This window comes from Zophobas morio, unplaced genomic scaffold (assembly GCF_036711695.1).
Source record: "Zophobas morio isolate AGI-343-1 ecotype UQ-CSIRO unplaced genomic scaffold, CSIRO_AGI_Zmor_V1 ptg000108l, whole genome shotgun sequence".
Classification (NCBI taxonomy): domain Eukaryota; kingdom Metazoa; phylum Arthropoda; class Insecta; order Coleoptera; family Tenebrionidae; genus Zophobas; species Zophobas morio.
In genome coordinates this window covers 184,035-1,337,467 of record NW_026972213.1, presented here as the reverse complement: position 1 = coordinate 1,337,467, position 1,153,433 = coordinate 184,035, and the positions used below count along the sequence as shown (strand labels likewise).

The window sequence follows — 1,153,433 nt, the reverse complement described above, 5'->3', positions numbered from 1 at the left end:
TAAATAATTCATATTTTGTACAATAGGGAAGGCGAATTTTGGTTTAAATACAACACGGAGACTATAATTTATAGGACATAAAACATTTTCGACAAATTTATAAAAGTTTGAAGATTTTCGTAGATTCTAAGGCAAACTGTGAAACTTGTTTTACAATATTTATTGTTTACAATAACCCATATATCCATCATGAAAAATAGAAATATATAATTAGATTAATTAAGGAAATAAAGGGTCATATAACATTGTAAGCTCCAAAAAAAGATTTACTGAACAAAAATTTGAGATGACGTCATTATGCTTTTGGAAGGGACGAACTGACGAATTTTTATTCTAAAGTTTTTCACCCACATTTTACTTAGGGCTGAACGTTCAGAAGAACTAGTCCAGTCCAACAAACCATAACCTGCTTTCCTAATTTCCGATCGGGAAATAAAAAGCTGTTGAGAAATATATTGAAAATTTGTTTCAAGACAGTCATACCTTGTTCCAAAAAGTAATTAATTCAGTTACTGTAACTAAAAAAATTATCTTGAATTGAAATTAGTTTAAAGCTTAGCTCACAGAAATCGACCCCTGAAAGCTACCAGACAAACAATAATTAGAAAATTAACGGTTTTATCAGCGCTTATACAAATTAGCGTCTTGGTTTTCCATCGTCTTTTTAATTTCGCACAAAGTCTTTGTCAGAAGCAGACAAAGCGTGAAAATATTATAATTAGACTGGTTTTGCTGAAAAAATGACTGGCGTTTTTTGCTTTTTTTATGACTATTAAATATTGCATTTTGTTTTATGTGGGTGGTAAGGAAAAAATAAGGTTCCACGCGATATTGTTAAACCGGTGGTTTTCTCTGCATCGATTGAAGGACGAAAATAAAAAGTGAAAGACCTGATCAAAATTAAATTACGAGTCAAAAATTATTTTAATCTTGTAATAAAATAGTAAAAATTGAATACAATAACACTGGCAGCAATAATAAAATAAATAAGGGTGAAACAAATAGCTACGCACTAATAAGGTTTGATACCATAATGATGATTTTAATTAATGTAAAATTAAAATTGTATGGAAACGATAATCCCCAAAACGTTTATTACTCAAACATGTTTTCCTGATTTTATTCAATAATCAAGTTGATTGTTCCATAAAATGTTAGATTTTATTACAATGGGTACAAATAAGTGCTGAAGTGCAGTTTTTACAATTTATGATACTAAAATAAAATAAACAAAATCTAAATATTACAAACTGTTTTACTAAGACGTGTGTATTTCTGGATTTATGGAGCTACTGTTTTCAGCTTAATTCATGTGGCAGCAGTTGTATGCTTGATAATCACTTATTTAAAATGTTTGCCTCAAGCCTTGAGGATATTGAGACTAAAATTGTATAACACTATGACGTAGACATGTTCCTTTTTCTAAATTATAAGCTTTAGTAAACTGTTTTATTATTAATGCTTGTGTACGCATAACGACGAAAATTACATTTTTGATGTGATACTTTGCCATTTTTGCTTAATGTTTAGATTATAAACAATGTATCAGTTTACCTTCATGAAGAAAATGACAAAACAGTTGATTATAATCGGTGAATTGGTTTCTGTTTTTAAAACCAATAATTCTGTGGTGAATGGTCTGAACACGGTGACCTGGATATTTCAATGTGGCAAAATTTCTCCTTAACCTAATAAATCTATCTCGGCAAATTTGACCGGTGTTAATCAGGATAATAATCTTATTTAATCAATTGCTTTTGAGGAAATAATACATAAAAATTTGATTCAAAGTAGGATAGGAGTGAGCATGATACTTGTTTGGTTAAGAAAATACTTGCTGATTTAAACATACAAGAATAAAAACTAAACCCTATAAGATTAGGTAAGTGCGATAGAACTAAGCAGTTTCTTTCTCGACAAATTAAGGTACATTTGTCTTCTAAACAGGATGTTCTTACTGTCATAAGTGAATTTAAGAAATTAAAGGAATGCCCCAACTATGCATTGTTATCTGTTTCTTTTGATAGAACTGTATGTCAAACTGCACTTTACAAATCTGTTAAACGTGACCTTGATGCATTCAAAACAATGAGGCTAACTTAAGGATTAAATATCATAACGGTGTTCCTATAACAGTGTCGAAAAATTAAACTTGTCCAACACTATATCGTCATCATTATCAATATATTATCAAAATGTTAGAGGTCTGAATTCTAAAATTGATCAGTTTTATTGTAATGTTTGCAGTTTCGACTTTGACGTTATTGTAATGAGTGACTCCTGGCTTAATGATTCTGCATTTAATAATGAACTGTTGGCTAATTTTACATTTTCCGTTATGATCGTAAGTTTCTTCGTGTCAGTAGGTCTAGAGGTGGAGGAGTCTTGGCTGCATTTAATGAGAAATACAAGATTTGTTGTTTGGGTACTTCGGTACTTGATAATATTGTGCCTCTTGTTGATATTTTGTTATGCAAATGTTTTATTGATCCTTTAAACTTGATGTTTGGTGTGCTTTATGTTCCCCCGGATATTTCTCTCGATGATTTGGACACATTTACCTCTGCCCTTGAACAATTTCTCCTGAATCAACACTTTATTATAATTGGTGACTTTAATGTTCCTGATATTTCGAATACTAGGACTGCATTAATTAGTAAAGCAAGTTGTATACAACATTTTATATACCTTATGTTCTTAACTCTACCCAATACAACCATACACAAACTTATCACAATAACTTATTGGACTTGGTTCTGTCTACCACACACTTTGACGTTTCTGTTCCACATTCTAGTTTTTCATTTGTTGCTGAGGATATATATCATCCAGTTCTGAATGTCAATGTAAATATTTGTACCGAATTTCACTGTTTTCTTTCAAATAACCAGAAAAGTTATAACTTCAGGAAGGCTGACTTTGTATTAATATATAACACTTTTTGTAATACTGACTAGCTCATTTTATAAACGTTGATGATGCTATGGAATCCTTCAGTGCATTATTATATGATGATTTTGTTCCTGAAACATCTAAATCAAAATCTAGGTATCCAGTATGGTTTTCACCTGAAATTAAATCTTCCCTAAAAATGAAAGACTACTATAGGAAAAAGTGGCTGAAGACCAAGAATTATAAATTTTATAATGAATTTAGTCGTCTACGTAGCTTGAATAAGACTCTGATTTCTGATTCCTGTAGGTCTTACATAGTCAACATGGAAAGTAAAATTAAATCTAATCCTGCTGAGATATGGAAATTCTTAAACAGCAGACCAGGACATTCAAGAATTCCAAATACATGATGAGAAATTCGAGTACTCGGAGCCTTCTCCATCGTCAACGCTTTTGCTGACTATTTTTCAAGTTCGTTCTCATTAAATGATTCGGTTATAATAACTGATTCTGTAAATTCTACTGTTTCCTTTGGTTTTCTTCTAATCTGTGAAGATGATCTTAAGGTACGTGTCCACTTGCGAGAAATCGCCTCAAAATCAGCCCTGGAGAGCTCCGAGTCGAATCGAGTAAAGACGAAACACTGATCGGCTGATCTCGCCGCGAGCGATATTCTCCCCAGTGGACAAGCCAAACTGCGTTTACTTGCGAGAGATACTCTCAGTGCGAAGAAGTTTCGAATTGGGGAAGTATTCCCCGAGAGTAAGCAGTTCATCATAAATTATTTCTCGAGTAAAGCCGACTTATTTTACACGTTTATGGTCGTGAAAAGGACTACGCAATTCGGCCAAATCTGATCGTTTACCTGACTTCAATACAGCGTTTTGAGATAGGTAACACATTTTAATGAAATTATTAAATACTAAAAAAAATGTAAAATGAAAATAAATGACTAAATTATGTTCATTTATCGTAAATCTGAAGCAAGTAATGTGAAAAGTAGAGTAGGTTAACTTTTTAATTTATAATTAAACATCATAGTTTGTATAAGTGATTCTGATTATACTTCATTATTATTATTTTTTTGTTGTAATGCGAGATTAAACTATGCAGAACGAAGTAAATTTATTTTTTATTATTCTAATAACGTTTTTAAATGAATTTTTAATCATAAATTACATATTAGGTATGTGGTCACCTACATTTAAAATTTCAAATTTGGCGCTACAACTAGATGGCAGCAGTGAGGAGGAAGCAGCACGGGACGGGAGGGCATCAAAAACAGAATAATAAAACCGTTCGTTCGAAGATTAAAAATTAGTTTTTACTAAAAAAAAACCGACTACAATTTCAGAAGTGGGATGAACGACCTTAACATCGGAATGACCAATGTCCGATTTGTGTTTGTGAAGTGCTGATTCATGGAATGGTTACACGGATAAATGGTAGAAGAGTCAAGCACGTGGGAAATGTGAGGTTATGTCAACTCATCACGTTTTTCATAAAAGGAGAAGATGGCAAGAACCCTCCAAGAAGTGGAGTTGTGTGACGACGCTATTAAGAATGGTCCTTATGCATCGGTACGTACGCTATACGGCCTTGCCTTTGACGACGGTAGTCGGTTGAACAGAAAGAAGCTGTGTCAATGGACTGGTTTCCCTTTTGAGATCGCATCAGATGACTTCAATGAGAAAGTGGATGAGGTAGTGCAGAATTTTACGATCGCAGAACTTTGTGGAGTCGGCCTTCTACTGGGGTTGAATTGTGCAGGTACTCACCAAGAAGTGGCCGAGAGAATTTGTTCAGTGTTGACTGATTTTGATCAGTTTACACAAGAAAGAGTTGTTCCAGAACAAGAGAGTGAAGACGAGGACGACGAAGATGATCCGGTAGACAGTGATGATGGTTGAGCAGGCGCGGCAGCAGTCCCTACGTTCACCATGTCTTTCAGAGACATCGAAGATTCCGTACGCACTTTTAGTGGTGATGACAATTATGCAATCGAGACTTGGGTCGCAGACTTTGAAGACATCGCTAAACTTATGAAGTGGTCGGAACTGCAACGACTAGTTTTTGCAAAGAAATCATTAACTGGGCTTGCTAAGTTATTTATCCAAAGTCAGAGGAATTTGGGTACATGGAAGGACTTGAAACGCAGGTTATTGAGTGAATTTTCCAAGAAGGTGAGCACTGCTGAACTGCATCGCATGCTGAATAATAGAAAAATGAAAAAAGAAGAATCTCTCCAGGAATACTTGTTGAAGATGCGTGAACTCGCTTCAAAGGGTCAAATTGAAGAGGAGTCAGTAATCGAATATGTCATTCAAGGTGTCAACGATGATCCTGAACACAAATTTTTGTTGTATGAAGCTAAAATTTATGTCGACTTAAAGAAAAAAATTGAAGTTTATGAGAAGATTAGAAAGACCCGTACACCTTCGACTCAATCTGTTGGTCAACGTTTCCGAAAGCATAACGAAAACAAAGGAACTTATTCTCCGGGGTCTGTAGGAGCGAAGGGCAGTAGTAAAACCCCTCCAAATCAGAACATAATTAGAAGATGCTATAATTGTAATGGTGTGGGCCATTTCGCCTCAAATTGTCCAATTCCGGTGAGGGAAAAGGGTTCCTGTTACAATTGCGGTTCAAAGGAACATCAGAAGAGGAATTGTCCAGGGAAGAAAAAGGAAGACAACACCACCAATGTGATATCAACCGAGACACAAGATCCCTATATGGTAAACGTTAAGATTAATGGTAAAGATGATTGTCAAACCGAATGTAGCTATAATTTGAATTCATTAATCGATACAGGTAGCCCAATTTCAGTTGTAAAAGTTCGGTATGTCACCGAAAATAATTTCAATGAAGGTCTAAATCCAAATTTAAATTCCGTGGCTGTGAATGGATCGAAGCTTGATATTTTGGGTATTTTTAACACGGAAGTATTTGTTAATGAAACTGTTTTACCCATAAAATTCTATGTAGTTCCTAATAGCACCATGTCCTTTAACGCTATATTAGGTAGAGATTTTCTCAATACCAAGGGTTTCACGTTTACGTTGGGAGATCATTTAAAAATTATTTCAAACGAATTTGAGAAAGTAAATAACTTTGACGAAATTTTACATGTCGATTTTAAGGTAGGTGAAGAAATAAAAAGTAACAAAGAAGTACAGATCAATCCTTGTTTAGATTATGATAAAAAAGTGGAAGTTTTGGAAGTGTATGATAATTTTTATTTATGTAATGACTCGCCAAAGATTGATTGTAATTACGAAATGAACATTTGTGTTAAGAATGATCAACCAATCTCTTTTAGACCACGGCGTTTATCCTTTTCTGAAAAAGAAAAATTACAAAACATGTTAGATGATCTATTAGAACGAGGCATTATTAGACCTAGTAGCTCTGATTACTGTAGTCCAATTGTGCTGGTAAGAAAAAAGACAGGTGATTTAAGGCTTTGCGTTGATTATCGCGAATTAAACAAAATTACTATTAAAGACAACTTTCCTACTCCTTTGATAGAAGACAATCTGGATCGACTTCGAAACAAAAGATATTTTACGACCCTTGATCTTAAGGATGGTTTCCATCATGTTCGTGTAGCAGAATCGTCGATTAAATTTACTAGTTTTATCACACCTTTAGGGCAATTTGAATATCTTAGAATGCCTTTTGGGTTAACTAATGCCCCAAGAGTTTTTAACAGATTTATTAATTTAGTTTTCAATAAATTAATTCGAGCAAACAAAATTATTTTGTACTTAGACGACATTCCAATAGCGACCAACAGTTACGAAGAACATTTAGATATTTTGAAAGAAGTATTTGGTGCAGCCTGCCAACACAATTTGCTTTTTCGAATTGATAAATGTGCTTTTCTTATGTTTGAAATTTCTTATTTAGGATATCTAGTAAACAATGATGGCATCAGACCTGATCCGAAAAATGTTGAAGCAATTTTGCAGTATCCAATTCCTACAAATGATAAGGAAGTTCATAGGTTTGTTGGTATTGCTAGTTATTTTCGAAAATTTATAAATGGGTTTTCCGTCCTTACAAAACCTTTATATGACTTGTTAAAAAAGAATGTTGAGTTTCGGTTTGGTGAAAAAGAACTTGAATCATTTGAACAAGTAAAAAATCAATTAGCTTCTTATCCTCTTTTAGCTGTGTATGATCCGCATACCCAAACAGAGTTGCACTGCGATGCATGCACATCTGGGTTTGGAGCTATTTTACTTCAAAAACAGTCGTCGGGAAAGTTTCATCCTGTTTTTTATTTTAGTCGTAGGACGACCGAAACCGAATCTAAATATCACAGCTTTGAATTGGAATGTTTAGCCGCTATTTATGCTATTAAACGATTTCATATATATCTCTTCGGTATACATTTTACGATTGTCACAGACTGTGATAGTTTTAGGCTTACTCTGAATAAAAAAGATATTAATGTTCGAATTTCTAGGTGGGCACTATTCTTACAAAATTATGACTACGAATTGCAACATCGTCCAGGAACACGGATGATCCATGTTGATGCTTTAAGTCGAGCCAACAATATTTTAGTACTAGAGGAAAATACACTGGAACAAAATTTAGCTATTTCTCAAAATTTAGATTCGAGTATTCAAAAGGTTAAGTCTGAACTCGAAATCCGCGAAAGTACAAAATTTGAACTTAGGAATGGACTAGTGTATAGAAAGAGCAAAGGAAAACTTTTATTTTACGTTCGTTCGTTGATGGAAAGTCAGATCTTAACTATGTGTCATGATAATTTCGGTCACGTTGGCGTGGACAAAACTATGGAGTATCTAAAACGCAGCTATTGGTTTCCTAGTATTAAAGAAAAAGTGAAGAATCATGTTCGAAATTGTTTGAAATGTATCACCTTTTCACCAATTGGTGGCGCTGTGCCGAGTGAGTTACACAATATCCCTAAGGGAAATAAACCCTTTGTCACCATACATATTGACCATTATGGTCCATTAGAAAAAACTTCGACAGGTAAAGGATATATTTTTGAGATCATTGATTGTTTCACTAAATTTGTAAAACTGTATGCAGTCAAGAGCACCAAAACTTGTGAAGTAATAAATCAGTTAGAAAATTATTTTAGGCACTATAGTGTACCATTACGTATTGTATCCGATCGGGGATCCTGTTTTACCTCTAATGAGTTCGAAAAGTTTGTTCAAGAACATATGATTCAGCATATTAAAGTCGCGACGGCGTCACCAAAATCAAACGGTCAGATCGAAAGAATCAATCGAGACTTAACACCAATGTTGTCAAAATTGGCTATTTTAACAAACAAGTGGGAGAAAGCTTTGGGAACAGTTGAATTTGCTATTAACAATTCGTTTTGTAGATCCACTGGTAATTCTCCATCCGTTTTATTGTTCGGTATTAGTCAAAACGATCCTAGCGATCCTTTAAGAAATTTATTGGGCGCTGAAGCTGACAAAGAAGATGACTTAGCCGAGGTTCGAGAAAAGGCTCAGTCTCAGAATGAAAAGTTACAAGCATACAATAAGCGCATGTATGACCAAAAACACAGACCTCCTAAACCGTACAATGTCGGTGATTATGTGATGATAAAAAACATAGATGTTACACCAGGTATTAATAAAAAACTTTTACCTAGGTATCGTGGTCCCTACGAAATCAAGAAGTCCTTAGGCAATGATCGTTATTGGATTACAGACGTTGAAGGTTTCCAAGTAACGCAAATCCCATTTGAGGGAGTATGTTGTCCTGAGAATATGAAGCTTTGGCTTCAATAAGTTACAAAGAGATTAGTTTCATTTGTTCATTATTTCATAATGTTGTGTTTCTTAGTTTTGTTTCCACCTCGTTCTAGTTTTGACGCTAACATGTTCGTCTTTTAAGCCGTCTTTTAAGCGATTGGGTTTTCTAATTCATCTCTAATACCGTTATGATTTTTTTTTGTGTCCTAATTACTTATGTGATTTATGTACTTTAGATACTTATGTGCGTCTTATCATTATGTTATTTAGGCGTTATATTATGTATTGGATTTATGTGACTTATGTTTTTAACATTTTATGTTTCACTAACTTATGATGTTTGTGTGACTGAAGTTTACGCACCTTATGTTTTATGTCACTTATTATGTTATGTACCTTATGTTTTACTTTGTGTAACTTATGATGTTTGTGTGACTGAAGTTTACGCACCTTATGTTTTACTTTGTGTATATGATCGGGACGATCATAATGTCAGGATTGGCCGAATTGTGGTCACCTACATTTAAAATTTCAAATTTGGCGCTACAACTAGATGGCAGCAGTGAGGAGGAAGCAGCACGGGACGGAAGGGCATCAAAAACAGAATAATAAAACCGTTCGTTCGAAGATTAAAAATTAGTTTTTACTAAAAAAAAACCGACTACAGGTACTACAAATGTATTGTTGGCATGCGTATTCAAAAATTAATGTTTATATTTATTTTCAGTGTTTATCCACAAGTGCTTTTATAAATTGATACCTGCCTCACCTGAAAGTATAATTATTAGGGACACTACAATATTGCATGTAATTGTCCTTTGATGAATCATAACCTCCCGGGATGATAATCTTCAGGTGCCGGTCATATTAAGCGCTCTTACCAACCTAACCCGGGAAACAATTTACCTACACCCTTTTTGCTTTTTCACATTTCAGTTGAATTTCTTGAAAGAGGATTAACAAAAGGCTTATAAAATCATAAATTATTTGTGGGTGGAGTACAAATCGCTCGTTTCTTTCGCTAGTGTAGCCGAGCAGTGGACAGGGTAGCAATTTTGCTAGAACTTGGGCTCTAGTTGAAAACCAAAGCTGTGCCTCTCTGGAGGAACTTTCACAATACGAACACGTTTCGAATTCCTACAGTGCTGTCCGCGAGTGGTGAGCTTTGCCATGGCCAAATTTGGATGGTCAAAAGACCAAACTGCAGAACTAATTGCACGATATGGAAAAAAAGGACTACAGAAATCGCGTAGCATACACTAAAATTATTTTCAACTATACAGAGTGTTCTGTTTTTGAGGCGTAATATGCAACGTACTTTTTTAAATAAAATGCCTAATTCTAATTTTCTAAAAAATTTTTGTAATGAAGCGGTTCACAAAAAAATCGCAATCGTATTAATTTTAAGATCTGTGTTATAATATTTTATGGGGAGGTAAACAAAAGTACGTGGTTTGCTGTGGTATCAATTAAATTAAATTGTAATATGCCGAGTGTTTATAAAAAAAAACTAAAATATTACAATTTTCAAACATCGTTATTTCCGTCAGCCGATTCTCTACTTTTACGCTTTCTCGACCTTTCATGACCCCTAGAGTACGAAGAAATGTCTCCAGTTTCCGTCTGTCTGCCTGTCCGTCTGTCTGCAGTCCCGATTTTTATTAAACAGATAATCTAGAAAAGTACTTGGCCGATTCCAGATTTTTGGAAAAAAATATATAAAACAACATTTCACAATTTAATTTTGATTCTTACAGCTGTTTTAAAGTTATGATAAGCATAATAAATTTTTAATCAAAGTATATTTGCTTATCCCCTCCAAAAAATTGGTAACGTCAGTACAAAATTTTGCCGAATAAATTCCACCCGAAATGTGCAAAATATATATGATCAACCTAATACTTGTAATTTATTTTTGTGTTCATATTTTTTAGATTTGCTTATACAGGGTGATTAAAAAAAAATGAATGCGTGAATTTATTTTACTGAATAACACAAGAATTGCAAAACTGAATCCTTTGAAATCTTCCAGACGTTTTAAGGTTGTTGTAAGCGTGGTAGATTAGAAAATGTTAGATATATTTCATTGTTCTTTCGGTGTGAGGGAAGTTCTGTCGAAACAACTTTCGACCAATTTTTTACATTTTTAAGAGATATGTGGAAAGAAGATTTTACATAATATTAAATAAGAGTAATAATGGCAATGCTGATTTAATCAAAATCAACTCTACATTAAAATTATATGACATTATAATAGAGGGTGGGATCATATGAATGTGACAACCTGTGACACAGAAAAGAAGGGTCCAAAAATCCCAAAATGTGCGTGACATAACTTATGGAGAACACCTTATTTTGTTCAATGATTTACATAATACTTTTACATATGTACCTGATACAAAAAAATCGTAATGTTACTATTACTCTTTCATGAATAGAAATAGCATCGTGCATTTGCGTATTTCTTAGCACAATTTTAGGTCCACATAATAATTTATGTCCTCTTACTACCTGTTTTCACAGCTGCAATATTTTACCGCATTTCTTGAAAAATAAATTAACAAAAGGCTCGTAAAATCATAAATTCATTGTCGGTTCGAGTAAAGAGGGTTCATTTTCCTCGCAAGTACAACTGTGTAGTGGACAGGGTTTTGAGAGCTTTGTCTGATCGACATCTATCGGCGAGCAAAATTTGCCAAAATATCCTCTCAAATCGACAAGCCTTTGAAAGTAACTCTCGCGAATTCTCGCCAAGTCACTCTCTAGTGGACACGTACCTTTACCTCTGTAATGGCACGTTTCTCGTATAAGTTTACTTCAGGTGATGACTTAATACTTTCGTTCCTTATACGTGATTGCAGGTTAGTCTTTGCTAAACCGCTGCCTATTTTATTTAATCTTGCTATAAAAACTTATACTTTCCGAGTCTCTGCAAAGGTGTACGTATTTCTCCTGTCTTCAGAAATGGTGATAAGTCATGCATTAGAAGTCAAAGACCAGTATGTATTTTGCCTAATTTTGCTAAAGATTGCGAAAAGGTTCATTACCGAATGATTTACAATTAAGTAAAGAGTTACATTTCATCTTACCAACCTCTCTGGACGATTCACTGATATTAGTCTTGCAACCAGTGCACAATATCTTATGTACTTCGCTTATGTTCGCTCTATTTTGGAGTACTGTACGTTAGTATAGGATCCGTATTATAATATACATATTTCCGCATTAGAAAATATCCAAAGAAGATTTTGTAAGTACGTATACTTTAGGAAACATGGGATATATCCAGTCCGTAATTACCCACAGAAACTACTGCTAGCTGAATTCGATTTAATACCCCTTGTAGATCGACGGAAGTACTTCTCTTTAACCTTTTTATATAAATTATTACATGGCATTATTCAGGACAGTAACCTTCTTTCTCAGATTAACTTTTGTGTACCTATACTTAATAATCGTCAACCACTTGTATTTTCTAATCAGGTATCACGTACCAATCAACACTTGCATTCCCCTATACTAAATATGACTAGGTTGTATAATGTTAATGCTGCGCACTTAGATGTATTTGTTGAAAACTTTCGTTTTTTTTTGTTGTACGTCTAAAAATCTATGTTACAATTATACACCACAATTAGCATGAACGTCTACTTACTAATAACTTGTATGTTTTTTTTGTGTATTGTGAAATTATTCAAATGTTATTATGTACTATTTTGCCCTATATGAGCTTGCTCGTTGGGCTGTAATAAATTATTATTATTATTATTATTATTAATATCTAGCCGAGGAAGTTGATAACCGAAGCTGAATAATTTTGGTTTGAACACCGATTTTTTGGCTTTAATTGAGTCTTATTTAAGTAACAGAGTTATATGTATTAGTATTGTAAGCCTTGAAGGCTCTGGATGTTTATATTGGGTGCGGTCGGCTACTTTGCTTTTCCAATCTTCGATACCCATTTCCCGTAGATCCCTTTCCACGTCTTCCAGCCATCTCAGTTTTGGTCGTCCTCTCTTTTCCTTCCCACCTTGTAGGCGATTCCAGACTTTCCCAATAATTCTATCCTCAGATGCTCTTCCTATATGATTCTTTGTGCTCTAATTATCTTGGTAATTTTCGGCTCTCAATATACTACTTCCACTTCCTTATTTGTTCTTCTTCTCCATTGTTCTTGTGCCTTGATACCTTCATATATCTTCCTTAGTATTTTTCGTTCTAAAATCTCTAATATCTGTTCCCATTCTTTTGCTAGAGTCCAAGTTTCGCAGGTATATAGTACTGTAGATCTTGTCATCGTTTTGTATAGTTGTTTCGTCGCCTGTCGTGTTACATTTTTGCTTCTAAGGAACTTGTTTGGTCTTCCTAAGTTTATACTGCCTTTAATAAAGCGTTCTCTTCTTTCATTTCGTTCTTATTGTTTCTACTGCTAAGTATTTAAACTTTTTTCCTTCTTCAAACTCGTATGTAGTTCCATCTTCCGTGGTTATCATCAATGCTTTTTGTCTTCTCTTCGTTTATCGTTAGTCCCATCCGTTTCGCTTCTCTGATAAAGTTAACTGTCATTTTCTTTAATTCGCTTACTTTTCTCGTTACGAACGTTAAGTTATCTGCAAATGCTAGATTCTGGTGTCTTTTATCATGCCTGATCTATGGCTTCCGCTTCTTCCAGTGCCAGATTGAAAAGGTGGTTAATATGGGGTCTTCTTGTCGTAAACCGGTGGTTACTTGGAATAGCTGGGATAGTATTACTTCTTACACGGTTTCTTATGTTTACTATCGTCATTCCAGTAAGTCTAATCATCTTATTTGGTATTTCTAGCTCTTGTATGGCTGTCAGTAATTCTTTTCTACTGATTGTGTCATAGGGTTTCTTAAAGTCTATAAACAACAGGTACAGGTTAATCCCTTGTTCGTAATGCACTGCTTGGAGTTCTTTTAGTATGAAAATTTGATCTATGGTTGACCTGTTCTTTCTAAATCCCGCCTGGTATTTTCCTACAGCTCCTTTCATGTGTTATTTGAGTCTTCTGTTTATGTATGTAGCTAGTATCTTGTAGGTTACGTCTAGTGGCTCTGTTCCGCAGTAATTTTCGCATTTTGTGTTGTCACCTTTCTTTAATATCGGGCGCAGTACCGCTTCTTCTCATTGTTCTGGTATTTTTTCGCTTTTCCAACATTCTACTATCAGTAGATGTATTTCTTGTACTAATTCTTCTCCTCCATACTTCAGCATCTCGGGTCTTATTCCATTGCTGCCTGGAGTTTTGTTGTTCTTCATCTGCTTTAGTATTTCTCGGATTTCTTGTACGTCTGACTCGCTTATTTCGTTCTGATCTTCTCGCCTATCGTTACTGAATTTGCTTGTGTCTTTATCTGTGTTCCGTTCGTTCAATAGTTCTTCGAAGTATTCTGCCGATCGTTTTACACTTGCTTGCTCGTCTCCTATTATATAAATTCCTTTCTTTATTTTTGCAATAGACTAGTTTTGGTTGGTAATCTTTCATCTCTCGTTTGACATCTTGGTAAAAATTTCTTGTTTCTTTCTTACAAAAGTTTTCTTTAATATGTCGTATCTGTGCTTCCATGTTCGTGCGTTTTTTGTTTCTGCATATTTTATTGTAATTTCTTCTTTCTTGTTGCTACTGCTTTTGATGTTCTTCTTTTCTTGTTCTCATGTACGTCTCTCTTGCTTTTCTTCCAGTTTCTAATGCTGTTCTACATTCGTCATCAAACCATTAGGCTTTGTTCGTGTGGCTTGTCTTGAATCCTATTACATTTTTTGTGGTAATCAAGATATTGTTTTGTAGCATTTCCCATTTTTCTTCTAGGGAATCTGTCTTTCTGTTTTTCTTTATGATGTCTGTCAGTTTTTGTTAGTACTGTTGTTGTGCACACTCTTCTTGGAATTTTCTTAAATCTATGTCTCGTTGTCCCCTGTCAATTTTTTCCTTTTCTGGTATTTCTTCTTCAATATGTGCTATTACTCAAATGTGGTCTGTACTTGATTCAGCCCCTATATAGCTTCTTATGTTGGTGACTAGTTGTGCCTTTTTTTTGTCTATTAATACACGATCTATTTGGTTGATCGTCTTGCCATCTGAAGATATCCACGTGCCTTTATGTATTTCTTTGCGTGCAAAAATTGTGTATGCTGTTTCCCTGTGCGAATTCTATTGGCTTTTCTCCATTTTCGTTTGTTTTTTCATGTTTACCTTCTTTCCCGATTATATGTCGATATCTCTGTTCTTTACCTATTTTGGCGTTCGCGTCTCCTATAACAATTTTGATGTCATATTGTGATATTTTCTGGTATTCTTTCTCTAATTCTTCATTGTTCTCTGTTTTTGTTTCTAGGTCTTTTTCTTCCGTCGGTGCGTTAATATTTAACAAGCTGATTTTTTTATACCTACTTCGCAGTCTCAGGTAGCACAATTTTTCGGAGATTAATTTGAACGTGACTACTGCTTCTTTTAGGGTCTTTCTTACGAGGAATCCTATTCCTAGCATTCTGTTCTAGTTCCCACTATTGAAGAATATGTAATTCCTTATTTCTGTTATGCTGTTATCTTTTTGTTTAGTCTCTTGTATCGCTGCTATAGCTATGTCTTGGAGCGTTCCTTGGACATTCTATGATGCAATCTTAAGTTCTTGGTTTTTCTTTCATTTATTTCTTAATTCGTTTTCCGTATGCTTTGCGTGAGTCGTCATTCATTTCTGGTGTTTATTTGTTACTTTATGGGCTAATTATTTTTAGAGTTCTCTTTAGGTCGGGTAGGTTTCTTCACAGGTTCGTCGAGATTTTAGACTTTAGTCTCCCTTCCCATCGCTTTTTCTCCGGCCGCCATCACCCTTATCTTCTTTTGTATCTCACTTTCTCTCTTTGTATAATCGTCATCTATGAATATCTCTGCATCTTTCAGTTTGCTTTTTTGCTTCATAATGGTTCGTTTCCTAACCCAGCTTTCAACTTTAGCTACTATTATGTTACTTTTCTCGTTAACTACTCTAGCCGCTTGCATCTTTCCTTGGACTCATATCTTTTCTTTTGTAAGTTGTTTTACATGTTGCTCTGTTGATGTTTCTTTACCTTGTATATTCCCATCTTTAATTACAATGTTGTTCATTCTTTCGATTTTTTCTGCCTTCTCTACGTATTTTTCTACTCTCCGCAATCTTTCTTTCAGTTCTTGTTATTATTATTACTAAAATCATCGCTATTACTTTAAATGATAAATCACTGCAAATAAGTCATTTTAAAATCATTGTGCACCTGACAACATTGCTGTCTCCCTGTTTCCTTCTTTTAGGTTCGTTCGCCTAATGTTGGTTTCACTCGCTTTGCAAGTAAATATTTTCAGATTTTTATTCTCTTTTAGAACTAATAACACAATATTAATAATGTTCTCCTACTGAAACAAGAAAAAAAATATACTTAAAATAACTTTAATAACAACAATCGAATCGCGATAGGCGGAATATTGTTAATAAGATCCTACATCAGAGCAATTTCTTAAACGTTGGTTTTATTATAAGAGCAATAAAAACTGCACTTTCACGAGAATTCCATCTGGGAACAACAACATATATTTGCTCTACAAGTACAGGACAGTCAGTTTTCTTGTTTAAAAGATGAACTAAAAATGTTATAGCCATAACTTACGTATTCAGCGTTCACAAAGTGCAGTAAAGTCTGATCGTAGCCTCTACAAGAATACTGATTATGTCTACTAGAAACGACAGGAATTTTACAACAGAACAGATTCATTATATTAAATATGATTATTATTAAATTATTGAATAACCGAAACCAAATTGACGCACACGTGACGTCTCGAAGAAAGGATACGCAACGTCTGAATTTGAATAAAGTTTTCAAAATATTTATTTAATATTTTTTCTAGATATAACCAATTTTTTGGAGGAAATGAACACATTATAAAATTGTGTTTTGTAATTATTAAAACAGTGTTAGTTAGCGTCTTGTCAAAAATTTAAATAGGTTCAGTTTACTGAACAATGAAGAAAATTAATAGCACTGTTACACAATAAACCCCTACGGAGCCCCGGTACGACACCTATGGGATTTCTAATATATGCGGCGATGAAGGGTGACTCATCATCGATGACGGCGGTGGAGGAGCGTTCGCATAGACAAGCCTGGAGCGGGTTGCCGAAAGTGTCGAATGCGGAGTCCAGAAAAACCTCGAAGCGGCGTTCGCGAACCATCCAGAGGAATGTATGTCTCAGTCAACAAGTGGAGTCGAGTAATGACGGAAGTTGAGTCTAGTCAAATCCATTCCAGTCGGTATTATTGTAAACATAATAAGAATAAGTTAGTCGTGTAGTTTTGTATTACTGCGAAATAAATTGTTGAGTTTTACCCACGCCGAGGAGCTAAACGAGCACTTTGTTTGATAAAGTAGAATCCCATAATTAAAATGTAAACTAAATCCATCTACTTGATGAAAGTGCTGTACAAAGAAGCACGTACGTGTTATTCCTAATAAAATATGTTAAATTCTACTATTTTGTATTATCATTTATTACTTTGGAGTAATAAGTAACTGCTTCTTGTACTCACAATTAGTTAAAAACAAAAAAGAAAAATTGAGTACAAGATCAACTTTCAAGAAACGCCAGAAAACTGTTATTATCGCGGAAAATATTAGAGAACGTGCACTTCACTGTAGTTATATTAAATTTAGGAAACTCCAGGTAACACCGCGAGGGGTATTTACATTGTAGAATTGTTTAGTCTTCCGAGTACGCTATTTTTAACTAATTATATTAAAATAAAGCAACTTATCGATTTCCTCTTAACTTGAAAGTTTAGGTTTGCCTCTCTCCTTATATAGCAGAAGCTTGGTTTCATCGAGGTGGAAATAACAAACTGCAATATGGGTCGTCTATCAGGATTTTGGTCAGTTTTGTGACTTATTCACTGTACGTGGAGCTTAAACCGTAACGCCTAAATATTTATTAAAGTGCTTTGATATGGAGCTGAAATATGTGAAGGTTTATCACGACTTCGACAGCAGGATGTGTTCATTTTAATATGAACGTAGACAAGAAAAATACGCTCAACAGCTAGTGGGAAGCTAAATAATAAATTAAGAGTGGGAGTCAAGAAAACACCATGCCATCTTTTTACCTTTTTTTCTGCCTTAATTTATTAAAGAAAATATTACTCGTTGACGATATTTATGTGTTTTCTAACCGCAGGCTATAATTTAAACGTGTCGTTCTGCGAAATTTGCTCTGAAAGACTTATTTTGTGCAGATCTTATGGAATAAGCTTCGAAGCCGCTACTTAGAATCTTTTTTAATAACGTACAGAACAGTATCGTCTAATTTCGTTTTCCAAATGTTTTTATACGATAATATAAAATTCTTAATTACACTTTACTGGGGAGACGGTTTAAGGAAAATCATTAATAAAATAGCAAATATGTAACAAAACAAAATCTAAGAAAAATAATGCATAGTATAAATAACTGTAGTTTTGTTAAAGGAAATTTAAATTTGTATAGAAACCAATTATTTATTTAACCGATATATCTTTCTACTTTTATCTTGCAAAGTATATAAAAAACAGATTTGAAGTTGTTTTGATTCTAGAGGAAACTTAATCCATCAACTCTATCGGTTTTCATAACTTCAGGAACAAAACGTACAGTGACCTAAAAAATGTATTTCTAGAAAATTACCCAAATCTAATATGATTTTGCGAGTTGACAAATCCGTTTATCGAGTGATTGATAACGACTGGAAAATGAAAAAAAAATCATTAAGAACCTTCTAAATTTAATAATGAAAAATCCTCAATTTTCTCGATACTCGTCAGGTAATCCATCGTCGTTTCCAGGAATGCATCCCAGAAACTTCGTTGTAATTTGCTACCTACAATAATTTGATATGAAATAGGTACTTAATTAATCCTGTCAAGAAGTTAAAGTTAATAATATAGGGAAGGCAATATTGATGTTTAAATTACACAAAAACATCCACCGATAAATCACCCACCAAAGGAAGCTATCAATCAAAACCTTCATGTCGGATCAAGAGCCAAGAGGCATGAAATCTCAATTTTTTAGCACAAATACTGAAACATATTCAAGTTTAACCTTACAAACACGCCGAGATCTTTCTATGGCCTTTCGACAATCATTCGAAAATAGACTGGAGTTTTGAAAACAGGTCGATAAGAACACGTGGAATTAAATAAAATTAACTGCATGTCGAACTGGCGCGGTTGTGAGGCTTTAAGAGATATTTTTCGGAGCTTCACTTACTTTAAAATATTCATGAAAGGCAATTTCTTGCCCATATACCAATGGGAATTTAACCGAACATTTCTAAACATGAATCATTCAGACTTTACAAAAAGCTGCGACGTTGATTCAAGAAAGTATATCTCGACTTAACTTCGACCAGATTTTGCGGGGTGTTATAAACCATCAAAAACATCTTTATTGATTTTTCGCGCTAAGATTTTAAAGGTAGATACTCGTAAATAACGATATCATGTTTGTTATTCAAAACATTTTCCATTAAACAGAAAAACGTTAAACAGGATTTAAAAAAAACTACGTAGTACACGTAAGTAGAACAGTTTTTTCTAGAATAGTTGTTAACATACAAAGTGTAATCAGAAAGTTCAATTCTATAAATGGTGAAGATAATCTTTAATCGAATCTCTAATCTTTAATCTCATCTTACCGTGAATGTCTCGTTTTCCGCTTATCGTCTTTTACCTTGATGTTGTTCAGCGTGAATCCCGCTTTATTAAGTTTTCCAAGCATATTATAAAAAAGGCTCTAATTGAAGCACATCTCTGATAATCACAACTCGATCCACACAGCAAATGTTAATAAGTTTCATTTAATCTTGAACAAGGCTTATTGGTGCGTTTCCCACAATAACAATCAGGAGCCCAATAACAATCCGTCGGTTTAGAATTCTCTTGTCAATTTAGAATTACCAAACAGTAATTAACAGTATCCCATAACGGACATTCGGTAATTCTTGTCCTCTCGTAATATGCAAAATTTAAATTATAAACGATAACTTCTGTCGATATCAGTCAATATGTAGATTAGCCTTATGCAACCACACGCTCTTTGATTACATGCAGCATAACCTATACAAGTTTTTCTTTTTATGCAGATACGACAACGTTCATTAAAACGGCTCAGAATTACCTCGAACTCTTACGTTTTCTCTGTACAGCTATTAATAGTCAATTTGATTAAAGTTCTTTCTAAATTAGGTTTGTTAAATCGTTGTCTCTTTCACCCTTATTTCTTGTTGATGAAAGACTCAATGGGGCCATGAAACGTCGAGAAAACACGAAAGTAGAAATTCGTCCTAGGAAACAGAGTATTAGTAAGTCATCAAGTTCTATTTTATCGTTTTAATTTTTAATAAAATATCGATCGAGGCCAATTAAGGTTGACCTTTGAGTTTTGAACACCGAGGTGATTAATGAAATGAACAATTTGACCGAAATGTTTTTCTATACTGGGGTTTTTTATTCAGTCCTACGCACGTTTTTAAAAAAGTAATCCGAAAATACAAACAGGCATGATAAAAATATAAACGAGATAATATGTTATTTATTAACGTTCAACAGGAGTTGATTATTATTCGTAACAAAAAGGTCCATTGATAAAGTCACAAGCCTTACTGTAAAATCTTCGAAATGTAAATCACAAAGATGAAGAAATGAAATATGTTTTTTTTCACAGGCGCTCCTTGTGGCTTTCATAGTTTGTGCACTATAGAAAATTGATCTACAGATGTAAGATACGCAGCATATTTTATCTCATATTGGAAGGACAAATGCTTCAAAAGTTTGTGAAGTGTGGTAATTGGTAACTGGTATGGTTGGTGAGTATTCTTCACCTGTTATAAATGTCATAACCTAACTTTCTTAAGCTGTTTGTATGTGTTTCTTTTCGGTTTTCCTATCATTGTTGTTCTATTGAGCTTTTAAAAGGTCTTTTTCAATCTGCAGTTTAATACATGCTATTTTTAGATTGTAGTCGCACAGAATTTATTATTTTAAAAATTGTCCAAAGAACTTATCCTTTACCACTTTGTCTGAAGTGGAATTAATTTTATCTATAAGTTCATGATTACGCATAGAAACTTGATACAAATGGAACCATAAAATAATTCCATTAGTTTATACTGGAAATGCTTATTGACTAAATGCATACAAGATGTTTCATCTCATTTTAGCTTCCACAAAACATAGGTGACCAAAAATCGGCCACCAGGGGAACGTAAGTATTCACTTTCCTATGAAAAGTCGCTGTGGTGACGACTTCGGTACTATTATTGAGCTGAATATTGCAAGCTGGCGAGTCCAATTAAATGATACACCACTGCTAATTGATATCGCTTTTACCTGAGAGTGGATTGTGTATACTATTAACTCTGTCAGGGTGTGTACTTTCATAAACGCCTTGAGTTTAATTGGAAAGGTTATATTACTAATTCCAAATATCAACTTGTTGGCAATTACCTCCAAAGCCGAGTTCATGGTTACGTTTATGCACCAACTACAAACTAACGTAAATGTAAAAATTGCTCTCCGAAAATAAAATCAACTTTAATTTTTCCCCAAAAAGACAGTCAAATAAACTTGTACTTGTTGGATTTGGAAAATAATACTCCTATTTTCTTTTTATCAAATTATCTGAATTACATGCAGTTCCCGTGACCACAAGACGAAGGTTGCGTAGCTGCCTCTTGGGTTTCTTCGGATTGTGAGCAAGCTGAAAGATATGCAGTTTTCCTTCTAAAATATATTAGTTCATTTAAAAGTTTCTGAACATTTATAAATTGAGGCCCGGCGTCTCGAACATTTTAAAAGAGGAATAATATTTTGGTACAATTTCTTGAGGAATTTGTGGGTTCATTTTATTATGAATTCAAATGACGACTGCGACAGTGTGAATTTCACATTGAAGTGATTTTTTTCATGATTATAGTGTCTTTTAATTTTTAAAGCCGGTGATAGGGATTTACACATAAAAAACTGTGCGTTTTAATAATTCTATAAATTATTTGATAATTTAATTCCAGTTTCTTTTATTGTGCAGAACAAAATAATTACGCAATTATAATAAAAGAATCACTGTTGACACAGGATGTACAAATTAGCTCAAAAAGGAGACTTATAATTACAGAATTAACTTTAATTTAAAAAAGTGGAATATTTCAAGGTGGTCGGTTTTTTATTTGTCGTACAGTACATAAAGAAACGTATATTTTCATCTAAAATATATTATCTGAAGAGAAATTCCTTAAAAGTACTTTGTGTAAATATTTTTAAAACAAATAAAATATAATTATCCTGGCGCCTTTATCGATTTTCTACAAACATTAAAATAATTATAGAAATGAATAACATTAATAATAATAATATTTATTTATGCCCAACAGTGTTTACAGCACCAATTACGACACTGCGGTAACAACCATTTGCAGTAAATTACACAACGTGGACAATCACCAGGTTCCAAACCGTGCACTTTGTCAACATGGTATGGATCTAGCCCTGTTCTTTTAATGTAGGATGCACAACAAGCTGTGAAACTCCAACTTCTGCTTTCTGTCCTATCACGGCCACGATCGTGAGTTTGAGGTCGAAGGTACCATGATCTCGGAGATGCTGTACCACTGATGCAAATGTTCGCGCACACCAATTACCATATCGACACACTGTGCATTGGAAAACTGCACTATAAACCGATTTCGCCGACCGCTCGATGATGACTGGCCGTTTTCGTGTTTTTCACGTTGCGATTAAAAAGGTGCCTGATAAAGTCACTTTTTGGTTCTTAATCCGAGTCGCTCTGTTCCGGCGGCGCGTATAACAATTTATATTTAATTTCAAATATTTTTTCTAGGCACTGCTACCACTTGCGAACGTGAATTTTACACAGTGACATAATCGTATTGTGAGTTTGTTGGTATTCGATGCAGAATAATAAAAATTCCCTGAACTCTTTTCGTTAGGTTATGTTTTATTAAATTAAAGGTTAAAAAATATGCCAGAAATATAAACACTGTTGCCGATACTTTCAGTTTCAGTAGCAAGGACCAAGTTAACGGTATCCATTTCTTAGAAAGCATAAAACTTTACGCTATTTAAAACAGTTATTCGGCTTTTTGTAAGTGTTTATTTCATATGTAAGGAAGAAACACTAAAATTTCACTTAAACATTGTTTTTATATGAACGGGGGTTCTACATACGACTATTGTCGTATGCCACATTTAGCATCTCATCTTTAATTCTCAATCATCAGATCGTTCTGCTCACCCACTCTTCTTAGAAATGGAAATTTCGACCTTTATGAACAGCCTATTTCCATATCTTCCAACTTCTTTTTTCACTTTTCTAAGATTACTAAAAGGGCTGGTAAAAGACAACAACCTTACTTTAGTGCTTTGATGGGTTTGGCTCTTCTGAAACATTTTTCCGGCCTTAAATTGAATGATTTATCTATATAGTTATTACTAATGCTTACGTAAGTGATCTTTCTTTGCTTTTACTAAGTACTTCCAAACGCTTATTGATACGAACGTTACTATAGGCCTTCTCCAGATCCATGAAGAGTTACAAAAAAAAAAAATGAAAATACTTAAAAGCTGGTGCAAAGTAACAACGTGGATGCTCTAATTACAATTATACCTACTTATTTTGTTGTACGTCAGGTAGTTTTTCACCTACTACCTTGGTAAATTTTGAACTAAAGATGCGTAAAAATATCATCTTCCGACAAGCTACAATTCACTCCATTTCCATTATTTCGCTATGAAAATTTGTATCATCACCATCATTTTCAAATTTAGATTCTCAATCAGATTCACCTAGCGAAATAATGGAAGGAGGTATAGATTCGTACAAAAGATTTCCCATATTTTTTTCTCAATCTGCCAAAATAAGATTTTCACAATGTTTACAAAAATTTTGCCACATGCTTGGAGTACACTTAGTAGGCGCCTCAAGCCACAAATTTCCCACCCTATTTTGTAATGAAGGTTGAGATGTTATATGCTCGTTGTAATAGTTCTTACAAAATCCCCACGCCATTTCAATTGGATTATATTGACAATGGTATGGAGGTAATGTAAGAACTTCATGGCCACTTCAGGGTTTAATTAAATGCCACAACTGTTTCTTCAAAAATTTTTTGTCAAATTCAACACTATGTCTAAACTGAACTGAATGATACGGTGCATTGTCTAAAACCACTACATATTTTTGGTTCAACTTTGCCAAAGCATGAATGAGCTGATTAACCACCCGATTTTGAAAAATTGTCCCGTCCATCGTTTTATGATAGTCTCTATCGTTATTTTTTGAATTTAAAAAATTGTTATAACAACCCACATGGAGAATAATAAACCTTGATCCTTCACTTTTAATTTTGGTAAGATTGCTTTTTAGATCAGTATCGTGCACCCAGCGACGAATGGACGAACCATTTTGATAGATCCATGTTTCATCCAAATACACGAAAGTCAAATTTTCACAAGAATTTAGAAGGTGTAAATATGTTCTCAAAAAAGTAATTTTGGCCGCAACGACATGTTTTTATTCACATAGAATTTTGCGACCATTTATTTCCCAGTGTTTATAACCCATTGACTTAAGAATTTTGTATAATGCGGTACGCCCCCCTTTAAATTCCAACTGTTCCCTAGAATATGCCAAAAGAGTATCTACAGTGAAATATTCGTTTTTTATCATTAAGTTACCAAATTTGTTGTTGCAGGTCTTTCAGAAACATATAATTGGTAAATAAATCCGTTGGTTTTCGCTTGCCAGATAGTGATGTTTTTAAATTTTGGTCCCCTGTTGATAAAATTTTCGTCACAGTTGATGTTCCCACCTATGAGAAAAATAATTAAAAAATATTTTACAGCGTATTTTTACATTACAGAAAATATATTCGAGACCCTCACAGTTACTTCTTCGAAAGAAAGATCGGGCCTGTCTTTTCGAAACCGCAAAAAAAAATTTTTATTGCAATTTTTTGTTGCAGTAAAACTATTTTAGGCATTTTCTTTTTAAATAATGTCCCAATGATCTGTTATTCTGTCACAATGACAAATTATCTTTGCTAACAAAATTAAAACATTTGTTTGCTTGATTAAAAAATTGTGTCTAATAATAACACAGGCCTGCGAAATATAACTTTTAATTTCCCTTTTAAATAATATTGTTTCTTTTTAGGTATTTATGTATGCCGAATTAAAATATAACTCTAGTTTTTTTGTAGCACATCGAGATTTATTTTTATGTAGGCCTAAATATTCATAGTTTTTCAAACAATTTTTATGAAAAAATAAAATATAAAGAATATAAAATTGAATGTTTATTTATTAAATGAACTAAATTAGTTATAAACAAGACTTAAAAAAACAAATAAATCAAGAAGCTTCTTTTTTTCTTTCTTCAAAGCTCTGATTTAAGCGTTTTCTCTTGTATTCAGGATAGGATATGTTGTTGCTGTTACATTTTTCGCATGATATCATTTTATATTTGAACAGCAAAAGTAACAATCGTCTGTATGATTTTGTGGCTCCATCCAAATCATTGGTGTCAGCAAACTTATCTGAAGAATTAACCCATTTCCGAGAAGACATTAGTAATTTTTGTTTAAATTCAGGGTAGTAGGCGCATAGTCGACACAAATAACTCTTACTAAGTTGAACACGAAATGAAATATCAACACCATTATCCATACATATTACTACAAAATCTACAAGTTAATTTTTATAGTACTAAGAACAAAACTGAAAAAAATATTTTTTGCAGAAACTGTACGTGATAGAAATTTTTGCATTTTTTTTTTATACATGAGTATCTAAGACCTACCGAAATTACTACTTGATTTTGTTGGGGGAAAACCATCGCAGGCCTGTGTAATTATTCTGATCTAATGAATGAAGTAGAAAAGTGGCAATCCAGCTCAAAGCAAATGTCAATCAGACTACTGACAGACAAAAAACTAAATCATCGAATCAGTTTATCCAACTTAAAGAAAAAATATCAAAGCCTACTTTACTATATAAAGATCATGAATGGATAATAAGTATCTACTACAAAAACAAACAATCCTGATAACCCAAAGTTAGTATACATCCAACCAGATCAATTGAGGGACAAACAGTTAAGTTTAAATTTAGGTGTCTTGCGAATGTCTTCCGCAAAAGAATGTTTGTGACGCGTGTTCTCGGAGATTACATTCAACCTATACAATCTCACAGGATTGATAAAATATATCAAATTTTGAATTCTGCACGCAAAAAATCCAGCAATTATCGCCCTCAGTAATGAAATGAGCACGCCACATAACAGCATTTTTGTACCGAATAAACTGTAAAAGTTTCCCGAAAAACCTGTACTAATAATGTATGCCTCACAGACAAGTGAAATAGGTTTAGTGTGCTATCCGTGTCGGTTGGGTTGATTGCACAGCTATAAGAATGTTAGATTTGGCAGCGATAATGTGACACGTAATAATGTAAATTAAACTACGATATTTTATCTAATTAAATCGTGGTAGAAAATGTGTAGGATTACATTATAGCAAATGCTAGGTACATCTCGTTATCGTACAGTTGCATATCGGAAAGACAGCAAGTTTGAAATACGTAATAAAATATCTCAAATCTGGGGATGACAGAAATGCAAGGTTTGTAACCACAAAGTAGATACCAGCATCGTTGTAACACAAGCATAACTGACGATATTGTATGGACATACAGTGCAATTCACGTAACTGTGACAGCGTATCATACAAAGCGGTTGTCAGAACCACTAAATGTAATAAAAACAACATGTAAATGTAAAATAGATATTTTCCCGGAAACTGTTCAACGTGTACTATAATTAATGTACAAGTTTCATTGTAACGTACGTAATAATGAATTTTGTTATATATAACTAAGTAATGATCTTTTCCATAGTGCGATAAAGAACTACAACTAAAATTCAGTGCGTCACAATTAAAAGATCAATCACACAGGATTGATTAGGTTGCTCTATAAGAAGCAATTTATAACGAAAACAAACCGTCCTAAATTGAAGCTATTCTCACAAAAACCAAAGTGATTACATCCTCGCTATTTCCCTGTTATACCTACAATCTCAAAGCTTCAATTATAAAACGACAGTAGGGTTAACACTTCGCACAAGTCCTCCTACAACTCATGCTGTTTTTATTCAATATTTTAAGCCCCAGTTTGTACAGTTCGCATTAATTTCATCAGTAAATGAGAGTTCCATGCTTATTTGACTTGGTTTTAATGTGATTAGTTACGCAATGTCCACATACTTTTATAAATATTTTATTTGTACCTCCATATAACCTACAGCACGATCTAAATATACAGAAATTAAAATTTTGTGTATCTTTGGACTCAGGTTTTTATTATGAATGTTTGAATATGGAAAAATAGGATAAGTTGGGATACTCAACCTCTAACGTAAAGTAAACACAGATTTTCAAAATAAAACAAGACAAATTAACTGTAGAATAATCTGTGACCATTTATATTCCATTTATGAGTTACGAATTATGTAAAACAACTAATTTTTTGTCGTTTTTCCCTAATAGAAGAGCAAGTAAGTAGAAAGTCAGTTATGGCTTTAGATTTAAATGAACTTTAAAAATATATCTTGCACTATTTTCTCTTCAAAATCGTTACTTTAATCTTTTAAACATAAAAGAGACTTCGTAATTAATTATGTGCTACTTAATTTTTAATTCCTATTGGTAACTTACCCAGCATTTTGCTGTTAGTTGTCTTGTTAGTCATTTTGAAAACATCCTGATTTTAATACAACGCGGATTTAATTATTTTGTTTTCTATTTGAACTGTGTTTGTTGATATTTACTGTGAACATTAAGATGGGAAAAATATTCTGTCTATAGATACACGGAAAATCGACCCAAGAAGCTATTTTTTCAAGAAAATGAAATTACCGAATTCTTTGTCACAATCATTCCCGACAAAAAGATTTTTGAAATGTTAATAAGTTAACTATTTTGAAAAAATTCTGTCTTAGAACTTAATTGCACACCAAAAATCTAGCTCCAAGTTAAGTGTTTTACAAAAATGAAAATTCTGATCACATTTCAGTATACAGAACTCATTTATTTATGTTAAATCTTCTTCATTGTACTTACATTAATATAAATAAACTTGAAATTGGCCTCTAAGAACACTTTCTTACCTTCAACGTGATGCCACACGCGCCAAACAGCGTGGTAATCGTTCAATTTGTTTGTACGACTTTGTCTGGAGATATTGATTTTTCTCCTAATCAATCGCAAACTGGATCACTTTGAAGAAATAAACCCTAATTTTCGATTCTATTTAATAAACCAGTTTGATGTTACCTGTCTTAATAAACAAATCATTTAAAACTTGGATTTGCTTTTCCTTACTGGTCAGAGATAAGAACATCTTTTTAAAACACCTTTAAAGCTGTTTCAATGAATAGAATCAATACAACTGAATTTTTGATCTAATTAGAAACACCATTTTAGATTGTATGTGTATAAGGTAGACCGTAACTTTTCTCTGCAGGTAAATGTCAAATTTGTAAAAAAAAACATGTCCAAATTGTGGCCTTGTAATTAGTATGGCGCTTTAATCTGGTTCGTGGAACACAAGTGTGATACTGTTTATGATATTTATAACAACGAAAATTCTTACAAAATTGATAGAGCAAAACAACACATCAATCTTTGAATATTTAAGTCTGTAAATTAGAAAAAGTTGATTTAAGGACAGACCGAATTTTCCTCGTCCCTGAAGTACAGTCAAACAAATCCAGCTTGTTTGGAAATGTATTAAAGTTGATTTTGCGAAATTTTATTTTTTTTGTGGTATCCCCTATAAGCTAATAATTATAAACATAATACCAGTCACAATGTCAAAAAAAAAAAACCGTGGTCTATTAGAAGATTAAACCGGTGAGTTTCGCATTGTTAGCGCAATCTATAACCATAGTTCTATTCGAACGTGCTGTGTCTTTCTCTTATATTAATATAAAAAGTTGTTGTACAATTTAAATGTTTTTGCGAAAATTTGGAGAAACAATTTTGAGGTGATATTTATTATTAAACTGTTGATGCGGACTGTTAAACAAATTTTGGTCAGCTTATTATCCTCTAAACAAAATTCCTAAACTGCATCTCAAATTTTTGACAACAATCGGTTTAGTAGTTTCGGGGATATCCCGACAGACTGACACGGGAGACCTATTTTTCACAGGGATGATGAGACGTTCGAAAAAAACATGAAAGTAGCACAGCTAAGACACTAAAAGACAAAGATAGTAATTGAAAATGGTTATTTTAACTTTTAGCCGACAAGACGTATCTACTAGCCAAGGAGAATATTAACTTCAAACTAAACGCCCAATTATACTGTACCATTCCTCCTTTAATTTTGCATTTTTGCTTCTGCTCTCTTATCGTAACTGCTTCACCATGTGCATCTAAAAACACTTTTTAGATTTGTTTTTCACTAATTTACTAGGCAGGGGTATACTGGAATCACTACACCGACATGGTTCGCATTTTCTTTATACATAACGGGTGAGCAAAAAGTTTTCAGATTAAAGTTAGCCATGGAAATATTTGTCATGTCTTTGATTAAACTGTAAAAATCATGTATAACCAATATCATATATAGCATAATCATTCAAAAAAGGTTATATTTTGTGTTTTTATTGTTGGTAGTACTTCGACAGTTTTTAGTCGTAATGGGGGTCTCCTTCGCAGTATTTTTATTTTGCATAGAACCGTCTCCTTTGTATCGGGCATCAACATTCTCTGTTATCAAACCATCTTTCTGATATGTTCAACCCTGAATCCAATGCTACGTCTTAGAAAGGTTTTGGACAAAATCAATTGTGCAAACGTCTTCTCATCTGAACATTTCTCTATCTAACTAGGTAGTACTGCACTGGTACTGCCGTCATCATCGTCGCAGTTGTTCGCGTTCCTCGCTCTCGAGTGAACTTGACCATGCAGCCACGGAACAAAGCTCCAGTCGATGCCGTCGAGGAGCGCAATCGCCTGATTCGACTCCGGTATCCCAGTATGCCGAGGTCAACACTCCTCGGGAGAAGTGTTTCACCGGCATTATCACTATCAGTACCCGAGCAATTACCTGAGGAATTACTCATGGTTTTGGGCCAGGATTCCACCACTCCTTCACAATGCTAGATCACTATACCGCCACTACTGGAAAATCAATGATCTCATTTTTTGCAGACAGTCTGGCCCCTGAGATGAAAGCAGGGCTGTTAACTAAGTTTCAGCTCCCGCAAAGGTCTGGATTAAAAGTCCCCCAGTTAAACCCTCCGTTCAATGTCAAGAAGGATTCCCACTTTATAGCAGCAAAAAGCCAGCTGCTAGTAACTCTAGCGCCAAAACAACTTTATTTATCCCATTGTCGGAGTCAGCCAAGTTAATTGCCGATGCAGCTCATGCAAACTCCCAATTTCGCCGATACTATCTTATTCCCTTTTTAGGTAAAGAGGCGTACTTTGTTTAGTACATCTTGATGATTTCCTTATTCTTGGAAACTCTGAGCAGCACTGTAGGAAAAATGTCAAATTAACTGTCTCCTTTCTAGAAAACTTGGATTTTCTTGTCAATTATGAAAAAAGTTGCTTACAACAAAAACAAACATGTAAATTTTTAAGTTATGTATTTGACAGTGTAAACATGCAGATTACATTGCCAGATGAAAAACGTAATCGAACATTCAGCTTAATCTCCTTTTTCTTAATACAGAAAAAATATAAAATCCGACAATTTGCAAGGTTTATAGGCACCTGTCATTTTTGCGCACCAAATTTTTCGTTGGAAAACCCTTAGCAGCCACTTGAGGGTTTTTCCTTTTCTTGTCTGGTACCGTGTGCGATGTTGAACCAAGCCAAGATTTTTGACGACGCCATCTTGAAGGCGGCACGGCTTCTCGTTTGACTTTTGAGGCTCTCGAATTTGAGGACGGCCTGGAACATTTTCGCCGGTTCGCCAGAAATCATTTACCGCTAATCGGAACATCACCATCTCTGGAAACGCCCAAGGTCAGATTTTTCCAATCTTTGAATTTGCGCCCTACACGTCAAATATAGTTTCATCGCCCTTCAGGCACTATTCTAAAGAAGTATTCTTAGTTTTAATTAATTCGTTGTAAACCAAGCTTACGTAAGCGTGGCCTTTAATTGTGTCGAAATAAGTAGTGTGAATGATTTAATCTCATTTTTTTTCTCCAATTTGATAAATCGGTTGTCCCTTACTTATGTATTTTTTTTTTCAATAGTTTGACACTAAATTGGTAGTTGCTAGTTTCATAGAACATTTTATTTACTAACTACCTGGCGCCCACTAATCAGTCTCCCCCTTACATCCTTTCAATAAACTCGACTGCAAAGAGGTTAAATTTCGAGAGAACCTGCGACCCGCCGCCGAAACAACTTAGTGCCGTACGCAGTGGCCGATTTTCTAAAGTGGAAACGGTGCAATACATACAAACTTTTCAGTTACGCAACAATATTTCTTTAAACGTCTACCTAGTTAGATAAAGAAATGTTCAGATGAGAAGGCGTTTGCACAGTTAAGCAGATCAAACGGTTTTATGATGTTCGACCTCAATTGTATTAGTCTTCTCATCTGAACATTCGGTCCCACCCACCCTAACCTGCAAGAACAGTCCTTCTAAATATTGTTGCACGCTCACTTTAAACTTAATGAAGTGCAGCGCCAGCTAGAGTCTAAAATAAGAGGCGAGATCACGGTTATTCATAGGACACGATCGGTTTAAAAATTTGTGCGGGGAAGTAGTACCGGTGTAGTACTACCTAGTTAGATAAAAAAATGTTCAGATGAGAAGACTAGCACAATTAAGGTCGAACATCATAAACGTAGGACACCAAATGGAATTATCGTGTGGAACATACTGGGCAATACTGCCAAAAAATTTAACACTCCTTCCTTAACGGGTACCGTGTGTGTAAGAATTATTTGAAGCCGATTTTCCAGCTAGGGTTGACTATTGTCAGTGGTTTTTGGACACATTTCATGACCGACACATATTTACGTTGAGACTCCCCGCACAACTAATTATTCAATAAGGGCTTATATTCGTTGAAGGTATCATGACAATAATAATCGTGTAGTTAAATGACTTATTCAATGTAATCCTCTTTACGGTAACCTAACTGCTGCTAAATATCAACAAGAAATTTTGGCAAATTTTATGCCACAACTTCGAGATGATGAAATTAAAGTAGGTTATTTTTAATAAGACAGGGCTAGAGCGCATTCAACTAAAATCACCATAGTAAAGTTATGTAAATTTTTTGACAACTGGATCATTAATGGAAATAAAGAGAAAAACTGGCCCTTGGGATCTTCTGATCTTACGCCTGCAGAATTTTTTAGTTCTATTTAAAGAACACTATTTATGTGCAATTTACTGTAAATTAATTTTAATTATTTAATAATATAATTAATGCTAATGTAAAGTCCCTTTAAAAACTTCTCGTCATTTTTGCTTTTAAATTTGTAATCTTTTGATATTTGTCGGCGTGGTTTAATTACCGACATGCTAATTCCTTTCCACGGATGACTCCATTATAAATTATGATGCTCGCTCGATATAAATTCCAATTCGAAATTACGTAGCAACGAAATTTTGTTGGAAAAGAATTTCTCTCTTTGTAGGGGCTGATGGAGTATTTAACCGACAATCAGTTTATTGATTAACTTACAGATAATTAGGTTCCAGACTAAATTTATGATTCAATATTTATTTGGCATCGGTGCAAACGAGGGTTTGTTTGAATTAACATAAGAAAATACCCCATTTGTACCGAAAAAACAAATTTATGGCTGAAATGGAAGTGCTGCAATCAACATTGTAGTTTCCGCGTATACGAAGCATTTTTGTATATTTAAGGGTCGTTAAACCTACATTTTATTAGAAAATTGCAAGAACCAATAACCAGAATATTGTCACTTGTTTTATTTAAGAAACCCCAATTCCTTGAGGCAACAATTTCAATCCTTCTCTATGAAAATGAACCGCATGTTTATTACATTACGATGAACCACTTTGTTATATATTGTAATGTACAAGTATAAAAATTCAAAGTACTTATTTCTATTATTTTTCTGCTATATGATTACAAAAGCATCCCCTGTCTTGCAAAATGTCTTTAATTTTCCATAATTGTCCTCACACAAGCTCGGTTCTCATCGTCTGGTTAAACCGTTGCTGTGACTCTTTGGTCCGTTATCACAACATCACGCGGGCTAAATGAGGGCGATTAAGCCTCTTAGTCTGAAAATAAACGTATTCTCCTACAAGCAAAATAATACGCGCTCACATAAAAGGGGTGTCTTTCATAGGAGCAACATTTGCGGGAAAGATTTAAAATTAACGGTGAAAAAAAATCATAAAATCATTTGCGGCTTCGAGCATTCTTCGGATGGGAAATAAAACGTTTTTTATTGCATCTGAAGCATATGGTTGAATACTTTCGTTCCCATTTTTAAGCCTACTTTATTTCGTTTCTACTGTCGGGATAAAAGAGGATATTATCGAACAAAGGAGAACGTTGACCGTGGGCCATGAATTACATTATTGAAAATAAAATAATGTTTGATGTCCTATAAAACAGACCGTAGTGTTTGCTTTAAGGACGGTCATAATTTTTGAGTGCAATTTTTGCACAAGGTGTCGGAGTAGTCTGTGCGTTGGTGTAAATGGCTTACTGTATTGCGTCAAACCTGTCGAAAGATAATTATTGAAGCGCTGAACTGTGTCACGAACTTTACTGTGTACTTAATTAATAAACCAATTTAATACATGTTATACAATACGGAACAAATTAACTGAAGCCTCTTTGATTTCTATGCAAGACTGCTGAAATGTCGATATCATAAAGGGGATATTAAAGGGAACGTGGAAGGTCGATTTTTCTAAATATATTTCTAGTTCGAAGTTACTTCCCTACAATGAGAAAACTGTGAGCATTTTTTTAAGTTTAAAAATATTTATTGCTGATTTATGCTTGAAGTATGTTTATTTTGGAATATCTTCATCTCAGTTTAATTTTAAAGGATTTCAAAAATAATTTGCATATTCCTCTGTTTTGAAAAGAGTAAACTTAGTGAACGCGGTTAATGTAAAAGTATAAAAAAATTGAAAATATCATCAGCAGTGAATTTTTTCATACTAATAACATATGTGCAAATTTTAAAAAAGTCGATTTTCAAAATAAAAACGATAATTGACTGTTCCAACATTTTTGGCGTACCTGTCGTGTAAACACTGGGAACCTTCTGTGTTTTTGTGGAAACCAAATACGCCCAAAGCAAAATACTTTCCAATATTAGTACATCTAAAAAAAAAATTACACTGTAACCCACAGTGCTACCTTCATAAAAACGTGTTTATACTTAAAGTAAATTAAAATTCTACTTAAGGACGCAGGTCTTTTCCGGAATATTAAATGAAATCTTAAGTTATTGACAAATCTTCTACTTAGCACGATACGCTGTTAAATTTAATTTCCGACAAAGGGCTTCAATTGAATTAACATTCGAAATGTCTGTCTGTGAGCGGCTAACACGTAACAATATGACACGATCGTGCAAATAAATAATGAATTCACTTATAAAATAGAAATTTACAGTTGTAAACAATGCGATTGACCGTACTTTCGGCCTCTTCATTTTTTTTCCAGAGCGTAAGCTAAGGAACAACTGTAAAAAAGTTCATCCGGCGAATGACGACTTACATGTTTTCTTCACGTTTCATGACTCTTAGAGTATTAAAAAATATGTCTTCCGTTTCCGTTTGTCCGTCTGTCTGTCGTCTGTGTCAATTTTTATTATACAGATAATCTCCGAAACTACCAGACCGATTGTCAAATTTTAAGTGTATGTAGGAATGTGGCTTAGATAAAACCAATAATTTGATGGCGTCAACAATTTACTTGGTAAATACCTTTGAAATTCTATAAAATAACGATCTCCTGCACTTTCGATATATAAATAAATGCGCCTTCAGTTTTTACCTTGAGCAATCAGATTTTTCCAAAAAAAATACAGGACAAAATATGTAAGAGCAAGCCAAACGTAGAGGTTAAATAGGGTCTATATATTTTTTGTTTTATGGGGTTATCATCAAGTTTACGTCAGGGGCAAGGAAAGTTCTGTCCAAATAACCTTACACTATTTTTTTCATGAATGAAACTTGTAACAATCGGTCTTTACAGATTTACTTTTAAATAATTTTAAATTGTTTGACGGTAATCTGATAATAATAATTAAAATGAGATTCAATTAAACTCAAAACTCTGATATTTCATCAACTTCTGCTTTAAATGCTGATTAATTCATTTCATTCATTATTACCTAATTAGTGCTTTAGGCATAGAAAACATTATGCACGGGTGTGTGTGGAGCATAAGAATTATTAAATTTTCGAATTATTTAAACGTAACAGGGGTTTATTTATGCAGAATATTAATACAAAACTATGTGAAAGCGGAGGTAAAATTAATTTAACGAATTTAAAACACAATCCTTCGAATAATATTTGATAAATTTAATATTCGATACTGTTGATTTCTTTGTGATTATTATACTTACTTACTAAAATGTCTATTTTAATTGGTTTGCTAAACTATGTCATCAAAGGACGCTATTGCGTTCGAAAGATTTTAAATTTTCTTTTGAAAATATGCTTGACTGCTCAGCTGTATTATTTGCAATTTTTTAATTACCATATTTTTATTAGAAACGTTATCTCCGAAATTGCACCGATTGTTGCCAAATTTCGTATGTATACTAGAAATATAGATGGTTAGCGCTAAACAAAATTTGGTCAATCATCCCCACCAACAATTTAATGACGTCATTTCAACGAACTTTATTGTAAATGATTTATTTATTATACAATATACTCCTATACGTGTAGTCTACGAATCCGCTTTCAGCATTTTTCGCTATTTTGCAATGATTTTACGTTTAAATCTGACACCTAATATGTAGAGAGCGGAAAATATGCAGCAAAATTTTGAGAAATATGATCATATGATATGCACCAAATTTATACAAATATGCAGTAACTTTCTTAATATATGCAGAGATATGCAGTTGCATATGCTCCAAAAATTAAAAAAAAAGCTTAATAAGCGAACTAAATTTATTTATAAAATACAAAAACACGTTTCCCAAGCTTATGTTTTATTACAAAAAACACATAAATCACATTGCATGGTGTTTAATTACATCTCACTAACACATAAATCACGTTTTTAAAGATAAAATTCTTGTACTAAAAAATAAATATAAACAGAACAAATTAAAAAATAGTAGTAATTCACAATTTAATTACTATTTTTTATTCTGTTGGGCAAAATATATTATTATTATTATTAGTTTGGTACCAATTTATTTTTAAATATTTTTCGAAATATTGTAACAAAAAGTTTTTCTGGTGATTCTAAAGTACCTATATAAATTTGTAAAATAGAAAAACTACGTACTACGTCCACAGATGTAAAAATACTTACCGATTTAGGGCAGGCGCGACAAAACACAGTTCGTTCTTGAAGAATAAGTTCAGGAAAAGGTTTAATCCATAAATTAATTTGAGTTATCTTCGACATATTGGTACACCTGTATCCCTTTAAATGCTTTCAATACAAACTCACGATGAAATATAATAGTATAACGTCCCTTCGACCACCAATACACTTAACTAACGAACAAAAATATTGGGAATGAACGGTATTTCCAAAAGTAATTAGGGCGCGAATTTACCTGGAAGGATAGCTTAACACCCAGTGGTGTCTCCAAACTACCATAAAACCCAAACCTTTCATAGTTATTTGAAGCTGAGGACAATATTTGCAATATGATTAATAAAATTTCGTTTTTCTAGATAAATGCCGATAGAATGACAATATTTTTTTTTTCAAATTAACACAAAAATTGATAAAAATGCAAAATATGCACCCGTTCCGTGAAATATGCAGCAGAAGGCAAATATATGCAAATATGCAATTTTTTTATAGCTGTATTCATTTTTAATTAGCATGATTCGTTCACATATTAAATATCAAGACTTATATGCAAAAAATAACGGATATGCAAATTTCATAAAATCCGCTCTCTACTAATATGTATTAACTTTTTGAGATTGAGGATAAATTCTGCAAAAATTACTTAAAATCAGTACAAAATATTACATATAAGTACATATTAATCTTCGCTTTAAACAAAATATCTTTTCAAATGTATTTTGAACAACTAAGTATAATAAAATGCAGCGGGCGGATATAGGCGTGAATTTTTCATGTAATCCCAGGTTCAGTTTTGAGCATGTTTGATATTTTAAATGCCTTTTCATCTACAAGTGGCCCTTGGCAGGTTTATCGCGTGTACCAGCTACATTTTAATTATTGATGGAGCACTCATGATTTATTTTGCAAATCAAATTTTTTGGGGTTAAAACGCGAACAGCAGTTCCTCTGTTCCTAAACGGAATAAACTAGATTGCGGCTTTCCTAAAATTATAGTTTCATGGTTTATTTATTCAAATCGTAAACATGCTTATTAAAACTATTGTCGATTTTAAGAACGGTATAGTGATGGCATTAATTTACTTTGAATTTTTATTGCGAACGACTAAATTTTAAATTATCGTACTACTGCAGTTATTTATTACCAAAGGACATTTTTTAACTACTCTTTCACTACTAGTTCAAGCCAAAATATTTTTTGTCTTGATCACCCTTAAAAGTTAAAATTTCAATTTTGTGGTTTAACAATAAGCTGTTTAATTTTTAAACTAACAAGAACCAAACAAAGGCTGCTTTGAATAAAGCTGTCGACTAAATTGAGGATGATATAAATAGTTCTTCTCTAACAAGTGATGAATGTAATATGTACATCTAATGACAATACAATTTTTAAGTTGTTAATCTGGATTCATCTTATTCTTACTTTTATGTAAAAGCTGCTACTACAAGATAAAACGAAGTACATCATATGTGAGCGCAATGACATTATTTATAAGCTCCTGAGACCAGCACCTACATTCTCACTCGCTTATAACACAACTTTTATCTCACTTACAAGATAAAAAAGTTTTCGATAACTTTACATGGTTTCTATAAATGATTATAAAGTCAAAGTAGGTCATAGAAACGTGCCGCCTCTCACTTTATATGCACTTTACAAAATGCCCAAGGACTCACGACAAATACCACACGCATCTGTATAACTGGTTGCCTAAATGCTGCATATCTTATTAAAAAATAAAACTAATTCATTACAATAAAAAGAAACTGTAACGGAACTTAGTTTTGATTAAAAAAGAAGAGTGGACTGATTAGAAAAAGGTTGACAGATAGAAAATAGTATCTGAATGTTTAATTTTGTTGATGTTTTTGTACATTTAAATAAATGAATCATATTATAAAACTAATTTATTGTGGTTGAAGATAACAGTAAATGTTGAAAATGTGCACAATTTTGTTTAGGGCATATGTTCACTCTTTTTTTAATTTGAAAAATGTTTTGCAACATTCTTTCATCAATACTTTGGACCTATTGCACAATTTCATGTTGCAACAGGAACTCCTGACTGCTGAGATGTTTACGGATTCTAAAGTCGTCTCAAATTAACAACAACTTTCTCAGAAGATACTGAAGGTCTTCTAGGAGATTTCGCTTTGTTGGCACTGGCTGTTCGAACAAATCTGTAGATTACATCTCTAATGCGTGAGCCTATAACGATGTTTCCTGAATTATCAAATCATGGTATTTGCCCAAAATATTCTTGGTTGCAAGCGGTTACTCGTCGTTTACGAATGTCCCATTGCGATAATAAGACTTACAATGAAAGTGTCTCGTTCAACAAAATAAACCATTTTTACGGTCTTCGCTTCCTAGCACAAAAATAGAATTTTCATATGTAAGCACCAAGAGTTTTGAAAATGACTCTTTTCTTGTTTTGAGGTTGGATCAACGAAAATTATTGTAATTCACACTTCAAAATCGTTAAAACAATACGATGACTTTAATGACAGATTACAAATGACATTAATGACAAGTGAGAACAGTCATAATGAGACATTATCTCAGCAAAGCGGGATTTTTGAAATCCATGGCCAACTATGTTCTTAGAATTATTTACAGAAACCCTATACAGTGTTACTCAAAAGGGAATGCTGTCGTTCATAAATTTTAAATGATGTGACTCAAAATATATGTTTTGGAAACATAAACTATACCTAGAACTTTAGATTTTTACTTAAACAAATCTTTTGTGCAACGTAGGAAGCGTGTAAAATAATATGCTTTAATTGAAAAAATTCTAGTAAACCGGTCATTTTACCCAATTTACTTGAAACCCTTTTTGTTGTTGTCAAAAAAAGTCGAGTTCAACCAATTTGTAAATAATTTCTTTACATGAAAATATTGTATTTTACTTGTAGTTCTGCTTGTGTTTGTCCGTCCATTTAAAAAATTTCAGAGGCACTCTTTATTTATATGTAAGTTGTCATCAACACAAACGCCCTCAAGTTGGTGCTGGACGTGCAGTAAAATCTACAGCAGACTATATTTTATTTATGTTGGTGGAACGAAATGTACAACAAACAACAATTCCATGATCTACTTGGAAAAAGTTCATTCGGTTGTTTAGTTTCTCTATGATACGATGATTTAGAACTAGACTTTATAAACAAAAATGCCTACGACTAGATTTTTGCGTCTTTAAAGCGCAATTTAAAATAGTTTGGTGCAGTTCTATTCTTTGTGTACCAAGTTTATCAAAGTCGCCATTTTTACTTAAAAAATATGCATTGGACCATTTGGTATATAATTTAGCGATCGATGAGCAAATGGTATAATATATATTTTGAAAAATTTTCAGTGAAATGTTTATCAACGGTAAGGTTGCAAGATTTGGTTTGGAGTTTTTGGGCTTTTTACACTTCTCGTTCATTTATGAAAATTGGATTGCCAATAAAGACGCAACTCCATGACAGGGCGCAACTAGATTTACTGCCTTGAAGATTCCTTTTTGTGGTGATAATTACAAAAATTGGCATATTTGCGATCCTTGCGTGATTTAGAAGATTACAGAAAATTCAATTGGGAATGTATGTGCCTTTTCAACTCGTGATTCTGTTAACCCGACAAACTGTGAACTAATAAAGGTTTTGTGTCCACTGTGAAATACTTCATATGTACCTTAAAGTCTTTTGAAACAAATCTTACTATTTGTTTGTAAAATAAAGTGGTAGTCGTTTATTTCATTCAACATTGAATTTTTTATAGTTATAGATTTTTAACCCCCGATTCAAAAAGAGGGGTCTATAACTTTGACCCCTTTGGTTTCTGTCTCTATCTGTCTGCGACACTATAACTCCCAAACGAATTTCAATGCGTTTTTTTTTTTGTTTGAAAGTTGGTTCCATGGGATGGTTCTTACCCATATTTGGTCATAATCACGTTAGCTATTTTTCAGTTTGAAGCCTGTGACACCGTAGCTCCTAAACGGATGAACTGATTTCAATACGGTTTTTCGTTGTTTGAAAGCTGGTTCGATTGGGAATCACTTCAGTTATTTCAAAATTATCAGATCATAACTCATAATCATAACCAGAGTTAGGCACAGCCGAAGTCATAGGCAATCAACCAGACAAATAGTAAAAACACAGTCTGTTAAACTAAATATTCAATGCAAATAAAAAAAATGTGCTGCAACACTGACGTCACATATGCGTCATATTTACAATACATATATTAAATGAAGTTTTCGCATTCAAGCTAATAGCAATGGCTTTTACAGAATTTTAATATTTTTGTCTGCTCTCAAAACATAAGGCCACCGAGCTTTATCTGGGAGACTCGGTATAAACAAATTTTACACCATTCTCAAACTATCGTTTAGTTTTGAACGGCTTTTGCCATCAGTGAAAGAAAGATGAAAAGATTTCAATGTTTACAGTTCTAGAGACAGCAATAATCATCTTTGTGACAGTACTCAATCTGAACAGTTACAATTAACCTATTGACCCTTGGCATTTGACATTCGTATGTGACAACAATGTAACTATGGATTTTGAATTGTAAACGTGAACTTTTATTAGTAATTTATTTTATTAACTATCTTGTCAATCTTCTGACGTATCAAATCATGTTGAGGTTAGCGTTCTTAATGGTATATTAAAGAACGAGTTTCATAAGGCAAATATTGAGGCACGAATCCAAGTTTATAGAACGAGCGGCGAAGCCGCGAGTTATATAAAGGATAAGTGCCTCAATGGCCTTATGAACGAGTTATTTTACTTCCCGAGCGTAAGCAAAGGAAGTATTGTAATCGAGTCCGTCGGCCGACTCTCTACTTTTACGTTTTCTCTATCTTTCATGACCCCTAGAAGACGAAGAAATGGGTCTCCCATTTCCGTCTGTCTGTCCGTCTGTCCCTCTGTCCGTCCGTCTGTCCGTCCGTCTGTCCGTCTGTCCGTCTGTTGTCCCGGATTTTTATTAGACAGATAATCTCCGAAAGTACTCGACCGATTGTTGTGAAATTTTGTACTTATATTAAGAATATCATCTAGATGGTAAAACGCTAACCAAAATTTGTCTAATCATCCCCACCACTAATGCGATGACGTCACTTCAAAATTGTACATAGTAAATGGGTTTTCAATTGTATAAAATAACATAGTCCTGCACATGTAGTTTACAACTCTGAATCGACTTTTCACCCGAAACGTCCAGATTTTTGGAAAAAAAATCAAAATTATAAAACAACATTTTGAAATTTAATTTTTAATCTGCTAACCCGAATACTTTGAAATGTTGGAGATGTTTTGAGGCTATAAAGGGCATCATAAATCTTTAGTCAAAAAATATTTGCTTATCCCCTCCAAAAACTTGATGACGTCAGCTCAAAAGTTTGTGGAATAAATCATATCTAAAATGTACAAAATATGATGAGTCTGTACTTGTGATCTATCACTCCATTCATATTTTTTGGATTTGCATATACAGGGTGACTCAAAAAAAATAATGAATGCGTAAATATATTTTATTGATTTAATCAGGAACTACAAAACCGAATGCTCTGAAATCTTGCAGATGTTTTAAGGTCATAAAGAGCATAATAAATGTTTAGTCAAAATATATTTGCTTATCCCCTCCAAAAACTTGATGACGTCAGCTCGAAAGTTTGCCGAATAAATCATATCTAAAATGTACAAAATATGATGAGCCTGTACTTGTCATTTATCACTCCATTCATATTTTTTGGATTTGCATATACAGAGTGACTCAAAAAAATTAATGAATGCGTAAATATATTTTATTGATTTAATCAGGAACTACAAAACGGAATGCTCTGACATCTTGCACATGTTTTAAGGTTATAAAGAGCATAATAAATGTTTAGTCAAAATATATTTGCTTATCCCCTCCAAAAACTTGATGACGTCAGCTCGAAAATTTGCCGAATAAATCATATCTAAAATGTACAAAATATGATCAGTCTGTACTTGTGATCTATCACTCCATTCATATTTTTTGGATTTGCATATACAGGGTGATTCAAGAAAATAAATGAAAGCGTAAATTTATTTTACTGATTTACTCAGGAACTACAAAACCGAATGCTTCGAAATCTTGAAGATATTTTAAAATTATCTTAAGCATGGTAAATTTTTGATCAAAACGTATTTGGTCGTCCCCCCTAAAAAATTTATGACGTCACCACAAAATTTTGCTGAATAAATCCTATCTAAAATGTACAAAATATGGTGAGTCTCTTCTTGTGATTTATCATTCCATTCAAATTTTTTCGATTTGATTATACAGGGTGACTCAAACAAATTAATGAATGCGTAAATATATTTTATTGATTTAATCAGGAACTACAAAACGGAATGCTCTGACATCTTGCACATGTTTTAAAGTTATAAAGAGCATAATAAATGTTTAGTCAAAATATATTTGCTTATCCCCTCCAAAAACTTGATGACGTCAGCTCGAAAATTTGCCGAATAAATCCTATCTAAAATGTACAAAATATGGTGAGTCTCTTGTTGTGATTTATCATTCCATTCAAATTTTTTCGATTTGCATATACAGGGTGACTCAAAAAAATTAATGAATGCGTAAATTTATTTTATTGATTTAATCAGGAACTACAAAACCGAATGCTTTGAAATCTTGCAGATGTTTTAAGGTTATAAAGAGCATAATAAATTTTTAGTCAAAATATATTTGGTTATCTTCTACAAAAAACTGATGACGTCAGCTCAAAAGTTTGCCGAATAAATCGTATCTAAAATGTGCAAAATATGATGAGTCTGTACTTGTGATTTATCATTCCATTCATATTTTTGGATTTGCATATGCAGGGTGACTCAAAAAAATTAATGAAGGCGTGAATTTATTTTATCGATTTAATCGGGAATTACAAAACCGAATGCTTTGAAATCTTGGGAATATTTTAAAGTTATTATAAGCATGGTAAACTTTTGTTCAAAATGTATTTGTTCATCCCTCCTAAAAAAATTGATGACGTCACCCTTAAATTTTGCTGAATAAATCCTATCTAAAATGCAAAAAATATGATGAGTTTGTATTTGTGATTTATCATTCCATTCATATTTTTTAGATTTTCTTAAGAGGTGGTTTAAAAAAATTAATGAAGTCAATTTATTTTATTGATTAAATTAAAGGCAACACTTATTATTAGTATTACACCCCAACCAACCCAATTTGGTAGACACAAAATTTGTTAAAGGAAAAACTCTGTTGAAACATAAGGGTAGCACGCTTATTTACATCGACTTTAACATTACAGACCTGCATTTGTTTTATGCGCTCACTTGGTTCCGCGAATGTGAAATAGACATGTTTATAATCAACCAATTGTGAATTTCACCGTCAAGAATTAAAATAAAACCCAATGTTTTATATAATAAGCGGAAATCGAAGCAATAAAACCGATGGTCGTTTTGTTTACAGTTTCTCTGTTTGACTCTCACGTATGCTGTTACGCCTGTCATCTTAAATTAAGAATGTTTATACATACACGATTTTCAGTTGCCTCTGATACGTATACGTGAGTAAATTGTTTCGTTATTGTATTGATTATTACAAATCAATATTCAAAACGACCCAATTCATTTTCCCGAAAATTTGAGAATATAATAATTTTATTCTTAGTATTACACTACATCTATCCCAACTGATATACGTGTCCATGCAAAAATGTTGATGACGTCATCGCAATTTTTTTTTAAATTCCCACTACAAAAATGTAATGAGAAAAAAAACACAATAGGCATGCAGTCGTCAAGTTTCCGACAGCGAGGGAAGTACTGTCTAAACTCTTTAGACCAATTTTTTTAGACTGGTTATTGATTGTAGTTCCTTTCCTTTTATGTAGAGGATGAGATCGTCAGCAAAGAGGCCGCCTTTTACAGGGTGATTTACATCTTTGAGAATATCATTGATTGCTATGAGAAAGAGCGTCACACTAAGGACGGAGCCCTGAGGGATGCCGTTTTGTAATTTCTTTTTTCTCGATAACGTGTTATTTATCCTTACTGAAAAAGTATGGTCGTATAAGAAGTTAAAAACAAAAAAGCAAATGTTTCCTGTGAGTTCCCATCGAAGAAGTTGGTCTAAGATTTTATGCCGCCAAGTCATATCATAGGCTTTTTCAATGTCAAAAAAAACAGCCAGAACTTTGTGTCGATTAGCGAAAGCTTCGCGAATTTCAGATTCGAGATTAATAATGTTGTCGGCTGTGGAACGAAACTTTCTAAAGCCACTTTGATGGATGTTTCAAAGATGTTTCTTTTCTAGATACCATACAAGTCTCCGGTTTATCATTTTCTCCATGAGTTTACACATTGTGCAAGTAAGAGAAATGGGCCGGTATGAGTTAACATCGAATTTAGGTTTGTTGGGTTTTAAGACTGGGATAACTTTTCCGGTGCAAGGGAGATTTTGGAGAAAGATGAAAGGTATGTTATCTGGACCTGCAGCAGAATTGGGACAAGCTTGAAGTGCATTCTCTAGTTCTTCCAGGGAAAAAATATTGTTGAGTTGGTGGACTGAATCGATTTGGGGGCGCGCAAAATACGATTCCACTTGGTTTTTGTGGGATAAAAAGGCAGTTTGCATTGCTTGAGGCCGTCTCGAATTTTTGTGCAAGAACATTTGCTATGCCTTGATTGTCATCAATAACAGAACCGTGAGAAATTATTTGCGCAGGACCCGGTTGATAAGTACTACCCTTAATACCTTTAATTCTGTCCCACATTACCTTGGTAGGAGTATTGCTATGAAGTGTGGAAACAAAGCTCATCCAGGAGTTTTGTTTGGCTCTTTTGATGATAAGACGTGTTGGTGCACGGAGTTTTTTGAATTCGCTAAAATAGTCTTGTGATTTTGTAGGTTTCCAGACATTGAAGGCTCTTTTGCTTTTTCTCAATGCCTCTGCACATTCTGCGTTCCACCAAGGGACAGTTTTTCTTGGTATTAATTTGGTCTTTCCAAGATGTTTATGAGCGGCACTGACTATAAGGTGATTGAGTTGAGATAAAACACTCTCTGGACTCGTGTTAGTATTTAGCGACCCTAGATTTTGATCAATTTCAGCTTGATATTCATTCCAATTAGCTCTCAGGAGATTCCATCTAGGCTTAAACTGACCAACTGCAATATACGGATTAGAAGGTTGTGAGAGTAGGTCCAGTTTAATTGGCAAGTGATCAGTTCCATATAGATATGAGTAGCGGCTACAACTAAATATATGAGCTAAAGAGGGGTCACAAAATGCTAGATCTAAGGCCGACGTAGTGCCTGTAGCTATGTTGATTCTAGTGGCCTGCCCAGTATTTAAAAGGACCATGTTGGTGGAGCCAAGAAAGTCCTCAACTATTGTGCCTTTTGGAGATGTTGTGATAGAACTCCAGAGAATGTTATGTGCATTGAAGTCTCTTACAATGATGCACGAGTGGGGTAGTTGCTGATAAATATTTTCTAGTTCCTCGAGAGAAAATGTCGTTGAAGGTGACAAGTAAATGTTACATATTGAGAATTACTGCTTGAGTGTCACTTCAATTGCAATCGCCTCAAGACGAGTTTGTAGTGGAATTTGCATTGCCTAATAGGAAGAATAAAGTATAAAACCCGTTTAAATTCCATTGTAATATGAATGGGCTGTGAGAAACTTAAAATGTCTGGGATGAGTCAGTTGCTTCGCCGTCATCATCTGAGGGATTAACTAGAGGGTTTAATTTCTTCCGAATCTTAGTGAAACGGGTTTTCATCGTACGATTTGTTAAATGTGGATATTGTTGGTAAAGCATATTTATTAGTTTTGCTATGTCTTGAGTGAATTCTTTAGCTACTGCTATTGGGTCTGAGGAGCCGGTTACATTTTCCAAAAAGATTTGAAGTTGATCAAAGGATAAAACGAATTGGTCTGGATTCTCTTGCATAATTTTGAAACCAAGTTGACGATGTTCACCTGTTTTACTCAAATTTCCATTATCTGAAGTTAGACTATCAGAAGATAAACTTTTCTTGATTTTTTTGGACTGTTGAGCTGGCCTTGTGGGTTTTAAAAATTCTGGAGCAGTATTTAATTGGGAGGCATTGAGACCTTGGAAAGGTGGACTAGAAGTATCTTCCACTGGCGACCAAGATAAAGAGTCAGCTGGGCGTTTGTTAGGAGGCTGAGGTACAGTGTTAACTACATCACTAGTGTCCATAATCCTTTGGAAGCCAGAGGTAGCAGGCGTAAGGGTATTTAATGCTGACAGGGAATCCTTTGCTAGACTAGGAGGGTTGAGCGGACTTTCGACAGAGCCTGCGTTACTTGACATCTGCCCTTCTTGCGAATTTTCTGGGACAACCGAGGTAGCTGTTTCTTGGGGCATGTTATTAGGATATGTGGTAGCTATGTGCCCAGCAATTTTACAGGAAAAGCAGACCAGTTCGTCATACGATGTGAATATTCGGTAAGTCGTCTCATCGAAGTTAATGAGTATGGATGATGAAAGATCTACTGTATCGTTCGTACTGACATAAACATGTCTTCTGAAGCTTAAAATGTGAGCAAACTGTTCGCCCGGGATGCCTGCCCTTAAGAAGGCCATACGAGACATGAATTTAAAACCCAGCCGTTCCACAGAGTTTTCCAAAAGTTGATGGGGTATGGAGGGGCAGACATTAACCATATATATATATTCATAGAATATTTAAGGTTTGGTCGTTGATTTTAATATTTGAATGATTGGCGACAAGATCATCAACAATGTTTGTGCTCGAAAATTAGATCCATATACGATTGTTGGACATACGGGAGGCAAAAAGAATAGTTTTGGGATCAACGATGTTGGCCAGAGCAGTAAAATAATCATCCAGTTTAGTTTCTCCTATAGCGTTAATAATTATGGCCTGTTCTTTACTTGGAAATGTGTTTTGAACAATAGGTGAACGTGGGGGCCTTCCCCTGTACTCAGGAGATGCCATATTAGGAAAAATAAAGAGAAATGTGTACTATCCGATGTAGTTAGTTCTGAGATATCTCACTATGATTGAGGACGGCCTGCTTGTATGGCAAGCCCCAACTGATATCGCCAGTGCCGGAGATAAACTTTCGCTGTATAGCAAAATCTTGCGATAGAAGAACGAAGGATTTATGTGTTTGTAGTTATACGTTATTAGTACAGAAGGATTCAGGAATTTCTTACGGGTGAGCACCCGCTTCTCCCGTTTGATAAGGTACGATTGCCTCGAACTTTTCTATGATTGAATTTGATGTTTTGAATTGCCAGTTTAGGGGACACTGCGAACAATACAACCAGACACTGTCACACCACTTTTCAAACTCTAAGTGACTTTGAATAGAAGAAAAAAAAACATGTCTTCTAGCATTAGTCACATAAAGACAAAAGTGCATCCTATAGATTTAATGTCAATCCGGGAGATTATCTATAAAATGATTGTTTCTAAAGAATACATTACTATTAAGTTGCTGCACGATCGAATAATGGAAGAGATTCTCAATTTTACGTTGGTCCTAGACCGATAACCAACTGGATAAGGAAAAGTGGTTTAAAATTTAACAAAAATAGCAACAGATTATTTTTGATGGAACAGCCTTCAGTTAAATTAAAAACAACATTTTTTACGTGAGTACCACCAACACTTTGGAAATAATTTATATGAACCTCATTTTCTTAATGAAACGTGGGTATTTAATAAGGGTAGCATATGGAAAAAGACATGGCAAGACGATTCAGTAAACACTGTTATTGCAAAAACTGGAGAAGGGTGCAGACCCATGGTTCACGCTGGAAATGAAAACGATTTTATTGAAAGAGCCTCTTTAATTTTTAAAGTTAATAGCCAATCTCGAGATTATCAAGATAACATGAACCAGGAAAATTTCGAAAAATGTTTCAAACAGTTGATACCAAGTTTGCGGGAACCTTCTCTTATTGTGATAAAGCAAGTAGACTTGGTCAATTTAGTCTTTATAGGTATACATATATTATAATAAAACTTTACTTTATTTGTAGGAAGAAATTCCTCGAAAAAGTTGGACAAACACAAAAATGATAGCATATTTATCCACCCAACGCTATGAAAGACCAAATCTTGGGAATATTGGCTAACAAAGACCCCCAAAAAAGGTTATTATTTAGATTTATACGCCCAACATCATGAGGATTGGATATTGAGGTTGCCACCTAACCACTATCATTTCAACGCTATTGAAATTGCATGGTCGGAAGTTAAAAGAAATTATGATAAGATCATTCCAAGAACCTTCCCCTAATGATGTTTGTGCAATTTGGCAAAATGTGATTGATCAAGTTCCGTCTGTGCATTGGAACAATTACTTTAAACATACCGATAAAATAAAAAATTGTGCTTAGGAAAATAAAAATTTTTTAGATATTTCAGAACAGAATTAAATTGTTTTTAATGTTAATAATTCGGATGATAGTAACAGTGGAAGTGAAGATGATAACAGTAGCCTTGAGGATTTAGATGTCGATAAGTGATAACTTGAAACTTTTTCTTATTAAAGCTTCCGTTTCTTCGTTTTTTAATGAAGTTTAATGAATTAAGTAATTACATAAATGGTCCAGTTTATAAAAAAGAAAATTTAAAATTTACCATTTTTTTAGTTGATGAGTTTAACATAATAGCAGAATATAATAGTTTTTGATGGTGTACTGTATTCATTCAAGTTGTATGAAATACAACAATTCGAAACAACTTAAAAATTCAATATATAAAAAATTTCTCTTATTGACTTTCCTTTTTTAGGACCTGTTCCTTTTAATAATTGCGAATTTAAAGTTTAGATTTATCCATATCAACATATTCGTAACATAGAAATGGAGAGCGGATTTGATGAAATTTGCATATCCGTTATTTTTTACATACAAGTCTTGATATTTAATATGTGAACGAATCATGCTAATTAAAAACGAATACAGCTATAAAAAAATTGCATATTTGCATATATTTGCCTTCTGCTGCATATTTCACGTAACGGGTGCATATTTTGCATTTTTATCGATTTTTGTGCTAATTTAAAAAAAAAAGATTGTCATTCAGTTGGCATTTATCTAGAAAGACGAAATTGTATTAATCATATTGCAAATATTGTCCTGATCTTCAAATAACTAGTAAAGGTTTGGGTTTTATGGTAGTTTGGAGAATCCATTGGGTGTTAAGCCATTCTTCCAGGTAAATTTGGGCCCTAATTACTTTGGGAAATACCGTTCATTCCCAATATTTTTGTACGTTACTTAAGTGTATTAATGGTATGTGTTATGGTGGTTGAAGGGACGTTACCCTATTATTTTTCATCGTGAGTTTGCATTGAAAGCATTTAAAGCGATACATGTGTGTTAATATGTCGAAGATAATTCAAATTTATTTATGGATTAAACCTTTTCCTGAACTTAATCTTCAAGAAGGAAGTGTTTTGTCGCGTCTGCTCTAAACCGGTAAGGATTTTTATATCTGTGGACGTAGTACACAGTTTTTCTATACCGAATATACTTTAGAATCATCGGAAAACTTTTGGTTAGAATATTTCGAAAAATATTTAAAAATAAATTGTTACCAAAATAGTAATTAAATAGTCAATTACTACTAATTTTGTAATTTGTAAATAAATTTAGTTCGGTTATTACGCTTTTTTTAGTTTTTGGAGCATATGCAGCTGCATATCTCTGCATATTTTAAGAAAGTTACTGCATATTTGCATAAATTTGGTGCATATCATATGATCATATTTCCCAAAATTTTGCTGCATATTTTCCGCTCTCTACACATAAGTAATCACCTACAAAATGTTACTAAAAAGTCACATTCTAAATGTTTTTGACTAGGGGTATTTCCACGACTATAGCTACGCCGACAATCTGTTTTAAGATTGCATAAGGGATAAAATAAGAATTTTGGCGAATCATTGTAGCACTAACACCAATGATAAAATGAAAGGTCGACTTAAATATGTGATTTAGTCTCATTTAATATCCTTGTTACAAAAATTAAAAATTCTGCGGCCTTTATTTAGATTAATTTTATTAAAAAATAAGTACGAGTACTGTGTTCACAATAATATAATTAAATTAGCTAGTATTTCTGTCATCTTCAATCGCTTTTACAAAAAAGTCAACAACTTTTGTATCCGTGTACAAGCTATAATGAACGGTGAGCTGCTGTTGTGGCTCAACTAACAATGAGAAATAATAGTTGGACGGAAAATTAATTGGTTTTCGTTGAGAGGCTGCAGTAACTAAAAGGCGCCAGCGATGTTAGTTACACCACCGAGCATGGTTTGAATATTTATAAAGCATTTTCCAAGAGGCACGTAAAGCAAGTAAGTCAAGTCTCCGAGCTTGAAGGCTAAGGGTCATGTAATAACCTTATGACATGTTCGAGCATTTCTGGTCGCTATTCCGGAATTTATATTGCATATTCAAAAATATAATACACATTTTTCGTCACAGGGAAATTTTCGTTTCCTAATGAAAATTCCGAAACACGCATGATAATTGAGGTTTTATTGCGGAGCGCATCGTTTTTGTTGCTTATTCTTGTATGCGACGTTTCGCCTCGGATGTTTGCGTTGGAACCGGATGATCAATATTAAAGTGGTGGCAGCGTATAATTTTCGGCGTGTGAAAACGCTTTATTCGTAAAATTCTACACGAGATGAATAAGTTTAACATTATATCCTTAAGCTCAATTTGCATAATTCGTCGCAGAAACACACGACAAACAAAATGAAATGTATGCAAAGTCTCCGTGATATAATTATTTCGGTGAATAAATGGTCACTTTCTAGACAGCGGAGATGGACTCTAATTTATATGCAAATGGCGTATAAATTAACCTTCATGGAATTTACATTTAACATCTGATGCAATGGCGCACATTCGTTATCGTTAGCCGATTTTTGGATCTGATATTCCTGGAATAATACCAATTAGGACAATCAAAACTGCCCTCCGGTCGCTGCAATAAAATCAACATTACCTCTGCTTAGTCTGCAAGCGGCGTCGCTTTATCTATCACCATAAGCCCTGGAAAGCATTTTTGGGCGTTCTTGTACTGCCAAATTAATAACAATAAATGTATCTTCCGTTCCTGAAGTTTACGGCAGCTCACCGTCTACTCCCACTATTTACTGCACTAACTTAGATATATTTTAATGCGATGTCAAAGTTCAGAAGGAATTGTTTATCATCTGAAAGCCAGCAACATTTGCAACGCTGTCTAAAAAGCTAGGTCGAAATTTCGTTACGAGTCAGATGTAATTGCCAAAGTTTTCAAAGGCTATTACCACGCTCGTTACGGCGTCGATTTTGAAGTGCGTCATAACAGTTTTGATCGTATCGTCAACGTTTGTAGTTGAGGTGCAATTGTTATTAACTCAATTTATACGATTAGAAATTATTATTCAGTCTTCTGTGTTTCAGAAGAACTCGAACGAAATTGTATCGCAACTTGAAATTATTATAATTGCTGCAGGTTTCTCTAGTTAGAATGAACGGTAACAAACGGTGGAATGGAAAACGGTAGAGGCAAACTATGTTAATGGTGCTGCGAGGTGTAATAAATCTGAACAAAATAGTTTCTCTAAATCACATTTATTTCAGTAATAATTCTTAAAATTTGTAACCAATTTGGGTTAAGAACTTAACTCTGGAAAAGATGAAGTAAATCGAACAAAATTGATAAGCTGCTGTAGATCTACATTTACGAGAGTTAATGTCGAACTTCTTTGCAACTAATTTTGAACCAGATTGATTTCAAATTTTCGTTCAATTTTTTCAATTTTATAGCACTGCAAAAAATATGGATATGTTATTGCAAATAATAATAATCAAGGTTTATGGGTTCCGTTGTAGAGTTTTCAAAATTACGTAAGATGCAGGGAGAAATCTACTGTCTTCGTCGATTTTCACATGAATTACTTCATTGCGTTTTATATTTTTATATAAATACTAGCTGACCCCGTGAACTTCGTTTCACCTACAATTCAATTTTGAATCTGCAAAATCGAATGCTTTGAAATCTTGCAGATGTTTATATATATATAAAATTGATGAATCAAGAATTGCAAAACTGAATTTTGAAATATTGCAGACGTTTTGAAGTTACAGTTTGACATGGTCTATCTAGAATGTGGAAAATATCATCAGTATATTTTCGTAATTTATCATTGCATTCATATTTTTTAGATTTGCTTTTACAGTGACTCAAAAAAATATATGGATCAGTCAATTTATTTTAATGAATAACTCAAGAGTTGCAAAAATGAATACTTTGAGATCTTGCAGACGTTTTAAAGTTATTGTAAGCATGGTAAGTTGCTAAGAATATTTATTTATTCCCCCCAAAAAATTGATGGAATGGCTCACTCGATTTTCGAAGATAATTTTGGGAATACAATACAGTTATTTTTAGTATTACACTGTACCAATCCAAGGTGGTATACGTGTTGATAGCAAATGTTGATTAGGTAATCACAAAATTGTGTGAAGAAAAGACTCAACTCGAAAATGCTGAATATGTTTCATTATACTTTTGGTGCGAAGGAAGTTCTGTCGAAACAACGTTCGATCAATTTTTTGACAATGGTTGATATAAATAAAACTCAGTAGATGCTCATACTCGAAATACGAAGTTTCTACTCGAATATCAAATCAAAATAATTGTAGTTGTTCTAGATGATACTAATACTTCAGTAAGTAACAGTTGATGCTCAAGCAGCATCTCGATACAACAAAAAAGGACAACAGTTACAGTGTTCAACATTCAAGGCAAAAATCGAGTCACCAAAATATAAGTTAGTATGGGGTAGACACCTTGAGATGGGAATCTCTGTGGCCAGTGTTAGAAAAAACGCACTGCACAATTTATGCATACATAAAAGTTAATTACTTGAAAAGTTTTCGATATTCCCGCTCCTAATGTGTTTTTCAAACTGAATGCACCTTTTGACGACGTTCCACGTTCATGAAAGTCACCATGTTTAGTTAAAATTCACTCTTACAACGATCCTACTGGTTTTCTAAGCTGCTTTACAGACAGCTTAGTTATTTGCCACGCCGATGCTCATTTCTAGATTAAATGCTCACAAAACGCGTAGATGTTCAGTTTGTGTCCGGGGAGATACAATGTTTCCAAATAGGTACTCAGTACATAGAGTAGATGCTCAGGTATATAAGAGTAATAATGAAGTAGTACTTCGAATATGAGTATCTACTCAGTTTTATTCATTCCACCCAATGTCTCGCTTCATTGTTTGATTATGTTGATTATGAGTACAACGCTGATCAACTTCCATATCCGAATCATCCATAAAATAAATCATTGCGGTTTGCAACTGAGGTTCGTCGCACATTTGATTGACTTCGTGGACCTATGTGAGGTTGTCGTCTTCTCGGAATTTTAATTAACTTCATAAAGCGACACAGAATTATTTTCAGTCAATCAAATCTGTAAATTTTGTCTTGAGAATTTTAAAATATTGAAAACTTCAAATTAAATCCTCGAATAACGGTAAAGTTTGAGGTTTTGTCGAAACCAACAAAGTTAATATAGGTAAATAGAATGGCAGATCAAAATGAATAAGAAACTTTCGCAATGTGTAATTAAATTCACTTTAACCAAGACTTTTCTTAAAATAAACGACGTTTTTTTTTACGAAAAAACAAAGAACGATTTGAAATGCAATATACTTTTCACAATCGCACGGAAGAATTAGTTTTGTATGACACGTCAGTTAGACGACAGGTCCGTCAGAAACGCCAACTATTGAAATTAATTCGAAGTGGCGATTCCCATACAAAATTTTTAGAATTTTTGTATTTTTTAACTGTTCTTGTAAGTTATCCTTATTTTTTTTATTTATAAACCATTTCCGTATTATAAAAATTTTTCAAATCGGTCAAGCCGTTTTTGAGTCTTAGCGAGACTAACAGGAACAGCAATTGATTTTTATTTTATAGACGATTAAAAAATGGGGGTTGGTGGTAGAAAGGTGAAAATTTAGGGTTATGTGTATTTCTTGATGCCAAATCTTAAAAAAATAAAAATAACAAATTTTGTCCAAAAAATAGACAAAAATTTTTTAGGGTGGGCCACCCTTATCACTTAGGGGTTTAAAAAATAGTTTACAACCTATTGTCAGACTTATCGAATATATGTACATAAAAAATTTCATACAAATGGGTCAACCCATTTCGGAAAAGCTCGGTTACAAACACTGTGACGCGAGAATTTTATACATAATGCATTATTATTTTAGAACAAATTTCATTACCATAAAAAGGGTTATACTGACTCGACCTTAAAAGATAGACATATGCTGTCGCGGACTTTTCTTTAGAACTTTTAGAGGGGAACAATTTCGTCACACATGATTTTAACGTAACTTTAACCGTTTAAGCAGCGTAAGCAACGGAAGCTGTCAAAGGAGGAATAATTTTCCCGTTTTTCCGAATTTTTCATTGCTACTTCGCTCCTAATGATCGTAGCGTGATGTTATATAGCCTATATGTAGATATGATACATGGACTATCCAACACAAAAAGATTTTTTGAATTTGAACGAGTAGTTTCTGAGATTAGCGTGTTCAAATAAACAAAAGCTTCAGCTTTATTATATAAGTATAGATAATATGTACATATTTTAATAATAATAATAATAATAATAATAAATGTTTATTATCCAACAGACCGTTGCCCATTTACAGGATAATATGTACCTGACTGAATATAATTCTGAATATAAATATTATTTGACATTACAGTCGTAGTTACAGATACTTTGACATACAAATGAATACACGATAATACATAAATTACCTAAATAAAAGAAAAAGAAATCTAAAGAAAAAGAATAATTCAAGAGCATAATTCACTATTGGAAATTAGCCATCGATTTTAAACAAATGATACTTCTGATGCATCTTTGGCTATCGTAGAATATATCGCAGCTTCTCCTGTATTTGTTGAAGGTCGAACACATCATATATGTATATAGGTGATTTCATCAATAATTTTGTCCTGGCTCTAGGCAAATAGAACGTATCTGTACTTCTGAGCTGAAGTTGTGGCACGCGGAATTTTATAATTTCCAATATTTCTGGTGAATGGATATAACCATTGACGACCTTATATAGGAATGATACAGCAAGGATATTTCTTCTTATCTCTAGAGCTGGAATACTGAATCTTTCAAGTAGCCGGTTCTCTGGAAATTCACGTGGAGGGTATATATTGTCGCTTTTATATGCTAGATACTTCAGGAGCCGTCTCTGTATCTTCTCCAAGGACATCTTGTGGCATTGATCTATAGGTGACCATACAGTGGAGCAATAATCGAGTAGAGATCTTGCGTAGCAAAAATACAATTTCTTAACGCATTCAGTATTAAACGATTTTGAATTGCGTATAATAAATCCCGTAATTTTGGACGTCTTACCTGCAATGTATTTGTAGTGTTCAACAAACTGTAATTTTACATAAAAAATTACACCTAGGTCTTTAATAACGACATCTCTCTTAATGCTTACATTGCTTAAAGAATAATTGTTGACCAGAGGATACTTTTTATTAGAATATGCTATATACCTACATTTATCAAGCGATAGTGATAGTCTGTTATTCTCAGACCATAGCACAAATTTGGATACGTCGTTCTGTAATGAGTGACGGTCATCCTGATCCTTTACCTCTCTAAATATTTTGACGTCATCAGCATAAAGCAAAATTTTGTTGCTAACAGTATCCGGCAGGTCGTTCATAAAAAGAAGAAATAAAAGTGGGCCAAGGTTAGAACCTTGAGGCACGCCGGAACGAACTGGATATGAGAAAGAATTGAAACCTTCATATGAAACGTACTGTGTCCGTCCAAGGAGATAACTCTCAAGTAATTTGACTAAGTTACTGTCAAACCCAAATATCTGCAATTTATACAATAAAATGTAATGATCAATTCTGTCAAACGCCCGACGAAAATCAAAATATATGACATCTAATTGACCACCTTTATCTAATACACTGAGAGCATATTGAGTAAACTGAACTAGATTGGTAAGGGTAGACCGCCCTTTCACAAAGCCATGTTGACTAAGTGAAATTTTTGGCAGGACTTGGTAGTATATTTTTCTGTATATAACCATCTCAAAAATCTTGGAAAAATTGCACAGAATGGAAATAGGTCTATAGTTAGACACATCAGAAATATCGCCGTTCTTGTGTACAGGGCAAATGCGCGCTTTTTTCCAAGTACATGGAAATTGTCCAGTCTGAATGCATAAATTAAACAAACGGGTAAGTGGTGTTGCAAAGAGGACTGCACAGTCCTTTACTAGAAACGCCGGGATACCGTCGACTCCGGCTGTAAATTTACTTTTTAACTTCTTACAAGCGGCAACAACATCATCATTTGTTATAAGGGTACCGCGTCAATTCGTCGTGCACAATTCGTCGCGCGACAATTGATCGCAAACAACTGATCGCAGCGTCAACTGGTCGCAGCGACAACTGGTCGCAACGACAACTGGTCGCAGTCACAATTGATCGCAACACAATTCGTCGCAAGTACAACTGGTCGCATGCGACAATTGATCGCAGGCGAAAAATGATAGCGTTTATAGAGAAATAAGTAATTGTTATGAATGAGGAAAATAAAATAATGTGCTATATTCTCAAAAATTTCATTATTTCTAAAAAAAGTGTCAAAATAAATACATACGAGTTCCATAAAAACAGTAACTATTAGGCTCAGTTCCGACTAAACCAAAGTGCAAAAAAGTGAAAATATTGTAAAATATTTTTTTTAATGCTGACACATCTCGTCAGTATGCTACTGTAATGTTCATTTGGATTATTCGTCTTATTGATTAGACGCTCAAGTAAGTGATTCAAGCTTTTCTTCTCACAAATTTAAAGTTTGTCAATTAAACGAGTGAAAAAAATAGCTTTCAAAACGTGTTAGACGTCATTTTTCTTTAATAAAAAATGGTTTTAAAATTATTACAATTGTCAAATTAAAAAGTTATAGATAAATCGTGAAAAAACCCTCGTTACAGTTTTAAGTGAAAAAGTATTATTTTCATTACGTTCGATAGTTTAAAAAATTAAATATATATATTTTTTAATAAATTTGGTGCAAAGAAATTTGAATTTATATATTAACAATTAATCTTGGAGTTTATTGCATTCTTTGCAGACAATTTTTTGCTCACTACAAATTAGTTCTGGATTATCTTTAATCCATGATAAAACCAAAGATGTTTTTTCATTCAAAACTTTTTTGAACGCTCACACTGTTAATACGGCACTTGTAGATACCAAAGAATGAATAATTTATCTCGTTCCCTTTGCTAAGTACCTACACACCAATCTCCACTTTTACGTCATTTCTGTAAACAAGATCGTAAAAAGATTAGTTTTGACCATGGAGCAAAGGAATATGCTCTTACTGGAGGAAGTGCCAGACTTAAAATGATGGTTTCGAGCCAAACCGGTAAAGTGTCAGTACAGTACCCCTCACTATCCAGATTAGACTGCCGATGACAGTGACGTACAGTTTTTTTTTTTTTGAAGCGGCTCATGGAATAAAATTTGTTGAATAAAACAACGCACATAACAGATTTATATTCTCTATTAATTAATATTATTTAAAATATTTAAATCAATCAATACATCACGAGTAACAAGTAATACAAACAGTGAATACCGTTAAAAAGTAGAAACAACCAGGATGACGACGCCACTGAGTAGTGGTTATTCGTAATGGCGTGACTAATTTTTAGCTTGGGAAGTTTGAAAAGTTTATTGAAGGGCATTTCACTCGGAAGGCCGACTATTCATACTCACAATTATTTGCCTAATCTGCCGGATGTAGGTGGGCTTCTCCAGCCCATGTTGTAAATTTTTGTAGGATGCAAAGTGCGGAGAAGAATAAAAACAGGTAGCAGCCCGTAGTAGGGTCATTCATGGAAAACTGCGAACCAATTATTTTTTCCATTTTTTTAAATCTGAGATCTGTTTTACACGTCACCGAAATATCTATCGTAAAAGGAATTTTTAGAAATAATTTTCTCGTCATTAATCGGTTGCAAAAGATCAAGAGGCACTCGAAACAAGCCCTGACAAACTTATAAGCGGCGCCAGCGGAGATCTCCAACTGGCTGCGGTACCACCATGGACACTTACGTAACCTCCTTTTCCAGAATTGTCAAAATGACATTGCCAAACTCAAAGCAATCATGAATTAAGCATTTCATTTTAAATTCAGTTAGTATCAAGTGGTACATGGTATTCGTATTTTGGGTTGCGTAAAAATAATTTTCAGAAATAATTTTCTCGTGACTAACCCTGTATATGTATTTTTTTACAGCCACATATGGTACAACTGAATTTTTCTTCAGTACAATACTAGTCACATAATAATAATTAAAAAATAAGTTTTTAGTTGCATAAGTACCTACATTTCTTAGATTTCCCGGTAACACAAAATTATTCTTGACGCTCTAATAAAAGTTTTTGCAATATATATTTACAATACACGTAAACCTTTCTCAAACCCTGTAAAAGATCCGTTGCAATTTACAAGGGATTAAAATAAGTATTATATCCGTCCAGTGGAATTTACATTCGCTGCATATGGATACTCTAGATGTACTATTAGTTCATAAATTTTATTGTTTGGTGATATGTATAAAGACAAGAATAGACAATAGAGGCAATTCTATATCAAAATGTGTTAAAATTTAAAGGTTGTTAAAAATATGATTTTTTAAATAATTGTAGTCTAGTTAAGAACAATAAACACTTGTTTTTATGTTGAGTACTTATTATAATGAAGCTAGTTCCTATAATATAATAGGTAAAATAAGCAACGAGATAAATAGAAACAATCTCTTAAAAAAAATAACCAAAATGACAATTTATTAATAAAAAATCTTATGTAACGAGGTTTACGCTCGTATTTTTTAATTTTTAAAGTGCAACTACAAACTTCGTCACTTATCTATATTCAAATTGTTTTTAATTCGATATTTACACCTTACCTGATTGCTAAATTTATTGCAACTTAAAATTCAGAATACAAAATATTTAGTTTTAATAAAAGAAAATACTTCCCGATGAATTTTACCTTGCGATCAATTGACGCTGCGATAAATTTACGTACGATCTATTGTCGCTGCGATCAATTTACGTGCGACCAATTGTCGCTGCGATCAATTGTCACCGCGATCAATTGTCGCGTGCGACCAATTGTGCTGCGACGAGTTGCTTGCGATCAATTGTCGCGCGATCAATTGTTTGCGACCAGTTGTCGTAGAATCGTTATAAGTGGCAGACTTACATTCAAAGATTGTATGTTGATCGGACTGGATGCACAAAAGGAATTATCAGAATCGGTGAATACTGTCACGTCCTGTGACCATTAGGGGTGTTTTATAAAAACATTTGTCTCCTTATTCTATGATTTATTACCTACTAACTACAAAACTAAGTATATGGAGTTGGTACTTACTTAATCATTACGGTTGTCGTTGGCAGTCTTGAAGGGACCCACACTGTCACAGTCTCTAACTCTAACTGTCACTCACTGTCCTCGATTTGCCACTCTCCAAGTTCCTTCTGCTGGCCCAAGCATTTCGCAGTTTCTTTGCGAAATGCTTGGCATCAGCCAAACTTACTTTTTGAGGGCAAATCGGTTTCGTAACTTGTTGCTAACTGTGACATTTGCCCGCCCTTCAAGATTGTCGTCCCGACAATAATTTCCTAAAACTAGGCTACCCTAACATCTTACAATTCTACCCTAATTCCGTTCTTCTTTCCACTGTAGGGATGCCACTTAGTTTCTGCAAGTCGCTCTGACTCACATCGCTTCCTTTCCACTATCACTAGTTTCGACCAGTCGGGATTCGTTCGGATCATCTGCCAGTCCAAGTTGTTTCCCTGTTTTTTCAGCTCAGTTCAGGAATTTCGTCTGCTACGCACTCCCACTTCGATTCCTTCTCAAAGTCTGGACCAATGGATAGAGTGGCGACCATAGGATATCATATGGAAGGATCTTTACGTCTTGGAAAAAAGGAATGATTTTTCAACAAGAAAGGAATTGCTTATAGGATCGGATTCTTCTTGGTTTGTTGTCAAATATGGGTCGCTCATCTCACATGTGGGCTCATTGACGTTATTTCTCTACTTGTCTGCCGAGTCCATTGTCATTGTTGGTCCTTTGACATACTTGTGGAAAATGCTGTCGGCGTACATCGTCTCTTCCTCTCCTTGAAAGGGGTGATGTTCAAATTTTTCCAAACTCTAGCGTGACTGCGTGACCCTACTCCTCCCTGTGGCCTACCACTAGGACAGTTCGATGTTTTCAGGACGTTGACGTTTGACTCTTGTTGTGGCACCCCATGCGATATAAAAGAAAATTGTGTTAATTCGTTACAATAAAAATGTACCTATATCTACTTAAAATCTACATCTACTGGATCTTTAATTTTGATCCCCATTTCATTACCAACTTACATTAACTTAATTACTACACACATGGTGGTAATATGTGTACGATGAGGTGTCTGGCGAACACCTCAAGCCTGGTATCCGGTAACGACCGTGACCTGGTTACCCTGACCTACATCGTACTCTTATTACTTATACGCGGATCTTGCAACGCTGCATTTTATTGTTGTAAAGTTTGTTTGCCTTTTACGACTATGTTTTCCTTATCTCCCCCCTTGACAAAATTTGGTTATCCCCCTTACCTTATAAATTTTTTTTTTAATTAGATTCCCTTTCTTCTTCTGACGATCGGATTGGCTGGATGATTATACTCGTACTTTGGCCTCGTGCCAAAGCTAGGAACGCCTCTTCTCCCAACTCTAGACGCCCTTCTGACAAACTTACTTGTCGTCCTCTTGTCTGCAAGGGTACACTGGTTTCATTTCCACTCTCAACTTTTCTAGGGTTGTCCCTATTTCTTCCAGTCCCTCGCTTGCGGCTAAACAAAAATTTACACATTTTAAACCCTATGTATCCTATGAATACAAGTATGGCAATACACATGATCGTCAGAACTACTTGATGATCCAAATGGTCCTTCTCGCCCCACGCATGCGCTCCTGGAGCAGCAGCGTATACCATTCCTATTGGGTTTCTTCTAAATAGGACGTATCCCAACCCTACCGACAGTATGAGGTTCCAGATAAGCATCATGGAATCCCCATGTACTGTGTAGGTATTCGTCCAGTCGTGATCCTCCTGATGCACTTTTATCCTTCTGTATACATCCGCCAATTTCTCGATCGGTGAGGTTAAATTTACGTGTGGTATTGTCAGTGTCCAGTTCTCGTTGAGACAAGTTTTCAGGGAGTCAAAGTGTAGCGGCACTGTTTTTTCAAAATCGTTAATTACCATGGCCCCTACTGTCGACCACGGTGCCGGTAAAATATGCGTTATGGTTATTTCCTTCTCGTCTTCTTTGCATGAAAATCTTCTGCCAATGATTACTTCATCATGCAGCATGAGTTGGCAGTGGCAAGGTAGTACGATTTTCTTAGCACCTGGTTCTGCATCCTCTTGTTTCACAATCGGTCTTAGTTGGTTATTGCACTTGATGCAGGATTCATTTCTCGCGTGGGTGATTACATATGTCTCTTCCTCAACTTCGGTTATGGTCATTGCAGTGGAGTCATAGCACGTCATTGGGCAGTGCCTGCTCAGCTCTAATGATGATCCTCCTGCAACCAGCTTATTGACACATGTTGGACCATGTAATGAATCTGCCGAAAATCGAGGCAACAAACACAATTTGTTTTCGAAAGGTTTGCAGTGGTGAAGACTGACTCCGGATATCGCCCTCACCTGTCTGCTCACTCCTTCTGACACGGCAACGTACACACTCTCGTGCTGAGTTTTGCATGTTTGATTGTGCCACTTGAAAGGGACCGCAATTAATTCAAATAAAGACCATGAAAATCCTTTAGTTCTTACAGGTATGCGGATGTGAACTGTTATCGTCATTTCAGTTAACATACAGTCACAAATTGGCAATGTGTACAAGACTTCCGCATCCCCAACAGAAATGGCCAGTTCCTGCCGGTGATTAGCGATATTGTCCTGTAACACGATTAGATCCGCTCTCAGTACCGATGGTGGGAGTATTATCTGCGGAATAAGATGTTGTTTACACGCAGTCGCCACCTCGTTCTGCTCCATGATCCTGATGGTATTAATAATTTTTTTCAAATTCAAATAATTATTATAAATGGCTGTCAAAGCTAATCTCTCCTCCCCTCGCACTTGATTTTCGAGTTTCACCATTAAATCTGATGCCACCTTTTCTGCTAAATGCATCCTTCGTTCGATCTGACGGAACGTGTTCGCTGTGTCGTTTTGATATTTCCTAAATGCCTTAGATTCTTGACCGATACTTTTCAGAGATTCGGTAAGCCCCAGTTGTAGCTGATTAACCTGTTCGGCCAACTGCTGCTCATTTGCTGCCAGCTTTTTAAATTTATGCTGTGTTGCAAAACCACAGCACCACTCAAATGAACTCGCAATGAAATCCAGAGCTCTTTTTCTTCTTACACCTCGCTCTCTTCCTATCTCTCCCTCTATTAGTTGCCTCAACATAGAACGTTCCCCCTCATAAAGATTTGAAAGCCTCTCTATTTCTTTGACTAACTCACAATTTAAAGATTTGCCGTTCTCACCACAATCCATCAAGCTAGTACTGCTGTGTCCGGCGTTGTCTCCCGTCTCCCACTTGGTCGTATATATCAAGGGTATACTGGCTTCGTATGTAATGGTATTGGGCAGTTTTCGCCAGTAAACGCCCGTATTTATTTCTACCGCTTGTCCAAGGTATAAGATTCCCATGTAGTATATTACTAACATCCTAAAATTAAAATCATATTAATTTTTAATTTACACCAATTAAATAGTTAACAAAACTTATTACTATATTATTATGTAACTAACGATTAATCTGAATTAATTTTCAAAATGCAAACTGAAGGACTCATCCGACATTTTCGGATCCCACTCCTGCTGTAGCACCAGAAGCTAGAAAAAATAGGACTTAACGTCCTCGTTCAGTCCCTGCTTCCTGTTTTTGAATTTTGCCCTTACTCCCCTTTTAGACTCACCACTGCCGAATTCCGCCAAAAAATCGTTGGTGAGCGCTCTCCATGTCTTCTCTGCATTAGACTGCATTGTTGTGTATTGGCGAAACCACGCCAATGCCGCTTTTTCCAAAAAAATTGGCAAATATGAAATTTTTAGCGCGTCATCCCATGAGTTAGTTAAAGCTACTCTCTCGTAGGTGTCGATAAAGCTGTTTGGATCTGACGTAGCTGGATTGAAGAGAGGCGGGGCTAAAAATTTTGGTAAGGCTGGAATTTTAGCTTTTTCCAAAGCTTCCCGAAGAGTTACGTTTGACATCCTGTCTTCTCCAGTCTCTTTGTCGCTTTCTTCTTTGTCCTCCTCGCTCTCCGCCCTACTTTCTTCCTTGTCCCTTTTGCTCTCTGCACCACTTCCTTCCTTGTCTTCTTCTTCCTTCGTAGTTTGCTCGTCTTTTTTCGGTTTTTCAGATCGCTTTCTCGTGTCCAAAATTTCTGATATTTCTTGTAATGTCGAATCTGATACAGGCTTTGGGTTAACTATATTTACTTGCACCGGGTTTTCGTCAACTGTCTCAAATGCTTCCGTGCTTCGGCACTTAGGAACAAAATTCCGGTACTGCGCTTCTTCTACCTTACGCCTTTGACTACGTGTCTTTAACGATGGTTTCGTTCCCGACATTCAAAAAAAATTTTTCTTTCATTTATGTGCCTTTGCCCTAAATTATCCACTGTGCTGCAAGTTCTGACTCAGCATATTACACCATTACCTACTTTATAGCTGTAATGTAACTCCAACACACCCGTCAGCAAAATTCATTACTCTACTTGTCCAACTAATCTATTAATAATATCTTTCAATTTAAATTAAGATAAATATGGTGATTTATCCTTCGAAATCTCACCATGGCGCCTCCACCATATATGTCACGTCCTGTGACCATTAGGGGTGTTTTATAAAAACATTTGTCTCCTTATTCTATGATTTATTACCTACTAACTACAAAACTAAGTATATGGAGTTGGTACTTACTTAATCATTACGGTTGTCGTTGGCAGTCTTGAAGGGACCCACACTGTCACAGTCTCTAACTCTAACTGTCACTCACTGTCCTCGATTTGCCACTCTCCAAGTTCCTTCTGCTGGCCCAAGCATTTCGCAGTTTCTTTGCGAAATACTTGGCATCAGCCAAACTTACTTTTTGAGGGCAAATCGGTTTCGTAACTTGTTGCTAACTGTGACAATACACTAGCAAAGAAGGAAGCAAAAGCATTATGGACTGCAGTAGGTGTACAATGGCTGGATTCATTGTAATTTACTACCCCAGGTATCCTAGACTTACCACGTTGTAGATTGACAAAGGCCCAGAATTTGGCAGGATCATCATGAATTTGATTTTGAATCATGTGTATATATACTTTGTGCGATGCTGAAATCAATTTTTTTGTCTCTGATCTAAGAGTCTGAAATTCAACATAAAGCGCTCTTTGAGGACTTTTCCTGTAACGTTTATAAGCCTTTGCTTTGGCTTTAAGCATTTTTATGATATCTAATGAAAACCACGGAGGATACCGCTTTGAGAATTTACGAGGTCCTAAAGGAATGTGAAGGCAAAAGATTTCCTTCAGATAATAATAAAATTTGTCGCACATTACATTAACATCATACGTATCAGGAAGAACATTCCAATCAAATTCACATAGATGTTGGTATAAGTTGATATAATTTCCTTTTCTATAATTGAATTGCCATTCAGACTGGTTGGATTTAAAATTTTTAAAACGTATGTGTTTTATAGCGAAGTGAAAGTTCAAAGGTGGATGGTAAGGATCAACACGCACCATAGGCAAAGGATCTTCATAAACATTACATTCAATATTACTAAATATTAAATCCAAGAGACGACCATCTTGATTTGTGATGCAGTTGTACTGAGTCAGGTTAGCAAAAGAAGAGAAATTTTGCAGCGAGCTTGACTTACGATCAGTACCATTAACAGAGAAATATGTCGAGTTGAAATCACCTATAATTACACATTCCTTGTTATCGAGGAGACAATTTAACGTACATAGAAATTCAATGAATTTCTCATATGTGTCACAATTTACAGAGGGGGGGATATAAATTGTTAAAATGACAATAATCTTATTTGGTCCCAGTTTCACTTTCACTGCTAAAAGATCAATGCTGTAATCATACTGCTGTGGAATGGAAACAACAGTGGAAGACAAAGTACTTTTAGTAGCAATTAAAACACCTCCACCCCTTGATAAACCACATTCTTTAAAAGAACGATCTCTCCTAAAAACACTATACCCGGATCCAAAGAGTTCATCACTTTTAACATCAGAGGAAAGTCCTGTCTCGGTGAGACATACAATATCGAACTCACAGTCGCATACATTACCAAAAAAATATTAATTTTAGTGTTAAGCCCTCGGACGTTCTGATAATATAAATTAAAATTGGAAGCCGTAGAAATTGATACATGTTGACAATTCACTTGATAACAGCTTTGATCATAAGCAGCAGATTCACGGTCAGAAGAGAAGGAAGACACATTACTGGTTGACTTAAAGAAACAGTTATGAACAGAAAAAGCACTGAAAGTATAATGCGTTAATACTACCTCTAAACTTTTCAAGAGCTAAAGAATAAGAATAATATTTTATAGAAGATTCTCCACCAAGTTTTAACATTCTCGTCTACTCCTTCTAGGTGGTGCATTTTATTTGAAACACAGTGTATGTAATGTAATGATTATTAAAATAAGTTACTTGTGAACTCTATTAGTTGACTGATAATATGGTTTTCTTCAAAAACTTCCTCCTAAAATCACTGATTCATTATGTCTGCGTATATAATGTACAAATATTCCTGCTACTAAGAAGCAACAATTTGAGGAAATTTTTACAACTAAAGCTGAGCAGTAAAAAATAGTGCTATTGTGAACAATAAAACAAACAAAATAATCGAGTCTCTGTTTCAAAATTGTCACTAAAGATGTTTTACGATCATGCATTTAAATTACTGTTTGTCAGGCTTGTATTATTCCTCCTTACTGAAAAATTTTATTTTTGTGTTTATTCCGAACATATAAAACATAATTCTGTAGTGAAAACTTCCTAAATTATACTACTGATTCATCATATTTTAGAACATTTAGTGCAATTTCAAATTAACACAGAAGACAGTTACTTACATTAAATATAGTCTGACGTAAAACTTTTATGTGTGCAAAGTATTTCAAAGCAGAATATCATTTTATATTTCGGTGCATCTCTTTCGTGCCTTCCGTGCCCTCATTCCAGGAAACGTAGTTGCTTTTAAAATTCCAGACATTTTTAGTGCATCTTCTAGACATGCGGCATTGCAACAAATAATTACCTGAGTTTTCTTCACACATTTTGTATTATTTTTTATTATATATATTATATAATATTACTTGAAAATTTATAATATATCTTTTACATTATGATGTTTACAGATCTAAATATGATATAAAAATAGGGATTAATATCGTTAGTAAAATTTGTGTTATCTTTGGTAGAGATGTTGAGAGCGCAGTTTGGAAAATTAAATGAAACATGTTAAATAATTCCATCTGAATGGTACTTGTGCTTCTAATCTGTAGATGTATTTATAAAATAACTACCACAAATTGTAAAAATTCCATGATTTAAAAAGGTTTTTTTAATTTTTAATTTTTTTTATAGTTATTTAAATTGAAGCAAGAATATTGGGCCAAATATCATGATTTGATCATTCAAAAAACATCACACTAAAGATGTAATCAACAGATTTGTTCCAACTGGCAGTACAGACAAAGAGAAATCTCCTGGAAAACATTCAGTGTCTGAGGAAGTTGTTGATGATTTGAGAGGACTTGATCAGAACCCGGAAACCTCTGTGACAAGATTTCCTTAGCATTCAGGAGTGCCTGTTGCAACATGAAATTGAGTAGGTGCAAAGTATTGACGCAAAGATGTTACAGAACATTTTTGAAATTAGATATGGAGCATTTACGCAACCGGTTATACAGATGTGGGTATTTAGTAAAGTCCATATAAAGTGAGTGGCGGCACGTTTCCATGACCTACTTCGACCCTGTAATCATTTATAGAAATCCTGTACAATACGTTGAATGTCTTTTGATTACAAAATTAATGTCAACTGGAATAAAACATGACGGCAGTTACAGATATCTGAAACTTCTGAAGGAAGTCAAGTCAGATGTCGAAATATAAATGGATCATGTACAGTAGTGCCAATTTCGCTAAATTATTTCTTAAATTAAATTTTAGTTTAAAGATGACCATCTTTATAAATTAAATGTTCATTTTAAATTAAATGAAAATCGCTATATACCTCTACATGAATTTGCATTGTTTCATTTTTTACGTTAAATTATAAACGTAAATGAACTAATACAACCCAGCATTACATCGACACACAATTACACATATACAAGGTAGATATGTAGACACATCGTTTTAAAACGGAAAAAGTTAACAACCTATTTAACCAATCAGACTCACGACAAATATTATTTGCTTAACCGAGTTGAGCATGTAAGTTGTTAAAGTAGAAGTCCAGAGTGTAAAGCTGTGCTACTACGGTATGGTCGTTATTAAGCGTCTTATTTATTTTTCGTATCAGCTTTATTGGAATAGCAACCCGAATAATGTTATTTACTTTGGGCTTTTTAATTCAGTAAAAATATTCCCTACCTTGGAAGTGAAAATAACTTTCAGTTTCAACCTCTTTTGTGTGAATAGTGAACTTTCACAAGGGAGTGGTTACATTTACAACACGTGCGAAAGTGGTACAATGAAAATATTTGCTAATCTTGAAAACACTGTTTGCAGTTGTATTATCCACTTCGTAAACGGATCTCGACAGGAACGTCGCTTAGAAAGTGTATATAGTGCGTTCTTTAAATTTCTAAGTTACGTAGGCTGATACTTAACAATGTACAACATTTAAACAGGATTCGTAATTTTTTGTAAAAATATTACGTTGTAGGTTTAGTTAGCACTAATATTGTAAAAGTTTCTGTTAGGGCGTCAACGTCCAGAATAATTTTAATTGTAACTTTTTTTTTCCTTTTTTCTATTCTTTTTCATTTGGTGAATACCCACATTTTGTACGAGAACCATAACAGATCCAGATTTGCTAAAATGAAGAAGAAATGATTAACGGAAATATATATATTATATAAAAATTTGCAAAATGGGCTGGGAATGATTAACAGAAGTTCCGCTGTGTCCTGGATGTAGTATGCATACAACACATGTCACGTTAAATGCAGAATGATGAGAACAGTAATATAATCTTGCCTAAAAGAGTGACCTTATTGAAAAATGGTGTTATCAACTTATCAACGACATGATTTTTTTATTTCAAACCCTACCTAGATTAGAAATTTAAAGAAGCGCATATAGAAACATTATAAAATTTAATTTTCATACGCTTCTTACTGGGTGAGTATGATGAAAAATAATAAAATGTTTTTTGTGCGCTGTCTGTTTTCGACGAGTGTAAAAGTCTTTGCAAATACTACCGTTCGAATCCTATTTTATTCACTGTTTGACGCCATGCCGTGAAATAATAATGTGTAAATAATAAAATAAAATCCATGCGGGAGTCTTTTCAAAGATGCGTTTTTATAAAATAAGTGGACTTTACACGCAAAGGAGGATTATGTTTATTAAATGGTTATCAGGAAATTCTAATTTACGTCCTTCAGGAGACGCTTTTTTTTTCTAATTCGTGTTCATAACCGAGCTACTTAACGTACTACTACTTTATTATTATTATTATTATTAAAATGAAGCGCTCGGGCAGAGACCGAAGTCTGTTATGCCCGCGCAAGACGACAATTGATGCAATCACAAATTATTTTAAATATAATAAATTATGGATATAACTACAACTATCTACGGTTTCGAAAGGTGTCGTAGTTGACCTTAAATCTAGGAACGGAAGCACTTTCAACAACTTCAGGGGGTAATGCATTCCATTCGGTGAATACCCTGTTAGTGACGAACGTCTGACGAATGGAAGTCCGAAAATTGTCCTTCTCCAATTTGAACCGGTGACCTCTGGTTCGTCCATCAATGTTGACAGGAAAAAGATGTCTGATAGGTGAACTAATATTTGTAAAAGCCTGAAATGTTGTCAACATGTCACCTCTTACACGCCTGTCGGCTAACGATGGCAATTTCATAAGATTAAGTCTGTCAGGGTAAGAGGGGCGCACTTGTCCGTACGGTATTCTTGTGGCACGACGCTGTACAGATTCTAGTAAATTGATATCACGTTGTAATGTTGGAACCCAAACGCAGTTGGCATATTCTAATATCGGTCTAACATAAGTTTTATACAGTTTAGTTACAGTATTTACATCAGCTTTAGCAAATGTCTTTCCGAGAAGATATAGTATCTTGTTGGCTTTTTTCACGACTTTTGTGATATGTTCAGACCATGTCAAAGTAGACGTTACGATAACACCCATATCCGACAAAGAAACACACTTGGTAAGCTCGGTGCCGTTGATATAATAAGTTTGCTTTGGATTGTCGCTGCCTAAATAAAGGATATTACATTTGTCCGCATTAATTGGAAGTAACCATTTTAGTGACCAGTTATAAATAGTTGCTATATCCTTCGTTAAGACTTCATAATTGGAACAAATATTGTAGATTTTCAAATCGTCAGCATACATTGCCCAAGGAGAAATTAAGCAGTCTTTTATGTCGGATACATACGCTAAAAACAACAAGGGTCCTAATACAGAGCCCTGTGGTACACCGCTCAGAACTGGAAAAGGAGAACTAAACATATCACCAACCTTAACCTTAAATATTCGGTCAGAAAGAAAAGATTCAATCCACCTGAGAAGACTATCTTGGATTCCATAATGTCGTAATTTCAAAAGGAGTCGGCGTTTCGGCACACGATCGAAAGCCTTCGAAAAATCAAAATACGCGATATCTACTGAGCCACCAGAATCGAGTTCTCTAGTCCAGTTGTCTAAACAACAGAGCAAATTGGTCGCTATGGACTTTCCAGGTGTGAAACCATGTTGCTCACGAGGTATAACCTGGTGTGCTGTTAAAAACGCCACCAACTGATCGTAGATGATACATTCCATTAGTTTCACTACTACTGAAGTTAAACTTATAGGCCTATAGTTCGCCGCATTAAACTTGTCCCCTTTTTTGAACACAGGTGTGATGGTGGCAGTTTTCCAATCGTTTGGCAATCGTCCTGACCGAAATGATTGCTTCATCAACATGCAAAGCGGGCGAGCAAGGGAACTGCCACACTCTTTTAAAATTTTTGCACTAATACCATCAGGACCAGGAGATTTGGTAGTATCTAATTTGTGCAATTTATCTTTTATTAAATCGTAGGAGAAGCATATACCACTAAGACAATCGAAGTTATGAGTAGTCAACAAATTCGGTATATCCGCGTCTGGTTCAATTGTGAACGACTGAGCAAAAGTTTCAGCAAAAATGTTGGCTGTAACGCAATCGTCCTCTATAATGTGCCCGGTTGCATCTTTCACCTGCGGCTTTCTGACAGGCCCTGATAATTTATTGCGAATGTAGCTGTAGAACTTTTTGGGATTTTTCTGATCGGCAATACTTTTTTCATATTTATGTTTTACATCTTTGATGATTGACGAAACGCGGTTAGAAAACGCACGATGAACCTTATAATCATCTTCCTTGCCTGTTCGTTTAAAGGTTCGCCAAAGTGAACGTTTCTTTTTTATTAATTTTAATATTTTGTTGTCAATCCATGGTTTAGAAGAAGATGCTTTGTAAGTGATGGTGTAAGAATACTTATCGGTTGCTAGTTTTAAATGATTTTTAAAACTTTCCCAATTTGTATCAACCGATGGATGGTTTAAAAGGGTTGCCCAGTCTACAGTAGACAAATATTCATCAGCTTTTTTAAAGTCAACAATCCGCTTTTGTAAGGTAACAGTTTTAGATCTCGCTACAAAACAAAGTTGGAGATCTAGCTTTAAAGTTACATGATCAGATTTGCGGAATGGGTTTAAATAATTCAAATTTGCTAGTGAAGTATCATCAGACGTTAAAATCAGATCTAATGTAGACGGTCTTTGGTTCAGCCTATAACGGGTGGGTTCATTAACAAGTTGGTTCAAGTTGCTACTTAACTGGTGTAATTAATATTTTTAAAATTGGTTGTTATTATTTACAAATAAAATAAATGTAAACAAATGAAATTAAACTATAAAACGCAACTAAATATGAAATGTACTACTATTATTGATAATAACATTGGATGTATCTTAGGTGCTTAGTTTAATGCCAGGTAAGATGATTGTCACAATATTTTGCTGAACATTACTTTCACCGCTAACCGTTTTACTGCCACGTGATTCACCTAATTGCACCTGCAAAACTCTGGAGCATCTGGGTCCAAACATATGGGGTGCTACTTTGGGCAATTATATTACATCATATCAGATATTGTAAATAATTATTATAATTTATTACTGTGAAAATTTAAACTTCAAATGTTACAGTCTGCCATTTTTCGTACCAAGTACGACAAAATTCCCCATAATTTTAACTATGCGTCCTAAGGAGTGAAATTCTGATAATGTAAGCGTTTCACTTGTCTTCTCTGATGGACACGTAACACTTTTGTTCCTAGCATTATCTTCGCAGTTGCAGTTGATGAACTTTTTATTTACAATAAATTGTATTATCTGTTTTTGTTTTAATGTTTCATATGATTTCGATTTGATTTTGTGATTTTTCCGGTATTAAGCTACTTAAAGCTTGTTCTGTTCCACCAGACACGTTTTCTGATAAAACAGTATCGTTCGAGTTCATCCTGAAAAATTTTAATTTGCAAACGGAATCAACGCAATCTTTTTTAAAGCAAATTTTTGGATTTTTGCGGCTGTTATGACATTCATTAGTTCATTATATACTAAATATGTTAATAGCTACTGAAAGAGCAATAAAAAACACGATCACAGACATGGATTTTTGAAAATCTATCTTTCATAGAATTTTCGACGTGCTAGATTACGGTCAATTTCAAGTGTGAGTTGAAAACAACAAATTTCCAAAAATGCATGGCTATTTTTGATCCTGTTTTTGTTCTTCTTTTGGTGACTGCTAACATTTCAAAATAAGTAGAATGGTGGATAGTCAGTAGGAACTATTTAGTTCTAGAATTAACGTTTACATAGAGCATAAGTGTTATGGTTGTTCATTAATGTTAATTCCCATATGTGTTTGTATTTTCCATTCCACTGAATTCTCAGTGATATCTTAATAATAATTATACCTGATAGAATTTCGTTCCACTGTTCCACTACTCTCTTAAGTTATTTGCACGGAATTAAGTGGAGACTTTCGTGGATTGGGTACTAGTTATTTTGAAATTCCGTTCTTTTTTTACTTCTCCAACGTAAGCGAAGGAAGTATATTGTATTAAGGTCCATCGGACGAATGACTATTTTCATGTTTTCTCGACGTTTCAAGCAGGTCTCCAGTTTGTCTGTCTTTGTCGCCTGACTGTGTCGATTTTTATTAATAAAATAATCTTCGAAATTATTGGAACAATTGTTGTCAAATTCTATATGCTCGTTAGAAATACCGTGTAGATAGTAAAACATTTACCAACATTTCTCATCCCCACCAACACTTTGAGGACATAAATCAAAATTGTGCATAATGACTGTTATTGAAATTTAGAAAATAATAGACACCTGTACTTACGAATTATCAATCCCCCTTGAATTTTTCCCCACATTGAACTGAATAATAACTTTTTTACTTCGCGAGCGTAAGCAAAGAAGGTATTGTAATCGAGTCCGTCGGCCGACTCCCCACTTTTACATTTTCTCGGCCTTTCATGACCCCTAGAGGACGAAGCAATAGGTCTCTCATCACCATCTGTCTGTCCGTCTGTCTGTCTGTCTGTCCGTCTGTCTGCCGTCCCGGATTTTTATTAAACAGTCTAGTCGTTCTCACCAATAATGTGATGACGTCACTTCAAAAGTGTACATAGTAAATGGGTTCTAAATTGTATAAAATAACATAGTCCTACACATGTAGTTTATGACTCTGAATTGAATTTTTAACCGAAACGTTCAAATTTTTGTAAAAAAATCAAAATTATGAAACTAAATTTTGCAATCTAATTTGGAATCTGCAAAACTGAATGCTTTGAAATCTTGCAGATGGTTTACAGTTATCATAAGCATGGTAAATTTTTTATCAAAATGTATTTGCTCATCCTCCCTAAACAATTGATAACGCCACCCCAAAATTTTGCTGAAAACATGCTTCTTAAATGTGTAAAGAATGATGAGTCTATACTTGTGATTTATCACTGCATTAATATTTTTTAGATTTGCTTATACGGGGTGTCTGAAAAAAATTAATAACTTTGTCAATTAATTTTATTGATTAAATCAAGAATTGCAGAACTAAATACTTTGAAATCTTGCAGACGTTTTAAAGTCATTGTAAACATAGTAAATTTTTAATCAAGATAAATATGTTTATTTCCCCCAAAAAATTGATGACGTTATATGATGAGTTTTTACTTGTGATTCATCATAGCATTCATATTTTTTTTATCAAATTAAGAACGAGCCACCCGATTTTCCCGAAAATGTGAAAATACAAACATCTTTACCTAATAAGAATTATAATAAGGATATTCAAAATATTTTGTCGATTGTAGCTTACTAGTTAATTGTTTTCATCCTCTGTTTGGAGGGGATGAACTTATTCAAATCAAATTAATTTCTAGGTGACATTCTTCCGATGTATAAACATAAACACTTTCAAGTTGTTTTTCTTATCGAGGATAACCTAAGGACTTACAGTAATGAAGTCCACTGGGCAATTTGGTACTTTCAAATTTTCTCTATATTTCATAAGGCCGTAGCTAAGGGGACGCTAGGGGATGCTCCCCTAGATCTAGACAAGTTTTAATTAACCAAATGTCAATTACAGCATCCAAAAACCAAATAAAATCTAGTGTTTTATTCAATAAACGGAAGTCAGAGCTATAATAAGTCTGGACCGTCGACATTGTAATCCGGTTATTGCAATCTCTTTTTTTTAAAGATACGATTCTGATTAATTATTAGCCGTAATCCAGCAACAATTCTCGTCTGTCTCAAAATGCATCCTAACAAGGCATACAATAGTCAATCTATTAATTATTATTAACTAAGAACACCAACGTCCTGGAGCCAATCTGAGCTAATTTGTACCAAACTCAAACTAAATAATTAGGCACATTGTTCGCTTGGGATGTGTTATAATCTTTAGCAGCGTGTAAGTTATTTAACAAATCTAATTTTTTTATAATAATTTATAATAACGTATATTTATAAGTTAAAATAAAGATATGTGTGTAGTGTTAAATTAAACGTAAAGAAGAATTCTATGCGCACGTTTCAAGTACGTTTTTTCATAACAAAATTTTGTGATGACCTCATCATACGTATACTAGTTTTAACAGATGGAATATAATATTAATAGTAACAGTATTGTATTAAAAATTGCTCTTTTTTTTGAGTCATCCTGTGCAATTAAGTTAGCGAAGAAAATATGCATGCAATACTAAACCACAGTATAGACTCATAATATTTTGCACTGTTTCGTTAGAATTTATTAAGCAAAATTTTGAGGTAACGTCATCAAATGGTTGATGGGGATGATCACACAAATTTTTGACGATATTCCTAAAATACACATAAAATTTAACAGCAATCGGTTCAGTAGTTTCAGATATTATTTGTCTAATAAAAATCGACACAGATACACAGACAGATAAAGAAACAAAAGATAGATAGACGGAAACGAAAGACCTATTTTTCATACTCTGGAACGATCAGGAAACGTTATGTAGTGCAGATTACATATATATGGACTGGACTTTCCAGTTCTATACAAATTTTTTTTATTTTTTTTTTAAATTCATGCCTGTAGAATGGTAACTGCGTTCAGTTAATGTTTTTTTTACTGTCAAATAAAACGTTAGCAACATATGTCGGACTATTACAACTTCTTCAAGAAAAGTTGAAAGAATTTCAATTAACTTTCCACCCGAGTAATTGTCATTGATTTCGAAGTTGCAATTCATACTGCAGTCAACACTATATGGCCCAGTACCTACTAATGTTATAGACTGCAGGTTTGTCAGTCATGGTATAGAAGAATTCAAAATTTGTCACTTTTAAATCAACAAAATCTTTATGAAAGATGTGAGAGCTTGGCAAGATTATATTGAGGAAAAATTAACAATATATCGATAGGACAAATAAGTAGAATTGAATTTGTTAAATCTGTAACTTATAATATATTCCAAAATCTGTAAAAAATAAAAAAATAAATACGTTTGACTCATTACCTAAGTAATTACTTATTTAATGCTACCCTAACTGTTTATGGCTAATCTTACCCGAACCAAAGTTGGCGAAATTCGAAATGCTTGGCTCGAACCCCATCGTGTTGGCGCAATTCGCTAGCTCCGAAACTTCAATCGTCAGCATAACAACGGCTAGAAATACTTCTAATCGCTCTTAACTTCTATAATAAATCCATTATATCAGATGCACAACACATTATTACATGTTTTATACAAAATCAGTTAATTTTCACTATGTTTTAAAAAGCAATAAAATCGATTTATATCGTTTTTAATAACTGAGATTCACCGAATTTATAGAACTTGATTGAAATTTCACATTGTAGGATATGAATCACGTCCACTATGTTCCATTATTACATTCAATCAGCTCTCACAAAAACCTGATCGACAGCATGAAATCGAACAAAATAATTTAATAATAAGCTAAATTAATCGACAAATTAGTTTGTTCTTACTGGGTTATACAGTTAGGAGAACGGCACATGGTCGACGATACAATCACGTATTCAATCCAAACCAAAATGTGTTCGGCTACAACAATCCACTAATTAAATTCGCGCACATTTCGATAATCGCAGCGGTCGCCAAACGCCGATTTTATTGTTTACATTTCTTTTTGCCGCGATGCGACTCTAAATAAAAGCTGAATTCACATTAAAACCAATAAAAAACCGAGTGCAAAATGGATAACACATTTTACAGGAAAAAGTGTGGTATTTATGAACGCGACGCCGCAATAGTGGTCGAGGTGGAATATTTAAAAGTGAATAATACATCTGGCTTTATAACTTTTATTTGAAAGCGACTGACTATTCCCGCGATAAATTCTATTCTTCGCCGAGCTTCCATCATGAATCAATGCCTCCAGCGACCCAACAGCTTGATTAAATTTTCTGTTATTCTTTATCTAGCTACACATATGCCGCACAAATAGCAATATTTAATTAAAAAAGATACGTTTCCTACTAGCAAAGCAGTTCGAATTGTGTCCACTAAATTCCAATTTAACAAAAACCCGTTGACGTATCCTGATACACTGGGGCTCGATACCAAGCGAATGCAATTTTGCAAAAAGAAAAACGACGCGTCAGCAAAAAATACTGTTTGCGAAGTGTGTAATGTGTTGGTGTACTTGAAGTGGAACAATTTATGGTCCACCTGACAAAAAAATCAAATTAAATTTATTTTGTCGTGTGGGTCGCCAACCACTGAAAAACGCAGTGGATCTGAATTATGAACGTAGGGGTAGTAGACTAGGGGTGTGGCACAGTATACAAATTAACATAACTGTACAGTTGGTTACTCTGTGGATAAAAACCATACTGAAGATGAGCCTTTGAAGAGTAACTCATACCCTTTATCACCCCCGTAACACCGAAAATTTAGTCCCTGCTGACGCATTTTAACAGTTAGTTACGTTGTCACTTTATCTGTCTCCATAAGGACACATATCAGTTTGGATTTATACTACAGTCTAGTACTAATAATAGCACCCAAATTTTCGAGAAAATGAGGTAAAACATTATTAACGTTTTTGGGTCACCCTGTATAAGAAATTGTCAAAAATATGAAAGCACTAATAATAATAAAACACAAATATAGACGCATATTTTTTACACATGATTTAATTAGTACAAATTTGAGATGATATCACCAAAATTTTGAGTGGAATAAACACAGCCATGTTTTTTTTAAATTCAAATAGCATTTATTATGTAAAGTTTTGAGGTGACGTCATTAAATTGTAGATCGAGATGATAAGACAAATTTGGTTAGCGTTTTACCATCTGCACGATATTTCTAAAACACATATAAAACAATCCATGCAGTAGGCACAAACGACAGACAAACGGAAACGGGAGGTCTATTTTTTACACTGAGGACCATAAAACCATACAAAATTTGATTGTTTTACCATCAGATTTAAGATAATAAGATTGTGGTTGCCACGTTTGATTGATGGAATATAGGTAGTGTTTTTAATTTTTGGTGGTTTATTTAAGGGATTGTTTTGTTGTTGCACTGCTGCGCTAGCAAAAGCCGTAACAAAAAAAACAACCGTGTTGTTGCTTCGTCATCATACCACAAACGGAGGTATCATGGAATAAGGAATGTTCATTTTATAAAGCGGACACTGAAAAATTGCTACTAATTCGAGTACTTTGGGCTGATTTAATTTTTTTTGTTATAAAAATGTTTAAAAATGTTAAATGAAATAATTATTCCTATTCTCTAATCAATTATATTCAGAAATTATAAAATTTTCTAACTATTGCGCGAATACCGCGAATCACTGTTTGCACAGGTTTGTTTGTGATTTTCTTCATAGCAGGAGGCCACATTTTTTTAAATTCTCCAACTCATGATGTTGTTCGGCCATCTTTTCTTCACACTGATTTCATATTTGCTCATTATCGCTCAAGTGGACGAAGCTCAGGACAGTTGGGTGGTTTATCTTCCTTTTTTAAAAACTGTACATTATTGGCATTAAGAAGCTCCTGAGTGGCACCAGCGTAGTGAACCGAAGCCAAATCTGGCCAAAACAATGGAGGGTTATGATGTTTGCAATAAACAGACGATAATCGCGTTTTTATACATTCTTTCCTGTAATCATCGCCCCGAATTGTTCCAATCGTAAAAAAAAACTAAAACTTTTTAGCACACAAGAACAAATCGGTTGCCACACTAAGACTTTTTTCCCAAACTTTTCAATTTTTTTTGTTTTCATGTCATCGAGGACATCTTCCCCTACGACTGCATTATAAAACTGGGAGCCGGGTAGTGTATTGCAGTCCATTTTAACCTTCGTTTCGTTGTCCATCAAAACACAACGATTTTTGTTCCTGACCAAAATTGTTTATAACTTCCTGCTTTTTTTTTTGAAACTTTGTGCACTGCTTTTCGCTTCTTTTTGGGATTTTTTGCTTTAATACGTTCTAATGTTATTCCGAGTCTTTATATTTTGTACAGTACCTACGGTAACACCTTGCTTCTTCGGTATTTCCCGCACAGACATACATTTCGTTAATTTTAGCAGTTTAATGATGTTTTCCTCAATATTTTCGTTAAGCGGGCCTTTTCTCGGTCTGGATTTGAGCAAATCTTCTAAAGTATTAAACTCCCCAAACTTTTTGATTATTTGGAACACTGCTGATTTTGAACATTTAGTTATTTTAGGCAGTCCCCCCAACGGAAATTTTTCGTAGCATCACTTTTGCAAAGATAATTTTCTTGCCCCAATGGCGATTCGCTTCATTTTAAAAAGAAATAACGTTATTTTGAAAACAAAAATGGCATTTAATAGATACAACTTAAAGCTTTCATATATAAAAACTGGAATAATTTAGATTAAAAATTAGAAAAGTGGCGTTACTTTAAAGGTGTCCGTTTAATAAAATGAACACTCCTTAATCTTTTTATGTCGAACAAAGGACTTCAATACGCCCTAAATAATTTACCGTGACTGAAATCGATATCGTAAACTAATGACATACATCAAATTATTGAAAACGTGAAATAAAGAGATAAAGTGATATTTAAATGCGAAGCTATTAATATCCATTGTGCACCATATCAAACAAATTTATAACAAGCATCAAGTGACACGTAAACTGATCGTCTAAAATACAAAGAAAATAACAGAAAAATATTCACGTGGATATTTAGCATTGTTGTTACAACATACCACTTAAATGTTACAAGGTCCTTTCTATAAAGAACCAAATAATTTCAACATATTGTTACGATGATTGGTGGTTTCAATCGGCATGGGTAAAACTCAACAATTCATTTCTAATAACTCAAATTTATACGACTAAGTACACAGGGATTATATACAAAATAATTCCGGCGTAATTTGACTGGATTCTTTCAACTTCACAGGACTCGACTTGCTGACTAATAATCGTTCCCGAAGGTGGCCTCTATTTAAATTCATACTTCTAGACGTTTCGAGATCATAGCTGTACATACTAGAACCCATAGGCGGCGCATGGGTTTCTTTCGTAACAATATAATGCTACCATCCTTTTACTATTTTTCAAATTATAGCAAAATTCCAGGAAATGATTCTAAAGTAAGCGAAAACATTGGAAATTCGCCAAATCATCGTACTATTATAAGGTATGTTTTATTTAGTAGAATGTTAATGGCCAAACATCATTTTCCTCTCCACAAAAGAAGCGAGAAAAGAAAAATTCCCCGAATTCTTTAGATGCTGGCCAACTTCAGTGTATTAGGGATATAATTTACAATTTTTATGTGACTGAAAAGAGAAGGCCGTCCTTAAAAAGTACGTATTTAAACTTCACGTCTATAGTTACGGATATCGATGACAAATATGTTAAATATTAGTTCGTTCATGTTAGTTTATGAAGTTCGAAAGAATTGAATAGGATCAAATTTCATTAATTAAAATATATCCCTAACTTTTGACGTGCAGTTTATAATTCAGTTATTACGTATATGGATTTCTTGTTGATTAATAATTCTTCATCTTCATAGGTATTCTGGCAAAAATTAAACAGTCAGAAGTTAATTTTGAGGCCTCTACAAGCACGTTATGGAGGGTTATGAAAAACATGGGATTTCGATGGAAAAAAACATCAGATAATCGTAAGGCACTAGTCGAATCATATGATATATATAAGATTAAAACGAATCGAATTTGTTCGAAAAATAACCCAGTATAGACAAGAAGGACGAACTATTGTATATGAAGACGAAACGTATATACATAGTAGTCGCACCCAATCTAAAGACTGGGTTGATGACAAAAATTTGTCGTTGAAAAAACCAATTTCTAAAGGGCAAAGACTCATTATAGTTCACGCAGGCTATGAATCAGGATTTATTGAAAATGGACTACTTATATTTAAATCAGGTAAAAGATAATCCTTTGCAAATATCACATATCTATTGCATTTAAATTTTAGGGTCTAAATCAGGAGACTACCATAACGATATGAATTCTGCAAATTTTGAGAAGTGGATTCGAAATCAGCTGCTTCCAAACCTCCCACCACGTTCGGTGCTTGTATTAGACAACGCGTCATATCACAATGTCCGTGATACAAAGGATCCAACCTCTGCCTCCCGGAAAGCAGACATGGTCGCATTTTTAAGACAAAATAAAATACCACACAACCCTCAAGAGACAAAACCTGAATTATACAATTTAGTGAAATTGTATAAAACCAAGAGCCCCGATTATCGTTTTGATAAACAACTAAAAGAGCACGGACATGACATTTTAAGGTTGCCCCCCTACAGTCCGGAATTCAATCCTATTGAAAATATTTGGGGTGTTGTAAAAAACTGGGTGGCAACAAACAACACCACATTTAAACTAAATGATGTGGAACGGCTGGCTCGAAAAAAATTCGCTGAATTATCCCCAGAAATATGGAGGAAAACCTGTGAAAAAGTACTGAAAATCGAAACAGACTTCATTCAAAAACAGCACGTTTTTGATGCTGCGCTCGAAAGTTTATCATTTACGGTCAACACGGGTTCTTCAGACGAAGATTGCGACAGCAGTGATGATGACAGTAGTATGAGCGATGTAGACGTGCTTGAGGATGATTTAGACATTTTTGGAATGTAACAAATAAAAAATTTGTATATATATATTTGTATATAGATAATTAAAATTGTCATTAGAAAATTCTTTTTTTTTATTATTTGGCTGTTGCATAAAACAGTTGCTTTACTTAGTTGATGTGACATAAATAAACGTCGATGTAAATGACAAAATTGAATAAAAAAGATTTAATTTGACGTACTATCACGGCCAAAGAAATGGAAACACCTAAATTGCTCATGTCATCGATTTTTATTTAATTTTTCTATTGTGCAATTTCTCTATTATGTTGGCATTAAAAGATCAGAAAATCAGAAGCGTTCATTCTAAAGCAGACAGAAAATAAATTTAACAAATTAAATTCTATTTACTTTTACAGAAACTATAAATACTGGAAAATACCTAGTCGAACAATGAACGAAATGACGAACACCATTAATAAATTTAATATTTTGTTGCTGCTCCATTTTTCCTTATTGCAGCATGTAATCTTCTATTCTTAGACAAGACCGTGGTCCTTACACAGTTCTCATCAACATCGTACCAAGCTTGTACTATTAATTTCCATAATTAATTTTTTTTCGTAGGTCTAATACGTCATAATAATTTTTCGACCGTATTATGTTGGTTTCATTTTTTTTAATTATTATTATTATTGCTAATAAGTTGGTTTAATTTTAGAAATACAGCTGCATTTGTTTTTGTTCATTTTCACGAACTGACACTGGTAGTAAAATTTTTTGGGAAAAAATTGTTACGCCTATGATTTTATAACATCGGAAAGACATTTTCACAAAATAAATTTGTGTTTCCATTTTTTTGGCTGTGATAGTACCACATAACATTGCCCCCAGATTCAATATCCAAAAGATACGCCACTGTCTATAGTATCATCTATTCCCGCCAACTTTCACGCGCAGATCTCTGACTCCGCCCATGTACCTTTTAGAGAAAAGCACTCTATCATCTTTTGTTGTTCAGGTGATGTCTTGTTGTGCCTAAGTTAAAATTCATTTGTATACACTTTAATTATACGACAGTACGACAGACATTTTAAGTAAAATTTATTTAATGAATCTGAAATGATAAATTTTTGTGTAGGAAAAACTACATTAATTCCCCCTGCTTAGAAGTTTAAAAGAAATACTGTCAGGCGATTCCTAAGTCAATAAATACATTCACTCTCATTGTGTATTCTTAATTAAATAGTCATATATTCTTTCATTATGTCATAAGTCATAAGTATTGCTACGAAAGAAACCCATTCTAGTATGTGCGGCGATGATTACTCATTGTCGGTGACGGCGGCCGGAGAAAAGCCTGGAAGCGGAAGTCGCGATGGCCAATCCATAAAGACCTCGACTGCGGAATTTTTAGAAGGGAAGTATGGCTTTAAGTAGAGGCCACCTTCGGGAACGCTTTATTATTCAGCCGGTTCAGTCCACGAGAGTACAGTCAAGTTGCGCCGGAATTATTTTGTACATAATCGCTGTGTAATCAGTCGTGTAAACTTGACTTATTGAGAAATAAATTGTTGAGTTTAACCCACGCCGATTTTAATCACCCGTTCAACGTAACAGTATGCTGGAACTAGTGCTCGTCTCTAGCTAAAATTGCCTAAAACTCTTGTACCTCTAGTATCTTATGCAAACTTTGATAGTCCAACTTATTTTTTGGAACAACTTGTACAAGATGTGGTAAATGACATCTATATTTTTGGAAAAAAAATCAAAATTGTGTAACAACATTTTGCAATTTAATTTTGAATCTGCAATTCCGTATACTTTGAAATCTTGCACACGTTTTAAGGTTACCATAAGCATAGTATATTTTTAATCAAAATATATTTGTTTATCCCTCCAAAAAATTGCTGACGTCATCTCAAAATTTTGGTAAATAAATCCTATCTAAAATGTAGAAAATTGATGAGTCTATATTTATGATTTATCCGTACAATCATATATTATTTTAACATTTGTTTATACAGGGTGATTGAAAAAAATAATGAATAAGTCAACTTATTTTATTCATTAAATCAGCAACTGCAAACCGGGTGCTTTGATATCTTGCAGATGTTTTAAAATTAATGTAAGTACGGTGAATTTTTAGTCAAAATATATTTGTTTAGACCCCACAAAAATTGATAATGTCGTTTTAAAATTTTGCCCAATAAATCCCATCTAAAATGTGCAAAATATGATGAGTCTATTCTTGTGATTTATCATTGCTTTCATATTTTTTAGAATTGTTTATACAGGGCGTCTTAAAGAAAATTATTAGACGACTCACTCTATTTTCCCAAAAATTTGGAAATACAATGCTGTTATTATTATTCTTGCACTGCACCTATCCAAATTGACATATGTCTCCTTGCAAAAGTGTTGCCTACGTGTATGTACAATTTACATTTATTTAATATTCATATATATCAACACTTCAATTTCACATAAAATTTAAATTATATATTACATATTAATTATATTCGTCTTAGTTTAGAAGATTAATTTATTTGTTAAAAATCGAATATCTTAGTCCTTTTAATTTAAATATTGTTACCTTAAAACGTCGTCTCTGCTATAAAAGCGAGGGAAGATACACTTGCCCGTGCTCACTTCCGGGAGAGCCGGTAGGTGGATCCGAGGTTTTAATTCAGAATGAAAGGCTAATTATTTTGGCGAGCTGTATAATAATTAAAATATTTAGGGCTTTTAGTACAAAAAAAAAATATTATCTAGGTTAGTAAAAGGTAACAAAACTACAACTAATGTCAGTAACGAATTACCATAACAAATGAACTGACGAACTACTACGCAACAACGGTCTACTAGCTAGTTACAGGAAATGCTGACTATTTCACAAATAAAAAAAATTGGGCGCCATCAAATTTATGCGGGTACGTGAAAATTTGAAAAAACGTTGAAAAGCATGTAAAGAGTGAAAGAGAGAGACGCAGAAAAAAACGGTTGGGTCTGGCGACAAACGATAAGAAAATTTCCGATCGCGATAAGGCGTGTTCTTTTACTCGTAGCTCAAAAAAACAGGAGTCTTCCCACAGGACGACGGCGACGCGCTGACCAAGTCCTGCCGCGGCCTGGATCCCCCGATGTTCAACTCACCAGGTCCGCGTCTTCGACGTCGCGATCATCCAAAAACTCCGGGTCTCCTAGCTGGCGCTACGCCCAGCAAATTTCCCTCGTTTCGCTGCCCTCTACGTCGCCTCTGTACGGCTCCGAAACTTCGCCCCTGGCGTGGACCCTACAGGTGGAGCAATAAGCCTACATGCGGCAAAAGGCACGAAATTTACCTTATACAAGGGATACGCCTCACTATCAATCTATGGAACTGAGTACTCTCAAAAAAGAAAGGAAACCATCAGGTCAAACCTCGCCAAACTCAAATCACCTCTTCTCGGCACCAACTCTCACTCTTCTCTCACTTTGCACCCCCACCTCTCGCTTGGCCGTCTCCGTCCCCGCCAGTACTACTTCGTAGAGGCAAAAAAAACTCAAAATTTGGCGGAGCTGCCGGCGACAATCCGCAATAAAAAAAAGAGGTCGAGATCGGTGACAGGCGTTCGCTACGACCGATTAAAACCATCGAGCGAGACTTCGTCTAAGCCCCTTTCACCCTCGACTCCAAAAAAAAATCGTAACAATATCTTAATTTAATTGTCCCAATCTATTCTACGATTTTTATATTTATCTTATGACGGCTGCAACTTTTGTTAATTTTGCTCTGTTTGAAATTTTTCCAAATTTAGAAATTGTGTCTACTGTTAATTTGCTCATTTAATTTAATTAATTAAAGTTAAGCTGATTTAATTTGACCTATCCTAACGTAATATAGTAATAAAAAAAGGAACACACTAAAAGAGTGTGACAGACTTTCAGTAACTTAAATCGGCGTAACACGGCTAAGATAAGTTACTTGGCGCTCAAATCCTCACCCTGCTTACCAACAACTATCTGAGCTGCCAGTGTAACAATATATTTGATTATAATTTTGAAATATAGTGTTAGACTATGTCCATTTTTTTATATGGTTAATCGGAAATCCCCAATTTTCCGTCTTCAGCGTGTTGAGACACCCTGTATATTATGTGAGTAAAAAATGAGACGTAAACGATTAAATCATTCATTCTGTAAAGCTATTAAATGTGACACAACACTGAAAGTTGTACAAAAAGGCGAAATGTACCGGTAGAATAGTCGAACAAGATAACCACCTAGTTATAGAAACCCGTCAATAAATTGTCAAAAAATTTTGTCCTTATTTTGGGTAAACTATGAAGCAAAAATTGCAAAAATATTTAAATTGTTATATGAGTGACTTTCCGGTTAAAAATATAGGTTGTATCCAGCTTTGCACAATATTATTATCGTTTTACTAAATGAACCATGTTTTCCACACTATTTACAAAAAAATGACGGTTTGTATTGCTTAATAATCAGTAACTATATTGCAGAAATACTTCATATTCTGCATTTTACTAGATACAAACGTCAGTTGCAATACTTTCGATATATCCACTTTTAAAAAGCTCAGATTGTTTTGAAAACTTTTATCCAACTTTGGAAACAGAATCGATTCAGTTACCACACAGCTAAAATTTTTTGAGAAGCCAGTGTTGTGCAAAGTCCCGAACGTACAGAAACAAGTTTCTAACGATTTATGGTGTCGCAAATAACTTAATCCGCAAATGCAATTTTACTCTTGCACTTTTCTAGTGCGACAAAATTGAGGAAGTTGGCAAGTTGGCTGGAAGGTGTTAGTTAGAAAGAGAGAAGTTTGCTTTGGCAATGGTAAGGCAAACTCCCAACTTGCATTTCCATTAGGACGGAGGTGCGAAAAGCAGAGATGCATATGCTCGGTGAGAGGATATATTAATTTAACTCGCATGAAATATCACCAAGTTCACTGTGATAACTGATGTGATCAAATTGTAAAAACTAGTCATTTGTTATTGCTGTGTCCCTTTCATTTTAAATGTTAAAAAATAAAAACTATTATTTATTTTGACGGACACAGCACATCATGTTCTCAATAGCAAAAAGATTCATTTTTAAAACCTCGATGGGTTTTTCCAAACATGTATGTAGAATATTTTTAGACTCAACGTACCTACCTCCAAGTGGACCAGAACAAAGAAAATATTATATTGGCGGTCAAAACGGAAATTTTAGAATAAAAAATTCACTATTGCTTATTTACTTTCAAATTCATTAGGGTCACAATTCTTTATCACCCTTTAAGAGGTGGAATAGCCAGCTAGGGATATGTTACTGCTGTTTTCAACACTCTTGACGTCATAGCTCAAAAGTGGATGATTCCAAGAACGGGACAAGAACCTTAAGCCGCCACCAATAAACGTTTGGGGCCTTACATTTTCAGAATCTTTATTATTAACAGACCTATTGCTATAAAATTCAGTATCACCTTCTTCTTAGCATTTGAAGCTTTTCATCACGCATCTTTCAAATTCAGTATCTTAATTATTTGTGGAAATTTCGGAACGCGGTTTTCACCACTGGTTTCAGTTTACAAAACTCTATAAGTTATCTGGAAAATGTTTTAGTTTCAGCTTCTTCGACACAATTTTTCTCGTCAACGATTTAATTTCACCTTCTTACCTATCACGATCAAGGTTTCAAAATTGTCAATATATATATATTTTTTAATTTATGAAGTTAATTGAAAAGATTTAAAATTGTGTTGAATGTATTTCATTATTTTGTGGTGTAGATAATGTATTATGTGCGATGCGATAAGTAATTAGTCTGGTTGAGAATAAAATATCGTAGTAGGTAGAACATCGTTACACGTACATGTACGTGTGTACATGTCCTTCATCAAGCAAATGAGCTATGTTTTAAGCTTAGATGTGTTATGTTATTTATGTGATGAAGTTTAAATAATTATGCCTCATCCATTCAAATATTTGCGGCCCTCACAAAGAATGGATCATTTCAAGGACTACCGAATCAGACTAACCCCGCTGGTACGTGTTAGGATATTAAATTGGTTTTCTTTCAACAAGTAAAATATCAAGTGGAACTCGAATTTTTCAGTGGCGTGGAAAACGACAGGTTGGTTTAGCTCATCTATGACTGCTAATTAAATGAACCTAAAAAATTCCAGTGAGTTTTCTCATTTATAAGGAATTAAATTCAGTATTACTAAGGCGTCTTAGTATCAAAATCTACACAGTCATATTTCAATCTGTATTCCTGGACATGTACTGACTCAGAAATTTAACTATAGTATACTTATAAAGTGAAGAAAACTTTAATTTCACATACTTGACCTCTATTTACTCTTAATAATTAAAAACAATAGTCTGCAGCAAAGTCACGTGTGTTGTAAATATTACTGCCAAAATTTCTGCATTAAAATATTTTCCTATAGGAATGCGTAAAATGAAATATCACTCTTATCTCTTTAAGAGTGAAATTAAAAATGGAAAAGTTGAAAATCACATCCAACATTTGAGGAAATAACCCTACGTAACGCCAGTGAATGAAATGACACTGATGGGAACTGGGATTTCGTTATGTGAATTGGGATATTACAACCCGTATTGGTAAGAATAATGTAATTCAGAAACTCCCAAATCCTGTTCCTAAAATCAGTTCAATTTTTCTGAGTAAATATTAGCAATGAGTTTGTATTTATTTCTTTATTAATGTAAATAATATTATAGTTCACTAAAATACAATTAAAAATTAGTTATTATTAACATCTAGAGTTACGTTGAGAATAATTTGTCTTGTGCCACGTGAGTGTTGATATATTTTAAGCAATATTAGCTTGCTTGCTTAATCACTTAAATTTTAATCGGCGCGTTTCTTATTCATGTTTACGATGTCGCTGAATTTAGCTTTATATTGGGATTCGTATTTATCTGACTTAAATTAAGGTCAAATAGATAGTGAGCGATTCACATTTTCAATGACTACTCAGGTTTTTGGAAAAAAATTAAAATCGTATAACATTTTGCAATTTAATGTCACCTAATCAAGAAAACCGAGAGGGCTTAGTTTCATCTTAAACTTAAATTTTAACACAAATGCTACCGCTGATGCTTGTAATCTCAATGTGCCAACAGTCAAATTGTTCTGAAGTATAAACATAAACAGTCTAAAAGTAACCCTAATATGGAACCTAATATACCGAGTGTTCAGATATAGCACTTCAAAATTTAATTTTCCTTTAGATATTTGACTATATTTTAATTCACTACTTAGTGTTGGGTACATGAAATCAATCGGACTTTCATTAATGTAGCGTTTGTCCCCACAACACCGAAAATACACAAACTATTTACCGACACGTTTCGCCATAAAAAGGTCTACTTTTAAACATTATTATTAGAGAACGGATTTCTAGGTTTAATGCTTTTTGTGGCAAATGTAAGCACTTCAAAACTTTTTTATATCTGTAACTATGATACAATTTGGAGTCATTTGACACATTTTTTTTATGCTTATTTGCTTATAAATCCGCTCTCTAATTATTATCATAAGAGACCGAATTTAAACAGCGTCTGTTATTCATTACCAATAAAATGATTAGATAACTACAATAATTTCCTTATCTTTGGTTTTTTAATTGTTTCTATTTCAACATCGATAATTAGAAGTAATAATTGCTAAGATGCAGCCCTCTGAATTTTTGTTAAATTATAAATCTTTCCAGATTCATAATTTTTGATCCAGTGGTGCTGCTAACCAAGTTCCAAGTCAGTAATATAAATGTCTGGAGTAGAATGGATCTTATTGTCTGATTTATGAAAGTAATGACTTTTTTTAATGCAATTTTATATCAGACATAAAAATACCTCAATTTTAGATTTCACAATTTCAATAAATATGCAATTTCTAAAAAGTGGGAACATGCATTTTATATGGAAAAAAGCATAGGTACGCAAGACCAAAGTGCGTAAATCCAAAAAAATCCAAACCATGATGCAATAATAAAATACTAACCCTGAGACTCCTCGAAAAAAATGTCATTTTGACGTCGACTACTTCGACTGTTTCACCTAGAATCTTTATTTTTGACTATTTAAAATTCGAATTTTATCGAAAGTTTTGTGATATAATAACCTATTGTAAAATGTTTGCTAGTCTAAAATGCTATAACCCTTTTTGTTGGCCACCGCTACGTTTGTATAATAGTTTTGAGATATTTTGGACAGATTAATTAATAGGAAACACCTATCGATATTAAATGATTTAAATATTTTTGCAAAGCTGCTAGTTAATTATATAACTGAGAAATAGGAGAGTACAAATTAGAAAATCTTTTTTTCACGACGCTGTACATACAAATATTGACGATTTAGAATTAACTTTTGTTTGTTTTTGAAAATTTTTAATGTTATGGCCACCATGATAAAAGGCCATTTGAAAACTGTACGGATTTCTCGTGAAACACATGTTTTGCGATAATTAAGGCGTTGTAGAAGAAAAGTGAAAGATTTAAGTTGATTAGTACAAAAATGTACTATTTTAGACATGGTTTAAGTTTCTTATTGCCGAAATAAGTCTACACATATTAAGAAAACAAGGCAAAATGTAGCCCCGCTCACCCGCCCTATCTCTATTGTGATGATTTTTTTCTGTTTGTCGTGAGCCAAGTGGGCGGAGATTAACTGCAAAATCCTTATTTCTGGACGAGAAATTAAGAATCTGGTTTGAGTATCGTGTTGCTCAAGGAATACTACATAAGTACGTATATTAACAAAGATTAGACTCCATCCATACCCGCCCCGATCTCAGCTCTCAATTGTGATGAATTTTTCATTCGTTGTCACATCGAGGAGCGGAGCTTAATTGCAAGAGCTATATTTGTCTACAAGAATTTACCACTATAAATATGTTTCAAGGTCTGTGTTCTGAAAAGACGACTACGTATATTAAAAAAAAAAGGCAAAATATAAGACCCGCCCACCCGTCCTTTTGATCGTCGAGAGCCAAAGGAGTGGAATTTAATTGCAAAATCCTTATTACTTATCTGCAAGAAATTACCACATGAAAGACATGTTTTTGAGTATCGTGTTATTCGAAGAATACTATGTACCTATATTAAGAAAAAATTAAAACCAAAGATTAAGTCCCACATATGCCTGCCTTGATTTAAATAGTGATGAACCTTTCATTCGTTGGCAGACTCAGGGACGGAGCCTAATTGCAAAATCCATGTTTCTTTACAAAAATTTACCATTTTAAACGCGCTTTAAGTTTCTAAGAATAAAAAATCATCACAATTGAGAGAGGGTGGGTGGGCGGGGTTTATATTTTGCCTTGTTTTCTTAATATACGTAGTATTCTTTGAAAACACGATACTCAAAAACATGTTTTTAATTTCTTGTAAAGAAATAAGAATTTTGTAGTTAAGCTTGGTTAGTTAAGCTTGGTTCACGGCGAACAAAAAAAAATCATCACAATTGAGATAAGGTGGGTGGGCGGGCTTACATTTTGCCTTTATCTCTTAATATGTGTAGACTTTTTTTCACAACATGAAACTTAAAACTTGTTTAAAATAGAAAATTTATATGAGGAAATATCGATTTTGCAATTAGGCTCCGCCCCATAATTGCAAAATCCTTAATAATAATAATAATAAACCTTTATTGCCCAGCAGGTTAAAACCAACTTAGAGGACAACATATGGAATACAATAAACACACTAACACACACAAACAATATATGCATATATATAATATATGCATACAAATATAGTCGATAAACGTAAGCTTTGAATCAAAATGCACTCCAAGATCTTTCATTGTGTTAACTGGAACTAGTCGTTGATCATTTATGTAGTAGGGGAAAGACATTGGAGTAAGTTGACGAGAAAAATTAAGAAAATGACATTTATCGATGTTCAGTTTCATACGATTGGAGAACGACCATTGTGCAATTATATTTAAATTATCCTGCAGAAATCTTATATCAGCACCGGAGGAAATAGAAGCAAATATTTTTAGATCATCAGTGTATGCAAGTGTGCGGCACTTACGTAACTCCAAGAGGTCGTTAATGAATAGGACAAAAAACAAAGGTCCAAAGTTGGATCCTTGCGGAACACGTGATGTTGAAATTTTGGAATTTCCTTGCAAAAATTTTAACCATGTTTTAAGTTTCTTGTTGTGAAAAGATGACTATGTATATTAAGAAAAAAAAAAAGGCAAAATATAAGCCCCGCCCACCCGCCCTATCTCAATTCCGATGATTTTTTTATTCCTAGTAAGTCGAGGGGCGGAGTTTAATTGTAAAATCCTTATTCTTCTACGAAAAATTACTATGTGAAATATGTTCTTAAGTAATCGTATTATACAAATAAAACTAAATGTATTAATTAAAAAAGAAAACCAACGGAGAAACCCCACCGTCTCGATTTCAGTGGTGATGAATTTTTCATTCGTTGTCAGACCGGAGGCGGAGCGTAATCGGAAAATTGATATTTCATCATACAAATTTGCCATTTTAAACTTATTTTAAGTTTCTTGTTGTTAAAGGGTGTCTATACATATTAAGAAAAACAGGCAAAATGTAAGTCTCGCCCACCCGCCCTATCTCAATTGTGATGATTTTTTCCTTCCAATTGGAAGCACTGCAAACTATCGCAATTTCATTGGTTGAAAACCAACGTCAACGGCAACGTAATGGCGAAACTTAAAAGTTGGTCATATCGTACGTCACACCAACAGATGATGTAAACGACGCACACGTTCGCTGCGTATTTATCTTTCAACGGCAACTTCAACGGCGAACAGTAACGTCAACGATACGTTTATAAATCGACCTTTACCTTCAAGTACACAAGCTGTTTCGTTTGAAAGTTACACACGTAGCTGATTTCTTTAAACGGAACATCCTATATGTTTTTAAAAAATTATAGTTTTTAGTTTGCAAGTTGTTAGTTTTCCCATAATATTTAAAATGCACATACCTGTATTACAATATCTAAAAACTTAATAATCGTTAAATATGTTTCTTTTGACACCCAGTTTATCGAGCTTTATTAAATAAAACAGTATTTATGGAATTATGATTAAGACAAGCACCAACAGACCTGACATCAGAGTAAATCTGACTTAGAGACAAATTTGATAGCATGATAGCATTAGAAAAGATAAAATATAATAAAACATTTTTTTGTTATCTGTAATTTTTGTAATTCTTTTAATTTGTCAAAAAGTTGCCTTTATAAATCCGTTTAAATCCTGTGAGATTTTTTCAATGTACATAATACATACATATATGAATTAATAATTAGTACAGTTAAATGCAACATATTAAAATAACTCCACTACTGCTGACCAACTTGAGTTTATTAAAAAAAAATAACAGACAAGTATAAAAACACGGTACGTAGGGAAACGAAATAACGATACGGTTGTCTAGCCTGCCTCTATTTGTGGTGTTTGATTTGGTCCCAAAACCGTACCATTGGACGTATAGACATCCTCCCTCCGTTCTTTGTCCAAGCTCCTGGGTAATAGACGATAAATGCTTAATCTTCCTCCATCAGTTCGTTGGGACACCTGTGTGTTATGGCGGTTGACGTGAAGGCGTTTACTTCACCATAAGTTGGCGAAATAGAGAATAATGTGAAACTGAATTTGTTATGATCGAAGAAAATTGCATACAAACACATGTGTACAGATAAAATAAACTCCACTTTCAGATCGTATTCATTTTTAACATTTTAAAAATAATCTTTCTTTAACGACATGTGGTAAAAGTGATTTTTCACTATCGGTACAGGAAAAACTGCATCTAAGCACCCAATACATGTCACTAAAACCAATCTTTTAATGTCGACTACTAAAAAAGCTACACCATGATAACAACATTTTCCCGCGCCGAACACGAGAATCGTGAGCTTCTTCGTCAAACTGACACATTCCGTAGTCGAGACGAGTAAATCAAACGATGCATAGTTTTGCACCAGCACGCACATTATAAAGTCAACAGCTTTCTGTTTACTTCATAAAAAAGTGAAAACACATTTGCTTTGATACGGAAACAAACACGAATGATGAATGGAAGCATTTTTTCCAGAAAAATAAATAATTAAATAACTTGCTTGTAGTTAAATCCAATAATATCTTGGACCCAAGTCTTCGGTCTTTTTAAGCAAACGCCTGCCAGGGCGGGCGCTGGCACGATTAAAGTAAATGAAGCGGGAGAGGACGATATCGAGGATAATTCGTGGAAATTTTAATCATTTCGTCGAGAAAAGTCTTCAGCATGTATCTAAGTGTGTATCTGTTGGAAAGTAAGGCTGATGTATGGCGGCCATTTCCCTTGATTAAGTAAAGCTGCGACCGGACAGAAAAAGCCGGGACAAAGATGCAAAGTGGTTTAGGGGATCCGCCGTCCGGGTCACCCTAATGGGATTATGTCCTTGCTAGTTGACTCGATCTACGCCGTATAAACTTATAAATTTTAGTGAGGAGCTTTGTATACACATCCTTTCTGGATCCTGCGAACATAACCGCGACACAATCAGATCTTAAATATTTAAATCGTCAACGATTTTCCGCCTCTGCTGGAAGAATGTTGGTTTTGTTGACATTATGATGTTGCCACTGGAATTTGAAATGATTCTGTTAGATAACATTGGTAGACAACAATTATGCACGAATGTTTTACACAAGAGTCATGGTAGTGATTGTGACAAAAACATTTTCTACAATCATTACCTAATCCTTATTTACTGAAAACTCACAAACAGGATAAGAAAATACTTATTGTTTAGAGAGTATCTCGAATTTTTGTTTTTTGGGCTTCATTATTAATTGAATTACCAATGCTTTCTAGAAGAAGAAAATTCCGGAATTGTTATTATTCAAGTAAAAAGTAAAGTATGTTGTTCAGTCGTTTCAGTAGCAACCAATTATTTGATTGAAAAAAACAATTAAAACTAAAACTTCGTCTGTGAAACAATATACAGGGTTTCTATAAACGATTACAGAGTTGAAACAGGTCATGAAAACGAAAACGTGCCGCCTATCACTTTATATGAACTTTACAAAATGGCCAAAAACTCACGACAAATACCACACGCATCTGTATAACTGGTTGCCTAAATGCTTCATATCTAATTTACAGTACATATTTTTCCCAAGATTTATTACCGGTCTAATCGTTCTTATTAAGTCAGTCGATTGTCATATTTTGTAAAATTCAAATTTCAAGTTTTAATCATTAGATGATGACAAATTTATTGGACTAGTTTTGCAATAATCAGTATCAGCAATATTATTTTAACAGTTCAACTTCCTGCTAGGAAAATGTACGAGTTATAAAACTAAAAATTAAAAATATCTCAGACCATCAGTTCGCGAAAACAAAGGTAAGCATATTTGAGAATAATTGCTAACAGATTTAATCATTTAATGTTTCCTGAAATAATTATGAATTCTCGAGAACACTTTATCTTGGTAAAGTGTATGACGACCTGGTAAACATCTCCTTTATCTTTCACGTCTCCAACTAACACGCGACTCAGCTCTTTTCTCCCGTACCCCCTTGAGATGTTAAAGTCACAGCAACCTCGAAAAATGAACTTAAATAAAGAACTTGGTTATTGGTGATATTCGATATTCTCTTTGCTGGAGACCTTAGATATCTTGATTCCATTGCTGTCGAAGCACCTTTCCAAATATGTAATTACGTTGGCGTACCTGCTAATATCGATATCTTTATTCTTAGCTAGAGCTATTTTTAGCATATAACAATATGTTCAGAGTGACGGTGGTTTATGAACGTTTGATTTTAATAAGAAATAGATATACAAAACCCGTTTTGTGGTTACTCAGTCACTGCTGTGGTGTATTTAATCAGTTTAAATTTTCTTACATTAGTTACAGTTACATAAATACTTCAACGATTTCATTAGGAGTTCAACTGCTAATGCTGATATTTTAGGCAATTAGTTAACCTACACCGGAGGTGTAAACGTTACAGAATTTTTTTCTGATTTTATAGAAATGAAGACTATCTTAATTTCTTTTTTATAACACAGTCTTACATGTTACAAAGAAAAATTATATCTTAGATATCTGTCAATAATTATTCTTAAATATTTTATATGATTTGTTTCGCGTATCTCATAAAACGTACTGTCATCAATTTTGATTTCTATTTCGTGAAAATTATCTACGAATGTTTTTACCTACTCCCGGGGATTCTAATTGTAACAAATGGCCGTGTCGCCAGCAAACTAATTATTTCTCCCGATGTATTATGACGGAAAACATTATTTTTGTAAAAAAGAGATAAGGTCAGACTTAGAGTCGTCCCATGCGGAACTTCAAATTATATTGTTCTAATCAAGTAATTTTTTAAAACTACATACTTCGGTCTTTCCTATCAATAACTTTCAATTAATTTATACGCATTTCCCTTAAATTCTAGATTTTCTAAACACTTCAATAATTTTGGATGCCATGCGGTATCAAAGGCTTTGGCCAAATCCGTGAAAACGCATAAAGAAGGTTTAGATTTGTCTAACGAATTGAATATATATTGTGTAAGTTTAAGCATACCGTGATCCGTTGTTATTTTTGTTCTAAATCCAAACTGCTATTTGATATTATTTCATAATTGCTAATAAATTTATCCATTCTAATTTGAATCATTTTGCTGTTATTTTTACAAATATGGCCTGAAGCGGTCCGATAATTACTTATTCCTGTCTTTTTCTTAATTGGGTTATAAATATTATACGTGTTTAAAGGCAGTGAGCCAATTGCTGATCGTTGTAGTTTTTTTTAGAAAGTAATTTAGAAGTTCTACTTCTACTTTAGTTCTGTCTATTCCAGATGATTCATCGTTTCTAAGGCTATCAATAGTTCAGATAATTTGGCCAGGTCCTGTTGGTGCAATATGTAAATAATTACTCGAAAAGTAAACGGAACTGCTAGTCATAAATTCATAAATTTAAAACTTTATATAGACATAAGTCGAAAATGTTTTATATATTTAGCAAAATAAGACGTATTGTTCGTCGTAAAAAGGCTTTAAAAATCGTATTTTGAAATTTGAGGGGAATTTAGAAATGATTCCTCGATTTTCACTCAGAAATCGCTGAACAACTCAAATTGAATTATTTTATCAAGTGCAATAACTAATAACTATTGTACCATAAATTAAACGGAATAAACGCACAAAGTAATCCATTTATTGGCGCTAGGTACAGCACATGAATCCCTCCACGAAACTCCTGGTCGTAGTGCGGCAATCCCATCTCCGACTACACCCAGGCTGTATCAAAAAGCCCGAGATGAAGCCCTTCGAGCAGCTCGTCCATCGGCAGCATAGTGATACGTCCTGGGGGCCCGTCAAATTAGGGATTTACTGGGGCTGCTCCATTCAGTAATCACTGAACAACTCAAATTGGATTACATTATCCAGTGTGATGATTAATGTAGGATAATTTAAACACTATAAATGCACAGATTGCACAAAATATTTTAGCTTTATGCTTGTGGACTCGGTCCTGCATGTAAAATACCTGTTGCATAGGCCGCACCCCTCGAATCCTAGAAAGTATTAATTAACTGAGCTAGCATATTGTTGTACTTTTGCGCATTCAATTCAGATTCTATAAAAAAGGTCCAATGACTTGATGTCCTAGAAGCAGGCCATTGATTTCGATGGTCAAGGACCACGTGAGGGTTCATTACAGAAATGTTCTGTAATGAATAAATTCGATGGTTCTGACGATTATAACCTCCCATAAGACCAAATGAACATACGGTAGTGAAACAAATGTTCCTTAAAAAGTCTCCACAACCCCAGCTTTTCTCACGCGTATCTTCGCAAAACTCCATACGTGAGAAGTAGTCCTCAGGCTTTATCTTTTGGGCACGATGCTTTTTAAAACTCTTGTATCCCATCTGTTTGAGATCACTAGCAACCGTGCCTACTTGATAGTATTTAATTTTTGTCATTATTGAAAATAAATGTAACTTTGTTTTGTGAAATATTGGTTTTATTTTTATTGTTGTTAACACAATAAAAAGCGCAAGGATGACACGCAAAATCGTGAAGCGTTCCACATTTTTTTGCTAACGCTGTCTGGACCCCCATTCTACAACGAGACTTACTTCTGCTGGAATCTGTACAACGAAGAGCAACAAGAGTCCCGTTTGGTAGAACACGTCCTCAATATTCCGAACGGCTGTCACTTATGAATTTGACCAGTTTGACTCAAAGGCGCCTGAGAGGCGACTTAATTGTCACCTTCCAGGCGTTGACGAATCAGCTGTCTCCAATTCGTCACCTATTCACTCTAAATACCGACCAAAGAACCCGAGGGCACCGTTTTAAATTGCTTCGAGAGGTTTTTAGAACTACAATCCGACAGTTCTTTATCTCCAACAGAGTCTTTCATCACTGGGCAGTCCTTCCGTCATTAGTTTTAAAATTAGATATGATACTCTAGATGTCGCTAGTACTTAGATGTGTATTTAACCTGTATGTAACCTGTATTTATCACTCTGAACTGCGCGGGCATAACAGGCTTCGGCCTCTGCCCGATCGATTTGTATAATATTAATAATAATAATAATAATAAAACAAATAAAACAAAAATACGAACATTTCTGAATCAGAAAACACATTGGTAATAGAGAAAAATATTTTAAAATGTTCATGTTGAGAGTCAATATTCTACATTTCTCTCTCAAAAATTTCTTGTAACGAACATGTTTCCAGATGACAGAAATTCTATTCTTGCTTAACGGATGTAAATTCAATAAATTCCAATCTTTACTGACTCAAAAAAAAAAGTACGAAATTTGCCCAAAAATGCCAAAAAGCCTTTGACCGTATAAATTGATATACTAGGAATCATGAAGCAATGCGTACACGTCACGGACTCTATATGACGTCATGCGTCTACCACGTTTATCCTACATGATTTTTACATAACTTTCACCGTTTAAGCAGCGTAAGCAACAGAGGCTGTCAAAGAAGGAATAATTTTCCCGCTTTTCCGATATTTTTCATTGCTGCTCCGCTCCTATTGATCATAGCGTGATGCTATATAGCCTATAGCCCTCCTCGATAAATGGACTATCCAACACAAAAACATTTTTTGAATTCGAACCAGTAGTTTCTGAGATTAGCGCGTTCAACCAAACAAAATATTTAGCTTTATAATATAGGTATAGGAGTATAGATATAGATATCAACTCTACTGCTGATTCCGTTGCAATATTGGCACATATTGCGCATCGGCGATTTCAGCCCTACATTTGTCCTACATATTGGTAATTTAAATGTATATTAATGTCTCGTCTCAAGCCTTGGCACAACAAAATTAATTTTCTGTAGAATGTCAGAACTGGAGATTTTACCATGTATAAGTTTATAAATAAAAGAGACGCTGTGCACTAGTCTTCTAAATTTTAAAGAGTCTATATTGAACTTATATAGCAAATCCCTTTATATCACACCTTGTGGAGGATATATTCTTTTATCTTTAAAATATAAATATTTCAAAAAACGCGTGTGTACGTTTTCCAAAGCTTTACTTTGTTGCATATCATAGGGAAACCAAACTTCAGAACAATATTCCAATTTACATCTCACCAGGCCAAATAAAAAAATATAAAGTTTTAAGTGCATCAATATTATCAAATTCTCTGGTATTATGCCTAATAAATACCAACAATTTATTCGACATTGTTATCACATACTTGATATGTTCATTAAATGACATCTAGGTATCAACAATTATTCCCAAATCAGCAATTGCGGAGACTCTCATAATATCACTACTAAGAAGGGTATAATCAAAATTGATTTTATTAATGTTACGGGTGTAAAACATCACCTTACATTTATTGCTATTAATATCCAACTAATTTAATTTATAGTAAACATCAAAAATTGTAAAAACCTTGCGATAAATTTTGTTGTTTGTTTCGTTTCATGCAGACTCGACCGATATCGGGTTTCGCTTCGGGTCGTACCGCCCTCAACCCTCGAGGGGCAATCTGGCCACTCGAGACATATGTGCCTTTAGTTCGTAGGAATAACTTGTAAAGAACACTTGTTTTGTTACTGTCTTAATATATACGCTAATTTAAGTCCACTGCGTATTTCTTTACTGCGAACTCATACCGACGGATAGTAACAAACAAAAAATGGTCCTTCGAGCCGGATCGCGACGACGTGTGTAGTGAATTACTGGTGCCGAGCTTACGACGCGACGACGCCCAGGAAATACGACGGATCGAGCCCTCGGTGGTGACGACATCCTCATTTTGAACTCCACACGGACATCGGCGCTATCCTCATCTACGCGTCAGACCAGGACGCCAAAACAGGGAACAACTGGTGCCGAGCTTACGACGCCACGACGCCCAGGAAGTTCAACGGATCGAGCCCTCTGCGGTGACGACATCCTCTTCAGCAGTTTACACGGACATCGACGTCCACCCCATCCACTCGTCCAACCAGGACGCGGCAGCAAAAGAAGTACTGGTGCCGAGCATTCAACGCCACGACGCCCAGAACGCCCGACGGATCGAGCCCCCCGTGGTGACGACATCCCTGCGGAAGCTGCACATAATCACTGAAACCACCCTTGTCCACGCGACAAACCACAGGACGCCACAACAAAGGACAGGTCGGTGGTCATTATTCTTCCTGTCTTCACACTTTTTCATTTGTCTCCTTTGACGTACTCACCTCTTCCAAAATGACGGAAGCCAGTTTAAAAACAAAAAAAAGACAAATACGTACGACTACCACGAATTTTGATAAATTTTTGAATACGATCAAATCTGCCGATCAAGTTAGGGTATTGTGTTTACGTTATGACAATTTTAAACCGCTATTAAAACAGTTTATTGAAGCACAAGATCAACTTGAATTATTAACAATTGAAAATGATGCCGATCCCGCCGAGCCAGACGAAAACGAGCGATTTGAATATGAAAACCGTTACTACGAATTATGTTCAAAGGCGGAAGAATTAATCGATAAGTTTACAATTAAGCCATCTAGTAGTTCTACCGATATTAAATTGCCCACTATCGAGTTACCTCATTTTGACGGGGAATATACAAGTTGGACGGCCTTTTACGATAGTTTCCGTACCCTTATTCATGAAAACACCAACTTAGAAAAAATACAAAAATTGCATTATTTGCGTTCCTGCCTTGGGGACGAACCAAAACGAATTATTGATAATCTATCTATATCCGCTCAAAGTTATGACACTGCTTGGCGATTACTCAAAGAGCGTTATCATAGTAAGCGCTTAATTGTTCACAATCACATCCACGGCCTTTTTAATTTAACACAAGTTAACAAATCTCCAAATTCATTGCGGACGCTTTTAGATCAGTTAAATGCAAATTTAGAGTCGCTAAAAGCTCAAAATTTAGATGTAACTAATTGGGATCCAGTTCTTATTTATTTGGTGTCCACAAAATTTGACTTTGTGACAAAACGGGAATGGGAATCAAAATTAAAAAACAATGAACTGCCAACGCTGAAGGAAATGACGACCTTCATATCACAGCGTTGCCAAACACTTGAATCAATGGAATTTTGCAACTCTTTCGAAGTAAATTCGGAAAACCCGCGGTACAACTTCACAAAATCTAAGTTTCCCGAAGTTAAACGTAAATTAACGATATGTCCAAAGTGTAAACAATCATCCCATTGTTTCGTACAACAATGTACGGCTTTTTTACAACTTAGCATCCAAGACCGCATTAACGAAGTAAAAAGGCTAAAACTTTGCTTAAATTGTTTACGCGAGGGCCACGACGCTAGATCATGTACCTCCCGGTATTGTAGAACGTGTAATGGCAGGCACCACACATTACTACACTTACAAAAAAGGGAACCGCAAAGTGTAAATAACCATAGCTGTTCGACTGAATTTAAGTCACTCACGTTGCTTTCCACAGCCGTAATTAAAATTAGGGACGGTAATGGCCAGCTTCACAAAGTTAGAGCGCTTTTGGACATCGGTAGTGATAGTAATTTTATCACCGATAAATTATGCCGACTGTTAAAACTAAATTTAAATAAATGTCAGGTGTCTATTGCTGGTATAGGGCAAACTAGTACTACTCTCACTCGGGCTGCAAAGGTCTTTATTAAATCAATTTGTGACAATTATTCAAACCCAATCAGCTGTTTGGTACTGCCAGAAATCACCAATAATTTACCAGTCGAAACATTTGACCCTACACCATTGCGAATACCGGATAATTTAACTTTGGCGGATCCTGAATTTTATATATCGGGCGAAATAGACCTTTTAATCGGAGCCGGACTATTTTACGACATTTTGAGAGAAGGGCGTATAAAATTACAAAACAACATTACTTATGTACAGAACAGCTGCTTTGGGTGGCTAGTGGGCGGCCCATATACAAATGTGGGTCTGCAGTGTCAAGGGCCAAGAGAAAATTCCTGCCTCTTAAGCACCAACAGTCTGGAGCACCAGATGTCAAAATTCTGGGAATTGGAGGGCATGGATAATAACGTAAATTTCACCACTGACGACGAAGCCTGCGAAATTTCATTCGTCACTACAACTAAAAGGGACCCAGATGGTCGGTTTTTAGTAGCGCTTCCCGTTAAAACAAGACCTCTGGATATTGGCCAATCAAAAAGAACCGCAATAAACCAATTTAAAAGCCTTGAAGGTAAATTCGGACGAAACCACGGTTTAAGGGACGAGTATAACAAATTTCTAGGGGAATATCTTGCGTTAAATCACATGGAAAGGGTTACAGTTCCGGACGATCCTTCCATTCAGTGTGTTTACTTACCCCACCATCCCGTTATTAAAGAAACGAGTCTTACCACCAAAACTCGAGTTGTTTTTAATGCTAGTTCCCGGACAAGTAATGGGCAGAGCTTAAACGACAACTTAATGACAGGGCCTAATTTGCAAGCAGATTTGTTCTCGATTATAGTTAGATGTCGCTTACACAAATACGTACTATCAGCTGATCTTTCAAAAATGTTTAGACAAATATGGGTACGACCTGAAGATCGGGATTTACTTCGTATCGCGTATAGATTTGATCAGACGGAACCGATACAAGTATTTCGACTAAAAACGGTAACATATGGTTTAAATTGCAATGCGTTGTTTGCGAGAATTGGCATACGAGGCAAGTGCGGACTACCCACAAGCTGCAAAAACGATTTTGAATTCGTTCTACATGGATGATTTGTTAGTCGGGGTGGATAACGTAGACGAAGGTATCAAGTTACGTGACGACCTAAACAATATTTTAAAGGGCGGAGGTTTTGAACTTTACAAGTGGGCCTCGAATGAAACTAAGCTTTTACCAAACCAGGATAGTGAAAATAATACCGCAGTTGTTAGATTGGACAGTAATTTTGAAACCAAAGCACTAGGTCTAACTTGGAATTGTCAAAGGGACTTATTCAAATACCAATTGGCCGCGATTAAACTGCCTAAGGTGGCCACGAAACGCAACGTTTTATCAATTATTGCTAAAATTTTTGACCCTTTAGGCCTCTTAAGCCCAATGTTAATAGTAGCAAAGATCTTATTACAAAAATTGTGGCAACTTAAATTAAACTGGGATGAACCGATACCATCTGAATTAAGCGAAACCTTTCACCATTTTTGCGCAAATTTACACCGAATCGACGAATTTGTAATTCCGCGATGTATTAATTACTTTTCTCCGCAAATTCTAGAGTTACATGGATTTTGTGACACTAGTAAAGAAGCTTATGGGGCCGCGATTTATGTAGTTGCCGTTGGTGAAAACAAGCAACGACAAATAAATTTACTTTGTTCAAAATCTCGTGTTGCTCCACTTAAACCAACAACAATTCCGCGACTGGAACTATGCGCGGCGGTTCTTCTCGCAAAACTTACAGTGAAGATTATTAACACGTTGGATATATGCGTTGGGAAGATTTATTTGTGGTCAGACTCTATGATAACCCTATCTTGGATAGCAGCTGAGCCAAAAAGATGGGAGCCCTTTGTCGCACACCGGGTGGCGGCAATTCAGGAAATGACAAAAAGGGAACAATGGCACTATGTAAATAGTCAACAAAATCCTGCAGATATAATTACAAGGGGTATGTGTCCTAGTGACCGGGAAAAATTTATTATATGGTTTCATGGTCCAGCTTTTCTATTAAAAGATTCGTCACATTGGCCTAAGCCTCCTAGTCATGTAACAGAACTTCCGCCGGAAAGACGCAATGTAACACTAGTGTCTCAAACACAACCAGATTTAAACGTTTTCCATCGAGTTAGCACTTACAAAAAATTAAAACGAGTATTAGCTTACTGTTATCGATTTATACACAATTGCACTCATAAAACAGATAAATTAACGGGTGAATTAAAGCTAAATGAACTTCAAACTGCCGAAAAATATATCATTAAGTTTATACAGAAGCAAGAATTCGGTCAAGAAATTAGTGACCTCAAAAACAAACACGTATTAAGCAAACGCAGCAAATTAACCCCGCTTAATGTCTTTTTAGACGAAAATGAGATCCTTAGAGTGGGAGGTCGCCTAAGAAACGCGAACTTAGACTTTAAGGCCAAACATCAAGTGGTACTACCAAAAAGCCACATAATTACAAAGTTAATAATACGCGACACACATGGGGACACTCTCCATGGTGGACCTCAGGCAACGTTGGCGGCGGTGAGGCAGTTGTTTTGGCCACTTTCTGGCAGAAGTATTGTAAGAAAAATAATCCATAATTGCATCAGGTGTCAAAGAGTAAAACCTATTAGCTATGAACAATTAATGGGTAATTTGCCAGCCGACAGAGTATCTCCTGCTAGGCCGTTTCAAAACTGCGGCATCGATTATTGTGGGCCAATATTAATTAAAGAAAGTCCGGGGCGAGGTAAACGAAACTTTAAAGCCTATATCGCCGTATTCGTCTGTCTGGCTACAAAAGCGGTACATTTAGAACTCGTACGCGACTATTCCGCTCAATGTTTTTTAAATGCGTTAAAACGTATGATGGCACGACGCGGTAAAGTTGCACATATGTATTCAGACAATGGTTCTAACTTCGTCGGCGGATATCGGGAGCTCCAAGACCTCAAAAGGTTACTTGAATCAACAGTTTTTCAAAAACGAGTCGTTAGCAACTTGGCCGACGAAGGGGTTACGTGGAAGTTTATTCCACCAAATTCTCCATACGTTGGAGGAATATGGGAAGCGGCGGTCAAGTCATTTAAATACCACTTTAAACGGGTAGCGGGCACCACAGTTCTTACTGTGGAAGAGATGAGTACCTTACTAACCCTTATCGAAGCTATTCTTAATTCACGCCCCCTTGTTCCCATGAGTAATGACCCCGACGACCTGGACCCTCTGACGTCGGGACACTTTCTAATCGGCACATCCTTGACGGCACCACCGGAACCAAGCCTTCTACATCTGCCGGAAAATCGCCTCTCTCGATGGCAAAGGGTTGAACAACTTCGCCAACTCTTCTGGGAAAGGTGGACGAGAGAATATCTAACAAGTCTCCAAACGCGGACTAAGTGGCGTCGCGAAAATCCGATCCCTCTTCAGGTAGGAGCAATGGTTGTCCTTAAGAACGAAAATATCGCACCGCTACAATGGAAATTGGGTCGTATTGTGGAATTGCATCCAGGAAGTGACAACATTGTGCGGGTTGTGACTGTCAAAACAGGCACCGGAGTGACAAAACGCGCCGTCAATCGTCTGTGTGTGTTACCCATGGAAGACAGTGCGGTGACCGTGTAAGATTAATCGTAGCCATGTAGACCCTTTGTTTTTTTGTTTTTAGACGTGTACGGCCGGGCGGGAGGATGTTTCGTTTCATGCAGACTCGACCGATATCGGGTTTCGCTTCGGGTCGTACCGCCCTCAACCCTCGAGGGGCAATCTGGCCACTCGAGACATATGTGCCTTTAGTTCGTAGGAATAACTTGTAAAGAACACTTGTTTTGTTACTGTCTTAATATATACGCTAATTTAAGTCCACTGCGTATTTCTTTACTGCGAACTCATACCGACGGATAGTAACAAACATTGTTCGCTACCAATTATCGTAGATCCACAAATGTAGACCTATAGTATATTGCACATTTTAGATTGAATTTATTCAACAAAATTTTGAGATACCTCATCAAGCTTTTGGGAGTAATAAAAAAATAATTTTGGATGAAGCCTTTACTAGACTACGACATTCTTAAATCGTTTATAAGATTTCAGAGCACTCAGTTTTGCATATTGTAAGTTTAATCTTAAAATATTGTTATACAATTTTGATTTTATTTTTCGAAAATCGAAATGTCTGCGTTACAGAATGGAGGCGAATTCATAAACCACAAATATAGGATTGTCCAAAATTTTGAATTGACGTCATCAAATTGTTAGCGGGGATGATTAGACAAATTTTGGTTAGCCTTTTGGCATTTACACGATATTCCTAAAGTACTTATAAAGTTGGACAACAGTCAGCCTAGCAGTTTCAAAGATTATTATCTGTCTAATAAATATCGACTCACACGATAGTAGAAGTTCTACGAATGGACCCTAGCCTAGGTCACTACTTCCTTGGCTTGCAGTCGAGAAGTAAAATAGACAGCAAAAATGGAAGGTATACAGTTCGTATGTCTTCCATTTGTATTGTTTTAGTTCTTGTAGAAAACCAGCTATAAGGTCATCAACCCTAATATTGTGTCGGTTTTTGCGCTCCTTATCGTTTTTGATTAATTTCGCACACTCACCAAGGTACGAGAAGTCCAATTTCTCGCACGCGTGCTTTTTACTTTCCGTTGCCGTAGTAACCTTAAAAAAACAAGCGTGCATGCGGTAAGGTTTCCCAAAATAAACAGTTGTGTAATAGCTAGTTATTAGTCCCTCTGTCCTAAAATGTAAGTGTCCGATTTCTATATTTTGCAATAGAAATCGGACACTTTATTTTTAAAGACGAAGAGGTTTTGTTTACCACGTATTTGGTGTACGTCAAATAACACATTTTAATATGAAAAAAATTGAAAGGTGTTTGTTTTGGTAACAACAATTCTTTTTTGTTTCTAAACGAATTTAAAGAGCCTGTTTAAAACACCGGTGTAGAGATAATATGCCCTGGAAATAAAGCCAGTTGCCCTAATTCAAAGAAAGAAGGCTAATTTAACAGAAGAAGCTGGTCGGGCATCTACTGTAGTTTCGTCTTGAAGTATGTGGAAACAGAAAGATTAAGTGCGGAGCCATGAAAACTGTCGAATTTGGCATGCTGGACGATTCTCAAACGTCTCTTTTTGTGAATGTTGTTTTACATGATTGAGAACAACGGAATAAATACGTAAAATCTGAGAAAATGTATTTTATTAACATGATAGATGAGGACAAACTGAAAATAAAATCCAAAATTTTAACTAATTGTTTTGATTAATTGCAAGGAAAGTTCAATATTATGTCAAAACTTATTATAAGATATTATATTCGTTGTAATAATATTAATTTTTCATTAAAGAATACATTTACTTATTTTAAGACAAAATTTATTTCCAAATCGTAAACTTAATTTGGGACAGAAGGAGTTTATATTGAGTTAATCTCGTCACGAAATCTGACAGGGCACGGAACAAAAATAACACTTACCTAGGCGGATAATTGAAATCTCTCTGTATTACAAGAAGAGCTAATGATGGTCCCATGTTCCTTCCATGCACAGCACCTCATCATCCATTTAAACAAGATATATTATACCTAGTCCTTGGCTGCGTCCTCCAAGGGATAACCAAAATACAATTTACAATTTATGAATGTTTGGTGCAATTGCGCGCCGCGGTTTTGGCTTTATGTGGTAATCAACCTCATACGTGGGTAATATAATGTAAATGTTAATGCCCAATTAGCGACTTTTAAGTCCCTCACAAATAATGCGTGGATTCTTCTAACAAATTAGGTAGTGGAAATACGACCTTGTTTTTTAATGAGTCCTGCATATATTTATATTTTAGCAAGAGCTAAAATATGCAAATATTACGTATTGTGTATTGAGAACCATAAACACAACAAAAATATTACTTTGAATTTTCACACAAAATTACTGAAATGAGTTTTGTCACACTGAAAACGTCGCATGCTTAGAACCAATTTGCAGATTTAGTATTAGTGTACCAAACATAAATATCATATTTTGTCTATTTATTCCTGACAACCAAAACTTCAAAACACTACTAGTGAAAATATATTTCTTGTCGAAGTATTTGTTTGTTATGCGCAATAATTCCTTTTTCATTATTTTGAACAAATTGTTGTTTGATGAACTACCCATCGATCCATTGTTTTTCGATCGTCGGTGCCACCTGCGGGGAACATCCAATACATTATTCGAACGTAGTTGGATTCGGACATTAAATTTGTACAAAATTGGCATTGTTTTACGGTTATGTGACACGAGTGTGAGGATTTAATTATTTTCAGTGCTTTCATTGATTTGCTTTGGCAGAGTGTTCCGGTAAACTACGAAAACAAATTGGGATAAAAACGATGTTTCGCTACAATCATTATATTAAAAACAGCGACTAGACTACGAGTTCAAGAGGTATTAAAAAATTCATCAGGTGATTATTGAAATTTATTCCGGGGCACGTTTCTAATAGCTAGAAAATATACCGTCAACACAATTTTATCAAGCAGGATTTAACAGGTTTGTAGAGCGAAATTCCACTAAACCAGTTTTTGCACGAGAATAGTCCAATTTGGATATTCAATCTCAATTCAGTACTGCCCGAAAATAGATCTGATTCATGATTTAGCAATCAAGTGGAAGTCTCACGGTTCATTAAAGATGCAGTGGCAGTTGGGGTAAGATGTAACCGCACAGGCCACAAATTTCGTTGAAAGTCAAAGATGTACTGAATGGTCTGCAATCGTTAAATGGTGTCTGGGGAAACCACCAATAAGCAGGTGCTTTGAAGTGTGTGAAGGATGTTGAATGTAGCAAAAGAGCACACAAGGACCGCAAGCCACACATTATGGTTACTGCAACTGACACAAAGGTTCACCTGAAATTAAAAAAAAAAGTAAAGTGGTATTTTGGTATTGATGTTTTTTATATTATGTTGTCTTTTAAAGTTTATTCACCTAAAATATCTCCAAATTTATAAAATCGTGTCTTTAATAAAACCTCAAGCATAGTTTATGATCTAAGAAATAACATTGTCAAAATTTTTGGAAGAAAGCTTCTATTAATTTCAAAGCTAATTAAATACATTTTAAGAATTTCTGACTTAAAGCAGAAGAAATTACCTACATAAAACATATTTCACTGAATCTCAAAAATATTTATCCCGGAAATAGCTCTTGGAAACTAATTATTTGGAAACGGTTATAAAACCGATAGCCCTTAATTATTAACTTCTAAATTGCGCATTTGTTCTGAAATTATATTGTAGTTAAAACCTTTACAAAATACAAAATACATGTTTCTAAATCAACTTACTCCACATATTTCGATCTTGAAATTTTCAAAATCCGTTTTAACCGTAAAGTCATAATTTTAACTCGGAATGGCATGCTCGTCAATTATTTCACTCTGCTCCTATAAATCTTTGTCTGAAGGTTTTTGTAAAGAAATGGGTTTTTAAGTGCACCTGATATTTTAGTACTTTAATGAAGGGTTATTCTTCTGGTTGAAAAAGAATAATTAGATATAACTATTGCCTTATGAATATCTAATTTTTACTAGTTTTACTCTATAATACCTTCAAAGCGTCTCATTTAATTCCAAATATCCACTTATTACTAACCGTAAGCAAAAAGGAACTATACTAATAGAGTCCATCGGGCGACTTGCCAGCTTCATGTTTTCTCGACGTTTCATGATACCTAGATTAAGACGAAAAAAAATATCTCTCGTTTTGGTCTGTTCGTCTGTCCGTCTATCCGTGTCGATTTTTATTAGACAGATAATTTCCGAAATTAGTGGACCAATTGTTATCAAATTTTGTATGTACAGGGTGAGTCAGCTAAAAAGTGACACCTCGAATAATTTTCATACTTATTAGCCAAAACTAATGTTAAATTTTGCATACGTAAATTCATTGCTTTAGAAGAAGCTGCCAAAAAAGTATATTGCAAAAATACCACTTACATTTTTTTATTTTTCAGATTTTACAGTGTATTTTTAATAACAAATGTAAAAAATTATAGAATATTTAGTAGCTTCATTATATAATATTCGTAAATTATTGCAATTTTTATGGTAAAATGTTGGATTGGATTGTTCAAAAAAACATAATAAATTATATAATTTCATGAGTCTCAAAGATACAGTGCACAAAATGCTTTAAGAAAATATTATTTTACAGGGGTAAATAAAACGTATCAAAAGTAGTAAATATTGAACTTTAGAGAGTATTTTTTTCTCAATTTATTTATAGTAAAATAAAAATTCCGATAAATGTTTGCAACATTTTTTTTTATTTGGCTTTTTATCAATTACTGTCATGTGAATGAAGTGATGCATTCATAGAACTCATTCGCCTTTATTTATAATTTATTTATTACTAAGTTCCATTAAGATAAGTTCATAAATAAAAAAGTAATTCGCGGTGTCCCCTTTTAACTAACTCACACTGTATATTAAGAATATCATGTGCATGGTAAAACGCTAACCAAAATTTGGCTAATCAAATCAAATATTATACAACAATATACTCTTATACTTGTGGTTTTTTCGCTGAACGGTCAAATTACTAAAAAAAAATAAGAGTTTACCACTAACATACGTTGTAAACGTTCGTGGTCTTGGCAGTTTCTTCTTTTTTTCTGACCAATATTATTTCTGTTGATCACAAATTTTTTAAGAGGAACGAATCACCCCATTGTCTGGAAAATGTGATAATACATACGTCCTTATTTGATAATAACAATATTCAAAACATTTTGTTCCATTGTGGTTTAATTAATAAACCGCAATGAATTTTTTCGTGACATTCTTCCGATGTATAAACATAAACACTTCAAGTTATTGCTGAGGTATTTTCATATTTTAACCAAATGTGAATTACAGCATCGAAAATGAATATAAAACGCAATGTTTTATTTATTGAGCGAAAGTCGCATTGTGCTTCGGTTATCGTAATTTGTAGAATTAGTTTAGTTTTTCTGTTTCACTCATACGTGTATAGTCTCTACAAATGTTATGTCTGTTGGTCCTAAATTACGAGTACTTTTAAATGCTCACATTCTCGGTAGTACTTCTTCATTTGTTATATGAGCTACTCATGGAATTTTCAACATTCTTCCATATAACCAGGGGTCGAAACCTTCTAGTTTCTGTCAGCGCAACATTCAGACTCCACCTTTCAGTTCCGTATAATAATAAGAATCATATTATGTAAGGTTTTAAGAATATGGCCAACGCAAGCAAACATTTTCTTCACATCAATAAAATTTTGATCTTCAGTCTCTGTTCGTGTCTTAATTTCTATAGTAGGGTCTAGCTTATTCTTTATTTAATGCCAGGTACTTGAATTTTGTGAGATTTCTAACAGTCCATCATAGGCAAATTTAGATTTTTGGATAAGATGTTTCATTACTTTTGTTTTTCTTATGTAGATTTTTATACGTATGGTTACAAAATTTCAATGTTTAATCATTGCATCGTCCACATTGCGGCTATTTGTTAGGTATATATTTTTCTCATTAAGTAATAACCATTCAGAATAGTTAAAATGTGCGTTCCGACTGATCATGGGATAAGGGGGGGGAGGAATAGAATGCACTCTTGACTAGTTTCTGCATGTTTACAATAACGCGAGTATTTCTGTGATGAACTCCAATTTTATCAAGGCATTGTAAGAGTATATTCTGCTTTACTGCCAAAGACCCTTTCAAAATTTATGAAGCAGATGCATAAATCCTTTCGTCGATCTGTGCATTTTTGTGTTAATGCTTGTAAAGAGAACAGGGCTTCTCTGAAGCGCATTCCTCTTTAAATCCGAACCATTCAGGTCTCGTATGAGTCTGCTCCTCACATTTACGGCGAATTTTATTTTAAATAATTCTTAAAAGAATTTTCATGGCATATATTAATTTATTTAAATTAAAAGACGAGTTGCAGACCTTACATGTGACATTTTGAGGAGTGGCAAAAATATTGGACTGAACCAAACTTTTCATACCGGGACCAGATTATAACTACAGATAACTAATTTCATCGATAAAGGCATTATCTCCAGCTGGTTCAGACGTTTTACAGGGCTTTGTTTAATGTTTGGTATCCAAAGTCCTGGATTTAGCCCAAGTCAAACTTTTTATCTTTATATCTTATGCACATTGTGCGAGACAAAAAAATCACCAAATTTTGAGTCGTTCGTAGAGTCTTATGTCAAATTTTAAAATTTGTCATTTGTTCCAGTCGAAAATGAAGCGATTTAACGACCAAGCAAACGGAATAATTTCAAATGTGTTAGACTATCTTGATAGAAACCAAGATGTTTTGGAATTTCAGAAAAAAGGAAGACAGAACTGGTCACAGAAATGTTAAAAATTTCGGAAAAATTTATCTACCGGCTATAAAGAAGTCGAGGTTTAAGTGGCAAGAATGAGTCACATAAAGAAAAAAGTTAATCTTCTAGATATAATGTCAATCCGGGAGACTATCTATAAAAAGGTTGTTTCTAAAGAATACATTACTATCAAGTTGCTGCACGACCGAGTAATGGCAGAGATTCCCGATTTTAACGTTGGTCCTAGATCGTTAACCAACTGGATAAGGAAAGTTGGTTCCAAATTAAGAAAAATATTATCTGTTCACGATCTTTATATAATAGGGTTGGCCATGAAAATCTAGTGAGTTTGTTGGTATTCGATGTAGAAGAATAATAATTCCCTGAATTTGTTTCGTTAGGTTATGTTTTATTAAATTAAAGGTTAAAAAATATGCCAGAAATATAAACATTCTTGTCGATACTTTCAGTTTTCAGTAACAATGACCAAGTTAACGGAACCATTTCTTAGAAAGTATAAAACTTTACGCTATTTAAAACAGTTATTCGGCTTTTTGTAAGTGATTATTTCATATGTAAGGAACAAATACTAAAATTTCACTTAAACATTGTTTTTAAATGAATGGGGGTTCTGCATACGACTATTGTCGCATGCCACATTTAGCATCTCATCTTTAATTCTCAATCATCAGTTTATTCTGCTCGCCCACTCTTCTGAGAAATGGAAATTTCGACCTTTGTGAACAGCCTATTTCCATATCTTCCAACTTCTTTTTTCACTTTTCTAAGATTACTAAAAGGGTTGGTAAAAGACAATAACCTAGCTCTAGTGCTTTGATGGGTTTAGCTCTTCTGAAACATTTTTCCGGCCTTAAATTGAATGATTTATCTATATAGATATTACTAATGCTTACGTAAGTGCTCTTTATTTGCTTTTACTAAGTACTTCCAAACGCTTATTAATAAGAACGTTACTATACGCCTTCTCCAGGTCCATGAAGAGTTACAAAAAAAAATTAAAATGCTTAAAATTTGGTGCAAAGTAACAACATTTTGTAAGTAAGTTGGTGGTACTGACAGATTGTCAAATTCAATTTGAAATTTGACGTTTGATTTCAAAATGACGCTTTGCTATAATTATATCTGACACTTTAGAATTTTAAATTAAACAGTGTACAGTGATGCGCAAGAATTACCAACTGATTTAAAAAATCCGTGACCTACTAGATGTCAAACAGTAATGAAATCTCTCTATTATTTTTAAACTGCTCTATCGCTTATTAAACTTCACCTTTCGGTAGTGTAATATGTAGCCGAGTTTTTTCTTTCGACGTTGAACATTTTTTCGTTATTCCATTCTTATATTCAGACTTTCCTTTCTGTACTAATTATATATTTATCATTTTCTCGTCTTAGTCGGTCTTGACTTCTTATTGTTTGCTCATTGTTTTTGGATTTTTGTGTAGGCCGAAGTGATCGTGTTGCTAGTTTAATCGTTGTAATTGCTCGAATTTTTCTCTCCTGTGTGCTGTCTGTTGACTGATTGAAATTCGATTCTCTACATAGAAAAAATTGTGAAATATAAATTGTGACTACTAGATAAAAGAGACGACTATAATGGCGTTTTGGTAATACTACATAACGGGTGTTCTGTTAAAAAAAATCATCAAATTGGAATTGCTTTTTTGATAGAAAGAAGCGTAATGAAAAACGCATGTGTTTTATTAATCCACACTGTTGTGTATAATTGATATTTCCGTCTTGTCAGCTATCATTGATTAAATTATTTAATTAATTTATACGTTTTTGTTTTTATGTGTTTATCGTGTTTGTAAATACTTTTTAACAAATTTTTCCTGAATTCTAAATTTTCTTTTTTAGTTTAAAATACATATTACGAATTGAGAATAGTTAATATTATAAAATGTTTGATATGCCGATCCTGGAATAATTACATTGTTTTTTTTAATCTTCAGTACGTAAAATCTGATTTTCACGCCTCTAGAATGAACCAATTTCCTTGACCAGGCTAGCTGCCAACATAAATAATTTTATCCTCGTCAACACAGTTGGCTCCATAATTATTTGTCATTTAGCGTCAAACAAGCATAACTACGTCTAGTTGCAACGAATTTCAGGCTTCTTGGTATTCATTATTTTAAATCTGCGATTTTTATGATCAAACATAAAGTAAAGGGAGAAATCGTTATTGCAAGCAGTTCCAATTGCAGTTTCAGAATTTATTACCAAATAAATCTAGAAACGAGTTAAGACAAATTGTTACTTATACATATCACAATTATTAGAAAAACGCCAGCCTTCTATATCATGATTGATTCACTCGTTGCAAAAGAAACAAGAGCAATATTCATACTGAAAGTTACAATGAAGCAAATTAAAAATAAATCGATTGGATATACTGCAAAAATCGACATCTTTCAGTGGCCAAGAAACAAAAATATTTGTCAGGAAAACTCCAGGAGACATGTTCAATGAGTAATAACTAGAGCGCGGCGGAAAATATATCTACGCTGTGCTTGACATCTGACAGCGTAGCTTCGGCTGCTTTCAACCAGGTTTCAGTGTACTGTTTTTTTTTTACACAGTTGATTTGTTGTGATAACCACATTCGATTATTCGTAATTATTATTTTTGTAAATTTAAATAGGGCCAATGGATTGTTGCAGTAATCTTTCTGTATGGCTGGCCGACCACTTCAATATTGATTTGTATCAAGCCGGTATACTGTACCTGGACGACTTTGCAAGGAATATTTTAGGCGGCGCTCTGCTAATGACAGGTAAATCGTGATAACCTGAATCTGATGTGCGAGTATGAGCCTTTTTGAACGAACGTTTCAACTGGTATTAATAACTGAAATAACTGGTCCTGAACTGTTGAACTCAGGCATGGGATCATTGATAATGTACAAGGTAACGAAAACATCTTACATAACGAATACATCTAGCAAGCACAAGAAAAAACAACCAACAGCGAACATTTACTGTTTGTAAAGACGAAAAAAAGTTACTTTAATCTACCTACGTACGTCTTGAATTTTCGACAAAAAAAAAGTTAAATAATGAAGTGCTGTAAAAACGCGCTTAAAAAAGTTAGCAGTAATACAACTGATGCGATGTAATACCGCCTAAAATAATTGCTCTTTTAAATGTACACGTCCAGGATAAATTTTTAAAAACATGATGTATCTAAATCTACAGATCTTGCAGAAAGCTACGTTGAAGATTACTTATAAAATCAAAAACATATTATTAATAAATTTTATTAAGGTCTTTATTCACTCACTCGTAATATTGTGTCATATCTTTCGATGCAATATTTTAAAGTTTTCACGGGGTAAGAATACGGAATCTACGATTTACTACAAAGAAGCGTTAAGATTATTCCATTTTACTGAGAGTACAAACCACAAAATTTCTCGCTTCATAACGTACGAGCAGTCCATTTTAAGAAAGTAATACTTTGCATTTCCTAAAACACTATAAAATCGAGGATAATCTCTTCGCTATTTAGATAGATCTAAAACTGGCGCAAAGAAGCTTCCACCCCTCTCTCAGCTAGATCGCTTGCTATAGAAAAGTTACGACTCTTTGAGCAACATTTTCCAACGCATTGTTAAGTCAGTCGACTCATATATTTTCTACTCACAACATTGCACACACACCAAAGAATCAAACTCAGATAAATACACATGCTATAACGAAAACTTTTTATGAGGATAAATCCCAGGCTCCTTTCTGATTGTACAGGAAACGGTTGGCAATTTAAATATTTAAGAGTTATGTAGCCACCAAAGTGCGTAAACAGCAAACATATACATAAAACTCAATAGTATAATTTGAAGAGAGTACTTAATTAAAATTAATGTAACAAATTCTAAATATATTTTTTATTGAACGCATCTTTTGCAACAGTGGATTATAATAAAATTGGTAGCAGGTTATGGAATTTACAATTTTTAAATGTAGGAGACACTTTAACCAAATTTCATTTAACATTTCGCACTGTGAGAGCAATACTCACGCAACTCAAAACCAGCGTGTTTTGAGTAATGATGATTTAAAATTCCCAAGCTTTTATATATTATTTGTATCTTAAATACCAAAGGCTTCGAAATACATTATAGTCGTATTGTCAATCTATTATTAATCGTGTTTTTATTCCTTTAGAGTAGACCCCTCTACTCGTTATAGAAAACAAGAAATTTTGACTTACGTGACTATTGCACTGCTACTCCATATCAAATATTTTAGCTTGCGTGTTAATAAATTTAAGACTAGAGCAAACTAGCAACACATTATAATGAAAAAAATATAACAAAACACAAATCGATCACAGTATTAATTCATTCAACATCTACACTGACCGGCAAAAAAAACTGGCCACCCTGAAAAATTTCGCAAAACCACTTTAAAACTTAATTTAACTAGTGATCGTTATTTTATTAAAGAATCATTCACTATTGACACATGATGTACAAATTAGGACAAAAAAGAAGACAATTAAACGCAGAATTAAATTTAATTTAACAAAATAACAGAAACAGACCAAGTACTACCATATTTTCTTAAAAAAAAAAACAATAAAGGAGGCTGTTGTTGTAAATAGTGTTTTTCATCATTTGATTATAAGTTTGGCAATTAATAAACGTTTTCACGCGAAAATAATTCCGTTAACTCTTACGTCTTTCAAACTGTCGCTCTGTTTCTGTTATTTTGTTAAATTTAATTTAATTCTGCGTTTAATTGGCTTCTTTTTTTTGCTAATTTATACCTTATATGTCAATATGAATGGTTCTTTAATAATACAACGATCACTAGTTAAATTAATAATTTTTAAAGCTTCGTTTTGCGAAATTTTTCAGGGTGGCCGGTTTTTTTTGCCGGTCAGTATACTATGGCAAACTTGTTATAAAATGTGTTATAATTTTATTTAATTCGTTTTTTTATACATAACTGATTCAGTCCATCGTATTTTTTACGTATTGCTAAAGGACCTTCAAAAATATTGTTTAATCATTTTTATTTAAGTGTGATGCCGCCGTTGTCGTGATGTTCGGGAATTGATTGACTATTATTTCCTGATATACTTTCTTTCTATACGAAGTTACAAAATTCCATCGGAATTTTTGACAAATTTTAAATTTTTTATTTCGCTCTAATTAACTTTCCTACTTTTCCTGTTCAAAGAAAAATTGATTTCCATGTTTTCGGTCAATTCTTAACTATATCAGAAGACATTGTGCATTTGTTGTGTTCAATTGTACCTAAATTAGTAGGAGTATCAGAATATCAACATCGACTGAAATCTCATAGCTTCATAGCTTACGTGCATTTCACTTAGTTTTGAGATACGGCAGTCTTGCATTAAGTGCACACGTAATGTTCGGAAATGCAATACAAACATTTTGATGAATTTGAGCATTACGCAACTATTAAAAACCGTTTATACTTTTATATACTAAAACTACATTAACTTTTTTATGCATTAATGATAAATTTAAGAATTCGGCAAATTTTGACTTACGTGAGTATTGCTCTCACAGTGCGATTTAATAAAGATACATTACATACAAATACATAACATGCTAAATTTGTTCCATGTATTGTCGCACACAAAAGTGAGAGGTATTCGGCTTCTCCGCCTCCTCGCTGAGGGTTTACATAATCCCATATAACTTTGGTAAAATAAAGGACGAAAATTTCCTGCTTTGAAAATTTTGAATCCAAAACGAGAACTTTTTTAGATCATGTTTTAAACCTTACACTAGAGTGATTTTCTTTAACAAAAATGAACTAATTTATTGCGGGTTGATTTTAGATAGAAAGTAGTATTTTTTGTATTAACCTACTAGATTAACTTATTTATTAGTGACTAGATCAACCTGATCCAGTGAGTAATCGAAAAAACTAACGAATATTGACAATTCGAAAATGACGCAAGACGACATCTAGGGACAAAATGTATAAAAATTAACAACGTTTGAGTCCGTTCAAATGATTGTTTTTATTCTATATTTTTCATTGACTTCATATTAAGAATTTATTACATTATTTTGTATTAAATTTGGGCACATTGTATACTGTAACATTTCACCTAGCTACACCGGAAATCACAAAAGAATTGGTCCAAGTTTACTTCAACAAAACTTTCCTCGTCCTTGAAATACGGTCCAACAAATGTCGTTTCTTTGAAAAATTATACAAAATGTTTGCTTTCTGATAACCTTCATTCGGTAAAAAAAACAGTGGGGTAAATGTATCCTGCGTATCATATACATGATTAACTTCGATTGTTTATGTTTATACATCTAAGAAATGTCGCGTAGAAGTTTGTTTAATTTGAATGAGTTGTCCCCTCAAAACACAAGACTAACATGATTATTATTAGTCTTATCTGATCATAATTAAATAAAGACGTGAGTATTCTCACATTTTCTAGGAAATGAGGTTCTTAATTTGATCAATAAAAAATTGGCCGAACGCTATAAGTATAATCCGAAAAATCCAGCCCTTTAAAAAAATTGTAAAATATAATGCAGAATATATTTAAAGCACGTAGTTAACGGGATAAAATGTCCTTCAGCACGTACTAGGTAATAGCAATAGCAATCTGAAGCTCAAGTGTTTATTTATGTTTATATGTACATTGAATATCATGTAGAAATTATTTTATTTGAATCAGTTTGTCTTTTCAAAGCAACGGACTAAAATTATTAATTAAACCACAATCGAACAAAATGTTGTGAATATTATAATCCTTATTTTATCATTATTATACCGGGTGTCTGGAAAATGGCATGTTACTCTCCGCTAGGCTGTTAACAATCAACTGTTGCGTCTGGGAAAAATAGTAAAAACATCCCTTCTCACATTTTGGGGCAGTGTCTTATTTTCGAAAAAATTTAAAGGAATCTGGTATTTTGTTGCTGGATGAACCTGAAAAAATCTTTTGAGCTTTGAGTGTTTTATTTTTTACGAATTTGAAAAAAAATTGAGTGCCGCAGTGTTCGAGTACCCATGGTGTATTATTTTGGGAGCCCCCGAAGATTTCTTTCGTAAATTGTTTAAAAGAACTTTGGGGACTTTTGTGTTCTATTTTTGGAAAATTCTGAGCTGACCTGTTTTTGAGTCAATTTTGGGACCCCGTTTTTTTTTTGAAAAATTTAAAACAATATTGAGGTTCTAGGTATTTCTGTTTGGAAAGAATTTAAAAGTGCTTTGGAGCCTGTAGTGCATTAGTTTTATCTTAGCAAGTACTAGCTCAGATAAAACTGATTTTGGCAAATGACATACCCTCTAAGAAAAGAGAGGCCAGGGGTTGGGGTTAGTACTTGTTACCGTAAGACTGATTTTGATAAATGACATATTCTTAAAACAAATAAAGGGTGTGCGGGTGGCGCTAGTATTCGCTAAAATAAGACTCATTGTTTCAAATGATATACCTGCCAAGAAAATAGAGGTCGGGTGGGCGGAGCTATTACTTGGTAAGATAAGACTGATTTTGGCAAATGACATATCGTTTAAGAAAATAAATGCCGGGTGGGTGGGGCTAAAGGTTGCTGAGATAGAACTGAACAATATTGAGAGTAGTCACTGGAATGATAAAGAGGTGGGTGGGCGGAGCTACTGTTTGTTCATAAAACTAGAAAAAATCTAAATCTAGCTTATTTTTATAAAAAATTTGAAAATATTACGAGCATACTTATATGCACAAGGTAGGCATTTTAAACATCTTCTCTGGTGTTTAGTTGGCTACGCTTTAATGGATTTTTCTTTTAGTAGTTTTGTTTTTGTTTACAATTTATAAATGTCTTATTAAATTTTTTGGTTTATTTATTAATAAAAAATAATAGCTTATTTTATTAATAATAATGCACAACGATTAATGACAACTGGTTGTTGCGGTTATTGTCCTAAAAAAAATGAAAGGTGGATTTTAATCACCATCGTTACTAAGAAATCAGAAAATACGCCGGAGGTATTCACGCATCAGGTGTGTGCAGTGTTGCCAATTCTACTTTTAAAAAATTACGTTTTTTCCGTAATCTACAACAAAAAAAAATTTTTTTAATTCTTTTGAAATTCCTGAAACTCCCATACATAACGTACTGAAGAGTTAATCCGTGATTTTCCAGACACCCGGTATAAAAAATAGGGTGACTCGTTCTAAATTTGCCTAATAAAAAAATTGTGATGACGTCATCAACATGGATAATACTAGTCACAGCACAAAAGAAAAGTAGTCATAGGGTATTACCAATGCAAGGAAAAAAGTAAACGGCCAAGTTCGGCATCGAAGCCACAACCCTAGGTCGCTGCTCTCCCCGATAGAGCCACGGAGACGTATATCTCGTGTTGGGAATATAACGTTATTATAACTTGCGTATATTTTTTCAAAAATTTGAACGTTTAGCGAAAAAACTGAAAGCGCATTCGTAGACTACAACTATAGGAGTATATTTTTGTCTAACATTCAAATCATTTTAAAATACAATTCATTGAAATGACGTTATCAAGTTGTTGGGGAGGTAGATTAGCCAAATTTTGGTTATCACTTAGCCCTCTACATGATATTTCTAATAAACATACCAAATTTGACAACAATCGGTCCACCAGTGTCGGAGATTATGTTTAGAGACACCAGACAGACAGACAGACGGAAACGGGAGACTCCTTTTTTCGTACTGTAGGGGTCATCAAGTTTATTTAAACACCAGTTTCCACGCCTTGAACTGCCGTACAACATCAAATTTTTTCAAATAATTGCAAAATTTGATATTGCAATTATATTTTTTATGATAATCCCTATAAATTAAAACAAAGATATGTCCTTTTTCCATTACAAAATTTCGTGATGACGTCACCAATTTTGGGAGGAGGTATACATTTTGATTAACGATTTACCACCCTTACCATAACCTTAAAACGTTTGTAAAATTTCGAACCATTGGTTTTACAGTTCCAAAGTTAAATTATAAAATGCTGTTATACAATTTTGAATTTTTTTCCAAAAATCGGGATATCTATCATAATAAACCAAGATAGAATCATAAACCACAAGTGTAGGAGTATGTTATTTTATAAAATTTAAATAACATTTTTATTATGCACAATCTTGCAGCGACGTCATTACGTTGCCGGTGTGGATGATTAGACAAATTTTGGTTTGCACTCTACCATGTACATGAGACTCCTACTTAAAATATATATAAAATTTGGCAACACTAGGTCCAATAGTTTCAGAAACTGCATTTAATAAAAATCAATACTGATGACAGAAAGACGGAAACGGGAAACCTATTTTTTCGTACTCTAGGGGTGACGTCGAAAAATATGAAACACTGGTTTTTACTTTGTAGAGGTTACCGTGAAACAAAAGTCACAAATCAAATTTTATAATTTCTCAAAGAAGCGGGATTTGTTGAACTGCACTTCACGGGGGAGGAAAGTTCCGTTGAAATAACTTTCACAATTTTTTACTTCCCGAGTGTAAGCTCGGAAAATAGTGCATAGATTCCCTCCGGCGAACGAATAATTTCATATTTTCTCGAAGTTTCATGGTCCCTAGAATATAAAAAAGAGAGAGCGTTTCCATCTGTCTGTCGTTTGTGTAAATATTTATTAGAGAGACAATCGCCGAAACTACTAGACCAATTGTTGTCAAATTCTATATGTATTTTAGGAGTATTGTGAAGATGGTAAAACGCAAACGAAAATTTGTCTTTTCATCACCACCAACAATTTGATGACGTAGCCCCAAAATACTTTTTAGTACTGCTCATTGAAGTTTTATAAAATAAAACACTCATATTATATTTGTGCGTTATGAATCTACCTTGATTTTTTTTTATTATTACTTTAGTTTTTTATTGTTTAACCCGTTTTGTTCTTTAGACACATAATACAAAGCTCCATAACCACAGCGGTAGTCTAGCAGTAGTGCGCCCGCTTCGCAGATCAGAGGTCCGCGGATCAATGTCGGGGGTCATAGATTTTTTGATTGACCAAATCAAGGGAATACAATTCTGTCATTACACAGCACCTATTCAAATTGGCATATTTGTCTTTATTTAACAAGAAACATACGCATAGTATGCTTCTTTAACTTTACTTTAACAGTACACACGTATCTTCAATATAAGTTATAACTTATAGGAATTATCATAAAAAATTAAATTCGCAGAATTATTTTGAATTTTTCGAAAAACCTGGATATGTTGTACTACACTTCAGGTCGAGGGAAGTTCTATCGGAATAAACTTAGACAAATTTTTGTATGATTCTGTTTTATTCTGATGCCAGTATGTGTAATCTTACAGTTTACAGTGTGCCCGAAGTTACTGCGAAATAATGTTAGAGATGCGGAAAATACCTAATGTGTAACAAATTATTATTAATATGAAGCCAATGAGGAATGTTTAATATTCAGTCAGTTTATTCGATTTCTCACTGAATCAGATGGATATGTTAATAAAAGAATACCACTTGCTATCTAAAATCTACCCGTAATAAAATAATTTATTTTTGTTAAAAAAAATCACTAGTGTATGGATTAAGTATTATCTCATATAGATCTCGCTTCGAATTCAAAACTTTCTGTATTCAAACCAGAAAACTGTTGTAAGTGTTTAGAGGATTATGGAAATCCGTAGAGAGGAGGCGGAGAAGCTTAATTCTCCTACTTACACTTTTAGACACAAACAAAATAAGCCTACTCTTATATGTCCATATGTACAAATATAATAATTAAATATTCAGGCATCTAAAACTTCTAATTAATAAAGATTGAGGGAGATAGCGCTAATACTTTCATGACGAGCGTAGCAGATAAGAGTAGTGCTCGACGAAGGAGTTGATTCAGACTAATGCACTTTTATTCAAATACACCACCGCTAAGTTAGTACTAAGTACTAAAATAAACCGTTGCAAACATAGCTTCCGAATATCTAATGGCTGTTATTCTGGCGAGCGATTATTCCATTTAAATTATTGACTATATTATTGCAAATCGCACAGTCATTGTATTTATAGTTAGTGGAAATCAAATATTTAGATCTAGTGATTAAAGCAAGTATATTCAACACAACCCTTTATAGTTTACATTCTACTGGAACAAAATATTGACCAGCGTTACAGCACGATTACGATTAATAATTTTGATAAAACGCATTTGCTTCGAGACAATTAATGATAGGACAACAGAAGAAAAAACAAAATAAAATCGAAGCGAATATCGAGCTAGGAAAGGGGTGAAAAGAATAATTTGTTTTGGAAAGAAAAATGAAGAAGGGAACAAAATCAATTATTGTCAGAACAGTATCAGAGTTTGCTATAAATCTGTTAGAGTATCTCTTATTAATCGAGTGGTGTATTTCAATCGGAATGTGTGAGGGTTCCCTAGCGGGTATCAGAAATTAATGTGCGGCAATAGTTCGGTCCAATGTAATACCCACAGAAATTCGAAAACAAGAATGGCTTCACCGATATCGACAACCTCAAGCGACCAAGAAACATTACCACATAAAGCAGGCCGGAGGAACCGTCTTGGAGTTCATTACTTTGGTGAAAAATAGGTAAAAGTTATTGTTGTTACCTAATCCTTTAATTACAGTACTTTATTCTCTGAAGTTGCTGTCTAATCCTTGGACGGAGCTGGGTTCTCTATTTTTAGCTAACAATGCATTATTACTGAATATGTTCAAGAGAATTTGAGACTAGCTCATTAAGTGAGCTTAAAGAATAATTACTTGTTTGAGTTAAAGGGAACAACAAAATTAACAGGTACGTGTAGTCTTACCTGCAGTAAATTAAGTTGCTACACGTTAAAAATGAGTAAACAGGTTGGGAAATATATTACTTGAAAAATAAATAAATAACCGAGTTGATTTAAACTTCCTACGCTTGTCAGGCACACAAAACAAGACATGATATACTTTATCAGATATATGTCTATGGTGTAAACAACTGTACCCATTAAAAAAAATTCTTAAAAGTCACAGTACTACAGCACATTTTTTGATAAATATAGTTAACAATTTCTGATATGACTGTGATTATATTAACAGTTAAATAGACAAAATTTGGGACAATAAATCTAATTATTTAAACACAAGATATGGAACGAATTATTATCATATTCTCGGCAGTGCACTACTCGTATTACGATCAAATGTTATCCTTCTCGATATTCGGGATATAACTCACAGGAATAATTTTGATCAAATCGAATTACACTGGAATATAAATCACACGTCAATTGCATTTCCAGTTTTGTCGAGTCAGCAATATTTTAGTAGGTACAATCTAAACTTGCATTTTAACTCGCTGTAAGTAAAGCTTGTTATATTTCAATGGAAAGAATGCCTTTATATAATTTTTAGCTGCACTTATTTTAGTCACACTAGTTATTATTCAGTGCCTTTTGGTATAAAACTGGCAGTGAAATGTGCTTTTAAGTATTATTAATAAATTAATAATATATTTTTATCATTTTATTTATATTATATAATGCAGGCAGATAAAAAGTCTTGCGTCAGTTTGCTTTGCTGTGTGTCTGGTTTAGTGGATATTTTACTTTACCTGCACAAAGTGTTTACTCTGCTGCAACTAAAATAATTAATCAACGACATAATGGTACTTTATGCCACTTTTCAGATAATTAATTTGTTGGCAGGTCGGAGACTTTAACTAAAAGCACTCCGAAGTTTTACGGCGAGTTGTCTTGAAGATGTCTTTGAAATAGTGCACGACCTAAAACTTTCATGTCATAGTACTCTGCACCGTTAAAATTATTACAGTCTGCATCGTATTTGATCATAGTAAGTGTTTTACAGCTACTTACAGTTCAACTTCTAGCGTAAAATTTAAATGAAGTATGAAATCTAATTTTATATTCTCCAGTTTCCGTTCGTCTGTCTGTTGTTTGTCTTTTTGTTGTGAACGATGTTCTTAAACAGCTAAACATAAGCAATTATTGTGTCGATAATAAAAAATTAACCAGAATTTAGGTGTATATCTTTAAAGAATTAGTGACGTTGCTTGAAAACATTAAGAATTAATACTTATGTAACGTAATTTACTTGAGGTTTAAGAATTTATTCATCTTTCTAATTTTACATTTTTTTTCAAGTTTACAGAACGACGGTTTCTGTAAGTAATATTGGGATAAGAAATTTCAGAATATTGACTACAATTTGTTTATTCACTCTCGCTAAAATAATTACAGCGTTACAGCGTTATCTCAAAAAATAAATCAGGTCTCTACTTTTCGACTTTTCATGACCCCTTGAGTACGAAGAAATAAGTCTTCCGTTTCCGTCTGTCTGTCCGTCTGCCTGTCCGTCTATTTGTCCGTCTGTCTGTCTCTCTGTCTGCCGTCTCGGCAGTAAATTAATGACTTTGCCGCGTATAAGTGTTTAATTTATATAAATTGACAACGCAGAGTTAAAACTCCATCCGTGCGTCCCTGGGTCGACGCACTCTTTTTTATATTTTAATGATTTAATCAGGAACTACAAAATCGAATTCTTTGAAATCTTGTAGATGTTTTAAATTTATCATAAGCATGCTAAATTTTTGATCAAAATGTATTTGTTCATCCCCCCCCCAAAAAAAATTGATGATGTCACCTCAAAATTTTGCTGAATAAATCCTATCTTAAATATGCTGATACTTGTGATTTATCAATGTATTAATATTTTTTAGTTTTGATTAAACAGGTGGGTCAAAAAAATTAATGAATGAGTCAATTTATTTTATTGTTTAAATCAGGAACGGCTTTAGTATTACACTGCACCAATCCAAGTTGATATACGTGTCCTTATTTTTTCTTGTACTGGCAATACGCTGTGACTACTTTTCTTTTGTGATGTGAGTAGTATTATCCATGTTGATGACGTCGTCACAATTTTTATATTGGTCGAATTAAAAACGAGTTACTCCATTTTCTCGAAAATGTGAAGTATAATGATAAAATAAGAATTATAATATTCAGAACATTTTGTTCGATTGTGGTTTAATTAATAATTTTAGTCCTGTATTTTAAGAAGACAAACTCATTCAAATCAAACTAATTTCTACGTGACATTATTTCGATGTATAAACATAACTAAACACTTGAGCGTCAAATTGCTATTACCTAGAGTTGAAGGACAAGGGTTGTTAGTGATGGATTATTTTAAGTTCAACATGGTGAGTCATCAGAATCTAACAACGGATTGTCAGTCAGCAGCGTAACATGCATACTACCAGAAGGGAATGGTTTTTAAAAAAAATTTTAATCGCAATAAATAACAGGCGGAAACAAACTTAAGTGAACTGGTCAACACGCTAACATGAATGCGAATGAATCTATTAGGCACTAATCTAAACAGGCACAGGTATCCATCGCAGGTAGAAAAGTTCACTATGAAAGAGAAAGAATGACGCACGCCTCTGAGGGTGCGCCCATTAAAAAATGCTGGATATGTTTCATTGTACTTCAGGAGCAAGGGAAGTTCTGTCGAAACAATTTTCGACCGCTTTTTTTCAGTGTTGTATTTTTGTTTTCTAGAACTCCTTACATAAAAGTCTCGAAAAATAGCTATTGAACAAGCGGGTCCAATAAAAGGAGCGAGTTCAGCAACGCCGAATTATATACCAGGTGCAGCAATTAACTTTTTAATCAAGGAACAGAATCAAAATTATGAAACCAAATGTGAAAATCGCTTCCAGTAGCAATATCACTAAAAATTGTTAGTTACCACCATTTTATTTCTAAAAATAAATGTCGCTTTTATTTCCCCTTGCTTTTACTACAATGTGAAGATATAGGTTCCCCAGTTCTAATTCGGTTTTATGATCTGCAAAAGTTAACTTCCTTAAATAAATCCTAAATAAGGATTAAATAAGGATTTAACCATTATACTGTACACTGGTAACGGCATGGTTAAATCCTTAGTTATGACTGTCTCATCACCCGCATCGGCAGTAGTAATCTGTTGTTCAGGAAGTTAACTTTTACACAATGGGGTACTATCATAAAACCGAATTAGAACTGGGGAAACAATAAAATCATACGCATACAGTTTTGTAAATACTTAATATTGAAATTTTGAAGTACCGTCTTCTACATGAGTATAATAATTATAAGATTTTATTTAATGCTAATTAGTTTAAACATTTTTTAGTATTATGTTTATGTACAAAAAACAAATATTTACCTAAAGTCATAAGCTCATAAGTGAGAACTTGTAATTTTTCAAAGTGCTTTTTGGTAGACTTTAGCCGTTTAAGTATAGGCTTCAACTTTTATGATTCCGGGAGATGTGGCAACTAACAATAATTTTGTATGATTATATTATCAACAGCCAAAAACCCAGAATTCTGTATGTTGTTATTATTATTGTTATTATTATTTTACATCTTCTTACAGACTATTGTCCAATTTTGAAAACGACATTAGGGGCAATTCTGAATCAAAGTTGTTAAATTTAAAGGGTGTTAAATTGCAAATCTCCATAGTAACGAGTTAAATTCGTAAATCTGATTGGCTGTTTATTTTTTAACAACCTTTAAATTTTAACAGGTTTGATTCAGAATTGGGCCTATCATGTGATGAAAAAACAAGCTTATAAAGGAAATTCGTAAATTTAAATATTTTGAAGTTCCATTTTTTTTAAATCACTTATTATGTAGAAAAATTTGTCAATTTCTTTTGACACTGTATTATTGTTGGAGCACATCATCATATTTTGTTACTACAATCCAGCAGATTTAGAAGGGATTCTTGCGAAGGTAGGCCAGTGCCCAAGCCTTTGAAAATGGTAAAAAGTGAAAAAAAATTAGAACAGGATGATACCCATTGGAAAAGGAAGACAATATTAAAATATTATTAAAAGGAAAAATAATTTACGAGCGATCCGAGATCGGAAGTGGAAAGGGGTGAGCTTTTAAGGGTAGAAAACGGTTTATCACGATTTCCGGCAAAACTACAAGTCCTATCGAAAAAAGTTATGGCAAAGTTGTGGATAACAAAAGGATGTACAACCTTTTTATTTACACTATTTTACATAACCTCAAAATTTATGCGAAAAATGCAAAGAACCGAGTTTTTGGTTGTTTATTTTACCTCCCACAAAAAAAATCACGAAATTTGGTGGTTTTTTTATTCAAAATATTTATTTTTTTCCCTTATTTTGATTTAATATCTAATAATTCTCAGGTCAAAATATCTGCTTTTTAAAAAAATCGGTGTGCTTTTTGTTCCTTGAAATCTCTACTTTCTGAAGGTGCAAAAAAATATATATATTATAATATGCAAAAAAACGAAAAAAATCGTATTCGAATTTTTTTTTATCATCATTAAAATTTTGAGCCATTTATTAATCTGTACTTGTATTATAAAGCTGAAGAGTTTGTTTAGTTGAACGCGCTAATCTCAGAAACTACTGGTTTGAATTCAAAAAAAATTGTTTGTCTTCGATAGTCCATTTATCGAGGAAGGCTGTAAGCTATATAACATCACGCTACGATCAATAGGAGCGGAGCAGTAATGAAAAATATCGAAAAAACCGGAAAATTATCCCTCCTTTGACAGCTTCCGTTGCTAACGCTGTTTAAACGGTTAAAGTTACGTCAAAAAATAATGTGTGATGGAATTGTTTCCCTCTAAAAGTTCTATAAAAAGTATAACCTTTTTTATGGTAATGAAATTTGTTCTATAGTAATCTAATATAAAATTCTCGTGCCACAGTGTTTGTAAACAAACTCCTCCGAAACGGCTTGACCGATTTTTATGAAATTTTTTGTGTATATTAGGTAGGTCTGAGAATAGCTCGTAAATTATTTTTTGGACAAAATTTTGTATTTTAATTTTTTAAGATTTGGCATTAAAAAATACATGTAACCCTAAATTTTCACCCTTCTACCACCAACCCCCATTTTTTAATAACGATATGAGTATCTTTACTTTCATCCACAGATGCGCAATAGGGTTGCAAGATGGCTATTGAATATAATCATTGCTGTACGATAAATTTTTATATATAATTTATAATTTAATTTAATTATATTTATATGTTTTTATTTAAATTTAATTTTTTATTTAACTACTAAAATATTAACTAGAAATACCAAAACAACGTTTGCCGGGTCGGCTAGTTGTTATTAAAAATATATCTGTTTATTCCCCCCAAAAATTGATGACGACATCTCAAAATTTTCCCGAATAAATTTTACCTAAAATGTGCAATATGATGAGTTTTTACTTTTGATTTATCACTGCATTCATATATTTTACATTTGTTTATGCAGGTGGCTCAAAAAAATAATTAATGTGTCAATTTATTTTATTGTTAAATCAAGAATGGCTCGCCCCATTTTCCCAGAAAATTTTGGGAATATAATACTGTTATTTTTAGAATTACACTGTTCCAATCCAAGTTAATATCGTGTCCTGGCAAAAATGATGACGTCGTCACAAAATTGTGTAAAATAAAAACTCATTCGAAACATACGCGTATCACGTTTCTTTGTAATTACTTCATATGCACATAATCATATCTTTATTTCAACTTATATGGGTTTTCATAAAAAATAAAATTCGCAATATCAAATTTTATAGTTTTTCGAAAATTCTGGATCTGTTTAATTGTACAACTTTCGACCAATTTTTGTTCTGTGTATTTGGCGTCTCCGAATTAGTTAACAAAACGGGTAATTTTTTAAAGATAGATTATTTTAAAACCTTTTGTCGGTGCACCGCATGATCCACAAAGTTTTTATCTAGGGTAGGCTGTGGTCAGTGAACGTTGAGCAGGATAAATAGAGAAAGCTAATGCCTGTTGGGAAGATAGGATAAGCTTACGTGTATTGATCACAGCCTACCCTAAATAAAAACTTTCGCTTCAGTCAACATGTTTCCACTGAGTTCTTATTTTGTATTTAGTTTTAAAATAGTTCAGTTATTTACATTTTTTATTAGTATTACGTATGTACGATTATTATCTATGTTACGCTGAAATATTTCTCAAATCATTACATATTTTACGAATACACTGTATAAACTGTGAGAATTTTTTTGCATCTTTTCTTCATCCAAATTTTAATTAATGTCCAACTATATCAAACAAATCGGGTTCATCCGTATCTGCTTAACACCTAAGGTAATAATTAGAATACACATTTGTCAAAGAATTACGCGTAATTAATTTATCACAAAATATACTTAACTGTCCTCACATCTTTTCAAATAGCTTGCGCAGTTGCCCCAAGGTCCTTTATAAAAGCAGACGACTATCATCGCGTATACTCTTTTCATGCTTAACCCAGTTTTAATACCAGGAAGAAAAATAAAAGAGCTCAAAACAGGAAAATACGCAGTTAAATTCCTTTAGGGATTATCTTAATTTTCGACCAAGGTCTGTTTGCCAATGTAATGTTTATTGGGGTTAGGGCGCATATTAAATTCCCTATGGTTGCAGCAGATGTCTTTTGTTTTATTCGCATTCTGTTCGCATAGCATCTAGGAACATTGAAGTAAAATGAAATAAACTGGCCGCAAATCTTCTCAGTCTGAACGAACATTACGTCGATTCTTGGATGGTTATTAAAAGGACTCACAGATTTACGGCGGGATAACTTAAAAGTAAATGGGATCCCTTACGTTATATGATTAACTCGACCCCTTTTTATGAATTGTAGAGTGTCGAAGATATTTCTGCCGTTAATCAAATTACACCCCTCTGTTAATGATGCTTTCCGGTTACAAAAAGCGCGTGTGTTACTTTATACATTTCTTTTGTAAGTTCTTTGAGTTTTTTTTCTAGGGCAAACCATTCTTCTCATTTAAAGGAACGAGCATTCTATATTATCGTTATAAGAGCCGAATACTATACGTGCTTGCTCAAATATTTTCATATTAGACAAAAGAACAAAGTCTTATTAAACGTTCGGATGTCCTGCTGTTCGCAATTATTGAGTTTAGCAGCAGCAGGCAGCGGAAGTATCCATTGCCACCCAATTAACAGAAATCCCTCATTAGTGCTCAGAACAGCAATTATGCAATCCGATGAATTCATTTGCACTCGTTTCTGATAATGCGTCATTTGTTCCATAAATGTTTGTTTAATATTTAGCCAGCGATTAGTCCGTATAATTGAGACTACAGTCACGTTTGTTTAAAATGTCTCAAAATTTAATCAGTACAAGAATTAATGAAAAGGGGTATTTTAAAGTGTAATTATTGTAATGTTTTGTGCTAAATGGTAAAGTCACTTACGTTGAATTGGGACATCGTAACATCACCGAAAACTCGGCCATTTATGTCGTAATGTGTTGAAGTCCCCTTTTTTGCATTCTCAGATCAATTCGGGTGCTTTTGCTATTGCCTATTGATCGCCAGGTTATTGGAAAGGCGCCTCAATTTGAATAGAAATTACACTCCTTATATAACTTTTATCGTCATTTTTTACAAATTCTATTTAAACTTTGAGTGGAGGATGTTTAGGAGTGGATTCGCAGAAGTTCGACATGCACATTTTGCTTTTTTTACAGTTGTTTGAATATGAATTTGATGTAGGATTACCTTGGTACTGTTTATATACTGCGATCCTTGAGGAACACTATTATTCTAGATGAATAAAATTGCACCATGATATGTTAAGCTTAATCTTGCTCGACTAATTTCAAGTTTAAAAAAATGAACAAGTATGTTAACTACGCTTAAACCTTCACACTCCAGGGTACGACTTTCTGCTAGTTTTGTAATCGAGTTTTTGCTTCGACGGTTTAGAAAATTGTCTAATTAGAATATATTTGTCGAAACACATGGATAATTGTCTCCCATTAGAACAAACTGTGTAATTTCATAGTCATCAAACTTAAGCAAAAATTTAGGCTCATTTTCCAACAAACATAAACTTTTAAAAAACAATAACTCTCTATCAGTAAGACACAATCCAATATTTTTCCTGTTTTGTTTTTGTCAATTCTCCTGGACTAATTTGCGTGATCTTTTCAAGTTAATCTGTGCAAATTAACCAGTTCTGTTTAGTCACAAAATTTTTGATGTTCAAAATTTTGAAAACCACAAATTTTAATCCATTACTTATTGTAAAGGACAAAAACCAACCATTCGAAATGGATAGAGAACTCCAACATGTAGAATATATGACCGCTCTGGGTTAATGACATTCTGCAAGAATCACACGAGGTTGCAACACTACACAGAAACAACTACCAAACACATAACACGAAAATTCACAAAATCTTAATCAATGCCGAAATATTTAGTAGGAATGGAGCTTGTAGTGTCCCGGTTCAAGTTAAATTTAGCGCCAGAAAGAGTACCTAACATTTTTTTGTAGTAGGAAGATTTGCCTTTTTTCTTGAGGAGTGGTGGGGAGTTTTCGCGCCCACTGTAGATTCAGGTTCATTAAATCGGTGGTGGTGTGTGGATGCAAGTCCACAGTGTTGATTGAGATTTGTACGTTTCATTTATTTGTAAAATTTAACCGAAAGGCAAACTGGCAGTAGATTAAAGGGACACCATGTTTACCCCCATGTGTAAGTAAAGTTGAACATGATTTTTAATTGATAATTAGTCGATCTCACGTATTACGACGGCGGGGAGACGCGACATTCAGAACTTCGACAATTTGCGTCATTTATTGTTTAGACTAGCGTTAACTGGGCAGCTGCTGGATTTCCCGGAACGCGTTCACACTTGTTAAAAGCGTTAACTGGGCAGCTGCTGGATTTCCCAGAACGCGTTCACACTTGTTAAAAGCGTTTAATTTCACGAGTCTCTAGAAATTTTAAATTTTACTTTCTTGTTTGACAACAATAAAAAAAAAACATCAATATTATACCAGAAATGTTTGGATGCAATATTTTATAATATTCTAAATTGTGAAATGTCTCAGGGGGGGGGGTTCTTCTTAAATTATTATTTAAATTAAACAAATTCCCATTTGGAATTCTAACATAGTAATGGGCACTACTCAAGATTTAAATTTTAAAGATGAGTCGCTTTGGAAATAATCACCGAAATAGATGTCATCGTGGATTCGAAAAGGCAAAGGGGATTTTATGCTGATTTTGTGTTATGTTTTATATTTTCTATGACTCCAATTTTGAAACATTTATTCTCGGACGCACCTCTCAAAGCGACGTACGCAACAAATGATATTTTGAGTTTTTGACCATATTTAACATGTGTTTTAAGTATTTATGTGATGTGGAATTCGATTCACGATGTACTCTTGTTTCATTAATTTTGCATTATTGAATTTGGTTTGCCGAGTTCGGCCCAAGTCTAGATTGACAAATTTTTCCATTTTTAAAATGATTGTTTATTCGCATGCCGGATTCCATCAACGCGAGATATGCGGAGGGTGTCTTGCTAGTAAAGTAAACTTTACTGGAGGTAGCCAGTGTCTTGTCACTCGGTGGATAGAGTATAGTTGCGGAATAATACTTCATGCAGCTACCTCAGACGCTAGCGGAGGAGATAGCGGGTGTTTGTGAGGGCACCGCGGCTTGGTTGTACGTAGCTGTGGTTGGTGCAAAGAAAGAGTTCAACGACAGTTAAATCGCTTTTTTGTCGACCATCAAAATAAAAAAAAAAAATGCCGATAATGATTTGGGCATTGCATTCCATTTCCCTTAGATAAGAAATTGTAAACTAGAGCATTGTCTACATTGAAGAACAATCTGTGTTTATGTAGCTGGAAAATACAACACTTTAAAATAAAGAAAGAACTTAATAAAATTATTCCCTACTTTGCATCATAACACATTCCGCTATTTCAAAACACAACGCAGGATCTCATCTTTTTCACGTTCATAGTTCATGGCCACTTCTCAAATTTTCGCGGGATTTTCAAATTTTGTTCACATGTCAATTTTTGACGGAATGTTTGGGTTATTACAAGCTTTTCATTTTCGATAAGGAATTATCTTTAAATTATGTCATGAGCAAATTTTAAGTGTTATTTGGAATTCAAGAAGCCGACTAATCTGTTCATATATTCTGTTATTAATTATTTATCATTTGTCAACTTTTGACTGGTTATTATTGGTCTGTATCAAAAAAAATATCGTTCCATTACACTGGCTTCTAATTAGTCTTTAAAAAAATGCAATATCCATGAAGGAAAGTTGCTTAAAAGAGAAAAATTAAAATAAGTGGCAACTGTCTTTCAAATTTCCGTTTTGATGTAAAGCCATCAAAAAGTGTAAGAATTGTTACCAGTCACCGTGTTGCAAAGTAATTAAGAACCAATTTAAGCGGACAAACAGATACTTGTTTATGTATGATTGTGTGTGAAAAACAAATATGTGACATAGAAGAGCCTGAAATAAATTTTCTCTTTTCAAGCATAATCTAATAGTTAGGACTCATTTAACTAATGACCAATTTCATGTTTTTACGAAGTTTCATAGCTTCTAGACAATGAAAAAGTGTATCTCCCACTTTAGGCTGTTTGCCGTTTGTTGCGGTTATTGTTACACATATCATTTCCGAAACAACATGATTATATGTTGTGCAATTTCAGATGTAGATGTTTTAAAAATCTGTCTGATCTATCCCATCAAAAATATAAATCATCTCAAAAATTTTGTTAAGTAAACCTTTCTGTTTTATTTGTGATTTAATGTTGTATGTACAGGGTGACTGCGAAATATATGCAATAATTTTAACCACGGCATCCCCTACTCTAGTAGTTTCGAAATATAGAAAAAACAAATTAAAAATCGAATGGGGCAAAATCTCCCTGAACCACTCTCGATACGAAGTCACTGATTCACCTTGTAAACAGTAGGAGGAAAAACGTTCGAAGAAAAGCGATGTAAACAGTTTCAGATTCAGTTAAAAATAAAACCGACTTTTGCAGGTTATCATTCGTTCATTCATGCATTCATTCATCGTTAAAGGTTACTGGGAAAGATTATTTGTTGTAGGAAAAAATGGTCCGATTTTTGGTAATGCTTCATGATGACCGACTTTTTATTTTGATGGATGTTTGATCCCTGACACAACGATTCCACATTGCTTATTAGAACAAAATAAGAGTAACTTAGAATGCTACTACGTTTTTATAAGAAGTTTTCATCGGACCAAATGTGAGTGTTGTGGCTGTAGAAAACAGCATTGCGAGTGAATCCTGCTTCATCCGTAAACAGAATGCACTGTAAAAAGTTAGGGCCCTCACGACACTGCGGCAACAACCATTTGCAGTAAATTACACAACGTGCGGGCTCGAAACCTTGCACTTTTTGAACATGGTATGAATGTGGCCTTGTTCTTTTAATGTACGATGCACTACAAACTGGGAAACTCCAACGTCAGCTGCAAGTTGGCGAGTGATGATGTGGGGCCTTCTTCGACGCGTTCTAAAATTTGTTCTTCAGCGTGCAGTATTCTTTCGGTCCTACCATGGCCATGATCTTGAAGATGCTGTACTACTGACGCTCAGAATTGGTAAACACACCAAGCGTTAGTTCATGACTGCCCGTATCCCTTTTTTGCACCTTATGGGTGTTGGGTGCACCTTTTTTGTGGTTCTTAAGCCTCGTCGCTCTGTACCATTCATTGTAGTAATTGTGTAGGTCACGAAACACTACCTGCAATTATTATAACAATTTAACTTTAATTTCAAATATTTTTTTCCAGACATTACTGCCACTTAGGAACGTAACATTTACACAAAACCATAATCTTATTGTAAGCTATTCCTCATTTTTTTTTTTGCACATATTTCGCAATCACCCCGTATATAGTATATTTTTGTGAAATGTTTATGCAGGTTAATTAAAACAAATGTGAATGAAACAATTTACTTTACTGCATAATTAAAAACGTTTTACTTAAATTGCCTGAAATTCTGGATGCGCATTGCTGTTGTTTTAAATACAAGATTGTAAGAATCAATATTGATTCAATTACCCCACTTTAAAGTCTACAACATCTTCCAAAACTATTATTAAAAATCTCTTGAAACCAAAAAAAATAAAACTTAAAATGTTATCATTTCTCTAAGAAACTGGACTTGTTTATTGGATTGCGCTTTAGGGGTGAGGTAAGTTCTCTTTAAATAAGTTGAGAATTTTTTTTACGCGTTTAAAAATATTCAACAGAAGCAACTTAATACAGAAAATGTATTATAAAATTGATCATGTGAATTAACGTCAGTTTCGAACAAAGTGCAAAATAAACTTTAAAGAGCGATTAAAAAAATACAGCTATAGATAACAGGAAGTTAAAAGGATATATTAGTTCAATTCACAACATTCGAACAGCCCCAGATATATTCCCTGGGAAAAAGGTGAGATCATCCGAGGAGTTAACGTAAACATTTATAAAAGAACGCTGTAACGAGAAACACCCACAGTTACTCGTTTTCTGAAGGAAAAGAAAAACTTGAGGTTTTAGAGGTAACACTTAATACTCGTAATATAATCAATTTTTGAAAATTACTTATTTTAATGTGATTATAAAGCTATCAATAAACCCAGACAATATTTTTGGACTAGAATCTGTTTAACTGATGCAAGGTCGATATAAAATCTTGTTAAACAAACTACGTTTTTTTTTTTGGAAATGTGTATAGTAGTGTGCTTTTAAAGAAAATAATGGAGAACTGTAGGAAATTACGGCGAAAATCGCTACGTAAGATCTCATTTCGTATAAGATAGTTATATGCTTGGAGACGATAATAGGGTACGTACAGCTTTTTAAAACGATCTAATAATAATGAAAAAGATTTTGATAAAAATGAAAAATCGCCGGGTATTTCTCCCATAACTATTTATGCAAAGTATTATCTGCGTTGGAGTCCATTGTATAAATGTGATACACTTTTGAAATTTTATCGTTTCTCAATAATAGAAAATCCCTTTATCAGGCCCTGCTCTGAATTTATGCACACTTAATAATATTTAATCGAACTATTGGATTTCGAAGGAAGAAGAAACTGTTCACGTCTGACCTATCTCGTGCCGGTGGCACTGCCTATAATAACGTTTTATTATATCCCTTGCAGCTGGGAAGTGCTACGAATATCAAACATACGTTTTTATTCTCGAATTCAAGTCAATATTTGGCCGGTCGCGGTCCACTGCTGTCCAATAAACTATATCGTGCCTATATACCGACCACTCGAAATTAAGATCTCCGTTCGGAAGGACTCTCCCAAAACCAGATTACAAAAGCCGACTCCTTTTACAAATATTTACCCGATATCGAGTGTTGATTTAGGGGTTTTTAGGGGAGGGCGCCACTTTGATTATTTTTTTCTTGGTCCAGTTGAGCGCTAAAGAGGAGCTTGATACGTCAAGAGGTAGGAAATTCTTTTATTTGCGTCTGCTGATAAAAGATTGATTTTCAAAGATTTCAAGCGTGGCGTAGTTTTCTTTGTTTTACGGTAACCCAGATTGGGTAAGGGAATAAATTTGATTATTAGACGTATTCCGATACACATTCACGGTATATTCGCTCTCGAAACTGCCAAAGCTTTAACACTATTCTCGGTTTTCAAGACGTTGACATTTTCCAGAGCACATCCGAATCGACTGCACGTCTACACTTCAATTTACGGGGAAGAAAAATGTGCACCTTATTCGGAGTGCTGCAGTGAGAGCATACTAACAAACTTTAATTACAAAAATAACTTCTTTATTCAATCAGATGCTACCGTCGAGAACGCTTCTGTCTGAGAATCACAACTTACAATTTAAAATTCCGGCTGTGTTAAGAAGCCAACTCTTAGTGGCATTAGGTGTAAATAATCTCTATGCAGTTGCAACTCTAAGCTATAAAATGTTCGCGATTGCAGTTCCCTTAAGTTTTAATAAAGATACTTTTTTTACTTCTTTCTAGTGTGCTATCCCGTGTTTTAAACACAGTCTACCATCAATATACCCCGGTCGTAAATATTTTTCGTTCACTTAATTGTCCGAGGAACATTTTTAGCTCTACTCCATATTTACATAATAATAATAATAGCATCCCAACTGCGAGCACGTAAACGACCTACCACAGCAGGTCATCAATAAACAAAATAAAAAGTAGAACAAGGCTTGAGCCTTCAGTCACAAATGATTATATTATAGAATACAAAGTTTATTCTTCTAGGTAAATACGACTTACCCGCTGCTCGCTGAGCTCGTCGTGCCCTAAAACCGTGCGTGCGACAAAATGCTTCTTATAAAACTCGTATCATAACATAGTATTATTAATTTTTGTTTATAATTATAAAGGATGCGTTTGTTTCATTGCATTACAAGCGTGAAAAAAAGTGTCCTAGCGTTTCATTTTTTCACGCATTTGAATGAAAAAATGTGTTGTAGCGTGTCATTTTTTAATGGAAGACATTTAAAGGCAAAATATAGAAGCCTGTCGTTGCTATAACACACATTTTTTAATTTAATTGAATTTATTAATAAACGGGTAAACCCTTTTACAAAATAGTACATGTCAATAGTCAATATACTAACACAGTGGCAAAACTTAAAAACATTTCAACAAGGATACCTAACACCAATTTCGAAAACAAACAAAAGTAAATTAATTATCACTTAACTATACCTGAATATGAACAATACTTATTTAAATGATGATTATAATTAAATAAAGAAACAATAAATTATAATTAAATAAAATAACACAAAATAAAGAAATATAGATTGAGTTTGAATCTGTACTTATTGTTATCAAATAAATTTAGATTGTAAATGTCGACAAGAAAGTTTGATAAATCCATCATACGTAAAGTAGGATGATTCTCAGAGAAAAGGGTCGAAGAAATTGAAATTCTAATTCTGCAGGGTAGATCTTAGTATTCTTAGTTAGGTTGGTATTGTACGTTGGTACTGTTGACAGTTGGTTGGGGGATTAATAAAGAGAGGAGCATGGCGAAAGACGCCGTAACGGATATTAATTAATACCTGGTCCCCTGCAAAGCCAACCACCACATGGTGTCAGGTGTCGAAAGATACAGTAAAAAGTGTTAAAGATACACAGTAAACTTGTACCGACGTGTTTTTCAGTAAAACATCGCTGAGACATCGTTAAATAACGAGGTAAACACAATGGCGACCGTTGAAGAACTAGAAAAACAAGTGGCTCAGTTACAGCAAGCTCGACAAAGATTAGAGAGTAGGCCTCAACACAGTAACGCCGAAAATGCAACTAATAATAGCACCATCATTAACACAGTGCCTACACCAGATAGATTTTCGTTCAGCAAAGATGATTGGAAAACTTGGATAACGCATTTCGAACGGTACAGACAAGCCACAAAGATAAATACGGCAAGTGAAAGCTCACAAATAAATTCGCTTTTGTTACATAGGGGCGCGAAAGTAACTAAATTTTTAGAAAGCCATCAGTGCACCGAAACAGATTTCTCGACATACAGAGAACTAAAAGAGTTCTTCGACAAAAAGTTTACAGGAACAACCAATGTAAATATATGCACGTGCAAAATTCAATATGCGTAAACAAAAGGAGGGCGAAACTGCACAAGAGTACATAAATGCGTTAATAAGTTTAGCAAAATCATGCAATTTTCATACATTAGAAAATGAACTGATAAGAGATCGTCTTGCCGTGGGCATACACGATGGAAAACTTTCCAAAGCATTACAGATGGATAGCCAGTTAACATTAGATTCAGTAGTTAATAAAATTACTCAAGCAGAACGTATTAAAGACGAGAATAAAGAACTAAGACAGCAAAGTTGTCAAATTGATAGTGTGACCAAAAACAGGAAACCGTTTAATAAAACTTACAAGGAAAAAGGAACTAAAAGCTACACATTCCGAGAGGAAAAAAGAGGAAAGTTTCAAAGAAAACGTGAGACATGCATACGATGTGGGACAAAACCCACACATAGAAAAGAAAATTGCCCTGCACAAAATGCAAAATGTCGGAATTGCAACTTGCTGGGACACTTTGCACAACAATGTCGAACAAAGAAAGTACATGAAGTCACTCAAAAAGAAACAAACACCGACACAGAAACAGACGAATAAACCTACAGTTTTGATCAAATAATAATTAATGTCAATGGCATAACACATGAGGGCTCGTGGAATATTAAATTAAAGGTTAACAATACCACATTGAAATTTAAAATCGACACAGGCGCAGACGAAACAATTATCACGCAAAAAGACTTTGAGGAAAAGCTACAACATATAGTAGAAATACGAAAAACTAATGCTATTTTAATGGGACCAGGGAACAATAAAAATCTGGAAGTATTAGGAAAAATCAAATTACCTATAAAGTGGAACAATAAGAGCGAAATTATTAAGTGCTTTGTGGTAAACACGCAAGAAAACCTCTTAGGTAGTCCAGCATTAGAGAAGTTAGAAATAGTGGAGTGGAACAAGAAAACACTAAAGATAAGAAAAGGTATACAAAGTGTGGAAAATAAAGACAAGTTTAAGGAAGAAATTATAAGAAAATTTCCAAATTTATTTTCTGGTTTGGGAAACCTCAAGAATTATGAATACAAAATAGAATTGAAGGAGGGAGCAGAACCGTATGCAATAGGCATACCAAGAAGAATTCCGCTTCCACTTATGAAAGATGCTCAAAGGGAAATAAACAAGATGGTAAACGACAACGTGATAGAAAAAGTAGAAGGACCTACAGACTGGTGCGCCCCAATGGTCATAGCACATAAGAAAAATGGTAAAGTTAGAATTTGTGCAGATCTAACAGAATTAAACCGACATGTAAAACGTGAAAAATTCCAATTACCGTCGGTGGAAGAAACTCTCGCAAAATTGCAAGATGCCAAGATATTCAGTAAATTAGACTTTTCAAGCGGCTTTTGGCAAATGAGCCTGGATACAGAAACAAGAAAGTACACAAGGTTTATTACACCATTTGGAAGATACGTCTACAGGCGCATTCCATTTGGGATTACATCTGCTCCAGAAGTATTCCAAAAAGTGCTGTATAACATTATAACTGAAGTAAACTCTGATCAAGTACAAGTACACATGGACGACATTTTAGTTACAGGTCGCACAATGAGCGAACATGACAAAAATCTGCACAAAGTGTTGAAATTATTAGAAGAAAAAGTTCTAACGTTAAATAAAGAAAAGTGTAAACTTCGCAATTTTGAAACCACATATTTGGGATTTGTAATAGATGGTGATGAAATAAAACCGGATACCCAGAGGGTAGAAGCAATAACAAGCTGCCCAACCCCGAGAAACCAAACAGAAGTCCGACAGTTTTTGGGGTTAACAAATCAACTTTTTAAGTTTATCGAGAACGTCGCAGATAAAACCAGGTTGCTGCGCGAATTGTTAAGAAAGGATCGACAATTCACTTGGACCTCAAAACATTAAAGAGAATTTGAGAACATAAAGAGTGAAATTGCGTCACCACGTGTATTAGAAAAATTTGACGTAACAAGAAAATCACGTCTATCGGCGGACTCATCATTATATGGAATTGGTGCAATATTAAGAGAACGATACGTGGAAACCAGTTTACTTTTGTTCAAAAACGTTAAGTCCTGCAGAAAAAGGATATGCACAAATTGAAAAAGAAGCGTTAGCGATCACGTGGGCTTGTGAAAGACTGGAACAATATTTACTCGGCAGCAAATTTGAAATTTTAACGGATCACAAACCATTCACTGTGATATTAAAAACAAAGGAAATAAACAAACTAACCAACCGTTTACAACGATTCCGCATGAGAATGTTAAAATTTGAGTATGACACTACGTCCCAGGTAAACAATTTTATGTGCCAGACGCCTTATCTAGAGCTCCAATCACGAAAGGCAACGACGATACAGATGTTATCAACAGGGACATCACCGATGTATACATTAATGCAATAACTAAAGAAGTCAATGCGAAACTGCATTCTGAAGATGAAATAATAATGCAACAAAAGAAGGATCCCACAATCCAAAAAGTCGTACACTATATCCAGACATCCTGGCCACCAAAACACGAATTACTTGCAGAGGAAACAACGTACTGGAAATATAAAGACGACATCAAAGTAAGCAATTCTATACTCTGCTACAAAGACCGCGTTGTCATTCCTAAATCCTTGAGACGCTGGTGTTTGCAAGTCGTGCATGAAGGCCACTTTGGGATTCAAAGATGTCTAGCAAAAGCTAAAGAAAACATCTGGTGGCCTGGAATAACAAGACAGCTTAAAGACAGAGTAGAACAATGTGAAATATGTATAAAACATAAACACCCGAGTGTAGAACCAATGATATCTAGCGAGGTACCGACAAGACCTTGGGAAGTTGTTGGTGCAGACCTTGCATACTACGAAAACAAAAACTACTTAGCAATTCAAGACTACTACACGAAGTACCCAGAAATAAAAAAGATGAAGAGAATTACTAGCAAAAACGTCATTGAGGCATTTAAAGAAATTTTTGCAAGACATGGTATACCCGACAAAGTTAGAAGCGATAATGGAAGACAATTCGACTGTTTAGAATTTCATAATTTTGCAAACCAATATGGATTCAAATGGATAAGTAGCAGTCCAGAATATCAACAATCTAATGGACAAGCAGAAAGTGCAGTGAAGTTGGTAAAAAAAAATCTCAAAAAGAATGAAGACCCATATTTGGCTATTTTATCATACAGAAACACATCACTAAAGTGTGGAATGTCACCGGCTCAGCTACTATTTGGTAGATCACTAAGAGAAAGAGTACCGATATTGTCAAATAAATTGCAGCCAATACTACCAAACCACCAAAAAGTGAGAAAAAGACTATTGGAAGAACAACAGAATCAAAAGAAGTATTATGATCGACGTCACCGAACACGATACAACTCTGAATTGAAATCAGGTTGCAAAGTATGGATCATAAACTCCAGAAAAGAAGGAATTGTGAAAAAGAAAAGAGATGAACCACGATCATACGAAGTAGAAACAAACGAGGGAGTCATTCGAAGAAATAGAGTACACTTGCAACCAATGAATATAGGAAACGAAATAGAAGTTAACAACCCAGAAGAAAACCGCATCCCAAGAGAGAAGTCAACGAAGAAAGAAAGTACCTACGGGGCTTCAGGAAATGTGCGCCGCAGTGAACGAATGAAGACTGCCCCAAAAAGATTTAATGACTTTATTCGTTAATGTTTGTATTCTTATTTTTGTCAGTATTTAGTTTTTATGTAACCTCATTCATGTTCATTTGTTAAGTTTATTTTATTTGTATTTCTTAAGAAATGGAGATGTAGGGTAGATCTTAGTTAGGTTGGTATTGTACGTTGGTACTGTTGACAGTTGGTTGGGGGATTAATAAAAAGACGAGCATGGCGAAAGACGCCGTAACGGATATTAATTAATACCTGGTCCCCTGCAAAGCCAACCATCACAAATTCTATTCTTTGGGTATACTAAAAATGTCACTTTTAATTGGAATGATGAATTATCAATATCACCATTCACAACACCATGAAGGAAACAAATGTCTGAAAATTTACGATAACATTGCAGAGATTGCATATTAACTTGATTTTTTATCCAGGTATAACCTTCTCTAATATGAGGACCGTTGAGTTTGAATTCAAGCAATCTTACAAATTTTTTCTGCACAGTTTCCAATAGAATAACTAGATAAAGAAGAAAACAGAAATTTAAGAGTTCCAACAGAAAAACTTTGACAGTGTCTCCAGTTTAGACCTAACATGCTGTTAGCTTTATTACATATGCGGTTATAATGGCTTTTAAAAGTCTGTTTTGAATCGAAGATAACACCTAAATCCTTGATTTCACTAACAGGAACCAACACAGACTTTCCCAGATGATAACTAAAGTTAACTTTCGATGAGATATTAAGAAAAGAAATAACATAGCATTTATCAATATTTAAAGGTAATAGATTATCCAGTCAAATAAAATATTCAGAGCATATTGCAACACCAACGCATCAATTAAGGAACAATTTTAAACAATCTCAAGTCATCGGCAAATAACAAAGATTCTGAGAAACGGAAACGAGAAATTAAATCGTTAATAAATAATTAAACAAAATAGGTCCACAATGCGACCCTTGAGGGACACCAGATGATACAGAACAAGGAGACGATAAATAAGAATTGCTTCTTATTTGTTGCGATCTGTCAACTAAGAACGAAACCAACCAATTAATTGTGTCAGGAGCAAATCCCATCTTATTTAATTTATATATTAAGATTCTATGATTGACTTTATTAAATGCCTTTGAAAAATTTGTATATACTGCTGACTTCTGCACAATTCGATTAAATCTTTATTAGATCATTGAGGGTATGACGAACAATTATGGTTAACAGTTTTTTTTGGGAATGAATTCATCCATTCCTATAGAGGAAATTATAAAATGTTGAAACCTTTTCATTCAAAGCAAGATCAGAGAATGCAATATCCCAATCAATCGACGCAAGATAATTATTCAAGATATAATAATTACCATTATGAAGATCAAATACTTGACCCTCTGATTTAACAGTTTCTAATATAGGAAAACAAGTAACGAACTAAGAATATGGAATGTGATGAAAACTCTCGCCAAAAATCTGATCAACGGCAGTTGTAACTTGCACATTAAATATATTAGTAAAAACAAGTTCTAGAAAAACGTTTCTGTTGTTAGGAATTTTAGATTTAAGAAAGAGTGATAAGTATCATTAATAATTTGATACTGATCATGAGGGTAACTCATTGATACGAATTATACCTTGTATTCATTCGATTTGTATTAGTTTTCTCGGTGTTTTGTGGTAATTTGTGTGCTCGCACAATGGAATCGGGCAGCGACGAAGATTTCTCCTGCACCCCTGAAGAAATTGTCAAGACGTCAAGTGCGGCTAGATTTAATATCTGTGTTCCAAAATAAGGAGTTTTTGAACTAGGTGATTCTTTAGTTTTGTTACGAACATGAAAAAAATTTTTTATCCAACACCTGAGTAAAGTGACTTTTTCCACTCGGCGGATTTGCGCACCCACCTTCGGCTCGTGCGACAAATTTTCCTTCTGGTGAAAAAAGAACACTTTGCTCACCAGTTGCATAAATAACTATTAAGTAATGTGGAAGACATTCCTCTAAATCGAAAATCTAGGAAAACATGTTATAATAAATATAAATAATAATATTTTTCAAAAGAGTAACTATTTAGTCAATAAAATAGCTAGTTAATAGAGTAATAGAATGCACCGGCATAGTTAGTTTTAATTTCTAAATATGTAGTTTCAGTCCAAATATGTATAATCTAAATTATATGTGTTGTAAGAACTTATATAAATAAAATATTAATGTGCAAAAATAGTATATTGTTTTATTAGGATTAAAAGTGGTGTTTTTTTGGCGAGTAAAATTTTGAATTTGCGAGGCGTAGTGTAGCGGAGTCAAAAAACCCACTTTTAATCCGAATCAAACATGCAATTTTTTTCTCCAGACATTAATATAATAAAAAAATAGGACATAATTAAATTAAAAAAAAATTGTAATGAAAATGAAATCAGTAATCTGGTATTTTTTACGTTGTCATTGATTTTGAAAAAGTATCAAAAATTGATTCACTTTTCGCCAATAGTGATTGTTGAAGAAGATTTACCTCCAGATGTGGCCGAAAAGGCACAAATAGAATAATTTTGATTTGGACACCTAGAATAATTTTGGTTGGGAATATAGGAAACTGTTCTGGACGAGAGGGGTTTGATGGAAGGGGCAAAAAGTGGAATCAGTGAAACACAAGGAAGATGTGGTGCGAAAAATTTTTTGGCGAGTACGAGTGGTGATTCCCCAAAAACCACCGAAGAGGAATGAAGTAGATATAACCAAAGACGTAACTGACAAAGAAATAGTATCATCATTGACAAACATTGTTGACGCTGGTGGGGATAATAGTGACGGCAAATCATTAATCCAATTTTCTGAAAATTGTTCTAATTTTACATTTAATATCAATTTTAAAATTTAGAAATCATATAATGTGTTTAATTTATTAATAAAATTATAAAAGATTAAAGATAACATTATTAATAATTTCAAAATTGACGAAAAAGTATAGTTTGAGACTAATTATTATTTTTGTTTTTAATCCTAACATTTAACAGACTTTTATATACATCACAGGATTAAAAGTGAATGTTGCCTTAGTAACACAAGTTTCTTTTCCTAATTACAAAACCGTCTACTTTTAGTGATGAAATTGTTATTAAGTGTCATGTTTTAAGACGGTTGGAAAAAAAGTAACTTTTCTTACGCATTTTGCATATTTTAGCAATTTTTTGCATATAATTCCAAATTTCTCTGCATATATATGCGCATATTTACATGTTTTTGTCTGCATATAATTCCGAGCTTAATATATAACGTGTGTTCCCATTTCACAGTTAGTTAAGTAAGGAAACCCACTGATGCACGATCATTTCTTTAATAAATAAGCATTAAGTTTAAATTAACCAACGACTAATTCGCACACATAAAAATGGAAAAAACAATTAATTCAATTTAGCAGATAAATATAGCTTGTCTCCGGTTTTTATTACAAACTGTTGTGAGTAAAAAAAGCACACAACCTAATTGTTCGGCTTACATTTTATTATATATTCCAGAGTTTAAATACGCCTACTTCCCAATCGAATTAAAAATCTGTAAACATTTGTTGCTTAAAAAATCGCAAATGAGGTATTTTATTCTTTGTAAATGTCTCTGCTTGGCAGTTTAGCTTTCTTTGCACCCTCGAAATAGTCGATGGATTGTAACTTCATTCATTACTTTTTAGATTCTCCCAATTTATGGTAAAATAGATTTGTTATTCATAATATTAATTAGTTAAATGAATAAAATGTCATGTGTAAAACACGTCATGCCTCGTGACTTGAACGAAATAATTCATTCTTTCATGTTTGCCTTTTTACATATATCAACGTTCCCTTTGTATTATGAAATATATACCTACTATTTCTTTTGTTTCAAACATATAATGTGAGTTTATTTTTGTTCGTTATCAGATTTATTGTTTCACACTTTGAATGTTGGAAATAATGATAATTCCTTTTGAGCAGACGGTTTCAACGTTACATTACACTAGTGACATAGAGGTTGTAATTATTGAAATATTTCTTACTGCATGAAATTATGACACAAATAAAACTGTTAACTATTAAAGACGTTTATATTTTTTCTTTGTAGTCAATTTTGTAATGAAGATTATTTTCTTGTACACTGAAAACATCTAATGTCCTATCTTGGCGATATAATCCTTGTTGTTTTTTGGCTTGTAAAGTGTTGGTTTTACCACTTCTAGTTAAACGTTAAGCCAAGCTCATCTACATATATGAGATTATTGTTGAAATTAGTGTTATCGCAAATAAATTTTGCCTTTATCTTGCTAATCGCCTGAAAGGACATCAATGACTTTGCTTCTACGAATTTAAACACTTCGATTACGTAAAATATTACGTTATAATATTTGGTTAGATATGTTTGCATACTTAGATTTCTTGATGATTAAAAAGTTTAATTTAATTTATATCAAAATTTGTTATTGATTATTATTATTAAAATGTCATGACTAAAATTTTCTCAGACTTGACTAATTCTATTGACAACTCGGACAGTAATTGTTGTTCATGCTGTATTTTCCTAGTGCTTTTTTTCAAATTCTGCTGTTAATAGCGAAAGAGTTGGGAAATTACAGTCCACTAGCAGCAACAAAATTTAATAAGCCTTTTGCCTGAACTTTAGTTTCTATAGTAATAGCTGTTCGTAGCTTTGCAACATTCAACTTGGTTAGAATCGACGGGATTTAATTCCGTCCGTGTTTCTCTGTACTGGTAAAAAGTGAAGACATAAATTAGTTACATCGAGAAGGATAGTAGGTAACATTTCCGTTCCACAAAATCGAACGAGCACAGTAAAAGCTGCAAGTTTAGAAGAGCGGCGTCTGCTAATACCACGGGCACATCTACTCAAACGTGTCTGCTAATTAAATAGATTCCTTTGTGACTTGTTCCCGAAAATGACTCTACATTTAGCCAGCTGTTAATTAATTAATAATAAATTTAAAACTATCACTTTGGAATATCTCCCAGTGAGGTGTTTAACGGATGTTTTACTTCACACCTTTTCTCGCATTTCCGGGTCGCTCTGGTGAATGTTAACCCAACACCGACGAAGAAAAATTGCAACATTACCGTCCTAGAAAAAACGGAAAACCGATTTTCGCGTATACGCTTATCTTTTTTCCCTTTTTTATTTTAACTACGTACACATTTTTTATTGAAAAACTTGCTGTTTCTGCTTTCGCCGTAATTCCTAGCATTTAGCCAATTTAACTTTGTCTTGACTTACGAATATATTGCATCTGCAGAACTAGCAACTGTGCATTTAACGAACCTAACCGCAGACTAAATCCTCATTATGCAGGAGGTTCGCTGCTTGGTTTTATTAAGATCGACATTATTTTGTGATACATTCATGTTTGTGCATTGTTTGCAGAAATTGTTTCTCTCTTATCGCACAACCTCGTTTTCTGATCTTGCGATTGTTGTAAACCTGAATTTATATCTTACGTTAATTAGTTAATTTGTGCTTACTGTGGAAGTGATTGTACGATTACGGTTAATCCAGGAAATTCTTGCTAGTTAATTTATTAATTGTGTAAAAAGTAGGCTAAATACCTAGATACACAAACACAAAAATTTTGTGTGCAGCAGTGAGATATGAAATTAAATAATAATTGTTTTACAAAAACGATGTTAAGCGTCAGAGCTAGCTACTTATGAAATAATGGTAATACTAATAAAATAGTTATCTATATATTAAGTTGTGAAATGAGAAATATTTTCGCATCAGACGCGACGTCGTGTGTGAAAAGCAAAATTTCGCAACGAACTAGCTGTACTAACCATTAGTAAGCGTCACCTTTAACAAATATGTCTTCCTACTGTACAATTATTATTGTAGAATTGATAGTATTATCCATTACATTACACTATTGAGCCTGTCGCAGAAAAGGCGATGTCTACAGACGAAGACAGATGAACAGACAGACAGACAGACGGAAACGGAAGACCACTTTTTTCGTACTCCAAGGGTCATGCAACGTCGAGGAGACATGAAACTGGCAAGTGGCGCGACGGACTCGATTACTATTGCATTGTAACTTGAATAACCTTACTTTTTAATGTCATTAGCTTCTATGTGACCAAATTTTAAATGTCGTGTTTACACAATAAAATCTGAACTTTAAATTATTATCAGTAGTCAAAGAATTATTTTCAGTTCTATTAAACGCACTTACACTAATGTTAAGTTTTATAAATAGATAAAAAATTACTTTCTTCGTATGCTCAAATATTGTGTCATAGTGTTAGTTCATTTTATTTATTGCTGGGTCATTATAAACTATTTTTCTTTTATGTTATATTTATTTAAGAAACTGCAATTGGCGTTTCAGGACGGTAATAATTTTTCGTAATGTCGCATCCCAATGCAATTTTAGTGAATGTTAAACTGCTTGCGTCAAAAATAAAAAAACTAGCGATAAACTTAGTTCCATTTAAAAAAAACTTGGCGTCGTCACATCATCATGGCATTAGTTACACGCTGAACAGAAGGTTCTAGATTTTATTTTAGTTTATAATCGGAAACTTTATTACTCTGTACATGCATAAATAGAACAACTGCTCTCGTTTAAGTGTAATTTTCTCTCTATTCATTGCATTTACCGTCAGTGTCTCTATGTTGACCATTAAATTTGAGTACCACACGAGCAGATTAATTTTGCTCTCTTCACGTTTGAATTACATTTTGCACTTTATACGTGTATTATTAGAACACGTGTAATTCGTGCAAAGTGTGACACGGAGATTTCCAGCTTATTAAACTCGAGTTAGCGAGACATGTTTGACCAAAGTTAAATTTAACTGAAGGATTAAGTTTAATTTTTTAGTATAAATTGATTTAATAACTATTCCAGATGACGAAATAAGTTTTTAGTTTAAATAAGTGTATTCAATACGCAGGTACAATGTGACACTAGTGACAGCAGAAAAAAGAGAGAATAGTTCTTTTTGAGATAATAATTAATATTTTATTTCTATCATTTCTTACAACACTTATAAGTAACTTAGATAATACATATTTGGACTTAAACTACACATTTACAAATTAAAACTAACTATTCCTGTGTATTCTAATACTCTATTAACTAGCTATTTTATTGACTAACTAGTTAATACGCCTAACTGCGGGTCCCCATAAATGAAGTCTTGGAAAAACCTGTCCATATTACTAGAAAAGGTCTACTAACATTGTATTAAAATTAATATTTTCCCCAACTACCACGAAGATGCAGCAACACATTTAAAATATTTTTTTAAAGAAAAAATTAAAGAAAAATATGCAATAAATGCAAAAAATAGTTAAATATGCAGAATATGCAAAAACATACATTTGGTTATACATATACCCCTGAAATTGCTTACTCAAACTATTTTTGTTTTTAGGGTAAGATGAACAAAAAAATAAAGGATTAGAATCTGGAAGTTCGATCATTTGCATTGCAATGGTTAGTGTAAGTTTGGTATTCGTGCCCGGGGTGGGATTTTGTTTTTATCGATACGATACGAAGCGATATCGAAGCGATAAATGACAAGGACGAAAATATAAATTTCAGATGCAAAAGAAAAAGACAACCACATTTTATCGGTACCGATATTTTATCGTTATAGAAACAAAATCCCACTCCCAGTCATTAGTTTTAGTCTTGAACTTGAATTAGGAGAAGTAAAATTTGTCAAAAATTTATTAGGTTAGCAGCAAGTCAAAATTACTAGTATACAGTTACCAAAACTACATATATAAATGAGTTCCTATGTAGAAAATAAAAACATATATACTAACTAGGGCAAATGACTTAATATAAAATTAACATTCGTTATATACACAAAATGTGACGCATTCACGAAAACAGTCCTACACAGCGCAAATTTTCCTTTTTTTTTGCTAGTCATTATGGGGAATGACAAACACATTTTCTGGTGTGTTCTATCCAACAGAATGACACATCGCGTTTTTAATTAGTTCAGACTGCTTCAGGAACAAAATCACATACACTTCAACACAAATTTTTCTACGAATTTCCAACCCAACGCCGTCTGCACTTGAACTCTCGGTTTTCGGAAAGAAAAGCGAACTTTCGTTTGCATTCATGAAAACATCCGCTGGTGACGCACGGAATACAACGTTAAGATAATTTCGAAAACTTCATTTGTCGTTTTATTGAAACTGACAGTATTTCTTTTGCTCTAGTTTTTCCTTGCAATGGAAACTGGACTTTTAAATCCAGAAACCCAAGTTGTCTTAAAATGAAGAACAATAATAATATTATAATTTAAAATAAATATATATTTTACCTTACATAAAATTTAAAAATTAAAAAAGGAACGGAATTAACAATTCCAAAAAATTCGGTGTTTCAAGCAAGTGGGTAAACCACTTTTCCTTTCACCCCGGATATATTGATTTGATTTTTGTAGGACTTTTGATTTAATATACAGGTGCGCATTTTAGCCGGATAAATTAGGTTTGTTATCGAATCTTGGCTCAAACCTGACTTTCCAGACGTTGTATAATATTGCGAAAAATACACTACACAGTGTGCCGATTGTGTCGGTAGAGCACCCAGTGACTCTTGTGTTTACCTCAAAAATAATGATTTGTCTTTGTTTGTGATAACCGCTACCAACTATTCTGCTGGTGTTTCGAAAGCCCTTATTTTAAACAGTGCCCTGCGTCCTTATCTTGCACTTTATTCTTCATCCCTTTGATGATTACGTATTATGTTCCTGGTTTAACTCTAATTTTGACTATAATCAGAATGTTAATTCTCTCATGGACTGTTCCCCACAGATGTGTCTAGGCATCAACGGTTAATTATTATTTAAATATTATGTTGATTGTCACGTACCTTAACAACGCTTGCACATCTTTTTTTCGTCACAAAAATATTTTCTTCAAATTTTCTCGATGCCTTCAAATGATAATAATTATAGTGCAATATATTTATTATATTTATTTTATTGTAATTAAATTTGCCAGCATATCAAACAGGTGCGTTTTATATAGATCTTTTTCATACAACATCGTTAACGTTTACATCGTTTCCCAGTGAACTTTGAAACGATGATGTTGAACAAACTTCGTCGAACTACTAACCAGTTAGTGCTTAATAAACAGAAATAAGATTTTCTTTTTTTACAATAGTTATTTATACTTACTTAGAAGTCATAAGATATGCGATGGCACAAAATTTGATGCAATTTACGAGTAACTTAAGATTTAAGAACTTATTCATCGTGAAAATCACATTAATATGTAAATAATGTGACATAAAGAAAATATTTATCACCACTCAAATTAAAACAAAGTTGGTAGATATTTTAATCCGGATGTCCTATAGTGTTAGGCGGATTAATAATTTCACATTCTTTGTATTTATTTTACTTAAATTTTTCGCAAATCTCGGTCTGACAACACAAGAATATATTCTGCTAAGGCACTTTTAAAACGTTGGCAGGTAAACAGAAAATTCACCCTCAAGTTGAAAATTATTTGCAAAATATATACGCGAGACGCTTTAATCACACCTATAATTCATTCAGACGGCTAAATTAAACCACAGGAACGCAAACAAGGTCCAGTAAAAAATAACGACACCACTTACCTCATAATAATTAAGCCGAACAAAAGAAAGAAAAACTTAAAAGAGCTGTAGAGATTTTTCCTTTTTGGTTCCTCGAGACTTATTCAAACCGGAAAATGCAGAAGCTTTTCAAGTCGTGACTGGAGGAGGGATCGATTTCTCTTTTTTGTCTGTGAATAGGATTGGATTATATTTCTGTGAAATTCTGGATAGAACCTACACGACAGTACAGACCAAAAATTACGTCGATGTTTATGGATGACAAACTATGCGTAAATACCAATGTACAAATGGTTAACAAGTGCAAAAAGACTATAAATGTAACGCATATGTTGCTGAATTTCAATCGTTTCAGTTTGTTTTTCGACGAATATGTTGCCTATAAATAATAATATATTTTATTTAATTATAATTTTATAAAAAAAATGCTTATTATAACAACCTGTTTTAATATTAGAAGTTTTAGATGATAGCTGGGTTATAATTTTTTAGTTTTTAATGAAGGTTTTTGCTAAAATCGTACAAATAATACAACAAATACGTAACGATTTTCCCCACATGCATTTTCTTGTTTTGAAATGAAATGTCAAGCTGCATTTCAAACATGTGTAATTTTCTTATTTCTCTCTTTTTACACATCGTTCCAGCACTCATACAACAACCTTTCCGACTCGACTGTTCGTCTTACGATATTGTTAACTGATTCAGAAAATTACCTAAAAAGTGACTTTCTTGTTTTACATTTTTACTTCAGATTCTAAACGTTGAAACAGAGCGAGCAACTTTTGTTGACCAGAGAACAAGAAAGAAATATACATTGAAGAAGTTATACCATCGTTTCCTTTATCGTTTATAATGTTAAAAAAAAATGAGTAAGAGAAGAAACATCGATCGTTAGAGGTTCGCATTAGAGATGTAATCAACAGATTTGTTCGAACTGGCAGTGTCAACAAAGGCAAATCTCGTGGAAGACCTTCAATATATGAGGAAAATCAGAATCCGCAAACATCTTTGACGAAAGGATTACAGAACATTTTTGAAATTAAAAAGATGGTCAACATGTGCCTTGAACAAAATGGTGAACATTTTTAACATTTACTATTCTTTTTATTGTAATGCATTAGTTTTATTTTTTTAAGATTTGAAGCATTTAGGTAACTATTTATACAGATGCGTGTGGTATTTGGGCATTTAGTAAGGTCCAAAACTGAGAGGCGGCACGTGTTTATGACCTACTGCGACCCTATAATCATTTATAAAAAACCTGTGGTAGTGCATAAGCAACTCTGTTCTGATATGTGGGCGTTAAAAGCAAGATTTACATACACAGTTGCATGAATAAGTGCTTTAATTCTAAATGAAATGCAAAACAAAGTACAAACCACGCAAATAAGATAAAAATAATCAAATTCATGTAGTCCGTGATTTTGATTAATTAAAACACACGAAATTAATTTAGTTCTCTTGATAGACATGTTAATTTATTTTTTCAGTGCATAAACATTTTAAACTAAGGCAATGCAAATTCAAAAGATAGAGATTCGTGTTTTGACAATAAGAAATTTACAAAAAGGATCTAGATCAAAATGTGGTGAGGAACCTTTTAACTTATTTTTCACACTTATTAATGCGTTTTAGTAAGTAATGGAATTAAGTATTATATTTAAAACATATGTTGTTTAATTCATGAATGCTAATGGGTGTGTATTTTGAATATATAACTTGGAAATCATCTGCTGACGTATTGTGAAGCGCACACAATTTTGTATTTGTTTTGTTGTTTTAGACTGAAAGTTTGCTTGTTGAAAATGAATTTAACAGAAATTTACGTACTTATAACAAAGATATAAAGTGGGACGACAAATGCACATAATTTATAATAATTATACCTAGCCCTCATGTAACCAATAGAACATGTTAAATAAATATGGTTAAAAATCAAATTCTACTACCTACTACTTTTATTTCTAGAATATAATTACGCATTTGAAGCAACAGGTAAATAGTGGCCTAAGTAAGTGTTATCATGTGATTTATATTGTTACAGTTTCATGGTTACAGTGAAGTTGATTTAATAAATATCGTAACTTACGATTTTCACGATCCATTCTAAGGGAAAATCGGAGAAAATTCTATATGCACACTATATGCATCCTCAAAATAGCGCGAATGAGAAAAATAAAACAGCAATTGTGCCGTGCCGATCAAAAATTGGAGAGATAAAGATGCAGGAAGCAGCAAACTTGTTTTAGGTTTAAAGCCATAGAGTGGAAAATTTGGATCATTATGGCGTAGGAGCACTTCCAGATTACGGGGCAAATATGAGAGACAGCAGATATCCATCTTACAGCGAGGTAAAATATCTTATTGTAATTTTCATAAAGCAGGTTCATATCACTGATAATAAAACGCTAACAATTTGATGACGCCACCTTCAAATTTTGCGTGGTGAAGGTTATTTAAATTTTATAAAATAACATATTCCTGTACTTGTAGTTTATGAATCCGTCTTGATTTTTACTCTAAGCTCGTATAGCTGAGTTGGTTATAGCACATGTTACGACTGCGATTCCGTCGTTTCGTTTCTTACACTGGATTTGTTTAATGGTAGTTTAGGAGCGACGGAAGTTCTGTCTAATAAGACCAGTTTTTACTGAGTAATGATTATTTGGTCATAGATTAATGTAGATGCGACATAGAGGCTGATTTTGCAGAACCACCCTTATTGACACTGGAGTCCTCAACCGCCAAAGGCAAGCGCCAAATTTAAATAATCGATGCCAATAAAAACCTTGTTTCACTATAATATTGTAATTCGTGTAACCTGAATGAAAGTGAAGGAAACACCAAGCAGCTTGTAATATTCTGATAAATCTAGTGTCAATTTGTCGAAAATAAAACGCGTCGTTAAAAATATTATGACATTTCTTCTAATAACTTTTATTCCTAGTTCGAAACAAACACTGCTACCAACACAAATTGGGAAGTCATAGTTTTACTAATATTTTCAGTCGTATTAATTTCACTCTTTTTCTTGCTCATCCATAATTCTATTTTTGACTTATTTCATTGCGTAAGAATATCAGTTATATCACGTATTCAATTCTTCATTTGCAGATATACAAACCTAAAAACCGATGGACAGACGCATGAAAAAAGAGCAGAAGGTACCTTATAAATACAGTAAATTTGGATGGGTTATGATATGACAACACGAGATCCGTTGAACCTAAAGTTCAGTCTGCCATGAAGAAAAAATATGGTGGAGTCATGATATGGTCCGTGGATCAAAACGGTAAAAGAGATACTTGAGGACTGAAATTTGCTTTATTAGAAGAAATTAAGAAAAATCTGTAACTGGAGTTACGGCTTCTAGTTAAAATATTCGTGTTGATGAGGATATTATCGAAGTTTTAACTCTTTTCTTGTTGTATTATAGAACATGTAGAATGTCGAGTTCGAGCTCGAATTCGGTGTCGGTGTCGAGGTCGGTGTCCAGGTTACCCAAACCGGTCTGAACATCGCCGGTAACGCCGCGCTATAGAAAGAGACAGAGAAACAAACTATCAAACAATACGTACATGAAATGCCTCATTGAGTGGTGCTGAATCCATCTCTTAGGACCCCCAGGATGCTCTATGAGAACACAACCTGAACTCACTGCCAGAATTCAAACAATATGTGGACCACAACGACCTTCAGGATGCCGAAGTGATGCACAGATAATTCTCGGAACTCTGTCTGAATGCAGAAGTTGCTTGACGAATTATTCTTGCATCCAGGTGTATTGCGGTGAGGCAATTAGTGTGCGTACGCGTTGACGGGCAGCGTCTCTTGTTCGCAGCGGTAGTTAACTATCGAATCGAGCGAGGTTGCCGAGTGGAGTGAGAGCGCGAGAGTAGCGCGGGCGTGATCGAACTATTTAATAAAATGTGTTCGTTTGACTGGTCCAACGACTAAATTAGGTACAACAATTGATAACATTTTCACAAGCTTTATTACTCATTCAAAAACTGCTATTTTTATCACTCATTTTAGTCACCATAGGCCACTAATAACTGTATTAATTGATAGGGATGAAGATACCGAAGGCGATAAAGCTATGATTGAACAGTTATTTTGTATTTAAATCGAAGAAGTTATAAATACTGCTCTAGCATTTATAAATATTTACTTGTCACTTTAGTTGGTGAATTACACATTGTACATTATTTTTTTTTATACAATATTATTATAATAATTAATTATGATATTTCTAGAAGATAAATAAATAAATAGAAAATAAATATTAGAAAACAACTAGGTCAAATAACACAGTACCTTAGAGGAGTTAAAACACCACACATCATGACATGTATGCATTCGATACTGACCAACAATAATTTTCATCAAACTGATTACGATGAGTACAACACAACACTATCCGAAATTAAAGATACACTATTACAAAAGCTTTCCTTATATAGCAAAAGACTTAAAAGATACAAACAATCACATCTCAGAAAAATTCATAACACTAAATTTTTAAACAACGAAAAACTATTCTATCAGCATTTAACTAATTCAAGCAAAACTCAATTATCCGGTGAACTATTACCAAGTTCACAAGATGTAACAACATTTTGGTCAAAACTTTGGTCTCAAGAATTTGAATTTAACCAATCTGCCAAATGGATTCCTCATATATATAATAAACTATCCACAGTTACACCAATGAATGATCATCAGATAACACTTGCCGAATTAATAAATACCATCAATAAGACACACAACTGGAAATCACCAGGACCAGACAAAATCCATAATTTTTGGATAAAAAAAATAAATTGTGTACATATTCATTTACTACATCACTTAAATCAGTTCCTTCTTCCATCCTCCTTTCCAACATTCTTATGTCATGGTGTAACATACTTAAAACCTAAAGATAACGACACAAAAAATCCATCAAAATACAGACCTATCACATGTTTACCGACAACCTATAAAATATTAACCTCATGCATTACACAAAAAATCTATCAACACTGTTTTAACTCTAACATCATTAATGAAGAACAGAAAGGATTTATTAAAGGATCCTTTGGTTGCAAAGAGCAATTAATCATAGATTCCATCATCTGTGAACAAGCTAGAAAAGAAAACCGAAACATATACAGGCTGACTGCGAAATAAGTGCAAATATTTTAACCACGGCATCCCCCACCCTAGTAGAGTCGAAATATAGAAAAAACAAATTAAAAATCGAATGGGGCAAAACCCCCATGAACCACCCTCGATTCGAAGGCACTGAGCCACCTTGTAAACAGAGTTGGAAAAACGTTCGAATAAAAATAATAGTTTAAAAAACTAAAAAAAACACGCTTTTATTGCTAATCGAACTAAAAACTAGAAAATAATTTTTAATGACAGAGTTTAATATTACAGTAGTAGAAGATCAAACAATCAATCATAATAAATCACCTCAAATTAAAATTATAATAAAATTTAAGTTATTAACAGAATAATTCAATTCAGAGTAAAAAGCGTGGGGTGCTTGATATTTTAAATATTACAATCATTCTATTGGCAACTATCTATGAGAGGATAGTTATGAACCGCAGTAAAATGCACCCCACGCTTTTTACTCTGAATTGAATTATTCTGTTAATAACTTAAATTTTATTATAATTTTAATTTGAGGTGATTTATTATGATTGATTGTTTGATCTTCTACTACTGTAATATTAAACTCTGTCATTAAAAATTATTTTCTAGTTTTTAGTTCGATTAGCAATAAAAGCGTGTTTTTTTAGTTTTTTAAACTATTATTTATTTTTAATTTTTTAGTCTGCGACAAATTCATAAATTGGGGAATTAATTACTTATTTAGATTTTTCTAGAAAGAACCACTCAGTGGTCTCCGTATGATCGATCAACGGGAATTAGTTCGAAATCAATCGCCCTCACGGACCAACGGGACACAATTCATCATTGTGGTTAGTTTTACCCCCCAAATAGTTAATTTTCCTCCATGTTTGTATTTCTGAATCAAAATTTGTTATCTTTATTTAAGTTGGTGAGAATTCATGATTAGATATGTTTTAATTATAATTAATTCCTTCTTTACCGACTGTAAAACCAAAGCTATGCAGAAATTGTCCTTGAAACAGAAATAATCGGTATAGATCGGTATAATCGACACGGAGAGAGATAACCGTGGTATATACTGACACAATTAAGATGCGATCAGCCATTTTTGCACACGTTTAGTTAATTAAAAGTCCGTTCTTGTTTTTTTCATTTAATATCCGTTATTTGTATTTTAATCAAGACTATAATTATTACAACGAAGAGTAAACCAGATACAACAGGCATGCGCAGATCGCGCGCTAGCTTTATCTCTTTTACTCCACTACACAGGATCCATAAAAGAATTTATAAATCCTGGCGGTCCTAATAAGGATAATGGGAAACTGTTATCAAATTATTGCATTGTCATCGATCCTTGAGACGTGTGCAAAGTTTCAAGATGATCAGACTTTTAGAAACCGATGAAAATTAAGCTCAAAGATTCCGTTACATACATACATAGATACATACAACCCAAGCTAATAAAAGCGTGATAAAAACGACCTAAACACTTTCAGTTTCAATTAAAAGTAAAACCGACTTTTTGCTGCTTATCATTCGTTCATTCATTTATTCATTCATCGTTGAAGGTCAGTGCGAAAATTTTTTGGTAATGCTTCATGATGATCAACTTTTGATTCTGACGGATGTTTGGTCCTTGCCACAACGATTTTGCATTATTTATTGGAACAAAAATAAGAGCAACTTAAAATGTTACTACCTTTTTATAAGAAATGTTGAAAATGTTGTCCTTGACTAGCCATACAGGCGTCAGAGCGTCGCAAGATGTTTGTTGATAGGTAAAAAAAGACCGGAGTAGCGGCTGCCACTTTCACTTGTTGTTGATGCTCTTCGATAATTTCTGGACACTGTTGATTTTCACAAACTAACTGTTTCATCCAACCGATACACATTTATCGAAAACCGTCTCTTGCAATCGTACTTGTTGACGAGCATGTGGAGTTTGATCGGACAAAAAGTGAGTTACACAACGTGGACAATCAGCGGGCTCCAAACCCTGTACTTTGTCAACATGGTATGGTTGTGGCCGTATTCTTTTAATGTAGGATGCACTACAAACTGTGAAAATCAAACTTCTTCTTTCTGTCCTATCACGGCCACGATCGTGAGTTTGAGGTTGAAGGTACCATGATCTCGAAGATGCTGTACCACTGATGCACCAATTACCATATCGACACAATCTGCATGGGAAAACTCCACCATAAACCGATTTCACCGACCGCTCGACGCTAACTGGCCCTTTTCGTGTTTTTCACGTTGCGATTAAAAAAGTGCCTGATAAAGTCACTTTTTTGGTTCTTAATCCGACTCACTCTGTTCCATTCATTGTAGTAATTATGTAGGTCACAAAACAGTCCAGCGGCGCGTACAACAATTTACATTTAATTTCAAATAATTTTTTCTAGACACTGCTACTACTTAGGACCGTGAATTTTACCCAGTGACATAATCATATTGTGAGCTATTCCCCATTTTTTTTTTGCATGTATTTCGCAATCACCTTGTATACTGCTTTTATTGATTATAAGAAAGCTTACGATTCTGTCCCTCATTCCTGGCTATGCAAAATTCTGGAATTATACAAAATTGATACTAAAATCTGCACTTTTCTCAAATGTTCCATGGAATTTTGGAAGACCACCCTCCAAATAACCTTAAATGAACAAACAATTCAGTCAGATCCAATAATGATCCGAAGAGGAATTTTTCAAGGCGATTCTCTTAGTCCGTTATGGTTCTGCTTAGCAATAAATCCCCTCTCCCATATCCTGAACAGCTGCAATTATGGGTTCAATATAAGAATTAACAAACAAAGAGAAAACAGAATAAGTCACTTGCTGTATATGGATGACATAAAAATATATGCAAGTACACAAAATCAGTTAACAAACCTATTAAATCTGACTGAACAATTTTTCGGTGATATTGGTATGTCTTTTGGTATTGAGAAATGTAAGACCCAAGCAATCAAAAAAGGCGTCCAACGCCAAGTACCACATATAACCCAGAATAACGAAATAATCGAAGCCCAAGAACGAAACGATACATACAAATATCTGGGTTTCTGCCAATCCTCCCACATCAATCATACCAAAACGAAAACACAGTTGAAAGATCAATACCTAGCGAGATTAAAATTAATACTGAAGACACAGTTAAATGGAAACAATTTAATGAAAGCAGTAAATACATTCTGCGTTCCACTGCTAACATATTCTTTTGGAGTCATTAAATGGTCTAAAACTGATCTTGAAAATTTAAACATCGCAACAAGGAAAATCTTCACACAGTATAGAAGGCATCATCCAAAATCGTCGATTGAAAGATTCTCATTACCAAGACAGAATGGAGGAAGGGGTTTCCAGAACCTAGAAAACTTATGTCAGAGACAAATCTCAGATTTGAAGAAGTATTTCTTGAAACGAGGGGAAAGAAATGAAATGTTTCGCACCATCACAAGAGCAGATTTGAACCACACACCCTTAAATCTGTCGAACACCGAAGAAATCCACATCCCCCACACAATAGATAAAATAATAAGTGGGATAAAACAAAAACAACTTCATGGAAAATTCTACAAAGACTTAGAAGAAACTCATGTCAATAAGAAGATGTCATTGATTTGGTTAAAAAAATCAGGTTTGTATGCCGAACCAGAAGGATTTGTGTTTGCTATTCAAGACCAAGTAATCAATACCAAGAATTACAAAAAGTACATCATCAAAGATCCGAACATAAGAAACGACTGCTGTCGCCTCTGCAAAGCAAAACCTGAAACGACAAACTGACTACAAAGCTAGACACGACAACGTCGCCAAAATCATCCACAAAGAATTAGCAACACTTATGAACTTAATCGAAGATACGACACCGTATTACACTTACATTCCATCTCCGTTCCTTGAAAATAACAAATACAAATTATACTGGGATCGCACAATACTTACAGACTTAAACATTACAGCTAACAGACCAGACATCATACTTATCAAAAAACACACAAACGAAGCCATTCTCATTGACATTGCTGTTCCTAACACAAACAACATTATGCAAACATACCACACCAAGATTTCAAAATATCTACAATTATTATCGATAGAAATGAAATCCATGTTGAATCATAAAAAAATTTCAATTCTACCCCTAGTTATCTCTAATGTAGGTGTAGTTCCAAATAGCTTAGTTGAGAATTTAAAATCTTTGCATTTGAAGGATCAATAATTATCAAAATTCAAAAAGCTGTTTTGTTAGGAACATGTCATATTGTTCGTAAGTTTCTTGAACAGTCTGATCATGTCAGTCAGATTAGATTAGCACCAGTAGGTCAGAGTAGTGCAGGTCACTTTCCAAGTGATGCGCGGATAAATGGTCAGATGTTATGCTAGACTTTTGGGGATGGGGTGAGATTAGAGAATAATAGCAGACTAATTTGTATGCTGTAATTCTAGAATCTCGAAAGTTGTTCTGTTAATCTAATCAATGCATATCATTACTTGGTCTTAGTACCCGTAATGATAGAAGTCTTGCCTGAATGCCGGTCATTTCCGGGTCAGTGGTGGGTCTTAAATAAAAAAAGTATATTTTATAATAAACAATTGACAATACATCGATACTGACTTTAATTAACTTTATCATCATCATTAATCATCATTTTGTAAATAATACAAAAAAAAAAAAAAATAAGAGGAAATTAATAACTTCGCCGCGTATACGTATTTAATTTATATAAATCAACAACGCAGAGTTAAAACTCCAACCCTGCGTCCCTGGGTCGACGCACTTTTTTTTTCAACTTTTTAGTAATATGTATATATTTTTAGTGGATCAGTAGGACTACCATATTTAGGATTTCTTCCTGCTTTGTCTACATTTATCTAACTAAAAACTAAATTATTCAGAGTAGGTGTCTCTACTTCATCCAATTTCTTCTACTTGAAATGATATGTTGTTAACCCCAAAAAAGGAAGGTAACAGCTTAGTGTAGCCAATTAACTTAACTTAAGCCAGGAACGACGACAGCTTCGTTGCACCGCACAGACAAAGACTCAACGTTAATACCCTGTAATTGTGGCTTCCTTCGCTGTGTACAAACGACACGCACGATTAGATCGTTGCCTGACTAGGGCTAAATAAGATGTGTAATGCTAATGAGCTAATGACACTAATGATCCAGGATTCATTGTGGTATCCAGTGTGTTATTGTAAGTTAAAACAACGGTGACCTTCTGAAGTCAACTTAGGTTCTGAAACTGTTTATATCAGCAGACGATATCGAATAAATTTTACAGATATGAATTAAGAGTTGTTTTGTTTTTTCAGTCAACCCCTGGAACTTTTCTTTCTACACAGAATGACACCGGCAAACACTGGAGTCGATCAAAACCCTGTTGAGAATGATCAACGGATTCTTTCTTTCCTTTTGGGGCATCATGTGTTATTGGAAACCCAATTTTTGATTGTTTTGTTATCTTCTAAAGTTAAGTACGAATTACTAAGAAATGAAGTTTTGCGAGAATCAATATAACATTTTTTAAGGAACTAATATTATATTATTAATTGTTATTTTTTGTAGCGTGCTAACGTTTGTTCAACTTTTCTATAATTCTTTCTATTTATTTATTCGAATTGATTTTTGACATGTTTTGAACACTTAGACAAGTATCCTAAGTGACTCTTCGCCAAAAAACATCCGAAATCGAGCTAGTTTTGAATAGTGATATTTGTTCTTGTCACTACTTGTCATTTCAAACTGGTATCAGGAATCGCTCAAAAAAATGCATTGCACTCCACGTGAAGTGAAAAGGGCGGCATAAAGATTAGCTGAAAGTAGGTAGGTAAAGCAAACGATTCTAGGTGGAGAGGTGACGGTAAAATCCTTATGCTTATTTCTCATAAACTGTGATTTTCAGAAAAGGTAGTATACAGGGTGATTCAGCTTAAATGACCCACTTACCCCTGTCTTATAGGCAACCCAACATAATTTGTCCGCTTATTTCTTGATTTCAAAAAGTCGTGAATCGAAGTTTGCTTTTCTTTTTTGAAACGTTAGAGTCACTGCCACACACAAACAAAATTATTTTAAATCAACGGTTATTATTTTCCAATAAAATGCCAGATGTTCTGAAGAACATTCTCTTTGCTCACAAGCTTCAATTCTGTTCATAAAAAAACGTCTCACACGGTCTAACATATCAGGACCAATGGACTGGCGTATTTGTTCAGTTCGTTTTAAAACTCGATCATATTTTCAAACGGCGTTGCCGATACTCTTTCTTTTACGTATCCCGATAAAAATGGTCCAGTTTGTAAACTTCTACGATTACTTGCAGCCCAATTTGCTGTCAAACACCTTTCAATTCGTTTAAAAATTTTGTGAGTATGATGTCTTCGTTCTGATGTTTCTGGCTGTACATATAAATTTACCGGTAATCTGGCATTTTTACGAGACACTCCTTAGGTGAATATCGTTTCTGAAACTTGAAAATCATACTGACAGTGACACAGGAGTGCATACGTAGATTTAAGATATTATTGAAATTAAATTTTGAATCAAGAAGACGGATAATGTTATCTTGAGTTTCCTATATGAAAGAGGCAAATGGGTCATTTAAGTTGAATCAGCCTGTATGTTGTGACAATACACAAGCACTAGGGTCCCCTACGGACATCTTAATGAGATGGCTCGGAGGGGCATTTTTGGGGGCCAATTACTTAGCTTATGACATGGAAGGATCTAATTAGCACCAAATTTTAGAGCTTATAAAGTAGTATATGAATATATAGGGTTGCCTAAGAAATTGTAGTTGTTTACGTATCCGTTTCGTATCTTAGGTAACCCTGTGTATTCACATACTGCTCCACGAGTTCTACAATTTGGTACCAATTAGATGCTTTCATGTCATGAGTTAAATCTACAGTAGTAGAAAAAGCATAATATGTAAGACGTTTATAACCTTCTCTAAAAACTCATGATTAAATAAACTCGTATCTAAAGAGGCGTTTATCGAACTTGTTACATAACATACTATTAAAAATTGTGATAAATATGTGAGCGTTTCATTGGAATAAAGACGACCCAGTCTTTTAATTGTAGTCACTATTTTTAGAAAGAGTTATTTTCGTCTATAGAATAATGTTCAATATGCAATATTTTCATGTTGCTTAACAAAATTTGCCAGTATGTTTTAATTAGTAATCAGTAATCAAAGCACGTAATATATTCCATTACCTGTTGAATGGGGTATTCGAATTATGGACAAAAAACTTGTCAGCGTTTGGATATATCCGCACTGTTATGTTATATTGTTATTTATTACACATGTTCTAACACTGGTTTTCGTTAAAATTTTCCCTCGAACAATAATTTACATATTTAACTAAATTTAATTTAATAATAATATTCATTCTCTTCTCTTCTGAGCCGCGGAAGGCATAAAGACTCTGTTGTTTTACTTAAATTTTAAATATTTATTTTTGTTGAAGTAAAATAGCAACAACAGCTAAAAATATTGGAGCAATACAAAGAAAAAGTGGCGAATTGCAATTGAAATCAAAACGGAACTCGTAATTCATACAGAAATTTTATTTCTCGTACTTCATTTACAGAGGAATGTAATTTTCGTTAAGTGATTAAACCAACAAACAAAGTTATCGATATATGTACGAGTATATACGGTATTTCTTTAAAAAGTTAGTAATGTGTTACACTTAAAAAACAGAACAGCTGTATGATTATAAATACTTTTAGACTACAAAGAACTGTACAAATTTAGTTTTTAACTTTTTTTCTTTCTCTAATAATTAATGAAATATTGAGAACCCCACGCTTTGTGACTCACCCTGTGTATAAATGAAAAACAATTTGAACCCCTCTGTCCCACTAACACAGTTTTGTCAGTCCAACTGATATGTTCAGTTTCATTTAACATTCAATTACATTTCGTTTATAGTGTTCCAGATCCCGTTTCCTATTTTTCAAGGCGACTTCTGTTAGTTAAAGTCGCGATTTTGCTAGCATGTAGTTTTTACAGTTAACGATTGACATAAAAAGCGTAGAACTGAAAAACAAATAAAGGAAACAATTTTTCTTGAATTGTTTAAGATACTTAAGTTGTTTTGAACCGAATTTGATATGTTTTGCTAATGATAATTTTAATAAATAATATGGCTCGTATTCTAAACCCATTCTAAATTTCACAAATAACCTGAACAGAACATTTTTGTGGTAAGAATAATGGATGATAGATTAACGGCCGACGATGACTTTTATGTCAATTACAGTCATATTACTGTAGAACTAAGAAAAATAAGAGCAGTTCAAGTTTCTTTGACGCATTTATGAAATCATTCATAATTTAAGTTTTCCTAACGTGTCAAGTTTAACAACTTGATTATTAAAAAACGTCTATATTTTTAGCATAAGATGTTTCTGGTTCTACGGGTATATGTACGAGGTTTACGTTAGTGGAATATATCGAGTAGTCCTGTAGGAAAAATAATTTGACATAGAATAGAATCGACAAACTAAATGATAAAACTGTCACCACTGCTTTAAATAAGTCCCCAAACTTGAATGAAATAAATAAAATTAACAAAAACTGATACACTTTCTAGGATTTGTTTCGTTTAAAAGTTCTTCAGTCTTCTCACATACAGGTTAAATTTGCTTAATTATAGTTTAAAAAAATTGGTCTAAAGAGTTTAGACAGTACTTCCCAGTACAATGATTAAAAATCTGTTCATATTTTACACATTTGCCGAAGAATTTATTCGGCAAAATTTTGAGATAGCGTAATCAATTTTTTGGGGTTGATAAATAGATACATTTTCATTAAAAAGTTACCATGCTTACAATAACTTCAAAACGTCAAGATTTCAAAGTATTCAGTTTTGCAATTCTTGATTGAATCAATAAAATAAGTTGATTCAGTCATTAATTTTTTTCACACACCCCGTATAAGCAAATCTAAAAAATATTTATGCAGTGATAAATCACAATTATAGATACATCATACTTTGCGCAATGCACAGTTAAGATAGCATTTTTTCGGAAAAATTTTGGGGTGGCGTAATGAATTTTTTAGGGAGAGGGGTGAGCAAATATATTTTGATCAAAAATTTACCATGCCTATGATAACTTTAAAGCATCTCCAAGATTTCAAAGCATTCGGTTTTGCAGTTACTGATTAAATAAATAAAATATATTCACGCATTCATTAACTTTTTTGAGTCACCCTGTATACGCAAATCCAGAAAATATGAATGGGATGATAAATTACAAGTACAGACTCATCATATTTTCTACATTTTAGATAGGATTTATTCGGCAAACTTTTCAGGTGACGTTATCAATTTTTTGGACGGGACAAGTAAATACATTTTGAATAAAAACTTATCATACTTATCATAGCTGTAAACAATCTGCAAGATTTCAAAGCATTCGGTTCTGCAGTTTCTGATTTAATAAATAAAATAAATTGATTCAATCATTAATTTTTTTGAATCTCGCTATAAACAAATTTAAACAAGATAATAATCTGAATACCGTAAGCAGTAAGCACTGTTAATTCCAATAAGAATAGTCTCATACAAAATTAATTAATTTATTTTTAACAAACTAAAATTCGTTGATAAATGGGTAGAAGAATGTGATATGATACCGAAAACGAAACATAACTGCAGCAGATAACCAACGGGAAAAATATCCTCTCAGCAACATGCGTAGTGCTTGAAGTGTTTATATTTTTATACATCGGAAGAATGTCACGTAAAAATTTCTTTGATTTGATATTTTATTATTATCAAGAAGTGCATTGATTTACATTTTCGAGAAAATGGGATGATTCGTTCTTAATAGAGAGCGGAAAATATGCAGCAAAATTTTGGGAAATATGATCATATGATATGCACCAAATTTATGCAAATATGCAGTAACTTTCTTAATATATGAAGAGATATGCAGTTGCATATACTCCAAAAATTAAAAAAAAGCTCAATAAGCGAACTAAATTTATTTACAAATCACAAAAACAGGTTTCCCGAGCTTACGTTTTATTACAAATAATACATCAATCACATTGCAAAGAGTTTAATTACATCGCACTAACACATAAATCACACTTTTACTAAAAATAAATACAAACAGAACAAATTAAAACATACTGTAATCGACTGTTTAATTACTATTTTGGTAACAATTTGTTTTTAAATATTTTTCGAAATATTCTAACAAAAAGTTTTTCCTGTGATTCTATAGTATGTATTTGTAAACAGAAAAACTGCGTACTACGTCCACAGATGTAAAAATACTTACCGCTCCAGAAAAATGAAAAATAATGGGATAACGTCTCCGATCACCACAAAACATACCATTAATACACCGAAAGAACGAACAAAAATATTGGGAATGAACTCCAAAAGTAATTAGGGCGCGAATTTACCTGGAAGGATGGCTTAACACCCAGTCGTTTCTTCAAACTACCATAAAATCCAAACCTTTCCTAGTTATTTGAACCTCAGGACAATATTTGCAATATGATTCATGAAATTTCGTTTTTCTAGATAAATGTCGATAGAATGACAGTCATTTTTTTTTTCAAAATTGCACAAAAATTGATAAAAATGCAAAATATGCACCCGTTACGTGAAATATGCAGCAGAAGGCAAATATATGCAAATATGCAATTTTTTTATAGATGTATTCATTTTTAATTAGCATGATTCGTTCACATATTAAATATCAAGACTTATATGCAAAAAATAACGGATATGCAAATTTCATAAAATCCGCTCTCTAGTTCTTAACAAAACAACCCTCACTAGATTAGAGAAGGTCACTTTCAGACAATTTATGCTACAAATGTTTGTGTGGGATACTCGGAAACAGCATTATTGGTCCTTACTTTTTTCGGGAAAATTTAAATGGAAATTTATATCTAAATTTTCTTCGTTACACGTTACCAATACTCCTCGAAAACATTAATTTCAATAATTTGGAAAATATGTCAAAATTTATGTTTCCACCGGGAAGGCAGGCGCCCCTTCCCATTTTCTGGGAGATGTTCGATTATTCCTTATCCCCCCCAAGCTGTAATATGACACCCCTAGATAGATTTCCTTTTGTGAGGAACATGTGGTGAAAGAAATGGTCTACAATATTCCAATAATTGTGTCGACCATTTAGAAGACACAATTACTATTTACAATTATTGGATTGACACATGTGAGAGAAAGATTGGTCAACACTTCTAAAATTTATTGCATTAGTAAAAATTAAAACGTGTTTTTATCTTTCAACCTAAAGTTTTTGTCAAAACTTTTGACAAGTGTTAAGGTTACTATGTTTAATGCTACAATTGTAATCACAATATCCAAGATAGGGGTGAAAATGTATTTATCTTGGGTGTTGCGTTTCAAATTTATTCAGGCTCTTTATTACTCATGGACTATCTGTATATCTGCAAAATTTGACAACAATCAGTCGAATATTTTCGGAGATTATGCATCTAATAAAATTTCGACAGACGGCAGACTGATCGACGGAAACGGGAGACCTATTTCTTCGTACTCATGAGGCTCTTGAAGCGTCGAGAAAACGTAAACGTAGAGAGTCGCTTACACTCTGCAAGCAAAAAACTAAAAAACACGCTTTTATTTTTTGTTAATTAAACAAGCCCACTTTTACATTTATAATATTATTGCATTACATTACATAATTACATACTACGAATGATATTAATTATTTTAAGTTGATGTTTGCATTCTCAAAACACGTGCGATACTGTTTCAAATGTGGAGCTCCAGTATCTACCTTCCGACTCCATCATCAGATCAGCTCGATGGTACCAAATTATTGTATTGTCATCCAAATTACACACCTTGGCAAAGTTTCAAATCGATACGATTCATCATGAGAAGTAGATTAAAATCGAGTTCCTAGATTAGTTTGTTTGTTACAAGTGAAGCTGATATAAGCGTGATAAAAAAAAAAACAGAGTGAATGTTATTTACATATACTCGTATTTACGGAATACGCGGAAGTGCGGTTAAAGAATGAATAATTTCTGCTCTGGTTTATCCAGCTTTAATTGAAAGCATTTGCTGTTAGGGGGTGTGTGAAACGTCATACCTGAATATAGAAAAATAAAGATAATAAAGAATAATAAAGGACGCACCAAGTTACAACTACTTTCGCTGTTTTCTATGCAATTACAGCCGATTTCGAAAATAATAATTTTCAGCTAGTACATACTGTTCTATTGCTTTAAAGTGATAGTTTTATCTAGCTTTTAAATTAACATAAAATCGTTGTGTCTTCACACACATTGATAATACGGCAAAAAAGCCTACAAAAACTAACAAACTAATGTTGCAAGAAAAAAGAATAAACTTCTCCCATCCCTCATCAAATGAGACTATCAAACACATCTACATACGCATTTGCATGATGTGAGTGAATCAGTATTCGCAACCTTCAGGCAACAGACAGAGATTTAAATCATACCTAGATTGTTTGCGACATTTGCGGGTGCTTTACATCCCAGAGCCGCAGTTTCACCACTTACTGCTTAATATAAGGGCCTTAGCTAACTTAAATCGTAGAATAGCTTACAACTTTGCAAAGTTTTTTGTAACTTGCGACAATGCTAAAAGTAAATTTGGACTGTTTTTGCGAAAGTTGATATATGACGTGCTTTAATTAAGTATGACCTCAACGCGACAAAATGGGCTGGCTTTTTTTGCAGATCGTCTTCGCTTCAACTGCCACCAAAACATATTAATCTGAGTTTTCATCTCGCTTATATTAAAACATAAAACGACGAGAAGGAGAACCAGATTTAATCGCTTTTTATATTTTCTCCACTTTTATGAAACATAGTTATGTGTGTAATCCTCATTTGCGTATTCATTTTCAAATGAGTTTAAAACTTCAAATAAAAGTTCTAGCTCCGAAGTTATTACTACGTTACAGTGTGTGCAAAGTCCTTTTACACGTGCACGTGCATATATATATGAACATTTCCGATTTATTAAAGCAGAAATATCTTTTTATTTCCGAAATGTAGGCTGGGTTCAGTGAAAAAATCTACAGAAAATATATACTTTAATGATCATTACACATTTAGTGATGCTTATAGCAGTGGCGGCTCGTGACCTTTTGGAATGGGGAGACACAATTTGGTTGATGAGTTAAATATCAAGATATAAAACAGGCTGTTATTACCAGTTACTAGATCAAATTGTGTAACGAAAATAAGTACAAAAATACATTCAAGAAAAGTAAAAAAGTACTAGTCCACATACTTGTTATGTCAATTAAAATAGTTATGAAAGTATGAAAGTCTCTCGTTTTGTCATGAACACTTTTTTTATTATTAACAAATCGGGGGCCGAATTTGTTCAAAGGTTATTTTTAAAATTTCTCTCATACCTGTTACGTGGTATTTACAGTGTACGAGGATTTGATCATACATTGTTGTTAAATTTTGTTTTGTGTTTCTTTGAACGCAAAAAATTATTAGTTCAATGAAGTTTATGTTCAGTTTAGTCAAGACTAACATTGATAGTTATTGTTATTATTTGATAAGTTAAACTCCCTTGTATCATGAAGTAATTCGGAACAACTTCTCACATTGTGTAGTCAAACTAACAAGACAAATAGATTATTTAAATCGCCTATTAATCACATCAACGGATTGTTGAATAAAATTTAAGCACATTGTGATCTACATGCGCATTCATTTCGTTCGACTGTGAATTGTGTTAGAACTTAGAATAACACAAAGTTTAAACAGAGCAAGGGCATCCATAAGAGAAGAAAATCTAAAAAAATGGTTTGAAGTTATTTAAACATAAATTCCCCCACCCCAAAGTACAATCAAGCAAATCCAGTTGTTTAGAAAAAGCAATAATTCCAATTGGAGTATATGAAAAAAAATGTTCCAATATTATTTAGATAGAACTTCCCTTACCCCTGAAGTACTATCGCATAAATGCAGCTTCTTCGTAAAGTTACAAAATTTAATTTTGCAAATTTAATTTATTTTATAATAACCCCTATAAGTTTAAATAAAGATATGTGGACTGTGAAAGAACAAGTAAACAGGCATGCTAGACGTATACTTCAAATGAGTTTTTCATAACAAAGTTTTGTTATACCGTAATCAACAATTTATCAAGAACACGTAAATCAATTTGAATTCAGTATTGTAAATTTTGGAGATGACATCATATTTTTGTAGGGATGATAACGCAAATTTTGGTTAACCTTTTACTATATATACAATATTCCTAATATACATCATACATCTAAAATTTGACAAATATCCATAGTTTCAGAGATTATATGCCTGTCTAATAAAAATCGACACAGATGTCAGATGATACACGAAAACGAGTTACAACGTTTTTCATACAGTCGCTCGATGTACCCTATTAACTTACGCTCAAGAAATAAAAACACCTTTCGCTAATTAATGCAGATTCTCACGTCTTCCGAAGTTCCATACCATCCATTCTTTATGTGTCAAATATATTTCTATGTATTAAAATACCTACAAAACCCTAAAAAAGCAAAAAAAAACGGTAGTGTAAACACTTTGACGAGTCAGAAATTAAGGCAAAAAGACGAAACTAAAAACGATGCTGGCAGAACTACCCACCCGTCAGACAAAAAACCCATTAAGCCACCATAAGCAAAAGTTAACGTAATAAAATATGGCTCGACTCAGACCTTTGCTTTAACATTACGTTATTATTCGGAGCACTTGTTTCCAATTACGAGCTTCCTCAATTGCAGCAAAATTATTATGTTACGTTTCGAAAATGGTGTTCACATAATCGATGGATATAAATGAGTGACCTGCTACACTTTTGTTGTCATTTTGAAAAAAAAAATGTATCTAACATCTATAAAATAGATATTTATTTTGTTATGAGTTTAACTCCAAATGAAATGCAGTATTTTATTTTCAAACGATTAATATTTTTTTGAAACGATTATCTTCTGTCTCCTTGTTTCATTAAAAAAATGGCTACTGTGCTTGACAACTACGATGATTTTCAAATGAACGTATTCTATTTATATTCCGGCGGAGGACAAGTATTTTATTTATAGTCCGGTGAAGTAGAAGTGGTATTTAGATGCTGCTCAAACTACTTAAACTCCGGTAACAACGTCCTATAACTCGCAATTATATAATATATAACGTTTGAAAATAAAATGTGATTACTGATTATATTAGTTTAACGTATTTACGTAAATAGATTAGCCGGTCAATTAAAAAGTTTTAGAATTTTTTTTTTATTTATATTCCCTGGAATACATATGTCCCCTAAATATACGATTTTTCATAGTTGGTATATATTAGATTTGTACTTTGAGTTTTACGCTTCTAAACAGATGATTTTCCACTCATTATATTTTAAGGACGTCAAGCAGATAATGTTATTTTCGCTTGTGAAGCGCACAAAGACGTTTTTGAATTGTTTACTCCCTAGCATATGAAACAACTTTCCACATTCTTGGTTACAAGTTGTAAAGACTGGTAAACACTTTAAAGCTCATCAAAGTAAATAACAAAAGCAATTTATAGTCTCTTTTAAAATTAATAAATACAGGATTTATTTCGGTTTACCAGGGTCTACATGTGTGAGAAGCCTGATAGCAAATAGTGAAGTAATTTTATACCTTTTTCATCCTAATAGAATATATCTCCATTTTACAATGATTATTACTTGAATCTCTCTTGCAGCATGATATATTTTTTTGAGCTGTTTCGTTGGCTTTCCTGGTCTTGAACCAAACGTGGTAATATTTTTGTCGCAATATCTTCTGTTTTAAAAAACTTACGAAATGATAATTTGGATAAATTGGTCGACTACGATCTTGACGACAAACTAAATGTAACAGGGAACCATCAAGCACTGATGTAAATAATAATGGAACCAGACAAGTATCACAGTGAAATGTTTCATTATTTTTTTTTTTTAGAATGCACCCTGCATTAAAAGCAGCATAAACCTACAAGAAGTCAGAAGATCAAAAATTCTTAAAGTAATTTCGTAATATATTTCTGCAGTTAAATGATCGTGAAAGAAATACCTCGCAGGAATTGTATATCAGGTGCCATCAACAACACAGCACAACATGCTCTAGTCGTTAATCTTTTTCTTGTACCGATGTTCTTTATGTAGTCTCCTTCAAAATGTTCATCATAACATACAGCACATTTTTCTTGTAATTTCAAGATGACTAGTCACAACATATACGGTCGCAGTACGTCATGCAAACGTGCCGCCTCTCAGATTTGAACTGTACTAAATGCCATATGGATGTATAACTGGTTGCCTAAATGCATCATACTTTAAAAAAAAAAAAACTAATCCATTACAATAAAGAGAAACAAATTTATTGCGGTTAAACATCATAGTGAATGTTGAAAATGTCAAGCTACATGCTGACTATCTTTTTAATTTCAAAAACGTTTTGTAACATCCTTTCGTCAATGTTTTGGACGCATTGCTCAATTTCATAATGCAACATGAACCTCTGTTTGCGGATTCTGCTCAAATCATCTCAAATCATCAACAAGTTCCCAGATACTGAAGGTCTTCCACGAGATTTCTCTTTGTTGACACTGCCGGTTCAAACAAATCTGTTGATTATATTTCTAATGTGCGCATCTAATTATTAAATCACGGTATTTGACCAGATATTCTTGCTTACAAGCGGTTACAGAATATCCACTCTTCGTTTACGAAGTCCTATTGCGATAACAAGATATAACAATGAAAATGTTGTGATAACGCAAACGTCCCGCCTTAAAAAAACGTGACAAAAAATTGAGAGCCCGCGAAAAATTTAAAAAAACAAAATTTGGCCTTGGCTGTGATCGTCTAACAAAATGGAAGCCTACGTTGTGTTTTTGAAAAAAAGCGGGATGCGTTCAGATGCAAATCGTGGACCCCAAGGTTGGAAAAGTACCGCTAAATGAAACACAAAATTTATGGTGGGCAGAAAATTATTTATTCCTCCATTCACAAAAAAAAGAAGAAAAAAAAAGTGCGAGGGTGACTCGTGACTTGCCCTCAGGCTGCCTAGAGGGGGCCGAATCGCAATCGCTGTTCAGCTCAAAAAAAAACTTTGATGACTGGGATGAAATCAAATTAAACGTTCTGAATCAATGCAAATATTTTAATAGCACACATTTAATAAAAACAAATAAAAATCTTAATTTAAGTAACTGGATGCAATTACACAAGTTATTACAGACTTGTGGCGGCAAATTTAAAATTATGCCTATCAACAAGAGCATAACAAACATACTCCTAGGGGCGTTGTAGCGCTAACGGAATTTGGGGATCGTGGCTGTTCTCCCCCACGACGGTGATTCTATCTATCGGAAGCACTACCGCTCAGTACCCCTCTATCTAACGAAGAGACGTACCTTGCTACCAAGGCCGTTACGGTCGCAAAGTTGTGGTTGGAAGTCACGCCTATAAAAAATCTGAAAGCGTCACGTCATCCAGACCGTTCCGGTTCTATACAAAGTCTGCTTCTGGAGCTCGACTAGGAACCGCGCACTCCGCTTCTGCCACGTTTTCTGTGTCATTTAACCTCAATTCTATTTTAAATATTCAATTTCTATGACTCTAATATTAACGACAACTGAACAAGTGTTAAAGTTTCGAAAGAGCAATAAATTCGCCATACAATCTGGTGAAATTTTAAACAACAAATAATTCTTATGTGAGATTAAAATTGGACATCAGATAATTTATATTACGATATCAACAAAATATTTCCATAAAAAAACTAGCGAAGCGTTATGAAAACAAAAGATATGGTGTGAAATAAACTTGTGCAAATAAAAATATTAAGTGAAGTTAAAACTCTAGAACATGGAAATTTACCTTGAATTAAAATTATACAACAATGGAAATTACTGAGGTTAAAATGGTGAGATAGAGAAAGATTGTATGAGGTAAAAAATTGCAAAGCTAACAAAATTACATGAGATTAATATTTGCCACACTTTATCAACGATTCAAACAAAGAATTTATAATATGTTAAATTATGTCTTCATTGATTGGTTATATACAACAATTAGCTTTGAGAGTTTAATTATATCGTGAACCGCTTACTCCAAACAAAACACATGATAAATAAACACAAAATTATCCAGTCAGTATTACGAGGAATAAGCGTCTCGGTGATGTAATTTTTAACGTTGCGACGAAATGCCTCGGTTATGTAATCAATCTTTCACGCGGCGATGCAATGATGATAACGATGATAATAACGATAATAACTCTGCCTACAGGAAAAAATTATTTTAACCCTTTAACTGCCGTTAATGAAGTATTAGCAATCTTGTGTGAAGAATTAAGAAGTGTTATAATGTAACACTTACGTATACCTATGCATGCAGAAACTTTATACATAATTAGACAAACAAAATCAAACGAGTCTTGACTCAGTGAATTTCATGAAATCTCCTAGTAGATGGCTGCCTAAGCAAATCTAATGTCTGTTAAAATGTGTTAGCACCAGTTAACGATTAAAATCCTAACATGAACTGTGAATTGACAAACAATTAATCAAATTTACATGAGTTGGCGTCGGTCGAAAAATCGCATTTTACCGATCAAAACTGTGGGCAAAATTGTGAGGTAACCGTTGCGGGTAATTGTCATTAAACAAAGGCGTCCCCATTTTATTAACTACCAAACCAACTAAACTAATCAAGCTACCTTACCATGTGGTTACACTCACACAAAACACCCAGACTGACGTTTTCACCTTCCTCTAACAAGCTGCCATCTTGTCCCCTACCAACCCTCTAACTAACAAGCAGAACTACCAACTAACAGAAAAAGAACTAAACGTGAACAAGGCCTATGTTTAACGATTTTTTTCTCAAATTCAAATTATTCAAATGTGATTTCGCGCCGCTGTTAATTAATTTTAGCGCCAAAATTTGATTCAGATTCGGTCATCACAATGTCTTGTTCAACAGAATAAACCATTTTCACAGTCTTCGCTTCCTAGCACAAAAATAAAATTTTCGTACGCAACCACCAAGAGTCTTGAAAACTACCATTTTGTTGTTTTGAGCTTGGATCAACGAGAATTATTGTCATTCGCACTTGAAAAACGTTAAAACAATAAAAACGACAACTTTAAGTGACAGGTTACAAACGAGATTAATGACAAGGGAGGACTGTCATAATAAGGCATAATTTCAGCGAAGCGGGATTTTTGAAATCAATGGCCAACTACGCCCTTAGAATCATTTATAAAGGCACTATACATATATAATTAAAAAAATTTAAGAAAAAAATAGCTTTTTAGGGAATCCTTTTCATTTGAGAAATTGTTTTGATAACAATACTTAGTTTATTACATCATAACATAACATGTCAAACATAATATGTACATTTTCATGTACATTAGTCAAAATAAGACGAATTAAGGAACCTCAGTAAACTTCTATTCACTGGGAATTTCGAAAACAATCTCAGACGTCGTTCCGCATATCAACAATACTCTTCCATTTTTTTTTTCTTTAACAAATTGAAAATTCAACCGAATTTGATGATAAACTGACGAAAACTCGCCGTTTCAACGTAAAACGTAAATCTCAGTTAAAAAATTGTGCAATAGATGGTGTTAGCTAAGCACCGAATTTGTAAGTTAGTAGAATCAGTTAACGGCCCAAATTGGGACGGCAGCATGGAGCGCAGCGGAAGCAGATCTTAGTAGGCCATGACCGGAGTAGTCCGGCAATTTTATGGTTTCTGGCCGTTAGTGACACATTGAAAAGCAGTGATACGGGTCAAAGACACAAAATAGCTATTTATATTGCAAGTTGCAAAATAAACGCTTTTTTCTCTCTAGACGTGAAGTTTCTCACACTCGCTACGTCGAGAACATGTGGTGTGCGAAAAAAGCGGAATTTTGCAACGTGTCATATACAAGACTTTTTGTAATTGTGCAAAAAAACGTCGTAAAATAATAACAATTGTTTTTAATTTTGTTGGAGCGAATAAATTTCAATTAAAAGTCAGATGGCTGAAAAAATTTTCTTGGTTACCTGGTAATAAATAACAACAAAGATAGTGCGTTTCAGTTTTCAAAGTTTTTGGTTATTTCACTGTGTTTAACAAACAAAATCACTCATTTAAATGAAAGCGACATTCTACTTAAAATTGAGTCATACTTAAGACCCCAAAAATTCCGACTCTTTTTATTTTTACTGTAAATAAAATTTTCCTAAAAATTATAAATATTGATTAATTTTCGATTCTCACACGAGTTGAATAAAGTCTATCTTAGGAGTAATTCTAAAATAATGCTTATTTTAGCATTCAAAATGATCACAATATGCAGGCTGTCTCTTTATTTGATACAACCTCTGTAAATTTTTGATTCTTAAAGATAAACCTGTAGTTTTTTGAGCAAATTTGTATCACTCTAAAAGATCTACGTGTAGGCAACCTCACATTTTTATTATCACTTCCGGTAAAACCGAAAACGACGTCAACTTTATTTTTTCACTAGGTAAATTTTTTCATAAATGGAAGGTTTGATTTTTTCTTAAACATCAAAAGAAACCAATATTCTAAAATGACTACATATAAAGTTATTCAATAAAGTAGACGAAAAATTAATATTTATTGATGGTAATGTAGTAGTTTGAAAAATTGACGCTCATGTCATTTATTCAGGTAAGTGATCTTTTAAAATAATACAAATTTGCTCAAAGAACTATATGTTTATCTTTAAAAATAAAAAAATTACAGGGGTTGCATCAAATAAAGAAACACGTGATACATCTATATTGATTCAAAATTGGAAAAAATATTTTGTGTAGGTTTGATGATTACACAGCAACCCCTTAGCATACTGGAATCGAATATTTTGAGGACAAACAACGAGACGAAAACATGGAGTTTTCAGTTTAATTTGACAAACAAATTATTTATTCAATACAAGATGTCAGTTTTGACGCATTTAATTAAAATAATATTTTTTCCCTTATAGGTATAGTAACAAAAGCGCACAAAAAAAGGAATAAAAGTCAAATCCACTGGTGCAACTGTTAATACCCGTAACTCTAAATTTTAGAGGTCTAAATGAGAATTACGGAGGCAATAAATTTTGTGTAGATTTATGCAATCTTTTTTGAGGTTGCAATATTCTGCTGCACAAATAAACAACCCGTTATTTAAAAAGTTTAAAAGAGAAGTACAACCGGCGTGGAATCTGGCTAGTGTTTACACCTCAAACTAAATAAATGTCCATGATTCTTCATGAGTGAAGTCACAGATACTAAAGACCGATAGATTACAAATTTTGTGACTGGCTACCGAGGCGTAAACTCAGCAGGGATGTGTTATACACTTGCAGTTAGAGAATTAGAGAAAAGAAAACAAATATTTAACCATTGTCAGAGTTATTAATTTTTGAGACTAATGTGGTGTTCTGAAGTTAGGTAATTTAAACATATCTTTTAATAATTGTGTCATCTCTTTTGATTTAAGAAAGCAAACTTTATCTTAAATACCTAATGCATTGTGCGTTAAATCCCTCAAAATATTACTTGTAACAAATTCTGGAAGTTCTATCTAGGCACATTTAACAAAGATCCCAGTTTTTAAATAATCTTATTTCAGGTTTTTTCTGTAGCATTTCTTGAAAGTACTTTATATTCAAACTAAAGGACGCAATTCTCATCGTTAAATAATATATTTAGTCCAGTTATAAGAATACATTACCCGTAATTCTTTGCTCCTGAGGAAGAACCGTCTAACACTCCAAAGCCTACGTGTTGTTTTAAATATTCATCAACCCCCATCTGCCAGCGAAAATACACGTGGTAACGTCGCCCCCGAATTTGTCTGTTAATGAGCAATTTAATCTCGTACTTATAGCACCGTTTCTTGACAGGCGAGACAGCAACTTCCTTGTATTGGTGAGCTTGTATTAAATTTAAAAAACTTTTTCTATAATTATAATTCGACAGAACTTTATGTTTATTCCCTAACGTGAACATGTTTCCTCGACGCCTCATAGCTACTAGCATAGAAAAAAATTAGGTCTCTAATGTCTACAGTCTGTTGAAAATAATTCCTGAAATTACTGGAATTATCTATTTCGATAATTCACTGTGGATTCTTGACAAAGCTGTTGCTGAAACAGTGAAAACATAGCTTAATCTCGATTGGTGGTTGTAACTGGCTATTTAATGTCAAATCGGCAGCAAAAATGAGAAAAATAGAACGCTGCTAAGGTTTGTTTAAAGAAAAACATATCTTATAAGATAATATCAAAGCAATTCTTTGAATTGACAGTACATATATTCATTAACAATATGTCAAGCTACCAGTCAGTAGTTTTCGATCCTCTGCTATCTCATTATAAGGTGCGAGCTTAAAATGATCCGATTTGTTTTGTTATAATTATAAAATCTTCCAACATTTTCAATTTACTGCAACGTTTTATTCTCCAAGAGGGCACAGTTTTTTCATATTTATATACGAATCTACCTTGCCGCTATATCAAGTTTCATGCTGCAGTAAACCGTCAAGTTCCACTTTCGTCCAAAGTTAAAAAGTGGAGTGGTCATCTCTTGGATAAAAATTTCGCGTTGTTGACATGTAGGGCTCGAAATTTAAAATTCAAATTGAATACCATCACATCTCGATGAATCTGCGTCTGTTTGTGTTCGGGTGGCATATTTCCCGTTGTGACACTTCAATAGGCACAGCGGGAAAAATTCTACTTCGCCTCCATGCAGGTGAATGTAGGTGCGAATTAGTTTTCCGCTGTTATTGGGGATTTCCCCGAATAAAACGGTTATCAACGCTGAAGGCAATCTTCTTTATAGTCTACCCTGTGCTGGTGCAGCAGCCAACGTAGATTTATGATCAGTCACAGAGCTTTGTTCGTTTACCGGGCCGTTTTCGTTCTAAAACGTCCAAAAACTTCAATAGACGTGTCTTAATCTCCGGTCGAGTACTTGGGGTATTTATCTAACTTACATAGTATACAAAGTATTTAAGTAAGAGTTTCACTGATTGTTTAAGGTTCTTATAAAATAAATTTGGAGAGATAAATGATAATAATCAGATGTGTGATGTATGCAAATTCTCTTATAAATTTCTCATTTCGCTATAGTTGTTCATAGTTAGACATTTAATGCAAACTAAAATGGTAAAAGAAATACAGTATTACCGCCTCAAAAATTCATTTAGTGTTTTTTTAATAAAATGTATTATAAAAATATTACATTTGAGGTGAACATAGCTTTTAGTGTTGTGTTCAAGAACGAAGAGAAAAATTATTGCAACAATTGAGTCGCACATGCTGATGAACAGTCAGCATGAGCTTATTCCATTCAAATGTCCCTTCAATATATCAAATTTACTACTTCCCAACGATAACGCAATAAAATCTAATTGGAAATCCAACACTGGTCCTTAAAACATCCCATTTGTGTAATCCAACATCCAAATTCAAACGGATTTTTTTTAAGTTATGTGCTATATGGGTAGGTTCAATAAAATATATGGTGTTTCAAACAAAATTAAAACTCATCTCAAACGAATATAATGCAAGAAATTACTCATGTACTGTGTTATCTAGAGCTAGTTCTAGGGACCAAAAAGTTTTGCTGCTCAAGAGTGGATGAGCAATAAATCTTATTATTATTGGTGATTTGTACCACAAATTTGTTGATAAGCATTATGCGTTTTGTATTTAAGGACATTATTAATTCAAAACGTATTGAGCAATCATGTGTGATCGAAGCCTCTCTCTCTGCGTAATTGCCATTTAATAGGAAGGAAACAAATTTCAGAAATAATCGCTAGATTGATTCAATATTACGAATATGGATTTGATCTATCGGAAACCAGATTATTGCACCAAGTCCGAGTATTGATCGTACTAACGAATAAAATAGAGTAAAAAGTGTTCGCATTTGAAAGTCTTGACAGTTTCGGAACCCGGACGCCCGATGTCCTTTATTTAAGATACCATTAATGTATCGTACTAATTAACAAAATAGAGTTTGTAGTCAAACAGTATTCCAAGATCTTTGGATTATGTTCTCTTGTCACCTCGAATAAGTGACAATCAAGCATTTGTCATTACTTAAAAGTATTTAAGTATTATTTGAATACTACTTCATAACATTTGCTATGCTTTGTCGTAAAATTTCACAATCGCTGTTAGTCAATTTTTAGAAATAATTTGATGTCATCGGTGAAAAGAAATTTTTCACATGATAAAGCATTTGCTATATCATTGATAAATAATAACAAGTACAGCAACGGCCCTAAATTTGACATTTGACTTGACATATTGCTCACGGTTGAAAAGGTAGGAATGAAATAGTTGTATAAGAGCATATGAGAAATCATTTGGTCAAAGGGTTTCTCGAAGTCCAGATAAATGACGTTAACGTATCTTCGATCATCTATCGCCACGGAAATATGTGGCGTAAAAAGGGCTACATTTGGGGCTGTAGAGTGGTTTTACATAAACCCATGTTGGTAGTGTGATAAAATATTTTTCATAAAGCCAAATTTGTATTTATATATAACTGACTCGAAGACTTTACCGAAATTACACAAGAGAGATATAGGTCGATAGTTAGTAATGTCAGTTATATCGCCTTTTTTTAAACACTGGACAAATTATTGCTTTTTTTCAGATATACAGAAAACGGAGCATTTCAGAATTAAACTGAATATTCAATAGCAAAGTTTGACAAAAAAAAACTCCAAGCACAATCCCTTAAGAGAAAACTTGAAATTTTTACATATTTTCAAAGCAAGGAATACGTCATTTTGAGACATATATATAATGTTTACGGCGACTGACAGGTTAATATTGACATCCGTTGAAGTTGAGAGATCTTATATATCATTAAAATATTTAGCGAAGCCTTCAACAAAAGAATCTAGTAGATATATTGAGTTCCACGTCATTATATATATTTCATTAAACCAGGAATTCTTAAGTGATCTTTTTAGCTGTTAATAAACGTTCACTTTTTTCAGTACTTATAGTAGACTTTCGATGTGCAACATGTAATTTTTATACGCAGCACTCATTAAATTTTTAAGAGGAGCGATCTATAACTTTTACTTCCCGAACGTAAGCAAAGGAAGTATTGTTATCGAGTCCGTCAACCGACTCTCTAATTTTTTTCGACCTTACAGTACGAAGAAATAGATCTCCCATTTCCGTCTGTCTGTCTGTCCGTCTGTGCGTCTCTCCGTCTGTCGGTCTGTTCGTCTGTCTGCCGTCACGGATTTTTATTAGTCAGATAATCTCCGAAACTACTGGGCCGATTGTTGTCAAATTTTGTATTTATATTAGGAATATCACCAAAATTTGTATAATAATTCCAACCAATAATGACGTCACTTCAAAATTGTACATAGTAAATGGGTTTTAAATTTTATAAAATAACATAGTCCTATAGATGTAGTTTATGACTCCGAATTGAGTTTTTACCCGAAATGTACATATTTTTTCGAAAAAAAATCAAAATTATGAAACAACATTTTGCAATTTAATTTTAAATCTGCAAAACCGAATGCTTTTAAATCTTGGAGTTTACAGTTATAATAAGCATTATACATTTTTAATCAAAATATATTTACTTAACCCCTCCAAAAAATTGATGACGTCGGCTCAAAAGTTTGCCGAATAAATCCTATCTAAAATGTACAAAATTCAGGAACTGCAAAACCAAATTCTTTGAAATCTTGAAGATGGTTTAAAGATGTCATGTAGATTCTAAACCTTAACCAAAATGTCTCTAATTATCCCCACCAACAAAGTGATGACATCCCCTCAAAATTTTCTCCAATAAATAAAACCTGAATTGCATAAAATATTATATTCCCACACTACCCACACTTGTGTGAATCCCCATGGTTTTGTGTTTTATTATTATTATTGTTATTGTTTAAACATCGTTCATACCATAAATATAATTAATACGTGGCTCCACAAGCGTGCCGGTGGCTTAGTGTAAGTCCCGGTTACGGATCCCGGCAGTTCCAACTTTTTTTGCCCGTTAAATCAAGAACAGCACTTCCAATTTTTTGTTGGTCAAATTAAGAACGAATCGATTAAGAATACGCACATTTTTATATAATAATGATAAAATAAGAATTACAATATTTAGAACATTTTTTCGATTGAGATTAATAATTTTAGTCCCGTGTTTCGAGAGGACAAACTCATTCAAATCAAATTACTCTCTACGTGACATTCTTTCGATGTATAACCATAAATAAACACTTCAGCGTTAGATTGCTATTACCAAGTGTTGAAGGACAAAGGTTGTTAGCGATGAATTGTTTTGAGTTCAAAATGGCACGCCTCTGAGGGTGCGCCCATTCGAAAATGCTGGATATGTTTCATTGTACTTCAGGAGCTTATAATAATAGTAATCTATTCCACATTGTTGGAATCTTTAGTGAGCTAAGGATTTGTCTTGTATACATTTTTTTATTTCGGAGTCAAACCATTTACAAGCACCAAGTGTACAGCGGTATTTGACAACAACAGTATCAAGTTTCCTATTTAAGGTCTCATAAAACTGGCAGCAAGCAATGTTGATATCGTTTTCTCGACCCAGAAAATACAAATCTACTGTAGATAGTAAACTATACATTGATCAGCTTTCTTAAAACTGAATGATGTTATTTGAGTGTTTTCAAATTTTTTTAATAGAATTAGTCCAATAAAGTAAATTCTACACTAACTTCAGGATGTTGGCGATCTTCTTTGACTAATGTATCTTTAGCTGTCGTAATACTACAATTGAAGTTGGCAAGGATCAAGTCCAGTATTCACCCAAACTATTATTTATGTTATTTTATTGTGAAGTGTTATAGAACTCCGTGAATTTTGAAAATTTGGATTTTTTTTCGTTTTAGATTAGATGCAAGTTAATAAAAGTATCAAAAAGCAAATCTAAATCTTCAAAAATAATTGAAGGAGGAATATATAATACAAATAATACTAATTTAATGTTAAATAGGTAATTTTAACTCCAATACGTAGTGTCTACGGGATGGAATGGAATCGATGAGAGGTGATAGATCCATTTGAATAGAGTTAAGTTGATTGTTGACTGCAAGAAGTGCGCCACCACCTTTAGATACTCCATTAGCTTCCAAATTACGACCTTTGCGATGTCCTATAAAGTACTGAGGAAATAATCCGCTGTAAGACATACCAGCTGTTGCCCAGGTTTCGGTAACTGCTACGAAGTCATATTGAGTTCAATACACAGAATTACAGTGTAAACCTGTCTTAGTTTGGTGTTTCATATAAACATTGCACGGAGTTAATGCAATTGGGTGAATGATTTAGTTTAAAGATATAACTAATTTTTGGATTATATATTTAATTTTTGGGTGTTTTTCACCCTTGCTTATTCTATTCATTAATTGCTTTTTTACGTATTTAAAATACTCGATTTGTTTGGGTATTCAATCATAACTTATATGTAGAAACATTTTTGTAATTATCATTCCGGTTTAATTTTTTATATTTTTAATAACTTCAGCAACATCGGTTTCGCTCCTAAGAGTTGCTTTTATGAGTCTCAAGCGAGTGTTGGGCTGATTGTAACGGCCTATTCTTTGAACTTTGATTTCATTATATTAAATTGACGGGTGGAGTGCGCTTAGTATATTATTTGTCTCTGCATTGTCATTTTCAGTTTTTTGTTCTGAGGATCTATTTTTTGCTTCAGCTACACCAAAAATAACTACATAACTTGTTCTTTTTTTGCCTTTCAGTAACTTTCTGAACCGAATCTGCAAACTGAGTTAATAAATGAGATTGTTGCTATTGAGAAATTGAAAATTTTAATTCAGTAATTTGGGCTTCAAAATGTTTCTCTTTCGTTAAACTATTATATTACTGTTCCCTTCAACCTGGCAAATGCTTTCTCTACACAAATGTACATTGTTTATATATTGCGTTCCTTTCTGTTTCCTAAAGGTGTAGTTTTTGTCTTCCATTAATTGGTTTACATCATCTTTAATCTTTCTATTCTCGTCTTTTAAACATGCTCTAAAGCTTTGTTTCGTTATCTTCAAATTTCTCTGTCTTGATTTCTATTTCTCGTAGTTTGGCTATTGGTGTTGTTGATGTTTCCTGTTCCTCTGCTTGTTTAGTTTTCTCCTTTGTGAGTGATTGTGGAAATTATTCTAACTTTTCATAATAAATTCTGTGCATTAATATTGTTACGAAGTGACACATGATGCCGCGGTACGACGCCTATGGGTTTTCTAGTATGTACGACGCGGTGACTCATCATCGGTGACGACGACTCTCGAATAAAGAAAAGCCTGGAAGCGGTCCGCCGGAAGTCGCGGGGAGTTTCGATGGTGGACTCCAGAACAACCTCGAAAGCGGGTGTTTAAGTCCCAAGGACCTCTGTCGGGAGCAGGCTAGTTTAGTCTAATCCATTCGTTCAATTAATGGACTCAGTCAAGTTGAGGTGGAAGTATTCGCTATTATATTTTCGTCCTTGTTAATTCTTAATTTCCGTGATGGTGAGGTTAATCTTGTTTTTGTATTTTTTATAATGTTAGAGAAGTTTTTGATTCCTTCATACAAGTCTCTGAGTCAATTTCAAAAATTTCTCTCAGTTTAGGTATATTTTTCGCCATTTTACATCTCGACCGTAAGCTAAGGAAGTACTGTAATCTCTCTGGCGTCTGTCCGGACCTTTATTTAAGAAATCATCTCTGAAACTAGAAAATCTTCAATATATATTAGGGATATCATGTTCACATATATGGTAAAAGGCTAACCAAAATTTTGTCTGATTATCCCCACCTACAACGTGATGCCACCCCCGATCATAATAGATCGACATAAACACTCGAAGTTAAGCATCATTATGGTACAATTTTTCAGTAGGTTATCTGGTTTAAACATATTTTACATCCGCAGTTGTGCGGAAGTTCTGTCGACATAAACAGTTCGACCAATTTTTACTTCCCAAGGTTAGTTAAGGAAGAAAAAATGAGTTTCCCCTTTCCGTCTGTCTGCCTGTCTACGCGTCTATCTGTCTGTCTATCTCTCTGTGTGTCCGCCGGCCGTAATGATCTTTGTTAGGCAGATAATCTCCGAATTACTGGACCGATCGTTGTCAATTTTTATAGTATTTATTTATATGTTTGTAAAACGCTAATCAAACTTTGTCTAATTATTTCCACCAATAATTTGATGACGTAATGCTTTCAAATCTTGCAGACCTTGAAGTTATTGTAATCATGGTAAATTTTTAATCAAAATGTATCTCTTTATCCTCCTCCTCAAAAAAAAATTGATGGCGTCGTCTCAAAATCTTGGCGAGTCAATTCTATATCAAATATGGAAAAAGATTCAATAACGACTCACTCGCTCATTGAGGATGTTAATTTATCAGTCATGTCCTCGGTGTCCATTACACTATCTTTTATACACTTCTTAATTTAATGTTTACTTTTAATTGTTTTCTTATAAATTTTCCTAGTTGTCATTTTTAGTATTCACTGATCATTGATCATTGGGTTAAGCTCCTTTTGTGACGTTCTAATTTTTCTCTTCTCTCTTATACTCACTTTATAGTTCCTTCTCAAGGTTTCCATTTTCATTCCCTTCTGTGCCCATTTTCTTTCCATTATCGTCATCAATTCTCTCACAACCCTGTCCTCTTTCCCTTCCACCTTCTTAATTGCTGCGGAACTGTCCATTTTCGGGCTTAATGCTGTGTTAATCGTACCTTCCTGATTTTGTTATGATGGTATTCGCTTTGATTTTATGTATATAACACTGAGTGTTCCATTATTTGGAAATTTAAGTCACCATTATTATTAAACAAACTATAAGCTTGCAGGTTTTTTAAATCTTACGGACCAGCCTGTCGGGTACCATCCAATACTCAACTTTAGTAAATTATAACAAACTACAGAAACGTATCTATGAGACTTCAGAAACTAAAATCTCTACTTTAAATGTTCCTTGACTTAGGAACTTATCGTCATAAAAACTACAATTAACACAAAACGATATTTTATACATCTTAAATTGTAATTTGTGCCCGATATATAAACATTCACTTAAAAATATATAAAAGAAATATTTAACTAGTATAAAAACGGTAGTTGCGCCCTGAAGTAACTCCTTAAACTTGCATTTTGATATCATTTTTCAACATCTGCATAAGATTACGATAGCTCAACTCTACCACTTTTGCTCGAGAGCTTTCATTACTTGGAAAGAAGACCGGAAGTCACTTTTTCAGCGATCAATGCCTCTATATTCTCTGGAAACGTCGAACCTTTTAACATCACTATTTATAAATCGAACGAAACAGTTCGAAAGGTCCTTTGCTTTAGTTCGAACATGTCGCTAAAGTTTATAAAATAAGTTATAAACGAGTCGTTTTAAAAATGAAAAACTTAAGTGTGTACAAAGTAACTCCCTATAATGAAAGCTTCTAGGAAGCCCACTCCCTTATAAAGAATAGAGAAAGTTCGGAGTTCGGAGGCAAATTGCGGTTTAGATAGTTAGGTGGGGTTAGTCGAAAGTATAGATTAAATTTGCAGTCTCGAAGCGCCAAGTTTGTGCATAAAATGCTAAATCTGAAATTTGAATATTATAAAACAGGGAATTGGAAAACCTGCAGTGGGGTGTTGACACGTTGAATGTTTAACAACGCTAGAAAGCCGAACCTGAAAGTTTAAACAGACAATTTAAAATATACTATTTACTATTTCGGTATTATGTACGAAATTGGATTCAGTAATCGAAAAGCTGAAACCCTGCAAGTTTGGAAGATGCTTACTTATAATATTTTTTTGGAACACTTTAGTGCTGATTTTGTTATGTATTAACTAAACAAGGGTTCTCTATATCAGTATAAAAAGAAAAACGTGGTAGGATAGTAAGAAAAATGCTCTTTGTTTTAAATCTTAACTGCATCTACCGACAGTCCTTCAGTTTAGCTATAGCTGCCTCATTAATCATTTTACTTTCTGCATACAGAGTGTTTCACCTAAGACAGCTCCTCCCCTTTTCTAACTTTTTTATTTATAAAGATAAACTGCTGAACTTCGGAAAGCTCGTACATTATTTAAAAAACAATATTACACTATCGATCGGATTCTTTACGTGAGCAAAATCAGTGAGTTGTACTGTTTAGACTTAGTTTTGTTTGCATCGTTTCAGAGAAGCTCCATGTGTCCAGCACATGGTTGGCAATTAAGTCAGTAAAAAATTTGTTTTATTAATGTCTTCTAAACGTAATGCAAAAATTAAGGATTTTACAGAATATACATCTATACAATATCAAATTATCCGATTGAACAAGAATAAAATGCATTTTTATTTTTACTATTTAAGTTAATCAGTCTCGTTTGATAATAGGTTTAGAAATCATACAAATTTAACGTATTTTATTCCTTTGAATTTTAAAAATATTTCATCATCTATCATTTTAAAAAATATGACTCTGAAACCATTTCATTGTAATAATTTCCCATTATAAAGTTGTCTGCGTGTACAACGTATAAAATAGAAAATTACGTGAAATGTAAACTTGTTAAATGTCTGTCAGCAAATGCAGCAGCACGTAGCTAAATGCCAATTACCTCAATAAATACTGCAGTTTAATTTCTGTACGTTTTTAGTTGTACGAGCCTGCAAACGATGCGTAATATACCCAATTCGGATTTGGGAATTGAACTGATACGGCATAAAGCTTTGTGTTCAAACAGGGAGGGCAGCAGCAGCGTTTGAAACGATCCAGTGCATTCCACCTGAATAGTTTATGACGCTGCAGAGTGTTTTACAAAAGAAAAAATCTCCAGGGACTGGAAGTCAATAGAAGATGAACCGCACTCGACTCGAGACTTCCGCACAGAGACCCAAAACATTAAAAAAGCATAATGCGTCATTACGAATAAATTAGACGAAACGAGTTTTTTCTCCTTGAATTTTTCTATTGAACTCGGCTTCAGATTCAGGCGTCGAACTCCAAACATTGCCCATTGAAAATGATTTTGATTGAGAGAAGAGGAAATGGAATAAAGATTGGCACAAATTCGACGTAACATAAAGAAGAGGAAAGGAAGAAAAACGATTTCGTGAATGAAAAGATAATCAGTTTAACGGTGGACAACATTGACGGCTCATTATTAACTAAGATTTGTTTAATGCAGCGATATTTTTATTTTGCTAATCTGGAAATTGGAGAATAAAAATAACTGGGAGTGTTCTAAAACCAAAAGTACACGATTTCAAAACACTAAAGTTTTAGCTATGCAATAGGTATTACCAAAGCTAACAAAGCCGTTGTATTCGAGTCCGCAAATTTGTGGCCGGAGTTATATATCGGCTAATTCGCGTTGCATACTGCTCTAGAATCTGATCATATAAGTTATTGCAATTATTTGTTAAGTACAGTTTAGGAGCACAAATGTTTTGCGGTTCGTTGAATAACTTGGATCAATGAAAATTTATAACATAATAATCCCTGATACATTCTGTGACATAATGTAAATTCACGTACACACACCTATATAATTAAATAATTAAATATTTATATGGAAGAGCAAGTACGTAAAGTAATTGAAACATGTTGAAACCTACGCCATCTTTAACTGTTACAAGTTTAATTAACTTAATTAAATAATCGTCAAAATTAATTACCCTCGAAGTAGACAAAATAATTTTTAGTGAACATATGATAACCTCGTCAGTTATTAATTTTGTAATTTATAATAAGATCATTTTCATTAATATTAATTTTCAATTTTTCTCGTCGTTTCAGAGCTTGTCTCCGTCTGTTTGTCTGTCTGTCTGAGTGTCTGTCTGTTTGTCCATTTTCTATTATTGCAGGTTGTCAAGTAGATAGTCAACTGCTAAGGAAACTTTTCCCTACCAAATATTCTGTGACTTAAGTGCAAACAACTTTACGTCTTAATCGCACAAGTTATCTTGAAAAATAAAATTTTTTGCTCTCCAGAAATTTGGTTATGTCACCTCAAAAAATTATGAACGAATGTTTACAAAAAATTACTATTATAGTACACAACGAGATAATATCAAATTTATAAAAAATCCAGCATTTCTGCAGAAATGTAATGTAAGATCTATATCTATAGGTACCAATCAAATCAGTCAAAAATTCTTATCTAGGAAAACATCAACTGGTTCTCGGAGAGACTCCTGGCGAAGGTGTGATAATTAAACAATGACTTTTAATCATTATGGCTTCATTTAAACATTTTGCTAAATTGCGTGTAGTCACAATGATAAAAATTGCTGGAAATTTTCGTCTGAAGAAGTTACACACAATGAGTTTTGATAACATAGATGACATAGGCAGATGGAATCAGTTTTTTGGGAATGTTGAAAAAATGTACTGCTTTACTTTCAAAGAGTCTTCAACAAGAAATATTGTTTATTGGGTACTAACTGACACTGAAGGTTGATATCCCCGCCATCAGAAGTGCACCAAAAAAGATTCTTCATCAGCAGTTTTAAGGCAATTTACAGAAGACGCCTTAAGAACAGCCGTGGAAATTGCTAGAGGGGAAAATTTTGTGAGAGTTCTGCAACAAAAACAAATTAAAATTTCCGCTTTCGTATCCGTATCCAGGTTAAAGAAATTAACTCTATCAGAAATTCAAATTGTACAATCACAAGTCTGGTAAAAGTTAAGTTAAAAACTTGTTGTAAAGTTTGATTTTTGTGTTCTTATTTGCCAAGTGTAAGTTAAGGAAATGTTGTAATCGATTCCAGCGGGCGACTGGATACTTTTATATTTTTTCGATAAATCATAATCCCTAGAGTACGAAAAAATGTGTATTCTGTTCCCGTCTGTAGGCCTGCCTGTCTGTCTGACTGTCTGTCTGTTCGCTACGCGTGGCGATTTTTGTTACGCATATAATCTTCGAAATTACTGGACCCATTGTTGCCAAATTTTCTGTGTCATGGTACAAGAAGACATGGTATGCTACTCCGGTGGATGAATTTTCGTCTGCTTTACGCACCAGCCCCGTGACGTCACATTGCCTTGAAAACCGTGCTTGGAACACTCTTCTGACAACGTCGAAAGCTGTCAAGTGTCAATTTATCTGTGATATGTGAGGTTGAGATTCGGTTCAGTTTTTAATAATGGGTTAACTAATTTTTGAATGTGCTAAGTTGAAAACAATTACTAATAAGATGTGTCCAAAATTTGACAACGTTCGTTGATAATACGAACATGTAACAAGCCAGAATTTAAAGTTGGCGATCATGACAGCCACATGACGTCACACGAAATACGCAATATCATACCATGTCTTCTTGTACCATGATATGTGTGTTATGAATACCATGTAGATGATAAAACGCTAACCAAACCTTGTCTGGACTTTGAAAACCATTGAAACCAATTATGCAACAGAATCCAGACCAATTCGTTTTATCCTACGATCAACTTTAAATCTTTTTGGAAAATGTAACCGGCTCCTCAGAGCCAATAGCAGTTGCTAAAGAATTCACTCAAGACATAGCAAAGCTAATAGATGTGCTTTACCAACTTTATTCACATCTAACAAATCGCACGATGAAAAACCGATTTTGCTAAAATTTGGAAGAAATTAAACCCCGTAGTTAATCCCTCCGATGATGACGGTGAAGCAACTGACTCATCCCAAATATTTTAAGTTATTCATAGCCAATTCAAACTACAATGGAATTTAAACGGGTTTTATACCCGCCTTCCTCAATTGCAAGTTTTAATGTCTGAATGTCGTCCTTCTATCATGTGCTTGCAGGAAACTAATTTCAAAAACAACCACTACTACTGCCATAAAGAACATACTTGTTTCTATAAAAACAGATTGCTGAGTTCTATAGCTAGTGGTGGAGTGGCTATATACGTAGACTCTTCCTATCAGGCAATGTAAATTCCGCTACAAACTCGTCTTAAAACGATTTCGATTGAAGTGACACTCAAGCAGTCATTCTCAATATGTAGAAAATATTTATCAGCAACTACCCCACCCGTGCATCATTGTAGGAGACTTCAATGCTCATAACATTCTCTGGGGTTCTATCACAACATCCCCAAAAGGCACAATAGTTGAGAACTTTCTTGGTTCCACCAAAATGGTCCTTCTAAATACTGGCCATGCCACCAGAATCAACATAGCTGCAGGCACTACATCAGCCTTAGATATAGCATTTTGTGACCCCTCTTTAGCTCATATATTCAATTGGGGCCCCTACTTATATCTATCTGGAAGTGATCACTTGCCAATTAAACTGGACCTTCTCTCACAACCTTCTACAACTGCAGCTGGTCAATTTAAGCGTAGGTGGAATCTCCTGAGGGCTAATTGAAATGATTATCAAGCTGAAATCAATCAAAAGCTAGGTTCATTAAATACTAACACGAGTCCAGAGAGTGTTTTATCTCAACTTAATCACCTTATAGTCAGTGCCGCTCATAAACACATTGGAAAGACCAAATTAATACCAAAAAAACTGTCCCTTCATGGAACGCATAATGTGTAGAGGCATTACGAAAAAGCAAAAGAGCCTTCAATGTCTGGAAACGTAAAAAATCACAAGACTTTTATCGAATTCAAAAATCTTCTTGTCATCAAAAGAGCCAAACAAAACTCCTAGAAGAGCTTTGTTTCCACACTTCACAGCAATACCCCTACCAAGGTAGTATGGGACAATCAAGGCATAGCAAATCTGCTTGTACAAAAGTTAGAAACGGCCTCAAGCAATGCAAATTGCACCCTCGCCTTTTTATCCCACAAAAACCAAATGGAATCGTCTTTTGCGTCCCCCCAAATCCACTTAATGCACCCATCCAACAATATTTTTTCCCTGGAAGAACTAGAGAATGCATTTCAAGCTTGTCCGAACTCTGTTGCAGGTTTAGACGACATACCTTTCATCTTTCTCCAAAATCTCCCTTGAAACGGAAAAGTTATCCTCCTTATTAATCTTTGCAACGATATCTGAACTGGCCACTCCTTTCCTGAGGTCTGTTCGGAAGCTATCATCATCCCAGTCTTAAAACCCAACAAACCTAAATTCGATGTTAATTCACACCGGCCCATTTTCGGACTTGCACAATGTGTACACTCATGGAAAAAATGTAAAACCGGAGACTTGTATGGTATCTAGAAAAGGAACATCTTTTAAACATCCATCAAAGCGGCTTTAGAAAGTTTCGTTCCACAGCAGACAACATTATTAATCTCGAATTTGAAATTCGCGAAGCTTTTGCTAATCGACACAAAGTTCGGGCTGTTTTTTTTTGACATTGAAAAAGCCTATGATATCACTTGATGGCATAAAATCTTAGACCAACTGCTTCGATGGGAACTCACAGGCAACATTTACTTTTTTGTTTTTAACTTCCTACACAAGCGTATTTACTCAGTAAGGGTAAATAACACGTTATCGAAAAAAAAAATAATTACGAAACTGCATCCCGCAGGGTTCTGTCTCTTTCTCATAGCAATCAATGATATTCTCAAGGATGTAAACCATCCTGTAAAAGGCGGCCACTTTACTGACGATCTGATCCTGTACATAAAAGGAAAGGAACACGAATTAATAATCAGTCTGCTCCAAAGAGCCATACATACTGTCCAGACGTGGTCCGAAAATAGCGGAGTTCGGTTCCCAACCGAAAAAATGAAATGGATCTGTTTCCCGCAGAAAACTGGGCAATCACCTCCACCCTTCCAACTTCATGGAATCAATCATGAGTATATTTCCCAGGCTAAGTTCTTAGGAGTGATTTTTAACCAGCATGACTACCTGTCTAAAAGTTTTAGACCTTCTGAAAGTTCTTTCTCATCCTATCTGGGGAGCCGATACCCAAATCCTCATTCGTATCTACAGAACATTACTACGACCCAAATTGATTATGGAGCAGTGGCCTACTCAGCATACCGTCCCAGGCTCCTTATACCTCGCGTCACCCTTCAGAATTCTGCATTACGAATAGCCCTTGGGCCCTTTGGCACAAGCCCAGTTATCAGCCTCTATAGCATAGCAAAGGAACCGCCTCTGCTTTTCCGTTTTAAAAACCTCCAGTTATCCTTCGCAGCTAATACCTCTAGAAATCCCAGAAATGTCCTCCAGCATGTATTTAACGCAAGCATGATAAATTGTTAATCAAAATATATATGTTTTTCACCCCCCCCCCTCCAAAAAAATTAATGGCATCAACTCAAAATTTTGCAGAATAAATCCCATCGGAAAGATACAAAGATGATGAATCTATACTTCCATCATTTATCAGTCAATTTATCTTATTGATTAAATCAGGAATTGCAAAACCGAATGTTTTTCCCCATAAAAAATTGATGACATCATCTCCAAATTTGACCGAGTAAATCTTATCGACATGTGCAAATTATTATCAGTCTATACTTGTGACTTACCATTACCATTGCCTTCACATTTTTAAAATTGCATATAACAGGCGACTCAAAAAATAACGAATGTGTCAATTTCAATAATTTTTCGGAACAACTGTCTTTTTTAAGAATGCGAAACCTTGTCGGGAGTCCCAGCTGTCTTTTTTAAAAATGTAAAACCTTCTCAGGGGCGCCAAATCTCTTTTTAAGAATGTGAAACCTTCTCGGGGGTCCCAACCGTGTTTTTTAAAAATGTAAAACCTTCTCGGGGGTTCCAAATGTATTTGTTCAAGAATGTGAAACCTTCTCGGGGGTCCCAATTGTCTTTTTAAAAATGTAAAACCTTCTCGGGGGTTCCAACTGCCATTTTTAAAAATGATAAATCTTCTCGGGGCTCCCAACTGTCTTTCTTTTAAGAAGGTGAAGCTTTTTTTTCTATTACACTGTTACTAATACCTTCTATATTGTCTTTACACCATGGAGGTTATTACGAAAAAGCAAAATTTCGCAAAATCACATTTTCTAATTTTTCAGAGAAGCAGTATTTGTTGGACCGTACTTCAGAAACGAGGGAATTTCTGTCAAAATAACTTTCGACCAATTTTTAAATAACAATTCGATAATAGTCGACTGTGATACTGAAATAACTAATAACGCATTTACGAGACTCACACCCATTACTTAAACAAATATACCCAACAGTATGAAATAAAATGTTTTACGACTTTACAAGTGGATGACATTTTTGACCAAATCAAGACTTGTTTGTATCAAATATAGGCCTATAAGAATTTTCATTCCTTCTTTTCTCCAAAATATGAAAAAAATTCTTAATATTTCACTGTACATAAAAAATCTAACAGTCACTACTTTTATAGTCTAGAAAGTTTGTAGTGCATGGTATACTATCTTCAGTTAACTCACAGCAAATATTGTAATGGTCAACTAAAGCTGACATAATCGAGAACTATTATTAGTGATTATTATCTGTCTGAAAACTGGAAAAATAATTTTTCGACCATATCTATTCAGTCGTCCAGTCATTATCTATCACGTTCACGTTACCAGACAAAGTTGGAACAAAGGAGAAGTTAGGGGCTGTTTTTCAGTAGCTGCAATTCCCGGGAACACAGACATGTTTCGGATTTTATGCGGATGTTTGAAATATTCATTTTTGAGTAAATTGAACCCAATTATCTGACTCATCGAGCTGAATCTATTCGAGGGTGTTCGAGTTACGGAAGCACAATAGTATCCTGATTCTGCTTTCATATGAATGCTTATTATATTTTGTACAGGCCAAAGTAAATTGAGTAAAATAAAATTAATTTTATTGTGAAATTTTTACGTAAATTTTTAAAGCTCAGACCATTAGGAAAATCACTGTTCGGTTCGCAGCGAGTAACGTGATTTGATTTTTAATTGACATATAAATGTCTATTTCAATATTAAATTTGCCATTTACATTTACCAAAAGCTTAACTCGCCGGACTAAGCTCATCTTGTCTGTACAACTAAATTTAAAGCGTTGCCATGACGAAAGCGTTGAGGAATCAACTACTAGAAATTAATCTCCTAGGTGCTGCTCTTATTTCGTGTTTTCGGTGGCGGATTTCAAAAACAATCCCCAAAAGAGTTATCAATGTAAAATTAAAAATGTCGATGCGACAGAGTTTTTTTAAACAAGCGGTTTGCACACAAGCAGTAGGTACAAAGCTGCGAGACAGTAGTACCTATTCATATTCATAAATTCACTAAAGAATTTAATAAGTAGCAAAGTTAAAACCACACTTCGGTAATAGAGAAATCAAGAGCTTCATGATGCAGAATAATCCAGATCGTCGGAAAGATCTCTGGTAAGTAATACTAAAGCTGATTCGGGGCACCTTTGCATAAAATCGATATACCTGCATGTTGCACTGTGAATACGATTATTGTTTGTCGTTTGTGGGTTAAGCAGTTATCATAAACGGATTAACAGAACCGTTGCCACAAATAATAGAGGTAGTAAAACGGTTATTAAAAATGTACACAAATTCTTAAAATAAAAATAAAAGGGTTAATCGTCTCACTTCATAGCTGGAAACTTACCAGACGAACGTTGCCTTTAAAACAGCGGGTGTGCAATAAAGTATTTTCGAAACAAGCGGCGAAAATTAAATTGTTTACGACTTTTTTAGTGTAGAAAGAGTCACGTCAAAAACTGATGGTTATTGTTATTGAAAATGATGTTTATCAACAAAACTATGTTAGGTTAGAAAACGTTTTCTCATTTTGGTGTAAATCTGCGTAACGCAGATTATTGATATAAAATTAATAAATAATTACAATGTTATTAGGTACATCCACAAATTAGCTGCTCTCATCAGCATAAGCGACACTATCTTTGAGCCTTTGAAAAACTTGTATTTTGTGTTCAAAGTTACTTTTGAAATAGAAAAATTAATGTGCTGCATAAACTTTAAAATATGTGGTCACAAGAAGAAGTCGCAAGAAATGATGATCTAGGCGGCCAGTTTAGTGTATTGCGATTATTATTTTCATATAATTTAGCCAAAAAATCTATGAGCAGTAGCACCATCCTGCTGAAAATAACCATAAACTAACTTATCATCATCCAGTTGACTTAAAAAAGGGGTCAAAAACCTAAAAACTTCACTTACCCTATTGTTAAAATACTAAGAACCCCTCTACTATAAAAAGAAACGGATCAATAATTCTGCGTTGGCTAACTGGACCCCAAACGCCACTAAGATCATCATTGAAAAATATTTTCGAGATGGTCATCAGGATCTATAGCATTTAGAAACCGTCGAAATTATTAAACTCTTCGAGGAAAATCAATTGCACGTAATTCATATACGATGCGAAGAGAAATGAAAATCTTTTCTTAGAATCGTATTAGAGTTCTGGATTTCGCTTCTTTAGACAGTCGCTTCCAGGTTTTTCAAACGTTTAAAGTTTGTCGAAACTCCGTATACTCCCCGTCAAAGTCAGGGAATGCTTCTCGAAACTCTTCCATACACAATTCAGTTGGATATTGTCAAGTTACATCTACTTTTATACCGTTTCAATAGTACATTACCGTGAATACTACATGTTGTTCAGAAAAACTCGTTCGTGGTAAAAATGTCGTAAATAGCAAAACTCACACGCTAGTGAAAGGAACTAATTTTTGTCACGCAAACAAATCAAAAGAGGAGACAACAATAAGCCACGAAAAATTTATACGTAAGTCTAGGAATGCTTGCAAGTCAAATGTTAATTAAGTCTTTAAGATAGGAGTGATGAAATCATCTATGTTCCAAAGTGTATTTGGTTACCTACTACCTTTAGTCTCCTTGTTATAAATAAACAGTAAATAATTCCAAAGCCCCTTTATTAAAAAAAAACTAAACAAGAAGAAATTGTAGTTACAATTTGATCTAACGAACACGTAATTTTAAAAATGTTCTTTTTCACGTGCAATTGTCTTACAGAACCCTTTATATACTTATTACTGCTAACAAGAAATAATTCAAATTTTGCTGCAAAATAAAAACAAAATGGTCGAAGGATATTTCGGCAGAACTTCCCTTGGCCCCGAAGTGCAGTGCTATAAATAAATATTTTTCTAATTATTATAAGATTTAATTTTGCGAAATTATTTTTATGAACTACATATAATCCGACAAATCCTGCTTCTTTAAAAAAATATAAAATTGGATTTTGCGATTTTCGTTCTTATGATAACCTCTACAATGTAAAAAATAACACCTGCGGTGTACGGACGAAATATGTATAATAAAGCAAACAATGAACCGGAAAAAATGGCCTGTCAGCACTAACAATAAGCTTAAGCTCAAATGTTTATTTAATTTAAAAAAAGTTACTTTAATTAATCCACAATCTAAAAAAATGTTTTGAATATTATTATTTTTATTTTATCATTATTAAATAAAGACGGACGTATTCCCACATTTTCGAGAAGATTAAGTGACTCCTTAATTTGATCAATAAAAATGTGTGATGACGTGATCAACATAGATCACACTGTACAAAATATACCCTAATATTAGTTTTTTTAACAATTTATTATCATATATTTTTTAAATTTTGTTGAAATTTTTGCATCACGTATTTTAAAAAATCAATATTTCAGTTATTCATGGAAATTTTGGAACGTGGTTCTCACCACTGTTTTCAACTTTAGAAATCGTACCCGGTCTATTGTTGACTATATTTATTGAGAATGAGATATAGTAAAAATAAAAGTTAACAACTTCTACGAGACAAGCTTTTTTTTAACTGTGTATCGTTTCTAACAAAAACAGTCGACGATGTATCTTGTACGATTTCTGTAGTTTTGTAAACTGAAAATAGTGTTGAAAACTGTGTTCTGAAGCTTCCTTTAAAAAATAATTGGGATATTGATTTTTAAAAATACGTTACGCAAAAATTTCACTAAAATTAAACGAAAAGTACGATCACAAATTGTTTTTAACAAAATTGCCCTTCCATTATATAAAGAAAGTTATGAACAACATATACTTAAAATTTCAAAACCATAAGTCTCTTAATAACAGAGATATTACATCTTGTAAATAGACCTTAAATTCCACTCAGACTGGCCTTAAGTGAGTTTTTGTATTACAAATTTTTTTATGACGTTATCATAATTTTTGCAGTACTGTACTCCCAAATTTTCGGGAAAATGGAGTGAACTGATTTAATCAATAAAATACATTGACTGATGAATTAATTTTTTTTGATTAATTTTGAGATGACGATATTGATTTTTCGGAGGGGATAAACAAATATATTTTGATTAAAAATTTATTATGCTTATCATGGGTTTAAAATATTTGGAAGATTTCAAAGCTTTCGGTTTTACAGATTCAAAATTAAACTCCAAAAATCTGGGCCTTTTGGATTAAAACTCAACACGGGGTCATAAACTACATGTGTAGGAATATGTTATTTTATACAATTTGAAACCCATTTACTATGTACAATTTTGAAGCGACGTCATCACATTATTGGTGGAGATGATTAGACAAATTTTGCTCAGTATTTTACCATCTACATAATATTCCTAGTATTAATACAAAATTTGACAACAATCGGTCAAGTATTTTTGGAGAATATCTGTCTAATAAAAATTGGGACAGCAGACAGACGGACAGATGGACAGACGGACGGACAAACGGACAGACGGACAGACGGCAGACGGAAACAGGAGACCTATTTCTTCGTACTTTAGGGGTCATAAATGGTCGAGAAAACGTAAAAGTAGAGAATCGGCCTTGGACTCGATTACAATACTTCCTTGGCTTACGCTCGGGAAGTAAAAATATGGACTGTAAGCGATCTCGTATTGCTACCTGGCTAGCTCTCTTAGCTGCTTCTTAAATCTCCTTGTACTGCATCGATTTCTTCGTTTTCATCTGTAGAACGTTTTATTTGTAATTAGCAACAAACTGACAGTTTCTATAAATTTATTCGCATCTACACCGATGGTGTTCATTTTGTTTCTAAAAATTAATAATAATTAAGCGTTTTTGTTGGATTTTACAGTGTTTACAGGGTTTCTATAAATGGTTATAGGGTCGCAGTAGGTCATGCAAACGTGCCGCCTCTCAAATTTGAATTGTACAAAATTCCCAAGGATCCAGGACAAAGAGCACACAGATCTGTATAACTGGTTGCCTAAACGGTACATATCTTTTTAAAAAATAAAACCAATTCATTATAATAAAAAGAAACTAATTTATTGCGGTTAAACATCACAGTAAATGTTGAAAATATTCACTAACTTTTTCAAGGCACATGTTCGCTCTTTTTTTAATTTCAAAAATGTTCTAGAATCCTTTTGTCATTGTTCAATTTCACGTTGCAACAGGAATGTTTGCGGCCTCTGCTCAGATCGTCTCAAATCATCAACAACTTCCTCAGATACTGAAGGTCTTCCACGAGATTTCTCTTTGTTGACGCTGCCAGTTCGAACAAATCTCTTGATTACATCTCTAATGTGAGCCTCTAATGATGTTTCTTGAATTATTAAATCAGCGTATTTGGCCCGACATTCCTGCTTACTAACGGTTACAAATAACAATGAAAATGTTTTTTACAACAGGATAAACCATTTTCAGTCTTCGCTTCCTGGCACAGAAACAACCACCAAGAGTTTTGAAGACGACATTTTCGTTGTTTTGAGCTTGGATCAACAAGAAATCACACTTGAAAAACGTTAAAATAATAAAAGCAATTTAAAGTTGTTAAAAACAACTTTAAATGACAAGTTACAAATAAAATTAGAATAATTTATAAAACTCCTGTATAAAAAATAATGTATGATATTCATGTTAAAAGTGATTTTATTACTTCCCGAGCGTAAGTAAAGGAAGTATTGTAATCGAGTCCGTCGGCCGACTCTCTACTTTTATGTTTTCTCGATCTTTCATGACCCCTAGAAGACGAAGAAATAGGTCTCCCATTTCCGTCTGTCTGTCCGTCTGTCCGTCCGTCTGTCCGTCCGTCTGTCCGTCCGTCTGTCCGTCCGTCTGTCCGTCTGTCCGTCTGTTGTCCCGGATTTTATTAGACAGATATTCTCCGAAAGTACTTGACCGATTGTTGTGAAATTTTGTACTTATATTAAGAATATCATGTAGATGGTAAAACGCTAACCAAAATTTGTCTAATCATCCCCACCACTAATGCGATGACGTCACTTCAAAATTGTACATAGTAAATGGGTTTTCAATTGTATAAAATAACATAGTCCTACACATGTAGTTTACAACTCTGAATCGACTTTTCACCCGAAACGTCCAGATTTTTGGAAAAAAAATCAAAATTATAAAACAACATTTTGAAATTTAATTTTTAATCTGCTAACCAGAATGCTTTGAAACGTTGCAGATGTTTTAAGGCTATAAAGAGCATCATAAATCTTTAGTAAAAAAATATTTGCTTATCCCCTCCAAAAACTTGATGACGTCAGCTCAAAAGTTTGTGGAATAAATCATATCTAAAGTGTACAAAATATGATTAGTCTGTACTTGTGATCTATCACTCCATTCATATTTTTTGGATTTGCATATACAGGGTGACTCAAAAAAATTAATGAATGCGTAAATATATTTTATTGATTTAATCAGGAACTACAAAACCGAATGCTCTGAAATCTTGCAGATGTTTTAAGGTCATAAAGAGCATAATAAATGTTTAGTCAAAATATATTTGCTTATCCCCTCCAAAAACTTGATGACGTCAGCTCAAAAGTTTGTGGAATAAATCATATCTAAAATGTACAAAATATGATGAGTCTGTACTTGTGATTTATCATTCCATTCATATTTTTGGATTTGCATATGCAGGGTGACTCAAAAAAATTAATGACAGCGTGAATTTATTTTATCGATTTAATCAGGAATTACAAAACCAATGCTTTGAAATCTTGGGAATATTTTAAAGTTATTATAAGCATGGTAAACTTTTGTTCAAAATGTATTTGTTCATCCCTCCTAAAAAAATTGATGACGTCACCCTTAAATTTTGCTGAATAAATCCTATCTAAAATGCAAAAAATATGATGAGTTTGTACTTGTGATTTATCATTCCATTCATATTTTTTAGATTTTCTTAAGAGGTGGTTCAAAAAAATTAATGAAGTCAATTTATTTTATTGATTAAATTAAAGGCAACACTTATTATTAGTATTACACCCCAATCAACCCAATTTGGTAGACACAAAATTTGTTAAAGGAAAAACTCGGTTGAAACATAAGGGTAGCACGCTTATTTACATCGACTTTAACATTACAGACCTGCATTTGTTTTATGCGCTCACTTGGTTCCGCGAATGTGAAATAGACATGTTTATAATCAACCAATTGTGAATTTCACCGTCAAGAATTAAAATAAAACCCAATGTTTTATATAATAAGCGGAAGTCGAAGCAATAAAACCGATGGTCGTTTTGTTTACAGTTTCTCTGTTTGACTCTCACGTATGCTGTTACGCCTGTCATCTTAAATTAAGAATGTTTATACATACACGATTTTCAGTTGCCTCTGATACGTAGGTATACGTGAGTAAATTGTTTCGTTATTTTATTGATTATTACAAATCAATATTCAAAACGACCCAATTCATTTTCCCGAAAATTTGAGAATATAATAATTTTATTCTTAGTATTACACTACATCTATCCCAACTGATATACGTGTCCTTGCAAAAATGTTGATGACGTCATCACATTTTTTTTTAAATTCCCACTACAAAAATGTAATGAGAAAAAAAAACACAATAGGCATGCAGTCGTCAAGTTTCCGACAGCGAGGGAAGTACTGTCTAAACTCTTTAGACCAATTTTTCTTCCTTTGTTCCCCAAACTCCTAAACTCGCAGAATAAAATCTCACTTTTAACACTTATATCATAAATAAACTACTACAAGTTCAAATTTAGCAGATGAGATTTGTTTAACTCCATTTGGTCATTCATTAAATGATTCAAATTATTATACCTTTTAATTTCCAATCATTCTAGAAAATTCACTTTTAAACCATTATTTTCTACCTGTAAAAGTTTGAGTAAAGTTGAGAGTCGTTGAAGTTAATGGTTTTTTCGATAAAATAATTAGGGTATGTAGAATTTGTTTCATTATTAGAGTAAGATGTTTTATGTTCTTTTCCACTTCTAACAAAGTTAAGATGGAGTGAGCAACAAGTATAACTGCTTAGGATAATTGTCGCTACATTAAACAAAAAATAAGCTAACAAACAACCCTGATTAACAAATATTTTAGTTTATTACTGCCACCAAAAAATAAAATCAACTCTACATTTCAAGAAGATGCTCTTTTGATTAAAATCATTTTCCCTAGATATGTATTTTTTAAAAACATTACCACTTAAACCTATCCGATAACTATATATTTGCTCTACTGTTGCCTGTATTTATGTCTAAAAACCCTCTTCCCTCAGAAAAACATACTGCCGTGCTAAACAAAAACAACGTAACTGCAATTTTGGGCGATTTTGAGTTTGTGGTATTTTTAAATTAAACAAGTTTCAAGGATTGTCCAGGTATATAATTATTAAATTCTAAGCTATTTTTTATTTAATAATTGCATAATTAGTAATTCAACGAGGTAACCCAATTTTCAAACGCCATTATCTCGAAAACGGCGCGAATGCAGATACGTTGTTTTGGTTTAGCACGGCAGCATACCTTAACTCGAAAGTGTGGGGCGGCACAATGAGAAAACACCATAATTTGTCCACCTGGTTACAAATTACCTGCCGTACGACTCCATTCGTTTCGTAACCAAAATCAATGGCATGATATTCCTACAATTTGCACTTAAAAATAAACGGCTAATAGGCGCTACAATAAAAATCGAGTTTACGAGCAATGTTTGTACAAGTTTTTAGTTTCCTGCTGCGACTCATTTCTCTGACCCCGTGTCCTGTAAATTAGCCTACAATTCGTATGCCTGCTGTGTAGCCCCTGGCGGTCAGTAGGGCACCAAGTGAAGCATTCGGAAGCAATAAATAACGTCGGAGCATTAAAGTTTCAAATCTCTTATTTTGGTGTATAAGACATTAAATTGTGGAAAGTTTGGGTTGTGTAGATTACCGTTAAATACCCGGCTGTCCGGTCAACCGCCAGTTCTCCCAGCACGGAACGGATGCATTTCCCATTTCCGGTGCGCAGGGATTTATGTGGCGTCATTTATTCCGTGCTGATCCTATATACCGGATCATAACTGGCCGATCTAATACCTACTTTCGGAATAATGGCAGGTATTACGGCACGTCTCTTTTCAGCTCCATAATTAATTAGTAGGCCTTTGATAAATGGAGGCTGTTGAAGTTTCACTTAAAATCCGGCTCGAAGGAGCAACTAACCAGCAGTTTTTATAAGGTCTGATGCAACAAAAAATTTCCAACAAATAAACACGTCGAACGACGCACGATTGTCTTTATCTCGGTTGTGGTAATGAGAAAAGGGGTCAAAATTGCTGAGCTTGAATTAGGAGCACGAAAGCGATCAAAAACGTTTTTATGTTGTGAGACCTTTCCCTTGGACCGGCGTAAAAGAAGGTCAGTGTTTCATTTAAATCGACTTTCTTAGATTAGTAGGGGTCTGCCTCAGTAAACAATTCTGTAATTGTAAATAAACTGTTTTGTTGTAAATTTTTCTTTTCTGCAGCTTAACAAAAATCGCTCAATAGTATCGTTACGTTTTGTCTTCCATATTCTTAATTTATGTTTGAACGTGCTAACTCTTGAAGTATAGGTTCAGATACATTATGTTGAGGAGGCCCCTATCTGATAAAACGCCAACTTTTCACGACTTCCAGCAATGAAATGCAGACAAACGTTAATTTCTTAACGATCGAGGGAATGTTCCAGAGATAGAGGGACTATGCTGTATTTTTACTTCCCGAGCGTAAGCTATTGTAATCGAATCCATCGGGTCACTGGCTGCTTTCAAATTTTCGCGATGGGTCATGACCCCTAGAGTACGAAACAATGGGTCTCCCGTTTCCGTCTGTCTGTCTGTCAGTCTGTCCGCCGTGTGTGTGGATTTTGTTAGAGAGATAATCTCCGAAACTACCAGACCGATTGTTGTCAAATTTCATATACGTATTACGAATATCATGTAGATGGTAAAACGCTAACCGAACTTTGTGTAACCATCCTCACCAACAACGGGATGACGTCAGCTTAAGTACCATAGTCCTACACGTATAGTTTATCAATCCGTGTTGAATTTTTACCAGAAACGTGCAGATTTTTTGAAAAAAATCAAAATTATATAATATAATATTTTGAAATTTTATTTTGATTCTGCAAAACCGAATGTTTTGAAATCTTGTAAATGTTTTAAAGTAATTGTAAGCATGGTCAATTTTTAATCAAAATAGATTTTGCTATTCCCTCCAAAAACGTCAAACACCGGCAAAAAAATACTGGCCATCCTGCAAAACCAATCTTTAAAAATTATTAATTTAACTAGTGACCGTTATTTTATTAAAGAACCATTCACTTGTGACATAATATACATAAAATTAGCAAAAAAAAAGAAGACAAATAAACGCGAAATTAAATTTAATTTAACAAAATAACAGAAACAGAGCGACAATTTGAGAGACGTCTGTAAGAGTTAACGACATTGTTTTCGCGTGAAAACGTTTATTAACTGCCAAATTTATAATCAAATAATGGAAAACACTGTTTACAACAACATCCTCCTTTATTATTTTAATTAAGAAAATATCGTACTTGGTCTGTTTCTGTTATTTTGTTAAATTAAATTTAATTCTGCGTTTATTTGTCTTCTCTTTTTTTGCTAATTTGTACATCATGTGTGAATAGTAAAGGGTTCTTTAATAAAATGACGATCACTACTTAAATTGATATTTTTTAAAATTTGGTTTTGCGAAATTTTTCAGGGTGACCGGTTTTTTTGCATCATCAGGATGGCGTTGTTGTCTGACAGAAGAAAACGTAGCGAAAAGGGCTTGTGATTTATTAATGCATACTATTGTACTGTTACAGTTTTGTACATATACTAGACACAAACATTTAGTGCGTTTATGACTTTGACGTTTAAAGTACTTTACAGCCGACCCGTCATAAAATTGCAAAGGTCCAGTTGTGGTTAAGTGCGAAACACAATACCGCCCTGTGCTTTTATCAGAAAAGGTCGTTTCAAGTAGGTATCAGTAAGCGGATTTAAGACATCCGGGTGTGACGGCCTACTGAATTATAATGGGAGTTAAAATGGTGTGAAGCCATAAACGCATAAATGTTTGCGTCTAGCATAACTGACATTCGACAGAGTAGTTGGAAACCGTTTTTTGATACGAAAAACTACCATCACTCTGGATATACGTCATAATATTTACAAAAATCAAGCGTAAGTTTGATAATTTTTTCAACTGAACAACCAATATCTCGAACTATCCCTTAGTGGGTGAAAAAGGAACGTTAGAAAGGCAAATTTGGAAACCTTTTGCTGTGATTGGGGTCGATAAATCGTTTATGTCTTAGTGAATGTCTTTATTTTATAAAACTGTAGTTGAATGCATGGTCCAAGTACGTCATACAATTTTTCACCTAGTTTCCTAGCGCAAAGTCGTCGTCGTATTGTTACAAATCGATCTGTGCTTCCACACGATAAAGCAAATGTTGATCCTGTCAGGAATAAGAATTTTGTATTTAAAGTGATGAAACAGAATTTTTTAGGTGCAAACTAATTCTGAGTGGGAACCGACTGTCCTCAATTATATACTTGAATGGTAGGTCAAAAGGTTGAAACTAGTACAATGTGTATAAAATCGTTTTTATAATTGGTCGAAATTTTGGATTTGGGATTCATAATATGTTATCTTCATAAATTTTATGATTTGTCACTGTTTTATTGGACATATATCATAATTTATTTTCATTATTTCAAAATGTATGTTCCTACGTTTATATTGATGTACACATTCATCTTTTTGATGCATTAAAACATAAAAAAGCCAAAGGATTTACATAAAATTTCACTAAAAATGTAGGAGCCTTTTTTAATTTTCCGTAAGTTCATAAATTAACACTTTGAGCATCCTTTGTAAATAGTCATAAAGGTGAAACTATTGTTAAAATTAAGTTCAAAGCATTTGTTTTAATATACATTAGTTTAATAATTTTAATCCCCAAGCGTAATATAATGAAGCATTGTAATCGAGTTCATCGGCCGACTCGCTATTTCAAATTTTCTCGACGTGTCATGACCTCTAGAGTGTGAAAAATTAGGGACCCCGTTCCCGCCTGTCCGTCCGTCCGTCCAACGTCTGTGTCGATTTATGTTAGACAAATAATCTCCGAAACTAAGTAACAGACCGAATGCTGAAAAATTTTATAAGTGTATGAATATAATTTGGAAGGTAAAATGCTAACCAAAATTTGTCTAATCATTCTCACCAACAATATGTCCCTGCAAAATTGTACATACTAAATGGGTTTTAAATTATATAAAATAATATAATTCTACACCTGTTGTTTGCGAATCCGTGTTGATTTTTCACCCGAGACATCCAGATTTTTGGAAAAAATAAAAATTGTAGAAGAAAATTGTGTAACTTAATCTTGAATCTGCAAAACTGAATACTTTCCAATCTTGAAGACGTTTCAAGGTTTACGATTATCGTGAGCATGGTAAATTTTTAATCAAAATATATTTGTTTATACCATCCAAAAAATTTACATCATTTCAAAATTTTACCGAATAAATTCTATCTAAAATGTGCAAAATATGATGAGTCTATACTTATGATTTATTATTGCATTAATATTTTTTAGAATTGCTTATTCAGGTGACTCAAAAAATTAATGATGACACATTTTTTAATAGGGAAATTATAGATGATAGATATGTGGTTTACAGAAAGGATAGGTCCTTTTTAGAGACGAATAAAGAACGTGGTGGTGGTGTAGTGATAGCTGTTATAAAGACTATTCCTTCTACTTTACTGCAAATTGATACCCTTCAAAGAGAAGAAGTTTGGATACTAATCTCGTTTAATGGCATTCAAATTGTAATTGGAACTGTGTATTGTCCTCCTAATTCACCCTTAGCTGTGTATTCTGACCATATATCTTTGGTTGATTCTTTAATTGCTGATTATCCTGAAACTACAGTATCTATTGTTGGTGATTACAATTTGCCTGGATTGAGCTGGAAACGTGATACTAATTGTAATTATTTAATACCTGTTAACGTTGTTTCAATGATTGAAGAATTAATTTGTGACAATTTCGCTGTGAGTGGTCTTTTTCAATACAACTTTATATTGAATGGAAATTATGTAATTTTGGATTTAAGCTTTAGTAATACTACACTTATCATTGAAGAATGTTTATCCTTATTACCGAAAGATATAAATCATCCTGCCTTTATTATTAAAATTAGTGGCATATTCTTACCTTTACTAGATTGTACTATATACACATCTTATTTGGATTTTAAGAAAGCCTCATTTGATGTAATTAATACCTACCTGGAGCAAATTGATTGGTTTACCATGGAAAATTTTTCTCATCTTGATGATTGTATGTATTATTTTTATTCTCACATAAATTCTCTTATAACTCGTTTTGTTCCTATTGTTGTTAAAAAAACTCAGAACAACTTTCCTTATTGGGTTGATAACCATACAAGATCTCTTATTGTGAAAAAAAAAGAAGCTCATAGGAATTTTAAGGTAACTGGATTATATTCAGATTATGTAAAGTTTTGTGATCTTAGACGTACATGTAAGTTGGCGATGAACTTGTGTAGAAAAAATCATATTCGAATTGTTGAGCAGAATATTATTGTTAATAGTAATGGTTTTTGGTCATTTGTCACGAAATCAAAATCTAATACAGTGGGGTTCCCCTGTTCTATGTTCTTAGGTGATATCATAGCTGATTTTTCTAAATCCATTGCAGATTTGTTTGCTACTTATTTTCAAACTGTATATACGGTATCTGATACTGATGTTAATATGAGTTCATCAAATTGGAAAGACAATCTTGTTGATATTAATTCATTTGAAATATCCACCGACCTTGTTTTGTCTAAATTAATTTCCTTAGATTCTTCTGTTAAAATAGGTCCAGATGGTATTCCATCACTATTTTTAAAACAATGTGCTCACAATTTATGTTTTCCCCTACAAATTTTATATAAAAAATCTTTACAATTATCCAAAGTTCCTACACTATGGAAAATTTCTTATGTTACACCTATTTATAACAAAGGTCATCGTAGTGATATTTCAAACTATAGACCTATTAGTATTGGTTCACCTATAGCCAAAATATTTGATTCAATTACATGTGGCATTTTGTCTTTCCATGTAAAAAATATCATCCTAGATGAACAGCATGGTTTCTTTAAAGGGCGTTCGACAACTTCTAATTTAATGATATTTACTAATTATATAGTTAATAATATGGAAAATGGTTAAAATACTGATTGTATTTACACTGATTTGGCAAAAGCTTTTGATAGGGTGAATATTCGTATTCTACTATTAAAATTGGCTAAGATTGGAATTGGTAATCCTTTACTATCATGGATAGATTCATATCTAAGTAATCGAAGGCGATTTGTAATTATAAATGGGTTTAAATCAAAATGTATAATTCGATCTTCTGGTGTTCCGCAAGGTTCCCATTTAGGGCCCTTGCTTTTCTCTCTATTTATAAATGATATCAAAGATGTTATAAAATCTAGTCAGTTTTTACTATTTGTAGATGATTTAAAAATCTTTAAAAAAATTACTTGCCCCTCTGATTGTCATATGATACAATCTGATTTGAACTTTTTAGAATTTTGGTGTAAGAAAAATGGACTAGAATTTAACATACCTAAGTGTAAGGTTTTAAGATTTAGTCGCAAATTATGTTCTGAACATTATAATTATACATTGTCTTCTATTGTTCTTGAAAATGTGACCAGTTTTTGTGATTTAGGAATTACTATTGATAGTAAACTCTCTTTTACTTTTCACATAAATAATATTGTTTCTAAAGCAAATAAAATGTTAGGATTAGTAAAAAGAACCTGTAGTGAGTTCTCAAATCTTAGATCTTTTATTGTTTTGTTTTCATCTTTTGTAAGGTCGATCCTCGAGTACGGTGTTACTATATGGTCTCCTTATTATTATAAGATACACAGTCAAAGAATTGAAAAAATTTAAAAAAAAATTCGTCAAATTTCTGTGCTATAAGTTCAATATATTTTTCAATAACTATAATTATACTATGATAATAAGTTATTTTGGGCTTACGCTACTTTCTAAGAGAAGAATAATGTTTGATATGTGTTTTGTTTATAAAGTATTGTCTGGTATTGTTACTTGTTCAAATATTTTAATTTTATTTATGATACATGTTCTATCTCGTCAAGTAAGAAATTCTCACTTACTTTCAATTCCATATCATCGTAGTTTGTACGCGTTTCAATCGCCTGTTAGTCGTCTTGCTAGACTGACACTTATCTATAATGAAATTGAGTTTGTGGGAATTTCTTACACCAGGTTTAAATCATCGATCCACAGGAAGATTTTAATTTAGTGTAACTTTTGTATGTTTTTATTATTGTAATTGGTTTTTTTTTTGACCGTTAATAAACATCATCAGCATCAATTAATTTTATTATATATGATCAGTAAAGATAAGCGTTGTAGATTTAAGAACTGTGCGGACCAGTACACATGAACAGGGGCGTACGGTACCGATCAATTAGTTGGTCGACTGCATTGAGTTGTTATCGATTATTTTCAGGTGCAATAAGCCCCTATACATTGGGGTCTAGTAGCCGTTGCACATCTCGAAAGTCTCGAGCAACCACTTGTCGTGTATGTAGACGTACGACCTTGAACGGTGTTAGCACCCAGTTGTTCACGGCTGTGAATTAAACAAACAACGTTGCCATTACAGTTACACATTTCGAAAGGGGCGAAACAAGTAAAACAACTCAGTGCTCGCTTGGATGTTAGAATCATTTATGGAAACCCTGTATTATTTTAATCACATATAAAAAACTATATATATATAATAAAAATTGCATGCGGGACTTCCTTAATAAAATGTGAAAACGTCATCAAATTGTTGGTGGAGATGAACAAATAAATTCTGATTACGGTTTCATCATTTTTACGACATTCTTATAGTACACTTAAGGTGTCCAAATAGACGACAATCAGAATTTAACAGAAACAGATAGTGAACATTGTAGTATTCTATAAATTGTAAAAAGTGTCGGAAACATGAACTTAATCATTTGTCAAAATAATGGAAACTAAATTAAATGAAAAAAACATTGCATATTATGTGGTATGAACAGATTTTTTGCCATTTGAATTTAGAGGTTATTTTATTTCATTAGTTATTTTAATCCATTTAAAGCACAATCAATGGCTATCGCTTTGTCCATACAAAACATTTTTCGAAATTATTATTTTGTAAATAATTTTGTTATAAATCTAATCAAATATTTCATGCATCATCTGTTTAAAAAAAAACATTACTCACTCGTAGAACTCACAGCATCGTGATATGAAAATTTTACGTATAATAGGGACACATAGTTAATTGACTGCAGTCGGAAATCGAAGTTTGTGTTGTGAACGCTTCGATTAACTGCAGGCCATTATCGTACAGATTTTTGCCTTTAGTTAGCGAATTGTTTAAACTACGATGAGTTTCGTTCGTTACGTGCACAGATTGGTGATCAGCCGAATGGAACCTTGTAGTAGTTGTTAAGATAAATAATAAGAGTTTAATAACCAATTACAAGCTAATAACAGCGTAACTGTTCGCTTGAACATACCAATTGATCACTTGGTTTCACAACTTTAAATATTAAATGTAAAGTGTAACACGCAAATGCATGTTCTAAAAACTGCAAAGTGGTAGAATTATGCATAGCTAAAAATAGAGCGTATGACATATGAATTATGTCCGCCCATTTTATATTATACTGACTTGCATTTTATTGTTGGGCTGGCTCTTTTCCAACCAACAATACATCTAATTTGAAATATAAGAAAAATGTAATCTGAATATCCATTTTGTCCAACTACCATGTTTATTAGATTTTTATTTGAACTACGAATTGATACATTTTGTCGACATGGAAATATCTGATAATCAAATACTGGCATCGTCCAAGTTAGGATGGACAGTCGGACAGAATATAAGACATAACGGAACGGTGAAATGCAGAAGAGTTGCTTGACCAATTTTTCAATAAAGTTACCGAACAAATTGTTAAAAACTTGACAATTCTTTTACTCCAGTGCTGTGATTGGTGCTCTAATAAATGTTAAAAAAAATATTAACGAACAATAAATAAATAATAATAATAGTAGGTCATCTCATTTGAGTGCTTTAATTTCTTATAAGTAATAAAATTGCCAAAAACCTAGTTAGATAATTCCTAAACTTGCTCACTTAACAATAAATATGTTATTCATTTGAGGATTATTGTCTCTGGTTATTTATATGCGACAGAACTTTCGTTTAGTACAGTAAATATATCGCACGAAATATTTCATTCAAAAGCTTTTCTTTAAAACAAATAGCCGGATTCAACACATACCTCAAACTGCACAATAATGATGGTGAGCAATACTCCGTTTAATTTACGCTCGGAAATTAATACAAACATTTTCCTTTTAAATTATCTATATTTTCGGATTTATTCTTCGATAACATCCCCAACCGTGATAAATAATGCAAGACTCTTAATGGCCCGAAATGTTTAAAAATTGCCTGAACAAAATTGTGTGATAAAACTCAGAAATAATTAAGCACAAATAAGTTATTCCGTTTACAGAAAAGCATTTTTGATGCCTTGCTACGTCAGCGTCTATTTAATTAAACATCTCCAGATAATAATTCAACAATTAATTTAAAACAAATTCTAAAAAGCATCCCTGAATCGCTTTAACGGAACATTCAGATAACATCTCAAAGAAAATAATTTACAAGTGGAAGCAGAAAAATGTACATAATTAGCTCGTCTCTCTGGCAAGAAAAATACCGTCAATTTGTGAGGAATGAAAAATTAGCCTGTGCTCAATTTTCAGGCTAAATTTTCACCAGTGAACGGGAATATTTTATCGACGATCAATGAGAAGTAGCTTAAACTTTTTCTTTTGTTCTTATTATAAATCTCGCTATTTTTTAATTTACTGACACGAAAGTGTAGGTAATGAAATTTCAGCAGGTCTCTTATTATTGGATGAGTTGTGATTGGTTTGTCAATGTCGGGTTAACGTTCGATGTGCCAGGAAGTAAGAATAATTGGTAATAATAATTAATGGGTAAAACGAGGACGACCGTCAAAGCAAGAATAATCGAATTTCATTGTAACTGCGCAAATTTAAGTAAATGAAGTGGTTCGTTATCAAAAGAAGAGGTATTGAAGCAGAAGCTCACGCTGATCGCTTTCATAAAACAATAAACATGAAGACACACAAATTTACGTTTACGCGTTTTATTGCAAGCAACTGAATTTTCTCAAATTTAATTACAACCCTATCTGGGGCGTAATAGTGGCATACATGCCTGTATCACGCATTAATTAATTATATAAATTGAACAACCACAAGCTATGCTAGTTCAGCTATTTCTCTTGCACATTTCTCATTTTGTGACGACAGCTACTGAAATTTCCCGTGTCTGTTAAATGGAATTTGCACCTTCAATATCATAACAAATTGCTTAATAAAAATATGGTTTACATAGTACTGTAAACGAGAAAAAAGTTAAAAATTATGTCAACAAGTCGAATCGTAAATCCCACGAGATTCGGAAATGAGTGTCATAAAAACAAACCTGTTTGTTAGCTAGAAAACATTGTTCAGTTAAATGGAAAATTCGGATACGCAATTTCAGCAAGATTCCTCCAACTTCAAAGAACCACTTTCAGTTTACTCTAATCACATATTCGCTGCACATACTTAACATTTATATAAAGGTACTTACATTTATAACCATATATATTTTTACTAAAATTAATTTAAACATCAAAGAGTTTATTAATAACGTAGCAAAATCAAGTTGTGACATGTTTCTTGTATTAATGAATAAAGCTGTATTTAAACATTTGTATACCCGACTTAGTTGAATAAGATTTCATTTTGAATTCGTTGTATGAACAGAAATAAATTATTTAAACAACTGCTCATTTAAGGCAAGGTAAGTGTATAACAAACAAGAGTCTACAGTGCTTGTTCATAATTAGCGTTTAAGTGTTCTGAATAATTTCCTGACAATTTTAATTAGTGATCAACGCAGCAATTTTACTTAATAATTTAAAAGTAACATAATCACTAGCGTTTATGTTCCAAGTATTTGAGTTCTAACATTTACACGTCACTTATCTTGATGTTGAACAAGTAGTAAAATGGAAGTGATAGTATTAATTGAGCTGAACATCCTAAAACACTAATATTGTAGTATAATTAAATTAGTTCGACGAAATTACAGGAGTGCCTCTATATTCCCAAACGGTTTAAAGTTCGTCGATAACATACCAGACCCACTAGTACTGTCCAGACGATGACGCACACAACAGGTACTGTGATCACTATGCTGGAGAGACAGTAGCTCCAGGGGTCACACCAGCGAGAAGTTACGGAAAAATAGTATTTACTCTGTTTAGCTAAATCACCTCAAAAAAGCCACTCCCGGAAATATTCGCCAAGTCAGATGACCCAGCGGTAAATGCAAGGGATAAGTAGATGCAAACTAGAGAAGGTATGAGCAAACGGTGCCACTGTGGATTGCTGATTAAATATAATTGTACAAACGTCTTCTCATCTGAACATTTCTTTATTTAACTAGGTAGTACTGCACAGGTACTACTTACACGCACAAATTATTAAACTGATCATGTCCTCTGAATAACCGCGATCTCGCCTCCTATTTTAGACTCTAGTTGGCGCTGCGCTTCATTGTTGCATTTGTGCGCTTCCACGTACCACGTTCCAGGTTGCAGACACCTTTCAGGTACTGTTAATTATTCCTTTCGGGGTTCTAATACCTTTTCCTTAGCACAATAGGAAAAGAAAAAGCCGCAAACGCTCACATTCGGCATGCTCGCGAGACGCTGTTACAACGCGTAAAGGCGACCGAACTTGACCAGCATGCCGAGGTCAACACCCCTCAGGGAAGTGTTTCGCCGGCATTATGACTATTAGTACCCACCCGAGGAATGCCAGATCACGATACCGCCACAACTAGAAAACCGATGGTCTCATTTTTTCCAGCACGGTCTGGCCCCGGAGGTGAAAACAGAGCTGTTAACTAAGTTTCAGTTCCAGATAACGTCTGGATTAAAAATATCCCACTTAAACCCTGAGGTTGGGGCCATTGCCCCTCCCTCCAATGTCAAGAAGGATTCCCACTTTATAGTAGCACAAAGCCAGCTGCTGGTAAGTCTAGGGCTACATGCACAAAGATTCACCAGAATTTTTGAGAGCCCTTTGTCATCTGACGCCAAAACAGCTCTATTTACACCATTGTCGGAGTCAGCCAACCTAATTTCCGATACAGTTTATGCAAATTCCTTCACCAACACTATCTTTTTCCCTTTTTATCTAAGCAGGTAAAATAACTTGTTTCATAGGTATCTCCCTAGGAATATTTATTTGGCAGTAACTTGAGTGAAATTATTCAACAAGCCAAAGCAATCAAAAAAGTGGGAAAGGAGCTAAAAGCGGGTCCATCTTACCTTGCTAGATCTCCTGTAGGACAAAGAAAAAGGAGGGGCGGCCACCTGGACGCCGGTGCTAGGCCCTCAACGTCAAGGGACCGAAAAGCCCTGTCTCGCAACACGAGGAGGAGCGGCACATTCCTCTCACACGAGGCTTTATCGCCGTTAGAGGTAGGTAGTCAGGCTATTGCAGGAAGACTAAGTAGGCTAGAATAATAAAATAGGTAGCATAAAACACCTTCATTTAGATAGGTTAGCTCGGCAGACTTGGCAATGGTTTGAGACCTGTGAGCTGTGGATTTACGCTGCATACGTTCCAAAGATAACTACTTAGCAGATTATACATCTCGGTCTGTGTCAAAAGAAACCTAAGGGAAACTATCTGAAAAGGCGCCTCGATCCAGAACAGTGACATTTGGTAATCCTGAGATAGACCTATTTGCATCCTACCTAAACCATAAATGCACGACATATGTATCCTGGTCTCTACACACCAGCTTGCTCGCGGTAGACGCATTTATGCTATTATGGAGCCAGTTCTTTGTCTATGCGTTTCCACCTTTTTCGCTTATATGGAGAATGTTATCTGGTTAGTTCCGGAATGGCCTAGTCAACCGTGGTACCCAAATAATTGTAACGGCCGATTTCAAGATAGCGTTAAAGATTCAGTGTACCGCCAAATTGAGAAGTGTTCAGTTTTGTTTTGGTTGTTGTTTATTTATTTTTTTTTTTCGGGGAAATGATTTTGTTTTTGAAGTGGGCTGAACGTCAAAAATACTCTTGGTAGCTTTAAATTGTGCTTTTGCTGGAATTTGTGATTGTTCGTACGTTTTTTTGGAACGAGAGTCTTATATCTGTTAATTTGTGTGCGTATTTAAAGTGCGAAAAATAAAAGGCCAACGATGTTAACACTAGCGAAGGTATTTATTAACTGACTTAGATATGTACAATATGTGAAAACTAACTTAGTAAAAAAAGGTCTCGACATCTGGACGTCGATTTGCCGTGAAACGCCGACAAAGACAAAAGGGTCCAGACTTTCAACCACACAAGTGTCGCACCGGTACTGGGCCAGAGCGTATCTAATTCTGACATATTGCAACACTCCCACTCGCTCTGGTCAGATGAACTAAATAAACAAACACAAGAAAAATTAGAACACACAAATAAAATAATACTTAAGAGAATAAGTCTTAAACTGAATGTAAATTCAACAATTTTAAATTATTGGCAAATTTATCACGGCTTAGCGGTTTCGTGAACATATCCGCCAGTTGTTCCGTTGTCCCAACGTGGTTGATATCAATCTCTCCCCGTTGATAGGCGTCACGTGTGTAGTGGAACTTGACGTCGATGTGTTTGGTGCGTCGATGGTGAACAGGGTTTCGCACCAAATGTTCAGCGGTTTGCTTTAAGTGTAGAGTTTTTGTCCCACGATCGCGCACTATTTGCATACCTAAATAACAGTTTGCCACATCACTGGTTACTTCGAATTTCCGTTTTAGTTTGTTTATGAAACTGTTGACACGTTCTACGGAACTACCGATTACCAGACCATCATCCACGTACAGCGCGAAATAAAGTTCGTTATTGTCAGACGCGTACACACACCGGTCAAACCGAGTAGGGTTCATGCCAAATTCCTTTAGCACTCCGTCCATTTTCTCATGAAACACTAACGGTGCCTGTTTCAGTCCGTATAAACTTTTGTTTAGTTTACACACACGACCACTACCGTCGTCAAAACCGTCCGGTTGCACCATATATATTTCCTCTTTTAGTTCACTATAAAGGAAAGCAGTTTTTACGTCAATCTGAAAGAGTTCATAATCTTTGGCCGTCGCGATGGCCAACAATACACGCACTGATTCGAACCGTGCAACGGGTGAAAACGTTTCCGCGTAGTCGATGCCCGCTTTTTGCGAACATCCCTTAATGACCAACCGTGCCTTGTATTTATTGATGCTGTCGTCCGGGTTGGTTTTAATCTTGAATATCCATTTATTTTGGATTGGTCGTCTGTTCGCTGGAAGCTCCACCAATTCCCAAACTTCATTTTTGGCTAAAGACTCCAATTCATCAGCCATTGCAAGCTCCCACTGTTTCGAATCATTCGTGGCTAACGCTTCTGCGAGAGTTTCAGGTGTTTTAGTCACTATTTTCTCACCTTCAGTCAGGAGGGCTGCAAATTGAACTTCGGTCATTTCATCTTTTTCTTCCATCCTTTTCTCCGTCTTAGATCGGGTGTTGTTTACGATGGAGTTTTCATCTGAAGGTACCACGCGTTTCGAGTACGCCGCTCGTGTTGGTGTTGATTGTTCTTCATTTGTAGCGATTTCAGGTAACAATTGAAGCGGTCTTTTTGGTGGTAATTCGACAATTTTTACGTCACGACTCTTAATAATTACTTTTGTACCTGGCCGCCAAAGTCGATATGCGTGTTGCTCAAATTCATATCCAACTAAGATGAGCCGTTCGCTCTTCTTTTCAAATTTGCTCCGTTTCGACTCGTCAATTAATGCATATGCAGTACTACCAATTTTACGTAAATGACTCAAATCAGGCTTTCGACCGGTCCAGAGTTCGTAGGGGGTTTTCCCTTCGAGACGGGCACGTGGTATTCTATTTCTAATGTGAGCCCCGTTTCTAATCATTTCCGCCCATAGTCCTTGGGGCAGGTTTCCGCTTGCAAGTTGACACCGCACCATTTCATTTAATGTCCTGTTAGATCGTTCGGCCCGCCCATTCTGTTGTGGACAGTACGGTGTGGTCAGTTCTTGTTTAATAAATTTCTTGGTTAACACCGCCTTCATTTCACTGCCCAAAAATTCACTCCCATTGTCCGATCGCACGCGTTTTATTTTGTGTCCATTCGCTTCTGCATCAGCTATTACACTAATCATCGCGTCGACGACGTCGGACTTTGTTTTCATTGGAACTGCGATGATCGTACCACTGCAATCATCTGTAAATACAGCTGCGAACCGCGAACCACCTAACGATTCATTCAATGGTCCGATCGTGTCAAAATGCATTAGATCTCCTGGCCGTTCAGCCCGCGAATTTGAGGACGGGAAAGGTTGTCGCACGTGCTTGCCGTATACACAGTCTTCACAAAATGTGTCCTCATTGTCCGCACTATCTTTCGAGTCCACAACTTTCATGCCAGTTATCGCGTCACTTTTGGCCATTTCGCGAACCACTTTAAATGCAACATGTCCAAGCCGTTCATGCCACACTCGAACGTTTTGAGCACTTGCACTTGCGATAATAGCCTCTGCCGTTGCCCGCGCGCGAATATTCATTTCGAATAAACCGTTTTTAGCCAATTGTCCGGTGGCTACCACTTTGCCACGACTAAACAATTGTAACGTGTGTTTGCTGAATAATGCGTTAACACCACGATTACTAGCTGCACTTATTGAGAATAGATTTTTCCCAATTTCAGGCACGTACCACACTTCACTCATGCCTTGCTCCAGTGCTTGTCCATTAACGTATGAAGTAATCATTACATCTCCTTCACCTTCCGCGTAAATAGTTTCATTGTTGCCCACTGTGATCGGTTTTCTCTCACTTGCACTAAACTCCCTATAATTTGTAATAATGTCGCGCCGAAAAGTCATGTGTTTACTCGCACCAGAATCCGCGACCCATAATTCGCCCGCGTAACCGACAGCCATCGTTTCGGCTGTGTACATCATCGCTCTCGATGCGCCGCTGTTTGATGCTGCATTCGCTTGGCCATTGTTTTGGTTTTGAGTGTTTTGGGGTTTGTAGCAGTCGATCTTTCTATGTCCCGTTTTAGCGCAATTATAACACTTCCCAATAAATCGCTGTTTTGTAAATTGCTGTCGCTGCTGATTTTGATAACGACCACCTCTATTTCTTTGATGATGTTGGCGTTGTCCCCGATTGCCGTTGCTTGTGTAAAGGGCTGAGTTGTCTTCTTCGTCGTTTTTAATCTCGGCCATTCCATTTCTCATTGTTTCCAGCTTTAATAACCGAGGAAGAAGGTTGACCATGGTTTGCTCTTTTTCTGGAAGCATATCAAAAGCCGCTGCTATATGCTGATACTGTTGTGGTAATGTGTACAGTACTTTGGTAATTATTTGTTCATCGGTGGGTTTCTGATTCAGATCTTCCAGCTGTCTCACCAGCTCTTCGATAGCAACAACATGTTCAGTAATTGTTGCGCCTGGTCGCATTTGATAATTATAAAATTTTTGGTGTAAAATATGAATCGACGTCTTGTTCTTTTGTTCATAAATAGTCACCAGTCGCGTCCACATTTCAGCTGCAGTCTTCATATTCATTATATGACGCACAACATTCGTCTCTAGAGCGCACGATAACGCAAATTGAGCTTTCTCGTCTTTTCTGTCCCATTCTTCTTGTTCCTTGGACGTACCTCCCGAATCAGGGCGAGCTTTCATACCTTCGACAACATCTAACAATTCGTGATACCGCAGATAGGCGCGCATTTGAAACTTCCATACTGCAAAATCGTTGCCGTTAAACTTAGCTATCGCGAACTTATCCATTTTCGATGTGTCTGCTACTATTGGCCGCGAAACCGAACTTGAACACTGATCAACTACAAATCACAACTTCGAATAGGAACTAATCGCTGATATTCCACTAATTGCACTTTTTCAAAATACTAACTGCACAATACTCGATACGTAATCTGGGCCCATAACCTGTTAATTTGTGTGCGTATTTAAAGTGCGAAAAATAAAAGGCCAACGATGTTAACACTAGCGAAGGTATTTATTAACTGACTTAGATATGTACAATATGTGAAAACTAACTTAGTAAAAAAAGGTCTCGACATCTGGACGTCGATTTGCCGTGAAACGCCGACAAAGACAAAAGGGTCCAGACTTTCAACCACACAAGTGTCGCACCGGTACTGGGCCAGAGCGTATCTAATTCTGATATATTGCAACAATATCCAGTACCCGCAAGTCGACGTGGTCGGATTAATTTACCGGAGAACTGTGGTGCAGACTTGGAGAGCACCACCGACGAGCTCGGATTTGTAATGGCTTCAGCCGCTTCAACTCAAACTAAGCCGCTCACCATCTTCAGGTAACGTTTCCATAAAAGAGTCTCTTCGGTTTGATCACCTCCGCAATAGAGACGAATCTCACGCTTATTGGATTTTTAGGCTTTTGGTTTTCATCCAGGAATACTTTCCTTTCCTGAGATTTGCCATTTAGTACGGTCATCCAGGAAGCCAGGATACTGAAGGAATTACATCGGTCCTTGATTAATCTTGAAGCACCTTGGGCACCCCCGTAGCACCGTGATTTCAATTTTGGTTATTCTCATCTCTTCCCGGAGGAGAAGAGTTGTGCATTGATAGCAGATAAGTCTACGAATAAGAACATCAGGGCTTCGTACTCTTTTCCTTCTCCTTCCTTCCTCGTATCAAGCGAATTTGGAAGCGACGTATCGTTCGGTTAGCGTAACAACTAATTTAATACCAAAAAGAGAAGGACATAATTTTATTTTAGACCCATCTGTTTCTTTTTTATGTTTTAAAAGTACTTAGTTCCTATAGTTTTATAATTAGTTGTACTAGGATTTTCCGACTGTTACCTCGTCAGCGCCATACAATTAGGGTATCGTTGTATTCATCGGTAATCGATTCGTGAACAGCTGTTAACGTCGATTAGCGGTACGGTCTGGTTGTGTTTTGCGTTGGGCGTTCGAGTTAGCCGCAGTAGTTAGCTGCAGTACCAATTGATTAAAATTGGGATTTTTATTTATTTTTTTATAATTGTTTTGTGTTATTTAATTGTTTCCTAAACAGAATAAATTATTTTTGGCTTTTGTTACCAACTTGTGCCTTTTGTGTTGAGGTACTGGTAAGACAGTTTATTACGATCACAGCTTTCGGATTTCAGCTGCATAGGAGTTGAGGGGATAAAATTCGTGCTGCCCATAATATAAGAAAAAAAAAAAAAATACAAGAACTTGACGAACCTGCTCCCACCACTTGAGCTACTCGAGCAGGCCTCAACTTTACGTAAGGGAATTTTGGGTGTTACATAATGTTGCTTTGTTAATTTTATACATTTGGGACCGCGTATTGGTCTCCTTTCTTCTACTTTCAGTCTAGTTCACCCACTGGCAGATTCCCTTACGTTTACTAGGTTTTACCAGCGACCTATGATTTCTGACACAACTTTTGCAGCCTCCATTCTGCAGTAAAGTCGGCGTCATTTCAATCTGTCCACTTGATAAAAAGTAAGATTGGTTACCCTGTTCTGCTTGGATTTTTGTTCGATACGGTTGGCAGCGACGGGGTTTGACGTTTTTAGACAAGCGCAGAAGGAAAAATTGTTGAAAGAGTAATTACTCTTAATAACTGTGTTGTCCCGTCAAATGAAGATGGCAGATGGCAATAGTCAAATGCCACCAGGAATTGCTTATTCTTTTCACCCTGTACCTTTCACGACCCATTTTATTCATTAGTGCTCAAGAAGTCAAATTAGAACGGTTTTACACCATCATCGATCCCGTTAAACCGACCTCCAGTTTAAAGAGGATGTTAGTAGGCATATATATGAACTGAACAAAAAAACGGGTACTTCACATCAGAAGATCTATTTGAGCACGCAAAAAATGAACTAGAGTACACTGCATGTTTGAGAACCCTGAACAGAATCATAAAATCTATGGGGTATAAGTACAAAAAAGTTGACAATAGGAACATTTTAGTGGAGGGACCAACCTTGGAAACTGTAAAACTTAAATTTTTGCGAAGATATTTACAGTTACCTCAAGAAGATGTAACATTTATTTATTTGGATGGGACTTGGATTTACCAGAGAGGTCCTCGTGTGAAAAAATGGGTGTTTGAGGGCAATCGAAGAGGTATGCCTAACAAAATTATTGCGAGTGAGGGAAAGCGTTTCACACTTCCTCATGCTGGCGATAGATCTAGTTTTTTGTAAGGTTGTGAGCTGTTTTTGGACAGTAATCTTGACACTAGAGATTACCACAAAACAATGAATGGGGAGTTGTTCAACCAGTGGACTGAGAAACAATTAATTCCATCTGTAAAGTTATTAATTACACAGCAAAGTGGTGGTACTACTAGATAACGCACCATACCACTCAGTTTTTGCTGAACGCCCCCCCAGTCTTTCATGGACAAAATCAAAATTACAATTTTAGTTTCAGTACAACAAAATTTTTGTGGGAGGTAATACAACCAATAAGGCCTTCAACAAAAAAAATTGAAATTGACGAATTACTGTCCAAAAACGGCATAGAAGTTCTCTCTTCCTCCTTACCACTGCAATTATAATCCAATCGATATGGTTTGGGGTTCTGTAAGCCATATTACAATAAGCACATATTAAAACAATCTTCTAAAAAATCAGTTGCAAAGCTCTGGCATGAAGCGTTAACAACATACACGCCCGAAATGTGGGAGAAAAGTGTTCGACACTGTGAAACACTAATTAAGGATGACTGGAAAAGACTGATAGGAACAAAATCCTGACCGGTGCGGTGCGGTCGTGTGGTAGTGCTGTCTGTGATTTAGTAATTTTCACAAAGATATTATTAACAATTTAATTTTATTTGGAGCCAGTGTGGGGTGTAGTGGTGTGGACCATCGGGAGAGCGTTGTGATATCGGGGGTGACCCCTGTTTGGGGTGGTATATGGTTCATTTTTGGATTTCTGGTGATTCCGAGTGAGACGTTATCTTATCAGCTTTTCTTTTTGTCTAATAGTTCTTATTACTGTGCGCTCGCGACCTTGCCCTATCGAGGGGACAGCGTGAGCGCAGTGCTGTTAACTTGGTGCGGTGTTCATTAATAATACTCTAAAAGACGAAACTCTCATTTTTTTTTTTTTTTTTTTAATAAGTATGGCTCTTAAATGTGCAAAATGTAATCGGACAGTCAATACACGTACTGAGAACCATGTTACTTGTCATAGGGACTGTAAGGGTAGTTTTCATTTAGTATGTGCTGGTATCTCTGAAGAGACTTACGACGGCTTAGTTGAGTCGGGAAATGTTGAATCATGGACGTGTACAGCATGTTCTTCAAAATTTTTGGAGGCTAAAGCAGCTGTTAATAAAAACCCCTCTGTTTCTTCGCTGAATACCTATATTTCGACTGATCAGTTAAAAAATATGATGAATAATATAGTAAAGGAACATGTAGATAACATTTCGCAGCTATTTATCGAGCATATTGGTGCTTTAACTCTTAGAGTTACTGAACTTGAGACAAAAATTAGCGATTTAACCAGTGAAAACATTATTCTTAAGTCAGAATTTGAGAAACTTAATTTAACGTTGAAGAGCGGTAAAAATTCTGATATACAAATATCTAAGGGGGTAAATAAGGATGAATTAAATGCCAAATTATCGTATGCCGAGTCCTTGGTAAAAAAGTCTCAGAAAACTGTAATTGTGCAGCCTAAAGATAAAACTCAGTCGGTTTCAAAGACTAAATCAGATGTATTAAACGCGATAGATCCTCTTAATTCTTCTTTAGATATTATTGGCAGAGTAAAACCACTCAAGGATGGGGGACTGCTGCTTGGGTGTGAAAATACTAAATCTTTCAAACAAATTGCTAAAGGTAAGTTTGCTGATGACTATGAAATTCGTGAAGTTAAAAGTATAAGACCAACAATTAGAATAACTGGTTTTTCAGATGATATTGATGAGGAGAACTTCTTGTTATACCTTAAAAAACAAAATGAGTCTATTTTTGATGTTAATTCGAGTGTTAATTTGTTAAAACTGAGCTGTACAAAAAGAAATAATACTGTATATCAAGCCTTAATTGAAGTCGATTTGTACACATATAAAAGAGCATTGGGCGTGGGTCACTGTCTTATTGGTCTCGATGGTTGTTCCATCTATGATGCTGTCGAAGTAACTAGGTGTTACAATTGCAACAACTACGGTCATGCATCGAAAAATTGTAAAAATAAAACTAGCTGCCCAAAATGTGCCGGAGAGCATAAACTTGTTGATTGTCGGTCTGATAGTTTTAAATGTTGTAACTGCTCCAAATATTTAGAAAGTTTAGCGACAGATGAATTTGAAGTTTCTGATGTTACGTATGATCATGCGGCTTGGGACTATAAACAATGCACGTTATTTAGAAAAACCATGGATAAAATCAAGTGCGACATTTTCGGCTCCGCCATATAGCAATCATTGGAGGATCCCACTTTATTAGGTACCGTTTCAACTAATAATAATTCTACTGCTTCAATCACTTTACTATCTTCGTTATCAATCTATTACCAAAATGCCCGAGGTATAAACTCAAAACTAGTCGAACTTTTCAATTCTTTACTAACTTGTAATTTTGAGCTCATAATTCTCACTGAAACGTGGCTTACTGATTCTGTGGCTAAATCAGAATTTTGTCCTGACAATTTTGAGATATACAGATCTGATCGTAAATTTAATAAAACTACTCTTACCAGAGGTGGTGGGGTTTTGATAGCAATGCGCAAATCTTTCTCTGTTTTGCAGATTGATCTGTCCCCGCATGGTTTTGATGAGTTGCATTTAATTGACATTGTGGGGGTAAAACTTACATATAGATATGTCTCTTTCTACATTTTGGTAATTTATGTTCCGCCCAAGTCATCTGTTGATGATTATATCTCATTATTTAATTTGCTCGGTAATCTTGCTGATTTATGGAATGATCGTGTGGTTATCATAGGTGACTTTAACATTGCTGAATATCATATTGGTTTAGAGAACAATATTGTTGGTAATAACAAGTTGTCTGCCCTAAGCACTTTTTTAAATCTTAATAACTATTGTCAGTTTAATACTATTATGAACACTAATGGCAGACTTTTAGATTTGATTCTTTCTAACTATGAGTGCTCTGTTAATGGTTGTCATGATTATCTTTTGCCAGAAGACAGTCATCATCCTTCTCTGGTAATTACCATAGATACTCATCAAGGAAAAAGTAAGATTTTAGGTAATTCTGAAATATTAGTTAAACGGTGGAACTTTCGGAAAGCTGATTATCCCAACCTTTATCACCATCTTGGGCAAATTAATTGGTCGTTTTTAAATGGAGTTAATGATCCGAATACTGCATGTACTTTATTCTACAATAAACTTATTAACATCCTTGATATTTATGTGCCCAAGACTCGTAACATTCGTCATAGCCCCTTCCCGCCTTGGTTCACATTTGACATTATTAATAAAATCAAATTTAAATGGAAACTTTGGTCTAGGTATAAACGAAGTAAAAGTTTAGAGGATCTTTTGAATTTCAAATCTGTACGTTCCGAAATAAAACGTGATGTCAAAATTGCCTATCGTGATTACATCTGCGATTTGGAAAATAACATAAAAGCCAATCCTAATAAATTCTGGACACATATAAGCAGACTTAAAAAACAAGGGGGTATACCGTCCCAAATGAGTTATAATAACAAGGTACTCTAATCCTGCAGATATAGTAAATGCATTTGCAACCCATTTTAGTTCAGGTTACACTGACTGTAAAGCCACAAATTTGAATGAATTCGTATGTGAGTCTTACAATGATCTTATACAATTCAACACGATAAGTGAAGCAGATGTGTTTAAAGCGCTAAAAAAAATTAAGTGTAACTTAACGAGTGGTCACGATAATATTCCGGCTTTTTTATTATCTGATTGTGCTTCGGTGCTTTCTCATCCCTTATCAGTCATCTTTAATTTAATAATAAATTCTGCCATCTTTCCCGATATCTGGAAACATTCTATTATTTCTCCAATTTTTAAGAAAGGGAGTAGAAATACAATTGAGAATTACAGGCCCATTTCGCTAATTTGTAACTTTGCCAAAGTTTTTGAATTTGTTTTACATAAATTTTTGTTATTTAATGATCGTAGTAAAATATCTGATTGTCAACATGGATTTGTAAGTAACCATTCCACCATATCTAACCTCTGTGTATTCACACAGTTTGTTTCAGAAAGCTTTGATGCTATGCTTCAGGTTGACGTGGCCTATACTGATTTTTCCAAGGCCTTCGACAAACTTAATCATGATATTTTGCTGGTTAAATTAAGTAATTTTGGGTTTTCTGCTTCATTACTTTCATTGTTTAAATCGTATTTATCCAATAGGACTCAGTGCGTTAAATATAATGGTCATGTGTCAGATAGTATTTCTGTCTTGTCTGGAGTGCCTCAGGGTTCGGTTCTTGGACCTCTTTTGTTCGTGATTTACATAAATGACATCGCAAAGAGTATTAGTTCAAACATTCTTATGTACGCGGATGATTTAAAAATTTTTAGAACTGTTTCGAGTATTAATGACTGCCGGATGTTACAAGATGATCTGCAGAAATTTCTATGTTGGAGCAATTGTAACTTTCTCCCGGTAAATTTTGACAAATGCTTTATTATGTCATTTACTAACAAAAATATCCAAACCTTGTATCCCTATGATCTCAATAACACCATTTTGACTAGAGTTGATTCTTTCTGTGATTTGGGAGTCACTTTTGATTCCAAACTCTCTTTTGTAAATCACATAAATAATATATGTGCCAATGCTCTCAAATTACTCGGTTTTATACTAAGATGTGGCAGTAGTTTTAGTGACTTTGATTGTTTGAAAATTTTATATTTTGCTTATGTGCGATCCAAGCTTGAATATGCAAGTGTTGTTTGGTCTCCATTTTCTCGGATTCATATAGACACATTGGAGAAGATTCAACGACGTTTTTTGAAGTACTTAGCTTTTAGGGCGGATGGTGTTTATCCACCAAGGGGTTCGTCCCATATTACTCTTTTAAATAAATTTGGGTTTAGAGATTTACATTGCAGACGGACTATTGCATCGTTGAATTTTTTAAAAAAGTTGGTTCATTTTCATATTGATTGTCCGGATCTTTTGAGTCGATTATATTTGCTTGTCCCCAGATTGTCATCTCGTTCTCATGATTGCTTCTATTTGCCTACTCCTCGCTTAAACGTTGTAAAACACTCACCTATATACGAGATGTGTACTTTATACAATTCGGAACAGAATGCATTTGATATATTTAAATAGATAGGTTTTTTTCTTTGTATATGTAGCTACATTCAGTCTGTTTAACTTTGCCTTCGTGGGTTCAGCTGTTGGTCATATATTTTGCTAAGGTGGTCAGTAATTGGGCTATTGCCTGTTGACCATCACTGACATAATAATAATAATAATAATAATAAAATGTGTGGAAGACACAGATTCTGATGATGAATCAATTGGAAGTTTTACATCAGAAGTTGCAGGTGATATGTGTAAAAAATGATAGCTGATATGATTGTAGTGAAAGTGAAAGTTTGAATGGTTATAGTGCAAATAAGAAATTATGATATGCGACATTGTGCAAATAAGTGATAAGGATGATGTAGAACTGAATGAAAGACAGAATGATGTGGGAATTATCACAGTTGAAATAGTTGAATAACCATATCTGCCTAACTAAAAGCATGCTACTATTTTTGATACATCTAACTGTTGTAATCTTCCTCTTTCTTCCCATTTAAACGTTGGTCTTATCTAGGAAACATTGTTACTAGTAGACTTTAGAAATATGTATACATGCATATTTTTTTGTTGAATCTGTTTAAGTCAATTTAGTTTGTATAACTTTTTTTTTTGTTCCAAATACATAATACCCCTATTTAACTTAAAACAAATTTGAAAAATTTACATATAGATATCAGTTCAATTTCTAGAATAGAATAAAAAAAATCAATCCCAGCTTGTGACAGCAGGCTACATTTTGTATTTTAACATTAGTTTGGCAAAAGAAGAATCCACTAAGAGGGTAAGTATTTCAGTATCCACGATTAACTACCATGATGGTGTTTTGTTTTCTCAGCAAAAATAACCTAAAAGAAGCTGAGAAGTGCACACATGAAGATTTCATTTTCATTCATCATTCTAACAGACTTCAACACTTGAACCACAGTCTGATAGTCGCGTACCGCTATGCCACTTTTAAATTTTCAATAAGATGGTCGAAAACAAATATTTTTTCCAAAAATTTTACCAAATTTACATTGGGGACTGGACTAAATAGAAATGGCCCGGGCTGTACTTTATCACATTTTCTGAACTAACAATAAATTTGACGATAACTAATAACGAGATAAACAAATACATACTCATATGAACATAAAAAAATATAACCTCTTGCAACTCTTATACACTTCATTTATCCAGTTTGTGATCTTGTCATAACTAGATGATGATATACATATATCTTGGAATGTTTGTTTACTCAGTTCATATATATATTCTTGTCATAATTGGATGACGATGACTACAACATAAGGGGGGGCTAAAATACGACTAATTTTCCTTTATTAAATTAGTAAAAACTATTTTTTAATAACTCAGTCATTAATTTTTTGAGACACCCTGTACAAGCAAATGTGAAACATATTAATTATATATTGAAAATAAATCACAAGTATAGACTCATCAGATTTTGCACATTTAAGACAGATTCGGTAATATTTTGAGGTGACGTCATCAATCCGGACAGACGGACAGACAGACAGACAGACGGAAACGGGAGACCTAGTTTTTCGTACTCTCGGGGTCATGAAAGATCGAGAAAACGTAAAAGTGGAGAGTCGGCGACGGACTCGATTACAATACTTCCTTCGCTCACACTCGGGAAGTAAAAATACGGGCTGATTAATAAACCACAAGTACAGAAGCATGCAGTTTTGAGATGACATCATCAATTGATTGGTTGGGATATGTGTTCTCGAAATTTGTTTAAATTCTTTTGAAAATAAATTTTATCTCTGATTAAGAACAATTGTAACTATGATAATAACAATCGTTACTATGGAGTTAATCAGAGATTAAATTTGATTTGCGTTTATGCAACCGGCCCAAAAAGTTGCAAACAGCTTTTAATGCAGAAATAAAATTACTTTTTCCATATGAATTCACGGTTAATGTTAGTGGTTCTTATATTCACACCCTTAACGTAATAGGAATTTGTGGTGTGCCGTATTCAATTAATTGCGGATGTGGTGGCTATTTCTGTGTCTATTACATCCACATTACGATAAAATTTTACCAGATTGTACGACAAATCGACAGCAGTTTCACAATAACTCTTTTTATCTGGTTTAACTTTAGCTGGTAGAATAATATATGTTTGAGCATGAGCTAGTATTTGTGTTTACGCCTGGTATTTACCACTCTTTTGTTTTCTTTTGCGAAGCTGCCAGTTGCTCAAAAAATAATTACAATAATTACAATACGGTACAAATACACAACCATATATACACAGTTCAAGATGCGCGTGGTTCAAATAAAGCGGGTTACTTTGAATTAATGGGTTTTTTAAAAATTTCAAAATTTCATTTTTACGTTCAAATTCGTTGACATTTAAAAGAATTTGACAACGTCTTAACCTCACTCAAATTTTCCCCTAAAGGCCGTAAAAACTCCTTACACCCAGCGATTTTCCAAATTTTACAGTAGGGAGTGGACAGATACAAATGGCGTGAACTTTACACCTTTTCATAAACATTAAATACTCTAATTAGTTTTTTCTGTATAAGCGTATACATATTTTTCAGTTACGCAACAATATTTCTTTAAACGTATGCCTAGTTGAATAAGAAATGTTCATAAGAGAAGACGTTTGTACAATTAAACAACTCAAACGTTTTTATGATGTTCGACCTTAATTGTACTAGTCTTCTCATCTGAACATTCTGTCCCACCCACCCTAGCGTGCAAGAACAGCCCTTCCAAATATTGTTGCACAGCGCCAACTAGAGTCTAAAATAGGAGGCGAGATTGCGGTTATTCAGAGAACGTTATCAGTTTAAAAATGTATGAGTGGAAGTTGTACGGGTGCAGTAGTACCTAGTTAGATAAAGAAATGTTCAGATGAGATGACTAGTACTATAATTAAGGTCGAGCATCATAAAATCGTTTGTCCTGTTTAATTATTCTATTCTTTCTACTATTTACAAATCGGAATTATTGCACCACCGAAACAACTAAATTATACTACAAACCGTTGAAGGCTTTAACAAGAGCTTAGAGTGGTCCTACACACCATTACTTTCTTGAAAATTTAAGATATTTTGTTCTTAACAATTTTCATTTTTTCCTGAGTCTTACTATTGTTGTCGAAAGTTTAATTTCTGTAATTGTCCAAGAGTTTATTTACAAATACGAGTGGTTGTCGTATCTGTCAAGACAATCTGACGATTACAAAAACTATTGTCTTTTCTTCCATATTCGGGTGGTCAGACCGATCAAAATGGACATTATTTTCTTTAGATACCACGGTAATTAAAACAATGCATAATTTCATTTCCATGGCGTCATTTCAGGTACACTTTCTTTAAAATTCTCCAAAGATTCCGGTCTGGTTCTTATTTTTTTTCGTCAGATAACCGAGAAAAGCATGTATTTAAAAAAAAAGTTAACGGTGGTTAAACTATTTTCAGTTAAATCCATCCTTGTTGTATTATTTCCTTTAGATATCAATAATCGAGTCCTGCTTAAGGATCCCATTTCACGTAAAATATCTCAATTTCTTTTTATAATGAAAATTGAAAATATATTATCCCGGCGCCTCCACCATTTTATACAAGAAAAATAATTAAGTAAAATCTGGAAATTTCTCTAAGGGATTACGACCCCGTTTTTATGCAAAAAATTGACATTGTCCTGGTTTTGTTATTTTCTTTAGATAACAAGCTGGGTAGAGAGGTAAAATAATCCATAATTTCTTCTTTAGGGTTTTTGTGTTGAGTTGAGAGCACTGGACTTTTTTAAGCCACCACTGACATACTATTACGACTAAAAATCCAGAAACACACAAACACCTAGAGGCAAGCAAGAACCAGGCCTACGAACCACCATATAACGATCAGCCGAGAAGCCATCACGTCTATCGAGGTCCCCCAACAAGTGTATTATTTCATTAGTGAGGTATGAGACTCGATGGATCAAATTTTTGTCGCAAATAGTGTGCACTTATTAACTAAATTAAACTAGTTAATTAAATCAGCTACTTCCTGGACAAGAACCTATCCGGACGCTGAACTGCAACTGCCATCATTGGCGTTACCTCTTTCCTAGGCAAAACCTCTGTTTTATACAACTAAAGAATTGCTTACTAACTTAAAAGGCTAGACAACATGATCTCCTTTGGTTTCATTAAAGCAGCAAACTAAGCCAGGAATATTGTAGGGTACAACATCATTACAGAAAAATCTTAACTTATATCATTATATCAATGTCGAGGAAACTTTATGTAAGAACAGAGATTTATTAATGCAATTTATTTTGGAAGCTTCAGATAATTTTGTATCTCTGTATATCAAACTAAAATATTTTAGTACGTTTATGGAAAAGATGAGGATATATTTTCCAATGCATTATCATTATTTAAAATATCAACATTGCAATCAGCAAATGCATGTGACAGAATATGTTTCTTACATCTATTAGAAGTTTTATTCACCATAGTTCAAGCATTATATTCGAATCCAATAAAATATCAACTAGTTCTTTTCCTGAAACGTTGGATCTATTAAGATATTTCCATGGCAGCTAGATGTATATTTGACACTTCGTTTTGATAAAAATTGTGTGATTTTTGGTAATACCAACCAATCTTTTGTTAGGATCATATCGCTTGGAAATTTAGGAACAAATTTTATGTTTTTGCTTCTTTTTTTAGCAACGATATCATAGGCTCTCGTGTCTGTTCATACTTTTATCACCGTTGTTGTCTTTCTTGTTTTTCAATGTGGTTTCGATGTTTCTTTATCGTGCTCGTCAAATGCTTTTGATTTATTTTTCTGAACACGTTACACGCTAGAAACACAACTAAACTGAGTAAAAATGTTTGCAACGTTTACATAATTTCAGGTTCGGGGTTGCGCAACTTATCGAACTAACTTTTTCCTAGTTGTAGGAAGTTCATCATCTTGTCCAATGCGGCCAGGATTGCTTAAACTTGTCGGTCTCTGAGGTCCCGTTTACGATAAATTATTTTGTTGAATAGCGTAGTGGTACCCATATTTAGGTTTGAATATTTAGACTTTTAAACGTTTCCAGGTGTATACGAAATTTTCAGTGGAAAAGGTGAAGGAAAAGTATAGTGATAGTTTAGACATTTACGCGCAATAACAAACTATGTAGTTCATTTCAGAGACTAAGGTTTAGAAGATGGAAACTTGCAACATATCACTGATATCCGGGAGGTAGGTGTCATATTTGACAATATATTATCTTTCTTGTAGGTTTGATGGTCAGAACATGTAGGTACTTGAGACTTTATATATTGCACTTATATGTTCCGAATTAGACTACTGTTCCCTGATATCTCTATTATACATATCAAAAACTAGATCTTGAGACTGTTAAACGAAAATTAGCGAAACTAAATATTTATTTAACCTTAGCACCGGTAGCTTCCTATCTAAAGAATTAGATTATAAAGATCTCTTAAACTCGTGTTCACTATACACATTAGAATTTCGATATAAAACATTTTCAACCGGAATTCAATAATGTTTAAACAAAAATAACAACTGTGAATAAAAAAAAAACGTTTATGAAAATATGTTTCTATAAAGTCTCCGTTTCAGAACATAAATGATCGGCTACTGGTCAAAGGATTAGTGATACATTGCGATTAATCTACAGACTTTTCTCATAGTATTTCCACTCCAAAATACCGTCCTTCTTGCTGAAGAGTCTGCAATTTATTTTTTCCACGAGTTTTCGTTTCTTTTCTTTTTACACCACTTCATTTATTTTGTTTCACAGCTGCTGAATTGCCATATTGTATTATAATATCTATTTCACATTGTTTTTCAATTACAGCTCTGAACTTTATTCTTTACTGTGTTTATTACAGAGACAAAAAGTTTCTTTATTTTCATTTTTACCTGAAGAATTATGCCTCACTGTCACAGTTCTCACTTGTCACTAATGGCATTTGTAACCTGTCATTTAAAGTCGTCGTTTTTATTGTTTTAACGTTTTTCAAGTGTGAATTACAGTAATTCTCGTTAATCGAAGCTCAAAACAACAAAACAGTGGTTTTCAAAACTCCTGGTGGTTGCGTACGAAAATTTTGATGTGGTACTAGGAACCGAACACCGTGAAAATGGTTTATTCTGTTGAACAAGACATTTTCATTGTTATGTCTTGTGAACGCAATGCGACTTCGTAAACAAAAAGTGTTTCTATTCTGTAACCGCTTGTAAGTAAGAATATCTGGCCAAATACCAGGATTTAATAATTCAAGAAACATTGTTAAAGGCTCACATTAAAGATGTAATCAACAGATTTGTTCGAACTGGCAGTGTCAAGAAAGAGACATCTCGGGGAAGACGTTTAGTACCTGAGAAATTGTTAATGATTTGAAACAACTTGAGCAGAATCCGCAAACACCTTTGACAAAATTTCCGCTGCAGTCAGGAGTCTGTTGCAACATGAAATGGGCCTTGAACATAATGGTGAACATTTTCGACATTTACTGTGATGTTTGACAGCAATAAATTTGTTTCTTTTTATTGTAATGAATTTGTTTTATTTTTTAAAAAGATATGAAGCATGTAGGCAACCAATTATACAGATGCATCTGATCTTTGCGATGCGTCCTTGGGCATTTAGTACGGTTCAGATCCAAGAGGCGGCACGTTTACATGACCTACTGCGACCCATAATCATTTATAGAAACCCTGTATTACATTTTACAGTGTTAAAATTCCTACCCGTTCAATTGGCTTGATTAGTCAACATGATGTAAATACGTGTTATTATTATGAAAGTAGAAATTTCCTTCCTGCCATCTCTAGTCCCCAAAAAATGTTGTCTTGCATCTGAAAATTTCTGTTACAATTTTTTAATTAAAGTAACTTTTTTTTTTAAATTACAACACCTTCTGTATTCATGTAATGTGATCGTATCCACAAAGATAATAATTGCAGATCAAACAAAGATGAATTTTTAATAAACTTTCTCTCATTTATGTTACTGACAATGTACAGAATACCAGAATGTTTTCACTAGGTAGAAATGTTTGTGTAAACAGTAACTACAAAAGTTAATAACAGAACAACGCTTAGTTTAATTAATATTTACCATTTAGCTTTTATTATAACAAACCTCTAACGATATGCCGTAAAGAGTAAGTCACAATACATTTGCTTTTAACCCTTGTCGTTCAACAAATGAACGCGTTAAAACCACGGAAACCCTTAATTTATTCAAAAAGGGTTCAACCTATCCGTTCGGCTTTCCGAAAAGGATTGAAAGCACTCAACGATATGTAGTTTAGAGACCAAATTACTACAGTTTGCTAGTTTTTATAAGTAGGTCGCAATTTAAAGATATTAAAGGTGGCAGTTTGAAGTCAGTGCATAAAACAGACAAGTTCATCGCATCCAAAAGATAAAATTTTATTGCCAACTGAGAAAAGTAATATAAAAGGGTCCTTTCGCGTAATTAGAGGAAAGCAATTGAGAGTTGTCCGATTGTCTTTCCCTTGCCGAAACTTTTCTCTTTGCAGAGATAAAAGAGACAAAACAGTTTCGAAACATAATAACCCTTTAAAAAGTTGCCAGTGATTCCCCAGTCACGTGCTCGGGACAACGGGATTCTTAACAAGAACACGTAGTTGCACAATTGCAGGAATCCACCTCATTAGCACCTGCAATCTGAACCTCAGCTCGGCAAATTGTGCTCAACTCTATAATTATGAGATATTTCTAGCTCGCTGATGATCCGCACACCGTGTGAAATCATTTTTTATTTGAAACGAGACACGTCTCTTTCATATTTTTCTAAATTAAATGCTGCAGAAGTCGATGAAGGTTTAGTAAAAAGGCAAGGTATTAGTGCGTAAAGAAATGCTGGATTATGTCTTGAGATCTTCTTCTGAATTTCACGCATTCAACCGACTTGCGGTAATACCGAGATTAACAGTAAACTTTTGTTCAAGTTTTATATAGGGTTTCTTTTGCCAGTTTCCTTTCCAACAAACGTCAGCATTTGAGGAGTTTTATTTAAATTCAGTACACTTTCGGGTTTGAAACGAGCACAAATCACAACAACAAAAGCGAATTTGGTAACTTATTATTACCTAACAATTGAACACTGCGTACACGCTGGATAAAGTAGTGATAACTAATAAGTGAACCACAATTGATTTTAAGACAATTTTAGTGGCATGTGTAATATTTGTACCCATTGGTTTGCAACCAAATATTTGTTGATTTTGGTGAATAAGTTTTAAAAGCATTTTTGGTACATATTTGTTTTTACTATAAATTTAATGTAGACCCCATACTCTAGACGGACAGACAGGCAATCAAACAAAACCAGCAACAACTTGTCTTGATAGGAGTTACTAAATCTATTTATTACTTTGTTCATCAAACAATATTGCAGGAGTTCCTTTTGAATATTTTTCACTTCGCAAGCTATGGCTAATTATATAATAGGTCCGTTCTGATAGTGTCCTTGTTGCGCTGATGGTCTAAACTCTAATTAAACAGTAGGTAAACATAAATTAATGTAAGTTTTCTATCTCGGGTTGTTTGTTGTTGGAAATTTATTAGTATGTAATTATTCCATATTCTTAATGTTAGACACCAAATAATTGATTAGTTATTTAGCGTTCTCGTAACACACTCAAAATATTGTTAGATTAATCTTACTTTAATTGTGCAGCATAACGCTTAAGCTTATTCTGCAATTTAATAATCCAGCTTTATTAATTTTAATTATACGTCAGTTTAGTTACAGCAGTAGAAAGTACAACGGGTGCTCTGTGCATTTATTTTGTGTACTGTCGCCCATGAAATATTTCAAACTTCAATCGGTACATCTGTGGGCATGCAATTATCATGCTCCTAAAAGTTAGGCAACCAACATTACACTGCCGCCGGATTGGACAGTCACTTCGGGATGAACGAGGATACCCGAAGAACAAGAAACACGGGAAAAATAAACCGACGCTCGCTCTCTTCCATTCGTGCGGTCTACGTAAGCGGTTGTGTCCCGAGTCGCGTCCAACTTGTTATTGTTAGTTTTTAAGTTGTTATGTTGATACAAATAAATTCTATTCAATTACGACCGTATTTCTATACACGTACAGCGAACATCAACAATTGGTGACCCTCGACAGTAGAATACAAGTGTAAATAGCGCGTCGCGTTTCGTCGTAAGTACCACGTGTATCTACCAACCCAAGAATTTTTTACTTCCGGTGACAACATGTCTGAACTCGAGCTCCAGCAACTAAGGAGGGAACTTGACGAAACGAAGGCGGCTTTAGAAGAGTCAAAAAATCAACACCACGAGGTCGACTCTGTGAAATCGACCACGATGAAGGTACCACCGTTCTGGCAGAAGACTCCTTCATTGTGGTTCTCACAGATTGAAGCGCAGATCTATACTTACGGGGTAAAGTCGGACATATCAAAATATTACATGGTTGTCAGCGCCTTGGACGGGACCATACTACACACCGTTTCCGACATCCTAGCCAACCCTCCCGCGGATCACAAATATGAAACGATTAAAAACAAGATAATCGCAGAATTCACAGATTCGCAGGAGCGACAAATTAAAAAGCTGATCAACGAGCTAGAGCTTGGCGACAAAAAGCCATCCCAACTTCTCAGGGAAATGAAGACTTTGGCAGCACGGCAAATTATGGACGACGTGCTGAAAACATTATGGCTGCAAAGACTCCCGCCATACGTGCAATTGGTATTATCAGCAAGCGACGGGGTACCGTTAGATAAGATGGCGGACATCGCGGACAAACTACAAGAAGTCCACGTGAGTAACGCCATGACAACGAGTTCGAACATCGCCGCCATTACCACAAAGACGCATTCGCGAACGCAAGACAACGACGACACCCACAGCTCAATAGCAGAATTAAAAACCCAGATCGCAGCGCTCACAGCGGCCATGGAAAAAATGTCCACCGACAGAGGGCGCCGTTTCCAAAGGCAACAATATCGCCCCCGGTCACGAAGCAACTCTCGGAACCGTCTTCAGAACCCCAACTGGTGCTACTACCATAACAATTTTGGTAACAGAGCAAGGAAATGCCGAGCCCCTTGCGATTTCCAACCGGCGGGAAACTTGAACCGCCGTCGACACTTGAGGCAGTGCACGACGGTACTACCACGCCACAACAACGCCTTTTCATCACAGATCCGAAAAGCAGCATTCGGTATCTAATCGACACTGGAGCGGAAATATCCGTTCTGCCAAAAGCATTCGCAGGTAAGCACCAGAATTTGCGCCCAACTGAAACATTGCTTTTCGCAGCAAACAACACCCAGATCCAAACCTTTGGCGAAAAACTCATGCTGCTAGATCTTCACCTGAGGCGACCATACAAATGGGTATTTGTAATCGCCGACGTCGCAAAACCCATCATCGGCGCGGATTTTCTAAAGTACCACCATCTCTTGCCCGACCTACGTAACCGACGACTGATAGACGCGACGACGCGCCTGTCAACTCCGGGACGCCTGTTGCACTGTGACCTACCCCACATCTCGATGATAGCGAAGACAACGCCATACCATGAGCTGTTATCTCGGTACCCAGAAATTATGCAAGCCCCACCACCGGAAACCGCACACCAAGGCAACGTCTACCATCATATATTCACAGAGGGTCCTCCGATCGCAGAGCCCCCACGAAGACTCGCCCCAGATAAGCTCAAGGCAGCAAAGCTCGAATTTCAATACATGATGGAGCAAGGTTGGTGTCGCCCCTCAAAAAGTCCTTGGGCCAGCCCGTTACATCTAGTGAAGAAGAAGCAACCGGGAGAGTGGCGTCCATGCGGCGACTACCGACGCCTCAACGGTGTAACAACGCCAGACAAATACCCAATTCCCCACCTGCAGGACTTTTCTTACAGACTCGAAGGGAAACAGGTTTTCGCGACGATAGATTTGGTCCGCGCGTATCACCAAATCCCGGTCGCGGAAGAAGACGTCCCAAAAACGGCGGTATGCACACCTTTCGGACTGTTTGAATTCACTGTAATGACCTTTGGACTACGTAATGCCGCACAAACCTTTCAGAGGCACTTAAATTCAGTGATAGGTGATCTAGACTTTTGTTTTTCATACATCGATGACATTTTAGTTTTCTCCCGCGATGAAAGTGAACACCGCCAACATTTAGAAACACTTTTTGAGAGACTCAGAAACTTTAATTTCCGTGTGAATCCTGCAAAGTGCGTGTTCGGGGCACCCAAGGTAGAGTACCTAGGCCACATCATTTCCGCCGAAGGAGTCCAGCCGCTTCAACATAAGGTCGACGCTATAGTAAATTTCCCAAAACCCGTCACAGTGAAAGATCTAAGATGCTTTTTGGGAATGATTATTTTTACAGGCGATTCGTCAAAAATGCCGCCGAGTTACAATCACCGCTACACCAGTATCTGCGCAATTCACGCAAAAATGACAGAACACCCATCGTTTGGTCCCCGGAAGCGGAAACCGCATTTCAAAGATCGAAAGAGGAACTCGCAAATGCCGCATTATTAGCTCACCCATCGGGAAACGGACCATTACGGCTCACCACAGATGCATCAGATACGGCTATAGGAGGGGTCCTAGAGCAGCAAACTGGAGGAGCTTGGAGACCGCTTGGTTTTTTTTCGAAAAAACTCAGCCCGACGCAGCAAAACTACAGCACATATGACCGGGAGCTGCTAGCGATTTATGAAGCAATTAAATTCTTCCGGCATATGCTCGAAGCTCAAGAATTCGTGATAAGGACGGACCACAAGCCGCTGATATACGCATTCAGACAAAGGGCCAACAAAGCTTCTCCGAGGCAACTGAGGCAGCTTGACTTCATCGGTCAGTTCTCTACAAATTTGGTTCACGTAGCAGGTGACGACAACACCGTGGCAGATACCCTGTCGCGCATCAACGAAATTGCCACACCAACCGTGATAGAACCTGACGAGCTGGCCAACGAACAGGAGAACGACGCTGAGCTGCAAGCACTCCTTAATTCGAAAACTACCGCACTGAAGTTGAAAAAACTTACCCCTACCGGCACAGACACTGCAATTTGGTGTGACGTTTCCACTAACAACATCCGCCCGTACGTACCACCGCGATTCCATAGGGAAATCTTTAACAGGTACCATGAATACGCACACCCAAGCGGAAGAGCCACGTACAAACTAGTACGAAGTAGATTTGTCTGGCCAGGCATGGAGCGCAGTATCAAAGAATGGGCCCGCACCTGCGTGCCATGCCAAAAATCGAAGGTAAGCAGACACACGAAGGCACCTTTCAATTTTTTTGACCCGACAGAGCAGCGTTTCGAGCACGTCCACGTGGATATCGTGGGTCCACTTCCACCCTGCCAAGGCTTCCGCTACTGCTTGACGATGTCAGATCGCTTCACACGATGGCCCGAAGTAGCAGCCATGGCAGACATATCCGCAGACACGGTCGTGAAAACGTTTTACGCAGCCTGGATCGCCCGTTTCAGATGCCCCCGCCGTATAACGACTGATCAAGGAAGGCAGTTCGAAGCAACCCTCACGGCAGCCCTGACCAACCTACTTGGCATCAAGCGGTGCAGGACAACTGCGTACAGGCCGCAAAGCAACGGCTTCATTGAACGGTGGCATCGAACCATCAAGGCCGCCATTAAATGCCATGAGGAAGACAATTGGTACGACTTGTTGCCAACTGTCCTTTTGGGACTCCGCACGGCAGTAAAGGAGGACCTACAATGTTCACCGGCCCAGCTGACGTATGGTACCCAGCTTCGCATAACCGGTGAATTCTTTTTCACAGGCGACGATGTGTCTGCCGACCCTGCAAGTTTCGTCAACAGGCTGCAGACACACATGCGACAGCTTCGACCGACACCAACAAGCCATCATGACAGCCGACGTACCTTCGTCCACCCCGAATTGTCAACGTGTAGCCATGTATTTCTACGCGACGATGCTGTAAAACGACCACTGCAGCAACCATACAGCGGCCCACATCAAGTTCTAGAACGCAATAGTAAAACATTTAAAATTGTTGTGAATGCCAAACCCGTCACCGTCAACATAGACCGACTGAAACCAGCCTTTTTGCCGCAGGAAACGGAGCGGAATAGTCCAACAATCGCCGTGAAAACATCTCAAAAAACCAGCAGTCGAGGTCGGAGGTTAGAGCAACCTGTCAGATTTCGTGACTATACGAGATAGTCACTAGGAGGGGAGTATTGTGGGCATGCAATTATCATGCTCCTAAAAGTTAGGCAACCAACATTACACTGCCGCCGGATTGGACAGTCACTTCGGGATGAACGAGGATACCCGAAGAACAAGAAACACGGGAAAAATAAACCGACGCTCGCTCTCTTCCATTCGTGCGGTCTACGTAAGCGGTTGTGTCCCGAGTCGCGTCCAACTTGTTATTGTTAGTTTTTAAGTTGTTATGTTGATACAAATAAATTCTATTCAATTACGACCGTATTTCTATACACGTACAGCGAACATCAACACATCTTTTCAAAACCTTTAAATATAGATCTTGAATAATAAGAGTAAGCAAAATAATACATACGTTTTTTGTATTCTTTGAACTCTACAAACAAATATCAAAGAGGTTTAAGTGTATAAACAGTCGTTTTACTTTGACCGGCTAAAAAAGAGCACAAAAACATAAAATGCTTGATAAATAAGCAACCAATAATTCAGCTGGAATTATAGCTTTACTATCTGTCACACGGAAGAGAAAAATTCTTTTTAAAAGTGCAGTAACAGATTTTTCAAAACAAAACTGGTGTACGATCTTTCTTAATCACCTTATATAATCTGCATATATGTACTATAGTGTAGTAGTAAGTTAGACAGAAACGAGTCAGATGGAATGATGCTCAAAAAGCGCGTTTAGATTTTACAGTCCTTGTTGAATAGCGTATTTAAAATAAGAAAATCGAAAAGTATACAAAAAGTCTATTGGAGCTAGGGTAAAACCAAACAATGTTCAAGTTGTTCATAAATTTAATTAGTTGAAAATATCAGTAAACATCTCTACCCTATCTGCTCCAACAAACTAATATTTCCAAAAGTACCTGAAGGGCTGCTGTAAAAATGGTCATCCACAAAATGTGCTTGTCTCATGACTGCTCTCAATTCCACCTGATTTTCCACAAAGCCCACATTTCTCGTTCCATTTATCAAAACTCGACATTTTGGAGCACAGCAACCTTGATATTTTCACAGAAATATGTCTTGATATAAATAATTGTAGTTTTTTATAATTTCAATAAGAAAAATGACTCGTACTACATAATTAAACAGGTCAAACGATTTTATGATGTTTGACCTTAATTGTGCTAGACTTGTCATCTGAACATTTCTTTATTTAATTATGTAGTACTGGACTTTACCACTTATAAATTTTGAACTGTTCATGTCCTCTGAATATCAGCGATCTCGTCTCCTATGTTTGACTCTAGTTGGCGCTGCGCTTCATTAAGGCTGGCGTCTGGTTCGGTTTAGCCCTATACTAAATACATTGAAAACATCGTCGCGGTTTCCGGAGTTGTATTTTAAAAATATGAGATATATCGCTTTAAAAAAATTATATTTCGAATTAACAAACTTCAGTCCAGGGGACCTCCATATTTATATTCATATCTAGTATGCAGTTTTTACAAAAAAAATTATAAATTTGAACAACTTTTACATCACATTTTAACCGGCACATTGATGCATTTTTTGACGAAGTGCTGAAGTTTCTTGCATTCTGAGATAGGAGGTCCCCTGGGGAAAAGTGTCAGCTTTCTTTTGATACCATTTATAATATTAAAAAATCCACGACTGAGGTAAATAACTCGCGAAAAGTCAAAATCTATTGAAACGAGAAATCGGCATTAAACGAGCTGTGATGCGGTAGCAGAATGCAGGTTTACTTAGATTCTGACTTGGTTGGAGATTTCAGTATTTTAAAAATGCAATTCCGGAAACTACGACGATGTTTTCAATGTATTTAGTATTGGGCGAAACCGAACCAGACGCCACCCTTAAGTTTAAAGTGAGCCTGCAACAATATTTGGAAGGGCTGTTCTTGCACGTTAGGGTGGTTGGGACCGAATGTTCAAATTAGAAGACTAGCACAATTAAGGTCGAACCTCATTAAAACGTTTGAACGGTTTAATTGTGTAAACGTCTTCTCATCTGAAGATTTCTTAATCTAACTAGGTAGACGTTCAAAGAAATATTGTTGCATAACTGAAAAGTGTGTATGTATATACATATACAGGGTGATCCACGAATAGTCTCCGTTTTGAAAATTGTGTTTATGCAACCCAAAATACCTTTTCACACATTACTTCGCCAATTATTCATTTGAATAATTTTTTATTGTCAGAGTTATCCAATTTTGAGAAACGTCATATTGATTAGTGAAGTTTCAAATAATTACAGTGATTTAAAATGTTTACAAAGGCCGAGAAAACCGACATGATGCAGAGCCGGATACCCCAACAGAAGGGCTCCAAGTAAAAAAGTGTTTCGTCGATTAGAAGCAAGATTATGAGAAAGTTGGCCGCCTATTAAAAAACCGTGAGCTCGAATTGCTACTAAACCCGAAAACGAAGTAGAAGTCATAAGAGCAGTAACAGAAAATCCACATGCAAATCAACGGACAATTGCAAGAAATGTGGGAATTAGTCAAAGTTCGGTATCGAAGATTTTGTGTGGCAATAAATTCCACCCATATCACATTACATTAGTGTAAGAATTAAAAGAGACTGATTACCCTAAAAGACTTTAGTTGTGTGCCTTTTTTCGTGAACGTCTACGTTACACTACAAATTTCAAACAAATTTACTGAACACAATTGGCTATGACATAAACTTTTTGCAAGGGTAAATAGATGAATTTTAATTAGTGATTTAAAGGTGCTTACGGTAATATTAATGTGTGTGCAGAACAATCACTTTTGTGTTTCAAAGTTAAATTGTAAATTTCTTGAAAAATCTACATGCGAAGGGAGTCCATTAATAATCACTGATACGGAAACATATGTACTGATTTCCATAAAAATCCCAACACCTCGAAGGAGTTGAGCCATTTTGTTCATATCATCGGATCCGGTATGGGGACAGTCATGGAAGAATGATAAAAATTTCAACAAAAACCATTAACCTTATCTTACCCTTTTTACCTTTTGAAAACAACGTTTCGTGTAGCAGAATTTTGTTTTGCTAGTAGATTTGCGTTCGTTGTGTAGAAAATTTTTAAGTTGTGAGCCGGTTCATTTTCATCAACTGAGTGAGTTGGGAAAAGGCCGCATTGTCGGTATGAGAGAAGCAGGTTTTTTAACACGGCCAATTGCAGACCATTTCGCCCGTAAGAAGTGCATGAGCAAATTCGTGGATCTGGTCGTTCTCAAAGATCGTCAGCACGCGAAGATCGTCATCTACGAATTGCTGCCCTGCGAGACAGACGTTCTACCACTCGTGCAATTGCAACTGATTGGATAGGTTCAAGAGCTACCTAACTGACCGTGAAATTGTCTACAAAAATGGAGGTTAACGCGGCGTCGTAGATATGTTCCTAAGGCTGCCCGCAGGGATCCGTTCTGGGTCGCACACTCTGGAACATAGTCTTGGACTCACTGCTGCACCAAGAGCTCCCTCTGGGTGTAGACATGATTGCCTATGCTGAGTAATAACTCGAGACAAGAAGTTCGCAAAAACTCCAGGAAATGGCTAACCTTGTGGTCTCCTGGGCCGAGGAAAACAAATTGGAAATATCCCAAAAGAAAACCAAAATTATGGTTAATAAATTCCCAGACCGGAAACAGCACCGGGACATACGTGTCCAGGTTGAAGGCAAAGTCATCCAACGTGTCTAGGAATTCAAGTATCTTGGAATTACCTTGGACCAGAGATAAAATTTTACCACCCACATTAACGAAGCCTGCCTAAATGCCAAAAAGTTGATACTGTGTCTGAAACAGAAGATCCGCAACAAGTGGGACCTCCCGATCTCGAAATCAATACTCGCCATCTATAAGAGAGCCATTGTACCCATAATGGGTTATGGGTCTGAAATCTGGGCTCACAGACTAGAGGTAACCAGAATCAAAAGAAAGGTGAAAAGCATAGGAGGACTGGCGGCCAAACTCATAGCAGACTGTGGGGTGGTTGCTAACCTCCCTAGAGATACATAGGCGCAACTGTAGGAAAATCTTAAGAAAACATGAAACCGCTCCCTTCATTAATCTGACTATACATAAGAGGGACTTTGACAGCAGAGCCCACATCAACGAGTATCTAAACCTTCTGACGTTAGATTACTCGCAGGCGAGATGGGAAGCCACACCGATAGACAGAACCATTTATTCCTTCATCCCACTGGTCCCGGAGACTCCCAGACTAGGCTTCACTTTCCGAGGATCTCAAGTACTCACGGGCCATGGTGCCTTTGGATGCCACTTATACAGGATAGGAAAATCGGAAGATGGAATCTGTGAAGGGTGCCAAGAGTTTGACAACCCAGAGCACAGAATCCTTCGGTGCCCAAACTTCCTAGCGGAAAGAACTGCCCTAAGCCGTCTCATCGACCCCATCAATCTGAAGCAAGTCCCCAGTCTACCGCGAGAGGCCTACGAAGCCTTTGCCAGAAGCACCCCTACCCCGTGAAGAATCCACACGAAGCTTAACTCATCTGCTGCCCCAATCCCAGGTGATACTTGTAAAACTGAAAAGTTAGTGAATACCGCCCGAATAGTCGTTCCTGTGACAAGTGCACCATAAACTTCATCCGATGTAACGCGTGGTAAAACTTATAACTCTTACTGCAAAATTGCAACTCGCGAACACTGTCGACTAATGAGTGCCTATACTTGAATACTTACGCAAGGTACTAAATAAATGTGCCTCACGTGGGCACCAAAATTTGAAAATTTGATTGGATGGGTGCGTTGGAGCATAGGATCTCCATGTCATCAGTTTATCGCCTAATGAGGTAGTATGGGTTGCGTTCATATCGACCATTTCTTTGCCAACTATTGATACCAAGAGATCGTGTTCGTAGGTTGCAATGGTGCAACGAGCGAGGAAATTGAGACCACGAATGGAATCGGGTAGTGTTCGCAGACGAATCCCGGTTTTGTCTTTGGGCTCAAGATGGACATAGAAGGGTGAGGCGATTACGTGGAGAACGCCGAAATTTGAATTTCGCTGTTGAACGCCATACAGCTCTCACATAAGGCGTGATGGTTTGGGGGGCAATAATCCAAGGTGCCAGTCCCCCTCTATAGTTTTCATTTAGGGAAATTGGAATGCAAGAGGATACATCGATACAGTACTGGAGCCGATTGTAGTTTCTTACCTCAGAGGATTAGATCGACCCCTATTTCAGCAAGATAATGCACGCCCACATACGGCAAGAGTCACAACGAAGTACCTTCAACAACATAATGTTAAAGTTCTCCCCTGGCCTACTCGTTCACCAGATTTGTCACCAATCCAACATGTGTGGGATATCATGGGCACACGTCTAAGTCACTTGCAGCATCCCCTGAATAATTCAAATGACCTTCGAATGCGGATTCAGGAAGCTTGGGACGAGATCCCACAGGACACCGTAAAGCATCTTCTTTCAAGCATGCTTTGCCGAGTACATGAGTGCATTAAAAATCACGGCGGACCCACACATCATTGAATACATTTTTTATTTCGCAAGTTTTAGGCCTGTTATTTTAATCATTTATTTGGTTCGATTTAGTGCATATTTGGTGAAATTTTCAGTTTTATCAGTCAACGAATTCAAGGTGTTCGGATTTTTCTGGAAATCAGTACATTACCCTACATATTTTAAATACAATAAACTTAAGATGATTTTAAAATGACATCATCAAATCTTTGGTGAAAATTATACTATCAATTTGGGTTGAAGTTTTACCATCTACGCGAGTTTCTAAAATATTTCAACATTTCATCACACGGCATGTAGTCTAGTCTAATCTATTATCAGTCCCATAAAATCGCAACCAGATGCCAAACAACAGACAGACAGAAATGGAAGATCTACATTTTTATAGTCTAGGAGTTATGAAAATTACAATAATTTCCTAGCTTATGTTCAAGAAGTAAAAAGCAATCCAACAACAAATTTGCCGAAAAGACGAAAGCTGTTTTTAATTGCTTTTAGTATACCGGGACATATGTTCAGTTTTAAAAAACACCCAGCAATGCACTGGAAGTGTACAACCAATGCTAGGCCAACCTACTTGATTTAGAAAAAAATAACAATACATAATGTCAGTTTGTCTGAATTATGGTTGCAATAGTATATTACATAACGAGGCTTGAACTATAAGTCAAGGCTGTAGGAAACTTTCTACCGAACCACGTATACTTACTATTATTCTCAATCATTTGAACTGCAGTCGCAATAATGTGATCACAAAAATCCCAGCGCCGTTTACATTATCATCGACGTTGTTCGCGGTAAAAGAGATGATGATTATAAGCAATTTGCAGTATATTAACTGAAATATAATTATAAAGAACTACATGACAAAGAATTATTCATTTGGTTTAATAAAAAAAAAATCAGTTCATTTCATTTCTTCTCTTTTTTGTGATATTCTGATATTCTCACGATCACAGCTTTTTCATGATCCTTTTTAGTTTCACTAGATCACTACTTAATGTGGACTGCGTTTTGTTTGGGCCACTCTATAGCACTGTCCAACGCCTTTATAGTGGTACTATGAGCTATTTTGATATCCAATTCTTCTTTTTCTTCATCTCCACTGCAATCTGATTCTTCTTCTGAGTCTGTCTCCTATTTGAATTCTACTCAGCCTATAACTGATTACACAATGAAAAGCAAGAATGTAATCGCATACATAATATGTAATTTTGTGGTACGTGTGTTGTAAATTACGGTTTTAACAAAAATCTTCTAGTAATGACATTGTGCCCCTTATGACACTGTCAATATTATCAATTTATTTTGTATTTTCCATTTTCCATCTTTGTTGCAAAAAGTAAAGGGGCATATTATTATCTAGATCATCATCTGTATTGCCGAACTCCTCAATATAAGCTATACTTATAGAATATATAATATAAATGAAAACGTTATTGTCAGTACAGGCTGACCAAAGTCCATAACATTAATATCGAGGAACACCGCAGAAGAACAACTGGTAATTACAATAGTTTACAACCCCTTGCACAACGATTCCACGTGTCGCATTGGCCAATTTTCAGAACTCTTCCGGAACAGTTGTTATACCCCAAGTACGTCTATCGTGCCCAAGCTTTGCGTCCTGATGATTAATTATCGAAGCAGAATTGCATTTTACACTTATTAGTTTTTGAGTCAAGTAGATCAAAATACCGACTCTCCGCGAAATGTTTTCGCAACTAACTAGGCAGATGCTAATTTTCTTCAATTTTTGCGGGGTGTTTTGCCATATTTTCTAGAAGAGGTGCTTCTAGGCCATCGTCGTAGTATGGGGTTTTTACAATCTCAGCCGTATGGTACATCGATTTTTAGATGTAAATTATCCACGTTGTTGGATTATAACCTCAGGCCTGGTCTGTTCTATCGTCCAACTTAATTTCCTTGGAATTTTACATATGGGACCACATAAAAGAAGGTCTTTTGCCGATTCGAACCAGTACAAGATCTACGCATAAGTAGTCGTCATTGCAAGGATTTCACGTAAAAGTGTCCTTTGCTGTTCCTAAATGTCAACTATTTTTATTATCTTATATCAGCATTTTTTTAAAACCTTTTCCTTGTTATTGGGTTTGCAAGAACATGCTCCTGATGATTTCGGTATGTGACGTGGTGGTCCTCTATAACCTCTTATAGATCACAGATAGATTCAAGCAAGAAAAGAAACAATGCTTACTAATAGAAATGTGATTTTGTACACATCTTACGTGTACGCCAAATTCAAAGTAAGGACAGTGTCTCAAACAAATTATTGCGGCTTAACCGTACAGGTTAGGATAACAGATTATTAAGGTTTTTGAATCAGAATGTTGTAAATTACCACTCCTTAAATTTTGGCGGAAAGTATTCCATTCCTGTCGAGAGAACTATAATTTAGCGAGAGCCGCAGCCACCGGGTCTCCTTACATTTATAATCGCTGATTTCCATCTACCATTAATTACACATACGTAACATTGTAGGGTCAAAAGTGACATTCACTTCCATCTTTTGGGTGAAAAGTAACAGATACCTAAGTGACATATATTACGTTCCATCCTTGAGATCGAAGTGAAGTATGTAATAGCCACGGTTGTATAATGATAGGTTTGTACACTAATGGCTTGGGATGGCGACGCTTCTTTTCGATCCCTATATCCATGGAAAGGACACATACAGCTAGCGCCTCTACCTTGTCGAGCGGAAATCGTTCTAGTTATTTTGGGGATTTTCGTTTACATTGCTTTATGAACAATACAAAATTTGTAAATGACATTTGATCGGAGTCGATAAGTACGATTTCTTTTATTAATTACATCGGTTATAGACAGATGCCTATAGAGTTCAGTGTCCCTAAAACGTCAAAAACCAGGCGACGCGATCGGCAATTGGCGTCGCTGACCAGGGATATGCAAATGTATGCTAGTGTATCAACCTATCTATTCTACAACCGTGGTAATAGCTCACTTCCAAACTTTTAAAAAGTTTGAAAGTTTGACATTATTGGCCAACTGTGAATAAAATATTTTATAAAATATATATACCTTGAGTATCAACACCACTAGAGAAATATACAAACGATAATTTAACTGAATAAAATAAATTAGTTTAGGCTATGCAACAGAAAAGCCATTAACTTAGTTCTAACTAACTACTTTGGGAATTCTTGTTCTACAAAATCAAGTGCCTGTGTATTTTGGTTGCATATAATGATGTGTGTTTTTAAAACATATAAATATACCATGATATTTTTTAAGACTAATAATAATCTCTATATTTGCTTTAGCGAAATGTAAGAAAAAGTACGTTGAAACTTCAAACTTTTACCTCTCAGGCTCTAGTTTCCACTATAGTTCACAAGTTTTCCTACCCTTTGTGTTTTGCTGGTCGCTTGGAAATTTACTAATAAATAATATAATGGCATTACAAAACAAACTATTATGAAATTGTATGTAGGTAGTACATGTTTAGACCGCCGTAATAATAACAAAAACGTGAAGAAAATTCCCCTGCTCTCTGCATAAATCAGATCTGAAACATGCCGTGCAACATACTGTTGTATTTATGGTCTAATGGTCGACTCTTATTAATTCTTCATTTCGTAAAAATACGCACCGAAATGCACGTGCTGGTTGTATTTCTGAACCCAGAAGTTTATTAAAAATAACTTAACAGCCTTAGTATTCTGTACTATCTTACGTCTCTCAAGAACGTCACTTCAGTGCTGACCTGAACGTTTTTATTAATTTTCTATGGAGATGTCATTTGTTCATAGCAAACATATTACACCTGTTAGATGAAAAATTAACATTCATCAGCTAAACTGACACATTGTAACATTACTTTATATTCTAATAAACAAAACATAACTTTTACTTGCCATTTCTCGGGTTTTGTTAAACATGGGCACTGTAAATTGAAGCCACAATTAAGTTAGAGATGGAATTCACTGGACTGAAACGAAATGGCATATCTCCGCATGTGTATTTAAATAAAATACATTTTGACGTTTCTTTCGTACATGGAAAGCAAAATATTTTCATTACTCCAGTGCATTATTAAAATTGGCATGTGCTTCATAATTTGCCTTTTTATTGAAAAATATTGTCTCATTTCATCTCAGTTAAAGAATGCTTGACGTTTTGAATAACCTTGGGGTTGTTGAGTTCGTGCACCCCCTGATATTGGTCCACCGAGTGGAAATACGGAATATAAATTAAGTATCTCCACTGCCTCATCCCTTCTATTGTGTAGCGAAATTGCACATCTACCTTTTTAAAAAAATTCCCTTTCACATTCAAGTTTCTAATCCCGTAATCTTCCGAGATTCTTGTATGAGAGCCTGATCCGATTAATGCTCATACGGTTTGTGCGTCGGAATACCATTCCAAAGAATAATCGTTCGCATATTAACGTTGATCCAAGAAGGTTTAGAAGTCCGTCCTTTGTGGTCTTCGCTGCGGACTTGACTTCCGCGCTTTATAACCAACCATAAACGATAAAATATTTTAATATGCATAAATTCGCAACAGTAGACATGCTTAGCGTTTAATGTGTTGACTGTGGATAGTCCCGTGGGCGAAATTAAATTGTATTTAACCGAATCGCAGTGGACAAAGGTTCAGCAATGTGGAATGTGCGGATTTACAGTGCAAGGGCCCCGCAATAAACCCACAGGTTTGTGGTTTCCTAAATTGCCTGTAAATTATAATTAATGAATGTTCAGTCTATTAGTCTTAACAGCCTATGGCAACATTTGTCGAAGCGCTTCTTCCTATAAGGCTTAGTCATCGACAGAACGCCCCCGCGTCGCTTTTCGCTTTCAAATTTAACCGACACCGGTTTCATAAACATTACAAAATGATTTTCGTGAAGGGCAATATGTTGGAGATTGAAAACTGTGCCACTTTTATCATGACACTGAAATATAACTTGACTGGGTTGTTCGTTATAATGTAAGCCCTAAACCTGCAAAAATTATTTCGTGTCTCTATTAGAATTACCGAACAGATACATGATTACAAGCCTGTGATCACCGCGTGAACAACAAATTATTGTTCCTATTGGCTAGAAAACACGTGTCTTGAAACCGGTTAACAAGACACCCTAAAATTGCAACTCCAGCTCTTGTCGTATGTTATGAGTCATTCTTGTTGTAGATTTGGTGTTAACCATTTTTCAAGACTAATATTCTGTATTATATTAAGAATACGACACGTGATTTTCTTTGATTTTACTAGTGTAAATTGAGCATAATTTAATAAAGCTTCAGCATAGGCTATTTATACAGCTTTCACATGGTCTCAAATAACTCATTGTCAGCTATTTGAAAATACAGAAAATTGAAATTTGGAATGATTGTTTGATATGAAAGACTATAATATGGTTATATCCGAGAGGTAAACCGCAGAGGAAATCAATTCTACATGCAAGAGGAAATCAAAGGAAATCACAGGAAATCAAAAAGGGAATCAGAGGAAATCAAAGGAAATCACAGGAAATCAAAGGAAATCACAGGAAATGAAAGGAAATCAAAATGAAATCAAGAGGAAATCAACGAGAAATCAATGAAAAATTAACGAGAAATCAACAAGAAAACAAAGAAAATCCATAATCATCATAGCAAATCCAGTTAAACTAGATATTTTCTAGAACTAATAAATGTAACATGTATGACATTAGTCATAGCATTCATCATAAGAAAGAAAATATCAATTTAATCTTAAAAGTGGAGATTAAATAACTTTTTAAGGGCATAATGATAGAAAATTCCAGTATACTATCATTAACTGACAGCATGATATTTCAGCTTGACAAATGTTAAAGTTGTAGTTAATGAAGTGCGGTTCCGATGAGAAACGATACATTATATTGCTTTATACCTACAAACCAAATTTATAATTTCACCCCAAATTAGTTTTTAAAAATTGAGTTTGTGATATGAGGTACCAAATTCATTAAGTTCAGGTCGTGCAAAAATCTTACTGATGATATGTTCTTGCCTTGGAACTTTAGCTCTCAAACTTGTGAGAGTATGTTTAGAAGCCTTGGATCAATGACCTCAACTTTTAGCACAATTGTTAATTTTAGTATAAGAGATATGTTGCATCGAAGTGACAGACTGCAAACTATAAACAACATTAAAAACGATTTGGATAAAAAATTCGTTTTTCCTAGAGAAATCAGGAAAAAAAGTTCAATCATGAAGAGAGATTTTGTGAAAAATGATGACTTAGGAAACATTTCAAATACAGATATACAAAGCACCGTAGAATAAGCTTTACGGGATTGTCTGCGTGACACTAAAGATTTAGGAATGAAAGTGATAGATTTCAACTATGTATTTTTGCCTCCGTGTAAAGACAATGAATGCAATGACGAAGTTGAAGATGGAATGTTTAGTGAAGAACAGTGCGATCACATTGAAAATTACAACAATTCTCAAATAGCCACGAAACGTAACTGATTTCAAAGTTTGGAAAACGTTCCTGTTGACCAAGATGAAGATTTATTGAATGATCTTTGCACAATTTCGTACGAATCTAAGAAATTTGACAGAGACATACACCTTAGAAGTTTTAATAGTGACGATATTTTTGTTGAGAAAGATGATCTAGTCAGAATACGCTTAGATAATACAACAAAAGTTATAAAAAAGTCTTCACTTTGCTGGCTGTTAGACAATGAAAAGGATTGCGTCAGTGTGGATCGTCTCAAAAGATTTATTCAAAATAAGAAATGTAATAGTAGTAGAGTTAACTCAGAAACAGATACCTGCCTTCAACATAAAGATGCATCTCAAATTCAAAAACCAGTCCAAATTGGAGAACAAAAAAGACGCTATAATATATCAAGTGACTCATATGATTAAGACAACCCAAGTAGTATCGAATATGATGACAGCACGGACACCGAAAGTTTGAATTCTTCCAATTATTCTGTTGATTTGAATCCTCGTTTGAATCTCAAGACTGAAAATAGTAAGACTGATCGTTCTAAACCAGACTTAAATATAGACGATTATATTATAGTACAATTAACAACTCAAAAACAAAACAAAAAATGTTACATTGGTAAAGTGTTATCACTTAACCCTATTTTTTGTGATTTTTTGAAAATGAATCCAAAAATTCCGGATGCTTTTATGTTTCCGGACATTAAAGATCAGGGGGAGATCCAAGAAAATGAATATATAATGAAACTACCTCCACCTCAGGTACTCAGAAGAGGCAGTTAAGTTTTTGAAAAAAAAAATATTGAAAAAATATTTGATTTAATGCTAGTTTTTTTCTAAGTGATGTGATTAAAATTTGTGATAATGTAACCTCAACCTGGGTCGAGATTTGTACAAGTATATTTCGTAGAGAATACTATAGTAAGAAACTGTGCAAAATTCTAGGTGCCCATGAACACTTTTAAAGGGGAAAATTACCTCTGAAAATTTATCAAGTGGGGTTATCCACTCCTTTATTGTGCAAAAAAAAATTCTTACGTGTTAAATTTTGCATTTCAAAAGTTTTTTTCTAATATGCTTCATTTGAAAGTTGTGAACAAAAAATTAAAAGTGTTATCATCTGTATTTATGGGTATTGGGTAGCTAGAATTTAGCACAGTTTTTTCTTCAACATCATCTACAATATATACACAAATCTCGACCCAGGTTATGGGGTAAGTATTTTTTAAGAAGTTGTTTTATTTTGTAATATTTTGTAATGATCCAACAGAAATGCTTTACTTTTATGTTTAGAGTTACCGTTTTTTTAACATTTAATAAAATAAATGAAACTACTTGTTTTTTGTGTTTATGCTACCATAATAAATGAATAAACCCAAATTTAAGAAGTAATGACTTCAGTTATTATTATAAGTTTGATTTAGTAGGTCAAACTTTAACATGATCTTGTATACACAACACAGAAATGAACCTAATAGAATGATTTTGGACTATTTGGTATTCATTAATTACCTCTGTGAACACATGAGCCAGTCGTTAAGGCCTTATGAATCACTGATAAGTAAAAACTGCTGACGTAACTAAAAATATCCTTGGCCTTATATACTTTTAATTTCGTAAAGTAAAAGCAAAATTTCATAATATAATTTATTAAAAAATTAATAATAATATATAATACATATAATTTATTACATCTTTGAGTGATTTAAACGAACTAATTTGTACACACCAGACATTTTTAATTTCAAAATTAAAATAGACCATAAGGTTTTCTGACTGAATGTGCAAAAATTCTAGAATATTGCATATGTCCACTTTTAGAACAAACATTTGACCCAAGAAAGTGTAAAATTTGAACATATATACTATCCTCAAACATATTTGGCGTTTATGACTTCACACCAATTTGACTCCCATTATAATTCAATAGGCCGGATGTCTTAAACCCGCTCACCGATACCTACCTGAAAAGACCTTTTCTGGTAAAAGCACAGGGCAGGACTGAGTTTTGCATTTACCGACAACTGCGCCTTTCGAGTTTTTTATTTTAAGTAAAAACAAAGTAACTTTGTACTCAATCATTTTTTATTACAGCACAACTATTTACTTATTAACTACTACTGCTTATTTATTGATCGAAATAGTCACTGTCATCATCACTCGACTCTTCTAAATTAATAATTAACGGTGTTATCAACCGTGCCCTGTACTGGTCTTCTTCTTTTGTGGAATGTCGTACACAATTGGCCCACATTTCGGCAGTTATTTTGGAAGCTTCTTCCCTAATTATGTCAATTGTTGCACTACTAAATTTTGGTGCCGTATTATTCCTTCTTATATTATTTTTCATTTGCGACCAGATTAGTTCGATGGGGTTAAATATACAATGGTACGGCGGAAGTTTAATCACCCTAAATCCACGATCTCGCGCCATAGCATCTATTTTATATTGTTTCTCAAATTTTCGAGTGTGTAACACTTCTAATAATTGTGTCTTTGTGTAATTTTCTTCAAAGTATAAATCATGTTCTGTAAGGAAATTTTGAAATTTGAAAATTTTAACAAACAAAATTACTCTGAGTCCGGTCCTTCGCGTCTCGACCGTCCCTGGCACGTCGAAAAGGTCTTTTCAGGTAGGTATCGGTGAGCGGATTTAAGACATCCGGTTGTGACGGCCTATTGAATTATAATGGGAGTCAAATTGGTGTGAAGTCATAAACGCCAAATATGTTTGAGGATAGTATACTTACTCTATTGACTTAGACATCTAAAACCTCGATTTAAGAGTAGCGTTCTTTTTGTAAGTAAAATCAGATTTTTTTTCTTAAACATTTCAGTTTGTTGCTTAGCAGAACAATACATTTTATTTATTTATTTTTTTCGTCTAAAGGGAAAACACTTCAGCTTACCTAATCACCGTACGTTAGTAAACACTTGGTAAAAAATGTTTAAATTCAACATCATTATCGGCAAAACAAAAAAGTCAAGTTAAAAAAAAGTTAACAATCGCCCTGTAGTACATTATGTAAACAAATTTTGAGGAAATCAAAAGGAAATCATAGGAAATCAAGAGGAAATCACAGGAAATCAAAGGAAATCACAGGAAATCAAAGGAAACCACAGGAAATCAAGGGAAATCAGAGGAAATCAGAGGAAATCAAAGGAAATCAAAAGAAATCGGGGGAAATCAACAGGAAATCATTGTCAAAAGGTAATCAATTGTACACTTGGTGGTCGGCGGTTTACCCCTCGGTGATATCCTTTGCATTATGTCTTTGCTATTTTTTCTGTAAATGAATTAAACTAAGTAGTATACTTCTTAACCGTTGCAAATTACTAATAATATAATGTCTTTCTGATATGTGCTCCGATTAGAAAATGATTTACAATACTTTCAAAATGAAAAACAAAGAGTGCATTGTCAACTTCCCTGTATTTTTTACAAAGTCGGCTGGCAAATTTAGACCAAATTAGTATATAATTTTAACATGTATTTTTCACATTACCAAAAGTTGATTTCGTATTAACGGTCCTGATCTTCCCAGATATGTTTTGCTGAATGTATGAAATACATGTATTTAGCTTGAAATTTATCGGACTGGAAAATTTTCTTAGTGTCTTTTCGCTTTTCTTCTATTTTTCTGACATTCTTAAACCATAGAAAAAGTAAAATCTTTTTTACGATCGTTGAACAAAAGGTTTTGGCAGTCTAAATAAAATTCCGCTCCAATGAAACAACACTAAACTTGGAAAAAAAATTAAAAAATAAAATCATGTTAATTCAAGCGTTTATTAACCCAAGGGGTAAAACACTATTAAAATTATGTATATGATAATCAGAACATTTTCTGTAACCGTAAATAGGTGTGCTAAGAGTTAATAATTTTCATTGGCAATTATATTATTTGAATTATTTAGACTCATGGGTACAAGCTTGATGACATTCAATGTATAGATGTAAAGATGATAAGTGACAACCTGAGTGGCAGTGTTAATGACAATAGCAGTCATAATAATCCCCTAACAAATTCAGTGACCGTAAAGTTAGCGATCCTGAAATAGAGCTTCATAACATTGCTTACAACAAATTAATTTACAAACTCTACCCCGTTGATCGTTTCATGTAAAAAAATGAGCTGCTTGTTTTGTTTATTATTTATTAAACCAAGGTTTCAAATATTTCGAACAGCAAACATTGCAAATATTTATGCAATAAACATTCCACTCTTCCAATAATTTTTGTGATTGCGTGCAAAAAAATTTAACTCACGCTCCATTCGTCAGTGAAGAGCAACTAAATATTGACACCGAGAATGTACAATCATGTTAAATGCCGTTAGCTTAAAAAATGCATGTACGGATGAAATGGGATTTGTGCCGTTGCAAACCAAACTTTATTGCGCTATAATCCTGTTATGTCGTTACAGCACTTCAAAAAGCTTTCTCTAATGACTCTGATTTGTAACGTTTTGAACCGTTTCGATTGACCGTTAAATGGACTTGTTGGGAATAATTTATACGTGCCTACCCTGACCCTGAACACCATAAAAATATGTTCCACTGATCCGCGAAGAAATCACGTGAAACTGTAATAGGGAGTTTGCAACATGTGTGTTATAAAGATATTAATAATAATAATAACAATAATAATGGTAGTAATACCCTGCTAACACGAAATACATTTAAAAAAAAACAACATTACTTAATACAATTTTGTTGACTCTGAAAAACTAACGTTCTATTGGAGATAAGTAAATAAATTTTAATTATTGTCCTATAATCTGTAAAACAATAATAACAATCTTTGTCATGGGAATATAAAAAAATCGTTCCCTGTATTCTAAGATAAACTGTAAAATTTGCTTGTACATATACTCAAAATATAATTCATTGTTAAACCACAAATAAAGGAGCAGATCATACAATAAAAGCAAGCTTTACTTAACAAACATTTCAGATGTGATTAAATTTTTAGAGGGGATAAAAATGCGAATTCTGATTCGTGACTACTATATTTGCGATAATTAAAGCGCATCCTCAATTTCGTACACTTTTAATTTTTATACGAGCACAATATTCTGGACATAAAATAGGACGAACTTATGTACTTAATATAATGTTGAAATGGAGTCATCAAATTTTTAATGAGAAGGATAGTACAAATTATTATGGTCCGCATAGATACGGAATATTAAATATATATATAAAGCAGATAACCAACTGTTTAAATTCGACTTTTTATGTTTATACATAGAAAGAATTCGACTATTAAGCACGTATGTGGTTGACCAGAGTTAACGGCAGCAGATAAAAAGTATGCATTTGGGTAAAAATAAAATGAAATTTGATGGATGATTAGTCCTCTCCTCAAAATATAGGACACCGCTTTACAACCATGCTGATTATGAATCTGTGATTAATTTTTGCTCTTTGCTCCGTCTGTATAGAGAACCAACGGATCAGGAATGCTCTTTAGTTGGTCAGCAAATCTGGTTAAAGGAGTGGTGAAATGCGTGGAAAGTAGGGGTGGTACAGAATAATTCATTTCTTCTATTTATAGCAGGGAGAGTCTGCGGTAATCTGGCGGGCATCGGGAAGGCTTTTGCTTAAATATTAACTGGGAGCGACGGGTGAAAAAGACATGAACTGGGTGGTTGACATGTGCAGCGATTCGTAGGCTGTATTATAGAAAAAGAAGATTTCTTCGAAAAGAGAGTAAAGGTTCTGCGATCATGGTATACAGATTTTGCGCAGGCGTTGTGCGGAAAGCTCCAATTGCTATCTGCTGGGTGGCATTATGAATGGAATTAAGCAGTAGTAGGACGTGCGTTTTAGCGGAGGCATAAGCAATCGAGCCATAATCAAGTTTGGACCGGATTAGACTTCGATAAACACGTAAAAACATATCAGTCTCTGCTGCCCATTGGTGACTGGCTAATGTTTTTAGAAGGCCTAAGCCTTTGTGGCAGGCTTTAATGAGTTCTCGGATGTGGGCCTGCCAAGTGAGTTTCTGGTCGAAAAGGAGGCCTAGATACTTAAGCTTAAGTACGAGAGATTTGACGGGGAGGTTAATGCCATTTACAGTATCATTAATTACTAGATTCAGTAGGGTGGTGCTCAGCACAGATTCTTGAGGCGTGCCTATATCAAAGGGGCTTATGGTTGATAGTAAGCCATTCACAGCAACCCTAAATGTTCCGTTGCTTAGAAAATTTCGAATGAACTGGAAGATTTTGCCTTTTTCGGATCAAAAAAGATAGCAAATACTTGTTACCCATCCACAAAAGCATTACGGATTTCAGTTCCCAAGGTTAAGATGTTATCAACGGTGGACCGGTAGAATCGAAAACCGCTTTGGATGGGATGCAGAACATTGCAGGCTTCCAGGAACCAAACCGAGCATTTATTTAATTTTTTTTCTAGTAGCTTATATATGGTGCAAGTGCGAGATATTGGCCTGTATGACGAGGGGTCAAATTTCGGATTATTTGGCTTCGTAATTGGAATTACGTAAGCAGTAGACTAAGTGGCAGAGAAGGAACCACTCTGAAAGAGATCATTATATGTTTGGAGGAGGTATGTTTTGCCTTGAGGAGGAAGCCGTTGTAGCAGGATGAAAGGGACTTCATCAGGACCAGGAGCAGAATGTTTGCAGTTATCTAGAGCGTACGTTAGTTCTTCCATTGTGATAGGCAAATTCAATGGGCCGGTATCAACTCGAGGAACGTCGGTAAATGCTTCTTCACGAGATTTTTTATGTACAAAGAATTCAGGACTGTAGTTGCAAAAGTTGAAAGTTATCAGCCAATGTCTCAGCAATGGCGCTATCTTCAGTCTGTAGTGTCACTCGTGATAGAGGAGACTTATTTAATTATTTTTTTTAATTTAATTATTTTAATATTTAGAGTTAATATCGACGAGTTAATGAGGCCACTGTTTTATTCTACGATAAACTTAATGCGGCCTTCGACTTGTATATACCTAAAACAAAACAGTACCGAAAATCATCCCATCCACCGTGGTTTACTCCCGTTATCATAGCTAAACTTCAACTGAAATGGCGTCTATTAAGTAAATTTAGATCAAATAACTGTCTTGCAACATACAATGAATTTAAAAACATTAGATCTGAAATTAAGCCTGATTTAAAAGTAGCCTATGATAACTATTTGCGTGATTTGGAATTGAACATTAAATCTAATCCTAAGAAATTCTGGGAATTTACGAACAGCTTAAAAAAAGGTAATGGAATTCCTTCTAGTATGACCTATTGTGACAATCTCCTAACTAGTCCTCCATTTATTGTAAATGCGTTTGCTGAATTTTTTAGTCGGAATTTTGATGACTCGAAGGTCAATAATATTAACCGATTAGTTACTGACTTGCCTCCCACGACAATCCATTTGCCTCATATTTCTGAAGCTGAGGTTTTAAACGCTCCAAAAAAAATAAAGACGAATTGGTGTTCTGGTCAAGACAATATACCTGCATTTTTGGTATCTGATTGTGCGTCAACTTTAGCTTACCCATTATTGTTATTATTCAATCTAATCCTGAAAACCTGTATATTTTCTGAAATTTGGAAATTATCCATCATAACTCCTATTTTTAAGAAAGGTAAAAGACGTGTGATAGAGAACTACCGTCCTATCTCGCTGATCTGTAACTTTGCTAAGGTTTTTGAACTTGTTTTGCATAGATTTCTTCTTTTTAATATTCGTAATAAGATCTCCGAATCTCAGCATGGTTTCGTGTATGGCCGTTCTACTACTTCCAACTTATGTACCTACTTTTACTCAGTTTGTGTCTGACTCTTTTGATAAGAGACTACAAGTAGACGTTGAATACATGGACTTCTCAAAAGCTTTCGATAAGTTAAATCATAAAATTCTATTAATTAAGTTGAACAATATTGGATTCTCTGTCGCTCTCCTGGAACTAATCAAGTCTTATCTAGCTAACAGGCTTCAGATTGTAAAATATTTAGGACATGTGTCCAAGACGTCTGTTGTTTCTAGTGGCGTACCACAAGGCTCAGTCTTAGGTCCTCTCTTCTTCATGATATATATTAATGACTTAGTCCAAGCTATTCACTCTAATATTCATTTGTATGCAGACGATTCCTGATTAATTAAATTTTATCAAAAAATATGTCAAGATATACACTGATAGCATTCCGACATAAATTATGTACTGGTGAATTCCTTAATACATTGGATTTAGGCGCTGCTACACAAAATGTAGATGAATAACGCGAAAATAAACGTGGCACATGAAAGTTAATATTAGCAAGAAGCTGGGCACAATCTACATAGTTATGAATTAATTTCCACATAAATCTAGAGTTTAAAATATTTCTTCTTTCAATTAGAGACCTAAAAATTATGTTGATCTAGTAACAGCTGATAATCAATATTTCTAGAAGGATATACTCCATCACGTTTGAAAGAAAGAAATTTGAAAAATCGTCTCTAAATACGTTCTATCTGTAATTGACGGTTTGTATAATGTGGTTGCCAAACAATACAAGCATATTCCACTTTACTAACAATAAACGCAAAATACAAGAATTTTAATAACAATGGATTTTTGAAATGTGCCGAAGCACGCATAATAAAACCTAACATTTTACACAAGTTTGATGTTAAAGTATCAATATGTTGTCAAGAAGTAAGATTTGCATCAAATATCACACCTAGATCTTTTATGTTGTCAACAAGTTAGTGTCAAAGCATTACCATTTACAGTGTAAGCAGATGCAATATACCTCATTTTACAAGTAAATCTAACATAACATTTATTCCAATTGATCTTTAAACTATTGAGTGAACAATACATAGTTATCTTATTTAAGTTTTGCTTCAATTTTACTACATCTTCAAAATCCTTGATGGTGGAAAAAATTTTCAGATCATCAACAAAATCAAGAACATTGCAAGTAAAAGAAGAAACCAGATCATCAATAAACAACACAAATAACAGGGGGGCCAGGTTTGACCCTTGTGGGATCCCGGATGTTGACATGTATTCACTTGATTTAACGCCATTGTAAAAGACATAGTTAATCCTGTTAGAAAGATATGATTTCATAAGCCTCACAAGAGAAGGAACAAGACCGAAAGCACAAAGTGTGTTTAACAATAAATTGTGGTCCACCGTGTCAAAGGCAGTGCTGAAATCAGTGTAAATAACATCTGTTTGTCCTGTTGATTAGTTGAAATATAACGAAGAGTACCATTAAAAATGCAAGTATAAATGATATAATGCTCAAATAATATTGCGAAGTTTGAAAGAATGGCAATCGGTCGATAGTTTTCTAATTGCGTCTTATCATCTTTCTTATAAACAGGAGTTATTCGAACTCTCTTCCATAAACTAGGAAATCTGGACGATGAAGTGGCTAAGTTAATAATATACAAGAGTGGTCTTGCGAGTGCAAATCTTACATCGCCTACAATGAAGCTCGGTATTTGATCATCTCCAGAAGTGTGTTTAGCAGGAAAACCATGTATTTAAGCAATTCATCTTCCGTAACTCACTGTAGCTGAACACAAGGACGATTTAACGGAATATATTTTACGCTAACATCTATTTTAGGAAGATATATATATATATAGAAGCAGAAGCATTAACAATATCTTGAGGAGAATCATAGGATTTAATACCATCAAACATCTTTCCAGATATCCTTGTAGTACCTTTTTTCATATGCATATAGTTGAATATTTCAGTGGGATCAGATATTATGGACTCTTCAACCTTTTTCATGTAGGAATTATATGCCACTGATATTTGAGATTTACACATCCTTCGCAATCGCCTAAACTCATTACGCATTGAGTCATTACCATTTGCTAGCCATTTGCTTCTATATTTATTGTTTAAGTTTTAAATTGTAAATAATTTCGGGTGTAAACGACGGAGGAAACGAATATTACGTTGTTTGTAATACGGAACTGAAGCTTTAAATATTTCATAAAGATGAAAATAAAACATCTCCAACGCAGGATCAACATTATTAAATTGTTGCAGAAAAGACCAATCTTTACGCAGATGACCCCCATAAAGAATATTAAAGTTAGCTTTCCAAAAATTGAAACGGTTATTATATTTATGTGACTGGAAAAGGATTAGATTTTTCATAAGTTTCTAAATCAAAATTGATTGATAGAGCAGGGTGGTAAGCATCTTCCTTGAGAAATGGATATTCAGCATGATCAACAACAAGGTTCAGTTTCAGATTACAAAATAATAGATCAAGCATGTTTCCATAAGCATTTAAGGTATTATTAAACTGTGTTCCTTGAAGTGAATTTAAAAAATTTTGGAGAAATTGAAGTCCCCAACCAAACTATTTGTTAACTATTGAAGAAGGGAGCTCAAAAGTATATATTGAAGGGTTCACAAAAAGCAGTCGTCGAAAGCTTTCAACATGACTATAGGCCACATCTGCGGTTCCTGCTCTCAAAACACTGATTGGTGAACCCATGATATAATTTTTTGATTTAGAGTTCTATGAAATGATGGGGAATGAAACTACAAACATTAGAGATCAAGATACGTTTTGCAGGGGTGATTAATTTACATAGGGTGAATTCTGTGTCTTGTATTCTTATAGTTTTGATGGAAGAAACTAGAAAGTCAACAAGATTTTGAGATGTTAAGTAGATGCAGATTCTATTGTTCGAAATTCTGGATGCTGACAGTATGTTCTTCGGTCCTATTATAGAGCCGATTGCGACTACGTAATCAGTAAGCCGAAAATCATTTTGCAAATTTATGATGATTGGGTTTCCGCTGCGTAGATATAATTTTGTGTAGACTTCATAGTATGGCGTAGCTACAAAATCGATTACTGTAAAATTTTCCACAAGCTTTGACTTATTATAAAAGAGTAAACTCCTAATCAAAATTTATCTGTTTATCTCTTCCAGAAACTTGCTGACTTCATCTTAAAATTTTGGAAAATAAATCTGCTAAATAGCATCTTCTATACATGTTTTTTTTTCTCATTCGCTACGATTCTTTATTTTTTTTTATACAGGATGGCTAAAAAATTAATGAATCAGTTTGAGCACTGAACTTGTTTAATCGGCTATGGAGGAGCAGAACCTACAACACAACCATAATTTTCGTTCTTTCTACCTGAAAACGAAAACAGCAGCTCTTGAAACAAGTACCATTTTTAATAATAAAAATCAACTGTAAAACAACTGAGACTGATGTCAACTTTTATTTTTAAATTTTAACATCCACTTAGAGGAGGTCTTGGAGAATCCGGACCTCTATACACTATTGTTAAATTTTAAACCGAACTTTTACTTTAAATAAGAAGTAAGACAAATAGATTAACAAGAAAACTCCAACTTAACTCAATGTGCTATTATTCCTTCAGCACCCTAGAGAATATCAACACCCTGACGACGAATTTCAACAGTTACGCTGTAGTAGTTGGAAAATAGGATTTACCATTAGAAAATTATACCTACTTTAGGTTTGAAATCGTTAGAAATTACGACAGCAAAATTTAATTTTGTATGTATTTGGCCTTCACCATTCTCTAAAAGCCTTTTTAACTAAATTAACAGCATTTGCTCTAAAATTTCACGATGTGTATTCGCTACGGAAATGACATACTTTAAAAACACCCCTGACGGAGAAAAATCGCTTTAACCTTGGAAAGTGATCCCTAGCTCTGCAAAAATGGTGGTAGAAAGCAAACTGGAACGGAATACCTTGTTTATATAGTGTTAGTAAATATGCATAATAACGAAACATAAGTGCATAAGTGTGATATGCATGCATGTTTCCAATTATTACATAAATCGTATAATTATTGTTATAGCTACAACGTAATATTTATCATTCGGAAAGGTTTCAGGTGCACTAATAAAGAGACAAAGTGTGCGTATTATATTTCAGAAACCAATATAATCGACGAGTAAATGACATCTGACAAGGAGTCTCCCCTTGCTCAGTAGATTTTGTATGAAGTGCGTGATTCGACTAGCGATTCCAACTCGTTTACACCCACAAAAGGAATAAAATATAGTTTTGAGGGTGTTTGGCGAGGGAGTGTGCTATATATGGATTTGATGAAAAAGCCGCGCTGTGACTTGACTCAAAATTACGTCCTATTATTAGGTTAAACTTCATGACCTTGTCGGATATGAGCCGGAACCGTTCCTATTCAAATCAAAGGAACACTGTTGTACAACTACTGTTGCAATCACCTTCGTCGTACTGAAAACTAAACTAGAAGAACACGAGCATATTCACGCAAAAGTTCGGCGGATCTTAGTGAGAAAATATGGCTGGCAAATTCTGGAACAACTCTCACGCATTTGATTCAAAATATACTGGGATAATTTAATCAAGAATTAGTAGATGAACATATTTTGTTGAGAGGTGAAGCACGGAGAACATACTTATATCGATTTTACAGAAAGCTGCGTAGCTTTATTTACAAGTTTAACATAAGAGGTTATAGATTTTGTTATGTGCTAATTTACTTGGGCTTATTTTAGAACAGCTTCTCATTAACTTAAGCTACTTGTTACTTGCCATGGAAATCGTGCTCATGTTACTTTTAGAAGATAAGAAATTTCCTGTCAGAAAGTTTGAGAAATCAATAATAAACCTTTTTGTGAATTATATAATTTTGCTAAAATTTTTTCCATAACCTTTGTGTAACGAAGAAAAGGTGTGCTGCAAGAATGTTCTGAAATTAAACAAAGTAAAAGGAACTATAGATATAGAAAAGTTTCAAACATTGGGGAATATATGTAGAAAAAATCGAAATTTAAAATACCGTTGAAGCAAATTCTACAAAGGAACAGAACATAAAAGGAGGAGATTTCAGTTTGTCTTAACTAATGAAGGTACAGTGATGAAATTGCATATTTTTATAAAGTCTTCTACTGCGGGAATGTACGAATAATTCTTGAAATATTTAATAATATGTGCACCATACATTATTAAACACTTCTTTCCTGATGGTTACCTCTCTCTAAAATAAAAGAGAACGTTAGAAAGTAAGGTCTATTTATATTATACAGGTATTATCCATAATGAGATTGTTTTGGTGCACACGTCGCTTTGAGAGGAATGTCCAAAAATGATGTTCAACATTCGTAGAACACATAGTAAACGATACAACAAAATAACTATAAAACAGCCCCTCCCGCTTGGATGAACCTTTGAGAATTAAAATTCTTGTTTGAAATAGTCTTAATTGAAGATTTCTTGACTGTATATAAGGCAGACTCTATGGACTTTTTTTAGATGAAGAATGCAATAAAAACTGTATTGTTATTATCATCAGGAACCCTGCTATTGTGCCATCCAACCCCTTATAATCACGCCATAAAAAAATTAGATTTTACTAACATTACATCTACGCATCAAATTTATTAAGTTCACCACATCAAAACCCAGTTCCTCTTATAAGTTTCCATCAAACTTCATAACAATACACAAAGGATTTCATTACATCTTGCTACAAGTTGTCGCTACATTATAGGTAGAGGCACAATGCACTTGAGCTTACTGGTCCGGTGTATTCACTGATAAGACCGCAATGAGGTCAAAATCCAGTAGGGTCCAGGGATTGTAATTAGGATGTGATAGTCGTTTGCTAACTCCAACACGTACTTAAACTTATCTCAATTGTTTTAAGATTTTTTCCTGTTATTTATATAAGATCATTTCACTCCAGTGATTACATTGTTATTCCGTGTTATGTATACGAATAGATGCCTCATGTACACAACTGTAGCTTCATTGATTAGCAGAAGCCGATTCGATCACTATGTAATCAAATAAAGCTAACTAATAATGATAGGGTTACAATACTGCATCAGTAGTGAAGGGTAAATGTCGTGAAGATAGTTAATGCCGAATAATCTAATATTCCAGTTATCCAATTATAAAATATAATCTTTATTGTAATCTGAAGATTATATACGACAATTCGAAACGAACGATTGTATATTTTACAATGCGTTAGTACTAGAAATAACATAGATGTGTTACTTTCAGACATTAGTTGCTGCTTAAAAATATTCTTTCTCTTTATTTATTCCACATTTTTTTTCTATTGCTATAGTTATGTAAACTGTGTAACTATGTATGCAGGTCCGGTGATTAAAGAATCCATTAAATTGTCTTGTCGTCTGTTCCATTTATAACTATGAAATCTCTATATAGAAAAACTAGCAGTTACCCGCAGCTCCGCTTGCGTGGATTTCGCAATTAGGACATATTATTTTTCATCCCCTGATTTATTTTTTGATTTCAATTTTATTACTTTTTAAGTTTGTGCAGTCTTCATTAATAACAATATATAAAAGTGTTTATCATCGGGCTGACTGATCCATCAACGTACCTACTGGAGCTTGAAACACGAAATTTGGACAGAAAGTTCCTTCGTAATGTAAACAACCATTACCCCTAGGTGGGTGAAATAAGGACTGAAAGTTTGGAGTTAACAGTTCCGTGAATTTTTAAATACGAGGGGCAACGCTATTTTATAACATAGGAGTATAATACAGTGCGTGGCCATATGGATTTCCATGTTAAATTTTATACCCCATGTTAACTTATGTTTGAGTAAAGATTCAGAGCTGAAATTTTTATTGGATGTAATTTGGGTTATCTTTTGTCGATTTTATTAAAAGTCATGTTTTAAATTAAAGGATATTTCTTTGAAAAAGTTAAAATATTTGGATATTTTTGTCGCTAATGGCTGTAGGCAGCCATGTAAAAACAAACGTTTACCTGACCTATCTAACTTGGTTGTAAATTTGATATTATTCTGTATTTAATAAACTTTCGTTGTGCCTATAAAAGTATGTCATAGCTAATCTCTCTGAGATAGTCTCTGTTTTGTATGACTTCTTCACGTCTTACAGGCTGAGGTAAACCATAGTACTCTAAACATTGTCTTCCTAAAGACAGCACCGTGGATGGAAATCAGACACTTGTTGTACACTTCATTTATAATCTGAACACTCTCTTGACACTCTGACTGAACTTGACAAACCCAAAGCTTTGCATGATGAGTGGTATATGGAATAAACGACACTATCAATAGTTTTTAAATCCGGGAATTATGTTAGCCCTCTCATTGCATGAAGAAGAGGATCAAGGTAGAAACATTCCGCGTTATGAGGGTGAACGGTGTACACTGTACCCAAAGCTTGATCTCTTTTGACTCCGGGCCCACCATCAACATTGTTTTCACATTTTCATCTCTCAGATTTGGTACTTTTCCATAGTATGAAGGTACTTCAACATAAAGAAGGATTTTTGCAGAATTATCCGTTTTGCAAAGCTCAAAAAATGATGGAGGAGTAGTTTTCTGTGAATTATTTAACTTTTCAGTTACATTATTAAAGTCGTTAGGATTAAAATAGACAGCAGGCCATTTTCCAAGTGCATGCGAGATGAAAAACCGCTGGAAATTGTTCATGTATAGGAAAGGCCAGGTTTCTCCAGTTGCTAATATATCGACCACTTTCATATAATTTGACTTCATCATTGTCATTTTCAAGACCAAATAATCCTGGTTGGATCCTTTATTACCATATTTGCATATATATTTATAAGATTTTACAGAATTACAATACTCTATGTTGATGTGAGCAGCAAAAGTTCAAGACGAAAGTGGATTGTACGATACCACCCATCTGTTATCTAGGGTTACACCATGGAATTCAACCGTGAATCCACCATCCGCGGGACCTCTTCGCCGGTATTGAGGGTAGCTGTCATCCCTGTTTGGGTTTCTTTCAGGAGAATTCAAGGACATTTTTTGCTACAGCTGCCTCCTTTCATACACGGGAACACAAAATTAGAATACTTGGGGAGAAATACTCTGACAATTCGTGACATAAAACCGACCGCAGACCGCGTTCGCGTCGCAGTCACTTACCCGGTGACGTCGCGCCCTCCCTATTTCCATACAACTTCTTAAATTTCGAAGGCTATCGACTGATTTTTCCAATAATCCTACTACGTCTAATATGCGAAAAAGATATTTAACTACTTATTTTAAACTTTGATTTTTAACCACGTTTGGATTAATATTTAACTTCTCCTGTTTCTCACATTTCCACCCAAATTATATTCCGTTGGGGATGAATATCAAAAAAAATTTAAAATCAGTCAAGACAATTTTACATGATTACCAAATTTCAAGTAACAAATGTGTTGGAGGGTATTAATACAACATTTCAAGTAAAAATCGCCAAACAAATATTTTTTCTCATATAAACTTTGTTACCTCATTTGATCTTCTTAGGGGTAGAATCTCAAAAACAGCTGAAATACGCGTTGCATTATTTGTGTTGAAGAGCATTAAGATCAAGTTCCACGCAAAAATTTACAACAGAAATATTTTTCCCATACACAATTAGTTACCACTCTTCACCTCTTTAGGGGTTGAATCTTGGAAAATGCTGAAATACGTGTTTTATTATATGCGTTGAAGAGCATTAATACCAAGTTCCACGTGAAAATGTACAACAGAAGTAGTTTTCCCGTACAAACTTAGCCACCACTTTTTACCCCCTTAGGGGTTGAATTTCGGAAAATGGTGAAATACGTGTTTAGTTATTTGTGTTGAAAAGCATTCATACCAAGTTTCACGTAAATATTAACAACAGAAGTGGTTAGAAAATAGTCTTCCTGTACAAACTTTTCCACCCCTTCCCACCCTTTTAGGGGTGGAATTTCCCAAGTTCCTTCCTTAGTGGATGTTCACATCACAAAAGGAAACTACTGTCCAAATTTCATGTTTCTAGCTTCAGTAGTTTAGGCTCTGCGTTGATGAATCAGTCAGTCAGGACAAACAATTTTATATGTATAGATATGAAGTGTCTGTGTACATAGAGATAAAGTGGGCACTGCACTTGATAAGTTTCATTTTTATGTTCAGAAATATTAGCGTCTCGGGACGTAGACAGCATAAACAAAATAAATTTTCCATTAGTCGTTGTCATAGCGGTCACGATTTAGTCTTAAAGCAACAATCTAACAAGGAACGACTTGGACTTAATTTGTTTTCTTTTTTCTAACAGGCCGAACTTATCGGAAAATCTATTTTTATCGTAAAACTCGGCACGTTCCAGATGTGGAAGGGAAACTGGGTCTTCTGGGGATTCTCCTTATTTTAACGGCATGATCCGATGGAATAAATTTTTAACTCGTGTCGAGACTGACGCCGTTGTTAATGTTTCTATTAAGCATGTGATTGTCTTTAAAAATGGCACCCTGCGTAGAAAGAAACGATGTTCTCGGTTTGTTCTGACCCGACCCAAACTTGATCAAATCCCTTTCCGCATTGTGTCCCCAACGAAACACTTCCGGTTTCCGGTTACATGCGCTGTCACATGCTGTTGCCGAATTTATTAAAATGTCGAGTGAGCGAGGATTTTTTTCTCATATTGCATTGTTTTCTTTAAGTTTGACGTAATTTGTAATGTGAGATGTAAAAATATTCTTTTAATATTTGTACTTATACCAGTCAAAATAAATGGGTCAATGCAGATTACCATTTTGCAAGACTTGAGGAAATAACTAAAATTAGTTGTTAACTTTTTTTCTCTGATCATTTAACATCTTCTATTCCACTACTGATAAAAATATGATACGAAAGGTGTACTAAACAAGTGAAACAACTTGTGTAATAATAAAACAGGCTTGCACGTAGCTTATTGCAAAAACAGATCGGTTGACTAGTTCATCATCTTAAATTGACATTTTACATAATTAATCACAGTCTCCTGAGGTGTTTAAGTTTGATCGTAGAGCGATAAGTTAATAGGGATTGATGGAAGAATTATGTAACGATTGTGTGCAATATTAAACCGGAGAGATAGCGGATAAGGCGACGGTGCTCAAAAAGGTAATTTGATTCTTAACGAGTTGTTTGTAATTAAGTTGCGTTTGTGTGCTTTTAATGGAGGTCCATGTTGGATTTCAGGAACGAACGGAAATTTACGAACGGCTTCGTGAACTAGGTGAACAATAATCTTATGTAAAGTAGTTCGGAGGGAAAGCTCGGGAACAAAACGCTTTACAAGGTGAAATGCTAATATGTCATTCTTTAGCCAAGATTAATATCTGACAATGTCGTTAATCTGTTGTCTGAAACTCGTTAATCTTCGCGATAAGAAACAAAGTCATTAAATTCTCTATCGTGGATCGGCTTGCAGTGGAATAGCCGAAGTTTTAACCAGAAAAGTTTACTCTCTTCATGTTGCGCTTGCTTCTTTTTTAATGTATAGGCTAAATAAAAAGACGTTCTAACAACAATTTCTACGACTTCGCATTCACATAACTTTCCGCCAATTAGCATTTTTTTCCGATAAAACGACGTCCCTTCGGATTTATGCTCGATAAGCAAGTCGATCCAGTCAGCTGTACGGAAAAACCATATTTACTTTTATAACTATTCTCCTGTTCATGTCGTAAACTCGGTACACTTACCTGTTTATAATCCATAAAATCTCAAGAATTTTGTATTGCAAAGGGTGCAAAGATGCTATAAACCACATATGCCAAACGACTAATAATTCATAAATGTCCATTTTTTGCGTCAGCTTTGTTTTATGCCTGCGTGACTGGTGGAGCGATGTGAGGGTAAATGGCGCTCAAATTTAAAAGGGGCATTATCAACAGCTTACAAACTATTTATGGTTTAAACTGAAAAAGTATCGTTTTTTCACGTATTCTAAACAAAAATCCAAGCAAAATTTTTTTTTAAATTACGCTTACTTTTGTTTGTACTTAATTAATGTAGCACGTTCTCAATCGCGACGAAAATAAGAATATTACTAGTGCAGCATTAATTAATCATACGTTTTTCTGACGTGGAATAAAGTGTTCATAGTAAGGAACTGAATGTTAATTAGTAGCATGTGACAACATTTTTATTATAGTCGTTTCCTTCATTGACAACGAGACTAATCTGTTTGCATTATTGATCACTTTGTATTAACGTTATCCCGATCGTAAATAACAGTGTGACGATTTAGTAGCGGAAGCTCATTATTTCGTTAAACCTGTTCATTTTAGTTTCAAACTTACCATGGTTTAAATTATTAATAGTGATCAATATTATTTTAGATTATTCAGTTATTTTTTAATTTTCTAGAATGGATTGGTGAAACTATGGAAGATACGAAAAGCGAGGGGACATCATCTGAGTTTCAAAAAAATTGGTCTAAAGAGTTTAGACAGTACTTTCCTCGCTGTGGGAAACCTGACGACTGCATGCCTATTATGTTTTTTTCACATTACATTTTTGGGGCATTTTGAAATAAATTAAACTAATTTTTTCAATTTTGTCATTATTTGGCATTGACTTCTTTGTCATTTTTTTTCTGGGATTGCTATGATTGCGCATTAAAAAAAAATTAAATTGCAGGAAGTCGTCTCTTGGGTGTATATATGTTGCCTATGCAAAAATTATCAGGTGTGAACAGATAAAGTGAACAGATAAAATGAACACCCAGTATAGTACTTGTAATTTAAGACAAATAACCATAACACTAATATATTAGTGTAGACGTGACGGTGAAACACAAACTAAACTAAACTAAACCATGGTTTCTACGAATTGCAATAACCGGATGTCAATGCGACGGTCCAGACTTTCTTTTTGCTCTGACTTCCATTCATTGAATAAAACACTACATTTTGTTTGGTTTTTTGTATGCTGTAATTCACATTTGGTTAATTATAACTTGTCTATATCTAGGGGAGCATCTCCTAGCCTCCCCTAGCTACGGCCTTATGAAATATCTTGAAACGAGTACTAAATTGAACAATGGACTCCATTACTGTAGGTCCTTAGACTATCCTCGATAGGAAAAACAACTTGAAACGGTTTATGTTTATACATCGGAAGAATGTCACGTAGAAATTAGTTTGATCTGAATACGTTAGACTCCTCAAAGCAGAGAAACAAAACAATTAACTAATAAGCTACAATCGACAAAATGTTCTGAATATCATTATTATAATTCTTGTTAAATAAAGACGTTTGTATTTTCACATTTTCGAGAAAATGGGATGACTCGTTCTTAATTTGATCAATAAAAAATATGAATGCTATGATGAATCACAAGTAAAAACTCATATTTTGCACATTTTGGGCAGAATTTATTCCGCAAAATTTTGAGATAACGTCAGTTTTTTGGGGGAAACAAAGAGATTTATTTGGATTAACAGTTTACCATGACTTTAAAACGTCTGCAAGATTTCAAAGTATTCAGTTTTGCAATTCTTGATTTAATCAATAAAATTAATTGACTCAGTCATTAATTTTTTTCAGAGACCCTGTATAAGGAAATCTAAAAAATATTAATGCAGTGATAAATCACAAGTACAGATTCATAATTCTTTACACATTTTTTCAGTAAAATTTTGGGGTAACGTCATCAATTTTTTAGGGGGGATGAGCAAATACATTTTGATCAAAAATTTACCATGCTTATGATAACTTTAAAACATCTCCAACATTTCAAAGCATTTGGTTATGTAGTTTCCGATTTAATCAATAAAATACATTAACGCATTCATTTTTTTTTTGAGTCACCCTCTATGTGCAAATCCAAAAAATATGAATGGAAAGATAAATCACAAGTACAGACTCATCATATATTGTACATTTTAGATATGATTTATTCGGCAAACTTTTGAACTGACGTCATCAATTTTTTGGAGGGGACAAGTAAATATATTGTGATTAAAATGTTATCATGCTTATCATAACTGTAAACCATTTGCAAAATTTCAAAACATTCAGTTTTGTAGATTCCAAATTAAATGTCAAAATGTTGTTTCCTAATTTTGATTTTTTTTTTTTCAAAAATCTGGATGTTTCGGGTAAAATCTCAATTCGGAGTCATAACTCTCATTATCATTACATTACACACATTAGTGGTGGGGATGATTAGACAAATTTTGGTTAGCGTTTTACCATATATTTATTATACTTATATTTATTTGTAACGGAATCTCCAATTTACATTATGAATTATTAAACTAAATTAACTAAATAATACATATTCTAACAGAGTCTTCCCTAATAAGTAAATACAAAAACAAAAAATATTCATGGCTTGGCAGTTACTAATATGAATACAATAAATAAGGAACTAAAATCTACTGTTATAAAATAACAAAATTTTTAATTTAAATTTGGACAAAGAAGAATCAAATATCGATATGTTGCTGTTGTTCAAATAATCATTTGCAGCTAGCATCATTCTATGTAAAGGATGATTACGACCTATATTCGACGTAGATGGTGCTACCCTAAAAATATCTTTACTTCGAGTTGTGCGGCTGTTGACGGCAGGGTACAAGAAGGAGAGTCTTGATAGCAGCGATGGATTGTCAATACGACCATTTAATATCCCGTGCAGAACACAAGCATCCGTTATATATCTTCGAATATATAGGGGTTGTATGGTAAAATGATGTTGAATCCGATTGTAGTCGCCTTTAATATATTTGAAGCCTACTTTAAATTCGAGAACTCTCAAAAATTTTTTCTGAGCATTTTCTAGCAACTCCCGATCAACATTATATAAAGGTGACCAAACAGGTGAACAATAATCTAAGTGTGTCCGAACTAAAGAGCAATATCAACTTTTAAGGACCAAAGGTGAAAGTTCATGACAATTTCGTCAAATAAACCCCCACATGTTCAAAGCTTTTTGGGATATATAGGAATAATGACTTTTAAAGGAAAGTGATGACTCGAAAATTACTCCTAAATCCTTAATCTGAGTCACACGTTTAATACAATGTTTATTCAGTTGGTATTTAAAACTGATGTTAGATTTTATGTTAAAAGTTGACATAATATAACACTTATCTAAATTTAAGGGGAGTAAGTTGTTATTTTGCCCAAATGATTTTTGTGGCCATTGCCAATGTTATACGAGTATATTCGTCGAAACCCTTAAACTTAATTTCACAAGTATTTCAAATATTATTTCTGGGACTGTAACATACATATTTTTCCTACAAATTCGAAATTTAAATGGCTGGATCTATACTTTTCTCATAAAATTAAATTTGTTAATGAGGTCAAAATATGATTACTCACACATACCTCAGCTACTGTAAATGTCAAGTTATGACTTACTTCAGGAAATTAACTGCATTTCATTATAATTAAGTATATTGCATGTAACGTCTGAAAAGATCTAATTGTAAAAGACTTTGACGTCACTTGGAATCCCAGTTCTACGTAGCAAATCCATAATATTATTATACATATTATATGCTTATACTTTCTTTGATTTTAAAATAAGAAAATCTATGGATTTACGTAAGACAGATATGGGAACCCAGAAATGCGGCGATACCACGAAAACCCGTCTACGATGTACACGTAGTAAATCTGGAGGAATTGGGAGAAATTTTCATAAGTATACCTAGTATCTGTTTAGTCAGAAATCAATTACATTCTTATTATAACTTGATTCAGTATCCAAAATTCTAAATTTAATTAATAAAATAATTTTGTAAAATATGAAAATAAAAAGAAAATTATGGAAATTTTATTTATATTGGTTTTTGATGATATATGTGCTCCTGAGTTTTCCCGAATTTTTGGTGGTTTGCTACGCTGATAATTGCTGAATTTTGGACAGTGCATCTGAGTAATGGCGATCCATGTGCTGTGTGAGTTTCTTCCACTTTTGATAGAGTGGCATTGTAGCATTTTAGTATTAATTAACTAAATTGAGTTCACCTTTTTACTGTATCTTTTTCGACTATTTCTCGAATAACGTTATCAAGCCTCTGTTAATTGAAATAATTTGGTCTATACTGCAATCTTTGTTTCTCCTGTGTTAACACTACCGTAGTCCAAGTGTGTTTGTCTCACTCTGTTAGTCACCACGACGGACTCCGTTGGTGCGAGAAGAATTGTGTCCCCGTTCTTGTTTATTTTTCAATATGACCAACTTTTGTTTACATTGTGAGGGTGCAATAACACCAACAACACCCTCCACGAAATGTAATAGCCCATGTAAAAAATAGTGCCACTTAAAATGCTTGAAATTAGGAGATTCTGATATGGCCAATATAATAAATGAAAAGTCTCATTGGGTGTGCTCGAAATGTGTTACAGCTTCTACTTCGAGTAGTGCACCTATTACTGCTGAAAAGTTGGAGGAAATTATTAGATCACAATTGATGACTATTAAGCTTGAGACTAAACAAACCATTGAAGATAATTTTAAAATAATTAAGGGTAGATTATCTGCAGTTGAAGAAAATGTACGCTTGATTCAAGACGAATGGACAGAATTTAAATAATCTAACGTAAAAATGGATAATCCTTTGGACTTCAATACTGTTGTATCAGAAATTGAAGAGCGTAAGTCGCGTAAGTAAGTTTTGCTGTTCAATATAAGTGAATCTATTTCATCGAATTCAGAAGAAAAGTTTCAGGATGATCTTTTGCAAGTAAATTCTATTCTTGCGCCTTTAGGTTCTTTTCCGCAGCCTAAGAAAATCATTCGTGTTGGTATGCCTAAGCCTAGTGTAGTTCGCCCTTTAAAGATCGTCTATGAAAATGACGATATAGCTAAAGATGTCCTACGATCAAATAAGAATAATAATAATCGTAATCACCATTTCCGACCTGATTTGACAAAATTACAGCGAGATTATAATAATTCAATACGGAAAGAATTTAAGGATAAGGTTGCTCAAGGGAATACTAACGTTATGTTGAGATATAAAAACAATATGCCATATATTGTGGAAAAAAAATATTTCTCGGGGTACTCATCCAAAAAAGTAATTAGTTTTTGTTACCAAAACGCTGGTGGCATAAGGTCTAAATTAAAGGATTTCGCAATTAAGGTTAGCTCTTGTGTTTATGACATTATTATTATTTCTGAAACTTGGCTTAGTGATAACATTACCAGTTCTGAAATAAATTTAAACAACTATAATATATTTAGGGATAGAAATGTTAATACTAGTAATAAAATACGTGGAGGTGGAATACTGATAGCTGTAAAAAAGGAATTCGAATCTGCGGTAATTCTTCTTGGAAACTTTATCGAAAGTATTTACATCCATGTAAAATATCATGATTTAAACTTAATTGTCGGTGGAGTATATATCCCTCCTGCAAGTTATTTTACTTCTTATGTTAACTTCTGTCAAGACATAGAATCAATTTTTATTGCTGGTGACTTTAACTTACCACATATTGATTGGAATGATGATGGTGAATGTGGTCTCAACAATTCTCTTGAATATGATTTAATTAGTTCTACATGTGCTCTAATGAATTTGACGCAAATTAATAAAATTCCTAATATGAAAAATGTATTCCTAGATCTATTTTCAAACGTTGATAATCTTGATGTCTGCTCTGCATTAGATCCCATATTTCCTAGTAGTTGTCATCATTCTCCTTATTCTTGGTCTCTTTCCTGTTTATCTGCACCTTCTTTGAAATCTGATTTTCGTATTTTTGATTTTATTAATGGTAACTATGAACGTTTAAACCATTTTTACTCATCTGTTTGCTGGGAATCGTGTTTGGTGGGTCAAAATCTTGACGAAAAAGTTGCTATCTTTTATGAGATTTTATTTTATGGCATAGTGAAATTTATTCCCTATAAAGTGATCAATCGTAAAACTAGTAAATACCCTTATTGGTTTAATAAAGAACTTAAAGAATTATGTCGGTTGAAAACCACTGCTCATTGCACGTTTAAAAACACCGGCAAACTTGATGACTACCTTTATTTTAAAACTTTGAGAGATCGGTGTAATGAACTAATTGAGAAGGTATATGCCGAATACATCTCAAACGTCAATCGTAGTATGGTGAGCAATCCAAAATTGTTATGGAAATTTATTAATAATAAAAAACATGGAGAATCTAACATCCCCAACGAAATGAATTTTGGACATCAATGTGTTAAAGGTGGGGAAGAGATAGCCAATGCTTTTGCTCAATATTTTGCATCTGTTTACGTAAAAGATGATTCCAATAAATTTGTTTGTGATTTCAAATCCAGTTACGATGTAAATGATATGGGTCTAAAGATTTGTTTGTCTGATATTTTCGATGAAATTTCTAAATTGAAATCTTCGTGCAGTCCAGGTCCTGACGGTATACCAAGTATCCTTATAAAAAACTGTAAGTTTGCTCTTTGTTCACCACTGCTTTTGTTGTTTGAAACCCCTTTGAGGGATGGTATTTTCCCTAAAATGTGGAAGAACAGCTTCATTATGCCCATTTTTAAATCTGGCAAACGTAATATATGTAGTTGAACATTACAGAGGTGTATGTTGTCAATCAGCAATTCCAAAGTTACTTGATTCCATTGTAACTAGGCAACTTCAATGGGCTTCGTCTTCAGTTATCTCATCTAAACAACACGGTTTCGTCTCTAACAGGTCCACATTGTCGAATCTCCTTGAATATCGATCATTTCTAAACGAAGCATTGGTTAATCATTTGCAAGTCGATTCAGTGTATACCGATTTCGCAAAAGCGTTCGACCGCGTTAATCATAAACTATTACTTTTAAAGCTGGATAAACTTGGTTTCAAAGATAACACTATCAAGTGGTTAGCATCTTTTCTGTCAGGCAGGTGCCAGCAAGTTCGCATTGATAACTTTATTTCATCGTCTTTCTCTGTTCCATCTGGTGTTCCGCAAGGTACTCATTGCGGACCCGTTCTATTTCTGTTATTCATAAATGATTTAACGCAGTGTTTACGATATTCAAATTATTTGTTGTACGCGGACGATCTAAAGATCTTTAAAGTCATTCGAGATACACAAGATTTAGAACAAGTACAATTAGATCTTGACATGCTTTTTGAGTGGTGCAGTAACAACTTACTCCCCTTAAATTTAGATAAGTGTTATATTATGTCAACTACAATTGGATTCAACATCATTTTAATATACAACCCCTATATATTCGAAGATATATAACGGATTCTTGTGTTCTGCACGGGATATTAAATGGTCGTATTGACAATCCATCGCTGCTATCAAGACTCTCCTTCTTGTACCCTGCCGTCAACAGCCGCACAACTCGAAGTGAAGATATTTTTAGGGTAGCACCATCTACGTCGAATATAGGTCATAATCATCCTTTACATAGAATGATGCTAGCTACAAATGATTATTCGAACAACAGCAACATATCGAAATTTGATTCTCCTTTGTCCAAATTTATATTCAAAATTTTGTTATTTTATAACAGTAGATTTTACTTCCTGATTTATTGTATTCATATTAGTAACCGCCAAGCCATGAATATTTTTTGTTTTTAATTTACTTATTAGGGAACTCTCTGTTAGAATATGTATTATTTAGATAATTTAGTTTAATAATTCATAATGTAAATTGGAGATTCCGTTACAAATAAATAAATAAATAAATAAATAAATAAATAAATACATTTACAGATAGGCCCCAGAAATAAATGCATTTCTGGCAAAGATTGTTCCATCATTGTAAAACGTGCTTGTTTTCTGCATGTAGAAAACAAGCACGTCTGTTGCACACGGTGAACCAAAGTTTGTCAATCTTACAAACACTGTTTTTGCAAACACAAATTTAAACGGTTTTTAACTATCGAACTTCAAAAGTGGATTATTTAGTTAAAGAAATGTGCAAGTAATAGAAAAAAAAATGGCACGCATATTTTAATGTTGTTAATATTAGGTAGTAAAAATTTATATTGGAATCTATAAAATTGTAGAACAAAAAGCTCACTTTAGACACAATGTGAATATTCGATGAATCATATAAAATATGTATATATCTAAGTTTTTGTCATAAACTCCCTACCACATCGTTGTTACTTTGCTGCTACTGCAAACTGTTACAATTTGAAAAAAACAATAAAAGCAGGAACTTATTTCGTCTGCTGCAGCAAGTCAACAAATACTGTAGATTTATCGCCAACTCCCGGTTAGGTGATTTGATTTTTCTTTACACTACCATATACTTATTTTTCCGTTTTTTAACGGAAAACCACATCAAAGACATTTCAGTGCCAGTAGAATAATTACACTTGCGATTCTTTCATGCAGTTGATACTTCATTCCCAAGAGTCCACTTTTGAAATCCTGTGAAGTTTACATTATTTGGTGGTTTTGTTATTGACCGAAGCAGTAAAAAAGATATAAAACTCACAACAGTGGCATCTTGTAAAGGCTATTTTTGTATTTGCTGGTATTTGACGTCTACCCTTGTCACGTGACAATTTGTGTCTCCCTCAGTCTGCTGTTCGTCGACAATCAAAAAAATAATTACCTGAGACAACAATGAGCGACCAGTTTCTAAATTGTTGTGTGGGAATATACGCGTCTGGACAGTTTTAAGCTTATTTATTTGAGAATTTATAAAGGAAAACAAATTCGGTTTAAGTGAAATATTGCAGCATTACAGATCATTTCGTTATTATTACTTTTACTGCCTGCGTCTTTGGTTAATGTTAATGGTTTACATCACTGTTTTATTGACATTAATCACAACAAATTTTATTCGAATAGGAAGTAAAAAGCAGCTCATAAAATGAATAAGACAAAAAGTCGTAAACTCCTGTGATGTTGCTGCAGGGGACGACGTTAATATTGAACGCGTAGAAAGGCATCTCTTAAATAGATCAGGCTTTATGCAAGAGCTTTCTTGAGGCGATACGAATTCTTTAATATTTTCGCTCCATTAATTATTACTTTTTTTTATAAAAGGTATCCCAAGAAACACAAAAAAATCTTTAAAGTTATTTACACAGAAGTTCCTTCGACTTTGTATTGCTTTTGTTATTTTTTCAGGACATAAATGGCTAGCAGCTTTAAAAATGCCATTTAAGAATTTGTATCTGATTCGTAAGATAAGGTTTATTCTGTAACTTTCTGAAACGATGTGACTGACTTCTGGGTGAGAATTCATGTGATGTGTACAATGTAACACTAAATATACTTTCAGAAAAATTAAAAGGGTCGTTCCTGATAAGTGATAATTATCGATAAATTAAATCATTTCAATACATAGAAGCAGGGCATTTGTCAAAAAATTTATTTAACAGATAACGTATGTGACAACAGTTTTGAGAAAACGTTTAAATTAATAAAGACGCATTAACTTAATTGTATTTAAATTTAAATACTACGCAAAATTGCCTTCATAGGTCTTAACAACCTTTGGATGGCGTCAATGTCAATTTCTCTATTTTTCTGGTAGATTCTTCTTCTTAATTGTTCTTCTGAATTGGCTTCCCAACCATTGGTGTAAACTTTTCTACCCAATATTACAAAATTGGGCGATTGGTCGTATATTATTTCTTTCTAACAAATCCTGGCATAATGGCAGCTTTCTAAATATTATATGGTCGTTATAAAGATGTTCCCTTATAAAATCTTGTAATTTTGGTAGGCATCGTTGTGTATACATGTCTACATTGACCGCTTTACCTCCAACACGGCCAGAGAATAGTGCTGAAACGCCGGCCGTACGTATAGCACACCGAACCAAAATTTTATGTTCGAATTTTGTCTTCGACTTAACCTTGCATTAATTGGAGTTTCTTCTATATGTAACTATCGTTTGTATAAAAATCAGTCGTTACGTTTCATCTCTGAATTGGCAAACGTAAAATATTTTTCATTGTCCAGCACAACCACACGATTTTTTAGAAAATTATGAATTCCCAATGCTCGGCAAGATATGGGAATTATTTCTAACTACGATACTCTATATTTCGGACATATTTAGCGCTTTTGCGGTATTTTAAGTTGTTTGTGCATATTTCTTTAGAAATTGTCCATGGAAAACTCTAAATAAAAGACCCAATTTTCTTGTTAATGTTCCAATCTTGTCTTTAGCATTTGTAGACTTCTTTCATTGAAAATTCGTGGCCGGATACGTTTTGGCAAATTAATACAAGGTATTCCTCCCTCGCCTTTAATTGTTCTGTATATAGTCGCCCGTGAAATATTTTTGGTCCTAAATATACTTACAATTCCACTTTTAGGTACTTGGCCTGATATACAGGGTTGCTAAAAAGTGTAGAAGCAGTTGAATATTGCAAGAACGGTTTATCAGAATTCATTGAAATTTGGTACACAAGTAAAAGTATTTGAACTGTATCCATTGAAATGTTATTCAAAGTTCCATTGACATTTGTTCAGAAGATACAAGGCCAACTTGATAGAAAAATTAAATAAAAGTTAATAATAATGATAAAAATAACACATTTAACAGAAATAAAACAAAGAAAAATATTTTTCTAGATTCTATAATTTTAATTTTTTTTTCCCTTTTATTGCAAATAAAGAAAGACGTGTGTTACATCTCTGAATACAGAAAAAAATGTTGTTTTAAAAAATATTCCTCGTGCTGTTTAAAAAAATGTTGATGGAAATTGGAATAATATTTCAGAAGATAGAATTCAAATACTTTTACTTGTGTACCAATTTTCAATAAGTTGTGATCAACCGTTCTCGCGAGATTCAACTATTTCCATACTTCCCTCGCTATACTATAAAACACATCCCGCATTTTCGAAAATTTATAAAACTGGTTTTTTAGGTTTTTTTTGATAACCCCTATAAGTGAAATAAACATATGTAAGTATATAATGTTAAAGTAAAAATAAAGAAGCGTGCTGTGCGTATGTTTCAAATGAGTTTTTACTTTACAAGATTTTGTGATGACGTCATCAATATTTTTAACGTATAACAACTTGGACTGGTGCAGTGTAATAATAACAGTATTGTATTCTCAAATTTTCGGGAAAATGGAGTAAGCCGTTCTTGACTTGATTAATGGAATAAACGGATTTAAAAAAATCGAGAAAACGTAAAAGTAGAGTCGGCGGACCGACTCGATTACAATAAAAAACTAGATAATATATTTGTAATTTTTCTTAAAACTTTTGTTACATACGTTATTTACTCATAGGCTCCATTTGACAAATGCATAATTTTGTGTTTTCTCGACTTCTGATAACCCCAAGAGTATGAAAAATTAGGTATTCCGTTTCCGTTTGTCTATGCTCTGTCGTCTGATTATTATTCTGGAATGTTATACACATTTGGGAATATCGTGTAGACGGTAAAACGCTACCCATAACTTGTTTGATCATCCCCACAAACAAATTTAATGACATCAGTTCAAAATTTTGCAAAGTGATTCTTAAATGTTATAAAATAATGCTTCGGAAGTTGTGGTTTACAAATTTGCCAGTTGCAAATATCTTAGACGTCTAAATTCGTCTAAAATAAAACATGTCTAACATTTTATGATTTGCTTAGAAGCTATAAAATCGACTGCTTCGAAATCTCGCAAACTTTTTACGGTTATCGTAAGAATGGTAAATCACTAAGCAAAATATTTTTGTTGACCTTCTTCAAAAACTTGATTACCTCATCTCAAGTTTTAACAAATCTTATCCAAAATGTGTAAAACATTGAAGAAGATAAAATAATCAGGTGTATTAATGCATTGTTTTTTAAAACTGTTTACATGTATAGGGTAACTCAAAAAAAAATTAATGAATGAAGAAATTTATTGTAAAATTTTCATGAGAATAAAATTTTTGTATTAAAAAAGCCTAAAACATTTTTAAACAGTTTTTTAATATAGATTTCGACTTGCTGATTTCAAGAATACAGGGTTTTTATGATCCCAGCTCAAGACTTCAGAAAATTCAGATTAAAATGTAATTTTTAAAAAATCGAAAAATCATATTTCTGTAGGCCGTTCTGCAAATTGCTTGCTTATATCAGACTATAGGAAAAAGTTAAACTTAGCGCCACCTACCCACTCGTTCTTTCTTATTTTTTGTTCTGAAATAAGAAGTAAATTTTATGGCAAATAATACAAAAAAAAGAAGAAGAACATATAATTTACCCCGCCTTATTAAGGGTAATCTCTGGAATGAAGAGGGTGTTGCTTGCTTGTAAAAGACTTTTTTTTACTTTTTTTTACATCCTGTTTTGTTAGTTTCCACTCTCGGTCTACAGAAAAATATATAATTAAAATTACAACTGGATAGGCCATGTAGGGTCTAGTTACCTTATTAATTAGCTAAAAAAAACCTTACTGGTCTTACATTATACCTACTCAAATTGATAAATATTTATTCCTACCAAAATATTGACTACGGCATCACAAAAATTTATCAAAACAAAATCATATAAAACGCACGGAAAATAGTTCAACAATCCACATTATTTGGGTCTGAGCTTATAGCAGTTAGTTTCAAAAAATAATATCCGAAGAATCAAGTATTTTAAGATCTTCACACTGTGTTCGGTACTTCAGGTGTTTAATTTTAAATGAACTTTTTGCAGTAATATGAAAGGAACCCTTGTGTTTTATTTTTGCAAGAATTTGAAAATCTATGGAACCTTCGTTGTTTTATTTTTTAAATAATTTCAAATTAAGTGACCTCGATTTTGGAAAGAATTTCAGTGAGTCTCTTAGTCTATTTTTGTCTTAACTTATAGGTGTCCTAACAAAAATTAAAAGTCGCAGAATCAAATTGTATAATTCATGCAGAGTGTTACAAAACTAATACAGAAAAAATACACAGTCAAACAGACTGTCTGCACTTTAGTTGAAAATTGTTCCATTTTTAAGATACAAAAATTTTTAAGGAAACATTTTGTATGTGTTCACAAAATCATCAACAAATAAAATAATGTTGAACATATAACTATTGTTTTCATAGTAATAATTTTATTAATTAATTACAGATCTCTTCCGACGAGATTATACCTCAAGACTTTTCAAAAAAGATAGAGATTATAATTTAGTAAGAGGTTCAAGGGGTAGTGATGTTTTGTTTGCCGTGAAAAATTCTTACATTTGTGTAGAAATTAATTTATCTTCAATTACTTCTGCTGTGTCTACAGTGTCCAGGAAACATATCCTTGTATTTATCGTCTACTTATATTACGCCTTGCATTTCATTCGATGAGTTTGAACTCTTTTTAGATCTTCTTATTAATGTTGAGGGAATTTATTTCAACCAATTAATCATTATTGGTGACTTTAATGTTCCTTCCTTTGTGTTAAACACTAATGACAGATTCTCAGTACTATTAAATAACTTTGCTAGTCTTCTTAATTTATTCCAATATAATACTATACGTAATATCTTAAATCGAAGTCTGGATCTAATTTTTTCCAATTTATCTCCTGTTGTCGACAAGTCAATCAATCCTTTAATTAAAGAAGATGATTACCATCCTGCGTTGGAAATTCAATGTGAGCATCAAGTTAAATCTATTAGTAATTTTCAAATGAATTCAAATTCAAAACAGTGTAATCTTAGAAAAGCTAACTTCACTGATTGTATAACTCAGTTCTAACTACTGACTGGTCAAATCTTCAAAGCATCAAAAATATTAGCGATGCATGTTCAGTATTTTATGACTTATTGTATAAGTCTTTTGACTCCTTCGTTCCTATCTTTAAATTTAATAATACTAGAAATCGCAGGTTTCCACCTTGGTTTACCCAGGATATCATTAATTGTATTGATCAGAAAAACTACTACCATAAAAAGTACAATCGCAATAAATCTCAATATTATCTTGATAAATTTAAATATTTCAGGTCTCTATGCAAAGTTCTAACAATCACAACTTACAAAAACTATATGCCTAATATTCAAAATGAAATCTCTTCTGATCCGAAGAAATTTTGGTCGTACATTCATAATAAGAAAGGGAGTTCGAGAATTCCAGGTCTTATGTTTTATCAAAACTCTGAATTATTCAACCCAGTTGACATCGTCAACGACTTTGGCACATTTTTCGACAGCGTTTTTACTGTCTCTAATCCAAATTTAAATTTTAGTTTCACTGGTCCTGATTTACCTAGTCTAACTGTTGCAATCCCACAAATTTCAGAAGATGAAATTCTTCAGGTATTAAAAACGTTCAATTCATTCAATTCTGGTGTTGATAATGTACCTACCTTTTTAGTAAAAGATTGTGCATACATCTTAGTTAAACCGCTTTATTATATTTCCAATTTAATGTTAACTTCATTAATGTTCCCAGATATATGGAAAAAGGCTTCTGTTACGCCAATTTTTAAAAAAGGTGATCCGACGCGCGTAGAGAATTACAGACCCATATATATACCTTGCAATTTTGCGAAAGCTTTTGAGTCCATATTATACAAAAGAATATATTCCAATATAAAAAGCTTTATATCACCTTTTCAGCACGGCTTTATTGAGAAAAGATCTACTGTTACTAATCTAGCTACCTTCAGTCAATTTGTTTCTGAGGCAATCGATCATAAACACCAAGTAGATGTTATCTACACTGTTTTTGTGCAAGGCATTTGATCAGAGAGATCACTACATCTTACTAAATAAACCCCGGTGTTTTGGTTTTACTAAACCCTTACTAAGGCTTATGAAATCTTACCTTCAGGGCAGAGAATTATCTGTTGAACATCGCAATTTCGTCTCGAATTCTTTTTGACCTGGTTCTGGTGTACCGCAAGGTTCCAACTTAGGACCATTATTGTTTACAATTTTTATCAATGACGTGGTTGATGTAATACTTAGCTGCAAGCTACTCTTCGCTGATGACCTGAAACTTTTTCTTGAAATAAAATCACTAAGAGACTGAACTCTTAAAATAACCGGTTATATTTAAATAAAGCAAAATGTTTTATTGTTTCATATTCTAAGAAAGAACACATTCTTAATTTCAATTATTGTATTGAAGGTGGATTTTTAAGTCGTCTGGAAATCTTCAAAGATCTGGGTGTCACTTTCGATCGAAATTTTCTGTTTACCAACCATAATTCTGAATGTATTTCCCAAGCTTATAAAATGTACGGGTTTATGTTTTAAATTGCCGTGAATTCTCTAATGTACAAGCTTTACTCACTTTGTTTAACTCTTTAGTTAGATTTCGTCTAGAATACTGTGCGTTGATCTGACATCCTATATATGCTATACACATTCAACAATTGGAAAAGGTACAGAGAAAATTTTTGAAACTTGTTTCCTACTTGATAGATGGTACCTATCTACCACAAGGTTGTGATCATCGAACATTATTACGTAGATTTAATTTCTGTTCACTAAGCACCAAACGTACAATTATCATCATTAAGTTCTTGTATAACTTACTTAATTATAATAGCGAATGTGCATATCTGGTAGGCAAAATATATTTTTTATTACCTAGACATTTAGTTACATTCTAATCTCCTTTTTGTAGTTCTAATGCTTTAAAGAGATCACCAATATTACTTATATGTAACTATTTCAATACCATTGGTGAATACTGTGATATTTATTTTGATTCTTTTAATCACATACGTAGCATCTTAATTAATCATTTAGATAATTTAGGTTAGGAATTATATTTCTTGAATTTAGGTTTATTTTGTATTGTTGTTTTTATAATTTATTTCTGTAATTGGGTGATTTACCCGTTGAAATAAATAAATAAATTTAATATTTATTATTAAGTACACTAAAAATAAAAAAACATGCATCTAGACATGCACAGACTCTTCTGATAATATTTCCTTGGATGTTTGCTAGCACTGTAGGTGTTTCATCTGCAAGATTCTAAGATAAATTAATTTATTTTTTCAAAATTAATTAACATTTAAAGTAGAAACAAAAATGAGAAATTTTGTTCAAAGTTGTTGTTGATATTGACGCATTCTGTCTTGCACTATATTCTTTCTGCAGTAATTTTGGAAAACTCTATTTAAATATATTTAGACCAATTTTACAGATGACATTGTCATTTTACAGGAAAGACTGAATGATACATAGTAGTTAATGCTGATAATAATCAGAGAATCATAAATAATACACAATAGATAATCTAGGTCCTAACCACCACAACTAGAAAACTGATAATGTCGATTTTAAACAAAAACACCCTCCTAGGTAAATACTAATAGTAGCAATATCCAATAGACAGTAACTAAATTTAACGATTAGTTTATTGTAGATGTAATGGTTACAATGGTTTAATATTAAATAAAACAATATATCACTCTAACATTTGATGCAATTCAGTACAATTATATAGTGAAAAAAGCAAATAGTTCTGAATCCCTACACCAATTAAACCAACACCTGATTTTATCGTACAAACATTTAAATGCATGTGCAGAATATTGCTTGTTTATAAACGCCCAATTTACTGTTCGATTTATTCGTGAAGCATAACATGGAAATCCATTATAAAATGGAATGGATAACCCGATAAAATCGGATCAGAATGATAGGTTTGCTTGAGTTGGCTGGATATCATTGCATCGTTTACCAGTAAGTTCTGATGCAGCTATCTCGAATGCAATTGATTGAATTCGTTCCGATGCGAAGGCGGTCAACTCTCCCTAATATATCATCCCCTTTATGTTGCAGCACACGTTGAAAAAGGTAGATAGAGATGTAGAGTTTGCGGAATAACCTTTAGAGATACCTTACGTCTTTATCAGTTTATAGAAAACAAAATCGGATAAGAAACAATAAAATCGACGATTTATTCCACAAGCAGGATTCTGCAGTAAACATGCAGATAGCTATCAAACAAACCAATATCACAAAACAGACAGAGAATTTGTTAAAATTGAAGTTGCGAGCTTTAATAACTAAACCGTAAACGTCGAGCGTTCATTATTTCGACTACATTTTTCCTGATAGGTTGTTGTTAGTGAGGAGCTTCAGAACCCTTGAGAGAAACGTGATTGGTGATTATACTTTCAAATTTTAATCTGTTACTGCTCAGAAACACGTAGCTAAACCCCTACAGAAAATTTCGAAGGCCGTCCCTAAATAAAGAATTATCCAGACCGCTAAATTAAATTCTGCGAGGTTAGTTAGTGGGCTTGTCATCCCTCCACGTCGAACGTGCTAAAAATCAAGAAGTGACTGTCCATCCCCCTGAGGGTAAATAAAACTTATGAATAATAAGAGGATTAATTATTTTAAGTGGATTTGGATAAAATGCGTGAGTGCACTCTATCATAAAACACGGGGAAGTGGACTTAAATGGAACCACACCAGTTGTGCCGAAACTTTATGCGACGATAGTGCCATTAATGCAGTGTTTAGCATATCCATACCTATACGGAAACTATATCCTTCTATTTAATGACACGAATACGCCAAGGCTATAACTGGATTATTAACGTGATTTGAGTAACAATACCAATTTTATGGCATTTATCATTAATGGATATATATTTATTACACTTTTTCATACTCACATTACACTTTTTGGGTAGGTAAGTGTTATGTTGATAACATAAAATGCTCGTTTTCGGGGATTGCATCCGATAGGCGAATTGGCCATTTAAACTCGGATCCGTGCCCTAACTCAAAATGGCAACAAAGATATAACCTTTAAATCAAGAATTCAAATACATCTGAACACTTACAAGGTGTCAGTTTCGATAAATCAGAATTAATCCATTTAGACTTCATAGTGAATCAAATTTCCCATTACAAACATACATAAAAACACATACGAAATATTGTTGATACACAAAAATAAAATTTCCTCTTCGTATTCACGATGACATTTACTTCACTGATAATTTCCAAAGCAAAGCAATGTTTATTAAATCGTAAATACTGCCAATTACAATTTTAAAATTACGAATGAGAATCTATTAAATTTAAATAATGTTTAATTTATGAAAACCATCCATCTCCTTAAACATATCTCAGTTTAAAATCTTATAAAATATTCTATACCTCACTTGCATAAAATTGTTAATTTCTTCGTTACTACTCAACAAAATAAAATGTATAATTTCGAGAAATCGCGTAAAGTCAAACAACAATTCTTGTTCCTTTAAGATTCCGAACGGATCTTAAAAAAACCACGGCCAGATGGTCGACAACACCAGTCTAGATGACGTAATAGCTGGAATTTCCGAGCGTTGCGTTGCGCAGCGTTGCGTCGCGTCGTAATACGCAACATGGACGCATTATAAATTAAAATCATCCTAAACTTTACTTACAGTTGCGGGTTGGGGGTAACGATGGTGTTCCTTTTAATTTACAGCAGATTGGCCCTTTGGTTAAAGAAGAAAGCAAATCTGCATAACAAAACTGTCATTCTTTCTGGCGCTAAATTTAAATTGTACTGGGACACTGCAGTAGAAAACATTCCAAGCATAAATAGACAATAAAGTTCTGGTAAACATTGTCGAGTAAACTTCTTGTCAAAAAAAAAATTAGCACACAATTTATAATTATCTTTGCGCCATTGCGCTAGAAAGCACACGTCCCTTATTTATTACTACATAAGCTTCAGGAAACTGGATGTGCACAGCGACAGCGGGCCTCTCTTCGAAATTTATACGTGCTTCATTGTGTGGATCTTGACAGAGTCGTGTCGTCGTTAGCTTCTGCATCTCGAATCTATCGTCAATATACTGTCACCACCAAAGTTATTAATAGTCGTGCGAGCTTTATGTTTCATGTCGTACAACAAGTTTAGCATTTGGAATACGAATAATTATTACTAGATTAATCGACTGGTTAAGTGCTCAATATTAGCTTTGTACATATTACCTTTAAACGGCTTCCTCAGGAAAATATTTTTATTGGCGTTATCAGTAAGAGATGTTTTAGCTAAAACATCTATCTATCTTTTTATTTATTAAGATAAACTGTTGAAACTTTGGATACCTACATCTAGAAATACTGGATAAAAGATGTTACAGTGTTATTACATAGATACCGAAGAATACTAAAAAATTACAAACCGTTTTTGTAATTCAATATTTGGTCTAATTTGTAATTGTGTTATCTAGTTTAATCTAAAATTACAAAAGTTGTTGTGTGAAGGCTCTGACATTCTTACAAAACATTTAAAAAAGATGTACTTAATCACCCTTAGAAACTGTATGCTGTAGGAAGTTAGATTTTTTTTATAAACCTCATTTTGATTCTTACAATTACAAATTTCAATGTTCTTTCTACTGTTTAGTATTTACAAGATGATTATTTAATTATATTATTAATTGTAAACGCACACATTGACAACAATTTTTTTTGTAGACACCAAATACTTTATATTAATTAATAAAGATGTTCTAAATCTCAACAGTTTATATTTTTTATGAATAAAAAATTTGGTCGAAAAAAATAAGAATACATGCAATATTAGAAAATTCTTTGGGTTAAACTACTATTTGTTGCCAATGGAATTCCACGGTGACCGTAAACATAACAATAAATTTTCCCCTGTCGAAGAAAGCGTCATAGAGTGAACTTCTTTTATTTACTTCACAAATTAATGAATGAGTCAATTTATTTTATTAACTGAATCAGAAACGGCTCATTCCATGGTAATGCCGTTATCACAAAATTCTGTAAAGGAAAAACTCATTTGAAACATACACTTAGCACGCTTCTGTTTTAACATTGGAGATATTACTTTATTCTAAGTTATAAAATAATTTTAGAAATCTCATCGTGACGTACGATGACGTCACTGTCAGGTGAACTACTTGAGCAAAATTCGCGTTGTGTTCAGTTTTGATTTCTTTCTGGTGGCAGCAACATCGGAGCTTCGTTTTAGCTTAAAAGTAGCACATGTCCGCAAAATTCTAATTTATTGTTAATAATTATTAGTAAACATGTTTTACATGTGAACACGAAAGAAAGCGGATGGTTTTCCAAAAATGTCCGAAGACGGAGTAAGCGCGATTTGAGTTTTAGTTTATCTGGGTCCGTAATTAGTGTATTAGACAAATATAAAAATAATATAAATTGTCATGACATAATAAACAATATTTAAAAATAGTTATCATTATTTATACCATTGAAATACATGATAAGCATCAATACGTCATAATTAAACCGAAAACCATGAAGTTATTGAAAACAATTCATTGTGTTTAAATATTGTTAAATTAACCCCGAAAATGGGCAATTCCCCGGCCAAAATTTGAAAAATAATTTTTGCAGTCGCATCGTGACGTACGATGACGTCACTGTCACGTGAGCTATCTGAGCAAAGGTCAAGTTTTTCGGTCTTTTGTGTTCAGTTTTCATTTCGATCTGATAGCGACAACATCGGCGTGTCGTTTTGGCGTAAAATTAACGCGTTTTCGCGAATTTTTTTATTTATTGTTAATAAATATTACCGAAAATCTTTTACGTTAGTGCTTTAACACGATGGAAGTTGGAAATTTTTCCAAAATTGCGCTAAAACTGAGTATGTACGAATTGTGTTATAATTTATCGAGGTCCATGATTCGTATATTCGATAAATATAAAAAAAATATAAATTATCATGACAGTAAACAATATTTCAACATAATTAATATTATTTATTAAACATTATTAATATAACTTCGAAAATGTCCAAGTTTTAGGCCAAAATATGAAAAATAATTTTTGCAATCTTATCGTGACAAACGATGCCGTCACTGTCACGTGAGCTACCTGAGCCAAGGTCGCGTTTTTTGCTCCTTTGAGTTCAGTTTTGACTTCTGTCTGGTGGCAGCAACAACGGAGCATTTGGAAGTCCGTTTTGGCTTAAAAGTAGTACGTGCTCACGAATTTCCAATTTGCTGTTAATAAATACTAGTGAAAATGTTTTGCGTTACTGCTGTGAATATGACGGAAACTCGATATTTTTCCAAAAAATCCCGAAAACGGAGTAAGTACGAGTTGAGATTTAATTTATCGGAGCCCGTGATTCGTATATTCGACAAATATAAAAAAATTATGAATTATCAAGAAACAGTAAGCAATATTTAAACATAATTAACATCATTTATTACATATTGTTAAATTAACTCCGAAAATATGCGATTTCCCTTCTAAAATACCAAAAATAATTCTTGCAATCTCATCGTGACGTACGATGACGTCATTGTCACGTAAACTACTTAAACAAAGATCGCGTTTGTCGGTCCTTTGTGTTCAGTTTTCATTTCGATCTGATGGCGACAGCTTCGACGATTGGCGTAAAAGTAACGCGTTTTCGCGAATCTCTAATTTATTGCTAATAAATATGTATTACTGAAAATATTTTCCGTTAATGATGGGTACACGAAGGATATTTTTCCAAAAATGCCGGATTTTTCTTTGAATACTTCATTCATAATTCATAAAATACCGTGTCCATCGATTTTAAAGTACGATTTCGAAATTTATAAAGTGTGGCATCCAACATCAATAAAGTACGGCAACCATTATTTTTAAAGTACAGCGTTGGAATTTATAAGGTATGGCGTTCATAATTTACAAAATGAGGTGTACTTTACCCATGCTAGCAAACCCTAATCCTCTCTTTTCATGGCAAGACGCGCTCCAGACCTTCTCGTATTGTTTGGTTCTTTCCGGGCAATAGCAACGAGCGAGCGCAGTCATCGTTCTTTGGCGGCAAACGTGGAACAGTGTGTATCTTGTAACTTTTGTAATTGTAGCATATTGTACTGTATTGTATTGTATGTGTTTGTTACTAACTTAACTTCGCAACGGGTCTTGCTAATTTAGCTCCAGTGGTGTAAATGTTTTGTGGATTTTCATGGTGTACTTGCTTGCGTATTAATTTTGCAACAGTGCATCCTTTGGTTCCGAGTCTGAATTCTCCATGTCGTCAGTCGCTCTTGACCTGAAAGGGTTCTGTTGGCCCTTAGACGCTGGGTCGCATCATTCTATGAAGATGAGGTCAGTCGACCTTGGATTTATGGGGCTGCCTTCTTCCCTTGAACTTGGGAATACTGCGATCCTATACTTTTCGTCCGAATTCCATCGGTGTGCTTGCTTCCGTATTCATTTTGCAACATGTAGGTATCTCTTTTCTTAAAGTGGGTACCAGCTTTTAATGCTAAAGGTGGTGAATGTGCTTAGGTACCAACTATGCAATTGTATTGTATCTGTATCTGTAGTATTTCTGCATCTGTATAGTAGCTGTATTGTATTGGTATTGTATTTTATTGTACCGTATAACCGTTCTATCCCTCATTAACAAATCGTAGCCATCTCCTTTCCTGGCAAGACCTGCTCCAGGCCTTCCCGTAGTTCTTGCTGAGCATCAATGATCCAGGTCAAAAAATTCAAATATTTAGAGCCAGCAAAGTTGCACAAAATTCGTGAAATTCGCTCGTTGGTGGCCAACGTGGAGCAAGAGGGACTTTTGTAACTGAAGCATTTATATTGTTTAAGTAAGTACGATAAGTATAAATATGTCACAATTAAACCAACAACCGTTTTCTTACAAACATGAAGTTATTAAAAACAATTCAGTTTGTTTAAACATTGTTAAATTAATTGATCACTTCGTAATTTTAGTCCGCAATATAAAATTTTATTCTTCTTAAATATTTTTCGTCTCTAGTTTGTAAAAACTCATGTTTGTTAATTTTAAGGAGTCTCTATATGTTGATGTATGATCAGGCACCAAATAAATCCGCTTTTTCACATCAGTAAGATTGACATAGATGAATATACAACATCATGAATACAAGATATAACAAAATAGAAAACAAAAAGTCACTATTGACGTCGAACGCAAACGAAATTACCCATAATTTCACAGTAATGATCAAATTTGGATCCTCGATACTTATTAGTCCGACATTTTTTTTAGTTTGCTAGAAAGTCGGCCGTATGCGAATTATTGATTTATAGGTTACTTTATTTAACTATATTTCTTCGGCAAAATTTTGAGCTGACGTCATCAATTTTCTGGAGGGGATAACCAAATATATTTTGATTAACAATTTAAGATTTCAAAGCATTCGATTTTGCAGATTCAAAATTAAATTGCAAAATGTTGTGACACTAACTAGTTCATAATGTTAGCCTGACGATTCCTCGAGGAATTTTTGTCCAAAATCTCATGACACCCAAAGTTAATAAGTTAAGTTAAAGTTAAAAATGGGTTTCATATCAAATGCTCTATTAATTTTTGAGCCTAGCAGTAAAAATCGTGGCTACCGCGATGATATGATCTCCAAAAGTTACGGCAGGTTGTTAACAAATAATGTGTAATTACATAAAAGTTCTTGAAAACAATGATTTGATTACTCAGCGTCAATTGGAAGTAAGGATTCGAGAGCTGATCATTAATCTTAATGAAGCGACACATCAAGTGACAACAGAGCTGAGTTCGAGTTTGGCATTATAAATGAATCCGTTCTTATAATAATACAAGGTGGTTCAAAATCATTTTCATCTAGTGTAAAACGTTTCCTGGCCAGGTAGAGGTTTTAGCGCAAATTATCAACAAATATTATTATTTATTATCAATGAGGTACGGTCCTGACTACGATAAGCAGAACACGCTCCGAAATCCAAACTCGAAAATCGAGAGATATCGAGCGTCAAAAGCGAAAGAGAAGTAGTAGAAAACAAAGAAGTGAAGTGGAATAAGAGTAAGAAGCAACAAGAAGTGTAAGGACAGCAATTATTTGGGAAAGTGTGGAATCAAAAGAACCTAACCTCCGAAGAGATAGTCTGGGTGATAGTTCTTATCGCGGTGCAAAGTAAACAACACAGGAATATACTAGATACACAGGAAGCAAGAAAGTCGGCCAGGGAATGCTAAACGGGAATCCTGAACCGGAAAAAGGACACAAACTAGCAATAGAAGAACAAGACAACCAGAAACGAAAAATAGAAACCTCCTTTTCACCATCACCGGAAGGTCAAAGAGTACAGAGGAAGCAGAAGAGGGTACAAGCAGGAGACATGGACGAAGTAAAGAATATGTTCAAAACGTTAATGGAAGAAGTAACAACACTAAGAGAAGAAAACCAAAGACTGACCGAAAGATTAGGAAGAGTGGAGCAAGACTTAGAAAAACTGGAAAAATCAGAAAGGAGAAACAACATCGTAATCAAAGGAGGGAAACTACAAGGAAGCGAAATAACAGCAGAGGTTGAAGAACTCCTAAAAAATAAGGTAGGAATCTAAACTAAGATACAAGACGCAAGATTAGTCAGCGAAAAATACGACATAGTAGTAGCAAAGATAGAGAACTGGGACACAAAAAGAGCAATCATGAAACAGAACAACAAATTAAAAGGATCAAAAACGTTTATTGAAGACGATTACACCAAACAAGAGAGCGAGATACAGAAGAAAATAAGAGGAATAGCAGCAGCAGAAAAAGGGAAAGGAGTCGAGGCAAAAGTAGGGTACAAAAAGATGATATGGGCAGGAGAAGTCTGGCATTGGGACACTAAATTAGACAAATTAGTGAAAGCACCGTCGCACCCCAAAGAAAATCCAAAAAACTAACAGAGGAAGAAATCACACACCGGAAAACAATGACGACGTATGCAAAGCTCATGGATGACCCGATAGAAATTACGAAGAGAAAGAAAAACCCGAAAATTAGAATAGGAACATGGAATGTTCGAGGAACATATAGCGAAGGAAAACTCAAACAAATAGTTCAAGAATTACAAAGGTATACTATATAAATAGATGTAGCAGCTATACAAGAGACGAAGCAAAAAGACAAATTCATCACTGAAATAGATAACTACATATTATTTAATAGCGGAATTGACAACAGAGAACTAGGAACAGGATTCATGGTGAAGAAGAGCCTGAAAGGAGCAGTAATTACCTTCAAACCAATCTCAGAAAGAATAAGCTATATAAGATTGAGAAGTAAGTACAGGAAAATAAGCCTAGTGAATATACATGCACCGATTGAAGAGAAAGATCTAGAAGTAAAACAGAATATTACGAAGAACTAGAAAGAGAATATGTGAAAATACCAAAGCATGACATTAAAATGGTTATAGGAGACGCCAACGCAATGATAGGTAAAGAGAATTGCTACAGGCCAACAATCGGGAAAGAAAGCAAACACCAAAAAACGAATCAAAATGGAGAAAAACTGATAGAGTTTGCAGAAGAAAATAAAATGGTAGTCAAAAGCACCTTCTTTGCGCAGAAAGAGATCTACAAAGGCACATGGATGTCGCCTGACGGAAAAACGGTCAACCAAACAGACCACATACTGGTAGAAAGGAGAGATGCCCAACTAATAACCAGATTAAGAAGCTACAGGGGAGCAGAAGCGAATTCAGACCACTTTCTAGTAAGATCAGACCTCAAACAAGAAATACCGAAGAAAAAAGAAGGAAAGAAGACACAACGCGATATAAATGTAAACAAACATAAGAAAGCTGAAGTACAACAGGAATACGAACAAAAGATGAATGAGAGAATAAGATCAACAGAGTAAAACATACCTATAGAAGAGAGGTGGGAAGAACTCCAAGAGAACATATGGAAGACCTTGGAAGAAGTACTAGGGTTCGTCAAAAAAGACAACAAAAATAGAAACGAATGGTTTGACGAGGAATGTAGAAAAGCAATAGAAGCGGGGAGGTCAGCCAGACAGAAATATCTAAAATCAAAAAATGAGAAGAGCCAAATAGATTACCAAGAAAAAAGGAAAGAGTACAAGAAGATATGCAGAAATAAGAAACGAGCAAAGATGGAAGAACAAATATGACAAATAGAAGAAAACTTCAACAAGAATGAAATAAGGATCTTTTACCAGGACGTGAAAAAAGAGAAAAGAGGCTATCAACCACGAGTAATATATTGTAAAGACAAGGATGGCAACCTGATAGGAGACGAACAAGCAAGAATAAAACGATGGGCAGAATATTTTGAAGAGCTGCCAAACGAACAGGATACACAGCAAGATACGAACGAAAGAGTGAACGACTCGGTTGACCCAGATGAAACAATAGAAATTGACGAAGGAGAGATCAGAGAAACACTAAGGTAGATGAAAACTACAAAAGTCCTGGTAGAAACGGAATAGAGGGCGAGATGCTAAAGTACGGAGGAGAAGCAGTAGCATCAGAGATACGTCGACTAGTGCTAGAATGTTGGAAGGAAGGAAAAATGCCAGAACAATGGGGTGAAGCAGTACTTTGCCCGATAATTAAAAAAGGAGATATTACGAAATGAGAAAATTATCGCGGAATAGCGCTGCTAGACGTAACGTATAAGGTAATGGCCACTTGCATCAACCGAAGCAGCATATGGAAAAAATAGTACAAGAATATCAAGCAGGGTTTAGGAAAAATAGATCTACTGTAGACCAGATATTTATATTGAAGCAACTACAAGAAGTACATTACGAACAGGGAATCAACTTATATCTGCTGTTCATAGACTTTAAAAAAGCCTATGACACGGTTAACAGGAAAGAACTGCTAGAAGCCATGCAAGAAGTCCCAAGAAAACTAATAAAACTGACAAAGATGACCCTGCAGAGCACCAGAAACAGAGTCAGGATAAATGGTCTGTTGTCAGAACCATTCCAAGTAAGAACAGGAATCCGGCAAGGAGATCCAATATCAACTACCCTGTTCAATCTAGTACTCGAAGCAATAATAAGGAGAAGTGGCATCCACAGAACGAGCACGATATACGAAAAAATACACCAAAATATAGCCTTTGTAGATGACGTGACATGTATAACGAGAACAGAAGCAGAAATGAAGAAAATGACAAAAAATCTAATCAGAGAAGCGAAACGAATGGTTTTAGCGATCAATCAAGAGAAAACGAAGTTTACGAAGATGGAAACAAAACAAACCCCAGCAAAACCACTGAAAGTAACTAACTACAGAAGAAGGAACAACATACGAATTCGAAGAAGTAAATAGGTTCAAATATCTAGGAGTAGTAATTACAAACAAAAACGAAATGAACGAAGAGATAGAAGAACGGATCGCGAAAGCAAACAAGAGTGTAGGAAGATTAAACAGATTTCTGAGGAGTAAGAATGTAACACGACGAAGAAAGAAACAAGTATATAAGACAATAGTAAGACCTACAGTCCTGTACGCTAGTGAAACATGGACGATAACGAACGAAAAGGAACAGAAGTTGGAAGTATGGGAACGCAAGATACTACGAAAGATATATGGAGGTATAAAAGAACTAGACCAATGGAGAAGAAGAACAAACCGAGAGATCGAGGAAATATACGGAGAACCAACAATCACGAAGATAATCAGAGCACAGAGACTAAGATGGCTAGGCCACGTCGAAAGAGCACTAGAGGAAAGGACAATTGGGAAAGTATTAGACCGCCTAAAAAGAGGAAAGAAAAAGAGAGGAAGGCCAAAACTGAAGTGGATAGAGGATGTTCGAAAAGATCTTCAAAACTTAGGCATTGAAGATTGGAGATCCAAAGCAGCCGACAGGAACAAATGGAAAATTATTGTTAAAAAAGCCCAGGGCCTTTAAGGCCTGCAGAGCTGAATTGTATAGTGTGTATTTATTATCAATAACAGTCAAAGGACTACGGTCAATTGCAAACTACAGATTCACTCACCCCCATGTGACGCTCTAGTACAGGTCCGGCCCCGCGATAATTCGGCCCCAATCACGAATATGAAAACAGACAGACCAGACTTATCTGTCGCTAATGATTAAGAATGGGGTTACTCACCCATCATCCATCCGCTAGCCCAACCCTTGTCGATCAGCGGTTCCAACTCACGGCGTCGTCTTCGGCCCGCATTCTCCTGGTGACGTTGTCGAGTTGTCTGAAATCTAGCTGTACAGTTTGGGATCCACTGCCCGCCCACAGACTCCTCAGAAGGAGCGCTGTCACGGCGAAAGTGGAGAGGACCCATCCACGTCCATACCTCACTGTATTTCCTCCAGAAACCGGGTTAATCTCCCAACTTAACCAGTAAACATATTCTCTGTTGCATTCGCTTGCCACCACCTGAGTACGCGCTCAGTTCCCAGGTACGTACCATGGTATCCGTCGGAGATTTTATGCATCAACACTGCTCTCATGGCCAGGTTCACCCTAACCTGCCACCGTCTCTTATCAACACCTTAACACCAAACTCTTTGCTCTTATCACTCAACCCGAGTCCGGCGCTGTCAGACCATCACAGCATAGCTGGGCCTTCACGCTCACTGCTACTTTACACTGACTCTGCCTGACTCTGACTAACTACCCTCAAAATACACCTTCGGCATCTTAAGTGAGGGTTAATAATTTAAACTGATTGGTTTTGTCGCCTTTAAGACCTACACTAAAAATTCCACTTATTTTCAATATTTATTTAAATCATCCAAACTAATAATCAAATGATATGTATATCATACAAGATGTTCGGTACGGGCCTGATTCAGACCAGCCGGGCAAGCCCGGTCCTGTCCTGGGGTAAGCACCCCACCACACCACCCACCGGACGGATGGCGCTTTCTCCCGAATTCATTCGACAACAACATTCAAGAACGACAAGAACCACCGAACGCGAAGGCGGTACGGGCGCGATGCCCTCTAATACATACAACTTGTGATATATATAAATATATAATGTAATATAAGTGTTTAAACAATCGAGTATTATTACGGTCCTTCGAAGAACGGCACGACGCCACATTTTGGTCCGTTAGAGCCGGATATTCAGCGAACACGAGTGCACGCGACGTCACCACGTGGTCCATCTATAACAACGCCAAGCAGTAAGTCCCAATTTCCTTTCTTTTCGTTTATCCAGCAACGTTGATTTGTGTCAAGTTTGTCTGGAGCCAGCACGTGGAGTGATTTATCTACAACTCCTAATAAGTTTAATATTTCATTTATTATATTATTTAACTATATCACAATGGCTGAGTTAGCAAGTTTAAGACAAAAACGGGGCACTGTTAAATCCAAAATTACAAGGATCGAGTCCTTTGCTAAAGCATTTAAACCAACTGATAATGTGTATCAGCTGGAAGCTAGGTTGCAAACTTTGGAAAACGCAATGAAAGAATTTGAAGAATATCAAGATCAAATTGAAGTATTGGATGAGAACGATAACGATCGAGAAACAGTTGAAATACAATATTATAACGCTTTAGCCGATATTAAGGCTAATCTCAGTAAACATAAACTTTCTCTTAAAGTAAACACTTCCAAGCCTTCAACTTCTGAAGCAAATGATGGTGGTACTCAATCCGATTCGATGGTAAAACTTCCATCATTGAATTTACCAATATTTTCTGGGTCTTATTCACAATGGATATCATTTCAAGATACATTTGAGTCCTTGATACATACTAATAACAACTTGAATGAGTGTCAGAAATTTCACTACTTGAAATCATCACTAAAGGGCGAGGCGCTGGCCACGATCGAGGCATTAACTATTTCGGCCGAAAATTATAAATCTGCGTACGATCTGTTGAAAAGACGGTACAATAATGCCAGGCTAATTGCTCAAGAGCACGTTTTAAATATTTTAAACACACCTACTGTCACTAAAACTAATTCATTTGCTCTGCGTAAATTAGTAATAGATGTTAGTAGTAATATAGAAGCCCTTAGAGTTCAAAAATTAAACGTTGATGCATGGGATGGGTTAATTGTGCCATTCATTGGTGAAAAATTGGATTACACCACTAAAAGGGAATGGCAGGCCACACTTACCTCCGAATTACCTACATTAAAGGAACTAATAACTTTCTTAGAAAAACGGTGTGAATTTTTAGAATCCTTTCAGTATATAAATAATAAGTCTCACAATGATGTCAGTACTCATAAATTTCAGCAGTCGAATAAACATGTAAATAATAATAACTCAAATAAATACCGACCTATCATTCAAACGGTCACGAATAAAGCAGTTCATTGTTATTATTGTAACGCCGATTCTCATCTCATTTATAAGTGCCCGGAGTTTAATAATTTGCCGATAAATCTGAAAATTCAACACGTAAATAAAGGCCACTTGTGTGCAAATTGTTTGCGGCCAAATCATATTGCCGTAAAGTGTATTTCTAAAAGTAGGTGCAAAGAATGCCGCATGAAACATCATTCGTTAATACACGATAGCAGACAATCCAATAATAATTCGGCATTGTCTTTATCAAATCGTACCAACGTAACGGCACTGTTGATTACAGCGCTTGTAAATATAGCAGACGCAAAGGGTACGTACCATGAGTGTCGGGTAATGTTAGATTGTGGTTCGCAAAGCAATCTAATAACGCATGAGTTATGTCAAAAATTAGGAAGCAAATTGAAAAAAATCAGTTATCCAATCACAGGGGTAGGGGAAATACAAACTACTGTGAAAAACGCAACGAATGTTTCAATACATTCTCGTTGTAATCCGTTCTCGTTAAACTTAGATTGTCTAGTACTATCAAAAATTACTGGTCCCTATCCAAGTGAGTCGTATTCGATCTCCGATTTAAATATCCCATCTAATTTGAGCTTAGCTGATCCAAATTTTAATAAATCAACCAATATTGATTTGCTCATTGGAGCCGAACATTTTTGGCAAATAATAGGCAACGAAGAGATTGATATTTTTAATAAACAAGTTCATTTGCGGGAAACGGCTTTCGGTTGGGTCGTTGCAGGTAAAATTGCGAACACCTGCACTCAAGGTTTTGTGGGTTGTACTAGAAAGTTTGGAAAAGATGAGGCTTTAAATCAACAATTGACAAAATTTTGGGAAATGGAGGAGCAGGTAACGAACACCAGTACTATGTCAGTTGAGGAATTAGCATGTGAAAGGCATTTCTACAAAACGGTTAGAAGAGACCCTTCCGGTCGCTTTGTTGTCAGATTACCATTTAAAACAGATGTTTCTCATTTAGGTCGTTCTGACCACATTGCTCTAAAACAGTTCCATTCATTAGAAAACCGGTTGAATAACAAACCTCAACTAAAGAGTGATTATATTAAGTTCATGCAAGAATATACTGATTTAGGCCATATGCAATTAATCACAAACTCGTCTGATGTTAATGTCAATAAACAATATTCATATTATTTACCCCATCATGCTGTCGTAAAGGAATCAAGCTCAACCACGAGGGTGCGAGTAGTTTTTAACGCTAGTAGCAAAACGAGTACTGGTATTAGCTTAAATAACATTCTTATGGTGGGACCAACTGTCCAACAAAGTTTATTTTCAATTATTACTCGATTTCGCACACATCAATTTGCCTTTACTTGTGACATTGTTAAAATGTATCGACAAAAAATGTGGTCGTATAAACTTGAATGGGACGATCCATTACCTGAAGATCTATATACACAATGGCCCGAATTTTCAAAGCAATTACATCTATTAAATTCGTTAACCATTCCTAGAAAGGCTGTAAAATATCATTTGAAAGGAGTTGTAGGTAACGCACTACTTTCATACGAGGAGCTTTTGACGGTTTTGACACAAATTGAGGCTTGCGTCAATTCCAGACCTTTGACACCGCTATCCCATGACCCTGTTGACATTAGTTCCCTTACTCCCGATCATTTCCTTATTGGGGACACATTAGCAACAACTGCAGAACCCGACCTAACCACGACAAAGGAAAATCGATTATCAAGATGGCAGCGTGTACAACAAATCACCCAGAACTTCTGGAAACGCTGGAGTAAGGAATTCCTGAATACTCTTCAGCAAAGATCGAAGTGGAGGGAGCGGTGCACAAATCAGGCTAAACCAGGCCTACCGGTCCTACTCAAGGAGGAAAACCTACACCCATTGTGTTGGAAAATGGGAGTCATCAAGGAGGTCTACCCAGGGAAGGATGGTACCGTGCGTACGGTAATTGTGAAAACCAACAGCGGTGAGGTTTCCAGGGCTGTCAACCGCATTTGCCCGTTCCCACCAGAGGAAGAAGACGTTGAATCACACGGTGATTCAAGGGGGGCTGGATGTTCGGTACGGGCCTGATTCAGACCAGCCGGGCAAGCCCGGTCCTGTCCTGGGGTAAGCACCCCACCACACCACCCACCGGACGGATGGCGCTTTCTCCCGAATTCATTCGACAACAACATTCAAGAACGACAAGAACCACCGAACGCGAAGGCGGTACGGGCGCGATGCCCTCTAATACATACAACTTGTGATATATATAAATATATAATGTAATATAAGTGTTTAAACAATCGAGTATTATTACGGTCCTTCGAAGAACGGCACGACGCCACACAAGAAAACACTTTCATTATTGAAGCTTATTTACAAAGTGGACGCTTAATAAATGGCACAGTTACGACTTAAATTTCCCAACAAAATTATTGAAGATGCTGCCAAATTATAGACAGATTTCGGACAACGGGAAAAGTATTAAAAGGAAAGTCGACTGGAAGGCCACAGACAAATGAAAATGTCACGGAAAAAACGGAGAAAGTGCAGACGCTTGTTGAAGAAAATCCGCATTCATCATTAGTATTCATTACGTCGTCTATCAGCTCAAACTGACGTGTCTTTCAGTATAGTTAAAAGGATGCTGAAAAAGCATTTGCACATGCATCAATATAAAACCACCCTGATGCAAGAAATCCTACCACCTGTCGGATGAAATATTGCAACCTCTTTCAGGAGAATTTAAAGAAGGAGGACGTTGAATTACCGAACATGGAGTGTTGTCAATGTACACAATTTCATGGAGGTTCCTTTACATCCCCTGGAAGTTGGAATATTTAGCCGTACCACGTGGAAGAATAATTGGGCCAATATTTTTTCAGAATACCATTAATGCACAACGTTACAGCCAACAACTGTTGGAGCCATTTTTAGAAGAAGTGCATCCAGATGAATTTGAAGGTACTTGGCCAGTCAGGTCCCTAGATCTTACTCCACTGAACTTCTCAATTTGTAGATTCGTCAAAGATCAGGTCTACAAAGAACAAATTAATAATCTAGAAGAATTAATAAACCGAATTACCTTATTATGCGATGAAATAAGACTAGACACATTACAGCACATTTATATTTAACAACATGAAATGTCGTGTCGTTGTAACGAAGCGAATTTTTGCGGGCCGGAAATCGTAAGTTTTATTATTTAGCCGTGTGGCAGAGAATAAACCCGATTTGTTGTGTAAAATCATTTCTTGCCGTTTTATTTTATTCTCGTGTATTCGTGGGCGCTCACCACCTGATATCCGTGTCTTTGGCTTTAAAGCAACCCCGGCGCTCCCTTCCCCGGAGAGGGAGTTGGCGCCCGAGCGACCGCCGCTCCTGACCCAAGGCGCCACCCCAGGTGGCGTGAAAGTCGCCGCATAAGCTTAGGTCGGCCAGACGTGTTTATTTATCTCAGCGACACTAGTTGGGTTCAAAACACTTAACCATCCTCCATATTCTCCAGACCTAGCTTCCTCGGATTATTATCTGTTTCCTCAATTAAAAAAAAACTTGAAAGGCCATACGTTTTCTTCAAACAACGAGGTAATAGAGGCTGTGGAGACTTGGTTTGAAGAGTAGGAAGAATCATTTTTTTTAAGAAGGTTCGAACAGTTGCAGGATCGTTGTAACAGGTGTATAGCTTTGAAAGAGGACTACGTTGAATAAAAAAATATTTTGATTTTTAAATTGTTTTTTTTCTACGGTAGGCTAAGAACTAATATTGTATCAATTATTGTCTATTCACACACTTATTCTATTACTTACTCATTCTTTATTTACTACTCGAAAAACAACCTATTTGATTTTCCTAAAATTCGTAGTACAAAATAATGTCATATTAGTGTTTACATAAGTTAAAAGAAATGAATTTTCATTGATTAATACACTCTAACTTCAATACACATTTGATTGTGGTTCAAAGGTGGAGGAAATTCTGTATGAAATAATTCTAAACCAGTTTCTAAGTTAATAATGAAATAAATTTTGAGCCTAAAACCATTTTGTTTCTGTATTCACTATTTCATTTTGTAGATGAAAAAAGTTGATACTGACTTGAAAGATGTAATACTTAGAGAATGTAAAAAGATTCCACTTTGGCCTTTACGATATTTGAAAACGATCGGAAACGATGTTTTATGGACGCGAGTTGTAGACGTCCTTACAACTATCTGCTGAATTACGGTAGTAACTGATCTGAATAGCGCAAGTAACTGTCGCGCAAACTTCCAGAAAGAATTTATATTAGCATAGTACAATATTCGCAGCCGGCCCAACTTGTCGGAATCTGTACACGTGTTACCGTCACCACGCCGCGTCATTTAAAATTCTAATGCTACAAAAATAGCAATCCCTGACAATATTCAAGTTTACCGCATGTTTCAAATCGCTACGGAAAGCACGGCGAATAAGTGTTAGGAAGACATTTTTATCGAACTGCACCAAATGGTCCATGACAATATTAAAAAATTTCGAAATTTCTGACCCACTTTCCCTCACACGATTCGTTTCGTATAAAATACCGAACGAGACCGGAAATTGTTCGTATCCGGACCATAACATCCAATATTTGTGTTATGTCTTATATGTTGGGGAAAATGTCAGGACAGCGGTAAAGCGATGGAATTTTGGAGAATTTAACTTCCCAAACCTAAGACAAATCTTTTTTAGTGGTAAAGCTCTTGTGAAAAAACGACATGTTTGTTATTGACAAGATGTCACTTAAGATTCCATCATAAAAAAATTATTACGGTTAAGAGTAATGCGTAGTTTTGGTATCCAACAAGGATATTGTAAGTATACGTTTTATATCAAACGTTCTTTATCTTTAGTATACAGTATGTACTAAGTAGATGAAAATTTAGTAGTTTGGTTTTACTGTTATTAATTTACTCTAAAAAATGTGTTTAAAAAAACTGATACAATTTTAAACAACTTGTTATTAATAATATCTCAACCTCGCAAAGGACGGAACAAATTAATAACAGTAAATAATTTTGCTCTTTGTATCCGGCTTTAACAGTTTCAGGTCTCGTTACCTGTGTAATACGTTGAGTATTAAAGTTATAACAAAAATAATATTCAGCTCACTTCCATGCAATCACTTCAGTGGTTTGGATACGTTCTGTAATATCCTATTCTGATATTCTAAATTCTGTTTTGCAAGTTGAGTATTTTCCTACCTGTTGATTTTGCAGAGTTTATATTATTCAAATTTTAATAATAAAAGTTATGATATGACCAGAGTAAATGGACTCATTTGGGAGACGTCTGCATTTAGAACAATGAAATGAATTTTTTTTCACTCTTGTTTCCGTCCCTATTCCTTATATCAGTACCAGTTTTCGTGTTTTAAATCTAAAATAAAATTTACACAGAATTACACACTACAATAACTGTTTTGGCAAAAAAAACGGATGTTCTCAGAACTCCACGGCCAAAGTGAAAACTTCTAAGTATCGTAATCAATTCGAAATAATATACGTAATATGAAAATATATGTTATATGAATAATATAAATATTATTAAACAGGTAAGACGTTTTTATGTTGTTCGACCTTGATTGTGCTAGTCTTCTCATCTGAACATTTCTTTATCTAACTAGGTAGTACTGCATCGGTACTACTTCCACGCACAAATTTTTAAACTGATCACGTCCTCTGGATAACCACGATCTCATCTACTATTTCTTACTCTAGTTGGGGTTGCGCTTCATTAAGTTTAAGGTGAGCGTGCAATAATATTTGGAAGGGCTGTTCTTGCACGTCAGGGTGGGTGGATCTGAACATACGATAACGTTCAACTCACTTTAAAGTACGGTTTATTGAGTTGACGTAACCAAATTGTTCGTGGAGATGATTAGCCAAATACATTATATTTCTAACATACATACAAAATTTGAGAACAATCGGTCCAGCAGTTTCGGAGATGACGTGTGTAATAAAAATGGATACAGACAGACAGACAGCCAGACAGACGGAAACGGAAGACTACTTTTTTCGTACTGTAGGGGCATGAAACGTCGAGAAAACATAAAAGTGGCAATTCGTCCGATGGACTTGATTACCACACGTCCTTAGCTTACGCTCGGGAAGTAAAAATTAGTACGAACATTTCTCATTCAAGTGTATATCACTAAACTGCCGAATACCGAAAATGCAATAATAAATTACAACACGTTAATTGTTTGCAGACCAATTTAATCTAGTTTTCATGAATAACCTTGCTCATAATTTAACCAAGTTAAATAAGAATTCGCTGATCCTTTAAGAAAAAGTATGAGCTCTAGATAAACATAATTTAAATTAAGATTAAATCTGTAGGCGTAGGATTTTTTACATTAAAGAAGTAGTGTATCTAAAATGGACCAGCCATTTAATTGTTTAAACTTTATACTTGTTGTTTTCTCGATTAACGCGTAAATGGCAAGTTTGATTTCAGTCTGCAATACATTTGTGTATGACAGAGACAAGTGTTAATACTTAAAAACTCCCGATACAAAAATAACCCTTAAAAAGTCTGAAAGTGGTTAAGACTTAAGATTGTTAAAAACAAACTTTCTAGAACAACTACCTGCTTTTTCACATTAGTTTCCAATGTTTCTCAATGAATTTAACAAAACAAGTACGTGACAATACAACACCATAAAACAGACCCGTAATAAACTTGTACTCCGTGTCAGTTTTTTATTCATTCAGTCGTTTTTGAATTAACCTCGTCGAGTGATTAATTGTTCTGGACAAAACCTTATCCACATGTAAATTTTGCTTACCTATACAATAAAAAAGACATTCTGATGATAAATTAACTAAAGTGTCATATTTAAATTACAACACAAATATTGACTCAAATAAACAAGACTCAATCTAAAATTACTGCCCGTTAAACCAAACTCATTACGAACTTCTGCAACCCTAAGAGCAATGTAAATTTAGAACATTTTGACGGATGCATGTACCATTTTATTGGTGCTGAAACTTGGGACTTTAGAATCAAACTCACTGCAACGAATTGATTCAAAGCCATTGAAAAGAGAATATACACAGCTCTCTAAACCTGACTGTATCAAACCTCGTTACCTTACTTTAATGCGGTCGTCGAGTGTAATTATTGCCCCAATAAACACAGATGAATAGGTAAATTAATGCTGACATGTACTAAATTAATGAATTGTTTTGTTTGGCAAATGGAATTGATCATAATCTATGCATAAAGTCCCGTAAATTCTCTTTTATATATAGTGTTTACGAAACGATGAAGCAATTTTTCACCGAAAGACAGCAAAGAAGACTCTTAAATTAGTGATTTATTATGTCTGCAACATTTTCTTCTGTTATATTTTTTAATTGTGACTTTTTTTAATTAATATGAATTCTTTTTTGGACTCTGTGAAATCTGAAACGATTTTTACTACTTTTCAGATTTAGTAGTAGTTGCCAATTCACAAATAAAGCGCAATTATCCTCTTTGCTGCGCCAACTGCCAACAACTGTATAAATGTCACAACCTGCGACATGCAATTACAGCAGAATTGGCAAAGATCATCCAGCAGCTGTCATGTTATTTGAGTAAATTGAAATTATGACACGGCTAATTGTCGTAACGTTTATCTATTAATTAAAACCTCCATCTTCATCATACATTTTAGATAACTCCATTGTTTGCTCTCGGTATTTACAAATCACGCTTTGGGCCATAATATAATCTTGCTAACTTTATTCCGAGAGATTTTTAATAGGAACGGGACTGTTTATGAGGTTTTCAACGTTTACCGCCAAATTAGTTTTTGAAAATTCATATACCTGAAAAGTTTTCTCTACATTCTTTTAATATGTATTACCCGTGAAGCTCAAAGTAAACTAATTTAATTGCAAAGTTCTACAAAAAAATTGCTTTTATACAAAGTAAAAAGCGTAAGTAGGATCAGCTTTCATACATTCGTGATAAAAAACAAGCGCATCTCTACTTGAATAAATACTTCACCGTGATGTGCTGATGTTTCAGTTTCACGTTTTTATAGTCAAATGAAAGGTCATGCCCATCTCAGGTATACAAATTGTCGTAAGTAGAATGTTTATGTATGAGCGGTGCATTGGAGAATTTTATTTGAAACCGAAGTAATGAACACTAGAGTTTGCGTCACTAAAGTTTTAATTTACTTGTCTAGGGGAACCACAGAAAGTAGTATTTATTTAGTAGTGCAAAGTTTAAAATCCAGAAACAAATACAAGTACATATATCAATGCACATATTGTGACCGTATTATGAGAATAATTATACTGTTAGACCCTAAAAAATTCACAATTTTGCTTTTCAAGCACAAGCTAAGGAAGTAGGATCGTAGTATGGTCCATCCGGAGACTAGCTACTTTCATGTTTTCTCGACGTTTCGGGACCCATAGAGCATGAAAAAATAGGTGTACCATTTCTATGTGGTCTACCGTTTGTCTGTCACCTGTCCGTCGTCTGTCCGTCGCCTATCCGTTGTCTATCCGTAGTCTGTATCTTTGGTGTTTGTTATCTGTGTCGATCGTTATTAGATAGATAACCTTCAAAATTACTGGATCGATTGTTGACACAAAAAAGTAGAAATTTTTTCACATTCCATGGCCAGCTATTAAAGAAAATATTTTTACAGACAAAGTATAGGTCACCTGAGTAGCTACATGAATTCTCAAAATATGAAAAGTACCGAAAATCCACTTACCACAACTTCATGACGACGAAATGGAAGTAGGTAATTTTCACCAAGAGGGGATTACAACGCCTTCAAAAAATGTTATTTAACAAATCTCACATGAAGCATTCGCATACCATGCTCCTTTACTTGTAGTTTAATAATCCAGCCCAATTTTTATTTTAACGTGTAGGGGTTATCATAAAAAAATTCTTCATTAACATAACATTGTATTGCAGAGTTTTGCTCCCCAGTAATGTATATTTTGTTGTACATTACTGAGCATGTAAGGCGGTGATAGGGCACTCTCAGCAGATTGGCATTTCGGGTGTTTTTGTTGTGAAAGACATCATTTTTCTTAAACTGGCCTGGGTGAGTATGCACATACTTAATGTTATGGAGTACATACGTAACAGAGACGGTATTTGCTCCTTTTTAAAGTAATACTTGCAACTTTCTCTTTGTCTAAGATTGTTCATGATTCTAATAGCTTTTTTGCAGAATGAAGACCCGTTTCATAGCTTCAGTATTTGCTCCCCATAATAATATACCATATGTGGCTATTGCATGGAAATTGGCGTAGTATACTATTTTGACCGCTTGGTGAGTTGATATTGTCTTTATTCTTCGTATGCTATATAAAGTTGTTGCGAGTTTGTTTGCCATTTCACTTATATGTGTATTCCATCTCAAACTGTCTTGGATTTGTAGTCCCAGAAATTTGATGGATGAGTTGGATGTAGTGGTTGAAAAAGTAAGACTTTGTGTTTTGTCTTCGTTTAACTTCAGCCTATTGTTATTGAACCAATTTCTGCTTCTTTTATGACAATGTTTTTCTTTGATAGTCTTTTTCTTCTCTCGCTGCTTTAATAATGAATGAGGTATCGTCTGCGTGGGGACATGCTGAGTTACAGTTTACGTTTTTTAATAAATCGTTTACATATTTTTTTAAAATTTTAATAACAGGGTTGGCCCAACCACAGACCCCTGCGGTACACCACACGTAACAGGAACCTTTTGAGAACTTTTATCTCCCCATCGTGCTATTTGTTGACGTCCTTGGAGGTATGATTCTAAGAGTCGTAGAGCATTTCCTCTCACTCCGTACCAGTGTAATTTCTGTAGAAGTATACTATGCGGTACTGCATCAAATGCCTTGCTCAAATCACACGATACTAGTTCCACCGTTTCTTTGTTATCTAAGGCTGATATTACTGCGTTCATTATATTTAGTACTGCAGTACTTGTGGACCGTTCCTTCCTGTATCCATTTTGTTCATCACAGAAGATAGCATTTTTTTCGAAATATTTCATTAGTCTTTTGTTGATAGCTACTTCAAATACTTCAGACATAGTGGGAAGAATAGATTGGTAGGTAACTATCGTAAGACCTGTTATCGTTGTTCTTTTGCAGTCTTTAGTTCATTAATAAAGTACCCTTCAACAAACACTGATTAATAAGGATAGTTAACGGTGGAACTATCTCGTTTACTATGAGGCAACATGTAGCATGCGGCATTGACGCATGCTACACACAATCTTTCCATAGAAGGAAGACACAGCGACATTAATTGAAATTTTGTGCCACATTGTCGCACGCCTACAACAAGCAACACTAGGCAACAAGTATCAAGCAACATGTCGTTCAGTGTTGCCTCAGTGGAATTCCGACTTTACAAATCACACACAAATTAAAATATAATTAAAAATAAACTAAAACCTCTATTGAATTTCACTATACAGGAAGTCTTCTACACTATATGGTACGATGGTCAAAGTACCCTTCAGCAAAATACTGATTAATAAGCATAGTTAATGGTGGAACTATCTCGTTCACTACCGTTTTTATTAGATATGTCGAAACATCATAGATGTCTCTTGTAGTTTTTGACTTTAATGACATGATGATTTTCGTTATTTCTTCTTCACTTACCGGATTCAGAAACATGGAATGAGTAGTATTAACTTTTTGTTTTCTAAGTAAATCTAGGGGATGTTGCTCCATTTTTTTCAGGTATGTATTAAAACCTTCGGCATTTAAGTTTGAGCGTTCTTTGGTTGCCGCTTTGCTATCACCGTTGATGATTTCCCATATTTTTCTTGTTTTATTTGATGCACTAGAAACATATTTTCTTCTCTGATCTTTTCTTGAATTTTTTTTTAAATAAATTTGTTTGTAGCAGTTGTAGGCTTTCCAGTATTCCTTACCTCTTTTAGAAGTAACGATTGCATGTAGTGCTTTCAGGATTTTTTTCATATCCATTAATTCTTGCGAATGCCAACATTTATTAAATTTGTTACTTTGTGATTTAATAGTTTTATCCTTTTCAGGGAAACATATATCAAATAGCGACATCCATAGAGAGTCAAATGCTACGTATGCCTCAGGAGCATGTTTTTGACATAAGAGATGACTCCAATCTACTCAAACAGATAGGACTTGAAACGGTAAATATTCTCTTTTCGTATATTCCTAACATTTATTCTTTGTTTCTTACTTTTAGGTTCTTGAATGCTATTCTCAACTACCATAAGTTGTTGCTGGTGATCCGATATGAACCAATTCAAGGTTGTATAGGTGTAGTATTTATTCTCTTTACCAAATATATTGTCGTTACAAGTTGCTGTTGTTTTTGTAACTCTAGAAGGTTCGCTGAATTGGGGTTGCAGTCCAAATTTTTCTAGTAATTCTGCAAGAGCTCATTTTTCGGAACTGTCCTTTAAAAAATCGACATTAAAATCCCCCGCTATATAGACATTGCCATATGAATATAATTCATTAATTATGTCTAAAGCATCGTTTAGTGCCTCTAGAAAAACATTTAAGTTTCCAGATGGTGATCTGTAGGCGGCTAATATTACAGATTTATTAGAATCTATTCTGATGGTCGTTAGTTCCGCGTTTTTTCTTCAGATATTTTTGTTACTTGTGTGATTTCAGTTGCTCTTAAACTGTCCTTTATTAAAATTAGCACACCACCATGAATGTAACGACTTCTACAAAAGTGGCGACTGACTTTATACCCAGAGAACTTTAGGGCTGTCATTTTGTGGGTACTAAACCAATGTTCAGTAACAATGGCTATGTCAATATTGTGTTGCATCATTTCATAGTTCAATAAAAACTGTTTTTTGTTGAAGGAATTGAATATTAATATTTCGTTTACCTTTATTTTTAAATGTTTAATTTTCTACAGTGCTTCGATTGTTTTGAAATATAATTTACACCAGCGATTCTCAACATTAGAAGGGGGGCACGAGCAAATAAGAAAATATATTTTTTAGAAAAAATAAAGTATAATTAAAAAAATAATAAATATATTACTACAAAAAATTAAATATATTGTTAAAAAAGTAAATAAAATTCATTCTGAATAATTAAATAAAAATGCAGCAATAGTGATGATCATTAGTGACTCCCTTGAGCCTGTTTAGCCGCACAAAGCTTTTCGAAACGCGGTTTAATTTGAGAAATTGACACTCCAAGTTCTTTCTCTACATTCAACCAAGATCTATATTTTGTCTTCAATGCAGCCATCGTAGAAAATCCGGTTTCACAAAGGTACGATGTTGAAAATGGTAATAGTATACGTAGCGCTCTTGTTTTCAGCGCAGAGAACTCATTATCCAAGCTTGCCCAAAATTCAAAGAGTGGTTTGTTACTAAATTGTCTTTTGATTTCGCCGCTTGCCGGGAAGCCTATGAACATTTCTTCTACAGCAGTTGAAAGGCCGTCAGGAGTGTTTTGAAATGGATCCCCAACCCACTCGCAACCTGCTAGCAAATTCTCATCAGCAAAAAAATACTTTGTAAAATTCTTTGCCAGCATGGCTAGATGATTTTCAATGGTTACAAAAACAACTTTCATATGAGTTGTTTTTTGCTTTACATTTCTGTTCCACAATTCCAATTTTCTACAGAAAGCAGTAACTTTATCACTAGTATCCAACATATGTGTGTTTGCTCTTTGGAGTTGAAGATTCAAAATATTTAATTTCTCGAAAATATCGACCAAGTAGCTCAATTTTATAACAAATTAATAATCTCGACACTTCTCGACTTCCAGTCTGTGTTCCTCTACTAAATCAATGGCGATTTCCTCTCTTAACTCATAAACACGTTGCGAAAATCTTCCACGTGACAACAATCTTGTCCCGCAATAAAAAAATAACGATGAATGTACTGCACCCATGTCTTTGTAAAGTTCAGAAAATAATCTGATTTTTAAGAATCTCATTTTTATATAATTTACTGCTGTCAGAACCGTAGTTACTACAATATTCAAACCAGGACTCATTTCCTTGGAAGCCAAAGCTTCTCTATGGATCATGCAATGCGTCCAAACCCACTGTGGATATTTTTGTTTCACAAGTGTTTGCATAGGTACTTTGGAATTTTCCAGACATTGCACGAGCACCATCGGTGCATATTCCGACGCAATTTTTCCATTCTATGTTTCCTTCGTTTAGAAAATCATTTAAAGTAGCAAATAATGTAAGTGCTGTTGCTTTGAGTTCTGTTGGTTTGCAGAAAAGCAGTTCTTCTACTGCTGAGCGCCAGCACAAAATCGAACATAGGCAATTAAATGAGCATCTTTAATGCTATCTGTTGCCTAATCAAGCTGAATTGAAAATAATTTATCATGGAATTTCTCAAAAAGCAGATGCTGTACATCGTTAGCTATATCACCAATTCGATGTCATTTGATAAAGGTACAAACTTTAATTGTTTGGTAAAATTATCTCCAAACATAGTTTCTACAATTTCAATTGCAGCTGGTAGAATAAGTTCTTCGCCAATGGTATCCGGCTTTTTACATATCGCTATATGAAACTTTGTACGATCCAAGTAAAGCTTTTTCATTTACAAAGATTTTTTTTTTTTGCTTTTCAAATGATTTCAATTTTAATTCGAAAATTTGTCGAGGTTTAATAACAAATTCACTATGAAGCGTTTCCAAATGGCGTTTAAGTTTATTAGGTTTCATGCTTTCTGCTCCCAAAATTTTTGAGCAAATTTTTGAGGGGGGGGGGCGCGATAAAAACTGTTATTGGTAAATGGGTCGTGAAGACTAAAAGGTTGAGAATCGCTCAGTTGTATTGTCAATTATCAAGAATACCTGAATACAGTATTGTTGGATCAAGAATTCTCAGGCTACCGGCAATTGGCCAGTTTCAGTAAAACGCAGCAACTTTACTAGTCAAATTTGCATATGCGTTAAATTGTCTGAATAAAATTTCATAGTATCAACAATTTATTTTTTCTTCAAACGTCAAAAAAACATGACTTTATGTACCTCAACAAATGAACTTAAAGTATGACATTTCAGCCGCTCCTCACCACCGACAGATAAAAATTTTTGCTGCCGCTACAGGCGGCAGCAAAAGTAAAACCATAGCAACAGCATACAAATCATTCCAAAGCACACTGAAAAACCATAGTAACAGTTAACTTAATTCATTCGTTTTAAAGAATTGATATGTAATTCCATTTTTTTAAATTACTTCTCTAATTGAATTGCAGACGTTTGAAGAAAAAATAGCATGTTTTATTCGGAGAAAAATGACTTTTCGTGGCTCATCTGTAATTGCCGGCCTCGCGCGCTCGGCCGTCAAACCTACAGATTCGCCACGAAAAGTCTCATTTTAGCTCCTAATAAAACAATATACTATTAGTATGCGAAAAGTATCTAAATACATGTATCAAAACATTGCACAGCAACATTTGGTAACAGTTTAGAAACTGAGAGAATGTAAAAGTGTTTTTTCACTAAACGTGCTGATGCTTGTAAATTTACGTGCTTTATGAGTATATAACCATTGTTGTGGTTAATGTTGGATTCCTTATAATAATCAGCAAGACAGAAGCATATAAACACTTGCTGAATCGAAATCTATTGACTGCAATATGACGAAAGATGCAATTATGTGAAAAATTACTTCTTAAAAATTTTCACAGACGAAGTCAAATTACTGAAAACAAAAACACGTTTTGTTTCTTTGGAAAGTGAAGTTGTTTTATTTAGAGAAAAATTGTGTACACAACTTTAGTTCAGAAAACAACATTTTCTCTTGATAATCAAGGGTGTTTTCAGTTTTTAAGGGATATACGTATAATAAACGACGTATATAAAAACTTTTCCATTTACAAATAACTTGTTCTTAAGTTTTAAAGAGCTAATAATGAGGTATTACAAAATCAAAAAAATCACACTTCAGGCTATGCTGCAAACTATAAGATTTCCAGACTGCTTTCATAAGCTAATGAGGAACATAGGTAACAACAAAACCTTTCCTACAAAAAATCTTAGTCTTGATAAAAAATGTATATTGTTACGATGATCGATGGGTAAAACTCAACAATTTATTTCTTTGTAACTCGAATTTAGACGACTAATTACACAGCGATTGTGTACAACATAATTCCGGCGAACTTGACTCGCTTTTCAACATTTACTGGACTCGACTCGTTAGCTGAATAATACTCCTCGTTCTCGAAAGCGGCTTCTATTTAAACCCATAATCTCCTTCTAGAAGTTCCGTCATCAAGGTCTTTCTGGAATACCCATCGCGATTTCCGCTTCCAAGCTTTTCTTTAGCGAACGCCGCCCGGCCAACGTCACCGACGATGAGTCACCCATTATCGCCGCACATACTAGAAAACACATAGGCGTCGTACCGGGGCGGCGTTAGGGTTTATTTCGTAACAATATTTTAAAAACATGGAAGTCTGAAATTAAGAAGGTTTGATTCACACAAACAAATCTATAAAATGAATATACGAATAGCGGTAGACACACATACATTTTTAGGATCAACGTAGGTACTGTCCTTACTAGTTGTCACTGTTTCTTAAACACGTCAATCAAAATTTCACAAATGAAATATTAAAAAAAAACATCAACATATTAATTCAAAGAAATCTAATAAACAAATTGAACAATTAAATAAATTTAACTAGCGTAAGTACTGTTCAAAATGCCTTCCTTCCTGTCCAACACCCATTTCGATGCGATTTAAGCAAGACAACCTGACGCGGGCAAGTATTTCTGAAGTTATTGCAACACATGCATTTCTAATTCTGGTTTTTAAATCTTCACAATTACGAATAGGACTTTGGTAAACTTGTTCTTTGACAACCCCCTTTACAATCTAAAAGTGTTAAGTCGGGACTACGAGGGGGGCATGCCTTCGCACTGCCTCTGCCAATCCACTTATTTGCAAACGTCTCAAACATTTTCTAATAACTCCGAAAAATTATTTTCCAAAAATTGTCGATACCTGTGTCCTGTTAAGTTGGCTTTGAAGAAGTATGGGCCAATTACGTAATCTGCAGTATACCAGCCCACATATTTATGGAATAAACATTATGAAAATGAGCTGGTCTAATCCAGTCTGGGTTATTTTGGGAGTAATAGTGACAGTTATGGCAATTAACAACCCCATTATTGCCAAATCTTGCTTCATTGATGAACAAAACTTCGAATAAAAACTTGTTGTCCAAGTTGCATCGAATTGCAAAATTGTATTCTTCTGGAAAAGTCTTCTTCTTTTAGATCTTGTACTAATGTCACATGGTAAGGGTGGAACTTATTCCCTCTCAAAATTTTTGAAACGGAAAATTGAGATATTCCTACTTGTCGTGCTATAAATTTTTGACTCACATGCGGGTCATTGTCTACGGCTTCAATTACAAGAATTTTGTCTTAACATTTTTTCTAAACATCTAAAGATTTGGTCGGATGAATGTCGCCAATCTTCTTTCGTAGTACTGCTGCAGGGGCATTTTTTCCGCATTCTCCAAAAATCAAGATCGTATCAACTTTTTCACCGTTGGTGTATTTAACCCTGTGGTGACCGAATTTAAATAAAATTTTCGCGCTGAATTTAATTAACAGCGGCGCGAAATCACATTTGATAATTTGAATTTGAAAGAAAAAAAAAATCATCAAAAAAATCGTTAAACATAGGTAACCAGGTGCACGGTAACGCTTGTTGGATAGTTGGACAGTTAGCAGCGCTAGGGGATTTTAGTTAGAGGGTTGGTTGTTAAACAGAGGACAGCATACCGAAGCGTCAGTCTGGATGTGTTTTGGGCAGCATACCTAAGCATCAGTCTGGATGTGTTTTTGTGAATGGAAAAACGTGGCAAGAGCTAGTTTAAATTAGTTGGTTTGGTAGTTAATAAAAGGGAGGAGGCCTTTGTTTAACGACAATCAATCGTAACCGACGGCGCCCAGTTTTCCCAATCCGCGCGGGATTTTAATCGGAAAAAGTGCGGACTTTCGTTCAACGCGAACCACGTGGCGTCATTTTTTTTTTATTGTTGTAAATTCACAGTTCGGGCTAGAAGTTAATCGTCAGCTAGTGCTAACACAATTTAACAGTCAGGATTATTTAAATAAACCACTTACTAGGAGATTTCATGAAATTCATTTAGTCAGGATAATAATTCTTTGTTTAACAAATTATAAATAAGTTTCTGGATGCATATGTGTAAGTGTAATATTATAACACTTCTTAATTCTTCACACAAGATTGCTAATAGTCATTTGCGGCAATTAAATTGACAAAATTCATACCACGAACTGACGAGGGGTTAAAATAATTTCTTCACATAGACGGTTATCGTCGTTATTATCACCGTTATCACGATTACATCACCGAGGCATGCCGTCACAATCCTAAAGATTGATTACTTCATCGAGGCATGTCTTCGCAACGATATAGATTGACTTCATCACCGGGGCATGCCCTCACAACGCTACAGATTGATTACTTCATCGAAGCATGTCCTCGCAACGCTAGAGATTGATAACATCAACGAGGCATGTCCTCGCAACGCTAGAGATTAATAACACCATCGAGGTGTTTCCTTGCAACGATAAAAATGTCAAATCACTTCGATTACGACATAATTTACCATAATGTAAACAGTTTATTTGAATCGTTGATAAAGTGTGGCAAAAATAAATCTCATGTAAATTTTGTTAATTTTACAAATTTTCACCTCATACAATATTTCTCAATCTCACAGTGTTAACCTCAGTAAATTTTCTTTGTTGTATAATTTTAATTGAACGTAAATTTCCATGATCTGCAGTTTTAAAATCACATAATGATTTTATTTGCACAAGTTTATTTCACACCAGATCTTTTGTTTTTATAAATCTTTGCTAAGTTTTGTTTTGTAAATATTTTGTTGATGAATTATTTGTTGTTTAAAATTTCACAAAATTGTATGACGAATTTAAATATTGTTTACTGCTCTTTCAAACTTTAACACTCGTTCAGTTGTTGTTAATTTCAGAGTCATAAGAAATTGAACATTTAAAATGGAATTGAGATTAAATAACACAGAAAACGTGGCAGAAACGAAGTGCGGTTCCTAGTCGAGCTGACGAAATTTATCGCGTCACCTGCACAAAAGGTACCGGTTTGGCTAGATTCAGGGGCGGTCACCGATGTTGTAACGCTCTCGGCTTTTGTCCTTTGCCGAGATCCAACTGCGCGTCTGCGATCATAACGGCCTAGTTTTGGACGGCATGTTCGTCATGGAGATGTGTGATATGCTGTGTGGGTAGGCTTTGCGATAGATAGAATCACCGTCGAGGGGGGAGAACAGCCCCGACCGGTAGCCCCAAACTCCGCTTATGCTAGAACGCGCTAGCTAAACAATTTTGTGTATCATTTCTTGCGCTCTCGATTCGCACGCAGTGTATGCTCACTTGTATGAAAGAACGTCTTCCCGCCATTTAAAAAAAAAAAAACACAACGGAGGTTCCCATTTGCTCTCAGCTAAGGCCAAAATTTGAATTTTAAATTTTTCGCTGGCCTTTCAAACTTTTTCAAGGTCAATTTAAGGCGGGAAGTTTGGGTTATCACAACCCTCATTTTATCATGAAAACTAAACACTTATCGGAGCTCAAAACTGACAAATAAAATTGCGAAAGTCAAAATTAACTACTAGGTAACTATGTTTGTACATTTTAGAAAAATAAAATGTAAAAAGAGTTACATATGAGATATGTATTTTGTGTTGAATTGAAATTTGGTCAGGGTCCCGTTATTATAATACTCACCCTGTACATACAAAATTTGACAACAATCGGTCCAGCAGTTTCGGAGATTACATATCTAATAAAAATGGATACCGATAGACAGACAGACAGATAGACGGAAACGGGAGGCTACTTTTTTTGTACTGTCGGAGTCATGAAATTTCTAGAAAACATAAGTGACCATTCGTCCGATGGACTCGATTGCAATACTTAAAGTTAAAATATAAGTTTGTGAGTAGCACAAAATAAATAATTTAAGCAGACTAATCGTTTCTTGTACCTGTGCCTGGTAGCTGGGTTACATACTGAGTTTCAAGAAGCTCTCTTACATTCCTAGACCAGTTTATAGTCATATTAATGAAAATTAGCTAAAATATTAAAGATAAGAAAGTTTGAAGCTTAGCACGTTCGTATCACGAGATTTAATTAATTTTAAGAAAGTGACTGAAAAACAAAGTTTTTATGCTTTTCCGGCTTCAGGGATGATGTTTGTAATTACTTCCGCCACAGTTGCACCACCCACAACTCTTCGTAAATGAGACGCACGGTTATAAGGATTTAATTTAATTTCGTTCTTGTTTATATTCAAATGCGCTTACTCACGGACTGACACTGCTTATTTATCCATTTGTTCTTAACGAATTGCTGTAATTACCTCTACAAAAGTTTAGAATAATAACGCCGGAGTAGCGAAACTACCTGCTAACACAGCAATATCTTCAGCCACAAAATCATTAAGAAGCTATTTATAGAACTCAAATTCACAATTAAATCTGATCTTGAGAATCCGGTTACATGATCTATTAATCGCATGATTAAGTTAACAACGCTTTTATGAACCATCTCTAAGTGCTTTGAAATATCGTTTTTGAGGTGCGGCTTAATACTGCAGAATTGTCGTACGTGTGCTGTAGGCCGTGAAGAATTTAACATTCTGTTATACGCTGCTAAGTTTCTATTGCTGGCATAACCGCCAAGTTCAAAGGGAAAACATGAAAACAAAGAGCTTGGTTAAAATGAAATATCTTGTTCTGTAAATATTAGGATTAACCGCGATTCTTCCGCAGCTGCTAGTGCAAATCTTGTTTTATCATATCGTTTGATGGTATAAAGCCGGCTCTGTTTTGCCTTAGCATGCTCTTTGTTGCTGTTGACCACAAAAGCTCATTCAGTTTACCCATAATGAATTGCAGGTGATTGAAAGATTAATTTGAGTCAGACAAATTTTCTAGTTTATTTTAGGTAAATGTCACGAAACGTTAGCACTCAACACACAATAAAAAAAAATACGTAAAAATATGACACAATATTTCTTATTTGATTACCAGGGGTGAAAAATGTTCGCTGCTATCTCGTAAAAAATTGGAGCAGTCAAAAAGGGTGCGTTCATTTCTTTATTAATTGCCCAAACATTCTGGAATGGAATATTAATTGCGAGTTAAACTAGCACAACATTTTATCTAGTTGGTCTTAATTAAAGGAAATTTCGTTTTGGTAGGCCCTCCCACCTTACTTTTCTTCACATTTATTTGGGTTTCTTATCTTGCGCCAGGAAATGACTTCTCGTTTGTATAGAAATCTTTACAAACCTGGTAAAAGGATTCTGAAAATCAATTAACTGAAGAGTGGCTGTTATATTGTGTTGGATTTGTTTTCGATATATTTGTGAAAGGCAAATCATGTTGCCTGTTAACGTGGTTGTTTTGGCTGTTAAAATTCGACACAGAATAAAATGCACTAAGACGATGCAATAAGTGCGCTACTTGTCGCAACTTAAACAGATCTAACGAATGATTCTTGTTGTTGGCAATTGGCCATACACTAAACAGACGTTATTAGTCTCAGGGAAGACAAATTTGTGTGACGTAATAAACACAAACGGATAAAGCAGAACAAGCTGTATTATTTTTGCATACGACGTTTGCAGACGGGATTATGTCTGAATTATGATTCACTGAAACAAAAGTAATATGGAATATTTTTGTTTTAAAAACTCCTGGTTTCAGTTTCCTTTCAGTGTACAAATTACATTTGCACAAGGATTACAACGTCAATGCTCGGAACGACTTAAAAATACTTCCGTTTTAATATTTTTTCTTTTGCTGTTCATTGTATTCATTCAGTAAGCAGTTTGGAATATATAATTCGTCGAAACAAATTTTATATTTGCCGTGTTCATCTTTCCTAAGTGTGAATAAATTTTGAGAAATTAAACAAACCCAGATATCAACTATGTTAAAGAAAATAATGAACATCAAGCAATCTATATTGTTCTTGTTTAAATAAAATTTGTTACATAAAACGTAAATATATCGGAAGCTTAACATCCATCAGTAGATTTATCACACGGTTAATAACAAATAAAGGTGAATTAGTAGTTGAAACTAGCTTAAGGTAAATAATGTCTAGTTCCAAGAGTAATTCACAATAATCCATAATTTAATGTTAAGTGTAAGCACACAGTTAAAATCCAAAGCTTCACAGTACACAATACCTGAGATAACTCTCGATATTTATTGTGGTAACCCAAACTTCCCGCCTTTAAACTAACCCTGAAAAAGTTTGAAAAGCCTGCGAAAAATTCAAAAATTCAAAGTTTGGCCTTGGCTGTGATCGTCTAACAAAATGGAAACCTAGGTTGGGTGTTTTTTTTTTTTAATGGCGGGAAGACGTTCTTTCATACAAGTGAGCATATGCTGCGTGTGAGTCGAGAGCGCAAGAAATAATAGACAGACATATACACATATGAAAAACGAACAAACGCAAAATCCTATACATCTGTTTGGAATCGATGCAAATATTTGACTATCACAAATGTAATAAAACAAAGCAAAATATGAATTAGCGTAATTGGATGCAAATACACAAGTTATTACGGGCGTGTGGCGTCAAATTTAAAGTTACGGCAGTTAACAGAACAAAAGTACCCCTGGGGCGTTCTAGCACAAGCGGAGTTTGGGGCTACCGATCGGGGTTGTTCTCCCCCCTCGACAGTGATTCTATCTATCGCAACCCTACCCACACAGCACATCTCCATGACGAACATGCCGTCCGAAACTAGGCCATTACGATCGCAGATCCGCAGTTAGCTCTCGCCTAAGGACAGAAGTCGAGAGCACTACAATATCGCAACCGCCCCTGAATCTATCCAGATCTGTACCCTTTGTGCAGGCGACGCGATAAGATTTCGCCAGCTCGACTAGGAGCCGCTCTTCGCTTCTGCCACGTTTTCTGTGTTATTTAACCTCAATTCCATTTTAAATGTTCAATTCTTTATAACTCTGACATTAATAACAACTGAACAAGTGTCAAAATTTCAAAGGGCAATAAACAACATTTAAATTCGCCATACGATCTTGTGAAATTTTAAACAACAAATAATTCTTATGTGGGATAAAAATTGGACATCAAATAATTTATACGATGGACACATTCATTAACAAAATATTTACAAACAAAACGTAGCAAAGATCTATGAAAAACAAAAGACTGGGTTTGAACTGGTGCCAATAGAAATATTATGTGAGGTTAAAACTGTAGAGCATGAAATTTACGTTCAATTAAAATTATACAACAAAGAAAATTACTGAGGTTAAAACTGTGAGATAGGGAAATATTGTATGAGGGGAAAATTTGCGAAGTTAACAAAATTTACATGAGATTAATATTCGCCACACTTTATCAACGATTTAGACAAAGAGTTTACGTTATGTCAAATTATGTCATAATATAAGTGATTGGTTACTTAAAAATAATTTAGTTTGAGAGTTTAGCATACCGCAAACTAGTTACCCCAACAAAACACATAATAAACAGACACAAAAATATCCAATCATCGTTGCGAGGAAAAAGCGTCTCGGTGATGTAATTTTTTTTATCGTTGCGAGGGAATACCTCGATGGTGTTATTAATCCCTAGCGTTGCGAGGACATGCCTAGATGAAGTAATCAATCTGTAGCATTGTGAGGGCATGCCTCGATGAAGTAATCAATCTGTAGCGTTGCGAGTACAAGTCTCGATGATGTAATCAATCTTTAGCGTTGCGAGGACAAGCCTCGATGATCATGATAACGATGATAAACGCCTAAGGGAAGAAATTATTTTAACCATCCGCCAGTTCGCAGTATTAGCAATCTTGTGTGAAGAATTATGAAGTGTTATAATGTAACACTTACGCATATGCATACAGAAACGAATTCGTAGTTTGTTATACAAAGAATTATTATCCAGACTAAATGAATTTCATGAAATCTTCTAGCAAGTGGTTTATTTAAATAATCCTGATTGTTAAATTGTGTTAACACTAGCTGACGATTAAGAAAAACTAACTTGATTGGTGCATTTACAGACAATAAACAAATTTACAGCACGTGTTCCGCGTTGAACGAAAGTCTGGAATTTTTTTTTTATAAAAAGGCCGCAAGACTTAGCCGCGCGGTTTGGGGAAAACTGTGTCGTTATAGAAGTTACGATTGATTGTCGTTAAACAAAGGCTTCCTCCCTTTTATTAACTACCAAACCAACTAATTTAAACTAGCTCTTACCACGTGTTTACATTTACAAAAACTGACCCTCCGCCATGCCGCCCTCTGTCTAACAACCAACCCTCTAACTAAAATCCCCTAGCGCTACTAATTATCCAACTATCCAGCAAGCGTTACCGTGCACCTGGTTGACTATGTTTAACGATTTCTTTCTCTTTCAAATTCAAATTATTCAAATGTGATTTCGCGCCACTGTTAATAAAATTCGGTCACAACAACCCTTAAAAGAAAAATATTTTATGACAACAGACGATGGCTTAAAGCTGAGTACGACCGCATCAGTCCATATAACCCCAGTACTTTCAAAACTTCCAAAAATATGAGACGAAACAATTACAAATCAGTATAGATACATAATGCAATAAAAATGAGAAAGCATGGAAAATAATTGGCAAAAATAAAAAGGATCAGAGACAAATAGAACTTAATATTGATGATAATAATCACAGTTGTGCAAGTGTATTGGATAAATAAAGGGTGTTTCAAAATAATTTTCATCTAGTTAGCTTTGAAATCGCTTCAACTCCTATCTTTCCCTTGATGAAAATCTGCATCTATAGGCGACTAGATGAAAATCATTTTGAAACACGTTGTACTTCGATATCGTTGCAAAACAATATAATACATCCGAACAACTTCTCCAGATTCTTTTGGAACGACTAGATCCAAAAAACCTAATTTCTCCTTTTTTTTTAAACCAGTTACAGAATGCGAACTCTATAACACAATATATGAATTGAAAAATAATATTTCAGTGCTTTTAAAACACTGTGCTATACAATTAACAACTATAATAAATAACTCATTTAAATCTGGTAAATTTCCAAGCTTGCTGAAAATTTCTAAAATGTTCCGTCTTTACAAAAAAATTATCCAACAATAATGTCTAGTTATTATAGGCCGACATCAAATTTAAGCTGTTTTTCCAAAATCATTGAAAAAACTATTGCAAAAAGATTAAGAACTTTTCTACATAAATTCAGGCTTAGCCATTCAAATCAACATGGATCCACTAAGGGAAGGTCGACGTCAACTGCGATCATATTGACAAAGATAAAAGCTGCATTGGAATTTTCAATGATTTGAGTAGTGCATTCGATCTAGTCAACATCACATATTATTAGATAAATTATGCCACAATGGAATCAGGAGAATAGCATGAAACTGATTTAAAAGTTATCTTGAAAACAGAAGCCACTATGTTGAGACAAATGCTATTAAATCCAGTCTATTACAGTTGCAAATAGAAGTACCGCAAGGGTCAGTACTAGGGCCCTTATTGTATTTAACTTATACGTCTGATTTTCCTGATAACAATTCTGTAATGTTCGTAGATGATAGACCGGTAATTGTGGCCACGAATAAAATGATTAATATCTCTGAAGTGACAGATAGTTTTGAAGACATCTTGAAGTAATTTGGTGTCATGTGCAGAAGAATTAACGTTAGTCAGGGCCTCATGAGCGTTGGGAATAATTGTTATTAAAAATTAAATTTAGAGAAACTTTCACTGATTAGTGATTATAATGGATAACGCTTCATACTAAAACGGTGTTGCTGAAAAAAAACCGTGTACAACCTGCCGAAAATTTGATATTCAGCAATGGCTAGTTAAAAGCAGTGTAAGACATGCACTGTCAAAAAAAATCCTAAGGAATATATATATTGTTGATCGATGGCTGCAAAAAGTGACATGATGTATTGCGCCTTCCCCCTTACCACTGCCAGTTTAACGCTATTGAATTAAGTTAGGCTAATGCTAAAATTTACTCTTACTACAATAAACATATACACTGACCGGCAAAAAAAACCGGCCACCCTGAAATATTTCGCAAAACCACTTCAAAAATTATTAACTAGTTGTCGTTATTTTATTAAAGAATCATTCACTATTGATACATGATGTACAAATTAGCAAAAAAAGAAGACAAATAAACGCAGAATTAAATTTAATTTAACAAAATAGCAGAAACAGGGCAAGTACGATATTTTGTTAATTAAAACAATAAAGGAGGCTGTTGTTGTAAACAGTGTTTTTCATCATTTGATTATAAGTTTGGCAGTTAATAAACGTTTTCGCCCGAAAATAATGCTGTTAACTCTTACAGACGTCTCTCAGATTGTCGCTCTGTTTCTGTTATTTTGTTAAATTAAATTTAATTCTGCATTTATTTGTCTTCTTTTTTTTGCTAATTTATACATCACGTGTCAGTAGTGAATGATTCTTTAATAAAATAACGATCACTAGTTAAATTAAGAGGAGTAATTTTTAAAGTTTCGTTTTGCGGCCAGTGTAGGTGAAGAAAGTTATGATGATGAAATATTACATATGTGGAAGCATTCTTTAAATAAGTGTGATGCAAATATATTGAAAAAATGTAAAAAAGTTATTAATGAATGGAGTGGACGAGAAATGTTATTGGAGGGGACAGTACCAGAAATTATAACAGAAGTTGGTAATGATTCTGAAAGTGACACAAGTGGGGACGAATTACAATAAATACATTTATTTTCAGAGATGCAAATAAGTAAAATCTTTCAGCTAGTTCTAGCCATCGTTAATGTGGTTTTTACTTTAAGGTAACTTTATCTTGGTGTTTAAAATATAATTTGTTTTTACGATAAATTCATTTGCGTCACTTATCGCCTGACCTCTTTAAATACCTTCGATGCCTTATGTGACAAATCTGTAACCATGTTTTCTTACTGAAAAATAAAGTCCATACACAAAATTAGTACTCAAATTTTTGTGTTTATTGAACAATGCATTTTTTTTTATTTGGCTCTATGAAAATTCCTTGTATGTACTTCAGATCAAACCTAGGTACATGATCCTGTTAATTAACCCATTATTTTATAAGAAAAGAAACAAAAATATCTCAGAATTGCAATGATTCTGGACACCCTCATTCTTATAAACTTTTCAGATCAGCTCAGTATCCGATTAGAAATTAAATAGGTATTAATTCAGCTTTCTGTTTTCTGGTTATTCTAGTTAGATATCATTGATGAAAATTCAGACCTCCCTTTATTAGTTACCAGCTACGCGCTGTTTGCCAATTTGCGGTTTTCATCTTGTGCTCTTTCGTTATATTCTGTTCTTCCAAACCAAATACCCAAGCTGTTTATTCCTTTTTAATTTAATTCAACTGCGCAACCGCAACTTCATCTCACCGTACCGCTTTCCAGTTAGCACTGTTGTAACACTTCTTTTGCAAGCCATCTAGAGTGTTTTTATCAAGAATGTTACAAATTGCTTAAAAAAGTTTAGGCTTACATCACAGACTAATAGACGGTGACAAAAATTGCGATGATATAAGAAATCTCAAAATTCTATATTTTTACTCTCATAATAAATAACTTCATTTTGAAACTGAAGCTTTTTTTTTTATCTACTATAACTAAAACTATAAATGAGTGCTAATACACGATTACCTAGTGTTCATCAAAGCAACAGACCAGGCCTAGCCACACGTGACAGGTGAGAGTAAAATTCAGTAGCATTTTGCCACTTCTCTGCTTTTTAAAATATTTTAACACATTGTCACGTAAAAAATATCCACCGAAAAATAAACGTTTTATTAAATCACTGTTCCGGCAGGTTATGTGAAACCGGAGAAGCCTTTGTGTGGTTATTTGTGAATCATATTCAGCCACATTTGAATCAATAACTCTGTCTGCTTTCTTGTTCATTTTGTGAAAGTAAACGAGCCACTGTATTTGATTTGTTTAACAAAGGGCAATACTTTTACGTTTATGGCATTTCAACACGACACTCTTATCTTTTCGTCAATTATTACTTGCGGTTTGAACGTTTCAAATAACAGACTTTAGCAATGCATACACCACAATTACCAATTCATAATCATTCTAATTTATACCTTGAAATGATAGAGCAATCGCATGCTACAATGTAATAGGACTCAACAAAAGAAATCAGCACAAATACCTGTATATTTATATGCACTTCATTCCAATAGACGAGTTGTAACGTGAAATCAAATCAAATTGAGGTATTTCTGTTTAACTATTTATTTAGACCTAATTAAATAGGGAGCTTTCGGAGTCCAAATGAGTTTTGTCTTGGGAAATGTAAATTCCTAACCAAACTTCGCTTTAATTAGGCAACAAAGCGCAATAAATTTGGCCCTTTTACCAGTTACTTTCACGCCAAGTTCTCTACCTCTGTGTAACGTAGAAGTTGCTATACTTGAGATTAACTCTCAATGTGATTTATTTGTTGTGGATAATAAATTTTGATGATGGCTCATTGTCTCATTGTTCGTGAGCAAGTTATGAAAGCAGCTCCGGTTTCGTCTCGTTTATCATCTAAATCTAATTTTTTAATTTGTACAAAGTGCCTTCTAAGTGGTACAGTGTAATACTGTAAAAGATGATAATCTACGTACAGTTTACTATTATCAGCCAAGAATTTTATGTTATAAATATACACAGTTAAAATCAAACTATCGAAATTTATACAGTTGTCCCACATGCATTTGTATATGTATCTTATTGTATAGCTACCACATTTGAATTTCAGGTGAGAAAATGACGCAGTGTTTTTAATATTAAGAAATTATATTATTTGCAAGTCGCAATAAATAAATGTACCAAAAAGTTTATTTTGTTAATGTCTCTTGGCTTTTCACTTATATAAAGTATAGTCAGTAAAACTCCATTTAGAGTTCTTGAAATAAAGAAAACTTGTAAGTGGCTTAACTTAAAAATTTAATTAAACTACGAATTGTTTTACTAGAGCTACTAAAGATAAAAGTCCTCATTAGAGCAAAGTGTTTTCTGTTTTACTGGCTAAGAATTATAGGTCTACATCAGTCGCGTTTAAGAAAGATAATATATTTAAAATTAAAATTAAACTTTAGCAATAAACATGAGCATTTCTTTTAAGCCAAATGTAAGTATATTTCTTGTCAAGGATTCACTTTTCATTCGTAACTCGTAGAAGTACAAGAAATTACACTTCATTATTATTTCAAGAGAACTTGAGGACAGTTTTCTATTCTCATGTTGGTAAATAGTTTCAGCATCGCTCAAGGGATTTAACGTGCTACATTTTTATACATTTTTTAAAGTACAGAACTCTAACATAAAAAGTGAATTGATAAACGATGCAACAGGTGTACAGTTTCAAATAATGAATGGAATTATATATATATATATATTGAAAATATCTGTTTAAATTAAATATTTATTCGTATTCCTGTATTTAGCGCTGACCTGAATATGTATCCTCTATGTGATATAAAAATGCTAAATGTATCTGTCGCTTATAATATCTTCTTGCAACAAAGTCAGATACTTTTTTCTGTCTCTGTGTCAGATTCATACGTGACGTCTCAAACCCTCGTTTTACAGATAGAATAATGTAGGAAGATAAACTTGGTCTTTCTGTTTCTCGCATTATAAATTTAAATATAAACACGGACTGGCTTTTTTACTTGTTACCATTACTAATACCATCACTAACCCAAATTTTTCTTTACCCATAAATACAACAAATGGCGCACGCTGGAGTATTTTTCACAAATATGTGCCACTAATATTTTGTAATTTCATGTAGGTGTATAAACACAGTGCGTTTTATTGTTGGAGAAATAATCCTTAATAGCGTGTTTTCAGTAAATACAACTTCAAAACAGAAAGGTCTTAAACACACGGATTTATTATCTCTGTATGTGATAAACTAAGTAAATACCAAATAGTTTTATAGTCTTGCATTCTGCCATTAATTATGATTTTTTTTGTATAGTTTGTCTTCACACACACGAAAGGGCGAACTAAAGCTATTAATCGTTGTTTTCTCGCGCATCAGCTTGATTTTTTACGATACTTGGTTCAACTTCGATAATTTGTAAAAGACAAAGTGTTTATCTGGTGCTTTGGTGCTGTCTGTTGTCGAAATGGCTGAAGGCAAACTTTACGATTCGTCCCGTGAAAAATGGAAATGCGAAAAATATTTGTCTAAATTACGGGACGAAATATTTTATTGGTCGTTTTTGTCCCGTGGAGGTTACTAATTTGTGTAATGATATTTTAGCCGGCTTTTATAGAGATTGTCCAGAGTTGTGGCAAGATAGTGTGAGGGTGTAAAACCGGTATAATACGTGTGAGAAATAATGTTTTGTAGCTTGTTTAAATTATTGCACCTCCTGACAGACATTTTCTCTCTAGTTATTACTAGACCCTATGTTAATGCGTTTCGCTGACCACAATGCTCATACATTTTTCACTTTCAATATAATTGCGCGGTTAGCAATAATTTTTGTTCGCTACATGTAATTTAAACAATAGGCAGTTCGCGGTGGAGTGATTTGTATGCTGAGCCACGTCTACAGTATCTGTAATTTGCATAAAACCGCCAAAATAAGTTACGTTCTAGGTGAACATTTGTAATGACGACCTAAATTTATCGCACACATTTGAGTTAAATAATTTGCGTAAACTGTTAAATTCTTACATTGCATTTCTTGCGATTGCGATTAAATTTTTAACACGGCGTTAAAGTACCATGTGAGCGAGTCTACACCAATCAGAAGTCGCTAAACGCCTGGCTAGATGATGCATGATTAGCTTACCCTGTGTTAAATATTGTATAAACTGGCCCCTAATATCTTAAAAATACAGCCTTTGGCTGCTATTGCTTACCATTTCATTTTATAGATTCTAAAGTCTTGATTACTAGATAATTAAACATAATTCTTATTTATTTTTTTATTTTTTATTTATTTTTTTATTTTTTATTTTTTTTTTCAACAGACCGATGGTCCACAAAGGATTAAACAACACTTTACAGTTAACATATGTTCAGATACATATAATTACAAACTAATAATAACAATAATACACAAGGTGCGTACAGTTGATACCTATATATTACACAGGGACATTATTAATTAATCTTTTACAGTTCTTACGGAACATTTTAAAGTTACCTCTAAATATATCAATAAGGCCCGATAATTCATTACACTTTCTACAGATGTTAAATATTGGGGAATAAAAATGATAATTTGTACGGGAATGCGGAATTGAAAATACTAAAGAATGACGACTGTTCAACCGAGGTACAATGAAATTCAAATATGATAGTAAATGACTGCAATTTATCATGTGATGGATTAACTTAAACATAAAAATATTGCAAGAAAATTTTCTTCTGTCCTCTAATGATTCCATACTGAAACGGTTGTATAAGACCCTTCTATCAAAATGTTTCGGAGGATAGGCTCCACTTTCTACAAAATACAAGTACTTGCAGTATTTAATTTGGATACGCTCAAGAGACTGTACATGGACAAAATAAAATGGTGACCATACCACACTGGCATATTCAAGTCTACACCTTACCAATACATAGTACAACGATAAGAAGCAGTTGACATCTTTAAAATCAGATACATTTCACTTTATAAAACCCGAAGTTTTTATAGCTTGAGTGCAGATATGATTAATATGTGGAACAAACGATAAAGTGTGGTCTATCATAACACCAAGATCTTTAATTTCAGAAACTCTAACAAGTGGCTTATCATTTACAACATAATTGTACTTTAGAATATTATGTGTTTTTCGAGATAAACTTATCACTTTACATTTAGAGTCATTTACAATTAATTTATTTTCTATACAACACCTATAGAATCTATTGACATCACTTTGCAGAGTTCTACAATCCTCTAGTGATATTATAGGTTTAACAATCTTGTCATCATCAGCATATGCATAAATTTGACAGTGAAATAAATTAAGAGTTCTATTTAGAAAAGCTAGGAATAAAATAGGACCCAAGTTAGATCCTTGAGTGACACCGCTGGGAGTTAAGAACTTATACGAACAGCAACTAGCATATTCCACATATTGAGATCTATTAAATAAAATGGATTGAAATAAATTAATTAGTTCATTACACAAACCAAACTGAGACAATCTGTGCAAAAGACTTTTATGATCAACTATGTCAAAAGCTTTAGAAAGGTCTGTGTATACTACGTCTACTTGATGGAAGCTATCAAATTCATTAAGTACATATTGTGTAAATTCAAAAAGATTCGTTACAGTAGATTTTTTTCGCACAAAACCATGTTGATTTTCATTGATAGAAGGCTCAATATGATTATACAAATGCTCTGCTAAGATAGATTCAAAAATTTTTCCGAAGTTTGACAAGATCGCTATCGGCCTATAATTCGTAACATCATCTCTAACACCACTCTTAAATACAGGAATTACTTTCGCAGTTTTCCAGACATCCGGAAAGACTGCAGTACTTAATATTAAATTAAAGATATAACAAAGAGGATGACTTAAAACCTGAATGCAATCTTTGACGAGAAATGATGGTACTTCATCAGGACCAGCTGTGCATTTATTTTTTAATTTTTTCACATTCTTTACGATATTTTCAGGAGTCAGATGAAATTTATGAAGAATATTTACATTATCACAACTGGGTGTAACACAACATTTACAACCTAATCTGTATTTCATCTCCATTTTATCACCAACACTATCACAGATCGTTGTAGTATTAGAGTGGCCATTCTCAAAAACACTACTGAAGTAGGATGCAAAAGCCTCAACTATGTCTTGAGCCGTGTTCAGTTCAGATTCTTTGTACTTCATATTGCCTGGAATCCTGGAACTATTTTTTTTCATATCTATGAAAGACTAAAGTTTGGATGGATCAGCTCGCAAGTTATCCTCAGCAGATTTGATAAATTTTTTGTACTCGCTCCGAATTTCATATTTAATTTGCTTTCGTAACTGGCGGATTTGGTCAAGATATATATCCAGTTTATACCTTTCGTACTTTCTCCATAAAGCAGACTTGTGTTTAATCATTGAGATCAACTCTTTGGTGTACCAGACTGGATATCTAGATCCCCTTATAAGCGTTTTTGGAACACAGCAATCAAAAATTTGATATAAAATGTTATAAAATAACTGACATGCTTGATTAACCGATCCAGAGACAAACACCGGCGTCCAATCAGTACAGAGTAAAGAATCATATAAGTGAACAAAATTTGCCTTACGAAAATTATATTTAAAACTTGCACATTTTGGACTGAATTTTCGGACACTAATATCAGGAGTTTTCTCAATATTTACGATCAACGACGGATGGTGGTTATCTTCCTTAACTAATGGGCTGTCACAGCTGCTAATTTGACAAGAGATATCACTAGACGATAAAACTAAGTCTAAGAGACGATTATTTCAATTAAGAATCTTATTACGTTGAGTAAGATTGTTGAAACTTATGAAGTCATATAAAGGCAAAGACGAACCGGACATGTTATCATTATGTATAAACTGCTCTACATACTGTGGCATGTTAAAATCACCAATAATAATGACATTTTTATCTAATGTACACTGACTCTCTATATACCCAAATAACTCGTGGTAAATGTCAACATTTGCAGCAGGTGTTATATATACTGCAATAATGTATAACGTAAATGACGCTGTCATAACTTTTACACCAAGAAGGTCAACATTTAATACTGGCGATAAGAGCTGCATATTTCTAGATTGATATTCACTTTTAACGGCTATAATTATATCACGACCTCTGCCAGTACTATTTACTCGATAGATTTGATAGTTAGAATTGAAGTATTCACTAGAGGCAACATCTTCTTTCAGCCATGTTTCCGTCAACACAATCACATCAAAGTCACATGAGCACATATTCAGGTAAAATTCAGTAACTTTAGTGTTTAATCCTCTGACATTTTGGTAATTAATCAGGCAAAAATCATTATGGGTTACAGTTTGTTGGAATTCAATTAGTTTTTTCTTACAGTGATGTTATCTTTATTTTGAACAACTATTTTAGGAATACCATGAAGATATGCAAGCTTAAGATTACTTTCACCATTTTCTTTACGTTGTCGTAATTCCTTTCTAACTAAATAACAAACATTACGTTGATACGGCGTCAAATCTCGGTTCAAATAATGTCCATCGGTTTGTTTATATTTTTTTAACACCTCCAGTGCTTGGCTTTGCGTGGCAAGTGTAATTTTTAATCGACGAGACTTATTTACAACAAATTTTCCTAATCTGTAGCAGGACATTATTTCATACGTTACATCACCTTGGATATTATGGGTCAGAATTTCTTTACATCGTGTTAGATCATCATCTCTGCGTAGAATAGATGTTTCCTTATCAGATTCTGGGATGTTAAGAATCAGGTTGTTTGAACGTCGTTGCCGATCTTCAAGTTCATTGATTAAATCCAATTGCGATAAATCGGTTTTAACTTGCCCGGGGTCATTGTTATTAGTGTTTTTTAACTCATTCATGTCGGCTTTGAGAGTGTCAATTTCTCCTTTTAGGTGAGCGATGATCGATAATATGTCGCATTTATCACAAAAAAAAAATATTTTTCTGTTCTTACTCTGTAGACATCCCTTTTCAGCCTTCGATATACCGGCACAGTTAATGTGGATCGGAAGATGACACATATCACAAATGATTTTATCATTATCTGGGCACTCATTTGCACATTTACTACATTTAGTATTAGCAGACATTGTTAACGACAATGTAAATTAATATTAATTGAGATAATTCTTATTCCAATTAATTACTGTAATAGTAACAGTCATGGGTTGATTTGTAGAGTACTCTAGTTTAAAGTAAATTTTTCATAAAGTAGATATAAGATGTAATAATTCACTTCTAACGAGGACATCGTTCCAGAGTCACTGACTGAACTATAGATTTGTTTTTACACTTATATGTCATCGTCGGTCAAATAAAGTTGGTTTAAATATGGTGTTTCCTTCGTACGAATGGTGAAAAAAAAAGAACTTGGAGGAAAATAAATTTTAAAGGCGCATTGTATTTAAAAGGTAAGAAGGTTTTTCAACTGTGAAAAAGTACGAGAATCAGCAGGAAATGCAGATGAAACAAAAACAAACTGATATACTTGCACAAAGTATAAAAAGAAAAAGTTATTCTATCCTTTCAGACAATGATAATTTAATAAAAAATCTAGAACACGTTTAAAGCGTCGGTAATATAATTCGATCACAAGTTTTCAGCAGCTACAATGTACTAAATGCACTAAAATTCAATGATGAAAACACAACAAATGTCAAGAAGTCGCAAAACACATGGATGAGAAATTATGCACATTATGCTACTTAATAAATTTTTTTGTGACACGTTGGTTACAACTAGGCAAATAACACCGGTAATTTTTCGTCCTCGAGGAAATAAATCGTGTTCATATGAAATAAGAACAAAAGGGCAATCGCCAAAAATAGGATGCACAGGTGGACGACGACTTGACCTTAATTAGACGTAGATGTAGAAATAAAAAGTCAACAAACAGTAGCTGAAACGGCTTCAGTTTTAGCAGACAATGATTTTAGAAATCATATCCTTAAACTTCAAACATGGCTATATCTGAAAAAAATAAGTAAAAAGGACACGAGAAAATTTCAAAAAATTTCATAACATTTAGCCAAGGATCCCAAAAAAGACTTCACTCATCTGTTTTTTACTATATACGGTGATTTCAAAATACGTGCAATAAAAAAATGGGGAATAGCTCACAATAACATTATTGCACTGAGTAAAGTTCAAGTTCCTAAGTGGTAGCAATAATGTCTAGAAAAAAATATTTAAAATTAAATATAAATTGTTATACACGGCAGTGGTAGTATTTCTTGACCTATTTCTTTCAATGAATGAATGGCACACAACGACTCGGATTAAAAACCAAAAAAGTCACTGATAAGAAACGTGCTAAAACACGAAAAGGGCTTGCATCCAGCAATCGGTCAACTTGGTTTATGGTGAATTTTTCCAATTCAGTGTGTGTCGACACGGTAATGCTTTATGGTGTGTCTGATGGAAACGCCAGGTTGGCCTGCGAATTGTGATCGAGTGCTTTCCAAATAATATAATAATAAATAATAATAATAATAAAGGTCTTTATTAAAAAAAAGAGATAGAGGGAAAAACTAAAATAAAATATTATTATTATTCTACTTAACCCGCGAAACAAAAAAAAAACATTTAAATTGAGAATAGCAAACAAAACAAAACAAAAAAAAAAAGAAAAACGATATTCAGTAAGTGATATTTTATCCCACAAGTAAATTTCTTTTCATTTCTTTGCGAAAACTTAGTAAACTTAATTTAGAACTAAACACGTCACAAGATTTCGTATATTAAGAAAAAATGGACAAAATATAAGCCCCGCCCACCCGCCCTTCCTCAATTGTGATGAATGTTTAATTCATCATGAGCTGAAGGGCGAAGTTTAGTTTACAACATCCTCATTTTTCTACAAGAAATTGCCATATGAATTATGTTCTTAAAAGGATAGAATTTTTTAAAGAAATATTGATGTAAAAACATATTTCATATGATAATTTCTTGTAGAGAAATGAGGATTTTGCAATTAAGCTCCGCCCTTCGGTCTGGTTAGGAATGAAAAATTCGTCACAATTAAGATCGGGCGGGTGGGTTGGGGCTTAATTTGTTTTTCCTTTTTTTAATATATAGAGTTTTCTTTCAACTACCGAATAGTTAAACATGTTGTCAGTTTCTTGTTGGGGAAAGAAGATTTCGTATATTAAGAAAAAATGGACAAAATATAAGCCCCGCCCACCCACCCCTTTCTCAATTGTGGTGATGTTTAATTCATCATGAGTTGAATGGCGAAGTTTAGTCTGCAACATCCTCATTTCTCTACAAGAAATTGCCATATGAAATATGTTTTTAAAAGAGTAGAATTTTTTAGAGAAATATTGCTGTAAAAACATATTTCATATGATAATTTTTTGTAGAGAAATGAGGATTTTGCAATTAAACTCCACCCTTCGGTCTGATTAGAAATGAGAAACTCATCACAAATGAGATCGGGGCGGGTGGGTGGGGCTTAATTTTCTTTCAACAATCGGATAGTTAAACATGTTGTCAGTTTCTTGCAAAAAGAAGATTTCATATATGTATTAAGAAAAAATAGACAAAATATAATTTAACGCAGTTGTACGACATCGACCTTTGAGCGATATTCCGTGTGCGTGAACATTTGCATCAGTGGTACAGCATCTTCGAGACCATGGTATGTCCAACTCACGAGCGTTGCTGCTTATCGCTGGCGAATGGCCACTTTAATGTTTTCTCGACGTTTCACGCCCTTCATAGTATGTATGAAAAACAGGTCTCGCGTTTCTGTCTGTCTGTCCGTGGTGTTTAGATTTTTATCAGACAGAGAATCTCCTAGTCTGGTGGACCGACTGCTGTCAAATCTTAAAAATAAAATTTTATAATTTTTCGAAAATATACATATATTATGAGCACTACAGGCCTTGAAGGCCCTAAGGGTTTTTGACGATGGCTCTCCATTGGGTGCGGTCGGCTGCTTTGCTTTTCCAATCTTCGATACCCATTTCCCATAGATCCCTTTTCACGTCTTCCAGCTATCTAAATTTTGCTCGTCCTTTCTTTTTCTTCCCACCTTGTAGACGGTTTATGTATTTATTTATTTATTTTATTTATTTACAGTGCCCAACGGGCTTAAGGCCCAATAACAGGACAAAGTAATCATACATACATAAAAATACAATATTACGAAACAAAAATAAACTAATTATAACATGTGCAGATAGGTCACTTACGGATGTTCAGGTCGAAATTGGTTTTTTATATCATTTGAGCTTGAATTAAAAATGTCGATATTATCTTGGATACTGGTGTAGCTGGTGAGCATGAAGATGAGAGATGAATCGGACATAATGTTGGTCCTAGAAGTCTTGATGTAGAAAGTATCGTTACTTCTAGTGTCGCGTACAGGAATCCTGAAATCTAACTGATGTAGTATACAAACACATTCATGTCGCCCGTGTATGAGATTAAAAAGAAATAGGATGGAGTGTTCAATTCTTCTTGTAACTACAGAATTCAAACTAAATTTTCTCAGTAGCAATTCTTGCGGATTGCCTTGTGGGGGGTAAACCCCTTCCGATAAATACGAAGCTGTTTTAAGAAACCTGCGCTGGACCCTCTTTAATTCTGATATGTAAATGTTATACAAAGGTGACAACACCAGCGGTGCATACTCAAGATGTGATCTGACATATGCAGTATACAATAATTTCAAAGTGTCAACATCATTAAAAAGGCGACCATTTCGTAGTATCAACCCTAAAGATTTAAAAGCAGAGTTAGAACAATCGAATCGATATGATATTTAAAACTGAGTTTTGTATCATAGATAACTCCAAGATCACGCATAACATTGGGTCTCGCAAGCTGAATGCCGTTAATTTCATAAACATAAGTGAACGGCGTTAGTTTATGTGTGAATAACATTACTAGATATTTTGCTGTATTTAAAATAAAATAGTTTTTAGGCACCATTGGTATATTTTATTTAAGTTTTGCTGTAGACGTTCACAGTCATCAGATAATTTTATAACAGAATATAGTTTTTGATCATCAGCAAACATTAGGGAGGGTACATCAATAACATCTACTATGTCATTGATGAAGAAAGTGAAAAACAATGGCCCAAGAACTGAGCCTTGGGGTACGCCACTGACTTGTTTAAATGCTTTCGATTTAAATCCTTTTACATTGACATAGAGTAACCTGTCATTTAAGTATGATTCCACTAATTTTATCAGACCATTCGAAAAACCAAAATTGTTATTTAATTTCCACAGTAAAAGACGATGACTGATCTTGTCGAACGCTTTAGAAAAGTCTGTGTAAATGACGTCGACTTGTTGTTGGTTATCTAATGCCTCGGATATAAACTGTGTCAAAATTATGAGATTCGTTTCAGTTGAACGTTTTTTTACAAATACATGTTGGGTTGACGATAGAACAGTAGCGACATTATCGTAAATATTTGCATATAAAAGAAATTCAAAAATTTTGGAGAAGTTATTAATTATAGCGATCGGTCTATAGTTCTCTAAATCTGATTTATCACCATTTTTTAACATTGGACATATACGTGAGAGTTTCCATTTTTGAGGAAATGTACATGTTTTTGAAATTAGATTAAATAAGATTGTTAATGGAATTACAAATATGTGCGCACAGTCCCTTATGGTAAAGGCGGGTATTAAGTCAGGCCCAGACGTTGTAGCAGCTTTTAATTTTTTGATCGCAGACAGTACTTGTTTCTCTGTTACCATACTGATGTGCATTAGGTTTGCATGGTAGTTAGAAGGCTGTGGATTAGCGTTTACTGGCGTTCAGGTGAAGGATTTAGAGAAATAGTGCGCAAAATTATCCACTATCAGCTGAGGATCATGAACAGTATCACTCTCATATGTGATTGTAGATGGAATTGTATCTGCATTATTTTTTAATTTTATAAAGGACCAGAAATGTTTTGGATCACTTTTGATATTATGGTTTATATTTTTTATGTAATCAGAGAAAGCTGCCTTAATATCAGATTTTAATTTTGCCCGAAGGGATTTAAATAAACCGAAGTCCTCTAGCGTACTAGACTTTTTGTAGCGTTTCCATGCGGAGGTCTTTTGTTTTAACATATGGATTATTTGGCCATTAAACCACCGAGGATAAATGCGCGTGTTTGGTTTCCTTTTTTTCGGAACACATTTTTCAAAAATCTCATACTCCTATAACATATCATAGAATTTACTTACATCTGAGAAATGGTTAAGGGATGACCAGTTTGTTTCATACAATAGCGAATATAACAGGGCGAAATTACTTTTTTTAAAATTGAATTCATTCACATTTCCGGAGGTTATGTTTTTATGGCAGTAACTAGGAAATTTAAAATCAACATCCAAAGCTGGATGGTGCTTGTCCTCTGGAACTAAAGATTCACCTGCTCTAGAGACAGTGCACTGGCTGTGGTTAGTGACTAGAACAAGATCTAGTAGTCTATTATTATTAGTGTTCTTGATATTATTACACTGTTTCATGTCAAAAAAGTTCATTAGGTGGTTTAGACTAGAAAGATAGTTAGAATTAGAGCGACTAGATATGGATTGGACAAATTCGGGGACGTTAAAGTCACCAAGAAAGAGTAACTCAGATCCGAAAAGACATTCTAAGGGTAGTAGATAGTCGACGAACACATCATAAGCTGTGCTATCACAGGAGGGAGGGATATATATATAAGCAGTACAAATAACGTGCGAGAATGGGAACCAAGCTTTACTAACAAAAAATCTATTAGGGGTGATATATTTATACTGTTATCACAGCGATCAAATTTTATCAGCTCAGCATTTAGTCGCTGGTCAATAGCTAGTAATACACCTCCACCTCTTTTCAGACCCGTAGTGTCATTATTTCGGTATATCCAGAAGATGTATTTGTTAAGGTCAAAAAATTCCGCATCGTTTATGCTGCTGTTAAGCCAGGTTTCCGTTAAACCAATAATATCGTAGTGTATAAGACCTGAGCATGTAGAATAGAATTCTATTATTTTAGTGCATAACCCTCTCGTGTTTTGATAGTAGCAAAATATTTGCAACGATTTCTGTGTGGAAATATTGTTTAACACTTTACCGACAGTTCTATCCTCAGATGCTCTTCCTATATGACCCAACCAACTGATTCTCTACGCTCTAATTATCTTGGTGATTTTCGTTTCTCCATATATTTCGTCTACTTCCTTATTTGTTCTTATTCTCCATTCTTCTTGTTCCCTGAGACCTCCATATATCGTCCGTAGTATTTTTCGTTCCCAAATCTCTAATCTCTGTTCCCATTCTTGTTAGAGTCCAAGTGTCGCAGGCATATAGTACCGTAGGTCTTATCACCGTTTTGTATAGTTGTTTCTTCGTCTGTCGTGTTACATTTTTGCTTCTAAGGAACTTGTTTAGTCTTCTTAAGTTTATGCTGCCTTTAATAATGCGTTCTTCTATATCTTCTTTCATTTCATTCTTATTGGTGATTACTACTCCTTAGTATTTAAATTATTTTACTTCTTCAAACTCGTATGTAGTTCCATCTTACGCGGTTATCTTCAATGTTTTTTGTGAGTCTTTTTTGTTTGTCATTTTCATTAGTTTTGTCTTCTCTTCGTTTATCGTTAGTCCCATCCGTTTTGTTTCTCTGATAAGGTTAACTGTCATTTTCTTTAATTCGCTTACTGTTCTCGTTATGAACGTTAAGCTACAAATTCTAGATTCTGTTGTCTTTTATCATATATAGTGCCTGATCAATGGATTCCGCTTCTTCTAATTATTACTTCCAGTGCTCGATTGAAAAGAGTGGTTGACATTGGGTCTCCTTGTCGTAAACCGATGATTACTTGGAATGCCTGGGATAGTATTCCATTACTTCTTACACGGTTTCTTGTGTTTTCTATCGTCATTCCAGTAAGTCTGATCATCTTATTTGATATTTCTAGATCTTGCATGGCTGTCAGTAATTCTTTTCTATTGAGAGTGTCATAGGATTTCTTGAAGTCTATAAACAGTAGGTACAGGTTAATCCCATGTTCGTAATGCACTGTTTGGAATTCTTTTAGTATCAAAATTTTATCTATGGTTAACCTGCTCTTTCTAATTCCGGCCTGGTATTCTCCTACGGCTCCTTCCATGTGCTGTTTGAGCCTTCTGTTTATGCATTAACTGGTATCTTGTAAGTTACGTCTAGCAGTGCTATTCCGTGGTAGTTTTCGCATTTTGTGTTGTCACGTTTGTTTAATATCGGGCACAGACCGCTTCTTCCCATTGTTCGGGTATTTTTTCGCTTTTCCAGCATTCTACTCTCAATCGATGTATTTCTTGTACTAATTCTTCTCCTCCATACTTCAACATCTCGGGTCTTATTCCATTGCTGCCTGGAGTTTTGTTGTTCTCTGCTTTAGTATTTCTCGGATTTCTTGTACGTCTGGCTCGCTTATTTCGTTCTGATATTCTCTCCTATCAGTACTGACTTCAGTTATATATTGGTCTGTGTTCTGTTCGTTTAATAGTTCTTCGAAGTATTCTGCCCATCGTTTTACACTTGGTTGCTCGTCTCCTATTAAACTCCCTTCTTTATCTTTGCAATAGATTACTTTTGGTTGGTAACCTTTCTTCTCTCGTTTGACATCTTGGTAAAAATTCCTTATTTCTTTCTTACACAAGTTTTTTTCAATCTGTCGTATCTGTGTTTCCATGTTCTCACGTTCTTTATTTCTGCATTTTTTCTTGTAAATTTTTAACACGGCGTTAAAGTACCATGTGAGCGACTCTCAGAAGTCGCTAAACGCCTGGCTAGATGATGCATGATTAACTTACCCTGTGTTAAATATTGTATAAACTGGCCCCTAATATCTTAAAAATACAGCCTTTGGCTGCTATTGCTTGCCATTTCGTTTTGTAGATTCTAAAGTCTTGATTACTAGATAATTAAACATAATTCTTATTCCAATTAATTACTGTAATAGTAACAGTGATGAGTTGATTTGTGGAGTACTCTAGTTTAAAGTAATTTTTTCATAAAGTAGATATATAAGATGTAATAATTCACCTCTAACGGGGACATCGTTCCAGCGTCTTTGACTGAACTATAGATTTGTTTTTACACTTATTTGTTATCGTCTGTCAAATAAAGTTGGTTTAAATATGGTGTTTCCTTCGTACGAATGGTGAAAAAAAAGAACTTGCAGGAAAATAAATTTTAAAGGTGCATTGTATTTAAAAGGTAAGAAGGTTTTTCAACTGTGAAAAAGTACGAGAATCAGCAGGAAATGTAGATGAAACAAAAACAAACTGATCTACTTGCACAAAGTATAAAACGAGAAAGTTGTTATATCGTTTCAGACATTGATAATTTAATAAAAAATCTAAAACACATTTAAAGCGTCGATAAAATAATTCGATCACATGTTTTCAGCAGCTAAAATGTATCTCGTATTTGTCTCATTCTTATTACAAGATATAACTATGTACTAAAATTCTTTGATGAAAACACAACAAATGTCAAGAAGTCGCAAAACGCATGGATGAGAAGTTTTTTACATTATGCTAATAAATTTTATGAGATGATGGTTACACCTAGGCAAATAACAGCGGTAATTTTTCGTCCTCAACGAAATAAATCGTGCTCATTGTCGTATGAAATAAGAACAAAAGGGCAATTGCCTAAAATAGGATGCACAGATGTTCGAAGACTTGACCTTAATTAGACGTAGATGTATAACTAATAATAAGTCAACAAACAGTAGCCGAAACGGCTACAGTTTTGGCAGGCAATGATTTTGGAAATCATATCCATAAACTTCAAACCTGGTTGTATGTGAAAAAAATAACTAAAAAAAACACGAGCAAATTTTAGAAAATCTCGTAACAATTAGCAGAGGATCCCGAAAAAGACATACCTTCACTCAGCAATGTCTAGAAAAAATTAATTGAAACTAAATATAAATTGTTATACACGCCGTTGCTTATATTTCTTGACCTACTTCTTTCAATGAATGGCGCAGGATTAAAAACCAAAAAAGTGACTAATAAGAAACGTGCTAAAACACGAAAAGGGCTTGCATCGAATGATCGGTCAACTTGGTTTATGGTGAATTTTTCCAATTCAGAGTGTGTCGACATGGTAATGCTTTATGGTGTGTCTGATGGAAACGCCAGGTTGGCCCGCGAATTGTGGATCGAGTGTTTCCAAATAATATAATAATAAATAATAATAATAAAGGTCTTTATTAAAAAAAAAGAGATACACAGAAAAAAATAAAATAAAATATTTGGGCAAAGTCTAGCATAAGCTATTCTACTTAACCCGCAAAACAAAGAAACACATTTAAATTGAGAATGACAAACAAAACAAAACAAAAAAAAGAAAAAAAAACGTTCTTATTGGTGATTGCTACTCCTAAGTATTTAAACTTTTTTACTTCTTCAAACTCGTTCGTCCGCGGCTATCTTCAATGTTTTTTGTGAATCTTCTTTGTTCGTTCTTTTCATTAGTTTTGTCTTCTTTTCGTTTATCGTTAGTCCCATCCGTTTTGCTTCTCTGATAAGGTTAACTGTCATTTTATTTATTTCTTTCAATACAGTGTCCAACGGACAAGGTTATAATACATAAATTAAATTAAAATACAATACATATTACAAAACAATAATTGACCAATAGAACAAAACAGAAATTGACTAATTATAACATATGCAGGTCACTTAGGGATGTTGAGGCCGAAATAATCTTTTTATACCTTTAGATGTACAATTAAAAATGTCGACATTATCCTGGATACTGGTGTAGTTGATAAGCATGAAATTGAGAGGTGAACTGGACATAATATTGGTCCTAGAAGTCTTCATGTAAAAAGTATCGTTGCTTCTGGTGTCGCGTACAGGAATCTTGAAATCCAACTGATGTAGGATATATATGCATTCTTGTCGCCCGTGTATGAAATTAAAGAAAAATACGATTGAGTGTTCAACTCTTCTAGTAACTAGAGAATTTAACCTAAATTTGCTCAGTAGCAATTCTTGCGGATAGCCTTGTGGGGGGTAAGCTCCTTCAGATAAAAATGAGGCCGTCTTAAGAAACCTGCACTGGACCCTCTCTAATTCTGATACATAAATGTTATACAATGGTGACCACACCAGAGATGCATATTCGAGATGTGATCTGACATATGCAGTATACTATAATTTTAAAGTGTTGACATCATTAAAAAGGCGTCCATTTCGTACTATGCCCTAGAGATTTAAAAGCAGAGCTAACAACTGAATCTATATAATATTTAAAACTAAGTTTTGAATCGTAGATAACTCCAAGATAGTTTTTTAGGCACCATTGATATATTTTATTTAAGTTCTGCTGTAGTTGTTCACAGTCATGACATGATTTTATTACGGAGTATAATTTTTGATCATCAGCAAACATTAGGGAAGGTACATCAATAACCTTTACTATATCATTGATGAAGACGTTGAAAAACAAAGGCCCAAGAACAAAGCCTTGGGGTACGTCGCTAACTTGTTTAAATAGTTTCTATTTAAATCCTTTGATATTGACATACAGTAACCTGTCGTTTAAGTATGATTCCACTAATTTTATAAGACCATTCGAAAAACAAAAATTGTTATTTAATTTCCAAAGTAAGAGACAATGACTGATCTTGTCAAACGCTTTAGAAAAGTCTGTGTAAATAACGTCGACTTGTTGTTGGCTATCTAAGGCCTCGGATATAAATTGTGTTAAATTTATGCGATTCGTTTCAGTGGCACGTCTTTTTACAAATCCATGGTGAGTTGGCGATATAACAGTAGCGACATTATCGTAAATATTTGCGTATAAAAAATGTGCAAAGATTTTAGAGAAGTTGTTAATAATAGTAATCGGTCTATAGTTCTCTATATCAAATTTATTACCTTTTTTGAAAACTGGACGTATACGTGAGAGTTTCCATTTTTGAGGAAATGTAGATGTTTTTAAAATGAGATTAAATAAGATAGTTAAGGGGGTTACGAATATGTCAGCACAATCTCTAATGATAAAGGCGGGTATTAAGTCAGGGCCAGAGGTTGTAGCACCTTTTAACTTTTTGATGCCAGACAGTACTTGTTTCCCGGTTACCATACTGATGTCGATTACGTTTGTATGGTAGTTAGAAGACTGTGGATTGACATTTCCTTGTTAAGGTCGAAAAATTCCGCATTATTTATGCTGCTATTAAGCCAGGTTTCCGTTAGACCAATGACATCGTAGTGTACAAGACCTGATCAAGTAGAATAGAATTCTGTTACTTTAATGCATAACCCTCTAGTATTTTGATAGTAGCATAATATTTGCGACGATCTCTGTGTGGAACTGTTATTAGAATACAGGGTTAGTCACGAGAAAATTATTTCTGAAAATTATTTTTACGCAACCCAAAATACTAATACCCCGTACCACTTGATATTATCTGAATTTAAAATGAAATGCTTAATCCATGATTGCTTTGACTTTGGCAGTGTACGTTTGATGTTAGTTAATTTTTAACATTTTTCCTCATCGTTTACTCCGCTCCGCAACCCCATTGGATCGACGTACCTCTCTCAATCTACGCTCTTCTGAAGCCGTAAGTGCTCTAGCAATGTTTTTCCCCGCTAATGGACATGTGTTAGTTCGCCATCTCTGCGTCAACTAGAGCATCTTCGAAGTACCAATCTGTAGCCTCTCGGCCTCTTCGAGCATTCATTTACAAAAACGCCGTAGCATCGCTCCAATATGCCAACATTTTCAACAGTTGTTGCAGTAGTTAAATTATTTAATTACTCTTGCAAGTTTACGTTGTATCCTTTGAATAAAATATCGTAAAAGTAATTTTTAGAAATAATTCTCTCAAAACTAATCCGTATCATTGCAAAATATCAAGAGGTACTCGAAGCAAGCCCTAACAAATTTATTAGCGGCGCCAGCGTAGTCTATCTCAGAGTGGCTACGGTACGACCATGGACACTCGCGTAACCTCCTTTCCGGAATTGTCAAAGTGACACTGCCAAAAGTGCCAAAGTCAAAGCAATCATGGATTAAGCATTTCATTTTAAATTCAGTTAGTATGAAGTGGTACACGGTATTAGTATTTTGGGTTGCGTATAAATAATTTTCAGAAATAAGTTTCTCGTGACTAATCCTGTATAATGTACATTTGGATTTTGATGCCTCACCATTATGGTAAATATCATGGAGAGTAGTGTTATTACGAGAAGTGGAAAAACGAGTGGAATTGTTAACCAAAGAATTAGGCTCAACGGAATTATCTATAAAAAATGAGAATTGTTTATCGAGGATAAATCTTTTATCACATGACAAATAGCTGACCTGCTAGGTGGATAATTCTTGGGAGTGAAGGAACGTCGTACGTTCATATTTAAATTAGCAGAGGAATTATCCGTGTTATAAATGATGTGATAAACTATGTTTTTTATTATATTTCTTTTAGCAGCTTGGTTAAATATGACAGCATTAGTTTTAAAATGATTGTATAAAACTCATTGGGATCCAAGTACGAATTTCTTTCAAGATTTATATTTTGTGTAGCTATATTACGTAAATTGCAATTTAATTCTTAGGCCCGACTTGTTCCCATCAGAACGACCATTAAAATACGGACATCCTACAATAACTGTTTTATTTTTTTAAAACTTATTGCGAAATGTTTTATGCAGGGTGTCCACATCAGGTACTTTGTCATTTTTTACTTCGAGATTGCCACCAAATATAATTACGTAGTCATCATTGCTAAGATCAGAAGTTTCATTATTAACTACTGATAATAAATCAGATTCATTAGGTGGAAGGTAATCATTCATTAAGTCAACACAATTTCGTCCTTTTTCGTCAGCTAATAAAATAATTTTGCGTTTTTTGTTAATTGTCGCGACTGTGATGTTTTTGATTTTCTAGATGATGGTGGTTTGTTGGATTCGATAATATTCGATTCATGAGTAGATTGGAGATTTGGTAGCATACGCAATATAGGTTCAAATGATTCACGGCAGAAATCCTGCAAAGTTGGTTTCAGAGAGTCAACTTGTTTTTTGATATTATTATTTAATCATGTTATGAAAATTCTGACGCCTTTTGGTACTTTTCCTCAACCTGAAAAAATCATTAGGCTTGGTACATACAAACAGGGTGTCAATCGACCTCTAAAAATTATTTATCAGTCTGAAGCTATAGTTAAAGATATTTTGAAGACCAATAAGTTAAATGTAAATCGAGATCATCATTTTTTCCCGGATTTAACGAAAACACAGCGTGAACATAACAAACGTATACGAAACGAATTTAAGGAACGTGTTTATAATGGTGAAGAAAATTTGACTCTAAAATACAATAATAATTTAGCGTGTATAATAAAACAAAATGTTAGGCGTTTATCAAAAAAGTAATAACCTTTTATTATCAAAATGCGGGTGGGTTTCGAACTAGGATTAATGATTTTGCTTTGAAGGTTAACGCTTGTGTCTATGATGTTATTATCATTACTGAGACTTGGTTGTGTGATAAAATTTCAAATGAGGAATTATTGTTGATCAATTATAATATTTATCGTTGTGATCGGAATGTGAATACTAGTATGAAAAGTCGTGGTGGTGGAGTGCTGATCGCTGTACACAAATCATTTAATTCATCATGTATTTTTAAAGGTTCTACTGTTGAGAGTGTATATGTAAAGTTAAATATTAGTAACAATACCAATTTCATAGTTGGAGGAGTTTATATTCCACCTGCGTCAGAAATTGATGTTTACAGCAGTCACTGTGTTGATTTAGAATCACTTTTCGGACAGTTTTCTGATTGTCAGTGTGTTATTGCTGGCGATTTCAATCTTCCTCGACTTAATTGGCATAACCCTAATTTGAATGCCGGTCTCTGTGGTATATCTCGTGAATATTTCGAAATAATTAATGCAACTTATTCCTTTTTGAATTTGAGTCAAGTAAATCATATTTCAAATAATAGAAATATTTTTTTTGGATCTTGTATTTTCAAACATTGATGATTTGCATGTTGATATTGCAGAAGATCCTATTTTCCAGGAAAATGTTCATCATATTCCATATTCCTGGTCTCTTGATTACTCGTGTCATACTAAAAGTATTACGTCAGAAACTATAGTCTATGATTTTCCAAATGGTAATTATCAATTGTTAAATGACTTTTATGCGTCTATTAATTGGGAATATCTTTTTAATAACATCAGTGTAGATGATAAAGTCTCGATTTTTTATAACGTTATTTTTATGGGCATTGATTTGTATATTCCGAAAAAACGTATTCAGAATAATAGATCATCGTTTCCTAAATGGTTCAATGGAGAATTGAAAAGTCTATGTCGTAAAAAGAAAGAAGCTCATTTAGCTTACAAACAATCGGGTAGGTTTGAGGATTACCAGTATTTCAAAACTTTACGTAGTCACTGCAAAGAACTTAATCAACGTCTTTATAATTCCTACCTTCAGAATGTTACTAATAGTATAATAAATTGTCCGAAGTACTTTTGGAAATTTGTCAGGGATAGAAAACAAAATAACGGCATTCCATATGAAATGGAATTTCAAGAGAAACGTGCAACAGGTGGACAGGAAATTTCAAATTTATTTTCTAAATTTTTCTCATCCGTTTATGTCAGTGACAACAATTGCGTTTTTAATCATAAGCCTAGTAATGATTCCGAAGTGTATGATTCTGGTTTGGAGGTAACATTATCACAGATATTTGAGAAAATATGTCGCCTTAATTCTTCTTGTTATACCGGTCCTGACGGGATTCCGAGTTTTTTCTTAAGAAACTGTGTTTTTACCATCTCGTTGCCTATCTTCCTTTTATTTAAAGCATCTTTGTCTGAGTGTCAGTTTCCAAAGTTCTGGAAAAGCAGCTACGTTACCCCCATATTTAAATCCGGTGATCGCAATAAAATCGATAATTATAGAGGGGTATGTAATCAGTCAGTAATTCCGAAAATTTTTGATCTTATTGTGTCTGAACAACTTCAGTGGATGACTTCTTCTATTATTTCTTCCAAACAGCACGGCTTTTTCAAAAACAGATCCACTTTAACTAATTTGTTAGAGTATTATAGTTATCTTAATGATGCTTTCGCTAATAAGGTACAAGTAGATTCAATATACGCAGATTTTTCTAAAGCGTTTGATAAAGTAAACCATAAATTGCTTATATACAAGTTGAAAAATCTCGGTTTTTGCAATAGAACTTTGGACTGGTTATCGTCGTATCTTTCTGACAGGTCTCAGCAAGTTCGTATTGGTAATTATTGTTCCTCTTCTTATTCCGTTTTGTCAGGTGTGCCGCAAGGTTCTCACTGTGGGCCCATTTTGTTCTTATTATTTATAAACGATTTATCATCTCGTTTTAGATACTCCAATTTCTTATTTTATGCTGATGACCTAAAGCTCTTTAAAACAATTCAGTCTTTTAACGATGCATTGGATTTACAACTCGATCTTGACACCTTACATGATTGGACAGACAATAACCTACTATCTCTAAATGTAAATAAGTGTTACGTAATATCTTTTTATAACATTAATGTAATCACAGATTTTGATTATAAACTTGGTGATTCTTTTATTTCCCGTGTATATGAGGTTAAGGATTTGGGTGTTCTTTTTGATTGTAGGCTTACATTCAAAAACCATTATAATTTTATTTTCAATAAAGCAATTCGCATGTTGGGTTTTGTTTGGAGACACTGTCAAAATTTATCTATCACGGCTCTTAGGACATTGTATTTTTCTCTTGTTCGTTCACATCTTGATTACTGCTCACCAGTATGGTCTCCTTTTTATAAAAATGATTCTGAATTTTTAGAAAGGGTTCAGAAAAAATTTTTACGTTTGATGGAATTTAAATTAGGCTATACTCATCAAAAAGGTGCATATTCTTGGATTATGAATAATTTGAATTTTATTTTCTTGGATAATCAACACAAATTATCGGATCTTTGTTTTCTACATGGACTTATCAATGGTTATATGGAAAATGCTTACCTACTAGGAAAGCTGTCTTTTTTCATACCTCCACCGGGGAGCAGAATAACACGCAGTATATCAATCTTTAGGCTTCCAATATCGACAACTAATAGATCTAAAAATCATCCGATTACGAGAATGATGGCCACTGCTAACAATTTAGGAGCAAACTCATTGTTTTTGTTATTTGATACTAAGCGCGTCAAGTTTAGATCTTGCGTTAGGGATTTATTAAATTAATAGTTTATTTATAGATATATATTTTTAGTTATTGGGTCATTTTATATTTATTTATTTATTTATATTTTTGTATTATTATTATATGGAATTATAGGTTTGTATATTTTGTAAAAATGGGGTGTCCCGTCAATAAAGTATTATAAAGTATTATTATTATTATTATAATGATGTTATCAATTCTTTACGTAAGTCATCAAATAAATCTACCTAGATATTGCTCCATATTCTCTACCATGTGTTGTACAGATTTTTTATGGGATTTTTTGAGGTTTTCTAAAGCAGTTTGTAAAGAATCAATCTGATTGCGAAGTAAAGTGATCAAAGAATCATCAGGCTCAGGGAGAGATGGGCGTATGTGAGTAGATCCTACTGCTGAAGTTATTTGATTTTTTTCGCAGCGAGGGCAACCGTTAACCGTTGTACTATCATTAGAAACTGTAGAGTAGTTTTTATATATTCTGAGACAGCTAGGATGAAATGAGCTTTTACATTTAGAACATGTTACGTGGTCAATTACTGACATTTACACTTTTGGCAAGTACTCATGTTGAAAATAAAAATTTAAAACAACGATATGGATGTATAACAAGGGTCATTAAAAAAATCAGTTGAATTTTAATTGAGAATGAGTGCTAGAATTACACTTGTAACCTTTATGACTATAAAATTCACTGGTTTTTTGCTACCTCGACAATTTTATCAGTGTTTGTAAAAAGATATCTAAACAAAGTATGGAAAACAAGACGCAAAACGTATCGATCGCATCGAATTTCGATATAAGAAAGAATAAAAACTTAATATTTGTCTTAAAAAAGTAGTAATGCAAGGGAAAAAAATATTATCAAAAACCAAGAATATGACTTCACTTACTGTAAAATAATTAATAATAATTAATTGTTTGAAATACCACAGAAAATCACATAAAACTCAGAACACCTATCTACACAGCTCACACACACGTTTCAAGTTAATTTTCTTTCATTCGCTTTCTGTTCTCGTTACGAACGTTAAGTCATCTATAAATGCTAGATTCTGGTGTCTTTTATCATATATGGTGCCTGATCTATGGATTCCGCTTCTTCTAATTATTACTTCCAGTGCTAGATTGAAAAGAGTGGTTAACATGGGGTCTCCTTGTCGTAAACCGATGGTTACTTGGAATGGCTGGGATAGTATTCCATTACTCATTATACGGTTTCTTGTGTTTTCTATCGTCATTCCAGTAAGTCTGATCATCTTATTTGGTATTTCTAGCTCTTGCATGGTTGTCAGTAATTCTTTTCTATTTATTGTGTCATAGGCTTTCTTGAAGTCTATAAACAGTAGGTACAGGTTAATCCCTCGTTCGAAATACACCGCTTGGAGTTCTTTTAGCATGAAAATCCTCCTGGTATTCTCCTACGGCTCCTTCCATGTGCTGTTTGAGCCTTCTGTTTATGGATGTAGCTAGTATCTTGTAAGTTACGTATAGTAGCACTATTCTGCGGTAGTTTTCGCATTCTTTCTTTAATATCGAGCACAGTACCGGTTCTTCCCATTGTGCGAGTATTTTTTCGCTTTTTCAACATTCTACTATCAGTCGATGTATTTCTTGTGCTAATTCTTCTCCTCCATACTTCAACATCTCGGGTCTTATTCCATTGCTGCCTGGAGTTTTGTTGTTCTTCATTTGCTTTAGTATTTCTCGGATTTCATATACGTCTGGCTCTCTTATTAGGTTCTGATCTTCTCGCCTATCGTTACTGAATTCACTTATGTCTTGTTCTGTGTTCTGTTCGTTTAATAGTTCTTCGAAGTATTCTCCCCATCGTTTTACACTTGCTTGCTCGTCTCCTATTAAATTCTATTCTTTATCTTTGCAATAGATTACTTTTAGTTCGTAACTTTTCTTTTTTGACATCTTGGTAAAAATTCCTTATTTCTTTCTTACAGAAGTTTTCTTCAATCTGTCGTATCTGTGCTTCCATGTTCTCACGTTTTTTGTTTCTGCATATTTTCTTGTAATTTCTTCTTTCTTGTTGCTACTGCTTTTGTTGCTTCTTTTCTTGTCCTCATGTACGTTTCTCTTGCTTTTCTTCCAGTTTCTAATGCTGTTCTACATTCGTCATCAAACCATTCGGCTTTGTTCGTGTGGGTTGTCTTGAATCCAATACGTCTTTTGTTGTAGCCCATATATTGTTTAGTAGCATTTCCCATTTTTCTTCCAGCGTGTCTGTCTTTCTGTTTTTCAATATGCTGTCTGTCAGTTTTTGTTCGTACTATTGTTGTATGCCCTATTCGAATTTTCTTAAACCTATGTCTCGTTGTGTCCTGTCAATTTTTTTCCTTTTTTGGTATTTCTTCTTCAATATGTGCTATCGTATTACCAAAGTGTGGTCTGTGTGGTTATGTTGGTGACTAGTTGTGCATTTTTTTTGTCTATTAATACATGATCTATATAGTTGATCTTCTTGTCGTCTGGTGATATCCAAGTGCCTCTATGTATTTCTTTGCGTGCAAAAACTGTGCTTTTTACTATCATACTGTTTTCCTGTGCGAATTCTATTAGCTTTTCTCCATTTTCGTTTGTTTCTTCACGTTTGCTTTCTTTCCCAATTATATGTCGATATCTCTGTTCATTACCTATTTTGGTGTTCGCGTCTCCTATAACAATTTTGATGTCATATTTTGGTATTTTCTGGTATTCTTTCTCTAATTCTTCATAGTACTCTGTTTTTGTTTCTGATTGGTTTGAACGTGACTACTGCTCCTTTTAGGTTTCTCCTTACAAGGAATCCTGTTCCTAGCATTCTGTTCTCGTTCCCACTATTGAAGAATATGTAATTCCTATTTCTGTTATGCTGTTACCTTTTTGTTTAGTCTCTTGTATCGCTGCTATAGTTATGTCATATATTTGTAGTTCTAATGTAAGCTATCGGAGTGCTCCTTCTTGGAACGTTCCTTGGACATTCCATGATCAATTTTAAGTTTTTGGTTTTTCTTTTTTTTATACCTTAATTCGATTTACGTATACTTTGCGTGAGTCGTCATCCTTTTCTGGTGTTTATTTGTTACTTTATCAGCTATTCGTTTTTTGAGTTCTCTTTAGGTCGGAGAGGTTTCTTTACAAATTCGTCTTGATCTTCGTTCCATTGCCACACTTCTCCTGCGCGTATCAGCTTTTTGTATCCGACTTTAGTCTCCCTCCTCTTCCTTTTTTCTCCGGCCCCTATCGCCCTTATCTTCTTTTGTATCTCGTTTTCTCTCTTCGTATAATCGTCATCTATAAATATCTCTGTTCCTTTTAGTTTACTTTTTTGCTTCATAATGGTTCGTTTCCTATCCTAGCTTTCTACTTTATCTACTATTACGTTATTTTTCTCGTTAACTCCTCTAGCCGTATCTTTACCTGGACTCCTATCTTTTCTTTTATAAGTTGCTCTACAGATTACTCTGTTGATGTTTCGTTTCCTTGTATTTTCCCACCTTTAATTACATTGTTGTTCTTTCTTTCGATTTTTTCTACCTTCTCTACCTATTTTTCTACTCTCCTCAATCTTTCTTTCAGTTCTTGATTTTCTTTGGTTAATGTTTGTATCTCCTGCTAATATGTTTTTTGATTTTCTTTTATTTCCGCTATGTGTACCACTGTCTTTTCGAACATCTTCTATATTTCATGCATTTCGTCAGCTATTTGTAGTCTCTTGGGGTCTGTGTGTATCTTTATACCTTGTGGTGACGATGACGGTGAGAGTAAAGGTTCTCTTTTCCACTTTAGTAACTCTTGCACTTTTAAATTTGCTTTGGTATCTTCTAAGTGATTTTTTGGCATTCCTTGCCGACTCTTGTATTGCCATTACAGACATCTTTTATTTACTTGCCCAGCGATAAGAGCTTCAGCTAGACTATCTCTTCGGAGATTAGGTTCTTTTAATTGGATCTTCTCGCTTCTACCTGTTGTTCTCACAGTATGTCTGCCAATTCCTTCCCTTCAGTGTAATATTTCACTATAACCGCTCGATATCTCCCGAATTTTGAGTTAGACTTCGGAGCATTTTGTTCACTGTCTTTTTAATTTAAAAAATGTTCTGTAACATCCTTTCATCAATGCCTTGGACCCATTGTTCAATTTCATGTTGCACAGGAACTCTTGACTGCTGAGACAATATTGTCAAAAATTTTCTGGATTCTGCTCGAGTCGTCTCAAACTCAAATCGTCAACAACTTTCTCAGATGCTGAAAATTTTCCAAGAGATTTCCCTTTGTTGACGCTGCCAGTTCGAACTAATCTGTTGATTGCATGTCTAATGTGAGACTCTAATGATGTGTCTTGAATTTGATTTGCAAATCGGGGTATTTGGCCAGATATTCTTGCTTACAAGGGGTTACAGGATACACACACTCTTCGTTTACGAATATCCCATTGCGATAATAAAGACATAACAATGATTATAATTGTTCAGCAAGATAAACTATTTTCACGACCTTCGCTTCCTAGCAAAAAAACAAAATTTTCTTACGCAAGCACTACGCATTTTGAAAACGTCTGCTTTGAGCTTGGATCAACGAAAATTACTGTAATCCATACTTGAAAAATCGTTAGAACAATAAAAGCTATGACTTTAAATGACAGGTTAGAAATGACAATAATGACAAGTGAGAACTGTCATAATGAGGCATAATTTCAGCGAAGCGGAATTTTTGAAATGCGCCCTGAGAATCATTTATAAAAACCGTGTATAATATTGGTATTGTTACACTTTCTGAATGTTGAGTTGTTGTATTTCAAATCGATCTTCTCTGGTGTACGAAGGACATAATTTTTAACTATTTAGACCTAAACTGTTAGCTGATCCTGTGTCGATCATTAGTTTCACCGAGAAAGCATGAATTTTATAATTCTTTCAGTTACAAGTTAGCTTAAACTCAAGAAGTAAAAGTCTGTAAAAAGGAGTAAATATGGGTGCCCCATTCGGAATAAAGTAGAGAAATTATATTTTTTTTATTTTATTCCATTCCCATAAAACGTAAATTGTGAAATTTTAGAAATCATATCCGACGAAGTTCAGAAGTTACTGAAATGAAAAAGAAATGCTCGCAGTATATCGTAGTCATTTTTTTTCTCACGTCCGACATTGAATCGTCAAAAACAACACAATTTTAGAGTTTAATGTTTTTGATTTACTTATAAAATAATTGCATATACATGCCCAAATTAAATTGGTAAATATCTGCATAAACTTCATAATACCTTGATACCATAAATATTTTCATAAATATTTTGCTATATTGTATAAAACAAATTAAAATTAGTAGTGCTGAAAACCGTAACAAAAATTATTCAATTTGTTACAATTTATTATTGGAATGATCACTATCTGCACATGCCGAATAGCGATAACGGCATAACTATATAAAATTTTAATTGATATTCAGTGGGTGACGTATGTACCAACAAATTTATCAAAAAATTATCATTTCGCTGAATGTGATTTCCGAACTTTTGTTGACTTGAATACGGCTGACTACGGCTTTCGTTAACTTTTTCGCTCTCCAACTTTCCTAATTAAAATGGTCTTTTTTTATTGCCATCCCTTGGACTTATGGAAAAGCCATTCATTATTTCCATCAACTTAATTGCTTTATTTTATACCGACACGTTTTACCAACTCGTTGAAATCCAGAAGAGTACAGCTGTCTGCTTAATTCGTTTAAAATGAACAATGTCATTCTTCACTGAAAGATAGACTAACTAAAAAAAAACAACAAAGTACCGTTCGGAGATTTGAGCCTGCAAAAAGTTTACGGAATTGTATCTTTCAGACTAAGCGATTTCGTGCTTTGAACGTTCGACGAGATTGCTGTTATACGTGGCGGTTCCTCAACAACTACTTTCGAAACGATAAAAAAAATGTGCGTAAGTGAAGATACTAATAACGTCACGATTACACGTTGCCGCACTTACAATAACCGAGTATCTAAAAACTTGACGACTTTTTTGTTCGCGTTATTCCTGTTTATTGCGAATATTATGTTGGGAAAACTCGTAACTGTTTCGTGTAGCATTCAACATAGGATTATGTGTATATCAAAAAAAGTTCTATTTGAGTGAGTGTCTTTGCGCTACAGAATAAAAATCTAATACAAGTTCTACTGCTATGAAATTTTAACGTGTTAAATTGTTACGTGAAACAGTATTAAAAATCTTTTTGTTTGTAAATATTACGAAAAAGGGTAGTATGAAGTATTTTTTTTTTTTTTTTTTCACGTAGTCTTTAAGCTTTTTGATGCACATTTACAAAATCTGCACGTAAACAGTAGGTATCGTTAAAGAACATTAAAACTCTTATAGCGTCTTATAAATTTCTATCTTTGTCACGGAATGTCTTTCATAAATAATGTTTGTGTGGCATTTCTAAGTTTATGTATTCAATAACATGAGAATCATTTTCGCTGTATTCACTGTAAAACAACGAAAATTTAAATACCGTATACCCAGGTTATGCACATGACTGGGATATAATTTATTCGCTTGTTTCGTTTTTATGAGGGTTTTTAACCATTCCATCTCTGAAATCTCGTGAGAACTCTGGTTACTCGTACGGTGAATATGCTAATCATAGCATCACTCTCTCAAAAAAGAGGCGAATGATTGGAGAGGCGTCAGCTTTTAGTATTCCTTACACTAATAAAAGAAAAAAATAGATGAGAATCACCATTGCCAGTAATAAAACGGATGCAATAATAAAACAAACTTTTCGTTCCTTCAAACTAGAAATGGTCTAAAATATCTCTACATATTTACTTAGGACCGATTCCTAGCGTGTTGGTTAAAGATTTAAAATTTGATCTCTGCATACAGAAAGGACCGAAAGCTGATCTTCATAACAAATGGATTATTTATAGCCAAATCTCCTTAGAGCATTTCAATTACTATTATGAAAAGGAGATGAGGGATATTTACAAAGAAGACGATATTTGTTGCAGTTGTAACTTACTTCCTTGTTGTGTTAATATATGCTTCCTATTGTTGATCCTCAATGTTATTAATCATTAATATTAGAAATGAATTAATTTTGGAATTAACTAACGATAAGTTCAGCTTGTAATTCAGCAATGATGATTTAGAAATTTTTTTTTCACATGTTGCTCATGTGTGTGTTTTTTCTAGATAATTACTAACAAAGTTGGATTTAGACTTTACATTTTAACTATAAATAAAATTAAAATAATTGTAAAATTGAAAAAGATTGGCTTTTTTTAATTTTAAAGGAGAAACTGAATTTCGGCTAGAATATTTATAATAAGGTATATACATATTTACTTAGATTAAGATTAAAGTGTAATGAACATAACACCGAATTACAAATAAGTAACGTATTTTTCATGAGACACATCGTCCGACCTGACCTGCTTTGGCTCGCCCTGAAGTAACTTCAACACTCACTAATAAAATAACACGGAACCACGAAAATAATTTCATTTATTCACAACGAAACGTGTAAATCTGAGTTATAGTTCTGTTTGTCACAGACACTGTAACGAGTTTGTTCCAACGGATTAGTGAAACTTTTGCTCCACGAGCTATAACTGAGGGAAGTATTGTAAATATCTTGATGAATACCGGTGTTTGTTTGATCTGTGATTATCATTTTAAGTATCTATTATTTACCGACACCGATAATCTTCAGATTTACCGAACAGAATATTTTGGAATTTTATAATTTATTCCAGCTTGGTTTCAAAGCGTACCAAGCCGATTACCACTCTACATGAAAACTACGTTATAATTCACAATTACTTTAGCTCTACCGATAGCAAACGTTAATGAGTTCAGTAACAATAAAACTCGTTTATGAAAATTTCAATACACGCTTTATGTAAATAGTGTTTAATTATATTATTGTTAAAAAAAACGACGAAATTTTGGACAGTTGACGTGATCGGTCGCGAGAAATATGAAAACTAAAGTAAAACTGCTAAAGAAAGCAGCACATTCTTACATAAAATGTCTTGCTTATGGATTCTGTACACTGTCTATTCAAAAAGGAATTTACACTAGATACTCTTTCAAATTCTAGTGAAAATTGTAAACAGCAACCAAATTTTTCCGCTTATTCATGCAATTGAATTCATTACAGGATTTTAAAATTTTGTTAAGCAAATTTCACTACGAATCCAAAATCCAGATTCATGTATAGCAAAAACAAAAAACCCACTGAAGAAGTGCCTTCGGATGCACCTCAAACAGAAAACCCAGCCAATGTGGTGTCGCAACCTCCTAAGAGGAAGCGAATCTGCGGGATTGAGGTAAAAAGGCGGAGGAAGGCTCGTTTACAAGCGGAGGCGGCGAATGCCGACCCGCCGAAACCGGGCCCATCCTCCTCCGGGATAAACCCCAAGGGCAAAGGAGAGGCTACGATACCCAACCCTAAACAACCAGGGGGGAAAAGATCTCAGAGTCAAAGAAGAGAGTGCGGTCTTCAACCTCCACACCTTCGGTAGCTGAAAAGCAAAAGAGGATGAGGAGGCAGGAGAATACCTCTAGAGAACATAGCTACAGGGAGGTGGCTGCAAGGCCTGATGGGAGCACTGGACAGAGAACTTGGCATCGGGAAGACAAGCAGCCACTTTCAGGGGCATCAAGTACATAGGGGAAATCCTAAGCATAACCTGTGAAAACGAGGTGTCTCTGGGATGGCTACAACAAACAGTGTGCTCTCTAACACCCTTATGGGAAGGTGCACAACTTAACGTGGTCCCCTTGGCTGAGCTACCAAGGCTGCTGAGGACGACCCTGTGGAGACCGGGACAACCGGTGGATGCAGAGGTCCTGCTTCGCCGCCTGGAGAGCCAGAATCAATGGGCCCACGTTAAAAAATGGCTTCTTTTTCATCACGAGGCCAAATCCGAGGCTGCCTATCCAGGAAACCTCTTTGTGTTTGGTCTTGGGATGGATGAAGCCAAAATAATCAGAGAGAGAAAGGGCAAGATCAACTATATGCTGTCCTCTTTCAGCCTGAAACTTAAGAAGAACGAGGCGTCGACTCAGGAAGAGCAGACCCCTATGGAAGAGGTAGAAACCCCAGGGGATGAAGCCTCTACCAGTGGGGGCGGGCCCACCTGAGACATATGCCTCGCACCTCCTAAGGTAGGTATGGGATTTTGGTTGCAAAGATGGCGCTGCAGCAGATAAATTTCATTCAGATTAACCTGCAGCTTGTCGCATGGCGACGACTGTTTTGTGTCGTCGCTTAGACAAGATGCAGAACACTATAGCAATAATCCAAGAACCATGGATAGTAAAATCCAGGATCGCAGGGTTGAGCAATTTAAATGGCACTGTTGTTTCAGGTACCACAATAGAATCTCCAAGGACATGTATCTACATTCCCGGGAATATTAAAGCCGTCCTCCCACCTCAGGTCAGCTCCAGGGATGTGACTGCGGTAAATGTTAAGTGTAACATAGGAAGAGGCGTAGAGCAACTGGTAATAGCATCCGTGTACTTACCACAGGGAGCTCATTAACCATGTCCAACATGGGAAATGGCAAACTTGGTGAACCACTGTGACACCGGAAATATAAACCTCATCATCGGTACGGATGCAAATGCCCACTGTCTGCTGTGGAGGAGCAAAGACACTAATGATAGAGGAAGAACACTAGCTGAATCTCTTTTATCAACAAATCTAGAGATTCTCAACCGAGGCTGCGAACCAACTTTCGTAATATCGCGTAGTCAGTCAGTAATAGATATTACACTGGCTACATAGGATATCTCACAATATATAATGGAATGGCACGTCTCTAAAGAGGCGTCAGTGTCAGACCATAGATGGATTATGTATACATTAAAATGTATAAACATGGAGACAAAGACGTACAGCAACCCTAGGCTGACCAACTGAGCTTTCTACAACGAAGAACTCGACGACAAACTGGGGACCTCCGGACAGTCTATACCAACAGAATATAAATCGACAGAAGACATAGAAAAAAACCTTGACCATTATCAACGACTCTCTAATGTCAGCGTATGAGAAAATTTGCCCCCTAGAGAAGGAAGGTCTGGGCAAAGGTATACCATGGTGGAACCGAAGGCTCAGCCTAGTTCAATCAGGGCTAAGAAAACTTTTCAATAGAGCAAGAAACACTAAGAAAACTGATGGCTGGGAAGCATATAAAGAGCACCGGAAAGAGTTTAAGAAAGAATTAAGAAAGAGGAAACGGGAAACGTGGAGATCCTTCTGCAGCGACATAACGTCGACTGCTTCGGCCGCAAGGCTGTAGAGAGTTCTCTGGAAGGACCACACACATCAACTAGGTTTCTTAAAGAAAGAAGATGGCACCTTTACAACCACCTTAGAAGAGTCCGCAGAACTTTTGCTGCAGACCATGTTTCCAGGCAGCACACGAACTATCTTTTATTCCAAAAGGGATGTAGCCGGTACTCAACCTTCCCCGAAGGATTGGACACTAGCGGCAAAGGTAGTCACGGAGGCAAGACTGGAGTGGGCGGGGGACAGCTTTTCTCCATATAAATCTCCGGGAGTTGATGGTATTTATCCCGCCCTCCTGCAGCGGGAAATGAGCAGACTATGTCCTATTTTGTGGCCAATGCTTCGGGCGTGTCTGGCTTTCAGCTACATACCGAATGTATAGCGAAAAGTAAAGGTTATCTTTATAACTAAGCCAGGACGACAAGATTACACCTTGGCTAAATCCTACAGACCAATTAACTTAACATCATTCTTGCTGAAAACGCTAGAAAGACTAAGCGAAAAAAAGATTCGGGAGACTGCTTTGAGCAAGCAACCTCTACATCCTAACCAACAAGGCTACATTCAAGGAAGATCCACAGATACGCCCCTACACACAGTTGTAAACCGTATAGAGTGGGCGATGGAGAACAAACTCTTCACCTTAGGAATGTTCTTGGATATTGAAGGAGCATTTGATAAAACGACCTTCAAAAGCATAGGACTAGCCCAACAAGAGCACGACCTGAAACCCACCCTAAGTAGGTGGGTGGCCAGTATACTGAGGAATAGGGAAGTACTGATTAGTGTAGGTGGCACTGAGATCGAGGCTGTTGTAGACAGGGGATGTCCTCAGCGAGGAGTTCTCTCTCCTGTACTGTAGGATACTGTCGTTGACAGCCTGATACGACGCCTCAATGATCTTGGCTACCACACAATTGGATACGCAGATGATCTAGTCATTTTGCTAACAGGAAAAAACGCAGATACTTTATGTGAAATAATACAAGCTGCAGTAAAAATAGTCGAGGAATGGTGCAGCAGGCATACCCTCTCCGTTAATGGAGAGAACACGAAATTAATCCTGTTCACTAGGAAAAGGAAAATTGGCACACCACAGATGCCAAAAATATTTAACACAACGCTTCAACTTTCGGACGAAGTCAAATACCTAGGAGTTGTATTGGACTGGCGACTGAATCGGAAGAAGCATGTAGATGATAAAGTGGAAAAAGCACGCTCGGCTCTTTGCCAATGTCGTAGGGTGGTGGGAAAGTCTTGGCGTTTAAACCACAAGATCGCCCTCTGGATCTACACGGCAATAGTCAGACGATGGTGTGCTATGGAGCTTTAGTTTAGTGGCCCAGAGCCAGACAAAAAACAACAATCCTGCAACTTGAACACGTTCAGTGTTACAGGAGCAATGACAACCACTCCCACAGCGGCTCTGGAGACACTTCTTTGTTTAGCACCTCTTAACCTTTACATAGAGGAAGCGGCAATGACGATGTCTCTAAGACTTCATTCTCTGGGAGTATGGAACAAGCAAGGCCGCATAAAATACCTTCGTTAAGAATGGGTTGTGACCGAATGGGCACAAAATCAATATATGAAAAGACATAGAATATCAATGAATGATAATTCAGAAGGAAGAGACGACATCGATATCTATGTCGATGGTGCCAAAACAGATAGTGGTTCAGGAACCGGCATCTACTCCGAACAACTGAACGCACAAATTAGTGTACCTCTCGGCACCCACATGTCTGTCTTACAAACAGAACTGATGGGAATAATGCTGGGAGCTAGAATCGTTGCTGAACGTGAAATCGGCAACAAATCAATACGCATACTCACTGACAGCAAGTCTGCACTACTAGCCCTAGACAGCGGCATGGTTCGATCCGGGCTGGTTTGCGAGTGCAGACAAACGCTAAGGTATGTAACGCAGAGGAATAGTGTAGAAATTTGTTGGATCAAAGGACACAGTCGTAACGAAGGAAACGAGAGGGCAGATGAGATGGCGAAGGGAGCCGCGCGCATGCCCTTGCGGGGACCCGAACCGGCAATCACGCCGTAGGTCGCCCTCTAGACCCCATGAGCAAATATGGACGACGTTGAGCAGCTGTCGGCAAAGTATAGCTTGTATGGCGACACCAGACCGTAAGTTGACGAAATTTTATCTCTCACTTTCAAGGGACAAATTGAGTAACCTGCTAGGATTCCTTACGGGACATTACCAGTTTAACAAAGATCTAGCCTAGTATGGCAAAAATCAGGGAGTTCCCACCCTCTGCATTACTCTAGTACATTCAAGCAGTTGGGTGGCTGGACGAGTAGAGGAGTGGCAAAAACATCCTGATATGGACTTGGGGAAGGTACTTAAGCCTCGCCAAAGTACCGGCTGGCTGCGGTCAACCCCCATAAATTAAGAATCCAGAATCCAGAAGACCAGTAAAGTAGGCCATAGTAAAATTTATATGACATCAAAGAAACCTGCAACGTAAAGGTGATATTTTTATCCTAATGCTTGTAGTTATGAATTTGACATCATAGTCCTATCGGAGACGTGGTTAAAGGAAGTTTCGTCATATGAATATTTTGATTCCTCTTTTAATATACATCAAATCAACAGTACTGGAGGAGGACGTGATATTTTGATAGCATTGAAATCCCACCTTAACGGTAATGGCGTGTTACTTAAGTCTTTTATTTCTAATTCTGATATTCTAAGCATTGGAATTGTTATTGGGTCTGTTATACTAAATATTGTTGCCCTGTATGTAACACCGACGCATCCGTCAGTGATCTGCTTTCAAGACGGTAGTTAAAAGTGATATAAGAAACTATCGCTCTATAGCAATTCTTTAAAATTTTGGCAACATTTTTTAATCCATTTTAGCCAGTGAACTTTATTCTCCGTATTTACATCAAGATTAGCATGGTTTCATGCGTAGCAAATCTATACTTATATAATAAAGCTGAAGCTGTTGTTTATTTGAACACGCTAATCTCAGAAACTACTGGTTCAAATTCAAAAAATCTTTTTGTGTTGGATAGTCCATGTATCATATCTATATATAGGCTATATAAAATCACGCTACGATCATTAGGAGCCAAGTAGCAATGAAAAATTCGGAAAAACGGGAAAATTATTCCTCCTTTGACAGCTTCCGTTGCTTACGCTGCTTAAACGGTTAAAGTTACGTAAAAATCATGTATGACGAAATTGTTCCCCTCTAAAAGTTCTAAAGAAAAGTCCGCGACAGCATATGTCTATCTTTTAAGATCGAGTCAGTATAACCTTTTTTATGGTAATGAAATTTGTTCTAAAATAATAATGCATTATGTTATATGTATAAAATTCTCGCGTCACAATGTTTGTAACCGAACTTCTCCGAAATGGGTAAACCGATTTGTATGAAATTTTTTGTGTCTATTCGGTAGGTCTGACAATAGGTTGTAAACTATTTTTTAAACCCCTAAGTGATAAGGGTGGCCCACCCTAAAAAAATTTTTCTATTTTTTTGACAATTTTTTTTATTTTTATTTTTTTAAGATTTGGCATCAAAAAATACACATAACCCTAAATTTTCACCTTTCTACCACCAACCCCCATTTATTAATCATCTATAAAATAAAAATCAATTGCTGTTCCTATTAGTCTCGCTAAGACTCAAAAGCGGCTTGACCGATTTGAAACATTTTTTATATTGCGAGGATGCTTTATAAATAAAAAAAATAAGGATAACTTAAAAGAACAGTAAAAAATTAAAAAATTCTAAAAATTTTGTATGGGAATCGGCACTTCGAATTACTTTCAATAGTTGGCGTCTCTGACGGACCTGTCGTCTAACTGACGTGTCATACAAAACTAATTCTTCCGTGCGATTGTGAAAAGTATATTGCATTTGAAATCGTTCTTTGTTTTTTCGTAAAAAAAAAAACGTCGTTTATTTTAAGACAAGTCTTGGTTAAAGTGAATTTAATTACACATTGCGAAAGTTTCTTATTCATTTTGATCTGCCATTCTATTTACCTATATTCACTTTGTTGGTTTTGACAAAACCTCAAACTTTACCGTTATTCGAGGATTTAATTTGAAGTTTTCAATATTTTAAAATTCTCAAGACAAAATTTACAGATTTGATTGACTGTGAAAATAATTCTGTGTCGTTTTATGAAGTTCATTAAAATGCCGAGAAGACGACAACCTCACATAGGTCCACGAATCAAATGTGCGACGAACTACCTCAGGTGCAAACCGCATTGATTTATTTTATGGGTCATTCGGATATGGAAGTTGATCAGCGTTGTGCTCATAATCAACATAATCAAACATTGAAGCGAGACATTGAATGGTATGAATAAAACTGAGTAGATACTCATATTCGAAGTACGAAGTACCTACTTCATTATTACTCTTATATACCTGAGCATCTACTCTATCTACTGAGTACCTACTGGGAAACATTGTATCTCCCCGGACACAAACTGAACATCTACGCGTTTTGTGAGCATTTAATCTAGAAATAAGCATCGGCGTGGTAAATAACTGAGCTGTCTGTAAAGTAGCTTAGAAAACCAGTAGGATCGTTGTAAGAGTGAATTTTAACTAAACATGGTGACTTTCATGAATGTGGAACGTCGTCAAAAGGTGCATTCAGTTTGAAAAACACATTAGGAGCAGGAATATCGAAAACTTTTCATGTAATTAACTTTTATTTATTCATAAATTGTGCAGTGCGTTTTTTCTAACACTGGCCATAGAGATTCCCATCTCAAGGTGTCTACCCCATACTAACTTATATTTTGGTGACTCGATTTTTGCCTTGATGGTTGAACACTGTCACTGTTGTCCTTTTTTGTTATATCGAGATGTTACTTGAGCATCAACTGTTACTTACTGAAGTATTAGTATCATCTAGAAAAACTAGAAATATTTTGATTTGATATTCGAGTAGATACTTCGTATTTCGAGTATGAGCATCTACTGAGTTTTATTTATATCAACCATTGTCAAAAAATTGATCGAACGTTGTTTCGACAGAACTTCCTTCGCACCAAAAGTATAATGAAACATATTCAGCATATTCGAGTTGAGTCTTTTCTTCACACAATTTTGTGATGACCTAATCAACATTTACTATCAACACGTACATATACCACCTTGGATTGGTGCAGTGTAATACTAAAAATAACTGTATTGTATTCCCAAAATTATCTGCGAAAATCGAGTGAGCCATTCCATCAATTTTTTGGGGGGAATAAATAAATATTCTTAACAATTTACCATGCTTACAATAACTTCAAAACGTCTGCAAGATCTCAAAGTATTCATTTTTGCAACTCTTGAGTTATTCACTAAAATAAATTGACTGATCCATATATTTTTTTGAGTCACTGTAAAAGCAAATTTAAAAAATATGAATGCAGCGATAAATTACGAAAATATACTGATGATATTTTCCACATTTTAGATAGGATTTATTCGGCAAAATCTTGAGATGACGTCTTCAAGTTTTTGGGCTTGATAAACAGATATATTTTGATTGAAAACCTACCATGTCAAACAGTAACTTCAAAACGTCTGCAATATTTCAAAATTCAGTTTTGCAATTCTTGATTCAATCAATAAAATAAATTGACTCAGTGATTAATTTTTTTGAGTCACCCCCTATAAGCAAAACTAAAAAATATGAATGGAATGATAAATCACAAGTATAGTCTCATCCTATTTTGGACATTTTAGATAGGATTCATTTGGCAAAATTTTGGGCTGACGTCGTCAATTTTTTGGAGGGGATAAGTAAATATATTTTGAATAAAAATTTATTATGCTTATCATATATTTAAAACATCTGCAAGATTTCAAAGCATTCGATTTTGCAGATTCAAAATTAAATTGTAGGTGAAACGGAGTTCACGGGGTCAGCTAGTCTATTATAACATAACAAAATCTATGTCAATTTGTACAAGTTACTTTTAATGAATTTGTCGATCTAAATCAAGTCGACATAATTTACACAGATTTGGCTAAATGCTTTGATGTTATCAACATAATATTCTTTTGTGCAAACCGCGTGCATATTAAGTTTGTCATAGTCTAGTTGAAATGTTTCACTCTATGTTATGTAGCAGGTGTCAATATGTCGAGTATCAGGTTTGTAACGTACTTTACTCCAAATGGTGTGGCAATTTTGTTGTATAGGTTTTTAATGATGTGTTGGGTCTCTTTCATTGCAATGATTTTTTGGCTATGCTGATGATATAAAAATTGCCGCTCGCATTACATCAAGTTATGATTGTATTAAATTGCAAAACGCCATTAACAAGTTTTACAAATGGTGTCAAGTAAATAAGGTGAAAATTCATGAAAATAAATGCACTTAACAAAGAAATCACAGAATATTCTGCTTGAATAATATAAATAGTAATCTCATGTCCAGAGTGATTCAAATCAGAAATTTAGGTGTCGTCATAGTTGAATCCTTGTCACTTATCCCACATGTGGAATTTATACGTTTTCAGGCTATAAAGATGTTGGGCTATGTTAAATTCAATACTACCAGCTTCAAAAACCGTTATTGCATATGTAATGCAATCTGTTGTGCCCCACTGGCAAAACAAGTTTTGTGGGAATAAATCAAGCTTTTTTACAAACTTATGACTACACTTTTTTAACGTCAGGTCAGGTCATAAAAAAATTTTATTTGGACATTTGAAAAAAAAATCTACGTGATTTATTGATTTTTTTTAAAGCTGCATCAAATGTAATAAATAAAATACCATAAAGCAGGTTGAACACAAACACCAGTTACTGCCGTTATTCCAGTGTAAATATTTATTTTTCGTGTTGTGTATATCGTTTGCACATTGTTGAAAACGCTTCAGGATTTTATTATGTATATTATGTGATATGCATTTGTGAGCTAATTCCCTTTAGTATTCAAAATATTAGTTCTAAAATTTTTTGTTAAATAATCGTACGCCAACATGTGGACGTATTTTCACTTTTTTACTGCCCGCCTGGCCGCTCACATAAACCACCAACCACTCTGCCAGTTGTCCCTGTACGGATAATACCAATATTCGTCTGAGACATTCGTATTTCTTAGAAAAATAATTTTTAGATAACCGCACGCGTGCGATAATATGTTCAAATCGGACACAGATCCATGAATACAAAAGAATAAAAAAAACGTGCTATTTATTATTGTTATATATATACATTGATAATACAACTCTTACAGTGAAACAAATTAATGTCATCAGATTCAGTTGATAATTGTGGGGTCGTTGACGACGAACTAATGTAGGAAGGGTTTTTATTGCACCATTTTGCATATCGTTCAAACGTCAGCTGATATTTTTCGCGTGATTTCTAGAGAGCGGATTTCTGTCGGGCTAGACAAGGCCAAACTCGGTACGGCTCGTACGGGATGGGAATTCATTGCAGTTACCGGCTGCACTTCGTTTATTTGAGATTAGAATAACGCTGCTTCGTTGCACTCTGCTGTTAATTCCAGTTCTCATTTAGTTAGCCGTTTGATTAATAAATCGTTAATTGTATTTATGGAATCAAGTGACAATTGAATTCAGTGATTACCTATCACCCGCTACTGAGTCCCGGCGATGCAGCGCGTCCCCACTAAAATCGTGACGTAGCCCGACAGAAATCCGCTGTCTAGTGATTTCTGAGGAACAAGCCCAGAAATAACATCCAAAGCAACTAAAGGCAGATCTTCTGAAGCACTCATTCTGATGATTTAGTAACAAAATTTTCAAAACCAAAATTTGTTTACTGTTTACACTGTTGCTAAGTACGTTGCCATCATTTTAAACAATGAGATGCAGCTGCTTCTTTGAATTAATATTCACAACATTTTGATCGAGAGTTGTTAGTCCATGATTGAAAGCAGCAAAAATGGTTTATTTATAAAAAATTCAACAGTTGTACATAAAATTTTGTACACAATTCGTGGGATACACAACTATCGCACTTACATGGTTACGCAAAACTCGGGCTGACGCCCTCGTTTGCGCAATTTCCATGTGCGTGCGATAATAATGTATGTATCCCACTTATTGCGTAAATAACTATTATAATCTTTAAAATTGTTGGTTTGGTAAAAACGTATTAATTTTCACTAATAAGGTAAATGGCCTGAGCAATAATAATAATTAATGTGTAATGAGTTTATTTTATTAATTATAAAATAATTTGTTCTACAGGTGCAGTAAAAAGAGTTCTTTGAATAATTTTGTGTTCTTACTATCGTGCCATCGAATTAATGATTCTACAAGAATCACATATTTACTTGCAATCATAAACTGACCGAAGCGAACTCAGGATCCAAGCTATGTTAGTGCTTAAAATAGTCTCCATCGCTGCCGGTGAAGGAAAGGAAAAAGTCCATAGTTGCTCTCCACGTGTTGTATAACCAAGGAAGATGAAAAGTTACATTTGCGTGAATATAAATTTGTCGGAAACCGAGAACATAACGTTCGTCGCCTGAAACGCCTACCCTCAGGAATTAAAATCGTGACAAAGTTGACAGCTGGGAAAATCGTAACAAGATTATCGACATTCAAGTCGGACAAGCAAATACAAATGCGGATGTCAAGTAGTCTAGTTTCACGAGAAAACAGAAGTAAGTTTTTTGTTTAATATAGTTGCACACTAAATATGACCACTAAAATTAAACGCCCTGAAATAGACATTCCTACCCGTAAGTTAGATAATAATAATCGATTAAATATAAAAATCGTCTCATTCGTTGTTGATGCATATTTGGTACTCTTTTAGCAATGGTTTTAATTAACGAAAATTATTTTATCTGTAATTTTTTAACAAATTAAAGTCATTTGAAAATTCACCTAAATTTTGTTACAACTGATTGTTGGTTTGCACACTACACAGCCAAAATTTAAACCAAATTTAAATGTTTGTAATCACGAATCATCTATAAACGTTAAGCGTTTACGGCATAAGACACAAATGATATGTTTTATTTATACCAAGTGGTGAGTAAAAGACGTGTAGAGAAAACGAATGCAGACAGAGGTAATTACGTTACAAGTAGAATAAAATCATATTACCACACGAGTGTGAACTGTAACTACATATAATGTGCCTGCATTGCGTTTTACAAACATGATCTTTACACTACCACCGTGTGATCAGAAATGACTGTGTTGGTAGTACTTTTTAAATAAAATGGGAACTTTTCTGCGTTTATGTTGCTATAACGGAAGTAACTATGTGACCAAATATATCAATCGTGACATGCTAGTTATAAATTTCAACTAAAAATCCAGATTTGCCAACAAACTCAGTCATTTCTGATCACGGGAGTATAGTACCTAATCAACTTTCAAGATTAAAAGCAGGTGTAGAAGGGTGACTTGCTCGGGCTTTCAGGAAAAATATAATTGATAATTTATAATGCTTTTTTCACTGATTATTTTTTAATAATAGGTTTCGTATATTTGCAATTTTAATATAACGCAACATTTTATAGCATAGAAGATATAAAGCGTGTTATCAATCAAAATATGATCAGTTACTATCTACAGTTGGCCCTTTCCTTTCACACTTTTAAAATTCATAACCGTACTGGATCTTAAAGACGAATTGTTTATGTATTATTTAGTACGGCAATATTTTCTAGTTGCTTTCGTTTTGACTCGCAAACGTGTCGTAAAAGCAGGTGCGAAAAAAAACAAAACTATTATTGCCAGGAAGCGGAAATTGTCTTGTTATTTTTCCATTCAATATATTCCTTTAAGTAGCAAAGTTACGTAAGTCTGTGTTGTCGCAAAAGTTTTATAGAGTGAACGCTGAAATATCGAGGTGACATAATTTCAACTTTCAGAGATGTCTTTCGTGAGTGAATTTACGTTAGTTCCAAATGTGGAAACCTAACATGAAAATGTCGCATACGTATTAAGAACTTCTGTATACAACTTGTTTATAATTAACAGAGTAAATATCTGAAATGCAAATATATTTTGATTAGCTACCCACGTTTCTCTAGATTACCATAAGAGAACGTTTATGTGGACTTTGGTAATTTGTGTGACATTAAGTCACTAATTGCTGGATTCAACGATAGCTCAAAAACGCTTCATAAAATTGTAGTCAAGGAGGGAAGAGATAAATCACAAAAAATAAAGAAAATCAAAAGAGGACAAAAAATCGATAGTAATGGAAGTAATTTTTGAAAATTAGTTACTCCCATAAACAACGTTCTAAAAAAGTAAGATGATTTACCTACGTTTAACAGAACTGTTATAAATGTATTCTAAATGCTGAGAATTTGAAGGCCGTTTAAAAGACACTAGAGTAGACAAATTATTTGTAGAATTCACACGTTATGGTGGAATCGGGTAACTCATTTTTCCCGCGAGTAAATTGAATCACAGACATACAGGCAGTACAGTAAAAAATATCACTGTCCTGGGAATAAACTAAGATCCGGATGAAAGTATGTAACAACTTCCTGCCCGCTCACACAAACTTTTCGTAGGAAACGTAAAAATGTTGGAATGGGAAAGTAGACATAAAGAACTTGAAATGTCTCGCGCTAAAAAAGGTTAAAAATTTACTGTTAAACAGCACTTCTACGTTAGAACTATTATGCTTTACTACAAAGCTAGTAAGAGATACGAATTTTAAATAAAATGTTGCCTCCCGTCAAGCACTCAATTATTTGAAAAAATATAAAACGTGTTCAAATTTAATCCAGAAATGCATCACTTTTAAGTAAAACAGAAACCTTATCTGAATTCACCCACATGCTTTTTATGTATTTTTCGTGCTACTAACTGGTTATAAAAGTGGTCTTTACACTCTAAGCAACAAGCAGTGGTTATTAATGATAGTGAAATTTAATAAAGTTACTTTCAAACCAAATAAAAATGATAATAGAGTTTTCATAGTTTATAATATTTTTGCTTAAATTGTACATGAGTGTATAGTTAGCAAATAATTCACTTTTTAGAATTACGTGCTCATTTACTTCGTTTGGCACTAAATTGAATTCTTCTCTCCTACGTGATACAGTATTTGACTGCGGTTATTTGCACCGACACGGCCAACAAAGTGTTCCTATTTGAGAAAAAGCAGACGCTTGTTAAATTAATTTTGATGCAGAATTAGTGTCATTAAGATAACATAAAATGTCTAGATTAACATTTTGCCGAAATTTATCACACATTATTTTGTTTCCTACGTCTGATTTATTATAAGCGGACTCCACCACATACGCTTTTGCTACCGTAGTGGATTTCCTCCCGTGTCTTTTTAATGCCGAAGTATCCGCTCCGGAATTGACGAGCAAAGTGGCGGATGTGCGCCTGTAGCAGTGTCCAGTGTAGAAATGTGGTTCCGGAAAATTTAAAAAATCCATATCTTTGCCAATGTGTGTTTTCGAGCTGTGTTTAATAATTATTAGAGTGTAAACTAGGGAAATATTATGACAGAGTAGTAAGTGTTTATTTTTACCCTGCGGGCTTAAAAGATTCTTGATTTACAACACTACATTTTTTTTCCTAATTAACAAAAACCAAATAAATACATTTTGTAAACCAAATAACTCATTTTGTTTTCTTTATCCCCTCCCTCCTTGCCCCAGCCTTACTCTTGTCCTCTCCACTTCTTTCATCTCTTCCACCCCTCTTCCGTCTTCATTCAATATCTCTGTAACACTCTCCTCTTTCTCTTTGCTTTCCTCACAGTCATGCAGCGTGTGCTCTATCGTCGTCTCTCGCCCTTCTCCACAAATCCTACACATTCTTTCACCTTCGCTTACCCAAAACTTATTATTTCTTTCTTCATTTCCACACCTAAATCTCGCAATTATTTTTTTTCTTTCGCGCTTTCTCTGTCTAGGTACTCTGGTATTGTTTCTGTTATTATCTTTCTATAGTCTGCATTGTACCTAGATTTACTTACACTCGCTCTTCTCTCTTGTTTATCTATGTGTCTGTCACGCATACAGAACTCTTCACTCATGCCCACCCCCATTTCTCTCTTTCTCTCTATTTCCATCCATGCGTATCCCAGTCTTTCATAATATCCTTGTCTACCCTTGTGATGTTCTTTCCCTGCTTCCTTTTTTTTCCTTCCAGCATTCATACAATATCCTACGTTCCTCTCTTTCTTTCAAGCTTGCATCATACTTTACAGCTCTTTTGCCAGTGTATACTCTTAATTTCTCTCATTCATATTCTTCTCTTACTATATAGCCTGGCGTCTCTTTCCGTAGCTCTAACATCCACCTCAAATATTTTTCTTGTACTGCTTCCACCTCTGCATATTCCTTCCATCCCCATATCTCCACTCCGTACATTAATACACTCCTAGCTAAACTATCAAACATTTTCATCCTTCTTCTTACGTCATGTCCAAATATTTTCTCACCTATACTCCACACCATTCCCATTATCTGCATTGCTTTGATCCTTCTTTCTCTTATGTGTGCTTTTACCGTGTTAGTTGTTGTAAACTTAAATCCTAAATATTTAAACTCCTTTATTGTGTCTATGATTCGATCTACCCAAAGCCACACTTTTTCCTCCCCTTTTCTTCGTTTTTTTCTTTAAACACCATCATTTTTGTTTTTTCTACATTTACCTCCAGTTTCTTTCTTTTAAAATATCTTTGCAGTTTTTTTTCATCTCATTCATTCCACATTCATCCTTCGCCAATATTACCAAATGATCTGCAAATGCCAAACACCATTCCTTTTCTCTCTCCACCACAATTCCTCCCGCTTGTACTCCTCTAAACATTTCCTCGATATCGCTTATATAACAAGCAAACAGACTGGGACTTAATCGGCATCCCTGTCTCAATCCTTTCGTCGTCCAAAACATTTCACTTTCTATTCCTCCCACTCTCAGACTATTCACTGTCTCTCTATAATTCTCTCTTGCTGCTTCAATTAATTTTCACTCAGTCCTCTTCTCTCCATGCATTCCCACAAACACTCTCTGTCCACCGTATCAAACGCGACTCTTAGTGCATATACCCGACCTCCTTCCTTTAGCAACTCTTTCTATTAGATGATGCAGGATATATACATTGTCCATAGCCCCTCTACCTCTTCTAAATCCTGCTTAACTTTCCGGTAATACACTCTTTACGTTCATCTCTGTCACCAACCTTTCATTTAACACCATTGCGTACAGTTTATATGCCGTATTTAGGAGAGTTATTCCCCGATAATTCTCTACTTTTTCTTTATTACCCTTTTTATAAATTGGGCATATTTGCCCTACTATTGAGGACCCGGGTGGGTTAGTTAGCATTATGCTTGCCCGCTACACCTTGGGTCGTGGGTTCGATTCCCGCCCTGGCTCTGGGTGTCGTGAATGTCCCGTTCCCCTGTAATTGGGCCTCCGTGCCTGTTGGGGGACGTAATTAAAATAAAATACTCTCCATTCCCTGGGAAAATTTTTACCCGTCCACACATCATTCATTAACTCGCTCAATTTTTCAATCCTCCCATCCGTCCCAAATATCCACACTTCGTTTACCAACCCATCCCTCCCCGGTGCTTTTCCTTCCTACTTGTTTTCCTACTTCCTCTACTCGAATCTCAGCCTCCCTTTCTCTACCACCAATCCCGGTTTTACTATCTTGCACTACAATTCTCTCTTCCTTTCCATTCAACAGTTCCATAAAATGTTTCTTCCCCTGTATTATAGGTATGTCTTCACTAATGGTGATTTTGTTCTTCCGTTCTTTATTTATATACTGCCATGCCTCTTGCTCAGTTCTTATGGCTTTAATTTTTTTCTTCTTCTTCTTGCTGTATCTCCTCTTTCTTTTCTTTGCATCGTTTTCTATAATTATTTTTTGCTTGCCAGTACTCTTCTTTTAACTATACCTTTCCACTTTTCCACCTTTGTAAACATTTCCTTTCTTCTGTTTTTAAATCTCTGCATCTGCTATCCCACCATCTGTTTCTCTTTTCTAAATTTCTCGTTACAATTTCTTTTCTTATGGCTGCTTTTTCAATTTCTCTTTTTAATTCTCCCATTTTCTTTTCAGTTTCTTTTTCTTTAAATTCCACTTCCAACATTTTTTTTTTATAATGCTCAATTCCTTTTTCATTGCATACCCATATCTTCTTCTCTTTTCCTACTTCATTTACTTAAGCATCCGCTCCCTCTACTTATGCCCCTCACTTTTACTTCTAGTGGCATGTGATCGGAGTCCACTCTTTCTCCTATCTTGAATGTTTCTACCTCTTCTTCTGCTAATCCGTTTACTATTACGTAGTCTATTACCGATTCCCCGGTTTTACCTATCCAGGTAGATTCCCCGCCTCGTCCCCTTCCTTCAGCCCATTCAAGACTTCCCAGACAGAATCCATGTCTAACTCCATATTTACTCATATATGGAAAATTAGGTCTCATGTTTCCGTCTGTCTCGTCTATTGACCATTTTATTAGACACATAAGTAAACAACTATTGTACTGATTTTTGTGAAATTTTAAATTTATCATAATTGTGGTTTAACAATTTTAGCAATTTAGCAAAGTACGGGTTAAAACTTGTTGAAGCAACTTTATCTTAGAATCTAGAGAATGAACGTTTTTGAAAATTTGGAAAGATACTAAGAATAATTAAGTTGTTACAGAACAATGATTTAAACTATACTAATTCATCTCCTGTAGATAGTTAATAACGTCATAGTATACTGGTATTTATCAAATGTATATATGTTTGTTAAAAACATATATTCTAGTCGTAACGTTGTATGCACTTCTGTAAAAAAAAAATATTGCTTAGAAATGTTAACAGAGGATGGCTCATCAGTGAACGAATTATTTATTTCTATAGGTGAAATCAAAAACGTGTTATTCAAGGCACTGTAATGTGAGCAAATCTAATCACCTTCTTCTTTGTGAAGATAATTATCATCCTACTCTTGTAGTTGTAAATTTATGTAAGCGAAAGGGTACTTTCCCTGTGTCTAATTTGCGTGATTATAATTTCAGGAAAGCTGATTTTGGAGCTCTATATAGTGAATTATCTAGTGTAGACTGGTCTTATTTATACGATTTTTATGATGTAAATAGTTCTGCTGCTCTATAACATTTGAAAACTAGTGTTTTTGTTTCTAATACAACATATATCCTTACTCATGCCAGTTACTTGATTTATAAATTTTTATTCAAATTGTTTTCTCGTAAATCCAAAACTGAACTTTTTTGAAAGACTTGTGAAAGCTGTTTGGCCAATACCAAGCTTTTTAAAGAAACCAGTTAATTTATTTAATAGAACAACAAAATATGTAGGCCTTATATGGTTCAAAACTATTGATACAAAATTTGAACGGTTGATTTGAGTGACCACATGTAATTTTCTTTAAGTTTATACATTTTTTACCACAGCACAGTCATAAAATACAAACAGTGTATTTCATTCCTAGGTGCTTTTTCTATTAACAAGAGCAAGAGACAGCTTTGCATACGTTACATACTTACCGTTACTGTTAACACTAACGTAGTTAACAGGAAAGCGCATCTTACTCAGCATTTATTGATAGAACCCAAATTCACACAAGATTGTTTTATTTACTTACCTCAAATAATCTACTAGTTAAGCAGGTACCAAAAATTATTTTTTAAATACAGGTATGTATCTAATTAACGACATATTTCTAAAACATAAGAGCACTAAAGAGCACATCTCATTTGCCGTTTACTAAACAGCAGAAGACACAGAACTTTCTTTTATTTACACAACTCGAATATGCCCTCAATCAACAGGTAAGTGGGAGAATTCGGAAACAAATGCTTACATAACCTAAAATACAAAAAAATATTTATTTTTGCAAAAACATTTTCTCAAGTTGAGCCATTTCCTCTTCGTTCGCTATTTTCTTCTCCATTTCAAGTTCAGCATCACGCATTTCTTTTTGCTTTTCTGCTTGTTCTCTACGAGAACCTTCTCTTCCAGCAAAAAATTTTTGTTTAGATGCTCCATAAAATATTCCGACAATCAGAAAGGTCCACCTGCAGAATTTTATCAAGGGAGAAACTCGTAAAGGCGGTTTTTCCATAATAAACAGAAGTACTTCGGAGACAATGAAACCTTGCTGTTCAACTGGGGGCAAATGTCTGAATGTCTGAATCATAAACCTTAATTGTTGATGTTTTGACAGAATGTCAGGGGATTGACAAATTGGATAAAGTGCCAACTTTCCTGTAGATAGCGCCATATCGTGTCTACGTTTTTACGTCACAATTTTTAGCTGTATTTAATTCTTGCTTATATGTTCAGAGGATGTGTGGTATAATTAAAAGTTTTGAGTGTTAAATCAGTTTAAATTTCGGACAAATATAAAAATTAATTCACAGTCAGTTTCACATTTTGTTTCTGGTTTGTACCCAGGTGGTCACATACGAGACGCTAAATTAGAGTATTTATTATGGATTAAATTTGCGTATTGTTGTCTCGCTCTCTTGACATATCATTTTCAACGCTTCAAGGTTGTATTACTGGTTGCCTATCTATTAATAACTTTAATTGATTTGTCTTATGAACAGAAAATTCCACCCACTTTCTTATTATAGATAACAAAGCGTACACCGATATCTTGAATTGCACTCAGCAGTGCACTTAAACTGAGACTTCAAATCCGTCAACCTGTGTAGAGGAGCGGCAACATCAACAAACCCGTCGACAAACTTTCTGTAGTAAGTACCTATATGCATAACCCCAAGAAACTCCAGACTTCGCGCTTATCTCTTGGTCTTGGCCAATCGCAAAACGCACTGTTCTTTGTTCCCGTAGTCTTAATCCCATTTTCTGAAACAGTATTCCCAAGAAATTCTACTTCTTTTTGGAAGAGGAGGCATTTTTCGGATTCAAGTTCGCCTCTTAAAGGTCTTCCCCGTTACCATGATATCGTCTAAATAAACCAAACATGTTTTTCATGTACGCCTTCGTAATATCGTCTCCATTAGCCTCTCAAAACTAGCCGGAGCATATTACACACTCCAAAAGGTATTACCTACGGTGAATTGATGCAACCCTTCCCCAGCAAAAAAATCGGTCCTTATCTTCTGGATAAGGATATATATATATATACATAAATGTATAAGTTTTTATTCTTGTAGTTTTTGTAAAAGAGTTTATCTTTATTTTAATAAAAAGTCAGTCGACTCTAGAATGTATTTCAATACACACGTATAACATGGCGCTGCGACGATAATTTTGAATGCATAAAGTGATTTTGTTAAGAAAAAACGGCATCAAATTTCACAATGAGTGAAATGCGAGGAATATCGCCACTTGAGATGTCGGGAAATTTGGCTGAAAACTGGAAATTTTGGGTGCAGAAATTTCAAAATTACCTTGTGGCCTCTGAAACAAATAAGAAGTCGGAAGAGTTACAGTGTGCACAGTTACTTCATTACATAGGAGATGAAGGTTTGAGAATTTTTAATACATTTGAGATTGAAGCGGATAAGAAAGGGAAAATCGGAAATTTAATCGAGAAGTTTACGGAATATTTTACGCCGAAAACGAATTTGGTGTACCAAAGGCACAAATTTTTGACTAGAAAACAGACACAAGGTGAAACGACTCAGTATTACGTAACAGAATTGAAGAATTTGGCAAAAAATTGCAAATGGGGAGAGATAGAGAATGATCTCATTTGTAATGTCTTAATTTGTGGATTGATTTCTGAGAAATTGAGAGAAAGGCTCCTTGAAGATTCCGAAATGAAATTGGATAAAGCGATAAGGGTGTGCTTATCAGTGGAAGAGTCACAAAAACAAAATCAAGAAATCAGCGAAAAAGGTGAGATAGGGATAGTGCGAGCGAGACAGAAGTGCAGTGGTAAAGAAAGTGGGGCTGGTGGTTATAGTGATGGCAAGTCAAGAGCAGGTGAGAAGAGGTGGAAAACGAAAAAGGGCAGCAACAACAGCAAAACTACGATGTGTCAAAGATGCGGCTACAATCATGAAAAAAAACGATGTCCAGCGTATACAAAACAATGTAGTGAGTGTGGTGCTTATGGTCATTTTAAAAAAATGTGTTTCAAGAGAAGCGTATATGCGGTGGAAAATGAGATAAAAGAAGTGTTCGTAGGTTTAATAGGTAAAAAACAAAAAAAGAATAGTTGTAGAGAATGGAGTATTGTAACGAGAGTCGAGAGAAAAAAAGAAATTAAAATTAAGCTAGACACGGGAGCAATGGTTAATGTCATTAGTCAAAGTACATTAAAAAGTTTAGGGTTTGATTTAGAAAAAATGGAGAACATTAATTTAATTATAACTAATTTTACCCACAGAAGAGTTCCTGTGTTAGGAAAATGTAAGCTATGTTGTACTTTCCAAGAAAATGATTATGTCTTAGAATTTTGTGTAGTAAGAGATGAATGTCCTACTATATTAGGTCTTAATTCGTGCATACAACTGAATTTAATTAAACGGGTTGATAATATTAGCTGTAATAGAATAGTAGAAAGTTATAACGATGTTTTTAAAGGCATAGGTTGTCTGAGGGATCCCTATACAATTAAATTGAAAAGTAGCATTAGTCCAGTAGTTCATGTGCCAAGGAAAGTACCTTTTGCTCTTGTTAATAAGTTCAAAGCATGCTTAGAAAAAATGGATAAAGAGGGCATAATTTCTAAAGAAGATTATCCAACAGAATGGGTTAATCCAATAGTGCTTGTACATAAGCCAGACAGAACTTTGAGAATATGCTTAGATACAAGAAATTTAAATCAAAATATTTGTCGAGAACATTATCAGTTACCCACTTTTGAGGAACTAACTAGTAAACTAGCAGGTGCAAAAGTATTTTCGACTTTAGATGCTATGTCAGGGTTTTGGCAAATACCACTTGATAAAGAAAGTTCGGATCTATGCACTTTTTCCACACCGTTTGGACGGTATAAATTTTTACGTCTACCATTTGGTCTTACTTGTGCTCCAGAAGTATTTCATAAAAAATTTAGGGAAATTTTTGAGATTCCAGGAGTAGAAATTTATATCGATGATATATTAATTTATGCACATAATCAGACAGAACATGACAGAATATTGAAACAAGTTTTAGACATTGCTAGAAAAAATAACATAAAATTTAATTTGAATAAGTGTAAATTTTCATGTTCAGAAGTTGTTTATATGGGTCATAAGATATGTGGCGAAGGTTTCTATCCAGATGATTCAAAAATTAAGGCTATCAGCGAAATGCCGGTTCCACAAAATAAAAAAGACTTACAGAGATATTTAGGGTTTGTCACAAATGTCGGGAAATTTATAAAAAACTTATCGAAGATTACAGCTCCGTTAAGGCAGTTATTAAAAAAGGAAATAGAAGCACAAATTTGTATTTTACGAAAGGGATTAAACGCTACTGATTTAAAAATTTATGAAATAAAAAAAATGATGGCCCACGATCCAGAAATGAAGTTATTGTTTTATTATGTACGAAATGGGTGGCCTTCCTTGTTTAAAAAAGTTAATCCTTTAGTAAGGCAATATTATCCTTATAAATGTGACAATACAGAGGCTGAGGGACTGTTGTACAAAAATTCAAAATTAATTGTTCCTACTAGGTTGCGAGACGAGATTTTGGGAAGAATTCATTATGGACATTTGGGTATCAGTAAATGTAAAAACAGAGCTCGAGAATGTTTTTTTTTTGGCCTAATATGCAGTACGAATTAGAAAATTTAATAAAAAACTGTAAAATTTGTCAACAATTTGGAAAAAATAAATACAAAGAGCCCATGTTACCCCATAAAATTCCGAATCGGCCGTGGGAAAAGGTGGCATGTGATCTATTTTATTTTGAAACTGACGTTTATTTATTAGTGGTGGATTATTTTTCAAAATACATTGAAATAGCGAAATTGATCGATTCCCAGTCATCAGAACAAATAATTATTGAATTAAAAAAAATATTTTCGCGACATGGGGTTCCTAAAGTCGTCATAACTGATAATGGACCTCAGTTTAGTAGTATAATATTCAAGAAATTCTCAAATGCGTGGGAGTTCCAACATATTACTTCAAGTCCTCGTTGGTCTCAATCTAATGGGTTAGTAGAAAGAAATGTACAGACTGAAAAAAATGTTAATTAAGGCTAAAAGTGACAACAAAGATTTTTATCTAACATTGTTAATGTATAGAAATACACCTCTTGATAATAAAATTAAATCTCCAGCTCAATTGCTAATGTCAAGAAGACTTAAAGATATTTTGCCTGTTCATGATTCGTTATTAAAACCTGTAAAAAACAATTATACACAAATTAGAAGAAATCTTTGTTTAAGACAGAATAAACAAAAATATTATTATGATAGGAATGTAAGAAGTAGAAGTACTAATTTTAAACGAAACCAACATGTATTGGTAAAAAATAGATTAAGTGAGAAAAAATGGAATAAAGGTGTTATAGCGAGTAAATCCACATGTAGGCCAAGGTCATATAATATTAAATTTGATGATGGAAATATGTTAACTAGAAATACAAAATTTATTAAATTAAGTAATGTAGAGGATCCTCAGAATTCTGAAAATGTAACAGATAATCAGGCATCTTGTAGTAATGATTTAGACAGTTCTGTGATAGATGTAAGCCAGGATTCAGAGGAAGAAGAAAATGTTGCAGAAGATGAAAAGTTTGTAGTACCAGAGCAAACATCAAGCGGAAGGGTAATAAAGCAGCCCAATCGTTTAACATATGGTAGATTTAAATAACAAAATAGTAGTACTATAGTTTAGAGAAAATTGTTTAAGTTAAAAGGGGAGATGTCATAAATGTATAAGTTTTTATTCTTGTAGTTTTTGTAAAAGAGTATATCTTTATTTTAATAAAAAGTCAGTCGACTCTAGAATGTATTTCAATACACACGTATAACAGATACCACTTGCCAATAGCCGCTTTTGGGGTCCAACGTGGAAAACCAGACGGATCTTAATAATGTCGTGAGCGTGTCATCAATTCATGGAAGAGGATAACTGTCCTCGGTTACATCCTTTAGTTTCCTGTAGTCTACGTAGAATCACTACTGGCAAAGACCATGGACTATTTTCATATAAGGTTTCTGTCGCCGCCTCTATTGAAAAGTTGGTGATGCGTTGGAGTATACAAGACGTACCAGTCTCTTGACATCTGCTTCAAATTTTTGTAGAGATTCCCCAACTTTCTGTGCTCTTGTTTCTACCTAGGCTGGAAAAACTTGTTTCAGATATTCATCCCCAAATCGAAGTTCGATAGCAGCAATTAGGGCACCGTATGTGCTTCTGTCTTCTTCGGACAGAGTTTGGAGATTCTCCAGCTCTGCACCTTGCAAAGCTATTACCAAGGCCGCCGGTTTTTGCTTTTCTTCCTAGAGATTTTCCGTCGGTGCTACTTGAACTGCTTCTTGTTTCATGACCAAGGCGCCTGACCATCATAGGTGGGTGGTTGAATTGTTCTGGGGGTCGACACCACATTAAATGAATCAGATGTTGCTGCATTTTTTATTACTTTTTCAAATTTCTTCATTTTACTCTCCATAGCTTTCATTCGATCTTCCATGTTGTTTTTTAATTTCTGTGGTTTTACTTATTAACATGTACACCAATCTGTGCCACAGCCTACTAGATATCGTGTCAACCAAACTCCTTCCAGTGTTGATCTTGTCATTTCTTCCGATGATAACTCCCTCACTCACATGGAATACGCTAGTCCAATTGGTATTTTAGATCATATAACGCTGAAAGGTTAACCTGCAAATTTGCTTTATTCATTATAAGAGGACTGTCTCAATTAAGAGGGCTAGTAATTATAAAGCTATAGGTCAGGATCTAGCCAAAACAGATTGGCAGCTCGTATTACCTAACAATTCGCTTTCCGAAAACTGGAATATCTTCAAAAATATTTTGTATGATACCACTGAACGTAATACCGTAATGATTACTGTTAAAAAATTTCCCAGGATACCTTGGATTAGTGGTAGAATTTTACAATTAGTTAGAAAAAAAAGTACCCTAATACGGAAGTTCAAAAAGTCATCAAGTTCCTTCATTGAGCGATTGGGGCAGTCCAGCACATCTCGAACACATCGATTTCTCGGAAAAAGTGATCTACAAGACGTTAATAAAGTTCAAAGTGACGCCATTAGTTTTGAGGAAATATGAAGAAATTCTCAGTAAACCAATCAGTTTGCTAGTAAAGCAGTCATTCCTTTCAGAATTTTTGCTACTGGTTTGGCGTACGGCCATCGTTCGACCCATTTTCAAGAATGGGGACAAATTTTACACTTCAATTGTTGTCAAAGTTATGGAGTCAGGAATTTACGATCAAATGATTACATTTCTATTAGATAATTGTTTAATCCCATCGGAGTAATATGGATTTCTGCCAGGGAAATCTATACAGACAAATCTTCTCTGCTGCTTGTCTGAGTGAACGAAAGAACTGGATGTGGGAAACACAACTGATGTTTTATATCTTGACTTCTCTAAGGCGTTTGACAAAGTTCCGCGATATCGTTTGCTGCTAAAACTAAGACACCTCGGCATAAGTGGTCATCTGTTAACATGGATTGAGGGATTTCTTATAAAGCGCACATTTCGACTTAAAGTGGGAACATCTCCGAGTGCAGGCTGTATTAAGTGGAGTTTCGCAGGGTTCAATTTTAGGACTTCTGCTCTTCTTGGATTATGCCGCTAATTTAAAAAGTAAAGTCGCCGTTTGCAATGTATGCGGACGACATAAAGTTGTATAACATAATTAATAATAGTATGATTCTCAAGGAAGATCTTGGTGACATATTGAAATGGTCCCGGGACTGGTTTGCTTCCTCTTAACAAGGACAAATGTAACGCTCTTTATCTCGGTACTAAAAACCCTAAGACCGCCTATTATTGGGTAAATTGGATGGTTTCAGAGATCCTGGTCGTGTGAAGTGGTGAAGATCTTTTGAACAATTCTGGGGTAGAATTGTGGGAGTGAATAAAAAGCCAATAAAGCTTAATACTAATTTTATTCAAAACAACCTAACTTATTTATACAAATCTAACTATTTACAGCGTATGAGTGGTTCTAAACTAAAGGTAATGAGAGGTATGAAATTGTATTGCGACCCAGTTTCTTATATGTTCTTTTGTTTCATTACCGCTGCCTTCTTAACGCTGACGATGGTGCTTGTGCGGTGGTCAGCGTTTCGTAGTTCTGGTGCTTGCAATTCCATGTTTCAGCGTTCTACATTCCTGTCGTTGATCCTGACCTCCTTATCGGTGACGTAAAGAGGAAATTTAAATTTTAGAAATTATTGTTTAAATTTTAAGATTTAAACTTGTTGGGTATCTCGAAATGGACAGGGGCGATAGGGTTTGTAGAAGGGTTGCACTGGGAACGCAATGGTATGGATTGGTAATATATTAGGGTACTCTTGGCGGGTAAATGGGTCTCATCTCGTGGTTGTGTCCGTTGCTTTCTTCGATGATGAAGAACCATGATCGTTGTTAGGACGTTGCTGCTGATGATCTTGTTGAATCTTACAGTGAGCAGAGTTATCTTTGGCCACGTTGTTTCTTGAAGTTCGGACTGTCTTTCTTCTTCTTCCTTTTCTAATTCTTTTTGTGTTCAGCCTGGACCATGGCTTCTTTTATTGATTTTAACTGTTGAAGGATTTTTGGTGGAGCCAAATTTGCCACCACCGGCCGTGTGGTTGGTCTGGGTATAACTGGAACTGATGCCATTTTTCGAAGTGTCGGTGGATTTTGTTTTGGTCAATTTTTGCAGCTTGCCGATTTTCTTTTCTTGTCATCATGCTTTTAACCGTTATGCGTTTGTTGTTTCTTTTTTCTTCTTTTATTATGGTACCGGACAAGATCCATCCAAATTCTGTATTTTGATCCAAAACCATCATTTGTTTTTTGGATACCGTTGAGTATTATGTTGCGGTATTCAGCCGCCCCCAGCAATACATCAATTGGGCCTTTATCTTGGAAGACTGGATCCGCGATGATATGATTCTGCTACACCTGAAGATCTGTTTCGATGTCTTCTTCTGGTAGAAATTCTGTAATTTTTGGTAGTACCAGTAGGTCTGTTGTGAGTGTGAAATCACTCGAAAATCGTGGAGCGCACTCGACTCTAATTTTGGAGTTTGATTTGTTCGGTATTTCACCTCCAAGTCCAGTTATATCGGCTTGAATGTGTTCTCTGAGTAGTGACAAGAGCGTTGCAGCCTTTTCTGTTATGAGCTATGCCTGTGATCCCGGGTCAATAAGGGCTCGTAGGTATTCATAGGCTCCATTTGCTGTTCGTACTCTTATTAGCGCTGTGGCCAGAAGTACCTGTTTGTTTTCAATGCCTACATGGCTTTGAATGTTCTTCGTTGAGTTCTCTCCAGAGTTTGGAGTTTGTTTGTTTGTTTGTTGAGTTGAATGTTTTTTACTGGTTGACCTTTGGGTTGCTTCTTCGGTTGTTGTGTAATAAGGTATGGTGTCTATTTCTGCATTTATGGCATGATGCTGTGCTGAAGCATTGTTTGCCTGCATCGTGGCTTAGGCAGTTTGTACACAGCTATTCCTTGTTTATGAATCTCCATCTGTCTTCTGGCGATTCGGCTTGGAAGTCAGGACATTCGTAAATTGAATGAGAATCTTGGCAATCTCTACATGATTTTAAGTTGGAAATGGATTCCACCTTGTTAAACTCGGCATCTTCTTTCTTGTTTGCCGTAATTATCTCGAGAGATAGAAATCTTGTCTGCAGGAACTCCATCATCTTCTTGAATTCTTGCCTATCGTGTGGGTTGGTCAATGACTGTTCATACGGCCTACTTGTTTCTGTGTCCCATTTTTGAGAAACTATTTTGGTGAGTATTGGTCCCCACGTGTTGGTCTGAATGTCTAAATTGTTTAATGCTTCTTGACATTCTTTTGTCGTGTCATGTAGTTTTTTCAGCGTTTTTGCTGATTCTTCCTGTATTCTTGGCTGATCCAAAATTTTGTCTACTAACTTACTTACGGTAAGCCTTATATTGCTGAATCTTTTTGCCAACAGCTCCCATGCAGTTTCGTAATTATTTTCCGTTATCTGAAGATGTTGGATGACTCTGCTGGGCTCATCTCTGATGTACGTCTTCAGATACTGCATCTTTTCAATGTTGGAGAGCGATGTATTTTTGTGAATGACTTTGCTGAATAGCTCGTGAAATGTGGGTCAATCTTCATAATTCCCGCTAAACGTTGGAAGCTTAATTTGGGGTAATTGGATGTTTGGTTTCTCCTGTTGATGTAGTAGCCCTAGTTTGTAAACTTGGAAGGTGGCACCGGGTAAAAAGGAATAGACACCACCGAACCGCAGTCTCACGGTCCGAACATTGTAGACTTGAAAATGGTGCCTATGTTAAGGAAGGTGCCACTGGACTGTAGTCTCACAGCCCTAGTTTTTAGACTTGGAAGATGGCACCTGGTTCAGTAATGGCTCGAAGGACCATGAACAATTCTGGGGTAAAATTGTGGGAGTGACTAAAAAGCCAATAAAGCTTAATACTAATTTAATTCAAAACAACCTAACTTATTTATACAAATCTAACTATTTACAGCGTATGAGTGGTTCTAAACTAAAGGTAATGAGCGATATGAAATTGTATTGCGACCCAGTTTCTTGTATGTTCTTTTGTTTCATTACCGCTGCCTTCTTAACGCTGACGATGGTGCTCTTGCGGTGGTCAGCGTTTCGTAGTTCTGGTGCTTGCAATTCCATGTTTCAGCTTTCTACATTCCCATCGTTGATCCTGACCTCCTTATTCGTGACATAAAGAGGAAATTTAAATTTTAGAAATTATTGTTTAAATTTAGGATTTAAACATCTTTAAAAAAGATAACACGATGTTATTCCTTCTCAGTAAAAGCTTTTCTAAGGATACACCTGTGCTGTATTGTATAAAAGGTTCGTGAGACCCATATGGGCGCCTGTTTTGCAGAACAACTTCTACTATACCATTTTCTATCCCATTTCTTAATCTCTTCTGTATTTCATTTGCCAAGTCCTTTCCTGAGATTCTTGATAGTGTTAATTCCCCATAACCGTTGCAAATTTTTGAGGGCATCTTCTATATTACGATTATTCCCAACTTTTCATCTTGTGTTTTTTTGGAGTTTTAACTCCTTTCGTTTAGTATTATAGAACACGTATATACCGACGTGCGCCGGAATAGGATTGTCGAGTTCGAGCTCGAACTCGGTGTCGGTGTCGGTGCCAAGGTCTGAACTGAGTCTGAACATCGGCATGGAACGCCGCAAAGAGAAAAATAAACTATCAAACAATATGTACATAAGAACGCCTCGGAAAGTGGTGCTGATTCCGTCTCTTAGGACAGGATGCCCTAAGAGGACACAACCTACACCCACTGCCTGAATGCAAAGAGTATCTAGACCACAACGATCCTCAACATGCAGAAGTGATGTACAGATAACTGTCGGAACTCTGTCTGAGTCCAGAAGTTGCTTGATGAATTATTCTTGCACCCAGGTGTCTTGCGGTGAGGCGATTAGTGTGCGTACGCTTTGACGGGCAACGCCTTCTGTTCGCAGCGGTAGTAACTATCGACTCGAGCGAGGTTTGGGGAGTGGAGTGGTAGCGCGAGAGAGGCATGGGCGTGATCGAACTATTTAATAAAATATGTTCATTCGACTGTTCCAACGACTAAATTAGGTACAACAATTGATGCCGTTTTCACACGCATTATTACTCATTTAAGAACTGATATTTATATCACTCGTTTTAGCCACCAAAATTTAATTATTAAATGATAGGGATAAAGGACCCGAAGGCGATAACGCTATGAATGAACAGTAATTTGTACTTTAAATCGAATAAGTTATAAATACTACTCTAGCATTTGTAGTTATTTACTTGTTACTTTAGTTGATAAATTACACATTGTGCTTTAATTTTTTTGATACAATCAATATTATTATAATTAATTAACATATTTCTATATAATAAACAAATAAAAAAAGTATATTTTATAATAAACAACAATTGACAATACATAGATATTTATTTTAATTAACCCAATCATCATCATTAATCATCATTTTGTCAAAAAATTGAAATACAACATATTTTTGATTTTTATTAATTTTTAAGAAAAAAATTAAAGACTTCGCCGCGTATACGTGCTTAATTTATATAAATTGACAGCTCAGAGTTAAATCTTCAACTGTGCGTCCCTGGGTCGACGCACTCTTTTTTTTTTTATTCTCAACGCTTCGTCCATTACGTCAGTTAGTTCTTTTATCCCCGCTTCTCCTCTAAACTTATAATCATTTCTGGAGTTATATTGCCTCTTCCTGTTTCTTTTTTCGTTGATTTCTTGCATCATATCCACTTCATTGTTTGTATGTTGCTTTTCTCCCGTTCTGTTCTGGCGGTAGTTCATTAAATTTTCTCTCCATCGCTTATTTTTTTTACTGATTACATCTTTGTCTTTTATATATCTGTAACCTGCTATCTATATACTTCTTTTTGCTTGATTGTTTTAGTGTCCCCTAAAACATTTTTTGGTTTTCTGTCATTTCTAGTTGAAGTTTGATATTGAAGATGAAAATCCCACAATAGTATGGTATAGCATATGATTCGTTATCATACTTTAGTTTTTAAAGTAAGGGTGTATGAAATATATAGTTCGTTACATTTTTCGGTTAGCTAAAAAACGGTTTGTGTATATAATTTACATGAAGTTTTGAAAATGCCCCAACTTTAGTATCTACGCGATGCAGCATTAATAAATCGTTAAATTCATGGTTCGTGAACAATAAATACACCCTCTGATGTATGTAGTATTGGTTGTGCTCAGGAACCTAAGCAAGCGTTGTGTAAACAACTTTTAGGAACTCTAATTAATTTTTTGTTATTCAATTTCCTCCTAATTGATTTTTCATAGATAATATGAACATGCAAACGCAAGTGAATTTAGCTTAAACGTCCGTTCTCGCAGGGAATTTATACCTGTGATAATTAAAATTCTTTTGTAGATGTAATTAATCGTTGATGCTAAAAGACACCCACAGGCATTTAAAATCGTCTCCGCATTGCGTATTTATTTTAAAGTGAGTGCAGTTTCGAACACCACAGCCTATATATTTTTTTCAGTCGATGCGGAAAACGAATTGTGTCCCGGTTTCAGCTATGTATCACTTTGGGGCGGATTAGTATTAGTGGACCGAATCTGTCGATTGGGAAGCTAACAAAAAATTTAAATAGTGGCTTGAACACGGGAAGTGTCTTTATCTCAACTTTTATTTTCAGAATTAATTAGTTGAAATGAAATTTGCATTAATGAATTTCGCTGACTAATTTGCTGGGAAATGCTTTCTGCGAATCTCTGTAAAATTTCCTAGTTTGTAATCAAATTTTTGTTTGAAAACACGCCATTCTTTGTTTAATCACATGGGGCCTAATCATATTAAAGATTCTTTAGGCCTCTAGATTTTTATTTACATTTTGAAGGATTTTGTGTAAAAACAGTGGTATTTAACAATAATATTTCAGTTACCATGGAATAATAACAAAAGTTTTTTAACCACTGAGACCACTTAGGGTGTGTAACTGGGTAGGGCAATTACTACCTATGTTATTGCAATAATAATCTCTGTTGCTCTATTCGTAAGTAGAAACTGGCCGGTTTAGGTTATCGTTATAAAAAATAATTATGAAACATCGTCTGAACTTGTTTCACAACACTAAGTAATAACTTCTGAAGTTGTTTAATCCCCCCACAGCTAGAATAACAAGACCCTCATAGTTTCTGCGTGCGTGCCATCACAGGCTACAATTGTTTCAAACTGTCAGGTTGTCTGCAAGTAGCCACTTTAACAAATAACTTTTGAAATGCCGTTTCTGCTTGAAGTTCCATTCTACTAGGAGGGTCCCTTCAGAACACAACACTTTTTTAAGGAAAAACAAATATTTCAAAGATTTAAAAAAATAACATTTTTAACGTTTTACTCTGTTTTTAAGGTACCTCTTTTAAAAAGTCCAAATTTTAAAGATTCTGCCCTGTTTTTAAGAAATATAAACTTCGATTTCGGCTAAAAAATTTACCTTCGGAAAAATAGCTAAAGTTTAAGGATTATGCCTTGTTTTAAGGTAGTTTTTTAAAGTTAAAATTTACCTTTAAAACAGCGTTCAATGATTAACTATTTTGTTAAACAAAAAACTAATATGGTGATACAGGATGTCAGACCACTATTTGGCAACAACAGATATAATATGGCCATATGACAGTGTCCCGAGATGAAAAATAACATACAAGAATGGTTTAAAAATGGGAGAATCTGATTTGTCCGAGAAGAAATACAAACTTCATTTACTTCAGCAAGACAGTATTAAGATATTATATAACAAGAGACTAGATTTGGAACTCAAAAAATATGAAATATCAGAAAACATCGAAATTGAGTATGACAACATCACACGAGCCATAGACTCGGCTGCTGCACAGGCACTAGGGTTACTCATAGGAGAAAAAGAAAACCTTAGTATAGATGGAACTGTACATTACACTTTCAAGCATTTTTGCAGAAAACAAACCTGAGAGGGGCCTGTAGTTATGTACATTTGATGACTTACCCGATTTCGTTAAAACAGACTTGGCAACATCTGGCGTATTAAGTTTTACTAGTTTTAGTATTACCTTAACAAACAAGGACGACCTGGAAGCGATCTGTCTATAGGTGAGACTTTGTCATCTGCAACACTAACCAAAGGATCAAACCAAGGATAGAATATTGTTAGTCACAATAGTGTCCGATGCTTCTGGATTTTCTGGAACATTTAGTAAAATAATATTAGCGGCTCGTAAAGAGCGTTCCACCGATTCCTGTATTATTGTTTGCCTAGCGAATGGCGAAATGGACAAGTTGTTAACAACATACTCCAGTTTACAAAAATGCTCATCTACTGAGGTTTAGACATAGGCAATAAGTTCTTTAATTTCGTTAAATCCGAAGAGTGTGACACTGCATTAATTGAAACAATTTTGAGATAATCAGATGGAATGGTTCGAACCATAGATAATGGGAAACAGGCAAAATGTAGGAAGAGTTTACAACTGATACATTTAATTAATTCTGTATTCTTGAATACCCTGAAGCCCGCAATTCAACACTGGTTTTACCTTTATTTAAAAAAGAAGATCCTGACTTAGTAGAAAGCTACAGACCTATTAGCTTATTATTATCGAGCATAGGGAAAATATTTGAAATTATTGTAAATGATAAGATATTACGTTACTTCGAAAAACATAACCTGATTAATCTACAGCAGCATGGTTTTAGGAAAAATGTAGGTGTGGACACAGCCCTAAGTAAATTTATTCACACCATTCACTCGTCTATGGATAACAAAATGGTTACCCTAGGTCTATTCATTGACTACTCAAAGGCATCTGACACTATATCGCACCAAATTTTACTCCAGAAATTGAAAACGCTCGTTTTCCATGGCGTGGCCCTTCAATGATTTGCCTCTTACCTTTCTAATCGTACACACAAGGTATTATATGATAATTCATCTGTATCTGACTCAAGAACGGTCAATATTGGTGTCCCGCAAGGGTCAATTTTGGGACCGACTTTTTTTATTTTATTCACGAATGATCTGGCACGATATATAGAAACAGGCTGTAAAACACTGAAGGTGTACTATGCAGATGATGCTAACTACGGGTCGGATTTCGTCACAGTTATTAGTACGCTTCAAACTTTATACGAAAGAGTCCTTTTCTGGTCGGTAAAAAATAATCTAATTGTAAACAAAGATAAAACTGCATATGTTTCGTTTGATAAGAGTGGCCATAGTAAAATATTGGTCGATAATGCACTCAAATCTATTGATCACAATCTTAAAGCACAAGCCTCTACAAAAATGCTTGGTGTTTACATTAATTACAAACTTTCCTGGGCACCTCATATTGATATCATCTGTGGAAAGCTTTCTCATGTTTGCTATAAAAAAAAAGTAGAGAATTATCGGGGAATAAATCTCCTAAATACGGCATATAAACTGTACGCAATGGTGTTAAATGAAAGGTTGGTGACAGAAATGAACGAAAAGAGTATATTATCGGAAAGTCAAGCGGGATTTAGAAAAGGTAGAGGGGCTATGGACAATGTATATATCCTGCATCATCTAATAGAAAAAGAGTTGCTAAAGGAAGGAGGTCGGGTATATGCACTGTTTGTAGACCTAAGAGCCGCGTTTGATACGGTGGACAGAGAGTGTTTGTGGGAATGCATGGAGAGAAGAGGACTGAGTGAAAAGTTAATTGCAGTAGCGATAGAAATCTATAGAGAGACAGTAACTAGTGTGAGAGTGGGAGGAATAGAAAGTGAAATGTTTTGGACGACAAAAGGATTGAGACAGGGATACCCATTAAGTCCCAGTCTGTTTGCTTGTTACATAAGCGATATCGAGGAAATGTTTAGAGGAATACAAGAGGGAGGAATTGTGGTGGGGAGAGAAAAGGTATGGTGTTTGGCATTTGCAGATGATTTGGTAATATTGGCGAAGGGTAAATGTAGAATGAATGAGATGAAAAAAAATCTGCAAAGATACTTTAAAAGAAAGAAACTGGAGGTAAATGTAGAAAAAACAAAAATGATGGTGTTTAGAAAAAAAGAAGAAGAAGGGAGGAAAAAGTGTGGCATTGGGAAAATCAAATCAGAGAAACAGTAAAGGAGTTTAAATAGTTAGGATTTAAGTTTACAACAACTAACACGGTAAAAGCACATATAAGAAAAAGAAGGGTCAAAGCAATGCAGATAATGGGAATGGTGTGGAGTATAGGTGAGAGAATATTTGGACATGACGTAAGAAGAAGCATGAAAATGTTTGATAGTTTAGTTACGAGTGTATTAATGTATGGAGTGGAGATATGGGGATAGAAGGAATATGCAGAGATGGAAGCAGTACAAGAAAAATATTTCAGGTGGATGTTAGAGCTACGGAAAGAGAGGCCAGGCTATATAGTAAGAAAAAAATATAAACGAGAGAAATTAAAAGTATACACTGGGAATAGAGCTGTAAAGTATGATGAAAGGTTGAAAGAAAGAGAGGAATGCAGGATATTGTATGAATGCTGGAAGGAAAAAAAAGGAAGCAGGGAAAGAACATCACAAGGGTAGACAAGGATATTATGAAAGACTGGAATACGCATGGATGGAAATAGATACAAAGTATAAGAGAAGAGTTGCGAATTCGTGACACAGACATAGATAAACAAGAGAGAAGAGCAAGTGTAAGTAAATCTAGGTACAATGCAGACTATAGAGAGGTAATAACAGAAACAATACCAAAGTACGTTGACAGAGAAAGCGAGAAAGAAAAAAAATAATTGCGAGATTTAGGTGTGGAAATGAAAAAAGAAACAATAAGTTTTGGGTAAGCGAAGGTGAAAGAAAGTGTAGGATGTATGGAGAAGGGCGAGAGACGATAGAGCACATGCTGCATGACTGTGAGGAGAGCAAAAAAGAGAGGAGAGTGTGACAGAGATATTGAATGAAGACGGAAGAGGGGTGCAATGGATGAAAGAAGTGAAGAGGACAAGAGTAAGGTTGGGGCAAGGGTGGATAGGATAAAGGAAAAAAAAATGAGTTATTTGGTTTATAAAATATTTTGATTGGTTTTTGTTAATTATGAAAAAATTGTAGTGTTGTAAATCAAGAATCTTTTAAGCCCGTAGGGTAAAAATAAACACTTACTATAAGAGAAATGTAAAGCAATTACTCTTTGAAAAAAACTGCTGTTTATCTAACAACTTTTTGTAATGTGTGTAACTAACTATACGTAAAACGTCCCTTTTTTGTTATTCTGTACTGTATTGTCTTGACGCATATTAACATATACAACTGTTGTATATGATTTTATTAAACATATTATTAATTGGCTGTGCCCATAAATGAAGTATTGGAAAAACCCTTCCTCATTACTAGAAAAGGTCGGTACTTATTTACCTGCACACTGCCAATAATCCTGTATTAAAATTGTACAAAAAATGCAGCAAAAATTTTAACATATGCATAAAAATGCACTTAACATTAAAATATGCAATAAATGCAAAAAAACAGTTAAATATGCGCATTTTGCATATTATCCGAGCCTTGCAAATTATATTGATCGGCCCATATAACTTAATACATGTTTTGCTCCTTTATATACATTTTGCAAAAATTGTGCCGAAATGTCAACTTTAACTATCAGAAATTGAAAAAGTATTTCCTGTCGTGTCTTAAATTTTTTAGTGGCAGAGCTTCTCGTGATTGTATGGAAAAGCGATGTTTCTTGTCTGCGTCACTAAATTTTTTTTACGAAATTATAATTCAGATCTCCCACATAAATATGGTATTTGTTGAAAACTCCTGTGTGGTACAATACAACTAAAATAATATTTTTTTTTCTGATGGAGACATAAAAGTCAAAAATGATTTTGGATTTTTTGAAAAAAAAAAAGATTCAAATTCTATCTAAACTGATGAACACATATCGGTTTTACCTATAATATACCTCCCAAACTTTACCGGTCGCTGAGTAGCTAATGAGAATGACTAACGAACTCATCCAGACATAAATTTGAAAGCTCATGACTAGTTAATTCCCATGTTAAAGTTCCATTCGACAGAGAGCACAACATTATGTATCAAGTGTCTGCAAACCGATTTGAAAGCGATTAAAACATAAATGTGATTTGAGCTATTGCAATATTCTGATAGAAGCTTTTGAATTATTATGGTATTACCCAATTATTTCGTATTTACCTAAAAACAAATTATATTTATATAAATTACAATTATTACAATCTTGCATACAAAATGTAATACGTCCATGCGGCTTTCGCCAAAAGTTTTAGCAAAGAATGGGACACCTTTGAACATAATGTAGATTTTTTTTGTTTCTCTCAATTCAGCTCCTCCGGTTTGTAGTCTTCAATTCCAGATGACAGCTATTTAAAAAATCCTGTCACTACTATAACTTGAAATGGCATCTGATGAACTAAGTTAAACATAAAACAAAATGTGATTTTTTAAAAACAGTTAACAAATGTAGAGCTATTAGAATATATTACATCATTAATAAATAAAATAAACAGTAAGGGTCCGGGTCCAAAGTTCACTCCTTGTGCAACTCCACTACGAATATTAAATGATAACGACCTGGAACCACCATGTTCGACATACTGCTTCCTACCAAAAACGATCTAATAGTAACACTACAAGACCATTATTAATTCCTCCATAATAGTATACTTTAATTATCAAACTAAATTCCCATGCCGATGGATAAACTCAATGAAACGGTGCCAACATAAAAGAACGAAATTAAATAAATGTGATTTTTTTTCATAATTTTTTTTGTAGGGCATAACCTAAGAATAAACTATAAAGTGCGAAAGTTAAACCCCTTTGGATTTATTTTTCGTTCTTAACTTAATAGATAATTATTTTTTAAGAACGTATGCATCCGCGAAGAAGTGTTTCTAAACTAAGTTCTCTATTTGAAAACTTACCTATAGGATAAAACATTGATTACTTTAGTCTTTTAATGTGAGTTAGAAATTGTTCGATGTCGTCTCCGTTGTAGGCTCTCGAAAGTGCTCTTGAAGTTCTACGTTTCAGAGGACAGACAATTACCAATTAAAGCAGTTCCTTTAAGAGACCGGAAAAATCTGCTTACTTACATTAGAAGCCCATTTTCTTTTGATGAAGATCGTCAGAACGCACTTAATGCCTCAAAGTCAAGCCATTCGAAACTCCAATGTTTACGTTTCGACGCAAGTCATTGTTCGCTCTCGAAATGTTTTTGATTAATTGTAATTACTGCATCGTTATAGCCTGAAAGAAAGTGTAATAGTAGTCGTTAAAAAGAAAAAATTATATTCGAAAAGATAAAAATAATTTCGAGGCTTTTAAGAGCTGAGAGCTCCGATTCGCTTCTGCTCCTTTCATTAATTAGAATATTTCCATGGGAGAAGTATCTGCCAAAAACATTTTAAATTTATTTTATCTCCGCATAAAAACTCGGCTAACTTTTTCTCTCTTTTTAAGCTACGATTTGAACGAGGGTGTCAACAGATATTTTTAATTTTTAGGCTGAAATGAACCAGCTGCATTAAAGATTTACATTCTTAGCATGAAACTCCAGACACGTTAAAGCTCATTTGCACTCTATAATTCATTCGAAACATGAAATCCAGAGATTTATACAAAATACCGTTTTAATTAAAATGCGTCTAAATCCTATTTCGCGGTACACATTCCATTACACAAACTCCATGTAATTTGATTCTCTTTGGTTTCGTTAAATTAAGTGACGGGCTAAGTAAATATGTCAATTTTATTTGATATTCTTTATAGTGCCAATAAAATATGTCTGGCTAACAAGGGTGCTTCAATCGTCCTTATGAAAAATGCTTCATTATAGGAGCGATGTTAGACTGTGAAGCTCCACCATGGTTATAAAAGAAATGAAGTACATTCTCGATGCGGTTAACCGATATCTGGGTGGTCCTCAATTAAACCGTGCTCCGCGATTCTCCCTGGGGTTGTTGTAAATCATTGCAGCAGAGGGCAACGGTATCGTGTTGCGGCTATGTTAACACTGTTATAGTCGATATGAATTTGTGGCCACTGCTATTCTTATCTTCTTATATATTATGTACAACATAATGTATATTATAAAAGCTACAATACTTAAAAAGTTTAAAATTATCATCGACTGAATTTTTTCTCAAAAAAAAAATATTTTTTATGTAGTCGGCATAGGATTCAAATTCAATAATTTTCATGAGTTTGGTTTTATTGATAAATGCAATGATACTTTATACATTAAAATAACAAAACCAAGAAATCCAAATATTGATTGAGCATTATTCTATTTAACTTCCTCTTATAATTTTTACATTTTCGTACCAAAATTAGTATTTGTTCTACCTACAGAGTTTCTTGCCAAAGATACAAACACAACTGAGAGGTGTTCGTACTGACACAGGACACAAATTTTAATTTAAAGTAAAATGTGCACGAACTGATCAAAATGAGCAACTTGTGTTGACACATTGCAAAAAAATACCTATTTTCAACAATTCGGTTTAAAATTAAACTTGAAACAAATTGGAGTAAAAGAGTTACCTCTGACATCACATGAAATGAAATACTCCTGTCAGATTTTGAATAAAGTGGTGAGGTGAATTCACGGATATAAAGGGCAAAACAACCATGAAAGTAGAGCGGAAATCAACAAAAGCAGTTCGAAGAAACTTAAATTGAATTTCTAGATGCGGCAGGTATGCATATTTCTAAAATATTGATGCGGATATCTTCCAATAAAACACATAAGTACAAAAATTTAAAGGAGATACACCAAATATACAATTCCATCTGCTGCCATATTGGAAAAAATGAAGAAAACAAACTCGTATGCTACCTTTAGGGACACATTAAACCTTCAAAGTTTCCCTCACTAACAAAATCATTGAAAAATATACACAAAAATCTATCTTGGTACGACTTCAACGTTGATTAAAAACTTGTTTCCAATAATTTAATATTAAAACAATTAAAAATCTACTTCGCCTTGAATCCGTTATTCGCTGCAATTTTATTAAACGACGTCTCTATGGCAATAGTGTGTGGATCGATTCTTACATGACCTATTTAATTTCGTTTGTACACAACATTTCGCTCACTACGCGAGCCCCGTTTTCTAATCATATAAAGAAACTTAATGCTGAGTCTTTTGTAATCACCTTAAACGTACCATGTGATCGAAAAAATAGGTCTAGTATGCCATGAAATTTATTTTTAAAATATGATGTTCGTAACGCGTTCCTTGTTTAAAATTTGACAGTCTCGGTCAAATAACTGTCAAATAAACTGCCAAATAGCTGCGACGCCAACACGGTCATTTTAAAAATTAAATTCATGATCCATTAGAGAACTTTTTAATGAATCCTGAAACTAGAGTGCCTGCACAGAATATGTCGTTTTTAACACCTTAAGTACCGCCGTCAAGTTTATTGCACATAGTGGTTTTGACTCACAGACCGCATCCAGTTTACTGGACGCAAATTTATATTTAATTCTGAAGGAACGGTTATTTGTACAGTCTGGGGGATTGTTCCATGATTTTCTACCGGTTCAAAAGTATAATTCAAGCTTTGCAGATTTCTGTAAGAAAATATGTATTTTGCATAGATGGCGATTAAGATGCTTCCCATACCTATTTGTATATGGCCAGATTTCTAGAGAAAACGATAAAATGAGATAAAATGACATCTGTGCAGCATGGTGTGCCTTTACTTTCGGATATACTCGTAAATAATCACATAAGTGACTGAAAATCTTCGAAATTTATCAAAAAACCCACGTCAACTTAACTGGACGTCCACTAAATTGGACAGTGCCCAAAACTCAAATTCCTCGCTTCCTTGCTTCCTTGCTTCCTTTCTTCCTTGCTAACTTACTTACTTACATTTACAAAAATATTAGGTCTGCATTGGTAAATAACAAAATTATGATAATTCCGGACGAGTTTATTAATAAATATGCATTACCAAGCAATGAGGTTAACATTAAATACAATGAGGACTTGTTCAAGAAAATTTCAAATTAAAATTAGCACCAAAATTAAGTAGTAATTTTAGTGAATCATTTTAACAAAATAAAGTTTCTTTGGCATGTAATTTAATAAATTTTAGATAGCACTTATTCAGCTACGACCCACTCCATCAATATACACGTCAGTGTATATTGATGGAGTTGGTGACACATGGCCAGTCCATTCTGCAATTTTTCATTGTTAAAAATGTTCCTTTTGACGTTTAAAATAGTACACTAACTAGCGCCACTTAACGGTCATTGCTGTAAAGATTCCATGCGTTTGACGTATATTTGACAGTGTAGAAGGTTAAGGTTAAGTGGGTGGCGTGATTTATTTTCTGTTTGCATTTAATAAGGACTCGGAATTTGGTGGACGAGTTAAACTTTTTACAAAGTACAAGGGTAACAGAGTTTGTAGAGAAACTTAATTTTTATGTGATTCTGTTAGCAGAACAATAAGGGGGAAGTAAAACGGTATTTTAATTGACATAAATAAATGGGGAACTGCAAAAAATGAAAAGGTTATCGAGGTTTTAAGTAAATCGAAAAATCCACAAAGTCACCTAAAAGAAGAGAAGGACATTCGATGTTAAAAATTATCAGGGAAATTACGATTTGAGCTATTAAAAATCATGCCACACCATTGAAACGCACATTTGATGTAGTTCAAAAACTTGCAGGTCCATCCTAAAATCATTGATACCTCCTCACAACAAAAATACACAACCACAGAGGTTTTACAGAACAACAAAAGCTCCAGGAAGATTAAAACAACCAATAAGGCCCGCACTAAATGCTTCAGACCTCAATTTTCTAGCATTTCACATTTTCCAGAAATGAATTCATCTTTAATGCTATAGAAAATGTTATTATGTTATAATATAATTATAACCTCTGTTACTTACATAATACTTAAACAATTCTGCCAAAAATAGTTACATTTATTATTTTATGGAAATACTTAATCTTCTAGTGTAACGGAAAATCTCGTTTTCTGGCATCTTTTAATTTAAATATTGTGCATCTTTCTCAATTTTCTCAAGCTGGTATAAATTCTGAATTTTTGGACTTTTTTTCCAAATCGTTGAGTTTAGCCAAACAACCAAAATATTTTATCTTGGATCTTCCTAATTGCTGTTTCAGAAATTAACACTCATACTACGATGGAGTTGGCCATGATTCAGCACAATTTTGGGATGACGTCATCATTTTTTTAGGGGGGAATGAGCAAATACATTTAAGCCCCACCCACCCGCCCTATCTCAATTATGATGATTTTTTTTACTCGTCGTAAGCCAAGGGGGCGGAGGTTAATTGCAAAATCCTTATTTTTCTACGAGAAATTACCATGTGAATCATGGTCGTAATTAATAGTGTTGTTCAAAGAAAACTATGTATATTAAGAGAAAAACAAAGCCAAAGATTTAGTTCCACCCATACCTGCCCCGATTTCAATTCTCAATGAATTTTTTATTCATTGTCAGATCGAGGGGTGCGGCTTAATTCCAAAATGCATATTCACCTACAAAAATTGACTATTTTAAACATGTTTTAAGTGTCTAAGAATAAACAATCACCACAGCTGAGATGGGGTAGGTGGGCGGGGTCTATATTTTGCCATTTTCTTCTTACTATAGATAGCATTCCTTGAAAAACACGATGTTCAAAAACATGTTTTTAATTTCTTGTAAAGAAGTAAGTATTTTGCAGTTAAGCTCCGCCCCCTTGGTTCACGGCAAATAAAAAAAAATCATCACAATTGAGATGTTGCCTTTTTGTTTTAATATATCTAAACTTCTTTTCACAAGATTAAACTTAAAATATGTTTAAAATGGAAAATTTGTATAAGGAAATATCGATTATGCAATTAGGCTCCGCTCCATAATTGCGAAATCCATATTACCTTGCAAAAATGTGCCATTTTAACCAAGTTTTAAGTTTCTTGTTGTAAAAAGATGGGTATGTATATTAAGAAACAAACGGCAAAATGTAAGCCCCTCCCACCCGCCCTATCTCAATTCTGATGATTTTTTTATTCGTCGTAAACCGAGGGGCGGAGCTTACCTGCAAAATCCTTATTTCTTTGCGAGAAATTAAAGACATGCGCGAGGTCTAGAAGTGGCTTTACAACCGTGGTTAATATACTTTTTTTTTCACTAGTAGACAATAAATTGAAAACTAAACGTTCAATTTTTTGTCGCAAAATGATTTTGTTTTGATTTTAATCAAACTTAACCTAAATCTTCAACGCAAAGAAAACTGTTCACACTTGTCGCTGAATCATTATATCTTCCACCGAGTACCAACTACCATGCGTATACTCAAGTAATGTTAGTAGCACTCGTTTATTCATTTTTAAAGAAATAATCACATCAAGTATTTCGTACATAACCTCAAATTTTTTTTGGAACCTTGGTCGCAAAAGTTGAACTTTGCTACCTCTAAATAAGTCGACATTTGCATGATTTATGGCTACTAGTGAAAAAACAAGATTATGATTCTAAAATAAAAATATTATTCGATTATATTTAACCACAGTACAGGTAAAAGACCATAATTTGCTGGATGTATCAATTATTTGGTGTTACGAACAGGGGAACAGGCTACCGTCTACACAATATTTTAACAATATGCTTAAAAACTAATTCTTCTTATAAAAAATAAATAAACAATAACATAAATAGCTTCACAGTGTTGCACTCTTGAATCTGCAAAAATAAAAGTTCAAGCTCTAATACAAACTCATGAAAAAGTTAAAATACATAACTCGTGCGTTTAACGTGAAGCAAAGTATAGCAACGAATATAAGGAAAATACGAGCAAACCACTCTGGTATATAAATGTTTGTATTCTTTTTTATTCTATCCGTAACCCACGAAATTCGAAACAAACACTACCGGAATTTGGAGCGGAAAAAGTTTTACCGCATTGAAAAAAAAAAGCTAAAATAGTGCAACATGCAAAACAAGCTCAACAGACAAAAAGCATCAAACTTAATTAAAGTGATCCGATATAGAAATACACATTGTATAAAAGGATATAAAAACATTATAAAAATATGGTGAATGGAATAAGTGTACGTGAATATCGAATAATTTACAGAAACTAAACTTTTCTGTAACGAACGTCACTTTAGCTCCGGTTTATATAAAAACAACTCTGATTTCAAAAAAAAACTTTTCTTTGATTCATTGCAAGTTCTCGAAGAATCTTTTCTTACACCTGTTTGGAAAACAAGTTAATGAAGTTCTGTTAATAATAGCATGTACGTGTCAAGTAGATACCTATAGATCGACAGAGTTATTTGATTTTTTCATATTACATATTTATTTTGAAAATGTAGAAAACTCAGAAAATTTTCCTTAACGGTTTTTTTTTCGTGAGAAAACGACTGTTGTATTTTTTGAACAATAAAAATTTAAACCTAAGATAATCACATTTATATGAGTTATACTGAAATCTAAAGTTGAATATCAAGTTACCAATTCAACAAGTGGTAGATCCTTAGTAATAAAATTATCTTTCGCCACAAATAAATCGTCAAAAAATATTTCTATCACTAAAAAATAAACTTTGCCACCTACAGAATTTAAATCCAAACATGTGGGATCGAAAGATTAGACCCCATTGTGTGCAAATCCCATATAAATCGGGTAATAAATAAAGAAGCCAGGAGAGTCAAACCTGATCCATTGAAGAGCAACGTTTTGCGTCATCGACAATCTTGCACAAACATGTAGGTGGCACAGAGTGAAAGTTTTATGTGACGGAACTCATTATTTTTAAACTTTGGTAACATCATCTGACACGAATAAATTCGATTAAATGCTAGGTGGTAAAAGTGCGTGCGAACTAAAAACTACACAGCAGACAAGATAGATTATGACGTTTTTATGTATCTGTGCCTATCTGGACTAAGCATTTTATTTTTGTGATTTTGTATTTACAAAATCCAGAAAACACGCAAGATGAGTACAAAGTAGCTCTGGAAGCGAATATTCTCTTAATATAACAAGTATGTTATTAGTTAGTAACTTTGTCTATCCTCTAATTTATAATAATAATAATCAATTATTTGTTTTTGTACAATTTGATTCGTTCAGCTATGTAGCCCAGCACTAAAGGCAGAGAGTTAAGTGGTACTTCGTAAACTCTATTACCGAACTTCTAGGACTTTGGAAAGCGTGTTTGTGTATGTGTACGGAGTTACGATGTTGCGTCGTGACTTACGACACTGCAACCTTACGAAAGACAGGTCTTGACGATAGAGGATCTCGTCTGAAGCGAAATTGTTAGTTATTATGATTAAATCGCATTGAATCAACAGAAGTTAATTTACTATTACTCAGTAGGTAAGCAATTTGTTGATTCAAATATCTAATATTACGTCAAAACATACCTCCCAGTTGGACGCGTTAGCACAGCGCCCTACATGACAGTAATACGAGAAAATTTGCACGTTTCTGAAATAATTAAGCAAACTAGGGCAGAATAAAACCCTCTACAACAGAAAATATCTACATTCCATTGGACAGCTTCGTCGTTACTAAAATTAACAATTGTTTCTAACGTTAAATTGCATGTATGTAAATGATATTGGTTGCGTGATTTTACACAAGTAAATTGTGTGAATTTTGTGGATTTCCTTTCTTTAAGGTAACATTTGGCTCAACTTTTCAAACGGGAGGAAACTGACTTATAATAAAGATTTTAGAAGTGCACCCACAGATGATTTAAAACGCATAGTTGCGTGAGTTTGATGCGTTAACCTTGATGCTTATTTTAACTACTTATAATTCCCTTATTGGCTAAAAGTACCCCACTATTACGTAAAATCCCAAAACATTTTTGTTTACTTTAATTGTGTTATTTTTTTAGATACATTCGAAAGCCGGATCCGACTAACACATAAAAATATTTATACTAACTCCACTCCAGAACAACCTCGAAAGCGACGTTCGCTACGGCTGTTTTAATAGGCACCACTCTCAGGAGCAGAAAGTCTAGTCAAATCCACAGTCGATTAATGAGTACAAATTAATTGTAAAAGTCAACGTTGCAGTCACGCATTTAAAAGCCATTGAGAAAAAAATTCTGATTACAATGGACCAAAATTCTGCTAATAATAAATAAAAACCAATATTACCTTTCCACTTTTTGCAGTATTTCGTCGTCGCTTTGAAATTCTTCATACCATATTTTCCTCAGTCTACATATCTCTCTTCATCATTTGTTGGGTTGTTATTTGATCGTCCCTTCTTTCTAAATGTTCCAACCATCTTATTCTTGCTCTTTGACTTCCTGTGTAATTTTGTCCCGCGAACAGCATCGCGAGTTCTTTTCTTTGATTTTTATTCCTCTGTCTCACTTTTGTATAGAACTGTTAGCTTAATGACTAATGCTACCATTTTCCTATTTCCATTTAGCAGTCTTAAAATTATTTCCTTATATTATTTTCCATTTTGGCTACTCTTCCAAATTTAGTATTTTTCTTTTCTATTACTAGCTCTGTTCTGTATAAAAAAGCAGCCCAAGATCTAGACGGGTAGTGTCCTGGGTCGTAGTACCGATTAAAACAGTCACCAAACAGATTAGTTATAGTTAAGCAAACGTCTGGAACGGATTTTTGCCGACAATTCAGCGAGAAAGTGACGTTCAAGGTAGGAAATGGAAGACCTAAGATACTTTACAGTCGGGAAAACAAGGCCCTCCAAGATCCTCTAAATCTCCGTAAGGCCCACTCCAACCTCTCAGGTCCTGCAAAGTCGAAAAAAAACGTGCGAGTCGAGAGTCAGCTGGTGTTTAACCCGTCTGGAAGCGCGCAACCAGCAGATCGGCGCCACCTTCACGGGACTCTCCAGGACAATCTTCTCCCAGCACGATCGACAGATAAATCCCTGATTTAGTCATACATTTTTTTAACAACGCAAAAGTTTTTCATTTAGATCTTGGTTTGTTTTCGTCACCAAGACCGCATCGTCAGCTTACGCGAGCAACTGTTATAAATACTAAAGTTCTTAGCGTTCCCTTCCTGCTCAATTTACTTTTATTGAATTATGATCCAATCCGACACTAAATTTAACAGGATGGTCGACAGTTGATCTGCTTGCTTAACACCGACCTACATGCTAAAGCAGTCTGATACTCTGCCGTAGGCCTTATTTACTTTGATTTTAGTATTAATGATGGCCATTTTGACTAATATTATCAGTTTTTTGGCAGTTCCAGGTTCGTCAGTGCCATATACAACTTTGACCCACTTGGTGTGTCATAATTGTACCACATTTTCTGTATCAGTTACAATATATAAATTTGTAAAAATACCATGTTTGAGTCAGTGAGTGACGTGTCGTTTTTCTCTCTTAATTTTGTGGCGATTTAGCCGTGTTTTGGGTGTTTTCCAGATCTGCAACTATAACCAATATTGTCTGGTAGTAAATTTAGCTGCCCGTTTCTTTTCGATAAAGTACCTATCAAAATCGTTGTATTTGTTAGTCATAACAGATCCTGTAGTATGAAAATTGTATCCCTATTTTCATCCTTACCTGATTTTGACACTAATTAACTTGTTTACTGAAAGGAGAATAATGCCTGCAGTCTGCATAATATGCAGTTCGGCAGTGACACCTACAACACCATCTGTCAAATGTATAAAGCGTAAAAAATATGCCCATTATTATAAAGTGCTTACGTTTAAATGAGGCTGATGCACCCTTAAACCCTGAACGGTCATGTCAGAGTTGCTCTTCCTCTCATGCCATAGCTTCGAATTTATTTTGTTTCTCTGATATCGAACAACTGATGGAACGACAATTTAATATATTAAAAACCGAATTAAAACAAGAATTTTCACAAATTATTAACGAGAAATTTAAACTTATAATAATAATAATAAAAGGCTTTATTGTTCTACAAAAGGGACAATGTGAGAACAAAAGGTTCGACTACAGCTCAACGCTGAGTATAAAAAAAAAATGAGACGAGAAATAAAACACTTTAAAATTTGATTGTATCAATGTTGAAATTATTGCTTAAGATTTGTTTATTTCTTTTGTTTTTAAGATTAAAATTAGAGTACCCACATGATAACTCAGGGCACTTATTGAAAACGTAACTCGCCAAGTAAGAAAATGAAATTTTAAACATTGACATTTTATGCAAAGGTACATCAAGTTGCGCGTCGACAAATCGTAATTTTCTGGAATGAACTTGACTTGTTTTCAATATTTTATCGTAAAGATAAACCGGTGCATGTTCCTTTAAGACACTGTTGAGGAAACAACTGTAATGAATACAACGTTGTTCGTTCATTTTAAGTAAACCAAAAGATCTCAAATATGGAGTAATATGATCGAACATTTTAATAAATCTAATGCAATTGTTTTGAATTTTCTAAAGCTTTGCTTTGTCATTTATAGTAAGGCAAGGACCATATAACTGATCGCAATAATTGAGGCGTGATAAAATCAACGAATTTATAAGCAAAAGTTTAGTTTTTCCATTTAAATTTAACTTACTGAAGAAAGAAGAAGTTGATCAAATCAGTAAAAATTTTCTTTTATTTAATGTTTCCGAATCAAAGGCATTGAATCGAAGATAAAGTTAAAGATGATTTAAATCAAGTTATGTCGATTCTTAATTCCATTGCATCTTTTCCTCAACCGAAAAAGATATTTCACCTTGCTGCATAAAAACCTATCTTTACAGGTCCTTTGAAAATTGTTAATGAGTCTGGAGAAGAAGCTAAAAGGGTTTTAATATCCAATAAGAGCAACACTAACAAACAATTACACTTTCGTCCTGATTTAAGCATACTACAAAGAAATTCGAATGCTGTCATCCTGAAGGAGTTTAAGGATAGAAAATCGCGAAGTGAAAATGATATCTCCGTGTCATTTGATCCAAATTACTTATAAGTTTAATATTAATTCACAACGACCAAAAAACGTTTAAATTTTTATTATCAAAACGCGGACAGGATTAGGATTAAGCTTAAAAAAATTTCAGCAAATGTTAATTAATCGGTATATGACGTTATTATTATAAGTGAAACATGGTTATGTGGTGATATATCTAATGAAGAGTTACAGCTGGGTAATTATATAGTTTTTCGTTCTGATCGAAATATTAATTCTAGTGAGAAGCTTCTTGGAGGTGTAGTATTAATTGCAATTAATCAATTAATAAAAATTTTAAATCTGCCAGAGTTTATCATAGCGAAAATGTAGAAAGTGTTTTTGTAAAGATAAATTTCAATAATTATAATCTAATTGTTGGTGGAGTCTAATATTCCTCCATCATCAGATATTACTACCTATCAAAATCATTGCTCTCATTTAGAAAAGATTTTTCAGTTGTTTCCTGATTTTGATTATTTAATTGGTGGAGATTTCAATCTTCCACATTTATCTTGATAACAAGGTAAAATTCGTATCAATGAGTTTTTCCCATGATCAGTATCAAATTATTAATTACTCTTTTTACTTCCCGAGCGTAAGCAAAGGAAGTATTGTAATCGGGTCGTCGGCCGACTCTCTACTTTTGCATTTTCTCAACTTATCATGACCCCTAGAGGACGAAGAAATAGGTCTCCCGTTTTCGTCTGTCTGTCCGTCTCTCCGTCTCTCCGTCTGTCTGTGTGTCCATCTGTCTGTCTGTCCGTCTGTCTGTCCATCTGTCTGTCCGTCTGTCTGCCGTCCCGGATTTTTATTAGACAGATAATCTCTGAAAGTATTGGGCCGATTGTTGTTAAATTTTGTATTTATATTAAATTAAATATATCATGTAGATGGTAAAACGCTAACCAAAATTTGTCTAATCATGTCCATACTAATGTGATGACGTCACTTCAAAATTGTACATAGTAAATGGGTTTTAAATTGTATCAAATAACAAAATCTTACACATGTAGTTTATGACTCCGAATTGAGATTTTACCCGAAACGTCCAGATTTAAAAAAAAAAATCAAAATTGGCAAACAACCTTTTGACATTTAATTTGGAATTTGTAGATGGTTTAAAATTATAATAAGCATGATAAGTTTTTATTCAAAATATATTTACTTGTCCCCTCCAAAAAATTGATAACGTCACCTCATAAGTTTGCCGAATAAATCCTATCTAAAATGTAGAAAATATGATGAGTCTGTACTTGTAATTTGTAATTCCATTCATATTTTTTGGATTTGCATATACAGGGTGACTCAAAAAAATTGATGAATGCATGAATATATTTTATTTATTTAATCAGGAACTACAAAACCGAATGTTTTGAAATCTTGGAGATGTTTTACAGTTATGATAGGCATGGTAAATTTTTAGTTAAAATATATTTCCTGATCCCCCCTTAAAAATTGATGACGTCACCCCAAAATTTTGCTGAATAAATCCCAGATGAGAACTATAGGGGGAATCATCCACCCCAACGAACCTGAATTCTTGCACAACGTGCTGAATTTTAGCCGCCTTATAACCGTCGCATTGTCATGCCGCAGAAACACTTCTCTTTCTTATTAAATACCTTACGCAAATTTTTGAGAGTGATGGCATAGTTGTCTACTTTTATTGTTGTGCCTTTAGGTATTGTTACGATATACGGGTGATTAAAATTCGGCGTAGCTAAAACTCAACAATTTATTTCTTAATAACTCGACTAACTATTACGTACAAAATAACTTTGCTCACTCGACTTCGTGACTGAATTAATCATTCCCGAAGGTGGCCTATATTTAAATCCATATTTCGGCGATCGAGCTCTTTCTTGAATTAGGTATTCGCGACTTCCGCTTCCAGGCTTTTCGAGCTCCGCTTCGGGACTTTTTCTAAGCCCGTCGCGACATTCGCTTGCATCCGCACGGCTGGTGAGTCATACTACATACGAGAAGAAACCCGTATATGCTAGAAGACCCATAGGCGTCGTACCGGGGCGGCGTGTGGGTTTATTTCGTAACAGTATGTACTCAATGAGAAGCATGCCTCTAATTTTTCAATTTTCCGGCAGATAATTCCGTCCGTGCCTTTTTTGGGGATGGAGATCTTTTGTGAACCCATTGCTTTCATTCAGATTTTGTTTTAGGGTCCCAGTGGTGCACCCAATTCTCGTTATCGGTCACAATTTGACACAATAAGTCGCAGTTCTCTTCAAATGTTTCCGAATGATTTCGTGAAATTTCCATTCTGCGCAGTTTATGTACGGATATCAGCAATTGTGGAATCCATCGTGCAGAGACTTTACTCATGTTCAAATTTTCATGCAATATGGTTATTACACTAGCTAGATTTGTATATTCCTAATGTCCTGCTAATTGTGTAAACCTTAAGACACCGATCCTCGAGAACCATAGCTTCGACTTTTTGAGTCATTTCTGCATCTGTTGCTGTTTTTGGTCTTCCATTTCTGGGATCGTTTTCGATGGATTCACGTCTCTACCGAAATTGTTTAGACTAAAATTTTCTTAGGTAATAAGACGGTGAATCATTTTCATAAACTGCCACTATCTTCTCACGAATTGTCTTTGGCTGCTGGCCTTCTTTTGTAAGAAACTTTATAACGCTGCGATCCTTTGATTATAAGTTGCTCATTTTTCTTTGTGTAACAATTTATAATACCGAAACGAATAATCCAAATTAACTCAAATTTTCGGGGCAGGGTTAGAATAAATGGCACTACTTGACTTATTAACGACAATGGTGTCAATGGTTTTTTTCATAGCTAGGTAGGTAATATTTCTAGGTTGCCCTCGTATATTTAATTTGCAAGTTACAACTACCGTTGATCAGATTTTTGGCGACAGTTTTCATCACATTCCATATTCATGGTTCGTTACTTGTTTTCCTATATCAGAAACTGTTAAATCAGAGTGTCAAGTATTTGATTTTCATGATGGTAATTAATTATTACATGTATGTTGAATAATTTATCTTGCGTCGATTGATTGATATATTGCGTTCCTGTTAACCATAATTGTTCGTCATACCCTCAATGGTTTAATAAAGAATTAATGGAATTGTGTAAAAAGAAAAAAGTGTATCATTGTTGTTTTAAAAAGTCCGGTAATTTTAAGGACTCCCTATATTTTAGCTATTTAAGATCTCAGTGCAAAGATGTTAGTAATATACTTTATATTTCTTATATTAATAATGTTAATAATAGTTTATCAGATAATCCGAAATATTTCTAGAAATACATAAATGATAAAAGAAAAGTCGGTGAGATTCCGAGTAAAATGACTTTTAAACAAGATATTATTATTATTATTATTATTATTAATATTATTAGAGTAAGTTGGTCAACAGGCACTAGTCCCAATTACAGACCAACAGATACATACAGAAGGTATAGATGTATAAAAACTACTGTCAAATTCATCACGCAGCTATAAATTACTGCCTGACCCAGAAAGGTTAAATTATGACAATAGGACAATTAGACCGTTGGAAGAAACGCCAGAAAAAGTAGTTATCAGTGTATCACATGAAAAATCGAAAGTATTTTGATGTTGATTGTACAGGGTACACATTTCAAATATTGGAGAGTGCTTTTCAATGTCAATACGAGGAGTTGGTAAGTAAAATGAGTAATGGTACCGGGACAAAGGTCTCGGAACAGAAAATGACAATTTACTAAGGAGATGAGGACAATCAATTTGAAAGTGTATTAGTTTATGGAGAAAATTCAAAGAAGCCCTAATGCGTCTTGTCTGTAAGTCGTCAAAACCAAAACGTGCCAACAGTGTGGAATAGGAAGAGCCCCTTGCGGGATACACGCCATCAATTTTAAAAACCAAGAATTTCAGGAATCGCCGCTGAATCTTTTCCAAAGAGTTAATATGTATTTGAGAGAACGGAGCCCAAACCACGCTCGCATACTCAAGCACGGAGCGCACATAACAAAAATATAGAATGCGCAAGCAAGTAACATCATGGAAGCTACCGCCACATCTCAAAATAAAACCGAGAGATTTATATGCACGTGCACAAATGTTGTTAATATGATTAACAAAGGTTAATCTTGAATCAAAGCTGACTCCCAAGTCCAGGAATGAATTAACCCTGGATAAAATAGTGTCATCAATGGTATAGCTGTACAGTATTTCTAAATTCTTATTGGTAAATGACATTACAAAACATTTCCTTAAATTCACAGAAAGTAAATTAGTATTACTCCACTTACAAAAACGGTCCAGATCATTCTGTAACAAACGACAGTCATCCAAAGAAGAAATCCTTCTGAAAATTTTTAAGTCATCTGCTTATATAAGTGTGCTAGAATTAATTTTTTTCACAATGTCGTTGATATAAATAGTGAAAAAGAGAGATTCAAGAACTGTACCTTGCGGTACACCCGATGGAACTAAAATCTTATTAGAAACATGACCATAATATTTAACACATTGGGATCGATTAAATAGATAAGACGATATTAAAGACAACAAGGAATCGGAGAAGCCTAAATTACGCAATTTAGCAAGTAAGATGTGGTGGTTTAGTTTGTCGAATGCTTTAGTAAAGTCGGTATATACCGCATCAACCTGAAACTTGGCATCAAAGCTGAGTAAATGAACATAAGTTCGAAGTAGTAGATCGACCACTGATAAAACCATGCTGGGAATCAGTAATACTACTGCTAACATTAAATAATAAAAATTTATGTAATACCATCTCAAAGATCTTACTGAAATTACATATTAAAGATATTGGTCTATAATTAACCACATCATTTCTAGCGCCGCTCTTGAAAACAGGTGTTATAGTAGATAATTTCCAGATGTCAGGGAAAGTTTTTGTTTTTAAAATTAGATTAAATATTATGGTCAAAGGATAACACAAAACTGAAGCACAGGCTGATAACAAGAACGCAGGAATCCCATCATGACCAGCAGTAAGATTGGATTTCAACTTCTTTAGAGCACCTAGCACTTCAGACTCAGATATATTTGACAGGCTAATAGACACATTAGGTGTAGTATCAAAATAATCATCAATGTTCGTGACAGCACAATCACTGCAATTGTTGGTAAAATACGCACTAAACGCATTGACAATCTGTTCTGGACTATTAAGCAATTCACCTGAATAAGTCATTTGCGCAGGGATACCAGTACACTTCCTCAAACTGTTAACATATGCCCAACATTTTTTTGGATCGGATTTAATATTAGATTCCATATCAAGCAAATAGTGGCGCTGTGCCCGCTTAATGTCACATTTTAATTCAGATCGTAGTCTTCTGGAGTCATTGATCATCTCAGAGGTATTAATGTAATTAGAGGACCTTAATTTTCGAAGTAGGCGCCATTTACACTTAAGTTTGCAAATAATAGAAGGTGTAAACCATGGGGGAAAAACAGACTTACAGACGAGACGCGTTTTAGGAACGTACAAGTCAAAACCAAGCTTCAACTGACTATACAAAATCGTACAAGCCAGATTAACATCTGTAATATCAAGAATACATGACCAATCAATACGAGATATATAACTGTATAAGCCAGGATAATCAGCCCTCCTAAAATTACAAAGTTTATCTTCCGAACTGTTCCTATTGATCACTTTTGGTTGAGATTCCCGAGAAACCACAGTGATGAGAAGAGATGGATGGTGAATGTCCTCATCCAGTAAGATATCTATCGATCTCAGGACAGAGCAGTGACGATTGGAGATAACCAGATCTAGGAAACGATCATTAGCATTTCCCACATTGTTAAACTGTTGACAGTCACAGAAATCAAGGAAGTTGAAAAGGTAAGATAATTTTCTGCTACTTAGAGAAGAAGATGACAAGGTAGGTTGGTAATTTGAAATATTAAAATCACCGATGATAATAACCTGTTGATTATATAAGTTGGTAAAATTACCTAGTAAATTAAATAGCAATTCATATTCATCAACAGTTGCAATAGGTTGAATATAAACAACAAATATATAAATAGTGAAATGGCCTAATGAACATTTAGCACAGACTACATTTGTACACTGTAACGAATCAAATCCTCTACATGACAAATCAATTTTAAAAACAGTGAATCGATGCTGCGCGGCTAGTAATACCCCTCCCCCTTTACTAACATTCATTTTATGAAAATCACGATCTGATCTGACAATATGGAAATTCTGGGGACAGAATTCAGAATCCGTAACTGAACTATTAATCCATGTTTCTGACAGACATATAAAATCGTAATTACAACAGAGAATAGAATTATGAAGATCGAATAACTTTGAGTTGATTCCACGAGTATTTTGATAATAGACAGAAATTTGAGATTTATTAAAAGACTGAGATAGAGTGAAGGCAGAATGATCCGAGACAGAACTAGAATCGATGGACAAAACTTTTAACTGCTATATAGAGATACCAAAAACGTCGCATTTGAGTTTATTGATCATCAGTTGATATGCCTGACAATTTTGACGTTCCCAGAAGATATTGCTCAAGACGGTCCTGAAATCTGTAAATTATTTGCCAGTTTCTTTTCGTCAGTTTTTGTGGATGATGACAATAACCCTCTTTTTATGACAGTGTTACGAAATAAGCCCATACGCCGCCCCGGTACGACGCCTATGCGTCTTCTAGCATCTACGCGTTGCTTCTCGTATGTAGTCTGACTCATCGGCCACGCGAATGCAAGCGGAAGTCGCGACGAGCCGAGATGAAGTCTCGACTGCGGCGTCCAGAAAACTCCGATGCGGCGTTCTGGATCCATCGAGAGGCACGCGGGGATTTAAATAGAGGCCACCGTCGGGAACCAGGCATTCATAATTCAGACAAGAGTGGAGTGCATGTAAGTTGTAATCGCAGTTAACTGTGTAAATACCAGGTAAAGAAATAAATTGTTGAGTTTTTACCTACGCCCGATTAATTATTTGCCAAACATCATTTCAAACAAACGACATGGATTTATTAAAAGCAGATCTACTTTAACGAATTTACTAGAATATTCCTGCTATCTTAACGGAGCCTTTGCTCAAAAATTACAAGTAGACGCGGTATATACGGACTTTGCAACGGCATTTGACAAAGTGAATCATAGGATCTTAATATATAAATTAAATAACATGGGATTTGGTCCTGGCACAATTAATTGGTTGGTTTCATTTTAGTTGGCAGATTACAACAAGTAAGAATTGGTTCTTACTTATCGTCTCCTTATTCTGTATCATCTGGTGTCACTTTTCAGAATCTTTGTCATGTGCTGATGACTTGAAATTGTTTAAAATTGAAACAAATGCAAACAGTGGCATTTTGATTGACGGTTGACATTAGATAATTAGATAATAAATAATATATCACACGCATGTATATTAAGTAGCATTATAACGCGTGCCGGGTTGTTAATCGGCATGTATTATTAACTGCTTTAGCAATACATAACTCGACGTGTACGTAGTTATATCTATGCACATCTATACATTCACACGCTTAACCATGGCGGTGTTCAATTATTTAAAATTAATAACACGAAGAATAGCAACCAGTGTTTATATCAAAACGTGCATCTGCGTTCAGCAGCACAATGCCTCACTTACTTGCTTTCCTTCCGCCATGATCGTTAATTGAATTTAGCCCACTCATCTCTGCGGTTTGCCTTGTTTGCGATCGTTGACATATTTTGCATTCCTCTTGCTTAAAATTTGTAAAGAATATTTGTTTTTATTTACATTTTTGCAATAACTTTCAGTTTTCAATTTTGTTAGAAATTATAATTTTATTTACAATGAATGACCGACCTGGTAAGATTTTCACTTTTGTTAAGAAAGGCAAACTGCATTGTATATTTACAGAATTTAACGAAAACTACTTAAAAAATTGTTAGATTTCCTTTATCAGTAGTTTTTACTTCCCGAGCGTAAACTAAGGAAATATTGTGATGGGACTCATAGGTCAAATGGCTACTTTTATGTTTTCTCGACGTTTCATAACCCCTAAAGTATTAAAAAAATTGGTCTTCTGTTTCGGTCTGTCTTTCTGTCTATCTGCCTGCTGTCTTCTATCGCCTGTTGTATTTTCTGAATAAACGCCACTTCAGACACGACTAGATTTATTTAATTGTACTTCAGGGGCAAAGGAAGTTTTGTATCTAATAACATAAGACCATTTTTTAGTACAACTTGTATAAATAATTCTAACAAAACAAATATGGAGACATTATTAAACTACAAATATCTGTATAATACAGCATGTCATGCTATACATATTACACTGTGAAGAAAACTTTACTCCTATTTTATTTTTTCAACGAGTAAGAATAAAAAGTAATTTTTTCTACACAACGTCATAAATCATGTCAAAGTGGACAAAAACAACATAATAAAGTCCTATACACGACCTTACGCAATACTTGACATGAATAATGGAAATCGCCTGGAGGACTTCAAATTCTTCAAACAAAATTCAAACTGCCCTGTCGCCAAAACTTGATATAAATAATGCTTCTAAACGCAACTTCCATTTCAATGTTTTAATTTAAATTGAAATATAGTGGCCTAATTTAAATTTATTAATTTATTATTATTATTCATTCCAGTGTTTGGCTGGAAATAAAAATCTAAAAACAATACCATGTCTCATTCTTAAAAATGTCAGTCTTTAATTTATTTTTTTTACAAATACTTCTGTTATGGACTACATTAATAACAGATCATATTTTGACTTTTTTCGCAATTTCTCATTCAAACTTCTACTAAGACATAATAAAATATATTCCATTTTTAGTAATTAAAAGTGCAGTCGTACAAAAAACAGCGAATCGCCGCTTAATTTTAAAACTTTGTAATCTCAGGTTTTTATTCTGGTTCATTTTCATAGCATCAGTAAAAAAATTGATATCATAAATCATTAGTTTAATAACTGCATAATTTAATGTTAATTCATTTTTAATTTCGATTATCAAATTAAAGGCAATCTGTTCGCATTTTATTAGCTAATAAATAGTCGACGGAGATCTCCTTGAGTCACGACTTTCAGGTCATTTAATTCCAATAAACAGTACGACTTACATATTTCACCCTACTCTTGTTTCAGTCCCTGGAAAGTTACTTCCCTCTGGAGAAAAACTGTCGTAATAAATAAAGCTTAAAAAATTGACGCTAACCAGAAATTATACAAACGACAATAAATTTCGAACCTCATCAACATGTTGTCCACTTGTCAGAGTCGATGTCGAATCCTATCCATTATTCACTAGGGATGAACATGTCGACTGCCAGACACGTTTTCATCTAACCCTATTTGACGCATCTGATACGTATTCCTTTGTCGAAAGGTCGCAAGAATAATGATCTCTGGTGTTCTGTCTCCTTTCTAATATTGCATCGGATGATGTATTACTTTTTATATATTTCCGAAAAACCGTGCGAAGAATTTACAATTAAAAGGAAAATATTTAATTACTTTAACTAACCGCCATTTATCTTGGGATAAAGCGTCGCAGAACGACATTTTGTATGCCGGTTGTATTATGCCGTTTCGTTTAAAACACTACTGTCTCTATTGTTCTCCTTTTTACTTGTTAAGTGAAAGACAAAAGAATCTGGGATATCACGAGAGAAAAAGGCACCGCTGCTAAAGTAACCGGCATTCAATTACCCGCTGCGTCATGAAACAGACTATCAAATGATTCGTAAAAATATTTTGGTAGTTTAAACTCATAGCTTTTACAAAAAGCTCTAAAAAGATCGTTATTTGAAAGTATTTAGGAAATCTACACCTAAAGGAAACTGTAATTGTATTAGAGAAGAGTAAAATCTACAATGACTGCAGATTCGAACTTAATATCGGCATTTGTAATTAATCAGAGATTGTGCTGTCTTCAGCAAACTCTCTGTCTTATTCAATATAATTTTATCCACTGCTGTTGGAACCTATAGACGTATTTCTATTAGCAAAGCTCGGAATTATATGCAGAAAAAACATGTAAATATGCGCATATATGCAGATAAATTTGGCATTATATGCAAAAAATTGCTAAAATATGCAAGAAAAATTACTTTTTCATATACATTAATAAGTATTTAGTTTCTATCATTTCTTACAACACTTATAACTTAGATGATACATGTTTGGACTTAAACTACACATTTACAAATTAAAGCTAACTATGTCGGTGTATTCTATTATTCTATTAACTAGCTATTTTATTGACTAACTAGTTACTCTCTTGAAAAATATTATTATTTACATTTATTATAATATGTTTTTCTAGATTTTCCATTTTAAACCCGCCACCACCGGTCGATCAACAGCTAGGCGTCCCACCTGAGTATACCCTCAGTGCCCAGGTACATACCATGGTATCTGCCAGAAGCTCTCATGGCCAAGTTCACCCTAACCTGCCACCTTAACACCCAACTCTTTTGCTCTTATCACTCAACCCGAGTCCGGCCCTGTCAAACCATCACAACACAGCTGGGCCTTCACGTCCACGGGCTACTTTTCACTCACTCTGACGGACTCTGACTAACTGCCCTCAAAATGTACCCTTGGCATCTGAGATATGTCTTAAGACCTACACTAAAAATTCAGCTTACACATAATTAATTAATATGAATCAAATTTATCAATCAACAATGTCGTCCTTAAGCGCACAAACGTATCTACACACATATTTTCACGTAAATCATTACTGTGTCGAGATCCATATATATAACTACACTATACGAGTGACAGTTGAAGTCGCAAACTGCAGCGTTAAATATTATTTGCCTTCACACTCGTACACTCATGCCTTTAACAGAATTACTAAAACTCCAATCCATAACCTCTTAAAAGCAATCCATCTTAGCACTCACATACATCATGACAATTCCAGCGAAGAAATTGCGTAAATTTTGTAAATATTTGTCAAATAATATTTCAGGACCGACACCAGAAAATGAATTACCACGCCAAAACGTACGGAAATAATTCGCATCTGCGTTGCTCATTTGACATTCGACAAAGTTGGCGCGTTATCAGAAGCCACCCTAACGCGTAATTTTTTCTGAATTATTGTTGTTCACAGTAAGTGAGGCTTAGGCTTAAACTAAAAAGAATTCCTTTTGTTCCTCCACCTTGTTCCACTTCCACATTATTTACGAGCCTATAAAATTGTCCCTGCTTGGTCTTGTTAAAAATTTAGATGGAATTTGTACGAGCCATTTACTTCGTTCATTTGCTGACGTTCTTTATTTATTTATAACCAAAAATCTAAGCTTATAAGAGCCTAGGGAGAAAAAATACGCCGCATTATCTCGGCTGACAATAAGAGTTTGTTCCAATTTTTGGTTAATTGAAACGCTTTGTAAAAGGAAAAGGATCTTGTCGACCTACCTGAATAAATAATCAACAGCGAAGCAAAGAACCCCCGCTGTTTTATTTTCACTAAATTATTTAAGTCAGGTTTTTAGAGTGTTCAATCTTTCAGTATAGTACGTTATAAATTAATTGTCGCTCTTTGACCTTTTCAGATAATAATTTAACTTAGAACCGTATATCTGTATATCTTTTATGTATACTGTAAGTGTAAAGTACAAAACGGTAATAGTTATTTAGCCTATTAGTGAGTTATAAAAGCATTATTACAGCACTACGAATGTGAAAATTGGATATGACGAGAACTTTAGACATTAGTGCATGTGGTGCACTACTTCATTGGAAAATGAAAAAGATTTGAGAAATCCGATATCTATCACGTGTAAGGACTTCTGGAAGAGTTTGTTAATGCATTAATGTTTAATCTTATTTAATTTATGACATTTTATAGCGACTTAATGAGTAAGAAATGATTGATTTGTTTCTCCTGTCATTAACTGTGTGAACTGCATTACTTTGAAAGAGAGTTGTTCAATAAGCTCTTCTTCCAAAAGACGTATTTGCACTTCCAGTAATTGATTGTATGTCGCTTTTGTTATGCAAAGTATATGCACTTCCAGCATTAATCCGACCGCGTTTACTCAGTCTACTTGTGCTCAAATTGACGTTAGTTTAGGTCAAACCGATGTTGTGCCCCGAATACGTTAGAGTTTCTAGAGAAATACATACCCCGGCTCTTTTTTCAAGTAGGTGTGATTTTACATTGATCATATGTTTGTTATATGTTATATTTCTGCTTCCAAAATAGACATTTATCGGTGCAATTAGTTTTACATCACCATTCATCTTGTACTAAGATTAAATGATTTTCTAAATAGTTTTAAATTTTTTCGAGAAATCCTTTATCCTTCTCTGTTATAATTTGTATGCAGATTTAAAATTCCTGTATGGGCAAGATTACCACAAATTTTGTTAATATGGATATTGAAGCAGTCTAGAAAATAAGTTTAAAAAATAGTTCTAATAGAAAAAATTGGTCTAAAGTTATAAATACAGCTTCCCTCAATAGTGAGTTACAAAACTTCAATTTCTAAAATAAATTATTATAAAAGTCATAAAATTAAATTTTTCTATGGGATGACTTAGTTTTGTAAAATTTTTCTTCAACAATTTTAATTTTTTTTTTCAAAAATCTAAATGTCACAGCTGAAAAATAAAGACAGATTAAAGGTTTACTTTGCTAGTTCTGAACTAGCTGAATAATAATCCTTCCCGAAGATGGCCTCTATTTACAGCCTTACTTCCCTTCTAGAAATTCCGCAGTCGAGGTCTTTCTGGATTGCTTGTTGCTACTTCCGCTTCCAGGCTTTTCTTTAGCGAACGCCACCCGGCCGCCGTCACCGACGATGAGTTACATGCTAGAAAGCCCTCGAGGAAACCCATAGGCGGCGTATGGGTTTATTTCGTAACAATATTTTTCGATTTTTTGAACAATAGTAAGCTTGTATGTTAATCTGATTTTTTTATCAATTTCTTTATTAAAAATGTTTGCAGTCATATTTTCTTCATCGACCTTTGTATATGCATCCTGTGGTTACTGACAAATCAACCAATAATAAATAAAGTTTTATATCCTAAAAATATTTAAATATTAAAAATGTTGTTTTAAATTTTTCGAGATTTTAAACTATATAATATGGAAAAATATACGATGAGATTTTAATGTAGTTCGTTTATTTTTCCATATTATATAGTTTAAAATCTTTTCACGGAAAATTTGTACGGCACGTTCAACAAAACTTGTTTGTTGCACGACTGAGCGTAATATTTAAACCATTTACTCGCTGCCGGAGCGTGAAGTGGATCATTAAAGTACTTTAACTCCGTAATTTACGTGTTCTTGGTTATGTGGTAATGATTTTATTATTACTACTTGATATCGGTTCCTAAAAAATGCGAAATTTTACTCGACAGCTGTTGACTGATTACATTTTGATTTACCTACACAAATTATAGACACTCTAGCTGTGATGTAAAAAAAATTATTATTGGCAACTGGAAGAAACAAGGTCTTTTTATACCAGTTATGTGAAAATATACCTCTGGAAGTTAAAAGACGCACGATATTTATTCAATATTATTTCAATTAGAAATGTTTTAATCATCTTTTATTTCAAATAATGGGTTCTGATACACGATAATACCAAAATGAAATTTTAATTAAACTGAAAATTTTAAAAAGGTAGATTACTTAATCTAGATAAATCCAAAATTTATTATTTAAAATTATAAAAAATATAAATTACGATATACTTATATATGATTTATAAAGCTTCAAACTTTGAGGCATGTATCCATATAAGTTTCCTTTAGTAAGAAGCAATCACTCGCTGTAACTGCAATTTTTCTTCGTTTAAGGAAAAGTGCACTGTAGCGTCAGCTACATACTAATCTAACGTTTCTTTATAATTTCTTCTAAAGTCGTGTTAAGTGCTTGCTTTATTGTGCATTGGGGGTTTCACCGCGTGACTTACATAAAAATTACTTATTACATTGAAATATTAAAATGAATTTATTCTGAGACTGACAACCGTTATAACTATTATAGCATTCAAAATGAGGTAAGAGGTAAATAAGTAGTATAGATTCATTATTATTACTTTAAATAAAGATCATTCGCTGAATAAAATTTCAGCCAGTTACGATAATGCAAGAAATATAATGCTAAATTGTTACAGACAATAATGTATGTAGGCTGTAATATATAACAAAGCTAACAATGGCTACACTAACATAAATATTTCTCAAGTTTATTTCGACAGAACTACTCTAACGCCTGAAGTACAAGTCCAACAAATTTATTTTCTTTGAAAAATTATAAAATTAGATTTGGGATGTTTGTTTTGTGATACTGATAACCTGTTTAAAGTAAAAACCAACGGTATAAATAACTAGATAACCAACGGGAAAAAATAACCTCTCTCAATAATCACACACAGTGAACTTCAAGCGTTTATGTTTACACATCCGAAGAATGTCACGTAGAAATTTGTTTGATTTGAATGAATTTGCCGCCTCAAAAGAGAAATTAAAATTATTAATTAAGCCACATTATTAATATAATTCTTATTTTATCATTATCAAATAAATACGTGAATATCCCACATTTTAGGATAATGGAGTGACTCATTCTTAATTTGAACAATAAAAAGTTAGAGTGATTATTTGTAGGGGAACGCGGGGTGGGTTGTAAAACGGGGCAAATTGCAACTTTCCATTTTTTGCGGGAAGTTTTAAATTTACAGCGCCCTTTCATCCCTCGTTGATGACGCTTTTAGTCAAGGTTAGCCTGCCGTATGCATCCACTGAATTTGCTGCGAGAAATTGAAGAATTTTTCAACAACGTGGTTTTCAACCGTGTAAGTAAATTTTGCACACTCCTGGTTCTTTTCAAGTTTCTGCAAACGTATTAATTTCCCAAACATGTCTAGTTGTCGGTCTAATAACCATGATGTTGGCCGATATGTGCGATGTATTATTTCTTCATGATTGCATGCATTGTTATTGAAGTATGGAAAAATCGTGTAAAGTACACGCCGTGGCGTGTTGTAACAAATCTTGCGGGGTGAATTGTAACATGTTACAACTCACCCCAGCGTTCATAAAATAACAGTCTAACTTATCTAAATGTGTGTTCCTTTGTTTTTTATAGAATGAGAAATTACAAAAGGAAGACAGATAGAGGTAAAACTCCCCCAGAAGACCTAGATATAGCAATAAACATAGTAGTGAAAAATAATGAGACGGTCAGATCAGTTGCTAAATCTCTAAACACCTATTTGTCATGTTACTCTCCATCGATACGTTAAAAAAACTCGAGTCGCTTAACCATCAGTAGAAGATCGCAAAATGCAATTTAGGAGTTACCCATTTTTAACGAGGAGCAATCCCAAAAACTTGTAGAATATCTGAAATGTGCGTCCAGAATTTATTTTGGCCTGACAGTAAAAAATGTTCGGAAGTTGACTTTTGATTTTGCTGTTAAATACAATATAAGTTCCAAATTATATTACTGATATACATTTTACGATTTTATGGAACACTTTGTAGCACACGTTCATCCCTCAGAAGATCATCCTGTGCTACTATTATTAGATAATCATCAGTCGCATCTCAGAATGTCTATGGTTCATTTAAAAAGTACACTTCCGCGTCTAAAGATGCCTGGCTAAGAAATAACCCCGGAAAGTCAACGACTATTTACCAGTGGCGGCCCGTTACCTTTTGAAATGGGGGGGACACAATTGGATTGATGAGTTAAATGTGAAGATATAAAACAGGTTGTTAGTACCAATTAATAGACTAAATTGTGTGACGGAAATAAATACAACGGCAATTAAAAGTTCATTTTGAACAGTTTTAGGTGTTCCTTTAAAAACTGTGGCTTCTTTCAAATGATTTGATAAAGCAGAGTCCAATTCAGCCGTAAAATCAATCAGACCTCGAAATATACCTGGATTTTGTGATTCTCTACTTTCGTCATATCCACGTAAAGCAAGTTCAAACAGTCTACAAAATTTTATGCATATTATCAATCTGCCTAATATATAGCGATTTTTGTTGATCCTTGCGTTATGGGCCCGAATATTATTAATATAGGCGGTGTGTAGTTGTTTCCGAATGTCTGTATTAGCGAGAAGATTATCCAAGAATATTTATCATACGTGTTCGCGCAGAATGAAAATTAAAACTCCCGATGGTAACTCAATTCTCCCGAGGACGGTCGGAACGGGACCACAGTCCAGTTGTATCAGGCGCATATCAGGCGGCTACGACGTGTGGTTTCCATGGCAACGGTGTAAACAAAACATCTAAATCAGCCATGATTGGCTCTCTGTGCCCGGCTTTCATCAGCAATAACATATCATATATCCAAGACACACACATCTTCAGATGTAAGTGGATGTAAGTTTTGATACTTTTTATACAAGTGGAGCGAGATAAAAAATTAGTTTTGATAATTATCACACAAATTTTTTAAATATTGAAAATTATTATTTTACCATGTCCAGTGTGTTTGTAGACGTTGGAATTTTGTAGGGACACGTGCCCTTGTGTCCCCCCCCCGCCGCCACCAGCTGCCCCTGCTATTTACGACATTCCGTCGGTGATCAAAGGGGCACTACCACTGGCAGCTACTCCGACAAACATAAAGGATTTCAATTGTCTGAAATTGAACCTTACAACCGAAGTATATTCACCACTGCAGATTTCTTACTTGCTACTGTTACAGGTCAACCACTACATTGTGAATAATCTACTATAGATATAGCAGCTATTCAACCAAAAATCTACAAGAATAACATCAAACATATCGATCAACCATCCACATCGTCTGATACAGCGCAAGAATTTTTACCACACATTGTAAAACATCTTCCCAAAACTGCTGAAAGAAAAGTGTCGACAAAGGGACGATAGAAACAAAAAAGTGCGATTTTGACTCATACCCCAGAAAAAACCGGGTTAGAAGAACCAAAAAAAATCGAAGAAAGGAAAGACACCTTTTAAAAAACAGTAGACAAAGTAAAAATAAGGGTTTTACAGGAAGATTCGGATTCTGATGAAGAATATTTTTGTTTAGTCTGCACAGAGCCTTTTACAAAAAGCAAATCAGGAGAACAGTGGATAAAATGCAGTTCTTGTAAGATGTAGTCACATGAAGGCTGGACTGAAGGAACCGTGCCTTACATAATGTCATATCATAACTGTGACTCCGATTATGGTCAAATAGAAATGTTTCCTTATGAAATATATTTCAGTAGATTAATTTTTGTTGTTTTTGTTACGATTGTAATATAACGTAACGCGTCTTTATTTTTTTAATAAATAACTTTTTTCAATAGTTGTAATTTTTAGGCATATTTCGCAAATAATGTTTGGTGGCCTGTGCTCATTGGAGATCAAAATCGTTTGGAGTCAGTACAACAAAGAATGACTCGTCTTCCCTATGGTAATGACTCTTTCCGACCATCTTATTCTGAGCGTCTTATTATAATGTCGCTACCCACATTGAAGGACAGAAGAATTCGAGGGGATGTAATTTTCATCTTCAAATCGTTGAGACTCGAGGATCCATTGATGCAGGATTTACTTACCTTATGCCCATATTCCAGAACTAGAGGTCATTGCTTCAAACTGAAAAAAGAGAATTTTCGTACAACTGTAAGACAGCATTTCGTAACAAACAGAGTGTTTGACACTTGGAACAAGTTGCCGGAGGAAGTCGTCCAGAGTCCTAATGTTAATGTTTTTAAATCCAGATTTGACAGTTTGTAGATTGTTCACATATTGTTATAATTGTACAGTTCCGTGGGCATAACAGGGCTTGCCCTCTGCCCTTTATCTTTTATTATTAATAATAATAATAATAATATTACAACTTACCCCACTAAGTGTTCCTTCTCATCCCGCACATGAGGTGAATTATTGTAATACACAACATGGCTTATTAAAAGTGTTAATAACGAATTTTCTTTCAAATATTTTCCATTTATTGACCATTCATGCAAAAGAGCAACCCTTGGGGAAATATTTTCCATAGGTGCTCATTTTATTACACGTCAATTAGTTAGGATACTGCCGTGACCAAATCTGAATTAAAATTTCGCGCTGAAAAAAATTAACAGCGGCGCGAAATCGCATTTGAATAATTTAAATTTGAAAAAAAATTCAATCAAGAAAATCGTTCAACATAGGCAACCATGTACACGTTTAGTTCTTTTCTGGTAGTTGGTAGCTCCTTGGGATTTTTTTGGTAGTATCTAGTTAGAGGGTTGGTAGTAAGAGTTTTGGTAGCGAGATGTGCTAGGTTGCTAGAGGGTCGTGACACGTCACTTTTGGTGTGTTTGTTGTGAGTAAAACCACGCGGTGAGTTTAGCTAGGTTAAGTTTAGTTTTTGGTAGTTAATAAACAAGGGAGAGCCTTATTTAACGAAAATTAATCGCAACGACGACGACGACACAGTTTCCCCAACACGCGCAGCTAATTCTTGCGGTTTTCGAAGCGGAAATGTGCAAATTTTCGACCGACGCTGACAGGTTCTGTAAATTTGTTTTATTGTTTGTAAATTTACAGTTCATGTTGGGATTTTAATCGTTAACTAAGTCTAACACAATTTAACGGTACCGAGATTATTTAGATACACTTAATAGGAGATTTCATGAAATTCACTTAGTCAGGACTCATCCTTTGTTTACCAAATTATGAATAAGGTTTCTGGATGCTTATACTCAAGTGTTACATTATAACACTCCTTAACTCCTCACACAAGATTGCTGATAGTTAAACCAATCTACTGTTGCCCCACTCTGGGAAAAGACCGTGAAAGTACGGTAGAATTCATAATATCGTGCACTGAGGTACGGGGGAATTAAAAAACTTTCCCCTTAGACAATTATCATCATTATCATCATCACATCACCGAGACATTTTTCTCGCAATGTTGAAAATTATATCACCGAGACGCACGAACATTCCTCACAACGCTGGATACATTTTGTGTTGTTTATTTATCATGTGTTTTGTTTGGGATAAGCTGGAGATAGTTCACGATATAAACACTCAAAGCTAACGGTTTTAAGTAACCTGTCACTTGGATCAAGGCATCAATTAACATAATGTAAATTCTCTGTTTGAATCGTTGATAAAGTGTGGTATAATTTAACATCATGAAAACGCTGTTTGAATCATTCATAAAGTGGGACATAATTTAACTTCAGGTAAATTCTTTGTTTAAATCGTTGATAAAGTATGGCATAATTTAACATCAGGTAAATTCTTTATTCTGGCGACGGCCATCTTGAAAGAGTATTTTCGAACCGAGCGCATGTTTGAATTATCTCGTTGAACAAATTAACAACATTGTGGGTCATGGGGACGTGCATTGCATTCCTTTGATTTAGACCATTATTTGCACAGCGCCACAGGATTGATCACATTTCTGGGAAACATATGTATTTTTGACGCATTTTTTTTTTAATGACGCACTCGTCCGACGCCATTTTGAACCCCCTGCCTGCTAGGTTCCTTATGTTTGGGGAATGTAAAACGATGGCCACAATGCAGATGAATAACTTCAATTTTAAAAAATAATGAATAACTCAAATGGACATAAAATATTAACCTCATGTGATTTTGTTAGCTTTGCAATTTTGTCACCTCATACAATTTTTTTCTATCTCACAATTTTAACTTCAGTAATTTTCTTTGCTGCATAATTTAAATTGAACGTAAGTTTTCATGCTCTGCAGTTCTTAATCTCACGAAACTTTTTATCTACATCCAGTTTTACTTCACACCAAATTGTTTTTTGTGTTTATAAATCTTTGCTAATTTTTTTATCATGTAAATATCTTGTTGATTAATGCTTCCATCATATAGATTGTCTGATGTCCGATCTTAATCTCAGATAAGAATTCTTTGCTTTTTAGAAATTTAACGAGAGTGTATGGCGAATTCAAATGTTGTTTATTGGTCTTTTTGAAACTTTAACACTCGTTCGGTTGTCGTTTAATATTAAAGCCATTGAAAGTGAACATTTTAAATGGAATTGAGATAATAACACAATAATACGTGGCGGAAGCGGAGTGCGCCGTTCCTTGTCCTTGTTCCTGCATAAAAAACGGAAATTTAGTATATAAGTCAGGACAGTGGTCGGGATGACGTGACGCTATCAGTTTATCTATCTATAGCCGTGACTTCCAACCTTCGTTAGATAGAGGGGTGCTGGGCGGTAGTGCTTGCTGATAGAATAGAATCACTGTCGCGGGGGGGAGAACAGCCACGACCAGGAGCCCCAAACTCCACTCGTACTAAAACGTCCCCTATGGATAATTTTTACTATGCTCTAGAATGAAATTGGCATAGTTCGATCGCCACATTCTTATAGCGCTGTGATGCCCCTGTAGCTGCATACAGCTTGTATTAAAATTTTGTTCTTTTGTTGACTGCCATAATTTTAAATTTGCCCCCACACGTCTGTAATAATTTGTGTATTTGCATCCAGTTACTTTACTTCAGAGTTTTCTTTATTGTTATAAAATTTGTGAAATTCAAATATTTGCATTGATTCAGAACGTTTAATTTGATTTCATTCAAAGTTAGGCAAGTTTTTTTTTGTAACTGAGCATTAAGAAGTGTCTTCAACCGACACAACTTGGTCGCAGCTTTTTTTTCTTTTTTTTGTCAGTGGATGAATAAACATTTTGTATCCTCCATATATTTTGTGTTTTATTTAGCGGTACTTTTCCAACCTTAGGCTCCACCATTTGCATCTGAACGCATCCCGCCATTTTTCAAAAATGCAATGTAAGGTTCCGTTTGCTTAGAAGATCACAGTCAAGGCCAAATTTTTGAATTTTTCGCGGGCTTTCAATTTTTAAGGCGGGATGCTTGGGTTATCACAACACAATTTTTTAAACTTTTTTGTTACAAAATGCTAATGTTACTGATGCAATATAATGAGCGGACATCATCAGATTGTTGGAGGGGATGATTAGCCAAATTTTGGTTAGTTTTGTTAGAGTAATGTATTTGAAACTGTCTACCTAAAGACTTGTTGTCGATTGGGATGAGTTTCATTCAAGGCTACTACTTCAGTATTGCTTCTCGCCATGGCCTACCATCATTAAGATTTCTATTTTAGGGTTTTACTGAAATAATTTTAAATCTGGATGTAGAAGTTTGCTTTTCAGTACACACTGACAAATCGATGACATATTTTCAAAACTAACTACAATTTTCTATTTTAGAATTTATTCGTAATAAATAAATTAATATATTAAATATTTGCCGTTTTAGTTAAAAAAGTGTATGTATGTTTTACAGTTCTGAATTCAGAAAAAAAAATCTTCTATTCAAAAATTGACGATTTGACTACTGGTACTATTTAAAAAAAATCAAATGAGTCTTGCATATTGGAAACAAATGAACTTTAAACTTAAAAAAAAAATACAGAAAATAGACCTTAAGTATGTTCAAATACAGCCCAAATTTGAGGAAGATCCAATTAACCGTTCCCGAGGCATTCAACTGCTTCCATACTTTTTAGCAATCCTGTATTATTACCAATAAATTATACGCTTTTGATGTAGATTATAGTACGAAAACAAAAGTATTTTAAGTTGGCTATTGTGAAACTACAGTGCTTTGTCAAAAAAGAACTTTTGGTGATGCTATGAGTGACAATCAATAAGCTGACTATAGACACTCTACAATTCACTACCTCTAGCTTTAATGAATTCACTCATTTCTACGCCTATGTTCTATAAGCTTTTTTCTGTTTCGCTATAGTATATAGTAACTTGATTGTGTATATCTTTCGGCCGATACCTAAGAAAGCACTGTAATCATTTTACCCAATGTCAATTTCACCTTTTCTTATAGGATTACAACTACTTACAAGTTTCTCCTTTCCATATTTCTATGTAACTGGCTGGCTGTGTGTTTCTATATTTTTTTGCCTATATGTTAATCTTTTTATTTCTCTGTGCAGCTATTTATTGGTGATTTTACTTGAGAGGCAATCTCTAAAACTACTAAATCGATTACTTTTACAATATAGCAATTATTTTACAACATATGAAGTTGCTGAAAGATTCCCACTGGCTTTCATGATTTAGCTGCACACGTTGCAATACTACCATATTCTATCAAATGGCTGAATGATTTGCAACTGCTTTCTAGATCAGTTCGTATGAGGATAAAAATAGTTTGTAAAAGTTAATAGCAGTGTTGCAAATTTTCCAGTTAATAATTTGTCATAAAACAAAATCACTTTGTGTAAAATAACAATCATATTCTTCACGTTTTAGGTGAAAGCAGTAAGCAAGCGTTTAGGAATGATTCTCCCCAGACACAAAAATTTGTAACAACAATCTTCTGCAAATTACTCAAATATCAGTAACACAAGTCAGTGAAATTTTTGGTAGCGGGTAGAAAGGGTTTGGCAGTAATTTCAGCATTAAGTGAACCGTTAAAACAACATAAGACTGCGATGAAAACGTTAGGAAAGCCGACACCTGTAATAATCAGCGGGGAATTAAATTCCCCCATCTATCTCAAGCATGAAATTCGTGATAGTCTAAGAAGTCATGCAACATAATGCATTACTTCCTTCGAAATAATTAACATCCTTATTCACTTAACCTTCAGATAACGTAGTCTATTTCGGTGCATTTTTATTCGTTGTAGGAAAAAAATTCCACGTCAGGGGAACCAGGACATGTTTTATCGACTCGAAAAACGTGCGAATTTCCATTCGTTACGTAACCTTGCCCTCGTATCGAACATTTGTCTCCGAGACTGGATGTTAGAGTCTTAAAACTTTGATCTCTCGCCAACAGAAACCCCATGAAATATTTTGTATAACAAATAAGATTATACGAGGATTCAAGTTAAGAAGATGAACGCTGTAAATCGTGCAACATTGTGGGGAGCGGTGAACCGCATTTACATTAAACCAAAAGTAATCCACCTTGCGCATTCTTACTTCAACCATTAAGCGATTTCGGTTTCCTTTTGCCAACATTCATTAGCGAATAAGCGCCATGTATCATTCTGTGTTTACTCGCGCTCGCTATATGTGGAGCAAAGAAAATGAAAAAGAAAAATCCAAATCCGAACGTTTGTTCAACGCAAATGTAATCCGGCTATCGGAACTCGAAACCGTCGACTATAAATCATATCTGGTCTAGTCGACTATATTTGAATCAAAGAACTTTTAAAAAAATAGATTACGCGATTTTCGACTCCGACTATTCTGATACGGGGGATCGATGGCAATCGGACAAAGGCGCATTATATCAAAGCCCATTAACGCGAAACAATGGGGAGTAGAGGAAGTCTTGGTTTCATGACCGATCGTAAAGCTATATCTTTGGCTTAATGAACATAGTACAAGCGGATTTTAGCTTTAAGGGCTGTTGTACGATAGATCTCGTGCGAAAGTAAATAGACATCCAGATTGCAAATTAAAGCTGTTTACGTATTCTTATTGTTGACACCAACGTTCCGATCTCAGAATAAATTTCGAAATATTTTTAGGAAAACTTACAAATATAAAAATACTCTTAATTTTTCAATACTTATTGATTCATATTTTCATAGAATATGTGATATCCATATCCAATTTGTTAATATATAAAAGAAAATGAAATAAAGTAGCTATAACACAGACACTTATAGGCAAGTCAGACACTTATATACACGTTAGGCCAAAATATAATTACAGTAACACGTTGTCTATTATTAGATTATTGTGGAAATTTTTTTATACGTGACAGTTAAATTATTATCAATAGGGATTTACTAAAATTTTATTTTAAGAAAATATGTGTAGCAACAAAGTAATATTATTTTACAGTACAACACTGTTATGTAGATATTACCTACCTAAGAGCAGTTTCTCTCTGGCTTTCAATAAATTCAACCACCTCAAGTGACACCTTCTGTAGAGAAGTGCACTCATAAAAATATGGATATCTGTTCTACTCGCATAAAATTATGGCAAATTGCCTATATAATTTTATTGCTGTCATCTCATAAAAGGTTTGACACATTTTTCATTTCATAAAATATGCGCGCGAATATCCAATCTGTAGGAATTACCTTCTTGAAATAGACAAATAACTTTAATCCTAGAATAAATTGTAGAATGGATGGCGAGGGCGCATATCTGGTAAAAATTTTCGGTGCTTTATAATGTATAAAAAAGATGAGTGTGCGTAGGATTTAAAGGGTAAAGAATTATTATAAAGTAAACTTGTAAGATCCTGTCTATCTACTCGTCTATAAAAATCCAATTATGAGAAAATAAACACACGCAATTACGCCAATAAAACATTTAACGTTCACGATGAAACGCTACCTGGTTGCTATATCAACATGGAGAACCACTGCAAAATGTAGATTATTTTAAGAGTTTATTGTGGAATAAACAAGAGGTAGATAAAATAAAATACGATGCTGGTTTGAAAACAATCTTTGCTTACACCTTTTAATAAAAGCACTGAAATCTAAATAAGCAGCGGTTGGCGCAGAATATTCATCCAATTACACCAAACTAAGGTGGAGAATTGTGCTGTAAATAGCACCGGGAAACACTGTTGCGTGTCTTTTTCAATTACGGAAGTGTCGAAATATCTAATAGCTCGATTTTCTTCACTTGGGTGTGGAGGAAGTAATGTTGTTTAGTATACAGAGCTTAATTATAGCCAAACGAAATGACCACGATTTAAATGGATTCCTTTAATAACAAAAGTCTTACTGATAATGTGATCCTCCCATCATAAGTTATCCTGCCGAAAATGCTATCTCGGAGATTAACGCGAATTTCTAAAACAGTATAAATCACATTTCCACTTCATAAAAAATGCAAAACTTTAATTATGTTCTACAATAAAATAATAGTAGATTGTTTAATAGGTGGTAGTTTTCCAGTTAGTGTAAAAGGTTTAATTAACGAACGACGCGAGTTAATTAGTTTTTACACCAGTATGAAAAACACACTTTTCTTATACGTTGAACATGCTATTTTTTGTGTACTCAGATTTTAAAAGTTTAAAACAGAATTTCAGAAATAATCTTTGATTTATGATATTCATGGGTGCACAATTACCATAACAAATACCTTTTTATAACACCCAAGTAAACACGCTAAAAAATGTTTGACGAAGCTGCAGAGGCAATTGCGAATTAATACCTGTGAAATCGAAGCACAAATTTAATATGAAAAGTACAAAAAATTCAAATGATGCAGATGAGACAGTGATACTTGTTGGTTGCTAACTGGAAAAGTGTTGCTAAGGAGAAAATTGAAACTTTTCTATTATTTCACATAAAACAAGGATGCACTTTTCTATTGAGTATACGAAAAATGAATGTGTTTTCAAGCGCAAGCGTTGAATTTATTTACCAAAGAGTAGAGGTAAATAAAAGCGCAGTTTGCCGGAGGGAAGTATTCCAATTATTTTCAAGGAAGAGCACTTCATTGAAAACACACTTTGCGATAATTAATTAAGATAATAATAATAGTTAAAAAAAATTTATAAGACAACAGTGATGAAAATACAAACAATTTATTTCTCAGTAATACAAAACTACACGACTAACTATACAGACATTATCTACAGAATAATTCCGACTCAATTGGAATGAATTTAACTACCTTTAATAAATTCTCTCATTTACTGGACTCCCTGACTGCCCCCAACGGTGGTCTCTATTTTTCAATTTAAACTCATTCGTTCCTTTCTGGATGGTTCGCCGGCATCGCTTCGAGCTGCTTCTAGAGTCCTCCGCCAAAACTTCCGCAGAACCGCGTCTAGGCGTTTTTTTATGCGAGCGTCGCCCGGCTGCCGCCACCAACGATGAGTTGCCCATGATCACCGTACGTACTAGAAAGCTCTCGTGAAAACCCATAGGCGTCGTACCCGGGCGGCATATGGGTTTATTTCGTAACAATACTTATCAAAACAAAATATTTTTATAAAGATGCTTTTTTAAAGTAACAACTAATGTGAATCTAGACATTAAATAAGCGGGAGACGAAAGAAGAAATTGAAAATCAATCTCATAACAAAAACAGCAAAATAAAAATGGTTGACTAATATTAGTAATATTACTGAATATTGAAGAAGATAACAATATTAATACTACTGAAACTATAATGAAACAGTAGCCCTATGTTGGACCCATAACACGAAGTAAAATAATAATTACATATAACAAAGAGGTGGTAGAAATGAATTGAAAATATCTGGCCGAACTATACCTGTTAGGTCATTTGTCGACTAACACACGAAGGACAGTTTTAGCAGTTATAGATTTTTCCCAAGGGACATGCTTGCTTATAAAAATGGACGCTATTCCAGGAGTTGAATCGTAGATTTCACCGAAATACAGTGACGAACCGGAACCACAACAACGAAAGCAGAATCAATCATATCGTGCGTGATGTGCGGTTTTGTTTTATAAGAAATGAAAGGTGTTCATATTGCATACCGAAATCCTAAAATTCGTGAAAACTGTAAATTTTCAATAATGCTGCAACTTTCATCGCAACTTTTAGTATATTGACGAAGAAAATGTGTTTATAATTTTCAAAATGTTTATATATTCATATGCAGCAGTTGGTTTTGTTTTTTTTAGAGAAAAAAGGCTATTTTTCTACCAGTAATAAGCAACTAAGAACCGCATGTCTGCAATGATACTAAATATCGAAAGATAAAGAAAATAAATATCAGGAAGTAATACATGTAGCAAAAACTAATGAATCGATTCCAATTCATTTTTTTTTTTTTGAAACTGGTTTAATGAGGATGATTCCTAGCTGTGATGATCATCACTGCGGACATTTTAAGATCGTCAGTTCTTAATACATTTGGTGTAGGAATCAACTGTTAGCGATAGCGCAGCACATCGAATCTTAACCAACTACAGAATTTTTAACCCTTCTTTGTTTTCTGTCCGGGGTTTTTAAGTATTAGTAATTGTTTTTTTTATGATAAAAAAAATACTGAAGGGACACACACAGGAAGAGCCATTAGAGATTATCCGCGTTCGTAGGGTACTACATGCGTACTAAAAGTAATTAAGATTATGGTTAAAAAAACACACATTTTCATAATCTCTTTGCAGAAAGGAAAAATCACACCAAGTGACCACGATATAGTTTTCGAAAATTTCTTTTCAAGACCATTGTCGAAAAGTATACTTTGTAAATAGTCCGAGTTATTTTTTCAGTGCGTTTCCATTATTGTATTACTTATTTAAATGGTGCTAGCTATTTGCTAATTTTTACCAGTATGAAAAAAGGGGGACGGTGGTGATCTATCGAGCAGTAAATACGTGTCTCGAACTAAATCGTGAATTTCACAGTTGTTATATAGAAATAAATCACCATTTCTAGTGATATAGAAAGCAGAAGGTGCAAATCAGCAGCACCATTTAAGATACTTGGTGAGAATACAAGTAGTTCTCTATTTCGAAAAATTTTATTCCTACTTTCGTACATCGTTTTTCGATAACGCTAACAGTTAACAGACCATACAAAAAACTTGCCTAACCAGTGCGCTATGGGCCTGGTACGCGACAACACATTAAACAACGAATCCGTTCAGCAAGAATTATAACTCGCCGATATACGCCAATGTACACAAACCCAATCATCAAGATTCCCAAAACGAGATCCAGCAATTGTCATTGATACCATGGAAGAATTACGACTAGCTGACTATGTAATTAGCATAGGAAGCATAACAGGACCCCGAAATATTCTTTCAGCATCCAAAATTTCCGACAATCGAGTAGGGAAACGCGGGGCAAATAGGTCATAGCGGGCAAAGTGAACAGTTGCTTAATTAAAGATATCTTCTTGAAAAATAGTATATTATTAGCCAAGGTTGCAGAGCCAAGCATTCTAGACCGAGCGCAAATTAGAACCCGAGACGCGCAGCGTCGAGGGCTCTGAAGTGCGAGGTCTAGAAGTGCCTTTGCAACCGTGGTTAATATACTATTTTTTTCACTAGTAGAAACCATAAGACAATAAACTGAAGAAATAAACGTTCAATTTTTTGAGGCAACATGATTTTGTTTTGATTTCTAATCAAACTTAATCTAAATCTTCAACACAAAGAAAACCGTATATACTTGTGGCTGAGTTAATCATTTTATCTTCTACCGTCTACCAACTACCATGCGTATACTCAAGTAATGTTTGTAGCACACATTTGCTCATTTTTTAAGAAATAATCACATCAAACATTGCGTACATAACCTCAACTTTTCTTTTTGAACCGGTGGTCGCAAAAGTTGAATTTGCTACCTCTAAATGAGTCGACATTTGCATGCTTGATGGCTGCTAGTGAAAAAAATATTTTTTTTCACTAGCAGCCATGACGCATGCATAAATTCTCTACATCATGACCAATTACCTTAAAAAAAGTTTCCATCTATTTCAAAAATACCCTGTATTGTAAAATTTAACTATATACGTTTATGTTTCAAGAAATATAAGCTGAAATATCTTTGAAGTACATTTGGGGGCAAACTGGACCATCGTATTATGGGGCAAACTGAACCAGGTAAAACTGCGGTACTGACGGGAAGTCCTTATACAAAGGAACTTCAAGAAAATAGGACTATCCTAAAAGAAAAACCAAAATTCCTAAGAAAAGACTGAGATTTACCAAAAATAATTCGAAAAATAGGGAAGACGATGCTGCATGCATTTATTGTAGTTCCCTGTTTAGCGACTCTAAGGCTAAAGAAAATTAGGTCCAGTGCACAAAATGTATAAAATCGAGCTCATGAAGATTGCTCAGGGTTTAACAAAAAAAATTAAAAATTTTATTTGTGATATTTATGCCTAAAAGCCTATCAGTTGTTTATATTTTTTGTTTGTATTTTATAAAAGATATGTTATTTTATTTGTGATATTTGTGCCTAAAAGCCTATCAATTTTTTATATTTTTTGTTTGTATTTTATAGAAGATATGTTATTGAGTTTTTATGGAATTTTGAAATAAAGTGTTTTATATTTTTTGATAAAATTTATTATATGTTGTCCTTATTTTTATGATTTTCTATTAATATGTCCACTTTACCCAATCAGGCGGACCACTTTATTCACCCTATAGGGGTAAAGTGGACCAAATGCATGGTTGCAATAAATTGTAAATAAGTAAGAAAATATTTAACAATTGACGTTTTTAGTTCTTTATAGTTATAGCCGAATGTTTGATGAATCAGCACAAAGCCTAAATCATTGATATAATGCATATAAAAGTTTATTTGCCCATTTTTACATATCTATGTTCACTTTACCCCGCCTTCCCCTATGTTTCTATTTAGCAACCACACAACTTGTAGAAGACCTAGCAAACAACTATCGGGCCGGGAAATTATAATTACAGAAAAAGTAACAAAGTTGCGTAAACTAATATCACCAGCCAAAAGAATAATAATATCAAACTTCTGTAGCTCCATCCCTCATTATGTTTTGGAAAACGCGCTTAAGCAAATAGGTCTCAAATTACTCTCACCCTTAACTACATTTAAGCAAGTATTTACGGTGAAGAATACAGTGACATCGAGAGTTTTCGAAGACAAGTCTTTGTGGACCCGCAACCAGACAAAAACAACAGAATTCAAAGAAGCCTAGTAATATCTCACGAAGAAACGACGTACCGAATCTTCCTTACTTATGACAAAATGATTTGTTTTCTCTATAAAACAAAAACAGGACACATCGCAGCAAAATGCCCCAACATACTAGACAACAACATTGTTCAGGAGCACGATACTGGAATCATCGCCATTAACGAAGCACTACAGTCAACCCTAAATTATCCATCAACACCTGATGCTATAACAGCACCCAAAATAGGAGAAAGTAATACCACAACAAACACAACCAAAAGAAAAGCTGTAACCGACAGTACAACATTCAAGGACCTAGTCCTTCCACCCCCATTTCCCAAAACACCAGTAAAGTCAAAATCTGCAAAAAGAGCAAGAAAATTGCACTCCTCAGAAAACCTAACACTACCTAAAACTTCCTCTAATGAGTCCTTACCGTCGATAGCTTATACCCTCAAATAGAAAATACCATATTCGAAAACCAGGACGCCTATCCCCTCAATTCTGACACCTTTATTAACTTTACAGAAAGTACTTATGGAAACAGTAACCCAGCAACAAAACTCCTTTGTTACACAAATAATATGCAAGGAGTAATTGACATGATATATGTTATATAGGGAATTTAGTTTAGAATTGTTAATTAGGTTTTCTTAGGTTGGTAGATAAGTAAGGTTAAGTCGCAGAGTAACGTTCTAAAAAGCAATTGTAAAAATGGCGTCGAATATAGTTGAGTTTAGTTAAATTGCATTTCTACATTCTTGACAAAACCCTTTCCCATTTGAGGCCACGACATCACAAATTGGCGACGAGGATACCAAGGAATCGAGATGGGTCCCAAAGCAGATCCAGCGAGTGGCGGCAGCGGCGGCACCACAAAAGTAACAGTTATTAATACCGGAAATTTGTCGCATGTAAAACAATTTAATCTGGGAGACGATTGGGAGATTTTTTCTGAGCGACTGGAGCAGTCATTGGTAGCAAATATGGTAGAAGAGGAAAGGAAAGTAGCTATTTTATTAACGTCCATTGGAGAGGAAGTCTACAAGATTTTGAGAGATGTTTGTGATCCAGTAAAGCCGAAGGAGAAGTCGTTTGCTGAATTACTTCAGTTGTTGGATGCCCAGTTTAAGGCAAAGGTGTCAGTTTATCGTAAGCGGATAGTATTTGATTTGTTGAGGCAGACAAACGAAACTATTGCGGAATGGTTTGTGAAGGTTAAAAACGCCGCAGCAGCATGCTCCTTTGGTAGAAATCTGGATGACCGGGTCAAGGACAAGTTTGTAGTTGGGTTGAAGCCAGGGTTGATCTTAGATAGACTGTGCGAAGAGTCTCTCGACAAGAGCTTACAGGATCTTTACGAACTGGCAGTAACAAAAGAAGCGGCTCTACGGCAAACACGACACGAAGTCGGAATACATCGAGTGGTGAAGTTTCAGGAGAAGAAAGAGGGAAAAGCACGGCCTGAAGGAGAGAAGCGCTGTTATCACTGTAATAAGGGTAACCATAATTTTAAAAATTGTAAGTTCAAATCTTAGGTATGCGCTAAATGTAAAACAAGAGGGCACATTGCGGCGGCTTGTAAAAGCAAGATTCTTAGAAATCATTGTGTTAGTCAGAGTGTTGAAGAGATAGTTAATGATGAAAGTTCCAATTCTGAAATTTTTCAAATAACTGAGGTATATTCAAATAACTATATAGAGCCATATTATGTATATGCCAAAATTAATAATTGTGCTGTAAAATTTGAAGTAGATACAGGGGCAGCACTATCGTGTATTCCACTCAATATTTATGAACATAATTTTTCAAAAGTAAAATTACAGGCAACTAGAGTTAAACTGAGGACATATAATGGGCAAATTATTTATCCTGTAGGAGAAATTGTTGTCAAAATTAAATATAAGCAGGTAGAAGTAGAAGGCACGCTAATTGTAGTTAGAGAAGGATGTAGAACTTTAATGGGGCGAGATTTGTTAACTAAATTTAACATAGGTATTCAAACTATAAGGAATGATGTTAACACGCTTAGTATGGCAAGCAATCCTCAAATTTTGACTCCACTGCTTAATGAATTTAAGCAACTTTTTACTGATGAGTTAGGGTGCTATAACGAGGAAAAAATCAGGCTTGAAATGATCGAAAATGCGACTCCAATTTTTCATAAACCAAGGCCAGAACCACTTGCGTTCAAGGGTAAAATACAAAAAGAGCTGAATAGGTTAGAGCGGTTAGGTGTAATTGAAAAAGTACCAACAGCTAAATGGGGAACTCCATTAGTTCCTGTAATGAAACCAAATGGGACAGATATCAGACTTTGTGCTAATTATAAAATCACTATTAATAAATATTTAAAAGATGTGCATCACCCTTTACCTCGTATAGATGAAATATTTGCAGCCTTACAAGGTGGTGACAAGTTTACTAAGTTAGATTTTTTAAATGCTTACAATCAATTAGAGGTGGATGATGAAACTAGTGAGTTATTAGCTTGGAGTACTAGTCAGGGAATTTACAAAGTCAAACGTTTACCTTATGGAACCAAACCCGCTTGTTCTTTATTTCAATTAGTAGTTGAGAAAGTGTTGCTAGGGGCGCCAGGGGTAGTCAATTTTCTTGATGATATTCTGGTCACAGGTAAAAACGACCAAGAACATTTAAACAACTTGCGAGAAATTCTAGTTCGTTTACAAAAGGCAGGATTTCGTTTAAACATGAAAAAGTGTGAATTTTTTAAGAATAGTATTCATTATTTAGGACACATTATTACAAATAAAGGCTTACAAAAAGATCGTTCTAAGGTTAAAGCTATTTTAGAAGCACCAATACCACGAAATGTAACTGAGGTTAGAGCTTTCACAGGAATGGTTAATTATTATTCAAAGTTTATATCAAATTTGCAGAGCAAAATGAAACCTCTGTATAGTTTACTGGAACAGGGTAGTGTTTTTAAGTGGACAAAAGCATGTCAGCAAGCTTTTGATGTAGTAAAACAAGAAATTAGCTCTGAATTAGTTTTAGTACATTATGATATAAATAAACCTCTAAGATTAGTGTGTGATGCCAGTCAATATGGTATAGGAGCCGTCCTAAATCACGTAGATTCAGGCGGGACAGAAAGACCCATTAGTTTTATTTCACGGGTGTTAACAAAATCTGAAAAAAATTATTCAATGATTCATAAAGAAGCGTTAAGTATTTATTGGGCAGTACAAAAGTTTTATCAATTCTTAGCCGGTAGAAAATTTGAAATTATGTCAGATCACAGACCCCTTCAAGCTTTGTTTGGTGAAACACGGAGTCTACCACAAATGGCAGCTGGAAGGTTACAACGATGGTCTTTATTTTTGTCTAATTTTGACTACACTTTCAAAGTTATTAAAGGGTCAGAGAATGTTAAAGCAGATGCCTTGTCCAGACTCCCGCTACCATTTGAGGAAGGTGGTGAAGAAGAAATCTATGATTATTTACATTTTGTTGAAAATTGTGTGCCAATAGATGTTAATATAATAAGATCTGAAACAAGAAAAGATCCTATCTTCAGCAAAATATATAATAGTCTTAGATACGGTTTTCCTGAAAAACCAGATAACGAGATACTAAAACCATTTTTTGTCAGAAAAAATGAATTATATATTGATAATGGTATAATAATGTGGGGTTACAGAGTGGTAATTCCAACAAAACTGAGACAGCAACTATTGAAGGAATTGCATAACACGCATGACGGGATGGTTAAGATGAAAGCAAATGCAAGGTCTTATTTTTGGTGGCCTTCCTTAGATAATGAAATTGAAGATTATGTCAGACGTTGTAATATTTGTATGTCAGAAAGACCAGAACCATTAAAAAGTAAAGCAGCGAGTTGGCAAGACGCAAAACATTTGTATGAGAGAGTTCATGCTGATTTTTTAGGACCGATCAGGGGGAAAATGATTCTCATAATCATTGATAGTTTCTCTAAATGGCCAGAAGCCTTTGTAATGAACAGTACAAATGCAATTCATACTGTTGAAAAATTTCGAGAAGTTTGCTCGCGTTTTGGGTTACCAAAATTAATCGTAACAGATAACGGTACTCAATTTATTTCAGAACAATTTTCACAATTTTGTTTTTATAATGGTATCAAACATATGACCTCTCCTCCGTATCATCCTCAATCAAATGGGTTTGCAGAAAATAGTGTAAAAACGTTAAAATCGTCAATAATAAAAATGTTCAAAGCGGAAAGCAAGGCAGTACCAATGGAAACTCTTATAAATAGATTTCTGTGTCATTATCGTAATTCTATACATCAAACAACGGGATATAGACCCTCCGAATTAGTTTTTAAAAACAAAATAAGAACTCGTTTAGATTTATTAACAGATAATAATAAAGGTGTTAAGGCAACTAGAGGTAGTCGGAGCGTGAGAGTAGTGGAATTTGATGAGGGAGAATTAGTATATTGTAGGGATTATAGGATGCCTAATAAGAAGAGTTGGGTATTGTGTAAAATCGATGAAAGGTTAGGTGACAATGTTTATATGTGTAGGTTATTAAATGAAAATGTTGTGTGGAAGAGGCACCTAGATCAAATTGTAAAGGCGCTTCCTCCAAATGATGGGAGTGTTGTTAACAGTGAAGAGAGGCGAGATACTGTTAACCAAACTCATCAATCTGATCATCAAAACGCAGAGACACAAGAAGCTATTGTACCTTTAACTCCTAGTGTTAGGTTAGACCAAGAAAACTTCAATGAACCTCGTAAGGAAGTAGTAGAAAATGATGGAGGTGAACCTGTAATAATTAATACTAGACCAAAGCGTCAGTTTAAACCACCGCAGCGCTTAAACTTGTGAGAGGGAGGTATTGTTATATAGGGAATTTAGTTTAGAATTGTTAATTAGGTTTTCTTAGGTTGGTAGATAAGTAAGGTTAAGTCGCAGAGTAACGTTCTAAAAAGCAATTGTAAAAATGGCGTCGAATATAGTTGAGTTTAGTTAAATTGCATTTCTACATTCTAAACAAAACCCTTTCCCATTTGAGGCCACGACATCACAATATACCAACTATATCCCAAAATAGACAGTCAGTCACTCAAAAATCGTTTCACTCGCCTACGGAAAAAGCTACACTCTTACCTCACAAAAACTTGCACAGACCCAACTGACATATCATCAAGTGAAGAAACTGACCTAAATGATGGTACATATTAATCCGAAGCCTTCACACTAATCCAATGGAATTACTCCGGATTTTACCCGCAACTAAACCGTCTAAAAGAGCTTATCTCTGAATACGAACCTCCATGCATCCCAATAGAAGAAACCAATTTAAAAGATATTCAAACCCCGACTATAACCAATTATAAATGCTACAACAAGAACCGCAACAACGAAAACGAGGCAATGGGGGACTATCAATCTATATAAAGAATTCACATTACTCTGAACAAATCACACTACACAAGTCTAGAATCAATTGCAGTTACGATATGGGAACCTACACCTTCGACCGTCTGTAACATCCATCTCCCAGCCTCATATCAAGTCGACAAAAACTCTTTCCCCAATCTTCTACACCAATTGCCAAAGCCACATATACTGGTCGGTGATTTTAACGCACACAACCCCATGTGTGGCTCAGATCACACAAACGCTAAAGGTGCAATCATAGAAGACATCTTATCCACTGAATACGTCGTACTACTGAATACCGACGCTCCAATACAGTTTAACCTTCAATACGGTAGTTTACGTACAATCGACCTCAGCCTCTCAAGAGCGCGCAGTGCAATTTCCTACACCTGAGAACCATTTGATGATATGTACACCAGTAATCACTACCCTCTTAAAATTCAGTCCACATCTATATTAAATACCCCGCTTACAACATACAAACACTGGAATCTGATAAGTAAAGCTCTATATTGTGCAAATGTCATGGAGCAACCTGATTGTATAATCCAATCTAAAATCTATAAACATAATCCCATACCATAGTGAAACAATGAATGCGCTAAAGGCGTACAGAATAGTAAGAAAACAAACAAATACAAAAAACATCGAACTTAAGAAAATCCGCAAAAATTCAAACAAGCACGAACCCAAGCACGATATACCATCAAAACAAATAAGCAGAAATCTTGGGAAGAATACGTTTCCACTCTTTCAATACAAACTCCTTTCTCCCAGGTTTGGAATGAGATTCATAAGATCCAAAGTAAACAAAAGTATCACCGAATAACTGCATTAAAACAACCAAAACAAAAGCTTGTAACCGATGAGGTGCAAGCAGCACTGCTAATTGTCGAATCTCAGCTGCAAGTCCATATAATATTCTGTCCAAATTTCTTAAACATTTTTCGACAAAAGCTCAGGAGACTCTGCTCATAATATTCAATCATCTATGGCAACAACATAAGTCCCAGACATCTAGCACAGAGCTATCACCGTATCTCTCTAACATGTACGCTCTGTCAACTTTTAGAGAACCTAATTAATAATAAGCGACTGTTATGGTATCTAGCAGATAAATCCTACATACACAAGGCCCACAATGGTTTCAGATCTAATAGATCAACTCATGACTAGTACTACATACAGAAGTCTGTGAAACTTTCGCCAACCATCAACATTTAATAACGATTTTCATCGATCAGGAAAAGGCCTTCGATACAGTCTGGAGTTATCGCATTCTCAAACAACTCTCTGAATGGAATATTGGTGGAAATATGCAAAACTTTCTTCACAACTTTTTGCAACATAGGACATTCCAAGTTAAAGTTCATAATACATGCTCCAGACCACTTCCACAAATAAACGGAATCCCACAAGGATCTATCGTCAGTTCTACACTGTACCTGGTGGCAATCAATAATTTACCAAAAATCTTTTCGAAACCACTCATGACCTCTTTGTATGCCGGTAATGTAGTTATTTTCTATAAAGGCTCTCATCTCGAATCCACCAGGAACCTGGACTACAACAACCGGCTACAGATGTTCTTCATTAAAATCAGCTCTAATGCACTTCACTACCAAACAAACAGATCATCTTCTTGAACCAATACATCTCTGAATAAAAATACCTAGGTATAGTTTTTGATGCAAAATTATCCTGCACATACATTCCTGAAACGCGGACTGCCTCAGACGTCTAAATTTGCTTAAAACCCTAGCCCACACTAGATGGGGGGGCCGATGAACAAATTCTCATCAGAACATACCGAAGCCTAATCTGTTCAAAACTTGACTATGGTTCTCCAGCGTACGGTTCAGCATCACAAACACTACTACGCAAATTAGACACAATACAAAATACAGCCTTAAGATTTGCCCTTGGAGCCTTCAGGACAGGTTTTCATCGTGAAGCTCATGAATTACCACTACATCTCCGACGTGATCGAATACTTATCTCGCACAAAACCAAAGTCATAGCAATACAAACCCACCCACTCCATGACTCAATAATAAATACCTACTCCCTACTTAGCAACAGAAACAGTAGTCCCACGCAGACTTATTAGAATCGGCCAGACAGCTATCACGCACAGTTATCTCTTAGAGTGAAGCAATTCCCTCACTTGTCCAACATGTTACTGTCCACCATTTTTTAAAACAATGTCCGAAATATCAGAATTCTCGAGCACAACGCATGATGGCAAACTGAAGAAACACTACAAGCCCTTTTAAACAACGATCCTACACCTGTATTGGATTTTCTACAACATAGTCAACTTTTTTCCCTTATTTAGTTATAAATAGCTAATAACCTAGATGTTGAAACCCTGTTAAAGTAAATAAAAAAAAATTAGGTGAGGTTACTTTTTTGTTTTTATTTTTTTATAATAAGTATGTGCATAGTGGAGATAGTTGTAAAAATAGCTGGTGCTATGTCTAAACTATTTAGAGCTATTATTTTACATATCGGGGGACTAGCGTTAACTTGCCGCCCCTTACGAAGAGCGGTTTTTATGTCAATATTTAAATGGTGCCAGCTTTTTAAGTGATGGTGTTATCTGAAGTTAAGTTTTGAGTAGAATTCATTAACTTGCTGACCTGACCCGACCTGACCTAACCAGACTCGTCTAATTTACAATTTTTCAAATGTTAAGCATAACCAAAACTTTTCGAATTAAAACTTGAGTTACGAAGTGCAATGTTAATCTTACCATATTTGCAATTTTTCAAGATTTAACCATTACGTTTTATATACGAGTATAAAAAAAATACATGTACGTCACAATTACCAATTGCGGGCTTCATATTTAATATACCAATAAAATTTATAGCTAAGTGGAGCTTATGGATTTTCGTTTGGATTGTATTAATGACTAAGAATAAAAAAAAACACTCGTGACCAGGTAAAGTTTACAGGATGCTGTATTTGTTCGTTGAGACTATATATTGGTAAAAAAATCTACTTCTAACAGTCTTTACTAATATAGTAGAAGCAAATTTAGTAGTTATTAAGTTATTATTCCGTTTTATACCTTACAAATTCCTTTAAAAGCAGAAAAAAGAGAAAAACAACAGCAGTTTAGAGGGTACGGAATTCCCTTCCCACAAGACGCATATTCGTAATACCGAAGGTCCACAGATTCCGGTTTAAACTCATCTAAGGTAAATAAACGCACCCGGCAATAAGAATCAGACGCCTCCGCAAATAGTGCAAACGTCTTAACTTATTAGTATTAAATATGCAATTTGGCTTCACAAAAAATTGGAAAAACAATCAAATTTAGACACTCGAATAAGATGAACAAGCTAGTGAGTAAATACATTTCGTCTATACTCTTTCCTTACAATACTGAATTTCATAATCACCTAATTGATTCCTTTTGAGCAACAAATAAATTCTGTTATTGACAAAGTGAATTTAAGTAATAACTTATCTAATCTAAATAGACAGCGTCTAACAAACAATCGCGAGGTTAGTGACTAGACTACTGGTATTAACAATCAAATAGGTCTTAATTTAAAGAAATCCTTGCGTGTGTTGTACAAGCATCAGCGATCATATATAATATAATAATAAAAATAAGAACAAGTGATTCTTGTCTAAATGTTGTTATCCACAACCTTAACTCCTTCAAATTGTTGACAGGTATGCGGTGAACAGTGTCGTTTAAATTGGGCCACAAAAAAGTCTGCAAGGATAAGATTATGAGATCTCGGATGCCAGATATTCTCTGTATTTCGACTAATCATCTGGTTGTCAGAAAAATTCCCGCAAGATTGCTTACCTTAGCCGAATGCGCTGTCTTGTTCATATTTCATTGTTGTGAAGTTGTAGTATAAAATCGTCAAATGTGTCCAAAAATCACTGACAATAGTGAACCGTAGCTGAAAAATCAGCTTCATGTAATTCTTGCACTCGAAAGGAAACAGTGCTAAATCTTTTCGCAATATTGGTCGTCAAGTTCCATAAGATAATCCTCTTTGTTGTGCTAAATGTTGTATGGATGTTGTAGGTATCTGATCCACTATCTGTCATTTCCAATATTTTCTGGAGTTCTCTTGTTTCTCCACCTGCCATTTCCCCCCTTTTTTTGTAAAAATGAAATTTCTCTGAACTTTGTCAGACATTGTTGTAATTAGTCGACGATGTTGGGAAATTCTTCCCGGAGTTCATCCCAAGTACTTCCACACATCGTTTACCTTGTGTCCATTTCGAAAATATGACTCAGTAATAAACGCAATGTTTGTGTGTGTGAAAACGCAAATACGCATATAAAATTGTGAAAAAGTATTGTCAATGAAAAGATTATTTTTCCAGGAAGCAACAACAAGTAAGAAAATAAAAAAAGTAAGATTGGAAGGAACGTATCTTGTGATATTTGTTAAAACCACAGCGACATTGTTTTAAATTGTTAATATTGTTTACTCTTCTCTTAAATCATTAAATTTTAAATCTGAAAGCTACAGCTACTAAAACTGCGTACAATACGTCAAACACCTCCAATATTCCAAAGGAAATTAATCCATGTTTCTTTTTCCAAAAAGTTATATCTACCTGATTTTCTTCAGTTTTGAAAACTTACTGATGCCAGAGTCTCTTTTTAACATTATTGCAGCTTTCAGGAAAGATTGGATGATTTTCTCCCTTTCAACTTGTCAAATAAGTATGCAAGAAAGCCATTTACACATTACTGTCTTTACCTTCATCGTATCGCATCAGTTCTAAAAGGTTTTATATAAATTTTCAATTATTCAAATTTGGACGTAGCCCATTTAAGGCGCTGCGCCTCTTACAACTTTAATTACGTCAAAAACACTTTCTTTTTCACTTTGATTATTTACTTATCTTCACATATTTTTTAGAAAACAAACAACAGCGGCAAAGGGAAAATTTCAAGAACCGTTTGTGTTGCTTTCATGCTTTGGTCGATCGGGTTGCAGCCTCGAGTTTCCGACATCAAACTCAAAAGCGGATTTTCTGCAAACTACAACAGAGATTTAATGAAATTTGAATAAACTCTGTTCTAAATACGAGCATACCTGAGACTCGGTTTACAGAAGCTCTTAATCACGCCACGTGATCAAATTCAACCAATCAGATACTCAAATGCAGGTTAATCAATTAATCATACATTAAATAATTAATTCGCGTACAATAAGCGGCTCTGTTTGTTTTCATAACATTTTTTTCATTCCCGTAAAAATTTTAAAACAATTTACTTAAAATGTTTAAAATAAATTGTTCATTCTAGTACCTACAAAGTGGTTAAGTTACTTAAATAATATTGAACAAATTTATGAACATTTTTAAATCTTCCAGATTTTTATCCATAAATGTATATACTTCTTTGTTTTGTTGGTTAATTCTAAATTTCAGGCGTCTACCTTTCACAATAACTGTGATAATAAAATGCAATAAGTAAACTAGACACCTGGTATATTTATTAGAAAAAGTAATTATAAAGGGACAGTTCCAGTTTTAAAAATATGCAAGTTAGCTTAAAGTAGCAAATTAAATAATAAATACAGCATATCTCGATGTACATAATGTTATTAATTTATTAGATCCAATCCTCCTCCTAATCAAGCGAAAACATTATTTTCCATTTTTGTTAGAATATTACATTTATAATCCTTATTTCTAGTACTAATACACTCATATTGTGGTGGTTTAATTATTATTATAGATCCTGGGGTAGTGGAGAGTAAAACGGAGTTCATCCATATTGGACACACTATTGTTAACTGTAAACGTTTCTTCCCTTTCTAGAAATATTTTTCGTTTTTACATAAAAATCGAGCCATTATAGAAACATTCTGATATTGTTTTATTCGAATATTCTACACGTATTACAATTACGTTAATGCTAATAAATTTTATCTCTAGGCTTTCAACAAATCAACATCATCCACATGAATTCACATCACATAAAATACTGTTTTTGTTGTACTAACTTGAAAACACAGGAACTGAATTTAAACAAACAGGTATATTTTTACAGGTGCTAAAGCGTTGTTTTAATTATTAATTTAGCGGCGAGATTTATAATTTGGTTCCCAGATATTTAGGGTCAATAGACTTTTATTTGAAAATTGTTTCAAATGATATAATAAACAAAATTCTTGACACTGCAGGTAAATTTAAACGAAATGAATAAAGCGAACACAAATTATATTTTCGTATGATTTGCAGTTTTTGTAAGAAATGATTTTGGCCTCACTTAACCTTGATTAATTTAACGCGGTGGAAACAATAAATGGATTAATTTAAGCAGAACAGGAAGAGGAAAACAAGAAAACTTTATTTCGAACGATTCGTGTTAGAAAGGCTTAGGAATGAACGTAGGCTAAGTGCCCCGACTACTTGAGTAATTGTAACAGTCCCAAAGTTTGGTCGATAACCAAACTAGGGGAAGTTCCACTTTGCTATTTTCACCGTCAAAACATTGTTATTGTCGTTGTGTAACACATACTCCTCTGTAAACATACTATGAACGCTGTAATCAAAAATATGTGGTATAATTTGAAATCAAATACTTCAGGCGAATCCACGAAGCGCTTATTCATCAAACGAAACTCTCGAAAGTGCATCCATATCGCAAAGAGCTAGGTTTCTTATCATATAAGTATTCTAAAGTTCAAATAACCAAAATTAGCTAATTTATATTGTGACGCGTGTATTCATGTACTATACGAATAAATGCCAATTAACAGTACGTCTTAAGTAATTATATTTCATTTATGTGATTGTCTAATCGCTTAGTTAAAAACTAAAAATGTAGCAAGTACCATGTAAATAACAATGCTCTAAAAACTAAATTTGATTTTTGTATATGAGACTACAGAACATTTGTCTTCATTAAGTGATAACGATAACTAATTTTGTTGATTTGCCAAAACCGGTCAAGTACAAGTACTAACTCCGCTCAGCCCCCCCTCTATTTTCTTAGGGAGATCTCATTGGCCAAAATCAGTATTATCCTAGCAGGTAATAACCCCGCCCACCCACCCTCTCTTTTCTTAGAGGGTATGTCATTTGCCAAAATCAGTCTTATCCTAGCTAGTAGCTGCTAAGATAAAACTGATTTTAGCAAATAAAATACCCTCTAAGAAAATAAAAGGCGGGTGGGCTGGGCTAGTACTTGCTAAGATAAGACTGATATTGGCGAAAGACATATCCTTTAAGAAAATAAAAGGCGGGTGGTCGGGACTATTTGAAATAGGTTAGAACAATAATGACATTGCAAAAATTTTGTGTCAAAATAGTGATAAAACTGACAAATATTTAACAGATTTAGCAAATTGACAAGTAAGAGACAGGTACACTTTACATTGCACAAAAACTCCATTCCCGTTTTTTCTGGTACCAGCTGTACTTGCTAAGATCAAACTGATTTTGGAAATGGACATTCCCTCTAAGAAAATACAGGGAGGGTGGGCAGGGCTAGTACTTGCTAAGGTAAGACTAATTTTAGCAAAGGACATATCTTCCAAGAAAATAGAGGGTGGGTGGGCGGGGCTAGTACTTGCTAAGATAAGACTGGTTTTGACCAATGAAATACCCTCTAAGAAAATTGAGGGCGCGTAGACGGGGCTAGTGCCTGTTAAGATAAGACTGACTTTAGCAAATGATACCTATATTCTTAGAGGGTATATCATTCGCCAAAATTAGCCTTATCTTAGCTGGTACTAACCCTGCCCACCCACCATTTCTTTTCTTAGGAGGTATCTCATTTGCCAAAATCGGTCTTATTTTAGTAAGTACTAATTCCGCCCACCCGTCCTCTATTTTCGTAGAGAGGTTTCATTAGCCAAAATCAGTATTATCCTAGCAGGTACTCAACACAACATTGATGTTATATTTCAATTTCATGAAATTTTTAATAGCATTAATTTCCAAAAATATGCTAGAACATCTACAAACAAGAAAAGAGATAACAGCGGTCCAGGATTAGACCTCTGTGGCGCTCCAGAAGTAGGTGTAAAAGCTTTTAGAAATTTTTTTTGATATCTAACTACTTACTTGTTCACGATTAATAAGATAGGAATGAAGCAATCAACATATAGAGTCAAAAAACAAATCTTCCAAGTTTGTCTAGTAACACAAAGTAATTCATTTCATTAAAAGCCTTACAAAAATCAGTGTAAATGGTATCTGCTTGACCTCCACTGTCGATTGAGTCAGAAATATAATGCGATAATAAAACTAAATTAGTTATATAAAGGTGAAGTCGGGCTCTTATTCAGTCAAGAAGTCACGAAGTTTGGGGATGGGGCCGGTTTGCGGCCATAAGCCCCTCCAGGAAACAGGGAGAGCCCTCATCTTAAATCATAGGCCCGAAAAGACGAAATCCTGCTACTCAACCCCCCCGGCTCCCAGGCCCCGGGTCCTGCACAACCGGGCCCTTCTACTCAGGAGGACGAGCCCGCCGACTTCCCATGTCCTCATTGTGATAGGACGTTCACAACCGCTACGAGTACAGGGGTATACATGCGCGCGCGTCACCTCGAAGAGGCTAATGCCGCCATCCGCCTTGAACGGGATAAGCCCCACTGGTCAGAGGAAGAAACGTGCATGATGGATAAGCTTGATGCTAACGCAATCATGCGCGGGGAGATCGGTTTATGAACCAGTATCTGGTTCCGCGGATGCTGAGGCGGTCTCTGCATTCAGTCAAAGGTACGAGACAATTTGCTGAATACCGTAACTTACCTCCAGCTGTGAATGCTGCGGCAGAAGTGGTTAGAGTGGACCTCGCGCCTGATGATGACGCCGAGGCGAATGTCCCTGCTCCCGACCATCTGGGGGACATGCGGACTGCTGTCTCTAACTGGATCGAAGAGTTGGATTGGCAGCGTTTGGGATATGAGGGAGCTCGCCTGGCAGCTATTGCTAAAGGGGTGTTGAACGGGAAAAGCGCTGCGGAGTCAGTACTGGCCTGGCTTCGTGACATCCTACCCGTTCCAAACAGGCAGAGATCTAATCGTTGGGAAAGCGGCCATAACGCGAGTGGACAGAGTGCGAGTAAGAGGGTGTTGAGAAGGAGAGAGTACACTGAAGTCTAGGAGTTGTATCCCCGGGACCAGAAAGCGTGCGCGGCTCGTATTTTTGACTGCTTTAGTAGAAACATGAAGGGAATCCTTACTTTCTGGGCTTTTGGACGAACATCTTCGTAGGGGAGTCTATGAGTTACCGGAGCGAAGGGCCAAGGTCAAGGTGGGTAATGCGCCTGGTTCTGATGGCCTCACCGTTGCCCAATGGAATTCCGTCCCTGTTGAGGTGGCGGCTCTCTTATTCAACATCTTCCTATTGGCTCATGGATCTCACTCGATCAAGGACGGCATTTCCACAAGGTTCTCGCATCCAGGATGCAAGGCATTCCAAACTTACTCACAGAGTTTCAGAGGGCCTTCATGCAGAGCGTGGATGGTACAACAGACAATCTGTTTGTGTTGGATACTGTGCATATGGCCTCAGTTGACGCGTCGAAAGCATTCAACACTGTCTCGCACCTTGCCATAATAGCCGCCTGCGAGCGAGCTGGATTCGGGGAGTACGTCCAGTCTTTATATGTAAATGTCTCAACGGTCCTGGAGACTAGGGACGTGATGGAGTGCCGGTGACCGTTTGTCGGGGAATGATGCCATCTCCATTGCTCTTCAACCTGGTCCTGATCCAGGTTCTGAGGAATATCTCTCCCGACGTTGATTTTCGGGTGGGTGATGCAACCGTGCATGTCCTTGCGTTTGCGGATGATGTCCTCGTCTCCTCCACGATATTTGGCCTCCAGGGCAATCTGCAAGTGCTGGACGCTGAGCTCCATCGAGCTGGTCTCTTGCTTCACCCGGACAAATTCTGTGCTGTTTCTCTTCTGAGGTCCCGAGCCTCAGAATTTCTCGTGCTCCCCTCAAACCTCAACAGTGCATGCATTTGGTTAGGACGTTTAGGACGTACCTCTTGCCCAAGTATTCCCATGCTTGGACAGGTGCTGCGCTTAAGGCGTTAAGACCTGAGTCAGATCCCCCAACTTAGCTATAAATATTGGAAAAAATTAAATACGTGATCTGACTTTTGACTATGAGTATTGAATATTTAGATGTATTGCTTTAGGTTACAGAATTCTACATAGATCGAACGAATGTGGCGTAGAAATTAATTTGATTTGGATGAATTTGTATTCTCAAAACAGAGGATTAAAAGTATTAAGTAAACCTCAATCAGGCAAAATGTTCAGAATTATATAATTCTTATTTTATCATTATTATATAAAGACGTGGTTATTCTCACATTTTCGAGAAAATGGAGTGACTCGTTCTTTATTTGACCAATACAAAATTTGTTATGACGTCATAAACACAGATAATACACAATGCGAGAAAGAAAGAAAAAAAAGGAAAAAAACGAAAAGTCAAGTTTGGAATCGAACGGTTGAGCCCGGTCCGTATTCTTTAGTCTTAACCACTAGAGCACGGGATGCCTTACACTAATGGTAAACTACTATTATACCGTGCTTTATGTCTTTGCAAAAATTTGGACGGTTAGAAAAAAACTCAAAACAGATTTGTACACTACACTTATTGGAGTATTGCGACGAAATTCCGGTTGGGACGGTCCAGAATCTCGCCGATAACGTATAGGGTGGCGGGATACTTGGGTGCCAAGCTTTGGGTCAGAAACACGTCTGGCCGACCAGGCTTATGCGGCGACCTTCACGCCGCCGGGGTGGCGCCTTCGGTCAGGAGCAGCGGTCGCTCGGCGCGCCAGCTCCCTCTCGGGCGGAGGGAGCGCCGGGGTACTCTAAAGCCGAAGACACGGAATTCAGGTGGTGAGCCTCGCGAAAACACGAGAATAAAGAAAATAAAACGGCAAGGATATTTTACAATAAATAGGGTTTATTCCCTGCCACAGTTACACGGTCTAAAATAATAATCTTACGGCTAAGTCTTAATTAACTACAACAAGTTTAAACAAACAAAAAGAATTAAATGCCCGGCACGGTCGTTCCTCCTGGGCGGCGACTTCCCTCAGGACGGGCTCCTCCTGGTTCTGGGTGGGGATGTTAAGCAAAATTTTGGTTAGCATTTAAACATCTACGTGATATTTCTAATATACATACCTACAAAATTTGAGAACAATCAGTCCAGCAGTTTCGGAGGTTACGTATCTAATAAAAATAGATACACACACCAGGCAGACAGACAGACAAACGGAAACGGGAGACTACTTTTTTCGTACTGCAAGGGTCATGAAACGTCGAGAAAATATAATAGTGGCCATTGGTCCTATGGACTCGATTATTATACTTCCTTAGCTTACGCTTGGGAAATAAAAATATTATCATTATTGAGAAAATCTAAAAAACTTAATATTTGTACGAACGCATAAAGATTATACCTACCGTATTTAAAAAGCGCCAAGATTAATTGCAAAGGCAATTTTGCAAATAACCAAAAGTTCCCAAACGAACCCTAAACTTTCAAAGATTTTTAAACGACTTCCATTGTCAGATAATACAACTGTTTAAAAGCTAAAGCTTCACTAATTTCATGTTTGATATTTAACTGTACGTCCTATTTTATTACGCTGTACGACACTTTTAATGGCCGTGTAATGTTAATATTATTGGTTTTCTAATAAAAATTGAAAATATCTATTCAAAATAAGTCTCAAGTCTGTTGGTATTTTTTTAATGAAAATGTTTGAAGGTTCGTGTCTTGCATTTCAACTTTTTAGTCTCATTTTCAAAGTACTATAATTCGGAAACTTGTACCAGAAGCAGCTTTTTTTGCGCAAGCAAACCTTACTTCTTTCTAAACAACTATTTTCCATTTTCTTCTGTCATTGGTTGCTCTGTTTCTCTACATTACGGTTTCTCAGATATTCCACTTCTCGTTTCTACCTAAATCTTAGAGTTCCTCTTCCTCTATTATATTCCATCCGTCTCCATATTTGTCTAAGCTCTAATGACCTCGAATTACCAACTCTTGGTATATCCATGCTTTCGAGTAAATAAGTATTTCTTTATGAATTTTCAATTATCATTATTCTCTTGTTCTATTTTCTCGTTAATGCCCTAAAAATTTTCTTTTCTTTGTCCTACATATTCTCTTCTAACTATATATTTAGTTGCTATCTACTTTACTTAGTGGTTCTTACCTCTTAGATGTTCCACAGTACTTTTTCGGAATTATTTTCTCACTTCTTTAATATCAAGAACCAACTTTTTAATCTTTGGCAATAATTCCGCCATTTTCCTTTTTATTTAACTTGGTACTGGAAAATTTCCTAACTTAGTTCCTATCTCTAGTATTTTATCTGTGATAAATAATAAACAATGCAATTAATATATTGATCAATAAGTAAAAATAGTGCGTTCTTAACTCAAATCTATGTTATAATACGAGTGTTAACGATAGGGTACGCAATTTAATTGTGTCTTTGATTAAATAAAATTGTCTTAAATATATTAAATTTAATACTTAACCGAAACCGTACATAAATTTAAAATGCCATAGAAAAATGAAAATACAGTTTCCTCTTCTTATCGACATCATCTCCGCAAATTTCATTCTTTCTTTATATCCGTAAATCTTATTTATGGAGGATTAAATTGTAAAAGAAAGTAAAATCTCGATTTCAAAGTTTTGCACCCATTCTAAATTAAATATGGAAAGTTTACTGAACGAACACGTTCGCAGAAATTTCTCTCCTTCTAAGCCATCATGTTCTTTTCACAAATTCTAACTTTCCTCATCTTGCTTGAACGCGTAACGTTTTAAATCACCGGTCATTTGTTGCTTTGTCATTAATCACAAATAAACCAGCAACATTTTTCATTACTCTCTACCCGGCGCCTCCACCATTTTGTTTCATGGCCAAGAAGAAGCGCGAGTAAGTGAAGCGTAAAGCTTCCTCGGCTGTTATCGAAAAATCGAGATGGAAAAATAACATTCTGATATTAAGGTTCCGTTTGCTCGGTCACCTGGATTCGAACAATGGATGCAGTATTGAGGCGATTCTTCGCGAACATGACTAGAAATATTAATAGAACCATCACGGAGTCCACACGTAAACGTCATTGTGATTTATTGCATAAACACACGTGTGAGTAGATATATTAAGCGTCTACTGTTCCTTCGTGCTATGTATATTTATTAGACAAAAAGAAAAGCAAAACTTCATCCTTTATCGGACTCTCGATGTGAGTAAAAATGTGTGGGTATATTTTATATGATATTTTCACTGTGTAAATATTTCATATGAACAGTTATTTACAAAAACATAATATTTGTTTAAATTTTCAATAAGTTTAAATATTTAAACTGTTTAATTAAATTAGAGGGTCACAAAAATGTCTGCAAATAGACAGAGAAAAATGTTTGAAGAGTTTGTTACCTTAGTAACCTGGACATTTTAGAATAATGCATTTTGCAAGCCGAGCTGCTTCGTACGAGGCTTGTCAGATTCATAAATTTATAAAACGTCGTTTTCGCACAGAGTAAATAAGGTTATATACAAAAAAGTGAATTCGTTAATATATTTTTTGCACAAATTAAAAATGTATACACCTCATTTGAATTTTACATTATATACATCAACAAAATATATCTACATAAATAATGAAGGTTTGTTACATTTGCAACACAATTTTCACGTTATGATTGTTTAATATTATGTCCTACGTAATTCTTTCACAACTGTAGATTCGTAGAAAAATACAAATACTGCTACATTTTTATTTGAATAAAAATTGTGTTCCTGTTGAAACAAAAATTATTTAATTTTCAAAATATATAAAAATAAAATTAATAGTTAGCTATTTATACATATACAGACAGTGTTGATACAGTTCCACACAAAATTCATAATTCCCTTAATTAACCTTTTCTTGAAAAATCTTCGGACGAGTCGATTTTATTTGCTAAAATAACACTTTTTCACATCAAAATATATTTTTTGTTACCAACCACTTTCGCACAGTGAAGTGGATTTTATTTTTAAACAGAACCCCAACTTTTTCTTTCGGATTCTGTTAGATCTCGAGATTATTAATTTAGTTTTCGTCATAATTATTTCACATTTTCTATTCAACAGCTTTATGACACATTTACTTTGAACATTTTGCGAACATTTAATTAATCATTTTTTGTTTTGTTTATTTCCTACCCAGGTACAATAATGTTTATATTTTTTATTTTTTCAGTTGAATATTTTTTGCTTCCTTTTTCTACTCTACATTTATTGCCCATATTTCTTGCTTTTATCTTTAAATATCGTCACTCTTTCATTAATACCTTTTGAAATCCTATATCCTTTTGTAAAAATTTCGTTCACTAAGTTCAGTTTCCGGATTTTTCTTTAAACTTATCTATTCTGTTTTCTGTTCATGTCAGTTTGTTGCTCTATTCATTTTCACTGCTATTCACCTCGAGGTAATCTACATTATTTTTTGTCATGGTTCCAATTCTGCTACCTTCCCATGTGTTGTTTCGTTTGCAGTTAAGTAGTTTCATATTTTACCCATCCAAAAAACTCTCCTTATTTCTAAACTTAAATCTACACCTGATTTAAACGGAATCTTCACCTCGTCTGACAGAACTCCAGCGCAAATTGCTCTCTACAGAAACGCTAAAGCTGAACTCAATACTCGACTCGCCAGTGAAGAACACAACTTGATAATAATCAAACGTAAAAATGGATTTCCCACTATTATATCTGCTACCTCTTTAAACTAACCTTGCCCAATAGTACTTCTGATAAACTCTATATTTATTACCAAAATACTCATGGGCTACGTAGTGAAGCTCATACCTTTTATGTTAAAGCATGCGAACTTTTCTATAATATTATTGGCGTTACTAAATCGTGGTTAAATGGATCGATCAAAAATCATGAACTTTTTTTCTGAATACAGTGTCCTACGTTGTGACAGAAAATGTAACTTGTAACTTGACTAATAAAACTGATGGTGGTGGAGTCATTGTCCCTCTTTTTAATAAAACAATCTTTGAGGTTCTAGCCATGAAGGAAGTAGCTGACTTGGTACCAAAAATTAATTTAGTTTTCTGTAAATGTTCTCTGAATAAGTTCGTATTTTTTCTCATTGTTGTCTATGTACCGCCTGATATATACAATACACTGATGATTATGAAGCATTTCTTGAAGCCTAATTAGCAAACCGTTTTTATTGATTGGTGATTTCAATATTCTCACTTATAAAAAAAATTCGTATATCCCAAACTTCGAATACTACAGGATCTCTCAAATTCGCTTGACGTTGTCCAGCACAACAATATTCTTAATAACGATGCAATACCGCTTGACTTAATTTTTTCCCATCTAAATCGTCAATTGTTGTCGACCATGCTAAATATTCATGTGAGAAGATTTTTATCATCCAGCTTTGTCAGTTTCTATTGATTTGGAAGATTCTATACATTTATACCATTTCCACCAGTAAATAGTGATCGTTTTAACTTTCACAAAGCTAATTTTAATAAACTGTCAACCGACGTCAACGCGTGGTGTAAATTTGATTTATTGTTTGCAAATTCACAGTTCATCTTAGGATTTTAATCGTTAACTGGTCCTAACACAATTCAAGAGTCATGAGTTTGTTCAGATAAAGCACTTGCTAGGAGATTTCATGAAATCCACTTAGTCAAGACTCATCCTTTGTTTATCAAGTTATAAATAAGGTTTCTGGATGCTTATACTTAAGTGTTACATTATAACACTTCTTAATTCCTCACACAAGATTGCTAACAGTTCATTTACGGCAGTTAAATCAACCTGACGTTATCCCACTCTGGAAAAAAGACCGTGGAAAGTACGGTAGAATTCATAATATTGTGGACTGAGGGACGGAGGCATTAAATTTCCCTTAAGCAGTGATCACCATCATTACATTATCGAGACATATTTCTCGCCACGTGGGAAACTACATATATCACCGAGAAGATTTTCTCGCGACGAGGGCTGCAATTTGAGTTTCTTTTTTTTTTACGTGTTTGTTTGGGATAAGCTGAGGACAGTGCATGATATAAGCTCTCAAAGCTAATTGTTTTAAGTCACTTGGATCAAGGCATAAATTCACTTCATGTAAATTCTTTGTTTGAATCGCTGATAAAGTGTGGTATCATCTAACATCATGTAAATTCTTTGTTTGAATCGTTAAAAAAGTGTGGCAAAGATTTCATGTAATTTTGTTATTTTTGCAATTTTTCATCTCATGTAATTTTCTCCATCTCTCAATTTTAGCCTCAGTAATTTTCTTTGCTGTATAATTTAAATTGAACGTAAATTTTCATGCTCTTCAGTTCCTAACCTCACGTAAATTTTTTGTCTACAGAAGTTTTACTTCATACCAGATCTTTTTTGTTTTTATAAATCTTTGCTCATTATTTCTACCACGTAAATATTTTGTTGACTAATGCTTCCGTCATATAAATTGTCTGATGTCCAATCTTACTCTCAGAAATAGGACATTTAAAAGGGAATTGAGGTAAATAACACAGAAACATGTGGCAGAAGCGAAGGGTGCGCTTCCTAGTCGAGCTGGCACCATCTGCAGAAAAGACGCAGTCCTTGAATAGAAGTCAGGAAAGCGGTCGGGATGACGCAACGCTCGTGGCGTGTCCCAATAGTCGGAATTTCCAACCACGAGTTTGCGACCGTAACGGCGCGGCACGTTTTTTCGTGATAGAAGGGTGTTGAGCGGCATGTGCTTGCCGATAGAATAGAATAGAATCACCGTCGTGATGGGAGAACAGCCACAACCAGGAGCCCCAAACTTCGCTCGTGTTACAACTTCCCCTATGAGTAATTTTGCTGTGGGCTAAAATGAAATTGATATAGTTCGATCGCCACACTCTTATGGGGCTCTGGTACCGCTGTCGTTGTGCGCCCCGCTGCATAGAGTTTTTTTTATTATAATTGTATTCTCTTGTTAACTGCTATAATTTTAAATTTGCCACCACACACCGGTAATAACTTGTGTATTTGCATCCAGATACTTTAATTCAGATTTTTCTTTGTTTTATTAAATTTGTGACATTCAAATATTTGCATAAACTTAATCTGATTTCATTCAAATAAACGTTTCTAAACGTTTTGTGTCCTCCATATATTTTGTGTTTTACTTAGCGGTACTTCTCCAACCTTGAGGCCACCACTTGCATCTGAGCGCATTTCGCCACAAAAGAAAAACAAACACCATGTAGGGTTCCATTTTGTTAGACGATCACAGCCAAGGCCAGATTTTTGAATTTTTGAAATTTTCGCCGGCTTTTCAAATCTTTTTCACATGTCAATTTAAGGCAGGATGTTTGGGTTATCACAATATTTCGTTTAGAATTCACGTTATATGCCCTGAGACAAATATCAGCTATGACGCATTACTCCAAGAACATCATTTTAAAACCTTGCTTGAGACACGCAAATATTTAAATGCTCGGTTAATAGTTAAACTAATTCGAAATGAAATTGACTCGAACGTTAACATTTATGTTCCCCGCATATCCTCCAGGCATTCGGCAACGTTTTATTTACCAACACCCAAAACTAACTTATTCTGGAAGGCGCCAATTACTAATATCTGTCAGTATGCCAACAAATTCTATAATGATATATTTCTTGGATCTAGTTAATCTTGGTCAATGAAATATTGATAGGTAGTTGTTTTGTCTTTTTATGGACCACTTAGTTTGTTTGTTAAAACTTTCTTGAAAAATTATCACATTATTGTTTTATTTAGTATACTGTTTTATCATATTATTTTTATTATTATTTCTTAATTCTTCTGTTGTTATTCTTAATTTAATGTGTCCTCTAAATGAAAATTCTGTTGGGCAATAAAGATATTATCGAGGGGTAAACCACAGAGGAAATCAAAAAGGGAATCAGAAGAAATCAAAGGAAATCACGGGAAATCACAGGAAATCACAGGAAATCACAGAAAATCAAAGGAAATCAAAGGAAATCAAAACCAAATCAAGAGGAAATCAACGAGAAATCAAAAGGAAATCAATGAGAAATTAACGAGAAATCAACAAGAAAGCAAAGGAAATCCAAAATCATCATAGCAAATCCAGTTAAACTAGATAAGTATTTTCTAGAACTAATAATCGTAACATGTACGACATAAGTCATAGCATTCATCATAAGAAAGAAAATATCAATTTAATCTTAAAAGTGGAGATTAAATAATCTTTTAAGATCATAATGATAGAAAATTCCAGTATAATATCATTAACTGACAGAATGATATTTCAGATTGACAAATATTAAAGTTGTATGTAGTTAATGAAGTGCAGTTCCGATGAGAAATGATACATTATATTGCTTTATACCTACAAACCAAATTTACAATTTCACCCCAAATTAGTTTTTAAAAATTGAGTTTGTGATATGAGGTACCAAATTCATTAAGTTCAGGTCGTGCAAAAATCTTACTAATGATATGTTCTTGCCCTGGAAGTTTAACTCTCAAACTTGTTAGAGTATGTTTAGAAGCCTTAGATCAATGACCTCAACTTTTAGCACAATTGTTAATTTTAGTATAAGAAATATGTTGCATCGAAGTGACAGACTGCAAACTATAAACAACATTAAAAACGATTTGGATAAAAAAATTCGTTTTTCCTAGAGAAATCAGGAAAAAAAGTTCAATCATGAAGAGAGATTTTGTGAAAAATGATGACTTAGGAAACATTTCAGATAAAGATATACAAAGCACCGTAGAATCAGCTTTACGGGATTGTCTGCGTGACACTGAAGATTTAGGAATGAAAGTGATAGATTTGAACTATGTATTTTTGCCTCCGTGTAAAGACAATGAATGCAATGACGAAGTTGAAGATGAAATGTTTAATGAAGAACAGTGCGATCACATTGAAAATTACAACAATTCTCAAATAGCCATGAAACGTAACTGATTTCAAAGTTTGGAAAACGATCCAGTTGACCAAGATGAAGATTTACTGAATGATCTTTGCACAATTTCGTACGAATCTAAGAAATTTGACAGAGACATACACCTTAGAAGTTTCGATAGTGACGATAATTTTGTTGAGAAAGGTGACATAGTCAGAATACGCTTAGATAATACAAAAGTTATAAAAAAGTCTTCACTTTGCTGGCTGTTAGACAATGAAAAGGATCGCGTCAGTGTGGATCGTCTCAAAAGATTTATTCAAAATAAGAAATGTAATAGTAGTAGAGTTAACTCAGAAACAGATACCTGTCTTCAACATAAAGATGCATCTCAGATTCAAAAACCAGTCCAAATTGGAAAACAAAAAAGACGCTATAATATATCAAGTGACTCATCTGAGTTAGACAACCCAAGTAGTATCGAATATGATGACAGCACGGACACCGAAAGTTTGAATTCTTCCAATTATTCTGATGATTTGAATCCTCGTTTGAACCTCAAGGCTGAAAATAGTAAGACTGATCGTTCTAAACCAGACTTAAATATAGACGATTATATTATAGTACAATTAACAACTCAAAAACAAAACAAAAAATGTTACATTGGTAAAGTGTTATCACTTAACCCTATTTTTTGTGATTTTTTGAAAAGGAATCCAAAAATTCCGGATGCTTTTATGTTTCCGGACTTTAAAGATTAGGGGGAGATCCAAGAAAATGAATATATAATGAAACTACCTCCACCTCAGGTACTCAGAAGAGGCAGTAATGTTTTTGAAAAAAAATTATTGAAAAAATATTTGATTTAATTCTAGTTTTTTTAAGTGATGTGATTAAAATTTGTGATCATGTAACCTCAACCTGGGTCGAGATTTGTACAAGTATATATCATAGAGAATACTAAAGTAGGAAACTATACAAAATTCTAGGTGCCCATGAACACTTTTAAAGGGGAAAATTACCTCTGAAAATTTATCAAGTAGGGTTATCCACTCCTTTATTGTGCAAAAAAAAAATTCTTAAATTTTGCATTTCAAAAGTTTTTTTCTAATATGCTTTATTTGAAAGTTGTGAACAAAAAATTAAAAGTGTTATCATCTGTATTTATGGGTAGCTAGAATTTAGTACAGTTTTTGACTTCAACATCATCTACAATATATACACAAATCTCGATCCAGGTTATGGGGTAAGTATTTTTTAAGAAGTTGTTTTATTTTGTGATATTTTGTTATGATTCAACAGAAATGCTTTACTTTTATGTTTCGAGTTACCATTTTTTTAACATTTAATAAAATAAATGAAACTACTTGTTTTTTCTGTTTACGCTACCATAATAATGAATAAACCCAATTTTTAAAAAGTAATGGCTTAAGTTATTATTATAAGTTTGATTTAGTAGGTCAAACTTTAACATGATCTTGTATGCACAACACAGAGATGAACTTAATAGAATGATTTTGGACTATTTGGTATTCATTAATTACCTCTGTGAACGTATGAACCAGTCGTTGTTGCCTTATGAGTCACTGATAAGTAAAAACTGCTGACGTAACTAAAAATATCCTTGGCCTTATGTGCTAGCAAAATTTCATAATATAATTTATTAAAAAATTAATAACAATATATAATATAATTTATTAAATCTTTGAGTGATTTAAACGAACTAATTTGTACACACCAGACATTTTTAATTTCAAAATTAAAATAGACCATAAGGTTTTCTGACTGAATGTGCAAAAAATCTAGAATATTGCATATGTCCACTTTTGGAACAAACATTTGACCCAAGAAAGTGTAAAATTCGAACGTATACTTACTCTATTGAGTTAGACATCTAAAACCTCGTTTTCAGAGTAGCGTTTTTTTTTTGTAACTAAAATCAGATTTTTTTTTCTTAAACATTTCAGTTTGTTGCTTAGCAGCACAATACATTTTATTTATTTATTTTTTTTGTCTAAAGGGAAAGCACTTCAGCTTACTTAGTCACCGTACGTTAGTAAACACTTGGTAAAAAAAGGTTTAAATTCAACATCATTATCGGCAAAACAAAAAAGTCAAGTTAAAAAAAAGTTAACAATCGTCCTGTAGTACATTATGTAAACAAATTTTGAGGAAATCAAAAGGAAATCATAGGAAATCAAGAGGAAATCACAGAAAATCATAGAAAATCAAGAGGAAATCACAGGAAATCAAAGGAAATCACAGGAAATCAAAGGAAATCAAAGAAAATCAGAGGAAGTCAAAGGAAATAAGAGGAAATCAAAAGAAATCGGGGAAATCAACAGGAAATCATTGTCAAAAGGAAATCAGTTGTATACTTGATGGTCGGCGGTTTACCCCTCGGATATTATTATTAAAGAAAATATATATTTCGTTCGTTAGTTTTTAATAAAATGATGTTTCCTACTTTGTTGTTTTTATGTATTTTGATATTCATTCATATTCTATACTCCTCTATCCTATTCTGCTATGAAGTATGTCTTAAATAAAAGGTGATCGTCTTTAAAGTCTTTTATTTTCCATTCCATCCATTGTTCCAAGCTTTCAATCCTTCATTCCGTGACTACAAACTGTGAAATGTCTCTTTTTTATCTGCAGTCAGTTTCATTCTACTAAATTTGCATTGTCCTACTACTTAGCAAAGTTCAACTTTTGCGACCAAGATTCAAAAAGAAGAATGAGGTTATGTACGAAATACTTGATGTGATTATTTCTTAAAAAATGAATAAATGTGTGCTACTAACATTACTTAAGTATACGCGTGGTAGTTTATAGACAGTAGAAGATAAAATGATTAATTCAGCGACAAGTGTAAACGGCTTTCTTTATGTTGAAGATTTAGATTAAGTTTGATTAGAAATCAAAACCGATCATGTTGCGTGAAAAAATTGAACGTTTATTTTTTCAATATATTATCTCATGATTTCTACTAGTGAAAAAAATAATATATTAACCACGGTTGTAAAGCCACTTCTAGACCTCACGCTTTAGAGCCCTCGACGCTGCGCGCCTCGGGTTCTAATTTGCGCTCGGTCTATAATGCTTGGCTAATAATATATTATTATTTACCTGTCACGCTAACACAAAAACTAGGTTTAAAGCTCTCCAGCAAGTTCAAATGATCAAGAAAAAATAAAATTCTATTTATCGTTTAATCGCTCTATGTACCCAATCTTAGCGTAGCATAACAAGTATGACAACAACATTGGTCATTCTGTATATCTCCATCCGAGCTTGAAACTAATAATGTGACAAAATTTCGTAGTGCACTTCTCAACAAATTGGCCATTAATACTGATCAGATAGAGCAAGCACCGGAAATGCATTGGAACCCACATCAGTGCAAGTCGCGAACTTCGAAAGGGCAAACACAGATTCAATTAATAATTCAAACTGAAATTGGATTTAAATTACTGACACGATGTTAACAAGTGCACATGCATTGCAATCAAAAGATGTTATGCCGTTTATACATTGTTATTGAGTTAGCATCATTTGATTACCACAACACTATTTGAATGATAACGTACAGTATGTCCCACCGTTTTTTTATGTGTATATATAAAGTAGCTTTCAATGATTTTTCTTTAATTAAATTAACTTCGCTTAAAGGAGGTGTATCTACTAAGTGTTGAAGTTATATATAACTTATTACCACTTACAGATTTTCATCTCACAAAAAAAAATAAATAAATAATAATAAAAATATATAAACTTTTTTTTTCAAATATATTCTTGAAATGTCACAAGATTCTCAGTTTCACATTAGATTCGTTAGAAACTCGGCTCAAGAGAACTTCTAGTTACAAGATAAAAAGAAAACACTGTTTACAACAACGTTAATTGTCATTTCAAACTAACTTCCTAGTTTACATGTTTTCGTGCTGTTGAAATTTACCGACCCGTAGTATCGAACCACCTACGCGTAGCCGCATACTGTTGAATTTGGAACAAAGAACATCGAGAAATTGAACTTCAGCATTGATTACATGAAAACAACTTCTAATAAAACATAAGTTGCACATAAGGTACACCTGTTCTAAAACATGAAGAGTTAATATCTTACAACCTGTATTATTAGGACGTGTTCGTGTTTCTGGAACAAAAGCCATCCTAAGGCTTATGTTGCACGAGCAAGTAATATGAAAGTCTAACAGAAAATAATATCCTGCGCAAGTGTGCAAATATTTTTAACACGTTTAAACCAACACATTGCTTGTTGTAACGTGCGCAGCATTAAGACTACTGATGTTCCATTTTTCTTAATCATTAATAAAAACGTGATTAACCAAGCAAAAAGTTTACATTGTTTCAGACGATATTCATTTGAAGTTACGTTGTAGTTTTTTTTGCTTGTAATTTCAAACTCAAAAGAGTTTCGTGTAGCTCAAAGTGCTTTTACTAGCTTTCTTAAACTAATAAAAATGCTGTAGGAAAGTTAAAGTGGTAAATTTATTGATGAAATAGGATCTTGTTTAAAAAAATTGCTGAAAATTATCCACCAGCGCAATCTATAAAAGCAGATTTAAATTCCAGAATCGTTGATCTACTAAACAAACGCAAATAACGATAACAGTAACGGCCTGTTATAGTAACACTAACAATTTAAATTTTAGTTTCTATACATTTCTTTCGTAAATTTATAGTTTTAATGGATTAAACATGAAGTTAAGAATTATCTCACCTGTATCGTGCTAGATTAGTGTTAGGAATCGTTATTTATATCTAAAGTGTCGTGTTTATGTAGTCTATGGTCAGCGGTTCCGGCTTTAAATGTGAATAAAAACTTAGTTGTAGGCCATTAATTTAGAATAGAATTAAATTAGACTGAATTCGGTTGTGCAAGACTTATCCGTGGAACTTTTAGTAGCTTACAATGATTGAGTGGAACACATTTTAAATAAAATCACGCTATGAATGAAGGGCATTTACCTAGTGACTAAATGCATTATTATGCTTATAATTTTGCCTTTGGTAACAAGTAATTTGTATACTCACTTATTTATGACATTTATTTGAAATTAATGATTTACGTGCAATGCCGGTATAAGTATTATTTTATTAACAATAAAATAAAGTACGAACACTTATGTACGAACACGTTTCCCTAGTTAGACAAAACAAACAGGTATTTAACATTACAACATGGTATTATTTTCCTGATTTAAAAACGCATTTTCCTTTAATATTCGGCAGAAATAAGAATAAGATGTTTTATGACCTCTAGAATATAATAAGATAGGTCTCTCGTTTCCGCCTGTCTGTCTGCCGTATGGCGTTCGATTTATATAAAGCGGATAATCTCTGAAACTACCAGACCGATTTTTAGCAAATTGTGTAGGTGTATTAGGAATATCGTGCAGATGATAAAGGCTAACCAAGACTTGTCTGATCATCCCCACAATGATATGGCGTCATCTCCAACTTTTACAATAGTAAATGTTATTTAAATTTTATAAAATAACATATTTTATTTCCCCTTGTATATTATGAATACGTGTTGAGGTTTTACCCTAAACATCGAGTTTTTGGAAAAAAATCAAAACTGCATAATATTTTACAATTTAATTTTGAAATTGCAAAATCGAATGCTCTGAAATTTTACAAACGTTTTAAAGTTATCGGAAGGATTGTAAATCGTTAATAAAGAGTTATCCGCTTATGACCCTCTTAAAAGTTATTGACGTCAGCTTATAATTTTGCCGAATAAATGTTGTTTATATTTTATAAAATAACATTCTCCTCCACCTGCAGAATATGAATTCGTGTTGAGTTTTCACCCCAAGCATCCAGCGTTTTTGAAAAAACTTAAAATCGTGCAGCAACTTTTTACAATTTAACTTTGAAATTGCAATACCGAATACTCTGAAATCTTGGAAACGTTTTAAGGTTATCATAAGTATAGTAAATTCTTAATCAAAATTTATTTTATTACATTTCCCTTAAAAATCGATGACGTCATTTTACAATTTTGCCACCTAAATGTCATTTAGACCCGGTTTATAGAAAGCGAAATTAAAGTTAATTCACGATTAATTTTAACTGAGGTCCGTTGCTAGGCAACGTGTATGTTTTAACCAATCACGGACTAATATTTCACATTTTAATCCTCTGTTGAATTAATTGACGATTAAATATGTAATTCGCTTTTCTATAAACAGGCCTTTTAAGTTTATAAAATAACAAACAATCTATCAACATTGTTTTAAATCCAACATGATCAACGAAGACCAAAAAGGATGTATTAAAAAACCATTTGGTTGGAAAGGACAAATAAAATCATAGATTCCATTGTTTGTAAATAAACCAAGACAGAAAACAGAAACTCATATACTGCTTTTATTGATTTCAAGATAGCTTATGATTCAGTCTTGCATTCCTAGCTATACAAAATCTTGGAATTATATAAAGTTGATTCTAAAATATGTACTCTTCTCAAATGTTCAATGAAACTTTGGATAACCACCCTTCAAATAATCTTAAATGATCAAACAATTCAATCAGATCCAATAATAATCAAAAAAGGAATCTTTCAAGCCGATTCCCTCAATCGGCTATGGTTCTATTTAACAATAAATCCTCTTTCCGACATCTTGAATTGCGGCAATTATGGTTTCAGTATAAGAATTAACACCAAAACAGAAAGTAGGTTAAGTCAATTGCTATATATGAATGATATAAAAATGTATGCAACAGAACAGTGTTCCAGTAATACTGAGATGAGCCTTGGTGTTGATAAATGTTGGGCTCAAGCAGTCAGAAAAGGAAATAATCCAAGCCCAAGAATGAAATGATGCATACAACTATCTTGGATTTCATCAGTCCTCCCATATTGGTCATACCAAAACTAAAAAGAAGCTCAAAAAATAATATCTGGCAAGATTAAATTTATTTTTGAAGACACAGTTAAAGAGAAATAATTCAATGAAAGGAATAAATACATTCTCTGTTCCACTGCTAACATATCCTTTGGAATAATTAAATCGTAAAAACCCGATTTGCAAAATTTAAACATCTTATCTTTTCACTACCAAGATAAAACGGAGGAAGGGGCGTAGTTGACCATGGATGTCAGAAATCCCTCTTCGCAAAAATGATGCTTCATTATGACAGTCCTCACGTCATTAATGTCATTGTAACCCGTCATTTAAAATCGTCGTTTTTATTGTTTTAACGTTTTTCAAGTGTGAATTACAGTAATTGTCGTTAATCCAGGCTCAAAACGACAAAGCAGTCTAGGAAGCGAAGATTGTGAAAATGATTTATTCTGTGAAATAAGGCACTTTCATTGTTATGCCTTGTTATCGCAATGGGACTTCGTAAACGAAGAGTCATGTATTCTGTAACGGCTTGTAAACAAGAATATCTGGTCAAATACCGTGATTTAATAATTCAAGAAACATCGTTAGAGGCTCGCATCAGTGATGTAATCAACAGATTTTTTCGAATTGGCAGTGTCAACAAAGGGAAATCTCGTGGAAGACTTTCAGTTCCTGAGAAAGTTGTTGATGATTTGAGACGACTTGAGCAGAATCCGCATACATCTTTGACAAAATTTCCTCAGCAGTCTTTTATAACATGAAATTGAACAATGGACAGTGACGAAAGGATTACAGAACATTTTTGAAATTAATTTCGGAGGCTTCCACGGTCGGAGGCAATATCTGAAGCCTCCGAAATTATTTCCGAAACTTCTACGGGGAAGATATCTCCAATCAACCTCTTCTTTTCTCCAAATTTCGCAAGAAAATGGCAAAACTCCTACCTTCACTCACCTTTCTTTCTCGCTGTCGTGACCACAATATAATCTCCAAATTTCTAAAACTCAAAAACCAGTTCTCCACTTTCTCATTAAGAAAAATTCTGACCAAAGCCGGCATGTCCTTTCTAAGCGAACGCATCCGTGTCACTAGACGGCATCTTGAGCCCGTGTCCAGAGACCTCCTAAAACTTCATTTAGAACTTTCCAATTCTTTATGCCCCATCCACTGGTTTCTTTTTGATTAAATCACCCACATCCAATCCCAAAAAAATCTAGACCGAAAGAAACAAGTCCATGTCCGAAAATTTCAATCCCTTGTTCCAAAATAAAAAAATCTTCCTACTAGAAGAGATTCGCCTCTGGTATACTTGACATACTGAGTTCCCGTGCCCTTTAGCCTTATTCCTAATTTCTCAACCCTGCTCATGAAGATGCCACTTACAAAAGTGTGCGAAACGTTGATTACAAAAACTCACTTGACACGATCCTAACCTGGAAAACGATAATATATTTTTGAAATTAAAAAGAGAGTTAACATATGCCTTGAACAAAATGGTGAACATTTTCAACATTTACTGTGATGTTTAACAGCAATGCATTATTTTTTTTATTGTAATGAATTAGTTTCATTTTTTGAAAAGATATGAAGCATTGAGGGAACAAGTTATACAGATGCGTGTGGTATTTGTCGTGCGTCCTTGGACATTTAGTAAAGTCCAAAATTGAGAGGCGGCACGTGTTCATGACCTACTTCGACCCTATAATAATGATTAAAGGGTCGAAGTAGATCTGTAAATGTATAGAAACCCTGTATTTTCTGAGACGCGTGGAAAGAAACGAACTATTTCTCAGCATAATAAGGATAGATTTGAACCACACTTTCTTAAATCTGTCTAGTGCTGAAGAAATCCCCACATCCCACAAACTAGACAATATAATAAGTGGGCTGAAACAAAAACCAACACAGCTGAGGGCACAGTAACGAATGTAAGTTCAAAACAAATCGTCGTGTCATATTGGATCCAGAAAATGACAAACATTACGACTATAATATTAAGAATAAGCAGTTAGACTACTTCAAAATTTAGTCTATATAAAAACAAAATACACACTGAAGGATTTACAAATAAAGTCTTAAAAACATGAGAATTATTCTTATCAACAACAGAACTTCCATCATTGTTAAAAAAAAGGTAGTTCACTCAACATCTTCGGTAATGTGTAATTCACTTTGGCTGCTTGTCAGAGAAATAACAACTACAGGATTTCTATAAATGATTATAAGGTCGCAGTGGGTCATGTAAACGTGCCGCCTCTCAGATTTAAGTGTACGGAGGTCCGTACTAAGTGCCCAAGAACTGGTTGCGAACTGGTTGCCTAAACGCTTCATATGTTTTTAAAAAATAAAATTAATTCATTACGATAAAAAGAAACAAATTTATTGCGGTTAAACATCACAGTCAATGTTAAAAAAGTTCGTCGTTCTGTTCAAGGCAATCATCAACAATTTCCTAAGATGAAGTCTTCCACGAAATTTCTCTTTGTTGATACTGCCAGTTCGAACAAATCTGTTGATTGCATCTCTAATGTGGGCCTTTAATGATGTTTCATAAATTATTAAATCACGGTATTTGACCAGATATTCTTGCTTACAATCGGTTACAGAATACAGCCACTCTTCGTTTACGAAATCCCATTGCGATAACACGATATAACGATGAAAGTGTTTTGTTCAACAGAATACATCATTTTCACAGTCTTCGCTTCCCAGCACAAAAACAAAATTTTCGTACGCAACCACCAAGAGTTCTGAAAACGACTGTTTCGTTGTTTTGAGCTTGGATCAACGAGAATTACTGTAATTCTCACTTGAAAAACATTAAAACAATAAAAACGACGACTTTAAATGACAGGTTACAAATGACATTAGACATTAATGTGACAAGTGAGAACTGTCATAATGATGCATAATCACGCGCATAATTTCAGCGAAGCGGGATTTTTGAAATCCATGGCCAACTACGCCCTTAGAATCATTTATAAAAGCCCTGTATTACCAATTACGTTAAAGTAACAATAAAAGAAAATCTATTTCCAAAAAGAAAATTGAGAAGAGTGAAAAACTGATCAATTGCTGCCGCTATTGCGATCGTACAAGAAATACGGGAAGTTTATGACAGTAAATCAAAATGCTTCCAAGCTACGATTTAAGAAAATATTTACAGCAGTTTAGCTATAAATTTTAAAGCCTAGTAAACTTAATAATTGTGACTTGGTCGTTTTCAAAAGTGCAGAAAAATATTCACTAAGCAGAATGATTTTTCACGTGAGATTAATTTCATCAGATATTTTTTGCACGTATAAGCATTTATGTGAAGGAATTAAATTACCTTATTTTGTCAGCAATTTTATAAGTACCCATAACGATAGAAGTCAATAATAGGTCTAAAGAAATAATAACTGTTGTAGTGGAATCATATTTCATACTTGCTTGAAATATCCAACCGTTATTATATCGTCTTTCTCAAAAAACATACCAAGGAGACAATTTCATCCAATATAATACTTTAAATGTTGACGAACCTGTAAAATTGAATCCTTTAAATGGCTTTACGTCGCGCTAAAAAATATAAAAGTCGTGTTTTTCTTTTCGCTTCTATATTCGCACAAATACATTATACATTTCATTCTGAAGTAAATACAATCTATAGTTCAGTTGATACACCTCTCCATCCCAGCAACAATGACGCAGAATTATTATTCAAAAATACCCCAAATTTGACTACTAATGCCTAACCGACATATTATAGCCATTTGCTTCTAAGCAAATACCACTCCACGTAAAACCCATTTAAATGCATCGATGGCGTTCCTGGAATTTTAATAAGTTCCCCGTTCAATCATCGGCGGTTGCAAATTTGGCGTTTCATTTGCTTTCTGTATGTGTACAATGTAATTTATGTAACGCCATTGTTTGGGAACGACGTTGTGTAAAACTCACTGCGATCGGTTTATAAATCAAAAAGTCATATTCGCGCTTAATAAATATGGAAACCATCTTTGGCTTATTGTGTAGCTAATTCAAATTGAGTGAGCGATTGTCACGATAATGGCACGTGTATGGGGAGCTGTCTGGATAAATGAAAATTAATAGGAATGTTCCTAGCAGCCAAACACACCGCCACGAAAATTACTGCTAGGCAATACAGCAACCTGCACATTTTTATGACGACACGCGTTTATTTCAGGTACCTACGTGTGACGTGTCATAAAGATTATTCTGGGCCATAAAACGAATGGGCTACTATAACCAGGAAATGTGTGACATGTTAACTAGCGTTTCCTTTGTCTTGGGCTTGTGAAGGTAATAATTGATACACTTTTCAACAAAAGATACAGACATCTTTGTCCCAGAATTTACAATTAGAACTATTTCACGTAGTTTTCAATAATTTCAGCCTTAATTTATAATGATTTTATGACTGGGTGGACTTGAGAATTTTTAAATATACCTAACCAATGATTGCATACATTTTGAAAACTGTTAATCAAAAAACCTTAGTGTCGATATCGTTTTTCTGATCTTTTTAATAACGAATTTGTAAAAATATATAGAGTATTGAACTAAAAAATTCAATTATACCGTATTATTTTCAAACGAAACCCCTGTATATTCAAAAATGATTCGGAGAGACTTCTTTCTTTAATAAATAACTGCAATAAATAAACTTTCTTAAGGGAAACCCTTTCTTTAGCGAACGCCGTCCGGCCGCCGTCACCGACAATGAGCCACCCGTACATACTAGAAAGCCCTCGAGAAAACTCATAGGCGTCGTACCGGGGCGGTGTATAGGTTTATTTCGTAATAGGATTCAACAAATGAATTAAATTTACCAAAAGTAATCTTATGCATTTTTCAAAATTTATGTCCATATCATTACAAAGAAATTTGTAAAATATTTCCCAAATCGCTTTGTAATAACACGCATTCATTTAAAATCTTAATCACATTGTATACCGTCAAAAAAATTAAGGTTGAATAATATCAAAAATAAAAGTAGACTATAGTCCGAAGCCTTTGAAACACCAGAGGTACCATGACAGGATCAGAATGAGAATTGCCTATTTTGACGAACTGTTTCGTACTCTTTAATTTGATCATCAACATACCTCTGTAGTTGCTTCTGTCAAATGCTTTAGAAAAATCCTCATAGATAGAATCTACCTGAAATCTATTTTCCAAAGCATTTTTAATTAAATCTCAAGTTAACAATAATTTGGTAGACCGTTCTTGACAGAATCCACGTAGCCGATTATGAATCATTCGTTTATACGAAATCTTTAATTTTTGAGAAGTAAATTTGTCTAAAAGTTTGGAACAACTTACAGAACCCCCTATAGTTTACAATAATGTTACGTTGAACGGGTATTTAAAATCGGCGTGCATTAAACTCAACAATTTATTTCTCAATAACTCAAATTTACACGACTGATTGCACAGCGATTATCTACAAAATAATTCCGGCGCAATTTGACTGGACTCTGTCTTCGCTCAACTCGATTCGTCAGTCAGAATTCAGTTTTTAACATCTTGAAGGCAAACCCATTTCACCTATGCCATTTTAGCAGCAAAATGAAGATTATTTGGGCGAACGGATCTTGGTGTCATACAGATCTTCATATAACAGTCAAGGTTCTAATTAACACTAATTAGATTATGTAGAAATTTTGAACGTAACAGTTTGGACACTTATTATAGAATATCTATTTATTTATTTTATTTTTTATGACATAGTGTGAATTTTGTGTTGTTGCATTTACTAACTATGACTGCTAATTTAAAAAGATTAATAGATTGATCAAAGCTGCTTATGATGTGCATAATGTGTTGCTTACACGAAAGTATTCAGGAGTGAACAGATGAAAAAATCACCCTGTATATATGTGGTTTATATATTTCCTAGTTCCTAGATGTGTTTGAATAACAGTTCGGATAAGTTTCACCATTTAATTTTGATATAAAATAAACTCGGATAAAATATGTTGCTTCAGTTGGCATAGAACGGGTTTATCTTTATCAGTGCACCGTCTATTTAAAATCAACTAAAATTATCAAATTAATATGTTTTAGCATATGCTGCACACACGTTAGTTTCCTAGAAACATGATCCTCTCCGGTATCGCTTCTAAAGTAATTAACCACGACACGTGAATAGCACACACTAGGGATTTATAGGAGCTTGGAAATTAATAAAATACTGTCTATGAATTTCATTTACTATGTTTATGCCATAGCAAGACATTGTTACACTTCTTCAAAAATCATGCAACTAATCATTTGAACTTATATTGCATTCCTACTTTTCTACTGTAATTCTTTATACTTTTATTCTCAAAATAAATTCTGCCATACTTTCTCCCTCCAGAACTACTTGTGATAATAGTAGTAGTCAAACTGTAGCGGCATGTACTCTTAAATATCACAAATTTTATAAAAAATTAACTTGTTTATTTCCGTTGTTGACTGTAAGTGCTCTGATTATGTCATATCTAAAACTGAAAAACTGTCAAGCAAAAAAATTGACACAAAAGTCTACGTAATACTGACAAAAATTGTACTATCTGAGTAATAATAATAAGAAAATAAAGTTTAATACTAATTTATTCAATTAAAAACTACAAAACCACAGGAAAAACTCCAAAAGTAAATATTTCATTTATATCGGAGAATTTAAGCGATTGGTATTCGTAATTGGATGATTGCATGATGTCCCCACGGGAGTTGTCGCTGCGTCGGTGCTGAATCCCGGGACGTTAGCCTTGTTGTCGTCAATGTTAATACAGTGTGATAAATAAGTGTTGGCTAATCTGCCGCTTATCTCGGTAATATTTATACTATTAACTTATTAAAACAAAAGAAACTATAATTATTGTTTAAAGTTTTCAAAGTTTGAAGACGGGAAATTCAAAAAGTCCATAGAGAGTACTTGCAACAGACCTCAACATTAAACTCTAAACTAAACTACAATCTGGCAGCAGATACGAATAATGTCAACTCAGCATATGTTGAGGGATTTCATAAATTATTATTCATGCAACCAAGTTGTTTCACCTCTTTCAGACTGTATAAATGTCTCATTTGTTGTTGCTAAGTGTTTAATGAGTTGTATAAACTTCAACACATAAAACTGAATTATCAATTGTATTCATCCAAAGTTCAAAACAATATATTCACTTAAAATGGAAGTATTCAAGTTGACAATAAATCGTTTTTTCGCTAGCAACCATGAGGCATGCAATTGTCAACTTATTTCGAGGTAGTGAAATTCAACTTTGCTGCCAAGAAAATGGAGTGGGTCATCCTTGACGCTTGATTTCATCAATGAAATAACGATACAATTTAATAAAAGCATTTATAAGTAGCTACTCATAATTTAAGACAAATAGCGATAACGCTTGTCGAGATTGTACACATGAGAGTGAAACACAGAAATTAAGCTAGACGACATTTTCTACGAATGTCTACGTAGGAATTGAACTTTGATTTTTTGTGGGCTTTGTGGTCAACCATTTTTATAAAGATCAGTAAGTAGATCCGGCTCTCGAACAGAGAAAAAGAAGTCCAAAAGTACGAAAATTCTTGAAGAATTCCCACTTTTCTGTAATGTTCGATTAACATTTCTCAGGTAGAACATCACGGAAGTTCACGCCACGATTTTAATTTAATTTAACAGCATTTTGAACGCATAGTATTATTAATTATGATTCACCCACGCACCAGCTGGGTACACTTTACCACTTTAAACATCCGCGTTTAATTCAATTGTTTTCAAAGTTATATAAATACTTAATAAATTGTATCAGAAACTCTAACAAAAGTTCTTATTCATTTTAAATTTGTTTTATTGTTTTAATATCAATTATTTGTTTCACCGCACTGCAGTACTACAACATCAAATGAAGAGATAAAAGCATTTTTAAGAGAGAAAATAATTGAATTTACATTTTTAAATCTCTAGAAAATTTCTCACTTTAACAAAATTGTAAAAGTTGGTGAATTTTTAATAATTGAATTTTTAATTTCATTATTTATTGCGAACACAAAGTTGTTCGATTATTATTATTAAAGCTTTGCGATCAAGCCGCACTTTTACGAAAATGTTGGTCACATTTCGGTCAATAACGTTGTTTTGTATTAAATTTAAGAACATTATTTGTTAGATGGGTATAAAATCACAGGACTTTTCAACTTTTTCTGTCTGCCGGTATCGCTGACAACTGCACAAATAAACTGAAACATCTTCAAACATAACACCAAATACACCGTATTGAGTGGACCTCTCAAAAGCCGCAAATAAAAGTTAGGGATTTACTTGACATCAAGAGGAAGATAAAAACTACCAAGTATGTTTATTTGTAGTGAAGGCTTTGTTACAATAAATGTTTTTCTTTTTGTACAAACAATATTAGTGAAACACTGAAAATCAACAATCACATTCATACTAGTTAAAACAACATAGAAATATTCATGCGTGTATAATCAAAATTGCGGTTAATAACAACATTTAGAACATGTGAAAAATCTTCTATTTCAACAAAAGACGAAAGGTACTTAATCCTACGTTTGAAGTAGTTACGTTTAATTATGTTGATCTCTGTTCATACAAAACGTTTGGCAACAAACTTAGTTTACTATTTATTTGTCTTACTAATCCTTACTTCGTAATTAGGATCATATTAATTAATAGGAGGAAGTTTGTAACTAGGATAATTTTGGGAAAACAATATTTAATCTTCAAACAAAGAAACAGTAATTTTGCAGAAGTTAGTGTGTACGATGCCACCGATTTCTAAAGTTCCGGAATTTATTAACTGAAGTTTTGTCAAATGTCGTTAATGTGGATTAAGAATGGAATTAAGAAACTAAAAAAGAGCATAAAATACAGTTAGTATTCTGAGAGTGTTGTAATACTATCAACAAGTTTTCGGGGTAGAGTGTGTCATAAAAATGTTTATCTATCTTTGGTGATCTTAATGTTCATGAAGTTACTGTTTATTCTGATCTATTAACAAAACTAGCAAGGTGTATACATTTACTATGTAGGGCATAAAATAAGTATAAAAGATTACGGCGGAATGAAAAGAAATAAAATTTGAATTGAGTGGCTCGCGCTTCGGTTAGCTAGCTTCTGATGCAGCCAAAAGTCTCGAATTTGGACAGCTGATTTAGCAGTGTTTATGTACATATGAAAAATTCAATATAACACAAAACTTCCATTTTAGCACAAAAAAAACGGAAATTATAATCGGACAAATATTACTAGATGTACGACCGAAATTACCTTACAGTTCAATTAGACAATGTACAAAGTCTCCCTTGTAACTCCCATTTGCATAAAAGACAAACAAAATATATTAATCCTGCGTTCGAGGGATTTAAGTTTAATTCTGTTGGTCTCCATTCATATAAGACGTTCTGCGGGAAACTTAGTTTACTACCATATTTATTTGTCTAACAAATGCTTCCTTCGTAATTGCGATGGTATTAATTAATAGAACGAAGTTCGTAACAAGGATAATTCTGAGAAAATAATATATAATTTTAGGAAAAAAAAACAGTAGTTTTAAAGCAGTTAGTGTAAGGTTTTTTCGATTTCTAAAGTTTTGGAATTTATTCACTGAAATTTTTTCCAAAGTATTTTTCCCCGTTTATATAAATGATACTCCCGTTTCTTATCCACCTTACTCTCCCATATTTATCAGCTGAAAATGAGCACAATTTACTTTGTTTTAGGTACGAATAAGAAGACTTCCTGACTGACCCGAAAGGACTTATATATGAGTTCCTGCCACTGTAACAAGAACACAACTGCTCAAGAGCTCCATAACCCTCCAGAAATTCGAAGAACTACCTTTCGTTCAATCAATCGCTCTTCTTTCGATATGGCCTCTACTTTTCGGACTTCAATACAAAAACACAAACTCAACGGGTAACTTGCAAATACAAGCACTTTACTCCTCCATTACAACTTAAAATATATAACTCTAATAGCGGTGGTTTCGATGGAGTATCATCAAAACGTTTCATTATACATATATTTATTACGGCAATAATAATCCGAGTACATACCCCTTACAGTGGAACTTTCCTATTGGATCTCTTCGCCAACGTCAAAAGAGTATCTGTCTGGTGAATCAATGAGGAGTGACACGTTTTATTTGCGAAGAGGAAGAGAATCTTTTTGCGAAGGAAGAACCGTAGCAATTTTGTGGTGGAGAGTACGGTTGTTGAGTCCCGTAGCATAGTGAGAGGAGATTTGTGGTAGAGTGGTACCGACACAGAGAGAACGAATCATCTACCGTCGCCGCCACCACACCCGTGAGTGACTGCGAGCCGTCCCTTCTCGCCCCTAGAGGACTCTGCTGAGCTGTCGACAACGAGACGCGAATTTTCCGCTCTTGCTGCCGTTATTTTTATAAAATTATAAGACGTTTTTATGCCATCTTATCTTTTAATAGTACAGGATATTGATAATTTGAATAGTGGCGCGTGCCAACATCGTAATTTTCCTTGTCGATTTTTTTTTATTTATCTTAGTAATATCTTTATTGTTATTGGTTTTCTTGTGAAATCGTTCTCCACCCTAATTACTGATCGTAACGGGGTAATCTTAAACGGAAGGTAAGCTACGTGGCGTCCGGCAAAAAAACATCAAAACATTCCACTTAACCGAACCACGACTCGCCCCGACACAGTAGCTGCCGTACGCTGGTAACCAACAACCATAGGTAAAGGTTAAAGTGTCTTGCGGAAGTTTCATCATAGTCGAAAGAGTGCTAAATGACACTGGAGCTTTCTTGACGTTTCCACGTACCAGATTCAGTACGAAGCTAGTCCGTGAGGACCGCACAATGCGGTGCATTACGCTCCTGTGTTCAATGGATACAATGCTGCCTTCGAAATTTAGTAAGCTTAACGTCTGTGACTTGCCGAGACAGGTGGCTTAGGTGACCGATTATATAAAGTTTCGTTCCCAGTTCGAACCTATACTCCAATCTCTCCCTAGGGGGTCAACTGTCCTCTCGCCTTTCTCACGGATAAGGCTAACTCACAACCTCTAGAGCCTAGCGCCCATCCAGTTCCAAGTACCAGACTAACGAACACGTTGTGGGCCCGGGACCAGTCGTGGAGACTCGAGCCGCTTCACACCTGCCCCAGGCCCGGTCAAGAGACTCTCCATAGGCCCTTGATTACTAAGGGGGACTGACGGTGAGGTCAGCCTACCGTGTTCCGCACGGCGCCTCGGTGACACTCCATTGCGGGTCCGGATGCGAACATCCCCCCGCCCACGCATACCACTGGTTTCCTCAGCTCCTTAGACGCCCTAGGGCCTGAGACCAGCCGGGACCGATTCGGCGGAAGTACCCGGTCCCACGTTTTCAGCTCGGTTATGCGAGACTGAAGGCTATGGTGGGCCTCCGCCAGAGCTCCCACCAGTAAAAACAGCCTATACCTCGAGAAGATGTGACGAAATTTCGGTGACGGTCCCAAATCTCGCCGATAACGAGTGGGGGTGGCGTGCCTCGGTGCCAAGCCTTGGGCTGACTAGTGTCGCTGAAATAAAAACACGTCTGGCCGACTTAGGCTTATGCGGACACCTTCACGCCACTGGAGGTGGGGCCTTCGCTCAAAAGCGGCGATCGCTTGGGATCCCTCTTCGAGGAGGGACCACCGGGATGGCTCTCAAGCCGGAGACACGGATCTCCAGGTGGTGAGCGCCAGCGAAAACATGAAAATAAAATAAAACGGACAGGAATATATTACAATAAATAGGATTTATTTCCTACAGCTAAACGCAACTAATTAATTACAAAACAAATTAAATAAACAAAACGAATACAACGTTCGGCACGGTCGTTCCCTCCTGGACGGCGACTTCCTTGAAGACGGATTCCTCCTGGACCTGGAGGTGGCCACCCTGAAACGGGAAATCGCGGGAGCGGAACGCGGTCAAGGAACACGATGCGTGCTCGACGGTTTCGACTTTTACGGCTAACGAGAAAAAACGGTGACGGAGGTACGGTTTTCGCTCGGGACCGGCGATTCAAAACCGGTAGACAGACAGGCAAAATCCCAAACGGTACTTACGGTGGTTGGTGGTTTCACAGGGTTTTGCACTCTCAACAAAAACCAGGCCCGGATTTGACCCCATGGAAAGCTATGTCTTCTATTCTTTGAAAACGGCCTACCGGATTGAAATTATATGGGAAATTCAAGGTTCAAAAGAAACTTAACAACCTTTTTGGTTATACTTATGCAACAAAAAAATAACGCTTTCAGGGTGGACAATTTGTGTTACCACAGCTCAACAACTGCTAACGACAAAGTTAGAGACAAAACTAAAACAATTCGCCGGCAAACATTAACCGTAACACTGACACCAGTGTTCTGACAGGTTTAGAGTGTTTTCTGCTCGGCTGCGCACAATTTGAAAGCGAACATTATATGACAGGAAATATAGCTTTTCTTAGGATAGTGTTTACGATTATCATTCTACATCCCTTATTTCTATGGCGACGAAACATCATTTTATTATTCTTTTTATATTCTTAACTACTAACTAAACGCAGTATCTACACCTACAATTCTTTATGGAGTTATTTTATTCATACAAATATCAGTGTTTAGCACTTGGTGGGAAAACTATAATATTATGTGTGTTGACGTAGTAGTAAGTTATTTACGATATTTGAAGCTAAATATGTAAAATATATACATTTATCATACTCTTAATTAAACTCAGTACTATTGTGTTCATAAGGTTGATCTTATTATTATTAACCACCTAAAGAGATAACGCAACGATTAGAATACGTCTATTTTTTAATTACAAATGCAAATTTTCAGTTTGTTGAATACAGCTGTTGAACAAATCAAAGTGATTCGGCCCTAAATTATAACTGCGACACATGATACCAACAGGCAAAAACATATGCATTTTCGTTCTTAAAATTTCGAGATAGAACATTTTCAATTTCTGCTACCATGTCAATTTCCTAAAAAGGTAATTCAGTCAACCTTACCGCAGACCAGATGAAAAGAAAACACGGCTTTTTTCGAGCTCTGAATTCAAAAAATAAACAAACTTTCGACATGAGGAATACCTTTATTAGAATAAAAACCAAATGTTCTAATGTGTAAATTCTGAATTTTGAAAAAGTGTATTTTGTAACTAAGGAACTACATAACGCAACCATAGTTTAGCCTCATCACGCCAATGAGAAATATAATCAGAGAAACGTCTTGCTGTGCTTAAAATATTTTGCTGTTGCGGATGACAGATCCTAACTATCTGAGAGCGGACGAAGGCATTAAAACATAATGTTCTGTAAACAAGTATTTTTGGTCGAAAATGATTCTTCAGATTTTGTTAAAAGGTCGTGGGGCAGCGAAACACAATAAACCGTATAGACACTATATTAACATAAAAAAAAACTAAGTACATAGGAAGTTAACTTGTACACGCTGTGCGACGACAGAAGCCTTCTCATTTCGTCACGGACTATACTAGACGAAGTGACAGCCAGTGCTGCCTCTTGACATAACGGTGCACACACACTGAAAAGTTCCGCCAAAGGTTCGACTGACTGCAATGACCCCATCACTGGCACTGTGCCGTGCATTTCCAACACTTCCCCTCGAGTCAAGGCTCAGTGAAAATTCGTACATAACTACTTCTTCAAACAAAACAATACATATGCAGTCCTTACCTAACCGGTAACTGCTTCCTGCGGCTCTCCCCTTGTCGCCGCTCTTATTATTCTGCGCCTACCATCACCCCTAACCTGGTGAACGAAGGGAGTTCCTTCTTCACCTTCGCTTTCATTGCTGTCTGGCGCAACTGTAATTCCTCTATGTTAGGGACTCCCCGCTAGGCTACAGTTATAAGACGTTAGACAGGGATTATATGAAAGATATACATTTTTTAATTAACAAATGAATTAGTGGTGTTCATGGGATCACTTACTAGTACACTATTGTTATAAACCATCAGTTTAGACATAAGATTTTCTTTTTAAGATCTTAACATAGTGCCAAAAGGAATTCGGATCTGAGAGAATGTTGTTTTCAGTGTCTTGTAGTATGCAAATGATGTAAGAAAATTTGACATCGTGCCTTCAGACTTTTAAATTGATTTTAAAATTCAGAATCTTTGTTGCACATTAGGTAATAAAGATTCAACTGCATTTTTGATGTATGTTGACACGTGTTTTTAGGGATCAAAATTTTAAATCAGTATTTTATTATACATACTTATTTATTTATACAGAGCGTTATTGAAATGTACGTATAACAAAATTGACAGTTATTCGCGAAGTCTAAGAAGTCGGAAAAACTTATTTTGTGTTATCAAAATTATAAGGGGAAAATTAACTCTTATCCAACCTTTTTAGACGCTACTGAAGGATAAATAGGTAAAATTAATTTATTTTAGTAAATCCTATCAACTGTAACAATAAAACTTTTGTCAAGACTAAATTTTGCTATAGAAACGAAATATTATCTTTTTATCAGAGGAGCACAACGAATTTGGATATAAATTTTAATGATTTTTATCTCTAAAAGGAGAACACTTTTACCTGAACTTTTTTTTTACTTTTAGCACTCATACTTCGAGACCAATTGCCGATTTTATTTTGTACGTACCTTTCAATAATACGCTGTATATATAAAACAAAGTCGTGTTAGTTACACCGGTTATAACTCACGAACGGCCGGACCAATTTTTTTTATTTTTGTGTTTTTGGATTTGTCTTCGTCGGGAATAGGATAATAAGTATTAAAACGTTTGGGGTCGGTTGCATAATCGCAAATCAAATTTAATCTTTGATTAACTCCATAGTTATTATCATAGTTACAATTGTTCTTAATCAGAGATTAAATTTGATTTGCGTTTATGCAACCGGCCCTTGGAGAATTAAGAAAAAAATTAAATATTTAAACAAATTGATGACGTTTGGTTTGTTAAGTTATAACTAGACAGCGGATTTCTGTCGGGCTACGTCACGATTATAGGTGGGGATGCGCTGGATCGCCGGGACTCAGTGGCGGGTGGTAGATGATCACTGAATTTAATCGTCACTTATTCCAGAAATACAATTAACGATTTATTAATCGAACGGCTAAGTAAATAAGAACGGGAATTAACAGCAGAGTGCAACGAAGCAACGTTGCACTCTAATCTCAAATAAACGAACTGCAATGAATTCCCATCCGGTACGAGCCGTACCGAGTTTACCCTTGCCTAGCCCGACAGAAATCCGCTCTCTAGTTATAACAGTTGGCATGCTGCCCGCAAAGACAATTCAGATTATGACATTTGTGATTGTGTGTGTCGCATAATAATAGAAGCAAAGTCAGCAATATCCGCCACAGTGTTCTTTACAATACTGCGAGCGAGAAGATCGAGTTTTTCACAATGAAGCTTTAATGCAATTAGACTGCGGAATATTGCGAACCGTGTTAGTATGGCCCGACTTCGTGCTTCACAAAAACAAGAACACAGAGAGCCGTACTTGAAACGCCTCGGTTGGAAAGGAGAAACCGTCGAACAGAACACAGTGATCAACAACGTCGAGCGTAAAAGGAAATGCTTTCAAGTGTTAATTTGCTGGCACCGTTTCGTTCGAATTGAAAAAGAAGAAGAAGAAAAAGAAGAAGAAGAAGAAGAAGAAGGAAGAGGTTGTGTGTGTGTCCGTTACGGTGCATTTAAGTTCGCTGGAGAAACGCCTGGATTGTGCTGTCTCAGTGGAACACAGCAATCAACAACGTCGAGCCGTAAAAAGAAATGAATGCTTCAAGGGTTAATTTGCTCGCACTCTTTCGCTCGAATTGAAGAAGAAGAAGAAGAAGAAGAAGAAGAAGAAGAAGACAAAGAAGAAGAAGAGAAGAAGAAGAAGAAGAAGAAGAAGAAGAAGAAGATGAAGAAGAAGAAGAAGTAGAAGGTTGTGTGTGTCCATTGGGGTGCATTTAAGTTCGCTGAAGAAACGCCTTGATTGTGCTATCGCGGTGGAAAGGTTAAAATTCCATTGTTGCCTCCACACCTGAGTCGTTGCACTCATTGCTTCATAGCGAAACTCAAGAATCACGACATTTTCTTTCGAACGCTCAAAGGTGATACAACGTACCATATGTTTCCAAATAACTTCATTTGGAGCAAATATTATCGAAGAACGCGGATTCAATCCGACATTTAAGGTAATGTTTGTTAATAAGAGAATAATCTTCATTTTTGGTGATCATATATCAGATCATCAATGACCACTTCGGTTTCGACTTTACAAATCCAAGGACAAATTCTCCATAGAATTGGATCATTGTAACCGGTTGAAGACTCAGAGCATAAATTCTTACAAATTTACTTCATGGGCAATATGTAGGACGAACTTGATCGGCGTCAAACGCAATGAAAAAAGAAATTATTCAAGATTTGCTGCAAATACTTCATGAACGTCATGCATTGATTCGGTTGTTCAAAACTGCGTTGGATCGTATGCTAAGTGATGAGAGCAGATAAACGACCCGCTGTAAACACGAACGACAATTCAACGCTCCTACAGTAGATGAAGTAGTAATTATTGTTCTAAGGTGGTACGAAGTTCACCGAGTCAGTTTTTTATAAACATTTGTCTTTCTTAAATTATAAGTTTTAAAATTAGTATTATGTAAATGCTTACAGAGGCATAATTTGAGACGATCTGTTTAAAATTCTATACTCAAATGATACAACAAACTAACAATAAGACAAAATGTTAAACAGTTTTGAACCATGACGTGATTGACGTGAGATATGTATACAAAGTGGGCTTTTATAAGTTCTACGTGGTCGTGTTTTTACATTTATAATTTTCAACATTAACAAAATGAAATAATAATAATACCAGTACTGCAAAAGACACTTTCGAGTTAGTTTTATTAATTCCCCTTAAAAAACGTTATAAAATCCTTCTGCTATATTATTGTTGCCATATATTTAATTCAATATTCTCTTATTACTGTTGTGTAACATCTCAGTTAATAATAAAAAAGTACAGACTGTAGTAATAAGCAAATATTTTAAATTTAAAGAAGAATGACATGACACCTAGGAAAGAGAAAAAATATAATTAATATTTTATAAAAAAAAAAAACAAGAAGTTTTGTTAGAAGTTATGTACGATAAATCAAACAAGATTTGGTTTTAAACTGGAATATGTAATCTCGAATCAGTAGTGGGTTCACTGGTTATATGTGTAGATACAAGTCCTAGCCGGAGATGACATGTTTAGCGTCAGCCACATTGATCTGGAATGAAGTGTACGTTATCGATGCACATCTCCTGTCAGTTCCTATTGTGTTTACTACAAAAGAAATAAATGTTCTTACTACCACTATTCTGTAATATTAATGTTGAAATTTTAAAAGCACACTATTTGTGAGAACAAAACCAACACCCCATATTATTCGAGATTCTCCTTCCCCTGCAATCAACTTTTTACACATGTCTGACACAGTCATTGGCAGTAAATTAACAAGTTCATGGCCGTCTATATGGTTTAGTAGAAAGACCTTGTTTGTGGCGAAGAAGCTGTTTGATATTCCGTCCACACCGAGAGCTAACAGTGCGACCAGACCCAACTCTAATTGCTGGCCGCCCTGATACTAAAGTGCTATCTCATGGTCTGCATACGAAAATATTTAATTGAAGACCGGAATTAGGTGTTTTTCAACAAAACCAAACTTATTTAGCCAACCACTTCTCTTTGATTTCGCTTCCGACAAAACGCGTTAAAAATTAAAACGGTGTGATAGAAGCTTTTTTACTTTTGTGTTGTTCTTCTCTTCGCACCCTCGATAAAACCTGCATACGTGAAATGATATTCGGCTACTAACGTTAGTTTTCACAAGAGAGAATGAAAAACAGCGATGGGGCATTCTTTGCTACGCTAGAGATAAAGCGTAAGGAAATGATGCAATTTTTATGCAAGTTTATGCGAAGCTTTTCGGTCTAGAAACTCTTGGCATTTCAAGCCTTATAAAAGAACAAGATTTTTGCTAATTTTCTCGTGACAAAATATGTATCGATTTAACAGCTAGATTTGGCTTGTTCATCAATCACGATATTCATCATAAGACATTTATTTGTGGAATCAAATGGATGTGTACAATGAAAATAATTTTTCGTATTTTCCTAAAGTTAATCTTTTACGCAAAATCACATATATGTGTACCTATACCTATTTACTTCTTGTGCTATGTACCTACATAGTTAAATATATACAACGTCATGAATAACCCAATTCTTAGTGTCACATTAGCCGTCGCATTTTCAAGAAATAGAAAAATGTGTGTGTTTTCCAAAAATCGAAAAACATATAATTTAAAAACGTTTAAGTTCCGTATAAGCTGATACTTATATGTATATGCATGCACGGAAGACATAATTATCTCACATGCAGATTAAATTATTATCTAGGAGTAAAGCTTACATTGTTTCCAATTAACGATATCACTTTTTGCCATCATTACACGAGAAGTATAGATACCCCTAAAATCAATATCAGTGATAAATGATGCTGTTAACAAGGTCACGGCATGCAGAGATGACAAGCGACAGACAACTAATTACTACGTTTACTAGAACTGTATCGGTAAAGGAGTTTAACGTGTACACACTGATAGTGATTCTAAGATAAAGTACACATCACCATTAACTGCAATGAGGATGTTACCATTTACGAAGTGGTAAATATTCAAAACAGAGTATTACTCTTACTAGAAGTCAACTTCGGCAATTTGTTCGACAGGTTTGTTAATAGCATACACATTCTATTTGAAACTAATTTAAACATAGATCATACTAAATCAGCTTTATCGATGTGTGTAAAGAAGCAGCAAACTGAATAAAGTAACCACTGAATTAATTAAAGTTTAAAATTAAGAAGTGTTGTATACTTTTTAAGTGATTACTAGCGGGTTAAGCCAAATTTCTTCTTACAGCGAACGATCTGCATACTACGCAGAACCGAATTCTACAATGGAATAAACTGTAGACGTATAACCATTACGTTTTAACTAGGATTTTAAATTCTTATATTCTTGTCAGAGTTGAAATCATTTACGTAACTATTTTATATATCTGCAGGTGTCCCAACGGTCTGGTGTGAGTGTAGTGGATTACGCACTTTTTATGGTGAAAATTAAAAAAAAAAAAACAAAAATCCAACTGAAATATCAACATCAGACAGTGGCACATACCCTCAACTCCAATTTTTTAAGACAGCCCAATTTCAGTAATTGTCGAATTAATAAAGTAACCATTAATTTTATTGATTCTAAAAAATAAGTATTTTTGCAATAAATGGCTTTTTTTCAGTGTCGTAGGAAAAATAGTAGTATCGTAGGAAAAATGATGTACAAAACTCGCTAAAAAGTATCTGTCATTTGCTCGAGAGATTTTCGTAATCGGCTGCCGCCTCGTGCGTCAAAATTACCACTCGCACGATGTCACTCACTTTCCATGCTCGTTATGTAATATACCTACTACATTCATCCAGGCATTTGTAATGTACATAATACTCGTACATACCCTCTAAAGTAACCATATCATTCGCCTGTTCGTATTCTTTATATCTTTACCCTTTGTGTCGACATTTAATACAAGGACATTTCAGATTCCCAAGAAATTATTAAAACTTTTGCTATGCTCTTTCTTTTCAATCAATGCACAAGACATATCTAAATATGAAAGTTTCAAGGCGTTATCTAAGCTTAAATCCAGCTTAACAACTCATTTTTGACCTTATCTCTAATATGTACGGCAGTTGTGAAAATGACATTATAATTATTCGTGATTTTAACACTCCCTCACTTACCCTTAACCCATCCAAAATAAAAGTTTTAACCATTGATACTTTTAGCAATTTCCTCAACCTGGATCAATACAATAATTGTCCAAACACTTATGTTATATTCTTGACTTTGTATACTTGAACATTAAATGCTCTGTAGACAAATCACAGTCTAGCATGGTTAATGAAGATAATAATTAAACAGGTGAAACAATTTTATGATGTTCGACCTTAATTGTACTAGTCTTCTCATGTGAACATTTCTTTATCTAACTAGGTAGAACTTCCACGCACAAATTTTTAAACTGATCACGTTCTCTGCATTACCGCGATCTCGGTTCCTATTTTAGACTCCAGTTGGTGCTGCGCTTCATTAAGTTTAAAATGAGCGTGATATTTCGAAGGGCGTTAGAGTGGGTGAGACCGAATCTTCAGATGAGAAGACAAGCAGAATTAAGGTTGAACATCTGAAAATCTTTTGACTCGTTTAATTGTACAAACGTCTTCTCATCTGAACATTTCTTTATCTAAATAGGTTGACGTTTAAAGAAATATTGTTACGCAACTGAAAAGTATGTATGTATATACATATACGCGTATACAGCAAAAAACTAATAAGATTTATATAAATGTTACTACCAACATCATAAGGTAGTAGTATTTCCTTGAGGGTTGTTGGCCTCGGCATGCTGTTCTAACGCCTTTACGGTCTGTAGGTCCAGAGTCTCGCGACCGTGACGAATGTGAACGTTTGTGGCGTTTTCCTTTTCCCATTGTGCTAAGGAAAAGGTCTTAGAATCCTAAAAGGAAATAATTAACAATACCTGAAAAGTGTCGGCCAGCTGGAACGTGGTACGTGGAAGCGCACAAATGCAATAATGAAGCACAGCGCCAACTAGAGTTTAAAATAGGAGGCGAGATAGCAGTAATTCAGAGGACGTGATCAGTTTAAAAATGTATGCGTGGAAGTAGTACCGGTGTACTACTACCTAGTTAGAGAAATAAATGTTCAGATGAGAAGACTAGTAAAATTCAGGTCGTTTGACGAGTTTAATTATACAATAGGAACATCAGAGATCAGTAGAGTTAACCTTAAGTGGATTCGTCAAACAACTTCCGCACTTAGACAGAGTTAAGAGAGTTATCTGTGCATCACTTCTGCATCTTGAGGGTCGTTGTGGTCTAGATACTCTTTGAATTTTGGCAGTGGGTGTAGGTTAAGTTCTCTTAGAGCATCCTGGGGGTCCTAAGAGACGGAATCAGCACCACTCTCTGAAGCGTTTCATGTACATATTGTTTGATAGTTTATATATATCTCTCTTTCTATAGCGCCGCGTTACATGCCGATGTTCAGACTCAGTTCACACCGGTTTCGGTGACCTCGACACCGACACCGACACCGACACAGACATCCTTTTCCGGCGCGCGACGTATACGTGTTCTATAATAAGAAAAGAAAGGAGTTAAAACTCCAATAAAACTCTAATAAAACTCCAATAAATAACCATCATTTATGCTATGCGGGAAACCTAAAAATTATATTTTACAATTAACAATATAGATGACTACAAATACTACAGCATTCTATTGGCATAGTTAAACAGTGGACTTTAGAGAATTAGTATCAAAGACTAATCGTAATAAATGTCGAATATTCCGAATTATGATTACAAAATTGGTGATGTTCTATTACCAAGATCTGACACTTTTAGGGATCTGGAGGTGGTCTTTAATGACAAACTTACATTTGTCCAGCAAATAGAGTGTAGTCTACTCTGCTGACAAAACCCTTGGCTTTACTTTGCGTAACAGCAAACTTTTCAATATTCGGAACACTTATACAGGGTCATTATAAAATATTGTAGTCGAAGAAGGCCATGATTTTGGTGACATTTTGTGCCGCCTTTTTCAGTTTTGTGGAAAGGATTACACTAATATTGGAATTTTTATTTTTAGCGCCACATTAGTTGACATTAGCGGCTGCACTGTTTCAACGCTTCATCAAATTCTGTCAGATGTCAATAATTTTTTCGTTTGTACTGGTACGTTTTCCCTCACTTTGTGCGTTAATTGACTTGTCTTGTTTTCATTTTTGCTGTCTTCCCCTTTGTTAGAACTTTAATAAGTGTCTCAAAAAACTGTTTTTATCAAAACTACAGATCATTGTGGAATAATCTCAGGTAATGAACAGAGAGGAATAACTATGGTCAGTGTTACAAATTATTTTTTTAGTCCTTTGGCGCAATCATCATGCCTATTACCGTAATGGGGTGTTAAATGAGGATGGGGATGGAGTGTACTCTGTGGAGGCGTCTAAAAACGAGTATCTAGTGAAATGTTCTGTTGTCATTGATGAAGAATCTTTGAAGACGCTATATGGCGAATTATAGCCAGATTTAACGACACTGGTAGCATTTCTAAGTGAAAACCGACGGGGAGACCTCAAGTTAGTGAAGACGTTGTTGAAGATTTAAGGATGAGAATGGAACAAAGTCCGAATAAAGCTTTGTCAAAAATCTTTACTGTCCGGAGTACCATACAGCCCATGTCAGAAAATCGTAAAAGAGAAGTTACATATGCATCCATACAAGATTTTGTTGGTTCAGGAGCTGCAACCAGCTGATTTTCCTTGCCGCGTTGGGTAGTGTAGTTGGTTTCAAGCTGATATGGACGATAACCGGATTCTCGATTTGTCGTTCTTTTCTGATGAAGCCTGGTTTCATCTGTTAGGCTATTATGTCAACTGACAGAACTTCAGAATTTGGTGTATAGAAAATACTCACGCTTTTGAAGAAACACCATCACACGCAATGAAGGTTGGTGTGTGGTTAGCAGACGACGATTCATAGGCCTGATACTTTTTCAAGTAAATGAATGTGATCAATAAACAAAATTAGATGTAGAAAGTGTATGTAGGTACTGCAATAAAGTTTTTTATTTTCAGTAACTTTCATTTTTCTTTCGGTGTTAGTTGCATTCTCTTAATTTAAAACTTACTTCAACTTACTGTTTAGTAATAATTGTAATTTTACTATTAGGAAAGTTAAAAATCTTTATTAAACATTCTGTTGTTTCAAGAGATCTCATAATCAGCTACAGAACTCTTAACACTATGCTCCTGAAATTTTATTGGTTTTTTCATCTTTTTTCTTATAGAAATTTTGAAAAATCTTGATATTAGGATGGCCATGTGGGCGCGTTTTGGGTAGAACCTCTTTGACATTCCTGTTATGCAGATCTGGCATGTTTCAGATATCTAGAAACTGCAAAGCTGAAGGTAATGTTTGGACATAGCAATTTTCACCTATTGTAGGGATGAAGATCAAGGATTTCAGTTGTGTTTTTTCAAGAGAAAAGCACCGGTCACAAACCATGTCTGCACCAATATTTTGACGATTCCTTACAATTTACAAACAGAACTTTCGCGGGATCACAACTTTGGCAAAATTATTTACTGCAAAAACTCATTAGGTACTGTGGTGAGATAACAAATTATTCTTCAAAAAATGAAGAAAAACAAAATTATCAAAGTCCCCTCTTTTACGGAGAACCAGAAAAAAATCGAATATTGTAACGTTATAGTGATTAGACCTGTGATCATCATTTGTCGCAAATAAAATAAAATAAAATAAAATTTCACTTACCCTACGTTGTGTCTTATTAATTATTAATTGCACTGATGTTTAAGTTTTTTTTTCGTTTCACAAAATTTACCACTAAATTTCCAGATTTGTTTTATAAAGTAGTGTCATAACGCATGGGAGAACATGTTTTAAAGACAACGCAGAATTATATTCAGTTTACAAATTTATTAATAAAATCACAGAAATCAACATATTTCCAGTCACAGTTCGGAAATTAAAGATAATAGAATAACAGAGGCAATACATTAATATTGTACCCCTAATTATGATTTGGTCAACAAAGAGAGGTCATTTGTGTTACTAAAAGAATTTTTCTTCAACAATTTTCAGAGAGTGAGTGTTTGAATATTTTTAAACAAAGTATTACTAATTATTATTATTTACTATTTACGAGTTTCTTCATCTAGTTAAGAGTTTTTTTTTTATTCTTATAATTCCTTTAAGTTAATTGTCTTATTTATTTGTTTTTTTTTCTTTTTTTTTTCAAGTAGATGAACGGTAAGAAAACAAATTTTCAGCCCTAACAACAGGTACATTTAGTCCACTCCGATCCAAAAGAAATGCAGACGACCAACAAAATAAAAAATTTCTCTAATTTCATCAAATCGTGACGCTGCCACAAGTACTACGCCCTATCACCCGAAGCTACGCTGTCGACAATATTTCGCTTTCGCTTAGCGCTTATGAAAGGGTTAATTCATGCCACAAGTTTAGTTTCGCCCTAGCAACGCGAGCAAAATCGAGTATTAGTTACGCTGAGCAAAAGTTACGTTTACGCAATGCCTTACGCTCACATGCTATCTCGCCAGGTGATGATTAAAAAAAAACATTTCTCGGAACGAGGCGTACCAAAAGAACCGGCGATTTATGTGGACGCGCCTCGGCGAATTGCGATGGGGTTGGAACAACGGCACCATCGACGAATTGGCCAGTTTATTAACGAATGACTCGCTTACATAAAAAAAATGATGTTTTGAGCGGGAAACGGGGCTTCTATAGTTATAGGACGTTTCTAGCGCTCGGTTGATTTTTTGAGAAACAACTTCCTTTTTTTGTTTCTGTTGACTTTTTGAGAAACAACTTCCTTTTTTTTGTTTCTGTTTTTGTGTGTGTGTGTGTGTGTGTGTGTGTGTTTTGTTTTGTGTATCCCGCGGTGGCAAACGAGCTCGCAATTTCAGGCATTCAACAATTAGCAAAGACGGTCCACGTTAAAAAAAAACAGTCAACATTAATTTACGCAATGCAGCAGTACGCATATGAAATTTACTCATTATGCGTCCAAATTTTTGGAAGTAATTAAATTAGTTCCCCCTTTTTTTTATATTCTATTTGTGGTGAACCCCCTTTTTTCCTACCAATTCTTAACGGCTCATTTTAGATTTTTCGTTCATGTTATAAAACCTCAGCAAGTAATTTAACCACCAAATAAAGTTCAAATAAATTTTCTTTATGTTCCAAAATTTTGAAAGTGAACAACAAAAGAAATAACGCCCCTAAATTTGGATAATGGCAATTCTTTTCCACTCAAGGTTTAATTCAACAAAACATTTTATCAACATAATTTGTGACCTACTGGAGTAAGTTGATTTTTGGCTTTAAAAAAAAATGACTAAACACTTCTAAGTGTTCCGGATTGACAATGTTTGAGTTACCTGTGAATACTGTGGTACTCAGGGACGGATGGGCCGGTCGGGAATTCGGGAAAAATCCCGAAGGGCCGATCGAATTGGGCAAGTCTGGGCCGGTCAAATTGGTTAAATCCAAATTAACCGATTTGAAACACGCCTGCGAATAAGGAAATCGGAATGACTTATTTCTTGGAAATGAGTTGGTACAGGCACAGTAATATATCTTCGACAGCGGTCAGCTCTTTTAAAATCGCATAAATTGCTCAAACCCTAACACGTGTTAAACACACCACCAACACTCCCCAGATCTCTGCTTCCCTTGTTTCTTCAGCAGTGTTCCATTCAAAATAGAGCTGACTACATTGCAATAATTACCACTGACAAATTATTTTATTTTAAAGTGATCGCAGTATTCGTAGTTTACTAGTTCAGATCAAAAACATACTTTACTTCAGTTTAAATAATAATTTACGTGTCGATTTGATATTAGTGACTATAGTGATTAATCAATTTAGGTAAATCCTTTCTCTAGTTTATTTTTCCGCCTATTTAGTATTTTTATTTATAAATAATATAGGTACAGTCCGCTCAAAAGTGCTTATACAAACTTTGATCTTCAACTGCAAAATACGGGTAAATCACAAGTGGACTGACTAAAATAGACCTAATTATAGTTCAATGGATAAAGGCAGCAACAAAACCAAAGCAAGGGGCGGCGCTGGAAAAGAAAGAGAGAGAAAAAAGTGAAGACTGATGGAAGAAGCAAAAACTTGTAGGACGTTAACAAGCATGCTCCTAAAAACACCAGCTTCTGAAAATGAAAAATACAATTTTCCTTCGACCTCTAAGATCTGCGATAATACAACCGCAGAACATCAAGAAGCTAATGAGACAGAACATGCCAAAATTATCAATTATATTCCTAGTGAATTGCGTTGTGAAAAAGATGAAAATGTGGCGGCAAAAGAGAACACTCCAACTGAGAATTATTCGGATGATTACGACTTTTTTAAAAGACCGGACGTTATGGAACTGAATATGTTTTTTAATCATCATCCTGTCATCCCAAAAAATCAAATAGGATTGCCTTTTAAAGTTGATAAGGCTTTTAAACGCGAAAATGGAACTAATAGAGTATGGTTGACCTACAGTTTCTCGAAAAAAGCTTTATTTTGTTTAGTTTGTTTAGCTTTCGAAAGCAAAGAAACAAATAGCTTTAACTTTAACTGCGGCATGGTGGATTGGAAACATGTTTACCAGCGAATTGAAGAACACGAACGAACTATTCTACACGGGAAAAATTGTGATGCATATTTTATGCACCTGAAGTATAAAACTATAGACAAGTTATTATACAGTCAATATCTCCACAAGCGCAGTCAGGAAGTGATCAACAATCGACAAATATTAAGTACTATTATCAACATCATTAAATTTATAGGCAAGACAGGCCTTTCTTACAGAGGAAATTCAAATGAGGCCGCATATTCATTAGAAAATGAAAATATTGACCATGGAAATTTTCTTGAAATAGTTTTATTAATATCCAAATATGACATAATTTTGAAAAAACATCTGGATGTAATCATCAAAGACAGCAAAAGAGCTCATGAAAAAGGTAACACCCGAAGAACTGGAAATTTTTTAACATTCCTATCAAAGACTACAATAAATTCAATAATCTCTATTATAACTAAAATTATGAAAAAGAAAATGTCAGTGAAGATTTTAGAAGCCGAAATGTTTTCTGTTGAAATAGATTCTACGCAAGATATTTCCACAGAGGAGCAATGCTCGGTTGTTGTAACGTAAGATAGTGAAATTTTTATATATGTAGCATTAAACATTAACATTTTTGTATTTTTGCCAGATACGTTTACATGGGAAATATTATCGAACGATTATTTTCACTAATTCGATGTACCGATACAACTGGAAAAGGTTTTGAGGCTCTTGTCTTAAATGTATTGGAAAGTAATGGCTTAAATCCTCAAAACTGTATTGCAAATTCGACAGACGGCGCGGCAAATATGCAGGGTGAATATAATGGTTTTTCTGCAAATATGCAAAACCTCAATTCAGACCATGTGCACATTTGGTGTTACAGTCACATTCTAAATCTAGTCCTGTGTGATATATTGAATGCAAATTTAAAAGCTGCTTCACTTTTTTCTTTATTAAACTCGATATCTTCTTTCTTTAAAGAATCTTATCAACGTATGAACATTTGGGAGTCTAATAATTCTACTGATTCAAAACAAGAAAGATTCAAAGTATTGGTGCAACCCGTTGGTGGGCTAAGGAACTGGCGCTTAAGAAAATATTTGGAGATTTTAATAAACCGGAAAACAGTTTATATGTTGTTGTTATTGATACTTTGGAAAAAATTGCAAAACATGATAAAATTAATCCTGACACCAGGGTTACAGTTAAAAATCATAAGGATAATTTATTGAAATACGAAAATATAATCACTGCGCAAATATTTTTAAAGATTTTTAGTATAACTGGTCCTCTGTCAAGATATCTGCAAACTAGAGGATTAGATCTTCTTAAATGTAACCACATGTTAGAGACGACTATCGAACAACTGAGGTCTATACAGAGAGATTTTATCTCTATCCAGGAGGCTACAAACACATTTTTACGTTGGGCTAAATTAGAGTTAGAGTCAAAAGACATAGATGCAGATATACAGGAATATTTCACTAACGTACGTCGAAGATACGTAAAAAATTTTATGAAGAAAAATCAATTGATGAGCAGCCACAATCTCCAGAAGAAAGATTTATGATATCTACTTTTAACGTGTTGATGGACATTGCGGTTGAAGCCATGAATAATCGATTTTTAAAAAATATGGATATATGTAGGGATATGGCAATATTAGATCCCAATAATTTTGAAGAAATTTGTAACAAAAAAAGTTTGCCAGACAACTGCATGAAGTACTTGTCCGCGAAAATAATAAAATATAATTCGACTGCAACTTCTTCCCAGTTAAAAGAGGAGCTTTTAAGTTTTGCCTCAAATTGGGAGAAACTAAAATTAACTTTGGAGGATACCTACAAGACAAATTACGATCTAGATCTACATATCATTGAGGACGACTATGATGATCAGGATGGTATCGATACTGTAAATTTACCTAATTCTTCCGAAATTACGGATGTTAAACTGAAAAAAAATATTTGCAAGAGTTGCAAAAACTGTGCAATATGTTGCTACACAGTTATTTTGAAATATAACATGTTCCAGGGGGCATATTGTGCACTTCCTACAGCGTATCAGTATCTCCTAACACTTCCAATAACTCAAGTGGAGTGTGAGAGATCGTTCTCGGTTCTGAAATATATTAAAAATAGATTAAGAAATAGATTAACAGATGACCGACTGGTATCTTTCGTCATCATGAATGTGGAAAAATCCATTTTAAATACAGTTGATAATGAAGAAGTCATTAACAGTCTTGCGGCAGAGAGTAGTTTGTTAAAAAAAGCTTTAATATATTAGATTACATAGTTGTTAGTTCGATTTTGCTAATTTTTTGTGAAATATAGGTTTTATTTTTTGTGAAATACATTTTTTTTGTAAAGAGTGAATATCTTTTTCACATTACTCATGATTAATTGTGTCTGACAAATATCGGTTTCCTCCGCAACAAAAATAAAAAAATGACTTTTCAGTCTGGGCCGTACTTGTTATTTTCCCGGGCCGGAAGACTGTACCCCATCCGTCCCTGGTGGTACTGCAACGAAAGAACTCTCTGGGTAACTTCACTAGCACCAAATTTTAACTAACTGAAGTTAACACACAATTTTTCTTTTTCACAAACTACGCAAACTGCTTTTAACCCCCAGAAGGCAAAGTTAAAAAAAAGTTTCTTTTTCTGCACGAACTATACAAACGGTTTTTTTAACCCCCACAAGGCAAAGTTAAAAGATCCCCTTCTTTCACCCTACTTTTACTTAAATAGTGACGCCAAAACCTGGAGACGTCGCAGTACCAGTGGGCAAATTTTTACGAATTCTGTGCCGTGATTGGCTCATTAACAGGCTTAAGCTCTGCTCTCCTACTCCCCTCTCTTAAATTGACCGAACCAATTTTATGTAACAATCTAATTATTAATTATAATTGTTAATGACAATTAATGTCCTGAAGTTTACAAATTTGTTATCCAACAATATCCGTTGGATAAATGGCGTGATCAAAAGTTATAATCACCGAATAAATCTATACAAACTTATTTTCCAAAAGTTGTTGTAGATGTGTTTTTTTTTTTTTGACAAATTTTCCAAAGCATTGACACTGAAATCTCTACAACAAATTTTGTTTATTATTCCTGAAAGAAAGATTATTGAATTTAGATCGATTGTTATGTGTAAAGGAAACTGGAATAGTTGTTAAACTACCCTCTCAAAGAGGTCGCCCCTTGTCTAAAATCAAACTGCGCAAAGAAAATCGATGATTTTTCCTATTTCCTCACACCCAACTAAATTGTTAAGCTATGTTATTGCTGGGCGACAATCGTTTACACCTCTCGCCTACAATTTTATACCTGTCTCTATCAAAAAGGGTTGACTCTATTCTTGAACAGCAGAAAAAGATATTCTATTTTTCATTCAAAATAATGCTGTTATTAAGTTTGAAACATTCTAAATCTCATACCTACATGACATTAAAATTAATGGAATAAAATAATAAAAAAAAAATAAAACAAATAGCTAACTAAATTCTGCCCCTTGATTGTCGCCTCACGCAAAGGGTTGAACTAAATTATTGAATTTAGATCTTCTAAACAAATCAGAAACAAATTATTCCTTTCAACAGATTTTTGTTTTTGTGTTTATTTAATTGTTTCCTAAATATTTCAATTATTTCATGTTTAGCTAATTGACTGAACCTGCACTGTAATCTGATACTTTTTCACATTTCGCGGAATGCAGGGCCATCTGCACCCTTATTGGGATCAAGTGGACGCTGACGCTGGGAACCTGTCGACTTTGGCTACGCTCTATTATCGCGCATATGTGCATTACAGTGGACCATGCCAAAGTGGCCAATTGTTGCAAACTCACTAATAAATGGCTAGACAATTGTTACAGGTGATTTCAAGTTAACAAAATTTATTTAATTCTAACTGGATGTGCTTATTAATAATATGCAGTGTACTGAAACTTGAAGATTTAAAATTGAACCTTCATTTAATTTTAAAAAACAAGAGAAAGCATCACAAGATCAAATATTCATATTGTTATTACGCTTTGACTTGTAATTAAGGTTATTTGACTAAAATTGACGATTGAAATTACTTTAACAGTCGTTGAAAAGGAATATTTTAAACACTGCACTAAAACCACTATGCATCTGGACGATTGGACACACCCCTAATCTTTAACACGACGCAATACTTATTAAGTGGATTTTGTAGCTTTTACGATTTCCAGAAATCCCTAACATTTTTTTGTGGCGCCGTGTGCAACCGAAAATCTGAGAAAGAAATAATCTGGTCCTACGCTAACATGCATACAAAATTTCTTAAAGTGACCCATGACAGATATTTTCCAGATCTACGAAACACATGTGTGTTTGCTTAAAATTTCAAGTCGTAACGTGCAACATATGTATTTTTCTCAAAAGGAGATCAAATAATCGCACTATTAATTGATTGGCCGCTCGATATAATTAAAATATACTGGCGCTTACCACAGTACTCATAGTGTTCGTTAACTGTGATAAGACTTGCTCTGCCATTGTCCATTACGTGATTTTTCACAATTTTTACCTTCAGGGTACCTATAAAAATGTAATTTTTTAAATAATTACCGTGTTCATTGGTTTCGACAAACTTAACCTCACTTTTTGGATTTCATTATTTGAAAAATTATTGCTTCTTTGCAAAACAGACCAGATGATTTATTCTGTTCAACTCCAATCGACTTTCCAAGGTGTAATTCATGACAAAGCCCTTAAACGTTTTTCTGACAATTTACAATTTTTGAAACTGAAATGTATTGCAGTGGCGTTCACAAATGCTCGATAACACTGCAACCCTTAATGCTCTGGCCTGGCGTGTTTTCGTGTCTATTTAAAATGAAATTAAACCGCGAACCGGGCATTTCAATTTTTGACACATCTGACAGATTTGTTTGGACGTTCGTGACATTTCAAAACAGTTCAAATCATTTTGGTGATTAGCGGCACGAGAAAAATTTCATTTGTTTTTCATAGGTGAGTTGACTACGATATTTTATAATGACCCTGTATATTGTTATATCAATTTCTAATAAGGTTCCAGTTAGTAAATATAATATGAAAAGAGTCTACTTAGATAAACTCCAAGATGTTCTACAATATACGGTCTAAAAAACTAAATCGGTAAAAATAATGCCACATCTTCCCCAAATTAATTGTGATTACAAAATATACACTGAAATAATGCTTGTTAGATCTAAAACTTGTTATAACTAAATGGCTTGAAAAATTTTATGTAGGTCCAGATGCATTAAATATTATTTCAAAAGACTTGCATAAGGATGACATTTAATATTTCCTAAATTTATGCATAGTTTACCAAAAAATTTCACCTAAAATAAAAAAGAATACAAGCTAAAAGAAATTTAAGAAAGTATTAAAATGAATCAAGAACATATGCGAGACAATATTAAAGAAGAATAAATGACAAACGATTAAAAAATGTATATTAACATATTATTTTATAAAATGTTAATATAAAAAAATCATTTATCAAGCAAAATTTTGACATGACATCATCAACTTTTTGGTAGGGATGATGAGATAAATTTTCCTAACCTAACATTTCGCAATAATGAATTCAGTAATTTCAGATTAATTTGTCTAATAAAATCGCCAACACATTACAGAACTAATGGAAACGGGGACCTAAGTATTTTTTTCATAGTCTTACGGTCGGGAAGTAAAAACTGATTTTACTTCCTGTTGTAGTATGACTCAATTACCATGAATAGTTACATAAATAATTAATTTCACGTTTGAACAAACAGACTTTATAGCACAGGTCATGACGAAGTATACAGAAATGTGTTAAAATATTGACAATATATGATTTTTTTAATAATCCTTTCTGAAAATTTAATTAGGCCATCCCAAAATGTTATCATTACTTTTAATGTTGTTCCTGTATAATAGAAATACGAATTAAGTTCACCTTAAAAACTAAACAATTTGCTTATACTGCTGCATTTTACAGCTACTTGTTTAAAAATAAAAATAAAATCTGTCAGCAGAAATAAAATTCCTAACCTATAAACCTCAACATAATTGAGAAAAGTATTTTCGTGCCGTCTAAGTACAACACGTAGACGGAACTATTCATGAAAGCATTACATTCGAGTTCTTCGTATAAGAACGACAACGTCGACTTTACGATCCCATCATTCGGTATTAAACCAGCGCAGGATCGTAAACAAGTCGTTCCATTGATAGACCTGCCAACCAAGAACTAAACAAATACTAATTATTATAAACGAGTCGTGGTTTAGGTGTTCCCTTCCGGGAACAGCCTATGCTGCAAGGTCACGGGATTTGTTCGATCATTTATAGCAATGTTCCCCTTCACGACCAATTTGTACGAAAGCAAATGTTGTTATCGAGTCCCTGTGAGCAAATGGATAGCAGCAGTTAACCCTGTCAGCTCAACTCTTGTGCCCGAACGCCTTTACCAAAATAAATACAGTCACGTCCGATACTACACTGATATTGCATCCCATAAAATCAATTTCGTGTTTTACTAGCATAGATAATATCCGACAACAACGGAACTAGAATTCTGGCCACTTCCTTTTTCATTAGCAAACTTAATCTCCCGTTTCCTGCTGAAATTTGTGTCTTCGGCCGTTCGTAATTAAGGCTATCGGAGCTGCTTCTGACACAATTTACGGGGCAGATCTTGCAGAATTTTAACGAAAGTCAAACGCAACAAGCAATATCTTAGTTAGACAAGATAATGCTGCTTTTTCGCGTTGTTTAAAGAAATTATTTGTACGAAAATACCAAAAAAAGATTCTTTTTACTTCCCGAACATGAGCTAAGGAAGTATTGCAATATGGCTACTTTCGTTTTTAATGACCCCTATAAAATGAAAAAATCAGTCTCCCGCTTCCGTCTGTCGGTCGTTTGCGTCGATATTTATTAGATCGATTATGTCGGAAACGAGGAAACTGACTATTGTCAAATTTGATGTATTTTAGGAATGTCGTGTAGATCGTAAAACGCTAATCAAAATTTGTCTGATCATCACCAACAATTTGATAACGTCACTTCAAAGTTTTGCACAGTTCTAAACTCAACCAACACTACTGCAATCGCTTTTTTCATAAATACAGGTGCGTTAATAAGCATGGGCTCGTCGATGCCATTGATTATAATTTATAGAAGAATGTTGTTTTAACCTACGGTGAGCCTCGAGGGAACGGCGCTCGCGCCCAAGGAATTTTTTCAGAAAGCCTCCCAAATCGTCGTCTGATTTCGAAGATAAAGTAAAAATACTCAGAGCGAAAGGAAAATTGATTAATAGGATAGGCGAGGCAATCTACATCGATTGTGATCTAACTAGAAAAAAGCAAGAAACCCAAAAAAGACTAATAAGGGATATTGCAACCGAAGAAAAAAAGAAAGGAAAAATAGTAAAGAAAGGTTATAACTTCCTAGTTATAAACAATGAGAAGTGGAAGTGGAATAGTAAAGTAAACAACATAACTCGGCAAAACGAATTTGATCCAAAAAACTAAAGACATATGCTCCGAATGATAAAAATAAAAAGACAAATGCTGTGAAAATGGATAAGAATATGGTTCTAAACAGTTTTAATAAAAATAAGGGAAAAGAACAAAGGAATAAAAGGGGAAATCAAAAAATAAGGAATAGGAGAACGATATGAAAATACCCTATAAAAATACAGAACAACAAAATAAAGCAAAAGAAATTAAAGAACGTATAGGAATATTAGAGAAATATTAGGAGTATAACTGGCAAGGAAATGGAACTAACATCAGAATTTAAAAAATCTAACTTGAAGTTACTGGCACTAACTGAAATAAAGAAAAAAGGAACAGGAGAAATGATCGTGGAAGATTGCACAATAATGTATAGCGGTATAGAAACATCAATATGGGCACAAGCAGGAGTGGGATGTATTGTCAAAAACGATTTTATGAGCAGAATAAAAAGGTGGGAAGGAATTAATGAGCGAATTATGGTCGTTGAAGTAAGATTTGATGAGAATGAGTTTTGGACAGTTATAATAGTATACGGACCCAATGAAAATAACAATAAAAATAGTAAAGAAAAATTTTGGGATGAACTACAGGAAGTGTATGAGAAAAGTAGCAGTCCCATCTTGATAGTTGGTGATCTGAATGCTAGAATGGGCAATGACACAAGAAATAGGAAGTTTTGGAGAGACAATTAAAAATAAAAATGGCGAACTATTAATTGGCTTCTGTAACTCAAACGGACTAATAATTTTGAATACATGGTTTCAGCACAAAGAAATACACAAATTCACCCGTGTTGCGCCAGGACGAAATGAAAAGTCAATCATTGACTATATCATAACAGAAAAAAATCTGAGAAACAAAATACATGATGTTAAAGTCAGTAGACTTCCGGAATTGGGCAGTGACCACTTCCTAGTTGTGGCAAAAATGAATCTAAAAGAAGCGAACATTTCCAAAGACACAATGAAAGCAACAAGTAAAGAGAAGAGAACTGTAAGGACACATAAGTTAGCCAATGAAGAAATAAGAAGCAATTTCACAAAACTTACAGAAGAGATATTTAAAGGAATGGGGGTACAGCAGCAAACACTTGAACAAAAGTGGAAGTTCTTTAAAGATACAATCTATGATGCAGCTAGAAAAGTTTGTGGATTTACTAGAACAGGAGGATCTAAGAAAAGAACTAGCTGGTGGAGTGAAGAAACAAAACTCGCTATTAAAGAGAAGGAAAAATTATGGAAAGCTTATCTAGCAAATAGTACAAGCCCATCATATGAAATGTATAAAGAGGGCAGAAAACTAGTGAAAGATATTGTGAAGAAAGCAAAAGTAAAGGAATGGGAACAATTTGGCGAAAAAATGGAAGAAAACAGCAAGCAAAATCAAAAATTGTTCTACGGCGTTCTGAAGTGAATGAAAGGAAAATCAGGAGGTTCCCTAGGACAGATAATGAACAAAAATGGGGAGTTGCTTACGGAACCTGCTGATATTGCTGATAGGTGGGGAGAATACTTCTCAGAACTTTTAGAAGCACATGAATCAGAAGAAACACCAAATGATCATCGAAGCAACTACACAACAATCAGAGACGAAGACATTTCGATACAAGATGTAACTGCAGCCATTAGAAAACTGAAAAACGGGAAAGCAGCAGGCATTGATGAGATTAAAGCGGAATGGCTGAGTATATGGGACCATCAGCGATCAAAGACTTTTGCAATATAATGAATGAGGCTTGGAAACAAAAACGAATACCTGAAGACTGGTCAACTGCAGTGATCACCCCTATATTTAAGAAAAGGGACAGAAAGAGGTGTTCGAACTATAGGGGAATTTCGATACTAAGCGTACCAGGGAAAGTATATGAGAGTTTACTAGAAAAGAAACTAAGAGACTCAATAGAAAATAGTCTGCACGATGCGCAGAGTGGATTCCGACCCGGACATAGTGTACAGGACCATATCTTCACCATTAAGCAATTAACCGAAAAGTTCCTGAACTACAATAGAGAGCTGTACATATGTTTTATAGATATGGAAAAGGCCTTCGATAAAGTCCCTAGGAAATGTATTTGGGAAGCATTAAGAATATCTGAAGTTGAACCCGGACTAATTGAATCAATCAAATCCACTTACAAGTCAAGCTGAAACATAGTGAGAACACTTAATTGTGAGTCCCGAAGATTTGGAACAACCCAGAAAGTGAGACAAGGGGGGGTGCTGAGTCTACTATTGTTCTTGATATTCATGAATGGCATCATAAATAAATGTAGTGCACAATCCCAAAGAACAGAAGCTGGCTACCATCGATTAAGAAGCATTAAAGTGAGTGAATGTATATCACACTAATAGCGAGCTCCGAGCAAGTGCTTCAAACCAATCTAAACATTTGGGCCAGAGAACTATGGGTTAACGGAATGACAATCAATCTTGACAAAACAAAGCCCTGGTCATATCCAATTCTCCTAAAGAAATTAACTTACTTCTGAATGGAAATAAAATAGAGCAAGTAAAAGAATTTGAGTATTTAGGAGTCAAGATAGATGAAGAAGGAAAACTACAAAAAGAACTAGACAGTAGAATTGCGAAAACAACAAAACTATACCATTCCTTGAAAAAAGGTTTTATCAATAAGAAAGAAGTCAGTAAGAAGACAAAAATAACTATTTACAAGACGGTATACCTCCCAACACTCCTGTACGGATGTGAGACATGGACCCCTACTGAAAGACAAAAACATAAAATACAGACAGCTGAGATAAAGTATCTACGCAGAGTACAAGGAGTAACAATAATGGACAAAATCAAGAATGAGACAATTAGGAATAATCTCAATGTAGAGAGCGCCAACAGTGTAATTGAAAGATCACAACTAAGATGGTTTGGACACTAAAACAGGATGAACCAAGATAGACAAGTCAAGAAAATTTGGGAAGCTAGAGAATATGGTAAAGTAAGAAAAGGAAGGCCACGTAAACGTTGGAATGACGTGATTACTGAAGCACTACAACGAAGAGAAATTACCTGGCCTGAAGCGAAGCAAACGGCACTCAATAGAAAACAGTGGAGAGAATTCATCAGGAAGTAATGGACATCTATCCCTCAACACGTAACGGTAGAAGAGGAACCGATTATATATATAGAATTGTAAATATTGAAGACGCTGTTTTGGAGTGTCATCATCACTGTCAAGTGTGATGTATCGGAGACTAGTATTTGGAGCATACTCAGAAAACAACTGTACTCTACCCCTTTCAAAACCAGAAAGTTCAGTTATTGAAACCAACAGACTTACCACGTAGGCAAAACTTTTATATGTGGGTTAATAGAAAAATAAACGAACAAGCAAATTTCGTATCTCTTATACCATCAACTGGTGAGGGAAGATCTAATCAACACCCACATTTGGTCCGATGAAATTCCGAATGCCATTATGAAGCAATACTTTCAATTTCTCCCTTAATGTTTGTCATGTGATTATATGATATGATTAGAAAAATACGTTTCCTAGTAACTGTTTTTGACCATAAATTATTATTATTATTAATTATAGACAACGTGTTTCAAAATGATGTTCATCTAGTCGCCTATGGCTGCAGATTTTGACCAAGGGAAAAATAGAAATTGAAGCGATTTCAAAGCTAACTAGATGAAAATTATTTTGAAACACCCTTTATAATAATTATTAGTGTCCATGTGTGGCTGGGATCCAAGGGCGGGTAACCTTAATTGAGATAAAACTTTAACAATTTTTAACTTGATAATTAAAAAGTTTCTGACAAAAAAGTTATTATTATTAAAGTTATTTATTATTAAAAAAAGTTGTTGATTTTGATGAGTTCTATAACTGACTAAAATTATTATACTTATTTCTGAGACACGCTGTATATCTATATCTACAATTTTGATAATAATGTTAATGTTTTAACAACAGCATCCTTTATTAAATTTTTAGAGTTAATTCTAGATTGTTAGCTTTATGGAATCAACACATAGATTTTGTAATGTCAAAAAGTAAGAAGTGCGTAGACCTGTCTTCAAAAAAAATTTGAAATCCTCGGTTTTCCCAGCATTTACGTATTAAAATATTTGCTAATTGTTAATGGTAATACCCCCAGTTTCCACAAAAATAGTGAATATCATGCTTATAGTGGTCGAAATTATAACTGATTAAATTATATCCAACATTGAACTATAAACTTCACGAATGTCCTTACTACTTTGTGATAAACTACCAGTTATTGTTGGCTTTTAAAAGAAATAGCAAGAGCATTGACTCTCTAAATGTTCTGTCGAAGAATATTTGCAACGATTTCACTATTCTAGAATAAGTGATTCAATAGGCTGTTTAAGTGTTCATAAACATGTATTGTTTTGGTTCAGTAGTTTTTATATTCTCCTACAGATTATTAATGTCAATGAAAATACCATAAACATTTTTTTTTACATTGTTCCGAAAAGTTGATAAAGATATTCCCACAAAATCTATATTTTTCAGGGTGTATATAGGTAAACTTCCATAATCTAGAATGTGCTGAGTTAATACCATATGATGTTCTATCGGGTGTTTTTTTTTTAAATTAGCTCTAGTGGGCCATGACACTTACGTCAGCCAGTTCAACTGCCATGGCCAATTAGAGCAGAAATTTAAAAAATCACACGGTAGGAATTCTCAGTGGTACATAATCTGCAATTACCGAACTAATTTTATTATAAAAAAAATCGTCGAGAGAACGAATCCCACTCCGCTGAAACATGACTTAAATTATGGCTCATTATGACCGTTCTCACTTGTCATAAATGTCATTTGTTTTTCAAGTTTGAATTACAGCCATTCTCGTTGATCCAACCCCCGTTTTCAAAACTTTTGGTGGTTGCGTACGAAAATTTTGTTTTTGTGCTAGGAAGCGAAGACCGTGAAAATGGTTTATTCTGTTGAACAAGACCTTTCATTGTTGTCTTATTGTCGCAATGGGACATTCGTAAACGAAGAGGGGGTGTATTCTCTAACCGCTTGTAAGCAAAGATATCTAGCCAAATACCGTGATTTAATAATTCAAGAAACATCGTTAGAAGCTCACATTAAATATGTAATCAACAGATTTGTTCGAACTGGCAGTGTCAGCAAAGAGAAATCTCCTGGAGGACGTTGTTGATGGTTTGAGACGGCTTGAGCAGAATCCGAAAACGGCTTTGACAAGATTTCCTCAGCAGTCAGGAGTTCCTGTTGCATGAAATTGAACAATGAGTATTGACGAAAGGATTATGGAACATTTTAACCGCAATAAATTTGTTTCTTTTTATTGCAATGAATTAGTTTTATTTTTTAATAAGATATCAAGGTATTTAAACCCCTAAATACCTTGTAAGATATGAAGCGTTTGGGCAACCAGTTATACACATGCGTGTGGTATTTGTCGTGCGTCCTTGGGCATTTAGTAAAGTCGAAATCTGAGAGGCGGCACGTTTTCATAACCTACGTCGACCCTATAATCACTTATAGAAACCCTATATAAGGAAGTAATGCCTGTGCTATACCAAGTCCTGGGAGTCATTCTCTAGTTTAATCTCTTCATTTTGGCGCAATGTGTATCATATCTTGACTTAAATATCAGATAATACAATATCTTTCAGTAATGAGTTCCACTCATCGAAAACTCTATATGGGTTATAAATTTTTGCGTGAGTATGGTTCAAAACTTGTCCTTACTTGGTTTTAAAGGATGACCTCTTGTACGCAGGTAACAGGTGTTTAATCGCAGAATCGATTTTATTCAAAGCTTGGAAGAGTAATAACGTCAGCTCTCTTTTACCTCTCAGATAGAGAACCAAGATTCACTTAGGCAACCCTTTCATGATATGGTGGCCGGTTTCTACCATATGGGAATCTGGTTGGCCTTCGCTGAACCGACTCTAGAGTACAAGAGACCAAACACAATTAACAAATTCGAACAAAGGCCTCACAAAGGTTTTTATAATTTTGGAAAAGCCACAGGAGTTGCTTTAGCGAATGTTTTACTTAGCAGAAACAAAATTCTGTTAGCATTCTTCGTGACGTGTTTGTGGCTACGGCAGACCACTGTTAATCACAACACCTAAATCAAGACACTAATATGTACTGGACAACTTAATATTGCCCCTACAATATGGATGTCTGGGGTTTTTGTTACCAACATATAAAATAGTACACTTGTCTAAATTTAACGGGAGTAACCGGTCTTTGGACCAGTTATGTATAACATGAAGATCTTGCATTAAATTCTGAAAATTACTGCTTTTGTCGTATATCTTGAAGTCATCAGCGTACATAGCAAACGATGATGTGAGCATATATTTTAGATCAACCGTGTAAGTAATAAACAGTAAAGGGACATGTACTGAGGCCTATGATACTCCAGTCATAACGTGGAGTAACTCTTGCTGAACGCATTCCCAACCTTGACACAGAAAGTTCGCCTACTTAAAAATGAATTAATCCATTTCAAGAAGATTTCCCCGTATACCACAGCGTTGGAGCTTATGAAGAAGACTATGCTTTGGAACCTTATCAAATGCCTTAGAGAAATCGACATAGATGATATTAAGAGGGCACTTGGAGTCGAAGGGGCCAATTCCAAGTTGTCCAGTTGCGCCGGCGCAAGTTACTGGTGCAGCGCAACTTTGTAATGCTAATTTGGGTATCAAATGCTGGTTGCTAGGGGTGACGGAATAAACAAACGCAGTTGTGTCGAATTTTCCATTGAAATTTGCACCATGGAATTGCGGCACCTCTAGTAGGCAGTGCAAGTTGGCTCAATTTATCTTGAAAAATTGCGATGGTCTGTCAAGTTTTAGCGGGTGTTGCTGTTAATTTATTCAAAAATTCGAGTAAAGGTGAGGATAAACGACGAAAAATTACCGAGAGAGCTAAGATGTTGTTGTTGCACCCTCGTTGCATTAATGGAAATTTTGAACTTGAAAATTTACAATAACTGTTGGCGCAAATCAGTGACGCAAAGTTGAGTTGCGCCGGCCAATTTGGAATTTTCCCCTAAGTCCCTTGTCCAGTCAGATAAGCAACAAAGGAAGTTTGACTGAACCGATTTTCCGGGCAAAAACCCGTACTGTCCGGATGGGATAACTGGATGGTCTAACATAAATTTATTCAAATGGTCATAAATTTATAGACTCCAACACTTTAATCACAATCGACGTTAGACTGACCAGTCTGTAATTTAAGACTTAAAATTTGTCAGCCTTTTTAAAAATATGACGAACAATTGCAGTTCTCCAACCATCCAGCAAGGAATTTGTCTCAAAAGATTACTCCATTAGAATGCTAATGGGGACACTGAGTGCTTCAGCACAATTTCTCAAAAAATTAGCTGTAATTACAACAGGACCTGGAGACTTGGACATCCTTAGTTTTTTCAACTTTTCACAAACCACACTTTTGGGAAAGTCAATGTTACAAAGAGAAAAAGTATTACTGGAACCAGTGATCATGGGCAATACACTTGAGGGTTCCTTCGTGAAAACGCTTGAGAATGTATCCGCAAAAAAGTGGGCAACCTCTAGTCTGCAAAGGCCCAACAGGTCCCAACAATTGAGAACGAATATGTTTGCAAAACTGCTTTAAGTCCCTAGATTCAGCAATTCGTATTTCAAACGCAATCCTTGCTGGCCTAATGGTAGACGTAAGTTGGTCGAAATCAATCTGAGAACCAGATCTTTTAAAAGCGCGCAACAGAGCCCTCTTCTTTTTGATTAACTTTAAAATATTGCTATCAATCCAAGGTTTTTTGCTGATCTTTTAACGGCTACGATGCTCATATGCTCCTCAACCTTATCATGAATACCTTTAAATAGGTTTCAATTATCACTGACTACTGGCTCGCACAGTATAGATTTCCAATCAAGTTTTTTTAATTTGTGACCTAAGGCTTTAAAATCTATATACGTCTTCCTAATTAAGGCGGTCTTCATACAGGGTGCCGCATCCAAGTCTGGACATAGGGAACATGGGAAATGGTTTTTGTTTTATAATATCTTCCCAGATCACTTTAAAGCTATTACTGGGTGATGCCTTTATGGAGGTCGAGCAGGGCTATCGGCCAGTATTTTTTTCAAAACGTTGCATCGCGCTCATTCACTGTAAAAAGGTTTTAAAAATCGTATTTTGAAATTCGCGCCCTAGCCGATTTGTCGCGAAATGTTCCGTCGCACTGTCGAAGTTCGCCAATCGCGTCTTTGGATTAATCATGCAAAATCCAAATGTCAAAGTGAAATTAGAAATTATTCTCAGAAATCCACTCAAACGGAATTATTTTATCCAGTGTGATGATTATTAAATTAAACTAAACGGAATAAATGCACAAATTCATCCATTCATTCGTCATAGTGCGCGACCCCGTCAAACGAGCCATCTCGAACTACACTCAGGCCGTATCCGAAAAGCCTGAGATGAAAACTTCGAGCAGCTCGTCTTCCTCAAAACATCATCAGCAGCATCGTGACATGTCCTGGGAGCCCGTCACGCTAGGAATTTACTCGCGCTGCCTCACTCAGTAATCACTGAACGACTCAAATTGAATTATTTTATCCATTATGACGATTATTGTAGGTCAATTTAAACGGAATAAATGCACAAACTGTACTAAATATTTTAATAGGTTATGCTATGTTCTACTGCGATTAGATGAAAAAGCGAGGGCCTGCTTGTTCTTCAACGGTTAATTTAATTAGTAGGTAATTTAGATAAATTTCACTCTTTGTTTTCGAACCACTAAAGATTGGAAGTCAATTGATTTTACATTCGTTGGGCAGGGATGGAATTTTTGCCGCCTGGAAGCATGCTCGTTACAAGAAATTTTTGGGAGAGAAAAAATGTAGGACATTCACTCATCAACATTTTAAAATATTTTTCTCTATTACGAATGTGTTTTGGGATTCAGAACCTTTGGTATTATTGTTTTATTTGTTTATTTTGTTAACAACAACAAAAATAAAAACAATATTTCACAAAACGAAGTTACATTTATTTTCAAAAGTGATAAAAATTACATAAAATCAGGTGGGCACGACGTTTTCTAGGGATCTTAAACAGATGAGATAGAAGAATTTCAAAAAGCATCATGACAAAAAATTGAAGCCTGAGGACTACTTCTCATCTATGGAGTTTTACGAAGGAACGCTTGAGAGAATCTAGGCTGATGAGTTTTTGAGGAACATTTGTTTTACTGACGAATGTTCATTTGGTCTTACGGGAAGTTATAATCGTCAGAACGATCAAATTTGAGCAATACACAACCCTCACGTGGTCCATGACCATCGTTATCAATGGCGTGCAGCTGTCAGTGTAACTGGGACTTCTAGGACATCATGCCATTGCACCTTTTTTCATCGAATCCGGATTGAATGCTCAGAAGTAGGACAATATACTAGCTCAGCAAATACTTCCTGGGACTCGAAGGGTGCGGCATCTGCAGCAGGTCTTTTATATGCAGGACCAAATCTCCAGCCATACAGCTCGCATAAATATTGTTTATTTGAACCAGTATTTTCCCGCAATGTTGGAATGGAAAGTTTGCACAGCTCCATAGCTCTGTGCATTCACCGGATCTAAACCCCTGGGAATTTTTTCTTTGGAGATTTCTTTACGACCTGTATTCGAAGAATACCAGCAATATTGTCTTCAGATTTCAACTCAAATGCTGGTCAACACGCGTAGGAGTTTTCTAGATTGGCTTACTTACTCTACAGCTGCTGAGAGCAGTCTTTTTGAGCAATTCTTGAAAATAGTGCAATTTTTCTCCAGATTCGTACAATATTTCATTACTTCATTCATCAACAATTGTTAAGTTTTGTTATTTGTAGTTGTCTAAATGAACCTTTTAATGAATGCCATCCTTCTAATGCTTTTGCGCCAGCTCTTTTGATGGTAGATCTTATCATCACACAATAAGAAAAGCAGGCCCTCGCTTTTTCATCTAATCGCAGTAGAACATGGCATTTTAATGAGATTTTACTAATAAAGACTACCAGCACCAGCAACATACCCTAATAAAATATTCTGTGCAGTTTGTGCATTTATTCCGTTTAAATTGACCTACAATAATCGTCATATTGGATAAAACAATTCAATTTGAGTCGTTCACTGATTACTTAGTGAGGCAGCGCGAGTAAATTCCTAGCTTGACGGGCTCCCAGGACATGTCACAATGCTGCCGATGGGGTTTTGAGGAAGACCAGCCGCTCGAAGTCTTCATCTCGGGCTTTTTGGATACGGCTTGAGTGTAGTTCGAGATGGCTCGTTTGACGGGGTCGCGCACTATGACGAATGAATGGATCAATTTATGCATTTATTCCGTTTAATTTAATTTAATAATCATCACACTGGATAAAATAATTCGGTTTGAGTGGTTCGTTGATTTCTGAGAATAATTTCTAATTTCAATTTGACATTTGGATTTTGCATGATTAATCCAAAGACGCGATCCCCGAACTTCGACAGTGCGACGGAACATTTCGCGACGAATCGGCTAGGGCGCGAATTTCAAAATACTATTTTTAAAACCATTTTACAGTGAATGAGCGCGATGCAACGATTTGAAAAAAATACTGGCCGGTAGCCCTCTTCGACCTCCACAAAGACATCACTCAATAATAGCTTTAAAGTGATCTAAAATAAAAATCAATTCCTATGTTAATTCCCTATATCCAGACTTGGATGCGGCACCCTGTATAAGGTTTGAAGCTAATTTGTAGGTCAATTCATAAAGTAACGTGATCTGACTTGCCAATTGGGGTTAAGTAAACCAAGTTGACCAATGAATTGTCGTCGGAAGAGATTATTAAGTCAAATGGAGAATGAGTTTGATTTGGTGTATATCTCGTAGCTTTCAAAACCAGCTGATTAAGATGACTGTTAATCAGCAATTCGACTAAGAGTTGGAAGAATGCATTATGGGACTGACTGGTGTTTAGAGGCCATGAAATATCAGACATGTTAAAATCGCCAAAAATAAAAGATTTCTCATAGGTGTTCGAAACATTCATGATGAAATCAACTAAAATTTTATCATCATCAGTTGAAGACGAAGAAGACCTATATACACAGCTCAAAACAAAAGTAACATACCTATTAAACAACTTGAGGAAGAAGGCTTTAATACCACATTTATCGAACGATAGCGGAGTGACCTAAAAATTGGACGAGACATATTTTGAAAAATATATACAACTCCACCTCCTTTTATATGCACCCGATCATTTCGGAATAGTGACTAATTTTCCAGAGAAACCACTCGTCTGGGAATGCAGGAGTCAACAAAACCGCAAAAATCGTCATATTTTGCATTTAAAAAGCCACATTAGTGTAAACAATAAAGCTAACAAAGTAATTTGTACTTCAAATGAGTTTTTCTTTGCAAAATTTTATGTCACAAACATTTTTATAAGAACAGGAAAATTGGATGGCCTGCTCCTGATTTAATCAATAAAATAAATTAACTCATTCATTAATTTGTTTGGGTCACCCTGTATAAGTAATTCTAAAAAATATTAATGCAATAACAAACCACCAGCATAAGCTCATCATTTTTTACACATTTTCGAAAGGATTTATTCGCCAAAATTTTGAGATGACGTTATCAATTTTTGGGAGGTTACAAGGAAATATATTTTGATTAAAATTTATCATGCTTATTATAACTTTTGCAAGATTTCAAAGCATTCGGTGTGCAGATTTAGAATTAAATTGTAAAATGTTGTTTAATAATTTTGATTTTTTTTCCAAAAATCTGGACGTTTCGGATAAAAACTCAACACGGCGTCATAAACTACAGTTGACATTAAAAGACAACTGATAGTCAAACTCATTACTTTACAATCACTGCAACACCAGCAAATATTAACGTTGTTAATGAGATTCACTTCTTTTTAACTTTAGACATTCAAGATCTAATGATCATTACTTCAATACACAGAGCATACATAAAGCAACACTCTCTCGTCCGCCACTACTTATTATATTTTTTGTGCCACCATTTTTTCGACATCTTAAGGAGCACAAAAATAATGAAAACGGCATCATAATTGCATCGAAACTTATTTCATTTTTGACTGCTTATTAATTACAAAAGCAAGTAATTCTCTGCTGCATCTAGTGCTTCCAATTACGTAAAATCCGATCTAACTTTCAAGCCACCGCAAAACTTGAGGCAAAATGCACAAGTTTCCATTCATAATTCAAGTGTGATACTATGTTCAGACTGCCTCTAAGTCAGTAATCAATAAAATTAATTTTCCTTGTCTGAACCACACCAATAAGAGAAACATTTCCTTCCATTCATCTGAAATCGAGAGGATAATGTTAGTAATTTTGATTTATTTCCGAAAAAGTTTCTTTTTGCAGTAAATGTTACCCTAGAACGTATACAGTTTCATTTTATTGAATGAAAAAACAAGTTATTCTACACGATCTATATCAAGTAAGGATTTTCGGTTCTACATTATTTTCACGCTTTTCAAAGTGGTTGTTTAAGATTATAAGGTATGTTAAATCTTAAGATTTAAGAAATATAATTTTGTTTATTACGTCGATTTTTACTACGTTGTTATCCCGGCTGGTATTTATTGGGGGTGAAATGAGCTAAACCTACCCTGAAGTCACAAAGTAAAAGTACATTAAAAACTTTTATAATTCTAATTTACCCCTTTTTGTCGTTGCTGTACATAAACCTTGCAATATTTCCCCATCATTTTTTACAGCAGATAATGAATGGTGGGCTATAAAATATGAAAAGGTTTGATGGCTCTCGATAGAACAAAGAATAAAATCTGAACAACGTGACCTCCTCTTATTGTAGTAGAAACTCTTGGCCGTACAAAAACTTTGCTCATAACTTATATTAAAATGGCCTTTCAAATTTTCCCGATTCTGTCATCATCGCTGACAAATTTATTATAAATTGGCTTCGGGCATATAAACATCGGATCCAACGTAAATGTACGAAGTTAAAAGTTATGTCAAAATTTGGATTTTTTATAGCTGGTGTTAACACGATCTTTGTCTTTGATGGAAGTTTCTATTATAAAATGCTGCTGTTACAAGTTACGAAGAAAAGACGTACGAACTTGATAAAATTGCACTTATTGCAAATCACAAATTCAAAAATACATATTTCAACAAAAAAATTTCAATCGATCACACTTGTTAAAACTTCTAAAATTTTGCAGAATATGGATGTTAATTTGACTATTAAAGAGAATTAACTAAACGGTTCACCCCCTACTAGAAGCTGATGACATCATATGTCACACAATATTGGACTTAATCAGGCATTTTTTCTTATTGTATGTGATGAGATATTGGCATCGAACCTTATAAAACAACTATAAATAAAATTTTATACCAATAATGGTAAATCGTTTCGACATAGATACAATTTTCCACCGAAATTCTATAAGCTTAATCTTACTATGATAAGCTTAGTTTTCAGTGATTGCTTACGACAGAACTCATTTCGGTCAACATAATCCATAGCTGGTCCAAAAAAAATATCTCTGGGAACAACGACCTTTGAGAAAGCCCTCTAATTGCCCCTGAAAAAAATTACATTTTCTGCAGACGACAATTCGTAATTTTAAAACACCTTTTATCGAGTTATGGGTGTCCGTGAGGCAGAAAGCAATCAAACGTGTCAAGCAAACCATGATTGGCAGACACAATATAACGTTCCGCATTTTTCCAAGCAAAGCAATCGCCGTGTAAATACAACACTTGCAGAAGATCAATAAACTCGATATTCGTATTTTTTTTAACGGCGGTGTTAATCGACGTTGTCGTTTGGTGTTGGTGCCTAATTTTCGGGGCTAACCCTTGGTCGAATTATCCAGGTCGTGCTTCTGGACGTTCCGATGGGAGCGAGCCATCTGTTGAATTGGAAATTTTAATATTTCGTAATTTTCTGGAGACGTTCGATCGGAAAATGCGAATTAGCCAGACTGTTGCCAAATTAGATACACCGTGTTAGCCAGGATAATATTTTATCGACCCTGGGCTGCACCGCTTTTATTACGTTGACCTATTTCTTCTGACTATAAATAAACAGACATTTTAATTAGTTGGCTTATAAAAAAGTATACTGAAGTTGTATTGCCTTGTCTACTTTTGTAGCTAATTTATAGAGTTTCTGACTTTTTCTTGCTCATCAAAGCTCTTGCGATGAGGTAAATGAATCTAAGTAAAGCCAAACTTTTGTCGCAATGTTAATTAATTTCACTCGAAACATAATTTTAAAGTTTTCCGGAACAGATTTACAGGTAATTTTCTAGTGGCACCAGTTGTTTGTGATTAACACAATAAGATTTCACATTAAGCAATAAACTACACATAAAGTTTGCACTGCAACTTAAGAGAATGTTAGATAATGGAAACTCGAGACAATTAGCGAATTTATTGATTTTCGTATTCAACATATATTGTTAATACTTTAAAACGCAAATATGTAACGTTTTTATTTAATTTTCACCAATAAATTAAAATGCCATGAAATAATTTAGTTTTATACAAGCTATTAAAACAAAAGGATTGAGGTCCAATCAATAATAATTACTGGATTTATTAATGACAAACTATCCATAAAAATTAATACAATAAAAAAATTAAAAAAAAAACAACATATATATTACTACAGTTTTAATAACAATATAACCTGACGGAAGTTTATCTATGACACTTTTCAAATAAATTATTTATTTTATTTGATTTATTATTATTTTATACCTATACATATCTGTCTCCAAAAAACTGAGACGTAAGGCGACCTACTTTATGTACAACATTTAAAAAATTGGTCGAAAGTTGTTTCGACAGAACTTTCCTCGTTCCTGAAGGTGATATTGCTAATATAAATATAAAATTCCCCGGGACGACGCCTATGGGTTTGCTAGTATGAATAGTGATGAGCGGTGATGACTCATCATCACCGACGGCGTCGCTCGAATAAAAAAGCGGAAGTCGCGCTGGGTACTCCAGAAAAACCTCGATCACGAAATCTTTAGAAAGGAACGTATGGGTTTAAATAGAGGCTACCTTCGGGAGCAAGTCAGTTTTAGTCCAATCAACCAGAGAATATTAGAGTCTAAACGTAGCCTCTATTATAATTCCATAACGACGTCGGAATTATAGTCGCTATATTGTTGATCGTATAAATTTGTATTACCAAGAAATAAATTGTTGAGTTTCACCCACGCCGATTTTAAATTTCCAATCATCGTAACAATGTATACATTATACACTATCGATCGAAAAGCTGAAAGAAAATTACAATACCGTTTTTGAGAAAAGAAAGTAAATAATTCACCACTATCGAGTGCTTACAGTTACGCACAGAAATGATAAATTTTGTCACGTTATAATTGTCTAACTAAACGATCGGTCTATACAATAACTAGACACGTTCTTATTCCCGCAACACCGAAAATTTAAACAAAGTAATGCGATAGATTAACAAATGAATTTTGATTAGCGATTTACCTACTCGTACTCATAACAACCATGAAACATGTGGAAGTTCAGAGCAACCAGATTTAGAGCTTGTAAATTAAATTCTAAACTTTGATTTTCTACAATTTTGATTTTTTACAGGGACGGATTAAGACATCAAAGGTATAGAGGCAGATTATTGTGTACATTTTAAATAATTTTACAGTTAAGGAAAGATGATTAGACAAGTTTTTGCTAGTGTAGTAAATACTATCTACACGAAAGCGTAAAAAATTTCGCAACAATTAATCTAGCAATTTCGGAAATTATCACTAGTAATACCCCTAGGGATGGATTTTTTTTGAAGCACGAATGTCTGCTGTTACAATATTCCCGACTGAAAAACAGGAGGGAATTAACAGCAGAGAGGAGTGTTTCGGAAGAAAAATTGTCGGAGAATATTTCCATCGCGCAGGATATTTTGTTTGATAATTTTTTAAAGTCAAAAAATTATCGGAATCATTTTTAATGGAAATCTGATTGATAGAATTTAAAAAAGTGTTCTTATTGGCAAAAACTACCTTAGTAAATTCTTTGCCTAATAGAACTGCTAGCAAATGGCAGACGACAAACACCAGACAAACGGAAATAAAAGTTTTAATTTTTCTTATTCTAGGAACTATGAAACGTCGAGAAAACAAGAACTTCATCATTCGTCACTTTACGCTCAAGGCATAAAAATAACTTTTTATCGTTAGGTGTTACGGTTATGATACTGAACCAGCTCAATATTATTTCTGATGAAGAACGTGATCAGTGAGAAAAATTTAATATCAGTTATTAACTGCGTCGCTTCAATCAAGGAGAAAAATATTAACATAAAACTAAAAAAGGTGAAAACATGGAAAAGTTGTGTACAAATAAACTTCTGAAATTTGTTGCAAAATGGGATATTATAGGTTCAAGAGAAAACCGAAAATTCGCCTAAGGTTGTTGAGACAGAACTTTCCTGGCCTCTGTAATACAATACATACAACTATCTAAATTTTTCGAAAAAGTATAAAAAGTGATTTTGCGAATTTTTAAAGTAATATTTTCGATATGTATCTGTGACTTATAAAATTTAAAAATGTTAGAGATTTGCCGCTTGATAATAGTAGATATTTTTAAAATTTTAATTAATAGTGTTATAGCTATTAATTAAAATTTTATAGGATGTAAAAATATCTGTTTGAAATCCGAGGGTTTAGAGAGGATTTTAAGACGACTAAGGCGGTTAGGGCACGGTTTAAATCCGTGGCGTATTCAATATTTTACCGGTTTCTGTCCATTTTAATCCAATAATCCAAAAATTAATTAAAAAATAAATAAATTTGGTTGATCACGTTTGCATGATAGATATATTTCGTTGTCATAGTTACATCTTGTTGTTTATTCAAAAAAATTTTGTGAACAGAACTACAGAAATGATGGATTTAAGTGACGTATTGTTCGAAAATGTTAAAAATGCTGTGGTGACCGAATTTGAATTAAAATTTCGCGCTGAAAACAGTTGCGCGAAATCGAATTTGAATAATTTGAATACAAAAAAAAAATTCAATCAAGAAAATCGTTCAACCGACGCAAAAATGTGGTGTAAATTTGTTTTATTGTGTGTAAATTCACAATTCATGTTAGGATTTTGATCGTTAACTGGTTCTAACACAACTTAACAATCGTAAGTTTGTTCAGATAAAAGTACTTGCTAGGAGATTTCATGAAATTTGCTTAATCAGATTCATCCTTTGTTTATCAAATTATGAATAAGGCTTCTGAATGGTTATACTTGAGTGTTACATTATAACACTTCTTTCCTCCTCACACAAGATTGCTAATAGTTCATTTACGGCAGTTAAATTAACCTCACGGCGTCCCACTTTGGGAAAAGAAACTTGCAAAGTGCGGTAGAATTCATAATACCGTGAACTGAGTTACTGGAGGATTAAATTTTTCCCTTTAGAGATTTTTTCTCATAACGCTGAAAATTATATCACCGAGACGCACATTCATCGCAACTCTGAATGCATTTTGTGTTTATTTATCACGTATTTTGTTTGGTAAGCTGGGGACAGTCCACGATATAAACTCTCAAAGCTAATGGTTTTAATTAAATCAGTCGCTTGAATCAAGGCATCAATTAACATAATGTAAACTCTTTGTTTGAATCGTTGATAAAGAGTGACATCATTTAACATAATGTAAATTCTTTGTTTGAATCGTTGGTAAAGTGTGGCATAATTTAACATCAGGAAAATTCTTTGTTCTGACAGCGGCCATGTTGAAAGAGTGTTTTCACATCGAGCACACGTTTGAGCTGTAAAATCTCGTTGAACAAATTAACAACATTGTGGGTCATGTGGGACGTGCATTTCTGGGACACATATTTTTGACGCATCTTTTTTTTTAACGACGTATTGACCCGACGCTATTTTGAACCTCCAGATTGCCTGATATGTTTTTTTGTATTTGTTTTGGGAAATGTAAAACGATGGCCCACAATGCAACTGAATAACTTCACTTTTTAAAATTTAATCAATAACTCGAATGGTCGTAAAATATGAAACTCATGTAATTTTGTTAGCTTGTCAATTTTTCATCTCATACAACTTTTTTTAATCTCACAATTTTAACTTCAGTAATTTTCTTTGTTGTATAATTTAAATTGAACGTAAATTTTCTTGTTCTGCAGTTCCAAATCTCACGTAACTTTTTATCTGCTCAAGTTTTATTTCACACCAGATCCTTTTTTGTTTTTTTAAATCTTTGCTAGTTTTTTTCATGTAAATATTTTGTCGATGAATGTTTCCATCATATACTTAAATTAACTGATGTCCAATCTTAATCTCAGATAAGAATTATTTGCTCTTTAAAATTTCACGAGACTGTATGGCGAATTTAAATGTTGCTTATTGCTTTTTTTGAAACTTTAACACTTTTTCAGTTGTAGTTCAATATCAGAGTTATAGAAAGTGAACATTTAAATAGAATTGAGGTAAATAACACAGAAACACGTGGCGGAAGCGGAGTGCGCGGTTCCTTGTTAAGCTGGGGGTCGCGCTATGTGCACAAAGGATGCAGGCCTAGACTAGAAGTCAGGGGCGTTCGGGATGACGTGACGCTGTCGGTTTGTGCAGCCGGAACCCAACCACGAATTTGCGACCGTAACGGCCTGCTCGTATGGCCAAATTTTTTAAATTTAGTTTTTTTTTTTCGTGAGCTTTCTTTTTGTTTCCACATGTCATTTTAAGGCGAGATGTTTGGGTTATCACAGTGCACCCAGTCAAGTATTAAACAGTTTAAATAAAAGCGGTAAAGCTACTTACATTCATTGCTTTTCGCATTCATTGCTTTTCAATACCTTGACAAATGTTCACAATTGACAATTCAGTAAGGTAATATATTATATATTTAAAATCTTGTTAAATTTCAGCTAACTTATTTTAGTGTTGTTAAGCTTTGGAATAAAATCTCTTAATGTACGCAAGCACATCCTGTTTTTTTTTTTTTTTGTCTTATACTCATTAGTTCTGTAAACTAACCACAATGTTATTTAGTTAGAAATTTTGGAATTATGTGATATTTAATGTAAAATAACGTATATGACATCATGACCAACGAATAAAGTTCAAATGAAAAGTAGATTATTGTACCAGAAGCGTGAACTAGGTATTCATATGAAAAGCACGGCCATATCAAAAACGATATGCGTATTGTACAGTACGCTTTTTATTAATTTAAATTAAAACTTCTCTCTATACGACCAGCAAGTCAGCATCGTTGGATGTTAATTAAAATTTCATATAAACCTTTCTCGATAAACGTTACTAGCAGTTAGAAAATTAGGGAAAGCAATAAGAGAACATTTATATATTATTGAAGGTTGAAAGCCGACACGAATTACATTTAGTTCAGTTGGAAGATACCGACACTTTTCTCAATAGGCTGTATAAAATATTTATGTGAAAATACTGTGGCCGATAATGTACAATATATCTGTACGAGATTCGTCTGATTCATTTAGATCGATTGTCTGGAAATAAGATGTAAAAGCCCTGATCCTAATTGTTATTTCGAAAAAAGTGTTTCAGGAAAGTAATGATTCGGAAGCAGTATCGGTTCCAGACGTGTAATTTATCGTTAACGTCTTCATAAATCTAATGTTCACCGCATGCAATTAGAATTAATCTTATTGGGTGGGTATGTAAAATTTATGTGCCGGATCTGTCCGCTATCAAGAAATCTCTCATACTGGGTGGCGAGTTGGCTAGTCCTATGTCTTATCTAAGTTCCTATGCTTTCACTTTCAGCCATGAATGGCCCATAAATGCGAATGAACTGCTTTTCTGCGGGTTGCTTTATCTTAGGGTCTAGGATACAACAAACTTTTCCCTAAGCTCGACGCAAATCGTTTAATATGTTCCACTTTTCAAAGAATACATTCCGTAACTCCAACTTATGAAGTGAAGATGATAAACATCCCAACTTTTAACCAAATAGCCTAAATTCCACCGTAATGCCGACGCGCATTAGCCAAATTGGACTTTAAAATTCTCAGCCGCTTAGCGTTCCCACATTAAAAAAATCACCAACCGCCATAATAACATAATTCCGTTCAAACACTAATCCGCTTAAGCACCTGCATCGTGATAATTTCAGGATAATCCGGATCTGGAAAGCGGTTTCGAATGTAAAGCGATTTTTCGCAAAATAATGACTTTTGTGACGTCATTTCCAGCACAACTGTCAGGATCTTTTGTTTTCACGATGGGGCATCGAAGGATTCCTTCATGTTTATTTCGGCCGTTTGCCGCCGAAGGAAAGCCAAGAAAAATCGTAAAATAAATTCAAATTATTCCGAAATGACCTAACGAAAAACTACGGCGTATTAATGAACAAGGGAGAGCGTTATTTAGAGAAGCTTTTTAAGGTAGGCAGTGTATTAAGATAGGTAATCCAATAATCTCAAACCATTTTTCCTCTCCTTCCGTTGCTGCGACCAGACTTTTCCAAAGAAAATCAGCCAAGGGGACAGCAGAACAGGAAAATTACGGCTAAAGGAATGCACTTGACAATAACTTCAATCGAAATTAAATTATTTCAACGCATACTTCCGACAGAATCAAGTTGTTACACCCAATTTGATTTCTTAATTAACTACTGAAATTAATGGTAAGTTTAATTTATTCGATAGAGTCGTGCTGGGAAAGAGCTTATTAAATTCTTGAGATTTTCTTGTAAATAGGTCAAGTTGCGGTGTTCTAGCTAGTTCTTATGTTTCTCTGGTGATTTTAAACACTTCATTAAATCCCTTCGTTAAAAGAAAAACCGTGCTATAAAGAATTTATTGGAAGTAAAACTTAAAAAAAAACTTTTTGCATTTAAGTGTAAAGTAAAAACAAGTTTACAAAGTGACTGAGATATAATTCGAGTCATTGAACACATGCTGTGAATTTTTGGATGAGTTACTCCTGCATACAGGGTGTCTTTTTTATTTGATGCAACCTCCTCAACTTTTTTATTTTTGAAGATCGGTCATTTGTTCTTGGGACAATTTGTATCGTAGTAGATCTCTTTGACGGTAAACACATTTTTTGATTCTCACTTCCGATAACGCCAGAAATAAGTTTATATTTTTAAATGGAACACTCAGTATATTTTTTTTTTTTAATGAATCGTTTGCATTTTTACCACAAAAAATCACCAGCAACCAATATTCTGAAATTAATAATGAAAAAGTTACACAGTAAAATAGATGAAAAATTAAAACCGTGTGTTCGTTAATTATTTAGATCAAAGAATGCTGTGCGATTTTGAACGTATGTTTCAAGGTAGATAGAGGTTTACAAGGTATGCTTGGCCTGTACTTTAAAACTGAATGATGCTGTGACGTCACTGGTGTAATCTGGGGGAGAGGTCGGAAAAATGAGTACTGGGAGAGTAGAGCAAAATGGATCAGAATATTAGTCTGTTCACTGAAATAAAATTCATTTGAAGTGCATGTTAGTTAAGTTTTCTGTATAGGTTAATTTTTGTTTTTTGGTAGTAAATCTTTGTTTATTTTTTTTTCAAAGTGACAAAAAAAAATTTCAAATGTAAATAATTGGTCGAAGGTTATTTCGACAGAACTTCCCTCGCTCCCGCAATACAATGTAGCAAAATCCCGCTTCTTTAAAAATTATTAAAAAAAAAACATTTTTCCAATTTCTACTAATAAAATGCTCATTTTGTTTGTTACATCTCGCTATTAAAACAACAGTTTAATCGAAAGGATGAATACAATGTTTATAGCAACACTTTATTCACACTGTCATTGACAACACGAATAAAGTAAAAAATCTAAAAAATGTACCTCCTATTAGTAATAGTACAATTAATATTTATGTATATGGATTACCTAAACAATAAATTTTTTGAAAAATTTTGCGAAATTGGAAAAAATCTTGTATGATACACGTGAATAAATGAATTTTATCCACTCAAAAACATTATCACATTCGGTTTCGCCTCGTGTGCTAAACTGTTTTTTCGTTAGATAAAATTCACTTTTATTCATTTATACCATAAATAGCTATTCTTATGATAATCTCTATATATTAAAACTAACATATTTCGCTTATGAGATTTCAGAACACACGGTTTTGTAAATTCAATGTTAGATTATAAAAGGTGCACACAATAACAGACACAAATTCGAAAATGTATTATATTGTGTCCAACTAGTATAATAAATAATCTCATTCCAAAATAAAAAACAACCTTACATCAACATTTATTTATTATGAGATATTACAATATTAATAACAAGGGAACATTTTAACTATCAACTATATTTACAAAAAAAAGTGTCGAAAAGAAATAAAACAAAATAATACAATTAAATATATACTGACTGGCAATAAAAACCGGCTATCCTTAAATATTTCCCAAAGCTGCTTTAAAAACTAAATTAATTTTAATTGTTTTATTTGTCTCTTTTTTTCAGCTTATTTGTAAATCCTGTGTCAACGGTGAATGGTTTTTAAATAAAATAACAAGTAAATAGTTAATTTAAAAAGTTTTCAAGTGAAGGCCAAAATATTTCAAGCGAGTATATAACGGAAAAAATCAAAATAAACTACACACGCTTTAATAAAAAAGGCGAAATTATTTTGTATTTTTTTTCATTTTAGCAGAAAAATTAGTCTCCCTGTCAGTGGCCTTTCTTTTGAAGTAAGACTTTTTCTCTTCTGTGAGTTTCACGTTTAAATAGTTTAAACGTATAAAAATTCTCTGCCTCACATATGTTTTTAGTATTGTATCGTTTATTGTTGATACTCCCTTTATCTTTTCAATTAATAGTGATTGAATTTTTTTTGAGTAATTAACTTTTTCACCAAAATATTTCTTAAATATTTTGTCAAACAATTTGACTTCGTTTAAAAATTCTACTGTGGGCACAATAAGACCGCCATATGACAAATGATTAATCCAGTCTGGGGCATTCTTAGGCATGCTGTATGTATGCTCCACTTTTTGATTTAAAATATATGAATGCTGTCCAAGATGAGGGAGAGATGTCCTTAATTTATGTGTTATCCATTCAGTAAGATATTGTGTTCCATCTTCCTCTAATGTTGTTGGATTTTCTAACGCAGTAATAGAATCTTTTGTTGATAAAGAATTTGTATCTCAATCGGTGTCTGCTTTAAGCTCATTATCATTTTCATTATTAAGGAGTAAAGGTATTCCACTTTTTTTTCAAGACTTCACCTACGATATAATGTTCTTCTCCACTTTTTCTATCTACTATGTTAGTTTTGTCCTGTACAACACCTGTTCGACCCAATATAATAACACGCAATCTGTTCATTGCATTTAGAGGTGTTGGGTGGTCATTTAAACCTCCACGTTCCCTTAGTTGGCTAAATAAGTTCTCCAAAGCATCCTGATTTAGTTTACGGAGTGACTATTCGTACACACAGTATGTACGAATAGTACAAGAGCTATTCATACATCCAGTGTGTACGAATAACTACAGCGCTATTCGTACACACAATTGTACGCCCACACACGAATGATTCTGACTGTGCCTATTTTTCAGTTTGATTTCGTTAAATATTTAGTGACCATCATCAAATAGATAAAAGGTACGTGTATGTATATCAGTATCATTCAGTAATTACGTGTACTAACATAAGTCCAATCATAGCTTTGCAGATATAAGCATAACTTCAAACTTTAGCCGCCACAAATGTTCCCAACGTACCTTCAAACTCCAGACATTCCAGATCGAGTTTAATAATTTTTACAAGTACTGCACATCTTTTCTATAACAAGATAATAAAGTTACAATATGTTAACAGTCGGAAAAACTTTCGAAACTTACGAAGAGTGGCGCTAACTTTAAAAAATTACGAAGACATGAATTATATATATTTTTACAAAAGAATTAGTGTAACAATTTCCGAAGGAAAGAAGAAACAGGCCGCTAACTGTAGTGATGACGTGCAATATTATAAAATTGATTATGCATGTGCCAAAAGAGGTAAACATTTTAAGAGTAAATTAAAGAAGACACAAAACGATGCAAGATAATTGTCCAGCTAGTATAAAAATAAGTATTAACGATAATCATCAGTTATGCATTACAGAAATGCATAATCACAGACTTGAAGAATCCTCTTACAAATTTATGGCTAGAAATTGCAAACTGGATCCAAGCGACAAAGAAGAAATGGTGCATCTTATGCAAATGAAAGCCAATTCGAAAGACGCACAAAACTATATTATGTCAAAAACAAACAAAATCGTAACCCTGAAAGAAATATAAAGTCAATTGCTAAAGCACTATTAAACACAAACTCGAAGAGATTATCCCGAAACTTATTCAAGAAGGAGACTCAGTAAAAATTTTCCGAAATGGCGACAAAAATCTAAGAGCAATTTACTACCAAAGTAAGACAATGAAACAAATGTTCAAGTACTTTCCGGAAATATTAATATGCGATGGCACCTACAAACTCAATAACCTGAGAATGTCGTTGTACTCACTGTTGATGAAAATGGACATAGTGAAATTATATGTTCTTTTTTGTTGATTGATGAGGACGAAATTACTTTAGGCGAAGTGACTCAGTTATTCAAAAAAGAAAATGCTAACTGGGAGGCAACAAAAACTACTTTCACTGATAAGGATATGAAGGACCTTCACATTTTCAATCAGGAATTTCCAGATGCTAGGCTGTTATTATGCTTATACTACACTCTAAAGACGTTTCGCAGGAAAATTACTGTGGATAAAATGAAGATTTCGTCTGCCCACAAAGAACAGTGCCTGAATTTGATACAGAGGATAACATACAGCCATAGTGACGGAGAGTATATAGAACTAGAATTGAATAAGTTTCAATTTTCCCAAAGTTACGGCATATTATAAGAAAAATTGGCACGACATAAAGGAGCAGTGGGTCTGTGCATATCGTCATCACTGCCTAACATTTGGAAACAATACAACCAGTAGATTAGAAAATATTAATCAAATGCTGAAAGCAGGTATTGAAAAACTGTCTTCTTTGGACCAGTTTTTCACTGACTTCAAGAAGGTGTTTTCTTCATTACCAATTGAAAGAGAAAGAAGTTCACGATTTACTCCTTAAGTAGGAAATAATTAAATTTAAACGGGATACTTATCAATGGAAATATCACAACTTAATTACTCCTTTTGCTTGGAAATCTTTACTGCAGCAATTTTCTTTTATGGTAAGATACAAAATTAAGGAAAACCTAGAACTAAACGAAAAATGACAAATGTGACTGCAGCTTTCTAACCAAATGCTATTGCTATGTTGCCACATTTTGGCTTTAAGAGAAAAAATGGGTTTGAATCCGTCTGACGAAAAGTTGATGCTTAATCGTTGGAAGAAGAATTTTTATTTAAGTTATCACAGAGCGTCAAGCAATATGGAAAATCTGTATGCAAATGATGCATGCCAACAAGTAACAATATTGGATTTCGCATCTCCAACACCTACAGCTGTTAGAGCTAACAAAAAATATGAATAAGCAGCAAAATTATGTTCCAGATTTGCTGTTGTTATATCCAAGTTTGGGACTGAAAAATATAAGCAAAAAATGCAAGACGCCAAATTGCTTCTCAATTATTACGAAATGAATATAGAGGTACTTATATGTGAACTGGCAAGTTCGTCTAAAAATGCAGTCACTAACAAAACGAAGTGCTTGATACAGGTATTGAAGAAATTGAAATGAATTTCACAGAGGAAAATGTTTAATCACACTGTGAAAAAATGTGGAAGAATAGATTATTTACGTTGAAGACTTGAATCAAAGTAATTCATTGGAAGAAATAAACAATAACAACAAAAAACTAATAGAAAATACTCGAAACCAATATGAAAAATGCAGTGGTACATAATAAACATCAGGATAATGAACACCAAGAAACTGCAACAAAGACAAATGAGGAAAGAATAGAAAAACTAATCCCTCAAAATTAAGGCTGTGATTGGCACATCTAAGATGCTGTAGGGAATGCTGTTCAATTAACGTTTGCAAAAATATTTGCTAACAGTGAAGTCTATAGACAGAAATCTACTAGTAATACCATCTCGTAGAATCAAAGTGAAAAATATCATATTTTACCTAGTTGCTCTTTACAAAAAATGAACGAGCCTACTCCGGCAAAAAAAACTATTGTTTCATCATCCAAAACCAACCTAAATGAAGAATTTTTGTTTGAATTAAAAGCAACTAAACTTCCTAAAAAAATGATTCGTTGTGGGCGCCCTAAAGGTCACATGTCAACGGCTGTGGAAGTAAAAAGAAAAAAACAAACTTTTGGGGTTCCAGTAAAATACAGCTTAAAATCAGATTATGAAAAAAAGAAGTTGATCTTTGAATGGATTGGCTTATCTTACGAATCCACTATTAAATATACTACTTCCCATTTACCTACTGAGCCAAAATTAATCAAATCAGAATTTTTTTAAAATGAAGTGCATGTATCTTTAGTCCAAAAAGATTTTGCAGCACCCGGTTATTCTGCTCTACTTCGTTTTTTGATAACTGCGAAAAAAATCAAGAACTTGCACTGCAGAATTTGTAACAAGATGTCGAATGGAATCAGTACTAAAGAAATGTGCCAATATCAAGCGAAAACTGAAAGGTGATTGGTTTTGTACTGTTTACAGTGAAAGCGAGAATCTTTAGTATGATACTGAACACTTGGAGATGTTCTATTAATTATTATTAAACTATCTTTTTTTCGTTCTTATAATCTTCTTAAAAATAGTTCCATTGTTTTGTTTTAAAGTTTTTTTGAAAAAAAAAAAGTACAAAAAATAAAAGTTAAGTCTGTTAGCACTGTTTTGTTGTGTTTTGTTTCTTATGTTAATATACAGAGTGTTATTGAAAGGTACGTACAAAATAAAATCGGCAGTTGGTCTCGAAGTATGGGTGCTAAAAGTTACAAAAATTTCAGGTAAAAGTGTTCTCCTTTTAGAGATAAAAATTATTAAAATTTATGTCCAAATTCGTTGTACGCCTCTGATAAAAAGATCATCTCTCGTTTCTATAGCAACATTTAGTCTTGACAAAAGTTTTATTGTTACAGTTGCTAGGATTTACTAAAATAAATTAATTTTACCTATTTATCCTTCAGTAGCGTCTAAAAAGGTTGGATAAGGGTTGATTTTCCCCTTATAATTTTGACAACACAAAATAAGTTTTTTAGACTTCTTAGACTTCGTGAAGAACTGTCAATTTTGTTGTACGTACCTTTCAATAACACCCTACCTACCACTTAGTCTCTTGGATTTATTTCTAATGCCTGTTACGGTTTGCTTGTATTTGACATAATACAGCTTTTTCTTCTTTGTCACTTATACCCATTTTGCGATTTATAGCCACAGATTTGTAAAAGCATAAGTATACCATATAGTTTTAGAAAAGACGTACAACGGTCGTAAAAATCATTAAATTTGAACTGGAGTTTGAAGGTAAATCGAAGATTTGTGGCGCCAAAACCTTTCAACTTGTGTTAGTACGCCTAATTACTGAGTGATACCTATATACAAAATCTCTATCCATCTGATGATCTGATGATCATGAAATATTCAACGTAATCGAACTACAGATTATTCACAGTAAAGAGAGTAAAATGGTGTGAACAGATGTTTGTATCATTTGTAATGTGGACGTACCTACATGTGAGTATGAACAGCGCGCGTACTATTCATACACACTGTATGTACGATTAGCGCTGTAGTTATTCGTACACACCGTGTGTATCAATAGCTCTTGTACTATTCGTACATACTGTGTGTACGAATAGTCACTCCGTTTAGTTTATGTGTTAAAATGTAACTGACATTATACTCTTGTTTTACTTCCTCTAACAATTGTTTCAGGGCATTGATGGACATTAAAATTCCCTCTTGAAATGACAAGATTTTGTTTTTACCAATGCATCTCATTGTTCGCATCATGTCATACATTTTATCTAACGCCACATTTTGTACTGCGCAGGCTGTTGTTTGTCCATATCCACTTTTTGTTGGTGTGGATGCCAATGGAACATATGAATTCATTACATCAAACCAATCGTTGATTATCTCAATAACAGAACCCAAATTTTCAAAATCATCTCCATCTTCTTTTTTATTAAATGTAAGGGCTGCAGCATCTGTATGAGACAACAATTGTGATGCTAACGAAACTCTTTGACGTCCAGGGCCTTGACACTCGAGATGTTCTTTTGTTATTTTAAAAATGCTACTAATCTCAGTTTGATATTCCAGAAGTTGAACAATTGGTGTTTTTGTGACTTTTGATCCATCTTCTAATTCAAATCCTGTATCAAGAAGCCAATTTCTTATTAATTTTAGTAAGTGTGGGGTATCAGCAAAAAAAAAAGATCTTCTGATTATTGCAGGTTGCAGGATATATGGTTTATCTCTACACACGCCTAAATTTCTCCAAAGATACAAACATGCATTTTAGAGAGATTAACAATTGCACAATATATATTATTATTTACCTGATCATTTGTGACATCATATTCATATTTTTCACAAACTTTAACTTCGTCATACTGAAGCACAACTAGTTTTTCAAAACTCGTCATAGTACGACCTGCTACATCGAGAAGTTGAAAAACTCCTTTAAATATATCTCTATCTACCTTGGTATGTCTTCTCGGTTTCGGATACTTTTCAGCTTATGTAGTTAAACAAAGACAAGTATGTTGGTTGCATGCCGACATAGATCAATTTACAAACGAAGGTTAGCTCTTGCTTATTGAAAACTAAAAAAACTAGTGAATGAAAATAACTTGCAGATTTGTGAATAAGTTTACTTAAAAGGCGAAAACAAAGTTAAAGAAACTGTTGGAAATGGTATCCATTCTCCTGTTTACATAAATTAACACATCTTTTCATATTATCAAACACATTTTGTAGTGTATCAGAAGTAATTCGGTAATTCTGTTTTTCAGTTCTTCTATGGTGTGAATGGTAGTTTTAAAAATAGTGTTTTTTAGAAGACCAAACAAGAAGTAATCCAAAAGGGTTAAATCTGGTGACCTTGGGGGTTACTCAAGAACTGAATCTATACTTATCACTCTATCATCAAAGAATTCACATACAAATTTCAAATTGTCTACTTTTGTATGTGGTACCGGAGAGATGAAACCAAGCTTCATCAGAAAAGAATGTTAAATCCATCAGCAAATTATAATTGTAAAAGGTGGAGCTTTTTTTCACAATTTTATGACATGTACCCACAGAAAGTCCAACTTCTTGCGATAAATCCTCAATGAAGCTGATGGATTATTTCCATTGCGTTCTTCAACATCTTCTATAACTTCATTGATATGCAACGTTGGTGGTGCAGCACCTTTTTTGTGATGGACACTACCTGTTTTACGAAATACTAGCACAATGTTTCTAACAACGTTATAAAAATCAGCAACAATAAAATAAAAATTTTTGTTGGAATTCTTGTGAAACAGCATCACTGTTATAATGACATTTCCTTCAACGGCAACTCCATTTCGGAAGTAGAACTCAGTCATGAATGTTTTATGTTCCACAGAGAAAATCATTTTTTACTTTTTCAAAAAATTCAAAAGTTTAACGTCTCAAATAGCAATGCGGCTGAATGTATCAAAGACAATCAGAGTTTGTAAATTTAAAGGCCATTGCCTCCACTGATCTAAATAATTCACCAAGGCATGTTTTCATTCGCATAGTTGCTTTAAATTTAAATAAGAAAACATTTTATTGACGAAAATCACCGTTAAATAACCCAGACCACATCATTATTTCAATAAATAAAAATTTTCAGTAGATCAGTAGTGCTTTATAAAAAAATATAGGTACACAGTGTTCCTTTTAAAAAAATTAAGTTGGTGTCACATCCGATTCTACCCGAAGTAATAATAATAGGATGTGCTTAGCATCAGAGGGTATTTTAAAATGATACAAATCTTCTCATTTATTTTACTGTATCAAATTAAAAAGACACTGTGTATGTACAATGTACATACCTATATACATATACTGATTTCCATAAAAATCCGAACACCTTGAATTAGTTGACTGATAAAATTGAAAGTTTCCCCAAATGTGCATTAAATCGACCCAAATAAATAATTAAAATAACAGGCCTAAAACTTGTGAAATAAAAAATGTATTGAATAATGTTTCTAATATTTTGATAGAAAATTTATTCACACAAACAAATAGTTCCACAAAAAACGCTCCGATAACAAACACACTGAAATTTTTTTGTTGCTTCACGTAACGCGAAGACGTTTAATACTTTCGAGGACAGTACATTTTTGACTCTGGTATGTGCGTTTTCATTCGGTCCGTAAATTGGCTAGTTTAAATGTGTTATTTTTTTATAATTTATTTTCATATCTACTAAAGTAAAACGTAAGGATTGTTATATGCACAACAGGATTTTGCGAAGATTGGCGCGAAAGGAAAGAAAAATCTGGATTTATTCATTTATGGTATACGGTCGCTTAATTTGATAAACTAATAAATGTGAACGTAATAATATTAATACTGAATACTGAGTACGTACTTTTTCGCGTAAATCAATTTTAGGTTGATTTTACTTTTCTAAAGTAGGTTAAGGGAATAATATTGCAAATTTTCATGAGTTGTAAAACATGAAAATGTCAGTCCTTCGTTTCCGTCTGTCTGTCGTCTGTCTGCTTGTCTACTGCTTTAATTTTATTACTGATTACTGTGAAACTGTGGGTACATATATTATAAGATGCCGAAAATTAAAATATTAAATTGTCTTTTCATGCTTCTTAAAGATTTAATCTCAAAATTGTGACAGGCTTCTTTATCTCATTTGTAGAATGAAATTTTACAGCTTGCTTTAGAATATAGCTGATGAACATCGATTAAAATTTAAACATTCATTTTTTAGAAAATTGATGACGTCATGTAAAAAATTTGATTCATAAATCTTTATTAAAATACATGCTTCTTGTTTATACGAGTTTCGATAACATAGTACTTGATAACATAAGATTGATTTTGGCAAATGACATACCCTCTGAGAAAATAGAGGGTGGGTGGGCGGGGCTAGTACTTGCTAAGATAAATGGCATAACCTCTATATGCCATCTACCAGAATCAGTCTTATCTTAGCAAGCACTAGCCCCGCCCACCCACCCCTATTTTCTCAGACGATATGACAATTGCCAAAATCACTCTTAACTTAGCAAATGCTAGCCCCGCCCACCCACTCTCTATTTTCTTGGAACCTATATGATTTGCCAAAACCAGTCCTATCTTAGCAAGTACTAGCCCCGCCCACCCATCCTCTATTTTCTTAGAGAATATGCCATTTGCCAAAGTGAGTCTTATCTTAGCAAGTAGGGGGGCTGGTACTTGTTAAGATAAGATCGGTTTTAGTAGACATATTTTCTAAGAAAAAAAAAAGGGTGGGTGGGCAGGGTTAAAATTTGTTAAGCTAGGTCTGAACAATATTAAAAGTAATCACTGGAACGAAGAAGGGGTGGGTGGGCTGAGCTACTGCTTGCTCATAAAATTAGAAAAAAGCTAAATTTAACCCCGCCCACCTCCTTTCGCCATTTCACTGACTTAGTTTATTTAGTCTAAGATGAAAATTATAATATATGTAATATGATTTTAATATAAATTTTCCTGGCTCTTTGTGTTCTATTTTTGAACGAATTTGAAAATCTTGAAAACCCCTGTTCTTTTGTGATTGACAGATTGACAGAATCTTGGATGCTCTTAATGTCTAGTTTTTGAAAAATTTGATGCAATTTTGGTGTTTACAAAAGTGTTTGAAGGAATGATGATGGTCCCTGGTGTTTTTTTAAGAACGTAAAATCATTTGCCAGAATTAGTTATATTTTAGCAAATGCTAGCCCCGCCCTTTATTTTTTTAAAAAGTATATCATTTGCTAAAACCAGTCTTATCTTAGCAAGAACTAGCCCCGCCCACCCGCCCTCTATTTTCTTAGAGAATATACCATTTGCCAAAATGAGTCTTATCTTAGCAAGTAGCGCGGCTAGTACTTGTTAAGATAAGATTGATTTTGGTAAATGACATATTTTCTAAGAAAAAAAAGGGTGGGTGAGCGGGGCCAAAACTTGCTAAGCTAAGACTGAACAATATTAAGAGTAGTTATTGGAATGAAGAAGGGGTGGGTAGGCGGGACTTGCTCATAAAACTAGAAAAAAGCTAAACTTAGGCCCTCCCACTTCCTTTCTACATTTCACTGACTTATTTTATTTAGTGTAAAATGGAAATTATAATATATGTAATATAATTTTAATATAAATTTTCCTGGCTCTTTGTGTTCTATTTTTGAATGAATTTGAAAATCTGGAGAATCGCTAGTCTTTTGTGTTTGAAAGATTGAAAGAATCTTGGATGTTCTTGGTTTTTGAAAAATTTGATGCAATTTTGGTGTTTCCAAAAATGTTTGAAGAAATGTTGATGGTCCCCAGTGTTTTTTTAGAATGTAAAATCATTTGCCAAAATCGGTCTTATCTTAGCAAGTGCTAGCATAAACTAAGGAAGTATTGTGATTAAGTTTTCTCCACGTTTCATGATGTCTACGGTACGAAGAAGTAGATATCGCCTGTCCACGTATCCTCGTCATGTCAGGAATATCGGGTATATGGTAAAACGCTAACCAACAATTTGACGACATCCCCTTATCATTTTGCACAGTTAAGGGCATCTAAATTTTTTGAAATAACATACTCCTGCACTCGTGGTTTATGAATCCGCCTTAATTTTTGTCACAATAACTTTACAATTTATTTTTGTGCAATATTTGCCAGATGGTTCTGCCTCAAAATTTTGCAAAACCAAATTTTATAATTTTTTGAAAAAACTGGATGTGTTCAATTGTCTTTCAGGGGAGAGGGAACTTCTGCCAGTTTTTGTAGGATTTGTTATTCCTCTGGGACATGGCAGCAAAATGAATTGAAGAACAAATTAATTTTAATCAAAGTTCGTCTAATTTATATTTACTTATACGTCTGGCTAGGATTCCGTTACATTTCGTCTATTCAAATTATTAATGTGTTGGCGCAATTTTTGTTGAAAATCAATGTTCATAAGTTTGTGTTTATTTCAAATATAATTTTGTTCATCTAGTATTCATTAATATGTTTCTTTTGTTGCAGTGGATTCCTGTGTGAAGAAGTATTTGATCAGCGGTCACATTTCAGAAATTCCATATTCGTAGTAATTATTTTGAATTAACTGTGATTTGCTTTTGGTTAAATGATCAAGACAGGGGTAGTAATCAAAAAGATAATATTTTAAGAAAAAAAAATATTAAGGACTCACAAAGTGTGTATACAAAATATGATAAACTGAATGTGGCACTTTGAGAAAAAAATATTTGTTTCTACGCGACTTTTAGACTTCAAATTTTTGTCAGTAATTATGCCTAAAGTCCTAGCACTGTTGACAGTTGTTAGTTACTGATCATTGCAGTCTATGTACTTTTCAAGAAATCATTATTTATGTTTCCATGTTTACAAAGATTGAAATACTTACATTACTGAACATTTTGTTTAAGTTCAAATTCATTGTTTGAGATCCTGTAAAAATGATCTTTAGAGACTTTACCACTATATTTGGCGTTAAAATGATAGTACAATCAAACATCAATAATAACAATAACAATAATATTTTCATATTATCGTAATATCAAATTGTAGGGTTGGTCAAACTAATAAAAAAGTATAAACTGACTTAAGTTTTTTGGTCACTTAGACGATTTTTTTAAAAAGATTATTTTATTTTCAAACGTCATATAACTGACACTTATATGACGCTCTTACCGGGGTTTAAGTGTCATTTCTATGACACCGTGTGTGAGCGGCGTATAAGTACTACTTATACTCCGCTGGCGTATAAATATAGTATATTATTAGCCAAGGTTGCAGAGCTCAGCATTCTAGACCGAGCGCAAATTAGAACCCGAGACGCGCAGCGTCGAGGGCTCTGAAGCGCGAGGTCTAGAAGTGGCTTTGCAACCGTGGTTAATATACTATTTTTTTCACTAGCAGAAACCATAAGACAATAAACTGAAAAAATAAACGTTCAATTTTTTGACGCAACATGATTTTGTTTTGATTTTTAATCAAACTTAATCTAAATCTTCAACACAAAGAAAACCGTTTATACTTGTCGCTGAGTTAATCATTTTATCTTCTACCGTCTACCAACTACCATGCGTATACTCAAGTAATGTTTGTAGCACACATTTCTTCATTTTTTAAGAAATAATCACATCAAACATTGCGTACATAACCTCAATTTTTCTTTTTGAACCCGTGGTAGCAAAAGTTGAATTTGCTCCCTCTAAATGAGTCGACATTTGCATGCGTCCCGGCTGCTAGTGAAAAAAAGCATTTATACTCCGCCGGAGTATAAATATGTGAAAATCATAGTGGTTGTCAACCATAGTAACCATGGTAAGTGAAATCGAGGCAATTCCTTAATGAAGCAAGAAGATAGGAAATAATCATTTCAAAAGAAGATTGATCGTTTGAAAATAAAATATTGTATTTCATTCGGAGTTTAAGTGACTTCATGTATAGACTTAATTCGCCTCGCTCTCGCTCGGCGTTTAATCGTCCATACTCGACACATAAAGTATCACTTAAACTCCTAATAAAATAAATATCTATTTGTAATTTAGTTGTCTAATATCGACATTTCATATGCATTTTCTGTTACGAAATTTTACTTTTTTTATTACTAGTGACAAGAAGTGATATTATGTTTTCACTAGAGATAAAAGTAATATCTGTCAAAAAGTTCCAATAACTTCAAGATAAGCAAATTTATTTATTACAAATATTAACAGTACAGTTTTTAAATGTTACAGCACTAATAGTAGATGAAAAGGAGAAAAAAGACGAAACAGGACGAAACGGACGAAAAGGACGAAAAAAGACAAAAAATGACGAAAAGGACGAAAAAGACGAAACAGGATGAAAAAGGACGAAACGGACGTAAAAGAACGAAAAGGACGAAAAGGACGAAAAAGGACGAAAAGGACAAAGAGGACGAAAAGAACCAAAAAGGACCAAAAAGAACGAAAAGGACAAAAAAGGACGAAAAGGACGAAAAAGGACGAAAAGGACAAAAAAGACGAAAAAGGACGAAAAGGACCAAAAAGAACGAAAACGACCAAAAAGGACGAAAAGGACGAAACAGGACGAAACGAACGTAAAAGGACAAAAAAGGACGAAAAGGACGAAATGTATCAATATCAATATCAATATTTTATTGGTATTAAAAACTTACAAATACAGTTTTACACAATAATAAATTAAACCAATAAACTATTAAAATTTCTACATCGAAGATAATCCTCAAAACTATAAAAACAATTCATAATAAGAAAAGTTTTGAGTTTTTTTTAAATATATTAATAGGCTTACTACGAAATTCTTCGGGTAACATATTGAAAAATTTGACAGCGAAATATCTTGTGCCTGTTTGTACCCTCTTCAAACGATTTGAATTGGGAACTAAATTTTCTTTGTTTCGGGTGTTGTACAAATGAATGTCAGTGAACTTAGAATAATTGGCAATATTGTCTTTAAGATGTAATAAACAATGTAGGATGAAAATTGGAGGCACAGTTAAAATTTTAAGTTCAACAAATGCAGATCTGCAATCATCACGGTACTGAAGTCCAGCTATAATCCGAACAGCACGCCTTTGAAGAGCAAATATCCTGTGTCGACAAGTAGAATGTCCCCAAACTAAGTTACCATACTCAATTGAAGAGTGAAAAAATGCAAAAGAGGCAACTATTAATGTTTTTTGTGATACATTATTACTTAGTTGTCTCAAAAGGTATGTGTTCTTATTTAGTTTCTTAGCTAATGTATCTCCATGGGCATTCCAGAGAAGCTGGCCATCGATGGTAATGCCAAGAAAAAGTGCATTATTGGCTTGATCTAAATTTAATGTTACGCTGGTTTTAAGACTGAGGAACATGTACACCGATTTGTCGACATTCATACTTAAACTATTGGGATCAAACCATAGTTTTGCCTTAGATTGTGCTTCCAAACTTTTATCAATGCAGTCATTTAGACTGCTACTGCTGTTGAGTATGGTGGTGTCATCAGCGTATAGAATAACTTTTGAGTCTTCTATATTGGATGGTAGGTCATTGATGTAGACTAAGAATAAAAGAGGACCTAAGATAGATCCCTGAGGTACGCCATATTCCACAGGGAGATAATTAGAAGATGTTCCATCGACCGTTTTTTTGGATCCTATTGCAGAGATAGGATGACAATAAACGACAACTAGTGGGTTGTAAATTATAGAAATAAAGTTTACGAATCAGAATGGAATCGGAAACACAATCGAAGGCGTTGGTAAGATCTAGAAAAGAAATTGTAGTGAAAATACCTTTGTCAAAGGAATTATTGATTTCATCAACAATATCAGTAATGGCTTTCGAGGTGTTTAATCTGGGTCTGAAACCGAATTGATTGTCACATAACACATTCTTTTCCACAAAATAATTACATAATTGACCCATCAAAATTCTCTCCAGAACTTTCGATAAAATGGGCAATAGCGATATCGGTCGGTAGTTGCTGATCTCATTGGGTTCCCCCTTTTTAAAAATTGGTAGGACATTTGAAATTTTCAAGCAGTCGGGGAAAGTAAGTGTTTTAATACTTGAATTAATTAATTTCGTAAGAGGAGATATTATGACATCCAGAACGGTTTTGACTATTTCAACGCTAAAACCATAGATATCTTTGGTTTTACTATTTCTTAATTTTTTTACAACATCACGAACTTCAGCACAAGACACTTCGATAAACTGAAAATACATTAAACTATTATTGCACATTAACAGAATGGGATCACAGTTTGAATGAGGAAGCTTATTAATCACATTTTTTGCGATGTTACAAAAAAAAATCATTAAAATCATGAGCACTTTTACTACAACCGCATATTTTATGCCTTTTCTTAACACTTCGTTTAGAATAGACCACATTGCTCGCATTTTATTATGAGATTGCTTCTCGATACATTTTGCGATATGAGTTTCTAGCTTTTTTGATATCAAGGCGATTTGTTAGAGGATAAAGATCATCCTACTTGGATAAATTGTTTTTCATAGTTTTTACATGGTAAGAATACCAATGAATGCGTTTACAATAAGATGGTTTAATTACTTTTTCTGGGAACGATATACAAACATAGTGCTGCAAAACATTGAGAAAATCTTCAAAAGCTTTGTTTATGTCATATGCGCAGTTACAGGTGATAGGATTCCAATCAACCCCTTCAAGATGTTTATACACACAAAATTTCCCAATTTCAGTGATTGGTCTAATGATTAAAAAATTCTCATTGAATTGATTGACTGGAATATTTGTTTCAAACCATATTCCCAAATGGTCCGACAGGCCTAAGTTTATGGGCTGAACATGAACAGAATGAGTTTGTATATTCGTGAACACATTGTCTAGACGATTATTTCCCCTAGTATTAAAATTAACTAACGGCTTTAAACCATATCCTAGAAATAAATCTAACAGATTATTGTTCCTTGTGTTGTTAGCATTAAATACAATATTGAAATCGCCACCTATGATAATATTTTTTGTAACACCCAAACAGGTAAGCAGTCTATTTACAATAGTTATGAATTCGTCAAAGGCACTAGATGGAGGTCGATATAATGAGACAACTGTTAAATTCATGGAAGGAATGGACAAAAAGGATGAAAAGGGACGATAAAGGACGAAAAGGACTAAAAAGGACGGCAAGGACCAAAAAGGACGAAAAGGACGAAATAGGACGAAACGAACGAAAAAGGACGAAAAAGGCCGAAAAGGACGAAAAGGACGAAAAGGACGAAACAGGACGAAAAAGGACGAAACAGTACGAAACGGACGAAAAAGGACGGAAAGGACAAAAAGGGCGAAAAAAAGCGAAAAAGGACGAAAAGGAACGAAAAGGACGAAAAAAGCCAATGTGGCTACTTCCATATTAATGTGTCCTGAAGCCGTGTGCTTTGTCGTGTGTCCCAAGATTTTCATCGAAATTTCTTTTTTATTTTCTATCGACTGCTCAACATAATTTCAGCGACGCTGCTCGATTTCCATCCACCGTGCCTCTTCAGTGTTAATAAATCTGCACCAGCGTCTGCCAATAGCGATGCGGACGATCTTCGAAAACAGTGACCTGTATAATGTTCCGGATTTTGCAAATTAAGAAATTTTGCAATTTTTTTGGAGCATCTCCCAGTGGGTTTATACACATAGCTTGATTGGTACACTTTCCATGCCTATATCCCAAAAAAAGCGATTGCATTTCGACACTTCACGTCGTCGATGTCTTCAATCAGTATGTGGACTAATTCATCTTTTCGACATCCACCAGCCACCCTATCAAGGTAACCTACAGAAATTGGAATTATACAACAAATTCGATACATTTTTGCAAAAATACCTTAAATTCCAGATAAATATTGTCGACTGCTTCCCTTAAAAATCTTTGTAAAGATTTTTTATTTTTTCGGTTTATAACCTTCAGCGTTTCGCTTTAAAAAACCAATTTATTTATGTCTACATTTTGCTTTATTCCTATGGTTGATCGCAACATTGAATATTGATTCCACACTGTAGATGCTATTTGGCTCTTTGCTTTTTCGGAAAAATACGCAAGAATTGATTTTTCTGGCGCAATTTTGACCTTATTCAGCTTACACCAATCTTCATAGCGTTTGTAAGCAAGCCATTTCATACAATTCCCTCGACTTTGACGGTAATAATAATAGATTTAAAATTGCTTCTTTAGCAACGTTTTCAATATCGGACGGCACATCATCTTCTGAATCACTCATGTTTCTTAAGATTATTAATACTCATACGGCGTCACATACAAAAACACTGATGAAATTAACGAAAACGTGTAACGTATAATTTGTTTTTTGCATTTTCCAAAAATATGTAAATAGCAACGCTTTCATTTCCGTATCAACACTGCAATCTACGATCCTTATTACGATTGACACTTAAATCAATTTTTTTTGAAAAAATATTTACGAATGAATACTAAATTCCAAAAAAAATCTTCCATGCTATACGAGACAAAAGTGTCTTTTATTACTTGACGTGTTCCCCCTTCTCGACTAACGCCTCGCTGGGCAATTTCACGTCCCGTAATAAAAGGTGTCACTTTTGCCTCTTATTACTGCATAAATAGCTATTATTCACGAATATTCTTGTTGAGTATTAAGACCTTAATTATAATATTCAGTATAATATTATCAACACTTAAAATTACTTTTTACTTAATTTTTATTAGTTACTTAAGAACGGATACACATAATACTGAAATTCTGTAAGCGCTGTTCTCTTTAGCTTGAAGGGGGAAGCTTAATTCAGTACACTGCAAATATGCATTGCAAAATCTATATTTTTTTAAATGGTAACGAATATATTTCGTAATGGATACTGGTAAACTGTTAAATTGCGATTACAATGATATACAACACTTTTTAGATATTTATTTCATTTTCAGTTGATAAAGAAAATAAATTTATAAACATAAAAAGATGAAAGTTGAATGAAATAAACAACTACAACCACTATTTTACGACAGTTCGAACATATGCTACAATAACTAATTTTGAAACAGATCCTGTTGATTATAAAATGAAGTGCAAATATATCTATCTCAAATCACCGACATGTCAAAACTACTAACACGACTACGGTTTTAATTGAAGTTTCTCACTGTTATCTACTTAGGAAGATTTTAATGAATGTTACGAAAACTTTCTTGGGATTAAATCTTTAACCGCAGTTCGATTTAATAAATTATTAATGTGCGGATAAAAAGCGCCGCATCTTGGCTGTAGAGAAAACATTTTCTAAAGTTTACAGAGAAAGCATTGTTTTAGAAACAATAAATGCGATGTACTTCTATTTAACCCCAAATATAATTAAGGCGCGGTAAAAGGAAATAAATTGTAAGTAATTCGTCGAAAAATCGTTAGCTAACAAGTTTACGTTAAAAGTCACTTAAACGTAAAACATTTATTTAAAAGTATTCAGTTCACTTAGCAAGTTAATTATTCAATTGGTACAAAAATACACGACCCTCTGACACAGTACTAATTTTAAATATAAATTCAAAGCGGGACTAGCAGTGTGTGTCAAACATTGTATAAAAAACTTGTGCCATTTTGTCAAAATTTTGTTACTGAAATCTGAATGCACACGAAAAAAAATATATAAAAATGTACCATGAAAATAGTGTTTTTTTTTTCGAATTTTGCAAACCCATAAACCAATTCTCTTTTTTCTGACAAACGATTCCCAATTAATTTCTAGCAAAACTCGGCCGAACATTCGCTTGCAACTTTACACCACTAAAGTTTAGAAACAAATCTGTTGTCCCAAACTTAAGGTATTTAATTAGACTCGCTGTTCCCTTAATCATCCACAGGAATTGTACAGTTCACTTCCACCGATCAAGTCAGTGGTCCCAAGCCGCCCATGCACATGGATCTTACTTTTCTTTTATTCTCTATATTCATTTTCTAATTTACAGTCATACCTAAGAAACATCGTAAAATTACCAGATCGACACTTCAGTCAATATGCTCCAGTTCGAACCCGTTTCTGTTAATTCATTTTAGTCGAATAGTGCTCTTTGAGAAAAATCGCACTGTTTATCTTATTATCATTTTACGACAGTTAATAGTGGTATTTCACATGGGAGCTTATTGGACCCTTTGCTGTTTAGAATTTTTATTAAGAATACTTAATACATACAATAATTAAACTAAGTAATTATAAACATAACATTCTTAAAATTTCGAAAACAATGAGGTACATTGTTCTTGATTTTATCAATAAAAAAATTGTGACCCATGGGTCGATTCTACCACTTACTTTAAATTACATAAAAAAAAGAGTCGACAATTTTTAAATATCACAGTTTTTCTTACAGTAAACTACAAATATGTTGCAAACTGTTGATTAAAGTCCTGTGTTTATTATATCATGTTTCTCCTTTTGATGAAGCAGTCTGCAAAAATACAACGTTACATTTAAGAAAATATAGTTTGCCACTAAATAAGTTTTCAGATTTTGCATCACAAATAATTTACAACTAATACGGAATTTCCGCCATACCTTGTATAAACATTAAACAATAATCGATTACCTAACAAACATAGAAGGCAAGAGCAGAAATTACAGGACCTGGGGGTTCGAAAACCCAATACGAGGATTCATAGACTGTCAATATAAGAACTTTTAAAATCACATCGCAACAAAGTTTGCAACACTAGTACGTTTCCATATATGAGTATATAGATAATTACACTGAATAATAACGAAATAAATGTTAAATTCCGAAGCATTTTTGTCGTTTCAGTTGTCGCTTTTATATATCTACCAAGTTCCAATGAAGTTGCAGTTTGATATCGTGTTTCATAAACCATTTAATCTACTATAAAACCCATTCACAATTTTAATATCTGCTGTCACAATACCACTAATCTGAGAATATCCAGCAATCCTGCTTTCGATATATTCCTCAACAGCAAATCCCAGCTCAATCAACAAACTTGTCGTTACTCTCTGTCATCAGTCCAAGTCAATGGCCACAGTCAAGTATAAAACCGAAGAAAATTCGGCAGCAACCCGGAAATGGCTACAACATCAGGTTATGAACGGAAAAATGCGGAAGCGGAAATTGCAAGAAAAATCAAGTTTGGGTTAAGACGCGTACCGGAAGCTGAAACGTATTCCTAACCCTTTGACCACTACCAGTTCAAAAACGTACAAATCCAGACGTCAAGTTACCGAAAGCGGGAGAGAAGGAGTGAAGACGTTGCTGCTAAGTTGGAGACCATTAATGAGATGGATAAACGACGTCCGACGGAAATCGGGAGGAGGGAGGCGGCGGTGGGGTGCATCAGAGGAACTCGGAAAATATTGGGGTACGTCAGTGACCGGGCGATCAATAATTCAAAGAGCCAGCGGGAAGGAAAATATTCAAATTTTATTTGTCTTTAAAAAATTCGGAAAAAATGCAGACAGGAGAGTGATAAACGCCGGCAACTTCGAGAGTTGGGTAAATTTATTTAAATGGTCCCATTTCCGACAATCCCAGCTGTCAAAAGCTCGAAATCCGTTAAAACTAATTTTCTATAGGACTAGGAATTCGACACGGAATTCGGCCGCAGATTTTATCCAGTCACGCCCAGTTATACAGGATGGTTTGCGAAAATAACGACACGTTCGGAACCGAACGACTGTTAAAATAATGTAATAAAGTATATGAAATTTAATGGGTTGAATAACACTACATCATACCTTATTGAACATTTTTATAGCCTGTTTCATCAGCGTGAATCCCTTGTTATGGACCCACTTCCAACTTTTTATATCGATTTTATGCACTTGGTAATAAATTTTTACTATATTACATATACGATTACTGATAAACTAAAAATCATAATAAAATTCATAGCTATAATTCGTTTTTAACACTTTAATCGCTAATTGAAACTAATTCATCAATAGAATCGCTACCCAATTACATTAAAAAATTATTGTATAATAAAAAAGATGAAACATTTCAAAACTGAAGTGTCTTTAAAAAAATAAACATACATTTTAAAAATCAGTACAAAAAAAAATGAATACCTAAAACGATATTCTAAAAATATGTACTACTAATAGTAGATAATAATAATAGTAACAATACTAGATCCCACATCGAAATATATCTCCCAAAAAAATTATTATATTATTTTTCCACACAGTATCAATTCTGTTTTTTTTTTTTTTTTTAATTATTATTATGAAAACGACGATGGAGTATTAACCCAAAGGTACAGCATCATATTTGAATAAAAATTTTAGGACAAGTATATTAATTCCAACAACAGTATTATATTTCCAGAATTTCGGGAAAATTAGATAAATCGTTTTTGATTTAACCAATAATTTTTCGAACATCCTGTATAAATAATTCCAAAAAATCAAGATTTAATATCGATAGTTCAATGTCAATGCCTTATCAAAATTAAAAAAAAAGTTCTTAAAATAAAATCAGAAATTTCGTTCTGTGTTTTACTTTTTGCAATAAGTTGAATGCAAATATTAAACCACCAGATACGGTTGGATTAATAAAATTGTTGAGATGAGATCATCCAATTATTGGTAGGGACGAATTCTCGTTAGTTTTACTATCTACTAATAAAAAATGTCCACCAGAACTCAAATATGTGTTTGGAGTATGAATTCGATCCAAATTTTAATAAAATGAAGATAAAAGTTATTTCGGGATGGCGAAGATTCTGTGATAAATTTAGTAAGATAATTAAAGTAGTACCGAATGCTTAGCGACATCTTATAAATCAAACATGATGGCCATAGGACGGGTATAGATGACGCTTTATAAAATTATTTCACTTGTCGAAAACTATTAACATAAAACATACAATATGCTCCGTCATTATCGCTTTAAAATAATTTTATTCTTTCAGATGTAAAATTAAACTTTATATTAAGTCACCCGACAACTGTTCAAGAGAAATTGGTTTCAAAATTTTGTAAACAATATTACTGCACAATATGAGCGTATACATGTGTTCTAGTCGTAAAAGAGAAAACATTTGATTTATAAAAGAGTAATATGAATTTGCTGAACTTTAAAATTGGCTTTATGAAACTCGCTTGAATGTTTAAATATTAAATTTTTATGTCTGATTGTAAAAATATAATGATTTTAGATGTAACAAGTATGTTACTAGTAACATTTTGCTCCAAATATTAGATAAGCATAGTATAAAAATTGGTACATAGGTATGTTAAGCACAATTAAATTTTAATTCCATTGTTATCACAAAATTAATAATATTATCCTAGCATGTTATCTTCAAATTGCCAACAAACTCGAAAAATATATATAGATATACTTTTAATTCTGCTGATGTGTGAAACGTAGATTAAACGCTTTCCCACTAAATTCTTCTATATGACGCAATTCAGTGTGCATCATTGCAATTTTATAGATCAATAAAGACTGTGGTCTCTCCCCTTTTATAACCTAGGTATACCACCTACGTGTTGTCTATCCCAAATAAATAATTTTTGACCGTAAGTAATCCTGTTGGACGCGAACGTGACGTAACTTAAAACATATTGTCGTAAACAGTTCGTAAAAAGGCGGCTAAAAAACACATAAAAAATTTTCCCTAATTACATCCCGACCTGAAAACCTGAAAAGCAAATAAATTAAGTACTTAGTAATGAATTATTACGAGATGTGGAAAACTGGAAGCTCGATCCCATATTTAATTATACGTGGATATTATGTCGTTACAAATTCCGGTTTTCTCTTTATAACTTATTTATGAAAATTCAGTATTACTGTTAAAGAGGGAGTTGAAACACAATTTTCAAAACAAATTAAATGCCAACTTATTTGCTTAACATGTTGATACGAAAAAAGCTAAGACTGGAGGGTTGAAGTAGCTTGATGCTCGATTACTTGCTTTGATTTTACCTCAAAGGTAAAGATTTATTTTATAAAGCGATATGTGAAATGTAATCTGAACTCGGAGATAATTTTAAAGGGGATGTATCGCAATTAAAATACATCCGTACGTGAATGATTGTACCCTTTGTGTCTGAAACACACAAAACAATTTCTGCAAAAAATTGTGGAATGCAATTAAACAAGTCAAACTGCATTTTAGAAACAAATTTAAAACTTCTTGAATATTTTTTAAATAGCAACCCTCAGATAGTTTACACTCTACACATAATAATTACACAAAGTGATTATAAAAAATATAAAATGTTACTCCTACTTAAAATACGTCAACGGGCTGATTATATAAAAAAAAACTAAAAAATTCCGCAGTGAATATGAATTATTACAAAACGATTATAAATGTTTATTAACATTGTAATGAAAAACGCTGACGAATGAAATCCATTATTAGCGAGAACGAAGTGCAAAATACCAAGCCAATTTCGGTAAACAAGTAAGTATTTATAACCACTCTCTATTATTTAGTTGATTACATTCATAATAAATATAATTTAGAAGACAGGACTTAATTTAATTATCTAAACTAACCCAGCAGCATAGTGGCACTGAAAAAATTTCTAACACAATAAAATATCAAAAATGTGTCAAATTGTTTGTCTTTTAATAATGGTATATAATAACAAACAATTCGTCATTTCGAACATGCCATCCAAAGTGTCACCGTCTAGTTTCATTTGCAAGTCTTATTTTACCTGCCCTGGCACCTCCACCAAATGTTGTAGCGTAACGTAAAGTGGTATTTATAAACTTGCCGTTGACGTTGAAGTTCCCGTTGCAGTTGTTGTTCCCGCTGACGTTGCTTGTTGTTTTTCGAACTGAAAACTGTCATTTATAAACTCCGTTGCCAAGTTGCCATCGATAAGAACTTTGATGTTCAATTTTTGTCGTACTTAAAGAAGTTGTAGAAGAAAAGTGGAGGATTTAAGTTGATTACTTCAAAAACTTACCATTTTAGACATGTTTCAAGTTTCTTGTTGTCGAAATAAGTCTACTCGTATTAAGAAAAAGTTTATGCTTAGCCTTTTTTTTCTTAATATACATAGTATTCTTTGAACAACACGATACTCAAAAACATGTTTTTAATAATTTGTAAAGAAATAAGTATTTTGCAGTAAAGCTCTGCCCCTTTAGTTCACGGTGAATAAAAAAAACATCACAATAGAGATAGGGCGGGTGGGCGGGCTTACATTTTGCCTTTTTGTTTTAATATGTATAGACTTCTTTTCACAACATGAGATTTAAAATATGTTTAAAATAGAAAATTTGTATAAGAAAATATCGATTTTGCAATTAGGCTCCGCCCCATAAATGCAAAATCCATATTTTTTTGCAAAAATGTGCCATTTTAACCATGTTCTAAGTTTCTTGTTGTGAAAAGATGGCGATGCATATTAAGAAAAGGAAGGCAAAAAAATAAGCCCCCCCACCCGCTCTATCTCAATTTTGATGATTTTTTTTTCATTCGTCGTAAGCCGAGGGGCAGAGCTTAATTGAAAAATCCTTATTTTCTATGAGAAATTACCATGTGAAATGTACTTGAAGGTTTGTACTTGAATCCAGTATGGTGTGTTTCTTAGTTGTGATACGTAAATGTTAATTTTTTTGGTGGTAGTTTTATCTTAAATTGTATGAGACTATTCTCATTCAAAGGACCTTTATTAACTTCATTCCAATATTAAAAGGATTCAGTTTTTGTTAAGTGAAAGTAGTCGTAAGTTATGATTTTCTAAAATTTATGTTATCAGGACTAGTTTTTGTCTTCCACCTCTGTTTGGTCCATAAAATTCCCACTCCGTGGTCCGACTGTCTTGTTGTTTAGTCACCTTGAAAGACCGCAAGGTGCAAGAAATTGTGTCCCTGTGCAGATACCTTTAGTTAGGTTTTCTCTACCAATTAGTTAAAAAAAAATACAAATTTGTAAAAATGCCTGTTCCTTGTTCAATATGTGAAGGTGCAGTAACGCCTACGACACCTCCACTTAAATGTAGTGTCGGAGTGTGTAAAAAATATTTCCACGTAAAATGTTTGAACCTGTCTGATCCTGATCTTACTAAATTTGTCGTTATTAAAGAACCTTGGACTTGTTCCAAGTGTTTAGTAAGCAATGAAAGAACAACTCTCCCTCCCTCAAATAAAGCTTCTTATAAAAAATCAGTTTGAAGATTTGAAGTTAGAATTATTTAAGAAGATGGATGAACACTTTATTCAAATTAATAATAGAGTTACGGCAGTTGAGAATGATATTAAGTTGTTGAAAAATGAAATTGTTCATGTCCGAAATATGGGAGAAGCTTCAACTAATTCTAACTGTGTTGATGATATGTTAGAAGAAATTGAAGAACGTAAAGAACGAGCGTGCAACGTATTACTACTTAACATACCTGAATCTCTTGCATCGACTTCTAATGACAAAATAAATGATGATCTTAAAGTGATAGAAGATATTTTACCTGCTTTAGGGACCTTCCCTAAACAAAAAAAAAATCTTTAGGTTGGGAATTTCTAAGGCTAATCATAATCATCCTCTCAAAATTGTATATGAAAACGAAAATGATGCGAGAGAAATATTAAGATCTAATAAATGTATAATAAGCGATACCGACACTTTCGCCCCGATTTAACAAATAAACAAAGAGAACATATAAACATCGGCAAAAAAGAATTGAAAGATAGAGCTGCAAAAGGTGAATCGAACTTAATTTTGCGATATAGGCATAGTACTCCATATATTATTAAGAATAACACGTCCAGAAAAACTCGTAGCTCAAAAAACTAATTAGTTGCTATTATCACAATGTTGGCGGGCTAGGATCTAAATTGGATGAATTTGTTGTTAATGTTAATGCGTGTGTTTATGACATAATTATAATAACTGAATCTTGGTTAAGTAATAAAATTAAAAATGATGAAATTCCTCTCCATAATTTTGACATTTACCGTGCAGATCATAATATAAAAACAAGCACCAAATCTAGAGGCGGGGGTATACTAATGGCGGTTAAAAAATGTTTAAATTCCTCAGTTATTTTCATAGGCGAATTAGTGGAAAGTCTTTTTATTAGTTTTAGAACAAATGGGTCTAGTTTCATTATTTCTGGTGTTTATATTCCTCCTGAGTCTGATTTCAATGTATGTAAGTCTCATTGCAAAGACGTAGAGAATGTGTTTCAAAATATTCCGACTACAATTTCATTATTGCAGGTGATTTTAATTTACCTCGTGTTAAATGGGCAGAAAAGGGTACAATCGGAAACAGGTTTACCTGTTCTAATCATGACTGCTATGATATTGTTCTAAATACGTATTCTTTCCTAAACTTTGCTCAACTAAGTACAATTCCTAACGATCGAAATGTTTTTCTTGAGTTAATTTTTACCAATATCACTAATTTAGAAATAATTCCTGCCATTGATCCTATACTTGGTGATATACACCACATTTCTTACCCTTGGTCGATATCTATTGCACAAACTGAAAATTTAGAAACGGAATTTTGTGTGTACGATTTTATGAATGGCAATTATCCTCTTCTGAATGGTTTTTTTTTTCTTCCATATGCTGGGACAAATGCTTCGAAGGCCTTGGATTAGACGAAATGATAGCAATCTTCTACGAAATTTTAAGTGTTGGTATGGAAACTTACATTCCACGAAAAATTATAAGGACAAAACCTTCCAGATATCCTAAATGGTTCAACTCAGAATTGAAAACTCACAAGAAAATTAAAGCACATACTAAATTTAAACAATCTGGAAACCTACAGGATTATTTGTATTTTAAGAGTCTAAGATCTCGATGTAAAAAACTCTTTAAAGAACTTTACAAACTTTATGTAAGCAAGGTTAATGCTTCTATTATCAGCAATCCTAAATTTTTTTGGAAATTTGTTCGTGAGAGGAAGACCAGTAACAATAATGTTCCAAGCGAGATGTATTTAAATGAATCAGTGACTGGAGGCAAAGGAATTTCCAATTTATTCGCCAAATTTTTTTCATCGGTTTACACCACTAACAATTCTTCCAATTTAAAGTGGAATGATTATTTTATTGAAGAAGTTTTAAATGTGGCTTTATCATTTGGGATCAAGGACATATTCGATGCAATCTCCTCTCTTAACAATTCGCCTGTCACAGGCCCTGATGGCTTGAGCAACTTATTTTTAAAGAAGTGTGTATGCACCCTATCTGTGCCATTGTTTGTAGTATTTACCAAATCTTTGAACATGGGTAAGTTTCCCGAAATATGGAAATTGAGTTATATCAAACCTATTTTTAAAAATGGTCATCGAAAGGAAGTAAAAAATTATCGAAGTGTTTGTAATCAGTCAAGTATTCCTAAAATCTTTGAGTCCATTATTGCAAAACAACTCCAGTGGATAGCCTCAAGGGCACTTACAAATCAACAGCATGGTTTTTGCAAAAACAAGTCAACTTTCTCTAACCTATTGGATTATTATTCATTTCTCAACGAGTCCTTTACAAAGAGAGCCCGAGTTGACTCTATTTATACTGATTTTGCGAAAGCGTTTGATCGAGTAGATCACAATGTTATGATTTTGAAACTGCATAAACTTGGCTTCAGGCAGTCTACAATTGATTGGTTAATTTCATTTCTAACAGACAGATGGCAAAGTTAAAATTGGCAACTATCTTTCCGATCCGTTTAAAGTTACATCTGGTGTTCCACAGGGTTCCCATTGTGGCCCAATTTTATTTCTTTTGTTTATTAATCACTTAAGTCGTTGCTTTAAATTTTCCAAGTTTCTTTTTTATGCCGATGATCTCAAAATTTTTAAAACAATTACGTCTGTAAAAGATTGCCAAGAATTACAAGCAGATTTAGATCATGTTTTTCATTGGTGTGAATTAAATTTTTTTAATCTCAATTTGAATAAGTGCTGTCACATGACTTTTTGTAATAAAAATTCTTCTATCAAATTTGATTACAATATTGGTAATTCTATTCTCGCGTCGGTTAACGAAATAAAAGACCTTGGTGTAATTTTTGATTCTAAACTTTCATTTAAGAATCATTATCAGTACATATCCAACAAATCTATACAAATATGGGGATTTATTTGGCGACACTGTAAAGATATGAGTTCCTATGCATTGAAGATGATGTATTCTTCGTTGGTGCGTTCCATCTTAGAGTACTGCTCTCCTATTGGTACCCAATATATAAGACTGACATTGCCCTTCTGGAACGCGTTCAGAAGAAGTTGCTTCGAACAATTGAATTTAAAGAACAACATTATCATCAACAGGGTGAATACAGGTGGGTGTTAAACCTACTTGGAATGAAATCTTTGGAAGCTCGTAGGAACATAGCGGATCTTTGCACCATACATGCCATTATGAATGGTAGAATTGACAGTATGGATCTTCTCACAAAACTAACTTTTCGAATTCCAAGCATAAGCAGCAGAACCACCAGAAATTGTAATATTTTTCGAACTGTTATCGTCGCTACTAATATGTCAGTTAACCATCCTCTTAGAAGAATGATGGAGTCTGCAAATTTGTTTGCAAAAAATGAAAAATTTGATATTTTTAATTCACATTCAGTCGCAAAAGAGAAGCCCCACCCATCCGTCTCGATCTCAATCGTGATGAATTTTTCTTTCATTGTCAGACCAAGAGGCGGAACGTAATTGCAAAATCGATATTTCCCTATATAAATTTACCATTTTAAACATTTTAACTGTTTTAAGTTCCTTGTGGTAAAAAGATGACTACACATATTAAGAAAAAAGTGCAAAATGTAAGCCCTTGTAATTATAATACCTAATCTGTTTTTGAGACGAATAACAATAAAAAATCTTGTTTATTTAAACTTCGAGAACTATCTTTAACAATGCATAAGGACTGACAGAAAGCTACAGTGATGAAAATAACGGCAGCTATTTAAAATCTGAGGCTTTCGGTAATTAAATGGCCTAATATTAGTGGACCTCATTATTTCTATCAAAATTTGATTTTCGTCGAATTAGTGCTGTCAACCAGAAAAATGTTGGCAACACTGCACACTACCACAATTTGATTGGTTGAAAACCCAACGTTAACGACAACGTCAACGGCGAACAGCAACGTCAGCGACAAGTTTATAAATCGACCTTTATTACGTTTCGTAAATAACTAATTACGCACATATTCAAAAAAAGACTAAGTAGACTGCATTTAAACATTTTCATTATCCAAATCCATTGTTTTTAATAACAAAGCTCTTTCGCTAATTGATAGGTATGTTAGTTATAATATCCACGGCCATTAAAATTTAACGAACCAACAGTTCTATTTATCTTTTATTGAAAATCTAAAATTGACAATTTTTAAATTATACCGAAAATACTACTTCGAAATATGTGAACAACTGCAGTGTTTGAACCCACATATTTTCTGTAAAATTTCTTCTTTTGTAATTTCTTTAAGTTTGGGGTTGAAAACTTCAGAAGTTGGTTGCTCCAAAAGCTGTAAGACTTTCAGTTCAGATCCTACTGATTTGAAAAGCTCTATCAAAATCTTGATCATCTTTCAGTTCGCCGATTCTCCGACATATTGTTCAGTAATTGTTGAAGGTTTCTAACCTTCAAATTTTTTTAATGCGAAGAAATTGCCTCTATTTTTCACCAACACGATAACGAAGGACCTAAAAGAATGACATATTATAATAGGTAGGTATAATTAAATATCAGAATGTTCCAATATTAAAAACTCTGCATGTTTTTGGGAGGTCTCCAATTGTATGAATGCCTCTAAATTCTCGAATGCATTAACTATTCCTATAATCCAAGGAAAATAGTTGAATTTGTATACCAGAGGGTCATAATCGTATATAAACAACTCACATCCCTTGAACATAATTTCATCTTCTCGATGATCACAAAGTTTGTAGATTTATTTTTTTTATCATCTGTCCTTTATCCCTGATGTTATATAGGAGTAATTTATAAAACTCTTCTCGTCGACAAGCACCAAAAACCCCAAACAATAAAATATATAAACAGATAAATTTTGATTACCGATTTACCATGCTTACGGTAACTTTAAAACGTTTGCAATATTCCAGCGCATTCGGTTTTGCAGTTTTAAAGTTAAATTACTTAACAGAAGACCACAGGAATCTGAAGAAACCTTGCATCACATTACTTACGCTAAAACAAAAAAAAAAAACAAGATATGGAGAAAATTCAAACTAGGCCAACTTCAGATTGATATTAGTTTCCGAACCGTGTACAAATAATATTAATACTTAAATACAGAAAAATTTTACAAATATGGAAGAAACTCTTCTGTAACACATGTTTCTGCGCCAATTTTCAAACCAAGTGACGGTAACTTATGTGATAACTTGGGAGAAATCTCTGAAATTTTTGTATCGAAGTTCAAATCTGTTACATCTTGGAAGACAAAATAATACCGCAGTTTCTTCGCTAGATCTGTTATTATTCATGTAACATTCAAAGAGAACACTGGTAAAGATCATCTTCTTCCTCCCAATACATCCTCGGCCTCAGAAATCGATGGTACATCTCCCTCCTTTTTCCTTCCTAAGCATGATCATTCAAACCTCTTTTCAAACTCATGATCATGCTATCTAGCTGAAATCACTGCTTATTCCTTACTTTAAGGAACAACAAACTGGACTCAAACAACTACTGTCAAATCAGTATTTTAACTCTAATATCCAAAATTATAGTCAACCAGCTGACCCTGTGAACTTCGTTTCACCTACAACTTAATTTTGAATCTGCAAAACCGAATGCTTTGAAATCTTGCAGATGTTTTAAACATATGATAATCATAGTAAATTTTTATTCAAAATATATTTACTTATCCCCTCCAAAAAATTGATGACGTCAGCCCAAAATTTTGACAAATGAATCCTATCTAAAATGTCCAAAATAGGATGAGACTATACTTGTGATTTATCATTCCATTCATATTTTTTAGTTTTGCTTATAGGGGGTATCTCAAAAAAATTAATCACTCAGTCAATTTATTTTATTGATTGAATCAAGAATTGCAAAACTGAATTTTGAAATATTGCAGACGTTTTGAAGTTACTGTTTGATAGGTTTTTAATAAAAATGTATCTGTTTATCAAGCCCAAAAACTTGATGACGTCATCTCAAGATTTTGCCGAATAAATGCTATCTAAAATGTCCTAAATATCATCAGTATATTTTCGTAATTTATCATTGCATTCATATTTTTTAGATTTGCTTTTACAGTGACTCAAAAAAATGTATGGATCAGTCAATTTATTTTAGAGAATAACTCAAGAGTTGCAGAAATGTATACTTTGAGATCTTGCAGACGTTTTAAAGTTATTGTAAGTATGGTAAATTGTTAAAAACATTTTTTCCCCAAAAAATTGATAGAACGGCTCACTCGATTTTCGCAGATAATTTTGGAATGCAATACAGTTATTTTTAGTATTACACTGCACCAATCCAAGGTGGTATACGTGTTTTATTTTTTTTTATTTATTTTTATTGAATTACGTTCCCCTACAGGCCCGGTGGCCCAATTACAGGGGAACGGGGGACATACACAACACCCAGAGCCAGGCGGGAATCGAACCCACGACCCAAGGTGTAGTAGGCAAGCACGAAGCTACCTAACCCACCCGGGTCCTCGATAATTGTTGTGTTGATCGTAAATGTTGATTAGGTCATCACAAAATTGTTTGAAGAAAAGACTCAACTCGAAAATGCTGAATATGTTTCATTATACTTTTGGTGTGAAGGAAGTTCTGTCGAAACAACGTTCGATCAATTTTTTGACAATGGTTGATATAAATAAAACTCAGTAGATGTTCATACTCGAAATACGAAGTATCTACTCGAATATCAAATCAAAATATTTCTAGTTTTTCTAGATGACGCTAATACTTCAGTAGGTAACAGTTGATGCTCAAGTAGCATCTCGATACAACAAAAAAGGAAAACAGTGACAGTGTTCAACCATCAAGGCAAAAATCGAATCACCAAAATATAAGTTAGTATGGAGTAGACACCTTGAGATGGGAATCTCTATGGCCAGTGTTAGAAAAAACGCACTGCACAATTTATAAAATAAAAGTTAATTACCTGAAAAGTTTTCGATATTCCCGCTCCTAATGTGTTTTTCAAACTGAATAGACCTTTTGACGACGTTCCACGTTCATGAAAGTCGCCATGTTTAGTCAAAATTCACTCTTACAACGATCCTACTCGTTTTCTAAGCTGCTTTACAGACAGCTCAGTCATTTGCCACGCCGATGCTCATTTTTAGATTAAATGCTCACAAAACGCGTAGATGTTCAATTTGTATCCGGGGAGATACAATATTTCCAAGTAGGTACTCAGTACATAGAGTAGATGCTCAGATATATAAGAATAATAATGAAGTAGGTACTTCGTACTTCGAATATGAGTATCTACTCAGTTTTATTCATACCACCCACTGTCTCGTTTCAATGTTTGATTATGTTTATTATGAGCACAACGCTGATCAACTTCCATATCCGAATTACCCATGAAATAAATCATTGCGGTTTGCACCTGAGGTAGTTCGTCGCACATTTGATTGACTTCGTGGACCTATGTCAGCTTGTCGTCTTCTCGGCATTGTAATCAACTTCATAAAACGACACAGAATTATTTTCACAGTCAATCAAATCTGTAAATTTTGTCTTGAGAATTTTAAAATATCTAAAACTTCAAATTAAATCCTCGAATAACGGTAAAGTTTAAGGTTTTGTCGAAACCAACAAAGTGAATAGTAGAGGTAAATATGTAGAATGGAAGATCAAAATTAATAAGAAACTTTCGCAATGTGTAACTAAATTCACTTTAACCAAGACTTTTCTTAAAATAAACGACTTTCTTTTTACGAAAAAACAAAGAACGATTTGAAATGCAATATACTTTTTACAATCGCACGGAAGAAATATTTTTGTATGACTCATCAGTTAGATGACAGGTCCGTCAGGAACGCCAACTATTGAAATTAATTCGAAGTGGCTATTCCCATACAAAATTTGTAGAATTTTTTTATTTTTTGGCTGTTTGTTTTTTTATAAATCTTCTTATATACAAACCTTGTCCTGACAATAAGGAACACATAAAAAAAGAATCATCCAATTTGGTGCAGTCGTTCTGAAGTTATGCGCGTACATACATTTCGGCGATTCATTTTTATTTATATAGATGCATTATTATTTTAGAACAAATTTCATTACCATAAAAAAGGTTATACTGAGTCGACCTTAAAAGCTAGACATAATATGCTGTCGTGGACATATGAATGGAATGATATATCACAAGTATAGACTCATCATATTTTGGACATTTTAGATAGGTTTTATTCGGCAAAATTTTGAGATGACGTTATCAATTTTTGGCGATTGATAAACAGATACATTTTGATTAAAAAGTTTCAAAACATCAAGATGCCAAAGTATTCAGTTTTGCAATTCTTGATTTCATCAATAAAATAAATTGACCCAGATTCATTAATTTTTTTGAGTCACCCTGTATATACAAATCCATAAAATATGAATCGAATGATAAATCACTAGTCTGTACTCATCATATTTTGGACATTTTAGGTAGGATTTATAATTTTAAATATGTTTTGATTAAAAATGTATCATGCTTATCAGAACTGTAAACCATCTACAAGATTTCAAAGCATTCGGCTTTGCAGATTCAAAATTAAATTGCAAAATGTTGTTTCATAATTTTGATTTTTTTTTTTCAAAAATCTGGACGTTTCGGGTCCAGATTTTTCAATTCGGTGTTATAAACTACATGTGTAAGACTGTTATTTTATACAATTTAAAACACATTTACTATGTACAATTTTGAACTGACGTCATCACATTATTGGTGGGGATGATTAGGCAAATTTTGGTCAGAGTTCTACCATGATATTCCTAATACAAATACAAAATTTGACAACAATTGTCCCAGTACTTTCGGAGAGTATCTGTCTAGTAAAAATCCGGGACGGCAGACAGACGGACAAACGGACAGGCGGATAGACAGACAGACGGAAACGGGATACCTATTTCTTCGTACTGGAGGAGTCATGAAAGGTCGAGAAAACGTAAAAGTAGAGAGTCGGTCAACGGACTCGATTACAATACTTCCTTCGCTTACGCTCGGGAAGTAAAAATCGAATTTTCTAACAAACTTTATTTGTTTGACTATACTTCAAAGGTGAAGTAAATTTTATCTAAGTAATAACTTATTTAGCCATTTTTTTTTATTCAGCTGGTATATTAAATTATAACTATATTATTTAACTATACCAAACGCAGAAGTTTATTCTGACTTAAGCTTCGGCTTTGGATGTTGCTTCGTTTGTGTTAATATAACGATAATTCGATGCTTGATGTCCACTTTTTATGTATAGTGTAACTACAACATTTGCATCAATTTTGTCGTCACTTTCGTAAAAAAAATTAATAAATTTCACTAGATCCGTCTATGGACTGTTCGCAAATTGAATTTTGAGGTAAAAATCATAAACGTTTCTCTTCTTGCTCCACCTGCAGTAAATTATCTAAAATCAGATTATATTTTAAGCTGCTTATTCGACTCGTTTAACTTAACTTTTAAATGAGATTTTATATTGGTTACGCCGTCAAACGATGACAAGAATAAGGATATTCTAACATTTTAAATTCAAATTACCACCGTTCTAGATGTAAACAAAACATTACTTTTTAGCGTCAAAATTTTACACCATATTCTTTCGAAATTTGTGCGTGCTTCAATCTTGTTCTAAGATTAAATTTTACACCAAAATTGTTACATTTATTTGCTGGTCGCTTACACGTCTAATTTTAAAGTAAGTAGAAGCCATGTATGCTCTACTTCCTTCTTCATCTATCTAAAATAAATAAAATAATAACTTAACGTTTTGGAGTCAAGTCTCTACTATTCCCTTTAATAGAAATATTTATTTAATTATTCTTTTTAAAATTATTAAGAGTTATAAGTAATGCAATAAAATAAAAATAAATATATTGGCGTATTTAATCATAATTATTAATATGTTTTTACACTCTATTCAAAATTATCCTTTTTTAATTTTTCAGATGGTTAGGTATTTGATATTCTACCTAAATAATCCGCAACTAACAAAAAAATAATAACGAGTTAACAACACAACAATTTCCATCAAAGTGTTGTTTTGTCTTCTACTTGCCCCAGATAATCCAAAGTTTTTGGATTTAAATTTTTAAAACTCTTGTATTTTATATCTGAACAGGCGACCCTCAAAATTTTTAAAAATATAAACATAACATTCTATAAAATTTTCAGAGTATCACTTCAATCCTGGGGACTTTGAAAATTTAAACTGCGAAAAGTTTAGTACCAACATTCAGTATAATGTGTTTAAAAATTTTAAAATAAGTATCTGCAAACGCAAAATGCAATATGAATAGTATGATCAACAAATGCTGTTTAAGTTCGCCATACAATGAATTAGTTCTGATATTTTTTCTTGTGCTATCGTTACCAAACCAGATTCCAATGTATGGTGGTACAATATATACTTTTAAGCGCTCAAGAAAGATGGGTTATTGACAGTATCAAATTTTAAGAATAAGCAATTACAAATTTTGATAACAGGAAGTAAGTTGGAGTGACAGTTTTATCAATTTCAAGTATAGTTTGTTAATACCAAATGAAAACAGTAATTCATGAAACACTCATACTCTAAAAAGTAAAAAAGTAATTGTTGATCACGCTGTACAATAGGGTCAGAAATTAAAATTGAGACACAATCTACGGATATTCTTAAGTTTATGAATAGAACTACAAAACACTTTAGAAGTTTGCCACCCGTTGCCGATGAGTTGGAGTAGTTTCAACGCGCAGTAGTTCAATCGAACCAAAACAAATTAACGAGAGGAGCGCAAATTTATTATATTAAACTTATGAGAGTTATTTTCCGTTTGCGAAATCTATTTTATAATAATTACAAAATCTTACAGGGTAATTATTATATAATGACATAGTAAAACGTAACTTCGAAACATTGACATTTTCAGATCATAACCTCAACATCTTATGTCATTGTAAATACGGATCGATGGCCACTTCTACCAAGATTTGTTATTTAAAAAGCATAAGAAATCCCCAGAGACGTATCATTTTACCTCACGAAAAACCCGTCACAATAGGAAGAAATGAAGAAACCGGAATAATAGATCTGCATGTATCTCGAAGCCACTTGGAATGTACAGCAGACCTCAACACCTCCAAAGTTTTAGTAAAAACACTCGGCAAGTCACATGCCGGCTGTAACGGTTATGCTTTAATGCAAGGAGAAAGCTATGTTCTAAAACATGGAGACAGAATTGAAGTTCGTTTAGGGTTTCATGAATATGACATTGTATTTGAATCCCCAAATGAAGAAGAAGAGGAACGCCCAGCTAAGAAACCAAAACTAGATTTTTTTAATGTAAACTCTAATCATAATAACAACAGGAAATTTTCCAACTCTGGCCAGTGGGAAGAAATTGATGGTAAAGATTTATTAATTTATACTTGTGATGGTTGTGTACCACAGTCAACAATAGCGGCATTTGATCTGGATGGAACAATAATTAAAACAAAGTCGGGGGCACGGTTTCCTAAAGATCCTGATGACTGGGTGCTAAATATTAACAGTATTCCACAAAAACTGCAACAACTATTTGAGAATGATCATAAAATTGTCATTTTTTCAAATCAGTCAGGCTTAGGTAATGATTTCAGTAAAATAAAAGGATACAAGGGCAAAATTGAAGCCATCATAGCCAAACTATCAGTTCCTGCTCAAGTATTTTTAGCAACTGGTAAATCAATTTATCGAAAACCAGCACCTGGAATGTGGAAAGCTTTATCAGAATTGAAAAACGGTGATGTTACTATTGACATTGATAAATCATTTTTTGTGGGCGACGCTGCTGGTAGAGAAAAGAACTGGGCTCCAAAGAAAAACAAAGATCATTCTATTTGTGACCGGCTGCTAGCATTAAACGTTGGATTAAAATTCTACACTCCTGAGGAGTATTTCCTAAAATCATCATCTGTCTCATTCGTGATGCCAGAATTTGATCCAAGAACAATCCCAAATGAAAATTATCCCCAGATAGTCACAGATAAGCAGGAAGTGGTCATAATGGTCGGGGGTCCTGGATCTGGTAAAAGTTATTTCTGTAAAAATAATTTAATTTCAAAAGGATACGTCCACGTTAGTAGAGACAAATTAGGCACGTGGCAAAAATGTGCGAAATTATTGGAAGACTGTATACAGAGAAAACAAAGTGTAGTCATTGATAATACTAATCCTGATAAAGAATCACGACAGAGATATATTGATGTTGCAAAAAGACATGGAATTCTGTGCAGATGCTTTGTGATGACGACGACTCACCGCCATGCCAAACACAATAACAGGTTTAGAGAAATGACCGATAAAAGTCACGTGGCTGTGGGTGATCTGGTTTTAAATTCTTATAAGAAGGGATATCAAGAGCCAGAGTTGACTGAGGGCTTTTCGGAAATTATAAAAATTCCTTTTATCCCAAAGTTTAACAATGTTGAACACGAGAAATTGTATAGAATGTTTCTACTAGAAGATTAATTTATTTTTTTACCTCTGTAAATTATTAAATATAAAAACATGATATGTTTTCTGCTTTCTTCATAATTTTAATCTTTTTGTATTTTCCAACCAAAATTTGAGTTTCTGTGCGAAATATAAATGCCTTTTGTGGGTAGATCAAGTAGAATGGATTTAAACGGATCAAAGACTAAGGAAATCGGAAAATAGACCAAAAATAACTATATTAGCAGTAGAATGCGTGGGAAATGTAAACCGGTTCATCTTGTGCTCTCACTTTACATTATATTATTGGTTACATAATACAGCACCTACTGTGACAGCACGGTCAATAAGTACTGTTTCAGTTGGCATCAATTTTGCTTGAAATTGGTAGACCTGTCACTCCATTTTACTTCTTTTAATCAAAACTGACATGATTGACAGTGACATTTAGTTTACGTCAAAATTTGTTATTAATTGTTATTAAAATGTCTGACCAAACTTTCTTAAAGGCGTCAAATTGTCCCTAGCATCAAGAATTTGAACCAGGTCTCGCAGTAGCAGCAAAAAAAAATTTCTCAGAATTGGTTCATTAAAATTTGCTAATTTACGACTGAACAATATTAAGAGTAGTCCCTGGAACGAAAAAGGGGTGGGTGGGCGGGGCTACTGCTTGATCATAAAACTAGAAAAAGCTAAATTTAGCCCCGCCCACCCACCGTTTTCATATTTGTTTCCTCAAAAATAAGAAATAAATGCTATAGCAAATGAGTATTATAACAAAAAAATTACGATTAACGCTTTTTTTAACAGCCTACGTTCTATTAGTTCCCATTCTCATTTTACAAAAGAACATATAATTCACCCACCCTGCCTCCATTTCAGTGATTCAGTTTGTCTAGTCCGAATCAAAGATGGATCTCAATTGAAGAGAGATAAAATCGTTGGAATGAGAACAGCATGTATGGGCGGGGCTAGTATCTGCTAAGATAAGATTGATTTTGGTAAATGACATATCTTCTAAGAAAATAAAGGGTGGGTGGGTGGGGCTAAAATTTGCTAATATACTACTGAACAATATTAAGAGTAGTCACTGAAACGACAACGTTTACATCAGATGAATGAATTTTCTCGTTGACGTAAGCAACCTTGTAGCCTTCTTTACGTTCCAAGTCCGAATTCCGAAATTAAAAAAACAGTCGTCACATAAGAGATGAGTTTTCTATGATATAAGACATTTTTTTGACTTATATAACGTGTATTTGATACCAAGTTTTCTACTTCGCAATTTTTCTCCGTTTGCTAATCAAAATTGCAATTTTGCATAGAATTTTTAAAATTTTGGGAAGATTGGTATGACAAATATCAAATTGTAACATGTGGAGTTTAAATTGTCACAAGAATAAATTATTATTCCACAATGTGTGAAATTGACGACAATCTTTTAGGCCGCTTCCCCATCTACGCGTTTTTGCGAATCTGCGTACGCGTATCGTTGGCATTCGCAAGCTTGCATTTAAACATAGCTTCCCCATTGCGTGCGTATAAACGTAAAACGCGTAAAGGCGTAGCATAAAATATAAGTTAATATAACCTCAAAATATAACCAAGTTGTCATCAGATCTGTCATTACTTTCATATGTAATTCGAAATGGGGAAACATAATAAGAAAGTAGCAGTAGAGCTGTGTCAAGAACTCATCACGAAATTATGTTTTATATACCGAAAAAGGAAAAATAAAGTAAGGAAGATAGCATTACGAAAAAAAATTATTAAAGTGTACGCCTTGTATCTGGAAGCAAAGAAAGCGAATGAAAGACAGTTTTGGGTGCGACCTATTTTTACTGTAACAAACCGATTATTGCAAGGGGCCAGTGCAAATTTGTCACACACAATGAGAGATTCTGATCCAGAAAAATATTTGAGGTTATGTTTGCAAACCATTCGAATTTGACCGCCGTAGCACCTCTTTTCTACGCGTAAAAGTTAAAGTAAAATCAACTCGAAGCGAAGTGACCTTGGATACGCGCGTACAAAATTTTCTTGGATTTCATTGGTCGAATGGAGATACGCGACATTCGCACTTCGCAAATACGCGTTCATGGGGAACTTACCTTACGCGCCCCAAAATATGGGAAGTTGGCAAGAGTAGCACCTGATATGTTATGGTATGGTATGGTATGATATCAACTATAGTAAAGTCTAGATGGATAACGCGGGGGTGCGAGGGAAATATTAATGCCAGTCCACCATATGTGGAGTCGGATAAAGCGGGAAAATTAAATATTGCAGTTCTTCGCACTTGTGACAGATGAAAAACCGGCATAAGACATGGAATCGAGAATAATTTACACGTTGCTGTGTATTATTATAAAGTGCATTTTTTACGAATGCATTATAGGGATGTGGTGACCAGATTTGAATTAAAAATTTCGCTCTGAAAAAAACAACGGCGCGAAATCGCGAAAAAAATTCAAATCAAGAAAATCGTTAAACATAGGCACGTTTAGTTCTTTTTTGGTAATTGGTAACTCTCCTAGGGAATTTCTGTTGAGACGGTTGGCAGAAGTTGATTTGGCAGCTAAAGGATCCTGACGCGTCACTTTTGGTTTGTTTGGTGTGAGTGAAACCACGTGGTGAGTTAGCTATGTTAAGTTTAGTTGGTTTGGTAGTTAATAAAAATGGGGAGCCTTTGTTTAACGAAAATTAATCGTAACGACGACGACGCCACAGTTTTCCCAACGCGTGTAGCTAATTCTTTCGGTTTTTCCAAACGGAAATATGCAAATTTTAGACCGTGGTGTAAATTAGTTTTATTGTTTGTAAATTCACAGTTCATGTTAGGAGTTCAATCCTTAACTGATTCGTACACAATTTAACAGCCATGAGATTTGTTCAGATAAAGTACCTGCAGGCGATTTCATGAGATTCACTTTGTCAGGACTCATCCTTTGTTTATCAAATGTTTATCAAATTATGAATAAGGTTTCTGGATGCTTATACTTAAGTTTTACATTATAACACTTATTAATTCCTCACACAAGATTGTTAATAGTCCATTTGCGGTAGTTAAATCAACCTAGTCCCACTATGGGAAAGGACCGTGGAAAGTGCGGTAGAATTTCTAATATCCGAGACATTTTTCTCGCAAAGTGGAAAGCTATATCACCGAGACACATTTTTTCTCAACACCGGATGCATTTTGTGTTTATTTATCATGTGTTTTGTTTGGGATAAGCTGGGAACAGTCCACAATATAAACTCTCAAACTGAATTGTTCTAAAGTAACCAGTCACTTGGATCATGGCATAATTTAACATCATGCATATCCTTTGTTTGAATAAAGTGTGGCATAATTTAACATAATGTAAATTCTTTGTTTGAATCGTTGATAAAGTGTGGCATAATTTAACATTGGGTAAATTCTTTGTTCTGGCAGCGGCCATGTTGAAAGAGTGGTTTCAAACCGAGCACATGTTTGACCTGTAAAATCTCGTTGAACAAATTAACAACTTTGTGAATCATGTGCAAGGTGCATTGTATTCCTTTGAATTAGACCATTATTTGCACAGCGCCATGGGATTGATCACATTTCTGGAAGACATATTTTTTCGAACGACGCATTCGTCCGACGCCGACTTCGCTTCACTTGTTTGTTGTTGTCGGTCGTTTGATGCCAACTCTGACAAGACTGTTTCTATTTGTCAGATCTGGATGACACACTGTATTGTTCTAAAACTGATCGAACTCGTAATTTTGTTAGCTTTGCAATTTTTCACCTCGTACAATTTTTTCTCTATCTTACGATTTTTAACTTCAGTAGTTTTCTGTGTTGTATAATTTAAATTGAACGTAAATTTTCATGCTCACGTATTTTTTGGTTTGAAGAAGTGAAGTTTTACTTCACACCAGACCTTTTTGTGTTTTTATAAATCTTTGCTAGTTTTTTTTACCTTGTAAATATTTTGGTGATTAATGTTTCCTTCATATAAATTGTCTGATATCCAATCTAAATACCACATAACATTCCTTTCCTGTTTAAAATTTCACGAGAGTGTATGGCGAATTTAAATGTTGTTTATTGCTCTTTTTGAAACTTTAAGGCTTATTATATATTATATCATGTTCTGGGGAAATTCTGATAACAATCAAGTGTTTGTTATGCAAAAAAGAGCGATGAGAATAATAGCAGGTTTAAAAATGACGGATTCGTGTAGGGGTGTATTCAAAAAATACAATATATTAACGAAAACCGGGCTATATATTTACGAATGTCTATGTTTTCATCAACAACATAAAAACTATTTTCAAAAAGCTTTAATCAGCGAAAGTTGCACAAGAAAAACGGAGATCTACCGTTATCCACGTCATAGAACAACACTGTTTGAAAACAGCTGTTACTACCAATCCCTCAAATTATATAATTCGTTACCTCAGAACTATAGAGCAATGCAGTTAAGTGTTTTCAAAAAGCAAGTAAAACATAAATTGGTAAAAGCTGAATTATACACATTAAAAGAATTCTCACGAATCATATTCATTTGAAATATTAGTTTATATGTATATGTGTATCATGTAGTTACTGTGTTCTATAATTTTTGTGTTTGTGACTAGATTATATAAATTTTATCAAATTTTATTGTACATGTCTCCACTTTTCAATGACGAATATCAAACACGTTTGTATGTCCCTGATATTAATAAATATTATTATTATTATTATTATTATTCAGTTATCGTTAATAGTTATAGAAATTGAACATTTAAATGGAATTGAGGTAAATAACACAATAACACGTGGCGGAAGCGAAGTGCGCGGTTCCTTGTTGAGCTGGCGGTCGCGCCATCTGCACAAATGATGCAGGCCTAGAGTAGATGTCAGCGGCGGTCGGGATGACATGACGCTGTCGGCTTGGCCCAATAGCCACGAGTTTGCGACCGTAACGGCCTGCTCGTACGGCATGTTCATAATGGAGGGGTGCTGTGCGGCAGTGCTTGGCGATAGAATAGAATCACCGTCGTAGGGGGAGAACAGCCACGACCACGAGCCTCAAACTTCGCTCGTGCTACAACGCCCCCTATGGGTAATTTTGCTGTGTTCTAGAATAAAACCATGATCGCCACACTCCTATAGCGCACTGGTGCCGCTGCCGCTGCATACTATTTTATTAAAGTTTTGTTCTCTTGTTGACTGCCATAATTTAAATTTGCCGCCACACGCCCATAGTAACTTGTATATTTGCATCCAGTTACTTTAATTCAGATTTTTCTTAGGTGTTATTAAATTTGTGATATTCAAATATTTGCATTGATTTAGAACGTTTAATTTGATTTCATTCAAAGTTAGGCAAGTTTTTTTTTTGTAGCTGTGCATTAAGAGATGTCTTCAACCGGCACAACTGAGCCACAGCTTTTTTTTTGTCAGTGGAAGAATAAATAATTTTGAGTCCTTCATTTTGTGTTTTATTTAACGGGACTTTTCCAACCTTGGGGTCCACCACTTCCATGTGAACGCATTCCGCCACAAAAAAAAAACACACACCCAACGTAGGTTCCATTTTGTTAAACGATCACAGCCAAGGCCAAATTTTAAAATTTTTGAATAAATCGGTTCACCGTGTGCTCTCACTTTCCATTATATTGTGATTACCTCGAGCGATTTTTTAAATTTCTGATCTAGTCACTAGGCAATTTGTTGACAAAAACTTGATAATTTTATTATTACTAGCAAAAATCTACGCAGCTGCAAATTTAAGGCCTAGAATTCTTTTTAATATTGTTTTTTTTTGTTTGCAGCATGGTGTAAAATGACACCTATTGTGTCAAAAGTGTGAAATTTCCTGATGAAATAAGTGACTTTGTAGCCTTTCCGTTAGAAGGACTAATAATTTACCGCCATAATTTAACAGGTGGCTTTACATAATTTCTATTAGAAAATAATTCTAATATAAATCTTTTAAAACATTTATTATTTTCTAGGTTTTCAGTTGAGATAAAAGCAAACGGACCATATGACGTCCAAACGTTGTCAACACAAAAGTTAACATAAAAAGAGAGAAAACAGGTGCACAGTAGCACAACTATCAAATAGCGAGTGATGAGTAAATTTTACTATCCAGAGAAGATACCTCATTGAATACGTCACACATTACACTAGAATCGCCGCACAAATGCTGCAATAAAACCGCATGATCAACGAACCTAGCATTCTCATTTGTTAGACAACTAAGGCAAGAAACCTCAGTAGATTCAGTTAGACTTTGCACAAGCTGTTCACCCACTTTTCACATGATCACAGCATCTGTTGACCTTGTTCGAGATTTAGATTTAACAAAACTTCAAGGTAATCAAATGGAGAATGAAATTTGTTATCTCCACAAACGCGTATACAATACAAATATATCACAATCTCCAAAAAAATATTACAAAAGAATATTGACAATTTTATGCCTTATGTGGACTTCATGAATACAATGTAGAGGAAATTAGAAATTCTTTTCTGCACATCCGGAATATTTAGTTTTCAGTTCCTGTTGGATTTGGTATTTATATACATAGAAAGTAGTATTAGTGCCATTTCATTGCACACACTGATCAGCAAAAACTGGCCACCCTGAAATTTTTAAACTGTTTCTGTTACTTTCTTAAATTAAATTGCATCCTATATAATTTGTCTGTTTTTTAGCTCCTGTAATAATAGCGACTGGTTCTTTAATAAAATAACAATCACTAGATACATATATGTAATAGTAATTTTTAAAGTGTTTTTACGAAATATTTCTGGGTGCCGTTTTTTTGCCAGTCAATGTTAAGTCGTTTTTTATTAAACGGACTCGTTTTTTGTTTTAAAACTTTTTTTTGTGATATCCACTAAACAGTTTTAAATTAAATATGTAGTTAAAATATACTTTTTGTTATAAATTAGCAAAAAAACATTAAAAAAAATTGGTCTAAAGAGTTTAGACAGTACTTCCCTCGCTGTCGGAAACATGACGACTGTATGCCTACTATGTTTTTTTTCTCACTACGTCATCAACATTTTTGCAAGGACACGTATATCAGTTTGGATAGATGTAGTGTAATACCTACCAAAAATAAAAGTACTGTATTCCCAAATTTTCGGGAAAATGAATTGGGTCGTCTTGAATATTGATTTACATAGATATAACCAGTAAAATAACGAAACAGTTTACTCACGTATGCCGCGTGTATTAGCAGAGGCGACTCAAAATCATTTATGTATAAGCATTCTATAACGATTGAAGAGTTTCAGAACATTCCCCTTCGCAATTTGAAAGTTACATTGTAGGATGTTACAAAATTTTGATTTTTTTTACAAAGATCTGGTTGGGAAGGGTAAAAACTCAAAAGGGCTCATAAACTACAACTAAATTTAAATAACATTTACTATTGTAAATTTTGGAGATGACATCATCACATTGGTGGTAGAGATGAGACAAATTTTGGTCAGAGTTTTATCATCTATACGACATTCCTAATATACATCAAAAATTTGACAACAATTGGTCTGCAGACAGACAAACCGACGCAAACGAGAGATCTATGTTTTCGTATTCTAGGGATCATGACACGTCGAGAAAATATAAAAGTAGCGAGCCGCCTGATGGACTCGATTACAATCCTTCCTTAGCTTACGCTCGGAAAGTAATATATCGAAGAAGTGACGGGATTTACTACATAAACAAGATCAGCAAATTTTTAGCAGTTGAGATGTGGTTTGACCTGACCGACATATCAAAGTAAATTCACATTTTTCTAGAGTTGGCATAGCATTAATTCAAGAAATCCGTACAAATATAATTTCTCAAAAAAAAAAAAAACGCATCAAATTCAGTCTGTTTTAAAAGTGGTCGACTGAAGGCTTCTGTTATTTATCTCAAATATGAAGCGTTTTTCTTGCGAAAACATTATTTCAAATGTTGAAAGGTGCTCTTAGTTCTTGAATTGTTTTTACAGAATTTTCTTTTTACATAATATGATTTGACAAAATTTCGTTCTTTCATGCTAAATGTTAACATTTAGAATCGTGAATAGTTATGGTGGGAGTCCTTATATGTATTGTTACGAACTAAGCCCATAAGTCGCCCCGGTACGACGCCTATGGGTTTTCTAGTATGTGCGGCGATGGTAGATGACACACGTCGGTGACGGCGGCCGGATGACATTCGCTAAAGAACAAGCATAGAAGCGGTGACGAAGACTTCGAGAAGGACCGCGTTGTTGTTTAAAATGGGAACCACGTCGGGAGAAGTCAGTGAAGTCCGGACAATGAGAAAAGTAGAGTCTAGTCAAATCCATTCCAGTCGACTCGGAGTTATTCTGTACATAATCGCTGTGTAATTAGTCGTGTAAATTTGAGTTACTAAGAAATAAATTGTTGAGTTTTACCTACGCCGATTTTTAAATCACCGAACAACGTAACAGTATTATACACCGTTTATTTTCTTCCTAATTCTTAATTCCCCTATTGAATTAATGATTATTATTCATCATTGCATGTCTCCAAAATTTGTAGTAAAATTTCAAATTTTGTGATTTGAGTAGCTGGTGATTTTAATTTGCCCAGTACAAAGTGGGTTCAAAGCGAAAAATACTTCCGTGTCCATTCTAATAAAATATCGTCCATGTGTGTGACTATGTATAAAATTCTAATTTTAGGAATATTCCATTAAAAACTCGCTCCTTACACATTACACGCAAAAATAAAACAAGACCTAATTAAAATAATGTTTATATCAGCACGTATGTAGTCTATTTGTATAATGTAATAATAATTTTTTATAGAAACGTCTAAACAGTAAAATATATATTTTACTGTTTAGACGTTTCTATAAAAATCTAGTATATGCGGTGATGATGGGTGACACACATTGAAGTGAAAAAATTCAAACAAATTACAAAATATAAAAACCTTCAACACTAAAAGGAACAGATTAAAATGTTTACCTAATGCAAGGATAAATCAAATTTGAGCGTCTGGAGTTGTCTTGTGTTTGCTTTATTTCTATGCTAGGATTACCAAAAAAATTCCATATACATAAATTCTCATCCGCACTTACAGAGGCTGAAACATAAATACCATTTTTTTACTAGATTTGCTAAACAATCTGTGCATGACATAATTATATAACATTAAAAATTGTAAAAACTGGTTCTGCAAACTGGAAATATTTTTTGATGTTATGTCTCCAGAAATTTCAAACAGTCGACATAAAAATCGATGGTTCTTATATGTATTGAATTTTTTGTAACTGATGCCTGATACCTAATCTAATGATATTGTTATTACCTAACTGTCTTCCTCCACTACCCCAGAGAAGATACAATATGGGAGCATCATGAATATGGAATTCCTCTACAACTGTATCAATACTCGAAATAACAGTGATAATTCCACTTCCTTCACGTACAAAATAGCTGACCTGAAAGACCAATTTGATTTTTGTTTAATAAAGAAAATTAACTTACCACAAGTTCTCCACTAATTGGATTAAAAGTTAAAGCACCTATAGACGAATTTTTGTAACAGGTTTTTTCACGAGCAACTTGGTTTTGAGTATTTATATTCCATATAGTTACACGTGCTGAAGCTTCATCAGTACAGCCACAAGCAAACAATGAGCTCTTCCAAGGGTGCCATGCTAAAGCCTTCAAAAAAGGCGCAATGTACCTAAACAAAAGCTTCTATCTTGAAAGTTAACTTACTCTAATTATTGATTTGCTTTTAATGGTGAACACTCGTTCCATGTCCGAAATCAGGCGTTTCTAATTTGCAGACCACAGTTTGTCTTGCAGACTGGGGGTTAAAAATGCTCCAATCAACTCAAAACTCGATATTTGCTTATTTCTCAATACGAAGATTGTTGATACAAAATTTCAACCCGTTCGGAGAAACCTTTAAAAACCACCCCCAAAACAACCTTGCAGACTGGGGGTTAAAAATACTCTGATCAAGTTAAAATTTGACATTCGCTAGTTTTTCAATACGAGGATTATTGATGTAAAATTTCAGCCCATTCGGAGAAAACCTCAACAATCACCCCCAAAACAACTTTGCAGACTGGGGGTTAAAAATGCTCCAATCAAGTCAAAACTCGATATTTGCTTATTTTTCAATACGAAGATTGTTGATACAAAATTTCAACCCGTTCGGAGAAACCCTTAAAAACCACCCCCAAAACAACCTTGCAGACTGGGGGTTAAAAATACTCTGATCAAGTTAAAATTTGACATTCGCTAGTTTTTCAATACGAGGATTATTGATGTAAAATTTCAGCCCATTCGGAGAAAACCTCAACAATCACCCCCAAAACAACTTTGCAGACTTGGGGTTAAAAATGCTCCAATCAAGTCAAAACTCGATATTTGCTTATTTTTCAATACGAAGATTGTTGATACAAAATTTCAACCCGTTCGGAGAAACCCTTAAAAACCACCCCCAAAACAACCTTGCAGTTGCTACTATGTAAGAATGCATAAGTTCGGCATTTTTTCGTTCATTCTCTCATTTTGGGGTGTGTTTTTACACGTCATTTTTGCTGTTAACTTGGTTCTTTCAGTACATACTATATGCTGGTTTTGAGTTTTTTGGGGTCTCTATTATTAAACTTTCATCATCAGTCAAAAAATACAAAGTTAGTGGTGTCCAGAAGAGAAAATTTAAAATTCAGAGGAAACAAAATCTTAAAGACATTTTAAAGAAAATTAAAGACATTTTTAATTTTTGAGAAACCTAATGTAAAGAAAACGTTTTGAGACAAAGTTTAAGTAATAATAGGAAGCTCAAACTTAATTTTATTTGAATTTCAAAAAGAACCCAGAAAAGTGCTAATTTCTTAATTAATTATTATTAATGGGAAAACCGATAAAGATCCGTTATATTCAATACGACGCAAAATTGTCTTCATAGGTCTTACAGCCTTTGGATGGTGTCCACGTCCATTTTTCTAACTTTCTGGTAGATTGTGCTTATTAATTGTTCTTCTAAATTAGCTTCCCAGCCGTTGTTGTAAACCTTTCTACCTAGTATTGCCCAAATGTTGTTTTCGATTGTTCGCACTGGGGGCATTATGGGAGGATTATCTTTTCTTACTCGTAGTTACAAAATTTATATTATTTCTTTCTAACCAATCCCTGGACATTCTACTATCATGGCAGCTTGCTAAAACTGGCCAAAATATTACATCGTTGTTATTATGGTGTTCTCATATATTATAGCCCATCAAACCAAAATTTTATCTTCAAACTTTTCGACTTAAATTTTATTTGAAATTTCTTCTATATTGTTTGTATAAAATCCATCGTTACCTTCTATCTCTGAATAGGCAAACGTAAAATATTTTTCATCACATAGCATAACGACACGATTATCCAGAAAATGATGAATTCTCAATAGCCGGGAACATCTGAGAATTCTCTCTAACTGCGATGCTGTATGTTTTGAACCTTTAGCTTTTTTACTGTATTTTAAGTTGTTTTTGTTTATTTCTCTATAAACTGTTATATGGGAACTCTAAACAATCGAGCCAATCAATCTTCTTGTTGATGTTCCAGGCTCTTGTCTTTAGCATTTCTTCTTAATCGTTCTAAACTTATTTCTCTGAAAATTCGTGGCCGATCACTTTTTGGCAAATTAATACCAGATGGTATTGCTACCTCGCAGTCTTTAATTGTTGTCTATATAGCTGCGAGTACCTATAATATATTTGGTCCAAAATATATTCACAACTTCACTTTTAGGTACTTCGGTAATTAACTGATATATGGCTTTTTGCAATTCTATTTTGTATGACATTGTTTAAGCGTTAATTGACATAAATCTATGATCTATGACATAAATTGTATAAAATGGGCAACAAGAAAGGTTGCTGCATTTAAAAAAAAATATTAGTACTTTTTCTCTCTTTTTTTTACGTACTAGCGGTGAAAGTGACTTAAAATTGGAAAATCTTAGTAAAAGTAAAGAGGACTACACTTACGACTAATCTAGTTGAATGCATGTATTTAGGAACATTTTAGTTGTATTGATAAATTAAATTCTTAGATGGAAATAACGATATAGATGTGAAAATTCAAGAAAAAAAATGTAGAATTTGAAAATATACATGATTTTAATCTTTCCAATGGCACTACATACCTTATTTATAAAGCTTAGTCCTAATGTACCCTTGAATACTAATTGAATACTAAATTATCTACCCACCAATTTTGGAAATAAAAATTACCATTTGACTCCAGAAAAATTATACTTAGTTTAGTTTTGTTTTGGTAGAGAAAATTAACAGGAAATGGGTTTCATATTCTGTTGGTTTTGAAAAAATATTTTGTTGCAATACTCTTATCAAGTCAAAACTCGATATTTTGTTACTTTTTAATTCGAAGAATATTGATGCAAAATTTTAGCCCATTCGGAGAAACCCTCAAAAACCACCCCCAAAGCAACTTTGCAGACTGAGGGTTAAAAATGCTCCAATCAAGTCAAAACTCAATAATGTTAAATTTAGTTGATGTCACCTTTTCAGAGACTCGATTAATATCAATTAATATCGCAGATCTTACACTTAGTACAAGATTTCAAAACCCATTAAAAAAGTAGTATGGCAAAATCCTTACCTCTAATTTGGAGCTTGATTTTATTATAACATTTTGGTAACAAAAACTTGCTACTTAGGGACTGTATTATAAATAAAACCAAGTTGTTAGAATAAATTAATTTATATATATTACTTTTTTTAACAAATTTATATGCAAAGTACAATTAAAAAAACAAAAATAAAAATTCAACGCTTTTGCAAAATATAATTATGAATATGAGAATGGTTACTAAAAACATATGCATTAAAATAAAGTTATAAAAGGCAACAAAACAATATTTTTCATAATTAACAATGCATATTAAGATCATTGGGTGATGAACTGATGACGCATTGTTGTAGGAATTAGCTCGGTTTGCGCGACGGTGGAGATAACACGACGACCGTCGCAACCAATCTTAACCAATTAAAAACTCAAGTAAATTTGCTGCTGCTGCTTTTATATGCTTTCTTATGAAATTATTTTTGTTTTATGCCCAGTATCCCGCAAACGCTTTCGAGCACGCCACTGGAACAACCAGTTTCTCTGAGGACCTGACAGAACCATTTAGGACCCTAGTAGAAAGCGCGGTACCAGTAATTTTTTCAAACTGTCTTCCCTCCTCTCATTCTACCTCTATGGTGCTTTAGAAATATATACTGTTTCTTTATATGTGTCTGAAATTTTTCTGCTACTTGTACCTACTTTAAATGAATGTGAACTATGAATCATTTTTATAAGTTGCTTGAAGGTAACTAAAACTTAACATGATAATTTTTTGTTTAAAGAACTCAGCAAGTGGTAACTTTCGCCTCAATTGGTGTATTTTTAAGCTCCAGTATAGAAGATCGCTCTGGGGTACTTGTTAAGAGCAGCTTAAAAAAGGCTGTTTTTTTACATTATTACTTCTCGTATAGATAAAAACTAAACACAAAGTTTCGATTTGGTAATAATATTTTTAAGGCCCAGTCTACAAGGTTGTTTTGGGGGTAGTTTTTAACGGTGTCTTAGAACGGGTTAAAATTTTGCATCAACAATTTTCGTATTGAGAAATAAGCAAATGTCGAGTTTTGACTCGATTGGAGGATTTTTAACCCCCAGTCTGCAAGGTTGTTTTGGGGGTGATTTTTGAGGGTTTCTTCAAATAGGCTGAGATTTTATAATGATAATCCTCGTATTAAGAAACTACCAAATGTCAAATTTTGACTTGATTAGAATATTTTTAAGCCCCAGTCTGCAAGCTTGTTGTGGGGGTAGTTTTTAACGATTTCTCCGAACGGGTTGAAATTTTGTATCAACAATCTTCGTATTGAGAAATAAGCAAATGTCGAGTTTTGACTCGATTGGAGTATTTTTAACCCCCAGTCTGCAAGGTTGTTTTGAGGGTGATTTTTGAGGGTTTCTTCAAATGGGCTGAGATTTTGTAACGATAATCCTCGTATTGAGAAACTAGCAAATGTTAAATTTTGACTTGATCAGAGTATTTTTAAGCCCCAGTCTGCAAGGTTGTTTTGGGGGTGATTTTTGAGGATTTCTTCAAATAGGCTGAGATTTTGTAACGATAATCCTCGTATTGAGAAACTAGCAAATGTCAAATTTTGACTTGATTAGATTATTTTTAAGCCCCAGTCTGCAAGCTTGTTGCGGGGGTAGTTTTTAACGATTTCTCCGAACGGGTTGAAATTTTGTATCAACAATCTTCGTATTGAGAAATTAGGAAATATCGAGTTTGGACTTAATTGAACCATTTTAAACCCCCAGTCTGCAAGGTTGTTTTGGGGGTGATTTTTGAGGGTTTCTTTGAATAGGCTGAAATTCTGTATCGATAATCCTCGTATTAAAAAACTAGCGAATATCAAATTTTAACTTGATTAGAGTATTTTTAAGCCCCTGTCTGCAAGCTTGTTGTGGGGGTAGTTTTCACCGATTTCTCCGAACGGGTTCAAATTTTGTATCAACAATCTTCGTATTGAGAAATTAAGAAATATCGAGTTTTGACTTGATTGGAACATTTTTGACCTCCAGTCTGCAAGGTTGTTTTGGGGGTGATTTTTAAGGGTTTCTCCGAACGGCTTGAAATTTTGTACGAACAATCCTCGTATTGAGAAATAAGCGACTGTCTAGTTTTGACTTGATTGGAGTATTTTTAACCCCCAGTCTGCAAGGTTGTTTTGGGGGTGATTTTTGAGGGTTGCTTCGAATAGGCTGAAATTTTGTATCGATAATCCTCGTATCGAGAAACTAGCGAATATCAAATTTTGACTTGATTGGAGTATTTTTAAGCCCCAGTCTGCAAGGTTGTTTTGGGGGTGGTTTTTAACGGTTTCTCCGAACGGGTTGAAATTTTGTATCAACAATCTTCGTATTGAGAAATAAGCAATTGTCAAGTTTTGACTTGATTGCAGCATTTTTAACCCCCAGTCTGCAAGATAAACTGTGGTCTGCAAATTAGACAGGCCCTCCGAAATCTTCCACACAATTACCGTCTTGTTCATATTGCTTGTAGCATGAAAACTTTTATCACAGGAAGCAGTAATGTTAATGATACTGCATTTTGGAAAACAGCAGACTCTTTTTAAAAGATTTAATTCGGATGTATAAATACTTAAAATGCCTCTACTGCATCCCGCTACTAACATCTTGTTATTTAGCCATTCTACGCAAAATATTTCGCAGAAATGCAAGCAGCAATGGTTTTCATGTATTTGCTGCAAACAATCGAAATTTTGGTAAAATAAAAAAGGATTTGAAAAATGAGAATAACAAATGCATTCTTACTTTATTCTTGACGATACACCAAATATCGATCCTATTTGGAAATAAACCAACAGCAAATTTGCTGCCATCGGGTGCCCATTTAACGCAGTGTTGAACTCCTTGTCCTGTATTAGTTGTCGCTCTACGACAGCCTGTATCTGGATACCACATGTGCACTTCGTTTTCAAAAATTGTAGTTAGACAATTTTGGCTACTCTAGTCGGCAACATGATGACCTACAATGACTGTTATTTCTTTCAAAACCACAAAAATTTACTACTTAACATAGATGTGAGTCAAATTGTGGCATATCTAGGATCATTTCAGGTGGACCGATGACTGGTTTTCTGCGTAGTTTCACTGGCCACGTTTCATTCGACTGAGCGGAAACACCATTCAATGAAATTTTTTTGGGGGGGAAAAAAGTTTAAAACTTTGGTTTCTAATGGAAGTGAGGTGTTCCTTAAGAGCTTTTGAAAACTGCCGTGATGGTATCGCACTTTGGCGTAATTAATAAATCCAACTTCACTTTGAACATCTGGACTATTTAGCAACCCAGCGGCGTCACTGCTTCTCATTAAATCTATCTCAGTATTTATTCTATGGGGTTTAAATCTGTCGAAGTATTTCTTGGAATTTATCTTAAAGAAAAAAATTGTAGCCTTTTATTGAAGACACGATTTATACTTAGGGAACCGAACATTTTTACTTTGCACATGCACTTATCCACTAAGTATATCACCGAGCGATTAATAAGTGGAAGAGATAATTTTTTGTGCATCTTTTTATCTACGCTTTAGCTTTTTATTTTTAAGACGGTGTTAAAATAAATATATTAAAACTTTAATGCAATTTAGTGTCTTTTTTTTAACATTATTAGTAGGGTTGCAATAAATACAGCCTTGTCAACTAATCTGTTAAAAGTAGTGCTTTGCTTTTTACTTCCCGAGCGTAAGCAAAGGAAGTATTGTAATCGAGTCCGTCGGCCGACTCTCTACTTTTACGTTTTCTCGATCTTTCATGACTCCTAGAATACGAAGAAATAGGTCTCCCATTTCCGTCTGTCTGTCCGTCTGTCCGTTTGTCCGTCTGCCGTCCCGGATTTTTATTAGACAGATAATCTCCGAAAGTACTGGACCGATTGTTGTGAAATTTTGTACTTATATTAGGAATATCATGTAGATGGTAAAACGCTAACCAAAATTTGTCTAATCATCCCCACCACTAATGCGATGACGTCACTTAAAAATTGTACATAGTAAATGGGTCTTAAATTGTATAAAATAACATAGTCCTACACATGTAGTTTACGACTCCGAATTCAGTTTTTACCCGAAACGTCCAGATTTTTGGAAAAAAAATCAAAATCATAAAACAACATTTTGCAATTTAATTTTGAATCTGCTAACCCGAATGTTTTAAAATGTTGCAGATGTTTTAAGGCTCTAAAGAGCATCATAAATCTTTAGTCAAAATATATTTGGTTATCCCCTCCAAAAACTTGATGACGTCAGCTCAAAAGTTTGCCGAATATATCCTATCTAAAATGTACAAAATATGATGCGTCTGTGCTTGTGATATACCACTCCATTCATATTTTTTGGATTTGCATATACAGGGTGACTCAAAAAAAATAATGAATGCGCAAAATTTATTTTACTGATTTACTCAGGAACTACAAAACCGAATGCTTTGAAATCTTGGAGATGTTTTAAAGTTATCATAAGCATGGTAAATTTTTGATCAAAATGTATTTGGTCGTCCCCTCCTAAAAAATTGATGACGTCACCCCAAAATTTTGCTGAATAAATCCTATCTAAAATGTACAAAATATGGTGAGTCTCTTCTTGTGATTTATCATTCCATTCAAATTTTTTCGATTTGCATATACAGAGTGACCGAAAAAAATTAATGAATGCGTCAATTTATTTTATTGATTTAATCAGGAATTACAGAACTGAATGCTTTGAAATCTTGGAGATGTTTTAAAGTTATCATAAGCATGGTAAATTTTTTATCAAAATGTATTTGCTCATCCCCCCTAAAAAATTGATGACGTCACCCCAAAATTTTGCTGAATAAATCCCATCTAAAATGTACAAAATATGATGAGTCTGTACTTGTGATTTATCATTCCATTCAAATTTTTTCGATTTGCATACACAGAGTGACTCAAAAAATTAATGAATGCGTGAATTTATTTTATTGAGTTAATCAGGAACTACAAAACCGAATGCTTTGAAACATAGGAGATGTATTAAAGTTATCATAAGCACGTTAACTTTTTTATCAAAATGTATTTCCTAATCCCCCTCAAAAAATTTGATGACGTCAGCTCGAAAGTTTGCCGAATAAATCCTATCTAAAGCATAAAAATATGATGAGTCTGTACTTGTGATTTATCACTTCATTCATATTTTTTAGACTTTCTTAAGAGGTGGCTCAAAAAAATTAATGAAGTCAATTTATTTTATTGATTAAATTAAAGGCAACACTTATTATTAGTATTACATTGGACCAACCCAATTTGGTAGACACAAAATTTTTTAAAGTAAAAACTCGGTTGAAACATAAGGGTAGCACGCTTATTTACATCGACTTTAACATTACAGACATGTGCGCTGTCTAGGTTCAGCGAATGTGGAATAGACATGTTTATAATCAACCAATTGTGAATTCCACCGTCAAAAATTAAAATAAAACTCAATGTTTTATATAATAAGCGGAAGTCGAAGCAATAAAACCGATGGTCGTTTTGTTTACAGTTTCTCTGTTTGACTCTCACGTATGCTGTTACGCTTGTCATCTTAAATTAAGAATGTTTATACATAAACGATTTTCAGTTGCCTCTCATATTACTAGACAGCGGATTTCTGTCGGACTACGTCACGATTATAGGTGGGGACGCGCTGGATCGCCGGGACTCAATAGCGGGTGATAGATAATCACTGAATTTAATCGGTACTATGTAATTCCATAAATATAATTAACGATTTATTAATCAAACGGCTAAGTAAATGAGAACGGGAATTAACAGAGTGCAACGAAACAGCGTTATTCTAATCTCAAATAAACGAAGTGCAGTCCGCAACCGCAATGAATTCCCGTACGAGCCGTACCGAGTTTGGCCTTGCCTAGCCCGACAGAAATCCGCTCTCTACATATTACACACCGGCGCCGTATACGTGAGTAAATTGTTTCGTTATTTTATTGATTATAACAAATCAATATTCAAAACGACCCAATTCATTTTCCCGAAAATTTGGGAATACAATAATTTTATTCTTAGTATTACACTACATCTATCCCAACTGATATACGTGTCCTTGCAAAAATGCTGATGACCCTATCGCAATTTTTTTTTAAATTCCCACTACAAAAATGTAATGAGAAAAAAATACAATAGGCATGCAGTCGTCAAGTTTCCGACAGCGAGGGAAGTACTGTCTAAACTCTTTAGACCAATTTTTTGGATGAACAATCGACCTTTTTTTTCTCAAAATAAATTACATTGTCTTTCGAAATTGCAGTTAGTTATTGTCTTATTTACACACACTCATATCATATATAATTCTCAGACAGGTTTTATCGTATTGTAGGTCTTAATTATACTCTTAACCGCCTTCCTAAATAAATATTAACCACTTAGTCGCAATTTCGTCTCTTTGGGGGACTTTGGAACTTGAAAGATATTTTGAAATCCTCCAAATTTGTTCCACGTTCTAGAACAAATCTATCGTTGATGTAAAAAAATTTGTGTGTATACTTTTCCGAAGGCTCGCACCTATTTATTTAAATGTCACATGCTCCAGGCAAATTGAGCATCGCTTTACGTACGCCTGTATTCAGCAGCCGCAGTCCATTCGGTTCTAATACATAATAATTAATCAGATTACTTTTTATTGCCTCTCCATCTCCGCCTACGACGTAAATAAAATGTTTTATATTTCACTCATCTATTATTTCTTATAATCGCTATGATACCAGACACATTAACAACTCTACAATAACCAGGCTATTAGGAGAGGCTGTTATGAACCATAACGCCCTCCAATTTTTTCAACAATTTTATTCAACATTAATAACTACAACAGAATGTACAAAAGTCAAAAAAGTTTCTAATGTCTAACGAAATAAAAATTACAATTTTGAAATGTCCCTGACATCAAAGAAGAAGCAGCAATTCCAGATGGTAAATGAAAGTTTCCGGTTAAAACAGAATTTTCTAAGTGGATAGCTTTCTCTTGAAGTAAGTTTGATGAAGATCCTTTTGCTGAGGAAACAGAACTTGCAATCAATTGTGCTGCTTTATTTTTCGTTGCCATGATATCCGTTATATGGCCCTCCGCCACGGTCATGCTCTTCCATTTTCCGTGCCTTTTCAAAGTATCAAAACTGCCTCCTGCGTCGAATACAGTGTCCCGTATGTTGTTTCGGATTTTCCAATTTTAAGTAGCGGGCAATAATAGATGGAACACTTCCTATCGGATTTTTCCCAACGGTTTGTGCATTTTCTCTGCTAAACCGAGTGGTCTTAAACTTGCGTACTTCCGAACCAACTGCAACGCACCCAATTCTCCCTCTTCTATTATAGTAAACGACTTGGATTCATAGGTTTTAGTTTTTGGAATTTGCACTAATATAACAATTCCTTTATCAATAACATTTTCGATAGTGAGCTGCACCATCTCAATTTTTCTTAACGCACCAAATACCCCTATTACTAGAATCACCTGAAACAACATATTTTGAGAAAACATACTCAAATAAATCTTTTGCATACCTTGTTCAAAAGATGCGTTTCGCTAGGCGCATTTCTAATGAACGTTAAAACTTGTTCCCCTGTCAAGACTTGTGATTTTTTGGGAGAATATCCCTTCGACTTTTGCTTAAGGACTGCAATCAATTGTTTGAAAATCGAAATGTCAATATTTTTATTTATCGGGAAAGTCGCTTTCAAGTACGAATACTTTGCCCACAAGGAATTAGGGCTGTATTTTTCAGACTATATAAAAAAGGACCATTATTAGTAAACATATATTTAAATGATACTAACTCACCAGATCTTGAAAGTAAGCCATCATCACAGCTTCGTCATCACATTATTGGTGGGGATGATTAGGCAAATTTTGGTTAGCGTTTTACCATCTACATGATATTCTTAACATAAATACAAAATTTCACAACAATCGGTCCAGTATTTTCGGAGATTATCTGTCTAATTAAAATCGGGGACCGCAGACAGACGGACACACAGACGGAAACAGGAGACTTATTTCTTCGTCTTCTAGGGGTCATGAAAGGTCGAGAAAATGTAAAAGTAGAGAGTCGGCCGACGGAGTCGATTGCAATACTTCCTTTGCTTATGCTCAGGAAGTAAAAATAAAATTTGTGGTAACGCCATCTTTGGGTTTAAATTTGAACTACTTGGATGACAAGCGAATACTTCAACAACACGCTATCATAACATCAAAATTTTGAATACACAAAACAAATAATTTTCTTAGTATGTTTTATAGTACGGTTTTACATTCATTTTATGCTGCAGTCACTAAACAAATTTATAAAAAATACATTTGTTTGATTAATTTGTATACTGTTCTAAAATTTCAAAATTTCTGCTTTCTATTATAACAAAAATTAGCAAACATTTGAAAAGGATAATTAAAAAATAATTAAAACAAAGAAAAACACGTCTCGTTTTGAAACAAAACAAACCGTTTTTTATTCGCTAACATACAACACATAATAACATTGGAAGAACGAAAGAATTATGCAACGACAATAAAACGTTAACATTCCACATTCGTCAAAATGACTCATTACAATATTTTCCTTAATTACATTTGGGGAGACAAAAAACTAAAAGGGGAGTGTTAGATAGTCAGCGTTATTTTCCTTGGTGGAAAATTTGTACTCCCAAAACGGTACGTAATGGTCAATAGACGGTAACATGTGAACAGAAACCACATATTTACACAAAAACTTTAATATTTGTACTATACTTACTACGATATTTACAATCACCAATTCACGTAAATAAAATAAATAAAATTTAAGTACTTATATGTACGTAAAAATAAAAACAATAAAGAAAAATACATATAATACAGGAATGTTCAGGAAAAAAAAAATGGAAGCCTATTCTTCATGTGGCACTGAATTTTTAGCCTTAAAATACGGTACTCTATCCAAAATCCCATACAAAATACTCCCAGGTACCCTCTGATTTCTTTTAATAAGATCATTCAAAGACGCCGCGACTTTAGCTTGTAGATCCTCGGGCGTCAAGTTTGGGTCATAGGCAATAGGTTTCCCCACATGACTGATCATCTTTACTGGAAAGCCGCCATAAATTGGAGCAAATGGAAACTTGAACATGGCATACAGTCGCAAAAACATTCGTCTACCTATACTCAAGGTCCTAAACGCCTCTCGCAAATTTTCAGTAAACATAGGTACGATTGGCTAAAAAGGCGACTTTAATTTATCCAACCAGAAAGTATTCATTTACTCACAACTTTCGCATCTAGTGCTACTTTAGCAAAGCCTAAACGTCTTTTCCACATTAAATTGTAATGATGACTAAACTGCGCCTCATACACACCCCCAGGGGAAATCGCCAGCAAATTCCCTTCTTTTAAAATGTTAGAACACGACTGAATAGTGCCCGGAATAACTTTCATGCAATCAGCAATAATACTGAAACCTAAATACCATTACTTGACTAACTGGATGCACAACCAAACTGACCTGGAAGTTTAAATAAAAAATAGTCGGCGACTGTGTGGACTAGTCGATTTTTTAAAACCATCGTCTTCGCTAAAAAATAGTAAATATCTATGGGAATAGCGCCATGGTAGTAGATAATCAGCGCTGGACCTGTTTCAGGAAGATTCTCTAAGCCCCGTATTTCGTATCCTGAAAAAAAAAGCTACAGATTATACAGGCACGAACGTGAGGGTTTACCATGCCAGATCCAACCATGTGCGTCCCAGACAGCTGCTGCAGTTCTCCTGGCAGCGTCCCATTTGTCACCTATTTGTAACGTTATGCGAATGCTCCTCCAGTGCAGTTTGTAAATGTATAAAATAAAAGCAGTCAGGTACAGCAATAGGGCTATCAATACAGGAAGCAGAAACGAGATGAGCAAAGGGGCTAAGCACCATGTTAACCACAAAGAATAGTCAATATCAATGTATTCAACTAAAATAAAATTAGGTCACATATTTGGCGATTGCGAAATTCGCGCCGTTTTTTTGGGGGTTAGTGTTCGTTAGGAGATTTTAAAAACGACACAAGGTGTAACAAATAAGGCGTATTGAATAAAACAGGCAACATTTTGGATAAATATTAAATAACTTACCCACGTAGTCTTGAATCGTTTGTAAAAATGATGGAAATGTCATTGTTTAACCTACACTAATTATTAGTAATTATTACACCTAGAGGAGGGACGCGGTATCGTGCTACTTAAACGTCGTTAGTTGTAATACCACATTTATCACAATGATTGTGTTCATTTAATTAGAAATTGTTGTTTAACTTCAACATTTGTAGTGTGTCCGTCACCTGTTCGATGTCCATGTTATTAGACAGAGACGGTAGATGGAAACCTGTTAAATACATTTGTAAAAAAAAGAGTGGAATTGCCAAGGATGTGTCGCTTTTCAAGACGCAGTTATTTTTTGTCTCCACATGTGAACAATTAATTGCAAAACAGAAATAAATTAGAAATAGAGATAAAAATAAATTATGGGACATGTGTACGAGTAGATTATTTGTACGAGACGAATTAACTACTTGTTGTTTGACACTGATCACGGTGGTAGAAGTAAGGTGTGGAAACAAGCCGCTCCAATTTGTTGAATAAAACACGCATCCCAGTAGGCTTATTTACTACGAAATAGTATGCAGCACAGTATGTCCATCTATGTATTAACATTTCAACTTGTCAGTGTATTTATGAATGAAATAAGTGACAGATTCGTTGGAGGGAAAATAAATCACAGCACTACGGTTTGTGGTTGGTCTTTGGTGTGAATCGTGTGATTGGTGGATGATTCGACATTTGTGATTGGGTAATAAATGACATTGGCATAAATGTCAAAGATTTAATACAGTTTTCTATTACTTAATTTCAACTGATCTCTCTAGACGTCGCTGCGGTGTGGACAGATAATGACATATAATCCAAACCACGCGATTTGTGTTTTCTACCAATGATTTTGAGGAAAGTTATGAATGAGGTTTCCACACCTTACTTCTACCACCGTGACACTGATAAACTGATGACAGATACGCACATGATAACATGTCAATATTTACTTGTATTATGAGTAAATTTAGAGTTAATTGCTTATCTAAAACGAAAATCGGTTAGATACCTACCATAGAAGTCGCAAACATTTCAAGAGTGTGTATATTCTACCCAGTTTGCTCATTTTGAATGTAATTTTATAATTTAGATTTCACAGGCTTTTGGTTTCGCCAAATATAGGCAACCAAATACACATGTATTTTTAGTTGCAAAAATTCCAATAACTAAATGATCCACGGACCAAAAATGTTCACGTTTATAAATATGTTTTTAATAGGGCGTGAAGCACACTGGGCTTTTAGAGACTCGACATTTCGTGAAAAAGACTTTAACAAGACCTTTTCTGCCCACACAATTAGAGTACGTAAACGTAAACACGTAAATATCTCCTAAGCAGGTCATTTGCGCACAAATTTAGTGAGATTTTAGTAATCCGGAAGTATACCTTCTGGGGTTTTCTTTTCGCTGAATTTGAATCAAAATTTTCGCGCTGAAATTAATTAACAGCGGCGCGAAATCACATTTGAATAATTTGAATTTGCGAAAGAAAAAAAATTATTAAAAAATCGTTAAACATAGACAACCAGGTGCACGATAACGCTTGCTGGATAGCTAAGACAATTAGTAGCGCTAGGGATTTTAGTTAGTGGGTTGGTGGTTAGACAGAGGGCGGCATGGCGGAGCGTCAGTCTGAATGTGTTTTTGTGAATGTAAACACGTGGTAAGAGCTAGTTTAAATTAGTTGGTTTGGTAGTTAATAAAAGGGAGGAAGCCTTTGTTTAACGACAATCAATCGTAATTTCTATGACGATAGTTTTCCCCAACCCGCGCGGCTAATTCTTGCGGCTTTTAATCAAAAAAACATGCCGTCTTTCAACGCGGAACACGTGCTGTAAATTTGTTTTATTGTTTGTAAATTCACCAGTCAAGTTAGTTTTTCTTAATCTTAAAGCTAGTGTAAACACAATTTAACAATCAGGATCATTTAAACAAACCACTTGCTAGAAGATTTCATGAAATTCACTTGGTCAGGAAAACACCTTTGTTGTTTAATTACGAATGGGTTTCTAGATGCATATACGTAAGTGTTACATTATAACACTTCTTAATTCTTCACACAAGATTGCTAATAGTTCATTTACGGCAGTTAAACAAAATTCATTATACTGCGAACTGGCGGGCGGTTAAAATAATTTCTTCCCTTAGGCGGTTACCATCGTTATTATCGTCGTTATCATGATTACATCATCGAGGCTTGTCCTCGCGACGCTACAGATTGATTACTTCATCGAGGCTTGTCCTCACCACGTTAAAGATTGATTACTTCATCGAGGCTTGTCCTCACAACGCTACAGATTGATTACTTTTCATCGAGGCATGTCCTCGCAACGCTAGAGATTGATAACATCAATGAGGCTTATTCCTCGCAACGCTAAAATAACACCTTCGAGGTATTTCCTTGCAATGATAAAAATTTACATCACCGAGACGCTTTTTCCTCGCAACGATGATTGGATATTTTTGTGTCTGTTTATTATGTGTTTTGTTGGGGTAACCAGTTCGTGGTATTTTAAACACTCAAAGTAAATTGTTTTTTTGAAATAACCAATCACTTAGATCATGATATATTTTGACATAATGTAAACTCTTGTTTGAATCGTTGAGAAAGTGTGACAAATATTAATCTCATGTAAATTTTGTTAACTTTGCAATTTTTCACCTCATACAATATTTCTCTAATCCCACAGTTTTGACCTCAATAATTTTCCTTTGTTGTATAATTTTCATTGAACGTAAATTTCATGCTCTGCAGTTTTAACCTCACATAATATTTTTATTTGCACAAGTACAATATTTCACACCAGATCTTTTATTTTATAAATCTTTACTAGTTTTGTTTTGTAAATATTTTGTTGATGAATGTTTCCATCGTATAAATTATTTGGTGTCCAATTTTAATCTCACATAAGAATTATTTATTGTTTAAAATGTCACAAGATTGTATTGCGAATTTAAATGTTGTTTATTGCTCTTTGAAACTTTAACACTTGTTCAGTTGTTGTTAATATCAGAGTTAAAGAGACTGAACATTTAAAAATGGAACTGAGGTTAAATAACACAGAAAACGTGGCAGAAGCGAAGTGCGGTTCCTAGTCGAGCTGGCGAGATCTTATCGCGTCGCCTGCACAAAGGGTGCAGGTTTGGATAGATTCGGACGGCATTTTATTCGTCCTAGAGACGTGTAATATGTTGTACAGATAGGCTTGCGACACATAAAATCACCGTCGAGGGGGGAGAACAGCCCCGACCGGTAGCCCCAAACTCCGCTTATGCTAGAACGCCCCAGGGGTACTTTTGTTGTGCTCATATTAACTGCCGGAACTTTAAAATCTGACGCCACACGCCCGTAATAACTTGTGTATTTGCATCCAGTTATTTTAATTCAAATTTTGCTTTGTTTTTATTCAATTTGTTATATTCAAATATTTGCATTGATTCCAAACAGTGTATAGGATTTTGCGTTCGTTTTTCATGTGTATGTCTGTCAATTCGCGAGTGTCTTTTCTTTCATATTTTAAGGTGTTTCATTTGAAATGTAATATGTCGGTGAATATACGATATGGGGTTTTTGAGGCTGAGGAGTGAATCCTCGCAGATTCTTTCCTCCTGAGAGGAGTGCCAGGTTAGCCCCTCCAAAACAATTTTGACTATTATTTGTTGCGCTCTCGAATCACACGTAATGTATGTTCACTTGTATGAAAGAACGTCTTCCCGCCATGTAAAAAAAAAACACATACACAACGTAGGTTTCCTTTTTGTTAGACGATCACAGCCAAGGCCAAATTTTGAATTTTTCGCGGGACATCTGGCCTAGTATGGCAAAATCAGGGAGTTCCCACCTTCTGCATTACTCAAGTACATTCAAGCAGTTGGATAGATTGAGAGCCCTAAGTGCCGGCTGGCTACGGTCAGCCCCCATAAAATTAGAAATCTAGAATATGTTTATTTCATGAAATTTAAATGAGATTTTCTTTGCAAAATTTTGAAACGATGTCATCAAATTTTTGGTAGAGATGATCAAATAAATTTTTGATAATGTTTTACCATCTTTACGATATTCCTAAAATACTGTTACGAACTAAACCACTACGCTGCCCCGGTATGACGCCTATGGGTTTTCTAGTATGTGCGGCGATGATCGCTAAAGAAACGCCTCGAAGCGGAAGTCGCGGTGGGTGCTCCAGACAAGTCTAGAAGCGGTGACGAAGGCGTTTCGAGAAGGACCGCGTGGCTCTTTAAATGGGAAACACCGTCAGGAGCAGTTAGTTATGTCCAGACAATGGGAGAAGTAGAGTCTAGTCAAATCCGTAATCGCTGTGTAATTAAGTAGTCGTGTCAATTTGAGTTACTAAGAAATAAATTGTTGAGTTTTACCCACGCCGATTTTAATCACCGATCAATGTAACAATACACATAAAATTTCACAACAATGGATCCAATAGTTTCGGACATTTCATCTATCTATTAAAATCGCCAACAAACTAGGAAGGAAGATCAATTTTTTTCATACTATAGATAAGAGTTATGAAACCTCGAGAAAACAAAAGAATTAGTGTGCATTTAGTGGGTAGTATGTGTAAGTTGATTTTTGTTAGGGATGTGTGATAAAAGTAATCAGATTTTTATCACGATTTATGGTTAAACGTCGTTACACCACTGATTTGTACTCTAAAACCATGGACGAAAGAATATACTCTTTCTTCCACGGTATGTACGCTTACTAGCATACTCGCCAAACTCCCTCGAGTAGTAATAATTTGTGTACTCACCATGTCTCTTAAAAACCATTCCATCTTTAGTTGGCGGAAGGAGTCAACTAATTCTACATCCTCTTAGTACAAAGTCCGCGATAATTTTTTAATTTGTTAATCGAAAATACTCAAATAATATTTTATCCATACCATAAAGTGTGAATTATTATTTATCTGTTAAGATTCAAAAAACTAATTAAAAAAAAAGAAACCGAAAAAACAAATGCTAATGTCACGGGTTCTTAGTTATCACAATGAAGTCGTAAAGTTGACATAAAAATTTCGAACGACAGTTAATTGTGTTAAGTTTTTTCTGATTAGTTTGAAAAAATCTTTAAAAGCAAGTCGTGAAAAAATTGTACCAAAAAATGTTTGTATTTTCGTAAAAAAATAAGTACAGTAAATTCGGGCCTCCTCTCTAAAAAGAAACGTACTTCATAACAAGGGTATGTACAAAAGACTGGCACATTTTGAGTATGTACAAAACAACCTAGGGTAATTTACAATCTTCTAACTGAACACATTATTCACAAAAATCTACGATTTCTTCGTAATTCTGGACTGTTCATTGCAAACGAACTGATGTCACCATACACAGGTTCCCGCACTTTTCCGCATGTGCAATTGGTTTTGCTTGTACAAATTGGTGAGGTAGGAGACAGCCTCGGAATTGTCGGCTGTAGCAAACCGCTTCTGTTCATACCCACAGGAGTGGATGTTGGAGGGTAAATAGCCGGTTGGATGTGGCCCGCTACAATAAAAATGTTTGGTCAATATCGACGACATACAAACGGAAACGGGGACCCGTTTTTTTATACTTTAGGGGTCATTAAACATCAACAGAAAAATTTCACATACCTGCTCCCAAAAGTGATCGATTTGGATGTACATTAACGTTGACCACAGGTTGCATATAACGTGAATAAACTGCACAAAGAATAAAAAAATTAAGAGCATAACCTGCATTAATGTTTAAACACTTACTATAACACGTGATGCAGAAAATAATCAACATTGAAGTCACAATAATGATTGCATGTTTGTAATATTGAATAAATCTGAATATAGGAGACTTGCTCATACAGATGTCGTCTCGATATTTATTGGACACTTTGACCATAACCTTAAAAAAATTGAATATTTTTTTGTACCAGTTAACTGTTGCTAAATTACCCTTGCAACTTGGTCGGTCATTGGTGATCTGACTAAAATTCCCATGGTGTCTTCTTGATCAGCAAACTTCGGATGGTAGTCTACTAGATGCACTTGGAATACTTTATGATTCTCGTCAATGAGGTGTCCTTTACCTAAGTAAATTATACTCGTATCAGCTGCTTGCGCCTAAAATGTAATACTTAGTATCTTCTAACATTCAACGAAGTCATACGCACCACAACTTGACTTAACACAAAGTCTAATCCTGTAATAACAAGTTCTCCAATGTTTCCGTTGTCACCGATAGGTAACTCTGGAGGCACATAAGGTGTTGGAATAAAAGGCAGTATCAATGGTTCAGACTCGATTTCCCCTTCGTCGGAAATAGCCCAAAATGACACATTTGTCCTCAGAAGACTAACTTCCGATGTGTTGGATCCTGTCGCTACAACTTTGCAATGATATTGACCTAAAAATCGTTCAATAAGTTTTGTGTTGTTTGTTGTAGATGGTGCATTTACCTAAATCCGAAGTGAAACCACTTTGTAGATTAAATATAACATTAGCGTCTAGTTCAGCCGTCTCGTTGGTAAATTTCACGAAGCAGCGAAAAGGTGTTGGTACAATCGATCGATGAAAGGCACGATCACACAGCCAACCTTGGATCTACAACATTTTCATGACAAAAACATTTCCAAAAAAAATACCACTACATTAAAAACATATACATTTAACGATTCGAAAAACACTGAGATCTTTAGAAGCCTGGCCATAGCGTAGAAGCAAAATGAAGTAAAAGTAATAGCAAATTTAAAATCGCAGTCTTCCCAACTGGTTTGGAGGTTGTTAAAGATTCAAACGTCTTTCTATTGTTGGAGACGTAAGAGATCACCAAGAGTAATTGAGTAGGGTATGCGTGGTCATCTTTCTCTCAGTCACACCTTTCTTGAAGTAACTTTATTTATTCCTCAAGTAAGAATATTCAACTTTCAATTTTCCTAAGAGTATTCAGATATGGAATTTAGAAGAAAATAACACCAAGGAAATAAGTAATAAACAAAACACTAGAAGACGATGGAAGGATGGATAAGACGGAAACAACACGGAAATGATTTAAGCCAATGAACAGGAATGAATCGAAAGGAGCAAGAAAGATAAAAGATGTGGTAGGTTGAGAATCCGTATAAGGAACATAAAAAACGTCACAAAAAGAATTAGTAGAAAAAATTATCAAGAGAAATGATCACATAAATCAAAAAGAAATGAAATGGAATGAAAAAATACATATGGGATACTGGCTATTTTGGTCAGGGGTCAATGAAATAGAAAGCGCAACATGTGGAATAAGATAGCACTATACCGGGTGTCTGGAAAATGGCGGATTAACTTTCAGTACATTATGTATGGGGGTTTCGGAAGTCCCAAAAAACTAATAAAAACATTCTTTATGGTGTAGATTACGAAAAAAATGTAATTTTATACAAGTCAAATGGTGACTGAAATCCACATTTTATATATTTTTTTAAAACAATAACCATAACAAGCAGTAGTCATTAATGATTGGGCATTATTATTAATAAAACAAGCTGTTATTTTAAATAAATAAATAAACAAAAAATAATAATAATAAGACTTTTATAAATTATAAGCAAAAACATAACCAATAAAAGAAAAATTCATTAAAGCATGTTCGAAATTCCTGCCTTGTGCATATAAGTAAGTTCGTAATGTCGCCAAATTCAGTTTTATCTTAGCAGCTCCTAGCCTCGCCCACCCACCCACTTTTTTCTTAGAGGATATGCCATTTGCCAAAATCAGTTTTATCTTAGCAGCTAATAGCTAGGATAAAACTGACAATATAGGGCGCGGGGGCGGGGTTAGTACTTGCTAATATAAGACCGATTTTGGTAAATGATATACCCTCTAAGAAAAGATGAGAGGGTGGGCGGGGCTAGTTCGTGCTAAGATAAGACTGATTTTGGCAAATACATACCCTCTAATAAAAGACAGAGTGGGTGGGCGGGGATAAAGACTGATTTGAGCAAATGACGTATCCTCTAAGAAATGTAATTAAATTATTATAAGAAAAGACACTAGAGGCTGCAACGCACTTTCAAAATCTAGGTATACCTAGAACCTCAAAATAACCCGTAACAAAACGGGGTCCCAAAATTAACTCAAAAACAAGTCAGGTCAGAATTTCCCAAAAATAGAACACCAAATTCCTCCAAAATTGTTTTAAATAATTTACAAAAAAAATCTCCATGAGCTGCCAAAATAATACACCATGAGTACCCAAGAATCTCCCGAATAAAATCAAATTCGTAAAAAATAAAAGCTCAAAAGATTTTTCATCCAGCAACAAAACATCAGATTCCTTTAAATTTATCCGAAAATAAAACAGCAGGGAAACTAAAATTAACAAACATTGTTGTCAATATTTTTAAATATTATTTTATTACTAGTTATTGTAATTATGAATGTGTTGTTTAGTTGTTCAACGTCGCCAATTTTACAATCATTATAACTCCACCAAAATGTAAGAAGTTAAGAGCGTAGCGGAGAGTTAATCTGCCATTTTTCAAACACCCGGTATAAGCTAAAGGACGTTATAAAAGAGAAATATATAAATGAGAAAATTTTAAAGACAGAAATAAAATTTTCGAAAAAAGTAACAGCATATCGGAAAAACGAAGATGAAAAGAAAGATGAATTTAAAGAAAGTATAAACAGAAACAGACGAAAGAAGAGAAAACATATTAGTTATGGCAGATTTAAAAGGATGCGTAGGAAACCAGAACGTAGTATAAAGAAACATTTACTAAAGAAAGTAAACCAAACTACAAACAACGACAAAGACAAAATAATTCAAGCAAGCATAGAAAATCTAGTCATAACAAATACGAACTTCAAGCATAAATACACCCACAAATTCACAAATAAACGAGAGTTGAGTAAAATAGGAAGGAGAAGTCAAAACGGTAAGTAGACATATGATTAAGAACTAGTAGTACTCCAATTATTTTGAAAATAACGACTTAATGTCCCCAATAGTTTGATAAGGGTACCAGGATATTAATATTGGATAAAAAGAAGCCTCACATAATGTATAAAACAACTCATAAAATGGCTGACTATCTGGCATTTAGTTCTTTAAGAAAAAAATGTAAAGATGCTATTAAATTATGTAGGCAGCGATATGTACTAAAGGCAGAACAAAATATCACAACAGATTGTAAATATTTTTGGAAATTTGTTAACGCCAATAGATCTAATAGAAATAGAGAAAGAGCGGACTATGTTCAGTCTATAGTAAATTTATTTTCCTCAGTATATTCAACACATCAGAACAGTTGCGATTTTTTATCCGACTCTTTAAATAGTATTATTACTTTAAACTCTGTCATTATCTCCGAAAAAGTTATACTTAATAAATTGATAGCATTAAAAAGTTCTAGAGGGATATCCTGATGGTATGCCAATGATTTTGTTGAAGGAATGTGTTGAAATACATATGTTTTCCGTTGAGTATTTTATACAATAAAATTTGATTCACAAAAAAGGATCTAAATATGTGGTTTCAAATTATAGAAGAGTTTCGCAGGCAGATATTATTATTTCTTTTAACGTCCGACAAATAATAGTTGAAGAACAACATGGTTTCATAAAAGGCCGTCAAGCATGACAAATCTTTTTGTGTTTACTGATTATGTGTTAAACAGCTTGGAAAGTGGTTTTGAAGTAGATTGCGTCTAGACTGATTTGTCAAAGGCGTTCGATCGTATAAACATAAAAAGGTTACTGTTGAAATCATATCGCCTAGGTATTGGTAATCCTCTTCTAGCATGGTTAGAATAATACCTGACTGGTAGAAAACAATTTGTAGAAATTGACGGAATTAAATCAAACGCAATTCACGTTCCATCGGGTGTGCCCCAATGCTCCCATCTGGGCCCAATCTTGTTGTAAATTTAAAATTATTTTTAAAAATTTCTAAAATTGAACACTGTCAGAGAACATAGAGAAGCGTCATAGTTTAAATTAAATGACGGTTGAGGACTCCTTGACTTATGTTGGCAACAGTGTTTGTTTCTAACTAGCATTGATTAAATCTTGTTTGATCTACAGACCAGAGCGCACTCTAAGCGTTCGAAAACGATTTGACTTATAAGCCATGATCCGTGATCTGAAACACATCCTAACCTATAATTTCTTGCTGTTTCAACTTTCGAATTCTCAGTTTTTCGAAATTTTAGTTTGGGGACTTTTCAGTTTACTCCTATTTATTATTCAATTTTTGGATTTTACAATCTCTCAATTTTTCAATTTCTTGGTTTTCAGTTTTTCTCTTCAATTTTACGATTTTTAAATATTTCGATTTTTCAATTTTTCACTTTTTTCGATTTCTCAATTTTTCAATTTTTTAATTTTTCAGTTTTTGGATTTTCAGTTTTGGGATTTTTCAGTTTACTTATTATTCAATTTTTCGATCTTACTCCGATTTTGCAGGATTTTCATTTTTCAATATTTCGATGTTTTTAAGGTTTTGATATTTCGACTTCACTTTTTTGATTTTTCGATTTCTCAATTTTTCGATTCTTTAAGTTCTCAGTTTTTAGATATTTCAGTTTTGGGATTTTTCAGTTTTTCAATTTGTCAGTTTTTCTTTCATTTTTCAGTTTTTCAATATTTCAGTTTTGGGATTTTTCAATATTTCTGTTCTTCGACTTTTCCATTTTTGACTTCTGGATATTTTGATGTATCGACTTTTTACTTTTTCGATTTTTAAATTTTAGATTTTTAAATTTTTTGTTATTTTAATTTTTCAATATTTAAAATTTTAGATTTTTCGATTTCTCTTATTTTTTGATTTCAGCTCTTCCATATTTCAATTTTTCAAATGATTCGATTCCTTAATCGTTCGATTTTTCGACTTCCCGGTTATAGATTTTCTGTTTTTCAATTGTTTTTTCAAATATTCGAATTTTCAATTTTTCAATTTTGACTTTCATAAACTTTCAATTTTTCGATTTTACAATTAATCAATGTTTTGATTTTCCCATTTCTTGACTTTCGAGGGTTTCGATATTCCTGTTCTTCAATTCTTTAATTTTTTGATTTTTCATTTTTTAGTTTTTTTAAGGTTTTGATTTTTCGACTTCACTTTTTGGATTTTTCGATTGCTCAATTTTTCGACTTTTTAGGTTTTCAGTTTTTGGATATATCAGTTTTCGGATTTTTCAGGTTTTCCAGTTTTCTGTTCAGTTTTTCGATATCTCAGTTTTGGGATTTTTCAATATTTCGACTTTTCGAATTTTGACTCCTGGATTTTTCGATGTGTTAATTATTTTACTTTTTCGATTTTTCAATATTTCGATTTTTATATTTTAGATTTTTTAATTTTTAAAATTTAAAATTTTTCGATTTGTCGATTTTTCAGTTCAGTTCTTCGATATTTGAATTTTTCAAGTTTTCGAATTTTTCCAATGTTTAGAGTTCTTAATCTTTTGATTTTTCGACCCCGTTTTGGATTTTATATTTTTCAATTGTCATTTTGTCAAATTTGACTTTCATAAACTTTCAATTTTTCGATTTTACATTTAATCGATGTTTTGATTTTCCCATTTCTTGACCTTCGAGTCTTTCGATTTTCCTGTTCTTTAATTTTTGGATTTTTCAGGTTTTTGGTTTTTCAATTTTTCGATTTTTTAAGGTTTCTATTTTTCGACTTCACTTTTTTGATTTTTCGATTTTTCAGTGTTTAGATATTTCAGTTTTAGGATTTTTCAATATTTCAATTCTTCGGCTTTTCTATTTTTGACTTCTGGATTTTTCGACGTGTCTACCTTTTTACTTTTTCGATTTTTCAATTTTTGGAGTTTTAAATTTTAGATTTTTCAATCTTTTGATATTTTAATTTTTCAATATTTCTTAATCTTTCGATTTTTCGACTTCCTGGTTTTATATGTTCTGTTTTTCAATTATTCGGCTTATATTTGCTCCGTGTTTTTTTTTTTTTAATATACGAAGTTTTTTTTTCCCAACAAGAAACTGAAAACATGTTTATCTAACCTGTTGTTGAAAGAGAATTCTATATATTAAAAAGCCCCACCCACCCGCCCGATCTCAATTGTGATGAGTTTTTTAAGGCAGAGTTTAAATGTAAGATCAATATTTCTCTAAAAAATTCTACCATTTTAAAAACATATTTCATATGGTAATTTCTTGTAGAGAAATGAGGAATTTGCTGCTAAACTCCGCCCTTTAGCGCACAATGAATAAAATATTCATCAGAATTGAGAAGGGGTGGGTGGGCGGAGCTTATATTTTGTCCATTTTATCTTAATATACGAAGTCTTCTTTTCCCAACAAGAAACTGAAAACATGTTTACCTAACCTGTTGTTGAAAGAGAATTCTATATATTAAAAAAAAAAAAAACAAAAGTTAAGCCCCACCCACCCGCCCGTTGTCAATTGCGATGAGTTTTTAAAGGCAGAGTTTAAATGTAACATAAATATTTCTCTAAAAAATTTTACTCTTTTAAAAACATATTTCATATGGTAATTTGTTGTAGAGACATGAGGAATTTGCAGCTAAACTCCGCCCTTCAGCTCACAATGGATAAAATATTCATCACAATTGAGAAGGGGTGGGTGGGCGGCGCATGTATTTGGTCCGGTTTTTCTTAATATACGAAGTCTTCGTTTCCGATCTCAATTGTGATGAGTTTTTAAAGGCAGAGTTTAAATGTAAGATCAATATTTCTCTAAAAAATTCTATCTTTTTAAAAACATATTTCATATGGTAATTTTTTGTAGAGAAATGAGGAATTTGCAGCTAAACTCCGCCCTTATCGAGATTTGATTGTTCAGGTTTTCGATTTATCAGTTTTTCAATTTTTTATTTTGGCCTATTTCGGTTTCTCAGTTTTTCCAGTTTTCCATTTTTTCGTTTTTGATTTTTCCGCTTTTCCAATTTTTCAACTTTTAACGTTTTGTTTGTCGATTTCTCTATTTTTCGATTTTTCGACTTGATCACTTTTCGATTTCTCGTTCTTTTGATCTTTCAATCTCTCAATTTTTCAAGTTTTCGAATTTTTAAGTTTTTTGATTTCTCGATTTATCGAGATTTGGATTTTTCGATATTTTGATTGTCAATTTCTCAATTTATAAATTTTTCAATTTTTAACTTTTCCATTTTTCGATTTTGGCCTATTTCGGTTTCTCAATTGTTCGACTTTTCGACTCCACGATTTCTTGATCTTTTGATTTTTCGATTTTTCAGTCATCCGATTTTTTAAATTTGAGTTTCGATTTCTCGATTTTTCGTTATTCGGTTTTTAAATTTTAGATTTTTGAATTTTACATTTTTTCGATTTTATGATGTTTCATTTTTCGATTTTTTAAGGTTTCGATTTTTCGATTATTTTAATTTTTCATTTTTTTTTTTCTCACTGTTAATATCATACAGTGTATCAAAAACAACCACAAAAATTGTCACTAAAAACATTAAAAATTCATACAAAATAGAACATTGTGTTTCCAAAACATTTTCCCGAAAAAAATCCATTGGGTTATTACGATTTCAACAATATTCTTAGTTTAAGACGTTTTGCTAATATAAAATACAAATAAAGAATTAATTCTTAGTTAAATAAAATATGTAAAATCATCTAAATATGTACCAAAAATATTCACTTAGTCGTTATAAAAACCGACCAAACTATTTCCCGCAGAAATTATAGTCCAAACCTACCAAATCGCTTCTGAACGCTTAGAGTCGACATTGGTCTGAGCGCGCTCTGGTCTGTAGATCAAACAAGTTCTCAGGCGACGAGTTGTAGTGAAATAAGAGGACTCCAATGTCAGTCAGTAATGGTGATTTTGCAAAATCAGCCTGTATGTCGCATCTATATTACTCTATGACACTGTCGACTCATTCATGAGGATATCAATGGATTAATTGTTTGATGTACTTTAAATAATCTTAATCAATGGTTTTGGTTACCATGAATCGTCAATAAATGTTATTATTATTATTATTAACTTTTGTTTGTCATCGAAATTTGTGACTTAAATTTAAACGGCGACAAAAGACAAACAGTGACATAATACCTCACTTATAAATATGTTTCAAATTATCAGCAACTAAATTAGAACCGTTTCATTTACTTTAAAAAACTTACCAAATTGTTTCGTTTATCTGGTGGCCCCACTCGACTTTTCAAAACTACTCCGATTTTGTGCATCGTTCCTTCGGCTCCATTCGTGAAAAACAGAGTTTTATCGGGATATAGAGTGACTTCAGCAACAGGAAGAACTTGCATGCGAAGCGGTACGTTCGAGTGCAACGAATGTGTAAGAAGTACGGTTCCTTCTTTGTTTCCAATAACAAAGGCCAAATCGATCGTTGAATCAATAGTAATCATGTTAGTATCGCTGCTGCTCCAAGCTCCGACCTGCAAGTGTCTCGTCACCACGGGACTCCATAAGCACATGATGTCCCCACTAGTCAAAGAGTCCTGAAAAAACCATATGAACAAACACTCTTACAAAAAAACTAGTTCGGAATAATCTTACCACAATAGGTTTGATCACTTCTTTACAGTGTATTTTTAGATAGTCTGCAGTATTGTCAACGCCATCGGTCCACCCTTTGATGACCGTATGTCCTTGTCTCTTCGTCGCCACAGTGATTGTGGTATTACTCATATATTGTTTGATTTTGATCAAATCCATGCGATTGGCTCGAAGTTTCACTTGTCTTGGGCCGGCATTAAATTTATTTCCAATGTTGTCGTAGAAATTTGGTACTAGATCAAATTCAGTGCCGAGAGGTATTACTTGTAAAGAACTGTCCAGATGAATTCGCCAGTTTGCTTTTACTACTAGCAACATGTAGTGCACTGCTTTCACCTACAATTTTAATGACAGATCTGTATATGTTAAAATTGATTTCCGTACCTCAACAACGTAAGTAAGCGTCTGCTTCAAACCTAATTCGTCGGTAGCTGTTACTAGCAACTGAGCAAAACCCACAGTACCGTAAGACGTCAAATGACCTTTTTCGGTCACTGTAATCGTAGCTATGGGTGTGGAGTTCATTGCTGATAATTCTGTGCCGGTGAGGCGGAATTCTGGAATGCTGGCGAAATTTGGAAATTGTAGAATAGAATATGATTCATTAAAACGTACCTATATTCAATTTGAGCGCTTCCATCCAAATTAGTTTCTAATTGAATACTGGAATGCCTTGCCATAAGAAGAGATTTCCCAGGTATATGTTTTGGCTTCATAAGTACTAGTGGCTCAAATACTTCCAAATCCACAGAAGCATGGTAAATTATGGGGTCTGGGACGTTAACCGCAGTAAATGTAACATTAACCATTAGTTTAGTTCTTCCTGGTTGTAGGCCTGTCACTCGTACGACTCCTTTATCCGAACTTTTGTAAAGAACTCCTAACAATAGAATTTTTTTTTTAATTTAAATTCGTTCCGCCGATTAACATAAATCTTAAGACCTTTTTAGAACTTTTTTCAAAAAACAAAGTGATTTTGAGATTATTGAATTTAAATATTCACACACTCCCCTTTAAATCTGGTAATACTTAAGTATGGCCAGTGAGTATAGTCTTACCCCTTACTTCACTTCATCCAGAAAAAAAAAATATATTAGTGTAGTATAAAAATTTGAAAAAAACTAGTTCTGTAGTTTCCAAAATAATTTATAGAATTTACTCATATATTTTTACTTCCTGAGCGCTAAATAAAGAAAGTATTGCAATGGAGTCCGTCGATCCACTCTCTAATTTTACGTTTTCTCGACCTTTCGTGGCCCTAAAGTACGAAGAAATAAGTATCTCGCTTCTGTCTGTCTGTCTGCCGTCACGGATTTTTATAGACAGATAATCTCCGAAAGTACTGGGCCGATTGTTGTCAAATTTTGTATTTATATTAGGAATTTCATGTAGATGGTAAAACGCTAACCAAAATTTTTATTTTTCAGTTCTTCAGTACATATTTCTATTTTTCAAATTTTGATGTTGCTAAATTTTCAGTTTTTTGACTTTCCCAGTTGTCGATTTCGACTGTTTTGTATTTCGATTTCTCAATTTTTCAAATTTCGATGTTTTAATATTTCAATTTTTGGAATTCTTAAATTTTCGATTTTCCAGTTTTTCGTTTTTTCAATTTTTTGATTTCTTGATTTATCGAATTGAGATGTTTCGTTGTTTTGATTGTTTAATTTCTCGATTTATCAATTTTTCAATGTTTAACTTTTGTTTTCAGCTTCCGAATATTCAATTTCTCGATCCTCTGATTTTTCGATTTCTCGATGTCTCAGTTTTTTAATTTTTTCGATGTTTCGATTTTTGCATTTCTCGGTTTTTCGATTTTTTACTTTTGGGCTTTACAATTTCTCGATTTTCCAATTTTTCAATGTTTCGATTTCTTAGTTTTCCGATTTTTCAATTTTTAAATTTTTATTTTTTGATGATTGGATTTCTCGATTCTTCAGGTTTGCGACATTTTAAATGTTCAATATTTTAAATTTTAGATTTTTCGATTTCTCGATATTTTTATTTTTCAGTTCTTCAGGATTTCTATTTTTTAATTTTTCAAATTTTGACGTTGCTAAATTTTCAGTTTTCCGATTCCTCAATTAATCTATTTTTGGTTTTCCCACTTCTCAAAAGTTTTGATTTTTCAGTTCTTCAATTCTTCTATTGGTTTTTCGATTTCCCAATTTTTCAATTTTTTAATTCCTTAATTTGTTTCAGTTTTGAGATTTTGCAATATTTTGATTCTTCGACTTTTCGAATTCAGGATTTATCGATTTTTTATTTTTGGATTTTCAGTTTTTCGTTTTTTAAAGTTTAGATTTTTCAATTTTTCGATTGTTCGATCTTTCGATTTTTGAATTATCCGATTTTTTAATTTTCCATTTTTTTAAATTTTCGAGTTTCGATTTCTCGATTCGTTGATTTTTCAGTTTTTCGATTTTTAAATTTTTATTTTTTTGATTTTGTGATGGTTGGATTTCAACATTTTTCAATTTTACGATATTTTAATTTTTCACTGTTTTAAATTGTAGACTTTTCGTTTTTTCAGTTCTTCAGTATTTTTTGATTTTTCAAATTTTGACGTTTCTGAATTTTCAGTTTTCGGATTTCTCAAATAATCTATTTTTTTTTATTTTCCCATTTCTCCACTTCACAAAGTTTCGATTTTTTAAGTTTGAGATTTTTCGACTTTGCTTTTTTGACATTTCGGTTTCTCAATTTTTTAATTTCCTAATTTTTTAATATTTCGTTCAATTTTGTGATTTTTCAATTTTTCCATTCTTCAATTTATCTTCTACTTTTCCATTTTTCGATATTTGGGTTTCGGGATTTTTTAGTATTTCGACGTTTCGAGTTCTGAATTTTTCGATTTCTCGATTTTTTACATTATAGATTTTCAATTTTCCGTTTTTTAAACCTTAGATTTTTAAATTTTTAACTGTTTTATCATTCGATTTCTCAATTTTTCTACTTTTCGATATTTTAACTTCTCAATTTTTCAATTTTCGAAATTTTTAAATTTTCAACTTTCCAATTTTTCAAATTTTTAAATTCTGGAGTTTCGAATTCTCGATTAGTCGATTTTTAAGTTTTTCAATTTTCAAATTTTAAATTTTCGAAATTTTATTTTTTGATTTTTTGATGTTTGAATTTCTCGAGTCTTCAGTTTTGCGATATTTTAATTGTTCAATGTTTTAAATTTTAGATTTTTCGATTTCTCGATTTGGTTATTTCTCAGTTCTTCAGTATTTCTATTTTTTAATTTTTCAAATTTTGACGTTGCCAAATTTTCAGTTTTCCGACTTCTCAATTAGATTAATTTTGGTTTTCCCATTTCTCAAAGTTTAGATTTTTCAGTTCTTCAATTCTTCGATTTTTCGACTTTGCTTTATTGATTTTTCGATTTCTCAATTTTCCAATTTTTTAATTCCTCAATTTTTGGATATTTATTTCAGTTTTTCGTTTTTTAAACTTTCGATTTCTCAATTTTTCAACTTTTCCATATTTTAATTTTTCAATTTTTAGAATTTTTAAATTTTCAATTTTTTGAGATCTCGATTTATCGAGATTCGGATGTTTCGATGTTTTGATTCTTTAATCTCTCGAATTATCAATTTTTCCATTTTTAACCTTTAGATTTTTCGATTTTGGCCTATTTCGTTTTTTCAATTTTTCGACTTCTCGATTTTTCAATCTTTTGATTTTTTGATTTCTCGATGTCTCAGTTTTTGAATTTTAAGATTTTTAGAATTGTCGGTTTTTCGATTTTTTACTTTTTGGTTTCTCAATTTTTCGATGTTTCGAATTTTTAATTTTCCAATTTTTTAAATTTTCGAGTTTCGATTTCTCGATTCATTGATTTTTCAGTTTTTCGATTTTTAAATTTTAGATTTTCGAATTTTTATTTTTTTGATGTTTGGATTTTTCCTTTTTTCAATTTTACGATATTTTAACTTTTTAATGTTTTAAATTTTAGATTTTTCGGTTTTTCAGTTCTTCAATACTTCTATTTTTTAATTTTTCAAATTTTGGCGTTTCTGAATTTTCAGTTTTCGGATTTCTCAATTAATCTATTTTTTTATTTTCCCATTTTTCCACTTCCCAAAGTTTCGATCTTTCAGTTCTTCAATTTTTCGATTTTTCAGGTTTTTGATTGTTCAATTTTGCGATTTTTTAAGTTTGCGAATTTTCAACTTTGTTTTTTTGACTTTTCAGTTTCTCAATTTTTTAATTTCCTAATTTTTGGATATTTCGTTCAATTTTGTGATTGTTGTTTTTTAAACTTTCGATTTCTCAATTTTTCAACTTTTCCATATTTTAATTTTTCAATTTTTAAATTTCTAAATTTTTCGATTCCTCGAGTTTCCAGTTCTATATCTTAATTTTTCAATGTTTCGAATTTTTAATTTTCCAATTTTTTAAATTTTCGAGTTTCCATTTTTCGATTCATTGATTTTTCAGTTTTACGATTTTTAAATTTTAGATTGTCGAATTTTTATTTTTTTGATGTTTGGATTTCTCCGTTTTTCAATTTTACGATATTTTAACTTTTTAATGTTTTAAATTTTGAAATGTCAAAAAAGCAAAGTCGAAAAATCGCAAACCTAAAAAATCGAAACTTTGTGAAGTGGTGAAATGGGAAAATAAAAAAATAGACAATTAATTGAGAAATTCGAAAACTGAAAATTCAGAAACGTCAAAATTTGAAAAATCAAAAAATATTGAAGAAGTGAAAAATTGAGAAATCAAAAAAATACAAATTCGAAAATCTAAAATTTAAAAATCGAAAAACTGAAAAATCAACGAATCGAGAAATCGAAACTCGAAAATTTAAAAAATTGGAGAATAAAAAAACGGATAATTCAAAAATCGAAAGATGGAAAAATCGAGAAACCGAAAAGTACAAAATCGAAAAATCTAAACATCGTAAAATTCAAAAACTGAAACATCAAGAAAAAATCAAACGGGGTCAAAAAATTGAGAAGTCGGAAAATCGAAAAATTGAAAAACCGAAATAGGCCAAAATCGAAAAGTTAAAATTTAGAAAAACTGATAAATAGAGAGATTGAAAAAGTAAAACATCGAAACATCCGAGTCTCGATAAATCGAGATCTCAAAAAACTGAAAAATCGAAAATTTAAAAATTCGGAAAATTGAAAAATCGAAATATAAAACAATCGAAAAATTGAAAAAACCAAAGTTTAAAAAACGAAAAATTGCAAATCCAAAAATAAAAAATCGATAAATCCTGAAGTCGAAAAATCGAAATATTGAAAAATCTCAAAACTGAAAAAAATATCCAAAAATTGAGGAATTAAAAAATTGAAAAATTGAGAAATCGAAAAACCAATAAAGCGAAATCGTAAAATCGAAGAAAAATCAAAACTTCTGAGAAGTGGGAAAACCGAAAATAGAATAATTAAGAAATCCGAAAACTGAAAATTTAGCAACGTCAAAATTTGAAAAATTAAAAAATAGAAATACTGAAGAACTGAAAAATAAAAATATCGAGAAATCGAAAAATTGAAGAACTGAAAGATCGTAACTTTGAGAAGTGGAGAAATTGGAAAATAAAAAAATAGATTAATTGAGAAATCCGAAAACTGAAAATTCCGTTCCGTTTTTCGATTCTTCTATTTTTCAATTTTTCGATATTTGGGGTTTGGAATTTTTTAGTATTTCGACTTTTCGAGTTCTGGATTTTTCGATTTCTCGACTTTTTGCTTTTGGATTTTCAATTTTCCGTTTTTTAAACTTTCATTTTTTTTTAATTGTTTATGCTTGGATTTCTCAATTTTTCAACTTTTCGGTATTTTAACTTTTCAATTTTTCAATTATCCGATTGTTCAATTTCTCGGTGTTTAAATTTTTATTTTTTTTAATTTCTTCATGTTTGGACTTCTTGATTTTACAATTTATCGATATTTGAATTTTTCAAATTTTAATTTTGCCATCTTGGTTTTTCGACTTTTAAAATTTTTCAACTTATCGATGTATACATTTCTCGATTTTTCAATTTTTCAATATTATCAGTTTTGGGAACTTTTCAATGAAAAAATCAGTTCTGAACGCTGAGAGTCGATATTGGCCTGAGCGCGCTCCGGTCTGTGGATCAAACAAGTTCTCAGGCGACGACTTATCAAAAATTGTTATCGCTAATTCCAGTTAGAGGTTTATATATTTTGTATGAAAATTGAACACTTGAATGAAAATAATTGCCGAAAAGTATTCATTTGTACAAGCTCAGACAACAACCCGTAAAATGGTATTAGTAATAACCATTGAAGGTTAGAGCGCTTTTGTCGCATTTTGGGGCGCCCTCTGCCCGCGAATATTAACTCACTGGTACGCATAGGGATACGGGGTTGCCGGTCTTTTTAAATACATAATCACTGGTATCGCACTACTTACCCACAGAAGCAAATATACCAATAAAAGTGGCTGCATCATAGTCAGAGAAAAACCACTCATAACTCAAAGACGTATCTTCAAAGCTAGACAAAACTAACGGAGAAATAGTTTCTGGTATTCCCGTGACCCAAGCCGCGATTACACCCCCACTTTTGAATTTCGTTAAAGGAGCGGCGATTTTAATCCCTGTCATTTGAATGACATTGACATCAATAGTGTCTTCAGCAAAAATGATTTTTTCGCCAGACTTGATATGTATTCCGATCGATCTTACTGTGATCCTAGTCACACCGTAAGTTTTTCCAACGACAATACCCACATCAGTGACGGCTATAAAAAAATAATATACATGAAATAGCGTGAATTGGGTAGCTAATTGTCTTTCTTACAGACTGTGCTGTTAGAATGTGGCTCATATTCGATAGTGTTGTCAGGTTGTGGTCCACCTTGTAGTGTCAACTGAAGCGTGGAACCGACAAGCATTGTCCCATTGCGAGGGTTTACCCTAAGGGGCGGAAATACCTGGATGTCGACTGGTTCACTGCTGACTACTTGGTCTTTATTGTCGAACGTGAAAGTCAACTGAGCGTCGCCGACCTCCACACCTATAGGAATTTAGGTAGTTAACGAAAATATAAATTAATAAATAAAAAACCTTTGGAATTTGTTCTTACCTGTTAAAACAAAGTGGATTTCTCCTAAAGGCCAAGGCTCGTCCGCATTCTGAGGCATCCTTCCTAAATTGGCTACACCCTTAGTAAACCGATGCCGCAAATCGACATAACCCATATCGTGAACATCCAACAGTTGTTCCTGCTCGTCATACATCTTCACGATAACCTCAATGCAGTGATTGATCTCCACTTTTCCCGGTGTTTCAACATCGATTTTTCCCAGAGAAACCACTCGAATAAAAATAAAAATTGGATTGGCCACTAAACACAAATCAACGACTTGAATATTTAATTCTCCGGACGTAATGGGTACGATTTCGATCATTCTAGTTCCTTCTACGTAGTTGACAGTGGCAACTTCGTCAGTACTTAACGACAGCTCTATGTATCCTGAACCGTGCATAACGGCAATCTGTTTTTTTGCGTTTGGTTGATTAAATATAAGTGTCATATTCGGTCTCACTACAGTATCGTCGACTAAAAATAGTCCTATCGTGGCACTTATCTTTGGACCCTCTTCTACTCGTTCGTTTGAGGTTAAGAATTCGGGCCATTCGGGTGTTATGTGGTGGACTTTTAACACATTCATCTTGTAACCTATAATATTGTTATGAAGAAATGGGGATTTTTGGTGGAGATATTTTTACCTAGGATGGTGCCGGTGATCTCGAGCAAACCTGACTCCAAATAGGGGCGTATGATCTGCTGGGTTTTATTGATCAAGGGTACGGTACCAAACATTTCGTGTTTTGATATGAGACTATCGAAATTATGAAATTTGACTTCACCGGGAGGTCTAGATTCCCAGGCAAAGAGTAGGCTGCTGGCGTTCAGAAAAGGTCGACCTAGTTCATCGATGACTACGACGTCCAATTCGACATCTTGATTGTTGGGAATGACGACGCGATCGGCGCTCAAATCCATAGGACAAGACTTTGCATCGTTTACTTTTACTTCTGGTTGAATGTGGAGGCGCCTCGGTTTTCCGCAAATTATCTGCAGAAGCACCAATTAAAAGAAAATTGAAAAAGTTAAAATATCGAACAATCTAAAGTTTAAAAAACGGAAAATGGAAAAACCAAAAAGTAAAAAGTCGAGAAATCGAAAAGTAGAAATACTAAAAAATACCAAATTCCAAATATCGAAAAATTGAAAAATGGAAGAATCGAAAAACGAAAAATCACAAAATTGAACGCAAAAATTATGAAATTAAAAAATCGAGAAACCGAAAAGGCAAAAAAACAAACTTAAAAAATCGAAAAATTAAAAAATCAAAAATCTGAAAAATTGAAGAACTGAAAGATCGAAACTTTGGGAAGTGGAGAAATGAAAAAATATTGCAGAACTGAAAAATCGAGAAATTTAAAATTTAAAATATTGAAAAATTAAAATATCGTAAAATTGAAAAATGGAGAAATCCAAACATTAAAAAATAAAAATTCGAAAATCTAAAATTTAAAAATCGAGAAACCGAAAAGTAAAAAATAGAAAAACCGACAAATCGAAACATCGTTCAAAAATTGAAACATCGAGAAATTGAAAAATTAAAATATTGAAAAATCGAGAAATCGAAAAATCAAAAAACTGATAAATCGAGAGATTGAACAATCAAAACATCGAAATATCCGAATCTCCATAAATCGAGATCTCAAAAAATTGAAAAATCGAAAATTGAAAAGTTCGGAAAATTGAAAAATTAAAATATAGAACTGGAAACTCGAGAAATCGAAAAATCTACAAATTAAAAAAAAATAAAATATGGAAAAGTTGAAAAATTGAGAAATCGAGAGTTTAAAAAACGAAAAACTGGAAATTCAAAAATCGAAGAATCGAAATATTGAAAAATCTCAAAACTGACAGAAATATCCAAAAATTGAGGAATTAAAAAATTGGAAAATTGAGAAATCGAAGAACCAATAAAGCGAAGTCGAAAAATCTAAGAATTGAAGAACTGAAAAATTGAAACTGAGAAGTGGGGAAATCAAAAATAGATTAATTAAGAAATCCGAAAAATGAAAATTTAGCAACGTCAAAATTTGAAAAATTAAAAAATAGAAATACTGACGAAATGAAAAATAAAAAAATCGAGAAATCGAAAAATCTAAAATTTAAAACATTGCACAATTAAAATATCGCAAAATTGAAGAATCGAGAAATCCAAACATCAAAAAATCAAAAAATGAAAATTCGAAAATTTAAAAATCGAAAAACTTAAAAATCGACAAATCGAAATTCCCGAATTTAAAAAACTGAAAAATCGGATAACTAAAAAATCTAAACATTGAAACATCGAAAAACCGAGTAATCCAAAAACATCGCAAAATTAAAAAGCTGAGACATCGAGAAATCGAAAAATTGATAAATCGAGAAATGAAACAATCAAAACAACGAAACATCTGAATTCGATAAAACAAGAAATCAAAAAGTTGACAAATATAAAAATTTTAAAAAGAAAAACTGGAAAATCGAAAATTTAAAAATTCGAAAAATTGAAATATAGAACTGAAAACTCGAGATATTGAAAAACCTAGAATTTTAAAAACTGAAATATTAAAATATCGAAAAGTTGAAAAATTGAGAAATCGAAATATAAAACAGTCGAAAAATTGAAAAATGTAAAGTTTAACAATTAATTGAAAATCCAAAAAGCAAAAATTGAGAAATCAAAAAAAAAAATCAAAAATGCAAAAATCGAATAACTGAAAGAATTATCCAAAAAATTGAGAAATTAAAAAATTGAAAAACCGAGAAATAGAAAAACTAAAAAAGCAAAGTCGAAAATACGTAAGCTTAAAAAATCGAAAAATTGATGAATTGAAGAAGCGAAAAATCGAAACTTTAGGAAGTCGAGAAATGGAAAAATAAAAAAAAATACTTCAGAAATAGGAAAACTGAAAATTTAGAAACGTGAAAATTTGAAAAATTGAAAAACCGAGAAATCGAAAATTTAAACATTGAAAAATTCAAATATGTATAGGAAAATTGTAAAATCGAGAAATCCAAACATGAAAAAATAAAAAAAATTAAAATTGGAAAATCTAAAATTTAAAAATTTAGAAATTGAACAATCGCACATCGAAAAATTGGAAAATCGAAAAACTAAAAAAATTGGAAAGTCGAAAATTTAAAAATTCCGAAAATTGAAAAATTGAAATATAGAAGAACTGAAAACTCGAGAAATCGAATGATAAAACAGTTTAAAAATTGAAAAATCTAAAGTTTGAAAAACGGAAAATTGAAAATCTAAAATGTAAAAAGTCGAAAAATCGAAAAATCCAGAATTCGAAAAGTCGAAATACTAAAAAATCCCAAAACCCAAATATCGAAAAATGGAAAAGTAGAAGAAAAATCGAAGAATCGAAAAACTGAAAAATCACAAAATTGAACGAAATATCCAAAAATTAGGAAATTAAAAAATTGAGAAACCGAAATGTCAAAAAAGCAAAGTCGAAAAATCGCAAACTAAAAAATCGAAACATTCTGAAGTGGAGAAATGGGAAAATAAAAAAATAGATTACTTGAGAAATCCGAAAACTGAAAATCCAGAAACGTCAAAATCTGAAAAATCGAAAAATTACAATTTAAAACAGTGAAAAACTAAAATATCGTAAAATTGAAAAATGGAGAAATCCAAATATCAAAAAAATCAAAAAAATAAAAATTCGAAACTCGAAAATTTAAAAAATTGGAAAATTAAAAAATCGGATAATTTAAAAATCGAAAGATCGAAAAATCGAGAAACTGAAGAGTACAAAATCGAAAAACCGACAAATCGAAACATCATAAAATTCAAAAACTGAAACATCGAGAAATAGAAAAATCGACGGGTTCGAAAAATTGAGAAGTCGGAAAATCGAAAAATTGAGAAACCGAAATAGGCCAAAATCGAAAGGTTAAAAATCAAAAAATATTGAAGAACTGAAAAAACGAAAAGTCCACAATTTAAAACAGTGAAAAATTAAAATGTCGTAAAATTGAAAAATGGAGAAATCCAACCATCAAAAAATCAAAAAAATAAAAATTCGAAAATCTAAAATTTAAAAATCGAAAAACTGAAAAATCAACGAATCGGGAAATCCAAACTCGAAAATTTAAAAAACTGGAAAATTAATAAATCGAAACATCGAAAAATCGAGAAACCGAAAAGTAAAAAATCGAAAAACCGACAAATCGAAACATTGTTCAAAAACTGAGACATCGAGAATCGAAAAATTAAAAGATTAAAAAATCGAGAAATCGAAAAATCGAAAGGTTAAAAATGGAAAAATTGATAAATCGGGACATTGAACCATCAAAACATCGAAACATCCGAATCTCGATAAATCGAGATCTCAAAAAATTGAAAAATCGAAAATTTCAAAATTCAGAAAATTGTGAAAAATTAAAATATAGATAACTGGAAACTCGAGAAATAAAAAAAAAATCAAATATGGAAAAGTTGAAAAATTCAGAACTCGAAATATAAAACAATCGAAAAACTGCAAAATCTAAAGTTTAAAAAACGAAAAACTGAAAATCCAAAAATAAAAAATCGAAAAATCCAGAAGTCGAAAAATCGAAGAATTGAAATATTGAAAAATCTCAAAACTGAAAGAAATATCCAAAAATTGAGGAATGAAAAAATTGGAAGATTGAGAAATCGAAAAACCAATAAAGCGAATTCGAAAAATCGAAAAATGGAAGAACTGAAAAATCAACTTTGAGGAGTGGGAAAATCCAAAATAAATTAATTGAAAAATCGGAAAACTGAAAATTTAGCAACGTCAAAATTTGAAAACTTAAAAAATAGAAATACTGAAGAACTGAAAAATAAGAAAATCGAGAAATCGAAAAATTTAAAATTTAAAACATTGAACAATTAAAATATCGCAAAATTGAAGAATCCAAACATCAAAAAATCAAAAACTAAAAATTGGAAAATTTAAAAGTAAAAAATCGAAAAACCGAGAAATGCAAAAATCGAAACATCGAAAAATTAAAAAACTGAGACATCGAGAAATCGAAAAATCAGAGGATCGAGAAATTGAGGAGTCGGAAGCCGAAAAGAAAAGTTAAAAATTGAAAAATTGATAAATCGAGAAATTAAACAATCAAAACAACGAAACATTTGAATTCGATAAATCAAGAAATCAAAAAATTAAAAATCGGCAAATTTTAAAAAAGAAAAACTGGAAAATCGAAAATTTAAAAATTCGAAAAATTGAAATATTAGAGCATCGAAAAGTTGAAAAACTAAGAAATCGAGTATGAAACAGTCGAAAAATTGAAAAATCTAAAGCTTAACAATAAATTGAAAATCCAAAAAGTAAAAAAATCGAGAAATCAAAAAAAATACAGCAACCTAAAAATCGAAAAGTCGAAATATCAAAATATTGAAAAATCTCAGAAATGAAAGAAATATCCAAAAATTGAGAAGTCGAAAAACTAAAAAAGCAAAGTCGAAAAATCGTAAGCTTAAAAAATCGAAAAATTGAAGAATTGAAAAATCGAAACTTTAGTAAGTCGAAGAATAAAAAAATACTTCAGAAATCGGAAAACTGAAAATTTAGAAATGTGAAAATTTGGAAAATTGAAAAATCGAAATATTTAAAAACCGTAAAATTGAAGAAGAAAAAATTGAGAAATCGAATCATTCAAACGTCGGAAAATTGAAAAATCGAAAAATAAAAAATCAAGAAGTCGAAAATTTGAAGAATGGAAAAATTGAAGAAGCCCAAAATTGAAATATTGAAAAATTGAGACATCTAAAGTTGAAAAATCGAGAAATGGAAAAGCCAAAAAATCTTAATAGCGTATTTATAAATCACAACTTCAAAACTATGCTACTTTTTAACATTTAATTAACATTATAAATCGGAAAATGTTGATTTTTTTCCAAAAATCTTGACGTCTAAGGTGAAAACTCAACACGGATGCATAAACCGTAAAGGGAGGATAAAAAATTTAAATTACATCTACTATTGTAAAATTTGGAGATTGCGTCAATTCATTGTTAGTGACGAATTTTGGTGAGTGTTTTACCATTTGATAATACAATTTATATAGAATAAATTTTGTCATTCGGGAACATTATGTATTAAATCGTTAAGATGTTCAAGAACGTTGTTCACTTATTCCTTGTAAAGTCCAATTACACCCAATAAAATGGAGCAAACAAAATAAAGCTTCAAACATGATTATTTTTAAACTAAAATTCTGAAGTTTATTTATTTATTTAATTTTGTTTTCGAAATATAATAAACATTTCAAACACTGTCTGTAACTTATTTTAAGGTGAATTATATTCATGTGGTTGGCAAAATCAGATGTAATATTAGCGTGATTTTGATCGTATTCTAGATTTTATTATAGCAGAACGGCGTATCCTTTTTAAATTTTAGAACTTACGGAAACTAGTTCAGAAAGTAATTAGTTATCTTGTATTTTGCACACTGCACACTACATATGAATATAAATATGGAGGTCCCCTGGACTGAAGTTTGAGTGATATATCTCGTATTTTTACATCCTGTCCAGTTTCAATCATCTAAAGCGTACTCACCTTAATAACCACAGTGCTTCCATGGCTCTTACAATTGGGCAACGACGGCGTATTACTTATAGTCAACTTCACGTAAGTTTCTCCCAACTTCCGACACAACACCCAAAGAATCGTAATATCCTCCAAAGGCACGGAGTTGTGTTCCGTAACATCTTCAGCCTGCACGATGCCCTCATTTTCCACAACAATAATCCTCTGATGATGAGACTGACGGCCTATTTGTGGCCGTGGTCCGCCAGAAAACACCAAGTGCACACTACTTCCGACGGCCAATACAACCGGATGTCTAGGACCAGGCGAAATCAACTTGAGCGGAAAGTATGCACTAATAGTAACGGAATCTTCCAGAAGCAGATTATCCTGATAATAAGTAACTGTAACTTTCGTCGTCCCCACAGCCGTCCCGACCATCGCTATGTTGCCACAAGAAATGCCAACGGGTGGCAGCGTTGCAGTCTTGTTGTAAATAAATTTACTGTCTGTTTGTCTCACTTGGAATGGTAGCGCTTGACACTGCGTAAATGGCACATAGGTACTAGTAGCATCTTCGTTGGTTACTTTCAAGGCGTATAATGCAACGTGGATGTAAATGGGTTCCATAACTTCTGCTTCCATTATAAACTCGACAATCTCCAAACGCACAGGTGGCAAAATTGAAAATTTGCAGTACTGTCGGTTGTGATGGTTGCGTGTCATTGCCGCCGAAACTGAGAAGAAGCCTTGAGTGAGGGTACGGACGTGGCCCGTTTGACTGACTAAACCGATGGAATGGTCGGTGCTTGACCATAAAAATCGGCCGTCGCCACCGTGGGCTTCTAGGTCAATGTCATACCTAAACGAAGATGTGATATTATTTTTTTTTTTCGATCACCCAAAGTTACTTATAGACTAGCTGTTATTATTTACTTGCCTCGGTTTGATCTGACTATCCCAGGGTAAGATAACTTCAGCTGGTGAAATCGTGATGCGAGGATAGATGTAAAGTTCACCTTGAGATATAATAGGATTTTCAAATTTGAATTCTCCGAGTTTAGGATGTACTACGGATTCAAGTTTGGCAGACACTATGGTTCTGCTCTCTTTAAGACCCCAACCTGAGATCCAGCTTCCATTCAGACTTCGTTCTTCGACATGGAAACCGTCACCTACTTGCGTTGACATTGCGATGCCAGAGCCCAAATGAAGTTTGACATCATCGCTAAACATAACATAAAAATAAAATAATTGCTGAAAAAACGAGAAAAAAGAATAATAATTCTGGTCCATATTTACCAGTTGGAAAACTAAACACTTTTTTGACCTCTAGATACTGAATACATATATTGTTATATAAAACTACCTTGAAGACATCCGAACAACCGACTAAAAATGTCATTTTATCACAAATGTGGGTTATTCGGCAAAATTTTGAAATGTTATCAATTTTGGGAGTGGATAAATGGATACATTTTATATATGTATATTTTTGACTAAGCAACATTTTGAGGTGACGTCATGACATTATTAGTGGGGATAATCAGACGATGTTTGTTTAGGCCGTAAAAAACGCGAATCGTAATTTTTTTTATGTTGTACTATTTGCTATAAGATTTATGTCTCACTTCAGAAGAAAAATGGGAGAACGGGCGGGGGGGCGGGGCTAAGTTTAACTTTTTCCAACAGTCTCTTATTGGCAAGCAGTATTGATACTTAAGTTAAGCCAGTACACTGATATTAGTAATTTTCTCGTTGGTTACGTACGTTAAATATATACTTAAATCTTAATCTAGCAAGTACTAGCCGCGCCCACCCGCCCTCTTCTTATTTTAACGACCAATTTTGTTTCTGTTCAGTATAAGATCCAGCTTTCACTCAAAGCAAATAACATCAATCATTCAAATGGAGGCGTGGTGGGTGGCCGGGAATAAATATATTTTCTGCTGTGGAGTGGAAGTGGAAACTAATAGTCTAGACCGTAAAAAAAAAAACGCGAATCGTATTTTTTTGTGTTGTACTATTTGCTATAAGATTTATTTCTTACTTCAAAAGAAAAATGGGAGAACAGGTGGGTGGGCGGTAGAGATGCGAACTATTGTTTCTTTGGTGTACTCGTATGTATTAGTTACTTTTTAAAAAAGTAATCGTTATTTATAATCGTTACTTTGGGCATTGATTACTCAGTGAAACTCACTTTGGTTTGGTTTTATTGCGGAATGAAAATACCTAATAATCTCTGGAATAATAAAAATCGAGAAATCCAAAAGTCGCAAAGTCAAAAATCCAATATTCAAAAATTAGCAAAAACTAAAAAATCGGAAAATAGGATAATCGAAAAACTGATAAAAAAAGGAGAAATTGAAAAATTCCAAAATTCAATTGGGACACTGAAAAATCGAAAATCAGAGAAATCGAAAATGGAAAAATTGAGAAACCGAAATGGCCAAAATGAAAAGTAAAAAAAAATCAAAACTGAAAATTTTGATGAAAATCGAAAATCGACAAATTGAGAAAACGAAATGGACAAATTTGAAAAACCGAAAAATTAGTCGAAAAAACGAGTGATTGAGAAACCGATCCGTTAAGAATCTGAAATATGTAAAATTTAAAAATTGGAAAAATTGAAAAATAAATTACTAAAAAATTGAAAAACCCAGAAATCGAAAAATGAAAAAATTGAGAAATCAAAAATGGCAATTTTAAAAAATCGAACAATTGAAGAATCGAAAACCTAAAAATTCCAAACATTAGAAAGTCGAAAAATCGAGAAAAGGGAAAAAATCGATTCATCGAAAAATTGAGAAATCGATGAAAATTTAGGCGGCAAAAATTGGAAAATTAAAAAATTTGATGAGATTAATGATTGAAAAACTTTAAAGTCAAGACATCTAAAAATTGGGAAATCCCAACAGTGAAATATGGAAACATTGAAAAATACAGAAATCGAAAAATTCTCAAAATTGAAATGTTGAAAAACTGAGAAATCGGAAACTCGAAAAATCGAGAAATCCAAAAGTCGCAAAAACGAAAAATTTTGAAAACCTGAAATGTCCAGAAATCGAAACATAAAAAGCTCGTAATATCAAAAAATCGAAAAATTGAAAATCGAAAAGTCGAAAATCCAACATTCAAAAATTAGCAAAAGCTGAAAAATCGCAAAATAGGATAATAATCGAAACACTGATGAAAAATCGAGAAATCGAAAAATTCAAAAATTGATTGTTGAAAAATTGAGACATCGGAAACTTGAAAAATCTGGAAATCCAAAAGTCGAAAAGATAACAAATTTTGAAAATCCGAGAAATAGAGCAATTGCGAAATTGAAAAATTCCAAAATTCAAATGACGAAAAATTGGGACATCGAAAAATCGAAAATCAGAGAAATCGAAAATGGAAAAATTGAGAAACCGAAATGGCCAAAATGAAAAGTAAAAAAATTTCAAAACTGAAAATTTTGATGAAAACTCGGTAAATCAAACTTTCAGAAGTCGAAAAGTCGAAAAATTGAGAAATCGAAATGGACAAATTCGAAATATTGAAAAATTGATAAAATCAGAATTAAAAAAATCGATAATTCATGAATCAAACAATTAAAAAAACGAAAAACCGGAAAGTCGAAAAAACGAGAGATTGAGAAACCGATCCATTAAGAACCTGAAAAATGTAAAATTTAAAAATTGGAAAAATTGAAAAATCGAGAAATCGAAAAATCAAAAAATTGTGAAATCAAAAATCACAGTTTAAGAAAAAATCGAGCAATTGAAGAATCGAAAACCTAAAAATTCGAAACATTGGAAAGTCGAGAAATCTAGAAATGGGAAAAAAATCGATTGATCGAAAAATTGAGAAATCGATGAAAATTTAGGCGGCAAAAATTAGAAAATTGAAGAGGTTAACGATTGAAAAACTTTAAAATCAAGACATCTAAAAATTGGGAAAACCCAACAATGAAATATGGAAAACTTGAAAAATACAGAAATTGAAAAATTCTCAAAATTCAAATGTTGAAAAATTGAGAAATCGGAAACTCGAAAAATCGAGAAATCCAAAAGTCGCAAAGACGAAACATTTTGAAAACCTGAGATGTCAAGAATCGAAACATCAAAAGCTCGTAATATCAAAAAATCGAAAAGTCGAAAATCCAACATTCAAAAATTGGCAAAAACTGAGAAAGCGAGAAATCGAAAAATTCCAAAATTGAAATGTCGAAAAATTGGAAAATCTGGAGACTGAAAAATCGAAACCTTGGCAAGTCGAAAATGGGAAAGTCAAAAAATAGATTAATTGAGAAATCGGAAAATTGAAAATTCAGAAACGTCAAAACTTGAAAATTTAAAAAATTGGAAAATTGAAAAATCGGTTAATTCAAAAATCGAAACGCCGAAAAGCAAACAAACGAAAAATCGAAACATCGAAACATTCAAAAACTGAGACAATCAAAACATCGAAACATCGGAATCTCGATAAATCGAGTTCTCAAAAAATTGAAAAATCGAAAAATAAAAAATTCGGAAAAAGAAAATTAAAACATACAAGAACTGAAAAATTCTAAAATCGAAATATATATAAAACAGTAGAAAATTGAAAAATCTTAAGTTTAAAGAACGTAAAACTGAAAATCCAAAAAATAAAAAATCGAAAAGTCGAAAAATAGAAATATTGAAAAACCCCAAAACTGAAACAAATATCCAAAATTGAGAAATTAAAAAATTAGCCAACCGAAAAATCCAAAAATCGAAGAATTGAAGAACTGAAAAATCGAAACTGCGAATTCGAGAAACGGGAATATAAAAAATAAATTAATTAATTGAAAAATCGGAAAACTGAAAATTTAGCAACGTCAAAATTTGAAATATCGTAAAATAGAAATACTGAAGAACTGGAAAATGAAAAAATCCAGAAATCTAAAAATCTAAAATTCAAAACATTGAACAATTGAAATATCGCAAAATTGAAAAATATAATATCAAAGAATCAAAAAAGAAAAATTCGAAAATCTAAAACTTAAAAATCGACAAATAGAAACTCCAAAATTGAAAAATCGAATAACCTAAAAATAGAAACATCGAAAAATCGGAAAATCGAAAAACCGAGAAATCCAAAAGTCGAAACATCGAGAAATAGAAAAAAATGGAGAAATTGAACAATCAAAATATCCAAACATCTGAATTCGATAAATCGAAAAATTGAGGAAATAAAAGAAGTTGAAAAATTTTAAGCAAAAGAAAAATTAAAACATCGACAAGTTGAAAAAAACATTGAAAAATCGAAGTATAAAACTGTCGAAAATTTGAAAAATCTAAAGTTTAACGAAGAATTGAAAATCCAAAAAGTAAAAAAGGGGTGGAAATCCAAAAACTGCAAACTGAAAAATATAAACATTGGAAAAACGACGAATTAGCATAGATCGGCCTGAAAATTTGAAAAATTGATAAACGAAAAATTTGAAAATCGAAAGAAACAACAAAAATTAAGGAAATGAAAAAACAAAAAACTGTGATATAAAATCGAGAAAATGAAAAGTAAAAAATCAGGAAAATGCAAAATAAAAATCGGGGAGTTGAAAAATTGAGGAAACGAAAAATTGAAAAAGGAAAAAATTAAAAATTACCAAATTGAAAAACTGATGTAAACCGAAAAATTCAAAGAACGAAAAACTAAAATTTTGGAAGTCGAGAAATTGTAAAATTGAAAAATTAAAAAAAACAACGAAAAATTAGAAAATGAAAACTTGAAAAATCTTAAAAATCGAAAAAGTGAAAAATCAAAAAAAGAAAAAAAAAGAAATATGTATTATGAAATAGAAATATTGAAAATTAAAGAAATGAAAAAACGGACAATTGTGATATAAATCAAGAAAATAAAAATTAAAAATTCGCCACATCGAAAAATAAAAATCGGGAACATGAAAAATTGTGGAAACGAAAAATCAATTGAGAAACGGAAAATTCGAAAAATTGAAAAATCGAAAGAAACAACGAGAAATAAAGGAATTGAAAAAATGAAAATTTGTGACATAAAACCGAGAAAATGAAAATTAAAAAAATCGGGAAAATGAAAAATAAAAATCAAGAACTTGAAAAATTGAGGAAACGAAAAATTTTAAATGACAAAAATTAAAAACTGAGAGTGTGAAAAATCGAAAAATGAGAAACTGTAATATCGAAAAATTGCAAAATTAAAAAATTGGAACTCGAAAAATTGCAAAATTTAGAAGTCAAGAAACTATCAAATTGAAAAATCAAAAATAAAAAAACGAAAAAGTATATAATGAAAATTTGAAAAATGTCAAAAGTGAAAATCAAACATGAAAATTTGAAGAACCGAAAATTTGAAAAACCGCAAGATTAAACATTGAAAAACTTAAAATTCGAAAAAGTGAAAAATAAAAAAAAAAGAGAAATATGCATTGTAAAATCAAAATATTGAAAATTAAAGAAATTGAAAAATTGGAAGACTGGAAATCCAAAAACTGCAAATTGAAAAATTTTGAACGTGGAAAATCATGGAATTGAAAAATCAAAGCCTGAAAATTTGAAAAATTGAATAAATAAAAATTGTAAATCGAAAGAAACAACAAAAAAATAAAGGAAATAAAGAATGGATCTCTTTACTGCGTTATCAGCAAAAAAAAATCTCTAAATCGAATCTTACAATTATCAGACAAAACTGAATACGTTATACCGGACTTCAAGAGCGAGGAAAGTGCTGTCTAAATAACTTTAGACCATTTTTTTATAATTCGGCAATTTACATAGAGTATCAAAAATAAAACACCGACAGCTTTCGAATAATTTTGAATGTGTTGTGCTAATTTTTTTTTAATTCCACCAATATTTTCTATTTTGACAAAATGACGAGAAAATCGAAACTTGGAGAGTTATACAAAACGAGTAGAACTTGAAATTAAAAATATAGGATGAAAACTGTCCCAGACTAGGCCGAGTGATACCGCCTTAAGTCTTATCCTAGAAAGTACTAGCCCCGCCCACCCACCTTCTCCTGATTCTAACGACTAATTTTATTTCTGTTCACTATAAGATCCACGTTTCACTCAAAGCAGATAACATCAATCATTCAGGAGGCGTGGTGGGTGGGCGGTATCAATTCTATTTTCTTCTGTACAGTGGAAGTGGGAACTAACAGAATTTAGGCCGTAACGAAAAAGTAAAAAAAACTCCAAACGTACATTTTTTGTGTTGTACTATTTGCTATAAGATTTATTTCTTACTTCAGAAAAAAAATGAAAAAACGGGTGGGTGGGCGGGGCTAAGTTAAACTTTTTCCGACAGGCTTTTATGGGTAAGTGATATTTATATTTTAAGTTAAATATGTACACTGATATTAATACTTTTTCTCGTTAACTAGATATTCTTAACTGTTATCTTAGCAAGTACTATTTTTTTAAATGTATAGCATAAAATAACCAAATTGCTTACTACTTGTAAACTAAAATTGTTCTTACCCACTGAAAACTTCAGCTACAATCTCATGCTGGTCTCCAACTAAAATAGCCCAGTTTCTGTGTGGTAAAACTGTCAATACTATGTAACTGGGTTGGACGACAGAAATGGTCGAGGTGGGTAATTTTAAAGCGACATCGTCATCAACGCTCGTGCTTTTCAATAAAACGCGACCTTTTCCTAGAGCCACAGCACTGACTTCATTTGAATATTTATCACATAGGGTTGCGTTTGTATTTTCACATTCCAAATAATATTGAGAATCAGGTAGTGGAATACTCTCCAGTTTGCCATTTCGCATCTAAAATTAAATGACATTAGTTGAACACTCAGTAATGGAAAACCTTACTAGGTATAAATTAAACGATATGGTGTCTCCAGTAATCAAATTTGCTTCTGCAGGTAGCAATAGTAAATTTGCTATCACTGTTAGAACTACTTCTACAGATGCTACTACATCTTTGTACTCAGGATGAGGCAACTCTACAGATATCTTAAAAAAAAAAACGGTTAGCTTCATAGTTCATAAGACAGGGTTTAGTGCAGCAATACTTTGGCTGATCCAGTTTTGACGCCTTCGAGTAAAATAAATGATCCCCTTTTATTCTGGTCTTCAAGTTCTTGGATACCAGGAGGTGATTCATATGTTGAATTTTGAAAAGGCAAATATCTGACTACTACTGCCTCTTTCTTTTTACCCAGTGTAATTATATTCCAGTTAAATTCTACTCCCTCCAGAGAAGAAAACTCATTACCTGTAAGATAACATATCTGTAACATACTCTATACAGCTAAGTGATTCATTTTACCGAGCGCGTCATAAGCATTCAACTGGAAAGCTTCGGGAACTTCTTCCATAAATAATTCCCTTGTTGTTGTAGTAATTGATAAGGAACTTATCACGTCAACAACAACATCGCACTTTAAAATCTCGCCAGTCTGAACATCCTCTGCCAGAACTACAGCAATGTTTCTTACACGTTCTTTGGTCATAGTTTCAACTTCAACCTTCACCGAGCACTGAAACTCTGGAATTTCATCAAGTGCGGTCAATTTAATAAGATCGTTTCTGATAGTGCTCCTAAAAACGTGATATATCAGCGAAAATCAAACATTACGTAAATAAATAAACATGCACATACCACTTGTAGCAACCCCCGTCATTTGCCTCCAACAGAAACTTCATATTAAAGTCATTGAAAATGGGCAAAAGAACCCTCGGTACGTTTATTTTTGAAGAAAAGCTACCCAAAATTATAAAAACTAGACACAATACACTTGAAATAATTTGTACACCGGCCATCGTTTCCACAAAACTAACGCTGTCCGATGGACCGATGCATGGATTCAAAACATTTTTTAGGTTAAGTTTACAAAACGGAATCTTCGTAGAGGGCGCCACCGGACGCCGACTTGAAACCGTTTTTTAACCGAAAATGTGGTTTGATTATGCGTTTTGGAAACGTTCGGATGACTCATCGGTTATAATAAATTTGGGGAAGATTTGGTTTGTAAATTTAAAGGGAGTGAGATTGCAAAATTTAAATTGTTTATATTGCGGCGTCGGTAATGTTGATAGCAACTTTACCCGTGCACAGGATTGCCAACTCTGCGAGTCATGCACGCAAATTTTAAAATTTCAGTTATCAATAATTTATCATATCAATCTAATAAACTTCTCGAATGTGTATTCATACACAATTTGCTTTTAGGCTATTACTGTTGCTGCAACATCTATTCAGTACCATGTTTAAAAATGTATTTATGAAAAGTACACATTACATTATTTTAATGTAAAGAAATATTAAAGATAAGCTTTAAAAATAAATTTTTCTCAACAAAAACAATTCAAATAGAAAATTAAAAAAAAACTACAAGCAACTACAATGAATACAACTATAATTTCAATATTTACAAGTTATTTAAAAATTACAAAAAAAAGAAAAAGAATTTAAGATGAGTTTCTACCTTTGGCACATGGGATTTTCAATGCATTTTCCAAATGTAATATTTCTATTATTAACAGACTTATTGTGATGACATTTTAGATATAACATGTCCACAACTTTCTCTGTATAACGCAAAAACATTTTCTTTATTACTTTATTATCACTTTCTTTTTAATATTTGGGCGAAGTTTTTCATCATTTTTAAAAATCAATATTTTAATTATTTACGGCAATTTCGGAACGCTGCTTTCACCACTATTTCCACGTTACAAAATTCTAAGCTCGATTTTTCAGTTTTTCAATATTTCTGATTTTTTGACTTCTCGGTTTTTCGATTTTTAAAATTGTTCCAGTTTTCGATTTTTTCGATTTCGATAATTTTGCCACATTTTATTTTTGGGAATTTTTTAATTTCTGGATTTTCCCATCTTTCGATTCTTCATTTTTTCGACATTTTAATTTTTCGATTTTTTAAATTTTCAATTTTCCAATTTTTCCATTTTTCGATTTTGCAGTTACATTTTGAATTTTTGGATTTTTCGATTTTTCAAAATTTCGGTTCGAATAAATTTGCCCTTTTCGTTAAAAAATCGAAAACTGACAAATCGTGAAAAGGAAAAATTTTAAATTGAGAACTTGAAAAATTGAAAATCAAAAAATTCCAAAATTGTAAAGTTAAAAATTGAAAAATCAAAAAATTGGAATTAAAAAATGCAAAATTGTCAATTAAATTATCAAATGAAATATTCAAAAGTTGAGAATTCTCAAAACCAAAAAGGAAATGAAAACTGGAATTTCGAAATACAGTTGTATAATTTTCCGATTTCTCATTTATCCGATTTTTCCATTCGTCGATTTTTTATTTTTTATTTTTTTAGAAAAATAAGTCGTATGCCCAAAATCAAACTCATCTGGGCAGGTACTAGCCTCGCCCACCCACCCTTATTTTCTTAGAGGATATGTCATTCGCCAAAATCAGTCTCATCTTGACAAGCACTAGCCCAGCCCACCCACCCTTTATTTTCTTAGAAGAGTGGGTCATTTGCCAAAATCAGTCTTATCTTGGGAAACATGTGTCCAAGAAGGTATCGTATTTAAGGTGCCTGTTGTGTTTATTTCATATGTGCTTTGTTTTATGTGTTGTGGGGATGTGAATCGGTCCGCGATGTAATCTCGATGAACTCACTTTGATTTAAACATTCTTTTGAATTAATGCACAATTTAACATCATGTATATTCTTTGTTGTTTAAAGATCTTGTTAATCATCATCAGAACTTCGGGACTACAAATCTCAAAATAATGCCGTCATCTGTGTAAACGGACATCGACGTGGATAATTTTCTGATTTGTTTTAAACAAGGATAACTAAAGAAAGGAGTTGAAGTTCATCGGTCAGTTTTAACATCGTTGGTAGGGAAGATTTTAACGCAAGTTGTCTCGTTATCTTTCTGACTTCCGCTTCGTGCTGGGATACCTACGCCGAGAGCTCGATCGCCTTGATCAGAGACATCTATCCCATAACCGGGATCTATGATTTGGACTCCCGAAACAGTCTTTGGTTTTTTGTTCTTATATGTCGTCACACCATGATAGCAGCCTTTTTTGTGTTTTTAAATTTGTAATGTTCAAATTTTTGTGTCGATTTGTAACATTTGGTTTTTGAAAGCTGAAGAGAGCTCAGGCTTATTCCGTAGCTTTTTCCTCCCTAGGACTTTTTTGTTACTATCCATGTGAAAAATAAGCATTTCGCCATCAAAATACAACATAGGGTGTCATCGATCACAGTTCAAAGCCAAATTTTAAATTTTTCGTCGGTTTTATAAATTCGTATACATGTTTTTATGGATGTTGCTTTTAATGTATGCGCCTAATTATTATTAGAAAAACTGCTCATTGTGCATAGCATCGATTATTATAAAATTGCCAAATTTTGAAATCTGCCGTTAACACAAAGATGTTTTTTCAAATATTAAAACTGCTTATTTTGCTTTACTTCTTTCAACGTTGCTCTATGTTCTAGACAAAAGGCATTCAATAGTTAAGTTGGGGAGAAGGGTAATTAAAGTGATGGCCGGAATAAACTTTAGAACAAATTGTAGACAGAGATTTATTTGTTTGGAGATTATGATTTTTCCTTCTTTGTACATCTTTACAAGCCTATGGCACGTCAAACAAATATTGACAACATTATGCTATACTAGACATAAAAACTATTGGCTATTTTTAACAAACGGTTACGTCGGGAAGTGTTTTTGTACATTTGATAAATATGTTTTGCGTAATTTTAATTCAATTATGTACCACATAACCCCAAACCCGAAGCTTACGTGTACATATATTATTATTATGGTTATTATACGACAAAGTAAAATTTTATAAGTAAAATGAAAATTTTAGAATTTCTGAAAAAAATTATTTTTATTGGATGTGACGTCCCATATGGATACCATTAAGTTACGCCACTGGAGTTCATGAGTTTTGGCGGGTGGACACTTATATTTGAACTGTCACCCCGTCCTTACATTCATTTGTCCATGGCGGATACGACCGAATTCATTTAGATCTACTACGGTTTAAAAAACTGCGCTCAAAATGTGTTTTCTCCAAATGTGTAGACCCCAATAAAATGTCAGAAATTGCCAAAACCCTGCAGTTGCGCAATTTTCGATAAATCGCTCAAGTTGGTAGCGCTGCCTCTGCTCCTCAGATTTAAAAATTCAGAGAGGCGGCAGTTTTGAAACAACGTAATGAGCTACATGGTTACAAATTTGTTTACTCCAATTTTCGGTATTTCTTTAATAAATTTGTTTAACGTTGAAGTAAAATGCGAGAAATAGTCCACATACAAGCAGGTCAATGCGGAAATCAAATAGGAGCAAAGGTGAGAGTCTTAGCGATCGATTAATCAAATGTAGTGTGTGTTTCATTGCAGTTTTGGGAAGTGATCTCAGATGAACATGGCATCGACCCCACAGGAACCTACCATGGAGATTCTGACCTCCAATTGGAGCGAATCAATGTATACTACAACGAAGCCACCGGCGGCAAGTACGTACCCCGAGCCATCCTCGTGGACCTGGAGCCCGGCACCATGGATTCAGTGCGTTCGGGACCTTTCGGACAGATCTTCCGTCCAGATAATTTCGTCTTCGGCCAGAGCGGAGCTGGCAACAACTGGGCCAAGGGCCACTACACCGAAGGAGCAGAGTTGGTGGACTCTGTGTTGGACGTCGTGAGAAAAGAAGCGGAAGGTTGCGACTGCATGCAAGGTTTCCAGTTGACCCATTCTCTGGGGGGTGGCACCGGCTCAGGCTTGGGCACTCTGCTAATATCGAAGATCCGAGAAGAATACCCTGACAGAATCATGAATACGTTTTCGGTGGTACCGTCTCCGAAGGTGTCTGATACCGTGGTAGAGCCCTACAACGCGACCTTGTCCGTCCATCAACTAGTGGAAAACACCGATGAGACCTACTGTATTGACAACGAAGCCCTTTATGACATTTGTTTCAGGACGCTGAAGCTGACCACTCCAACATACGGTGATTTGAATCACCTGGTGTCTGCTACCATGTCTGGAGTTACTACTTGTTTGAGGTTCCCGGGTCAGTTAAACTCTGATTTGAGGAAACTGGCTGTTAATATGGTGCCATTTCCTCGTCTGCATTTCTTCATGCCGGGGTTTGCGCCTTTGACGTCCCGTGGGAGCCAACAATACAGAGCTTTGACAGTGCCTGAACTAGTCATGCAAATGTTTGACGCTAAGAACATGATGGCAGCTTGTGATCCTCGCCATGGAAGATATCTGACGGTAGCTGCGATTTTCAGAGGGAGGATGTCCATGAAGGAGGTCGATGAGCAGATGTTGAACATTCAAAATAAGAATAGCAGCTATTTTGTGGAGTGGATCCCGAATAATGTGAAGACAGCGGTGTGCGATATTCCCCCTCGCGGTTTGAAGATGTCGTCTACTTTTATTGGAAATTCTACATGCATTCAGGAGTTATTTAAGCGCATTTCGGAGCAGTTCACGGCTATGTTTAGAAGAAAAGCCTTTTTGCATTGGTATACAGGAGAAGGAATGGACGAAATGGAGTTTACCGAAGCTGAGAGTAATATGAATGATTTGGTTGCCGAATACCAACAGTACCAAGACGCTACCGCCGAAGAAGAAGGCGAATTCGATGAAGAAGAAGAAGGGGGAGATGAAGGAGAAAATTGAGCTATCGCGTTTTTCAAATTTTCAAGTTTAACGGTATACGAATATTGGACTGATTTATAACGTGTTATATTGTATACTTTTGTAATAGATAGTAAATTGTTTAACGAACTTTTTGACCGAGCATACACTTTAACAATTTTAAAATTAAATAACGTGGCAATAAAAAATGATCAGTTTCTATAAACACTTTAATAGTTTACAATTTGGAGACGATGTTTCATGATGTGGTTAACATTGGTTATTTTTCAGTGATGTTTTGATTCTTTTTGGCGAATTTTGACGCTGACAATTTCAAAGTCAAATTCTGACATCTAAAATATCAATCACTATTCTGACAGTTTTAATGAAGCAAAAATACGGTATCAACATTTGACTACCAAAAGATTATTTTACTAATAGCAATTAGAACAATGTTTTTGTTGAAGTGAAGTGTCGAAAGAACAAGTTAGCAGTAAACATTTGTCAAACAATTTTAAGGTAAGTATTAAACATGTTTTTGAAACTTGGATCAACGTCTTAAGATTTGCTCCTATGTCTCAATGTATTTTCTCAAAATTGGAATCAAGAGTTGAAATTGATGTACTTTTTTAACGATTAATGATCATTCTCCTTTGCTGAACCTGCAGTAAACTTAAAGGACAACAGTGATGATGATTTATGCTCTTTTACCAGAGAACCAGAGATCAAACTAACGATGACAACCATAAGCTAAAAAAAGATGTTCTTGAGATGTCTCGGTGTACATAGATTAGATAATATTTATTAAATTCCTTCTTGATTCCCTTTGCTGTTGATACTGGAATGGTGTTGACTCTTTGTTCGTGAATTAGTGAAATAGTTCTTCTAATTTGATCCTAGAGTGTATTTACGTCTTCATCTGATTTTAGGCGTCAAAAATCAGTAAAAATAAACCATGAAGTCTGTTATTTGTGCAGTGGACAAAATATAAACATAACTAACAACCACCAATCTTTGATGTAATCATAACATACACTTTTATTGGTGATTTACAATAACTTAACTCGATTAGCAGTTGAGGCCATACAGTTCTATTGTCAAATTTGCAACTTTGATACCACGTATAACTACATTTGTATACACAAGAGAGTCCAAATAAAAGACTAACAAAATCTGTCAAAATAACTTCCCTCAAATATTTTCTTTTTCAAACAGTATTAATGTATGTATTAATTAAAAATACGAACAAATATAAATTTTAATATTATACTGAAAACTTTAAGAGCAAAAGACTTTCATGAATCAACTTACTTAATTCAGTGCGCAATAAAATCGTCAAAGCAATAATTAACAGTTTGTCTGACTTTACAACAGACTCCTAACAGCAAACGCTTGATGTTGTTTAATCAATTTCATCTAACTGTTATTTCCACTTATACCATGACTTTTCTGTTGTTCTAAGGTAGGGAAGGAAAGATTTAGAATGGTTGATGTAATAAATATTGTGCTTTTCATAACCAGCAACCGCAATTGTCATCTTCTTCGTGGCATTTTCTTAAAAAGGTTACAAATCTTTTTCTCATAGTTAATATAAAACCTTTATTAAAGGCTTTAAATTGCACTGTTTACTATCCTGTGTTCTTAGCGGGACATTCAGAACCGTACAGTGCAAAAGAGAATTAATTTATTGATTTCAAATGAGTTTTTCCTATTTTGATTGATATTGGTCTGTGATTGACTAGTTTTTCTATATACGTAGGGATCTTTATGTTATTGGTACCTACTATAAGTTTATGTATTAATAATGTAATCTAATTTGTGTGCTATTGTGAATTTTGTTCCTACTGCGACGGAATTCCGGTGTGACGGACGGTGACGGTCCGGAATCTCACCGATAACGTGTGATGGCGGCATACTTGGGTGCCAAGCTTTGGGCCGAGTAGTGTCGCTGATATAACAAACACGTCTGGCCGACCTAAGCTTATGCGGCGACCTTCACGCTGCCGGGGGTGGCGCCCTCGGTCAGGAGCGGCTTGGGTGGAAGCGCCGGGCTTGCTCTAAAGCCGGAGACACGGAATTCAGGTGGTGAACCCCCGCGAAAACAGGAGAATAAAAATAAAACTGCAAGAGATATTTTACATAATAAATAGGGTTTATTACCTGCCACCAGCTACACGCTCTAAAATAATAAATCTAACGGCTAAACAACTTAAATAATTACAGATCGGTTTTACAAACAAAAAGAAACGAAAAGAATTAAATGTCCGGCACGGTCGTTCATCCTGGGCGGCGACTTCCTTCAGGACGGGCTCTTTTTGGACTTGGGGGCGGCGACTTCGAAACCTGGAAATCGTGCGAAGACGCTACGGCCACCCGGGAGGGGAGCGCAGTGGCGGTACACGACGCGTGCACGACGAGAAAAAAAAATCCGGTGACGGTGGTACGGTTTCTCGCTCGGGCGATTCAAAAACCGGTACACAAACGGGCAGACGACCCAAAAGGTACTTACGGAAGTCGGAGGGTCGAACTGCACTTTGAAACTTCACACTTGCAAAAAACTCACACTTCAGCCACAGTACTTCTTCTCTCATGAAGGCTTCAGAAGATTTCTTGCACATTTTTTGACGTTTCAAAGTTATCTCAAAGGTATACCGTGTTGGATATTTACACATTTTAAGTATTTACATATATACAATTTTATTCACGAATAAGCCCAGCTTTTACATTCTAAATAAAATAAAATGGTTATTGTTAATAAATTATAAAGCGATAACCCAAGTTGATTATATGTGTTATTAATTTTACATAGGTTGAAAAAATTAGTGGGACACTTAATAATGTAGAGGAAATGCCTTCGCAATGATCTGCCCTATTTTTACTTCCCGAGCGTCAGTTAAGAAAGTATTGTAATCAAGTCCATCGGGCGACTGGCTGCTTTCATATTTTTTCGATGGGTCATGACCCCTACAGTACAAAAAATGGGTCTACCGTTTCCGTTTGCCTATCGGTCTGTCTGTGCGCCGTCTGTTAGACAGATAATCTCCGAAACTACCGGACCGATTGTTGTCAAATTGTATATGCGTATTATGAATATCATGTAGATGGTAAAACACTAAACTTCCTCTAATCATCCCCACCAACAAATCCAACAATGTGATGACGTCATATTAAAATTGTACTTAGTAAATTGGTTTTAAATCGTACAAAATAACATAGTCCTACATGTGTAGTTTTTATACGAAATGTCCAAATTTTTGGGAGAAAAATGATGTAACAATATTTTGCAATTTAATTTTAAATCTGCAAAACCGAATGCTTTGAAATTTAGCAAATATATTAAAGTTATCACAAACATTGTAAATTTTTGAATCATAATGCATTTGCTTATCCCCCCTTATCCCCCAAAAAACTGATGACGTCACATCAAATTTTTACCGAAGAAATCCTGTCTTAAATCATAAAATATGATAAATCTGTACTTGTGATTTATCACTGCATTCATATTTTTTAGATTTGCTCATAGAGATGATTAAAAAAATTAATGAATGAGTCAATTTATTTTATTGATAAAATCAAGAACGGCTTACTTGATTTTCCCGAAAATTTGCGAATACAAGGCTGTTATTATTAGTATTCACTGCACCAATCCAAGTTGATATACGTGTTCTTGCAAAAATGTTGATGACGTCATCACAAGATCTTGTAAAGATAAAGCTCTTTTGAAACATACGCGTAGCACGCTTCTTTAAATTTACTTTAATATTACCTGTGTTCGTATGTTTGCGTATATGTACTTATAGGGCTTTGCATAAAAATAAATAAAATTCGCAAAATCAAATTTTATCATTTTTCGAAAATGATGGATATGTTTCATCGCACTTCAGGGGCGAGGCAAGTTCTGTCGAAACAATCTCCGACCAATTTTTTTAGATATATACTTTAACACTTTAACACTTACCTGTCTTTGTACTATCGTGTTGTCGTATGGTGGAGGCGCCGGGAAAATATCCCATTAAATTTCTGGAAAGCTCTCTATTTTATGCTTCATAATCATTATCAAAATTGTTTCGTCTTCGAATCGCAGATTTACAGTCCTTACAAATTTTAACAACTAATTCTAGTTCTATTTTTTTTTCATAAAATTTATTAAAACTACTTTCAATTCTTTTTTTATTTAATAATCTGCTTTTAATTTCCATTTGAAATATTGCAGTTGTTGCAGATAGACTGAAAACTTCTAAATTCCTACAATATTTTTAATAAAGTATTGTAGGAATGAAAATGTGAGTAAACAAAATTTTAGTGATTTCTAGTATTGCAGCACTATTAAGAGCACCACTACATATTTGTTGACCTTTTTAGTCCCTGTAGATAACTAAGGGAGGTCTGCCAATCTCTAGTTCTATTTTTTTAGTTTCACAGCGTCCCTAACAAACCGATTATAATACATTAAAATTATACAAGTATATAACACATGAGATCATTATACTCTGATGCAACCCCCAATCAGTTTTCCACTTTCCTTGCCGTGATGATGATTGATGAGAGAGAGGTTGTGCTACATATAGACTATAGTTCAGGAAGCATTTAATAGGTAGGTTAGCTTTTTGTGTAGCTGTCAAAACGTGTTAACAGATTGAAGAAGGTTTTGATGTCGTGGAGACAATAACTAGTAATCATAGTGAGTGTCCCTGTGGTGTCTCGATTCAAAATTAACTTTTATAACTAAGAAAAGAAAACCGCACTGCGAAATCGGATTTAAAAAATCATTTCTATAATGTCAAGCACATATATTCCCATGCGTTTATAGTTGGTTTCAAAATGTAAATTAAGCGGTGAAATTCATATCATCGTGTTGTTACTAATGTGGAACTAGCTATTTTGCAACTTGAATTTTGAATGTTCTTGAAACACGCACTCGAAGCGAAGTGTGTACTAACCCACCGTATTGTGATTTCGGTTGTATTTAATACCTGTCGTTTGTATTTATCTTAACCGTACTTTATTTTATGTGGTTACTCAGTCCACTATGTAAACTTGAGGGGGGACTCATTTTCATGTAAATTAAAACTCGTGTCTACGTAAAATCTTTGTTTGAAAATTTGACTCCGTCTGGCGTAACGAAATTCCCCCTTTTGAGCTTTATCATTCATTGTTTATCTGGGGGACGTTAGTTGTCTAAATATTTGTGTCGAGATTGTTTCATTTGCACCGCTACACTATTGTAATAACTGGGTGTAACCATCCTTTTGCTTTAGTCAAGATTCCACGAACTTGCGAATTGGTCGAATTTCACAAGGTGAATATTTGTGGATATAAATTTGTAGTGTTGTTTTTAGAGGAGGTGAAGGCTTTGCTCGTATTTTCGGGCGTCCTTTAATATTAATAAAAGTTTTTGAATTTTAATTTAAGGTTACTTTTCCACCAAATTTTACTTTTTGTATCATTGTCGGTGGAAGTTTTTACTTCAAGTAATATTAACGCTTCCACTATTCATAACGAAGTTCTAACCATAGTATTTTACACCTTACGACCTTACTTGGGTTTTTGGATATTGGAAGTGATACACGAATTTTATTTAGAGTTTAAAAGTTTTATTTTCTTAAGTTGTTGTTCTACTAACTTGGAAAAAGTTGTTTGTTATACAATGAAATCTATTCAACGTTTGTTTGAGATTGATGATTGAAGCTCAATATATAGCTCTAAAATTTATTTTAGAAAAGAGGTGAAATCTGTTACATAAATACAAATAATATGTAGCAAGAGATAAAGTGAATTTTATTAAAATTCCAGCATGCACCATTGCATAACCCTATTTACAAAATAGTTCTAGATTTAGTACAAGTAGTGAACTTTTCAAGAGAATACATTATTTACAAATTATTACAGTCTGTTTAATACATCATTTATTTTTATTTATAATAATAAACTAATTTAATACCTAAAAAATAGTAATGCATTCTAACTGATAAATACATGCACATCTTTACTGTAATCATCTATAAATATTAATTTACTTGATTTAATTAAAATCTAAACATTGTTTTAAGTTTGCATAATACTTCGCCATACTATGACGTTTTGTTAACAAAACGATATTCAAAAATACGGTGGAACTTGACATTACCCTAGAAGTATTTCCATAAATTATTAATTGTTAAATGTACCTATAGTTTATTTTTCTAAATTTTAGTTTTATCACAATGTAAGCAGGTATACTATTTTACAAAATATATATACTTAGTCAATAAATTAAGTAACAATAACTTAAGTGACTAGATAAATATTAACGTTACATAGATTTTTACGTAAATGCGACAAAAAAGTTAAATGCAACAGTCGAAACAAAACACATTTACGTAACAAGAAATCACATTTCTTCCTTCGGTAAACGAAAACAATCTGGCAACTCATCATAGTAAAAAAAACGTGACAATACTTTGAATCGAAATAATATCAATTTGCCGGCGAATGAACAAACACCACAATACGAAGTCTAAATGTGACGAGATTAATTATCTCGCGACTGGTTTATATCTGTGCAACTTTAGGGAAACTCTCCCCGTCACAGTCTTAAGAATGGCTCCTGCTTCATCGCGTGACGCGTTTTCGACACTTTGTCCATTCACAGACACTAACAGGTCCCCTTTCATTATCCTCCCGTCCACGTCGGCGGTCCCTCCGTTTATCTAAACTCTTCGAATTAATTCAGGAAACGTCACACCTCTCGTATACTTACAATATCGCCTATATATACCCCTTTCCCTGACTTCCGTGAGATAACGCTCAACCCCATTCCCTTTCCGGGCTTCTTGATTAGGTCCACGTCCAGCTTAGTGTATTCGATTTTTTCCGGTCGGTAAACAACCAGTTTCATCTAAACAATGAGAACAAGTTAGTCCGTTAACCATTTTGTGTAAAATATGTTGCTTAAATGTAGTTGAAAAAATTAAATAAAAGACAAATCGGGTGAGAGAAACACGGTATGTCTAAAAAATATTCTTAGAAAGACCTGGAACTATAACAACAACAAAATTAAAACTAAGAAAGCCACTAGAGAGGAATATCTTGCTTTCGGTGGTTAGTAAAATATCCGACAGGATGATATTCAACAGAATCATAACCGTGGTAGATAAAAATATCAGAATTGGGCGATCATGCACTGATATGATAATCACACTGAGGATTATTATAGGACGATCAATGGAAACCAGTCACTATTATATCTACTATTTATAGACTACGAGAAGGATTCGATTTATTAACATATCTATGAAGTTCAATTAAACCAACGTCACAGTGCTACGAGTAGAAAACTGTAGTTCTTATAGTTGTTCTACAATATTTTCCTCTGTTTTCAAATAACGGCGTATTTTCCCTCCCGTCAGTATAAGATTAGAATCGGAAACTGGTAATCACCGTAATGTAATGAAATTAGATTCTGCCGATCATGGATCGATGATTCTTTTACCCACCTTTGGCAGTGTTTGTCTCAAAGCTTGTGAAGCTGTGGTGTGTGTTACATCTTTCAGGTGCGTCCCGTTGACTTCTAGGATTTGGTCGCCGGGCCTTAGCCGATTATCCTTGTCCGCCGCCCCTCCAGGATACACCTCAACTACCACGACTCCATTCTGTAAACGAAACAGTTTGATTTCTTTTTTCAGTAATCTCTCGAGAACTTACCGGTATAGCTGTGTCTTTCCCACCTACGAAAAACACTCCTAATCCTTTGTTATCCGTTGGGATCTCTATTGCAACGTCTTTTCCCGGCGTTATCGCACATGTTGTCAGATCCGCTACTAGTTCTAAAAGTGAAAAAGGGGAATTACAATGAGAAAATACTCCACTATTTGTGAATTATTAGTAATAACGTCAACAAACCACTGTTTAGTAAGCAGTGATTTACTTTAGATGAAAATCAGTAAAAACGGAAAGTGAAAGTAAACTGTTTGCTCACCATTTTCTGACATAGCTTTTGCTTTATCTATCTACTGATTGTATAAAAATACTTGAATATACCTGATAACATATTTTCCTGCACTAATATTAAATATTGGTGTAATATTTCCAGACAATAAAGATTGCAAACTTAATATGCACTAGCCAGAGCAGCTTTATGAAATTGTAATCAACGCATTAGAAAATATTTTGAAATTTTTTTATTTGGAATGTAACATCTGTTAAGCATATAAGACGATATCTCAAATATAGTGGTTTATTATATACTCAAGGGTGGTCTTAGTACCCGTGATACATGAAAACGGGAAGCCAAATGTGTTATTCAATTGCTTTATTCACCTTCTTATGATTGTTTTTTGATAGATTTAAATGTATAATCTTTTGGAAAACATAAACGGACTAATTTCAATTGTAACGTAATCAAATTTAAACAAACACGCAAAGTAAATAATTTAGAATAGGTGAGCATGCCCCACTTGTGTCGAAGTACAAGTGTATGATAAAAAATATGTATGTATATCTATACATTAGTGGTATAAAACAAAGGTTCTGTTTGTCTGTCTGTTTGTCTGTACGCGCCAATCCCAAACTACTGTATCGAATTTCATGCAGTTTTCACTAATAGATAGTGTGATTCACGAGGAAAATTTTGTATAAATTGTGTAAAAAACTAAACTTCCGTTATTTTATGCAACACAACAAATATATATGAAGCAGATATATATATATCTCCTTGAGGGAAGTAGGACTAGATAATGTATTGAACTCTGATTGTCCAATAATTTTTTTTTAAGTTTAAGACGTAATAAGTTAGTTGGTTCTATTGGGCTTTATTTATAATAATAATATTAGCTTTATTGCCAATATTGAGCTAATTTATAGTGGAACAATGTAAAGTCACCAACAAAAAGCAACATTTCGGTATAAATAGCGTCGACGAATCATTAATAAAACAGATGAACAGTAGAGCACCCCAACTGAATCCTTGTGGTATTCCAGAAACCAATGTAATAAAGCAAAATTTCAAACAGGATCACGATATTAAACACATTGTTCTCAGTTAAGTAATTATGAACCGAAAACATGTGGCAAAGAATTAAAATAAAATATCTGAGGAGAAAAAAAAGTAAAAGTTGTGTAACGGGGAAAAAATAATTATACAATTAATGAATTTTTGCATTGTTTGAAGGTTTTAAGATTTCATTATCAGACATATAATTTAGTGAGTCATAAGCAACAGAGCCACCACGTGTTTGTGGAAGATAAGGATTTAAATCAAAGTAAACAAATTTAAAATATGCACCGCTTGCTTCAATAAATGATTTAGAACAATTCAGTGGGCTCTTGTAGTTTATCAAGCCAAAAAATTACTTGAATTAGATATTTTTTGGACTGACTAATAAGGTCATTTGTAACATAATAATAGTGCTGAAAAACTCACGGCAGTAAGAAATCTGTTTGTATTTTTAAAAACAGGATATTATGTGTTTAGGCAGGCTATTAGCTCGTTGTTAAACTAAGGTAGTGATGAAGTTGTTTATTCTGTATTTATATTTGAAAACAGTCAGTTAAAAATACCGTGTGAGATGTAAAATTTTAAACAATGCTGACATCATTGAGGTATACGTATCAGATATGAAAAGCATGTTACACATAAGAACGAAATTAGTTTACACGAAATACCAAAGACAATGTTGATGCAGCACGTTGTCAGTAAATAACAAAACGATTGTTAATTTTTTTAAATAAACAGGCCTTATTTGAAAAAAATGTCTAATTATTATTATGCGCCCATAATCATTCGCATGGTAATAAACTGATAAAAAGGCCAGAAATTTTTCAGGCCAACATTTACATTTACGTCAAAACCATAGACCTAAACCGACCTAATACGACAATATTTTCACTGATATCACGTCTAAATTATTAAACAAGATAAAAATAATCGAAAATGGTAATTGATTGCAGGATGTAGATTATAAAAAATATAGTTTATAAAGTTCTTCCGGCGAAATAACCTACTGATTTTAGAAAGGTTTTATTGAATTGAGAGTAGGCGCATTGCCCGTGTGAGATAAATTTTATTTCAGCTTTCTCTATCATGATTCCAAAATTCAGGTTAACATTCTTGTTGTTGGCAGTAGGTATTCACTATGTATACAAAATTTGGATTGGTTTTTTTAGTTATTAAAAATTTTGATCAAAATTGGAATATTATTTTCAATGTTGAGCGTTATTTTAATTACTCCAAGGTGAGAATTCGTGCAATTCAGCGATCCAACCTACACTTTTTAATTTTAATTGTTGAAACTCAAGGATTTATTTGTATCTAAAATATGAAAATACCGCAGTCTGAAAGAAATATTGCAGGATTCGGTGATTGCAAGTATAACAATATCTTTTTTAAGTTTCCACAATTTCATTACCTAAGTACTTGTTACACAATATTTTTAAATTGAAGAATGACAACTATTTTGTTTCATTTTCAGCTAATTTTGAAATAAACTAATGGATTACTGATATTCGAAATATTTCAAAAATGGAAAATTTAAATCATACTACTTACATTTTAAAGACGAAATCAAATAGTAATTGAGGAGTGATTTTAGATAAGTGTTTTTTTTATATTAATATTTGCGGGTTTGTGACTCGTGAACATTAAAAACGTTCGTAGACTCAAAACAATGTGGGAGATTGTCGGTGAACCACTTGTAACGCAGTACTACAGTAGATAACTAAATGTAAGAATATCCCAAACATATTAACAAACAACTTATAACTTGCTTCCTAAAAGTGTTCATAATGTCCACTTGAGATTACTTTACAGTGACGTATTTTATTTTTGAAATTTTAGATATATCTATTTTAAGATTTTTCGGATCAATTACACAATTAGGAGACATTGCTTTGATTAAATAACACCTGGTAATTATAATACGGTTGTTCACATTGTTATGTTTTTACTCATTGTCACACTGAAAATCGATGCAACTTCAAACAAATCGTTTTTCTCAATCGACTCTTGTCGATGTGGCATAGACGATCCCACGACTATTTTACTGCTTTGTTGGTGGCAAGGGTGACAGTAGGCCCCTTTCTGTAATTGCTTCTTTAGTGCCTGTTGGATTTGGGCGAAGTTTGTGATGGTCGGGTTCAGATGGTAATTTCAGGCGCCTGTTCAGAATTAAGTTATTGATGTAATAAAGCCGTTAATGTTTAATGCACATATCTGGTCTCTACCTATGTTCACACATAAATGCTGGTTGCGGAATCGTAAGGTAGTATATGGAATTGTTAGCGGCCAAATTGCAAAATTATAGATCATACATTTTCATAAAATGACATTTTACTAATTTAAACTGTGGTAATTAATTGTACACAAGCATACAGTTCCGACCTGTTTCAGTAATTTGAATCTATAATATCATACAATGTTATATTTCACTGAAATATTAGGTTATTAGAAGAAACAGGTGGGTACGAAAATATTATTGTTGGCTTTCATTACTTATCGTTATATGCGATCTGGCGCCGGTTTAAGCTGTTAAAATTACCAATTTGTATGTGACGACATTCATTAGAATGAAGTAACCACTGCCATTTTCTACTGTCTAGTCGCATAATTATCTACATTATGTTTCTTTAAAAGGCAGACATGCTTATTTCATATTCCCACTACCAAAGTCAAACTACGTTAAAAGCAGGAACAAAACGCTTACATATACCTATATTTACACATATTAAAAAATGGCCTAAATTATTTAGAAGGAAATTCCCTCGCCCTCGAAGTATATAGGTACAGTTCTAAGTTCTTAGAGAAGCCTTGACAATTGAATCTGCAAATTTAATTTTTTTATAATAACGCCTATATATCAAAATGAAAAATATTATTGTGTTCCCAGGACTTGGTAAAAATATCCATTTTCGTTTAATCCGTAAAACTGATTGACCCAGCCATTTTTTTTTAACATTCTGTATAAACAATTTGAATTAATAAAAATATATCCTTAAAATATAAGGTTGCATCAGGAAGCATAGTTTTCTACAAACATCTATTTAATAAAAGTTTGCTACGATGACTTCATTTCCTTTCTATACGAAATCAATAAATAAAGTCGTTGTTTTTTACGCCTTAAATTAATGTTATTATCTTCCTACAATTAAAAAAAAATAATAGTTTCATACACTTAAGGCAAACTGTAAAATTTGGTTTTACAATTTATTTTACGATAACTCGTATAATGTATTGTTAAAAATATGGATATGTTAGTAAACCACAAATAAATGAGCATATCACACCATCTCAAACAAGATTTACTTAACAAAATTTAAATATAAGCCCTCAAATTTTTTAACGGCGCAAAGCCATGAATTTTGATTAGCACTGTGACAGTTTTTGTAACACAATTTTTTCAAAATTTACGCTACGTTTTCTAAGTGGAACTTTCGGTCTATTTTCAGAATGTAATATCTCTGTTATTAACAGGTTAATTTAGTTAAAAATAGTTTGTGATCATATTTTTCTTTTAATTTTAGTGAAATTTTTGCATAACGTATTTTTAAAAATCAATATTTCAATTATTAAAGGAAATTTCAGAACATGGTTTTCAACACTGCTTTCAGCTTACAAAACTTCAGAAACCATACCAGATATATCGTCGATTTTTTTTTGTTAGAAACGATCCACAGTTAAAAAAAACTTGTGTTATAGAAGTTGTTAACTTTTATTTTTACTATATCCCAGTCCCAACAAATAAAGTCAAAAATAGAACTAGTACTATTTCTAAAGTTTTTCAAGCTGAAAACAGTGGTGACAACCCCGTTCCAAAATTTCCATAAATAACTGAAATATTGATTTAAACTACGTGATGCAAGAATTTCAACAAAATTTAAAAAATATATGATAATAAATTGTTTAAAAAAAACTGCCCTCGCAGTTATGTAGTGAAAGTTGTGCACAAGTTGCATTTAAAGTTTCATAACCATAGGTGTGTTAATAATGGAAATATTACATTTTGAAAATATATTGACAACACCGTAAGAACCAAACGTAGCAAGTCCTCATAACATTAAAAAATAAATATAGAACAATAATAATAAACTACAAGTATAAAGCATATTTTAAACAAAATTTACTGAACACAATTTTAAAATGATATCATCAAATTTGTGAAGGGGACGTTCTTTTATCATCTACAGCATATTCACAAGACACAGGGTGAATCACTATGCGCGTATTCTTCGATATCTCGTTAATTATTATTAGAAATATGTAGAAACAAAAGTCTAAGACAGTACTTTAGACTTTAAAATTATTTTTAACTATACAAACTGGTCTATTTTTAAGGCGTAAATCATAACTTATTTAAATGAAACACCCTATATATTTTACATATTTTGATTGACCTCTTATTAGGTTTTAAAATCACAGTTTATTTGTGAAATCCCGATGCGACGTTGCCACGTTATTACAATTTTTTGGAAAATTTTAGCCATGGAAGAGTTCACAAAAAATTGTAGCATGGTTATTCTTTAAAATTGTGTTACAATATTTCATGGAGAGAACAAAAAACGATACGGGCTTTGTTGTGGCGCAAATAAATTAAATTTTGTGTGTTTATAAAAAAATAATTATTACAATTTTCGAATAACGATATTCCAGTGTTTTCAAAAAGAACACTTGTATTTTGTGACTGTATTATTATTCTATTTTCTGTTATCTTTATTTTATTTTTGTAAAGTATTTTTTGTATTTAAAGTTGATAGTGTTGTGATTTTGTACTTTTTTAAGAGACATACCTATATCGGGTGTCTGGAAAATGGCGAATTAACTTTTCAGTACGTTATATACGGGGGTTTCAGGAGTCCCAAAAAAGTTATAAAAAATTCTTTATGAAGTAGATTACGAAAAAAAAAACCGTAATTTTATAAAAGTAAAATTGGCAACACTGCACGCACCTGATTCGTGAATACCTCCCGCTTATTTTCTGATTTCTTAGTAAGGATGGCGACTGAAATCCATCTCTTATTTTTTTTTAGGACAATAAACATAACAACCAGTAGTCATTAATCGTTGTACATTATTACTAATAAAACAAGCTGTATTATTTTTCATTAATAAATAAACCAAAAAGAAACCATTTAATAAAACATTTATAAATTATAAACAAAAACAAAACCAACACAAGAAAAATCCATTAAAGCATAACCAACTAAATACTAGAGAAGGTGTTCAAAATTCCTGCATATAAGTAAGCGCGTAATGAGGGAGGGTGGGTGGGCGGGACTCGTAGCTGCCAAGATAAGACTAACTTTGGTGAAAGACATACCCTCTAAGAGAAGAGGGGGTGGGTGGGCGGGGCTAGTAGTTGTCAACATAAGACTGATTTTGACAAATAAGATACCTTCTAAGAGAAGAGAGGGTGGGTGGGCGGACCTAGTAGCTGCCAAAATAAGACTGATTTTGGCAAATGACATCCCTCTAAGAAAAGAGGAGGTGGGTGGACGGGGCTAGTACCTACTAAGATAAGACTGATTTTCGCAAATGACATCGCGTCTAAGAAAAGAGAGGGTGGGTGGCTGGGTGGAGCTAGTGTCGGCTAAGACAAGACTGATATTGGCAAATGACCTACTCTCTAAGAAAATGAAGGGCGAGTAGAGGAGGGTGGTATAGTGAACCAAGAGCTATAAGGTTATATGGTCATCATAAAAGTAGTTGACCGCAAATAAATACCCCCTTTGTGTGGTTCGCACTAAGCTTACCGGTTGGCAATAAATCATCTTCTAAACATTTCTTGCTCATATTTAACAGGGCCGGCTTTCAAAGCGAGTGGTTATTTCGGAACCCTCAGCGGCTGCAGGTAGTAAAGAAATAGTGGAGTGGTGGATTTTCATATTTAGTGAAAGCCGCCCCTGAACGAAACCACAAGAGCCGGTTGAGCTGCAGTGGACACGTTATTTACGACCCTAAAACCTTTTCTATTGTAAACAACTTAACTTCGACACAATGGGATGATTTTATGATGGCCATATAACCTTATAACTCTTGGTTCACTATACTTACTAAGATAAGACTGATTTTCCCAAATGACATACCCTCTAAATGAAGAGTAGTCTTATCTTAGCGAGTATTACCCCCCCCACCCCACCCTTTATTTTCTTAGAGGGCTAGTCCCTGCTAAGATAAGAAATTTGTAAAATTAAATTTTGCAGCAGGATTTATAACAAATATAATGAAATTTTTTAAATTTTGATAACAAAATAACATTGATTTAATGATACAGAACATCGATTACGTTATTTAAAAAAATTATGAAGTAAATGTTTGTTAAAAATATGCATTAAGACGCAATGTTGTTTGTACTTTTGTGGTATCTTTTTATTTTCTCAAATTTATTAATACTGTATGTGTGAAAAAAGTACTGTTGCACTGCATCTATCGAAATAGATATATTTGTTCCCACTACAAAACTGATGACGTCATCACTAAATTCCTTTGTCTTCAGTTTAATAATTTTAAATAATACAGTACTTTTAATTTACCACATAGTGACTAAGATAAAAAACGCAGAATAAAATTTTGTAAATTATCTAAACAACTGTGTAATTGATTGTGCTTCAGGTGCGAGAGAAGTTCTACCTAAATAACTTTAGATTAATTTGTTTAGAATTGCTTACACAGTATGTCTCAGCAAATTAATGTATGAAGCAGTTTATTTTAATGATTATCTTAGAAACAGCTCATCTAAATTCTTTGGAGTTCTGGAAACAAACTAACGTGTCTAGTGTTACATTGTACATATTAAAATTAATATATATCAACATTGGTGCAGCAAAGCAACAAAAGAAAGGTGTACTAAATTTTCACTAGTATATTCTACTCCTCGATACAGGGTGGTAGGGCTTATTCTTTTAAAAATATACCAAAAATGGACTCCATCCTCGCAAAAATCACAAAAATATGACGACATACTTAAACAATTTTAATTTGATGCGATGTGCAGTACATTAATCATGGTAACAAAGATTCAAGGGATAAAAGTTAGTTCTCGCCACCAACGTCTGAGACAAATTAACATCAGTCCGCCTCCGTCCTCACATCATATGGGCGAGAACGTGATCCAGAGTTTTTCGGTGGGTTTTTACACCCAAATGACGCCCACATAATTAATTATACGAGGATTAATCCAGAAGAAAGTTCTGCTATTTTTTAAACGACGAGTTTATAAAAAATATTTACGCATGAAATTCTTTATTTCATAGACCACCTTTCAACGTTGTGTTTTTTTGTTATGGCACTTGTAACAAGGTATAAGCTATTGTATACTTTTACTGCAAGATTCGTTGGCACTTATTTAACTACTTGTGAATAATTCCATCTAAGATAGTCCGGAATATTTTATAAAACTGTAAAGAATTGCTAGTATCTTTTGTATCCGTTCTTTAGTTGAGATGTTGACCGCTGTCGCTGGTGTCGCTTGGGCTAAAACCATTAATAATTTATAGTTGTGTGGATTGCCCGCTGTGACTTAAAAAATCTAGGCGCCAGATCTAAATCAATTTTTTTTTTTGTTTGCTATATAATGAATGTGAAATTATTCATAGATCAGTTAAAGTTCTATATGATAATGAATTGAAAACAGATATTTACTGACTGGCTAATAATAATGTAAATCAGAGTGGCCACTATTTGTTCATAATCTGGATTTAAAATTTATTTTTAACTTACACGATAAGCGAAATATCTAATTTACACTGATCTAATAGTGCTGAAATATTCTTCGTTTATTATTCTGAAATTCAAGCTTTTTAAATGTTAATTTTTAAACAAAGATCTCTCTGCACGAAGAAAGTACACAAAGTTAGATTGATTTTTTACTACCACACTCTGGTTTTTGATTTTTGAAGTCGACTTAATCATCCAGTTACTTGGTGATGTGAAATGCAATAAATCAGGTTCTCAAAATTGAGCCACATGCAGTATGAAATATTAATCAAATAATCATTAAGACATTTTGTTTGTTAGTCTGATTTCTATAAACTGACAAAGTCTTTTATCTGAATCTTCAAAATCTTTCTCTAAAACTAGAGTGTAACATTGAATTAAACATGATATAGTGTGCGATAAAAAAGAGGTTGGTGCTACTGCTGCCTTCAATTTGATGTAAATCAAAGTCACTTTGATACAGGTAACAGATTTGATATAGTGCCAAAGTCGTTTTTTAAACCCAAAAGAATACCAAAATAATGAATTTTGAAGGATAACACAATTTTATGAACGAGAGTATACACTATTGATTTTAGTAGTTAACTTCCGTTAAAAACATTCATTAATTTTAATTATTTTAATTATTAGTAGAGTTTTACCTTTAATTAATTTAAATCTACAGAAAACAGAAATTAGAATATGTATAATTAATTTTATTAATATTTTTATGGCATTTAAAAAATTGAAAAACCATAATTCAAAATTTAAAATGTATTACGAAACAATGAAATATGAAATTGAAATAGATTTTTTATAATAAAATCACAAAAAACACAGAATTAAAATTTGGTTCTCCTGGCTTGTGTGTTTATATCTCAACAGGAAAACCTGGAGGTTAGGCCGCCTTCGCTAAATATAATTTTATAAAGTTTCGTCTCAGTTTATATAATTTTCTCAATTAGTTTTGAATGTTCAATAAAACCTTGTTTGCCACAATGTTTCGTCTCAATTATTTCCTGTAAACAGCATGACCCACCTTGAATTAAAAAATCGGTCAGAATTTTAAAATAACTAATATTTGACCATCGATACTCGACGAAATTTAAAGTCAATTTTTGTTGCTTTGACCTGGAATGACTCGCTGGTGAACGCACGTGTACGACTCCAATAACCGCAACCATAATAAGCGCATATATTCAAATGAGTCAGAGTTTAGCCAGAGAAAGACACTCACCAGGTACTGGTGTGCTGGGTCTCGACGGAGGACCTGAAGGCTTCAGCCCGGAAGGTTTGTTGACGGCGTTCTGTTTGGTGTGATCGGTGGCGTTGGCGGCGCTTTGCGCTATGGCAGGAGGCGGCGGCTGCTCCTTCTTGCCCGGATTGGATACCACCAGGGTGACCAAGCCTTCAGTACGTTTCAGCAAGTTGGCGGCCTGCAAAGTCAGGAAAATATGACACTTTTCTATCGAGAAGCAGAGTGCGACAACGCGCAGCGCAGCGTGAGCATCTCACCTTAAACATGATATAAAAATATTCAAACACGGGATACTGAGTTTACATTAGTGGCATATGTGGGTAGGTGTTATCTGGATGTTTTTATCATGTAAACGTTAGATTATTTAATGAACTAACACAACGGTGTATTGTGGAAGATTAAAATTAAAACGTTAAGATATTGCATAACTGATGCGGATATTAAGTACCTAGTGGAGGAGGGAGGAAACGGATGAAGGGAAGTGGAACGAAAAAAGCGAAAAAGCTGATATTGCCGCTAAAGGAGAGCTCAATCGCTGAAATTGCTTTTATTTTTATGGTGTGGACCAAGACATTCAGACGTGTCGGTTATTGCTATGAAAGCAGACATCTACTTACAACACCTATCATGCGTGAGGATGAGCTTTTTTCCAAATCTGCGATCCGATGAGATTTAGTCTACAGTTCGCGTACTGAAGACGGCTAAAACGATAAAAATAACAGACATGCAACTCAAACACTTTAAAATAACCGAATTCTTTATAATTTGATTTTTATATGTATGGGGACGACCATACGATAAGTACAACAACACAAAACTCAAAGAGTGATTTTTGCTTTTTAAGCTAAACTATTGGTTTTTGTAAACCATAACAACAAATAACTAAATTAGATTAAATTATGTTAAAAAAATTTACGATATTTTGAACACTGCTTTCGACAATGTAGGAGTGACAGTTCAATGTTCAAGGATGAGACATTTTTGACATTGTAGATTTGTTACATAATTTTTTGGTTCATAAGTGATAATTTTGAGCCAATTTTATCGTTCATTTATGATGGAATATCCTCTTTGTAGCTAAAATATTGTGTAATACAAATTCTAGAAGTCTACTTTTGTCATATTTTTAAATTAGAATTCGCTTGACGAATTTTATTAAAAGTTACTGAAAATTTAAAAATACCGTCTAAAATTTCGAATAACACTAGCACAGTTAAATAGGGATTATAACATTATTCTGACAATGTTACTTAACAACTAAAACTTTTATAAATTTGAAACACTGTCCCGTAAGAGGTATTAAATTGAAACAATTACCACAAACTAGTTGCTGACTTTTGCAACGCCTAACTTAGAAACTCGAGACAATGCATTTTCTTTATTTCCGTTATGGATTAAATTGTGTCGATGTAGCTGAATATACAACAACGCACTTAAGTAACGTTTAAATTGTAACTTGAATTTCATTTTAACTGCGCTGACGTGCGATTTTGATTCCCACGTTTCTTAAAAAACGAAACTTTCCACGAGGTGAAAAAATGACATAAAGCGCACTCAATTTACAGTTCAACATTCGAAATGCAGTTCAAGCTTTAAATTTTATCGTAGTATAATTTGATCTTCGAGCATGGAAAAAAAAATGAAGACGAGAAATGAGTGCGATGACGTCAGGTTTGTACAAGGATTTGAACGAAAATCATGAAAAGTAGTAAATAATTTTCAAATCTTTTGATAATTATATACTTAGAAAGGTTTTCACAATAAACATTTATCAGAAGATACACTTGCATTTGAAACATTTTTATTGATGTTAATTAATTAAAATCAAGAAATATTTTAAACTCACTGTGTTGTTTAAATAAGTCTTTATTGATTTAAAAATTAAAAAATAAATCTCACAAGTTGAAGGTGAGAAAGTGAAAAATTTGGCGACCAAATTTTTCGACATACTCCTAAATGAGGTATAATATTTGGTCCAAATTTCCTCCGTTGCCGTTTCTAGAAAATCAATATTTCTCTTTCTTCTTTGTTCAGCTATGTTATGATAATTGGCATATCGGATATATGGAATCGTCGTCTTTTTCGTACGTTTTGCCGTTCACGTATTTATTCGCCCAAAAATGTTGCTGTTTTAGTCGAATATTTCAATTTGAAATAGTATTTATACATCATTGAAAAGTGACGAACAAGAATAATGGAAATATTTTTTATTTAACAGTACCTACTTTGACAGTGTAACGAAATTACCATTATAATTTTGTTTTAGAACTACTGGTCTGGATACTATAGTGCTTTACCCATTTTTCTCTGAAGAAAACGTAGAATCTATTCCAACAAAACCTCTCTTCATTTTAGCAAAGAATTGCTTACTCCAGCTAGTTTTTGTCGGTTGTCACGAATCGGTTTTTGCAAAAGTTATTCTCTTTTTTAAATCTATTGTATCCATCGAGTTCCACACCACTGACTTCATTTAATTTCATAAGTAATAGTCGCAGCTCTTATGGTTCACTTCTACTAATTCATATTTAACAACGAAAATCATTTTAAAAGTCGCCTTAGATTTATAATAAATTGACGACCGCCATTCTGTACAAAACATATTCTTGCCGAAGTTTTAAAGTTACCACTTCTAATAACTCTGGCAACCGTGTTTTCAAAAAATGAAACAATAATTAAGTATTTTTATTAAGACACGGTAATACAGTATTTGTCCATGGTAAATTTCTTCTTCATATTTTTAAATACAGCTTATCACAGTATTTTATTAACAAAACTATTCTCTACTCCGCACGTTTTTTAATTGTTGAAACAATCTTCAAAAAGTAGACGCAAAGTTATTTTGTTTTTGTGTTAGTAGAAATGATATGTTTATGAGTTACGTCGATTTTCTTTTGTTAGTTTAGAAACAAACACCCCTGTATGTGCATTAAACTAACTAAAAGGTAATCATGCAGACTGTGCTACAATAGTTAACCACTTTAACATTTAACAATATTCACAACATCGTTGAACCTTTGTAGTACTAATCTCCATACTTAACAAGCGATATAAGAAATATCACCATCACCCATTCATCTTACAACCATTTTCCTTCCCAATTAATTCACCAGACTCTTAGTGAACGCAAAAGCAATTTCGTCGAATTGAGCGTTCCTTTGACCACGATATTCATTCTACTTACTGTATCGTAATTGGAACCAACTAGTGAATCTTTATTAACAGCCAGGATCATTTCCCCGATTTCTAGGCCGGCCTTCAATGGAAAAAACACAGCTTTATGTAGTAAAGAAACAATAACAAGCTCCAAAAAAGCGGTTCGGTTACCTTTTCCGCAAAGCTGCCCTCTTGGATGTCTGAGATGAATATACCTTGGCCCACTTCCGCATGCTTGCCTTCTATTATCATTATACCTAAGCTCTGGTTGCCCTATACACAACAGATAAAAAACACATAGGTCTCGTCAACCCATCGATTTTACTCTATGAGGTTATGAAAGATGATATGGCTACTCATGGGCGTCGACGTTCATATTAATTGCAGGTTAAATGAAACTGCAGTGTTTGCATTTAAAAACAGGCGATTTACATAAGTTAGTTAGCGTCTTGTTTCCTTTTGAACGGTTCGTCGATTAATTGGAAACTTTATTATGGTACGAAAAATATAACGATGTGTTTAATGGTTTACAAAAAAAAGTTTAATTTTGTTTAAGGGTAAAATTTATCGATAGGACTTAGATCCGTTAAATGTTTTGATGGTAGTGATTAGATTATTATTAGTGATGGTAAGATTAGGGTCGCGTATGGAGAATATAAATTGTGTGTTTATTATTCAAAATCTAATTACAATTATAAAAATGATACTACGTAATTGTTCACATCTATTTATAATGCCATTTTTATATTACATTATCGTGTCAACTGAAATTCTTAAAGCAGTAAAACAAGTTACCAAGTAGCCAATTAATTAAAAACAAGCATTGCCAAATTGTTTTAAAATTTGATAAAGGAAGTATGATTAATCATAATTACAATTTTATATTATTATCGTATACAGTACTTAAACATTTTTTTCGGAGCATTTTTCATTCATGTAAACTAGTATCATTATAGAAAACTTTAGAACTACCTTTTATTTTATGAATTCGCAGAATGTCTTCATTTAAAATTTAGTAAATTTTCTTTCCTACAACTGTCGTTACGTGGTTTTGCTTTCAACGAAAAAGGACCAAAAGCTTTTTATCTTTCATGATTATCCAATATAGCACAGCCATCAATACCAATAAACCGTTCGTTATTAATGTTTCTTCCATTTACTTCAGGAAAAGGACTTTTAATGGATATAAAGTGGAAAGATATTTTTTCTGCTACGTAATACATAAATTTTATGTCTATAAGTTTGTTCTTCGAGAGAATGGTTCTTTATGCATAGCAAAATGGCTTTTAATCCCAAAAATTCTAAATTTTGAACACGCTATAATGTTTCAAAATGCAATTGGTTTCAAAGTAGAAGTAACTGTCCGAAGAAATAAGATTTTAGAATTTTTTGGGGCAGAGCTGATGAAAATGAAAATAATGACCTCCAAATAAGTTTCAAAACTAGTTTCTGACAGACGACTTTCTAGAGCATTTTGTCCAGTCTCAGTTTTAAAAAACCTACAGTATATTTTACTTGTGACATCATTACAAAGACACTAATCACGTAGTAAAAAAAAACAGATAACATTTATACCTTAAAATTTGACTTTAAATTAACTAAAAAAGCAATATAATACAGCTGTAGTAGTGTAGTTATACATGTTAAAATTTCACAAACAATAGCAGTTAGAGATCTGCGTATTGCAAAATTTTTGTAACTGTGATAAAATATTAAGAAGAAATAATATGAGATAAAAGCTAAACTATAATAAGTGGAAAGAGTACAGTGATACTAAATATCTGTGGTAAAATTACTGAATTTCACCAACACTGTTCTTTTTAAATGCAAAGTATTTTTTTCTATTTTAAATATTTCTACAATTTGTTTACGTTTTTTTCAGTGTGTAGTTAGTTAAACGTTGTTAGTCTCTAGCTCCATCAACCTGCTTTATAGGTACAAAGTCGACACCAATGAGTTTTTTTTTAGTTGCTACACATCGTGTTAATGTTAAGTACAATTTCTTGCAAAGTAAATGTGCCATGCGTTACAGCACGTTTACCCCACTACATCTACTGTTATGTATAGTATGTACCTTGAAGCGGTACCCTAGTGTGATGTGTGGTGCGATGTGGTGCCATCTAGCGAATTGTGTTATAATGTCAACAGCAATATAAAAATTCTTGTGGCTGTGTGATAATAAATTAATGTTATTTTTTTACAAGGTGTTGGTGATGATTACTCCACTAATAAAAGAAAACATTTAATTTATTACCTTCTTAATAGCGACGGTTCGAACATTGGGATAGTTAGCACTAAACTGCTCCTCGGAGGCCTGTAGAAACAAAAATAACCTCAAACAACACATAGCAAAACATGCCGCCAAAAAGAATCATTTACTTTGTCCAGTTTTATAAGTGATTCTGCAACATTTAACATCAAAAAGAAGTCGATGCAGCGCATTGGGTGCATGTCAAGCCAACAACAATATTATGCATTCTTTCTTATCCTGTTTTTGCATCTTTTTTGTATGAATTGAATGAAGGCTTCGGGATAACAAAAGTAACGATAAAAACTTAAAAGCAAAACGTGATGGTACGACTAGAACACGTATGGCAACACTGTCAAGTGTGCTACTACGGAGCTGACCTTCCTTATCGTAGTCCGACTAATTACACTCAATTTAGACGAAATTAAAAAATAAGAAAATTACAGCAAGGCGGCTTTTTCTTTGTTTAGTTTTAAGTCGGAAGTCATTTATTGCAACAAATTGTAAAAAAAAGCAACACACTCGGGGAAGAAGTGTTTGCGCTGATTTTACCATATCGCCATTGTATTAGTGGCCTTCTGTATTGATATATTTTATACGATACAAAGTTATGCATATTGCTTGATTCTTATCACCGGAAGCGGTTTTATGATAACACTAATAATTACCTCAAGGTTGCACACAAAATGTTTTGCTTTTGAAAATGTAAAACAAGTTTCTTTGTAACGTATTTAAAATTGTCATTAATATTAATGGTTATGCCAATGAAGAGTGAGATCACTGCGATATAATCCTTGTTACTCTGGTTTCGTTACTAATTGTGGAAAGTAAAAACTTAATGATTATCTTTTATTTTTAATCTTAACACTGAATTGTATATATGTAATTATCGTGCTTGTATCACCTCAATTATTTATAGCTTTTGATGTGGTCTTCTAGTATTAATGAGGAGAATTACTGTGATTACAGAAACATTACTGCCGATAATAATTAAAATGAATAAAACGAAATTTTTTGAATCTTCGTTTAGTCATTACCGTGATAAAGCATGGACAGATAAACTTACAGATAAAATGATAAATAAAACACACGGTGTATCTGGAGGCAACACGTCTCGGAATTTAGATAGCGATCTAAAGAAGCTTAAAACAACGTAATAAAAAAGACGTACCCAAAGAATAAAACACTTTTCATGGTATTCAAACAGCGTTAATAGTTTTCGTTTTGAGAAGACATGCACTGTTAAGTTGCCATTCTCTTCATTTTTTATGTTGCTTTAACAATACATAATTTAACTTTTAAAAAGACCGTTAGAGCTTTCGGACACGTTTCCGATAACATATAACTACTTCAGTTAACACTTTATTTTGTTATGAGAAAATACATTAGAAAAATTAAAGCAAAATTTAATTTAATTTAATAATGAAACAATAATTTAATTTGAACTTTTTCTACAAATTCAATTCTAAGTTTCAATTTTCAAGTTTTTATAAGTCATTTTGATAATCATGTACTTATATATCAATTTAGAAGCAATCTCCCTGTATTGTGTTCGATTCCAACAAAGCTTTTTGTAAAAAAAATGTTTATGGAAAATTAAAAGAAATTATGACCAGTGCCAAAGGGGTTGCATGTTTTTGAAAATAAATGAAAGAAAACTATGTGTCATTATCACCTTAAGAATGCTTTTGTTTGACTGCGTCTTAATAAATTTAAATTTTGAATTGGTGATCAGGTTTCGGTTTATAACGAAAAAAATCGAAATACCTGTTTAAAGGGTCCTAGTTTAGAAAGCAAACAAAATAAACACAACAGTCTTATTTTTTCACGTCTATCGCCACTCACCAGTCGTATTAAGATGTGTTAACAGTCCAACGATACAAGGTTGACTTTGTTCAAACAAAAAAATGTATATCTTTTCTTGCATATCAAGTTCAAATAACAAGAATATGACGAAATCTGATATTTTTGGCTTTCTGAATATTCAGTTTGTTACGGCTTATTTTTACTCGACCGTATAGGTTTAAAAAAGACTTTATAAAATTAGTGCATACAGCTCCGGAGTTATTTATTTATGTGAAAACTCTTATAAACATATCAAAGTTCGAAGAACCTACTTAACTCACTATTAATAGTAAATTTTTGTACTATCTAGGTTAAAAAGTAGCATTGCGGTAAATATTGGCTAACCTGCTTAGTTGCATCTAAAGAAGATACCTTCTCTTTAGTTTATAAACAGTGCTTATCATTGTTGCAAACTTTATTACCAGCAAAAGAAATTTTTATTTGAGGGGAATTAAAGCAAACAATGCTTACTCTAACTGTATAAGCATAACGTGTGGTGGGAAAATATTTCGAAAAAATGAAAAGTAAAATAAAAAAAGCGTTATCTTTATATGTATAATTATGGGGTCCACGAAGACGTGTTTGGGCGGTTCAGTTACATGGTCTAAGGTCTTAGTGCGAGGTTACGATCACGGTTTAAAATTCACATCAACCGAACGACAGTTTACAACAAGATGTACTCTTATTCCTTTTTTTATTATTCAGTTTATATTTTGACGTTCATAACAATTTATTGACGCCGAGTGTAACAGTCATTTATATTTTCATGTTTTACTTGACGCCAGCTTTGAAAGAAGCTGAAATTATTCTTGCTATACAATCGTGTTAAAATTATTAGTTTTTTCCATATAACAACAAATTATTCCTAGACGTAAGGGTTTAGTTCAACCAAAATGAACTTTTAGTAAAACAAAATAGAACTGTATACTTTGTCCGTTTTATTTGTATCTCAAATTCTTGGTTCGTAATGCTGAAGATTTATGGTTTGAATACGTACATTTTAGTATGTGCTGGTCAGGGTTGGACTTTTCTTATTTGTTGGTAAACTGCAACCTAACGAGAAGTCTTTCATCTTTACCACTGGAGTCGTCACTCAATTCAGTTCTATATTTATTGCTGCAGTATACTAGTGAAATCGGGTAACAAGACAAGTCCAACTCTGTACTGGCATAAATTATCAATTGTGGGTGCGGTGGTTGAACATAGCAGTGCCCCCATTGACGAAAGAAGTTCATAAAATTGTATGAGGTGCAACTGAAACGAACAAAGTATACGTATATTTGTAAACATTGATTAATAGCAGAAATACGACAAGGAAATTAAGTTTTATGTTAACATGTTTTCTACACAGAGCTGAATTTATAATTTACCGCACTTGAATAACAGAAGCTTATGATTCTTATGTCTACCGACTTTTAGTTAATTTGAGTGAGAATATTTAGTCCCTAAAATAACAAACAGTAGACAAAAATATCTATGTGACATTTTGATTTTAACCTCTTTAAGGTTAACAAGACAAACAAGGACGATTTCCAGGCTTGGACTGTGTCAATTTTGAAAAGGGTTTCGGCGTTTTGCACACTTTCGTAAGGGACATCTTCTGGAAAAAGATTTTTGGCACTAGGGAGATTTATTTGGTAAATCAACCTAGTGGGAAAGCATTGCATGGCAATAGAAAAAATAAACAATTTTCAAAAAAAAAATCTTAGATTTACGGTTTTACGTTAACTAGGTATTGCGTTTTACATTTGCCGTCTCTCTGTAATTTGTGTTATAAACTGGCACACTTTTGTGAACCCCTGCGACATCTATTATTATTTATAATAATTGCTAAATATTTGTACAACTTCACCGAAAGTTGCAGATTTGTATTAATCATATTTAAATAGGTATTTAGGTCATAAAAAATGATAAAGCTCCTTTGGATCGTTCGATCCAGCGACAAGTAAAAATATTACTCACACCATAACAGATCAAAACATTTCTGTAACCACAACAATTGACCACAACAAAGGTATTACCGTTAAATTCGGAATTAATACCTTGTCGGATAATAGGCGCTTTGGCGCTTGTTCTTTGAATGAAACCAGAGCAGATGACAATTTCGTCACGGTCGCGGCAAATTGTGTAGAGGATCGTTAAGAGAAAATAATTGAGCGGACGTCAAATTGAAAGGAACTCACCTCTTCCGCCAGGGAAACTGGAAATTGTGTAATGGGCTTAACAGCGATGTCATCGATTGCAGTTTTTCGCCTGTAAAAAAGCAACGTCATGAAGATAAATCGAATGTGCGAGAAAACACTGGTTAACCACACGTATCAAACAACTCAAAAGGTAAAAATTCGTACCGCAACAGAAGGAAATACTGGGGGAACAGCAGTGTTAACATAACTTCTTAACCTTAACGGCTGACATATGCATGTTTACAAAAAACTCGTTCTGCCAGCTATATTCACAACAATATCTAATAGTAAATTTAATAAAAACAAACAAAATAGGTATTTAAACCTTGAAGCGAAATAAGGACAGGACGATTCAGGCGAAGTCCATCGGTTGATGTGTGATAGGGATTGATGGGTTTTGATATTTACTGGGATTTGTGGCATGAGATATTTGTGCGTAAGGACGAAGACGAGGCCGAACTTCAGCTCCGTAACAGTGAATCGGTCGAAAAAATAAAGGTTAAATTAAAATTAGAAAACGAGTTATAGGACGCCACATCTAACGCTCATTACGGGTTGCCTACACACAAAATTTTGTGAATGGTGCTTGACGACACTATGAAATGAGACTAAAAATAGGGAACCCTAACCCATTCATTCATTAAACAATAAGTGCTTGAGTTAGAAAATTACGATCCGTGTATGTAGATAAATAAAGTTGTTGTTATTTGTTAAATACAAGCACAATTTCGCAGTAAAAAAACTGAACAAAATTCGTTTGCAATGTAACAGACGATTTTTATAAAATTGAAAAAACAGGTATGTAACACACTCAGTTACAAAAATGTAGAAACTTGTATGAGGTAACCAATTGAAAAAATTCATTAAAATACATATCCTACTTTGTAAATATGATCAAAATCTACATATATACGTAAGTATATAAAGGTATATTTTTCAAATTTTCTGTGACAATTTTAGTTTTTTTAATTGTCTCTAGATCTTACCTAATACACACACTTTATGTTTTGATGCGAGATCTTTGGAAAACGTTTATGGTGTTTGGAATTTTGTTTTAGTTACCGTAATTAAACAATACTGTTCCAACAATGTGCTTCTCATTGTAGGGATGTTTTGATCTTAATTTGCTCAAGATGTGTTTTTAAGTTTTTAATGAGCCAGTTGGTACTCAGGGTTTAATAAATCGCAATTAGGTACGTCCAAAATTCGAAATTTGATTGATTAAGAAATTATCATGAATTTATTAAGTGCTTATGTCACTATCAGTAAAAGGAAAAAGTATAATAGATGCAATATAAAGATAAAAGGTGATAGTGACTTTCGGAAAAACTTCACATTTATCATTATTCTTTATTTCAAAGTAAGCGTATAGTTCCAAATCATGTAACTGGGCGTGTCATGTCATATTTGTGTCAGTAATGCTACAGATAAATAAGTAGGTGCCAATATCAAACTGAATCATCAGGTATATTTTTTAGTTTTTTGACGTTTGTTAGTAAATACAATAATGTGATCTATTCACCAGAGTGCTTTAATACATATAATTCTAGTATGAATATAATAATGATATAATACTATTAAACAAACAGAATTATAAGGAACTACCTTTTTTTATTATACACACCTTTGATTAGAGTGTATTTTGATTGGTGGGTCTGTTAGGCTCTAAAAATCAAATTAGTTCCAACATTTTACAATTTTTTTACTAATTTTTTTCTTAAAAGTACATTAAATTTACTTAAGCATCCAGATTGCATTCTATATTAGTAGAGATAAGTTGATAAAAAACGTTGTAACTGAATGTGTTCAACAAAAACAATTTTTGGGTGTTGCCAAATGTTTTCTACATTTTGTGTACTTACAAGAGATAAAAATAAAATTCAAAACATAAATATTATCGGAAACACCACCTACATACGGACATTTCAAATATATTTTAATAATATGCTATTACTATTATAATATTGTGTTTTGGTAAAAAAATATTTTAACAAACTTTAATATGTGAAAATAGTTTTACAACAAAATAAAAAGACGAATCCTTTATAAATGGAGCTTTTATACGATAGGTGGGTATTAACACTTACTTAACCTGTCTAATAGGGTCCCAAATTCAAACTAAGTAAGGACTTATATACATCTTACCACTACTTACCTGCTGGCATCTTGTTGTGTCTTTCTGTTAATGTAAAATAATCTGTATTTCCATATGATTACAACGAAATTAAATAAATATTTTACAACTAGAAAATCATTCATTTTCCTGCCAAGATTTGATCAGTGTTATTATTACTTTCCGATGATAACACTATACAGGGTGTTTGTAAAATGACGGATTAACTCTCCGCTACGCTCTTAACAATAAACTGGTGGGTCTGCGAAAAATAGTAAAACAATTCTTTTCACATTTTGGTGGACTTACAATGATTTTAAAATTGGATGTTTTTTTAGTGTCATTTGCCAAAATCAGTTTTATCTTAGCAAGTACTGATGACTAACTTTTACAAAAAATGATCAAAACTTGGGAACATTACGAGCACAAGGCAGGAATCTCCTCTAGTGTTTAGTCAGTTATGCTTTAATGGATTTTTCTTTAGTTGGTTTTGCTTCTGTTTATAATTTATAAGTGTCTTATTGAATGATTTTTTGGTTTATTAATTAATGAAAAATAACAGCTTGTTTAGATGCGTTCAGTATTGCCAATTATACCTTTATAAAATTACTTGAAGTATTTTTTGGGACTCTCGAAACTCCCGTACATAACGTACAGAAGAGTTAATCCGCCATTTTCCAGACACCCGGTACATATTGCAATATTTCTATTTAATGTTTACTATCAAAATGATTTGCTGATTTTTCTCCTTTCTGAAGTGTTAAAATAATAAGTATAATTTAGATCATTTTGTACATAGAATACAAACACTCTTTCAGCAATAAATGATAAAGATACACATATATTTTGCTTTTATTTAACAGAGTCTATAAGTTAAAAATTCAGAAATACTGATGAAAAAATTTGAGAGATTATTCATCCAAGTTATGTGCGGTCAACAAAAATCATCCCCTAGATATCCCTGGATTAACAGCTGTCTGTCTCATATCTAGTGCACTCTCGGCAATGAGAAAGAGAAAGACAACCGGAATGCCCAGCGCTAATTAAAAAGGGACTACTTTTGTCGATTGCTGATTACTTCTAACCGACTATTCTATAAACAGAAAAATGAGAAAGGTGCATTTTTATTCTCTTTGACAACTTGTGTTAAAGTGGTGTGAAAATTATCCACAGAACTCTAATCGTATTGGGTATTTTCTTGTTAGTAAATACTTGTCTTTTCCACTCCATTTTCTTTTAAATATTGATATCACCAGCTTAGTGATATGCTAATTATAGACGTATGAATAATATACAGATTACTACACAGTGGTAACAATGGAAAAATTTCAAAGGAATATTTTATATTAAATTACTTATCGCTTTATTTCTAGCTGAATTTATCACAGCATAGTAATTATGTGGCATTTTTAAAGAGAAGTATGATGGTAGCAATTGTATTGTAGTTGAAGCATCCCAATAACTGAAAAGCTCCTGTCTTAGTTTCTTATTTTAGTTTGTTTAATATATCACATTTAGTAATATTTTAAACTGACGTGCCACCTTTAGAATATATTTTTATCATTTTTCTGCTAGTTAGGGGAAGGTGGGGCAATACGAGGAACAGCGCAATACGTACTCAGTCTTTGCGGATATTATTTTTACAATATAACTTAATTTTTATATATAGAAGGGGTTACCTTAAATAGTAGAATTTTGAAATACGATGGAGTAAGACAAGCAGGATTTTCGAATTGTATTGCAAACTATAAAAGAATATAAATATTGTACTTAAAAACAATTAAACGAATTAGCGGAATACTTAATACTTAAAAATTGATAATGTTTGCGTTTCTTTTGTTTTGCCGGTATAATAATAGCGTATAAGTTGTACATACAACAGTTAGAACCAAAACGTTATTACGCTTAATGATAATGACATACAAGAAAATGTACATACACAAATTCTCCATTTGTGCAATGTTAAACTAACAAGAAACACCTAACACGAATAAATATATTCAAGACAAGATTGTTTTAACAAAATATTTATAAACTTTCTTCTTTTTAAACTGTACAGTTAGTTACTACAATACGAACTTGAAGCTCAATACTAAATATTATGTTAAGATGATACGTAAAATTTTATCTTAATACATAGTTCAAATGTAAGTTCAAAAAGCATATTTTATTTAAAAATAAAATATAAAAGAATTTGTGTTTCTGTCATTCAACAATTTTAAAATGTTCGTTGGCTAAAAATATTTCACTTCAATGTTTAATTGTGAGTTGTTTATCAGACGTCCCTGTGATACTGTTTACATAAAAAATTAAGTAAAAACAGATAGATTTGAATTTTTATCTTTATCGTTTCTTTTGTCGTACTTGTAGTTTATGGTGGTATAAATTATACAATGACAGATTCGCCGTAAACATCTCTCAGGCAATAAAACCATGGTACTTAAGACAGTTTTCGTATTGTAATGATTTTGATAAATGCTATAAGAATGTCATTTTTATTTTATAGCTAAACGGTATAATTTAAAAACATTGTGTCACAATATTACAGGATTACTTAACCAATTTTATTGTTCACTTAAGGAAATTTTTGTATTAGGTAAGTTACGGTATCTATCGATTATAATATCAAAATCTGTAGATTTTGTTTGACGCAACGTCAAGGAGGAGGGGAAATATTTGACAAGGTGGTGTACCGTATGTTTCTTACGAGTGGAAAAATTTGCGATATGAGCCGAAGGGGGAGTCTCTTGCTTTACTTTTTCTTTTGCTACACTTCTTTTCTTTCAGTTGCCTACAATTTTTAAGAAACAAAACAATGAGTCTTGAATGTACCCTTCTTAAAATTTAAATTATCTTGGGGTATGGGTACATACTTAGTCTAAGTGAAATTATTTTTAACCTAATGTGTACCTTAATATTCACATTTCTGAAAAAACTAAACATTCCTTTTTGTTGCAAAAGTAAAAACGTATTCACTATATATAGCAAAAAAAGTGGTGTCTGATCCGCTTCTGCTGGCTGTTTAGAGCTATATAGCGTTTATTTTCATAAACTGAGTTTACTGAATTTCAGTCATTCAAAACATAATGATTAATTGTACACACGACGTCAAATTCTGATTTATTGGACTAAATAAGTGCGATATTAGTTATCTAAATTTAAAACATTTAATAAAAGTTTTATAGCACAAACTTAAAAGTTACGGACTGAAGTTTATTAAAGTAAATCATACATGAAGGTGAAATTTGATGACGCTGTTATATTCGTAGGTTATACCTGCACATGTGTCTATTGTCTACAACGAGAAATTTGAAATTTTCCAAATGAAGAAGTCCAAGTTTAATGAACCGGATCCTCACAGTGTTTTGGTGAATATTGAACAAACACCTGTTGTCATGAAGTTGTCAAATGTATCGTCGACAAAATTGTTGTCAGTTTTGAAAAGGTATGGTTTGGATACACAGCTTCCATTTTTGATAGCAACACATTCAGGAGACTGACATCTATTAAATTACCATTGATAATGTAACTAGAAATACTAGAAATACATATTATGATAACATAAGCTAACTTGTCTTCTTTACAGAGTGATATCTTTAAGTGTCAGCTTTTCAAAAAACTAATTCAGAAGATGATTTTATGTAGTAATCTCGAAACCTGGTAATTGGATAATGTGAAGTAGTTGTTTCTTTACATTGTATCAAACTAATAATAATAGAAAAATTGGTTTGAGCTGATTATTATGTTTTAGAGTTTTAACAAAAAACCATGATTGTTTAGAATCTGAAAATCTGTAATACAAAGGTGAAGATAATCTATTTCACTTTCATATTGTACCACCGGTCACGAAGTTGATATTAAATTCTGGAACAGTCTGTATATGGTTGCGGTTAACAAGTCTTGCATAAAATTTGGTCTGATCGACATTCGTGCGGTTTCTGTTCTAAGCGATCAAGTGTACACCGGATGCCCACAAAACAAAGTAAACGCAAACCACTGTCTTTTTTTCAGTGGTTTGTGTATTTCAATATTTAGAATACTTTAAAGGACCAATTTAATTTTTGTTCCATTTTTTATACACAAAATAAAGGGTAAAATATTTCGATATTAGAATTTTGAGTTTCGGCTAAATGAAAATTTTCAAAATATATTTTTCATTCTAGATGGGTGTAAGAGGTAGTAGGTTGGTTTATAAACTTGTCGCTGACATTGCTGTTCGCTGTTGGCGTTGCCGTTGTAAGATAAATACGCAGTGAAAGTATGCGTCATTTCTATCATCCGTTGACGTTGCCGTTGAAAGGTCGGTGACGTTCGAGATAACCAACTATTAATTTTCGCCGTTACATTGTCGTTGATGTTGACATCACTAATTCCACGAAAATAAAATTTTGATAGAAATAATGAGGTCCACTAACATTAAGCTATGTAATCACCTGTTCACCGAGCAGGAGCGGGATACAGGATTTCGTTTGGGGGGGGGGGGGGGGTTGGGGGGTAAATTTTTGTGCGATTTTACCCATCTCCCTGAAATTGATTCTAAACAAAAAAAATTTTAAAATTTTAGCTAGAATACTCTTTTTTACATAACATGGGTGACATTTGGTTGTTTTCGTTACACGTATAGTGTACAGTAGAACCTCGATAATCCGAATTAATTGGGAAAAAGGTGTGTTCGTATTAACGATTTGTTCGGATCCGTGATTTTCCCAAAAATCTGAAAGGGAATTGAATAACAACTTCATACACAGTTGAAAACAAAATTCAAGAAATAAACCTTAATTTTATTAAACAAAATTTTCCATTATGTATTGCCACCATTATGTAAATTTCGACCCATTCTCTACGATTTTCGAAATTTAACGGAATACATTTTCTTGTAGATTTTGGGGCTCAGAAGTCACTTCTGGCTTCATTTCTTCGATAACTTAAACCGTTTTTCCAGATTCGTCTAGCTGAAAAATCGCAATTTTTAAAAATTTCGAAAAATTCGAATTTCACACCGAATTTTCCGAAAATATTGCTCGGTTACCATTAACACAGCACGTCGGGATATACATATATCCCTGAATTTTTTCAGAATTTTTAAGAAACTTTTTCAAAAATGAAATTTCCCTCATGCAAATTTCGACATATTTTCGACGATTTTCGAAATTTAACTAAATAATTTTTTCTTGTAGATTTCGGTCCTCATTTCTTCGATAACTTCAACCTTTTTTCCAGAATTAGTTAATTAATTCAGTGCATTGAAATATCGCAATTTTTAAAAATTTCAAAATATTCCATACGACATATGCAGAAAGATCTTGAGTCATCTTTGCAAGTAGGTGGGTGAGAGTTTTTGTTCGGATTAAAGAAGCATCGACTTCAAATAGCCTCTGTTCGGATAATCGTGAATTCGGATTATAGATGTTGTACTGTATTTACAAAATGAAATGCGATTTCAAAATTTTTTGTATATTTTTGTATATTTCCGCCTTTTTTTTTCTTAATATACATAGCCAATTTTTCATAACAAGAAGGTTAGAAGAAGGTTAAAATGGTACATTTTTGCAAGGAAATATCGTTTTTGCAATTATATTAAACTTATTTTATTTGCTTATACAAATTTTCCATTTTAAACATGTTTTAAGTTTCATATTGTGAAAAGAAGTGTACACATATTAAAACGAAAAGGCAAAATGTAAGCCGCCCACCCGCCCTGTCTCAATTGTGATGATTTTTTTTTAATCGCCGTGAATCAAGGGGGCACAGCTTAACTGCAAAATACTTATTTCTTTACAAGAAATTAAAAACATGTTTTTGAGTATCGCATATATTGTAGAATACGATGTATATTAAGAAAAAAAGACAAAATATAAACCCCGCCCACCCAACCCATCTCAATTTTGTTGATTTTTTTATTCATAGAAACTTGAAATAGTTTAAAATGCATTTTTCCATTATGTATTGCCACCATTATGTAAATTTCGACCCGTTCTCTACGATTTTCGAAATTTAACGGAATACATTTTCTTGTAGATTTTGGGGCTCAGAAGTCACTTCTGGCTTCATTTCTTCGATAACTTAAACCGTTTTTCCAGATTCGTCTAGCTGAAAAATCGCAATTTTTAAAAATTTCGAAACATTCGAATTTCACACCGAATTTTCCGAAAATATTGCTCGGTTACCATTAACACAGCACGCCGGGATATACATATATCCCTGAATTTTTTCAGAATTTTTAGGAAACTTTTTCAAAAATGAAATTTCCCTCATGCAAATTTCGACCTATTTTCGACGATTTTCGAAATTTAACTAAATAATTTTTTCTTGTAGATTTCGGTCCTCATTTCTTCGATAACTTCAACCTTTTTTCCAGAATTAGTTAATTAATTCAGTGCATTGAAATATCGCAATTTTTAAAAATTTCAAAATATTCCATACGACATATGCAGAAAGATCTTGAGTCATCTTTGCAAGTAGGTGCGTGAGAGTTTTTGTTCGGATTAAAGAAGCATCGACTTCAAATAGCCTCTGTTCGGATTACTGGATTTTGGTAATTGTAAGGAAATATGGATTTTGCAGTTAGGCCTCCCAACGAATGAAAACTTCATTACTATACTCAAAAACATGTCTTACATGGTAATTTTTTGTTGAAAAATAATAAGTATTTTGCAATTAAAGTCCACTCCTTTGGCTCTCGCCGATTAAAAGAAAAAGCATCACAATTGAGATAGGGCGGGTGGGCGGGGCTTATACTTCGTTTTTTTTCTTAATATACATAGTCGTCTTTTCGGAACAAGAAACTTACGTATTTGAAATGATAAATTCTTGTAGACAAATATGGATCTTGCAATTAAGCCCCGCCCCTCGATCCTGAAAAATTCATCACCATTGAGAATTGAGATCGGAGCGGATGTGGGTGGGACCTACCTTTTGGCTTTATTTTTTTCTTAATATACATAGTATTCTTTGAACAACACTACACGTAAAACATGTTTTTAATTTCTCGTAGAGAAATAAGTATTTTGGAGTTAAGCTCCGCCTTCTTGGCTCACTATGAATAAAAAAAATCATCACAATTGAGATAGGGCGGGTGGGCGGGGCTACATTTTGCCTTTTTTTTTAATATGTGTAACCTTATTTCGACAACAAGAAACTTAAAAATGTCTAAATTGTTTTTTTTTCTTCTACAACCCTTTTAAATACGGCAAAAGTTGAACATCAAATTACTGTCAAGGGCAACTTGGCAACGGAGTTTATAAATGACAATTTTCAGCTCTTAAAGTAACGCCAGCGGGAACAGCAGCTGCAACGGGAACTTCAACGTCAACAGCAAGGTTATTATAGATCCTATTTAATAACAGGATCTTTACAGAGTAGACTTCGACGATTGCTAGTTCTTCGCATTGACAACTACGCAAGTTCAAATGTTTCACAATTTTCTCGCCAAATACGCATAGGGAGAGAGACAAAGGACGAATTAAAGAGACATTAGGAAGGAAGTACATACTTTTGTCTTACTTTTTTCTGTACATAAATCACCTTTTTAATTTAAACCTCACCGGTTAATTTAAAATGTGTTTCCAAATAACGTTTAGTGACATCTTACTTCAGGTATTTCGTTGGCACTAGTTCAGAAAATATGGAAACTGTAACTGTACTCATCATTCCACATAAATATGACTTCTCGCCAAATTTTGGTTGTAGATAATTTTAAAATGTCACCTTTCAGTGTTTTGTATGATCTTTGGCGTGTTGGAAGCATTCACAAAACCATGTAGTATAATTCATAAAAGTTGGTTCAATTAAAAAAAATAGTGAACTAGAGTTGGTTGTCTTAAAAAATTTTAGTTGGTATACAATCTATGTGAACGTCTGTCATGACGTCAGCTTATTTATAACTGAGATTAATTCTCACGTTGACTTGTATTGTAAGTACGACGGTAAAGTCAAAATTGTTGACACAATGATACGACATTCACCACGCACAATAATTATTATCAGCAGAAATTAGAAAACTTGGCGTCAACAGGTTTAATACGTACAAAAGTAGCTGTGCAGGTCGTAATTGCAGTATGTTAATTTAAACTGCATTTCTGTCAATTTGACAACTTTTACAATTACATTTTATTTATTAGTTGTGTACTTAATTTGTAAGTAATGTTTAATTTAAAATACGGGTTGATGTATGGCAGCAATGAAATCTGTTATGAATCATGATATAGATTAAAAACTGCAACATTTGCTGTAATGTCTTGTATGTTTTTTTTTATTCGGAGATGTATTTTGCACCAAGTTTTGATTTTATTTTAACTGATGCTTACTCTGATTTAAACCACATACACTTTATGAGTCAGACATTCGTGAAAATACACGTGTTCCCTGGGGAGCAGTATTTTGAAAACAGAGAACAGAAAACGAGTATTTTTTGAATTTTCGTAAACATAACATCCTTAAGGGTGTTACTTATTGATATTTGTTGGCACCCTACGCGCAGGGTAGCTAAGTCACAAGGGGAATTATCCAATTTGAATAATTGTGCTAAGACTGTTACGAATGTTTTTGGCACATCGTATGAATGTGGCCTTAACATATAAACAACAAGTAGGTATGTTTTAATGATAAACTTGAAATAAGTGATAACAATCCGTGATTCCCTGTATATTAGCCTATCAATGTCTTATCTACGCCAAATACGATAACAAATATTTACTTGAAGGTAGAACGTAAGTGTATCTTTTCCAGGAAAGCGATAACAACCCGGATGAGCCGGTGCATTACTGTTGTGCAATGAAAAAAAAAAATTTTTCTTTAGATTTGACGCGTCTCTAGAATAAAACACGTGTGTTGACAGGCACAATATAAACAGTAAAGATTAAGGTGGAGCAAAATAACGAGCGTTTATGTGATTTGTAGCAACCTAAATATATGTACTTGAAAAAATTTAGTGGGAAACTGTCAAGAACAGTCAACACAATGTCCATGATATAACACAAAAATAAATAGGATACGGATTATGTTGGAAAGTTATCAAGAATTCAGTTTATTTATTAATAAAATTTCTCGTGGAAACTTCGCGTGTCGCTTCCATTCGGGCCTCGCTTGAACGTAGGACGGTTTTGATTTGTGGATAAACAAAGTGAAAAGAGATGCAGCAGCAATGTTAGAGGCAGCGATAAAGAAGAGCGAGCGGCGCGCATTTTTACCTTAGTATAATGACTTTAAATATTGGTCCGGAAAGGCCTTTAATGATAGCGGAAGCGTTCAAATGACAGCGTCCATGTAAAACCACACCATTCACCTATAACAAAAAACAAGAATGATATTGGGACACTACAGACCTGAGGCCGTAACACTGAAGGAGGAAATTCATCGAACGCCGCAGGCCGCACACCACTGCACTGCACTCGAGCGGAAACACGTACCGAGGACCGAGGACCGAGGAGTCGACGGCGGTTATCAGTGGTGATTAACGCGCGTACACGACGGAGACGATCGCTCGCCGGTCGGCACTCGCGAAGACGGCGCGGCGCGGAGCGTCGCGACGCACACTGGAACGATTCGAGATCATTTGCGGACACAAAAATATCCTTTTACTGTACATACCATGGAATTTTGATGGTTTTTAACGCCGTGTCTAGCTTCCCGGTGGCGGTAATAGGTTTTATGACGGCATAAAGTTCTGACGTCACAGGTCTTGTAGATGATAATATCTGAGGGCACAAACAGTACGACTGTGAGCCGAATATTGATTACCGCTGAAAAAAATGTTTTCCTTGTAAAAAGGTGAAGCCATGAAAACCTTAAAAATGAAAGTCCACTGGCTATAACACAAATACTAAGTACACACCATAAAATAATTAAAAACATGTTTAAATTTTAATTTACAATTTTTCGGAAGTGAAGAATTTTATAAAATGCGAGGCGGAACTACGGCAACACACATTTCCTAGAAATACATCATACATTATTATGAGTTTACAACTTTTCGCCGATAGCCGATGTTAAAAAGAGGCGACCGTGGATTTTGAATAGGCAGCGATTTTTTTTTGACCTTAGTAAAGAAGTCATTTTGCAACAAGAATTTTTGTAGATAATGCAACTATCTACAATTTTTGCTCACAACTTTTCAGAGTAACATTAATAACAAAGAAGTTATGAATAGAAAAATGACAAAATTTGGAACGAAATAACCTTTGCATTTTCAGTCCTACAAAAAATTACTTTTTAGAGTTTTTTTTAAAGCATTTCCTCATAAATGTTTACAATTTATTTTGCTTTATGATTTGTCAGCGTTTCCGAAGAAGGTATCCTGTATGATGGGAAAATTTAAAACTTATATGATAAAATTTGGATAAATACAAATCTGAACATATAGAATAAAAAATCTTAACAGAAATTTCTAAAAAATGTTAATCTCATGCAAAAGTTATTAAAAACACATCTTCAACATTTGGAAACTCAAAATTCTGAGAAAAAATACTGGTCGAAGTTTATCTCGATAGAACTTTCCTTGTTCCTGAAGTACAAGTCCAACAAATCCCGCTTCTTTGAAAAATTATAAAATCAGATTTTGTGATCTTTGTTTTTTGATAACTTCTGTAATGTTTTTACAGAGGCATAAATAACACCCCCGCAACTCCTGTGCCGTGGGGGCGCAAATTGCTAGGGATTATGCAAATTGTACAAGTACGGACAACGTAAAATATATATAAGTTCTAGTTTCAAGTGTTTTTTTATACATCGGAAGAATGTCACGTAGAAATTTGTTTGATTTGAATGTGTTTGTCGCCTCCAAACAGAGGATTAAAACTATTAAGATCCCAGCGATGGTTTTGTTCATAGACTTTAGGAAGGCATACGACTCTGCGAGTAGGAAGCAACTATTTAAGGCGATGAGGGAATTTGAAGTATCGCCGAAATTGGTCAAGCTAACAAGAATGACTACAAGCAGGGTGAAAGTTAATGGAAAAGTGTCGGATAGTTTCGAAATAAAAATGGGGATGTGACAAGGTGACAGCTTGTCAACGCTGCTGTTTAATATAGTGTTAGAAAAAATTATTAGAATGGGGAATTTAAACCGAGAGGGGCACCTAGGTTTTAAAAGCCATCAAGTGGCGGCATATGCAGATGATATAGCCATAATAGCAAGAGGAAAAAAACCTCTAAAAGACATCATCACCAAACTGATTGAAGCAGCACAGAAAATGGACTTGCATATCAACCAAGAGAAAAGTAACCTTTTAATAGTGGAAAATAAGGCAGAACCTATAACGCTAGATATAGAATACACTGGAGGACAAGTAAGTTTCAAGGGGATGAAGGAATTTGTTTATTTGTGAAGTATACTATCAAACAAGTGCGACAAAGAGAGCGAGATAGAATGGAGATCACTAAAAGGGAACAAATGTGGAGGAGGGCTAAATAGGTATTTTGGGGTGAAGAAAATATCCAGAAGTATAAAGCAACGGGTCTACAAAACAATAATAAGGCCTACCGTAGTATATGGATGCGAAGCATGGGTTCTAAACAAGAAACTAGAAGAGAAATTGCTTAGGCGGGAGAGAAAAATCTTCAGAAGAATATACGGAGGGAAAAAAGTAGGTGAAGGGTATGAAAGAAGGGTGAACAAGGAAATTTATGACTTATATGGGGAAGCTGACATCTTGGAGGTAATAAAAGGAAGAAGATTGGAGTGGTAAAACAAATAGCGGACAGGCAACAAGAGGGAACAAGAAAAAAAGGAAGACCGAGATTAAGATGGAGAGAAAGAGTGCTGCAAGACATTGAAGAAAGAAAAATCAAGAATTGAAAAAGAGAGGCAAGGGACAAGAAGGGTTGGAACAAGCTCATACAGCTCAGGGGCCAAGGGCCTGTTTAACGCTATAATAATAATAAATTATTGTAATTCCTATTAAATAAAGATGTGCGTATTCTCATTTTATCGAAAAATGGGGTGACTCGTTCTTAATTTGATCACTAAAAAATTTGTTATGACGTCATAAACATAGATACTACACACCTCTAGAGAAAAAGAGAGAGAAAGAACGCCTTAAGCACTTGACCATTCTTACTTATATCTTGAGTTACTGGTAACATGCTATTATATTGTGTTAATTTTTTTGTGAACTTTTGGTCGTTTAAGGAAAACACTCAAAGGGGGATTCCGTACACTGCAAGTATATGTAGATGTTTATTATTGCATGACATTTAAATTATTTTAAAACAGAAATCTTTGAAATGACGTCATGAAGTTGTTGGTGGTGATGATAAATCGAATTTTGGTTAGCATTTAACCATGTACATGATATACCTAATATGACATATGACGTATGACATTTGATAACAATCGGTCCACTAGTTTCCGAGATTACGTGTTTAATAAAAAAGGATACAGACGCTAGACAGATAGCCAGCCAGTCAGTCAGTCAGACAGATAGACAGACAGGCGGAAACGGGGTACTACTTTTTCGCCCTCTAGGGGTCATGAAACGTCGAGAAAACAGAAAAGTGGCTATTCGTCCGATGGAATCTTAAACTAAACAAATAAGTTTTATACAAAATCTAATTTTAAACCCTATACTCCTCAGAAAATTTTAAAAGTGAATTTACATAATACAACAAGGATAAATCAAACAAGTAAAAAGCCTAAAATTTAAAAAATTTATAGAACTTCTGAGAAACCTGAAACAAATATCGAGGGAGCATTAAGTGTAAATGAACACTTTGTTTCTCGAAAAACAAAGAAAGATTCCTTGTATTTTGTTTTTGACGTGAGTGTTTTGGGTGCTCTTACGCACTTAACTATAATTCGCCTATTAGCCGTCTTACTTCTTATTCCATTTCCATTCCCCATAAATCTCCCTTTTCCCCGTTACTTAACTCAAACTATTGTTTCACCCTCCTAAACCGGTTTGATTGATAAATACTTCTTCTTTAAAGCTTTCGACGAAAAAAGAGGGAAGTCATAACTTTGAAGCCTTTGTTTGTCTAAGGGCCGGTTGCATAAACGCAAATCAAATTTAATCTTTGATTAACTCCATAGTAACGATTGTTATTATCATAGTTACAATTGTTCTTAATCAGAGATTAAATTTGATTTGCGTTTATGCAACCGGCCCTATGTGTCTGAGGCACCGTGGATGAACCGTTCCAATGCGTTTTTTTTTGTTTGAAACCTGGTTCAATCGGCATGATGTTTAACTATGTTTGATGATAATCACTTCAGCTATTTTAAGATCATCAGTTCATATCATTTATGTTATTCCCGACGCAGAAAGAGGCGTGTTATAACTTTGAAGCCTTTGTCCGTCTGTAGCACCGTAGCTCCCAAATGAATGAACCGATTTCAATGAGATTTTTTTGTTTGAAATCTGATTTAATCGTGATAGTTCTTGATGGAAATTTAAGTGTTTCAAGATCAGGCCATAACACAGTTGGCGTATAAATCAATTAGGCCTTTTAAAAGTTTATTTTTTGTGTTGTGGGTTTTTAACTTTCTTCACTTTTTGTAGGATTGAAAATATTAATGTTACTTCGGGTGAAAATTTTTCGTCCCCTAGTTTTTCAACTTTTCCAATCATAACGGTTGTATTATTTATGTTGTGCGGAAAAGTTATTAATAAAAGTAGTAGATCTCACGGTTACGGAAATAAATCCAAAAATAATTGCATTTTTATTTTCAATATCGTGACCAAAAACAACAATCCCAGTCCTAAACCTAAAAAAATTACTGCTTACCCAAAATGTATGGTCTCATGCCGAATTTATTACGACGCGACAAAATTGACCACCAGGAAGCTAGATAAGGCCAACATTTAAAAGTGTAAATGTTGCGAGAACCGAATTAACACCAATTGGTACCCTAAGTATAGTGTAGTGTCTCAGTACTCAAACTGATAAGGGTGAACTTTTCCATATGGAATATTTTTCACTAAAAGAAATAATCTAGAAATAAAAGTTCTATGGTGTACAGTTAAATTTACTACTAATTGGAAAAACATAATACCTACAATTGATTTTATATGAAACATTACCCAGTAGTGTTGCTAATTTGCTAAGACTCCCAAATTCATGAAGAAGTTCCTGCAAAATTTGTCAAGAACGGTCATTCCATATTTGTTTAAGTTCAAAAACACTAAACAAATTTTATTATTTATATAAAAAACAGCTATATATGTATTATAGCTGTTTTTTGCAATAGTTGATAAAATACTCTAGTTTAATAATATATTAAAACACAAGCAAAACTGCGTGTCAGCCTCTGTTTTTAATAATTAATTTAAAAAGTTCACCTTTCTGGAAAGGTTAAATAAAAAAAAATTCGTTTATATCTTCAACCAACTACGGGACTTTAGACTTCAAAGAACTATTAGTATTTTCGACGAAAAATTATAAAATAGGAATATACTTATTAGAAAAACAGGTAAAGAACACGTTGCACATTTCACACGAAACTTATTTAACAAAACTGTTGTGCGACATGAATAGTTTTTCAGAAGACTTGGATACAGAAATTTTGGTTAGCGTTTCACTATTTTGAAAATAAGCTTAAACGTCCTTTAAAATTTCACAATAACAGGAATCATGTTTATAGAATTACCCTTTAAAAAACACACAGGCAAGCAGATTGGAAACCTAAGAATGTTGCAATTAATATTCAAAACAGTTATATTATCGTCTGAGTCGTGATTTAGAAATGTAAAATCTGGTTAATAAAGAAAGAATAAAGAAAAATGATTGATGCTTCGTTGTAGTGACACCATCGTCGAAAAATGAGTTAAAAATAACATTATTCGAAGCTTCAATTAAACGTAAAAAACTAAAAGCTAACTTAAAAGATATTTGAAACGTGATGGGTTAAAAAATTGAAATTGTAACCAATAAATATTCAGTTCCATTACTAATAAATGTGGCAACGCTACGATTCTGTAACATGTCATTCACAACTAACATAGACCACATTTTTAGAAACGGATCATTTGAACCGATCTGACAATATCGTCCCGAAATATTCGGCGTGAAATCAGTGGTTATAATAACACTGAGATTTACAAATCTTAATAAAATTACCCGATCGGTTTATTATAAAACGAAATGTGGGTGATTTAATATAACCTCTAATAAAATTACGTGTCATGGGGAATATATATATATCATATATAGAAAACGACACTAAAGAAATATTAAAATCAAGAATTTCACACGAAGGTCTTCATGAAAAATAAATTAAATCCAAAAATATATTTTTTAGAAAATCTTTTGATCATTTGTGTCGGTTTTGTAAAATATAAAATGAAAAAATTCTCTTGGAAGAACTGGTAATTCAAGGCTGCAAATTATTTTGTCATTAATATAAATAAGAGCGAAACCTCCAATCATCTCAGATAAATGAAATTTGCTCCTCCTGTATTAATCCACTTTATGAAGTTATGTTTGTTTCAATTGTGCAACACTTGGCTTATTTACAATAGAAACTGGTTAAAAAACAATACAACAAAATATACACCCCAAAATTAAGAAAATTTTTATGCAATCCGAGGATTTACGCTTAGGGACCCAATCGGTAATTCAAGTTTAATAAATATATATGTAATTGTGTATATACTGGGTGTCTTAGACTTCATCTCCCGAGCAGCAACTTCATTATTGCTAGACAAATGGATATGTGGTGAAGAGTAAGTTTAATAACAGATTGAGAAGCTATAAAAATCTATCTATTTTTAAGTCAGAAATTACTTTTTCTTTTTAATTAAAAGAACTTATGATTTTTTGGCATTAGTATGATGTACCTCACCTTCTGTAACACTTCAACTTCCTAACAAACTTAGCCTTTACCACATATCGATATCTTCATTATACACGAGAGCTGTTGGTGAGAAAAATCGGACACCTCGTAGTTTAAAGTGTTGATTAAATTATACAATTATTATCATATCAAAATGTTTAGAAAATCTGCAAAACCGACGCTTCGTTCCACTGTGCGACGCCGTCGGACGCGAACTTACCTCGAGTATTTCGTCGCCGATCTGGATGCCCCCTGTCTTGAACGCTGCACCGTTTGGATTCAAACCGCACACGAAAACGGCCATACAGTTGCGGTCCTTGTGGCCGGCCAAACTCAAACCCAAGCCTTGATTGCTGCGCTCCAGTTGCACCATGAGGATGGTGTGGCCTAGGTTCGCGTATTTCTTCTTCACTTTGTCTGGAATGAAAGAGAGCGGGTTTAAGCACGAATGTATTTTGGGTTGTATAGCTATAATCTATGAACAGAGTTTTGTTAATTTTAAACTTGTAGGTGGTATCTCACGCTAATTGTCCGAAAAAAAAAAAAAATAAAAGTGCACGTTTCAGAGAGGCAAATTCGTTCTCCAACGTATTTCATTGCCAAGAATTTCAGAAAATGCAGTTTTTTAAGTCAACTCTCGACTGAAATTGAAGCGCTGAGAACTAAATTTTTCGAATGAATGCAAAGTAGGTAAATATATTTAATTCTGTTTATGGCTGGTCGTTTTCTTGATATAGTGGCTGTTTAGAGCAAAATTTCATTAATAGCCACACGAAAAATACGGCATACAACACGAATTGGGTATGGTAAGAGCATCATTTTTGAAAACAAATCAAAATTTACATTTTGAAAATTAGAGAGGTTTGTTTAAACTATAAATTACAGGCGCTGGTTCGAAGCTTGACGGTGGGCAAATCGTGAACAGGGGGGGATTTGTTTTATTCTGTGACGAATTTACCTGACGTGTCTGCAAAGATCGTAACAGAAGGAACAGAATATGATTTTGATTGTGTTTGTAGGTCGTGTGTAGTTGACATTCAACATCATGAAACTATTTTGTCTCAGTAGTTAATCGAGAGAATCTCTGACACGAAGTATGTTCCTAAATACAACCCTGAAATTTATGGAGATATCAAAGCGGCACGCGTGTCTGAAAGATCGACGAAGATTTCTACTGGGAAGGTTGTTGGACCATTGTTGGCCTAAATGACACTAACAGGATCATAAAATTTTATTAGTACATAAAAATAGTGTCCAGTCCAAGCCGCATGCTCATAGTCGTTATATAATACTGGTTGTAAAATATATCATTTCCTATGAAATTTAAAAAATATATTTATATATAAAAAGGCCAATTTATTCTTACTCGTATGTCTTGTAGTATTCTCCTTTGGGTCAAGTTTCAGATTTACATATTGGTGACAGATATGTACAATTTCAAGCTTGTTATGTTTGGCGCAAGTCTGGCTTATGTTGGTAATTAATAAGCAAATGAAGCAAAGTTTAGTCTACAAGTCGTAGGAAATAGTTTGTGTTCTTAGACATAGTTTTACATTTGTTGTTAGTGATGAATAGTTGTTTGTAGATCAATTTTGGGTGCGTCTTCAGTAAGCAAGCGAAGTTTGATAACTGGATCAATTTCTCCAATGCCTAATTAAATCCAATTTCATGTTTTTTCGATGTTTCATAGCTCCAAGAATATGCAAAAGTTTATCTCCCGTTTCCATCTATCAATCATCTGACCGTCGTCTGTTGGCGATTTTTAGTAAATAGATAATAAACAAGATAAATAATTAAATATTCGAGTTTTATATTACTTACTTTATTGACGGAAAAACATCCTTAAACAACACAAAGAAAAAATAATAAAATCACATGAGAATATTACAATATTTTTAAAATAAGATTTGCCTTAACTTAGTTTGAAATTTAGGAAATGTATCTGTATAAAAATCAATTCTGCTATAAATAGAATTACAAGTAGATAATATATTATTAAGTGGTGAAAACAACAAATAATTCGTAAAATTGAATTTAATGTAGAACAAGGGAGCTTGTCTAACATTGAACTGAGGAACATAGAAGTTAATAGAATTAAGAATGTCAGAATCGCACATATTGTTTAAAAGTTTATACATAAAACAAATTTTGTGAAAATCACGACTTACACTTAATAAAGACAAACCCAAATAAGATTTACTAAGACTAGTAGAATAAGAGAGCTTAAGGGGTAATTTGAACAAAATAGATTTGACAAACTTATTTTGAATGCGTTCAATTCTATTCTTATGTATCTGATATATAGGATCCCACAGTATGCACCCATATTCCAAAACTGAACGGACCAATGATGAATATAATACTAGAGAAGTACGAATATCATTAAAATCATGACAGTATCTCTTTATACACCATAATACTTTATTAGCTTTTGAAACAATATATTCGCAATGCAGGACAAAGGATAATTTTTTGTCTAAAATGATACCAAGGTCTTTTACGGAAGAAACAACTTTTAAGGAATTATTGTCAATAGCATAACATGGAACCGATGCCAGAATTTTACGACTAAAACATATTACTTGACATTTGCTATAATTTAATTTCATTAAGTTATTCTTACACCACAATGAGAGAGAATCTAAGTCTCTTTGCAGTAAAAACATATCGTTACTATCCCTAATAGTTTTAAATATTTTTAAATCATCAGCGAACAGGCTAAAATTACATTTGAGTATATTAGACACCAGTGGCGGCTCGTCAGGGGAGGCAGTGCCTCCCCTGGAAAAATTGACTATTAATTTTTGTTTTAATATCTGTTGACTTCAAATATATTTTAAAGATACAGCAAATAACTTTTATGGAACACTGTGATTTATTAAAACGCGTCTTGGTAACATATTTTGAAGTACGCGCTTTCGACAGGAATAAGCGCTGATCATCGTCGTGTAGGCCAGCTTCAGACGGAGGCATGCCTCAGATAGACGGATGTCTTCAGTATGATTAGTCAGTGGTGCTAATATGTTTTTGAGAAAGACAATAGTCATCAGTGCTTTATCAAAGCGCCAGCGGAGGCACCAACGCCTACCTCCCATAAGCCAATCAGATCGAATTTTTTTATCTCACGGTGAAACTGCACAATGCTGAACAGGGATGCTGAATGCATTTAGTGTACATTTAGTTGTGCGTTAATTAGACGCGAGGAAAGGTGTTCACTGCATGTGCATTGCCAAGGTTATGTATTAAAACTTTTAAGTTAACTTGGAAACAGTAGGACAATAAAAATGTCAGTTTTGCTATGCTGATAGCAACATAAGAATCTATAATCTCCAGAATTTCTTATAAAGTTTAAATATTTAAGCACGGTTTCCTTACGACGAACAATTGTATGTCAAAGATTTAGAACCTCTCATGCAGATATGAGCAGAACTTTATTAATTAATTGATTAATAAGTATACAGGGTGTTATTGAAAGGTACGTACAACAAAATAGACAAGTCTTCGCGAAGTCTAAGAAGTCGGAAAAACTTATTTTGTGTTATCAAAATCATAAGGGGAAAATTAACCCTTATCCAACCTTTTTAGACGCTACTGAAGGATAAATAGGTAAAATTAATTTATTTTAGTAAATCCTAGCAACTGTAACAATAAAACTTTTGTGAAGACTAAATGTTGCTATAGAAACGAAAGATGATCGTTTTATCAAAGGCGTACAACGAATTTGGAGATAAATTTTAATAATTTTTATCTCTAAAAGGAGAACACTTTTACCTGAACTTTTCTTAACTTTTAGCGTCTATACTTCGAGACCAATTGCCGATTTTATTTTGTACGAATCTTTCAATAACAGGCTGTATTTAAATCAGCCCTAGATCATATGAATTAATATTTAATGCTAATAAAACAAATTCTGCAGTCTTTAGACCTTCTCGTTGGTTTGTGTAAAGCAGTTAAATGTATTTTATTCGAAAAGTGTACCCATATAGAGATATGTTACTGACTCAGAGCTAATGTATTGTTTTCATAAAAACGAATAAACAATCTGTCTTTTAACAGAAGTAATTGCCAACATGTTAATTAATGCCTGCTGATTTTGAAACGAAATTGTTGCCTCACCTAACGAAAAGACCACGAGCCGCTACTGTTAGACACATCATTTATATAAATGGAAAAGAGCAAAGGCCCGAGAATTGACCTTTGTGGGACCCCAGAGGTAATAATCTGCGAAGACGAGAAACAATTTTTGAATTTCACAATCTGGGATCGATTATCAAGGTAACTAGTAAACCATAGAAGTTGATGACCAGACACACCATAAGCGCTAAGTTTATTTATTAATATTTTATGACTAATTTTGTCAAAGGCCTTGCTGAGGTCAGTATACACAGTGTGAACTTCAGCACTCTCAGAAAATGACTTAATAACATTATCAGTAAAACTTAACAAATAATAATAATTGTTCTATTCTTTCTGCTTGCCCACCCCTTGCCTTAGTTCCCTTATCCTACGTACTTCTTTGATCCAGCCCACTACTCTTCCATCTTTGTTTAGTACTTCTTCCCTACTTTCCTCCTATTCTCTTAATCCATCACATCCTTCCTTCTCCCTTTCTCCAACATATCCTACACCTTCTGTCAGTTTCATCCATCCAAAAAGTATTCTCTTTCTCTTTATTTCTGCGTTCTTGCTTATCTATATCCTTATCTCTTACACTCAGTTCTTCTTTCATACTCCTTTCGATTTCTCTCATTCACTTTATTTCTTCACATGCATATCCCTTCCCTTCATAATACTTGTCTCTTTCGTTCCAAACATGTTTTCCCCCTTCTTTTCTTATTTCTTTCCAACATTCTTGCAATATTTTACAATCATCTCTCTCACTAAACCTCTCTTCCAATCCAACCGCCCTTTTACCCGCTTCCACTCTCATTTTCTCCCTTTTTGTTTCTTCTCTCACTATATACCCCGGCGTATACTTTTCCAGTCCCAATGTCCATTTTAAGTTTTTTTTTGCACTGTCTCTATTTCTTCATATTGCCTCCATCCCCAAATCTCAGCTCCGTCCATAAATACACTTTTGATCAAACTATCAAACATCATCATTCTTCTCTTATAATCATGTCCAAATTTTCTCTCTCCTATTCCCCATGCTATTCCTATCACTTTGTTCGCTGTTCGGACCATTTCTTGAATATGTTCTCCATCTGAGTTATTGCTCTTTAATGTATATTCTGAGTACTGGAATTCTTTCATCTGGTCAATCTTCTTCCCTCACCATGCCCACTCTTCTTTCTCCTTTCTTACTTTCTTCCTAAACACCTCCATTTTTGTTTTTTCCACATTCATTTCCAATTCCTTTTTTTGTACGTACTTTTCGAAACTTTTAACCATTATTTTCATTTCTTCTCTTTTCTTTGCCACAATCACTAAATCATCTGCGTACGCCAACGATCACACTTTCTCTTTGTCCACTACCACCCCTCCTGTCTGTGCTTTTCTGAACAATTCATCTATATCTCCTAGATAAGCTGCAAACAATGCGGGGCTGAATGGACATCCCTGTCTCACTCCTCTACTTGTATAAAAGCTCTCGCTCTCTATTCCATTCACTCTCACATTACTTACTGTTTCTTCATATATTTCTTTAATTTTCTTTACCAGCTACGCATGTACTCCCTGTCTCCTCAAATACTCCCACATTTTCTCTTTATTCCCCTGTTATTCTTCTATTTTCTTAATTTTTCTCTTGATTTTCTCTTCAGCTCACTACATTCTCCGTTCCATCCATTATTCCTCATTTGCCATATGCATATATTTCTTTTTTCCGTAGCTTCTACAATTAAGTTGATCAGTTCTGCTATCATAGCTTCTATATCTTCTTTTACTTCGAATTTCTTTTTTCTAGTCTACTTCTGTATCTTTGAATTCCCTCTTCATCCTATATTCTTTTTTCTATTCCTTTTCTTTCGTTTCTTCTCTCTTGTTTTTCGTACTCTTGCTCCTTTCCTTTGATTTTTATTTCTAGTGGCATGTGGTCTGATTCTACCCTTTCCTCCACTTTGCAACTCTCTTTTTCTTCCCACGCCCCTTCGTTGACGATCCCATAGTCTATAATTGATTCTCCCCTAGCCCCTACGTACGTCCATTCTCCTTCTTCATCTTGTTCCTTGTTTCCATTCAAAATTTCCCATCCCACTTCTCCTATTATTTCCCACAATAGTTTCCCTTCTTTGTTAATTGCTTTGTCTTTTGATCCTCTTTTCTCTCCCTTTTTCTTATCTATTATTCTTGTCCCCTTATGGCCCAGTCTTGCGTTAAAATTTCCTCTTATAAATATTTTTTCATCTCCTTTTTCATTTGTTTCCTTTTCTATGTTTATCTTGGTTTCCTCCATTTTCTTGCTATAAACGGTTATTATTTCCCATCGATTGTTATCCAGCTGTATTATTTTCTTCATTAGTTAGTTTTATTATTACTTCCCTTTTCCAATTCTGGCATTTCTTTTCGAATTCCCATTACTATTCACACCACATCAAATTTTTCCACGTGGTCCCAGAACTCCTTTTCTTTTTTCGCAACCCCTGGACATTCAAAAACAGTATCTTCACCCCTTTTTCTCCTAATTTTGTACTAGATTCCCTTTTCCAATTTCCCCATCTGCGTCCTTTATTCCTTTTCCTTTGCCTTGTTTCCTTTCATTTTTCCTCCTATTCTTCCTTTTCTTTTTGGCTCTTTACTAAAAATTTTCTACCTTCTTGAGTCTGCCCTCTTCTTCATTTCATTCAAAATTTCTTCCATCTACAGTTAACTTTTTATATCCCATTCTAACCATTTTTCCTTTATTTCTCTCTTTTGTTGCCTCGTCTTTTATTTTGATTTTAATTTTTCTTTCCGTTTACGTCAGATCATCATTTATGTAAATTGACGACCCTTTTAAGTTCTTCTTACTTTTCATTTCATTTATTTATTTTTAATGATTTATTGTATTACTAGCTGACCCCGTGAACTTCGTTTCACCTACAACTTAATTTTGAATCTGCAAACCGAATGCTTTGAAATCTTGCAGATGTTTTAAACATCTGATAAGCATAATAAATTTTTATTCAAAATAATACTTACTTCCTCCAAAAAATTGATGACGTCAGCCCAAAATTTTGCCAAATGAATCCTTTTTAAAATATCCAAAATAGGATGAGACTATACTTGTGATTTATCATTCCATTCATATTTTTTTGTTTTGCTTATAGGGGGTGTCTCAAAAAAAATTTATCACTGAGTCAGTTTATTTTATTGATTGAATCAAGAATTGCAAAACTAAATTTTTAGATTTATTGCAGACGTTTTGAAGTTACTGTTTGACATGGTACGTTTTTAATTAAAATATATCTGTTTATCAAGTCCAAAAATTGATGACGTCATCTCAAGATTTTGCCGAATAAATCCTATCTAAAATGTGCAAAATATCATCAGTATATTTTCGTAAATTTATCATTGCATTCATATTTTTTAGATTTGCTTTTACAGTGACAAAAAAATGTATGGATCAGTCAATTTATTTTAGAAAATAACTCAAGAGTTGCAGAAATGACATAATTTATATAATTCATAATGTTTAAATATGATAACTATTAATATGTGATAATTAAACCGAAAATCATTTTCCTAAGAACACGAGGTTAGCAAAAACAAATTAGTTTGTTTAAACATTGTTAAATTAACCCCGAACATGTATAGTGGTTCCGGCGAGAGATTGGGATATTTTGACAGTTGACATGTAAGTTGGCAGCAACCTAACACTATAAAATACTCTGAAATTCCCACGCTGTCACTCACAGCTGGCTGTCACTGTCTCTGTTACAAATGTAAAACTACTGAAAGTTCCATTACTAAGGTTAGGCCACTTTTCTGACTCTCATCTCCAATGCTTCTTTAAGGTACGTGTGCATTTGTGAGGGCGCTTGCGAAAAATAATTCCAAGATCAGCCCGTAAGGCCATGTTCGGACCTGCCCTCAACTGGGTAAGCGTATCGCTTGCCCAGGGTTTCTCCCTGATTTCTCCGAGTTTGTGAGAGACTCTCACAATACGAACACGTTTCGTAGTACAACAATGATCTCCGATAAGTCTGTTTTACGTATATTTTTTTTGGTAAAAACTTAATTTATTGCAATAATAGACCTCTGAAATTTGAAATGACAACTTAAGACTAAAGATGGTATAAAATCAAAACCAGAACTCTCGTGAGAGTTGCTCTCCAGTGGACACGTACTTGCACTTATGTTTTGTAGCGGTTAAGATTAGAATGATTTTGAAATTTCAAATTTCGCGCGGATGGTACACTTTTCTTCGCGTAGATTTAGTGACTTTTCTGTCACTCAATCTCTCACCGTACGCAGTATACAATTTCTGAGCGAAAATATGAAAAATAATTTTTGCAATCTCATCGTGACGTAGGATGACGCCACTGTCACGTGAGCCACCTGATAAAAGGTCACATTTTTCGGTCCTCTGCGTTTAGTTTTGATTTCGGTTTGGTGGCAGCAACATCAGAGTCTGTTTTGGCTTAAAAGTAGGGCTCTTTTCACGAATTTCTAATTTATATATTTAAATATTAGTGAAAATGTATTAGTACTGTGAACACGAACGAAAATGGATATTTTTTCGAAAATGACCGAAAACAGGGTAAGTTCGAGTTCAGTTTTAATTTATCAGATTCCGTGATTCGTTCACTCGACAATATTTAAATTTTGGGAAAATTTTCGAAACGATTGAAATCGGTTGATCAAAGCTATACATTTTCACGACATAAATAAATAAATTTTAAACATAATTAATATCATTTATAATGTTTAAATATGATAAGCATCAATGTATGATAATTAAACCGAAACCCGTTGTCCTACAAACCCGAAATTATTAAAAACAAATCAATTTGTTTAAACAATGTTAAATTATCCCCGAAAATGTGCATTTTCCCGGCCAAAATATGAAAAATAAATTTTGCAATCTCATCGTGACGTACGATGACGTCAATGTCACCTGAGCTACTTGTATAAAGGTCACGTGTTTCGGTCCTTTGTGTTCAGTTTTAATTTCTGTTTGATGGCGGCAAGATCGTCGCTTCATTTCGGCGTAAAAGTGGAGCGTTTTAGCGAATTTCTAGTTTATTATTAATACATATTACGGAAAATATGTTGTGTTAGTGCTGTGAACACGAACGAAAATGGATATTTTTCCGAAAAGGACCGAAAACAGGGTAAGTACGACTTCAGTTTTAATTTATCGGATTCCGTGATTCGTTTGGTCGACAATGTTTACATTTTGGATAAATTTTCGAAACGATTGAAGTTGGTGGGTCAAAGCTATACATTTTCGCGATATAATTAAATAAAATTTAAACATAATTAATACAATTCATAATGTTCAAATATGATAACTATCAATATATGATAATTAAACCGAAATCCGTTTTCCTAAGAACACGAGGTTAGTAAAAACAAATTAGTTTGTTTAAACGTTGTTAAATTAACCCCGAAAATGTACAATTTCTGATCTAAAATATGAAAAATAATTTTTGCAATCTCATCGTGACGTACGATGATGTCACTGTCACGTGAGCTACCAGATAAAAGGTCACATTTTCGATCCTTTCTGTTCAGTTTTGATTCCGGTCTGGTAGCAGCAACATTGGAGCTTCGTTTTGGGTTAAAAGTAGCACGTGTTCGCGAATTTCTAATTTATTGTTAATAAATATTAGCGAAAATGTTTTGTGTTAAGTGCTGTGAACACGAAGGAAAGTGGATATTTTTCCAAAAATGCCCGATTTTTTTTTAAATATGTTGTTAATAACATGCATTCAGGACTGATAAAGTACGCCTTTAGAATATACAAAGAACTGCGTTCATAATTCACAAAATACCGTATTCATCATTTTTAAAGTACGGCGTCCAAATTTACAAACTACGGTGTCCTTCACCCATGCTATCAAACCTTAGTCCTCTCTTTTAATGGCAAGACGCACTCCAGACCTCCTCGTATTGTTTGGTTCTTGCTGGGCAACAGCAACGAGCGAGCAAAGTCATCGCTCTTTGGTGGCAAACGTGGAGAAATTTGTATATTGTAACTTTTGTAATTGAAGCATTTTGTACTGTATATTGTATGTGGTACTAACTTAACTTGGGTCTTGCCAATTTAGCTGCAGTGGTGCAAATGCTTTGTTTTCATGGTGCATTTGCTTGGGTTTTAATTTTGCAACAGTACATTCTTTGGTTCAGAGTCTGAATTCTCCATGTCGACAGACGCTTTGGCCTGGGGGGGTCTGTTGGCCCTTAGACGCTGGGTCGCATCTCCTATAAGGATGAGGTCAGTCGGCCTTGGATTTATGCGGCTGCGTTCTCCCTTAGGCGTGTGAGCGCTGCGACCAATAGATTTCATTCCGAGTTCCATGGGTGTGCTTGCTTGGGTTTTCATTTTGCAACATTCTCAATTTTTGGTGCACTTTCTTCCGGTGGTGTATTGGCTACTAACTTTGCATTTATATTGTATCTGAATTGTATCTGTATCTGTAGTGTATTCTGTATTGTAGTTAGATTGTAGGTACCTGTATTGTATTTCCATTGTATTGTACTGTATAACGTTCTATCCCTCATTAACAAATCCTAGCCCTCTCCTTTCCTAGCGAGATCTGCTCCAGACCTTCCCGTGGTTCTTGCTGAGCATCAACTATCGAGGACAGAAAATTCAAATTCAAAACCAGCAAAGTTTCACAAAAATCTTGAAAATCGCTCGTTGGTGGCCAACGTGGAGCAAAAGAGACTTTTGTAACTCAACTAACTTTGTTAACTTTGTATCCTTAAGGAAACAAAAATATATTACATTTAATTGTACATTTAAAGGACAAATAGTCATTTGCCACACCGATGCTCATTTTTAGATTAAATGCTCACAAAACGCGTAGATGTTCAATTTGTGTCCGGGGAGATACAATGTTTGCAAGTAGGTACTTCGTACTTCGAATATGAGTATCTACTCAGTTTTATTCATACCACCCAATGTCTCGCTTCAATGTTTTGACTATTATGTTGATTATTATGAGCAAAACGCTGACCAACTTCCGTATCCGAATTACCCATGAAATAAATCATTGCGATTTGCACCTGAGGTAGTTCGTCGCACATTTGATTGACTTCGTGGACGTATGTCAGCTTGTCGTCTTCTCGGCATAAAACGACGCAGAATTATTTTCACCGTCAATCAAATCTGTAAATTTTGTCTTGAGAATCTTAAAATATTGAAAATTTCAAATTAAATCCTCGAATAATGGTAAAGTTTGAGGTTTTGTCGAAACCAACAAAGTGAATATACGTAAATAGAATGGCAGATCAAAATTAATAAGAAACTTTCGCAATACGTAATTAAATTCACTTTAACGAACACTTTTCTTAAAATAAACGACATTTCTTGTTACGAAAAAACAAACGACTTGAAATGCAATAATAGTTTTCACAATCGCACGGAAGAAATAGTTTTGTATGACACGTCAGTTAAGCGACAGGTCCGTCAGAAACGCCAACTATTCAAATTCATTCCAAGTGGCGATTCCCCTGCAAAATTTTTATTTTTTTTTTAATCTTTTAGCCGTCTTATTTTTTATAAATTTTCTTACATATAAACCTTGTCCTGACAATAAGGAACACGTAAAAAAAAGAATCGTCCAATTCGGTGCAGCCGTTCTGAAGTTATGAGCGTACATACATTTCGGCGATTCATTTTTATTAATATAGATGTAGATTAAGTTAATTTGTACCTCTTCTGGGATTCTTATTAAGCCTGTAAGGCAAATAATAGATTAATACTATTTACTACTAATAAATAGATAATATCCCAATCTATTGCGCTGGTTATTGTGAATTACCAAGGTTTTGGAAACATCATGTAGATGGTAAAATGCGAACCAACATTTGTCTGGTCATATTGACACAAATACGTAAAGTTCTGTTTTGTTGCTTTTTCCTTTAGGAAATTATTTAAAATGAAATATTTGTTACATCAGAGTAAATGTTTCCGTTACCGGCTAACACTCGCAATTTGTCCAGACGATCACCATTCAGTCTTTCATTTATCATTGTTGGCCTCCATCACTCACGTTTAATCTAGAACGATCAGGAAGCCACGTAGTTATCCTTAGCAAGACCATATAATATCCATGAATTTTAATTTAGATGAAAACTGGTAACATCATGATTTAATGTTTCTATTTTATGCCTTAGTATAAAATTATTGCTTTGGTTTATAACTGTTTGCAAATAAAACAACGTAAATTCCTGTGTATTTTGGAGCTATTCAACGACATACATATTTGTGTAGTTCATATAACTAACTTTACATTCGTGAAATAGTAAAATTTTAAATGTACATGCTGACTGCCAATTTTATTTTCTTTGTTGAATGTACGTTTCGATTTGTATTATTATGACCAGTTTTACACCTCTGCGTCGAATTTAATCGAGCAAGAGATTTCTGAATGAAAATTATTCACCTTCATAAAGTGTGATGCAACGCTCTGAAATTTGATGAGTGAACAAACGGAATGTGCTATCCAGTGCCAAGGTAAATTCTGCCAAGAACTTTTATGTAATCTTGTGTAATTAAATATATGTTCCAATTAACAAATTTATTTGTAGTAGCAGTTTAATATGTATCTATCTACTCGCTGATGTAGTTTATGTTAGTTATGACAACATCAACAAATGGTTGCAATATCATTTCCTTATTATATATTAGTGAGCTGGTGGTTACAGTACTAAAATGCTGATTTAATTTGTTACGAATTGTATTTGGCGTTTGTCCAGCATTTCAAGCTTCAGTTCTTACAGGTGTTTATCAAATGAAAAATTTCTGGCATTGTGTCCTGTGTATAAACGTTTAAAAATAATTGGTAAAAATACCATTTTGTTTTAATTGTTGGAAGTAAAACTGGTCGCAAACGTAATTCTTTTTTATTTTTGATAAAAATACTTACTTATTAAAAAACGTAAGATAACCGTCTTTTTTATCAACTTTATTGAAGAATATATAAAGGCCACTTTTTCGACATAACGACAGTTGATAAAGGAAATACAGGTCATGCACCTAGTCACAGTTATCTGCTACAACAGTGCGTCACTGTGCATTAGAGATAAAATGCATCAGTTTTTTTTTTGCAAAAAGTGCTTGAAATGCAAATGGTGGAAGCGCACTAGAGAACGTTAAAACATTTTCCTCTCGGCAATATTTTTTGATTGAGTTTGTGACCACAATAGAAAAAATCTCTTTAGCTTTCCATTAACATGCGCGTAATTCGAATTAACTGGACTATTGTACCGTTGTAGATAAAAAATAAATACAATGAGCGTAAAAAGTAAAACGGTGTTTTAAAATCTATTTCATGGAATTTAATTCATCTACCTTCTATGTTGTATATCTGGCATGATCTGCAAATTTTGGTTTCAAAATTAAGTTCTAAAATCTAAAAATATATAACATGTCCAACAAGTAACAGGGCTAACCAAAAATGAATATTTTAAACTGAGAACAGCGATAATAAAAACAATTTTAGCGTTGAAATTTTTATTGAATCAAGGAATATTTTACACCAGCAACCTAAACGTCAGCACCAAATTTTGCTGTTTTATTTATTAGTTTAATATACCACGTGTTTCTTTAATTCCATACCACCCCTGTATTTTTTTATTTTTAAAGATAAATGTATAGTTCTTTGAACAAATTTGTATCATTAAATATCACTTATGTGAATTGACATGAGTGTCAATTTTTTAAGCTACTAGCTTGCCCTCAATAAATATGAATTTTTCGTCTATTTCATTGAATAACTTTTTAAGTATTTTGATTTTAGAATATTGCTTGCTTTTGAGTTTTTATAAAAAATCAATCTTTCCATTTATGAAAATATATAACTAGTGCTCTATAAAAAAAAAGTTGACGTCATTTCTGGTTTTACCGGAAATGATAATAAAAATGTGGTGTAAAATGTTTTTTGTTTTAATAAAAAATTAATCACTGAAATCGTTTTTAATTCCTGAGTTAAAGAAGTATTGTAATTGAGTCCATTGGACGACTGGCTTCTTTTGTGTTTTTTCGACGTTTCATAACCCTTAGAGTACGAAAGAATAGGTCTTTCGTTTCCGTCTGACTGTCTATCTGTCTGCCGTCTGTCCGAATATTTATTAGACAGATAATCTCCGAAACTACTAGACCGATTTTTGTCAAATTTTATATATATATATTAGGAATATCATGTACTTGGTAATAAAGTCATCTCCAAAATTTACATTAGTAAATATTATTTCAAATTTATGAAATAAGTGGGCTTCAGTTTTTAACCTAGACGTTGAACTTTTTGGTAAAAAAATCAAAATTGTATAACATTTTGCAATATAACTTTGGCTCTGCAAAACTGAATGCTCTGAAATCTTGCAAACATTTTAAGGTTATCGTAATCATGGTAAATAATAAATCAAAATTTATTCGTTTGTCCCCTTTCAAAAAAATGATGACGTCATCTCAAAATTTTGCGGAATAAATCCTCTCTGAAATATGCAAAATATTATAATTCTCTAATTGTGATTTATGAATGAGTTCACAGATTTTCGAATTAATTATACAGGGTGACTTAAAAATATAATAAAAGAGGCGATTTATTGGAATATAGTACTGTTATTATTAGTATTACACTGCATCTATCCAAATTGATATACAAAAATGTTGATGACGTCATTACAAAATTTTGTAATGGAAAAACTCACTTGAAACAAACTTATAACGGTTTTCATAAAAAAATAAACAAAATTTGCATAATCAAATCTTATATTTTTTCGAAAAATCTTATTTACCTTTAACAAATTTTTGATATCACAATTTTTCGTTTCATCAACTTATCGATATCTTTCGATTTTTCAAGTTCTCAATTTTTAATTTTTCAATTCTTCAATTTTCGTTTTCTCAATGTTTCAAGTTCCTGATTTTTCTTTTTTAGTTTCTCGTCTTTTTAATTTTCATTTTCTCGATTATATATCACAATCTTCCGTTTTTTTCATTTTATTTATTTTTTCAACGTTTCCTTCGATTTCATAATTTTTCGTTTATTCAATTCTTCAAATTTTCAATCTTTGATTTTCCAATTCCTCGATATTTCAATTTTTAAGATTTTAAATTTTGCAATTTTTGGAGTTCTCAATTATCCGATGGTCCGGTTTCTTTAATTTCCAGTATTTCGATTTTACAATGTTTTGTTTTTTCCATTTTGGACTTTCTCGATTTACATTTTATAGTTTTTCGTAATTTCATTTTTGATTTTTAAATTTGACAGAACTGTAACAGCGGAAAAAATTTTAAAAAATCGAAAAGCTAAAAAAACGAGAAACTGCAAAATCGAAAAAGCGGAAAATCGGAAAATTACAATTTGCAGAACTGAAGAAACGAAAATTGAAACATCGAAAAACTAAAAAAAGAAATAATGAATCGAAAATTTGAAAGGAAGAAAAAATGAATCGAATCGAAAAATTGGAAAAGGCAAAAATTGTAAAAACGAAAAATTATAGAGTTGTCAAAATTGTATAGTCGGAAAACTAACAATTGCCGATTTTATTTTGTACGTACCTTTCAATAACACACTGTATATGAAAAATTTTGAAATCATAAAATTGAAAATAGGAAAAATTTTAAGAATTATAAAAATTATTAAATACATGAAAATGAAAACTATAAAAATCGCAAATTAAAGATGGAAGAAACGAAAAATTAAAAAATCTAAAAGTGGTGAAATCAAAACACAGAAAATCTAAAAGTCAAAAAAATCCAAAAAGTGAAAAATTCCTTATTTAAAAATGAAAAATTATAAAATGAAAACATTGGAAAACCGAAAAATTGAAAAAATGAAGAAAACAAAGAACCGAAACCAAAAACTGCAAATCGAAAATTTGAAGGAATGAAAAACTGAAACATTCAAAAACTAAAAAGAGAAACATAAAAATCGAAAAAAATTAATGAATCGAAAATTTAGAAAGAAGAAACAATGAATCAAATCGAAAAATTGGACAACCCAAAAATTGTATAAACGAAAAATTATAGAATTGTCAAAATTGTAAAGTCGAAAAACTCACAGCGAAAGCTGGAGGAACTGGAAAATCTAAATTGAAATAACGAAAAATTAAAAAATTTAAAAATGGTGAAATCAAAGCACTGAAAACCGAAAAGTCAAAAAAATCCAAAAAATGAAAAATTTCTCACTTAAAAAAGAAAAATTATAAAATGAGAACATTGAAAAATCGAAAAATTGAAAAAGTGAAGAAAACAAAAAACCGAAACCAAAAACTGCAAATCGAAAATTTGAAGGAATGAAAAACTGAAACATTCAAAAACTAAAAAGAGAAACGTAAAAATCGAAAAAAATTAATGAATCGAAAATTTGGAAAGAAGAAACAATGAATCGAATCGAAAAATTGGACAACCCAAAAATTGTATAAACGAAAAATTATAGAATTGTCAAAATTGTAAAGTCGAAAAACTAACAGCGAAAGCTGGAGGAACTGAAAAATCTAAAATTGAAATAACGAAAAATTAAAAAATCTAAAAATGGTGAAATGAAAACACTGAAAACAGAAAAGTCAAAAAAATCCAAAAAGTGAAAAATTTCTCATTTAAAAAAGAAAAATTATAAAATGAGAACATTGAAAAAACGAAAAATTGAAAAAATGAAGAAAACAAAAAACCGAAACCAAAAACTGCAAATCGAAAATTTGAAGGAATCAAAAAACTGAAACACTGAAAAACTAAAAAGAGAATCATAAAAATCGAAAAAAATTAATTAATTTGGAAAGAAGAAAAAATGAATCGAATCGAAAAATTGGACAACCAAAAAATTGTAAAAACGAAAAATTATGGAATTGTCAAAATTGTAAAGTCGAAAAACTAGCAGCGAAAGATAGAGAAACTGAAAAATCTAAAATTGAAATAACGAAAAATGAAAAAATCTAAAAGTGGTAAAATCAAAAAACTGAAAACCGAAAAGTCCAAAAGATCCAAAAAGTGAAAAATTTCTCATTAAAAAAGAAAAACTATAAAATCAGAACTTTGAAAAACCGAAAATTTGAAAAAATAAAGAAAAAAAAACCTGGACCAAAAACTACAAATCGAAAAACTGAATAAATAAAGAATTGAAGCATCGAAAAACTAGAAAAGAGACACGTAAAAATCGAAAAAAATTAATGAAACGAAAATTTGGAAAGAAGAAGAAATGAATCGTATCGAAAAATTGGGCAACCCAAACATTGTAAAAACGAAAAATGATAGATTTGTCAAAATTGTAAAGTCGAAAAACTAACAACGAAAGATCGAGAAACTGAAAATTAAATATCGAGAAATTGAAAAATTAAAAATAGAAAAACTGAAACATTGAATAAATGAAAACGTTTTAAAATCCATTAGATGAAAAATTGAAAAACTGAAAAATTTTAAAAATTATAATAAATAGTAGATACATGAAAATGAAAATTAGAAAAATCGCAAATTAAAAATGGAAGAAACGAAAAATTGGAAAATCGAAATCTGAAAAATCTAAAATTGAAATAGCGAAAAATTAAAAAACTCTAAAAATTGAAAATCAACAAACTGGAAACCGAAAAGTCAAAAAAATCTAAAAAGTGCAAAATTTCACATTGAAAAAAGAAAACAAAAACCGAAATCAAAAACTACAAATCGAAAATTGAAGAAATGAAAAATTGAAAAATCGGTAAATTTTAAAATTGTAAATTTAAAATCGTGAAATTGCAAAGCCTAAAAATGAGAATATCCAAAAGTTGTAATATCGAAAAACTAAAAAATCGGAAAAAAATGAAAAGTCGAAAAACTAATAAAACCAGAAATTGCAAAATCGAAAAAGAGGAAAATCGAAAAATTGCAACTTGAAGAACTGAAGAAACAAAAAATTGAAACATCGAAAAACTAAGAAAGAGAAATTTATAAATTCAAAAAAATTAACGGATCGAAAATTTGGAAAGAAGAAAGAGTGAACCGAATCGAAAAATTGGAAAACCCAAAAATTTTAAAAACGAAAAATTATAGAATTGTGCAAACTGTAAAGTCGAAAAGCTGTAACAACGAAAGAATAAAATAAAAAAGTTTTAAAATCCAATGTATGAAACATGGAAAAATTCTGAAATTGTAAAATTGAAAAATTGAAAAATTGAAAAAGTATAATAATTATTATATACATGGAAATAAACACTAGAAAAATCTCAAATTAAAAAATTTAAAAGTGGAAAAATAAAAAAAACTGACAACCAAAAAGTCAAAAAAATCCAAAAAGTGAACAATTTTACATTGAAAAAAGAAAAATGATTTAATCAAAATACTGAAAAACGGAAAAATTAATAAAATAAAGAAAACAAAAAAACCGAAACGAAAAACTGCAAATCGAAAAATTGAAGAAATGAAAAATTGAAAAATCGAAAAATTGAAAAATTAAAAATTTGGAACTCGTTAAGTTGCAAATCGAAAAATTGCAAAGCCTAAAAATTAAAACATCCAAAAGTTGTAGTATCGAAAAACTGAAGATTGAGAAAAAAAAATTGAGAAAAAAAAGTGTTATTTACGCCATTGGTTTTAACTTTATAGAGATGATCAGAAAAGAGAAATCGCAATTTTTTTTTTATAATTTTTCAAAGAAGCGGGATTTGTTGGGTTCTACTTCAGAGGCGAGGGAAGTTCTGTTGAAATAACCTTCGACCAATTTTTGTATTACTATTCTCAGGTCAAATTATAAATTTTTGTGATTAATTCGGTTATCTCACGTCTATGAGTCTATGGCTTTTCATTTCACTCGACTAATTTCAATATATCTGTATAATAAATAAATTTACTCTAAAGGAATCTTTAAGTGTCACAAATTATTACACATTTGGTTATTTTTGGTTTAACTTGGCAACCTATGTTTTACCTTATGTCATCATATCCCATGTATCTTTTTCTCCGGCACAGGTCTTGAACGTTTTGATAAAATATCCATTTAACACATAAATTAAAAAATATTGTTTTAGAATAGTATTAATGATAATACATATCAACACTTTTTCATTTATTGTTTAAATGTTTGCCTTGTTACAAATTTTCCGTATTATGTTGGTTCTATAAGACTAAGTCGTGCACGTCAAAACAGAATTTAAAGTTTTTAAATCAAATTTCCTAAAACCTCGTCTTAAAATATTAGCCAACCAATACAAGGATTTGCAGAGAATATAAAAGGCAATGTGCTTACGTATGTGCCTTGTTAAACTTTTAAAGTCGGCGTTATTAGTTCTGAAACTACTAGCTTTAGTGCACCAGACAGTCAGCTGCAGTTAGGGGATTTAAGAAAAGTACGCTGGCTCAGCGAAATGCTGTATTGGAAATTTGTTTCTGGTAGTTAAACTTTTATAAAAAAGCAACATTTATCTTTAATTTAATTAGTTTTTATTGCAAACTATATTCTTCACCAGTTTATATATTAAGGTCGGCTTAAAATCCCCAAACATTAAGTTAGTAGCAACAACTGACTTTCTAGTTGTTTGATGGGGCAAATTGAAAAGCATTGCTTTTAAATTATACTCAAAGGGATATTCCCAGTTAGCATATGTTTTTACTTAGTCCCAAACTGGAAACAACCTAAATCGCTTTAAACACCTACAAAGTTCTAGAACCGAGAGCAGTGAGGCAGCTTATCGACCCTACATTCAAACCTCAAACTAAACTCTTCCCTGAAACAAAACGCAAGAGTATTTTCGAATCAAAGAAAAAACTTTCCTCTGTATGCACATTCGGAAAAACGGCTTGACAGCAACACGATTAAACAGATTTAGAACAGCGCGATTCAATTTGAAACGGAATTTTATAACGTCGGAGTTAATTCATCCAGATTACCCTGCGTAGCGATTGTTTTAAAAAGGTCATCCCTTGGAAGTATGCATTGTGGTTCGATTCACCTCTTCCACGGGGAATTTCCACGTTCCAGATTCAAATCTAGATTGTGGTGGTTTCATTATTATTACCCTTCTAACGTAAATGTCGACATTTCAACACAAAATAAAACTTGCTAGCACACATCAAAAAGCGACAAATCACCGCCGAACTTATGTCGTCGCGCGAAACTTCCGAGTTGGAAAAGTATTAAAGAGAAGTTGAAGGTCGTAAATCTTTGGAAACAATTTTTCCTTATTTGTGTTTAATTGCTTTGACAGTTATGGCGAGAAAAGAGTGCAAAGCAGCTAGTGTTCAGTTTCCAAAGTTGTAAATTCGCCCAATGTCTTTTATCCTTCGAGTATTTTGTTAGTTTTACTGTGCATGCGTATTTACTCCGGCAATAAAATTTACAGTGTAATGGGTGGAAGCTCATAAAATGCGTTTTATTGGCGGTATTAAAGAGGATGTGTTGCGGAAATCTCTATTTGCTGAGTACACAGGAAAAACATTTCTTTTGAGGATGTTGCAGTTAAGATCGCCGCAAATTACAAAAATATTTAACGGACGGACCGACCGGAATCGGAGCGTTTAAACGAGTAGACGCGTTTGTTTATGTATATTAAACTGTTAATGATTCTGAACACACATCGATCTTCGCCTATCTTTGACAGTGATCAATTCGGCGAGACGAGTTCCAAGATGCGAATCATCGCATATTTATGGAAACGTTGCAAAGCGCCGTTTTAATTAAGTTCAATGTTTTCCGCAAAAGAAGTTTTTTGCAAGACGCAAAAGAGCGACTTCAAAAGAGTTTTTTCTTCTGTGACAAGCAAAGAAAGTGAATACGCTAACCGAACTGCATATTCTCGAGTTTCCCGAGGGGATTTACACTGGGTTGGATTAAATGGAAAAATCGCTTGCACAGTGACAGGATTTGGAAAGGCGACACGCTTATTCAGTTTTTCTTAAGTCGAGACTTGGAAGAAGAATATATTTTCCGAGAATTAAAAATGGAGATGGAAATGGAGATTTGTCCGACCGTGTCGATGTCTGAGCACATTGTTTTCGTGAATGCGGAACAGCTAAAACTAATTCGAAATAAATGCAACGTGAATGGAAATATCCAAAAGCTCTACTTTTTAATTGACCTACATTCGATTCGTGTTGATGTTTCCAACATGTTACTGCATAAGCATAATATTTTTTTACGTTCTGTTTGTTTTCCTTTAGGTCTCTGGAGGTTTACGTACACCAAGGTGTTTGCTCTTTTACTCTTATTACACTATATTACTGCTACCCATTCGGGGGTAATTATTCAGGATCATAATGGATTAGCGTCATTGTAGGTGGGATAAAATAATTTATGTGTTTAATAATAAATAAACACACGAAATGTTTGGAATATTAATTCTATACGTGCTGCGACTGGTAAAACGAAAAATGTTACAAGCACCGTTAAACTATTTAGTTTATTTCCCTCTTTCCTTAATAGCTTCTGCTATTTTGGAATAGACACTATTGATCAATCTCATTATTATTTCATAAGCGAATGAGTTATTCCATTCATCCGCTATTAGATAAGAAAGATATTGACGTCACAATATTGTTAATCAGATGGGTTAGGTTACTTATATATAGATTTTTTAATAAATGCCATTATTTTTATGAGTAGGTAAGTTAATGTTGAGTAGTGATCACGTAAAGTGATTTATTCAATTAAGGGATTAGTTTTGATGGATTTTTTTAATGTGGCTAAGAGCATACCGTTACGCCAACAAACTATAAATATCAAAGTATATAAATCACATGCTTATCTAATACTAACTTCTGTGCCATTATATAAAACATACAAGTAAAATGAAAGGCCAGGGTAAATACATTGAGATGCATTCAGAAAAAAACTAAAATAAAATTATTCCGAATTATCCTATTTATTACAATTTAATCTTTCAAATGGGTAGGTTAACTATTCTATTGCTTTTAACTTTAAAAGTTTATTTTAATGTTAATTGAGTTTCACGTTTCTTGTGTAAACACCCGACAATAGCTAATGTATGTTAATTATGTTTCAGCGCACATGCCTGAGAGCTTCTAGGGATTTTATGTACACCACTGTTAGTAAACCTTTGGATAAAGTAAGCCATTTAATATAGCTGTTACACTACCTGATGGAAATAAAGACTTCGTTATGCTCTGGACCTCTTATTAGATACATTACATACTCGTATTTTGCCTCTTTGTAACTGAAGAACACATTGATTTTTTAAAAGAGGTGTATACGTGAAGATCTAATTAATATCCGACGATTTTGGTGGAGTTCCTACTTAGAAATCCGCCGAGGATGTACCTCTGTATATTATACTATACTACCATACAAATGATGATGTTTGGATAAAAACATAATACTTTTGAATAATAGATAGTTCATGATAGGACTATGTGGATTAGGAAGAACATTTATTTTAATGAAGGTGAAATCGTTAACCACTAGTATTACTACTAAAACCGAGATTTTCATGGGCCTATTGTACATAAGTATTTACAGATAATCTCGTTAAACAAATTTTAAATGTTGTTTTGTAGAATTAAATACATTTATCTGTTAAATTAGTAGTTATAAATGCATGTGCACAAAAAATATGAGGGTGCGGCAATGATAATGTTTCACTGCTTCTGTTAAAAAGCGCATTTACTATTTCACCAATTTACATATTATGGAGGTGCACATTCGTTTCGCCGTAGCCAGAACCATTTTAAAATACTTTTAAAGAAAATAGATCTGTCTTTATTTAAAGCTTTGACAATGAGACTGGCTCGCCTTTATGAGTATTAAATGGTGCTACTTCAATTTCATAAAATTTACCTTGAACTGTTATCATGCTTATTTAACTTTTATTGTGATACTAGCTGACCCGGCAAACGTTTTGCCATATAAATTATTTCTAGTGAATATTTTGGTAGTTAAATAAAAAATTACAATAAAATAAATACATAAATTATACATTAAAATTTGTCGTAGGTACGACAATGATTATATTCAACAGCCATCTTGCACCCTATTGCGCATCTGTGGATGAAAGTAAAGATACTAACATCGTTATTAAAAAATGGGGTTGGTGGTAGAAGGGTGAAAATTTAGGGTTATATGTATTTTTTGATTGCAAATGTTAAAAAAATAAAAAAAAAATTTGCCCAAAAAATAAACAAAAAATTTAGGGTGAACCACCTTTAGGACTTAGGGGTATAAAAAATTGTTTACGACCTATCTTCAGACCTACCGAATATACACAAAAAATTTCATAAAAATCGGTCAAGCCGTTTAGGAGGAGTTTGGTTATAAACACTGTGACACGAGAATTTTATATTAGAAGATTGATAATACGGACTGGTCATTTGTATATGATGAAAATCTAAAATAACACCTATTATTTATAAGCAAAATCATTAAGAAAGCACTACAAAGCCGTAAATTATTTTGAAAAAAATAGCGTATTTTGCTCTTCCCAATATGGCTTTCGCAAAGATAAATTTACAGATGTAGCAGTAATACATCTAGTAGCAAGGATAACGAATGCTTTTGAAAATAAAGCATATTTAGGCCCAATATTTTGTGGCTTAACAAAAGCGTTTGATTGCATGTCAGTTGAACTCCTTCTGGAGTCACGGATACTAATTTAGAACTTTTAATATCATATGTTACAAACAGAACTCAAACAGTAAATTCTCAAGGTTGCTCCAGTACTCCGAAAGTACTGGGCCCATTGTTGTCAAATTTTGTATTTATATTAGGAATATTATGTAGATGGTAAAGCGCTAACCAAAATTTGTCTAATCTTCCCCATCAATAATGTGATAACGTCACTTCAAAATTGCACATAGTAAATGGGTTTTAAATTGTATGAAATAACAGAGTCCCACATATATAGTTTATGACTCCGTATTGATTTTTTACCCGAAACGTCGAAATTTTTGGAAAAAAAAATCAAAATTATAAAACAACATTTTGCAAACTAGTTTTTAATCAAAATATATTTACTTATCCCCTCCAAAAAATTGATGACGTCACCTCAAAATTTTGCTGAATAAATCCTATCTTAATTGTGGAAAGTATGATGAGTCAATACTTGTGATTTATCACTGCATCAATATTTTTTAGAATTGCTTATATGAAGTGGCTCAAAAAAATTAATAACTCAGTCAATTTATTTTATTGATTAAAGCAAGAATTGGTAAACTGGATACTTTTAAATCTTCTAGACGTTTTGAAGTTATTGTAAGCATGGTAAATTTTTAATCAAAATGTGTCAGTTTAATAATCCCAAAAATTGATGACGTCATCTCAAAATTTTACCGAATAAATCTTATAAAATTGCAAAATATGATCAGTCTATATTTGTAATTTATCATTGCATTCATATTTTTTAGAATTGCTTATACAGGGAGACAAAAAAAATAATGAATCAGTCAACTTATTTTATTGAATAAATCAATACTTTGAAATCTTGCAGACGTGCCAAAGTTATTGTAAGCCTGGTAAATTGTTAATCAAAACATATCTGTTTATTTCCCCCCAAAAAATTGATGACGTCATGTCAAAGTTTTGCCGAATAAATTCTACCCAAAATATGCAAAATATGATGAGTTTTTACTTGTAATTGTATGTATGTATGATCATTGTATTCATATTTTTTAGTTTTGCTTAAACAGGTGGGTCAAAAAACTTAATGAATGAGTCAATTTATTTTAACGATTAAATCAGGCACGGCTCACTCCATTTTCTCAGAAAATTTTGGGAATACAATACTGTTATTTTTAGTATTACACTGCACCAGTCTATGTTGATATACTTGTCCTTGTTTTTTTTTGCACTGGTAATACGCTGCGACTACTTTTCTTTTGTGCTGTCACTAGTATTACCCATGTTGATGGTGATGGGTCTCAAATTTTTTATTGGTCAAATTAAGAACGAGTCACCCCATTTTCTCGAAAATGTGAAGAATACACGCATCTTTATATACTAATAATAATATAATAATAATTATATTATCTTTTGTGTCAAATTTCTTTTGTCTAGTAACATTTTTCAAATGTTAATAAATGATGTGTGGTTTCTTTTGGGATACATTTTATTAAATGAACTACCGAATTGATAATAACTCTATTTAGTATCGATGTAAACGTTTCCCTTGTCCTCGATTTTCTTACGATGTGTTTTCATCTTCTATATAAAATTTATGTGCTTAATGAATAAGAAAAAATCAACTGTTACTGTTACTTATTTGAAAAGTTTTAAATCATAAATAATATTTCATTTATTGCACAAGCGGTTCGATTCTATGTATGCAAAATCGTTAACAGGCTTCGTGTTATATTTATTATTTTTGAGTTCCGATTGGTTGATAAACGACTTAACGGCAGTTGCGATTCTTGAACCTATTGTAAGCTGTTGGTATTGATAATAATTTACAAAATAATGTATAACTGATGACCATGGATAGATTCCTTACACGTTATTTTTGACCATGCCTCTATTTGATACTGGTGCTCATACAGGGTTTTTATAAAAGATTCTTACTTGTCATTGATATCATTTGTAACCTGTCATTTAGAGTCATCACTTTGACAAGTGTCAATTACAGTAATTCTCGTTCATCCAACGTCAAACAACTAATTTGCTAATTCAAGAAACATCGTTAGAGGCTCACATTTCACATTAGAGATATAATCGACAGATTTGTTCGAAATGTCAACAAAGGGAAATATCCTGGAAGAACTTCAGGATCTGAGAAAGTTGATGATTTGAGAGTGATAGGCGGTACGCTTCCATGATCTACTTCGAGCCTATAATCATTTATAGAAACCCTGTACATTTTACATTTGTGTGGATCACTATAGTATAATACAAGTGTACTCCTTATCGTTCCCAGTATAAACGTTATCCCATTTTATCGTTACCTAATGAAAGAAAATTAATAAAGAAGTGGAAAAAGGGAAAACGAGGGTCAGTCAACCCGGGATGGCTTCCATAAGAAAAAATAAAATCTGTTCGTCCCTACTCCGAAACATAGTGGACCACGACATTTTGACCACACGCCTCGTATCAATCACCATAAAATCGCTCAACATCTTCTGGTTTAATCTGATACAACCTCTTGCTGTTAACGAATTCTAAACAATGGAAAATAAAAGAAAACTTTCATTTTGTAGAGTATTCTCAACATTTGCTCTACATGCGAAATCAATTGTGCTAAAACTTTCAACATAACTTAAGCTATTATAGCAGTTTCGCAACTTAGCTCTACGAATAATAGTTCTCTTGACCTTTAGGTTGTCATTAAATTAAAACTAAAAATAAAAATAAAAATAAAAAAATCATTTTCACGTGAGAAGATGCCAATTTGTACGACACAAAAATACATAACCACGCGGATCAATTGGGGTAATTAAACAAAAGTACTCGCATGTGTCAAAAAAAGTAGCTAAATAATACTGCCGTATTATTTAGCGTACGTAAAATGTTTGTACAGGAAATAATTACCTTCCAATCTACATGAAACCCTGGCAACCGAGGGATTAATCAACGTTAGCGAACCAACAGAAGTCACTAAAGTAATTTGCTATAATTAGACTGCTTATTTTGACCACAAGGCGGGACACGTCTTCGTTTACTCACGATCACTGAAGTATTTCTTTGAACGTATCGTATACATGCAGTTTTTGGAACCCATCTTTAACTGACAGACAACAATCAGTCCTCGAATTTATAAATAAATAAATACGTAATGTTAATTCGTTTCCGGTTCTAAAATATTTTTTTATAGGACACTTCACCTATGTTTCGGTACTTACCTATCTAAAAAGTGCATCCGTGGTTTTAAATTTTGTTTGCACGATATCTCCAACATAGATTTAAACACCATTGAAAATTAAAACACGCAATGTACGTACGTTTCAAGTTCCTTCGTTCATTAAGAAAATCAATTCAACATCAGCTTCTCATCTGAGTATTTTTTGTGGCTGCATGTTGTAATGAATATCGTGTCAGTTCTTTTTTTAAAGATATACGGGGAGATTCGCTCGCATTAGTTTCGATTTCCTTTTTGCTACTCGTACTTAAGCAAATATGGATGGTCAATTAAAAATGAGCTCTGCAACGTTCATACTTCACTATGTTATGTTGAATTAATACAAGCGGTTATGAGATATCAGATGATTACTGCGTATATAATAAGGATCTGTCTAGGTTTACGTAGTAATACCGAAGAGAACATTGTTGAAATAATGGTTTTCATGCGGATAACACAGTATTGTACCAACATTTATGAGTCTTTCTGCACACACAGGTGTTCTAACGGTTTGATAGAGGAAGGTTACCCATTCTTCATGAATAACAGAAAAACTTCTTCGACTCAGTCTAGAGTCTAGTAACACTGATTAGAATTGCAATTTCAAGTACACAGGGTATAAACGTCTACACATCATACCCTTGACACCCTATATATCTTTACAAGGTTTAAATGTATATTAAAAAAAAAAACAAGATACAGGGTTTTGATCAATAGGAAATTTCCAACTACCCTATATTTAAAGATGGGGGTCTGGAATTTTGCGTAGCTTACTTAGAGACAAAGTACTAAATGTTATTAAATACAATTTGTAAATTTAAATAAGATACCACTTCTTATACAAAACTCAACATTTCTGCATTTAAATATTAGATTGCTGGAATTACTGACAAATTTAACTAAGAATATGTACCTTATTTTTATTTTAGTATTAGGAGCATCTTATATTTAAAGATCACCCTCTCGTTGTTGTTACGACTCTAATTAGAAGCCTTTGTCAGACGACTGCTTTCGTGTAGGTTGTGGGAAATGTGGTAGGTGTTAATGTTGAAGTAAAATCAATGAAACTAAAATATCTGAGGAATAAAGCTCGTTTTTGTTTATGAGAACGGTAATCATATCGGTGAGCCACATCGATGTGCGAGATGTTTCATTTTTTGTACCAAGTTATGTAATCTCTGCTGCAATCGCCATAAAAGTGAATATAAAGTTGGTCGTCATTGGTAACGGTGTAAAACGGTATTCTGCGTTCGTGTTAATTGAAAAATCGACTCGGTGGTTGACGCCCGTTTACGAAGAAAACAAGAAGGGTCACTTTGTGTGTTATCGACTATTACGAGATTTTTGTTGTTTTTGGTGTTTTTTATTTGTCACGTGTTATCCAGTATACAGAGTATTTTATGTGAGTTACTCTATTCATGATGTTACAACTTTATGGACCTAGGGATCTGTGTTTTTACCAAATTTCGTAAACACTGTAACAACACTGGAATTTGGATCAATGTTTCTGGATCTAAATCAAAGATAAATTAACATCCGTGATGACTTTAATTTAATTGTAATAATCAACTGTCGAATTCTTGAAAAAATTTTGATGACATTGTTGGTCGTTTAATTTTTGGAAGTTGAAATAATTATGATAAGAAATTAGATAAGCTATGCACAAATCCATGCAAGGACAGCAACATTAAATTTTAAATATTGTAATAAATATTAGAGCCGCATAAGAGCCCACAACTGTATCAAAGTTAAAAGCTTTCAATTTAAAAAAAAATAAAAGTTGCTAAAATTTTCATGGTATTCTGTCTATAACTTGTTTGTAAAACAAATAAACAATAAAAAAATGAATGACTGAAATGAAAAAAAATTAAAACATAGCTACCTCCAATGAATATTGTTCTTAAAATACTGAATGAAAACACTTTTAAGTTATTATATCATATTTTAATAGACATTATAATTACTTTATTTTGTATTAAGTAGTTGCTTTTAACGTCGCTACATTCATGTAAGAATTATATATAAAATTAATTAATTTTTAATTTATTCTAATTGACCCTGCCACGGTAACACGAAAAAGAGCACCTTTGCAGGAGACGTTTGATTTTTTAAAATCCTTTTTTGGTTTGTTATCGTTACTTTTGTGTTTTTAATTAAGTTTAACTGGACTATAGCTTTGTGGTAAAAAGTCTGCAATAAACGGTACATGATAGAAGTGAGTGAAAGTTAAATTAACCCTGGGTTTGACAATAAACGCCAAAGGTCCTTTAATTTTAAAATGGTTTTAATTTGCTGTCACAAAATGCCACTCTGCAGCAAAAACTCGCTTTAAATGTTAAGAGATATTTATTAAATTGAGTATCAACGCAGCTTTAAATATAAAATTGAGCTTTACAACAAAATTAAATTATACTACAATATTAATTATTCTTGATAGTGTAAATGTTTAAAAATACTTTGCAGCAACAATATTTTTTATTACAGAAAATAAAATTACGCACTCACGGAAGCTTGGTTAACCGCCATAAAATCTATTCCGGTCACAAATAAAACATGCTCGAAAAGATTAGAACAGCTGATAATATTTGTAATTACAATTTTGAGTTAGTAGTAATATGTGGTATTAGTAATTCTATTAGTAGTAGTGGTGGTAGTACGAACGGTTAAATAATTAAACTAAATAACTGTCGTTTATTTTGAGCCAATATACTGCTACAAATTTGTAACATACAATGAATGAAAAACCCACTACAATAAAACAAAACATCAAACAACTCCATTGATAAGCCTTTATTTGTTCAGTAAATGAAGTCATAAATAATAATTAAATATTCCAGCGTAGCATTAAATACTTGAATACGATATAATAAACGATTTAGCGGAGTAAATTTTGTCAAAGGAAAGGTAAAGACATTTGTTTGTTTTATCAACGTGATTTGTCAATATTAACATTGTTTTTAATATGACACTGGATAAGGTACTTTTTACGTCGATTTGATCAATACTTTTTGCATGCATAACACGCGCCAGGTCAACACGTGAACAACTAATCTAACGCTTCTATTGGTTAGGTAGCACGCGTCTTGAAGCCGGTTTTACAGTAAAATCGCAACTCTAGGTCTTATGGAGTGTTATGAAGACTCAATCATGTTGCAGATCTGTCGTCGTTACGTAGAAGTATGTATCCACGATGTTGGCAACTTTGTCATTTTTATTCATTTTAGTTTTTTTAATATTTTAATTTTAACCTTGTATTTTGTATACTCGTAGTACAGGAATTACTGGAATTTATTTTTTTTTCGACTTTTCCTTGTACAGATGGAAGACGCCATCTATCATAGTTTTCCACACTTCGATATTTTTTTCTTGAAAAAAAAACATTATTTTTCAATATTTATTTCCCTGTAGTAAACTAACTGCAATGGCCAAGATATCAGCACCCTAAAAAAATTGAATGTACCCCTGAAGCCGAATAAAGTCAGTGTTCGAAACGTCGGGAAAGGTGAGTTAAAATAGTTGCTTGTGTTTTTTCTCAAGAAATTCAACATCATACATATAAACCAGACACCCAGAAATTTACATATTTATGTATGCATTTTAAACAGTCCATGAAGTTCCCATCAGATCATATGACAAGCAAAGGTTTTAAGTTTACAAACACTTTTATAACACCTTTGAATGTTTTATTTATTATGCAAATTGTAACTTCATTGTCAAAAAATGTTGTTACGTTGAAACAATGTAACATGGATTTCAATTCCAATCAATAAGAAAATTTTTACTGCATAAAACAATAAAATAGTTATAGGAAATAGTGTATTGTTTTATTAGAAGCAAAAGTGTTACTTTTCGTAGCGAGTCCTGTAAGTTTGCAATATAGACGAGGCACAAAAAGGCACTTTTACTCCGAATAAAACGTACAATATTTTCTTTAAACGTCTCAATAAAGTTAAAATGTAACACATTTCTTTTTACATAACCTCACTATCCCCGGTATCACTACATTATATCACCACACAACCCGACAATCAGGAATTACACACCTTGAACATTGTTTGCAATCAGTTCTACCATACGGCGTATTTGCTTTTAACATAACTGTCAGCATTTACCAGGTACGCGTGATAATCTCGATTTACTGGTAGCAGAAACAAAGGCGGCAGAAAAAGTTACTTTTTCTGAGACCGTCAGAAAAAGTACTTTTATAGACATGGCATTGAAATGCGTCTTTTACTATGTGTATGGTGGTATACAAAGGTCCGTTTTCCTGACGTTTGAAAAAAAAGTGTATTATTCATTCAAAATAAATATCGTGAAATTTTTTTAGCAAAGATAATAATCAAACAAATATTAAAATTTATGGTTTCTCTAACACTGTGTTCAACAAACAACATTTCGTTAGGTAAGCTAATAAACTTGTGTTCCATGAAAGGTCCTAATTTATAAAAATTAATAACTTCCTGCGCTCTGTGTTAAATTCTTATTAATGAAGATAAACTAATATTGCTATATTATATTAATTGGTATATTTGGTACCAAGAAACTTCCTCTTTCACATAACAACTTGTGACCCAACTTTTTATGTTATTTAAGTCGACTAAAATTTTAAAAAATATTTTAAAATGTTAGAAAACTTCAGTTTAGTGAAAAGTAGGTTAATTATTAATAATCATGACCATGAGAAACAATCGAATCAAAGTTGTATTTGGTGTATTCCTAACACGACTGTAAATTTAGATCACGAAACATGAATAAAATTGGCACAGAAAAAAAGTCCCACTTCATTGCCTTGGCAAAAAAGAATCTGCCTAGGCTGCAAAAGTTTTTTGCTGTCGCTGAATCAACCAATGAAATTTAAGCCTACCCCTCTTATGTGTTGATGTTCTTACTGTCAATGGTTTGTGTTGCCAATGTCAATCACAGGTAACTGTCAAATGTCAATTGTCATAATCCAGTGGGTCAGAGCAGAGTTATAATAGCTGTCATTTATATCATCTTTGAAGTTTGACATGTTTTTATTAATTAACTTTAAATTTAATAATAATAGATGGCATCAGTAGCTATAAAATATTTGAAAAAAGTGAGGTAAAGTTTGTAAAAGTGGACTAAAGCTCAGTTTTTAAACTACATAAAGGCCAGACAATTATTTTGGAAATAAAAACAAAGACAAAACAAATCTTGTTCTTCTATATTTTCTTTGGAAATATGTGTAATATGTACTCGTATGTAAATGTTAAAATCACAAACATTTTAGGTGAAAATTCAACATTTGTATTTTTTTTTTTAATTCAAATTAAAATAGGAACTTTCTTCTAGTGCTGAAATATATGTTGGTACCGGGCAAACCGGAACTCTAAATTAACCAATCATCATGCACATCATGAATACTCTGATAATATGAAAATAATAATTAATAAAATTTATAATTTGGTGAACTCCATGAAAGTTTTGTTACGATTAACATTTTAAAATTAATTACAATAATGTTTTTGAACAATTTGCTCATGACATTAGAAAATATCGTGAGAAAAATTGAGGTTATAAGAAGTAACAACATTTAAAATGGTGTAAAATGATAATATTTGTAGAAGTTACCTGACGGAACGAAAGGTATTTTGATCAGTTATGCTATAATTTATCCTTTACAGATTTTAAAGGTGGCATACTCAGATAGGGATTATTTTAAATAGCTGGAAATGAAATATTAAACAAGAAGGAAAGGCCATCAACATTTTCATGTTCACTAAATTGGATCCAGTTCCACGTTTGAAAAAAAATAACATGTTTTAGTGTTTGCAATTGTATTGTTGATTACGTTTTGAATTTTTAGGTGTGCAGATTCTCGCGAAAAACCCTGTATAAACACTAACAAAATGGAACCTTGTAGTGAATACGTAAAAGAATTTTTGCTTTTCTATTTTACAGCATTTCATAAGTGTGTCTGGAACGTTGAAAGAGGACGGATAAAAGAAAGTTTATTTAAGTAAGAGCGAAAAAAAAATTCAATAGCAACAATTTTGTAAATTAGTGTTTAATTTTAGACACATCCTTGAGCCAATTTGTTTTACTGTCTTTACAAAAAATAATACTGTATAAATATAGTTTGATCGTTTCTATTACGAAATCGTAAAAAGCTTTGCATAATAAAACATTAATTAGACTTTCCTGTAGGCACTGCCAACGGTTATTTTACCATTGATTCTTATGGATAGACAGTCGACGCTATTTCTGGACGATTTCACGTAGCAACAACCTTAACAGGGACGTCGTAGATTCAGAGCGTCTCTTTTTAAGGGTTTTCTTGTTAAACTTATCTTAAATCGTTATCGGTGTATTTTTTAAATTATAAAATAATATATGTAAAACAATAATTTGTATTTGATATAGCTGATGATTTTTCAGGATAAATAAATTGCGAACATCAGATTAGTTCAACATTAAATTTCATAGTAAGTTGTCATTTTCAGTAATAGTGAAAAATGAAATGAAAGCGATTATGATAAACCATGCAGTTTACAATTTTCAAAAATATTTTTCACATGCATTTTTTAAAATGTATTATTTTCTAGTTAAGTGTAATTTTAATTACTACATATATTAATTTTTTCTGTTGTCTGAGTTATGTAAGCAATTAAGTATTAACAGCAATAAAATAATAATAATAATTATTGTTTTTATGTACAATGTTTAGCAAAACTGAAATTATTGTATTAAAGACATTCACAGTGATTGGCAACATCAGCATTCTTTAATAAATACTTAATTATAGTAGAGGGTTACGGAAATATTGAATGCACCCTGCTATCATGGAGACAGTAATTCTGACAGTGGATGGCATTTAAACGCTTTCCGTAGGGTTTCGTCAGTAATTAAGTTGAACCAGACCTTTAGCTGAGTCAGGTTCACCATTACCTCATTAACCTCATCAGGAAACCATTAAACGCTCCGTTTAATTGACAGATAATAACCCGTTAATAAAGTTGTAAAGTCCAAAACTCCACATTCAAACCTGAAATTTTGAACCTTACCGTTCAGCCAGGCCTGAAACTGAAACTCACCGAGTTCATACTCTGTTTCCTGATCCTCGGCTATGGTTTCCATGGTTGTTCCATGATCGTGATTGCATCACTGGCACTACCGTTTCGCTCCAAGTTTGATTTCGGGATTTCTAAGGGCCGCTTTTAACTCGGATCGAACACAGTCACCCTCACAACGGTCACTATTATGAGCCATTTCGTGCACAAAGAAACTGCTGAGGATGGTCGTCACTACACAACGTTCTCAACACTCGAACACCTGCGACGCTTCTGTCAATTCGCGTCGATCATCATCTAACTGTACAACAACGAAAAGCTTTTCCGGAGATTCCGGACTTATTCTTCGTCTGGAACAGGAGGGAATGGACGAGCGCACACGTCGCCTCTCCTTGGTTAGTATCGACAAGAAGGGGCGGTTATAAATAACGAAAAAAAAAAAATTGATTCGTAGAAACGGATAAATGTTTTAATGGGACATTTGAACAATTCACACGCAATGTCGCCGCTGCTACATGACGGTATTGACGCCGAGTACAATTACGATGACCCTTATTAAAACGAATTTATTGACGTAATTGACTCCGACGTAACTAAAATGCATAAATAATACTTGCGAAAAAAATAATAACATGGTGGTCGATGGCTGGAACGCGTCGGCTTGCTTACTTTTTTTAATTAAACTGAATGTCAGAGGTGGAGGGTTCGATTGCTGATAGCCTTAAATATTTCACGCGGAATGGGCGGGTTTTGTTTTAGAGAGATTTTATCGATACGCGCTTGTGGAAGTTCGGGTTTGTTTAGATGGGGAAAATAGCGAAAAGTGTACGCGCATGCAAACAACACGTGTCGAAGTTGCCGTCAGAGAACATTCATGAATATTACATCGAATTATTCTAATGATATGTTGGATTTTACAGTTGCGATTTGTTTTAATTTGAATGGATTAACCCCGTTCGACGGCTCGAAATAAAACTTTAATTCACCTGAAATTTACCCGTAAACATGGTATTACTTACACCGACGTAGGTACACTACACTTCGGTTTTTCACATTTCGTTCTACTTTAAATTTAAAAGTGCGCATTAATTTGCCTGCATTTTTCGTAAACTGGAATAAACCTAGCTGTTTTAGCCTTGATGTCAAGTTTATAAAAACGACTAACAAATCTTTTAATCGTGTTACGCCGGTCAGAATTTGATAGGTGTTCGCTAAGTGTGCAGTGTAGGAACGCAAGAGAGTGTATATATGGCTAACATAATAACATGTTCAACTTTCAAACATGCATGATTGTGTTTAAAAAACAAACACTAACTTTTGCATGATGTCAACAGGCTTCCCACAGGTGGTTTTTAATGGAAGATTAATGAACTGAAAGTTGTTATGATGATAAATTATTACCAACAGTTTATATATTTTCCAACGAAAATAGTACGGGCTTGACGACAACGTTCCGATCGGTGCTGGATAATGGATTTTTTAATTTAGAGTTGCTTGTTGAATGATACGTAACCAACAGTGATAAGGACGTAAGTACGTTTGACGCTGTTAAGGCTTTATGTCGAGTTACTTTGATTAGTATTGGTAATTTATTCATGCTGTTACAATACATACTACGTACATCTAGCATTCTGGTCCATTCGTCTACGAACGAGACATGCCTTCATCTTCCTTATACCATCACGCAAATTCTAAATTAACCTTTCCGTGAACTCACGTCAAAAATGGTCCAATGGCTGGTCGATAAATTTTCTATTCAAGAAGTGGTCCAACGCCGTCTGCATAACGACGTGTCGTGATTCTTCTTGATATTAACATGAATTTTGAATTATTCAACTTTTAAAAAAGCTGTACACATTTTGCCAAAGTGTTGGCGTTACACTTTTATACACCTATCACATTTATGTGTTACATTTCTAAAATTTACTTTTTGGCAATAATTCTTCAGTTACAATAGTTATTATAAAACAAATTTATTAATGCCTTCACCACAGTTACTCAGTAATATGTACCTCAATTTTTAAACTATACGTATAAAGCACATATCTAGTTATCGCCAAATATTACGAGTATGACACCTTCCGCCAGAAACCACGACTAGTGAAAATGTTCACTGCAGAAAGACAAATATACTTTGAAATGAAATAAGAAATTAATCAATAATGATTAAATAATTCCAAGCAAGTTTTATTATAAAAACCATAATTTATATTGTCACTTGACATTTATGGAAACGATTTGACAGATCTTGGAATCACTATTGACGTGGAAATTAACCTCGGATTTTGACCAAATGCAATCAAAGTTATAGCCAATTAATTAAAGACGTACCTACTGGTTCATTTTAACCATTAAAGTAATTAAAAAATATTTTTTATTTAAATTACCAAAATAAGACGAATTTTTAAATAGTAAAACAAAATTTTTACCATGTTTGCTCTCTTTGCCCAAAATGCCGAATTAAGTTGTTTATGTAGGTATATTAGGTAAAATATTTAATAATAGCCAAATGAGTAATAAATTAGTAGCACGGGTAGTTGAAGAATAATGCCGAATAACTTGTCCGTCAAAATTAGGTACTACATTGGTGTAGCAGACGGATGATTCTTTATGTATTCTAGATTTTTTAAAATATCATGAACTTGTTAAATATTCAGAAATATTAACGTCCTTAATGCTTTTCAAATTTTTATTATTTCCCGAGTGTAAGGTAAGGAAGTATTGTAATCGAGTCTGTCGGCCGACTCTCTACTTTTAATTTTTCTCGACCTTTCGTGACCCGTAGTGTACGAAGAACTAGCTCTGCCGTTTCTGTCCATCTGCCTGTCCGTCTGTCTGCCGTCCCGCTTTTTATTAGACAGATAATCTCCGAAAATACTGATGACGTCCCTTCAAAATTGTACATAGTAAATGGGTTTTAAATTGTATAAAATAACATAGTCCTGCACATGTAGTTTATGACTCCGTGTAGAGTTTTTACCCGAAACGTCCAGATTTTTGCAATTTTGCAACTTAATTTTGAATCCGCCAAACCGAATGCTTTGAAATCTTGCAGATGTTTTAAAGTTATGATAAGCATAAATTTTTTTTAATCAAAATATATTTGTTTATCCCCTCTAAAAAATTGATGACGTCAGCTCAAAATTTTCTGAATAAATCCTATCTAAAATGTCAAAAATATGATGAGTCTATGTTTGTGATTTATCATTCCATTCATATTTTTTGAATTTGCTTATGTAGGGTGACTGAAAAAATTAATGAATGCGTGAATTTATCTGATTGATTTAATCAGGAACGGCTCACACCATTTTCTCAAAAATTTTGGGAAGACAATATGGTTATTTATCAATTTCCATTTTACACTGAATAAAATAAGTCAGTGAAATGGAGAAAGGAGGTGGGCGGGGCTAAATTTAGCTTTTTTTTAGTTTTATGGCCAAGCGGTGGCCCTTCTTCGTTCCAGTGGCTACTCTTAATATTGTTCAGTCCAAACTTTGCAAGTTTTAGGCCCACCCACCCTTTTTTTCTTAGAAGATGTCATTTACCATAATCAATCTTATCTTAACAAGTACTACCCCGCCCACCCGCCCTCAATTTTCTTAGAGGGTATGTCGTTTACCACAATCAGTCTTATCTTATCAAGTAGTGGCCCCTCCCACCCACATTTTATTTTCTTAGAGGGTATGTCATTTACCAAATCAATCTTAACTTAGTAGATACTAGCCCCACCCAGACACGCTGTTCTCATTATAACGATTTTATCTTTCTTCAATTGAGATCTACCTTTCATTCGGACTAGACAAAAAAATTGGTCTAAAGAGTTTAGACAGTACTTCCCTCGCTGTCGGAAACTTGACGACTGCATGCCTATTGTGTTTTTTTTTTCTCATTACATTTTTGTAGTGGGAATTTAAAAAAAAATTGTGATGACGTCATCAACATTTTTGCAAGGACACGTATATCAGTTGGGATAGATGTAGTGTAATACTAAGAATAAAATTATTGTATTCCCAAATTTTCGGGAAAATGAATTGGGTCGTTTTGAATATTGATTTCTTATAATCAATAAAATAACGAAACAATTTACTCAGGTATACGGCGCCGGTGTGTAATATCTAGAGAGCGGATTTCTGTCGGGTTAGGCAAGGCCCAAACTAGGTACGGCTCGTACGGGATGCGAATTCATTGCGATTGCGGACTGCACTTCGTTTATTTGAGATTAGAATAAAGCTGTTTCGTTGCACTCTGCTGTTAATTCCCGTTCTCATTTACTTAGCCGTTTGATTAATAAATCGTTAATTATATTTATGGAATTAGTACCGATTAAACGTGACGTAGCCCGACAAAAATCCGCTGTCTGGTAATATGAAAGGCAACTGAAAATCGTTTATGTATAAACATTTTTAATTTAAGATGACAAGCGTAACAGCATACGTGAGAGTCAAACAGAGAAACTGTAAACAAAACGACCATCGGTTTTATTGCTTCGACTTCCGCTTATTATATAAAACATTGGGTTTTATTTTAATTCTTGACGGTGAAATTCACAATTGGTTGATTATAAACATGTCTATTCCACATTCGCGGAACCAAGTGACGGCATAAAACAAATGCAGGTCTGTAATGTTAAAGTCGATGTAAATAAGCGTGCTACCCTTATGTTTCAACCGAGTTTTTCCTTTAACAAATTTTGTGTCTACCAAATTGGGTTGGTTGGGGTGTAATACTAATAATAAGTGTTGCCTTTAATTTAATCAATAAAATAAATTGACTTCATTAATTTTTTTGAACCACCTCTTAAGAAAATCTAAAAAATATGAATGGAATGATATATCACAAGTACAAACTCATAATATTTTTTGCATTTTAGATAGGATTTATTCAGCAAAATTTAAGGGTGACGTCATCAATTTTTTTAGGAGGGATGAACAAATACATTTTGAACAAAAGTTTACCATGCTTATAATAACTTTAAAATATTCCCAAGATTTCAAAGCATTCGGTTTTGTAATTCCTGATTAAATCGATAAAATAAATTCACGCCTTCATTAATTTTTTTGAGTCACCCTGCATATGCAAATCCAAAAATATGAATGGAATGATAAATCACAAGTACAGACTCATCATATTTTGTACAATTTAGATACGATTTATTCGGCAAACTTTTGAGCTGACGTCATCAGTTTTTAGTAGAAGATAACCAAATATATTTTGACTAAAAATTTATTATGCTCTTTATAACCTTAAAACATCTGCAAGATTTCAAAGCATTTGGTTTTGTAGTTCCTGATTAAATCAATAAAATAAATTTACGCATTCATTAATTTTTTTGAGTCACCCTGTATATGCAAATCGAAAAAATTTGAATGGAATGATAAATCACAAGAAGAGACTCACCATATTTTGTACATTTTAGATAGGATTTATTCAGCAAAATTTTGTGGTGACGTCATAAATTTTTTAGGGGGGAGGACCAAATACATTTTGATCAAAAATTTACCATGCTTATGATAATTTTAAAATATCTTCAAGATTTCGAAGCATTCGGTTTTGTAGTTCCTGAGTAAATCAGTAAAATAAATTTACGCTTTCATTTATTTTCTTGAATCACCCTGTATATGCAAATCCAAAAAATATGAATGGAGTGATAGATCACAAGTACAGACTGATCATATTTTGTACATTTTAGATATGATTTATTCGGCAAATTTTCGAGCTGACGTCATCAAGTTTTTGGAGGGGATAAGCGAATATATTTTGACTAAACATTTATTATGCTCTTTATGACCTTAAAACATCTGCAAGATTTCAGAGCATTCGGTTTTGTAGTTCCTGATTAAATCAATAAAATAAATTTACGCATTCATTAATTTTTTGAGTCACCCTGTATATGCAAATCCAAAAAATATGAATGGAGTGATAAATTACAAGTACAGACTCATCATATTTTTACAGTTTAGATAGGATTTATTCGGCAAACTTTCGAGCTGACGTCATCAATTTTTTGGAGGGGATAAGCAAATATATTATTTTGACTAAACATTTATTATGCTCTTTATAACCTTAAAACATCTGCAAGATTTTAAAGCATTCGGTTTTGTAGTTTCTGAGTAAATCAGTAAAATAAATTTACGCATTCATTAATTTTTTTGAGTCACCCTGTATATGCAAATCCAAAAAATATGAATGGAGTGATAGATCACAAGTACAGACTCATCATATTTTGTACATTTTAGATATGATTTATTCCACACACTTTTGAGCTGACGTCATCAAGTTTTTGGAGGGGATAAGCAAATATTTTTTGACTAAAAATTTATGATGCTCTTTATAGCCTTAAAACATCTGCAACATTTCAAAGCATTCTGGTTAGCAGATTAAAAATTAAATTTCAAAATGTTGTTTTATAATTTTGATTTTTTTTTCCAAAAATCTGGACGTTTCGGGTGAAAAGTCGATTCAGAGTTGTAAACTACATGTGTAGGACTATGTTATTTTATACAATTGAAAACCCATTTACTATGTACAATTTTGAAGTGACGTCATCGCATTAGTGGTGGGGATGATTAGACAAATTTTGGTTAGCGTTTTACCATCTACATGATATTCTTAATATAAGTACAAAATTTCACAACTATCGGTCGAGTACTTTCGGAGATTATCTGTCTAATAAAAATCCGGGACGGCAGACGGACAGACGGACGGACAGACGGACGGACAGACGGACAGACGGACAGACGGACAGACAGACGGAAATGGGAGACCTATTTCTTCGTCTTCTAGGGGTCATGAAAGATCGAGAAAACGTAAAAGTAGAGAGTCGGCCGACGGACTCGATTACAATACTTCCTTTGCTTACGCTCGGGAAGTAAAAATCAATCACTTAAATGGTGGCGGAGCGGTTGGGGGGCGGGGAGGGGTGTGAATTATATGTTCTTTTGTAAAGTGAGAATGGGAACTAATAGAACGTAAGCTGTTAAGAAAAATCGTTAATCGTAATTTTTTTTGTTATAGTAACATTTATTTCTTATTTCTGAGGAAAAAAAATGAGAGAACGGATGAGTAGATGGGGCTAAGTTTAAATTTTTCATAAGAATTTTTTATAAGCAAGCAATACCCACCCCTTCTTCATACCAGTGATTACTCTTAACATTGTTCAGTCATTTACCAAAATCAAGTTTATGTTAATAAATACTAGCTATGCTCACTCGGCGTTTATTTTCTTAGGGGGTATGTAATTTACCACAATCAGTTTTATCTTAGCAAGTACTACACTGCCCAATCCAAGTTCATATATGTGTCTTTGCAAAAATGTTGATGAGGTCATCATATTTATTTCTTAATTTCTGATATGTGACGTTCTTGACATCTTTCACATATTTGTTGTTTTTATTATGCCTAATAGATTGGCAATTCTGAATTATTGGCAGCAGTGGTTGCATGTCAGTTCATAGTTGTCAATTTTGAGATGAGCGCGCCTAAAAACCAATGACCAGATGGCAGCTGCTGAATTGGTGCTGAAAATTTTCGTTTGACATCAGGTATGTCATCATAAAATTTTAAATAATCATGTTGCTAAGCTGACAAAAATTTACAAACATTAATAGTCACTCGGTATTTGCAATTTTTTAAATTTTATGATGCTATACATATAAATAATTTATTCTTCAATTTTTGACAGTTTTGGCAGCGATTCATGTTTTTCACATATCAGGTACTTTTATTATTTATTTTCTATCTATTTTTGACATTTCTAATAATTTGAGTTTTGTAATTATGTTGGGTTTCGAAATTTTCCACATTTAATGAGCGAACCGAATTGTGTTTTTCCTAAAAGTGAAACACTAGTCGCTATTTATTATTCTGGGGACTATTAACGATTGTGTTTTTTTATCAGGGTGACAACATATTATGCTCAAACATTTTGCAATGTAACTTTTAATCTGCAAAAGTAAATGGTACTAAAATTTGCAAGCGTTTTAAGATTATCGTTAACTTGGCAAATCGTTAATTGGTTCAATTCTGTCGAATAAATATTTCTTGAAATTTGTAAAATAAAATGATTCTGCATGTCTTATTTATGAATTTATTGTTGAGTTTTTACGTCTGACATTCAGGTTTTTGGGAGAAAAAGAATCCAAATTTTATATCAATATTTTACCATTTAATTTTGAAACTGCAAAAATCGAATACAGTGAAATCTTGCATCTAAGTATTTTAAGGTTATTGGAAACATCGTAAATCGTTGATCAAAATGTGTCTTACAGTTTCGCAGAATTTCTTCAAATTTATGAGTGTTTTTGGGAAAAAACTGAGAGGGTCTAATAAATTAATCAGTCTTCTCTGCGTCGATGAGACAAAATTAGTCAAATTTTATTTTCTTTTAACAGTGCTGATGCTTGCAATCTGAACGTGCTAATGGTTGAATTTTTTCGAAGTACATATAAATATAAACAGTCGAAGTTAAGCATGTACTGAGAAATTAAAAATATCTAGTTTCCCCGTTGGTTATCTGCCCTTTTATGGGGGGATGTTGACTATGATATTGGTTTTTAGTGTATAGAGGTTATCATAAAACGAAATTCGTAAAATCAAATTTATATAAAATATAATAGAAAATAGGTATCCTTACGTCCAGCTATTATCTCTTCATATCGTTTTTTTAAATATGTTTTTTTTTATTATTTAAATAAAGTTTTGAGCAGATGGCAGACCATGTTATTCCCCGCTAGTAGAATTAAGTGAACAATGGATTAAGCAGATGATCTATTATAAAGATGTGTAATTGCTGAACAACTCGGGAATGAATGAAATTAAAAATGTACTGTTTTGGACTAATTGATAATGGTCAATATACACAACCGATAAAATCGCAGTTGTAAATCTGTTGAATTTTTAAGCTTGAAAAAATTGGTTCGATGTCAATTGTATTTGAAACTTCCTAGTTGGGAATAATTCACTGGTCACTGCTTAAGACGAACCTCGGCAACATTGCAAGATTGTTAGTAGATTATGGAGATGATTAACGCTTCTAAAGGGGCATGAGGGGTAGGAATCTTACCGAACGATATATCGAGGAATTTCTGAAGAACAAAAACAAAAAGATTTTGCCACTAAGATCTTTTGTCCACGAGATCGAAACCACCGGGAATTGTTTAGTACATACAAACCAGCTCTACAGTCATTGCAATATCCCAAGAAAATAACACAAAGGAAATTAATATTGAAAGTAAGGTAACTTAGGTATACGACCAGTAACCAAACGTTTCGAAGGGTCGTACAATCCGTACAAATGAATTGTGAAGAACATTCAAGAATTGATGGAAATAATTGTTTTCAAAATAGTACTTTGCACAACTGCACTTTTAATTTTACTTTTAGTAAATTATACAGATTTATTATTAGATTTAAAGCTACTTTGATATCGTAAATCATCTTCATAAATATTTGGTTCAACAATAATAAATATATAAAATCTTGAACACCTTCAATTAGAACTAAAATGTATAAATATCGTAGAAAATTTGTAGATTAAATGATAAGGCAATGAGAAAATACGAAAGATAGTTTTATTCAAAAAACAAATGGATCAAAAACTGAAAGGAGAAAAATATTTGTAAAAATAATATATAGAGTTGAATTGTTGTTATTTCTACAGAGTAAGGGCATCTTGACGCTTTAACTGGAGATGACTTATAAATCTATAACGTAAAGTTACATTTCGTCTTATTAAACTTTTAATATGTAGACCTGCTTAGCTGTTTAAAGCACCGGCAACGAGATGGGAAGAACGAGAACACATCTTATTTCTTTTTGACATTTCTCGGAGCTCGGTGTGCCAACATTCGACAGTAACTTGCACGGCTGCCAACTAAGGTTGTTAAAATACCCATTTGTTTAGCGCAATAAATTTCCTCAATGGAAAAAAAATAGTCCAAAAAAACTTGTTTTATAAGGTCATTGTCGCCACAAGGGGCTCGTTTTAGAAACTTGAACTCATGTGATAATAGTGGACTATGCAAAACATGTTTTTTAAAATACTAAACTATTATCGGTATGACAGTAAAAATAGTGCTTTTATATTATTAACATTTATTAGAAGAATAAGCCTTTGCTAACAATGTTCGGTTCATAAATACGCTACATCTCTGCCGCATAAGAATGAAATATGAGACAACTTGAAAGAAAACGAGTCTTAGTTAGCCTTTTACGAAAATATAAGTTTAGTCCTTACTGCCACGAGCAAAATCCTAATGAAAGTGATATTTTCTGTATCGTGGAAAGTAATTTACGTCTAATATAACATTCTGTTTTAGGAGGCATTCTCAGAATGCTATTCCTCTTGCAACGCTTTTGTCAGGGGAGTAATGATAACAGATTTGCCGACTCGAAGAGTAATTTTCCTCCACTACATTCCTGCAAAAGCCGAAACGGTAAATAATGGCTTCCATTCAAATTTACTTTCAGGGCCTTTTAAGTATCCATTTAGAAGCCATAAATTGTGTAAAGGTGAAATAAATAGGTCCCACAAAGTTTCTTGGGTATTTGATATTTAATGATGCGAACAGCGGACGCACAGTTCACACAAAGCAGAACAAATCTGCGTAGGTCTGTTTCCATTATTCATTTTAATAAAGCTAAGCTAGAGTACAAGAAACTGGCGAACGTAGCAAATCACATTTAACCGGCGAAATTCAAGAAATGTTAAATTTGTAATGAAAGAGGCAATCCTGTAGCATAGTTTGCTGCAGCTGTTTGCAAGAACCAGACATCTTAATCCTTCCAGGAGTTAATAAAGACAAAATATTAATGGCAACAGAGAATTTTCCATTTTTCTGTACGGCTTTTATTCGTGTTTGTTATTAAACATCGTCAACTTGGTCTATAAGAAAAATGAAAACTTTCTGCCTTAATTTCTTTGCTGTCGTAATATTTTATTTGTGGAAAGTATACGCAACTTAGAAAGCAATAAAGTCTTTTCCAGAAGCTCAGGAAAGTTTCTTAGTGGTATTAAAAAAAGGTAAGCGATTGTGTACGTAATTGACATTCGGCCTACGCAAACGTCGCGTACTTGTAAGAATAAAAACGATCGAAACGAATAATTTTATTATTTTATTAGACACTTGGGAAAGGTGTACGGACTTTAAAAATTTTACCGGTCGATATACAGAACCTTATTGAATTAGATGGCGTGGGTTGTGATAAAATAGAAACGTGGACATATTACCCAGTGAGCTGATTTAAATATAAATGCAGTAACAATACATTAAAGTTTTTTAAATGTCTATTTTAATATGCTAATTTTATTTCTAACGAATAACGATATAATCGATTAAGTCACACAAATTAATTCTGACGTTCCTTTATAAAGGTGATTGACCAAAATTACTTCAAAATCGTTTTTTATTTTTAAATACATAGTCAATTCTAGCTTTTTTGTAAACAGCAATAAATGAAGTAATCATAATTACAGAAATATGGCTGAAAAGTTCAAAACAAAAATTGTTCCCATGAAACTTGAAGTATTGGAATCACTTTTTAGATTCATCTTAAAATTTATTTTGTGTACAGGTAACCGTTTTGAAGTAATTTCGAGTAACCAGTTGAAATCAAACGCTCTGCATATCAAGGGTTTCATTGTTCGTTAAGCAGGCTTCGCCGTAGATTTTTTTTGTGTAACAAAAAGTTATCAAAGCACTTTCTCCACTTTTGGCAAGCTTGCGTCCAACCATACTGGCTAAAAGGTAAATAAAAGAAAATTATGCTGTATGTTTATGCAGATACATTAAATTACATATACGCTCAGAACGTAAATGTAATTTTCTAAAATGTTTAAAATTCCTAGTTTTTATTGCTTTTTTAACGCACGATGAAGTATATTTATCATTTTTTTACCCTTTCGGATGTAAAAATTTATTTTCATAGTTCTCCTAGCGTCGGTTATGAAGCCATTATACGAAAACATCAACGGCAACGATGTTTTTTATTTTGCGGTTGGACTTTGTTATTATTAAGGCGTACAACCAACGTCAAAAATAATTAATTCGTTCCGTTGAGAGATTTTAGAATGTTTATATTTTTATTCATTAACGCACACGACTAAAAAAGTGACATTTTTTTTAAAGTGCAATACTCTTATTAATTTTTTATTGCTGCATTAAAATTGAACTGTTTCAGAGCAACAAAGTTAGCATTTCTTTCCACTTGTCGATCAAACAATTTAAAATGAGATAAGTTTAAATAACTAAAACACAAATGGTAAGTATTATATACCCTTATACAAATTTTTTGGAGTGTGAATGGTCTGTGTTAATGTCAAATTTAAAAGTGAATTTACTCGGTGGGTTAGGTGCTTCCATTTATATTAAACAGAACTCTTGGAATGACAGAACCTATTAAAATTTAAAGTTTGAACTTGATATTAGAAGCAACTGAGGTAGAATTTCATACTGAAATCCAGTCTCTTAAAAAAATTAAATCAAATCGAGCCACACAGCGTGAAATTCATTTCAATTCCGTCACGTAAATTCACACTATTCAGCTTCATCAGGTGTTTATTCAAATATTCATAAAAATACCGGAAACCGAGACCATACATTTTCGTGGTATAATTATTATTAGTGGAACAGATATTATCCTGTTGTCACGCAAAAAATAGTTTAATGTAAATCGATTTGTCTAAAACAATGGAATAAAAAACAGAATATCCACAAGCTTTCATGTGATTTTTCTACTTATATGATTTTCAGTAAAATTACAATTTGATTACATTTAAAACTAAAAAATAAAAATGTAAAAATTGAATAACTAATCAAAAATTTATACGAGAACGTTGAGTTGCGGATAATTTGTGATAATAGTCCCCTTACACTTTTATTGCTTTTCTACTTTTCTAATAAAAAAAGAAATAAGCTAATATTAAATTTTCTAATGTTTGTTACTTATTTATACCACATAACGTTATTTAGACTTTTTCAATTTTAATTAACTACCTACATTTTAGATTGGCGGTAATCCAAAAGCACTACTCAGAGCTATACTTACAGGTAAACAAAAAATTAATTAGGCCAGAAATTTAAATGAGTGTCCTACAAATACGATCTATAAAATTTCATTTATTCAGTTGGTACACAAAATATTCAAAAATGGTTTTTTGTTATTTTTCCAATAACTTTACAATGCTAGATTTTGTGTTGGCTGAAAAATCACAGGATATAAATTCCATAAATGATAATTTTTTGTAAAATAGTGTTCCCTTTTAAGTTTAAACCGCAAAATCGACTGTTCCTCTCAAAACTTAGGTTATAGATTATTCTAGCAAGCACTTCGATCCAACTAAAATACTGCATCTATAAAAAGAACGTCATACTTAAAATCCGAAAAATATTGACCATGATCTATTCGTGGAGTTCATAATAATAAATATTTACGGTGTATTTCATTTTCAGATCACAACCAGGAAATCTGAAGAGGCAGTGAAAGAAATATGATCTAACGAAAATAAGGAAGAAAAACGTATTCGAACTGCTGAATGTTAACTCAATAAAGTGTAAAACACTGAAAAATGTAGGCCCACGCGTAGCGCCATACTTTATTGACTAAGATAAGTGTGTCGTGTGTCTAGGGCATACGGTTCGAGTTACGATCGTTTCTGGGACAATTTACATAAATGCGAAGACATTTCTTTTTTTTATGAAAATATAGTTGAAGTATTTTTACGTGAACTGATTGTGACTGTTGGTTAATATAATTATTTTAGGTGATTTAGAAGCTATTTAAGTAAGACTTTATTTTGAGAAATGAAGATCCCAAATTATGAAGTTGTTTATGTGTTTAGAATATGTAATTATTAATAAGCAAATCTGAGATGCGATGCCGCGTGTTAATGTAATTTCAGAAAATTAAAATAAATAAATTTGTGTGTTTAAAGTAAAAATTGTTTACGACCGTTCGAAACTGTAAAATTATGTGAACTTCCTGGATGACGAGAAAGGTATTCGATGTATAATAAAATAACCGTATATTTTTGCAGCAAATTGACCTTTCTTTGTAGCACGCAGGAGACGCTTGTAGTTCACTACACCTTCATTATAATATTGCAAAAAAAAAATTAATTATGTTAGGTACATAATTACTAATTTTGAGAGGTACTAGCTTGAACAAGAACATATTGAAGAAAAATGTTTTAAAGAAGACGTTATGAGGCAGCTTGTACAAAAGTAACGATGAAAAAGATTAACATGCACTACCTATACGGTGATAGATACGTGTTAAATGTCAAACTATTCACTTGGTAGGACAGATAGAGCAAGTAATAAAGCTCGTCATATGTTTCACTTAAAAGAGTGTGAACACACAGAAACTCTGCTGTTTTTACATTGTTAATTAAAGAAGCAAAAAAGGTTTTTTTTAGGTTATATGATATCATTTGCATACTCTGAACGCCTTTGAACCACTTGATGCTTTTTGTTTGTTCTTTTTCGAGTTCATCATAAACCAAACTCTTTGTATAGTTTTAATGAATCTTTTGAATGTAGTCAATTTTGCTAACATCTGTCTTTACACCGTAGTGGCTTACGTAAATAAGTGTATATTTTTTACCATTAACTTGCGTAATGCGTTTGCTAATAAGTAACACACAGTTACCACTGTTATTATTATTACTAACGAAAACAAAACAGTTAAAATAATAATCTCCATAGGGTGGGAAAAGATTCTAATGGCGTAAATGATATTCCTGTTTTGCTGTTGCAGCATGTTGGAAATTGTATTAAGCGATACGTCGAATTTTTCTTAATTTCTTTCTTCATGACTTCCAAAACATTACCAGTGCAAAAATGATTATTCTTTAAATAATCTCTCAAATTACAAAATATTTGCTCTACTAAAATTGCTATTTGGAACGCGTTCTCTGAAGCGTAATGTAAAGCACCATTTTTATATTCTTTTAATGCCACAAATTTTGCATAAAGTTCTTTTATCTACAAATTCCAATTTCTAGGTAAAGCTAAATTTTCTTTTCCTTTAGGAACATCGTTTTCTTTTCTGTTATTATTTTTAATATTACTCAAAAAAACACTAAAGGTGTTGTTTTGTCGGTTTCGTAACTTGAGTTATTTGAAACGTCCAAATATTGAGAAACTGATAAAAGTTTTAAGTCATATTTAAATTGAATGGCGGATGTCTTGACCGAATTTAGGAAAATACATTTTCTAAACAATCTTGAGAAAGTTTCGATGTTAATAAATATGAGTATTTTTTTTCGTTCAAAAACAAGTTTTACAGGTCTAAAATTGATGTTGTAGTCAGTATAACACCTTTTGAATAGGCTTCCAAACTGCTTTTTCAAATTTGTCACGAGCGACTTTTAAGTTTAAAAATAACTTAATGAACTCTTGAAGGAATTTTATAGTTTCCCTGTAGACAGCCATATTAAGCTTGCTCAAGGCCAAAATAGTTGATCTAGAACTAATCAACTGGAACCAGTTATGTACAACATCAATAAAAACAGCTATCCTTAGAGAAGATTTGTCTTCTCTCTCCTCTTCCGGATCAAATTTTATTCCACAACTAACATTTCGATTCAAAACGTTTAGAGAATTTGACACCTTCATTTTGTTAAAATGGTTAGATTGTAAAAGATCCACATTTAATTTAGACTCAAATTGCAGCTCAAATTTGCCTTCTTCTTCACAAAAATCTTTAATGTGTTGCACGTCAACCAAATCAGAAGTTTGATATTATTTTAATATCAGAAACATGGCTGAATGATTCTGTTTTTAACAATGAATTATTACCAGGTGATTCTTATCATATTGTTCGGTGTGATCGCAAATTTGCTAGTGTAAATCGTTCAAAAGGTGGTGGTGTTCTTCTTGCGTTATCCAATAAATATACCTGTACAGTAATTGATACAACACATTTTTCCGCTATAGTTCCTTTAATTGATATAGTTTTATGCAAATGTGTAATTCATACTTTTCATATTGTTTTAGGCGTTGTCTATATATCCCCTGATGTTTCAGCTAATGATCTTGATACGTTTACTTCAGCACTTGAACAATTCTTATTTAATGAGAAATTTATATTGATTGGTGACTTTAATGTTCCAGATTATGTTACTTCAAATAAACCTTTATCGAGTAAGTCAATTTCTTTGCAGCATTTTATTGATATCTTGGACATAACTCAGTATAATGATGTTATGAATTCTGATAATAAATTATTAGATTTAGTATTTGCAAATAAGCAATGGCAAATGTCAGTTACTCAATGCAATCATCCATTAGTTAGAGAAGATGTACTTCATCCTGTGTTGTTAATAACACTTGATGGTTTAGAAACTTCGAAACCTCTTAAATTTCCTCCAAATAATAAACGGGTGTACAATTTTCGTAAAGCGAATTTTCCATTGTTATATGATGCATTACTTAATATTGACTGGGCTTATCTTAAAGATTTAGATAATGTTAATCACGCTGTAGATCATTTTTATTCTGTATTATATAATATATTTGATGCGCATGTTCCAAAAAAGTGTCCCCGTAAAACAAGGTATCCCGTATGGTTCACATCTCAAATTATAGCTAATTTAAGAAACAAAGAAAATTATAGACGTAAATGGATAACAACTCACAATGAAACATATCAACTTGAATTTAAACGTCTCCGCAGTCTAGTGAAAATGCAGATTTCTGAAGCTCATAATTCTTACCTCGATTTAGTTCAAAGAAATCTTAATTCGAATCCTTCTAATTTATGGAACTATTTAAACCAACGACGTAGTTCTACAAGAATTCCTGGTCGAGTTCACAATGGTTTATCCGAATACACTGATCCACAAAGTATAGTTAATGCTTTTGCAGAAAATTTTTCGAAATCATATTCAAGTGATTCTCCACACATTCCATCTCAATCTTCCAGTAACGCTTTACCATTTCAATTTCCTTACGTCAGCCCAGTTGAACTTATTAATATAATGTCCAAGTTTCATGATAAATTCACAGCGGGAGACGATCTAATCCCGAGTTTCATTGTTCGGGATTGTAGATATGCATTTGCGGAACCATTATCACTTATTTTCAACCTTGCCATTAAAACTTCAACCTTTCCATCAAAGTGGAAATGCGCCAGGATCTGCCCAATTTTGAAGAAAGGTGATAGTTCAGATGTGTTAAATTACAGACAGATTTCTATATTGCCAAATTTTTCGAAAGTTTTTAAACAATCACTATATTTAACAATCTACAGTAATGTGAAAAAATATATCTCTCCCTATCAGCATGGCTTCGTTAGTGGTCGGTCTACAGTTAGTAATTTAGCCACTATCACGCAATATTTAAGTGAAGTAATTGATATTCGAGGTTAAGCTGATGTAGTCTACACTGATTTCACTCGAGCTTTTGATTCAATTCAACATAGTATTCTTCTGCAAAAGCTTGATTTGTATGGATTGTCGGAGGATTCATTGCTGTTAATGCGTTCTTATTTAAAAGACAGAACATCTTACGTTGCTTATAGTGGTTATGTGTCTTATAAATTCTCAGTTAATTCCGGAGTTCCGCAGGGCTCTAATCTTGGTCCTCTTTTATACATTCTATTTATTAATGATCTACTCGAACAATTTAGTTGGCCAGTCCTTGCATACGCTGATGATATTAAACTATATCACTCCATTGGCAGTGCAGTTGATGTAGATATCTTGCAGAATAATATCAATCTGATGATTAGTTGGTGTGACATGTTTAAGTTGCCATTGAACAAGGAAAAATGTTTTCTTGTCAAATACAGCCGTAAAAAAACTTCAACTCAATCGTCCTATGTGTTGGGAAATCATATTATTAAGCAAAAGAATTGCATGAAGGATCTAGGAGTAACTTTTGATTCCGAATTATCATTTCTTCCACATCTAGAGGTTGTTTGCACATCGGCGTATAAATCATTAGGTTTTGTTATGAGAACATGTAGGCATTTTTCTGACTGAACTTTAATTAAACAACTTTATTTTGCATATGTGTTAAGTAAAATTGAGTATGCAAGTCTTGTATGGAACCCTATTTATGTATCTCATATTATGGCCTTAGAGAAAATTCACAGACGGTTTTTAAAATATTTATCATTTAAAATTGATGGAGTTTATCCACAGATTGGTACTGATCAGCAAAATTTGCAAAGTCGACATAATATGAAGTCATTATTACAAAGGAGAGAAATGTGCTGTGCAAAATTTGCTTATAAGTTAATACACAATAAGATTGACTGTGCATTTTTACTTTCCAAATTACATTTTATGTGCCACGTTTAGCATCACGATATGAAGCAAGTTTTCAAGTGCCAACGGCGAGAACAAATGTTTTACAACGTTCACCGATTCATGTCATGTGTAAAGCTGTAGATAATGTATATAATGATGTATTTTGTTAGGGACACCCAGAAATTTGTTATATTTTTTCTTTTTTTATTGTTAATTTTCTTTATTTAACTTTATTTTGTTAAACACACTTAATAATTGTTATTAATATTGTCCTATAAGTGGTAAATCTGTTGGACAATAAAGAACATATTATTATTATTATTATTAATATTATTATTTATAAGTTATATCCACTGGTCCCAGATCCAAATTTCAGCTTCAAAGATTTACTGACTGTTTGCTCGGAACATTTTTTGAATATTTTCCTTTTTAGAGTCTCAATTTGATCCTTTGTTAATATATTTCCCAAATTTTTCCTTAAATTTGCATTACACACTTTTTGCAAGAATAATTTCTGGCTTAATTTTTTGTTACTAATTTTTAACATCCTAACCTATTTTCTTAGGGTTTTGGTTTTTTGATAAGCATGACATTTACTGAAATCCCACACTGTATGATCAACGCTAAGACTAGTTTGATGTTTTGTATTTAAAATTGTACATTGAACGCACTGTAACACCTCAGTCTTACATTCCTTGACATTGTGAGATCCAGAACATTTGGGGCATATTGGAAGTTTGTGAGAACATTATTTATAGTAATGATGGTAGCCACAACACTGGTAACACAATTTTATATCAATGGCGACATAAACAATACAATTTATGGCTGGCTATCCTAATTAAGTCGCGTAGCTGTGGCCATTTCAGTAGATGTGGTTTATAATGTAAATGACATGGTTAGGGAACTAATTTTTGATAAGAACATGTGAATCGACGGCGATTGGGCGGTTTGCTGGCATGGTTCGAGAGAGAACGAGAAAGCATTTCATTTCAATACAGGGGTTGCATCCCATTGGTTTTTGTTTGTTAGCCCTCCTGATGCCGGGTGGAGTCTCCACTTTTTGGCGAAGTAGTAAACGCTTAGTTTTGGTCAATTTTTGTCATTTCTCCGGTCGGGGTTTTGTAGTGCGCAACTCGTTCCTTCTCGACGCGAAATTTGCTTTTATTTGTTAATTTTGTTCAGAGGCTTTAGTTTTTATTTTGTTCAAAGTGTTTCAATTCCCAATTCTGATTTCCGTAATATCTTTTTTTCCCATCATTTAGCATTACTTTCAAAGCAGGTACATGTAAACTTCGATTTGGGTGGTTATTATCTGGCACATTTTCCGTTAAAATTCCGTCTTCTTCTTCATCTTTTGCTTCTTCTTCCTCGTCCATTGCTTCTTCTTCTCCACCTTGCAGAAAACTGGGATCTCGAATGGGACTGATGGAACTTGCTTCGGATATTTTGTCCTTCTGAGATAAGTTCATTCCCAGACTTTGAGCCTTATGTGTAGCATCGTCTTTTGCTCTATTTGTTTGTTTTAATATTTCTGCAACCGTTCGTAGTATCAGCTTTGTCATCCCGATTTGATTTTTACTATGTACCAATTTTTTGTTCTTCCCGAGGAAAATAAAAAACGTCTCCTACAAGTTGTAAACATTTAGAAATATATATCGAAACAGTATACTCGAGTGTGCACGGTCATATTCACATGTATAAATTAAGTACCAAGATCTGTGCTGATTTCATTAATTGCTTGAATACGGCTAAAATGTCTTAATATGTCTATCAAAGAGTAGTTTACCACTGATGAAAATGTAGTGGTCATTGATCGGGTCTGTCTAAATATCTTTTCACAAGGCTGGCTGCTATACAATCAAGGCAAAAACGTATCTTTTGTCATACTTGAGGAGATACCGTCATCCACTTTACTAAGTTTTTCAATTATTTTCAGAAGTCCATGAGCGTTAAGCTCGTTACAGGTGTAAATATTCAAACAATTGTTTCCTAAAGCGTAATCTTTACTTTCCATAATCCATTGTTCCCATAATCGAACGAAAAACGTCACATACCACAAATAATAAATTCTTTTCAATATATCCACAGAAGAAAATCCCAAAATTTTAATATTATATTTTGATGCTTCAGCTTCAAAGAAAGCGGTTGCCACTACTAAAAATTGTAAGGCAAAATGCGTACGTGCTTTCTTCTAATGGTTGGGCCATATGTACATAAGCATTTATGTAAATGGCTTCTTTTTCAAAAGCATTTTTAATGTCTTCTACGGAATTGACAACAAAATTATCTGACGACGGAAACCCGGTGACATTATTCAACGGCAAGAGAAAACCAACCATTTTATTACTTTTTGGGTCGTACTGTATTTTATTTTAGAAGTTTATTGTTAGTGATACTGAGTGTCTTTGCGTGTTAGTGAGTGTGGTGGGGCCGGTTTTGATTTTTGTGCATACAGTAAAGAATCCTCAAAATGCCTAAGGTAAAATCATCCATGAAAGATAAAATCAAATTATGGTTAGGGAATAATTTGGACACTAATTTTCAATTTCCTTCTTCAACCAAAGACAATGAGTTATTCTGCAAAGTGTGTGGAAAAGTTGTAGGTAAACATTTAAAATACTGAAGCTTGAATTATGTTCACATTTTTGTTTCCTAGTTTAACTGCGAAAAAAAAATCACACTTTGAACAACACTGCAGTGGCGATGCACATAAAAAGAACGAGAATAAATCCAGTAAACATACTTTATTAAACATTTGTTCCGACAATGATTTTACGAAATTTTGCACCGATTTATGTAGGGCATTTACCGCAGCAAATATTCCATGGAATAAAGTTAGTTGTCCTGAGTTTAAAAATTTTATGCATAAATATACAGGAAGGCATTTACCCTCAGAAAACACTGTGAGAAAACATTATTTACCAAAAGATTACGATATGGTGAGTACTAGAATTGTTTTTTTTTAACTTTTTAACATACATTTTATAATTTCCAGGTAACTAAACAAATTAGAAATTCTGTTGGCAATAATGATATATGGATTAGCGTCGATGAGAGGAGGGACAGATTAGGAAGATGCATAGCCCATTTAATAATTGGAAAGTTATCTTCTGAAGAAGCTGGCCGTCCATTTCTACTAGCTTTGAAGCAGCTTGATAAAACTAATAGCAACACAATCTCGAGATTTATAAACGAATCATTGGGTGTGCTATTGATAATTTTAAGCATTGAAATTATTATAATTTATTGAATTGTTAATTTGTAGCTTTATTGTGGCCAAAAGGAACTGAACATAAAAAAGTTAAATGGTTTGGATCAGATGGTGCTTCATACATGATCAAAACTGGTACTAATTTGAAGGTGTTTTATGAAAATATAACACACTTAACATGTATGGCAAATGGGTTACATTTAATGTCTGAAACAATTAGACTGTAAAAGTACTAATAAGAGTAGAATTTTATAAAAACAGTTTACCAAATACACCTCTCCCACCTGAACCTGTATTAACCAGGTGGGGCACTTGGATTCAAGCAGCACTTTTTTATGCAGAACAATTTGATGTTTTAAAACAAGTCAGTAAATATATAATGGTTTTTTTACTATCAATCTTATATTGAATATTTTTAGGTTGTATTGTCATTTGAAGCCACAGATGCACAAAGCATTAAAAAAACTCAAGAATTCCTGAATAAAGCAAACGTTAAAAATGAACTCTTGTACATTAAAACTCACTTTAAAATTATTGCTGATGCAATAGAACAATTAGAAACTATAGGTTCAAAATTAAACCAAAGTATGGAAATTGGTGGAAAAAGTGTATACATCTTTAAAAAACACACCAGGAAAGGTGGGGGAAATGGCGTTCTAAAAATTATGTTCTCTATTAAAAAAGAATCCAGAATACGATTTTATATGTTCAGTAAATAACGTAATTTGCGGTAATGGAAATGCTACCAACAATACATACATAAATGAAAACGTAGATTGTTCAATATTTAATTTTGCACCCATCAATTCTTGTGATGTGGAACGCACGTTTTCAAAACTTAAAAGTGTTTGAAGTGATCAAAGGTGTAAATTCACAATTGAAAATTTAGAGAAATACATAGTTTGCTTTTGTAAGTCCTTTTAAATACCTTAATTAATATTTTATTTTTTGTTAAGTGCGACTTGCTTTAATTTGATCACCATTTTTTTGCGATAACTTAGAATTAGTGGACGTAACTATAGATCGTTTATTTATTTTATCATTTTTTTTGTTTGTTACACAAAATATTTGTTTCTATAATGTTTTGTTTAATGTTTGCTTTTTAAATATATATTTTTTTGATGTATGCTTTTTCGTTGAGCAAATATTTTTTCCACCAGGTTTTTAACCTAAACCAAGATTTTTATAACCTAATTCGTCAATTTTGGGACTGTCGAATTTTGTATAAATGAATAAAGACCAGCGAACAGTAAGATAAATGTATATTGATAGTGACAAGTGTTAGGATAAATAAGAATGATAAGGATAGAATATTATGTGACCGTGCGGTCGAGATAGTTGAATGTTAGTTACGAATTGAGAATTGTGAATTGAATGTGTATGAATGAGTTAAGAATTAAGAATAAATGCTACCCTGTGTTCCAAGGTGGGGGTGGCTCTGGCTCCCACCCTTACGGGTGGGGATGGGTGAAACAGGTCCCCGCCAGAGGCTCTAACATACCCCCCGCCTTGAAACAATTACATTGTTTTAAGACCAAAAATAAACTATATGGAATATTAGAATGATAAATACAAATGAAATTACATGAATGGGATGGATATTGTTACAGAAAGCAATGAACATGAAGAAACGCATTAAACTTAAAAAAAAAGATATCTAAGACAAATTACATTGGTACAATATCAGCGAATACACAATATTTACAATAAACCTAAAAGTAAATTTACAACAATTATAATGTACCAAATCAATGAATAATACGACGAGTGAACAATATGGGGAATGAATATAACAATGGTACAAATATGAATACATAGAACATAGCAAAATAAATCAATAATGAGATGTATATAACAAATTGACAAGATGTATGCAATATGGTTAAATATAATGATAATGCATGCGATTGCGAAATTATCTTTTGCACTTCACCGACACTACACACACCACCACTTCCTTTCCAAAATGATGTTGGAGGGCCGCGTCCTAACCGCCACTGTAGACGCGGAAATTTCTCCTCCTTCACGAGGACCCATCTTGCCATTCCTGGAACGTTGGAAGATGGCCTTTGCCACCCTAACCTGCCTTTCAGTGTGGTCAAATATTCGAGGTACCACGACTTCCAGAAGTGTTGATGGTAAGCGTGGATGAGATGCCAAGGGATGGCCGGTTGATGGGAACGACGGCGTGGTCTTTTCCTGAGAGACCCGTTGATGGCTGGCCGAAAGAGGCATTGGCCAGGTACAGGGTCATTATAAAATATTGTAGTCGAAGAAGGCCATGATTTTGGTGACATTTTGTGCCGCCTTTTTCAGTTTTGTGGAAAGGATTACACTAATATTGGAATTTTTATTTTTAACGCCACATTAGTTGACATTAGCGGCTGCACTGTTTCAACGCTTCATCAAATTCTGTCAGATGTCAATAATTTTTTCGTTTGTACTGGTACGTTTTCCCTCACTTTGTGCGTTAATTGACTTGTCTTGTTTTCATTTTTGCTGTCTTCCCCTTTGTTAGAACTTTAATAAGTGTCTCAAAAAACAGTTTTTATCAAAACTACAGATCATTGTCGAATAATCTCAGGTAATGAACAGAGAGGAATAACTATGGTCAGTGTTACAAAAGATTTTTTTAGTTCTTTGGCGCAATCATCATGCCTATTACCGTAATGGGGTGTTAAATGAGGATGGGGATGGAGTGTACTCTGTGGAGGCGTCTAAAAACGAGTATCTAGTGAAATGTTCTGTTGTCATTGATGAAGAATCTTTGAAGACGCTATATGGCGAATTATGGCCAGATTTAACGACACTGGTAGCATTTCTAAGTGAAAACCGACGGGAAGACCTCAAGTTAGTGAAGACGTTGTTGAAGATTTAAGGATGAGAATGGAACAAAGTCCGAATAAAGCTTTCTCAAAAATCTTTACTGTCCGGAGTACCATACAGCCCATGTCAGAAAATCGTAAAAGAGAAGTTACATATGCATCCATACAAGATTTTGTCGGTTCAGGAGCTGCAACCAGCTGATTTTCCTTGCCGCGTTGGGTAGTGTAGTTGGTTTCAAGCTGATATGGACGATAACGGGATTCTCGATTTGTCGTTCTTTTCTGATGAAGCCTGGTTTCATCTGTTAGGCTATTATGTCAACTGACAGAACTTCAGAATTTGGTGTATAGAAAATACTCACGCTTTTGGAGAAACACCATCACACGCAATGAAGGTTGGTGTGTGGTTAGCAGACGACGATTCATAGGCCTGATACTTTTTCAAGTAAATGAATGTGATCAATAAACAAAATTAGATGTAGAAAGTGTATGTAGGTACTGCAATAAAGTTTTTTATTTTCAGTAACTTTCATTTTTCTTTCGGTGTTAGTTGCATTCTCTTAATTTAAAACTTACTTCAACTTACTGTTTAGTAATAATTGTAATTTTACTATTAGGAAAGTTAAAAATCTTTATTAAACATTCTGTTGTTTCAAGAGATCTCATAATCAGCTACAGAACTCTTAACACTATGCTCCTGAAATTTTATTGGTTTTTTCATCTTTTTTCTTATAGAAATTTTGAAAAATCTTGATATTAGGATGGCCATGTGGGCGTGTTTTGGGTAGAACCTCTTTGACATTCCTGTTATGCAGATCTGGCATGTTTCAGATATCTAGAAACTGCAAAGCTGAAGGTAATGTTTGGACATAGCAGTTTTCACCTATTGTAGGGATGAAGATCAACGCTTTCAGTTGTGTTTTTTCAAGAGAAAAGCACCGGTCACAAACCATGTCTGCACCAATATTTTGACGATTCCTTACAATTTACAAACAGAATTTTCGCGGGATCACAACTTTGGCAAAATTATGTACTGCAAAAACTCATTAGGTACTCATAGTGTTCGTTAACTGTGATAAGACTTGCTCTGCCATTGTCCATTACGTGATTTTTCACAATTTTTACCTTCAGGGTACCTATAAAAATGTAATTTTTTAAATAATTACCGTGTTCATTGGTTTCGACAAACTTAACCTCACTTTTTGGATTTCATTATTTGAAAAATTATTGCTTCTTTGCAAAACAGACCAGATGATTTATTCTGTTCAACTCCAATCGACTTTCCAAGGTGTAATTCATGACAAAGCCCTTAAACGTTTTTCTGACAATTTACAATTTTTGAAACTGAAATGTATTGCAGTGGCGTTCACAAATGCTCGATAACACTGCAACCCTTAATGCTCTGGTCTGGCGTCTTTTCGTGTATTTAAAATGAAATTAAACCGCGAACCGGGCATTTCAATTTTTGACACATCTGACAGATTTGTTTGGCCGTTCGTGACATTTCAAAACAGTTCAAATCATTTTGGTGATTAGCGGCACGAGAAAAATTTCATTTGTTTTTCATAGGTGAGTTGACTACAATATTTTATAATGACCCTGTATAAATGCGACCAAATTATTGCGGTCGCTGGACAGAGGCTTCGAAAGGCGCGAATTCAGGACGGCTTTAACTCTGACAATGAGCGCATACACGCCCTCGCCCTCAAGATGGTTTTTACCAGTAATTTCGTTATAACTCCGGCGATTCATATTTAAACTCTTTGAACTAAGATTGGAACGGTCAACAACCTCGCAAAGTTTATTGGAAGAAATGTGGGGATTTAGAATACAATTGTGTGACAGGTAAACGGAATTATTTGAGGAATTTTCCTTAAGTACCTTCAGGTGTACAAGGTCTAGGTACTTCCTTTGAGAGACAATAAAACCCTCGTTACGTTTATGATTATGCCCCTCTGCTAACAATAGCAGTTGGAGAGCGAGTTCTGGGGAATTTCCTAATTTATGTAGATTTTCGAAATAAGGGACTGTGGAATGCCCCAACTTCCTCTCGACTGATAATAGCCACTTTGGATGCATTTGTGTAAACCGCGGCTGATTTTCCGAAAAGGGGTGTTTGACCATGAAATAGCCATCGGGTGAATGGCCTGTGGTAGTATACTGAAAAGAGGTTGCACAAAGATCGCTTTTAAACCCTCTGCTTAATGACCTACTTCCGGTTTTGACGGTTTCAGCTTCCAAGAACCGAGAAATAATTTGGGCTGAACTAATTTTGTGATGATGGGAAGTATTATTTTTTAAATATGCAAAACTGCCGCTAAGAATCAACCCCAGCGCGGTATTTTGAAGCACCGGTGGGTTTTTACTGAAATGACTTGTTATTTTGGGTTTAGCATTTTCGGAATGTTTTTTCTTGTCGAGTATTGCTACGTTTGACGTGTTGTCTTTAATATTTGAGTCTACGGATTCACATAAATATTGCGACCTAATTTTAAATTGGTTACAGACTAACAATGAGCCACAGTTTTTTGAATTAACTGGAGGACTTTTTACTTTGTCTAGTGCGGTAGATGACTCTGCATTAGAAGTTTTATCTAAATTAATTTGAGATACGCCTTTGGAGTTGTAACAATCATTGAAAAGATTATTTTTCTCTTCATTGGGTGTTGAATTTGGAAATTTTGAAGGATTTGATATTACACTAGGAGTTTTTGAAATAACGGAATCAAGAGGAGATTTTTTACCAATAGTGAACCGCAATTTACGTAGAGCATTGAAATGGGTTTTGTGAATTTTGATGGGTTCTCCATTTCTTAATTTGTGTACCTTTAAAGGCTTTAAATTTTGACAAGTTTTTTCCAGATCCGTGGTTGGTACGTTATTGTTTATCTTACATGAATTCGAGAAAGTACACAATGGAATAGTTTTCTCAATGAGAGCCTTATATAATTCGGATATTTTTTGAATATAATTTAGCACTTCCCTGATATTATAAATTATAGGTTTGATCGTTTCCGTGTTACTCGTGTCATTCGGGACTACTATTGTTTCAGATTTATGCTGAACTACAAGCATTTGTAATTCTGAATAAATTCGCTGTACGTCTTCATATCGACGCTTTAAGTGGCCTCTTTTTTGATGATTTGCAACATTTGATATAAAATTAGAATGTGAATCTATTTCGCTGAGAAGAATTGAAAATTTAACAAAAGTATTGTCTTGGATTACCACCATCTTGAGTACGAGAATAATGTATTACACCAACCAAACAGAATTAAAGCTTACCTGGAATCCTGGATTCCTGGATAGAATTATCTTGGCTGACGCTGAATGATACTTGAGGATTTTGCACAGCACTCGCGGTCGTCACCGATAGTTGAACACTGCGCGGATGATTTCTGGGTGATGTTTTGATAACTACTTTGCTGAATTCCAGCCGATGAATGATATGTTGAGAATTACACTTATCACTACCACTGTTATTCTGTCGCTAATCCGGCTCGAAGGACCATGTCGAAATTTGTATAAATGAATAAAGACCAGCGAACAGTAAGATAAATGTATATTGATAGTGACAAGTGTTAGGATAAATAAGAATGATAAGGATAGAATATTATGTGACCGTGCGGTCGAGATAGTTGAATGTTAGTTACGAATTGAGAATTGTGAATTGAATGTGTATGAATGAGTTAAGAATTAAGAATAAATGCTACCCTGTGTTCCAAGGTGGGGGTGGCTCTGGCTCCCACCCTTACGGGTGGGGATGGGTGAAACAGGTCCCCGCCAGAGGCTCTAACAGGGACCTAAAAATGTCTTCTTTTATTCATTTTTTAAAGTCCTAAAATCCGAAGCCTAGACTCACGCCCCAGCTTTCTAAGTTGTAGCAGCTGGATAGAACATACTTAGGTATACAAAATTAACCGCGCAATGATTAGTCTAAAATTAAAGCAATTTTTTAATTTGGAACATCTTTTAAAATTCATTTTGCTTTAGCGTACGCGCAATCATATTTTCGCCTCTGTTCATTTCTATACAACATAATTATTAGTTTACTAACTTTAAACGTTTTCAAAGTAACTCTGTAACTTTATTAAAGTGTATACTTAGTTTACTGAACCACCGCATTGGCGCTCCATAAATTTGTATCTTCAACTCTTTATTTTAGTAAATAAAAATAGTATATGCGTTCTTTTAGCAGCCGTTGAAATTTTAGGAAAGTATCAACTATCATGAGAGCCAATTGGAGTAAGTATCTGTTAATAATTAATATTGTGTAAATATTAATAGTGGCAAAATTATAGATATCAGTATCACTTACCAATTATTCAGCTATATGGACAATTGAGATTCCCTTCTGGAGGACGAAGAACGAATTTGCAATGTGACGCTATAATTTTTTGATTAGTGAAATTATTAAATTATGCTGCATATCCAACGGTTTGTAACGCATTCATGATTAACAATTTTGTGAAGATCTGAAGCAAATCCAATTTTTGACTTTTTTATGTTTTACCAGTTGATTTACTTTCTCCTTTTAATAATAAGAACATAATATATGTTCTAAGTCCACTATTTCTAGTTTGAAACTACTTAACAAAGCTTTTTTCTATTGCATTTGCTGGAATGTATAAATTTCAGCTAAAACATAACAATATTCTAAGAGCAACAAATTCGTTGATTGCCTACGGCGTTCCAACCACTTTAAAATAAAACAAAAAGAAGGTTAAAACTCTTAACAGTAACTGGTTAAGTTGCAAATGGACACTTAGCGCACTCCTCAATGATCATCGTTGCAAGAACTCCGAATGTAAATGCCAGACAGTTTTAAAATAGCTTCACATCTGAAGATATGCTAAATGTTTTAAAGCAAAAACAGAACACCCCAAATCAGGTTCCATGCCTGTTATGACATTATCTTTCTGATTCCGGTTGACTATGAGAGAAAACAGAACCAAGATAAAAAATAATTAAGTTAACAACCGAGGTGAAGTCGAGGGCGCTCATTCGGTAAAGTAGGACGCAGTACTACAAACACAAGAAATAAAGGGACGTGAAACGATGTTGTCTCGTGTCGTATCCCGTTCGTCTCTCTTTCATCCGGCGCATAATCGGGACTTTCACGTTCGTAATAACGACATTACACAGAGCCGTATCCGAAAAAATCAGTGAAGTTATGTACAAACTTTGGCTCACATTTGCGCTATAATAATGAGCGCCAGTCCGTACTGATTTTGTGACTGACTTAAGGCAGACACAAAGTTAACATAAAGAAAAAAAGTCAAAAATAGATTCAATGGTGTTTTTTAAAACACTTCTGAAAATGTAAAACCCTTATCTTCTAACGCATGAACAATAAATAAATGTTGTAAAATTTGATTGGCAGACAGCGTTCTGTTATTAAAGTAGTGGGTTGTGTAGTTTCACTTTATCTGCGTAATAAATCTGCGAACAGAAAGACAAACCACAAATTCACATTTTCGTATTCCGTGCCAAGGAAGCATGAAATTAAACATCCATCGAAATGACCCTGTTACCGTAACTATAAAAATGTTGATGATTCGTAGACAAAAGCTATAGTTCATCCAAACAGCCCCAGGTTAACTATCGGCTCCGTAACCCAGCTCTCCTTTCTGGAAATTTGATCGAACTTCCACTCAAGATTAATTTCGCCCGGAATTGCGTAAATTTTTCAGAAGCCGGGCCCCGTAAGATAGTTGCCAGATTATTAAATTCTTCGGCACTGACATGTTTCGACTTGGTAATTCCTCACTGTCGAAATCATTGAATTAAGTCAGGGTGCATTTGGGGAAGACGCAGACATAGGAAACGTATTAATACATCGCAACTTTGACCAACTTTCAAGACGAACTCAGAAACTCTCCGCCAAGACAAACAAAATTTCTGTTTAACAAATTTCAGCTTTCAATGAAAGTTTCAACGTTCCAACATTTGTTGGGAGGAATGAAATTATGTGACGGAAAGCGTTGAAAAGTTAAGGGAAATGGTCAAGGGATGTCTCTGGGATTCTTCTGATTTTTTTGTAAAGTAAATTTCGATTAATACCATATACAGTAAACGGACTTAAGTATCTCTGTCCATCTGTCTGTCCGTCTGCCGTTCTGATTTTTATTAGACAGATAATCTCCGAAAGTATCATCTAGATAGTAAAACGTTAACCAAAATTTGTAGCAAACTTACAGTCATTAATCGGTTTTTAATAGTACAGTTCTTTGAGCAGTGCATTTGGAACCAAATCCGTGTATAAGCCCACGCTAGACGTTGCAAACACGAGATATAATTTCGATTGAGTGTTAACGTGTTTCCATTACCATTACATAAATTTTAACGCGTTCTGTGATCATAACTACATCGTAACGTAACCAAAACTGTCAAGAGGTAGACGTAGGAAGTTTTGTCTGTTTTGAAATAAGCACAGATGCGTTCGACATAAATGCTCTTACGAGGATATTTAGAAAAAATTCGAAATAGAAAATATTCCTTGTTTTCATGAATTCAAAATTTTTCTTCAAAGCAATTAACAGAAAACAGACGTGCGTAAAGAAAGGGTCCACTGGTCTGTCAGATCTTATTACGAAACCAACAGATATTGCAGTGGGAAATTTAACGCGTGAGAAATCAAAAGAAAAATTTATGAAATTGCGATCAACTTTCTCTAGCACGGATTAATAAGAAAAAGGGAAGCTTTTCCGGTATACTTTATGAAATGTTTATTCAGTATAAGCAATCCGCATTCCAGGCATAATATTCCGTGACTGAAATAATTTTATAAATAAAAAATTGCTCCAGTAAATTATTTAGATAGTAGTTCCCACGCCTCTGAAGTACAATCAAACAAATTAGATGGGTAGATAAAGCATAAAATTTGATTTTCCAAATTTAATTTATTTTTTAAGATAACTCCTATCTAACTTAAAATAAAAACATGTGGATGATTAAGATACAAGTAAAGAAGTATGTGACGTGTATATTTTTTTGAATCGGTCAATCAATTTATTATTGTAATAGTAATCAAATACAGGTTATCTCATTTTTCTGAAGTTCTACGAACAGTGTTTATTAACATCCTTTTTAGAAACAATTCTAAATGCGTCGACACATAAAAATTAAAAATGTTAGACACGATTTATCTGGTAATATTTGAAATGACGTCATTAAGTTTTTGGGAAATATAAACAGATTCATTTTGACTAGCAATTTACTATGTTTACGTCAGCTTTAAATTGTGAAATGTAGTTGTGTGGTTTTGATTTTTTTTAACCTAGATATCTAAAGTGCAAATTAAGAGCAGATTCATAAACAAAACTTATAGAAACTTATTATTTTGTACAATTGAAATAGGAGTGTCTTAACTACTGTTGTGTAATAATTAATTAGTCTTACTTTTATAAAGATTGCAAATCTAGTTAGTTAGCTAGGAAACAGGGGAAGATAAAGAAGACATAATTTTGAATTAAAGAATTTTTGAAAACCTATGAATTTAAATATAAAACAACTATTTATCATGTTTAAGGATAAACATATTTGTTAGCCAAAAAATACCCATCAAAATATTTGAACATGCGAAAATAACGGTTTTGTCAGTTTGACACAACATGACAATTTAGTCATGCTTTTTTTTGTTAATATGTTTTTTGAAGGGATAGCGTGTTTACTCTATTGGAACTTACGTGAATTAAATAATTTCAAAAACAAAAAGGATGTGTTTATTCAAAATTAACAAACAAATGTCTTTTGTTCTCAAAATTAACTGTTAAATCTCAAACATCAACAATTTTTTGCTAAAGGTTTCAAAGCTCTTTCTATAGTATAAGCATACATCACTCTCAAAGTTGTTGAAATTATTTTTATATATTTAAAAATATATGCTTCACAGAAATGTTTCCTATCCGTTTTTTTATCACAACATCTTGTGCAATAACCCAATAACACAGGTTTTTACATCTTTACCCAAAACTAGCAGTTCTATAGAATAATTGCCAAAATGATGTGTTTATTGCACTAAAAATTTTAAAATAACGAAAGAATCGCATGTTTTAAAATTTAATAAACAAAGTGCTGGTAAACAAAACGTTCAGTTGAAAGCACTTAACATGTAAAGCGAGTCTTTTCGTCCAAGCGCTTGGAGTTAAATAAAATAACTTGAAAACGTCAAAAGAGACTTTAAAAGCAGGAATAATTGAAGTAACTGAGGTGTATTTAATAAATTTCACAAAAAAATTTCAACGGAAGTTACAAGCATGAAGAACATTTATTAATTAAAGCTATTGATTAAACTGCATTAAAACGAGACTTTTTAGTTTTTACGGACTATATCTAGTACAAAAGTGTGGATCAAAAACGATAAATTGAGCAATCTAGTTTACAAAAATGATCGACCACAGTAAACGATCGTACAGAGTTTTATATTAGGAACAAATGTGACACTTTTTTGTTTGTCGCTGCCAGAATTATTAAGCGTATTTTTAATGGCATTTTTTGTGTCCTTTAATTGAGGGGAAAGATCGCTTTCATTATGTAAATCACGCTTTCAAAAATTTGCAAACATTTATATGTGCGTACATGACCTTAAAATAAGTATAACATCCAGTTGTGTAAGTTTTCTTAAAATCAGTTCAAATTAAAATATGAATATTTATATTATACTCAAATACTACACATTATTTTTAAATATAATTATTAATAATTTTAAATGAAGTTTAAGCAATTAAAAATTGTTGTACATTACAGTTTTCTTTACAGGAACCAAAACTAAAGTTGCCTCCAACTTTAATGAAATTAATTACCCTTAGATCCAATAAAAAATATTTATCGTATCCATTAAAACTTTTGCCTCATTAATTTATCGGCTAACAAGTTTGTCGAATATTGAAACACCGTAAATTGAATTGTGAGCAATTTAAAACCTGACCTCCCAGCCTATAAATTTGGAATTTTTATTAGTGCAGTAACGTTTGCTTTTAATGTTTGAAGTTTAATAAATGCACCATCTAGAACAACGTTCAATCAAATGCTTCTAGCACACTAAATTGTATTCCCTGAGCCCCCAAAGTGAATGAAAACTTTGTTAGGTAGCGACTAGGAAGTTCTGTCTCAGTATATCTCCACTTTTAGTTTTCAACACTTTATTAAATTCCAGCTGAAATTCGCACGGTAAAATTTACATTAAAATATTTTCGAGGATATACGTTATGCAGGATGGCGACACGAACAAAATTGATTTAGGGTGCACATAGTTTAGTGGTAATATTAAAAAAGTATGGTGAATATCCTTAATTTTATCTAGAAATTATTTATGAAATTTTGCGTGCTATACTACAAGGTACACTTATATTAAAAGCCTGAAAGGTTTTTTCAGAGAATTTTTGTAAAAAATATCCGGTTCTATTCCATAATATTGTTATTTACTTTACTCTCTATAGGTTGGATAACACACTCGACATTTATAGACTTAAAAAATTAGATTCTCTGCCAAAATAAAATTGTGGTTGTTTCTTTTGATAAGTTATCCTATTTACCTTATAAAAAGATCACTCGCTTTAGTCCATTGAGTAAATTAAATAGATTTATTTTCACCTTTTCACAGGAAAAGTGTCACAATTAACCCATAACCAAAATCACATTCTGGTATGTAGACTTCAGATAATATGAAATTTAAAAATGTATTTACAGCACTGCCATTCCATGATTTACAACCTTGAATGGCGCTACTCGTACATATGTAATAGAAATAGAACACGTGGTTATTTATTCAGGTCCAATTTTCTAAAACCAACAAACCACTGAAAGTGTACATCTTAACTCAATTTTAGTAATTGAAAATACAACGGAAGTGTTTGCCTCTTTGTGCAAAAACGTCTGTAGTGATTTTGTAAGAGTTTGTTAAATTGGATGTGGAAGTTCTAATTTCTTTTCAACTTTGTTGGCTAACTTTGCAATGAAAAATTAGCTTAGCGAGGTTTCCCAGTATTATTTAACTGTTGTCAATGTAAAGAATGTATTATTTATACAGAACGTTTCATCGCAACCAAACCATCGAATTACTTAAAATCTACAAAGTATGTGAAAATAAATTGTATAAAAACACAATTTTTATAAAAATTTAGTCAGAAATTTAAAGGTGGAACAACAGAAAAAATGTTGCTTTTTCTTTTTTTGAATTTTCAGTCAAGTTGCATAAAATTTTAGGAGTTTTGTTTTTAATAAGAGCACTTGGCTAGTGTCGAAGTGTTAGGAAGAACTGGAGGGTACTAAAGCAGGGCACGGTTACTGACCTATATTCAACGAGAGAGCTTACATCGCAGCTACAAATGAGATGCACGAGAGTGCTACAAAGCTAGTGTAAAATTAAAATCCCACTGAAACGAAAATAAAATCAATATATTCTTACATATGTTTCTATAATTGAAAAACCATTTCTAAATTTTAGACTTAAACTCCCCTATTATTAATACCATAAGCAACTAAACAGAAAATTTGGATGATTACTGGAAGGCAACAGGAAACGTTGGAATATCAAAAAATTCTAAATCAGTTCTAATCATTAATTTTTCTGTTGTGCTAAAAATATTCCAGTGTACCTAGGTAAACTGACGAAATAGTTATTGATTAAAAGTTTCATGCCATGTTTGCGTGCTATTTTTTTTTTGTTATTAACATCAACTGTACTTTTAATTACTATATTAACACTACAGCCATGTAAACGTCACATAACTGTCACGTTAATTAACAGCACTGTGTGGAATATAACTTGTTTCCATATTACTACTATTATTATTTAATTAAGTAAAATTAATTGTTTTTGTTAAATTTAAAATCTGAATTTTCCGTACGAGTTTTTATAATTTATTAACAACGACGCACAGATCTCCGCGTTTGTTTCATTATTACAAATTTGACCTGTTTCTATGTAAAATCCTTGTAAACCCGTTCTACGTGTTCAGTTTAAATTCTGATGAATTTTTGTTACGTTATTTACTTAGTCAGAGCAATGTGTATTTTTGGCCTAAAAAATAACCCATAAATTATAAAACGAGCTACGTACAGGAATACTACGTGTAGGAATACGATTTGTTGCATATTTTATGAAACTCTTTGAATTCGAATTTAATTACGCGGATTTTCTCATTAATTTTTGAGTAGTCATCAGCAAAGAACAGCTGAGTACTTGACAGGAAAATAAATACATGTGTTTATTTTGTTTCACTGAATAATATGTGTTGGGATTAGTTGTTTTATTTTTGGACCTTCGCTAAATTTAGCATAGTCGTAGTAGTCAATTTAAAAATTATTTTCCCTCGTAACTAATAACTAAAGTAATTTAGTGCAATTCAAAACTTGAGCAATTAAGAAACAACTTTCAGTTTATGCGATAAATACTTTATGAAATGATTTTTCTTGAATATGGGTAACTATATAATTTTCGAAGTCATAAAAAGGAGATAATAAAGTGAATGGCGTAATAAAACTGCAAACGTTAATTAATGAATTATTTTTCGCAAGAAGTGCCATCGTAGGATTTTTGTTGCATGTGGAGACGTAATAATTTGCCAAGTGTTTTTTTATAGTTGTCCAAAATTCAAAACAAATAATTTCAAAATGTGTAACAATATTCTTAAAGCAAAAACTTAACATAGCAAGTAAGAAAGGCCTTACAAAAATAAATATAATTCGTTTTTTGATACGACAGACTTCGGTTTTTGCTGTAACAGTACATATATACATATATAGAATATACTGGCTGTTGTTTTATGTTCTTTCCTTTAGATTGTGGGGTAATAATATTTGTTTACATCAATCTTTGAGAAAATAAATGAGTTTATAAGATTTTAAAATAATTTCTTTCCCGAGTCGAGTATCCCTAATGATTCAATAATCATTTTTTCTATTAATTATAAGAACACTAGAACGGTGACCTCTGGTCTGTATTAAGTATATTTCATTTCGAAAACGCAAAAAGTTGAAATTGTTGCTGGTTGTGCATAATACACGTCTAGGTCATTTTGTGAGCTTTGCATATTGCTTAAAATGTTATTGGGTAAAATCTTAATAGTTTCGTGAGTTCTGCTTGTTTAAATATTTAGTGAACCGCAAACGAGTTTATTCTGCCAAATTTGTATAGGATAGTTATCGACAACTCAATTAGCTTCGCCTGCTTTATGTACACAAAGTGTAGCCTGATCGTTTCGTTCACTTCATTTATGAATTACGATTTGCGTCTCCATTCCCTTCGGTTTTTTGTGTTCTTCCTCCAGTTCTGTATTTGTTTTTCTGCTAGGTGTTCCTCTATCGCTTCTTTCCACTTCTTCCTTGGTCTGCCTCTTTTCCTTTTGTCCTCCAGAATTTTCCACGCCACCATCTTAACTTCTCTTTCTTGGGTCATTCATTCTAAGTGCCCTAACCATTGCAATCTTTTTATTGTTATGAAATTGCTTACAAATCTGTCATTATATAAATCATATATTTCCTCAATAGTTCTTCTTTCATATCCTCCTTCTGTTTGTTTCCCTCCAAAGATTCTTCTAAGTATCTTCCTTTCCCAAATTTCTAGTCTTTGTTTAATTTTATTTGTCATAATTTATGTCTCGCACGCGTGTGTTAGGGTTGGTCTCACTATGGTTTTAAATAATATTAGGTTTGTTTGCTTTGATATTTCTTTACTTTTCATACATAACTTTTCTTAATCCTCCTGCACAGTTGTTACTTTTAGCAATTTTCCGTTCTATTTCTTGGTCTTCTTGGCATTTGTTGGTTATCAACACCCTTAAGTAAATACATAAACATTTCTACTTCTTCAAATCCTACTTTTATTCCTTCTTGTCTCTCTATTGTATATTGTTTTTGTTTCTACTCCTACAGTTATTCCTTATTTCCATATATTTTGTTTTTGCTACATTAAATACTAAGCCTACGTCTTCTGCTTGTCTCATTAGCTTTGCTGTTATCCTTTCTAATTCCTTTGTGTTCCTAGCTAGTAGGACTAAATCGTCTGCGTAGGCTAGACATTGATGCCTTTTGTTGAATAGTAGACTCTTCCTATTTATATCACTTTTCCTTATAATACTCTCCAGAACCAAATTGAATAGAGTTGTTGACAACGAATCAACTTGTCTGAAACCTTGTTTAACATTGAAACTGTCGCTAGTTTTTCCTTTTACTTTTACTCTGCTTATTGTGTTTTTCAATGTCATTTTTATTAGATTTACTAGTTTTTCGGGAATATCTAGTTCTCTCAATACGTTTATTAACTTAACGGCTTAACTTAAGTATCGTAAGCTGTTTTGAAGTCCACGAAGAGTAAGTGAGTAGGAAATCCATATTCGTAGTTTCCGACCATGATTTGTTTCAACATAAATATTTGATCGATTGTCCCTCTTCCTTTTCTAAAGCCTCCTTGATATTCTCCTAGAGCTTCTTCCATATATCCTTCAAGTCTTCTTTTTATTATCGATGCCAGTAGTTTGTACGTAACGTCTAATAGCGCAATCCCACGATAGTTTTCACAGCTTCTTCTGTCACCTTTTTTAAAGAGCGGGGTTATTAGGGGTTCTTTTCGGAATTTATTCCGTTTCCCAAATTTGCTTGCTGTTTCCATCTTCTTAATTTTCCTTCATCGTCGCCTATTAAATTACCTTTTATATCTTTTGTATCTTCCATAGATTCGTGTTTTGCTGACGTTACGTTTTGTATGTCTTTATAAAAGTTTCTTATCTCTTTCTTCTAGTATGCTTCTTCTATAGTCTTTATTTATCTTTCTTTCTAAAAAATCCCTTTTTCCTGCGACATATTTGCTTAACTATGTTTCTTTGACTTGCATTTTCTTCGTTTCTTATCTGCAGCGTTCTAATTCTGAGTAACTTTTTATGTTTTATTTCTGCTTCGCATTTTTCGTCTAACCGTTCTTTCCTTTCTCTTGCTTTTATTCTACTCACATGTCTTTTTGTCTCTTCTGTTACTATTCGTTCTATATTCTACATTTGGTATTTATATTTTTTCTTTTGAAAGATCTTGCTTTTCGAGGTTTCTTTTTATATTTGCTTCATATTTTGTTTTGATTTCCTGCGCTTGCAATTTTTCTATATTATACCTTACTTCGTGATTCCTTCTGCGTTCTTTGTCTTTCCCTTTCCATTGCTTTAGCTTTGCCCTTACCAAAAAGTGGCCTGAATCTGTGTCGGCCCCTCGACAGGTTTTCACTGACGTTATTAACCTAGAGTGTTTTTTTTGGATCAGTACGTGATCAGTCTGGTTTGTTTCTTGTCTTCCTGGAACGATCTATGTCCTCTTGTGTATTTCTTTTTGTTGAAATTGCGTACTTACTATTTTCGTGTTTCTTTCTATAGCCGATTCAATGAATCTTAGATCAATATTGTTTGATTCTTCATGTCTGCTGTGTTTTCCTACTATTTTTTTATATATTTCTTCTCTCCCTACTTTTGCATTTGCGAGTCCCATTATAATTATGATATCTCTTTTTGGTATTTTGCCGATAACTCTGTCTATTTCTTCATAGAATGCATTCTTTACATCATTTTCTTTTTCTTCTGTCGATGCATGTATATTTAGAACAAATAGATTTTGGTTTTGTCCATTTACCCTTATCCCACAGATCCTATCTATACTTGCATAAAGTCTATTATTATTTTTCCTTTAAGTGTTTTTCCCGCTATAAGACCTGTCCCAAACTGTCTGGTTGCGCCTCCACTTTTAAACAGATTGTACTTGTCAATTTCTTGTATTCCGCTATCTACCAGATGTGTTTCTTGTAAGGCTATTAATTCTATTTTATATCTTTTAATTTCCTTAATAAGGTTTTTGATAGCTCCTTCTTCATAAATACCCCTTACACTCCATGTTCCTATGACTATAATATTTTGTTTTTATTTCTTTCTTCTATTCTTTATTTCTCTTCTTTTCTTTTTTTGCTTTTACCATATTCCTTGCCGTATCCATTGCCTGGTCCATTTTCTTTGCTGCTGACTTGAGTGTTTTCATTTTTTAGTTTTTTGGAATCTTAAGCTGCCTCATTTTTTTCAGGTTTTCTTTTTCGTTGTCCCATTTCCACTCTTCAATTCCTATCAACAGTTTTTTATACCCTATTTTAGTGACTTGCCCGTTTTCTCTTTTTTTTGCTCTTATTATAATTTGCTTTTGTATTTCTCTATCTTTTTTCGATAAATCATCTTGAATAAATATCTTTTCCCCTGTTTTCGTACTTAATTTGTTTTTGTTCCGCATTATCGGCCTGTTTTGCCAATCTGATTAAACACGTTTTTTCCAATACAATTTCTACATTTACCTTTAATGACTTTTCTATTAAACTTTGTGCGCCTTTTTTTAACTCTTCTCGGTCATCAGTATCTATTTTTAGTCCTTGCAACACCACGTTGTTTTTTCTTTTCTCATTTTCAATCGTTCTAGCCTGTTTTCTAATCCATTTATAGTTTTCTTGATTTTTCTATTTTCTTCTTCTAGTTTCTTATTTTTCGCTCTAAGATCTTGCATTTCTTCCCCGTATTCTCTTTGTTCCTTTCTCTCTCTTTTTTTTTTAATTTCAGTGGACTTTCGTTTATTGTGTTACCCATACTTTGCATCATTTTCATTAACTCTTCTATGTTATCTTCTAGTTCACGTTGATTCCTTAATGGCAATTTCCCCGTTTTTTTTTTACTTTTTTTGATACCTCTTCCTCATCAGATTCGTCTTCCTCTCTGTCGCTCTTCCTCTTCCTGTTATTCTCTTCATCCCTCATTCCTCTTAATTATTCCAAGTCCAATTCTATTCTTTATCTACAACTGCTTTATAAAGGTCATATTACACAACTCATTCGGCACTGTTTGAGTTGAGTAATAACCCTCTTATTCCACTAGTGGTGTAATAGAAAGATTACACCACTAGTGGTGTAATGAAGGTCTCCAATTCTTAGTTGAATTTTATTAACATGTATATAAATTACAACAAATTACATTGATTAATTCTTAACTTATTTGTTATACACATCGATAATACATTCCTTACAATTACTGATATTAATACCAGATGAAATGAAATGATTTGTATCTTTGTCCATAATGCTTAGGTTTTGTTGACAAAATGTTTGTTACAGCTCCAGTATTTAAGATTTCTCTTCTAACAATGCTTGAATCTCGGTTGTAGCTACTGGCAGTATTTGTTCTGGCTCCAGGATCACCTCCAAGAATATCAGAAGCGGTCTTTTTCTTGTTTTCAATCGAAGTGTCGATATAACCTTCACATACAGCCCAAAGGCTGCTGCACTTATAACTTTTCGACAAATTTTCAAAAAATGCCAACAGCACCTTCTATCTTGCTTCATGATTTATTTTCTTGGATGCACACCAGTCAGTGAACCGTTTATAAAATTTTTCGTATTTGGTTTTTGATTTATCAGGGAACAATGAAGACACTAGGTTTGCAGCAGCTTCTTCTGTTTCAAAAGGCAAGCTTTCTGCTTCAGAATCACTCATTTCTCGATTGAACAACATTTTTTTTCTAAAAATTGACGCGTTGTTTACAACAAATTTGAGCGGTTGTCATAACACTGCAAAAATTCTCTTGATTCTTGATTTTTAATTAATAAAAAAATTTAATCGGCTTTTTTTCTTTTTTATTTTTGGGCAGTTGTAGATAAAGTTTTGTATTTCATTCGTGGGCTAGAGCATATTACAGCAACTCGTGTGATTACAGATGACTCGGTCTAACGACCTCGTCTTCTGCAATCTTCACACTCGTAGTGCTGTAATAATGGCTCTATCCCACTAATAAGATAAATAACTATTATCTTAACGTAGCGAGTGAAAAACTTCGGCCGGTCGACTATTTTCTTCGATTTATTCGTGGTTATTACTGTTTTTTGTGTTGAAGGCCCTTTCCGTGTATTCTCTCTCACTTTACCCACACTAACAATATACTAATATACTGTCTGTGCTGAACCACTTACTACCCATCCTATACATTTTACTTAAAAAATAGCTTAAATTGTGTCAAATTGACCCTTGATTATTTAAACGTCCCAAAGTAAAATTTTCACATTCTCTTTTACTTTAGCATATTTAAGTCCATTAAAGATATTTGATAATAATTTATAATAATCATGATGCTTATCATTAACTATTGCGTTGTCAATTTATTTCTTCAAGTGTCTTTTTCATCTACCTATTTGTTCCACATTTCTTACAACCCTTCTAAGTCCGATTCTTTGATGGATTTACAACTTTTGATGATTCATTTGAATTCTGACTAGACCCTCACAAACCCTCATCGTACCTTCTCGAAAATGGAAGATTTACACCCCTGTTCTCACTGTTTAACACACTGCTAGTCCATTTCTTGGGCCCTAGTGGGTCCCAACTATTTCAAAGGCATCATTCTAGATTCCGGTGTTCCCGTCAGACACAGACGTTTCCCTAACGCGTTCGAAACACGTCCTCCAAAGACCTATATTTCTTGTTGCAAATGCATTATTAATGATTCGCCGGCCGTTGGAGGTAGTCCCATCGAATTTATTTATCCGATTAGAACGTGATTGACGTGTCCGAGAGGAGTGACAGCCGCTTGATGGTTAGATAAATACCTACACCCACGACATCTCCAGGACCACGAGAACGTGTGTCTCTCGGTTTGCACAAACAAAATTAAAATTAATTTAGTCGAGCGAAGCTACCCTTGTAAATATTTACTCCGGATTCCCGACTTATTTGTACTGCTCGCCTAAAACCCATTAAAACATTGTACGGAAATAGCGGCGAGGAAATTAGCGGAAAAATAAGTTACACTTTTATTTGTTTCCATCGTATGTATTGAACGCGTTTTCAATCATATCGATAAGTACTCGAAAAAGGGGGTAATTCGTTAGGGTTTAAGAGCTTTATTTAATTAGGGTCGTCGTATTCACCAATCGGTGACGTGAGTGTGATACTTTTGAAGTGGATTTATTTTGCTTTTGTTCGTGTCCTCGTTGTTGTTGTGATTACTGTGAGTGTAGGAACAGGGTTGTAAAGGCTGTATGTGCAGTACGTCACATGTGAACAATCAGATATTGTTTACGATGGTGATTTGTTTACGTCCACCCGGTTAAAAATATCTAGAAAATTAGTTAGACGGACAGTGCAGGAAAAATATATCAATTACCTAGAGTTTCACAAGAACATTTTAAAAATAACGAGTTATTTGTGATTCTGGATTTCAATTCTCATTATGAAAAGCCGCATTAATAATATCGGGTGATTGGGTTACGTAAAAACAACAAAAGTGACCTAAATATAGACTGACGGATAGGATATTACTAATACTGTGAACATCAATAATACCGCAGTTACTTTTTTTTTGTATGGTAGAAAGCTCCATTCATTAATTAATTCAAAAAGCGATTTACAACGACTGCGCATATTTTGTCAAAAATTTTGAACATTTGGATAATTTCCGTTATTACTAGAAACTTGCGAAATTTGTTAAAACGTGAAAATATTTCGTCAACTATGTTGGCATCCTCTCGATAAACTAAAACGACATTAGGAGCAACGTTTTCTGAAAAGTGTGTTACATCGTAACGTAAGTATCATTTATCTCACTGTCACGTATCTCCGTAGTAATAACCTCAACAAAATAATTCCGAGTAAAATACTCCCTATAATAAAACAGTCTGTCATAAAATACTTGTGCGAGAAAGCAGCTTCGTCAACATTGTTCATAAGATTTTTTTATTGTTAACAAAACGAAATGCCATGTTCTCATTCGCATATAAAAACTTCTGAACTCAGTGACGTGAATAAAACCTAAATGAATGACATTTTTATCGTGGAAGTTGTCTGTAATAAAAGATAAGATTTTGATAAAGTTAAGAAACACCATCTGCTATATTATATTGGCAAAATCGAATCGTTATCAAAAAACATAATGAACGTACTTGTGTACTGTGTTTCAAGCTTTGAACAAATTATAATATATTTATCAACATCAAGCAAAAACTAAATGTTTGAAAATTTGTTTCTAAAATTTTTAAATTGTTGGTATAATCTGACCTTTCTGTTGTTACTCATTGTTTATTTTAAGAAATGTAAAACTATACAAATTTTGATTTTTTTTTTAATTTTGATTTCTAGGATAAAAACTAAAATACTTATAAAATTTGATATTAATTCGTCTGGTAGTTTTGAAGATTATCTGTCATTAAGTAGATCGACACAGACAGACAGACGACAGGTAAACCGAAATAGGCGACCTATTTTTTCGCATTTTAGGAGTCATGAAATGTCGAGAAAACATGAAATGAGCCAAATTGCTCCATGGATCCGATTATACTACTCCCTTTAGTTTACGCTCGGGAAATAAAAATATCAATCAGTATGTGAGAAAATACACACACCATTGTCAGGAGCATAAATTTTACAAAATATAGAATACTATAATATATAATATAATTTTTTAGAGGAGATGAATAAATAAACGTAATGTGTAAGATTAAACTTATGCACAAATTACTAAATATAAAGCAGTACGTCGCAATATAAATTTCAATTTTCTCTTATTCTGAAAATTTTTGAGAGATGTTAGCAATAAAAATTACATCACGATATTTTTAAAAGTACATCAATGCTACGCTCTGAAAGCAAAAATTTAAAATATTTTTCTTTATTTTTTTTTAATTCAAGGAAATTAAAAATTAACCACTTATATGCAAACCAATGCTAGATTTCTTTCACAGTGCGAACATGTAGACTCAAGACATTTTTTCAGAAATTACAGAAAAATCGGAGAATTTTTTCACGTCTTTCGTTTGTTGTCGAAAAGTGCAAAATGAAACAATTCATTAATTAATTACTCTCCAATAAATGGATTATTTGCAGTTTTTACTTAACTGATCATTCATAAAAGGTTTTTGGCAACTTTAAATGAAATTTTAACTCGGTTTGTGCAAAAAAAGCCGTTATACTGGGTGTCTGGAAAATAGCGGATAACTCTTACTCTACGTTATGTACAGGATATTGGGAGTTTCAAAATGTATTAAAAAAATGCTTTATGATGTAGATTACGAAAAAAACGTAATTTCATAAAACTAAAATTGACAACACTGCACACACCTAATACGTGAAAACCTCCAACTTACTTTCTGATTTGTTAGTAATGATGGTGACTGAAATCCAACTTTTATTTTTTTTTAGGACAATACCCATAACAACTAGTACTCATTAATCATCCTGATTCATTATTAATAAAAGAAGCCGTTATTTTTCATTAATAAATAAACTAAAAAAAAACACAATAACACTTAATAAGATACTCATACATTATAAGTAAACAGAAACAAAACCAACAAAGAAAATCCATTAAAGCATAACCAACTAAACACTAGTAAGCTCGTAATGTTTCCACATTTTGATCGTTTTTTTGTAAAAGTTAGTCGTCAGTTTTTGCCAAGATAAACTGATTTTGGCAAATGACATGACCTCAAGAAAAGAGAGGGTGGGTGGGTGGGGCTAGTACCTGTTAAGGTAAGACTGATTTTGGCAAATGAGATACCCTCTAAGAAAAGAGAGGGCGGGTGGGCGGGGCCTCAAGATTGTTTTAAATTTTTCAAAAAAACGGGGTCCCAAAATTTACTCAAAAGCAGGTCAGGTCAGGATTTTCCAACAATAGAACATCAAAATTCCCAAAATTGTTGTAATTAATTTATAAAAAAAATCTCCATGTGTACCCAAACACTGCGGCATTCAGGACTTTTTCAATTTCGTAAATAATAAAACACTAAAAGCTCAACAGATTTTCTCAGGTAAATACAATCGGTGGACATATAAAACTGGTTTAAAGAAAATTTTCCTAATGTGTATCAAGCTTGCACAAATGTCAAATAAAATTTAAATTGTCAAGTTGACAGTTCTAGCGAAATTTAAAAAATGTCTTCAACAGAGTTTCAAAAACATATTATTGAACAAAGACTTGATGCGGAAGTGTCTCTAAGATATATTGCTGATGAATTACATGTCAGCAAAAGCACAATTTTGTTAACAAACAAAAAAAATTGAAAATTTTGGGCAGATTACACGCACACCAGGTACGGGTCGCCCAAAAAGTACTACCGAAGACGAAGATCTCTCACTGACTCATTTTCTCCATGAGAATCCTTTTGAATCAGTTGTTAGATCAAGACAGGAAACACATTTCCCCGTATCTTTAAAAACTGCGCGAAGACGGATAAGTTTGACTGAGTTATGGAATAGAACTTCGGCAAGAAAGATTTATCTTACAGATGCATACAAAAGACAAAGGCTAGAATTTGCCATGCAATTTGTAAATCAACTGCTCAATATGTGGGAAACTGTGGCCTTTTCTGAGGAGAAGACATTTTAGTCCCATAGTAATGGGCAAATCTGGGTTGATCGGCCAGGTGGAACACGGTACGAAGAACAATATGTTCATAGATCTAACCACAGTGGTCGGTTTTCAATGAATCTTTGGGGGTGGAAACATAGCAGATGTCCTGGAGTATGTTTAGTTATTCAGGATCGTTTAAATGCGATAGTATACCGCAGAATTTTAGAAAAGGGTTATATTGCCATCAGTTTTACCCATGTTTTAAAACGGGAACTTCTTTTTTTTTCACAAGATTCACAGAAAATTATACATTAATTAAATAAAAATTAAAATAACATAAATTTCTTGGTGGAAGTAGGTACTGGAACGTAACTTAATCTAATGTAACTAAAAATTAAACTTATATATAAAAAACAACTACAAACCAAAATAATTTCTAACATCAATTTTAAACTTTAATCTTTTCGAATAAAAGATTGATATTTGACTATGGCTAGAAATTTTATTAATAGAATTCATCATTCTCGTTAGAGGGTCGTTTTGAGCAACATTTGTTGTTGTTGTCGCAATTCTGAAAATGGTCTTGCTCCTTGTCACACGATAATTCACTGCAGGCACACAGAACGAAAGCTTAGATAACAAATTCGGACAGTCTATAAGTCCGTTAATTATTCCATGTATAAAACAGGCATCAGAAATTTTCTTACGAGAGCCAAGCGACTGGATATCATAAGTAACCATGACCCATCCGTATTCACCCTTGACATGAGTATGTCCAACTTTAAATTCCAAGGCGCGGAGGAATTTTTTTTTAATTTTCTCTAAATAGTGGATGTCCACTTTGTAAATTGGGTTCCAAACCTGAGAACAGTAATCAAAGTGCGATCGCATTAAGGCAAAATAAAGTGTTTTTAAAGACAAACAAGACAATTCCTTACAATTACGCCATATGAGACCCCACATACTCATTGCTTTGTTGACAATATGTGAATAATGATTCTTAAATGAAATGGCTGTATCGAAAATGACTCCCAAATCTTTAATTTCCGAAACACGAGATATTAAATCATTGTCCATATAATAATCGAAATTAATGTGTGACTTTGTATTAAAAAAAGATATTATATTTAAAGGAAGCCAGTTTTCATCACACCAACTATACAATATCCACATCGAATCTTGAACAGAACGTATCATTGCAAATAATTTCAAGTCATCCGCATACAACAAATAATTGCAATATTGAAAACACCATGTCAAATCATTAATAAATAGTGTAAAAAGAACTGGCCCACAATGTGAACCTTGAGGAACACCAGACGAAGCCCAAAACGAATCTGAAATAAAATTATTAATGCGAACCTGTTGCCATCTATCATAAAGAAATGAAGATAACCACTTCACTGTCAAATCATTAAAACCCAGTTTTTGAAGTTTTATAATCAGTAACCGATGATTGACACGATCAAATGCCTTCGCAAAGTCCATATAAATAGTATCTACCTGAATACGGTTAGATAATGCATCGTTTAGAAATGACTGATATTCTACCAAATTAGACATTGCGGATCTCTTAGGATAAAAACCTGCGACGATGCCCATTGAAGTTGACTTGATACTAGTGAATCCAGCAATTTAGGAATTGCTGACTGATTACAGACGCCCCTGTAGTTTTCAATTTTATCATGTTGGCCCGATTTAAAAATAGGAATGATGTAACTATTCTTCCATAGTTTAGGAAAAATACCTTTGTCTAATTATGATTTAAGTAATATCAATAAAGGTGAACAAATAGAGTAGATACAGTTCTTTAAAACTACGCTTGGCACCCCATCGGGACCAGGATTACATGACGACTTTAAGTTGTATATAAGATTAAAAATATCTGAAACAGTAACATTCAAACCGATTTCATTAACTTGATCTGATGAATCTATATTACAAACAAAATCCCTTTGATCATCGACTTTGTAAACAGAGGAAAAATACTGTGCAAAAAGGTTAACTATCTCATCTCCACCGTTCCCAGAGTGGTGATCAAGTATCATTTTAGAAGGTATACTACTTAGCATCACTTTTCTTTTTATCTCGAATGAATTTCCAAAAAAACTTTGGATCATTTAAGATGGACGCATTAATCCTTGTGACATACGAAGGGTATAGATTAGCACTTAAATCATTACATCTAGATCTCAAAGATTTAAAAAATAAATAATCATCGAGTCTGCCATATCTTTTATAACTGAAATGTGCTAATTTTTTCTTCCAATAAAGATCTTTAAGTTCTTTGTTATACCATACAGGGTAATTGCGCACATTATGTTTAACAATTTTGTATGGAATGCATTTCTCAAAGCCAGCAAATATTATATCATAGAAAAGTGCAACCATTTCATCTAAATCCTTGCCCACCAAATAAGAATCCCAACATACGGAAGCATAAAAGTCATTTAAAAGCGTATAGTTTCCATCAGCAAAATCATAAATACGACTTTCCGAACGTAATGACGGCATATTAACAGAAAACATACTCCAAGAGCAAGGAACATGATGAATACTTTCGGGAAAAATAGGATCTAAGGCGGAAGAAATTTCAGTATTGAATTTTTCAAGATGTAATCATTATTTATTGCTAACTTTGCTTTTTCAAATAGAAAAATTGTGGGATAATTGCCCAATTCATAGAGCACGGATATTTAGAAATTATTTAGAAGAAAAGGGAATCAATTCCGTGGCCTTCCAAGAGCCTAGATTTGAATCCCATAGAGAATGTCTGGGCACGTATGCCCAAATTTATCTATACACATGATTTTCGCCTAAAAAATATTGGCGAGTTGCAAGAAAAGTTTGTGACAGCTTGGCAAAATAAATATAACGCCTGAATTTACTGCAAAATGTGAGACACGCAAACGGTGGAATAACAAAATATTAATTGTTTATTTATTAAAATATTGTTAATTACTTTATTAGTTGTAAAAATAAAAATTTACGTGCTGTTGAGATGATTCAGGTCTGATTAAATAATGGTCATTAATAAAAGAACCCAAAGACTTCTTTCGCACATTTAACCAAAGATATTCTCTGCTTTCTCGTTTAATCATGCGACAAACCACTAGAAAATCATCAAATCCACGTCAAAAAGATAAATTTTTCATTTTTCCGTCCTCTCAAAATTTTGCTGAATAGAAGATCGTATCTAAAATGTGCATACTACTTAATAGTTTTGATCCTCTATTTTGAGGGGACGCACCTATTCAAATCAAACTAATTTCTACGTGACATTCTTCCGCTGTATAAACCTAAACACTTTTAAGTTGTTTTCCTTATCGAGGATAACCTAAGGACGTACAGTACCTAAGGATGTACAGTCCGTTGGGCAATTTCCCAAAATCAATGCTAATGATAATGCAAGAAGTTGATGCAGAACAAACCATTTAGTTTAATATACCTTTTTACAACTATGGTGTGAGTTTGTGCTATTAGGTAATTTAGTCCTTTCATTTATTTCTTTTTTCTATATTTAGAATTTTACTCTTTGTTTTCATTAGATTTAGGCATATTTTTTAGAATAATTTAGTTTTTCAATTACTTGTAAATAATGTGTTTGTTGAGTGAAAAAAATCAAACCATTTTGTGAAAAATCCCTACGTGATGAAGAAAAATGAAATTCATATTTGGATCCAAGACTCAAAGTATATCAGAATCAGCTATCAAATGGAAAACAATTTTTCAAAAGTTTAAAAAATGCAGGTTTGTGTAATTAATGAGATATCGATCACGCGCAAATAGTGATTCACCTTGTATATGTATTTTGAACATCTGTGGAGACGAGCTATTTTTCTTATTTTCGTATGGGCAAGACGCTCTTCAACTTTAATTGACGATTGTGGTTTCAAAACTAATACACAAAACAAGGCTTAAAAGTTGAATAAATTAAATTAAAAGCTACACGAAAATGTTTTTGTAATTTTTCGAATTGTGATTATGTTTGCATAGAGTTCTTAGGTTCTATCCAGTCAAGTTGTAAGATTTCTAAGTCGTTTATTTTTACGATTTCTACATACCGCATTGTAAAAGTTCAAAGTAAATAATCCGGCAACAATGTGACTAGGAAATATTTTTCACAAAAATCCAGCACAACAGCTTCGTGAAACGTTTCTGGTAAAACTATAACACAGTTAGTTATTGTTATTTGCTTTATCAAAATTATAATGTTTAGAAAGTTATAAATCAATTAGTACCTGTCGTTTCAGAGTACATCGATTGATCTTTGGAAACACGCACCGGCATTTTAAGAGCCGAGGTGTCAGATTACCTAAGTGTGTTAAATACACCCGGCAACGTAATCGCCTAAGGTATCTACAAAGCTCCGCTTTCTTGTTTTGAAAATGCCGGCTTTCTTATATTAACACATAAACTTGGCATTTTGATCAATTTAACAAATATTTAATGAGATTTGAGAGTCGAAATAGCTCTACTCTAACGCCTTTTGGTCCGTTTTTTATCCATCCAATTTGTCGGCAAACAAACGTAATTATTACAAGAGCTGGTTCCCATTAGACAGCTGAATTCAAGTCAAAGGTCAAATTTAACAATGTCAAAATGATTAAATCGCAAACCCTCCGCTATGCATGCAAATTCGTTCTTCACGATTGGATTAATTGACTCGTTAAAATAAGATAATTCAAATGCACTTCCAAAAAGACGACGTTTCAGCAAATTCATTTACTACAACTCAATAAATCGTTCCCGTTGTATTGTCTTGACTTTCCGCATAAATTTCACTGCATGCTAGTTACATTTAGCTAAAAGTAAATTAAACGTGTGCGGAGTAAAAGTACGGTGTAACTTTACTACATCACCTTCACCACCATCTTGCGCCATCGTTATTCCCGTTTGCCATCTTATAACCTGGAAATTCTCAAATTTAGGTCAACGGGGTTTCTACGCTAGGACTGCGCCACCACAAACGTCTTCACACAATTCTCGGGAATAAGAAGGTCAAGTTGGAAACGCCACGTATCGGAAATACTAAAAGTTCTAAACTTTCTTGGTATATGTATATTATTAAGCATTAGAATTTTAGTGCCTACTTAGTCCTATTAAATTTCAGATTGTACGGAATTTAATTATATGATAAACTGACTGTATTAAGCTAACGTAAACCTGATTTCTCGGCAGCTTGGTTGTACAAAATATGATTTGTTGGCCCTATGAGGGCAAGAAATAATGACTTCACTTGCCTTTGATAGTTAAATTTACATAGTTTCACATCGGATTTGGTAGCCTTTACAATTTATAACGCTCGGTGGTCGATGAAGTTATTAGAAAGTTTAATTTTCTCCTAGCGATAGAGTCAAGCTTGCGCTTTTGAAAGCACTCGTAAATAAAACTAGACTCTCAATACAACCAATAGTTTGTATTAGATGAAGACGTAGTTTTCAACAAGGAAACAATCGTTTTTGTATAAAACAATGAGGACAAATTAAAAACATAATAACTTGAAATTGTACATCACGTGATCTTAACGTTCACGGTATTTTTAATGTAAATCATACCCAAATGCCTCTAATATCTCGAAAATCTTTGTAACTATAGGTATCTGATAAAATATGTAACATTTTGTGCTAATATTTTAGGACAATGTGTGTTCGTAAAGTTAAAAACAGAAGCGAAATAGACTATTAGTTAGGAGTATGAATAAAAATTTTGAAAAGGAATTTTTGCTATAATTATAATATACAATTTCAATATTTCGGCAGTGTAGCTAGTCAAATTTTAGCGCAATAGTGTATTACTTTTAAATATTCGTCTGCTGCTTAATCGAAATTTTGCTAATTTATTTGTAGAAAAATGATTTCAATAGTACACTTAAAATTTCAGAATAAATATAAAAATGCGACAGACAAACAGAAAAGTTAAAACCTGCATTTCCGTATTCTGCATTGCGACACCTCAAAAGACGTAAAATCAAATTTCTGTCCTAATAAAATTAGCTCAAACTGGGGAAAATAAAAGAATATGTTCGTAATATTCGTTTCTCTATTAAAATAAGTTTTTCCTTTTTATTAATTTATTGCGTAGTGCGTATTGAAATAATTGAATCCAGGCTTCATTGAGTTCTAATACACAGTGACGTTCCATAAACTAATCTTATTTACATGACGTATATTAAACATGCGGCGAAAATTCAAAGGGTTACTCCTTGGCTTATTTTAAGATTTTTTTGTCCTTGAATGATTTTCGGAAAGATGCTTGGTTTCAAAGACATGGGGAATAAAAGTAAAGTAAAACTACGATGTACTGAACATTTGAAGATCGCTGGATTGGTCGAGGTAGACCTCAATTATGAGATGATTATGACCTGTTCGATTTCCAGATTTAAATCCTTTGGATTTTTAGTTATGGGGATTAGAAAATATTACTGCACACTATACACACACACACCACTCTAGTAAAAATGAAAAAAAAAAAAAACAGTCGAAAGTTGTTTCGTCAGAGCTTCTACTATGAAACATATCCAGCAATTTTCAAAAATTATAAAATTTAATTTTGCAAATTTTATTTTTGTTTATGAGAACCCCTATAAATTGGAATAAATATGTAAATATATAATGTTAAACTTTTGTGATGACGAGAAGGTTTCACATTCTTAAAAAAAACATTTGGGGCCCCGAGAAGATTTTACAATTTTAAAAAAGACACTTAGAACCACCGAGAAAAATTCACATTCTAAAAAAATTTTTGAGGCCTCCGAGAAGGTTTTAAGTTGAAATCCCAGAGAAGGTTTCAGATTCTTCAGAAAAGACATTTGGTCCCCCGAGGTTTCACATTCTAAAAAAAAAGACATTTGAGCCCCCCGAAAAGGTTTTACATTCTTAAAAAAATATGTTTAGGATCCCCGACAAAGTTTTACATTTTTAAAAACGACAATTGCCCCCCTCCCAAAAGGTTTCACATTCTTAAAAAAATACGTTTGGAATCCCCGAGAAAGTTTTACATTTTTAAAAACGACAATTGCCCCCTCCTCCAGAAGGTTTCACATTTTTAACAAATACGTTTGAGGCCTCCGAGAACCCTTTACATTCTTAAAAAAAACAATTGCCCCCCTGCGGAGATTTCATTTTCATAAAAAATACATTTGGGGCCCCTGAGGAGGTTTTAAATTTTTGAAAAAGATAATTGGGAGCCCTGAGAAAGTTTCACATTCTTAAAAGAACATTTGAGGTCTAGGAGAAGGTTGTACGTTTTTAAAAAAGACAATTGCGCCCCTCGAGAAGGTTTTACATTCTTAAAAAAATACATTTGGGGTTCCCGAGAAGGTTTTACATTTTTAAAAAAGATAATTGGGACCTCCGGGAAGGTTTCATATTCCTAAAAAAGACATTTGGCGCTCCCGAGAAGGTTTTACATTTTTAGAAAAGACAATTGGGCCCCTCGAGAAGGTTTTACATTCTTAAGAAAATACATTTGGTGCTCCCGAGAATGTTTTACATTTTTAAAAAAGATTATTTGGACCTCCGAGAAGGTTTCATATTCCTAAGAAAGACATTTGGCTCTCCCGAGAAGGTTTTACATTTTTAGAAAAGACAATTGGGACCCCCGAGAAGGTTTCACATTCTTAGAAAAATATATTTGGGTGCCCCGAGAGCGTTTTACATTTTTAAAAAAGACAGTTGGGGCCCCCGAGAAAGATTCACATTCTAAAAAAAAACATTTGAGGCCCCACGGAAGGTTTTACATTTTTAAAAAAGACAGCTGGGACCCCAGTGAGGTTTTTACATTCTTAAAGAAGACATTTGGCGCCTCTGGGAAGGTTTTTATTTTAAAAGAAGACAGTTGAGAGCCCATAGAAGGCTTCACATTCTTCAAAAAAGCCATTTGGTCCCCCGTGAAGATTTTACATTTTTAAAAAAGACAGCTGAGACCCTAGAGGAGGTTTTTTATTCTTAAAGAAAATATTTGGCGCCTCTGAGAAGGTTTTATATTTTAAAAAAGACAGTTGGGAGCCCAGAGAAAGTTTCAGATTCTTTAAAAAAGATATTTGGTCCCCCGAGAAGGTTTTACACTTTTAAAAAACACAGTTGGAACCCCCGAGAAGGTTTCACGTTCTAAAGAAAAAGACATTTGAGGCCCCCGAGAAGATTTTACACTTTTAAAAACGACAATTGGCCCCCCCGAGAAAGTTTCACATTCTTAAAAAATACTTTTGGGGCCCCCGAGAAAGTTTTACATTTTTGAAAACGACAATTGCCCCCCCCCTCAGAAGGCTTCTCTTAAAAAATACGTTTTGGGGCCCCCGAGGAGGTTTTACATTTTTAAAAAGACAATTGCCCCCCCTGAGAAGGATTCACATTCTAAGAAAAAAACCATTTGGAGTCCCTGAGATGGTTTCAAATTTTTAAAAAAAGAGAATTGGAACACTAGAGGAGGTTTCACATTCTTAATAAAAAACATTTGGCTCCCCCGAGGTTTTGCATTTGTAAAAAAGACAGTTGAGACCCCCGAGAAGGTTTCACATTCTTAAAAACAGATATTTGGGGCCCCCGAGAAGATTTTACAATTTGAAAAAATACAGTTGGAACCCCCGAGAAGGTTTCACATTCTAAAAAAGAAAATTTGGCCCTTCCGAGAAGGTTTCAAATTCTTAAAAAAAATATAGATTTGGGGCCCTCGGGAAGGTTTTACATTTTTAAAGAAGACAGCTGGAACCTCCAAGAACGTGTAACATAGAAAAAGACATCTGGGGCACCCGAGAAAGTTTTTACAGTGTTAAATAAAGAGGGGCGTATTATCACATTTTCGAGAAGGTGGGATAATTGCATCAATAAAAAATTTGTTATGTCGTTATAAGCATATATAATACACAATGCGAGAGAAAAAAAGAAAAAAAAGAAAACGAACGTCCCGTCCGCATTCCTGCTGACTTGTAACCCCTAGAGCACGACCGAGTTGCCTTACGCTAATGATAAACTGTTATTATATCTTGCGTTATATTTTTGTAAAAATTTGGGCAGTTGCGGAATAATTTAAAGTGGATTGATACATCACGCTTATAGGACTGTATTGTTGTATAACAGTTAAATCAAATAAACATAGAATACTTTGATATGGCGCCATCAAATTGTTGGTGGGGATGGTCAGCAAAATTTTGGTCAACATTTACCATCTGCATCATATTATTAGGCGAAAAATTTTACAGAAAGCAGTTTAAACATTTTTGGTTGTCGTTTTGTAAAAGACGACATTATCTCCATCACATTTATTTTATGTATATTCTAACAAGGAACTAACGTCGAAAATATCCAGATAAACATGTAAAGAATTACATAACATAAGTGACAACACCTATTTTTTGTATTTTCTTGTCGCAACCGATGTGGTACGTATATAGTGTCAAAGATATACGTAGAAATAATTGCTTTAAAAAGTACGTCCGAAATATGACCGGATTGAAGTGGCATGCGAAAAAAATATTTCGAATAAGTGTGTTAGACGATTTTTATGAAAATAAAATTTTATGAAAAAAGAGTTAGCTTTAAATTTTCAGTTTTCGAGGGAACATACACGCATTTGTAGGTGTTTTGAATAAGAGATTATTTATACAATATCCGATTACATTATATGGATAATTTATATTCAGGTAATGTTGCATACGTTGTTTGTGGGGTATAAAGGTAATGCTTCATCAACAGTCATCACTAATCCTTTTAAGGATTCTGCACAGAACCTGGTAATTTTAATAATAACCACTTTATCGATGCTGCCTGTTGTACCAAAGATTATTAAACTAGTAAATTTTTGCAGACATAAACATGAGAAGAGATTGCTTTGCCGCTAAATAAATATGTGACTGACTCCTTTTTAGAAATAACATATCATTACGGTTCGTCTTGCTGCCTAACAGTATCAGAGACAGAAGTGTGTTGAACTCCAGGAAGAAAATTATGCAAATAAAATTAAATAAATCAAACAAATTAAATCATTCACGCTGGTTAATAACAGTTTACAGGAATTCGTTGTTTTGGAATTTGTTTTTGCTTCAACAGTCGAGAAAAACCTGAATTTAAATAAACTTCATGTTAACGTTGATTTGATTTTACTTACTACGAAAGATGGCTATTTTAAAAACTACAGATTTGTTTCATTTTCAGGCTAGTCCTGTACACTGTTAGTTTAGTTATTTACAACTACGACAGAACAACCAGTTGTCCAATATTTTTTGTTGCCACCAAAATTTTGGAGAAGATTTTCTCAAAAACACGAAGAAAAACTTAGGTAGATTGAACACCTGTGAAAAATTTGATTTATTTTAGTCATCCATAAATTTTCCTTCAGGAATGGAAAGCTGAATTACAAAAAAAATATACAGAAAACTTTTCACTGGAAGGAAAACAAAGACAATTCCAAGTTTTGACCGAGCTACTAATTAATGCGAACAAGGAGGGGAAGGATTTTTTAAATTTTCCACTTACTTGTGTGGGTATATTTACTTTAACATCTGATTCTAAGAAAACTATATTGCTTTTCTTTTGTTTTTCAGATGGCATCGGATAATCAAAAACTGGATGTACGAGCATTTCATAACTGTGCAATCATCTTGTTTAACCGATGTTGCACTTTTTGCAGACAATGTCTTTTCTTAGAAGGTCATAGCTCTCGTCATAAGATAATACTTTATTAAACCGTTTGAAGTTCTTTTGCTTACTCTTATTAGTGATTTGATAAGCGGGACTTCCTGAAATAGATAGGAGAATTTGTCAATAAAACTAACTTTTAGGTCTAAAAGACAGTTATAAATTGCTTGTTGTTGTCTATTCATTTAGATTTGTTGGGTTTTGTGTGCTGTGTAGTAGCAGTCTTTCAATTTGTGTTTTAAGATTAAGATCTTCCCTCTTTTGCTAGGTCGTCGATCTCCGTTTGCAAGATTGAATTTTCACCAGAAATACTTTCATTTAAGACATCGCAACATTAGCGTTTTCTTTTTCTTGGCAGTAACGTTGCTATTTGTCTTCACTTATAATTTTTACTTTTCTCATCCTTTGAACAAATTTGCAACCATGGCACATCATTTTGTATCTTATTTGTAAAATTTCAAACGTATAGGGTTTATAGACATCCAATGCTCAGTAAGTGGTGTGATGCCATTACACACCCTTCACTTATACTCCTACATTATTTAGATGATATTTTTTAAGAAGCTTAGACTAGTGTTTTTTCCTAAGCGTTCAATAAATCAGTAATAAGCATTCCCATAGTTGCGACTCGTGAAACTCCGAAAACAGAAAGTATTCTGAAAATCAATATCAAAATTTGACTGTCACTGTTCGTCCCACATATAAAAACACATCACATATAACGATTAAAACGCATGGAGATCCCTCTAACAAAGTGAAATTGGACGGCAGCAATGGTCTATAAACGTCCATTATTACTTGGGTGGTGGCTGAAAACGCTGGCGCCACACATTTTCTTTCCCGTAAATCACAATGGTTTCTAATGTCAACGAACGGAAAGAATAGTTCCGATCCAACCCCAGATCTTGAATATTTTACACTGTTGCGAAGGAAGAGGAATCCTCTAACGTCGGATCGAATGATATAGTAGTTCCCAGGGCGAACCTATTATGTTAACGATATAGAAAGATGTTAAATGGAAGCATCAAAAGTGTATAATGTTTGCATAAAAAGAAGGGGAGGCAGGGTTTTGCCATCCTGGATTAAAACGTATATTGCCATGAAACCCAATTAGGCCTGCTCGTCGGGTTGTTTGCCTTTTTGGTTTTAAAGCATTTAGGTGGGTGATCGTTTATGGTGGCCCGTTAAGCTTTATGTGCTTGGGAATATTAACATTGCAGTTTAAACAAAGGTAACATTATTTGGAAAATCATTTCGCACCCACACGTATGCTGCGCGGTCATTTACATGGAAAATGTGTAGAAGACTATGGAGATTAGAGGGTTGCTGCAGTCTTGTAGGCGTTGGCGTAGCTGAAATCGCTAGATAAAACTTAATACCAAGATGCTTAAAAGTCGTTACCTATTTACGATTAAATATTTATAACTATAGCTTTTATGTCTCGAAGCATTATCTGCTTTGCCGAAAGGGTAAATTATCAAAATATTTCACTTTATAAAATTATTAAAGATATACAGGACGATTTTTTACAAATGAGAAGAGAATTTGTTCACTTGGTTACTATAAATTCAGTACGACGGCGTCTGAAGTATGTTGACGTTTATATATTAATGGTGTTTTACTTAACTAAGTACGAACAGTTTCTATCTTGAATCCATAATTTAAAGCGGGGTCTAAAGACTTACCGCTCTTGTGCAAAAAAAAATTAGCTGTCCCCTTGGTCGTAACAGTTTCAATTAATGGTTTATGTTGTGCACTACTATTTAAAAAATGTATATAGTTGCCTGAAAACTTGTTTGATCCACAGTCTGGAGCGCACTCAGGCCAATGTCGACTCTAAGCGATCAGAATTTCTGCGGGGAATATTTAGACGCTTTTATTTACAAATAAAAATATCACATCTCATATGTTTCACTCGATTTTGACATACAACAATTTTTTTTGTTTAACTAAGAATTAATTCTTTAATTGTGTTTGATACTAACAAAACGTCCTAAATTAGCAATATTAGTGGAATCGTAATCATGCAATAGACTTTTTTCGGGAAAGTGCAGTTATTTTTATGTTTTAGAAGCATTGTGTTCTATTTTGAATTAATTTTCACATATTTTTAGTCACAATTTTGGTAGTTATTTATTTTCCATACTCTCCCACTTTTTCGATTTTTCGTTTGGATTTCTCCATTTTTCAATTTTAATTTTTAAATTTTACATTTTTCGGTTTTTCAGTTCTTTTAGATTTTTTAATTTTCTCAATTAATCTATTTCTTTATTTTCGTATTTCTCGACTTCCTAGAGTTTCGATTTTTCAGTTCATTAATTCTTCAATTTTTTGATTGTGCAGGTTTTTGATTTTTCAATTTTTCGGTTTTTAAGTTTATGAATTTTCAACTTTGCTTTTTTGACTTTTCGATTTCTCAATGTTTTAATTTTTTAATTTCCCAGTTTTGGATATTAATGTTCAATTTTGTGATCTTTCAGATTTTCGACTCTTCCATTTTTCTATTAATTTTCAGTTTTTCGATATTTTAGTTTTGGGATCTTTTAGTATTTCGACTTTTCGATTTTTTGAGTTCTGGATTTTTCGATTTCTCGACTTTTTACTTTTTTGATTTTCAGTTTTTCATCTTTAAAACTTTAGGACCCGATTTATAGAAAGCGAAGTTAAAGTTAATTCGCGATTAACTTTTAACTGAGGTCCGTTGCGAGGCAACGCGCATATTTTAACCAATCACGGGCTCATATTCCACATTTTAATTCTCTGTTAAACTAATCGAGGATTAAATATTTAACTCGCTGTTCTATAAACCGGCCCTAGATTTTTCAATTCTTCGACTGTTTTATTCTTTGATTTTTTGAATTTTTTACTTTTTAATTTTTCGATTTTCCAAATTTTCGATATTTGGAAATCTAAACAGGCCCAAAACATTGAAAAGTTATAAATGGAAATTTTGATGAATCGGGAGAACGAACAATCAAAAAATTTAAAAATTCGGAAAAATATATAAGAACTAAAAATTCGAGGAATCGAAAAATCTAGAATTTTAAAAATTGATAAATTAAAATATCGATAAGTTGAAAAATTGAGAAATCGAAACATAAAACAGTGGAAAAATTGAAAAATCTAAAGTTTAAAAAAACGAAAAACTGAAAATTCATAAAATAAAAACTCGGAAAATCGAAAAATCCAGAAGTCGAAAAATCGAAATACTGACATATCCTAAAAATAAAAAAAATATTCAAAAATTGAGAAATTAAAAAATTGGAGAACCGAGAAATTGAAAAACCAAAAAGCAAAGTCGAAAAATTCGAAGAACTGAACAATTGAAACTTTGAGAAGTCGAGAAATGGGAAAATCAAAAATAGATTAATTAACAAATCGGAAAACTGAAAATTTAGCAACGTCAAAAATTTGAAAAATTGAAAAACAGAAATACTGAAGAACTGAAAAATCAAAAAATCGAGAGATCGAAAAATCTAAAATTTAAAACATTGAACAATTAAAATTTCGCAAAACTGAAAAGTCGAGAAATCCAAACACCAAAAAATCAAAAAATTAAAATTCTAAAATCTAAAATTTAAAAATAGAAAACCTGAAAAATCGACAAATCGAGAAATTGAAACCCCAGAGTTTAAAGAATTGAAAAATTGAAAAATCGGAGCATCGAAAAATTGGAAAATCGAAAAATTGAAAAGCCCAAAAGTAAAAAATCGGAAAACCGAGAAACCCAAAGATCGAAACAACGAAAAATTCAAAAACTGAGACATCGAGAAATGGAAAAATCAGAGGATCGAGAAATTGAGGGGTCGAAAGCCCAGAAGAAAAGTTAAAAATTGAAAAATTGATGAATCGAGAAACTGAACAATCAAAACATCGAAACATCTGAATTCCATAAATCGAGAAATCAAAAAATTGAAACATTAAAAAATTTTAAAAAAGGAAAATTGGAAAATCGAAAATTTGAAAATGCGGAAAATTGAAAAATTGAAACTTCGAAAAGTTGAAAAATTGAGAAAACGAAGTATTAAACAGTCGAAAAATTGAAAAATCTAACGTTTAACGAAAAATTGAAAATCCAAAAAGCAAGAAATTGACAAATCAAAAAATCCACGAGTCCAAAAATCGAAAAGTGGAAAAATCGAAATACTGAAAAATCTCAAAACTGAAAGAAATATTCAAAAAATTGAGAAATTCAAAAATTGGAAAAATGAAAAATCGAGAAACAAAAAGCAAAGTCGAAAAATTGTAAGCGTAAAAAATCGAAAAATTGAAAAATCGAAAACCTAAAAAATCAAAAAATTGGAAAATTGAAAAAGTGAAAAATCGAAACTTTGGGAAGTCGAGAAATGGGAAAATAAAAAAAAAGATTACTTCAGAAATCGGAAAACTTAAAATTTAGAAACGTCAAAATTGAAAAAGCTGAAAAATGAAATATTTAAAAATCGTAAAATTGAAGAGGACAATATTTAGAAATCGTATCATTGAAACATAGGAAAATTGAGAAATCGAAAAGAAAAAAACCGAGAAGTCGAAAATTTAAAGAATGGAAAAATTGAAAAAGCCTAAAATTGAAATATTGAAAAACTGAGACATCTAAAGTCCAAAAACAGAAAAATCGAAAACTTGCTACTTTTTAAAATGTAAATAACATTTATTCGACAAAATTGTAAGATGACATCATCAATTCCTGGATAAATTTTGACAACCGGTTTAACATGCTTCCAATAACTATAAATAGGAAAATGTTGTTGATTTTCTTTCCAAAAACCTCTTTACCATTTGATAATACAATTTGAGATGTAAAATTTGCCATTCGGGAACATCATGTAATAAATCGTTAAAATGTTCAAGACTTTTGTTCACTTATTCGTTGTAAAGTCCGACGAGATAAAGATAAATCGCATAGAGACGATATTGGCCTGAGTGCGCTGTGGTCTGTAGATCAAACAAGTGCTCAGGTACCTAGCTAGGGGTTTTACTTCCCTTCAAAATTTAATCGTTACAGATTGAGGGTAGTATTTTCATTTTTTCTTAACAAGAAAATAGATATAGTGGTCCTCGTTCTGAAACTATAAGCCCCACAAAAAATAGTAGTAGTAAAATCACACAGCAATGATAGTGAAATGATCTGCAGTTCTAGTTGTTTCTATGGAGAATGGAATCTTATTTTATTTTGGTCAGAACGTCAAGAAATGATGTTCAGCAATTCACATTTCCTTAACAACCGAGGCTTATAACGATTAATTTTCTTTGTTTTTTTTTAACAACTTTGATTTTTTTTTAAACATATGATATTCGACATTAATCGATTACAAGAAATGAGATTTTATTCTATTTAAGTCTTCAGCCATTTATCAAATTCCTCTTTTGAAAAATTGTTGTTCTCGCACTGTCATTTCCACATTTCTAAATAAAGAAGTTGAGAATTTAAAGTCTTATTCTGAAGCTTACTCAAATGCATTATGGTATACTATCAGGTTAAGGACAGTGACCAAAGACTTCTCAACTTAAAGTCCAAATGACTAAGAAAATTAAACAACCAACATTTTAGTATCTGTTTTAAATTCACTTTTACTTTCTTACCTTTTCTTCAAAAAAGATGTGTGAAATCTTTACATTTTTGAGATTAAGGAACACTTGAATAAGTATATTACTTCTGGTATTCCGGATTATTTTCGTATTTAGCATTAAAAAAAAAATAATTTGTGTTCTTGCAGCTATTTTCTAGTTTGATTTATTTCGTATCTTGTACGATTCAGAATATCACATTAAGAAGAAAATTTAGAAACCTTCCGCGCCGCCAAAAAAACACCACTTTTAATCCTAAGAAAACAATATACTATTACAGCTATTATTTTTATGTACAGGAGGTGTTTAAATAGCTGTTATATCAAATTGCAACCGGAAACTTAGATTTATTCAAATTTTATAATCTGGCACGAGCGGCAAATTATATGGTTACTAGCTGACCCTGTGAACTCCGTTTCACCTACAATTTAATTTTGAATCTGCAAAATCGAATGCTTTGAAATCTTCCAGATGTTTTAAACCTATAATAAGCATAATAAATTTTGATTCAAAATATATTTACTTATCCCCTCCAAAAAATTCATGACGTCAGCCCGAAATTTTGCCAAATGAATCCTATCTAAAATGTCCAAAATAGGATGAGACTATACTTGTGATTTATCATTCCATTCATATTTTTTAGTTTTGCTTATAGGGGGTGTCTCAAAAAAATTAATCACTGAGTCAATTTATTTTATTGATTGAATCAAGAATTGCAAAACTGAATTTTGAAATATTGCAGACGTTTTGAAGTTACTGTTTGACATGGTAGGTTTTCAATCAAAATATATCTGTTTATCAAGCCCGAAAACTTGAAGACGTCATCTCAAGATTTTGCCGAATAAATCCTATCTAAAATGTGGAAAATATCATCAGTATATTTTCGTAATTTATCATTGCATTCATATTTTTTAGATTTGCTTTTACAGTGACTCAAAAATATGTATGGATCAGTCAATTTATTTTAGTGAATAACTCAAGAGTTGCAAAAATGAATACTTTGAGATCTTGCAGACGTTTTAAACTTATTGTAAGCATGGTAAATTGTTAAGAATATTTATTTATTCCCCCCAAAAAATTGATGGAATGGCTCACTCGATTTTCGCAGATAATTTTGGGAATACAATACAGTTATTTTTAGTATTACACTGCACCAATCCAAGGTGGTATACGTGTTGATCGTAAATGTTGATTAGGTCATCACAAAATTCTGTGAAGAAAAGACTCAACTCGAAAATGCTGAATATGTTTCATTATACTTTTGGTGCGAAGGAAGTTCTGTCGAAACAACGTTCGATCAATTTTTTGACAATGGTTGATATAAATAAAACTCAGTAGATGCTCATACTCGAAATACGAAGTATCTACTCGAATATCAAATCAAAATATTTCTAGTTTTTCTAGATGATGCTAATACTTCAGTAGGTAACAGTTGATGCTCAAGTAGCATCTCGATACAACAAAAACGTAAAAGTGCCAATCTTGAACCATCAAAACAAAAATCGAGTCACCAAAATATAAGTTAGTATGGGGTAGACACCTTGAGATGGGAATCTCTATGGCCAGTGTTGGAAAGAACGCACTGCACAATAAATAAAAGTTAATTACCTGAAAAGTTTTCGATATTCCCGCTCCTAATGTGTTTTTCAAACTGAATGCACCTTTTGACGACGCTCCATGAAAGTCGCCATGTTTAGTCAAAATTCACTCTTACAACGATCCTACTCGTTTTCTAAGCTGCTTTACAGACAGCTCAGTTATTTGCCACGCCGATACTCATTTCTAGATTAAATGTTCACAAAACGCGTAGATGTTCAGTTGGTGTCCGGGGAGATACAATGTTTCCAAGTAGGTACTCAGTAAATAGAGTAGATGCTCAGGTATATAAGAGTAATAATGAAGTAGGTTCTTCGTACTTCGAATATGAGTATCTACTCAGTTTTATTCATACCACCCAATGTCTCGCTTCAATGTTTGATTATGTTGATTATGAGCACAACGCTGATCAACTTCCATATCCGAATTACCCATGAAATAAATCATTGCGGTTTGCACCTGAGGTAGTTCGTCGCACATTTGATTGACTTCGTGGACCTATGTGAGCTTGTCGTCTTCTCGGCATTTTTATGAACTTCATAAAACGACACAGAATTATTTTCACAGTCAATCAAATCTGTAAATTTTGTCTTGAGAATTTTAAAATATTGAAAACTTCAAATTAAATCCTCGAATAACGGTAAAGTTTGAGGTTTTGTCGAAACCAACAAAGTGAATATAGGTAAATAGAATGGCAGATCAAAATGAATAAGAAACTTTCGCAATGTGTAATTAAATTCACTTTAACCAAGACTTTTCTTAAAATAAACGACGTTTTTTTTTACGAAAAAACAAAGAACGATTTGAAATGCAATATACTTTTCACAATCGCACGGAAGAATTAGTTTTGTATGACACGTCAGTTAGACGACAGGTCCGTCAGAAACGCCAACTATGGAAAGTAATTCGAAGTGGCGATTCCCATACAAAATTTTTAAAATTTTTTTATTTTTTAACTGTTCTTTTAAGTTGTCCTTTTTTTTTTATTTATAAACCATCCCCGTAATATAAAAAGTGTTTCAAATCGGTCAAGCCGTTTTTGAGTCTTCGCGAGACTAACAGGAACAGCAATTGATTTTTATTTTATAGACGATTAAAAAATGGGGGTTGGTGGTAGAAAGGTGAAAATTTAGGGTTATGTGTATTTTTTGATGCCAAATCTTAAAAAAATAAAAATAAAAAATTTTGTTCAAAACATAGACAAACATTTTTTAGGGTGGGCCACCCTTATCACTTAGGGGTTTAAAAAATAGTTTACAACCTATTGTCGGACCTACCGAATATACATAAAAAATTTCATACAAATCGGTCAATCCATTTCGGAGAAGTTCGGTTACAAACACTGTGACGCGAGAATTTTATACTAAATGCATTATTATTTCAGAACAAATTTCATTACCATAAAAAAGGTTATTCTGACTCGACCTTAAAAGATAGACATATGCTGTCGCGGACTTTTTTTAGAACTTTTAGAGGGGAACAATTTCGTCATACATGATTTTTACGTAACTTTAACCGTTTAAGCAGCGTAAGCAACGGAAGCTGTCAAAGGAGGAATAATTTTTCCGTTTTTCCGAATTTTTCATTGCTACTTCGCTCCTAATGATCGTAGCGTGATGTTATATAGCCTATATGTAGATATGATACATGGACTATCCAACACAAAAAGGTTTTTTGAATTTGAACCAGTAGTTTCTGAGATTAGCGTGTTCAAATAAACAAAAGCTTCAGCTTTATTATATAAGTATATATTAAACATTATCATTTTAAACACAGTTTCATCACGTCCAAGAAATGTGCTCTGTAATCAGTCAGATTATAAATCTAATATTTTAACAAAAAACATGTTCGATGTACTTACATAAATATATCACTAATCTATACTTCTATAATAAAGCTGAAGCTGTTGTTTATTTGAACACGCTAATCTCAGAAACTACTGGTTCAAATTCAAAAAATCTTTTTGTGTTGGATAGTTCATGTATCATATCTACATATAGGCTATATAAAATCACGCTACGATCATTAGGAGCGAAGTAGCAATGAAAAATTCGGAAAAACGGGAAAATTATTCCTCCTTTGACAGCTTCCGTTGCTTACGCTGCTTAAACGGTTAAAGTTACGTAAAAATCATGTATGACGAAATTGTTCCCCTCTAAAAGTTCTAAAGAAAAGTCCGCGACAGCATATGTCTATCTTTTAAGGTCGAGTCAGTATAACCTTTTTTATGGTAATGAAATTTGTTCTAAAATAATAATGCATTATGTATAAAATTCTCGCGTCACAATGTTTGTAACCGAACTTCTCCAAAATGGGTAAACCGATTTGTATGAAATTTTTGTGTCTATTCGGTAGGTCTGACAATAGCTTGTAAACTATTTTTTAAACCCCTAAGTGATAAGGGTGGCCCACCCTAAAAAATTTTTGTCTATTTTTTGGACAAAATTTTTTATTTTTATTTTTTTAAGAATTGGCATCAAAAAATACACATAACCCTAAATTTTCACCTTTCTACCACCAACCCCCATTTTTTAATCGTCTATATAATAAAAATCAATTGCTGTTCCTGTTAGTCTCGCTAAGACTCAAAAACGGCTTGACCGATTTGAAGAATTTTTTATATTACGGAGATGGTTTATAAATAAAAAAAATTAGGAAAACTTAAAAGAACAGTTAAAAAACAAAAAAATTCAAAAAATTTTGTATGGGAATCGCCACTTCGAATTAATTTCAATAGTTGGCGTTTCTGACGGACCTGTCGTCTAACTGACGTGTCATACAAAACTAATTCTTCCGTGCAATTGTGAAAAGTATATTGCATTTCAAATCGTTCTTTGTTTTTCGTAAAAAAAAACGTCGTTTATTTTAAGAAAAGTCTTGGTTAAAGTGAATTTAATTACACATTGCGAAAGTTTCTTATTAATTTTGATCTGCCATTCTATTTACCTATATTCACTTTGTTGGTTTCGACAAAACCTCAAACTTTACCGTTATTCGAGGATTTAATTTGAAGTTTTCAATATTTTAAAATTCTCAAGACAAAATTTACAGATTTGATTGACTGTGAAAATAATTCTGTGTCGTTTTATGAAGTTCATTAAAATGCCGAGAAGACAACCTCACATAGGTCCACGAAGTCAATCAAATGTGCGACGAACTACCTTAGGTGCAAACCGCAATGATTTATTTCATGGGTAATTCGGATATGGAAGTTGATCAGCGTTGTGCTCATAATCAACATAATCAAACATTGAAGCGAGACATTGAGTGGTATGAATAAAACTGAGTAGATACTCATATTCGAAGTACGAAGTACCTACTTCATTATTACTCTTATATACCTGAGCATCTACTCTATGTACTGAGTACCTACTGGGAAACATTGTATCTCCCCGAACACAAACTGAACATCTACGCGTTTTGTGAGCATTTAATCTAGAAATGAGCATCGGCGTGGCAAATAACTGAGCTGTCTGTAAAGTGGCTTAGAAAACCAGTACGATCGTTGTAAGAGTGAATTTTAACTAAACATGGTGACTTTCATGAATGTGGAACGTCGTCAAAAGGTGCATTCAGTTTGAAAAACACATTAGGAGCAAGAATATCGAAAACTTTTCATGTAATTAACTTTTATTTATTCATAAATTGTGCAGTGCGTTTTTTCTAACACTGGCCATAGAGATTCCCATCTCAAGGTGTCTACCCCATACTAACTTATATTTTGGTGACTCGATTTTTGCCTTGATGGTTGAACACTGTCACTGTTGTCCTTTTTTGTTGTATCGAGATGCTACTTGAGCATCAACTGTTACTTACTGAAGTATTAGTATCATCTAGAAAAACTAGAAATATTTTGATTTGATATTCGAGTAGATACTTCGTATTTCGAGTATGAGCATCTACTGAGTTTTATTTATATCAACCATTGTCAAAAAATTGATCCAACGTTGTTTCGACAGAACTTCCTTCGCACCAAAAGTATAATGAAACATATTCAGCATTTTCGAGTTGAGTCTTTTCTTCACACAATTTTGTGATGACCTAATCAACATTTACTATCAACACGTAGATATACCACCTTGGATTGGTGCAGTGTAATACTAAAAATAACTGTATTGTATTCCCAAAATTATCTGCGAAAATCGAGTGAGCCATTCCATCAATTTTTTGGGGGGAATAAATAAATATTCTTAACAATTTACCATGCTTACAATAACTTTAAAACGTCTGCAAGATCTCAAAGTATTCATTTTTGCAACTCTTGAGTTATTCACTAAAATAAATTGACTGATCCATATATTTTTTTGAGTCACTGTAAAAGCAAATCTAAAAAATATGAATGCAGTGATAAATTACGAAAATATACTGATGATATTTTCCACATTTTAGATAGGATTTATTCGTCAAAATCTTGAGATGACGTCTTCAAGTTTTTGGGCTTGATAAACAGATATATTTTGATTGAAAACCTACCATGTCAAACAGTAACTTCAAAACGTCTGCAATATTTCAAAATTCAGTTTTGCAATTCTTGATTCAATCAATAAAATAAATTGACTCAGAGATTAATTTTTTTGAGACACCCCCTATAAGCAAAACTAAAAAATATGAATGGAATGATAAATCACAAGTATAGTCTCATCCTATTTTGGACATTTTAGATAGGATTCATTTGGCAAAATTTTGGGCTGACGTCATCAATTTTTTGGAGGGGATAAGTAAATATATTTTGAATAAAAATTTATTATGCTTATCATATGTTTAAAACATCTGCAAGATTTCAAAGCATTCGATTTTGCAGATTCAAAATTAAATTGTAGGTGAAACGGAGTTCACGGGGTCAGCTAGTGTTTTATAAAATTTAACACGTCAAAATTTATGTACATTACCAGGGAAAAATTAACCTGAAAAAATGCACTAAAATACCATCCGGAATTAATGAAATTTCGTCAGTGTAACGATACGAATGGCATTCGCATGTGCGTTCCACGCATACGCAGAAATCACCAAATAAAACTCAGCCACATACTTATATTACGTGAACAAGATTTAAGAACAAGTCATCGAAGAAACTTATATTTATGTTCCAGTCGATCAAAGTACGAGTTCTGCAACATTAACTTTAGCGCACCGTGCTCACATCAATCGTTACACGACGAAACGCAATCTTTCTCTCGTTTGATGGACAACCGCTGCAAACAAACGTCCATACCAAGGGTAGCTACGGGCCAGCTTCATTTTGGATCCATGCCAAACCACAAGAAAAGAGAAGTGAGGATACTCAAGAGTCGTTTTTATCGCCACCGCAGCCGCATAAATGAATATTCCAGTGGTTGAAATTGAAATCCTATATTCAGGGCAGGGTTCGATAAGACCGTCGATCGTAAAAAATACGTATCTATTTTTTGGCGTTTTCGACGGAAGAAAATGCAGTCATGAAAGTGTTCCAGCAAAGTTTGTGGAGTTAGTAAGCAGATCTGATAAATCTGTGGTATTTTTGGAATTAATTGATTCGCACTGAAACTTCATCGGAATAAACCTAAATTGACTTGTCTATTATTTGTCCGACGGTTGGCTGATCAAATCCCATCAACAGAGACGTAATTCAGAGCTTCTAGTCGACTGGAAATAAATGCAGCGAAGCAATATATCGGATTCATACTGCATTGTACAATAAGCCTAGATTAGTTGATCTTTGTAAATACATAGTTTCGGAGCAAACATGTGTTTGTCTAGTCTATTTAGTACTCGGCAATTCAAGCAAAATTTACCTTCTACAAAACCTAGGAACTGTTTCTCTGATAGGGAAGTATAAATGCAAATGTTCTTCTTTGTAGGTAAATCTGATTACTGCACTACATATAGTTCGCAATAGAGTGCTGTAAGCCGATACTCCTCCTACCCCCAAATATATCCCAAGGAACATGGAAACACAATGGAGTTCTCATATTACGCAAACACATTCCATATTTTACGAAAACAGCTGGATATTTCAGAATTCTGATAACAAAGCGTTTAGTATATCATGCAGTATGTTTATTACTGGAGGCATAATTTCTCGGTACAAACATCCTAATACAATAGATCGACTGTTATGCAACAGTTTTCATAACTTCTATAAAAAGAGCCCAGTTTTGGATTTAGAACTTAATTTGAATAAAACTTCATAAATCAAAAAATTGACTATCTAAGTTGCACTATAAAGTTTTGTAGAATTTTTGTAATATAAGTTCTAGTTTGGTCACAATTACTAAATATATATTTGACGAAGCTGTTGTAGCCAGTAACTTTGTATTACCCGAAAAGGTTACCCCTAGATAAATATGAAAAAAATATATCAATAGTTTTCCTTATAGCGGAAACGCAAAAATTGCAAGGTGTTAATTGCACCAAGTAGTTTGGTAACAGAATTTTTATGCTGAGAACGTATGAGAAATGTCAAAATGACACAATTAACTGTTCTGGTTTCAATTTTTTTTTTGCCAGATTTGGAACAACATGTACTTTTCTTAGGATAAAGTCTAAAGACTAGAAGTAAGAAAGGCTACAATCTTGAGAGAGGAACAAATAACAAGATTCTTTTCGGACGCTCCAGATACTGATATCTTATTAGAAAAAGTTAGTTTATTGGTTTTTGGTGCTTGTCCCTGTGAAGAGGTAGAATAGTATCAATGATAAAGACAGTTCGTAATGGTAACAACAAGCCAAAAATAAATTTTTCACAAAATTTTTTATCACCAAAGATGGTACTCTCTTCCAAATATGCATTAGTACTATCTTCCGGCGTACAAAGCCAACGATTTTTCTTGAAGGAACTTGTCAATTTGTAGGCATAATGAAGTTGGGAAGGTTAAAAAGAATTGCAACATTTTTAAAATTTGAAAGTTATAGGAGTGGTGTTTTAGGGGGTCCTCCGTCATTATGTTGGTGAAGAGTGGAGACAATCTCCTCAAATTAGAGAAACTTGAACGTTGAAAATCTTCAGCAGTTGCTGAACAACGTTCGAGGAATCAGTGAGCACAAAATAATCAAGGTTTCAGAACAGCTCTTTAATTAACTTAGTTCTGAAACGAATGTCTTGTACAGTTTTTGCCAAAATTAAACAACCACCACTTGTTGATTTAAGTTGCTAACAAAAAAACTCCAGTGGTGGTCTTCAGATTATACCGTTAACAAATTATAATTTATTTGTTTGTTTGTTTGTAGAATTTGAGTTTGCTATTTCTTTTTATAATGTTTTGAAACTCTTCCAAAATCTGCAGTTGAATACAAATTAATTATAACCTACGAGTATCTTTGTTTTCCCCCAATGTCAAATTTCAGATTTAATTCTACGGTGTTGTCAATTGTATTCTCGAGGTAAAATGGTTGGTGGTTGGTGGTTTTTTAATTTTGGCAAATACTATAACCAACTGCTGAAATTAATTAAATTAAAAAAAATGGGAAAGAAGTATTTTTAAAGAAAAGGTTCGTGATATTTCGCAATTCTCACTGTATGTTCAAATTCTACGATTGTTTTTACGTAACAATTTTGTTATAATTTAAAATTGCTAGTTTTACATTGTCAGTGAAAGTTGTTATTGACATTAATTAGTTAACGGCCTTGGTTGTTAAATTTTAAGACTTGTGACAAAGAGCTTTGTAAAAATTTGTTTACTTCAATAAACAACCCATGATTTTTAAGAAAGATGAAAACAAAAAAATAATAATTATTGCAAAACCGAAGAAGATGACAATTTCACATTTCTGAAAAATTGAGCTTGCGTTGAAATTGTTAAAAATTCGCCAAAAATTCTTGAATATATATTTCGAGGGGTTGTATCCATAAATATGACGTGTTGGTGTCCCTAAAAAAAATAAAATATTTTGAGATATAGACTTCGACGTGCATATAATCTTCAAAACCGTAAGTTGATCACTCCATTTTGTAGATCAAAGACTACATGGCATGGAGGCGTCGCTATTTATGCATTTATAAAAAATAAATCAGCAAGTAGGGCACGGGTACGCCTAGAAATTAATTATTTCATCGAAGAATTTGTTTTTGAATGTTGTGCTGAGTTTACTATAAAAGGTGAATTATTTGTAATTGTAGCAATATATAAACCTCCTAAGTTAATATTTCAAAAAACGGACACGAATACTTATCACACGAAAAAAAGATTGTTTGTGGTGTTCCACAGGGAGGTATACTCGGCCCGCTATCATTAATGACCTATCGTATAATATTAAGAAAACTAATTCACATATAATAAATTAAGCAGATGACACTAGTGTACTAATACAAAGACAAAATTTAAAAGATGTACCCGAAAAACTAAATTTCATACTTCCCACAAATGGTCTAAAACTTAACGAAAATAAAACACACTTAATGCTTTTCCATCACATCAACAACAATAGCCAGTTCGAACAAATCTGTTGATTACATCTTTATTGTGAGCTTTTAACGATGTTTCTTGAATTATTAAATCACGGTATTTGGCCAGATATTCTTGCTTACAAACGGTTACAGAATACACGCACTTTTTGTTTACAAAGTCGCATTGCATTAACAAAACATAACAATGAAAATCTCTTGTTCAGCAGAATAGACCATTTTCACGGCGTTCGCTTCCTGGCACCAAAACAAAATTTTCGTATGCAACCATCAAGAGTTTTGAAAACGACTGTTTGTTGTTGTGAGCTTAGATCAACGAGAATTACTGTCCTTCACACTTGAAAAACGTTAAAACAATAAAAACGACGACTTTGAATGACAGGTTACAAATGTCATTAATGACAAGTGAGAACCGTCATAATGAGGTATAATTTCAACGAAGAATCATTTATAAAAGCCCTGTCTATATGTATATGTAACAACGAATGTCTATGTTTTCTTCAGCAACATAAAAACTTTTTGACGTGATAACGTCTTATAAATCGATGGAGCCGGCTGCACGCTCGAAAAAGCATGACTCATACCGTTACTGTCACGTTCCATGTAAGGCTTGAAGTGCAAGCGAGAACGCGGAACGAGCGACAAAGAGGCACAATCGGCCTTCGTGTTCGGCAGCGTTCGCCATCCGTCTCTCTCCTACTTGAGTGAGCGATGCGTCTGCGTGGACAGCTGCTATATTATAGTACATTTACATGTTTTGGTCGAGTATCAAGTGCAGTGAAAAGTGAATGTAGTGTCAATTTTGACGTGACAACGATAATATTTTAAGAATTTTATTTAAATTGTTTCGAACGACGATTTATTTTGCAGAACTGCTTACAAACGCACCATGGAAAAAAAGCCTGACAAACCAGAGGATGTTACGAATAAGCCTTTACCTTCAATGAGTGAACCCATGGAGGTTCAAGATGCTGTAGCATTTACTTTAGCAACGCCATTCGCGCAGCCAATAATCGCTGCTTCAAAATCAAAAGCCCAAAACCATTCCATCAGTATTTTCTTAAGACGTTGTCACGTTCAACTATCGTCAGTAAACCGACTTTACAGACAACCGAGTTTTTTTCAAAAAGTTTTAATCAGCGAAATTTGCACAAGAAAAACGGACATTTACCGTTATCTATTTATACCGAGTGTCTGGAAAATGGTGGATTAACTCTTCAGTACGTTATGTACGGGAGTTTCGGGAGTCCCAAAAAAAAAATAAAAAAAAATCTTGATGCTGTAGACTATAAAGAAAACGTGATTTTAAAAAAAGTAAAATTGGCAACACTTCACGCACCTAATGCGTGAATACCTCCGGCTTACTTGCTTCTTAGTAACGATGGTGACTGAAATTTACCTTCTCTTTTTTTAGGGCAATAACCATAAGAACCAGTAGTCATTAATCGTTGTGCATTATTATTAATCAAACAAGCTGTTATTTTTCATTAATAAATAACCAAAAAGAAACATTTAATAAGACATTTATAAATTATAAACAAAAACAAAACCAACAAAAGAAAAATCCATTAAAGCATAACTAACAAAACACTAGCGAAGATGTTCAAAATTCCTGCTGCCTTGTACAGGTAAGTAAGCTCGTAATGTTTCCAAATTTTGATCATTTTTTGTAAAGTTAGTCATCAGTACTTGCTAAGATAACACTGATTTTGGCAATGAGATACCCTCTAAGAAAAGAGAGAGTGGGTGGGCGGGGCTAGTATCTGCTAAGATAAGACCGATTTTGGCAAATGACATACCCTCTAAGAAAAGAGGGCGGGTGGGTGGGGCTAGTACTTGCTAGGATAATACTGATTTTAGTCGATGACGTATCCTGTAAGAAATTTAATTAAATTTATTATAAGAAAACACACTAAAGGTTCAAAACCACTTTCAAATGATTTCCAAACAGGAATACTTAGAATCTCAAAATTGTTTTAAATTTTTCAAAAAAACAAAACAAGGTTCCAAAATTAACTCAAAAACAGGTCAGGTCAGAATCTTCCAAAAATAGAAGACCAAAGTGCACCAAAATTGTTTTAAATAATAATTTACCAAAAAATCTCTTCCATAAACAACTATTATGCTTCTAACATAAATACGTAACTATTTACTGCTTAATTTTGCTGCAAAAAATACCTACCCTTTTTATGAAGATTGTTTTATTTTACACACTGCCGATGGACCACCAGGTATTCTATACAATCTCAAGGAGTTGCATACGTTACCTAGGCAAAGTATACAAAGTTACAGCTAATATCCGAAATACGTTATTATGCATAATAACTAGATATTTTAGGAATTATGCGTAATAACTAAACTTGTCAGTTATTATGCATAACAACCGGAAACATTAGGAATTATGCGTAATAACTGAATTTTTCAATTATTATGCACAATAACGGAAACGTTTAGGTAATATTGATAATAACTAACAGAGGAACAGGAATTATGCATAATACCTGAAACATTAGTCATTAAGTATAGGTATTGCCTAATAGGCCAGGGCCGATAATTTTTGAGAACAAAAAAATTTAGAACAGAATGATACCCATTGGAAAAGGAAGAAAGTATAACAAAAATAAAAGGAAAAATAATTTACGGGCGATCTGAGGTTGGGAAGTGGAAGAGGGTGAGCTTTTAAGGGTAGAAAACGGTTTATCACGATTTCCGGCAAAACTACAAGTCCTATCGAAAAAAGTTAAATGGCAAAGTTCTAGGTAATAAAGGGATCTACAACTTTTGTATTTAGACTTTTTTTAAATAACCTCAAAATTTATGTGAAAAATGCAAATAACCGAGTTTTTGGTTTTTTATTTTTATCTCAAAAAAGTTTTTTTTACGAAATTTGGTGAAAACTTATCTATTTATGTCCCAAAATCACTGTAATTTTTTTGATTAAAAATATTTATTTTTCTCCCTTATTTTGATTTAATATCGAAAAACCACCCTAATTTTCAATCGAAAATTCTCACGTCAAAATGTTTGCTTTTTTAAAAAAATCGATGTGCTTTTTCTTCGTCAAAATCTCTACTTTCTGATGGTGTAAAAAAAGGTATACATTACTCTGGCAAATTTTCACAGGAAATCCAAAAAAACGAAAAACTCGAATTCGAATTTTTTTTTCATGTAAAATTTTGAACTATTTATTAAAATTTACACTTTAATTACTCGAAAAAAATAAGATTCCATGTTACACTGATAAACTCAAACATTTAAAATCCATTAAACCAACGCCTTCTCTTGGTGGGAGATTTGTCAATATGAAAGATAATTTAATTGATTCAGTGTTATATTGTCACTTTTACATTTATAAATATATTTGATTAATTGTAATCCATGTTTTTGCGATATCTTCTTTGTTTGCATGTTTTTTATAAAAAATATAGGCCAAATTTGACAAATTTTTATCGTCTGACTAGCAGACCCAGTGAATATTTTAGTAGTTAAACAAAAAATTAAATCAAAATAAATAAATAAATTATAATTAAATTAAATTATAAATTATACATAAAAATTTATAGGTAAGTTTTCACCAAATTTCGTGAAAAAAAAAAAAATTGTGGGAGATAAAAATAAAAAACCAAAAACTCGGTTATTTGCATTTTTCGCATAAATTTTGAGGAAAGAAAGTGTAAATACAAAAATTGTAGATCTTTTTATTACCTACAACTTTGCCATTTAACTTTTTGCGATAGCACTTGTAATTTTGCCGGAAATCGTGATAAACCGTTTTCTACCCTTAAAAGCTCACCCTCTTCCCCTTCCGGAGCTCAGATCGCCCGTAGATTATTTTTCCCTTTATTTTTGTTATATCTTCTTCCTTTTCCAGTGGGTATCATGCTGTTCTAATTTTTTTTCACTTTTTACCATTTTCAAAGGCTTAGAACATGTCCAGCTGATTTAAAAAAAAAAACGGGACAAGATGAGCAATTCAGGTTCTTATAGATCGAAAAGCAATGGGAATATGACTTTTATATAACTGTAATTTGTCTTTTTTTTTTTAAATCAACTGTACATGTGATATGTAGGGGAAAGCGAGGCAGGGTGGGTAGCTTTTTGGAAAATATTATGCATAATTCCTGTTTCTGTGTTAGTTATTATCAATATTACCTAAACGTTTCCGTTATTATGCATAATAACTGAAAATTTCAGTTATTACGCATAATTCCTAATGTTTCCGGTTATTATGCATAATAACTGATAAGTTTAGTTATTACGCATAATTCCTAAAATGTCTAGTTATTATGCATAATAACGGATTTCGGATATTAGCTGTAACATATATAATGGACAATCATATTCATAATATTTTATACATTGCCTAGATGCCCCCGGTATTCTACACATTGCCTAGATATTGTATAGAATACCTGAATTATACAGATTGCCGGTAACATATACACCACAAGACTAAAGTGCGATGTAAGCCTCCAGTGGTTATTGCCCTTTAGTCTCTTGGTACATAATATACTATTAGTTATTGTACATGTCATATTACCACTTTCCAACGAGGAATATCAAACATATTTGTATGTCCTTGAAATTAATAAATATTATTGTTATTATTAATATTATTATTTATGGAACAAATGAAATATTACAAATAAGTCACCCTAGAAAAGTATTAGGGGTATTTTCCTCAACCAACTGTTGTAAGCAAATGTGAGTACCACATAGAATTGGTTTCAGGACTTCGGAATATACGGAAAAAAAATTGAATTCGACATTTTAAAATTAACACATATAATGAATACTAAAAGTGTGCAGAGATTGTCACGTGTAGTTGATATGGATAAATGCCATAATCAAAATTTCCAAAAATTAAAAAAAAACGAAAGAAAAATAAATTGTCATCCCTCAGAAGTTGAGAGCACATGTTCAAGCTACTAGGCACATGTATCATTATCATAAAAATATTCTATTTAACTAGTCTGAATCAACATTTTCTGAACGATATTTCTTTCTGTTGTCTCTTGAATCTACCAAAAGCTCGATTACGTATCGTGCGTACAAGGTTCAGTTTCCAACAAATTTCATCCTACTAAAAAAAAATAAGCGTTCCATCAAGCAAATACCAAATTCTTCTTGGATTTTAACATTTGCCACTAAAATGAAGCTAAATAATTTAAATTAACAGTTGGATCGTTTAAAAAACGATTACTTTCAACTTCGGTGTTAGTCTAAAACTTAAATTAGCCCCTTTGATTTTGTAAGAAAATAGTCAATGAAAATGTCTTAGTAAATAAGTTTGTACAGTTTTTTAATACTAGTAAACAAAAATTATGTACATATTGCATTGAAAGCAATGTAAGTCTTCGTCACAAGAACACATAATGCTTGTGAATACAAAGGAATGAAACAACCAGGGAAACATGGAAACCGTTTGAAGGCATAGGATTTCGACAAGGTAGCACAACTTGAATATTATCGGTTACTGCCTTAAAAAGGTCCAGAAGATATCTCCAAAGTATATTGCAGTTGTTTAAGAAAAGGTTGATGTTGCGCAGAATCTTCTCTCTCCCAAGAAAAACGTATCATTTATGGCAATGAATAACGTGAGGGAACCCATTAAAGCTCTAAAAAAATTGAAGAAAGTTTCTGTTAAGTATAAGCATGTTTGTGTCATAATGTTATAAATAAACGTTGTTACATTCGTGGAGTTTTCTGCCCGCTGCGAACAGTTGTAGAAATGAGATAACACATTACGCTGTCTAAACCGAAACGACCCATAATTCTGTGGTTTATTTTACTATTTAAATTCCAAATTGAGGATATTCAATGAACAGAGCTGACTCTGTTGACAAGAAAAATAGAATTTTGAAATTCGCATATTTCGAATGCTATTATCGTCGGGACAAAACAACAACACTAAGCGAGATTGTGGATTATACAACATTATATTAATGTTATCATCAACCGGCGGTATGCTGGTGGAGGATAAGTTCTTTGTACGATGGAGCAATAATTTTTTCGTGGCAACGCAGCATTCGGATTGGGAATGTGATACCTGATGAAGAATTGCTTATGTCATAGTGACATTTCATGATTAGCGACATGCCATAGCGACGTTTCCAGACTGTGCAGCAAACAAAATGATGTTAAAAAAGTAAATGAAAACTGTGCGCCCGTAAGTTGAAGTTCCACGACGTGTATTTATAAAGTAATAAACGACACACCGCATCTCTAAAATAAAGAGGAAAATGTGGTTTCGCTTTAGTAACCACCAGAAAACCACTAGTTTATTATATACAAGGTTCACACAAGTAGCTCGAATTTATTAAATAAAACAACAAGAAACAATTTTTGAAACATAACAATTTTTATTTCATGATATCTTACTTTGTAAACTCCGGTTGTCTTGACAATCTCATACGATTGTATCATGTTTTGAAGTAAGTCACCTTTCAGTTTAACTTAAAACAAAAATATGATATGTTCGCTAGACGGGAGCCTTTTCCATAATTTCAAACCACAATACAAAGAATACTTACTATTTTCGTTTGATATTATTATTGTGATAAGATGCACTCGTAAAGCTTGCTTTCGTTTACTTATTGCGAACTACGTACAGTGCTATTCAAGACGGCAAAATGTAAATTAACTCAGAGAAAATATTATCGATTTTCCATCAAGCCTGGTTGTTGATAAAAACCTTTGCGTCATTCAGATGTGAGACCGACTCGTTAGAGAGATCATTTTGAATAAAATTCTCTTTCTTATCTCGACCGTTGTATCGAAAAGTATTGATTCCGAATGAGAGAAATAAGATGTAGGTACAACAACCTGCTCGATATCTCCTAACGTCCTACGAAAAAAATGCTAACGTTTAAACCATCGTGAATAATGCTCCTTTTATCTGCACAAATGTTGGAGTCCAAACGTTTTTCGCTTTCCATAGTCTATTTTTCATTCTCTCTCGACAGAATTGATACTTTTCAAAGAAAAAAAAGACGCGCAACATTCAAAATAAATTGTTTTCCGAGCTAAAGGTCATTTGTCATCATCCTAGATTATAATTCTGTTGTTTGTGCGCGAGCGTTATAACAATAAGCGTTCGTTCACACGTCGCGAGGAAATTGTAAAAGATAACACAGCACCAGACAAAATACCATTGTTGGAGGGAAGAGACCAATACAATTTAAATGAGACGGGATTCGAGCGACAAAGGCGTTAAGACCTTATGGCATACGAGGAAAAATACAGACAATGAACAGCAATAAAAAGAATTATAACAAGCAATGGGAGAGCGACATCTTGACAAACATACTAATGCAGTGTCAAGAAATACCACAGAAACTACTACAACCAGTAAAGTGGCCATAATCATTACCATTTGCACGACAGACGAAGTAACTTTAGCTTTAAAACCACATTTTGTTTTAATATCGTTTTTTTCATGGAAAAAAGTGGTGAGGAATTATCGTCGGCAACGTTTCTTTATTTGATTTATTAGTTAAGAGCACGATTTTCGGTGCAAACGTGTATACACCATCAATCTAATCTGAGTTTCTATAAGAAAGGTCGCACCATACATCAGACTACCGTTTCAGTTATTTGTATTAAACTTCGTTCATATAACGCAAGATAGTGTATGTCTTCAAAACACCCATCAATGCATTCGATTTAGTTTTAGTAGAAACTCCTCTCCTCCTCCTCCACCCTTCTCATTACCTGAATTACTCGAAAAATTTTAGATTCTCTTGTATAAATAACGCGCGAAATTTACGAGTATACAACAACGTTAAAATAAGGTTTGAGCAGTGTAGACGATGTTTTATCAATTCTTTCTAAAACAAGCATTCTGGCAAAATTGTCATATCTATAAATGCAAAATCTAAGCAAAGCAAAACGCCAAATTTTCTAGGATTGTTGTAAAGCAGATTTTTTAAATAAACAATTTGTCTAATTCAAATTATAACCATAAGTAATCAATCGTACACAAAAATAATAATAAAATCGGATTTTTACATTGGCATTTTCACTCTTAAATCAGGTTTGTTACATCCAGTTTGATCGACAGTCCTAACTAACTTATCGATCTGACAGAATACATCAAGCCTTTTTTGACGTCAAATTTAGAATTCTCCTGCTTTCAGAAAATCATGACTACATTACGTATTTATAAGTTCCGCATTGATAACGTTTCACCTTAAACTAACGAATCTGAATCTTGATTTCTGTAAATATGGGGGCGTTGTCTAAGGAGGATTGTTTTTAGCAGCCTCGAGTTGACAATAGGACTATATAAATAGCAGTAGAAGAGCATAAGCCACTACTCTGGACAGAGATAATTGGAACGGAGCTGTAACTAATTAGGGATAAGAATTTTGTGGAGATCAAAGCTTTTCTTTCGGTGCATTTAATTAATGTTTAGTATAAACTATGGGAAAATGTTTGATGTTTTTTAGCGAAATTGTTTCAAAAATTTACAAGATTAAGTGATGATGTAAGACGGTAACGGCTAATTATATTTGAAAGTAAGCAATTCCGTAGAAGATTCGTGATTATTAAATTCTGAGAATAATTTACAAATTTTAGGTAAATGAGAGTTGCGAGACAATAATCCAAATTTAGAGTGTTACAAGTGCATTGTATTTCGCTGGAGATTATTGTTATTATTATTGAATGACACTAATTTTCGCAGAAAAATTTGCAAGGTATAATAACGTTATATTCTCAACATGGGATATTAGCTCCGTGGCGCAGTGGCTGCATCGGGGAGAATGGCCACCTGTCCTTGTGGGTTCCATGCCGAATTTGGCTGTTTACGTTTTTTTTCTTGCATTGGTAATACGCTGTGACCACTTTTCTTTTGTGCTGTGACTAGTATTATCCATAGTGATAACGTCATCACAATTCTTTTATTGGTCAAATTAAGAACGAATCGCCTCAATTTCTCGAAAATGTGAAGAATACGCGCACCTTTATGTAACAATGATAAAATAAGAATTATAATATCTAGATATTCAGAACATTTTGTTCTACCGTGGCTTCTTTAATAATTTTAGTCCTCTCTTTTGAAAAGACAAACTCGTTCAAATCAAACTAATTTCTACGTGACATTCTTTCGGTGTATAAACATAAATAGACACTTGAGCTTCAGATTGCTATTACCTAGTGCTGAAGGACATTGTATTCAGTTGATCATACATTTTATATTATCCGTACGTTGCAGAGGCTGTGGGGGTGTTATTTATGCCGCTGGTTTTTACTTTTCAGCGGTTATCACACAAAAGGATTCGTATAATCAAATTTTATAATTTTCTTAAAGAGCTGGAATTATCGGATTATACTTATAGCTAGAGAGCGGATTTTATGAAATTTGCATATCCGTTATTTTTTGCATGTAAGTCTTGATATTTAATATGTGAACGAATCATGCTAATTAAAAATGAATACAGCTATAAAAAAATTGCATATTTGCATACATTTGCCTTCTGCTGCATATTTCACCAAACGGGTGCATATTTTGCATTTTTATCAATTTTTGTACTAATTTGAAAAAAAATTATCGTCATTCTATCGCAATTTATCTAGAAAGACGAAATTTTATGAATCATGTTGCAAATATTGTCCTGAGCTTCAAATAACTAGAAAAGGTTTGGGTTTTATGGTAGTTTGGAAACACCACTGGGTGTTAAGCCATCCTTCCAGGTAAATTCGCGCTCTAATTACTTTTGGAAATACCGTTCATTCCCAAAATTTTTGTTCATTGGTTAAGTGGTGGTCGAAGGAACGTTATACTATTATTTTTCATCGTGAGTTTGTATTGAAAGCATTTAAAGGGATACAGGTGAATCAATATGTCGAAGATAACTCAAATTAATTTATGGATTAAACCTTTTCCCGAACTTATTTTTCAAGAACGAACTGTGTTTTGTCGCGCCTGCCCTAAACCGGTAAGTATTTTTACATCTGTGGACGTAGTACGCAGTTTTTCTATTTGCAAATACTTATACTTACTTTAGAATCACCGGAAAAACTTGTTGTTAGAATATTTCGAAAAAAATAAATTGTTACCAAAATAGTAATTAAATAGTGGATTACTGCTATTTTTTAATTTGTTCTATTTAGATTTATTTTTTAGTATAAGAATATTATCTTTAAAAACGTGATTTATGTGTTAGTGAGAGTAATTAAACACTTTGCGCTGTGATTTATGTATTTTTTGTAATAAACCGTAAGCTCGGGAACCCTGTTTTTGTATTTTATAAATTTAGTTCGCTTTTTTTTAATTTTTGGAGCATATGCATCTGCATATCTCTGCATTTATTAAGAAAGTTACTGCATATTTGCATAAATTTGGTGCATATCATATGATCATATTTCTCAAAATTTTGGTGCATATTTTCCGCTCTCTACTTATAGCCTTCGACCAATTTTTGATGGAAACTGCCAATGAATATTCTATACGAGGTTCTATTTCAGTTTTTGGATCATCAAAACGTGTTTTTAAGTATCAAGTGTTAATTTATTTTATAAACAAATAGTCGTAAGTATTCTTCTTTATTCTTTTCAATTTTTTATCTTTTCAATATTTATTGTAATTATCTGCCACAAATGTATTTTATTTACCTTGTAAATGGAGAATTTCGTAATAAATTTATTTATTTATTTATTTATTTATTTATTTATTTATTTATTTATTTATTTATTTATTTATTTATTTATTTATTTATTTATTTATTTATTTATTTATTTATTTATTTATTTATTTATTTATTTATTTATTTATTTATTTATTTATTTATTTATTTAATATTCAAAAGATTTTGCTCCATTGTAGCTTAATTCATTATTTTAGTCTCCTGTTTTGAGGAGACAACTCATTCAAATTAAACAAATTTCTACGTGACATTATTTCGATATATAAACATAAACAATCGAAGTTAAGCATGTACTTTGATAATACTATACTTTTTTCGTTGGTTATTTGCTTTGAATATATCTCATATTGTCCATATGTTTGCGGACGGCACCTCCTTGGAATTTGCACCCCCGCGGCGCAGGGATTCGAAGTGTCATTTACACCACTTGTTTTTACTATATAAAGGTTATCAGAAAACACAATTTTTTATAATTTTTCAAAGAATCGGAATTTCTTGGACTGTACTTCAAGGGTTGTGTCGAAGTAACTTTGGACCAATGTTTTGTTTTAGTTTTAGACACAACTTTTAAAGACCTATTTAACAAACCCTGAGTGATACAGGTATCTGTATCTTCAATAGTTTTTGACATACACATTTTATCTAACAAATCCTATATATATTGTGCATAAACATCACACAAACCTGTAAAAATGTCTTCAATAATAACAAACCTGAATATTGGTTTTTAATTTAGTAAATGTTCAAACACCAAAGTTAGACATGTTTATAACTTTTTTGGAAATTATATAAACCATTTGATCGGACCATAAAAATGTAATAATAACCTCAAGAACTCGTGAAACGAGAGGTAACATTAAAAATATAGCATTCTATTAAAAACAAAAAATGATAGACAAATTCGGGCTAGCGTTTTAACATTCATACAACATTCTTAAATTAAAATGAACTAAAATTTCACAACAATCAGGTCAGAAATTTCGGTTTATATAGCTAATAAAATCGCCAACAGATAGTGGTCCACGAAAACGGAAAACCAGGAATATCATATCTACATCTTCATCATTGTCAAAACTATTCACATGAGAGCGTTAATTTTAAGTGTGTTAAATTGAGTCCTTAAAAACAATGGTTTTTATAGAAACAGAATAAAGCTTTATTGATCAGTTTGAAAAATTTAAATCTGTGAAAAGCTTGATAAAATATTTTCTCAGGGAGATGATGTATTTCCATTGGCGTAAGTATAACAGATTTAATAATTTAATAAATTTGATCAGTGTCTATCGAAAAATATCGTCTGCCAGAAAATTCGTAGAGACGAGCACAAGAACGGTATATCTAAAGAATGGAGAAAAATTAACTACCTGGAAATTTAAGGATATAAATATTCGATACATACTTTAATTATCGATAAAATGGAAAGAAACATGGGAACATCAACCTCAGTGCATGGGAGAAAATTTTAGGGTATAACTCTGGTTTTTTGATGTACTTATTTGGTTTTTATGGATGTATTAATTTATTTTTCACTAAAAGTTAAAAATAGATAAAGTATAAAATTATTAAATCTGCACTAACATGTTTTAAATTTAAGCTATAGGTAGCTAATTCGATGGTTAAAAAGAACCAATAACAAATATAAATAAGTATTTCGTTTACCAGTTATTTGAAGATTGCGTAGAATTCTTGGGTTATTACAGGAGTTTTTGATTTAAAGCATAATAATGTAAAAACAACAAATTTTCAGTGTAAAGTGTGTTTATATAAGGAAATTAATTTCGCGTTGCTAGAACATATTCACTAATATAATATAGAGATCTACAAAAACCGGTACATGTAAGTAACACTATGAATAAATATAAATGTGATGAGTTTTAATTGTGTATACTCTCTTAACTTTAGTCACCAGCTGCCACTGATAACCACGATACGCTTATCTCTCAAGAGTCTTACTATTTAAATGTACATTTTTGTCAGTGATGGATCTGATTCAAATTAATGTCTCTTTTTGTATCAAGCTGTTAGTCTACAGTAAAATTGGAAAATGACAGGGTTGTACAGCCCAGCGAAAAAATGATAACTTCAGGGACATCTATGTTTATTGGTAATTATTATTATTATTATTATTACAAAAAATATTCTACAGGGCAGGTCGTAATTACAGAATATTACAAAAAAAAAAAATATATATATATATACAGTTTTATAAATACAAATGTAAATAAGTAAACAAAACTATAAATATTAAATTTTGCTAAAATCCAAAAATCCATATATTTGACACAATTAAGAGATGAGCTGAAAAAATCAATCAATCGATGAGCGTTGTTGGTAAAATTACACATGTTGAACAGCGGTGAAAATTTGCGGATATTGGTTCTAGGAACTGGCAAATAGAGAACACTATAATGTCAAAATCTACATGAAGTGACATTAAAACAAAGTCTAGACAGAATCGACGGGCAATCAACCATATTATTAAGTACTTTGAAAGTATGTAAATACAAGGTTTGCTTTTTTGTGACTATCAACCAAACTCAAGAACGAAAACCGCTGAAGAAGGTCAGACTGAGAGAATCCTATGGGTGGATATACAATAACCTCTCTAAAAGAAAGGTGTTTAAGGAACTGCGTAAGGTACGTTCCAAATTGGCAATGTGTGTATCATAAAAGGGAGACCAAATAGTGCAACCATAGACCAGTTTACACCTGACAAATGCGTTAAATAAATGAATTAAAGTTCGACTTTCGCAAAAGTTTTTGGAATTACTGATAATAAACGAAAGACAATTTACTGTCAAAGAAAACACCTAAATCTAAAATGGTTTCAGGCCTATGAAGTAGGTTATTCCGTATTTTATATTCAAAATACACCAATTCTATACTTAAGCCATAAGTCATAACCACACATTTATCCCTATTTATGGTCAGCCTGTTTTGTATGCACCGGTCAACAATTAAATCAAGATTTTTTTGCAGAAATAAACAATCGTTGTAACTCGAAACCTTACTGAAAATCTTCATATCATCTGCATACATTAAATAATCCACATTTTACTGGAAAGCAATATTATTAAAAAAAAAAACATACAAAAGCGGCCCCAAGACTGAACCCTGCGGCACTCCAGAATCGACATAGAACTCATTAGAATTGTAACCAAAGCAATGTTCAAACTGTTTCCTCTTATGGAAATATGACGTGAAAAGTTTAATAAACCTAAGACAAAATCCGAAATCACTGAGTTTATGAATCAAGAGAACATGATCTAACCTGTCAAACACTTTTGAGATATCCAAATAAATGACATCAGTTTGACAACCGTCATCAATGGAATCTGCAATAAACTGAAAGATTTATGGTTCTGGATCTGCCATGCATACAACCGTGTTGGTGAGGTGTAATATAATTATGAATCTGAAAATAAAGTTGTACGTAAACTAAGAACTCAAATATTTTGGAAAAATGATTGATGATGGAAACAGGCTTATAGTTTTCAATACATGCACGGTCTTTACCTTTATGGATTGGAATAATTTTAGATATTTTCCAAATATTCGGAAAAATTCCAGAACGAATGTATAAGTTGAATATGACAGACAAAGGTTCTGCTAAAACACCAGCACAGTCTCTAACAAAGAAAGCAAGGATCTGGTCCCTTAATATGATTTACTTTTACTCTTTTTATGACTTTGAAAACATGTTCAAAACTCACCTCCGACATTGTAATGTTGTTTGTAAAGCTTCCTGATGAACCATTCAACTGACTATTATCATCTATGACATTAAATGATGACTGAAAATATTTGGCAAACGAGTCTACAATATTATGTGCACCAAACACATTAAAAAAGCCCTTTGACACTTCTTGTCTTATTGATCTTCTTAGCTTTCTAAACGAATCTAAATCACAAGGATGACCGTATTTTGTATATTTTTTCCTTAGACGATTTCTCTTATGTATGTCATGAATAATATAATACTAAATAATTCCAACATACTGAAACCCATACTGATAATAAAATCACGAAGCAAGAAAATGTAGGATCTTAATAACACATTTTCGTAAAACACGTGTAAAATATAGTGAACAGTTATTCTTTTTTTCATATGAAATTTTTCATGAAATACGTCGTAATGTTGTTGATTTCAATATTTTTGACAAAAACCTGTGTCGATGATTAACAACTTCTCCAGTACTTCAGTAATTTAATACTAACTACCATGCAGATTTTTTGTTTGTATCGTCTAACATGATCATTGTCGACCAGTTGTCGAAGCAAAATTTTTGAAAATATATACTAAAATATTCCAAACTCAGTAATTGCTTCCAAGTAAAAAATGAGGTGCTGATTATATTATTAAATTGCTCCGCCATTGGTTAGCGATACTTTCAAACCTAGCGGCCTGGTTAACTGGTGCATAGTCGTAAACGGTGTTTAGATCCAGTGAGACCGGTGGACACAAATTTCCGTTCTTATTCTACCCTCCTCGGTTTTCAGAAATGTTCGTCATTGAACATCGATATAAAATCTTTTATGTTTTTCGTCATAATTTAGGATCGTGTAGGAACGACTTTGTTATTTGTTTTTAAATCCCTCTCAGTGTACAAATTTTACAAATGTAGATTGTCTGATGCACCGTTAATTATTATCTTTTTATTCGCTATCCCTGTACTGATGTCTACGTCTAATAGCAGTTGGTAAAATGTTGAAAGTCGCAAGTTCTTTTACATTTCAGCTCTCTACTTTCTTCTTTTTTTCTACATATATTAAAGTATTGAAAAGTTGTGAATTAAATTTTCTAATTCTTATTCATAATAGAAGGGGTTCCAAATAACTAATAGCATTAGGTCCCTAAGAATTTAGATTTGCCCGTAGGCGTGGACTTTACGCCCCCAGGGAGCAGAAGGGTGGGGGTGTTATTTATTACGCTGGTTTTTACTTTATAGAGGTTATCACAAAACAAAGATCGCAAAATTTAGTAGGACTTATACTTCAGACGCGAGGGAAGTTCTGCCGAAATAAATTTCGACCATTGTTTTTATTTTTGCGGGTTTCAAAAGCCATTGCATTATTTCAACGATAGATGAGTAGAAATAATTCCATTAATAAAGGAAATGTGACGCAACTTGTAAGTAAGTACCATATGCATCGGTGTTTACGTGACATTTCATATTATCGTATAGTACACCAAGCGATAAATAAAATATACCAGAAGTTCAAACATATTTGAAACCTAATAAATCTGAGAAAAATGGACAAGAGTGGATATGAGCAGTGGTAGCAGTGTGGCCATTTCTTTGTTCAACCTCAGCCACTTAAAAGGGAAGATAAACAAATATTGTTTTACTGGAGTGTATATTTATAGCAAACAGGGGGTGTTTACATCGAATGAAATCGAAGCTGTAGTAGATAAATTCAAAATAGGTACGATTTTCAATTTAAAATTTTGAAATAATGAAGTACAAAAATATGTTCTACGAATGAGTCCAGTAAAAGCTTTATTAAAAGTTTTCACTGTCTAGTGTGTCATGTTTCCAAAGTCATAAATCGTCCTGTACACAGCAGAAGTAAATTCAATCTTACTGTGAATTTGCACTTGGATGGTACCTTTTTGTTGGTGAAGACAAATGACAATCATCACATCAGTATTTAAGTATCGATTAAGTACAGACTCAAAATTTTGTTTTCAGAAACTGCGATCACAAATTATGCTGTTCGCCTATTGTATTTCTTTGTGCTAATTAAATATTTTAGTGGAAGAAGTCAACTAGAACCCCCAATATATACGTTAAACGAGTTTTATCACTATCACCCTAAGTTCTAGAACTATGTAATTTTTCATTTACACTGAATGAATTATTCTAAAAGTACATAAAGTTTGACATTTTAACATAAGTGTCCATAATGCGCACTACAAGCCGTGGAAAATATAAATTTCTGCCCTATCAGTAGATCTTAATATAATGAAAGTGCTCAACAATATAGTGTTTCATTGTCACCAATCAAAAGAAATTGTCACAATAGGTTAGCAGACATACATAAGAGCACACATAAATGATACGTTTCTGATTAGTCTTTCGTTTAGTCATCAAAAATACGTAGTTCTCTGATTCCGGAAACATTAGGAGGAAATCATAAAGATATTGCGAGCTGGTGAGCGCGGTCACATTTTTTCTTTCCCGAGATAAAACTTTGTTTCATTTTGCGTTCTCATTTTCTTTACGACGATATAAATTAGGAAATTTTCACGAGTCCCGAAGATGAAGCGAATGGGAATGGTATTCAGTGCCTCCGCAAGTCGGGACGTTTGCTGGTGAAAAGTTTTTCAATTTATTATTCAGCTCTCTGGTTGGAAGCAGAATGGGAAAAAATGTAAGATACACCCATGTGTGCTTGTGCTCCGTACTCCTCCATTTCAATTCCCTCTAAAGTTAAATGAAAAAAAATCACTTCACGTTTTCCGTTGAGGAGCTGTCGAAATTCTAACAATTTGCATTTTAATTATGCAAATGTGGCCGCGACGCTGCTTGTTTGAATACTTGGAAAATAATTATCTTAAAATTTTGGAAGTGCATTTGAATATTATTCTCCGGGCCTTTCACAAACATATGCAGATTTCTCCACTTCTCGTCGGAAAAATAAGGGAAAGTCGAGGTCGGTGACATATCATGCCCAAATTTATGTCAAGTGCAGACGCCGCGCTTTTCACCGCGATTTTCCAGAGGGATGCTAAGAAAACATACATAGAACATAAGAGGAAATCTCTTTTGTCATCGAACTACGGTCAACAAATAGCTTTTCGACGCAAATAGCCGGGAGTGATCGCAGCTCCTGCCATTGATTGTGTACAGATTGTTCATTCAGCGCAGAAGAGACGAAAAAATTGACGATTTTTTACAACTTCATATTTTTTATGGCTGGCTTTGTTGGAGCTGGGTGCACAGTAGGGTACTTATTGATTGGGATGATCAGAGAGCGGAATACACAAATCACGAATCCGATCGGCGAAGACTTTTTTCGTGCTGCTGGAAACGGCAAGTTTTTTTCTCTGCGGGATTGTAACTTGTAATGCTATTTGCGTGAGAGCAGTGGAGATTTGTTACTTTTACAATGGTGGAGACAATAATGGAAGAGGCAGGATTTCAACCTGGTTGCTTTTAAGTAGTAAGTAGTAAACGAAAGTTTGAATTTTTCATAACAAAATATCTGGGGACCATTTTGGAAGCATTGAAGTTTTCGAGATATCACAATTTATACGAGAGAGAAAGAGAGGGAGAGAGAGATCAGTGAGTAATGCGCGTGGTCCCGAATATAAAGCTCAAAATTCGATTTCAATCTGGATTTTCATTTAAAAAGAACATTGGAATCCAACAACCTTTAAAATGCAATTCTATGTACAGTTTTGTACACGTAAAACGTTCTTTCCTTTCATTTGCTTTTCATTGCACCAATCCTAATTTTTAGTAGATAGACTTTGAACACAAAGAAATTAAAAATTGTTTTGATTTTTGTTAATCCTGTTTATTTTTACGGCAGTAGATTTCCGCTAGATTTTCTTAACAATTTCAATAAACAAAAACAGACGTTTTTTAATTTTGGTTTTCATAATAAGTATTAAGAAAACGATACTGGTTTCTTATTTTAAAATATGGATGCTGATGAAAAAATCTATGAATATTATTTTTTGCAAAAAAAGGTATAATAATTTCACTTGTTCCGGTCGTTAATAATGTTAAAATTATTATAAACACAAGAAACAGTCACGGTATGGTTCTGTGAGGAGATACAACAAAATTAATTTTAACTATACAGAGTGTTCTGTTTTTAAGACGAAACACACAACTTAGTTTTTTGAATGAAATACCCTATATTTTTTACATATTCTATGGGTTATTTTTGAAGAAGAGGTTAATCAAAACACGTAAAAACACATAGGCTGTTTCGTTAAAAAAAAATATGTTACGTGTTACACCTTAAAAACAGACCACTCTGTTAACAATAATTAGAGAGCGGATTTCTAGGTTTAATGCTTTTTGTGAAAAATGTAAGCACTTCAAAACTTTTTTATATCTGTAACTATGATACAATTTGGAGTCATTTGACACATTTTTTTTTATGCTTATTTGCTTTTTTTTCAATTTTATGCATATTAAAACTTATATGCTTATTTAATGCTTTTTTCGACGAATATGAGTTTTAATGCATATTTTATTCAAATACCGGCCTTGTCGGGATGACAAATACTTGTTAGTTAGGCATATGGTACCGTATGCATTTTACCTGGACTTGACCAGAGAAGTACAATTACTCAAAACCCTTTTTGTGAATAGGTTGCGGTCGTTTGGGTAATACAATTTTATTATAGGATTGGAAAAATACTCCATAGATTTTATGACTTTAAATCCTTACTTCCGTTGATAATGAATTAAAGCTTTTAACCAGATGTTCTTTTTCGGCATTTTGCCGCAAGACCGTTGAAGATTTTCTAGAAAAAAGGATTATTGTACCGAACTACCTACCTTAAAATTTTTCTAATGGAAACTTTTAAGTAAATGAACCGTTTATTTCACAACCATCAGTCTATCGCATCTGTCGTAGTACAGTGTTATACGTGGTTCTCCCTTGTTACATGTTGAGTTCTTTTTGGTAATATTACTAATATTTTAAAAGAATGTCGAAAGTAAAATCGACGCCGGATGAGTGGATAAGGGATTTTCCAGAATAAAAATTAGAAAACAACAAAATATTCTGCAGAGCTTGTGTGAAAACCGTAAGCCCACTAATTTTTTTTTATCTATTTTCCTTTGTTAATCCTGTATATGTACGTTGTTTTAGATTCAAAGTGATAAAAAATATAACGTGACGCAACATGTCAGAACGACTCTTCATGTAGAAAGGAAGAAAATGTTTGAAGTTTCTAAAATTAAACAGCAGACCATACATGAATCTGTTGCATCTACTTCCACAAAAGATGAGCAGTTTCAGTTTAATTTCGATTTATGTAAAATGATGATCCAGTCCAATATACCTTTAAAAAAATTGGAGAAAGGCCCTCTTCAAGAATTCCTTGAAAAACACTGCAATCGACATATTCCGGCTGAAAGTACTCTCCGAAAAAATTATGTAGGCCCAGTGTTTCAGCAAGTTTACAACGAAATTAAACATCGCATTGGAGATAATTGTTTATGGTTCGCTGTCGTTGAAACAACCGATAGTTGTGGAAGATACATGGCAAGTTTGATTGTTGGAATCGCAAATGAAAATTTCCCTAGTCGAGGGTATGTAGTAAGTTTGAAAATGTTAGATAAAACAAATGGCAATACGATTACCAGATTTGTAAATGAGAGTCTTACGTCACTATTTTTGCCAAATGCCGTACCGGCGAATAAAATTTTATTGATGATCTAGGATGCAGCTCGTTATATGTTGAAAGCAGGGAATAATCTAAAAATATTGTACCCCAATTTAATTCACTCTACTTGCATTGCCCACGGTTTAAACAGAGTGGCTGAAGGAATACGTTTGCAGTTTCCCACTGTTAATAAATTAGTGGCAAATGGTAAAAAGATTTTTGTTAAAGCCCCACTAAGAGTGCAACATTTTAAGGAAAAATTTCCAAACATACCATTGCCCCCAGAGCCGTTTACAACGAGGTGGGAAACATGGTTGCAGGCCACATTTTATTATAACAAATATATCAAAGAATTTGAGGAAGTAGTTACGGAGTGTAGCGAAGACACTTCTCAATCGATTAAAGATTGCATAAATATTTTGGAAAACAAATATTTGCGACAAGATCTAGCTTTTCTAAGAAGCAATTATCAATTCGTATGTGAGGTAATAGAAAAGTTAGAAAAACCCAACATGTTGTTGGTAGATGCCATAAACTTAGTGAAAGAATTTAAACATCTAGCAAACGCAGTAAGGGATGATATTGGAACTAGAGTATCTCAAAAATTTGACGAAGTGTTAAATAAAAATGCAGGTTTCGGTGTTCTTTCCGATGTTGCTCGTGTTTTACAAGGCCAGAAGGTGGAAAATTCGGAGTTAGATTCAACATTAGTTGCAAAATTCAAATTTGAGCCAACAACGAGTGTGGATGTTGAACGCCCATTCTCCAATTTTAAACACATTTTAAATGATCGGCGAAAAAATTTTACAGTGGACAACTTGGAACATATTACAATCATAAATTGTTTTAAAGAAAACTGAAATACGTGTGTAAAATATAAAGTCTAGGATTTTAGTAATAATATTTTATCCAAAGTTCTAAGAAGTGTTCTTTGATTTGTAATATGATTATGTTTTTAATGCTTTTTTGCTTAAAATAAAACTTTTTTAATGAAAGTGTTATGCTTATTTAATGCTTTTTTGCTTAAAATAAAACTTTTTTATTGAAAATGTTGTGCTTATTTAAGCGCTTATTCTTAATTTTTTTGTGCTTATAAATCCGCTCTCTAAAAATAATTTTAGACTATAGTGTTCAAAGAACCGTATAACCGTTCTTTGACTTTTTCTTTTATTTTTAATAAGTAATATCGAAGAAGGCGCGCTTAGTGACTCACCCTGTATATGTCTCTACATATCGTCTGCAGTTTGTTTGAAAATTTATTAAAGAGATATTCTCCGAAGTTAGTTTCAAACCTCTTAAAATTCTAACCAAAATTCATTAGTTTACTTCTTTCAAAAAACGTGTGCTTTATTACCTGCTAATTTAATGATCCAACCATGGAGGTAGAATGATAAGAATGAGCAAGCCTCACTGAATCAATGTTAAATAAACGCCGGCAGAAGAGCTCCACGCAAGAACTATTTATGACCCTAATCGAAAGCGCGGTACCAGGCACTTTTTTTAAAATATCTTGCCTCCTCTCATTCTACCTGTATCCAGCCTACTTTAAAATAAAAACAAATTAGAACACCAGATTTTACAGTTTATGGCAGAGATCGAAGAATAAATTTCTTAAGACACAGCGTTAACATTAACTAAAATTGATTTCTTAGTTTTATAATTATGTTCATTGATAACGCATGTTTATATGTAATTGTCAACAGAAAAAATTATGACTTTTCTATGGAACTTTAATTAATTATATTAGGTGCGAAAAGGACAGAAAGTGATGAAGATGTCTTTATTCTGGATGAAGTATTTCAAGAAACCGATGCCGCTTCAAAGAATTTGCTCCCCGAAAACTCGCGTTTTGTTTATAAAAATGAATATTAGCAATTTTCCAACTTGAAAAGAAGAAAAATGTTCGAGGTTTGAATGAAAAAATTATCTTGGCATACATGTCGGAGAAATCAAAAAAAGTAAAGCCGTCGAAGTTATGGTCATATTTTTCGATGTTAAAGGCGACTCCTAAAATTGAAGAAAAAAAAACGATATCGGTAGGTTTGAAGATCTTAATTAATATTTTACAGATTGTTGTAATATTTTTTTTTGTAGATCTAGATTAGTTCTAACTTTCTTGAAAGAACCATCATGCAATCATAAACCAAAAAAATAGAAAATATTTACTGGTGAGGAAGTCAACAAATTTTTATGAGAAACGCCTAACAATAAATAGCTGCTAATAAAGGTTTGACCATATAATTCTATCTTATTTGGCAGTCTAAAACGCACTGTTTTGTTTAAAGGTTGCTATTATAATGGGTATTGGTGGAGGTTGCAGAACAAACGAACTGTTGAGTGTTGAGAATGGAAATAGATCATATAGAGGACAGAGGATCCGTCCTTGTAATAGTGTCTCAGAGACAAAGACAAAAAAATTGAGAGTATTTACCATTGTTGATGAGCAAAAGAAGTCGATTAACTATTTGGGCCTGTCCAGGAAATAGGCCAAACTGAAGCCAGAAAAGGTGCCGCACAAATGATTAATTATAAATTACAGAGAGAATAAGTGCACCAAACTACCCATTCGAAAAAATTTCCTCAGCTAATTGCTGAATTTTTGAAATTACCAGATTCTACGTTATATACAGGGCACTATTTTCGACGGTGCTCTGCGACCTTTTTAGTTGTCTCTGGTGGGTCTCTTCTCACGCTCAAGAATACGTCGAACAATGTTTGGTAAAGAAAAAAAAAAGATTTCCGAAAAGACTTTTTCATGTGTTCATCAAATGAAAATGATAACGTGACTAAGAGTAGCATCATGTCATGGACATCAACTGGTAGCACCAATCGTTCTTATTTGGGCAATTTATACGAAGAAGAATACAACATATCTATTAATCACAGCAACACTTCATCCATATTAGTTTAGTTTTATAATTGCTCTGCACAAATTTATTAATTCCTCATGTGATATTTGAGGGATTAAAAAAATTTTTAATCCCTTCAATCTGAAAGTGACATGTGAGGAATTAAACTTTAAAAAAGAAGGATTAAAATTGAAAAAATCAGGTCGGTCTAATCAATAGGAGTAGCTATTTTTGCTACAAGTTGCGAAATGGTAGTGTTTTACGCACTAGACGTGAAATTTATTCAACGAACCCGTAGGCGAGTTTGGACAACACATCATGTGCGTAAGACCTATTTTGGACGTGTAGCAAACAATATTTTTTCTACAATCTCAGCAAAATTTAAAAATAAACATTTCAAGTGACACTTCTGACAATTAATCCAAAATTGACACTTGACTTCACAATATTTAGATTTTTATTGATACAACTTCAAGTAAGCCACTAGTAACAAATGAAGCATGTTGGTTGTTTAGTAAGAAATTGTTTAGCAACAAAAAAATGTGCCTATTTTAGTGTTGATGCAGGTTAATGTATTGTTACGTTGAACGGTGAATAAAATCGGCGTGGGTTAAACTCAACAATGCATAGCAACTCGGATTTACACGACTAATTACAAAGCGATTATGTACAAAATAATTCTGGCGCAACTGAGACTCGGTTTTCTCGACACTCGTCCCCGAAAATGGCCTCTATTTAAACCCATAGGTACTTCCTTCTAGATGTGCGATCGGGGTCTTTCTGGAATCCATAGCGACTTCCGCTTCCAAGCCTTACTCTACCGAGCGCCGCTCGGCCGTCGATAAGTCACCCATCATCGACACACATACTATAAAAACCCATAGGCGTCGTAACGTGGCGGCATATGGGTTTATTTGTTAACAGTATTATTCGATCAAAGAAATAAGGAAACATAATAAAATTGTGTCTATAATTATAAAAACATCAGCATGAGTGATTCCGAAATCCTATCCGATGTCGAACAAGCAGCTGAAGCTGCCCTAACTACATTAACTCCTGAATAGTCAAAACGCGTATAGGAAGCAACCTACAATAAGTTTAACAAATGGTGTGATCAGAAAAAGTGATTCTGGCATATTTTTCCGAAATATCCTTAAAGCGTCAGCTTTATGGAGTAACTACCCAATGCTTCGAGCTACAATTTACGTGAATAAAACAATCGATATTAGTAAATACACAAACGTTATCGCATTCTTGAAAAAAAAAGCTAAGGGTTACGACCTAAAAAATCAAGAATCAAGAAAGCGGTTGACACAAGTTATTTATTGATGAAAGTAAAACGATTATTTGCAGTTTTAACAAATTATTTATTTTATTAACATTTAAGGTTGCATTAATTGTTGGCATCTCCGGCGTTTGCAGAAGAAAGGAACTTACATTTTTCAGCACAAAAGAAGTTGAAGATGTATCGACTTTTATAAAAATTAACATTCCCAACACAAAAACCAAAATTTCAAGACTGTTTACAATCACTGAGGGAAATATTAATGGAATAAATTTTTTAGAAATTTTTGGCAAATATGTTCAACGCTTTTTTCTTAATTACAGAAATAGTAAATGTAATATACAACGAGTTGGTATAAACATCATGGGAGCAATACCTAAAAAAATTGCAACTTTTCTGCGCCTTTCTAATCCCAGTGAATTTACCGGTCACAGTTTTCGTCGATGTTCAGCTTCTGTGTTGGCAGATACTGGGGCCAATATGTCAATGTTAAAAAGAACTGAAGAAGAACGCCAACATGGGGGTTGGCGTTCTTCTTCAGTTGCCGAAGTATACGTTGATAATTCTTTGGAAAACAAAAATGTTATTTCAATGAAAATTCTAGGTGACAAAAGTTGTTTCCAAAACAGCAAAAATCTGAAAACGAACCCATGAATTCTTCAGATGCATTACCGTTGTTTGCAAAAAATAGTTTATGCTAAACAAAACGTTTTCGTAAATTATTGTTTACTTACAATAACAGTGCGTAAAAGTGAGAACTAAGATACTTTTACGGACTCGTATGTCACTTTTACGCACTTGTGTCTAAAAACGTGCCATTTCGGAATTAAAATGACAATCAAAATGCCCACTTATAAATTTTAATCATTGTTTTGTAATCGTTAAATTAATGGTAGTATCTTTCTAAGATTAAAAAAAAAATCATTTTGTAAATTCTAAAACAATAAGGAGTAAAATTTGTTTCACATTTTTGGAATAACCTTATTAAACAACAATAAAGGAATATATTATTTCCATGAATTTCCAGAAAGCAAATTCTGAGATGACGTCATCAAATTTTTGGAATAGAAGAATAGATTATAATTATAATGACCTTGAAGCCTACATTATATACATCTTATTTATGACAGAAAATAATGGGTGGTCATAGTATGTGTGTACAAATGCTTGCGTGTTTCGGGTTATGTTCATATAATCCTGCTTGTCGTCCAATGCCAATTTCTCGATTGACTTCTGCGTCCAGTAAATCCCACAGTTAAGCGCTTGTACAGTTAAAGAACGCCGAAATTACAAACAACAATTTGTCAGATTATATTTTTCATACCTAGCTACTTTTTGGGATTGATTCATATGTATCAAGCTTTAATATGGTGTTCCTAATCATTGAGAGCGCTAATTCTAAGTGTGTTGAATTGACTTGTTGCACACAATGATTTTTATTGAAAAGCAGAATACTTGCATATCAAAATCATTTAACGGAAGTGACGGGAAAGGTGGTTTATATTATAGCCATAAAGCTTTATTGATCAGTTTGAAAAATTTAAATCTGTGAAAGCGTTGATAAAATATTTTCTCAGCAAGATGATGTTTTTCCATTTACGTAAATATATCGGATTTAATAATTCTTGATCAGTTTTCCCTTAAAAATATCGTTCGCCGGAGAATTCGAATAGACGAAGGAAAGAATGGTATATTTAAAGAATGGATAAAAATTAAATATCACATAATATAATAATAAATGTAAATATTTTATATACTTTTTTAAACAATAAGTTAGCTAAAAATTTGTATTGACATCAATGTCCAGTAGAAAATTAGAGAAAAACTAACAATATACAATATCGGCGCAACTATGAATAAATATGAATGTGATAAGTTTTAATGGTCCACACTCTCTTAACTTATACTCACCAGCTGCCACTGATAACGAAGATAAAACACCTAATATCCAAAGTTTTACTATTTAAATGTATAGATAATAATTAACACCATTGTCAGCTATAGCTCCGAATCAAATAAATATCTCCTTTTGTAACAAGTTGTTAGTTTTCAATAAAGTTGAAAATTGACGGGGTTGCACACCCTAATGAAAATTTTATTTCTTCACGGGCATGGTAAAGGATCAGGGGCTGGAGCACAAATGCCAGACAGAAAACGATAAGTTAGATTACACTGAAACGCAGAGTGGTAACAGAATCACAAAGCACTGTCATGTATGGGCTATAATAACATATTTTGGAACCGATAGTATCGAAAACATGCGTAAAAATATAATGAACGGTTGTTTTCCATGTTGCGTGTAGAAAGGTACCGGGAAAAAACATTATCTAGATTGTATAAGATGACCTCAAAGTGCAAAACCGACATTCGTTGACACAGAATATTATATGAATGTAATTTAAGATCTTGTATTTCTTCCAAGTAGTCGACAAACTATTTAACACATTTTATTACACAGCTGTTAGAAATAGGAACTGGGTTTACTACTGTTATACTCGACATACAAAATAATTTACACCTACAGGGCTACTTGTCATGAAAAATTATATTTTGGTAAAATGGTGACACATTCATTGAGGTGCAATTGTTAGATAAATTGCAACAATTTATCTCAAAATGTACACATATACCTACTGTTAAATTAGAGAAATCTATTTCTTTAGTGCTTCCCACTGCACATTCGTGGATTTAATATGCCTGAAAAATTGTTCGGCAAATGTATTGCTGCGAGCTCTGTAGTCAACCCTCGTTCGCAAGAAAAATAAAAATAATGCCGGTGGTCATGTGACCTGTTAGTGTTTCGTTCGATACATACACCCTAGAAGCAAGACCAGGTTCGTGCCAAGAATTCTAGCGCAAAATTTATTCCAAAGAGCCAATATGACCGTAATTTGTATTAATTCGAAACGTAGGACCTGAGAGTCATACTAATCACTCGTCAGCATAGAGATACCCAGTTTTTCTCCTTATTAAAAATAATCCAACCAAGCAAAAATGCAATTAAAGAAACAGACGTGATATGCCAAGAGGCTTTAGTCGAAACGAACCCAATTAGGCGTGTTCTGTCCGTACTTAACAGTCTGTGAATTCCACTCAGTTCGCGAAGGTTTTATCTGTTATATTTCGCCCTATTCACACTGTTTGGAGAATATAAAGTTGAAACATTAATTCACAATTTTTTGTTTGACTTGAGTTTTATTTATATTGCGATATATCATCGTACAACAATTGGCGATAAAACATTTTCTGCATCGGGGAATCATGGCGTATTATGTGCCATTTAAACGTGATCTATAGCGAAAATTTTACCCCCAAATAACTTTTGAGCTTATCTAATAAAAATATCGATTTAAAACTGACGTAATGGCGGTTTGTTTAGTGCGTGTAGATATTAACGAATGAATGGTTGCATGTTCACTTTGTGAAATACACGCTGGATGGCTTTAATTATTATCTAGGAATAAATATGCGCACATATTTTCATGCTGAACATGCTCAATAGGTACACAAATAATGATTTTTTTTTTCATTTCTAAATGCATGCAAAATACGTTACGAAACTATTGTGACGGCAAAAACAAAGAGCACTTTTTATTCATCGTGAAAAATAAAAAAAATGCAGCGACATACGACTGGAGAACATTTATATTTTAATATTCCTTGGAAGCAAGGGTGGAGTAAAATGAACGTAGCAAACCGTACAGCGTCATTTATAATTTAACAACGCATTTCATTTCTTTATGCAGCTACATTTCTACTTCGGTAACATCAAATGTAAAAAATGCAGACAGCAAAAATCCCGTTTTTGTGCGTCTGTCACTTGGAATTGTTTGTTACAGTACAATTGGAGTTCAGTCAGAAAAATGTAAAAACGAGATTCTGCTATTAATTTACATCAACAGACAGTGATATCTACTGTTAGATTACATTATAGTAATCAGGTTCATCGGGCTAGTGGCTACTTTCATGTTCTCTCGACTTTGTATGACTCCTAGGTATGAAAAATAATTCTCCCAATTTCGTCTGTCTGTCGTCTGTTTATAGTCTGCTACTGAATTTATTAAACAGATAAGTAACGAGACTACTTGTCTCACTAGATTTAAATTTGATATGTAAATATTTTAGGAATGTGTAGATGGTAGAACGTTAACCAAAATTTGTCTGATCCTCTTGACTAACTAATGGGTATTTAAATTTTATAAAATAACGTACTTCTAAAACATATTTTTTCAATTTAATTGCAAAAGTGAATGCTCTGAAATCTTGCAAGTTTTTAAGGTTCTAGTAAGCACGGTAAATGAATTATCAAAATTTGTCTGTTTACCCTCACCCCCAAACTTGATGACATCATCTCAAAATTTTGCGGGATAAATCCTACCTAAAGTGTTAAAAATATTAAGTCTGCACTTATTTATCAGTGCATTAATGTTTTTGTAGAATCGCTTATATAACACAAAAAAAATAAAGAATGAATCAATTTATTGATCAACTCAAGAACGGCTCACCCAATTTTCCAGAAAACCTTACAGTACAATACTGTTATTATTTGTATTACACTGCACTTATACCTGCTCTGTCTTTGTTAAAAAAATGTACGTGAAACTTAACGCACATCATGCTTTTTTTTATTATTATTAGAAATGCGTTCGGGCAGAGGGCAGTGCCTGTTATCCCCACGCAAAAACATAGTTATGTTAGGATTAGTCTCGTAAATTCAGTCTAATTTTGAATTCGGTAAGATTTCTGCAACTAACAACATCGGTAAAGAATTCCAAAATTCGAACACTCAGTGATGAAGCTTTTTCTGACGTGTGTGCTGAACTTCTCCTTTAAGAGCTTGAAAGCGAGGGCTCTAGTACGGCCATCCGTATTTAAAGGGAAGAGATATCTGATAGGGGAGTCACCATCAGTAAGCGCACGAAATGCCGTAATGGCATCTCCTCGCTTGCGTCTGCGGGAAAGCACTGGGAAACACATCAGTTTGAACCTATCTTGAAGGACGTATCTGGCCAAAAGGCAGCCTAGTAACCCGCCGTTGAGTGGCTTTTAATAGATCCTTATGTCGTACTAGGTGTGGGGTCCAAACACTATTCGCGAACTCTAGGATAGGCCTTACATATGTTTCATACAACGCAGCAATAATCTTGATGTTAGCTTTTCCAAAAGCTTTAGTGATTAAATACACTATTTTGTTAGCCTTCCAGGCAACCAGGAAAGGTCTGATGTGATAGTAACACTTGGTAAGCTCGACACTGTAACGAAGCGAATTTTTGCAGGCCGGAAACCGTGAAGCCTCAAAGGGTGAAGAAGTGTTATGGCTGTGTTGAGAAGAGTTTTTGAGAAGTTTTGAGAAGAGTGCAGTTTGGCCTTCCCACCTCCGTAAGTACCTTTTGGGTCGTCTGCCCGTTTTCGTACCGGTTTTTGAATCGCTGCCCTTGAGCGAGAAACCGTATCACCGTCACCGGTTTTTTTTCTGTCGTCACCGTTACAAGTCGCAACAGTCGTGCTCGCGTCGTGTACATTTCCAGGTTCAAAGTCACCGCCCCAAGTCCTGAAGGAAGTCCCCGCCAAGGAGGAACGACCGTGGCGGACGTCTTGTTCTTACTCTTTTTTTTTGTAAAACCGTTAATAATTTAGCTAAGTTAAGTTTAGCCGTAAGATTTTATTATCTTAGCCGCGTAGCTGGTGGCAGGGAATAAACCCGATTTATTGTTTAAAATATTTCTTGCCGTTTTATTTTATCCTCGTGTTTTCGTGGGCGCTCACCACTTGAAATCCGTGTCTCTGGCTTGAGAGCAACCCCGGCGCTCCCTGCCCCGGAGAGGGAGCTGGCGCCCGAGCGACCGCCGCTCCTGACCGAAGGCGCCACCCCCGGCAGCGTGGCGCCCAGACGTGTTTTTAAATCAGCGACACTAGTCGGCCCAAGGCTTGGCACCCAGGTCTGCCGCCACCACACGTTATCGGCGAGATTCCGGACCGTCACTGTCCGCCAACACCGGAATTTCGTCGCAATACCATTAAGGTAGTAACAATTCCGAGGGTTTTAAAATCCCCCGAAGTGGAGTACCATACACTTAGACATACTTAGCGGAATTAACCAGTTACGAGACCAGGTGTGGATTGAGACGCTATCGTTGCCTAAAATCATATGGTTCGCGCTGGACTTGTAAAGTTTTATATCGTCGGTATACATGGCACATTTAGATTTCAGACCGTTGGTGATATCTGATGTATAAGCTACAAAACAAGAAGGGCCCGAGTACAGAACCTTGGGAGGACTCTGCTCAGTACCTTAACCGGGGCACCAAGAGAATTACCAACTCTAACCCTAAATTAACGATTAGTGAGAAAGAAGTCTATCCAGCGAAGAAGGCTCCCCCTTACTCCATAGTGATCTAATTTAAACAGAAGACGACTCTTAGGCACACGGTCAAAGGCCTTGGAAAAGTCGAAATTGTAACGTCCACTGCGTCACCCATATCCAGGGCTCGAGTTCAATCAGCGAGAGATATCAGAACATGTCAGGGGCAGGGCGCTTAGCGGTAGTCCAAGGTGAGCTGGTAACCAGATTAGAAGTGTCCAACTTGTCGTCCAGGGCATGAGAATGACCAATAGCCAAATCCAGAGGAATAGACGAGTAGGACCCATTAGGTCAGTGGGTTCAGAAAGATTCTGTAATTCGTGTTATCATACTTTATGACCATGGAAGAAGGGAGCTTAATAGAGTCATCAGGTTGAATGCAGATTTGCTTCCGGAAATTTAGCACATGTTTAAATTCGTCAATTTCAATATTCGCTCTTAAGAATGACATTTACTGCAGTAAAACGTAGGGCTTGAACAAGATTCTCTATAATCTACAACATTGTGGGGAACTGAAGTACATACATTTGAAAAGATATACGACGTGTCGTAAAATAAACATGTATTTTGCTTTTTAGTGTTTCGCAAAAGATGCATATTGTTACGAAATAAACCCAAACGCCGCCCCGGTACGACGCCTATGGGCCGTCGAGAACTTTCTAGTATATACGGAGATGATGACTCTTCAAAGCCTGGAAGCGGAAGTCGCAATGGGCAACCCAAAAAAAACCTCGAAGCGGCGTTCTGAATCCATCGTGAGGAAGGTATACCTACGTTTAAATAGAAACCACCGTCGGGAACAAGGATTATTCGAGTCGAGTCCGAGTTCAGCGAATACTGAGAGAAGCCAGCCAAGTTGCGTCGAAATGGTTTTGTACATAATCGCTGTGTAATTAATCGTGTAAATTCGAGGTACTAAGAAATAAATTGTTGAGTTTAACCCACGCCGGTTTTATTCACCGACTAACGTAACAATATAATCATTCATAAATCGCGGTAATTTGTGAACGAATTTCAAATGTCAAGAAGCCTAAAACCAGAATATCATCTACAATTCATCTCGGATCTGCAGTAGCAAATTTAATAAAAAATATAGATTACTATAGACAGTTTTCGTTCTACGTACGTTAAAAATATCAGAACGATTATAGTTTTCATTCCGGTTTTATTCCCCGAGCTTAAGATCGTACAATAAATAACAAAATGTCGCTTCCATTGTTTCCATTTGTCTAGCTTCTGTCATGCGTCGCCCCTCGTTTCTCATCTGTTGGCAATTTTATTATAGAGATTGTTTTTGTGTGAGATTTGTCTGTTTTAGGAATATCTTGAAGATACATACGTAAAACGCCATTCAAAATTTTTCTGATCATTCCAATCAATAATTTGGTCACTTTTATTCCATCGTATTTAAATTTCATAGAATAAAATATTTCTATAAGTGTGTTTATATAAATTCAAAGTTATTTTTTAACAAGCTTGGATCTTTTGGTATATGGAATAATTTGCGGATGCATACTTTAATACGTAACTTACTTTTTTAAGTAAATGCTGCTTGGAATGTGGCTCATGACGTGACACAATATTCCAAAATGGAGGATTATAACTTACATACCACCGTACTTAAACTGTTATGGCCTATACTGAAGGTTTTTCATTTTGTTCAAATTTGTCGATCCTTTCCTTTGACCATCTTGTTCACACAGGATAAATTATGTCGAATGTTACAATATTTATCAACATAGTTAGAAAAAAGTGGCCCTTTAGATATTTAAAGGGAACTAGGTGTACTGGTCAGCTTAATGTAGTGAATTCCAGGAAACGAATGCAGGGAAGGTTCTGCTGTTGTGGATATTGAAATGAAAAACAAATAAAAGTATTATATACGAACTAATTACTCAAAACACTTACAATGTATACTTATAGTACCTATCCTACATACTAATGAAACTTAAGAAATAAAATTAAAAAAAAAACTAACTAGTTAATAAATTATCAAACGTTAATAAATATGTGCAAATTAATTGATCATGTAATAAATTCCATATTTATATTAATCAGATAACGAATTGATTCTCAGCAGCACATCAGCGTTAAAGAAAATTCCCGCCAAACTTCACATTTCATCCTAAAAATCCATAAAGAACGCATTTGTAATTTTTAAAAGCGCTATTAATTTATCCCTCACTTGAATTTTTATTGTTGACGCAAATCAATAACGACTTTTAATTCATACCGCGAAATTGAAATTGTCGCACTTTAATCAAAAATCGAATTAACAGGGCGCTTAATTAAAGTGTTTAGCGCGCTATCGGTTTGACAGTTGCGAATTAATTTAATAACCTCTCAAATTAATGTAATTTTTAATCGAAGCGAGATAATCAGTTTGATCAGCCGTAAAATACTCCAATCAACTAGGCCAATAATTAAGTAATTAATATTTCTGTCGTGCCTATAAGAAAAATGTAAGTAAGGTAATTTAATTTCAGTTGAATAATTGAATATCTTAACATGAACGAACGAATTTGAAATGTAGGTGGTTAATTTCTTTTCAATATCCTCTACAGATATCAATCTGAGATTATATATAAATTAGAATTTAACTTCTACGTTAAATAAATACGGTTTTAAATATTTACGAAGTGAACTGGTGCGAGTAAATACTGATCCGATTTGGTTCGAACTGATACAACATAAATTTATCGAAATTGTTTAAAACCAGTTTCTCATAAAAATTATTGTTGTACAAAAACCTTTACAATAAATGTCACATCGAACACAATTTTAATCGTTGGAGAACTTATTTAGAAAAACCATAGCTTTAAATGTTATGTAATTTATAGTGCTTACCGTACGTTGAATCGAAGGATCAAAAAAAGGTAGTAAAAATATCCACAAAGTTAAATGTAAGTGGTAAGCAGGTATACAGTAATTAATTACCTACTTGTGTTATGCTCATAAAAATATGTGATGGAAACGAAAGGAAAATAAATTGCTGAAGTCCATTCGCCCGAACGCCATCTCTGAAACTCGATTAATGCAATAACTGTTTCGTTTATACCTTTGCGAACATTAAAACATCAGTTTTATTCGAACGTTTAATTTGTACCGAAAACCTATTTTCCAATTCTGAAATGTTACTTCTCTGAGAATTTAGATGTCCAAAAAACGTTAATTAAGTAGTTTAAGGATATTAATCAACATAATGGCCGAGAAAGAAAGACATAAAAGTACATGATCAATAAATAAGAGGAGCTATTTATGTCAGTTAACGTGGTGTCCTGTGCTTCTATTTTAGAACAGGTGTGTATACGAACTATCAAAATAATTGCCGTGAAATTGGAGAATTATTTTGTGGAATAGGATCTGTTTGTGTATAAAATTAATGAATCTCGAAATTAGAAAACCTATTTTTGCTGTTAATAAATTTATGGAGAATGAAAGCAATTACGGGCCGATATTGGATTTGCGGATAACGTAATTCATGATTCCATGCCTGTTACATTATGTGAAGATTACGTAACAAATGTAAGATAATAAAACAACAATGTTGCTACGAAGCGTGTAACAATAGGTACAATCAAAAAAAGCATCAGTTAAATAAAGCTTTTTTCGATTTGTACATTTTACTTTATACATACAACTTTTTTTATTATTACCGCAGATGAAAAATGTTCCGTAATTAGGGGGCTATTTTTCCGAAATTAATTAGACTCGCTTCTAACACACCTATAAATGATTGTTTTTGTGCTTCAGTAAAAGAGGAGTCGCTACCTTTGGCTCTTGTGGGGTTTTCAATACATTTTCAGATGTAATACATATCTCCATTTTATTGACAAATAGATTTATTGTTACGACATTGTAAATATAGACCTGTTCAACTTTCTTTAAAAATCAATATCTCATTTATGCAAGGAAATTTGGGAACACAGTTTTCACAACCGTTTTTAGCTGACTAAATGGCGCGAAAAACGTAGTCGATTTTTGAAGTACCGCGGAAGCAGCATAGTTTTTATAAAGCAATTTTGAGTGGTTTGCAAGGGAAGCTTAAATGTTAGGATGAAGAAAAGAATGGAAGATAACGTTTTCACTCATTCGTGGAATAATCACATATTGCCATAATACTTTTATTAATAAAATTTTATTTAGATAGATATTTTTTGCAGGATCCTAATTTTTACAAGTCAATAAATAATAACACTTTAAATGAAACTTAGAAAAAGAACACTTTTAGACTAATGGGGCCACTATGATAAGCAATAACTAAAAATAAATCAGTGGTACATAATATGCCCTATCTCTGGAGGAAAAACATGTTTTTCAGTAAAATTTCTTTAACATTTGCGGCACAGTTCGGGTTTTTTAAGAAGACCTGTTTTTTTCATTGGTATAGATGGCCAAAAGATGAAAATTTATGTTGATAACGATGGCTTAGTCGGACTTATAAAAGCTTATGAGATGAAATCCGATAAATCAAATTCGTAGAATCAAAACCTAGTATTCCATCAAATATCCGATAAAACATTAATATTTAATTTGCTTCCGATAAACTGGCGCTATGTGTATGACTTTTTAAGTAACAGTTTAGCTAAAGTAACAACATAAACGCGTGTTAAAAATAAGTGCGTCAGTTTTTTCTTTATCGAGTTCGTCTCTGGGCTATAATCGAAGTGAACCAAGTAGTGTCAGACAGTCCTAAATAATAAAATCTCAATCAATTGATGGGTTAATCGTCAAATTAATCTAAATGAATTGCTCTCCGCAGAAAAAGAACACCTCATCTCTTCAATCTGGCCTTAAAAAGATACTCGAGTTTAACCCAAACGTTTCCAAAAAGGGACATTTTAATGGACGCAAAAGGAAAACGATCAACGCAACTGACCAAAACCGTTCGATTTCATTTACGATTTACATTGTTTCTCATTAATCTGTCTCCGTAAATAAATTAACTCGGAGAAATTAAGAGAGAACGCGTTATTGCCTTGCAGCCTGACTGATCCAGTGCAGTGAGTTCAACACAAAAGTTGGAATTAAATTGAAAGAAAACCCAAACAACGATGTGAGATGTTTAGACCCGAATTTTTATAAATATATTAATAAAGCGAACTATGGCACATCATTGGTACAAAGACAAATCAATTTTTGTAACAAAAACAAAAATATTAATTAACAAGAGTGCTGATAATAATTTTTGGATTTTTGTATAGTCTGTATCAGGACTTCAACAATTACGTGTGTATTATAGCTTTCTTGAATTTAATTTAGTTGCCATTCTATGCATATTTTATTCATTTATTTTATATAGTTACATAAATACTTAAATATCAATATATCAGAATTATAGTTATTTATGTAAGATGTGTTATTTTCAGTTCGGCTTCATTATTTTGTTGTGAATTGTATATATGTATAGTACGTCAATGATGATTTACCTTTTCGGTGTTGTATTTTCTTTACGACCAACAGCAGCAAGAGAATTTATTTGATTTTTAAGTCATTGCAACTCAAATATCTGAAGACGAGAACGCTATCAAGTTGTCACTTTTAGTAAACTCGCATTAGCACTTTTTAATTTAATATGCTGCTGTCACATTTTTTTTAAAGAAGATTAAGTGTTAGGAGGAAACGAGGGCCAACGAACTATTTAAAGAAAATCCCAGACTCACTCATCTCCATTAGACGGTTTAAGTCTTCGCAGATGTCGATTAAATAAAAAAATTAACAATTGCTATTCCAAAATCTAAACTAATACCTACTGCAATGTGTTTAGATTGCACACTATTAGCTCGGTAATCGAGTGATAAAACTGACTATTTTTAATTAAAACAAGAATTTATATTTTTTATGATTTACTCCAACTGTCTGGCAAATTGTAGAAAATTCCAATTTCGTAGAGAATTAATGCTCCTACAAATTTTATTCTTTTATTATAGTCCATGTACGTCGAAATAAAATTAGGGATTGATTATTAAAATAGAGACAAAGGATCAGGTTATGCTGAGATTTTCACTTTTGATACGTCACATTTCTTTTAGATACCAATATAATAAGAAACTGGAAATCTACAAAACATTAATTTAAAAATCGTACATTAGGTATAAGTTACAAAGAACTTAGTGTCAACTAAAGTAAAATAATATTAACCGAAATTGCTGTTCACAAATTTTCGTGTACTGAAAGCATCCATCTATTTTTCCGTCGTCTATTTGATCGTCAACTCTTTTTCCGAAATAAAAGCAAACGTGTCAGTCAGCTTAAATAAGGAAATCCCTATCAAGTGGATGGGTTAATCGTCAATTTAATCTAAGTCAGCCTCTCTGCACTCTCCAGTTCGATCTTGTAGTAAAAAGATTGTTTGCTTTAACCGAAACATTTCCAAAAAGGGAACATTTTAATGGACTGCACGGCACACGCAAAAGGAAACCGATCAACGCAGTCAACCCAAATCGCCCAATTTCATTTATGATTTACGCCGTCCCTCATTAACCCATCTACGCGAATAAATTAGCACGGGGAAGTGGAAAAGGAAAAGCCGCCTTGTCGTCACGTTGCAGCATAGGGGTAACTAGAAACACGAAGTGGGTAGGTAGAGGGACGTAATTTTTTTGACAATCTAAAATATTACAATAAGTTTTTCTTCGTTCAAGGGCACTCCAATTGTAATATAAATTTGGAAGACTGACATGATTTTGCTATATGGTGAGAGCAACATTTGAAATATTTATTGCATTAATTTGTAAATAAATTAGTTTTTCATAGATCTTATTGTGCTATTTTTGAAATTGTATTGTTGGTTGCGTTTTGATTTTTTTAGGCGTAGAGCTTCTCTGAATAACCCTAATATTTCTTTAATGTTGACAATTTTTCAGTGCCTTATTTCTAGACAAGGTGCCTAAAGGGAATGCGAAAGAAAATATAACGGATACTGTATCTGGAGTACAAGGTACCAAAGGGACAAAGGTTGAAAGAAGCGAAATTTATAACTTCAACACAAGACATAAATGAAGGACAATCGTTGCTAAAGACTACAACACTCCCAAGATTCATTAAGAGAAAGAGCAAGCAAACCTACAAAAGGAACAATGAAACTCCAGAAGGGTCTTTTGTTGAAAGAAGAATATCTACGAGTTCTAGCTCAGGGATTTGTCTCATGCCTCAGATGAAAATGACTCTAATATAATGTGTATTTCCTGTAAAACCAAAAGACGGCGAAAAATGTGTAAAACCTAAGACATGTCCATGTCAAGTACATGAAGTAGAAATATATGAAGATAGGATTTATCGCAGTGTGAGAGTCCATGGTAGGGATTTGTCTTAATTTGAAAATGATAAAACAAATATATATGTAAATGATTAAGAAATAAATATTTATTTTATTAGGAGTTTAAGTGATACTTTATGTGTCAAGTATGGACGTCTTAGTCAATGAAGTTTAAATTTTGAACAAATTAACATTTGTAACTCAAAATTTACAAAAAGTGGATTTAACGGGTTTTGATTCTATACGACTCCTTTGTTTATTAGAAGTAAAACTAGATTACAACAAAAATAAAATCGATTTAATTATATTTACATTTATATTACAAAATTACAAACCAAAAAAATGAACTAACTATCAAAGAACAGTTAATTATAATTTTAATTTAATTTAATTATATTTACATTTATATTACAAAATTACAAACTAAAAAAATGAACTAACTATCAAAGAACAAAGTATCTCTTATACTTCGACTTTCTCTCTCTACACGCACCTCGTTCTTCTAAAATTATCCTTCTTATTTTGCGTTGTTCTTTTTTAAGATGTATTCGCACCCGAAACAAAGAAAATAGTTTTAAAATTTTTAATTTAATATTATGACAAACTGGCAATTTAAAACTTGTAGTTTCAGTTCGTGTAAATACAAAATTTTTAAGTTAACATTTTGTTCAGGAATTACCTTCTTTAAATTTTCAATTTTTTTTCCATAGTTTAAAACAAATTAAATACAAGTTCTGTTCTGTTAAATTCTCTTTAAATAAACGAATTTCGTATAAGGCTTAGAAAATTTATGTATAACTGCCCCTACTGTAGGTACTTTTGGAGCATTGAATGATATATAAATTTTTAAGTGACCTTAAACTGAAGTGCATTTGGTATTTCTTGTCTCAGTCTTATTTGACTAAAAATGTTTTCTAACGCATCTTGCGTGAAAATCCTGACATACCTAAACAAAAATTTATAACCTCTAAACAGTATTCCTGAAGATCTAAAATAGTTTTTGTTGACAAAATTAAACCTGTTTGTACTGGTTTCCAATAGCCCCCTTTCCAATATTGATATTTTTAAATAAAACAATAATTTTTTGCAAAAATTTCACTGTTTTTGTACTCACGTAAATTAGATTTGCTAATAGCCGAAATGTCACCTCGGGACGACATGATACGGAAACACTTACTTAAAATTTTGATAAACTAAGCAGCAGTATAAGCATCACGGTTAACATAAGCTACCTTTGTGTTACACAAAAAATCGAGCCCCGCATTTACATCAAAATTTATTAAATTACATGCCAAAGAAACTTAGGCTTTGTTAAAATGATTCAGATTGTACAAATCACTACTTAATTTTGGTGCTAATTTTGATTCGAAATTTTTTTGCAATTCCGCAAAGCCCTCAATGTATTTAATGTCAACCTTGGTAAACCATATTTATTAACAAACTCGTCCGGAATTATCACAATTTTGTTATTTACTAATGCAGACCTAATATTTTTGTAAATGTGAGACAGATCTGCAATGAAACATATATTTTTTTATTCATCAGCTGGATTAGAAATGAAATTTTGAAGAATAATTTTTCTAGATTTAATGCCAAAATATTTCCACATCGCCTGATTTGCTGCACCTATTATATCTGTCGTAATATTTACAATATACCCATTAGTGCAGCATGATCACACCTCCTTTCAGGATACACTTTATCTACACAATAACATAAAATTTTTAGAAATTTACGCCGAACAGCTTCGATATTCTTAACATGCACATCATACAAGGGGTACCAAATTATAGCACCATATTCCAATCTAGATCTAATAAGCGCAAAATATAAATTACATAAAGTTCTTATATTTGAAAACTCGCTACAATTTCTATAAACAAAACCATACATCCTAAAAGATTTTGCTATCATATCGTCTATATGTTTCACAAAATTGAGTTTAGAATCAAACGTAATGCCTAAATCTTTAAAATTGTCACAACGATGTAACTCAGTATTGGCTATGGTGTAAGAAAATATACTAGGATTAAGTTTTCTTGTATAGGACACAACGTATTGACGAATACACCATTGCAGAATAATCTGAATATTAGCTTGAAGAGTCACGCTATCGTTAATATTTTTAATCTCCATAAACAACTTGAGGTCATCCGCATATAAAAGTTTCTCGCATGATAGACCATCAACAATATCATTAACAAGCAAAAGGAACAATAATGGACCTAAGTTCGACCCTTGCGGCACACCGGAGATAGGACAAAATGGTTGTGAATAAAAGTTACGATATTTAAGGACTTGGACTCTGTTTGTTACATATGAACGGAAAAAGTTGATCAGAGGAGTGGAAAATGCAAACTGTTGTACTTTAACAATCAAGATATAATGATCAATTTGGTCAAATGCTTTACGAAAATCCGTGTAAATAGTGTCGACTTGACTTCTATTATCAAGACAAACAAAAACATATTAAGAGAAACACGCCAGGTTTGTAATCGTAGATCTTCCCTGAAAAAAACCATGTTGATATTCAGTTATATGAGATTTGACAGCAGAGTAAATGTATTTATACTGAAAAGTCTCAAATGTTTTTGCAAAATTACACTATTAAAGTACTCACCAAATGCTTTTACAATTTCCTCTGGTGAAGTAAGTTGTGAGTCATTAAAATGCATCACCCCAGGAATCCTAGTACCCCCTTTTTTAGATTGAACAAACGCCCAAAACGATTTAGGGTCCGTTGAGATGTTGTTTTCAATTCTGTGATTGTATTCTTTGTATATGAAATATATCTGTATACGAAAAAAAGATAGGGCAAGCTTATGTGGGCTCATGACAGGTTCCTTTTATCTGACAATTTGCAAAAAAGTAAGTTTTTTTAATAAAATTTTGTATAATATATAATGCTGACTCAATTGCAAAAGTTTAGGGGTATGTAACCCTAATAACGTCTATAACCTCCACCTGAAGCCGACTAGGTGGATGATATCCTCTTGAGGCACACTAACCTGGCCCACTTGAAGTGCTTACCTAAGGTGTGCTAGGATCTGTGGACAATTGGGCAATGTGGGATTCTGGGACTCAGTATTTTCCACAAACGGTCTACTGGCCTTAAATCAGGGGCGCGTGGGGAGCAAGGAAGGACAGCTACGTCTGTTTTTGCTAAGTTTTCTAAAGAATAAACTTGGGTTATATCTGGGAGAGGGGTATCTAGGTGTAATAGACATCTTTGTACTGTAGTATGTATGAACAGTCAGTTCCAGCATCTCCTGGACGTAACGCTAGTTTGCCATAAACTCTTCAATAACCCTATGCCCATAGTTTAAATGGTATAACGTTCAAAAAAAGCAAAATTACACCTTTCCCCACGGGGTCTTCTGATCCTGGCTGACTCGATATATTGTTTCAAACAAACGGGGATTCATCTAAAAAAATTACACTGTTCCACTGATCATCCCAGAGCAATCATTCATTACACCAACCCAGTCGTTGCCGTTGAGATTCCACTGTTAATGGAAGGAATAAATGGAGACGTACGACTGCAGCTCAAAAGACTTGATCTGAAGATATCCTGATCTAATGATTGATCTCGAAGGCTGACATACTTCGCAATGTTTACAAAAAATCAAAGCCAACTTGATAATGTTTTCATCTGAATACCCGATTTGTATCACCACCAAAATCAATCTGAGGATGTTAAATGTGTTCTGCGAGCTGGCCATCGAGTATAGCTTCCATTGCCGACACAATCTTTATTATAAATATTTATCAAAATAAAAAAAATCAACTATTTTCCACTGGCAGCACATAAATATTGTAGTAGTCCAAGATTTGTGACGTTAACATATAACAATAGCGATGTAATTGTATTTGCATATCTGTTTACTGACCATGCATGGCAATAACAGATTTTTCATTTAGATAATTTATATATAGATACAGTTGAAACTAAAGCAACACATATCAGTGTTTTATATGATTTAAATAAGATTGTAATTTAATATCTATCAAAATCAGTTAAGAAAATACATGTAGTATAATATTGCAATTAAAAAAAAAAACAGGTTTGCGTCACGACGTGTACTAAATTAAGTTTCCCCCTTAAAGCTGAAAACAATGGTGTTTACATAATTTCAATATGTCAGTCCTGACACCTGTACATGCTTCTATTTTTTTTTAAATCAAAACAAAATTATATTCTACATTCACTGTCTTGAATCTATTTTCTATAAGCTTTTAGATATTTTATTGCCCTACCCTTGAACTGTATTGGAGTTGCTGCCAAAAAGTGTTTTGAATACAATTAAAACAACAGTTGGTCAAATATTACGAAATTTGAAGCTTTTACACTACGAACTTTTAATAGGTAATCTAAAAAAGAAACCTCACTATTTTTATTTGTTGGCAATAACTTGTTATAGGGAGGTACTATTTCTACAAAATATTGTAAACATTGTCTAATAAAGCCAATATGATGAAAATAGAGTGTTTTTTTTTGTTTGCCAAACTTTATGACGTGACAGATTCCAATGTATGCACCCGACCTCTTTCTAATAGTGCTCCAATTTTTATTATATTAATTATTTTAACCAAAAATATAATGCATTTTCAGATAACTGTACAAACTGGAGTTAAAGGAGAATTATATACAAAAGAAAAATTTTATTAAAAAAATGGGGTGTATTTTTATGGGTGCCCATTTAAGAATTCCTTATACAGAAAGAGTACTTAGTACTAGTTATAGACGTAGCTGATAAAACTCGCTTTGTGTTGAAGATGACAACTGATGTATTTGGTAACAGCTGGAGGAATCTTTTTTCCTACCATAACTGGAAGTAAGATGTATATTTATTTACTTCACATTCTATAAAGAGAAAAGTTAATAATTTAATAGGTTGTAATAAATTTATAGATACTGTCACCAGTAGCGGACAATGGACATAACTAAAACCAAAACATGTCGCTTAAAACTGGAATTTACATAACAGTTATTCAATTCAAAAAGTCATCAAGTTGGTGTTCTTTTTTTTAATACAAGAAAAGGTAGCGACAACGCAATACTAATCCTTACTATGGTGTATGACTTTTTCAATTCAGTTCAATTTAGTGCAGGGTGGTTCAGTTCGTGCGGTAGTAACAGAAATATTATTTGAGTGTAAAACATATTGTTTAAATTTTACGCGCAATAATGTAAAATAACGATCACTTAAAAATTGCGATAAATGAATGTTATGACATCATGCACTTAATTGTCATTTATACCAGAAGTCTTACTTAGTTTCCTCATTAGCTATTTTGTTATTTAATCACTTGGAATCAAACAAAAACTACTTTTTGTTGACTTAATATATCAATTAGGGAATAGCTGGTATATTAATGGAACATGATGCATCAAAACAGAAAACTTTCCTATTTATTCCGTTCTGCCGTTTTTTACTAGAAAACCTATTAACCCAACAACACCAAATATGACAAAAGAGCAGCCATACCAAATAAAACTTTCTCGGGTATTTTATAAACGCTGTGTTGCTTCTTTCTGCTGTTTCATTTTTCCTTAACAATTAATTATCAGTTTTAACACTTGTAAAATACAAGAATTTAATTATAGTTCGCATTTTATTCCACATTTATAAAAAAGTACATAAAACATTTTCAAATTTTAAAATTATTCCTCTATATTCCTGTGAACTTCCCTCCCACATAGTAATAAATAAGCATTGTTTTCGCCGTAACCACGGATGTTTGCCAAAAGTTTATAATGGAATACGTTTTTTCTTCCTTTTTTTATAAAAACGCTACTTCTACGAGTACTGTTCTTGGAATATAAAATGTAATATTTAATATTATACTGAATAATGTGATCGCAATGATGCTGTTTTAGAGTCGATTTTAATTAGCATTTTGCAATCTGTCATAGTGATTTACCTGAAGAAACATCTTGTACTGCGTGTTATAATTAATAACTGTTTAATGTTTGCTCTTTCTGTTCTCATTGCTTTTCTTTTGTAGTTCGGAATGTTAGATTACTGTTTACTCTGAATAATGTGTTTAATGCGTGCAAGGTGTATGTGTTTTTTGTTAAAATAAGTGATTTTTTTGGTTCATAAAAACTGAATGCAGACAATCCATCTTAAAATGATATGCACTCAAACTAAAAAATGCGTTGACATAACCACACATCCATCGATCTTTTTTGACATCATTCGTTGCAGTCGGACTTCAAAACCCAGACATCTTTCTCTATATTATGTTTAGTGAGTTGTTTGGTCATTGATAAAAAAAAACGAATTAAAATACACAAAAAAAAAACAAAGCGAATAATTTATTATGCATTTAATTCTGGTTTAGATTTTATAATAAAATAACAAATAGTCTGCAACAGACGTTTTCAAGTGTTTGAGCTTTTAATTAACTATTTAGTTAAAAAAAAAAACAACTAAAACACAATGCACGTCGATTTACATGCGTCAATTACTTCTTTATCTACTTCATCGCTAAGCCAATATTCGAAGTGAATCGAACATGTCAGTTCCCCTAAATAATAAAATCCCGATCAAGTGGAGGGTTAATCGTGGAATTAATCTACGCCAACCTCGTCAGGTGGAAAAAAAGCACCTCATCTGTACAATCCTACGTTAAAAATATAGTCGATTTTTCTCCAAAGAGTTTCAAGAAGGACGAAATTTTAAAACCGTTCGAACTATAGGGAAAAATTTAAACATTTTTAGAAACAAATTTTGCTTTAACCACATTTATTTAACACACTTTAGAGACGACGTCATCATGCTTTTGGAAGGCATAAATAAATACATTTTTGTTGATTTTCGATTTCAGTTAAATCAGTATTTGTGTTTTTTTCAAATTTCAAAAACCTCCATTACGTAGATTCTGAGATAAACTGTATAATTAAATTTTATGATTTTTTTTGAGTACGCAGTTCCGAAGTTTTGGAGATTATCCAGCTAACAAAATGGCCAACTGATAAACAGGCAGCAGACTGGCGGAAACGGAAGAGCCACATTTCGTATTTCAAAGCCACTTCATGTACGATCGTTTATAATCATCTTATAACTATTGCCGTCTTATCAAAATTATGAAAAGTTAACGACAATCAGAATACATTTCAAATGTCTGAATGAAAATTTGGTTTAGTAATTGCGAAAATTATTGCCTAAAATGTCATGCTAGGTAATCACAAAGCTGTCGCCACAACAATACATTAAAACATATTAACAAATTGCATCGTATAAAATTAGATCGTTACTTTATCGGTAATTACAGTAACAATTTGAACAATAATTCAATTAATTTTTCAACATATTCATTACCGATATGAATCAGGCTTTTCCGATTAGATTTAAAATAAATAGCCAGAGATTTACTGAAATATATCGGTTTTCGAATAAATTAAGAAATATGAAAGATACTTCTTAATTTTTCTTATCCATTTAAACAAACATTTCCTAATTTTAAATTTAAGAGACTTTAGAAACAAGTAACGTTATTAATGGGACATAAAAAAGAGGAAAGTAAATTTAAAGCTTCCATAATCAACTTGACGGGAAGTTATAATTAATAACAAATAGAAACACAAACATGTAAATTTATTTTTTCAAACATCGTTAAAACGAATAGCCAAGGTTTCCTACTTGGTCCTATATTATTTTAATTGTATATGTAAAAAAAAAATTCTTACGGTTCGCACAGACAACATTAACCCCTACATACATATTTCCAAAAATTCTCACAAATTAATTTCACACGAAAAGCTGGTCGCTTGTTATATCGAAAATTGCGCTTCAATTTGTAATGCAGTAAACATATTTTTAAATTCTCAAGAAGAGCACAAACATAAACCTCAAATATATTATTGTCCACGAAAGTAAAGATTCAACATATTATAGACCCTTTTCAACAGTTAATACCGTACTCTATTAAACATATCTTTTGAACGGCTCGATAGTGTTCTGTGCGGTGTTGGGGGAATAATAACGTGTCTGAGTTGGTGTTAATGCACCGAATAAGATGTTAAGTCAAATTGAATGATTATGGGGTATTAATAGTTCCCCTACATTGAAACCAACATTGGATCATACATTTCAGTCCAAAGCTAGCATTACTCAATACACAATCAGCCGAAAATTTACGAACCAATTTAGTAGAATATAAAAAAATTAAACTGTAAAACTTGTTATGGACCATTATTCTTCAGCAAATTACTTTCTGATGTTGCGGTTATACCTGAAATCGAAGTTAGCAGAAAAATAAAAAAATACCTAAGAATTTTTTTACGATATTGGAAAAGATATAAAATATGATTGTAACATAATGTGTAATATTTTTGAAATTTATATTTAAATTATAAATATGATATTTATTTATCCAGTTCATGCATTAGCTGAGTAAATCTGACCTTTTATGAATATGACAAAAATGATATAAAATACATGCGTCAGTTCTTTCCTCAAATTCTCCATCGCTAAGCTAGTATTCGAAATGAACTCAACCGTGTCAGTCGGCTCTAAATCATAAAATCCTGATCAACTGATGGGTTAATCGGGGAATTAATCTAAATCAGCTTCTCTACGCATAAAAAGAGCTCTTCATCTCCCCAGCTTGACCTTTAAAACATAGCGTCGTTAACCCAAACATTTCGAAAAATGGGACATTTTAGTGAACATGACACACGCAAAAGGAGCTCTATATTTTTGTAATCTTTTAACTTAACAGAACAATACAATTTTAACCAATACAAACTTAACCTAACGTAGTAAAAATGACACTTCAGTCTTAAATTATGTCTGATATCTTTTAATCTCTTATGTAACAATATAATGGAAAGTGTATAGTCAGCTAAAGATATTTTTCAGTTTATGGAGGGGCACAGACATAGGGTTCAAATACATTATTAACCCCGCAACACTGAAAATTCAACGTACATTTTTCTCAACAATTATGTCTTGATATTCCTAGCAAAAAACCGGCCACCTGAAATATTTCACAAAACCATTTTCAAAATTATATTTTATCTATTATTTGTATTTAATTGTCTCTTTATTTAGCTAATTTGTTACATCCTCTGTCAACAGTGGATGGTTATTTAAACAGAATAACAATCACTAGTTAGATTAATAATTAATTTTTAAAGCCATTTTGCGAAATATTTCAGGTGGCCGACTTTTTCCGGTCAATGTAGATGTTGAAATTCCTCAACATTTATTGTACATATTGGTGTTGAAGGGATAATAACGTGTTAATAAGATGCAAAAATCATTGTTCTTTGACAAATTGATTTCAGATGTTACGTATATGCCTGAAATCGAATCGTGTTGGAGAATAAATAAAACTTGATTAATATAAGGTGTAATATTTTTTGAATTATATTTAAATGGTAAATTTAATATTTATTTATACAATTCATTCTTAAATTAGTTCAGTCAGTGTACAAATAGTTTTTTAAAGTTGTGTACCCTTTTGTTATGTATTTTTAATTTTTTAATATAAATTTTTAATCAATATAACGAAAATGGTATCAAATATGGAAATACATGCGTCAATTTTTTCCTTATCTATTTCATCGCTATACCAGTATTCGAGACAACCCGAACCGTGTCAGTCAGCTCTAAATAATAAAATCCTGATCAAGTGATGGTTTAATCGCGGAATGAATCTAAACCAGCCTCTCTCCGCAGAAAAAGAGCTCTTCATCTCCCCAGCTCGACCTTAAAAATATAGCGTCTTTAGCCGAAACATTTCGAAAAAGGGGCCATTTTAATGGACTCCACGGCACACGCAAAAGGAAACCGATCAACGCAGCCAACCAAAACCGGCCGATTTCATTTATGATTTACGCCGTCCCTCATTAACCCATCCTCGCGAATAAATTATCACGGGGAAGCGGAAAAGGGAAAAGCCGCTGTGCCGTGCCGTCACGTTGCAGCATCACATTGCGGGCAAATCATCACCTGAGTGCATGCGAGGAGCGGGCTCAAGCCAGAGCACTTCTTCCACATGCACACACCACGCACCAATCCACGCACTCACAGATGGTACACACAGCGTCGGGACGTGGGGAGTGCCGCGGTGTGACGACCCCTGCAGCACCGGGCCGGCTACTGAAACTGCTGAAACTCCGCGGCCATGACCAGCTGGATGCGGCGTGTACGCGCAATCTCCTGCTGAAAACGCGCTACCAGAAGGAGCCGTTTCGTTTCGATTCGACATTCGCTCCGCGGTCGCCGTGCCCTGCTGCTGGGTGAATGCGCCAGGTGTGGCACTCATATCTCATCACATGCTCCGGGTGTTATCGGCGAAGGAGGGTGTGTCGTATGACTAGCTGGATTTGATATACGAATGTATGTATCTGCGCTGGAAGGAGAATGGTCGTGGTGGCTTACGTTGTCTTGAAAGCAGAAGTTGGATCTGGCGAAATGCTTTTAGATACCAGCAATCGGAACAAGTGTGGATTCTTAGAGCACTATAATGATTGTGTCCGGAACAAGTCGATTAAAAATTTCAGGATTGAAATTTAACAAACACGCTGGAATAGATACTGTAGTTTTTATACGGACAAGGGTGATTTAGAAATTCTTTTGATGATGACATCAGAGTTGATCATCGATATTTTTTGTAGAAGGAAATCTCATTTTTGTTTTTTTTTTTGTTTCTTTTCCTACTTTGAACTAAATGTATTCTGAACGTTATTTTTGTATCCAGTAAAATTTTGTGACGAGCTGATAAGGGACGGTGGAGTTGCTTAGTTAAAGGGACTCGCTAGAGGGGGTACAAAAATGAATGGTAAGTATTCATAATTAGAGAGTGGATTTCTAGGTTTAATGCTTTCTGTGAAAAATGTAAGCACTTTAAAACTTTTTTATATCTGTAACTATGATACAATTTGGAGTCATTTGATTTTTTTTATGCTTATTTGCTTTTTTTTTCAATTTTATGCATATTAAAGCTTATATGCTTATTTAATGCTTTTTTCGACGAATATGAGTTTTAATGCATATTTTGTTCAAATGCCGTCCTTGTCGGGATGACAAATACTTGTTAGTTAGGCGTATCGTATCGTATGCATTTTACCTGGACTTGACCATTGAAGTACACTTATTCAATACCCTTTCTGTGAATAGGTTCCGGTCGTTTGGGTAATTAAATTTTATTATAGGATTGGAAAAGTACTCCATAGATTTTATGACTTTAAATCCTTACTTCCGTTGATAATGAATTAAAGCTTTTAACCAGATGTTCTTTTTCGGCATTTTGCGGCAAGACCGTTGAAGATTTTCTAGAAAAAAGGATTATTGTACGCAACTACCTACCTTAAAATTTTTCTAATGGAAACTTTTAAGTAAATGAACCGTTTATTTCACCACCATCAGTCTATCGCATCTGTCGTAGTACAGTGTTATACGTGGTTCTCCCTTGTTACATGTTGAGTTCTTTTTGGTAATATTACTAATATTTTAAGAGAATGCCGAAAGTAAAATCGGCGCCGGATGAGTGGATTTTCCAGAATTAAAATTAGAAAACAACTAAATATTCTGCAGAGCTTGTGTGAAAACCGTAAGCCCACTAATTTTTTTTTTTTATCTATTTTCCTTTGTTAATCCTGTATATGTACGTTGTTTTAGATTCAAAGTGATAAAAAATATAACGTGACGCAACATGTCAGAACGACTCTTCATGTAGAAAGGAAGAAAATGTTTGAAGTTTCTAAAATTAAACAGCAGACCATACATGAATCTGTTGCATCTACCTCCACTAAAGATGAGCAGTTTCAGTTTAATTTCGATTTATGTAAAATGATGATCCAGTCCAATATACCTTTAAAAAAATTGAAGAAAGGCCTTCTTCAAGAATTCCTTGAAAAACACTGCAATTGACATATTCCGGTTGAAAGTACTCTCCGAAAAAAATATGTAGGCCCAGTGTTTCAGCAAGTTTACAACGAAATTAAAGATCGCATTGGAGATAATTATTTATGGTTCATGTCGATGAAACAACCGATAGTTGTGGAAGATACGTGGCAAGTTTTAATTGTTGGAATTTTAAATGAAAATTTCCCTAGTCGAGGGTATGTAGTAAGTTTGAAAATGTTAGATAAAACAAATGGCAATACGATTACCAGATTTGTAAATGACAGTCTTACGTCACTGTTTTGACCAAATGCCGTACCATCGAATAAAATTTTATTGATGATCTCGGATGCAGCTCGTTATCTGTTGAAAGCAGGGAATAATCTGAAAATATTGTACCCCAATTTAATTCACTCTACTTGCATTGTCCACGGTTTAAACAGAGTGGCTGGAGGAATACGTTTGCAGTTTCCTACTGTTAATAAATTAGTGGCAAATGGAAAAAAGATTTTTGTTAAAGCCCCACTAAGAGTGCAACATTTTAAGGAAAAAATTCCAAACATACCATTGCCCCCAGAGCTGATTATAACGAGGTGGGGAACATGGTTACAGGCCACATTTTATTATGACAAATGTATCAAAGAATTTGAGGAAGTAGTTACCGAGTTTAGCGAAGATTCTTCTCAATCGATTAAAGATTGCATAAATATTTGGAAAACAAAGATTTGCCACAAGATCTAGCTTTTCTAAGAAGTAATTATCAATTCGTATGTGAGGTAATAGAAAAGTTAGAAAAACCCAACATGTTGTTGGTAGATGCCATAAACTTAGTGAAAGAATTTAAACAACAAGCAAACGCAGTAAGGGGTGATATTGGTACTAGAGTATCTCAAAAACTTGACGAACTGTTAAATAAAAATGCAAGTTTCGGTGTTCTTTCCAACGTTGCTCGTGTTTTACAAGGCCAGAAGGTGTAAAATTTGGAGTTAGATTCAACATTAGTTGCAAAATTCAAATTTGCGCCAACAACGAGTGTGGATGTTGAAGGCACATTCTCCAATTTTAAACACATTTTAAATGATCGGCGAAAACATTTTACAGTGGACAACTTGGAACATATTACAATCATAAATTGTTTTAAAGAAAACGGAAATACGTGTGTAAAATAAAGTCTAGGATTATTGTAATAATATTTTATCCAAAGTTCTAAGAAGTGTTCTTTGATTTGTAATATGATTATGTTTTTAATACTTTTTTGCTTAAAATAAAACTTTTTTATTTTTAGTAGTTGGTAAGATTAGACTGATTTTGGCAGATGACATATTCTCTGAGAAAAGAGAGGGTGGGTGGGTGGGGTTAATACTTCGTAAGATAAGATTGATTTTGGCAGATGACATATCGTCTGAGAAAAGAGAGGGTGGGTGGGTGGGGCTAGTAGTTGGTAAGATTAGACTTATTTTGGCAGATGACATATCTCTGAGAAAAGAGAGGGTGGGTGGGTGGGGCTAGTACTTGGTAAGATAAGATTGATTTTGGTAGATGATATATCCTCTAAGAAAAGAGAGGGTAAGTGGGTGGGGCTAGTATTTGTTAAGATAAAACTGATTTTGTTCCTATTAATCTTGTTAAAACTTGCGAAATTTAAACGTGTTAAATTGCAAATTTCGATAGTAACGAGTTCAATTCCTCAGTCTATCCGAAATGTGCAAAACATGATGAGTTGTTACTTGTGATTTATCATTGCATTCATATTTTTAGATTTGCTTATACAGGTCGCTCAAAAAAAAGTTAATGAATGTGTCAATTTATTTTATTGATTAAATCAGGAACGGTTCACCCCATTTTCCCAGAAAATTTTGGGAATACAATACTGTTACTTTTAGTATTACAGTGCACCAATCCAAGGCGGCCTTGCAAAAATGTTAATGATGTCCATCACAAAATTCTGTAAAGTAAAAACTCAACTCAGAAATGCTGGTTATGTTTCACTGTACTTTAGGTGCGAGGGAATTTCTACCGAAACAGCTTTCGATCAATTTTTTTAAGAATGTGAAACCTTCTCGGGGGCTCCAAATATATATATTTTTTAATGTGAAACCTTCTCGGAAGCCCAGGTGTCTTTTTTTAAGAATATTAAATCTTCGCGAGGGTCCCAATTGTCTTTTTTGAAATATGTGAAATCTTCTCGGGGCTCCCAAGTGTCTTTTAAAAAAAGTAAAACCTTCTCGGGGGCGCCAAATGTTTTTTTTTTTAAGAATGTGAAACCTTCTCGGGGGTACTAATTGTCTTGTTTTAACAATGGGAAACCTTCTCGGGGGTCCCACGTGTCTTTTTTTGAAAATGTGAAACCTTCTCGGGGGCTCCAAATGATTTTTTTTTTTGCAATGTGGAACCTTCTCGGGGGTCCCAACTGTCTTTTTTAAAAATGTAAAACCTTCTCGGGGGTCCTAATTGTCTTGTTTTAACAATGGAAAACCTTCTCGGGGGTCCCAAGTGTCTTTTTTTGAAAATGTAAAACCTTCTCGGGGGCGCCAAATGTTTTTTTTTTAACAATGTATAACCTCGGGGGCGCCAAGTGTTTTTTTTAAGACTGTGAAACTTTTTCTGGGATCTCAATTGTTCTTTTTAAAAATGTAAAACCTTCTCGGGGGCGCCAAATGTTTTTTTTTAAGAATGTGAAACCTTCTCGGAGATCCTAATTGGCTTGTTTTAACAATGGGAAACCTTCTCGGGGGTCCCAAGTGTCTTTTTTGAAAATGTAAAACCTTCTCGGGGGCGCCAAATGTTTTTTTTTGACAATGTAAAACCTTCTCGGGGGCGCCAAGTATTTTTTTTTAAGAATGTGAAACCTTCTCGGGGGTTCAAATTGTCCTTTTTAAAAATGTAAAACCTTCTCGGGGGCGCCTAGTATTTTTTTTTAATGTGAAACCTTCTCGGGGGTCCCAACTGTCTTTCTTAAAAATATAAAACTAATTTTTTCTGTGGTGTCTGTTCCTTGCTTTTTCTAGTACTTTTTCAAGGAAATCCTTCAATTTACTGTTCCAAAATAAGCCCATATGCGGCTCCGGTACGACGCTTATGGGTTTTCTAGTATGTGCGTCGATGATGAGTAACTCATCGTCGACGACGGCAGCCGAGCGGCGTTCCTTGAAGAAAAGCCTGGAAGCGGAAGCGCGATGGGTATTCCAGAAAGACCTCGTTCACGAAACCTCTAAAACGAGAGTATGCGTTTACATGGAGGCCACCTTCGGGAACGATTATTATTCAGTTGGTTCCGAAGACAGAGTCCAGTCAAGTTGCACCAGAATTATTTTGTACATAATCGCTGTGTAATCAGTCGTGTAAATTTGAGTTAATGCGAAATAAATTGTTGAGTTTTATCCACGCCGATTTTAGACCTTTATTAAATGCTTATAAACAAAAGCTTAATCTTAGGTAACAAGTATAAGATTTTGCTTCCATCGGTATTCAAAACAATTATCTTTTTCTTGACAAATTAAGCATATCCTCAAAAAAAAAGCATAACTGTGGTTCTTCAGTTGCTTATGACAAGTCTAGGAATTAAAATGTTTAATTAAATAGTACGAAAACAAAAACTTTATAAAAAAGACGCGCTAACCCTTTGGAGGAAGATTTTATCAAATTATTTCGCTTCCGCTCAGAAAGTGTACGCTGGCTTTCTGAGTACTTTCTCCCAGAAATTGCAGAAACTCGCGGAGGAGCAATTCATAATACAACAAAAATATTTTTTTTTCTGCGATACGATTCAGACCCAGAAAAGTTTTAATATATTAATTGCCCCGATTCCAGTTAGGCGTTGGTGAAGACATCGGTATAAGTCAATCGACGGTATGAAGAACTGGTAATTTTTTTTCTTCAATTTTAATACGTGAACTTGTTCCAATAAGAAGAGTCGCTGCAGTTGACCATTTTTTAATTTCTTCGTCTCACTGGTTTCATACTTTTCCAAGATGTTCTGATCTCTACTTTTAAATAGTAATGGAGTTTCTTGAAAAAGTTCCGTCAGAACCATGTGTAATGTTTGCATCTTTGTCATCGTCCATTAACTGATGCTCCTTAAACGCACCAGCCTCGATAGCTCCAGGTATTTCTTCTTTATAGACGTCTTCAAGTTATTAATTTTTTTCAAAATAGTTTTTATTTCGGTATTTTTAAATTCGAAATGAAATGCTATTTTCGTTTATATTTTATACACTTGACTACAATGGTGGTAAAGTTTTTTCATAATGTTTTACTTTTTTCTATGATAAAACGATATTAATACCTATATATGTATTATACATTAAACTACAATTTTTTTCATCTGCTAAGCTCCGCAAAACAGTTCAATCAGCCAAAAAAATGTGATAGAGAATATCACCATTGTCTACTATTTTTTCCTCTTTTTTGTATGTTAAACATCATACAATCGCTTGAAAATCCTCACACTGACAAAGTAACGTATTTTATTTTATTTTAAAATCATAATCTTGTTTATAATAAGCACCCAAATGCGGGCATAAATTGGCCTTTATCGTACAAATCAGTCAAAAATTGCTAAGCAACGATTGATTATTCATTTACATTAATTAATGATTCAAACCAGCTTCGATATTCAACATTTTTATTAAAGTTGGGAAACTAATATTTCATCAAATCATTCCCTGTCAATTCAAATTCTCCTAAATTTTTTTTTGAATAAACGTTTTCCGCTTCTTCAGTTTGCATTTTGGAAATCGAATTATTTAACAAATAATAATCAACGTGGTATCCAAAACAATATCAAAATAATAGCCAGCCATGTATTAAAGTTCGCATCGTCACAATTCACACAATCCTTCGTCGAGTTTCAAAGATTCCCTCGTGCCATAATCTCCCTAAATATGCCCTTAATACATAACTAACTATTAAAGGCCCTTGTCATATATTATATTCTTATTAGTAGTAGATACAATTTATTTAAATAATAATGTCATTATTATTAGCCGAATTTGTAACAAAAACGAATAATTATGGAAAAAAATGGGTTTGATTTCAAAACGGTTTGAATGGTTAGTTCAGGGTCTTATCGCTAGGAGCGCGACGATATTTAAACTTGTAAAACCCCTAGATGACTAAAGTTCCGCGATTTCGAATAAAGATTTTGCGTCAACACGGTGGTTTCCAGTATGACAATTTGACGTAAGTGTCAAAACAAAGTGCTGATGTGAAATAGGAAAGTGTGAACTGAAAATTCTGAAGAAAAAGAAACGATTATTTTCAGCACAATCTTTTAGGCAAGATGACGCACTTATTTGTAGCATGTAGGTTGTATTTTTTATTACAAATTAGAACACTTCAAGCAACAAATAAAGAATTTAGACAATGTGAAATTGGTTTCAAATAAGTATAAAACAACGTTAATATGAAAGTGTAAATGACAATAAAATTATGTGCGGGATTTTTTAATAAAAAATATTTTTTTATTCCATTTTTTAAAGTATTTCCCGGTTAAATTTCCTCCAAAATGGCGGCTTAATTCGCGGTACTATAGTAGGCCGAGCGCCTACCCTAAAGTAATTAAATTATTAGCGTTCTCGGCTGATTTTTCTAATTTTTTTTCTAACGAATTCGATTTTATAAAAGTCGTCCGAAAAAATAAATGCTATTGGGTCGATTACTACATTAGAAACTGATAAATTTAGAGTTTGTTGTTTCATTCTATTTCTATTCTATTTCTAGTCCATGGTAGATTAAGAATGTAAGTACTACTTTACCATTACCAGAAGTTCATTGTAAAATTTTTAATCTATATTTTGCGTTGTTAGTAATAAAACTACACATCCATTGTTTAACACTTATTAGCAGCCTCTAAGATTACTACTGATCCCAGGAAGGAAGTGTTTAATAAAAACCATATGTTTAGTAGCTACAAGTTTCCATCAGGATTATTTGAAATATGTAAACCATAATCGTAATCAGGACAAATTTACGTACATTTTTTTGCGACATATATTTTACGAATACTCTGTCTATGAAAAGTTTGTTTTATAGACGAACAGGTTTTTTTATTATTAAAATTTTGATGACCAATTTACCACGTTTATGATTACCTTAAAAAAAATCATTCGGTTTTGTAATTTCAACTTGTAAAATGTTGCTAGACAGTTTTGACTTTTTTTTTTTTAATTTGGATATCAAGGGTAAAAACTGAGCACAAACTTATTAACCACAACTGCAGAACTATGAATATTGTTATACAATTTTCCAAAGTTTTTTTTTCCAAATATTTCTATAAAATTTAAGTAAAGTTTATTCGGCAAAATTCTGTGATGAAATAATTAATTTTTAGGAAGGGATAAATATGCACTTTTATTAACCTTTTACCATGCATACGATAACCTTAAAACGTTTTCAAGGATTCAGAGCATTCGGTTTTGCAGTCAGACAGTATGGGAAAAAGAAGAAAAACATGGAAATTAAAAAAACAGCATAAAATAACCAGGAACATATTTCCTCATTTAAACAGACATAAATGTTATACTAATTTTTTATACATTTCATTCCAAAATTTTGTCCTGTCTCATTCTCAGGTTGTCAATATTCGTCTGTTTTTTCGATTGCTTACCGGATCAGGTTGATCTATTAATAAAAAAATACTATGTCCCATCTACCCGTAATAAATGTATTAAATAAAGATTCATTTTTGTTAAAAAAATCACTCTACTGTTTGGTGTGAAATATTGTCTCAAAATGTTTTCGGTTCGAATTCAATTTTCTGTTATCAAACCACGAAATTTTAATCCCTCTCCACTTTATTCTATCTAAGTGTTTAGGGATTATGGAAACCCACATTGAGGAGACGGAGCAGTCTAATACCCCTCGCTGCTAAGTACCAAAAATACTTTTGCGTGCGATGGTAAATTTCGACAAGTGCTTCATAAATCTTTCTTTAGCAAATAGTTTATTACTGAATGTTCTAATAAGATGTGTAGATACACAGAGCGGTCTGCAATAGTAGACCATTTTAAGAGTGTCCCATTTAGAAAAACTTGCATTTTTTTGAATTCAGAAATGTTCTTCATTGATGTGTATTTTTTTATATAATTCAGTACACAGAGGAATAATTTGCATAATTTAATATTTAAATAAATATAATACATATAAATAAATAAATACAGATTTATTTACCCAACAGAATAACTTCATTTACAGGACGATTGTAAAATGACGCGTGCCGGTTAGCCTTCGATGAAAATATGAAGGCTGTTGTTGACAGAATTATGTATTATAGTCGACTAACTCCCTTCTTCTAGGGGAGTCTGTTTTAGGTTTTTAGTCAGGTAGTAGTGAATTCCACAGAGAAGTCAAGCACGGGGGACAACATTACCTACCCGAGAGACCAGCAACCACTATATTTCACTGTGAAATAAAGGATCACAACCTCAAACGTGATTTTAACTTCAGCCTAAGATCAACCATAATTCTTTTTCCAGATTTCTGAACAATTTGTTTCGAAAACTAGTTGATCTCATATTCTTTAAAACCTTTCAGTTTTCACATAGTGCCGAAAATATTTCCATCATCCGAGCCTGCGCAACACCTTTTTCCGCAAATCAAGTGTCTACAGATCTTAAGAAGTCCCCACTTTTCGTGTGTAATGAGAGGTTTCTAAAATATTACGTTACGTCTACCATGTTATTTATCGATGAAAGGTGACAAGCGTTTTTCATTGCATTCAGAAAAATAAATTTCCTGGTTAATTGAGCCTTCTGTTATAAAAATGTTATCGTCCGCGTCAGTAGCTTGCCAAACAAGATATTCTTTGCAAAACTGTGCTTTTGGTTTAACTCACTGATGACAATGTACATCAAGAAAATATTCGTCCCTCGTACATCATTTGGATGGACGGGAAGATAAGATTGATCATTACAACTCTACGGAGAGTTTTGTTGTATTTCGAGCCGAAGCTTTTGAAAATACCTTCACTCCTACGATTTTCTGTTTACCTAATTCTGGACACTATATTTAAGTATTGTTAAGTCAACAAAGAACGCATCAAATGTGATAGTCAAAATGTATCAGAACATTAGAATTGGCACATTTCATTTTTTCAATAAACTGCTTACAGTTTTTTAGAAATCAAATATTGTATTATCATTATTCATTATTGACTCATCACTTTTGTGCGGACGTTTCCGTAAGAGTAATTTTGACTTTTCGAATATGTTTAGTGCAACTTTATGACTTTTAATGTGTAATTGCTAGTACTCGTATTTTCTGGTTATTTTTAGTGCAATAAACATGTTTCTATTTCTGTTCTTCTCAAAATTTTAGATTTTTTTGATTTTCGTTTCAAAAATACAATTAAATAAATGAGTATATTTAATTACGTCAACATTATGCTTCAATAAAATAACAGACCTTAACAGTGAATACTATATGTATACACCCTTAACTCGTCAATGTTCAATTTTATGTTGTAACAAGAACTCCTGATTGTTGAAGAAATTTTGTCAAAGATGATTCTGCTCAAGTCATATCAACATCTTCCTCAGACACTGAAGGTCTTTCAGGAGATTTCTTTTTGTTGACACTGCCAGTTCGAACAAATCTGTTGATTACATCTCTAATGTGAGCCTCTGACGATGTTTCTTGAATTATTAAATTACGGTATTTGGCCAGATATTCTTGCTACAAGCGGTTACAGAATACAGTCACTCTTTTACGAAGTCCCATTGCGAAAACAAGACATAACAATGAAACTGTCTTGTTCAACAGAATAGACCATTTTCATTCATTTTTGAAAAATCTTGTATATTTACTTGTAGTTTATAGATGTATAGATCTTTATTCAGCGTGACACTGTCATGCTCATTCCACGCTTATTTAATTTAAATTTAATGCCTCTGATTTATTTATTCTACTCTGATGTGTAAAATGTACAGTGAGTTTCATTAATAAGATTATTGTTTTGCTTTGCACAGTGCGTGTGCAATTATTCTTAGGATACTGTTATTTCAGACGCAGTTTAATCTCCGATTTTAAAAATGGAATCCAAATCTTTGGATCTTCAACAATTCGAAAAAAACTTCTAAGCTTGTATTTTGATCAAAATTCGTAAATTTTACGTGTACTAATCTAATCTCCAAAATGTAATATATTTCTCGTTTACCGCAAGTGTGGATCTTAATTTTTTGAGCGTCGTATAATCTAAAAGGAAAACGTTTCCTTGCAGCTTAATTTGTTCTGTAAAAACTTCCTTCAACCGCTCAAGAACTTAGACGCTTTGTAAATTTTGTCGCTAACACCACATCGAATGGAAACTTTACTGTAAAAGATGTGTCCTCGTTTTTTTAATACTGTGATCCCGGAAGCTTAAGAATTTCTGTTTAGGTTAGATTAAATATTGCAAAATTTTTTGTTATTGTTAATTTACATATATTAAGTTAAAAAAAATTTAAAACGAAAATGGCAGTGGTTTTCTGCAATCTTATATTATAAAAAAAAAAAACATCGTAAAACTAGAATCGTGTAGAACAGTCTATTCAAAGCAGTTTTAAAGAAGTGTAAATATTTACATATGAAGCGTGTGTAGCATAGTAAATGACTTTAAAACTGAAACTGCAAATTCTCTTGCAGACACTTTTCTCCAGCTAATATTCCGGCCATTAATATCCCCTTATGACATTTTCAAGTAATAAATTGTTTATGAAAACGGGTTGTAAAGATCGTGATAACAGTAAAGATATAGTAAATAACAATCAAACAGACTTTTTAGTTCGAAATTGAAAATATGTATTGGCTAAACTATCATGTTCTATTATTAATTTAAATATACCATCGGTCTATCGTCATATTTTCCTATCTTATGGACACGTGCCAAAATCATTTCAATACATAAAAACGACAAGTGTTGATAAACTATTGACAAGTGGCTTTATCATGTAAGTTTGCCAAATTATTTGAACAAATTTTATACAGTGTTTTATATAGTCCCTCGTATTTTTCCACACCACTGAGGATAATTTGATACGAAAATTTACTGTTACAAATTTTATAAGAACGACTCAATTTATTTCAGAAAAGTTGGATAAAACTGGGCACGTGGATGGAGTTTACACCAATTTTTCAAGCGCCTTTGGTCGAGTTGATTACAAGTTTTTCGTAAATAAACTCATCTTCTTTGATATGTCTCCATCGTTTATAAAACTTATCGGGTATTAATTAGCAGGAGGGATAAATTTTGCTAATTATGTTGGTTACAGAAATTAATAAATACTTTGCACCAAGTTTCAAACTTTGGACCTGGATTTTTATTTCCCGAGCGTAAGCTAAAATTTCATGACCGATCCCTACAGTACGAAAAAAGTAGTCTCCCGTTTCCGTCTGTCTGTGTGGCTGGCATTTGTACCCATTTTTTTAGACACGTAGATGGTTAAATGCTAACCCGTCAATTATAGACTTATTATACCCTAGAATTGGTGCTATTAACATCCTCATAACGCCCTAGGCATTTCTTTGTAGCTTTTCAACGATTATTGATGGAATTTCCATATTTTAACTTAATCTGACAAATATAAATAATAAAATAAACAGTCCTCAAACCGTATAAACGCCATGTTCAAGCTTAATAGTTTCAAAATATTTCAAAACTAAACTAAAACTACTTCAAGTGTTACTGTCAGGCATCACAACTTTGTGGCACAAAAAAATAAATAAATATCGCGTTGTTAGAAACCGCACATTTTGCACATTATAATGACATTACAAACGTTCTTGGTGAGATTCACTTTAACGTATAACCAAAAGACATAACAAAAACATTAAAAACACATTTTGGTGAACATAAGCAAGTGATGACTGAGGTAATAACGACAGTCTACAGACACGAACTTTCAAGTAAAATGTGGTTTCAGCGTTCATTTCTGAAGCATAGTAGATAGGAAGTTCTGACATATCACGTAAGCTGTTCGCTCGGTCTGCGAAATTGTTATTATTGAATTCTCGCGACAGTAAAATAAATTACATTTTAAAAGGTTTTCGTCAACTACTTCCAGAAGACACTTCCTTTAACTAATTCGTATCCGGCTATTAATCTCAATTGTGCAACAATGGTGGCTAAATCGTGCTAACAGTTTATAAAATGAAAGATTTTATCTTCCTCGTTTGAGTGGCGCTTTTTGTTTTCTTGTTAAGCACACGTTGCGACATTTTGTACATATTATGAATGCAGAAAGTATTCACTTATAAAAGTAAACAATGTCATAAGTTTACAGTTCACCGACTCTTGTCGAACTAGTATAATCAAACTTCAACAAGTTAGTTAATAATTTATTAACTTGTAATGTGTTCGCAAAAATATTTAGGAACGACACTTAGCAACAAGTATAAATATAATGTACGAAGATGAAAAAAAAAGTAAATAAAAAAGGGGTCTATTGTATTACCGAACGAACCACATTATACAAAATTTTTAAGTCAATGGGTTACAAACACAGGGAAGTAAATGGTCGCAAAATTCTATGTGAACAACAACATGTCGTTGCAAACAAAATTACTTTTTTGAGAACACATTTACAGTTTCTAAATTCTTGCGAAAATTTGACTTTTGTGTATTTGGATGAAACATGGATCTATCAAAATGGTTCGTCCATTCGTCGCTGTGTGCACGATACTGATTTAAAAAGCAATCTCACCAAAATTAAAAGTGAAGGATCAAGATTTACTATTCTCCACGCGGGTTGTTCAACGGGGTTCTTGGATGGTTTTAACAATTTTTTAAATTCAAAAAATAACGATAGAGACTATCATAAAACGATGGACGGGACAATTTTTCAAAATTGGGTGGTTAATCAGCTCATTCCCGCTTTGGCAAAGTTGAACCAAAAATGTGTCGTGGTTTTAGACAATGCACCGTATCATTCGGTTCAGTTGGATAAACCACCCACTTTTTCTAGTAAAAAATGTGAAATGCAAAAAATTTTCGAAGAAACAGTTATGGGATTTAATTAAACCCTTCAGAAACAATAGAAAAAAAAGATATTTGGTAGACGAGACATTAAGAGAAAGTGACCATGAAGTTCTTAGGTTACCTCAGTACCATTGTCAATATAATCCAATTGAAATGGCGTGGGGATTTTGTAAGAACTATTACAACAAACATATAAATTCTCAACCTTCATTAAAAAATAGGGTGGAGAATTTATGGCTTGAGGCGCTTTCTAAATGGACTCCAAGCATGTGGTAACATTTTTTTAAACGTTGTGAAAAATTTATTTTGGCAGATTGGGAAAAAATATGGGAAATCTTTCGTACGAATCTATACCTCCTTTCATTATTTCGCTAGATGAATCTGATTCAGAATCTGAATTTGAAAATGACGGTGATGATACAGATTTTCATAGCGAAATAATGGAGATGGAGTGAATTGTAGCTTGTCGGGGGGTGATATTTTTACGCATCTTTCGTTTTAAATTTACCAAGGTAGTATGTGAAAAACTACTTGACGTACAACAAAATATATATAATTTTAGTTAGATCATCCACGTTGCTACTTTGCACCAAATTTTAAGCATTGTCATTTTTTTTTGTAACTCTTCATGCTAAATGTGACATGCGACAATAGTCGTATATAGAACCCCCATTCATATAAAAACAATGTTTAAGTGAAATTTTTGTGTTTGTTCCTTACATATGAAATAAACACTTACAAAAAGCCGAATAACTGTTTTAAATAGCGTAAAGTTTTATGCTTTCTAAGAAATGGATACTGTTAACTTGGTCATTGCTACTGAAAACTGAAAGTATCGGAAACAATATTTATATTTCTGACATATTTTTTAACCTTTAATCTAATAAAACATAACCTAACGAAAAAAGTTCAGGAATTTTTATTCTTCTGCATTGAATACCAACAAACTCACTAGATTTTCATGGCCAACCCTACTGTATAAAGACCGTGAACGGATAATAGTAAAGCGATTGAGTAGTGTAATGCCAATTATCAAACAAAGCTTATGATTTTTGCAATCTTACATATATGGCTTACTCTATTGATAGCTCATGTGTTGTGGTATGTTCCGTTTATGTCTTGTAATTACCAATATAAATCGAAATGGTTCATTATTTTTACGAGTCTGCTATATCTAGAATATATATGACGCTCAAATAAGTCAATTCATAAATAAAGTTGTTTGAACCATGTATATAACGCCAGAGAACTTCCTATACAATCAATTCAAGTGAAATGGATACACTACCTATGTTTTCTTAAGTCTGGAACAAATTCGATAAACAATTAAGAAAGAAAATTTGAAAATTACGCAGATTTTTAAGGGGTCGCCCGATGAACTCGATTACTATATTTCCTTATCTTACTCTCAGGAAGTAAAAATAATTCCTCTAACAATTATTTAGTGAAAAAAATTAAGGCAATAAAGTATTGCGACTGAAATGTTTTTGCTGATCATTTTTATAACAGTTAAAGTTTCTGACAATAACTAACCGGTTCCACACGCTGTATCCACATGCGGTTATATGTATAGTTATCAAGATTTATTGACCAGCTGGAACAGAAAATAAGTGGAGAACAACCAGATCGTGCAAGTTAGGAAGTAACAAGCTGAAATTTATAATGAGAAATAAACAACTCTTCATTTGCTTTTGTTCGTTATTTACTTTAGGTATTTAAGTGCTTTGTTAGAACGCAATCGCAATTTCAGACATGTAAAAAATTCTGCCTTTGTTACTTTGATACAAGCTGTTTACCTTTTTAAAAGAATGAATATTTTGTAGATTGTGCGGACATATATTCAGTTGTATGTAAAATTAAGCCAAAACTCGTATGACAGGGATAAAACTTGCTTCGCGAGTAAAACAAGTAGACTGTCTATTTCATCATCTACTGTTCACAACGCGGCATGAAAGAGACATATAAAAGTCCAGTGCCAACTAGAGGACGCTTGGTGTTGATTGCACGTTAATTGCACAAAAACTAAAATTCTACGGACAGTTAAGTTAACATTTGTTGTGACTTAATTTTTGTTTTTTTTTAATTCTTTCATTATTTACCACTACCTATTAATTGCGCGATATATGTATAGATATAATAACGTGTGTAATATATGTATGCTGTAACCTAAAATAGGCATCACAGACATGAAGCGTGTTGTCGTGAGTAGAGACACATATGGAGTTCCCATAATTACCTACGTCAATACAGAACTCACGTCGAACGAAGTTTCTACTGAGATATGAGCTAATTTGGAAAAATTACTCCGCATCTCACACGAAGATGTAGCAGTGTTACTCATCTTTACATGATCGATATTTCTATCCTTTTACACTTTTATCATTTAACCGAGATTTCGAAAAGGTTGCCACTACTGTTTTTAACGGTTCTGGGAAGAACAAAAAAAAAACAAACTCTTCAAAGAACTACAAACAGAAATAGAAGCAACAACGAAGTAATAATGATTGGTAACCTAAATGAAAAAGTAGAAATGACGGAATCGAATGACGTTTAGGAAAACAAGAAAAAAACACAAAAGACACAAATGGAAATAGTTAGCATTATAGAATTATGTTTAGAGAACGAATAATACTGTGGTGACCAGATTTGAATTAAAATTTCGCGCTGAAAACAATTAACATCCGCGCGAAATCGCATTTGAATATTTCTTTGAATTTGAAAAAAATTCGATCAAGAAAATTAAACATAGGCAACCATGTGCACATTTAGTTATTTTCTGGTAGTTAGCTCTACTAGGGAATTTTAGTTAGAGGGTTGGTAGTGAGACGGTTGGTAGTGAGAAGCTGGCTTGCTTGGTAGAGAGTCGGGGCACGTCACTTTTGGTTTGTTTGGTGTCAGTGAAACCACGTAGTGAGTTAGCTAGGTTAAGTTTAGTTTCCTCAATACACCTAGGTAATTCTTGCGATTTTTCCAAGCGGAAATATGTGAATTTTCGACCGACGCTAACGCGTTGTGTAAATCTGTTTTATTGTTTGTAAATTCACAGGTCATGTTAGGAGTTTAATCGTTAACTGATTCGAACACAATTTAACAGTCATAAGATTTGTTCAGATAAAGCGCTTGCTAGGAGATTTCAAGAAATTCATTTAGTCAGGACTCATCCTTTGCTTATCAAATTTTGAATAAGGTTTCTGGATGCTTATATTTAAGTGTTACATTATAACCTTCTTATTTCTCACACAAGATTATTAGCGGTTCATTTACGGTAGTTAAATTAACTTAACGTTGTCCCACTCTAGAAGAAGGACCGTGAAAGTGCGGTAGGATTCATAATATCGTGCACTGAGGTACGGGAGGATTAAACATTTCTCCCCTTAAGCAGTTATTATCATCATATCACCGAGACATTGTTCTCGCAACGTGGAAAATTATATCACGGAGACAAATTTTCTCGCAATGTGGCAAATTACATCACCGAGAAGCTTTTCTCGCAACGCCGAATACATTTTGTGTTTATTTATCACGTGTTTGTTTGGGATAAGCTGGGGATATTTCACGATATAAACTCTAAAAGCTAATGGTTTTAAGTAACCAGTCATTTGGATCAAGGCATCATTTAACATAATGTAAATTCTTTGTTTGAATCGTTGCTAAAGTGTGGCATAATTTAACATAATGTAAATTCTTTGTTTGAATCGTTGATAAGCTGTGGCATAATTTTGCATAATGTAAATTCTTTGTTTAAATCGTTGATAAAGTGAGGCGTAATTTAACATCAGGTAAATTGTGGGTCATGTGGGACGTGCATTTTATTCCTCTGATATAGACCATTATTTGTACAGTGCCACAAGATTGATCACATTTCTAGGAGACATATTTTTTATTTTTTACAAGTGTAAACATTTTCTTTGTGTTGAAGATTTAGATTAAGTTTGATTAGGAATTAAAACAAAATAATGTTGCGTCAAAAAATTGATGGTTTATTTTTTCAATTTATTGTCTTATGGTTTCTACTAGTGAAAAAAAATAGTTTTGTGTCCACGATATATTTTGTGTTTTATTTAGCGGTACTTTTCCAACCTTGGGGTCCACCACTTCCCTTCGAACGCATTTCGCCACAAAGAAAAAAAACAACCACAATGTAAGGTTAAATTTTTGAATTTTTCGCGTAATACTTTCAAATTTTTTCCATATGTCAATTTAAGGCGGGATGACTGGGTTATCACAATACACATAAAAAATATATATTTCAGACTGTAATGGTATAGATATAGGTAGGCGATAAGATAATATGTGAAAGAACATTTTGGAAACAAAGTAATAAAATCTAAAAATCCACCACACAAAGAAGATACAAAACAAAAAAAAAATCTGTAATCCATTAAGTATCTGCTCATAATTAAAGAAATATGGAATAAAGTAAAGGAAATAAGGGCATGAAGAGGACCCGAGTTTAGTAGTGGCCACTAGAAAAATTCCAGATAAATAGAATAAGGATAAGATGTTATAAATCAAATCTTTTACAAGTAAAATAAAATTAACAATCACAACTGTATAGATGAGAATCTACAGAAAACAAATACACCGACAAGGCTAGACAACATGTGGAAGCAATTAATGAAAAAAAAAAAAACAATTATACTACGCAGATGACATTCTAAAAATCGGAATGCACGAAAAAGCACTGAACAAACATAAAATGAACATCAATTTAAAAAAGAAACAAATTATTATTAATTTATTACTCATAAAAATGAGAAAGGACATAGTACAGACGTATTTAGAGAGCAAGTAAGAAAATTTAAGAAGTACTTGGAAGCAACAAAAGCACATAATGGAAAAGTTGACAATGAAATAATACAACGATTTTCAGCAGCAAAATGTACAAGTCATGGCTAACAATTGATAAACACGCGAGAAAAATGGAACATAAAAAATAACAAATACCATTTGACACAGGCACTATCCATATTATTTCAACTCTATTTTTAGTATTAAAAGACGGTAAAATTTATTTCTAAATGAAGATACATATTTCACACTGAAACATCAGCAATGAGGCTTTTTAGATTAAAATTGCTAATTGATAATGAAACAAAACAATCCAAATATTTTAACAATGTGTATAAGAAATGGAAGTTTCAACTGAGTTTACTTAGGTCCTGCCAAGTTTGGCAAAATCAACATAACTTGAAATTTCAATACTAAGACTATTGAGGGTGTTATTCTATTGTGATTCATTTTCGAAGAATACGTGCTTTCATATTGCATGTGTATTTTATTCACCAGAATTCCTGTTTATAAGTTTTAAACTTAAAAATCTGAAGTTCATTCAACATTCGGAAAAGCTGACATCATATTTTTCACTGTAGCATTCGGCAGAGTTAACATGTAACTAATGAAGCTGCTACCGCTACTTCGTTAATAACAAAAACCAACCAAAGAACTGACACCACATCCTAGAACAAAAGAATAAACATGCAATCGATAGCCGCGCGTAGGCAGAGCAAATAAGAGTCAATCCTCTTATAACTATTTACAAAATATTCTAATTAAAGTTAGAATTTACGAGGCAACAGAAACATTTTGTTTTGATTCCGCTTTTAAACGAGAAATGTCTTGGCTGCCGCACCTATCTATCCAATAGACTCCTTGTTTTTATTTATGTTATGTGAAACGAGCAAAAGCATCTTCGTATTGGAGCTGTCTGAATTTGAAGTGCCGCCGTTGCGCCGTGATCAATATGACGACGCCTACGTCGCGGCGCCAACACGTGGACGCTTGTTGAAACAACTCCAATCTTGTATCACATTGCCTTAGAGATTTCCTCTTTGATATGGAAACATTATAATCTGTTTTTTTCTCCTTTGATTCCTATCTTTATTTGTTCCGAAAATGGAAATAACGCGAACTGACTTCATTTCGAGATAATGACTTGTTAGGAGAGAAAATGTTTGGTCGCTGTTTTTATATGAGGCAATGAATGTTAATTTTATTAGTTGTTATAAATGTTAATTGAGTTAGTTTCGGGGTGGTGTGTGGGCTAAATGTGGGACGAGACAGTACAAAAAGTTGTTAGAAACACCAATTATTCACTTGTGTAAAGTTGGTTGCATAGTCTCCAGAGATACTTTATAAATTGCAGTTCTTAATTGGACCAAAAGTGTCTTAATTAGTTTAAATAGTGCAGTTGAGAGGGAGTCATCATAGTCCAACAATGTACCACCAATACTATTTGCAGAAAAAGGAAACACTATATCAGACACTATTTGAAAGGAACTATTACTGAATCCAGGATATATGCAGTTGTATAAACACCAATTCAAATGTAGATCTGAAACCATCTAGAGCGAGAACCTTGATATTAAACACAAATTTTGTAAGCAAGAAAGATGGTAACAGAGCCGAACCATAGTGAGCTATAAAACTACAATTATTGTGGAAAGTATATGCTCATACGACTCGGTTTACCGAACGGATGGAGTGATCACGTGTGGTTACGAAGTGCGAGTCCAAGCTTACACGATAACATATTAAAATTAAACGTATAAAGAAATTTCGGGCGGATATTTATATTTTCGTAAATATCGTATAAACGATTAAAACAAGACACAAAAAAATTATAAAAAATATTTTTGTATTTAAGACAAAGTTGTAATCCAAGTACTTTGGCACGACAATAGTTGATACTGTAGAGAATATTACTGCCTACACGGGAGTAATCTTTTTTTTTGTTAAACTATGCATTTTTTAGTTGTTGTTGATTAAACTAAAACTTAAATAGAGCATTTTTTGTAAATGTATGTAATCCAACATCCTCTTTCGTCAGCTAAGCTTTTGATTTATGTAAGGGAAAGTCTGCTATTGAGAGATTAAACGCATCTAAAAGCTTCTATCGATAATCCGATAAGGAAAGGCAAATGAGGCAACCGCTGTTATCATATGTATTGAAAACTTGAAGTCGATTTAGTTGTTAATTGAAAGGAATGATGATTTTTCGAACTGTAACAAATTTTTACTAAAATTTCTTATTTTTGTTTGTATGGTGACATGTACTAGTTAAAATAAGACAGAAATCAAGGACGGACTCTCGGAAAGAAATACAATACAGTCGTTCCTTTTAGCTTGATGTTTGAAAAAAAAAAAATAATGAGGGAAGCAATGATAACGATAAAAGAATTACAACAAACATAAATCTATGATTTTTGTAGATATAGCTATAGTATGCTAGAACAAGATAGAAACTGGTCTGCAAATAAATTAACTTAAATACCTACATCAGCTGGACAGGTACTTACGAAGAGCCACGAAATTTAAAATTTATGTGTATTTAGGGATGGCTTTTAAACGTAAACCGGAAATTAAACACGTAATGTGAGGAAGATTGGCAGCAGGAACTAAATGTGCATAGCATTCAAGTAGAACTGCGATTGTGTCCACATGAGTAAAAGAACTTATATATCTTTAAAAATGTTCATATTTCGTTGCGACGACGATGAACCCCACTGATGTAACTAATTAATGCCAAAGAGAATTAAACATTAATGTAATCACTCAACCTGGCTTAACGCAGCTTCGGATGATTTTATCTTATGCAATATTCCAGTAACAATGAACCGAGTTAACTTATTATTGCCTTCATTATAAAATAATGACTTCGTGAGTAAACATTTCGAACCAAATAAACCAATACGTTTACGCACGGCAACTTAATTAAAATTCACCGAATTTTTCACAATAAATCATTGAAGCTCCAGCACATCAAATGTGAAAACTCAACATCAAAGCCATAGCAGTTGATCGAATAATAATAAAGTAGGTCAGATCCCCTGTTTCCAGGTTCAGGTGTGCGTGAAAAATGTACGAGCAGCTTCAGTTCGACAGATTTAAATAGACAATATTTAGTTTGGTCGTTTAGCGTTCGACTGTTAACATAATAATTTTAATTTGGAACTTTTTGATTTTTAAATACTTTGACGGGAAATTCAATGAATAGGTGAAATAGAATAGTCGATGCGGATTTTAACACATGACCACATTTTGAAAGCTTTTATGCATTTTATAACCGGTATATATGTGTGGAAATAGTTGTGGTCAGATGTCATTAATGATTGCTCGAAAAAACATCATGCAGTTGCAGCAAAATTTGATATATGCAAATACATTTCGACGTTAACATTAAAAATTAATTTTGTCGCTTGATGTTGCAGTTGGTTGCACTTTAAAGGGAATTGAAAATGACGACATAATATCACAAACACATGTCCATGTTTGCATACTTCCGACGTGTCAGTTTCTAACTGGCCATATTGGACAGAAATATCTAATGTGACATGATCTAGTGCTACACATATGATCGCAGATATGAAGTTTATAAGCTATACATAGACGTGGATTTAGCCATAATTTTCAGTAGCGGTACGTACAATGAAAATTATTGGGAATAACTTCGTCACTAAAATAGGTTGACGCTGTCAATGACTGGTAAGAGAAACAAGTATCAAATTATGCTCCAATTCTATATTTTGAGGCATGAACCAGTAGATTATATTACCGAAGAACAAAATTATACATCAACTTTCACGTTTCAGCTAAATATGTAGTGGTGTAGTATCAAAATCATGTTTTACAATTATGAGGAAATCTTCAAAAAGTTGGAAATAATTATGCGGCACTTTTTTGTAGTATAAATTGCTTCCAAAATATGGGAATGTCTTGAAAATGTCCCAAGAAACCACGAGAAGTCGTAAACTATAGAAGAAGTCACTGCACAAAATTTGGTCTACTCACTGACCATTCACCAAAGTTGAGGCATCAAGAATCAAACCTGTTACCTTCCTCACATTGGATTGTTTGATCCCAAGTTTAAGTACCACACATTTGTCAGCGTTAATAGGCATTTGCCATACTGCACTCCAATAAGACAGACGATTGATTTGAAGGGTCTGATGAGCATGAGTCGGATTGCCATAGAATTTTAAGTCGTCAGCATATAAGGTGGATTTAGTCGTGAGAACTAATGAGAGATCAGAGACAAATATCAGGAATAGAATGGAATCCAGTACTGATCCCTGTGGAACCCCACTTGCAGCTGATTTAGTAGAAGATAACGTATTTCCTACTTTCACTTGGAAAGATCTGTTCTTTAGATAGCTAGAGAGCCAGAGGTGAATATCGCTATTGATCCCAAAGTGCTTAAGTTTGATAAGAAGTCTTTAATGTGGGACCTTGTCGAAAGCTTTGGCGAAGTCTACATATATGATGTCTACAGGATCGCTATTTTCAAGTGATAAAGTCCAGTCATGGTAGTAGATTGGCGGAAATCGATCTTCCAGGGGGAAAGCCATGTTGGTTAGGGGGAATAATATTATTTCGAAGTCGGAAAGGTGTGAGTTGCTTATCTATAATGTGCTCCATAATTTTCGATACCACGCTTAATAGACTGATTGGACGGTAGTTATTGGGGTCCAATTCATTTCGTTTGTTAAAGATCGGGACCACTTTCAACCAGATTTCAGGGGGAGCATGAGTTTGAAATGAGTTTTGCATCATCATGGTTCTAGGAAAAGCGAGTGAGTGAGCGCTACGTTTCCATAAAAAAGGAGATATACCATCGATTCCGGAGGCAGATGATGAATTGAGAATGAGGAGATGATGTTTGACAGTGTTCTCTTCGAATGTTACATTTGTAAGATGTTCGCTAAAATTTAGCGAAGAGAGCTGCGCCAAATTACTTGTGTCGTCCAAAGTGTAAACTGATTCAAATTTCGATGCAAAAATTTCCCAGATTTTAGTCAAATCGTCACACAAGTAACCATTACTTGATTTTAGAACTGGAACTGGAACGTGCGTTGTAGAAGAGTTTCTTACATATCTGTAAAACTGATTTTTGTTGGCATTCAGGGCAATAATTTGTTCATAAGTTGCCTTATCTTGTATTATTAACGTTGAAATGCTATTTGAATAAGTTCGAAAACAGATGTAATCGGTTTGAAGCCGGGTTCTCTTAAATTTTTTCCACAGCCTATTTTTTTGCCTCATTAGTAACGTGGAGTTTTTGATCCAGGGTTTCTTCGGATTCCAGTGATGATTTGTCAAATATGAATTTTTGGAGATATAATTCTGAATGATACTGGAAAAAATGGTTCACTAAGAATCAATCGAACGGTTTGCTAAGGCTTGTTCCCCGGTCAACAGACGCCAGTTTTTGATCTAGGTTGGAATAGTTGATAACTTTTTTAAGCTTGAAAATTGTGTTACTTTTATCGATAGTTTGTATGGAAGTTCCGGTCACAGCATAAACGGAAATGCTAATTTGAGGTGTTCAGTTCAGCTGGGAAGAGTTAGTACGAAGTAGGTCCAAAGTGGAAGGAGTCTGATTAAGCCTGAACCTAGTGTGCTCCGTTATCAATTGTTCTAAATTGGAGTTGTTTAAAAACTGAATAAAAGTTTCTGAAATTTGAACTAGCCCGGATAGCGTCATTGGCCCAATCGATTTCTAAGTAATTAAAATCGCCACAATGATTAGGTTGGAATTATTATGACTCATTTGCAAAAGTTTGTTAAATAATAAATTGTCGTTTTCTTCGGGGCTGTAGTGAGATCTATATAAACACACCAGAGAAAACTGGATGTGACTGGACGAAAAATTGGGGTCTAACAAGTCAGTGTCACCAATGTGGGAAGGTTGCGATATTATTGAGAACTTTGTAAATTTTGAGTTTTTGATATAAATACAGAGTCTATTTGTCCGATCGCATCTGTAGACGGAATAGCCAGGTAGTGCTACGACTGAGTCCGGAATATCATTTCTAAGCCAAGTTTCTGAAATAAGGATGCAAGAAGGATCAGAGTTTTGACAACGCAATGTGAGATCGCAAAATTTGGATGTTAAGGAACAGATATTAGTGTAGCAAATAGAAAATTCCGTAAATATTAGATTTAAGCCTGTTTTTTTGGAGAGCTATTAGTTATGATTTGTGGAATTCTTCGAATGTACTTGATTGTCAGACAGGTTTCGCCAGCTTCAATACGTCGTTTCAATTCATCACTCACTTTGTTGAGGTAAGCCATTTGTGCTGGAGTTTTGCCGTCGATAATTCTTATATTCTTGAGGATTGGAGCAGTATTTGAGGATTTGTTTTTTAGAATTTTACGAGCATCCAGAACACTACTAAAAACTACCTCAACAGTTCGAGCTTTGCCATTGTTTTGTGCAGAACCCCCCAATCTGATAATGTCAAGGGGTATAATGCCGGGTTGTATTACATTCAAAGTCGTTGTAACCTGTCATGATCAGGGTCTGCTGATTCGGGTATACGAAAATGTGATCCAAAAAACTATTTGGGAACATAATGAGCTGCCACTTTCGGCTTATGAGAAAAAAATAGAAAAATCTCGGAATCGGTTTTACACCTCCGGAAATCGTGTGTTTAAATTCAAAGTACTAATAGATGTATTTGTTTTATTCTTTATTTAACTTATTAATATATTTCAATCATAATACTATATAGTTCTTGTAAAATTAATAACATTATTAACATTATTTTGAAAAAAATATATCCTGGATGATTATATTTTGAAAGATAATATTGTCACAGTTTTAACGAGACTAACTTATTTCAAACTCGAAAATAAAGTACGGCTAAAGCTATGGAGTGTAAAAAATAAATACATATTGTGTCTTCTTGAACTAAGAAGCAATAATCCTAATAGATTATTAACTTAAAAATAGTAATATTAAAACGTTTGTACAACTTTACACTAACTCTAGAAAGAAAATTGTGATAAATTTTTGAAAAAACCCGCCATCGCATAGTTTTTTATTTTTAATATTAGCATAATACAGCTCACTTCACTCGCTAAGGAATTCTGAAGATCACATCTCTCTCTCCCTCTCTCTCTCTGTCACACACACACACACACACACACACACACACACACACACACACACACACACACACACTTAGAAATAGGTATCAGTAGAAATAATGTACAAAGTAGTATATATCGGGTGTCTAAATAAAAATTTGGCCAAAAATGTTATGTCACCAACTTTTGTTTCTTTCCATACATGATTTCCGAAATGAATTTTGAAAGCTCTCATATACGTTTGTCACACGAAAAAAGCAAAAGCTTCTGACATCACATTCTTGATCAAATATTAATTAGACAGCCGACGGTAGAATTGTTTCGCTGGCTGAAATAAGTGCCATATTGACATTTATTAATTATTACCCAACTTTCTGACCACAAAATGCACTACAGAGTGCAAAATTTGTGCAAAGTCCATATATTAATTATATTAAAAATAAGTTCTGGGTTGATAAATTTCTCAGTCAGTCAGTCAGTATAAACACATTTAAATGTATAGATTTTTTTTATATTATCGCATTTGGGACTCAAAAACTTATTCCCGCCTACCGTTGATAATAACGTTCAAAAATCAAATTTTTCCAATTACCTGCAAAGGTACAAAGACATCCATTTCAAAAACGCTTAACGATAAATGCCGAAACTATCGACACCTTCCAGACTAATACTTTCAACGAAATTGATGACTCCCATAAATTTGGTCAATTCTTTCGAGCGAAAACGAGCCGTCGCAGAATGTTAATTAGAACGTTTAGATGATGCTTTAGATTGCCTAAAGGTTGTCCAGAATTAATGGTGCCTGCCAGGATAAACAGCAATTGACAATAAATTAACTATTAATACCCGCTTTCACAGCCCGTTTAAATGAAAGGACATTTCTAAGATGTTGTTTGCTCATTTTTATGTATTATTAAAAATTTAATTAAGAGGGTCGGTAATTGAAAAAGTGTTTTCACTTGGAAAAGGAGACTGAAACCTTTTAATACTGCAACAAACCACTTGAATCTGATGAATATTTACAACGCTTTTTATTCCTTTTGTAACTGCAAGCTATTAATAAATTGTGAAAACAAAATCTTGAAATGCGTTTCACCGGAAAAAAAGTGTTTATACAAATCATAATTCATAAATTTAGTTTGACTGAGACATTAGGAATGTATAAAATAATTAAATCTATTTCAGTTATGTGCTCTCTGTTAACTTACCTAATGATAAAATACAAATAAAAAAAATATATAATCTGTTTGATTAAAATCTGTAGGAAATACGTTAAAACGATTCAAAGTTGCACTTTAACGAATCTTGATTTCCGACTTTCATTGTCAATTTTTTACACCCATCTCAGTACACCCAACGCCTGCAACGTCAGGCAATATGAAAATATATTTACGCATCCGTTTGAATTGAATACCGCCATTAAACCCATATAAGAGAACATGCACGACACAATTTCACGAGCGATAAAAGTTGAAACATCTCATGCAACGAGTTTTCTGCTTTTCTCGGAACATGGAAAAACTAACGCAATGGTTACTGGAACGAATATTTGTGCACATACATCTCAGAAAGATTTAATGTGAGCTTGCATAAAACGCAGCTGACGCTGCAACAAATTTCCTCCTTGCTGCTATAAAACCGTCAAAAGTTTTTGTGTATTAGCATTTTATCTGCTCAATAAAAGTTGCAAGATGCAGTTTGAGGTATCTTCAAAGAATAAGCGAGAGCAGTGGCTGCGGTTTTTTGCTGTCAAGCTACTAAATTAATCACTTGCATTGAATTGGGATCAGTAAAAGGTTGAACAGATGACAAAGACTGTTGTGTGTTCTGAAATATAACTTTATCAGACGTTTAGTTTTTGTACTTACAACCATTTATTTCAAAATATGTATATTGTTAAATCAAACTCTAAACTTAATATATTGTTTTTCTGATTGTGCTCTAAAGATAAAACTAACTTAAATTACTGCACAGTTCGACAAACTACTTGTGTAGAATACAAATGCAGTTCTATTCTATGACTGGAACAGGAAGACAGTGGGATGCATTGTCTCCTGATTCTACACTATCTAATAAGCTCAGTCATCTATTGTGTCGAGTTCAATGCTACCCATCTAAACTTTGCAAAGTTTTCCATTTTCCTCTAAATGATCCTAACTTTTTAATTCTGGCGGAAAATTGAGCCCATCTGTTCTCTAGACAATCGTCGAAGCTCAACACTAAACTTTTATAATTTATCTATTTTTGATTCATACACGCTAGTTGAGAAGTGTAATAGATAAAACTTTCAGTTTTAAAAGTGGGTTTCTGCGTTGTAAGCACTGTTTTCGATAAAATGTAGAATTAATATTTCCCTCTTCTCTGAGATGCTTGTCGTGTCACTTACTTCGGCAGTAAATGGCATATCGTCATTATCGCAGCATGAAAATCAGGAAATTTCGTAGTAAGAGCTTTTTATGTTGAGTGGCGTTCAACTTGCAGCTTTGATGTGTCATCAAGTTTTTATGAAAAACTGTAATTTGCGACATAAAAAATATAGGTTGCACATAAATAAAACACATATTCTTTCTTTTACCCTCTATCGTTAAAGAAACTTTAAATAACGGAAAAATTATTTTGAAGTGAGGGGTATTCTGGATATAAACTGTCTCTTTAAAGTAGAAACAAATTGGTCGAAGATTAATTCCCTCGCCCATAAAGTACAGTACATCAAATCCAGCTGTTTCAAAAGTTATAAGAAGTTATTCTGTAAGCTAAAGTAAAGACACATATGTATGTAATGTTAAAGTAAAAAAATCCGAACAGGCGGCAGACAGACAGACAGACAGACAGACAGAAAGACAGACGGAAACGGGAGACCTATTTCTTCGTACTCTAGGGGTCATGAAACGTCGAGAAAACGTAAAAGTAGAGAGTTGGCCGATGGACTCGATTCCAGTACTTCCGACGTTTACGCTCGGGAAGTAAAAATGGAAACAGGACTTTGCAAAAGTGGAAAATAAAATACCAGACAAATTATTTTAGGAAAGATAAAGATATTTTTTAAGAAAAATGTACATGATGTGTGTGGATGATTCTAACTGTTGAACTACTTACAGCTTGGAAAATGGTGTAAAATTAAAGGAATTAATAATATTTACCATAAAAGGATAATCTTTACATATTTTGAACACTTTTGAAAGCAGACGAAAACTTCCTTGTTTTGGGTACATTTTTCAGTGTTAAAATTGATTATTGAAGCTTAATGTTGACATAAGTCAATATGAGGATTTAATTGTGTTTTTGAAAATAAAATTAGAAGGATTCCATCCAAAAACATCTAAAACTTTGAGGAAAACAGAATTGTCAATATTTTTGCTAAGTTATAAGATAAGTGATAATATTGAAGGAAGAAATGTGGCTGAAGTCATTCCTAGGTACTCTGTGATCGGTAGAAATGGAAAATACGTCAGCCGATGAATAATAATACCTTTAAAAAAATGCCAAGCATAACTATCTTTTCTTTAGCCTTCCCAATCGTTACGAATATACAGCACATTGCTTCTGCCACAGCAATTCATTATAGTGACTGAACAAGAGGAATCGCTACGTTTGAGAATGTAACATCTCTCTTATTAAGAGACTTACTGTTATAAAATTTTAAATTTAACCTGTCTTCAACTTTCACTATACCGGGTGTCTGGAAAATGGCGGATTAACCCTCCGCTACGCTCTTAACAATCAACTGGTGTGTCTGGGAAAAATAGTAAAAAAATTCCTTCTCATATTTTGGTGGAGTTATAATGATTTTAAAATTAGTTATTTTGCTACGTTTAACAACTAAACAACACATTTATTATCAAAGTAACTAGTAATAAAACTTCTAGTTAATATTTCCCCGGTCCGTGGCCATGTTTAATTACCATTTCAGTTAGCATGTACAAAGATATGGTTCTGTTGTTTTTGTATGTAATAATTTGATGAAATTCCTTTTAACAACAATGTTTGCCTGATATAAAAGCGAAGGTACAGATCAGCAAAAGTCGAGTACCTACGCAGTTAAAAATATTTGAGGTATCAAAAATTGTCAAAGTTTTCAAAACCCTACGTTTAAAGTCTTCGCAGTTAATTTTGGGTCCCCTGGTGTTTTATTTTCGGACAAATTTAAAATCTTTGGAACTTTTATACGTGTTTTATTTTTTTACGAATTTGAAAAAGTCTTGAGTGCCGCGGTGTTTGGGTACCCATGGTGTCTTATTTTGGGAGCCCATGGAGATTTTTTTTTGTAAATTGTTTAAAAGAATTTTGGGGGACTTTGGTGTTCTATTTTTGGAAAATTCTGACCTGAGCTGTTTTTGAGTCAATTTTGAGACCCGATTTTTTTTTTAATACTTAATTTAAAACAATATTGAGGTTCTAGGTATTCCTGTTTGGAAAGAATTTAAGTGCTTTGGAACTCCTAGTGTCTTTTCTTATAATAATTTAATAAAATTTCTTAGGATACATCATTTGAGTCATTTGCTAAAGTCAGTGTTATCTTAGCAGGTACTAGCCCCACCCGCCCGCCCTGTTTTTTCTTAGAGGGTATGTCATTTGCCAAAATCATTGTAATCTAAGCAAGTTTTAGCCCAGCCCACCCGCCCTCTCTTTTCTTAGAGGGTATCTCATTTGCCAAAATCAGTCTTATCTTAGCAGATACTAGCCCCGCCCACCCACCCTCTCTTTTCTTAAAGGGTATGTTATTTGCTAAAATCAGTTTTATCTTAGCTAGTACTTGCTAGGATAAGACTAATTGTGGCAAATTACACACCTTGTAAGAAAATAGAGGGCGGGAGGGGGGGCTAATACTTAACGTAGATAGGACTGAACAATATTAAAAGTTGTCATTGGAATGAAGAAGGGGTGGGTGTTAAACTTAGCCCCATCAACTCACCTATTTTGTCATTCTTTTTCTTCTGAAATAAAAAATAAACCTGTTTTCTTTTTTTAACAGCCTAAGTTCTATTAGTCCCTATTCCCACTCTACAAGATGATATATAATTAACTACGTCCACCCACCCCGCCTCCATTTCAGTGATTCATTTTATCTAGTCCGAATGAAAGGTGGATTTCAATTCAACAGAGATAAAATTCTTTAAATGAGAGCAACGTGTGTGGGTGGGGCTAATTAATATCGCTAAGATAAGACTGATTTTGATAAATACATACTCTTTAAAAAATAAAAGGTGGGTGGGTCGCGGTAGTATTCGCTAAGATAAGACTGATTGTGGCGAATGATATACCTTATAAGAAAATAGCGGGCGGGTGGGCGGGGCTAAAAATTGCTAAGATAGAACGGAACAATATTAAGAGTAGTCACTGGAATGATGGAGGGGTGGGTGGGCGCGCCAATAGTTGGTTATGCTTTAGTGGATTTTTCTTTTATTGGTTTTGTTTCTGTTTTTAATTTATAAATGTTTTATTAAATGTTTTTTGGTTTATTTTTACATGAAAAATGACAGCTTGTTTTATCAATAACAATGCGCAACGAGTAGTTACTACTCGTTGTTATCGTTATTGTCAAAAAAAAATAATCATAAAAGGTAGACTTCAGTCACCATCGTTACTAAAAAATCAGAAAGTAAGCCGGAGGTATTCAAACATTAGGCGCGTGCAGTGTTGCCAATTTTACTTTTATAAAATTACGTTTTTTCGTATTCTACATCATAAAGATTTTTTTTTATTATTTTTTTGGGACTCCGGAAACCCCCGTACATAACGTACTGAAGAGTTATTGCGCCATTTTCCAGACACCCGGTATAATACGACGACAGCTTTTTAAAAATAGTTTATTATCATATACAGTTTTTTAATTTTGTTGAATTTTTGGATCACGTATTTTTAAAAAATAATATCGCAATTATGTATGAAAATTTCCTAACGCGGTTTCCACCACTGTTTTCACCTTACACAATCAGATACATTTGAGACTTTTTTGTAGGAAATCAGACCCTTCTATCAGCTTCCACCACATAAATTACTTTGTACTGTATCTCATTTCCTACAAAGAAGTCGACAATGTGTCTGGTACGATTTCTAGATTTTTGTAATCTGAAAACAGTGTTGAAAACCACGTTCCGAAATTTCCATATAATTGACATATTGACGTTTAAAAATACATGATGCAAAAATTTCACTAAAAGAAAAAAAAAGGTGATGGTAAACTGTTTGTAACAAAACTGTCCTTACGTTGTATACAGAAAGTTGTGGACATTCTGAAAATATACTGAAAATCTCATGCCGCGAACCTAGCCATTGGCCTTTAAAGAACACTTTAGGTTTTGATTTTTAGTTTTGGATGTCTTGATTTTTATAATAAAACTTATTTCATTATGAAATCTATACTGGCACTTGTGACGTAAAAGCTTGATAATAATAATAACACTTCAATGGCTGCTCCTAATTTAATGAATAAATATGCGGCGGCACAATAATACGTACTAGTAAGCGAAGAAAGATAAGCTCCTCCGTAGTCTAGTGGTAAGGGCACCCGCCCGGCAAGCGGTAAACGTGAGGTTCGATTCCTACCGGAGAAGCAACATTTTTTTTCTTCTGGTTACCTACAATAATAATGAATGGCACCGTTGTAGATAAAAATTATAAGCTTCTGAGTATTTCTACCTGGTGTCGGATGAACGATGATTGATGAAAAACAAGTCTACTCTATACATATTCAGAATTCAATCATCATGAATAAAAAAAAAATGTTGTACTGATGCGACCTAAGGAGGTCGAAACTGCAATATACAGATGTTCATTGTGTTGTCTATAGAAAACGAGTCAACTACCTTCGATTTACGCCACAAGAAACCAACTATACACAGCCAACCTAAATTTTGCATAAATACAGAGAATTACTTACCTAATAATCTCAAATATATGGCACTTTAGGAGGTCACCTGTGTCATAAATTTTACGCTTTGACGAATTTCCACACACGCAACCATATAAGACAATGACAATACCAAATTTAGCACTAAATACGGCGCATTTGGTTAATAAGTTCAACATCAGCATTGCTTTTAAAAATTAGTCTTATTAGCGAAACACGTGAGCATGTAGGAGTTTTCGGTGTGTCATTTCATTACTATAACAAGAACCTCAAAGATTAGCTGAATTCTTACTGTAATTTAGCAGCCCGACTGAGCAATGTCCAAACTCAAATTACAAAAAAATTCTTTAGGTTAATATACTAAGGAAGTATACGTACCCCAGCTGATTTATAAAATTTTTCTTCATAAAACAAAACTCAAAGATAGCATCGTTGTCGTCACGCTAAGAATCCGAGAAGGATTATTATCAAAGGTATGGTTTTATACGAAATTATAAAAGCTCCTATTAACGGCTTTAAGGAAATATTATTCAATAACATTAAAACAGACAATTGTGATTATGTATGTATATTTCAGGGGAGATTTACGTTGCGAAATTTTAGTACAAGTGAACACATAAATTTTGGTTAGCATTCAACCGTTTTCAATCGACAAACAGACGAAAAGTGGCGACCTACTGCTGCACATTTTAGGAGCTACATAACATCAAAGAAAAATTAAATTATTCATCAAATTCACGCAGTTATAGAACGGAATAAGCGAAAAAATTACAGAGTTATTTAGACGGAGCTTCCGGCGCAGCTGAAGTCAAACATTCAATTTGTTAGAAAATAAAAATGTCGACGAGGCGAAATATTCCACAAAAATGTTTGTTAAGTAATAGTGTTAAAAGACAAGATGGATTCATAAACCACAAGTACAGGAGTATGCTATTTCATTTAAATAAAATCGAAAATAACCATAAACAATACAGCTGTCCGCCTTGGAAGTATGTAAAAGAAAGTAAATTTTTAAATTATTGTTTTGTGTTTAATTTCCCTGAATGTGACCCCATTGTAAATTTTTTGAATGTAGTTATATTTTCTTAATTTGCGGAAAGGACGGGAATGTGAAATAACAAAAGCAGCGTGGAATCAAATAAGTACAATTTAAAACCAAACACAGAATTTCTTGTAACCACCCCATATAATAAATATAATGATATTGAAATATATTGATAAAACTTAGATTAATTAAAACACAAAGAAGCTTAGTGAAAAGTAAAAGTTTAAAACAAGACAACAATATTTGATTTGTTATCAAATACAATAAAATTAAAGACTGAACATAAACTAAACACGGGTAAACTAGTTGGCTTCGCGCCAAACCTCTCTACATTGTAGAATGTTGATTAGATTAAAGGCGAAACACCTTGTCTCCGGTTGTTTGTGTCCGTGCTTACTCTTTGTGACTTTGTGTGGTGTATAGCCACTCTGTATATACGATTCTGTATGTCAGGGGTCTTCCCCACACTTTGTGTTTGCGTCGTGCGTCCTTGTCTTCTGTTTGTTAGCCCCTCCCTCACACGCATAAAAACACAAAAAAACGCACACATATCAGAATGTTGTAGTTATATGTCCTTTTTGAATACGTAATTATTATTAGATATTACTAAACGTTTTTGACTGATAATTTTAAACAACAGTGAAACTTATGCGGTTATCCTCAAAGCGGTAAAGCGGTGCCTTTGAAAACGTATGAATGTAAGTTTTTCGCATTAAAACAACGTGAATACGACCCATTAAAACTGCCGTAGAACTTTTTAGGATTTTTTTAGAGGCTACTCTACCATCAAAAAGTATAATATTGCCTCACTTTTGCTTATTATTAACAAATTACGTCAGGATGGCTTTCCTAATCTTTCGCATTGTCTTGAATTTCACGTGTCCTTTCTCAAGTGAATCTTTCTCGCATTGACGCATAATTTCATCCCAAATTCTTTATATAAATTGTTGATAAAGTGTGACGTAATTTAACATCATGTAAAATCTTTGTTGGTTGAAATTCTTGACTGTGGCGTAATTAATTTAAGTAATTTGAATACACATTCAGGCACCGTTGTCAGTTCGAGATAGATAGAATTTGAACTTATTGAAAATAAAAATTGGTCCAAGGTCACTTCGACAGACTTCGTAGCCCTAGAAGTACAGTTCAACAGTTTACGTCTTTGAAAAATTATAAAAAAATGGTAAGTACTTTCTGATAACCGTGATATAGTAAAAACCAGCGTATATTATGCGGCAAGTTTTTTAGCCATAGAAATGTGAAGTGTGTGCTAAACCCGTCTATAGAGTAGAGTCACCGACGAAGGGTGACAACTATGACGAGGAACTTAAATTCCGCTCTCGTTGCAACGTCATCTGTAAGGTCGATTGCTGAGTTGTCGATTACCATAATTTAAATTTGTCGCCGCACTATCGTAATAACAGCATATAATTCTCACTTAAATTAATTAATAAAATTTAAATTAAATTAAAATTAATAAAACTTAAAAATTAAAAATTACAACTAGTGTGAAAATAAATAGTACATTTTACATCAGATTCGTAATTAAGTAATTATAATAATAATAACAATAGCTAAAAGTAAGAAATAATATCGCTTTAATGCCAATGACGATTTAGATTTGACTAAATTTACGTTGTTTTCGTCGTCCGTTTTTGAGTACATTAAAGTTTGAATTGTGTACCACACCAGACTTCTGCAAATCGTTGAAAATGAAGAGGGGTTGTGTCTTCAAGTAATGGTACATATTTAATGTTCATGCTGGAGATGAGGTGTGTATCTAAGTTTTCGTGTGTTAATTTAATAATAACTTTGTTTAAGTACGATTTCACGAATAGGTTGCTTTTCAGGTTTCTTAAATTTTTAATAATAAAAGGTGTAACTAATTATTCAGGTTAATTCATCTAGACGTTAAAGACGTAGAAGTTACATACTGTCTGAATAACAAATAAATAAATTAGGCAACCGAGAGTCTATACGGAAAAATCTTTTACGCAACATTATAAATCTGATCGTATAATCATTCTCATGAATTTTTCTGAAATATGTTGGAAATAGCCAAACTCAATAACGCGAAATATGTATTAGATTACACAAGAAAACTTCCGAGTGAATAATTTTTTGTCCATTCCTCGCAAGTTGTTATGTAAACTGAGCACTATATTATTAGTCAATCAAATTATGTTGACGCAGATAATATCTGTTTTGAGATGGTGTTAATTTCCAATTAAAAACACTTAAAATTACATTTTTATTTCGATTTAATCATTAAGCACTATTTTAGCACATGTTTTTTGGTATATTGGAAAAGGACTCTCAGCATATAGCTACAAAAATTATTATGATTATCACATCATAAAATCAATATCACTGAAGGTAAGCGAAGAAAAATTTTGCTGCCTCAGTGGGTATCGCCACACCACCCACACGTCACCCGCTTGCCGGACATGTATCCTGACCACTAGACCACGAGACCGCTTGTCTTTCTCCGCTTACCAATGTGTTATAGTGCCGCCACATCACTAATTAATATGAACCAAACTATGCCAAAATTGACAAGATGACAAGACCTTTGGATTTTTGATATTGTTGACGATTTGAAATTTCTGTACAAAACGAAAATCACCTGGTTCTTCAACGACGGAATTATGCAATCATCATGTTTTAAAATCCGGGAAGAGCTGTTTTGTTTTTCACGGAATGAAATCGACGCATTCCAATGTAAGCATGTTGGTTATTTAACGATCGCAGAAGGAAAGAATTTTATCATAATCAAGCACTCCATTAAAGTGTGAGCAGTAGCATTCTAAAGGCAAGTTCTGAAATAACTGCGTTAAATTTATGTGAAAAATGACATTCTCAACGTGTATCGAGTTCGAGCGAACAAAACTAGAAAACGATAACTCTTGAAATGCTTTGAAAAAAAATTGCATTTTAATGTTTTCTTTGGATGAGTAAGAATACGTATGAACCATAGTGTTCTGAAATGTGTATTCATTTATATATTTATTTTACTAAGTATGTTAATCTCTTAGATGTGCAAATTATAAAAAAATCAGAACTGTGAACTGTAAAATCTCTGGCAAAACACGTTTTTGCTTGTAAGCGGAAAACGTTAAAAAGTCTCTTCTCATCTCGTTTTATGGCAACGTGACTGCTGACTGCTGCATTTCGTTACAACAATAACAGCAAGTAACAACTCCGAAACATATTTTTTTCTATATTCTTTCGTAAACGAAATGTGAGTTTTTGTTGCTTACATACTTCAAGGTAAAACATCAAGCTGTGATCGAAGGATAAGCGTCATTAAACGTACTCAAATAAGTATAAAATTGGAAGCGGCGATAATGTTAATCGATTGAGATTTGATTCGAATTTTTAGAAAAACAATGAGGCAATTTGTCATGTCGATCACAATGATTAATCCTTTGCCAGCGTGTTTGGAAACACCTCATTAAAGATTAAACATTTTCTTAAAAAACTTCTTCCTGTGTCAACATCTGAAGCGAAAAGTTTTCACCCGCAAAACAAGTGTTTTTTACTACGTGGTGTTTAATGTCAGATTAATAATTTCAGACAAGTCAACAGTTGCACTGTCTCCTGATGACTTTAAGATAGACGACATGTATGAATTTTTAAACCAACTTGGACGAAGTTCGTGTAAGTAAATTCAAAGTTCAAGTCGAGCCAGTCGTGTGGAACGTCCAGCAAACTTCCACTGCTCCTTACGAAAAATGATGGCGATAAATCTCACAGAAGAGTTATTGTATGAGTGAATGAGGGTAGAAATCATCTCTTAGTTTAAATTTGTTTTAGCGGCCTTTATGTCAAAAATGAGGCAAGGATGAGAAAGCACGCCGCGACGGGTAGACGGCATGATTTACTGCAAGTTGTTTTCAAGCATATCAAATAAAAAAAATGAGGAAAGGAAAACTGATGGAGCATTCGTTAATTTAATGTTTCTTGAATTAGGTCAAAGCCTAAAAAAGCCGATTTCAGACGTCGCTTCGGAGTGAGTCGGTGTGGAAAAAAATTTTTTGCAACCAACTTTAAAAACATCATGTGTCCACAGTTATGCATCATTGAATTTTCCACTGTTTGAATTTCACATGAAAATTAAAAATCATAAACCAAAATTTGATAACAGAAAACTTTGAACTGATTAAGTGATTACCGTATGTACACCACGTGTTTCTTTTATTTAATACAATTTTAAAGATAAACATATAATTCTTTGAGCAAATTTGTATCATTTTAAAAGGTCACTTATCTGAATAAAAGACATGAGTGTCAATCTTTCAACCTACTAAATTGTCAACAATAAATATGAATTGCTTTTTTATTTTATTGAATAAATTTTTAAGTATTGTTTTTAGAAAATTGATTGTTTTTGATTAAAAAAAATCAGTGTTTCCAAATTCAAAAATACAGAAAAAAGTAATGTCGCTAAATCAAATGTTATAATTTTTCAAAGAAGAGGGATTTGTTGGACTGTACTTCAAGGGCGGGCGAAGTTGTATCGAAAAAACCTTCGGCCAATTTTATTCCCTAAAGCACAACCGAACGTTCATATAGACCCCCTTTTTATACAGATCCGCAGAGTTTTTATTTCACGCAGTCTGGAGAGTCTGGGGAGTTTTATTGAACTACTACTGCATGAAGCTCAACAGCATGCACTTATTAGAAGACAAATAAATCACAGATATGGCATTTTCTTCATTATGGATTCTATAACATCAGTTTATTGTTAGTAGAAATGAAGCATATTCAGTATTGCAGTGTGAAGCCAAAAGTTGGTGAATAAAAAAAATAACTGCAAAAGATTATGCTTCTACTGTCTATAATTAAAAATGTAGCTAAGAGATATTCAGTAAAAGTGTTTGTGAGTCAAAAAAAATATTTAAAAAGAATCTATTTTTTGTCGTTATCATAACAGTTTATCCTAGACGGGCAACAAAATGCATTTTATCAAAGCTAAAGAACTCGACATAATATCACAAGACAGAGAATTCCTGGAATAAGGAAAAATGCTTTGCGTTGGCGATGTCTTTACATATGGGAAGTTGCTTCCAAGCTGTCGAGTATGAAGATAAATTTACCATTTTATTGGTTTTAGCTTGCATGTTGCACGTACTACATTCGCCAACTTCAAAATAAATCACTAATTTATCGGTTTTAAGATGCATGTTGTATATGTTATGCACCAACTCTACAGTCAATAATTATGTACGTGAAAGAATGAGTGGTTTTGTTCATTTATACAAAAAAATCCAGCAGAAGACACTATCAATGATTACAGTGGTATAGGTTTCAGTGTAAAGTGCCGTATGAATAGTGTGATACAAAAATACATAGAGAATAATTTGTGAAAAACATTTTGGGTACACCTTCAAATTCGTTTCAGGCAGCGGCTGCAAAACGTCAGAAGAAAAAGCAAATAACTATATTAATGAAGGTTTGAGCTAATACCCGATAAACCCCATAAAAAACACGCACATCATTTGATAGTAAGGTGTATAAGATTCAGTTTAGATGAATTCAACCTTAATAAAATGAAATTGTTCAACACCAGCTAATAATTAATAGACTTATAGAAAAAAATGTTTCATCTTTCTGAATAATGACTATCATAATTATTCATATATTCATACCTACACCATTACTGTTAATACGGTAATTTATTTATTTTAGTACTGAAAATATGGGTTATCAAAAAACTATTAAATAATGATTTGGATGATTCAGTGCTCTAACATTACGGTGAGTCACGTTAGTTGATTTTTGCTGTTTTGTTTCCACTCTAGCATTCTGTGAGTCAGTCATTAACACAAGATTTTAGCGATAAGAAATTACTATATCTCATCACAGTCGATGTCAGGAAAGTGAATATAATAATAATAATGGTTTATTAACGGAAAACTCCAATTACATAAGAAAAGACATATAAATAAATTATTAAATATCTCAATTTATACCTAAAAAAATTTAAATAAATAAATAAATAAATAAACTGCTGAATGGATTTCAAGCATTTTTGCAAAATTGTTACCTAATTGTGATTGGACGATAATTTGTTATGTCACTTGTGCTATTTTTCTTGTGGCCAGGTATAATACCTGATAATTTCCACTTTTTTGGAAACATAGATGTTCTTAATATCAAATTAAAAATAACAGACAACGGTTCACATAAAACTGACGCACAATCACGAATGAGAAATGAGGGAATAGCATCTGGACCAGCTGTTAAAGTTGGTTTAAGTTTTTTAATCGAATTGCAAATTTCTCTGGAATCAACATTTTTAATATATAAGCTGTTTTTATTTAGACTACTTAAGTTTTCCTGTTACTACGAGGTAAGCGCCAAATATTCTCGGCCTAACAAAGAAAGAGACCTGATGGAAAAAAATTAAATATTTATATTTCAACATAGTCTCTGTTAACTTCAATACATTCAAAACTACGTTCTAATAACAGCTCTATCCGTTTAAAAAAAATTATTTGAATCTTTATCACTAAAATGATGTAGTACTGCCGTTTGCACTTCTTTATCCGTCCCAAACGTTTTCCCTGCAAGTCGTTTTTTAACTTAGAGAACAGTTAATAATCGTTCGAAGCTAAGTCAGTACTGTAGGGTGGGTGCTCAAGTTACTCGAAGTCACAGGCCCCTATAGCAGCTTGAGAAAGACATGCGGTATGAACGGGCGCATTGTCATGAAGCAATCGAACGCCTCTTGCTAATTTTCTCGGCCTTTTTTCCCAAATACGTTCTCCTAATTTATGCAATAAGTAACCATAATATGTAGCGTTGACAGTGGTATTTCATCCTTTAAAATTAATCAACAACATGCCTTTACAGTCCCAAAAAATTGTGGCCATGATTTTTTTGGAAGATTGCTTCGTCTTCAAGGGTTTCTTACCCCATGCGAAATAACTGTAATCATTTTTTTTAGTAAAATGTGAAGGACAAGCTTCAGCAAACACAAAAACCATCCTGCCCTTAATACCCTTTAGAGCAATTCCATCTTTTGCTAAGAATTTTATTGCCGTTCGATTTTCAATTTTAAACAGGCATGATGAGTCCATAATTTTTCAAAGATTACTCCTCAAATGTATCAAAACTAATGGGCAGTAGGGCTTGAAATTTTACACACATACTGCGGGGACCCTCTAGTCTTCTATGAGTTGTACAAATTTCCCGATGAGCAATCGCAAATATATCAGGCCGAGAATATTTGGCGCTTACCTCGTATCTTTTTTGAATAATTTAACAAACGATTCAGCAAAGGCATTGACTATAGCTTCTGGTGAGGTTAAATCGCTGTCATTTCGTTTTGTTTTTAATAAAAGTCCAAAATTGTTTTGGATTTATTTTTATTTCTTCTGTAATACTCGTACGTCGTAAATAATTTTTATGAGCATTTCTAATTAAAATTTTTACTTTACTGCGGTGCATTTTAAATATTTCAAAAGATTCAAGTGATTTATCATTTTTGTACTTTATCCAAGTTTTGTGTTTTTGTTTAAGATTAATTATTATTTCTTTGTTAAATCATTCTGGGTAATTTCTGGTTGGCTGCTTTTTCTTGGGCACAAAAGAATTGAAGATTTTATACAACTTGTCATAAAGTAATTCAACAGCCCTGTTCACACAATTATGAAATTTAGAAAGCAAAAGTCAGTTTCTGCTATGTTGTGATATAAGGATGGAAAATCAGCCTTTTTCAAATTAAATTCGCCACCATTCTTGGTGCGAATGTGTGCTAACTTATTTTTTACATTTTTTACAGTAATCTCTAAGGCAGGATGATGCACATCTTCTGAAGTTAGTATTTCTTCTGAGTGGATTACCGAGCGTTCGACATCGCATAATACTAAATCTAAGAATCGCGCATCTAAATTGGGGACATTTTTTTTCTGAGAAAGCCAAAAGAAATTACAAAAGTTGTCACAAGCGTTATAAATATTTGACGAAACAGTATTTCTTGAATAACAATTAAGGAATTCAGGTATATTAAAATCACCTAATACAAGCAGGTTCGAGTTAAAGTTAATATTAAGAGACATTAAGCATTCAAAAAGAGAAAAATAATCATGGACACCACAAGAAGGATGAATATATAAGACAATAACAGAAAGAAATTTATACCCCAATCTTATTTTTGCTGTTAATATGTCTATTAGTTTCAGGTCCGTAAATTGACGACAAAGTTGCACTGGATCTATCACTGTTATTTATACCTCTTTCTGAGCTGCAATAAGCACACCTCCACCTCTTCGCATTGATGTTACGCTAAAGTCACGATCTGTTCTGAAAACGTTGAACACTTATTTGTATTAAACTACTCACCACTGAAGGAGCTTGAGTTTAGCCAAGTTTCTGTCAAAATTAATATATCAAAGTGAGACATCGTACTAGAGTTTATGAGGATCTCTGAGGCCTTTGTATTCATACCTCTAACATTTTGGTAATATATGTGGACATTTTGAGTACTACTATTATTAATGGACGAAATAGTTAAAATGAGAGTTATTACGTGGGACCTCATAAGGGCTGGATAATTGCTATTTAACAGATAATATGCTTGACTCGAAATCAGATTGGGCTTTTTGATAAGCATGGCATTTACTGAAATCCTATACTGTATGATTAACGCTAAGATTAGTTTGTATTTAAAAATGTACAGTTCACGCACTGTAACACCTCATTCTTTGTTTATATTAATGATGGTAGCCACAACACTGGTAACACAATTTTATATTAATGGCGTCATAAACAATACAATCATCGTAGGCAACAATGAGGTAGCCATTTTTTATTATATTGTTATCTATATGTAGCAATATTTACTTCTATGGTTGCCTGAAATCGTTTATTGTCTTTTCTTAAGAGTACTATTTTCTCAACTTTGCAATAAGGTTCTCCTACAAACAGATATCCAGATATCTGTTTTGGTGTATGATGTAATCAGATGGATCATCAGTTGTGATTTCTTTATCAGTTATTCCTGCAACTTTAATTCGGGGATTTTTTCACCCAGAATATCTTTAGCGACTTTTGCAATTTTTTCAGTGTCCAGGTTTTTATCACAGCGGATAATTAGGCTTCCATTACGGGCAGTTTTAGTATTTCTTATAGAAACACCAGTTTTTACTGGATCAACGTTGCGTAATATTTCCGATTTAGTTGTGACTACACTTTGCGATTGATCTTTAGGTTGAAATATGATAGATGTTGTTTGTTTGGCAGCACTGGCATAAGTAACGGTCTCATCGTTTTTTATGGATTCATAATTCTTCTTAAAGGATATATGCAGAGAAATTAGTTGTCGCCGAAGGAATCTTAAATATAGATAGGTTAAGTGTAGATCGGCTGTCAACTGCCGGGACGACGAAGGACAACTTAGCTAACAAATCTGGATTGTCAATATAGCCATTAATAATCCCATGAAGGACGCATGAATTATTTTATTAATTTATTCATAATCCATTGGTAATCACCTTTATTGTGCCTACGGCCTAGTTTATACTCTAAAGTGCGGAAAAACCTTTTTTGCACTTTTTCCAACAGTTCCGAATCAACATAGTAAACTGGAAGCCAAATGGAGGAACAATACTCCAGATAAGAGCGGACCAAAGAACAAAAAAGAGTCTTTAGGGCCACTGGAGAAAGATCTTTACAATTACGCCAAATGAGCCCCACATTTGCAAATATTTTTTGAAAATATGTGAATAATGACAATGAGATTTGAAAGAAAGAGCCCAGTCAAATGTTTAATTTTTCAAATACGAGACACGGAGTGATTATTTAATTGATAGTCGAACAGAATAAAAGGTTTCGCATTACAAAGTGAAATTATGTAATATTTTTTTAAATTTAAAGGTAGCCAATTTTTATCACACAAATCAATTAAAGAATCTAAATCAAGTTGAAATTTTTCGGCTTCAAAAGTAAAACGTACCTATGTTTGTATTGATGAGGCTGATACGTGTTTAAACTCCATATTAATTTTAATAATAATATATATACAAATATATTATTTAAACTCTAAAAGTTTTTTCATTATTATTAAAATTAAAACGTACCTATATTTTTAAAAAGTTTCATCAACATAAAAAATATAATTACAATGACGAAAACGACTAGTCGAATCGTTAATGAATAATAAGAAAAGTATAGGACCACAACGTGTACCTTGCGGTACACCAGAAGAAACATCAAAATGATCTGAAATGTATTTACAAATGCGGACCTGTTGTTTTCTGTCAGTAAGAAAGGAGGCTAGCCAACTATTGTCAAATTTTTAAACCCTAATTTTTGCAATTTCAGAATTAATAATCTATGGTTAACACGATCAAAGGCTTTAGCGAAGTTCGTATAAATAGGAACAACTTAAGATCGACTACTGATAGATTCATTATTTAAGAAAAGAACAATATTCTAGGAGTAATAAATTAGTATCTAGAGAGATTATTAATGAAGATATCCTCTGCAGTTGATAAGTTACAATACTGTCTAGAAATTTGGGAATTACTGATTGATTGCAGACTTCTCTATAGTTATCAATTCGCTGTCGCTGTCCAGATTTAAAGACCGAAATAATATAACTGTTGTTCCATGCATGAGGGAAAATAAAATACCCAAATTTACAGAAGTTTTAAACAAAATAAACAATGGCGGCGAAAGAGTATAATTGCAATTCTTTAAAATGGCGCTAAGAATTCTATCAGGTCCACTATTGCAACACAGATACAAAGCAAAAATATAACCAAAAACAATTGAAAGAGTAACGCTTAAACTATTGTCATTCACTTACGAAGGTACTGCATAAAAAAATTCTTGAATCATCCTTCCCATAAACTGAAGAAAAATACTTCGCAAAATGGTCAGCTATTTGTGTTCCTCCTTTAGCAAGTTCTGAATTTAGACACATCTCATTAGCTATCATATCATTGTTTTTCTTGTCTCGAATGAATTTCCGGAAAAATTTTGGGTTGTTAGAAATACTCAAGTTAATTTTAGAAATGTAGGCTTAATACAGTTGTCTACTCAACTCTCTGCAACCAGATCTTAAATTTTTAAAGTGCAGGTAATCCTCCAACTTTCCAGATTTCTTATAATGGTAATGCGCGGACTTTTTCATTACACATAAATCTTTCATTTTCTTGGTAAATCATTTGGGGATTGTTCGAGCACTATTTATTACTATCGTGAATAGAATATACAGCGTGTTATTGAAAGGTAGGTACAAAATAAAATCGGCAATTGGTCTCGAAGTATGGGTGCTAAAAGTAAAAAAAAGTTCAGGTAAAAGTGTTGTCCTTTTAGAGATAAAAATTATTAAAATTTATGTCCAAATTGGTTGTACGCCTCTGATAAAAAGATCATCTTTCGTTTCTACAGCAACATTTAGTCTTGACAAAAGTTTTATTGTTACAGTTGCTAGGATTTACGAAAATAAATAAGTTTTACCTATTTATCCCTCAGTAGCGTTTAAAAAGGTTGGATAAGGGTTAATTTTCCCCTTATAATTTTGATAACACAAAATAAGTTTTTCAGACTTCTTAGACTTCGCGAACAACTGTCAATTTTGTTGTACGTACCTTTCAATAACACCCTGTACAATTCGAAACCATCAAAGATAATGTCATAATATACAGATAGGTACCATTTTGTTTATGGTAAGACCATACCATATGGAATCCCAACATACAGAAGCATAAAAATTATTTAAAAGATTGTAAATAATTACCTTTAGCAAATTCAAAACATCAAGTCTGAGAGTGCACTGGAAAAAGAGACGTAGATGGCACGCAGCATTCATAAGTATGGAAAATGATGAACTGACGCAGGAAATATAGGATCAATAATGGCAATACTAATATCCAAATTAACAATTTGGTAAAAACAAGATCTAGAATGATATTTCTACTGTTTGGGAACTTGTTCAGTTGTTCTAAGGTCATAAAAGCGGTAGTCTAAGAAACTACATTCTAATAATAATCACGAAAACCAGGAAGTGCACGGTTTTGAATGTTGTCTAAATCTCACTGGGGTAAATTAAGATCACCCGCAATAATATAAGAAGACTCCGTAAATTTTTCGAAAGTAGATTCCAGCAATAATCCTCAAACATATTTAATGGAGACGCCGAAGGTATATACACGAGTTTTTGGGCTCAACGTTTCGCACACTTTCGTAAGTGGCATCTTCAGGAGCAGGGCAAAAGAGCACGGTAACTCAGAATGTCAACCATACCAGAGGCGAAACTCTCGTTCAACAAGAAGATGCCGCTTACGAAAGTGTGCGAAACGTTGAGCCCAAAAACTCAATTTACACGGTTCCAACCCGTAAAACGATCATGTATTGATTCCGACCGTGAAAGCCTCCGAAATTAGTTGACAATTATTAATATTATTGTTTTATGACGTGAAAAATAAAATATCCGGGTTAATTCTATAAAGAATCTCTTTCTTTGTTCCAACCTCAGGTTAAAAATAAATCAGGCGACTATTATTATAAAAAACGACTCAAGATTGTGCCGCAGCTCATATCTATAGTTAACATACATTACAGAATAAACCCTGTTGGTAAAATGATTCAGTTTATAATTAGCTAATATTCTTGGACCGTATACGTAAAATTCCTCGTTATAATATAAGTAATTCGCAGGACTTCGTCTCTCATTAAACCAAATCTAATTTTGTTCAAATTAATTACAAACGACAATATGCCACCGCTCTTTGCAAATACTATTAACACGTCAACCTAATAATAATGTTTCAATTAATTGGCCGTATCGAAACCAGCAGGACACCCGACCAGTTAAACTTATTGAAATCGAACTAGCAATCAGCAACGTCCATTAAGGTTTAATTATTAGGTACCACATTGATTTGGTTTTCAATTTAACGCCATTGTGGTACACCAAAGCAAAACGGTTATATTTAGAATTTTAGGTTATTAATATCGCAAAAAGATAATAAAAGAAAAACTCACTCGTGGTGTAACCAAACTCGTCGTCTTCCTCCGGATCCGCGGCAATTTCATCTTTACTTCTTTTGAGATTTCCAGCGCTGGCCCGCTCGATCTAGAAAAAAGCAAGGTAATCAAAGTAACGATTAATTTATTAGTTTAATGAAAGCATCCTTACATTTAACAAATAGCTGAAATGGGTTTATAAATTTCTAATTGAAGAAAAAGTTTTAAGAACACACCAAGTTTACTAAAACTTGCATATAATAAAATCATCAAAATAAAATTCATGTGGAGTAAATGTGAAGAGATATTTTTGGCGTCCATTAAAAATACACAATTGTTGCACTCAAAAAAAAGTCCAAACAGGTCCAGTTTTTTAATTTTTTCTTCCGGAATAAAATAAACTCTATACCTGTTGTCCCTTCGGCGTAACCGTCCTCCCTTCCATTTCCCGGACGTCCATTTCTTCGTCTTCTTCACTTTCTTCGAGAGATTCATCCTTCACGGGAACACTCTGACTAACGGGTATAATTGGAGACTCCGGAGCTATCGGCTTGAGGTTAGCAACAACATTAACTGGTGATGATTTGTTAGAGGTATTATTGAGTTCACTACTCTTTTCATTTTTGATTTCAGTAAGTTTTTTTGTTTCCTCCTCGTCTGATATTGTAATCTATAACAGGTACATATAGTAGGTATGAAGTGAAAACATATTTGGGTATACTTACGATTGGAGGAGGTATTTCTATTGGAGCTTTTTCACTAACTGGCGAAGGGAATGGAGATGGACAAAGATTTTCATTACTTTTGTAAGATTCGGCATCGTTTTCATTGTTCTAACGTTAGATATATTAAAATTTGCTGAATCAAATTAACAGATTATGCTTACCCAGGGTATTAGGGATTGTATAACAAAAGTTACAGGATTTTCGGCATTTCTGATTGCTTCCACGGCTTTTTCGTGACTTTCTTGTCGCAAGTCGATGCCACTTACTTCCAAAATCCTGTCTCCAGTCTGCAAAAGTAATATTTTAAGATACTGACTTATGAATACAAATTGTTAACGAACTTTAAACAATCCCAATTTTCCTGCAGGACTGTCTGGTACAACATGTTTGATGAAAATACCCAGAATTTTGTCAGATGAATCAGTGGAATGGATGTCCACCTACGACAACAATTTTAAGCAATTTTTCAAAGAATAATAACTAAATTACTTACCTTGCCGCCCACGATACTAATTCCTAAACTGGTATTCGGTTCCCTGTACACTTTAACCGTGTGTGTGGAGCCCCAGTGTTTTTGCAACATATCGCTAACGTGATTCCCCTTCAGAGTACCATAATCACTATCAATCGGCCTTATTACCGTCATTGGTAGCGTTCCTTCACTGAAATTATTACTTAAACTCACTATTATGTCCTAACAAGGAGACAAAGCAGCAAAAGACGCCGATTTCTTTAACCGACTTAACGCAACTACAACGGCAATCTAATTAAGTTAGTAGGTTAACGCGATTTGAATCCCTTGAAAGGTTTCGGTAAAAATAATTATGCCAACCTGTCTTCCGCGCCTAGATAGCCTGGTGGAATATCGGACTTCCTACGGCTGCGATCGGGTCCTGGATCATAAGTGAGGGTCACAAAGGAACTGTCCATGATATTAGGGGCTGACCTGCTTTTGAAAGGGAGAAAAATCTCATTAAAAATTAAGTCGTCGCTCATCTCCTCTTTTTTCTTTTCTTGAGTGTAGATCTTGTACGACTCCAGACAATCTTTGTAATCGTTGTAATACTCCCTCAGTCTGTAAGTCAGCTTTCTGGGTGTCATGTCGCACACTTTGTCCAACACGTTGGGCTCGCTGTAACTTTTAGGTACTACTTCCTGGTTTTCGTCTGGCGGGTACTGAACCAGAAAAAACTCGTCGGGCCCTAAGCAGTCGCTTTGGTCGTACGACTTGGGTTCTTCGTCCGACCTTGTGTCTAAGTAGATGTGATTGGTGCATTGCTCCAAAGTTAAGCATGGTTCGGAAGTGGCATTAATTACGGTGGCTGCCTCAGAATCGGTGGCGTAACTTCCTGATATGTTCGCTTTGGAGTTTGTTGGTGTTACTTCTTCTTCTAGTTGTTCGTTATTGTTTTTCGGCACTTCCTCCGACAAGGATTCGTCTACGCACGTTTCGTAGCCATCTTGGTTGGAGGAATGCGTACCTTTATCGCTCTGTGTTAAGCTATCGGTCTTATTTAGTCCTTTATTATCGATGATAGTCTTCAACGGAGTACTGCTACTCAAGTTTTTATTATCACACTCGATCTTATTGTTTAAATGGTCGTTTGTACTTTTGTAACTTATGTCTAAATCACTGTCACCTATGCTATCTTTTTTTTCAACTCTTAATAAATTATTGTTATCTAAAATATCCTTATTTACGATTTGTTGAGCATTGGTTATAGTCTGGCCCAGATCTTCTATCTGAGATGTGCTAGCCGAACGGTTAAACGAAGAGTTATCTTCGTCTATGCATATGTGTACCACTTCTAAACATTCTTGATACTCTTCAATACATTCCTGAAAATCCTCCAAGCAAGTTTGGTCATCCTCGGTGTCCTGAAAAATAGAAGACACTATGATAAAAAACACGTGCTGAGTTATCATTATATTATTTTTAAAAGTAGTTTATCGATTAAAATAATGTTTTAACTTCGTAAATCCTCTAGGCTGGATTTCCATACCTACCTGAAGGAAATATCACTTATTTTTTTATTATTGTAATTAATTCAGTTTGTGCTGTCAACTAAGTAAAAAAACTAATTGTATAACTAAGTACTACATCTAACTGGAAGTTATAGACTGTTCTGTGCATCAGTTTGTTTCATTTATACTTCACTCGATAAAAAAAGATCCTCTAACATACACAGTACAAATTTTTCTCTTTTAAGATCATAACTTTCCATTGATCTCAACTAAGTGAGATTATGATATAAGTAGCGTCGAGAGTCTTAATGCGTGCCTTTGAGGGACATTTAATTCAAAATATGTAACAAGAATCCAAATTGTCATTAAAAATAAACAGCAATCATCTCACAGCTCTGAGCAACAAAAAAAATGACTCTTAAATGTCAATTTGTTCTTGATTTTTTTACCAAACTTTTTCTACATCTTTTACGAACACACTGTATCTAGTTAATCGGTAAAAAACTTTCATTTTCATAATAAACGTGCATTTAGTTAATTAAAAACGATTTTCAAAAACAATTAAAGAAAACTTCAATTCTCGCTCCTTTACAGGCTTCTCATTGGTGAAAATAACAAACTGTAATGTACACGATATTTCGTTTGAAAACTACTATTTGCGTGCATATATAACTGTACAAAAACGTATCTTCTGTTTTTTCGGAAATGAGTACAATGTTTAATTTAAAACACCATTTTGAGGGTAAGTCGTAAATTTTGTGGCTTCCGCTGCCCAGGATGATATATTATATACATAAGCTGTAACATTTTTACAGTTGTTTTGAAACAAAGTAATGAGAAGTAAATATATGTGGATTTTTTGGTCGCAAATTAAAATTAGCTATTAATAAAATTTTATTAAGTACATTTTGATATACCTTATTCTTGTTTTGTTATCCTCTTTCGTTAAGCCAATATGAAATATATAATTTATTTATAAAAGTGGAAAGAGTATGTTACGTGCTCCTATATTTAAAAAAATGATTGTAGAATTTGTTAAGTATAAAAATTCTATTTCAAGAATTTTGTATATATATGTATGTATATTTGTTAATGTTTAATATCGTGTTTTAGTTTTTGTTACCAAAGTGTGTTACAAAATTACTCTTCGGTCGTTGTTTTAAACAAATATATTTCATAAATATAATCTATTATCACAATAACAGCACAACTAATGTGTTTGTGGGTTTGTGGGAATCCCATTGATATGTATGACACTGACATCGACAACGATTACAATAAATACGTCGAGACGGGATCATTAGTCCATTTTTAGTTCTGCAACGAAAAATTAGTTAAATGAAAGTCTGAGATATCCAACCTAACTTACCACAACCAAGAACTCCAGTTCTTCCGACCATTCTTGTAAAATTTTCCGTATGAACTAAAAACAATCGTCCATTAGAGTCTTTGAGATTCCCTCAAACACACAGACATACACATTACGTTTCTAGATGTGTTCGACCTGAAAGAAGTCTTACCTGACTCGTGTGCGAGACGGCATCGTTGGCTGTCAGAGGTTTGGCTACGGCGATCCGCACGGGCCCCTTGTGGGCCCCTTTCAGCACTTGTACGGCCCTGTCTAAAGTGGCGTGTTCTAGATTGATGTCGTTGACAGATAGAAGTCTATCGCCCGGAATCAGTCTACCATCTAGTTGGGCAACGCCTCCAGGTACTAGAGAACGAATGACTATCACAGTTTCTTGGGGGTTCAAAGGGTCCTAAAAAGCGCCATTAGTACATAGAGGCTAAAATGTGAGACTCGAAATTATCGCCTACTAAAATTTGCTGTTAGCATTTGTCAAAACCGGTAGTGTTTGTTCTATAACTGCATAGTTTGAAATTACGAGCAACCATTACACTGCAATTTACATGATTATTCAAAAATTTCATATTTTCGTAGGAACATTTTGCATTTGACATTTGAATTTCTATAATTAGGTCAACAACAGAACTACTGCTAGAAATAAAATCTGTGTCGCGTGGTATGCACACATGACCTAAGAATGCTGAGTATGAGACAATGGAGATGCCTTGACGGGATAATTTCAACTCATTTATTGAGACGGTGGCAACAATTCTAAAAATAAAAATTCTAGAAATTTTGACTGCCCTGACCATCATTTTGGTTTAAGTGTTACCTACTCTTTCAAATGTTTGTGAATATATTTCTGCTTTGTATTAGTCTTGCAATAGTGGACCTGATGCAACTCGTTCGCCGCTACTGTTTATTTTGTTTAAAATTTCTTCTAGACAGTATTATATCTTATCAACTGCAGTGGACATCTTTATTAATAATTAATCTCTGGTAAACAGCATAGTTTTCGCAGCAATAGATGTACAATGTCTAATTTATTAGAATATATTATTCTTTTTTTAATGAATCTATCAGCAGTCGATCTCAAGTTGATTCTATTTATACAGACTTCGCTAAAATGTTCGATCGTGTTAACCATAGATTATTAATTCTGAAATAACAAAAATTTGGGTTTAAAGATTTACAATTCCTTGATTAATCTTCTTTCTTATGGACAGAAAACAACAGGTCAATACATTTAAGATCATTTTGATGTTTCTTCTGGTGTACCGCAAGGTACACACTGTGGCCCTATACTTTGCCTATTATTCATTAACGATTTGACTAGTTGTTTTCGTCATTGTAATTATCTTTTTTATGCTGATGATTTGAAATTTTTTAAAAACATACATTTTACTTTGGATGCTGAAAAACTTCATTAGACTCTTTATTTGTTTACTGTGATAAAAATTGGCTATCCTTAAATTTAAAAAGTGTTACATAATTTCATTTTGTAATACGAAATCTTTCACTGAGTTCGACTATCAATTAAATAATCATTCTGTTGCTCGTATTTCGAAATTAAAGATTTGGGGGTAATATTTGACTCTGCTCTTTCCTTCAAATCTCATTACGCGTATATTTTCAAAAAATCTTTGCAAATGTTGGGACTCATATGGCGTAATTGTAAGGATCTGTTCCACTGGCCCAAAAAACTCTTTTTTGTTCTTTGGTGTGATCTCATCTGAAGTATTGTTCCTCCATTTGGCTTCCAATTTACAATGTTGATTCTGAACTGTTGGAAAAAGTGCAAAAAAGGTTTCTCCGCACATTAGAATATACTCGTAAACTCGGCCGTGGGCACAATAAAGGTGATTGAAATGGATTATGAATAAATTTAACATCATAAACACTGAGTGTTCGAAGACAAATTGCTGTTGCTTGCGTTCTTCATGGGACTATTAATGATTATGTTGACAATCCAGATTTGTTGGCTAAGTTGTCGTTCGTCGTCCCGACAATTGACAGCCGATCTAGACGAAACATATCTATATTTAGGATTCTACTAATTTCTTTGGTAATCATCCTTTTAGAAGAATTATGGAGGGTGCTAATGGTTACATCAAACGCAGAGAAGTTTGTTTATTTAGTTCTTCTAAATCGATATTTAAGAATCAAATTACTTTTTATTATCGACATTAAGTTTTGTTGCATGCCAATATCTGTATCAAAGAATACATTCAGCAGTTTATTTTTTATATTATATAGTTATATAAACTTTTTCTTTTTTAATTTTGTATACTTTTTTTTAAATCTGCTTTTCTTATAAGTTAAGTTATTGTTTTTAGCTATTATTTTTATTCTCTTAAGTTCGACCTCAAAGTTATTTTCAGATAAGGGGACAGTCAACAATCTGTGTAACATTGATTGATATGCGGCTAATTTGTAATAATAATTTCAATAATAATAAATAATAATTTCAACGACGAATTCAAAATTTTACCCATAGAAAATAAAGGCGCAAAATTAAACGCGTTAGAATGTCTGGAAATAAATAGGTACAATAAATTAAATACACTAATGAACGACCAAACCGAAATAAACAAATCTCCCTTACTTAACATAAATTTGAAAACACCATTGTTAAATCAGGTATAAATTCAGGAATAGCTCTGTAAAACCCCAGTTTCTCTTCTGCCTGAAGACGATACTGTGTACCGAAACACGTGTAGCAGTGACTACAAATATATTTTTTAAACTCTGAAAGTTTTTTCATTATTATTAAAAAAAAAAAAAAAAATGTCAGTTATTAAAACAATACGAGTGAATTATTAGTAATTACAGCTTTGCAGAATCTTAGCACCATGGCCCATATACGAGTACGTTTATCATACATAGATAAACGAGTTCCCACACTTATTGTACAAAGCTATCGATCATTTCGATCCATACGATCCAGCCTTTTTGGAACTGTGGCGATGAACATAGGCTATTACACTAAACTACACTAGATTTGTTCAACAGGTGCAGTGATCCTGTGAATATCGCATGAACAGCATGCGCTCATCCCATATTGTGTTTATTGAGACAAGAACGGTAGGTTTGTTCTTTACGTAGTTATCAGGCGCTTTTATTATTGTATCTATCTGTTTAGTGATTCTAGTATCGACCCAGACCCAAAGGAGCTCTACTTTCTAAAAGCCTACCTGGATGGTTTCAGGTAGATGACTTTAGGGGTATGGCGTTCTCCCGGGCGAAGATGTCACTGATACAGGTATGTCAGTGCTTAAAAAAGTAGTCGCTTCGTCGCCGAGGAAGTTACTTTTCCCAGATTTCCGAGCAACTTTTTTCTAAAGCCGATTCCATATTCTTATATTATTTTTTTTTATATTTTGCTATTCCCACGATATACATTTTTATATACTGCCCAAAATCTTTCGATCTCACTATAAACAGATTTGACATCTTCGGATAACAAGTCAACAACTTTTCGTGCGTAATGCCATAATATTGATCGATGAAGGGTGTTTTTAGTTATACAAAGGAATAAATAAACATACTGGTTAATTGAGTTTTTTTTATATAAAAGGTTCCGAAACATTACCATCGGCAACAGTAGCTGTCCAAACACGATATTTTTTGCAAAACTTCGCTTTTAGCTTAATTCTTTTGTGATCATTTGCATCAAGATGTAGCGTGAAAATATTCCATTCTCGGCACAGCATTAGGATTTACGAGGACATGAAACTTATCATCTGTCACAAGAACTTTATGGAGAGTTTACTGTGTACATTTCCACAGCCACTCTTTGCACGTCTGTGTTGGTCCTTTACCTAGTCAAGTGGTGAAAATTCTGAAAGAATTTTTCGCTTAATTCGGGATAATGTTGTTTTAGATATTTGGTATTTACGGGTCGACTTTCTTACAGAAATAGAAGGATGTTTGGTAAAAGCGTTTTTACCTTTATTATAGCTCTGCTTGAAAAAGTCTACGTGGATGGTTTCAGATCCTGTAATTATTTTGTTTTGTACTATAAAATAAACTAGCAGTGGCGGAAGTGAGGAGGGATCAAAGTGGGCTATGGCCCAACCAAAAATTTGAAGCCCACCCTGCTGCCCACCCCAATTTTTCTGGGAATACTGGTCTAAATTTTTAACTTGTTTTGTAATAAAATCTCGAAAACATTTTTTTACTCCCCGAAAATGAAGCCGGTGCTCGTAGATGATGTTTACACTCTGAAAACTTGATAACCACCATAAAATTATCGAACTGACATATTATGGCGACGGCGACACGCAGCTTATTATATCTACTAGTCGAAACAAATGCAGTGGTTGAATAGTCAAGTCGGCTTATTTTTATTATTTTAAGAAAAAATACGATTGCACACGTGCGCGCACATTGTTTTGGATTTAAAAATCAGTTTCTTTCGAGATTTAGAACCGCGAAGATCTTAAAAAAGAAACGTAGCATAACTGACTATTTTCCGATACCGTCAGTCAAGGATCAAAAGCGGGAGTCCCCGAAGCCTTCAACCTCAAAAGGTGTACTAAAATACAGATTAAAGATGAGGATAAGGAACGGCATGAAGCTAAAGAGGATGTAACTCTTTTGAGTGATGTGGAAATCGATGAAAGGAACGAAGAAAATGATTTGGAATCTGAAGACGAAATCGATGTATCCGAACCAACATTACCGCACCTTTACCATCTACGTGTCTCAAGGCATCGAGACCAGCTGAGGATTCACAACTACTGTCTGATGGACCTTGTCAACCGACAACCGCACTTAAAGTTTTTCAAAAAAAAACAAAATTTGATACTCGTTTCTGACAATTTAAAGACGAGTGGTACAATTGTTGGCAGTGGTTGGAGTACAGTGCTTTTACCAATTGGCATTAGTTAAAGAAAATAGAACGTACGTAGGAATAATCGAGAATATTTTGCTTTACACAGCTTAGTAAGGAATAGCCCACGGTGGGCATCACGAAAATGAAACTAGCGCTAACAGGGAATTTTTTGGAATTGTTAAATTTGCTTTCGAAATACAATGATCTTGTTAAAAAGAAAATTTCTGGCGAGGAAAACATCAAAACAGCAAAATATACAAGCCCAAAAATTCAAAATGAAATTTTCCAGATTGATATTGTATAAAATAATTTTAAAACAAATTTCGTCCGAGGTCGAAAGAACGTTACGTTTTGCAGTTATGTGCGATGAAACGAAAGATAGTAGTAAAGTAGAACAAATACTTATCTAGATGGTGTCATTTATAAAAGATTTTTGGGTTATCATACCGCAAGCGATTTGGATGCAGTATATCTATTTAATTATAGAAAAAAAAGTACTTCCTCGGTGCAGTATTGATATTCAAAAATGTGTTGCCCAAACTTATGATCGGGTAAGTGTGATGAGTGGCCGATTAAATGGAGCCCAAACACTTTTTAGAGACGAATTTAATCAAACCATTTATGTCCACTGTTATAATCTCATAATCATAGATTAAACTTGGTGTTAGTGAACGTTTGTAAAAACTATATTAATGGTCACCGTTTCTTTAACCTATTGGACAACTTATCGGTTTTCATCTCAGGGTCACTTGTTCATGCAATTTTTTTTTAAATTCAGACATACCTACATAAAACCACAACAAAAATCAACTGAATTAAAACATACTTATATAATTTTACTAAACACTTTGATTAATGAACAGTGTGATAGATCATCTGAAACTGTGGGTTTGCTTTATCAAATAAATTTCGGGTGTGATTTCAACATTTGTATGTATACGAAAATTCTATCGTTATGTAAAGGTATTAGCGACTATCTCCGATAAGTGACATCTGACATGTGATAATGGCCTTGTGTGTTCATTAATTGACACTTTTGAAAAAATGAGACAAGCGGATTTCTCTGAATTTTCTTCAATATATGCTGAAACAGAAAAAATGTGTCAAGAAAATAACATAGACCTAGCAAGCAACGAAGAAATAAGAAAAAAATCTAGAAGAAAAATTCCAAAAAAATTTGAAAAGTACATTGTCGACGAAACCATACAAGACAAACAATTAAATTCAAAAGATGACTTAAGGATCCATATACTTTTTCCCGCTATCGATTTCATAATTTCTGAACTCGAAAATAATTTTATCCAGACGAGACCCATTATTATTGATGCTGTGGCAGATTTGCATCCTAGCAATATTTAATTTTTAAATTTTGACCCCCTAACTCCTTTAGCCACTTTATTAAAGTAATCTGGATTTGTTGAAATCAGAACTTATGATACTTCCAATGACGTTGACATGAAAAAAACATGACAATCACGACAATAATGGAACTTGTTAAAAATTTATAAAATTGCATTTATTGAAACTTAGGTACAAACTAGCGGTTAATTATTATTAATGTTACAATTCCAGTACCCAGTGCCGCATATGAACATACTTTTACACTTTAAAACGTTTAAAAACATACGTGCGTAAGTTGTGAAGAATTCGACAGAAACATACCTCGTGCGATTGCTGACGAAGGGATTTCTTGTAATGCTGAAGCAGTGGACTCTGTAACAGCTAACGGCTAAAAGGAGGGCGCTGCCGCTTTCGTTTCTCGCCACGGCACTAGGTGGCGAAATGTGTGTTTTATATACATGTAGTACAGTTTCACCTTGTCCACCGAATAATGGAGAAAACAGCTGTTTGTTGGAAGGGTTCTTCTATATCCAATGAACTAATTTTAATAAATTCTAGCCTAACTCGAAGATTGGGGCATTAAAGATTGTGTGAGCTTGGTGAATATTATTACTATGAACAACATTAAATATGTATATGTCATCTCATCTCATACAACAACTAGAATTTGGTTTCAACATACGCCACAACCGAATGAATAGTGTTACTTAAGAGCATTCTTTTTAAATTCTTGAAAAAATCAGAACTGCAGTGCAAGGACCGCTTGTAATTTCATACCGAATTCTGTCTTCCAATTCGTATGTCAGTGATGTGCAAAATAGAAATGATATTTAACTAAGCACCTGGCAAATGCTAAATCCGGGCGAATTTCAAGCCTCAGATCCCAAACTACTCTTAAATCCATAACGATTTACTATTTTTTTTCACCTGGTAATCTAAAATCGAAAATCCTAATCCATGATCCCCCTTGATTAATTCCACTACGGTCGGTTCGGTGCTCCACATGGGTAATCCAGCGATCAGTTCTAACGAGCGAGATCTACTTTCGTTACACTGCTCGCTGTTGAAGCTTGATGCTATCGAAGTTTCCGATTTCGCTTTTACTAAACGATCATTATTGGGTATTAAAGTTTGAAGACTACCAGCTAATATTTTCTGAAATAGAAATAGTCATCAAGTTGGAGAGGAGTGTAATGAATATCTACCCTCGCTTGGAAAGCTTCTCGGTGCTGAGAAGTGTCTATTATTCTAATAGGAACCGGATACCGAGCACACACTAGACTAACGAAGTTTGGCAGCTGCTTTAAGATCGACACTACTTCTAGGTGGTTCAGACCCATCAGTTGTATACCATTTACCTGAAAAAAGCTTTATGTCATATTTGCGATGTTTTATTTAAGGCTGATCCCCTTAAGCGTCGTGCTGAATTGGTCGTAAAATAAGTTGTTAAAAGTCACGCTCGTTTCTACACATACTCGTAGAATACATGTCGGATAATATCTAAAGCGATAATATATTTGTACCAAATAGGGCAGCTTTTATAACGAATTTCAATGTCAACATTTCTAGACAATAATTTATTACAAAAGTGAACACATAAATGATATTTTTTCTTCTAGTTCGAATATTAAAAATTGTATATATGCCGGGTGTAGAATCGTTTTTGCAACTAGGGATTTTATATGTAAATACAAATTTTTACTTTGGAAGAAAAAGTACATTACATTGTGTTGGCCCTTTTCAGTTAACAATTACTTATTAATATATTTAACAAAAGTTAGAAGCATGCAAAATTTAAATACTTTTCTGTTCGGTGTTCTTAGTATATACAGAGAAGCTTTATTAATTATAAAAATATGTATTATCCATTCGCCACGGTGCCCATTTTAATAATTAACATGTTTCTGACTTAATACAACTCGGAATATTTCTGACAAAAACATACATTTACTGCTTACGGCAACAAAAGATTATTAACATCCCTTTTTCTTTTCAACCATTCCAAAATAATGAAAAGTAGACTTGGAATATACAAATTTACATAATTAAGAAAAAAGATAATGAATCTTCCGGTGCGTATCTCTAACGAACAAGATTTAAATTTAAGCAACAGCTATGGACGACTTCAAAGGAGAAAGTGTGGTTGATATCAGACTTACCGCCTACGTTTTGTGCCATTAAAACAAAAATAATCATTCTGAAAGAGCTGAATTTATTTTATGCGATGCAAATCTTTCGTCGCTTCTGTAAAAACGCTTTTAAAGGAAGTCACTACATGTGAATATCGCTGTTGCTTGAGAAACATAAATGTTTTGTTTGTTCACAATGTGTACACTGGAATCAGATTAGATAAAATTCTTTTGTGTTCCGCCTTCGTGCGAAACATTTCATTTGCTCCGCATTTGTATGTATTTTTTAAATGTTACATTTTTATTCCGAAAAGGTGTAGCTATCACCACGTTTCTTAAACAATATTTTGCTTATATTGCTAAAGATTATAGATACCACAGTGGTTATCTGTAGATTGCAGTTTTGACCTCCTTAGGTCTCATCAATACAGCATATTTTAATGGGTCTATTACATACAGGGTCATCAAAATTGATTGAGAGAGTTGGTACCCCCTGTTTTTGTCGTGAAGTTTGTCAACCTTATGACAGATTTGTTTAAGGTTATATGGCAATGAATTCAGTGGCGTGACAAAAATTAGAAACTTCAAATCTGACAACTAATGTTTTTACCAAAAAAAAAGTCGAGAAAAGACGCCACTGAGTTTTGAAATTTGAAACTTGAAACTTCAAATCTGACAGCTAATATTTTTATACAACTTAATAAACCAAATTATTCAAGTTCAGGTTTACCAACTCTCTCAATCAATTTTGATGACTCTGTATATACGCATTATTTGCGACAAAATGGAACCCATCGGTCACTACCGACCCCTATCGGTCATTACGGATAACTTCTACATCTCACTCTCTCTTAGTTACGATTCTATGGTTCATATTTAAATTCACAGGAAAACATTTTTGTGAAAACTAAAACAGCATTATTCTTTCATTTGTCTTTATGACAATATTCAGTGTGTTACTTGTGAGACTAAGAGAACTATGGAAATTTTTTCGTTTTTGTCGTTATAGCAGTACAATGGCAATCAGAAAATCTTGAACGTCATTTTTCTATCATTCTAAAATTGTTGATGTAGTCTGTATGGTATTGTTGTTTTGATGTTTGAAGTTTGAATGAACTATCACGTTGCATTCAGGGTCAGCTTGTCCAAAATGTCAAAAATCATAAAATAAAAAAATAAGGTTACAATACTTAATGGGTGTTTTACACTTTGTAACGGTGGAATTACGACGTCTAAGATTTTTTGGCCGCAACTGTATGTTACATTGACAGTTAAGTTTCACAAAATTTCCAAGTCATTTTTCTTCTGGTATTCCAATTACAGCATCTTAAAAAAGAACGAGACCTAGACCTGACGTTATAACACAATTCGACCAAAGTACGCAAATGAGACCCAGAAGTAGATTAATACTTCTTCGTTACGAGGGAGTCAATAGTTAGCATTGCTTCTTATCCTACTTTTTTTTCTGATATATACCACTAAATGTACGTAAAGAAGACATAAAAGGCCCACTGCAATGTTGTACAGATATATTAATTAGACAAAAATCGGAGTTTTATGTTATACCCGAAACTGTTTACGATTTTTCCAAATAACCTTAAGCAATTACCTCTAACAATTCATCTCCTGCTTGTAGAATTTTATTACGACCTACAGGACCATCAGGTAATATATTTCGAATATAATGATGCGGACGCACTTCCTTTCCGTCTTCTACATCCACTGTACCCTCCAGGCTAATACCCAACCCGCTATTGGGTTCTTTATGCATCTGAGCAATCTAAAATCCATTTCATCCTAAAACTCCCCTTAAAATAAAGATATATATACAATACCACAATGTCGACGTCGTCAGCCACTTTCTCTTTCCATTTTTCGTATATCGATTCATGGCTGTCGATGCTAAACTGCAGCGACCTTCGACAGTCTATCACAATTTCCTCATCTTCGTTCCCCAGCCCTTCAGAGAGAACGGCGGAATCGAAATCAAAACTGGTGCGTGATTCCCCTTCCGGTTCTATTCCCAGGTAGCTCATTTGCTGGAGGTTGAATATGGAATTTTTTGTTGAAAAGTCGTCACGACCTATTAGAAAATGAGGATACTCACCACTAAGCTCAGGGGTACTTTAGGCAACGATGAAACGGTCGTGGGTGAAAGTGGCGATGGCGGTCTAAGCTCGTTTGCCCTAATGGCTTGTTGCAACTGCTCATATTTGGGGCCCCTTAAATACCTCTCAAATTTTATTGAAACTACTGGTCCTGTACTTCGTAATAACTCGACGGCTTGATGGTTCGTGTGGCCTACGACGGAGATGCCATCAACCTACCACAAACACACAGAATTTATGTTACAAACATAATCGATTCCACAAATTAGGGTCAGTACAAGTTTGACATCTCACAAAATTCTCTAAGAATTTCATTTTTGCTCAGGAAATGCAACAACACTCATTCATAGTTTTTTTATCTAACGAAATTGCTGTTTTAATTACGTTTTCAAGAACAAGAAATATATATTACTTGTAAGGGAGAGCAATAATGAAAAATTATTGCCTAATCAATAAAAATTTATTTGTTCATAAAGCGGCGCAAGATTTTGCCACCATTCAGGTTATACGAGTATATTGCTGTAATACACTGAATCGTTGATATTCAACTCACTTCCTGTATGGCACATCAATCTTTTCTTTATCGTTTGTGCTTTGTCAGCCAATATTTTACGGCAATATATAAAGCTTTTGAGAACTGCACAGAAAATCTTTTACCACAACTGATATACATATGTATATAGAAAAAAAAAATGAATACATTTTTTGTTGGCAAAGAGAGACCATTTTACTGAACGAATTTTCTTCTGAAATTGTGTGTAACGAATTTGGTGGAGGCGCCGGGTTTTCGCTGGAAATAAGTTTTTTAATTCAGTACCTGATGGTTTCATGGTTATGATTCACCTTATATAAAATGTATGCATATTTGTGTGAAGTATTTTTGTAACTTCGCTTGTATTATAATAAATTAAAATAATCTACGAAATTATTGCATCTCGGACCTATTGTATTAAGAAAAATGTTCCTTCAGGATGGTTAGTTAAGTAGGTGCTTACAAATTTCTAAATCTTGGAGTAGTTTTTCCATTTGAAGTAAATTCTTTAATTTGCGTTTAAAGGAGCGGAATAATTATTTTTAAATAAAATAGTACATTTTTCAAAGCTAACCTGACAACTTATTAAATGTCATTTCACGTTACTACTTGATAACATTTTTTTTTTATTTTGCGCCTTTTAATTATTCTTTGCAACGTTTACAAATTTGCTGCAGTTGGGAATTGCTGTTATTAATTATGTATAAATTTAATATACATATTAAAATCGTTACGATTTAAGTTTAAAGAATCATGTGTATTTAGAATTCGATTTAGGGGTCAGTAACGACGTAATTTGGATGATATCAGTGTGGTCGGGGTGCGAGATTTGAGGGTAAAGCGAAACGAAATTGAACCTAAAAAAGCATAAAACAAAAACGAATTCATTTCGATACGAGGGGTGGTATTTGCGAGAGGCTACGTCTCTGTAGGTCGGTTGGACATCTGGCGAAATAGAAATTCGATTGAATGATGTTTTCATTTAGATGTGTCGCTGTTTTATTTCATCATTTTCAATCCTGAGTTGAAAATGCAATCACGTCGAACTTTTAGGGCAACCGTAGTAAATCATCGACAAGAGCGATTTTATTTTTTATTAAGTTTCTTTGTTATTCCACAGTTCCAATATAATCAGTTCTTTTGAAAGGTGATGGTGTAATTTGTTAATTCGCACTGTTATGCGGATTTCTTTTTCTTGATTTATTATTTTTCAAAAATTTCTAATTATTAGTCGTTGCCGCCGCAATCGCATCTCGCAATAACAGGTAAATAATGTTCCATAAATTGATGAACTGTCAACTTGACAAGAAACAACTTTAAACGGGGAGTAAAAACACCGCGGTGAATTTCAGCCAGTGGCTTAGGTGACTGTTTAGTCACAGCTCATATCCATATTTAAGTTAGTGCCATCAAGATGACAACTTAAATGACAACAGTTTAGTTACGGTAGTAGGAAAAATACGTTATAAGGCGCACGTTTTAAACTTACAAAACTTAAATTACGTTATTTAAATATTTATGACGCATTTTTTACGGTGAGATGTTTACAGTTTGGATGTCGATGTCGACCCAATACAATTTCTATACGAATTTTCAGCATTCAAAATCTCATTTGCTCGCATAATCTTCGCAACAATATTTTCCTGTTTTCCACAGAAATTCAAATCTCCTGCGACATCAGAGGAACCCCAAGGCCAGGTTTGTTTCACTTCAGTGCCCTACAAACTAGCAAATATATTGACAAACATGTAAAGCAATAATTCGGATATTGCGGACTATTTAACATTACAAGTTTTCTAGCAATGATTTTTGGAACATTCCCAACGGTATTGATTTCAACTTTTTGCGGCGTGCATTTTTTTTATAGCAAAAGAAGAACCAGTTGTTATGTACTACAAAGAAAAACGTTGTTGAGTATATTTGAGAAAAATTTGCATACAATTAACTATTGTATGATAAATTTCTCTTGAAACAAACTCTCCATAATATATACCTTATTTCAATATTTTTCTACATAAAATTATTATCTTGAGGAACTATTAATCTGTAACAATAATACCAACAGGTCTTAATTTGCTCAACTCTTTTTAGTATTAAAAAAAAAAATTATAGGTTAATACATTTTTTATTTCCTAAGCGTAAGCTAGCGAAGTATTGGAATTGAGTATGTCGGCCGACTCCTACTTTTATGTTTTCTCGACCTTTCGTGACCCCTAGAGTACGAATAAATACGTCTCCCGTTTCCGTCTATCTGTTCGTCCGTCTTTCTGTCCGTCGGTCTGCCGTCCCGTTTTTTATTAGACAGATAACCTCCGAAAATACTGGGCCAACTGTTCTCAAATTTTGGATTTATATTGCGAATATCATGTAGATGGTAACACGCTAACCAAAATTTGTCTCATCATCCTCACCAATAATGTGATGTCGTCACTTCAAAATTGTACATAGTACATGGGTTTTAAATTGTATAAAATGATATAGTCCTACACATGTAGTTAATAACTCCGTTTTGAGCTTTTACCTGAAAGGTCCAAATTTTTGAAAAAAAAATCAAAATTATAAAACAACATTTTGCAATTTAATTTTGAATCTGCCAAACCGAATGCTTAATGAATGAGTTAATTTATTTTATTGATTAATTCGAGAACGGCTCACTCCATTTTTCCAGAAAATTGTGAAAATACAACACTGTTATTTTTCAATTTCCATTTTACACTAAATAAAATAAGTCAGTGAAATGGAGAAAGGAGGTGGCTGAATTTTGCTTTTTTTAGTTTTATGAACAAGGAGTAGCCCCGCCCTCCCACCCCTTCTTCCTTCCAGTGACTACTCTTAGTACTGTCCAGTCCTAGCTTAACAAATTTTAGCCCTGCCTACCCACCCTTTTTTTCTGAGAAGATATATCATTTACCAAAATCAATCTTATCTTAACAACTCCTAGCCCCGCCCACCCGCCCTTTATTTTCTTAGAGTGTATGTCGTTTGCTGTAGTTAGTCTTATCTAGACCCTCCCACTCTTTATTTTCTTAGAGGGTATGTCATTTACCAAAATCAATCTTACCTTATCAGATACTAGTCCCGCCCACACATGCTGCTCTCATTATAACGATTTTATCTCTCTTCAATTGAAATCAACCTTGCATTCGGACTAGACAAAATGAATCACTGAAATGAACGCGGGATGAGTGGGCGGAGTGAATTATATATTCTTTTGTAAACTGAGAATAGGAACTAATAGAATGTACGCTATTTTTTTTTTTATATTAATTTTTTTGTTATACTCGTACTACTTATTTACTATAACATTTATTTCTTATTTCTGAAGAAAAAAAAAATGAGAGAACGGGTAGGCGGGTGGGGCTAAGTTTAACTTTTTCATACAGAATCTTTTATAACCAAGCTGTCCACCCACCCCCTCTTCATTTTAGTGATTACTCTTACAATTGTTCTGTCATTTACCAAAATCAATCTTATTTTAAGAAATACTAGCTATGTCCACCCACCGTTTATTTTCTTATGGGATATGTAATTTACCACAATCAGTTTTATCTTAGCGATAGCAAGTACTACACTGCACCAATACAAAAATATTCATTACAAAATTGTGTAAAGGAAAAAGGCGATTCGAAAATGCTGGATATGTTTCATTGTACTTTCGACCATTTTTTTTTAATAACATAAATAATAAAGTTATTAAGTTGATAAATTTAATAATACGTAAGTGCATTGATGAATGTATGATTCACAAGTCGACGCTTTGTTTCGGTTTTTCAGAAAAATATTTAGGTAACACCTAATAAATCTCTTACATTTTTTTTACATGAGACTAATTTTTAAATTATGTATTTGTACTCGTGCATAAAATATCAGTGTGTTGTCTTTAATTCATTCACTTACGTACAATTGTCAGTTATAAGTTATTTATTTCGGCTCAGTGCTCCTTTACAAAACGAAATTAAATTGTTGAATGAAATACTAAAATTTATTTTGTTTTATGTCAAGAGTTTGTCAGTATTTGATAAGACAAGACTGACTTTGGCAAATGACATACCCTCTAAGAAAATAGAGGGTGGGTGGGCGGGGCTAGTAGTTGCTAAGATAAGACTGATTTTGGCAAATGACATACCCTCTAAAAAATAGAGGGTGGGTGGGCGGGGCTAGTTTTTGATAAGATAAGACTGATTTTGGCAAATGATATACGCTCTAAGCGAATAGAGGAAGTGGGCGAGTCTAGTACTCGCTAAGATCAGACTGATTTTGGTAAATGACATACCCTCCGAGAAAACAGAGGGCGGGTGGGCGGGATTAGTATTTGATGTTTCATAAAATACAATAGGAATGTACTTTGCGGTTTTTAAATATTCACAGAAATGTTTAAGCTTGCTTATTTGAGACAATAGAAAAGTCAGGACAGCTCGGGTCACGTTATATGTGTTAGGTCAGGTAGCCAATAGTATATAACAAAAAAAAGTTATGATAGCGCTTTTATTTTCTTTTTTCACATTCTAAATTTTATTATTAGTTTCAACTCCCACTAGACAGAAGAAGATAATTATCCCCGCCCACCCACCCTGCCTCCATTTCAGTGATTCAGTCATTTACTCTGAACAACGTCTGCTACAGAGCGTTGCCTGATTACATTTTAATTTAATTACATTCAGATATTTACTCCAAATCTTGTGCTACACTTAGTGAACACTTAAGATGTCGGTAGATAGAAAATGCACCGTGAAAATCCAAAATTGTATTCGCCTGGGTAAAGCAGATAATAACAAAATCCGTCCTGTCAAAATCATATTTGATAATTTTCAGCAAGCTTTGGATGTCCTCAGATCCTACAAACGTAGCGACACACTGTATCTTAATCGGGATTTAACAACTCGTCAACGAAATTATTGCTTCCAAATTCGCTTTGAATTTAGAAACATGATTAATCTGTGTGAAAGGGACATTTTTTACGTTATAGACATGGTAAAATTTCTTAGAATCATTAAATTTAAGGAACACCACATACATCATCATGGTCAATATGAATGGGCAATGAATCTTCTTAATATAAAATCCTTATTGGCGCGAAGGAACATGGCTGATTTATGCACTCTACATGCTATACTAAATGGTAGAATAGATAGTAGCAATCTGTTATCTCAGTTGAAATTCAGAGTCCCGACTTCAAATAGTAGATCAACTAGAACTTGTACCATCTTTAGAACCGCTATTGTTTCTACCAATAACGCAGTTAATCATCCACTTCGGAGAATGATGGAATCTGCCAATAATCTAGCTGGAGAGGAGAAATTTCAAATCTTTGATACAAAACTTGGAGCGTTTAAAAAATTAATGAATAATATAATGTAATTTATTAGTTATTTCATATTTGAGTTTAAATTTAATTTGAATTGAGTGTAAAGACAATTTATATTTATAATGTTTTTTTTTTATATTTATATTTATATTTTATTTATTTTTTCTTACTAGAGCTTGCATATTGTAGTTATATATTTTGTGTAAATTGGAGAAATTCCGTAATAAAGTATTATTATTATTATTATTATTATTATTATCTCCAACATCGTCAAAGGTACTGGAAAAAACGTGTAAATATCCAATAGACTAATGATAATACCCAAACTCATAAGCTGATGATAAATTACCAAAATGTCAGAGGACTCAATTTAAAAGTGAACAATTTCTATTCCAATGTATTATCCATTCACGATCTTTATATAGTAAAGTAGGCTTTGATATTTTTTCTTTAAGTTAGATAAACTGATTTGATGATTTAGTTTTTTGTCAGTAGTCTGATTGACATTTGCTGCGAGCTGGATTGCCATTTTTTACTTCATTTATTAGATCAGAATTATTAGACGCAATTTTTTAATCAAGCAAACCAATGTTTTAATTTTATCAGCATAGATAATTTGTCCTTGTGACCGATTCAAAGATCATTGCGACATTATTTAAAAAGAAAATGCCTAAAATAGTTTTACTGCAACAAAAAATTGCAATAAAAAGCTGTTTTTTGCAGTTTCGAAAAGACAGGCCCGATCTTTCTTTCGAAGAAGTAACTATGAGGGTCTCGAACATATTTTCTGTAATGTAAAAATACGCTGCAAAATATTTTTAATTTTTTTTTCTCCTAGGTGGGAACATCAACTGTGGCGAAAATTTTATCAACAGGAGACCAAAATTTAAAACCATCACTATCTGGCAAGCGAAAACCAACGGATTTATTTACAAATATGCTTCGGAAAGATCTGCAACGACAAATTTGGCAACTTAATGAAAAAAACGAATATTTCACTGTAGATACTCTTTTGGCATATTCTAGGGAACAGTTGGAATTGAAAGGGGGGCGAACCACATTATACAAAATTCTTAAGTCAATGGGTTATAAACACATGGAAGTAAATTGTCGCAAAATTCTATGTGAACAAAAACATGTCGTTGCAGCCAAAATTACTTTTTTGAGAACATATTTACAGTTTCTAAATTCTTGTGAAAATTTGACTTTCGTGTATTTGGATGAAACATGGATCTATCAAAACGGTTCGTCCATTCGTCGCTGGGTGCACGATGCTGATCTAAAAAGCAATCCCACCAAAATTAAAAGTGAAGGATCAAGGTTTACTATTCTCCACGCGGGTTGTTCAACGGGGTTCTTGGATGGTTTAAATTCAAAAAATAACGATAGAGACTATCATAAAACGATGGACGGGACAATTTTTCAAAATTGGGTGGTTAATCAGCTCATTCCTGCTTTGGCAAAGTTGAACCAAAAATGTGTGGTGATTTTAGACAATGCACCGTATCATTCGGTGCAGTTGGATAAACCACCCACTTTTTCTAGTAAAAAATGTGAAATGCAGGAATGGCTCTTTAAACATAGTGTTCAATTTGACAAAAAAGAAAAATGAAGTTCTTAGATTACCTCCGTACCATTGTCAATATAATCTAATTGAAATGGCGTGGGAATTTGGTAAGAACTATTGCAACAAGCATATAAATTCTCAACCTTCATTAAAAAATAGGGTGGAGAATTTATGGCTTGAGGCGCTTTCTAAATGTACTCCAAGCATGTGGCAAAATTTTTGTAAACATTGTGAAAAATTTACTTTGGCAGATTGGGAAAAAATATGGGAAATCTTTCGTACCAATCTATACCTCCTTTCATTATTTCGCTAGGTGAATCTGATTCAGAATCTGAATTTGAAAATGACGGTGATGATACAGATTTTCATAGCGAAATAATGGAAATGGAGTGAATTGTAACTTGTCGTGGGTGATATTTTTACGCATCTTTCGTTCTAAATTTACCAAGGTAGTATGTGAAAAACTACCTGACGTACAATAAAATAAGTATAATTTTAGTTAGATCATCCACTTTGTTACTTTGCACCAAATTTTAAGCATTTTCATTTTTTTTGTAACTGTTCATGGACCTGGAGAAGGTGTATAATAATAGTAACGTTCTTATTAATAAGCTTTTGGAAGTACTTAGTAAAAGCAAATAAAGAGCACTTACGTAAGCATTAGTAATAGCTATATAGATAAATCATTCACTTTAAGGCCGGAAAAATGTTTCAGAAGAGCTAAACCCATCAAAGCACTAGAGCAAGGTTGTTGTCTTTTACCAACCCTTTCAGTAATCTTAGAAAAGCGAAAAAAGAAGTTGGAAATAGGCTGTTCACAAAGGCCATAATTTCCATTTCTAAGAAGAAAGGGCGAGCAGAACGAACTGATGATTGAGAATTAAAGATGAGATGCTAAATGTGGCATGTGACAATAGTCGTGTGTAGAACCCCCATTCATATAACAACAATGTTTAAGTGAAATTTTAGTATTTGTTCTTTATATATGAAATAAACACTTACAAAAAGCCGAATAACCGTTTTAAATAGCGTAAAGTTTTATGATTTCTAAGAAATGGATACCGTTAACGAAAAAAGTTCAGGGAATTTTTATCCTTCTGCATCGAATACCAACAAACTCACTAGATTTTCATGGCCAACCCTACCATATAAAGATCGTGAACGGATAATAATCTCTAGTGACTATGATATTATATCCATCACAGAAACTTGGTTATGTCCTGAGGTGCTTAGCAGTGAATACTTCAATTCTGACTTCACGGTTTATAAAGCTAATGGTAAGGGTAGAGGAAGAGGTGTTCTGCTTGCCGTCAAATCTTATTTAATTTCAAAACAGCTCCCTTTAACATCTCCTATAACTGATGCCGATCTTATTGGTATTCAATTGTCTCTGAGTGATAACCGTAAATGCTATTAATTAATCTATATCTACCTCCGGCTTTGCCTTGCGATGATCATGAGTAGAGAGCGGAAAATATGCAGCAAAATTTTGGGAAATATGATCATCTGATATGCATCAAATTTATGCAAATATGCAATAACTTCCTTAATATATGCAGAGATATGCAGTTGCATATGCTCCAAAAATTAAAAAAAGCGTAATAACCGAACTATATTTATTTACAAATTGCAAAAACACCTTACCTTTTATTACAAAAAATACATAAATCACATTGCAAAGTGTTTAATTAGATCTCACTGACAAATAAATCACATTTTTTAAGACAATATTCTTACACTAAAAAATAAATATAGGTAAACAGAACTAATTAAAAAATAGTAGTAATTGACAATTTAATTACTATTTTGGTAACAATTTATTTTTAAATATTTTTCGAAATATTCTAACAAAAGTTTTTCCGGTGATTCTAAAGTATGTATTTGTAAATAGAAAAACTGCGTACTGCGTCCACAGATGTAAAAATACTTAATACACTTAAGTAACGAATAAAAATATTGCAATGAACGGTATTTCCAAAAGTAATTAGGACCCGAATTTACCTGGAAGGATGGCTTAACACCCAGTGGTTCCTCCAAACTACCATAAAACCCAAAGCTTTCCCAGTTATTTGAAATTCAGGATAATATTTGCAATATGATTAATGAAATTTCGTCTTTCTAGATAAATTCCGGTCGAATGGCAATGTTTTCTTTTTTTCAAAGTAGCACAAAAATTGATAAATATGCAAAATATGCACCCGTTACGTGAAATATGCAGCAGAAGGCAAACATATGCAAATATGCAATTTTTTATAGCTGTATTCATTTTTAATTAGCATGATTCGTTCACATATTAAATCAAGAGTTATATGCAAAAAATAACAGATATGCAAATTTCATAAAATCGGCTCTCTAGTCATGAGTGTCATGAGTATGACATTATATTTGATTATTGGGAAGCCAACTGTGCATTGTTCGACCACACCCTCATATTGGGCGATTTCAACATTCCACAATACATCAAACAGCTGGCCTCCACCGAGGCAATAGGACAGTTAACAGGGTTTTCAATTCCTTTATGTGAATTCCTGAATGTAAATAATTTAAACTAGTACAACTTTATTACCAATTCGAATCAACGTATTTTTGATATGGTCCTAGCTCGTCGTTGTGATAATCCGTTAGTTATTGAAGATACCCCCCATCCTTCGTTAGATATCAGTATTCTTATATCAGGAATCAATAGAGATAAAAAAATTGATCATTCTAGCAATAACGTGAAATACGATTTTCGCAAAGGTTATTACATTCAGTTGCACGCTCGTCTAGCTGCAAAAGATTGGTCGGATATTTTAAGTATGACAGATATTAATGCAGCCTGTGAGTATTTCTATAACGAACTGTTCCAATTACTTGATGAATCTGCTCCCAAATGTCTTGTCAACTCATCATCATATCCTGTTTGGTTTCCTCCAGCAATAATATCGGACATCAGACTAAAACATCGGTGTTGGAAACGGTATAAGAAACTTAGTTTTTCTAAGGACTTAGCTCAAATCAACTTGCTTAGGAAACGTATTAAAATAGAGATTAATAAAGCTTCTAAGAATTTCATCTCTATATCCGACAGAGACATTAAGACAAACCCAAAGAGTTTGTGGACCTACATTAATTTGAAGAAAAACTGTATAAGTATTCCTGGAGTAATCTCTTTCAGAAACCCCATGATTAACTCTCCTCAAGATATTAGTAATAGTTTTGTAATGCACTTCAGCTCTGTCTTCGTTTATGATAACACCTGTGATGAACCGAATGTATGTATTGTGATACCATTTGTGATATACTCGCTATGTTTCATAACTTTGTGATTTCCAATAGTGAAATTTTATGTGCTGCTAAAAAGCTTAACTCCAACTTCACACGTGGCCATGAGAAGATACCAGCATTTTTGGGGAACGATTGTATTGTCTGTTTATGAGAACCCTTGTATCATCTTTTAAATTTAATCATTCGCACTACTACTTTCCAAACATCTGTTGTGAAGTGGTTCCTGTTTTTAAGTCTGGCGATAAAACCGAGGTTGTAAATTACAGATGAATCGCTATTACATCTAATTTTGCCAACATCTTTGAAGCTATATTAGCCAAAAATCTTTATAATCATTAGAGAGCGGATTTTATGAAATTTGCATATCCATTATTTTTTGCATATAAGTCTTGATATTTAATATGTGAACGAATCATGCTAATTAAAAATGAATACAGCTATAAAAAAATTGCATATTTGCATATATTTGCCTTCTGCTGCATATTTCACGTAACGGGTGCATATTTTGCATTTTTATCAATTTTTGTGCTAATTTAAGAAAAAAATGTCATTCTATCGGCATTTATCTAGAAAAACCAAATTTCATTAATCATATTGCAAATATTATTATTATTATTATTATTATTATTATTATTTGAAATTGGACAACAAGTACATGACCCAATTACAGTCCAATTATTAATGAAACTGATATTACCGGCAGCTAATATAGCACAGCTATCATACTGTAGTGCCCTAAAGGTATATTAGTCAGCTACCAGGTAAATATTAAAACTGTTAAAACAGTTCAAAGGTATCACAAAACTGGTGGTAGTTGTTGCACATTTCGCTAATGGGAGAGTATTTCAGTACATTAAGACGAGGAGTGGGTAGGTAAAACAAGTTTGGATGACGTAATGTTAATAGCGGTGAGTGGAAATTAATCTGAATATTGTCCTGAGCTTCAAATAACTAGTAAAGGTTTGGGTTTTATGGTAGTTTGGAGAAACCACCGGGTGTTAAGCCATTCTTCCAGGGAAATTCGGGCTCTAATTACTTTTGGAAATACCATTCATTCCCAATATTTTTGTTCGTTACTTAAGTGTATTAATGGTATGTTTTATGGTGGTCGCAGGGGCGTTACCCTATTATTTTTCATCGTGAGTTTGCATTGAAAGCATTTAAAGCGATACAGGTGTGTCAATATGTCGACGATAACTCTAATTAATTTATGGATTAAACCTTTTCCTGAACTTATTCTTCAAGAAGGAACTCTGTTTTGTCGCGCCTGCTCTAAACCGGTAAGGATTCTTATACATCTGTGGACGTAGTACGCACTTTTTCTACTTACAAAAGCATATTTTAGAATCACCGGAAAAACTTTTTTGTTAGAATATTTCGAAAAATATTTAAAAATAAATTGTTACCAAAACAGTAATTAAATAGTCGATTACTACTATTTTTCAATTGTTCTGTTTATATTTATTTTTTAGTATAACAATATTATCTTTAAAAATGTGATTTATGTGTTAGTGAGAATTAATTAAACATGTGTTTTATGTATTTTTTGTAATAAAACGTATGCTCGGGAAACCTGTTTTTGTAATTTGTAAATAAATTTAGTTCGGTTATCAGGATTTTTTTTAATTTTTGAAGCATATGCAACTGCATATCTCTGCATATATTAAGAAAGTTACTGCATATTTGCATAAATTTGATGCATATCATATGATCATATTTCCCAAAATTTTGCTGCATATTTTCCGCTCTCTAATAATCATATTTCCAGTCAAATTAGTGTAAGTCAGCATGGTTTCATACAGCGTAAATCTACCACTACAAATTTTTGTGAGTTTACACAGTTTATAACCAATGCTTTAGAATCTTAAGATGCAGGTTGATGTATTTTATACAGATCTTTTTAAGACATACGACGTTGTTAATCACTCTATACTTCTACAATAGTTAAGTTCTGTAAGTGTTTGTAGTAGTTTAGTTGAGCTGTTTGATTCATTCCTTTCTCTTCGCATACAGTGTGTTGAGTTTCGCAATTTTTGTTCAGATACTTATGTTACTATCAGTGGGGTTACCCAAGGTTCTAACCTGTCACGATTCAATTGTCCAGTCTTTGTTTATGCTGATGACCTCAAAGTTGCACGTTGTATTTCTAGCATAGATGACTGTCTACTACATATTACAAAAACACTTGGATAACTTTAATACATAATGCTGCCAAAATAAGCTTACAATAAATGAAAGTAAATGGAAGTTAATATCTTTCTCAAGACTGTCCACCAATGTTGACATTCATTATGAGCTTAATGGTATCCAAATTGAGCGTGTCTCTCAAATAAAAGATTTAGGTGTCATACTTGACTTTCGTTTAACATTCATTCCACACAATCAGCATATTTACGCCCATGCTACAAAAATGCTTAGATTTATTTTTAGCTATCCTCCAAGATCCCTATCAACATTTGTTGACTGATTTCAATTTAGTCTCTCTTAAAAATAGAAGAACTACGCCAATATATTCATTTAGGTTAAACTGATTCATGGGTACTTTGTTAGTAATAGTTTACTGAATTGTCTAAATTTTCATGTGCCACGATTGAATACTTAGTCGTCATTCGGTGACTTTTTCACTTAACATTTGTTTAACCACCGTTAAATAATATGTGTCGTTGTTACAATGATGTTTTATCTGTTATTGATAATTTTGTTAATAATGTTAGGTGTTTTTTCGTTGTGTTTGCTTAAACGTCATCAGCTCATAATAAGTCGCTTGTCTATATAGTATAGTATATACTGTAGCACAGTAGGTAGTAGGCAGTACTACTAATTGATTTATTATTTGTTTAACTTATTTTATTTATTACAACAATCTTTGTCGCTTTTATCTTTATTTATATTGGTCCTTGTAGACTCTGGTCTGTTGGATAATAAATATTAATATTATTATTATCTTATCTAAGGTGATACCAGCCTTCTGGGAACATTCTGGCTCTATTCAAAGAATTAGATAACAATTCCGAATTTCACCAAATGATCTAAATAAAAAGAAAACTGTATAAGTTTAAATCATTTTTAAATACTGAGTATACGCAGTTAAATCTAATATATTTGGGAAAATAACTGTTCTAACAAACAGACCTCCAGACGAGAATTTTCAAATACAGGGTGATAGGTAATGTTACCGGCATAGTCTGCTGGTTAACCAAGCTAAATGACCTGGAAATGTTTAATTACTGTTATTTTTTTGTTTTATTTTAAAGGGTATAAGATATTAAAACTGCCCAATAGCCCACCTTGTCACTATCTTCTCATATTTTAAGTTTGAAATATGTGGCGTCGATAAGAAGAGATAACAATAAAGCAAATTTTATCAAAAAAAGAAAAAAATCGACAATAAATGTTTAAAATGACCACCATTTTATTTTTTAAAACAGACATGTAACGAAGTAATAACGATGCCTTTTTTGTACGCAACATATTTTCATTATCCCTAATTAAATTTATGTTAATAATTCTTGCTCACAGAGCAGCTGCATTTTCCCTGTGTGTTGGGTATAATAAAGTTTTTGCATAGCCCCAGAAATAAAAATCTAGTGGGTTAAGAACAGTGGATCTCGGTGGCCAATTTATGAGCCCTTCATGTTCATTGTTTACATAGTTAACTGCATCATGGTGAAAATACCATTAATCATTTCTAATGGCCAAAAGTAAAGCATCTAAAAATCTCCAACATCCGTCCGAAGAAAATTTAGACAACTTCAACTATTTAAGCGGTTTGGGAAACGAAATGGTCCAACAATTTGCTGTCTGTAAATCGCAGCCCACAGATACATTTTAAAAATTTTATTCAACAGATCTACGGAAGTACATTCCGTATTGAGAATCATCTGGTCGTAAAGTTTAACGTTAATCAAAAATATTTTGTAAGGTGACTGATTCACCACGCCATATTAAATTGATACTTGTCGTATGATTGTTTGAAAATAAAATCTTCGAGCTTTTAAACGATTAAAGAAAATCCAAAAACTCTTTCAAATAATTCTGGTTGTGTCCATAGCTCCGATTTTGCGATGGCGGTAACAACCTATATTTTTAAACATCATGAATAAACTTGAAAGAGTGTGTTTTTAATTATCTGAATTTTCAAATGTATTTTCTCATTTTACAGTTTGAAATATACGGCTGGTGAAAATACGCCTTTGATATCCTACCTAAATGACTTTCTAACCAAGGTAATAGAAGAATATTTCATTATATATGTCTTCCATTAAGGATAAGATATTACATTCGCCCTTCAGCTAAGAAAATTATTTTTAAGTTTTATATAAATATTCAGTACAGTTCTCAAGTTCTAAGTGTTTAATTAATTAGTTTAATAATTCATAATGTTTCTTGAGGTTAGGTTTCTGACACAGTTCAAAACATCAACATAACATAAATAGGTGACAACGCAAATTGACATAAAGAATGGCAGTTTTTCTCGAGAAACGTTAGCTTACGAACGTTGATTACCAACAAAGTTACTGGATTTCTTAACTTGTAAATATCTCGATTTAATGTGACATTTATAGTTCTCTCGCGACGTTCCCTATTTATGTTAAAGGGAACTCAAATGTCTTTAAAAATTAGTCAATCAACGTACTTTCCAACATGTTTTGGTTTTTCAATGTTTATAGCATTGTAGGGGAATAGTGAACTTCTTTTACGTCAATGACACTACTTTTGTAAAAACACAGACTAACCCATCAGATCCATAAAATCTTATATTACAAAACCCAGACTTAATATAATATGAAATGGAACGAAAACCAGGCCTACGTTCTTTTCACTAAAATATCTTCCCATGAAAAACACACGAAAAAGTTTTAGGTGTTCATTTGGATTGGCGTCTATATTAGCATAATCAGACGTACCTAGATCATCAATTGGTGAAAATGTAAAATACATTTTTTACTGGCTCACGTTTCATTGCATTTCTTTTCAATTTATTATGCATTTATTCACTCGAGATTGACGTACCGCATATTATGCATGGGACTATTCTGCGGCTGCTCAAAGTTATTTAAAATCCAACGCCAGGCTGCAAGAATTCTTTGCAATATTGAGTTTTCTGAAAACTTTACGAAACTGAAAATTCTTGCTTTATATTGCTGCTACATTCTTAATACAGTAATCTAACGTTAAAGCCCATTTAAGAGAGTGTACAATTCGTAGTGAAATACGCCAACTCTCATTAAAGACTAATGAAAATTTGCATATGAATTTTCACCGTCTTGGTAAAAGTAGACTCAGTGGTAGCTACTGAAGTGGAAAACTTTATAACAAACTGCCACATCAAATCAAATGTCTTATCTAATTTAAACGCATTTAAAATGTTACTTAAAATAATTTCAAATATCTAATCGAGAGTGGTAAGCGTGCGGGTAGATTATTACTAAATGGTTTGTCAGTTTTTGGTAGTTAGTGTGTGGTCGTTTTAGTTTACTCTAAATTTTTTGCCGTCTACGATGACTATTTGGTGAGTTTGTTCCATGTTCTTGCCTCGTGTTTGGGTGATTTAAAAGACGCTTATCGTTATCGGCTTTTTTTACTCAACTGATAGGTCATCGGCCGACCACCCCTTTTTGTGGATGGTCAGCCGGGCAGTTGTTTTTGTCTGTATTTATTTGCAATACATGATAATAATTTGCTATTAGCGTAGTTATAATTTTCTTTTTAACCTTAGAGCCAGCATGTACACAAACTGCGATAAATATCCAAATCTGGTTCAATTAGTCTTTTTTGCGCTGGAAAGTACATGTAACAGACAATTTCATTATAAATTTGATTACATGGTTGCCAGTTTAAAAGAAACTGTTTACGTACTTAAATCGGAATTCATTATTACAGCAAACCGACAAACAAAAGTTTCTCCTGTACCCCGATTTGCTGATCTCCTAAAAAATAAAACAAAACCTGCCGTTACTATTGAGCCGAAGGATCGTAACCGAACTTTTGAGAATACCAAGACAGACACTGTCAGCAATATAAATCCATCAGATATTGGAGTGATAGCGGTATGCTTATTGGCTCCTCGAATACTGAACAGAATAGTCAGTTTTTTAAGGATTTGGCGCGAAGCAAGCAGGCCGACGCCCGTGTAAAGGTAGTAGGTCTGTCTAAGAGCTTCTCGGAGGAGGACATTGATGACCTGGCGGAAGGTATGACTAAACATAATAAATCTGCATTTGATTCAAACGCTTTTTCAAGCTTTACTTCAGGTCGATAAACAGAGTTATGATCGTTTAATGGCAGCTGGAGGAATTTTTGTGGGTTACATCTACTGTAACGGCTTTGATGCTCTTGAGGTTAATCGATGTTACAAATGCAATGCCTTTAGTCATTGGGCACGTACGTGCAAAAGGAAAATGTCTTGTCTTAAGTGCAGCTCAGTTCACGAGGCAAGAGATTGTGAAGCTACTGGCATGAAGTGCGTCAACTGTGTTCGATTGTGCGAGAGACACAATTTAGAATTGGATACTAGTCATGCTGTGTGGGACCACTGCTGCCCTATATACAAGTCTGTGCTCTCTAATCTAAAAAAAACATTCTCCTCATAGCAGTCAGTCAACTCATCGTCCATTGATACATCTTCTCAACCAGATGTTGCCAAAATTGTTCACTTAACTACAATATACATCAACATCGCTTCCCTGCCGGCCAAATTAGATTCCTTCAACTTCTTCTGCCCTTCCCTACGTGCTTTAGGGCAAATAAAAATCCATCGTTGGTTGACCTAATTCTAACTAATGACCCAAATCTATTGACTACACTAATTTCTGCTCCACTAATAGCAACATCTAACCACTGTGTAAACGAGACACAAAGACAGCCATCCAATATCATATCTCAGGAAGCATGAGATAAGAACACGATTAAAAACCGACTTTAATAAACTGTAAATGGATCTTATGTCCACTAATTGGGACAAAGTTTACAATACTGTTTCATGTGACGAAGCCTTTTCTATTTTCTCAGTCAGACTCGAAGAATTGACGAAGAAAAATACGGTTGTCTGCCGTACCAAATATAACGTAAGAAAACCCTGGTTTGCTAATCCTTTTTTAAAAAGGTTTAAAGAAAAGAAGAAATTGTGGAACAAATTTAAAGTTATGAGCTTGCAGGCTGTTTTTGAACAACACCGGAGGTCTTCAAACAAGTTAAAGAGCGATCTTAAAGCAGCTAGAGTAAAGTACGAAAATAACCTTTCAAAAACCAACTCGCTACAGAATTAATACAACGCCTTCGCTTCTAGATTGGATAATTGTAAATGATCCTCAGCTTTTATCAATTATTCGCTACGAGTCGGCTATCGGCAAATCAAACGTATTGACTACACTCTAGTTGACAGTGATCTAAATCAGATTGACTGGCACTCTTGTCTCCGCAATTTAGACCCAAACGAGCAATGGAATTACCTGACTGGTGTTATCAGCTCACTCAAATCAAAACATTCTACGACAACGGTTGTCAAAACTGCTAAAAACAAACCCTGGATAAATCGCCACTTGTTAAAAGAATTATCAGCGAAAAAGTCCTTCTGGCAAAAATTTCAAAGAACCAAATGAAACGAAGATTATGCAGCGCATAGGAATTTCTCGAACAAAGTCTGCAACAAAATAAAGGTCGCTAAAAACAAACATGAGACGTCCGTAATCTATACTTCTATACTTATATAATAAAGCTGAAGCTTTTGTTTATTTGAACACGCATATCTCAGAAACTACTGCTTCAAATTCAAAAAATCTTTTTGTGTTGGATAGTCCATGTATCATATCTACATATAGGCTATATAACATCACGCTACGATCATTAGGAGCGAAGTAGCAATGAAAAACTCGGAAAAACGGCAAAATTATTCCTCCTTTGACAGCTTCCGTTGCTTACGCTGCTTAAACGGTTAAAGTTACGTAAAAATCATGTATGACGAAATTGTTCCCCCCTAAAAGTTCTAAAGAAAAGTCCCCGACAGCATATGTCTATCTTTTAAGGTCGAGTCAGTATAACCTTTTTTATGGTAATGAAATTTGTTCTAAAATAATAATGCATTATGTATAAAATTCTCGCGTCACAGTGTTTGTAACCGAACTTCTCCGAAATGGGTTGACCGATTTGTATGAAATTTTTTATGTATATTCGGTAGGTCTGACAATAGGTTGTAAACTATTTTTTAAACCCCTAAATGATAAGGGTGGCTCACTCTAAAAAATTTTTTTCTATGTTTTGGACAAAATTTTTTATTTTTATTTTTTTAAGATTTGGCATCAAAAAATACACATAATCCTAAATTTTCACCTTTCTACCACCAACCCCCATTTTTTAATCGTCTATAAAATAAAAATCAATTGTTCCTGTTAGTCTCGCCAAGACTCAAAAACGGCTTGACCGATTTGAATTTTTTTTATATTATGGGGATGGTTTATAAATAAAAAAAATAAGGATAACTTAAAAGAACAGTTAAAAAATAAAAAAATTCTAAAAATTTTGTATGGGAATCGCCACTTCGAATTAATTTCAATCGTTGGCGTTTCTGACGGACCTGTCGTCTAACTGACGTGTCATACAAAACTAATTCTTCCGTGCGATTGTGAAAAGTATATTGCATTTCAAATTGTTCTTTGTTTTTTCGTAAAAAAAAAACGTCGTTTATTTTAAAAAAAGTCTTGGTTAAAGTGAATTTAATTACACAAAGTTTCTTATTCATTTTGATCTGCCATTCTTTTTACCTATATTCACTTTGTTGGTTTCCACAAAACCTCAAACTTTACCGTTATTCGAGGATTTAATTTGAAGTTTTCAATATTTTACAATTCTCAAGACAAAATTTACAGATTTGATTGACTGTGAAAATAATTCTGTGTCGTTTTATGAAGTTCATTAAAATGCCGAGAAGACGACAAGCTCACATAGGTCCACGAAGTCAATCAAATGTGCAACGAACTACCTCAGGTGCAAACCGCAATGATTAATTTCATAGGTAATTCGGATATGGAAGTTGATCAGCGTTGTGCTCATAATCAACATAATCAAACATTGAAGCGAGACATTGGGTGGTATGAATAAAACTGAGTAGATACTCATTTTCGAAGTACGAAGTACCTACTTCATTATTACTCTTATATACCTGAGCATCTACTCTATGTACTGAGTACCTACTTGGAAACATTGTATGGTGACTCGATTTTTGCCTTGATGGTTGAACATCGTCACTGTTGTCCTTTTTTGTTGTATCGAGATGCTACTTGAGCATCAACTGTTACTTACTGAAATATTAGTATCATCTAGAAAAACTAGAAATATTTTGATTTGATATTCGAGTAGATACTTCGTATTTCGAGTATGAGCATCTACTGAGTTTTATTTATATCAACCATTGTCAAAAAATTGATCGAACGTTGTTTCGACAGAACTTCCTTCGCACCAAAAGTATAATGAAACCTATTCAGCATTTTCGAGTTGAGTCTGTTCTTCACACAATTTTGTGATGACCTAATCAACATTTACTATCAACACGTATACCACCTTGGATTGGTGCAGTGTAATACTAAAAATAACTGTATTGTATTCCCAAAATTATCTGCGAAAATCGAGTGAGCCATTCCATCAATTTTTTGGGGGGAATAAATAAATATTCTTAACAATTTACCATGCTTACAATAACTTTAAAACGTCTGCAAGATCTCAAAGTATTTATTTTTGCAACTCTTGAGTTATTCACTAAAATAAACTGCCTGATCCATATATTTTTTTGAGTCACTGTAAAAGCAAATCTAAAAAATATGAATGCAATGATAAATTACGAAAATATACTGATTATGTTTTCCACAGTTTAGATAGGATTTATTCGGCGAAATCTTGAGATGACGTCTTCAAGTTTTTGGGCTTGATAAACAGATATATTTTGATTGAAAACCTACCATGTCAAACAGTAACTTCAAAACGTCTGCAATATTTCAAAATTCAGTTTTGCAATTCTTGATTCAATCAATAAAATAAATTGACTCAGTGATTAATTTTTTTGAGACACCCCGCTATAAGCAAAACTAAAAAATATGAAAGGAATGATAAATCACAAGTATAGTCTCATCCTATTTTGGACATTTTAGATAGGATTCATTTGGCAAAATTTTGGGCTGACGTCATCAATTTTTTGGAGGGGATAAGTAAATATATTTTGAATAAAAATTTATTATGCATATCATATGTTTAAAACATCTGCAAGATTTCAAAGCATTCGATTTTGCAGATTCAAAATTAAATTGTAGGTGAAACGAAGTTCACGGGGTCAGCTAGTTTCTAATAATGGTCAAAAGAAGTTCTACCAATATATTTGAAACACCTTATGTTCAAATGTCAGTCTCCTTTAACATTTCAACGAAACTTTATATAACAACAACTTGGATGTAGCTGAACTAAGTTAGCTGAGAGTTTTTGCAAATCTTACACTCCGGAACCAAACAATTTACCAACAGTAACATTCACTACACCTACAAGCGAGAATTTCTTAGTCAACATCGATTTCATTCCGTCGATGGTGAGACAAAAAATAAAAAATCTGCATAAACTCCTTAAGCTCGCCCCTGACCAAAATAATGTCAAATTCCTTTAAATCGTCTATCGTTCCAGACGACTGGCGTTGTGCCTATGTAACACCGATCTTCAAAAAAGGTGACACGCTTTCTGCAGATAATTACAGGCGAATCACCCTAGTGTCAGTTGTATCCAAAATCATGGAATCAATCATAGTTGATTCATTGTCCCAATTTTTCATAGACGATTCCTGACGTGCAACACGGATTCCTAAACCCATCTTCTATCGTGTTTAAATGAGTGGTCAGACTCCCTAGACAAACACAAGCCGATAGATGTTATTTACCTGGACTGCTCCCGTGCTTTAGACCGAGTTCGAGAGTATTCTCGTTCCAGAAGCGTTGTAAACGGTGTACCCCAAGTATCTGTCCTGGCGCCACTACTTTTCCTGGCATATATATCTGACCTCGCCGACACCATCAGTTCCAAATGCGCGTTTTAAGCCGACGATGCAAAAATATTTGCCGACCCAACTACAAAGTGGCATGTTCTTCAATACGACTTGCATAAAATCTCCACCTGGTGCTCGATTTGGCTTCTCCTACTAAATGAGGACAAACGTGTCGTCCTTCACATCGGAGAAACAACTCCCATAAAACTTATTGTATCAACGCGAACTGCTTACGCTCAGTGAAGTCAGTTAACGACTTGGGTGTCACCATCAACGACAGCCTGACATGGTCCGAACACATCAACAAAATATGCAACAGATCAAACTCATCGCTTTATATTTTCAACAAAGCTTTCTCGAACCCTTCGAATGAGACAACCCGTAAACTTTACATCACGTACATTAGACCCCACTTGGAGTACAATAGTGCAGTGTGGTATCCAATACTTCGTCGAGATGCCAATCTCTTAGACCAAAAGCAACGAAGAGCCACTCGCCTTGGCTATGGAATCCGTAGACCATCATACGCAGAACGTCTCACAATAATGAACCTCGAACTAGTTTCTAGGAGACTAAGAAAAATTGATAACCACGTATAAAATTCCTAGATCCAAGTTCAAAATGCCGCGAATTTTTTCTACCTAACAGGATTTTCTCTGAATGAAACTCTTTACATCCTACCACCGTCACAGCACCCACTGTGCAAAACTTTAAAAAAGAAATAAATTCCGTCACATTCAATTAATTATTATGTTTGAAATGAGTGCCTAAAGGATATATCCTCCACTCAGTAATTTTCAATTAAATAAATAAAAAAAAATGGCCTGCAAGCTGTGTATAAGTACATTAGATATAAAATACTATAAAAATTTTCCGTTCCCCTCGTTTGTGACTGCAACAATGAACTAGTAACAGATGAATCTGAGTCTGATAATTTACTTGCTACAGTATTTAACAATGTTTTTGTTAATGAACCAATTGATAATCTTCCTCATTACAGCCATATTCAAGCCCCTGATAGTTTATCTATGACAGAGTTTTTCATCACTTCTTCTCAAACGTTGTGCATCTGCAATTTCTGAACCCTTGTCTTTCATCATGCAATGCTCTTTTTAGTCGTCATCTCTTCCATCTATTTGATGTTATGCCCTGATTACGCCAATATACAACAAAGGCGACAAAACTGTAGTTGAAAACTACCGCTTTACTTGTTTGATACAGTGTTTAAAGACCTGGACATCTCATCTAGACAAATCGGAACCAGTTGACGTCCTCTACCTAGAGCCTTCGATCAAGTCCCTCACAGACGCTTTTTGCTCAAGCTAGAACACGCGGAAGTATAAGGACTATTACTAGAGTGAATAAAGGAGTTCCTTTCAAATCGTACATTGTCAGTCAAAGTTGGAACTGCGTACTATCAGGCGTTCCGCAAAGATCTGTTCTGGGACCCATTCTTTTCTTAGTCTACATAGCTGACCTACAGGTGGGGTTAAAATTCAGAAACGCTTTTTATGTTGATGATCGAAAAACTATATTGTAACCCATTAACAGCCTCTGCAAGAGGGTCTTGACTTTATTTACATATGAATTACGCAACGCTATTACCTCAAAATACCAACAAATGCTCGGCATTTTGAATGGGCAACAAACATCATCGAGTTCAGTACAGCATTAACAATTCTGTGCCTGAATCATTAGATCAAGTAACTCATTTAGGTGTGATATTGGATAACGGTTTAACCTTTGCTGGACATGCTACTCACATCGTCAAGCGTGCCAACGCCATAGCATATCTTCTTAACAGAACGTTTGGATCACTTGATCAGTCACTCTTTAAACTACTGTTTGTTGCGTTTCTCCGTCCCATTTTGTAGTATGCGAGTGAGTTTTACTAAAAATAGATACAGCTGTCTAGCATCTACTTATGCGGAAATGTTTATTGATTCACTCTGTGTTTTTTTTGTTGTTTTATTATTTTTGTGACATCGGAACAGTGTGGAACTTAATAGTAGGTTGTATAACCTCAGTTGATAGCGTTCTTAAAGCGAAATTCAATAGGCTACGAGCCCACAAAGTCAAAAATTTTGACGCATGAAGAAATTAACATATTTTTGACAAATGCAGACGATGAGAAGTAAAAGTAAGTTTAAATAATACTGTAATGATATGTCTCAGTTTTATTTTTAATTTCGTAGGTTGTCCTTCTCATTGGCGTGTGTGGTTCATACAGGCGTGAAGAGCTACATTCACTAAAGGTTCAAGATATTGCTCAGAAACACGAAGATTGTCTTATTATTGTAGTAATCCCCAATACGAAGAGCAACATTAAGAGAGTCTTTCCAGTGGGAGCTGAACGCAAAGTTGTCAATGGCCTGGAATTATACCAGAAATATGTTCGATTACGGCCCGCAACAGTTGAACACGATTATTTGTTTATTGGCTATCCTAATAGGAAAGGTGCCATCCAACGTGTAGACATCATTCTTTTGCAAACTGCCTAAACCCAGGGATATACAGGGCATTGCTTGGGAACTAAGTATTTAATAATCATAACATTATTAATTTACGTTAAACAAACCCATTTTGTGTTGTTCTACTATTTAGATTAAATATAGTTATTTAATTATTGTAATTACTGTATATCCGAGATGATGATCAATAGTTGCCATGGTAACACTTTGCGATTGAGTCCGAAAAAGACTTATCTTACGGACATTTTTGAGTCCGTAAAATAGCCGTTTTTGGGAGCGTATACAAAAAAAGTATTTTTGTTAAAACAGGGTTTCTATGAGGGTCGCAATAGGTCATGTAAACGTGTCGCCTCTTAGATTTGAATTGTACTAAATGCCCAAGGACGCATTCCAAAGACCACACACATCTGTATAACTGGTTGCCTAAATGCTTCATATATTTTAATAAAAATAAAACCAATTCATTACAATAACAAGAAACAAATTTATTGAGGTAAAGGTTGAAAATGTTCACCATTTTGTTCAAGGCACATGTTCACTCTTTGCAACAGAAACTCTTGACTGCAGAGGAAATTTTGTCAAAGATATTTGCGGATTCTGCTCAAGTCGTCTCAAATCATCAACAACTTCCTCAGATATTGAAGGTCTTCTACGAGATTTCTCTTAGTTAGTACTGCCAGTTCGAACAAATCTCTTAATTACATCTTTGATGTGAGCCTCCAACAATGTTCCTTGAATTATTAAATCACGGTATTGATCAGATATTCTTGCTTACAAGCCGTTAGAGAATACACATACTCTTCATTTACGAAGTCCCATTGCGATAACAAGACATAACAATGAAAATGTCTTGTTAAACAAGATAAACCATTTTCACGGTCTTCGCTTCCTAAGACAAAAACAAAGTTTTGAAAACGACTGTTTTGTTGGTCTGAGCTTGGATCAACGAGAATTACTGACGACTTTAAATGACAGGTTACAATTGACATTATTGACAAGTGAGATCTGTCATTGTGAGGCATAATTTCAGCGAAGCGGGATTTTTGAAATCCGTGGTCAACTACGCCCATAGAATCATTTATAAAAGCCCTGTATATAAAAAATGCATAAACAAAATAAGTATCCAACTTTTCTTTAAAAATGTGTATTTCTTAAATTTAATTTTTCGTATTTTTTTCCAGACAAAACTTACGTGATAGCAAAAAATTAAATTCATGTTCGTAATTAGAAATACAATAACAATTAAATTTTGCAGGCGTGTATAATTAATCTTGTTAAATATAGCAGAGAAGTGCCTATTCAGTGAAAAGCCTACCATATCTTTTCTTGGAATAACTACACTTACATTAAAGCGAAATGTAGATTGTTCGTTAGAATCTTTTTTGTGGTTTTAACTTTGTTATATACTTGATTTTCCACGTACAGTTTGGCCGCCAATCCAAATTTCCATCCGCCACGAGTTAAATTTATGCCTTCTAGCTACTTTTCGCAACGCGAACTTAAAATGACTGTTTCAATAAATTCAAAATCAACCATTTTATTTACCCATATAACTGCTGAGTTTTAGCTTAAAAATAACAATTTTCCTTGACTTTCAAATATTTTAAATGATGTGGTCATGCAAAAATTAACGTATACACCACAGGACTAAAGTGTTTTTAATGCTTTGGTATAAACTCCACACTCAGGATTATACGAACCATATTAGTCTTCAGAATTTTTCTTATTATCTCATTATTTAAATTTCCATCAACCATTCAAGACCATATTGTATTATTTATTTAGTTTAGAGGTTTAAATTCTTTTATAAAACATTTCCATAATTAATAATAAAAAAATATACAAATATTGCATCTATTTTTTTACACTAACGAATATATTTTCCTATCTGATATAAAAACACCCTCCATATGAAAGATTTCAATTATTTAAACATCACTGAAAAAAATTTACAACCCAAGAAGGAAATAAATTGTCGAGGCGGTGGAAGAATAATTATTCCGTCCAAACACTTCGACGCAATAAACGTAAAATAAAGGCAATTTATAGCTTCATTAGTAAAATCAGATAATGAAACTGAACAAAAGGAAATACACCCTTTGCATTTATATGTAAAAGGATTCACCGTCTCTGAATTTCTAATGTTTGAAACAAAAGAAATCGAGAATAAGACAACGAAGTGTATTTTTAAATCGATTTTAAGCAGTTCGGCAAAAATGTAATAATCCTTAGGAAATAAATATGTACAACACTCTAGTGAATATGAAAATGATTGTTCGATGAATAAAATATTTTTTAAAGAAAACCGTCGTACAAAGCTCTTTCCTAACAAAATGTTCTTTGAAAACTTACAGCGTTCCAGGACGCCGACTAAAATTGAAAATAAAATTGAAAACGCCCTGTTTATTAAAAAAAAAATCGGCAAATAAATCGTACTGTTTATATTTCTGTAAACATGTGTGTTGAAAAACTTCAAACAAAATTAATTTTCCAGTTGAACGGAATGTCAACATTGGAAGTATATGGAGGTATATCGAGTGTCGTGCTGATATCTATAGAAAGCAAAACGATAAAAATGTTGATACCATTCAAGTAAAATTACATCTACTATTCGAGTCTTTCTGATTCGGTGCTCACTATAATGACATCAGGGTCGCCCACTGTGATAGTTCAATCAAGAGCTTTGTCGAGCTCGACCGAAAGTACAACAAAGAACTTACCTCTACGATCCTGTCATTGACTTTAATTTTCTTGGTCAAATCTGCTGCGCTCCCTTGACTGATGCTCTTTACGAAAATGCCAGAAATTTCCTCTGAAACAAAACAGTTAAAATATGAAAACTTGAAAAAACAATTGCTGGCATTTTACCAAGACACGTCCGAAACAGGCAAAAAAATCGCATCTTTATATTTACGAAAGGTATATATAAAAAGCAGACGCAGATGTTGTAGATGATCATCGAGGTGTTTTTGAAGGCATGCAAATGACAGCTTGTCTCTCTCCCACTAACATTCGTTTCCAACAACCCCAAGGAATATTATTATGGAAATTTATCGTGCGTTCGATAGCCATCTACATTTTAGTCTAGACGATCTACGCACCATTTATTATAAGAGCAGATGTAATCGGAAATTATTGGAACGCAAGAACGGGCGCCAATTTTGAAACGTACGTGATACTCGGCTGCTTCTAACTCTTAGCAGCGACGCCAGCAATAAATCTTGTTTTGGATTCGACTTCCTCGGAGGACGCAGATATTTTATTCCGTTGGCTAAATATTTTATTTCTAGGCACAATGTGTCAATTCGGACGCAAATTCCATTTTATGTTTGCCTGCAGAGATTTGTTTACGAGGGTCATAAGTCAGGAAGGGAGCGGTGATATTACTAAGTTTGAGACGAGTTCAAGAAAATATGACAAATTGTTAGTACATTTAGCTTATTATTGGGAACTGAGTAAAATCGATGTTTTAGATTTTATGGAAAAAAGCCTCATTCTTTATGATGGCGACGTCGAAGTCTGCATTTAAGTGTTCATTCGACGATGTTCGAAAGGATTGGTATCTCTCTAACTCATTTTTTTTTTCCTTGGAATAATCGTAGAAGAAAAATATCGTAAAAAATTACAACTCACGTTATTTCTATTCAACCACCAAGTGGCAATAGTTAAACTATATTTAGAAACATAAAAAACAATGAGGTCGGAAACTTTTGAATTTTCTTTATGTTTTCTAACAAAGACTGAATACAAATGACCGCATTCTGATCCGTGATTATAGTTTCAGATTTCTTTTGATACACACATAAACCGTGTTATTATGAACTGAAACTCAAAGGACAACAAGCGAAAACTTGATCCACATTAATTTAATGATAATATGTGGAGTAGGTATTAAAATAGAAAGAATGAAATATGAGTTACAGACGCAATTTTTATAATAATGTTTCATAATCATAAATAAAAACAATTTATAGTTTAGCAAAGCGACGAAGCAAAAGCACGCACGCTACTATAGACGACTTCTAATTTTTATAATTAAACACAAATATTTGTTTGTTTTTTTTTGCTGAGGGTATCATGTCTGTTCCATATGGTAATTATGAACTGAGATAAAGTGTTTACATTTCTTGTGCGAAAATCTCTCGAGTTGAGGCTGTGAAAAACATCATTAATTTGCTATTTAAAGACAGCTGAAATTTTAAAAAGAAAAAATAAATAAACTGAAAAAGAAGTAAAAACATCAAACGCAACTAAATAATCAGAATTGATATCTGAAATTTATGACCGACAAAGGGATAATGATAATCTTTTTCTGAAATATCCGGTATCCTGGTTAGAGATGTAATAGATAGTTTAAAACCTAGTAATTCACTTGACATATTCGGACTTAATGTAACTATAATTAAATATATAAAAAATTTACTGATATCGCCATTAACCAAATTAATTAACTTATGCATTAGAAATTCTATCTTCCCAAAGTGTTTAAAAACAGGTGTCATTGTTCCCATCCATAAAAATGGTGATAGTAGTAAACCTAGTAATTACCGACCAATAGCATTACTACCAGTTTTTTCCAAAATATTGGAAAAAATTCTGTGCAATCAATTAAGTTCCTTTTTGGAAGATAATAAATTAATTTCTCCAGTTCAATATGGATTTAGGAAAGGCCAGTCCACTACTGATGCAATACTGGCATTAACTGATACAGTCATTAAGTGTTTGGAAAAGGGTGAAGTAGGCATGGCGTCGTTTTTTTAATTTCATCTTTTTTGGAAGAGCGTTGGCAAATTGTAAGAAACGGGTCTGCAAACTCTGCAAGCCTCCCCATTACACACGGTGTACCTCAGGGCTCAGTATTGGGCCCCCTACTGTTTCTACTCTACATCAATGACTTTCTGGGATATTTGCAGACTCGCTCATTACTTTTTGCCGCTGATACAACCATTTTAACAGTAGGTAAAAACATTGCTGAGACAATTTGGAAAGGGCGCAGTCGAGAGCTACGCGTTGGTTTCACAGCAATAAGTTAACAACTAACGAAAACAAATGCATTAATATGTTATTCAGTCTAAACAAAGAAGAAATACCTGAAGAATACTCATAGTCCACTAAATTCCTGGGTTTGCACATTGATCGTCAGTTAACTTGGAATGATCATCGGAAAATAGTTGCCGATAAATTGTGTAAAAATATTTTTGTACTACGACACCTTTATAACCAACTTCCCCTTGAAACTTTGAGAGTAGCCTATTTTGCCCTTATCCAAGCACAGTTATCATATGGTCTATTGATTTGGGGTCACTCGAGCTCAAGACACCGAATATTTGGTCTACAGCGTAAAGCTGTTAGAGTTTTAGGTGGTTTAAAATATCGTGACGATTGTAAGGACCACTTCAAACGTTTTAAAATTATGACTTTACCCTCGCTTTATATCTTCCATTGTTTGATTTACGTGAAATCTAATTTAACCGTTTATAAGACACACCGCGATGTCCATACCTATAATACGCGTCATAATACAGACTTGTGTCTGAAAAATTTGAGATTGACAAAATCTCGGACAGGTACCGAATATTTTGGAATAAAGTTTTTTAACATGTTACCCGTTGCAATACAAAATTCGCCATTTACACATTTTAAAACGACAATAGAACATTACTTGACATGCAAAGCTTTTTACAGTGTTGAAGAATTTTGTAATGACAAAATATTTTAAACTTAATTTAAATTTGAATTAAATATTATAAATTGTAAACTGACATGTGCACAAACAATAGTGATGTATTGTAATTAAACTAAATACATAAATATTATCATTATTATTATTATTATTATCTGCCTAGGCCTATCCGAGGTACAGAAATTTAAGCAAAAATGGATTCAAAATAAGGATAACGTAGTCATCCTATTGATAGAAATGTTCTTTATACAACTGCAGAACTTAAGAGTACTCGCGTAAACAAAAAAATTGATAACAAAATCAGGCGTCTGCTGATTACCTTACATTCATAGGCACGCCATGGTCCAATGTGGAATCTATCTTTGGTGGTACAAAATTTGTTTTCACAATTTGTATTTTCTTGTTCTATCTATAGATGTCAGCCAATGATTCTTTATAATAGCAAATGAGAATCCTTTACAATAGTTGTCATAAACGCTCTTTAAAAGGTTGTAACTTTTTATTAAATTTTGAAAATAAGGACAGAGACTAACATAAAACGATGAGCTGGTCACTTTTTCAAAATTGGGTGGTTAATCCTGTTTTGAAGAAGTTGCAACAAAGGCCTGTAATGGTAATGGACAATGTATCAAACTATTCGACGCAGTTACACAAACCATCCACATCTTCTACCAGAAAAACTCAAATGAAAGAGTGGTTGGGATTTCATTAAAATTTTTCGAAAAAACAACTGAATCCTTTAGAACAGATTGAAAAAAACAATCTTTTACAGACGAGATATTGCGGAAAAGTTGTGATGAGGTTCTTAGATTACCCCCATACCATTGCCAGAGAATAGGTCGTGCTTTCATATTAAAGTACAACAGATAATATTTAATTTTAGATGGTAGATTACCATCGAGAAAATATTTTAGGCCCATTAAGAAAAAATGCATGAATCTTGTACAAAATGTTAGAAAATTATGGAACAATTTTCCAATTACTGCAATTTTTAGACAACAAATAAAAGTTGCCAAATTTTGTTTTATTTCAAGAATTAAAATTGTGTTCTGCAAAAATTTTCCAGCAGTATGTCTTCTATTAATGATTAGTTATTACATTCGTCCTTCACTTAAAAAATGATTTCTTTTTAAACACATACATATTTATATAATACAACGTTTATCCCCACAACACCAAAAACACACAAAATATTTGCCGAAGTGTATCGCCAACCACGTTGCCCTTATGAAAATAATGTCCGAAATTCTTTGTTCGCCACTGTATATTCTAATATAAACTACGTGACATGAAAATCAGAACACCCAGTAATAGTAAGCATATTTTAATAAGTTTTGTATATGTGGTTATTACAGCAATAGAAGTAAATGGTCAAAATTTAAAGTAAATCAGACCATCATTATGCACGAAAACATCAATAGTCTGTAGGAACTCCATGGTGCGTACGGACTCAGTAACACCTCTGGGTTATTTCTAATGAGGTGATCAATTTCCTCCTGACGTGTAGCGTCCCAGGCTCCGTGTACCTCATGACGAAAGTCTGCCAGAGTCTGTGGAGGATTGGGTAAATGGAGCAATTTTCTCCCTATTATGTCCCAGACTTGTTCAAAGGGTGAAAAATCCGGACATCGAGGTGGCGAAGGCAAGAAATTGACGCAATTTTGTTCAAAAATTTCCAGTGTAGCTCTGGGTACATGTGGCCGCGCACTATTTTGTTGAAAAAGAGGCTTCAGGAGGGTCCTAAGATAGGGCAGAACATGACTTTCCAAGTCTTCGTGGATGTAACGCTGGGTCGTCATATTGCCTCTGATAAACCTACTTCCACTGAAATGAGTTCTAACGATTATTATTATTATTATTTGGTAAGGTCTCCTAACAGGTCTAGACCCAATTAGTAGGAACCATTAAAGAATTGTAAAACAAATTGTAAAAGACACAAATATACACATATTAGCTCCTAATTCACTGTAACATTCCCTAATATCCAGACTTTTACAACAAAATATATCAACCTTCTCTTCGATAGTCTTATAACTCTTAACAACTGGTATAGAGGCGATGATTTCATTATATTTGTCTTGGGATTTTGTAGCTTAAATTTAGAATAGGATCTTATTATTATTATTATTATTATTATTATTATTGTACATTGGCTAACAGGTTTTTTAAAACCCAATTACAAGCCAAGTTAAAACATGTATATTGATTTCATCAGTTTAAGCACAATTGCAGCTATACTACTGCAAGTCCCAGTTAGGTGAGCTCAGATAATAATTATAAAATACAATAAGTACCATTATGTATACTCTTAAAATGTAATGAAACCATGAATAATTTTCTATTAGGTACCAGTGTTGGTGTTTAACCTCTTTGTATTGTCATTTATGAAAACATCTTTTTAATTGATTCAGCTTGCAGTTAAAAATATCAACATCTTTCTCAACGCTGCAGTAGCTTAGTATCATCTGATTTAGAGGCGAAAACATAAGCATATTAGTTCTAGCACGAAGTGGCTGAAAAATATGATGATACCGGCAGTTGATTCTAGGTGTATGTAGAGAAATTTGATTCAAAATATATTTACATTCAACTATATTTTGTATTATTTTAAATAAAATTACCGATGCTTGCATGGATCTTCTGATAGAAAGACTTTGTAAAGCGAAACGAGATAGTAGCAGGTCCTGTGGAAAGTTACGAATAGGATAAAAACCATCTACGAAGAATGCACAAAACTTCAAAAAGCGTCTTTGAATCTTTTCAAGATCTGAACAATATATTTTATAGCATGGAGACCAGATTGTAGATGCATATTCAATTTTACTGCGAACAAAGGCGATATAGAGTGTCATGATTGTGGAGGTGTCATTAAATGATTTGGAGTTACGAATAACGAAACCTAGACATTTATACGCATCATCTGAAATTTTTCTTATATGACATGAAAACGATAATTTAGCGTCAAATGTTACCCCAAGATCATTGACGACATTAGGTCTATTCAAGATAACATCATCTATGCTATAGTGATAATTTACTTTGTATTCATTTCTAGTAAATGACATAACATAACACTTAGTTTTATTAATATTCAAATGGTTTAGGGTACTCCAATTTAATATATTTTGTAAGTCCTGCTGTAACATTGAACAATCAGATGTATTTTTTATTTCATGGTAAATCTTAAGGTCATCAGCATACAACAGATGTTTAGTATAAAGTGTTTCCGTGATGTCATTTATATATAAAACAAAGAGGAGAGGTCCAAGAACTGACCCTTGTGGTACACCAGATGATTGGGTAAATGTGTAAGAGGTAAAACCCCTATAATTCACATATGTAGACCTATTAGATAAATAGGAATTTAGTAAAAGAATAAAAGAGTCTGAGAATCCAAAACATTCAAGTTTATCAAGGAGCAATGTGTGATTAATACTATCAAACGCCCTGGAGAAATCCAGATATATATAGCGTCCACCTGATTACCTCTATCAATAAAGTATTTACCTTCCAAAACCCGTATTTTTATCATCGCCACTAGTTTTTCGCATTTAATCGTATTATTTAATATGCCGTGCAGGAAAAGTACATATGCACATTGCCTTCTTGATAGCAAACTTATTACCTCGAAACATTGACATGATACATTATATGTAAAGCCTCTACTCTACATGGATAAACCCCAGCCCGCCTAAAAGCTATATACTTCAGCATACGCCTCTGAACCCTTTCTAAGCTGTTACAATGAATCTGATATATGGGACTCCATATGACGGAAACATATTCAACACGGGATCTAATTAATGCATAAAACAACAGTTTGACCACTTCAAGATCCTGAATTTCACCTAAATTACGAATTACAAAGCCCAAGGAAATATATGCTGATATTGAGATCTGCCTAACATGCTCTACGAAATTCAGTTTCGCGTCATATGCGACCCCAAGATCTTTTATAAACTGTGGACGCTTCAGAATTTTCCCATCCATTTTGTAGTCAAAATCTTGAGTTTGTCTTTTTGTAGTGTTGTTATGAAGCATTTGTCACTATTCAAAGGTAGTTGATTATTTTTGGACCATATAACTACACGCTCTAAGTTTGATTGAAGCCATTTACATTCCTCAACACTGTTAATATCAAAGAAAAGTTTCAGGTCATCAGCGGTATAACAGATATTCGACATCAAGCTGGAAGGTGATATCGTCAATATAGATATTAAAAAGCAACGGACATAGCACAGATCTCTGAGGGACCCCAGACAATTGAGTAAATTTGTTAGACGAGAAACTCTTATGATATACATATTGAGACTTATCAAACAAATAAGAACCAAGAAGTTTAATTTGTGGGTCTGAAAAACCAAAGCCTTCCAATTCGTTAAGCAACATTGCGTGGTTGATTCGGTTATATGCCTTGGAAAAATCCGCATAGGCACAATCTACCTGGCTACATCTATCAAGGCGATCAGTCAAATACTGAGTCTTTACAAACAAGTTAGTCAATGTTGATTTTCCCTTCACAAACCCATGCTGTCACGGTGTTAGACGATTAACGATATGTGCATATCTCTAATAATATAACACAGTTTCAAAAACCTTGGCAAAGCTATTGTGAGCGTCATTGATCTATAATTTCCTATTTCATTTCGTCGAGCTGTTTTATGAATAGGAACAATGCGAGATATTTTCCAGCTATTTGGGAAAAGAGACTCTACTAATATCAAGTTGACTATTATGGCTAAAGATTTTGTGAAAATATATAGTTGCATAATCCTTAACCAAAAACGAAGGTACTATATAGTAACCAGCAGTCAATGATAGTTTCAAACGTTTTACAGCCCTAGATAGCGTTTCTTCTTCTATGTGTTTAATATGTAGTACATCAGTCCATAGTTTAGAAATGGAAGTAGTCAGCTCCTGATTTAACCGATGTTAGGAGTATTTTGCCTAATTCAAACACAATATTAATTGCAGGATGATAAAGATCTTCAAATGTCAGTAGTTCAGCGGAATGTGTAATCTCGCATCAGATATTAGTGAATACAAGATCCAATAAACGCATGTCAACATTTAAAACAGTATTTTTCCGCAATTAGTTGAAAAAATTCGCAAAATCTTTGCAGGTTGGTACTGACAATAATATTAGAGCAACTGACTGTCGACCGAGCCCATGCAGCTAAAATACTCAGATCTGTTGAAATCACCCAATACTATTACTTCCGATTCGAAAAAAACATTAATTGACATTAGAGAATCGGAGAGGAGTTTATAGTCCTCAACAGATCTAGCAGGAGGAATATACAAACCAACAATGTATCCTTTAGGTACTTTATTTTAACAATTAAGATGTCCATATGCTGCAAGTTTTTGAAATCTTTACATCAAAATTCTGCGCTAATTTCAGTAATTTGGATTCTTTTATGCGCAGCAATCAAGACACCGGCACCTCTAATTTTGGAAGTAGCCAAATGGTCCCTATTTTTCCTAAAATAGTTTGAATCAAAAAATTCACCGCTGTTAGTACCGGGCTGTAACCACGATTCTGTTAAAATCAAATTCAGTGATTGACAATGCGTTAACAAAAATTTTTGTAGATTTGGTGTTCATGCCACGTACATTCTGAAAATATATAGTTATGTTTGAGGTATGTCTAAAAAATTATTTTCTTTCTATATAATAATAATAATTTAATAACTCATAAAAGTTTCACTGGAAAATATTTAAAGATTATCATATTGCCACATGCAGAATGCGCGCAAAAACTAAATCTAAAAAGTAAAGCTGCCGCCAAAATCAAATACCGTCAATTACACGCTTCCACCCAAGAGAAAGTTAAATACAAACCTTTTAGACTGTGGTCTTTCGTCTTCCATGCATCCTAAGCAAGATTCTGCAAGAACTCTTGGTTTTATGTCATATGAGAACGAAAAATTATCAAATCCACCTTGAACATGAATAAATCATAACGTAGAAGTTTGCTTTCAATTGGAAAATACGCTGCTAGTGACAGTAAAGTCTATGATACTGAATGTAACTAAATGCTCTATTTTCAAATAAAGGTCTAAATCTAATACATAATGAATTTTGGACCAATTGTAATTAATTCCAGTTTTACAAAATTAACGCAGTAATTAGCCAGTCAATAGCGCTTCATACGACGGAAATCAACATACAGGGTGTCCCAGAATTCGCGCCATTCCCGTGAATGACACGTTCCCTGTCCCGAACTGTGCCGTAATTCGCAAAAAGAATTGTCCAGGCTTTAACCGTTTGAGAACTGGAAGGCGATTAAGTTGACCAATAGAGAGGCTGCTTTTATATCCGAACGTTTCTATGTTCAAAGTTACCTATGCCAAGAACAAAAAATCGGGTAATACTAAAGTTGAATGAATTTTTTCCGAATCCCCCTCCGTCAACAAAAGGAAACAGAAGTGTGGTTATAAATTTAATCATTTTGACAATTGTTTGTCATAAACTGTCACGAAGTTCATCACTGACCTGAAGAGATGCTTCTGCGCCAAAGATGACTGATTAATGTACACAGAGACGTCAAGGTTTACTTTAAGGCAAGTAGCATGGGACAGAAGTTATTTCTGCTGCCATTCTAGTTAAATTGTGTTTAACTGGGCTGTACATGTCATAAGAGAAACTGTTTCATTTCATCGTAGGCAAACAATACATTTATTACTATTCTACATAGTGTAGATACCGAAGAGCAGGTATTAGAAGTCATTTTCTTAGAGCCCCGTGAATAATGTGTTCTTCTTTTTAACGAAAATTAGTACATTTTCAGAATTCACTATGCATCATATGCCTGATATTAAGTTTATCGTTATTTCTAAAAAGGAGTACCACATGTCCATTCAAAGAACGTTATTAAGTGTACTAAAACATAAATATCGCTTTTGATTAATCGGTGCTTATGATTTTCAATAAACAGTATCAATTTTTACTGAACAGCTTTGTTGCTGATACCTAATCTAAGCAACGAAAAAAGAGACGAGACTCTACTTCTCTGGTGTATTAAGATCATCGGTATCTGCTGTGGTGTCAATCATGTGGGGGAGATACTGAAAACTGAGACTTATTCAAGAATAATATTGATGTTGCACATGATGATTTAAAACAGTTTCTTTAAAGTTGTGAGTACTTTCTAGAGATTGAAAAGATACAAATAAAAATTATAACAAAAATCGTTTAGTTGCAATTTTTTTTAAGAACAATACAAACTATAAACAAATCAGTACCAATACCACTAAGTTATTGATGTCTTATTCATACTAGTATAAAGAATATTTGGAAATGATGTTAATTTATGGAGAATGTACACGCTATGCAGCCACTGCTGTGCGCGAATATACAGGTCTTTTCCCCAATCATCGGCTCCTTGACCAGCATGTGTTTCGTCGTTTGTTGCATCCAGCAAAAGAAGATGGATCTTTTCAGCCTATTCGGAAAGGCCGTGCTGGGGCTACACGGATTATACGCGTAGACGGTGAAGAACAAGTGGCACAAATGATTGGATGCTCAAGATCGATCAGCATCTGCGACGAGCCGACTGCGCGACGAGTGCATGTTGCTAAATGGTTACTGCGACAAAATGAACTAAATCCTGATTTTTCACGGCACATTCTTTTCGCCGACGAATGTTGATTTTCCCGAAAAAGAATATTTAATGCGCACAATTGGCACTTCTGGGCAAACGAAAATCCACATTTCGCTAACGTGAGAGCATATCAAGAGCAATACTATTAATCTATGGGCTGGAATCGTTGTACTGTAACGTTATTAAACAATGTGCTCAAAATGACCACCATTAACTTCAGTGCAAGTTCTAGCTCGTCGAATTATGTTGTGTTGTGTATTATTTAACATCTCAGGAGTAACTGCAGCGTAAGCTTCGTGCAGTCTCTCTTCCAGGTCTTCTAACGTATCTAGGGGTTCTCTATACACGTAATTTTTAATTTGATTTAAAAAAAAAAAGTCCAAAGGAGAAAGGTCTGGACATCTAGGAGCCCAGATGTTAGTACTGCCACGCCCAATCCACCTATGACGATACTCTTTTCAATGTTCGCCGTACAAGTATCGAATTATGTGGAGGAGCGCCGTCGTGCTGAAACCACATATTCCGCCGTACATTCAAAGGAACGTCTTCCAACAATGCCGGAAGCTCTAGTCGTAGAAAATTAGCATATGCATCCCCCATTAAGGCAATCAGATAACACAAACGGCCCCACCTAAAAAAACAGGAACGGAGTTTAGTGATAATTTTATCAGATGCATTAAAATTTTTACCACAGTAGTACCAATGATTCCAGCCCATAGTTTAATAGTAAATCGCTCCTGATATGCACTCACCCTAGTGAGATGTGGATTTTCGTGTGCCCAGAAATACCAATTGTGTGTATTAAACATTCCTTCTCGGGAAAATGAACATTCGTCGGTGAAAAGAATGCGCCGTGTAAAATCAGGATTTAGTTCATTTTGTCGCAGTAACCATTGAGCAAAATGTACTCGTCGCGGGTAGTCGGTTGGTCGCAGATGCTGCACTCTCGTGTAATGGTAAGGATGCAGTCTTCTCTCTTGAAGGATACGATGAGTGGTCGATGTTGAGCATCCCCTTATTTGCGCTACGTAGAGGACACTTCTCCTAGGATCCGCTTCCATGTTTTCTAACACTTGCTCTTCAGCACCTACACGTACATTTCGTGGAGCCCCAGCACGGCCTTTCCGACTAGGTTGAAAAGATCCATCTTCTCTTGCTCGATGTAACAATCGGTGAAACACATGTTGGTCTGGGTGCCGACGATTATTCACGGGGCTCTAAGAAAATGACTTCTAATACCTGCTCTTCAGTATCTACACTATGTAGAATAGTAATAAATGTATTATTTGCCTAAGATGAAATGAAACAGCTTCTCTTATGACATGTACAGCCCAGTTAAACACAATTTAACTAGAATGGCAGCAGAAATAACTTCTGTCCCATGCTACTTGCCTTAAAGTAAACCTTGACGTCTCTGTGTACATTAATCAGTCATCTTTGGCGCAGAAGCGTCTCTTCAGGTCAGTGATGAACTTCGTGACAGTTTATGACAAACAATTGTCAAAATGATTAAATTTATAACCACACTTCTGTTTCCTTTTGTTGACGGAGGGGGATTCGGAAAAAATTCATTCAACTTTAGTATTACCCGATTTTTTGTTCTTGGCATAGGTAACTTTGAACATAGAAACGTTCGGATATAAAAGCAGCCTCTCTATTGGTCAACTTAATCGCCTTCCAGTTCTCACACGGTTAAAGCCTGGACAATTCTTTTTGCGAATTACGGCACAGTTCGGGACAGGGAATATGTCATTCACGGGAATGGCGCGAATTTTGGGACACCCTGTATACTAATCCATGTAGCAGCAGATTGATACGGATATTAGAGAAGTCATATTCTTGTGGTTTGTGCTATATATCTTATTCATTCTTTTTAAATCCGTATTTGGTCATCAAAAGCAATATGTTGAATATCCAGGTTATAAGTTACCAAAGTACGAGTATTATTCTAGTATTTTTAGGGTTTGAATTTAGGACAGCTACTGTTTTTAATTTTTGTTAATGATGTAAATATGTACGTTTAACAGCCCGTATATATAAAATATTTTAATTGACATTAAGTTAATCACCCATTTAATGAGGCGAAGCTTTTTCTGACATCTGATTGGCGTAGAGTCGGTCACGTGGTACTTTAATGCCACATTAAAAATTTAATCGCGATCAGATATTTAATTGAGCTTCTGCAAACCGGCACTAATAAGTATTGAATCTTTCTTTTCGCTGAATAAATTGGCCACAATTGTATCGATGAGTTCAATAATGTAAGAAGTTGCAAATAATTAATAACATAATAATGCGTTACTGTCATACGTTCAATTAATTATCAACACTAATAAATGCTATATTATGTCATGTACCAGGTAAATTAATATCATAACCTACTTATTTATAATTACCGTACTGAAGGAAACTAAGAAAGAAATCAAGAGATACAGCATGTACAGGGAATTATGTATTGTCCTGGATTCTGGTTTGTCATTTGTACCTCAGATAATGTATACGGATACCAAATTCTTGGAAACATTAAGATTTATCATAATAAATACAAATTATTGCAATAATATAAAGTGTACATCCCCACAGTATTTTGCTTATGTTGGATCCATTCATGAATACTGTATATTTAGTTGTACAAGATCCATACTATAGCATAGATTTAGATATGCATAGATGTTGCTGGCAACTTACGTAAGTGCGAAAATCAAAGTTGGCGTTTTATTTTTTATTTTTCATATAAATTATATTGTACTATTTGTACTGTAACTGTCTTCTATGTACATACTTCTCGTTGGACTTGAAATAAATGATTATTTTTATAATAATTATTACTGTCAGGGATCGTTGGTTCTACAGTAGGTTATCGTATAAAATACAACAATAAACAAAAATTCTTTGTATTACCTGAGAAAGTAACGTTGCACACAAATGTAACATCATTTCCGTTTTTAGGAGGAACTAAGAACGGGTAATCTTCATAATCAGTATATACAAATTGTTTGTTATTATTATTATTATACTCGAGTAATCGAACGCAGAATATTATGAGTTATTGATTGTTTCCGGTGATAAACAATAAAAGAGGGATATAATGATTGACATTCCAAAACTATACGAACTTCAGGCAATCAACCCAGTTAAAGATGGATAAACAACTTCTGTGCTAGTCGATCAAATAATGTAAGTACTTCAAAAACGAACAAATTTTCATCACTCTTTTTATTAATGATCTCGAAAACACGAAAGAAAGTGAAAATTAGGTTGGCTTACAGATACACTAGATGCCGTAAAGTTTACGTGATTGTACTATAATATATTGAACATACATGTAACCTAGAACAACATTCTTTATCACTTTTTAAACTGTAAATATAAAATTTATTTATCATTAAATTAAATTATTTGCGTCAAATTTTCAGGAGATCCGCATATTATAAGTAGGCTTTCGGATCTTAAGCTTTTGGCCTTTTTATATCCACTTCAGGCATTGCAGGGAAATTTATATATTTATCCGAATTTAAAAAATTCTGTTTATTTAACGCCCTTTTATTACTACCTAAAATGCCTAATTTACCGTTAGAGACCTAAAATGTTAATTAACCGACCTAATTGTAAATTTTAAAAGACTTAAAATAGGATTCCACGACCAACCAAGCGGACGTGCTTGCACAATAGAGATTTTCCGTGAATTCATTGTTTTGGCTGGCAGATTGTTTAAAAATGGGTTGTAAACAACGCCCTTGAGTTTAATGGTACGAGTTGGCGTCAAAAACTGACAACGCTGGCCTGCATTTCATTTAGATTATAGCCGGAAGGAGGTGAATCTCTGAAAAAGCATTTTATTTTAGAAGTTTATTGTTAGTGATACTGAGTGTCTTTGCGTGTTAGTGAGTGTGCTGCGGCCGGTTTTGATTTTTGTGCATACCGTAAAGAATCCTCAAAATGCCTAAGGTAAAATCATCCATGAAATATAAAATCAAATTATGGTTAGGGAATAATTTGGACACTAATTTTCAATTTCCTTCTTCAACCAAAGACAATGAGTTATTCTGCAAAGTGTGTGGAAAAGTTGTAAGTAAACATTTAAAATAATGAAGCTTGAATTATGTTCACATTTTTGTTTCCTAGTTTAAGTGCGAAAAAAAATCACACTTTGAACAACACTGCAGTGGCGATGCACATAAAAAGAACGAGAATAAATCCAGTAAACAGACTGTATTAAACATTAGTTCTGACAATGATTTTACGCAATTTTGCACCGATTTATGTAGGGCATTTACCGCAGCAAATATTCCATGGAATAAAGTTAGTTGTCCTGAGTTTAAAAATTTTATGCATAAATATACCGGAAGCCATTTACCCTCAGAAAGCACTCTGAGAAAAAAAATATTTACCAAAAGATTACGATAAGATGAGCATTTGATTTTTATTTAAAAACTTTTTAACATAAATTTTATAATTTACAGGTAATTAATCAAATTAGAAATTCTGTTGACAATAATAATACATATATGGATTGATCTAATCATTGAGTGTGCTATTGATTTAGGTTGTAATGTCATTTAAAGCCACAGATGCACAAATCATTAAAAAGCTCAAGAATTCCTGAATAAAGCAAACGTTAAAAATGACCTCTTGTACATTAAAACTCACTTTAAAATTGTTGCTGATGCAATAGAACAATTAGAAACTATAGGTTTAAAATTAAACCAAAGTATGGAAATTGTGGAAAAAGTGTATACATCTTTAAAAAACACACCAGGAAAGATTGGGGAAATGGCGTTCCAAAAATTATGTTCTCTATTAAAAAAGAATCCAGGACACGATTTTATATGTTCAGTAAATAACGTAATTTGCGATAATGGAAATGCTACCATCAATACATACATAAATGAAAACATAGATTGTTCAATATTTAATTTTGCACCCATCACTTCTTGTGATGTGGAACGCACGTTCTCAAAACGTAAAAGTGTTTTAAGCGATCAAAGGTGTAAATTTACAATCGAAAATTTAGAGAAATATATAGTTAGTAGTAGAATTAGAGAACGTAACTATGGATCGTTTATTTATTTAATAATTTTTTTGTTTGTTACACAAAATATTTGTTTCTATAATGATTTGTTTAATGTTTTTTTTTTAAATATATATTTTTTTGATGTATGCTTTTTCGTTGAGCAAATATTTTTTCCTTCAGGTTTTTAACCTAAACTAAGATTTTTATAACCTAATTCGTCAATTTTGGGACCTAAAAATGTTTCCTTTTATTTATTTTTTAACGACCTAAAATCCGAACCCTAATTATAAGCTATACATAGACGATGTGGGTTTAGTCACAATCAAAAAGCCACAATTCAAGGTGGTAAAAATTTAGGTTAACACCGTAGTGTCACTTATACTTAAGTCATTCTTTACATCCACTTTGTATCTATCTAGTGTGTCATTCTATTTTGATAGTTAAATGTAGTGGCCAAAGCTTCAAAATTTTGACAAATCAAGTGTAGGCTATTATTGTAAATCCAGTTTGTCGCTAAGTTTTATTTGCGACTTTACAAACAACACTTTAATGGCAGAGAACATAATCAAACGCTTTAACTGTAGGCTACCTAATTTCAAAATATAACTAGAAATTAAAAACTTGACTAATTATAGCTATTAACATACTTAGGATGTAAACCGCCGCAGCCGTCCGTTGTCTGCCAAAATGTGGTCAGTGTGATAGTAATTAATTACATTCAAATTTAACACAATGTTCAGGTTTTAAATTGAACAGCAGTTTCGATTCCATTAATATTCCAAAAATAATAGAAACATTTGCAATATTTGACTAATCCAATTAAAATTTCAAACACGATAATAAGAGAACAAGCGACAATTGCAAATTTCTCCTGTAAGCTAATTCCCTTCAAATTAATCACGTAAATTTCATCACCGACTTTGTCATTTGAATAAAATTAAATTAAACTTGTCGAATTCCTTTTCCTTTAAAATTAGCTCCTTAAAATAACTTTGTATTAGATGTTTCAGTAATAATAAAAACTTTATAAAATCGGACTTGAAATCAAAGGTAAAGTTTTGATTTTAGAAGTTATACACAATCTTATATCTAATTAACTTTGACTCAAAGTTTATCAAATTAAACACATAATTAAAATTGCTTATCAGACGTTTTTTCTTAATAATAAGAGTCTAACAGTTGTTAAAGAACAAACTTTACAGAAGAGACAAATCGTTTGAAATTAGTTCATTAAAAATAAGTCAAAAGGAAAACCGTTTTATTATACGCACATTAACTACAGTATCACCTAATTTAACTAAGTGAGAAAAACTACGTATGCAACGAGAGAGAAAATAACTCTTTTTGTCACTGATTGTGAAATTGTCTATCAAAGCAGAACCAAGACGCACATTTTCAACAAACACTGAGAAATTATCTGCTTACTATATTTGTACACCTTAAAAAATAACTATAAAGCACAAATTATCAATGTTACTTTAAATAATAATTATAACATTCAGAAAATGTAAAGTAAAAGGTTTTTCATTTTTGAGCATAAATTCAGATAAATTTTTTGACTGCTATCATTTACAGTTTTCAACAAATTATTATTTCTTGAATATTAATTTTGTCCCACTTATAATTCGAATAAAAATGATATAAATTAGAAACACATCTGTTCTGAACACGAGGCAGTTCTTTAAATTTTTCTTTTTCGGTTCTTTACGTTCGTAGAAATCTAATGATTAAAAGAAGGCTTCTCAAAAGCCTGTGTTGGTGGGATTTTATCCGGTATTTCATTAATTTACGGCTAATTTTCCTGGACTACAAAACCTGGAAGCTTTTTCAATTATGGTTGAAAGGTATAGCATTTTCGCCAGACACGAGTGTAAAGCTTAGTCCTAAATAAATTAAACCTGCTGTTTCTGGAGGTTGTTGTGATTTTGTATGAATTTATAACTGTCATAGTACTGTGAATCAGAATGAGGTTAAATTTTAGATAAATATAAAAGACTAATACCCCATGTAATTGCTTATTTATATATTTTTTCATGTCACTCGATCTGAGCAAAACACATCTAAAAAATATCCGATAGAAACCCCTGTCCCAAAAGGCCTATTAATGCACAATTTCCCTTTCAAAATATTGCTAGCAAACTAAATTCAAAGCGGCATGTTGATGGATGGTGACACCGACCAAGTTCAACCGGATGAAGAACGATCCCGGACTTTCATAGTCCTTTAACACGGCACATTTACTACCATGCAGCGTGAAATTTTTAATATACAACGCAATTTCGTAGCAATGCTTTAGCATTCAGACACGTCGTAAACAACACCCACACTGCCACATACCAGTGACAGTTTCGGGTATTTCGTTTAGAGGGTGCACTCTTTAAATTAAAATAAATGTTATTTTTCCAAATGAAATGATACAAAGAGCGCACATAAATAGAAAATTTACTCTGAATAATAAGTACGAGTACCTCACCGCTGGAATTTTGTGTGACGTATAAAATAACGCTATCTACCTTCGGTTATTAGATCTGAGATGGAAACGACCAGATTTTGGCGACGTGATCTCCGATGTCTGCGAGTTCGAGGAAATAGATGAACACGCTCTAAATCTAATCTTGTTGCTAATGACATTCATAAGTTAAGATGTCGACGTGGTGTCTCGAAATGACTCCGCCATTAGATTTAAGCAATTTGGATGAATTTTATTGTACTACTGAAAAGGTAAATCTTTTGATCAGTATCTCCCTTCTTAGTTTTAGATTTTATGTCTCAAATTAAAAGTCATTAAATAAAATCGTCTATACATATAACCCGGAATATTATTTATTTTCGAATACTTTTGACTATTTGTAGATAAATATATTCGCAACTTTGACATATTTTGTCATAATTCGTATTAAGATTATTAAATCTAACAATTCACGTGAATTTGCGTTATATGATATTTGGAAAATACGTTAGGAAAAAAATAACAACGGTGCGAAATCGCATTTGAATAATTTGAATTTGAAAAAATTTCAATCAAGAAAATTGTTAAGCATAGGCAACCATGTGCACGTTTATTTCTTTTCTGGTAGCTTGTAGCTCTACTAGGGAATTTTAGTTAGAGGGTTGGTAGCGAGAAGACGACTTATTTGGTAGGGTGTAGGTGGCGCGTCACTTTGTTTTGTTTTCGTGTGAGTGAAATATGCGGTAAAAAAGCTAGGTTAAATTTAGTTGGTTTGGTAGTTAATAAAAAAGGGAGAGCCTTTGTTTAACGAAAATTAATCGTAACGACGACGACGCCACAGTTTCTCCCACACACGTAGTTAATTTAAATTCTTTGTTTGAATCGTTGATAAAGTGTGTCATAATTTAGCACCACGTAAATTTTTTGTTCTGGCAGCGGCCATGTCGAAAGCGTATTTTTTAAACCCAGCACGTGTTTGAACTGTAAAATCTTATTGAACAAATTAGCGACACTGTGGGTCATGGGGGACGTGCATTTCATTCCTTTGATTTAGACCATTATTTGCACGATGCCACCGGATGGATCGCATTTCTAGATTGCATATTTTTGACGCATATTTTTTTGGAACGACGCTTTGGTCCGACGCCATTTTGGACCTCCAGACTGTCTGCTATGTTTTTTGTTTATGTGTTTGTTTGGGAGAATGTATAACAATGGCCCAAAATACAGCTGAATAACTTTACTTTTTAAAATTTGAACAATAACTCGAATGTACACAAAATATGAATCTCATTTAAGTTTGTTAGCTTTGCAATATTTTTCACCGTATACAATTTTTCTCTACCCCACAATTTTCGCTTCAGTAATGTTTTTTGCTGCATAATTTAAATTCAACGTAAATATTCATGCAGCTCCTAACCTCACTTAATATTTTTGTCTGCAAGTTTTATTTCACCAGATGTTTTTTTGTTTCTATAAATTTTTGCTGTTTTTTTTTTCATGTAAATATTTTGATGATTAATATTTTCATCATATTTCACGAGAGTGTATGGCGAATTTAAATGTTGTTTATTGCTCTTTTTGAAACTTAATACTCGTTCAGTTGTAGTTTAATATCAGAGTCATAGGAATTGAGGTTGAAAAACACAGAAACACGTAGCGGAAGCGGAGTGCGCGGTTCCTTGTTGAGCTGGCGGGATGACGTAACGCTGTCGGCTTCTGTCCATAGCCGGGACCCAACCACGAGTTTGCGACCGTAACGGCCTGTTCGTACGGCATGTTCCTGATGGAGTAGTGCTGTGCGGCAGTGCTTGCAATAGAATAGAATCACCGTCGTGGGTAGGAGAACAGCCACAACCAGGAGCCCCAAACTCCTCTTATTTACAACAATACCTTTCGAGATTACAAGTAGGTACTTGTTACAAGATTTAAAAAAAAGTGAGCCAAATTATCATTTCCAGATAAATCATTTCCTCAGCAAAAAAAATCCATTGTGATTTACATTAGATTTTTATACACAATTCATATTTATATACAAATGCCATTTTAATGACACAGTTTTGCGTGAAAGATATATACACTCCCTTAATGCTTACTAGTTTATTACATCTTCTGACAACTCTGCAGAAAATCTCGAATTATTATAAAATTTTGAGTGAAAAAGTATATCTTCTGAACAACTTTCCCATCGAATAATTACAAGACAAATTTGGCCGTGCCTCTTTTTGTAGAAAAATTCGAAAATAAGCCTTAACTTTGGAAGTTCTCGCAGGATTAGATTACAAAGGCCACAAAATACATCAGTAAGACAAGCTAGTTTTCAACATGACCGCTACAGGATCAGACATAGCAAGTAACAGATTTTCTACCCAATAACTTGACACTTTAAGAATAGCTTTGTTAACCGGTTTCACAAATTTCCTCGGCATTTTATCACATTACGAAATTCGGTAGAGGTTTATATGGAATCTGAGGATTCAAAATACCGAAAATTACATTTACAACGATCTGTTATTTCATCTACTTTTACCTATACGTAATCTTCAGATGTTTTAGACTTTGTTGTGGGCGTTGTTTTAGCAGGCTGATGTTGAACAGTGTTTTGTAATTGTAGATTTATTGGGAAATGTCTCATTTGATGTATGTTTTTACAATCCACATAAACAGGGAGTTCTTAATTTATTGAGGGACATATTACCAGTTATAAATAAATTAATGCTCCGTAAATGTCTTCAAAAATATCTTTATGCACAAACAATGCAAAATAGTCACTATCTATAGATAAAAATGAACATACCACCAAACTCTGATAAAGAACTAGCTATTTGATTCTAATTAATTAATAAATTCTGTAAAGTCATAGATAAATTCATTTCTTAGAATTCAAATAAAATAAAAAATTAAATAAATTCTAGAAATGTGAATACAAAACTAAATTCATTTAAATAAATCCTTTAAAAATAAATACAAAATCAAAACCACTAATAGCACAGCAGGTACTAATTTCATGTTTTCTTCACATTTTTGGCTCATACAATACGAAAACCATGGTCCCCCAAAGCTATTGACGATTTTATAAGACACGTTATATCCGAACAAATGCCGTGGAATCTTGAATGTACTTTAAGACTATCACAAACCAAAATTTATTAAAACAATTATAAAAAAAATAAAATTGGAAAATATAAATATAAATACCTTATATATATAAAATAAATTCTGAAGTAGTCACAAAATCATTAGTACGAAAATTTTGGAAACTACTATTTAAGTCGGTAGAGCTGCGTTAAAAAATTAGATGTAGGTAAATGTGCCCTACAATTTATATTGTAACTGCATTGTTGTCATATCAGTCTTGCTTATATAAGTTGCAGAATATAGCATTCCTGCAACTTATCTCGTAAATTCAAATAATCTTAGCCAACTACTAAAAAGTTGCCGCCTTGTAATTTACTTACTGCGTGACAAAATCTGTAAGAAGTTTATAAAATTAAGCATTTTAAATATTACTTTTTCTAAAAATTGGTACATTAAGGAAATGTTTTAAAGTTTGTAGCGATTCGTGTACACGGAAAGAAGCATCTTTAAAGTCACAGGAATAGTGTCAATAACTTTAATGGGAATTAATTATTTTAAACTTATATCGATTTGTCGAGCACTTACGAACATTTTATTTGTTAAATTGTATTAAAATGCACTCGGGGCGTGAAAAGGACGTTTACTTCACTAATCCCACACAAAATTCAGCAATAAACAGCGGAAGCATGACTTGAATCCTGCTCAGCGTAGTCGTATTGCTGCCTAATTTTATGCTCTCCACAACTTGTAAGTACAAAGTAAATTTTATGGGCAAGTGGTGGATCGAAGAACTTAGCTCATCACTTAAATTCTGTCCGTGCCTTACGATTCTTTCGCACGAAATTTAATTCCCGTTAGAGTAAATTACACTGGTTTACAAAATGAAACTTCTTGTAATAATCAGAAATGAAAATGCATGTTCCTAATCTAATTTTTTCTGATTATGAATCTGCTTTCACATTTTTTCCGGTACGTATTTGTTTTTCAAAATATTTATAATAAGAAAATTATACAATATAAGAACAAGAATTTGACATGGTCACTTTTTTCTCAAAAATATACTTATTTGAAGACTTACAAATCAAGAACATCAAAATTTTTGAATCTAGTATATGTTTCGGCTTAGCCAAATGCCAGAATGAAATACAACAAAAAGTATAAACATGTTTCACACAGAGATACTCTATAATGTAACAGAATCAGCCAGCTTTTGCCTGTAAAAAAAAAGACTTAAGTAAATAGTTAGCACTCAAGAGTGACAATATTGGATGTATCTCCGATGTACGGTGTCCAGTGCTTCATGACAACAGCATGCAGATATCGATCGACCACAGTTTTAATGTCTTGGTGAAATTTTTCTCCTTGCACGTCACTGACTTTACCAAGATTTTCAGAGAATAAATGTAGATGTGAATGTAGAAAACAAAGTTTGAGTGGCATCCAACAATCCATTTTTTGATAGGCACTTAAAAGTTTCTCGATAACACTCTTTACATCTGGAAATTTCTTTTTGCCTAGGAAGTTTGAACATACGCATTTAAATTGTTCCCAGCCGCAGGTTCTGTTTTAGTCAAAGTTCATACAGAAGTGTAACTTTTTTTTAATTTTTAATGAATTAATCAAAGCTTTTCGACCACGACTTTGACACAATATTTGATATTGATTAACTTGGATTGCCAACAAGGGTGAAAGAAATACCTGTATTTTCTTGTTTTCCATGTACGTTTAATAAATAGTTCTTTGTTGAACGACTATTCCAAAGACTTACAATCTTCGCTCTTCCGAAGATTTTTCTTTTAATCGGAAAGCAAGCAGTTTTTTTGGATAATAAAAATACCTTCAAGGATATCATGACTACCGTCTTCAAACAAAGAACAACTTTCGTAATCCGTTTGATCTTCACAAGGTAATATGTAAGTTGAAGGTCTCGGAACAGGTAAATTGACATCGTGAAAAAGCTCGTGAGACAATTTCTGGACGGATAAGTAATTTTCTTTTAATTTTTTGTTGAAAATCGAACAATGCTGACGCAACGAAAATAGCAATCGCCCGCATGATTTGTAGGCTCATGTCATGTCATTGGAATTAAATGAATAGCAATCATCCGCATGATTTGTAGGCTCACGCCATATTATTAGAATTACGTGTGTTTTCCGTACATGCACTGTGTTGCTTAATCCGCTGGAGCAAGAACTGTTGTTGTTTCATGTTTGTACCACCAACTAGAATGAAAAATAGGAGGCGAAATCGCGGTGCAGTACTACCTAGTTAGATAAAGAAATGTTCAGATGAGAAGACTAACAAAATTAAGGTCGAACATCATAAAATCGTTTGACCTGTTTACTAATAATACATCTCGTTTTACCCAAACGTAACTTGCATAACAAAACAATCATCTTTCACGCTACCCACATCAAATTTTACAGTAGAGATAGAATATAGCTCATCATTTTGATTCTCTTGCGCACACTTGAAAATATTACTTGATAACTTAAAACATTTAACATATCGTTTTTCATAAAATTCTTGGAGTCCAAATTGCTCATTTGCTCCACAACTCGAGCCACCGCTACAATATACCCACCTCGTTCGCAAACATATCCCGCTACTGTTATTCCCAGACCTAGATCATCTTTCCTCAACTCGACCGAATAAGTTTCCGTTTCTGGCAAATTGGGTTCATGCAGCGCCATGTCAAGAGGTAGCATGTTGGTGATGACGGGCATCGTAGAAGGTGGCGGCGGTGCGGGCACATCTCCGATGGGTAAGGGGTTTTTCACGACGTCGACGGCTCCAGAAATGGGCTGAAATTGATACGGAATTAAATCTGAATCGTGTCTATATGGTGGATAAATTGGGGTCTTGATTAACATACAAGATACGAAGGGGTCGCTTTGCAGGCTTATAATCCGTTCGAATGAACGCTAAACTCCACCCGTATGTAAATCGGTTTCATCGACCCGCACCAGGATGTGGCAAAAAAAAAACAGAAATAACAGACAGCTCATCTGGAAACTTTTGTTTTTCAGATTTTCAAACAAGTTTCCGGCGGGGTTTTTGTTACGTGTTTCAGTAAATTAGGTGAATTAGGCAATTAGATGGGAGGCCAGCCACAGAAACTAATAGACAGAACGTTATTTTTGTATCCAGTAAAATTTTATGACATGATTATGAGAGGTTGGACGGTACAATAGCAGGGTTAGTGACCCGAGCCGGTTAGCGTTCGGTGAAAATATAAGGGCTGCAGCAAAACATAAAATATAGAAATACTAAAGACATACGATATAATTGATACACATTATAGTTATTTATAAAGTTATTGACTTTTCTAACATATTCAAGGCACTTTTACCAACGGACGCTTAACTGCTAATCTTTTGCCCTAGTATTGAAGTTCGATAATGTGAAATCTTTTTTAAATAATGTCGGAAAATTAGAAAACATACAAAAATTGACATTGAATCGGGATCGAACAAGCGGTTAAAAACTCATTTTACTAGAATAAAATCCCCAAGAAGAAAGTATTGGATGAATGGTGTATTGCCTAAACTTTTTCTTTGCTATGTTTTATAATAAAAAAACACTTATGTGCAACCAGCTTGGAGTCTTATATACTCATTTCTCACAATCATGAAAATGAAAATTTACGACTTGAAAGGAGGGATAATGTTGCCATTCATATAAATGAATGAAATGTAAATCAAAACTTCGTGCGAACTGTGTAGAACGATCTTTCTACCACTGCGATTTTTATATATAAAATTACTACATTCTTTTGTTAGTAGAAAAGACATTATTTATTAGTTTATTACCGATTGTGGTTATTAACCCATCCATACAGCCTGTTCTGAACTTTCTCAGCAGGATCTAAAATGCTTAGCCTTGAGGTCCACTTCCTCACGACGCCTAAAATACATATGTTTAGAGTGTGAGCAGGGTGTACACCAAATTCCTAAATTAATTTCCATGATAAATATGTTACAAGACGAAATTCAGCAATTAAAAAATACTATCAAAGCTAATACCACCATTGCACCCAGTGATTCATCGTTTATTGAAACTGAAAAAGTTATCAACGAAATAACCGAACGCAAAAAACGTGAATGCAACATAATTATCTTCAACGTTAAAGAATCTAACGGTATCTCAAAACAAGAACAAAATGTTGCTAATTGTTCTCTTGTCAATGATTTTATATCTGAGTCAAAACTTAACTTGCCAACTGTTCCACCGGTTCGTCTTGGTAAATTTGATGCAACAAATGTCAATAGAGCGCGTCCTATTAAAGTTACATTGTCCAGTCCTGAAGATGTTTCAAGTATGATCAAAAACTTTAAAACTTTAAAATCAATGGATAAATGGTCCCACATTAACATCTCAATGGATCGTACTCCCACGCAAATTAATGCATATAAATCGGTAAGGGCAGCACTTGACAATCGTTTGGCTCAGGGTGAAAAAAATTTGAAAATTCAATATCGTAATGGCATACCTACTATTATTGCAAACTTGTCGGAAAACTAGATCAGTCCAGCAGATATCCAACACTAAGTCTGTATTACCAAAATGTTCGTGGACTTGCTTCCAAATCTCATTCTTTTTACGTCAGTTGTTGCGATCTGACTTTTGACATTATCGCAATTAGTGAAACTCGGCTACATGATTCCATTCTCACTTCTGAAATATTTCCTTCTTATTATAGTGTCATTCGTTGTGATAGAAAATTTTCATTGGTTCGTCCCTCTAGAGGAGGTGGAGTATTAGTTGCATTCTCAAATAAATTCAAATATACGGTAATAAATACCAAACATCTTACTGATTTGGTACCGCTCATTGACGTAATCATTTGTAAATGCTCTTACGAAAATACGATTTTCTTATTTGTTGTTTTATATGTTCCACCCGATGTTTCTGTTCATGATTTTGAGTTATTTTTTAATGCCTTAGAAGTCATGGTAATGCATGAACATTTGATAATCGTTGGAGATTTCAACGTTCCTAGTTTTTCAAGTAATAGCCATAGTAACTGCCATAAAACCTTAATTCTCAAGCAATTCTGCAGCGTTGTTCAACTATCACAATTTAATTCGATCCCTAATATTAATAACAGATTGTTGGACCTAATTTTTTCCAATCCAAATAGTACAGCCCTAGTTTCCCACTGCACACCACCTTTAATATCTGAAGATAAGCATCACCCCGCTCTCCATCTAAACTTTAATTTTGCTATGCCTAGTATCCCTTCTAAGTTTCCGTTAGCAAAAAAACTTCGTTATAACTTTCGCAAGGCCAACTTTTTAAAATTATATCATGACATCAACAACGCGGATTGGTCTTTTTTAGAAAGTCCGGAAGATGTAAATATTGCTCTTGAGGATTTTTATTCTTGTCTTTATAAGTTATTTGATACATCTGTTCCACGTATAACCTCTAGCTCTTCGAAATTTCCACCTTGGATTACTTCTGAGATTAAGCAGAATATAAAAACAAAAGACTGTTACAGGCGTAAATGGATTAAATTTAAGGATTCTAAATTCTACATCGAATTCAAACGATTAAGAGCTATTGTTAAAAAACAAATGGATAATGCCTACCAACTGTATCTAGATCATGTCCAGAGCAATATCAAATCTGATCCTTCATCTTTATGGAGCTTTCTACATTTGAAAAATGGCACTTCTAGAATACCGGGTCAGTTAAGAGACAATAATGAAAATATATTTTCGGAACCTCAGGATATTGTGGATGCATTTGGTACTACCTTTGCCAATGTATTTACTGTTAACAACTCTACGCACATAGAGTCTACTTCTATTTCTTCAAATTCTTTCTCAATGTCTTCCGTCAGCATAGAGGATTTAATTCTGATCATGTCAAATTTATCCAACAAGCAAACATGTGGTGATGACTTAGTCCCCAGTTTTTTGATACGTGATTGTAGATACGCACTTGCCCAACCTTTGTCTATCATAATTAACCAGGCACTTAAAACAAGTACATTCCCGGACCTTTGGAAAATTGCAAGAATCAGTCCTATTTTTAAAAAGGGTGATCCATCTTTACTAGCGAACTATCGTCCTATTTCCATTCTAAGCAATTTTGCCAAAGTTTTTGAACAGGCATTATATAGTTGCATTTACAATAATACTCGTTCGCATATCAGTTTAGGACAGCATGGATTCAGAACTGGTAGATCTACATCTACAAACCTTGCAGTGCTTGTTCAAGATCTAAGTGTTGCACTTGATAAACGAGAACAAATAGACGTAATATATACTGACTTTACCCGAGCCTTTGATGTTCTTCCTCACGACATTCTGTTAGGCAAACTTAATAACTTTGGATTTAACTATCCCCTTCTCAAACTGATGGAGTCTTACTTAATAAACCGTAACAACTATGTATTTTACAATGGTTTTACCTCTTTGCGTTTTTTGTCAAGGTCTGGAGTCCCACAAGGCTCTAACCTTGGGCCTCTCCTCTTCAGTCTATTTATCAATGACCTTTTGGAATCTTTAAACTGCAGTATTTTAGCTTATGCTGATGATCTTAAAATTTATTCTAAAATCTCAAGTCTTTATGACGCTGAGGTTTTACAACGTGAACTTATGAAAATCGTGGAATGGTGCTATCAAAATAGACTTATTATTAATATTAGTAAATGTTGCTACATTTCATATTGTCGAAAACTTAATATCGTTGATTTTTCTTATTCAATAGAAGGTACACCATTAGAACGAAAAACATCGATCAAAGATCTAGGAGTTACTTTCGATAGCTGCTTGACTTTTGATATTCATGTTACCAACATTTGCAATGATGCAAATAAATCTTTGGGGTTTGTCATGAGAACTTCAAAATTTTTCAACAACATTGACGTAATTAAATCCCTCTTCTTTGCATATGTTCTTTCGAAATTAGAGTATGCCTCACTAATATGGTATCGCATATACTTATATGTGTCAACACATGCTTCTTGATAAAGTGCACAGGAAATTTTTGAAATTCCTTTCGTTCAAAATTGATGGTAATAATTATCCGGCCAGAGGTATTGAGATGGAAAGTCTTCTCCAACGACACAAGATGTCCTCTTTGATGATTCGAAGGGATCTACATGCGGCTAACTTCTTGTGTAAGCTTATTCACAACAAAATTGATTGCCTTTCATATCTCCACCGCCCGAACTAATATCCTTCGTCGTTCGCCAATTACTACAATGTGTCGATGTGCAGATAGATATGTAGCTGATATATTTTATTCAAATTAGTTTATACTTGGAATTATGTTTTTGTTACTGTTATAATTTTTATGTTGGTTATTCACGTAAGTAATTATTTAGATTTGTCCTGTCATTAGGGTAACCTGTTGGACAATAAAATTATTATTATTATTATTATTATTTAATTAATACTTGAACTTGAAATAGGTACATATCAGTCATATAAAAAAATATATCAATTTTAAAATTCAATAAAAGAATATTAAAAAAAAAACTGGTTGAAGATTATTTCGACAGAACTTTCTTCGTCCCTGAAGTACAATTCAGTTATTCGCATATTTCAAGAGAATGTTTCGATTAAAAAAAATTGTGATCACGTCACCAACATTCTAGCAAAGCAACTCTAAATGAGCTGTCACTCACAACCATACACATCGAAATACTGAAGAAAACAGTGCATTGCTAAGGTTTCCTCGGCTATCTAGGACTTGATTTTACATTAATACAAACGCATTATTCTAAGAAACCATAAACAGGAGCGGGAATCCAAGACAGAATCATGTTATTTTAACTGCAGTTTTATTTTAACATATAGAAATTACCATAGGAACATAATTTGCCAATTTAAATTTTATAATTACTCCTAATAAACAAGATTTGAGAAGCTGTACGAAAATATCTTCCAGCCATTTATTTTAGCTACTACACAAAAATTCAACAATGTGTAGTTTAAATTAGAGAAATAATAATTAAGGTAAAGTACTGTAGAAACCCATTATTAATACATATCTATATTAAACACCCACAGTTCTTTGCGGGAGCTGTGCCCCACTTCCAACCCTCGTAGTCGGAAAGTCGTAGGAGGAGAATAATTAATTTTTAATGTTCTAGAAGAAAGGGCAACAATAACTCACAGGCGACAGAGGAAGGTTTATACCGTCCAGGATTTAAATGTGGATTTCGTGTTTAATGAGGCAGTTGTGGTTTCTCAGATTAATGACGTAAAACACGTATAAAGAAGTGTTACAATTATAACTGTTGAACGTAAATGTTCAGACTACGTTGCAGAATGTTCTCAACCTGTTTAAAACTGAGTTTTCACAATTTGTTATTTTTCGGGGGGTAAGTAACCCTTACGTGTGGTACGTGAATTTTATCAACTTACAGACTACATTTTGACCAACATTACAAAATCACGGAAACTTTAAAATTATCATGTGTTTAACTAAATAGGAAAGTTCATTCAGAATGGTCCAGTCTATGGAGAAAATAGTCTTAATAACTGAATAAAAGTTAGGACAATTTTTTTACTTCGAGAAAAAAAAATGATCATTAAACAAAAAAAATATTTTTTTTGTATTATAATTTTGAATTTAACCACTACGCTTTAAAACTCTTACTTATGAGATACATAAATTCGAATTTTTTTTTACTCGTAATTTGTAACATTTCGTTTTTAAAATCATACCAGTGTTTTAGTGTATGTTTCATTTAACACATATTTTTTATTAATTTTACTTAATATTTAGAATATATTAACAACATTTTTGTTGCAGTATATTCAGTAGTTATATCCCGAGTGCATGCCGAATAAGAATATTCAAGAAAAAATATTCAAGGATGGCATGCAAGAGGACTATTCTCGAAGGACATTTCATAATTTTGCATTCACTCTAGTTAAGAATGATCATGGAATAAAGACAATCTAAATTAGTTGTCAAATTAAATTTTAAAATCAAGCCTGTGAAATTTCTCATAGTAACAATCTCCGATAGTAACGCAAATAAACAAGCAAAAATTGCAATTTATTTTGTGAATAAAATGAGTGAACTTTCTTGTCAGCGTTTTGGAAAAAATTTCTTAAAGGAAATTGATTCAAAAATTGGAGATCTAACTTCAGCAAATACGAAGAAGTCATACATTAGTTCGTGGAACTTGTTCGATAAATTCTGCAAGTCAAGAGGCTAATTTTAAACGAGAGCACGTCTGTAACAAGTTTGGCGAGAATTTTAAAGAATTTCGGATTTAACATGAAAAAAAAAGACTGGAAAGATTATAAAGAAGGAGTAGTTAAGACCCAATGGAATAGAGTAGCAAAAATGGTTCAGGAAAAATTCTTCGAAAAATATGGCATTTCTTTTGATCCACTCAAGGATATTGAATTTACGTCAGCAAGGCATGCTCGACATAGTAAATGAAAGGAGCTACATTGTTCAAGTAAAAACGGAAGACCTGTGCTGCAAGTTTCAACGTAGAAGAACATAAAAAAATGGTTGCCTTATAGGACGAAAACACGCCTGAAAACTGCCTTACCACTTTTTGTGAAAAAGAAATAGGCAACTTTGGACAACCATCAGCACGTATTATTTACAACCCAGTATTTAGTAAGACATCACGAGGAGGAGCTAGGCCGCTGACAATGAAAACGTTTCTAGTGACAAACAAAATAAATCCGGATCGATGCCCAGTCCGGTAAGTTTACTTTTTGCAATAATTTTTAATTAAATGTATGCGTTCTATAGATTATTTCACAAACTAATAGAAAAACGAAACAAGAATGTCACTACAAATCGTCTTTTTCTAACTCCTAATCCTTAAAAACATTATATCCAAACGGACTGTTTCTGCCGCAAAGGAGATAAGAATGGATGTAAAACGCATAAAAGTGACAAATCATTCCAACCGTTCCAGTGCCGTATCAAATTTGGCAAAAAGTGTTGTTGGCGAACACCAAATAACGAAAATGACAGGTCACACCAGTGTGAGCTCAATCAATTCATACTTTAAACTGGAAGAAGAACATCAAACTAAATTGATTTCAAAAATGAGAGATGAAAATTTGCCAAGGGAAGCTACAAGTGATAAAATTGCAACTAATAGCGATTATAACTGTGTATTTCATTATTCGAATAAGTAAACTTTTAAAGTAATTTAGTCAATACTTATTTTTGTAGAATGTCAAAAATATTCACTATAAGCACACGTGCAAATACCCGAGTATTTGCATAATGCATCGAATACTCGGTCATATTCATCCGTTGCTAGGTGATTTTGATAAGATGCGTTAATATGATTGGTTGAAATTTTCTGAGAGAAATAGGCTATTCTTAATATTTACACTATTTAATTATAATGCGTAGAAGGATGTAACTTTTTATGTAAGCCCCATATGTATTCGGAAAGCATTGATACTGTTAACTTTCCTTTAAATCTTTCTTCGACTCTTGATTTCTTGATGAAATCATTCGCCGTGTTCATCGGACACAGCACCAAGATTATCAGTAAAGAAATACAGGGTGTTCATTTTATCTGCTCACGCTTGACAAGTTTTGCATAGGCAACATATTATACACCCCAGAGACTCCCTCGAATTTATTTTTTTTTTTCAATAAGCAATGACAGAAAAAAAATGACAAAGAAGTCAATGGCAAATAATGACAAAATTGAAAAAATGAATACTCAAATTTATTAATGGATCAGATTACAACGAAAACGAATTTATAATAAATGTTCAAAATGCCTGCCTCCCCTATCTTCACAAAGTTCTATCCTACGTTCAAAATTTCTGCGAACTCTAACATCTCGAGAGTGCATGACGCTATTATCCTTTCACGTAAGTGGTTTTTATTTTCGATTGGGACACTATCAACGACATTTTTCACCTTCTCCCAAAGAAAAAAATCGAATGGCTTTAGATCAGGGTTCCATGCAGGCCAAGCGTACTCTTCTTCTCTAGGAATAAGTCTTGGTCCAAACGCTCTGTGTAAATAGTTTCTAACGTCTCTCTGATAATGAGCGGGAGCGTCATCATTTTGAAACCAAATTATTCTTCGTATGTCTAGCGCTACGTTTTCCAACAGTTCAGGTAAAATATTCTTTAAGAAATTTAGATACATAGTTCTGTTTAAATTTTCTTCAAAAAAATGTGGACCAATGACGTGGTTACCAACAATTCCACACGAAGCATTATCTTTGAAAACTTCTTGAAAGTGCCTTTCCTGATACCAATGGGGATTTTGCTGGTCATAATGAGTTGTGCCTGTTTACACACCCGTTATTGGTAAACCTGGCTTCATCCGTAAACAAAACGTTAAATAAAAAATCTTGATTATCTCGTAATTGAGCCCTCACGGATTCGCAAAACACTAACCGTCGGATAAAATCGCGTTCTGTTAAATGTTTGTTGGACAATTGTCAAATGGTATGGAAGAAATCGGTTTGCCTTTAAGATGTTGAAAACCGAACCCAAATTAATCTCCATTTGTTTTGCAATCTGTCTTTGACTCACGTGGGGATTTTCTGCTACAATTGCATTTGGAGCAGTTTCATTATCCGGCGTTGTTACAGTTCGATTTCCAAGTTTTTTTTTAATTGCCCAAATTCTCGTAAAGTTTTTTCAAGTTTTCTAAACGCTTGATTTGAGGGAGTTCTTATATTGGGATATTGTTTGGCGTACAGGCGAACAGCAGAATCAAAATATTGTCACATTTTCCCAATATTAATAGCATGTCTTCGATAACATTGGAAACAAAGAAATAATTTGTCATAATTTTGGTTCTGATCATTGCTATCTTTGCGTTCATTATTACCTAAAAAGAAAAATTAATCAAAGCTGTTTATGAAACGTAAAATGGGTTGCCTATGCAGGCGTGAACAGAAAAAATGAACACCTTGTATAAATAAGACTGCAGAAAATGTATTTTTAGGAACATAGATACGCCCATATTACTTAGTCCCATTATCCTGTTTTCAGCATGGTCTGCATAATTTGTGGAACGTTTGTTTCCGAAAAATTCACTCATCACTAAGCTAATTGATTCCCGAGTAAATTTTATATTTCATTCAAAGAGACATAGAATGTTTGATCCTTCAACATTGTTTGAATTTCAGGCCCAATTAAAATTCCTAAATATAGAAAATATACATAGTATGAAAACAGAAATTCACTGTAATATTTAATTTTTATCGATGTAGTTTTATTTTAGGAACAAAAAGCATAATTTTATGACGCGCCACTAACAGTCGATGTACTGCGTTATATTCTCCTACTGCATTATTCTTCACGTAATTGCCAATTTTTCAGATGATAGTGTATTGTTTTCTCTCTTCTATTCCACTTGCATAAGAAGTACATATGCCTGATGTATCCAGATTGTAAGCCACTTACTAAAGCTACAATTTTTAAATCGCCTATCAAATTCCGCTAATACTTTTTGTAATTAATACAGTTTAACAAGTGTTGAGTATTCTCATATGTTTCTGCAGTTTGCGTGGAGTATGCAATCGGTAGTGCTGGATATTTATTCCCATTATACAATAGTACACCTAAACTTGTTTTGGATCTATGTACCTATGAACTATTTCCAAAAAAAATTGTTTTGAAGACGTAGGCATAATATCTTATTAGATAGTTCTTTAACACAAAATAACCTTTCAGAGTACATTTTCAGAATGCCTGTAACAAGATTTTTTTTAAATTGTTGGACTGCGTTATTATTTCAATTTTTTTTATTTGATTTATTTGATAATTTATTGGTGTTAAAAACAAATTGTTTTACACAGGTCATTAATTGCTTAGGCTACCTACTTACATATTTAAACAATTGAAATCTTTACATTTTAGATATTCATCAAATGTGTAAAAACATTTAGTTGTAAAAAAACTCTTAAGTTTACTCTTAAAGATACTTAGTGGTTGGTTTCGGAAGTTAGTAGGTAAAATGTTGTAAAATTTGACAGCAAAGTATCTTGTACCTCTTTGTGCCCTAGTTAAACGTGTGTAGAAGGGAATTAGGTTATTTTTATTTCTGGTGTCATGAAAATGAGACCCAGTGAAATTCGGGAATTTATTTATATGTTCTTTGACGAAAACTAAGCAGTGGTAGATAAACAGTGAAGGTAGAGTTAAAATATTGAGAGAAACGAACACTGATTTGCAGTCAGCACGATACTCAAGACCAGTTATGCTACGTATGGCTCGTCTTTGGAGAGCAAAGATTCTATGACGAATGACAGAGTGTCCCCACACTATTATTTCATATTCCAGCAGAGAATGATAAAGGGCAAAGTATGCAACTAATGTTGTTTTTAGGAATACATTTTTCCTAAGTTGACGAAGTAGAAAGATGTTTTTACTTAGTTTTTTTGCCAGTTTATCCCCGTGAGGTTTCCAAAGAAGTTGGTCATCGATGGTAATACCAAGAAATACCGTGTCTTTGCTATAGCTTGAATTTGTTGGGTTATCTCTGTTCAGTGTGAAAAGCATATTGACTGATTTGTCGGTGTTCATGCTTAGTTTGTTGCTGTTGAACCATAGTTTAGCTTTCGATTGTACCTCCAACTTCTTATCTTCACATTCTTCAAGAAAATCACCTCTGTTTAGTATAGTGGTGTCGTCGGCGTATAAAATAACTTTCGAATTTGTTAAATTAGACGGGAGGTCATTAATAAAAATTAAGAAGAGAAGTGGGCCTAATATAGATCCCTGCGGGACACCACACGTAACAGGAAGATAGCTAGAAGACGTTTCTCCCATAGTGACTTTTTGAATTCTGTTTCTAAGATATGATGATATGAGACGAACACTCTCTGGGTGCAGATTATAGAAATAAGTTTTCGAAGTAGTAGCGAATGGCACACACAGTCGAAGGCCTTGGTCAAATCTAAGAAGGATGCTGTAGCATAAGTACCTTCGTGAAAACAGTCCGTGATCTCGTCAACGAGATCTATAAATGCTTTTGATGTGTTTAATCCGGACCTGAAGCCAAACTGATTGGAACAGATTAAATTATGTTTCTCAAAATAGCCACTCAATTGCACCATAAGAATTTTTTCCAAAATTTTAGAAAAAATCGGAAGAAGCGATATTGGACGATAATTACTACTGTCGCTAGGGTCACCTTTTTTAAGAATTGGGATAACATTCGCAACCTTTAGGCAGTCAGGGAAGGTACAGGTTTTAATACAAGTATTAATTAATTTTGTGAGGAGGGATAAAATAATATCTCTGATAGTTTTGATTATTTCGACACTAAACCCATAGACGTCTCTAGATTTGCTGTTTCTCAATTTATTAATTACTTCTCGAACTTCGGCACAAGATACTTCCCTGAATTGAAAATACGATACATCACTATTACAGTCACTACACATTAAAAATAAGGGGTCATAATTTGAAGGAGGTATTTTGCTGGTTATATTCCTAGTAATGTTACAGAAAAAAACATTGAAATTATTGACATTTTTGTTACAACTTTTGATAACATTAGTTAATTTGTCACTGCGTTTTGCATTGATGGTAGACCACATAGCTTGTGTTTTATTGTGGGCCTGTTTTATGTAGTTTTCGTTAGCAGTGATTTTGGCCTCACGAATTGCGTCCCGGTATAGATTACGATATAAATTTCTAGCTGCCTTAATGTCAGTGCATTTAGTCAGAGAAAATAGGTCGTTTAATTTTAGCAGGTTATTTTTCATGTTTTTGAGTCGATAATTATACCAGCGCACTGATTTATAATGAGATGCCTTAACGAATTTTTCAGGGAAACATAGAAAGACATTGTGTTGTATCACATTAATGAGTTCTTGAAAACTTTTGTTTGCGTCAGAATAGTTATTTGTGATGACGTTCCAATCAACTAGCTCCAGGGATTTGTAAAGACAGAATTTTCCAAATTCGGTAATGGGTCGTGAAATAACAATCTTCTCCGTCGATTGATTGACAGGAAAATCAATCACCAGCCATATTCCTCGATGGTCAGAAATACCTAGATCTATAGGACTAACACGGAGATAAAATTCTTGTATGTTGTAGAAGGTGTTAAGAAATGCTTGCAACCAAATTTGAAGGTAGGCTCCTAAATCAGAGAACAACAAAAATGTTAGTAACATTTTTTTAAAGGTTGATTGTTTTTTCTAAAAAACGTATCGAAAAATCAGTCCCCACATTTTGAGAACTGCCGACGTTGTCTTTTTTTTCTAAGGTAGTTATAAAAATTCTGAAACTACGATGATTATTTCCTTAGAAACGAATTAAATCTAGTTTGGCAAGAATTTACAAAAATGTCACATTCACATCAATATAATAATCACCTTTAAGTTCTAAAATGTTCGATTCGGACGTTTAACAAAATAAACGCGGTTTCCGTACGCTAAGAGTACCAATGCCGGTTTTAACGGAAATCTCAGAAAACATCACAGATGGCCTCTGAAGACCGGCAGTCAAGCCAGAAAGAGAGGGTTTTACGTCTTTCCCCTGAAAACAATTCCCAAAGGAAAAACATTAGAAAGATTATTATGGAAGTATACCTATCTTTCAATAGTGTGGTGAATGAAATGTTAAAATAGTTCGTCAACTCAAGTCAAAAGCGCTCCCAATTGATCTAATACTCTGGCAAAAAGGGACAACTCATGGCACCTAAACTCGTGATAAATCATTTCATCCTCACCAGTACCCTTTGACTTGATTAATACAGACTCCTGTTGTTGGATTTCGAAAAAAAACGGCTATGGTTAACTGTTTGGTGAACATATGAGGGCTCTCTACCCAAGGTTTGGAGGACTCTGTAGGACCTAAGTTCCTCGGTCCATATTTACGAGCCCGGTCTGATCGCTCGCCTAATGTGGTCCATTAATGTAGAAGCGGAGCGGTTGAGAATGTAGGACAACTAACCCCCCTTCTTGATCGTATCGTATACCGCCCGTTATAAAAATTGCAACAAAATAATTTACCGCTTATAGGTAAAATGCGCAAGGACAAGATGAGCAAACAATCACGGCGCAAGTAACATTCGCGAAAGTGAACCGTAACAACGAACACGTGCTACTGAAATGACAGAATAACCAATTTTATAAACACTTTCATTTGTCCTTTGTAAGATAACTGTCGGGTTTCCTGCCATCTTATAAAACTGTGTCGTTTAATGTCTGCTGTGCAATGGAAGTGATTTCATTATTGATAATCAAAAGGCACCCTTAGAGTACCTAAATCATAGAACGCTTAAGGTATTTTCTTTGTTAATTCTTAATGGTTATCCGTATACTAAATGTTCTGTTTTTTACGAATTTTTTTACTATTAGAAAATTAAAAAAAAATCCTAGAAAGTAGAGTAACAAGTTGAAGTATTCTCAAAAAATCAGATAAAAATTGGTGTTAAACACTACCTAGCACTCCAACTTCCAACATTAACTTTTTATTTTTCGATGGTCCAGTAGTTATCTTTTAATAAATTTGTATTCTACCTTTGCTTTGCAAAAAAAAAGGTAGAATACATAGTTTATTAAGAAATACAAGAACTGTATTTTATAAGTTAAAAACTTTGTTCAAAAAAGATTTCTAAAGTTATTCCCATCTTGAAAAAAGAAGATAAGTCTAATATTTCTAACTATGGGCGTATTTCTGTTATAAGGAATTTTTCGAAAGTCCTTGAGACAATTATATTCATAAGAATAAGTAAATCGGTTGAATCCGAGTCACCGATAATCAACATGGCTTTGTACATGGGCGACCAACATTAACTAATCTTGCTAGTGTTACACAGACTATATGTAGAGTTTTAGATAAGTCCAGTCAAATGGGCGTGCTTTATATTGATTTGGAAAAGGCTTTTGACAGATTGGATCATAATATACTTTTAAAGAAACTCTCTTCATTTGGATTTTGTCACTCCCTGCTTGATCTCTTGGCCTCCTATCTGTCAAATCGCTTTCAGTACGTTCAATGTCATTATCACACTTCAAATTATTATCACCAAAAATCTGGCGTTCCTCAGGGGTCTGTCCTAGGGCCTCTACTTTTTAATATACATATTTATTAACGACGTCCACACAGTAATTGATGTTAATTTTGTCGTCTATGCTGACAATTTAAAACTATTCTGTCTTCACTTACAAAATAATATCACAAGAGTCCTTGAGTGGTGTTCGGACAACATGAAAATAAATCGAACAAAATGTCACATAATGAGCTTTTCTAAGAAGAAGACGCTACTCAATTTTAGTTATAGTGCTCGATTTCACGTTATTGAAAGACCAGAGTTTGTTGAGGATCTTGCGGTTACTTTTGATAAATCATTGACATTTAATAAGCATATTGATAACATTATTACTAAAGCCTACAAGGCACTTGGTTTAGTAATTCGTTCGTCAAAGCTTTTTTTAAATTATGAGACAACCCTTTATTCAGACATTGGTACGATCTAAATTAGAGCATGCTTCCATCATATGGAATCCAGTAACACAAACTGGTATAAGTGTACTTGAGAACGTACAACGGCGTTTTCTGAAATGCATTGTATATCGCCTAGACGGTGTCTATCCAATCCGTGGTCTTCCCCAAGGGAAGTTTCTGAACAGATTTCAACTACACTCTTTAGAATATCGCAGGAAAATAATGGGAATATTGTTTTTATGGTCACTAGTTAATGGTACATCAGTTAGTCCTAACTTACTACAAGCAATTATGTTTAGAGCACATCTTATTGGATCCAGAAATTTAGAGCTATTTTATCCTGAAACATCCCGCACAAATCTCCTGGCAAACTCTCCGTTAAGTTGGATACAGCGTTTATATAACACATTACTAAAAGACATCCCAGAACTAGACATTCATTTCGATTCTAAATTTAAGTTAAGAAAGAATTTGTGCAAATATTACCAAGAGACTAATTGACGAGAAGAAATAGAAAAATATACGAGTATGTTTTTAGCGGTTAAGCGCTCGTAATATCTAATAGGGTTTAGAGCTTTGTTATAATTCTTTTGGCGGTTTTCCTGTGGTCTCTGTTTCTCGTTAAGAATAATTATTTTATTTATTATATTTTTATTTTTTTTTTTTTTTTTTTTAGTTTTGTTAGGGCTCCTTAATTGGGTTCGATCCTATTGGTGACCCTCTTTAATTAATAATAATAATAATAATCCGGTCTGCGGCCATCATAACTCTTGCTTCTAAATGTTCTAAATTAGTAACTGGAGTTCGATAAATCATTGATTTCATATAACCCCATTAATAGTAGTCACAACTGTTAAGATCTGGAGAATGGGGTGACCAAGCGATAGGGCCACCTCTTCCAATCCATATCTCACCACGAACATTCGTAAAAAATTGTCGCATATGTAAACTAAAATGCGCAGGAGCACCATCGTGCATAAAGTACATTCTTCGTCGAATGTTCAAAGGTACATATCCCAATAACAGTGGCCTGTTTACTGAAAAACGATGTTGAAAATGCGTCTCGTAAATCGCGTCAGGATTGACATCTGCCCAGCGGTGAGTATTATGAAAATTAAGTATTCCATCCTTAGCAAAACAGCGTTCATCTGTCATCAGTATGGGAGAAATAAATCGGGAAGTTTCATTATTGTTGTTCACTATCCATCCGCAAAAGTTTTGTCTAGGAATGAAATCGTTTGGACCTAAACTCTGGACCCGCTGGAGGTGGTACGGGTACAAAACAGATTCTCGTAGCGTTCTCCACACAGTCCAGTGACTAACCCCTACTTCTCCAGCAATTTCATGCGTACTAGCTGACGGGTCTTCTTCAACACGATTGATAATTTGCTTTTGAACATTGACCATATCTGCATCTCGACCTCGTCCGAGCTCCTGATTTTTAGGTAAAACTGATCCCGCAACCTTTTATCCCCAGCAGAAAAGGTTTCACGCCTAGGAAAACGTTCAGCATATCGTCTTGCTCCAACTATAGGATTGTCCACCCTCCCCATAAACAAAATGCATATCTACATATTGTTCTATGCCATATTTTGGCATTCAACAACCCGAACAATGTTGGTGTAACTTGATAACAAATCAACACTGCTTTTTTTTTAACGATTCCCTCGATAGGTAGAAAGCGGATTGCTATTCCTAATGTTGCTATGTAACAATGCACATTTAAATAATGCAATGTATTATTGAAAAATTGGCATTCCGTCATTTTTCTTGTAATGCGTTTGCTCTGAAAGTTTGTTGCAAGCATTTACTAACACCCTGTATATTTTTTCTACTCCTATCCTATAAACTCAACTTAACACACATATATCAAGTCACGTATGGATCTCCTTATACACAATTCCCAACACCGTGTGTTATATTTGTAGTAATGTCAATTTTGACGTTTCAATTTCGATTTAGTTCAGTGGTAAATATTATTGCAAGTGCAGTAAATAATAACCTTTCAACGTCGGAAAATAAAAATAAAACAATAACAAATTCGGCATTAAAATCTGCTTGTATAATTAACACAGAGTCCGGTCCGTCCACCTCCAATAACTTTAACAACGAGGCATCGACGTCAAATTATAATCGGATTATTACAAACTATTCAGCACATAGTGATGAAACTAAGGTAAATGTACCCACTTTAACTTCTCATAATTGCACTGTAACTGTAAACAACTACTACCATAAAGTTTAAGTGTTGTATTCTATTCATTGATACCATAACAAAGACCATACTTTTGTTTACGTCTCTATAAATCATAAAGTAGATATGATTTGTTTTAACACTTTTTGCTCTGCTTAGTCCAGAAAATGAATAAAATAGAGTATTTTTCTGAATCTGTTGATATTTTCATAAAATATTTGTAAGCACCATTACGCAGTGTTGAAATGAGTAATTAGACAAAAACATTACTGAACACAAAACAAAAACAATGATTTGTAGAAATGTTTCATCCAACACTTTGTAGATAAAGTGGGTGATAAAATATGAGTCCTAATGTTTCTTTGTTACTAAAAGTTTCATTGTAATCTCAGTAAAACATATCGTTTTATACCTGTTGCCGTCATAAACATCAACTTGTTAAGTATTTTGTGGGAACTTGCAATTTAGGGTATCACTTCTGAAAACGACACAGTTTTATAAATTAATGAAAAAGTGTCTCAGTTCCAACTTAAAGTTCACTCAACTTGACTGACGATCTGATTTAACGGAACTTCATATTCAAACTGGTTTAATAATAATTAATCGATACATTTGTAAAATTATATTAGTTTTAACTTTCCACTTTTTTTCAAGACACAGGAATACCTCAACTTCCAACATCTTCCCCATTTGTTTGACATGTGTAAAATAAAAATTGAAAAGTGAACAATTTAAACACTTATGGTAAGTTGTAACGGTTACAATTTTCCGTTGGAATAATGCGTTAAATGAATCGGGTAAGTTTAAATATGTTTTACACAAATCCATATTGTGTACCTGTTGCCAAATTCAAATTACCCCAGCTATGGGTAAGGTGAACGTCATTGCTTTCACTGTTCCGAGGGGATGAAAACTTCAAGATCGTGCATCAGACACCGACAACGAATGAAAATTAGTGGCTAAATTCACACATCAATTATATTTAGATTGAGCATATACGCTCATGGGGTCAATTTGGATAAAAAATTTTATTCGTAGGCATAATTTGCCAAACCCCAAGTTTCAGTTTTTTACCTTCACGTATTGAGATAAGCAATAACTGTCTCGATCGTGGAATTTTTTGTGGGTCGGGTTCTGTGTGTAAGCTTTGGTGTTGGTAAGTTCCCACGGACTACAGAAATCTGTGTACTTAGTTTGAAGTGGCTGCTATTGTGATCCTAGTTTTATTGCTTAGTTTGGAATTTTTTTAGACGTTGAAATGGTATTCAAATGTGTGCTGTAGGCAAAGCTTTAAGATTTACGACAGCAGCAATTCAGTTTGACAACAATTAATGTCTTCCTATACCAAAACATAAAATCCTCGTGAACAATCGATAACTCTTCCATTCCCTTTTTGAAAGTTTAACGCAACACCTAAACAGAGACAATAAATATCTTTTTATACAGATACGAAGTACCTATAAAACATGAAAATGTTTCCCTCCAAAACAACACGTCTTCCGGAACCAACGCAATTTAAATTTTATAGTCAAAAGGACAGCTTTTATTGCGGATGACCACGATAACCAGCAAGTTCCGGAAATGAAAATGCGTAACAATTTGCAGGTTTGGAAATTTTTATTGCGTCATTCCGATTTTATTACTAAAACTTATCCAACAACTTCAGATACTCACGTGCAACTGATAGCTCGAGTGCTGGCTTGCTGTGTAAATAAACGGTGACGAAAAAGAGGACGGAGGATGATGACTTGAAGTTTCTGCATATCCATTTTCGATCAAGTGTCTGTCAAGTTCGACGGGATCACCAAGAATCTTCGTCGGCACAATGGGAGCGTGACTGCCTAACGCCTGCAACAAGATAAAAATGCCTTTAACAATTCCACTATCGGGTCTTCACAGCATCTTTTGGAGGATTCTACATATCCGTCTTGTTCCGCAAATTTGAAATTCAACGACATCTCCGGTGGGCGCGTTAAGGATAACCCGGTTTAAGTTGTCAGCTGGAGCCATAACAGTAACTCGCTGCTGCGAGGAAGGTATACATTAAGGTGCCGTGAAAATTTAATGAATAAATAAATTTATGCTAAAAGTAATGGTTTTCTCGTTTTTCTTATGAAGAGAAGTGACGGCCCTAATTAAATGGATCTACCTTCGTCAAGCTAGATTTAATATGAAGCCCCTCCTATTATCTGCCTGATGAGGGTGCTCACGCAAAATAATCGTCCAGGATAAGTAATTCTTTTACTGTAAATTATAAAGACAAATATCATGTTTTCAATTTCAGGATTTCTTTTAAATAGAGATAAAACTCTACTAACAAACAAAAAGCATTTTTAGTTAGTTACAAATCTATTAATAAAAATTAATTACTATTTATTTATAAAACAGTAGACAGTCGCACATCGTTCGAACAATAAACTTTTCTGAAGTTTAAGTCGCAGTCTCTTGCTAGTTTATCAAACTTTGAAAACAAAACTTTGGTAGCAGAACTTGACAACACGTACTTAATATTCTGGGACCAAACTATATGTATTGAGAAAAAGGTTCATAAGAAAAATTGAAATATCGAGCTGCTCCAAGAATCCCGTGTCCGGTGTCACTTGAATTAAGTACACTGTTGACAAATCGTTCATATGATATTAATTTTGGGTGGTGTCGAAGGACCAAAACTGTATATACTTGCCAGCTGTTATGACTCGAGTTACATATCAAGTCAGATATAAGTTTATTAAATGTTATTATTTACTGAAAGTAAAATTGAAAGTCCAGTTGTGTACCGAGATCCGTCTTGAGCAGTGACCAGTGAATTCTTCCACACTGAGAAGTTTGTAAAACTATAACCACTTCCTTTACTACGCTTCCAATCTGCTTCACATCTCGAATGCACTTTCCGTTGACACATTAAAAAACAAAACGTTCTTCAGATATATTAGCTAGTTGTAAGGGTATTTTCTATATACCTGGAACGAATTTACATATGCATGTATAATATTTTCTTACATAATTTATAATCAAGAATGTTTACGTCAATAATGGAACCATGATCTTCAATATCCTGTGGTTTCATGTTCTATGTTCTGACAATTCCCAAAAATAGGACAAATGGGAAACACGTGCTTTTTTCCAGATGAGTAAAATACTTTGAGTATAATTACTTTAGTTTTCAGATATTTTTCATTGAGTGTCTGTGTTAAAAATGTGACGAACTAATTCTTAGTCAGAACAGCTGATTTTATAGCCCTATTATTTTCCCGTTCATGCTTTTACAAATGGTCCATTTTCTGCCTAATACGAAGCAGTGGTCTCACCACTGAATAAGTGCCTCCACAATGAGAAACTTTTCGTTGCATATACATTTGCTTATTCCGCAAAATAACTCAGTGGTACATTACGGGAGAATTTTTTATGTTTCTTTCCTCGCAATATTTTAAAAACCGTTGATAAGAGGCTCGTAAACTGCTCGCGATTTAGAAACTATGTAATAGATTTTCCAACGCTGCTCCTGCTGCTGCTGAAACTTCCGGCGGAGTGACGGCATTCAAGATCTCCGTCAGTCATAATTTATAAAATAACTTACGAGTTCTAAGAACGTATGAAACACTCAAAAACAGGCAAAATCTACGGTTAAAATTAAAAAGTTATGCTGTGCTTATTTAATAGTAATACTCAGTTCCAGTTTAAAAATTATATTTTATGTATAGAGGTAACTTTATGTAAGCCGCATGGATTTATAGACCTCGTCGTCGCTCAGCGCTTAAATATCCATATTCCGTCACTTATACTACTAATAAAATAATACGTATTTGCTGTAAGAACTGAAATTATGTGTCGTTAAAAATTCTGTTCAGTTGACACACCAAAAATGCATTATTTATGACACTTGGATTATTATTATTAAAAGGGTCCCTCTAAAAAGGTATGCACATCAAATATTTATTAAGGTTGTTTAAGTCCATTAGTGAAATGTATCACAAGCCTTTCATTTTATGTTGTTTAATATGGTATCAAATAACCAAACAAAATAAAGCTTTTAGCTCACAAATTCAGGCAAGAACGAAAAAGATAATAATTAAAGTTTTAAAAATTAATTAGATCGAAATTAACTCTATGCTTTAATTTATTTGTTTAATCAATATAATTTTTCGTTTACAAAAAATGTATACAACATTTTCAAATTCTATGATATTTTAAGCAAAATAACAAGGTCATTCTCTCCGTTTCTAGCCAAAAATTTTACTTAAGACAGAATTATGGTCGCCTTCCAAACATAATAACTTCTGCGTACATGTAAGAGCTCCGTTTTCAGGTTCATTTAATAATTTTTGTTTAAATAAATGTTGTGATTGATTTCCAATAACCCGCATGCGTCAAGTCAAAAGTATTTGTAAATCACAAATAACAAATTTATAAAGCACGCTAGTTTATTTACTAGACTAATCAGTATTTGTCGGGTAGTTTTGTAAATTATTTGTTTATTAAAAATACCAACACCAAAAACACTAAATTAATTACCTTTGAAAATAAATATCACATTTTTACTTGCTACTAGAACTGATTCTTTTAAATAATGAACACTGACAACGAAAGATCATGTTAATCATGTAGGATTCTTTTATAAAGAGAAGTATAATAAGAATTCTGAATCAGGCAGTACTAAATTTTAGGGAAATTTTCAGTGGTAGTATAAGTATAGTTTTTTGAAAATTCACTTGACATTTTTACTGTTGTTTAATAGAAACGACACTTTCCCTTTTGAATTTTTCCTGTTAGTTGGCGAATCCCCCTATCTCTGAAAACTCAAAATCAGACTTCATCTCCATGTAATTGTAGAAATGCGATGTAAAACATAAATAAAGTCAATTAGCAAACTGCAATCTTTTTAGTAATGTCTTATAAGTTAATTGTAAATATATAAGTATGTTGAAATAATCGAAGTGGTGTTTCAGAGTAATTAGTCTCTTTTGCTCTGTGGAAGTAAGGTGTTATTTTAATAAACAGTGTAAACGTCTTCGATTTAAGTTAGACTTTGTTAATTCACAGGACGCTCCTCTGATTCCATAAAACTCGAATTTATTTAGTAATAAATAACGCGCGATCAACGGAGTCAATGACTTTCGCCAGGTCAACTGGAAAAGATTAGTTTTCCTCAATGAAACCACACAAAATATTGTTCACAACTGTCAAAACAGCATGAATCGTAAATATCCCTTCTTCGAATCTGAACTGTTCGTTTCAAAAAGTTCTTTTTGTTGGAAAAAAATCAGTCATCTGACATGAAAAATATTTTCAATAGATTTTTCAAGCCGGCAAGATAGCGTCGATTTCTAACATTTACCTCTTCTTATGACGTTCTGTTCTTGAAAAGATTAGAACAACATTACAGTGTTTTAAATCTGAAATCGAAAGCAGATAAATTAATTTTGTTTTATGTCATTAAATCCCCTTTTTCCTTTCTTAAATGTGCAAATATTAAGTATATAACTACCGCACAGGTGTTGCAAGCGTCTAACGACGACGCTTTCTCGGTTTTTATTAAATCAATTTAAGTCCGAAACATCCTAACGGCTATTTGAAGAACTCTTCTCGAATCCAAGATTATCTTAAAATTAAAGGAGAAAACTGTTTAGTTCCTCCTATACAAACAAAATTGTTTCTAACGCTTCTATGACACTTGTTTTAAATACATATGTGATTTCAAACGCAAACGTGAACACGTGATATTGAAGAATATTATAAAATAAGCAAATAACCGAGATACGAAATGAGTGAAGGCCTTGGGGACATAGAACAGTGTAATAAGCAAATAAATTTTAATTTTTTCTTACATTCTCATGTCTCTAAAATTTTAATTCAATTTTAAATTTCAAAATAATAGTTGTCAATCTGATGTTTTTAAGAAACTTTTCATTCATAAAGAGCCAAAGTTTTACTGGAATGTTTTCAGGTCCTTTATGGACCAAGTTGTCACTTGTAATACCCTACACTTATAATAGTTTTACTGTAATTACAGAGAATTAAACACGTTTACAGTATAGCTTTTAGGACAATATTGATTTAGTGTTCAAACTTCATGATGTCCAAACTGGCTCATACCCATAATTAATTTTCTTTGGCTATAAGCAAATGCTGATATTTGACAAAAGTTAAACTTGTTTATTTCGTCGTATTGCATTTGCTTATGGGGATATTACATGGAAGTCAATGACTTTATTGTCCTATTAACTATTACAACTGAACAATGCGTCAGAGGTTTTGTGCCAACGATATAAAACTAATCTCTATCTTATTTTTAAAAAATGTTCACATCACAGAATTTTTAGCAATTTTAGTATATGTAAAACGATATTTAATAATAAAACTCGTATCTCATTTTTTCTGTTGTGCGAAAGTAGATCCACTAGCTGCCTTCTGTAATATTTGTGGTTTTATTTCTTCGTTAAGTTTTAGTTGTCGAAATTACGACCTCGATAGTTAATACGAGGAAAACAAAGTCATCTCAAACTAAAAGAATGATGTGTATTTTATGGTTAAACATAAAACGATCTGCAAAATCTTCTATTACTTGTTTATTTCCGCATACATTAAACTAGTGTAGCAATCACTTTAGAGATTAGTCGGTTTTTTTACACATTGTAAGTTAAAATTTTAAAAATCCATCTTTTTTCTTTAAAATAAAACTGCTTTCAGCTAAATTTCACCGTATTGCATAAATTATTATCAAACAGCAAAAAATTCACAGAAGTCGGTTTAAAAACTACTTATATATAAACTAAGTCTTCAAAGTTTTCTGAACACGATGGATAGATTATTATTTGATAAAAGAGCAGGTCAGTCATCACACAGTTCAAAAGATATGTGATTTATCTGACATTTGGCAGGTTTGAAAAGAAATATTTAAGCGCAAGGATAGAGCGTTCAATACCAATCCCGTTTCCCATCTTCTCCTTTGTGGAAAAGAAAATCAAGATTCGGGCCAAAATAGTTACGGTATACATAGCAGAGTAGTTACTTCTTGGGTTTTAGTTTTTTTGTATTCGACAAGATGCCATATAGTTGGGAAAGTTCATACTACCGTAATTAAACGTAGATGATGCGGTCCTTTCGGCATCGATAATTATCGATATTACATTTAGATCCATAAAGCACGATATATCGGAATGTATCAAAAATGAGACGTATCGTTATATCGTAAAATCGGGAACTAGCGATAAAGTCGATTTTGCAGTGTAATGGATAAATGTTACATAGTTTCACTCGATTTAAAATGGTTTATTGTAAAATGAGTCATCAAACGAAAATACTTATTAAATGCTTTATGGTTTGTGTACCATTGTGTCCAAAGTTGTTCAGTAGACGGTCAGATCTATTTACCTTGCATCGGCTCTCTTAACTTTGATTTCACCAATTTCAACAATTTAAAAAATTGTTCGCTTGTACTTATACAACTATAATTAATTATACGTGATCAATCACTTGAAATATGTAGATACATATAACGCTTTTTAAAAATTAAAAAAAAAAACAGGTTCTACATATATATTCTCCCGTCAGAGAAGTCCTCTAATCGGCTGAACGTTATTATAATTTATAGCATTCCCATCTGTGCTAAAAACACTAGTTGCTGGCACACATAATAGACCTTTGGCACATATATGTAACGAACAGATGGAATTAGTTGACTGATAAAAGTGAAAGTTTCACAAATGTGCATTAAATCGAACCAAATAAATGTGTGGGTCGACCTTGAGTATTAAACATAATATATAAAAGTTTTAACAAGCTATATACAATACATATGTACTTAAATTCTGAAATATTTGTGAGTGTCATTTCCACCACTAGAGGCAATTTATCGATATTGTGTAAAATATTGTATAATACTGACCAGTTTATCGATCCATGGACTTACAATATCGATAGTTGCATCGATGTTCTGAAATTTCGATACAGTTCGATATATCATTTTGTAGACATTTATTGAGACATCGTCACCCCTAACATTCTGCGTTTCATATAATGTGCAACAAATTTACAAATTGAAATTTACAAAAATGCGAAAGAAGAGCTAAATCGACCAGCAATTAATGGAGAAACGAATTTAAAAATTAAGTATCGGCAGGGCATTCCTACAGTAGTCAAAACGGAAAACTAGTATCATCCAACAGAATAACAGATGTCGTCAATATATACTATCAAAACGTGCGTGGATTAAGAACAAAACTGAACAATGTTTACTCTCATATTTGTCAATTTTCGTGTGATATCGTAATTTTGACCGAAACATGGTTAAACAATTCTATTTTTAACTCGGAAATGTTTCCTAATATTTTTTTTAGCTGCTTACATTATTATTATTATTACTATTATTATTATTTATTTAGATGGATCTGGATTTATTCTGATATAAAATTTTTGTTATTACAATTTATATTTATGCACACAATTTGTAACCCTGTATTGGAAGTTGTATTCCGTTGGGGAAATATATATTTATTTATTTATTTATTTATTTATTTATTTATTATTTATTTAACAATAACGTATAATTCCTTTAATATGCTATTGATATACGAGGGAGCCATTACAAAATCTAAAAATTGTAAAAGGTGAAGGAACATTTATTGTAAGTGAAAATTTGAACTCCAAATACTGCGTTGCAGAAAATAAAACCGAATGTCAGGAGTCTATGCGAGGCTAATTAGTCGGTTTATCCTTTGATAATATAATAACCGGTCACTTAAACAACTCTGTGCGCAGAAAATTAGTTTAACCTACGCTTTGTTGTAAGCTGCAGTTTGTGTTTAACTTGTTCATGGGAAAGTAACTGAATAAAAATTTTCCCGGCGCATCCACCAGTTTATTAGTCGCTTTTACAGTTCTTGTAAAAAATAATTGCGTTAAGTAACAAAAATCAAATCCCGCATTGATTCACAAATATATCATATTTTGCAGCAAATATAACTAATTTCATTTAAACAATACACGTGACGTAACATTCACTTTGTTTACACAAATAAATCACGACACCAAACAAAAAAATACGTTACAATTTCTCATTCGAATTCCATTCTATGTGTTGCTATCTTATCTTAGTGTAGGTTATTTTTTGATATAACAAATTCTATCACAAGTAGTATCGGGTCGTGACTACGAATATTTTTTAAGAAACAACGTTTCGAAAGGCATATCTTACAGCAAATAATTTATAATAGTTATACTTAGTATCAGAACGAACGTATTTTTAAACGCACACTGAGATATTTAACGATGCTGTTTCTATATCGTCAGTTAGATTGGTTCTTTATGGCAAATGAAAACACTGATCTGATAATAAAATGGTGGATGCGACAGCAAATTTTCATTCAGCCAGATTTTCATGAATAAGTCAGATGTCATCTGCAACAAACAGCCATGGCACAGGTCAAAACAATTATGAGCACAGAGAGTTATTTAAATGATTGCTCGTCATATCACCAAAAGATAAACCGACAAACACAGCGTCACGCAAGCTCGTGACAGAACAAATTTAGGTGAAACGTGAAGAGAAATCCCTATATTACCAGCAGGTAACTGGGGTGGATGTTAAAACAGGACGCCTTATCTTCCGACAAACGCTACCTACCACCAGCAAGGAGATCACATACAAACCACGTCGTGTTTGCAGCTCGCAGTTTCACCTCCACCAAACGTGCTTTGAATTAAGAGGTAGAGTATCAATATATCTATCTACAAGTGGACATGGCGACATTTTTAAATTCTTGAATGACTTTAATGTAGAACTTCTTTTATTGCTATTATTGCCAATACAAATAGTTTAATATTGTAGCAGCGTTATGTAGGTAATATTCTAAGAGATCTACGTGTACTTAATTTAAAAGTTCTTCTAAAATTTTTACTTAGTAATAAGTTTAAACAATACCCTGTGCATGTTGTGCATGTCAGGGTGGACTTTTTCCATAAACCCGACCTACTTTTTTTCCTTACATATCAAGATTTTTCAAGATTACCACAAAATATGTGAGGCGTTAAATACACGTCAATTTTTGTTTTAATATTGACTGTTGACTTTAAATTTAGTCTGAACTAATTGAAAGAACAATTAAACGTTTTCTTTATTCATCGACTAAATTCACTGGCTTAGAACTCAGTACCAAGACGACTTTATATTTCGTTCTGCGTAGGATGGAAGTTTAAAGAGCGAAAGACGCTTCGCGCAATTAAATCCTCTGAAACACATGAAGTGAGTTACAATTCGACTACAATACACAACAAAGTTTTTATATATTGATTAGATTTTGAAAAAACTGAAAACAGAAACAACAAAATAAATCACGGGAAATGCTTCCAGATGAGATGAGTTGGTTAAAATAATACTGCAGAATATCAAGGATCACGGTTCTTAATTTATATGAAGATTACTGCTAGTAAAATCTACGAAAAAAGATTATTTACTGCAGCTGATGATAGCTGAATCAAAATTTCTACGCATCCTTGCGCCCGATTAGTAGATATGCGTTTTGATGAAATATATCATCGAAATTTTAAAAAAGAAAACATCATATGTACTTCAAATTTCCAACTGGAAAGAATATAGCTATGAGAGAGAGAGAGAGAGAGAGAGAGAGAGAGAGAGAGAGAAACTGAGCACAATAAAGATTAATTTCATAGTTCTTGAAGTATCGCAAAAAAACAACCTCATAAACCAAAAAGCAACCATCATGATGCCTGCAACAGTTAGGAGAATTTAGTTTCAAAAGTCATATTCTTTAGAAATGAACTCCCACCATACCTACATTGGGGCAAGCCAAAATTGTTAGTCCGTAGAGAATGTATTAAAAAACTTTTGCAACAAGAGGGAGTAGTTCCCTGTACACCTTGTAAGGGTCAGTTTTTGTCACCCTTCTTCCTCGTTCAAAAACCGAATGGCTCTTATCGCTTTATTTTAAACCTGAACCGTCTAAATAAAAATTTACACCCTCCCCATTTTAAAATGGAAACCATACGCAATGCAATGCGATTAATGTTTAAAAATTGTTATATGACATCAACTGATATGAAGGACGCATATTTTTTAATGCCTGTCAGGAAAAAGTATATTTAGAAAACTTTTACGTTTCCATTTTGAAGACATCCACCTATTATGAGTTCATTTTCATACCATTTGGGTTGTCTACAGCCCTATTTACTTTTACAAAGCTAACTAAGCTCATGATCGATTTTCTTAGGAAAAGAGGCGTACTTTGTTTAGAATATTTTGATGATTTCCTTATTCTTGGAAACTCTGAGCAGGAGTGTAGAAAAAATGTCAAATTAACTGTTTCTAAAGTTTTCTTGTCAATTATGGAAAAAATTGCTTACAGCTTACAGTCAAAACAAACATATAAATTTTTAGGTTATGTCTTTGACAGTGTAAACGTGTAGATTATATTGCCAGATGAAAAACTATTCGAGCATTCAGCGTAATCTCTTTTTGTCATCACACAAAAAAATGTAAAATCCGACAATTACGCAGTTTATAGGCACCTTGGTGTCAATTTGTCTGACCGTAAAATATGGGTGGCTCTACCTCAAAACTTTTCAAACACAAGAGTATTGGCATTACAAGCTAATAACCAGAATTCCAACAAAATCATGACAGTTCCAGAGGAACTTCTTCCCAATTTACTGTGCTGGCAGGACCAGCTGCTCACTTTTCGACAAGATGTTTATTGCATAGAAATTTTTACCGATGCAACTTTAGAGGGTTGGGGTGCAGTGCGTAAAAATCAGATTGCTGCACGAGAAAACAGTAATGTCTTTGCCATTTCTATTGAAACACGACTTGTTAATCGTAAATTTGGCAACGTTCATATTCAGACAATTTTCTAACTAAAAACCGTTGTCAATCAACCGAAAGCTGTTACCAAAATTGCCAAATTTTAAGAAAAATCAACACGTGGTGTTTCGATAGAAATGGCAAAGACAATATACATAAATTATTTAGAACTCCAAGCAGCCTTTTATGGACTGCAATGCTTTGCTCGTGATTTACATAACTGTAACATTTTATTACGTATTGATAAATTCGAGGGGAGCTTGATAAGTGTGGTAAATTGATAGAACGCCATGCAACAATTGACTAAATGTCATTATTGCTGACAAGTGTCATTCTTAAGACAGCACCTGTTAAAATTTCGTGCAGATGATTTTACGCTGATGACCTTAAAATCTTTAGTGATCCTTATAGTAACTATGCCATCCTCACTGACGACTTTAAGACAGTATTGCAGTGGTGTGAAATTTGTTTAATACCTGTCAATAGACAAAGGTGTGCTGTCCTTCATCTTGAAGGAAAAAACCCCCGTTTACCTTATCAAATTGAAGGCGAACCCTTAAAAGAGGGCGAAAAATATGTGGATCTGGGTGTCACAATCCAAAATAATCTCAAGTGGTCAGAACACGTTTCAGTAATTGTAAAAAAAGCTAACTCCTTAATATTTTGTTATCAAAGTGTTTTCAGACTTTAACTAAAGATTCATTCTTAATTCTTTATAAATCTCACGTCAGACCCTTGTTGGAATAGGTACGCTACCGTCATTTGGAGTCCATACTTTTAAAAAGATATTGCCCTAGTAGAACGATTTAGTGTGGACGTTTAAAATATTAAAAGCCGGCCTGAAAATAGATTTGTCCACCTTATTTGAGATTAACGGTGAAGATCGCCTGCGTGGTCATCATTTGAAATTGAAACACAAGAAGTAGAAATCCAGATCCCGAGAACATTTTTTAAATAACCAAGTGTTTAACGCTTAGAATGCGTTGCCAGCTAATATTGTTGATTCTGAAAGTATCAATATCTATAAATCAAATCTTGTTCGAGTTTAAGCATCAGCCTTATCAATTTTTTTATACTTAAGCATCTGAAGAACCTTTCGTGAGCCCAATAGGCGCTAGCTTCCGCTCAAAGAATAATAATAATAATAATAGATTGTACGTTCCGTCATCATTTTATAAGAATTTGAAGAGATTACTTTTCGAATTAAGAAAAAAAATAAAAAAAAAGTTTCGGGCCGTGATTAAAGATTTTTCAATAATTCTTTGATCGTCTACCTAATTAGATAAAGATATGTTCAGATGAGAAATCGTTTGCACAATTAAACAGATTAAACGACTTTACGATATTCGACCTTAATTCTGCTAGTCTTCTCATCTGAACATTTGGTCTCACCCACTCTAACGTTCAAAAACAGCCCTTCCAAATGTTTTTGCACGCTCACTTTAAACTTAATGAAGCGCATCACCAACTAGAGTCAAAAATAGGAGGCGAGGTCGCGATTATTCAGAGGACGTGATCAGTTAAAAAATTTGTACTTGGAAGTATTACGGGTGCAGTATTGCTTAGTTAGACAAAAAAATGTTCAGATGAGAAGACTAGCAGAATTAAGTCGAACATCATACTATCGTTTGATCGGTTTAATTATGGTAGTAAAATAAATATTTTAGAAAAATGTAAACAAAACTCGATGCGTCCAGCTTAAACACCCCTAAATAAATAGAACAAATTACGTTTTGACTTTTAACTAAAGAAAAAAAAAATTTCTTATGCTGTGCAAAAGAAAACCCCAAGTCTCAATAACTTCGTTCCAACTATGTACTGCGGCATTTCTGGTTCTACAAAATTAAGTCTATATTTTTTACGTAAAATAGAGCTAAAAAAAGTACCGGTATATTAAATTTAGCCTAAAGTGCTAATTAAAAAGTAATCAACACAAAACTGTAAAAACTATTATATATTATATATATTAAATTGTACAAAGTGTACGCAAAGTTGCTAATAGTTTCAATAAATGGTTTTCGAGATATTTGATCGATTCCAATGAAATAGTAATATTCATAAAATGTATCAGTCTGAAATCAAATAACATACACACATGTGGACATGCTAGAGAAATTACTGTCCGTAAAATCTTCATAAATTATACATAAAATATAAAAAAGATACAAAAACGCAAAAGAATCATTAAAGCTTAGAAAAAAGTTAACGAGTTAATGTAAAAAGTGTACATAAAACATAATATATTGAAGCAAGTAATGTTACCAAAGAGTAGTGAAAGCTTATTCAAAACTTACAGTTATTTAGCCTGAAAAAGATGACTGACAAACGTCTTGAGTTGAGTACTGTTATTCGATACAACAATTTTAACGCTAGCCATTCTCATCCAGTGCAGTATCGTAATTATATAGAAGAAAATTATATTTGTGTCATCTATTATTACAGCCAGTAGTAGCTTTAGTTTTATCGCATTTTTATGGTTATCATTGCATCACAATTGATACGACATTAATTAAATTACAAAAAAAGTCGCATTACTGTGTATTCATTGACAGTCCGTTATGAAAATAAATTCTAAACTCACTAGAATTTAAGTTGTAAACGTGAATTTTCTTAGCTACACTATACGACGTTATTACATGCTTCAACAAAGAAAAAATTACAGATGATTTCTTATATTATATAATTTTATATTAAATTAAAAACAATATTCAAAAACATCTAAATAAATATATCGATTTCGATTTTTTTTCATTTCCAATAAAATTTTGAATAATAGTCCAATTTTATTTAAACAACAACTTTCAAATTATAGACCACACTTTCAAAATCAAATAGGCTGTGCAATCAGCAATTTGTCAAATGTGGCAGTTCCATTTGTAAAATTGTAATTTAGGAAAGTGGGTAAACATGGATAGATTTACGAATAATGGAAAGGTCGATGTATACCTAGGTATGGTTTATACATATAAAAAAAACCCGAATTCTATATAAACATTAATATTAATAAATATACGCAGCTGGTGGTTATCACCGACACAACGGCTGTTCAATTGAAAAAGTCATCAAGTTGGCGTTGCTTTTGTAATAGAAGAAAATGTAGGGAAAAACGCATGCATTTTTATTAATCCATACATTAATCCATGCGTTGTCAGCTGTCATCGATTAAATTTTAGTTTCAATGTAGACTATATGTAGACATATTTCACAATATTTACTAAAAATCAAAGCCCACTTGATGACTTTTTCAATGAACGCCCCATATAAGCGCACCACATTACCAACACTTAAATGTAAAATATTAATTGTTGGTAATTAGAAGTATTTCAGATAATAAATCGAGGACATACGAAGTAATTTTAAACAACTAAATTATGTCCAATTCTTACCCTGTTTAACCAGGAAAAGTGTCTATAAGACACGACAAAGTTGACGTTTATGGTATGAAATTTACTGGACCTAGAAATTGTTTTGCGACAGGCCATTAATCATCACTCAATAACGCTATTGTTTTCTAATTAAACGACCTCGTATTTTTATGATTTCCAAGAGCACGGTAATGAGATCATAAAAATTTACCACTCGGTATAGTTAAGATATTTATCGCTTAAAAAGGCGTTTCGACATGACTCGCGATATATTTTTTTTAATAATCGTAACTAACCATTTTTGTAGGACGAACACTCGTTGAGCAATTTTTAATATCCCGAGCAACATGCGTTCTGTCAGGGCATCCATTATTTAAAACAATTAAGGTTCGGGTATAATATCAAGGAATTTGTTATACAATGAAATAACAATGACACGACTACATTTTGCCCTTTTTTTGCAACCAATTCACCATATATGGACACTGAGACACTATGGTTGCCAAGATTGAATACATAATACCATATTTGATGACACCGATAACCTAAATCTTTCTTTATGAGCACGTAGTCGAAGCAGAAAACCTGTGATTCTCTTTTTCGTTTTCTTGTGTCTAAAAAAAATCTGGTCTAATCTAGTCAGAAAATGGCAGGTTTAGTTTGGTCAGGTCAAGGATGGTTATGACAAGTCTGGTCAGGTCTGGAAAAGTCAGGTATAGTCTGGTCAGGTTTAGAAAATGTTTGTCTTCTGGTCAGATCAGGAAAAGTTGGGTCTATTACAGTCAGTTTGGTTAGCGTTTTACCATTTGACGATATTCTTAATTTTTCCATGTGCAATTTTTCGTTTCAGTTTTTATTTTCTTTATTTTTACAATTTTTCAATGTTCCGATTTTATCATTTTTTGTTTTTTCAATTTCAGTTCTTTTCCAATTTTTTGGTTTGCAATTTTTCAAGTTTTCTTTTTTCTTTCTTCAATTTTCCGATATGTAACTCATTAAATTTTTAGATTTTGCAGTTTTTCGATTTAAAGTTTCACGAGTTCTCAATTTTTAATTTTCAATTTTTAGATTTTTGTTCTTAGCGGCAAAAAATTGTTGAAAGAAAACTACGTATATAAAGAAAAAAAAACGATTAAGCCCCACCCACCCGCCCCGATCTCAGTTGTGATGACGTTTTCATTCCTAACCAGACCGAGGGGCGGAGTTTAATTGTAACATCAATTTTTCTCTAAAAAATTCTACCCTTTAAAAACATATTTCATATGATGATTTCTTGTAGAGAAATGAGGATTTTGCAAACTAAATTAGGCCCTTCAGCTCATGATGAATAAAACATTCATCACAATTTGGAAGGGGTGGGGGCGGAGCTTATATTTTGTCCACTTTATCTTAATATACGAAGTCTTCTTTTCCCAACAAGAAACAGACAACATGTTTAAATATTCTGTTGTTGAAAAAAAAATATTAAAAAAAAAAACAAAAATTAAGCCCCACCCGCCCACCCCTGTCTCAATGGTGATGAGTTTTTCATTCCTAATTAGACCGAAGGGCGGAGTTTAATTGCAAAATTTTCATTTCTCTACAAGAAATTATTATATGAAATATGTTTTTACATCAATATTTCTCTAACAAATTCTGCCCTTTTAAAAACATTTCATATGGCAATTTCTTGTAGAGAAATGAGGATTTTGCAAACTAAATTCCGCCCCTCGGCTCATGATGAATAAAGCATTCATTACAATTGAGAACGGGTGGGTGGGCGGGACTTATATTTGGTCCATTTTTTGTTAGTATACGAAGTCTTCTTTTCCCAACAAGAAACTGACAACATGTTTAATTATCCTGTTGTTGAAAGAAAACTCTATATCTTTAAAAAAAAAACAAAAAAGAAAAATTAAGTCCCACCCACCCGCCCCGATCTCAATTGTGATGACTTTTTCATTCCTAATCAGACCGAAGGGCGGAGTTTAATCGTAACATCAATATTTCTCTAAAAAATTCTACCCTTTTAAAAATATGTTTTATATGGTAATTTCTCGTAGAGAAATAAGGATTTTGCAAACTAAATTCCACCCTTCAGCTCATGATGAATAAAGCATTTATCACAATTGAGAAGGGGTGGGTGGGCGGTGCTTATGTTTAGTCCACTTTATCTTAATATACGAAGTGTTCTTTTCCCAACAAGAAGCTAACAACATGTTTAACTATCCTGTTGTTGAAAGAAAACTCTGTATATTAAAAACAAAAAACAAAAAGTAAGCCCCACCCACCCGCCCCGATCTCAATTGTGATGACTTTTTCATTCCTGATCAGACCCAAGGGCGGAGTTTAATTGTAACATCAATATTTCTCTAAAAAATTCTACCCTGTTAAAAATATGTTTTATATAGTAATTTCTTTTAGAGTAATAAGGATTTTGCAACTAAACTCCGCCCTTAAGCTCACGATGAATAAAGCATTAATCACAATTGAGAAGGGGTGGGTAGGCGGGGCTTATGTTTTGTTCACTTTATCTTAAAATACGAAGTCTTCTTTTCCCAACAAGAAATTGACAAGATGTTTAACTATCCTGTTGTTGCAAAAAACTCTATATTAAAAAAAAAAACAAAAATCAAGCCCCACCCACCCGCCCCTATCTCAATTGTGATGAGTTTTTCATTCCTAATTAGACTGAAGGGCGGAGTTTAAATGCAAAATCCTCATTTCTCTACAAGAAATTATGATATGAAATATGTTTTTACATCAATATTTCTCTAAAATTTCTACCCTTTCAAAAACATACGTCATATAACAATTTCTTGTAGAGAAATGAGGATTTTGCAAACTAAATTCCCCCTTCGGCTCATGATGAATAAAGCATTCATCACAACTGAGAAGGGGTGGGTGGGCGGGGCTTATGTTTTGTCCACTTTGTCTTAATATACGAAGTGTTCTTTTCCCAACAAGAAGCTAACAACATGTTTAACTATTCTGTTGTTGAAAGAAAACTCTATATATTAAAGAAAAAAAAAAACAAAAATTAAGCCCCACCCACCCGCCCCGATCTCAATTGTGATGAATTTTTCATTCCTAATCAGACCAAAGTGCGGAGTTTAATTGTAACATCAATATTTCTCTAAAAAATTCTACGCTTTTAAAAATATGTTTTTTATGGTAATTTTTTGTAGAGAAATAAGGATTTTGCAACTAAACTCCGCCCTTAAGCTCACGATGAATAAAGCATTCATCACAATCGAGAAGGGGCGGGTGGGCGGGGCTTATGTTTGTCCACTTTATCTTAATATACGAAGTCTTCTTTTTCCAACAACTGATAACATGTTTAACGATCCTGTTGTTGAAAGAAAACTCTATATATTAATAAAAACAAAAAAACAAAAATAAATTAAGCCCCACCCACCCGCCCCGATCTCAGTTGTGATGAGTTTTTCATTCCTAATCAGACCGAAGGGCGGAATTTAATTGCAAAATCTTCATTTCTCTACAAGAAATTATTATATGAAATATGTTTTTACATCAATATTTCTCTAAAATTTATACCCTTTTGAAAACATATTTCATATGGCAATTTCTTGTAGAGAAATGAGGATTTTTTAAACTAAATTTCGCCCTTCGGCTCATCATGAATAAAGCATTCATCACAATTGAAAAGGGGTGGGTGGGCGGGGCTTATATTTTGTCCATTTTCTCTTAATATACTAAGACCCGATTTATAGAAAGCGAAGTTAAAGTTAATTCGCGATTAACTTTTAACTGAGGTCCGTTGCCAGGCAACGCGCATATTTCAACCAATCACGGGCTCATATTCCACATTTTAATTCTCTGTTAAACTAATCGAGGATTAAATATTTAACTCGCTGTTCTGTAAACCGGCCCTAAGTCTTCTTTTCCCAACAAGAAACTGACAACATATTTAACTATCCTGTTGTTGAAAGAAAACTCTATATATGTATTTAAAAAAAAAAACAAAAAAGGAAAATTAAATTAAAATCTTCATTTCTCTACAAGAAATTATTATATGAAATATGTTTTTACATCAATATTTCTCTAACAAATTCTGCCCTTTTAAAAGCATTTCATATGGCAATTTCTTGTAAAGAAATGAGGATTTTGCACACTAAATTCCGCCCTTCAGCTCATGATGAATAAAACATTCATCACAATCGAGAAGGGGTGGGTGGGCGGGGCTTATATTTTGTCCATTTTTTCTTATTATACGAAGTCTTCTTTTCCCAACAGGAACCTGACAACATGTTTAACTTTCCTGTTGATTTGAACTTTAAACGAAAAAACTGGAAGCGGATTCATATATTGCAAATATAGGAGTATATTTTTGTATAACATTCAACTCATTTTAAAATATGGTTCATTGAGATGACGTCAGTAAATTGTTGGTGGGTATGATTAGCCAAATTTTGGCTAGCATTTAACCATCTACATGATATTTCTAACATACATACAAAATTTGACAACAATCGATACAGCAGTTTCGGAGATTACGATTATGGATACAGACAGACAGACAGACAGACAGACGGAAAAGGGAGACTAGGGGTCATGAAACGCCGAGAAAACATAAAAGAGGCAATTCGTCCGATGGACTCGATTACTATACTTCCTTAGCTTACGCTCGGGAAGTAATGAAATTCGCAAAATCAAATCTTATAATTTTTTGAAACATCTGGATCTTCTATTTACTTTCGCTAAATTTTTTGATATTAGAATTTTTCGTTTTTCCTTTTCTTCGATTTTAAATTTTCCGTGTCACAATTTTTCGTTTTTTCATTTTCAGTTTTTCAATTTATCGATTTTTCAGTTTCTCGTTCTTAATTTTTGTTTTCATATTCACGATTTTTTGACTTTCATTTCTTTCGATTTTATAATTTTAAAATTGAAAAATTGAATGATTAAAAATTGAAACTGGTGAAATTCTTTCTTCAAAGCCAATAAGAACAAATGATGAAAATGGAATAAGAGTGGGTGGGTAATAATTTTACTTTGTTGTGTCAACTACTTACGATCTTGTTATGCTGTGAAAACATGAAGAAATATAATTGTCATGTTGCGTCAACATAAAGCAGCTACTTCAGAATGTTATAATAAATTCTCTTATGTGTAATACTAATAATAAGTCAACTATTAATTTATAACTTCCTATATGGATCTCAATAAAGATTTCGCTTCCACTTTGGTATTGGGAGAGAACGGAACACGCCATTCCGTAATCATTGGTTACATTCTCATGCCTCGTCTTGGCTTTCCATAAAAAATCACACTATACGTCACTAAATTTATCCTCATCCTAAAGGATTTTCACTAAAACTCTTACTTATCTGAATGACGCAAATTACACTAAAGAAGAAATTCCTACGTAAAATGAATGTCTCGAAATATTTAAAAATACTTAAGCAACCAAGAGGATATAATATAATGATTTTAGTTATGCAACTTACGCTTATAATTCCAGAAGCTCAGGCCAGTGAGCTTTTGATAATGCCAGAACAATTTGTCACAACTGCCACTCAAGACAACGCAATTACTACCTACTGGAACCTGGCATCTGTTTGTAACCCAAGAATCGAACAGCCGTCACAATTATTTGTACATCCACCTATTTCCCGTCATCAAAGTTTAATTAAACTTATTACGTTTACTAAGCTGTAATTAACAGATTTCGAAGACTTTCGAAAACACAAACTTGCAAGTAACAAGTCTGTATCTGAAAGCCATCACTAATCGTATTATCCACAATGAAGCGTCGGTAATAATGTAATAATGTAAGCACGGCAGGCGGATCAATGAATATATCCATTGATGTAGAAAACATAACTGCTAGGATCGGGGCGGCTTACAAGTTAGAAGTTTTTAGTTCATGAATAACAGATTTTATACCGCAAGAAATCTAGCTCGCTGAATTCAACATTTAGTTATCGTTAAACATGAATAATCCGCTGGATTCGCGATACAAGGGAAAGTTTCTACTTTTTTTTTCTAAAAAAATAAAAACGTACCAGCAGTGAGGAAAAGTTAAGGGAATACTGGAAACTTTGCAATTATGATGGAGTAGTTTTGTAAGAAAGTAAGTAAGTGCACCATTTCAAAAACGTTGAAATAATTTCTGAATAAATCTTTTCTGTCATTGTTGCAACTCATTTTAAAACAACAGATGTTTTAAACATTTTCCCTATTATATTCAGCTTCGTACTTACTGTGACTGAGTCTATGCGTGAGGTCTTGTTCCAACAATTTGTATAACAATACATATTGCAAATTTTTCTTATTTGTTGTAGTGTGTAAAAAATTAAAGCGAATTCATAGTTCACATAGATAAGAGTATTTTATAAAGCCCTAAATACCATTTATCATGCAAAATTATGTCATTAAATTGTTGGTGGGAATGATCACAAAATTTTTGGTTAGCGTTTTACTACGACACGATATTTTTAAAATACCTACAAAATTTTACAACGATTAATCCAATATTTTCGCAGATGATCGACACAGACGACAAACACACAGATATGGAAGACCTAGTTTTTCATACTGGTGGAGCCATGAAATGACGACATAACATCAATTAGCCATTCCCTGTATAGACCCCATTGTACTACTTCCTCAGCTTAATATCTGGAAGTAAAAAGATTAATATGGGGAAGTATTGTAATCGATTCCATCCGTCGACTCCCTATTTTTATGTTTACTCGATGTTTCATGACCCCTAGAGTACGAAGAAATACGTCTCCCATTTCCGTCTATCTGTCTGTCTGTTTACCGTCTGTCCAGATGTTTATTAGACAAATAATCTCCGAAACTACTGGACTGATTGTCGTCAAATTTTGTATGTACATTAGGAATGTCATCTAGATAGTAAAACGCCCACCAGTTGAATGACGTCATCTACAAAATTTACAATAATATATATTTTTTAATTTTATAAAATAAGATACTCTTCCACTTGTGATGCATCAATTCGTGTTGTGTTTTCACCGCGGAAAAAAATCAAAATTGTTTAACTTTGAAACTGCAAAACCAAACGCTCTGAAATTTTGCAAACGTTTTCAGATTAGCATAATGATGGTAAATCGTTAAGCAATATTTATTCGTTTAACCCGTCTCAAAAAATTGACGGCATCATCTCAAAATTTTGTCAAATTGTCCTATCTAAAATGAGCAAAATGTGATTACTCTATATTTGTGATTTATCATTCCATTAATAGTTTTTAGAACTGCTTACGCAGGGTGTCTCAAAAAAATTAATGAACGAGTCAGTTTATTTTATTGATTAAATCAGAAATTGTAAAACTGTATTCTTTGAAATCTTGCACAGATTAAAAAAAAATCAAATTACATATATCTGTTTATCCTCTCCAAAAAATTGACGCCATCTCAAAATTTTGTCGAATAAATCTTCTTTAAATTATGCAAATTACTTGTACTCCATACTTTAGATTTATCACTGGAATCATATTAGATTTGCTTATGCAGATGGCTCAAAAAAGTAATGAATGAATCAATAATACTGTTATTATTAGTATTACACTGCCCCAATCCAAGTTGATAAACGTGTCCTTACAAAAATGTTGATGATACATTATTTTGTAAAATAAAACTCATTTGAAACATACGTGTAGCACGCTTCTTTAGATTTACTTTAACGTTACATATTTAGATACGTTTATTTCAACCTATAGGGCTTCTGATAAAAAAATAAAATTCGCAAAATTTTTTACATAAAACTTCTTTACTGAGAATAACGAAGTTACCCAAAAACAACGTCCACATGATATCCAGTCCACAAAATTGTTTAGAGACATGACAACAAAAAAATCGGTCTAAAGTTATTTAGACACAACTTCCGTCGTTTCTGAAGCACAGTCGAACAACTACAACTTCTTCGAAAAATAATAAAATTTAATTTTGCAAACTTTATTTTTTTATAAGAACCCTTATGACTGTTAAAGTACAGGTAAAGAAGCATGCTATACAGTGGCGTAAATAGGGGAGGGTGCTATCCGCACAGGTACCAAGTATATTAGGATATTACATAAGTATATTTAAAGCAGATGACCAACGGGAAAAATTTTATTTTATTTTTATTTTTATTTTATTCAATTACGTACCCCCAACAGGCACCGAGGCCCAATTACAGGGGAACGGGACATACACGTTACACCCAGAGCCATGGCGGGAATCGAACCCACGACCCAAGGTATAGCGGGCAAGCATGATGCTAACTAACCCACCCCGGGTCCTCCTCCTAAATAATTATCAGTGTATTCTTAATTTCAATCCTTAGCTTCTCAAAAAAGAAGAGGCGACTAAAATTATTAGTAAGTTACTAAGGAACAAAACGTCCTGAATATTATTTTGGCTGAGTAGTTGTGATTATGATAATCCTTAGTTTATTATTATCAAATATAGGCGGGTGCAACATTTCTGTATTCTAATTTTTCGAGGAACTTCAGTGAATCGTTCATAATTTGATGGATAAAAAAATTTAACCCATGAATCGATCGAACTTCCCCAGTAGTAATTTAAAATTTTTACTGAGGTCCACGCAGCTGTTCATACGGCTATAAAATGGGATAATGAACTTTGGATTTTCGTGCGAAAATCTGAATGGCAAGGGAAAAAATCAAGCGAATTCATAAACCACATGTATAGAAATATCTTATTTTATAAACTGTATAGTACTTGTAATTTAAGACAAATACGTCTGCAAAATTTCAAAGTATTCAGTTTTGCAATTCTTGATTTAACCAATAAAATTAATTGACTGAGTCATTAAGTTTTTTCAGACACCCCGTATAAGTAAATCTAAAAGATAGTAATGCAGTGATGAATCACAAGTATAGACTCATCATTCTTTACACATTTAATAATTTTTCGGCGGCCTCATCAAATTTTTAGGGAGGATGAGCAGATATATTTTGATCAAACATTTACCATGCCTATGATAACTTTAAAACATCTTCAAGATTTCAAAGCATTCAGTTTTGTAGTTCCTGATTAAATAAATAAAATAAATTTACACATTCATTATTTTTTTGGGTCACCCTGTATATGCAAATCCAAAAAATATGGATGGAATGATAAATCTCAAGAACAGACTAATCATATTTTGTACATTTTAGATAGGATTTATTCAGCAAAATTTTGAGGTGGCGTCATCAATTTTTTAGAGGGGATGAGCAAATACATTTTGACTAAAAATTTACCATGGCTATGATAACTTTAAAACATCTCTAAGATTTCAAAGCATTCGGTTTTGTAGTTCCTGACTAAATCAATAAAATTAAGTGACGCATTCATTAATTATTTTAGTCATCCTGTATATGCAAATTCAAAAAACATGAATGGAATGATAAATCACAACTACAGACTCATCATATTTTGGACATTTAAGATAGGATTTATTCGACAAACTTTTGAGCTGACGTCATCAATTTTTTGGAGCGGATAAGTAAATATATTTTGATTAAAAATTTATCATGCCCATCACAGCTATAAAACATCTGGAAGATTTCAAAGCATTCGGTTTTGCAGATTCAATATTGACTTATAAAATGTTGTTTCATAATTTTGATTTTTTTTTTTTAAATCATAAACTACATGTGTAGGACCATGATATTTTATACATTTTAATCCCATTTACTGTGTACAATTTTGAAGTGACGTCATCGCATTAGTGGTGGGAATGATTAGAGAAATTTTGGTTAGGGTTTTACCATCTACATGATATTCCTAATATAAGTACAAAATTTCACAACAATCGGTCCAGTACTTTCGGAGATTATCTGTCTATTAAATCCGGGACGGCAGACAGACGGACAAACGGACAGACGGACAGACGGACAAACGGACAAACGGACAGACGGACAGACGGACAAACGGACACACAGACAGAAACAGGAGACCTATATCTTCGTCCTCTAGGGGTCATGAAAGGTCGAGAAAACCTAAAAGTAGAGAGTCGGCCCACGGACTCGATTACAATACTTCCTTTGCTTACGCTTAGTAGTTCGGTCACGTGTTTATTTCATTCCATTTTCTCATTATTTGTTGGCGCTTGTACTAGCAGCAACTCATCGCCCAAAAAATTTTTATAATTATGTAATTTTTTTAGAATATTTTATTTCTTTCTAGGATACGTTCACCTTTATCAATGTTTTTGTATTCTAATTCACCTATCATAATTTTGCTCTGAAACTTGTTAGCAATTTTTTTTTTTTTTTTTAATAAGTACTTCTTGTTAATTTGGCGCCAAACTAATTTTATTCATCGCTTCCATTTAAAGATATCTTTATTTTACACGTCATTCATAAATATTCCTCACATCCAGTAACCTATGGAATTTCAAATGACATTCGAAGTGCCGTTATTGCTACACGCTCCGAAAGAGGTCATTGCGCACTTAGATGTTAGAACACCCTGTATAAATTTCATTTTGTTGTTTTTAAATAATAGCAAAAGAAGAAGAATTTCAATTAAAATACAAATGTAGTCCTTATTTGGGGCAAAAATTTAAACGTTTAAATCAAGATATAAAGTCTTTGAATAGAATCATTTTAAAAAATATGGATGGTTGTATATGAGTTGCCACGTCAATGAGGATGCATTAGTGAGCTTTTTACTCATGTAAATTGCTTTGTTATTTTAATATACCTCGTTTTTAAAAGTGGCCATTGGGATTCGCATGTTAAATTTTAGACCCCATGTTAACCTTAGGGTTCTACTTGAATTTCCACTACCACTTTTTGCGATAAATTGTTAATTTGTGCTTTAAAAAATAAAATATATTTTGATAAAAAAAATTTAGTACACCATAAAAGGTTTTGACTTATCTTTTTTCTTGTAATAATTTTAATTTAATCATTAAATATCTTTATTACACTTTTTAGATAAGAAACAGAATAACAGAATTCAAACATAAACAAATTAAATAAAAGATAATCTCACTGATATTGCGTTTTGCGTGTTTATAAATCTGCCAAAAAATTTTTAAATTGTGCTTTTGCCAGGTATGGGACGACGTGGTTATCCTGCATCAAAATTATGCACAATTTCTCTGTTGTGAATAAACCTTTAATGTCCATCAGTGGCCATTTTCACTTTTTCTTTAATTGTGTACTGTGGCATGTTGACGAATTTCGGACACTAAAAACCAGTAATAGAACGCGTAATCAAATTTTAGAAACGTCAGGTAAATGTCTAGTTTTATACAGGGTGATTTCGAAATATATATGTTACAGCTAATATCGGAAATCCGTTATTATGCATAATAACTAGACATTTTAGGAATTATGCGTAATAACTAAACTTATCACACTTATCAGTTATAATGCATAATAACCGGAAACATCAGGAATTATGCATAATAACTGAAAATTTCAGTTATTATGCATAATTCCTAATGTTTCAGAAACGTTTAGGTAATATTGATAATAACTAACAGAGGAACAAGAATTATGCACAATATTTTCCAAAAAGCTACCCACACTGCCTCGCTTTCCCCTACATATCACATATATACAGTTGATTTAAAAAAAAAAGGGACAAATTACAGTTATATAAACGTCATATTCCCATTGCTTTTCATTGATCTATGAGAACCTGAATTGCTCATCTTGTCCCGTTTTTTTGAAATCAGCTGGACATGTTATAGGCCAGTGCCGACGCCTTTGAAAATGGTAAAAAGTGAAAAAAAATTAGAACAGGATGATGCCCATTGGAAAAGGAAGAAAATATAACAAAAATAAAGGGAAAAATAATTTACGGGCGATCTGAGGTCCGGAAGGGGAAGAGGGTGAGCTTTTAAGGGCAGGTTTATCACGATTTCCGGCAAAACTACAAGTCCTATCGCAAAAAGTTAAATGGCAAAGTTGTAGGTAATAAAAAGATCTACAACTTTTGTATTTACACTTTTTTTACATAACCTCAAAATTTATGCGAAAAATGCAAATAACCGAGTTTTTGGTTTTTTATTTTTATCTCCCCCCAAAATTTTTTTTTAACGAAATTTGGTGAAAACTTACCTATTTGTGTCCCAGACTCACTGTAATTTTTTTTATTAAAAATATTTATTTTTTTCCCTTATTTTGATTTAATATCGAAAAACCACCCTAATTTTCTATCGAAAATTCTCACGTCAAAATATTTGCTTTTTTAAAAAAATCGGTGTGCTTTTTGTTCGCTAAATTCTCTACTTTCTGAAGGTGTAAAAAAATTATACATTACTATGGCAAATTTTCACAGGAAATCCAAAAAAAACGAAAAACTCGAATTCGAATTTTTTTTAATCGTGTAAAATTTTGAGCTATTTATTAAAATTTACACTTTAATTACTCGAAAAAAGTAAGATTCCATGTTACACTGATAAACTCAAAAATTTAAAATCCATGAAACAAACGCCTTCTGTTGATGGGAGATTTGTCAAGTTTTCACCAAATTTCGTGAAAAAAAAAACTTTTGTGGGAGATAAAAATAAAAAACCATAAACTCGGTTATTTGCACTTTTCGCATAAATTTTGAGGTTACGTAAAAAACTCTAAATACAAAAGTTGTAGATCCTTTTATTACCTAGAACTTTGCCATTTAACTTTTTTCGATAGGACTTGTAGTTTTGCCGGAAATCGTGATAAACAGTTTTTTCCCCTTAAAAGCTCACCCTCCGCCAATTCCCGACCTCAGATCGCCCGTAATTTATTTTTCCTTTTATTTTTGTTATATTTTCTTCCTTTTCCAATGGGTATCATCCTGTTGCAAATTTTTTTGTTCTCAAAAATTATCGGCCCTGGCCTATTAGGCAATATGCTTAATGACTAATGTTTCAGGTATTATGCATAATTCCTGTTCCTCTGTTAGTTATTATCAATATTACCCAAACGTTTACGTTATTATGCATAATAACTGAAAATTTCAGTTATTACGCATAATTCCTAATGTTTCCGGTTATTATGCATAATAACTGACAAGTTTAGTTATTACGCATAATTCCTAAAATATCTAGTTATTAAGCATAACAACGTATTTCGGATATTAGCTGTAATATATACAATAATTTTAACCACGGGATCACGTACCCTAGTAGTGTGGAAATATAGAAAAAACAAATTAAAAATCGAATGGAGCAAAACCCCCATGAGCCACCCTCCATAAAAAGTCACTGATCTACCTTGTAAACAGTAGGTGGAAAAACGTTCGAATAAAAACGATGTAAATACTTTCAGTTTTAATTAAGAGTAAAACCGACTTTTTGCTGCTTATCATTCGTTCATTCATGCATTCATTGACCTTGAATGCTACTACATTTTTACAACAAATGTTCAAAATGTTGTCCTTGACTAGCAATACAGGCTTCATCGCGTCGGAAGATGTTTGTTGATAGGTAAAAAACCACCGGGAGTTCCACGAACTGTAGCGGCTGCCACTTTCCATTAACTAACTGTTTCATCCAACCGATCGTTGAAATCGTACTTCTTGACGAGCATGTGAATTTTCATTGGGCCAAATGTGAGTGTTGTGGCTGTTGAAAACAGCATTGCGAGTAAATCCTGCTTCATCCGTAAACAAAATGCACTTTAAAACGTTAGGGCGTTAACGACACTGCGGTAACAACTTTGCAGTAAATTCCACAATGTGGACAATCAGCGGGCTCTAAACTTTGCACTTTTCATTCAACATTGTATGGCTGTGGTCTTGTTCTTTCAATGTACGATGCGTTACAAAATGTGAAACTCCAACTTCAGCTGCAAGTCGGCGAGTGCTGATGTCGGACTTTTCTTCGTCGCGTTCGAAAATTTGTTCTTCAGCTTGCAGTATTCTTTCGGTCCTACTATGACTACGACCGTGAGTTTGAGGTTGAAGATACCATGATCTCGGAGATGCTGTACCACTGGTGTTCGCGCACACCATAAAGCATAACTATATCGACACACTCTGAATTGGAAAACTTTACCATAAACCACCTCCCGATAGTTCGATGCAAGAAACTGATCACGACTGGCCGTTTTCGTGTGTTTGCACGTTTCTCATCAGTCACTTTTTTGGTTCTTAATCCGTGTCGTTCTGCGCCATTCATTGAAAGAAGTAGGTCAAGAAACGCTAACAGCGGGGTGTATAACAATTTATATTTCATTTTAAATAATTTTTTCTAGACATTGCTACTACTTAAGACGTAAATTTTACACAGTGAAATAATCTTATTGTGAGCTATTCCCCATTTTTTTTTCTTGCATATCTTTACAAATCACCGTGTATAGTTGAAATATGTGACTAGATCTTTCTAGAACAATGTGATGAAATTTCAGCTACAATTTTTAATAGCTTTTGTCGTCCGGAATTCAGTTGTATATTTACAGTTTTATTATACCTAAATATCCGAAATAGGTTTCTTGAAAACACTGACATTTTAAAAATACTTATGTTCACCGAAAGCAATATATACTGATACATGTTGACTTCGTGGAGAAGCGAAGTTCTGTTCTACACAATTCACGCCACATACGTCCAGAACAATCAACAACTTCAGATATTTAAAGTGCCCCAGCTAGCGAGTTGTTGGAATAACTCTTACTTACTTTGGTAATACACGTTTAAATGAAAAACGTACAAAACGTGTTTACTAGACACCAAAGTTTTTTTTGCAGCTTTGAGAAATTATGGATTTTATTTTAAAACAAAATTTTAGAAAAATGTAACCTATTTTACGTTATAGGAGCTCGGGGGGTGTAGGTACATGGGTATGTCAAGACTGTTTCTTATGAAACTAAAAATATCATTATCCACTATGGTTTTTTGACATTTCTAACTTATTCGCAAGTATCTACATGATGAATATGTCGTATTTCAGTATTATTCTGAAACTTTTTTTTAATAAATCACAAACATTAACCACGAAAAACGTCGTGCTATTTCCCTTTTACTGTTGTGTTTTTAATCAGAATACGCATAAATCAGATTTACGCATAGTGACAAAATTAATGAAAGTAAAAACAACTCGAGTGCATGAAAAAACGGAACTGATTGCTCCCTTGAAAACCACAAAAGGGCAAAAATTTTCATTTTCGCGGGAATGATTCAATTTAAACTCTTGCAATTAATCTCGTAACTTTTCTCACGTACTAAATTCAGTGCGCGCTGTGGACATCTAAAATCGTCGATAAAAACCGTTCTCAAGAATTCTCTTTAAAGTAGACTTTCTTCGCGGGATAGTTGAATTAGAACGAATAATAAATCATTCCCGTGGTCTCCCATAACAAATTCTGAATTTTTCCTCCCAGAAATTGTTATTGAAGAAAAACTAGCACGTTTGAATCATGTTAGGATATAAAGATTCGTTTGGTTTAAATTTGCATAAAATACATCGTTCATTTAAAGGGCATTTTGGTCCTAAGGGAAAATGCGTAATTTATAATCGAATGTAAACAAAAGGAAATGGGAAAACTCTCAGTGCTGAAGAACGGAAACGCTTTAATTTTTGCAAAATTAAATATGTAGAACAAACAACGCCAGCGGCTTAAACCGAAACCCCCAAATCATAAATTAAATTTTAAATGGACGGACATTACAGTAAAATTAGAAATTATTCCACATACAAACAGAAAAAGAGGCGTCATAGTCGGGAATGTTTTATCGAGTAATTTTTCATTATGATTTAAAGTCAACATTTTTAAAATGCAAAAAGCACACAAAGGTTACGTTTACAATGTGGTAGCTGTTTATCGTGAAATCGGTAATATTTTTAAATGTGCCCGTAATCTTCTTAATACAGAAGAAAACATTTGTTACATTATAATAGCACGATCAAATTTTGGTTTAATTTGTATGATTTACACATTCCAGTTATCTTGGCACCTAGGGAATTGAAACAGTAGCTCGTTAAGCAAATAAATAACTATTAATAGGAGTTATTAATAGTATACATAAATTTTAAAGGTAGTTTCCTTGAATAATTATTGCTATTGAGGCAAATCCATTGTTTCACGTTTAGAAAATAAACTGCAGTGTAATGTTGTTTCTAAGTTAAACAAATACTAAGGCAACGTTTGTTTACTCAGTGGATATTCGAACATTGAGTCTGAGATATGGCCTTAAAAATAATTTTATGTCTTTATTTGGGTTACCTGAAACGAATTACAAGTTTCTTGGTTAAGCCACAGATGGCTTCATTTGTAAATTAGAGACAATGTTCTTGCTACATATAGACCGAGATAGGACGACAGACGACACACAGACGGGAACAGGAGTCCTATTTTTTCGTATGGTAGGGATCATAAAACATCTAGAAAACATGAAAGTAGCCATTAGCCCAATGGGCCCTATTACAATACTTCCTTAGCTTACGCTCGGAACTAAGAGATGGAAATTATCGGAACCAAACAACCCTTGCATTTTCAGTTTTACAAAAAATATTTATTTCATAGCGTTTTTTACAGCATTTGCTCATTTACTATTTATTTCTTTTATGATTCGTCAGCGTTGCCAAGAGCGGTAAGTTTTATGAATTTTATAACACTGGACTTGGAAAATGTAGTACCAATGAAAATAGTGTGATGGGAATATTTAAAACGTCTACAATAAAAAAACAACGAGGATGTCAATAGAACTCACGCGCGCAGAGCACCAGTTGCTCAAATTCACCGCCTCAGATCATCGGATCAAGACCCACTTACGTGCACGGGATATCGGTTACATGAAACAAGCGGCAAATATTGGACAAACATTTTTGTAAAGTAATTGTAATTAAAAGTCAAGGTGGATTCATAAACCACAAGTGTATGTACTTATTTCTAAAATTTAAATAATGTTTAATATACAAAAATTTGAGGTGACGGCATCAGAGTGTTGGTGGTGATAATTAGACAAGCGTTTACCATTTTACCCTACACGGTATTCGTAACATACTTATAAAGTTTAACAATAATCGATCCAGTAGTTTCGGAGATTATCTTTCTAATAAAAATAGACACAGACGGCAGACGACGGACAGACCTACCGACAGACAGATAAAAACGGGGAACCTAATGAGTCTTGAAACGTCAAGAAAACATAAAAGTAGCCAACGCCCGGATGGATTACAATACTTCCTGAGTAAATACATAAAATTTCAAGAAAAATTACGATGAAAGATCTACGGACACGTATTTGGATAGATGTAATGGCATACTAATCCTAACAGCACTATATTCCCAAATTTTCAGCAAAATAGGGTGAGCCGTTCTTGACTTGATCAATAAAATAAATTGTCTTATTTATAAATTTTTTTCAGTTACTCTCTATACGTAATTCTAAAAACAATGAATACATTGATAAACTTCAAGTACAGAGTCTAATATTTTGCATATTTTAGTCAGTCTTTATTGGACAAAATTTTGAGATGACGTCACCAATTTTAATTAACAATTTACCATGCTTATTATACAACCTTAAAATGTTTGCGAGATTTCAAAGCATTGGGTTTTACAGTTTCAAAGTTAAATTGCAAAAGGTTATAAAATTTTGATTTTTTTTTTCAAAAATAGATGAAAAAAGGCGGATTCATAAATAAAAGTGTAGAAGTATATTATTTTATAAAATTTAAATAATATTTACTATGCAAAATTATAAAGGGACCCCATCACATTGTTGACGATTAGACAAATTTTGATAGCGTTTTACTATCACATGATATTCCTAAAACACATAAAATTTACAATCTGTCTAACAAAACACAGACGACAGATAGACAGACAGACAAACGGAAATGAGTCGCCTACTTTTTCACATTCTGGACATCATGAAACGTCGAGAAAACATGAAACCAGGCATTCGACTTTAGTAAATACATCCTTAGTGTACGCTAGAAAATATACTTTTACTTTTCCAAAAAAAATTAAAATATTGCTATTTAACCTACTAGTGCATTTACACACTGCTTAACAAACGTCCTAAAAATTAAGGTTTGAATTAATAAACAGTAACTTTTTTATTCTTGTACGATTGTACATAATACGTATATTATTAATTTATATTAAAAAAAACTATTCTGTTTTTTCTGTTTTTCATAATTCTTTCTCATTTTAGTTTTTTCTTCTATTTAATATAAAGGAAGAGTGTGTAGCAGGTATGTACACAGATGAGCAAAAGTCAAGAAGCGGTTCATTAGATTCGTTATTTACCCAGACATTTTCAAATTTTTTATACTTTTACACTTCGACCCTAAATGAAAACGTGCTGAAGTGTGTATTTTTTGATAAAACATTTTTGTAATTTGTTCGTTTTTGGTTACAGAACAAAAAAATATATTCAGAAACACGTGGTAATAACAATGTGGCGGCGTTCCGTCTTGTTGAAACCAGATATCTTATAGAGAACTACTTGCTTCTGAAAATAAAGCCGTTAAACCGCCATCTTTCGTTGTACCTGTGCATTACCTAGTTCATAAATTCGTTCTGCTGATTCGCTCAGACTAGACATGATTTACAATCATTTAATAAATAACTAAGTTGACTTATTTTCAAGTGTTAGTATGAGGTGATGATCACATAAGAGAAAAAGATACACTTGCAATCATCTCTGTAGCCAAGATTTCCCACTATTCGGACTACCCATCTTTGTAATCTAAATATGTTAGTCATAATGCTGGAGTGACCCCATGCTAAGATACTGTAACTTATATTTCTATGACATAACGCAAAATAAGCTACTTTTAACGTCTCTATCGGAAGCTTTCTACTTAAATTTCTCAAAGCAAAGATTCCTGTACTAATTTTCTTAGCTATTAATTCTGAACGAGAGACGCAATCGAAGGCTTTTGACAAGTCTAAAAAGCAATCGATGTTATATCTACCGCGCTCTAGGCCACTCTTGATCTCCAATAAAACTTCTGAGATCAAGAATGGCTTTAGTTGTATCTCGACCTTTTCGGAATCCGTACTGACTATTGAAAAGAACATTACCTTTTTCAAGGAAGTTACTTAATTGATTGTATAGTATTCTTTCTAGACTCTTAGAGAAAACTGGTAGAAGGGAGATCGATCTGTAGTTAGTAGGGTCGTTTCTAAGTATTACGTTTTTTATGCATTGGTATCACTGCAACGACCTTTATTAATATTAACGCGTATGTTATAGCAATATTTTGAATTGCTATTCTTTAGTTTGCTGATAATGTCTCGAACCGCCACACTAGAACTTCTGAGAACTTAAAATATTTAGAATTAGTACCGTTCATATTGCAGTTTAATAATTAAGGCAATGGGATCTTGACTAGATTTAGGGAGTGGTTTTATTACTTACCAGGTTGCTTTACTGTTGTTATTTGATTTGTCTATAAATCTCTTGGTATAGTTCACTTTTTTATTTTAATTGTTTGTTGGTTTGTTGGTACAGTTATTTCTTGCCTTTCTAGTCACGTCCGTTTTACAGTTTTATGAGACTCGCCGAAACTGATAATTCTTCGCGTATTTTTCCCAATTCGTCATCACACCACTTAATGTCCATCTTGCTATGGTTGGTTTGTTTCAAGGTTTTTTCTGGGAAGGCAAGATTCATGTTGTAGATAATTTCCTTTATAAACAATGTAAACTTAGTATTAACATCAAAGTTTTATCATCAACGAAGTACCAGTCAGCTTGACTTATATTGTTTTATAATTTGGACTTCCCTAGGTTAGTAATCGGGCGGTACTTGTAAGTAACATGTTTGTTCTTAGCGTCAGATACAGTTAATTTGAAGTCTATACATAAAAGATCAGACATTAGGCTATTGAACGGTTTTACACTATAGCGTAGAGTGTGAATGTTGGTAAAAATGTTATGAAGGGTATTGTTGCCCCTGGTCGCGAATTTTACAATGAGATACAAGCCGAATTCAGTTAAGGTGCTACAAAGTTTTAGTTCTAGCATACTGTTAGTGTTGAATTTTATATTAAAATCTCCACTTAGGACAACATTCTTTTTGACTACATCTATGGTATTCAGTACGTTAACAATAATTTCACTAAACAAACTAAAATCACTAGATCGCTGCCGGTGTAGATTTATAAAAATAAGTTTGCAAGAGTTGACTAGTGATGCTGAGATTTCACAATCATTTTCAATAGACATATTTTCCAGATTATGTAGACTCTAGTATATTTTAAATTCTGTGCTGCAGATAAGATTGAACCTCCATGATTACTCAAGTTACGGCAAAAACTGGATGCTGCTTGCACATTTTCAATAGAAAGAAGATTGTCCACTTCTGCGTCGTTTAGCCAATGTTCGTAGAAATTTCCCTGATATACCTAACAGTAGTTCAAACTCTTGGAGTTTTGATCTAATTGATTGCGAATTAAGCACAAAAGTTGTTAGCTCTTTAGTTGTTATTGTCGGGTGGATGAAAAACCCTGTTAATTCGTGTTCAGTTCAGATTTCATTACGGTCTCCAACACATCATAGTCCAAAGTTATTTTGAAACTGGAATAGAGGTTCGCATACTTTGAGTTCAATTTTTCGATATCAAATTCGTTAAGATGGAATCTCAGGTGTTCTTGAAGCTGTTCATTAGTTGTTTTAGAATATAATCTGTACACGTGAATATAAGCTTTTTTTGAGATGTGTAGTTCCAGGGAGGGATCCAATATCTGTTGATATAAGTTGTCGTTTTTTTTGCTATCCTTTTTTCGTCACAGGCTTCCTTAATTTTAGATTTGTTTCAGGGAGTTAACTTAAGTTTATTATTACTGTTTGCTGTTTTTAAGGTATGTGGTTCTTTATAGTTGGTGCTTTTCATAGCAGTGGTATTTATTTTTCTTTTTATTTCGTTATTCAGTCTCTCATTATCTTTAATGGTGTTTTCACTTGTGGTTCCTATTGAGGCTGTCATGAAAAGTTTGTTATTTAATACTTAGTTGTATTTGTTGACTTAATTTATCAATACTAATGTCCTTTTGTTTTATTATGTACGTAAATATTCTGAGGTCCATTCCCGTATTAGGTTGCTGTTAAAATGACGATTAACTAGGTCCCAGAAGTCAGAGTCTGTCATTTCTATAATGGTGTCTTAGTTTTCACAACCAATAAAAGTTGTTTCATCGTCCGAGTATTTGGCAGAATACTTTGCACAGCTAGAATGAAATGGTTGCTGCTTTAGGCATTTTACACTAGTCACTAGTTTATTTTTGCACTTTTTACACAGCGTACTACTGTCCATATCTGTGTTTTTTGTCGCCATCTTGACTCAACTCCAAATTAATTATACATCTTAGTTTTATTCTTAGAACGTGTAAAGCAAACTTCCAAGAACCAGTTCATAATATTCTTAACAAAAACATATTTAATTCTGATTTGAGAAATGAAGCTTACTATTGTTACGTTGACGATGAATAATTATTATTACACAGGGATTATATACAAAATAATTCCGGCGCAACTTGACTGTACTCTCGTGGACTCCATTTGACTGAATAATAATAATCATCGTTCCCGACGCTGGCCCCTATTTAAACCTATACGTTTTCTGGGCCCGTCCCGACATCCGCTTCCAGGCTTTCCTTTAGCGAACGGCGCGTCGCCCGGCCGATGAGTCATACTACATACTAAAAGAAACACATACATACTAGAAGATCCATAGGCATCGTACCGAGGCGGCGTATGTATTTATTTCGTAACACTATTTTACTTTACTCTACGACGATCAAACTTAATATTTACTTCAGTTGTGCGCAGAATCACTAAAAAAAGAACTAAAAGCATTTCTGGAATCTCTAATCCAGGATAATAACCATGTAGAAACCAAGTCTTAAAACCGAAGGACTACAACTTCCGGTGTTAAACTTAATACAAAACGTCGCACCCGGCAAAGGGATTAAATGCAAATACTCGTGACAAAAAGAGCAAATTAGGCCCTTTGCAGATACTCATAAATATCTGACATTAATCCAAATACAGAATTGTGAAACTAAGCATGGCCATTTGTATTTGTTCTGTAACATTTATGATATTATGCGACTGACAATTGGCTGAGCATTTTGACAAATATCGTGAAACTAATCAATTAACATAATGATGGTCAGAACGGAAACAATCACACTCATGAATCGTAACACTAAATTGAGTTATTATTAAATCAAGAAGCAACGCACCGTCATTTGCAACCCTAATAGGTTTCCTAATTAATTATATAGAGTCTAATTAAATATATAGTAGGTCAGTCATTCAAGCATATCTCTATTAATAGTCTCCCGAAATAATAAAATTTTGAAATCACTAGGAAAAATTTTCGAATTAAATCATAACTGGAAACACGGAACTAATGGTTTGAAAAATCTTGCATTAATTCAGCAAAATGAAAAAACGAATTTTGAGATGTCTGTGGTAGACGTGTTATAAAAACCTCTTCTAAGAGATCTTTCTGTTCAAAGTCCTAAAGGTCACCGAGGTCTGTGATGACGATTTTGGAACAATAATATTCAATAATCATAAAAAACGGATAGGATTAGGCTTAAAGCTGCATTGCTAGGTTTTTCACAGAAATAACTACATTAAGAACCTAGCCTACAAGTATTTTTTCCATTCAGATATATTTTTTCAAATATGACAATGTAACGAATGATTTACCTAACTAGTCAGCAAACCCCGAATACAGATTCAAACCTGAAACCAATTTTAAATCAAACAGAAGTCATTCCTCCCCATTTTCTTTGTAGCTACATCAGTAGTAAGATGCAAATGGTTTCTAATGAATGAGAATTCGCTTGATTTATCACTCCTATATAACATCTAAACATAAATCAGGCACTTTATGTCTTGCGCGTAGAAAAATCATCTAAGTAACGATGCCATTTCCTTTGAATTTATGCTTCTGAAAAATGCCTGTATCTAAAGCTTCCGATGCACGACAGTATTTTCCACAATTTATTGATGTGAGAAGAATTATTGAAATAATATACGAAATTCATAACACGTCGACTAAATAAAATACATATAAGAAACTTCCATCCTACAATTTAGAGAAGACTTTTTAAAAATAATCCTACTCTGTCTAAACTAGTCATAATTCTCAAAATTTAATATTATAAATAACTCTTATTCAGAGGCTTATTAATTGGATTTACAATGATTGCATGCTCGCTATTCAAATTTAATGAATTTATAGTTTTGTTCTGTTGTCAAAAACAAATACGTCAGCTGGGTTCTCTGTATTAAGAAAAATCAATGTGGTGGAAAAAGTGTTGGGATATTTGTTTACATTTTAATTCGAATAAATCTAACTATTTTAAATGCTGGGACTGACAGCAGTAACTCATTTTTTCAAACATCTCAAATAGGTTATATTTTATCAAATACTACCAAGTCCGATTTTGATAACAATGTTTCTCCGAGTTTGCTCCAAAAATTAAATAACAGACAGAATTTTATTCAGTTCAGCGTTAACAGTAACAGGGTTAATTATAACACCACACAAGTTTTTGTTGATAGACTACGTTGACTCGATAGCAAGAATTAGGTGATCTCAATTTCGCCTTTAAAGTGGAGCTCCACATATCTATCTTAGACAGCCCAAAACAGGTGCCACCAACAGGAGAGACATAAATTTGCCCGACCTGAATGCTGAACTCAACAGTATTGATTGAACGTCCTTATTGTCACATTATCTTTTGTTACTGATTAATGGATTATTTTCACCCCCACATGATCTCTAAAAACTCCTTTACAAAAACAAGTTCTGAAAATATCTTATACCAAAGTATGTACGACCGTAATACGATTTTGTTACACACTTTTGATATTTTTTTCAAAAACATACATAAATACCTATATTAATTTGCAGAAATCCAATATGGTTTACTCGGAAAAGTTTAAGATGAAATCACATTCTCAATAGTGTTAGGAAATAAATCCATACGGCGCCGCGGTATGACTCCTATGGGTCTTCTAGTATGTATCTGTTTCTTCTAGTATGTAGTATGACTTATCGGCCGATCGAAACGGCGTTCGCTAAAGAAAGGCTTGGGAGCGGAAGCCGCGATGGATTCGAGAAAGACCTCGATTGCTGAACATTGAGAAGGAAATATGGGTTTAAATGGAGGCCACCTTCGGGAACGACATTATTCAGCCAGTACAGTCAGCAAGTCGAGTCGAGTCGTGTAATTCGAGTTATTAATCGTTGAGTTTTACCCATGCCGATTTTATTTACCGATCAACGTAACAATAGGATGGAAATACAAATTTTGTTCATCATTTTAAAAAATAATAATAATTTAAACATCGGACATGCAAAAATGGTAGTTAAATTCTTAATTGATAAACGAAATATTCCATCCGGTCCTAAGTCATATTGTTTTTTTTTAAACGTTTTCCTGCTACGAGAACTTTACACAAAAAAAAAAACACAAAATGATGGAAGATTGCAAGTAGATAACTAAATAAAAACCCTATTAAAATAGTTTCTCAACGTATCAACAATTTTGTGATGTTCTGAAAGTTCACAATATGCAGCATACACCCAGAAATTCGTCCTTTTCTACTTTGAACAAATAAATGCTCTAGGATCAATTATAACATCCGTTTTAATTTTAGAAACATATTTTTACTTCCCCAGCGTAAGCAAAGGAAGTATTGTAATCGAGTCCGTCGGCCGACTCTCTACTTTTACGTTTTCTCGATCTTTCATGACCCCTAGAAGACGAAGAAATAGGTCTCCCATTTCCGTCTGTCTGTCCGTCTGTCCGTCCGTCTGTCCGTCCGTCTGTCCGTCCGTCTGTCCGTCTGTCCGTCTGCCCCCGGATTTTTATTAGACAGATAATCTCCGAAAGTACTCGACCGATTGTTGTGAAATTTTGTACTTATATTAAGAATATCATGTAGATGGTAAAACGCTAACCAAAATTTGTCTAATCATCCCCACCACTAATGCGATGACGTCACTTCAAAATTGTACATAGTAAATGGGTTTTCAATTGTATAAAATAACATAGTCCTACACATGTAGTTTACAACTCTGAATCGACTTTTCACCCGAAACGTCTAGATTTTTGGAAAAAAAATCAAAATTATAAAACAACATTTTGAAATTTAATTTTTAATCTGCTAACCAGAATGCTTTGAAATGTTGCAGATGTTTTAAGGCTATAAAGAGCATCATAAATCTTTAGTCAAAAAATATTTGCTTATCCCCTCCAAAAACTTGATGACGTCAGCTCAAAAGTTTGTGGAATAAATCCTATCTAAAATGTACAAAATATGGTGAGTGTCTTCTTGTGATTTATCATTCCATTCAAATTTTTTCGATCTGCATATACAGGGTGACTCAAAAAAATTAATGAATGCGTAAATTTATTTTATTGATTTAATCAGGAACTACAAAACCGAATGCTTTGAAATCTTGCAGATGTTTTAAGGTTATAAAGAGCATAATAAATTTTTAGTCAAAATATATTTGGTTATCTTCTACAAAAAACTGATGACGTCAGCTCAAAAGTTTGCCGAATAAATCGTATCTAAAATGTACAAAATATGATGAGTCTGTGCTTGTGATTTATCATTCCATTCATATTTTTGGATTTGCATATGCAGGGTGACTCAAAAAAATTAATGAAGGCGTGAATTTATTTTATCGATTTAATCAGGAATTACAAAACCGAATGCTTTGAAATCTTGGGAATATTTTAAAGTTATTATAAGCATGGTAAACTTTTGTTCAAAATGTATTTGTTCATCCCTCCTAAAAAAATTGATGACGTCACCCTTAAATTTTGCTGAATAAATCCTATCTAAAATGCAAAAAATATGATGAGTTTGTACTTGTGATTTATCATTCCATTCATATTTTTTAGATTTTCTTAAGAGGTGGTTCAAAAAAATTAATGAAGTCAATTTATTTTATTGATTAAATTAAAGGCAACACTTATTATTAGTATTACACCCCAACCAACCCAATTTGGTAGACACAAAATTTGTTAAAGGAAAAACTCGGTTGAAACATAAGGGTAGCACGCTTATTTACATCGACTTTAACATTACAGACCTGCATTTGTTTTATGCGTTCACTTGGTTCCGCGAATGTGAAATAGACATGTTTATAATCAACCAATTGTGAATTTCACCGTCAAGATATAAATAAAACCCAATGTTTTATATAATAAGCGGAAGTCGAAGCAATAAAACCGATGGTCGTTTTGTTTACAGTTTCTCTGTTTGACTCTCACGTATGCTGTTACGCCTGTCATCTTAAATTAAGAATGTTTATACATACACGATTTTCACTTGCCTCTGATACGTATACGTGAGTAAATTGTTTCGTTATTTTATTGATTATTACAAATCAATATTCAAAACGACCCAATTCATTTTCCCGAAAATTTGAGAATATAATAATTTTATTCTTAGTATTACACTACATCTATCCCAACTGATATACGTGTCCTTGCAAAAATTGATGACGTCATCGCAATTTTTTTTTAAATTCCCACTACAAAAATGTAATGAGAAAAAAAAACACAATAGGCATGCAGTCGTCAAGTTTCCGACAGCGAGGGAAGTACTGTCTAAACTCTTTAGACCAATTTTTTTATACATAACATAAAAAAACACACAGAAATCCGAAATCTGTAATATTGCTGCCAAAGAATAAAGTTTACAGTTTCTTGCTACAGCCGATACTCTTGCACTAAAAATGAAATTGGATCTCACGCTTCTTTACGATTTCGTTGCTGTTTTGAATATCTGATAATGAAAATAGCTTCCTTAATGGATTTCCGTACTAGATTTAATTGAATTGCTGCCAGGATTTCGAAATTTTTAACATTCCAATCTACTTTACAATTAAATTACTACGTTCCGTACTATATTTATTTGCTTATTAGAAAATTGCTTTTCTTAGGTTCACCAGAACACGTAGACACAGATTAATAAAATCAATTCGTTACGAGCTTAACAAAATAACATTGAAAACGTCAATGGCTTGTTGAACATTCTACACGTACTGTAACCGTCTTTCAAATATTTCCAACCCCGCTCAAGTACACGAAGCAATCGGTTTATAACCGGGATAATTTTGTTAGAAGCAATCCCAAAGCAAACCTCCCTAAATCGAGTGAAATCCCTCGATCTACAATATTCGCACCGCTCGCTAGGAGCCGCATGGCACTCATTCCGCCCCACAAAAAACTTCATTACCATAATTGCAAAATTTCATTTTCACTGAATCTTTTAAAATCACGCATTACAGAAAATTCGAGCTTTTAAACGTCATGCCGAAACAAAATACGCTGTTGACACAACAGCCCTGCCGCTGGCATCGAGAAAGCTGCTCACTACAATCGTTTCCCCTGCCGGCGGCGGCTAAAAGGATGTGGGTGGATGTGGCCTGTTTTATTTTTTTGCCCTGAGTTCATCGCCAGGGTCACGCTAAGCGTCAAATTTTCAGTTCAGTGGCGTGGCCAGGGAAGCTAGGGGGACAAACGCCTTCGGCGCTGGATAGGCATAAGAAACAGAACCCCTTGTTTGCTTTGCGAATATGAAATCAAATTTCCAACAAATCTTATTTTGTCGTTATCTGTTAATTAGACAGACAAAGAAAGATGCTGTAGAGTCAACAGTGGGATTAACGGAAGCAAAGCATCACATTGTTAAACCTATCGGCATAGTTAAATTTATCGGTTTTGTTTAAAAAGAAGCCGTTGTGGAGGTATTTAAGTAAATTTTTATTTTGAGAGCAGTAATGAATGAAATATTATAATAATCTTTTTGGCAAATACCTAAATTCAAACTTTTATAATATGTTTAATAAAATACTCAAATTCAAATCCGTCACCACTTTTACATCATAAAGAAAACTACATATACTCGTATATACTCAATATTTATACAGCAAAAATTCTCACAAATTGCGAGTTTCCTCATTCCCTTGCTATACAAGAGTTTCAACGTATCCACTAATATTAATATTTATCTTACTTTACCTCTATACATCTCAATCACACGCCTTATAGCACAGTTAAGGTTGGTTCCTTTAAAATACGGTAGATTTATCATTCGAAGTCCATAGTACACTATTAATTTGAATGAGGAATGTACTGGTTGTAAATCCCAAAAATTAGAAACCTTGATGTACTTATTTTTTCAAAATCTAATATGTTTTTCTATTGGGGGACCTGCTGCCAAATGCATTTTCTATTATACTTTATTTTGTTATAAAAAGTTTTCCTATTATTGATCCAATATGAAGTTTAATCAATGGCTAGAGATCCATTTATCGTCGTCACCCAAATACTTGTCAAAATTAGTTTTGAAACTTAAAAGAGACGAGCTCTTAATGATATAATCGGGTAGAGAATTCCAAACATTGAAAACCCTATTAGACAAAAAATATTGTCGAGTTAAGAATCGGAAGGACTCTTTCTTTAGCTTATATAAACCTTATTATTATAATTTGTTAAAATTAAGACAATTAGCGATGGATTAATGAGTTCTACATATATATCTTCTTATAATTATTGTTCTCATTAAAAGTTTATATTTTATAATACAACAGTGAATCCGGTTTGAGACAATGCATTTTGATTTTACGTTTGGTACAGGGGTCGGTCATGAGTATAAAATTAACTTTTCTGAACTGGGGGTATTTTCATTCAGGAGCCATCTTGAAAATCGGTTCAATAATTGTCTGACAATAAAATTATAAATAGTTTTTTTCTGTAGATATGATAGGATAGAATTATCTATAACTTTTATTAACAACGTTTTGGTACTAACATTAATGTTAAATAAGTTATGAGCGAAAAAATTGTAAAACTTGGGAACGAAAAACTTGGAGGCGAAATAATATTTTCCACACTTATGTAAACTGCTTTGGAGGGATGAACCCATAATTAAGAAAAACGGTAATGCATTAAATTAATTAAAATTCAGTCAGGTAACGGGGAAAATGGAAGATTTATGGCGAATGAAAATACGAAAAGAAGTAAGGCGGCCGCTGGGAAAATTATGGGTAAGTGCGTAAGAACGAACAAAGCACACACATCAAAAACAAGCAAGCACAAGAGATGTTATTTTCTTTTTCGGAGAAATAAATGTTCAGTTGCACATAATGCTACCTTTGTGTGTTTCAGAAATTCTAGTACTTTTGAAACTGTGACGTTTGTTTGATTAAATCTTAAAATGCAAGATTTAACTTAAAAGATTTACTATAGACAGGTCTGAAATCGAACTTTCCACAAAACGTAGTTATTTAGTTTATTATTTTGCAGCTTCTAGAATGTTATGTGCCTAAGTATGGAATCTGTGGATTTTATAGAAGGAAAATGAGGCTCTTAATAATTTTTTCATATTTTCGAAGTGTCATTCAAAATTTTATTATAGAAGTTTTAAACATTTCCCCCAGATTGTTTTCATAGGTACTGCATTTACCAAGTAAAACTAAAACACACGATTAATAAACTTACCTTCACTACCTTAGCGTAGGCGAAAGAGGTATCGGGCGAATGGCTACTTTCAGGTTCTTTCGACGTTTCATAACCCCCTAGAGTCCTTACAAATTTGGCTGTCCCTGTTGATTTTCATTGGGCAGATAAAATCTCCCAAACCACCAGATCGATTGTAGTCAAATTTGTATGTATTCTAGTGACCGAATTTAAATCAAATTTTCGCGCTGAAATTAATTAACAGAGGCGCGAAACCACATTTGAACAATTTGAATTTGAGAAAAAAATTCAATCAAAAAAACCGTTAGTTGGCTTGGTAGTTAATAAAAAGGAGGAAGCCTTTGTTTAACGAAAATTAATCGTAACTATGACGTCACAGTCCCCAATACGAGCAACTAATTCTTAGGGCTTTCTAATCGGAAAAAGTGCTGATTTTCGGCCGACGCGACACGTGCTGTTTTATTGTTTGTAAATTCACCGACCAGGTTATGATTTTAATCGTTAACTGGTTCTAACACAATGTAACAGACATTTAGTAGGAGATTTCATGAAATTCACTTAGTCAGGATAACACCCTTTGTTTACAAGTTATGAATGAGGTTTCTGGATGCTAATACTACAGTGTTATTATAACACTTCTAAATCGTTCACACAAGATTGCTAACACTTCATTTACGGCAGTTAAAACAATTTCTTCCCTTAGGCAGTTACCATCGTTATTATCATCGCTATCATCATTACATCACCGAGGCATTTCCTCGCAACGCTAAAAATTACATCACCCAGACCATTGTCTGGCAACGCTAAAATTTACATCACCGAGACGCTTTTTCCTCGCAACGATGACTGGATATTTTTGTGTTTATTTATTATGTGTTTTGTTGAGGTAACCAGTTCACGATAAACTGTCAAAGTTAATTATTTTAACTAACCAATCACTTGGATCATGGCATAATGTAACATAATGTAAATTCTTTGTTTGAATCGTTGATACAGTGTGGCAAATATTAATCTCATGTAAATTTGTTAGCTTTGCATTTTTTCACCTCGTACAATATTTCTCCATCCAACAATTTTAACTTCAGTAATTTTCTTTGTTGTATAATTTAAATTGAACGTAAATTTTCATGCTCTGCAGTTTCTAACCTGAAACAGCATTTAAATTCGTCATACACTTTTGTGAAATTTTAAATAACAAGTAATTCTTATTTGAGATTAAGATTGGACGTCAGATAATTTATAGCTAGAAACATTCAGCAACAAAACATTTACAGAACAAAAAAGCAAATATTTATAACAACAAAAGATCTGAGGTGGGATTTTGTTTCTTGAACGAAGTGATAAATTTTCACTTGCGATAAATGTCATTGCGTGGCTTTTAAATGAAAAGTTGGCATTTATTCTTTGCATATAAGCTTATTAAATGCTCAAAAGTTTACAATTACCTTAATTTTAAGAACATATAACTCAGAATTACGATTTTGAATTTCTATTTTGACATAAATTTCGAGGTTATGTCTCCAAAATTTATCACTTCATTCAGAGTTACCGAGAAAATATCACTCCATGAAGACTTGATTTCGTGACAGAATCGAGAAATGTGACACAAATGTCGCACCAACTCAGCCTCTCAACCAATCAGCAAACGAGATTTTATCGCTATCGAGTTTTTTTCGATCGAGAAACAAAATCGCACCCCTGGTGCGAAATAAACTAGCGAAGATAAAATATTACGTCATGCTCTGCAGTTTCTAACCTGACGTAATATTTTATCTTCGCAAGTTTATTTCGCACCAGATCTTTTGTTGTTATAAATATTTGCTTTTTTGTTCTGTAAATGTTAAGTTGCTGAATGTTTCTAGCTATAAATTATCTGACGTCCAATCTTAATCTCAAATAAGAATTACTTGTTATTTAAAATTTCACAAAAGTGTATGACGAATTTAAATGCTGTTTCTTGAAAAAACACTTGTCCACTTGTCGTTAATATCAAACTCACAGAAATTGAACATTTAAAATGGAATTGAGGTTAAATAACACCGAAATACGTGACTAAAGCGGAGGGCGCGGTTCCTAGACGAGCTGGCTGAATGTATCGCGCCATCTGCACAAAAAATGCAGACTTTGTATAGAAGTCAGGGGAACGGTCTGGACGACGTGACGCTATCAGCTATTTATAGCCCTGACTTCCAACCACGAGTTTTCGACCGGCATATTCGTCATAGAGAGGTGCTGTGCGGTAGGCTTGCCGATAGGATAGAACCACCGTCACAGTGGAAAAATAGCCGCGTCCAGGAGCCCCAAACTCCGCTCATGCTACAGCGCCTCAATGGGTATTGTTGTTGTGCTCTAGAATTAAATTGACCTAGTAGATCTCCACACTCTTATAGCGCTCTGATGCCGCTGCCGCTGCATAATTTGTTTATTTTAATGTTGTTCTTTTGTTGACTACCATAATTTTTAAATTTGCCGCTACACGTCTGTAATAACTTGTATATTTGCATCCAGTTACTTTAGATATTTGCATTGATTCAGAATCTTTAATTTGATTTCATTTAAATTTCATCCACGGTTCAATAAGTTTTTTTTGGAGCTGAAAAGCGATTGCGATTTGGCCCCTCTGGGCAGCCTGAGGGCAAGTCACGAGTCACGAGTTTTTCTCAGTGGAGGAATCAATAATTTTGTGTCCTCCATAAATTTTGTGTTTTATTTAGTGGTACTTTTCCAACCTTGGGGTCCACCATTTGCATCTGAACGCCTCCCGCCATTTTTCAAAAACACAACGTAGGGTTCCATTTTGTCAGACGATCACAGTCAAAGCCAAATTTTGAATTTTTAAATTTTTCGCGGGCCTTCAATTTTTTTTACATGTCAATTTAAGACGGGATGTTTGGGTTATCACAGTACGCTATAGAAAAATTACATAACGTTAACCAAAAGTTGTCGGATAGATCCCACCAATAATGTGTTAACGTCACCTCAAAATTTTATATAGTAAATATTTCATAAATAATAAATAATAAATCCGTCGTGATCCTTTTTATCCTAAATATTCAGATTTTCGAATACTCTGAAAAACTTATTGTTAGTGTACACTGCACCTAGCCAAATAGATGTTCGTGATCTTGCTAAAATGTTGACGACCTTGTCACAAAATTTGGTAGTGAAAAGACTCGCTTGAAACATACGCATAGCATGCCTCTTTATCTTTACTTTAACACTACATACATACACATCTCTATTGTAACTAATAGGTGCAAAATATCATAGAAAAGTTTGCAAAATCAAATATATTAGGAGTATAATTTTTCAAAACAGCTGGAGAATTTTCAGTTTCTTTAAATAATCCTGGCAAATTTTACGCTCCCCCAGCCCAGCTTGGATTGTGATTCCTTCTGAAATGCAAATACTTTTTTACAATGAATATGCCATATGAAATAACGGTCTGCATACTTATTTTGATTTGGCATAAGACAAGCTCACTTAATTTGATGATATCCTTATGACAAAGCAGGGTCTAAGTAAAACCCAAGAATAAGATTATTTACAGAACACTACTCGTACTCACTAACTGATGTCTCTGTTTTTTGTGTTATTTTACCTAGGCTAATATATTTTCTAAGAAGATCAACGCCAAAAATACAAACATTTCTTTATTAAATGAATATGGCAAGTCATTTATCTATGTCAAGAATTGAATTGTGTCGGTGCTATAATTGAACCCTACGAAACACTGGATCTGAGTGTTAATAGAGACTTCAATAATTCGACGTTGTTATTAGTGGCTTTGTAATAACACAATCTCAGCAAAAGTATCATATGATCAACATAATCAAAACTTAAATAATATAACTTTGAGGTTCATAATTTTCTAGGGGTTTGGTGGGCATTGTACTGAAGATAATAGTTGTGGATTTTTTGCTTTTAAAACCAAGCTGTGAGTGGTAAACTAGCTCCATATGTTCCAAATAATTCTAAGTTAAGAGTTTAATAAATACTCACACATATTTTTGCTATAATTACGATTATCGATATCCAAGAAGTATAACTTTTTTGAAAAACAGACACTCCTTCTGAGATTTTTTCGGATATTTTCTTGTAATAATTTAATAAAAATTCAGCAGGGATGTGATACGTTTCCTAAATGTTTTATTATTCATGAATTGATATCATATACGTCAATGCTATAGTACTCATTTATGGTTCAATTCCATTAATTATAATGATTATAACTTTATACAGCTTTGACAGGTCAAGCTTAGACAACTATCGTGATTTAAGGTTCTTTTATTGTTGCCAACACCTCGCAAAACACATTTATGGGGAATGTACAAAATTACAGATGTATAGTATTGTTACGAAATAAACCCATACGGCGCCTATGGGTTTTCTAGTATGTATGTGTTTCTTCTAGTACAGTTTAGACACATCTATTATTTTTCAAATCCCAATGCGACGTTCTAAAGTAATTCTTTTTTTTTAATTTTTAAAACTAAAAAGATTTAGAAAAATCGTAATATTTTTCCATTTGTGCTGCAGTATTTTACGAGCAGATTAACAAAAATTTACGCTTTGTTGGGGTACAATTACAATTGAATTTTAATAAATAAGTTTTTGTAGAAAAAAACTGTACCTAATTGTATTATAATTATTAAATATTTCTATATTATGAGTTTTGAAACAGTAATATTTCGGTTTCTCAAATAAAACATCATATCTTATTACTGCATCTTATTCTGTTTCTGTTCTGATTGTTTTTTGTTTAATATTTTCTACAGCTAAAGTAAATGGTTTTTAATATTTTTCAGTTGTTTAAATAGATACAACAAATTATCTGGAACCAGAACATTTAAAACAGATGCAGTATTAGTATTTTAGATTTTTTTACGAACAATGTGTATTACTGATGTAATACACATTGTTCGTAAAACAGCATGTGAATTACATAATTGTAATTCACATGCTGATGCTAGAAATGTGAAGAGTGTGGTAAGAAACTTTACACGCTTTTAGTTCTTTAGCAACAACTACCGGAAATACTGAGGAATATATAATTTCATGTTTCCTTTGCATTTCACGGTTCACACGAAAGTGACACGTTTCCATTTGTTCTACATGCCTTCTCTCCTGGAAAATAATTCTGCATACATTCCATAGAAATGCTAGACCAATTACCTTGAGATTTAGTAACTCCAGAACGCCATTTGAATTTTACTAATTTAATATTTCAACGGCGAAGCGCAAACAAATTTTACTTAATTCTATGAAATTTACAAATTATCAACAAGATTGATCAACTTCTGAAGTATGATACCAATGAAAATGTTTTTTGTTCAAGCATTTTAAACTGAAACTCTCACATTGGCACTAAGCTGATAAGATCAAAATTGTATAAAAACACAAATCTCCAAAAATTCAAAAAATACTCCAAAAGTACGAGATCTTTACTTTTTTTTACAATCACGCCTCGGTATTTTCTGTGTAAAATACTTCATGTATAACACAACACGCGAGGTAATAACTTTTGTCCCCAGCGCCAGAAGCTGCATATCCGCCACTGCTCTGAAAGCAAATTGAGAAATATTTCGGTTACCTGGTAATCTGCAGAAGTCGATTCAACTGGTCTGGCTACTACCATCCGGACGTGAATTCCGCACTGACGCAAAACCGAGGCGACCTGCTCAGACCCGAGTCCTCTGAGATTAACCTCGCCGATCTGTAAGATGTGGTCTCCGCTTTGCAGTCGTCCGTCCTGTAAAAATAAGTCAAACGTAGAAAGTTTTTAAACGGTTTAGGGTCATACAACGGTTAAGCTTTGTGTCGTCACAACTAAAGTGCTTTGTGTCGTCAAACCAAAGTCCAGTCTCGGCCCCTACATAATGTGGAAAAGTTTTATGAAAAAAGCGTGCTCAGTGAGGGGTAGTCACGGTTTTTCCAAACGTCCATCGGATTAACAATGGGGAAAAGCTAATGGTGGATAATTTTACAGTAATGTGATTTTATTAATGTTTGCACGCCACATTTTTGTGATATGTTGAAACAGGAGCATCTGCGATCCGCCCGGCTTATTCTTCCTCGCAGTTCTTTTTTAAAACTTTTAATATTAAAAACTGGGGTTTTGTCGTTGGCGTAAAAATGAGTTTCCTATAGTAAAATACCTTCAAGCTCTTTGGCTGTCCTCACAATCTGGTAAATCTCGAACGAAAATGTAAACAATGTGAAAAACATTATAGCCCAGATAATTAAAATATTTTACCCTCATGCTCATACCAACATGCACTCGAGTCTGAATCGTCGCCCTTTGAAACCAATTTAACTCCGGTATCGCAGTCTAATAAAAGACAACTACAACAATATGACTGTCATAGTTACAGAAGTTTAATTACGAAAATTTTGGTTGTTCGATGTTTTCATGAATACAATTATTCATTTCTAATTTGTCATTTATCTAAAACTTGAACGAAACTACCACGTCTAGCTATTCTTCTTTTATTCAACCATACTGCAGATGCGACTGAACATATTTTATTCATGTGAGACAGTGTCAGAATTTACACAACATAAATAAAATGAGCACGAATATTCTCTTACAATTCATACCCAAAGATGATACTGCAAGACAAATTCTGCTTAGCGACATCCTGAAATTGATCGTCGCATTCCGGTCTCACCGGCAATGGAAAAGTTTTTTTCTTAACACAGAGACATGAAATTTACAGCAGATGTTTGATCTGTATATCTTATTATTCTTTCAATGATGAAATGCCTCTTACCTCAGACTAACCCGCTAATTCGTGAGTCGCCAAAAGAGTTGCTAAATGCAGAAAATTGCAAGGACAAAATTCAAAAACAATTATTTGACTTTCCTTTTTTTTTTATTTTTAAAAATATTTTTATTTTTTTTAAATAAATCCGTTTGTTAGGGTAATTTATTTTAAAAAGTTATGACTAGGGTTCGGATCTTAGGTTTTTTGCCTTTTTATATCTACTTCAGGCATTGCGCCGAAATTTATATATTTATCGGAATTTAAAAAATTCTGTTTATTTAACGCCCATTTATTACTACCGAAAATGCCTAATTTACCGTTAGAGACCTAAAGTGTTAATTAAACGAACTAATTGTCACTTTTAAAAGGCTTCATAATAATAATATGTTCTTTATTGTCCAACAGATTTACCACTTATAGGACAATATTAATAACAATTATTAAGTGTGTTTAACAAAATAAAGTTAAATAAAGAAAATTAACAATAAAAAAAAAGAAAAAATATAACAAATTTCTGTGTCCCTAACAAAATACATCATTATATACATTATCTACAGCTTTACACATGACATGAATCGGTGAACGTTGTAAGACATTTGTTCTCGCCGTTGGCACTTGAAAACTTGCTTCATATCGTGATGCTAAACGTGGCACATAAAATGGTAATTTGGAAAGTAAAAATGCACAGTCAATCTTATTGTGTATTAAATTATAAGTAAATTTTGCACAGCACATTTCTCTCCTTTGTAATAATGACTTCATATTATGTCGACTTTGCAAATTTTGCTGATCAGTACCAATCTGTGGATAAACTCCATCAATTTTAAATGATAAATATTTTAAAAACCGTCTGTGAATTTTCTCTAAGGCCATAATATGAGATACATAAATAGGGTTCCATACAAGACTTGCATACTCAATTTTACTTAACACATATGCAAAATAAAGTTGTTTAATTAAAGTTAAGTCAGAAAAATGCCTACATGTTCTCATAACAAAACCTAATGATTTATACGCCGAAGTGCAAACAACCTCTAGATGTGGAAGGAATGATAATTCGGAATCAAAAATTACTCCTAGATCCTTCATGCAATTCTTTTGCTTAATAATATGATTTCCCAACACATAGGACGATTGAGTTGAAGTTTTTTTACGGCTGCATTTGACAAGAAAACATTTTTCCTTGTTCAATGGCAACTTAAAACATGTCACACCAACTTATCATCAGATTGATATTATTCTGCAAGATATCTACATCAACTGGACTGCCAATGGAGTGATATAGTTTAATATCATCAGCGTATGCAAGGACTGGGCAACTAAATTGTTCAAGTAGATCATTAATAAATAGAATGAATAAAAGAGGACCAAGATTAGAGCCCTGCGGAACTCCGGAATTAACTGAAAATTTATAAGACACATAACCACTATAAGCAACGTAAGATGTTCTGTCTTTTAAATAAGAACGCATTAACAGCAGTGAGTCCTCCGACAATCCATACAAATCGAGCTTTTGCAGAAGAATACTATGTTGAATTGAATCAAAAGCTGGAGTGAAATCAGTGTAGACTACATCAGCTTGACCTCGAATATCAATTATTTCACTTAAATATTGCGTGATAGTGGCTAAATTACTAACTGTAGACCGACCACTAACAAAGCCATGCTGATAGGGAGAGATATATTTTTTCACATTACTGTAGATTGTTAAATATAGTGATTGTTCAAAAACTTTCGAAAAATTTGGCAATATTGAAATCTGTCTGTAATTTAACACATCTGAACTATCACCTTTCTTCAAAATTGGGCAGATCCTGGCGCATTTCCACTTTGATGGAAAGGTTGAAGTTTTAATGGCAAGGTTGAAAATAAGTGACAATGGTTCTGCAAATGCATATCTACAATCCCGAACAATGAAACTCGGGATTAGATCGTCTCCCGCTGTGAATTTATCATGAAACTTGGACATTATATTAATAAGTTCAACTGGACTGACGTAAGGAAATTGAAATGGTAAAGCGTTGCTGGAAGATTGAGATGGAATGTGTGCAGAATCACTTGAATATGATTTCGAAAAATTTTCTGCAAAACCATTAACTATTGTTTGTGGATCAGTGTATTCGGATAAACCATTGTGAACTCGACCAGGAATTCTTGTAGAACTACGTCGTTGGTTTAAATAGTTCCATAAATTAGAAGGATTTGACTTAAGATTTCTTTGAACTAAATCGAGGTAAGAATTATGAGCTTCAGAAATCTGCATTTTCACTAGACTGCGGAGACGTTTAAACTCAAGTTGATATGTTTCATTGTGAGTTGTTATCCATTTACGTCTATACTTTTCTTTGTTTCTTAAATTAGCTATAATTTGAGATGTGAACCATACGGGATACCTTGTTTTACTTTTTATTTTAAAATTGGATTCCACGACCAACGAAGCGGACCTGCTTGCACAATAGAGATTTTCCGTGAATTCTTTGCTTTGGCTGGCAAATTGTTTAAAAATGGGTTGTTAACAACGCCCTTGAGTTTAATGGTCCGAGTTGGTGTCGCCAACTGACAACGCTGGCCTGCATTTCATTTAGATTATAGCCGGAAGGAGGTGAATCTCTGAAAAAGCATTTTATTTTAGAAGTTTATTGTTAGTGATACTGAGTGTCTTTGCGTGTTAGTGAGTGTGCTGGAGCCGGTTTTGATTTTTGTGCATACAGTAAAGAATCCTCAAAATGCCTAAGCTAAAATCATCCATGAAAGATAAAATCAAATTATGGTTAGGGAATAATTTGGACACTAATTTTCAATTTCCTTCTTCTACCAAAGACAATGAGTTATTCTGCAAAGTGTGTGGAAAAGTTGTAAGTAAACATTTAAAATACTGAAGCTTGAATTATGTTCACATTTTTGTTTCCTAGTTTAAGAGCGAAAAGAAATCACACTTTGAACAACACTGCATTGGCGATGCACATAAAAAGAACGAGAATAAATCCAGTAAACAGATTTTATTAAACATTCGTTCCGACAACGATTTTACGCAATTTTGCACCGATTTATGTAGGGTATTTACCAGATGATGCTTCATACATTATCAAAACTGGTACTAATTTGAAGGTGTTTTATGAAAATATAATACACTTAACATGTATGGCACATAGGTTACATTTAGTGTCTGAAACAATTAGACTGAATTATCCAGATGTCAATGGGATAATTAGCAATGTTGAGAAAATCTTTTTAAAAGCACCAATAAGAGTAGACTTCATAAAAACAGTTTACCAAATACACCTCTCCCACCTGAACCTGCATTAACCAGGTTGGGCACTTGGATTCAAGCACCATTGTTTTATGCAGAACACTTTGATGTTTTAAAACAAGTCAGTAAATATATAATGGTTTTTTTACTATCATTCTTATATTGAATATTTTTAGGTTGTAATGTCATTTGAAGACACAGATGCACAAAGCATTAAAAAAGCTTAAGAATTCCTGAATAAAGCAAACGTTAAAAATGAACTCTTGTACATTAAAAGTCACTTTAAAATTATTGCTGGTGCAATAGAACAATTAGAAACTACAGGTTTAAAATTAAACCAAAGTATGGAAATTGTGGAAAAAGTGTATATGTACATCTTTAAAAAACACACCAGGGGAAGGTGAGGGAAATGGCGTGCTAAAAATTATGTTCTCTATTAAAAAAGCATCCAGGACACGATTTTATATGTTCCGTAAATAACGTAATTTGCGGTAATGGAAATGCTAGCAACAATACATACATAATTGAAAACGTAGATTGTTCAATATTTAATTTTGCACCCATCATTTCTTGTGATGTGGAACGCACGTTTTCAAAACTTAAAAGTGTTTTAAAGGATCAAAGGTGTAAATTTACAATCGAAAATATAGAGAAATATATAGTTTGCGTTTGTAACTCATTTTAGATACCTGAATTAATATTTTAGTTTTTGTTAATTTGATCGCCATTTTTTTGCGATAACTTAGAATTAGTGGACGTAACTATAGATCGTTTATTTATTTAATCATTTTTTTGTTTGTTACACAAAATATTTGTTTCTATAATGTTTTGTTTAATGTTTTTTTTTTAAATATATATTTTTTTGATGTATGCTTTTTCGTTGAGCAAATACTTTTTCCTCCAGGTTTTTAACATAAACTAAGATTTTTATAACCTAATTCGTCAATTTTGGGACCAAAAATGTCTCCTTTTATTCATTTTCCAACGACCTAAAATCCGAAGCCTAGTTATGACCACTCATTACCAAAGGGAAGAGGTCAACAAAATCACGATCAAAGAGAAGCATGGAGTTTTGAAGATTTGTCTTTGACAGAATTTTCGTTTGGCCAGATTATACGATGAATTTGAAAATTTGGATTGAAATGCAACTACCAAAGACAAAGTTTCCAAAACCCATACTATCTTTGATCGTGTTTTTTATTGTTCTCTCGATACTGTTTCCGTATGACACTTGCAATAACTGAGAAATTAATAAGTATAATTAATGCACTGCTTATTACATATTCTAAAATTATGGTTAAAATTCGACTAAACTACATTTTTCGTGTAGTAGTTATTTTATTTTTAAACAACTTATAATATATTATTTTGTATTACTCCTAGGTTTTATATTTTGCTTTCGGCTGAAGCTGTTGTACGGAATGATTTATAAGGGCCGTATAACACTCCGTTGGATTTAAAGATTTTATGGGCTAAACTTCCGACAAAACCCCCCAAATAAACAACCCAGCGGAACAAATTCTACGAAAATACAATTACAATGATGGCCGAATACCGCATAAGCAAATAATGATTTTTCTCAGTGTTAGGAAAAGCGACGTCAACAGCTTCCTATTATACTCATAACATAACCAACATAATATTTCTTATTTTATGTACGGCTACACTCTCACTTAAATTATGCAAATCATAAATTAATATGCTTAAAGACGCTCAGTAAAAATTTCATAGCGGAGCATCATTGTTATAACCTGGTTTATATCCAAATATTCCAAATGTAATGCAGGTGGTAAACATATACATCTAGCTGAAACGTGACACAGAACGAATGTAGCACCACGATAAACACAACCTGGACCGAAACTCCGAACTCTGCAATATTTAACGCCAAGATAACTGGAGGCATTCAGCAACTTTGTAACATATTTGTAGATGCAACAAACGTGTTTAAGGCAGTGTACCGACGATGTAAGTTATTAATGAATGTAGTAATATAGAGGAATAAACTTAAACAAATTACTTAAAAGTGAGAATTTGAGTAAAACGAGGGGATTTTTATGTCTGTAACAGCTGTCGTAATTGTAGCCACTTTTTTGACAGATATGACTATTGTGATCTCGTTGCTTTCCCATGCATACATATGTTACAGTTGAAATCATGCAATTTAAAAAAGAAATCAAGTAAAAGTAGTCAAAGTAAAAAAAATATTAGTATTACACTTATCCAAAGTATTTTAATTCTAACTCAGCATAAATGTAGAAATATTTTTCAAAAATATAAGTATTATAGATGCTCGTTGAATTTTGCTCTTCGCTAAAAGTTCAATTTGGTGAGTTCGTTCCTTATATTCAATTTACTATTGTTGATAATTATTGAAGAAAATGTTAATATTGATATTGCATGTTTCAAACAATCGTTTAAGCTATTCTAAAAGTGGTTTTTGAACAATTCGTTTTCAACTGTTTTATCGCCTTGAATAGTAGCTTGTGTCTTTGCTGACTGATGATAACACATTTCTTTGGTGAGGTGAGGAACGGCGGCGTATCGCTGCTCTCACCTCAATATATTTATCTACGTTGAGGATTAATAACGCATTTAACACATTTCTTGAAGGAGAAAAAGTTTAGCTGTAAAACCATTCAGTGTAATCCTCAACATGAACCAATTCCCGAAAAAAGAACAAGCAATTGTTCTAGCTGCAAATAATGACCTAAAATTAACAGATTATGTTTTGGTTGTTGGAGAGTTAGTACAACCTAAGAACGTCATATTTGCGTAGCATATATCAAACAGTAGAATTTGCATTTAATTAAGTGACGAATCTCTAGTTGATAAATTGTCTCTGAAAACACTACTATTAAAATTAATAACGTTGTAATCTCCGTTGATTAATTAATCCAACAAAACGAATAATTCTCTCTAATAACATGTACCCTTCAATTCCCCATAGCATTTTGTAGAACCTTATTCAAGTATTAGGTTTTACTCCCTGGTCAGTTTGCTCAAGATTGCCCTGGCGCTAGAGCTGAAAATGGCGTAGCTGCTGTGAATACATCTAAAACTACTACCGAAGCTTCTTTAAATAACAAACGACAAACAACTGACGACGCATTTGCTGAAGATAATCCATTCGATTTTTCGCTTAAGTCTTCCGATAATAATGATTCTTCCCCTTCTGAAAGACAGGTGAAAAAAATTAGAGCTTCTGATTCTACCAAAAGTTTGACACCTACCCCTGAACTTTTGTTGCCGGTAAAACCTTTAATTGACAACCAAGATCGTCAGTATCCTCTGAATTTTACTCAAGTTGGTAGTTCACCGGAAGAACAAAGAGAATATCAAAGAATTAAAAATAACGCAAAATCACCAACAAAGAATAAAGAATCGAAGCAACAAAAAGAATTCATAGACGCCATAGAGGAAGCAGAAATGGAAGAGCTGATGAAGAAAATGCTCTCAGATCTAAGGAAAGACATAAAGGAAGACATGACGGAAATTAAAAACAAGAGAAATTAAGAACAACCTAAAAATCATGAAAGTGGAAATAATTGAAAACAGAAGCAAGGTCGAACAAAGCGAAAGTGAAACACACCAGATAAAGACAAACTGGGAAAGAGAAAAGAAACAAATCACAGAGGCCCTGCTAAAGACAGAAAACAAAATGGAAAAGATAATAAAGGAAAAATTTAGCAAAAATCTAGTGATTACCGGAAGAGAAACGACCAAGCAAAGCGAAGAAGAGATGTCAAAAACAATGGAAAGTATAAATGGCATACGCAATTGGTCCGAAGAAATGCATAATAGAAATAATTAACTTCAATGATAAAATAACAATCTGAAAGAAAAAAAAAAGATTAAAGGACAAGAAGTTATATATTGTTTCAGAAATGACAGAAAAATAAAGGAAAACACGAAAAGAACTAAGAGAAATTGCGAGAGACGAAAGGAAGAATAAAGGATCAATGGTCAAAATAGGTTTCCAAAAAATAACAATTAGCGACGTCATGATGAAATGGGATATAAATGAAGGAAAACGTGTTAAGCATATAACAGTCGAATAACTTGCATAAGAATTAACTGCAAGCCAAAACGAATCTCACTAATAAATGTATAAGCCCCAACGGAAAATACAGAAGAAAAGATCAAACAGGTATTTTATGAGAAACTAGAAGAGATATGTGAGAAAATGCCGAAACAAGACATACTAATGCTGGTAGGAGACTTTAAGGCGCAAATAGAAAGAGAACTATGTTACCAAGAAGTAGCTGGATCACACACCCGACCAATCAGAATGGAGAAATGTGACCTAGCTGCCGCAATAAACATAATGATAATGAGCACAAAATTTAAACACAAAGCGATTCATAAGATCACATGGATTGTGTCAGGGAAGACTACTGGGAATCAAATAGATCACGTACTTATAGGAAAAGAAAATAGCAATGTAATCAACGACACGAGATCATACAGAGGAGCATACATAGACCACATATTCGTAATAGTGAAATGTAAGATTAAAGTAGCGACAAAGCAAAACAATGGAGTCAAAGAAGGAAAAGTTTAATATACAAGAACCAGAAAAAAATATACCCAAAATAGATACGAAGAACGCATCCAGAATAAATTGGAAATTGCAAGAAAACCCGATAGTATAGAAGAAAAATAGAAAGTTCTAAAAGACTGCATCACAGAAGCCGCAAAAGAAACAGTGGGATATAAAGAAAACAAAAAAGACAGCATAGTTCGATGAAAAGTGCAAGTTAAGCATTGAAAGAAAAAAAATAACTAAAATAAAATGGTTAAAATCGACAACAGATAGTGACTTGGAAAATTACAGAATAAAAAGAAAAGAATCGAACAAACTGTGTAAAAGTAAGAAGACAGAATGGATAGAAAAGAGGATGAATGAAATAGAAAAAGAAAACAAGAGAAATAACCCGACCCCACTGTACAGATTCCTAAGGAAGAATATCGAAGACGAAAAATGGAGCAAGCACTCTGGAAAACTGTATAAAGACAACGAAAAGAAAAGTAATGACGAAGAAACAAGAATAAACGAAAACCTTGAAAGAACAGAAGCGCCGCCAACACAAGAAAAAGTAGAAAGATACATTAAGAAAATGGAAAATAAGAAAGCGGCCGGGTATGACGGATTAGTGACAAAGTTAATAAAATACGGAGGGAAAGAACTGCACAAGAGAATTATGAAAAATATGGATTAAAGAAGAGAATGGAAAATTGGAGTAACAACACCAATACCGAAACAAGAAGATATGGCGAACTGTGGGAATTACAGAGCCATCACGATGCTAAACGTCGCATATAAAATAGTAACAGCTATAGTAAATGATTACTTACACAGCATACAGAAACGATAATAGGACAGTACCAATATGGTTTCAGAAAGAGAAAAGCGACGACCGATGCAGTACACATACTAAACCAAATAAAGAAGAAAGGCCAAGAGCACGACATTGAGCTACACATACTACTCGTAGACTACAAACAAGCCTTCGACCAATTGCACAGAGGAAAGATAATAGAAGAGGATTAAAAGTCCGAAGAAAATTATCAGACTAATAGAGATGAGTATGACAAAGTCGAGAGCAGTCCTCAACACAGGGCGAAACGTGACAGAAGACATACAAATAGAAAAAGGAGCAAGACAAGGAGATAATAATCGCAGACGCAGATGACATAGTGATTATCACCAGAAGGAAGAAATATTTAGAGAATACATTTCAAATCATAGAACAAGAATCCAAAGAAAGAGGGCTTGGCAGTTTACAAATAGAGCAGTACAGCTTTGAAGAAGTTGAAACTTTCAAATATCTAGGAATCATAATAGACAGAAATAACGAAAATGTACACATAAAGCAAAAAATTCGACAAGAATACAAAGCATTTTACAGCAATTCTGAATTTAGTTTATAAATATACTAACGATGTACAAGGTGTTTGTTCAATGATTAGTGATATTGCGCCGTCACTGAATCACAGTAGTATCAGAAATCGTTGCAAAAGAGTATGTAAAAGATTGAAAATAGCTTAAGCACCTGTGCTTTATACAAATATTTGCTACCTTTTAGTGAAATTTAATGATTTTGTTTCTTTGGTCTGCGTAAACTGCCCAGACTTTATCCTAATTTCTGAAACCTGGTTAAACAAAGACTTGCCTGATTCTGTTGTAACGTGACAAGATTATGAACTCGATAGATCTGACCGAAAGGGTAAGAGCAGGAGTGTGTATGTATGATTCTCGTAAGATAAGTAACTTCAATTTACAATATTTGAATTATTATTGATGTTTCTATTGATGACATCGAAACTCTTTTTTTGAAGGTGTCACGTCCTTCTTTCATGTGATGTGTATACCATCCGTCATCTTCCAACCTTGGTAGTGATTCACTTTTGTACGATCCACTTTCTAAATTAGCAGACCAATATCCAAACTTTGTCGTTTTTGGAGATTTCAGTTTGCCACATTTGTGTTGGTAAGCTTCCCTTTCAAATAGACCCACTACTTCAGAACAGCTATTGCAGAATTTGATGCTAAAATCCAATTTAATCCAGCTAGTTGACGAACCTACAAGATTTCGACTGCATCAACAGCCGTCTTTACTTGATCTTTTACTAATTTTCCAACTCATACTAGGCCGCCTTATAGGGATGAATTAAATGATGTTCAATTTTTTGAAGTAAGTATTAGGAAAATAATTGCAACAATGAAAAAGACCACTTCTCCTAGACCAGATGGTATTTCCACTACTGTTTTGAAAGAATGTTGCGATTTTTTAGCCAAACCTCTAAGTGTAATGACTGTTCCTTTGCGTTTGAAGTATTGCCTGATGATTGGAAATTGGCGATTGTTAAGCCTATTTACAAGAAAGATAACAAATTTCTACCCTCAAACTATCGTCCAATCAGTTTGACGTCATTAGTGGGAAAAATAACGCAAGCAATTATATTGTGACAACCTTCATCAATTTCTTCTAATGCATAATATAATTCCAATTGAGCAACATGGCCTCCTGAGGGGTAAATGTGTGTCCACCAATTTATTACGTTTATTAATGATTGGACAAAATATCTTGACGATGGAAATTTTGTGGATTTCATCTATTTTGCGAAGGCCTTCGATAGGGTGCCTAAAAAACGCTTACTATTCAAGTTGCACTACGGCATAACAGGGCGACTGCTTCAATGGATTGACTCATTTTTGACAAAACGTTTTTTCAAAGTAAAAATTGCGGAAACAGTGAGTGCGAGCCAATTAAGTGGGGTCCCTCACGGTTCCGTTCTGGGTCAAGTTTTATTTTTGATATATTCCGCTGATTTAAAGAATGATATTTCGTCCCCGATCTCATTTTATGCCGATGATATTAAAATTTCCAATAATAACTATGGAGTGTTATCGAATGATATTAAGAAAGTAATTTTATGGAGTTAAAAGTAGTTAATGCTTTTAAACTTGAATAAATGTGTTGTTTTACATGTAGGACAAAACAACCCAATGCTTGATTACTCCATCAATTAGCCTCTACTCGTACTTAAATTAGATTATGTGCCAGATTTAGGTACAACTCTTACATCTGACCTCTCTTTGTACTGGGTAAATTAGACCTATTTTGGAGTTTGATAACTCTGTTTGGTACCCTGTGTTGACTGGAGATAAAAACCTTTTAGAAGGCATTCAACGGCGTATTACACGTATACGCTTTGGTATTAGGCGACCCTCCTTTGAGTAGAGACTTTCATTGATGAATTTACCAACAGTTGCATACCGCCAGTTCAGAGGTGATATTATACCTATTTGTAAAGCAACAATACGGATTTAGGGCAAACAAATCAACAACTTTGGCTACACTTGAATTAATTGAAAATGTTTTGCTTAACTTTGAAGATCGAAAAATTACTTGCGCCACACTAATCGACTTGAGCAAGGCCTTTGACTGTGTAAGTCACGAATTATTGCTGCAAAAGCTGAAATTTTACGGCATTAGAGGTTTAATACACCAACTATTATCGTCCTATTTAAAAAATAGAGTCCAAACAGTTTACGAAAAAAATAAATATTCAGAGCTTAAGACGGTCAATATTGGCGTGCCACAAGGATCAATCCTTGGGCCAATTTTTTTTCTTGTATTTATCAATGATTTTCCTGTAAACTCCTGTTCTATGAATACCATCCTATTTGCGGATGACACCACTCTAATCAATAGTGCAACCACGGTGGATGAAGTTAAAACCAAAGAAAATATTGCATTAAACAACACTTTGATTTGGTTATCACATAATGGCCTAGCTATGAACAAAGAAAAAAATCAATCAATAGTGTTTTCATTGAGACCGGAAGAAGTTATAGAATCTGAAACAGTCAAGTTCCTCGGCCTACATCTGGATAAAAAAATTACATGGGAAAGCCATGTTGATCATCTGGCTAAAAAATTAAACTCCATTCTCTTCCAACTGCGAAAATTAGTTCTGTTCTGTTCATTAGAAACTGTCTTGACTTATTATCATAGCAACTTCAAATCACTATTATCATACGGTATTCTTTTATGGGGTAATTCTTCTAGTGCCATACGAATATTTAAAATTCAGAAAAAAGCCTTAAGGATAATTTGTAAAATTAGTTCAAGAACTTCTTGTAAAAATTTTTTCAATCTCTAAATATATTAACACTGCCTTGTTTGTTTATCTACTACACTTTAATCTATACTTTTGATAATCAATCCAAATTTTTTTTAAACTCTGACAATCATTGCTACAATACAAGAAATCGCAGTCAATTAACTATTCCTTATTGCCGTTTGCAAAAGACACAACAGTCGGTAAACTTCATCTCTGTAAAATTGTTTAATGCTGTACCATACACTGTCAAATGTCTTCCAAGAAATTACTTTAAAAGTAGAATTAAAACAATGCTGCAATCACATAGTTTTTACTGTATTAGCGAGTTTATAGACTTTTGTGCTAATGGAAATTTAATGTAGTCATTTTTTAAGTGTTTGTGAATCTATATATGTATATATGTTTTGTGTACAATCTTATATGTTATACAATTATATAACTTTTTTTTTGACGAGCTTTAATGTACTTCTGTTACATATGAGCAATAAATTTATTATTATTATTATTATTATATAACTACATTTTTAGCACTAACTAACACTGGACTCCTATTAACCATATTTACGCTTTAAATGTTGGAACAAAAACGCCAGGACAGTGTTATAAGCTAAAGTAAGAATCCTTCCGATCCTTAACTCGACAATATTTTTTGTCTTTGTTTTCAATGTTTGGAATTCTCTACCCGATTATGTCATTAAGAGCTCGTCACTTTTAAAGTTTAAAAATTAATTTTGATAAGTATATGGGTGATGACGATAAATGGAGCTATTGATTAAACTTCATACTGGATCAATAATAATAATGATTGTTATTATGTATTTGTTGTACGCGGGCATAACAGGGATTTCCCTCTGACGGTCGTACTATAATAATAATATAAATTATATTGAGACCCAAATACTGCAACAATACAGTGGTCGAGTCAAGTCAAGGTAGAGAACGAAAAATTAACTCTATAATACGCTCTACTTAAAAAGTTAAGAAGTTTATTCTTAAATAAACGAAGACTTATTAGATTACACTCTTTGAAAAGTTTCTTAATTTTATTAAAGCATAATATGCCTATATAATTAGTATTGTGTTTGCCCATTTCCAACCTCGAGAAATTTATTCGCAAGCTTCATTATTTTTTAAATTTTAAGTTTGTGTTTGACTCACAGCTGGGGGTTGGCAAGCTTTTAAGAATACGTTAACAACTAAATTTAAAATAAATAGTGAAGGAACAATTAATATAAATAATATTTATTATATCGTGCGTATTTTGTAATTTGTCATTAGTAAGGCACGGATAATATGCAAAATGTATACTGTTAAGTGCATCTTTATGCATATTTTAAAATTTTTGGTGCATTTTTCGTGGTAATTGGTGAAAGTCTTAGTTTTAATACAATTTTAAGACAGTTGGTTATTGGCAGTATACGGGTAAATAACTACCGACCTTTTCTAGTAATGCGGACGGGTTTTTCCAAAACTTCATTTATGGGCACTCGAATTACTGCAATTCTTTACTTAACGGCCTGTAAGTTGGATGTTGATGATGGTGTTTTTTGCAAACCTTGCGGAAAAGCAGTAAGTTTTTTTAAATATATTTTCAGTCCTTAAACGAACCGATTGCGATGGCACAGTTTTCCCCAACTCGTGTAGGTAATTCTTGCGATTTTTTCCAAGCGGAATGAGTGAATTTTCGACCGACGCTAACATGTGGTGTTAATTTTTTTTATTGTTTGTAAATTCACAGTTCATGTTAGGATCTTAATCGTTAACTGGTTCTAACACAATTTAACAGACATTAGATTTGTTCAGATACAGCACTTGCAAGAGTTTCCATGCAATTCCGTTAGTCAGGACCCTTTGTTTACAAAGTATGAATAAGGTTTCTGGATGTTTATACTTAAGTGTTACACTATAACACTTCTTAATTCCTCACACAAAATTTGCTAATTTACGTAATCTAACGTTATCCCACTCTGGGAAAAGACCGCGAAGGCATAATATCCTGGGCTGAGGTACGGGGAGATTAAAAATTTCTCCCCTTAGGCAGTTATTATCAATATATCATCATCACATCACCGAGATATTTTCTCGCCAGGTGGGAAGCTATATCACCGAGAAGCTTTTCTCGCAACGCCTCATACATTTTGTGTTGTTTATTTATCATGTGTTTTGTCTGGAATAAGTTGAGGACAGTCCCCGATATAAACTCTCAAAGCGAATGGTTTTAAACAGCCAGTCACTTGAATCAAGGCATCGTTTAACATAATGTAAACTATTTGTTTGAATCGTTGATAAAGTGTGGCATAATTTAACGTAATGTAACTCCTTGTTTGAATCGTTGATCAAGTGTGGCATCATTTAACATAATGTAATTTCTTTGTTTGAATCGTTGATAAACTATGACATTATTTAACATAATTTAAATTCTTTGTTTGAATCGTTGATAAAGTGTGGCATAATTTAGCATCAGGTAAATTCTTTGTCCAGGCATATTGAAAAAGTATTTTCAGACCTCATGTAATTTAGTTAGCTTTGCGATTTTTCACCTTATGCAATTTTTCTGTAACTCACAGTTTTAGCCTCAGTAATTTTCTTTGCTGTATAATTTAATTGGAACGTAAGTTTTCATGCTCTACAGTTTCTAACCACACGTAATTTTTTTGTCTGCACAAGTTTTACTTCACACTAGATTGTTTTTTTTTGTTTTATAAATCTTTGCTAATTTTTTTTTACCTTGTAAATATTTTGTTGATTAATGTTTCAATCATGTAATTGTCTGATGTCTAATCTTAATCTCAGAGAAGAATTCTTTGCTGTTTAAAATTTCACGAGAGTGTATGGTGAATTTAAGTGTTGTTTATTGCTCTTTTTGAAACTTTAACACTTGATCAGTTGTAGTTTAATATCAGAGTCATAGAAATTGAACATTTAAATGGAGTTGAGGTTAAATAACACAGAAACACTGAAGCGGAGTGCGCGGTTCCTTGTCGAGCTGGCGGTCGCGTCATCTGCACAAAGGGTGCAGGTCTTAAACAGAAGTCAAGGACAGGGGGAAATATAGACCCACAAATTATGTCGTCCCTTAAATATATGTCCCAATAACAATTGTCAATGTAGAGCATAGTTTTTCAGTTTAAGTGATTGAAGACATTCATTTAAATTGGAAAATCTAGAAAAACATATTATTATAAATGTAAATAATAACATTTTTCAAGGGAGTAACTAGTTAGTCAATAAGATAGCTAGTTAATAGAGTAATAGAATACACCGATATAATAGTTAGTTTTAATTTGTAAATGTGTAGTTTAAGTCCAAATATGTATTATCTAAGTTATAAGTGTTGTAAGAAATGATAGAAATAAAATGTTAATGTAAAAGAAAGTTATTTTTCTGCATATAATTTCAAGCTTTAATCATTAGAAATATAAGTATGTAGCCAAATATGCAAATTTTGAGAAGAAATACAATTCCGTTGATATACATAAATACCTAATAGCTAATTTATTAATTTATACTTTATACCACCAATCCAAAACAGAAGAAGTTTCTAGAAATGTTTGTAAAGAAGCTGCAGTCAGCTACTTTTTTCCATATCCAACTTTAACCCAATTGTTTTACAATAATTAACACATGGTTTGTTATTGAATTTAGTCGTATTCTTGAAATCGTCGAGTCGATTAATAAATTTACATTGACTACTTATAATACGTTTCGTAATATTTTCAAATATATACTTACATACATTTAAAAATATAATGATCAATTCAACAACGAACTATCAAAGTTTGGAATTCTGCTTTGATCTTGTGTTAATTCAATACAGTGTAGAAACATTTGAAATTACTTATTCAATCCAGTTATTTAATACAAAGTTGTACATACGACATGCGAGATTTATTACATTGCGAGTTGCTATTTCTACGTTTTTACTTTTTCAAATAAAAACTTAATTTCGCTCTGAGCGATAAAGCTTAAAATGAACGACGAGAGATACGAGTAACTTGAAGAGCACATTAAAAAACCACTTAAGCAGAGAAATAATTTAGCTTAAAATAAATCTGCCAAGACTAATTTGTCATGAGACGCGCGCACGTTTAACCCAAAAACTTTCGGCATGAGTCGATTTCGAACAGAATTACTATTTAAACAGTAAATTGCTTTCCTACATGTACAAATGCTCATAGTTATTTAAACTTGTGCAATAAATTGCCAAACACGTGGGCTGCGTTCACATTTTAATAATCCCAAAATAATTACCAAGTTTTATCTCCATTTAAGTATTTACTCCTGGGTTTTTAAACTCCGATTATAAAAAGGATAAAGTAGTACATTATTCAGTCTCAGGAGATTTTAGGAAGAATATTCTTTTTGTACACTTTTACTTTATAATAGAAGTTTTTTAAGTTCAACTATTTGTACAAAGTTGATGTTGTAATAATAACAATGCTTTTCCATTAGCAACGCACAAACTTTACAAACTTTGATAGTTTTTGTTTCAATATGAATTCGCATGTAGCGTAAACCTCAAAGTGACAACCTGAACCAACAAGTTTAATAAGTCGCCGTTACTGGAGAATGTACAAACTTAAAGTGTATTATTAAATCAGGCCTGGTTGAGTATAATAAAACTACTCGTAGAGTAAGTGTTCAAGCTCGTGTCTTTTACTAAGTTAAATTCGTGTCTAAAATTGTTTCATAATCAAAGTCGACGACCGTGGTGCACCAAATGTACAAACACTAAGTATTGTGTTGTAATCTATCAAACACTTTGATAAAACTTAAATTCATAATTTTTGATAGTTAGTTTGGAGAGAAAATAAAATTATAATGTGCATGGTTAAAATTATACAAGTTAAAGTCCTTAAGCATCTCTATTTATATCTTTAATATTTGTCATTTATTTTAATGAAGTTAAATTATATTAACATCTATACGTTAAATTCATCACATTCTTGGCAAAATCTGCTGATATTTTTCTGCTGTTCGAAAAACATATTCGCTGAAATCATTTTTTCGTTTTCTTAGGGCATGATACAACTCTCATCCTCCTAATTTCTTATTGGTGGTACATGCATAAAACTTTCCGGAAAACTTGTTAAATTAAGTTTATTAAAGCCATGCCGCCGATAACATGAGTTAGTTTTTGCACCTTCATCGAAGCCAGAGATCGATTTTCCTGACACATTTTCCTGGTTATTAATTATAACTTTACACTATTTTTATTGGTTCTATTTTTTCGATTTCCTTGGTTTGGCGTTTAATATTTGATGATTGTTTTAAATGCAACATCGATTTGATTTTATTGATACATTCATATGTCAAATATAATTAATCGTAAAACGATAATTGCCTAAATTATTCTAACAATCTGGATTATATTTTGCCTTTCCTTAATTTCTGCAACTCTTGATTCTTCGAAAACTGTGATTCCGAAGATGTCGTCGAGGACTTGAGAATACAAGGAATAAAAGTGGCTCTAGTTTCAATAACAGAATATCCACTGCGAAAACACTTTACCTTTGACTTTTCCTACTCCTTAAGGAATTGATGAGCGGATTCCAATATTTACAGGTCAGAGATCTCTAAGACTGTTTTATTATTTAACCCTCTAGTGGAAAGGTGGCTTCAGAATCACACCAGTGCAGTGCAGTACGGGTTAAACCTATCTTGACTTCTGGACCATAATTTAAATAACAACCACATTCAACTTGACAAATATGTTTATATATCTTTTATTTACTTTATCCCGTAGCTTATTTACTCTTACCTTACCGCATGCCATTTACGAGCAAAAAAGAATCATTAAAAAAAAACTTTGGGCCCAAATGTATAAAATCTTGCCTTCAAAGTTTAATTTTTCTTTTAGATATCTGACTATAACTAACTCACTACTTAGTGTTGGGTACGTGAAATCGATCGGACTTTCCTTATTCAAATAATATTATCCTATATTCTCACTCCCTTGTAATGTAAGTGAGTTAAGAATATTTGTATTCACCGAGAAGAACGTTTACCTCACGAGCTGGTAGGGAAAGTGGGCTAGTTCTTCGAGTGAATAATAAGCTTAACTCGCGTGGTTGTATACAATATTCTATCCAGTTTTGCCGAAATGATTTTAAATTTAATTTTACAAAAACTAAACCTAAAGGTTGCGGCAAGCGCGATTTACTGTCGTGGGAACTTTTTAGTGAAAATTTTAAACAAAAACAAAAAATAATTAATAAAACTCCTGAAAATATGTCGGAGCGCGGAAAGCTCTGGGAAGAGTAGTTCCAATAAAGTCCAAGATTTTATATAAAAAAAGTATTAATTGTTTTGTGACTGGAGAAACAAATGGAAAGCCAGAAACGTAAACAAAAACATAATGTTATAACGATGTTAAATCCTCATCAGTGTGGTCATATTATTTCCAACTGAAGGAAATATTGTCAGTTAAAATGTAAGGAATGCGGCAGTGTGGAAATATCGGATATTTCTCAGTGATAACCTGATAACACTGAAAAATATCGGGTATTTCTCAGTGATAACACTGATAAAATTGATAACACATTGCTAAATTCCTCACAGCTCTCACAGTTTAGATACCTTTTGTAAATGTTCAATATCCTTACTAAATTAGTGTACCTATGTGGCAGATTTAGTTTATTAAAAGTTTGTTAGCGGATAGGGTCAGCACAGTTCAGAACAAGTGGTCAAAGGACGAAGAGTAGTGTTAATAGAATGTTTGGTTGGTGTAAAAAGTAAAACTACAGAATACAAAACTGATAAAGAATCGGTAGGATTCTCATATTATTTCAATTCCTGGACCTAAAGTGTACAAAAGTAACCCTCAGTAGGACATACAGCAAAGGTTTATTACAAAAGAAAATATATCAACAAGTTTATGGATAATCTTTATTGGTAGAGCTTATGTAATTTTTTTTAGATTGTATGAAGTAACAGCGTTCTTAAAAAACCAGTCTACGATATATAGATAAAAAAACTCATATTTTAAATACTTGCCATCATTTTCTACACTGTATACCTTTTTGTCAGTACTTATTCATTGTTAAAGATGGTTCTCGACGTTTAAATCAACCAGATTTATTACTATTCGTTTCAAAAACAGATTAGGTATTATAACTACAATGGCTTACATTTTGCCCTTTTTTCTTAATATGTGTAGTCTTCGTTTGACAACAAGGTAAAACGTGTTTAAAATGGTCAAGTTTTGTAGGAAGGTATAGACTTTGCGATTGAGATCAAAACAGATGGGTGGAACTTTTCTTTTTTTCTTTTTTTTTAATTAATACATTTATTTAGTTTTCTTTGTACAACACGATTACTTAAGAATAAATTTCGCATGGTAATTTCTCATATAAAAATAAGAACTTTACAATTAAACTCCTCCCCTCGGCTTACGACGAATAAAAAAACATCAGAATTGGGATAGGGAGGGTGGGCGGGGCTTATATTTTGCCGTGTTTTTCTTAATATACACAGCCATCTTTTCACAACAAGAAACTTAGAACATGGTTAAAATGGTATACGGTTTTGCAAGGAAATACGGACTTTGCAATTACGGGCAGAGCCTGCTTGTAAAACGGATATTTTCTTATGAACATTTTCTATTTTAAACATGTTTTAAGTTTCATGTTGTGAAAAGAAGTCCAACAAATTAAAACAAGAAAGCCAAATGTAAGACTGCCCACCCGCCCTATTTCAACAGTGATGATTTTTTTAATTCGCCGTGAACGAAAAAGGCGGAGCTGAGTTACAAAAAATTATATTGCTTTACAAGAAATTAAAAACATGTTTTTGAGTATCGTGTTGTTCAAAGAAAACTATGTATATTAAGAAAAAATGAAAAATAAAAAAAAATCATCACAACTGAGATGGGGCGGGTGGGCGGGGCTACATTTTGCCTTTTTTTTTTCTTAATTTATTTATCACTGATTCTGCTTTTCAAGTTCAGAAGACCGGGCCTACGCATAAATCTAATGGCATCTTGCAGGCCGAATGCTCTGTTGATGTTGATTCATACAAAAGGTTACTTGATTCTGGGCACCTGCTCTTTGGCCTTAATGGCTGCAGTGTTTTCGATGGAGTAAATATCTTCAGATGCTTCAGGTGTAACGGGTTTAATCATAGCGCTAAAAATTGCACAAAAAATTACGTGTGTCCATTGTGCGCACAGTCTCATGAACTTAAAAACTGCTCGGTTGATAAGGATACTAACAACGAAGACTTTTGTTGTTCTAATTCAGTTTTCGTAAAGCGCAGCTATTTGATGTTCATACCTCCCACCCAGTGTGGGACTACAATAATTGCTCTGGATATACTTAAATTCGCATTAAGTAAGCTAAAAAAGTATGCTTTCAATATACCTATAAACTTTGACTTTCGAAAACTTAATACTCGTACCACTGCTAAAAAATCATCGTCTTGACTCAGCCGTTTTCCTCCTACAGTTTACAACATTGCAGATTTGGTTAATAATAGTGTCAACCATCCTTCTATTACTATTGATATAATATGTCAGTTAGTTCTGATATAAATTCCCCCAATTGCGATACCACACTGTACTACCAGAATGTTCGTGGTCTTAGGTCTTAGAACCAAAATAAATCAATTTTACATTGTGGTGACCGAATTTAAATCAAAATTGTCGCACTGAAATTAATTAACAGCGGCGCGAAATCACATTTGAATAATTTGAAATTGAAAGAGAAAAAAAATTCAATCACAAAAAAAGAAATCGTTAAACATAGGCAACCACGTGCACGGTAACGCTTGCAGGATTGTTGGACAGTGAGTAGCTCTAGGGGGATTTTAGTTAGAGGGTTGGTTGGTTGGTAGACAGAAGGCGGCATGTCGAAAGCGTGAGTCAGTATCTTTCTGTTCGATGTAGTGGATGCATGGTGAAAAGACGCTGTGAGTAGCTAGGTTTAAATTAGTTGGTTTGGTAGTTAATAAGATGGAGAAAGCCTTTGTTTAACGACAATCAATCGCAATTTCTATGACGACACAGTTTTCCCCAAACCGCGCGGCTAATTCTTACGGCTTTTATTCAAAAAAAATCTTTCGACGCGGAACACGTGCTGTAAATTTGTTTTATTATTTGTAAATTCACCAATCAAGTTAGTTTTTCTTAATCGTCAGCTAGTGCTAACACAATTTAACAAACAGGATTATTTAAATAAACCACTTGCTAGAAGATTTCATGAAATTCACTTACTCAGGAAAACACCTTTGTTGTTTAATTACGAATAGGTTTCTGGATGCATATACGTAAGTGTTACATTATAACACTTCTTAATTCTTCACACAAGATTGCTAATTCCATAGTTCATTTACGGCAATTAAATTAACAAAATTCATACTGCGAACTGGTGCAGGGGTTAAAATAATTTCTTCCCTTAGGTGGTTATCATCGTTATCATGATCACATCACTGGGGCATGTCCTCACCACGTTAGAGATTGATTACATCATCGAGGCTTGTCCTCACAACGCTACAGATTGATTACTTCATCGAAGCTTGTCCTCGCAACGCTAGAGATTGATAACATCAAAGAGGCTTATTCCTCCCACCACTAAAATATACATCATCGAGGTATTCCCTCGCAATGATAAAAAAATTATATCATCCAGACGCTTTTTCCTCGCAACGATAATTGTATATTTTTGTGTTTATTTATTATGTATTTTGTTGGGGTAACTAGTTCGCGATATGCTAAATTCTCAAAGTAAATTGTTTTTTTGCAGTAACCAATCACTTAGCTCATGATATAATTTGGCATAATGTAAACTCTTTCAATTGAAATGTAATATGTCGTGAATATACGATAGGGGGTTTTTTGGGCTGAGGAGTGAATACTTGCAGTTTCTTTCCTCCTTAGAGGGGTGCCATTTTAGCCCCTCCAAAAAAATTGTGTCTATTATTTCTTGCGCTCTCCATTGACCCGTAGTGTATGCTCACTTGTATGAAACAATGTCTTCCCGCCATGTGTAAAAAAACACACACACAACGTAGGTTCCCATTTGTTAGACGATCACAGCCAAGGCCAAATTTTGAATTTTTGAATTTTCCGCGGGCCTTTCAAACTTTTTCAAGGTCAATTAAAGGCGGGAAGTTTGGGTTATCACAACATCAACGCTTGTAGTTCTAAATTCGATGAAATTTGCCTAACTGAAACAGGACTTCCTCCTGATGTTAACAGTGCTGAATTATTTAGACCTGGGTACAGTATTTTTAGAAAGGACCGTTCTTTTGACCTATGTGATCCCACTAGAGGTGGAGGTGTCCTAATAGCTGTTAAAAGTTATTTCGATATAGTTGTGGTGAAGGTCAAATTGGCGATGTATAAGTCACTTTTCCTTCCACTTGCATTCGACCATCTGTAGGTTGTGATAATTACGTGCACTGCATGGAATTTCTTTGTATCCTTGATTGTTTTCTTAACAATGCAGTATGCGTTTCTGTTGGTGATTTTAACTCTCCATTTTTTACCACTAGTGGTATGGATAGTAAGGCAGCCTCATTCCGTAATTTTACAGATTTTACTAATCTAAATCAGTATAACGGTATTGCGAATAATAATAATAATAAAACAATAATAAATTTATTGCTCATATGTAACAGAAGTACATTAAAGCTGGTCAAAAAAAAAAGTTATATAATTGTATAACATATAAAATTGTACACAAAACATATATACATATATAGATTCACAAACACTTAAAAAATGACTACATTAAATTTCCGTTAGCACAAAAGTCTATAAACTCGCTAATACAGTAAAAACTATGTGATTGCAGCATTGTTTTGATCCTATTTTTAAAGCAATTTCTTGGAAGACATTTGACAGAATATGGTACAGCATTAAACAATTTTACAGAGATGAAGTTTACCGACTGTTGTGTCTTTTGCAAACGGCAATAAGGAATAGTTAATTGACTGCGATTTCTTGTATTGTAGCAATGATTGTCAGAGTTTAACAAAAATTTGGATTGATTATCAAAAGTATAGATTAAAGTGTAGTAGATAAACAAACAAGGCAGTGTTAATATATTTAGAGATTGAAAAAAATGTTTACAAGAAGTTCTTGAACTAATTTTACAAATTATCCTTAAGGCTTTTTTCTGAATTTTAAATATTCGTATGGCACTAGAAGAATTACCCCATAAAAGAATACCGTATGATAATAGTCATTTGAAGTTGCTATGATACAGAACAGAACTAATTTTCGCAGTTGGAAGAGAATGGAGTTTAATTTTTTAGCCAGATGATCAACATGGCTTTCCCATGTAATTTTTTTATCCAGATGTAGGCCGAGGAACTTGACTGTTTCAGATTCTATAACTTCTTCCGGTCTCAATGAAAACACTATTGATTGATTTTTTTCTTTGTTCATAGCTAGGCCATTATGTGATAACCAAATCAAAGTGTTGTTTAATGCAATATTTTCTTTGGTTTTAACTTCATCCACCGTGGTTGCACTATTAATTAGAGTGGTGTCATCCTCAAATAGGATGGTATTCATAGAACAGGAGTTTACAGGAAAATCATTGATAAATACAAGAAAAAAAATTGGCCCAAGGATTGATCCTTGTGGCACGCCAATATTAACCGTCTTAAGCTCTGAATATTTATTTTTTTCGTAAACTGTTTGGACTCTATTTTTTAAATAGGACGATAACACTTGGTATATTAAACCTCTAATGCCGTTAAATTTCAGCTTTTGCAGCAATAATTCGTGACTTACACAGTCAAAGCCTTCAATAAAGATGGTCGGCACTTAGATCTAGTATTTAGTAACATTGTGTGCGACGTTGCTACTGATTCTCTACCATTAGTGCGTGTTGACCTATATCATCCTCCTCTGGACATACAGTTTTACCATAACGCATGTACGTCAAAAGAAATTCAGGGCTAACTCAAACGATTTTCATTTTCATTTTCGTAAAGCCGATTATGTAAATCTTTACCAACATTTATGTATAATAAAGTGGGTTAAATTTATGGCGTCTGATAATATTGATGCAATGTGTAACGCTTTTTACACCAAGTTAGATGATGTTCTTTCCATGCATGTTTCATTGTGCTCACTGGTTGGCTCACTCTAGAGGTGATCAATTCGTTAAAATCTAAAAGAAGAGCATTTAGGCTTTATAAAAAACATGGCTCGCTCGTTCATTACACTGAGTTCAAAAGGTTGAGAGCTCTAACGAAACGTCCATTATCCCAACCATATAATGAATATATACTCATGATTCAACGTCAAATACTCATGATTCAACGTCAAATTCGTAGTAACCTTGAGAAGTTTTGGACCTTTGTCAAACAAAAACGGTGTAGATTAAGGATACCTGGTGATCTATACCCACAGATATACTGGACGCATTTACCTCGTTTCTCTCTCTCATCGACTCCAACACCCCTTCCAGCACATTCAATTGCAATATCTTGAACTCATTAAATGTCAACATTCCACGGGTAACATCTGACGAAGTCATTGCCGCCTGTAGAAAATTAAAAAATAAATTTACCGCCAGAATTGATGTCTTTTTAGTAAAAGATTGTGCCACCGTCTTTACTCAACCTCTTGCTTACTTATTTAACCTTTGCATACAGAATGGTCAATTTCCTAGTCTCTGGAAGGAAGTTCGGGTGTCTTCGGTGTATAAAAAAGGTGATAACTCAGATGTGTCGAACTACAGACCCATTTCTATCTTGTGTAATTTCTCTAAGGTATTTGAGATTATCGTATACATTAAGATTTACTGTCAGGTTTGCAATAACACTTCATTAGCTCAACACGGTTTTATGAAAGGACGCTCTACGCTAACTAACCTATAGTTCAATTTACACAATTCTCTCTTAGTGCTTTAGACGCAGGTGAACAGGTTGATGTTATTTACTTTGATTTTAATCATTCTTTCGATACCATTGATCACCATATCCTTTTACACAAGCTAGAGATGCTTGGGTTTGAAACTAAACTTGTTGAGTTGCTGAGAAGTTACATTATTGGACGCTTCCAACATGTCTCGTTTGGAGGTTACAAGTCAGGTTCGTACTCAGTTCGTTCCGGCATACCCCAAGGTTCGAACCTTGGTCCACTTTTGTTCGTCTTGTTTATCGATGACTTACCGAATTATAACAACAACAAAATTTTAATGTATGCCGATGATGTAAAAATATTCAGTATTATAAGGGATGTATACGATTCCACATCTTGGCAGCGTGATATCGATTTCTTTCATTCGTGGTCAGAGAGAAATAGACTTCAGATATTTTTAAACAAATGCAAAATTGTGTCTTATTCCAATAAAAGTAATTTATTTCTCAATACAACATTAATAAAGATACTACTATACAACGGGTTGATTCAGTTAAAGATCTGGGAGTTATTTTCGATAGAAAACTTTCCTTTACTGAACATTGTAAATACATTGTAGCAAAAGCGTCAAAAATCACACAAGTCGAGTGTTTTTGATATATAATGTACTAAATTATTATTTTTTAGCTACGTTAGGTCCATCGTCGAATACTGCTCCGTTGTTTAGTTTCCCACTGATCAATGTATTGAAAAGGTACAGAGAAGATTTATGAAATATCTCTCCTAATGTGACCGTGTATATCCCCCACGGCATTACTCAGAAGAACAACTGCTTCGTAGATTCTAAATGCAAGCTCTCGCAGTTAGAAAAAAAACCTCAGCTATTTCTTTACTATATAAGGTTATCCATTCTCTAGTTGATACGCCTGATTTACTAGCCGATGTGAGAATTCATATGCCATCTAAAAATTTGAGAAGGTTCCAAACTTTTTATATACCCAAATGCATGACAAACTACATGAAGAAGACGGCGATATTTTTTATATGCTCCTCTTATAACTCGCTAGAGGCCACCAACGACATCTTTCATGATAGGCACAAAGTCATCACCAACAAATTGCGACAATTAATTTAATGTTTTTCTCTGTTTATATTTATATTACTTTATATATTTTATATTAATATTATTCTGTAACTGAGATTAATAATAATAATAAACTATTATTATTAATATGTGTAGACTTATTTCGAGAACAAGAAACTTAAAACGAGTCCAAAATGGTAAATTTTTGTAGTAATCAACTTAAATGCTCCACTTTTCTTCTACAACTCTTTTAAATACGGCAAAAGTTGAACAACAAAATTAGTATCAACGGCAACTTGGCAACGGAGTTTATAAATGACAATTTTCAGCTCTAAAAGCAATGTCAGCGGGAACAGCAACTGCAACGGGAACTCCAACGTCAACAGCAAGTTTATAAATCCCACTTTAACCGTGAATTTTGTACATTTTCTACCCTCCTCAACATAAGTTCACCAGCTTTGTGGATATCTTCTAGAACATTAATTACGTATTTTAGCACAAGCTTTCTTCCATTGTACCTTTATATTTACCACAAAGTATTTGTTTTTCTCTATTTACAGCCGTTACTCATTCCCTTTCCCCAACTTTTACTACTTTGTTCATCTGAAAGGCGTTCTAACTTCACTCGTTTTTAAAAGTTACGCCTCACGAGAAGCTTCCAAAGTTTCTTGTTTATGTCTTACTCTTAAAATTGTCCATTTCATTTACGTTAAGAAACATTTGTTCAATTAATTTAATCAACATAACATACAAAGCAAAATAGTTTTATTGTTAACAATAATTACTTTGCAAATGAAGACATTTGCTACATCACTTATAATTGTTTCAAAAACTTTTTGGAGAAAAATCGCACATATGACGAAGAATTGCATTTAATCACTTTCAAGAACATTCATATGAATTAATTTTGTAAAGCACAAAGTAAGTAAATTTAAAAGTATTGAACAGAAAGCAATAATTATCGTTTCTCAGATTTTAACAGAAAAAACTCGTCTAAGATTATTTGGGCACAACCTCCCTCTCCTGAAGTCCACTACAACATATCCATATTTTTAGAAAAATTATAATACTTATTTGATTTTGCATGAAATTTTATGTCGTATGCTGTGCGTAGATTTCAAGTGAGTTGTTCTATTAGAAAATTTTATGATGACGTCAGCATTTCAGCAAGGACATGTATAACATCAATATAAATGGGTAGAATAACAATATTGTATTGCCAAATTTTTTGAAAAATGCTCAGGGAAAGATTAAAACGGATTTATAAACCACACTTATAAGAGTGTATTATTTTATAAAATTTAAATAACATTTACTATGCAAAATTTTGAGATGACGTCACGAATGATTACACAAAGTTTGGTCAGCGCCATCTATACGATATTCCTAAAATACACACAGTCGATGCTCAGTACCAGTGATTCGTCCACAAAAGGAGAAATTAATTAATATTTAGTTAATGTGCTATTATTAGCCTGTGAATCTGAGCATCTTGATCTATTTTAATGAGACAGCGCTGACAGTTAGAACAAAGCGTTCCTCCTTTTATTTTGTTATTGACAAATATAGCCAGCAATTTATTGAAAATAAAACGAAAAATGAACATATCCACGCTTCCGACCCTTACCAATAAGTATTTCAATTTAAAGTCAAAGAGAAAATTGGATTTTTTTTTATCGGAATAAATGTGAAACTGATTGATGAAAACATTATTAGATTTCTGATTTAGGGTCTTAAAAGTAAATTTTTAAGTTTTTTAAAATCCAATAACACATATCAATATGGTTGCATTCACAAATCTCTCCGGTTCATTATTGTATATATAGTATATAACGTATGTAAGTTTATTTTAGTCGTAAAGCAGTTTTATAGAATCTAGAGGAGATTGCCTCTTGAAACTGGTGCCCTTATTGACACTGTATTATTTTACATTTTTCCAATTTCCTCTGCCGCAAAGAAATACGAAACCAAAATATCTACAGTGGTCCCGTCTCCGATTACCCAGAAAGCCCCAATCAACCCCCAACATCGTTGGAAAGCAGTCACCGGAAACCACTTACAGCCACCGGAAACGCACAATTTGTAATTTAAAATCATCACCCACACAATCCAGAGACTTCCGATTGGCATTTTGAGTCACGATTGGCTCCCTGTGGTCATAAATCGCATCCTCAAGAGGGACGCAATTCATTACGAAATGTTAAAGTTCACGCTCTCTACATAAATCTGTTAGAACGATCAATGCTGATGATGATGATCTATTTCAGGCCACTCGGTTTCAGGTTCGGTGAACGTGGATGAAGGGAAACTCGCCGATCGGCCAGACCACCTGGTAGAACGGTTTTGACTGCAAAACCAGCGCTATTATCTCATGTCGAAAGTCCAGTAGATGCATTATTGGAAACGTACATGTTCATGAATTTATATTTTTTGTTGTAAATTCTAATCTGCAATTGCAAATTTGCTTTACCTGTTTCCAGTAGCATGAAAATCAAAAATAACTCTTGGCATGGAAAAATTGTCAACGTTTTACAAACTGAGAACAGAATGTGTAATTATGTAAACTATGTAAACAATATACAGTTATATGAATTACAATATTTCAATAATAACCCACTGGATGATTAATAAATGATTTGGAGATATATATAGTCTATTATATAATTTCTTACAAAAATTTTCAGGAGTACCTACAACGTAAAACTAATTAAAACGTTGCTCCCTTTGAAGTTTTCAGAAAAGTTATTTATTCAACGTCTTCATTATTAGCATGAATTAAATGGCCAGCCCTTTTATCCCCTATACAGTAAAACAAACATTGCGTTTTGTTTTAATGTTGATGGTGTGCTTTTAATTATTTATTTAATTTAATTAAAAGCATAATTAACCTATGTTCACATACTGAACTCAGCGGTTTAATTGACAGTCGAGATAGAATTCCGATAAATTAAAAATGAAACCTTTTTTTAATAATGTCATAAACTGTAAGACCTGGATTTATTTAGTTTGCTTTAGAGTGAAAGCAAACGTATAACTTTGTGAGGTATGGTTAACTTCAAAAGTGATTTGTAGGTAAATATTTCTAGATTTATTATTTCTTACTAAAACAGTATTATTTGTTGGAACATTATGAACGACACAAAATCGGATTAGTTGGGAACAACGCTCAAAATTGCAGGTTTTCTTTATCAAGAATTGTTTATGTGAATATCATGTTTTAAATCTGATTATACGAGAGAGTACGTTTCCCAATTTGTAAAGTGGCCGAAGTCATTCATGGTTTCAAGTCTGGCAGTCAGCCTATGCTAATAATAATTTATATAAAATATTTGAAACTATTTAAGCAAAAAATGTATGTAATATGGCAATGTATCTAATCAGTACTAATCACATAAATCTCAGTGAACACGGTTTCATAAAATGTAAATCAACACCGACAAACCGTACTCGATTCTTCCAGTATATTTCGAATACTCTTGAGAGTATAAGACGCTATATACACGAATTTCTCCAAAGCATTTGACTTATTAAATTAATCAAACTTGATTAGATAACTTTTCATTAACCATAGTTAATACCAAATATCGTGGTTTTCGCTGAGTAATTTGTATAAGATTGATTCCATGAGTATAGTCGTGAGTGGTAGTGTAGGTAAGCAGAGAAAAATGTTGTGCCTCGGTGGGATTCGAACTCCACGCCTCTCGCTCTCCGGGCAAGCATCCTAACCACTGGACCACGAGGCCACTTATCTTTCTCTGCTTACCGACGCTTTATTGTGCCGCCACAGTAGAATTTGTATGTTAATCTAAAAGTGTATCCTAGTCTTGTGTGTAGTTATTATATGAGAGCAAATTGAAATTGAAAATGATTTGAATTTAATCAATAGAATGTTGTCAATGTTAAATATACAGCAAAAAAAAAAAAATAAAAGCTATCCATGATATACAAAACGTTAGAAGCAAATTTAAGAGATTATGTAAAGAAATCTGACAGTTATTCATCATTGTATGTTTCATATGTTAAGACTCCATGTCAGATTAAATTTTACAAAACTGTCAGACGTGAACTTAACATTAGTGTTCAAATAATGAACTTAATTTGAGAATTAGATATGAAAATGGTGTGCCTACAATGGTGTCGGAAAACTAGGTAAGTAAATGTGTCCAATAGTGCATTTATGTCATTTTTAATTCTTTATCAAAAAACTGACGATTTCTACTGTAACTCATATCACTGAAAATGATGTCATTATGATAAACAAAAACATAGCTTAATAGCTAGCTCTGTACTTAATAATGAATTGTTTCCTGAACGTTACAACCTGACACGTGATCGCAAATTTTCACGGGTGGATAGATTTGAGGTGGTGTTCCTAACAGTATTTAACGATCTATTCAATTGATCCCCTTCGATAGCTCTGAGCTAAATTGTGCAAACATCTTCTCATCTGAACATTTCTTTATCTAACTAGGTAGTACGGCACCAGCTACTACTTCCACGCACACATTTTTAAACTGATTACGTCCTCTGAATAACCGCGATTTCGCCTCCTATTTTAGATTCTAGTTGCCGCTGCGCTTCATTATTGCATTTGTGCGCTTCCACGTTTACGTTAACTCTTGTGCGGAGTCTGCCTCAGGCGTCTGTTGATTTTCACTAATTTTGAGTAATACAAATGGCAGTGAAATTTTCATTACGGTTTATCCCACAAACCCTTTCCCAGCCATCTCGACTGCGGCAAATTTACAAGCGTCTTTAGTTAAGCCGTCGTAAAAATTAGTGGCAGTCAGTAGACGCCTAAAGCAGACTCCGCACAAGAATTCTGGTCAAAGATTACCATGTTCCCGCTTGCAGATACTTTTCAGAGACTGCTAATTCTTCCCTTTTAGGGTTCTAATGCCTTTTCTTGAGTACAATAGGAAAAGAAAAACTCCAAAAACTCCACAAAAAAGCCCACATTGTCACGGTCGCGAGACTCTGGACTTACAGACCGTGAGCTGTTACGACGCGTAAAAGCGTTAGAACAGCTGATGACCGACCGCCATCATCGCCGCAGCTGTTCTTGTTCCTCCCCCTCGAGTGAACTTGACCACGCACCCTCGGAACAGAGTTGCCTCCAGTCGGTACCGTAGCGCAGCGCATTCACCTGACTGGACTCCTGCACCCCAGCAACACCCCTCGGGGAAATGTTTTGCCGGCATTATCACTCTCAGTACCCGAGGAATTATCTAAGGAATTCCTCGCGGTTTTGGGCCAGAATCCCACCACTCCCTTACAATGCCAGTTCACCATACCGCCACAACTGGAAAACCAGTGGTCTCATTTTTTGCAGCACGGTCTGGCCCCTGAGGTGAAAACAGAGCTGTTAACGAAGTTTCTGCTCCCGCAAACGTCTGGATTAAAATTCCCCCAGCTAAACCCTGAGGTTGCGGTCATTGACCCTCCGTCCAATGTCAAGAAGGATTCCCACTATATAGCAGCATAAAGCCAGCTGCTGGTAAGTCTATGGTTACATGCACAAACATTCACCAGAATTTTTGAGAGACCGCTATCATGTGATGCCAAAACAGCTCTATTTACCCCATTGTCGGAGTCAGCCAAGCTAATTGCCGACGCAGTTTATGCAAACTCCCAACTTCGCCGCCACTACCTTTTGAACTTTTTATCTAAGCAGGTAAAAGAACTTCTTTCACAGGTGCGTCTCAGGAGGCTCACCCTGCTAGATCTCCTGTAGGGCAAAAAACAGGGGGGGGGAGCACCTGGACGCCGGCACCAGGCCCTCAACGCCAAGGGAATATTTAAAGCGAAAAGTCCCGTCTCGTAGCACGTGGAGGAGCACGAGGCAAACAGCGAAGCAACCCTGTCGCACGAGGCCTTATCGCCGTTAGAGGTAGGTAGTCCGGTTATTGCAGGAAGACTAAGTAACCATAAAACACCTGTATTTGGATAGGTTAGCTCGGCAGATTTGGGAATGGTGTGAGATCCATGAGCTCTGTATTTACGCTGCATACGTAAGTTCCAAAGATAACTACTTAGCAGATCATGCATCTAGATCTCTGTCAAAAGAAACCGAATGGGCACTATCTGAAAAGGTGTATCGATCCATAACAGCGACATTTGGTAACCCTGAGGTAGACCTATTTGCATCCTACCTAAAACATAAATCCAAGACATACGTATATATCCTGGCCTCTAACCCCGGCTCGCTCGTGGTAGACGCATTTACATTGAGCCAAATCCTTTTATATGGGTTTCCACCTTTTTCGCTTATATTCAGAATCTTAAATGAGATCATTCTTGATAGAGCAGAGTGTATCTTGGTAGTTCCGGAATGGCCCACTCAACCGTGGTACCCATTGTTCCAAAAAATGTTACTGGCAGATTCCCTTATGTTGACGACAGGACTTGTCCCCAGTAGACATACAAGCAACGAAATTTGCCAGAGTCAATCATCGAAACAATGATAAATTCCTCAGTTCCAACCATATTAGAACAGTATCAGAGGTCACCTACAAACTGTGATGGACTTACTGTAATCAAAAAGGCGTAATTCCATTCTGTGCTACATGGCACATTTAATTCTAACCGTTCTGCCCTTGCTCTACTACTACCGATGTTGGTAATAACATTTATATAACCCGCTTTTTGAAAAGGGTTAAACAACAAATGCCAACAAAACCGAGATATTTAACAACCTGGGATCCCGCAATAGTTTTTCAGTATCTGAAAGCTCTTCCTCCTACCAGAGAACTCTCACTTGAAATGTTGACCTTCGCAACAGCTCACAGAATACAAACCTTATCTTTACTTCGTGTTTCTTGTCTGCGTTTTACTGCTTCCAAGGTTTGCGCCACAGTCGTGGACTCTATTAAGACCTCCTTAAGAGATGGCATTTATCCCAATTATGAATTTAATATTTTTACAGAAGAGCCGCAGCTCTGTGTCTTTACCACTTTCACCTCTATCTCGAGGCCACTCAAAATTTGAGAGGGAAGGAAGATTACCTTTTTATTATTTTCCGGAAGCCGTATACGCGCGCTTCCGTGAACATATTAGGTAGGTGGGTAAAACAAACTGTACAAGCAGCGGGAATTGACACAAATATATTTACAGCATATTCCTCTCTTCATGCCAACACTTCCGCTGCCGCTCGCAGAGGCACTGCCCTAGATACTATTTGCCAGGCCGCAGGATGGACATCTACGTCCAAAATTTTTGCTAGGTTTTACCAGCGACCTCTGGTCTCTGACACAACCTTTTCGGACTCCAGTCTGCAGTCCACCTCATCATGAACATTATATACACTTAATAGTTTTTTTCTGTAGACGCGTATATGTATGTACATACTTTTCAGTTGCGCAACAATGTTTCTTTCAACATCTACAAAGTTAGCTAAAGAAATGTTCAGATGACAAGACGTTTATACAATTAAACAGGTCGTTAAACATTGGCAACCATGTGCACGTTAACACTTTTTAGGTAGGTGGTAGCTCGCTAGAGGATTCTAGTTAGAGGGTTGGTAGATGACGGCTTGGTAGAGAGGTGAAAGCATCATTGTTGGTTTGGTTCTAGGTGTGAGAGCATGGTAAAAGGCGCGGTAAGTGAGTAGGTTAAGTTTAGTTGGCTTGATAGTTAATAAAAGGGAGGAAGCCTTTGTTTAACGACAATTATAAATAACGACGGCTTTCTAAACTGTAAAAATGTAAATTTTCGACTGACGCCAACCCGTGTATATTTAATTTCTTGTTTGTAAATTCACAGTTTATGTTAGGATTTTAGTCGTTAACTGGTGCTAACACAATTTAGCAGACATTAGATTTATTTAGATAAATACTCACTAGGATATTTCATGAAATTCACTTAGTCAGGATTCAGTCTTTTGTTTAACAAAGTTACGAATAAGTTTCTGGATGCTAATACTTAATACATTATAACACTTCTTAATTGTTCACGCAAGATTTCTAATAGTTCATTTACGGCAATTAAATTAACATAACTTTGCGCCACTGTGGAAAAAAGCCGTAGAAAAGTGCAGCAAAATTCATAATATCGTGGACTGCGAGATGGGGGGATTAAAGATTTCTCTCCTTATGCCGTTATCATCGCTATTATCATCATATAATCATCACATCACCGAGATAACTTTCTCGCAACCCTAAAAACACCATCACCGAGGAGGTTTTCCGCAACGCCTGATGTATTTTGTGTTTATTTATCATGTGTTTTGTTTGGGATAAACAGTTCACGATATTAACCTTCAAACCAAATTGTTTTAAGTAACCAATCACTTGGATCATGGCATAATGTACCATCATAAAAATTCTTTGTTTGAATTGTTGATAAAGTGTGGCACTTATTAATCTCATGTAAATTTATTCGCTTTGCAATTTTCACGTCATGCAATATTTCTCATCTCACAATTTTAACCTATGTAAATATTTTGTTGATGAATGTTTCCATCATATAAATTATCTGATGTCGAATTTTAATCTGAAATAAGAATTATTTGTTGTTTAAAATCTCACAAGATTGTATGGCGAATTTAAATATTGTTTATTGCTCTTTTTGACACTTGTTCAGTAGTAGTTTATTATTAGAGTTATAGAGATTGAACATTTAAATGGAACTGAGGTTAAATAATTATTTAACCTCATCTTTGTGCAGTTTCCGCTACGTGTTTTTGTATTATAATACAAGATGCAGGTTAGAATAGAATTCAATGGGGCAGTGCTTGCGATAGATAGAATCACCGTCGTGGGTAGGTGAACAGCCACGACCAGGAGCCCCAAACTCCGCTCGTGCTACAACGCCCCCTATGGATATTTTGTGTTCTAGAATGAAACTGACGTAGTCGATCGCCACATTCTCATAGCGCTCTGTTGCCGGTGCCGCTGCACAGTTTCTTATTAAAACTTTGTGTTCTTGTTGATTGCCATAATTTTAAATTTGCTGCCACACGTCTGTAATAACTTGTGTATTTGCATCCAGTTACTTTACTTCAGATTTTGCTTTGTTTTTAATAAATTTATGATTTTCAAATATTTTAATAATACGTTTGTTTTGGAGCTGAGAAGCGATTGCGAATCGACCCCCATTGGGCAGTGTGTTGGCAAGTCACGAGTCACCCTTGCTCGCTTTTTTTTTCTTTTTTTTTTTTCAGTGGAGGGATAAATAATTTTGTGTCCTCGATAAATTTTGTGTTTTATATAGCGGTACTTTTTCGACCTTGGGGTCCACCATTTACATGTGAACGCATCCCGCCATTTTTTCAAAAACACAGCGTAGGGTTCCATTTGTCAGATGATCACAGCCAAGGCCAAATTTTTTAATTTTTAAATTTTTCGCTGGCTTTCAATTTTTTTTTTCACATGTCAATTTAAGGTGGGATGCTTGGGTTATCATAACCCTTATTAGCTTTTTCTCTGTACGTATATGCGTATATACATACATACTTTTCAGCTGCTCAACAATATTTCTTTAAACTTCTACCTAGTTAGATAAAGAAATGTTCAGATGAAAAGACGTTTGGACAATTAAACAGGTCAAACGTTTTTATGTTGTTGGACCTTAATTGTGCTAGTCTTTTGATCTGAACATTCGGTCCCACCCACCCTAACGGACAAGAACAGCCCTTCCAAATATTGTTAAACGCTCACTTTATTTATTCAGAGGACGTAATCCTAATCAGTTTAAGAATTTGTGCATGGAACTAGTACCGGTGTAGTACTACCTAGTACCTAGTTAGACAAATAAATGTTCACCAATATTTATTTGTGTTTTTCTAAACCCTCTAAAATTCACACTTTTCTTTCTAATAGTCAAAAAACCTACAATTTTCGTAGCATTATGTACTTTGTGACGTTGATTGCACACTTTTAAAAAGTTGTGACAATATTGATAACGCTGTAGATTGAGACGGTGTAATTAAAATACAGTGTTATAAATCTTTCATACATGTGATGGAAAAATTCTTGCGAATAATCCCGCTGATGTATGGAAATATTTAAATAGCAAGGGTGGTAGTTCAAAAATTCCTTCATAATGACAATAAGTCGACGCACAAACGAAATAACAGTAATTTCACCTTCCTTAACCTACTAATTGTCATCAAAGTTGACATCTGAATTTTAAAACTCCACCGACAAGACTATTTCCTCGCCAACAGTTTGGGTTAATCACCCTAAGTTAAGATTAAACACTGAGTGAGTTTGCACCTAATATCTTTTGGAATGCAGAGACGTTTGGCGTTTTTCTATGAACGCGATAATCTAAAGATTCACCTAAACTTTAGTAAGCAATGCAAATATGAGCTGCATCGACGAAATCAACATTATATAAGAAATTCACGAAACGTAACTGATGAACTTTAATGACATGGAGTCCGATGAAAAGGAACGGAGAACCTCTTGATATAAAATTGGAAGATGAGGGAAAATTAAGATAAAAATGAATTAAGATTAATAACACCAAATAAAACACAAAATGCAGTTAAATCTACATTGCTATGCACGCTCCATATTCAAAAAAGTTTTTTTGCAGCGATCCATTAACAGATTTATAACAATATAAATCTAAAATTTTTAATATCAATCGTCAATATTCAATAAAAATTTATTAGAGCGAAAAATGGAGCTTTTTGTAAAATATTTAACCAAATTTCATATAAAAATTTATGTTCTCTTAACTTGAAAAATTATATGGACCGAACAGGTAAAAATGAATTCAAGAGATAAGATTAATAAATTTGCTATTGTTGAACGTTTTTCAGCGAAATTACAAGTACAATAGCATTATACGGTCGTAGGCACTGTTAAAGCAACTCGGGAAATAAAAAGTGGTGTTTAAAAGCAAGGAAAATTTATAATTGGAAATTTCGCGATTCCCAGATAACCCATTCACCGCTGTTTGTAGTTACGGACAGATAGATCGACGTATGTAATAAATGGAGATTTAAAATCTGTTCCGGCAGTTTGGTGGCAAAAGATTACACAGTTCCTATGGACTATAGAAAACATGTGAATATTAAACCAAAATTACATTTTAATATTTTAATTTATTTTGTATAACCCTATAAGTTAAAATGAACTATGTGTAGACTGTTTAACTACGGGTAAAGAATCATGTTATGCGTATGTTTCAAGTGAGTTTTCTATAACAAAATTTCATTATGACGTAATCAACATTTTAACCCGGACCTTTAGATCAATTTGATTGAAGAGATGCAATGTAGATAATATTAATAATATCAGTAATGTGTTCTTCATTTTCCAAAAAAAAAAACTCCAATTAACGAGATTATTAATTTTATGCCGAACACTTCGTTCAAGGCTGTGGTTGATGTGTTCTATAGAACTGAACAAAAATCATCAAGCATAAAGATATACCCAAACATGACAACCGCAAAAAACAATTATAGAATACCGGAAAGCCGTTATTTATGTTATATATTGAATAAACTTTACTTTCCTCTTTTACTTTATTTCTAAAAGTCGTGTTGTATCATAACTGAATCCCAGTGGTTATAAATTACGTCCCCTAGAAAGATGTAATTCATTACTAAATATTAACGTTCAGGTTTTCATCATAAATCTCGGTCATTGCGCAAGTGATTTCCATGGCATAAAATATATAGAACATATTGCCCTAAGAAAGTTAACTAATCCATTATACAACAACCAATTTTACGTTTTATGAACAATCAGTCATGTTTGAACTTTCCATATCTTATAAACAACTGTTTAAAATGGCGTTTGGTAATTATTACTGTTGAAATTTTGTTGTGTCTAACACGATGCATCTTACACAATATGCAAATTAATTACTTCGTATAAACTCACCCGATCGGCTACACCACCAGGTAGAATGGTTTTGACAACGACACCAGTGCTCCGGCCTCCTATTATGCCGAAAGCTAGACCCGATCCATCGTTGATCAAGTCGATTACTTCTACTTGGGCCCACTCGGTGTTCAACTGGAAAAAACAAATTAATTGAAAAATGGTCTAAAATTGATCACACAAGAAAACGAAAAACATAATTTAATTACACAAGGCACTAATTAGATTGAAATTTGTTTATCGTTACTTTACAAAGGAGCATCATTTAAGTAAATGGGTTATTAACACTTATTTTTTCTTTAGTTTTATTTATTTTAAATATTTAAAATTCAAATAACGTGAAATGGCATAACCATTAAATATAAAATATAGGTATCTAATAATTTTTGGTTTTGAGTAAAGAAAATAAATTTTATTTAGGAAAAATAATTATTTATTACAGTAAATATCTCGAGAATGAGCGGTAATGAGATTTTATTACCTCCCTAATATCGTCTCTACCCATCTCCATTTACACTCCCTAAGTTTGCGATACAGGATTTCCGCCTTGTTAGAAAATATCTCTCAGGTTCCCGACTGATTTGCAAATAATACTCCCATCTAATACACGTAGTTCAGTTTGTCTAAGCTAATTCGGATTCACAGTTTTCTTATACATACATGAAACAAGGCTCGTTAAAATACATTATTTGTCTCAACTAGAAATAAAATTAATTAAATAACATCTACCGATTCCGTAGTTGAACATAAAAATATTTAAACTATTGACTTAAAAATAGTTTTATCAGTTATCTATATATATAAAAATCAATTGCTGTTCGTTAGTCTCGCTAAAACTCGAGAACGGCTGAAGGGATTTATCTTTTCTTGGTTTTGAAATGTCCGTGGAGGTCTAGGGAAGGTTTAAAAGGTGAGAAAAATTCGAATAATTGCCGGTAAAACCCTAAAAACAGCACTTTTCTTCTTGACAACCAAGTGACAATCTTTTATTTCTAAAAAGACAAAAGACATCAAATGTTTCACAGTTCAGAACATGTTGTATTGGAAAATAGAATTTCTGTTTTTAGTATTTTTGTTTCTCACCGTTGAAACCTTCTCTGAATTTCCATAAATATTTCAAGACCAAACTTTCAGCTAAAAGATAAAAAAATTCTAAAAATTTTGCATGGGAATCGCCACTTCGAATTAATTTGAATAGTTGGCGTTCCTGACGGACCTGTCGTCTAACTGACGTGTCATACAAAACTAATTCTTCCGTGCGATTGTGAAAAGTATATTGCATTTCAAGTCGTTCTTTGTTTTTTCGTAAAAAAAACGTCGTTTATTTTAAGAAAAGTCTTGATTAAAGTGAATTTAGTTACACATTGCGAAAGTGTCTTATTAATTTTGATCTGCCATTCTATTTACCTATAGTCACTTTGTTGGTTTCGACAAAACCTCAAACTTTACCGTTATTCGAGGATTTAATTTGAAGTTTTCAATATTTTAAAATTCTCAAGACAAAATTTACAGATTTGATTGACTGTGAAAATAATTCTGTGTCGTTTTATGAAGTTCATTACAATGTCGAGAAGACGACAAGTTGACATAGGTCCACGAAGTCAATCCGCAATGAATTATTTCATGGGTAATTCGGATATGGAAGTTGATCAGCGTTGTGCTCATAATCAACATAATCAAACATTGAAGCGAGACATTGGGGGGTATGAATAAAACTGAGTAGATACTCATATTCGAAGTACGAAGTACCTACTTCATTATTACTCTTATATACCTGAGCATCTACTCTATGTACTGAGTACCTACTTGAAAACATTGCATCTCCCCGGACACAAATTGAACATCTACGTATGCGTTTTGTGAGCATTTAATCTAAAAATGAGCATCGGCGTGACAAATGACTGAGCTGTCTGTAAAGCAGCTTAGAACACGAGCAGGATCGTTGTACGAGTGAATTTTGACTAAACATGGATACTTTCATGAACGTGGAACGTCGTCAAAAGGTGCATTCAGTTTGAAAAACACATTAGGAGCGGGAATATCGAAAGTTTTTCAGGTAATTGACTTTTATTTATGCATAAATTGTGCAGTGCGTTTTTTCTAACAGAGAGATTCCCATCTCAAGGTGTCTACCCCATACTAACTTATATTTTGGTGACTCGAGTTTTGAGTGATGAACACTGTCACTGTTTTCCTTTTTTGTTATATCGAGATGCTACTTGAGCATCATTTGTTACGTACTGAAGTATTAGCATTATATAGAAAAAGTAGAAATATTTTGATTTGATATTCGAGTAGATACTTCGTATTTCGAGTATGAGCATCTACTGAGTTTTATTTATATCAACCATTGTCAAAAAATTGATCGACCGTTGTTTCGACAGAACTTCCTTCGCACCAAAAGTATAATGAAACATATTCAGCATTTTCAAGTTGAGTCTTTTCTTCACACAATTTTGTGATGACCTAATCAACATTTACGATCAACACGTATACCACCTTCGATTGGTGCAGTGTAATACTAAAAATAACTGTATTGTATTCCCAAAATTATCTGCGAAAATCGAGTAAGCCGTTCCATCAATTTTTTGGGGGGAGTAAATAACTATTCTTAACAATTTACCATGCTTACAATAATTTTAAAACGTCTGCAAGATCTCAAAGTATTCATTTCGGCAACTTGAGTTATTCTCTAAAATAAATTGACTGATCCATACATTTTTTTGAGTCACTGTAAAAGCAAATGTAAAAAATATGAATGAAATGATAAATTACGAAAATATACTGATGATATTTTGCACATTTTAGATATTATTTATTCGGCAAAATCTTGAGATGATGTCATCAAGTTTTTGGGCTTGATAAACAGATATATTTTGATTAAAAACCTACCATGTCAAACAGTAACTTCAAAACGTCTGCAATATTTCAAAATTCAGTTTTGCAATTCTTGATTCAATCAATAAAATAAATTGACTCAGTAATTAATTTTTTTGAGACACCCCCTATAAGCAAACCTAAAAAATATGAATGTAATGATAAATCACAAGTATAGTCTCATCCTATTTTGGACATTTTAGATAGGATTCATTTGGCAAAATTTTGGGCTGACGCCATCAATTTTTTGGAGGGAATAAGTAAATATATTTTGAATAAAAATTTATTATGCTTATCATATGTTTAAAACATCTGCAAGATTTCAACGCATTCGGTTTTGCAGATTCAAAATTAAATTGTAGGTGAAACGAAGTTCACAGGGTCAGCTAGTATTTTATAAAACTGTTGCTTAAAAAACATTCGTTTCGCTACGCTATATCGTGGGAGCGATCTATGGCTTTAATAGAAAGCTTCATACAACTTGAAAAAATTAATGATCAGAAGAAAACAATTAGGAGAGATTCAACTAGTCGTGCTGTGACTATTATTTACACTTCAGGGAGGTTTTGCGTACATACAGAACATTTGTCTCCATTTTGTTGACACTCTTGACCAAACTTGAATTTTTGCGATTTATCATTCATTTTATTTACACGCCTCGTCTTCACCATAATGTGTCAGCTTTTATTAAATCTCCTTTTAAATGTGCAGCATGTTTTTGCACCGTTAATATGTTTTAAAAAATGGCCACATAAATTCCCACATTTCAGTGTTGGAACTTTTAGCTTGGTAATACTAATTCAACTACTCGTAACAAAAATTATGTTGACCAACACAATAGAAATGCTACAAAACATAATAATATTCAGGCGTAGTAGAGCTTTGCTGTCAACGATCATTGTGGTAAAGGCTTGCAAGGCCTGTATTAGAATTAGTGGAAGCATCTGGTGAATACTTATGGTAGTATTACCCACATGACCCTAATTGTGGCAACTGAAACAAACTATTTGTATCCGTTGAATGTAAGCCTAAATCCTGTCATGCAACTAACGATTTTGAAACCAGTTTGCTGTGTTGCTTGCAAAAAGATCAATCATTGAATGTTAATTGATCTTTTATGTTTAAACAAATCTTCATAGATGTCAACATCATTATGATATAGCTCCGCACTGAATAAATATTGAAGTCAAATCTCCTGACTTGAATTCAAATAACGATTTGTTCCTTGACTCACCTTTCTTCAGTATGAAATATTACGTATTAATAAAATTTGTTTCACGCAAAGTACAATTTATTAATTTTATTTTTTCTGAACAAGGTGCAATGACAAAAACACTTTTTCCTTTTTCCAGCACAAAACTCACTTAATTGAATAAAATACCAGGACTCCCTTCTTGATTTAACCTCAAATCCTGAACAAAGTAAATTTCCTCTAACAAAAGTAACGCCACCGCCAAGCTTACGCTGGAAAAATTAGTCCGATACTATCCCTGTCTTATCATTAATTAAGCCCTTCTTTTCTATTTCCGTTTCACATAATTTGCTACACTTTTAAAAGTAATAAGAAATGTAGTCACTTGATCAGTCATAATTAATACTACGTAATTCGTAAGACTTTGTAAAATCTAATTCTGTAAATAGAACTGACGTTTTTTAAACACTTAACAGAAAAAATTTAAATGTTAAAAAACATTTTGTAGTTTGTCTTTCAGTTCAGTTTAATGAAAGAGAACCTTAAAATGTCAATAATGTCCAACATCTGTCTGTTCAAGGAGAACAATTCAAAGTTTCTAAAGTCTCCATTGACTGTCTTGTACATGTAATTCGATGCTTGGAGCTTTTGGTTGAATATTACTGAGATTGATCGCCAGTTCACGTCATAATTATTAGGTATCCATAAATCATTTTTTGTAAAAATGTAATGTCTAATTAGAACCTCCATCAAAACTAGGTAAATATTAAAAAGAATTAAAAAATATGAACTCTGCACAAACGTTACATTATCGTGAATTACTCTTAAATTAATTAACCGCTTTGGTGTCTAAGCTTTAAAACAGAGATAATTAATAAATTACTTAATACTTACTTATTCGAAGCTTCCACTCATAATACGATTTCGTGTACTCGAAAGTCATTCAGAAAAATAAATAATGCTTAGAAATCCTCTCAGAAAATCACTTGTTTCGATTTAAAAGAAATAATCCTCTTTAGCTAAGTAAAGTAGCAAATGCTTAATCAATATAGCTTACAGTAAAAAAATAATTCCACGCACAGTAATCTTACGAGTGCATGAAAAATTCAAACTTTATAGAATAATATTTGGCGAGATTGTATGGAAAAGTTGAAACTAAATCGCAACGCATAGTTTTAAATTCTCCAACACGGGAGCAGTTCTTGTTTCGTAAAGGCACAGTAACATTATACGTCTGTTCACTTGATCCTTCTGCAGCAAAGATGCAGACTAGGACAACCATTCCCAGCAGGTTTACATAAATTTGTGTAGAAAAATTCTTGCTGTAAGGGAAAGAATAAATTGAACTTGGAAAGCTTTAACCCAGCGCTGTTATGTCAGGTCTGGTAACTTTCCGAAAACCAAAATGGGGAAGTGAATTAACCTTGATTAAGGTAGTACACTAAGAAATGAATTAAATACTTTTATAATTCTAATTTATCGCTGTCAGTGAACGTCGGTTTAACACTTTGAAGATATCATGTCAAACTTATTGCCTTATTTCCACTACAATTTATTTCTTAGTAACTTGAATTTACACGACTAATTACAGACTAATAATTCGAGCGCAACTTGACTTGACTACTTTCAACATTCACTAGACTCGACTCGACTCGACTGAATAATAATTGTTCCGGAAGGTGGTCTCTATTTAAACCCATACTTAACTTGTAGATGTTTCATGATCGAGGTTTCTCTCGAATACCCATCGCGACTTCCGCTTCCAGTTTTTTCTTTAGTGAACGCCGCCCGTCCGTCGTCACCGACGATGAGTCACCCATCATCGCCATACGGGGGCGGCGTATGGGTTTCTTTCGTAACAATATCTTTATCAAGAATAATGCGTTTATTAGTTCTATTGTATGAGAAAAAAAACATTTTTAAATAATTTATCAATGTGTGTGGCAAAAATAAAATTTTCATTTAAACATACGCATAACGTAACAACTGTGACAGCTGCCGTCAGAAATTTTTGAATTTATTCATTACAATTTAAATCGTTTAAAAACTAAATAGATAATTACAATTATTTCTTCAATTCATTCAATTTAATAATAACATATTGTGACCGTAAAACCGTAGAATAATTAGCGCGAGCGTTTCATTTATCATTTATCGAATACAATTTATAATAAAATTTAAAACTATCATAATTCAAATATAATGTTATTTATCATCATCTAGGCGTATATTTATTATTGTTCATTCTTGCAAATTCACTATGTGTCAATTACAGTGTAAAACAAATTAAAAAGACAGGAAGTCGAACAAAACTGCTGAAAAATTAACATAGTAAATAGATGTAAAAGAAATGTAATAAAACAGATATAATAAAAACACAAAACAATAGAAAAAATAATAACTTCGTGTAATATTCAGCTCCCTTTTTTTACAAACACATTTCAAATTTGCAGGAAGCATATCACGTGTACCACAAACAAAGCGTGTTTATATCGCACTTGCGTATATGTTTTCATTGAATCATAATAATTTTTCGTATTTTGTAGTAGAAATCAATGTTTTTTTACAGTTACAAAGTTTTTGACTTCTAACGTTAAGAACTTTAGAGTCCAATATCCAAAGTCACAGTCTTCAAGATAGGCAAAGATGACTCTGGTGGATTTTTTAACTTTAAATTTACAGTGATTTTGAATTCGATTATCTCATTAATTATTATCAGAAAAGAACGGATCTAAAATTATTTAAATGATGATCTCTTGCCCCTGACGCATAATCAATTCATCATGCATGTTAAAGTGTATTTTTTGTTAAAGAGTTGTAAAACATTTTTCTTAGAAGACTACAGTCACGTTAATGTGTTCTACAAATTATCGAGGATACTAGAAGGGTCTTTCTGAAATATTACAAAAATTAGAGCTTTTACAAATAACAGCGAAAACTAAAGGCATAGTAATAAAATAACAGTAATTCCTCATGTCGAAACATGTTTTAATAATCTCAGTTAGTTTTTGAGATATCATAAATTTGTTGATGTTCCGAAATCACTAACAAGTCTAGTTTCTTAGATCATTTGTAGGCTTCGGATCTTAGGTTTTTTGCGTTTTTATATCTACTTCAGGCATTGCAGTGAAATTTATATATTTATCCGAATTTAAAAAAATTCTGTTTATTTAACGCCCATTTATTTTTACCTAAAATGCCTAATTTACCGTTAGAGAGGTAAAGTGTTAATTAAACGACCTAACTGTAAATTTTAAAAGACTTAAAATAGGATTCCACGACCAACGAAGCGGACGTGCTTGCACAATAGGGATTTTCCGTGAATTCATTGTTTTGGCTGGCAGATTGTTTAAAAATGGGTTGTAAACAACGTCCTTGAGTTTAGTGGTACGGGTTGGTGTTGCCAACTGACATTTAGATTATAGCCGGAAGGAGGTGAATCTCTGAAAAAGCATTTTATTTTATAAGTTTATTGTTAGTGATACTGAGTGTCTTTGCGTATTAGTGAGTGTGCTGGGGCCGGTTTTGATTTTTGTGCATACAGTAAAGAACCCTCAAAATGCCTAAGGTAAAATCATCCATGAAAGATAAAATCAATTTATGGTTAGGGAATAATTTGGACCAAATTTTCAATTTCCCTCTTCAACCAAACACAATGAGTTATTCTGCAAAGTGTGTGTAAAAGTTCTAAGAATACATTTAAAATACTGAAGCCTGAATTATGTTCACATTTTTGTTTCCTAGTTTAAGTGCGAAAAAAAATCACACTTTGAACAACACTGCATTGGCGATGCACATAAAACGAACGAGAATAAATCCAGTAAACAGACTTTATTAAACATTTGTTGCGACAATGATTTTACGCAATTTTGCACCGACTTATGTAGGACATTTGCCGCAGCAAATATTCCATGGAACAAAGTTAGTTGTCCTGAGTTTAAAAATTGTATACATAAATATACAGCAAGGCATTTACACTCAGAAAGCACTCTGAGAAAAACTTATTTACGAAAAGATTAGGATATGGTGAGCACTAGAATTTTTATTTAAAAACTTTTTAACATAAATTTTATAATTTACAGGTAATTGAACAAATTAGAAATTCTATTGGCAATAATGATATATGGATTAGCGTCGATGAAACGACGAACAGATTATTAAGATACATAGCCCATTTAGTAATTGGAAAGTTATCTTCTGAAGAAGCTGGCCGTCCTTTCCTACTAGCTTTGAAACAGCTTGATAAAACTAATAGCAACACAATCTCGAGATTTATAAACGAATCATTGGGTGTACCATTGATAATTTTAAGCAATGAAATTATTATAATTTATTTAATTGTTAATTTATAGCTTTATTGTGGCCAAAAGGAACTGAACACACAAAAGTTAAATGGTTTGTATCAGATGGTGCTTCATACATCATCAAAACTGGTACTAATTTGAAAGTGTTTGCTTGCTTTAATTTGATCGCCATTTTTTTGCGATAACTTAGAATTAGTGGATGTAACTATAGATCGTTTGTTTATTTAATCATTTTTTTGTTTGTTATACAAAATATTTGTTTCTATACTGTTTTGTTTAATGTTTTTTTTTAATATATATATTGTTTGATGTGTGCTTTTTCGTTGAGCAAATATTTTTTCCTCCAGGTTTTAACCTAAGCTAAGATTTTTATAACCTAATTCGTCAATTTTGGGACCTAAAAATGTCTCCTCTATTCATTTTTTAACGACCTAAACTTTTGACAATGCCATTAACATTTTAATAAAGACTGTTATATTAATTTAATACGTACACTGTGTTCCCAGAATGTTGGAAAAATGAAATAAATGTCTTCTAAAAGTATTCTAAAAAAGATGGGTGGATCAAAAAACGCATATTATTTTGCACAATTTAAACAGAATTACTTAACAAGCTTTTAAGGCGAAGTCATCAAAATTTTGGGGTTGGGCAAAAAAAATCGATTAGCGAGTTGTCGGGTTGATGATACCCTCAAAGCTGTTCTTATTTTAACAAAGAAAATAATATTCTCCATAATTTTTTTTGGGGGCATATCCTGTACAAACAATTCAAAAAACTAAAAATATATTACCAATAGAAAACAACACTACATTTTGGTGCATATTTTTTAACAATTAGATAGTTCATAAATTCTAAAAAGTATATGTACAATATGCGCACATCATTAAAGAGTAAAATCCATAATTTCACACGACTCTTTTAAAACATACCAAACCTTCGTTTCAAAGCATGAGAAAGCGCAGTACTTTAACAAACATCTTGATTGATATCAATTATTTAAAAAAACTGTATATAACAAGGCCAAATCGATATACCTACGCTTATTATTTTTGTACAGCCTTCCATAAAATTAATATGGATCTGTTACTGAGTTTTATAGAGACGGAATTTAATAATACCTTTGATGTCGGCTTACTGATTACATCAGAGGCAGAACACAGTTTATTCACATCAGTGCTTATATTTTAGATGAAATTCACGCTACATTAAGAATTTCACAGGGAAGTCATATTGACTCTGATTTTTTTCTTAGCAAAAATGACGTAACTGATTGCTTTAATTAATATTGCAAATTAAATATATTATCTACAAATTATCTAAAATTATTTATTTTTAAAGATATATACTGTGAATATTTTTAATGTGACTTTAAATGTAAGCAAATGTAAGGCAATTTCATTTACAAAAAATATGAACCTGAGTTAGTTATATTTCACGTGGAAAATAAATTTATGAACTGAGTAAATTTTACTTGGGAATGTGGAGTCACATTTAATATTAAATTAAAATTCTACATTCACACAAAAAATTTATAAAGCTCAGAAACACGTAGCTTTACACAAGCCTGTATAGTGAGTGTAAAAACTTCACGAACTTTCAATCTGAAATGAAAGTCCACTATTTCCATTTTTCTTCTCAAAGTGGCTATGATTTCATAATTAATAACTAAGGCTCGGATAATATGCAAACTGCAATAAGTAGCGACCTTTTCTAATAATGCGGACGGGTTTTTCCAAGACTTCATTTATGGACACCCCAACTGGGCGTATTACTGAAATTCTTTACTTAACGGCCTCTAAGCCGAATCTTGTAAATATAGATAGTTCTGTAAATGTATTTAACGAGGGGTTGGAAGAGATGGAAAACCTAGCATGGATTTGTAAGTATTTCATTCTTCGGTTTCCAAATTCATTCATCATTCGTTTACGAACTTGACGACAGAGTTAGTTCTAGATGGAGATGGTGTTTTTTGCAAACCTTGCGGCAAAGCAGTAAGTAATTTTTTTTTTGCATATTTGCGCATATTTACATGTTTTTTCTGCATATAATTCCGAGCTTTATTTACAACAAAGTTATTCTCATCTACTTTTTTCGACGTTTGAATGTAAAAACTCTTGCCTTAATTAGTTACGTTATACATATTTATCAAATATTTATAAACGGCTTTTCGATCAACGTTCATTAAACGAACTGAGCAGATTACTTATTGATATCCGAGGATACCGTTTGCAAACATAAATTAATAATGACACCAACGATTTCAATTAAATGTATGACATTTGCAAATATTTTTCTAACAATAATACAGATGCAATATTAAACCTTTCAACTAAGAATTTCATAAATTAACATACCACCATCTCGATGAAGAGGACTTTAATTAGTCCAGTATTTCACGTGCGTGCCAAATAGCTTTCGATCCTTTGTGCTGCTGTGGAAACCATCTGAAAGCCATTCCTGCTGTTGCTTGCTCCACATCGTTATCGCTTGATTTTCGTACATATGCTACAGATAGCTTTCTAAATGTGAGCTTGAAGGTGTATTGTGTCACGTGACTTTTGTGATAACAAGTTAGAGTCGAACATCTTTGTAGTAACGTCCATGTTTTGATTACTTTGTGGGTTTGGCGGTCTCTTTCCGCTAAATCCTGCAACAAGAAAAAACTTATATAAGTATAACTGGTAACGTATTTCACCTAAATTAACGGTTTTTACAAAACTGTTATCAGTGCGTGCCCCTATCAAAACAACAAGTAATCGACTCACAGAAACTCGACCAAGTTTAGTATCTGTTCACAGTGAATTAAGTATGCCAGACTCATATTAGCGCCACCGACTTCGAAACTTTTCTGAATCGCATTAGCAGGAGTTGCGCTTCGAATTTAAGGCCTACAGGAATACTCCATTGGTAGTCGTTTCTACCACAAGTGGGTTCTCCACCTTTCTACTTAATTGACATGTGACGCTTTGAAGACGACAAGAGTAAACAACTTGTGTCTCTGCAGCCGCAGATCGATATTACGGTCAATGGGAGCAACTCCCTGGCAAAAAAGGATGTCAATAGGAAATATCTGCTCGCAAAACGTTTGCTGCTGGAATGTACGCAACGACAATCAAGGCAATTTAAACGATATCAATTTTACTCGAGTAGTTCAACTTCTATTATGAACAGTTTCTGTTTTGAAAGAGGGGTGTTGTTTACCGTTTACGGCAAACAAATTAATTGAATAAACGACAACTGTCAGTCGACTAAATTTTATAAAGTTTGTCCTTAGGTTAATTGAAAACAAACTTATTTTCTCAACAATTTACTCAAAAGCAACAAAATAACCAATTAATCAACTTTCAACTACAAGCATTTGTAACAAAAATACATCCAGAACAATACAAACAATTATTATTTCGCTGCGTTTTCTAATTATCAATTTCAACTTTTACTGTCGTTCCAGTTAAAAACGCGGTTGCAACCTTACCTAATTAACTTGTCTCTTAAAATTTATGAGATTCATTTATACGTTATTACAAGTCTGTTAAGAAGAGTATTAACCTAAAGGGTAAATCCCTGCTCCCTAACATATACAGTAATTCCAAACTGTAGAAATGTAGAAGCGATTTCATTAAATTATTTTACAATATTCGATTATTGTAATAACACTGAAGTCTTATAACTGCATAACGGTGATTATAAGTCACTGAAATTAACAATATATGTACAACAAACTACAAACATTATTGAAATTTCAAACAAATTTCGATGAATTACCACTTGAACCGTAACGACTTCAAAGACTGATTTACCTTTGCCGTCAACGTGTGCACGTATTAATTATACGCGAATAAATAACTTCAGTTACTACATTTTTAAATGAAATTCTACTTAAATACACAGTGTATGTCCCCGGATTGAGTTCACAAGAGGCAAAAAAAACTGTTTTTCTATTTTACAAAATAAATAGACAATCAAACCTACATCTGCGAGTCTCCAGCAGGGATAAACCGAAATAAGTTAAGGTATTTTCATAATTGTCACTAGAATAAAAAATATTAAATTTAAAACATAAAAACTTAAAAAAATTTTTCTGTATATTATTGAATCGAGACCAGATGACGGTACAATACTCTAAATTTGAACAAACTAAAGAATTGTAAAGTGTTACCGACGTCCGGATATTCTTAAATTCAGTGCACGATCTTAAGATAAAACCAAGGAGCGAAAAGTACGACTTTACAATTCTTTAACATTTACTACATCATTAATATATCTAATGAACAAAATTGGGCCCAGATGGGAGCCTTGGGGCATACCCTATGGAACGTGAATTGCGTTTGATTTAATTCCGTCAATTTCTACGAATTGTTTTCTACCACTCAGGTATGATTCTAACAATGCTAGAAGATTATCAATACCTAGGCAATATAATTTCAACAGTACCTAATCTTTTTATGTGAAAACCACTTTCCAAGCTGTTTAACACATAATCAGCAAACACAAAAAGATTTGTCATGGTTGAACGGCTCTTTATGAAACCATGTTGTTCTTCAGCTATTATTTTTCGGGCATTAAAAGAAATAATATCTGCAATTATAGAATCTAAAACTTTGGCCACAGGTGATGCCAGCGAAACACTTCAATAATTTGAAACCTCACACTTAGATCCTTTTTTGTGAATAGGCTTAAGTACTCAACGGAAAACACATATTTTCAGTACATTCTTTCAAAAAAATCACTGGTATACCGTCAAGACTTATACCTCAAGAACTTTTTAATGATTTCAACTTATTAAGTGTAATTTTTTCGGAGATAGTGACAGAGTTTACATCAATAACACTATTTAAGGAGTTGGATAAAAAATCGCAACTATTGTGATCTGTTGAATATACTGTTTGAAAAAATGAGGCAAATAAATTTACTATAGACTGGACAGTGTTCGCTCTTATATCACTGTGAAACATTTTATTGGGAATATTATTTCTATTAGATCTATTGGAATTAACAAATTTCCAACAATATTTACAATCTGTTGTAATTTTTTTGTTCTACCTTTAGTACATATCGCTGTCTACATGATTTAATAGCATCTTTATATTTTTTTCTTAGAGAACTAAATGCTAGATAGTCAGCCATTTTATTAGTTCTTTTATACATTATGTGAGTGCTCTTTTCACCCAATATAAGTGTCCTGGTACGCATATCAAACGATTGGGGAAACTGATAATTAAAATTAGTTTTTAATGGTACCTACATATTCAGCTATTATTGAATTAATCTGACCAGTCAATTAAATTTAAGATGACTATTCCATTTGCCTGTCATTTGTAAAAAAATAGACCAATAGAAATACGAGTTTACACCTCTGTTACTATGGTTTCAACGAATTCTACCGAATATTCCACAAGTGGAAATATCATCGGATATATCACTAGTGGTTCAGCGAAGATTTTTAACAAATAAACATTTTCAAAATTAACAACAAAACATATATTTATTAAATATTATTTTTTTTAATTTTCCGAACTCGCATTTGTTGACATGGAAATCGAATCATGTCTAAAATTATTTTGAATATGTTTTGAGTCAGTCTGAATAAAAAAAGTGTTGGTTCAAGGCTCTTTGAATAGTTTACCGATTATCAGTCGTAGTCCAAGTTATGTAGACTATTTTTCCAACTGGTTTCACTCATTCAATTGTGCTTGTGAATCTTACTCGTGCTAACGCACTCGTGGATTCATTTGCAAGCCCTATTATTATTATTATAAGACCCACTACTGACCCGGAAATGACCGCCATTCAGGCAAGACTTCTATCATTACGGGTACTAAGACCAAGTAATGATATGCCTTGATTAGATCAACAAAACAATTTTCGAGATTCTAGAATTACAGCATACAAATTAGTCTGCTATTATTCCCTAATCTCACCCCATCCCCAAAAGTCTAGCGTAACTACCGATCATTTATCCGCGCATCACTTGAAAAGTGACCTACACTACTCTGACCTACTGGTGCTAATCTAATCTGACTGACATGATCAGACTGTTCGAGAAACTTACGAACAATATGGCATGTTCCTAACAAAACGGCTTTTTGAATTTTGACAATTATTGAATCATTCAAATGCAAAGTCTTTAAATTCTCAACTAAGCTATTTGGGACTACACCTACATTAGATATAACTAAGGGTAGAATTGAATTTTTTTCAACATGGATTTCATTTCTATCGATAATTGTAGATATTTTGAAATCTTGGTATTTGAATAATGTTGTTTGTGTTAGGAATAGCAATGTCAATGAGAATGGCTTCGTTCGTGTGTTTTTTGATAAGTATGATGTCTGGTTTGTTAGCTGTAATGTTTAAGTCTGTAGGTATTGTGTGATCCCAGTATAATTTGTATTTGTTATTTTCAAGGAACAGAGATGGAATGTAAGTGTAATAGGGTGTCGTATCTTCGATTAAGTTCATAAGTGTTGCTAATTCTTTGTGGATGATTTTGGCGGCGTTGTCGTGTCTAGCTTTGTAGTCAGTTTGTTCTAGGATGCTGCAGGAAGAGATTATGTGCTGGATCGTTTCAGGTTTTGCTTTGCAGAGGCGACAGCAGTCGTTTCTTATGCTCGGATCTCTGATGATGTATTTTCTGTAATTCTTGGCATTAATTACTTGGTCTTGAATAGCAAACACAAATCCTTCTGTTTCGGCATACAAACTTGATTTTTTAACCAAATCAATGACATCTTCTTGTTGATATGAGTTTTTTCTAAGTCTTTCTAGAATTTTCCATGTAGTTGTTTTTGTTTTAGCCCACTTATTATTTTGTCTATTGTGTGGGGGGTGTGGATTTCTTCGCTGTTCGACAGATTTAAGGGTGTGTGGTTCAAATCTGCTCTTGTGATGGTGCGAAACATTTCATTTCTTTCCGCTCGTTTCAAGAAATACTTCTTCAAATCTGAGATTTGTCTCTGATATAAGTTTTCTAGGTTCTGGAAACCCCTTCCTCCATTCTGTCTTGGTAATGAGAATCTTTCAATGGACGATTTTGGATAATGCCTTCTATACTGTGTGAAGATTTTCTTTGTTGCGATGTTTAAATTTTCAAGATCAGTCTTGGACCATTTAATGACTCCAAAAGAATATGTTCGCAGTGGAACGCAGAATGTATTTACTGCTTTCATTAAATTTTTTCCATTTAACTGTGTCTTCAATATTAAATTTAATCTCACTAGGTATTGATCTTTCAACTGTGTTTTCGTTTTGGTATGATTGATGTGGGAGAATTGACAGAAACCCAGATATTTGTATGTATCATTTCGTTATTCTGGGTTATATGTGGTACTTGGTGTTGGACGCCTTTTCTGATTGCTTGGGTCTTACATTTCTCAATACCAAAAGACATACCAATATCACCGGAAAATTGTTCAGTCAGATTTAATAGGTTTGTTAACTGATTTTGTGTACTTGCATATATTTTTATGTCATCCATATACAGCAAGTGACTTATTCTGTTTTCTCTTTGTTTGTTAATTCTTATATTGAACCCATAATTGCAGCTGTTCAGGATATCGGAGAGGGGATTCATTGCTAAGCAGAACCATAACGGGCTAAGAGAATCGCCTTGAAAAATTCCTCTTCGGATCATTATTGGATCTGACTAAATTGTTTGTTCATTTAAGGTTATTTGGAGGGTGGTCTTCAAAAATTCCATGGAACATTTAAGAAAAGTGCAGATTTTAGTATCAATTTTGTGTAATTCCAGAATTTTGCATAGCCAGGAATGAGGGACAGAACCGTAAGCTTTCTTATAATCAATAAAAGCAGTATATATGTTTCGGTTTTCTTTTCTAGCTTGTTCACAGATGATGGAATCTATGATTAATTGCTCTTTGCAACCAAAGGATCCTTTAATACATCCTTTCTGTTCTTCATTAATGATGTCAGAGTTAAAACAGTGTTGATAGATTTTTTCTATAATGCATGAGGTTAATATTTTATAGATTGTCGGTAAACATGTGATACTATCTTTAGGTTTTAGGTATGTTACACCATGACATAAGAATGTTGGAAAGGAGGATGGGTCAAGAAGGAACTGATTTAAGTGATGTAGTAAATGAATACGTATACAATTTAATTTTTTTTATCAAAAAATTATCGATTTTGTCTGGTCCTGGTGATTTCCAGTTGTGTGTCTTATTGATGGTGTTTATTAATTCGGCAAGTGTTATCTGATGATCATTCATTGGTGTAATTGTGGATAGTTTATGGGATATATGAGGAATCCATTTGGCAGTTTGGTTAAATTCAAATTCTTGAGATCAAAGTTTTGACCAAAATGTTGTTACATCCTATGAACTTCACCGGATAATTGAGTTTTGCTTCAATTAGTTAAATATTGATAGAATAGTTTTTCGTTGTTCAAAAATTTAGTGTTATGAATTTTTCTGAGATGTGATTGTTTGTATCTTATAAGTCTTTTGCTATATAAGGAAAGCTTTTGTGATAGGGTATCTTTAACTTGGGATAGTGTTGTGTTGTACTCATCGTAATCAGTTTGATGAAAATTATTGTTGGTCAGTATCGAATGCATACATGTCATGACAGGTGGTGTTTTAACTCCTCTAAGGTACTGTGTTATTTGACCTAGTTGTTTTCTAATGTTATTAATTTTATAATTAAACCGTGTTTCCCAATGAGGGGTGAAGGGTATATGATTGGTGTTTGTATTTATTATGTTATCTTTATATGTGTTAATTTGAATACAAGTTAAAGCTCCACAATAGATAATTGTATGAAGTTTTTCAAAAGAGATTGAGTTTGTGAGATATTTTGGTAAAATGAAGGAGTTCATTATTTCTACAATTGCCAGAAACTTTTTAGAATAACACTATTATTTTTATTAATACTAAGAATAATATTATTATTAATAGTCTTTCAACAAGCTAGGGCCCCTTTAATGAAAGACATACATATGAAAAAAGAAACAAAAAAAAAAGAAAAAGGAGAGACACATGTATGAAAATGAGTGCAGGATAGTACCTACCAAGAAATGTATAATGCATTATAATTTGTAACAGATTTTTATATCACGAGTTGTGCAATTGAAGATATCCACCTTTTTACTTCCCGAGCGTAAGCAAAGGAAGTATTGTAATCGAGTCCGTCGGCCGACTCTCTACTTTTACGTTTTCTCGATCTTTCATGACCCCTAGAAGACGAAGAAATAGGTCTCCCATTTCCGTCTGTCTGTCCGTCCGTCTGTCCGTCTGTTGTCCCGGATTTTTATTAGACAGATAATCTCCGAAAGTACTCGACCGATTGTTGTGAAATTTTGCACTTATATTAAGAATATCATGTAGATGGTAAAACGCTAACCAAAATTTGTCTAATCATCCCCACCACTAATGCGATGACGTCACTTCAAAATTGTACATAGTACATGGGTTTTCAATTGTATAAAATAACATAGTCCTACACATGTAGTTTACAACTCTGAATCGACTTTTCACCCGAAACGTCCAGATTTTTGGAAAAAAAATCAAAATTATAAAACAACATTTTGCAATTTAATTTTTAATCTGCTAACCAGAATGCTTTGAAATGTTGCAGATGTTTTAAGGCTATAAAGAGCATAATAAATCTTTAGTCAAAATATATTTGCTTATCCCCTCCAAAAACTTGATGACGTCAGCTCGAAAATTTGCCGAATAAATCATATCTAAAATGTACAAAATATGATCAGTCTGTACTTGTGATCTATCACTCCATTCATATTTTTTGGATTTGCATATACAGGGTGATTCAAGAAAATAAATGAAAGCGTAAATTTATTTTACTGATTTACTCAGGAACTACAAAACCGAATGCTTCGAAATCTTGAAGATGTTTTAAAATTATCATAAGCATGGTAAATTTTTGATCAAAACGTATTTGGTCGTCCCCCCTAAAAAATTTATGACGTCACCACAAAATTTTGCTGAATAAATCCTATCTAAAATGTACAAAATATGGTGAGTCTCTTCTTGTGATTTATCATTCCATTCAAATTTTTTCGATTTGCATATACAGGGTGACTCAAAAAAATTAATGAATGCGTAAATTTATTTTATTGATTTAATCAGGAACTACAAAACCGAATGCTTTGAAATCTTGCAGATGTTTTAAGGTTATAAAGAGCATAATAAATTTTTAGTCAAAATATATTCGGTTATCTTCTACAAAAAACTGATGACGTCAGCTCAAAAGTTTGCCGAATAAATCGTATCTACAATGTACAAAATATGATGAGTCTGTACTTGTGATTTATCATTCCAATCATATTTTTGGATTTGCATATGCAGGGTGACTCAAAAAAATTAATGAAGGCGTGAATTTATTTTATCGATTTAATCAGGAATTACAAAACCGAATGCTTTGAAATCTTGGGAATATTTTAAAGTTATTATAAGCATGGTAAACTTTTGTTCAAAATGTATTTGTTCATCCCTCCTAAAAAAATTGATGACGTCACCCTTAAATTTTGCTGAATAAATCCTATCTAAAATGCAAAAAATATGATGAGTTTGTACTTGTGATTTATCATTCCATTCATATTTTTTAGATTTTCTTAAGAGGTGGTTCAAAAAAATTAATGAAGTCAATTTATTTTATTGATTAAATTAAAGGCAACACTTATTATTAGTATTACACCCCAACCAACCCAATTTGGTAGACACAGAATTTGTTAAAGGAAAAACTCGGTTGAAACATAAGGGTAGCACGCTTATTTACATCGACTTTAACATTACAGACCTGCATTTGTTTTATGCGTTCACTTGGTTCCGCGAATGTGAAATAGACATGTTTATAATCAACCAATTGTGAATTTCACCGTCAAGAATTAAAATAAAACCCAATGTTTTCGAAGCAATAAAACCGATGGTCGTTTCGTTTACAGTTTCTCTGTTTGACTCTCACGTATGCTGTTACGCCTGTCATCTTAAATTAAGAAAGTTTATACATACACGATTTTCAGTTGCCTCTGATACGTATACGTGAGTAAATTGTTTCGTTATTTTATTGATTATTACAAATCAATATTCAAAACGACCCAATTCATTTTCCCGAAAATTTGAGAATATATTAATTTTATTCTTAGTATTACACTACATCTATCCCAACTGATATACGTGTCCTTGCAAAAATGTTGATGACGTCATCGCAATTTTTTTTTAAATTCCCACTACAAAAATGTAATGAGAAAAAAAACACAATAGGCATGCAGTCGTCAAGTTTCCGACTGCGAGGGAAGTACTGTCTAAACTCTTTAGACCAATTTTTTATCATTTGATAGAGGGGTAATGCTTTAGTACCATTGATTTTTGGTCGTGGTGCCTCTAAGACTGAACTAAATCTTAAGTTAGTTTCGCAGACTTTGCAGTACAAAAGGTTCAGAATATCTTCACAATCTACTATCGAATGCAGGATGTTGTGCAACAACATAAGACAGGCAATATTCCGGCGGTGTAATAAACTTTGTAAGTTTTTTAAAAACGTTTGAGGTACACATAGCTTGGAATACCTCTAGGAGGATACACACCATCGTCTAGGAAACTTAAGAACTTCAAGAATCTGCTTTGAACTTTTTCTAATGCAGAAATGTGACAATTATATATGGGACTCTACACAACCGATGATTATTCAAGGCGTGAACGAAAATAAGTGAAAAATAAAAGTGACAAAACTTTTTTGTCTTGTATAGCACTCGAGTTGCGGATGACGAGACCTAGAGATCTATACACCAAGGCTGAAACATTGTCAATATGTTTGTCAAACTTTAACTTTCTGTCAAAGGTGACACCAAGATCACAGATGTATTCTTGTCGTTCTAGTATAGAATCATCAATTGTGTAATTGTAGATTAAAAAATTTATGTTTCTGAAATAGGATTTAACAAAATATTTATGTTTGTTTAGAAGAAGTTCCTTACTGACTGACCAGTTGTACAATCTGTTTAGATTATTCTGAAGAGGAACGCAGTCATCTATTGTTATAACTTCGCAGATTAGTTTGAGGTCGTCAGCATACACACTCTACACCAATTTGTTGTCCAACATCATCTATGTAGATATTAAATAGTAAATGACCCAACACAGACCCTTGCGGTACCCCCAAGGTTTAACGAAACTTACTAGAGTAAAAGCCCTGATAATACACATACTGATATCTTTCATGTAGATATGATGTGAAGAGATTAATCAAGTCAGTCGAGAAACCGAAAGATTATAATTTAAACAATAAAATTCTATGATTTATGCGATCAAACGCCTTAGAAAAATCTGTATACAGGATTAATCACGAGAAAATTACTTCTGAAAATTATTTTTACTCAACCAAAATACTAATACCCTGTACCACTTGATATTATCTAAATCTAAAACGAAATGCCTAATCCATAATTGCTTTGACTTTGGCAGTGTCACTCATGTTAGCCAGTGGTTAAATGCGCATTTTGAAAGCAAGTGCAGCGGTAGAAATGTACCAGCCTCCTTATTCTTCGGACTTAACCCTCTGTGATTGTTTTGTGAGAAATTAATGTAAACGACCCCCATAAATTCTGTGCTGTGGCTGAAACAATTCGTCAAAATCCGGCTATGACTGGCCATTTTAGCAATTTTTGTAAGTGAGTGAAATGCGGTACTGCAGGCATCCGCATATTTCTTCATTTATTGTTACTGTTCAAGTAAAAGCGTTTGTAGAGTGTTAAGTTTGCAAAAACTCTCGGTATTTCCATCCGATATTTTATGTTTTAACAACGCACGGTACAACTGGTCAACATGTATTTATTTTGTTGTTAATAAATGAGCCCTTTGGGGAGTAAATTAGATTTTCTTGTATTTAAGATTGAGACATATGAGGGAATATCTTATTACCTGATAGAAATTTCAGTTTTGAACAAAATGTTATATAGAAAAGTTTACGCAAATAATGAGTTCTGTTACCCGTTACATTTTTTGCATTCAACTCCATAACATCCTGTATATGTACTCATATGTACTGCTCACAAAGAGGTATAATTATAACAACTAAACAAAATTTAACTCTGATCACACGTTGACAGAAAGCTAGAAAAAAATGTAAATTTTTCAGGAATAAATTAACCAGTTGTAAAGTAGCCCAAGAGCTATAAGGTTATATGACCATCATAAAAGTAGTTGACCGCAAATAAATACCCTCTTTGTGTGGTTCGCACTACGCTTCCCGGTTGGCAATAAATTGTCTTCTAAACATTTCTTGCTTAGATTTAGATATTTAGTGAAAGCCCCCTGAACGAAACGACAGCAGTCGGTCGAACTGCAGCGGACACGTTGTTTACGACCCTAAAACCTCTTCTATTGTAAACAACTTAACTTCGACACAATGGGATATTTTTAAGATGGCCATATATAACCTTATAGCTTTTGGTTTACTACATATGTTATTATTATTAATTATATTTATATATACACAGGGTGTTTAAGGTAAGAATTATACCTTTTACCTGTTTTATCTTTGAAGATAAGATACTGAAATTCAGAACACAAATATATTGTCTACGGAACAATTTTTATATTAGTGTCAATATTTATAAAAACAACCTTTAAAATATCTAACATTGAAATGTTGAAAGTTTGTTTTACACTGAGAATTAATGATGTAGATATGGCACCGTGTGAACTGAGTACTATTGTACAGCATATTTAAACATTTTTTACAAAAACCGTCAAAAATCAAAATCGTAAATTTTTCGATGCACTGAAAAATCTTGCTTGCTATTTCTGCCTTCATTATTAAAATACAAAACTTGTTAAATATTACAGGATTGAAAAATCAGCTATTGTGACAAAGCATCAGTTTCTTAATTTCTAGCAAAAACACCAAATGAAAAATATCCGAGGATTAAAATAAGTGTCAAAAAGTACTTTCTTCAGCCAAAAAAAAACGTCTTTTAGATTAATTTACGTCAGGATTCCTGACAGTAAGACATGTAATGTATCTTAGTAAATAACTACTGGATCCCGTTATAATCATATAGAAAATACGTGTCTGTAGGTCTGAAGATCGTTGCTTTTTTAAATATCTCAATGGAACGTTAGTGCACTCCACATGAGATGGGGGTTCATAAAATCGGAAGTGTCATCATATTTCAAACCTTCCAACTAGAAGGAATTCACTGGTCACTGTTTAAGGACGACTTCGGCAACATTGTTGGCAGACTAGGGGGTCATATAACACATTTAAAGAGGCATGAACGGTGGAAATCGAACTCACTGACCGAAAGATATATCGAGGACTTTCTGAAGAACAAAAACAATATTCCTACTAAAATCCTTTCCCTCGACATCGAAATAACAAACAGTACAAAACGGCTTCATAGTTAATGGAATATAAAAGAAGAAAGTAGCACAACTGAAATTAACACTGAAGCTAATTCAAGCAGCCGCAGTAAGACTAACACCAATCAACCAACATCAGGTTATCACCAATGTCACAGAAATCTTAATTTATATGACATTTAAAAATATATGCATAATTTTATTAATTTTAAGTTACTTGAGAATTAAATGTTTCCCTGTTTTCTTCAATTTGTTATACAAATTTATATTTTCATTTATTGGGAGTTTAAAGATAAAATTTTATCAATATTTTAGAACTTGTAATATCAAACTAAATAATTAGAACCGTAAAATCTACGTCCAAAAAAAATTGTTTGATACATTATTTTTGTGAAATAAGTTTAGTCAGATATTATTACGTCTTTTTAATTGATAGTAGTGACAGTTTTTGACACTCACACAAATAATATTTCATAAACTATTTATAAACGTTAAGTTATAACGTCATTAAAGGCTCCAACTGAAACTCTGACGTTACAACTTTAAGAGAAATACAGTACGAGCGATGAGCAACGATTAATATGTCTTGACGTCGTAGGTTTGACAATCTAAACGAGTTTTTAACATGTTCTGAAATTGTAGATCGTTTGAAAGAGTATTTGTTCCGTCCGAGCTTTTTGATAAAGCTCATTCCTGAATTTTTCATAAAAATGATTCCTAATTTATGAAGGTACTCTACTTGATTAGATCATATTGGGTCAAGCAGAGCTTGACCATACTAAAGGTAGACACATTCCTTTTAAAATTTCATCAAATTTAAAAAATAAAGAACGTACTTATACCGGTTGTGAAAACTAAGTGTTGTAACCGAGTTTTGAGAGAATGTACATACATACGTTAAAAGCTAACCAACTTAATTACTTTTACAAGTGAGAAACAATGATAAATTCCGTTTCATCCTTCTTAACGCAAATGCTCTTACCTCTGCGTAAATTCGCAATAAATTGAAACACCTACACCTACTAAACAATTCGCAAATAAATTAGTACATTACTACGCCTTATCACCGGAGGGACCCTACTAGTCCTTTCATCTATTCCGGATAAAGCAAAACCAGAGGTAAAGTAAAACATTGGAGGGAACGTATTTCCTAATTAACCTTAAATGAAGCTCTCGGAAGGACCCACAAGATTTAGAGTCCGTTTTTGATTAATTACTCTGCACATAAAATTTTTTCAACCGACACAATGTCGTTGTTTCAGTTTGACGCCGCTACTTTGTGCTTTTATAAATTAATATGCTCAACCTGCTAAATTAATAAACTCAATTGACGTTGCCGCTTTAATTGGGTACGTTTACTACGCATAGACCTCGGCTTTTTCTCCCTAATCTCGAAAATCCTGGAACGTTTGAGGCTCGCTCCCTACCGGTAAATACTTTTTGTGAGGTTTAAGGATTGGTATTACTGAAGCTGAAATGTTCTTATTAAGCTCGTTTTTTCCACACCCTTGTTACGTACATCTGAGCTCTGTACAGCTCAAGGGTAATTGAAAACTGTTAGCTATTCCAAATCATTAAAATACTTATTTGTCGCACTAACACGGAACACGTTTTATTATATTTATTTTTATATATTTGAGGATGAGGCTTGAAAGAGCTTTTATATATATTAGTGTTTTTTATTTTAGTTTAGCAAAACATTATAATAACATCTCCCTATCACCTGTTGGCCAAAATCAATATATTAAAATATTAAATAAAATTTTACTGCAAACAGAACCTCTATAATATTTACTTAAATCATTGAAAATAATTTTATAAATTTTTATTACACTGCGGCCCAAAAGTACATTCTGCAATATTTTTCAAGCTAACAAATAAAACACCTGTGTTACATGCAGCATGTAGTAAATTATTGACTTTCTTAAATAATATATTAGATAAATCGTTCGCCGGGCTCCGACGCTTTATTTCCATCAAACTTTCAGACATTGTGGAAATCACACTATAAAATAAACATATGATGACTACGTTTTAGCATCGCTCACAACAACGTTAAAAATTTATCTCACAGTCTAAAGAAGATTTCTCTACTACTAACGCACATTTGTTACATTTCTTATTTCAAGCAAAGGACTAAAAAATTGGTCTAAAGTTATTTAGAAAGAACTTCCCTTGCTCCTGAAGTGCAGTCGGACAAATACAACTTATTTGAAAAACTATAATTATAAAATTTAATTTTGCGAATTTTATTTATTTTTTACCATAACCTGTGTAAATTAAAATAAACTTATATGTGGACTGTTAAGGTGCAGATAAACAGGCATGCTATGTGTACGTTTTAAGTAAGTGATGACGTCATCACGATTTTAGCAAGGACACCTATCTAAATTTATATAGGCCCGCCCCGTGTACCAAGCACCAAGGGGTGACAACGACAACTCACTAGCACAGCTAGAGAATACTTACAGAAGAATCACTCTTCAAAAACATACAAAAAAAAAATCGGGACGACAGACGGACAGACAGACAGATAGACATACGGAAACGGGAGAATTATTTCTTCGAACTCTCAGGGTCATGAGAGGTTAAGAAAATGTAAAAAGTAGAGAGTTTTAAACATGTTTTAAGTTTTTTGTTGTGAACAGATGACTACACATATTCAGAAAAAGAGAGACTTTAAAAAATTATTATTTTTACTTTCACCAAAAATTTAAATTTTTAAAAATTTTTACATGTTATGTCGATCTTCCAAGATTCTACAATTCTGAAAATTAGAGTAGATAATTTTTGTTGTGGTAATATTTCGTCATCAAACACTCTGTATATTTCATCTAAACACATTGATCAAAATTTGTTCGTATCAACCCAGTAAATTTTATTCAAGAACCTTAAAAAATTTACCATTTCAAGTTTCATTGAAATTTCAATTTTTGAAAATTTACCCATGTTTTGTTGATGTTCTGAAATTCTAAAACTTTGAAAAATGTATAAACTTGTAAAATCTAGCAGACAATATTTGTTGTGGCTCTAAATGAGCCTCATTAGATTAAGTAGTAAAAAAAATCAAAAATTTCACAGAAAATGCGTGATATTTCGTCATTAGACACCCTGTATATTTTTGAGTTAAACAGAATCATCAGAATTTCTTCATACTAACCAAATAAATTCTATTCAATGACTTTAGATTATTATTTACCATCTTCACTTTCACCAGAAATTTTAATTTTTGGAAATTTTCAAATTTTGCCAATGTCTGTCGATGTTATGAGATCCTAAAATCTTGAAAAATGTATAATTTTGTAAAATGTAGTAAATTAATTTTGTTGCGGCTCTAAGTGAGACTTATTAGATGAAGTCAAACAAAAAACAACAAAAATTTCACGCAAAATATGTAATATTTACTCATCAGACACCCGGTATATTTTCACCTAAACGGATTCATCAAAATTTCTTCGTATCAAATAAAAATTTTGCCTTATTTTTTCCTTAATATACATAGCCATATTTTTACAACAAGAAACTTAAAACATCGTTAAAAAAGTACATTTTTGCAAGGAAATATGGATTTTGCAATTATAGGGCGGAACCTAATTGCAAAATCGATCTTATACAAATTTTCCACTTTAAACATGTTTTAAGTTTCATATTGTGAAAAGAAGTCTACACATACTAAAACAGAAAGACAAAATGTAAGCCCGCCCACCCACCCTATCTCAATTGTGATGATTTCTTTTATTCGCCGTGAACCAAGGGGACGAAACTTAACAGCAAAATACGTATTTCTTTAGAGGAAATTAATTGTTTTTGAGTATCGTGTTGTTCAAAGAATGCTATGTATATTAAGAAAAAAAGGTAAAATATTAACCCCGCCCACCCCATCTCAATTGTGATGATATTTTTAATTCTTAGAGACTTAAAACACGTTTCAAATGGTAAATTTTTGTAAGGAAGTATGGATTTTGCAATTAGGCTCCGCCCCTTGTTCTTCCAACGAATGAAAATTTCATTACTATTTAAATCAAGGCAGGTATGGCTTTAATTTTTTCTTAATATACAGTGTTCTTAGATTAATACGATACTCAAAAAAATGTCTTACGTGGTAATTTTTTGTAGAGAAATAATTAGAATGTTGCATTTAAATTCCGCTCTTTTGGCTCTCAACTATTAAAAAAAAAATCATCACAATTGAGAAAGGGCGGGTGGGCGGTACTTATATTTTGCCTTTTATCTTAATATACGTAGTCGTCTTTTCAGAACAAAAACTTAAAACATGTGTAAGATGGTAAATAGGAGCTAAACCAGGCTACACCGCTACTGGCAATACTAATAACTGGATACATTTTTCATTCGGTTTTGAAGTTTCAAAATTAAATTGGAAAATGTTGATTTTTTCCAAAAATTTGACGGTCTACGGTAAAACTCAACACGGATTCATAAACCACAAGTGCAGAAAGACGTTAATGTATAAAATTTAAATAACATTTACTATCAAAAATTGTAGAGATGACGTCGTCACATTATTAGTAGGGATGAATAAACAAATTTTGTTTACACAGGCGGTAGATAGACAGACAGATGGAAACGAGATCTTCTTTTTCGTACTCTAAGGGTCATGAGTCATCACACATCGAGAAAATATAAAAGTAGCCACTAGCCAGTCGCCCGATGGATTCGGTTATAATACTTCCTCAGCTTACGCTCTGGAAGTAAAAACTCCTTCAAAAAAAAGACATGCACATTTCAAAATTATACTTTCACGTCTTGAAATTTCGTTGTAAAATTTTTTTTACTTTTTTTTCATTTTAATACAATTATATTTTTGTGCTATTTATCACATCATATTTCAGGATCTACTTGAAGTTTTATCTTCGTTTCTTAATAATAATAATACAATACTGTACTGTACAATAGCACTGACATTAACAATGCAACTACTAGAAACCTTGTTCGATCACTCGGTGCACGATACACTATAGCGTTTACAACACCGAATATACAAAGTTTCTCCGCTCTGCCTAACTCCACGAGAGCGTAAAATGACGGTTTGGGATGAGCCCGAGATTTAAATTCATTACATGATTTTATTTTTGAATATTTACAGACTTTGGTGAATGTCTAGAAACTTACAGTTAACTAATTTTAAACAGTTCTCGTCTATTTATTTTTCAAACCTTTGCTTACGAAGTTAATTCTTCAACTTTGAAGTTTAAAATTTTCAAGAGTTTCGTGGTTGGATTTTTTTAACAACTTTTTTCGTGTTCTTCGGAGCAACGTAGCATTGAGCTTATCCGTCATTTTTTTATCATCCTGGATATTATATAAGTATGTATCATATTTTATATTATCTGTTCACGAAACATAAATAACAAGCAATGTTTTCTGATCTCCTTAGTTTTTATTCAGTTAGTATTTCTACATAAATAAGATGATAATGAACAATTTTTTTTTTATAACGAGTATAAATGTTTACATTTACCTTCATTAAACAAAATGAAGGGTTAGTTGCGTAGAGTAGGAATAAAATTTGGAATCTTAAATACCATAAATATTCCAGCTGCTAGCCTGCATATTGCGTATTTGAGAAGATCAGGAGAGACTTCTTGCTAGGCAATAATTCACAATTGGCTCAAAGAAACAAAAACGCCAATAATATTTCTGTAAAAAGAATATAGGGGAGTTTATTATTATACCAACCTTCTTTTATTCTCATTTATGTTTAGTGAATGGATAGTTATTTTTCAAACATAAAAGCTCTAGCTAGACCATATTTTCGTCCAACGCAGTTGAATTTCAAAAACAGTTCTAGCATATTATTATGCAAGAAAAGTCTTGTAATATTCACGTTACACGTATCGCAGCCCCTGCGAGAAAACAACATTAAGTACGTATATCATAAGGGGATGAAAAAGTAATTATTCTGGGTATATTACCCTGAGACCGGACACTTATTTATAAATGCATGAAATATTTCAGAATAATAAAGCGTGTAATTACTTGTGCGTAAATGACTCTCAAAGTAGACATATTTTCAGCTACACTTTCTTTCATAATTAAAAATAAATCAACCGTAAGTAAACGTAGGAACAATTTAATAACGTAACTATAAATTCCAGCAAACGTCCTTTTCTTACTAAAATTCTGAATCAGATCGTGTCTCCACTTACGTCCGCTAACTAAATTTACTTCTACCGGTCTTAAAAGCATAATACTCCAACCCCGGACGTAAAATAATACGAAAATTTATAGCTAGAGGCATGCCTGGAAGAAAAATCTAGCTCCGGTCCTCCAGCGAGCATATGCTGCAGGATCCCTCAGCTTGTAACATTTATTAACGATTAAGCACGTCACAACCGACATCTGCTCCTCCCTGTGCATGAACCCGAGCACCTCATTACATCTCGTTTTTGAAATGAAAACGTAATAATTCGCACGTTGTAGACGTCGTTTGCGTTTAGCAAGAGTTATACGAACTAATTGTAGTAAAATTTAATTGGTGAAAATGGTTGTGGGAGAGCGAAGCTTGAGCTAAAGGGTGGGGGTTATCTCGAGGACGGTGCTTTATTGCTGCATTTTGTTGTATTCTGCAAAATTTAAGAGCGATGATAAAAGACGACTTTCAAGAGCACAAAGTGTTTTAGAACTCCTACTTATTTTATGCTCCATTATTTTACTACTGCCGTTAAACCCCCACAAGTGTAAAGAATCGATCAATGGGGCTCGAGTCAAATCAGCGAACGGGAGAAAAGCTATGTTCCTTTATCAAAAAGCGAACCTTTGAATTTCAAAGAACGTTTTTAAATTTTCGTAAGAGATGGGATAAATCTGAAGTAATCGATAGGTAATTGAAAATGGCCAACACTAAATTAAGCAAGAGTAGGGGTGGTCCTGGCAGGTGTGCAAAAGCTGCAACGCACTAAGCAAGCAAATTTTAGAGTGTCCATATTACCAAAATGTATTCATTTATTTACGAAATAAACCCATACGCCGCTTTCTAGGATATGTAGCAATGATGGGCGAGTCATCATCGGTGACGCTAGCCGGGCGGCGTTCTAGAAAGACAAGTCTAGAGCGGGTTAGCGGAAGTGTCGATTCCGGGGCACAGAAAAACCTCGAAGCGGTGTTCTCGATCCATCGAGAGTAACGTATAGGTTTAAATAGAGTATTAATATTTCATATTTCTTGTATCACAACACATTTTTTTAATTGTTTGTTGCAGTTTTCCTGCATAAATAAATTAGGCTTTTTAAAAAGTATTGTAGTAAGTGTTTATTTTTACCCTACGGGCTTAAAAGTTTCTTGATTTACAACACTACAATTTTTTTTCCTAATTAACAAAAACCAAATAAAACATTTTATAAACCAAATAACTCATTTTTTTTCCTTTATCCCATCCCCCCTTGCCCCAGCTTTACTCTTGTCCTCCCCACTTCTTTCATCCATTCCACCCATCTATCGTCTTCATTCAATATCTCTTTCACACAATATCGTCTCTCGCCTTTCTCCACACATCCTACACATTCTCTCACCTTCGCTTACCCAAAATTTATTTTTTCTTTCGTCATTCCACACGTAAATCTCGCAATAATTTTTTTTTTCGCGCTTTGTCTGTATAGATACTTTGGTATTGTTTCTGTCATTATCTTTCTATAGTCTGCATTGTACCTAGATTTACTTACACTCGCTCTTTTCTCTTATTTATTTATGTCTCTGTCACGCATACACAACTCTTCTCTCATAATCACCCCCATTTTTCTCTTTCTCTCTATTTCCATCCATGCGTATAACAGTCTTTCATACTATCCTTGCCTACCCTTGTGGTGTTCTTTCCCTGCTTCCTTTTTTTTTTCCTTCCAGCATTCATACAATATCCTACATTCCTCTCTTTCTTTCTACCTTTCATCATACTTTACAGCTCTTTTCCCAGTGTATACTCTTAATTTCTCTCGTTTACATTATTCTCTTACAATATAGCCTGGCATCTCTTTCCGTAACCCTAACATCCACCTCAAGTATTTTTCTTGTACTGCTTCCATCTCTGCATATTCCTTCCATCCCCATATCTCCATACATTAATACACTCCTAACTAAACTATCAAACATTTTCATCCTTCTTCTTACGTCATGTCCAAATATTCTCTCACCTATACTCCATATCATTCCCATTATCTGCATTACTTTGACCCTTCTTTCTCTTATGTGTGCTTTTACCGTGTTAGTTGTTAAACTTAAATCCTAAATATTTAAACTCCTTTACTGTGTCTATGATTCGATCTTCTCAACGCCACACTTTTTCCTCCCCTTGTCTTCCTTTTTTTCTAAACACCATCATTTTTGTTTTTTCTACATTTACCTCCAGTTTCTTTCTTTAAAAGTATCTTTGCAAATTTTTTTTCATCTCATTCATTCCACATTCATCCTTCGCCAATATTACCAAATCATCTGCAAATGCCAAACACCATACCTTCTCTCTCCCCACCACAATTCCTCCCGCTTGTACTCCTCTAAATATTTCCTCGATATCGCTTATGTAACAAGCAAACAGACTGGGACTTAATGGGCATCCCTGTCTCAATCCTTTCGTCGTCCAAAACATTTCATTTTCTATTCCTCCCACTCTCACACTAGTCACTGTCTCTCTATAATCTCTCTTGCTGCTGCAATTAAGTTTTCACTCGGTCCTCTTCTCTCCATGCATTCCCACAAACACTCTCTGTCCACCGTATCAAACGCGGCTCTTAGGTCTACAAACAGTGCATATACCCGACCTCCTTCCTTTAGCAACTCTTTTTCTATTAGATGATGCAGGATATATATATATTGTCCATAGCCCCTCTACTTCTTCTAAATCCCGCTTGACTTTCCGGTAATATACTCTTTTCGTTCATCTCTGTCACCAACCTTTCATTTAACTCCATTGCGTACAGTTTATATGCCGTATTTAGGGGAGTTATTTCCCGATAATTCTCTACTTTTCCTTTATTACCCTTTTTTATGAATTGGGCATATTTGCCCTACTCTCCGTTCCCTGGGAAAACCTTTACCCGTCCACACATCATTCATTAACTCGCTCAATCTTTCCATCATCCCATCCGTCCCAAATATCCACACTTCGTTTACCAACCCATCCCTCCCCGGTGCTTTTCCTTTTTTCAGTCTTCCGACTTGTTTTCCTACTTCCTCTACTCGAATCTCAGCCTTCCTTTCTCTACCACCAATCCCGGTTTTACTATCTTGCGCTACAATTCCTTCTTCCTTTCCATTCAACAGTTCCATAAAATGCTTCTTCAACTGTATTATAGGTATGTCTTCACTAATCGTGATTTTGTTCTTCCGTTCTGTATTTATTTACTGCCATGCCTCTTGCTCAGTTCTTATGGCTTTATTTTTTTTTCTTCTTCTTGTTGTATCTTTTCTTTCTTTTCTTTGCATTGTTTTCTATAATAATTTTTTGCTTTCCAGTACTCTTCTTTTATACCTTTCCCCTTTTTCCACCTTCGTAAACATTTCCTTGCTTCTGTTTTTAAATCTCTGCATCTGCTATCCCACCATCTGTTTCTCTTTTCTAAATTTCTCGTTACAATTTCTTTTCTTATGGCTGCTTTTTCAATTTCTCTTTTTAATCCTTCCATTTTCTTTTCAGTTCCTTTTTCTTTAAATTCCACTTCCAATATTTTTTTTTATAATGCTCAATTCCTTTTTCATTCCATACCCATATCTTCTTCTCTTTTCCTATTTCATTACTTAAGCATCAGCTCCCTTTACTTATGCGCCTCAGCACGGATCGGAGTGCAATCTTTCTTCTATTTTGAATGTTTCTACCTCTTCTTCTGCTAATCCGTTTACTATTACGTAGTCTATTACCGATTCCCCTCTTTACCTATGCAGGTAAATTCCCCCTCCCCGTCCCCTTCCTTCACCCCATTCAAGACTTCCCAACCTCTTTCTTCAATTAATTCCCATAGCAATTTTCCGTCTTTGTTTTCTACTTTATCTTTCGATTTTCGTTTGTTTTCCCCGTCTTTTTCCCTGCTTTTGTTCCTTATTCTGGCATTAAAGTCCCCTCCTAACAGTAGAAATTCTTCTTCGCACTGTTTGATTTTTTCTTGTATTTCTTGTTTCGTGTTTCTCATTCCTCTACTACATATTGTGCAGATTCTCCACCTTTTTTTATTTACAGTCAGTTTTCTTTCAATCATGCCTTCCATTTCTATCGCCCCCTCTTCTATTTCTTTTATATTTTTCTTCACTCCTGTTATGATTCCACCTTTTGCTCTACCCTTGCGTTTTTCTTTTTTTACCCCTTGCAATTTCCACTGAAATTCTTTTGGCAACACGTCTTTTAGTTTGTTCCAGTCTCTCTCTAGTATCCATGTTTCTGTTAGTCCCACAAAATCAAACTTTTTCACGTAGTCCCAAAATAAATTATCTTTCTTTTTTAGACCCGCAATATTTCAAAAGAGTAATTTTAAACCACGTTTATCTTCCCCATTCTTCTTTCCCATTCCCCTATTATGTACAAAATCTACATTCTTAATCCTAAAGTCTTTATTTGTCCTTTCATTACTACCCCTCCCCTTTGTGTTTCTTCGGTTAGTGCTGACTTGATTTGCGAAATTTTTCTTCCAATTTTCCTTTATTGTCATTACATGTATACATTTTGTCCCCTATTTTCAGCTTCTTATATATCTTCTTGTTGGGTATCCTTTTTTTCTTTCCTCTTTAACTACCTCCCTAATTCCTTTTTGAATTTTTAACTCTTGTACTGTCCAATCATTATCAATATCTATTCTCTTTCCTCTCAGTTTATTTTTATTCTTCATCACCTCTTGTTTTTCCTCCGAAAGCGTCTTAACCAGTATTTTCTTGATTTCCTCTTTCCCTATAATTATTGTTTCCAACACTTTTACTTCTACCTCAGTTTCTTTTTTCAAAAATTCCTCTACTTCTTTTGCATCTGTTTTTCCCTTATTTCCATACCCGTAATTATGAAATTGTTGCTTGCCTCTCTTTTTTTTCCAACTTCTTCTCTAAATTATTGATTCTTTCTTCGAAGCTTCTCTCCTTTTCTTTCCATTCTTCTCTTTCTCTTTCCAGTATCCCATTTATTGTCTGTAATTCTTTTTTTACCCCTCTATTTTCTTCTCTCAGTTGTTTCATTTCTTCCATTAGTTGCTTCATCATTTCCATCAACGGCTCTTGTCCTTGCTTTATTTGTTCTCTTTCTTCCATTTTCAATGTTTTTGCTGACTCTTTGCGTGGCGAATCGTCTTCTCTCCTACGGCGCACGCCTCTGCTGTCGCTTCCCTATCAGCTCTTTCTCGCCAGGCCGCAAAAACGTCACCAATCTTATCACTCTCAATCGTTTTCTGATTCGACATAACCTTGCTGTGTTTCTTGAGTCACCAGTTGCACTCGCGTTTTTTTTTACGAAATATTCTCTTGTACTGCTTTTACTATCACGCAATCACACTTATTACCGCTGAAAATCACTGTTTACTATGACTTTAACTTCAGCTGTTGCTAACAATGTGCACTCGCTCGCTTCTCAGTGGTCCTCGCAGGTGTGCAAAAGCTGCAATGCAGTAAGCAAGCAAATTTTAGAGTGTCCATATTACCAAAATTTATTCATTTATTTACGAAATAAACCCATACGCCGCTCCGGTACGACGCCTATGGGCCATTGAGAGCTTTCTAGGATGTGTGGCGATGATGAGTGAGTCATCATCGGTGACGGTAGCCGCGCGGCGTTCAAGAACGACAAGTCTAGAGCGGGTTAGCGGAAGTCTCGATTCCAGGGCCCAGAAAAACCTCGAAGCGGCGTCCTCGCTCCATCGAGAGGAACGTATAGGTTTAAATGGAGTATTAATATTTCATATTTCTTGTATCACAACCTTGGGCAACCTTCGTGAAACTGGCACGTGTTTTTCCGGTTTCCGGTGTTTACTTGAATTGTCGGAGATATACTCACTGGAATTTTTTGAAAATTGGCCGTGTTAGTGTAGATGGAAAACGGAGTTAGGACTGTGAATTTGGTGAGTCTAAAGTCTGATATTGCTGAGAGTTAGAGAATTCTGATGTCAAATTCTGTGTAAGAATAACCTTATCTGTGAGTTTTTAGTCTCGTTCTTAATATCGTACTTTATGGACTTATAATTGTGTTTTTGTCCGAATACCTGTTGTTGAACTAATTTTTCTGCCTTTCCGTGGTCTGACCTGTTGGTTATTGTTAGTCACCGTAATCGACCCTACTGGTGCGAAGAAGTGTGTCCCTGTTTGTATCCTTTTTTCCATATTTAGTTAAATTATTTGTATTTATATTTTCTCGTTCTCGTATTTAAAATTATCTGGTTCATTTAAGAAAATTCCGCCTAGTTGTGGATTTTGTGATGCTGCAGTGACGAATACTACACCATCAATTAAATGTACTGAATGCAAAAAGTATTGGCACATTAAGTGTGCCGGTTTAAATGCGACAGATTTGTCACCGAGTTTGCAATGGGTTTGCATAAAATGCTCATCACCCAGCAAACCCGATAATCCCATAACACTCACTGCTATTGAACAGATTATCGAAAAGCAGTTTAAAAAGCTGAAATCGGAATTAAAAGATGAGTTATCTCAAGTTATCAACGAAGAATTCAAACGAGTTAATGGTAGAATTTCGGTTATTGAAGATAACGTGAACAAGCTCCAAGATGAGGTTAACCAACTCCGTGGTTCATTCCCTAAAAAGGACATTTCATGAAAAATTAATGAGGTTGTGTCGGAAATTAACGAACGAACAGAACGTAGTAAAAGCGTGCTATTATTTAATATTCCGGAGTCTATGGCACGGTCAGTGGAAGATAGAGTAGGTGACGATTTGAATCAGGTAATAATCATATTGAATCCACTGGGGTCTTTTCCCCAACCCAAAAAAATATTCAGACTTGGATCTTCTAAACCTAACGTTGTACGGCCCTTGAAAATTGTCTATAATAATAAAGATGAAGCAATGAGTATACTAAGATCAAACAAGAGCAATACAAACAGAAAATTCCATTTTCGTGCGGACCTGACCAAGCTACAAAGAGAAACAAACGCTGCGGTTATTCAAGAATTTAATGATCGTAAATCACGAGGAGAAAATGAAATCGTCTTAACATATAGGGACAACTTGGCCCAAATCATGCACAAAACTACAAACAGAAGACCAAAAAACTAATCAATTTTTATTTGCATAATGTTGGCGGTCTTAATTCTAAAATACAAGATTTTTCTGATAATGTTAATGCTAGTGTCTATGATGTTATTATAATAATTGAATCGTGGTTGAATGTTCGGATTTCTGATGTCGAATTGGGTTTAAATAATTTTAATGTTTTTAGAGCCGATCGAACTTCTAAAACTAGTGGTAAATCTCGAGGTGGGGGCGTATTAATTGCGGTCAGAAAGGATCTGGGTGCTTCAGTTGTAGTCTTGGATCAGTTAGTTGAGAGTCTTTATTTGAGGTTACAGATAAATGATTTAAAAGTGATTGTGGGTGGAGTATATATTCCTCCTAACTCCGAAGAGTATGTATATAAGAGTCATTGTGATGATCTTGAAAATATTTTCGTTCGATTCCCTGATTTCAATTATGTCATTGCAGGTGATTTTAATGTAAATGGTGAGATGGTCATGTCATGTATGGGCTATAGTAGAAGTTTTGACATTATTAATGCTTCCTACTCATTTCTGAATTTAAAGCAAATTAATGGCATACCCAATCAGAGAGGCGTATTTTTGGATCTTATTTTTTCTAATATCACTGCTCTAGGAATCCATACTGCGATTGACATTTTATCCAACACAAGCAGTCACCACACTGCATATAACTGGTCATTGTCGACTTTGACAGATGCCACTTTACCTTTGGAATATTTTGTATTCGATTTTAATAATGGGGATTATCCTTCCTTAAATAACTTTATGGCGGCCGTTAATTGGGAAACATATTTTAACGGTATGAGCATTGATGAGAAAGTTTCTTCGTTTTATGATATTCTTTTTGTCGGAATGAATAACTTTATTCCCAAAAAAACTATCAAGTCTAGCAATTATTCATACCCTAAATGGTTTAATAGAGATCTAAAAAATTTGTGTTTTCAAAAAAAACTTGCTCATGCAAAGTATAAGCAATCGGGGAAACTGGTAGATTACCTTCAATTCAAGTCACTACGTACAAATTGTAAGGATCTTAGTACAAACCTTTTTGATTCCTATGTTGCAAAAGTAGATGCTACTGTTGCAAATGATTCGAAGTACTTCTGGAAATTTGTTCGAGATAAAAGTAAGGATAGTGCAATACCTAACTTTATGACATTTGAAGATAAAACTGCGAACAATGGGAATGACATCTCGGGCTTGTTTGCGGAATATTTTTCGTCTGTATATGTGTCTGATTCTAAAGTTGTGTCGGATTATGTCGGTCATAATTTTCTGGAAGTGTTTGACGTAGGTTTAAAAATTACACTTTCAAATGTTTTTCAAGCGATTAACAAACTTAAAACATCTTGCTCTTCTACTGTTGAAAAAGTGTATTTGTACTTTAACGGTCCCATTATTTTTATTATTTGAAGCATCTTAGGATTAGAATGTTTGTATCAGTTTCTGCAATTTAATGTAATTCTTATTGTAAAAGTGGAGAATTCCGTAAATAAATAAACAGACAAATAAACAAACAAACAAACAAACATTTTTTTAATTGTTTGTTGCGGTTTTCTTGGATAAAAATATCAGGATTTTTAAAAAGTATTGTCCTTTCCCATTTAAAAAAAACTAAAAGGAACTAAGAGTGATTGTGAAGGTGTCATCATTTAATGTCTACAACTTCTTACTCTCAACTTTGCTGTAAATAAGTTATTGAAGAAAATATTCATTTTATCCATTCAACCTTACCTGTAAAAGCTCTATGCATCCAAATCAATTCATAATCGGGTTTGGTTATTTGTAAAAGTTTGTTTGACAAGTGCTCGTCGAAGTGAAAAAAAAATTGAAAGTACTGAAAAGGTTCATCATCGAGTTACAAATGAAATGTTTGATACAGCTGCATTTTACGAATAAAAAAAAAGGTAAAACTGGTTTATATTGATTTACTAACGACATTGTCTCTTGTCGCGTAAATTTCCCGTTCCGCTTTTGTGAATAGAAAACGTTTCCCAACAAAAATAGAAAACGTTTCCCAACAAATTGTTTCATTTTGTAGCATCAAACTTCCGATTTTTTATTACGTTAGAAATAATTTGCTGGTCTTCAATTTTAATTTTTCTGTATAAAAACAGCAGATCTAGCAGGTGAGTATAAAAATATTATCTCTGTAAGCTCAGGACTGTGGAAAGTATTCAAAATCATATTGTTCCCATTTCCAGTAACCGTAAAGTCGTTCATTCAAAGCTCTCTTAATTCGTACCTTCGTCTAATCGTCAGTCCTCCCGCTCTTTCTTATCTAACCAGACTTTGACAGGGGATTTATTTGATTTAAACCCTAAATTCCAGAGTCAAGAGTATTAAGAGGCGGTTTGCAGATCTGAGTGTAATTAAAATATAAAACTATGGATTAGCAATAGTAGTTATGCTAACCACTGTAAGGTTGAAGACTTTTTCAAAATTTTTGTAATGTGACGTACACAGTTTTATCGTTCAAAGATAACAAAAGTAATAATAATTGTGCAAAATAGCATTGATAAAGTTACGTTTAATCTACACCCCTCTGTAACATCCTGTTTACGACAATAAACTTCCGTTAAACACAACTTCAAAAAATAAAAAATAAATAGAATTTGTGATGGCAGAGAATACGAGAGGTCTTACACTCCGCCGGACGCTGCGGAAGTCTTAAACGCTGCGGTTCAAGATTTGTTGCCTTGTAAATAAAAAGCCCTACGGAAAAACACACTTCGAGTTTATGAAACGATGTAAAATGGGGATCTTCTTACGAATTTTTATGTTCAAAGCAATGCTCTCTCCATCAATAGTAACGTACACATCAATGATTCATTGTGTTAATTTATTAAACATGGTCGAAAACTGCTTGATCGTCTACTAATCACAACGAGGAATGAAAAAAAAAAACAAAAATTTTAAATTAAAGTAACTCTAAAGGGGTGATTTAATTAATATAGTATGTGGGGAATCTTTAATTACCGAGTCTATAGGAGTCGGTTATGTAACCGACTGTTCCACTGTCGGACCAACGGACAATCAATTAATGAAATAGCACCTTAATGAAGACAAAGAGTGGCTAAAACAATTGAGTCATAAATTATTAACGGTTACATAAGTCACTCGTACGCAACTACGACAGCACCTATATTTTTCCTTTTTCGTGATATCAGCAAGCCGAAGCTGATTAAATATACAAAGGCTAGACCGTAATACCGCTTGAAAGCGGACGCCAAAAATATCTTATGTCAGCAAACAAATTAGAACATCTTTTTACGTAGTTTTTGTGTTCTTCAAAGTGAAAAAATATAGAAAACCTTAATTCTTAATACTTCATAAATTTTTAAATTTTTCATTAAAGTGGCTAGTTGTGTAGGTGATGCGCAAAATTCAATTTTTACTTTCTCAACAGATTGTCGTGAAATTTTAGATTTATTTTAAGAATATCGCTCTAAGCATATCTCATCTGTCTAATAATATTCCGTTTCTATTTTTATTTTAACTTATACGGAATATCAAAAAAAACTCAGTATCAAATTTATATTTTATTTAAAAAATTAAACTTGTTTTGATTATGCCTGAGGTGTGAGAGAAGTTTTACGTAAATAACTTAGACCATTTTTTTAAGTAGTATTATCTGCTTGAAAAAAAATTGATAAGTAAACTATGACTTAAGACCCTCTCTACAAAGAAGTAGCGAAACCCTTTTTATAACCCACCTTATAATCAACCGAATACTTCTTTTAAATGTGTTTACGAAAACTTTTAATCCTAGAGCAAACTGCACGAACGAAATTGATCCCAACAGACTTTTTCACGAGCTCGAAATTATCGTTCCGTCCAACCAGCCAACCTGCAAAACAAGTTATTAATATTTGTCAAGCACGAACAACGTTTCCCCCTTCATTTAACTCGACTTTGTGGCATCCCAGCACATCTTTGTGAAAAACACATCCAGCAATTATTATTTTCCCGAAAACACAATAAGAGAGAGAGCAATAATTAAGAGAGAAGCAGTGTGAAAGTGAAAGCAATAACTAACCCCGGAACTCACTTGATTGAAATTCTAGGTGTCCGGAATATGACTAAAATTACTAGAGACACGTAATGTTCAAATGCGTTTTCCCTTTGTAAACTTTAGTGATCTAATCTTTGACGCTGTATCGATACCGAAGTGCTGGAATCGCGGGAGAAATAAGTTTAAGTATGCATGAACTTAAATTTATCCAATTTTACATTTAAGATCGTTTTGTTGCTTGCTGCAATGAACCTGGAAATTGATTTTAAATTTTTTACGAACAGTGATAGACCCACGCTGTGGCTGCCGGCAAAAGTGCGCTCTGCAATATCTTACGGTAAAAATACAAAAAAATGACTAGGCAAAATTGCAGAGCCTGTGGAATTACGATGAAAAGAATTAAATACAAATTTTGTCAAAATCGAACGCCCTAATTTTTGCCAAAATAATGTTCTTTGTTTTACGTAAACCAGAACACTCCGTCAACGAATTCAACAGTTTAAAAAAAAAGTTTAAATCTTAATTATCTTTTAGCGTGATCGGTTATCGGTCGTTCATTTTATGGAAATGGGTCTCTGGACGGTTCATGAACTGCTGAATATAAACATGGAACCAAGCTTTCAGTTTTTTCACCAAACAATTTTATATGTAAATTTATTCTATAAGGAATGAAATATCGTAAGTAACATATTGAACTACAACGTAGTCACGATATATAAATTTTAGCCACATCCGTCACATAATAAAAGCTTGAATAAATTTCTAGAAAGGCAGTCGATCGTACTTTACTCCTAGTATCGTCCTTAAAAAAAGAATATTGTGACTTGTGTCAATATTTAACGGTAAAATATTCAATACACAGGTTAACAATTTTTCGTTATTAGAGTTATTAGACGAACAATGGATATTACAGCACGAAAATAAAAACCTAAACCACAGTCAATTTTACTCATCTTTAATGTTGTTCGATGGACATTTATATAAGGAAATTAATATAGCTTTGTATGGACAAGTAAACATCCGTAAACAGTTTGACGATTCATATCGATGTGCTATCTATCAACATAATGAACAAGTAGGTAATAACCGGTACATATAAGTAACACTATAGGTAAATATAAATTTTGTGATCGATGTTAATTATATACCCTCCCTTAACTTACACCCACGAGCCGTCACTGCTGAAATGACTGACCTTTTACCCAAGTCATTAGACTCTATGCAAAAAAATAACACTATAACTCTGCAAAGTCGCTAATGTTTAATCCGATAATTCCATTATATTTCGATATTCTCGCTTACTGGAAATGACATCATCTTCTATTTATAGTCAAAGAGTTATTCCTAATTCGGCGCTCGGTTCACTAATTGTAATTAATGGAAGTTAGTTGAAGCTGCAAAACTAACATGGGACACTTTCGAACAGATAAAGTCAAATTAAGGTGAAACTAAGAGTTTGTATAATGAGCTTCTTCGCTATATTAATGCCAAATTAAACGAGGAAAGGAATTAAGCTTTAACCCTTGAAATGGGAAAATTAATTATGGTGAGGATGGAGTTTGTCTACGAAGCCATGAACAAGTTTACGTAGATATGCAATCTAGAATGTTACAAGGCCATAATCTCAAGGTTCAGTAAAGGATTATAATCTGAATTATGGCATATGAGGTGTAACGAAGATGTCAAGAGACCAAAATGTAATCTGCCGTAAAGGATAATTTTAAGTTATGCAGCAGTTGTACAACTCATATCTAATAAGGATCTCGAAAACTCCTCCCCACTAGTTTCCCATTTACGTGCTACATTTGATTCCACCAAAGAGTTCTCTCCTCACTAAATTACAAAACTAAATTTAAAAGCGGAACGTCGTTTTTGGTCAAGAATTAAGTGACAATTATTTTTTAATTTTTCCTTTTAGTTCCGAAACTAAGCAGTAATTATCTGTTCAAAAATTAATTCATGCACAATTAATCAATCAAACTGTAATTAATTCCCGTATAACCATCCCACTTTTTTCGACACTTATTCATTAATAACAAAGTTCTGACATCTCTCTCGGCTCTTTTTTGCGATTTTTATCAAAGGGAAGTAAACCACATTTTCAAAGTCGATTTCTGTGTCAGGCAGCTATATCTTTTTATTGTAAAGTCCATCAAATACTGGAGTTCTAACATTGTAAACGAAATGACATTATTCTCTGACGTATAGCGACCCATTCGTCAATAAATTTTTAAAATATATTCCATCACCAAACTCTAATTTCATTACAAATATTACCTTCATTTTTTCTCTGATTTGTTTCAAAAAGTAGATTATGTTTATTACACGAGAGTGTCATCGAGCGCTGATTGCCGATAAAAGCATTTCACGATTATTGTCATTAATACATTTTTGATAACGTCTTTATCTAAGTTAAATACGTCAGGGTTGGAGTCTATCGATTTAGTATTTGGTCGTCAGACATAAATTTTTCATGGTTCTGTTTTTAATACCGTTATTAATTCGGTCCGGTTTATTATTTATGAATCCATCAATTTTACTTGACACAGACAGTATTATCCTTCAGTGATTTATTGGAGGGAATATTTAGAGCTAGAAGAAACATTCCGTGGTGATCGACCTTAATAAGTATGACTATGGATTAACTTTTGACAATGTCAATTTCAATCAGTTTTATTACATGAAGATTAAATGGGTTATTCCGTCGAAAATAAAAACAAATAAGGAGGTTAATACAGGTCAACGCGTTAATTAAAAAATTGCATACATCTGAAACAGAAGATTTTGGGACAAAAATAGAGTTGGCAAAACCAATACTTAGTTTTATTTAAAAAATGGTGAAGGCGCCGGGCAAAATACTAAATAGCATGGTTGAGACTGCACAATCCACCAGCCCAATTTATCGCTTGACATCGCCTCGACGTTTTTAATATTTGTCGGGTTGATTACCCATCACTTCGCTATGCCTAACTCTGCATATAATACCCCGACTAGGGAAAAACAGAGTTTGAAAAGTATTCGCCTAACAAGAACGCAAACAGCTCACAGATGCTTTGGAATAAAATTTTATAACTGTTTGACTGCTGATATAAAAAATCTAAATCTTGTTAAATTTAATAAGGAAGTTAAACAACTCTTGATAAACGGTGTATACTATGATTATGGCGAGTATTTAAATCGACATTGGTTGTAATAATTGTTTCGTGTTTTTTTTTGTGTTTATGTTTATATAAGTTGTGTTACTTTTATATGTTATTTTCTGACGAATGTAAAACTGTACAATTTGAGCACGAATATACATTATTATTACATTATTATTATCAAAACAGACACGTATTTAAAAAAAAATCAAAAAAACTTCAGACAGTAAATGTCAGATAACAAACAAGAATCTCCAAATCCTTTTAGTTATAAAAATGAAATTCAATTCGTTATTCCAAAGGACCATAAATAATCCTTTCGAACGATAAATTCTTACTTACTAGCATCAGAAAACAGTTTTACATTTCTCTGACTTTTTTATTATTGTTAATTCAACATTTAATAAACGCAAGAAAAAGTTATATTGATATTTTGAAATAAAAAATAAAATTTGTATTTTTCAAGGTTTCGAAAAAATGTGTTCCCATCATTTCCTTGCATAATTGTATCCATTTTTACTTCGCGAGCGTAAGCAAAAAAAGTATTTTAATCGAGTCCGTCGGCCGACTCTCTACTTTTACGTTTTCTCGATCTTTCATGACCCCTAGAAGACGAAGAAATAGGTCTCCCATTTCCGTCTGTCTGTCCGTCTGTCCATCTGTCCGTCTGTCTGCCGTCCCGGATTTTTATTAGACAGATAATCTCCGAAAATACTGGACCGATTGTTGTGAAATTTTGCACTTATATTAGGAATATCATGTAGATGATAAAACGCTAACCAAAATTTGTCTAATCATCCCCACCACTAATGCGATGACGTCACTTCAAAATTGTACATAGTAAAAGGGTTTTAAATTGTATAAAATAACATGAAAAAAAATCAAAATTATAAAACAACATTTTGCAATTTAATTTTGAATCTGCTAACCTGAATGTTTTGAAATGTTGCAGATGTTTTAAGGCTATAAAGAGCATCATAAATCTTTAATGAAAATATATTTAGTTATCCCCTCCAAAAACTTGATGGCGTCAGCTCAAAAGTTTGCCGAATAAATCCGATCTAAAATGTACAAAATATGATGAGTCTGTACTTGTGATCTATCACTCCGTTCATATTTTTTAGATTTGCATATACAGGGTGGCTCAAAAAAATTAATGAATGCGTAAATTTATTTTACTGATTTACTCAGAAACTACAAAACCGAATGCTTTGAAATCCTAAAGATGTTTTCAAATTATCGTAAGCATGGTAAATTTTTGATCAAAATGTATTTACTCATCTCCCCTAAAAAAATGATGACGTCACCACAAAATTTTGCTGAATAAATCGTATCTAAAATGTACAAAATATGATGAGTCTCTTCTTGTGATTTATCATTCCGTTCATATTTTTTCGATTTGCATATACAGGGTGACCCAAAAATATAATGAATGCGTAAATAAATTTTATTGATTTAATCAGGAACTACTAAAACGAATGCTTTGAAATCTACTGCAAAAAAAAACATAATAGGCATGCAGTCGTCAGGTTTCCGACAGCGAGGGAAGTACTGTCTAAACTCTTTAGACCAATTTTTCTACATCTGTTTCTCGAAATCTACTTTATTACGAATTTTTTATTTTAAATTTTTTATAATACAACCAACATTTATGTGAGCAACAATATTTTATGATGTGAAGACTTGAAATTTTTTATATAATTTAATATAATTGTCCTTAAGTTGCGGAATAAATTCCATCAAAATTTCAGGAATAAAATTTAACAAAAACACTTGAAAAATTAGATTTATAAATTTTTACAAGGGTTATACTCCAGGAATTTTTTTTTTTTTTGGTTAATGAAGACAAAATGATTATGTTTACTACATTATATCGGGTAATTTTTTAAACTAGTGCTCTAGTTAGCCATCACGCGTGTGTCAGCCATTTCAACTGCAGTGTTGACGTATACGTCATGGCCAATTAGAACAAAAATTTAAAAATCACACGATATTTCTTAATGGGAACTATCTACAAAAAAAATTTCTTTACTCTGACGACCCATTGTTTTATACCAAATATCAAAATAGTAAAAAAGTAAATAAAAATCAATGAACGAAATAAATTATAAAATTTGATCCTGCAAAATTTTATTCCATTTACAACAAACTTTGTACGTTAAAAAAAATAGGGTAGACTATCGACTATCGAACTATAAGGAAAGAAGCATGCTACGAGTATAACTAATCTTGCAAGTGAGATTTTCTTGATAAAATTTTGTGATGACTTCACTAATGTTCCTAGAATTTCAGAAAAATGAGGCAAACCATTTTTCATTTAATCAATAAAATAAATAGTTTTATTTATTTACCATTGTCACGATAACCTTCATGTGTGTGCAAAATTTAAAAATAATCAGTTTTGTAGTTTCTAAATCAATTTTTTTCTTGTATAATTTTGATTTTTTTTTTTTTTTTTTCTAAAACCTCCACGAGTAAGTTTAAAAAGAACAATGTATTAACAACCATTGGTACAGAAGCATATTATTTTACACTTTTCATTAGGATTTGGTTACATCCTTTGAGTTATTATTTACATTTTCTAACTTCCCACTCAACTGTTTAAAATAGTACATTGATAATACTTAAAACTAACTTGAAACATTGATGCATTTTAAGAGAAAGAACGGAGAGGAGTATTTTAAAGCCTATTTTGTGTTATTATTTATATATAATTTAAGACTCACGACTGACCCGGAAATGACCGGCATTCAGGCAAGACTTCTATCATTACGGGTACTAAGACCAAGTAATGACATGCATTGATTAGATTAACAAAACAACTTTCGAGATTCTAAAATTACAGCCTACAAATTAGTCTGCCATTATTCTCTAATCTCACCCCATCCCCAAAAGTCTAGCGTAACTACCTACCATTTATCCGCGCATCACTTGGAAAGTGACCTACACTACTCTGACTACTGGTGCTAATCTAATTTGACTGACATGATCAGACTGTTCGAGAAACTTACGAACAATATGACATGTTCCTAACAAAACAGCTTTTTGAATTTTGACAATTATTGAATCATTTAAATGCAAAGACTTTAAATTCTCAACTAAGCTATTTGGGACTACTCCTACATTAGAGATAACTAAGGGTAGAATTGAAATTTTTTTAAGATTCAACATGGATTTCATTTCTATTGATAATTGTAGATATTATGAAATCTTGGTGTGATATGTTTGAATAATGTTGTTTGTGTTAGGAATAGCAATGTCAATCAGAATGGCTTCGTTCGTGTGTTTTTTGATAAGTATGATGTCTGGTCTGTTAGCTGTAATGTTTAAGTCTGTAAGTATTATGCGATCCTAGTATAATTTGTATTTGTTATTTTCAAGGAACGGAGATGGAATGTAAGTGTAATAGGGTGTCGAATCTTCGATTAAGTTCATAAGTGTTGCTAATTCTTTGTGGATGATTTTCGCGGCGTTGTCGCGTCTAGCTTTGTAGTCAGTTTGTGCTAGGATGCTACAGGAAGAGATTATGTGCTGGATCGTTTCAGGTTTTGCTTTGCAGAGGCGACAGCAGCGTTTCTTATGTTCGGATCTTTGATGTATTTTCTGTAATTCTTGGTATTGATTACTTGGTCTTGAATAGCAAACACAAATCCTTCTGTTTCGGCATACAAACTTGATTTTTTTAACCAAATCAATGACATCTTCTTATTGACATGAGTTTCTTCTAAGTCTTTGTAGAATTTTCCATGTAGTTGTTTTTGTTTTAGCCCACTTATTATTTTGTCTATTGTGTGGGGGGTGTGGATTTCTTCGGTGTTCGACAGATTTAAGGGTGTGTGGTTCAAATTTGCTCTTGTGATAGTGCGAAACATTTCATTTCTTTCCGCTCGTTTCAAGAAATACTTCTTCAAATCTGAGATTTGTCTCTGATATAAGTTTTCTAGGTACTGGAAACCCCTTCCTCCATTCTGTCTTGGTAATGAGAATCTTTCAATCGACGATTTTGGATGATGCCTTCTATACTTTGTGAAGATTTTCCTTGTTGCGATGTTTAAATTTTCAAGATCAGTTTTTGAGCATTTAATGACTCCAAAAGAATATGTTAGCAGTGGAACGCAGAATGTATTTACTGCTTTCATTAAATTTTTTCCATTTAACTGTGTCTTCAATATTAATTTTAATCTCGCTAGGTATTGATCTTTCAACTGTGTTTTCGTTTTGGTATGATTGATGTGGGAGGATTGACAGAAACCCAGATATTTGTATGTATCGTTTCGTTCTTGGGCTTCGATTATTTCCTTATTCTGGGCTAGATGTGGTACTTGGTGTTGGACGCCTTTTCTGATTGCTTGGGTCTTACATTTCTCAATACAAAACACATTCCAATAACACCGGAAAATTGTTCAGTCAGATTTAATAGGTTTGTTAACTGATTTTGTGTACTTGCATATATTTTTATGTCATCCATATACAGCAAGTGACTTATTCTGTTTTCTCTTTGTTTGTTAATTCTTATATTGAACCCATAATTGCAGCTGTTCAGGATATCGGAGAGGGAATTTATTGCCAAGCAGAACCATAACGGGCTAAGAGAATTGCCTTGAAAAATTCCTCTTCGGATCATTATTGGGTCTGACTGAATTGTTTGTTCATCTAAGGTTATTTGGAGGGTGGTCTTCCAAAATTCCATGGAACATTTGAGAAAAGTGCAGATTTTAGTATCAATTTTGTATAATTTCAGAATTTTGCATAGCCAGGAATGAGGGACAGAATCGTAAGCTTTCTTATAATCAATAAAAGCAGTATATATGTTTTGGTTTTCTTTTCTTTTCTAGCTTGTTCACAGATGATGGAATCTATGATTAATTGCTCTTTGCAACCAAAGGATCCTTTAATACATCCTTTCTGTTCTTCATTAATGATGTCAGAGTTAAAACAGTGTTGATAGATTTTTTGCGTAATGTATGAGGTTAATATTTTCTAGATTGTCGGTAAACATGTGATAGGTCTGTATTTTGATGGATTTTTTGTGTCGTTATCTTTAGGTTTTAGGTATGTTACACCATGACATAAGAATGTTGGAAAGGATGATGAGTCAGGAAGGAACTGATTTAAGTGATGTAGTAAATGAATATGTACACAATTTGATTTTTTTATCCAAAAATTATGGATTTTGTCTGGTCCTGGTGATTTCAAGTTGTGTGTCTTATTAATGGTATTTATTAATTCGGCAAGTGTTATCTGATGATCATTCATTGGTGTAACTGTGGATAGTTTATGGCATATATGAGGAATCCATTTGGCAGATTGGTTAAATTCAAATTCTTGAGACCAAAGTTTTGACCAAAATGTTGTTACATCCTGTGAACTTGGAAGTTCACCGGATAATTGAGTTTTGCTTGAATTAGTTAAATGTTGATAGAATAGTTTTTCGTTATTTAAAAATTTAGTGTTATGAATGTTTCTGTGATGTGATTGTTTGTATCTTTTAAGTCTTTTGCTATATAAGGAAAGCTTTTGTAATAGGGTTTCTTTAATTTGGGATAGTGTTGTGTTGTACTCATCGTAATCAGTTTGATGAAAATTATTGTTGGTTAGTATCGAATACATGTCATGATATGTGGTATTTTAACTCCTCTAAGGTACTGTGACCCTAGTTGTTTTCTAATGTTATTAATTTTATAATTTAACCGTGTTTCCCAATGAGGGGTGGAGGGTATATGATTGGTGTTTGTATTTATTATGTTTTACATGTGTTAATTTGAATACAAGTTAAACCTGCACAGTACATAATTGTATGAAGTTTTTCAAAAGAGCTCGAGTTTGTGAGATATTTTGGTAAAATGAAGGAGTTCATTATTTCTACAATTGCCAGAAATTTTTAGAATAACACTGGCGGAGAAGTGAACGTCTATCATTTGGTTTTAATTTAGAACATGTTTCGAAAGTTAATTGAAATTGGTCTTCAATTTCATTTTGGAAATTAATGTGAAATTTAAAATTGTTGTTTACAGTTTTGATTAATGTGTCTTAATTATTGTTCTACAACCTGAATTTTGAACATTTATTCGTGAAATATTTCTCTCACAGCGAAGTGACTTGGAGAGTATTTAACATGTTTCTGTTGTGTTTATCACAAATGTGCGATATTTTTTTAAATGTGAGTTAATCGATCTACGATGTCAAATTTACTAAACTTATTTTGATTTAATTAATATTTCTTATACCGACGCATATTTTAAGATTATGTAAAGTCTTTTTGTTTAAAGTTTTAGACGAAGTCTGGTGTAACTGAGTTATGTTGCTTCTTTTGCAGATTCTAGTTAATAATTTGTTGTCCATGCAACTGCACATTCTGGAACCAAAAGTGCCAGTTTGCGAGAGATCGGGGGGTACAGTAAAGATGCAGCAGGTCTTTCTGTAGTAGAGACGTGGTTGAGGTGTTGTAGTTTTTAATATTGTTCATCATTGGAGAGGGTGAAGAAACTTTAAAGAGGAGCTCTAACTCCGCTGTCGTGATCTGTTCTCAGAAGTGCGTTTAACTTGTTTTCGCTTTCTCTCCTCAAGTGCGAATATTTAACTTTGCCGCTACACCAGCGTAATAACTTGATTGAGGTAGGATATTGCGAAACAGCGAATTGTGTTAACTCCACAACAATCTGTACTTTTGTGATATGAACTTGTATGTAGTTTTGTTTTTAGAAAAGACGAGAAGATTTTCAGCTGAAAACATACTGTCCCGAAATGGAGAATTATTACAAAAATTGTGTTTAGAAGATATATAAATGTACCTAATTTAAGATTTTTAAGTTCATGTTTCATGTTATCTTTCCTACCTTTCATTAAACTTCAAAATCTAGTGTTTTTATTAACGTTACCTAGAAACTTATTTTGGTTACTCACAACTTACTCTCTTGTACAGTCATGATTTACTCTGAATTACTATGTTTTAGGTCAAAATCGAGCATTTTTCTGGCAGTTTGCCAAGCAAAATTCAAAATCACTTGCCGTCGAGCGCCAACTTGAGGGAATTATGTTCCATTCAATTGGGTGAAATATTTATTTTAGCAATCATGGAGATAAAAACGCATGTGTAACCTACCTACAAAGACAAAGGAAAACTACATAAATATTTCAAAACACCTCAAAATACGGAGGTAAAACTTTAGTAATACATTTCACGTGCAATACATTACGGTTAATGATTTCATTACTAATAAAGCTTGACTATAAGTGAACTAAACTAGAAACTTAAATTAAATTTGAAAATTTGGCAACTTTGTCGTGCTTGAAACAATTTTCTCCTCAAAATTAAAAGGAACACTTCAACTCCTACATTGAACTTGAACTCGATAAAAACTCTCGTATCGTGCATGTCCACACAAAGTGAATTTTAAACTTACCTCCCACATTCTCCCCATTAAAATCGATTTCGCCCCGCCTTTACAAAAAAATTACTTTCGAGTGATAACTGGAAAAACTGTGTTACTTTCACACACACGTTCATTTCAATTGATGCAAATCAAATACTAAAATCACTAATGACGTCAAGCAAATTTTTGTAGTTCGTCGAGTCCATATTTGGTTAATTTCCTGCGCGACTCGGATTTGCACACATGCAAACTAGCAATTTGCATTTTTAACAGCTACCAAACCTGACGGCTATTAAGGAAATTTCGCGCAAATTTCGAACTGGTGTAATAACGTTGCGGCAATCGAGTTCTAAAAATAGGAACGACTGTACACCATGCAACGAAATTAATCACCCTGGGGTGTAATAAACGGAGACAATTTTGCCGTTTGGAGAGTGGTCATTATTTTTAATGATTGCCATTTGCAGAATCGCCATCAACCGTTCAAAGATTTCTTTTTTGCCAAGTACTTAATAATAGTAATAACTTTATAGTTTTCTGGCTTATTAAGTAAGAGAGGAAAAAAACACAAGGACTAAGTTTCCCAGTATGTTGATTTTTTTAATTTCAGCTACTATTATTTACTTTAACTTTTGAACTGAAATTAAAATTTGGTACTACTATTTATTCACAATCACAGTATAGGATTACCATAAAAAACGATTATTCGTTTTATAAAATAAATACATATATCTCTAAAATCAGTCTGTTTAAAATTATGTGTCTGATGTAGCGATTTGATTTTGATTTTATATTGTGAATGGCTCTTCGAATTAGATGGAACCTAAGCTGCGAAGCACTTTACAATAAACCAAATACATAATGTTATAGTCTTATAGTTAATCAAATCAGTTTAATGGCCATAACTGTGGTAATAATGTGAGTGTGCACACATTGCTTATTCATAGTACCTAACTAATTAAGTATTATAGCCTGATGAATGTCCTGAAACTGCAAATTCAGTAAATGTACGTACATACCTAGTAATTACACTTGCAATAATAGTTTAATCCTAGCACAAGTTGAAGTCATGTAAGGACTTTACCTATAGTTATCCTATCTACGAAATTAAACAGAGCGCCCTCCAGTTTCAAGAAGTATTCTTTCCATATAGTCATCAACAAATAACCATAATACTAACTTTTAATGAAACCAAGTTACTACTCTAGCAAAACAGACATAATATTCTAATCTAGTTCTTAAATTTCTATAACCACATTTGTATGAAACTGAAATAAACACAATAAAAACAGTGTGAAAATGAGAGCCCAACAGACATTTAAAAAGAGAGTGACTAACCTGATATTCGTAAGTGGTCCACGTAATACATGTTTTTTTTTATTTCATTGAATGTAACATTTCTAACCTAAGACATTTATTTTTGATTTTCACAAATTCAGATTTTGTTACCACCACAAATCAATCTACTACCGGTTAGCAATTAAAAGTTTTCAATACATATCACATTTTTTTTTTTAGAGTTAGTGAAAAATGTGTTTAAGAGATATTTTGAAATACACATTCAAAAAACATACAATGATCTCTTAATTGTTGTAACACGTTTAATTTATAATTTAGAAAAGAACAATAGTGAATTCCAAAAATCTTCCTACAATTTGATGAGACGTACGGAAGACTTTCGAGAAAAATTCCTGACTAAGAAAATCCACACTTTCGTTAAGTAGCTCCAATATCCCCAGAAAGTAGGTGTTTGGGCTACGTTTAGCTAACGCAGAATTATTGGTCCAGTTTTTTTATGATAAAGAGTGAGTGTTTTAACCTTTTAAGAATAATACAACGAATGCAATATATTTTAGGCAGAATTTTATGACGACAGGATTATTAGTCGCAATACATCAAACAACTGGCCACCTAGATCATGTGATCTGACTCCTTGCAACTTATTGTGGCCACATATAAAAAATTAAACAGGGCAAACGATTTTATGATGTTCGACCTTAATTGTGTTAGTCTTCTCATCTGAACATTTCTTTATCTAACCAGGTAGACGTTTAAAGAAATATTGTTGTGCAACTGAAAAGTATGTATGTATACCTACATATATACGTATACAGTGAAAAGGGAATAAGGGTATATAAAGTCTATGAAAAAGTTCCGGACTCTTTGATCACGGATTGTTCTTGTCTTTGAGAATCCATTAATATTATTATTATTAATAATATTATTATTGTCGATAGGTTGGCTAACAGACCTAAGTCCAATTTTAAGCCAACATAAGAAGAAGCATCTTAACCGTTCCAAGTAGCTAGAAGGATTACTACTGGTTTCTTATTAGAAAGTAATTAAGATGCTGTTTGTTGTTAAGCAGTATTCAAGGCATAGATGAAGCGGAAATGTTTATTAGATGTCGTAACTGAGAACTGAGAAGAGATTGCGTGTGTTCATACAGAAGATGTCAAAATCTGTGGCTGAATAAATGTTGACGATTTGGTGCAACCGTGACATTATCAGAATATTTGTTTTCGGTGTATCACAATGCAAGAGACAGTGTTTTCTAGAATTGAAACTAGGTACTCTAAAATAGAAATTTGCTAGCAGTTCAGGACAATCAATACAATAGTTTAATAATTGATACAGAGATTTAAGAAAAAAATATCTGCGGCTACTAGCCAGACTTGGAAGCTGAACGCTTTCTGGGATAATATTTTGAGGATATCCTCGAGGAGGATGTTCCCCTTTAATTATAAATAAAAGATTTTTGCTGAAATGTTTTTGAATTTTTTCAAGTGCATCTATATGGATTTTATAAATAGGAGACCATACAACACTAGCATATTCAAGTTTAGTTCTTACCAGTGTTTTATATAAAACAAAAAGCATACTGTAATTATTAAAATATTTAAAGTTGCGTAAAACAAAGCCTAGCGTTTTATACGCTATTGACATAATTGCTTCAATGTGACATTTAAAGGAAAGTTTAGTGTCGAAGATAACACCGAGATCTTTGGATGTATTGGATCTTTTTATGACTTGATTATGAATTACGTAATTGTACCAAATATTATTAATCACTTTTTTAGTAAATGATACCACACAACATTTATTTCTATTAAGAATAAGGTTATTTTCAGAATCTCTGTTGTAAATTTTGTCGATATCCTGTTGTAGAATGCGGCAGTCATTCGTGCATTTAATAGGTAGGAACAATTTAAGGTCATCAGCATAAAGCAAATAGTGCACACTGAGGGAGTCTACAATGTCATTAATATAAATAAAAAACAACAATGGCCCTAATATAGATCCCTGAGGAAAACCAGACTGCTGGATGAATTTAAAAGATTTAAAACCTCGATACTGCACAAACTGAAATCGATTATTGAGATATGAAGCAATAAATTTTACGTAATCACAAGAGAAACCAATAGCATCAAGTTTATTTAACAGTATCTGATGATCGACTCGATCAAATGCCTTCGAGAAGTCGGTCTACACTACATCCACCTGCTGATGTTGATCCAGATTATTGCACAGGAACTGAGTTATCGATGTTAAATTACTAACAGTGGATTTCTTAGACATAAAATCGTGTTGACTGATGAATATTTTATTAGAAATATAGTGCGAAATACTTTCATAAATAATAAATTCGAACACTTTAGCAACATTGTTGATTTATCGCTATTGGGCTGTAATTTGTAACATCTGATCTATCCCCTTTTTGAAACACAGGCCATACCTTACCGGTTTTCCATTGCTATGGAAATTGTTGAGAGCTTATAACTGAGTTAAAGATAATTTTTAATGGAGATGCTAATAACTCTACAATCTCGAAGCAGAAATGAGGGATAAGGTCGGAACCCGCCGTAAGAGTTGATTTCAGTTTAGTTAAGGCTTTTTGAACTTCATTTTCAGAAATTTCTTGTCTAGATTTTCTTAATATACGAAGTCTTCTTCTCCCAACAAGAAACTGACAATATGTTTAACTATCCTGTTGTTGAAGGAAAACTCTGTATATTAAAAAAAAGCAAAAATTAATCCCCACCCGCCCAGATCTCAATTGTGATGACTTTTTCAGACCGAAGGGAGGAATTTAATGGTAACATCAATATTTCTCTAAAAAATTCCACCCAATTAAAAACATATCGCATATGGTAAAATCTTGTAGAGAAATGAGGATTTTGCAACTAAACTCCGCCCTTCAGCTCACGATGGATAAAATATTCATCACAATTGAGAATGGGTGGGTGGGCGGGGCTTATATTTTGTCCAGATTTTCTTAATATACGAAGTCTTTTTTTCCCAACAAGAAACTGACAATATGTTTAACTAACCTGTTGTTGAAAGAGAATTCCATATATTAAACAAAAAAAAAGATTAAGCCCCACCCACCCGCCCGGATATCAATTGTGATGAGGTTTTCAGACCGAAGGAAGGAGTTTAATTGTAACATCAATATTTCTCTAAAAAATTCTACCCTTTTAAAAACATACATATTTCATATGGTATTTCTTGTAGAGAAATGAGGATTTTGCAGCTAAACTCCGCCCTTCAGCTCACGATGAATAAAGCATTCGTCACAATTGAGAAGGGGTGGGTGGGCGGGGCTTATATTTTGTCCATTTTTTCTTAATATACGAAGTCTTCTTTTACCGACAAGATACTGACAATATGTTTAAATATCCTGTTGTTGAAAGAAAACTCTACACATTAAAAAAAAGAGAGAATTAAGCCCCTCCCACCCACCCCGATCTCAGTTGTGATGAGTTTTTCATTCCTAATTAGACCGAAAGGAGGAGTCTAATCGTAACATCAATATTTCTGTAAAAAATTCCACTCTTAAAAACATACAAATTTCGTATGGTAATTTCTTGTAGAGAAATGAGGATTTTGCAGCTAAACTCCGCCTTACTGCTCACGAGGAATAAAATGTTCATTACAATTGAGAAGGGGTGGGTGGTATTCACGTAAAAATTTTGTTCTTTTTAATTTAACTCCAGGCCATTCCATCAAAAATAATCTGTTACTGTCTGTTTCCTTATCCAGTTGGTTAACGATCTAGGACCACCGTTAAAATCGGGAATCTCTATCATTACTCGATCGTGCAGCAACTTAAAAGTAATGTTGTTCTTTAGAAACAACAATTTTATAGATAATCTCTCGAATTGACATTAAATGTACAGGATTCACTTTTGTCTTCATATGACTAATTCCACAAGACATATTTTTCTTGTACTCAAAGTCACTTAAACCTGGATTTTTTTGTAGCCTGTAGACAGATCTTTTTTTCTTAAATTCCAAAAATCATGGTTTCTATCAAGATAGTCTAACACATTTAGAATTATTTGTTTTGCTTGGTCGTTAAATCCCTTCGTTTTTGACTGGTACAAATGACAGATTTCAAAATTTGGCATAAGACTCTACGACCTACTCAAAATTTGATGATTTTTTTGTCTCACACAAAGTGCATAAGATAGAAAGAGAAAAAGTTTGACTTAGGGTAATTACATATAGTAGACCACACTGTAGATTTAAACCGTCCAGCACGTTTTTAAACAAAACTGGACCGTGAAATTTTTCTTCACGTTGGATAAACTGAATCATTCATCGTATTATTTTGTTACACCAAAAAATTTCAATAAAAAGCCGCTGTGAAAAAAGATAGTCCCCAACTCAAACGTGAAGAGTTAATGATGAGAATAGTGAACATATTTTCTATGACTTTTAAAGTTTTTAAATATTTGTTAATTAAAAAAAAATAGTACGTCAGTCGCGCAACTGCAGAGAAAAATGTCGTCACTAAAGATGAAAATTTGAAAACAATTGAATACACAAAAGTGTTATTTGATAGACGAGGAGACTTTTTAGAGAGTGTCCATGAATTTCTCAGATTATCCTCATAACATTATCAATACCTACAACCCGACTGAAATGGCATGGGTACTTTGTAAGAATCACTACACCAAACACACATTATTATCAACTTCCATCGAAGGCTAGGGTGGAGAATTAGAATATGTTAATATGACAAAAACAGTATTATCTTAGCAAATACTAGCCGTGTCCACTCGCCCTTATTTTTTTAGACAACAGGTCATTTGTCAAAATCAGTCTTATCTTGGTAATTACTAGCCCCGCCCACCCGCCCTTATTTTTTTAGACAACAGGTCATTTGCCAAAATCAGTCTTATCTTAGCAAGTACTAGAGTCGAGATATGGTTCAGACACTTTAATTTTATTAAAGGTGTGGTGAAGGAATCAGCAAAATAAGAAGCAAATTCGTCAACAATGGATTGTGGATCCGCTAGTGTCTTGTCTTGATATGTCATTAAAGATGGAATGGTGGTCGTGTGTTTCCATGAATTTAAGTGAAGGCAAAAGCGTTTGGGATTTGCTTTGATTTCATTATTTATATTAGAAACGTAAATCTCGTAGCAAGTTTTAATATTTTTTTAATCCTGGACCTTAAAGTTTTAAAAGTATGATAATCTTCTTGTGCTCTTGCTTGTTTAAACTTCAACCATGCCGTATATTTTTGTTTTATAAGTTTAATTATATTTTTATTAAACCAAGATGGAAATGTTCCAAGAGGGGGTGATTTTTTGGGAACATATTGGTCAAAAATATAGTTTAATTTGGCATAAAATGCGGGTACTAATTCATTCACATTTTGAATTTCATTAAGGAAATCCCAACTGACACCGGCTATGGCTGAATGCGGGTCCTGGAAGTCAGCTTTCTTGAAATTACATTCTGATGAATTAGACACTGGAAATTTGTTATAAGTAAATGTGAAATGCTGAACACAGATTTCAAGAGCAGGATGGTAATCGTCTTCAGAGATAAGGATATCTAGTGCTCTACTGACTTCACATTTTTTATTACATAAAACCAAATCTAATCCTCTGTCTAGGCTATTCTTAATATGTTTATATTGAGTTAAATGGAAGAAATTTACAAAACTATTGAAACATGTGCAAAATGGAGAATTAGAATTTGTTAAAAACCAATTCCGATATTCCGGCATGTTAAAGTCGCCTAATATAAGTAAATCCGAGTTGTATAAACAGTGTAAAGACATTGACTTGAAATAAAATCGCAATCTTGTGTATATACGTGATACTTCCTTGCACTGAATAGTTCACCATCTGACATACCATCCAATATCCATGTTTCAGTTAAAGGAATGATGCTATAAAAACTATTCGCACTAGTGGAGAGGAATAATCCCTTAGTCTTGGTATTTAATCCTCGAACATTTTGATTCTAACAGTTTAGAGTGTTACAAGAAGATATCTGAATAGTACCAGAATGACCATTATAATGAATAGAATTTTGAGAGTGGGGTATAATGTCAGGTGAATTCGTCGAAAAATTTGCTACTGAAGATACATGCATTTTAGCAATAGATGAGTGCAATAGTTGCTATTGCGATATATCACCGAAGACGTCAGATCTAATTTTATTAATAACCTGTTTATAGTAGTCACAAGATCTATAATGCCAAGCAGCATGGGCAATATCATCATTAGTTACATTATCTTTTGCTTGAATACTAAGACAGTTACTACATTGTGGTTCTACAGCTTTACATTCCTTGACATTTTGTTTACCGCCACATCGCGGGCAAGAAAAATTTTTGTTGCAAGTTCTTTCGCCATGACTGAAGCTGTTACAATTATAACATCTGTGAACGTCAAGACCATCATAGAAGCTGCATCCATCTAATCCAATTAGACAATGTCCAGAATTTAGAGCAACTTTGTAAGTTATTAAATCTATCTGCACAAGAATTTGAAAGCACTTGTTTGTGAACTTGTAAAAATGTGTTGATTTTGTTGATTTTGCTTGATCAGGAATGATATAATATCGTTCTCATGGATATGTTCAGATATACCAGTGATTCTGAGACGTGGTTGAAGAGTTCTAATATTGTGAATATCATATAAACCTGCAATTTTTGCATCTTCAGATAGTTTTTTGAAACCATCAGGATTACTAGATTTTAATAATAAACCGCCATTTTTAGTCGTTCGAACAGCAGAGCCTGTTTTTAAAGGCCGTGTTCCACAAGATACCACTAAGTAGAGACCAATTTCCCTACTGTGCAACTTTTCTAAGATTTTCGAAAGAGTGATCTAATATCAAATTCAGTTCTGTCTTAAATGCTCATTAACGGATAGTCAGCACGGTTTTATGGCTGGCAGGTGAACACTGACTAACCTAACCTGTATTTCCGAAACACTAGAGACCAAAAATCAGTTAGATGTTATTTATGTTGATTACTCCAAAGCTTTTGACAGAGTAAACTATCGAATTTTACTCCATGAATTATGCAGTATTGGTTTCTCTGATAGTCTTTTTAAGGTTTTAGAATCGTACTTGGCTGAGAGTGTGAATGTCGTCCAAGTTAACGGTTACACATCTAAATATTTCTGACTCACTTGCTTTTTTCAAAATACATGAATTTTGAAACAATGTTAGACAACTAAAGTTTTCCAAAGGCTCGAAGACGGTATTTCTCAAGTCGACAAAAAGCTGGCAGCTAGCAGATAATTTGTGGATGTAATAATGATGTAAGTATTTATTACTTATGTTTCAATAATCGCACATTTACACTAAAATGAGAAAATGTTCTCTAACCTTAATATTATTTTAACTACATATTTACAAAAATTCAGAAAAACTGAATAGCTCGTTTAATGAAATAAGCAATATAATAATATATTCCTTTAAACGAAGCTGTAAAAACCACAAAACATACCGAGTTTAATTATGAAAATTATTTTTAAACTTAATGAGAATATATAGATTATTTGAATAAAATAAATACAGTGTATATTTTCAAAATGTTTAAAAACAATGGATAAAACGTAACTCAAGACACAAGCTTTACCGGATAAACCGATTTTACCTTTAAAGTTTTATAGTTTCTAAAATAGTGTTAGAATGTTACTAAAATTTCTAAAGTATGCTTCGAATTTGTTTACGTCGGCTCATTTACGTAAATTTAATAATCAATAGAGAAGAATTGTTAAATGTTGAAGGATAGGCACATTTAAAACTTCAGAGTGTCTCTAAAGGTGTAAAAAATGTTTAGAAAACTGCAAGCAGGTCTTGTTTCCGTTCTACAATTTCCTTGGCTAAAGATTTTCTGTCATGTACAGTATGTCAAAAAAAGAAAAAAGCGTGAAAAGTGCTTTTATATCGAACCCCTCACATTTAAAGCACAACCAGTCGATGCGGCTTGTATTTCACAGATGAAGAAAGTTCGGTGTCAACAAGTTTTTTTTATTTTTTTCTGAATCCAGCTTCTGAGATATTTATGCTGCACTGCAGTGTATTGCAGTCAGCAGGTGTTTTGTACATCATGCAAAGAGGAACGAAAATAGATAGGTGGTAGTTTTAACTGAAATTAAAAATTTGCTACTCAACCTTTTCTCAGTAATTCATTATAACCCCGTACAGAACAAAGAAAAGAATGAATAATTGCTACGTCGTCCACATTTTTCATTTAAACATTTATGTTACTTTAGAACTTTGCAGCAAACGTTTCGTATATGTTATTTGTGACAGATTGTTATCATTTTACACTGCGTATTTTTTGTATATTTCTTATGTTGTGTTATTTAGTTAATTTTCCTCCCCATAGTATACATAAATGGTTATGTTCGTCTCATTATAAGTTATGTGTAATGTGATCTAGAAAATAATCCTCGCTATTTGCTACTTTACAGATCAAATTAATTATTCGACTGATACTGTGGGAATTCGTGACTTCCAGTATTTCGATTATTTAGAAAACTAGTTGATTCGGTTCCAATGGTCAAACGCTAATGCCACTTTGGTATTCAGTTACATGATTCTCATAGGACTTCCTCATATTGCCAGTTAGGTACTTAATGAAATCTGCTTTGTGTGAACGACTATTTAGCTCCACTTTACGTTAAATGTAATTTAAATCTAAAATAAAGCTAAATCTAGTAGATAAGTAGTAAGATCATTATCGAAGAATCGATGTTTATGTTAACTTTCGTCGAATTTGACGATGGATAGACATTCAGGAATATTGTGGGTGTATCCTCTGAAATACTTTATTCTTGTTGTACGTAAAACAAATTTTTAACCTGAGATTTTATAACAGTTACGACTAATATTTAACTGTTCGGTTTCCAGGTTTAATTATCATGTTAAAACAAACAAGACACAAATGGCAGAGTATGACTATTTTCACCATAATTCAGATAGTTTCCTGCTAAAAATTTCAAGAATGTGAAGTAGACAAAGACAATTAAAATCTCACGCATGAGAGCCGTAAAAGGGTGAGAACGACAACTCACTCGCACAGCTGGAGAATACTTACAGAAGAATCACTCTACAAAAACAAAAAAAAATGGGACGATAGACAGACAGATAGAGAGAAGGAAACGGGGGAACTATATATCTCTTCGTACTCTAGGGGTCATGAAAGGTCGAGAAAATGTAAAAGTAGAGAGTCGGCTGACGGTCTTGATTACAATACTTCCTTCGCTTACGCTTGGGTAGTAAAAATAATGTCTTGATAGATTTTACGAAGAACTAAACCATCGTTATAGAACTTACAGAGCAATGAATGATATTCTCGTAACATTTAGTGTTGTTCAACTTAAAAGTCGATTTATAAGTTTGGCGTTGACCTTTGTATTCGTCAGTGATGTTGCCGTTGTAAGATAAATACGCAACCAAGGTATGCGTCGTTTATATCATCCGTTGACGTTGTCGTTGAAAGTTGTGTGGTCACCGAATTTGAATCAATTTTCGCGCTAAAATTAATTAACAGCGGCGCGAAATCACATCTGAATAATTTGAATTTGAGAAAAAAAAATGCGATCGAAAAATTGTTAAACATAGGCCTTGTGCACGTTTAGTTTTTTTCATGGTAGTTGGTAGCTCGCTAGAGGATTTTAGGGTTGGTTGGTAGACAAGATGGCGAGAGCATGGCTGAAAGCGTGGTCATTATTGTTTTGATTTTTTGTGTGTGTGGTGCATGATAAAAAGACGCTGTAAGTTAGCTAGGTTAAACTAGTTGGTTTGGTAGTTAATAAACTGGAGAAAGCCTTTGTTTAACGAAAATTAATCGTAACGATGACGTGCTCATTTTCAATCGACGCTACACGTGCTGTAAATTTGTTTTATTGTTTGTAAATTCACCGATCAGATTAGATTTTTAATCGTTAAGTGGTACTAACACAATTTAACAGACATTTACTAGGAGTTTTCATGAAATTCACTGAGTCAGGACTCGTTTCATTTGCTTGTCTAATTATAATTTTATAATAAGTTTCTGGATGCTAATACGTAAGTGCTACATTATAACACTTCTTAATTCTTCACACAAGATTGCTAATAGTTCATTTACGGCAGTTAAATTAACTAAATCATACCGTGAACTGGCGGGGGGTTAAAATAATGTCTTCCCTTAGGCAGTTATCATTGTTATTATCATCGTTATCATCAATACACGACCGAGGCATTTCCTCGCAGCGCTAAAGATTGATTACATCACCGAGGCAGGTCCTCGCAACGCTAGAGATTGATACCATCACCGAGGTATTTTCTCGCATCGTTAAAATTTACATCACGGAGACGCTTATTCCTCGCAACGATGACTGGGTATTTTTGTGTTTTGTTGGAATAACCAGTTCACGGTATTTTAAACTCTCAAAGTAAATTGTAATCATGACATAATTTAACATAATATTTGAATCATTGATAAATTGTGGCAAGTATTAATCTCATGTAAATTTTGTTAGCTTTGCGATATTTCACATCATACAATATTTCTCTATCTCACAATTTTAACCTCAGTAATTTTCCTTTGTTGTATAATTTTAATTGAACGTAAATTTCATGCTCTGCAGTTTTAACCTCACATAATATTTGTATTTGCACAAGTTTATTTTTATAAATCTTTACTAGTTATTGTTTTGTAAATATTGTGTTGATGAATGTTTCCATCGTATAAATTATTTGATGTCCAATTTTAATCGCACATAAGAATTATTTGTGAATTATTTGTTGTTTAAAATTTCACAAGATTGTATGGCGAGTTTAATTGTTGTGTATTGCTCTTTTGAAACTTTAAGACTTGATCAGTTGTCGTTAATATCAAAGTCATAGAAATTGAACATTTAAAATGAAATTGAGGTTAAATAATACCGAAACACGTAGCAAAAGCGGAGGGCGCGGTTCTTAGTGGGGCTAGCGGCATTTGTCGCGCCATCTGCATAAGGGATGCAGACGTTGTATTGAATTCAGAGGAAAGGTCTGGACGACGTGACGTTGTCAGTTCATTCATAGCCGTGACATACAACCACTAGATAGATAGAATCACTGTCGCTTGTGCTAGAGCGCCCTTACGGGTATTTTTGTTGTTCTTTTGTTGACTGCTATAATTTTAAATGTGGCGCCACACGCCTGTAATAACTTGTGTCCACCACTTACTTTAATTCAGATTTTCCTTTGTTTCTATTAAATTTGTTGTATTCAGATATTTGCATTGATTCAAAACCATATACGTGGGGTTTTTGCACTTGTTCGGTTTCCCATATGTGTATGTCTGTCAACTCGCGGTTGTCTCTTTCTGTCATATTTTTATGTGTTTCATTTGCGATGTATTATACGTGGGTGAATAAACTGAGAAACTGAGAAGTGAATGCCTTGGCCAGCCTCCTCCTAGAGTGGGGTGCGATTTTTAGCCCCCTCCAAAAAATTTTGTCTATTATTTCTTGCGCTCTCTACTCGCACGCAGTGTATGCTCATTTGTATAAAAGAACGTCTTCCCGCCATTAAAAAAAACACAACGTAGGTTCCATTTTGTTAGACGATAACAGCCAAGACCAAATTTTGAATTTTTGAATTTTTCGTGGGCCGTTCAAACTTTTTCAAATGTCAATTTAAGGCGAGAAGTTTGGGTTATCACAGTTGGTACGCCGTTGGGGTGACGCTCGAAATGACCAACTTTTAACTTTCGCCGTTATGTTGCCGTTGACGTTGGATTTTCAACCAATCAAATTGCGGTAGTGTGCAGTGCTGTCAACTTGAAGAAAAATCCCCTGAAGTAGGGGAGACATTCTTCTGGTTGATAGCACTAATTCCACGAAAATCAAATTTTGATAGAGATAACATTAAACCTTTTAATCACCTGTCCACCGAAACCATCATATTCTAAATAGCTGGCATCATTTTCTACACTGTAGCTTTCTGTCAGTACAAAAACATGTTTTTATTGCTTGTAGAGAAATAAGGATTTTGCAATTAAGCTCCTCCCCTTGGCTCACGACGAATAAAAAAATCGTCGCAAATGAGATAGGGCGGGTGGGCGAGTCTTACATTTTGTCTTTTTTTCTTAATATGTGTAGTCATCTCTTCACAAGAAAAAACTTAAAACACGTTTAAAATGTTAAATTTCTATAGAGAAATATCGATTTTGCAATTACTTTCCGCCCCTCGGTCTGGCAACAAATGAAAAATTCATCAGTGTTGAGATCGAGACGGATGGGTGGGGTTTTTCTATTAGTTTTCTTTTTTAATTAATACATTTAGTTTTCTTTGCATAACACGTTTACTTAAGAACATATTTCACGTGGTAATTTGTCGTAGAAAAATAAGGATTTTGCAATTAAGCTCCGCCCATGGGCTTACGATGAATAAAAAATTCATCAGAATTGAGATAGGGAGGGTGGGCGCGGGTTATATTTTGTTTGTTTTTTTTTTTCTTGATGTACATAGCCATCTTTTCATAACAAGAAATTTAAAACATGGTTAAAATGGTTTTTGCAAGAAAATATGGATTTTGCAATTATGGAGCCGAACCTAATTGCAAAATCGATATTTCCTTATATAAATTTTCCATTTTAAACATGTTCTAAGTTTCATGTTGTGAAAAGAAGTGTACATAATAATAAAACAAAAAGTCACAATATAATCCCGCCCACCCGCCCTATCTCAATTGTGATGATTTTTTTATTCGCCGTGAACCAAAGGGACGGAGGGTAACTGCGAAATACTTATTTCCTTACAAGAAATTAAAAATATGTTTTTGAGTATCGTGTTGTCCAAAGAATTCTATGTATATTAAGAAAAAAAGGCAAAATATAGACCCCGCCCACCCACCCCATCTCCAATTGTGATGATTTTTTTAATTCTTAAAAATTTAAAACACGTTTAAAATGGCGCAAGTTTTTGTAAGGAAATATGGATTATGCAATTAGGCTCCGCATAGTATTCTTCAATTAACACGATAGTAAAAAAAATGTCTCAGTAAAAAACCGCCCTGGGTGGCAAACCAGGCTACGCCGCCACTGGAGCGAAGTGGTGTGTTTCCCTTACTTTCAAAAGTAAGTACACCTCGAATCTGTTAAGACGTCGATATTCTTGAACTCGGCAAACTGGATAAGCTAAAATTGATTAGTAGAGTTTTACGCAGACGTAAAGCCTGATTATTAAGTTGAAAACTTTATTAACTAAGGCCCTTATTTGGCTGTTTAAACGAAAATCAAGAAATACAGGGATTTTCGACGCTCTAGCAACGAGAGATTACAGATTTTTCTTGAATTATTGAAAAAATTCTTTCTAGATAATACTTAGAACTGTGAAATTTTTTACCTCATATAACACACATAATTGTAAATTGTACCTATAAATGAGCCAATTTGTGTGTCAAAGAATTGTTCAATGCGTAATTTTTCTTTAGTTCACACTTCATCTAATAGAGAAAAACTGGGTAAAATATTTCATTCCTTTAACCAGAGTTAACGGCTGGACGTTTTATATTTAGTTCCACTATCTGAGCTGATGAATCCGCGTCAGAAGTGACGAGTACGTTTCTAAATGTATTTTGTAAGATAAGAGTCCAGCAGACGCAGTATCTAACATAGTTATTTAAGAAACAAATTAAATCTGAGAGAACAGTATCAATGCGATCCTGCTTGTCAGTATTTTCATAGTTGATGTTCGCTTTATTTAGCCGATTTACACAATTCAATTCATTGTGAAGAAATGCTACTGTTTAAGCTCTCAACGAATACTGATATCTTGCTAAACATTTTTGTAAGTTTAATTTAGTCAACATCTTTGCTAAAAAGTTACGCAAATATTGATAGAATTTCAATTTTTATATTTACACAAAAAAAATGTGTACACTCTTCTTTGAGCGAAAACAGAACTGACTCACAAGCTAAAATTGGTATTATTCTGTCTAAGGTCGACGAGTAACAATTTTATCGAATATGCAGTTGTCCAACCTAAACCAAACACTTGTAACGAAAAGTGTTTTCTGATACGACTTGAACTTTCCTCCCAGAAATGTGATGGAGATAAGTACAAACTCCATATCGAACGAGCAGTTTCAATCTTCTTCTCATATCTCTATAAGCTCTTATTGGTCTCTGTTGAGCATATAGTTTTGTTGTTACATCGTTACATCCAGTTTTTACCTTCATGTGTTGAACATTATGTTTGCACTTGGAATGATAATAGGAACAGGCAAGTTGAAGCAAGCAAAGTTCATAAATGTCCTGGGGATGTGATATCACGTCCCTTTTAAACATGGAAATTAGCGAAATAAATCTGGCACAACTTTGTTTCCAACTTGCGACATTCAGATTAATAGAGACCACTTGACGGTGATGAGCTTTGCTCTCTTAGCGAAACGTTGATGGAGTGAAGAGAAACCGTGCATGTTGTACGAATTTAACGAAGGATACGACGGAATTGTAAATGCTTTCAGCATTCAATTTAATATAATGTATAAGCTCGGAGAAAATTTAGGTTTTGAGTGTTTCTAAATATGTTCGCATTATTCGTTCAACTCGGATCGTTAACAATGGCTTCGAACTTTGTGGAAAAGCATTATTTTAGAAATAACATTTGTTAAGTTCATAATATCTTTACACCGGATGTTGGATATGTATACATATACATAAAAAACACTAAATATCAAAACTTAGAACACGGATCTAAAATTAACTAACTATTTAGAATCAATTATTATTAAACTATAGATATAAGTATATATTTTTTTACATACTTTGTTGTAATTCTATGAAAATAAAAAGCGCTATTGAACGTGCCAAAAGTTTTATTTTGTGTTATACTATTTATTTTAATTTTTATTGTGGTGTTTTTTAAAAACGTCAAGAACATTCTACATATAATTTTATCTACCAACACCATTTCTCAGTGAAGGAAATCTATTATCCGCAAAATAAAAACAAGCCCTGTGTGGAGCAAACAGGCACAAAATCTCTTAAACTCGACCGTTAATCTGGATTAACTGGAAATTTTACGAGAAACGGCTGGCAGAAGTCGATACAAGACTAAGGTTCGCCCTCATCACTTTTGTTATTTTCTTAATTCAATCTGGAACAAATTAAGCACTAAAGCTTATTACCCTTTTTATCGATTTTGTGTAACGTCTCCAACAATGGCGTTGCAGAGATTCCATATAGCAATTAGAATATGGCAGCGTAAAGAAGATTTACGGTCCGCCTCCGTTCCCTTTTTGCTTGTGAGCGCGCCACTGGGTAAACATCAACAAATTACGGAGTTTCGTTGTTCTAATATTCCCTCAGCAAGATTACATTTTCAATATGGCTACCTATCTGAAATACGGCAAACAATAAGCTTCAACAGCTAATTCAATATATTCCCTTCCCATGGGAAGCCCCCCAAAAAACCACCCTAAAATATTGAACGAAGTAAGACGTCCTAGATGAATCTCGGGATTTCAAACGTGAGCCAATTTAGTAAAGAAAGCTTTTACTTCCCAATCCAGATCAGACACAGCGGATGTTACGGGAAATTGAACAGAAAATTCCTAAATAAAACACTTGCTTCGAAGGATAAATACAGGACCGCGAGGAAATATTGGACATGAATGTAAATTTATGCTTGCAAGAGCTGTCTCGAGGGAGGATTGCGTAGGAGGCAGAAAAGCAACCCCGGGAGTCGCTCTTTTATCTCTCTAACACTTCTGGATGAGAAATGTTACGTGATCTGTGTGCACAGGAAAAATAAAATAATTGTGCTTGAGGTCTAGGAAAACCACCTTAAAAAACAAATTAGCCACAGTTTCAATTAGATACAACACAAAATACAAAAATAGAAAAAAACAAGGACAAAAGGATGATGTATTCTAAAGCTACCATGCGTCTATATCTTACTTTTGTGGCAAATAATGAGCCTATAAAATTTTAAATGCAGCCATCAACATTCCCCTAACATGTAGGTAATGTGTTTATTAAAAATTAATATTGTAAGCACACAATAAGGTCTTCCTTAATAAATTATGATCTAGAATTTATTATTTAAAATGATATGCACAGGTAAGTTACTGTAAAGACGGGAAAGTATATACATAAGAAAACACGTTGTTTAGTTTAATATTGTTAAATGTGGTTCACATCAAAAAACTTCTTTTAAAACATTTCTATTCTAGCAGCTTTTGCAATCAATTGTTTTTACCACTAGAGTAGAATTCAAAGGTAAAAAAAGTCGTTTATTACTGGGTAGGGTCTTAATATAGGATAGGGTTATTTTTGTACAACTAATAAATAGCTTATTACCTTAAATCAATGGGAATAAGCAATAAATATCACCTGTGGACTATAAACTTGGTTTTACTTTCGTTATGCGTAAAACATGTTTAAACTGGGTGCCAAGTTTTTAAAAGAAAATGTCTTGTAGCAATTACATAAATCTTCATCACAGTCAAGAATCTTATATTTGTACTTCCCGAGCGTAAGCTAGGAAAGTATTGTAATAGGCTCCACCCGACGAATGGCTACTTTTATGTTTTCTGGACGTTGCTTAACCCCTAGAGAACAAAAAAATAGGTCCCCCGTTCCAGTCTACCTGCCTACCTGCCTGCCTGCCTGCCTGCCTGCCTGTCTGTCTGTCTGTCTGTCTGTCTGTCTGTCTGTCTATCGTCTGCCGTCAATCAGAATTTCTATTAGATAGATAATCTCCGAAATTACTAGACCGATTGTTGAAAATTTTAAATGTATGTTTTATGTTATGAATATCATCCTCACCAACAACGTTATGACATTCCCTCAAGATTTTGTACATGAAACATTAATTAAATTTTATAAAACTGTATACTCCAGCACTTGTGGTTTATTAATCCGCATTGATTTTTATTCACAATTACTTTACGAAAGATTTGTGCGACATTCTCTGCATGTTTCATCTCGCGTACTACATGCGAACAAATAACTCGTAGCCGTAGGAATTAAGGCGCTGGCTTTGAGGAACTTAAGATTACACGCATGGGTTCAAATTCATCCTCATCAACAGTTTTTTTTTTTCTAGAAGATTGAATTTGTCTAAATGTTTAACAGATGTGAAAGTCCAGTCGAAATAACCTTCAACCAATTTTTATTTTATTATAATTATCGAGGATAAGTTGCAATTTAAGTAACTGCATTAACACTTTGTACATTAACAATTATTGTTCTCTCAATATTTTTTTTTCCATAATACTGAGTTTGTAATGCTATGATATTGGCTTTTTATGTCTATTGTGTAGTATGAACGCCGCTGGATATGTGTGAATTTGAAGGAAAAACTAACTCTTTTTAATACCGTAGAGTTAACCAGCTGAAGGTTAATTGCTCACACGCGAAGTTCAGATGCATCATTGTACTGGCGGTTTACCCCTTTACGTGGTCAAGTCCGCTGTCTGGTAATAACTTCCCAAAATTACTATCACAATTTATCAACTAAAATAAAATTGAATCAAGTGGGTTTTACACCTACAACATCTACATATTATCGAAAGTAAGAAAAACCTTTAATTGGAACTATCATCCTTGAAGGCCATAGATAATAGAAGATTCAGAGATTCGTTCGTTAAGTTGCACATGTTGGCGGTGAAATTTTAAGACATGAGAGTACTGATCACCTTGAATATCGGTTTGAAAAATACCACTTGAAGTAGACAAATGAAACTAATGTTTGTATAAGATTTTCTAAAATTCGATGTGAAACTGATAGAGACAGGTGAGGTTAATTAATCGCGTTAGATTTATATTAATAAACTCCTTTATTCGCTAAACAGAATGTTGTGAAACAATGTCTTCGACAAGAATCTGATGGCTTAAGTAAATACAAATCTTGCTGCAGGGTTTCTGTAAATGATTATAGAGTCGAAGTAGATTATAAAAACGTGCCGCCTCTCAATTTTGGACTTTCTTAAATGTCATAATATTAATAAATACTTCATATTTTATTAAAAAATAAAACTAATTCATCACAATAAAAAGAAACAAATTTATTGTTGTTAAACAACACAGTAAATGTTAAAAATGTTCACCATTTTGTTCAAGCCACATGTTGACTCTCTTCTTAATTTCATAGTATATTCTGGAACAAAGTTAGAATGAAAATTCGATCTACGAGTGAAAGATTCCGAACGCGAGCGTTAGTGAGCGTGAGGAACCACGAGTTGATCGAATTTTTATTCTAACCGAGTAACAGACTGTATTTTCTCCACCAGCAGAGAGTATGAATAAAAAACAATTAAATCTGAACAAAATAAATTATTTATTTAAACAAGTATATTACACTTAATTAATATTAATGTTTATAGTGTTTAAGCAATTGGTAAAATTAAAAATTGGTGCATTGGAAATATTGTCCGAAATATATTTCAAAACAAATTGGTTTGTAGAATTAACACACTCAACAGTAGTGAAGCAAGAAGAATTGAAAGTTAAGGAAAAATCTACTGACGAATTAAACCCAGTAATTGAAGAAACTAATTGATTTGCTACATTTAGTCGATTTTGCAAAGAATTTTCTGTGTAGCCTTCTGCTACTTAAGAAGATTTCCAGCCTGCATGCTTTTTTAATGTTATAATATCCGTATTTGTTTAGGCATATTCCCCAGTTTGTTAATTACAATTACTTGTCGTGAACATTTATTTTTTGGAAATTAATAAAAAAATTATCAGAAGGAACATCACACGGTCTCAGAGCCTAGTATTTCTTTACAATATTATAAAAATCTCCCGTGATTGTAAACTCTCTTGATTTTCTATTTTTTGAATTAGGAATTGCAATTAGTAGTGCCGATCCCAAATCTTTAATGTCGGAAATTTTAATGTTGTAAAGCTCATTCTTGCGACAAGTACCCAAAAAATCATTGACAGGAACGACCTATAAAAAACATTTTATTAAAATTGCTATTTAAATTATAATTGTTATACCTTTGTGGCTAAATATATCTAATCCGGAGCATTCTTTAAGAAGTGGTTAATATTTTCTTCTGTAAAAATCTTCGATTTCTTAGCTACTATTGAATATATTTTCCAAAGAGTAGATGATTTTCGGAAAAGGAGTCAGGTTTCTTTTTTTGTTGCCAGTCTCCAAAAACAGTGCATAATACTTTTCATATTCATTTCTCGATTTTTGTGGCCGGAGGTTCTGGATTACATTATTTGCAGACTTTATAATTTCAGGTGAAACATTATCAAATTCCGCATCTGATTCACTCGGTTTTTCACTCATTTTTTTTTTTTTATTAAAACTTGCTCTCGAAACAACTAAGACGCCGCATTTAATCTGACAGTAACAGTTTTGAAATTCATGGCAATCTATGTATTTCGTTTAACATTATTATAGAATGAATATTCTGTCACTTGTTATAGAATGAAAAATACATGCAAAATACATAAGGAGCAAGTGTTTGAGAATTTTTACTTTCTATTATTAAAAATGATTTTGGAGTTATTAAATTCACTAATGGCGTGGAGAAAAAATGTTCTGTAATCCTTTCGTCAATATTCATGCAATTTCATGTTGCAACAGGAACTCCTGGCTGCCGAGGAAATCTTGTCAAAGATGTTTGCAGATTCTGCTCAAGCCGTCTTAAATCATCAACAACTTCCTCAGATACTGAAGGTCTTTCAGGAGATTTCCCTTTGTTGACACTGCGAATTCGAACAAATCTGTTGCTTACATCTCTAATGTGAGCCTCTAACGATGTTTCTTACATTATTAAATCACGGTATTTGGCCAAATATTCTTGCTTACAAGCGGTTACAGAATACATACACTCTTCGTTTACGAATGTCCCATTGCGATGACAAGAAATAACAAAGAAAGTGTTTTGTTCAATAGAATAAACCATTTTCATAACATCCAGAAAGCAAGGACCCGATCTATAGTGTAGCGGTCTAACCCGAAGTCAGCTCCTCCATACGTGCGCTTCTTTAAAGAATATACACCCAATGATGATTTACTAGCTAATTTAGAGTATCTTGATCCAGTTGGTAACTCTGACCATGTAGTTCTCAAGGTCAATATGCAGATTTGTACCTTTCGTAGAGAAAGAACGGTTTCATTTTTGAGAACTGTTACAGACTATAAATCTGTTAACGAAGACCTCAAAAAATTAGATTGGTTCACTTTACTCTCTGACCAATCAATTGAACAAAACTGGCAGGTGTTTAAAAATGTACTTCGAAGCACGGTTTCGAAACATTCCGCTGTTATCACGGTAAAAAGATCCTCAACCAAACCATGGATAACTGCAAAGATTTTAAAACTTGTGAGGACTAAACGAGCTTTATGGCGGAAGTTTAAACGATCGAGCAGCGACAAGGACTACAAAATTCACAGAGATTTCTCAAATCGGCTCTTAACCACAATTAAAGATGCTCGCATTGCTTATGAGAGACGCATTGCTGATCACAATGACGTCAAACGTTTTTACAAACATGTTCGGAATCAAATATCTGGCTCGGTTACCACTCCGCAACTAAAAGATGAAAATGGTCGTGTCATCGAGGATTGTGCTAGTGTGGCTGAGATTTTTGCACAAACTTTTTCTAGTGCATTCACGATTGCGCCGAACAACATACTTCCAAGCTTGGCTGGACCTAGTCATGGTCTTTATCTTGACAGTGTTGAGTTTCCAGAAACGGTCGTTTGCGCGAAACTGAAAAAATTAAAATGTACTAAGTCGCCTGGTCCAGATGAAATTAATGCCTCGCTTTTGCTAAACTGTGCTGACTCTCTTGCGCAACCTTTAAGTCGTCTGATGGAGCAGTCCTTCTCCCAGGGAACTCTACCGAGTGACTGGAGGATAGCCATAGTTCGCCCTATATTTAAAAAAGGGGACAAGTTCTGTTCAACAAATTATCGCCCTGTTAGTTTGACTTCGTTAGTTGTTAAGATAATGGAATCAGTAATTTATGAATCCATCCTAAAATTTGTTACTGAACATCAACTTGTACCAATGGAGCAGCATGGTTTCCTCCCGGGAAAATCCATCATATCCAATCTTCTTTGTTGTCTTTCTGACTGGACAAAAGAACTTGACTTGGGAAACTCGGTTGATGTCATCTACTTGGATTTCTCTAAAGCTTTTGATCGTGTGCCCAAGCGTCATTTGTTGTTTAAGCTCCAGCATTTAGGTATTAGGGGAAATCTTTACCAGTGGATTGACGCTTTCTTATCGGAGCGGACATTCAGAGTGAGGGTCGGTGGTGCGTTAAGTAACTGTGTACAAGTTTTAAGTGGTGTGCCGCAGGGATCCGTTCTTGGGCCGCTACTGTTCATAGTTTATACAGCCGATTTGAAATTTAGGTTGAGGTCCTCATTTGCCATGTACGCAGATGATGTTAAATTGTATAACTTAAGTAATAGCTGGATGGCATTGACTCAAGACCTTCTGGAAGTGTGCAAATGGAGCTCGGAATGGTTACTTCCACTTAATATTGCAAAATGTAGAGTTCTTTACATTGGGAACGCCAATCCCCAACATACCTATTTGATAGACGGTGTAGATATGTGTAAATCTGATTCTCACGTCGACTTAGGGGTACTTGTCACGTCCACTCTTTCTTGGTCTGAACATGTCTTGAGTACTATTAGAAAGGCGAACAAAATGGTGTATTTGTTGGAGAGAGCATTTGCGAGAAGTCATATATCTGTCATTAGCAAGCTCTATAAGAGTTATGTCAGGCCAGTTCTTGAGTTTGCCAATTACATCTGGTCTCCGATTTTTCAACGGGATATAGAGCTATTAGAATCTGTGCAAAGAAGGGCCACAAGAATTCCATTTGGTAGAATTCGGCCGCAGTATGCTGACAGACTTGTAATGATGGGTCTTCCAACGCTTTCCAATCGGCGTAAGAGAGGTGACCTAATTTTAACTTTTCGGGCGCTTAAAGATCCGCAATCACCCATCAGGCATTTGTTTCCCCTGAATACACTTAGTAGAACTAGAGGGCATTGTTTTAAACTAGTGAAGGATAAATTCCGCTCCACAGTGAGGCAACATTTTATTTCCAATAGAGTTTTCGAGACGTGGAACGCCTTACCAGCCAGTATTGTTGAAGCTGATACAGTGACAAATTTCAAAATTAAATTTGATAATTATAATGGATAAAATTAATTGGATTCGTTTGTTAGTTAGGTAGTTAGGTAGCGCGGGCATAACAGGCTAGGCCTCTGCCCGAACGCAAAACTAATAATAATAATAATAATAATAATGTTGATGTTTTCCGTTTTCGCGTACAAATATGAACCCGGAACTTCTCAAAGAGGAACCTCCTGACAACATCACATCGGGATGGATCCAACATGACATCTTCACTGTTTGGTTAAGCCATTTTATTGGTTAAGTTAAGATTTATGAACCTAAGTAGATCCTTTGAATTCTCGATGAACATTATTCTCACTCAAGGAACCTTAATCTTGTTGATATTGTCAGAGAAAATCTTGTTCATCTTGTGTGCTCACCCCCACACTCAACACGCAAATTACCGCTCCTAGTTCTGAGATTCATACCGCTATTTGTATACCATGCTGCCGAAAGTGATGCGCTGGTTGAAATTAATCCAAGAAGAATTATTACAGCATGCTAAATACCTGAATTAATGTTAAAGGCGTATTTATGTGCATCAATTGTGAAATAGCTTCAGAAAGTATGATATATATCTCCATCAGTCAAACATTTTTCGAGAGATGAATTTGTCATTGACTCTATCCATAAAAGAACTGACACAGAACCAAATGTTTTTGAAAGTATAATATAAGCCAAAATATTAGCTTGGTTAAATCCACTGAAGCTGAATCTATAAAAAAGACAAGCAAAAAATGCCATCTTCTGCAACACTATTATAGCCTATATATATATCCACGCTTTGCTCACCTGTCTCCATATACAGGGTTTCTATAAATGATTATAGGGTCGCAGTAGGTCATGTAAACGTGCCGCCTTTCAGATTTAACTGTACGGAGATCCGTACCAAGTGCCCAAGGACGCATGACAAAAATCACACATGTGTATAACTGGTTGCCTAAACACTTAATGTTTTTAAAAAATAAAACTTATTCATTACGATAAAAAGAAGCAAATTTATTGCGGTTAAACAGCACAGTAAATGTTGAAAATGTTCATCATTATATTCAAGGCACATGTTCATTCTCTTTTTAACATCCTTTCGACAATACTTTGTACCCGTTGTTGAATTGTTCAATTCTACTCAAGTCGTCTCAAATCATCAACAATTTCCTCAGATGAAGTCTTCCACCAGATTTCTCTTTGTTGGTACCGCCAGTTCGAACAAATCTGTTGATTACGTCTCTAATGTGAGCCTCTAACGATGTTTCTTGAATTATTAAATCACGGTATTTGGTCAGATATTCTTGGATACAAGAGGTTACAGAATACATGAACTCTTCGTTTACGAATGTCCCATTGCGATGACAAGACATAACGATGAAAGTATCTTGTTCAACAGAAGAAACCATTTTCACAATCTTCGCTTCCTAGCACAAAAACAAAATTTTTGTACGCAACCACCATGAGTTCTAAAAATTAAACTACGCATCAATTTATATATATTATAATAATCATTTATAAAAGCCTTGTAGTACCAAGTAAACTAACTAAAAATAAACGAAGTAAAACAGATGAGACGACTCCAAAAATAAGCTAATCTAACAGTTCATCTAGTGACGACCACTTGGAACAAGAAAAGCTAGATGCAGAATATTTTTACTGTCCTTACTCAAAAATACTGCTGATTCCAAAAGGATTTGCTGTACCCAGTGCCAACATTGGTGTGACGAAGAAACAGGCATAGATTTAAAAAAAGGCTTCTTTTGAAATTAATAAAACAAATTCATCTTAAACACTGCATTTTTTTATTATTTTTAGATTCTTTTATTAGTATCGAGGGGCTCTCACCTAGTACCCGACATTAAACAGCTTTTCTTTCTCTCATGAATGTGGGCCTACGTATTATTTTCTATTGATATATGTATTTTCTTTCGTAACATTTAATTTTGCAGTAAACTTTTAAAACCAATCTCCATTTTATTCCATGATTTTTAAATTCATAAAGAAAGAATTAACAAGACACTAAAAAATTTATAATTACTGATCGATCAAAAGCCCAAATGCAAAATAACATTTCATCCTTAATAACATAATAAGACTCCCCAAGGAAAATTCATTTTATTTTTATGTAAGATTACTACGAAATTTATTTAATAATTTTACAAATCTTTTAGCTTTCGTAATATAAAGACAGGAAAATTTCTCGGACATGTAGCTAAATTCCACTGTAATACCACTTTATTAAAGAATGTTTTCCAGTTTATTCCATAATACTCAAAAACGAGGTTATTTTTCCGAGTAATGGAAACGTAAATTTCGCAATATTGAAATGATGATAAATTTAATATTAATAATTAACTTTAGCTCCATGCAACACCGGCTTAATTTTTATGGATAATAGATTTTACTTTGTTGACGTCCAGTGTTCAATAATACTGAAATTTCTGATTATAATAAGTGAATATAATTTTCTAGAACCTTCACCTACTCACAAGTTTTCTGTAAAAACATTAAGGGAGAAGCATTCGCGATTATTCAGTTTTACGCGTTTTAACCTGTCTAAGAAAATCAATAATAATTTAACATCGGTTGTACTATATTTATATAGATGTCCTGCCATAACGTGAGTTGATCCGATACTATTTCCAGTTACACTTTCTTAAAAAGTTCCAAAAATAATAATCAGCCTCAAAACTAGAAAATTGCACTAACAGAACTTTCAACTATTACAATATTAAACCACACTGTTGTTCAAAATATGATTTTGTACAGGGTTTCTATAAATGATTATAGGGTCGAGGTAGGGCATGAACACGTGCCGCCTCTCAGTTTTAAGCCGTACTAAATGTCCAAGGAGACGCAAGACAAATGCCACACGTATCTGTATAACTGGTTGCCTAAATGCTTCATATCTTTTACAATAAAAAGAAACAATTTTAATTTAAAAAATGTTCTGTAATCCTTTCGTCAATGCCCATTGTTCAATTTCATATTGCAACAGGAACTCCTGACTGCTGAAGAAATTTTGTCAAAGATGTTTTGAGATTCTGCTCAAGTCATGTCAAATCATCAACAACTTCGTCAGATACTGAAGGTCTTCCACGAGATTTCTGTTTGTTGGCACTGCCAGTTCGAACAAATCTGTTGATTACATTTCTAATGTGAATCTCCAACGATATTTCTTGAATTATTAAATCACGGTATTTGGCCAGATATTCTTCCTAACAAGCGGTTACAGAATACACAAACTCTTCGTTTACGGCATAATATGAGCGAAACGGGATTTTTTAAATCATGGTCAACTACGCCCTTAGAAACAATTTTTTAATATTGATACATATACACATATACAAAATATCACACCATAAACTGAGAACTCCATTATTTTAAAATATCGTAATAATAAATTACGCAATTGTCAGATTCTCGATTTTAGCTAAATCACTGCTTTTATCATTAGCATTACGATCAAGCCAATTTTTCTATGTGACAAGTCAGGCGGTAAAAATATTTTAATGTATGTTATAAAATTGCACACACATGATTCATACGATTACTTAGATTTTGTTTATTTTAAGTTAGTCGTTATTTTGTATACAGAGTAGGTGTGTTATGAGAAACTTGCGATTTTTTAATACTTTCATTAAATGTTCGTATTCAATTTCAGTAGTGTACATCACGCATATTTCTCTTGTCAATATTTTCCATTTACGCTTCCCTATAAAAACTGTTGTGTTGTAAAAAGTTAACCTGTTAGCAGTGATAGTATTAATCAAAATTAGTCAAACCTTCTTCGAATATTTCGACCTAACTTATTAAATTTAGGAAAGCCGCACTGTAGATTATCAGAAAACAAAAAAAAATAGTTATACGACCCAACATTAACATTTGTTTATAAAGAAACCATAAAATCAGAACAAGAGGAGACAGCTGACCCTCAAAATGTATGATTGTTTATTCGATAACTAGCTTAATTCTTTTAATGAAAAAAATATTTCTTAGCATTTTGCAACTAAAGGAAAAACAGAATCTTTTTTGTGGACCACTCTACTCTTTTTGTAACGTAATCCACTCTAATACAAGGAACATTTTTCAAAAACGGTTGACGGGCAATGTATCTTGATAAATAATCGGCAAATCCGTACGTCTAAGGATGCAAATAAATCCTTCCCTGTACTAATCAGGCGTTCTCTATCTGATGCAAAATACACACTGATCGATACCAAGATGCATTATTTGTAAGACATTTATCACAGTGGATTAGCATCTTGTTTCTGATTAGCACTTATTTAAATGTCAAAATAATTCTTTGATTACAAACCAGTTCACTATATTTACGTTCACTAATAACTGTGTAAAGTCTGAACAGCCTCCTTGTGTTTTTATTTGTCCATAACCCCAGATAGCCACCTGTGAATCAGGATGTTTTGAAGAGTGCAGCGTCACTAAACGTAATCATTCCCACATTAACGTGTTCTTGTGTAAACCAACCAACATTTTGGTCCATTCGTCTCAAATAACGCACGAAACAATTACAGCACAATAAACATACAAGCAAAAATAGTACCGGGTGTTAGTGATTACGCAATATTTTTAGCTGCATTGAATATCACTCGAGTGTTTGGCAGTATACATAAAATCGAAGCAAAATCTAAAGCACGTCTCAAAGAAATAAAGACGTTTGTACTAATCTGAAACGTACAGTCAAGATAAAATGTGATTTATAATGTTATTCGCTTGCCGTATTATCTCGTCCTGGACGTCCATTAAATGTTTTTGCTTTAGTTCGTGGATTCATGGCTTTGTAGGACACGCTCTAAATAAAAGTGATTACTTTTTTTATCGTAGCGGAGCTTTGAACAATACTTGTAGAAATATTTCTTGTTGACAAATTTCATAAGAAATAAATCAGAATTATACCTTGAAATAGAACAATCGTCGTTAACATGAAATTTCTCACTATTCATTATCAGAACTCATTTTTAAAGAAAGGTTTTTTTGAATGTATTAACTTGGATATGTAAAATCTATCACATTCGTAATATCATTGTATTTTAGATCTTTCAGCAAAACTAGACAGTTTTTTCTTAAACAATCGATAAAATATACATTAATTTCTTGTGTAGGTACTTTTACAAAGTGAGAAAAAGAGCAATTTAATGATTATTGTGAACGATCTTCTCAACTTTCAAGCGATTATAGGTAGCCAAGCAGAGTTTTTGTCTTTGCAAAGTTAAAAAAAAATATTTGTAGGGATTTTAGTGTGAATTGCAACAGTTTTATCGTTTATAATCTATACAGATATGTTTATAGCAACCTGTATCATTACGCTTAAAAACAACGGGGGATTACTAAAGCACACAGTATGCTGCATATTTCATGAAAGATTTACAACAAGATTTTGAAATGACGTTATCGATTGTTTGGAGGGAACGTGTAAAACAAACGCTAGTTATTGATCTCGCTTATTATTCAGCGAACCAGACATAATTATAAAGTATTTTAAATGGCTTGGGCATTCAAAGAAGCAAAGATGGTTTATTAGAACATTCTGTTATTTCTACAATCGTGGTTTCATTTAGCGTAAAATCACAATGTGGTTTTTGGTATGTGGAATGGAAAACTTCCAGATTTCGCACACTGTGGGAAGTTTCAAAGGCTGCTGTTACCAAACTACTACATTAAACTAAACTGTTTCCAAATGACGGAGTAAAGTTGAAACAAATATTTAATTTATTTGATACGCTCTTTGTAAGCCAGAACACACCAAAAATTAAAAACTTAAAAAAACTGGCAGATTTCAAATCTGAAAAGACAAGAGTAGCGAATTCGGAACAAATTCTATTTTTTTTTTTTTTTTCAAAAAAGCAAGTGATGAATAATTCTTGTTCACAAATGTTGTTTTTTAATGTTTTAGGCCTGCGGGGCTTGTCGTTCACATGAATTAAACAAATTCGAAGTACAAGGTGGTTAAAAGTTAGGAAACACTTAGCAATTTAACGTTTCCGGGCTATTTTAAGGTTACCATGGCAACGGAAAGCAAAAAGCACGTATGCCGAACTTCTCTCATCCTGGTGAATGCGCGAAGGTCATCAAAAAAAGCATGAGTGCAAAAAAATTATTATAGCTCATTATCAACGGGAATAAAGCTGTCTGAGCAATATACGAAGTACTAAATTTGTTAATGTTTATACATCCGAAGAATGTCACGTAGACATTTGTTTGATTTGAATGAGTTTATCGTCTCAAAACAGATGACTAAAATTATTTATAAGCCTCCATTGAACACAATATTCTGAATGTTATTATTATTATTCTTTCCCTGTATATGCAAATCCAAAAAATATGAATGGAATGATAAATCACAAGTACAAATTTTTTGGACGGGATAAATAAATATATTTTGATTAAAAATGTATCATGCTTATCATAACTGTAAATCATTTGCAAGATTTCAAAGCATTCGCAGACTTGCAGATTCAAAATTAAATTGCAAAATGTTGTTTTATAGTTTTGATTTTTTCCAAAAATCTGGATTTTTCGGGTAAAAACTCAATACGTAGTCGTAAACTACATGTGTAGGACTATGCTATTTCATACAATTTAAAACCCATTTACCATGTACAGTTTTGAAGTGACGTCATCACATTGTTGGTGGAGATGATTAGGCAAATTTTGGTTGGCGTTTTACCATCTACATGATATTCGTAATATGAACACAAAATTTGACAACAATCGGCCCAGTACTTTCGGAGGTTATCTGTCTAATAAAAATCCGGGACGGCAGACAGACGGACAGATAGACGAAAACGGGAGACCCATTTCTTCGTACTCTAGGGGTCATGAAAGGTCGAGAAAATGTAAAAGTAGAGAGTCGGCCGACGGACTCAATTACAATACTTCCTGAGCGTAAGGGAAAAACAAATTTACCACTTTTGTATACAATTGTTAATATCCATTATAAATTTTACAACAATTAGATGAATCTTTGGCCACATATGGGATAGACAATGCAACTCGCTAAAATATATAATAAGCATATTACGAAAACGTAAAAATATATATATTTTTAATTCATAGCTATGTTCATTTTTATGTTTTGTAGAAAATAATGGCTCTTGCGACTCGAGTTGAAAGTCGATTTTTTCGTTCGCTGCGCGGCTCGCGAGACAATACTAAACACACGATAAAAGTATGACTTTAATGTTTTGTTGCAAAATATACTATTTTCTCTAATATATTATTACCATTGCTGCGTTAGCTTTTTTACGATCTTAAATTACACGAATTAGCTTCATTGTGAAAGTACTCAACAGAACGAGTATTTAGTATGTGGGTAAGCGGGTAAGCGGGTAAGCGGAGAAAAATGTTGTTACCTCGGTGGCAGTCGAACCCACGCCTCTCACTTTTCGGGCAAGTATCCAGACCACTAGACCACGAGGCGACGTATCTTTCTCCGCTTACCGACGTGTTATTGTGCCACCACAAGTACTTAACTCTCACACAAACAGACTATATACTTAGATATATTACATATTCATGAACTTAGCTGAATGTTGTGGAAAATATCGGGCAAGCATTATAATTGTAATAGTCATCTGTGAAACTAAATCCTTATGCGTTCTCTGAAATGATACTGCTGCGTCTAAAACTACATTATGGAAAAGTTTTTAACAAAATTAATTTTAATTATCTTTAACTTTCTAAACCTAAAACAGGCACTCATAAAGGCAACAACTAAAATCCTAATAAACCGATTTTGAACTCATATTTACATCTTATAAGCTTCCTTTTTTTGTTTTCTTGCTTATTGTCACTTCCTTGAGAAATAACCTTTTTCGTTAAAACAGCACGAGCAACATTAATATTAAAATTTAAGAAAATGAGATCTAGTGTACGATTATCCTTGTTCAAAACATTGTTATACTGTAGCATATCAAAAAAAGCTGCCAAACTCTCAAATTGCTGAACTTTGTTACTTTTTAAACCTTTTCTGTTAGCTTGTTCCCAGAACCCAGGAATGTTAAAATCACCCAGGATTAGAACTTTCGGGTCATATAAAGACTGCAGTGATGTAATAGAGTCTATAAAAGAAACATATTCCACAAAGGGAAAATTTGGTGGAGCATAACCTATTATAATGAAGAAGCCTGATTTAGCATTAATTTTATATTTGATGCCTACGACATGCTAAATCCTTCCCAAGAATGACTCGACTACAAATTATATTGCTAGCCTGTTAACTCTAATCATCATTAATTTTATAGTTTTAGTAATACGAATATTTTCGTCTAAAGTTTTGCCTCAAATTAAAAAAAAATGTCAATCCATTGAATGTGTAACCTGTATTTGCGGAGAATGGAAAATTTAGTATATACCCATAAGGATTTACGTGGAAAAACTTTGGGTCCTGTTAATAAGTTTTCTAGCAGGAATTTTCAAGTGAAATATGGCGGTATTTTAGACTCGTATTTTACAAATCAATTTCACTTTCTTTTATCGTATAGCAACTACACATAAATAGTACACACAATGAGTGAGTACATTTCGAAAGTAAAACAGTTTTTTTTTTATGTAACAACATCATAACTGAAATTGTAAATATTTCTGAACTAACCTTAAAAATCAGATATTTGTAAATTATCACACCACAAATTTGTTCCAATTTTTTTGTGGAAAATTGTTTTAAAGATAACATCAAATATAAATTTGCGGTTATTTTTTATCCTTTTTCAGAAATAATAGATATCGATAAAAATAATGACAATATGTTTTTCAAAAACCCTTAACATAAACATTTTTCCATTATCGAAGGATAAATAAGTACTAGTTTGATCATGATATTCTGTTGTGAGGAAATTTCACATAGCGACACATGACTTTTTACGACGATCAGCAAAAGCTAATGTGTAAAATCTAGAGATAAACTTACAATGCTAAAGGTTGGGCAGCTCAATGAAAATTTGTAGACTGCAAATTCGATTTCCTTAGTACACCAGTACAGCATAGTTCAATGCTTGTGTAGCATTCTAAATTATTTAACCTTGTATGCTTAAGGCAAGCAAACTAACATAAGTGAATGCTAAACAACCATTGAAAGATATATTATATACCGATGGGACCTAAGGAGGCCGAAGCTGCTGAAGAGATTTTTAGAAGTTTTCCGCAAAATTTGTGACAAAATTGAATCCATCGGTCACTACCAACATCTTCTAAATTTAACTAATGTTAAATAAACGTCTGGTCCGTGTAAGAAATCTTTCCTCCGACAGAGTCTATTAAAGGTTAAAGCTTTCCATAATTCAACTGGAGATTACCGATGTATATATGAGTTAATAATAGGAGTAGTTACTATTATCCGCATTATTGAAAAAATACCCGTGAATTTAATCGAAATAAACTAGCCAATAACAGAAATTATTAATGCTTATGTATAAAATCGATTTTTCTATGCGTGATTGTCTCAGACGTAATCAGTCAAAGACAACATTTTCCCAAGACATTGTGAATTATTAATAATAAAATAATCAATGAACAATATTCGTGACACCGTTTGAACTTTTTTGCAGGAGTTTTCACAGTAAGGCAATTATGTATGCGTTTAAATTATCTCTACTAACTGTAAAACTGAGTTATATTCATTTAAAATTGAAATAAAAAAATTGAATGAAAGTATGCATAAAATACAGTCAAATTAACGGGACGGAGTCTGCCCGCAGCAAAACATTCGAACACAATTTATCCATAGGCTACATCCAAAAAAAAACAATTCGAAATTTTGTTTGGTAATTTCAACACAAATATCACAAACAATGTTGAAAATGGCAGAAAACAGCATGGAAACTATTTACTTGTTGAATAAACTGAAATGTCTGAATTGTTAAAATTATTAAATACATTCCATAAACTTTTTTTATTTTAACTCAGCCATGTACATATATGTATGTATCATAATTATTAATTAATAAAAGCTACTATTTTGTCTCTACAATGTCATCTACACTGTTTATACCTTTAGACGAACAACATAAAGTACAGAAGTACTCATTGAAGGTGCGAAATGACGACAAAAAGTGAAATCCCACAACAGTAGTTTCTCTAGATATCGTTAGGAACGTAAAAATCATAAACATTTTTATTGTGTAATAAATATCTGTTTTATGTCCACATTTTGTTTCAGTTTGTCTGTTACTAAAGAAATGTTAAAGATGTTTACCAGATATTTTTATTTGTATGTTGTATTAAAATTTTAGATTGAGAGTGAATTCCATAAAGGTCTAGACATTAAATGTGACACCATGTAATTGCCAAATAAAATAACCCCATTTTCATCAGAAGTACCAGTTTGGTTAACGGCCACATCGGTAATATTGCACTACACTCCTTATATGTGTTTGATTTCCTTAACTTCATAATAAAGTTTTGTCAACTTCGATTCAGCTTCCTTCGATTGCCAATTACTTTCTCTGATTTTCCCATACTTTAGCAGACTTTCCAGCTGCTTATAGCTTTATTATTAACTTTCCATATTTCTACGCTAACTATCCTTGACATATTTTTCCAGGCATGTTGAACAATGTCCTCGCCATATTTATTTAACGAATAAAAGTATATTTTTTGTATCTTACTAGTTTTATTCAAGTTAACATCACAAGTAGCATTTTATATATCAATATATAACACTGCTTTATATGAATTTAACCAATCAATAAATCGAAATTGTTTAACTAAAATTTAACAATATTTTATTTACTCACCAGATTAAAAGCTGTATTTTATTAGGACAAAATTTATTTTGTGAAGACGTATAAAGCATGAAGGCGACCGACCTGAATTCCTCTTATTTCTAAGTGCAACTAATAATAATTAGACTTTAAATACAAGAATGTGTTGTGAAAATTAACAAAAAATATGTTGTTTGTTTTTGGCAAATTTAACAAAGTTCCTCGACTAGCAGCAAATTAATGAGGACAGAAAAAACTAAAGTAGTTATAAATTTTTACCCAGAACGTCCAAAAATGATCTTGAATTGACTTTTACCAGTCGAAAAAAAAACTATGATCATTATTTTTATTTTCATCCTCATCATCATCACTTATCAATTTATTGTCACAAATTTATGTCGCACGTGAACTTCATCTTTCAAGACCAAACTATAGATATAGAAAACACGAAATAATGCATAACCCCAAGCAGCAGACTGTCGTCTAATTCACGTCAATTTTTGGTCATAACTCGTCGGCGACGTCATTCGCCCAAAAAATCACGTGATTATGACGAGATTTTTATGACTTACTTCTGACGTCAATTAATGACGTCAAAACGCCGTCTTTTCTTCGTCATTTTTTATAGATTATATGATCAATTAGATGTGGGTCGTCGTATTCTTTAAAAAGTGGCCTTCATAATGCTTAATTATTTTTAGAGCTAAACATACAACGCCTTTATTAGAAATACACCAAAGACAAGTTTTTTTATTCTAATAAGTTCTAATAAAATAATTATTTCTGAAAACTTGTTTACTCTGGAAGTGTTATTTTGTAAGTACCTGCTTGGCAAATTATAAATAGAACATCCGGGGTTGAGCGTATAATAGTGAAAAGACCCTACGACACAAACAAAGTCATAAAAATTCTTTGTCCATTGTCCCTAAAACAGAACAAGGTTTTGAGGAATTCCTTCCTTGAATTTTGATTTTATAAAGACGTTTATAAAGTGATGATGGTTATCAAAAAAATTAGAGGGTGATTTAATATTTAGTTTTATTAAATTTATTTCATCTAATGAAAAAATAATGCTCAACTTCCGTACAACTTACTATACAATACATCAGATGTTTGAGGCGTGCATTCAGATTTTCCCTTTTTTCGGTATTTATGTTTATTGCACTTCACAGTGAAGCATTCCAATATTTCCAGTTGGTTCTCAACCACCGAAACTTTCTCGTGTATCCGTTACTCACTTCATTTTTAACGCAGTTTTGTGAAAATTTCTGCCATTCAGTGTGGGTTGTACTTATTTAAACTAGGTAAGTTAATATCTAATAAAGTAATCATTTTACTTTTTACGTGTTTCTGTTATTTTTGATAACTGTACGTAGATAACAAAAGCAGTTTTTTCAGATAAGCTGGAAAGACCACCATTAATCACTGAAGATACTCCCGCTGATTATTATGAAGAACTTACGGTGATTGTTTTTGAAAATAAGGCGCCATAAAATACTGCAAAGGTATGATACTGCAATTTTTTATGAACTTAATGCTAATGAATATAATTTTATTCTAGATTTGAAACAAATACAAAGCACATGTGCGAAACGAAAGAAATGCTAAAGGAAACGAGTGAAAAAATCTCCAACATGGAAACGTCATCAAATCTGACAACTGAAAAAGAAAACAACAATAGAAGTTATGCCGCCAAGACCACACCTAAACAAATTTTGACGAATTACAAGATTATCTTTGCCTATTAGAACAAGCAGATTTCTTTGTAAGTTAAAAAAAATACAATGAATTCATATATACATATAACATAATATTGGATATTATATACAGGTAGATGTCTGTAATACTACGATACTTTTTGGTAACTTACTATACATGGCACATTTCGCTTCATTGTAAAAAGTATCGACAACGAGATTTTCCTGATAGGCTATACGTTTTTGTCAATGCAACCATTTTACGATTATCCGTTAGCTTCAAGTAAATTTAGCATTTTTAAAATGCAGAATTTGTCTTCTGCTTTAAGCATCCCTTAAATTTAATAATACCCAAATGCTTGCTATTGTCCATTGACGAAAAAATTATTGCATTTCCATTAATCCATGCAGTCTTAACGGGTTTTTCTTTTCAGTGCAATAAATTTAGGCAAAATTAAAAAACTTAGGTTATTAATATGATTGTTAAAACAGAATTAATTCTTAACGGTACTTTTTTGTGTGTTGGGGGCAGTCAAGTCGTCGTGAATTAGAAAGTTTTACAGTGCATTTTTAAATCAAGTAACAGGTAACAACAATGCGATTCAATTGTCTTTTCCCTTTATTCTAGGTTTTTTTTTTATTTTTTGTAAATAGATTTCTTTGTGTTTTTAAAACCGATTTTTCTTTAAATAGCATATTTTATTGCAACGTTTATTTTTGTTTACCTTTTTTTTGTTTGTGTTCTTAGGAGTGGTTTATCTTTAATTTGTTTAATTGACATATATTTTTTTATTTGTTTATTGAAGTTCATTGTTGGTTGTACAGAATTGTAGTACATTTAATTGTTTTACACTAATAAGTTGTTTTAACTTTAATTAATATATATTTTGTTTTGGGATTTACCTGGTGATTATACCGAATTATAATATTTTATTTAAGGTAAACAATACAAAAATATACAATTATTTCAGCGTTTTATTTATTGCATCTTTTTTTCTAAAAATCAAAATATAAAAAACGTCTTAAGATGGACAATAAATGTCGTCTCTAAGACGTCAGTACATCACGTCAATAGTTTGTTACAAAATGACGACTCTAAGACGCCAGTACATCACGTCAATAGTTCGTTAGAAAATGACGTCATCTGGACGAGACATTTGACCGTCATTGGTACGTCAATATCACGTGAAATCTTTGGTCACTATGACGTAATTGATGACCATTTATTCACGTGAAAAAGACGACATTATGTTGCCTGAGACAGACACAACAAAAAAAATATTATTTCCATTCGACAGAAAATTGTACCTAATTGATTATTATTTTTTAAATAATATACTTTACACACATTTGATCGACGAATTATAAAAAAAAGTTGATATACTTCGATAAAATTCTATATCAAAAGAAAATATGGATAAACTAAAAATTTTAAATTGTAAATTTGTCTTTTTACGCCACGACAGATGGACAACGCATGAGCAAAATAAACGTCACAGCGAGAATTGACTATCTTCATTTTCGGTGGTAATTTTTGGACGTCCTGTGCTTGGTTTCCGTATTATGTATAGACTCAAAATTTTAAATTTTTCGCTTTTAGAAATTATCTGTCTAAGAAAAATCCGGACAGAAGGATAGACAGACGAACAGATAGACAGACAGACAGACAGGCAGACAGACGGAAACGGGAGACTTATTTCTTCGTACTGTAGGTGTCATTAAAGGTCGACAAAACGTAAAAATGTTGTCGGTCGACGGACTCGATTACAATATTTTCTTCGCTTATGCTCGGGAAGTAAAAAAGAGGTTAGTTTTTCCTTCAAATTCATATTTATCTACTGGAGCTCATGCTGCACACTAAATATAAAAATTGGTCGATGGTTATTTCAACAGAACTTCCCTCGCCCCTGAAGTGCTACCGCTTTTATACTAAATTCACTAACATCATGTCAATTTCACAATATCTTCATCTGATTCTGCGTATCACATGAAGTCAATAATCACAATTTAGAAAACAACAATGAAATAAAACCGATTATTACGCCACATTTAAACGAACTATGTAAAGTAGGTTGTAGAAAATTTTAATTGGGCTTTCTTAAGTATGTAATAAGTAATAACGTCGGCTATTAATAGTTGCTTTCCTGAAAAGTGCCATAAACTTGTTGCTAACAAAATATCCTGGCACAATACTAAATTGAAACGAATGCCCGGTAGTTTAAAACTATTTTATGATATTAGTAAATTAAGGCTAATGAAATAACAAATGATGCACTAAAATCATACAAATGTTATGTAAGACGAAAATAACGAAGGCCAAAATGGAGGGTAATAAATACCTAATGAATATGTTTTCAGAGACACCCCTGAGGAAAATGCGATATAGAATGTAATTATTTAAAAATAAAAATACCCAACCTAGATGTTGAATGTTTCAACAGTTATTTTTCTTCCGTTAGGGGCTTTAGATGTTCCCGATATTGATTCGTTAAGTGATCTGAACAGAAAACAGACCTGTCGATTGAAATTTATAGAATACAGTTTTAATCAAATTGAAGATGCTATAAATTTATTAAATAATGCCAGCAGTAGAGATGTACATGGTATTAACTCCAAAGTATGTAACTAAATCTTAAAAAAACATGATTTGTTAATTAATAATTAAATTAAATCGCCCGATTGATAATAAATTATATTAACCATATCAATTCGGATTCAGGAATCATATGTCAACAACTTAACGAAACAAGAAAGCATTTGAAAACGTATAGTATGAAAAACCTTGTTACTTGTAATTTTCATTGTGGTAGTGCAATAAATAAGATCCTAATTATCACAAATATTGTTAGCAAAAATTACCGCGAATCTGATCACAAGACAAATACGGAACAGCATAGGAATCCGTTCTAGGATCCATATCTTTCTTAATTTATATTAGTGACATGCCAAATATGAATTTATGGTACGTGTGATCATGGATAAAAACAGTGATAACAATATTAGGAAGTTAAATATCCCTTACAGCCCTCAAAAATTATAAAAATGAACAGAATAATAATAATAGTTTTTAACCAAAAAAGAATTAGTTAAATTGGAATTAATTGTTTCCCTGATGTTTTTTTTTACAGATATTTTGTTAAGTAATGGTTTATTTTACTTGTTTTTCTCATACTTATGCTGTTTTAAAGTCAGTCCCTCCACATAATTAGAGGTTTGAACTTTAAAATAGATATTTGGATAAGTGAATACTGCTGATCATGCTAGTGAGGCGCTATTACCTTATGTCAAAACTATGAAATATAAATAAAAAATTTACATGGTCTCTTTTAAGTACTTATTGTACATTTTACACATGATGTCAAAATTTTAAAAATAAATTATCAATTTAAGAAAAACAAATAAGTAACTGTTTTTTAGCTACTGAAAAAACGATATATTAATTAAGATTTTCGATTTTTCATACAGTTTTACTTCAGTCAAGAGGTCCAAGAAATCCCAAAAAATTGATGACATCTTTTTTGGATTTATTTTAACATTACATATTTATGTATGTTTATTTAAACTTATAAAGAATAAAATTCGCAGTATCAAATTGTGTAATTTTTCGAAAAACCTGGACAGGTTTTATTGTACGTCAAAGGTAAGGGAACTTCTGTCGAAACAACATTCGACCAATTTTTTTATTTTCAAACCTCGTGACTTGCCAGTCGTTACGCTTTGCAGAATAATAATTGTAATGCATTTTCCACTACATATTATTTATAGTTAATAAATCCATCATTTTTGTCGATAGAGTGCCAACTGACGATATAACGCCCACCTTCCCCTTATTACTGTGTTGGTACGCCAAATTTTAAGCATTTACTGCTTCCGTCTGAGCGAAACAAATTTACAAAACGTAATCGACAACGTATCACAATAATTGCTACGTTCATAATTTACTTCAAACGCCTATTATTCCAAGAATAAACGTCGTTTTACGAAAAAATGAGTAAATAGATTTATTATTTCTTAGGTCTATTCTATTACATAAGACAACAATATCCCCAATTTAATACAAAGCTATTATGATGATAATATCTTTCAAATTTACGACAGGTACGTCGTAAAAACAAAATTGATATGGAGATTGAACACAAAATAATGGAGGAAATCCGCAATATATATTATATTCAAATTCCAATCCGGTTTAGTAAGATATTGTTTAATGCAATCAAATTTCCATTATGGCACTCAGCCAGAGCTTTCAGTAATATGAATCGTCTCGAATTATAAGTATTACCTACATACATCTAATAATATAGCGGTAACATTAAGACAGGCTAGCTACATTAGCACGATTTTCCCGCAAAAAGCGGACGGCCGACTCTTGCATTCCTCCCTAATTGAAATAAAGCGACAGTCAAGCTAACTTTCTCAAATGCAATAAGTGAAGCATAATGCAAATTAAATGAGACCATCCTCATGACTATTTCATCTCCCCATCCATTTACTACAAGGTATCGATTTCAGTTGCATATTTATGAGTGTTGCGTTTATTTCGGTTCCAAAATCGTCTCATTTAATTTAGAATCAGCATGGTGATGATGATTTTCTTGGGAATCCGGGTCTCATTTCTGCAGAATTGCAACATGTGCCTGGCTCTTAAATCGATAATAAGGCAGGTTATTGAGAATTGTAAACACAGGGCGCCTTGACAATGTGCATATAAACAAACCTTATGCCGAAACGAACGGGGAGTCCCTTAATTTAGCGACATCGAGGATGATCGGCGAAAGGTGCAACTACCGACAAGAATACAACACCAATGAACGGACAAAATCGCGCGTACACACGTCGCGACGCCTTCGCGAACTGAGAAGGGGAATCTGGACAAGGGCATTATAAACAACGCGCAGGGCAACTATGAACGCTCAGGGATTCTAAAACTGTCAGCTGCAAAGCGCAGTTTTCAGGAAAAGCTGTGGAAATAGTAAATTTTAAACTGCAAGACGCTTTAATACAGCTTTATCTTCATAGTTTCAGTTGATAAACGACGACAAGAAGAGAATCCGCTTCACTGCATGATGCGCCAGTCGCAGAAATGCACCCTGAACACAAAACTAAAAGGAAGTTACCACTGGTAGCTCAAATTTATTGTTTTTATTGTTATTATTATTCAACATAGGGTTGGACAGATATATGAGACATTGTACGGTAAATATACGGACACAAATACGTACAGATCCGTTATATTATCTGTTTTCTAAGTGCAACAGGAAATAGTTCTTTGCAATGACGCCAAATAAAGCCCCAAATTTCTAACGCCTTCTTTGAAATATATACATAATGGCTTTTAAACGACAGTGTTAAATTGAATATGACGCCTAAATCTTTAATTTCAGAAACACGATTCACAGAATTATTATTAATATGATAGTCAAATCTAATGCTAGACTTAATATTAGAAAAAGAAATAAGATAACATTTCTTGGAGTTCAACGGTAACAAATTGTTATTACACCAACTTAATGCATTATTAAGATCCATTTGCAGGTCTTCAGCATTCCTATGACAACGAATAATTTTAAAGATCTTCAAGTCAACAGCATATAGTAAATAACAAGAAATGGCATACTAAGTCATTTAAAAACAAGAATAAAAGAACGGGTACACAATTCGTACCTTGCGGAACACCAGAGGGCACGTCAAATTAGCAAGATAAAAAATTACCAATACGGACCTGTTGACTCCTGCCTAAAACAACCGACGACAACCACTTAATCGTGTTATCTTGAAAACCAAGCTTATCCTACTTCATAATTAATAATTTATGGTTGACGCGATCAAATCCTTTAGCAAAATCCATTTAGACTGAATCGATTTGTAAACGATTAGAAAATGCTTCATTTATAGATGATGTTTATTCAAGCAAATTTGATAGTTTGGATCTCTTGGACATGAATCCGTGTTAATTATCTGAAATTATTGTGGTGCCCGAATTTGAATCAAAATTTTCGCACTGAATTTAATTAACAGCGGCGCGAAATCACATTTGAATAATTTGAATTTGAAAGAAAAAAATTCAAATAAAAAAATCGTTAAACATAGGCAACCAGGTGCACGGTAACGCTTGCTGGATAGTTGGACAGTTAGTAGCGCTTGGGGTTAGTTCTGCATGTTTAGTTAGAAGGCGGCTTGGTAGAGACAGAGGGCGGCATGGTGGAGCGTCAGTCTGTAGATGCTTTTGTGAATGTAAACATGTGGTAAGGGCTAGTTTAAATTAGTTGGTTTGGTGGTTGATAAAAAGGGAGGAAGCCTTTGTTTAACGCAAATGAATCAAAACAATGACGACACAGCTTTCCCCCACACGTGTAGCTAATTCTTGCGGCCTTTTAATCGAAAAAAGTGCGGACAAGTTAGTTTTTCGTAATCGTCAGCTAGTGTTAACACAATGTAACAATCAGGATTATTTAAATAAACCACTTGCTAGAAGATTTCATGAAATTCACTTAGTCAGGATAATAATTCTCTGTTTAACAAATTACGAATAGGTTTCTGGATGCATATACGTAAGTGTTACATTATAACACTTCTTAATTCTTCACACAAGATTGCTAATAGTTCATTTACGGCAGTTAAATTAACAAAATTCATACTGCGAACTGGCGGGGGGTTAAAATAATTTCTTCCCTTAGGCGGTTACGAGGGGTAAACCGCAGAGGAAATCAATTGTACATGCTAGAGGAAATCAAAGGAAATCACAGGAAATCAAAAAGGGAATCAGAGGAAATCAAAGGAAATCACAGGAAACCAAAGAAAATCAAAAGAAAATCAAGATGAAATCAAGGAGAATTCAAGAGGAAATCAATGAGAAATTAACGAAAAATCAACAAGAAAACAAAGGAAATTCAAAATCATCATAGCAAATCCAGTTAAACTAGATATTTTATAGAACTAATAAACGTAACATGTACGACATAAGCCATAGCATTCCTCATAAGAAAGAAAATATCAGTTTAATCTTAAAAGTGGAGATTAAATAACCTTTTAAGGGCATAATGATAGAAAATTCCAGTATAATATCATTAACTGACAGCATGATATTTCAGCTTGACAAATATTAAAGTTGTAGTTAATGAAGTGCAGTTCCGATGAGAAATGATACATGAAGGAATGTTCATTTTATAAAGCGGACACTGAAAAATTGCTACTAATTCGGGCTAATTTAATTTTTTTTGTTATAAACATGTTTAACAATGTTAAATGAAATAATTATTCTTATTCTCTAATCAATTATATTCAGAAACTATAAAATTTTCTAACTATTGCGCGAACACCGCGAATCACTCTTTGCACAGGTTTGTTTGTGATTTTCTTCGTAGCAGGAGGCTACATTTTTTTAAATTCTCCAAGTCATGATGTTGTTCGGCCATCTTTTCTTAATACTGCTGTTACGTGGCTCTCGACCGCGACTAGGCTCAACCGGGAAGGCCGTGGGTGATGGTACAAAAAAAAAATAAAGATTGGAGCCTACAATTAATTAAATTTATTTAGAACGGGGGAGGTGAGTGACTGTGTGACTGAGTACAAACTATCGATCTAAATATAAAAAAAAACTAAATAAATTACTATCCTAACCTTATGAGTACTTCGCGTCCGTACCGCAACAGTGCCGTTCCTGGCGGTGGCGAAAATGCCGAACGCGAATATACTTAAATAATAAAAAAAAATACAAGAAAATAAAATAATACCTAATACCCTATAACTAACGCCTCTCCTTCTTTCCGGAGTCCAACACGGCGTCCTCACTTAGAAAATGGGGTGGGGCGGGGCGGCTAGTTGACCTTCGTCCAAACTTCACACAGAAAAACCTTTCCACGCCAAGAGCGCAAAAAGATGGCAACACGTAGAGAAGAGGAGGAAAAAAAACCCAATGGTAAAAGTAAAGCGAAGACGAAAAAGAAAAACGCCTCTGATGGTGTGCGGCCTTAAAGTGAATTTTCGGGGGTCTCAAAACCACAGGACACACGTCCTCGTTCCCAAATGCGGTGGCCTCAAATCGTCTCTAACGCAATTTGGAGAAGAGTAATGCCACAACTGGCTAAAATAAGGGCTCTACCTCCAAAAATGGCCCCTTCGCACTGGATACCCTGAAAACACTTGCACCCGTTCCCAACGACTCGAAAAATCAAAATGGAGTCCCTCCTGGTTTTTTTTTCCTTTCTGTGGCATGCGCGGTCTGAAATACCCAAATCGATTGAGGGAGGGGAAAATATCGATACCCCGAATCAATGAGAGCTGTCAACTAACGGGCCAATTTCATGTATACAAACAAAATCAACCAAAATCGTATCATCTCCCCTTTACAAAAAAAGAAGTTTCCTTAGAAACTTACCCCTAACGGCCCACGTGAAAAAAAAAAAAAAGTTGATTTTCTTAATAAATAAAGAAGAAAAGAAAATAATGAAAAAATAATAAAATAATAGAAGAAAATAATAAAAAATGGTGAAAATCGGCGGACTAGAGATCCTCGTGCCTATCAAGCTTTAAATCTTGGACATGCCAGGCACCAAGATTCACCCTGGTATCATAGTCCAACAACTCGTAGACACCTGGTGTCACCTTCCGATGAACCACACACTTGACAAACTTGGGTGCTAGTCCGGCCGCGAAACGTTCGCCCTTATTTGACAAAACCCGATTCCTTTTCCAGACTATCTGCCTGGGGTCCAAGACTAATGGACGTCTTCGCAAATTGTAACGGCTCGCACTATCTAAATAGGCTTTTTCAAGTCGTTTCTGAACATCGACGTACAGTCGAAACAGTTCCTTTAGGTGGTCGTTTAGTTTCTCTCGCGAATCACACACAATCTCATCTTGCGGATGCGGGGGAGTCAGCTTGTGGTGTAACTTCCCTGACAAAAATAAAGAACGTCCAAAGTTAAGGTACGCAGGACTATATCCGGTCACCTCGTGTACGGCGGTGTTGATGGCAAACGCGATCTTTGAAATATTCCGGTCCCAATCCTGGTGCGTATCTCCTGTCAAATAGCTACGAACAGCCGTCTTCACAACCCGGTTAATACGTTCACTAGGGTTTGCCTGAGGGTGGTAATTGGCGTTGAACGTAATTTTGCAATCATAAGATTCTACCATCTTCCGAAAGACATTACTAACATACTGCTTGCCGTTGTCGCAAATAATTAGTGATGGAACACCAAACCGGAGAAAGACATCGTTTTCCATATGCTCGGAAACGACAGTACCTAGAGCCGATTTCAACGGAAATAGCAACACGTATTTAGTGAAACAATCAGCTACAATAAGAATAAATCGATTACGTCGACGGGAAAGTGGAAACGGTCCCATAATGTCCGTACAAATCAACTCCCATGGCTTCGAGACAGTGCGATGGCCCATTTGGCCATAGGGAGCACGTTGCTCCGGTTTTTGTGCGGCGCACACCTCACAATTTCGAACGTATCGGGCGATATAAGTGTTCATTTTTGGCCAATAGTACAAGGCCGAGACTCTCTTCTGCGTCTTGAAATATCCTAGATGTCCGGATGTAGGAGAGTCATGGTTTTCTACCAGTACAGCTTTACGTAATGAAGGAGGTACTAACAATCTCCAATCATCGTCCGCACAGTAGGACGGCGACCCACCTTTTACTAATCGGTAAATCTTCTCGTCCCTGACACAGAAACGAGGGTACTTCTGCGGATCTGCCCTAATTTTCTGTAAAAGCGATGTATACCAAGGATCATGATCAGCAGGCTGAACATCAACGGCGTTGATAGCGCGGGACAGTGCATCCGGAACTACATTCGACTTCCCCTTTCTGTGAACAATTTCAAAATCATATCCCTGTAATCTCAAGGACCAACGGGCGAGTCGTCCCGACGGATTTTGTAGCTTGTACAGCCATAACAACGAGAAATGGTCGGTAACGACTGTAAAACGAACGCCCTCCAAATAAGGCCGAAATTTTTCGATACCGAACAAGACGGCTAAACACTCCAACTCCGTGGCTGAATATTTTGACTCCGCGCCCGTGAGAGCTCTGCTCGCGTAGGCGATTACTTGCTCTCCCTCTAGTCCGTCTTGACTAAGGACGCACCCCAATGCCTGACCAGAAGCGTCACATTGCAACACGAACGGCCGACTGAAGTCCGGAGTGGCCAAAATAGGAGCCGTAACCAAGCACTCTTTCAATGCCAAGAAACCTTCTTCCGCCTCCGGGGTCCAAGCGAAAACACACCTTTTCCGCGTGAGGCGAGTCAACGGCGCAACCAACGACGAGAAATTTCGAACATAACGACGATACCATGAGACAAGGCCGACAAAACGCCTAACTTCCTTTGTATTGGTAGGCCTGGGATAATTGAGCATGCACTCGATCTTGTGGGGATCCGTTCGGATCCCACTTGCATCCACGATATGGCCTAAATACCTCAACTCCGTCTTTAGGAACTCGCACTTCTCCCGATTCACGGTGAGACCGGCGTCAACTAGTCGTTCAAAAACTTTCCGAAGAACCTCCGAATGCGTCGCGAAATCGGGTGTCGCCACGATTATATCGTCTAAGTAAATAAAAGCCCATGGTTCCAAATCAGCACCCAAAGTCGTATCAACAAAGCGCTGCCATGTAGCTGGAGCAGTATGTAGCCCGAATGGCATCCGTCTGAAATGGAAAAGTCCCTTCCCAGGAACCGTAAACGCTGTCACTTCCTTTGACCCTTCGGCAAGTGGAATTTGCCAATATGCGCTTTTTATGTCTATCAAGGAAAATACCCTGGCGCTATGCAATCGATCTAAAATGGTACTAACATATGGTAGAGGATACGCGTCCCTTTTACTAACCTGGTTGACCTTTCTAAAATCAATACAGAAGCGGTATTCATTGTTGGGTTTCTTCACCATTACAACTGGTGACGACCAAGGTGACTTGGATGGTTCTATCACCCCTAATTCTAACATTTTATCAACTTCAGCGTTAATTTGTTGTTGGATGTAGGGAGAGACAGGGTAATAACGCTGTTTAATAGGGGAATGATCTCCTACGTCGATAACATGGACCACATTTTTCGCACAACCCAACTTCGAACCCATCTTCGTAAAGAACCTTTCAACCAACTTGGAAACATCCTCGCGCTGCTGTGGCGTGTCGCCACTAGACCCTTGGACAGCCGCAACTCCCAGCGAATAAGAATTCGACGCCACTCTCGGAACAATATCCATGTCCTTCCAAAAATTTATACCTAAAAGTATCTCCGTCGTAATCGAAGGGACAACAAGTACCTTAAGAACCCTAATGCGTGAATTTAACTGGAGGGGAAGATCGATAAAACCTAAAACTTGACGAAGACTACCATCAGCTAACGAGACATCCGGATGTTCTTGTAATTGCAAGTTGAGAGAACGAAGTTTTTCCCAACCGGGACCTCCGACAATGGTGGAACTTGATCCTGAATCCAATAATCCAACTAACGCAATCCCTAAAACTGAAACTCGTAAATAAGGCCTTGGATCTCCCGATGAAGCTAAAAACTTGGAATTCACCGCCTGAATCTCATCTTTCCTGCACTCTAACCTAACAAATTCCAACCACGTTTTCCAAGAATCATCCACCGGTTGTCGCTGCGAAACCCCTAGCCGGTGTTCTAGTGGTTTCTTTGTCCGTTTCCCGATAGTCGAGCTGCGTTCCTACATTGACAAGTGGATGTAGTCACGTCTCGTTTCCCGCATTTAAAACAAAATCGACCATTTCGTGGAGCTCGACACTGGGAAAAATAATGACCAGAGCCCCTACAATTCCAGCAAAGAATCAAACCAACGGATGAAGTTTGAGCCACCATTCGAGACTTGACGAGAGTAGGCCCTGCTAAATCCGGTTCTAAGCAGGATGCTTTCGGGACATTAGGCCGAGGAGCCGTCGCCAAAATTCGTACGGTCTCTAATTTCTTGCAGGTGTCCAAAAGTTGATCGACACTACTGATGTCAACCAAACCGATTCCCTGAATCAAATATGGGGCAAGGTTGCGTTGCAAGACGCGTAATTTCTCTTCCTCTGAGGGTGGGACAGATAACCGATTGAACAAATTTTTCAAACATGCAAAATAACTCCCCACACTCTCATTCGGACCTTGCATTCGTGTCCTAATTTCCTGCCACAATTCCGTCGCATAATCAAATGGGAGAAACTCTTTTCGAAGCTCCCTAACAAAACCCGTCCATGACAGAACCGACGTTTTTACCGAACGATACCAAATTAACGCCTGGTCCTCCAGGAGATCAACTATCGAGTTGAGCAGTTCGACCTCTGAGACGCCTCGCGCAACTCTAAGCTCTTCCACCCTCTCTAGAAAGGCATTAACGCTCATCCCCTGTTTATTTCCTGAAAATTTCAAGCCCCATTGGCAAACAGGAACTTGGTGCTTGTGGATATTTACGACCTGCGCTCCCAAAAGTGGAACCGTCGGCGGTTGCACGTTTGGGTCGTTTGGCTCTACCGTCGCGTCCAGTTTAGAGTCAACTAAAACTTCAATGCTGCCCAACTGATTGAATAGGTTGGTCAGACGATCTGCCATTTGAGCACGTTCCTCCTCCGTTAACCTAAGCCTAACTCGACTAACGCGTCCGTACAAGTGTCTTAACTTAGTCTCAACATTTCGTTCCTCTGTGCTGTTTTTCGCAATAGACCGCCGACTTTGGACAAAACCGTAAAGTTGAGCTATTTTCTCCGTACAAATCAGCATCTCGGTTTCCACAACTAAGCGAAAGGTCGGGCTAAAAACCAAGTCCCCAAACTCTTCCGTTCGTATTAATTCCGATAACCTCCTTCGCATCGCCCCTACGGTTTCATGACCAATGTCGTCAACCCCTCGTACCGCCAGCTCATACAAGAGCTCATCTCGAGTGAGCCTATGAGAATCCATAGCTTAAATATATATGTATATATAGGACGCAACTTAAGATTACCTCAACCCTAAAAATTATACCTACTCAAAAATCAGTTATCACCCAATCACTACAGTCAGAACAAGCCCCACGTTCCGGGCGCCAAATTAATTGTTACGTGGCTCTCGACCGCGACTAGGCTCAACCGGGAAGGCCGTGGGTGATGGTACAAAAAAAAAATAAAGATTGGAGCCTACAATTAATTAAATTTATTTAGAACGGGGGAGGTGAGTGACTGTGTGACTGAGTACAAACTATCGATCTAAATATAAAAAAAAACTAAATAAATTACTATCCTAACCTTATGAGTACTTCGCGTCCGTACCGCAACAGTGCCGTTCCTGGCGGTGGCGAAAATGCCGAACGCGAATATACTTAAATAATAAAAAAAAATACAAGAAAATAAAATAATACCTAATACCCTATAACTAACGCCTCTCCTTCTTTCCGGAGTCCAACACGGCGTCCTCACTTAGAAAATGGGGTGGGGCGGGGCGGCTAGTTGACCTTCGTCCAAACTTCACACAGAAAAACCTTTCCACGCCAAGAGCGCAAAAAGATGGCAACACGTAGAGAAGAGGAGGAAAAAAAACCCAATGGTAAAAGTAAAGCGAAGATGAAAAAGAAAAACGCCTCTGATGGTGTGCGGCCTTAAAGTGAATTTTCGGGGGTCTCAAAACCACAGGACACACGTCCTCGTTCCCAAATGCGGTGGCCTCAAATCGTCTCTAACGCAATTTGGAGAAGAGTAATGCCACAACTGGCTAAAATAAGGGCTCTACCTCCAAAAATGGCCCCTTCGCACTGGATACCCTGAAAACACTTGCACCCGTTCCCAACGACTCGAAAAATCAAAATGGAGTCCCTCCTGGTTTTTTTTTCCTTTCTGTGGCATGCGCGGTCTGAAATACCCAAATCGATTGAGGGAGGGGAAAATATCGATACCCCGAATCAATGAGAGCTGTCAACTAACGGGCCAATTTCATGTATACAAACAAAATCAACCAAAATCGTATCACTGCTTTCATATTTGCCCATTATCGCTCAAGTGGACGAAGCTCAGGACAGTTGGGTGGTTTATCTTCCTTTTTTAAAAACTGTACATTATTGGCATTAAGAGCTCCTGAGTGGCACCAGCGTAGTGAACCGAAGCCAAATTTAGCCAAAACGATGGAGGGATATGATGTTTGCGATAAACAGGCGATAATCGCGTTTTTATACATTCTTTCCTGTAATCATCGCCCCCAATTGTTCCAATCGTAAAAAAAAAAACTAAAACTTTTTAGCCCACAAGAACAAATCGGTTGCCACACTAAGACTTTTTTCCCAAACTTTTCAATTTTTTTTGTTTTCATGTCATCGAGGACATCTTCCCCTACGACTGCATTATAAAACTGGGAGCCGGGTAGTGTATTGCAGTCCATTTTAACCTTCGTTTCGTTGTCCATCAAAACACAACGATTTTTGTTCCTGACCAAAATTGTTTATAACTTCCTGCTTTTTTTTTGAAACTGTATGCGCTGGTTTTCGCTTCTTTTTGGGATTTTTTGCTTTAATACGTTCTAATGTTATTCCGAGTCTTTATATTTTGGACAGTACCTACGGTAACCCCTTGCTTCTTCGGTATTTCCCGCACAGACATACATTTCGTTAATTTTAGCAGTTTAATGATGTTTTCCTCAATATTTTCGTTAAGCGGGCTTTTTCTCGGTCTGGATTTGAGCAAATCTTCTAAAGTATTAAACTCCCCAAACTTTTTGATTATTTGGAATACTGCTGATTTTGAACACTTAGTTATTTTAGGCAGTCCCCCCAACGGAAATTTTTCGTAGCATCACTTTTGCAAAAATAATTTTCTTGCCCCAATGGAGATTCGCTTCATTTTAAAAAGAAATAACGTTATTTTGAAAACAAAAATGGCATTTAATAGATACAACTTAAAGCTTTCATATATAAAAACTAGAATAATTTAGATTAAAAATTAGAAAAATGGCATTACTTTAAAGGTGTCCGTTTAATAAAATGAACACTCCTTATATTGCTTTATACCTACAAACCAAATTTATAATTTCACCCCAAATTAGTTTTTAAAAATTGAGTTTGTGATATGACGTACCAAATTCATTAAGTTCAGGTCGTGCAAAAATCTTACTGATGATATGTTCTAGCCTTGGAAGTTTAGCTCTCAAACTTGTGAGAGTATGTTTAGAAGCCTTAGATCAATGACCTCAACTTTTAGCACAATTGTTAATTTTAGTATAAGAGATATATTGCATCGAAGTGACAGACTGCAAACTATAAACAACATTAAAAACGATTTGGATAAAAAATTCGTTTTTCCTAGAGAAATCAGGAAAAAAAGTTCAATCATGAAGAGAGATTTTGTGAAAAATGATGACTTAGGAAACATTTCAGATAAAGATATACAAAGCACCGTAGAATCAGCTTTACGGGATTGTCTGCGTGACACTGAAGATTTAGGAATGAAAGTGATAGATTTCAACTATGTATTTTTGCCTCCGTGTAAAGACAATGAATGCAATGACGAAGTTGAAGATGAAATGTTTAGTGAACAGTGCGATCACATTGAAAATTACAACAATTCTCAAATAGCCATGACACGTAACTGTTTTCAAAGTTTGGAAAACGATCCAGTTGACCAAGATGAAGATTTACTGAACAATCTTTGCACAATTTCGTACGAATCTAAGAAATTTGACAGAGACATACACCTTAGAAGTTTTGATAGTGACGATAATTTTGTTGAGAAAGGTGATCTAGTCAGAATACGCTTAGATAATACAACAAAAGTTATAAAAAAGTCTTCACTTTGCTGGCTGTTAGACAATGAAAAGGATCGCGTCAGTGTGGATCGTCTCAAAAGATTTATTCAAAATAAGAAATGTAATAGTAGTAGAGTTAACTCAGAAACAGATACCTGTCTTCAACATAAAGATGCATCTCAAATTCAAAAACCAGTCCAAAATGGAAAACAAAAAAGACGCTATAATATATCAAGTGACTCATCTGATTTAGACAACCCAAGTAGTATCGAATATGATGACAGCACGGACACCGAAAGTTTGAATTCTTCCAATTATTCTGATGATTTGAATCCTCGTTTGATCTCAAGGCTGAAAATAGTAAGACTGATCGTTCTAAACCAGACTTAAATATAGACGATTATATTATAGTACAATTAACAACTCAAAAACAAAACAAAAAATGTTACATTGGTAAAGTGTTATCACTTAACCCTATTTTTTGTGATTTTTTGAAAAGGAATCCAAAAATTCCGGATGATTTTATGTTTCCGGACATTAAAGATCAGGGGGAGATCCAAGAAAATGAATATATAATGAAACTACCTCCACCTCAGGTACTCAGAAGAGGCAGTTTAGTTTTTGAAAAAAAATTATTGAAAAAATATTTCATTTAATTCTAGTTTTTTTTTAAGTGATGTGATTAAAATTTGTTATAATGTAACCTCAACCTGGGTCGAGATTTGTACAAGTATATATCGTAGAGAATACTAAAGTAAGAAACTGTGCAAAATTCTAGGGGCCCATGAACACTTTTAAAGGGGAAAATTACCTCTGAAAATTTATCAGGTAGGGTTATCCACTCCTTTATTGTGCAAAAAAAAATTTTTACTTGTTAAATTTCGCATTCCAAAAGTTTTTTTCTAATATGCTTCATTTGAAAGTTGTGAACAAAAAATTAAAAGTGTTATCATCTGTATTTGTGGGTAGCTAGAATTTAGCACAGTTTTTACTTCAACATCATCTACAATATATACACAAATCTCGACCCAGGTTATGGGGTAAGTATTTTTTAACAAGTTGTTTTATTTTGTGATACTTTGTTATGATCCAACAGAAATGCTTTACTTTTATGTTTAGAGTTACCGTTTTTTTTTTTTTAACATTTAATAAAATAAATGAAACTACTTGTTTTTTCTGCTTATGGTACCGTAATAAATGAATAAACCCAATTTTTAAAAAGTAAAGACTTAAGTTATTATTATAAGTTTGATTTAGTAGGTCAAACTTTAACATGATCTTGTATGCACAACACAGAGATGAACCTAATAGAATGATTTTGGACTATTTGGTATTCATTAATTACCTCTATGAACGTATGAGCCAGTCGTTGTTGCCTTATGAGTATGAGTCACTGATAAGTAAAAACTGTTGACGTAACTAAAAACATCCTTGGCCTTATGTACTTTTAATTTCGTAAAGTCAAAAGCAAAATTTCATAATATAATTTATTAAAACATTAATAATAATATATAATATAATTTATTAAATCTTTGAGTGATTTAAACGAACTAATTTGTACACACCAGACATTTTTAATTTCAAAATTAAAATAGACCATAAGGTTTTCTGACTATTGATTTAGACATCTAAAACCTCGATTTCAGAGTAGCGTTCTTTTTGTAAGTAAAATCAGATTTTTTTTCTTAAATATTTCAGTTTGTTGCTTAGCAGCACAATACATTTTATTTATTTATTTTTTTAGTCTAAAGGAAAAGCACTTCAGCTTACCTAGTCGCGGTACGTTAGTAAACACTTGGTAAAAAAAGGTTTAAATTCAACATCATTATCGGCAAAACAAAAAAGTCAAGTTAAAAAAAGTTAACAATCGCCCTGTAGTACATTATGTAAACAAATTTTGAGGAAGTCAAAAGGAAATCATAGGAAATCAAGAGGAAATCACAGAAAATCATAGGAAATCAAGAGGAAATCACAGGAAATCATTGTCAAAAGGAAATCAATTGTACACTTGATGGTCGGCGGTTTACCCCTCGGGCGGTTATCATTGTTATGATCATCGTTATCATGATTACATCACCGGGGCATGCCCTCACAACGCTAAAGATTGATTACTTCATCGAAGCATGTTCTCGCAACGATATAAATTGACTACATCACCGGGCATGCCCTCACAACGCTACAGATTGATTACTCCATCGAGGCATCTCCTCGCAACGTTAGAGATTGATAACATCAACGAGGTTTATTTCTCGCAACGCTAAAATATACATCATCGAGGTATTCCCTCGCAACAATAAAATTACATCACCGAGACGCTTTTTCCTCGCAATGATGATTGAATATTTTTGTGTCTGTTTATTACGTGTTTTGTTGTGGTAACCAGTTCGCAATATTCTAAACTCTCAAAGTAAATTGTTTTTTTTTTAAGTAACCAATCACTTAAATCATGATATAATTTAACATAATGTAAACTCTTTGTTTGAATCGTTGATAAAGTGTGGCAAGTACTAAGTTCATGTACATTTTGTTAACTTTGAAATTTTTCACCTCATACAATATTTCTCTATCTCACAATTTTAACTTCAGTAATTTTCTTTGTTGTATAATTTTAAATGAACGTAAATTTCATGCTCTACAGTCTTAACCTCAAGATAATATTTTTATTTGCACAAGTTTGTTTCACCAGATCTTTTGTTTTTCATAAATCTTTACTAGTTTTGTTTTGTGAATATTTTGTTGATAAATGTTTTCTATCGTATAAATTATTTGATGTCCAATTTCGATCTCACATAAGAATTATTTGTTGTTTAAAATTCCACAAGATTGTATGGCGAATTTAAATGTTGTTTATTGCTCCTTTGAAACTTTAACACTTGTTCAGTTGTTGTTAATATCAGAGTTATAAGAGATTGAACATTTCAAATGGAATTGAGGTTAAATAACACAGAAAACATGGTAGAAGCGAAGTTCTGTTCCTAGTCGAGCTGGCGAGATCTCATCGCATCATCTGCACGAGTCCGCAGATAGATAGAATCACCACCGAGGGGGGAGAACAGCCCCGACCGGTAGCCCCAAACTCCGCTTGTGCTAGAACGCCCCAGAGGTACTTTTGTTGTGCTTCTGTTAACTGCCCTAACTTTAAAATTTGAAACCACACGCCCGTAATAACTAGTGTATTTGCATCCAGTTACTTTAATTCACATTTTGCTTTGTTTCTATTAAATTTGAATGCGAGATGTCAAGTCCGTGTCGCCTTCGCTCGCAGCTCCTTTCCTCCTGGAGAGGGGGCGCAATTTGCCCCCTCCTAAAAATTATGTCTATTATTTCTTGCGCTCTCTACTCGTACGCAGTGTATGCTCACTTGTATGAAAGAACGTCTTCCCGCCACTTTTCAAAAAAAAACACAACGTAGCTTCCAATTTTGTCAGACAGCCAAGGTCAAATTTTGAATTTTTGAATTTTTCGCGGGCCTTTCAAACTTTTTCAAGGTCAATTTAAAGCGGGAAGTTTGGATTATCACATTATAGAAGAAGCCCACTGCAACTGTCTTGTAACAATAGAATCCAGTAAGTTAGGAATAGCCGATTGATTACATAACCCCCAGTAGGCATCAATTTTATTCTGTTTGCCCGATTTGAAAACTAGCATAACATAACTACATTTCCATGATGATGGGAAAATGCCTTGCTCCAAAGAAGTTTTAATTGAGTGAAAATTTGCAATTTTTTAAAACAATGCCATCTGGCCCAGAATTACACAATGGTTGTAGTTTACAAATACTTATGTATGTTCAAAAACTTTACGTATACTGATTCTTAAACCAATATCATTTACTTACTTGTGTATTCTGATCAAATTCATATGCTGTCTTTGTGTGATCCCCATTTGTGTAAACAGATGAGAAATAATCCGCAAAAAAAATAACTATGCCTTTTGCGAGTTGTTCTAACGGGAAATTATTATCCGATTTCCTTTTGCTTTTAACAAATTTCCAAAAAAAAATTAGAATTCTCAGTTATATTATTATTAGTTTTTCGGATGTACGTGTTGTATGACCGTTCTCTAACTATTTTACAGCAATCTCTTAAAGATTCAAAATATAAATAATCATCAAGTTTACCAGTTTCTTTGTATCGACGATCGACAAAAGTTTTTAACTCGCATAATTCTTTAAGTACCTTACTGAACCAATTAGGAAATTTTCTAGCTTTATGTTTAATAACTTTATACGGAATGTACTGCTGGAAACCATAAAATACAATTTCATAAAATAAATACATTTTAACCCAAGGTGTTACTAACTAAAGAAGTATCCCAACAAATAGACGAATAGACTAAAACTTGGATTTCAGATTCTAATGAAGCAGGGAGATTAACGGAAATGCTCCAGGAATACAGAGAATGATGAAGATTTTCAGGAAATAAACTATCTAGTGCGGAACATACATCCACATTTTCTACATTAGAGAAGACCAAATCAAGAAAAACATTTCTTAAATTGGGTGTTCCGATGACGGTCTGGAATTTCGCCGATAACGCGTGGGGGCGGCGTGCCTCGGTGCCAAGCCTTGGGCCGACTAGTGTCGCTGAAAAAAAAACACGTTTGGCTAAATCGGACACCGGGGGTGGCGCCGTCGTTCAGGAACGGCGATCGCTCGGGCGCCAGCTCCCTCTCCAGGGGAGAGTGCATCGGGATTGCTTTCAAACCAAAGACGGATCTCCAGGTGGTGAGCGCCCGCAAAAACACGAAAATAAAATAAAACTGAAAGAAATATTTTACAATAAATCGGATTTATTGTCTGCCACCGGCTACACGTCTGAAATAATAATCTTGCGGCTAATTCTTAAATAATAAAACTACCAGTCGGTATAACAAAATAAACTAAACGAATAAAACGTCCGGCAGGGTCGTTTCCTCCTGAACGGCGACTTCCTTTAATATAACCACTTTGTTCAATTCAAAATCTAGATCCGCCTACACAATTAAGTGGATCGATATCCAACCAAGATAATGCTCAAAACTGACTATTAATGAAGAACGTATATCCACAAAAATACATTAATATCATTAGGAGCACAAACTCACGAATTAAATGTACCCAATGTTAACATCAACAAAATCAAATGTTTCAGCTTCGTAAACCACATACCACCACTTGTCGACTAAAATAATCTCATCAATGGAACAAAGATCCAGCCCGATTCCACGCTTATGCAAGGAGATTATTTCAATTTAATTAAAGAAGAACTCTATAACTCCACGATAGCAGTACCACAAAAAAATAGTATATTATGAACTAAGGGATTCAAGGGATTAATAATGCCATCAAGACTTTCGAAAATCGAAAAGTGCGACATCAATGCAGTTTCTGGAATTAAAAGTCTGAGTTCAAGCGTTCGTTAAAACGGCATAACAAATTTCTGCAGATTTTTCCCGCGAGAAATCCCTTCTGTTTATTTGGTATAAACTTAGAATCCTAAAAGAAATTTATCATTTCCTCGTAAGCAACCAATTCCATAATATTTACTTCCAAACGTGTTAAGCTAAAAGATCGATAATTTGGCGAATTGAATTTATCGCCCTTCTAGACAACAAGCATCAGAGTGGAAATTTTTAAATCAAGGGGTAACTGACCAAATCTAAAAAACTAATTGATGAGTAAACAAATAGAGGCAAAATTGTATATCAACTCTGCATTAGTTTTTTAGTTCGGAGACTTTTTAGTTCTTTATTTTTTTCAAACATCGTGTAACTGTGTAAACAATTGGACAATATTAACGCATCACTAAATTTTTTTTTTATTCACAATATTATGCAAGACGCATGTCTTTAATCTCCTAACTGCAGACTTTGAATCTCCTTTGAAATTTCCAACAAACGTAATCAAACTATGTTTATTTTAAAACTATAGTTTCCCAAGGTGTATCGATTTTTACATTTTGTAGGTAGATACTTGTTATACTTTAATTGTGATGTGGACTAATCTGCAGCCCAGCTCGATCAATTCAGTTTTATTTTACGATGTAAGCTTCGTGAACACGTTTTGACTTAATTAATAACCTCTACGACATATTTTAATATCAGTAAATTCTTTGTTATTTAAAGTTCTTGACACAGCCTGACAAAACAAATTTTGCTTCCTTGCAATATAGTTAATTATCTTCTTATAATTAATATAAATCTGAGAGATGACAAATCTAAACTATGGAAGAAGACGCATGGTGGGAAACAGAGTGGATGGGGCGGTTTTCTTTTAGTCGCTTGTCACTGTTCATGTTATTAATGTTTATTTGCAATTTCTGGGAGATCCTCGACAACGTGAAACCGATCGCTGGCTCAACTGAAATTTTTTCGAGAGCTGTTAGGATGCGGCAGGTCTCTTGGACCGGATCATTAAGGTACAAATTTGTTGCCACACCACTGTAATAGCTTTTGTATTACGATCCACTCACTTTAAGTAGAATATGTAGAAAAAAAGATTACGTTATTTTCACAAGTCATGCATTTGCTGATATAAACTTATAAGCTTCTGTTTGAAATGAAGGAAAGGTTTGCAACTGGTAAGACTTATTTTAATTTTTTTTCCACTTATTCGTCGCCCTTTAATAAAATTTAATAAAAGATATATTTTCTCTATGTGTTTGCATTCACCTATTTTCCACTTTTCAGGTTCACTAGTCTGCATTTGAACACGCTCCGCTATGTCAAAACACAACGTAGCTCCTCCATGTTGTAGGCAATCACAACTCATTGCCAGAGTTTCGCTAGTTTCATAATTTTTCTGGGCATGTCTTATTTCTGACGAAATGTTTGGGTTGTCAGTTATTACAGCCTGTGCTTAGCATTCGACTTCAATTCAGGCTTCAGTGTATACTTGTTTTTGTATATTGTGTTCGTTTCGTGCTGGTTTCGTCTTATTTTAAATACTTATGTACAAAGGGAACACCATCGAAGTTTCAGGAGTTGCATTTTAAAAACATATATACCGCTTTAAAAAAATTATATTTCGAATTAACAAACTTGAATACAGAGGTCCTCCATATTTATAGTCATGTCTAGTGTACATTTTTTAATACAAAAAGTTATAAACTTGACCAATTTTTAGACCACTTTAAACGGACACATTCATACATTTTTTTAAGGAAGTGTTGCGGTGGTTTGCTTTCCGATAAAGGACGTACATATTCGAGGAGTAAACCGGCGACCATCAAGTGTACAATTGATTTCCTTTTGACAATGATTTCCTGTTGATTTCCCCCGATTTATTTTGATTTCCTCTGATTTCCTTTGATTTCCTGTGATTTCCTTTGATTTCCTTTGATTTCCTGTGATTTCCTCTTGATTTCCTATGATTTCCTGTGATTTCCTCTTGATTTCCTATGATTTTCTTTTGATTTCCTCAAAATTTGTTTACATAATGTACTACAGGGCGATTGTTAACTTTTTTTAACTTTACTTTTTTGTTTTGCCGATAATGATGTTGAATTTAAACCTTTTTTTACCAACTGTTTACTAACGTACGGTGACTACGTAAGCTGAAGTGCTTTCCCTTTAGACGAAAAAAATAAATAAATAAAATGTATTGTGCTGCTAAGCAACAAACTGAAATGTTTAAGAAAAAAATCTGATGTCTAAATCAATAGAGTAAGTATACGTTCGAATTTTACACTTTCTTGGGTCAAATGTTTATTCTAAAAGTGGACATATGCAATATTCTAGATTTCTTGCACATTCAGTCAGAAAACCTTATGGTCTATTTTGAAATTAAAAATGTCTGGTGTGTACAAATTAGTTCGTTTAAATCACTCAAAGATTTAATAAATTATATTATATATTATTATTAATTTTTTAATAAATTATATTATGAAATTTTGCTTTTGACTTTACGAAATTAGAAGTACATAAGGCCAAGGATATTTTTAGTTACGTTAGCAGTTTTTACTTATCAGTGACTCATACTCATAAGGCAACAACGACTGGCTCATACGTTCACAGAGGTAATTAATGAATACCAAATAGTCCAAAATCATTCTATTAGGTTCATCTCTGTGTTGCGCATACAAGATCATGTTAAAGTTTGACCTACTAAATCAAACTTATAATAATAACTTAAGTCATTACTTTTTAAAAATTGGCTTTATTCATTTATTATGGCAGCAGAAACAGAAAAAACAAGTGGTTTTATTTATTTTATTAAATGTTAAAAAAACGGTAACTCTAAACATAAAAGTAAAGCATTTCTGTTGGATCATAACAAAATATCACAAAATAAAACAACTTCTTAAAAAATACTTACCCCATAACCTGGGTCGAGATTTGTGTAGGTGATGCTGAAGTAAAAAACTGTGCTAAATTCTAGCTACCCATAAATACTGATGATCAGTGGCGGCTTGTCCATAAGGTCGTTGGGACAATGCCCCCCCAAATATTTTTACGAATAAAAACATTATTTTTTTATTGCATATTACTCCATTTATTATTTGATAATTTATTTTTGATGATTTTTACGTCCAAGCGCGATATGTTAACTCCGCAAAAAGACCGAGGTTTCCGTGCAGTCGGATTTCAGATTCGACTCTACAGTCGCTTATGGAGGCTGATAGGATATGTGGAAACTGCATTTACGCAAGACAGAGATAGG

General features: G+C 33.7%; 13 protein-coding genes, 2 long non-coding RNA genes and 1 other non-coding gene across 22 annotated transcripts; 7 read left to right on the top strand and 9 right to left on the bottom strand.

The window, feature by feature from the left end:
• Positions 1-84,156: 84,156 nt before the first annotated feature.
• On the bottom strand, positions 84,157-85,131 carry LOC135144744 (uncharacterized). The gene is made up of 2 exons (XR_010283219.1): positions 84,795-85,131; positions 84,157-84,745 (listed from the first exon to the last, which is right to left on the bottom strand). It is a non-coding gene; the product is annotated as an uncharacterized LOC135144744 (long non-coding RNA).
• Positions 85,132-98,848: 13,717 nt separating this feature from the next.
• On the top strand, positions 98,849-108,360 carry LOC135144561 (uncharacterized). Its single transcript, XM_064076583.1, has 10 exons — positions 98,849-98,873; positions 99,454-99,540; positions 99,607-99,690; positions 99,833-100,147; positions 100,377-102,592; positions 102,663-105,266; positions 105,322-105,448; positions 105,515-105,599; positions 107,973-108,006; positions 108,274-108,360. Exons 1-10 carry the CDS (start codon positions 98,849-98,851, stop codon positions 108,358-108,360), a joined length of 5,664 nt encoding a protein of 1,887 aa, XP_063932653.1.
• A 168,810-nt stretch (positions 108,361-277,170) lies between these two features.
• LOC135144560 (uncharacterized) lies at positions 277,171-290,949 on the top strand. The gene is made up of 7 exons (XM_064076582.1): positions 277,171-277,219; positions 277,334-277,437; positions 277,507-277,682; positions 278,505-279,064; positions 279,138-279,561; positions 286,460-286,772; positions 290,866-290,949. Exons 1-7 carry the CDS (start codon positions 277,171-277,173, stop codon positions 290,947-290,949), a joined length of 1,710 nt encoding a protein of 569 aa, XP_063932652.1.
• A 6,190-nt stretch (positions 290,950-297,139) lies between these two features.
• On the top strand, positions 297,140-298,626 carry LOC135144558 (craniofacial development protein 2-like). The gene is made up of 4 exons (XM_064076580.1): positions 297,140-297,282; positions 297,376-297,488; positions 297,560-297,993; positions 298,393-298,626. Exons 1-4 carry the CDS (start codon positions 297,140-297,142, stop codon positions 298,624-298,626), a joined length of 924 nt encoding a protein of 307 aa, XP_063932650.1.
• A 15,969-nt stretch (positions 298,627-314,595) lies between these two features.
• On the bottom strand, positions 314,596-315,138 carry LOC135144557 (zinc finger BED domain-containing protein 5-like). The gene has a single exon (XM_064076579.1). It carries the CDS (start codon positions 315,136-315,138, stop codon positions 314,596-314,598), a length of 543 nt encoding a protein of 180 aa, XP_063932649.1.
• Positions 315,139-315,222: 84 nt separating this feature from the next.
• On the bottom strand, positions 315,223-315,606 carry LOC135144556 (protein FAM200A-like). Its single transcript, XM_064076578.1, has one exon. The coding sequence runs from the start codon at positions 315,604-315,606 to the stop codon at positions 315,223-315,225; it is 384 nt and encodes a 127-aa protein (XP_063932648.1).
• A 64,434-nt stretch (positions 315,607-380,040) lies between these two features.
• LOC135144555 (uncharacterized protein K02A2.6-like) lies at positions 380,041-382,154 on the top strand. Its single transcript, XM_064076577.1, has 2 exons — positions 380,041-382,028; positions 382,079-382,154. Exons 1-2 carry the CDS (start codon positions 380,041-380,043, stop codon positions 382,152-382,154), a joined length of 2,064 nt encoding a protein of 687 aa, XP_063932647.1.
• Positions 382,155-560,512: 178,358 nt separating this feature from the next.
• LOC135144594 (uncharacterized protein F21D5.5-like) lies at positions 560,513-562,306 on the top strand. The gene is made up of 2 exons (XM_064076622.1): positions 560,513-560,621; positions 560,678-562,306. Exons 1-2 carry the CDS (start codon positions 560,564-560,566, stop codon positions 562,255-562,257), a joined length of 1,638 nt encoding a protein of 545 aa, XP_063932692.1. The 5' UTR covers positions 560,513-560,563; the 3' UTR covers positions 562,258-562,306.
• Positions 562,307-571,069: 8,763 nt separating this feature from the next.
• LOC135144827 (protein cortex-like) lies at positions 571,070-572,129 on the bottom strand. Of its 2 annotated transcripts, none has more exons than XM_064076927.1 (4): positions 571,945-572,129; positions 571,708-571,887; positions 571,529-571,661; positions 571,070-571,303 (listed from the first exon to the last, which is right to left on the bottom strand). In XM_064076927.1, the coding sequence occupies exons 1-4, from the start codon at positions 571,984-571,986 to the stop codon at positions 571,182-571,184; spliced, it is 477 nt and encodes a 158-aa protein (XP_063932997.1). In that variant the 5' UTR covers positions 571,987-572,129; the 3' UTR covers positions 571,070-571,181. The 2 variants fall into 2 exon arrangements, with proteins under 2 accessions (XP_063932997.1, XP_063932998.1); XM_064076928.1 differs by having other exon boundaries at positions 571,711-571,887.
• A 9,395-nt stretch (positions 572,130-581,524) lies between these two features.
• On the bottom strand, positions 581,525-583,449 carry LOC135144669 (uncharacterized). The gene is made up of 3 exons (XM_064076726.1): positions 582,630-583,449; positions 582,353-582,574; positions 581,525-582,302 (listed from the first exon to the last, which is right to left on the bottom strand). The coding sequence occupies exons 1-3, from the start codon at positions 582,651-582,653 to the stop codon at positions 582,051-582,053; spliced, it is 498 nt and encodes a 165-aa protein (XP_063932796.1). The 5' UTR covers positions 582,654-583,449; the 3' UTR covers positions 581,525-582,050.
• A 93-nt stretch (positions 583,450-583,542) lies between these two features.
• Positions 583,543-585,732, bottom strand: LOC135144668 (uncharacterized protein). The gene is made up of 5 exons (XM_064076725.1): positions 584,936-585,732; positions 584,539-584,775; positions 584,323-584,490; positions 584,088-584,278; positions 583,543-584,037 (listed from the first exon to the last, which is right to left on the bottom strand). The coding sequence occupies exons 1-5, from the start codon at positions 584,976-584,978 to the stop codon at positions 583,711-583,713; spliced, it is 966 nt and encodes a 321-aa protein (XP_063932795.1). The 5' UTR covers positions 584,979-585,732; the 3' UTR covers positions 583,543-583,710.
• Positions 585,733-590,053: 4,321 nt separating this feature from the next.
• On the bottom strand, positions 590,054-622,031 carry LOC135144590 (nuclear pore membrane glycoprotein 210-like). The gene is made up of 21 exons (XM_064076618.1): positions 621,629-622,031; positions 621,296-621,567; positions 621,039-621,241; positions 620,836-620,979; positions 620,489-620,787; positions 613,958-614,245; positions 613,048-613,879; positions 607,154-607,502; positions 606,507-607,103; positions 606,222-606,437; positions 605,833-606,162; positions 600,052-600,316; positions 599,821-600,001; positions 599,437-599,772; positions 599,043-599,378; positions 591,378-591,522; positions 591,093-591,325; positions 590,875-591,042; positions 590,686-590,824; positions 590,560-590,628; positions 590,054-590,452 (listed from the first exon to the last, which is right to left on the bottom strand). The coding sequence occupies exons 1-21, from the start codon at positions 621,787-621,789 to the stop codon at positions 590,229-590,231; spliced, it is 5,787 nt and encodes a 1,928-aa protein (XP_063932688.1). The 5' UTR covers positions 621,790-622,031; the 3' UTR covers positions 590,054-590,228.
• Positions 622,032-625,182: 3,151 nt separating this feature from the next.
• LOC135144642 (tubulin beta chain) lies at positions 625,183-626,766 on the top strand. The gene is made up of 2 exons (XM_064076690.1): positions 625,183-625,317; positions 625,369-626,766. The coding sequence occupies exons 1-2, from the start codon at positions 625,261-625,263 to the stop codon at positions 626,656-626,658; spliced, it is 1,347 nt and encodes a 448-aa protein (XP_063932760.1). The 5' UTR covers positions 625,183-625,260; the 3' UTR covers positions 626,659-626,766.
• A 5,607-nt stretch (positions 626,767-632,373) lies between these two features.
• On the bottom strand, positions 632,374-1,133,906 carry LOC135144640 (inaD-like protein). 6 transcript variants are annotated; one of them, XM_064076686.1, is made up of 31 exons: positions 1,133,784-1,133,891; positions 1,053,550-1,053,842; positions 1,042,823-1,042,957; positions 1,004,027-1,004,185; positions 955,548-955,721; positions 936,877-937,096; positions 913,183-913,274; positions 886,306-886,521; positions 886,034-886,237; positions 885,808-885,978; positions 883,275-883,427; positions 882,997-883,224; positions 876,064-876,303; positions 873,411-874,456; positions 873,072-873,240; positions 872,920-873,018; positions 872,740-872,865; positions 872,579-872,686; positions 872,263-872,523; positions 871,872-871,962; positions 672,069-672,265; positions 665,268-665,362; positions 653,967-654,036; positions 649,945-650,004; positions 647,862-647,963; positions 647,719-647,790; positions 644,517-644,715; positions 634,300-634,421; positions 634,092-634,247; positions 633,356-633,493; positions 632,374-633,305 (listed from the first exon to the last, which is right to left on the bottom strand). In XM_064076686.1, exons 2-31 carry the CDS (start codon positions 1,053,553-1,053,555, stop codon positions 633,132-633,134), a joined length of 5,283 nt encoding a protein of 1,760 aa, XP_063932756.1. In that variant the 5' UTR covers positions 1,053,556-1,053,842; positions 1,133,784-1,133,891; the 3' UTR covers positions 632,374-633,131. The 6 variants fall into 6 exon arrangements, 3 of the variants coding, with proteins under 3 accessions (XP_063932756.1, XP_063932757.1, XP_063932758.1); XM_064076687.1 differs by lacking the exons at positions 647,719-647,790; positions 647,862-647,963 and having other exon boundaries at positions 1,133,784-1,133,893; XM_064076688.1 differs by lacking the exons at positions 647,719-647,790; positions 647,862-647,963; positions 649,945-650,004 and having other exon boundaries at positions 1,133,784-1,133,894.
• LOC135144759 (uncharacterized) lies at positions 726,518-727,702 on the top strand. The gene is made up of 5 exons (XR_010283223.1): positions 726,518-726,576; positions 726,630-726,912; positions 726,969-727,176; positions 727,239-727,548; positions 727,604-727,702. It is a non-coding gene; the product is annotated as an uncharacterized LOC135144759 (long non-coding RNA).
• Trnas-gga (transfer RNA serine (anticodon GGA)) lies at positions 1,034,655-1,034,728 on the bottom strand. Its single transcript has one exon. It is a non-coding gene; the product is annotated as a tRNA-Ser (tRNA).
• Positions 1,133,907-1,153,433: the final 19,527 nt, after the last annotated feature.

Coding starts and splice junctions, on each gene's coding strand:
- LOC135144561 (XM_064076583.1), top strand. CDS start 98,849: ATGTCAGAACTGGAGATTTTACCAT. Junction 105,267..105,321: donor TACCCATGGAAGACAGTGCG/GTGACCGTGTAA, acceptor TTTTGTTTTTAG/ACGTGTACGGCCGGGCGGGA. Junction 105,449..105,514: donor TCGAGACATATGTGCCTTTA/GTTCGTAGGAAT, acceptor CGCTAATTTAAG/TCCACTGCGTATTTCTTTAC.
- LOC135144560 (XM_064076582.1), top strand. CDS start 277,171: ATGGATAATCCTTTGGACTTCAATACTGTTGTATCAGAAATTGAAGAG. Junction 277,438..277,506: donor ATGACGATATAGCTAAAGAT/GTCCTACGATCA, acceptor ACAAAATTACAG/CGAGATTATAATAATTCAAT. Junction 286,773..290,865: donor CAGAAGATGAAATTCTTCAG/GTATTAAAAACG, acceptor CTTTACTTACAG/TTGCGGGTTGGGGGTAACGA.
- LOC135144558 (XM_064076580.1), top strand. CDS start 297,140: ATGACGACGTATGCAAAGCTCATGGATGACCCGATAGAAATTACGAAG. Junction 297,283..297,375: donor ATAGTTCAAGAATTACAAAG/GTATACTATATA, acceptor ATTATTTAATAG/CGGAATTGACAACAGAGAAC. Junction 297,994..298,392: donor AGACACAACGCGATATAAAT/GTAAACAAACAT, acceptor ATCTTTTACCAG/GACGTGAAAAAAGAGAAAAG.
- LOC135144557 (XM_064076579.1), bottom strand. CDS start 315,138: ATGTTGGATACTAGTGATAAAGTTACTGCTTTCTGTAGAAAATTGGAA.
- LOC135144556 (XM_064076578.1), bottom strand. CDS start 315,606: ATGGTGCTCGTGCAATGTCTGGAAAATTCCAAAGTACCTATGCAAACA.
- LOC135144555 (XM_064076577.1), top strand. CDS start 380,041: ATGAGTGAAATGCGAGGAATATCGCCACTTGAGATGTCGGGAAATTTG. Junction 382,029..382,078: donor GACTTACAGAGATATTTAGG/GTTTGTCACAAA, acceptor CGAAGATTACAG/CTCCGTTAAGGCAGTTATTA.
- LOC135144594 (XM_064076622.1), top strand. CDS start 560,564: ATGAGAGTTATTTTCCGTTTGCGAAATCTATTTTATAATAATTACAAA. Junction 560,622..560,677: donor TAATTACAAAATCTTACAGG/GTAATTATTATA, acceptor TGACATTTTCAG/ATCATAACCTCAACATCTTA.
- LOC135144827 (XM_064076927.1), bottom strand. CDS start 571,986: ATGGAACGAGTGTTCACCATTAAAAGCAAATCAATAATTAGA. Junction 571,888..571,944: donor AAAGCAAATCAATAATTAGA/GTAAGTTAACTT, acceptor CCTTTTTTGAAG/GCTTTAGCATGGCACCCTTG. Junction 571,662..571,707: donor CAATTAGTGGAGAACTTGTG/GTAAGTTAATTT, acceptor TTGGTCTTTCAG/GTCAGCTATTTTGTACGTGA.
- LOC135144669 (XM_064076726.1), bottom strand. CDS start 582,653: ATGATGGCTTACTTTCAAGATCTG. Junction 582,575..582,629: donor TGGCTTACTTTCAAGATCTG/GTGAGTTAGTAT, acceptor TTTTTTATATAG/TCTGAAAAATACAGCCCTAA. Junction 582,303..582,352: donor AAACGCATCTTTTGAACAAG/GTATGCAAAAGA, acceptor ATGTTGTTTCAG/GTGATTCTAGTAATAGGGGT.
- LOC135144668 (XM_064076725.1), bottom strand. CDS start 584,978: ATGACATTTCCATCATTTTTACAAACGATTCAAGACTACGTGG. Junction 584,776..584,935: donor AACGATTCAAGACTACGTGG/GTAAGTTATTTA, acceptor ATTTTATTTTAG/TTGAATACATTGATATTGAC. Junction 584,038..584,087: donor TAGCACTAGATGCGAAAGTT/GTGAGTAAATGA, acceptor TCGCCTTTTTAG/CCAATCGTACCTATGTTTAC.
- LOC135144590 (XM_064076618.1), bottom strand. CDS start 621,789: ATGGCCGGTGTACAAATTATTTCAAGTGTATTGTGTCTAGTTTTTATA. Junction 613,880..613,957: donor GATAGTCAGATCAAACCGAG/GCAAGTAAATAA, acceptor ATCTTCGTTTAG/GTATGACATTGACCTAGAAG. Junction 591,043..591,092: donor TTGTGTTAAGTCAAGTTGTG/GTGCGTATGACT, acceptor ATTACATTTTAG/GCGCAAGCAGCTGATACGAG.
- LOC135144642 (XM_064076690.1), top strand. CDS start 625,261: ATGCGAGAAATAGTCCACATACAAGCAGGTCAATGCGGAAATCAAATA. Junction 625,318..625,368: donor GAAATCAAATAGGAGCAAAG/GTGAGAGTCTTA, acceptor GTTTCATTGCAG/TTTTGGGAAGTGATCTCAGA.
- LOC135144640 (XM_064076686.1), bottom strand. Junction 885,979..886,033: donor CTGACGACGTCGACATTGTG/GTATTGTATATA, acceptor AATGGATTTTAG/ATTGCTCAGATGCATAAAGA. Junction 871,963..872,262: donor TTACGCCGAAGGGACAACAG/GTATAGAGTTTA, acceptor GCTTTTTTCTAG/ATCGAGCGGGCCAGCGCTGG.